Source organism: Hemiscyllium ocellatum, chromosome 3, assembly GCF_020745735.1.
Source record: "Hemiscyllium ocellatum isolate sHemOce1 chromosome 3, sHemOce1.pat.X.cur, whole genome shotgun sequence".
Classification (NCBI taxonomy): Eukaryota; Metazoa; Chordata; class Chondrichthyes; order Orectolobiformes; family Hemiscylliidae; genus Hemiscyllium; species Hemiscyllium ocellatum.
Window position 1 is genome coordinate 143,650,034 of NC_083403.1, and position 1,011,687 is coordinate 144,661,720.

General features: G+C 42.5%; 2 protein-coding genes across 12 annotated transcripts; both read right to left on the reverse strand.

Annotated features, from left to right (window-relative positions):
• Positions 1–2,386: 2,386 nt before the first annotated feature.
• On the reverse strand, positions 2,387–542,805 carry dtnba (dystrobrevin, beta a). Of its 6 annotated transcripts, none has more exons than XM_060822033.1 (20): positions 542,605–542,805; positions 459,508–459,575; positions 406,441–406,521; positions 390,854–391,067; positions 387,187–387,272; positions 382,556–382,710; positions 368,023–368,128; positions 363,858–364,024; positions 329,453–329,577; positions 231,929–232,015; positions 196,532–196,621; positions 175,142–175,229; positions 153,771–153,856; positions 149,354–149,467; positions 134,616–134,712; positions 87,925–88,084; positions 69,239–69,328; positions 21,048–21,104; positions 4,986–5,021; positions 2,387–2,656 (listed from the first exon to the last, which is right to left on the reverse strand). In XM_060822033.1, the coding sequence occupies exons 2-19, from the start codon at positions 459,572–459,574 to the stop codon at positions 5,017–5,019; spliced, it is 1,875 nt and encodes a 624-aa protein (XP_060678016.1). In that variant the 5' UTR covers position 459,575; positions 542,605–542,805; the 3' UTR covers positions 2,387–2,656; positions 4,986–5,016. The 6 variants fall into 6 exon arrangements, with proteins under 6 accessions (XP_060678016.1, XP_060678011.1, XP_060678020.1 ...); XM_060822028.1 differs by having other exon boundaries at positions 21,048–21,107; XM_060822037.1 differs by lacking the exon at positions 196,532–196,621 and having other exon boundaries at positions 21,048–21,107.
• Positions 542,806–700,560: 157,755 nt separating this feature from the next.
• Positions 700,561–1,011,552, reverse strand: LOC132835003 (putative Polycomb group protein ASXL2). 6 transcript variants are annotated; one of them, XM_060854233.1, is made up of 12 exons: positions 1,011,450–1,011,552; positions 862,008–862,090; positions 813,270–813,378; positions 809,129–809,240; positions 775,482–775,600; positions 767,865–767,979; positions 761,009–761,146; positions 753,313–753,476; positions 750,111–750,207; positions 712,055–712,160; positions 709,563–710,289; positions 700,561–705,419 (listed from the first exon to the last, which is right to left on the reverse strand). In XM_060854233.1, the coding sequence occupies exons 1-12, from the start codon at positions 1,011,504–1,011,506 to the stop codon at positions 702,858–702,860; spliced, it is 4,389 nt and encodes a 1,462-aa protein (XP_060710216.1). In that variant the 5' UTR covers positions 1,011,507–1,011,552; the 3' UTR covers positions 700,561–702,857. The 6 variants fall into 6 exon arrangements, with proteins under 6 accessions (XP_060710216.1, XP_060710234.1, XP_060710243.1 ...); XM_060854251.1 differs by lacking the exons at positions 862,008–862,090; positions 1,011,450–1,011,552 and adding exons at positions 839,391–839,480; positions 840,285–840,445; XM_060854260.1 differs by lacking the exons at positions 862,008–862,090; positions 1,011,450–1,011,552 and adding an exon at positions 840,285–840,445.
• Positions 1,011,553–1,011,687: the final 135 nt, after the last annotated feature.

Below are 1,011,687 nucleotides of genomic sequence, written 5' to 3' on the forward strand. Positions count from 1 at the left end.
AAAGCAAAAACACAACACAAAACATCCTCCTGACGTGAAGCAGTTTATAATGTTGCAAAGAATGGTAAAAGCCTCAGGACTGCAAAATATCAACAAATCATGAAAAGAGGAAAAGAATATGGCAGTAAAGCAGGAATATTAAAATAGACCATGTTTTCAAAGTATAGAAAAAGGGAGAGTAAATATTGGTCCCCAGAAGACAGAACAGAAATTATCTTGATAAATAAGGAAATGGCAGAAATAAATATTGTCTGTCTTCACAACAGAAAACAAAAATCATAGAAACACAGGTACTCAGAGATTAATAAGAATAAAGAAATTAATATCAACAGAGAAACATAAAGGACTAAAATTGACAAATCTCCAGATGCTGCTGATCTACATTGGATTCTTAAAGAGAGAGCCAAAGTGATAGTTGACTTATTGGCTGTGATTTTCAAAATTCCCCTCGATTCCTGAATGTTTCCAGTAGATTGTAGTTTAGCAAATGTGACATTACTTTGAGGAAAGGAGGGAATGCAAAAACAGGGAACTCCTTGACATCAATCATCGGGAAAGTGCTGGCATCTATTATTGGGAATTCTTAACAATGTACTCAGAAAGCATAATGTAATTTTTTTTAAAAGGGTCAGTAGGGTTTTAAGAAATTGAAACAAAGAGTGGAATAAGTGTGGTATTTCCAAGTTGACTAGTGGATTGCTAGGGTCTCAGGTTATCTACACTTTGTCTCCTTGTCTATGATATTTGAGACAGAATTGTGTATCGAAGTTAGTTGATAGTGAGAGCTAGGTGAGATTAGATGTTGTGAGAAGGACACAATGGGGTGGCAAATGGAAAAAGATAGGTTAAATAAGTGGGCAGCAAAATGTCACTTGGAATATAATGTGAGGAAATGTGAATTCATGCAGTTGTGTCAGAAGAGTAGAAATGCAACTATTTTTTAAAATGTGTATGAAATTTATAAATGTTAATGTCTAGAGAAATGGGTACACTTGTATAAGGAACCCAAAATGTCACATGGAAGTATAGCAAGCAAACTGCATGTTAAGCTTTAATGCAAGAGTTTTGCAGGACAAGAATACATTGTATAGTATTTTGGGGAGACCACACCTGAAAGACTATTTGCAATTTTGGTCTCCTTATTTACGGAGGAATATACAGTACTCCTAATGGAGACAGTGCAGAAAAGCTTTGTCCCTGGAATGGATGGCTTGTCTTAAACTGAAGGGCTGAATAATTTCTACATAAATTCTCTGGATGTCTGAAGGATGAGAGTCTATCTCATTGCAACATTCAAGATTATTAAAGAGCTTGATTGGTAGATACTGAAATATTGTTTCCCTTGTTGGGGAATAGAGAACAAGGGTGTGTGGTTTCTGAATAAAGGGCTGATATGAGAAGACATTTCTTCACTAAAAACAGTGGTGAATCTTTGAAATGTTTTTTCCTCAGTTGATTGTGGATATTTAAGGCTGTGGTTGACAGGTTTTTGTTCTCTTGGGAATGCGAGGGATATGGGACATGAGCAGGAAAATGGAGCTAACATCTGACATGGTCATACTGAATGTTCCAAATTCTTAGGTTTTTTTCCGGATTATAACCGTTGTTCAGAGTATTTATAAAGAGGATCTAACACTGTCGTGTGGGAGTGGACTTGATGTTCCAAGTTGCATTTCCACATTTGTTTGTATTTTTCGAGAGAATCTCACTGTTTGAAATTTATTTTCAGGGTTTCTTTCACCATGCCTACTGCATAACAAAATCTTTGGATGTTTTACCATATTTTAGCAGCTATTTTGTTCCAGACACAGTTTGAGTATTAACTTTTTGCCTAGTTAAAGTCTAATTCACTCCATTTATTTTTGACATTTACAAAGAATTCCTCCTGAATAATGAGTAATTTTAGCACTTTCCAAGCCTGACACTTGTGTACTCTGCATCCTCCATTCTCAGTCTGAGCACAGAAACCAATGAATTGCAGAATGTTCCTGCTGAGGGCTGACCTTCAGCGAGTGATGGATTAAGTCATAAATGGGAAGATGCTTTCTCATATAAATGAATTTGAACTCAAAACTTAGAAATTATGAGATAGGAAGGGCAACATTACTGAGGAAATAAACATTGCCAATTGGCTTGGGTTATAGTCTAAAGAGTTCCCTTAATATATGTCCTCATCATTTTCAAATTAAAATAAAAATACCCATCTTGCATACCAAGCATTAAAGGGAACATTCAAAGTATAAATTGTCAGAGAACAGATATGAAAAATATAGCAGCCAAAAATGCAATATTAATCCCACCGTTTCAGTAGTTAATTTACTTAAGGTGCCAACAGTTTGTTGGCAAAGCTTTCATCTTTATACATAACAGAAGAAAAATCACAAGTCTCACAACAAATTTGTAATGATGAAAACAGGAAGAATTTGCTCACGGTGAAAATAAAGCATGCATGGATCTAGAAATAAGTATGAGTGTGTTCCTGTGCCAAAGCCCTTCAATGAGCACAGCAAAAATGTTCATTTTTTCAGAAAAAGGCTGTTTCAGTTTTTGTTGTCTTTTACATTCACATAATGATGTCTTCAACAGCTGAGGGAAGGATGGTTCAAATGGATGAACAGAGTCAAGTATGATTGGTTTCTTTGTATAGTCACTGTGCCTGCAATATATAACGGTAGGGAGGAGGAGCCAAGAAAAAGATTATCAGTAATTAACTTGATATATAGCAATATACAGGAGTAACCATGGATTAGTACAGTTATGAGAACTTGACACAACATTGTCAAATAAATTTAAAAACATGAAATGGTGTCAAATCTTCTGAGCTTATTCAGTGAGTAGCTGAGCCCTATAACCAGGAAAGACCCAAGTAAGGTCCTCATGCTGTGCTGAGTTAGCTACACTCTCAGCCGGGAGATTTATTGATGAAGAGAACATTCACTTCAGTCCCCAAACTAGGAATTATTTCATTGCTATCGGTGATGCTTGCTCAGAGTGTGTGTACTTGTACGGTAAGCAAAGATAAAATGACTCCAAAGGAAATGGATGGGACATTTGGACGGCTGCATTTTTGGATGTGCTCTGTGTACCTGAACAGTGAAATTCCACATTACACTTTGGGAATTGTTTGAAAGGAGCCAACAGCTAGCCGTCAATGAGGACACCGGGATCAGGCTGCGGTCATGTATGTTCTGATCATCATGGTCCTTCAGGTAAGTGAAGCCTGAAAGAATGTGAGTGAGCCAACATCACAGGCAATAGGAAGATCACCAAGAAGTGAGAGTGCCCAGGAGGATCAGGGGCTACAGGTTGGGGAAATCACTGGGTGAGAGAAATTGGAAGCCCTGGAGGCTGTATGCAGGGTTAAAACAAAAAGCAGGCCAACAATTTGGAATGGCGGTGAACTGGGGTTGGAAAGAGAATAACAAAAAAGGCAGATGCTGGAGATCTGAAACAAACACAGAAATTGCTGGAGAAACTCAGTGGGTCTGGCAGCATCAGTGGAGGGGAAGCAGAATTAATGTTTCAGGTTGAGTGACCTTTACTGATGGAGAGTTATTGGACTTGAAGCATTAAATATGCCTTCTCTTCATAGATGATGCCAGATCTGCTGAGTTTCTCCAGCAACGTCTGTTTTTACTGGAAGGAGAATTCCTGCCTTTTCCAGTTCCTCCTTCTGCAAAGTAATAGTGAAAAATTTACCTTCCAGAAAGCGAGCTCTGGTTTGTCTGAATGCAGCCAGTGTTGGCACAGGGTGCCTCAAGGAAAACCATTCGCGAAATGGGACCAGCAATAGGGATTTTGACCCTTTTATTTGAATATGTAGTCGTGGCTCCAGTTGCCTTCTGTTTTCCCTTTGGAAGGTGATGGGTAGAGCACCTTCAGCCAGTACCGTACACATACTGCCTTTCCTTCGTACTGAAGGATCAATGGAACAGTCAGGGCTCAATCAAATCATAGGACAGTAATTCCCAAAGTTTGGGTATGCATAATGGTCATTGGGTGGGATATCAGAATGTGTCTAATACTCAATGACTCTCAATTTGATAAAGAGTCAAAGGAAATCAGGGAATTGAATAAAGAATTGGAAATCCAACTTTATAGTTTTAAAAGCAAATTACTGCGGATGCTGGAATCTGAAACCAAAAGAGAAAATGCTGGAAAATCTCAGCAGGTCTGGCAGCATCTGTAAGGAGAGAAAAGAGCTGATGTTTCGAGTCTAACTGACCCTTTGTCAAAGCTCAGCAGGTCTTTGTCAAAGGGTCAGTTAGAATCGAAACGTCAGCACTTTTCTCTCCTTACAGATGCTGCCAGACTTGCTGAGATTTCCAGAATTTTCTCTTTTGGTTTATAGTTTTAAATTTGATTTATAGTCACAAACCAGATAAAATTAATCACTGATGACTAAGTTAATATTTTAATCACAGGTACATTCTCTTAGCCTCAAAACCAAGGCCCAGGTATTTTGTGCTGCAAATGTGTTGCTGGTCAAAGCACAGCAGGCCAGGCAGCATCTCAGGAATAGAGAATTTGACATTTCGAGCATAAGCCCTTCATCAGGAATAACTGGATTACCTGCTGGATCAGATGGGAACTGGCGGATCATAAAAAAAGCATTTTATCTGAGGTTGGAGAAACTTTTGTTTCTGTGTCTGGCAATCTCTCCTTGTTAATCCATGAGATATTCTCAATGAGACAAGTTCCTCTTATTGAAGATTCAGCCTTCCGAGCGTATCAAACTACTCCTTCGGGTTTACAACAATTTCAAGCATGCAATTTATATAAACAACCAAATGACCATGTATTGGTTTTCAAAGAGCTTGCGATTATTCAGTTTGTTCCTCCAAATATTGTGTTATATGGGCTGAGAGGAAGAGGTCCCATTTTCAGACTGCCTGACTTGGCGTACCAAACCTGTACGATAATGTAGCATGCATGCTCTTATTAAAACTAGAGAGATAATTACTGACATTGATCAAAGTACTTACTTGAGTTATTTTACACCTTCCATATTCCACTTTAACCTGTAACAAGACAAAGCAGATTGACAAAACTCTGTACGGTTATGACCTATTCCTTTCAGACAAGTTTTCACATTGTGTTCTGGAAGCTGATTATTCCTGCACATGGAAATGTGCTCTCCACTGTTGCAGGTCATTTAAGCTTCAAGTCAAATAAAGACACAAATTCAAACTCGTTGAAACAGCTTGTCATCACAGACACTTTCCCACTGATCCCAGGTTAAGTGGCACTATGAAGAGAGTTGCTCAGATCTCAAGCAGATGAACCCTTGCTCCTCTCACCGTTCTTGAATAAATACCACTGAGCCTTGGGGAGTTAGTTGGTTTGAACCCGTTTAGCTTGTCTCATTTATGTGGCAATGATTGATGATATTTGTAATATCTTTGTTTGAAGAGAGCAGGTTGCTCATGTCTTTCCTTTTGAATACTGAAAGTAGATGTTCAGAATATTGAAAATATTATGCTCATTCTTAAGTCTGTCAGCTGCTTGCACCTTTAATGGTCTTCAGCTCATCTGTGGCTCTCTCTTATATTACTGTATCACATTCTGAGAGCATAAATTGGGAATTCTAATGAAGTGAGTTAACGTAAGGAACAAACTAATGAATGATTAGGAAATAAGAGCACCATAAAACAATAACAGGGATCTCTACAATAAGACCATTAGCGATGGCAGCAGAATTAGGCATCATGGCTACTCCATCACTGATATGTTTCTCAACCCCATTCTCCTGCCTTCTCTCTATAACCTTTGATCCCCTTATCAATCAAGAACCTATCTACCTCTGTCTTAAAGGCACTCAATAACCAGGCTTCCACAGCCCTCTGTGGCAATGAGTCCCACAGAGTCCCCACCCTCTGGCTGAAGAAATTCCTCCTCATCTCCGTTCTAAAGGGTCATCCCCTTCACTCTGTGGCTGAGCCCTTGGGTCCTGGTCTCTCTGACTACTGGAAATATCTTCTCCACACCCACTTTATCCAGGCCTCTCAGTATGCTTCAAGTTTCAATCTGATCCTCCCTTATCCTTCTCAACTCCATCGAGTACAAACCCAGAGTCCTCGATTGTTCCTGATGTGATCCACAATATCCAGACGTTATTAGTCTAGACATGAGCATGATGGAGCCTATCAACAATGTAACTTCCCAGCATCAACAGCAACATTTAATTTTGTGTTGGACTTATTACCATTTCATTTGAGGAATTTACACCAAACAACATATTTGCATGACTTTGGATTTGTGATTTGGGCTGTAAATTCACATAAAATGGAGATTCTATGAATTGATAGGTCTGACTATTGTATAATTATTGATGTAGTTGATTTGTTTGAAGGAATAAAGTTTGTAGTTAATAAACTGATTTTGGCCACTCAGAATCCACAATCTGAGCTGAAATTAGTGACTATTTCAAAATGCCTGAATCTATGGAAATGCTCTGAAGGGGACGAACCTGCAGGGGGCTGGTGAAGAGCAGACGGTGGTGGGGGGGATCTTAGTTAGACAGTCAATTCAATAGCTGTGATGGATTGGTTGGCTGTTTAAGCTGGAAGATTGTACGGTCCTATTTTGTTTCACAAGTTTAAAAGTACCGTATTTTTAAAAACCAATGGGTCATGGAAAGGAATGCTGCAGACGTATTTGCGAGGGCATCCCACAGGTAGGATTGTTACTAAAATGTAGGCATTTGGTGGAAGAAGGATGCAACCATGTGAATGGAAAGCTGTCTTTCATATGAGAAAGGATCAGGATGAATGGGCTAGCAGTAGGATACCACAGGGACCAGTGTGGCGTCCAATTTTGTTCTGGATATGCATAAACGGGGAGGTTTTGTGGTCAGTGGGTAGTGTCCATGCCTTTGAGTCAGAAGCTATGGGTTCAGGTCCCAATCCAAGACTTGGTGCAGGAGGAAGTGTTGTTCATAGCACAGTCCAATAGGTTTCTCATCAACTCGTATATCCCTCCAACATACAACCAATGGCAAGCAGAATGAGTGAAAGAGAATCAGTCCCAGCTGGTGAAAGGGAAATGGGAGCATCTACCATCACCACCTCTAGCTCCGGACTACAACATGTATATGAAATCATGTTGCCACAGCAACGCCTCCTACTTGTAGAAGCTGAGAGCCAATACAAAAGGGTTCAATCCTGGTTCTAGCTGGAGTAGTATTGGAATCCACCCTGTACCTCCTTGGCTTGGCTAATGCAGAGGCTGGATCACTGCAGGTCAGAGCTGCCTTCATTCAGAGGACTGAAGAGAGGAGGAAAGCACAAATAATAAAGATCAACATGTTTGATGTTGACACAAAGTTTGGCAAACTGTGAGGCAGATAGGAAAGGATAGTAAGATGATGATGAATGGTCAATGGTAATTATAATTTAGTACAAACTGTAACGTGACACATTTTCAGAGGAAAACGAAGAATGGGAGTAAATGCTCAAAAGATGGTGAGAACGGTGGAAAAACAGTGACGGAACAGTGTAATTACAGCTGAGAAATACACCTGTACCTAAAGGGAGCATACAGGGACCAGCGTGGGTTCAGTGGGTGTGCACATGGTGCAGGTAATGCTGGGACAATGCTGCTAAATACTCATTATAAAGAGTCACGGTGCAGTGGCTAATGCTCCGAGCTCTGTGTATCTGCTTGCTGAGAGAAAACAGGCCTTTTGTTGCCTTTAAAATCGGCAAAACATCTTGAGGGAGAACTGTGATGAGCAATTGTTACGAAGAAAGAAATGGTTGTGACTGGATGTTCCTGGACTCAGGTATTGGGTAGAAGAGGTGAGATGCCATGACATCTGAAAGCCCTCCATGTCCATTGGGAGGAGGTTGCTGAAGAGATACACATGAGGTGTTTAGTTTGCAGGACATGCTGTAAGATTCAAAAACATTCAATGTCTTCAACAGAGCTGCCAAAGTAGGATTCTCGTCTCTCACTTCAACCAATCTCTCCTTGTGCCTGCACTATTTGCAGTCCCAGTAACCGTGCCATTTCCCTTACCTGCTCCCCTTTATTTTTGTATATTCACGTTGTCACACTTCAACCTCCACCCCCCCTACACACACACACACACACACACACACACACACACTCTGCACCTCCAATTCTCATTTTGTCACGCCTGAAATCTTGTATGAATTACCAGAAGAACACTCTTGAACACGGTTACAATATTGACAGCTAGAGCAGCAGAATATTACACACGAGGTAGTAACGCACAGACTTCTTCAAAATCTGTGACCTCTCCCACCTCAAAGGCAAAACGCAGTCAGTGCATCAGAACACCACCACCATCAATCAAGTTGCCATCCAAATCTTGTACCATCCTGACCTACCACTCACTGGACAAACAAGGAGCCATCTGTACACCTTCTCCCAACTGGAGGTGGACACACTTTACTGAAGCAATTAATACCCTGCTGCCAAATAGCAATTACAACTTCTTCAACAAACTTCTATCTAACTTTCATTTGTATCTTCAGGTCAGTTGTATAAACTGAGATCATGGGGAGAGGGTCAATGTTCATCAAACAAGTGGCAATGATGGATTGGACATTGCATACAACCTCTTTACATTGTATTCTCCCTTTCTTGCTTCTGCCTAACACCAGACACTTAAGATGACAAACTGCAGTTGCTGTGAGCATTTCACTCATCTCTCTGCTCACTATTCACAATAAAAGCCTCCCCTTGTACTTTTCCTTCCTTCTGGCTGATTGAAATGCAGCATCTCCCTATACCAGTGCAGGGAAAGGATGCTGACCTTTCTGAAGATGAAACATCATTCCATCTGACCATACAAAGCACAAGCTCAGAGAACAGAACTGCATTCACTTTAGAACTGGAACATGTCCAGCGGAGATTCACACGGATGATCCCTGGAATGGTTGGTCTAACATATGAGGAACGGCTGAGGATCCTGGGATTGTATTCATTGGAGTTTAGAAGATTAATGGGAGATCTAATAGAAACTTACAAGATAATACATGGCTTGGAAAGGGTGGACACTAGGAAATTGTTTCCGTTAGGCGAGGAGACTAGGACTCGTGGACACAGCCTGAGAATTAGAGGGGATAAATTCAGAACAGAAATGCGAAGACATTTCTTCAGCCAGAGAGTGGTGGGCCTGTGGAATTCATTGCCGCAGAGTGCAGTGGAGGCTGGGATGCTAAATGTCTTCAAGGCAGAGATTGATAGATTCTTGATGTCACAAGGAATTAAGGGCTACGGGGAGAATACAGGTAAGTGGAGTTGAAATGTCCATCAGCCACGATTGAATGGCGGAGTGGACTCGATGGGCCGAACTGCCTCACTTCCACTCCTATGTCTTATGGTCTTATTGTGAAACAGTGCTCCATCAGAAAACTTCCAGAGTTCCATCAAAGCATGTCACCTTGTCAGAAAGGCAAAGGTTCCTGTCAATTAATACCAACATGAACTGACCAGGTATGTTCTGAGTGGAAACCCTTTCACCTGCAGTAGCCTTGATGGAATCAGGGCAGCTGTTAATTGATCATCTTCTGGCTGTTGAGAATGGTCCAAGCAGGTGGTGTACTGGTTACTCAGCAACGAGGCAGAGTTCTGTCAGTGATTCTGGGAAGTTGGATCACACTGCCCAGCACTTAGTCAGTAGACTCTCACAGAGAAAGAGTAGTGTTTAATCAGAAATCTTGAGAACAAAGAGAGAAAAAACAATGGAGAAAAGCCTTTGAGAAATTCAGGACGACTCAAATTCTATTGAGAAGATTTGAATGCGACAGAAACAGATGAAGCAAGAGAAGCGTAAGGCGTTGACAAGGTTCCCCATGGGAGACTGGTTAGCAAGGTGAGATCTCACGGAATACAGGGAGAACTAGCCATTTGGATACAGAACTGGCTCAAAGGTAGAAGACAGAGGGCGATGGTGGAGGGTTGTTTTTCAGACTGGAGGCCTGTGACCAGTGGAGTGCCACAAGGATCAATGCTGGGTCCTCGACTTTTCATCAGTTATATAAATAATTTGGATGTGAGCAAAAGAGGTACAGTTAGTAAGTTTGCAGATGACACCAAAACGGGAGGTGTAGTGGACAGCGAAGGAGGTTACCGCAGAACACAATGGGATCTTGATCAGATGGGCTGAGAAGTGGCAGATGGAGTTTAATTTAGATAAATGTAAGATGCTGCATTTTGGAAAAACAAATCTTAGTAGGACTTATACGCTTAATGGTAAGGTCCTAGGGAGTGTTGCTGAATGAAGAGACCTTGGAGTGTAGGTTCATAGCTCCTTGACAGTGGAGTCACAGGTAGATAGGATAGTGAAGGTGGCGTTTGGTATGCTTTCCCTTATTGGTCAGAGTATTGAGTATATTGGGAGGTCATGTTACGGCTGTACAGGACATTGGTTAGGCCACTGTTGGAATATTGTGTGCAATTCTGGTCTCCTTCCTATTGGAAAGATGTTGCAAAACTTGAAGGGGTTCAGAAAAGATTTACAAGGATATTGCCAGGGTTGGAGGATTTGAGCTATAGGGAGAGGTTGAATAGGCTAGGGCTGTTTTCCCTGGAGACTTGGAGGCTAAGGGGTGACCTTATAGAGATCTATAAAATCATGAGGGGCATGGATAGGATAAATAGACAAAGTCTTTTCCCTTGGGTGGGGGAGTCCAGGACTAGAGAGCATAGGTTTAGGGTGAGAGGGGAAATATACAAAAGAGACCTAAGGGGTAACGTTTTCACATAGAGGGTGGTACGTGTATGGAATGAGCTGCCAGAGGAAGTGGTGGAGGCTGGTACAATTGCAACATTTAAAAGGCATTTGGATGGGTATATGAATAGGAAGGGTTTGGAGGGATATGGGCCAGGTGCTGGCAGATGGGACTAGATTGGGTTGGAATATCTGGTTGGTATAGACGAGTTGGACTGAAGGGTCTGTTTCTGTGCTGCACATTTCTATTAACTAAGAGTTTGATATTTCCACAAGAAAGGGATTGCACTGCAGGCCAAATCATTGAAACTTTACAAAGTAACCCCATGGTAGCTGCTGTCTAATCTGCACTGGGACTAAACTGATGGCTTTGTTAATTACAGGTTATTTTCGCTATTATCACCAACCGACTTTTCCTTATTCTTTTCTTGTCTGCTGTCTCTGGATGAGTTTCTCTGTAGTTAAAATCTTCAGCCATATCTTTGTTAGTCCGAGACTTGATTATCTCCAACGTGTTCTTCATAGGCATCCACAAACTCCACAAAGCCGTGTTGTAATGTACACCCAGTTCCAGCCACCCATTTCCATTGCGGTCACTGATCTACGGTAGCTCCTGGTGAAGCAAACACCTTTCTTTTCAGATTCTCATCCTTGTCTTGAAATCTCTCCGTGTCCTTAGATCTTCACCAATTCTGTTGTATCCTTCAGCCCCACAAGCTGCCTAGACTCAGCCCTCCACCAACTCTGCCTCCGGAGCATTCTTGGCTTCCTGTTGAAGGGCTTTTGCCCAAAATGTTGATTCTCCTGCTCCCCGGATGCTGCCTTGCCTGCTGTGCTCTTCCAGCAACACACTCTTGGCCATTCTTGGCTTTAATCAATTTTAGCAGCAGTCTGCAGAATCCCAGGAATGCCTCAACAACCACTAACACACTCACTGTGATGGAGCCTCTGGTAGGAATATCTGGTAGAAAAACTGAGAAAGCTGCCCCCTTGGGTGTGGGGGATCAGGTGGGGACAGAGCTGTCACAACATCATTCCGTTCTTACACAGAGTCACGTCAGTTTAATCTCCATCCCAGGATAGCAGACTTGGATCGATGGGTGGGTTATCTGCTGTCAGGATGAACATTTGCCTATTCTCCACCCATGCACAAGGTATCGCCAAATAACCACTGGGTTACACCACCCAGTCTATATAGAGATACAGATGGACTTTCAGATAATCCCAGACAGCTTGGGCTCACCCACCAGCCTATGAATGTCAGCAGACGTTTCACAGCCTTCCACACTCTAAACTTGGCCGGTTACAGTATACTCCATGAAAATACGGGGAGAGTGAGGACAAGGGAAAGACTCAAGGAGTTACACATGCGTTAAAAATTCAAACACAAAGTGAGTTGTTTGAGTAAAAGTTCTGTGTATTGGAATTCAAATCTGTTGACAGGGGTCTGGAAAAATTCTGCCTTTGGTTATGATGTTCTGCTGAACTCCTGCCAAGTAGACCAGAAGGAAGCAAGCATTACTCACGAAAGTAGAACTAAGGCACTGGGGCAGATCAATTTCACAAGACTCCTCCAGTCAGTATACATTTAATATTGTAATAAGCTTCCTGAATCATTCCAGCAAGGAATATTTTGCCGGAGAGCAGAACAGATAAAGACCATTGCATCTTAAAAACAAAATTAGATCAACATTTGTAGCAGAACTATGGGAATAAAGTAAAGACGTAGAATTATTTCTGATATTTTTAACTGTATGATGTGGACATCACCAGCAATGATTTGGAGGCACTGGTGTTGGAGGTGGAAGAGAAGGTGAGGGCGGGGCTGGAGGATGGGGAAGGGTGTGGAGGTGGTGGTGGAGGAGGGGGTCGGGGTGGGGAGGAGATGGAGGTGGGGAGGGGGAGGGGGTCGGGGTGGGGAGGGGGAGGTAACTGGGTGTTGGATGGGGGGAGGGGTGGGAGATGGGTGGGGGGGTAGGTGGCGGTGGGAGTGGGGGGGTGGAGGTGATGAAGTTGGAGGTGGGGTTGGGGGTGGGGGTGTATTTGTTCTACCACTGAGCTGGTAATTTAAAAAGGTCCAAACTAGTACTCTCAGCATTCTCACAAAATGAGAATTTGTGAAATTTCAGTTCAATTAATTAAGACAAATGGAATATAATCTCCGTAATGTTTGTATTTGAAGAAATTTTATCTGGTAAGGAAATAAATCTGCTGTTGTTTCCTCATCTTTCTAACCTATAACCTCCAGTAAAGTGTTTGAATTTTGTCTGTCCTCTGGGATTATTGACCAAGCTACTCAGCTGTAACAGACTGCTACAGCAAAGTCTAAATATATAAAACCACATGGAACACACAGCATTGACCCAGACGTAGGAAACAACAATGGTTAGGCCACACCCAGGCATTCCTGCAAAATCATCGTCATTAACATTGGGCAGCCTGTGTAAGTGGAAGTTACACAGAACATTCTAAACTATGAGCTCTATCATCACCTACAGATCCTCCTGCAAGTCCCTCACTATCCTGACTGGAAGTATCTCATGATTCCTTCACTTTGGGGTTAAAATCCTGCAGATCCTTTCCTAACAGCAGCTTAGGCGTAGCTGCAGGCAAACAGTCTACAGCAGTTCAGGCAATGTCTTGCTGGTAGAAAGTGAGGACTGCAGATGCTGGAGATCAGAGTCGGGAGTGTGTTGCTGGAAAAGCACAGCAGGTTACTCAGCATCTGAGGATCAATGGTTTGGGCATAAGCCCTTCATCAGGAATGAGCTTGTGCTTGAAATGTCGATTCTCCCGCTCCTCGGATGCTGAGTGACCTGCTGTGCTTTTCCAGCGCCACACTCTTGACACCTGGTGTCTTGCTAACACCTTTACAAGGGCAACTAGGGATGAGCAAAAATTGATGGCCTAGTCAGGTTAGCTTCTGAGAGAAAGAAAGGAAGTGCCACATGTTAGTAATGTAGGTAACACTTTCCCTGATGTGATGCTTGTAACGAGGTTAGACAGATAGATCTCATAGAATAGGAGTTCCCTGATTGCAGCTATTAACCAGTCAGGGAGCCTTGGCTGACATAAACAGGATATAAACAAGAGTATCTGGGGTGCTGCTCACTCCAGGAGCTGGCTCTGAACTAGCTGGGTCAGTGTCATGTACTATGCATGATTAAAGAGTGACTTAGTGACAGGATATCAGCCCTTGTGGAGTTATTTCTCTCACTAGGCTGAAGAGTGAGAGTTAACAATAATAGGGTGGCCATTGGTCACATTATATTTGTCTTCCTTTTGTCAATGCAAGAGATTAGGGCAACATTTCACTTTGTTGAGTAAGTGCCAAAATTGCTGCTGTCTGTAATAGCTTAGCTAGAAACAGAGTGAAGCAGGGACAAGGGCTTAATCTTAATAGCATTAAAAATTAAAATAGATGGTATTTTTGCGTAGTTATGCTTGGTTTCAGTGTAATAATTATCCATTGCTACACAGGCCAATGGAATGAGGGGCAATTGAAGGTTGGGTTGCCATGGAAACCAGTCCACTCAAAACTGAGATTGAGATAAGAGGGGGCCCTGTATTAAGTTGAGAGTTAGAAACTGGGCTGAAAGAAGTAATCCTGGATAACCAGATGAAACTTGTACCCTGTACATCCTGAACTAAATCTTTGCTTGCTGAACACAAGACTTGGAAGTGGATGTTTATACTGCAACAATTTGGCAATGTGAGCAGACTCTCATAATATCGACCAGTGACACCAGAGTAAACACCAGCATCAAAGACCAAGCGGATATATTTATTTCAGCACCAATTACATCAGGTCAGTGTTCAAACTCAGCTGACAATGTAAGGATCCGAATCAGAGAATGGGTCTGTGGGTGCAGTAATTAGAGACGGTACAGAACCATGTTTTGTGTTTCAGTTCCCTGGGTAAACAGGAAGGTATAATTATCATTATTCAAAGGGAAATTGAAGTGCATTGATGATTAGCCATGGGGTAAAACAGGGAGACCCCTCCCCCCATTTTCTGGAGAGCAAATCCCTAGATTATAAAGGGAGGAGGATTGGTTGATTTCCATCAGACTAGAAATGGAATATCAGTTGTAGCTGAGAGAAACTTAGACTTGGGACCAATAGGGACACTCATTGGACATTTACCTCATAAAAATATGATGATCCTAAATAAATTGATTAAGGCTGGGATCCATCAAGTCCACCAGACAACTTTTAGGAATTAATGTGATCAACAGCTGCTGGCAAAGAGGAGGAAGGATTAGTGATTTTGTGTAAATGTTCCTTGATATGTGTCAGTCAGGTAAATCCGACAGAGCCAGAAAAATGGTTTCAAGAGGTAAGTTCAGAATTAGAGTTAGGAACTGATTTTGATGCATTAGCACAGCACATCTAGTCTCTCCATGCAGAGCTCACTGTCATTGAGTATGATGCCAAACAGATCCAGTTTAAGGACCTCACAAGGAAATTCAGATGTTGAGAGTTAAAGAGAAACAGGCTGGGCAGGAGGCATTGGTGTCTGCTGAGATAAGAGGAGACAAGTTCCCCTTTCAACATGTCTGTCTGACCACAAAGGAAAAATATTCTGTGTCCCTCACTCCCACCAAACCACAATCAAGGTCAGGACAGCAGAAAAAAATCTGGATTTAAAGAAAATTATTAGGAGAAAGTAAAACAGTATGTTGGAACATAAGCAGTAAAAGGGCAAAATAAATACAAACTTGTGTAGAGGTATACAAAGCTTGGTTTGTACATTTTCACCACATGTGCATGATGTTTTCTGTTTGAATATGATTTCTTAAGGAGTCTGCAGGTCATTGAATTAAATGTTAACCCTGTGATCTGCTCTTGCATATTGTTTTTCTTGGTTGCTGAATATCATTTAGTATATATTTTTATTATGGTGGAGATATTTAACCAGCTTAAAGTGATTTTCCCTCTGGAGTTTGGGATATAGGGATACATTTAGATGTGGATGAGATTATGGAGTGCGCCTGTGTCAATTTAATGGAATATAGATGACACAAAGGTTGGGGGTGCTGTCGATAGTATCGAGGGCTATTGCAGCCTGCAGCACGGCATAGACAGGATGTAGAGCTGAGCTGAGAAATGGCAGATGGAGTTCAACCTGGATAAGTGCAAAGTGATGCATTTTGGAAGGTTGAACGCGAATGCTGAATATAGAATTAAAGACAGGATTCTTCACAGTGAGGAGGAACAGTCGGATCTGGGTGTGCAAGTATATAGATCCCTCAAAGTTGCCACCCAAGTGGATAGGGTTGTTAAGAAGGCATATGGTGTTTTGGCTTTCATTAACAGGGGCATCGAGTTTAAGAGCTGCGAGGTTTTGCTACAGCTCTACAAGTCCCTGGTGAGACCACACTTGGAATATTGTGTCCAGTTCTGGTCACCCTACTATAGGAAAGATACAGAGGCTTTGGAGAGGGTGCAAAGAAGGTTTACCAGGATGCTGCCTGGACTGGAGGGCTTGCCTTATGAAGAAAGGCTGAATAAGCTCGGACTTTTCTCTCTGGAGAGAAGGAGGAAGAGAGGAGACCTGATCGAGGTATACAAGGTAATGAGAGGAATAGATAGAGTCAATAGCCAGAGATTTTTCCCCAGGGCAGGATTGACTGGTACGAGGGGTCATAGCTTTAAGATATTAGGAGGAAGGTATAGAGGAGACGTCAGAGGTAGGTTCTTTATGCAGAGAGTTGTGAATGTATGGAATGTGTTGCTAGCTGTGGTGGTGGAAGCAGAGTCATCGGGGACATTTAAGCCACAGCTGGACATGCACACGGATAGCAGTGAGTTGAGGGATGCGTAGGTTAAGTTACTATATTTTACATTAGGATTAAACCTCGGCACAACATCATGGACCAAAGGGCCTGTTCTGTGCTGTACGTTTCTATATTCTATAAGGTTAAGTGATCTATGTGAAGTAATTAGTTCTGAGGTTTTACTTTGTCCTTTCAATTCTCCAGGATAAAAGAAGAGAGTTATTGTAAAGTACAAATTAATAAAGAATTGTGAGGGATTTGTGTTCTGTCTCTTTAAAGAGCTAATGTCATGTTTTGTTTGGAGTCAGAATGTTACAGGTCTTACTGTGAGAATTCACCACTTGTTCAGCTTGTAATTACAGCTGTCTGAAAGCTAAATGAAGAAAGTATGTTTTGGACAAATGTTATAACGTAGTTGTTCTATAAAAGAGCTGTACTACCCTGTTTTGCGTTCAGTTTGAAAAAGTTTTAGATAGAGGTTTGATTATGAATGAATGAATTATTGAAGTTAAATTGTCAAAACTGCAATTCATTTTATGGCCAGAGTGAACCTGTAAGTATTATTTTAGTATATGGGTGAGCCTTCAACTCCAGACAATCAGGTTTGTATGTATTAACTGTTAATTGGTGACAATTAATGCTGCAGTAAAACTAAGGAAAGCTTGAAATTTAAAAAGAACTGCCTGAAGATATGTCATAGAATAGAATCCCTACAGTGTGGGAACAGGCCCAACAAGTTCACACCGACCCTCCATAAAGTATCCCACCCTAACCCATTCCCCTACATTTACACCTGACTAATGCACCTAACCCACACATCCCTAAATACTATGGGCAATTTAGCAGAACCAATTCACCTAACCTACACAACCTTTGGATTGTGGGAAGAAACCAAAGCACCCGGAGGAGAGTGTGCAAACTCCACACAGACAGTTGCCCAAGGCTGGAATTGAACCTGGGTCCCTGGCGCTGTGATGTAGCAGTGCTAACCACAGCCATTGTGCCACCCCAATGTCTAAACTTTGAGAAAGAATGTACCAAGGAGTTTGAAGCAAAAACATTGAACAGCGGATATAGGTTTTATCTTTGTTTAAAAAGCCCAGGTAAATGGCTTTTGAATTTATCTTAAAAAGTGGGATGGTGAGCTAGATTATGGCCAAGAATATTTACTTTGCCTTTTTTAAATTAACAGAGAATTAACTATTTTGCCTGTCAGCTTCAGGTGGCTACACACCTTTAGCAATTTATTTATAGATTGTACATTATAACAGCTTTAAGTATCTGAATTGTGGGAGAACTTCAGCTGCAACAAGATTTCCAGAAGCTTTAAAAATCTGTGAATCTTGTTGAAGACCTTCAACATTATAGCACAGAGATGGACTGAAAATGCCTTGCCCTTTTAGAATGGGATCAGCCTTAATCCAATCAATCTATTTCTTACATCCTAAAACAAAATACTTGAGAATAGGAGAACTACTGTAAACACATGAAATGTTGAGTATCAGACATTTCAAGGCAATAAGACTAGGCACAAGAAATAATGAATTATTTAAAGATTCATCCAGCTGGTATTCTACATTATTCAAAGAAAACAGTTTTGGAAATCTAGTCAGTATGGGCAGGTTGGGCTGCAGGGTCCCTTTCCATGCTATATAACTCCATGATTCTATGAGTTGCATGAACTTTAAAAGGAAATCTAGGAAAACAACATTTTGTTGCATATAACAAAAAATAAATTCCCTTTGAAGAGAAATAAGTATTAAAGGGAACATGTCCGTCAACACTATGACTTAAATTTGAGATGCTCTTGAGGTACTCCAGATAATCAGTTTGTTCTCATTAATTGTTAGTTGGTGACAATTAATTCTTCAGTAAAAGTAAGAAGAGATTGAAATTTCAAAAGAACTGTTTAAAGATTTGCTCTAAAATCTGAGAAAGTATGCATCAAAAACTTTGAAACAAAAACAATTGAACAGTGGATGTAGGTTCTATAGATACAGAATGTGTAGCATAATTTAGCAAATTATTTTAGAGGAAGAAATGCTACCGCAGATAAAGTACAACTGAAAAAAATGTTAATTCCTGGAATAAAATGTTTTATTATAACTGGAAAGATAAAACAATAATAATCTATTGAACTGTACAATTTGGCCAGAGTTTGTGAAGATGATAGGATGGTAACTCAAAGGATTTGCAAAATTGTCTCCAAGGGGGAAGTAGTGGAATAAAAGGCAATCTGCTGGGAGGAAATAAAACATCTTGCTGAAATGGATTCCCAGAACAAGGGGTTCTCATTAATTGTGCGAGTACAGAGATCAGGAATTGAGAAGCTCAGGTGTCACTACCTAGGAAGCTGCCACATCTAATGTAATGGATGTTAATGTTGTTGTGGTTCTGTTCGCCGAGCTGGGAATTTGTGTTGCAGACGTTTCGTCCCCTGTCTAGGTGACATCCTCAGTGCTTGGGAGCCTCCTGTGAAGCGCTTCTGTGATGTTTCCTCCGGCATTTATAGTGGTTTGTATCTGCCGCTTCCAGTTATCAGTTCCAGCTGTCCGTTGCAGTGGTATATTGGGTCCAGGTTGATGTGCTTATTGATTGAATCTGTGGATGAGTGCCACACAAACGTCTGCAACACAAATTCCCAGCTCGGCGAACAGAACGACAACAACAAGCACCCGAGCTACAAATCTTCTCCCAAACTTTGGATGTTAATGTAAAATGTCCTTTTTGTAGGACATGTTTTGACACATTTGTTGTTTTCATACTTAACCACTCTGTGTTTTAGAATAGAGATTTGGTATTGATTGATAGTAAAAGGAGAAAGTGGTGAGATTTGTACAACTACTTGCTACACGGTCAGACACCACTTGCAATGGTCTCAGCTCAAGCTATGTGACCCACATTTTGGTCAGAAGCAGAGCTTTTCAGTATTGTTCAGTGTTTCAGGTAAACCACCAGAGGAATCAAAGCAAGTGGGCAGCATTAACAATGAACAGAGCAGCAGCATGGGACTCCCTCACCATGATATATCAACAACAGTTCTGTACTAAGATGTACTGCAGAATGCAGTCCAAGGAGGAGGTAGTTGAGTGGAAACTAAACTGGAATGGTCAGCACCCCCTGAAGTGTAGTGGTCCACTCTCTCAGGCTACATTCTGACTCTGGTTGTGGGTTTAACACTAACCAATTGTATCTGACAGTAGTTGACGCTAGCCAGATACTAACCCAGACTGCTTATGTTTGAGAAGGAGTGTACAATGTTTTACTAATCAGTTACACAGATAAAATCTGCTTTACCCCAGAAATCTGGATACTAATTGGGCGAAAGGAACTTTTCAACATCTACTGCCAAAGCTCGAGGTGACAGACAGAACAATGTCAAACTGTTCAACCGTGAGGCAGTACCTCTGTCAGAAAACCTGCCTGAAAACTGCATTGGCAAATCTCTCTGGTTTCCTAAACCTGTGGGAGAAAAATTGAGCCATTCAGGAAGACATTGAGATCACCAATTAGTGACAGGGCTTTTGGAACTACAGATGTAATGTACAACTCCATCCTTGGATACAAATCGTCATGTGAATTGGTAATCATACAATCGGTTATCATGTTGTATCTGCCCCCTAAAAGCTAATGGCTGGAGGTGGTGAAAGTAGTCTCACAGGCAGGCCTCCAAAATGGCTGCCCTTCAACAGGCTTCACTGTAAGCACTAGAGGAACCCGCATCATCAGCATACAGGTCAGCTCATAAACGGTGCAAGGTAAAACCATGGGAATGTTCAGAAAGATTCCCAGTATGGATGGCTAACTGGTGTGACTGAAGAGGGAATGAGGAAATTGATATTAATAGGGTTAAAAATTAAACTGCATGATGGTCTAAGCTGAGGTTGTACTCCGTTACAGTTGTAACAATGTACTAATGAAATAAAGGGGAAACCAAGCAGCAGACCCAGGGATGAGAATGAGATAAAAGGGGGACCCACATTAAGTGGAGAATTATAAACTGAGCTAAAATCTTTTGGTTTTAAGAAGTAATGATTGGTAATCAGTGGAGGTATGTCCCAAATATATACTCAGATAAATCTTTGCTTGCTGAACCTGTGATGGAAATGACTGTTAATACAGCAGCTCTGCTGCCCAAGCCAATAGACCGAAAACTCGATTTATATTAGGTCCAGAGTATTTGCTGCATCCTCTCGATGAAGAGTGAAGCAAATTGGCTGAAGACAGGCCTCTGTGATTGGTGAGACCTCAGGAGGGTGATCCACTCAGTACGTCTGGTTGAATATGGACACAACCACTTCAGCCATTGTCTTTTGGTTTTGTGTTTCACCAGTGATGAGAGACTGGCTGGATGGCAGTTTTGTGCACGTAATTTCTGAGGTCAGTTTTAACTAAGCAATCCAGGCCTAATCCATCTCTCTGTGCTCATGGCTGCTATTAATGCAGACTAACTTCATTTATCGAAAGTTAAAATTTCCACACAGCAAGTTAATTTAAAAAATTTAAAGCAAAAATCTGTGGAAAATCCCCAGGAACAGACCAATTCTTATATTTAATACACTCACTCCTTTCTTTTCCATTCTGCAGTTTCCCTGCTTCTTCCTCATCCTCACACCCTTCATCTGCTGAAAGAAAAGAGGGCAAGTAAGTGACAGTGCTCTGTCATCGACAGCAATTACTGAGACAGTGCAAATAACCCGGCTCCGTTACACTGAACGACTGGGCCAACTGATCGAAGCACAACAACAATCTTTATCTGTCTTCAAGTATATTCTATACTGAGAGACTTCGAAGTTGTTTCCTAAATATCATTATAATTGACAAAGGATTGAGTTTTCACCTCGTGATAAGAACCTTTCAATACAAAATTTCCTGTTCTGTATTCAGTATTACAAAGATGCAACAGTGATTTTAAAAGAACACATTTTAATGATTTTGTTTCAGTGTCTGAGAACATCTCCCACAACGTAATTTAATTCTAAAGGGTTCAGAGTATGTGACAGGACTTGCTCACCAATCAAATTAATTACGTTTCTATAGTAATAGTGAGCATGCACGGTATGGAATGTGGAGATTTTATAGCACTCTGCCATCTCAAATTCTCTCTGTCGCTCAACGTGACTGAGGTCTCCTGACAACCATGACAATCTTCCCGGCTTTCAGCCTGGGCAAAACACCAGGCACGACACGGTAACGTTAGCCTGAAACCCCGGGCTGACACAGCAATATACAAAAAGGACAGGGATGCTGTGAGCTTTCACTTGTACTCAGAGTGAGTGTGAGCTGTGATAGTGAGCAGAGAGCCCAGAGATCCAACCCTGAGCTGGGGCCGTGTCCCTGAGCCGGGGCCGTGTCCCTGAGCCGGGGCCGTGTCCCTGAGCTGGGACAGTGTCCCTGAGCCGGGGCCGTGTCCCTGAGCCGGGGACAGTGTCCCTGAGCCGGGTCAGTGACCCTGAGCCGGGTCAGTGACCCTGAGCCGGGACAGTGTCCCTGAGCCGGGTCAGTGACCCTGAGCCGGGACCGTGTCCCTGAGCCGGGTCAGTGACCCTGAGCCGGGTCAGTGACCCTGAGCCGGGACCAGTGTCCCTGAGCCGGGGCCGTGTCCCTGAGCCGGGTCAGTGACCCTGAGCCAGGACCGTGTCCCTGAGCCGGGGCCGTGTCCCTGAGCCGTGACAGTGTCCCTGAGCCGGGGCCGTGACCCTGAGCCGGGTCAGTGACCCTGAGCCGGGACCGTGTCCCTGAGCCGGGACCGTGTCCCTGAGCCGGGGACAGTGTCCCTGAGCCGGGGCCAGTGTCCCTGAGCCGGGACCGTGTCCCTGAGCCGGGACCGTGTCCCTGAGCCGGGGACAGTGACCCTGAGCCGGGACCGTGTCCCTGAGCCGGGGACAGTGTCCCTGAGCCGGGGCCAGTGTCCCTGAGCCGGGGCCAGTGTCCCTGAGCCGGGTCAGTGACCCTGAGCCGGGACAGTGTCCCTGAGCCGGGTCAGTGACCCTGAGCCGGGACAGTGTCCCTGAGCCGGGTCAGTGACCCTGAGCCGGGACCGTGTCCCTGAGCCGGGTCAGTGACCCTGAGCCGGGACCGTGTCCCTGAGCCGGGGCCGTGTCCCTGAGCCGGGACAGTGTCCCTGAGCACACAGGATCCTTGCTGCAGCGTTACTGTGAGAGTAACTGGGGCAGAATGGAAGTGCAGAAGCATTTTGTAAATGGGTTGGAGTAATGTCTTAAAGGCTCTTGGAGGCTGGCACAGATCAGGTGTCAATATCCATGGATGTGGGGGACATGTGGCTGGTGCCAGGGAGCATGCCCTGAGACATTGGTACCTAGTGATGATGTGGAAGGTCGTTTTGAGGAGGCAGTGAGCTGAAGTCACCAGGTAGTTGCTCTGATCTCTACAATGAGAACTCTCAATGTCCAGCCCATTTACTCAGATAGCAAGTTAACTACTGAGGCTGTTGTGGCACTGATAAGGTGTTTCACAAGCTAAAATAATTCTGTAATTGGAAAAATGCAGCGGCTCCGTCAGAAACCCGCCTGGGAAATACACACAAGGTGCAGTGTGGAGCTCTCAACCAGTGAGAGAGGCTTTGCTGGATTTCAGACACAAATCCTGGCATTCAGACCCCTCCAAGACCCAGCCCTCTGTTTTTTAAGAGGAAGAGCAGGCTGGGGACAGTGTGGGAGAAATGAAATGATCAACACTCAGATATTTGGCAAAAACACCCAGTACCAAAGTCAGGAACAATGAAATGATTACAAGAAACAGAAGTGGCTGTCTTATCTATATAACGAAAAGGGAAAATGATAGCTCATGATTATGTCACCTGATTCATAAACCCAGCAGCTTGACTTATGGTCCAGAAACATTTCAAGTCCCACCAAGGCAACTGAGGGGTTTCCATTCAGTTAATTATAAACAGAATGAAGAATTGAGAAGCAGAAACCGTGGCCAACAAATTACTGGATTGTGGTAAAAACTGATCACGTTCATTCATATCTTTCAGGGGGAGAAAATGTGCCTCCATGTCCAGAGACATGTGGTTGACTCTAAACTGCCCTCTCACCTGGTCCAGCGAGCCACTCAAAGAGAGAGAAGTGACCATCAGATATTGACTTGGCAGACATGACAATGACATCCAGACCAGACAGCTCTCATGATCCAAACAGAGAGAGTTCCAGCATCATAGTCAAGCAGGCACTGGAGGAGGCTCCGATATTGCCTGACAGGTCAGTTCTCTCCCAGCAGCAAGTCAGACCCACCAAAGTTACTGATAACAGTATTATAGAGTCAGGAGGAGCAGCTACATGAGTCATAGAGATGTACAGCATGGAAACAGGCCCTTCGGTCCAACTCGTCCATGCTGACCAGATATCCCAACCCAATCTAGTCCCACCTGCCAGCACCCGGCCCATAAACCTCCAAACCCTTCCTATTCATATACCCATCCAGATGTCTCTTAAATGTTGCAATTGTACCAGCCTCCACCACTTCCTCTGGCAGCTCATTCCATACACGTACCACCCTCTGGGTGAAAAAGTTGCCCCTTAGGTCTCTTTTACATCTTTCCCCTCTCACCCTAAACCTATGCCCTCTATTTCTGGACTTCCCCCACCTCAGGGAAAAGACTTTGTCTATTTATCCTATCCATGCCCCTCATGATTTTATAAGTCTCTCTAAGGTCACCCCTCAGCCTCTGACGCTCCAGGGAAAACAGCCCCAGCCTGTTCAGCCCCGCCCTATAGATCAAATCCTCCAACCCTGGCAACATCCTTGTAAACCTTTTCTGGACTCTTTCAAGTTTCACAACATCTTTCTAGAGGAAGAAGACCAGAATTGCATGCAATATTCCAACAGTGGCCTAACCAATGTCCAGTACAGCCACAACATGACCTCCCAACTTATGGCAAATAACATTTTCACCACACAAATGTCAGGGAATAACTAGCTCCATCGAGATAATTAAAACCATCCTCTGATGCTTGATGGCATTGCCAATGCTGATTCCCCCATAAGCATCCTTAGGATCATCATTGAACAGAAACCAACTGCATAAATTTGGTGGTTTTAAAAAGTCTGAGGCTGGGAATGCTGGTACTCAACATCTCACTCTCAAATGTGTGTCCACCATCTACAAGTCACAAGCAAGGGGTGTGATGGAATGTTCTCCACTCACCTTGACTAGTGCAGTTCAGTCAACACATAAAAAAACTCAACAACGTCCAGGGCAAGGAATTCCTTGATTAGCACCCTGTCCACCATTATAAGAATTCATCCCTTTTGCTCCTGACACACTGTAGCTGCTGAGCTTTACTGGGAAAGGACACACTACAGCAATTCACAAAGGCTTCTTTGACAGTATTTCACAAACCCATCACCACTAATATCCAGGAGGACAAAGGAAGCAGGCACATTCCACTACTATTTGTCAGGACCCTCCAATCACATTACATCTTGAAATGGAAATAAATCACCATTTCATCATTGTCACTGCATAAAAATCCTGGAACTTGTTCCTAACAGCAAAAAGAGTGCGACACTGATTGCAGCAATTTGAGATGGCAGCTCATCATCACCTCCACAAGGGCAGTTGAGAGTGGACAATAAATGGTGGCATTGCCCAATAAGACAACAGCTTGCCTTCATATCTCCTGGAAGGCCTGACCATCTGAGATGAAGAATGTGATGGGGGTTGGTGGGAACGTGGATGTGACGTCACAATCAGACCAGTGATGATCTTATTGAATTGCTGAGATAGACAAGGGGCTGAATGGTCTACTTCATTGCTGATTTGCATGTCTGTAGATCCCTGGAGATTGGATGGGAGTGTGGTTTTGGAGGGGAGGCTACATTCAGCAGGTGGTGATGAGCCAATTAGGGCACAGTGTAAAAACTCTTTTGAGGCTTGCTGCTTGAAACTCACTTCAGAAACCACCCCACCTCCTCACCAGCCTGAGGCCCAGCTGCTGCCTCTACAATGGCCACCTGCATCTTTCAACAATCCTGCATCTTTCATCTCTGCTTCTCCCTTGGAAAGGCAACTTTCTGCTGGCTCAGTGCTGGAGAGCTTCCTAGTTACACTCTGGGCAATGACTGGACAATTTGGAAATAGCTGTTTCCACATAATGCAGACTTTGGACTCCCCATTTAGGGGGAAGTGACTGGACAATTAATCCAGGGATCCAGGTAACGCTCTGGAGACCTGGGTTTGAATCCTGCCACGGCAGATGATGGAACTTGAAATCCAATTTTATTTTAATTGAATTAAGTGTCTAATGATGACATGAATTCATTGCCAATTGCCAGAAAAGCTCATCTGGTTCACCAATGTCCTTTAGGGAAGGAAACTGCCATTCTTACCTGGTCTGGCCTACATGTGACTTCTGACCCACAGCAATGTGGGTGACTCTTAACTACCATCTGGGCAATTAAGAATGGACAATAAATGCTTGGGCTAGCCAGTGTCACCCTCACCCTGACAGTGGGTGCTACTTCACAACTCTGTCCTACCTCAAAAACATGGATTGGTCTCACAACAGTTGGATTTCATAGGCCTTTTTTTAAAAATTGTACGTGAAGCAAATTTTCAACCATTATTTAGTGCAACAACAAATTAAAGTCAAAAACCAAAACGTAACCTGTACAAAACTGTTTCAGCTCTTGACAGCAATCATGTGAGAATTACCTTAAGAACACAGCAGTATGGAAAATATGCTGGAACTGATTTATATGGCGTGCACAATTTTAATCTTCTTCTTTGAATTCCTTGACTAAATCCCTCAGGTTCTACTCAAGCAAATAAATTTATTACTTGGGTGCTGGCCAGGTTGGAAAAGCCATGTAATATTAGACAAATGAATGGTAACCCAAGTCACCAAACCAAACTCTGCTTTTAATTAAAGCTGCCAGTTTCCCTTTTCGAATTCTGCTCAGCTGCAGTTCCAAAACAGGGAAAACATTAATCTACAATGAAGGATAAACGAGTGCACAATCACGTCATACAACATTTTATTATTGACTGCCAACAGTCACACTGTTGCATAATTTATTTTCCATTATATGTGTGTGCGAGAGATTTACAATTTATCAAGAATAGCAAATACTTAATAACACGCTGTAGGCATGCAACACATGTATTCTAATATAATTGTTGCCCTTAATTTTAACACAGTGATTACTACAAGATTTCACACCATACAATTGCATAGTTTCACTTGTCACAAGGCCAATGGCACAGTGCAGAGTGTGTCTGATTACGGATTAGAAGATTATGGGTTTGATTCACTCTTTCCGTGGCTGTGGTCCTAACCCTTCATCAGATTTCTCAAAAAGAAAATATATATATAAAAATATATTCTTTAAAAGGTGCTGATATCGATACTATTTTTGGAGTATTGCAAAACATATGATGTGGATTTAGAATGCTTACCTTGGAATGCTCTCTATTCTCTCTGTACATTTAAATAGAGGATTAGGATCATTAAGATAAATGAACAGAATTAGGCCATTCAACCCATTGAATCTATTCTGCCATTTGACCATGGCTGACATGTTTCTCAACCCCATTCTCCTGTCTTCTCCCTGGAACCCTCGATCATGCTACCAATCAGGAACCTATCGATCTCTGTCTGAAGTACACTCACTGACCTGGCCTCCACAGCCCTCTCTGGCAATATGTTCCACAGATTCACCACCCTCTGGCTGAAGAAATTCCTCCTCATCTCAATTTTAAAGGGTCATCACTTCACTTTCAGGCTGTGTCCTCAAGTCCTAGTCGAGTGGAAAACATCTACTCCACCTCCATTCTCAATATTCTGTACGTTTCAATCAGATCACTCCTCATCCTTCTCAATGCTAGAGTACAGTCCCAGAGTCCTCAACCACTCCTCAGATAAAAAGCCCTTCATTCCCGGGATCATCATTGTAAACCTCCTCAACTCCACCCATCCTTCCTTTGATACGGGGCCCAAAACTGCTCACAATATTCCAAATGCAGTCTGACCAAAAATGCATTCCTGCTAACATCCTGGAAATTTTGTTTAAAGTATAACGACAGAGATATTTTCAAACAGCCGTCTATCACTGGCAGCTTTCAGCCAGGGACATTTCTGAGTTTCATTTTGTATTATTTTATTAATCCTGGAGGGAAAAAGGAAATTGCTACCAAGTTTCAACATAGAGCTGAGGAACTGGTTTTCTGTTAATTATAATGCGCTGTCCTGAAAATCACTTAATCTGCAGCAGTTTTATTCTTGTTGCTAATATACAGTCAAAACATCGACAGATAATTGCAATATATTTAAATGTGAGCATTTGCTCATTAAATAAATTATTTCATTAATCAAGGATGATCAATGATCTCGTTTCAGAGGCTATTAATTCATTTGGTCCTGAGAAAGCTTTCATGTCTGAGTTTAATTGGAGATCCATACCTCATGAAAGAATGCTTGATCCAAAACTCCTGTTGATTTTTAAACTGTGTGAGAATACACTTGTAAAAGGAACTGTAGTCACATTCAGTCTTGACTAAGGGTTCAATCCAAGATGTTAATTCATCAGTTCTCTGATCTGCTGTGTATTTCCAGCATTTTCTGTTCACCCTAAACACTGTGAACAATCCAATTTCAGCTTTATTGTTTTTATGAACTGCAGTATAAATATCATGCTGCCCCGCAATTTCAATACATTACTTTGTCTGCAAAACAAATTGGACTATTATTTTTTGTTTACACATATTACACTGATGGTGTGCATCTTGTAGATGGTACACGCTGCTACTATTAAGCATTGGTGGTGGAGGGAGTGGATGTTTGTGGATGTGGTGTTAATCAGGCGGGGGGCTACTTTGTCCTGGATGGTGTGCAGCTTCTGAAGTGTTGTTGGGGCTGCCCCCTCACCCAGACTTGTGCCATTACAAATAGTGCAAGCTCAGCTTCACAGGAGGCTCTGCCTACTTGCAACCACATTTTTTTAAATCAGAAACATTGAACAAAAGCACAAGAAGACAGTTTAAATGATAACAATTCTCTATTGATCAAGAAGCATTTAGATAAGTCATCTGTCAAAGGTCATATGCCACCAGATTATTTTTTCCACATGGTCTCATTGTAATATAAAATATCTACATTGAAGAGAAAGGGGAGTGTTGCTGAACAAAGAGACCATGGAGTGCAAGTTCACAGGTCCTTGAAAGTGGAGTCACAGGGAGATAGGATAGTGAAGAAGGCGTTTGGTATGCTTTCCTTTATTGGTCAGAGCATAAGGTACAGGAGTTGGGAGATCATCCGTGAGGGGGAGAAAGTGAGGACTGCAGATGCTGGAGATCAGAGCTGAAAAATGTGTTGCTGGAAAATTGGTGAGGCCACTTTTGGAACGCTGTGCGTAATCCTGGTCGCCCTACTATAGGAACGATGTTCTGAAACCTGAAAGGGTTCAGAAAAGATTTACAAGGATGTTGCCAGGTTTGGTGGAGAGAGGCTGAACAGGCTAGGGCTACTTTCCTGGAGTATCAGAGGCTGAGGGGTGACCTTATAGAGATTTATAAAATCATGAGGGGCATGGATAGGATAAAGAGACCCCAAAGTCCTTTCCCTGGAGTGGGGGTGGGGGGAGTCCAGAACTAGACGGCATAGGTTTAGGGTGAGAAGGGACCCAAGGGACAACCTTTTCTTGCAGAGGGTGGTGTGTATATGGAATAAGCTGCCAGAGAAAGTGGTGGAGGCTGGTACAATTGCAACATTTAAAAGGCATCTGGATGGGTACATGAATAGGAAGGGCTTAGAGGAATATGGGTCAAGTGCTGGCACATGGGACTAGATTAGGTGAGAATATGTGGTCGGCACGGATGGGTTGGACTGAAGGATCTGTTTCCGTGCTATACATCTCTATGACTCCAAATAAAACTCCATTTGCTTCCATGGGTTTAATAAAGACATATTCCTTCTCATTCACCTCTTACAATAATAGCAAATACTTACATTGATGTGCCTTACTCTTTGTATGTATTTTGTACATTATTTCATGATGCTTCACAATGGCATTACCAAACAGCATTGGGCACTGAGCTACATTGGAGGTGTTAGGATAGGTGACCAAACCCGTGGTTAAAGAAGTAAACTTTAGGGAGTACATTAAAGGAGGGGAGGTAGTGTAGGTTATGGCAGACACTTCCTGTCATACAGCCAAGACGTCTGAAAGCATGGCTACCAGTGCATCGCAATTGGAGAGAAGCACAAGAGATGGAGCTAGAAAATTCGAGAGCTTATGTATAAGGCTATGGAGAGATTTGAGAAAGAGAATGGGAATTTAAAACTGAAATAATTTCTAGACCAGGACACAATGTCACTTGGCCAATAAAGGGGTGATAACTGAATAGGGCTTGGTCCACTGCGTTAGGATATGGTCAGCAGAGGTTTAGTTGGGCTCGAGTTAATGGAAAGTGCAATACTGGAGATGAGCCAGGAGCACACTCAAAAAGCCAACTGTCAAGGTGGCAGGGACATGAATGAGGGTTTCAGCAGCAGCTGAGCTAAAACACAGGTGAAAGGAGTCACAGAGCTATAAACACATGGGTGTGCTGGGGCTGATCTGATTCAAAAGCTCATCTCTGGGTCAAACAGGCTACAAAGGTTGCAGAATGTATGCTGAATATTAGACAGTGGCAGGAAGACAGCAGCTGTACAGCAGAATTCCTTCTATTCTTCAACAGTGAGGCATCTCCTGAGCATGAACTGCATCAAACGTCAGCAGGCAGAAGCATCTCAAAGTGCAAATTACTTTATATCCTCTGTGTGTTCCAGACCTGTGGAAGTTCACAAGGCTGCATTGACACTCAGGTCAGTACACCATCTACAATACAGACCACAACAACTTGTCAAGCTTCCTTTGTTAGCAATATTATTCTCCAGATAATCTTACCCTCCTAATTGGATTTCCCATTTTATAAGCACACTTTCAGCCATTGCAATCAAGGACTATCTTAAAAGATACTTGCTTAAGAAAAAAAATTGCTGTCAAGATATTTCTTGATGTATTAGCAGTAGCTCAGTAAAGATTGGTTGATACATTTGAAAGCAAGTCCACCAAAAATAAACATATTAAATCTCTAAGTTTTCCCACCTGTGATCAATCCAATTTAGAGAATTGGGTGTTACTTTTATTAAAATATACAGAACATTTTCTCATTAGATTGGAGTAAAAGGAGATAGTTTCTCAAAAACATTAATAAAATAATCATTCAAACTCTTTTGAAAATGTACCAGCCTAATTTCTGCAGTTTCCTCATGGTCTGCAAATTAGGGCAAACTCCCGCCTGCGATGAGCTCATCCTGGGGACGTGGCCAGGGTTTTGAGTGGGCCCTGGTTCTTGTGCAATATTTTTTTAAACTAGCACCGAAACAGAAAACCTGCAAAATCTCACGTTGCTTTGATTAAAATTTGTACTTTAAGCCTGCTGATCTTTTGCGCTGGGTACACTAACAATGTAGGAACCGGATTGTACACATTGAATGCAAGCGAAAAGGAACCCCCACTAAAGCATTTATCTCATTCCGTATGCATGAGAAGCTAAACATTTTCGGTTTCCAAGCTATAGGTTCAGTGAATTTATTAGTTCATTTCCTATAATTAATAACGTTATGCGAGAAACCATCATTGGCTTTTCATCCATCGATATCCACAAGTTAGTAGCCTTGACTCCCTTTCAACAGAATCTGATTTACCTCGAACAGACTGGAGTTGATGCTGAGGCAGCTCACTGATTTGTTTTTGTTTTTTTTTGTTTTTTTTTGTTTTTGCTGCTTTTCCTGATTTCTCGAGTCTTGACCTTTCAGTTTTGGATTTAATTTTTCTCTTCCTATATTTGCTCAGTCCAGGCAGTCCATAATTTATGAATGCTCATACTTACAAATGAGATACTATAGATGGGTGTATCAACATTAATTTTAATTTTAAAGATCTGATGTGTGAAAATTTCCTCGGCTGTGTTATTTTGTCCTGCACTGAGTTCTGACTGTACAAATCAGCTTGCGAGCAGACTCCAGAATGGAACATGTAGACAATTATTCAACTTCCGATTTTTATTTGCTTTTGCATTTCCTTCTTCATTACCTTCTCTGTGTCCTTTATTTCTATTACTTTAATTTTCTCACTCTGTTTAGTTTTGTTCTCTCTTCAAATTTATGTCCCCTCCTCAATAGTCCCTGATTTAATTTGTTTGCATCATGATTTATCAACAGGGTTCTCTACTCCTTTTCATTCTGCACTGAAAATCTTGGTTCTTTCTGCTCCCCCTCCAACTGATGATCGTAGTTCAGAAAGGGCATGGGAAAGTTGATAACACTGAAATGATGCAGTTCCCGGCATGACTGATATTGGATTTTATATCAGAAAGGGAAGTTTGTATATAGAGTAAAGAATTCCCGACCTTCCACTCTCTTTTAACCAGGTTGAATATTGAATTACAAGCAATAATGCGTGTTACAGTTTATTCATTGCCTAAGACAGAACACATGTTCTGCAGATTCTTAGTGATATCTCAGTGAATAACTGACTCCGACAGACTCGGATTGATTACTGCTTAATTCTCTCAATGCTGTCCCGATTATGGAGGAGCTATTCCCTGCCCTACTGGTGATCTTGTAACCCCACCGTGAAGAACACCCAGTAGCAAAGGGTGACTGGACCATGCTAAGAGGGCCGAGAGTGGAACAGTTTCCAATATTTAAGGCTCAAGCTTTCATACTAGCACCAACAATAATGTTCTTCCCTTCTGTGTGATTATATTCCAGCAAGAAGATGATATTGGAAGAAGGTAATTGGCAAGAACAATAAACAAATAAACAACTCATTACCAAATCAACTCGTTCATCTTAGGTTCAATGCATGATGCTGGGAAGTTTGGTTGCAATGCAGATCCAATCGCTCTTTTGCTCCTTCATGGGATCTGGGCATTGCTGCTAAACTGGCCCATCCCTAACTGCCTTTAGTAAGGTATGGTGCACCACCTTCTTGAACCACTGCATCCTTTGGCCAATGGTACACCAACAAATCCTATCAGGAAGGGAGTTTGAGGATTGTAGCCCAGCCACAGTGGAGGAACAGTGATATAAATATACAATGGGCGCCACGGTGGCACAGTGGTTAGCACTGCTGCCTCACAGCGCCAGAGACCCGGGTTCAATTCCCGCCTCAGGCGACTGATTGTGTGGAGTTTGCACATTCTCCCTGTGTCTGCGTGGGTTTCCTCCCACAGTCCAAAAAATGTGCAGGTTAGGTGAATTGGCCATGCTAAATTGCCCGTAATGTTAGGTGAAGGGGTAAATGTAGGGGAATGGGTCTGGGTGGGTTACTCTTCGGAGGGTCGGTGTGGACTTGTTGGGCCGAAGGGCCTATTTCCACACTAAGTAATCTAATCTAAATAATTCCGAGTCAGACTGCATGTAGTTTCGAGGTAAACTGATAGGTGGCAGAGTTTCCATCTACCTGCTTCTCTTGCCCTTCTCAGTGGCAGAAGGAATACACGAACATGACCTCACCATTGTCTTGTACAGCTGCAACAAGATGACCCAACTCCTATACTCAATGCTCTGATCGATGAAAGCAAACATGTCCAAAGCCTTCTTTATCGCCCTGTCTACCAGTGACTCTACATTCTAGGAGCCATGAAGCTGGACCCATGGATCTCTTTATTCTCCACCACTCCCCAGGGCCCTTCTATTGACTGGGTAAGACCTGCCCTGGTTTGACCCATCAAAATACAACACCCTGCATTTATCTAAACTAAATTCCATCTGCCATTCCTCGTCTCACTCCACTGGTACAGTTAATCAAGATCTCACTGCATTTTCAGATAACCTTCTTCACTGTCCACTCCACCACCAATCATGGTGTCATCCGCAAACTTACCAACCATACCTCCTAAAATCTCATTCAAATCACGTAGATAAATCATAGGAAGCCGTGGATCCAGCACCAATCCCTGTGGCATACCACTGCTAGTGGTCTGAAAAACAACTCTCTACCTCCACCATCCTCTGTCTTTTACTATCAAGTCAATTTTGCATCCAATTGACGGGCTCTGCATGGATCCCATGAGATTTAACCTTACTTAACAACCTATCTGGTAGCTTGTCAAAGTCCTTGTTAAAGTCCATGTAACAATGTCTACTGCACTGCCCTCATCTACCTTTCTTGGTCACTCCTTCAAAAAACTCAAGTTCATGAGACTCGACTGCCCATGCACCAAGCCATGCTGACTATCCCAATTGAGTCCTTGCCTCTCCAAATGTCTACAGATCCTGTCTCTCAGAACCCCGTCAAAACAACATACCCCACTACAGATGTTAGGCTCACCAGTCTGTAGTTCCAAGGCGTTTCCCTGCAGACTTTCTTAAATAATGGCCCAACGTTACCCATCTGCCCATCTTTGGGCACCTCACCTGTGGCTGACGATGAAGGGCTTATGCCCGAAATGTCGAATTTCCTGTTCCTTGGATGCTGCCTAACCTGCTGTGCTTTAACCAGCAACACATTTTCAGCGATGGTACAAATATCTCTGCTAGGAGCCCTGCAATTTTCTCCTTAGCCTCCCACAAAGTCGCAGGGTACGCTTCATCAAGTCTCGGGGATTTATCTACTTTAACACATTTTAAGACTTCCAGCACCTCTTTTGGAATGTGGACTCTCTTCAAGATGTTCCCAAGTTCCCTAGCATCCATGCCTTTCTCAACCGTAAATACTGATGAGAATTATTCATTTAGGATCTCTTGTGGCTCTGCACATAGATGACCTTTAAGAGGCCATATTCTCTCCCTAGTTACTCTTTCATCCTTCATGTTCTTGCAGAATCTCTTTGGATTCTCCTTTACCTTGTCTGCCAAAGCCACTGCTTGTCTTCTTTTAGCCCTCCTAATTTCTCTCTTAAATGTACTCTGAGACTCTTTATACTCAAGGAGTTCACTTGATCCCAATATATGTCCCAATGTATGCCTATACTTGTCATTAGCCTCCTCCTTTTTCTTGACCAGGGCCACAATAACTCTAGTCATCCAGGGTTTCCTACTCCTGCCAGCCTTATCCTTCACTCTAACAGGAACATGCTGGCCGTGAACCCTCATTAACACACTTTCGAAAGCCTCCCACTTACCAGGCATCCCCTTGCCTGCAAACATCCTCCCACAATCAACTTTTGAAAGTTCCTGTCTAAGACCACCAACATTGGCCTTGCCCCAATTTAGGACTTTAACTTGTGGACCAGACTTATCCTTTTCCATTGGTGTTTAAAAACTAATGGAATTATTGTTATTGGTTCTGAAGTGCTCCCCTATTAACACTTCTGTCGCTTACCCTGCCTTATCTCTCAAGATAAGGTCAAGTTTTGCTCTTTCTCTCGAAGGGCCATCGACACTCTGCAGGAGAAATTCTTCCTGATCGCACTTAACAAACTTCTCTCTATTCAAGTGCTGAACACTTTGGCAGTCCATAGAGCGATTACATCAATGAGAAACTAACAGCAATTTCTGGTTGTCTGCACACAATTAAATGCACAACTTCTGAAGAAGTTTTCTGACCCTGGAACATTAATGTTATATTTGTATAATGCTTTTTCCATTTTTTTTTATTATTTCAACATGATTCTTAAAGAGGTTTATAAGATTTCAGCTTCCATTGAAGGAAGTATTTTCTGGCTTGCTGTCTATGAGAATACTTCAACAAGGCTAGTCACATCAACATATTGGGGGTTACCATTGACCAGAAACTCAACTGGACTTGTCACGTAAACACAGTGGCTACAAGAGCAGGTCAGAGGTCACCACCTAATTCCCCAGAGTCTATCCACCATTTCCAAGGCACAAGTCAGGAGTGTGATGGAATAATCCCCACATGCCTGGATGGGTGCAGCTCCCAATAACGCTCAAGAAGACTGACACCATCCAGGACAAAGCAGACGACTGGTTTAGCAACACATCCACAAGCATTCATACATTCCATCACCGATGCTCAGTTGCAGCAGTTAATATCATCTACAAAATGCACTGCAGAAATTTACCAAAAATCTCAGATCGCACCTTCCAAACCCAAGACCACTTCCACCTAGAAGGACAAGGGGCAGTAGATACATGGGAGCACCACCCCTTGCAAGATCCTTTCCAAGTCACTCACTACCATGACTTGGAAGTATATCACCGTTCCCTCACTGTTGCTGGGTCAAAATCTTGGAATTCCCTCCCTAAAGGAATTGTGGAGAAATCTAAAGGAGGTGGACTGCAGCTGGTTCAAGAAGGCAGCTCACAACCACCTTCTCAAGGGACAGCTAGGGACGGGCAATAACTGCTGGTAAAAACAATGACTGCAGACGCTGGAAACCAGAGTTTAGATCAGTGTGTTGCTGGAAAAGCACAGCAGTTTAGGGGGCATCCAAAGAACAGGAAAATTGATGTTTCGGGCAAAAGCCCTTCATCAAGAATACAGGCAGAGAGCCTGAAGGGTGGAGAGCTAAATGAGAGGAGGGTGGGGATGGGGAGAAAGTAGCAAAGAGTACAATGGGTGGATGGGGGTGGGATGAAGGTGATAGGTCAGAAGAGGGTGGAGTGGAGAGGTGGGAACGAAGATAGGCAGGTAGGACAGGTCATGGGACAGTGCTGAGCTGGAAGTTTGGAGCTGGGGTGAGGTGGGGGAAGGGGAAATGAGGAAACTGGTGAAGTCCACATTGATGCCCTGGGGTTGAAGTGTTCCGAGACGGAAGATGAGGCGTTCTTCCTCCAGGCGTCTGGTGGTGGTGGAGCGGCGGTGAAGGAGGCCCAGGATCTCCATGTCCTTGGCAGAGTGGGAGGGGAGTTGAAATGTTGGGCCACAGGGCGGTGTGGTTGATTGGTGTGGGTATCCCAGAGATGTTCCCCAAAGCACTCTGCTAGGAGGCGTCCAGTCTCCCCAATATAGAGGAGACAGCATTGGGAGCAACGAATACAATAAATGATACTGGTGGATGTGCAGGTAAAACTTTGATGAATGTGGAAGGCTCCTTTAGGCCCTTGGATAGAGGTGAGTGAGGAGGTATGGGCACAGGTATTGCAATTCCTGCAGTGGCAGGGGAAGATGCCAGGAGGGGAGGATGTGTTGTTGGAGGCCGTGGACCTGGCCAGGTAATCTTTGCGGAAGGTGGAAAGGGGTGGGGAGGGAAATATATCCCTGATGGTGGGGTCTGTTTGGAGGTGGCGGATATGTCGTTGGATGATTTGGTTTATGCGAAGGTTGGTAGGGTGGAAGGTGAGCACCAGGGGTGTTCTGTCCTTGTTACGGTTGGAGGGATGGGGTCTGAGGGCAGAGGTGCGGGATGTGGACGAGATGCGTTGGAGGGCATCCTTAACCACGTGGGAAGGGAAATTGCAGTCTCTAAAGAGGGAGGCCATCTGGTGCGTTCTGTGGTGGAACTGGTCCTCCTGGGAGCAGAAATGGCGGAGGCAGAGGAATTGGGAATACGGGATGGCATTTTTGCAGGAGGTAGGGTGGGAAGAGGTGTAATCCAGGTAGCTGTGGGAGTCGGTGGGTATGCAAAAAATCTCGGTGTCAATTTGGTCGTCATTAATGGAGATGGAAAGGTCCAGGAAGTGGAGGGAGGTGTCAGAGATGGTCCAGGTAAATTTAAGGTCATGGTGGAATGTGTTGGTGAATTGCTCAGCCTCCTCGCAGGAGCATGAGGTGGCACCGATGCAATCATCGATGTAGTGGAGGAAGAGGTGGGGAGTGAATTGTTAAGGGTGAGGGCAAACGAATGAGAGTGTCGGTGGTAGGGTACTGCTGGGGACATCGGGAGAGGGGCCAAACGAATGAGAATAAATACTGGGCCCAGCCAGTGACAATGTCCCACTGTCCATAAAAAAAACTGACTGAAGTTGATAACGTCATTGCCATTGGATGTTTGGAGATCTATTTGATTTGGCAGTAGGTTCAAATTAATGTTAGGACTGGGGAAATTTATGTGACAGAAATTGCTGGATTGTTGAGATCCAAAATGAATTTTGGCATTTCTCTGCTGTCAACAAAATTTGAACTTGAAATTTTAGTAACAACATCTCCAAACTTAACTTTGTCCGCAATGGTCCAAAGAGGAATTTCCGTGGACAGCTTGAAACTGGAATAACTGGGGCTTCAGCTCATTTCTGGCCTTTCTGGAAGATTCCTGCTGAACCTAAAGCAGTTTCAGCGGCAATCCAACTGTCATCTGCCTTCAGATTAGAAAGGGGCCTGGAGAGTGGGGGTGGGGTGAAGGGGGTGAGGGATGAATGCTCAGTCTATCAGAGGAAGACCTTACAATTAAACTGACCACTAGAAACAGTAAGAGAAGTTTAGCTGCATTTGTGTTTTCGAGGCCAAGGGAACTTCACAAATAGAGAAGAGACCTAGGGAGGTCGCTCCCCCGGACAACGGATTCTATAATGTCCAAAATCTGAACGGTTGGAGTAAGAGGAGTTCACCGAATGATTAGAATAAGCAGCAGAGAGGGGAAATCTCTTCAGGCAAGCCGCCATGAGAAAATGAGCAGCGTGAGCATGGTCCCTCCAACATGCACCAAGATGATGGTGCCATCAGGAGGGCAGCAAACAACACACTCTCAGCTACCAAATCCCAGCCCTTCATTTTGACTTGTCCAGGCACTCCTGGGCTCAAAACACCTTGTAGATCCATTCCTTCCTCTCTCTCCAGGCAACTGTTCCCAACTATCCAGCCAATACTCAGCTTCATCCTCACCCAGTTCAGATCAATGCCCCTCACAAACCCGTCCCTTCCCCACTCCTTCACGATAGTCATGATGACCACCCACACTGCTCCGCTGTCTCTACTTCCAGAAGGTCTTTACTCGGAGTGGGAGGAACGTGCTCGCCCAAGGAAGAGTCAAAACTGCTGTATGAGGTATTGGATATGAAAAGGTTAATGAGAGCTCACTTGAAGGTCCACCCACTCTGCTATGCAACAGAGGCCTCCAACAGTTAGAGCAGAGTGCAGGGTAATTCAGGCCAGCTGTAACTGGAGACAGTCATGTCTTCTCATCTTTGTGTTACCAAGCATAATATAACTTGTACGTGGTTATCCTAATGTGACAAACCTCACCTTGCTGCCCAAAATAAGTGCCTACTCTGTTGAGAATTATTCATGGTTCACCTATCACCATCGCTACTTGGAAGCCCAAGACTTTAAACAGAAGGAGGTTGGAAGCAGCATCCTACTCAAGGCCCCAGGCATTATCATCATGACTATAATCAAAGTGAATTGTACTGGTTCATTTAAGGGGAACAAACAGAGGCACCATCCAGGACAAAGCAGCCCCCGCTTGATTGGCACCACATCCACGAGTATCCACTCCCTTCCCCAATGACCCTCAGTAGCAGCAGTGTGTACCATCGACAAGATGCTCTGCAGAAATTCACCAAAGACTCTCAGACAGCGCCTGCCAAACCCACGAGTGCTTCCATCTAGAAGGACAAGGGGCAGCAGATACATGGGAACCACCCCCTGCAAGTTCCCCTCCAAGCCACTCACCATCCTGACTTGGAAATATATTGATGTTCCCTCAGTGTCGTTGGGTCAAAATCCTGGAATTCCCTCCCTAATTGGATTGTTGGTCAACCCACAGCACATGGCCTACAGCAGTTGGGCGGTAAAGACAAGCCGGGGAACTATAGACTGGTGAGCCTGACCTCGGTGGAGGGCAAGTTGTGGGAGGGAACCCAGAGGGACAGGATTTATATGTATTTGGAAAGGCAAGGACTGATTTCGGATAGTCAATATGGTTTTGTGCATGGGAAATCATGTCTCACAAACTTGATTGAGTTTTTTGAAGAAGTAACAAAGAGGGTTGATGAGGGCAGAGCAGTAGATGTGATCTATATGGACTTCAGTAAGGCATTCGACAAGGTTCCCCACGGGAGACTGATTCACAAGGTTAGATCTCATGGAATACAGAGAGAATTAACCATTTAGTAACAGAACTGGCTCAAAGGTAGAAGACAGAGGATGGTGATGGAGGGTTGTTTTTCAGACTGGAGGCCTGTGACCAGTGGAGTGCCACAAGGATTGGTGCTGGGCCCTCTACTTTTCGTCATTTACACAAATGATTTGGATGCAAGCATAAGAGGTACAGTTAGTAAGTTTGCAGATGACACCAAAATTGGAGGTGTAGGGTTACCTCAGATTACAACAGGATCTGGACCAGATGGGCCAATGGGCTGAGAAATACCAGATGGAGTTTAATTCAGATAAATGCGAGGTGCTGTATTTTGGGAAAGCAAATCAAAGCAGGACTTAATGGTAAATCCCAGGGAGTGTTCCTAAACAAAGAGACCTTGGAGTGCAGGTTCATAGCTCCTTGAAAGTGGAGTCGCAGGTAGATAGGATAGTGAAGAAGGCGTTTGATATGCTTTCCTTTATTGATCAGAGTATTGAGTACAGGAGTTGGGAGGTCATGTTGAGACTGTACAGGACATTGGTTAGGCCACTGTTGGAATATTGTGTGCAATTCTGGTCTCCTTTCTATCGGAAAGATGTTGTGAAACTTGAAAGGGTTCAGAAAAGATTTACAAGGATGTTGCCAGGATTGGGAGGATCTGAGCTACAGGGAGAGGCTGAACAGGCTGGGGCTGTTTTCTCTGGAGCATTGGAGGCTTAGTGGTGACTTTATAGAGGTTTACAAAATTATGAGGGGCATAAATAGGATAAATAGGCAAAGTCTTTTTCCCGGGGTCGGGGAGTCCAGAACTAGAGGGCATAGGTTTAGGGTGAGAGGGGAAAGATATAAAAGAGACCTAAGGGGCAACTTTTTCACACAGAGGGTGGTACGTGTATGGAATGAGCTGCCAGATGATGTGGTGGAGGCTGGTACAATTGCAACATTTAAGAGGCATTTGGATGGGTATATGAATAGGAAGGGTTTGGAGGGATATGGGCCAGGTGCTGTCAGGTGGGACTAGATTGGGTTGGGATATCTGGTCGGCATGGACGGGTTGGACCAAAGGGTCTGTTTCCATGCTGTACATCTCTATGGCTCTAAGGCAGTTCACCACCACTGTCTCATGGGCAACTAGGGACGGGCAATAAATGCTGGGCCTAGCCAATGACACCTATGCCCCAAAAATGAGGGAGGAGAGAATTGATAGCCTTAATGGTGGCTTTTGGTGTGGAAAGGTGCGAGGAGGCTTGAGTACAGCATAACAACAGTGGGTCAACTGATTGGGCTGAATGGCCTGTTTCAGCACCATAATGGAAATACACAATTGAACAAGAGATGGAGACTCAGGGTGGGGTAAGGGAAGGAGGGGTGCCTGCCTGATTGGTCAGGAAGGGGATCTTATTCCTGGAGGCCTCAGATGTCAATAATGATCAGCCAGAACAGAACGAGTCCAATGAGGCACTGGGGCTGGGGAATGAGACCAGAGTTGCTCCTCTGCCTGGGGATATGGACGTAGTGTTCTCTCTCACCTCCCGCCAGCTGGATCTTGATCTGTGCCCATTCTGCCCAGAGGAAAGTTGTAGAGAGAGCAACTTGAAGTGTGGCTGATGGCAGTGGCATGGCTTAGAACAAGAAGTGGGAGGTGAAGCTGTACAAGTGGAAGTTGGCAGCAGGGAAACGGAGCTGTGCAGCTGGAGGTGGAACACACACCTGGGCGAGCAGTGATCACACTCAGAGTGAGGCAGGACATCCAATAGCAGTGCTGGAAACTGGGAAGGATGGTGTGGAACTTGAAAGGGTTCAGAAAATACTTACAAGGATGTTGCCACAGTTGGAGATTTGAGCTACAGGGAGAGGCTGAATAGGCTGTTTTCCCTGGAGTGTCAGAGGCTGAGGGGTGACCTTATATAGGTTTATATAATCATGAGGGGCATGGATAGGATAAATAGACAAGGTCCTTTCCCTAGGAGGGGGGAGTCTAGAACTAGAGGGGCATAGATTTAAGGTGAGAGGAGTAAAATTTAAAAGGGATCTAAAGGGCAACTTTTTCACACAGAGGGTGGTACGTGTATGAAATGAGCTGCCAGAGGAAGTGGTGAAGGCTGGTACAATTACAGTAATTAAAAGGTATCTGGATGGGTATATGAATAGGAAGGGTTTAGAGGGATATGGGGCAAGTGCTGGCAAGTGGGACTAGTTTAATTTAGGATATCTGATCAGCATGGACGGTTGGACTGAAGGGTCTGTTTCCATGCTATACATCTCGATGTCTATCAACAAATGGGTGCAAACTCAACAGTCCCCTGTGTGACTCTCCAGCCATGATTGCAGTTCATCCATCTCACTGACTAAAGCCTCCCTAACTTACCAGGAGTAACTCCTTCTGTTGTACAACCAACTCTGGTTAGTTACTGATAGGTTTCACAGCTGGAAATCCCTGTTCAGGGTCAAAACACCTCATACTTAGTTTAATGAGCTCAACAACTGATTAACTTTCCCCCCACTGGCAAATGAGAGGTAATTCCTCACTGCCACTCCAGGGAAAAGTGGCAGGAAGTGGCATCACATTGTGCAGAGGAACCTCGATTATCCGAAGGACACTGGTGGGGAGTTTTTTAATGGAATTCCGGATAATTGAATGCTAGATAACACAGTTTAGCCAAGTATTGAGACCTTGCGATCTTGCCAGATAATCCGATATTTGGATAATCGAGGTTCCTCTGTAAGCACAATCCAATGCCATTTGCCAAGATCTGCCACCCCACCCCCACCGCCTCCCCCCTAAATCAGTCTCCACTGGTTGGAAAACCTATCAGCCATGGTGTGAACAGTGTACAATCTAAAATACATTGTTAAGTACAAAGTGGAATCAAGAACGGAAATCTATAGAAATTATCAATAAATGGAGAACATCATTAAAGAGAAGGAGCAACACAAAAGGAGAGAAGATATAGCTGTGAATGAATGAATGGAAAATAAGTCAACTGTAGCATATGCTTCTTAAAGCTAATTACCCGTGAAGACAGGTTGGTGGAACAGTTTATGACGTGCACAGTACTACACTCTGCCAAAGCTTTCAGATGTCAAAGGCAATGAGAGATGATTCATTGAACGGCTTAATAGCAAAGTTCAGGGATGCACCTGTCAAAAATATACTGGTGATTACGGCCTATTTGTTTGCGCAGTTTGTTATCATACTCCCTGAATTTAAATAACTGTTATTTTGTTATTTACGATATCCCACAATTAAAGTGTCGGTTCAGCACAGCGGTAACACTCTTGCCTCGAAGTCAGAAGGTCACAGGTTGAAGCCCCACTGCAGGGATTCGGCACATTATTTCGGTTATTAAGAAGGAACTTCTCTGTGGTTGTATCTTTCCTAATTAACAACACTGACTCGACTCAAAACTACCACACTGACTGTGAAACACTTCAGACCATCCCAAGGTTGTATTAGGTGCCACATAAAGATGCTGTGATTGTGATGTTAAACTGAGTACATGATAATCTATTTACGTAGAGTGAAACCATTCTGTAACATGAATTTAAAATAGTAAAAGGACTCTCTTCATCAACCAACACAACAAGAAGCATTGTTATTTGCAGCACCATGCTGCAAAGGGATGAGCTCTCAGATCTGCCAACTAGCACAGTGATAACAGTTCCAAAAAACACACTCTTTGGCTGCAAAGTCTTTTGGAATATCCTGAGGATGTAAAAGGATGCTATGTTGATATATGTTTACTTTTGCTTAACCTGTACAAATCCAATGTACTGATGACAATTGTATTAAAACCAAATCTACTGGCTCGCCCTTTTTTTTTGAAAGAAATCATGAAGTACCCAACAGGAACAAAGGGACAATGCTTATGTTACTGGACTATCATTTCCAGGGACTTGGATTAATGATCTAGAAATCCCACAATGGGTATCTGAGAAATTTTAATTCAGCGAGTTAAACAAATCTGGAAAACAAACCTAATTTCTTTGCTGATCATGTAACGACTGAATTGTCAAATAAAGAAAAACCATTTAGTTCACTCCCATTCCTTTTCTGGACCTCACTATGATCTTTAACCCACAGCAATCTGGTGGACTCTGCACTAACATCTGAAAAGCAGCACCTTCTCAAGGACAACCAGAGGTGGTCTTTTTATTTCAGTTCTTCAATGGGACGCTGGTATCACTGGCAAAGATAACATCTGTTGCCCAAAGTCTGGTTGAAGATTTGTAGCTCGGGTGTCCGTTGTTGTGGTTCTGTTCGCCGAGCTGGAAGTTTTTGCTGCAAACGTTTCGTTCCCTGGCTAGGGAACATCATCAGTGCTATTGGAGCCTCCTGTGAAGCGCTGCTTTGATGTTTCTTCCGGTATTTATAGTGGTTTGTTCTTGCCGCTTCTGGGTGTCAGTTTCAGCTGTAGTAGTTTGTATGTGGGGTCCAGGTTGATGTGTCTGTTGATGGATCTTCTTGCCGTTTCCGGGTGTCAGTTTCAGCTGTAGTGGTTTGTATATGGTGTCCAGGTCAATGTGTCTGTTGATGGAGTTTGTGGATGAATGCCATGCCTCTAGGAATTCCCTGGCTGTTCTCTGTCTGGCTTGTCCTATGATGGTAGTGTTTTCCCAGTCAAATTCATGTTCCTGGTTGTCTGAGTGTATGGCTACTAGGGATAGCTGGTCGTGTCGTTTTGTGACTAGCTGATGTTCGTGGATGCGGATTGTTAGCTGTCTTCCTGTTTGTCCTATATAGTGTTTTGTGCAGTCCTTGCATGGTATTTTGTAAACTACGTTAGTTTGGCTCGTGCTGACTATTGGGTCCTTTGTTCTAGTGAGTTGTTGTCTGAGTGTGGAAGTTGGCTTGTGTGCTGTTATGAGTCCTAAGGGTCGCAGTAGTCTGGCTGTCAGTTCTGAGACGCTCCTGACGTATGGTAGTGTGGCTAGTCCTTTTGGTTGTGGCATGTCCTCGTTCCGCGGTCTATCTCTTATGCAATTATGCAAAGGTTAGAACATACAGCCCTACCACAAATCCAACCCAAACTCTGGATCAGATACGTCGATGACACCTTTGTAATCATCAAAAACACAGACATAGAAAAAACACATCGAATCATCAACGCCACACTCACAGGAATACGATTCACGAGAGAAGAGGAAAAGGATAGCCAACTCCCATTCCTAGACGTGTTAGTAGAGAGAACACCCAACGGAGAATTCACCACAAGGGTACACAGGAAACCAACACACACAGACCAAGTCCTAAACTATGAAAGTAACCACCCCAACACACACAAACGAAGCTGCATCAGGACACTATTCAAAAGAGCCACAACACACTGCAGTACACCAGAACTGCGAAAAGAGGAAGAGGAACACCTATACAAGGTATTCACCAAAAACGGATACCCACGCAATTTTATCACCAGATGCCTAAGAGATAGACCACGGAACGAGGACATGCCACAACCAAAAGGACTAGCCACACTACCATACGTCAGGAGCGTCTCAGAACTGACAGCCAGACTACTGCGACCCTTAGGATTCATAACAGCACACAAGCCAACTTCCACACTCAGACAACAACTCACTAGAACAAAGGACCCAATAGCCAGCATGAGCCAAACTAACGTAGTTTACAAAATACCATGCAAGGACTGCACAAAACACTATATAGGACAAACAGGAAGACAGCTAACAATCCGCATCCACGAACATCAGCTAGCCACAAAACGACATGACCAGCTATCTCTAGTAGCCATACACTCAGACAACCAGCAACATGAATTTGACTGGGAAAACACTACCATCATAGGACAAGCCAGACAGAGAACAGCCAGGGAATTCCTAGAGGCATGGCATTCATCCACAAACTCCATCAACAGACACATTGACCTGGACACCATATACAAACCACTACAGCTGAAACTGACACCCGGAAACGGCAAGAAGATCCATCAACAGACACATCAACCTGGACCCCACATACAAACTACTACAGCTGAAACTGACACCCAGAAGCGGCAAGAACAAACCACTATAAATACCGGAAGAAACATCAAAGCAGCGCTTCACAGGAGGCTCCAATAGCACTGATGATGTTCCCTAGCCAGGGAACGAAACGTTTGCAGCAAAAACTTCCAGCTCGGCGAACAGAACCACAACATCTGTTGCCCATTCTGATCATCCTTAAATGGAGAGGCTAGGCTGTTTTATTTCATGTTTCATGTGAAGAAAGAAGTGAAACTATCATGGTATTCTAACAGATGAAAGACTTAACAGACAATCAATTTTTAAATGTATAATTTCAGTTACATCACACTGTAAATTTTTGCTGTAAATTCTGTGTTAGGATTGAGCCCTCCACTACCATCTGATGATGGAGCAGCGCTCCGAAAGCTAGTGCTTCCAATTAAACCTGTTGGACTATAACCTGGTGTTGTGTGATGTTTAACTCCATAAAGGACATTAATGAAAGTTGATAACAGTTTTATGGTGACCATTACTGGGCTAACTTTTAATTCCAGTTCAATTTATTGACTGAATTTAAATTCTACAAGCAATTGTGGTGAGATTTGAACCCACATTCATTAGCCTATATTTACTCACGGGATGTGGGTATCTCTGGCCCAGCCAGCTTTTATTATCCAGTTACAGTGGGTCTGGAGTCACATATTGATGAGATCAGGTAAAGATGGCTGTTTTCTTTCCCTTAAGGACATTAGTAGACATGTATGAGACATTAATGTCTTTAGATTACTAGTCTAGAGACGTTACCAACACAGAGAGGCCAAAGTTACATCTGCTCCTTAGAGATTGAGGCCGGGGAAATAATACTGGTGAAGCAGGGAGTTACTGAGGCATTGACTTTATATCAGGCTTTATGATAGTGTACATTTAAAACATCCCATGCATATTCAATAATCTCAGGGCTAAAGTGGGTACTTAGAAACTAAACATAATAAATATCACAAGATTAAAAAAAAGGGAAATTATTGGGCGCAAAGGCTGGTAAGTCTCCTAGACCTTTTGGGATGCATTCTGGGATGTTAAAGGAAGCTGATACGCTGATAGTGGATGCACTGGGAGTAATCTTCCAATGATCCTTCGTTAATGGAAAAGTAACAGAGGTTTGAAAAACCGCCAAGTTAACATCTCTATTTCAAAAAGAACAAAATACAGGCAACTAAAGACTAGTTAGCTTAGCGTCTGTTTTTAAGAAAAACATGAAAGTTTATTATAAAGGAAGTAATAGCAGAGCATTCAGTGCCACATAATATAAACAAGCATAGTCTGCCTGGCTTCATGAAGGGGTATTCATATTTGACAAACTTAGCACAGTTGTTTGAGGAGGTAACAAGCAGGCTAGATAAAGGGTAACCAGTAGATGTCATACATTAGGATTTCCAAACAGCATTCAATAAGGGACTGAACATAAAGGTACAGAATAAGAACCCACAGTATTGGGGGTAATAGAATGGATAGAGGATTTGCTAACTAACAGAAGACAAGTTGGGATAAAACAGCCATTTTCAGGTTGGCAACCTGTAACTTGAAGAGTGCCACAGGGATTAGTGCTGGGGCCACAGTTATTTATGAAATATTTAACAATTTGGATGTCAAAAGTAAATGTATTGTTGGCAAGTTTGTGGATGATATAAAAATAGATGGGAGGTCAAATGATGAGGATGACACAAAGAGTCAACAGAGGGATTTGGATAGTTGAGGTGAGTGGGCAGAAACTTTGCAGGTACAATATATTGTGGAAAAATTAGTGGTTATGTCCTTTGGCAGGAAGAATAGACAAGTCAAATATTATTTCAATGTGGAAAGACTGTAGAAAGCGACAGACCAAAGGGATGTAGGGATCCTTCCGCATGAATCATAAAAAATACCCGAGTTCATTGGGTAATAGGAAAGGACAACACACCGTTGGCCTTGCTCAAAACAATACAAAACACTGAGTCAGCCACAGCTGGAATATTGTGTACAGTTCTGGGACCCTTATCTGAGGAAAGTCGTGGTGATTTTAGAGGATAGTCCAGAGAAGGCTCACTACGTTGACTTGGGATATGGAGGGATGTTCTTATGAGGAGAGGTTGAGGGGTTTGTACTCACTGGGGTTGAGAAGAATGTGAGGAGACCTTATTGAGTCATAACATTTTCAGGGACTTGTTCGGGTAGATAGAGAGAGGCTATTCCTCCTTTTTGAGAAAGTTTATGACCAGTAGGCATAATCTGAACGTAAGGGGTCACCCATTTAAGACAGAGTTGCAGAGCACAGTGAATCTGTGGAATTCTCTTCCGCAGATGGTTGTAGAGTCTGGGTCATTTGACTTTTAATCAATAAGGGATTTAAGGGGTTTGGGCAAAAGGCAAGAGAGTGGAGTTGAAGATTATCAGATTGGCCATGAACCCATTGAATAATGAAACAGACTCAATGGGCCAAATGGCCTACCCCTGCTCCTATGCCTTATGGCTTTATTTCATCAACTGACCTTGCCAGAGATACCCACACTTCCTGCAGAAAGTAAAAAAATGATCATTAAAAAACAAGGGTGGTGGGGAATCTAAGATGGCGGCGATCCGAGAAGATCACAGTGCAGAACTTCGTATCGCAGCAGGAGCAGGACGCTTCTTTAACCCACCCAACCAACGTCATCAGGATTTCTTGGGGCGTTGGAAAGATTCTGCAGCCCCAAGAAACATTTAAAAACTGACTTCCCTGTATTTTCAGCTGTCCAGAAATGCCTTAAAAGGGAGGAGGAGCATCTGAGGCCGGGCCTGCAGCTCAGCCTGCAGAAGCCTCGGAGCCGATTACTCTCCAGGACCTGGTCAACCAGCTCTCGAAATCTCGCGAGATGTTGGGGAAACAGATTGAAGGGAAGCTGGCTCCAGTCTCTCTCACGCTGCAGAAGCATGAGCAGCAGCTGGGAGACCTGGAGAAGAGGATGGATGAGGTGAAGCACAGGGTCACAGGGGTGGAAGCTGGTGCCAGTTCATTCAAGGATGAGATCCAAGCCCTGAAGACGCAGGTTTGTAATTTGCGTGACCAAGTGGATGATCTTGAAAACAGGGACAGGAGAAAAAACATTCGGATCATCGGTCTGCCCGAGGGTAAGGAAGGTGAGCGGCCTGTGGAATTTGTTGAAGATTGGCTTCTGAAATTCCTTAACTTGGAGACTGGCATGTGAGGATTGAAGATAGAGAGGGCTCACCAGGGTCACAGCACGGAGGTCGTGTCTGGGTCAACGCCCTCGTCCTTTCCTGGTGCTGTTCCATCATTACCGGGATAAGGAGAGAGTCATGGGGGCTACCAGACTCCAGGGAAAGGATCCAAAGGCCCTAATTTTCGAGGGGTCTAAGATCATGTTTTTCCAGGACTTTTCAGCGGCGGTGATCCAGAAACGAAAATCGAATGATGGTGTCAAGAGAAGACTGAGGGAGCTTGGGATTCAGTACTCCCTGAGATATCCGGCAGTGCTTCGGATCACCTTAGATGGATCTGTGCATCTCTTTGACACATCGGAGAAGGCAAGAGACTTTGTGGACAAACTAACCTCATTTAAACAATTGTAGTATGTATAAATATTGTTGCTTGGGTATGCGTTTATCATTCTGTAAAAGAAATGGAGGAAATCCGGTTGGAGCTTTGTTTTTCCCCCTTTTTCCCTCTATTGATAATAATTTGGTTCAACCTACGTCTGGCAGAGGTTAAGATGTACATTTTAAATTTCTAAATTAGGACATACCAAAGGATGGGTGGGGTATTTATTCCCCCTTTTTTTAAATAAAAGAATGTTTTTTTTTATTCATATTGATATTCTATGGGGTGTTTATTCTTTTTAGCTTGTGCTCGCGATGCGGCTCTAGCTGGGAGAAGTGAAGGTGGTTGAGATGGTTAGATGCCTGTTTATGGGCAGTTCAGGACGGGAGGTTGCCACCTTCGGGCAGGGGGTGAGTTCCCCTACTCAGCGCTATTGGTGCTTTATATGTTGGTTTGTTTTCTGGTTTTTGTTGTTTTTTATTTTTAATAATTTTGTATGTTTGTTAAATGTAGTGGTTTTAGTTTATGTCGTTTTTATATTTGGTGGACCATGCAACACTAAGGCTCAGCAATTTGTGGTTTTACTTCCTCCTCTCTGGAATTTAAATGTAATTGCAGAAGATTTTGGCTAATGATTTGTTTAAATGGTGTATCTGGAATATGAAGGGAAGTCACGCACCAATTAAGAGGAAGAAGGTACTCTTGAGTCTTAGAAAGGAGAAGGTGGATGTTGCTTTGTTACAGGAGACACATTTGGATGACAAGGAGCATCTGAAATTACAGCAGAATGGCTTTGACCGAGTTTATTTTTCATCATTTAATACCAGGAGTAGGGGAGTGGCAATATTGGTTAGGAAAAATCTCTTATTTAAATTGTTGGAATGTGTTAAAGACTCATACAGGAGGTTTGTAATTCTTAAAGCCTTGATAAATGAGGAAGAATATGGCATTTTAAATGTTTATTGTCCTCCAGCACATCCTCTTAAATTCTTGGTAGATGCTTTTTCTAAACTGATAAGTCTCAAGTCTCGGCACATCATTATAGGGGGAGATTTTAACTGCCTCATGGACCCCACAGTAGACAGGTTGCCTAAAGGTCCCTCGATACCCTCTGCACAAACTAAACAGTTATTGGGTTTGTGTGGGGAATTAGGATTGGTGGACGTCTGGAGGTGTCTCCACCCTACAGGTAGGGATTTCACGTTTTTCTCCAAGCCGCACAGATGTCACACGAGGATTAATTTTTTTTTTCTGACCCCTGCAGTAACCCTGGATCTGGTGGAATCCTGTATGATTGGTAATATTGCCATCTCTGATCATGCTCCAGTGTACCTCATGGTTAAGATTAAGGATGTTACAGTGGATTCAAGGTACTGGCAAATGGACCCCTTTATTCTCATGGACAGCAAGTTTGTGGAGTATTTCTCTAGAGAATTTCAGGCATTCCTAGACATCAACATAGGCTCGGTTGATAGCTCATCTGTTCTCTGGGAAACTGCCAAAGCTTATGCCAGAGGGTTAATTATTTCATATTCCACAAGTAGGAAGCGGAAGAAGGGTGAGCAGCAACGTCTCCTTGAAGCATGGTTGAAGGCAGCTGAGAAGGCCTATTTTGACAGACCCTCGTTGGTCAAACTACAGAGGATTACGGCACTGTGGTCTGCACTAAATTCCGTGCTCACGCAGACGGCAAAGAAGGAGCTGGCTTTTGCAAAACAAAGGTTATACGAGCATGGTGACAAGCCAGGCAAATACTTAGCATACCTTGCCAGAAAGAGAAGTGCCCCACAAACCATCACAGTGATTAGGGAAGGGTCTGGGAACCTAACATGTGATTCTAAAAAGATTAATGTGGCGTTCCAGAGATTCTACTCTAAATTATATCAGTCTGAGAATTGTGAGGAGGGGCAGACCAAAATGGAATTCTTTTTTAGAGATCTGAAGCTCCCGGGTGTGACTCCCGAACAACAGTCCTTTCTCAATGCCCCATTATCAGAGCAAGAAGTGCAGGAAACTGTGAGGCAGCTTCAGGGTGAAAAGGCGCCTGGTCCTGATGGACTAAGTATACTGTCAGGCCCGATGCTGAATATGTTTAATGATTCATACAGTCATGTTTGTCTCCCACCATCTCTGAGAGAGGCCAATATTTCACTTATCTTTAAAAAAGGGAAGGATCCGGAAGACTGTGCTTCATACAGGCCCATCTCGCTCTTAAATGTGGACTTTAAGATCCTCTCTAAGGCTCTTGTGTTAAGGCTGGAGACTATGTTACCCTCTATTATTAAAGAGGATCAGATGGGCTTCATAAAGGGTCACGGATCCTCCAATAATGTTAGGAGGCTGCTTAACGTAGTTCAAGCATGCCAACAGCAGTCAATACAGGGATTGGTGATTTCTTTAGATGCAGAGAAGGCATATGGCCGAGTTGAGTGGCCGTACCTTTTCTATACTCTAGACCGGTTTGGTCTGGGCGAAGCTTTCATAAGATGGGTAAAGGTTCTCTACAGTGTACCTCTCGCGGCGGTCATTACCAACGGGGTACGATCAAGCAATTTTAATATTTCTAGGGGCAACCGGCAGGGCTGTCCCCTTTCACCATTACTTTTTACGTTGGTGATTGAACCATTGGCAGAGGCCATTCGTGGGGATCTCAATATATCAGCTCCAGAAGTGGGGTCAAAATTACATAAGATCTCGCTGTATGCAGATGATGTTCTAATTTTCCTGACAAATCCACAGTCTCAGTGCCTTGCCTGATACAATGCATTCATGCGTTTGGCACTTTTTCAGGGTATAAGGTTAATTTTGCTAAATCAGAGGCTATGCCTATGGGTGGTCTTATGAAAGATTTGGCTCTTGAGAGTGACTATAGATTCCCATTTGGGTGGTCGCAGAGGGGTTTTGTGTGTATTTGGGCATATCCATTACTCCAGTTCTGGATTGGCTGTTCAAAGCCAATTTTACTCAATTATTTGAAAAAATTAAACAAGATCTCCAAAGATGGGAGGCATTTCCAGTCTCATGGTTGGGTCGGATAGCGCTTATTAAGATGAATATTCTCCCTTGTTTGCTATTCACTATACGGATGCTCCCCCTGATTTTCAATAAACAATCATTTAGGAGACTGAATGGTTGGTTCAGCTCCTTTATCTGGCACCATAAATGGCTCCTCATTAAATTAGCCAAACTGCAGTTGCCTCATAGATTGGGGGGAATAGACCTTCCGGACATTAAAAATTACCAATTAAGCTTGCTTTTGACCTACGTGAGTGATTGGGTTTGTGGGGACCCTCTTTCAATATGGCGAGATATCAAAGTCTCTCAGGCAAGGTGCCCCCTTACCAGTTTGCTGTTTTTGGACAAGATGAGGACAGTTAGGGAATATTGCCATAACCCAATAGTCATCAATACTGTTAAAGCATGGAGGGCAATTCAGCAGAGGAAAGGTAATATTGGCAAAACATCTTTGTTTACATCTTTAGTGGGTATGCCGAGTTTTAAACCAGGTATGATAGATTCAGGAGTTAAACATTGGGCAGCTAGGGGTAAATCTTGCATGGGTGATTTATTTGAGGGAGATGTAATGATGTCCTTCGATCAGTTAGTACGGAAATATGAGTTACCTAATAGAGACCTCTTTCGTTTTTTTCAAGTTAGGGATTTTATTAAAATAAACACACTTTTGACTGATCCCTACAAATCTGACATAGAAAGAGATGTACTAAGGGCTAAGGGGACACTCTCTGTCAGTACTTTATATCACCAATTAGGGGTGCCACCTCAGATGAGTCTGATCGACTCTGCAAGATGTGGGAAAGAGAGCTGGGTGTTGAAGTTTCTTCAGAGGCATAGGAGGATATTTGGGAAAATGCAAGGAATATATCAATTTACAATAGACCCATACTTTACAGTTGAAGATTCTCCACAAGGTCCACTTAGCCCCAGACCATTTGTCAAAATTTAAACCAGAAGTATCTTCAGCATGTCCCAAGTGCAGCATCTTCCCCATTGTCTTTGGTCTTGTGACAGGCTTCAAACATATTGGAACACTGTGGTGGGTGTAATGGAGAGGAATTTAGGTGTAGGGGTGGAGAAGGACCCTATTTCTCTCCTTTTGGGCCGACCCATTGTATTTCCTGCAGACTCGCATAAGGAAAAACTTTTCAATATTCTTACGTTCTGTGCAAGGAAGGATATCTTGCTAGGTTGGATATCAGAAAAACCCCCCAGGCCTGTCTGGTTGGCGGAAGATTGTTATGGAGCATATTCCCCTGGATTTTCTCACAAATGTGGTACACCACAAAACTGAGAATTTTTAACAAGACATGGCAACCCTTTTTGAAATACCTGGACACAGATTTATCTGCCACACTAACAAGGGCTTTTATATAGCTGTAACGATTGTGTTTCATGAGTCTAATATCCAGGGAGGAGGAGCTGTGAATGTATGAGTGTTTTGTTTGGCTGGGCTGAGTTATTACTATTGATTTGTTTGTTGTTAGGTATTTATTTAGATAGTTAAATAGCTAGTTTAGGTTTTTTTTTCATTTTATACTTCTCTATATATGTTTATACATTCGTATGGGAGTGTGGGTTGGGGAATTTGTTTTATTATTTGGGTTTAGTTTTGTACTATTTTTGTACTGCTTTGAATTGCATTGTTTTGTATTTGTTGTAATATTTAAAAATCTATTTTTTCTTAATAAAAATATATTATTTAAAAACAGAACAGTGGGTATTTTTTGATAATTTTTATCTCTGTGTAGAAACAAGAAGTCAGACAGTCCTAAAGGCCAAACATCAGCTGGATACAAAGCAACAAAAAGAACATGCTTCTCTCAAAAGGTTTCCATCTCACTGAAAACAGACTAAATATAACTATCAAACCAATAGGCATGGAGGATGTATATCCTGAAAGGCTTTGCAATTACATAGCAACCTGATGTCACCCTATTCGTACAGAATATATTTTTTGATTTGGAAACTGGATAAAAATGGAATCAGCTGTGAACAATATTCAGAACAGGTCTGCATGAAAAGAACAGAAAGACAGCAGCCTGATCATTTATTACTAACAACATTCAAAATGAGTTTAAATGGGATCACTTTGACTGCAGTCTTAAATGTGCCTAATTAGCATGATTGAAATATCATCCTCAGGACATGACAAACTCACGGAATAACTAATTAATTTTAGCAAATATGGAGGTAAAAAGTATTGGAAACAGCACACTATCAAATGAGCAACTGAATCACGATTCATGTTGGAACACATCAGTAAGTTCCTGTTATAAAACGTCATTATAATTGAGTTTAGGTTCTCCACTATTTCCAAACCAAAAGAATAAGGATTTGACATTGATTTTGACAAGAGACTGCTTCTCTAAATATATATTTATAAACCTGTGTGATGCAATTTATTAAATTACAGTGTGACTCACTCAATTTGCCACTTTCATTATCTGAACAGATATTTTAAAAAGCATACAATGAAAAATGTTTTAAAAATAACTTGAAGACAGCTGCATGAACTTGCTATTTTTAGATTAGTATTACAAGGAGGAGATTTTTTGATATAAATAATCCAGTTACTGGTTTAGCACCAATGCCCAGTGTGAACTAGCAACATCATGTTTTTTGTAGACTTTGTTTCACTTGTTAATTGAGGCAAACAAAGCTCCAGACCAAACACTGACCATGTCACCATGAACTTGGGTCAATGCTGACCAAACGCCAGTTATCTTTTCAACTTAGTTAATTCTTCACTGACGTGAAAGAATTAGTGATCACATGGAGAACTTATTAAGCTGGGCTCACAGGGGTTGTTATTTTACTGCAGTCAGTGTGAAGGTAATATTGTGTGAAACTATCGCAGGTAGCTTTTGCATCTCTTACCACTTACTAGAATTCTTCACCAGATTAGTGGTTCTAATATCTAACCACATTGTCACATCAGTGGCAATAATCTGAAATTCTTAGTTGCTTCAATAGAGTCGGTTCTGATGTAACACGATAGTTCAGTTCTCGTGTTATAAGAAAATCGTGCAGTCGCCACACCATTTAAACTAATGGGGCCAGAATTGCACTATAGCTAATACAGGTGAGGAAAGTTCTCATTCTACAAATAACCGTCTAAATTCTTCAATTGCATTAAAGGGCAATTTGCACTGAAGAATCGTGCCTTACAGCAGAAACAACTGTACAATAATTGGGCTGAAGCTTTGATCTTTAAACATAACATAGAAGGTGCAAACTTCAGCTGCTGAAGGTCTGAGGTAGGAAAGGTACTTCCAGTGCATCCAGACCCCACCAGCTTCTTGCCTCAGTATTAACTGAGATCGTCAAGCAGCCAACTGCAGATGACATAAAGCGTCCAGTCTGCCATTGCTAGGATTGTCTCAGACCAAGCCGTATTTCTGAAAGGTCAATCCTGTGTCAGCAGCAGCCCATCGCCTTGTTGGTGAGAGTTGTCCCTCAATCAGTGACCCATGACAACCACCAACTAAGTCACCTCTCCCCCCGATACACTCCCTCACACACACCTCAATCCCATGTTCTGTAGGACACTGCAATACTTTCCACAATAGCCACTGCCCCTTCTGCATCCACAAGCTGCCCAGCCTCGGATTTCCCGGTAGCTCACATGATGAGGAACTCCCTCCTCAAGGATCTTGAATCTAGGCGAGGTCTTGCTTGGGGCTTTGCCACTGTTTGGTTGCATTATGGTTCGGTGGGCCTTCATTGGAGCTGCCAGGGTAGCTGCCTCATGAAACTCCTGCCCTCAGTGTGAACTCTTGGTCACATGATCAAACTTGGGGAGGTGGCATTTCCAGATCCCTGCCTAGGTTAATGGATGTGGATGTCAACTTCCAACAGAATAAACTTTCAGGAGCACTGCAGTTCCTGCGACCACACTCAAGCTGTATGTGACACTGGGGCAGAATCAAGCTGACCACACACATAGCCCTTCCTGCCAGCCTGTGCCTACCCCACTCTCTGAGCACCAGCTGTCCTGCTCCAGAACTACTAGAACCTCACTCTTGCTCATCACTGTGCCCCCTCTGTCTTTTTTTTTTTGCAGTGTTTTCATCTTCCCTTGCCATTTCCCCCCCCCCCCCGCTCCCCTCGCCATTCGCTGTCTCCTATGTTCCCCTCACCGTCCCCCCACTCCCCTCCCCTCTACCTTCACCGTCCCCCCCCTCTGCTCCCCTCACTGTCCCCCCCCCAGCTCTCCTCCCCATGTGCCACACAAATACTCCATCGAGTCATGTAGCATGGAAACAGGCCCAACCCAACCACACGTTTGAAAGAACAAGGTCAATTCACAAATTCCACGATTACCAGTTAATGGCTGAGACTTTCAGAATGGGAACTTAATCATGGTCTCTGCTATCTCAAGCACATTTCAACACCCAGTGAATGGGCCCCATGCACCCTGCCAATCAATCTCACATTGTTCATAAGTAGCTTTCGACAACAGCAGCTGTAGGGAGAATATTTCTCTCCCTGAAGCAACAATAAAGTTCAGAAAATCACAGTGGCTCAGTGGTTAGCACCGCTGCCTCACAGAGCCAGGGACCTGGGTTCAATTCCCGTCTTAGGCAACTTTCTGTGTGGAGTTTGCACGTTCTCCCCGTGTCTGCTTGTGTTCCCTCCGGGTGCTCCGGTTTCTCCCCACAGTCCAAAGATGCGCAGGTCAGGTGAATTGGCCATGCTAAATTGCCCAGAGTGTTAGGTGCATTAGTCAGAGGGAAAAGGGTCTGGGTGGGTTACTCTTTGGAGGGTCGGTGTGGGCTTGTTGGGCCAAAGGGCCTGTTTCCACACTGTAGGGAATCTAATCTAATCTAAAAATATGGCAAGAGAAAAAGAAATTGCAATCTCAATGTTGAGAAAACATTCCTGATTTGGCACTTAAACTTATAAAGTGACTTTTCACAGAAGCTACCTTTGGTGTCATGCACTTGTATCTAATGTTTAGATTAACCGAGAAACCAGATTGTACGAGGTTCCAATTAGAGATTGAGAAAATCAGAACAGATTCACTGAGGCTGCTGCTTGATTGCTAGCCATGATCTTCATCCAACTCTGTCTTTGTCACAATGTTCTAAACGCTGAATAGATGCCATCTTCCTTGACTCTCTGCCTGTGCTAATGGGTGATGCCAAGCCACCAGCCTCACCATCCCATCCTGTCAACTCTCAGAGAAAATCTCACACCACTCCAGCTCGCCAGGACATTCATCAGAGCTCAGGGACACAGACAACTTGCATGCTTCCATGAGATCACTTAGCACACAGACAATGACACATAGACCCATTTCATTGTGCTCACCGGAAGGTGCCAACCCCTACCCTGTTTTTCCAGAGGGGGGGGAGCGATACAGGCTCTAACAGGCGAAGGGGAGGGCATATTGAGGGACCACATCAGGATCACACACATGCCAGGACATGGCAAACACACTGCATGTGATTCAAGCAAATGGTCAAATCTGTATGTCAAAAAGGAGGAGTCCTTACTCAGGTCAAGGACGTAAAGGCATTGGAGGCTTCTTACCCTGAATTAATACCTGGAATATCTGGGTTATCTGAGGAGGGAACATTGTACAGGCTGGGCCTTTGCTTTTACCAGAGTTTCAAAGTGTGAGAGTGATTTGGTTGAAGTTTAGGGGATCCTGAATGGTCTTGATGAGGCAGACACGTAAAACAATGTTTGCTGGGATGGGCAAGTCCAGAATGAGGGAACACCTGCTTAAAATTACAGGCTGCCTGTTTGGGCCAGGGAAGAGAGAACTGTTTTTTCCTCAAAGAGTTCTACAATTCTGGAACTTTCTGCTCAGAAAGTCATGAAGGCAAAGATAGATGCATTGTTGTTAGGCAGGAGTGTCGAAGATTATCTGGGCAGATGGGAATGTAGAATTCCAAACAGACAGATCTGTGGGAATGTAGAATTCCAAACAGACAGATCTGTGGGAATGTAGAATTCCAAACAGACAGATCTGCCATGATCTTATTGAATGGTGCAACAGAAGGTAAGGGCCGAAGGGCCTACTTTTGCTCCTAATTCTGTTGTTCACATGAATATTCATGAGGCTACACTCAGTCAGTGGCCTGATCAAATTATACTGGTTTGGCCACAGTCTCAGATGTTTCGATCAACCAGAGTTTGAAGATCTATACCTTTACAGTCCATGGAATTGGGCACAGTCAACCTCCAGGTCAAGAGCAGCCAATCCCAGGATTGTCAGGTGGGGGCATTGTGGAGACACTGGGTTGGGTTATTCTCAGTTGGGAATGACCTGCCAGGTCAGTCTGAGAGGGGATCAGGGTCGGGCCTGGAGATGTGCTCAGTAATGATCAGGGGTGAGTGAGCCTAATCCAGGGGAAAGTGGGCAACTCAACTAGGATGTGCTGCACTGGACAGGATGATGACAATGATTGAAGGACAGAACCGAAGAGGGGAGGAGGAACTCTGGAGGATGGGTTGGAGATGTTTCCCAAGGCACCATAATTCTGTTCTCTATATGGGCAGAGGCTATGGTGACCATGGACATGGCAATTCAGAAAGTCACACGTCTGGGACAACATGGAGGACTCAGCTGTTACATAAAGAAGCCGAATAGAAGCTGGGAGGGGGCTAATGGGGGATATAAGGACAGCACCACCTGAGAGAATGTGAAGTATGGGTAAATCATTCTGCATCTCTGGCAGAGCTGGCAAGTCATTCACAAGGGTCAAAACTTTGCCACCTTTTGATGCAATGGCAGTTGTCCAATAACTCTATAAAATGGCTGCCACTATAGATGGAGTGGGTAGAGTTAATTGCAGTTTACATTTCAGGGATGCAACAAAACTGTTTGCATTTGAAGTCCTGTGAAAGGCAATGGCATTAATTATGTAGACATAGGTTCAGCACTGCCACACATCTGGCATCACATTGCATTTCTCAGCAGGTCATTCATTGCATGGAATGAACATGACAAATTATGGTCTCAAGCAATCACGGCTATGATGTTGTTTACACTACTTACATCAACATGTCAAACAAATATAATCAGGCACTAACATAAAACATCACCTGGCGTGGCATTTCCAAACATAATCCACAGCTATCTCTGAAGACAATATTTTGGAGTTTCCACATTTGCACAATGTACTGTAAGTGTGCAAGTACAGGATCTGTGATGTACAAGACGAAAATAATCAAGATGGCAGTGCTGGCATGGTGGGTAGTGTTCCTGATCCAGAAAGCATCTGCTCCAGGCCAGCAGCATCCTTTTCACCCTCTCCTTGTCATCTGCTTTTGTTTTCTTTTTTTCCTTTTCTTCATCTTTGAGGGTGGAGCGGTGTTGCAGTACAGCGGTTGCAGTGTTGGCGCTTGGATCGGGTCTCATGGTGGTGGTGGCTCTGGGTACAGTGGGGACTCCTGGGTGCAGGAGGCCTGGAGCCTGCACTCTTGGTAGTGGCAGTGCCTAGTGTAGGGACTCCTGGAAGTGGTAGGCCCAGAGACTGGACTCTCAGCGGTGAAGGCTGTGGTGGCGGCTGTGCCCAAGCAGGGCCTCCTGGGTGCAGTAGGCCCGGAGCCTGGACTCATGGTGTTGGCAGCAGCAGAGCAAGGGCCTCCAGGGACATCAGTGTTGTTGTTGCTGTTCCTGGAGTGGCAACTCCTTGATAACCAGAATATCTTGCACAGACATTACAGAAACCCTGAAGCAGTGCTTAAGATCCCAACTTGAACAGAAGATAAGCTCTTGTTTCAATGATTTCTTTTTATCCCTATCTTAATACAAAATGGCGCTGGACTGTGGCAACAAAACACTTTTCATTGTATCTTCAAGATATATGTGACAATAAAATTATTCAATCATCATTCAAGAGCGCTATTTCACTTTGTTTGAGTGGGGAAACCATGTTAGATTCTCAAGGGGCATCAAGCGTGTTCACTGTGATTGACATGTGGCATCAGGATAACTCTTGTTTCTTCTGTAACAGCGTTCTCTTCCTGACATTCTCCACAGCTGGTCTCAGGCTAAAGTCTGATGTTGATCTGATATTGGGCAGAGCAATGGCAAATGGAATTTAATTCCAACAAGTGCGAGGTGATGTATTCTGAGAGATGCCATAAAGGAAGGATGCACACAACACATGGCAGGTTGCTAGGGAGGACTGAGGAACAAACAGACCCTGGTATACAAGGCCATAGATCCCTGAAGGTGTCAGCACAGGGAGACAGGGTGACAAAGGCGGCATTCTGTATACTTGCCTTCATTAGCTGGGGCACAGAATACAGCAGCACAGAAGTCCTGTTATAACTTTATAAACTGTGGTTAGGTCACAGCTGGAGAACAGTGTGCAGTTCCACTCCCCAGACTATTGGCAGGATGCGATAGCACTGGTGGGGTGCCGAGGAGATTCACCAGGATGTGGCCAGGGATGGAAAGTCTCGATGATGAGGAGAGACTGGGTTTGCTTTTCCTGGAGCAGAGGAGGCAGAGGGGGATCTGACTGAGAGAGGCACAGATGGAGTAGATCGTAAAAATCTCTTCCGGAAGGCAGACGTGTCTGAGGCCAGAGGGCCTAAGGTTAAAGTGAGGACCAAGTGATTGAGAGGAGATTCGAGAGGAAAAAGAATCATGCAAGGGTAGAAATATGGAACGTGCTGCCTGAGAGGGTGGTGCCTGGAAGAGTACTGAAAATACCAGGACGGAGTAGGCTATGGCCTAAGTGCAGGTCACTGGAATTAGTGTAGTTTGGTCAGCGTAGATGTGGTGGGCTGAATGGCCGGTTTCTGTGCTCAATGACTCGCTGTCTATTATCCATTCTCACAGATGAGGTGGTTATTGCAGTGGGTGGATTCCCTGTCGCCTTGCTTCAAACAGAGTACAATGATAATGTCGTTAACAAACCCCAAGCAAGAACAGCAACCTACAGAGGGAGAGGCAGCAGGTGAAGATCCCTCAAAAACACAGAGGGGAAGGATGTGAGCCCGCATTTACAAACCTTGCTGTCCTGTCCTTCACCTTGCGGAAAGACAGTGCAGGCACAGAATGAGCATGTCCCGAGTCATCGTCACCGAGTGGTGTCATCTGCTGGAACAGGACCCGTACTCACAGCGACTGGCCTGCAAGGTTACAGCTGCTCAGAGTTTTATCCCAGCAGCTCATTTCAAGGAATAACAATCTGTGACCCACAACTGCATTAGGATGTTACTAGGACCATTTTCTCTTCAGCACAGCTGTGGATAACCTTTCCACATTATCAGAGTCAAGCAGCCTGGATGGTGGCATTTTTCACCAACACTGGTAACCCCCAGGGCCAGGGCACTGTATACTGCATCCATGTTGCTTTGAGAGTATCATTAACCAGCCCAGCTCTGCAAACCATTCAAATATTTTTAAAATTCTCCTCCTGTGCCTTATGGTGATATGATGTCTTTTCCTTTTTATACATGTGTAGAAACTTTTACCATTTGAATTCATATTACTAGCTAGCTGTATTTCCAACTCTGTTTTCTGCCTCTTTATGATCTTTTTAGTCATTCTTTGCTGGTTCTTAAGGTCTATTTCTCTGACTTAGCGATAATCTTTGTAGATTTGTATTGGGCCTTCCTGCCAGGACTGATTGGAGTTTGGAAGAATGAAACATAATATATTGAAAACATACAGGATTCTTGGGGGACTCAACAGGGTCGGTCTGGAGACGTTGCTTCCCCTTGTGTGAAAGTCTAGGACCAGAGGGCATCATCTCAAGGGGCGGCACGGTGGCACAGTGGTTAGCACTGCTGCCTCACAGCGCCAGGGACCCGGGTTCGATTCCCTCCTCAGGCGACTGACTGTGTGGAGTTTGCACGTTCTCCCCGTGTCTGCGTGGGTTTCCTCCGGGTGCTCCGGTGATGAAATGGAATTTCTTTTCTCAGGAGGTAGTGACCTCTTTACAATGTCGAGGTTGGGTTGCTAAGCATATTCAAGGCTGTGATAGATAGGTTCTTAATCAATAAGGGAATCGAGAAGAAAAGGCAGAAATGTGGAGTTGGGAATGATCAGATTAGCCATGATCTGACTGAATGAAGGAGAGAATATGATGGACCGAATGACCTACTCCTTCTAGTTTTGTCCTTCACTTCCCTGTTTTGTGCTAGACGATGCATCATTCTCAAAGACCTCTCACTGGGATAAACCTTTACTAAGAGTCATTCAATATCTCCATCGAAGTGTGTCACTGCAACTTTACTTACCTATCTTTTAATCTAATTTCCAAATTTAACTTGGGTCAAGTCTGCTTTCACACTCTCACAGATATCTTTATTTAAATGTAAATATCTAACGATAGACCCACACTTAGACCATAAGACATAGGAGTGGAAGTAAGGCCATTCGGCCCATCGAGTCCACTCCGCCATTCAATCATGGCTGATGGGCATTTCAACTCCACTTACCCGCATTCTCCCCGTAGCCTTTAATTCCTTGTGACATCAAGAATCTATCAATCTCTGCCTTGAAGACATTTAGTGTCCCAGCCTCCACTGCACTCTGCAGCAATGAATTCCACAGGCCCACACTCTCTGGCTGAAGAAATGTCTCCGCATTTCTGTTCTGAATTGACCCCCTCTAATTCTCAGGCTGTGTCCACAGGTCCTAGTCTCCTCGCCTAATGGAAACAATTTCCTAGCGTCCACCCTTTCCAAGCCTTACCCACACAGTCGGGAAAAATCTAGGATATGCTTCCTGTAGTACCTCAGTTGCCTGATTTTCCACTGGCTTTTCAACCATAACAGGCAGCAGTCCTACATGTGTCCCAGCTGGAGCATTAACAAGGACATATTGTATTCCTGGAGCTGAGAGTTCTTCTAGTACCTCTACCACCACTTCTCCACTTTTCACTGGACAATAGACAATAGGTGCAGGAGTAGGCCATTCAGCCCTTCGAGCCTGCACCGCCATTCAATATGATCATGGCTGATCATTCTTAACCAGTATCCACTTCCTGCCTTATCTCCATAACCCTTGATACCACTATCCTTGAGAGCTCTATCCAACTCTTTCTTAAATGAATTCAGAGACTGGGCCTCCACTGCCCTCTGGGGCAGAGCATTCCACACAGCCACCACTCTCTGGGTGAAGAAGTTTCTCCTCATCTCTGTCCTAAATGGTCTACCCCGTATTTTTAAGCTGTGTCCTCTGGTTCGGCACTCACCCATCAGCGGAAACATGTTTCCTGCTGCCAGTGTGTCCAATCCTTTCATAATCTTATACGTCTCAATCATATCCCCTCTCAGTCTTCTAAACGCAAGGGTATACAAGCCCAATCGCTTCAGTCTTTCAGTGTAAGGTAATCCCTCCATTCCAGGAATTGACCTCGTGAACCTACGCTGCACTCCCTCAATAGCTAGAAAGTCTTTCCTTAAATTTGGCGACCAGAACTGCACACAGTACTCCAGGTGTGGTCTCACCAGGGCCCTGTACAGCTGCAGAAGCACCTCTTTGCTTCTATACTCAATCCCTCTTGTTATGAAGGCCAGCATGCTATTAGCCTTCTTCACTACCTGCTGTACCTGCATGCTTGCCTTCATTGACTGATGTACAAGAACATCCAGATCTCTCTGTACTGCCCCTTTACCTAAATTAATTCCATTGAGGTAGTAATCTGCCTTCCTGTTCTTGCCACCAAAGTGGATAACCATACATTTATCCACATTAAATTGCATCTGCCATGCATCTGCCCACTCACCTAACTTGTCCAAGTCACCCTGTAATCCACTAACATCCTCCTCACATTTCACCCTACCACCCAGCTTTGTATCATCAAGGACACTCTAACCTTACTCTACAGAATTGAGCACTTCTCGTCTCGCCACGAGTTCCATGTACTAGCACATTTTTCTAACAATAGTCCTTCTGTGTTATGTATCTCCTCATCTCTTAACATCAAAGATTGACATGACCCTGAATATCTTAATACTGTAATGTCTTAACCTACTGCTCCTGACCTATGTGAGTAAACCTTACCTTGGCAAGTAAATGGTTTAAAAAGATCTGGTCCTTCCTCTTTAACCAACCTCTGACCAGGGTGTACATTCTGGTAGTGTCGTTTAGCCTCCACTGTGCTTCCTTTTATCACTTCAACAACATTCACTCACTTATCCTGTTTTCCTATATTTATCTTCCCAGTGCTTTTTCTAACCCACAACACTGGGATTTCATGTGGCCTTCTTTATTGCAGTTAAAACACTGGAGCTTTTAAACTTCTCTTTCCCTTCACTGATTTCCTTTTTACCCTGTGGTTAGCTACCTTTATGATCTTCACCATGATCTATTTTCCCTTTACCACACGAGGATTTCTCTATTCCCCAATTTCTATCCTTCATGGGTTGAAGTTGAGTTTGGAAGACAAACTTTAATTGACAAACTTCACTGTGTCAAAATGAAATGGAAATTGTATCACCTTCTGATTACTGTCACCTTTGAGTTTCTTTCTCATTAGGTTATTGTCTTACAGTCCTGTCTCACTGCATACTATCAGGTCTGGTTTAAATTACTCCCTGGTTAGCTTTTGAACAAGCTGCTCTAAGAATATGTCCTGAAAATACTCTTGTACCTCATTTTCCAGGCTACCTTCGCAAATCTAATTTTTGAAATCTATGCAGAGATTAAAATCATCCATGATTATTTTGGTACATTTCTTACAAACCCTATTCTGTAAGCTCTGTCCTCCACTATAACTGCAGCTAAGGGGCCTATAAACAACTCACACAAGGAACCTCTTGGTGCTACTGTCTTTTCTCATCTTGACCAAGCTGATTCTACACCCTGTCGCTTCAAATTAAAATCCCCACTGGTGAACTAATGCCACCCTTAATCAACCTTTCCTGGAGTTCAGTCGTTTTAATATGGCAAATACCGTTCCACATTCTGGTTCCAGCCTTGGCCATTACAGAGACATGGTTGAAATGTACCTATCAGTCGATATATACTTCCCTCCAACAAAAACCGAAAATGCTGGCAAAACTCAGCAGGTCTGGCAGCGCCTGGAGGAACCACGTTCACGTTTCAATTCTGCTGACTCCATCAGGGCTGTCAGGAATGTCTACCTTTGTTTCAGTTCTGCAGCATCCGCAATTCATTGTTTTATTTTCATATTTATCTCCATTTGTGTTAACAGCTCATTCCTTTTGTATAAATGTTGCCTGGATTCAGATACAGGACCTTGAAATTTACCTTTTTGTTTTCACCATTTTGACTCTCTCTGGTTTTATCTGCTGACCCACTGATACACTTGTATTTTCTGTTCCTTCCAGTCATCCTTTGATAATCATTGCTTCCCTGCTTTAATGCTTTGTCATTTTACAAACTAACTCCACGAAGGCTGGCATCCTGTCACCAAGTGACCCTTTAGTTACACATGGACAGTACACGACACTGACCCAGCTAGCACAGAGCCAGCTCCTTGGGTAAACAGCACTCCTAACACTCCTGTTTATGTCTGTCAGCCAGGGCTCCCTGACTGGACCAGGTTAACAGCCCCAGTCAGGGAGCTCATCTTCTGTGAGGTCCATGTGGCTGACCTTGTTCCAAATACTCCATCCCTCCCCCTCTAACGCTGGGGATTTAGGCCTGTTCTTAATCCTGGAGCTTCTCCTGCAGTATTTTCACACCAGGTCCTGCTCCTCTGACTCTGCCTCGGATCCTATCGCGGGGAACTGGACTGTCGCTCACCTCTAGCACTTGGAGCATCTTCCAAGAAGAAATGCTTCATCATCTTCAGGCGGTGACGATGTCAAGGCTGTGATATCTGCTGTGTCCTTCACATCCTCAGAGGTTTCTTTGACACTTGGCGGAGGGGGAGAAGCCACGGGGTCTGACAGACTTTCTGGATGTTCTGAGGGGCCCGGGATGGTTTGCTCCTGCCCCGGTTTGTGGGTTTGCAGCTTTCCTGTGGTCCACGTGCTTGTTCAGGACCCCCTCACCTTCCTGAACTTGTACATCATGGGACCTGGCCTCGTGTTGACCATGTCTCTTACCCATGCAGGGCCACTTCTATGGTTTCAACACCAAACTTCATCCCCTGAAGTAAACTGTCTCTGTTGTGGTTCTGTTTGCCGAGCTGGGAGTTTTTCTTGCAAACGTTTCGTCCCCTTTCTAGGTGACATCTTCAGTGCTTGGGAGCCTCCTGTGAAGCGCATCTATGCTAATTCCTCCGGCATTTATACTGGTTTGAATCTGCAGCTTCCGGTTGTCAGTAGCTTGACACATTGTGGAACGTTTGCAAGAAAAACTCCCAGCTCGACAAACAGAACCACAACAATGAGCACCCGAGCTACAAATCTTCTCACAAACTTTGAACACCTACGGGCGAGAGACGCTAAGACAAGCCAGGAAATGGGAATCCTGTGCTAACCGCCTAAGCGCCACATAGGAACTACTCCGATTCCTGCATGAATGCCGGAAGAATCTAATCCTTCTACAATGTGTCAAGCTACTGACAACCGGAAGCGTCAGATTCAAGCCACTATAAATGCCGGAGGAATCAGCATAGAAGTGCTTCACAGGAGGCTCCCAAGCACTGAAGACGTCACCTAGAAAGGGGACGAAACGTTTGCAAGAAAAACTCCCAGCTCGGCGAACAGAACCACAACAATGAGCACCCGAGCTACAAATCGTCTCACAAACACTGTAAACTGTCTCTCTTGCTTAGAGATGGCATCTGGCTGGCTTTGGCATTCTGCTGCCATTTCACCATCCCCCACCTTTCCCCCACCCCAGCCATTTTCTAATCTAAAAATGTTGAGCCAATCAAGTTGAATCTTTCTCAACCAATTCCACCCCATCAAGCTTGGGCCTAAGCCTTTTAGGAGAAAGTGAGGAACTGCAGATGCTGGGGGTCAGAGTCAAGAGTGTGGTGCTGGAAAAGCACAGCAGGTCAGGCAGCATCCGAGGAGTAGGAGAATCAACATTTTAGGCAAAAGCCCTTCATCAGGAATGAGGCTGGGAGTCTTGGGGGTGGTGAGATAAATGGAAGGTAGTTGGGAATGTGATAGGTGGATGGAGGTGAGGGTAATGGTGATAGGTTGGAGAGGAGGGTGGAGTGGATAGGTGGGAAGGAAGATGGACAGGTAGGACAGTTCAAGAGGGCGGTGTCGAGTTAGAGGGTTGGATCTGGGATAAGGTGGGGGAACGGAAATGGGGAAACTGGTGAAATCCACATTGATGCCATGGGGTTGGAGGGTCCTGAGGTGGAAGATGAGGCATTCTTCCTCCAGGCTTTGGGTGGTGAGGGAGTGGCGATGGAGGAGGCCCAGGACCTGCATGTCTTTAGGGGAGTGGGAGGGGGAGTTGAAGTGTTTGGCAATGGGGTGGTGGGGTTGGCTGGTGCAGGTGTCCCAGAGATGATCTCTGAAGCGCTCTGTGGTAGGCATCCAGGGCGGGGAGGGCAATATGTCTCTGGTGGTGGGGTCTGTTTGTAGGTGGCGGAAATGGCGGCGGATGATGTGATGTATATGGAGGTCAGTGGGGTGGAAGGTGAGGACTGGGGAGGTTCTCTCCTTGTTACAGTTGGAGCAGTGAGATCCATCTTATCTCAGAACCAAACTCATCTCCACGCACCTTGATACTGTCCTATCCCCCTAGTCCAGGAACTCCCTGCATACATTTGGGACTCCACCCACGCCCTCCACCCCCTCCAAGACTTCTGTTTCCCCAGCCCCCAATGCCTCATCTTCACCATGGACATCCAGTCCCTCTACACCTCCATCTCCCGCCGTCCCCACCAGTACCCTTCCACTGACACTCTCATTCGTTTGGCTGAACTAGTCTTCATCTTTAATAATTTATCCTTTGAATCCTCCCACTTCCTCCAGATGAAAGGGGTAGCCATGGGTACCCGCATGGGCCCCAGCTATGCCTGACTCTTTGTTGGATATGTGGAACAGTCCATCTTCCATAGTTACACCGGCACCACTCCCCATCTTTTCCTCTGTTACATTGATGACTGTATTGGTGCCACCCCGTGCTCCCACGAGAAGGTTGAACAGTTCATCAATTTCACCAACATATTCCACCCCGACCTTAAATTCACCTGGACCATCTCTGACATCTCCCTCCCCTTCCTGGACCTCTCCAACTCCATCAACAGTGACTGCTTCTACAAATCACCGACTCCCACAGCTACCTGGATTACACCTACACCGACCCTGTTTCCTATAGAAATGCTATCCCGTATTCCCAATTCCTCCACCTCCACTGTATCTGCTCCCAGGAGGACCCAGTTCCACCACAGAATACATCAGATGGCCTCCTTCTTTAAAGACCACAATTTCCCCTCCCATGTCATTAAAGCGCACCTCATCCACTTCCTGCAGCTCTGCTCTTGAACCCCACCCCTCCAACTGCAACAAGCACAGAACCCTCCCGGTCCTCACCTTCCACCCCACCAACCTCCGTAAACATCGCATTTCTCAGAGAGTACCTTCTCGAGAGCTTTATTACCTTCGGGAGACAGCACTTCTTTAGGAAGTGGAAAATTGAAATATGGTGTACTTCATGGTTTTGTCAAACAAATATAATCAGCAAGTATTTTAAATCAAAGTTCTGCTGTCATGCAGAAGATCACACATGAAAAAAACTTGAGTTGGATAGTCTATCAGCATGATATCTGTTCTAGAAGAGACAGTGTAAGTCTAAATTTGGAATACTGTTTTATTTTGTTACTATACTCTTGCAGGTTCATCTCCAGCAGTTTAAATATTTTCATGTGGTGCCTGCAGCCAAATGGAATTCAGTTACTGATGATTTAATTTCACTAAAATGAGACAACCGTCAGATTGCCATGTACCTTAAGAACAGAGGAGTCATAATGGGGTTTGGACAGTAACAATATTCCTTCACAATGTTCCTCCTGCCACAGCCACACACCCTGTCATTGGCTGGAGCGTTCTTTTCAGGTATGAGGAACATGACTCCCAGTAGGTTAGCGCGAGGTGTAGGTATCAATCTGGTATTGATAGGCTGAGAGATTAAAGACGTGTGTGTAATCATAACAAATGGCTAACCATCTATTTGCCCTAATTCTATCAGACTAGAGAACTACATCAATCCTCCTCAGCAATCTGGAGAAGAACCCCATGTGGGGACACAGAATAATACTCATCAAAATACGTGCTTTGTGCTTTGAGGAATATAAGATAATAATTTTTTCAAGATATTAGTTCAAGTGGAAAATAAAGACCACTTTATATTTTGTTAACTCTCAGGTTAGTTTGAGAAAGAGCCTCAATATCACAGCCTCTGCTCCTACCTGAATGGAGCTCCTTGAGCAGCGAGGACATTGTGTTTGTAATGGAGTCAGCTGCCACCAGCAAATCATTTCGGAGGTTTCTGCCAGCTCCTGTACAAATGAAAAAAGATCTGCAGGTTCAGGCTGGTGTACAACCTTACATCACTCAGAGGATTCTCTGTTCACTATGACATTATCTTCAGCATTTGAGTTGGATTTCCCAAGATCAGATGGGAGAAAATTAAAGGAAACGGGGACTAACCGTTGAATTTGCATTTTAAAGAGCACTGCTTTCTTCACTCTCAGGAACCCTGTCCTGGAAACTTCAGTTGGGAGCAGTATTCAAATGAAGAAAAGGCAGCCTGGTCTGGGACATGGAGCTGATCTCCCTGCCTCTTGCCTCAGCATCAGAAGGGAAGTGCAAACCCATCCCAGGCGGACAATACAAAACTGACCTGGGCCACCATTAGGAAGACAGAGGTCAGCAGGGGACATTGTTAGCTCAGGCCAAATCCTCCAGGGTCTGTTTGTGGACACCATGGCTGCAAAACTGCCTTTAGCCAAAGAAACGTGTATGTCATCAAAGCAAATAAAGCAGGATCTCAAAGAAACATGTAAAATTCTAACAGGACTACATGGTGTTAATGGAGGAAGGATGGTCACAATGACTGGGGAGTCCAGAAACAAAGATCACAGTTTAAGGATATAGGGTAGGTCATTCAGGACAGAGATGAGGATAAATTATCTTCGCCCAGAGAGTAGCCTGTGGCATTCTCTGCCACAGAAAGTCACTGAAGCCAAAACATTGAATGTTTCAAAGAAGAAGTTAGATATAATTCTTGGGGCTAAAGGGATCAAAGGATGTGGAACAAAAGCAGGAACAGAGTATCATGTTGGATGATCACCACTGGTTATATCGAATGGCACAGCAGGCTCAAAGGGCCGAATGGCCTTTTGTTTCCATAAAATACAGACAACACCATTTAACAGCCATTGTCTCTGCTTCATCACCTTCAGACATCTTTCTGCCCCCTAATGCTGTGCTTTGCTCTTTAATGTTACTGCAGTGAATGTAACACCAGAAGGCAAATCTAACTCAATGTGTCTGAAAATCAAACCACTCCAAAAGCAGCAGTTGCAAAATTCCAGACCTACAACTAGAACCTACATTCCTGTTTCTTTTACCAACGACACACACTTCCTTGCTGTGCTCTCTGATGTTGATTTGATCTCCTCACACAGCCCTGCTGTTCCTCTCATTAATTTCACTGGCAAGTCAATCAACTACCATTTTCTCATATTATACTCTTCCCACATTTTCTTGCCCTGTTCTCAAGTCTATTTCTCTCTGTGAAATAATCTGGGAAATATTCTCCCCCAAGTCACTTTCCAATGCCTTCTCAAATTTCCAACACTTGAGCCTTTGGTCCTTAATTCAGCATAACATTTCAGGAGCTGCTGCTGAATCTCACCCTCACTGCTCCCTTTATTGGTCTTGCCCTCAGTACAAGTATTACTCCCTAATGCTAATCTCGGCTCTATCATGTCCAAGGAAAACCTGAATTCCTTTGGCAGAAATCTTGCTTAACTTGCCAGACTATGTGAAGCATTTTTGTACAATGCTCTCCATTACCAAAGCAGTCCACTATTCAAACAATGTCTAGTTTACAATAAACTCTAAAATCAAAACATCTAATTCTGAAGCACAGTCACATTTGACTTGAAGCATTACTCTTTTTCTCTATCCACAGATGCTGCAAGAGCAGTGACGTTTCTCTAACCCTTTCAGCTTTCATCTGTACCACAGATAACACCTGTTTTCTCCTCTAAACCATGAAAATTCTTCCGAAGCCATCATAATATTCCTTCTCCACCACTGCCTCCATTAATCAGTGCATCGAGCTCACAGACTTTATGACAAAAATTGAAAGCAGCCATGCTTTCTAACTCCTCATCCTTCTCCCGATTCTCTTCTAACATCCAGTCACCTGCTCCAATACTCATCATGTTGATGAGAATGACGACTTGCTCTCTGGATCCCATTCCTATCAAACCACTGACCATTCCTATCTCCGTTCCGGTTCCGATGTTAGCTGATATCATTAATGGCTCAATCTTCTCAGGCAACAATTCCTCTTCTTCTTATATTCCATTCCCTCACATATCATCAAAGAACATGTGCCTCCTTTCTTGCAAACTAACATCCCATTTTTAATCCTTCCTCTTGCAAACACTTAATCCTGTTGTTGACATTTACATCTGAATCTTCCTCAAACCTCTTGCTTGGATTCCTCCAAGTTTCTAATCCACAACTGGTTCTTATCAAATTTGTAAACGACACTCTGACTATAGCAAAGGCAAACCATCGCTCCTCACCTCCTCAAACTGTCCAAGGCCTTTTGACACAACTGAGTATAAAACTGTGCTTGAACACAGCTCCAACTTTACCTTAATAGATGGGACTACACTTTCCCTGTACCATTCTTATCTTTGCAGTTAAACTGCCCTCAGCAATACCATCCACAATCTTGGCAGAAATTTCCACATGTACACTGGCAACATGCAGCTTTTTAACATACATCATGCACAGGATGAGGGAGCTGCTGGCTAGGCCCAGCATTTATTGCCCATCCCTAATTGCCCAGAGGGTAGTGAACAGTTAACCACATTGCTGTAGGTCTGGAGACACACGTAGGCCAGACCAGGTAAAGATGGCAGTTTCCTTCCCTAAGGGACATTAGTGAACCAATTGGGTTTTTCTGACTATCGACAATGGATTCATAGTCATCATTGGACTCTTAATTGCAGATTTTTACTGAATTCAAATTCAATTAGTTTGCCATGGCAGGATTTGAACCCAGGTCCCCAGAGGATTACCTGGGTCTCTGGATTAACAGTCCAATATAATATCACTAGGCCATCATCTACCCCACATTGTTGTTCCTGTTCTCTACCTGACCTGGATACTGTCACAGAAACTATCAGGCATCCAATACTGAACGAGCTGGAATTTCCCAAATTTAAATATTAGGGAGAACAAAATTACATTCTTTGGTTGCAGTCACCAAATCTCTTTCCTTGGCATGACTCCTGCTTTCTCCCTGCTAACTGTAGATTCAGAGAATCCCTACAATGTGGAAATAGGCCCTTCAGCCCAACAAGGCCACACTGACCCCCCGAAGAATAACCCACGCAGATGCACACCTCTATGCTATTATCCTTTATTTACCCCTGAATAATGCACTTAATCTATACATCCCTGAATACTACAGGCAATTTAGCATGGCCATTCCATTCTAACATAGAACATAGAACAATACAGCACAGAACAGGCCCTTCGGCCCACGATGTTGTGCCGAACATTTGTCCTAGCTTAAGCACCTATCCATGTACCTATCCAATTGCTACTTAAAGGTCACCAATGATTCTGACTCTGCCGCTCCAACAGGCAGCGCATTCCATGCTCCCCCACTTTCTGGGTAAAGAATCTACCCCTGACACCCCCCCATACCTTCCACCCTTCACCTTAAATTTATGTCCCCTTGTAACACTCTGTTGTACCCAGGGAAAAAGTCTCTGACTGTCTACTCTATCTATTCCCCTGATCATCTTATAAACCTCGATCAAGTCACCCCTCATCCTTCGCCATTCCAATGAGAAAAGGCTTAGCACTCTCAACCTATCCTCGTATGACCTATTCTCCATTCCAGGCAACATCCTGGTAAATCTTCTCTGCACCCTCTCCAAAGTTTCCAAATCTTTCCTAAACTGAGGCGACCAGAACTGCACACAATACTCCAAATGTGGCCTTAGCCAAAGTCCTGTACAGCTGCAACATCACCTCATGACTCTTGAATTCAATCCCTCTGCTAATGAACGCTAATACACCATAGGCCTTCTTACAAGATCTATCCACCTGAATGGCAACTTTCAAAGAGCTATGAACATAGACCCCAAGATCCCTCTGCTCCTCCACCTGACTAAGAATCCTACCGTTAACCCTGTATTCTGCATTCTTATTGGCCTTTCAAAATGGACAACCTCACACTTGACAGGGTTGAACTCCATCTGCCACTCCTCAGCCCAGTTCTGCATCATATCTAAGTCCCTTTGCAGCTGACAACAGCCCTCCTCACTATCCACCAATCTTCGTATCATCCGCAAATTTACTGACTCACCCTTCGACTCCCTCTTCCAAGTCATTAATAAAAATTACAAACAGCAGAGGACCCAGAACTGATCCCTGCGGAACTCCACTTGTAACTGGGCTCCAGGCTGAATATTTACCATCTACCACCACTCTCTGACTTCGACTGGTTAGCCAGTTCTCTATCCAACTGGCCAAATTTCCCACTATCCCATGCCTACTGACTTTCCGCATAAGCCTACCATGGGGAACCTTATCAAATGCCTTACTAGAATCCATGTACACTACATCCACTGCTGCAAACTGCACATCTTCAGATTGTGGGAGGAAACCAGAGCACCCGGAGGAAACCCACGCAGACACGGGGAGAATGTGCAAACTCCACACAGACAGTCGCCTGAGGCTGGAATCAATCCCGGGTCTCTGGCGCTGTGAGGCAGCAGTGCTAACCACTGAGCCACCGTGCTGCCCTGGTCTGAGGCTTGCAAATTTGGCATTATATTTGACCTGGAAGATTAGCTTCCTTCCACACATTGCATCATCATGAAGCCTGCCTATTCCCAACTCCAACACTGCCTACTGCCAATGATCAGCTCTAACATTGCCAAAGGCGATCCTTTCCTTAATTCGTTTAGTCATTAGAGACTCCACAGTTAGGGGGACAGATTGGAGCTTCTGTTGGAATGAGACAGACTCGCGGTTGGTGTGTCGCCTCCTGGGTGCCAGGGTCCGGATTGTGTTTTTGGGATCCTTGAGGGTGAGGAGGAGCAACTCCAAGTTGTGGTCCACATAGGCACCAACAACATAGATATGAAAAGGGATGGGGACTTAAGGCAGAGATTCAGGGAGCTAGGATGGAAGCTTAAAGCTAGAGCAAACAGAGTCATTATCTCTGGTTTGTTACCCATGCCACGTGCTGGAGAGGTGAGGAACAGGGAGAGAGGGGAATGGAACACGTGGCTACAGGAATGGTGCAGGAGGGAGAGTTTTGGATGCCTGGATAGTTGGGAGACATTCTGGGGTAGGTGGGACCTCTCCAAACAGGACGGTCTACACCTGAATCAGAGGGGTACCAATATCCTTGGGGGTGGGGGGGGGTTGGGGGGAGGTTTGCCAATGCTCTTCCTGAGGATTTAAACTAACTCATCTGGGGGATGGGAACCTGAATTGTAGCTCTAGTGCACAGGAGGTTGAGAATAGTGAGGTCATGAATAAGGTTTCAAGGGCACGGGAGTGTACCTGCAGGCAGGAAGGTGGTTTGAAGTGTGTCTACTTTAACACCAGGAGCATCCGGAAGAAGGTGGGTGATCTTGCAGCAAGGGTTGGTACCTGGGACTTCAATGTTGTGGCCATTTTGGAGACATGGGTAGAGCAAGGACAGGAATGGTTGTTGCAGATTCCGGGATTCAGATGTTTCAGTCAAAACAGGGAAGGTGGTAAAAGAGGGGGAGGTTTGGCATTGTTAGTCAGGACAGTATTACGGTGTCAGAAAGGACGTCTGATGAGGACTTGTCTACTGAGGTAGTATGGGCTGAGATTAGAAACAGGAAAGGAGAGGTCACCCTGTTGGGAGTTCTTTTATAGGCATCCGAATAGTTCCAGAGATGTAGAGGAAAGGATTCCAAAGATGCTTAGTTGTTATGGGGGCTTTAACTTTTGCTATAGTTCGAGTACCTTAGATGGGTCAGTTTTTGTCCATTGTGTGCAGGAGGGCTTCCTGACACAGTATGTAGACAGGCCAACAAGGGGCGAGGTCACATTGGATTTGGTACTGGGTAATGAGCCCGGCCAGGTGTTAGATTTGGAGGTAGGTGAGCACTTTGGTGATAGTGACCACATTTCGATTATATTTACTTTAGCAATGGAAAGGGATAGGCATATACCACAGGGCAAGAGTTAAAGCTGGGGAAAAAAACAATTATGATGCGATTAGGCAAGATTTAGGATGCATAGGATGGGGAAAGAAACTGCAAGGAATGGGCACAATTGAAATGGGGAGTTTATTCAAGGAACAGATACTGCGTGTCCTTGATAAGAATGTATCTGTCAGGCAGGGAGGAAGTAGTCGAGCTAGGAAACTGTGGTTTACTAAAAACATTGAAGCTCTTGTCAAGAGGAAGAAGAAGGCTTATGTATCGGTGAAATGTGATGGCTCAGTTAGGGCGCTTGAGAGTTACGAGTTAGCCAGGAAAGACCTAAAGAGAGATTGAATAAGAGGCAGCAGGGACATGAGAAGTCTTTGGAAGGTAGGATCAAGGAAAACCCTAAAGCTTCCTATAGGTATAACAGGAATAAAAGAACGACTCAAGTAAGATTTCAAGGACTGTAGTGGGAAGCTGTGCATGGAAACCAAAGAGATAGGAGAGGCTCTAAATGAATATTTTTTGTCAGTATTCACATGGAAAAAGACAATATTGTTGAAGAGAATATTGAGATACAGGCTAATTAGACTAGATTGGATTATGTTCACAAGGAGGAGGTGTTAGCAATTCTGGAAAGTGTGAAAATAGATAAGTCCCCTGAGCCGGATGGGATCTATCCTAGGATCCTCTGGGAAGCCAGGGAGGAGATTGCCGAGCCTTTGGCTTTGATCTTTATGTAGTCATTGTCTACAGGAATAGTGCCAGACAACTGGAGAATAGCAAATGTCCTCTTGTTCAAGAAGGGGAGTAGAGACAACCCTGATAAGTATAGACCAGTGAGCCTTACTTCAGTTGTGGGTAAAGTGTTGGAAAGGATTATAAGAGATAGGATTTAGCATCATTTAGAAAGGGGTGATTTGATTTGGGATAGTCAACATGGTTTTGTGAAGGGTAGGTCATGCCTCACAAACCTTATTGCGTTGAGGAGGTGACCAAACAGGTGGATGTGGTGTATATGGGTTTCAGTAAGGCGTTTGATAAGGTTCCCCCACGGTAGGCTATTGCAGAAAATATAGAGGCATGGGATTGAGGGGGATTTAACGGTTTGGATCAGAAACTGGCTAGCTGAAAGCAGACAGAGGATGGTGGTTGATGGGAAATGTTCATCCTAGTTACTAGTGGTGTACTGCAAGGATCTGTTTTGGGGCTACTGCTGTTTGTCATTTTTATAAATGACCTGGATGAGGGTGTAGAAGGGTGGGTTAGTAAATTTGCGGATGACACTAAGGTCAGTGGAGTTGTGGATAGTGCAGAAGGATGTTGCCGGTTACAGAGAGACATAGATAAGTTGCAGAGCTGGGCTGAGAAGTGGCAAATGGAGTTTAATGCAGAAAAGTGTGAGGTGATTCACTCTGGAAGGAGTAACAGGGATAAAGAGTACAGGGCTAATGGTAAAATTCGTGGTAGTGTGGATGAGCAGAGCAATCTCGGTGTCCATGTGCATAGATCCTTGAATGTTGCAACCCAGATTGATAAGGTTGTTAAGAAGGTGTACAGTATGTGAGCTTTCATTGTTAGAGGGTTTGCATTTCAGGGCCATGAGATCATGTTGCAGCTGTACAAAACTCTAGTGTGGCCATTTCTGGAGTATTGTGTACAGTTCTGGTCACCGCATTGTAGGAAGGATGTGGAAGCCTTGGAAAAGGTTCAGAGGAGATTTACCAGGATGTTGCCTGGTATGGAGCAGGGTCTTATGAGGAAAAGTTAAAGGACTTGAGGCTGGTTTCATTACAGAGAAGAAGGTTAAGAGGTGACTTAATACACACATATAAGATGACCAGAGGATTAGATTGGGTGGACAGTGAGAGCCTTTTCCTTGGATGGCGATGGCTAGCACGAGGGGACATAGCTTTAAATTGAGGGGTGATAGATATAGGACAGATGTCAGAGGTAGTTTCTTTACTCAGAAGAGTAGTAGGGGCATGGAACACACTGCCTGCAACAGTAGTAGACTCTCTAACTTTAAGTGTATTTTAATGGTCATTAGATAAACATATGGATGAAGATGGAATAGCGTAGGTCAGATGGGCTTCAGATTGGTTTCACAGGTCAGCCCAACAGCGAGGGCCAAAGGGCCTGTACTGCGCTGTAATGTTCTACGTTCTATCTGTTGTTGAAACTTTGATCGATAACTGTGTTAAATCTAGACTTTGATATTCTGACACATTCCTGGATGGTCTCCCATCAATGCCCTCTCATAAATTTGAAGGAATTTAAGGTGTGCGCCAAGTCCCAATCACCTGCCTCCCTTGTATTTACTGGCCTACATTGCCACCCATCCAACAATGTGAGAATTTTACATTTTTATTCTTGATTTGAAATCTCTTCATAGCCTCAAAGTTAAAAATCATACAACACCAGGTTATAGTCCAACAGGTTTATTTGGAAGCACTAGCTTTCAGAGCACTGCTCCTTCATCACGTGGTTGTGGAGTATAAGATCGTAAGACATAGAATTTATAGCAAAAGTTTAGTGTGACGTAACTGAAATAACATATTGAAAAGACCTGGATTGTTTGTTAAGTCCCTCACCTTTTAGAATGATCAGGTTGGTTTAAGTTCTTTTATATGCAAATCCTAGCACTTTTTTAAAGTTACATTCTCAAGTGAACATTAACAATAGGTGTTACGTTGGCCCGGATCATGTATTGAAGGTGTGAGGTGCCCTGTGTGAGGCTGTCTGTACCCCAATGTTCAGACTGATTCTAATCTAAAAAAGGGATTTACAGAATCTTATATGAATTCAAGCAGTTTGAGTAAAATAAAATGTAATTCTGCAAGTACAAATTCACCTACAAACGTATATGTGTGCATGTGCACATGGGGGTGGGGGCGCAGTATGAGTGTCTGTAAGGGAGTGTGTATATGTGTATGTGTCTGAGTGTGAGTGTAAAGGGGTAAAATTCTGTGAGAGGGCGTATGTGTGGGCGTATGAGAAAGAGTTTGTGTATGAGAGACTGTCTGCTTAAGTGTATGGGTCTGTGTGCGTGCGTGTGTGACAGAGAGAGAGAGAGAGAGTGAAAGAGTGATGCATTGGGGTCACCTGTAGAGCAGGAGATAGATAATGTTGGCTGAGTCACATGAGCACCTGCATCATACATGGTGGGAGGTGTTCCCATGTGTAATGGTGATATCTGCGTCGATATTCTGACACATCGTGCAGCGTCTACCGTGACAGGGTTGTATGGAGTTGTCCTGAAAGCCGGGCAATTTGCTACGAACAATGATCTGTTTGAGGTTTGGCGGTTGTTTAAAGGTGAGCAGTGCTTGATACGCTGAGACTTCCTGGTGTGTTGATTTTGTGTACCTTTGGAAGGCAGTAAGAGTCGCCTACACGAGAAGTATGGGGATGTGGGCACTTAGGGAATTCTGAAAAACTGGATCCAAAGTCCTGATGAATGTCTTTAGTTCATAGGCATGTCCTTTGGTTGGATTGGCCAGTAGTTGCCTCTAGTGTTCCTGGTTGTTCAATTGTTAGTACACTGCCTTGCAGCTGTCTATTTTATTCTGAATGACGGCAGCTCCTCCATTACCTGCCTCCATTTCCTCCATTACCTGCTGATTTGATGACAATTTTTTGATTTGCTTTGAGAGCCTGGATGGCAATGATCAAACCGGCAGGAAATGGAGGAAATGGAGGCAGGTAATGGAGGAGCCGCCGTCATTCAGAATAAAATAGACAGCTGAAAAAATAAGCAATACCGCAGTTAGGCAGTAGTGTGGGGGTTTAAAAAAAATCAACAGGAGTTTTGGGAATTCTGTTCACTCTGGGAGCTGGCTCTGAGGAAGCTGGACCAGTGTGTGTGCAATGACTCTCCTTCCTTTGTTCTGGAAAACAAAATAAAATAGACAGCTGCAAGGAAGTGTACTAACAATTGAACAACCAGGAACACTAGAGGCAACTACTGGCCAATCCAACCAAAGGACATGCCTATGAACTAAAGACATTGATCAGGACTTTGGATCCAGTTTTTCAGAGTTCCCTACGTGCCAACATCCCACGTACTTCTCATGTAGGCGGCTTCTACTGCCTTCCAAAGGTACACAAAGCCAACACACCAGGACGTCCCAACATACCAGGACGTCCCAACACACCAGGACGTCCCAACACACCAGGACGTCCCAACACACCAGGACGTCCCAACACACCAGGACGTATCAGGCAATGGGAGCCTGTGTGAGAACCTCTCTGGCTATGTCAAAGGCATCTTGAAACCCATTGTACAGGGGACCCCCAGCATCTGCCGCGACACTATGGATTTCTTACAGAAACTCAGCACCCATGGACCAGTCGAACCGGGAACATTGCTAGTCACAATGGATGTGTCAGCACTCTACACCAGCACCCCCCACAATGATGGCACAGCCTCAGAATTCTACACCAACTCCCAATCTCCAAACACCATCCTACAACTCATCTGCTTTGTCCTCGAACAGAATGTCTTCACCTTCGACAACCAGCTCTTCATCCAGACACATGGAACAGCCATGGGGACCAAATTTGCACCTCAATATGCCAACATTTTCATGCACAGATTTGAACAAAACATCATCTCTATGCAGATCTCCAACCAACATTATACATCAGGTACATTGACGACATTTTCTTCCTCTGGACCCACAGCGAGGAGTCACTGATAAAACTACACGGTGATATCAACAAGTTTCATCCCACCATCAAACTCACCATGGACTACTCTCGACTATCTGTCTCATTCTTGGACACATGCATCTCGATCAAGGATGGGCACCTCACTGTACTGCAAACCCAATTATTCCACGATGTTACACTTCTCCAGCTTCCACCCGAAACATATTAATACAACTATCTCCTATGGACAAACTCTATGCGTACACAGGATCGGTTCAGATGAGAAGGAACATGACATATACTTGGAAGTACTCAGGGATACCCTCATAAGAACAGGGTACGATGCTCAACTCATCGACCGCCAGTTCCGACGTGTCACAGCAAGGAACCGTAATGATCTCCTCAGGAGACAGACACGTGCTGCAACTGACAGGGGTGCCCTTCATTGTCCAGTACATCCCAGTAGCTGAAAAACTATGCCATGTTCTCCACAACCTACAACACATTAGCAATGAGGATGAGCACCTCGCCAAGACCTTCCCCACACCTCCTCTGCTTGCCTTTAAATGATCACCAAACCTCAAACAGACCATTGCTCGCAGGAAATTACCCGGCTTTCAGGAAAACACCATACAACCTTGTCACAGTGTCGACATGGATACCACCATTACATGTGGGCCACCTCCCACCATGTACTTGGCAGCTACTCATTATGTGGCCAACATTGTTATCTCATATGCTGCAGGCAAGGATGCCCTGAGGCATGGTACATTGGGGAGACTGAGTAGAAGCTACAGCGACAGAGGAAGGACACCACACAACAATCAGCAGACAGGAGCGTTCCCTCCCAGTTGGAGAACACTTCAGTGGTTGAGGACATTCGAACTTGGACCTTCCAGTGATCATCCTCCAAGGCGGACTTTGGGACAGGCAATAATGGAAAGTGGCCAAGCAGAGGCTGATAGCCAAGTTTGGTACCCATGGGAATGGCCTCAACCGGGACCTTGGGTTCATGTCACACTACAGGTGACCCCACTACACACACACCTACAGACTCATACTCACACAAGCTCTCTCTCATACCCTCACATATATAACCCCCACACTCACACACACACCCTCTCACAGGCTTCTACCCCTTTACAATCACACTTATACACATACACATATACACACTCTCTCATAGACACTCATATCCCCCTGCACACACACACACACCCACACACCCACACACCCACACACACACACACACACCCACACGCATATAAGTTTGCGGGGTGAATTTGTACCTGCAGAATTATATTTTGTTTTGCTCAAAAACTCTATGACTCCTTCCTCTGTCGCTGTAGCCTCTGCTCAGTCTCCCCAATGTACCATGCCTCAGGGCATCCTTGCCTGCAGCATATGAGATAATTCCCTTTTTTTAGATTAGATCAGTCTGAACATTGGGACACAGACAGCCTCACACAGGGCACCTCACACCTTCAATACATGATCCGGGCCAACGTAACACCTATTGTTAACGTTCACTTGAGAATGTAACTTTAAAAAAGTGCTGGGATTTGCATATAAAAGAACTTAAACCAACCTGATCATTCTAAAAGATGAGGGACTTAACAAACAATCCAGGTCTTTTTCAATATATTATTTCAATTACATCACACTGTAAACTTTTGCTATAAATTCTGTGTCTTACGATCTTATACCCACAACCACCTGATAAAGGAGCAGCGCTTTGAAAGCTAGTGCTTCCAAATAAACTTGTTGGACTAGAACCTGGTATTATATGATTTTTAACTTTGTCCACCTCAGCCCAACTCTGGCATGTCCAAGTCATGACTCCATAGCCTCACCTCTCACTATCTCTGAATCTGGTACAAGTTTACAACTCCTCCATTTTTACAACTCCACCGCATCTCCTCCACTTCCCGCTCCTCCGCCTTTGAGCCCCGCTCCTCCAACCGCCACCAAGACAGAACCCCACTGGTTCTCACCTACCACCCCACCAACCTCCGCATACAGCGTATCATCCGCCGTCATTTCCGCCACCTACAAACGGACCCCACCACCAGGGATATATTTCCCTCCCCTCCCCTATTAGCGTTCCGCAAAGACCACTCCCTTCGTGACTCCCTCGTCAGGTCCACTCCCCCCACCAACCCAACCTCTACTCCCGGCACCTTCCCCTGCAACCGCAGGAAATGTAAAACTTGCGCCCACACCTCCTCCCTCACTTCCCTCCAAGGCCCCAAGGGATCCTTCCATATCCGCCACAAGTTCACCTGCACCTCCACACACATCATCTATTGCATCCGCTGCACCCAATGTGGCCTCCTCTATATTGGGGAGACGGGCCGCCTACTTGCGGAACGCTTCAGGGAACACCGCTGGGACGCCCGGACCAACCAACCCAACCACCCCGTGGCTCAACACTTAACTCTCCCTCCCACTCCACCGAGGACATGCAGGTCCTTGGACTCCTCCACCGGCAGAACATAACAACACGACGGCTGGAGGAGGAGCGCCTCATCTTCCGCCTGGGAACCCTCCAACCACAAGGAATGAACTCAGATTTCTCCAGTTTCCTCATTTCCCCTCCCCCCACCTTGTCTCAGTCAGTTCCCTCAACTCAGCACCGCCCTCCTAACCTGCAATCTTCTTCCTGACCTCTCCGCCCCCACCCCACTCCGGCCTATCACCCTCACCTTGACCTCCTTCCACCTATCGCATCTCCATCACCCCTCCCCCAAGTCCCTCCTCCCTACCTTTTATCTGAGCCTGCCTGGCACATTCCCCTCATTCCTGATGAAGGGCTCTGGCCCGAAACGTCGAATTTCCTGTTCCTTGGATGCTGCCTAACCTGCTGTGCTTTAACCAGCAACACCTTTTCAACCCCTCCATTTTAGCCTGTGCCAGTTATGCTGTCCGACACATCCTCGTTTCTAATTGCCCCTTCATTGGCTGAACTTCCGCCTTTATGTTCCTCCATAATCCCACCTGTTTGAAAAAACTTTCAGGCATTAGGCCAAAAGTTTCCTTCTATGTTTTAGTGTTAAATTTAACTTCAAAACATCTTGAAGAAGGCATTTCACGGATTTCTACAAATTATCCTTTGAAGCTGCTGTAGAAGAGTAAGTTGTCGTTGTTATAACAATGTACAAAACCAAAGAGACACAAATAATTCTCTGAGCTTAAAATAATTACCAATGCTGGGAAAAATATCCTCCCTACACTAACACTTCTAAATCAAAATCAATTAACAACTAAAGTGCTCCTTTAAATGTTCTTCTGAGGATTCAGTTATCAGCACTAAGTTGGTACAATCAAATCTCAGTTCGGTTTCTACTCCATGTTCACAAGTGGCATCTGCAGTGGGACACACCGACTCATAGTGGTCAAAGCCAAGGATGTTAGTCGGTTTTTGTTCCCTGTTGCTGAAGCTGAGGGAACAGTAATATTCTTGAGCTGCTCTTTCAAGCATAGACTAGGATTTGAGCTGCTTTGTATTACTTCGGACCATATTCTACAGTGCAAATTTTCTGCAATTAATCTCATACTTTAAACATTGATGCTCATCAAAATCACAAATACCAATTGGCAAACCATGCCCATCATAATGGACAAAGCAGGTGCTGCATTAATATATCCACTTCGGCTTCATCTTTCTTGTGAAAAGTAGGGAGACAGAGTTTTTCAGTAATTATCACGTCTAAAATGTTGCAACTCAGCATTTTAAAAGGTCTGGATAATGTCTGTAATATGCTTTTCTCAAATTAAAATAAAATAATCACAAGAAGAAAGTTACTTAATGTGTATGTGACATTTGACCTTTTAGGCCAGAACATAATCTTCAATGTTATTAAAAATATTAATGAGGAAATGAAAAAGTTTTCATGTATGGCAGATCAAGTTCTGAAAACAAAACAGATTTAACCGGACCAATTACTATTCCCAGTGGTTGCTTTCAAACTTGCATCGTGCCAGAAGGACTCAGCGGCATGAAACCACATCTACGAACCAAAACCGACTCACTAATCAACAATTCAGGATCTGCTAGATTCTGTCCAAATTGGCTTCATTAAGACACCAACAGAAGAGTTTAATGTTAGAGGAAAGCTGATAATTGTTGTCTTCAGCATAAAGGCAACACAGGAACAGGAGTAGGCCATTCAGCCCATTGAGTATGTCCTGTCATTCTATTTCATGGATAATTTTTTTTTGACTTTGGTTGCCCTGGAGCCTTCTCCTACAGGAGGCTGGGCCCTGTGTATCTCCAACCCCGCTCCGTCTCTGCTAGCTGCACTGGAAGACCAGCCTGGACCCCATCGATTGATTTCCAGTGCTGGAGGAGGGGGCGGGAGCAGCCCAGTGTGACTGTCTCCAACTGAGAGGCAACAGATGTGAAAGTGATGGCGTTGGTGACAGTGGGAAGGAAACACATTGCCTGGAACCAGGGACAATGTCGAATGATGGCAACTGGAGGAGCAGGGAGGGTGAAATCGACTGAAAGATGAACTTTTAAAGCTGTTTCAGTTTTAGTAATATCAATTTAAGATTAATTTATTCAACATTGTACCATTTATACAATTTACTCAGTAATTTATTCTGTAATTCAAGATGGTGCTGGAATGTGGTGACATTATCCACTTCTCTCTGTACCGAGGTACAAGTGACAATTTTAAATAAATTTAAACCTATTATCTCCTCAATGCCACCTTTTTGCACTATCTTCATATCCCTTCAGCTCAATAGTCTCCTGAAACATCTTTGTTGAGAACCTGCTCAATGACTGAGCTTCCACAGCCCTCTGGGGTACTAGAACTAGAATCCCTACAGTGTGTACACATGCCCTTTGGCCCAATAAGTTCACACCGACCTTCTGAAGAGTATTCCACCCAAAGCCATTCCCCACCCCATTACCATGACCAACCAACACATTCCTGAAAACTGGGCAATTTAGCATGACCAATTCACACTAACCTGCAAATCTTTGGACTGTGGGAGGAACCCAGAGCACTTGGAGGAAACCCACGCAGACATGGAGAGAATGTGCAAACTCCACACAATCAGTTGCCCGAGGCTGGAATCAAACCCAGGTCCTTGATGCAGTGAGGGTTAGAGAATTCTGAAGATTCACAGCTCTGTTCTCTTGTCATCTTCATTTTAAATGGCCTATTGCATACCCTGAGGTAACGTTACTTGGTTCTAGAGTCAATAGTGAGGGGATTATCTTATCTACATTCCATGTCGTTCCCGATGAGATTTCTCTAAGTTTCAATAAGATCATCGCTGCACTTTTTGAAACCTCAGAAAATACAGAGCCTGTTTCCTCAGTTGAATGTTTAATTGTGTATGACACACAGGGATGTTAGCAGAAGGAAGTTGAACAGTACCAAAGGGTGAAATCCTCCAATGCTGGGGTCAGACAGATGAAGCCGGCTGTGGTCATTTGAAGCAAGTCAAAGAATTCAAAGCCCAGCCATTGACCCTTGACAATGAAAGCACAGGTACTGGGGGCTCCTCCAAATTCAAGATCTCAAAGACTGGCATCAACAAAAAGTAAACTCTATCAGCAATAACAATGATGCAGGCATAACATCATGGCACAGCCTGGGCTTTCTGTTCAAAGTGACGTTTAAATAATGTGTCTATCTTTACAAGGCTGAAGTCAGATGTGTGATAGAATACTGATCGTACCTGCGTAAGTGCTATAAGCTGTCAAAATGTTCAAATTCATGCAGAGTTGAGCATTTTGCTAGATCAATGTCCCTGCCAATGGCCCATCTCCTACTGGAATAGTAATCTACAGAATGCAAAAGAGCAGCTTTCCCAGGTTTAACAGCATCTCCCTCACCTGCAACCTCTGCTACCAAGTATGTTAGGAGCAATGATTTCAGGAGAATATTATTGCATTCACGTTTAGAACATAGAACATAGAACAGTACAGCACAGTACAGGCCCTTTGGCCCACGATGTTGTGCTGAACATTTATATTAATCTAAGATCAACCTAACCTACACACCCCTCAAGTTACTGCCATCCATGTTCTTGCCCAGCAGTCGCTTAATGTCCTTAATGTCTCTGATGCTACAACCACTGCTGGCAGCGCATTTCACACACCCACCACTCTCTGCTTAAAGAACCTACCTCTGACATCTCCCCTGTACCTTCTTCCAATCACCTTAAAATTATGACCCCTCACAACAACCACTTCTACCCTGGGGAAAAGTCTCTAGCTATCTACTCGATCTATGTTTCTCATTACCTTATACACCTCTATCAGATCATCTCTCTTCCTTCTTCTCTCCGTGTGGAAAGCCCTAGCTCACTCAACCTCTCTTCAGAAGACATGTCCTCCAGTCCAGGCAGCATCCTGCTAAATCTCCTTTTCACCCTCTCTAAAGCATCTACATCCTTCCTATAATGAGGTGACCAGAACTGGACACAAAATTCCAAGTGCGGTCTAACCAGCGTTTCATACAGCTGCAACAAAACCTCGCAGCTCTTAAACTCAATCCCCCGCTAATGAAAGCCAAAACAACATACGCCTTTTTAACAACACTATCAACTTGGGTGGCAACTTTGAGGGACTATGCACATGAACACCAAGATCTCTCTGTGCCTCTACACTGTCAAGAATCCTGTCTTTAACCCTGTATTTAGCATTCAAATTCAACCTTCCAAACTTGATTACTTTCCATTTATCCAGGTTGAACTCTTTCTTCCATTTATCAGCACACCTCTGCATCCTGTCAATGTCTTGCAGCCTGCAACAACCCTCGATACTATCTACAACACCACTGACCTTTGTGTCATCGGCAAACTTACTAACACGCCCTTCCACTTCTTCATCCAAGTCATTTATAAAAACTACAAACAGCAGAGGCCCAAGAACAGATCCCTGCAGGACACCACTGGTCACTGACCTCCAGGCAGAATATTTTCCACCCACTAGCACTTGCTGAGTTCTTTCAGGCAGCCAATTCTGTATCCAGACAGCCAAGTTTCCCTGTATTCCATACCTCCTCACTCTCTGAAAGAACCTACTGTAGGGAACCTTATCAAATGTCTTACTGAAATCCATATACACCACATTCACTGCTTGACCCTCATCAACTTGTCTCATCACATCCTCAAATAACTCAATAAGGCTTGTGAGGCATGACCTGCCCCTCACAGAGCCATGCTATCTTTAATCAAGCTATGTTTTTTCCATTTCTATTGCCAAGTCACACATCATCCTGACATTGAGACTGTTCCCTGGGCCAGTACCCTGTAATGCCCCAAGTGATATCATTGGGGATGCACTATCACACCAAGGACTGTCATAGAACAGAGAAAGAGACCACTCAGTAGGCAATCAGGAGTGGATGATTACAAACAGGACAGCACACCTCTTAAAAATATCTTTTTCTTAAAAACTGCAAACTATCAAATAGTTAATATAAATATCTGTCACTTCTGACAGGTGGTGTGGGAAGCATATTGAAATAAGGATGAGGAAATTATGATTTTGTGTGAAGTCAACTATTAACATACTTTAAAATATTGACTGTAGTTTCAATGCAGTCATTTTTTCCTTTACTGGGAGAAAGCTATTCCCAGAAAGGTAATGGTCTTATCTCAATAATGGTTAGTAACAGCCAAGAGTGAAGTAGTAAACCGAGCTATCAAACACATTAATGCTCAAGTAATGATGGAAATACATTGGACAATCTATGATAGCATTATGTTTTTTTGTTCCCTTTAGAATCCTGCTATCTGATGCCCATTTTTTAACTGGAATTAAATTGTTTTTGTTATACATTCTTGCACATTGGTCCTCTTTTTGCAAGATCACAGCTAAGGCCACAAATTCTTATACCTTCACATGTAACTGGTTTTGGGTGGCTTTCCACTACAGATATAAATAATATTAAAAATTACTGCCTTATAACCAGCAAAAAAAAAATGCTTGAAAATACCTTTCTGCATTTTTCATGGCAAAAATGTGGGTGTGGGATAGTGAATTCACTAGGCAACTAGCATTGGTCAAGATGCCTGCTTACCCTGTGCAAACGCTTCCTGCACATCCCCTCCAACTCCAGATAGCGAGTCTTGAGGTCCATGAGTCGGTGTGGAGCAAGCAGACGTGGATCTGACTGGCATTGGCATGGAACGACTGGCACTATGGCTGGGTGATGAATGAGGAGAGCCAGCTGCTTGAGCCTATCCAATGAGAAAACAGAACAATCTCCATTTTAAACTCAGTTTGTACCATTTTATACACAAAAGATGCAAATAGTCATCACCCTTTTCCAAAACAATTCGCCCAGTAACACTACAAAGAAAACAACAATTAGATGATTATCTTCATTCTCCAACCAATCCAAATTCATTAAAGTGAAATTTAAAGAGCTTGTCAGATATTACTTGTTAATATTCTTGATGTGCAAAGATCTGCCTGAACATATGGTGTAACACGCAGAATTATTATTGATGGTTATTTAGCCTAACTTGCAGAATCACAGACACAGCAAAACAAAATCCAGAAACTACCTCTCCTTCCAACATTTGAATGAGCAACCACATCATGAATGGAGCTTGAGATCTCCAAACTCTAAAAAGTCAGCCACCTGTTTTGTATTTTGTTACATTTTGATTATGACAAAAATAGATTCACTAATCATGTTTCATGCCAAATATGTCTAAATGAAATCATCCATGTTCCATTAAAATGTGAGGAAAACCCTGCCTTGTATAATTCTGGCAGCTACAGCCCTCTTTAGGCCTCACATGTTAGTGTTCTGGTGCAGGAGGTTTTGTTACTCTTTAGCATTTGAAGCACAAACATCAGAGCTAAGAAGTCCATTAATTCTGTTTGTGGAACCAGGCTAATAGCCTTTCTTAGGCATTAATAGAACCACAGAAAAAGCGATTGCAAGGCTGTCTCATGGCAACGGCCTGAAAGACCCACTTTGTCAATATATTCTCAGCCTCAGGCATATGGAAATAGGCCAGGTAGCAGATGGCTAGCGGGTACAATTAGTCTCATTTTGCTGTGGCAGACTGAAATGGAATAGCTAATAATTCTGCTCACCTTTCACCGTGAGTACTGATAGACTTAACAGTTACTTGTTGCTACTAAATGCTCTTGCTGATTGAACGGTTTATCATGAAGTGGCCACAATGTGCAGAGAGACTTTAAAAGGAATAAGCAGAGGTGACCTACTGTATTAAATATTGAGGTTTTTAATACAACTCTTCGGGGTCGTGGTATCACTTCTGCACCATAAAAGAGAAATTTATACCTGTCTTTTTCTCTCAGGAAACATGAAAAGCTGTTGAAAACTACCTATAGTGAGAATAGTTATTGCTTATAGAAAGCCCAAATCACTTGATGCTAAGTTAAGTTAGTACTAAAAAATACACAATGTTAACTCACCACTAAAATGGGAGAACGTGTTTGAAAGTGTCAATAAATTGCTTTAATGGAAAGTAAATCATTGATAATAAAATACTGTGAGACCTACTGAGTAAAATCTTTCAGAATCAACAGTGGACTACTTCTGAATAAGTCTTGTTTAAGGACTTTGTAAAGCATTAGTATTCTTCATGGAACATGACTGCATCAAGGACAGAAGATGTAGTAGCCCTTGCCACACACCCTAAAGCCACAACAATTGCAACAAAAACCAAAGAAAACATATATCTGCACACACTAAGCTACACATTCAAACACAAGTCAGACAGTGAATGCTAAAGGCTACAATCTAAATAGGGTGGGGTACAGGTGTACAGTACAAACTCTTTTTGACACTTAATCCACCTGAATCTTTAAACACTCTTAGGTACTCGATACTTAGCTAACTTTCAGCATGTTGGTCTTTCAGGACAGTCGACTGAATATACAATTGATCATAATTCTTCAGAGATTAAGATGGGAAAATAAGAATCAATCAGAATACATGTTCAAGTTAGTCATTTCGCTGAAAATGTCAAAACAGAGAATTAGCTCTGACACCTGTCTCCCTGTAACAAACAATATGTTAACTCTTACAAATGAAGAATTGTCAATGATGAATGAGCTGTTCACAAGAAGCATTAAAGATCAAGTGGTGCCAAAAACCTCAATTTTACCAACATGGCAGTAATTTGTATCCACAGACTCTAAAGGTTCAGTCACAGGAGCTTACATTTGTTTGAAATTTTCAGCTACACTGCAAAGTGCTGGCATTATGTTGACAAAACAATGTAAGATAGACTGCATCATTCTGCATGCCATCGCTCAGATGAGATGTCAAACCAAGGCCCTGTCTTCCATGTTCTGGTGGATTAGATTGAAGTTAATGATCCCGAGATTATAATCAGAAGAATGATGGATTCCTCTAGTGCCTTGGCCAAGATTTTCATTGAATTAACATCATTGAAAGCAATTTTGAATTGGCTCATTTATCTCATCAGAGATTGTAAAAAATATTGTTGTTTATGTACACAACGACAATGATTCCACATCAAAATAATTTGTGACACAGGAAGGACTGACGGCAGAACAGAATTGCCAGATGCTGAGGTACTCATTTGAGCTGGTGTGCCCAGCAGCGACATCATCCTGAGGCAGTCACACATTGGGCTTGAAGTCAGAATGCCCAGTACTTGTTTACTGAGCCTTCTCAGGAGAACCCAGGACTGGGACTGCATTCTCACGGCAGTCACAGGAAGGTCAACAAGGAACTTCTGAAGGCATCGTTTAAGTGTTATGATCTTGAGAGTGAGTGCTGGGAGAAGCTTGTGCCAGGCACAATATAACAAATAAAGGAGAGACTGCTTCAAAAGCAACCGAACATCAGGGATAGAGTGAAACTGCACCGAAAGAAAATCCCAGGCTACTACCAGATCCAAAAATTCAATAATCTGGAATGTCATATTCTACCTGCAGGAGATTCTGCAAGGCTCAGATCTGTCTTAGTGATCACACATTACTCACCAGAACCCCACCATATACATGCGGATGGCAGACAATATCAAGAAAGCTTAACAATGTCTCCACTTCCTCAGGAGAATAAGGAAATTCAGCATGTCCACAACAACTCTGACCAATTTTTATAGATGCACCATAGAAGGGATCCTATCCGGATGCATCAGTGTGTGGTATGGCAACTGCCCTGACCAAGACCTCAAGAAACTACAGGAGGCAAGAACACAGTTCACTCAATTACGTAAACCAACCTTCCATCCATTGACTCCGTCTACACTTCCCGCTGCCTCAGGAAAGCAGCTAACATCATCAAAGACCCCTCCCATCCCAGTAAAACTCTCTTTCTCCTTTTCTGTTGGGCAGAAGTTACAAAAGTTGAAATGTATGTACAAAAAGAATCTAGATCAACTTCTTCCCGCTGTAATCAGACTTTGAATGGACCTCTTTAATGGTAATTCTGATCTCTCTCTCTATACCTTCTCTGTGGCTCTCTCAGGATACAAAACTGACTTGAAGGTAGGAGACAGACGGTGGTGGTGGAGGGTTGCCTTGCGGACTGGAGGCCTATGACCAGTGGAGTGCCACAAGGATCGGTGCTGGGTCCACTACTTTTTGTCATTTATATAAATGATTTGGATGTGAACATTGGAGGTATAGTTATTAAGTTTGCAGATGACACCAAACTTGGTGGTGTAATGGACAGTGAAGAAGGTGAGCTCACAGCACAATGGAATCTTGATCAGATGGCCTAATGGACTGAGGAATAGCAGGTGGAGTTTAATTTAGATAAATGTGTGGTGCTGCAGTTTGGAAAGGCAAATTAGGGCGGACTTATACACTGAATCGTAATGTCCTGGGGAGTGTTGCTGAACAAAGACACCTTGGAGTGCAGGTTCATAGTTTCTTGACAGTGAAGTCATAGATAGATAGGATAGTGAAGGAGGTGTATGGCACACTTGCCTTCATTGGTCAATACACTGAGCATAGGGGTTGGGAGGTCATGTTGTGACTGTATTGGACATTGGTTAGGCCACTTTTGGAATAGTGTGTTCAAATCTGGTCCCCCTGCCATAGGAAATATGCTGTCAAACTTGAAAGGGTTCAGAGAAGATTTACAAGGATGTTGCCAGGGTTAGAGGGTTTGAGCTACAGCGAGAGTCTGAATAGGCTGGGGCTGCTTTCCCTGTAACATCAGGCACCGACGAGTGACCTTATAGAGTTTTATAAAATCATGAGGGGGATGGATACGTAAATAGATAAGGTCTTCTTTCGCAGGATTGGGGAATCCAAAACTAGAGACAGTATAGGTTTAGAGTGAGAGGGGAAACATTTAAAAGGACAAACTTTTCACAAAGAGGGTGGTGTGAGTATGGAATGTACTACTAGAGGAAGTGGTGGACGGTGGTACAATTACAACATTTAAAAACCCTTTAAATAGGAAGGGTTTAGAGAGATATGGCAAGTGCTGGCAAATGGGACTAGATGAATTGAGGGTATCTGGTCGGCATGGCTAAGTTGGACCAAGGGGTCTGCTCCCATGCTATGGCTCTCTGGCTGTGACACTGTACTCTGCACTCTGTTCTGCTACCCTGATGCAATTTGACGGGTACGATCTGTCTGTATAGCTCACAAAACAACACTTTTCACTGTCTCTCAGTACATGTGACAACAATTAAACAAACTCAAATGGTGAACAGGAAATAAACTACTACTAAAAAGGAGACCTTTCTTCAAATTACTGAACATTATATAGAACATTACATCTTGGGCAGTTCACCGAAGGATTATTTGGACATGACTGGGAGTCACAATAACTGGGCATTTAGATTGAAAATGATTCACCATCTGCCTCCTGTGTGATCTGACTCCTCAATCCGAGTTTCGAGCATTAGTTGATTGCGATGCAGAAGCTGAAAGTGATGAGCTTTAAAAGAGTGAGGAACAGATAGACCCAGAATTTCTATTCAAGGGGGTAATTTACAAACAGGGAATGGTTTGTTAACATGGGTGAGCCACTGTAGTTCTTTCCTTTACAATCTTGAACCATATCAAGGGATCCCATTGTAAATTTATCTAATGTTGCTCAAGATAATAAGATTAAAAAGAAATTGCAGCCCATGCATTTTTGATGGAACATGTTGCTGTGGTTTCCTCTCAGCATCACTTTAACTGTCTGCATGGTAAACTCTCAGCTTTTCATGTTGTCATACATGAATAATGGAGCTTAACCTCCTCGAACATCAATAACTTCTCTTCAAAACAATAAGGCCTTTTTGCATTATTTCAAGATACGCTTTTTCCAATACAGTTTAGTTATCATCAGAGTACTTTCTGCTTAGACAAGCAATGATGCCTCACAGAAATTAGATTTTGTTCTACCTGAGAGATCTTGGATTGATCATCCCATCCAGAATATCAAACCTAATTTTCACACTTGCATTATTAAGTTAATTGGATACAGGCCATAATACTCAATCTATCTGTCAAGGCAAGTCAGATGGTGTAGACAAAAACAGTCAAACACTGCAAACTCATAAATTCAACATCCTGCAGCCCTTCACAATTGAAATCAAAGCCAATTCCTTTCTGTGGTTAAAGATTTGCTACCATTGCATACTGAAGGCAGCCCTAGAGCCACCCAAACTTTACTATCTATTGGACAGTGCAATCTGCCATTGTGTCGACATTCCTGCAGCAGCTACCCAGATTACCAGTTTAACTAGCAGTTGTTGGAGGATGGCTCCATGACGTCAACACAAGTTATGGTTCTATTTTTTCCCTTTTGCTTTTATCACTAAGCTGTAGCAATGCATGCATTATTCATAAATCCAAGTACAGCAGGAAAAGCTTAACTAGGGGATTAAATATCTCAAGCAGTCATCCGTCACTTTGCCCAGCTGTTGAGTGCCTGCCTACTCAATGTTACCTTTCATCACCATTCCAAACTGAGTAAACTTTAGACAAGAATGAACCACATCAATGGGAAATTTAACAACATTGTTGTTACTGCCTTTGTGAATTTTAAAAACACAAGACGGATGGCAAGGAGGGGATGGGATGGGGTGAAATTTCCTTGTGAATTCTCCCACATCCACCTTCATTTTGTTTTTGCAGGAATTCATGGCTTCGCTGTCAAAGCTGCACTGGAAATCTGGGCGAGGTCTAGAAATGTCGACCCATCATCTCCAAACTTTAAAGAAAATGCCTTGAAACCAAAGTGGCGTTTAGAAACAATCTACTGTAATTAACTATGCATTGGGAAGAAATGGCAGGACTGAAATTATTCTCAGGTAGTGAGTGTTTTGAACGTTTAAGTTGTGGATGTCAAATTATCTCTGAAGCTTTTAGTGCTAAACATGGAGCTTTTCATGTATAAGGTCATTGGGTTCAGGTAGCAAACAAACACTGGTTAAGAGCAAATCCTGAAATAGCAATGTTTTAACTAATTCAGCCACCGTGGTCACAGACTCTTATTCAGCACAACTTATAGTCGAACATTGTATTTTGGGATTTGACAGTGCTTTTGCTTTTAAAATGAAAGTAATCTTCACCTTTCCAAATTTGTTGTTTGGAACCTTTGGGAAGGTGATGGGAGAAAGCTTTATTTTGGGGGAGGATAGAAAAGGTGAGGAGATTTGCAGCAATCTGGAAACATTTAAGAGAATATGTGAACGTTGGGCCATATGTGCTTGGGGGGGGGGGGGGGGGGGGGGGGGGGGAGTGATGGTGGTGGGGGAGAAATACATTAAAAAATCCAAATTAATCAAGTCAAAGAATTGGAAAAATATCTGGAGGGCAACTGCAGGATTTGAAGTGTTAAAACAACAGCCAGAACTCAAACTTACACAGGACCTTTAACATAGTGAAACATCTCTTAGTGTTCCATAGGGGGATAATTAAGCAACATGGAGCACATAAGGAAACATTAGGGCAAGTGACCAATAAAATAAAAGGTCAGTGGTAGTTTTTTAAGAAGGATTTTTGAGGAGAAAAGAGAGATAGACAAGCAAAAGAGTGTGAGGAGCAAAACTGTGCACTTAGAGTACAGCTGCCGAAAGAGGAAGGTCATGACCCTAAGTGAGCTAGAATTTGGGTATTGAAGGCAGTGAAGACCACTGTGGAACTTCGACAAAATGCTCACAGCATTCCCCTAAACCCATTCCCACTGATCTCATTGAAGGGGTGCAACACCTTTAAAACCTGGAAATTGGGTCACAGTGGGAGAGAGTGAGGGAAGCAGTGATTTCAGAGCTAGGCAGCGAAATGCATGGCTTCAAGTGCTGAAGTATTAACACTGCGAGTGTGAGAGACACCAGAATGAAAAGAGGACAGAGGCCTTGGGGGTTTGAGAGGCTGGAGGAAATGACTGAAATAGAGAAGGACAAGCCATTGAAAGTTATGAAAACAAATTTGAAAGTTGAGCCATTGCCAGATTGTATCCAATATATGCTGTACAACAGCCACCTCATTTTCTGCTTGGAGACTCTACAGCCTTCTGCACTCAATATCAAGTTCAACAATTTGAGGGCTTGAGACCCTTCTCCCCTGTCCTTGTCCCCAACTCTCACACACCAAACTTTGTTATCACATGGTCTGTTGTTACATACAACCCATTGTTAGTTACTAACAGTCCCCATTAATAGCTATTCATTCCCCAGGCTGATTGTTATTCATTCCTCCATCTGTCCTCTGTCCTTCTCTCTCTTTGGGCTCTACCTCCACCTATCACTTACTCTTTACCCCCTCCCTCCACCCTATTTTCTGCATAAAAAAACAACTTATTTCTCACTACCATTAGTTCTGAGGAAGGGCCACTAGACCCAAAACATTAACTCTGATTTCTCTCACAGATGATGCCAGACCTGCTGAGATTTTCCACCAATTTCTGTTTTTATGCCTAATACAGGTCAGCAAGGAAAGGACTGACTGGGAAACAGGACTTGAGATGTGATTGGGCTTTTGGATGAGCTCAAGTTTATATAAAGTGGAAGGTGGGAAACTAGCCAGGAGTGGGTTGGAGTCATCAATAAGCCACTGTTCCTTATGTTCAGTTAATTGGTGGGAACTAGGCATTTTAAACATAATTACACAGCTTCTTCTTATAGAAACAGCTTTATATTTCCAAATAAAAACCAGAAATTCAAACATCAAAGGGATTACTGATGGCCTGTAAGGTAAATGAGTAAATTAGGAGGTGGTAGTTAAAACTAGATTTTGACTTGTAGACAACACTTTAGTTATCTCTACAGGGTGGCACTACTTTTGGTCTTTCACTCCTTCAGCAAATGGATAGCGTTAACAAGTTTAATTAGCAGTAAATTAAAACAATGTGGCATATAGGAAAGATTCAGTGAAGAATTCAACAAGAGAAAACTCTGAAATATTACTGAAGTTTTATTGACTTTATAAATTCTGCCATTAAAATAATTAACATAAAGCAAAGTAAAACTAAAGTGTGAATAGCGCAGTAATTACATTATTTCAACCATGAATGTATTTGGATGTTAGCACAAGAATAACTTTGGAATTATTTCCTGTTTCTCTACTTGTAACTAATATCTGGTTGGACAGAAAAATGCAAGTTATCAGCGATTTAAAAATACTGCAAAATATAGGCAATTAAAAGATCTGATGGATTTTTTTGTGTTTATTTAATTTTTTTTGAAGTGATAGTTAAAAACAATAATTTATTAAACAATAAATTTTTCACGTAGCCTTGAATTTAGGTTTTTGTTTATGAATCAAGAACCTAGCTATCTTTCATTTCTGTTTTAGCTTTTAAATAACTAAAACTTGAGGGGTGGGGGCGGGGAAGGTGTTGTTAAAGCAATCCCTGTGCTTTTCCCCAAACAGTCAGCTGTGATTGAGCAAAGGGTTCAACTGTCAACTCACAGAGTGATTGTGGCACAGAATAAAGCCATTGAAGTCCATGTCAAGCGTCAGTAGAACCTTTAAGTTCCATTATCCACTTAGCACCATATCTCAGCAAGTTCCTTCAAATACCTTTCCAATTTACTTTTGGAATTATTGGCCACCTCCTGTTCTACCACCCTTGTAGGCAGTCAGCTCCAGATCATTACCAATTCCTTCCACATCAAATCATCTCTTGGTCAAAACCTTAAATCTGTGTCTCGTAGCCTTCAGACACTCTTCTGCTGCAACAGCTTATGTCACCAAACTCTGTCACAATCTTTATATCTCCATCAAATCTTCCCTGAAATTCCACTCTCTCTGACCCAACCCTGTACTTAGAATCCCACATCCCTGCAACTATTCTGGCAGATATAGAGTCATAGAGGTATACAGCATGGAAACAGGCCTTCTGGTCCAACTTTGTCCATGCCGACCAGTAATCCCAACCTAATCTAGTCCCATTTCCCAGCATTTGGCCCATATCCCTTTAAATCCTTCCTATTCATATACCCATCCAAATCCTCTGTCTTCTACCTTTGAGCCAGTTCTGTATCCAAATGGCTAGTTCTCCCTGTATTCCATGAGATCTAACCTTGCTAACCCAGTTTCCCATGGGGAACCTTGTCAAATGCTTTACTGAAGGCTGTTGTAATTGTACCAGCCTCCACCACTTCCTCTGGCAGCTCATTCCATACACGTACCACCCTCTGCGTGCAAATGTTGCCCCTTTAGGTCCCTTTTATATCTTTCCCCTTTCACCCTAAACCTATGCTTTCTAGTTCTGGACTCCCCCACCCCAGGGAAAAGACTTTGTTTATTTCTCCCATTCATGACCCTCATGATTTTATAAACCTCAGGTCACCCCTCAGCCTCCGACACTCCAGGGAAAACAGCCCCAGCCTGTTCAGCCTCTCCCTATAGCTCAATTCCTCCAACCATGGCAACAACCTTGTAAATCTTTTCTGAACCCTTTCAAGTTTCACAACATCCTTCTGATAGGAAGGAGACCAGAGTTGGAGGCAATATTCCAAAAGTGGTCTAACCAATATCCTGTATAGCTGCAACATGACCTCCTAACTCAATATTTTGACCAATAAAAGAAAGCATATCAAACACCTTCTTGAACAGTTCAGCAACACTCCCGAGGACCTTACCATTAAGCGTATAAATCCTATTCTAATTTGCTGTTCCAAAATGCAGCAGCCATGTTTATCTAAATTAAACTCCATCTGCCACTTCCCTGTCAACTGGCCCATCTGATCAAGATCCCATTGCACTCCATGGCAACTTTCTTCACTGTCCACTACACCTCCAATTTTGATGTCATCTGCAAACTTACTAATTATACCTCTTCTGTTCACATCCAAATCATTTGTATAAATGATGAAAAGTCGTGGACCCAGCATCGATCCTTTTGGCACTCCACTGGTCACAGGCCTCCAGTCTGAAAAACAACCCTCCACCACCATCCTCTGTCTTCTACCTTTGAGCCAGTTCTGTATCCAAATGGCTAGTTCTCCCTGTATTCCATGAGATCTAACCTTGCTAACCCAGTTTCCCATGGGGAACCTTGTCAAATGCTTTACTGAAGTTCTCCCCAGCACTCTCTATATGGACCCTTACAACCTTCCTAATATACAATGCCCTGAACTGGACACAGTACTCCTGTTGTGATCAAAGAAGTCTTTTTAAATTTCAATAGAAGTTGCTTGCTTTTGCAGTTTACACCTTTATGAAGCCGAGATCTCATATGCTTTGCTAACTATTCACGCTACATTCAGGATTGTTACAAATGTCCCTGGGCGCTCTCATGAATGGCTCTTCCTGAAACTTCTGTTGAAATACATCACCTCTCAGTTCTCAGTATTAAATGGTATCTGCCACATGTGTGTGCACCACGCTGCTTGACTGTTCATGTCATATTGCAGACAACTGGTGTCTTCCTCATGACTGAAACTCCTCCATGTTTGGTATCGCCAAGAAATTTTGAAATCGTATTCTCCAATATAAAAATCACTGATAACAATTAATAAAGTGGAACTAGCACTGTTGGAGAATACCACTGTCTACCATCCTTCAGTCTAAAGCACAACCTTGGACCAAGACTTTTTAAATCCAAACTAACATTGACTCTCCTACCTCATCAGCCTCAGGATTGTTCATGCACCTTTTTAACTCAATGTTTCGTCCAACTATTTCTGAAAGTTCTGACAGGCAGCTTTGGTTTTTGAACCCTTCATCCTTTGTTGAATGCACTGAGCCTTTTGCTAAAACATGTCCTTAAACATTGTCTGAATTCCATTCACTTTCCTTTCTCTATAAATAGTTGGTTCCACCTCACTCTTTGGCTCATTCTCCAGTCAGTCCATTGGGGTGATAATGGATTAGTAATAGTGATAATATCACAAGACGAGGAATTCAGGGGTCTGGGCTAAGGACAAGGGATCAAATACCACCATGGCATCTGGTGGACTGTAAAACTTAATCAATAAGTCTGGAATATAAAGTAAGTGATGCCAAGAAACAATCAGCAATTGTTGTAAAAACTCACCTGGCTCACTAATATCCTGGAAATCTGCCCTTCTTATTTGGTCTGGCCTACATATGATTTCAGATCCACAAGAACTGACCTCTGAAATGGCCAAACAGTTCACTCAGTTCAGGGACAATTAGGAATGGGGTCATTTAGAATGGGGACAACTAATTCTGGCCTGGTTAACAATACCAGTATTCCACGAACGAACAAGAATTGTTAGTTCTATTCCAATTTAGAAGCTCTACATTAGATTGTTCCCTGTTTGTCTCCATTACTCATCTCAATTTTATATACAATGCTCCTTCATACCCAAGTAATCCCCAGAGATACTCAGTTGCCAGCACCAGATCCAACAAAGTCTGCTTTCCTGATTGAACTGAAGGAAGTTCTCCTGATTACATTTCAGAAATTTCTACCCTTCCTAACTCTTTAATCTTAACAATAATCTTAATCCTTATTAATATTTTGATAATCAAAGTGCTCCAATATCATCACATGACAGTTCTTCACATAGATGTGATCCTCTGTCATTCTCTGTCTCACTATCTGTTGGCCTATTGAATGATCCAGTAACTGGGTCACACCACTTCTGCTTTTTAACTTCCATCCTTGCCCCCATGAACATTCCTGCTATCCAATACAATTACGCCTTCCTGAATTGATTCTGTCAGCACTCAATCCTTTTCCCTTTCCAATCTGTTCTCAATACTTTGTAAATCTGAATACATCTTCCAATCGCACCATTTTAAACTATGTTCCTTTTGTTGCCACTGTGTCACCTTTTTTTTAAACCATGTAATTATTTACTCATTTTGTATGCTCACATCCATATAGTTTAAATCTGTTTATGACACTGAAATTCTTCCTCATCCATTTCAATCTAATATTATACTATTTTCTTCACTAATACTGTCTAACACTGACTTTAAGGAGAAAGTGAGGTCTGCAGATGCTGGAGTATCAGAGCTGAAAATGTGTTGCTGGGAAAGCGCAGCAGGTCAGGCAGCATCCAAGGAACAGGAAATTCGACGTTTCGGGCATAAGCCCTTCATCAGGAATGAGGAAAGTCATTCCTGATGAAGGGCTTATGCCCGAAACGTCGAATCTCCTGTCCCTTGGATGCTGCCTGATCTGCTGCGCTTTCCCAGCAACACATTTTTAACACTGACTTTATGCAACTTATCATTTTCTATATGTTGGTGTCCATCTTGAGTACTCCCTTTACGTCTTCCCTAACCTATGGTCGATGCAACAGACATCTTAAATATAAAGCAGACATTTTCACAGAACCATATTAACTTAAAAAAAAAGCCAGTTTGGACAAAAGGTCATGATGACAAATGTTGTTCCATAATTTTATTAGAAACCAAGTTGCATCTTTCCGTGTGATCTGGGATATGAGCTGCTTCTCTCAGACTACTCTTCCTTTTTAAAAGAATGAAAAGATCTCAGGAATATTTCTCCCAATAACCTGCTCAATATTTATAACAGATTAACTTATCATTTAATATTTTCAATTTCATTGGGCTATGTTGACTGCACTTCAAAACAGAACTAACTGAATGCACAGCACTTGGGAACAAGCTGAGATCATGAAAATGTTACCTACATGCATTTTTCCTCCCTAGGCATTGTCGGTTGACCCACAGCAGGTGGAGTGCAGCAGTTCAAGAAGGCAGCTCATCCCCACCTTCTCAAGGGGCAACTAGGGATGGGCAATAAATGCTGGGCCCAGCCAGTGACACCCACATCTCATGAGTGAACTAAGAAAAAAAATGTTTCATTCAAGGGTCGCAGTAATTGTTCTGAGTTGCAAATGCATTGATTTGAGACAATGTAAAATATCTTTCGTACTCTTGATATCTCCGGCTCACAGAAAACTAACATAAATGGTAAGTACCACTCCATCAATGTGAAAATTCATGACAATTATACCCTTTGGAGCAGAATATTACAAAGTAGTTCAAGATGTAGGCATTAGTTGCTTCCCAGCTGTATCCACTCTAAATCAGCTGTAGACTAAACTCAGGATGGGAGTGCTGCCTATCACTCCGTCACTGCCATGTTTCAGTTTAGTCAGCAATTGGTTTCTGAGAAATGAATGTCACTCCATAATCCCACGGAATTACCTGAACCTCAGGGAGAGCTCTGTGTGAACTGGACGGTGTTGATATTTGGAACCTCTGATCACTTTCTTTACATATTAATATATTAATCCCATTCCCCAAGAGAATGGAACTTTAAGAAACTGCTGAGTGCGATTATAGGATCAGCGTTTAGTATATTAGAAAATATGGAATCAAGGCAAATTATTAGTTGTGTAAAAGGACATCTAATCAGGCAGCAGAAAAAACAAATAAGGAATATTTTATAATTAGAAGATTTATTTGAGTAGTTTATAATTGGCTAGGATTTTGTCAGCCCAACGTGGGGCAGATCTATCTGGATCATAAATGAATACAGTCAGGGTTTCACAGTGATTTCGGGTCTTGGTCATGGAGCTCCTGCCCATTGTGGAGTTGCCAGTCTCCTCATCTTGTCAACTCCTAGAGAGGTAGCACTGCACTCACCAGCACCTCAGGATTATCCAGGGATCTCACACCAACGCTGAGGAACGGCAGAAGGTCGAGAGTGGAGTCAGGAGAGTACAGTGCTAACAGGTTGGAGACAAAGGCTTTCACCCCCCGTCTCCCTGAATTAGTCAACAGAGTTTTCTGGGCGGCTACCAGAGGGGTCAGAAACATGCACCCTCTAAATACTCCCTGAATCACCATAAAATCTCAGGGAGCTCAGGGATAACAAGTACCAACTGGCCCCATGACCTTTCCTACCTGCCTATCTTCTTTTCCACCTACCCATACCGCCCTCCTCCCTGACCTATCATCTCCACCCCCACCCCTACTCACCTATTGTACCCTATGCTACTTTCTCCCCAGCCCCACCCACTTTCCATTCATCTCTCCACCCTTCAGGCACTCTGCCTCTATTCCTGATGAAGGGCTTTTGCCCGAAAAGTCGATTTTACTGCTCCTCGGATGCTGCCTGAACTGCTGTGCTTTTCCAGCACTACTAATCCAGAATCTGGCTCACTAATGAGCTTCGTCGATGTCCCACTTTCAGAGTCCAGCCCCTTACACCCTCCAACTCAATCATTGCCATCATGTTCTTCAGTTAGCCCCTCGAGCTAACAATGCAAACGTACACATACAGAATCTCTCAGAGAACACTGGTGACATTGGCATACCTGTACTATTTTCCTCAGGACCACTGTGAACAATTGACGACTTAAATTCTGAGCTACGTGCTCATAAATTCACAGTCTGTTTTTGAGTCAATTCCCACAAAAATGCTGGTGTGTGAGAGGGAGCAGAACTAACAGCCATTTTCACGCCTGTTCAAAGTGTACATCAGGCAAGGACAGGGCAGACATGGCCTTAGTGTTCTCCATGATCAATCAGCCTGCTGAAGCTGACTATCAATGCATACCAGTGAATAAGACAGCCAGAGAGCATCTAATGCTCATTGAACAGCAGCCTTGTTCAATGTCTTTATGAGGGGAGGAGACAGTAGTTGCATCTTGCCAATGTGCAAATCTGATGAGTATTTCACACCACCTAATTAGACCAGAACATGGCTTCTTTAAGAATGATAGTGCTGACAGAAAGTACATGTGGGAACAATCACATTTGAATGCTACGTTATGCTGCATTTTCTTTATGAGAAGGGAACACAGACTAATTCCAGATATTTTCTACCTCCTGGCATTCAGGCAACCACTCTCACATGTGGTGCGACTCATTCCTTTTCTCACAAATTGCAGCTCAGTTAAAGAAACATTTACAGCAAAGTACTTAGCTGCTGATAAAATTTCTTTCAAGTTCTATACATTACCAATATATTTTGTTTGATAAACAGCATGGTCTCTTTAGAGTCTGCTGCCACATTTCTGAATTAACCTTAAATTAGTATAATTCTGAGTTGAAGCTATTGGAGGAATACTCCATGTATGGACTGGCAAATGTTCCTTTTGGGTTACTGTATTCATTTCCAAACCTGGTCAAAAATTATTTTAATGAATGTTAACTGCCACAAAGCCACCAGTAATCTAGAAATTGCAAATAAGCCAGAAATCTGTCCTCCTCTCTGCTGGTGTTGAATTTCTAATACAACACAAAAACATTTAAAAGTTACCGGCAGTTACTGACGAAAAATCCCAGTTTTGGAAAATTGAGCATTTTTCATGTGGATCCAACAGTGAGGCAGCATTCATGCAACTAAACAAGCATCTACTGCCAATTTTAAAATACTTTCCAATCCAACATCTGAGACTGTGCAAATCACCAACAAAATAAAAGCTGAATCAAAGTGCCAATGTTTAAACAGTCTGCTATTCCACCAATATTTCAATCATGAGGATGTAATTTTGAGAAAACTAATCAATTATCTAGCACAGACGTATGTCTTATTACAAGTTTCTGTCAAAGTAGAACTGAAAAAATTGTTTTGCACTTAATTTGAAAGGGCATTTTAAAATCAGTTTTCAAATTTGGACACTGGTGAAATATCACTGTGACTTATGACTGTTATTCGTGCTATGAATGTGAGCCACAGATGCACAGTTGATGTTTTAAGTTGTCTTTTCAAAAAGCTTACACTGGATATCAAGATAGGGTAGTTCAGAATGGATTCAAGTTCACATTATCTGGATATTCCAAAGCGTTCATAATGAATTTATTGCTTTGAACTGCAATCTTTCATGGACAAAATATGGTGACAAAAAACTTGTCCCAAGTTCTATAAATAAGGTGAACTGGACATTCTACATTATGTAGGTAATATATAATCTCAGCACAAGATATGGTTAAGCTGTTTCTTTCTGTTTTCCACATGGTACAGCAGTCACCAAGCTGACTTCTTTAGTAAAATGCTTTGCCTCATGTTAGATCAACAGCTCCATCTAGGGTTTGACACTTAGCAGACCTAGAGGTGAACTGGTCATTATTAAGAACAAACAGGGATTCCAGCAAACAAGTGTGGGCAGAGATTCAAGAACACTCATTTGGTAAGATTATTCTTCCATTGTTAAATTTATTTCATGAGAAATGAGTGTTTAAAGCAAAAGATTTATTAGAACATTTTCATTTTATTTGCTTGTGACTTTAATACATTTATTTTGATATGCATCAGCTGACTGTTCAGCCCATTGTCAAATACAATTAAACAGCAAAATGAAAATAATGGAAAAAATGCAATCAAAATCCCATTTTATTCCAAAAAAACAAACAGGTTTAACACAAATACAAATCTTAACGCCGCTGTTAGACAATAGCAAAACAAAATCAAAACAACATGAAACAAAATAAAGAATTTGCAGAGTTTTATAAGTGAGCACTATCACCTCATCTGGAGTGCTGTGGTGGAGACATGGGCCAAATGCGATGAAAGGCCTGACACTTTAATTGGTTCAAAATGAATCAAAGGCTAAAGTTGTTCACCCTGCCCCATAGATCTGTGAGGATCCAAGGGAAGAGTAAGGGGTGAGGGAGTTGCAAAGCCACACTAGCTGCAATTTCCATCATTGACGCAACTGAAGTTTATGGGGTTAAGGATGATTTTTAAAATATACGCAGCAATGTTGGCTTCCTACTCTAATTAGAATATTTTTGGAGTTACATCTGCCCAAAAGGCGTATTCCTGGGTAGGTGACTAGTCAAGAGAAGTAGGGTGCAGAGTTTCCTACATGGATCACTGGAAATTTATAGAAAACTTAGCAGGCTGAATTAAAAACATTTCAAGGTCACTTTCTTCAAAAAACAACGTCTTCACAGATCCAGGCTGAGGTTGCATTCTTGTGGTTTAAGCAGGCTGGTGACTTACATTAGTCTCACCACACGTACCACCAGGTCATACGTGACATCGTCTGAGGGATTGGATTGGGGGAATTCCAAAAATAGGAAGATCCTGCCCTCCAGACCACTGCCTTGAATACAGATAACCTTGACAAAGAGCACGATAAGATAAGCCTCCACTTTATCTTCCATAGTCACTGGCTCAGGGTATCCAGACCCCTACCTATATCCTGGCTTAACGTGTCATACATAGTCAAGAGAGTGGTATTGGAAAAGCAAAGCTGGCCAGGCAGCATCTGAGGAGCAGGAGAATCGATGTTTCAGGCATAAGCCTCATTCCTGATGAAGGACTTATGCCCAAAACATCAATTCTCCTGCTCCTCAGATGCTGTCTGACCTTCTGTGCTTTTCCAGCATCACACTCTTGACTTTGATCTCCAGCATCTGCATTACTCACTTTCTCCTCCTTAACGTGTCATACAGGAAATCACAAACCAAAGGAATTTTTTTAGGGTTTTTCTGTTGTGATCTCCCCAGTGTAGTGATAGACACACAAAAATACTCTTCTAGAAAGAAGTACAAGTGAAAACAGAATAATTAAACAAAAGTAATAGTTGTTAATCAAAATTTCTAAACAGGTTTCAGATAGAGGAAGGTTAAGGTCTTATTTTGTGTCAGTTCATGTTAGTTCATGATGAGGAGGAGTTGCTGTTGGACTGGGATGGACAAAATCAAAAGTCACATGACACCAGGTTATAGTCCAACAGATTTATTTGAAATCACAAGCTTCCAGAGCTTTGCTCTTTTCAGGAGCAGCACTCCGAAAGCAAGTGATTTAAAATGACCTGGTGTAATGTGACTTTTGACCATGTTAGTTCAGACACACTGCAATACAATAGGGTCAGAGAAGAGATTCATCAAACAGTATGGCACAATTATTTTGCAGAACTTGGGAGAGAAATTGAAGGACTAGAGCAAAATGCAAATTGATATTAGGTGGAAAGGATACCAAGTTTCTGGAGTCAGAGGGGTGTCCAATATGAATGGAACAACAATTGTGCATCACCCTGTTTCAACAGTAAAATATTTGATCCACTTTATACTTTTTGTTCTTGTTGCCTCATGACAATAATGTTCCTGCATAAAGGAGAGCCTCCTTGACAGAGCACTTGCTTCTTCCTGCCTCATTGAGCTAAGCATCAACACACAAACCTATAAATCAATGTGTGTGATGTGTGTTATCAGGTGTTGGTGCAACATCACTTCAAATGAATGGGGGAGGAGGAAAGAGGGAGTGACACTACTGAAAACTCACCATCAGTCACCTCTACACACAAAACACATCGAGTGAGTTAGAGAAGTAATATAGGATTGTGAGATTCATACAGTTATCAGCTGCCCTTTGTTCATTTTAAGGTTTAAAAGTAAGGATGTGAAGGGAGTTTCTGCAATCACAAATGGTGTTTTTGCAGATCAAATAAAGTGCTTCTGCATAATTCAATAAATCATGTGACTGCTTCACCAGTTACAAAGAAACTAATCTGTTTAACAAAATCTCTCAAATTCTAATATTGAAGAATAAACACATTGGACTAAAATAAGCTATTAAACACTACCTCTTGCAATGTTATACAATAGAACTGTTTCCTATAAATACTCAAATGTTAACAAATTTGAAAGTATTCACCTGTGTATTTTAGCTTGTTTTCCTCATCACCACTTTGAGGCATCCAAAATAAAATTAATCCAGCACAGTTCTGACAAAATGTAAATATAGAATCTTCTTCAATTACCATGTCAAAACCCATTGTTATCTTCTAATGCATATTTGCTTCAATGAGTCAAGAGTGTGGTTCAGGTAGATGGAATGATGAAGGCAGCGTTTAGTACACATGCCTTTATTGGTCAGAGCATGAAGTGTAGGAGTTGGGAGGTCATGTTGGGCTGTACAGAACATTGGCTAGGCCACTTTTGGAATAATGCATTCAATTCTGGTCTCCTGGCGATAGGGTATTGTTAAAAGTAAAAGGGTTCAGAGAATATTTACAAGGGATGTTGCCAGGGTTGGTGGATTTGAGTGACAGGGAAAGGCTAGATAGAATGGGACTGTTTTCAGAGACTGAGGGGTGACCTTGTAGAGGTTTATAAAGTCATGGGGGCATGGATAGGGTAAATAGTCAAGGTTTTCCCCCCATGGTAGGGGAGTCTAGAACTAGAGGGCATAGGTTTAAGATGAAAGGGGAAAGATGAAAAAGGGACCTAAGGGGCAGCTTTTTCACACAGAGGGTGGAGTGTGTATGGGATGAGCTGTCAGAGGACATGGAGGAGGATGGTACAATTACAGCATTGAAAAGGCTTTAGATGGGTACATGAATAGAAAGGGTTGACAGGGCTATGGTCAAATCACCATGGATGAGTTGGACCGAAGGGTCTGTTTCCGTGCTATACATCTCTCTACGACTCTATCAGGTCTGGCAGTTTAGGAGATCAGTGCTTTATTCAAATTATTTTATGTCAGTCAGACAGGGTGACAGCAATCAGGCATTGTCTCTGTCAAAAATCATGAGAATATATGGAAGTGAAGATTTGTAAAGGGAGATCAGAGTGAGACTGGTCTAATGAATTTTGTTTAAAACAGTATAGGTTTAGCTCAGTTGGCTGGATATCTGTGTTGCAATACAGAGTAACATCAACAGCCTAGGTTCAGTTCCCATACCCAGCTGAGGATACCAAGAAAGGCTCTCTTGCTCAACCTCTCTCCTCGCCTGAGGCATGGTAACCCTCAGTCTAAGCCCACCACCAGCTCGCTCTCTCTCACTCTCTAATGAGAGAGCAGCAGCCCTATGGTCTATACTATAAACTCAATATTTGCTCTATTGGATTTGAAACTATGCAATTAGTCCAGACCTTTTGATGACAAGTTCAGGAACGTAATCGCCAAGTCACACTACTCCCACTGTGCTTTTATTGCAATTAGAAAATGAACAAAAAGCCAGAGACTGAACTGAAACATATGAAGCGACCTGAGAAACATTAAAAGAGCAGGGAATTGTCATAATGTCAAACTTTATCACAAATAATCCTACTCACTATCATAGCCTTTCATCAGAAAGGTCATCTGATTCTTTACAATATTTGTTCATATCATCTGCCACAAAAACACAGCAGAGTAACTTAATTCTAAGACATTACCACGTAATACTCTCTTCCTAATGTTTATTTGTTACTCCTGGTAACCGAACGCGACATTCGTAAACAAGTGGCAGAAATTAATTTCATCATTGCCATTCATAATCTTGGAAGATGACAATTCGGTCATCTAAGTCCCTCTCTCTGTTGTAAAAAAGAACAGTCAAACCATATTAACATCACTGGCTGGACAGAAGTTATTTTCATTAGAGTGGTGCTGGAAAAGCACAGCTGGTCAGGAGCAGGAAAATCGACGTTTCAGGCAAAAGCCCTTCATCAGAACACCCTGAACAGCTTTTGACTGAAATGTCAAATTTTCCTGCTCCTCGGATGCTGCCTGACCGGCTGTGCTTTTCCAGCACCACTCTAATCTAGACTCTGATTTCCAGCATCTGCAGCCCTCACTTTTGTCTATAAGTTATTTTCATTACCTAATTGAAGGTAGAGAGGAATGTAATGTGCTTACTAAAAGATAACCAGAACTTTATGCACTCCTCAAAGACAAAGTTTTCCATTAGAAAAAGAAAGTGCTAGAATCTGGCAGCACTGATGGAGAAAGAAACACAGTGAACGTCTGGATTTTATCAACACGTTAAAGCAGGTGGGCAATATCAGAAAGGTTGTTAAATGGAAGTGGGAATTTGAGACTGGAAGTGAGATGCCCTTTTTTAGCCACCACCTCCCTGATGGTGATGGCTGCCTCTGTAATAGGGGCATTTCCAGCCCACTTGCACCTCTAGCAACATACACAATCTCCTGAAGCACCACTGCCTTGCCAATGTTGCTGAACCGATGGCCCTCTGAACTCACCATGAGCTCTAAGTGACCTACCACTGTCCTTCATAAATAATGGGCTGGCAGCGAGAAGAAAGGACCCCGATATCTTTGACCATTGATGTGGACGCACTTCCCTCAGACCTGTTGCCAACACAAAACAACTTCCAATTCCCAAGGCTTGCAGTTCTCACTTTTGCCTGAAAAAGAATCTTCCTTTCATTTGCAATCTATCCCTTTACCAATATAATCAATTAGCACTTTGCGAGGTTTTCCACTGATAATAAAATGCCACATTTAGAGTTGTGTGTGCCCACATAAGCCTAAGTATTCTCATTCATTGGAGAATGGTTGAGCAAACTGTGGTTTACATGCTCTCAGCTCCAAAGTACGCCTGCCCACTCAGTTTTCTATCACTAAACGGACAATTTTGCAGAAAGTCATTGGGCTACCAGAAAGTCAAACTCACTGGCACTCTCTTTATCTCAACCTGTGTATAAGTCATCTTCCCAACAGTCATACATATTTTCTTCTCAAAGCATGTGGTGTGCTGAGGCTGAGCATTCATTGCTGGGTGTGATTACTATTATCAACCCATATATGATAGGGAACGTGAAGAGGCGAGTATTAGGAATACACTGGTCAAAAGACATTTACAGTGTGCACAACAGGTACGCCTTTACATTGAAAAAAACTGATTTAAAAAAACTTGCTGTTTATGAGGCACTTCAAATTTTAATAAATAGATTTTAAAAAAATACTATGTCGAGTCAAGCCTCTGAGCGACACATTGCCGGGCTCAGCATCAATCTGTTAGCACCAGGGAGATCACAGGCAGCACTGTAAATAGAAATTAAACATTTTAATAAACCAAAAAAATACTGTAAGAAGATATAATAAACCTAAGATATGCAGATGTGATATTTCCTATAATCACTGCCAACAAGATAGCTACTACATCACTGATCGACTGCCAGGTGAGATACGCTTTCAAAACAATACAAAATAATGCAGATGGTGAAAATCTAAAATCAGAACAGCAAGTACTGAAAGTACTCAGTAAGTTTGGCAGCTTCTGTCGGAGCAGAATTAACATGGGAGGTTAAATACCTTCCATCAGAACGCAGCTTAGAGTCATGCACTTGGGGGATAAATGCAAATACCCAACAGAGGAAATGGCATCACTTCTGACACAAGCTCATTGACCTGAAACACTCTGATAAGTGGCTGTTCCTAAATTCAGTGGCAATGTTTTAATAAAAGCAAAACTAAATTCACTCATTTCATAAAGGCCCATTTTTCTTTGAATGCAACAATTTGCATTTATATGCCAGCTATAATGTTAAAAAAAATTCCAAGATGGTTTATCATGGTAAGTTCGCTGACACATAACTACAAACACTAACTCACAAAGGTTCACAAGTAATCTCTGGTTCATTTCTTGATTAGCAAGTAAATTGGCATTGTGTGTGTGTAAGATCAGAGAGTTGAATGTATGATTCAAATACTAATGTAGTAGGAATGGGTTCAATTCATATGGCACTGACACTAAAACTGTGCCAGAGGGAGCTGTTCTGTTGTGATGTGTTTCCCTTGAGTTGTACTGGGACCAATGAATAGGCAAATTGAAAAACTAGAACTGTCAAGAGGGCTTTAAATGGAATAAATGGAGGGTGGAGTTCATTACGAGTGAACCAATGGTGAAGGGAAATTTGGAAAGTTAAGGAGCAAGACAAGGTATTAGTGCAGAATAGTAATGTGAATAATGAAAGGACATGTGACATACAGGGATAGAGTGTATGAACAGAAAAAGTGCAAAAGGTTTCAGAATAGGGAAAATAATGAAAAGACATATGTAGTGGTTCTTTGTCTGATTGCATGCTAGATACAGTGATCTACTAACAAATATGAAATAATATTTACATGGATAATGGTTGCAAGATGATTAATACTGGGAATTGGATAAAGGTCGTGACACTTCAAAGTGATGGGGAGAAGGAAAAAAAGAGGTTAGACAGCTCTGTTAAAAAAGGATACAATCAGGATTGCACGACGAGATCATCTTGGATTGGAAGGTCGATAAGTAATATCACGTTTGGCTAGAAATAAACAAAATTGCAAGGCAAAAGGGCAGAAAAGGAATTAGTTGGACCTGTTTCTAAGGAAGGATGTGATAGTCTTGGAGGGGATCCAGAGGAGGCTTGCAAGAATAATTCCAGGGATGAAAGATTTGCCATATGAGGAGCAGTTGGGAACTCTATGTCTGCACTCCATGGAGTTTAGAAAGAGGAGAGAGGATCTGATTGAAACTTACACAATACGGAGATAGGGTCAACATGGAGAAGATGTTTCCACTCACAGGAGAGACTATGACCCAAGGGCACCACTTCAGAGTGAAAGGACAACCCTTTAGAACTGAGATGAGGAGGAATTTCCTCAGAGGGTGATGACTCTGCAGAAGTCATTGCTGCAGAGGGCTGTGAAGGCGAAGTCACTGAGTCACTGAGACAGAGATCGATAGGTTCTTGATTAGTGAGGGATCAAAGGTTATGGGGAGAAGGCAAGAGAATGGAGTTGAGAAATGTATCAACCATGATCGAATGGCAGAGCAGACTGATGAAACATTTTCACATTTTGAATTCAGAGTGGAGGCTCCTCATCCTGAGGGCTTAACAAGAGTGTAATGGATATATTGGTGCAATATTCCCAAAGTCTTCTCAAATCCTGGAACGCAGAAAATTAGAAAATCAGAAATACAACACACTATTCAAGCCAGGAGGCAAGTAGAAAGAGGGAAATCATAGGCCACTTAATATCTGTCATTGAGAAAATGCAGGAATTCATTATTAATGGAATAGTAACAGGACACAATGAAAATCATAATCAAGCAATGGTAACATTCTTTTACTAAATTATGTTTCAAATTTGAGTTTCAGGATCTAACAAAAGCAGGTTGGATAGAGGTGAAAAAGTAGACATACTGCATTTGGATTTCCAAAGACATTCAATAAAATGCCACTTGAAATGTTCCTGCACGAAATAAGAGTTTGTGAAAGAGAAAGAAAAAGAGAGAGAGAGAGAGAAAGAGTTGGGATAAATAGTATTTTTCAGGTTGGCAAACCATAATTGTTTGAGTAGTGCAGTGATCATTGATGGATATAGCTATTCACAAGCTTTATTAGTAACTTTGACAAAGGGCTACAGAGCATTGTGGTCAAAATTGCTGATGACACTGAGATCATTGGGAAAACAGGTTGTCAGGATGAAATAAGGCTTGAGTTTCATGACCAAGTTAGACAAATCAGGATAGGAAATGCTACGACTTGGCAGACTGCTGGGCATCTCTCTCTCAAAAATACCCAGAAAGGTATTAAACTCACACTGACAGTCTTACAAGAGATGTGAGCAATTCTGGGACAGTCACTAGGGAAGAGGGTGGCTGATTACAGGACAGTCTGGAAATGGTCCCAATGCTTTCATTGCTCCACACATTGAATTAGACAGAGGACAGTGAACTCACTGAGTAATACAAGCAGCGCTATTACTCCTTACTTTGAAATAGCACCTTTATAGTAGTCAGCTCTTCACAAACAAAACCTGAACATAATCTTTAGGGCAGCTGACCAAATGCTTGATCAAAGAGGGAGCTTTTTACAAAATGACTTAAAAGGAGAATCAAGATACAGAAGGACATCAGGAGGAAATTGAAGATCCCAGAATCCAGGCAGCTGAAGGCACAACTTCCAACGTTGGAACAATTAAAATTTCAAATACTCAACATGGCAGAATTTGAGGAGCAGGTCTACCTCTGTGAGCTGCGGAGCTGGGAGGTTATAAAGATGGGGAGAGGCATGGCCAGGAACATGAAAGCAAAGTAAAATTGAGGTGTTGCTTAACCAGGTGTCAGTGTGGATACTGAGCAAAAGGATGATAGGTGGACAGGACTCAGTGTGATTTAGGATACACGCAGATTTGGACAATATCCAGTTTAGGGGGTAGAATATGTGAGGCTAGCCAGGAATACACTGGAATATTCAAGTCTGGAGGTAATGAAGGAATGGATGAGAGTTCAGCATCAGAAGCTGAAACAAGGCGACAGTTATAAAATGGTGAAAGGTTTTCAACATTTTGGAAATTCACCAACAGGAACACCTGCTTATCCAATCGCATGCAATTTCACAGATTGGAAGACACTGTGCGTCATAGTCACCTGCCAAAGTCACCTAGTGGCAATCAATGGTGCCCACAATTCTGTAAGAGCTTACACTGAGTTACACCATATATATATGTGTGTGTGTGTGTGTGTGTGTATGTGTATATATATATATATATATAAAAAAAATATACACACACACGTACACAACACAGAAATTGGTCACTCAGTGAACTGGACAATGCTGGCATTTATGCCCACACCAGTCTTTCCTTACCCCATTCAAACTCTATCTCTGTTTACTAACCTCACAGTTACCTTTGTGGGATCCCTGAATAAACTCAGCTGTCCGAGCACAGTTAGCACCAATGGCTTCTCTTTCATAGGAATGTGGTTCAAATTCCTGATCTTGGCCTGCAGGCTGTATGCAGAATGTGAAAGCTGTGGTGACCTTTCTGCCATAGCCAAAGCCGTGGAGTTTGTTGGAAATTATAGGAGTAGCACCAGAGCTTTTCCAAAGCTTCATTATTGAATCACTAAGAAATCTTGGAAAATCCACCAAGAGGCTGGATGTGTACAGCTGGATTGTCCTGCTTGATGCATCTACCGTCATCTCTGAACTGAGACAGGTCTGCTGCTCCCCCTTGCTTCAAATCATTCAGACAGAAGTTAGAATGATTTCACTCTTGATCGACTTCACTCCGACATGGACTACATTTTATTCATAACTGCTGATTAGGAAGATGAACCAGCAGCTTCCTACAACTCAGGCTGTTTTTATTCCACCTCAACAAACAAACAAAGTCTCCTAATACACCCCTTCCCTCTTTGGAAGGAACATCAGTTCAAAACCCATGGTGTCAGTGGGGTAGTGTCATTGTCACTAGACTAGTAATTCAGAGTCTCAGGTAATAGTCGAGGGGCCTGGGTGAGAATTTTAATACAAAAATGCCTGCAATTAAAAGGCTAATGATGACCACAAAACTGTTGTCAATTTTTGTAAAGAACCATCTGTTTCATTCATTTCATTTAGTGAAGGAAATCTGTTGCCTGTACCTCATCTGGCTTACATGTGACTCCAGACCCAGAGCACTGTCTTTGACTCATACTTGCCCTCTGAGATGGTATAGAAAGCCATTTAGTTGTGCCAAACTGCTGAAAGATTTCTAAAACAAAAGGCAACAACAAACAGAGTCCTGCCAATCCTGCAAAGTCCTCCTTGTTCAATTTTGGGTGGGGGGGCGGGTGGGGGGCGGAGGTGGGGAAGTGTTGGAGTGTTTAAATTGGGAAAAGGATGTTGTGGAACTTGAAAGGGTTCAAAACAGATTTACAAGGACATTGCCAGGGTTGGAGGATTTGAGCTACAGGGAGAGGATTAATAGGCTGGAGCTGCTTTCCCTGGAGTGTCGGAGGCTGAGGGGTGACCTTATAGATGTTTATAAAATCATGAAGGGCATGGATAGGATAAATAGGCAAAGTCTTTTCTCTGGGTGGAGGCATTCAGAACTAGAGGGCATAGGTTTAGTGTGACAGAGAAAGATTTAAAAGGGACTTAAGGGGCAACTTTTTCATGCAGAGGGTGATACATGTATGGAATGAGCTGCCAGAGGATGTGGTGGAGGATGGTACAATGACAGCATTTTGATTAGATCCCCTACAGTGTGGAAACAGGCCCTTCAGTCCAACCAGTCCATACTGACCCTCCGAAGAGTAACCCACCCTGACCCATTTCCCTCTGACTAACGCACTTAACACTATGGGCAATTTAACTTGGCCAATTCACCTGACCTGCACATCTTTGGACTGTGGGAGGAATTTAAAAGGCATCCGGATGGGTATATGAATAGGAAGGGTTTAGAGGGATATGGGCTGGGTGCTGGCAGGTGGGACTAGATTGGCTTGGGATATCTGGTCGACATGGACAGGTTGGACCGAAGGGTGTGTTTCTGTGCTGTACATCTCTATGACTCTGTGACAGATGTGTAAGAAATGATGGCCAGCCAACAAAGCCCACAGCCCACGAGAGAATAAACAAAATCCCTTTTGATTCCTTCTTGCCCTCCTAAAAATATGTAAAAATATTTATTATCCTTTCTTTCATGATGCTGACTGTATTATTCATAGCATTGATTATGGGCAGGAACTGACTGAATGAACTGGAGGCACACATGAAGGTAGCTGCTACGTTGCTTGATCTCCAGTCTCAATGATTCCCTAAAAATAGAACTGTGACCAGTTTTACCCTCATTTGATTTAAGTAATTTATGATCAAGTCTCTCTAAATCTTGCTTTATTTCAATACCCTGAACCACTGAACACAGTCATAATCTAAAATTTCTATTTACTTTTGTTGTTTTCCCCAAAATTAAATTTCCATGAATAATTTCCTCATAAACAAATTAAATAAGTTATTGTACAATATTTGAAATCTCTTGGTATATCATCTTTCAACAATTACACTATTTGCTTTTCCAGCTGCTGCTGCGTCAACTACATTCAGAGAAAGATTTGATGTTCCTCTACTGCTCCCTCGTATCTTCATCTCATTATCTAACATCTGAGCTAGAAGCAGCGACCTCTTACTTTTGGTCTTATTGCCCACAGTCTTCCTTTGTTCTCCACTGTAATTACCTTCTATCTCCAGCAATATGATTTTATTATGCTCCGTATAGAGTTCCCAAGCATTACCTACTTTCATGTTATACTGCTACCTTTTCCTAAAATCGATCTTCTAAAGTTGAAAGGTTCCATTGTAGACACATTTCCTTTCATTCCAAAACAAATATAAAAATGTTGTGATTATTAGTGCCAAGATGTTCCTTGAATCTGAGATGTTCTAGTATTTTCTGGTTACTCATGAGCAGGTCCCATTGCAAACTTTTCTCATTTGGGTTCATTGGTCAATTGTCTTAAGTAACAATTCAGTATAATGACCAGGATTACGTTTGTACTCCTACTGTATCCTTTGGAAAAGTTCCAAGCTACCTCTGGTATACTGACATCAACAATAAAAACCCTGATAATGTTTCTACCCCCGAATATACAATAAAATATCACGGTCAATTTCCCTCTCCCAATTTTTCGTATTTTTTCATAACATTCCTGCTTCATCTGCAGTGAGATTGGATCAAACTTGATTGTCCTAGGTCTCTGATCCCTTCTAGTTTGAAGGTTTAATCACCATGAAAGAAGTTTTGCTCCTGTACATTTACCCAGTATGCACCATGATTGATCCAGGTCTTTATGATGGTCCATGATGTCTCATTATTTTTCTCCAGAAAGGGATTCTTGTTCACCCATTTTATTCAAACAAATCTAATAATTCACATACACAATTAGAAGTAATCATCTCAGACAGTGTTTATTAATTTGACCATTATTTCCTTGTCTTTTCACATACCTTTTGGTTTTACACATTTAACTCCTGCGGTTGTACATGCTCCTTCACCTTATAGCTCCCTATAACAGTATCACTTCTCCCAACATCACTCTACACTCCATACTTCTTTTTAATCAATAGCTGCTTTGGGTGCCTTCCCTTCCTACCTTATTAGTTTCAATTGATCTTCAATTGAAGATCGTATGAGGAAAGGCTGAGGCACTTGGGGCTGTTTTCATTGGCGAAAAGAAGGTTGAGGGGGTGACTTGATAGAGGTGTACAAGACGATTAGGGGTTTAGATAGGGTTGACCATGAGAACCTTTTTCCACGTATGGAGTCAGATATTACGAGGGGGCATAGCTTTAAATTAAGGGGTGGTAGGTATAGGACAGATGTTAGGGGTAGATTCTTTACTCAGCGAGTCGTGAGTTCATGGAATGCCCTGCCAGTAACAGTGGTGGACTCTCCCTCTTTATGGGCATTTAAATGGGCATTGGATAGGCATATGGAGGAAATTGGGCTAGTGTAGGTTAGGTGGGCTTGGATCGGCGCAACGTCAAGGGCCAAAGGGCCTGTACTGCGCTGTATTTTTCTATGTTCTATGTTCTAATTCTTCCAAACTATTATCTATCTTCTCTGCAAGGAAGTAAGATCGGCATCCACCTGTTATAGTGAAGCAAATCTGAGCTACACAGTATTTTTCTGTCCTGCAAGTTGTGAAGGTGGTCTATGAGTCTGAAACATCCTCCTCCAAACTATCCTGAGATTACTAACTGGGGTTTTGCTCTACAGTCCAGAAATTAACAAACTTTATTTTTCAAGACATCCATTCTACTTCCTCTGATGTGAATGATTATGATAATGTACCAACATTTTTTTGAAGACTTTCTTGCTTTTCAGAGATTTTCCACCAACTTGGTTACATCTCTACCTTATCACCTTATTAAGGCAATGCATCTTTCAGGACCTCTGATTACATTGGCAAATTAGAGACCCTGGATATCTTTGGGGTAATGCAAGAGTTTCAATGTGTCTCCTCAGGATTCTTGCTGCCAATTCAAGATTTGTGGGTTCAGGGTGAAGAACCATGATTGAAATCGCATCACAAAACCAGAGGTAAATAATGGCCTGGGTCAACCTAGAGCAAAGCTGTCAATAACAATAAATTCTCCTTACAAAACGGGCAGGTTTAAAAATGAAGAAGGAAAATCTCATGCCCAAATTATTATATATGAATCCCATTTTAGATGGGACGGCATGGTGGCTCAGTGGTTATCACTGCTGTCTCACAGCACCAGGGACCCGGGTTCGATTCCAGCCTTGGGCAACTGTCTGTGTGGAGTTTGCACATTCTCCCCGTGTCTGCGTGGGTTTCCTCTGGGTGCTCCAGTTTCTTCCCACAGTACAAAGATGTGCAGGTTAGGTGAATTGGCCATGCTAAATTGCCCGGAGTGTTAGGTGCATTAATCAGAGGGAAATGGGACTGGGTGGGTTGCTCTTTGGAGGGTCAGTGTGACCTTGTTGGGCTGAAGGGCCTGTTTCCACACTGTAGGGAATCTAATCGAGATGGTCAGGTGGACTTGACATGCAAACGTTGGCCTGGGGACACACCTGATCAATTCATGCCATTGCTACATTGGGCAAAAAGGAGGGCCTGGTGTATAAGAATATAATTTTATATAAGAATTGTATGCAAAATTGAAAAGGAAACTGTTTCAGGGAAATGACAAGTGGGGACAGATCTGCCTCTTAACGCTCTGTAAAACTCTAAGTCTCTTTAATAGGCAAGGCACTGGAATTAATCGTAAACCTCTTTCAAATAATGGAAAACACATGGCAGCAAAATTCCCTCTTTCTGTAAGAATTGGTGATATGTGGTTCAGTTACACTATTAACTCCAGGAATAAATGACTCCAATCACACTGCTTTTATTTAAACGCCAGGTGCAGAGTTTCACAGTAATTATTCATATAAAATGCTGAGCTAAATACCACCTTCAATTAATGAAATATTGCAAGTTTCTGATACGTTTCTTATATTTATATTCACCTATATCCTTCCCAGGAATCCCCAGAAAAACCTCATCATTTTTCCATGTTCAAACCCTGAACAACATAAGATTGAGTTCAACTTACTGCCTGCTTCTGTTCCTCGTCCTACACAAGTCAGCATTTGGAAAAGGAAAGAGAGAAAGAGAGATAGATTATTAGACACGAGATAGATATCTGCAGTTGTGAAAGGTAAAGAAGAGTATTAGAAAAAAGAAATTGCTGGAGAAACTCAGCAGGTCAGGCAGAATCTGTGGAGCAAAAGTAGACGCTGCCAGACCTGCTGAGTTTTTCCAACAATTTCTGTTTTTGTTTCCTGTATCTGCAGTTCTTTGTTTTATTATATAGAAGGGTATTCAATTGGACTTTGTACTTAGCACAGGCCAACATACAAGACAACTACATCATTCTTATTCAATAAGCCAGTCAGTGGTATCAATTCGACATCCTGCTGGAACTTTTCTTTTGGCTTTAACATGCTCTGTTATGCCCATCCCTGTCCTCACACAACCCCTTACCCTAACCACCTGCCACCAAAGCTCCAAGTAGTAACCACAAATTGTTCAGTTTAATTATAGGACTTGGAACAAGAATCCAGCTTTTCTTCCAATCAACTGCCAAGCTATCTTGATGCAACTGCAAGGAGATAACACAAGAGATGTCTCAACTTATCTGCTCCTTTCTTTCCAAGTGAACAAACGTGCAGCCACAAACAGATCCAGGACCGCAGTCCTCGAACAGGTGTGTTCTTACGTCCTCATGTGACTGTTAGCTCATTAAAAATCATTTTGATGTACGTGTTTATACACAAAAGTCAAAACCAGATTCATATTTCAGAAAAAAAAATCACTGAGATATAAAGATGAAAGAAGAAATACTAACCCCTCAATGAGCAATTATTGAAAAGTCGATTTAAATTCTTAAGAACCACAGATAACAGGACAGCCTCAACGCACACTCCAAATGTTGTCAGTACATGAACCTACAGTCTGTAAACAATATTGGAACACTCTTCACAAATATTTGTGTGTTATTTAAGACAAAATTATTTTTCTCTTGAGGACAACAGAATGTTTTCGCATAACATGGAATTTCCTTTCTGCCACTTCTTCGATGGTATACAAAACAATTATACTGAGGATGTGAAAATACACTAAATGCTGTTAGGCACTATCTATGGAAAGGAAGATTATGTTACACATCGAAAACTACATCGGAACATTAAACTGAAATTTCAACCCTTTTTCTGAGCTGCTGAGTTTGCGGTATTTTCTGTTTTGATTTCAGATTTCTAGCATTCCCAGTGTTTTGCCCGGATTTACTGTGGGGTACGCAGGTAGGCCTGATTCACACCATCTTATTTTCATTACCGTATAGACTCATGTAAAAGTCCATCTCATGTAAAAGTTGACCTCTTAATTATGGTCAAAACATCTTGTATTTTCCATCTATCGCATGTAAAAGTTGACCTTACTATATTACATTATAAACCTCTTACAAAGGAAACTGCACGTTCCCATTAACTCACTTAAACAAAATCGCATTCATTCATTCATATTAGTAATTCTAATCATCCTTTGTTTACTACATTCATAACTACTTATCACACTTGGTTTACTGCAGCACGTTTTGATTGATTGATTCATTCAGACCGTTACTAAGGCTATCGGTACTAATCACACTTTGTTAACTCTACATCCAAATGTTAATATTGTTAAAAAGTTAATCATTTTAATGATATCATTATATCTGAATAAAAGTGAGATATATTAGCTACAAACCGGTAGATCTTTAATTCTTTGACAAATTTGTTAATGTTGTTGAGGTTCATAAATGGGAGGGAAACAGAAGAATTTGGTGGCAAAGTTTAAGGCACTTTCACATTCAGAATTTAATAAATGTTTCATTTTAAGTGTGCCGTTATACCAGGCCATGACCACGTGGAACAGTGTGATTCTGCAGGATATCAATGAATCTTTGACATGTTAAACTTCCTTCCTGGTATGTATGAATAACATTTCCTACCAGTAATTCATTCTTGTTTCTCTTACTTTTATCCGGTAATTACCTTTATCATAACTCATCGTGTTTTTCTTCTTTACTTGGGATTAGTTGTGTGATCAAATTGACTTCTGCTAATAATATGGTATTTCGAACTGCAGCATGAATTTCAGCCCCTCAAAACTCGTGCCCATGTATTAGTCAACTCTATAAATTGAACCTTTAAAAATAGTCTAAAAAATTTTGACTTTTACACAAATATATGGTAGTTCTTTCTTAATGAACTGAAGCATGACTTCAGTCAATGGTGAAATTGATAAATTCACTTCCTGACGACCAAGTGTCATGAAATCTGGAAATATTCCAGGTTTTATTCCTGATAGTTACTGATTTGGCCTATACCAGCTGAGGCTGTAGTTTATCAATGAAAACTGGCCTCAGTCATCCCAGACTAAAGGAGCATACCTCAGGCAGGGATGCTTTATGTTTTTTTGGCAATGATCTCACCTTTGACTCAGAAAACAGTGGGTTCAAGTTGTATTCTAGAAACTTCTTCACCTAACACAGTGATACTTCATGTTGCTCTGTGGAGACACTACACTACCACAAGTGCTGTCAGAAGTGATTGTAAATTGAAGTCCTATCTGCCCCTTGCTGCAAATAAAAATCCTATGGCATTATCCCAGACAAGTACAGTGCAGTTCTTCCCAGTATTTGGTCAATACTCAGCCACCATACTTGCTTTGCTGATCACCTACATATAAATGAGGTGTAGGAATAGGCCAGGCAGTAACTGTGGCTGAACTCTTCTGAAACAACTGGAATAAATACCACTGCAAATGAACAGAATTCAAAACCTGACTGTACTTGACACTCTGTCACATTCCTTATCCTAGTGAATAAATTGACTTCCCTTCCTTATCTCGCAGACAGCAGAATAAAATGTACTTTAAATTATTATGAGACACAGTTCATAACCTTATTTAGTGAACTGGGGCTTGGATGGGAGAAACCAGAGCGAGTGATCAAATTAATCTGACACAGGAAGCTAATTTGCCGGTATTGGAAATGGCATTTTGAACTAGCAAGCTGATCTGCAATGTGCTCAGGTTTAACATGTGAAAGTAATTCTGAAAACAACATATTTAAAAAGGGTTGGCTTGCCAGATGATCAACACCAGAAGAGACAGCAAGAGACTGATAAATTTGTGAACTTGTGAAAATCATCTATCATTTGGTGATGGGTGTTCCTGTAAATGTCACTGTATTTCATATAATCAAATGATGAGTCAAAACAGAAACACTGCTTTGCTTTCTCAGTTTATTTATTTAAAAAAACACTTCCGATGAATTTTTGCACTCTGACACACAACAATACTAAAGGATAATGATAACCATATTGGGCAAGAGGAAATCCATTTTTCAGCAACATGTCCGAGATATCGTCAATGATTTACAAGTAAAAGCTCATAAGTTTACAATGTTATTGACTCAAAGTAGAAAATAAATTGAATAACTTGCTAATTCTCAAATGCTATTTTGTTATAGATCTGTGGTGTAAAAATTAATTATGGATAACTTTATACAAATTCATACTCCAGGCATAAAGCTTTGTGTACTGGGAGTAGTGACTGGGAATATGGGAAGTGAAATTCTGCTAGATCCTTTAACTTCACAAATTTCACTTACCCTCAGGATTCCCAATTGCTGCACAAGACTCCGCAGAAGTATCAGCTTAGCTTCAGATCAAATACTGAAGAAGAAAGACAGTGGAATGGAGTCAAGCAGACCAATACCATCTCCCAGCTTTGATTCCTTTCTGTGCAGAATGTAACCCTAACCATTTACATAAATGATTTGGATGTGAACATAGAAGAATGGTTAGTAAGTTTGCAGATGACACCAAAATTGGAAGTGTAGTAGACAGTGAAGAAGATTATCTGAGACTACAACTGGACCTTGATCAGATGGACCAATGGGCTGAAGAGTGGCAGATGGAATTTAATTTAGATAAATGTGCTGTGCTGTATTTTGGAAAAGCAAATCAAGGCAGGACTTATACACTTAATGGTAAGGTCCTAGGGAGTGTTGCTGAACACAGAGACCTTGGAGTGCAAGTTCATAGCTCCTTGAAAGTGGAGTCACAAGTAGATAGGATAGTGAGGAAGGATTTGGTATGCTTTCTTTTACTGGTCATTGCATTGAGTGTAGGAGTTGGGAGGTCATGTTGTGGCTGTACAGGACATTGGTTAAGCCACTTTTGGACAATTATATGCAAACTTGGTCTCCTTTCTATCGGAAGGATGTTGTGAAACTTGAAAAGTTCAGAAAAGATTTACAAGGATGTTGCCAGGGTTGGAGGATTTGAGCTATAGGGAGAGGCTGAACAGGCTGGGGCTGTTTCCCCTGGAGCATCAGAGGCTGAGGGGTGACCTTATAGAGGTTTATAAAATCATGAGGGGCATGGATAGGGTAAATAGAGAAGGTAAAAACAATGCTGGAAACCAGATTCTGGATCAGTGGTGCTGGAAGAGCACAGCAATTCAGGCAGCATCCGAGGAGCAGCGAAATCGACGTTTTGGGTAAAAGTCCTTCTTTTGCCCGAAACATCGATTTCACTGCTGCTCAGATGCTGCCTGAACTGCTGTGCTCTTCCAGCACCACTAAATAGACAAGGTGTTTTCCCTAGAGTAGGAGGGCCCAAAACTAGAGGGCATAGGTTTGAGGTGAGAGGGGAAAAGATTTAAAAGGGGCCTAAGTGATAATACTTTCATGCAGAAGGTGGTGTGTGTGTATGGAATGAGCTGCCAGAAGAAGTGGTGAGGGCTGGTACAATTACAACAGTTAAAAGGCATCTGGATGGGTACATGAATAGGAAGGGTTTGGAGGGATATGGGCTGGATGCTGGCAAATGGGACTAGATTAGTAACGGATATCTGGTCAGCACGGATTTGTTGGACCAAAGGGTCTGTAAACATGCTGTATGACTCTATATCTCTTGGATTGTTGCTCAGTGCTGGGGTGGGGCCACATTGGTTGTGGAAACAAGTAGGATTCATTCTTCTCTTCACTTTCAGTGACCTATGCTGTAAATTCTGTGTGAACTATGATAATGATGAAGGTAGGTTGAGTGTGATGAGATATTTCCCCCCAGTCTGAGGTTCACACCTGAAAAATGGCTGATAGATTGGTGTTGGGACCACTGCTGAGTAATAACCATTGGCTTCAGGAGAACACTGGAAAAAAAGTAGGGCATTCAGCCTTGAGAGCATTTGACACCATTTCATATTAAGATAGCTCAAACTCTTGAACGCCTTTTACTTTTATGAGCTTTTCTGCCATTGGTGATCCATTTATCACATCACATATTAGATTCAAACATTTTCCCTCCTGCAGATATAGACATAGAACAATACAGCACAGAACAGGCCCTTCGGCCCACGATGTTGTGCTGAACATCTATCCTAGATTAAGCACCCATCCATGTACCTATCCAATTGCCGCTTAAAGGTCGCCAATGATTCTGACTCTACCACTCCCATGGGCAGCGCATTCCATGCCCCCACCACTCTCTGGGTAAAGAACCCACCCCTGACATCTCCCCTATACCTTCCACCCTTCACCTTAAATTTATGTACCCTTGTAACACTCTGTTGTACCCGGGGAAAAAGTTTCTGACTGTCTACTCTATCTATTCCCCTGATCATCTTATAAACCTCTATCAAGTCACCCCTCATCCTTCGCCGTTCCAACGAGAAAAGGCCGAGAACTCTCAACCTATCCTCGTACGACCTATTCTCCATTCCAGGCAACATCCTGGTAAATCTCCTCTGCACCCTCTCCAAAGCTTCCACATCTTTCCTAAAGTGAGGCGACCAGAACTGCACACAATACTCCAAATGTGGCCTAACCAAAGTCCTGTATAGCTGCAACATCACTTCACGACTCTTGAATTCAATCCCTCTGCTAATGAACGCTAATACACCATAGGCCTTCTTACAAGCTCTATCCACCTGAGTGGCAACTTTCAAAGATCTATGTACATAGACCCCAAGATCCCTCTGTTCCTCCACCTGACTAAGAACCCTACCGTTAACCCTGTATTCCGCATTCTTATTTGTTCTTCCAAAATGGACAACCTCACACTTGACAGGGTTGAACTCCATCTGCCACTCCTCAGCCCAGCTCTGCATCATATCTAAGTCCCTTCGCAGCCGACAACAGCCCTCCTCACTGTCCACAACTCCACTAATCTTCGTATCATCTGCAAATTTACTGACCCACCCTTCGACTCCCTCATCCAAGTCATTAATAAAAATTACAAACAGCAGAGGACCCAGAACTGATCCCTGCGGAACTCCACTTGTAACTGGGCTCCAGGCTGAATATTTACCATCTACCACCACTCTCTGACTTCGACCGGTTAGCCAGTTTTCTATCCAATTGGCCAAATTTCCCTCTATCCCATGCCTCCTGACTTTCCGCATAAGCCTACCATGGGGAACCTTATCAAATGCCTTACTAAAATCTATGTACACTATATCCACTGCTCTACCCTCATCCACATGCTTGGTCACCTCCTCAAAGAATTCAGTAAGACTTGTAAGGCAAGACCTACCCTTCACAAATCCGTGCTGGCTGTCCCTAATCAAGCTGTGTCTTTCCAGATACTCATAAATCCTATCCCTCAGTACCCTTTCCATTACTTTGCCTACCACAGAAGTAAGACTAACTGGCCTGTAATTCCCGGGGTTATCCCTATTCCCTTTTTTGAACAGGGGCACAACATTCGCTACTCTCCAGTCCCCTGGTACCACCCCCGTTGACAGTGAAGACGAAAAGATCATTGCCAATGGTACTGCAATTTCCTCTCTTGCTTCCCACAAAATCCTAGGATATATCCCGTCAGGCCCGGGGGACTTGTCTATCCTCAAGTTGTTCAAAATGTCCAACACATCTTCCTTCCTAACAAGTATCTCTTCTAGCTTACCAGTCCGTTTCACACTCTCCTCTTCAACAATACGGTCCCTCTCGTTCGTAAATACTGAAGAAAAGTACTCATTCAAGACCTCTCCTATCTCTTCCGACTCAATACACAATCTCCCACTACTGTCCTTGATCGGACCTACCCTCGTTCTCGTCATTCTCATGTTTCTCACATACGCATAAAATGCCTTGGGGTTATCCTTGATCCTATCCACCAAGGATTTTTCATGCCCTCTCTTAGCTCTCCTAATCCCTGTCTTCAGGTCCCTTCTGGCTATCCTGTATCCCTCCACTGCTCTGTCTGAACCCTATTTCCTCAACCTTATGTAAGCCTCCTTCTTCCTCTTTACTAGACATTCAACCTCCCTCGTCAACCAAGGCTCCCTCACACGACCATTTCTTTCCTGCCTGATAGGTACATACATATCAAGGACACGTCGTATCTGTTCCTTGAAAAAGTTCCACATTTCCACCACATCCTTCCCTGACAGCCTATGCTCCCAACTTATGCTCCTCAAATCCTGTCTTACAGCATCGTAATTTCCCTTCCCCCAATTGTAAAATCTACCCTGCTGTGCGCACCTATCTCTCTCCATAACCAAGGTGAAAGTCACAGAATTGTGGTCACCATCACCAAAATGTTCACCCACTAACAAGCCCATCACTTGTCCCGGTTCATTACCAAGTACCAAATCCAATATGTCCTCCCCTCTGGTTGGACAATCTACATACTGAGTTAGAAAAGCTTCCTGGACACACTGCACAAACACCATCCCATCCAATCTACTTGATCTAAAGAGCTTCCAATCAATATTTGGGAAGTTGAAGTCGCCCATGACTACGACCCTGTGACTTCTGCACCTTTCCAAAATCTGTTTCCCAATCTGTTTCTCCACATCTCTGCTGCTATTGGGGGGCCTATAGTAAACACCCAACAAGGTGACTGCACCTTTCCTATTTCTGACTTCAGCCCATACTACCTCCAAAGGCAGATCCCCCTCAAACTTCCTTTCTGCAGCCGTTATACCATTTCTAATTAGCAATGCCACCCCCCCTCCTTTTTTACCACCCTCCCTAATCTTACTGAAACATCTGTAACCAGGAACCTCCAACAACCATTCCTGTCCCTCATCTATCCACGTTTCCGTGATGGCCACAGCATCATAGTCCCAGGTACTGATCCACGCCTTAAGTTCACCCACCTTATTTCTGATACTCCTTGCGTTGAAGTATATGGCTGATAGGTCTGTACTTCCTTGTCTTTTTACCCCTTGTTCCTTTTTATAAGTGACAGGATGAGATTTCAAGTTTCCAATCTCCAGGAATCATTCCAGAATATACTGAATTTTGAAAGATGATTACTAGAGCAGCAACCAGCTCCCTCAACATTCTGGGATGCAGATCATCTTTCAGCCCCCATTAATTTCAGAACAGAGCTATATAAATATAAGGACATACAAATAACTACAATCTGTAATTGTTACTTTCTCATCAATAGCATACATTTTTGGCTTAGTACATCCTATTTCACAGCAATTCTATATGAATAGGGTGTAGTCAATATAAAGGAAGACTTTGTTTTTGAAACACTAGAAAATATAATGAAGATAATTGGATGGTCTACCATGCTATATTTATATTCTTGGCAAAATACAAAACTAGATTTCAATTGAATAAATTATACATGGGTTCTCAACACTAAGTCAGCAATCTCATTCATACCTGACACAGGATGCACAAAGGGTAAGTTGATCAGAATGCTATAATAAGGGAGGTTCCTCAGAGGTTGTTGAGGAATATTACTCAATAATTAACCGTGACCAGGGAACTGATGCAGCTAGGATGGTGCAAAGGTGCAAAGTCTTGAATTTTCATCATTTACACCATGCACTTCAAGCAACTAAAATGTCACCTCAAAACATAAATGTGAATTGTTGAAGACACATTCAAATGATTTAAACAGCATCAATTTCTTGGTAGCAGTGAAGCTGTCAGACTTTGAAGCAAAAGTCCAGAAGGATTACTGTTGGGGAGCTAACTGCATTCCAACCTCACCATCCAAGTGCCTACAGGCACTTGAACACATCGATTTCCTGAATCACATACTGCTGAAATTTAAAAGTATACGTACCTTAGTGAAGTGGATGTACAAACATACGTTGGCAAGATTACCCACAGAACATATCCAACAATTTAAAATGGAAAGCTACATCCATATTTGTTGATGGTAAGTTGCCTGCGACATCTAAGAAATTACACATTGTTTTGCTAATAGTTTAGCCCGGACCCAGACAATATAAATGAGGAGAAATGTCTCATAACATCACAGGATTTCAAGGTTCGACATTCATCTTAATACATGTGTCATATAAATCAATAATGAACAGAGAGGTAAACTACCAACCAGAATCTGAAACTTTGTTTTTGTTTTCCAGTTGATTTTCCTGAAGCTGGTGTAACTAATCACACCCAACCTTGTAATCTGCTTTACCAGGTGGAGGAGAGTTCAGTGGTCATTAACTTTGCTCAAATCATATTTTTCATTGTTTAATCCATCTTTACACAGGAAGTGATCCTGACATCAGTGCTGAATGTGTCCAAGACAGCAAATAACTTTAACAATGCTATGTTTACCACAATATCGTAACCCTGTCGAATCATTGGTAACAAGATGAATTTCAATTAATTTGAAAAAATAATTCTAATTGGCAACAGCAGAGCAACCTCAGAGTCCGTACTGTTTTCCTGATCCAATTTAAGAACTGCAGCTGAGAAATGTAGCAGGGAAGGATGCAGAAAAAGTGAGTGTTTCATCAATAGAAGGACTAAACTGTGACAGAGACGGTGATGTTTCTGAGGAAGAAGCAGGCAGCTTCCAGTGATGGAGAGAGTATAGTGATGAGAAATTTGCCACTGGTTCAAACAGGATGTCGAATAGTGAACAGTCTTGATTCAGTGACCAAAGAGCAAGACAAAATTAATGGAGGCTGACAAAACTGGTTCTGATCTTTCCAATGTTTAACAAGAGCAAACAGTCCCTCATTTAATTACTTCCCTTTCACTTTCAGCTGCAATGATAGCACCATTGGAAAGTTCCCAATGATTACAATCTTTATCATTAACATCCGATCAGTCCTTTAATGGGATTACTGGTATAAACAGGAACTGTGACAAGTGGCTCATCTTATGATTCCCCAACATCTCTCTGCCACATGAAAGACTCAGGTAAGGAGTGCGATGGAATAGCCACCATCTGCAGAAGCAAGCTCATTCAAGCAAACGCAGGTCATCCACAATAGCTGGTAGTCATTGCTCCACCCAGCTCTGTGCATTTTACAGCTGGGATCTTGGCATGAGAAGGAGGGCAATAATAAGCTCATGTGAATACTATTATGTCTAATTTCCCTGGCAAACAATGTTCCTGATTGTTTTTTTGAGTGCACAGGTGATGCCTTTAAATTGCCAATCCCTTTAAATGTCCATGTGGAGCTGTGCAAGTACAGTCATATAAATAGTCTGACTTCCGTACAACAATATCCAGGGGTTGCCACATGGCCTGGGGGAAACATTGCCTCTTAATCATAGTCCATTGAAACTTGAACAAGTATTGTTATTCTATCCATGCTTACAGATCAAAATCTCTTCCCTTTCTTTTTAATATGTTTTGGGTGGAAGCTGGAGAAGTGTAGCATTTGTGAGGTTGTTTAGATTAGATTAGACTTAGATTAGACTTACAGTGTGGAAACAGGCCCTTCGGCCCAACAAGTCCACACCGACCCGCCGAAGCGCAACCCACCCATACCCCTACATTTACCCCTTACCTAACACTACGGGCAATTTAGCTTGGCCAATTTACCTGACCCGCACATCTTTGTGACTGTGGGAGGAAACCGGAGCACCCGGAGGAAACCCATGCAGACACGGGGAGAACGTGCAAACTCCACACAGTCAGTCGCCTGAGTCGGGAATTGAACCCGGGTCTACAGGCGCTGTGAGGCAGCAGTGCTAACCACTGTGCCACCGTGCTGCCCGTGTTGTCTGTGGGTTTGTGGTAGAGTGAGGTGCTGAGGTCTTCATCCTTGATGGAGATGCATGTGTCCAAGATTGGTGCACCCCAATATGCCAACATCTTCATGCACAGGTTCAAACAAGACTTCTTCTCTATGCAGGATCTCCAACCAACATTATACATCAGGTACATTGATGATATTTTCTTCCTCTGGACCCATGGTGAGGAGTCACTGATAAAACTACACAGTGACATCAACAAGTTTCATCCCACCATCAAACTCACCATGGACTACTCTCGACTGTCTCATTCTTGGACACATGCGTCTCCATCAAGGATGGACACCTCAGCACCACACTCTACCGCAAACCCAAGACAACTTCACAATGCTACACTTCTCCAGCTTCCACCCAAAACATATTAAAACAGCCATTCCCTATGGACAAGCCCTACACATACACCGGATCTGCTCAGATGAGGAGGAACGTGACGGACACCTGGAAGTACTCAAGGATGCCCTCACAAGAACGGTGTATGATGCTCAACTCATCGACCGCCAGTTCTGATGTGCCACAGCAAGGAACCATAATGACCTCCTCAGGAGACAGACACGTGCTGCAACTGACAGGGTACCCTTCATTGTTCAGTACTTCCCAGGAGCTGAAAAATTACGCCATGTTCTTCGTGACCTGCAACACATTATCAATGAGGATGAGCACCTCACCAAGACCTTCCCCACACCTCCACTACTTGCCTTTAAACAACCGCCAAACCTCAAACAGATCATTGTTCGTAGCAAATTGCCCGGCTCTCAGGACAATTCCATACAACCCTGTCACGGTGGACGCTGCAAGATGTGTCAGATTGTGGACATAGATACCACTATTACGCATGGGAACACCTCCCATCTTGTACATGGCGGGCACTCATGTGACTCAGGCAACGTTGTCTATCATATACGTTGCAGGCAAGGATACCCGGAGGCATGGTACATTGGGGAAACCGAGCAAAGGCTACGACAACGGATGAATGGGCACCGCACAACAATCAACAGACAGGAGGGTTCCCTCCCAGTTGGGGAACACTTCAGTGGTCCAGGACATTCAGCCTCGGACCTTCGGGTGACCATCCTCCAAGGTGGACTTCGGGACAGGCAGCAGAGAAAAGTGGCCGAGCAGAGGCTGATAGCTACGTTCGGTACCCATAGGGAGGGCCTCAACCAGGACCTTGTGTTCATGTCACATTATAGGTGATCACCATTGTACTACACATACACACACACACACACACACACACACGCACAGATGCGCACACAGACACCCACACCCACACCCTTATAGACACACACACTCCCACATTCACACATGTACCCCCTCACAGACTTAAGACACTCTGCTCTCACTACACACACATTCTCACACTCACAACCCCTACCCCAGACAGACACACACACAGACAGACAAAGACCCACACGCACACATATATTTTGTGGGGTGAATTTGTACTTGCAGAGTTACATTGTACTTTGCTCAAAAACTGCATGCATTCATGTAGATTGCTAAGCTCAAAAACAGCATGAATTTATGTAAAACTCTGTTATCTCACTTTTTAGATTAGAATCAATCTAAACATCATGGCATAGACAGAGAACACAGGGGGCTAACACCTTCAACATAATGTCTAGCTATCACCATTGTTAACAGCTAACCCAAGAATGCAACTTCTAAAAAAAAATGGTTTTGTGATTTACACATGAAAGAAGTGAAACTATCACTGTATTTTAACAGACAATCAATTTTTCAATGTATAATTTCAGTTACATCCCACTGTAAATTTTTGCTATAAATTCTGTGTTACGATCGAGCCCTCCAAAATCACCTGATGAAGGAACGTCGCTCCGAAAGCCAGTGTGCTTCCAATTAAACCTGTTGGACTATAACCTGGTGTTGTGTGATTTTTAAATTCCAGTGTCCATGTCAACCCTGACTAACAGGAGGCTCACGAGAAATGAGAGTTGATCTACATTGCATAAGGCTCACTGTGTTATACAGTGTAGATGTATATGTAGAGGTGAGGGCTGTGTTGTGTTTGGGAGGTGATGTTTTGCTGTTTGGATGTTTAGCCGAAACCCCATTTTCTCCTCCACCTCTGAGAATGTGTTGGCAATGGTTTACAGCCTTCACCTCCTGAGTGCGTGAGCACAAAAGCATCATCAGCCGACTGAATCAGAATGGCAGAGAGCAGGATGGGCTTGGCTCTGGACTGAAGGCAGCAAGATTGAACGTGTTCCTGCTTATCTGGCTGGAAGCCACATTCCAGTGTGAAGCTTCGTGGAGGTGAACAAGATGATGTGATGTTTGACCCCAGTTTGTACTGACCTTACATCTACAGTGGATCCATTAGTGAGGATGGTGGCATGCCTGTGGTACTGCTGCAGGTGGAGAATCCTATTCCTAGCCTTACACTCCAGGGGTCCTTCTGGGTAGTGAGTCATTATCAAGAGAAATAATTCAAGCCTGGGCCTGTCCTCCAGTGGTATCACCTCCTTCTCGCCATCGTAAGTTCAGAAATGGGGATGTCTACTGAGGACCGCTCAATGTTTCACACCATCCACAATTCTTCAGATACTGAAGCTGTCCCATATCCAAATGCAACAGGAAATTGGAGAGATCTGGACCTCCTGACAAACCACTCAAAAGATTTGTGCCACACAAGTGCCAGACAATTTCTGTTTCCAGCAAGGTGGAGTCTAATCATTAAACCTTGACATTTAATATCATCATAGTCATCATCCTTGGAGTGGGGGGTGGGGTCACTGGATTGGACTGAATTAGTTAAGTAAGGACCGGTCACTGGACCTGAAATGTTAACTCTGATTTGTCTCCACAGACTGCTTCAAGACCTGCTGAGATTTTCCAGCAATTTGTGTTTTTGTTAGTTAAGTAAGTACCATATCTACAAGAGTAGGTCAGAGGCTAGAAATACTGCAGCAAATAACTCACCTCCTGATACCCCAAGGCCTGAACACCATCTACAAGGCACAGGCCAGGAGTGTGACGATACACTCTCTGCCAGCTTTCCCTCTAATTTTCTTACCATCAGCAGCAGCCTCCAAGGTCCAGGTATGAGCACCAACATATGGAACTGACCTCAATGCCACAATCACTGTGTATGGAACATCAGAGCATCCCCACATGGCTCTAGCTCCGACTACACTCAACAAGCTCAATACCATGAGAACAAAGCAGCCCACTTGATTGGCACCACATCTACAAACATTGTCAGAAAGCATCTTCCAAACCCACAACCACCCCCTGAAGCACAAGGATAGCTGTTACATGAAAACACTATCACCAGCAATTAACTGTACAGTATCCTGATGGGGAACTTTATTCCGATTCTTTCACGGTCACTGGGTCAAAATCCTGGAACTGTGGGTCTACCTTCAGCACATGGACTTCAGCGGGTCAAGAAGGCAGCTCACCCCCACCATCTCAAGGGCAACTAGGGACAGGCAATAAATGCTGGGCCAACCAGCGACATCCATATCCCATTAATGAATAAAGAACAACTACCAGGAAAATCACCATCAGCTCTTCCACTTGGTTTCATCCAATTAACAGTTACGTTATGTTGCCACCAGTTCCATTGTTGAGGAACAGTAAATACAATCCCAGAGTCTCACCAAACAAACTAAATGAAAACTGACACTATTTTGAAAGCAGCAATACAACAAGGATTGCACTAGTTCAAGACAATCAACCACCTAATAGGAAATAAATATCTCGCTATCTAAATGACCAAGACCAGAAGAATAAATCCATGCCGATGCTAGGGTTTGCATAACTGATAAAGCAAAGTGAATATATCGCAGCTCCTCGCCCTGTTCTTTATCTTTCACAAGCCTGTGACATCAAAATCCACAACACTTTAAGCAGCCAACAGCTTCATGGAGATTATTGTTGGTAATCCCAATCCAAATTTATTTAAAGGATCATTCTTAACAACAGAGACTTTGACTTAGGCAATCATAACAGCTTCTCTGAAGGAAACGTTCCCTGTGATATTTTGTGGGGGGTTTACTCTAACACAGCCAGGAGCTGAGAGAATCCTTGGGGAAATAGTTTCAGCTGGAATTACACAAAATTGCTGTGAAATTTTAATGGCATTAACACACCAACACTGAAGGCCTGTGCATTTTTAATCTTTTAATTACATCTGATTTGATGTAGACTTCAGGGTTCAAACATCTGACACCAACATTGCACGCTTTTTCTTAATAGAAAACATTGCTGCATGATGAGGACCGAGAGCTAGAACCTGATAACGTTATGCTTGGAAAAGGTATAAAGATGAGATAGCAAGGTTTGGAGATTGAGATGAAATCATGAAAGATTGAATTCTGGCTTTTTTCCCACTGTATCCTGCTAAGTACCAAATCCTTGAAATTGCCCAGGTGATTCAGCACTTTCCTGACCTGGAGGGTGACATACTAAAAGGAACTTGGGTAGCTTCCTCTAGCGGTTACTGTCAGATCCCACCTGCTCCCACCCCACCCCTGTTCCCCTGACATCGCCTGATGACTGCACAACTGTATTTTGCAAGCTAACGGCCTGGGGATGGAGGGTTTGTCTCAGTGTGAATCACGTACTGCCGTTTCATGGTGCAGGGTCTTACGACAATTCATCAGAAAGAAACTAACCCTGAGGGGTTGAGGAGTTCCTCTCAATGCAGAGGACACATAAAAACACCAACCTGAAAAGGCCTGTATTATTATTTTTGCAATTACAATGGAATGAATTAATAATGGGAACTGTAAATAGGTAAACGAATTACATGAGAGCAAAGAACAATGCTAAATAAGAATAACAAATGAAATGAAAGCCACCATCCACCCCGGGAGATGAGGATTCAGTCTACGCCGCAGCAGAAAACCAATCTTACCTTCAGCAGCTTCATTAATCCTTCAAGCTGCACCATCAGCTCACGACGACTCTCCTGTAAGGCTGACATCCGCTGCTCCAGCTCGTCTTTTCTTTGCCTGTTGAATGAACAAACAAAAGAAATTAAGCTTCGTCTCTCTCTCTCTCTCCAAAAACACGAGGGAATTCAAGCACTCAGACTGTCTGCTTCGCTATGTGACAGTGTATCAGTGCCCCACTGCAGCACAAACAAAATAATGCTTTTCACCAAAACAGCCAGAGTGTTTGGTGAACATGCATGCATTAAAGACAAATTGTACCTTAAAATAATGTCGTTTTAAAATGCCCTTCACATTTACACTCCATCAATAAATTGACATTTTAAATGATGCAGCTCACTGCCCTGAGTTAACCAGCAGCAATCTCTCATTGATGTTGTCCTGAGGGAGACCTTTCATAGGTGTGCAGGTAATGATGAGCTTCAAAAAGAAATTCCTTTCGAAAGAAAAATGCAAAGGATGGGGTAGAGGTAATGGAAACACAAGAATTGCTTTCTCTCTCAAATATCAGGATGCAAAGAATGAGCTGGCCGGTTACTTATTCCTGAGGGGAGGATGCTGATAAAAATCTGAGGTCACTGGTCAAACTGTCTGGAGTGTGGATCTAAACACCAATCCTAAATGAGAGTTGATTATCAGTGTTGGGTGATATTTAGCCCATTTCTCTGAAAAATTGCTCTCAAAACCTCTTCATTCAAAATTGAGTTGAAAAACACCTACTCATTTAAGACTCAGAAAAACAACTACAAACAATGTGATCGAATGATTTTGTTTTGCAAAATAAATATTTTTTCAGTGTGTTTCACATAGACATTTCAAATTGTGAATGGCTATAAATAATAGATTTATTAACAGACTGGATTCCTGCCGGGTTGCAGAGAGTTATTTCTACCAGCCCTATTTGTGGTCACACACTCACAAACGCTGGCTGTTTGCTGATCTTTTACCTTTTTCTCATAAAACAATACTGCTGGGAGTCATCACTTTTCTGCTTCATCTCAAAACAGTCATGGTTTCACTCACAAACAAAACAAAATTACATTATAACAACTGCACAGTACCTGCAACTCCAGAAACAAAATGTAACTTCTAAAACAAACTAAGGATTCAACTGTTATTGATTACACTTGTGTTTGAGTCAATTGAGAAACTCTGTGGGCCAAATGTTCATTTAGGACATTGTGAAACCCAAACTATACACTTTGACACCACAATTGGTGTTGAGATTTCAGTGCATTTTCTGAGCTGTGATGGAATGTTTGAGGTCTACCTCAGTTTGCAAACACAAGCTCCCAAAATTGTCCATCTTTCCCTCAATCTCATGTCTCACCTCCCTTATGGCCAACTGCTTCCACATATCAGTGCATGCCCCCTCAGATCACCCATGATACTCCATGCCCCATCCTCCTCACAATGTTGTTTGAATCCCTACAGTGTGGAAACAGGCCCTTCGGCCCAACAAATCCACACCGACCCTGCAAAAATTAACCCACCCAGCCCCATTCTCATCCTATTACTCTACATTTATCCCCGACTCCTGCACCTAACCTACACATCCCTGAACACTATGTGTAACTTAGCAAGGCCAATCCACCTAACCTGCACATCTTTGGATTGTGGGAGGAAACCCACACAGACACGGGGAGAATGTGCAAACACCACATAGACAGTCACTAGAGGGTGGAATCGAATCCGGGTCTCTGGTGCTGTGAGGCAGCAGTGCTAACTGCTGAGCCAGTGTGCCGCCCAAGTGTTCTTGACCTAGTTTGAAGTCCTTGCGAAATAGAACCAGCAACAGACAAACCAAAATATAACAATCGCTGTTTTTTTTTCTAAATAGTCCCTCCATGTTTTGAGCTACTGTTTCTTGCAGCTCCATCTGTTGTTCCATATGGCAGCTATAGTTGTTCGCTATATGTCAACAGCAGTTTCAAAAACAGGACAATAATATAGCTATGTATCCTCCATGGAATCTCAGGTCATCAACACGAATCCTCGGAGTCACTCACCCAGCGAGTACTCCACATATTCCATAAGAGATGCACAATACTGATAGGGATTACTTTAAAATCATCTTCAAATCTTTGAAAAACTTCAAAACTCTAACAATTTAAAAAACGAAACCTAAATGCAGACACATGATCATGGATAAATACATTTAAGGGAAAAACAAAAGTATAATCTTTCAGGCACCTTTTTGGTTTGCAAACAAACAAGAAACAGCAAAGAAACATTGTGCTGTTCAAGGCATTTGAAAGGTTCAAAAATGATAAGACTATAAGCTGAGGTTAGGCATTTGAAATTCAGCCAAGCATTCACGATGGAGCATTTGTCATCACAGAGTTATCGAGCAGATGGTTATTTCTATGTCCTAGCAGATTACCTGTCAATCAGAGAGGAGAGGAGAGTAGCTGCAAAATGCTGTATCTCCAAACAGAAGCAGGTGAAGACAGATCTGGTAGACCAATTAAATCATGGCAAAAAAAACACAACAGTCCCTTTTTATTGTTTTTATTGCATTGTTGCATTGGAGAAGTACTACAATGTATGTGAACAACTACACATTGATGGTCAATGTAAGGACCAACTTATCTTTAATGGGCAGATTGCTATTATAACACCACTGCATCAGAAACACATTTGCAATATAATACAATACCTAATAATGGCATTTGAAGGTGTGAAAGAGTTGACATTTAACAACTGACATTTAACAAACTCCAAATCCTTCAGCAGGCTTTCCATTTTCTTCACAAAGTCTCAGTTGTGGCACGGTTTTAATGGGCTTCTGAATCTCACATGATCACATAACATTTAGGGCAAGTTTTCACACTCTATTTAACATGGAGGGCCTGATATCAGTTTGGGTAGATGGATCTCATGCACAGAAGAACTGAAATCAGGAACAGGCTATTTGATAAAATCATGATGGATCAGGATGTGGCCTCAAATCCATCGTAGACATTTGTCATCTGAACCCAAAACGTTAGCATTGATTTCTCTCCACAGATGTTGCCAGGCCTGCTAGGCTTTTCCAGCAATTTTTCTTTTGCTTTAGAAAGAGAAAGCTATTTGATATGGACAATGATAAACATACCAGCACAGGGAGAAATGGAGAATATGAATCTAAACATCCTCTGTCACATAAAACTGGAATTTACAAAGAGATTTAAAGAGACTAAAAACTCTGTATATGAACGTACGTGGCATTCAAATCAAGATGGCTAAACTGAGAGGGCAAATATAAATGAATAAGTATGATCTGGTAGCTTTAACAAAGACATGTGTGTAGGATGATACAGATGTCTACCTGAATGTTGAAGGGTACACAACATTTAGGAATAACTGGAAAAGGTGAAGGGGTGGCTTTGTCAGTTATTAATGATATTAGCATAATACACCAAGGTGTGGAATTAGAAATGGGAAAAGCAAGATATCGTTTTTTGAGAATAATATATACACCCCAACAGTAACCATTGAGTAGGATCAATCATAAAGGAAGGAATTATGAAAACTTGTCAGAAAGACACAGTAATAATCTTTTTAATTTACACATCAAATGGAAAAGCCAGATGCACCTGGAATGAGGGGTCAGTGTTTTCAGAATAGCTTCCTGGAAAAACATTTTGGCAGCTGAACTGAGAGCAGGGAAGGAGAGCACATGCAGGAAAGTACAGCCCACTCAACAGCTGACAAAGGGAACATATTCAAACCTGTTATTGTAGAGATTATAGAGGGGAATTGGATAAGTTCAAGGTAATCAGGCAGAGTCAACAGCATCTTGACAAAGGAAAATCATGTTTGACCAATTTATTTGAGTTCATGCAGAAATAACATCTGCTGTAGTAAAGGAGAAATGATGCATGTATGGTGCTTAGATTTCCAGAAGACATTTGAAAATATGCCACATCAAAGGTTATGGAAGAAAATGAAAGTGCATGTTGAAGGGGAATAGATAGAAGAGTGACTGGTTCACAGGGAGGAGAGGAGGTGTAAATCAATCTTTTTCAGTTTGGCAAGATGTAAGAAGTGAAAAGCTGAAAATGTGTTGCTGGAAAAGCGCAGCAGGTCAGGCAGCATCCAAGGAACAGGAGATTCGACGTTTCGGGCATAAGCCCTTCTGATCTCCAGCATCTGCAGACCTCACTTTCTCCTCGAAGATTTTAACCTACTGCGAATCCTCTTGCAAGGATGCCTTCCTTGAAGAAGCTCTCTTCCTCCCTCTACAAGGATTTCAGTGAGTCCCTCTCTCACTGCACCCCCCCCCCCAGGTCATCTCCTCTGCACAGAAGCTCTTCAGCCACGTTCTCAAACAGACTCGCTACCACAGCTACATCTCCTTCCTCAGCACCTGCCTACGGAACCGACTGATCCCGCACGGACTCCGGACTACATTCCGACCAGCAAAATTTGGACCCACCCAGGACAATCAGTACCTACAACAAATCCGAAGCCTCCAGCAACAGACCTCCCTCCGGATCCTCCGCTCCACCCTTGCAGCCATGCGTCGCTACCTACATTCCCTGCAGTCAGCTCTACCCCAGCTCAGGACAACATTCTCACCAACAAAAATTCCTGAAGAAGGGCTTATGCCCGAAACATCGAATTTCCTGTTCCTTGGATGCTGCCTGACCTGCTGCATTTTTCCAGCAACACATTTTCAGTTCTGATCTCCAGCATCTGCAGACCTCACTTTCTCCTCGAATATTAAGAAGTGGTGTGCCACAGGGATTGGTGCTAGGAGTAAGTTGTTTACAATTTATCTCAATGACTTAGATGTTGATATAATTGATATGGTTATCCTTGTGCTGTTAGCAAATTTGACAAATAGCAAAGTCAGTTGTAAAGAAGACAAAAAGATTACAAAAAGTTATTGATAAATTAAGTCAGCAAAGTCATGGCAAAATACATATAATGAGGGAAATTGTGAAATTGTCCATTTTGGCAGGAAGAATTAAAAAGTTGCATATCTTCTAATAGATGAGAAATGGTAGAGCTCCGAGATGCAGAGGAATCAGGGTGTTCTCACGCATGAATTACAGAAGGTTAGTACACAGGTAGAGCAAGTAACAAGGAAAGTGAATAGAATGTCTTCATGTATCACAACAGAGACTGAATACAAAAGTAAGGAATTATGCCTCAGTTTGAGTTGCATCTGGAGTACTTTGTAAAATAAAAAATCAGCCCCTTATTGAAGGAAGGATGTTAATGCAGTGGAGGTAGTTCGGAGAACGTTTACCAGAATGGGATGGGTTGTCATATGAGGACAGATTAGACTTCTACCTGCTGGAATTTGGAAGCAGAGACAATTTAGTTGAAAGATGTAAGAACCCACAGGGGCTTGACAAGGTGGGATGTGGGGAGGATGCTTCCTCTTACGCAGCCACTGCTTAAATAAAGCTGGGCTCACCCATTTAAAACAGAGATTAGGTTAAGGGTTTTCCCTCAGAATGTCGTCAGTCTTCAGACTTTTTCCTGAAAACATAAAACATAGAAAAATCCCGCGCAGTACAGGCCCTTCGGCCCTCGATGTTGCGCCGATCCAAGCCCACCTAACCTACACTAGCCCACTATCCTCCATATGCCTATCCAATGCCCATTTAAATGGCCATAAAGAGGGAGAGTCCACCACTGTTACTGGCAGGGCATTCCATGAACTCACGACTCACTGAGTAAAGAATCTACCCCTAACATCAGTCCAATACCTATCACCCCTTAATTAAAAGATGGTATAAACAGATTCCTTGAACATTTTTGAGGCAGAGGCAGATAGATTCTTGTTTAGTAAGGGCTGAAAGATTATTATGGGGAGCTGGGAAAGTTGATTTCATGTTCCATTTAGATCAGCCATAGGCTTATTGAATTGTGGAGCATGGCCAATGGGCTGACTGCCCTCCTCCTGCTTCTGATTCGGACTTTGGATGTTTTTCTGACAAGCCTGTCCCAGATATACCCACTCTCTTTTCCATTAATAAAGAGATACCTGTCATCGGATCTCTACTCCTTTAATGATACCAGGTAGCCACCTTCCTTTGTGAAATCACAACCAAAATGCATGTTTCACTATAAACAGTATTATTTGCACACAGTCCACTTGCATCAGACCAGGGGAGACACAACACAGGCTGGTTGGCAGCTATGCTCTACCCATTCATTAGTATAAAGCAATGTGGGTTCAATGTTTCCCATGACTGAAGTTACCACGAAGGATTCTGCTTCTCAATCTCTCCCCTTATCCGAGGCATGGTGACCCTCAGATTAAACTTACCACCAGTTGTCTCTCTGCAATGAGAGAGCAGATTTGTGGTCCTCTGAGACTATGGCAACTTTACCTTTTTAGTAAGATCATGAGGAGAAAGTGAGGATGGCAGATGCTGGAGAGTCAGAGTCAAAATGTGACTCAGTGGAAAAGCACAGCAGGTCAGGAGAATTGATGTCTTTGGGTTTTACTGTGATCTTGACTTGAGCTCAATGAAATCTGGAAACAGGAATCAGCTCTGTTCCTACTAGGTGTAACCTTTTCTTCTTTATTTTATCCAGCGATATTTAGAAGTTTACCGTCAAAGTTCTGGTTTTGAGGAAAGGTTCTGAAATAACTCCACAGAGGCCGGTGTCCCATCACCAAGTCCACCTTTATTTACACCTGCACAGTCCCTGGCACTGATCCAGCTCCTTCAGAACAAACAGGGTATCTGCCACGCTGGTTTATATCGGTCAGCCAGGGCTCCTGATTGGATCAGGTTAACTCAGATTCGATGACGCCCATCTGGCTGACCTCATTACAATCACTACAGGTTCAAACCAAACTTTAACCTGTCTTTTATTCGCTTGTTTGGATGTTTGTATATGTATGAGCAGAGGGATCTTGGTGTCCATGTACACAGATCTCTGAAAGTTGCCACCCAGGTAAATAGTGCTGTGAGGAAGGCATATGGTGTACTGGGCTTTATTGGTAGAGGAATTGAGTTCCGGAGTCCTGAGGTCATGTTGCAACTGTATAAGACTCTGGTGCGGCCTCATCTGGAGTATTGTGTGTAGTTTTGGTCGCCATACTATAGGAAGGATGTGGAGGCATTGGAACGAGTGCAGAGGAGGTTTACCAGGATGTTGCCTGGAATGGTAGGAAAATCTTATGAGGAAAGGCTGAGGCACTTGGGGCTGTTCTCATTGGAGAAGAGAAGGTTTAGGGGAGATTTGATAGAGGTGTACAAGATGATTAGGGGTTTAGATAGGGTCGACAGTGAGAACCTTTTACCGCTAATGGAGTCAGGTGTTACTAGGGGACACAGCTTTAAATTAAGGGGTGGTAGGTATAGGACAGATGTTAGGGGTAGATTCTTTACACAGCGGGTTGTGAGTTCATGGAATGCCCTGCCAGTAGCAGTGGTGAACTCTCCTTCTTTATGGTCATTTAAGCGGGTATTGGATAGGCATTTGGAAGTTATTGGGCTAGTGTACGTTAGGTAGGATTCGGTCGGCGCAACATCGAGGGCCGAAGGGCCTGTACTGCGCTGTATCTTTCTATGTTCTATGTTCTATGTATCTTTTCACTGTTTCCAGTTTTTTTTTGTAGACTTTGAACATTTCCAGTTTTATCTGTCTTTTAAGTTGGACCGTTCTCCAACTATGGAAGCTGCTGTTCCCTTATCGGGGACGAAAATACCTAACAAGAAATGGCAAAGGGAACTGCTGCGACTTTGACATGCTTTGTTTAATTTGTACGTTTTTGGCAGCATGTAACGAAAGGGATTCTAATTTTGAAATTACTGAGTTGGAATATCTTTGGATAATTATTCTTGAAAGGAAATCAAAATTGGCTGTGTATATTTTTGTGGAGGGGGAGTGGTACCAAACTCAATCTCTGCTTGTCCCTTTTTTTTAACTCCGCACACATGTCTGCTTGCCAGCTGAGTTAAAGAGAAACAGCTCATCGAGGAGCAGGGAGAACTCCAGGCTGACGTGTGACCTTAATCTCCCGAGTGCTGGCTTTGAAGACCGTCTGTCAAACTGAATCCTGTAATCCAAACTTAATCATTCAGCAGGCAGAACAATTATTAAAATCATAATCATCTTTACAAGTGTTAGTGATCTCTGATAAACCACACGTATACCATCTCAGAAATAAAATGCACTGTATTCTCAATGCTTTGCTCAAGATAGATTATTCACTTAGTTTCCTGGTGATTATCTCATTTACAAGGTTTGAAAGAAATTCCAATTTTCTCAGGATATATTTTTGCTGACGGGGTGACAACATGGTCAGCACTGCTGCCTCACAGCACCAGAGACCTGGGTTCGATTCCAGCCTCGGCCAACTGTCTGTGTGGAGTTTGCACATTCTCCCCTTGTCTGTGTAGGTTTCCTCCGGGTGCTCCTGTTTCCTCCCACAGTCCAAAGATGTGCAGGTCAGGTGGACTAGCCATGGGAAATACAGGGGCACAGGGATAAGGTGGAGGTATGGGTCTGTGTGGGAAGCTTTTTGGAGGGTTGATGTGGACTCAATGGGCCAAATGGCCTGCTTCCACACTGTCAGGATTCTATTCTATGATATCATTGAAAACAAGCGATGGAGAAGGAAGCCATTGGCAGCTCAGGTTCATTTGGTGATAACGTGCTTCTCTTCAACAAAATAATCATCAGGATAAAACAGTAGGTAAAAGCAATCCTACATTGATTCATGTGCATTCGAGGTCTCCTCCAATGTAAAAGGCTTTAGCAGCTTTTTTTGGTCCAATAATTTTGTCTGGAAATGACAGAGCCTGGTTGGTGGTGCCCTGTCTAATCTGATGGACTGAATGGTATTCTAGTCATTTTATCAACTTCATTTCAAATAGGTGGACAATTCAGTTAATCACACGACTCCCCAGTTGGTGAAGTTAAGGCCTGCGCTGACACTTCTCAGGGAATTCATCCGTTTTTCATCGAGACTATGTTTCAGTAAAATATTTTGGCTACGTTTGTGGAGCTCTTTGGTACTGTTCTTTTCTTCTCTATTCTTACCTTTCATGACTACATCCCAATCAACCCATTGTATTAATAATATCTTTCCTTACTTCAGGAATCGGGTGGAGTTAGATACATTAACAAGCAGGAACTTTGATTAAGACGAGGTGTAAAGTCTCTTTGTGATACCCTGCACCACCTAATGGTTTCATCATCGACTGATACATTTATACGATTGAGGTTTCAGCATTGATTTGAAGCAAGGAGCCCAGGAATGCGAACAAAGGATTCATTTAGATTAAAATAAGTGTCCGTAATTGAGACATTGGCAGTCAGTCAACCTGGATTCCATCAGTGCTGCATGGTTCTGTGTCTCATGCAATGAAAAATAAATGTATAGAGTGTTCTTGGTCAACAATCTTCTAATCTGTCATTTAATGCAAAATAGATGTCACATGTTCTCATCAACTATGTAATGTGACATTAATAAGATGGTGAATGAAAAATAAATAATCAACTTGATTTTCTACCCAAACTTTCCATTTTTAAGTTCCCCTGTACTGTTTCCTCTCAGCTATAAAGCCATGCAGCAGAGGTTCCCGGTTCAATTACAATGTAGCTGCTCAAAACAAATGACAAAGGCCCTTGTACTACAAAAGTATGTCACCCACCAGTTGGTCAAGATAAGTTTTAGAGTAAGATTCACTTAAGGATTGAGATTTTGACATAAAAGAGGCAGGCACTACAGTTTGTTGTTAACTCCAGATTGGGATTCATTTTGGATTCAGCAAGTTAGAGATCCTTGCATTGACTTCCAAGTTGCCAAGAAAATGCCATTGATGCAGTTTGCAAACCCATTCATGTGAAATAAGGTCCTAAACATTAATTAATGAGCTAGCTTGTAATGAACTTTGAGGTTTTTTTGTTGGTATTGACAGAATCCCAATTATTTGTTTCTCCATCTGCACCTTCTTTCTGCTGCAAGAACATGCAGGCAGGCCGTTCTAACCCCTCCTCATGTCTCCTCCTTGAGGCTGTAGAGCATCCCAAACAGTTAGGAAATCACGGGCGGAATCGTGGCTCAGTGGTCAGCACTGCTGCCTCACAACGCTAGGGTCTAGGATTCGATTCTAGCCTCAGGCGACTGTCTGTGTTGAGTTTGCACATCCTCCCATTGTCTGTGTGGGTTTCCTCCAGGTGCTCCGGTTTCCTCCCACTGTCCAAAGGTTAGGTGAATTGGCCGTGCTAAATTGCCTACAGTGTTCAGGGATGTGTAGGTTAGGTACATTAGTCAGGGTTAAAAATGTAGAGTAATAGGGTAGGGGAATGGGTCTGGGTGGGCGACACTTCGGAGGGTCAGTGTGGACCAAAGGGCCTGTTTCCACATTGATGGGATTCTATGATTCACTGTCTGATTATCTGTTATGGTTAGAAAGACAGGTCAATGCTCTCAAGCCTCCCTTCAGATCAGGAATGAATAGAATAAAGGTTGAGTTTCCAGTTACCCATTCTGGAGCTAAGTGCTGTTGTGAACCTCCAACATTTCAGGAGTATCATCACAACTACTTCATACATTGGTCAGCAAACTTAAACTCAAATGGCAAATTATGTTCCACAATTAATACCACGTGCATTTTGATAAAGAAAAGAGATTTTCAGATAAATAGGCACAACCTCCTTGAGGAGTAACATCTGTACAAGGAGTAACATCTGGAATGTAACAACAACACTCATTAAAGCAGATTTTCTTTTTCAAAACACAAACATCATTTAACGTCACAACGTTTCATGCTGGAAAAGCTAGGGTGATTTCATCCAATTGAATATCTTTCTGCCATTCGCAAAAAAACACTCCTTACGTTGAGATGCTGGGAAAAATTAAAAATTGTGCATTTGTGGAAGACAGGAATATAGTGTAATTCTGTCAATGGATACCTGTCCGTACAGGCAAAAAACAGCAGCAAGAGACACTGGGCTCTCTGATCACACCTGGTAAAGAAGGAGGACTTTGCATTTCAAGGTCTGAAGTTTCTAAATGGAGCAGAAGGCAGGTCTTAATGGAAAAGACTACATGAGGCATTATTGCTGAAACAATTAATAATTAAAGAATGGGATGGTTCCATGGTTTGGATAGATTTTGTGGCTTTTTTTTTGGAAACCCATAAATTTTCAATGTTTTGCTTGTGTTTTAAATTCTTCAGGATCTACTGGTTGCACAAGAAAGCATCCTTATTCAGTATGTGGATGTGTCTACTAGAGAAGGAGCAATACTTGTCTTTCTGTTGGGAAATAAGCCAGGACAAGTTACTGAGGTGTTAGTAGGGTGAGGGGGGGGCACTTTAGGCCCAGTGATCATACTTTTATTAGTTTTTAAATAGGTATAAAAAAAAGGATAGAACTGATCAAAAAGTTTAAGTTCTAAATTGTAGTACGGTCAATTTTGATGGTTTTAGACAAGAACTTTCAAAACTTGATTGTGGGAGGCTATTCACAGGTAAAGGGACATTTGACAAGTGGGAGTCCTTTAAGAATGAGACAATGAGAGTTCAGGGACAGTTTGTATCTGTTAATGTGAAGGGCAAGGCTGGTAGGTGTAGGGAATGCTGGATGATGAGAGAAATTGAGGCTCTGGTCAAGAGAAGGAAAGAGGCAGATGTCAGGTATGGACAGTTAGGATCAAGTGAATCCCTGGAGAAATATACAGGCAGGAATAGTGAGGAGGAAAATCAGGAGGGAAAAGAAAAGCACAAGATACCTTTGGGAAATGCTGAAGGAGAGTGCAAAGAGATTCTGTAAGTACATTAGGGCAAAAGATTAACTAGAGAGAGAAGAGGACCCCTTAAAGATCAACATGGCCATCTATGTGTAGAACCACAGGAGATAGGTAAGTTACTAAATAAATATTTCCCGTCAGTATTCACTGTGGAGAAAGACATGGAAGTTAGGATACTTGAGGAAATAAACAGTGATCTTGAAAATAACTCATTTACAGAAGAGGAGGTACTGGAGGTCTTAAAGCATATAAAGGTCCATAAATCCCTGGGACCTGATCAAGTGTTTCTCAGAACTGTGTGGGAAGCTAGAGAAGTGATTGTTGGGTCTCTTGCTGAGGTGTGTCTATCATCAACAGCTATGGTTACTGTGCCGAAAGATTGGGGAATAGCGATTGTGGCGCCATTATTTAAGAAAGGCTGTAAGGAAAAGCCAGGGAATGATAAACCGGTGAGCTTTACATCATGGTGGATAAGTTGTTGGAGGAGATTCTGAGGCACAGGATGTACATGTATTTGGAAAGGCAAGGACTGTTTAGGGATAGTCAACATGGCTTTGTGCATGGGAAATCCTGTCTCACTAACCTGATTTGAGTTTTTTGAAAGAGTGACAAAGAGGATTAATGAGGGCAGAGTGGTGGACATTGTCTACTTGGTCTTCAGCAAGGCGTTTGTCAAGATTACTAATGGCAGACTAGTTGGTAATGTTAGATCACATGGAATCCAAGGAGAGCTAGCCAATTGGTTACAAAAGTAGCTTGAAGGTATGAGACAGAGGGTGGTGGTGAAGGGTTGCTTTTCAGACTGGAGGCCCGTGACCAGTGGTGTGCGACGAAGATCGGTGCTTGGTCCACTGATTTTCGTCATTTGTATAAATGATTTGGATGTGAACATAGGATATATGATTAGTAACTTTGCTGATGACATTAAAATTGGAGGTGTTGTGGACAGTAAAGAAGGTTACCACAGAGTACAATGGGATCTTGAACAGATAGGCCAATGGGCCGAGCAGTGGCAGATGGAGTTTAGTTTAGATAAATGCGAGGTGCTGCATTTTGGAAAGGCAAATCAGGGCAGGACGTATACACTTAATGGTAGGACCCTGTGGTGTGTTGTTGAATAAAGAGACTTAGGGGTGCAAGTCCAGTGTTCCTTGAAAGTAGGGTCACAAGTAGACAGGGTGGTGAAGATGATGTTTTTGCATGCTTGTCTTTATTTGTCAGAACATTGAGGATAGGAATTGGGATGTCAAGTCATGGCTGTACAAGATATCAGCGTGGCTACTTTTGGAATACTGCGTACAATTCTGGTCGCTCTTCTACACGAAATATGTTGTGAAATTTGAAAGGGTTCAGAAAAGATTGACAAGGATGGTGTTGGGACTGGAGAGTTTGAGTTATAGGGAGAGGCGGAATAGGCTGGGGCTATTTTCCCTGGAGGTCGGACGCTGAGGGGTCACCTTATCGAGGTTTATAAAACCAGGAGGGGCATGGTTAGGATTAATAGCCAAGGTCTTTTCCCTCAGGTGGGAAAATCCAAAACTAGAGGGCATAAATTTCAGATGAGAGGGAAAAGATTTCAAAAGGACTTAATGGGTAACTTTTTCATGAGAGGATGGTACATGTATGGAGTGAGCTGCCAGAGGAAGTGGAGGAGTCTGGTACAATGACTATACTTAAAAGGCATCGGGATGGGTATATGACTAGGAAGGATTCAGAGGGATATGGGCCAGGTGCTGGCAAATGGCACTAGGTCAGATTGGGATGTCCGGCCGATGCAGATGAGTTGGACGGAAGGGCCTGTTTCCGTGCTGGATGATCCTGTGACTCGATTGTGATAGTGGGCAAAAGTAACAAACTAATGTAGCAGCTCAAGTGAATTTTAATCTTCAATGGCACATTTTTGAGAGTGAGAGTGGTTAGCACTGCTGCCTCACAGCACCAGGGTCCCAGGTTCAATTCTAGCCTCAGGCGACTGTCTGTGTGGAGTTTGCACGTTCTCCCCGTGTCTGCGTGGGTTTCCTCCGGGTGGTCCGGTTTTTCCCACAGTCCAAAGATGTGCAGGTTAGGTGAATTGGCCATGCTAAACTGCACGTAGGTTAGGTGTGTTAGTCAGAGGGAGATGGGTCTGGGTGGGTTACTCTTTGGAGGGTCAGTGTGGACTTGTTGGGCCGAAGGGCCTGTTTCCACACTGTAGGGAATCTAATCTAATCTAAGTACTCCCAATGCAGGTAAGATGTATGATCCATCCTCGTGTGCACTGTCGTATCTCTGACTCCCTCCCAGATCCTCTGTCTATGTTAGCTTCTAATGACGAAAATTCAACTCATTCATTCCCTGTCAGTGAGAAAGAAGGGCAGGCAAGCCGTCTACTGACAGGTTCTCATCCGGAAACACAAAGATGGCTCCTTGTCCTTGTGCAAGCAGCAAAAGCATCACTCACAAATAATCACTGTCCATCCTTCTCCCCTTCTGTCCATTTCTCAGTTTATAGCAGAGATGAGGAGGCTCAGTGATTCCATTGCGCAAACAGCAAACTTTTCCATCACCTTTAACACTGAAAGTGTCCGAGATGCATGTGAAAAGAAATGAATGCCGAGCACACGCACACGAGATTTGCTCCATCTCACACTAACTTTGGCTACAAAATGCAACCTCAAGTATTTCTGGCTCAGAACAGTTACTGAAAAGCAACCAGTCAATCAGTATGTCTTTGCCATCTACAGGCACGTCACATACTGAACGTTTAACCATACTGATGGAGAGTTGTGTATAATTGCTAATTAAAAGCATAAACAACGAAACAGAAGAAGACAAAATATATGGCATGACAGCAGTGTTCTAGGAAGCACTGGTGCAGCCTCAAGCCACTTACTTTATCACAAGTGAAATCATTTTAAATTTTACTGAACTTGGCATGAATTTGTTAGTTTAACAATCGTGACAAGACAAAAACAAATGGTAATTTGGCAATGTGCCAGAGCTTACCGAAGTAGCCGGAGTTCAGCCAAGAGGGTGGGGTTCTGTTGGGCTTTCTCTGGGGTTGGTTGCGAGGCCTGCTCGTGCTCTAACCGGAGACGCTGGATTTCTTGAAGGATTTCCCTGAAAGCAACAGCAGAAGGACAGCAAGTTAATCTGAAAGGTATCACAACAATTCTGCGAGTGATCATGGCAGCAACAAAACAAAGTCTTGTCGCGTCCCCAAAAGTCTTCAAAGACAGTTACTAACTAATATAGAAAGCAATTCATTGCTATCCTTAATAGAACAGAATACATCACAACTGCCCCATAAACTTACAGAGAATTACGAAGGACATATGTTAAGAAAGAGGCCATTTGGCCCAACCAGTCCATGCTGGTATTCATGTTCCACTTGAGGCTGTTTTCACTTTTGCTCAGTAAAATCTATCATCCCAACCCTCTGCTGCCTTCAACCCAATGCTTCTCCTCAAATGCTCCAACATCTATTCACTTTAACTACTGCCTCTGACAGCGAGTTCTTCTCACCACTTTTGGGGTAAAGTTGTTTTCTCTGAATTCCCCATTGTACGTCTTGCTAACAATAAGTATTTGATAGCCTCTAGCTATTGACAAGAGGAACCAAGCTTTCTTTCATAATTTTCCAGATGTATGGGAGATCTGCCAACCCCCAATTTTCTTCCCACTCCCCAGTAAACAGCCAGTCAATTAATCTCTTATTAATATGCATACCCATATTTCTGGTGTCATGCTTGTAAATGTTTTCTGTACCATATCCATAAAAATCTGGGTGAACAAAAATCTATTCATCTCAAAGCTATTTCCATTAGTCATTGCAGGTAGGTGTAGATCCTAATGTTTCACCCAGAGTAGCGTCAGTGATTGTAAGGTCTCACCCCTTTGTCCTAGGCTCTCCCACCAAAGCAAAAATATGTCTTTCTACATTCTGAATTGACTCCTTTCAAAACCCGAAAACCCACAATCAATTGGGTCATCGAGTCAGAGAGATGTACAGCACAGAATCAGACCCTTCGGATTAACTTGTCCATGCTGACCAGATATCCTAACCTAATCTAGCCCCATTTTCCAGCACTTGGCCCATATCCCTCCAAACCCTTCCTATTCATAAACCCATCCAGATGCCTTTTAAATGTTGTCATTGTACCAGCCTCCACCACTTCCTCTGGCAACTCATTCTATACATGTACCACCCTCTGTGTGAAAAAGTTGCCCCTTCAGTCCCTTTTAAATCTTTCTCCTCTCATCCTAAACCTATGCCCTCTAGTTTTGCACTCCCCCACCCCAGGGAAAGACCTTTTCTATTTACCCTATCCGTGCCCCTCATGATTTTATAAACCTCTATAAGGTCACCCCTCAGCCTCTGATGCTCCAGGGAAAACAGCCCCAGCTTATTCAGCCTCTCCCTGTAGCTCAAATACCCCAACCCTGGTAACATCTCTCTAAATCTTTTCTGAACCCTTTCAAGTTTCACAACATCCTTCTGATAGGAAGGAGATCAGAATAGCACACAATATTGCAACAGTGGCCTAACCACTGCCCTGTACAGATGCAACATGACCTCCCAACTCCTGTACTCACTGCACTGACCAACCCTTTGGCCACTGATTACTTTTTCTGACACGTGAATCTCTGACACATTTCCTCTCAAAATCTTTCTAAGATAGATGCGTGGAAGTCAACATCTGTTTCCCTAATGCCAACAATGTATGAATATTTCTGGTGATATTTTGGTTACATTTTAGTGACCTATGTACATGAACTCCCTGTGATTGAGTATACCATCATTATCACTGTTTTTCCCATTTCTCTCCTTTTTATTTGTCATGGTCAGATCCTTACGTCAACAATTAACTATTCTAAATGTCTACTATTTTCTTCTTTAATTTGAAAACTTACCAGAATCTGTTTTCAAGGGCCACATTACCATCGACCTTTCTTTTTCTTTGTTGAGTGTGTGGTGCTGGAAAAGCACAGCAGGTCGGACCATAGCCGAGGAGCAGGGGAGTCAGTGTTTCAGGCATAAGCCCTTCATTAGGAATGAAGCTTGTGGGCTGAAAGATAAATGGGAGGTAGGTGGGGCTGGGGGTGGGGGGGGTGGGGTGGGGGAAGGTAGGTGGGGATGTGATAGGTAGATGAAGGTGGGGAGAAGGTGAGAGGTCAGAGAGGGGGGAGGGTGAAGCAGATAGATGGGAAGGAAGATGGACAGTTCCAGGGAGTGGTGCTGAGTGGGAGGCTTGGGACTGGGATAAGGTTGGGGGGTGGGGGGGGTAAATGAGGAAACTGGTGAAATCCACATTGATCCCGTAGAGTTGCAGGGTCCCGAGGCAGAAGATGAGACGTTCTTCCTTCAGGTGTCAATGGTTAGGGTTTGCGATGAAGGAGGCCCAGAATCTGTAGGTCCTTAGCGGAGTGGGAGGGCAAGTTGAAGTGTTTGGCCACGGGCTGGTGGGGGTTGGTTGGTGTGGGGATCCCAGAGATTTTCTCTGAAATGATCTGCAAGTTGGTGTCCTGTCTCCTCGATGTAGAGGAGGCCACACCGGGTGCAATCAGCCCTCCATTTCTTCCTTTCACGCCAACCCAACCAGTACCCTTCCACTGTCACCCTCATTCATTTGGCTAGACTGGTCCTCACCCTCAACAACTTCTCCTTTCAATCCTCCCACTTCCTCCAGATGAAAGGGGTAGCCATGGGCATCTGTATGGGCCCCAGCTATGCTGGTCTCTTTGTCGGTTATGTGGAACAGTCCATCTTCCGTAGTTTCACCAGCACCACTCCCCACCCGGTCCTCCACTACACTGATGACTGTATCGGTGCTACCTCATGCTCCCACAAAGAGTTTGAACAGTTCATCAAATTCCCCAACACCTTCCACCCTGACTGCAAGTTCACTTGAACCAGCTCGTGCACCTCCCTCCCCTTCCTGGACCTCCCCATCCCCATCTCTGGCGATCGATCAACCACAGACATCTACTACAAGTCCACCAACTCCCACAGCTACCTGCACTACACCTCCTCCCACACTACCTCCTGTTAATATGCCATCCCTTATTCCAAATTCTTCTGCCTCCACCGCACCTGCTCACAGGATGACCAATTCCACCTTAGGAAATCACAGATGGCCTCCTTCTTCAAACATCACAATTTCTCCTCCCAGGTGGTTGACGATGCCCTCCAATGCATCTCCTCCACTTCCCACATCTCCACCCTTGAACACCACCACTCCAATCGCAACAAGGACTGCCCCAGGGTCTCACCTTCGACCCCACCAACCTCTGCATTCATCACATCATTCTCTGCCACTTCTGCCACCTATAAACAAACCCCAGAACCAGGGATATATTTCCCTCCCCATCCTTATCTGCGTTTGGGAGAGACCATTCCCTCCATGACTCCCTTGTCAGATGCATGCCCCCCACCAGCCCACACCCCTCTTCTGGCACCTTCCCCTGACAATGCAATGAGTTCAAAATCTGCGCCCACACCTCCTCCCCACCGCATCTCTGTCCAAGGCCCCAAAGGATCCTTCCACGTCCAACAGAAATGTACCTCTACCAATGTCATCTACTGTATCCGTTGCACCCGATGTGGTTTCCTTTACATAGGGAGACTGGACACCAACTTGCGGATCGTTTCATGAACATCTCTGGATCACCCGCACCAACCAACCGCACCGCCCCATGGGTGAACACTTCAACTCCCCCTCCCACCCCGCCAAGGACCTGCAGATTCCAAGCTTCCTCCATGGCCAAACCCTAACCACCGACACCTGGAGGAAGAATGCCTCATATTCTGTCTTGGGACCCTTCAACCCTGTGGGATCAATGTGGATTTCACCAGTTCCCTCATTTCCCCTCCCCCCACATTATCCCAGTTCCAAGCCTCCAACACGGCACTGCCCACTTGAACTGTCCATCTTCCTACCCATCTACATGCCCCACCTCCCTCTCCGACCTATCATCTTCTCCACCATCTTCATCTACCTATCACATTACCAGTTATTTCTCAGCTCCCCTCCCGGCCCACAAGCCTCATTCCTGATGAAGGGGTTATGCCTGAAACATCGATTCTCCTGCTCCTCGGATGCTGTCTGATCTGCTGCGCTTTTCCAGCTCCACACTCTAGACTCTGATCTCCCGCATTGGCTGTCCTCATTTTCTCCTAAACGTTTCCTTTGAATGCAATTGCACAAAACATATTGTGACAATCGTGATGTCTGTTACAAGGTTCCATTCATTTCACCCCTTGTAACTCTGACTGCCATTTTATCTGTCCACTGCTAACTAGATCATTGAAGAGCCAGAATGAAAGATTGTTTTATGAGGTTGTCTCTCAGTGTAAAGCAGAGTGTGAATCAGAGCTCCCATGGTATTAATTTGCTCGGGCACTGACTGGCATTTCACTGACCTGTTTTTATTTTCCAATTCTGCAATTAACTGGCGCTGCTGCTTGTTGGCGTCAAAGTTGAAAGCCACTTCAGATGTTGAACGCTGCTAAAATGGCAAATAAAACATTTTAATGACAACCACATATTAAGCATTTCATTTTATTACATTTCCCTAACAGTCTTGCATCTCAGCAGCTGACTAGATTAGTCTGTGAATCGTCCGAGATACAGCAATGTCACCGTACAGGAATGGATTATTCACATGTCGGTGCTTTTTACTCCCTCTATCTTTAAGCAGCTTCAGGCATCATTAATAGTCTCCCACTAATGAGTCATCACTGTGGAACGACAATGTTAACAAAATCCTCCTAACTTCTTTTCTGATTTAAGATCAACAAAGTTTCTCTGTGTGACACATTCACTCATTTCCTTTATTCTCACCTGCAAACGAGGACTCTGCAAGGAAGGAAAAGGATCAATTGTATATTAATTAGGTTGTTTACTTATGTTCAGGTGATGTATTGTCTGGGAATGCACTGAACTCAGATATATAGGAGCAAGCTGAGACTACTGATGCCAAAAAACAGAAGCGTGCTATGTAATGCGCATCTTCGTAACTATAAGGTTTTCAGCGTATGAAGACTAGGTTCTGCTTCACTGTCCAAGGTGTAACAAGAATTTTAAAGATTGATAAGAAGAGACAAATAATCAAATCTTTTCATCTGCACTCCTCCAGATCATCACGTAAGAAACAGACTTGTAAAAAGAGACATCAATTTATACAGCATGGGAAAAGGGTGCTGTTTGGTGAGGCCATTGTCAGGATTGATAATGTGTCAGAAACAGCTAGCTCTCAATCTTAATTTTTAGACCAGACAGGTAGTTTCTGCTTGGTCAATGTGTTGCCATGGGAATGCAGCAGCGGTTGGCAGAGTTTTCCAGTCGTGCGTTTCTTGCATTATAGTCCTGATGAGTGCAAGACCAAAAAGCTTTTCATTCTTAATGGAGAAAAGCTGCAGAAAGCTGCAACACAAAGGGACTTGGTGGGAAACTTGTACATGAAACCTAGAAAGCTAGCACACTGGGGGAGCAGCAGGTAACTAGGAAAGCTAATGGAACAAAAACAGAAATTGCTGGAGAAGCTCAGCAGATCTGGCAGCATTTGTGGAGAGAAACACAGTCAACATTTCAGGTCCAATGACCTTTCTTCAGACTGTATTATATTTCTAGCACATCTGCAGTTCTTTGTTTTGTGCTTAAGGCTAATGGAATGCCAGCCCTTATTTCAAGTGTACTTGAGTATAAGAGTAGGGAAGTCTTACTGCAACTATACAAGGTGCTGGTGAGATCACATCTGCAGGACTGAGAGTAGTTTTGGTCCCCTTATTTAAGGAAAGACATCATTTCATTGGAAGCAGTTCAGAGAAGGTTCACTGGGATGATCTCTGCTATAGAAGAATTGTCTTATGAGAAAAGGGTAAATAGATTGGGACTGTGCTCACTGGAGTTCAGAAGATTGAAATATATCGGATTGACAGGGTAAATATTGAGAGGATGATTCACCTCATGGGAGAGTCCAGAACCAGTGGGTGTAGTCTCAGAATAACGATGTGCCAATTAGAGAGTGAGAGGAGGGTGAAAATTTATTTTCTCAGAGGGTTGAGTGAGTTTGGAACGCCTTGCTACAGAAAGCTGGGGACAGAGTCCTCGTGTATATTTAAGGCTCGGACAGATAGATTCTTGATGAGGTGGGGAATCAAGGATTATGGGCAAAAGGCAAGGAAGTGGGCATGAGGAATATTGGATCCGCCAGGAGAAGGTTGGAGGGGCTGAATGGCCTACTCCTGCTTGGGTGTTTTATAGTGTTAACTCCTTCTGGTGATGATCTTTATATCTTATACAAACACAAATTCGGCATTTATATTTAAGATTTCCATTATTTACTTTTTTACCTTGAGACCTTTAGTCCCATCAAATTGTCTGGGGTGGTCTAAATTTGACCGCGTTTGGGAACTGGAGCTGGAGTTGGATGAACTGAGGATTATTCGAGAGGCTGAGAGGGTGATAGATAGAAGCTACAGGGACAGAGTTACGCCAGAGAACAGAGGTAGCTGGGTAACAGTTAGAGGTGGGAAGGGGAGGAAGCAGGCAGTGCAGGGATCCCCTGTGGTCGTTCCCCTCAACAATAAGTATACCGCTTTGGATACTGTTGGGGGGGGACGGCCTAGCAGGGGTAAGCGGCAGTGACCAGGTCTCTGGCACGAGGTCCGGCTCTGAGGCTCAGAAGGGAAAGGGGGAGAGGAGGAGAGCGCTAGTTATAGGAGACTCTATAGTGAGAGGGACAGACAGACGGTTCTGTGGACATGGGCGAGACTCTCGGATGGTTTGCCGCCTCCCGGGTGCCAGGGTCCGAGACGTCTCGATCGTGTCTTCAGAATCCTTAACAGGGAGGGTGTGCAGCCAGAAGTCGTGGTGCACATTGGCACCAACGACATAGGTAGGAAGAGGGGTGGGGAGGTCATTCAGGAGCTCAGGGAGTTAGGCTGGAAGCTAAAAGCTAGGACAGACAGAGTCGTCATCTCTGGGTTGTTGCCGGTGCCACGTGACAGTGAGGCAAGGAATAGGGAGAGAGTGCAGTTGAACACGTGGCTGCAAGGATGGTGTAGGAGGGAGGGCTTCAGGTATTTGGACAATTGGACTGCATTCTGGGGAAGGTGGGACCTGTACAAACAGGACGGGTTGCACCTGAACCAGAAGGGCACCAATATCCTGGGGGGTAGGTTTGCTAGCACTCTTCGGGGGGGGTTTAAACTAATTTGGCAGGGGGATGGGATCCGGACTTGTAGTTCAGCAAGTAAGCTAGCTGTGTTTCAGGATGTCCAAGAATGTAGGGAGGCTGTGGAGAAGGTAGCACTGACAGGGAATACTTGCGGACACAGAGATGGGTTCAAGTGCGTATACTTCAACGCAAGGAGTATCAGAAATAAGGTGGGTGAACTTAAGGCGTGGATCGGTACTTGGGACTACGATGTTGTGGCCATCACGGAAACGTGGATAGATGAGGGACAGGAATGGTTGTTGGAGGTTCCTGGTTACAGATGTTTCAGTAAGATTAGGGAGGGTGGTAAAAAAGGAGGGTGGGGTGGCATTGCTAATTAGAAATGGTATACTGGCTGCAGAAAGGCAGTTTGAGGGGGATCTGCCTTTGGAGGTAGTATGGGCTGAAGTCAGAAATAGGAAAGGTGCAGTCACCTTGTTGGGTGTTTACTATAGGCCCCCCAATAGCAGCAGAGATGTGGAGAAACAGATTGGGAAACAGATTTTGGAAAGGTGCAGAAGCCACAGGGTCGTAGTCATGGGCGACTTCAACTTCCCAAATATTGATTGGAAACTTTTTAGATCAAGTAGATTGGACGGGGCTGTGTTTGTGCAGTGTGTCCAGGAAGCTTTTCTAACTCAGTATGTAGATTGTCTGACCAGAGGGGAGGCCATATTGGATTTGGTACTTGGTAACGAACCGGGACAAGTGATGGGCTTGTTGGTGGGTGAGCATTTTGGTGATGGTGACCACAATTCTGTGACTTTCACCTTGGTTATGGAGAGAGATAGGTGCGCACAACAGGGTAGATTTTACAGTTGCTGCAAGACAGGATCTGAAGAGCATACGTTCGGAGCGTAGGCTGTCAGGGGAGGATGTCGTTGAAATGTGGAACTTTTTCAACGAACAGATACGACGTGTCCTTGATATGTATATACCTGTCAGGCAGGAAAGAGATGGTCGTGTGAGGGAACCTTGGTTATCGAGGGAGGTAAAGAGGAAGAAGGAGGCTTACATAAGGTTGAGGAAACAAGGATAGCCAGGAGGGAGCTGAAGAAAGGGATTAGGAGAGCTAAGAGAGGGCATGAAAAATCTTTGGCGGGTAGGATCAAGGATAACCCCAAGGCATTTTATGCTTAGGTGAGAAACATGAGAATGACGAGAACAAGGGTAAGTCCGATCAAGGACAGTAGTGGGAGATTGTGTATTGAGTCAGAAGAGATAAGAGAGGTCTTGAATGAGTACTTTTCTTCAGTATTTACAAATGAGAGGGACCGTATTGTTGAAGAGGAGAGTGTGAAACGGACTGGTAAACTAGAGGAGATACTTGTTAGGAAGGAAGATGTGTTGGGCATTTTGAAAAACCTGAAGATAGACAAGTCCCCCGGGCCTGACGGGATATATCCTAGGATTATGTGGGAAGCAAGAGAGGAAATTGCAGAACCGTTGGCAATGATCTTTTCGTCTTCACTGTCAATGGGGGTGGTGCTAGGGGACTGGAGAGTGGCGAATGTTGTACCCATGTTCAAAAAAGGGAATAGGGATAACCCCGGGAATTACAGGCCAGTTAGTCTTACTTCTGTGGTAGGCAAAGTAATGGAAAGGGTACTGAGGGATAGGATTTATGAGTATCTGGAAAGACACTGCTTGATTAGGGACAGCCAGCACGGATTTGTGAGGGGTAGGTCTTGCCTTACAAGTCTTATTGAATTCTTTGAGGAGGTGACCAAGCATGTGGATGAGGGTAGAGCAGTGGATGTCGTGTACATGGATTTTAGTAAGGCATTTGATAAGGTTCCCCATGGTAGGCTTATGCAGAAAGTCAGGAGGCATGGGATAGTGGGAAGTTTGGCCAGATGGATAGAGATCTGGCTAACCGGTCGAAGTCAGAGAGTGGTGGTAGATGGTAAATATTCAGCCTGGAGCCCAGTTACAAGTGGAGTTCCACAGGGATCAGTTCTGGGTCCTCTGCTGTTTGTAATTTTTATTAATGACTTGGATGAGGGAGTCAAAGGGTGGGTCAGTAAATTTGCAGACGATATGAAGATTGGTGGAGTTGTGGATAGTGAGGAGGGCTGTTGTCGGCTGCAAAGGGACTTAGATATGATGCAGAGCTGGGCTGAGGAGTGGCAGATGGAGTTCAACCCTGTCAAGTGTGAGATTGTCCATTTTGGAAGGACAAATAAGAATGCGGAATACAGGGTTAATGATAGGGTTCTTAGGTGGAGGAGCAGAGGGATCTTGGGGTCTATGTTCATAGATCTTTGAAAGTTGCCACTCAGGTGGATAGAGCTTGTAAGAAGGCCTATGGTGTATTAGCGTTCATTAGCAGAGGGATTGAATCCAAGAGTCGTGAGGTGATATTGCAGCTGTATAGGACCTTGGTAAGGCCACATTTGGAGTACTGTGTGCAGTTCTGGTCGCCTCACTTTAGGAAAGATGTGGAAGCTTTGGAGAGGGTGCAGAGGAGATTTACCAGGATGTTTCCTGGAATGGAGAACAGGTTGTAGATTAGATTAGATTACTTACAGTGTGGAAACAGGCCCTTCGGCCCAACAAGTCCACACCGACCCGCCAAAGCGCAACCCACCCATACCCCTACATTTACCCCTTACCTAACACTACGGGCAATTTAGCATGGCCAATTCACCTGACACGCACATCTTTGAACTGTGGGAGGAAACCGGAGCACCCGGAGGAAACCCACGCAGACACAGGGAGAACGTGCAAACTCCACACAGTCAGTCGCCTGAGGCAGGAATTTAACCCAGGTCCCTGGCGCTGTGAGGCAGCAGTGCTAACCACTGTGCCAGGCACGAGGATAGGTTGAGAGTGCTAGGCCTTTTCTCATTGGAATGGCGAAGGATGAGGGGTGATTTGATAGAGGTTTATAACATGATCAGGGGAATAAATAGAGTAGACAGTCAGAGACTTTTTCCCCGGGTACAACAGAGTGTTACAAGGGGACATAAATTTAAGGTGAAGGGTGAAAGGTATGGGGGGGATGTCAGGGGTAGGTTCTTTACCCAGAGAGTGGTGGGGGCATGGAATGCGCTGCCTGTTGGAGTGGCAGAGTCAGAATCATTGGTGACCTTTAAGCGGCAATTGGATAGGTACATGGATAGGTACTTAAACTAGGACAAATGTTCGGCACAACATCGTGGACCGAAGGGCCTGTTCTGTGCTGTATTGTTCTATGTTCTATGTCTATCAGAAGGGTCGGTCACAAGAATTGTTGCCCACCTTACAGCTGAGGTGATGTTGAAGCAGCATGAACCATAAAAAACGGCATTCCAATTTCCAAACCCAGTGGTCACATGCACATTATTGCCTCCTTTACTTTCATCTAAATTTCCTCCAATAGTTCTGAAAGGATGAGTAACATTTTCATAATTGCCAAGTTACTGCAATGAAACAGCAAGGTAGGGGTGACTAAAATACAAGTTCCTTTCCTGGAACAAAGTCTTTTGTGACCGATAAATATGAACCCAAGCTACAGTCAGTCAGTGGTATTAATAACATTGATACCTGTTTCAATGTCAAAAGTCAAAGTTGGAAGCTGACGAGCAGCAAGTTAGTGAGAAGGGAACAGGAAATGAAGGACTCTCTCACTCTGAAGGCTGCCAACTAACCATTGTCAGAAAGAGAAAAGGATTTCAACTGATTGTGAAGTTAAGCAGCACGTAATCAACTGTCCAAATGTTAACATTTCATTACCTGCTCTTCACAACCCACTCAGAGATCCAGATGACTGTTACCTTTATATTTAGACTCACTTCTTACTCAAAACCTGGATTTATGCATGTTGCATTATTTATTCTTTTTGCTTTTAGTATCAAAGAAACACACTCTTTTGTTAACTCAAGAAAGTTTGGTTAAATTGGCTCCTTTTAAACATAAATTCATTTGTTTTGGGGAAAGGCCAGGAGAAGAAGGAATCTTTTTATTTTAAATTTAACCTTGCTGTGACCAACAGAAGATGTGGGTGAATAAGGAAGGTGAATCAGTTTGTCCATCTCACCTTGCTGCTTCATGATTTGATGAATCCACATTGAACCAAAATGAGCTGGGGAACCTCACCTTGTGTCTGCTCAAACCAACGACTGATTCAAGACTCAACACTCCTCCCTGGAAAGGTTATATTGTATGGAAAAGTCACCCATTTTATATCTTCCAGGCAGCAGCTAGTTCAGTTTCTATTGAAAAACTCAATTTTTGCTGAGTATGTTTGAAATTCAGATGTTGTGTTTGTCTTTAGGAGATATTCTTGTGATATCGTTACTGTGTCACAACATAACCTGAAGGTTTGCAGGTCTCAGACTCCAGCTTAACTGAGGCTGCCTGAAGCATTACCTTGAATCCATAGAATCCTTACAGTGTGGAAACAGGCCATTTGGCCCAACAAGCCCACACCGAACCTCTGAAGAGTAATCCTCCCAGATCCATTCCCCTACTCTATTACTCTACATTTACGCTTGACTAATGCATCTCACCTACACATCTGTGAACACTACGGGCAATTTAGCATGGCCAATTCACCTGACTTGCACATCCTTGGATTGTGGGAGGAAACCAGAGCACCTGGAGGAAACCCACGCAAACACGGGGAGAATGTGCAAACTCCACACAGTCAGTCGCCTGAGGCTGGAATTGAACCCGGGTTCATGGCGCTGTGAGGCAACAGCGCTAACCACTGAGCAAACATGCCATAAATAGTGTTACATTTGTTTAAAAAAAAATCCAAAAATCACATCTGTGGTCATAATATCTGGGAAACAGTGTGGAATGTTACACAGAATTTATGATGAACAAGATTTTTTGCTGCTGCTGGCAATAATCATTCCACACCACTGTCAGTATCTAATACTGCCATGGATCAGTTTAATACTGCCATGGATTAGTCTAATACTGCCATGGATTAGTCTAATACTGCCATGGATTAGTTTAATACTGCCATGGATCAGTTTAATACTGCCATGGATCAGTTTAATACTGCCATGGATTAGTCTAATACTGCCATGGATTGGTCTAATACTGCCATGGATCAGTCTAATACTGCCATGGATCAGTTTAATACTGCCATGGATCAGTTTAATACTGCCATGGATCAGTCTAATACTGCCATGGATCAGTTTAATACTGCCATGGATCAGTTTAATACTGCCATGGATCAGTTTAATACTGCCATGGATTAGTCTAATACTGCCATGGATTAGTTTAATACTGCCATGGATCAGTTTAATACTGCCATGGATCAGTTTAATACTGCCATGGATTAGTCTAATACTGCCATGGATCAGTCTAATACTGCCATGGATCAGTTTAATACTGCCACGGATCAGTTTAATACTGCCATGGATCAGTCTAATACTGCCATGGATCAGTTTAATACTGCCATGGATCAGTTTAATACTGCCATGGATTAGTCTAATACTGCCATGGATCAGTTTAATACTGCCATGGATCAGTTTAATACTGCCATGGATTAGTCTAATACTGCCATGGATTAGTCTAATACTGCCATGGATCAGTTTAATACTGCCATGGATCAGTTTAATACTGCCATGGATCAGTCTAATACTGCCATGGATTAGTCTAATACTGCCATGGATTAGTCTAATACTGCCATGGATTAGTTTAATCCTGCCATGGATTAGTTTAATACTGCCATGGATCAGTTTAATACTGCCATGGATTAGTCAAATACAGCCATGGATTAGTCTAATACTGCCATGGATTAGTCTAATACTGCCACGGATCAGTTTAATACTGCCATGGATCAGTTTAATACTGCCACGGATCAGTTTAATACTGCCATGGATTAGTCTAATCCTGCCATGGATCAGTTTAATACTGCCATGGATCAGTTTAATACTGCCATGGATCAGTCTAATACTGCCATGGATCAGTCTAATACTGCCACGGATCAGTTTAATACTGCCATGGATTAGTCTAATACTGCCATGGATTAGTTTAATACTGCCATGGATCAGTTTAATACTGCCATGGATCAGTTTAATACTGCCATGGATTAGTTTAATACTGCCATGGATTAGTCAAATACAGCCATGGATTAGTCTAATACTGCCATGGATTAGTCTAATACTGCCACGGATCAGTTTAATACTGCCACGGGTCAGTTTAATACTGCCACGGATCAGTTTAATACTGCCATGGTTAGTCTAATCCTGCCATGGATCAGTTTAATACTGCCATGGATCAGTTTAATACTGCCATGGATCAGTCTAATACTGCCATGGATCAGTTTAATACTGCTGCAAATGTGTTGCTGGTCAAAGCACAGCAGGTTAGGCAGCATCTCAGGAATAGAGAATTCGACGTTTCGAGCATAAGCCCTTCATCAGGAATAAGAGAGAGAGAGCCAAGCAGGCTGAGATAAAAGGTAGGGAGGAGGGACTAGGGGGAGGGGCGATGGAGGTGGGATAGGTGGAAGGAGGTCAAGGTGAGGGTGATAGGCCGGAGTGGGGTGGGGGCGGAGAGGTCAGGAAGAGGATTGCAGGTTAGGAGGGCGGTGCTGAGTTGAGGGAACCGACTGAGACAAGGTGGGGGGAGGGGAAATGAGGAAGCTGGAGAAATCTGAATTCATACCTTGTGGTTGGAGGGTTCCCAGGCGGAAGATGAGGCGCTCCTCCTCCAGCCGTCGTGTAGTTGTGTTCTGCCGGTGGAGGAGTCCAAGGACCTGCATGTCCTCGGTGGAGTGGGAGGGGGAGTTAAAGTGTTGAGCCACGGGGTGATTGGGTTGGTTGGTTCGGGCGGCCCAGAGGTGTTCTCTGAAGCGTTCCGCAAGTAAGCGGCCTGTCTCACCAATATAGAGGAGGCCACATCGGGTGCAGCGGATGCAATAGATGATGTGTGTGGAGGTACAGGTGAACTTGTGGCGGATATGGAAGGATCCCTTGGGGCCTTGGAGGGAAGTGAGTGTGGAGGTGTGGGCGCAAGTTTTACATTTCCTGCGGTTGCAGGGGAAGGTGCCGGGGGTGGAGGTTGGGTTGGTGGGGGGTGTGGATCTGACAAGGGAGTCACGAAGGGAGTGGTCCTTGCGGAACGCTGATAGGGGAGGGGAGGGAAATATATCCTTGGTGGTGGGGTCCGTTTGGAGGTGGCGGAAATGGCGGCGGATAATACGTTGTATGCGCAGGTTGGTGGGGTGGTAGGTGAGAACCAGTGGGGTTCTGTCTTGGTGGCGGTTGGAGGAGCGGGGCTCAAGGGCGGAGGAGCGGGAAGTGGAGGAGATGCGGTGGAGGGCATCGTCGATCACGTCTGGGGGGAATCTGCGGTCCTTGAAGAAGGAGGCCATCTGGGCTGTGCGGTGTTGGAATTGGTCCTCCTGGGAGCAGATGCGGCGGAGACGAAGGAATTGGGAATATGGGATGGCGTTTTTACAGGGGGCAGGGTGGGAGGAGGTGTAGTCCAGGTAGCTGTGGGAGTCAGTCGGTTTATAATAGATGTCTGTGTTGAGTCGGTCGCCCGAGATAGAAATGGAAAGGTCTAGGAAGGGGAGGGAGGAGTCTGAGACAGTCCAGGTGAATTTCAGGTCGGGATGGAAGGTGTTAGTAAAGTTGATGAACTGTTCAACCTCCTCGTGGGAGCACGAGGCAGCGCCGATACAGTCATCGATGTAGCGGAGGAAAAGGTGGGGGGTGGTGCCAGTGTAGTTGCGGAAGATGGACTGTTCCACATATCCTACGAAGAGGCAGGCATAGCTGGGGCCCATGCGGGTGCCCATGGCAACTCCTTTAGTTTGGAGGAAGTGGGAGGATTGAAAAGAGAAGTTATTCAGGGTGAGGACCAGTTCAGTCAGTCGAAGGAGGGTGTCAGTGGAAGGGTACTGGTTGGTGCGGCGGGAAAGGAAGAAGCGGAGGGCTTTGAGTCCTTAGTGATGGGGGATGGAGGTGTACAGGGACTGGATGTCCATAGTGAAAATAAGGCGTTGGGGACCGGGGAAGCGAAAATCCTGGAGGAGGTGGAGGGCGTGGGTGGTGTCCCGAACGTAGGTGGGGAGTTCTTGGACTAAAGGGGACAGGACCGTGTCGAGGTATTGGGAGATGAGTTCGGTGGGGCAGGAGCAGGCTGAGACAATGGGTCGGCCGGGGCAGGCAGGTTTGTGGATTTTGGGCAGGAGGTAGAAACGGGCGGTGCGGGGTTGTGGGACTATGAGGTTGGAGGCGGTGGATGGGAGATCCCCTGAGGTGATGAGGTCCTGGATGGTCTGGGAGATGATGGTTTGGTGGTGGGAGGTGGGGTCGTGGTCAAGGGGGCGATAAGAGGAGGCGTCCGCGAGCTGGCGTTTGGCTTCAGCGGTGTACAGGTCAGTGCGCCAAACTACCACCACGCCTCCCTTGTCTGCGGGTTTGATGGTGAGGTTGGGATTGGAGCGGAGGGAGTGGAGGGCTGCACGTTCTGAGGGTGAGAGGTTGGAGTGGGTGAGAGGGGTGGACAGGTTGAGTCGGTTGATGTCACGGCGGCAGTTGGCTATAAAGAGGTCGAGGGCGGGTAGGAGGCCTGCACGGGGTGTCCAGGTGGATGGGGTGTGTTGGAGGCGGGAGAAGGGGTCGTCAGAGGGTGGGCGGGAGTCTTGGTTGTGAAAGTAGGCACGGAGGCGAAGGCGGCGGAAGAATTGTTCAATATCTCGCCGCGTGTTGAACTCATTAATCCGAGGGCGTAGGGGAACGAAGGTGAGGCCCCTGCTGAGGACTGATCTTTCATCCTCAGAGAGGGGGAGGTCTGGAGGGATGGTGAAAATCCGGCAAGGCTGGGAGCTAGGACCTGGTGTGGGACTGGAGCTGGAGCTGGAGCTGGGGGCGGGGTTAGGGGCGGGGGCAGAGATCGAAGTAGGGGCGGAGTTAGACGTGGTGACGTTGATCGACGTGGGGGCGGGGTCATGCGTCGTGACGGAAATAAGCGTGGGGGCGGGGTTACGTGAAGCGACGGGAGAACAGTTTAATACTGCCATGGATCAGTTTAATACTGCCATGGATCAGTCTAATACTCCCATGGATTAGTCTAATACTGCCATGGATTAGTTTAATCCTGCCACGGATTAGTTTAATCCTGCCACGGATTAGTTTAATACTGCCACGGATCAGTTTAATACTGCCACGGATCAGTTTAATACTGCCATGGATTAGTCTAATCCTGCCATGGATCAGTTTAATACTGCCATGGATCAGTCTAATACTGCCATGGATCAGTCTAATACTGCCACGGATCAGTTTAATACTGCCATGGATTAGTCTAATCCTGCCATGGATCAGTTTAATACTGCCATGGATTAGTTTAATACTGCCATGGATTAGTCTAATACTGCCATGGATTAGTTTAATCCTGCCATGGATTAGTTTAATCCTGCCATGGATCAGTTTAATACTGCCATGGATTAGTTTAATACTGCCATGGATTAGTCTAATACAGCCATGGATTAGTCTAATACTGCCACGGATCAGTTTAATACTGCCATGGATCAGTTTAATACTGCCACGGATCAGTTTAATACTGCCATGGATTAGTCTAATCCTGCCATGGATCAGTTTAATACTGCCATGGATCAGTTTAATACTGCCATGGATCAGTCTAATACTGCCATGGATCAGTTTAATACTGCCACGGATCAGTTTAATACTGCCATGGATTAGTCTAATCCTGCCATGGATCAGTTTAATACTGCCATGGATTAGTTTAATACTGCCATGGATCAGTTTAATACTGCCATGGATCAGTTTAATCCTGCCATGGATCAGTTTAATACTGCCATGGATCAGTTTAATACTGCCATGGATTAGTTTAAAGGACTGCGATGGAGAGGAGTTCTACAAGAACATAAATAATATCATTTCAATTCATTAGCCTGTTGAAAGTTCAACAAAGTTCCATGGATATGACTGGAATCGTGAAAAAAAGGGGAAAACTATTCGACATTGATGTCTGAGTTAGTGATGAAATGTTTCAGTGTCACCTCCTAACTGCATTTCAACCAAAACCATCCCTGACTCTTCATTCTCTTGAAGAAGAAGAAAACTGAGAAGCTAGAAAAGCATTTTGTACATTAAAGTAATTCCCTTGACAGCCACTTCACCTGACACAACCTATTCAATTTCTCAAGGGCAGTGCACAACCGCAGAGCATAAACCCAAAGAGAAATCTCAAGAGCAATTCTCTTTGTCCCTGAAAGACAATCAAACACAAGGCAGCAACATAATTCAGACTTATGACCTGCATAACTAAATGCTAGACATTTGTACTGGACAGATGATTTCTCAAAGAATTTCAGTTAATGCTTTATTCATTGATCTCCATACTGTGCCCTGAATAGTCAGGTTTAAGCTACACCATACATTTTCAATAAAATCAGGTACCCAATAAACACAATCCGCCAATTCCTCAGAAACAAACCCAAACAAGCAGACACAACGCAACCAGAAACCCTAGCCACTCTCCCCTACATCAAAGACATCTCAGAAATGACTTCCAGACTACTCAGACCCCTTGGCACCATGGTAGCCCACAAACCTACCAACACACTGAAACAGCGACTAATGAACCTAAAGGATCCATTAGATAGCATCAGCAAAACTAACGTCATTTACAAGATACCATGCAAGAATTGTAAAAAAACACTACATCGGACAAACTAGCAGGAAACCTGTCACTAGGATACATGAACACCACCTGGCCACCAAAAGACACAACTTCCTATCACTAGTTTATATACATACAGACAAAGAAGGACACCACTCTGACTGGGACAACACACACATCCTAGGACAGGCGAAACAAAGACAGGCACGAGAATTCTTAGAGGCATGGCATTCTAACCAGAACTCTGTCAAAAACAGATCGATTTTGACCCTATCTCCCTTCCCTTGGAAAAAGAACTGGAAATGATATCACCCACCTTAAGAAACCAAGACCTGTAAATATAGAGGCAGGACATATCACCAGCACTTCACTGAAGAGTCTCACTGAAGATGTTCGAGTAAAAAATGAGGTCTGCAGATGCTGGAGATCACAGCTGCAAATGTGTTGCTGGTCAAAGCACAGCAGGCCAGGCAGCATCTCAGGAATAGAGAATTCGACGTTTCGAGCATAAGCCCTAGATGAAGGGCTTATGCTCGAAACGTCGAATTCTCTATTCCTGAGATGCTGCCTGGCCTGCTGTGCTTTGACCAGCAACACATTTGCATCACTGAAGATGTTACCTAGTATGGTGATGAAACATCTGAAAACTAACCTTCAAGCTCAGCAAGCTAACTTACAAACGTATACAACTGATGTCAATGGAAAAGAAAAAATCACAAAGTATTTAGTGGCTTGCACTGGGAGGGCAGTCAACGTGTGAAGGACATTTGATTTTAGCTTGTTGGGCCAATGTTTGATTCAAACTTAGCTTTATGAAATGACCTAGGAGAATATAATCTGTGTACCGTAGTAACTGCTACCAGCTAAGTATATCTTTACTCCTGTAATCCAACAAATCAAAGCACTGTCTCTCCAATGGATCATACAGAGAATGTTCGCACAGAGAATGCAACAGCCTATGATTATTATAATCTCTTAGCGACCACTAACTTATAAAAGGAAATTTGAACAACCAGCAACTTGCTGAATTTATTTTGCTGTAATAAATGGCTTAAAAAAGCAAAAACCGAAAGAACAGCAGATGCTGTAAATCAGAAACAAAAACAGAAATCGCTGGAAAACCTCAGCAGGTCTGGCAGCATCTGTGAAGAGAAACCAGCGTTCATGCTTCAGGTCTGGTGCAGCCTCCTCAGGACTGAAGCAGTTCTGAGCAAGGGTCACCGGACCCAAAATGTTAACTGATTTCTCTCCACAAATGCTGTCAGACCTGCTGAGCTTTTTCAACAATTGGTTTTTCTTTAAGAAAACGCATTATTGATGAAACACCATTTTCTTTTTATAGGCATGTTCACCTTTCATACTTATGAAACACTACATTATCCTTGAAATTACAGTTTTCATTGCAAGAATCATCAGATGCTTATAGCTTCTAATGGGTTCTGGTACCCCTGATTTGCCCAGTACTAATTTCAAATGGCTGTCTCCAGGTCCTTTCTTCAATTTTATACCCATTGCCAAGAGTAAAGACTGTTCCATGATTCACCTTTTCACTAGTCATGACAGCACTGATCTCCTCAACTCTTTAAATGGATTCAGGATGGGTCGCCTAACTAAAGACCATCGCTGTCCCACATCCAGGTGTGGTATCTGACACAGTGCTGTCTCTCCACTGACCACACAAAACTGTTTGAGATGTTCAATGATTAGCCAGAAAGCCTGTAACCTGATCTTCAAAATGGCTCTCTCTGTTCTCTTCCCCATGGCAAGGTAAATGTTGCATTTAGGTGAAAATGCTAACTGGCTGTCCATGGTCCTGACTTGTCTTCACTTTTGAAGCAAATGGACAACTTGCAGCAGAACTGTTCATACCATCTTTCTGGGAATTAAAGAAATTCAGAGACTACTGCCATTGTTTTGAAGCCTAAATACCTTACATCTTTTCCTCAGTAAATCAATCTTCTATCTGCACAAAAAGCTACCCAGGCTTGCTTCACAAGTTGGCAGAACTTAATTTTGTAATCCCCAAATATAACAATCTTACAACAGTATACACAAGTATCTGAGAAGCAGATCTCCACATGGTCACTTGGTGAGTGCAATTGAAATGGTATTGGACAGAAAGCTCTGATCTGAGTGCTATTAACAGATAACCACTATAAAATATAAGACAATTGTAGGCATAAGACATCATGCTTTGTATAGAAATGACAGACTGGAGGCTTGACAAAGCTGTGATGCCACCATTGGTTCTGACAGTTTTTATACGGCAGTCAATTTACCTCCAGGATTCAAAACATTGTTTGAAATCCCTTGATCAGACGGATGCCCTATAATCACGGCTAAGGTCGATTATTCAACAACTTATAAAAGAATCTTACCACGCCTATGTTTAGGGGAATATAGTGGTCACTGAGTTGAACCCAAGTGTGATTTAGTCTCATCCTATATCATTGTTATTTGAAAACTTGTTCCAAGGTGGAGGAACAATGGATTTCATATCCGTCCTGTGAAGATCTGATTTTCTTCCCTGAAAAGAGAGACCCGGACACTAGTTCATTCAGACAGAATCTCCAAAACAGTCAGGGAGAATAGAAGTAGCCTTTTCTTAATTATTTAGAAGGAAAGAACAGAGGGATCAGAGACACACAATAACAAATGAGAAATGTAGCAGGAATATGTCACTCAAGCCTGTCCCACCATTCACTAGGAATGTGGCTGGTCTGCCCCTGGCCCCAACTCCTTTTTGCAGCACAGAGCGGCGGGAGCTGGGCGGAAGTGATGTCGGAGTGCAGAGGCTGTTGGGAAGGTGGATGAGTGTTATTTAAGTAGGTGCTTTCTAGGCCACAGGTCCTACACAGTAGGGCCTCCCTCCCATGCTCCTCCTCTAACCTAAATTAAAAGTCCACAGACTTGCAACAAAACACGGGGGTCGAGGGACGTTTCTGTTGAGAAAAGAGCGGGTCTTTAGCTCAGGAGTCTTTGACAAGGAGGTTGAGCGAAGTGATTACGCCACAGTCGAAGAGGGTGAAGACATGACTGCCAAGCTGATTCAGTGTACTGTGTGCATGATGTGAGAGGTCAGGGACTCTGGTGTATCTGGCTCGTATAACAGTGGAAAGTCTGTACACATTCAGCTTCTGACAGAGCATATTGCAACACTGAAGAAAGAACTCGAGGACCTCTGGTTTATCCAAGAGAATGAGATCCTTCTGGACAAGACCTTCAGCGAGGTTATTACACTGAGCATACCAGAAGAGAGTAGAAGGGAGAAGACGATGAGGAAGGCAGAGAGGAGACAGGTGCAAGAGACCCTGGGGGAAGTACCTGTCAGGAACAGGTTGAATTACTTGGAAACCGTAGAGACAGACGTCACTGCCAGTCCGAGAGGCGGTCAGGTCTGCCAATCAGAAATTGGCGTGAAGGCAGAGTCGAGGAGTCAGACCACACAGAGCCGTGGGAATAGGGGAGTCCATAGTGAGAGGGACTGAAAGGGGTTTCTGTGGCAACAGGTGGGATTTGAGGATGGTGTGTTGCCTTCCTGATGCCAGGGTTAAGGACATCGCAGACAGAGTGCAGGAAATCCTCAAGGACGAAGGTGAAGAGCCAGAGGCGGTGGTACATGTCGGCACAAATGATGTCAGTAAGAAGAGGAGGAACATACAACAGCGGCACTTCGGAGAACTAGGAAGGTGGCTGAAAAGCAGGACGTCCAGCTTGCTTCCAGTGCCCCGGGTGGAGAGGATAGGAACAGGGAGATAATGGACTTGAATGTGTGGCTGGGGAACTGCTGCAGGAAGTAAGGATTTAAATTCTTGGATCACTGGGGTATGTTTAGCGGTAAGGATAAATTATACAAGAGGGACGGGTTGCATCTTAATAGGTGGGGGACCAGCATTCTGGCAGGTAGGTTTGCCATTGCAACACAGCTGCGTTTAAACTAAATAGCGGGGGGGGGGGACAAACTGGAAGTTTAAGAAGGAAATTAAAGGAACAGTTAGAACAAGGGAAGTCAAGAAGGACAACGGTATCAATGAAGCAGAAAACTAAAAAATAGGATCATGCCAGAAGGTCAAGTGAAAGAGGGATTGATAGGGCAGTAACAAATTAAAAATATTATATTTGAACGCACGAAGCATTAGAAATATGGTGGATGAGCTTAAGGCTCACTTGGAATTTGGCAGTTATGATGTTGTGGGGATAACTGAGATGTGGCTTCAAGTGGACAGGACCTGGGAAATGAATATTGAAGGCTATACGTGCTATCGTAAGGACTGACTGGCAGAGGGGGTGGGGTGGCCCTGTTAGTAAGGAATGATATTCAGTCCCTTGCGCGGGAGGTCCGAGAATCAGGGGATGTAGAGTCAGTATGGATAGAGCTGAGAAATTCTAAGACCCTAATGGGAGTTATCGACAGGCCCCAAACAGTAGTCTGGATGTCGGATGTAAGTTGAATCAGGAGCTGAAATTGGCCTGTCGCAAAGGTATTACTACAGTTGTTATGGGGGATTTCAACATGCAGGTAGACTGGGAGAATCAGGATGGTACTGGACCCCAAGAAAGGGAGTTTGTGGAGTGCCTCAAAGATGGATTCTTAGAACAGCTGGTGCTGGAGCCGACCAGGGAGAAAGCAATTCTGGATCTGGTGTTGTGCAATGAACTAGATTTGATCAGGGACCTCGAAGGAGCCATTAGGAGGTAGTGACCACAATACGATAAGCTTTAATCTGCAATTTGAAAGGGAGAGGGTAGAATTGGAAGTGACAATATTCCAGTTGAATAAGGGGAACTATGGAGCTATGAGGGAGGAGCTGGCCAAAGTTCAATGGTGCAATACCCTAGCAGGGATGGCAGTGGAACAACAATGGCAGGTATTTCTGGGTATAATGCAGAAGATGCAGGATCAGTTCATTCCAAAAAGGAATAAAGATCTTACGGAGAGGCAGGGATGGCCGTGGCTGACGAGGGAAGTTAAGGACCATGTAAAGACAAAAGGGAAAAAGTATAACATAGCAAAGATGAGTGGGAAATGGGAGGACTGAGAAGCTTTTAAAGAACAACAGAGGATAACTAAAAAGGAAATACGCAAAGAAAAAATAATGTTCGAAGGTAAACTGGGCAAAAATATAAAGGAGGATAGTAAAGGCTTTTTTAGGTATGTCAAAAGAAAAAACAGGTTAAGGCTAAAATTGGGCCCTTGAAGACAGAAACGGGTGAATTTATTACGGGGAACAAAGAAATGGCAGAAGGGTTGAATTTGTACTTTAGATCTGCCTTTACTGGGGAAGACACGAGCAACCTCCCAGATGTAATAGTGGTTGAAGGACCTGAACTGAAGGGAATTTATATTTGCCAGGAAATGGTGTTGGAGAGACTGTTAGGTCTGAAGGCTGATAAGTCCCCGGGGCCTGATGGTCTACATCCCAGGGTACTGAAGGAGGTGGCTCTAGAAATTGTGGATGAATTGGTGATTATTTTCCAATGTTCTATAGGTTCAGGACCAGTTCCTGCGGATTGGAGGGTGGCTAATGTTGTACCACTTTTTAAGAAAGGAGGGAGAGAGAAAACAGAGAATTATAGACCAGTTAGTCTGACCTCAGTGGTGGGAAAAGTGCTAGAGTCAATTATAAAGAACAAAATTACAATACATCTGGATAGCAGTAACAGGATAGGTCAGAGTCAGCATGGAGTTATGAAGGGGAAATCATGCTTGACTAATCTTCTGGAATTTTTTGAGGATTTAACTCTGAAGATGGATAAGGGAGATCTAGTAGATGTTATATAACTAGACTTTCAGAAGGCCTTTGATAAGGTCCCACATAGGAGGTTAGTGAGCTAAATTAGGGCACATGGTATTGGGGGCAAAGTACTGACATGGATTTAAAATTGGTTGGCTGATAGGAAACAAAGAATAGTGACAAATGGCTCCCTTTCGGAATGGCAGGCAGTGACCAGTGGGGTACCGCAGGGATCAGTGCTGGGACCGCAGCTTTTTACAATGTACCTTAATGATATAGATGATGGTATTAAAAGTAATATTAGCAAATTTGCTGATGATACAAAGCTGGGTGGCAGGGTGAAATGTGAGGAGGATGTTAGGAGATTACAGGGTGACCTGGACAAGTTAGGTGAGTGGACAGATGCATGACAGATGCAATTTAATGTGGATAAATGTATGGTAATCCACTTTGGTGGCAAGAACAGGAAGGCAGATTACTACCTAAATGGAATCAATTTAGGTAAAGGGGCAGTACAAAGAGATCTGGGTGTTCTTGTACATCAGTCAATGAAGGTAAGCATGCAGGTACAGCAGGTAGTGAAGAAGGCTAATAGCATGCTGGCCTTCATAACAAGAGGGATTGAGTATAGAAGCAAAGAGGTCCTTCTGCAGCTGTACAGGACCTTGGTGAGACCACACCTGGAATATTGTGTGCAGTTCTGGTCTCCAAATTTGAGGAAAGACATTCTGGCTATTGAGGGAGTGCAGCGTAGGTTCACGAGGTCAATTCCTGGAATGGAGGGATTACCTTACAGTGAAAGACTGGAGCGACTGGGCTTGTATACCCTTGAGTTTAGAAGACTGAGAGGGGATCTGATTAAGGCGCATAAGATTATTAAAGGATTGGACACTCTGGAGGCAGGAAACATGTTTCCGCTGTTGGGTGAATCTAGAACCAGAGGACACAGTTTAAAAATAAGGGGGAGGGTTGAGGAGAAACTTCTTCACCCAGAGAGTGGTGGGTGTATGGAATGCTCTGCCCCAGAAGGCAGTGGAGGCCCAGTCTCTGGATACTTTCAAGAAAGAGTTGGATAGAGCTCTTAAGGATTGTGGAATCAAGGGCTATGGAGATAAGGCAGGAACAGGATACTGATTGAGGATGATCCGCCATGATCATAATGAATGGCAGTGCTGGTTCGAAGGGCAGAATGGCCTACTCCTGCACCTATTGTCTATTGTCCCCTTTCAGGCCAGCTCATTAACTCCCTGGTTTTGCAAACATTACCAACTGCTCTTTAAATTCTTCCAGGGGTCTAATACTCCACAGCACACTGAGTAGAGAATTCCACAATTTTAACTACTCTTTGGGAGCAGAATTCCCTTTGTGACTCAGTTTTAAATGAGTGCCCCATTATTCTGTAACAATGCCTTCAATGTAGGCCTCTCCCCTCCATAAGTAGAAACGTGCTCTCATCCTTACCCTGTTATGCTCACCCTGAATCTTGTCGTATGTTGAGTTTGGATTTGAGGTTTTATAGGTTTATTGCATTTCTGATTTGATGTGAGTAAGATGACCCCTCATTCTTCACTCGAATGAAAACAAAGGCCCAATCTGCTAAGCTGCTCTTGATAAGTCAACCAGTTCACCCCAGGAATCAGCTGAGCAAATCTCTTCTGAACTCCCTCCAGTAGTAGATCATTTCTAATATACTGTACTACTGTACTGTATATACTGTACATAGACTCAGGAATACCCACCCATCACTGGCCTATTTTCCTGTGACATTGCACTTTGCCAATGGCAGACTAAAAAGCTGTTGACATGAGTTTAAGGAACATGTTTTCCAGAGTAATGGTGAGCTGAGTAATGTTTGTTGTGAGTGCACAGAACTTCGCTGAAAAGGAAATAACTTATAGCCAGGCCAGCTGAAGAAAGCACCTCAGCATTGGGATAGGGGTGGTGCTGCACTGAGTTCGAGTGCAAGATTATTGTTGCACTAAAGGTGATGAATGCTTCTTTCCAATGAGTTCATTAGACTATTGGAGAAATATTTGAAAAGTAGTTTGTGTTTTTCTTCCGTGCAACAAACTTTTATGTTCTTTGGTTAGAAATGTCAGCAACATCTTGTCAATGTGTCGGTCACTGACCTCCACGGTAAACAAAAAGAAAACTTTTCAGCTATGAAACCAAGTCTCATTCTGGGATCGGACTTGTCCAGTGTTACCATCAGACTACCAGGCCGGAGGCCTCTCTTACTTACTGTGTTTCCAGCTTCTGCAGCGAGTCGGGCAGCGTACCGAGCGATCAGCCTGTGTTCCTCATCCAGCCTGCTTGGACTGTCCAAAACACTGCACAGAAATTCAAAAACAATTAAAATGAACCTTTTCAGAAGTTCACCTTTTATTTTTTGGCAACTTCCACAAATAACATAAACATGACTGGAATCTTTGTCAGCTGAGAGATTGACAGACATTGCAGCTCTAATATTAGTGACTCACATCAAATCAGAAATCCTATAAATCTTCAAATCCAAACTCAACGTACAACAGTGCAAGACTGGAGTTTGGTACTGTTTGATCTCAATGGAATGGCTAAGATGATAAACAATCTGCTCCTAACAAATCCAATTTCAGGGCTTTATTATCAATGGATAGAGCATTCCTAAAGCAGCTAACTGTGTGGATTACCAACTTGTGAATCCTTCTGATCAACCTCTGGCAGATGGTGAGAATGAGAGTGTCCCTTGGTCAGCCATGTTTGATGTCCTGAACAATAACATGCCAAAGCTTCTGCCAAGAGGCTGTAGAAGCAAGCATAAGGTAACATAGAACATAGAACATAGAACATAGAAGGATACAGCGCAGTACAGGCCCTTCGGCCCTCGATGTTGCGCCGACCGAATCCTACCTAACCTATACTAGCCCAATAACTTCCAAATGCCTATCCAATGCCCGCTTAAATGACCATAAAGAAGGAGAGTTCACCACTGATACGGGCAGGGCATTCCATGAACTCACAACCCGCTGTGTGAAGAATCTACCCCTAACATCTGTCCTATACCTACCACCCCTTAATTTAAAGCTATGTCCCCTAGTAACACCTGACTCCATTAGCGGTAAAAGGTTCTTAGTATCTACCCTATCTAAACCCCTAATCATCTTATACACTTCTATCAGATCTCCCCTAAACCTTCTCTTCTCCAATGAGAACAGCCCCAAGTGCCTCAGCCTTTCCTCATAAGATTTTCCTACCATTCCAGGCAACATCCTGGTAAACCTCCTCTGCACTCGTTCTAAAGCTTCCACATCCTTCCTATAGTATGGCGACCAGAACTGCACACAAGCTGGATTGTTTTGTCTTGTTTCTTATCATCGAGTCATAGAGATGTACAGCATGGAAACAGACCCTTCGGTCCAACTTGTCCATGCCAACCAGATATCCCAAACTAATCTAGTCCCACCTGCTAGCACCCGGCCCATATCCCTCCAAACCCTTCCTATCCATATACATATCCAGGTGCCTTTTAAATGTTGTAATTGTACCAGCCTCCACCACTTCCTCTGGCAGCTCATTCCACACACACACCACCCTCTGAGTGAGAAAGGTTGCTGCGCTGTGTGTCCCTTCATGCTGCATTCAAAGGCAGCATCCGAGGAGCAGGAGAATCGATATTTACAGCATAAGATCTTCATCAGGAATTCCAGATTGGCACCAGCCGTGTGGGTTCAGTTCCTGTTCTGGCTGAGGTTACTATGAAGGACTCTCCTCAACCTCTCCCCAATCTTTCCTCAACCTCTCCCAAACCTCACCCCAACCTTTCCCAAGCCTCTCCCCAACTTCTTCCCAACCTCTCCCCAACCTGTTCCCCCTCTCCCCAACCTCTCCTCAACCTTTACCCAACCTCTTCCCAACCTCACCCTAACCTCTCAACCTCTCCCCAACCTCTTATAGAACATTGATAATAAAGCCCTGAAATTGGATTTGTCTGCCTCATGGTCACCCAGACACATGACTAAAAACAAAGACCAAATGTCTCACTCAGTGTATGAAAACATTCCTAACGTTTGAGCAAGTAAAACAACTCCTGGAACAACTGTCAACATCCATTCTTAAGATTCCCAAAGATGTAAATGTGGTGATGTCGTACCAACACAATCAGACAGAAACAGGCAATTTTTGATTTCCACTGAACAACAATGAAAAACATTAAACAAAACCCTCTGAACCTACTCGAATTTTCCTTGATAAAGCTACATATTGTAAGTCCATTTGAAAAATAAACTTTCACAACTAAATTCAGGTGTGAGATTTTGGGTGGAATAATATGCAAATGTGGTGGTAGTGTTGGAGGGAGGCATTTAATCAGATGGAGGAATGGCAGGTAGGAACCCAAGGTGTGTCTGGGGATGGGAATGTATTAAAGTGTTCACCATGCAGGGAACATGACAAGCTACTCCTGGTGTGTCTTATTGCAAGCTCCTTGGCTGAGGTGTAGCAGTCCCTTGTTCAAAGCATGAGATCCAAGGACCTATCATTGTAAAGATAGGAAAGGCAGAGCACCCATTGACAGGCAGCTTCCTCTGTGCCATCACTCCCCTCTAGTCTAAGATTCAGCAATTCCCTGTATCTCTGGGTGGGTACTGTATTAATGGCAGCATCTTTCTGCCCTGTGTTCAACAGAACTACTGGTCTCCAATTAGTGCTTATCAATGTATCATAAAAACACAATAAATGATATTAACTGATTTGGCACAAAACCATTGAAACCACCTAACCTTCACTATTTTACAATTTATTATTTGTCATAAAACACAAATTGAGATGAGTGCACTGCACTCGATTCCTCACACATTGTAGCAGTCTCAAAGCTTCGCACAAATTACATTTACAAAATCATAATTACATTTAACGACCAAAGCATTATGATGTACCCTGAGTGACTGGACACCCATTATATTGCAGGCACAAGGAGGCTACAACTTTACAGCCTGTAAGCATCGTTGACTTTGAGGATGTTTTTGACATCTATTGAAGTTGACACAGCTCAACTCCACCTTAGAGTACAATTTCAAGTGGAACTCTCATCATTATAGATTTGGTACTTCTCCATCAGCACTACACTAAGATTTCCTGTCACATTTAGCCAAATACAAACATAATTAGGGAATAAAAATCCACAGCTCCAAAACTATTCATTCTCAAATGAGCTGCACAATTAATTAATTAATTACTCAATTAATTGTGGTTCCTCAATAAATGATCTTCTGTTCAAAGAAAAAAAATGATGAGAGGAACAATTATTCATTTTAACTAATCAAATTTACAGAAGAAAAAGCCACTTTTGAAATGCACAATGTTAAATACATTTCAAATGTACATTATTGACTTTGAAGCATTCTGGGGTATCATATAATTCTCCAGTACCTTTCATAACCACAAATCCTTTTCTTTCCTGCTTTGCAACAGATAAAATCTCTGTTCTTTACTCTTGAATAAATCAAATCTGATCACAAGTTCATCTCACTGAAAATAGAATGAGCGTTTGGCTCATTTCAAAATAAAGGAGCAGTTGTGTATTCAGATGAACCGAAGAGTACAGTAACTTTCACTGACTATCAGATGTGAGGGCAGATATGAGTTATGAAAATGCACCATATCCACTTAAATGTACATTTTCTCAGACAATAGCTCATATTTTGTGGACAGTGGTAAATTAATCTCGCTGGATTTGAGTTCCACTTGCCCAGAAGGCTTATGTACTGTAACTTACGGAAATCAGAAACTAAACACTGCATGGCATTCAGGAGATCTGGGACCTGTATGTACAGGACACGCAATGGTGTGTCTCTGCAACAAATCAGATTGAGGAATTCCAAGTTTGTGAGAAGATTTGTAGCTCGGGTGCTCGTTGTTGTGGTTCTGTTCACCGAGCTGGGAATTTGTGTTGCAAACGTTTCGTCCCCTGTCTAGGTGACATCCTCAGTGCTTGGGAGCCTCCTGTGAAGCGCTTCTGTGATGTTTCCTCCGGCATTTATAGTGGCTTGTATCTGCCACTTCTGGTTGTCAGTTCTTGCTGTCCGCTGCAGTGGTTTGTATATTGGGTCCAGGTCGATGTGTTTGTTGATAGAATCTGTGGATGAGCGCCATGCCTCTAGGAATTTCCTGGCTGTTCTCTGTTTGGCTTGCCCTATAATAGTAGTGTTGTCCCAGTCGAATTCATGTTGCTTGTCATCTGTGTATGTGGCTACTCAGGATAGCTGGTGTACGCAACATGAATTCGACTGGGACACCACTACTATTATAGGGCAAGCCAAACAGAGAACAGCCAGGGAATTCCTAGAGGCATGGCACTCATCCACAGATTCTATCAACAAACACATCGACCTGGACCCAATATACCGGCCACTGCAGCGGACAGCTGGAACTGACAACCGGAAGTGGCAGAGACAAACCACTATAAATGCCGGAGGAAACATCACAGAAGTGCTTCACAGGAGGCTCCCAAGCACTGAGGATGTCACCTAGACAGGGGACGAAACGTTTGCAACACAAATTCCCAGCTCAGCGAACAAAACCAAAACAACAGATTGAGGAATCCTTAAATAGCCAAACCCGAAAAGTTAAATTCAGAATATTTAAGTTCAATGCCAGATTTTAAATGGAATACAATAATGGCAAAAGATAAAAGAGGCAGAGACATTTTTAATTTCTTCACAAAACCCCAACAATAATTAAGATTTAAGGAAAGGACAATTCAAACTTTTTAAAAGAATCTTCAGATGGCAGGGACAATGGTTGACAGTAATTAAGACCCACCTCAATCATTAACATTTCACACCAATGTGAATGGAGAAACCACAACTTTTTCTGATGAGGCAAACACAATAATCCGACAGCAATCAGGCAGCAGAACGCTAAATCACTCCGAGAGCTGTCAGAGCAGGGAAGCCTGGTCAGCAGTGCTCAGATTTCTGAATTTAACTGCACTTGAGCAGACTCTGGAGATTGCTGTTAGATTTACTATTTGTAATGGTGATTGCTGGTACAGTTAACCACACAATCCAGGCCACTGTCTCGTCCGATAGTCACAATTTAGGGAATATTCATGAACCAAGTGAAAGGCAAATTAAACAAATAATTGGCATTTCCTTACTCATTGTGAAATATTGAATTATTTGATTTTATTATTTAAAAGCAATTTAACCTCCACAGATCAATGTGAGAATCCTCATAGCTCTGTAATGGGAAATCACTGACATTATGTGCAATTATCTCATAGTATTCTCCTTGTGTGTATGTCTATTGACTTCTGCAGGAGTTATTTTTAAATATTTCTGTGCAGCTATGCTCACAGAGCATCTTAAAGGGTACAGCTTTCATGTGAAATGTGCGGTAGCTTCATACACACACAACTTTGATGGTAAAATGATCAGAATCTTTATTTTCTCCTGTTCTGTCGAGGGGTGAGCAGTTAGTCATATTTTCACAGGTTTAGTAAATGATATCGAGTGAAAGATCCCCTAGGAAAAAGTGACCACGACATGGTAGAATTTAGCTTTCAGTTTGATAGGGAAGAACTTGAAATGGAAATAAATATGTTCAGCTTAAATAGGGATAATTACCAATAAATCAGGGCAGGGTTGCAGGAGTAGACTGGGAAAGATACTGAGCAGCATAGGAACAATGGCAAACATTTAGGAAAATAGTTCACAGCTCAGGAAGGATTCTAGGAAGGGGATAATTATGGTTCGCCAGGGAAATTAACATTGGGAATGGAGCAAAGTTTTAAAAATATGAAACATGACAAAGATTCATGGTAAGGCAGAGGTTTGGGAAAGTTTGAAAACAGATGACCAAGAAAATAATAGATGGTGAAGATAAACTTGCCAGCATGGTAAAAAGCTTTTTTAAATTTATAAAAAGGAGGAAATCTGCAGCACAGACAAATTAGGAAGGCCTCTTCCATGAATCATGAAAAATTAGCATCCAAGCTCACTGGATAATAGGGAAGGCAAACAGAAGGTTTGGCCATAATTTCAAAAGGAATGGAGTATAAAAATAGGAAGGGCTTGCTAAACCTCTGCAAAAAGCACGAGGCAGATCACAGCTGGAATACTGCGAACAGTTATGGGTCCACATCAAAGGCAAGATAGACAAGGATTGCAGGCAATCGAGAGGAGATTCACCAGGCTGATCCCAGGTATGGAGGGAATGTTTTATGTGCCGTTTGAGTAGATTAGGTCTGTACTCATTAGAGTTTGGAAGAACGAGAGACAACTTTCTTGGCACTTTAAAAATTTGTTCAGGGAGTTGACAGGGAAGATGCAGAAAGCTTGTTTTCCCTTGGGGAGGGGGGGGAATGTTTATATTTGGTTACGAGAAAATATTTTAGAACATAATTTTCTTGAAATGAGACATTACTAATAAACCACCATGTAAAATAATTCATCTGTAAACCTCTAACCTGGTAATAATAGTTTTCTGCTTACTTAATCCCAAAGTACACTTCAATTAAAATCCTTAAAGTTTAGGTAATCACTCCCTGTTACAGGTTTAGTGCTATCTTATTTGCTTTCTTGGAACACTGTACAAACATAAGCAGTTTGATGATTTTGCATTTACAATGACTAATTATTAAGTTATTTAATGTTGTATTCCAGAGGTGTAAAAGGACATTGACATGTGATTCAAACCAGAAATTTATATCTTCCATACGTGGCCCTCAGAAGATTTTCCAATCTTGCTGCAGGCAGCTGAGGAAAACTTCAATAAGACCACACCTCAATCACAATATTAAGCAACTGTATCACAGCAAATGCACAGCACTAGTTATGAAAAACTCAATCCTAAAACTTGCTTTGATGCAACATTATAAAATAATGAACATGCTTTGTTTCTTTTTATTGATGGATGCCTGACCTGACACAGTAATCACTAACTGATTTTCTGCGTTCTCCTCAGCTTGGATCAAAACTTGTTTTCAATCCCTGATCAATTGTTCATCAGCTTCGCCCAAATTTTTACCGCCGGTGTTCACAAACAGGGACAATCTGTGCCTCATTACTACTGCCGAGTGAAATACCATTAGTATAAGGTGTTTATTGATCCTCTTGTCCTTTCTAACTTGTGTGACCCTCACAGCTGTGAGTTCCAGTGCTTTTCCAGCCCTAACCCCACTTTGTCCTGCCACATGCTGCTCCTATCCCATCACTCCCTCAACAACTACTCTCATTTGCCTCTGGGAGACAGGGGTCTTGGATCAGTTCCTTTCCCAACCATCAACTTGACACATGACCCAAATCTAGCTCAGACCTGTTAGCCTGCAAAATCTCCAATTCCAATCTTTCGCTTTCCAGCTTCTTCCCATTCCGATCATCATTCTGGACATATCAACATTCTAGAACACAGCATCATGCGAATGGAGTGAAAACTGTTTCCAGGTAAGGTAGTGAAAACAAGAATCACTGTGCTGTTTAAGAGATTGTTAACTGGGGTTGGGGATGACAGTTTTTCTGCATGGGTGAGCTAAGCTAGGCCATACCACTATTGGAAAAAATGAGGTCTGCAGATGCTGGAGATCACAGCTGAAAATGTGTTGCTGGTTAAAGCACAGCAGGTCAGGCAGCATCCAAGGAACAGGAAATTCGACGTTTCGGGCATAAGCCCTTCATCAGGAATGATGAAGGGCTTATGCCCGAAACGTCGAATTTCCTGTTCCTTGGATGCTGCTTAACCTGCTGTGCTTTAACCAGCAACACATTTTCAGCATACCACTATTGTTACTTGTTCATGTGTTTACAAAGATTGCCTTCTCATTTCTCATTCATTGATTGTTAGTATCCCCTCAAATTTACTCAGAATATAAAAACAAGGCTTTATAAAATACACATCATAGATAAAACAACATTCTGACTGAAATGCTTTTTCGCAGCAGAGAGCGGCGGGAGCTGGGCGGAAGTTCAGGCGGAGCGCAAAGCCGGTCAGGAAGGTAAGTGATTGCTATTAGAGTGGGTGTGTTCTAAACCCCACGTCCTACAAAGTAAGGTCTCCCTCCCTCCCTCTTCCTCTAACCTAAATTAAGAGTCCACAGACTTGCTACAAGATGAGGGTCTAAGGAAGTTTTTAATCTAAGAGTGAGGCTTCAGCTCAGGAGTCTTTGAGAAGGAGGTTGAGTGAAGTGATTACGCCACAGTTGAAGAGGGTGAAGACATGACTGCCCAGCTGGTTCAATGCGCTACGTGCTTGATGTGGGAGGTCAACGACTCTGGTGTGTCTGGCTCGTACATGTGCGGAAAGTGTGTGCACATTCAGCTACTGACCGAGCATATTGCAGCGCTGATGAAAGAACTCGAGGACCTTAGGCTCATCTGAGAGAACGAGATCTTTCTGGACAAGACCTTCAGCGAGGTTATTACACCAATCATGCCAGAAGGGAGCAGACGTTGAGGAAGGCAGAGAGGAGACAGGTGCAAGAGACCCCGGGGGAAGTACCTGTCAGGAACAAGTTGAAGCTTTTGGAAACAGTAGAGACTGATGACACTGCCAGTTCACAAGGCGGCCAGGTCTGTCAATCAAAAGTTGGTGCAGAGGCAGAGCGGAAGAGTCGGACATCGCACAGAGCCGTGGTAATAGGGGACTCCATCGTGAGAGGAACTGACCGGGGTTTTTGTGGCAGCAGACGGGATTTAAGGATGGCGTGTTGCCTTCCTGGTGCCAGGGTGAAAGACATCACGGACAGAGTGCAGGAAATCCTCAAGGACGAGGGTGAAGAGCCAGAGGTGGTGGTACATGTCGGCACAAATGATGTCGGGAAGAAGAGGAGGAACATACTACAGCGGGACTTTGGAGAACTAGGAAGAAGGCTGAAAAGCAGGACGTCCAAGGTGGTTATCTCCGGTTTGCTTCCAGTTCCTCGGGCTGGTGTGGCCAGAAACAGGGAGATAATGGACTTGAACGTGTGGTTGGGGAACTGGTACAGGAAGCAAGGGTTTAAATTCTTGGATCACTGGGGTATATTTTGTGATAAACATAAATTCTACAAGAGAGACAGTTTGCACCTTAATAGGTTAGGGACCAGCATTCTGGCAGGCAGGTTTTCTACTGCAACATCACTACATTTAAACTAAGTAGCGGGGGGGGAGGGGACAAACTGGATGTTTAAAAAGGAAATTTAAGGGAAAGTTAGAACAAGAGAAGTCAAGAAAGACAACGGTATCAATGAGGCAGAAAACTCGGAAAGGGATCATGCTGTAAGGTTGAGTGGAATAGGGGTTGATGGGAAGGGTGAGAGCAGTAACAAATTAAAAATACTGTATATGAACGCACGAAACATTAGAAATAAGATGGATGAGCTTGAGGCTCTTTTGGAAATTGGCAGATACGATATTGTGGGGATAACTGAGACGTGGCTTCAAGTGGACAGGGCCTGGGAAATGAATATTCAAGGCTACACGTGCTATTGTAAGGACAGACTGATGGGCAGAGGGGGTGGGGTGGCCTTGTTGGTAAGGGATGATATTCAGTCCCTTGCGCGGGGGAACCTAGAGTCAGGGGATGTAGAGTCAGTCTGGATAGAGCTGCGAAATACTAAGGGTAAAAAGACCCTCTTGGGAGTCATCTACAGGCCCCCAACAGTAGTCTGGATGTCGGATGTAAGTTGAATCAGGAGCTGAAATTGGCCTGTGGTAAAGATGTTACTACAGTTGTTATGGGGGACTTTAACATGCAGGTAGACTGGGAGAATCAGGATGGTATTGGACCTCAAGAAAGAGACTTTGTGGAGTGCTTCAGAGATGGATTCTTAGAGCAGCTGGTGCTGGAGCCGACCAGGGAGAAGGCAATTCTGGATCTGGTATTGTGTAATGAACCAGAATTGGTCAGAGACCTCGAAGTGAAGGAGCCATTGGGAAGTAGTGACCATAATACATTAAGTTTCAATCTGCAATTTGAGAGGGAGAGGGTACAGTCGGAAGTGACAATATTTCTGTTGAATAAAGGGAACTATGGAGGGAGGAGCTGGCCAAAGTTCAATGGTGCAATACCTTAGCAGAGATGACCGTGGTGGAACAATGGTGGATATTTCTGTGTATAATGCAGAAGTTGCAGGATCAGTTCATTCCTAAAAGGAAGAAAAATCCCAGGAGGAGGCATGTGCAGCCGTGGCTGACGAGGGAAGTTAAGAAACATATAAAGTTAAAAGAGAAAAAGTATAACATAGCAAAGATAAGTAAGAAAATAGTGAACTGGGAAGCTTTTAAAGAACAACAGAGGATTACTAAGAAGGAAATACGCAGAGGAAAAATGAGGTATGAAGGTAAACTGGCCAATAATATAAAGGAGGATAGTAAAAGCTTTTTTAAGTATGTGCAAGGCAAAAAAATGGTTAGGACTAAAATTGGGCCCTTGAAGACAGAAACAGGGGAATATATTACGGGGAACAAAGAAATGGCAGAAGAATTAAATGGGTCCTTCAGATCTGTGTTCACTGGGGAAGACACAAGCAATCTCCCTGAGGTAACAGTGGCTGAAGGATCTGAACTTAAGGGAATCTGTATTTGCCAGGAATTGGTGTTGGAGAGACTGTTAGGTCTGAAGGTTGATAAGTCCCCGGGGCCTGATGGTCTATATCCCAGGGTACTGAAGGAGGTGGCTCGGGAAATCATGGATGCGTTGGTGATTATTTTCCAGAATTCGATAGATTCGGGATCGGTTCCTGAGGATTGGAGAGTGGCTAATGTTATACCACTTTTTAAAAAAGGTGGGAGAGAAAAAGCAGGAAATTATAGACCAGTCAGTCTGACCTCAGTGGTGGGAAAAATGCTGGTGTCTATTATAAAGGATGAAATTACGGCACATCTGGATAGTAGTCACAGGATAGGACAGAGTCAGCATGGATTTATGAAGGGGAAATCGTGCTTGACTAATCTTCTGGAATATTTTGAGGATGTAACTCTGAAGATGGACAAGGGAGATCCAGTAGATGTAGTGTACCTGGACTTTCAGAAAGCTTTTGATAAAGTTCCACATAGGAGGTTAGTGAGTAAACTTAGGGCACATGGTATTGGGGGCAAAGTACTAACGTGGATTGAAAGTTGATTGGCTGATAAGAAACAAAGGGTAGTGATAAACGGCTCCATTTTGGAATGGCAGGCAGTGACCAGTGGGGTACCTCAGGGATCCATGCTGGGACCGCAGCTTTTTACAATATATGTTAATGATATTGCAATAACATTAGCAAATTTGCAGATGATACAAAGCTGGGTGGTAGGGTGAAATGTGATGAGGATGTTAGGAGATTACAGGGTGACCTGGACAAGTTAGGTGAGTGGGCAGATGCATGGCAGATGCAGTTTAATGTGGATAAATGTATGGTTATCCACTTTGGTGGCAAGAACAGGAAGGCAGATTACTACCTCAATGGAATTAATTTAGGTAAAGGGGCAGTACAGAGAGATCTGGGTGTTCTTGTACACCAGTCAATGAAGGCAAGCATGCAGGTACAGCAGGTAGTGAAGAAGGCTAATAGCATGCTGGCCTTCATAACAAGAGGGATTGAGTATAGAAGCAAAGAGGTGTTTCTGCAGCTGTTCAGGGCCCTGTTGAGACCACACCTGGAGTACTGTGTGCAGTTCTGGTCTCCAAATTTGAGGAAAGACATTCTGGCCATTGAGGGAGTGCAGCGTAGGTTCACGAGGTCAATTCCTGGAATGGAGGGATTACCTTACACTGAAAGACTGAAGCGACTGGGCTTGTATACCCTTGCGTTTAGAAGACTGAGAGGGGATATGATTGAGACGTATAAGATTATGAAAGGATTGGACACTCTGGCAGCAGGAAACATGTTTCTGCTGATGGGTGAGTGCCGAACCAGAGGACACAGCTTAAAAATACGGGGTAGACCATTTAGGACAGAGATGAGGAGAAACTTCTTCACTCAGAGAGTGGTGGCTGTGTGGAATGCTCTGCCCCAGTCTCTGGATTCATTTAAGAAAGAGTTGGATAAAGCTCTCAAAGATAGTGGAATCAAGGGTTATGGAGATAAGGCAGGAAGCGGATACTAATTAGGAATGATCAGCCAGGATCATAATGAATAGTGGTGCAGGCTCGAAGGGCAGAATGGCCTAGTCCTGCACCTATTGTCTATTGTCTAAATGGTCTCTGTCCACTTCAACCTTCACCCATCTCTCTTTATCTCATCATAATGCTATTTTTAGGGTTCCAATTTCACAGACTATAAACAGCCATTTTAATTTCATCCCATTACATGTCACAATTCAAATAGGATTGTTAAAATAAACATGGGTGATGTTTGTATCAGATAATGTCAAGCTTCAAGGTCGATACTCCATGTTCCTAAAGCCAAATGGTTTTGCATATCTCAGGAAACTAACCTGTTAAATCGATGGATTACAAAGACAAAGGGACCTGTGAAAATACATTTCAATTTTACATAAATCTAACAGTTTTTCGAAAACTTAGTTGAAGTGTTACCAAATTTTTCTTGGATTCTACTTATTCATTCATAAAGAACAAAACTTGGCAAAAAATGAAATTTAAATCAAATATTGTTTTCACTTTAATACTGTTACATACCTAGAAGTCTCAATTAATTGTGTTTGAAATCAATATATACTCCTGCCTGTGGAGTCACTATAATCCTTCCAGACTTCACATGATTTAATATGATCTTTTGAATTACTCTAAGACAGCTAAAGTGGCCGGCAGCCGTTTTAAATTAAAGACTTTGCGATGATTTTAGTAACATTAAGCAGGATTATTTTCAACCTATTAAAAGTTTGCGGTCACTGAAGTACTATGCTTCACAAATGTCAACACACAATAAACAGAACATGCATGCTTTTGCAACGAGAGATATCAGAATTAATCTTTAAGGTATTTCAAGAAATGACACCCCATTTCCCCTCAGAGCCCATAATGAATGTTAGGAGATAGAGTCAAACTGCTTTTCTACTCTTTCATAGATGGATAGGTAGATAGGTAAGTAGATAGACAAATGGATTGATGGATGGACAGATAAGAAGATAGGTAGATAGATAGATAGGTAGATAGGTAGATAGATAGATAGATAGATAGGTAGATAGGTAGATAGGTAGATAGGTAGGTAGATAGATAGATGGGTAGATAGATAGATAGATAGATAGATAGATAGATAGATAGATAGATAGAAGGATAGGTAGATAGATATATGGATATGAAGATAGGTAAACAGATAGATAGATGGATAGGAAGATAGTTAAGTAGGTAGATATAGATAGATAGATAAGATAAAATAGATAGCATACTAATCACTTAACTGTAATTTTCTGCTCAAATAAACAGTGCAGAAAACAACTTGAGAACTGTCTATAATCCTCAGAAAATGTGGCAGAATTCAGCAAGTCTGGTACCATCCATGTAGAGAGAAACAGTTATAGGTTTCAGGTCATTGGCACAACGTATTGAAGCATGTAGTCTGTCTCTCCACTTACGTTGCAAAACCCGCTCAGTATTTCCTGCATTTTACTGTTTCAGATTTCTTACATCTGCAGCATTCTGCATTTATAACAATTAGCTGATGGAGACATGATAAAACAGAATGGCGATGGATGGTTGTGAGGAGGAGTTGAATCAATACACACTACTAGTAACACAAACTGGAAGAGTAATTCCTGATCAAGAAAGGTGACTTGATGCATCAAAACCTATTCATCCATAAAGATTTCCAAGTCCTCTCACTTAATTCCATAAACCAGGGTTACGTAAGCACAGCAAAAAAAAACAGAAATTATGAGAGAAACTCAGCAGGTATGACAGCACCTGTGGAGAAAGAAACATAATTAACATTTTACCTCCTGTGATCCTTCAGATTAACATTGGCAAGATCTCCACCATCTGCATTACTTTGTTTTATCTGCATGTCCACAGGTTGTTTAGGGGAGGGGATAATGGTACTGATTTTAAAACATCATCAGTTGCAGAATTACAGACTCTAACAATGGCTAACGGAGTGTGTGTCCATCCAGTTATAATGTCTTTCTTTGTGAGTAACCCCAATATTCAGTAAAGATTTATTTGTGGTTTCCTCATTTCCCATCCTATTTTAAGATGTTGGCAGAGAGAGGGCTGCCTCAGAAAAAAGGTGGAAGTTGGAATTGAATATTCCTTTTGGCAGACAAGATTACAATCAAAGTGGTTTTCTGGAGAATGGCTGAAAGCGAGTATAAATTGTCAGGTTTTGATTACCACCTGATGTTGAGAGTCTGAACCATATGACCATTGGAAGAATGGATTGTGGATGCAGGTTATGTCATTGCCAAAGAGGAAGCAAGGTATTACCTTGGTATTGTCAGCTCTGAGCAACAGTAAGATTAGAAGTGGAAAATCTTGAAAGCTGGGAGCCTGTCATAGAGATGTACAGCACGGAAACAGATCCTTCGGTCCAACTCGCCCATGCTGATCCACATCCCTCCAAATCCTTCCTATTCCTATACCCATCCAAATGCCTCTTAAATGTTGCAATTGTACCAGCCTCCACCACATCCTCTGGCAGCTCATTCCATACACGTACCACCCTCTGCATTAAGAAGTTGCTCCTGAGGTTTCCTTTATATCTTTCCCCTCTCACCCTAAACCTATGCCCTCTAGTTCTGGACTCCCCGATCCCAGGGAAAAGACTGTTTATTTATCCTATCCACGCTCCTCATGATTTTATAAACCTCGAGAAGGTCACCCCTCAGCCTCCGACGCTCCAGGGAAAACAGCCCCAGCCTGTTCAGCCTCTCCCTGTAGCTCAACTCCTCCAACCCTGGCAACATCCTTATAAATCTTTTCTGAACCCTTTCAAGTTTCACAACATCCTTCCAATAGGAAGGAGACCAGAACTGCATGCAATATTCCAAAAGTGGCCGAACCAATGTCCTGTACAACTGCAACATGACCTCCCAACTCCAGTACTCAATACTCTGACCAATAAAGGAAAGCATACGAAATGCCTTCTTCACTATCCTATCTACCTGTGACTCCACTTTCAAGGAGCTATGAAACTGCACTCCAAGGTCTCTCTGTTCAGCAACACTCCCTAGGATCTTACCATTAAGTGTATAAGTCCTGCTAAGATTTGCTTTTCCAAAACGCAACACCTCTCATTTATCTGAATTAAACTCCATCTGCCACTTCTCAGCCCATTGGCTCATCTGATCAAGATCCTGTTGTACTCTGAGGTAACCTTCTTTTCTGTCCGCTACACCTCCAATTTTGGTGTCATCTGCAAACTTCCTAACTATACCTCTTATGCTCGCATCCAAATCATTTATCTAAATGGTGAAAAGTAGTGACCCAGCACCGATCCTTCTGGCACTCCACTGGTCACAGGCCTCCAGTCTGAAAAACAACCCTCCACCACCCCCTCTGTCTTCTACCTTTAAGCCATTCTGTATCCAAATGGCTAGTTCTCCCTGTATTCCGTGAGATCTAACCTTGCTAACCAGACTCCCATGGGGAACCTTGTCAAACGGCTTACTGAAGTCCATATAGATCACATCTAATGGTCTGCCCTCATCAATCCTCTTTGTTACTTCTTCAAAAAACTCATCAAGTTTGGGAGACATGATTTCCCACGCACAAAGCCATGTTGACTATCCCGAATCAGTCCTTGCCTTTCCAAATACATGTACATCCTGTCCCTCAGGATTCCCTCCAACAACTTGCCCACCACTGACGTTAGACTCACCGGTCTATAGTTCCCTGGCTTGTCTTTACCACCCTTCTTAAACAGTGGCACCACGTATTCCAATCTCTAGTCTCCTGGCACCTCACCTGTGACTATTGATGATTAAAATATCTCAGCAAGGGGCCCAGCAATCACTTCCCTTGCTTCTCAACTGATCAGGTCCTGGGGATTTATCCACCTTTACCTGTTTCAAGACATCCAGCACTTCCTCCTCTGTAATATGGACTGTCAACTAAATATGGTGAAAGACCTACCTGTCCAAATCGGTTTTCTGAGAGTTATAAATTTGTCATAAAAGTGATCTACTGAATTCTCACAGAGGATGGTCAGATTTTGTGAATTTTGAAGGGTGGAACATAAATCAATGGAGAAATATATCATTGACCTCAATAAACTCCACAAAAGATACTGAAATTTAATTCCTTATTCTGCACTTGGACTTAAATTACTGGATTCTGCTAAGATCTTGCATGTGCACAGATTTGATCTCAGATTGGGTGCAACTCTTGGAAAGAGACTCTCTTTTAGAGCAAGCATCTGCTGTCTTGAAAATTCTCTTGGGGAAACAGTCCTTTTCAGCACTTTTGATGCTAAAATGGGTCACTTGGTTGTTTCACAAAGGATATTGAATGTATTGATTGTGGTATTTCAAGATCGTTGGTACATTGGACACAAGCTTCAGTTTGAAAGATGAGTTCCAGTCAGAGGAATAAGGATGAAAGCACTTAAACAAAACCAGAAGAAGATAGAATTGGAGAGCAATAGTAGGGGAATGATCCCCAGGAATACCAAGGAATAGTTGACAAATGCTTCAAGTGTGTCTGCAATTGCTATTATGCAGCTAATTGTCCTTATGTAACAGCAGGGTTCTCATACTGACCCATGACAGATTTCAGAGAATGATGCTGATATGGATCCATCTGAAGGAATTATTTGTGACATAAGGAGTTTGAGTCCTGTGATGAGTATTTTAATTAGGAATTTATGTAACTGTGCAGTGTTTGATAGTGGTTATATTCAGACAGAGTACAGAATAGATGGTTAAAGTGTTATTGGGATTCACTCAGCGACAGGGATCAAATTAACGTCAGGGAGAATGAAAATTATCATTGATGGCAACACATTGACACTGCTCAGAAGTGGTGATTCTTTGTAAAATAGCTGAAATAAGTCAGCTTATTTAGTTGTAATTAATTAGTACAGATGTAATCTCCAGTGAGAAACATTCCTGTTAAGTATGAAGAAGGCACAAGGATAACAGGACTTTGAGAAATGACAAGACAATTTTTTTATGTTGGAAAGTGAGTGGACCTGCAGTTTATCCAGCTAGGATATTATTGCTTCCTTTAATGGCTGCCAATTTTCAAGGACAAAAAAAATTAAATAAATGGAAGGAATTTGGAAATTATTCCGATGTACTGGATAAGGAATGGCCATTCTTGTTGGATTTGTCTGGGAAAGGTCTTTGCTGGTAGAAATGATGAGGACTTTGAACAGTACAAAGATTAGAGTGGATTTAGAGAAATATTCCCAAAAGTGATTGTAGCTGTTTGGGCCACGGGGTTTGGTTAATAAACATAAAAACTGTTTTACAGCAGGAACATTTTTGCAAGTATTTCTTTAGACAAAATTCAGAAATAAAGTGATGCAGGAGAGAAACTTTGGAAACTCAATGACTCTATTTATAATCTATTTAGTGTTTTGGGAAGGTGGTATATTTAAGTATGAACTGTTTCCCTGACAATAGCAATGCTCAACTAAAATCTGATCCCTCACTGTGTTATATTTACCAATATAGGAAAATCTCTGTCATTTCCAACTTGTATGTTGGTTTCTTACAGGGTAGTACTGTGAATTTGAAAAGTATGTTATTACTAAGATTGATGTGGAATTTAAAGTCAGGTTAAAAGCTATTAAATATTTGGTTTGGATATCAGCAGCAATGGTTTTGTTTATTTCTGCAATTCACTTTAAAATAATATTTGAGGTTTATTCTTTCTGTTTCCATAACCATCTTTCGTATCTCTGCAAAACTACCATAGCTTGGACAAAATGTCAACATTTCTCTAACGTAATCTGATACATCAGAGCTCCAATGCATGAACAATCAATCATGCAAGTAGACTATTCCAAGTGTGGTCTTGCCAGAGTGCAGTTATATTGGGTTCTGGTTACTAACCAATGGGATATAGTGTTCGCACCAATTGCCCTCTCTACACTGAATTGAAGACCCTATTTAATTATTAGTAGCATTAATAAGATGAGGTACTTGTCTTAAAGAGCAAAGTCAGTTTATCACATGATAGAGATGGCCACACATTAAGAAGTCAGGCATAATTACTGAGACCACCAGGAGGGAGAAATGGTGCCAATGGTGACAAATGCACGATGTGCTACACTGCCTCATTCTTGACCCAAAAACTATGACACTTTATCAGGTTTGGGGTAGCTTAAAGCAACTTCAGAATATCTCTTTCAAAACCATGACCTTATACATCTCCTGCCAAGCTTTTTTCCCCACAGGTAACATTGTCACATTCACATGTTCACCTATGTATACATTTACCACCACTCTACCTCCCCTCCACCACCCCTCCACCGCCCCACCATCATTCCTCCACTACCACTCCACCATTCCTCCACCGCCCCACCATCATTCCTCCACCACCCCTCCATCATTCCTCCACTACCTCTCCACCATTCCTCCACCACCCCTCCACCACCCCTCCACCACCCCTCCACCATTCCTCCACCACCCCTCCACCATTCCTCCACCACCCCTCCACCACCCCTCCATCATTCCTCCACTACCACTCCATCATTCCTCCACTACCACTCCACCATTCCTCCACCACCCCTCCACTACCACTCCACCTCCCCTCCACTATTCCTCCACCACCCCTCCATCATTCCTCCACTACCACTCCATCATTCCTCCACTACCACTCCACCATTCCTCCACCTCCCCTCCACCACCCCTCCATCATTCCTCCACCACCCCTCCATCATTCCTCCACCACCCCTCCATCATTCCTCCACTACCACTCCATCCTCCCCTCCACCATTCCTCCACCACCCCTCCACCATTCCTCCACCTCCCCTCCACCACCCCTCCATCATTCCTCCACCACCCCTCTATCATTCCTCCACCACCCCTCCATCATTCCTCCACTACCACTCCATCCTCCCCTCCACCATTCCTCCACCACCCCTCCATCATTCCTCCACTACCACTCCACCTCCCCTCCACCTCCCCTCCATCATTCCTCCACCACCCCTCCACCACCCCTCCATCATTCCTCCACCACCCCTCCACCATTCCTCCACCACCCCTCCACCATTCCTCCACCACCCCTCCACCACCCCTCCATCATTCCTCCACCACCCCTCCACCACCCCTCCACCTCCCCTCCACCACCCGGCCATCATTCCTCCACTACTACTCCACCTCCCCTTCACCACCCCTCCACCATTCAATACACTCACTGGCTGATATGACTATTAGTGGCCGGGGAGAAGTGAAACTTTGATGGTTGTGGAAGGCTCCTTTGGGGCCTTGGAACAGCACCACTCTAATCTAGACCCTGATCTGATTATTGCATATTCCTGGCTTCCTCCAATAACCTTTCACCCCTTTTGGTTATCAAAGAGCCAACTGACTCTGCCCTAAAAGACTCTGCTTTCACTATCCTTTTGAGAAATAATTACAAAGACCCTCTTTGAGAAAGAATATCTTATCTGATTTAAATGGTTGACCCCTTTTTATTAAACTGCAACCCTTAGTTATAGATATTCCCACAAGAAGAAATATCCTTTCCACATCCAGCTGGTCAAATCCCCTCAGGACCTTCTATGTCTCAATCAAATTATTTCTTACTCTTCTGAGATGCCGAAGTATAAAGTCTAACCTGTTCAACCTTTTCTCATAGGACAACTAGCTCATTCCAGGTATTAATCTAGTGAACTTTTTCCAAACTGCATGACTTGCATTTCCAACCTTTCTTAAATAAAGAAATGGAATGCACTGCCTGCAACAATAGTAGACTGGCCAACTTCCAGGGCTTTAAATGGTCATTGGATAAACATATGGATGAAATGGGATGGTGTAGGTTAGATGGGCTTCAGATTGGTTCTGCAGGTCGGTGCAACACCGAGGGCTGAAGGGCCTGTACTGCACTGTAATGTTCTATGTTCTAAGTTTCTTACACAGATTGGTGAGAGCGTGGATCACACTGTCAGGGGTGATGGTGGAGGGATATACAATGAAGGCATTTAAGGGAGTTTTAGATAAGCACATGGACATGCAAGAAATGGAGGGATATGGACCAAGGGCAAGCAAAAGGGATTAATTTAATTTGGCGGCATGTTCAGCACAACATTGAGGGCCGAAGGGCCTGCTCTTAGGCTGTACTGTTCTGTGTTCTATTATATATCTTTAAAATTAGTGCTTTCACAACCATTCCCTCAGACAGAAAGTATAATGAAGTACTCTTTTTCCTCATATTTACATTCCACTTTGATGATTACACAATTCAACATTCTATACGATCTGTTGATTGCTGCAATCAAGATCATAAATTGCAGTTGTGTGAAAGTAAATTTTGTGTTCTGTATAGATGTCAGGCTGCACAATGAGATTAGTTCACCATTAAACTTCAGTGTCAAACTGTACATTAAGTATATTTTCTTTAGTTTAACAACTGGAGCCAGGAATAAAGACTTGTCATAAAATTAACTATAGGGCAGGAAATTGTCATTCCTTTTCATTTCCAAGCAGTGTACATTTGAACTGGGATGTAGAATTAAAATATATACAGTTGGATTACACCAAAGCATCATTTTCCATAAAGCCTGTAAATTAGTGTTTAATGAACCTGACTTGAACATTGCTGTTGAGAAATGAGCGTAACAAACATTCAGCATCACATCTGATGTTCCCATTGGGTGGAGGAGATTCCAGTTCTGACACTGGTAAGCACACATTCTGTACAATGCCCCTCAAAGCTTTGACTTCAAAACTGGAAAACTGTAAGCAGATTGAAAAATAAAGCCAAGGCATTTAAACGGTGAAGGAAATTCTTTTGAAGAAAACTGACATTTATTTTTAGTTATTTTGCTCTTGCAATTTGCCTTATATATAAAGGAGTGAACATTATTTGAACTCAATGGACTTTACATTCAAGCTAAAAGAATGGCTTATCAATGATTTGATCAATAAGAGAACTGTGTGAGAATCCTTCTAAATCACACCCATTAATATCCATCATAGGCTGAAGGATAAGATTAAATACCTAATTACAATAAATGCTGATGCTCATTTATTGATCCCAGAACAATTCAGTACCACCAATGAATTGGACTGAAAAGCACATCCATTGCAACAGCTCCCTGACTCAATTATCTTTTTGTTGAGTGACAGTCCTAGAGTATCAAACAAGAATAATTTGTGAATGCCCTGCTCAGTGAAGGACAACTTTCAGGTTCTGTTCACAGAAGCTCGCCAGTCTGATCAGTAAGTATTGCTATTGATAGGCAGGGATTCTAGAGCAATGCAAGCAAACATCAAGGCCTTGTGCACCCAGAGCAACTGCACTCAAAAACGAGACCTCTGGCCTAACTGGAGTTATCAAGCAAGACGCTGCTTAGGTACCAAAACCAAAGAAAACTAGTACTTCGGGGTGAACTAACGTTCTCTGCTTTGTGAAGAGGAGACCTGTGGGACTAGCATGCTGTGAAATCTTAATCAGAAATGCAACAGTCCCCAGAACTTTCAAGACCAACCCTCCCCGCTCCGCTCCACTCCACCCGACCCCACCTTGATTATGGCATTCCAGTCATTCCAAGAGGACAGATAATGTTTTAAAAGCATTCAGAGGTTTATTTCCCAAGCATAGCTCTACGTGGAACTCAACAAACACTGACCGTGTGTCATTCTGCAGTCGGCTCACATAGACTGCTATCAGATCGTGCTCATCAGCAAGCCGATTGGCTGTTTCCATGCCGTACTGTAACCTAGTGACAATGGAGGTAAATAAAGTAAAAGGTAGAACTGAAGAAATAAAATAAAAGCACACATGATTTACATTCTTGAATAATAAAAGAAGCACAATGCAGTAAAATAAAATCATTAAGACAGCTCCAATCAACAAAAGAACCAGAACGTCAGCTTTTGCCTGTCTGAGTACATTATGTCTGTGCTAAAAGATTTCATCTTGACTTCTACTGTACTCGACAAGGTTAAGTGGCTCTATTATACGGTTTTTCCAAATAAGAAATTTTAAAGTTATAATACTGTTTTATCAGTAGATAATCATTAAGTGGCTCTCTTATATGGTTCTTCCAAATCAGAAATTTATAGTTATCATAGATTGTTTTATCAGTAAATAATCATCCATAGGATTACTGAACATTTTGATGTCGACAGACTTCAGACAACATTGGATATTTAATGTAAACAATTTTCCATAAAACCGGAACACATACTTTCATATAATGCCTCATCATATCTTAATTTGAGTTCCATTGCAAAATTCACACACTGTCCTTATTTTATCTGTGCGTTTATTAATTATGTCATCTGTATTTCTAACAGAATCTGCCTGTCTGTTTTTGACTCCTAATTCCTCTCTCCCACCTGTGATTAGACTGCTCTATTTCCCTGAGCACAAGGGTGCAATTAAAGTGTGACAAGCTGAGCTAAATATTTTCCTATATAAAACATCACTGGAATTTATAATGGAAGAAATTGACAAAGGAAGTGCATAAAGCCTTAAGATCATCAATACATTATTGATTAGTAAAAGATGTGACAAGTCACCGAATAGTCTCTCTTTAATAGTTGTTCAATATCAATGACTCATCAGTTCAACATGACGTTTCTTAGTTAATTGCTGTTTCTCATTGGCTTATAGGGTCTGATTTTTTCATTCTGAAGTATATATGATTACTTCTTTTAAACAGGTATGTGTGTGTGTCCGAGATTCCCACAATATGTTTGTATATCAAAAGTTGTGTCATAAAAGCATGATCTTCGGTTGAACCATCAATCTGTGTAAGATTTCAGTCAGATTAACCAAAGATGCTACTATAGGTCTCAGCGTCTCTGGGTCAGGAACAAACAAAAATTGGCCAGGGTTTCCAGTTGTGAACGATGTCCTGTGATCTTTGGTGAATGTGTATGTATGTGTTCTGATGGGATAATATCAGGTGTGATGCCTCATTTAGTCATATAGTTAACGGGGACTATGTATTAGAAGACAGCATGAGGAAGACTGACAAAAGTAAAACAATTCTTTCAGAAAAATCTGTCCCTATTTATTAGAAATCAAGGAGTTCTGAAGAAAATGAAATAAAGCAAATCAATGCTCGAGTTCCCTTGTGCATTCTCATGCATTAGTAATCTATTTTCTTGTACAGCATGTTACAATAACTGTTCAAGTTATCACAGTAGTTTAGAGAGCACCACAAGAAACAACATAACCACAAACACTTGTTCCAAATGGACAACTGGGTTTTTTAAACTCAGTCAAAGGAAAGAATAGGAAGAGTTCAAGATATCTGGCTGGGGTGACTATCGGCTGGGACTAAATTCAGCAGCTATTCCTGCTCTTGATGTCCCAGCTGCTATTCTGAACAGGGCTGGAAATAGGGAGCCATAGCATTGTCTCAATCAAACAAACACACTGGGATTTTGTGTAACATTGGAATGGTACACCACAGGAGGCCGCTTGGCCCATTTCGTGTGCTGCCTCTTTGGTAAAGGTAACCGGTCCCTTGCTCATTTTCTATATCCCTGTATTCGTTGTTTACTTCTAGAGATAATCAAGCAATTCCCTTTGGAAAGGTTCACTGAATCTGCTTCTACTACACTTTCAGGTAATTCATTCCAGCTATTAAGAATTTGTTACATAATTCCTTTCTGTGCATCTTGGCTCTAATTCTTTTGTCGATCAACTTAAATCTGTGTCTTTACCGTTGTCACTGGAAACCATTCTCTGTACTGTAATGGACACTGCATAAGCCTGCAAAAATCACTCCTAATATGGGAGTTAACCTTTCTCCCAAATATAAAACTTGAACCCTCAGTTTGGGTGACCTCCATTTCAAAATGAGACATAAATATAGTAACACACATTAATGCTGCCTAGTTTAGTGAATAAATTAATTTTATAAAGATATTATTAATAAATAAAACATTTTAATAACCCATTAGATGTACTGCTTGGGGCGCCTGATGCAATGAATATACCCAGCTTCATTGACCTATGAGGACCATATCATACTTTCATCCACATAGAATATACAACAGCACAGCACAGTACAGGCTCTTCAGCCCTCTATGTTGTGCCAGCCTTTTATCCTACTCTAAGATCAGACCAACCTACATACCCTTCATTGTACTATCTTCCATGTGCCCATCCAAGGGTCACTTAAATGTCCCTAATGTATCTGACTCTATGACCATTGCTGGCAGTGCATTTCACACCCCCACCACTCTCTGCATAAAGAACCTACCTCTGACATCTCCCCTTAACCATTCTCCAATCACCTTAAAATTATGTCCTCATGATAGACATTTCTGCCATGGGTGGAATTCTTCCAATCTTCAATAGCTCTTTAATGACAGAAGTCTCTAATTTGTCAAGCAAATTCATCTGGAAAACATCTATGGGGATGGATGTAGCCAACATTTCAATTCTGTTTTCCAACTTCCCATCAGAAAAATCACAATAAGCAATATTCTCTGTATCTGCTCATATAATGGTCTATGGAGTTTGTAGGCTTCTGTCTAAGTGACATGCATCTGAGCTGATTAATATGGAATTTTAATCTAAGAGGTCCCTGAGTACAGGAGTTGGGAGGTCATGTTGTGGCTGTACAGGACATTGGTTAGGCCGCTTTTGGAATACTGCATGCAATTCTGATCTCCCTCCTTTAGACAAGACACTGTTAAACTTGAAGGATTCAGAAAAGATTTACAAGATGTGGCCAGGGTTGGAGGTTTTGAGCTATAGGGAGACACTGACTAGGCTGGAGCTGTTTTTCCTGGAACCTCGGAGGCTCAGGGGTGACTTTATAGAGGTTTACAAAATCATAAGGGGCATGAAGAAGATAAATAGACAAGGTCTTTTCTCTGGGGTGGGGGAGTCCAGAACTCAAGGGCATAGGTTTAAGGTGAGGGGGAAAGATTAACAGGGACTTGAGGCACAACTTTTTCATGCAGAGGATGGTGTGTGTATGGAATGAGCTGCCAAAGTGGTAGAAGCTAGTACAATTACAACATTTAAAAGGCATCTGGATTGGTATATGTACAGGAAGGGTTTGGAGGGATATACGCCAAATGCTGGTAAGTGGGATAAGATTAGGTTAGGATATCTGGATGGGTTGGACTGAAGGGTCTGTTTCCATGCTGTACAGCTCTATGACTATGACAGAATAAAGTAAATACATTCTACACACAAATTTAACTTAAAGGGCACAATGTAACCTGAGCATGATTGTGTAAAATGGAATGATACTCATACCCCAGTTGTTTGAATTTCTAGCAAGGATTGAAAAAGGACAGAGGAAGAGGAGGAAAAAAATGCACAGAACTAAGGAGAGAAGGCAAAATGTGAGACGAGATAAATTGCCCCTGCACAGAGACAGCACACACAGGGCCAAGTGGCATCCTCCTATCCTCTAATCTGTAACTCTACAGCTTTTAGGGATGTTTAGTTCATCAGTTAGTAATCTTATTCTGTTAAGCCTGTGTAGATGTTCACTCCCAATTTCTGAGCTTTGCTCTACTGCATTAAACTGACCCGAATCCAGAAACCATAACTTTTATAAATATCATTTAAAGATTTGAAATCCTGTTTGGAAGAATGGTGTATCCCAATGTCAACCAGGGAATTGTGTGAACATTCAGACACGAAACCTTTGATTTTCCCTTGCTTGATATCAGTCTGGGCACATCACAATCACTTGTCTTCCTCAAGTACATTAAATTGGTCTCTTGGTAGTGATTTGTCCTCTTACCATAAGTTTGGAATTCCAACACTCACTCACATTGTAGCAAACACTCACATTAAGGATTATTTCAAGCATTCTAACATGATTTAATTCCCTCAACCATCTGTTTTATTGATTCTGATTCAATTGCTTACTGACTGTTCAAATGCAAAAGACCTCATCAGCACAAAGTTTTCCACCAATGATCACCATGCGACATTAATGATAACGTTCTAATGATCAAATGTTCATTAGAGATTGATTAGCTCGATGGGTTAGTTTACTTAAAACAGTGAACCACATTACAAGGTTTGAAGCAGATGTTACAGCAAATCAGTTGATTTCTACATGTATGCAGCTTGCAGGCTAACTGGTTGGCAGGGTCGCAATACACCCAAAGACTTAAAGCACGTAAAGGTGAACTTTTTAAAGGTAAGGTACATATTTAAAAGTCTGCTGAATTATAATTATCCATTAATCAAAATCATTCAAATTAGATTATTTAGCAATTCTCACAGTGTTATTTGTGGAACCTTGCTGTAGGCAAATTGGCAAAAGCCTTTTCTTTATTCCAATAGTGACCAAATTTCAATAGGATCAAACTGATTTGACAGAATGATGGGATGTTCTGAGTTTTTGATGCACAGTGTATAAATGGAAGCCCTTCTCTGATTTCAATGTGTTTGGTTTTTAGTGACATCTCAACAGCTTCATTTTTTATTTGCACTAAGACCAGTTTTTGTTATTTGCAGATTTAAAAAAAACTACATTCAAATTCTCAAACTATCATATTCCATTTGATTACTAATCTATTAATAGGACCTTTGTGTCTTGAAGTTATGCTGTTACTGTCATTGGTAAGTTTTTGTGATTGAATGAAAAGCATCATCTTCCATTTCTCCATGGACAGCGGCTTCTACAGAGAGATCTACAGCAAAAATCATTAAATAATTTTCAACAGACTATAAAAATAAAATGGATGCCTCTGGTGATTTCAAGTCCATATTCTTTAATCTAAAACTTTTTAGTTTATTAGCTCTGATAATTACAATAAACTGCTCAGGAACCTTCTCATATTTGATAGTACTATCTGATTAGAGAATCTTGCATTTACTCTCAGATATTTATTTCCAAGGGATTTCCCTAACCATTCATTACATTTTTTGCAAAATTAATATTCCGAATATTTTTTGAAACTATGAATAAATGTTTTCTAAAAATACTAAGGAAAACAAATAGTTAAATCATTTAATTCAAAGTTTGGAATTTCTGATAAAGGACTGTTTCTTTCTACACTGATGCTGCCTGACCTGTTAAAATTACCAGCATTTTCTGTTTCATTGCAGACCTTCTTGTTTGGATCACCATTTTCATGCAATTTCCCAAGTTGTCTGGCCCCTCCTTTTAGATTTTCAGCAAAAAGAGTTTGGAGACTAAGCACAAGCACAGAAGTCTCATATCTCCAACCAGGCTCAGAATTATCAGTTAAACAACAGTTTAAATCAAGCAACGTCCTTTCACTTTTAGAAATTCAAATCCTGTGTGGCCTGAGTACCTCACTGCAACCTAATTAATTTCAACGGAGGTCTTAAAAGACATTGGCTTATTGCACATCAAACAAGGGTGTTATGTGAAGTGGAAATGTTATTGAGAGGCTAGAATGATGAAAATACTTTCAATAACATGGATATTCTACACCTACCAAAACAATGCCCAGAGCCTTGATTTTAGAATTCAGAAATCGAGTTTTCAACCAAAAATAATGTGTTGAATCAAGTTTCAAAGTTGAATCGAATTGTGACATGCATGTTGAATTATCAGTTCAGATTAGAGTCAGACTATCTTTTTCTCGCAGTTTTTACATATAAAATTTAAAAACAAAAAAATCTGACATGCAATTTTACACCATGTATGCCTCATACAACAAAGTATTCCAAAATATCATTGCGCATGCTATTGGACTACACAAATTATGCATACATAAGGCAATATATGAACATTAATTAAAGAGGCAGGCTTGTAATAGTACTCACTCAAGCCTGAAAATGACACAACACAATCACATGAACAGATTGATATTATTGCTGGGGCATATGCGAGATATGCATTCCGACACCGACTGATTAGATTAGATTACTTACAGTGTGGAAACAGGCCCTTCGGCCCAACAAGTCCACACCGACCCGCCGAAGCGCAACCCACCCATACCCCTACATTTTACCCCTTACCTAACACTACGGGCAATTTAGCATGGCCAATTCACCTGACCCGCACATCTTTGGACTGTGGGAGGAAACCGGAGCACCCGGAGGAAACCCACGCAGACACGGGGAGAACGTGCAAACTCCACACAGTAGTCACCTGAGTCGGGAATTGAACCCGGGTCTCAAGCACTGTGAGGCAACAGTGCTAACCACTGTGCCACCGTGCCGCCCACTGTTCATTGACTGTGATTACTAATGCAATTACAGTCACTGTTTGGAGAAGACTGCACAGAATCAAAATCAACGTAAGAAAAACGGTGTTTCCTTTAGCACTGTGTCAGTTGCTTCATAAACTTATCCAAATATTTCAGGATTCTGCCTCCTTACAAATATAGCAGGATCTCAATTACTGAGGGTAGAAACAGGCTGAGCAGAATTTGAACATGAATACCAAAAGAAAAAGCAATGAACACAATGATTTATTATAAAAAGAAACATCACAGAACACAGCATCAAAGGAAATTCAACCAATTATTTGGTGAAGTACTTGATGGTATTTGATTTACCTGAACAAACTGATGTTGGTTTTCATCCCACAGCAGCAGGTTAGAGAGCTGACTGATAGACAATGAACCTGATGCATTAAGCTTCATAGTATATTTATAATAAACTGTTAATAATTATTCTGATGATGATTGAAGATAATTAAAATGAGCATGGTAGCTGAAAATCTAGACCAAATAAATAGGGTGCTGACAATTTTGATAGGTTTGGGAAATGGGTATTTGTGCGTGGAATATTTCTTTGAAAACAATTTCTACTTAGTGCAGGAAACTAGAAACATGTTTATATGTTGTGTGTGTGATGTATGTGTGTTGGGGGGGGGACGGATCTATTAAATGTAACACAGCCTGACAGCTGTTGCTGATAAATCATGGAAGGACTGCAGTCACTGAGATGAGGCCATTGGAGACAAATACAGACTCAAGGTTGCATTGAGACTGTGCAAAGTAAAGCTAAGCAGGCTCAGTCAGAGTGGCAGCGAGCAAGAGCTGATTCCAATTAAGGTCCCATGCATGACAGGTTACATCAAGGCTCTTTGAAAGGTAAAGATGAATATGAGTTCTATAAACCCAGAATTAAGAGACTGTGTTAAAGTTCTAGGTTGACAGGTGCTATTTTCATTAAAACAAAAGGTTGACATTTTAAAGGAATGAAAGTTCAGTTGCAGGATATTGGAAATTGATGGAGATGGAGAAACTAAGGGGAACATTTATATTTAAGCAAAAGGTCATGTCAGATCCAAGGCAGCATTTAATTTCTCAGAGTCATGTTCTTCTAGAACTGATCACTGAAGTGTGCAGTTTTCCCTGCTTTACAATAGCTATCAACCACTTCAACCAGCATCTATCCCCACCATCACACTCCAGGCAATGTGCAAACTTTTAAAGGTTTTACAGCGGTGTTGCTTTTGGGCCTGAAAGATCAACAGATTTTTGGCTTGAGGATTGTTAACCTTGATTAATGTGTTCATCATTTCTCTGTCAAAGGCCCTTTCATGGAGGATGCTTCGTAAAGTTGGTCCATTGTTTTAACAAGAAGACATAACAACATCAAAACTAGGAGCAGCAGTAGGCCATTTGAACTGTTGAGCTTTAGTTAAAAATTTCATGAACTGTACGATGATATCCAAAGACTCACCAATAATTCCAACAACAATTTTGTTTCTCTTGAATGTTGACATCAAGGAGCCACAGTCACAGTACACCACTAATCTGTGGAGGTTGTCAACGGAATTATCTGCAGATTCATTGTTCTTTCAAGAAGTTGGTTATTCTTAAATCGAAGGAAGTGTTACGAGCTTGTAGAATTCCTTCAAAAATATCTGTGCCTTCTTTTATGCTCGGTGATTTATAACATCAGTTGTAATAAGCCCAGTTGTATACTATAGTGCACTTACTTGCTCAGTTTGAGATTTAGTTTTTAAGTTTGAAGCAATTCTGTATCTGAAAAATTGTTTCTTCAAGATATCAAAGCTTGTACTGTCTTTGGTGCATCTATGCTATTAAATCAGTTTGGTTATGTTATTTTTCCTGCCACATCGTCTCAGTTTGATTATGTTGTCCTTTTCCTTCCAGTATCTAAATGTAACTGCAGACCTGCCTTCAACACTTCTAAATGGTCATTGCTGTTCTATCTTTTTTGTTTTACAAGATTTTCATATATCCAGTACAGCAATGTTGTAGTATTCTTTTAATAAAATTAAATTCTGTATTAAAGCAATGCTGCACTTTCTTCTAATAAAACATTTAACTCTATGAAATGATAATACAGTAACTGCTTACTGTTGGTTTACTCATTGTATTTAAGGTCAAATTGGTGGTTTCTCAACTTATGCAGCATTATGTCTTACCAGGGTAACCGGAGATAAAGTCCTGTTGTCTAAGGCTGAAGATTTTGCAAAAATATGCAAAATTCCCCAAACTACCCGATTTTCAGGCCAAGTTTGAGAAAACACATGAACCAGGATTATTTATTCCTGCAGACTACATGCAACCAAAATGAACCACTGTTGAACTGACGAACTGCAGATGTCAAAGAACTGAATACAAACAAATTGCTGGAGGAACCCAACCAGTCAGGCTGCACCTGTGCAGTCAAAGTATAGTCGGTTAGGAGGGCTCACTGGGCTGGGAACATTAAGTCTGCTTTCTGTTCAGATGCTGCCAGACCTGCTGAGTTTCTTCAATTTCTGTTTTTGAGTCATTATAAACTAGTTCTTATAGACATGCTCACACACACACGGACACAGACACAGACATGGAAGAAAACATGGGTGTTATGAGCAAAGGGAATGACCGGGAAAGCAGTTCAGTGGGTCCCTGTTCACAGGATTCTCTGAGATGATTGTTTTTCTGATCAGAACATCACTTCTCAATCTTCCTTCACTAGATGCTGTCATTAGTTCTCAGGAGGAACAGGACAGCTGCTTCAAACTTGTAAAAGGATTCTGACCTGTTCATTGGAAATCACAGCTTACAACAGAAATAGGATTAAAAAGGTTTTCTTCCAGATGAAATGCCTCCTCCCGATCTTGTTCACAGTTCTGAGTTGTTCAGCCACCTGACAACTAATCACATTGTTGTTGACAGGCAGAAGACCATCAATAAGAGGTCATTTATTCACAGACCAATTAGCAACGTACTGCTGGCTGAATCTCGATTTGTACACAGCCTTGACTCTGGTACGACTTCACCTGGTGCTACTACTGTTTATACCAGCAGTGTGATACCAACAGCAGGCGGGCCAATTCCTGTATCAGCTGAGGTCATCATAAAGGTCCCACATTCTCACCCTCACTCCCCTGCTAACAGGGATTTTTAATATTATTTGCACGTCCTGTGAATATTAATACACAGTGCAAACCCTCTGTAAACACACTGCGCCTGTTTCAACTTAATAAAATTGGTGACAGCTATTTCTGGCTCATTTTTCAGGACAATATCTTCATCAATCAGAGGCACCTGTCTGGTTTAGTTTTTAAACAAAGCTTGTCAGTTTACTGTCAGCTTTCATTAAATGGTGCATTCTTCATGTCAATGGCTCAACAAAGCAGAGCCCACTTACCAATCAATTAGCAGGCTCCTGTCACACAGCATAAATGTTGGTTTCTTTGTGAATTATCCTGCTGAGTGTGAGATGTGCTTCCAAAAAATGTCTTTTTTCAGCAATAATTAAGCAATGGTACTTCATTTTAATTTATGAAACTCGCTTTGATTCAAGTACATGATCCAACTGAATATATTTATTTAGTTTAACAAGTTGAGCACTTGAATGAATTAAAGATGGGGATGAAATCAATGTTGATTCACTCCACGTAACCTCAAACCATTGTTGATCTTCAATATCTATCATCAAACAACAATAATCTTATATGATAAAAGCACTTCTGATGTCAAGTCAGAGAGTTTAAAGAACTCTAATAATAGAAAAGCACTTGTATCTAAAGTTCTTAAACTAATCTCTACAGTTTTCTTAAACAACGAGTTACTATTGATTGGATTATGGCATTGCATTTGTAGAGATGCTTTTTGCAAAGTATGGAAATGTGCGCTTCCACATTTGTTATCATGACATAAACTTTACGGACATAGGAAAATGGGAATTGGAATTGGGAGCAAACTCAAAGATGACGTGTCTGCAATCTCAAATCCGCTTTCTTATCTGTAACCCATAACCCGCAACGCTTTCATCCATGGAAAATCAACTTAACTCAGCAATGAATAAATTTAAAAACTCAGCCACACTGTCTTTCTGGGGAATACAATGCCAATGGTAATTAACTTCTGAAAACAAAACAATTGGACTGCTGCAAATTCAACTGAACAGTTTTTACTGAATTAATTAAATGGTTTCATGCAGGGAAGGTCATGACTCTTAAACTTGATTGAGAGTTTTCAGGAAATGACAAAGATGATTGATGTAGGCAAGGCAGTAGATACTGTCCATTTGGAGATTAGCAAGGCCTTTGGAAAGATGCCTCATGACAGGCTGATACAGAATATGATGTCATATGGGATCCATGGGAGCTAATAAGATGAATACAGAACAGGGTTAGTCATAGAAGACAGAGAGGAGCAGTGGAATGGTGTTTGTCTGACTGGAGATCTGGGACCAGTGGTGTCCTGCAGGGATCACTGCTGGGACTCCTGTTATTTGTAAAACAGTTATTTGGAGGAAAATGTTGGTGGCTTGAAAAATATGTTTGCGTATGACACAAAGGTTATGGGGGCTGCAGATTGTGAGGAGGATAGCTCGGTGAAAGAGCAGGATACAGACAGACTGGAGATTTGGGTAGAGGAATGGCAGGTGGGATTTAATCTGTGCAAATGCGAAATGATGCATTTTGGAAGATCGAATACAGGACGGACGTATACAGCAAATGGCAGAACCCATAGCATCAACATAAAGGGAAATCTAGATATACAGGTGCACAGTTCCCTGAAAATGACAACACAAGTGCCTAAGTGATATTAGCTATGACAAAATATTCGGCAAACTTAGCTTGTTTTCATTTGAATGCTGGAAGATGAGGGCGACCTGATAGAAGCTTACCGAAGTGTAAGAGGCACGGATAGAGTGGATCCTCAGCATCTTTCCCCAGGGTGGAAATGTCATTACTAAGGGACATAGGTTTAAAGTAAAAGACAGCAAGTTCCAAGGAGAATGGAGAGGCATGGGCTTTGCTTTTTTACATCGAGGGTGGGAAGTGTCTGGAATGCGCTGCCAAAGGAGATGGTGGCAGCAGATACAATAGCAATATTTAAGAGGCATCTAGACACATACATGAATAGACAGGGAATAAAGGGATACAGATGGTGTAAACGCAAAAGGTTTTTAGTTTAGAAAGATGTCACGTGTTAGTGCAGTCTTGGTGGGCTGAAGGGCCTGGTCCTGTGCTGGACTGTTCTCTGTTCTTTAACTCTGCCTCTTTCAAAGGGAGAAAGACATCAGTTTATCGCTTTCTGTCATTACATTTCTAGTTACTAACTGTCACAAGACAAAAACATTTTAAATGTCATCTGATTGCAGGTGGGAAAATTTCCAGAAGAAATAGGAGGAGGAATATAGGGCATCCAATGAATTGAACCTGTTTACTACTTGATAAGATCATGGATGACGGAGTTGCAGCATTAACTCCGTAGTGGGCGGCACGGTGGCACAGTGGTTAGCACTGCTGCCTCACAGCGCCTGAGACCTGGGTTCAATTCCCGACTCAGGCGACTGACTGTGTGGAGTTTGCACGTTCTCCCCGTGTCTGCGTGGGTTTCCTCCGGGTGCTCCGGTTTCCTCCCACAGTCCAAAGATGTGCGGGTCAGGTGAATTGGCCAAGCTAAAATTGCCCGTAGTGTTAGGTAAGGGGTAAATGTAGGGGTATGGGTGGGTTGCGCTTCGGCGGGTCGGTGTGGACTTGTTGGGCCGAAGGGCCTGTTTCCACACTGTAAGTCTAATCTAAACTCCACGTTCTCACCTGTAACACACAGTAACTCATGATTTGGAGATGCCGGTGTTGGATTGGGGTGTACAAAGTTAAAAATCACACAACACCAGGTTATACTCCAACAGGTTTAATTGGAAGCACTAGCTTTCGGAGCATCGCTCCGAGTGTGCTTCCAGTTAAACCTATTGGACTATAACCTGGTGTTGTGTGATTTTTAACTTTGTAAACCCTCGTTACTCAGCCTTGAATATATTTCAATAACTCAGCCTCCACTGCTCTTTGAAAAGAATTTCAAAGCCTAGTGATCCTCTAAAAGTAGAAATTTCTCATCTCTCTCATATTTGGGAGACCCCATAGTTTAAACTGCCTCATCTAGTTCTAAATTCCATGGTTAACAAAGGGGCAGTGCTCCGACAGCTTGTACATCCAGATAAACCTGTTGGACTATAATCTGGTCTTGTGTGATTTTTAAACTTTGTCCACTCCAGTCCAACACTGGCACCTCTACATTCTGGTTCCCTAATTCTAAATATTCCCAAGGCAGGAGACATCATTTCAGCATCTACCACGTCAAACTGCTTCTGAATTTTTAAAGTTGCATTAGATTGCACGGATTCCAAGGAGAGCGAGCCCATTGGATATAAAATTGGTTTGAAGGTGGGATGATAGAGGGAGGTGATGAAGGTAAGTGTTTCAGACTGAGGTCTGTGACCAGCGCTGTGCTACAGGGATCGGTGCTGGGTCCACTGCTTTTTATCATTTATTTCAATGATTTGGATCTGGACATAGGAGGTATGGTTAGTAATTTGCAGATGACACCAAAATAGGTGATATAGTGGAGAAAATTAAAATAGAAATTGCTGGAAAAGCTCAGCAGATCTGGCAGCACCTGTGGAGAGAAAAACCCTTCTGAGGAAGGGTCACTCGACCTGAAATGTTAACTTTAATTTCCCTTCACAGGGGCTGCCAGACCTACTAAGCTTTTCCAGCAATTTCTATTTTTATCCCTGGCTTACAGCATCCATAGTTCTTCCAGTTTTTATTTAGTGACTGGGACCTTGATCAGATGTGCTGCTGGGCTGGAGTTTAATTTAGATAAATGTGAGGTGTCACATTTTGATAAGGCACATCAGGACAGGACTTATACAGTTAATGATAGTGCCCGGGGGAGGGGTGCTTAACAAAGAGACCTTGGATTGCAGGTTCACAGTTTCTTGAAATTGAAGATATAGGTGGACAGGGTAGCGAAGGTGACATTTGGTATGCTGACCTTCACATTGAGTCGTGGACTTGGGAGATTATGTTGCAGCTGTATAGAACATTGGGTGAGGCCATTTTTGGAATACTGTGCTCAATTCTGGTCTCTCTGCTATAGGAAGGATGTTGTTAAACTTGGGAGATGCAGAAAAGATTTACAAGTGTGTTGCTGGTGTTGGAGGGTTTAAACTATAAAGACAGGCTGATTGGACTGGGTTTTTTTTCCCTGGAGTATCAAAGACTGAGGAGTGATCTCATAGAGGTTTATAAAATCACGAGAGGCATGGATAGGGTAAGTAGCCAAAGTCTTTTTCCTAGGATGGGGGAATCCAAAATTAGAGGGCATAGGTTTAAAGTGAGAGGGGAAAGATTTAAAAAGGACCTGAGGGATAACTTTTTCACACAGTGGGTGGTGCATGTCTGGAATGAGCTGTCAGAGGAAGTGGTGGAGGCTGGTACAATTGTAACATTTAAAAAGCATCTGGATGGGTATACGAAAAGGAAGGGTTTAGAGGGAGATGGGTCAAATGTTGGCAAATGGGACTAGGTCAGATTGAGATGTCTGGTTGGAGAGGACGAGTTGAATGGAAAGGTCTGTTTGCGTGCTCTATGCTCTATAATAAGCTTAGCATTAAACTCCATTGGATATAGGCTCAATCTTTTCTCTTAAACCAATCCTTTTGTTCTTTGAAACAGCCAAATGAACCTTCTCTGAACTGCTTCCCTGCAATATATCCCTCCTTAAGAGAGGAGAACAAAACCATAAATAGCATCCATTGTACACTCTCACAATGTCCTACAACATAGGAACAAACATTCCCTACTTTTAGACTCCATCCTCCTTGCTACAGATGGCTAATATTTAATGTGCCGTCCTGATTACCTGTTGTAATTATTGTACATACTTCAGTAATAGTCAAACTTTTTTTGACTACTTTTTAAGGTTAAATTTATAGAGTTGACTATTAAATGGATACTACTTTTGAGGGGCTGAAATTCATGCCTATCAAAATTCATACTGTACTATTAGCAGGGCCCAATTGATCTCTAGATGAATAAAGAAAACATTGGATAAACACATGGATGAAAATGGAATAGTGTAGGATAGATAGGCTTCAAATTGGTTCCACAGGTTGGTGCAACATCGAGGGCTGAAGGGCCTGTACTGCGCTGTAACGTTCTATGTTCTAAAAATAAACAACGAATTATGGTAATTCCGAAAACCCGGAGCAGAACACAACAGCCAGCAACTGGCAGACTGGACAGCTGGAGCAGGATGTGACGGCTGGCACATTGACTCATAAATGTTGATTTGTTATCTGTGAAGAACTAGGATTGACTTTTACACAAGATATGCGGAAAAGTCCAGATTATTTGGCCAAAAATAGGAGATCGACCTTTACGTGAGATCAATGATTACTTGTATATAAAAACTGAAAGAACTGTGGATGCGGTAAGTCAGGGATAAAAATAGAAATTGCTGGAAAAGCTTAGTAGGTCTGGCAGCATCTGTGAAGTGACACCAAAGTTAACGTTTCAGGTCCGAAGGAGTCCAGAACTAGAGGGCATATGTTTAGGGTAAGAGGGGAAAGATATAAAAGAGACTTACAGGGCAACATTTTCACACAGAGGGTGGTACGTGTATGGAATGAGCTGCCAGAGGAAGTGGTGGAGGCTGGTACAATTGCAACATTTAAGTGGCATTTGGATGGGTATATGAATAGGAAGGGTTTGGAGGGATATGGGCCGGGTGCTGGCAGTTGGGACTAGATTGGGTTGGGATATCTGGTCGGCATGGATGGGTTGGACCGAAGGGTCTGTTTCTGTGCTGTACATCTCTATCACTCTCTTTCTCTATGACCCTTGCTCAGAACTGAAGGTAGTTGGAAAAATGTTGGTTTATATGCAGAAGGTAGGTGGGTATGACGGGGTAAGGCGTAAATAACAGGTATGAAATGAGTCCAAAGAGAGAAAAGAACACTTGGACAGAGAAAAGAGTCGATAAAAAGGGTAAATAGATATTAATGGAGATGGTTAGTGGCTAACAAAGGGTGGTATGAAATGGCAGGCTGTGATAACAAGGCATGGTGTGCCATTCTTTTCAAAGAACTATTTGTCAACTACGAACTTCCTTTCATCAATCTGATTCTGATATTTTTTACATGTCCTACTGCCAATCAATTCTTCCATTTATCCCACTGAGAGGTGAAACATTAACTGGTCAACAGCTTCTCGCTTTCTGTCTCCTTCCTTTCTTGAACTGAGGGCTAACATTTGCAGCTTTCCAATCTGTTGAGACTTTCCAGAATTAAGGAAATTTTTAAAGATTATTCACAAACAATTGACCCTACCAACAATTTAACAGAGGCCTAAGGCTTACTTGCGACTGTAAAACAAACCTTTAAAATACATTGAAAGGTTGAACTATTTTTGTTACGTGCACTTGAGTAACAAAGCCATAAAATTGTTCGCAAAACATCTTGTATGATGAAGGAGAAATAAACTCTAATTTAGCAAGTTGCATCGCAGAGTTAGACCTTCCTTTCCATTCTTGAGGGGAATAAGATATTTATTGCCTGTTGCTAGCTGCCCTGAGGTGATCAAAGACCTTTCACTGTTACCCATTTTGTACAGTTTGACACAACTGACTGATTTACAGGGCAATGAAAATGGTGTGTATGTATATGTGTGTGCACACACACACACCAGATCTGCTAAACACAGCAGCTCAAAGGACCCTTTTACTGCTAACAACTTTTTTAAAGCTTAATTAATATTCTCAAGCTGTTGCGACAAGATGTTGACAACTTGCAGTCTCTGGATTATTACCCCAACCCTCTGAATAATTCATCCAATAGCATAACCAATAAACCATGGTATCCATTAACTTAATTAACTAACACAGAACTGTAGCCCAATGTGGGAAGTAGGAAACAATTTAATCTTCTAAATGGGAGGAGGAGGATTATTTAATGCGACCTCCTGGTAACCACATGGGAGGATGAGTGGTCAGGTGGAACTGGCTGGAATGTGTAAAAGCAATGGCAGATTAATGGCTGTAAAACCACGTGAAAACAGGCTGGAGTCAAATAACAAATTTAAAATACATTTATTTTCTTTTTAACATTTTCTTAAAGGGAGACAACTTTAACATTCTTTGACTTGAGTGTAAATGAGGTAAACAAGTCTCCCTCATGCAGTCTCTCAGTCACCAAATCAGTGACCTTCAACTATGAAGAAAGGTTTCAGGCTGATACCCAAATTCTGAGACTGTCCTTGCAAATTCTGAAAAAAAAAGGCTTTGTCAGGCCCATTTAAGCAAGATACGATTACAAAAACACAAACATTCTCTTCTTCCTCTACCCCCTCCCCCACCCCCCCCCCACCTCTCCGCCCCAGTTCTGACCCTCACTTTCACAGCATGCTGATGAATATTCTGAAGAAGGGTCACTTGACACCACAAACATTAACTCTGCTTTCTCTCCACAGATGCCAAGACCGGCTGAGTTTTTCCAATAATTAGTTTTTTGTTTCTGATTTATGCTGTCATGTGTTTCCAAGTTTGTCTGAAAGTACCCTAGATGTTAACCGTTCTTCACTAGAAAACCTGGACACTGCAACGATCATTTGACAATGTGGCATCACAGCTGAACACAGTTCAGTTCTGACTCAGCATCCAGATTTATCTCTTCCCCAGTGACTGGCTATCAGCTAAAGGCAGCTGCCCTGACATACTGTTTCTCTCTTTCTATGGTGTTGAAGTGTGGTGTAGTGCCCCATTTAGTTCAGGTTGGCTAAGTCAGTACAATACATTTCTACAAGCAGGTTCTTTCCCTCCCCCTACTATCACTGACGTCTAAACCTGTTGCAGCACCCTGCAGCAAAAAGAATATAGTCAGTGAGTGAATCACAAAATGATCATCCTGGAAAGGCAAATTTTCCGACAGCAATCTGTACAGGGAGGGTGGCCATTTATTGTGGGATAACTAGTCCTCAGTGATCATTTCACGGCGTTGCACGATTCTCTTTTCTGTTTGAAAAACCCAAGAGAACCTTCTAACTGATTTAATCCACCACGCTGCTGCAGACAATGCAGAATATAATTTATAATAGTTTCCAGATAACATTTGTCCCACTTGAATTTACTGAAGAAGGAGGTGTTGACCCAGAATTGCATAGAGAACATAGAAATGTAGGAATATAGGCACAGCAGTAGGGCATTCACTTCCTTAGCCTGTTACACCATTCAATGAGGTTAGGGCTGAACTGTGGCCGAACTCCATAGACCTCTCTTAGCCCATATCCCTTAATAGAACTGCTTAACAAGAAATTATGTCAAATTTAAAAGTAATAGCTGATCCAGCAAACTGTTGTTTGTGGAAGAGAGTTCAAAACCTTTACCACCCTTTGTGTGTAGAAGTATTTCCTAACATCTCTCCTGAATGGTCTGGCCTTAACGTTTAGACGATGCCCCATTTTTGGAAGTTGTTTATCTACCTTCTTTTCATAGAACATAGAAAACAGAGCACAGTATAGAACATTCAGCCCTTGATGTTTTACCCTACTCTAAGATCAAACTAACCTCCATACCCTTCACTGTACTATCTTCCAAGTGAATATTCAAATTTCCTTACATATTCTTAATGTCTCTGACTCTACTACCAACCCTGGCAATGCATTCCACACACCCACCACTCTCTGCATAAAGAACCTACCTCTGACATCTCCCCTGTACCTTCATCCAATCACCTTAAAATTATGCCCCCTCATGATAGACATTTCCACCCTGGGAAAAGGTCTCTGGCTATCCACTCTATGCCTCTCATCATCTTGTACACCTCTATCAAGTCACCTCTCATCCTTCATCACTCCAATGAGAAAAGCCATAGCTCCCTCAACCTTTCTTCATAAGACATGCCCTCCAGTCCAGGCAGCATCCTGGTAAACCTCCTCTGTACCCTCTCTAAAGCTTTCACATGCTTCCTATAATGAGGTGACCAGAACTGAACACAATATTCCAAGTGTGGTCTGACCAGGACTCCAAAGCTGCAGCATAACCTCACAGCTCTTAAACTCAACCTCCCTGCTAATGAAAGCCAACACACCATACATCTTCTTAACAACCCTATCAACTTGAGTTGCAACTTTGAGGGATCTATCTTCATGGACCCTAAGGTCCCTCTGTTCCTCCATACTACCAAGAATCCTGTCTTTAACCCTGTAATCAGGATTCAAACTTGACCTTCCAAAGTGAATCACTTTACATTTTTCCAGGTTGAACTGCATCTGCCATTTCTCAGCCCAGTTCTACATCCTGTCAATATCCCGTTGCAACCTACAACAGCCCTCCACACTATCCACCACTCCCCCAACCTTTGTGTCATCAGCAAACTTACTAAACACCCTTCCACTTCCTCATCCAAGTCATTTATAAAAATCACAAAGAGCAGAGGTCCCAGACAGGTCCCGCGGAACACCACTGGTCACTGAGCTCAAGGCTGAATACTTTTTATCTACCACCCCCTGTCTTCTATGACAGCCAGATTTCCCTGTATCCCATGCCTTCTTACTTTCTGAATGAGCCTACCATGGCGAACCTTATCAAACACCTTGCTAAAATCCATGTTCACCATATCCACTGCTCTACCTTCATCAATGTGTTTTGTCACACCCTCAAAGAATTCAATCAGGCTTGTGAGGCATGACCTGCCCCTCTCAAAGCCATGCTGACTATCTCTAATCAAACTACGGTTTCCAAGTAATCAAAAATCCTGTCTCTCAGAATTCTCTCCAATAATTTGCCCACCACTGATGGAAGACTGACTGCTCTTTAATTCCCAGGATTATCCCTATTCCATTTCTTGAACAAGGGATTAACATTTACCACCCTCCCATTGTCTGGCACTCCTCCAGTGGACAGTAAGGAAGCAAAGATCATCACCAAAGATGCAGCAATCTCTTCCCTCACTTCCTGTAGTAACCTTGGGTATATCCCGTCTGGCACAGGGGACTTATCCATCCTGTTTTTCAAAACTTCCAGAACATCCTCTTTCTTAACACCAAACTATTTGAGCCTATCAGCCTGTGTCATGCTGTCCTCACAAGCAACAAGGTCCCTCTCACTCGTGAATGTTGAAGCAAAGTATTCCTATTACCTTGAATAATTCAATTAGATTACTCTTAAACTTTTAAATTCTAGAGAAAACAGACCAAATGGTATAATCCCTACTCTTAATTTAATCCCTGTAGTCCAGCTATCATTCTTGCAAACTTGCATTGTACTCCCTCCAAGGCCAAGCTGTCCTTCCTCAGCTGTGGGGCTCAGATCTGCTCTCAGTTCTCCAAGTGGGGTCTAACCATCTTTTGTATAACTACATCCTAACTTCTGCATCCTTATACTCCAGCTCTCTCAACAGAAAGGTCAACATTCCCTCAGCTTCCTTGATTATTTTCATGCCTGTTTATGACATGTTGAAGATTTATGCATCCAACCCCCAGATCTCTTTAAGCATCCACTGTATTAAACTTTATATCATCAAGAAAGTACCCTGATCTATCGCTTTTGACCCAAAATGGGCAGCCACACAGTTTGTAGAAGAGTCACTGGACCCACAATGTTAACTGAGATAAATGTTTATTGACTGCTGCGAGAAGGTAACTAACTTAGACTTTCAGGACGGAGTGACTGATGTAGGTCACCTTAATTGAAGCAAGCACTTAATAAGGTCTCTTGCAAAAAACTAATAGGTAATACTATCCTGCCTAATATTTGATAACCCAGCACAAAATGAGGAGCAAATATGAAATTATCTCGACACACTGTTCAATGTTAAACTATTAGGTGAGTTAAATTAAGCAGCAGTGAGTTGGAGAATGGCTACACTTTCTCGCTACAGTATGAATATGGATACCAAGTGAAGTGACTGTAAGTAGATGTTTCCCTCCCTAGAATGGCATGGGAAATGGCAAAAAAGTTGGGAAAACACAGCAAGAATGAAAACAACTGAAACTTATGTTGAGTCCTCGGACTTGCCTAACTCTTCCAGGTCACCTACACACTGGGACACAAACACATCCTTTGAATCTAAGAAAGACACATTTTAGAGCTTTTAACTTGATTACCTAGTCTTCTCACATTATGCTTATTTGGAGATTGATAGCACCTTTGGCTTGCAGTTCTTTTTAGTGCAGAGGGAGACAGAACCAGCTTGGATTATGGATCCGTCAAGAGAATGATCGTTTGATATGTCTATGTGATATACTGTGCTATACCAGGGCATAAGCTCGCAGTTTATGTGGCAAGTGTTTCAACCAAATGGCCCATCTGAAAGTCAGTGGGGAGCTATCCTTCAAAGGGCTCAAAGGGTCAACGGTCAGTAAAGGGGCACATCCAATTCCAATCCAGGAAACTCCCCACGGTGATTCAGACACTTGTTCCTCCCAGAGTTTGAGGACTGTGCACTGACTCTGTAGGGAGTGGGCCATGGTCAAGCCTCGAAGAACAACTAGTCTGCGGATTACACTTGGATTCTGTAGTGAGACAAGCGGGGGACCTGTGTATGCTGAAAGAGCAGTTTGAGATGATGTAGGATAAGGAGAGAATCAAGAGAGGTGATGAAGTGTCCCCAGTGAGTACTTAGGAATGAGCAGGAAAGGTTAATGGCTTGGGAGGATGAAGCAGATGAGAACCACAGAGAAGACAAGATCCATACAAAATAGAGTTATGATCCATGAGAGTTGCTGAGGTGTGTTTGCAGTGACAGAGGCAGAATGAGTAGTGATGGTCCTGTTAGTGCAGAGAGAAAGTACCGGTACTTACTTACCCTTGGGGAGTGAACTCGATCATAATGCTTCTTCCTGCACTGCAGGTACTCCGTTTAACCTGGGCACTGCACTGACCCAGGTCACTACCTGAGCTCAGGCTGCCTAGGTGATAGAGCCTGTTTTAGCAGGAAGCAGGAAAGAGGGCTGTCCTTCTCTGCACCTAACACCAGCACCTCCAAGTCCCTGTCTGCAAACCCAGGAGTGAGCGACCATTTCCTGAATGATAGTGATATAGCATCACGGAGTGAGCAATGGTCTCCAGATTTTCTCTTTTTAGACTCCCTACGGTGTGGAAACAGACCCTTCGGCCCAACAAGTCCACACCGACCCTCTGAAGATATCCAACCCAAATCCATTCCCCTTCCCTATTATTCGACATGAACTCTTGACTAATGCACTTATCCTGTACATCACTGAACACGATGGGTAATTTAGCATGGCCAATTCACCTAACCTCCACATCTTCAGATTGTGGGAGGAAAATGGAGCACTCGGAGGAAATCTACACAGACACTGGGAGAATATGCAAACTCCACACAGCCAGTCACATGAGGCTGGAATCAAACCTGGGACCCTGGTGCTGTGAGGCAGCAGTGCTAACCACTGAGCCACCGTGCCACCCTATGATCTGCAGTATCTGAAGTAGCAGCATCAATGCTGGAAGCTCCTGACAATACTGAGCTCTTCCACATCCTCCTACTGCATGATTCCCTGGGAAGGGTGAACACAGGGGCATCACAAATAAGGTGAAGAGCAGATGATTGTGTGAGAAAAGCTGCTATGAGCTATATGGTGGGCAGGGCACCACAAATCTCACTTGATAAACAGTTTGGCTGAAAATGGGATCATTCAGCCGTTTAGTTGTTAATGTTTTCATGCAGATAGTGGTGCATATATGGAATGAGTTGCCAGAGGAAGTGTTGGAGGCAGGTGCAGTTACAACATTTAAATGGCATCTGGATGGGTATATGAATAGGAAGGGTTGAGGGCGATATGGACCGGGTGCCGGCAAATGGGACTAGATTAGGTAGGATATCTGGACAGCATGGATATGTTGGACTGAAAGGTCTGTTTCCATGCTGTATAACTCTATGACTTTAATAACAAAGGGGAATGGTTTCTTGTGTGCTAGAGTAGTGAAATCCTCAATATCTTTTCCATTTAAAAAGGAACCTTTCCCCATCCCCAAGACATTCTGAAAGGAGCACAACAGCAAAATATAAAACGGGGCCTGTGATTGAGAATTTGATCATTATGGCTGCAGGGGACTCAAAATATGGCACAATAAGGATATTAATGAGATCATGCAGGAGCAACATATGGGTGTGATTACAGATAACTGATTAACTCACTCAACATGAATAATGGTGAAGTGAAAGTAAAATGGGAAACTTAATTTTATTAATCTTTAACAATACTCTGGAAAAAAACTCTCCAATTTCTTTATGAAACAGCACTGCTGTGTAGAAAGAAGTGGCAGCCAATTGTGTATTGTGAAGTCTCAGTACCAAAACTTAGATAAATGTATCATCAAGCTGTCCTGGTGATGTGTGTTGAGGCATGAATGTTAGCTTCAGGCCTAATTTTCTTCAAATAAAGTACCAGGAAGACATTTACATGCGCGTAAACTGGAAGACAGAGTCACAGTTGAATGGGTCATCTTAACCGCAGCATCTCCAACATCACAGCCTTTCCTCAGTACTGCACAAGTGTCAATCTGGGTAATGTACAATATGTTCCACACTTGTAGCTTAAACTGCCAAATTTCTGACTCAAATACTCAGGAGAGGCAAGAGCAGCAACACTGAACCAAGATTGATGCACAAGAACAGTGTAACTGATTTCAATGACAGTTATAATGGGTAAAAATTCTCCAAAGATCAAAGTACAATTTTGTTTTGCAAAGCAAATAATTCTTACATTAAACATGAAAGAACCTAAAGGATTCTTCCAGTTCCAAAACAATGTCAATTGGATGAACTGAAGTTTAAGTTAAATTTTTCTGTGCAAACATTTTTTCATAAATCGGTGATATTTTTCTCACTGCTCAACATTAATCTGTCCATTAGCTCGTCTACTCATTTTCCTTACAGAGTTGATCTTCTGCATCATAGTGATGCAGTGATACTGCAAAGTGATGTGAAAGCAAATTCTTAGTAACGTCCCAAATCATAATTAAATCAGCTATACTCCCAAAAACAACACGCTCACGGCCTGCTTTATACATCTTGATAGACTTTCAGTCTCTTAATTCTGAAAAATAATGTGCATAGGGCATTTCAGCTCAAGTCCATGGTGGAAATTTCTGCAAATAAATTAATATCTTTACAGACACTTTATTTTAATCTTAATAGAATCAGTCAAGGAATTTGTGTGGCAGAGAAAATTAGTAATAGCCTCTAGCCTATTGGGAGAAACATTCAATGCTATATTCGATTGTAGCATCTATCACTCAGTTACAGCTCTATGACTCATAACTATATAAAAAATACAAGCCAAGCCAGAGGAAAGTATATAGATGGGCAAATCAATTTAGTACTCCTCTTTCTGATTTGAATATCTATAACTCAACCAAGATCTTGGGTCCATTTCTGAGGAAGGGCTTACACCTAAAACGTTGATTGTCCTGCTCCTCAGACGCTGCCTGACCTGCTGTGCTTTTCCAGCACTACACTCTCGACTCTGATCTCCAGCATCTGCAGTTCCTTACTTTCACAATACAGGTGATCCCATCACACTATACACTCTCACATACAGACACATACTTACACAGACCTTCTCTCATACACACGCTTTCTCTCGCACACACACTCTCTCTCAAGTACACACACTCTCCTTCTCTCAACCCTCCATACGCACACACTCGTGCATATAAGTCTATGGGGTGAATTTGCATATGAAGATCTGTATTTGCAAATACATTCTACTTTGTTCAAAAAGCAATCTGTAGTCAGTTAGTCAATGTGACATTTTATAAATTCCTCCTTTGGAAATAAAACCAGCCTGACTCCAGGTGAAGACACAGGCAGACTCTAAACAAGGCCTCACACCTACAATGCATGTCTGACCCAAACGTCACCTCTTTTATACCGACAAAGCCTTCTGTTATCTCGGGGCAGTGACTTAAAATAGATTCTAGGATTTATATATTAATCAATCGAAATCTGCATCTCAATTCTAACTGCTTTAAGACTGAACAACTGTCTAGGTTTGTTCAAGACATTCGCATCAGTTGTATGATCTTTTGATCTTTTGAATTCTGTGCCTGATGTCTTCTTCCTCAGTAGCTGTCTGGAGGAGGAGCAGGGCTCTGAAAGCTTGTGGATTCAAATAACCCTGTTGGACTATAACCTGGTGTCATGTGAGTTTTGACTTTGTCTGCCCCAACCCAACACCGGCACCTCCACATCATTTCTATAACTTCAACCTCTCCCAAATTATCAAAATTATCTTGAATAAATGTTACCCAAGGAAAAAGTGTTCATATCAGGATGTACTTATAACATTTAGAAATTGTTACAACACATCATTAGTTCATTCTAAATTGAACCAATTCACACCAATCGAACTCAAAGTGGTTCTTTGGTTCCTCTCCTACAATAGCAGGGCTGCTTGGCTTTGGTCAAGCCAGGTCAACAAATTCTGCTCTTCCCGTTGCAATAATCTGGCACTGTTAAACAGTAGCTACTATTGGAGAGGACATAGAACAGTCCACACATGAACAGGCCCTTTGGCCCATTATGCCATTCTTAACTTATCTCTGTATTTCCTGCCTGTACATGTGTTTGTCTAAATGCCTCTTAAACTATGATATGGTATCTACTTCTACCATCTCTCCTGCACCTACCACCCTCTGTGTAAAAAAACTTGCCTCACCCTTCCATTTAAACTTTCCCCTCTCATCTTAAAACTAATATTTTACATTTCCACTCTGGATAAAAGGCGACAACAATCCACCCTAACAATGCCTCTCATAACTTTATGTATTTCTATTCTCAAGAGAACTTATTCTAGTTACATTAATCCCTCAAAGTTCAAGATGAACACATGTCCTGTATCTGCAAGACTAAGTCATGAATGATCTACAGATGAACAAGACAAATTAAACTTGATAATTCACATTTCTAAGTAAGAACTTCCCCCACTCCTCAGCAGTAGCCAGTACAGTTTCAGTCAAATATACTGTATATGATGAGACACAAAAAAATGAAAGATGAAGCATGGAAATATACTGGCCAAAACAAAAATGACTATTTGTCTTTCAACCAACATTGATTTGGTGGGTTCAATTATTTTTTCTAATCTCAGTTGTCATTGTTAATTGTAGGTCTCAGTTGTCCATATGCTGGCTAACAGACCAAGCTTCCAGCTTCAAAGCATCTTTCAGAGCTGCTTGACAACTTTTACTTTCATAAATACATGACGAAATGTGTCTATCATATTAATGAGCCAGGCCTTGAAGGTGTTTCCCCAAAGACAGAACATTAATCAGTAAGTTACTTTTCCCTAATATCAAATGTTTTCTCGATCCCAGTTCCAGAGGCTTTAGCAGGAGTTGTCAGGTATTGTGCTCCCCTCAGATTGCTCGTGCAGAGGGATGAACAGCAACACTCGAACTTCAAACAGAATGCTGTGACTTCAATCCAGTTAGTACATTTAAAAGTTAAATTTTAATGAAGGAGAATTACAGCAGTAACTGCTGGAAAATCTCAGCAGGTATGGCACTTTATGGGGAGAGAAATCAAAGTTAATGTTTTGAGTCCAGTGACCCTTTTTCAGAACAGCAGGTTAGGCAGCATCCAAGGAACAGGAAATTCGACGTTTCGGGCATAAGCCCATCATCAGTCATTCCTGATGAAGGGCTTATGCCCGAAACGTCGAATTTCCTGTTCCTTGGATGCTGCCTGACCTGCTGTGCTTTAACCAGCAACACATTTTCAGCTCTGATCTCCAGCATCTGCAGACCTCATTTTTTTTACCTTTTTTCAGAACGCAAGAACTGAAGGGTCATTGGACCCAAAACATTAACTTTGATTTCTCTCCACAGATGCTGTCAGACCTGCTGAGATTTCCCCGCAATTTTTGTTTTGGTTTCTGATTTCCAGCACCTGCAATTTTTAAATTTTTAAATTTTATAATTACACTGCTGTCTTGTTGGGGGATATGACAATGTCAATGCTACGGAGAAACCAACTGCATTGTATTTAATTCAGGATACACCTGCCTTTGGACATGAACCAAGAACAATGTCTCTTTTAAAAAAAATCTGCTTGAACCAGAATATCGAAAAGCAGTTAAAATTCACCATTATGAATGTTTCAATGTCACACCTATATTTTCATTAATTTAGTTGAATCCAAAGCATATTTAAAGCACAAGTACTTAAATGTCGATGATGCTATCACTAAAGCGCAGTAATGTGTTGACTACATTTAAAATGATGAGTTTCAAAAACTCATTCAGCTAGCAACATCTGTGTTTGGGTTAAGGATCCTACACAATTAGAATTTTACAGGAACAACACAGTTACTGCGAAATTGGAAAGTCATGCTCAAACAAAAATACATTTTTTTCTGTGGTTCGTTCTGAAGAAATGTGTCAATGAAGCTACTATACCTGGTCAGACCGTCTTCTTTTCCACTCGTATCTCAATGTCAGAGATCACGGTATTATAAGTAATCATGATGTGCCGGTGTTGGACTTGGGTGGAAAAAGTTAAAAATCACAGAACACCAGGTTATAGTCCAACAGCTTTATTTATAGCAGTGCTCCAAAAGCTAGAACTTCCAAATTAAACCCATTGGACTATAATCTGTTGTTGTGTGATTTTTAATGTTATAAATAATCAAACAGGTGGTCCTCAGAGTTGACACAGGATTAGCAGGTATGTGCTACATTGCTGGCTCTCACAGTTCTTGTGTCCAGGGGAAACTGGAGTACTGCCCATCTTCTGCTTAAACCCATTTGCAGAGTTTGCCACAACTACCAAATATGACTAAAATGTTCATTTTCCAAGTAAAGACAGAGCAGCCATTTAGCCAGTCCAAAGATGGTCACGTTCTGCTTGCTTCTGACACAGCCTTCTGACCCTAATGTCAAGTTATCTGAAAGAATTTGCTGTATTTCACATCACAACAATGAAGGCAATAACACAGGCTCTGAGTTTCTTAAAGAAGCGCAGCTTATAGGGAGTTTCTAGATTAAGTGAAAGTCTTTATTTTTGGTAAATTCATGGCACTTTCATTCATTAGTTCTGTCATGATTAATTGCATATTAATTATTAGACATGGTTAGAAAATGGATGAGGGATCGTTACATAAATACTTACTGTTTTAATTTGTGATATATGGTTTTGAGATTTTAGCTAAAGATAAGCTTTTTACATGAAACTACTTTGTTAATCAAACTGTTCAGTGCTGTCATTGGACACCTTTGGAGCAGACGTAGGGACACTAACACTGTGGACCAAGAACCCTTTTATCACCTTCAGTAGAACAAAAATTGGTACACTTGGTCTTAATTTAGTTGTATTGCATTAATAATTAATTAATTAGGCACATTCAGTCAATTCCACAATCCTACATTCCACATTTATGATGATACAGACTCACAGTATAAGGCTTATACAGATCCTCCTGCCCATGAGTCATGTAGGATCCTTCTGCAGGTAACCCAAGTGCCATCACTGAGCTCACATATAGCTCGATCATTTAAGTATTCATACATGATATACGTAACAGCACAGATATTCTCATGACCAGAGATTTGCCAGAGCAGGTTAGATGGGAGCTGCCCATTGGGTCCAATACAATGGAGCCCATTGAGAATTGCCTGAAATAGTCCAATAAAATCAGATAATTTGGAGGACTCCAGATCACCTGAGTTTAATGATTACCTGTGGAAAGTAACCTACTCTCAGTCCTGGTAAAGATTAAACCAACACCACCTCACCTGCCTCCACCCAAATCTGCTATTAAACTGAGACTGGCCCACAAACATCCCTCCTCCAAACCTGAAACTAATTCCCTCTCCCACCTATTGAACCCCATCATGACCCCTGACTGGAAGCTGGCATTGCATAAACCATCACCAACTTCAAACCTCCATTCCACTATGTCCCTCACACACCTAGCACTCTAACCCCTCAATCGAATGCCAGCCTATTCCAACACTTAGCTGGCATTACCACCCGTGCCTTTCAGCTGAGCTGTCCCAGTGTGCAGCCGAGCTGCTGGTTGTTTTAAACCTCACAGCACAGTGGCTGCTGCAAAATGGAGGAGTAACTTCCAAAAGTTCATCTTTGCTTCTGGATCTGTCAATTCCCAAACAGCTTTATAACAGGACACTCCTGTCCAGGAATTTCTAGCGCAGAAGTCATGGAAAGGTAAGTGGATAAGTCAGCCCCGATTGGAATATTTGGGAGACTGTTCCAACTCCAGTATTCCCTGGTATGAGAACGGTCCTGGGTCATTGGAGCTCATAGCTGCGAACAAAAATGATCAGGAGCACACTGGAAGCTGATAAAAAGGGCAAATGATCCACCATCTGTGAAGGAATTGAGCTTGTTAGGACAACTTGTCTTTTCTCATTTCATGCTTTCTCATCTATCCAACTTTGCGCTCAAGTCTCTGTAACTCAATATTGATTTTTTTTGTTTGCAAAATGATTATAACAGTCATTTAACAGAGCAGAAAAAAAAATCATTTACTTTGCTTTCCTGTTAGGGATTGGCCATTTAAGGAGTCTAATTTTTCTGATCAAAAAAAAATCCAGTCCGATGTCAAGGAAAAGCAATACATGGAAAGATTAGCTTCTTTTGAAGGTTCAGTAACATATATATTATGCAATACAGTTTTAAATCGTGCTTTATCTCAGAACATGCATCACTGCAACAAAATCTTGCACTATGCTTTTTGAACCTTGAGTGTTTGACAGTCCAACTGATAACTGCTTTTAACTGATAGTGAGAAGCAGAAAGGAGAATCATTTTTTCACAGATACAGTGAATCTGAGTAAATGTATATGTGACAGGGCCAATGAATAATGGCATGCCTTCATCTGGATTTTACTGTAGCAGAGGGATTAACCAGTAATACACCGTACACAAGCCATTTGTATTTGTTAACCAAACAGTTAAGTAATGAGTAAAATGGGAAAAAAGTCTGGATGTTATTGAGTTACACCTTTAACTCAAGATTTGCCTTTTGATGTCAGCATCAAGCAACTTTTTATACAATTTGGACAAGTTGAATACAGAGTTAAATATTAACAGCATGCTTTCATCAATAACTGCACATCACTGATGTAAATCTTAGAATTTTCTATCCTTGCCATACTTATGGCCAGAGTTGCAGTTTAGATGTCAAACACTCCACAAAAAGGAGCAGATTTTTGATGGAATTCCACAACTGATTTCATTTAAGCCCCTTATTGCCTGTTATGCAGGAGTTGCCTCGATCTGTTGTTGCTCAACTTAAACGCAGCTGCTAACAAGGTGAGGTTGTAAGAACCTGCAGTGTGACCAGCTCTCCTCTGCCATCCGACATTTGTCGACAGCTTTCATTAACAAACGATGCACTTCATTTCAAGTTAAAGAACTGCAAAAATACTCATGGAATAAAACTCAAGTCAATGTTGTGACATATTTGGAATATTTCAAGAAAGTTTTTTTTCCAATATTTCCTGATTCTGATTTGTAAAGTGGTTCCAGTCAGCTGGAAAGTAGTGTTTAACAAAGCTTGTTCCACACAACTGGAGACATTTGGCAACACATAGATGATTTCAATCAATACAACATTAGCAGGATAGAAGCATTTATACCTCAAAACACTGTTAAAATCACTGTCATTATTTTCTGAAACAGCTTTCATGTTTGGTGAAAGCTAAAAGGGCCCATGGTTTTCAAAGCTTTATTTTGTAATTTTTTATGTAACTCGCTTGGACTCAGAAATGAAACCTTTTCAAATAAATTGTGTCACACACCTTGAAAGATATCTGATAACATTAATTAATTAGGAGTTTGTGTAGAGGAAATATTCTCTTTCTCCAGATTCCTTGCCACAGAAGTACACAGCGAAATTCCAGAAAAAAAAATGCATGTTTTGCTGGCCATGCCCAGATAGTAATCATTCGATGAAGTGCCCTGCTATACTTGACTGGCTCCACATTTTAGGAGAAAGTGAGCAATGTAGATGCTGGAGATCAGAGTTGTGAGAGTGGTGCAGGAAAAGCACAGCAGGTCAGGCAGTATCCGAGGAGCAGGAGAATGGACGTTTTGGGCATAATTCATCAGGAATTCATGCCCGAAATATCGATTCTCCTGCTCCTTTGATGCTGTCTGACCTGCTGTGCTTTTCCAGCACCACACTCACGACTCTGGCTTCACATTTAACATTCACTCCCTTCATCGTTGGCACATAGTAGCAACAGCATGTACCATCTAAAATATGGACTGCAGCAACTCACCAAGGCTCCTTTAACAGCACCTTCCCAACTTGCAACACAAGTGGTGCCCAGGAACACCACAACCTGAAAGTTCCCTCCCAAATCTCACACCATCCTAAGCTGGAACTGTCTAGTCATTCCTGCTACTGGGTCAAAAGTCTGGGACTCCCTCCCTAACAGCACTGAAGGGCACCTATACCACATGGACTACAGCAATTTAACAACACAGCTCACAACCACTTTCTCAAGGGGAAGTGGGATGGATAATAAATGCTGGCAAAGCCAGTGTCACCTATTCCAAGAAAACAGACTGCATAGAACTACACAACTTATACAGAGGTAAAGGTAGAAATGTAAAGGCACCACCTTACACATGTCATTCAGGTAGTGCAGAAACAAAAATGTTGCAAATTTGTTAGACCGTAAAACATCTTCAGAATATGCAGGATTGACAAATTAACTCTGACTGCAATGATTCTCTAAGGTATTAAGTTCAGTGCAAAGGAAAGGAAGGGAAATATTCACATTCTAACTCATAGCTTGGGCTAGAGATCAGTAAATAGTCCAACTAACCTGAACTTTGCAAAGCTGTATGTTCATTGCCTACAAGGTAGCTCACAAATGCACGATCCATATCCAGAAAAACATTTGTTTTAAAGTTGTAAAAGTAGTACAGCACCACTACAGGATACATCGAGCACCACTACAGAATATATCGAGAACAGAATTTGAACAGGACTTCTTTGCGTAAAAGAAATTTAGACACAAACAGTCTGCGAAGGGATTTTTACATCAGCAGTAGAACTGCCTTTAACCGTATAGCAGGTTAAAGTCATAATATCCAATCACCAGGTCAACACGACTCCAAGAACAAAAATCAGAGTTTTGCTGGTGCCTGGATGAAGAGGAGAAGTGTTTCTAGTGACAAATAGTCTTTGATAATGGGCAAAAAATGTTTTCTCCTGACAATACTGTACAGCTTTCACACTGTCACAAATAGAACTGAAATAGATACATTCTAATGAGATTAAAAAAAAGTTAAAGCTAGTATCAGACTTAAGAAAAACACATATAATTAAAAAATACAATTACACAAAAACGGGTGGCAAGTCAGAAGATATGGAGAAAACAAAAGAATGCAAAGAACAACCGAAAAATTAAACAGAAGGGAAAAATAAGTAAACAAGAAAAAATTCACTGAAAGTAACAGATACGCAGAGCTTTTATAAATATCCTAAAAAAGGAGTTAACAAAATAAACATTGTACCTGTAGGAAGTGAGCCAGGGAAATTAACATGGAAAATAAAGACAGGAAGGCAGCACCGAACAAGTATCATCATCTATCTACACTTTAGAGAATTCACTATAAGAAACATCTCAGAAATAGTTGCAAATCAGGAAATGGAAACCAACTTGATTACATTCACTCATTAAGCAAATTGTTGGGTATGTGGGTTTTAAAAGAAGCTAGCAAAGTAATAATTGCATTGGTTTTAATTTCAAACATTTTCCAGATTTGGGGAAGTTTCCATTAGATTTAATATTGCAAATAGAGCCATGCAGCACGGAAACAGACCCTTTGGTCCAACCAAACCATGCCAATCTGTAATTGTCCCCACGTCCACAACTCTGTTACTCAGAATCAGATGGAAACAGAAATTGCGAAACCGTTGGCTGGTTAGTTTAATGTCTGTCAGAGGGAGGATGTTAAAATCTATTAATAAAGATGTTACAGCAGGCTACTGAAAACTCACAATAACCAGGCAGATTGAGCATGGTTCTGTGAAAAGAAAATCATGTTTGACCAATTTATTGAGTTCTTTGAGGAAGTGACGTACTGCATGAAGTAGAACCACTGGATGTACTGCACTTGAATTTCCAGAGGGCATTTGATAAAGTTCCACACCAAAGGTTAATGTGGAAGGTAAAAGCTCATTTTGTATGAGATAACAGATTGGATAAAAACAAATAAAGTCAGCATAAATTGAACCTTTTCTGATTGATCCATGTGCCATGTATTACCATTATGGGAAGCTCATCTTCTTAGAGTTGATAGAAATGACTTAAAGTCATAGAGATGTACAGCACAGAAACAGACCCTTTGGTCCAACCCGTCCATGCCGACCAGATATCCCAACCCAATCTAGTCCCACCTGCCAACATCCGGCCCATATCCCTCCAAACCCTTCCTATTCATATACCCATCCAAATGCCTCTTAAATGTTGCAATTGTACCAGCCTCCACCACATCCTCTGGCAGCTCATTCCATACACGTACCACCCTCTGTGTGAAAAAGTTGCCCCTTAGGTCTCTTTTATATCTTTCCCCTCTCACCCTAAACCTATGCCCTCTAGTTCTGGACTCCCTGACCCCAGGGAAAATACTTTGTCTATTTACCCTATCCATGCCCCTCATAATTTTGTAAACCTCTATAAGATCACCCCTCAGCCTCTGACATTCCAGGGAAAACAGCCCCAGCCTGTTCAGCCTCTCCCTGTAGCTCAGATTCTCCAACCCTGGCAACATCCTTGTAAATCCTTTCTGAACCCTTTCAAATTTCACAACATTTTTCCGAAAGGACAGACGTGTGATAGCTAAGTTTGCTGATGAGGGATGGGAGAAGAGGTTGTGAAGAGGATATAAGGAGACTAACAAAGGGATATAGCCAGACTAAGGGAGTGGGCAAAGATCAGTTAAATGGAATATAATGTGGGGAAAAACACAGAAATTGCTGGATAAACTCAGCAGGTCTGGCAGTATCTGTGAAGAGAAATCAGAGTTAACATTTTCAGTCAAGTGACCCTTGCTCAGGATGGTGATTTGCTCCAGAGATACTGTCAGACCTGTTGAGCCTTTCCAACAATTATGGTTTTTGTTTCTGATTTACAGCATCTGCAGTTATACAGTCATAGAGTCATAGAGATGTATAGCACGGAAACAGACCCTTCGGTTCAACTCATCCAATCCGACCAGATATCCCCACCTAATCTAGTCCCATTTGCCAGCACCCGGCCCATATCCCTCTCAACCCTTCCTGTTCATATACCCATCCAGATGCCTTTTAAATGCTGTAATTGTACCTGCCTCCATCACTTCCTCTGGCAACTCATTCCATATTTGGACCACTCCCTGCATGAAAACGTAGCCCCTTAAGTCTCTCATCCTAAACCTATGCTCTCTAGTTCTGGACTCCATCACCCCAGGAAAAAGACTTTGTCTACTTATCCTATCCATGTCCATCATGATTTTATAAACTTCTACAAAGTCACCCCTCAGCCTCCGACGCTCCAGGGAAAACAGACCCAGTCTATTCAGCCTCTCCCTACAGCTCAAATCCTCCAACCCTGGCAACATCCTTGTAAATCTTTTCTGAACCCTTTCAAGTTTCACAACATCCTTCTGGATAGGAAAGAGACCAGAATTACACAAAATATTCCAAAAGTGACCAAACCAACATCCTATACAGTCGCAACATGACCTCCCAACTCCTGTACTCAATACTCTGACCAATAAAGGAAAGCATACCAAATGCCTTCTTCACTATCTTATCTACCTGCAACTCCACTTTCAAGGAGCTATGAACCTGCACTCCAAGGTCTCTTTGTTTAGCAACACTCCCTAGGACCTTACCATTAAGTGAAGTAGCCCTGCTAAGATTTGCTTTAGGAAAATGTGAACTTATCCACTATGGCAGGAAGAATAAAAAAGGAGTATATTATCTAAATGGTGAGATTGTAGGGTTCTGAGATGCAGAGGGATCTGGCTGTCCTAAGGAATGGATTGCAAATGGTTCGTATGTAGGTATGGCAACTAGTAAGACAATCTAACAGCATGTTACATTTATGGCAAGGCAGTTTATGGTTTGTTGGTGAGATGACACTGGAGTACTGTGAAGGGTGATGTAAATACATTGGAACTACATTAGAATGTTCATTAGACAAATGCTGGGAGTGGGACAGGTTTTCTTCAGAGGAAAGCCTGGACTGGCCAGGTGTGTAAATGCTGGAAGATGGAAGGGTAAGAGGAGAGTTCATTGAAACATGCAAGATACTGAGGAGTTTGACAGGATGGATGTGGAAAGGATGTTCTCAGCGGGTTTTGAGAAGATTTGTCGCTCAGGTTGAGGTATTGGAAGTAGCTTAGCTCGCTGAGCTGGAAGGTTCATTTTCAGACATTTCATCATGAAGGTTCATCGGAGACTCACTGAAGATGTTACCTTGTATGGTGACGAAACCTCTGAAAATGAACCTTCCAGCTCAGTGAGCAAACCTGCATCCAAGGATGTTCTTCTTGTGGGAGAATGTAGAACCAAGGATCACTGCTTACAAGTAAGGAATTATCCATTTAAATAAGACACGAGGGGAAACATTTTCTAGCGGGATTTCAGAAACATTCCACAGAAGGGGAGGGAGAGTCCTTGAATATTTTTAAGGCAAAGGGAGATAAATTCTAAATTAGCAAAGACGTGAAACATTATCAAGAGTAGATAAAATAATCAGATCAACTACGATCAGTGGAAAAGGCTGAATGGGTTTTCCCCTGCTCCTAAACTGTTTGATCATATAACGAATTATTGAAAGGCAATTCTGACATACCTTTTAGTAGGAGTAGGTGCTCCAGAGGACAAGACTGAGTGGGACACCACTGTATCATTCATGTTTGGCATTGAACGTTGTTGGGGGCTACAATGAAGAAAAGAAAAATAAATTTCAGCAAGAATCCCATCACAGTTATATGCTAGAACTGTTCCGGACTGACCAGCTTGTAACTTCAAATATCAATATCCAAGCTGTTCCTGTATAAATGCCCAAGGAAGAATTGTCAGTATCCTGCATGGATGAGGGAACGTTAAAAAGCCAGCTTTAAGACACAATTCAATACAAAACAATTCTGACTTTGAAATTTGACGAGTTTGTTGATGTGAAGTTACAGCTCAGGTTTCTGCACAGAAAATCTTCCATGAACCAGCATAACTGAGGAGTACACTAGAAAGCAATTATCATTATTCTCCCTTTGAATTAAAAAAATCTTTTAAGAGTAGTAATCTGATAGCATTTTATTGATATAAATGAAAATAGGCTAATTATAAAATGTAGGCATTGTTAATGAACTTCAACACCACCACTCAACTAGACCAGGAATTGCTGGAAAATCTCAGCAGAGTTGGCAACATCTGTGGAGAAAAATCAGAGTTAACGTTTCAGGTCTAATGACCCTTCCTCAGAACTGAGCTTTTCCAGCAATTTCTGATTTACCGCATCTGCATTTCTCTTAGTTTTTACTCAACTAAACATATCCAAAATCACTGAAACTTCAGTGATCATTTTGAACAATTTACCAGTTTCATTGGTATGCACAAGTCAGTTTCTTAAAAATGTTTGAAAACATGATCACGAATGCCTGAGCACCTGAAAGAAAGTTTAATATTCAGGCCTTTTCCAATGGAAGTGCACCATGCTCATTATTAAGACTTGAATGTGTATTCATTTTCACTGGGTTCAAAGTATCTTTGATTGTTGCTTTAAACCAGCACTAAAGTTTCTGGAAACTTGACTTAAACTGCACAAAACTTGAGCTTATAGTTTCTTAGTCTTTGAAGCTGGTTTGGTTGATTTTGGCGCAAAGAAAACCAGCAGAAACTAACACCAACTCTCTGCTGTAGTATCGCTTGCGGTGATGTCAGCCAGATTGGAGAGATTGTCTGAAAACCCTTTGAGAAATGTAAAATACACAACCAGAGAAGTGCAAAAGACATTTTCAAAAATCTCCCAGGTGGCAGACTGGACTTCATGGGAATTTCACCACTTTGTTTTTAATGGGCTACTGTGACAAAAAGCATACAGCTGTATTCATGCTGCACAGAGAAAGGGTATTCCACAAGAGAGTGAAACACAGCAGGCTCTCCATCATTCAAAGTAGATAGTGGTCTCAAACTCGGTGCTGTCATTTAAGAGCACCATGAGACTGTAACTTAGTAGGCTTCAAATGAATGTGTGTGTTCAATCATAGTTGGAAATGTTTAAACTGTACTTTTTAACCCCATTAGTTTATAAAGTTTGGTAATTTTGTACATCCAATGTTTAATTAGAGCCAACTGGTAATAAACAGAAGACTTCAATTAACCAGCAAAGAATTTACCACGCCGAAATAAAGAGTCAAAATATCAAATTAAATTTCTTGTTCAATCTTAATTTAAAATTGTTCTTAATTTGTTACAACTCCCTGGGGTAGCACACCATAAATTATGCCCCATTTCTCCCAGAGGCAAATCAAACGTGAAAGGTTTATTTTTAAAGTACACGCAATACCCCAGTTTATCTGATTTTCACATCAAGTCTAACAGAAAGCACTGAAGAGGTTTCTATACTGAGCAATAATATTATTTATCTCAGTAATTAGATGGCAGCTATATGTAAACTGAAATAAGTGACTGCCACATAACATGTCCAACTAAAACAGATTATAAACTCCTTATTCTCCCTCTCACACTGTCACTAAGCTGGTCCCTTTTCTCTAAAAGCTATTCTTTTTCTCCAGGATACTATGTCCTCGGTTTTTATTTTTCAGACCTAGTTAGGAGTTCAGCTGCGTGAAAATAGGCTCTCTCTCTCTCTCTCTCCTTCTGCCCTTCTAACCTCAACCTGTAAGCATATATTCTATTTTTACAGTTTTTTAAAGGGGGTTTGATTATTGGGACTGTTGTGTGTATTCAGGACAGCATAAGTAAGTTTAGTTTAGATAGACTGAGTTCTGTAGGGGTTCTTTATTCTGTTACTTGAGTTTCATTATGTAATTTTGTGAATAAATCATTGTCTGTTTTAAAACCCGGTAGTCAACTTACCTAACTTAATCCGGGTAATTTTTACTGTACACTTACCAAAGCAAATTGTAAAGTTATGGTCTGGGCTGCCTGCTTAAGAATGTTTTGAATGGTTTGACCTAGTCCATAATAAACACAATACCAGAGATATACAAATAGGCAGGGAGAGAGAAACTGGAAAGCAGTGCAATGGCCTGTGTCTCCTCACTTCCAATGTTGAGATCATCCGTCTTCAGTAAACTGGATCCTTAATGTCCAGCTCGCTTTCTCTGGGAGTTTTTATTGTCTTGTACAGACTGACTTGGAAAATACTTCTGATTTATCGATTCTAAAGTCATAGCAACTGCTGTAGGAAAGGTAACTGGTTTCTTCAAGTTTAACCTGTGTTCTTTTACTGCTGAAAGCTACAGGCAGCCTCTACTGAGGGGGACAACAGTATACTGAGGGGGACAACAGTATACTGAGGGGGACAACAGTATACTGAGGGGAACAACAGTATACTCAGGGGAATAACAGTATACTGAGGGGAACAACAGTATACTCAGGGGAACAACAGTATACGGAGGAGAACAACAGTATACTGAGGGGAACAACAGTATACTCAGGGGAACAACAGTATACTCAGGGTAATAACAGTATACTCAGGGGAATAACAGTATACTCAGGGGAATAACAGTATACTCAGGGGAACAACAGTATACTGAGGGGAATAACAGTAAACTCAGGGGAACAACAGTATACTCAGGGGAACAACAGTATACTCAGGGGAACAACAGTATACTGAGGGGATCAACAGTCTACTCAGGGGAACAACAGTATACTGAGGGGAACAACAGTATACTCAGGGGAATAACAGTATACTCAGGGGAATAACAGTATACTCAGAGGAATAACAGTATACTCAGGGGAACAACAGTATACTCAGGGGAACAACAGTATACTCAGGGGAATAACAGTATACTCAGGGGAACAACAGTATACTCAGGGGAACAACAGTATACTCAGGGGAACAACAGTATACTGAGGGGAATAACAGTATACTCAGGGGAACAACAGTATACTCAGGGGATCAACAGTCTACTCAGGGGAACAACAGTATACTGAGGGGAACAACAGTATACGGAGGAGAACAACAGTATACTCAGGGGAACAACAGTATACTCAGGGGAACAACAGTATACTCAGGGTAATAACAGTCTACTCAGGGGAACAACAGTATACTGAGGGGAATAACAGTCTACTCAGGAGAACAACAGTATACTGAGGGGAACAACAGTATACTCAGGGGAACAATAGTATACTCAGGGGAACAACAGTATACTCAGGGGAATAACAGTATACTCAGAGGAATAACAGTATACTCAGAGGAATAACAGTATACTCAGGGGAATAACAGTATACTCAGGGGAACAACAGTATACTCAGGGGAACAACAGTATACTGAGGGGAACAACAGTATACTCAGGGGAACAACAGTATACTGAGGGGAATAACAGTATACTCAGGGGAACAACAGTATACTGAGGGGAACAACAGTATACAGAGGGGAACAACAGTATACTCAGGGGAACAACAGGATACTGAGGGGAATAACAGTATACTGAGGGGAACAACAGTATACTCAGGAGAACAACAGTATACTGAGGGGAATAACAGTATACTCAGGGGAACAACAGTATACTCAGGGGAACAACAGTATACTCAGGGGAACAACAGTATACTCAGGAGATCAACAGTATACTCAGGGGAACAACAGTATACTCAGGGGAACAACAGTATACTCAGGGGAACAACAGTATACTTGTGACAAAAACAGATATTGCTGGAATGGTCACCAGACCTGAAACTTTAACTCTGCTTTCTCTTCACTGATGCTTCCAGACCTAATGAGTTGTTGTTTCTGATTTCCAGCATCCGCTGTTTTCTCCCCCCCCCCCCAAGGAGCGCCCTTGCTGACAGCTCTGATCAGAGACTTGTTGGCTCAAGCCCATCCAGAGACTTGAGAACATTATCCAAGCTGCAAAACAGAGGTCCCACCCAACATCTCAGATGGTGTTAAAATGTCCCAAATTCATCGTTTCTCAGCAGATCAGAGCAGTGCACCCTCACGCCCTGGCTGATAAATATAGCTCAACTAACATAATTAAAATCAGAGTACCTGGTCATTTTACCTCATAGGACCTTGCAGTGTGTGGATATGTTGTGGTGTCTTCTGTATTCCTGAAAATACGTTGAAAGGATTTTATTGTGTGTGAAGTGCTTTGGTAGATCCTGAGGTCAGGAATGGTGCTACGTAAAAACGAGTCTTCGTTTCTCCAGATACACTCATCCCTTACAAAGCTTTCTGGCTTCATCACCTCCTGATTGCTGCTCACCTTTAGCTTATTGACAACTCCCTTTCTTCCAGTTCCTTAGGAGATGTGATTACTAGAGCAGTAAGAGATTATACTTGTTTAAAAAGCTTATTTAAAGGGGAAAAGAGGGATTTCAAATCATGTTGCCTTTTTGGCCTCTAGAAGAAATACAAATACCAAGGCAATATTTTGTTGAAGAATGTTGGGAGAATTTATCAATAACTATTCCATTAATGCTATCAAAATAAATACAGCTAAGTTGAGAACAATTTGCTGTTGGAGTAGAGGGTTGATTTAGATTAAAAACACAATTGCTCCAGGAATTGTAAAGCAGCACTTAACAGAGAGAATGCCACAGCAAGTATTGTAGTTGGAACTGCACCACAATGTCAGTGGTATGGGCACGTAACCAATCACATTCTGGTTTGGACAGTCAAAGCATTTAAGCTCTAGCCACAGTCCAGAAGAGACCAATAAGATTAATTGTTAGCATCAAGGATTTGGAGAAATGTGGAAAACCTTGCTGGAAGAGTGAGGTTACCTGTTACCAGAAGAACTAAAACATGTCTTTCACCTTAAAGGGATCTAGAGAATAGGGTTGCTGTAGATACAGGAAAGATGTCAAATCAATGCAAAAAAAAATGCAATTATTGCCTGTGTTTCTGCCCCCAAATTCCTTCATACATGCAACGATGCAGTATGCCTCGCTGGAGAGTTTGAAACTGATTTTATGTCAAAATAAAACAGCCATCCAAAATTAGCAGCAGGCTAGCCACTCTTCGAGAGCAACCTGGGAGTGGTAATGCATCAGCGGCTGTGACAACAGCACACAGGCCAGGAACACTGACACTGTTTCTGTTTCAACAGATGCTGCTACACACGGTGAAGATTGCATCATTTTTTACATCACTTAGGCTTTGCAATCATTCGAAGTATTCACATATACCCAATGTTCAGCTTCTAATAACACACTGACTACAACATATGACTCTGACACAAACTATTACACTCACTACGCAAGTTGATCAATTGCACCTATTTCTACCCACCTCCTTCCTGTTCTAAACAAGGTGTTTAGTTTCTTTGTTTAGAGAGGTTTTTAATATCTGCTATTGTGTGCTGACAAATTCCAAAGCATCAATGGCCCATTGACAATTGAACACAAAGTGAATGGAATGCTCCAAAGTGATTTCCCAAATTTACAGAATTGAATCTTCTACCTTAAAACTGAATCAATTTTGACCATTTTTAATCAATTCTGTAGCTACATTTTTCACAATTTATTTAATACCAGCTTCTGACAAGAAATGTGCACAGTCACTATTTTGAAACATTACACCTCATTGCTCGTTAGCTTGCATTTGAATTGTGTTGAAAGACCCTTTAATGTCAGTTGGTCTTCAAGACAGCCAAGCCTTTAGCACAGAGTGCAACAAACTTCTCAGAATAGAGTATACCAACCAATGAAAACAATCACTTCGATATAAGGCAACGCAAAAGAAAATAAAGGACTGAAGACGGTATGGAACGTGATTCTTTAGGTCATAGGACAGAATGCAGATGGATTACTCTCGAAGTGAAATAACCCAGCAAAGAGTTGATGGTAATGGGGAAGGATTGATGGTGGGGGGAACCTTATTTTATACTATTTTACAAATATTAGCTAAATTTACAAAGCAACTCAGGTGAGTTGAATGGGATATCAAAGCAGCAATGGAACTATGGCTGTTCTGGAATTAATAGGTCTCAAACTGAAGGAAAAGAAACTGGATGTGTGCTGAAAAGTTTTTTTTAAAACCTTGCAAGGATCTGAGAATAATTCTACCATCTTGTTGTTTGCTGGGACCCACAGCACCTCTGCGGGCTGTGCGACAAGAATTCCAACTGTTTGCTGGGACCCACAGCACCTCTGCGGGCTGTGCTGCAAGAATTCCAACTGTTTGCTTGTTTGGAACTGAAATGATTTTTATTTCCACTGCTTATCAGTTAATCTGTTTGACTAATGATTTAGAGATGCTGGTGTTGGACTGGGGTGCACAAAGTTAAAAATCACACAACACCAGGTTATAATCCAACAGGTTTATTTGGAAGCACTAGCTTTCGGAGCGCCGCTCCTTCATCAGGTGGTTGATGAAGGAGCGTTGCTCCGAAAGCTAGTGTGCTTCCAATTAAACCTGTTGGACTATAACCTGGTGTTGTGATTTTTAACTCTGTCTGACTAAGGTTGTCAGGCCACATTTGGAGTTTTGTGCGCAGTTTTGGGCCCTATATCTCAGGTAGAATGCACTGGCCCAGAAGTGGGTTCAGAGGAAATTGATAATAATGGTCCCAGGAATGAAAAGCTTAACAAATGAGGAACGTTTGAGGACTCTGGGTCTATATTCGATGGAGTTTAGAGGGATGATGGGGGGAATCTAATTGAAACTCACAGAATGCTGAAACGCCTGGACAGAGTGGATGTTGGGAAGTTGTTTCCATTCGTAGGAGAGACTGGGACCCGAGGGCACAGCCTTAGGGTAAAGGGAAGGCCCTTTAGAATGGAGATAAGGAGAAACGTCTTCAGCCAGAGAGTGGGGAATCTATGGAATTCACTGCAACAGGTTGTGGAGGCCGGGTCATTGAGTATATTTAAGACTGAAATAGATAGATTCTTGAGTATCAAGGTGATGAAGGGTTACAGAGAGATAGTGGAAGAATGGGGTTCAGAAACTTATCAGCAAGAGTAAAATGTGAGGTCTGCAGATGCTGGAGATCAGAGCTGAAAAGGTGTTGCTGGTTAAAGCACAGCAGGTCAGGCAGCATCCAAGGAACAGGAAATGCGACGTTTCGGGCTGGAGCCCTTCATCAGGAATGAGGAGAGGGTGCCAGGCAGGCTAAGATAAAAGGTAGGGAGGAGGGACTTGGGGGAGGGGCGATGGAGATGTGATAGGTGGAAGGAGGTCAAGGTGAGGGTGATAGGCCGGAGTGGGGTGGGGACGGAGAGGTCAGGAAGAGGATTGCAGGTTAGGAGGGCGGTGCTGAGTTCAAGGGAATCGACTGAGACAAGGTGGGGGGAGGGGAAATGAGGAAACTGGAGAAATCTGAGTTCATCCCTTGTGGTTGGAGGGTTCCCAGGCGGAAGATGAGGCGCTCTTCCTCCAACCGTCGTGTTGTTATGTTCTGGCGATGGAGGAGTCCAAGGACCTGCATGTCTTCGGTGGAGTGGGAGGGAGGGTTAAAGTGTTGAGCCACGGGGTGGTTGGGTTGGTTGGTCCGGGCGTCCCTGAGGTGTTCCCTGAAGCGTTCCGCAAGTAGGCGGCCCGTCTCCCCAATATAGAGGAGGCTGCATCGGGTGCAGTGGATGCAATAGATGATGTGTGTGGAGGTGCAGGTGAATTTGTGGCAGATATGGAAGGATCCCTTGGGGCCTTGGAGAGAAGTAAGGGAGGAGGTGTGGGCGCAAGTTTTGCATTTCCTGCGGTTGCAGGGGAAGGTGCCGGGAGTGGAGGTTGGGTTGGTGGGGGGTGTGGACCTGATGAGTGAGTCACGGAGGGAGTGGTCTTTGCGGAACGCTGATAGGGGAGGGGAGGGAAATATATCCCTGGTGATGGGGTCCGTTTGGAGTTGGCGGAAATGACGGCAGATGATACGCTGTATATGGAGTTTGGTGGGGTGGTAGGTGAGAACCAGTGGGGTTCTGTCTTGGTGGCGGTTGGAGGGGCGGGGCTCAAGGGCGGAGGAGCAGGAAGTGGAGGAGATGCAGTGGAGGGCATCGTCGATCACGTCTGGGGGAAGCTGCGGTCCTTGAAGAAGGAGGCCATCTGGGCTGTACGGTATTGGAACTGGTCCTCCTGGGAGCAGATGCGGGGGAGACGAAGGAATTGGGAATATGGGATGGAGTTTTTACAGGGGGGAGGGTGGGAGGAGGTGTAGTCCAGGTAGCTGTGGGAGTCCGTCGGTTTATAGTAGATGTCTGTGTTGAGTCGGTCGCCCGAGATAGAAATGGAAAGGTCTAGGAAGGGGAGGGAGGAGTCTGAGACAGTCCAGGTGAATTTGAAGTCGGGATGGAAGGTGTTAGTAAAGTTGATGAACTGTTCAACCTCCTCGTGGGAGCACGAGACAGCGCCGATACAGTCATCGATGTAGCGGAGGAAAAGGTGGGGGGTGGTGCCAGTGTAGTTGCGGAAGATGGACTGTTCCACATATCCGACAAAGAGACAGGCATAGCTGGGGCCCATGCAGGTGCCCATGGCAACTCCTTTAGTTTGGAGGAAGTGGGAGGATTGGAAAGAGAAGTTATTCAGGGTGAGGACCAGTTCAATCAGTCGAAGGAGGGTGTCAGTGGAAGGGTACTAGTTGGTATGGCGGGAAAGGAAGAAGCGGAGGACTTTGAGTCCTTAGTGATGGGGGATGGAGGTGTAGAGGGACTGGATGTCCATCGTGAAGATAAGGCGTTGGGGACCGGGGAAGCGAAAATCATGGAGAAGGTGGAGGATGTGGGTGGTATCCCGAACGTAGGTGGGGAGTTCTTGGACTAAAGGGGACAGAACCGTGTCGAGGTACGCGGGGATGAGTTCGGTGGGGCAGGAGCAGGCTGAGACAATGGGTTGGCCGGGGCAGTCAGGTTTGTGGATTTTGGGCAGGAGGTAGAAACGGGCGGTGCGGGGTTGTGGGACTATGAGGTTGGAGGCGGTGGATGGGAGATCCTCTGAGGTGATGAGGTTATGGATGGTCTGGGAGATGATGGTTTGGTGGTGGGAGATGGGGTCATGGTCAAGCGGGCAATAGGAGGAGGCGTCCGCGAGCTGGCATTTGACCTCAGCGGTATAAAGGTCGGTGCGCCAAACTACTACCGCGCCTCCCTTGTCTGCCGGTTTGATGGTGAGGTTGGGGTTGGAGCGGAGGGAGTGGAGGGCTGCACGTTCTGAGGGTGAGAGGTTGGAGTGGGGGAGAGGGGTGGACAGGTTGAGTCGGTTAATGTCGCGGCGGCAGTTGGCTATAAATAGATCGAGGGCGGGTAAGAGGCCAGCACGGGGTGTCCAGGTGGATGGGGTGTGTTGGAGGCGGGAAAAGGGGTCATCAGAGGGTGGGCGGGAGTCTTGGTTGTGAAAGTAGGCACGGAGGCGAAGGCGGCGGAAGAATTGTTCAATATCTCACCGTGTGTTGAACTCATTGATTCGAGGGCGTAGGGGAACGAAGGTGAGGCCCCTGCTGAGGACTGATCTTTCATCCTCAGAGAGGGGGAGGTCTGGAGGGATGGTGAAGATCCGGCAAGGCTGGGAGCTAGGACCTGGTGTGGGACTGGAGCTGGGAGTGGGGGCAGGGTCGGGGCGGGGACAGAGATCGGCGTAGGGGCGGGGTTAGACGTGGTGACGAAGCTTGGTGTGGGGGCGGGGTTAAGTTGGGGGCAGGGTTACGCGTGGTGACGAAATTCGGCGTGGGGGCGGGGTTACGCGTGGTGACGGAAGTGAGCGTGGGGGCGGTGTTGGTAAAGTTGATGAACTGTTCAACCCTCCATCGCCAGAACATAACAACACGACGGCTGGAGGAAGAGCGCCTCACCTTCCGCCTGGGAACCCTCCAACCACAAGGGACGAACTCAGATTTCTCCAGTTTCCTCATTTCCCCTCCCCCCACCTTGTCTCAGTCGATTCCCTTGAACTCAGCACCGCCCTCCTAACCTGCAATCCTCTTCCTGACCTCTCCGCCCCCACCCCACTCCGGCCTATCACCCTCACCTTGACCTCCTTCCACCTATCACATCTCCATCGCCCCTCCCCCAAGTCCCTCCTCCCTACCTTTTATCTTAGCCTGCTTGGCACACTCTCCTCATTCCTGATGAAGGTCTCCGGCCTGAAACGTCGAATTTCCTGTTCCTTGGATGCTGCCTGACCTGCTGTGCTTTAACCAGCAACACATTTTCAGTTTAGAAACTTATCAGCCATGATTGAATAGCAAAGCACACTGGATGGGCTAAATGGCCTGTTTTCTGCTCCGATGCCTTATGCCTTGTGGATGTACTACTGAAGATACTGAAGTTGCAGTATCCCATAATAGCATATTGGAACCATGACAAAAGTGTAATATCTATGTTCAAGGATAATTCCAAAATACGATATGTACTTGATTTTAGTTTTAAAGATCTGGCTTGTAATTGGTACTTTTGTATCAATTGTCACCGATGTTTGAATAATTTGTTAAGATTATGAATAAATTATGACCTTTTACTGCATTTCGAGACATAAATCTGGAACAGGGAAATCTGCAGATGCAAGGGGTCAAGACAAACTATTCGATAGTGTTGTGGTGTTACTGCTCCTGTACTAACGTTTCAGAGCTAGACCAACTGTGGCAGGACACAAATTTAACTTAGCAATAAAAATCTGGATTAGAAGAGGCGTTTCAGTATTGGTGACCACGAAACTACCAGATTGTTATAAAATCTCAACTGGCTCATCAACATCCTTCATGGCAGGAATTCTGCTGTCTATACCCAGTTTGGCCAAAGTATCACTCTTCCCTGTGCTCGGAAACAGCCAAGCAAATCCCTCAGCTGAATTAAACCATCATGAGAGTGACAGCTCCTCACACGCAATACAATAGCTGAAGGGGTGGATCACCACCACATTATCAACTGCAATTAGAATGGGCAAAAAATTCAAATTAGACTAGACTCCTTACAGTGTGGAAACAGGCCCTTCGGCCCAACCAGTGCACACCGACCTTCCAAAGAGTAACCCACCCAGACCCATTTCCCTCTGACTAATGCACCTAAAACTATGGGCAATTTAGCTTGGCCAATTCACCTAACCCGCACATCTCTGGGATTGTGGGAGGAAACCGGAGCACCCAGAGGAAACCCACGCAGACACTGGGAGAATGTGCAAACTCCACACAGATAGTCGCCTCAGGTTGGAATCAAACCTGGGACCCTGGTGCTGTGAGGCAACAGTGCTAACCACTGAGCCACCACATCACACCCAACCCCCCCCACCAACCCCACCCCCCACCCCCCACCACCCCGGACCTTACCAGCAAAGCTCTCATCCCAATAACACACTTATTACATTGCATTTTAAGTCCTAAGCAACATCAACAATAATTATTCTATTTCTCAGCAATATTAACTTGCATCCATTTCCCATAAATTTACTATAACATTGACAACAAAATATACTGCAAAATATTTCTGACAGTTTGCAATTCTTCATCATGGACTAAATAATACACATTTTTTAAATAGTCCTAACTTGCTAAGTAACATAATAAATTAGATAGTTAAGATTAATTTTCCTTTCAGACTTTTGAAATTATCCAACAGTCACACAGTAAACACTAAACAGTAAGCAGTTAAACAGCTCTGTTCACATCCACACCAATCAGAATCAGTATTGATTTATAACCACAGTATATGGAGACACGTAATCAATAAATCACATAGGGCAGCCAAATCAAATGTCACCTGCACACAGGAAGCAAGTGGCTTTTGGATATTTCTGGAATGCGGTGATGAGCTAAAAGCTGTAAATTAAAAGCTGCACTGGTTACCACAGTAAAGCCAGCCTGGTGCTTGTATCTGAATGTTAATCTTCAAACTGATAAGGTCTATCAACAAGCTCACAATAACGATATAAGAGTTACAGGATCAGCACAGACTTCTCGCATTAGTTACACCATGCACTGAGAATTTGGGTGTGACAGTAGCAGCATCTGAGGGGAGTATGCACAATCCTAAATTTATAGCTCGAACGAGAATAATCCCCTGGTCAATAGAAAAAGTTCAAATTCCCTGTTTGCTTTTAGGTAATTAAAACTCTTCTCTTACGTCACTCCACACCCATCTCTCAAAGAAACAAATTAGCCCAGGTGACCTGTTTAAAGTTTACTTGTGGGATGTGGATGTCTCTGGATGGGATTTGCACTTAGTACCCATCCCTCATTGTCCCTGACGCAGGACAAGATACAAGGGAAATAATCCATTCCAAAGTCCCAGGAGAAGGCTTGAGAATGAGGGATACACCCCATCCCAGGACCAAAATATCCATGGGAAGCCCATCTTGCTGCTATCAATATTACTTGCCAGCGACATTAACTGAATCAAAGTGGACTTTGGCCTCCAACTGGGAGGAACCCTTGCTCTGGAGAGTTGGTCTTAGAGGCACCAAAATCAAGACTCTGCTGGGGATACAAACAGTTCCCAAAGCCAGGAGCATCATCAGCAGTTTTTTGAAAAGCATTGGCAAATATTCTCTCCTTTTTCAGATGAAAAATAAGTTTTAAATGCAACATTTAGTTCAAATAATGCCAGCAAATATACCAAATGAAAATGCAAAAGTGACTCCTATTAGGCTGGGGGAAGTAGTGGCCTTGTGCCTTCAACAACTGCTTTCAGACTGTTATCTATTATGTTTTTTTTTAGATTAGACTTACAGTGTGGAAACAGGCCCTTCGGCCCAACAAGTCCACACCGACCCGCCGAAGCGCAACCCACCCAGACCCCTACATTTACCCCTTACCTAACACTACGGGCAATTTAGCATGGCCAATTCACCTGACCCGCACATCTTTGGACTGTGGGAGGAAACCGGAGCACCCGGAGGAAACCCACACAGACACGGGGAGAACGTGCAAACTCCACACAGTCAGTCGCCTGAGTCGGGAATTGAACCCGGGTCTACAGGCGCTGTGAGGCAGCAGTGCTAACCACTGTGCCACCGTGCCGCCCACAAATGTTGTTTATTACCAAACTGGCATTAAGTTCTGTTCACCTATCACTGCTCTGTGCCTCATGGTCCAGCAACTCCCTCATTGGAAGATTCTCCTACACATTTCAAATCCCATTGTTCCTCACTCCTCCTCAATCGGTGGTGGCTCAGTGGTTAGCACTGCTGCCTCACAGTGGGTTAGCATTGCTGCCTCACAGTGGGTTAGCATTGCTGCCTCACAGTGGGTTAGCATTACTGCCTCACAGTGGGTTAGCACTGCTGCCTCACAGTGGGTTAGCATTGCTGCCTCACAGTGGGTTAGCATTACTGCCTCACATTGGGTTAGCACTGCTGCCTCACAGTGGGTTAGCATTGCTGCCTCACAGTGGGTTAGCATTACTGCCTCACAGTGGGTTAGCACTGCTGCCTCACAGTGTTAGCATTGCTGCCTCACAGTGGGTTAGCACTGCTGCCTCACAGTGGGTTAGCATTGCTGCCTCACAGTGGGTTAGCACTGCTGCCTCACAGTGGGTTAGCACTGCTGCCTCATAGTGGGTTAGCATTACTGCCTCACAGTGGGTTAGCATTACTGCCTCACAGTGGGTTAGCATTGCTGCCTCACAGTGGGTTAGCACTGCTGCCTCACAGTGGGTTAGCACTGCTGCCTCACAGTGGGTTAGCATTACTGCCTCACAGTGGGTTAGCACTGCTACCTCACAGTGGGTTAGCACTGCTGCCTCACAGTGGGTTAGCACTGCTGCCTCACAGTGGGTTAGCACTGCTGCCTCACAGTGGGTTAGCATTACTGCCTCACAGTGGGTTAGCACTGCTGCCTCACAGTGGGTTAGCATTACTGCCTCACAGTGGGTTAGCACTGCTGCCTCACAGTGGGTTAGCATTACTGCCTCACAGTGGGTTAGCACTGCTGCCTCACAGTGGGTTAGCACTGCTGCCTCACAGTGGGTTAGCACTGCTGCCTCACAGTGGGTTAGCACTGCTGCCTCACAGTGGGTTAGCATTACTGCCTCACAGTGGGTTAGCACTGCTGCCTCATAGTGGGTTAGCATTGCTGCCTCACAGTGGGTTAGCATTGCTGCCTCACAGTGGGTTAGCATTACTGCCTCACAGTGGGTTAGCATTATTGCCTCACAGTGGGTTAGCATTACTGCCTCACAGTGGGTTAGCATTGCTGCCTCACAGTGGGTTAGCACTGCTGCCTCACAGTGGGTTAGCATTACTGCCTCACAGTGGGTTAGCATTACTGCCTCACAGTGGGTTAGCATTGCTGCCTCACAGTGGGTTAGCACTGCTGCCTCACAGTGGGTTAGCACTGCTGCCTCACAGTGGGTTAGCATTACTGCCTCACAGTGGGTTAGCACTGCTGCCTCACAGTGGGTTAGCATTGCTGCCTCACAGTGGGTTAGCACTGCTGCCTCATAGTGGGTTAGCATTATTGCCTCACAGTGGGTTAGCACTGCTGCCTCACAGTGGGTTAGCATTACTGCCTCACAGTGGGTTAGCATTGCTGCCTCACAGTGGGTTAGCACTGCTGCCTCACAGTGGGTTAGCATTGCTGCCTCACAGTGGGTTAGCATTATTGCCTCACAGTGGGTTAGCACTGCTGCCTCACAGTGGGTTAGCATTACTGCCTCACAGTGGGTTAGCACTGCTGCCTCATAGTGGGTTAGCATTGCTGCCTCACAGTGGGTTAGCATTGCTGCCTCACAGTGGGTTAGCATTGCTGCCTCACAGTGGGTTAGCATTACTGCCTCACAGTGGGTTAGCATTACTGCCTCACAGTGGGTTAGCATTGCTGCCTCACAGTGGGTTAGCACTGCTGCCTCACAGTGGGTTAGCATTACTGCCTCACAGTGGGTTAGCACTGCTGACTCACAGTCGGTTAGCATTACTGCCTCACAGTGGGTTAGCATTACTGTCTCACAGTGGGTTAGCACTACTGCCTCGCAGTGGGTTAGCATTGCTGCCTCACAGTGGGTTAGCACTGCTGCCTCACAGTGGGTTAGCATTATTGCCTCACAGTGGGTTAGCACTGCTGCCTCACAGTGGGTTAGCATTACTGCCTCACAGTGGGTTAGCATTACTGCCTCACAGTGGGTTAGCACTGCTGCCTCATAGTGGGTTAGCATTGCTGCCTCACAGTGGGTTAGCATTGCTGCCTCACAGTGGGTTAGCACTGCTGCCTCACAGTGGGTTAGCATTACTGCCTCACAGTGGGTTAGCACTGCTGCCTCACAGTCGGTTAGCATTACTGCCTCACAGTGGGTTAGCATTACTGTCTCACAGTGGGTTAGCACTACTGCCTCGCAGTGGGTTAGCATTGCTGCCTCACAGTGGGTTAGCACTGCTGCCTCACAGTGGGTTAGCATTATTGCCTCACAGTGGGTTAGCACTGCTGCCTCACAGTGGGTTAGCATTACTGCCTCACAGTGGGTTAGCATTACTGCCTCACAGTGGGTTAGCACTGCTGCCTCATAGTGGGTTAGCACTGCTGCCTCACAGTGGGTTAGCACTGCTGCCTCACAGTGGGTTAGCATTGCTGCCTCACAGTGGGTTAGCATTGCTGCCTCACAGTGGGTTAGCACTGCTGCCTCACAGTGGGTTAGCACTGCTGCCTCACAGTGGGTTAGCATTACTGCCTCACAGTGGGTTAGCACTGCTGCCTCACAGTGGGTTAGCACTGCTGCCTCACAGTGGGTTAGCATTACTGCCTCACAGTGGGTTAGCACTACTGCCTCGCAGTGGGTTAGCATTGCTGCCTCACAGTGGGTTAGCACTGCTGCCTCACAGTGGGTTAGCATTATTGCCTCACAGTGGGTTAGCACTGCTGCCTCACAGTGGGTTAGCATTACTGCCTCACAGTGGGTTAGCACTGCTACCTCACAGTGGGTTAGCATTGCTGCCTCACAGTGGGTTAGCACTGCTGCCTCACAGTGGGTTAGCATTGCTGCCTCACAGTGGGTAAGCATTACTGCCTCACAGTGGGTTAGCACTGCTGCCTCACAGTGGGTTAGCACTGCTGCCTCACAGAGGGTAAGCATTACTGCCTCACAGTGGGTTAGCACTGCTGCCTCACAGTGGGTAAGCATTACTGCCTCACAGTGGGTTAGCACTGCTGCCTCACAGTGGGTAAGCATTACTGCCTCACAGTGGGTTAGCATTACTGCCTCACAGTGGGTAAGCATTACTGCCTCACAGTGGGTTAGCACTGCTGCCTCACAGTGGGTTAGCACTGCTGCCTCACAGTGGGTAAGCATTACTGCCTCACAGTGGGTTAGCACTGCTGCCTCACAGTGGGTAAGCATTACTGCCTCACAGTGTCAGGGACCCAGATTCGATTCCAGCCTCAGGCAATTGTCTGTGTGGTGTTTGCACATTCTCCCAGTGTCTGAGTGGGTTTCCTCCGGGTGCTCCAGTTCCCTCCCACAATCCAAAGATGTGCAGGTCAGGTGAATTGGCCATGCTAAATTGCCCAGAGTGTTAGGTGCATTAGTCATAGGCAAATGGGTCTGGGTGGGTGGGTTACTCTTCGGCGGGTCAGTGTGAACTTGGTGGGCCGAAGGGCCTGTTTCCACATTGTAGATAATCTAATCTAATCTAATCTATAAAAAAAATTCTCCAAGAACTTGGATCTCCTTCAACTCTAGCTTCTGACTCATCGCCAATTTTAATGACTCTATCATTCCTTCTGTGCGTTCAGCAGATTGAATCCCAAGCACTGAAATGCACTGACTGCACTAATTCACTATTTTCCCTTTGTATAAGAACACTTGTTAAATCTTACCTCTGCCCTAATGTATCGTCATGTGATAATGCTCCTGCAAAAGGAGGTATTTTATTGGAGCATTTTATTAAAGGTGCAAGTTACTGCAACAGCAACATCAAATTGTCATATGCCTTTACCTTTGCTGCATCTCAATTGCTTTTTGCTGGATAATGAATTCGAATTACTCTGTAGCAGTACACCAGGCTTTGAGATAAAGACGCACTGTTCCATTAACTGCAAATTTCCACAAATATAAAAGCTGCAAACCTAAGTGCTAATTGCAGAAAGGAGCTTCTGAAAGATTCTTCTCATGTTGAAAGTAACAGCAGATTGTTAACATTCTAGTTGGATTTTGAGAAAATAAAAAAAACAAGCAAGCAGTCTTTTAAATGGAAACGCACCCAAAAGCAAGCAGCAGACAGCAACTTGCTGCAGTAAATAGTTTTTTGTTGGTGTTGTTCACCGATGTCAATTACTAATTCAGAAACAAGGCTTGTGATTTTCCACATCACAAGTTTCGAAACTTGGCCAAGTCCTGGATGGGACGAGCAGACCAGAAGCTAGAAACGTTTTTCTTACAAATTGTGTTATCCTGGGCAATGTTAACGTTCCAATTGCCTGCCACACGGTAACATCAGCAACAGCCTTGAAACCTTGCATCCAATGGTCGGGCACTTTCTGTTGTGATGGGAGGAACTGTCCATGGGAAGGAAGGTGGGCACAGAATTTGATGGAATTAAAAAGAAAATTAAAGAAAGAAACTGAAGTTGCAGGTGATGACAATGGATCGGTGAATTCATGTCATTTGGACACAATCCCAGTGTGACTCTATAAAACCCAAAGATGGCCTGAATACAAATCAGTTTGTGTTAAGGACACCTAAACAACTATGGACATTTTCACAAAGCAGATTTTATACAGCTCTTCAGTTACGTCAAAGCAATTAAGAAACAATTCACCAATGAATGCAACACGAAGGTACCATACTGAGTTACTGCTGAAATCAATCAGGAACCACAAAGATTAAGACAACTAAGATATGAAGGGCATTATACTGTGGTAGGATCAATTCTCAGTTCAGCTGAGTTGTTATAAGAAGGCAACTCCTCTGTGGGAGGAGAGAGTGCTGAGCATAATTCAGTCCACTCTAATTCACCATTTACATCCCAAGCCAAGGACAAGGAGAGAGGGAGGCGGGCTACTTGCTGTTTTAACGATCAAAAATGGCCTAAGGAAAGCTCACATGAAATTGAAGGCAAGTCTCAAAACTAAAGCCATGCTGCCTTATATAATCCTTTACAGAATTGCTTCTAACGATGTAACCAGCAGCTCTTCACTTCGTCTTTTGTTTCAGAATCTGCTCATAGAACATTGGATTTACATTTGAGAGGGAATGGAACAACCAGAGCAAAGCACAAATCACCCTGGCCCAGCACTGATCCCAGCTGGTGCTCACATCGAGTGGGTTTCTCTGCCTATGTGCTCTTAACATCTATCTGCAATCCCATCACCCAGCAATCACAACAAAAACAATCCCTTCATAGAAACTGCATGCAGTTATGAGCCTCCTAATTCAGAAATAGTTCTGTTAGATCTCAACAAACTCATTTCTAAATGGCACAACAAAATGTAAAGTAGTAATCTAATACAATTGACTAGCATACAATCACGTATTTTTAAATAATACCATGAAATGTATTTCAAAGTACATCTGTTGTTAAGATTCAATTGCCCACTGCTTCAGCGTCAACCTTCAGTCTCACCAATATCCTGGTACAGCAGGTAGGCAACAAATAATCACATTATTTGTAAATCAAGAGTCTGGGCATCTCTAAAAAATATCACTGACCACATTCTGCAGGAAATTTCAAAGATGATCACTCTCAAACATTCTTTTTTTTAAAACCCTTACATTTCAATACAGAATAAAAAAACGTATGCCAAAAATGATTTCTCAGAATGTCATACTTCTATTTCCCCAAAAGTTTTTTTTAAAAAAATGAATAAAGTGATATTAAAATCTAAACTCAAGCAAGCAACGGATCAGTCTGTGGAAAAACCTCATGTGGAGATGAGAGTTAAGCGATCTTTATAAAACGATGAAACCTGGAGCAGTATGTGTTTCTCAATAGTGCTTTCAATATCCAAGTGAGAGGTCTGCCCAATGGAACTTAACAAAGCTATATATTTCCACCTTTTACACCATCTTTAAACACTTTGAATTCAATCCATAGGAAAAGCCTACAGTATTTACTCATTTTCATATATGTCTTTTGAAAATAGTCTCATGATTGACATTTTAAAATGTGTACCCACAGTTATTTTAGAAAAATCATAATTTTAAATGCCAAAACAACCATAATAGTATACACATATTAATTTAGATCTACATCAATATTTGTTAAAGAGGTGGGTATAACTATATACAGAGTAAACCATTGTACTGATCAATCTCAATTTAAGAATATTTATAATTTTACGGTGCATTACTGATTTAACAAATTACAGATAGGTACAATCCCATAGACAAATTGCTACTGCAAAGATTTTTTTCATTGAAAGCAGGAGACTTTCATAGCTCAATATTATTCAGAATGCTAAAGAATTAAAACTGCCTCAATGTTATTCAATAAGTAAAACAGGAAAATGAAACTGAAAACTAAGGAAATGTCCAAGAAATGAAAAAAGGAATCTGTTGAACCTGCACAATTTCTACATTGTATACATACCTGTTTTATACTAAAACTCATATGTTGATAAAATGATAGTTACTGAGATACTGCACAAATGTTTACAAAATAAACTTCAAAAGAAACCTGAGAATCCCTAATGATAGTATGAGACAGTATGAAAGACAAAAGCAAGACCAGCAGGGCTTTGAAATCACCAACCTCACAGAACTGAATGTAGACCAAAAGCTAGTCACATAGATCCAACCTTTCTTCTAAGTCACTGGTAGGTGTCTCTCACTCTCTTTCCCTTCCTCAGCATTGATGAATGTAAATTCTAATGCATCTTGCTGCTGTCTCCACGGAAACAGAATTATAATACAGACAAGGAGATCTCCATGTCACGTGACAGTACAGCCTACGCTAGCCTCATTCTTTGTTTCTGTGCGCATTTCTGAGAAGGTTCGATGCACAGAAAACGTAATAAAATAATCTTGTCAATGACAGGCTGTACCAAGCATTAGCTTGGCAAACAATGAGCATGTTACCTACAAACAGCCTTTAACCTGTCACAGCAGTGAGGCTTTCAGCTGTGTTTATGGATGAGAAAACCATTTGAGAAAACAGTTTGAAAAATTTTTTTAAAAACATGGCCAGTTGTGGGGAACCATGAAGTGTCTTATTAAAGTAAGAAAGCTTCAATAGATGTTCAGAATCAAAATATTACCTGCATTTTTAAATGGATTTGTCTTTTCAAAAAGCAACACAATTTCAGTGACATGGTCACAAGAAACCTAACTACTCGTTACCTTGAATTCTACAGCACCAGGTTTTTTGAACATTCTGAGATCATGGGCCTTTCTAAATGTGGGGATATCGTTTCTGATCTTGTAACTACTTAAAGTTTTAAGATCGAACTGCTATTTTCTGGATAAATTTAATAATGTTAAAAACTCAGTTGTTAGAGCTGCCAAATACTTTATCTAACTCTCTGAAGGAAGGTCTCAATAAATACCTTTATATTTGTATCACCCTGGAAATACAGAAATGAAAGTTCTTTTTTATAGAGACTGAACTGTATTTAGTATGTGGTACAATATAATAAATTTATTTACATGCAGTTCAGAGCTAAACAAAGCTTAAAATGACAGCATTATCTGTCAACATAGACCGTTAAGCCCAACAGTCCTGATGTTATTGAATGTCTGGTCACACCCTTTCTATTTTGCTGCAGTGCATAATGAAAAGATGGAAACAGGCTGTGAGAATAAAAGAAGGCTCATTGATGATGTTACCGAGTATGGTGACGAAATGTCTGAAAACGAATCTTCCAGCTCAGCGAGCAAACCTACATCCAGAATCTCGACTTGAGCTACAAATCTTCTCAAACCTCACTTTGACAATAAAACTATAACTTCAAACAAATACAACAAAAATGCCAGCACTAATCTTCGGGCTTGTCTGCATCTTCCAGCTCTGTTGGTGTGTTTGAAACTATTCAAGTTCCCCATAGTTCAGCTAGTCTCCGATACTGAACATGTTTAAAAATAAACCACAATATTAATTGAAAGTTTGGTAATTGTCAACGTGATTCAGTTCAATATTAAAACTTATCAGGAAATGATAATGATTTAAGATATACAAATAAATGCAAGATATTGGGTATAATAAAAGAAAGCACAGATGTGATGAAAGCCGTAATTTCATGTCTTGAGAACGTTTGTGTTGTTTTAATGTTTATACAGCAGCATGTAATGAAAACAAAATAATAACCAGAAAAAACTAATAAAGGCAGAAAATACCCCAGCTTGCAGAAGAGTGAGTATCTAAAAGTAAGGATGTTCCTTATTAAACATTTTCTCTTCATGTCGGTTATCAGAAATCTTTGAACGTTGGTTAATACTGACAGCACTTTAAGTTGTTTTGCTTTTGATTTCTTTTTCCTGAACCTGTTGAGCTGGAGATTTGGTTTCTTATGAGGTTTTCTTGAGCTGGTCATCACTCACCTGACGCCAATGCTCGTATTTGAGTCTTGCAATAAGGGTCACACCCACACACGTTGAGGGGGAAGGAGGGAGTGTGGTGCATCATTGCTTTCCTGATCTTGTCCTCATGAGGTGACTAACTGCACCAGCCTAACCACTGCCTCAGGCAATCAATGAGCTCAGAACAGGGTGGCAATCCAACCGGATAGCATCACAGGACACAACAACAGGATTAATTATAAGACTATTTATTCCAGGGTTACAGCTGCACAGGAGAAAGTGAGGACTGCAGATGCTGGCGATCAGAGCAGAAAATGTGTTGCTGGAAAAGCGCAGCAGGTCAGGCAGCTTCCAAGGAGCAGGAGAATCGACGTTCCGGGCATGAGCCCTTCTTCAGGCATGAGGAGGTGTGCCAAACAGGCTAAGATAAAAGGTAGGGAGGAGGGATTTGGGGGAGGGGCGTTGGGAATGTGATAGGTGGAAGGAGGTTAAGGTGAGGGTGATAGGCCGGAGAGGGGGTGGGCGTGGAGAGGTCAGGAAGAAGATTGCAGGTCAAGAAGGTGGTGCTGAGTCCGAGGGTTGGGACTGAGAAAAGGTGGGGGGAGGGGAAATGAGGAAACTGGAGAAATCTGCATTCATCCCTTGTAGTTGGAGGGTTCCTAGGCGGAAGATGAGGCGCTCTTCCTCCAGGTGTCGTGTTGCCATGGTCTGGCGATAGAGGAGGTCAAGGACCTGCACGTCCTTGGTGGAGTGGGAGGGAGAGTTAAAGTGTTCAGCCACGTGGTGGTTGGGTTGGTTTGTGCGGGTGTCCCAGAGGTGTTCTCTGAAACGTTCCACAAGTAGGTGGCCTGTCTCCCCAATGTATAGGAGGCCACATCGGGTGCAGCGGATGCAGTAAATGATGTGTGTGGAGGTGCAGGTGAATTTGTGACGAATATGGAAGGATCCCTTGAGGCCTTGGAGGGAAGTGAGGGGGGAGGTGTGGACGCAAGTTTTGCATTTCTTGCGGTTGCACACCCTCCTCATTCCTGAAAAGGGCTTATGCCCGAAACGTCAATTCTCCTGCTTCTTGAATGCTGTGACTTACAATTACACAGACTAGAACTGGGATAGTTGTATCCAAAATAATCCTTATTCTAGGGAATATTCAATTGAGGCAACTTTATGGGAGTATACTGATAAAGTGTAAAATGACATTGACAATGACTTAATGTCAATCACTTGCCAATAAATGTTTGAGCATGAGAAACGTCTACATTCACAGAATCATTGACATTCACAGCCTGACAGGAGGTCAGCTATCCATTTGATAAGGAACTACCCAGCCTGATCTTACCTCTGACACTTCCTTTCTGTCAGAACTTCAAACGTTTCTCCTGGTTGTGAAGATTTCTGCCTCCACTGAGTCAGAATTCCAGGTCATCACCATTATCTGGGTGAAACTGTTTACACTCAAATTATTGCTACATCCTTACCTCTTAGCAAGAATGGTTTTGGACCCTATACGTTAGGAGATTGATGCCTTCTAATGCACTCCACTTAGACCAATCAGATTTTTATATGATTAAACAAGATTGCACCTTAGCTTTCTCTGTTCCGAAGGCAGCAATGTCTTTTTTCATAACTAAACTTCTCCAGGTAACATTATTATAATTCCATCTTGCATCCCTCTCGGTTCAATCATACCTTCCTACAGTTGAGAGTGTGGTGCTGGAAAAGCAAAGCAGGTCAGGCAACATCCGAGGAGCAGGAGAATTGCATTTCAAGCATAAGCCCTTCATCAGGAGAGAGGCTTGTGGGCGAGAGGTGGGGGAATGAGAGAGAAATGGGAGGGGAGTGGACATGGAGGGGTGGGGAAGGTAGCTGAGGGTGCGATAGGTGGACAGAGGTGGGGGTAATAGTGATAGGTCAGAGAGGAGGGTGGAGCAGATAGGTGGGAAGGAAAATGGACATGTAGGACAGTTTAAGAGGGTGGTGCCGAGTTGGAAGGTTGGAGGGGAGCAGAAATGAGGTAACTGATGAAATTCACATTGGACCCGTGTGGTTGCAGGGTCCCAAGGTGGAAGATGAGGCGTTCTTCCTCCAGGTGGTGGGTGATAAGGGAATGGTGATGGAGGAGGCCCAGGCTCTGTATATCTTTGTTGGAGTGGGAGGATGAATTAAAGTGTTCAGCCATGGGGTGGCGGGATTGTTTCATGTGCATGTCCCGGAGATGTTCTATGAAACATTCTGCAAGTAGGAACCCTGTCTCCCCAGTGTAGAGGAGAGACCACTTTGGGAGCAACCGATACAGTAGATGATGTATGTGAAAATCCAGGTAAATCTCTGTGATGGATGTGGAAGGATCCTTCGGGGCCTTGGATGAGGGTGAGGGAGGAGGTGTGGGCACAGGTTTTGCAATTCCTGCGGTGGCAGGGGAAGGTGCCAGGAGGGGAGGGTGGGTTGGTGGGCAGAATGGACCTGACAAGAGACCTATCAATCCTTGCATTTTGCTAATTAACTCTGATCCAATTTTGGGCCCAACTTATCACTTCACTTCAGATAGAGACAAAAACAAAAAAAGCTGCAGATGCTGGAATCCAAGGTCAACAAGCAGGAGGCTGGGAGAACACAACAAGCCTGGCAGCATCAGGAGGTAGAGAAGTCAACATTTTGGGAGTAACCCTTCTTCAGGAATGGGGTTGGGTGTGGGGGAAAATGCAGATAAGGGGTGGGATGGTGGGTAAGTGTTTTGGGTGGGGAGGGGGTGGAGTGATGAGGTAGGGATGGGTGAACACAGGTAGAGGGTACGATCTGGTTAGTCGATGGGAGGAATGAATCTGGTTGGTAGCTGGAAGGAAGAGTGGGTCAGAGGAATGGAAGGGAGGGGGAGGGGGAGGGACTGGGATGGGAGTTAGGGGATGGGGATGGAGGTTATTTGAAATTGGAGAACTCAATGTTGAGTCCTCTGGGCTTTAGGCTGCCCGGGAGGAAGATGAGGTGTTGTTCCTCCAATTTGTGGTGTGGTTTGTTGTGGCAATGGAGGTGGCCAAGGATGGTTATGTCAGAAAGGGAGTGGAAGGGGAAATTAAAATGGGTGATGACTGGGAGGTCTGGTTGGCCTCTGCAAGCCCAGCTGAAATGCTTGGTGAACCATTCCCTAAGTTTGTGTTCAGTGTCCCTAATGTAGAGAAGACCACATCAGGAGCACTTGATGCAGTAAACTAAGTTGGAAGAATTTGAATTAGAATTAGAAGCCCTACTGTGTGGAACAGGCCCTTCGGCACAAGTCCACACCAAATCTCCGAAGAGTAACCCACCCAGACCCATTCCCCATTACTCAGCATTTATCCCTAACTAATGCCCCAAGTCTAAATATCCTTGAATACTATGGGTAATTTAGCATGGCCAATTCACCTGACCCGCACATCTTTGGATGGTGGATGGAAACCGGAGCACCCGGAGGGAACCCACACGGACACGAGGAGAATGTGCAAACTCCACACAGACAGTCACCTGAGGTGGGAATTGAACCTGGGTCCTTGGCGCTGTGAGGCAGCAGTGCCAACCACTGAGCCACCGTGCCACCGACAGAGACAGATAAACCTCTGTCCCACTGGAAGGGCTGTTTGGGGCCCTGGATAGAGGTGGGGGGGGGGGGGGGTAGTGTGCCGGCAGGTTTTGCATCTTTTCCGGTTGCAGGGGAAGGTAACTGGAAGTTCGGGGGGGGTGGGGTCAGCGGGGAGAGTGGCACAAACCAAGGATTGGTGAATGGAATGGTCCATGTGGAAGATGGAGAGGAGTAAGGAGGGAAGATGCTCTTGGTGGTGGAGTCTAGTTGGAATTGATAGAAGTGTTTAAGGATGATGCGTTGAATGTGGAGACTGGTGGGGTGGTAGGTGAGGACAAGGGGAACCCTGTCTTTGTTGTGTTTGGTGAAGGGGTTTAGAGTAGTGGAATGGGGAATGTAAGTGGTGCAGTGGAGGGCTGTCTGGATGACAGAGGCGGTAAAGCACATTGTTCAAAATAGGCACACATCTGGAATGTTTGGGAGTGGAATGTCTCCTCAACCAAACAGATGGAGCAGCGATGGAGGAATTGGCAGAGTGGGATCGGGTCCTTGCAGGATACTGGATGTGAGGAGGTATAGTCCAGAGATTTTACTTTCCAGAGCAGTCTGCTAAGTTATTCCTTCTCAAAACATTTGCTAACATCCATGTTGACTGCATCAAGTGCACAACTTCAACAACCCTCCCTGTTCTACACCACAATGTGCTCCCCTTTTGAGGAACGAGAAAGTTTCACCTCCAGCTCCATTTGGCTCAGTTACTAACTGAGAGTTCGCTGATTGAACAACAACACTCAAAAACCAAATTTCCTACTTACCAAAGCTACTGTAACTGCTGTAAAACTACTGTGGTGATTTGCATGTTTTGTTCATTGTAAAGGAATAGTTTGGAATTAAATACTAGGATTAAATGATCACAAATTAAGCTCAGGTTTTACAAACTACCTTTGAGTGTATGTCAGGCTTGAAATGTTCTGTGCCAGAAGCTGAGCAGTTACAATGGGATGAAGGCTCTGAAATACACCAATAGTGAGGGATGATATGTTCCGAGAATAGTGTCTGTGAGACCAGTAAGTGTCAGTGACCTGTGATAGAGGAACTCAGGACATCAGAAAATATCACCAAGGAAACAACCCTGCCAAGGGATGGTGTTACAGAGAGATCATTTTACTCAAATCAGAAGAAAAACATTCTTTAATGTCAAGTTTCAATGCAACTTGTGGAATTTTCAATTTAATGCAAGAACTCCAGTACAGGATCAAAAAATGTAAAGCAATTCCTGCTGTACCAAGCTTATCAATGATCATGTATTCAAAGACACTACAGGCCACTACAACTTCACACCACATTCCATTCGTGTCACTTCACCATCCTTAATTTATCCATTCAGTTTATCAGAAGATGTTCTGATAGTTATGTTTAAAGCACATGCAGTAAACACGTTTATCGCTCCAATTTTATAAAATCTCTGAGCAAAGAGGTGTACCTGCACAAGTGTTAATTCTGAATGCAACCTGGATGCATCAGAACACACCATACTGCTACAATACTGAGGAGCCTTGCTTTACAAAGCACACCCAACTTGGTGCAGTCAATGTCATATTCCTGAATCATCGTGACTTGATGCCCTGCATTCTCACTAATGTCATGAGTTACCACATGACGGGGAACCCCTCTGTTAACTAAACCAAACACCCAGAAAAGCTCACCTCACCTCGTAATCTGAGTGACAGAGAACTCCCAAACTCCACTATTTAAAGAAAAAAGTAACAAATTATCCTTTAACTCTAAAAATGAACATTAAACAACAATTATTTACAACTTTAAGCCTCCTGGAGGGCTTACGTCTAAAATGTATATTCTCCTGCTCCTCGGATGCTGTCTGACCTGCTGTGCTTTTCCAGCACCACACTTCGACCCTAATCTCCAGCATCTGCAGACCTCACTTTCTCCTTTCTCGTAAATGTTGGTTATCTGCCTCCAACTTGATGATAATATACTGTTCCCATAAAACCCCATATTAAAATTACATCAGCTTAATTCCGAAACCACACAGCTGCTGTCATCGTCGATGTCTGCCTGGGTCTTCACTCTTTTGCTGCAAAGATGTTTCATATGAAAAAGGTCCCTTTAATGTTTTGCTGACAGTTACTCCGTCAATGGCAGTTGATCTCTCTGTCTAACTGTCAAAATACCTGCTATTTTCATACCCCAAACATTGGATTGTCTCATTGGTTCGAGGTTGAAAAAAAAACAATAAAATCAAAATCAATTGGATTTTAGTATCCTGGGGCATAATTTAAACTGATTGGCTAAATTCAAATTGTAGTCAAAACAACTCAGGTATATAGTTTACAGTCAAATGTTACATATTTTCAATTTTCCAGTACACTATGAGACTGCTAGTCAGTCACATGACAGGTGCTTGCAAGCTCAATACAAAACCGCTCCTACTCTCTCAAGGATGCCTTCAACTCAATAACACGTGACAGAATACAATTGCAGGGCAAAGACATTCCATGACCAAACAGGGAATTTGCACTGCATCATGTTCCAAGAGTTGTTAATCCATGGTGGGTATACTAACCCAATTCATTGTCAGATATTAAAATCCCTCATTAAATACTAATGTGTGACTTGCTCAAGCTGTGTATCAAAATATGTTTTCACATCTAAATGGGTTTATCACCAGACAGCATGTTATCATGGTGTATTCAACCTCTCTTGAAACCTGAAATTTTCTTGTCATTGTACATCAGAATGGCATCATGTCAACCACTCCAAATTTCAAAAGACATGAAAACTTGCATTGGCTAGTTGTAAGCAAGGTCACTACCATGAGATCATCCCTTTCCATCAAATCCTTCCTACATGCCTAGAGACTCCTCTCCTCTGTACATTGCCCTGGAGGCCACTGTGACAGGGAAGAGACCTCAACTACCATGTTGTGTACTTTTGTAAAGAAGATCTCTAAAAAGGTGCAATGGTTTTCATCGAGGTTCACTGAGAGCAGTTGTGTGATGCAGGACTCTGGGCTGTCTGCAGAGACAGACACACAGGTTAATATGAAGACTTTTTAATTCAGTCATGGGGATTTGGTCATCGCTGGCTGAGTCTGCCTTTATTGCTCATCCCTAGTTGCCCTTTGAGAAGGTGAGGGTGTGCTGCCTTCTTAAACTGCTGCAGTCCATGTGCTGGAGCCTTTAGGGAGGGAATTCCAAGATTTTGACCCAGTGACAGTGAAACAATAGTGATATACTTCCAAGTCAGGATGGTGAGTAGCTTGGAGGGGAACTTGCAGGTGGTTGTGTTTCCATATATCTGCTGCCCTTGTCCTTCCAGACAGAAGTGGTCATGGGTTTGGAAGGAGCTGTCTGACAATCTTTGCTAAATCTCTGCAGTGCATCTTGTAGACAATACACACTGCTGCTACTGACAGAAAATGAGGACTACAGATCCTGGGGATCAGAGTTGAGAGTGTGGTGCTGGAAAAGCACAGCAGACCTGGCAGCATCGAAGTTGAGGAGCATTGAAGTTTCGGGCATAAGCCCTTCATCAGGAATGAGGCCTGTGGGCCGAGCACTGAAAGACAACCACACGAGATCAATGTGGATTTCAACAGCTTCATTTCCCCTCACCCCACATGATCCCAGTCCCAATCTCCAACTCAGCACCGCCCTCCAAACCTGTCTATCACCCCCCGACCTATCACCTTCTCTCATCTTCATCCACCTGTTGCTTTCACAGCTGTCTCTCCCCATTTATCTTGCAGCCCCCGGCCCACAAGCCTCATTCCTGATGATGGGCTTATACCTAAAAATGTCGATTTTCCTGCTCCTTGGATGCTGCCTGACCTGGTGTGCTTTCCCAGCACCACACACTCGACACTGCTGCTATATTGTCAGTGGAGGAGGGTGTGGGCGTTTGTGGTTGTGGTGCCAATCAAGCGGGTTGCTTTGTCTTGGATAGTGTCAAACTTCTTGCGTGTTGTTAGAGCTGTGCCCATCCAGGGCAAGTGGGGAGTATTCCATCACACTCCTGCCTTGTGCCTTGTAGATGGGGGAAAGGCTTTGGGGAGTCAGGAGGTGGGTTACTCACTGCAGTATTCCCAGCCTCTGACCTGCTCTTGTAGCCGCTGGGTCCTTATGACTAGTTCAGTTCAGTTTTTGCTGAAGGAGGTCTTTCCAGGTTGATGGCTGTTTCTGCCGTTGTCTTTCTGGTGCATAGGTCAATGAGGAGGTCCATCCAGTTTCATTTCTTTGTTGAGATTTTGTAGTAATTGATACAATTGACTGGCTTGCTTGGCCTTTTCAGTGGGCAGTTTACAGTTAACCATGGAGTCACATGGGGCAGCACGGTGGCTTAGTGGTTGTCACTGCTGCCTCACAGCACCAGGGACTCAGGTTCAATACCACCCTCGGGTGTCTGGGTGGAGTTTGCACATTCTCTCAGTGTCTGCATGGGCTTCCTCCGGGTGCTCCGGTTTCCTCCCACAGTGTGCAGGTTAGGGTGAATTGGCCACCTAAATTGTCCATAGTGTTCAGGGATGTGTAGGTTAGGTGCATTAGTTTCCGGTTGTCAGGTCCAGCTGTTCGCTGCAGTGGTTGGTATATTGGGTCCAGGTCGATGTGCTTATTGATTGAATCTGTGGATGAGTGCCATGCCTCTAGGAATTCCCTGGCTGTTCTCTCTTTGGCTTGTCCTATAATAGTAGTGTTGTCCCCTACTACTATTAGTAGTACAGCACTACTATTATAGGACAAGCCAAACAGAGAACTGTCAACCGGAAGTGGCAGATTCAAACCACCACAAATGCCAGAGGAAACATCACAGAAGCGCTTCACAGGAGACCCACGCACTGAGAATGTCACCTAGACAGGGGATGAAACGTCTGCAACACAAATTCCCAGCTCGGCGAACAGAAACACAACAACGTCTCAGATGTGTTGGTCTACAACTGACAGTGGTCATCATTAGACTCTTAATGCCAGCGCTTTATTCAATTCAAATTCCACCATTGTGGGATTCAAACCTGGATCCCCAGAACATTGTGCTGCTCTCCTGCAGACTGACAGGCTGCCATCACCACCCCAAAACTACAGCAGCTAGACCATTGACATGGTGAGGATGTTGCTGGGTCTGCTTGATATTTGCTGGTCAAAAAGCTGCCCTTGACTAAAATTTGCAGACTGGCACATTTCAAATTCCTGTACTACCCAGTGTGGGACACACTCAATCCTGGGGAAGCCACCGCAAAGGCACAGTGTGAAAAGGTTCCTGCCCAAGGTCTTTCAGCCATATTAGAGCAAGAAGCTGGAAATCTCTTCTCGAACCCCTCAGGCTGTCTGTCTGTCAAAGATTTACGCTGTGGAATACATCGGATAGAGAAAAGCAGAATTCCACTGAACATTTTGCAATTATTCAATTTGAAACGATTTGCCTTTGGGCTGTTATAAATATTAAGAATATTACAGCTGTGTTTAGGCACCAGAGTGGAACTGTGCAGAATTTAATGCACTCGCTGTGATTTTAAAGTCTAAATATTTTAGATTGTACTTTTGTAAATGTTATGAATAAAGTATATTTTGAAGAAATATGTCTGTAAATAATAAATTTGACCAATTAAAAAACTTGAGTGAAAAGCAACTTGTTATGAACAATATTGTTGCAATCAAATGTTTTAACGTTAACATTATGAATGCTGGATTTTCAAAGTTGTTTATGAATTAAACTACATCCTTCAACAGAAGGTAAATTTGGAAACTCTGAAAGTTCTCAGATTCAGGCCAGTGTGAGATTGATGCCGAACAAGTACACAGTCAGGAGCAGGTGATTGAGTCGCTTGTCCTGTCGTGCCATTTGACAAGTTTATAGTTGATCTGGTTCTGAACTGAATTCTTTCGATCTCCTGTCTGTTGACTTCCTCGTTAATCAAGAATCTAACTCACTCAGTGTTAAAAATATTCAATGCCCAACTTCCACTCCTCCCCAGGAAAAGAGAATTCTACAGATTAACAATCCTTAACTATTACAACATTTAAGAGGCATCTTGAATGGTATATGAACTGGAAAGGTTAAGAAGGACATGGACCAAATATTGGCAAATGGAACAAGATTAATTTAGGGTGTGAGTTTTGAGAAGATTTGTAGCTCAGGTTGAGGTTCTGGATATAGGTTTGCTCACTGAGCTGGAAGGTTCGTTTCAGACGTTTCATCACCATGCTAGGTAACATCACCAGTGGAGCTCCGGACGAAGCTTGGCATGGGCAGGTTGGATGGAAGGGTCTGTTTCCGTGCTGTATATCTCTATGACACATTGGGTGAAAGAAAGTTATCTTAATTTCAGTCCTAAGTACGAGAGCCCACATTTTTAAACTCTGTCCACGAGCTCTAGTTTCTGCCATACAGGTAAATTTCCTCTAAAATTCACTTTGCAAGTCTGCTAGGATTATGTTTCAAAACAATCACCACTAATTCTTCTAAGTTTCAAGTGAAACAGACTTAACCTGTTCAGTCACTTCTTGATGTGGAGGTGCCAGTGTTGGACTGGGGTGGACAAAGTTAAATATCATACACCACCTGGCTACGGACCAAAAGGTTGATTTAAAAGTACAAGCCCATACTTTCAAATACCTATAACCTGGTGATGTGTAATTTTTAACTCAATCATTTCTTATAAGACAACCTATGAATCAGTCAAGTGAACCTTCTCTATGGGATGACACTCAAACAGACACCTATTGAAACCAAGGTACAGTTTTCATCTTATTTCACAGTGTCTTACAGCAAAGGGACCAGCTGCTTTTGAAAGACAGAGCTGAAAATGTGTTGCTGGTTAAAGCACAGCAGGTCAGGCAGCATCCAAGGAACAGGAAATTCGACGTTTCGGGCCAGAGCCCTTCATCAAGAATCTTCATTCCTGATGAAGGGCTCTGGCCTGAAACGTCGAATTTCCTGTTCCTTGGATGCTGCCTAACCTGCTGTGCTTTAACCAGCAACACATTTTCAGCTCAGATCTCCAGCATCTGCAGACCTCACTTTTTACTTGAAGCTTTTGAAAGACAAAGAGACAGGTTGGGAAGTCATGTTGAGTTTGTACAGGACATTGGTAAGGCCTTTGCGGGAAAACTATCTCCAGTTCTGGTCACCCAGTTATAAGATGGATATTATCAAGCTGGTGAAGGTTCACAAGAGATTTATCAGAATGTTGCCAGGTATAGAAAGTCTGAGTTATAAGGAAAGGCTGAATAGGCTGAGATGGTTTTCACTGAAATGTAGAAGCTTGAGAGGCAACCTGATTGAAGTTTATAAAGTAATAAGGGGTATAGATAGGGTTAATGGTAGTTTTCTCTCCCTAGGATGGAGGATTTCAAGATCAGGGAGCACATTTTTAAGGTGAAAGGAGAGAGATTTAAAAACTACATGAGGCAGTTATGTTTTACACAGAGGGTGGTTTGTATGTGGAATGAACTTCCTGAGGAAGTGGTGGATGTGGGTGCAACATTTAAAAGACATTTGGATGGATACATGAATAGGAAAGGTTTGGAGGGATATGGGCCAAATGCCGGTAGTTGGGACTAGTTTAGTTTGGGAACATGGTTGGTGTGGACTAGTTAGACTGAAGAGTCTGTTTCCATGCTGTATGACTCCATTAGAGAGCCAGAAGGAACCCTGCATTCGTTCTTTTAGAGTTACACATTTTTATTGTGTTGATTTCAATTGGGTTTTCTTTTGCTGTAATGGACTAAAACTCAAAATTTCATTCTTTGGTTATTCCCATTCATTGGTTGGGAAATTAATTGCTGTTTAAAAGTTACTGATTTTTGGGGGGAATCAAGGCAGTAGATACAATTTCTCCCTGCATTAAGGCATGTAACATTTAGATGGTAAATCACAGTAATAAATTTTAAAAGGGTACAATCTTCCATCCGATATTTTTAAATATATATACAAAACAAGCAATTCTGCTGTGGTCCATAGTAAAAATAAAAATAGACAATGTTACAGGTCCTCTGATTATAAAATCATTATCCCTTACCATAACCAATTATTTTAATTTTCAGATGACAAATAACAGAATTGAGATATCTCAAAAAAACTAAAATGTTTTTTATTATTTGAAATCTTTTTAAATCCCTTCACATGATAAATCAGACACTGTTCAATAAATTTAGGATATTGACCCCATTTATGATTCAGGTGGTAAACAAACCCAGTGAATTCACAGAGAGCCAATATCCTCTCCACAGTGCTCAGGACCTCCAACGGTTTGACAATCAATAAATTAACAAACACTCAGTGATTAGCCAAAACGTACAGCTCATTTCATCAACAGGCTGTGGTAATGACTTCAGGTTCATTTTTATATGTAAACAAATGTTGCATTTTTAAAAAATTAGAATGTGACAGTTTTTATAGTGATATTGCCAATTGTAGATTTTAGCAAATCTAATTTATTGATACAGTCACACATATAAAAACAAATCAATATAATCAATATCAACAAATGAACCTTAAAAGGTCTCCTTTGATCCCATCATATTCAGTGACTTCGAGAAACTACAATTGCTAATGTCAGACTTAATAACATTTCTGTCTAATGTAAAATGCATTGACCTATAGAATATATGGTATTTTAAACAGGTTTTGAATAATCACTGATGCCTTTTGCTATTCTTTGACAGCACAGTCCCATTAACATGTTCACAAGAAAGGTCAAGGGTGTGAAAGGCCGTAGTGCCCATTGAAGCTCAAATATTAAATAAACACAACGCTGTTTCAATGAACAAAAATTATTCATGGAATTACACACCACAGCATATAAATCATCAACACAGCTTTCGGTGATAGAATGTTAACATTCATATGTTTCACTGTTATTTTTTTGAGAATTTTTTTTTAACCTTCATTTCTAGTACGTTATAATAACTCTGAATGGAGAAAGTGAGGAACTGCAGATGCTGGGGATCAGAGTTGAGAGTGTGGTGCTGGAAAAGCACAGCAGATCAGGCAGCATAACTTTGAATGGGTGGGTTGAGGAAGTGAGGCAATTTAGCAACGCACCTTGTTCACTCCATGAATGGTATATCATAATTGCTGATAGTAACTTAAACAAAAAGGCATAGATAGGGTAGACGGGAATAAACCTTTCCCCTTTGTGGAGAGTGACAGGGGGAATAGTTTGAAGTTAAGGGGCAGGAGGTTTCAAGGGGTTGTGAGGAAAAGCTTTTTCACCCAGAGGGTGGTGGGAATGGGACTCACTGCAGTAAGGCTGGGAGAGGCAGGAACCCTCATCACATTGAGGAAGTACTTAGATGTGCACTTGCATGCCAAGGCACAGGAGGTTAGAAATGTTGAAAAATGGGTGAGAAAGCTTAGGTACTTGTTTTGACTGGCACAGACTTAATGGGCTGAAGGGCCTTTTTCTATGCTGTAGCCCTCTACAGCTATATGGATCTTCTCAAGTAAGATTAATCAGACTGAGACTATACTTGGAATAATGAGAGGTGATCCTTTAAAACATACAGATTCAGAGAGATGATGTTGATGTTGCCTCTTCTCGGGAGTCGAGAAAAAGGACACCATTTCAGAATGAGGTATCCCCCACTGAAGATGGAGGTGAAGAGGAATTTCTTCTCAGATGGTCACGATACTCTGGAATTATTTCCCACAGAAAGCAATGACAGTTGTGTCATTGAATACAGGCTGCAGTGAGTGAGACAATTTGCTAAAAAAAATTAACAAGGAGTCATGTGTTATAGGGGATAGAAAGGAAAATATAGCTGAAGCCAAGGTTAGGAGTGATCGTATTCAATAACGGAGTAGGCTAGCGGAGCCATGTGAACTATTCTTGCTCTTATTTATTATCACTAGAGTCCTTTTATATTATTATAATGATTAGAAAATGTACTGAAATAGAGGTTGAGAACTACACAAACACATTTTACAAACGGTCACTTTCCAGAAATACTTAAGTGTGTTGACTTCTCCCCCTTACTCAGCTCCTCAGGATCAAGGATGATTCAGATAGCTGCTCCATCTACGTATGAACAATAGACTCAACTGCCAGTGTGGCAGTTGGTACTGGAAGGGTTGGGTATGTCAATAGTTTGGGGAATGTAGTTTTTAATTTAGTTTGAAATCACTGTGGTTTCTTCACTTTATACATCCCAAACATAAAGATAAGCTACCAGTTTACCCCATTAATGGTGTTACTGAGAAGGAAGCGTGGCTGACAGAATGCTGCCCTTTCAGTTCTTTTAGATTAGATTACTTACAGTGTGGAAACAGACCCTTCGGCCCAACAACTCCACACCAACCCTCCGAACAGCAACCCACCCAGACCCATTCCCCTACATTTACCCCTTCACCTAACACTACAGGCAATTTAACATGGCCAATTCACCTGACCTGCACATTTTTTGGACTGTGGGAGGAAACAAGAGCACCCGGAGGAAACCCACGCAGACACTGAGAGAATGCGCAAACTCCACATAGACAGTTGCCTGAGGTGGGAATTGAACCCGGGTCTCTGGCGCTGTGAGGCAGCAGTGCTAACCACTGTGCTACCGTGCCGCCCATTTTGAATGCAAGACAATAGAGGCAGGCAGGTCACATTTAAAACAAAACACCCTGTAACAGACACTGTTCCTGACAGGGCGGTTCCACACAGAAACATCATTCTGGATTGTGTGTTTCTCCATTGGAGGGGGATAATACACAAAACATTTTATCTCAGAAGCTGAAATGCTTACATCAAAGGTGAACTGACACCATCATCCAATGTGTCTCCCTAACCCTTATACCAACTTCAAAGATGTAAAGCAACAGCAGGGATGAGTCAAATAAATGAATACCAGCTCACTATCCAAAGGCAGGGGAGGGCAAACATTTTAACCTACAAAAGCACAGGTCAGTTTCAGTGGGTCCATGTTTTTATCTTTAACCAAGGAATGAGTTGTGCGACTCCCTGAATACCTGCATAGTTCTGCATCAGCTGCTAATACACGAAACAGCTGTATGCTTATGCAGTCACAAAAGTGGAGTGGCAGGTAGATAGGATAGTGAAGACGGCGTTTGGTATGCTTTCCTTTATTGGTCAGAGTATTGAGTACAGAAGTTGGGAGGTCATGTTGCGGCTATACAGGATATTGGTTAGGCCACTGTTGGAATATTGCGTGCAATTTTCGTCTCCTTCCTATCGGAAAGATGTTGTGAAACTTGAAAGGGTTCAGAAAAGATTTACAAGGAGGTTGCCAGAGTTGGAGAACCTGAGCTACAGGGAGAGGCTGAACAGGCTGGTGCTGTTTTCCCTGGAGCGCCGGAGGCTGAGGGGTGACCTTATAGAAGTTTACAAAATTATGAGGGGCATGGATAGGATAAATAGGCAAAGTTTTTTCCTTGGGGTCAGGGAGTCCGAACTAGACGGCATAGGTTTAGGGTGAAAGGGGAATGATATAAAAGAGACCTCAGGGGCAACTTTTTCACATAGAGGGTGGTACGTGTATGGAATGAGCTGCCAGAGGATGTGGTGGAGGCTGGTACAATGGCAACATTTAAGAGGCATTTGGATGGGTATATGAATAGGAAGGGTTTGGAGGGATATGTGCCGGGTGCTGGCAGGTGGGACTAGATTGGGTTGGGATACCTGGTCAGCATGGACGGGGTGGACCGAAGGGTCTGTTTCCATGCTGTACATCTCTATGACTCTATGACAACATGCAGAGCTTCTACAATTCACTTGAAATCTGAAATAAACGCACAGAGGCTAGTATCTCCTCAACAAGTCACTCATTATTTACATGGGCACAGAACCTGGGCCCTAACCAGCCAGCTCAAAGCCAGGCCTTAGAATGAGGAGTATTCCTGGATCTCCTGTTTATGTCTGTCAGCCAGGGCTCCCTGATAGGTCCAGGTTCACAACCCTATTCAGTGATCTTTTAGTCAATGAGGTCCACCTGGCCCTCCTTCTAATTACTGCAAAATCAGTCTAAATTGCTTCAATTGCAACCATTTAAAACAAATAAGTTTTTAGAAATTGAGTTGAATAGGACAAGATCACATAACTTGGACATGAAATTTCTAGAGTCTTATAATGTAAAGTGCGACTGGAAGAGAAGCAGTAGTAGATTAATCAAGGGTTAACATTTTGAAAACAATAGTAAGAAAATATTTTATTTGTTCATTTCAAATTTTGTACAAAATTTTGATACTGAATACTCAGTATGCAGATGGTGTCAATCTAAATCAATATGTGTATAGAATGTCAAAAACGATTTAAAATTCTCAAGCTTGAGCTGGATTCAGATGACAATTAGCTAAATGCACTTAGTTTTAAATATAGATTGCATGATATTAATCTGATACCATTAGAGCAAAAATACTTCATGCGGGGATATTTCAGAAGATGGATGTTGGCGGGGGCTGGGGGATGGGGAGGACCATGTTAGGCTTTGTAGAGGATGGGATGTTGTGGGACGTCCAGCTAAAGAAAGCAGAGGAGGCAGATGCTTTGAAAGGAAAGAACTCCAATGTCAGAGAAGGCACAAGGCCCATTGTATTTACAGCAGCCTAACAACCCGCCTGAAATATTTATATCAATTAGCTTTCAATAATTTTCTGAAGGGCATTTTGTTTTCATTGTCTGATTTTGACACATTCAGATATCAAGCCTTAACTAAAAGCACAGTCTTTTTCTCGTGTCAATTCCACAGTTGTGTGAAGCTCATAAGGTAATTCAGCTGAGAAAGCACATGTTCTAAAGGAGGTTTCTCTGCTCATGTTTCTCTGTCAAGAATCTTTGTCCCTTTAGGAATAAATTGTGATTTACACACACAAGCAGATAACATTGAAAAGGCCATGATAATGACGTGCATGAATCTGTATTAATTCATAAAACTGTCCAGCAGCAATTTTGTCATGAGTACAACATTGTAAAATACTGAAAATGTTGTGTAATGACTGGTGACTACACATAAATAAACACTATTAGGCCTTACATCACTGCTTATTAAAGTGCAGAGAGTCCAGGAAAGTGGAATTATAGCCCAAGATCAGTAACAGCCATGTTGAATTGTGGAGCAAACTCGATGGGCTGAATGGTCTTCACCAGCTCCTATTTCATTATAGAATCCCTACAGTATGGAAGCAGGCCATTCTGCCCAAGGAGTCCACACCAACCCTCTGATGAACATCTCAGCCAGCCTCACCAATCTCTATCCTATCCTTGTCACCCTTTATTTCCCATGTCCAATCCTCCTAACCTGCACCTCTTTGGATCGAGGGAGGAAACCAGAGCACCCAGCAGAAACCTATGCAGATATGGGGAGAATGTGCAAACTCCACACTGTCGCGCAAGGGCGGAATCAAACTTGGGTCCCTGGCGCTGTGAGGCAGCAGTGTTAACCACTAAGCCACTGTGCTGCCCTCCATTTAAATGCAAAGATACAAAGTAAAATCATAGCACTGAAACTGCATTAAGAGAAATTTGGTTAATCCAGAACTTCAGTAGTGGTAAAGTTGTCAGCCATTCTCATCAGTAGAATTGGGAATCAATAGCCCATAATTAGCTGAGGCTTCACACGAGGCAACATTAGATGAGCTGGACTTGTGCCAAGCAATCAGCACAGAGTTAAATCTCACTAAAGAATGAATCATAGACAGGCTATCAGCTGTCTACCCCAAGGTTGAAGGAAGCTCTGCTAATGAGATTAAAGGCAGCTTGAGCAGAGAATGTTCCTATCTCCACTCCAATTCCGCAGGCATAGGGAGTCTAGAGGCCACAACCATGAGGAAGAGATGAAAGGTAGTGATGGATGCCACAAATGACCAACTGCTTCAGTCATGTTGGATAAAACAGGTGAAAATGGTGAAAGAAATCATGAGCGAGAAGGACAAGGCCAACCAGATGGCAAAGCTCTTTCTGTACAGGTACAGGAGACTGACGTAGACATTTCAACAGAAACCACCATGAAACTTATGCTGTAGTGGACAACATTATACGCTGCACAATGGAACTGACAAATGAAGCAATTGCAGGTGCAAAACGTTCTCCAACCAAAGAGGCCATTGACCCTGAACAGACCACTAAACACCAGTCCCCACTAAACACCAGTCCCCACTAAACACCAGTCCACCCAATTGCTCCACATTCTTCCTGAGGCCATAATGGCCACAGAGATAGCCAGCATTCTGCACTGAAGGATGAAAAACAAAAGGTTTGATTTGATTGATGATACAATGGACTTCATTGTAATCATCTGAAGATAAGTAGAAAAAGATGACAGATTTTCTGGAGCTGTCAACATCTTTCAACGTCTTTTACTGTACATGGTCAAATTGCATTACACTCCAAAAGTTCCACTTACACAAATCTATATACGGAATTCAACTTTTCTTGGCTTTACTGAATATAACACCTGGCATTTAGTGAAACATTTCAGGAATTTTGCAGGAGCTTGATCAAACAAAACGCAGCATTAAGCCTCATAAGGAGATCAGGCCAAAAGCCAAAGTTGAGCCAAAGGCGTTGCCTTATGGAGAGTATTAAAGGAGAAATGAAAGAAACCAGGGATTTAGAGGGAATTCCATAACAACTGAAGGTGCAGCCTCTGATTAACATCAGGGTTATAGAAGAGATATATAATCAGACAAGAGGAATAAGAGAGAGGGAGATGTGAGCTATTAGATAATTGAAACAAAAATGAAAAATTTAACACTGAGGCAATGCCAAATGTAGGTCAGCACACAACCGTTACTAATTAGCATTCCAGTCCAGAATATAGCACTGCTTCTGAAAAGTTATCCTTCCTTAGCAGTACAGTTAGCACCACTCTAACAAAACACAGGCTGCACAAGCTGACATAGTGTTAAGAATAGAATTTTTTTTTACAATCCAATTCCAAAGTATTTCAAATGAGCAACCTTTGTTAATGCACAATTTGACTAAAACATCTTTATTCATCAATGGATGAAACAAATATCTAAAAAAGCACAAATGTATATGTTTCTCTCTGTAATTATCATATTAGAATTTCCAGAAGACTAACTCATATCACAAACTGACTCCAACCATAATCATCATTATACTTGAAGTTGAGCAAATCTGGGGCTGAAACCCCTCTTGACTTTACCCATAATCACATTGATGCTTAATCATAAGAAAAATAAGAGTGTGAGTTATTACCCTATTTCACAAACATCAGGATGTCCTTAAGTTATTTGCAGCCAATGAACTGTCTTTTGAAATATAGCAAACACTATAAACAATGCTGGAAACAGAGCATCAATCTAGGTGCAGCCAATACTATACCAACAATTGGCATCTCTATAGCACCTTTAATATACAAAAACACCCTGAGGTGCTCCATCCAACCAATTGCAAACAAAACCAATTCTAAGTAGATTCCTGATGAAGAGCTTATGCCTGAATTGTCAACCCTCTTGCTCCTCGAATGCTGCCTGACCTGCTGTGCCTTTTCAGCACCACACTTTTCACCTGACTCTCCAGCATCTGCAGTCCTCACTTTCTCCTCGGCTACACTAAATACACCAAGTAGTATTCAGGAAGGAAACAAAGTGTTGGTCTTAAGGATGCAGGGAGAGGCAGAGACAAATAAATTTGGGCATTTCAGGCCTTAACAAAGAGAAGATCATTACTAAGAAAATGTTTTAAACATAAAAATGCAACTACCTAAAATGGAAGAAGAATTTGATTACAAAGCTACAGAAGTCATTCAATCGTTATATTTAACAGAAAAGTTATTGCAATTCTTTAAGTTATTTTACAAAACTCAGTTTTTACTTGAGGGAATTGATTGCAATTATGTTGACATCATGGTTAATAACTCCAGGGTTAGTACGGTGAGTTTCTTCTTTCTCAAAGTCTCACACATGATGCACAAAAACACTTGAAATATCGGACAGGAAATCTCTTTCCAATTTTAGGAATGAAACAAACCCCTCTCCCAATCAGTCTTCCTTGGTTTAATGATTGTGAATCTCATCACAGTTTCTTTGGTTTCCTGCTAACCTAAATGTTCAAAGTTGCTCTTCCTCAGGTTAAAACTCAGAATCGTGCTTCCATTTCCTACTCCATTCTATTCTCAGACTTAAAACTGCATGATTCTTTACCTCCTTCAGGTCTTGTTTCTCTCTGACTAAGCTTTTAAAGATCCTGTACCACTGAATCACTATTTCCTGATTTTTTTGTTTCTCTTCTCTCATGTTCTTTCCTTGCACAACAAAGTTTGATTTTATGCCTGGGTTTCAAAACATTAAAACAAAAATTCCCTTGTGCCTTTCTCTGAACTTCAATACTTACTGAGGGGAAAAACCAACTTGTACAGTGTTCAAATACAGTGTCATGATGGAGTGATTTAGGTTCAAGTCGTTTCCCCTTTTGGTACCTTGGGACTTTATGAATATCGCAAAAGAAAAGATTCATGACAATGTGTAACTGGGAAGTATGATAGTAATAGGCTTGCCAGAAAAATGCTTGGTATTGTTGGGATCCATTATTAAGGTTAGGTAGTGTAAGAAACTTTATTGTTAGGTAGTGCTCACGTAAGGCAGTATTAGCAAGTCTGGACCTTGTTAGCTTCACTAGACAACAGTAAGCCATTATGTTACACTAAGAACAGACTGAAAAGCTGATGGCATAGCCTGAAGAGGCCCCAGGGAGGGTGAGAGATAACAGGACATTGGAGCCGTGTCAAAATGCACGTAGCTCAAACTGAGGTAATAGAATGTTATCAGGTGAGAACCAATGATATACCAAAATACTGCATTTTACCAAATAAGGATGTAACTCTGGAATGTGAGAGAACAAAAAGATAGACAAATTAAAATATAATCAGAACGCGCCTTCTCCAGTGAGCTAGACACCTCACTGTACTGTGTACGATTCTCTCTCATTAAACCTGTCTATACTTTTAATCAGACCCGGTGTCTCTCTCCTCCAAACGAACACGGGGACAGAGGATCTGTCCCAACAGGACATATATCTGAAACATTTCTACCTGGAACAGCAGTAACACCAATTAGTTACCTATAGCAAAGATAGCATCCGGAGAGTCCTTGATCATACATTTTAATTGACCTGGAATCTTCACAATTTTGACACTAGGACTGTCTCATGATATTACCGACAACCTCAGTTATTAAATAATGACAAAACACTACGCTTAAGATATTCATGTTTTACTTGAATGCAAAGAGTTTGAATCAACTTGACTGAACTTGAGAATATGCAGCACAGAAAGACTGTCAGTGAATGTGGGAAGTCAGCCAAGTTGTTGTATTTGACCTCAGATATGTGATCTGTTGAGAATGACTTATTTCTGGCATCTGCACAAATTTTTGGGGCTCATCAAACCATCCCAGCGTGCTTAGATTATTTATTCTAAGGGAGTCTACCTGCTGACTGCTGAATGCATTTTAAAAGATAAAACCATAGAGACTTGTAAGCAAAAATACAGACAAGTTTGTGCAACAACTTGCATTTATATCATGCCTCTCACATAATAAAACAGCCCATGGCACTTAACAGGAGATCAGTTAGACTAAAATTGACAAGCTATACTGGTGAGAACCTAAATATATTTTATACAATATATGATAGTGTACCATTACTAATATACTTCAAAACATCACAGCAAGGACCATCAAGAATTCAACTGCATGCAAGTCACAAAATAAATGCCTTTTTAAAATATTAAGTCATGCTCAACAATTCCAGGTAAATAGTTTGATCTCGAAATTTGCATTATCTTGAGTATACCTTTGACAGGTATTCTTTACCATTTTCAAGTGCCTTCGATTTAGATATGAACTTTTTTTTTAGACATTATGCCCAGCTTGAGTTAAATGCTACCTTAAACATTACATTTCTGATAGGAGTTGGTGAAGGAGGAGGTTAAAATCTTCGAGTAAAAAATGAGGTCTGCAGATGCTGGAGATCACAGCTGCAAATGTGTTGCTGGTCAAAGCACAGCAGGTTAGGCAGCATCTCAGGAATAGAGAAGGAGGAGGACAGAGTTCACCCTAATGATATTGAGCTCCTAATCCTACAACAATCCTACACCAGAGTCCAATCTGTGCTGCTTTATACTGCTTTGAGAAAATTAGAAATAACTTAGCTACTAAATAACTGACAGTCCCACAAAGATGTGCTGTAACAAAATGAAAAACAAAGAAAACTCTGCAAATTAGATTAAATATTATTTCAATGACTGATGATGTGCTCTAGCCCCTGCAGTGCGCATAGGTTACAGTTACACAGAGGTTACAGGTTGCACAGAGGTTACAGTTACACAGAGGTTACAGGTTACACAGAGGTTACAGGTTACACAGAGGTTACAGTTTACACAGAGGTTACAGGTTGCATAGAGGTTACAGGGTTACACAGAGGTTACAGGGTACACAGAGGTTACAGGGTTACACAGAGGTTACAGTTTACACACCGGTTACAGGTTACACACGGGTTACAGGTTACACAGAGGTCTCAGCTGTGTAGCAACCACTTGGTGCTGCCTCTTCAAAGACACCCGTGTGTAGATGGCATCATGGGAAGAAGCATACAGCCACATCACATGAACCCTTTAAATGGTCAGCACCTGGACCATTCACAATGGCTACCTTATCCGAGGAGCAGTCCGGATCGGGAACAGCATCTCCAACGCCATCACACAGAGCACGCGGACCACCCCTCTCCCCTTCCCCCCCAGGACTGTGTGCTCAGTTCGCTGCTGTTCACCCTGCTGACACATGACTGTGCTGCGATGCATAGCTCGAATCACATCATCAAGTTCACTGATGACATGAAGGTCGTGGGTCTCACCAGCAGGAACGATGAGTCAGAATACAGAGAGGGGGTGCAGCAGCTAACGGACTGGTGCAGAGGCAACGACCTGTCTCTGAACATGAACAAGACAAAAGAGATGGTTGTTGACTCCAGGAGGGCATGGAGTGACCACCCTCTGCTGGACATCGACGGCTCCCCCAAGGAGATAGTGAAGAGCCCACCATATTTCTTGGCACCCACTTGGCAGAGAATCTCACCTGGACCCTCAACACCAGCTCCGGAGCCAAGAAAGCCCAGCAACGTCTCTATTTCTGCAGAGGCTGAGGAAAGTCCACCCCCCACCCCCCACCCATCCTCACCACATTCTACAGAAGGTTCAATGAGAGTACCTGATGAAGGGCTTTTGCCTGGAACTTTGATTTTCCTGCTCCTCGGATGCTGCCTGACCTGCTGAGCTCTTCCAGTATTACACTCTCAACAGTGTCTTCACCCAAGCCATCAGGTTCCTCAACACTGGATGATCAGACTCTTTCCCATCTGAAAGTCTTGCACAACTTTGAATTGCTGCTAGAAAAATGTCTACTAATTATCATTCTTTTATTGCATGGTATATTGCATGCTTTGAATTTCTTATGCACTTTATGCTGCCCTTTATATGATCGTGCTGTCCGTGTAGCACCTTGGTCCTGGAGGAATACTGTCTTGTTTTATTTACTGTATCAATTATAAATGGTAGAAATGACAAATAAAACCAAGCCACTCTAACACTGAGGCTTCCTAATCTGGCCGACGCTGTTTGCTCTGGGTGGCTGAAGTGCAACTAAAACACCTGAGGCACAGCTCTGTAAGAAACTGAAAGAAGGTTGCAATCTCACACATCAACATACATATGGGAGACAGAATCTTCAAGGCTGCAAGTGGCCAAGGAGTCCAGGAACACATTTAATCTTCTATTGCACGGGATTGCTTACAGTAATATTCTTTATGATTTGGAGATGCTGGTGTTGGACTGGGATGTACAAAGTTAAAAATCACACAAGACCAGGTTATAGTCCAACAGGTTTATTTGGAAGCACTTATTTGAAGGAACAGCGCTCCAAAAGCCAGTGCTTCCAATTAAACCTGTTGGACTATAACCTGGTGTTGGATGACTTTTAACTTTGTAATAGCCTTTACACTAAATCCCTCTTGGATAAACAGTCCCAGTCCATTTGGATGGCAGGTTGGAAAACGATAGCATTTTCATATGGGAGCACACTTTAGGTGCACAAGTGACTATCCACGGAGCACCCCAGTTGTAGACATTTACACTTAAATCATGGAGACCACTCAACCAAAAGGTTTTATCACTGTCCATGGGTGGGTGTGATTTCAATGGAGAGTTTTTTTTTAGATTAGATTAGACTTACAGTGTGGAAACAGGCCCTTCGGCCCAACAAGTCCACACCGACCCGCCGAAGCGAAACCCACCCATACCCCTACATTACCCCTTACCTAACACTATGGGCAATTTAGTATGGCCAATTCACCTGACCCGCACATCTTTGGACTGTGGGAGGAAACCGGAGCACCCGGAGGAAACCCACGCAGACACGGGGAGAACGTGCAAACTCCACACAGTCAGTCGCCTGAGTCGGGAATTGAACCCGGGTCTTCAGGCGCTGTGAGGCAGCAGTGCTAACCACTGTGCCACCGTGCCGCCCACAATTGCTTAAAAGTTAAGCAGACAAAGGAGGTAGTCTGAAAACCCTTATTCTTGCCTTCTTTTATTACCTTTATTTCATCATTTATATAAATGATTTGGATGTGAACATAAGAGGTACAGTTGGTAAGTTTGCAGATGACACCAAAATTGGAGGTGTAGTGGACAGCGAGAAGGTTACCTCAGCGTACAACAGGATCTAGTTCAGATGGGCCAATGGGCTGAGGAGTGGCAGATGCAGTTCAATTTAGATAAATGTGAGGTGCTGCAATTTGGGAAAGCAAATCTTAGCAGAACTTATACACTTAATGGTAAGGTCCTAGGGAGTGTTGCTGAACAAAGAGACCTTGGAGTGCAGGTTCATAGTTCTTTGAAAGTGGAATTGCAGGTAGATAGGATAATGAGGAAGGCATTTGATATGCTTCTTTATTGGTCAGAGCATTGAACATAGGAGTTGGAAGGTCATATTGCAGCTGTACAGGACTTTGGTTAGGCCACTTTTGGAATATTGCATCCTATCAGAAAGATGTTGTGAAACTGGAAAGGATTCAGAAAAAAAATTACAAAAATGTTGCCAGGGTTGGAGGATGACAGCTACAGGGAGAGGCTGACTAGGTTACAGCTGTTTTTCCTGGAGTGTCAGAGGCTGAGAGGTGACCTTATAGAGGTTTATAAAATCATGAGGGGCATGGATAGGATAAATAAACAAGGTTTTTTTTCCTTGGGATGGGGAAGTCCAGAACTAGAGGGCATAGGTTTAGAGCGAGTGGGAAAAGGTTTAAAAGGAACCTAAGGGGCAACCTTTCCATACAGAGGGTGATGCATGTACGGAATGAGCTGCCAGAGGAAGTGCTGGAGGCTGGTACAATCACAGCATTTAAAAGGCATCTGGATGGGTATATGAATAGGAATGGCTTAGAGGGATAAGGGACAAGTGCTGGCAAATGGAACTATATTAAATAAGGATATCTGGTTGGCATGGACAAGTTGGAATCACGGGTCTGTTTCCGTGCTGTACATCTCTATGATTCTAATTTCAAGCTCTCAGTCTATTGACTAAAATGCATTTTTGCTGGCTTTAGCTGCTGGTGAAATTAAAAGCTTAAAAAATAACTGGCAAGAAATGAGGCAAATTTCAGTTTTACTTCATTCAGCGCAAAGTTAACCATTATTGTACAACACTTCCCCAAACAATGGTCAAATACCCCATTTCGACCATCAGCCATCCTTGCCCAGCAGCTGATCTTACTGGTTGTTTCTCCCTTTCAAGTTGGAAACAGTCTACTACAGATGCACTATCGCCTGAGCTTATAGCTATATTTAAGCACAAGCATCAGTCAGTCAGTCAGAGTCAGTCAGTCAGTCAGACAGAGTCAGTCAGTCAGTCAGACAGTCAGTCAGACAGTCAGAGTCAGTCAGACAAGAATAGCTACCAGGTCTCTGGATGAGCTCATAATTGAGCTCATAATAACAGACAGACAGACAGTCAGACAGTCAGACAGTCAGTCAGACAGAGTCAGTCAGTCAGACAGACAAGAATAGCTACCAGGTCTCTGGATGAGCTCATAATTGATTCCCTAGAAACAAGATGTTTTTCCATGAAGCTAAATACGTGTACATTTTATTTGCAGTCATGAGGCCAACGCTTAATAAACTGAACAAAATTGATGATTCACATGAAAGTTATACTGCTCACTTGTATAAGTTTAAAACAAGGAAATGTGATTCAAATTGTTTGGAGAACATACCAAAGCATACATACAAAAGTAGCATTGTGTTTGTTTATGTATAAAGTGGAATAAATGAATCAAAATTTTGATTCAAACAATCTCAACTAAATTACAGAATGCTGCTTTGAAGATGTAACCAGCTGTCACATTACTCTTGGTCAGCCACAAGGCTAAGTTCAACCCTGGTTCTTTTTAATTTAATTAATTGAGCATGGAATCTATAATTAATCCATTCCTGATAAAATGTTGCTTAAAACTGCATATTATGAAACTATAACATTAATCTGTCTGGATGTGTGGGGGAATAAAACAATTAAGGACATTCCAGGCTCGATTGGTATAAGTTGAAAAAGGTTCCCTGTATGTTACACGTTATGATAATGTGTACAGCAATGTTCTATCTCATCTTCCAAAACATCATATCCTATTTTAATGATTTACTTAAAATAATTTCAGTTCTAATGCTAACCAAGGCTTAATTAGGCAAAATTAGCATTGTGGAATTTACTCATATATATCTTCCACTTCATTAGATTAGATTAGATTACTTACAGTGTGGAAACAGGCCCTTCGGCCCAACAAGTCCACACCGACCCGCCAAAGCGCAACCCACCCATACCCCTACATTTACCCCTTACCTAACACGATGGGCAATTTAGCATGGCCAATTCACCTGACCCGCACATCTTTAGACTGTGGGAGGAAACCGGAGCACCCGGCGGAAACCCACGCAGACACGGGGAGAACATGCAAACTCCACACAGTCAGTCGCCTGAGTTGGGAATTGAACCCGGGTCTCAGGCGCTGTGAGGCACCACTGTGCCACCGTGCCGCCCACAATTTTCATCGTTTGTGTACTCAGCATTCTAAATATATATTTGAAAACAGTTATTTTATGGATATGCTAAGGAAACAGCCAGGAAAGGTTCCTATAGCTCTTTAACAAGTCTGCTCCCAAAAATGGAGTTTCAATTTGATAGTCTCATATCAGGTTAGTTTCACTTTGACTTTTTCTTCAAAAAATGTTCATCATTTGGTCGCCACACTGCCAGAAGGATGTGAAAGCGTTAGAGTGTGCAGAGAAGGTTCACCAGGATGTTGCCGGGGCTTGAGGGCATTGGCTTTGAGGAAAGGTTAAAAAGACTAGGATTGTTTTCACTGGAAAGACGGCAGCCATCTGATAGAGGTCGACAAAATTGTGAGAGGCATAGTTAGGGTGGATAGTCAGAGGCTTTTTTCTCCAGGGTTGAAGTTTCAATTACAAGGGGACACAGGTTCAGGGTGAGGGGGGGACAGTTTAAGGGCGATGTGTGAGAGAGGTTTTTCACACAGAGAGTGGTAGGCGCCTGGAACACGCTGCCAGGAGAGGTGGTGGAAGCAGGCACATTGGTGACATTTAAGGGACATCTGGATGGTTACAGGAAGAGGGAGGGAATAAAGGGATACGGACCAAATAAGGGCAGATGGGGGTGTTTATTTTTTCGAAGCGAGAGTGAGGACTGCAGTTTCTGGAGATCAGAGTCAAGGTTAGAGTGGTGCTGGAAAAGCACAGCAGACCAGGCAGCATCCGAGGAGCAGGAAAAATTGACGTTTTGGACAAAAGCCCTTCATCAGGAATGAGGCAGGGAGCCTCTGGGGTGGAGAGATAAGGCATGATGATCGGCACTGGCTTGTAGGGCCGAAGGGCCTGTTCATGTGCTGTACCTCTCTGTTGTTCTTATTACCAAGAAGTATACTTCCAAAAGAAAAGCTAATGCTTAAAAATTCTTTAGTGGAGTTAGATGGCGATGTATCCACATTCCCCATACTTTTTCTATTACAAGTGATGTAATACAATACATAGACACATTCCTTACATTTTCTCTACATTTGATTAGAAATCTAAGCTTTTTTGCACATTTACAGTAAAAGCACATGATTCCTGTTCTATAGATGAACTACTGAACAGCTCAACTCCAGTAGAAGGCCGTTTTAAGCACAAGGTGGTTTAAAACCAGTTGAGAGTACACTGAATATAGGTCAATCTATTACCACCGATATACCTACAAAGTAGTTCCACATCTTAAATCCAACTGAAATTCTTCTTACGGAGAAAAATTTGCTTATAACCAGATAAAATGTTCCCAAAACTGCTGACTTAATCTAGTAAAATAATAAAAACAGGATATTAGAATTTTGCCAGAAAGAGTATGCAGGTGGAACAAGAGTATCAAGGTAGTAATCCTCTCATGAAATTTGTTGGATTTCCACAGACCTTGTAATAAGCTACGTGCAGCCATCAAAGGTTTCCAGAACTGACTGCATCCAGTTCACACGGTTTGACAAATAACTCTTTTATGAATCATCAATACAATCAGGAGAAGTGAATGAAGACTCAGTTACTGAAAAGTAACGGTTCAATGATTTAATGCACATTGTGAGGCAGCCACAAAACTTTTCAATGAGGAATGTTCCAGATTTGGTGCCAGTTCTTTACTGATACAGCCAGCAGGCATGAAGATAGGGCTGCCCCAGCTAGGTTTCAATTGCTTTGTGCTTTAGAGGAATAATAATTTAATTAACAGGCCTGCATGCAACTGTGGGAAAACTGATTAACCAGAATCCCAACTATCAACCACCTCAGGGTTACCACTGGCTAATGGCTGAATTAGACCAGTCATATAAATACTGTGGACACAAGAGGCTGGGAATTCTGTAGTGAGTAATGCAGCCCCTGACTTCTAAAGCCTTTCTACCATGTGAAAGGCCTTCAATCAGGAGTGTGACAAAGGACCTGCCATTTGAGTATACATCTGCAGCTCCACCAGTATTCAAGAAGCCGGATACTATCCGGTACATAGCAGCCCTCTTGATCAGAATATTACTCACTAATTTAAAGATTCAACTGCCACCATTGCTGACGGTGTGTACCATGTGATTCCCTCAGAAGCCTGTAACTCTCCCAAACACCACTGGGGGTTTAACTGCAACGCATGGAGTGTAGCTCAGCACCACCTTCTCAGGGGCAATTAGGGATGGGCAACAAGTACTGGCCTTGGTAAGTGACGCACACAATCCACAGATGAAGAAATGAAAACCCTTTCTGAAGTAGATAACCGATACTTCGACACAGCAGCAGCCTGTCAACACATACAACTTTAAACACCATGATGGCACAACATCTTTGGGGAAAATGGCTGATTTAAAAAAAGCCCTTCCATTTCATTTTCTCCACCTGCACTGGAACTTAAACTTCCAAATGCAAGTCCTTCTTTGAACAAAATCAAGTGTTAGTTGATTAGCATAGGACAGATTCACAACTTGACAGATCAGCAATCATTTTTCAAGGAATACGTTGCAGGTAAGAGAAAGAAATATAAAAATAAAAGTGTTGCCAGGCCTTGTTTCTGTAAGTCTGTAACAACGCTTGTGGCACAGTGATAGATGCCAGTGCATACTTGAACTGTTTGACACAAAAAAACAATTGATGCTTTTATTTCCCAATTGAATGCTGAAGATCTGAAATAAGAACATGAATCGTAGGAAGAGGTACATCGAAGTACCTATAGAGTGCATTAAAAACTTATTACATTCCTTTCACCAGAACCTTTACCGAATTACTGCTCTATCCACAAAACACTTCTTTAAGATTTTGACTTCGTTGCTGTGAACTTCCAGTAATCTTTAATTAATTGATGACAGGCCTACAAGCTTCAGTTTGAAGAAACTTATGTTTTCTTCATGTAGTTTTTTTTGCAAGCTTCTGAACTCCAATTGTATCAGCAAGGAACAAAAATCTGATTAATTACTCAATTTGCAGTCCTACTTATTTTCTAACAAAGGAACTCTAATGAAACCAAAGATGATTTATTTCTTATACACTTATAACTACAGTATAAACAGTTCCACATTTTCCAATCTCTAATTTCTGCTTTTGTCACCTTAACAAGAAATTAATTCCAAACAGGGTTTTATCTGGCAGATCTAACTTCGATAGCAGAGAGCAGGAGACAAGAGAAATAGCTGCTATTAATTAATTCATAATATCTGAATTATTGTTCATGGTACTAAACTATTTAAAGGTCAGTAACACTGAGTAACTAAAATAACCCAAAACAATGCAAAACTCAAGATTTGCCATTTTATTTTGGAAGTATGGCTGTTGACTGACTTGGCACGTTGCATTTCTGCTGCAAGTGGTAATAAAATCCACCAAGTACTGTAGCACAGATGCAAGACCCAAGATCCTACCTCTCCTGAAAAAGTTACTGCAGGTGAACACTAATACTCATTCTATCCTTCCTAATGTTTCACGGAAATTAAATGTATCTTCATCAGTTTATGCACAATATTGGAGACTGTGTTTCTAAAACACTGCCTTTACTGTAGGCACAATCACTGGACTTGTACCAAAACACTGTGCATTTCAAGCAAAGATCCAAATACTGACCTCTAGCTACCTGCATTAGTCACTTATTACATAGAATTCATCAAAAATTAACTGCAAGTTTGAGGAATGTAACACTCACCACCACTTCTCTTCAGGTGACCAAACAAATTTAAATGCTTTCTTTAGGTAAATCCTGACTGGAATCTTTGCAGGTAGGCGATTATGAGCATGCAGTTTGTCGAGATCGGAACAGAAGCAGACAGTTATGGAGGACACTTGGTTCCAGCTCCTTGTAAATGAAAGCCTTTCCTTCCCATTGGCTGCAGACTGAACAAACCTTTGAGATTCATTCTAACGTGGGTCATGTGATAACCTATCATTGCCTGCCTAGCTGTTGATATAGTGCTGGCATAGCAAAGAACATTACAGCCCTCCAGCAGTAATCACTCTCTGCCAGCTCTCTATTTGTTTGTGCGCTTATGAGTGAATGAATGCATTTTACCTTCAAAATGTGCTGACTCTCCAGTAAGCCAATGTGCATTCTCTCTCATGATAGGGCAGAACTTGTGAACTACAGATCAGTACAGTAGCAGCTCTGTTAACAGCTTTGTAAAGAATCTAAATGCTTAAAAGGTAATAACCTGATGGCTACATTTTGACCATTTTATTTGCCACATGACATTTAAGTTGCTTTACGTTACAAAAGGTAGCATTTGTGGCTCAATCTAGTACAATTGTTCACCTAAACAGTTATATTTCCAGAACTGTTTTCCACAAAAGAATGCAATTAATTTACAGATTAAAAATGAAAATCAGAGCAACTGTAGATGGAAATTAGTTAAGACCATACACAATGAGTACACAATTAGGATTCTTTTAAATTTTACCCAACATGAAATTTATGGCTTAAATTTACAATGAGGATGATTGAGAGTAACATATGCAATTCATTTTCAGTATGTTAGAACCATTATCAGATCGAATCGGTTATTCACACAAACACAGTCCGTCAGGATGAACTGAAGTATTTCATGTCATTGATGTATGACATTGTGAGTAAACCATGTGAATGATCCGGCTACATATACAATTGCAAAGTAAATATTGCAAACATCTTGAGAAATATTTTCCAGCCAATAACTAGGAGATTCCACAAGCATAAAAACTATTCTTATCTGTACAGGTATTGTATCTACTGACGGTTACAAGCCCAACTTTGTTATCTCCCATTCAAATCTCCAACAATGGTAAAAAGAGCTATACTGTCAAACATTGGCAGATTCAAGTGGAATTCTGGTGAAGCTTTCACTTACAAAACAAATTCTGAGTATTTATTTAACTCCATAAATGTGTTTATTTCAGTCACACAATTTTACCCAGATTTACTGCCTACTGATTACAGAAGTATAATTCATGTTGGAGTCAAAGTGTTTTCTTTTTAAACACAATTATTTAAGTTTGGTTATCTCAAGAGTTGAGGCTTCTCTGGTGAGCAGACCAGTTGGCTTTCACACACCTTTGCTGTTACACAATCTGAGTAGTAGTAGATCGGAAACTGTAGAAGCATTGAGCAAATTAGAAAAGACAACGAACTAGGACCAAATGTGATGACCTTTGAAAAGAAAAGTTAAGAAATACAAAATATGTTGTTTACTGAAAATGACAACACAATATTTCACAGTTTAAAATAGAAAAATGTAAATGATAAAGGAGGCAGCAAGGAAGACACTTAATACTAATTACCCCCTACTCTAACATCTGCAATTAAAATAAGTTAAATATCATCTAACCTACAAAAATGAGATCCTGCAGGAAAGAATTATGTTCCCAATGGATAGAATTTGATCTTCTCATTGAAGCATGGAATATTTGCACATTGCAGGGTAAATAAACAATCCCATGCCACTCAGTCACAAGTTCGAAAAAATGCAGCTTGCACATCTCTCCTAGATTTGTCCAAACTGATATAAGACATTCCAAGCTAAGATGACTTAGTAAGTACGCGAATGAATGAGGAAACAACTAGAAGGTTAAGATGAGCATAACTTTTAATAGAAATCAATCAGGAATTGGGCAGACATGACCTAAACAATCCAAAATTGATAATAAGCTGGTGCTGCACTCATAAAGCACGGTGAGCAAGCCTGTGATCATGCACAGAGTGTAGTGGCTAGCAAGAGTTAATTAAGCAGTAATCCTTGAGGGTTTGTTTCACAAGAAATTGGTGAATGAAGTTTCTCTGTGGTCTTCCTTCTTAGGAACATAGAAACAGACAGATTAGAAAAGGTCCTTTAGCCCATTGGTCCGTCCCACCAAATTGTGCTCCATCCACTAATCCAGCATCTGGTTTCCAGCATCCGCAGTCATTGTTTTTATCTCGTTGATTTTAACCCTACTGCGAATCCTCTTGCAAGGATGCCTGCCTTGAAGAAGTTTTCCTCCTCCCTCTACAAGAATCTCTGGGAGTCCCTCTCCCACTGCAACTCCCAGGTCATTTCCTCTGCCCTGAGGCTCTGAGTTGACCTTGCTGCAGATGCCTTTATTCTAAATGTGGAATTTAAAAATAAATCTAAAGATATAGTTTACAATTCATGAAATGAAGGGATTGAATATGAAAAATGCGAGCAAAATTAAGAAATTAAAGGAATGAAGACTAAAATGAAGACAGAGAAAAAGATAAACAATAGCAGTTGTCCTGTTATTTCAGATCAGATTGGGCCCATTCTTATGTTTGGAATGTGATGACCCTGATGAACTCAGGTTAACAAAATACACTGATCAAGGTTTTGCACTTTACAAGAAACGTCAGTTCATTTCAAAGAAATCAATTCTAACCACAGGCAAACACAACTGTGATTCACCAACACAAAACTCACCTACTGAAACTCGAACTGCCCTTCCGAAATGCATTCATACATTCTGTAAAGGTCCCATTTTTAACTGTACTTTATTTCTGACTATGGACTGAATTGGTAAAGGATTATATTTGTGAGACCTGCAGTACCTCAGTAATGAGACCAAAAATCTGATTAATTACTCTCTGAATTACTTGATTTGCACTTCTATTGCAGTTTTGTGCTGTATGATTCTAAGCAGGAAGATCAAAGATAGAGAAACTTCATCACCAGAAGAGAAATGAGAGATCCACGTCCAGTCAACCAGTGTCATGATCTGGTAACTTAAAGTGGATTGACGGAAAGCCTGCTGCTTTTATTAAGAACATTTGTGCTTGTTCTAAGAAACTAATACATTCTGTAAAATCTTTTCCTACAATGGGTCTTGTAATTAATCAGGACAATCAAGCTTTTAAGCTGGCTCTCTCAAACTCTTTAAAATTGTAACTGATTTCAGTCTTACAATTAAAATTAAATAAACTCCAAATGCAAACAGGTTACTGATCGGAAACCCACCCCCGTGACAAACATGTCACCAAGGTTCACTATCTGACTCAGACTTTAATGTGCTTGGGTGGTAACCACGGAATTAACTTCGATTAAATTTGAATTCTGCTGGTCAGACAAACAAACACAATAACAGCTCAGAACCTTCTTGAACTCAACACATCAACTCTGCTTTTCTCTCAACAGACTCTGCCAGACTTGCTTAGAAAGAATTCTTATACTACTTTGCCTGGTTACAAAGTCTTAAGGGGTAACATCTATAATGAATTGAAGCTGGACAAATTTTGAAATCTAGTATATCCAATAGCAACTATAAATTGAAGTTAGTTCAGTTTGTAGCTCTTAGAGAAACCCAATGGATTGAACGACTTCACTGTAGATATTCAAATATGCTGTGATATCAAGAGTTTGTCTTGATCAATGTAGCTCCCTATCTCCTGATGAGTGTTTTAGAGTGCCCCAATTTGTATCACCAAATGAGTATTTAGACAACTTAGCATGTATCCAATCTTGAACAGCAGAAACGTGGAGGCTTGGCTGAAAAGGAACATGAGCTATAATTAAGAGTTAGCAGGAAAGGATGGAGGCATACTGCAGACATGACACTGTGTGTTGGTGGACTGGAGTGTAAATATAATGATAGGATGGTAGATTTGGTAGGATCATTTGGGATTTACAGTTTCCTGGACCTAAATATTGGTGAATCTGGACAGACATTCCCTCAAAGTGTGATGACGGTGAAAGCATGCTGGATGTACTGACTGACTGATCTGTCATGTGACAAGATTTGGGAGGGAGTTAGATCTAAACAAACCTAGTGCTGTCATTTATGCAGCTGGTGCAGGATAGCATAACATATGCAGTATCTTTGGATATTGTCACTGAGCACAGCTCAGATCCTTTGTTATCTGTATCAGATTCTTCAAGATGATGCTACATGAATATGATATTCATCTAGTATCCTTAGTTTTAAGGATGAACCACAAAGATCTAAGACTACAGGTTCAGAAACTGGGTTTGCTTACATTGGGGTCATTACTCCAAGAATGGCTCCTTGCACCTTAAACATCTCAACACCATCAAAGTAATCAATGAAGGAATATCATGGACAAGTCGATTGCAGTGTCTGTTCTGCTCAAATTACATTTCCATTTGCATTGCAGGTAAAACCCACTGTTATAACCACTCCCCACCAGAGTAAACAATATCAGCTTGATAGCTCTCTAGTTTGCAAACTCAACCTAGACATTTCCTCGTCTGTAAGTCTGTCATGAGGTCACCATCTAAATCTCTGAAAATTGCCTTTTGTATCCTTGATTTGATCTCTGTGGACATCTTCCATGGGCTCGCTGGTTTCCTCAGGGATTCACTGTTGCTACCTTGGATTTTATGTTCTGCTGTGCCATCTGGGTTTTACTCCCTCCTTGTGCTTTCAGCTCCCAGTTCTCCTTGGTCCCTGCTCATCTGGTGGCCTGCCTCATGCTCTCTTTGTGATTTTTCACTACAAATGTCAATCCACTGCGGCAATGTTCAAATGTTGTAGTTTATACACATACAAGTGGGTGGCACGGTGGCACAGTGGTTAGCACTGCTGCCTCACAGCGCCAGAGACCCGGGTTCAATTCCCGCCTCAGGCGACTGACTGTGTGGAGTTTGCACGTTCTCCCCGTGTCTGCGTGGGTTTCCTCCGGGTGCTCCGGTTTCCTCCCACAGTCCAAAGATGTGCAGGTTAAGTAAATTGGCCATTCTAAATTGCCCGTAGTGTTAGGTAAGGGGTAAATGTAGAGGTATGGGTGGGTTGCGCTTCGATGGGTCGGTGTGGACTTGTTGGGCCGAAGGGCCTGTTTCCACACTGTAAGTAATCTAATCTAATCTAAACTCTATTGATTCATCTCTCAGTCCATTCAAATTGACCCCCACCCCCCAATCAATCTGCTCTGAACACGTATTTAAACCCAGGTCACAATTCTCTGTAAGCGCTGGGTTTTTGCTCTGCAAACAGCCACCTCTACCTGCACAGTTTCACACTCATCCTCATGCAATGATGGAAAATAAAGTGTGTTTTATAAACAGCAGCTCACAGTACCTCAAACACACAACGTGCAACACTGGCTAAGAAAGGTTGCGCTGCACATGGGTTTTATGAGTGACAACTGACAGTGATGTTTCCCATTCATTAACAACTGCTGGAGAAGTAACAGCCTCTCTTTTAGAGGAGGAAATACCAAGCCATTCAAGGCTCCGTGTTCCTTAAGCACTTTCCAGCAGCTAGTCTCAGACAGGTTCTTGCAGTGGCCATGGGAAGGGTACGATTGTCAGCATGACTAATTCAGATAGCAGCAGATTAAAAAAATACAAGAGCAATTACATTTAGGTTTGATCCCAACATTGTCCACAACATGTAATATTTCACTTGGAAACCAAGCACTCCTTAAAAGGATGCAATTTTTCAAAATACAGGAAAAATATTTACATTTCAAAAAATTACTTTGTTACATGCCCTTTTTCTTCTCTTATCATGATGCCCTGGACTGTCATTTAGCCATCCCGGTGGTGTTACTCTCATACTGGAGGCAGGAAAATAGGGGAAGGGAATTCATTACACAGGGAGGTTGGAGGACTGGCCATGTAGGCACAAGGGTAACCCTATCACTTTCCTGGGAGCAAGTGCAAGGGTCATGTGTTGCTTCAGAATGGTGTAATTTTATGCCAATTACTCCTTATGAAATTTTTGAAACAAATGCCACAAGCTCAGGTACAGCATTATTATGATATTAGTGTTGGACTGGGGTGGACAAAGTCAGAAGTCATCCAATACCAGAAAGACTTCACCAGACAAAGGGGCAATGCTCTGAAAGCTTGTGATTTTAAATAAACCCCCTGTTGGACTATAACCTGGTGTCATGTGACTTCGAACAGTGTGCATCGCTGGCCATTTTACAGAAAGCATGTTGATATCATACAAGTTTTCTTACTACTACATGCACACTGGGTGAACTGAACAAAATTTTGTGTTGAATTCAACATTTCAACGGTGTTACGGGGGAAGGGAGTGGAATTTTCCTGCACATTTTCACTTCCATTCCCTTGGAACTGCACAACTGCTTCAGAATGGTGTAGAGTTTGATAATATTGGGTATCATCCAATAGATTTCTTCTCCTCATTGAAGTCGCACTCAAAATAAGACCAGGATATCTCACCTCATGTTTAGTTTCAATTTGTACACCTTGCACACCATCTTGCTGTGTATTTTTAGTTTTAAATCTGATAAGAAGCTAGGTAAAACAAACTATTTCCAATGGCATTGCATACAACGTGCATAATGATAATTAATAATTAATAACTAAGACAAACATTAGTTGCACATGGTACACTTTTTTCAGGCCGGAGGGCTCTTATATAAACTAATTGCTTGCTAATCTTAATGTAGAATTTAATGGTACATCTATGTCTGATGAATTTGTGAGGGAACTCCTTTTCTCAGTTCTGACAACATTTGGCCTTAATTCTGGTACATCGGATTACAAATGTAAGCTTCTTTAAACAAACCATTTGGCCTAACCATACAATTCACCATAATTCACCATTATATTCACCCTCCATATAATTAGGGTTTCTGGGAATTCCTTTGGACCTGTCCTGTTCTCAAGCTCCTTTGTTCACATTTCCATCATCCATCTATCTTACTACTGGAACCTTAGATGATGAAATGTTCTCTGTTTCAATCACCAACTCTAGAAGCATATTCTGGAGCCTCAAGGATCTCTGCAGCTATTCATCAGAGCCACATACGAAAAACTCCTTCAAGACAAGTAATACAATGACCAGGGAACAGCCCTAGTTACATTTAAACAATAAAACACAAAGGGAATCAACAATAGGCTGAGAGAGAAAAAGACAGAAGCTTTCTTGTCTTGGTAAGAAACAATTAGCACCTATCACATGGCATGTAATTTGTTTTATTCTATTGGTGAATGCACTGAGTAATTGTAGCTAGAGAAATTTAGATTAGATTTTAAATAACCACAACTAATCAATTAACAGAGAATATTACTGATTGGTGAATATTTACTGAGTAAATGCACTTATTGCTGAGTAGCTCCAAAGCAAATTATTTCCCCTTGTTGCTTCCACATCCATATTTATTTGTACAATATATTTATTTTGATTTTTCTCTTTAATCCTGTTGTGTGTACCTCAAGAAACTTAATCTTTTCATCTGGCTGAATGCACTGATTGCCACTCGATCAACATCAGTGACAAAAACAACCAGTTAGAGACTAGATTTATGGAATGGAGATTTTGATGATGGTGACCACAATTCTGTGACTTTCACCTTGGTTATGGAGAGAGATAGGTGCATGCAACAGGGCAGGTTTTACAGTTGGGGGAAGGGTAAATACGATGCTGCAAGACAGGATCTGAGGAGCATAAGTTGGGAGCATAGGCTGTCAGGAAAGGATGTCGTTGAAATGTGGACCTTTTTCAAGGAACAGATATGACGTGTCCTTGATATGTATGTACCTGTCAGGCAGGAAAGAGATGGTCGTGTGAGGGAACCTTGGTTGACGAGAGAGGTTGGATGTCTTGTAAGGAGGAAGAAGGAGGCTTACATAAAGTTGAGGAAACAAGGTTCAGACAGAGCGTTGGAGGGATACAGGATAGCCAGGAGGGAGCTGAAGAAAGGGATTAGGAGAGCTAAGAGAGGGCATGAAAAATCCTTGGCGGATAGGATCAAGGATAACCCCAAGGCCTTTTATGCGTATGTGAGAAACATGAGAATGACGAGAACGAGGGTAGGTCCGATCAAGGACAGTAGTGGGAGATTGTGTATTGAGTCGGAAGAGATAGGAGAGGTCTTGAATGAGTACTTTTCTTTAGTATTTACAAATGAAAGGTTGAAGAGGAGAGTGTGAAACGGACTGGTAAACTAGAGGAGATACTTGTTAGGAAGGAAGATGTGTTGGGCATTTTGAAAAACTTGAGGATAGACAAGTCCCCCGGGCCTGACGGGATATATCCTAGGATTATGTGGGAAGTAAGAGAGGAAATTGCAGAATCGTTGGCAATGATCTTTTTGTCTTCACTGTCAATGGGGGTGGTACCAGGGGACTGGAGAGTGGCAAATGTTGTGCCCCTGTTCAAAAAAGGGAATAGGGATAACCCCGGGAATTACAGGCCAGTTAGTCTTACTTTGGTGGTAGGCAAAGTAATGGAAAGGGTACTGAGGGATAGGATTTATGAGTATCTGGAAAGACACTGCTTGATTAGGGACAGCCAGCACGGATTTGTGAGGGGTAGGTCTTGCCTTACAAGTCTTATTGAATTCTTTGAGGAGGTGTCCAAGCATGTGGATGAGGGTAGAGCAGTGGATGTAGTGTACATGAATTTTTGTAAGGCATTTGATAAGGTTCCCCATGGCAGGCTTATGCAGAAAGTCAGGAGGCATGGGGTAGTGGGAAATTTGGCCAGTTGGACAGAGAACTGGCTAACCGGTCGAAGTCAGAGAGTGGTGGTAGATGGTAAATATTCAGCCTGGAGCCCAGTTACAAGCGGAGTTCCGCAGGGATCAGTTCTGGGTTCTGCTGTTTGCAATTTTTATTAATGACTTGGAAGAGGGAGTCGAAGGGTAGGTCAGTAAATTTGCAGATGATACGAAGATTGGTGGAGTTGTGGGTAGTGAGGAGGGCTGTTGTCGGCTGCAAAGGGACTTAGATATGATGCAGAGCTGGGCTGAGGAGTGGCAGATGGAGTTCAACCCTGTCAAGTGTGAGGTTGACCATTTTGGAAGGACAAATAAGAATTCAGAATACAGGGTTAACGATAGGGTTCTTAGTAAGGTGGAGGAGCAGAGGGATCTTGGGGTCTATGTTCATAGCTCTTTGAAAGTTGCCACTCAGGTGGATAGAGCTTGTAAGAAGGCCTATGGTGTATTAGTGTTCATTAGCAGAGGGATTGAATTCAAGAGTCATGAGGTGATGTTGCAGCTGTACAGGACCTTGGTAAGGCCACATTTGGAGTACTGTGTGCAGTTCTGGTCACCTCATTTTAGGAAAGATGTGGAAGCCTTGGAGAGGGTGCAGAGGAGATTTACCAGGATGTTGCCTGGAATGGAGAATAGGTCGTACGAGGATAGGTTGAGAGTGCTAGGCCTTTTCTCATTGGAACGGCGAAGGATGAGGGGTGACTTGATAGAGGATTTTAAGATGATCAGGGGAATAGACAGAGTAGACAGTCAGAGACTTTTTCCCTGGGTACAACAGAGTGTTACTAGGGGACATAAATTTAAGGTGAAGGATGGAAGGTATGGGGGGATGTCAGGGGTAGGTTCTTTACCCAGAGTGTGGTGGGAGCACGGAATGCGCTGCCTGTGGGAGTGGTAGAGTCAGAATCATTGGTGACCTTTAAGCGGCAATTGGATAGGTACATGGATAGGTGCTTAAGCTAGGGCAAATGTTCGGCACAACATCATGGGCCGAAGGGCCTCTTCTGTGCTGTATTGTTCTATGTTCTATTAGTTGTCTTTTCATTTGGACCCAATATTAGCTCAGTGCTACTGCGTACAAGAATGATTTTTAAAGGAAATATTGCTGTTCAGGAAGATGAATAAGATATGTTCTTTGCTTCCAAAATCCATTTCATATGAAATATTATTCTCCAGCAGTAGACTGCACAATAGGATCCATTTCAAATCATATTCAAAAATTAATCCATGAGGAAAGAAATGGAGTTCATATGCTTTATTAATTATATACCCAACTCTCTTGAAAAAAAGAAGGGCACTGGTGTGATATCCAGGAAAAAAATGAATTGCTTTGGGAAAATGGAGTAGCTATCATCTGGCTGACTGACATCTACTTAATTGTTTTATTTTTGTTCTTAGTTGTTTCGAGAAAGTTCTTGTGACTTTTGCTAGATAGTTAATTCTCAACTAAACAACATTTGCAAATGACAATATAGTAAGGAATCAACGCAGAAGTATATGTAACTCCAGCATCTATTAAAGGATTCTTCTGTGAACCCAATAAAGATAAACCTCAATAAGTCTTTATGCAGGAGGTACACCAAAGGGGACAAAAACAGAAGTTACTGGAAAAGCTCAGCAGGTCTAGCAGCATCTGTGCAGAAAAATCAGAGTTATCGTATTGGGGTCTGGTGACCCTCCCTCATAACTGCCCCAGTCCTGACGAAGAGTCACTCAATCCAAAACGTTAACTCTGATTTCTCTTCCCAGATGCTGCCGGATCTGCTGAGCTTTTCCAGCAACTTCTGTTTCTGTTTGATTTACAGCATCCGCAATTTTTTTGGTTTCCAATTGATATGCTGAAGGGATTGCTGTGGTCAAGGTAACCTCTACATACCTGCTTTACATACATTGTGCAAATGTGGATTTAGGAGGACAATAAAAATTACGCTGAAGATCAAACTGAAAAAGAAAATCAATTGATATTGAAGGTAGTTCATTTGCAATGACAATTACTTCCCACAATGTGACCTTCTACTTCAATACCACTGAAGCCAGATATCAAAACTGAACATTCAATCTCCACTTCCAGTGGCATTACTTACAAAACTAGCATTCTGTTAGGACGTACACAGACATATGTACTGCAACTGGTTTAATCTACAAACTGGAAATAATCTGGCACCACAAAAAAATGAGATACAATGCAAAAAGAATTTGTGGTCACGACACTATAAAATCCCTTTGGTAATATATTTCTCCAGCACATTTAATACCTGGCTGGAAAGGCTGCCCAGTTTGACTTGGTGCCCTTGATGTGCTGCCTTTTGCTGAAGGTAATTAAACCTGCTGAATCAAGGGCACTCAGTACTTTATACATTTTTTAAAGCCCAATACTTTTTCATATGAGACCAAATACTCCTTCATGAAACTGCAATGAAACACTTTGAACATACAATTAACGGGGAAGACAAACTCAAGTGAAGTTCATTAAAATGTATTTATCTTTTTTTCAAATTAACAACAGATCTATTGATCTTTGATCTCTGTTCAATTTTGAGCACATCTGCCACATTTCCAAAATTGAATTGTACTGATAAATAAATTTCACTGCATATTCCAGCAATGACTTTTTTCCCAATGTTTACAATAGGCTGTATTGCACTTGGAGCAAAAATGCTTCACCAGGTTATTTGTGACACCAAGAAAAGAGTGAGATCGAGCCAGAGCTCACCCATAAACATCAGCCAGACTCTGTCAGAGCTGACGAAAAGCAAAATATTGTGGATGCTGGAAATCTGAAACAAACACAGAATGCTGAAAAGCTATTCCAGTCTTTGAAAGGAGTCTTCAGCCTTGCCATCCCAATTCTATCAGTTAAAAGCTGGTCAATTGTCCTCGAGTTCTGCAGATTGTGCTCCATGTATTGCCATGTTGTCCCCTGCCTTATTAATGCTGATTGCAAATGATGCAATAGTAATTTCCCTGTTTACAGCACAACTAAATTGCTAGCTCTGAAGAATACAACAGCAATAGCCAAAAAGGCATCAATCTTCAGATTTACTCCCATTTGATTGTATGTTGATATTATACATTCTAAATCAACCCAATGCACGATTGACTACAACCTGATGGGTCGATACATTCGATACAGATGGGGAAGATGTAGTGAATTTTGTAGATGTGGAATTAAATCTCTCCAATTGTAGAAATAATTCAAATTAATTCATCAGTGACTGAGTATCTGAGCCACCAATGACATCAAATTCAAAATCCACATACAATACTTCATAAATTATGAGTAAATTTCATGAATGACTTCTGATCTGTCCAAAGGTGATGCCACACTGGACTGCTTTTTTTTAATTTATTACCAGGTGCCCCTGGCTGGGTAAATATTGCCCATCCCCTATTGGCCAAGAGAAAACAGTGGGGAGATGCCATCTTGAATCGCTGCAGTCCTTGGGGTGTAGGTACGTGTACACACACACACACACACACACACCCCTGCTGCTCTGGTCTTAGCAACAGACTTGGCAAGTGCTATGAAGAGACCTTGGTAATTACTACAGGATGTTGTGTAGATGGTATCATATCACTGCGTATCAGCAGTGAAGGGACAGAATGTGAAAGGGGTGCCAAACCAAGCCGGATTTAATATAAAGAGAGAATCATGAGAAACTCTTCACAAGGAAGATTAAATTTCTCTTATTTTAGCTTTGGAAAATTTGTCAGCAACAGGTTTGGACCTGTCAGAGTCATAGAGATGTACAGCATGGAAACAGACCCTTCAGTCCAACCCGTCCATGCCGACCAGATATCCCAACCCAATCTAGTCCCACCTGCCAGCACCTGGCCCATATCCCTCCAAACCCTTCCTATTCATATACCCATACAGATGTCTTTTAAGTGTTTCAATTGTACCAGCCTCCACCACTTCCTCTGGCAGCTCATTACATACCCATACCACCCTCTGAGTGAAAGCTATGCCCTCCAGTTGTGGATTCCCCATCCCAGGGAAAATACCTTGTTTATTTACCCTATCCATGCTCCTCATGATTTTATAAACCTCTATAAGGTCATCCCTCAGCCTCCGACACGCCAGGAAAAATAGCCCCATCCTATTCAGCCTCTCCTACAGCTCAAACCCTTCTTCCATCCTAGCAACATCCTTGTAAACCTTTTCTGCACCCTTTCATGTTATAGCTGCCCTCCAGACCACAAACACTATTCAGAAAGGAAAAAATTCTGATCCATTACAGTTTGTGGCATTCTTATATACATTCTGAAGGCTTTGGAAGTCAAGCATCAGTAATTGGTAGATAAAACAGATGAAGGTGTGGCTAGAAAATAGTGCAGGAGGGCACTGGGACAAGCTCTGAGGAACATAGTGCCTGTATCAACTGGGCAGGTTACACCTGAACCGAGTTAGGGCCGAGTTCCTTGCCAATGTTGTTGGGAGGGCTGTACACTAGTTTGGCAGGTCATAGAGATGTACAGCACCGAAACAGACCCTTTAGTCCACTCATCCATGCCGACCAGATATCCCAACCCAATCTAATCCCACCTGCCAGCACCTGGCCCATATCCCTCCAAACCCTTCCTACTCATATACCCATCCAGATGTCTATTAAATGTTGTAATTGTACCAGCCTCCACCACTTTCTCTGGCAGCTCATTCCATACACGTACCACCCTCTGTGTGAAAAAGTTGCCTCTTAGGTCTCTTTTATATCTTTCCCCTCTCACCCTAAACCTATGCCCTCTAGTTCTTGACTCCCCCACCCCAGGGAAAAGACTTTGTCTATTTACCCTATCCGTGCCCCTCATGATTTTATAAACCTCTGAAAGGTCACCCCTCAGCCTCCGATGCTCCAGGGAAACAGCCCTAGTGTATTCAAGTGTATGGGAACCAAGAGAGAACATGAGAGAAAAATACCAGGTGCAAACATTACTTGGAGAGACAACGACACAGGTACAGAGAATAAAAAGCCATTTGGTGATGTTAGACTAAAGAGGAAAGTAATCAAAAAGTGTGGCATTGGAAAAGCATAGCCGGTCAGGCAGAATCTGAGTAGCTGGAGAGTCCTTGTTTCTCGCCCCAGCTCTTCATCAGGAATGTGAATACTGTGTTTGTCATCTTCAGGACAGCTATAACATGAAAGGCTCCTCCTGATGAAGGGCTTATGCCTGAAACATCAACTCTCCTGCTCCTCGAATGCTGCCTGATCTGCTGTGCTTTTCCAGCATCACACTTTTTGATTCTGACTCTCTGGCATCTGCAGTCCTCAGTTTCTCCTCAAGGAGAAAGTAATCAAGTTGTGAATTGGTTACTGCACATGTATGTGAACGCTGAGCATTTTAAATAAGATTTTAAGACACGTAAATCCATGTGGAATTATGATGTTATAACAGTAACACAGACGAGGTACAGTGACAAACACCTCCTGGTTACAAGGTGTTTACAAACAACAGAAAAGGAAGGCGAGGAGGAAGCATAGCAGGGCTAGAGAAAGAGGATGCTGCAGAGTGTTCAAGGATAGAATTAGTTTGGCTGAGCTCAGTGAACAAAAAGGGTGCAATTACATTACTCTGTACCCGGTCGTCCAGCAACAGGTAGGATATCCAGGAACAATCTGCAGGGATATTGCAGAGAGTTGCAAACAGTATCAAGCAGTTGGGGTGGAGAGGGGCAAGTGTTTTGACATTGTATTCAGAACAATTCCCTACAGCAATATGTGTCCAGTCCAACAAGCAAGGAGCCACTTCCAGAAATACCAGTTCCTGAGAATGAGTGGCCGAGTATCTCAAATATCTACAGGGGAATATTTAAAAGGCAGTGACTATTGTATCATAAAGATTTAGGATAATGGTGGGAATGATAACAGTAAAGGAGCAGACAGCTGGTTTCAATGGGGCAAGAACAGAGCTGGGCCAGAGAGAGTGGAACAAAGGGCTGGTGAAAAAACTGCAAATAAACAATGGGCTGCTTTCAAAGAGGAGATGGTTGGGTGTAACCAAGATATATTCCCTGAAAAGGGAAGGGTTGGATGAAAAAAATCCAGAGCTCCCTGGATCACAAAGGGGATAGTGAGCAAGCAGACCAAGAAAAAAATGTGCAATTGACCATGTTCTGGAAGTAAATACAATTGAGAACCAAGTTCAATACAAAAGTTCCAGAGGGAAGTTAAAAAAGTAAATCCAATCAGTAAAGACAGAGGACCAGAAAAGACTGGAGATTAACATATAGGGAAATCTCAAATAACTCTATTAGCACATTAACAGTAAAAATGTGGTAAATTAAAGGCAGAGCAGAACTGATTCAGGACAAAACATGGATGTACACCAGGAGGCAAGAGATGCTAAGTGAATATATTTCATCTACTTTTACTTGGAAGCAGATGCTGCCCAGTCCCTGATGAAAGAGGAGGGAGAATAATCATTAGAAGGTTTCAAAGTGATAACAAGAAGGCACTTGAATAAACTGAAGGTATTTCAAGTTTTAAAGGCACCAGGACTGAAAGAGATGTATCCGAAGGAGTTGAAAGGAGAGAGAGGAAACATGCAAAGACACCAAATAATCTCCCACTCTGCCCTGGATTTGAGAGTGGTGCCAGTGCTCTGGAGAACTGCAAACATTACACCTCTGTTCACAAAACATTGTAATTAGATTACTTACAGTGTGGAAACAGGCCCTTCGGCCCAACAAGTCCACACCGACCCGCCGAAGCGCAACCCACCCATACCCCTACATTTACCCCTTTAACTAACACTACGGACAATTTAGCATGGCCAATTCACCTAACCTGCACATCTTTGGACTGTGGGAGGAAACCGGAGCACCCGGAGGAAACCCACGCAGACACGGGGAGAATGTGCAAACTCCACACAATCAGCCGCCTGAATCGGGAATTGAAACCGGGTCTCAGGTGCTGTGAGGCAGCAGTACTAACCACTGTGCTACCGTGCTGCCCATTAATGATAGGCCCAGTCAAAAACAGGACTGTTAATCTATCTTTGCTGGTGGGGAAACTGGTAGAAGCAATTATTCAGGGTGGAATTCATTGTAAAATGGAAAAATATGGGTGAATAGGAGCTAGCATGGATTGAAGGGAAGATCAAGTCTGCCTCACCTGTTGGAATGTTTTGAAGAGTTAATGGGCAGGGATGATGAGAGTAAGGTTATGAATGTGGTGTACACAGAATTAACACAGAAACATAAAAAAAGAGCAAGAGTATACATACTGTCCTTCAAACCTGCACAGCTATTCAATATCAACTTGTTCGATCATCTACCTCTATACCCACTTTATTCACAGATTCTTTGATCCATCTAATCAAGATTTGTCACCTGACTGAACGATGATGGAGGATTGATGGCTGTGTCACAGAAATATTAAGGTGATATACACACCTCCTGCAGCTGAAGGCATAAGAAGCCTTGTGGATTGCAAATTTTCATCTGTTAGGTTCTTAATCTACCCTTCTTGGTACAATGTCAGTGCTGTGTAATACAACAGAGTGTGTTCCACTGTGCGAAGATAGGCCTGGGTCACCAAGAGGTCTGCGCAGTGGTCATTCCCAGCATTGTCATAACAAGAGAGTCTACAGCAAGGAAATGGCTAAGATGAGGTCTACCAGATTATTTACCTGTGCTGCTTCTCTCACCAACTCAAGGCCAGTTGCAAAACACACATCTTTATATTTTCTCATCTTTTTTTGTTTCTGGACTCAAACAGGTAGGTGGAAATATTGTCTGTAACAGATTATTGTTCTTATTCACTGAGAAAAATGCTTCAAATCAAAAAGAAACCAAAATGTAAATACAAGAAGACACTGAGGAATCGGCAGTAAGTTCCACATGCCTAGTACTGTTTATATGTAGATGATAAAAGGACAGGGCAGTTGGAGAAAAACGCTGACATCAAAGCACCGACACTGATGGTATGGATTTCTAATGAAACATTATTTCATCGTGACAAGCTAAAGCTGTCTCCTTGGATAGCGTTGTAGGTTGGGGGATCTAGGGGTGCAGATACATAATTCTTTGAAGTTTGTGGATAGTGTGGTTAAAAAGGCGTTTAGCACACCTGCCTTCATTGCTCAGTCCTTTGAGTATAGGAGTTGAGGTGTCATATTGAGGTGTCACAAAGCTAGTCATTTTTTTTTCCCCTAAAAGCTGTTTCTTGGCTCAAGGAGATTCTGTCCTTGACTTTTTCAGAGGGCCAATAAACCGGGCCGGGCTTCGATCAGTCTGGTTTGGTACAGAGATGGAAAGGATTTTGAGAGGCCTTTTGTTTATATGTAAACAGATGAGGCTGCAGGACAAAGTGGTCATGTTTTAGAAGTGACCTGTATAATGAAAGAGGAGTGGCCAGCTCTCGCGCTGAGCAGTTTTAGTTCAGTCATGAACTGGGAAGTTCAACAGGGAGCTGTGTGGAAACTCTCTCTCTCTTTTCCGCCCTTTGACTTCAATCTATATGCATGTGTTCCATTTATACTGGGTTTCAAAGATAGTTTGCTTATTGGAACTTATTATGTATATTCAGAACAGCATAATTAAGTCTAGTTGGATAGGCTGAGTTCTGTAGGGGTTCATTATTCTGTTCTTTGTGTTTCATTGTGTAATTTTGTGAATAAATTTTTGTCTGTTTTAAAACCTGGTAGTCAACCTCGCTAACTTACTCTGGGTAATGTTCACCGTGCACTTTCCAAAACAAATCGCAAAGTTATGGTCTGGGACTGCCTGCTCAAGAATGTTTTGAGTGGTCTGGCCTAGTCCATAACATGAGGTCATACAGGACGTTGTGAGGTCTCTTCTGTGTTCAATTCTGGTTGCCCAGTTAAAGATATTATTACCTCGGAGAGATCTCAGTCGAGATTTACCAGGATGTTGCTGAGTATGGAAGGTTAGAGTTATAAAGAAAGTCTGGGACTTGTTTCACCAGAGTGTAGGAGGTTGAGGGATAGCCTTACAGAAGTTTATAAAATAATGTTGGGTATAGCTAATGATAGCTGTCTTTCCCTAGGATGTGGGACTTCAAGACCAGACGGCACATTTTTAAGGGGAGAGGAGAGAGATTTAAAAAAGACACAAGGGCAATATTTGTTCACACAGAAGGTGGTTCTCATGTGGAATGAGCTTCCTGAGGAAGTGGTAGATGTGGATATAATTACAATGTTTAAAATACATTTGGATAAGTACGTGAATAGGCATGGCTTGGAGTGATATGAGCCAGGAGCAGGCAGGTGGGACTAGTTTATTTGAGATTATGTTCTGCATGGACTAGTTGGACTGAATGGTCTATTTGCATGCTGTATAATTCTATGACTCGATGAAGAATTCCTACAGGACATACTAAACAACAATTGTTAACTAACAAATGATCACAAGTGATAGGGACCGTCTAAAAAAGTTGTCAAATGATTCCTCTTCAAGAATTTACTAGTCCCTTGATTCCTCAACCAGCTTTTAATCTGGCAAGCTATTTGACTATGGTATACCTCACATCAAACTCCTGTAGTTTTCCATCACATTTACAGTTCAATGAAATGCACTGCAGCATCCCTTGCCCTGCTACCATTTGCTTTCATAGAGGAAAGCTGCTAATTCATCAAGTGTTGGGATTCATAACCAATATGAGCTAGTATAGCTCACACTCTATTATACGGCCCATTACCTACTAATCCACTGAGCAACTGAGAAAAGCAGACCTGATTAATCTTTTATCACCAAAACCATCAGGAGAAGCAGATTAATGTTTACATGTGGTCTCTCATCTTAAAATTCCAATCAATCCAGTGCATGGATGGCAGTATTGTTTGATTTGCATCAAATCATTTGTTCTCTGGTGAGGTTTCCTGTTGAAGCAAGCTATCACTATATTCATGAACACTATTTCAGACATGAAGTTTGGATATTAAGAAGCTAAAGCAGATTTATGTTGCAAATATACCTTCTTACTTTATTGTCTGTGCTGTTGGGTGTACCTTTTCACTTCCTGCTATTAGGTTTTTTCAAATAATGTAATAAGGCATCAAAGTGTTTCAATATTTCCCAAAACATGGAAGCTTTTTTGGGTGAAACACTTTCATAATTTGAGAACAAACAGAACCTACTTTCTGTGAGTAGAGTGTGTAACTTTATAATTCTTTTGCTCATACTACGCATCCTCAAAATCAAAAATCACATGACACCAGGTTATAGTCCAACAGGTTTATTTGAGAACACAAATTTACAGAGCCTCGTCCCTTCCTCAAATGCTTGAGGTTTGACTCCAGCAACCCAGCGCCACACCAGCATTTCCACATCATGACTACAAATCCTATACAGTTATAATTCAGTTCACAGGGTATGACTTGTACGTCAGACCATAAGATGCAGGAACAAAAGTAGGCCATTTAGTGGTTTGCCCCACCATTTAATGATCTGATAATCGTCAATTCCACTGTCCTGTCTTTTCCCCATCCCCTTGGTTGCGGACTGATTAAAAACTGTCTTTCTTTTCTTGAATGCGTAGAGTGACCCAGCTCTCAGTAGCATTCTACAGCAAATAATTTCACAGATTCAATCCCTTCAGAAGAAACTCTTCCTTCATCTCTGTTGCAAATGGGTGACCCTTCACTATGAGATTACATCTTCTGGTCGTAGACCCTCTCACAAGAATGGACACCACAAGAATGTAAGATAAAGGAGCAGAATTGGGCAATTCTGACCATTGAGTCAGCTCAACCATGGCTGATACATGTCTTAATCCCTTTCTCCTGCCTTCTCCTTGGAACCGTTAATCCCTTTATCAATCAGGAATCTATCTCTGTCTTAAATACACTCAATGATTTTGCCTCCATCGCCCTCTGCAGCAATAAGTTCCACAGATTCACTCCCCTCTGGCTGACAAAAATCCTCCCAGTCTCAACTCTAAAGGGTCATCCCTTAACCCTGAGGCTGTGCCCTTACTCTTAATGGATCCTACTAGTGGAAACATCTTTTCCATGTCCACTCTCTGTATTTGGTAAGTTTCAGTCAGATCCCTCACCCCACCCTGCCCCACCTCCATCCTTCTGAATTCCATCATGTACAGATCCAGAGTACTCAATCAGTCCTTATATGACAATCCCTTCATCCTCAGGGTCATTTTGTGAGCCCCCTCTGAATCCCCTCCAATGCCAGCACTTCCTTCCTTCAGATACAGGGATCAAACTGCTCACAATATTCCAATACGGTCTGACCAGAGCCTAATACAGCCCCAGCAGCACATCTCTGCTCTTGTATTCTAACTCTCTCAATATAAATGCTAACATTGCGATTGCCTTCCTAACTGCCAACTGAACCATGTTAACCTTAAGAGCATTCTGAACTAAAACTTCCAAGTTCCGTTATGCTTCATAAAAGCCTTTCCCATTTAGAAAATGGTCTATACCTCCATTCTTCCTCCGAAAGTGCATAAACTCACACTTGCCGACATTGTATTTGATCTGCCACTTTGCCCACTCTCTTAGCCTGTCCAAGTCTTTCTACAGCGACCCCACCTCTTCAACACTATCTGTTCCTCCATCTATCTGTGTCATCTGAAAACTTAGTAACAAGCCCTCAGTTCCTTTGTCAGATAGTTAACAGATAATAACGATGATATGATTTATTGTCACATGTACCTAAGTACAGTGAAAAGCTTTGTTTGCGAGCAGATCACAGTAAGCAAGGACAAACAGATTATAGGGTGAAAAAACTTGAACAGAATAAGGCATACTGGTTAAACCATACAGGATGAACACGAGGCAAGATCAACATTAACAAAATCTGCATTATTTGAAGTTAGAGAGTAGAAGTGTCGAACTGTTAAAAGATCTGATGTAGGGAGCTCACTCGGTGTCAGGGTCAGAAATTAAACAATTAAAGTATAATAATGTGGTCCCACCACTGGCCCCTGTGGGACTCCACTACTCTGGCTTCAGAGCTTTCAGCTTCTCCAGAATTTTCTTTCCAGTGATGGCCACTACACTCACATCTGCCTCCTAACTCTCAAAACAACTTTTCTACATCAAACCTGTCTTGTCATCTAAGAATTTTGCAAGTTTCAATAAGGTCACCTTTCATTCTTCTAGAGTCCAGTTCCAACCTACTTCACGTCTCCTCATCAGACAGTCCATCCATACCCACGATCAGTCTAGTGATCCTTCTCTGCACTGCCTCCAATAGCTGTATCTCTTTCCTTAGATTAGAGGCCAAACATTCTTCACATTATCCCAGCTGTGCTCTCACTTCTACCTTGTATTAGTTTTAGAAAAACATCCCAACTTTTATGTTCCATATCCTTTGAAATAAAGGCCAATATCCCATTTGCCGTCCGTATAACCTGCTGAACTTGGATGTTAGCTTTTTGAGATTCCTGCAGAAGATCTCCCAAATTGATTGCTTTCTGCAGTCTTTCTCCATTTAAATAATATTCAGCTCCTGTATTCCTCCTAGCAAATGCTGCCTTGATTTTTCCAATTTTTTTAACCTGTCCATATCCCTCTGCACACTGTGTGACATCCTCACCACTTGCCTTCCCACCTATTTTTGAGTCAGCCACAAATGTGGCTATAATAAATTCACTCGCTTCATCCAAATCATTAATCTAGGTTGCAGATAACTGTGGGCCAAGCACTAACCCCTGTGACACTCCACTAGTTACAGGCTGCTAACCCAAAAATACCCCCTTATTCCAACCCAGTTTTCTGTCAGTTAACCTATCTCCTAACCATCTTAATATATAACCACCAACACCACAGGCTTTTATCTTATTAAGGAGTCCAATGTATGGTACCTTACCAAACACCTTCTGAAAAACCAGTGTATCCCCAGCCTCCCCTTTATCTATCCTAGTTCTTACCTTTCAATGAGTTCTAGTAATTTGGTAAGGCATAATTTCCCCTTCATGAAGCCACACTGATTCTGCTCCACCATACTGTTTATTTCTAAATGCTCTGCTGCTGCATCCATTATAATAGATTCTAAAAGCTTCCCTATAGCAGTAGTTACACTAGCTCCCCTATAGTTAGCTAGTATTTTATCCATTTCCCTCTTTAACTAAATAGCAGCTTCCAATCCTTCAAGACATTTCCAGAATCCAAGAATTCCTAGAACACTGCTACCATTCATCCGCTATCTCTGCAGCTACTTCCCTGAACATTCCAGAGTGTATCCCATCAGATCCATGGACCAATCCATCTTCTGATGAAAGGCTCCGGCCTGAAATGTTGATTCTCCTGTTCCTCGGATGCTGCCTGACCTGCTGTGCTTTTCCAGCACCACACTCTCGACTCTTATCCTTCTTCAGTTCTACCAATTTCCCTACAACCTTTTTCCCTCGTGATAATTAGATTAATTTCCTCTCTTCCTTTTGGCCCTTGATTTATTTAGCCATTTTGGAATGCTGTAAGTGATTTTCACTGTGAAGACTGATGCAACATATTTATTCAATTCCTGTTCCCCATTATTACTTCCACAGCCTAATTATCTAGGTTCATTTGACTTCTATCTGCCTTTTTATATATTTAAATAAACTCTCGGTGTCTGTTTTGATATTACACATTGTTGTCCCTTTTTTTGGTCAGCTTTTGTTGCTTTTTTAAAACTTTCTTTATTGACTGCTTACCACTAGTCTTTGCCACATTGTATGTTTTTTTCTTGCTATCTGACACTATCCTTAACTTCCCTAGTTAACAATGGTTGGCTTATACTCTTCCTCAATGGAATATGTTTTTACTGCAAGCCATGACCTATTTTGTTAAAGATCTGCTGTTGTTCCTCAATTGTCTCTAGATTTCTCTCCCAGTCTCCTGCAGCCTGCTCTGCTCTCGTTCCTCAGTAATTACCCTTATTTAGACTTAGCACAGCTGTTTCTGAGCCAAGACCGACCCTCTCATTCCGCATGCTAAATTCCACCATGTTATAGACACTGTTTCTAGGGGCTCTTTTACTCTGATATAATTTACTACATCTACCTCACTACACACCACCAGATCCAAAATAGCCTGTTCCCTGGTTGAATCCATTATGTCATATTGCTTCAGGAAACTGTCCTGAATACACTCAATGAACACTTGCTCATGGTTTCTTCTGCCAATCTGACTATTGCAGTCTACATAAAGATTAAAGTCACCCATGATTAATGTACTACCTTTGTTATATACTGTCATTACCTCCTGAAGTATTCTCTAACCCACCATACGGCTATTATTCGGGGGCCTAGAGATTACTTTCACCTGTGTTTTGTTTCCCTTTTTACATCTCACCTCCACCCACATGATTCAACATCTCAGCTTCACTTTAAGTAACGCCTTAATATTTGAACACAAGCAGGAAACCATTCAGCCTTTCCAGCTTGGCCCACCATTCAATGTGATCATGTTTTGTTGGATTATAATCTGAAAACCACAAACCTGTCTACCTCGATAATATTTCATCCCCTGATCAACAAAAATCAATGCCTCAGCCTTAAAAAATGTTCAAGGCCTTTCCTTCCACTGCCTTTACAGCAGAAGGGTTCCAAAGACTCGGTGAAAATATGTTGCCTCATGGTTACAATTGGGTGGCCACTGATTTTCCAAGTGTCCCCTATATCTCCCATAATTGAAACATCTTCTCCACATCCTTGCTTTCATCACGATTCAATGGGACCTTATATCTTTCTGCCAGGTTACCCCTAAGAAAACCCCTCTATTTCAGATATTAATCTGGTAAACCTGCTGTGAACCGCCACCAAAGTTAGACCATTCCTTCAATAAGGTGACCATGACTGTACATAGGACTCCAAGTGCTGTCGTGCCATTGCTATGTATAACTCAAATATAACCTCCTCAATCTTTATATTCAATTCCCCTCATGGTAAATGATAACATTCTATTTGCTCCACTTACATGTGGACATCGTGATCATGACATTGAGATTCGTCTGCATTGTAGAACTCTAATTGCTCACTATTTTAAATAACATGTTTTTAATTTAATTCTTCTGGCCAAAATAGGCAGTTTCACATTTTCCCACATTATATTCCACTTGCCACATTTTGTCCACTTAATTAATCTACCTATATCTTATTGTAACTCTGTGTCCTCTTCACAATTTACTTTCCTACTTACTTTTGTATTGTCAGCAAATTTGGCAACCATTACTTCCAGCCCTTCATATTCATCAGTTGTAAATAACTGAAGTCCCAGGACTGATTCTCTTAGCCTTCCATTCATTATCTCTTTCTAACCTGGTAAAAGACCCATTAATGCCTACTCTTTGCTTCCAATTCACTGGCCAATTCACGAATCCTTGCGCCACATGGTTTTATTTTCTGCAATAACATTTGTTATGGCACCTTATCAAATGCTTCCTGGAAATCTAAGTCCAGTACCTTCACTGGGTCTCCTTAATCATAGCGCGTTCCCACCTTAAGGAACTTCAATAGATTGGTCAAACATAATTTGCCTTTCACAAAACCGTGTTGTCTCTGTCTAATTACCTTGAAGTTATCCAAGTTCTCAGCTATAAATTCTTGGATAACTGCTTTTAACATTTTCCCTCTGACACATTTGAAGCGAACTTGCCTGTAGTTTCCCGTTTTTTTAATAAAGAAGTTATATTCATGATCTTCCAAACTAATGCTTGAAACTAGTGCATTAACTATCTGATGTGCCACTTCTTTCAGGATCCTAGGAGGAGGGCCATCAGAATCTGTCAGCTGGCAGCTTCAACAATCTAACTCAGTCTGACCATTTTGTTTGACACTTAGTCAATTCGCTTCTGTGATATAAACGTGAGGTTGGGATGCGTGAATACATGGGTCCATCAACAATCAGCGATACCTTACCTGCAAGATTTTAATCAATGTCACCTAACTGGGCTTTCAAGATAGAAGCCATGATTAGATTAGATTAGACTTACAGTGTGGAAACAGGCCCTTCGGCCCAACAAGTCCACACCGACCCGCCGAAGCGCAACCCACCCATACCCCTACATTTACCCCTTACCTAACACTACCGGCAATTTAGCTTGGCCAATTCACCTGACCCGCACATCTTTGGACTGTGGGAGGAAACCGGAGCACCCAGAGGAAACCCACGCAGACACGGGGAGAACGTGCAAACTCCACACTGTCAGTCGCCTGAGTCGGGAATTGAACCCGGGTCTACAGGCGCTGTGAGGCAGCAGTGCTAACCACTGTGCCACCGTGCCGCCCACATATGGAGGGGCCGTTGTTAGAGTGGGGTGCACAAAGTCAGAAGTAATACAACAAGCTTTGAAGTTACTTCATCTAACAAAGGAGCAGCACTCTGAAAGTTTATGATTTTTAATAAACTTGTTAGACCATAACCTGGTCTAATCGGTACAGAATATCGCAATAAGTTTTATTTCACAGTTATTGTGAAAGTTATTGTTAAACTTCTTGGCTTCATTGAAATAATGCTAAGTTATAGTTTACACTAGTTGCTCCCAAAAATTGTTTTCAATTGAATTCTGAGAAAAGGAACTTTGAAATTTAAAATGTCCAAGGTTTAAATCACGGACCATGAACATAGAACATAGAACATAGAAAGATACAGCGCAGTACAGGCCCTTCGGCCCTCGATGTTGCACCGACCGAATCCTACCTAACCTACACTAGCCCAATAACTTCCAAATGCCTATCCAATGCCCGCTTAAATGACCATAAAGAAGGAGAGTTCACCACTGCTACTGGCAGGGCATTCCATGAACTCACAACCCGCTGTGTGAAGAATCTACCCCTAACATCTGTCCTATACCTACCACCCCTTAATTTAAAGCTGTGTCCCCTAGTAACACCTGACTCCATTAGCGGTAAAAGGTTCTCAGTGTCGACCCTATCTAAACCCCTAATCATCTTATACACCTCTATCAAATCTCCCCTAAACCTTCTCTTCTCCAATGAGAACAGCCCCAAGTGCCTCAGCCTTTCCTCATAAGATTTTCCTACCATTCCAGGCAACATCCTGGTAAACCTCCTCTGCACTCGTTCCAATGCCTCCACATCCTTCCTATAGTATGGCGACCAAAACTGCACACAATACTCCAGATGAGGCCGCACCAGAGTCTTATACAGTTGCAACATGACCTCAGGACTCCGGAACTCAATTCCTCTACCAATAAAGCCCAGTACACCATATGCCTTCCTCACAGCACTATTTACCTGGGTGGCAACTTTCAGAGATCTGTGTACATGGACACCAAGATCCCTCTGCTCATCCACACTACCAAGTAGCCTACCATTAGCCCAGTAATCCATCTTCTTGTTACTCCTACCAAAGTGAATGACTTCACACTTAGCTACATTGAATTCCATTTGCCACATTTCTGCCCAGCTCTGCAACTTATCTATATCCCGCTGTAACCTACCACTTCCTTCCTCACTATCCACAACTCCACCGACTTTTGTGTCATCCGCAAACTTGCTTACCCAGCTTTCAAGCCCTTCCTCTAGATCATTTATAAAGATAACAAAAAGCAATGGTCCCAAAACAGATCCTTGTGGTACACCGCTAGTAACTGCACTCCAAGATGAACATAGTCCATCAACTACTACCCTCTGTCTCCTTCCAGCCAGCCAATTCCTAATCCAAACCTCTAATGTATCCTCAATGCCATACCTCCGTAGTTTTAGCATTAGCCTACCATGGGGAGCCTTATCGAATGCCTTACTAAATCCATATACACAACATCTACTGCTTTACCCTCGTCCACTTCCTTAGTCACCTTCTCAAAGAACTCAATAAGGTTTGTGAGGCACGACCTGCCCTTCACAAAACCATGCTGGCTATCCTTGATCACGTTATTCCTATCCAGATGTTCATAAATCTTATCCCTTACCATTCTCTCTAAGACTTTGCCCACCACTGAAGTCAGACTCACCGGCCTATAGTTACTAGGGCTATCCCTACTCCCTTTCTTGAACAAGGGGACCACATTCGCTATCCTCCAGTCCTCTGGTACTATTCCCGTTGACAATGACGACATAAAAATCCAGGCCAATGGCTCTGCTATCTCCTCCCTAGCTTCCCATAGGATCCTAGGGTAAATGCCATCAGGCCCAGGAGACTTATCTATTTTCATCCTCTCCAATATTCCCAGAACCTCTTCCCTGCATATTTCCAGGCCATCCATTCTAATCATTTGTGACTCCATATTCACATCAGCAACAGTGTCCTGTTCCTGAGTGAATACTGATGAAAAGTATTGATTTAGTGTCTCTCCAATCTCCTCCGCCTCCACACACAACTTCCCACTACTATCCTTGACTGGACCGATACCTACCCTAGTCATCCTTTTATTCCTGACATATCTATAGAAAGCCTTTGGGTTTTCCCTACTCCTACCAGCTAAGGACTTTTCATGTCCCCTTCTCGCTTCTCTTAGCTCTCTCTTTAGATCCTTCCTGGCTACCTTATAACTCTCTATTGCCCCAACTGAACCTTCACGCGTCATCTTTACATATGCCGCCTTCTTCCCTTTCACAAGGGATTCCAATTCCTTACTAAACCACGGCTGCCTCACAAGGCCCTTTACACCATGCCTGACTGGTACATACTTATCGAGGACACGTAGTAGCTGCTCCTTGAACAATCCCCACATCTCATTAGTGTTCTTCTCTTGAAGCCTGTTTTTCCAATCCACACATCCTAAGTCATGCCTCACTGCATCATAATTTCCCTGCCCCCAGCTATAACTCTTGCCCTGCGGCGCACACTTATCCCTCTCCATCACTAAAGTAAAAGTCACCAAGTTGTGGTCACTGTCCCCGAAGTGCTCACCTACCTCCAAGTCTAACACCTAGAACCATTACCTAGAACCAAATCCAGTATAGCCTCACCTCTTGTTGGCCTGTCTACATATTGTGTCAGGAAACCCTCCTGCACACATTGGACAAACACCGACCCATCTAATGAACTCGAGCTATAGCTCTCCCAGTCAATATCTGGGAAGTTAAAGTCCCCCATAACAACCACCCTGCTACCTTCACTCTTTTCCTGAATCATCCTCGCAATATTATCCTCTACTTCTCTAGGACTATTAGGAGGCCTGTAGAAAACACCTAACAGGGTGACCTCACCTTTCCTATTTCTAACCTCAGCCCAAACTACCTCAGATGGCAAGTCCTCTTCCATCGTCCATTCCACTGCTGTAATACTATCTTTGACAAGTAATGCCACACCTCCCCCTTTTTTACCCCCATGTCTGATCCTACTAAAACATTTGAACCCTGGAACCTGCAACAGCCATTCTTGTCCCTGTTCTACCCACGTCTCTGTAATGGCCACAACATCGAAGTCCCAGGTACCAACCCACGCTGCAAGTTCACCTACCTTGTTTCTTATACTTCTGGCATTGAAGTATACACACTTCAATCCACCCTTCTGTTTACAGGCACCCTCCTTCGAGATCGCTGCATTATTCATAACCTCCCTACACTCAAGGTCCTGTTCCCTAAAGCTACAGTCCAGGTTCCCATGCCCCGGCGGAGTTAGTTTAAACCCTCCCAAAGAGCACTAGCAAACCTCCCCCCAAGGATACTGGTGCCCCTCAGGTTCAGGTGTAGACCATCCTGTTTATAGAGATCCCACCTTCCCCAGAAAGAACCCCAGTTGTCCAGAAACTGGAGTCCCTCCCTCCTGCACCATCCCTGTAGCCACGCATTTAACTGCTCTCTCTCCCTATTCCTCTGAACTTCTGAATACAAATCTCTGCTGGTCTTCAAGCAACAAACTCTGCTCTCACATCTCAAAGTCTAACCCGAAAAAATATTTACCAAATTACAGAGAAAATAAATAGCATTAGAAATGCCAAAGTACCAGTTTTCTCAGGCACAGATGCAAGACAATAAAATGTAAAGAGAATTATTTTCACTTTGACGCAGGACAAACTTTTAAAAAGGTTTTAATTTAACTGATGTAAACTGATACATTAAAAGTAATCGCTTTGAATAAATTTTTTTTTCTAATGCAGAAGCAGATCCAATTAATTTATGATAGATTGCTCATGCCCTGAATTGAATAGTAGTGTGTTTTAATAGCAATTCCTGCTTTTAGTACAAATTGGGTCTTAATTGACTTATTTTCGATGACAAAATAATTATAAAACATTATTCATTGCATTCCAATTATATTATAACATTAATGTCTTAAAATGCAGCAAAGTGACATGAAATAATCTTCAGTACTCACTGTTGATTACTTTAAGGGCCTTTCAAAGGAGCGATAGATTAAAATAAAATTGGCCTTGGGATTATGTCACTGCACAGCAAATGCTGGTTTCTGACTTCCCATAAATATTTCTTTGCTATGCATTGATTATTACGTACTCTTTTAGATTTTTGTCAGGCAAACAAAAAATCAACCTACACAGACTGTAACATGCTTCATCCATTTCAGCATCAAGTATGATCATCAGATCAATTTACGTATTAAAGTGCTAACATCACAGAAACAGGGCTAATAGGGTCAAATGGTCCATGAGAGTGTTGATGGTCCAGGGTTCCTCCCATTCTTCTTTGTAGAGCTTCAGTAACACAGTCTTCTCCATCATCAACATCCACCTATCTTCCCTTTAGCTTCATCAATGCCGTCTGCTTTCACTCAGCCTTGTGGTCATGAATTCCACATTCAAACTAACCACTCTACCTAAAAAAGGTTCCTGAGTCCTTATTTGATTTATTTCTTATTTATAGTTATTACCATAGATCTGGGCCTGTCTGCATGTGGTAACAAATGTTTGCCTCCCATAAAACATCCTCATTATCTCCAAGAAAACTATCAGAACTCCCTTTAGTCTTTTCTTTTTGACTGAAAAGATTCCATCTTTCCTGATAGGTGTTATTGCTTAACTTTGATATCATTCCAGTAATTTCTTATTAACTTTCACCTGTGCCTGTCTTTCTTTTCTATAATATTGAAACCAGAACTGTACACATTTCTCCAAGTATGTTTATCCAAAGTTAAATGGCTTTTCTATCATGTCCATCACTCTTCCTGAAAAACTCCAGCTTGCAATTTGGTATCACATTTACCGGGCGACGAGCTTCAGATACTTGTCCATGCCATCACCAAACATTACCTCTTGTGTATGACCTCACCCATACCAGTTCATCACATCTTTTGTCAAGCTTAACGAGCACAATGTTTAATTGAAATCATATACTGCATGACTAAATTTGCACTGGACCTCCTTGACACTCTATCCATTTAACTTTATTACAAGGTTCTTGATGATAATTTACGCTCAACGGTAACCAACTATCCAGCCAATCTGGATAAATGACAATCTTACAACAGCTTGGTGTTACTTCTTAGAATTCCAAATATCATTTACTCCAAAAGTTACTGGTCACAGGAGTGTACAGCAGCGGCCAGTTGGCAAGATATAGAATTGTGATAATAGATGTTTCAACATTAATGAGACTGTTATATTTATATAGTCAGAAGTAATGGGCTGCGTTCTCACAAATCTTTCCAGGGTCAAACCAGGTGATGCAGGAGGATGTGTAACTGTTAGTGCACAGAAGGCAGAAGATTTACAATTAGGGATGACCTGCTGCATTCAATGCACATTACTACCCCCCCCCCCCCCCCCCCAACCCATTCACTCCCTGTCAACAGCAAACAGTACTTATTGTGGGTGGCACGGTGATTAGCACTGCTGCCTCACATCGCCAGAGACCCGGGTTCAATTCCCACCTCAGGTGACAAACTGTGTGGAGTTTGCACATTCTCCCCGTGTCTGCGTGGGTTTGCTCCGGTTTCCTCCCACAGTCCAAAAATGTGCAGGTTAGGTGAATTGGCCATGCTAAATTGCCCGTAGTGTTAGGTGAAGGGGAATGGGTCTGAATGGGTTGTGCTTTTAAGGGTGAGTGTGGACTTGTTGGGCCAAATGGCCTGTTTCCACACTAAGTAATCTAAAAAAACTTTAGAATAAGCAAACATTGTTTTCTCAATTTTTATTAATCTGTGATTCAATTTGTAATATGAAAAATTGTGCTACTTAACTACAGATAATAATCCAATTTTTAGTTCTCAGTACTTCATTGTTTAAAATGTTTGCGTCCAACAATATTTGGGATAGTGTGCTGGAAATCAAAACCTATTATTCTTGGGGTTGTCATAAACATCAAAAATATTTAGCTAAAGCTTTTGGAAATGATTGCACACATTTGGAAAATCATAATCTAATCAAGCAGCATTAATCAAGGCTTCAGGAAAGGGAAATCATGTCAAACAAATTTATTCCAGCTTTTTAAGGAAGTCTCAATCAGTGTGGATAGAGAGGAAGCAATAGCTGTCATAAAGTCAGAGAGGTGTACAACCCAGAAACAGACCTCTCGATCCAACTCGTCCATGCTGACCAGATATCCTAAACTAATCTAATCCCATTTGTCAGCATTTGGCCCATATCTCTCCAAACCCTTCCTATTCATATACCCATCCAGATGCCTTTTAAATGTTGTAATTGTAGCAGCTTTTATCACTGCCTCTGCCATACACGCATTACCTGCTATGTGAAGCCCCTTAGGTCCCTTTTAAATCTTTCTCCTCTCACCTTAAACCTAGTTTTGGACTCCCCTACCCCCCCAGGGAAAAGACTTTGTCTATTAATCCTATCCATGTCCCTCCTGCACTGACCAATAAAGAAAGGTAATCATAGTAACACCTTCTTCACCACGCTTAGTAACGGCTTCTTCACCACGCTTAGTAACGGCTTCTTCACCACGCTTAGTAACGGCTTCTTCACCGCACTATCCACTGTGATTCCACCTTCAAGGAGCTATGAACCTGCACTCCATGGTCTCATTGGTCAGCAACACTCCCCAGGACCTTACCATTAAGTATATAAGTCCTGCCCTGATTTGCCTTTCCAAAGTGCACTTTGTTTTGTCTTCCAGAAGGTGTTCAACAAGGTAACTCACAAAAGGTTAGGTTACAAAATAAGAGCCCACAGTGTTGGAGGTAGTATATTCACGTGCAGAAAACAGCGAGTGGGGATAACGGGTTCTTTTTCAAATTGGTGACCTGTGAGCAATGAGGTTCCACAGGGTTCAGTGCTGGGACCACGACAGTTTACAAAATAGATTAGTGAATCGGAGGAAGTACATTCACTTCCTGTCACCAAATTTCCAGTTGACACAAAAATAGTTGGAAAGGCAAGTTGTGAGAGGGATACAAGTTCACAGGGAAATACTGATCGGGTAAGTAAGTGGGCAAAAAGTTGGCAAATTGAGTATAATTTGGGAAAATGTGAAGTTGTTCATTTTGGAAGGAAGAACAAAAGAACAATATTATTTAAATTGAGAAGAACTGCAGAAGGCTGAAACACAAAGGGACTCATGCACAAAACACAGAAAGCTAGCCCAGATGTGCAGCAGGTAGTAAGAACGGATCACAAACTTGGCCCTTAGTTCAAGAGGGTTGGAGTATAAGAGTACAGAACTCTCACTGTGACTGTACAAGATGCTGGTGAGACCACTCTGAGCAGTTTGATCCCATGTTTAAGGAAAGATAACATTTCATTGGAGGTTGTTCGAAGATGGTTCACTAGGATGGTCCCTGGGATGAAGGGATTGTCTAATGAGAAAAGGTTAAACAGGTTGGGACTCAACTCTCTGGAGTTTAGAAGAATGAGAGATGATCTCGGAAATGTTTAGGATTCCTAACGGGTTTAACAAGGTATTTGCTACACAGGGCTATGGGGCAGTGCCCTTGTGTACATTAAGGCTGACATAGATAGATAGATTCTAGATCAGTCGGTGAATCAAGAGTTACAGAGAAAAGACAGAAAAGTGGATGTGAAGAATGTTTCATCAGCCATGATCCTATTGAATGGCAGCAGGCTCAAGGGGCTGATTGGCCTACTCCTGTTCCTTTTTCTTATGGTGTCATGGTCTAAACTAGCCACAGTCACCACTTTTACCAGACTAACAAACTCAGGTGAAAAGTAGACCAGATTTCAGTACTTAACAAGGAAATAATTATTTATTACAAGCAAATTGCGAACTTATTGCTCCATGATAAAAATCCTATCCCTTCTTAAATTCCAACCCTTCACAAACAAGCAGATATACAAAGACAGACACAAGATGAATACTAAGGGTATGTGAAGGAAAATTCTCAGGGAAGCACAGCAGCACCAATCTAGCCCACAAGATTCAATCGTTATTTTATTTCTCTTCCTTTTAAATCCTTTTTGCTTCTTCACTCTTGACTGAAGATTACTTGTACATCAACGCTTTCATTTATCCATTGGCTGAGAATTCATTCTTCCATTGTCTTGAAAGATATTTTATTCCTCCTTCAATAGAGGATTTGCAAGAAAACAACAACTAGACTTATTGGAGACTCTCATATCTCCAAATGAGTGAAACTGAGTGCGTTTCTTTGCTGTTTTCTTTTTACAGGTTTGGTGGGTCTCTGCTGCTTCATCCCCACTTGAACTGTGGTCACCTGGTCAGGAGCCAAACTACTGCTGCCTAACAGGCTCAAGCTAAAAATGTGTTGCTGGAAAAGCGCAGCAGGTCAGGCAGCATCCAAGGAACAGGAGAATCGACGTTTCGGGCATGAACCCTTCTTCAGGAATGAACAGGCTCCCCCAGTTCAAACCCATTGGATCCAAGGTGTCTGCTTCTGCTCTCACTGTTCCAGGACAATACAACATTCGAAAATTGTAATAAATGTGCTCTGGTAAACATGATGTTTAAAATGACAGCTGTCTCTCCAGTACAGATTCCTTAGTTTAAAGCAGTATCTTCCTTTTTTTTAAAACGTCCACAATTCAAAACTAATAGAAATACACAGACGTGGTCTTTACATGCCTCCACACTTGGGAGAGATGAAATGTCATTTTAAAATCACAAGGTAAGTGAAACATAGACAACAAAACACATGACTTGCATCTATTCACATTCACAATCCCCTTGTACAAGTCTTGGGACAAGGCAACTGCAATCAGATTATCTTTACCAAAAACATAAATAGATTTTACGCTGAATACTTGAATCAATTGACTCCATCTGAACAGTTTTGCATTTTATATTTTCGAACAAGCAAAAGCATTTCTCAAAAACGCGCAACTCTTAGTTTTGTGCATGCAGCCTTTTACTTAAAAAAAACTAATCAAGAATAACACACAATGTCTGCATGCAAATCTTCACTTGAAACAAGTTTTAACAAGCCTTAATTTGGTTGCACAGTGAATTAATTGAGTTAGTTTCTAAAATGACATGGAGTTAACCATGGTCCCAGCTCAATGCACTTGGATTTGAATTCCTGATGAAGGGCTTATGCTCGAAACGTCGAATTTCCTATTCCTGAGATGCTGCCTGGCCTGCTGTGCTTTGACCAGCAACACCTTTTCAGCTGTGATCTCCAGCATCTGCAGACCTCATTTTTTACTTGGATTAGAACAACTGGATACTTCCTCCAATTCTTAATCAAATAAAATACTCCATCATCGTGCTTCAATAAAGTCATTCACAAGTTACAAACTAGAAACATTTACTACAAATCTGCTTTTAGGTTCACTTCTCTACTTTGAAATGCAGATTGCTCAGTTTGTCATAGCTGCCTCATTATTATCCCTATCCTCAGATTGAAAGAGAGACCTATTTGTTCAGTTACTTGAAGCAATGTTGATGTTAAACAGCAGTGCTTCTCTGGAGCATCTAACACTTTGAACCATCAGATCAGAGTATCAAGAACAGGCAACTGTCAATCTTGGTTTGCAGGTCAGGCATATAGATTCTGATTGGTCAGGGTGTTGCCATGGCACTGTAGAGTTTGGGAATCTCGATAATCTCTTTTTCTCTAATCAATTCATGAATTTCTTTTCCCTATGTCAAATAGGATCCTGTTTGTTAACATATATAGCTACTAGTATGTAAATAAATCCGTCACATAATCTCAAAATGGCTTCTGGTGTAATTCATAGCATAGTCTGAACTATTTACTAAATGCTGTCCAACAGCAGAATCACATCTAACTTAGATGCTGGTGTTTGAAGCATGGGCCGGTTCAACACTTTTGCATGTTGCTCATAATGGTCAATGGAACATGAGTCCCGCTAAGGTCTGATGGTCATTGAAACGTGTAGCTCACATATTTGGCATCACACTGGCACTGAAACACAAACATAATTGTTGTGTGGTAGGCAAAATATCTTTTTGGCCTGACTGTAGTATCCTGTTAGTGAAGAAAGCTACTAGAACATTTACCATAAAGTAACAGCATGAGACAGCTTAGTTTCACCTGTTGTTCAAGATTTTGATCCAAGTTCCTCTTCCAGGGTAACTGGAGACAAAATGGCTATCATTCCGAGCCAAAGGAGATGACAGCTGGCCGTCACGTGCAATATACAGTGAGTGACATACAGTACCTTTCATGGGTCCTGGGCCTGATGAATGCTTCACAAAACGCCTCAATCTCCTGTCTCCATTGAGAGATGTTCAAACATTTCAAAGGTTTTCTCTTTGCGAATGCCATGGACACAACTTGTGTGGCAATCTCTTATAAAAACACAAGAATTTGGAACAGGAGAAGACCATTCAGCCCTCGAGGCTCCTCTGCCATTCTCCAAGCTGAAGGAGGGTCACTGGACCCAAAACATCGACTCTGCTTTCTGCAGTTTCTCCAGCAATTTCTGTGGGTACTTTTGTTTCGGCTTTCCAGCATTCACAATTGTTTATTTTGTTTTTGCTCTATCATTACCTCGGTTGCCCTGTTAATCAAAAATCTAACTCAGCCTTGAGCATACCTAATAAATGGCCTGCACTGCTCTTCAAGCAGAAAATGTTATAGACAAATAAGCCTCTATTGTGAAAAAAAAATCTCTGAATCTCACAGTTAAATAGGAGACCTCTCATTGTTTTAACAGTATTCCCTAATTCTGGACTCTCCCACAAAGGAAACATCCTCTCATCTTGTCAAATCCCCTCAGGAGCTTGTATGTTTCAGTAAGATCACCCCTCATTCGTTTAAACTCCAAACCCAACTTGGTCAAGCATTCCTCACAAATTAACCCCTTCAATCCAGGAATCAGTCAAATAAAAGTTATCTGAACTACTTCTAATGCAATTATATCCTTTATTAAGCAAGCAGACCAAACCTGTACACAGCATTCCAGAACCAGACCCTAAACAACTGCGTCTATATTACTTTTAGATTTACTGCATCATGTAATGAAGCCCAACATTCTATTTGCCTTTCAAACCACTGGCTGAATCAATATACTTTATGATTCAGGTACAAGAGGTACCCAGGTCCTTTTGTAAACTCCAAGTTCTGCAACCTCTCTCTATTTAAATATTATTTTTCCTAATCTGTCTGGCAAGTGGACAAGTTCACATTGCCTCATAGTATGCCCCACTTGCCACAGGTCTCCCCATTCTTTAACCTAAATTCCTTTTGTAGACACATTGTGTACGCTTTGCAACTTACTTTCCTACCTATCTGTACCATCAGCACATTGCTTCATTTTTTTAATAAATGAAATTGCCGAAAATTGCATGTCAAGTTTGCTAAAAATGTCTTTAGATGTTACAAGTTGCCAAGATAAATATTTGTTCAGACACAGATTAATAAAACGAGAACGATCATGATTGATGTGGTTGGCTCTCAACTATTCTCCAAAATGACCTAGCAAGCTGCTTATTTGTATCAACACACGACAAAGTCTAAACAGAGGAATGAAATAGGACAGGCCACCCAGCATCAGCAAAGGCACCGGAAAGAACAAAAACAAAATTTGTCCACTTCACAAAGCCCTCCTTACCAACACCTGGGACCCTGTGTTAAAATTGGGAGACCTGTCCCAGAGGCTAGTCAAGCAACAACCTGAAAGATTTGTCAAATAATTGACTTCTAGTAATTTATTTCCCTGCTATTTGTTAAAGTTGAGTGTGTTTTATAATAAATAGAGTTGCTTTCTGTTAGCAACAGACCTTGTGCTATCCAGAATAGCAGTAAGTCAGGCAAACTGATCATCTTGCTGTTTTATGGCTTGTGGAACAATGGAGCTCCATTATTGGCACACTCTTCCCATTTACGGCATAACACAGTGATGCTATGATTGCATTACAATAGATCGGAGTCTAATTATTTTGCTCTTTCTAGGAACCAGCACAGACACAATGGACCAAATGGCCTCATTTAGTGCTGTATGAATCTGTGACTCACTACTGGAAAGGAATAACGCTATTTATCAGATTGCGACAGGAATCAAAAATCCTTGCCCACAAAGATGTCAGCCCCTGAACTACCTTACAGGATAAGAAAAGATTCAGTGAGGCTGTTATTTACACCCATCAGATTATTATCAACTTCTGAAATTGTAGGGACTATTCTTTTGGTCAGGCTGCTTTCTAGAAGGATAAGCATCAGGTTAATTCTATCCACTTGGGAATTCATAGGAAACTCTGCTTGGGAACACCATAGTCTGCTCTCCACTGAAATATTTTGCCAAAATGAAGTTATTTTAATAAAAGGAATTAATTTTATTTCTTATTCAAAGGAAATATTGAAATCTAATCCAAAAGACCTTCAGAGTTGCATTGACAGTCTCAACCCTTAGCAGATTAACCATTACCTTTTGATGTTACCTATTTTGTTAGAAACAGTAAATTAATGTTTTGTTAATTTGTGTCAAGATAGTTAAGTAGCAGTGTGTAGTTTTCCAAACATTTATTTGAAACAAAGAGAATTAAAAATGGCAAATAAAACTGATTTTTGAAATAATTCTTTTGAAAACCTTATTCATTTTACCGAGATCCAAGAAGGTTGTTCATCATGTCACCTTCCCCATCATTGTTGGGATTACAAAACAGGTACACAATGTGCTCCTTTGTTGGACATCAGGTATAAAACAACTTTCTTCCTCACTCAACTCATATAATGAAAGATTACTTCAACGATGATGAATAGAACTACATTCTCAATGATTTCTGTCTTTTCATGGGTTTATTGACAACGTTTTGATGGCAGATGCTGCTAAGTAACATTGTCCCCCTGGACCCAATGTGCTTGAGTCTTTGTTGACTCTGTGCTTAACAGTCATTGAGGCTCAAGAAAGACTGAGCAGAGGAAACATTGGCTGTATGTGTGGAATCAGAGTCTATGTGTACAGTTGCTGTCAAGGACAACATGTATATGAGGAAGAAGAGGAACACAATGAGAAACCCTTAAGGGATTTTGTACATGGTCATGTGGGAATGAGAAAGTAAGCAATGATTAGATATAGTAATGGAACAAAACAATGCCAAGTGGAGATAGGCAACACAGGTAAGCTATGAAGGAGAATGGTTGGTAATGTTGAAGATCACAAATTGCCGATCCCCTTATTTGAGGAAACTGATCCACCACTGTGAGAAATAATAGACATTGTTTGGGGCATTAGGAAATTGAGAGCAATTATGACCTAGCAAGGACTCCTAATGGAGAAACACATGACTTTCCTACTTCTTGTTAGTAATAGTTAGTATGCCTAACAGTTAAGCTTTCCTGTATATAATCATTGAGCTTTAATAAACTATATCCTGTTCTCTAAGATAGGAGTCTTTTCTGCTTGGAATCATTTGCAGTTCATTGTTCATTGACCAAATTGTTTGAAAGCTCCCTACAAGCATTAGTATTGTTCTATCCAAACCACAAATGGTCTGCACCTTGACTTTCTCATCATTGTTGGTGCATTCTTTGCCTTGAACATGCAAAATGCTCCATGAGCTGCAATTGGTAACCTTCGGCTTTCTGATGAGTATCTATATTAATTAAAGAGACCTAAAGTACCACAATCAGGGAGCACGTTGGCTGTGACTCCAACAGATTGTGTGCACTTGTGTATCCTTACGACAACCTCGATTATCTGAACGAGACTGGCAGGGGGTATTTTGTTCATTCAGATAATTGATCTGATTGTAAACAAGCAGTAAATTATGATTGCTAGTTATCTGACAATGCACGCTATAATGCTGTTTAACTGAGAACTGAATGCTGAGTTGTCTAACGCCGGTTTTACGGGACTTCAAAATCTTTTCAGATAATCCGAAATTTGGATAATTGACATTTGGATAATTGAGGTTGCCCTGTATATGTGCCTATGTATGTGTATGTCTGTGTCTGTGTTAGTGCGTGTGTGTGTCTGTGCCTGTGTCTGTGTCAGTGTGCGTGTGTGTCTGTACCTGCGTCCGTGTTCGTGGGCGTGTGTGTCTGTACCTGTCTGTATTCGTGGGTGTGTGTCTGTACCTGGGTCTGTGTTAGTGTGCGTGTGTCTGTGGCTGTGTGTTCAAAGCAAAGGTGATCAGCAATTTGGAATTAAACAATTTTGCTCTTTAAAAACTAGGAACAACTATCAAACCTTGCCAGGTCAAAGGAACAAAATGAACAATAGAATAAAACTCTCAACCGTGTACCTTCTAAGAACATATGTCCTATTCAATAAATCTCTTAAAGCACAGTAGATTTAATTTAATTAGTATAATTTCCTGATATGTAACCTTCATTTTAATAACTTCAAAAAGCAATTTGCAATACAGTTGTACAAGGTCAGTGTGACAGCTGAACTGAAACTAAACCTTCTGTAAAGGGTTTAAATTAAATTTTTATAATAGAACTAATGTAATACCATCCCCAAAAGGAGTCTATCAGATATTATAATTAATGACTTAGAACTTAAACTGTGCCTTTCATGGTCATCAATATTAGTGAAGTATTAATGGAATTTAAAATAGTTTATGGAATATGTTACATGGAGAGGGCAGATTATTGTAATCTTGCTAAATTACCGAACATTTGTAATTGTTCTACTTCAATCAGAGAATTATAGCCAACAACCAGTCAGAAAATTACAATAAAAATAATGTTTAACACAGCCTGGGTTCTTGTCAAATCTATTTCAATACTTTAATAAAGGCAGAATATAAATAATGATTGTTCAACATCTGCCAATGTCATCAGTTAAGACTAGAAATTTCCTCTTTAAATTAGCTCACTGTGAAACCTCATGTTTTTATTGCATGATTGTTATCCTCCCGACTTACAAAACACAGTGAATTGGCATTATTTAATTCTTCAGAAATTGCTTTTGAGTTAGAAATGGGTTCACCTAAAGATAAAGCATGCTGATATTAAGTGAAAATCTAACATTTTAATAACTGGTTTCGCATATAATAACAATTAAGAATATTTTAGATCATCTCGGCAGTATAATCTACTTTCATATTTCTGACATTTGATAAGGTTGCTTATTTTTAAAAGGAAACCCATGAGATCTAAGGAGAGAGCTAAGAAGAGCCAGGAGGGGACATGAGAAGTTGTTGGCAGATAAGATCAGGGAAAACACCAAGGCTTTCTATAGATATATTAGGAATAAAAGAATGAATAGAGTAAGATGAGGGGTAATCAAGTATAGTAGTGGGATGTTGTGTGTGGAGTCCAAGATGATCGGAGAAGCACTAAATGAATATTTTTCCTCAGTATTCACACTGGAAAAAGACAACATTGTCAAGGAGAGCACTGAGAAACAGGCTACTAGACTCGATGGGATTGAGGTTCACAAGGAGGAGGTGTTAGCAATTCTGGGAAGTGTGAAAATTGAAAAGTCCCCTGGGCCGGATGGGATCTATTCCAGGATTCTCTGGGAAGCCGGGGAGGAGATTGCAAAGACTTTGGCTTTGATTTTTATGCCACCATTGTCTACAGGAACAGAGCCAGAACACTGGAGGATAGCAAATGTTGTCCCCTTGTTCAAGAAGGGGAGTAAAGATAACCCTGGAAATTATAGACCCTTACTTTAGTTTTGGGTAAAGATATGGAAAAGGTTAAAAGAGATAGGATTAATAAACATCTAGAAAGGAATAAGTTGATTAGGGATAGTCAACACAGGTTTGTGAAGGGTAGATCGTGCCTCACAAACCTTATTCAGTTCTATGAGAAGGTGAATGAGGATAAACAGTTGATGTAGTGTATATGGATTTCAGTAAAGCGATTGATAAGATTTCCCACAGTAGGCTACTGCACAAACTACGGAGGCATGGGATTGACTGCTTGGATTGGAAGTTGGCTAGCTGAAAGAAGACAGAGATGGTTGAAGGGAAATGTTCATCCTGGAGTTCAGTTACTAGTGGCATACCACAAGGATCTGTTTTGGGGCCACAGGTAAATGACCTATATGAGGGCATAGAAGGACAGGTGAGGAAATTAGTGTCAAATCGCAGATGACACTAAGGTCAGTGGATAGTGCTGAAGGATGTTGCAGGTTACAGATGGAATACATAAGCTGCAGAGCTGGGCTGAGAGGTGGCAAATGGAGTTTAATGAGGAAACGTATGAGGTGATTCACTTTCGAAGTAGTAACAGGAATAAAAAGTACTGGGCTAATGGTAAAATTGTCTGTAGTGTGGATGTGCAGAGATATTTCTGAGTCCATGTACATAACACCCTGAAAGTTGCTACACAGGTCGATAAGGTTGTTAGAAGGTATACGGTGTGTTAGCTTTTATTGGTACAGGGATTGAGTTTCAGAGATCATGTTGCACCTGTACAAAACTCTGGTGCGGCCGCACTTGGAGTATTGTGTACAGTTCTGGTCGCTGCATTATAGGAAGAATGTACAAACCTTGGAAAAGGTTCAGAGGAGATTTACCAGGATGTTGCCTGGTATGGAGGGAAAGTCTTACGAGGAAAGGCTGAGGGACCTGAGGCTGTTTTCATTAGCGAGAAGAAGGTTGAGGGTGACTTAATTGAGACATATAAGATAATCAGAGGATTAGATTGGGTGGACAGTGAGAGCCTTCTTCCTCAAATGGTGATGGCTAGCATAAGGGATCATAACTTTAAATGGAGGGGTGATTGATTTAGCTGAAAATGTGTTGCTGGTTAAAGCACAGCAGGTTAGGCAGCATCCAAGGAACAGGAAATTCGATGTTTCGGGCCAGAGCCCTTAATCAGGAAATCAGGAAAGTGATTGATTTAGGACAGATGTCAGAGGTAGGTTCTTTACTCAGAGAGTAGTTGGGACGTGGCACGCTCTGTCTGCCACAGTAGTAGATTCTCCAACTTTAAGGGCATTTAAATGCTCATTGAATAAACATATGGATGAGAATGGAATTGTGTAGGATAGATAGGGTTCAGATTGGTTTCACAGGTCGGCACAACATCGAGGGCCGAAAGAACATTACAGCCCAGGATAGGCCGATATTGATCACACAACAAATAGAGGATGTACGAAACAACTGCAAAGTAATATTAACAATTAAATTAGGTTTGTACTTAACCTTCATAACTGTTTGATAGAAATGTCAGTTAATGTTGCAATTATTGGAGAAATGCATCCACATATTTTAAAGCATATTCATTAAAATAGCACACACAGATTGTGACAAAGGCTTTAAATATTTGGAAAATAAAATAAGTAGCATTTTCTGCCCAAATGCCTTTCTCAAGTTAATATGACATCTCTACTTGCGTCCACTGCTTTCTCTCTAGAAGCCCATTCTGTGTGTTAAGGGGAGTGTCCTGACATCAGTTTGCATATTGCTAAATAAACATTTCACCCTGGCTGTACACTTAAAAACATTACAAGTGTATCTCTACCATATCTTTAACTATCTTGTATACTTTAAATCAACTCTCGTGTGTCTGCTCTCACAGATGAAAATCCCAAATTTACCTGGATATTGTATTCAAAATGTAGCGGATGACAATCTTCCCTGAATGGCATACTGCTGTTTTGACTGTGTAGCTTAACACCATTTCAGTTTTGTTGGTTGTTGCTGAACCCTGGTTTAAGCATGGTTAATGCTGAGGCTAACAAGATGTTTTCCTTAGCTATTTAAACAACATTCACAGCATTCACCTGCCACCTGATTTTCTGACACATAATATTTTACATCAATTGAAAGTATTTCATCTGAACAGCATCTTGCCCACCTCAATTTGTTGGTGCAACCTGCAAATTTGACTAATTTACAGTGGGGGTCTGAATCCATGCCAGGTAATGAAAGGGTACTGTATATCACTTCAAACTCCCAACCTGTTAGGCCAATAGTTAATGGCAGTTTATTTGTGTCAATACCCCAAGCACGTTGTTGGAGGATTAAAGTCAAAGGAGAAAATGGCAGAAATCCACAGCAGGAGTTCACTCGAGAGATGATTCTATTTTAAGGCAGCAGCTCACCACCAGATTCTCAAGGGCAATCAGAACTGGAAAGAAATGCTGATCTTGCCAGAAAGGCTCACATCTTAAATGAATGCAAAGACTCTTGAGTGTAGAAATTATATTCTCCATGCGGGCAGTCATCAGCCATCACTGAATACAATGTTAGCAGTACAACTCTGCACAAATCCTGCTCCATTCCAAAAATGACCTGACGTCAATGCTCATACTGTGAGCTTGGTATGCTTAAAGCAGCATAGAGCAGTTGTTAAATGTACTGTTTCACATGATGGTAAGGTGGAGTAGTAATGATGGCAAGTTAAGCCTAACTATTTACATCCCCTTGTTTCAAAATATACTTCTGTTGCTCAAGATAGATGCCCAAATGCTTGAACATGATAGCATGTTGAATATGTTTGAATTAAATTTCTTCTGCTTGGATATATTTTATCTGTGGTGCACAACTATTTCGGCACTGAACTGCAAACTGAAAAAGTGATACCCTGAAGGTGCAGAGCAGACCCCTCACAGGGCACTTCAGATTCCTTGGGGTCCCATTAAAACACTGCATCACAACGTTTGTGAAGTTCATTCCTGCAGCCAGCAAAATGGAGCAAGTCATTACATGTGTTTCTGTATAAATGCGTATTTTGGAGTTTCTCAAGCAATGACAATCTGATGACAACCTGAAGTTGTACAAAATTTCTGAATACTTAATCGAAGAGTCCAATGTCTTGGAGACGAACTTCCTGATCTATAATAAGTCCATATCCATTTTCTCTTTCAGAATAAATGACACTGCGACCTCTTAAATGATCTTATCACACACGGATTATTAGGTTAAGCAAAGGGAACATAATGATCCAGAAGTTTTATTTTCTGGAAGTAACCGGAATTGTGCACCCATCAGGGGTAAATTTTACTCTGCAATGTACTTCTGAGATTTTTTGATTATTCAGCATTACCCGTAAACTTGTACCTAAACAGGCTGTACTGTAACAGCATTGATACTGAAACAGCAATCTGCACTTGCTGGGTAAAATTTGCTAAAGTTCGGTGAAGGTGGTTTTGGAGAAAATTGAAGCAACTGGGGAAAAGATTCAAAGCAACAGATAGACCCATTGAACTAAAATAATTTGTAAACAGAGCAACTAAACGGGGATGGTATGGCGGCTCAGTGGTTAGCACTGCTGGCTCACAGCACCAGGGTCCCCAGTTTGATTCCAGCCTCAGGTGACTGTCTGTGTGGAGTTTGCACATTCTCCCCGTGTCTGCGTGGGTTTCCTCCAGGTGCTCCGTTTTTCTCCCACCGTCCAAACATGTGCAGGTCAGGTGAATTAGCCATGCTAAATTGCCCATAGATTAGGTGCATTAGTCAGAGGGAAATGGGTCTGGGTGGGTTACTCTTCGGAGGGTCAGTATGAACTTGTTGGGCCGAAGGGCCTGTTTCCGCACTGTAGGGAATCTAATCTAACCTAATCTAATCTAAACACTTTGGAGCTGTATCTGCATTAACTGGTTAAATCCTGAACAAAAGCTGCTGGGAAGTGCAGGCTTCATTAAAAGTTAAGTCTTCATCCCATACACCATGCACATCCCACATTGCAAAGTACTGTATTCAGAATACCACAAACTGCTGACCACAGAATCCCAATGTGTTGCTCCACTTAAATTTCATCCTAATTTTGGGAAATCACAATTCTCATGGTTTGAATGTTTAAATGGCACTATCAACAATGCAACCAATCTTACAAAAGTTAAACAACAATTTATTTTAGACGTCAAACTACAATTTGATTGTGCACTTCAGAAACAAGTGCTGAAGTCAGGCAATAGTCATCGTCCTCAATTTCTCACCTTCCCAAACTGCATTAAAATATGCAATCATGACATAACTCATGAAATATTGTTTGAACCTCTTAAAAGATACATGAATACTGCAGATACTTCCTATTTGGACAGATTTCTATCAGAAAGATCAACAAAATTGCAAAAACTGAAACCCTAAGTTAGAAGAATCACCATCAATTGCATACACTACAAATGAAAATTGCAATGTTAATAACACTTTCTAGGACTGTTGCAATAAAAAAAATCTTTTTTGGTTCCTTCAATGACATTGTAATATGTGAAAAACCATAATGCTGGCTGAATTGTAATTTTAAGACTACAATGAATAGATTTATTTCAGGTAAGTGGGGATTAAAAGTGGGGAGGGAGAGATCAGCCTTGTAATTGAACAGCAGACCATGAGAGGATGAATGACCACCCCTTGTGTGTAGATTTGTTCTCTTGTGTTGTCCTATTTTAGAGCATTAACAGGACCATGTCTAAAAACATTTCTAGAATGATAGTAGAGCTCACTTTTTGTTACTCAGGTTTTTATTGCATTAAGGAAGAACATGCAGTTCTAAATGACCAGTAATCATGACCAAATAGTCCCTCACAGAGTGAATAACTGCTGCAAACCAGAATGACCACTTTGGAAAACAACAAATAAAGATGAGTCCTTGGAGTACACAGAATATTCCTGCAAATGTCACTGCCTAGCATCAATTTCAATCTTTAACTCGTTTACAAATAAAAGCTAAAAACGTTTTTACAGCTAAGCCTCATTTAAAAGGTTCATTACTCACACTATGTGGGCCAAATCGAGAGGCTTCTCTGGCATCTCAGGGTATATAGGATGAGGTGGTTCCCGACTTGGAACACATCCAAGGGACTTACTAATTGCATGGCCCAACTTCTTTGCCGGTGATTTCTGTGGAAGGAAAATGACAAAGTTAATGAATAAAAATATGGAACTCAAGGTAGTAGAACCTAGGCTCAGCTAAAAGAGAGAATGGAAGTTAAACAAAAGGAGGCAACAGGAAAGTTGAAGATTCTTGCCTTCCTGGCCAGGAAGGAAAATTTTATTTCACTTCAGAAATTTGCAAGTTACTCGTTCAAAGCTGAATGAGACATTAACCTACTGAATTCCAGAGGCAAGGGGAGAACAACAGCCCTTGACATCAAGGCTGCATTCAACCAAGTGGGGCATCAAGGAGACCTAGCAAAACTGGAATCAATGGGTATCAGGGGGCAAACACTCTACTGGTTAGAGTTATACCTGGCACATAGGAAGATGGTTGTGGTTGTTGGAGGTCAGTCATCTCAGCTCCAAGACATCTCTGCAGGAGTCCCTCAGGATGATGTTCCAGGCCCAAACACCTTCATCATCATAAAGATCAGAAGTGGGGATTTTCACCATACTTGTATACTGTTCAGCACCATTCTAGACTTCTCAGTTAGTGAAGCAGTCCATGCTCCAATACTGCAATATCCAGACTTGGGCTGTGTAGCGATTGGAAACAAGTGCATCTCATTGGCCCAGGCTAACAACCCCATTCAAAGATTTCTTAGTCAATCAGGAAGCCCTGCCTGGCCAATGTAAAGGAGGGATGTCTTTTTTAAGCTATATTGGGTGTATATTCTATGCACTGTATCTGATTGACTGCATTGTCTTGCCTGGGTTTGTTAGTTATCTTTGTGATAAATGGAAGCGGGATTTGAGGTTTGTCCTCATCTCCCTGAGAACTGGTTGAACGGTGGGGTTTGGGATTTGGCTTTGCTGCCCTTTCCTCCAGATATAGTGGGGATTTTGTGAACTGCTGCTTTCTGTTTATTGTTAACTGTATTTTGTACTGTTCAATAAAATTTTAAAAAAGAAAAAATATAATAGGGGGTTTAGAATTTCATCAGTTCAGGGATTGACTCTGAGTTGGCTGGCCACAGCCCAGTGTACACTGCCCAAGTAAATAAAGAGGGACTTGGTGACAGGATACCAGCCTCCGTGCAGTTAGTTCAGGCTGAGAAATAACAGATGCCAGACAATTACTATATCAAACTAGAGACAATCTAACCATTGTCCTTGACATTCAATGGTGTTACCATCACTGAATCTTCTACTACAATCTTGGGGTTACCAATGACCAGAAATGGAATTGGACTGGGCAAGTCATATATATAATCTAGCTACAAGAGCAGGTCAGTGGCAAGGAGCCCAACTGTGAGGGACTCACCTCCTGACTCCTCAAAATCTCCTCTATAATTGACAAGGCACAAGCCAGGAGTGTGATGGAACACCAGGAGAAAGTGAGGACTGCAGATGCTGGAGATCAGAGCTTAAAAATGTGTTGCTGGAAAAGCGCAGCAGGTCAGGCAGCATCAAAGGAACAGGAGAATTGACATTTCGGGCATAAGCCTGTTTTTTCCTGTGATAGAATATTCCCAACTTGCCAGGATGGGTGCAGCTCCACCAATACTCAGGAAACTTGACACCATGCAGGATAAAACCACCCACTTAACTGGCACCATATCCACTCTGTCCCCCACCGATGCTCAGTAGCAGCAGTGTATACCCTTTACTACATGCACTGCACTAATTCATCCTTCCTCAGAGCACCTTTAAAACCTGCAATCAGTCCCTCCTGAAGAACAAGGACAGCAAATACAAGAGAACACTACCACCATCTGCAATAAGGATAGACTAAGCAGGAAACTTGTAACAAAAACACAAAGATTTTGGAGAAACTCAGCAGCTCTGGCAGTATCTGTGGATAGAAAGCAGAGCTAACGTCTTGGGCCCAGTGATGTTTCCTCAGAACACAAGGTGGGTTACTGGACCTGATACATTGCCATCCTTTCTCTCCACAGATGCTGCCAGACCTGTTGTGTTTCCAACAATTTCTAACTTTTTCTGTAACAATTGCTTCTTTTTCAGCATCGCTTCTTCTACTGGCACAGCCTTCCCAACCTGAGACAAGCAACTTAATATCAGCAGAAATACTCTCACAAGAAGCCTACAACAAGTGTGGAAACCAGGTAGATCCCAACCAATAGTCAGCTGTTCAATTGGAAATTTAGCCTCATGGGGTTTCTGGCGAGGAATCCATGGGTTTAGCAGATAGCACCCTTGTCTCTGCTAAATGGCAGAAAATGCCAACACATAATTTGATACTGAGCAAGTACAGACCTGTTAGAGGGAGCATCTTTCAGATAACATGTTACTCTGAGGGCTGCACCCATGGTACTCTTCAAAGGGAGTTCTCCAGGTGGTCAAACCAATATTTATCCTTCAGCCACACGGAAATAAAGAAAAGCTAGTGGTTCACCGCTGACTGCATTTACTGCAATAAAACTAATTAGAGTGTTTGTTTACATAACAGCAAATACTACTTCAAACTAACTTACTGCTTGTAAACTACTTTTGTTCATCTTGAGAACCCTAGGTGTAAATTAAATATATCTTAGTCATCAAGTGTTGGTATTTTGCACTGCTTTTGGTGGTTTACCTTTATGTTACAGAATATTTGGATAATGTTCTCTAAAACTAATGTCATTTCACTTGAACCACTGGCATCATCTTTCACAACTTGGTCAGTTTTCAGGAAACAGTCAATCTCTGCAGAGATTTGTGACAAATTCGCTGTCGCAAAGTGAAGACAATGAATTATACTGAGAGTCAGTCAAACACAAAGTCTTAACGATTTCCTTTGATGTTGGATTTGTAAGTTTGGTAATTGTTTCCTGATTAAGAGTGAGTGATGTTAGTAAATGGGAACAGTACTCTGAAGCTTCCTATTGTTTTTCCATTAAGATCCATTTAGCTCATCAATTTCAAGGATATTCTGGGAAGAATTCCAGTTCACAGAGATAAGTCAATTCATCGATCAATGCCTGTGAATTAATGAGCCAGATCAAATCAACATTGTCATAAAATACCACAGACCAGCTTGACTCATTAAATTTGCCATTTTGGAATAATCAAGTTCCGATATTTTGCTGCCAATTATATCACCAGAAAGATTGCCCTTATTCTGTCCTTACAGATTCCACTATAACTCTCAATCTTCATTGCTTTTTAAAGAGTCAACCTGTATTTGTTTTCCCTCTTCCTAAACATCCTCCAGTGATTCCACGGCATCTTTATGTTTGCTCCTCTGTTCTCCTCTGAAGTTCCTTCTCCCATCCTTCCCTCCTGGATCTTATTTACATGTGCACCCCTTCCATTTTGGCTTCAGTTTACCTTTGTTTCAGGCAGTTGAAATTTTGTGGATTTACTTCAAACTATTTTCCTCCCTCTCTGAGCTGAACTTCTGAATGATAAAGTGTTTTGTTCAACCGAATAAGTGTTTCCAAGATGTAAATTGCTTTTTGGGTGATCTTTATTTGCTGCTTATATTACACTTCAGATTCTTCTTTGCAATGGATCTTATAGTCTCATTTCCCCTTTTGCAAAGTATCTGGATCAGTAGAAACTGTGTCTTGATCAAGGACCTTCAGACAATGGAGCTCTCTCAGTGTCTAAATTAGTTAGCCAAACTCCGATTCCAACAGATCTGTCTTCAGTTGAGTCTAATGTATCACTGGCAAGCAATCTTTGATACCTCTCTGCCTCAAGTCTATGGATTAGTGTTTAATTATTAAATTAGATAAAAGAATCCTGCTGGAACACAACAATTGTATCCAACCGGAAGACTGATTATCCTGGTTAAGAGTCTGGAAGAATGATTATACAATTCCCATCTCTGACTTTGCATAGCATGTTTCATTTAAAATTTCCCCTTATATTTCTTATATACATTTATACTTATATTAATATCCATCTGTGACTGCTTCATCATATCGTACTTAGCTATATAAACTAGAAAATCCCATATTTAACCCCCAAATCACATAGAAAAACAGCTTTTGAGGATAAGAATTTCTGACTCATTTTCACTTTTGGAAGACAACTGTTCATCACACTTCCTCCAGGGATACATCCTGCCCTGTTACCACTCCATCCAGAACTCATCATTTACTCTTTCCTATATTCCACTCTATCACGGATCTTCCTTTTTGGATCTTTTTTCCAATCTCCTTCCTTACACTTATTTGAAAATTTCTAATTACTCATTTCTTGATGGATGGTCATCAGCTTGAGGAATTGCCTTGTTCTTCTCCCCACGGATACAACCTGACTATTACCAGCATTTTCCCCGAATATAAAATTTTACCGACAGTCAAAAGAAAAGCCTGAGAAAAAAATCTCACTATGTGCCCCAAAGCTGCAGTAATGGTCTCTCAGCCTCTCTCAAAACAGGGTGTTGATGCTGTGCAAGTACCCCACCTCTCCAAGATCATCTCAGTAGAGCAGATCAACTCTAGTGAGAGGTCGTCAGACCCCAGGAGATGTTCCACTTGCCAAAGTTACAGCAACGCTGCTGCCTGAAAGGAAAATCTGAGCTTTAATCTGGAACTATCCCAATAATACAGTAAAGCAGGAGACTGAAGGGAGGGAGAACTTGATTAGATTATTGTTAGGGAAGCAGTACTGAACAAACTGAAGGAATTACAGGTTGATAAATGTCCAGGTTCCGATAATCGCCATCCTAGGGTCTGAACAGAGATGGCCAATGAGGTAGTAGATACATTGATGTTAATGGGCTGAAATTTATTAAATTCAGGAAAGGTTCGATCAGACTGAAAAGTAGTAAAAATAGTCCTTCATCCAAGACAGGAGGGAGACAGAAAACAATTGACGACAGGCCGGTTAGCTTAATGCCTGATTCAAATGCCTTCCCCAAGGTAATCAGCAAGGAGGTTAGAACTGGGTACTCGGAAAATCTTGAGGTAATTGAGAAGCGTCAACATGATTTTGTAAAAGGGAAATTGTATTGAACCAGTACATTGGAATTCTTAAGGAGTAAGATGTACCGTGGATAAACAGGAACACTTTGCAGTTTGCACTTGGATTTCCAAATTCCAAAAACATTCCACATAAAAGGTTACTGCACAGAGTAGGGGTTCAAAGTGCAGGGGTAGTGTATTGGCATGGATAGAACATTGGTTTATAGGCAGAAGATAGAGCATGATGGATACATTAAAGTGTCATTTTCCAAATTGGCAGGATGTGGGGAATGGGCTCCTACAGGCGTCTGTGCAGGCCCCTCAGCATTTAACAATTGATATCTATCACTGACTTAGTGTGTCAAAAGCATGGCCACAAAATATTCAAATGAGGTAACGATAGATGGGATAATATGCAGACTTATTTTGATAGGTTGAGTGAGTGGGCAAGGGTCTGGCAGATGGAGTATAATGTGGGGAAATGTGAAGTTGTTCACTTTGGCAGGTGATACTTTTTTAAAAGCAGAGATATCCCTACTATTGTATTCTATACCTGTGCCAATGAAGGAGAGCATTCCATAAGCCTTCTTTACAACCTTATCTACTTGTACCGCTATCTTGAGGGGCCTGTGCACTTGTACACAGAGATCTCTTGCTACACCTACCCGCTCGTATATTCCCACTTATAGTGTATTCCCTCTTATTATTTGACCTCCCTAAATGTATTACCTCACATTTCAAGTTGAAATCTGTCTGCCACTTGTCTGCCCACTTCACCAATCTACCTATATTATTTTGAAGCTTACGCTGCACTATCCTCTACACCGCCAATGTTTGTGTCATCTGCAGATTTCCCAGCAGTGCCCCCCAAGTTGAAATCCAAATCATTAACATGTAATGCAAACAGCATAGGTCTCAACATCAAGCCTTGCAGAAGACCACTTGGAACAGCTTTCTATTTGCAAGGACGGCAACTGACCATTACCCTGTGCTTCCTGTTACTAAGCCAACTTTGGATCAAATTCACCACATTACCCTGCATCCTACAGGGTTTCACTTTTGTTTGACCAGTGTGCCACGTGGGACCTGTCATATGCCTTATTAAAATTCATGTAGACAATATCTGCTGCACTATCTTCTCGATCCTCCCTGTCACTTCCTTCAAGACTTCAATCAAATTTATAAGGCATGATCTTGCCTTAACAAAGCCATGTTGACTATCCCATGCCCTTCTAAGTGACAGATTATCCAATTTCTCAGGATTGACTCTCACAATTTGCCTACCACTGAAGAAAAACTAACGGGCCCATGATTAAAAATCACACAACACCAGGTTATAGTCTAACAGGTTTAATTGGAAGCACTAGCTTTCGGAGTGTTGCTCTTTCATCAGGTGGTGGTGGAGGGCTCAATCCTGACACATAGAATTTATAGCAAAAATTTACAATGTGATGTAACTGAAATTATACATTGAAAAATTGATTGTCTGTTAAGCCTTTCATCCGTTAGAATACCATGATACTCTCCACTACCACCTGATGAAGGAGTGTTGCTCTGAAAGCTAGTGCTTCCAATTAAACCTGTTGGACTATAGCCAGGTGTTGTGTGAATTTTAACTTTGTACACCCCAGTCCAACACCGGCATCTCCAAATCAGGCCAATGATTGTTTGGCATTTCCAGTGTACCTTTCTTAAACAACAGAAGCACATTTGCATTCCTTCAGTCCTCTGACACCTCATCTATGTCTAAGCAAACCTCTCTGAGAAAAAATGTTTGCTCACCCCTGCCTTAAATGGGCGACCCCCATTGTTTAACTATGATCCTAGTTGTAGATCTTCCCACAAGAGGGGACATCTTTTTAGAATCCCTACTATGTGGAAACAGGCCATTCTGCCCAACAAGTCCACCCCAGCCCTCCAAAGAGTAGCCCACCCAAACCCACTCCCCTATCACTCTGCATTCACTCTGACTAATGCACCTAACCTATACATCCTTGAACACAATGGGCAATTTAGAATGGCCAATTCAACCAAACGTGCACATCTTGCAATTGAGGGAGGAAACCGGAACACCTGGAGGAAACCCACGCCGACGTAGGGAGGACATGCAACTCCACACAGACAGACAGTCACCCAAGGCTGGAATTGAACCTGGGTCTCTGGCACTGTGAGGCAGCAGTGCTAACCACTGAGCCATCATGCTGCCCTAATCCTTTCCACATCCACCCACTCAAGTCCTCACAGGATCGTATATGTTTCAATTCAGTCATCTCTGATTCTTCTGAACTCCAGATGATACAGACCTAGCCTTTCTTCATAAGGCGAGGTGCTCACTCCAGGTATTAATCTTATAAACTTTCTCTGAACTGCTTCCAACACGTTAATATCCTCCTGCAAGTATGCTGACTAGTTCTTTACAGTACTGCAGTCTCATCATTGTCCTGTATATTTTTATTCACTCAAGGGACATGGGTGTTGCTGGCTGGCATTTATTGTCTTTGAACTGAGGGGCTTGCTAGGCCATTTCAGAGGGCAGTCTGAGAGACAACCACACTGCTGTGGGTGTGGAGTCATATGTTGGCCTGATCAAGTGAGGATGGCAGATTTCCCTCCCTGAAGAACATTAGTGAACAAGATGGGTTTTCCAACAATTGACAATGCATTCATGGTCATCAGTAAATTCTTAATTCCAGACATTTATTGAATTCAAATTCCACCATCTGCCATAGTGGGATTCAAACCCTGATCCCCAGAACATTACCAAGGTCTCTGGATTAATAGTCTCGCGATAATGCCACTAGGCTATCACCTCCCCAACAGCAGCATAACCTCCCTGCTCTTGCATTCAATTCCCCTCACTCTGAAGCAGAACATTGGTTTAGCTTTCCAGATTATTTGCAGAATAACCTTTTGAATTTCATGCATTGGGATAACCAAACCTCTCAGCATCTCAGAGCTCTGCAAACACGGACCATTTAGAGGATATGTGTCCTTTTATTCTTTCTGCCAAAATAGACAATTTAATGTTTGCCCATATCACATCAATTTACCACATTCACATAACTTATCTATATCTCCTTGTCAACTCATTATGTTCTCTTCACAACTCACTTTCCTACCTACCTTTGTGTCATCAGCAAATTCATCTACCATACCTTTGGTCCTTTCAACCAAATAGTTTATAAACATTTTAAAGGTTAAAATCTCCAGCTCTGGCCCCTGTGTTACAGCACCTATGGCATCTTACCAACCTGAAAAAGACCCATTTATTCCTACTCTCTACTCTCTGTTGGCCAGCCAATCTTCTATCCCACACATGGTGAGCTATCATTTTATGTAATAATCTGTGGTGTGACACCTTTAATGATTGCTATTGTGTGGTCTTAGATGAATTTGATCTTTACCAGTTGTCACAACATGGGTAAGCTCTCCTGCTTATTTTAACCGACAAACACAGATAAGATTTATCCCATGCAGTAATCTGTGAAAATTCAAGAGGTCAAGAACTATTTAAAGTAAAAATTAACAACTTTATTTCGTAAAGTATTAACAAAGAACAATTAACAGATCATTATTTACAACTCCTTCCTCTAACCTATTTTTTTACTTTTCCCTCTACAATACTGGTCCAATAAAAATCCCGATTAAGATTTACAAAACAAAACTTCTTATCTCAAAACCAGGCAGCTTTTGGTTCTTCCCTATATTCCAGTCGTCTTTTCATCTTTTTGGGGATTCTATTTGCCATTATTTTAAATCAAATTAAGTGCTCGGCTTGCAAATATTAAATGTTTAAATCAAAACTGATTCTGACTTGTCCAAAAAGTCAGGATTTATGAATTACTCCTGCTTCACAGGTTACTGATGTATAAAGGTACCTTTAAGAGAGCTATGTTTTGAGCAGTCTCTACATGCTGGCTTGGCAGTTCTCTTCTCAACTGTTCAATTTACCCCAGTCTTATATCTCCATGGAATCAGATTGTATCATTGGCTTTTAAGATTGTCAATATACTAAATTTAAACTTGATTGGAATTTGGTATTTTTGGGGTATAATTTAAACTGATTGGCTGAATTCAAATTTGCTTTTGTCTCAGCCAGTGGTATCTGTCCTGAGCCAAATGTTACATTGTAAATACGCCAACACTCAGTGTGCTTGCCAAGTCCTTCACTCTCTTAAAGCTACAGTACACTTCTAACCCTTCATAACACAGTAAGGCATCACCCACCACTGTCCATCAGTTCCATACCACAGACATTGTTTTACAGGAAGCAAGTTTGCTTAATGAATGAATGGGTTTGCTGATTCTTGACAAACCGTCTAAGCACACAAAAGATCAAGTTAAGGTGAACAGAACTGATCAGGAATCAATTAGTCACCATCTGAAAAGAAAACCAGCTTGTCTGTTGAGGCACTATTCCTTATCACCCTTATTCATGACTTAGTTATGGCAGAATTCTATTTACCATTACTTTTAAAATCAAATTAAGCACTGGGTTTACAAATATTAAATGTTTAACTCAAAACTGATTCTGACTTGTCCATGAATTAAGGTTTTATGAATTACTTCTCGACACCAATTCAGCATCAGGAGGTTTGAAAATAAAATCCGCCTACTGCAGAAATGCAACTGCACAACATTCCAAATTTATGAATCTTAAGACAATGGTAAAACTAGAAAAATAATGAATTTCCCAGATCATCAGAGAATATTTCAATTTGTTGATCATGTGAAAGGAAAGACCACAGAAAGGATGGAGGCAGCCAGTAAAGAATGTCTCGCTGACCTTATGAACCTATGTGAAATACACTGCCCCTGTACAGTCCTGCTGACAATGACAAATAAATCCATCTTATTAGTACTGCAGGAAATACAACTTGATATCTCCACCTCCATTTTACTTTCTAACAGTTATCAGCATTTTAAATATCCATGCACCTATGTTAATATTAATATTTCAATCAAGTGCCCATTTGAAAACAGATTTTGGTGATGGGAATAGGAAATTTATTGTCAATTTACTTCAATCTTTAATAGCAAAAGCAAATTCAAATTGTTAGATATCCTATGACATTATACATATTAAGTCAGAAGATGCATTTTCACAATGAGTGTTTTTGCATTTTGCAGAGAAAGTTATTAGGAATAATACTCAGTTATAATATCTAAATAAGTCCAGTTCCATATGAGTTAAATTATGGTCTTTAAATTTTCACCAGTAGTCTGGATACCAACTTCCTCAGTGAAATAACTCCAGAGGTCAGTATCCCGTCACCAAGCCCCCATTATTTACATGTGCATAGTCCTTGACACTGATTCAGCTCCCTCAGAGCCAGCTTTCAGTAAACAGAACCCCTGACACTCCTGTTTATATCTGTCAGCCAGGACTCCTTATTGGACTGTATTAACAGCCCCAATCAGGGAATATGATGTTCACCTGGCTGACTCATTACGATTATGACACACAGTTTTGCATTATTCTGTGTAACAACAGAAATGAGAGCACTTATTTCCAAACGTTTGAAATAAACTTAGGAATTAGAGAACAAAGTGTTATAATGAGTGTTCCAGTTAGCGAGGAATACATGGCCTGAAATTTTAACAGTTTCAACTGAAGAGGCAGAATTGGATGCATGATAAACTCTCCACTCCTGCAGTCACCTTTAATACTGAGGTTTAATTATTATAAAACAATGCAGGCATTGTTGGCTTTATAAATCTGACCCACATCATCAGAGATATACCAGGAGAGACAGAGCACAAAGTAGGAGTTATCATGAAGAGGGAAGTAGCAGCACCAGAGGACAGAACAAAGCTTAATGACAGCAACAGCAGAATAAAAGAATAACTGAGTAATTGTCATCTTAGCAAACATACGTAACAGTACAGAAAACCCAGCAAAAATAACAATTGTCTACACCTCACCCAATAAGACCATATTTTTACTGAATGCCACCTCATTGACTCCCTGAACTCTTTTGCAATGATTAAGCAATCTCACCATTATTATCCAAGTCGGTTATCTGACCGCTTCCCCCCACCCTCCCTTGCAGTCTAGGCAAAAGTGAGGACTGCAGATGCTGGGAATCAGAGTCTAGATTAGAGTGGTGCTGGAAAAGCGCAGCAGGTCAGGCAGCATCCGAGGAGCAGGAAAATCGACGTTTCGGGCAAAATCCCTTAATGAGGAATGAGGCAGGGAGCCTCCGCTGTGGAGAGATAAATGGGGGTGGGGCTGGGGAGTAGGCAGCTAAGATTACAACAGGTGGATGGAGGTGGGGATGAAGGTGATAGGTCAGAGAGGAGGGTGCAGCGGATAGTTGGGAAGGGAGATTGGCAGGTAGGACAGGTCATGAGGATGGTGCTAAGCTGGAAGGTTGGAACTAAGGTAAGGTGGGGAGAGGGGAAATGAGGAAAATGGCGATGCCCACCCTTACATTCTCTCCAGTTATGTACAGCTTCTTCATTCAGGAATATTAATGTTCTGGGATTGCATCCTAAAGCTCTGATTCTTCATCTCTCAGCTAAAAGAATGAAAGCAAAATACTGAGGATGCCGGAAATCAGAAATAAAAATCGTAAATGCTGGAGAAACTCAACAGCTCAGGCAGCAACTGAAGAGAGAAACAGAGCTAATGTTTCACGGTCATGAACCTGCAGCAGAATATATGGTCTAGAATTTCCGAGAACCATCAGAACAAATCAGAGCCACTCTGATCTTATCCAAAGAGTAACCCACCCAGACACATTCCCCTACCCTATAGTTACCTCTGCAAAATACACCTAACCTATACATCCCTGAATACTATGGGCAACTTAGCATGGCCAATTCACTTAACGTGCACATCTTTGGATTGTGGGAGGAAACCCACATAGACACAGGGAGAATGTGCAAACTCCACACAGACAGTTGCCCGAGGCTGGAATTGAACCCGGATGCCTTACGCTGTGCGACAACAGTGCTAACCACTGAGCCACCGTGCCACCCAATAGGAACATAGAAAATAGGGGCAGGAGTCAGCCATGTGTCTCCTTGAGCCTGCTCAATATGATCAGGGTTGATCACCCAACTCAGCATCCTGTTCCCATTTCCCAATCCCTCCATATCTTTTGATCCCATTAGTCCTAAGAACAGTATATAATTCCTTCTTGAAAATATTGAATGTTTTGGGCTCGGCCACTTTCTATGGCAGAGCGTTCCACAGGTTCCCCCACTCCCTGGGTGAAGACATTACTCCTCATACCAGCACTTCACTGAAATCTTTCTGAAAGTCCAAGTAAACCACATCACTGGCTCCCTCTCATCAACGTGACAAATTACATCCTTGAAAATGTTCCAATGGGTCTGTTAAGCACGAGTTATTTCCCTTTTTATTCATACTGACACTGTCCAATCCAGTCACTGTTTTCCAAGTGCTCTGCTATTACATCTTTTGTAATGCACTCCAGTATTTTCCTCATTACCAATATCAGGGTAACTACCCTATAATTCCCCGTTTACTCTCCAAATCCTTTTTTTAAAATATATTCTCCGTAGTAAACTGTCATGGTGCAGATAAAAGGCTGCAAAACACATTTCTTGGGGAAGGTTTGTGATGTTAAGTGAATGATGTATAAAATAGGAAATTAGGGCAGGAAATGAAAGAGTTTGAGAGGAGAATTATCACTAACTGACATCAAGTAAACGGTATGTATTCCTGCTGTCTCTCCCGGATTATGACTCCAGGCAGTTACTTCCAGGACTGTTGCTGACCTCATCGGCCCTGGAGATTATGGTGGCACAGTGGTTAGCACTGCTGTCTCACAGTGCCAGAGACCTGGGTTCAATTTCTATCTTGAGCAACTGTCTGTGTGGAGTTTGCACATTCTCCCCATGTCTGCGTGGGTTTCCTCCGGGTGCTCCAGTTTCCTCTCTCAGTCCAAAGATGTGTAGGTCAGGTGAATTGGCCATGCTAAATTGCCCATAACGTTAGGTGAAGGGGTGAATGAAGGAGAATGGATTTGGGTGGGTTGCGCTTCGGCGGGTTGGTGTGAACTTGTTGGGCTGAAGGGCCTGTTTCCACACTGTAAGTAATCTAATCTCCCCTCACTTCATACCAGCTTCACAAAATGCACAAATGTAACTGTCCTGGCAGACCCATCATTTCACATTTTGTTTCTGTCCCAATGAACTATTTGTCTCCCATGGTCGGTCTATACTCAATTACATTCACCATTGTTCCATAATTTCCAATTTTCTGGTCCTAGCCACCCGTTTTTCCTCAAGGATGTACAATCCCTTGACACAGCTATTCCCCATTAGAATGGCCTGAAGAAACTGTTTCTACCTTAAGAATGGGCTTGCTCAGCCTCCATCCACCACCATCACACTCTGCTCCAATTTCAACAACCTCTCCTTTCACTCATCACAGTTTCTCCAAGTTAAGGCCATGGGTAACACATTGGATCCCAGTTTTAATGGCTCTTTGTTGGATATACAGAACATTCCTCCTTTCAGTTCTACATCTGAAACCATTCACGATGTTCTCTAATACATTGATGATACCTTTAGTGTTGCTTCCTTCTCTCATCTGGAACTAGAAAAACTAATCAAATTTTCTTCCAATTTCCCTCCTTCTCTGTGCATCAATATCCATTATAATCCCACCAACATCCACAGTTATCTTGACCACACCTCCTTGCAGCCCACTTTCTGCAAGGATTCCATACCATTCCCTGAGTTTCTTCATTTCCTCTGTTCTGATGATACCTTCAATCCTGACCTCCCAGGAGCCTGCCATTTCAATAATCCATTCTGTTCCCATGGTAACATCCTGTTCTGATTTTGCTGCAATGTTCAAACTAAGCACAACACAACCTCAAAGAAACCACACCTCATTTTCTGCTCAGGCACTTAATAAATATGAGATATCAACACTGAATTCAATATTAACTTCAGAAACTGTCACATTGTATGGTTATCACATTCTCTCCTCCAGCACCAGCCCCCTCCGTTTTAATCTTTTTTCTGTTTTTATCTTTGGTCTTCGTATTGATGACTCATTCCCTTCCTTTCACAACATATTCATTTTATATTCATTTTACATCTCCTTTTCTGTATCTTCACCCTTTTAGCTTTTGCATAGAGATTTAGCCACTATGTAAACTATTGTAAACTATTTTCAATACCTTTCAGTTTTGAAGAAGTTGTACCAGACTCAGAACATTGACATGGTTATTCTCTTCTCAGGTTGCCAGACCTGAGTTTTTCCAGCATTATCTATATTTGTTGTATTTCTAACCTGTTATGCCCTTTCTAACCACTTGTTAAATCCAGTTCACTACTGAACCCAATTTAAATAACCAACATTTTGTTTTTGTAATTGCCTGTCAGAAAACATATATGAAGAGATCTGGCAGTTCTTGTAAGTCACATCCATTGCATCTCCGATATCCAGTCTGTTACTTCTTAAACAAAACACCCAGATTTGAAAAACTTGGCCTGGAATTAGTTTCATATTTCCCATGATCCACTCTGTATCTAAATAATTACATCTTTTTCTTTGAATTAAGTGAAGAAGGTGATCAGCTCACTTGCCTTCATTGTTCTGACCTTTGAGTATAGGAGTTGGGGTGTCGTGTTGAGGTTGTACAGGACAGTTTTGGAGTACTATGTGCGGTTCTGGCAACTCTGTTGTCGGAAGGATATTATTAAATTGAAGAGGGTTCATAAAATATTTACCAGAGATGTCAGGAATGGAGGGTTTGCATTACAAAGAGAGGCTGGATAGGCTAGGAGTTTCTTCTCTGGAGTGTAAGAGGTTGCAGAGTGACCTTATAGATGTTTATCAAATAATGATGGGCAGAGATATGGTGAATAGCAAGGGCCTCTCCCTCGGATGGGGGAGTTCAAAACCAGTGACATATTTTTAAGGTGAAGGGAGAAAGACAAAAAGCACACAGGGGGCAACTTTTGTTTTTAACACAGAGTGCTTCATATGTGGAGTGAATTGCCAGAGGAGGTGATGGATGCAAAATACAGGCAGGTGGGACTAGTTTAGTTCGGGAACAAGGTTGGTGCAGACTAGATGGACTGAAGGGTCTGTTTCCATGCTCTATGATTCGATCACTATAATTAACACTTGCAACATTTTTCTAATCACAGATATTAAATTTACTGGCTTGTAATTTCCTGGGTTAGTATTGTCTCCCTTTTTGAAAATGAGTGCTACATTGGCCATTCTCCAGTCCATTGACTTTTATCCACACTCGATAATCACCTGAAATATAACTCATACATCCTCCATCATTTCTTACCTCACTTCCATTAGCACCTTTTGATATGGACCAGGGACTGCGCTTTCTTTCAGTTTAAGTAACTTTAATATGTTGCTATCATTGCGTAAAGAGCGTGTGAGAAAGGCACTCAATCATGGAAGATTTTAATGTGCAAATAGACTTAAAGTCAGATTGACAAAAGTACCTCGACAAGGAGTTCATGGAATGCTTTTCAGACATTCTCTTAACTCAGCATGTTCTGGGGCTGATCAGTGAGCAACCGAGACAAGACCCAACATTTGACAACAAGATAGGATTAATGATCTGATATCAAAATTACCCCCAGGTTACAGTGACCAGAATATGATTGAAGTTTCCATTCTGTTTGAAGGAGAAAGGATTGGGTCCAAGACAATTTTTTAAAAATTTAAATGAGGGGAATTATGAGGGCGCCTCAGGAAAGTTGGCTCAAGTGCAATGTCAAGTTAGTGCTAAGATAAATCAGAGGGGAAGTGGCAGTTATTTAAGGAATAATTCTATGTGTGTGGAATAGGTACGCTCAAAAGAGTAAAAATAATTCCAAGCGATTAACCCACCATCCATAATTAATGCTAAAGACAGTAACAGATAAAAAAAAACACAATTGTGCAAAGACAGGAAGATGAAATGGAAGATAGAGAACAGCAAAGACTGACTGAAAAAAAAATCAGAGAGAGAAAAACGCAAGTATTAGAGAAATCTGATCAGAAATCTGAAAGCAGCTAGTCAGATTCTATAAACATTTAGAAAGAGAGCAAATGAAGTGAGCATTGGTCTGATGCGAAGTGTGACTGAAGAATCAATAATGGAAAGTAAGGAAATGGCAGATGAATTGATATATTTGGCATGGGTGTTAATTATAGAGGACACACATAACATCCCAGAAGCAACAATATATCAGGAAATGGGAAGGCAGGTGGAACTCAGGAAAATCATAATCTGAAGAGAAGCGGTATAGAGTAAATTAGATTAGATTACTTACAGTGTGGAAACAGGCCCTTCGGCCCAACAAATCCACACCGACCCGCCGAAGCACAACCCACCCATTCCCCTACATTTACCCCTTACCTAACACTACAGGCAATTTAGCATGGCCAATTCACCTGACCCGCACATCTTTGGACTGTGGGAGGAAACCGGAGCACCCGGAGAAAACCCACGCAGACACAGGGAGAACGTGCAAACTTCACACAGTCAGTCGCCTGAGTCGGGAATTGAACCCGGGTCTCAGGCACTGTGAGGCAGCAGTGTTAACCACTGTGCCACCGTGCCGCCCAAAATTGTTGGAGCTGTAATCTTACAAGTGCCTGGGTCCAGATGGAAGCCTTCTTAAAGTCTCAAAAATGACTAACATGATAGCTACTCCTTCGGTTTTAATTTTCCAAACATCACTTGATTCAGGGAATGATCCCATCAGACTGAATGTTAGGAAATGTAGCTCCTACATTCAAAAAAGGATGGGGATAAAAAGTAGGTTACTCCAGGTCATTTAGCTTACTATCTGTCCTACTGAAGATGTGTAAAGTGATTATTAACTAAGTTACAGCAGGTCACTTGGATGATCATGCGCAGTAAAATAGCTTCGTGAAAGGGAAATCATATTTGACCAATCTTTTGGAGTTCTTTGAGGCAGTAACGTGCTGTGGATAAAGGGGACCACTGAATGTACTATACTTAGGTTTCTAGAAGGCATTTTATAAGGTGCCCCTTTAAAGATTATTGCAGAAAACTAAAGCTCATGGTGAAGGTGCAGCATATTGGCATGGACAGAAGATTGGCTGACTAACAAAAATAGAGTGGCAATAAATAAACTGTTAACAATTTATATAAATAATTTAGATGAAAGGTCAGAAGGTTTGGTTGCCAAATTTGCTGATGACACAAAGTACCAAGGAAGTCAGTGTGAAAAGGACACTAGGATTCTATGGAAGCATACATGCAGATTAATTGAGTGGGCAACGTTATGGCAAATGAAGTATAAGTGGGAAAACATGAAATTACCCATTTTGGCAAGGGAATTTTTAAAAATCTAAATGATGAGAGATTGCAGAGCTCAGAGATGCAGAATCCTATTGCATGAATCACAAAGGCTTAGTATGCAGATGCAGCAAGTAATGGGGAAAGCGAGTAGAGTGTTATCATTACCACAAAGGGAATTGAATACAATAGGGTTGTGATGTTTCCATTCCAAAGGACACTAATAAGACTGTCTTTGGAGTACTACGCACAGTATTGGACATCTTACTAAAGAAAGAGGCACTGGGGGCAGTTCAGAGAAGGTTTACCAAACTTACACCTGGAATGGGTGAATTGTCCTTTGAAGGAAGTTGGATAGGTGAGGTTTGAATCTGATGGAGTTTAAAAGTAGCGTTTTGACTGAAACATACATGATTCTGAGGAGCCTTGATGAAGGAGATGAGGAGAGAATATTTCCTTTCCTGAGGAAATTCAGGACCAGGGATTGCTCCCAATTAAAATAAGGTTTGGTTCTTCCTTTTCTCTCAGAAAGTAGAGATCCTTGGAATTTATGAAGGTGGCAGAGGCAGAAAGATTCTTTGTTAAGGAAGGGAGTGAAATGTGGATTTATGATTATTTAGCCACGATTTTATTGAATAGTGAAGCAGCATTGAGAAGCTAAATGGCCTACTTTGTCCAATTCATATGCTAGAACTTCCTTTTGCTTGACACCAGCTTGTCAAAAGGATGCTGTTTGCATTGGTGTGTCATTATCTTTCACAGTGCAAGACACCAGCAGCATACTCTCTTCAAGATCGTCAGGGAGTGGAGGTTAGTGTGTGCCCATCTCTATAGAGAAGGTGCTGGGGAAGCTGAAAGGTCTGAAGATGGATAAATCACCCAGAATGACTGGACTACAATCCAGAGTTCTGAAGGAGATTGGCTGAAGAGGTTGTAGAAGCTTTGGTGGTGATCTTTTGGGAATCACTGGAGTTAGGGAAGGTCACAGAGGACTAGAAAATGGTTAATGTAACACATTGGGAGGGAAGCAGAAGACAGGAAACTACAGGCCAGTTAGCCTGACCTTGGTCATTTTTAAGATTTTAGGGTCCATGATTAAGGTTGAAATTGCAGGGCACATGGAAGTGCATGGTAAAATAGGGCTGAGTCAGCACAGCCTTACCAAAGAGAGGTTATGCCTGACCAATCAGTTAGCATTCCATGAGAAGGTAACGAGCCAGTTAAAGGAAATCCAGTGGATGTGATCTGTTTGAATTTCCAAAAGGCCTTTGACAAGGTGTCGCACAGGAGCTTGTTAAATAAGAGCCAATGGTGTTAGAGTGAGGTACTGACATGCAAAGAGGTTTGGCCGTCTGGTCGAAGGCACAGAGTAGGGATGAAGGACAGCAGCTGGTGAGTAGTGAAGTTCCACGGGGCTCTGCATTGGGATCAGAACCAATCACATTATACATTAATGATCAGAAGGAACTGAGAGCATTGTTGTTCAGTTTGCAAATGACACAAAGATAGATGGAGGGACAGGTGGTGGTGAGGAACTGGGGAGGCTGCAGAAGGATTTGGACAGACTTGGAGAGTGAGCAAACAAGTGGAAGATGGAATACAATGTGGGAACATGCACTTTGATAGGAAGAATAGAAGCATAGACTATGTTTGATGTAAGGAAAGGCTTTGGAAATCTGAATTGTAAAAGGAATTAGGAGATATGCTTCAGGATTTTCTTAAGGTTAACATGCAAGTTCAGTTGGTGGTTAAGCAGGCAAATTCAGTGTTAGCATTCATTTCAAGAAGGCTAGAATGTAAGAGCAGAGAGATATTGCTGAGGCTGTATAAAGCACTGGTCAAAATAGTTGGAACATTAGGATGAGCATTTGGGTCCCGTATTGAAGGAAGGATGTGCTGGCCTTGGAGATGTCCAGAGGTGGTCTACATGAATGTCCTGGGGATGAAAGACTTGAGCTGAGTAGCGGTCAAGGACTCTGGGTCTGTATATGATGGAATTTAGAAGCATGAGGGGATCTGATTGACACTTTAAGAAATCTGAGATGCCTGGACAGAGTGGGTGTGGAGAAGATGTTTCCACTATTAGGAAAGACTCGGATCTGAAGGCATGGCCTCAGAGTGAAGGGACAACTCTTTAGAACTGAGATGAGGAGGAATTTCTTCAGCCAGAGGGTGGTTAATCTGTGGAACTCATTGTCACAGAGGGCTGTGGAAGACACGTCATTGAGTGTATTTAAGACTAAGATAGAAACATTAAGTTTCAAGAATATAAGTTTCAAGGATTATGGGGAGAAGGCAAGATAATGGCATTCAGAAATGTTCCAGCTAAGATTAAATGGCAGAGTAGACTCAAGGGCTGAACTGCCAAATTCTGCTTCTGTATTATGGTATATATTATATACCATAATATATATTATGGTATCCCTCTAGCTCCTGCCTGTTTTATGTATATCTAAATGCATCTTAAGTATTGCTATGGTATCTGCTTCTTCCATCTCCCCCACATCATGGTCCAGGTACTTACCAACCTTCTGTGAAAAAATCATGCTTCGTGCATCTCCTTTAAACTTTGCCCCCCTCCCCTTAAACATGTGCCTCCTAATATTCGACATTTCCACTGTGGGAAAGAGACCCTAACTGTCCTCCTGCTCATAATTATACCAGATCATTTAGCAGCTTCCAATGTTTTGGCAAAACAGTCCAAGTTTATCCAATCTCTCCTTATAGCTCAGTGGTTAGCACTGCTGCCTCACAGCACCAGAGACCCAGGTTCAATTCCAGCCTTGGGTGACTGTTTGTGTGGAGTTTGCACATTCCCCCTGTGCCTGCGTGGGTTTCCTCCCACAGTCCAAAGATGTGTAGGTTAGGTGAATTGGCCATGCTAAATTACCCATAGTCTTAGGTGCATTAGTCAGAAGGGAATGGGTCTGGGTGGGTTACTCTTCGGAGGGTCGGTGTGGATTTGTTGGGCCGAAGAACCCGTTTCCACATTGTAGGGAACCGAATCTAATCCAATTCAGGCAACAACCTGGTGAACCTCTTCTATACCCTTTCCAAAGACTCACCATCTTTTCTATAATGTGGTGACCAGAAATCCACCTACCACATTCCCTTTGCCCCACACAGCTGTCGATATTGTTCTGTGTCCAGGCATGGACTGTGCGGATTCCAGGCCTGGACTGTGTGGATTCCGGGCCTGGACCATGTCAATTCCGGGCCTAGATTGGGGTTGCTTCAGGGAGAGCTCCTGTCCTGGATGTTCTCAGAGACAGTCTCCAAAGGTAGTAGTGCATTTTATTTTGTCCAATCAGAAATCAGGTTTATGACATAGATCAGAAGATCTGGGCCAACATTGGCAATTATTCAAATGCTATTCATGAGGACAGAACTCAGACTGCCAAGGCATTCGAAGCATCATCTCAAATGACTAAGATCATTGAACAGCTAATGGACTACTGGGCTTTGTGTCAAGTGGTATAGATTATAGAAGGTCATGACGCAATGGTGAATACCTACGACAAGAGTAAGACTGCAGCTGGAGCATTGGGTGTAATTTCAGCTCCAAACTATAAGAAGCTGAAACAATAGAGACAGTACTGAGCAAATTTATGAAGGGATTGTCTGATTTGAGAAAATATAAATTGTAAGGCCAGACTTGAAAGACTGGGACTGTTTTCAATTGAACAAAGAAGGATGATCAAGATGGCCACACTTAAAAGTTTAACTGAGATGAGGCAAGATAAATAAAAGCAAATTAGTTTTAGTGGTTAAGAGGTCTAGAATAAGGGAACTTGGACATAAAAGTAGTGCAATAAATTTAGGACAGAAAGGAGAACATTTATTTCCCAGAAGAGGGTTGAGTGACTGCAAAACTCATGATGAGAAATAGTGATTAATGCAGGCACCCAGGATGTTCAACAGAGAGCAGAAGTAGAGAAATGGGAACTCAGTGGGAACATGAGATTGGAACTATTAATCATGCAGTGAGTAAATATTAATATAGACTGACCACAATAAACCACTGTTTTCAGGTAGTAATTGGATATAATTGCCAGTAAAGTGTGGAGCAGATTTAACCCGTATGTTAGAAGAAATTTTGCTGTTTTAAGACATTTGTTTGTTTTAAGAGATAAAATAAGTTGGTGATTCAAGTATCAGTAGATTTGAAAATCTTAGCTTCATTTTTCATTCATCATTTTCCATCGTTTCTTATCACATTTTCCCCAAGTATTTATTCAGTACCATCTAGTGGTGAAAACTAGAAAGAATCTTGAGCCACAAAACACTTGTACTTAAAGCTCCTACTGCAATCCGTGAGTAGTTAAAATTTAATATTTAATTGGAATTGTGCATTCAGTCATATTTTGTAGAATATGGCTTGCAGGTGCTGCTGCTAAAGCTTAACATCTCATTTTATATCCAGTGTCCCCAGGGATAAAGCATTAAAATCATGCAGTCAGTGGAATTATTAGCAAGATTACTAAATTAAATATCCTTCAACTGTAGAAAGTCTCCTCAATTTGAGTCTGAGGTTAGGGTTAGAGTTACACTTTCCATTCTTCATTCCCATGAATAGGTTCAATAATGTAACACACCAATGAACAACTGTGCACTCAGTTCAGCTTTTAGAAAATTATACACACTTTGTCACAGTGCATTCATACACATCTGGAACCTATTGCTTGCAATGTGCATAAAACCAACATGTGATCTTAAAAATTGCTCTGAAAAGAAAGTATCACATTGAAATGGATTTGTCCCCTTACCCTTTGCCACTGAAATTGTCTGAACTAAATTAATCAATTTTTTTCGCTTTTTTCAAGGCAATATACAGCATTTGAAAAATAACACAAGTGAAAAATACAACATCCAGGGAAATTAAAATCTGTAATTCATTAAAGAAAGTGAATAGAAAGTTTTTAGAGGAATATAAACCAAACACTGGCAAATGGGACTCAGTCAGATTGAGATATCTGGTCAGCACTGCCGAGTTGGATGACAGGGTCTGTTTCCATGCTCTATGACTCTTTGACTTCATGAATCATCAGTATCTTACTGAGAAACACTGAGCCAACACTTCAAAAGAATCACTGTGTTATTTGCCTAAAAACTCATACCAACTGGACAAAATAAATTAAACTATACTTAATAACAACAACAGAAGAAATGAAAAACATTCACTGTATCCCTCTGACTGAAGATTCAGTGAAGTAAGGAGATAGCTAAATGATGATAGAGAGGGTTACGTTATTAAGTCATCAAAACAAAATTAGTAGCGACCAAGGATCCAATTCACAAGAGAGAGCAAAAGGTTAAAGCCACCATCTAACACTTTAATTAAATTCTAAAATATCACATCAACAGGGGAAATAAAGCCAGCAGTCTATTCATGCAGCTCTCTGCTCACATTGCACACGTATCAGCATACTCCTATCTCACCAGCGTAATGGATTAGTCGTGATATAATACAGTTTTACAGTGGTGTAATTACCCATCACTCACCTTCTGGAGAAGTCATCTCAATAGGATTCAGTGAGAGGTTAGCTAGATATGGAAGCATTGTGAGAAGACGCCACAGTCTCGGACTATTGGTACACATTGTGGTGTGTGGGAATATGCGAAGGCTTGGATGGTGAGGAAAAGTGTCTTTGAATTTGGAGAATTCAAGATGCTGATTTATTAAAATAATGGGGGAACCCAAGAACAAAAAAAAACAGTTAGTAGGGTGAAACATAACCGAGGCAGGAATTTTCCCTGAATTTTCATCCCTGACTATTAACACAGACATTCGATAACAGAGGTCATTTGGTATGACAGAGTGTCGCTGGAAAAAAACTATATTTTGTCAAAGCTTTTCATCTTGAACTTATCAGGACATTCGCAAAAGTGCCAACAAGAAAACAATACTTAGACTGTATGAGCAGAGAGAACAGATTACATGTCAGATGAACGCTGATTGGCAGAAATGTTACCAAGAAGAGGTGACCAGTTAGATGACGTCTGACAGTTAACCACCAAACATTGTTTAAATTTATAACCAAGCAGCTTGACACACATTAGTCTCGACACTTCCCTAAAAAGTGAACCACAGAGTGGCTGCCACCTACTTTGCTGTGTCATAATGGGTGCAGTTTATCTGCAAAAGATAGGTTACTGTGTATTAACATTTGTTGCTTTAGTATGGACAAGTGTACTGATGCTTTAAACTGAAAAACATAGCACAAAGCAAACACCAGCTGGTTTTTGTGAGTTGAGGAGACTGTGCACCACTGTAAACAGTGAGATTGTTGAGAGCAGTGTGCCCATTCAAATTTCATGAACATGATCCAGCATTTGTATACAAAGGCGATATCCAAAGTGTTTTTGACAATACTACATGTTCATCTGAATAGTTTTAAAATAAAGTATCATGTACAATGCGCTCCAAGTGCAAAAAGGGAAATTTTTGGACAAAATAACATGAGAATGTATACTTTGCAAAGAGGAGAAGCTGGTATCTTCATGTGAGGGTTGAGATCATACTTTCAGGGGATGATTTAATTGTGAAGTTCCCAGAAGCTGAGTGAAGAATATGTATTAATAACATAATGGTAAAATTATAATTCACTAGAAAGTCCAACATGCATGCACAACCTTACAACGAATAATTCAGAAACATGATTTATATACTTATGGGACAAAAGCATATTGGTAGCAATTAAAAACTCTGAATTTCCTTGTTTGATTATACCATCCGATTTTAAACCTCAAAATTTCCTACACGCGCTGTACTAAAATATCCAGGGAACTACAGACCGATGAGCCTGACATCGGTGGTGGGCAAGTTGTTGGAGGGAATCCTGAGGGACAGGCTGTACACTTATTTGGAAAGACAAAGACTGGTTAGGGATAGTCAAATGGCTTTGTGCATGGGAAGTCATGTCTCACAAACTTGATTGAGTTTTTTGAAGAAGTAACAAACAGGATTGATGAGGGCAGAGCAGTAGATGTGTTCGATAAGGTTCCCCATGGGAGCTTCATTAGCAAGGTTAGATCTCAAAGATACAGGGAGGACTAGTTAGTTGGATACAGAACTGACTCAAAGATACAAGACAGAGGGTGGTGATGGTGGAGGGTTGTTTTTCAGACTGGAGACCTGTGACCAGTGGAGTGCCACAAGGATCAGTGCTTTACATAAATAATTTGGATGCGAGCATTATAGGTATAGTAAGTTTGCAGATGACACTAAAATTGGAGGTGTTGTGGACAGCAAAGGTGGTTACCTCAGATTACAACAGGATCTTGATCAGATGGGCCAATGGGCTGAGAAGTGGCAGATGGAGTTTTATTTAGATAAATGTGAGGTGCTGCATTTTTGGAAAGCAAATCTTAGCAGGACTTATACACTTAATGGTAAGGTCCTAGGGAGTGTTGCTGAACAAAGAGACCTTGGAGTGCAGGTTCATAGCTCCTTGAAAGTGGAGTCGCAGGTAGATAGGACAGTGAAGACGGCGTTTGGTATGCTTTCCTTTATTGGTCAGAGTATTGAGTACAGGAGTTGGGGAGGTCATGTTGCAGCTGTACAGAACATTGGTTAGGCCATTGTTAGAATATTGCATATAATTCTTGTCTCCTTCCTATCGGAAAGATGTTGTGAAATTTGAAAGGGTTCAAAAAGACTTACAAGGATGTTGTCAGGGTTGGAAGATTTGAACTATGGGGAGAGGTTGAACAGGCTGGGGCCATTTTCTCTGCAGTGTCAGAGGCTGAAGGGTGACCTTATAAAAGTTTATAAAATCATGAGGGGCATGGATAGGATAAATAGGCAAAGTCTTTTCCCCCATGGTGGGGGAGTCCAAGGGATTAGGTTTAGGGTGAGATTGGAAAGGTATAAAAGGGCAATGTTTTCACACAGAGGGTGGTACGTGCATGGAATGAGCTGCCAGAGGAAGTGGTGGAGGCTGGTACAATTACAACATTTAAAAGGCATTTGGATGGCTAAATGAATAGGAAGGGTTTGGAGGGATATGGGCCGGGTGCTGGCAGGTGGGACTAGATTAGGTTGGGATATCTGGTCGGCATGGACAAGTTGGACCGAAGGTTCTGTTTCCATGCAGTACATCTCTATGACTCTATGACTCCATAAAAACGGTCTATAAAGTGAGGTATTGTTTGGCATGTTGATTACCAGTCTTGTCTACAATATAATAGTAATTCGTTGTTTTGTTACATTTCACATGAATGACACAATCCCCTCTGTGATTTCAGAAAGTGGAATTAAAAGCAGTTCAGAGATCAGAGAGTTAGTCTGTAAACCAGAGAACCAACTTCGGATCCTAACATTATGCCTATTTTCTTTCTCCACAACCTTTAACCTTTGGTCTAGAGAAAATAAATGGGCAACTCACAATAACTAATAATAATACTAACTCAAATCTGAATCAAAATGAAAAATACTTGGACATGCCAAAGACTGTGATTCACCACTTTCACACATGCACAATACCATACAAAATCATTTTGTTTTGAAAGCTATTTCTGATGGATCCTTTTTTCTGGATTTTTGGGGGTACTTGGTGTTCAAAGGCTATTTTACATTCTTACTAACTCCTTTTGTAGATGATATAGTAACCCGATAACAATGCCTTCTAAATTTATGTTGACATATCGGGTATGTGTCTCAGGTTAAAGCAGAACAACATCCCCAATAAATATCAAGCTAATTAAACTTATAGCGAAAACACACAAGGAAAGCATGAATTCCCTAGAAACCACAGTGTGTTTAAAGTGGAATCAGACATAAGTTAACAGCAAAAGATTTACTTCCAAGCTAACTGACACCTTCATAAACAAAAAGCCACAGGAATATGCAAATTAAGAAAATGCAGTAGGTTATTCTGCCCCTCATACCTGTAGTAGGATATGATAAAGATCATGGTTAATCTGTAACCGCAACTTCAAGCTTGTATTCCCACCTAATCCCAATAACCTTTCACTACCTTAACACCACCATACCCACCGCAGCCTGAAACATGTTCAAGGATTCTGCATTCATTACCTTTCGGGAACAAGGTTAAAAATCACCAACAGCAGGTTTATTTGGAAGTACTAGCTTTCATAACACTGCTCTTCCATCAGGTAACTCGTGGGGCAGGATCACAGGACACAGAATTTAGAGCAAATGATCACAGTTTCATGCAATTAAAACAATATATTGAACAAGCCTATATTGTTGTTAAGTCTTTCATCTTTTAGATTGGGTTGCAGGTTTCAGTTTATTAATATGTAAGTCCCTGAACCTCATTTAAGTCACATTCTTGAGATAACTTAAGGTTTTATTAAAAAAAAGTGATACCTCAGTTCAGACAATGTATTAACGGTCTGAGGTTAGATTCTGTCCGTATGCCAACCTTAAATCAGACTGGTTCTATTTCCAAAGTAGGAATTGATAAAATGTGATATGGATGCACTGCCTGCAGGATGTGTACTTTTTGAGCAAAAATAGAATGTATCTGCAAATACAACTCTGCAAATGCAAATTCACCCCATAGACGTGTGTTTGTGCGTGTGTGTGTGTGTGTGTGTGTGTGTATATGTGTGTGTGTGTGTGTGTGTGTGTGTGTGTGTGCGCGCGTGTGTGCGCGTGTGTGAGAGAGAGAGAGAGACAGACAGACAGACAGAGACAGAGAGATGGAGTATAAATCCATGTTATTTGCAGTGAGAGCGTTGACAGAGAGGATCAGAGGACTGCCGGAAAGGTAACTAAATTGTATAAAAAGCTTATCTTGTGAATAGGTGGAATGCACGCTGAGCAGGAGCAGACATGGGGCTGCTGGGTAAATGAGGTAATATATTTGGGCGGTTGCTTTACCCGAAACACTAGTTAGGTTGTGTCTCCCATCCATCCTCCTCCTCTAACCAAAACAAAATGATCTGAGCCCTGATTTGGTAAGGTTAGTCATTTTTTTTTAAAACTGTCTTTGGGAATTAGAACAGTGGGGATGGAGGTTAGGGCAGTTGAATGCTCCTCCTGCAGAATGTGGGAGGTAAGGGTCAGCACTAGTGTCCATGCTGACTTTACCTGTGGGAAGTGCACCCAACTCTGGCTCCTCGGAAACTGCTTTAGGGAACTGGAACTGGAGCTGAAGCTGGACCTGGATGAATCTCATTCGGGAGGTGGAGGGGGTTATTGGGAGGAGTTACAGCAAGGTAGTCACACATCAGGTACAGGAAAAAGGTAGATGGGTTACAGACAGGGGACGGAAAGGGAATCGGCAGACAGTGCAGGGATCTCATGTGGCCATTCCCCTCAATAACTAGTATACCATCTTGGATACTGTTGGGGAGGAATGACTTATCAGGAGTAAGCCATGGGGTACAGGTCTCTGCACAGTCTCGGTCCCTGTTACTCAGACGGGAAAGGGGAAGAGGAGTAGAGCATTAGTCACTGGGGACTCCATCGTTAGGGGGACAGATAAGAGGTTCTGTGGGACAGAGAGAGACTCACGGTTGGTGTATTGCCTCCCAGGTGCCAGGGTTCGTGATGTCTAGATGTTTTCGGGATAGAACATAGAACATAGAAAAAATACAGCGCAGTACAGGCCCTTTGGCCCTCGATGTTGCGCCGATCCAAGCCCACCTAACCTACACTAGCCCACTATCCTCCATATGCCTGTCCAATGTCCATTTAAATGCCCATAAAGAGGGAGAGTCCACCACTGTTACTGGCAGGGCATTCCATGAACTAACGACTCGCTGAGTAAAGAATCTACCCCTAACATCTGCCCTATACCTACCACCCCTTAATTTAAAGCAATGCCCCCTCGTAATATCTGACTCCATATGTGGAAAAAGGTTCTCATGGTCAACCATTTCTAAACATCTAATCATCTTGTACATCTCTATCAAGACACCCCTAAACCTTCTTTTCTCCAATGAGAACAGCCCCAAGTGCCTCAGCCTTTCCTCATACGATCTTCCTACCATACCAGGCAACATCCTGGTAAACCTCCTCTGCACTCGTTCCAGTGCCTCCACATCCTTCCTATAGTATGGCAACCGAAACTGCACACAACACTCCAGATGCGGCCGCACCAGAGTCTTATACAACTGCAACATGACCTCAGGACTCCGGAACTCAATTCCTCTACCAATAAAAGCCAGTACGCCATATGCCTTTGAGGTGGAGGGGGAACAGCCCCAAATCATGGCCTACATAGTACCAATGACATAGGTAGGAAAAGGGGTAGGGAGTAAGGCAGAAATTCAGGGAGCTAGGGTGGAAGCTTAGAGCTAGAACAAACAGAGTGTTATCTCTGGTTTGTTACCCACGCCACGTGCTAGCAAGGTGAGGAATAGGGAGAGAGAGCAGTTGAAAACGTGGCTACAGGGATGGTGCAGGAGGGAGGGTCTCAGATACCTGGATAATTCGGGCTTATTCTGCGGTAGGTGGGACCTCTACAAACAGGTTTGCTAATGCTCTTTGGGAGGATTTAAACTAATTCAGGAGCGAGATGGGAACCAGAATTGTAGCTCCAGTGTCCAGGAGGTTGAGAGTAGTGAGGTCATAAATAAGGTTTCAAGGTTGCAAGAGTGTAGGAAGGTGGTTTGAAGTGTGTCTTCTTCAACACCAAGAGCATTCAGAATAAGGTGGGTGAACTTGTAGCATGGGTTGGTACCTGGGACTTCGATGTTGTGGCCATTTCAGAGACATGTATAGAGCAGGGGCAGGAATGGCTGTTGCAGGTTCCGGGATTTAGAGGTTTCAGTAAGAACAGGGAAGGTGGTAAAAGGGGAGGTGTGGCATTGTTAGTCAAGGATAGTATTACGGTGGCAGAAAGGACATTTTATGAGGACTAATCTATGAGGTAGTATGGGCTGAGGTTAGAAACAGGAAAGGAGAGGTGACCTTGTTGGGAGTTTTCTGTCGGCCTTTGAAAAGTTCCAGAGATGTAGAGGAAAGGATTGCAAAGGTGATTCTGGATAGGAGTGAAAGTAACAGGGTGGTTGTTATGGTCTTTAACTTTCCTATTATGGACTGGAAACACTATAGTTTGAGTAGCTTAACTGTGTCTGTTTTTATCCAATGTGTGCAGGAGGGTTTCCTCACACATTACGTAGACAAGCCAACAAGAGGCGAGGCCACATTGGATTTGGTACTGGGGAATGAACTAGGTCCTAGATTTGGAGGTAGGTGAGCAGATGGGTGATAGTGACTACAATTCAGTTACACTTACTTTAGTGATGGAAAGGGACAGATATACCACAGGGCAAGAGTTATAACTGGGGAAAAGGCAATTATGATGTGATTAGGCAAGATTTAGGATGCACAGGATGGGGAAGGAAACTGCAGGGACTGGGCAAAATTGAAATGTGGAGTTTGGTCAAGAAACAACTACTGCATGTCCTTGACTAAGTATGTATCTGTCAGGCAGGGAGGGAGTGGGTGAGGGAGAGAACCATGGTTTACTAAAAATATTGAAGGAGAAGGCTTATGTTAGGATGAGGCGTGAAGGCTCAGTTAGGGCACTTGAGAGTTACAAGTTAGCCAGGAAAGACCTAAAGCGTGAGCTAAGAAGAGCCAGGAGGGGACAGAAGACGACTTTGGCATGTAGGATCAAGGAAAACCCTAAAGTTTTCTATATGTCAAGAATAAAAGAATGACGAGAATAAGGTTAGGGTATGAGCTGAAAATGTGTTGCTGGTTAAAGCACAGCAGGTCAGGCAGCATCCAAGGAACAGGAAATTCGACATTTCGAGCCAGAGCCCTTCATCAGGAATTTCTGTTCCTTGGATGCTGCCTAACCTGCTGTGCTTTAACCAGCAACACACTTTCAGTTCTGATCTCCAGCATCTGCAGACCTCACTTTTTACTCTAAGGTTAGGGTATGCCAAGGACAGTAGTGGGAAATTGTGCATGGAGATAGGAAAGGCACTAAATGAATATTTTTTGTCAGTATTCACACTGGAAAAAGACAATGTTGTTGAAGAGAATACTGAGATACAGGCTACTAGACTAGATGGGATTAAGGTCCATAAGGAGGAGGTGTTAGCAATTCTGGCAAGTGTGAAAATAGGTAAGTCTCCTGGGCCGGATGGGATTTATCCTAGGATTCTCTGGGAAGCCAGGGAGGAGATTGCCGAGCCTTTGGCTTTGATGTTTATGTTGTCGTTATCTATAGGAATAGTGCCAGAAGACTGGAGGATAGCAAATGTGGTTCCCCTGTTCAAGAAGGGGAGTAGGGGCAACCCTGGTAATTATAGACCAGTGAGCATAACTTCGGTTGTGGGTAAAGTGTTGGAAAGGATTATAAGAGATAGGATTTATGATAATCTAGAAAGGAATAAATTTATTAGGGATAGTCAACACGGTTTTGTGAAAGGTAGGCCGTGCCTCACAAATGTTATTGAGTTCTTTGAGAAGGTGACCAAACAGGTGGATGAAGGGAAAGCGGTTGATGTGGTGTATATGGATTTCAGTAAAATGTTGGATAAGGTTCCCCATGGTAGGCTATTGGGGGGCATGGAATTGAGTGAGATTTAGTGGTTTGGATCAGAAATTAGCCAGCTGAAAGAAGACAGAGGATGGTGGTGGAAGGGAAATGTTCATCCAGGAGTTCAGTTACTAGTGGGGTACCACAAGGATCTGTTTTGGGGCTACTGCTGTTTGTCATTTTTATAAATGACCTGGATATGGGCATAGAGGAATGGGTTAATAAATTTGCGGATAACATTAAAGTTGGAGGAGTTGTGGATAGTGTTGAATGATATTGCAGATTTTACAGAGAAACATAGATAAGCTGCACAGCTGGGCTGAGAGGTGGGAAATGGAGTTTAATGCCAAAACGTGTGAGGTCATTCACTTTGGAAGGAGCAACAGGAATACAGAGTACTGGGCTAATGGTAAGATTCTTGGTAGTGTGGACGTGCAGAGAGATCTCTGTGTCCATGTACATAGATCCCTGAAAGTTGCCACCCAGGTTGATAGGGTTGTTAAGCAGGCGTACAGTGTTAGCTTTTATTGGTACAGGGAATGGGTTTCGGAGCCATGAGGTCATACTGCAGCTGCACAAAACTCTGGTGCGGCCACACGGAGTATTTTGTACAGTTCTGGTCACAACATTATAGGAAGGATGTGGAAGCTTTGGAAAGGTTTCAGAGGAGATTTACTAGGATGTTGTCTGGTACAGAGGGCAGGTTTTATGAGGAAAGGCTGAGGGACTTTTGGTAGAGAGAGCAAGGTTAAGAGGTGACTTAATAGCAGCATGCAAGATGATCAGGGGATTAGATAGGGTGGACAGAGACAGCATTTTTCCTCAGATGGTGATAGCTAGCATGAAGGGACATAGCTTTAAACTGAGGGGAGATAAATATAGAACAGATGTCAGAGGTAGGTTCTTCACTCAGAGGGTAGTAGGGGCATAAAATGCACAGCCTGCAACAGTAGTAGACTTGCAAACTTAAGGGCATTTAAATGGTCACTGGATAAGTACATGGATGATAATGGAATTGTGGAAGTTGGTTTCACAGGTTGGCACAACGTTGAGGGCCGAAGGGCCTGTACTGCGCTGTAATGTTCGATGTTTTACATGTTCCATGTGTGAGGGTGAAAGTGTGGGGGCTGTATACGGGTTTGTCTGAGAGAGCGCGCATGTGTATGAGACAGGGTCTGTGTGAGTATTCTTTTCAGGAACAGACTGCTAAAGGCCCTCAACTCTCAGAGAAACAAACAATTGCCTCATCTCTGTTTTAAAAGGGTGGGCCATGATTTTAAGCAGTAACCTGTCACCATTCACATCGACCCTGTCAAAACCCCTCAGGATTTTATATGTCTTGATCAAGTCACCTTTTAGTCTTCTGCATGTCAGAGAATGCACACCTTGGTGAAAGTGAGGACTGCAGATGCTGGAGGTCAGAGTGAAGAGTGTGGTGCTGAAAAAAGCGCAGCAGGTCAGGCAGCATCCGAAGCAGAACACCTTACCAAAGCTCATGTGACAATCCCCCCATCCCTCGTATTAGTCTGGGTAAACTGTCTCTGAACAGCCTCCAGCACATGTATATCCTCCCTTAAATAAGGTGACCCTGATATTGCGCATGTTAACTAAAGCATAACCTCCCTATTCTTGTATTCAATCACCCACATCTGAATCTATCATCCGAAACATGCCACACACAGACATGTGAGACCACAGTCATGTGTTTCAATCATTTACACACAATGCTACATTGTTTTTAACTAATTCGCAGATCACAATCTCAGATTTAAATTTAAAAATCAGAGTTCATTACAGTACCATTCATTCCTTTTTTCTCCATGGAGCTACTGAACACATGCAGCCTTAAACTAGGGATGCAACATTTATTTCCAGATAATTCATTATCTCACGGTTTTGAGATTTCCTCGCTCCTAGTCAGCTGAGATTTCCTTTGTTAACAGATTTCAGATCTGTTCTGAAGTAGTATCACTGAACCTGAAACACTAACACAGATTTCTCTCCACAGATGCTGCCAGACCGGTTCAGATGTTCCAGCAATTTTTGTTGTTGTTTCAGATTTCCAGATTCCACAGTTCGTTCAGTTTTTTATTCATGGTTAAATCCTATTTTGGCCCTGAACTCTCACTTCAGGAAGGAAAGCTGTTTCCCAAAGTTGAACCAACCCTTCCAAATTAACAAGCTTGTGTCTCCAGCTCTGTCCAAATTTGAGATACTACTAAGCACTTCACCTTCGTTTGCACATTTGAGGATAAAACTCTTTTTTTTTAGAAAGTGAAATCTACTTTGTTTATATTTACAATGTATTCTATACGAGAATATTTTCATGAACTTCTACCTGCAAAAGCAGGTAATGATATATTATTATGTGTAGATCAAGCAAATTTGCACTGACCATTACAAAGGCCAATTGGTCCTTTGAGCCTGTCCATTCAACAAAATTGTGACCAATCTGTTGGTGTTTCACATTTCCATCGATTCCCAAGAATCTTTGATTCCATTAGCTAACAAATATCTAACTCCACCTTAAAAATATTCAATGAACCTGCCTCCACCACTTTTTATGAAAACGTTCCAAAGTTCTACACCACTTGAGGGAAAAACGCTCTCATTTTTGTCCTAAAAATGACAAAAAAAATCTTTTTTAAAAAAATAGCTTTAATACAAATAAGGTCTTACTTTTCATGAAAATTTTACCAAGAAAAGTAAAGCATGATAAAATCTTTAAAACTGTTTCATATTATGTTGCCTTTCATCTACCAAAATAAAAGCAGATCATTTTCAAATGCATAATTGACAACATGCTCCAACTGAGTCCCAACAATTTGGAAGTACATTTTGCTATAATATGTGTGCTATTATACTCTCAGCTCAATTTGCCTCTCCTGCTCATCCAAGCTCCAAACATGCCTTATCACTCATCTCTACTTCCAACTACAATCCCCTCTGGAAAAGCACAATCTATTTTTAGTCAGTATAGATTCATTAGTTAGAGATCATCTTTAACTCACCCATCAGGATAATATGTATAAAGTAAAGCAACCTAGCTTGTTTGGTCTTCAAGGAATCATTTGACAAACTGCACATTAATGGCTAATGGTTGGCGTTATGGGCCACAAAAGGCAGAAAACGGTTTTAAAATAGGAAACAAAGGAACACAACATATTTGAGATTTTTGCAGTTTTTCCCTAAGGTTTGGATTTGAGACTGTTGCTATTTTGAAGACAGTTCACATCAGCTGAACGAGACAGAGTGGAAGCAGTGGCAGGAATGTTAGAGTACTAAAAATTCTAACATTTGTAAATGAGAAGAAAACAGATGCAACTAAATTCAGCAGCATCTAAACTTCCGATATAAGCATTGAACAGATGGTACGTGTAATTAATCCGTGACTTCCCAGGAATTCGGAATGGAATGTAAAATGGTGAACATGTTCAAATGATCAATCATACCACATGACGATCAAAGAAATCATCCAGCTCTACAGCAAATTCATCAATAAAACTGTTGCCACAAGACTTAAGTACTGTTAAAGAAAGGAAATAACAGACCGAGTCATTAGGTGGACCCAAAGTACACATCTTTCCTGCAAAGATTAAATTGGAAATTTGGAGATTGATCGAAGTGTTTTAGATCCTTTCACTCACCCAGGAAGAGTGTTCCTTCATTTGGTGCTGGTTGCTATGGGAGCCACTTGCATAACCCCGCCAAAAGCAGGTCTGACAAAGTTGGTAGTTGTGACATTGCTGGCATCGGTAGCGGAAACCCATCATGCTTTCACTGCGACAGTATGAGCACTCGACTGGATGGAACACTACATTAACAAACAAATTACATCAAATGGAAATGTACTTCAGATTCCCTCAATCACTCTACAGTATTGTTCATACAGCAGAGATTCAGATCTATGGTCACTATTTGGACTTCAAACATTTTGATGGTATATTCTGGCACTTTGAGCACATGTTGCTTGGACTACAAATGCACAATCTTTTTGCTTAATTATATTCTGCACTGTATTCTAAACTATATAATTAAAAGCCAATGTGCACAGTCACATTTCTGAAGTTTAAATTGCACTGTAATAGTAGTCATGTTTTGGAACCAGATTAAGGTAGACATCTATTTCTAATTGCTTCAAATTCATCCATTGTACAGGGTACTTTTTTTTTAAATAGAACTTCCAATTCTCTGAATTAATGATAAACAGAAGAGATGAGTGCTGGCTGGGATATGAAAAGCATAACTAAGCATTCAGAAAACTATAAAATCATCCCATCTTTTCCTGCTGAGGATGATGCCAAGTCTCTTGTGTTTATGGAAAGATGGGAAAGGATATCCTAACAGCTTTAACAACTAACACATGTCACTAAACGTGATTGCACAACCCAGCTGCATCCAGTGATCAGTCAACTTGGATAGTGCATTCAATATCCATGACATGGACATGGGGGGCACAGTGGCACAGCGGTTAGCACTGCTGCCTCACAGCACCAGGGACCCAGGTTCAATTCCCGTCTCACGCAACTCTCTGTGTGGAGTTTGCACATTCGCCCCGTTTCCTCCCACAGTCCAAAAATGTGCAGGTTAGGTGAATTGGCCATGCTAAATTGTCCATATTATGAGGTGAAGGGGTAAATATAGGGGAATGGGTCTGGGTGGGTTGCACTCCGGAGGGTCGGTGTGCATTTGTTGGGCCGAAAGGCCTGTTTTCACACTAAGTAATCTAATCTAAAAAAAATAGCAACTACACTAGGTCACTCAGCCTTTGGAAGCAGTCCTCTCCTTCAATAGGTGATATTTCTGCACCTATTTATTAATAATGGTGGGTGGGTTTAATCCGTTTGTCACAAGGACAGCAGGGGTGGCTCAATGGTTAGCACAGCTGCCTCTGAGTGCCAGGGCCCGATTCCACCTTTGGGTGACTATGTGGAGACAGCAGTCCCTGTGTCTGTGTCTGTCTGGGTTCTCTCCAGGTGCTCTGGTTTCCACCCACAGTCTAAAGGTATGCAGCGTAGGTGGTTTGTAGATGGTGTTCAGGGATGTGTAGGCTAGGGTGGTTAGCCATGGGAAATGAGGGGTTACAGCAATAGGATAGTGGGGTGGGTCTGGGTGGAATGCTGTTCAGAGCATTGGTGTGGATTCAATGGGTTGAATGACCTGCTTCCATACTGTAGGGATTCTTTATTCAGAAGACCAGAAATCTTAGAACATAGAACAATACAGCACAGAACAGGCTCTTCGGCCCACAATGTTGTGCCGAACATTTGTCCTAGCTTAAGCACCTATCCATGTACCTATCCAATTGCTGCTTAAAGGTAACCAATGATTCTGACTCTGCCACTCCCACAGGCAGTGCATTCTATGCCCCCATCACTCTCTGGGTAAAGAACCTACCCCTGACATCCCCCCTATACCTTCCACCCTTCACCTTAAATTTATGTCCCCTTGTAACACTCTATTGTACCCGGGGAAAAAGTCTCTGACTGTCTGTTCTACTCCCCTGATCATCTTATAAACCTCTATCAAGTCACCCCTCATCCTTCGCCGTTCCAATGAGAAAAGACCGAGCATTCTCAACCTATCCTCGTACGACCTATTCTCCATTCCAGACAACATCCTGGTAAATCTCCTCTGCACCCTCTCCAAAGCTTCCTCATCTTTCCTAAAGTGAGGCGACCAGAACTGCACACAGTACTCCAAATGTGGACTTACCAAGGTCCTGTACAGCTGCAACATCACCTCACGACTCTTGAATTCAAACCCTCTACTAATGAACGCTAATACTCCATAGACTTTCTGATAAGCTCTATCCACGTGAGTGGCAATTTTCAAAGAGCTGTGAACAAAGACCCCAAGATCCCTCTGCTCCTCCACCTGACTAAGAACCCTATCGTTAACCCTGTATTCCGTATTCTTATTTGTCCTTCCAAAATGGACAACCTCACACTTGACAGGGTTGAACTCCATCTGCCACTCCTCAGCCCAGCTCTGCATCATATCTAAGTCCCTTTGCAGCTGACAACAGCCTTCCTCACTATCCACAACTCCACCAATCTTCGTATCATCTGCAAATTTACTGACCCACCCTTTGACTCCCTCTTCCAAGTCATTAATAAAAATTACAAACAGCAGAGGACCCAGAACTGATCCCTGAGGAACTCCACTTGTAACTGGGCTCCAGGCTGAATATTTACCATCTACCACCACTCTCTGACTTCAACCGGTTAGCCAGTTCTCTATCCAACTGGCCAAACTTCCCACTATCCCATGCCTCCTGACTTTCCGCATAAGCCTTCCATGGGGAACCTGATCAAATGCCTTACTAAAATCCATGTACACGACATCCACTGCTCTACCCTCATCCACATGCTTGGTCACCTCCTCAAAGAATTCAATAAGACTTGTAAGGCAAGACCTACCCTTCACAAATCCGTGCTGGCTGTCCCTAATCAAGCAGTGTATTTCCAGATACTCATAAATCCTATCCCTCAGTATCCTTTCCATTACTTTGCCCACCACAGAAGTAAGACTAACTGGCCTGTAATTCCCGGGGTTATCCCTATTCCGTTTTTTGAACAGGTTATCTTCTTTCATAACCTCTCCGTAAATTGCTTTTGAAAATATTGCATCCTTTGCATGTTTAAGTGGGAGAACTTCAGAATATCTCCATTAACTTGTCTCCCTTGGCCCTTCCAGCAGCAACATCCCTCCAGCCACTGGGCCTTAGCTCCTTTGCTCTCTACACCCAACATTGTCCTCCAGAATCACTTCGCTGAGCAAGCTCTTGGCCATCCCTTCAAAGTTGAAAATGTGTTGCTGAAAAAGCGCAGCAGGTCAGGCAGTATCCAAGGAACAGGAAATTCGACGTTTCGGGCATAAGCCCTTCCAGCAACACATTTTCAGCTCTGATACTCCAGCATCTGCAGACCTCACTTCATCCCTTCAAAGTATCTCCTTCAGTTTTTCAAAGTCAATTTTTAGATTATCAAATGTTTTTGGATATTTTCTGTATTGAAGATGCTATAGGAAAAGAAAATATTATTGCTGATCTACTTGCTAAAAGATTTCAGTGTTCAATAAAGATTTGAAGGGAGATTTTCTGGATACTTGATTTGGATTGACCAATTGATATTCTCTCCAATAATCGTTTTCAGTTAGTTACAAAGCTTATAATAATATAAATATGCTTATAGCTGAGATTCAACATAAGGAATACATTTACAAAAACAGAACAATGACAACAATTAATCTTGAGCAGTGGGACATTGCCTTGAAATGTTTTCCAATGTATTCAGGTAATCAAGATCTCTTTCAGGTGTACAGCGTATCTTTTTCCATATTTGTGTTTGATAATATAATGTTCTTTTGACTTATTAATAGGATGTGGGTGTCTCTGGCTGGTCAGCATTTATTGCACATCCCTAGTTGCCCCTTGAGAAGGTGGGGGTGAGCTGCCTTCTTGAACCGCTGCAGTCTGTGTGTTGTGGGTTGATGCACAATGCCCTGGGGAGGATTCTGACCCAGTGACAGTGAAGGAACAGCAATATATTTCTGAATCAGGATGGGGAGTGGCTTGGAAGGGAAATTGCCAGGACATTGGTGTTTCCATATATCTACTGCCCTTGTCTTTCTAGATGGAAGTGAGCATGGCTTTGGCAATGATGTCCAAGGAGCTATGGTATACTTTATTAGATAATCATTTTCACACATTGATGAGCACTGATTAAAGGTGAGATTAGGCAGAGACTAATTTTCATTGCAACAGTTTCTAAATGTTAATATCGCGAGGTAACAATCTTGCAAACTTACCATTTTCCACATTGGCGAGTCTGTGCATAAGTGGTAACCAGACCAGGCACTGTGGGGGAGGGTCAGCCAGCATTGTGTCCAAAAATATATTTAAGGTAATTTTCTTCTGAAAATTAAGAATATCACTATTTAGTGATCAAATGTTGGCCATGCACTACAGGAAATGTATAATTTTCTAGTAAAGATAATTTCCAAACTATCTGTTCCTACACAAACACCAGAAATGTAATTCCCAACTTAAGGAAAAAGTGGACAATGTTGGCTCAAACAAAGACAGAAATTGCTGGAAAATCTCAGCCGGTCTGACAGCATCTGTGGAGAGAAATCAGAGTTAACTTTCCTTAGGTTTCCCCCACAGTAAAACATTTTCCTGATTCTGTTCTTCCAATGCAGCGGAATTGGGAACTTTCCAACCTCACTCCAATTCTGTTTCCATGTCAGTTCTATGTTTAAAGCAAATAAACCACACTTTTCAAACTATCATTCCACGTGATACTTTTTAAAACACATCTTATTAACAAGGCTTTTTGAAGTTAAATTATTTGCAATTAATGAAGCTCAAAGCTATCAGACTGGGTAATAGGTTGACTGACTTTGTTCAAATCAGCACACTTTATTTGCAACCTTTAGCAGAGAGTTTAAAAGCAATGTTTCCTCCAGACGAGAGGCACCAAGTCTCAAAATGTTAATAAATGTTTAAAAAGTGAACTCATGTGCATTGTAGCCATCGACTTCTGCACATGATACTGGCAAAACCATGGCACCTTGACAGAGAATACATTCGTAATACATTCGTAAAGTAGGTCAGAATCGAAAAAAACAGACTGATAGGCACTGGGATGGAGGATTGCTCTGCAGTTCATAACAGGAGATGTTTGTCAATCACAGCTGCTGTCGCACCACAAAAAGGCTTGCATTTCTCTAGTGCCTGCTCCTGATCTCAGCCTCAAAACCAATTTGAACATACCTTTGAAGAGACGCACAGTTGCAATCTAGGGAGATCATGTCACCAATTTGTCCACATTTAGGTCCTGCATACAGGAGCAAATTAATTGGTCAAATAATCTGATGTATTTAAGGTTTCACTTGAAGAAAAATAGCCTTGGTGAGGACACCAAGTAACTCTAAGCTGTTTCTTGTTTTTTGAAATATGTTGCGGAGTTTCATCCAGTTGAGGGAAGGGACTGAGGCTATGGTTTAATGTCTGAAAGAAGAGATCACAAATCTCTGGGCTGAAATTATCTCCTCAAATCGCAGCCTCAGATATGAAGCTGCTACTACTCAATGAATGGTGATACAATCGCCCAGTTTTGCAGTCAGCTCCAAACAAATGGCACTTGCCATTCATTAGATTTACAACTGCGCAAAGTTTATTGATAAGCTTTTGCAGGATAACTGAAGGTAAATGGAGAGCCATTTTAGTGCTGCTTCCTGGCAGGATCTGTAGGGGATAGACAGCAAGGCGAATAATACAGGTCTCCTCAACCAACTGAAAGGAAGAATCTTCACTTAAATCAGCAAATACCAGATAAACTCATGATCGAGTGACATATAGAATATGAAATACGCAGAAAGAATTTAAAGGAATTTTTAAAAATATAAATCTCTAGCAGATTATTAAAATTTACAGGAACTAGACCCTACATTTGAGTTTTTTGAGGTAAGTTATCAATCCTAGAGAGGTTGTATGACAGGACTGAAGGTTTGTTGCACTGTTAAAATACTGAATGCTCAGATAGCACCCATTGCTTCCATTTGTTTTAAACTCCTACTCCCAGCAAAGTGCTGGCAATGCCAGAAGGCCTATGGAGGATCAGGGCTCACACAAAGGTGACAGGTTCCTGATTCCTACTTTTAACTGCTTGTTGATTTTCTTCCTCAATAACAGTGGGCATATGATAGTCCCAGCTCTATCACCACGATGTAGTCTAGGCCCAGCTCTATCACCATGATGTAGTCTAGGCCCAGCTCTATCACCATGATGTAGACTAGGCCCAGCTCTATCACCATGATGTAGTCTAGGCCCAGCTCTATCACCATGATGTAGACTAGGCCCAGCTCTATCACCATGATGTAGTCTAGGCCCAGCACTATCACCACGATGTAGACTAGGCCCAGCTCTATCACTACGATGTAGACTAGGCCCAGCTCTATCACCATGATGTAGACTAGGCCCAGCACTATCACCACGATGTAGTCTAGGCTCAGCACTATCACCACGATGTAGACTAGGCCCAGCACTATCACCACGATGTAGTCTAGGCCCAGCACTATCACCAAGATGTAGTCTAGGCCCAGCTCTATCACCACGATGTAGTCTAGGCCCAGCTCTATCACCACGATGTAGTCTAGGCCCAGCTCTATCACCACGATGTAGTCTAGGCCCAGCACTATCACCACGATGTAGACTAGGCCCAGCACTATCACCACGATGTAGACTAGGCCCAGCACTATCACCACGATGTAGTCTAGGCCCAGCACTATCACCACGATGTAGACTAGGCCCAGCACTATCACCACGATGTAGACTAGGCCCAGCTCTATCACCAAGATGTAGACTAGGCCCAGCACTATCACCATGATGTAGTCTAGGCCCAGCACTATCACCATGATGTAGTCTAGGCCCAGCTCTATCACCATGATGTAGACTAGGCCCAGCTCTATCACCATGATGTAGACTAGACCCAGCTCTATCACCACGATGTAGACTAGGCCCAGCTCTATCACCACGATGTAGTCTAGGCCCAGCTCTATCACCACGATGTAGACTAGGCCCAGCACTATCACCACAATGTAGACTAGGCCCAGCTCTATCACCAAGATGTAGTCTAGGCCCAGCTCTATCACCACGATGTAGACTAGGCCCAGCACTATCACCATGATGTAGTCTAGGCCCAGCACTATCACCACGATGTAGTCTAGGCCCAGCTCTATCACCATGATGTAGACTAGGCCCAGCACTATCACCATGATGTAGTCTAGGCCCAGCACTATCACCATGATGTAGACTAGGCCCAGCTCTATCACCATGATGTAGACTAGGCCCAGCACTATCACCATGATGTAGACTAGGCCCAGCTCTATCACCATGATGTAGACTAGGCCCAGCTCTATCACCATGATGTATTCTAGGCCCAGCTCTATCACCATGATGTAGACTAGACCCAGCTCTATCACCATGATGTAGACTAGGCCCAGCTCTATCACCACGATGTAGACTAGGCCCATGGGTTGCTTTCCCATCCCTACAGTGAGACCAAAATTAAAGCAAATGTATACCAAACAATATTCTTGTTATTTATGGTCAAACCATGGCAGTGTCTGATGTGTTTTGGCCAAATTAGAAAGTTGTCTGTGCCACCTAATGACATTTGTACACTGTACATGGAGAATGACATCAAAGGATTGTAAATCTATTCTGCTTCCAAATTCTATCAAAGCTAACTCCTTCAAGGTACAAAATTCTGGAGTAGGCCCAGATCATGGACTCAGCAGGTAGTCAGCGGTGATGGTGTCCTGAGTGTTGCTGGAGTTGGAAGGTTTGAGCTACAGGGAGGGGCTGAATAGACTGGGGCTGTTTTCCCTGGAGCATCGGAGGCTGAGGGGTGATGTTATGGAGATTTATAAAACCATGAGGGGCATGGATAGGGTAAATAGACAAGGTTTGTTCCCTGGGGTCGGGAAGTCCAGAACTAAGTTTAACGTGAGAGGAGAAAAATTTAAAAGGGACCTACGGGGCAACTTTTTCACACAGAGGGTGGTACGTGTGTGGAATGAGCTGCCAGAGGATGTGGTGGAGGCTGGTACAATTGCAACATTTAGAAGCATTTAGATGGGTATATGAATAGGAAGGGTTTGGAGGGATATGGGCCGGGTGCTGGCAGGTGGGACAAGATTTATATAGGATAGCTGGCAGGCATGGACTAGTTTTACCGAGTTTACCGACTCCATGAGTGAGGACGCCTGACTGTGGGAGGCCTGAAATACGAACTCTTGGCAGGGTTATCAGTGCTGGACAGGGTGGGGTTTCCTTCAGGCCCTGAACACCTTGCAGAGAGAGCTTGGAGCTGTGTTTGTACAGAGATGAACTCTACTTAGGTAATTCCTTTTTATTCTTTTTGTAACTCAAAATGGCACCAGACTATGGCGATAAACACTTTCCACCATATCTCCCTAGATATATGTGACAATAAATAACGCAGTCAATCAGAGATGCAAATCCTCCTCCAAACCTTGACTCCAGCAGAAATGTACAATAAAGGCTGGACTGCAATAGCACACAATCAGCAGCTGCTCCAACAAACAGCCTTTAACATGGAATTCCCAGAAAATCCACAACACTCGATCACTACTTCGGTTTCTGTTATTCCTACTGTAAGGTAAAGTCTAAATTTACCAGTGAATATTAAAACCAGCTGAAATTTAAACTGTTAATTTCAATTTAATTACAATTGCAATCTCCTTCTTTAAAAGAAAAACACAAAATCAAATCAGTCCTCAAGAAGCTAGTATTTAATAATTCTTAGCAGAATTTCTTTACCAGCAATAAGTTTTCATTTACTATCAGGACAAATGGCTGACAGTAAAAGGCCTGTTTTACTACATGAGCTCAAGGTGCAAGATGGCGGCAGTACAGCAAGCACCAACCAGAGCTCGTTCACTCCGCCCACTCCTCCTCTTCTTTTCCTCTTTCTCTTCTCTTCCTCACAGTATTTTTAATCTTTGTCTCCTTTTTGCCCCTTCGATTTCTGACCATCGGTGAGCAATGATTCCAGCCTCTGGTGATGGCTCCTGACCACCTCAGCCACCTCCTGTCATAGCCAATCAGCGTGGCACAGCATCCACGCTCCCCCTCACCGGCACAGCATCCTTTCCTCCCCTCACTGGCACGGCGTCCGCCCTCCCCCTCACTAGCACGGCGTCCTCCCTCCCCCTCACCAGCATGGCATCCTCCCTCCCCTTATCAGTGCATCGTCCTCCCTCCCCTCACTGGCACAGTGTCCGCACTCCCCCCCACCAGCACAGCGTCTTCCTCCCCCTCACCAGCACGGCATCCTCCCTCCCCCTGAATGGCACCGTCGTCCCTTCCCTCACCGGCACGGCGTCCTCCCTCCCTCTGACCAACACATCATCCTCCCTCCCCCACACCGGCACGGCGTCCTCCTCCCCCTCACCAGCACGGCATCCTCCCTCCCCCTCACCGGCATAGCACCCTCCCCCCCGACATTGGCACAGCATCCTCCCTCCCCTTATCGGCATAGCACCCTGCCCCCCACAACCCCCCACCTCCCACCACCACCAGCACAACCCTCCATCCCCTCACCGACACGGCGTCCTCCTCCCTCTCATCGGCACACCGTTCCCCCCTCCCTTTGACCGGCACCTTCCTCCTCCCTCTGACCAGCACACTGTCCTTCTGTGGTGGCCTCCCTGCCTGGTGTGTTGCCAGCGTGTTGTGGAGCCTGGGCCTGGTGCAGATTTGAAGCTGGGTGCTAGCAAGGCTGCTGTACTGAACTTTCTTTTGTAATTCTGGACAATTTATCTCCGTAACAAATCTTGCAAGAAAGAAGCTGTGCCAAGGTACTTTTGCATCTAAGTTGTCACTGTAATTGGTGACAGAATAAAGGCCACTCTATTCTATCTACTGTATGCCTGGACCTTGTAGCACAAATGATTCAACATCTTAAATATGCAATTTGCTTGTTTAGGGCTATTTCAACATCAGGATTAATTTCACACCTCTATATTGCAATGTCGGAGAGTTCATTATTTTAGTTGTAAAGTGAAGAAATAAGCAATATTCCTAGAACTATCATCTTTCACTTCATCAGCACATGACTATATTCCTGACAGATTGTGAAGATTTGACAAGTTGAGCAATTAGCATAATGCTTTTGATATTTCACTCTGGATTTTGAACAGAATTTATAGCAACAGAAACAAGTGACAAGGGCAGTCTATATGGCACAGACCTCCATCGCACTACATCAATAACACTATTACAGTTACATTGCTCTTCCTTGAGATCATACCCTGCCTGGTTGATGATCTGTAACAACAAAGCTGAAAAGAAACCTTTTTATAATAAAAGCTTGCATCTTACACAGGAGACTGCAGGTCAATTTGCACCCATCAACCTGCTCTGAATATTCGGCTCACACACTAACAGCTGTGACAATTGGACCAAAGCATCTGACTACAATCCACAACATTAGAAAACTAACAACACCGAACATATTAATGCTACAGCACTCTAAAACAAAGTCAAAGTCAACAGTCCTATTTCCAATGTTAACAAATCATTTTTTAAAAAAGTTTCCAGCATCCGGAACTAAAATTTTACCAAAACCCCAGAGTTCTTCCTCAGGCCATACCAAATATGCCATGCTTTGCTGAAATCCAGTTAATAGGCTTCTGTAAGATGTTGCTTACAGTCATAGAGTCATCGAGGTGTACAGCATGGAAACAGACGCTTCGGTCCAAATATCCCACCCCAATCTAGTCCCACCTGCCAGCACCCGGCCCATATCCCTCCAAACCCTTCCTATTCATATACCCATCCAAATGCCTCTTAAATGCTGCAATTGTACCAGCCTCCGCCACTTCCTCTGGCAGCTCATTCCATACACGTACCACCCTCTACGTGAAAAAGTTGCCCCTTAGGTCTCTTTTATATCTTTCCCCTCTCACCCTAAACCTATGCCCTAAAATAACATTGAGTTACAAGCACATTACACTGTCAAGTTAAAAACGTTCATTCGAAAAGATTAACTTAACCTTCCTGCAAAGCAACTGCAAGCACATGCAAATGCTGTTCTTGTAATCCATAACATCAACACGTCTACCCCATCTGGACAACATGAACATATTGCCTAGCCCAATCTGGAAGTCTTCCAATCCCATTTGTCAGTATCAGGTACAGATCAAACTAAAACAGCAGCAATACTGGTCAGTCATTTCAGCATCTTCAACACAGGAAAATACCCACAAGTACTTCATTGTCAAAAAATAAAATGTTTGACAAAAGAGGAGACAGTGTCCAAACACTTGGTCAAAGTAGAGTCTGTGACGAAGAATTTTAAACGGAGGGAAGTGGAGAACCAAAAAAAAACCTTGGGAGGGAATTCCAAAGTTTGAAGCTTCGCTTGCTGAAAATGAGATTGCCATTGGTAGGCAAGTGGGAGAAGTTAATACTGACATTCCAAAATACTTCCTTTGCAAGCCAAGGGCGAGATATTGACAAAAAGATTTGAGAAGAAAATGAAAGCATCTAGAATTTGTGTCATGTAGACTACACTGCCCTCATGTGGAGATACGAAGAACCTCATGCTTACATGCCTCATCCAGTGCTGGTTGGAGGAGGCAGAGGATCAACTCCGGGGCTGTCTGGAATAGGCTGATTGGGCCGTGTTCAAACAGACCGCAGGTACGCCAACACCATCACAGACTTTATCAGGGAGTGTGTGGAGGACGGCATACCGAGGAAGTCAATCCGGGTGTTTCCCAACAGGAAACCCTGGATGGATCAGGACGTACAGAACCTGCTAAAAAGCAGGCGTGAGGCCTTCAGATCAGCAGACCCACTCAAATACAAGGAATCTAAGTATGACCTTCCCAGAGCCATTAAGACAGCCAAGGACCAATACCGATCCAAACTAGAGCCCCAGACAGACACCCTGCGACTATGGTGAGGACTGAATGACATCACAGATTCTAAAAAGAGACAGTGCAAGATAGCAGACGATGACACATCCTTCCCAGATCACCTCGATGTCTTCTACGCTCGCTTTGAGCAGAATTTCAGCGAAGAGGTAACACCTATTCTGACAAGTCCTGACGAACCTATTCCAACAGTCATTGCATCAGAGGTTAGATCAGTTTTCCTTCCTGTGAATCCAAGGAAAGTGATGGGACCAGATGGAGTACCAGGCCGTGCACTCAGAGCATGCGCAGATCAACTGGCAGACGTCTTCTCAGACATCTCCAACCTCTCCCTGCAGCAGGCCCCTGTCCCTGCCTGTTTCAAGAGGCCAACATCATCCCTGTGCCTAAGAAGGCTCATGCAGCGTGTCTCAATGACTACCGCCCAGTGGCCCTAACTTCGATGATCATGAAGTGCTTTGAAAGGCTGGTCATGGCATTAATCAGCTCCAGCCTCCCCACTACTCCTGACCCACTCTAATTTGCCCATCGTACCAACAGATCCATGTCAGATGCCATATCACTTGCCCTTCACTCCTCCCCAGAACATCTTGACACCAAGAACAGCTACATAAGAATCTTACTCATTGACTACAATTCAGCCTTCAACACTATTAACCCCTCGAGACTGATTACGAAACTTAGTGATCTCAGACTAAGCCCCACTCTCTGTAACTGGATCCTCAGTTTCATGGCCCATAGGCCACAATCAGTGAAGATTGGGGACAATATTTCATCCTCACTAATCTCAACACTGGAGCCCCCCACTCCCCCCAGGGGTGCATACTCAGCCCCCTACTGTACTCACTGTATACCCATGACTGCGTTGCCAAATACCAGACTAATGCCATTACAAGTTTGCTGATGACCCCACCAATCTCAGATGGTGATGAAACAGACTCCGGATGGGAGGTGGAAGACCTGGAAAAATGGTGCACTCAATGCCGCAAAACCATGGAACTCATTATTGACTTTCGGCGGGATGTTACTCATGCCCCCCAACACATTAACAGCACAGAGGTGGAACGAGTTGAGTGTGTTAAGCTCCTGGGAGTGGTCATCCACAACAAGCTTTCTTGGACTCTTCATGTGGACGCACTGGTTACAAAGGCCCAACAACATCTCTTCTTCCTCAGGCAGCTGAGGAAATTTGGCATGACAGCAAATCCCCTTGCCAACTTTTATAGATGCATCACTGAGAGCATTTTGTCTGGATGTATCACTACCTGGTGTGGCAGCTGTACCATTCAAGATCGGAGACGGTTACAGAGAGTGGTGAACTCAGCCCAGACAATCACAAAGGCCAACCTCCCATCTACAGAATCCATCTACCAGGCCCCACTGTCAGGGAAAGGCCTCCAGCATTCTCAAAGATCCATCCCACCCTGGCAATGTTTTTCTACAACCTCTACCATGGGGAAGGTACAGAAGCCTGAACACACACACCAGCCGGTTTCACAACAGTTTCTACCCGACTGTTGTTAGATACTGAATGGGCTCACAAACTCGTAACATTCGCCTGTACCTGTGTTTTTGTTTTTGCCGCTGTTTACCTATTATTTACTATCTCTGCTACTTAACTCTGTGATCGCAAGACAAAGCTTTTCACTGTGCCTCAGTACACGTGACAATAAATTTAATTCAACTCAATTCAAATTCAATGCTGTCCCTAGATTTCTTGCTTACATTCTTAGCAATAGCCAAGACTTCATCGCCAATCACGCTGTAAGATAGAAATGTCAACAGCATTGAAGATGAAGACAAAGTCATTAGTGAGAGCACAGTCTTTATATAGCGCCCATGCAGTTGGATGAAGATGGGTTGATGCAAAGAGCAGGTGGATGACTTGGCTTCATAGACTTCCTTTTGGGGTTGGGGACAGACAGAGGTTAGGTCAAGTGGTTTCATACACAAGTACAGGGCATGAACTGGTTATTTCTTCCAGAAGAGTGTGTGTAATTGGGTTTCTACACGTTTGTATGTGAGACACGTGTGCCTGTAAGAGACAGGTATTCTGTGCTGTTTCTCTTGAAGAGGAAGTTGCCATTGCAGTGCTGAAATGATAAGCAGTTTAGAGTTAGCTCTGGCTGTTACTTCAAATGAGACAGAAGAATCATGAGTGGGTAAGGTTAGAACACACGTAGACCCAAGAAGAGTTTCAGTTTTGCTTTCAGTTAGCGAGAGGTTTTCAGTTGCTGCCAAGTTAACAGCTTGAGTTCTCTGCTGAAGTAAAGTGTTCGATAAAGAGGCTTCCTCTTCAAAATCAAAACGGGCAGATTGTTTCTTCCTTCTGGACTCTACCATCGGGGAGAAGATACAGAAGCCTGAACACACGCACCAGCCGGTTTCATAACAGTTTCTACCCCACTGGGCAGCATGTGGAAACCAGAACTGATTTGCTAAATTGCATTTTACCAAAAGGTTGTATTTATGGGATGTTGCTGACATTGGAACAGATAATGATTAGTGTTAAATAACACATTACCTTGTTAACTATTTCCATTGAGTTAAGGTTACGCCGATTATTCTTATCTTTTATATTTTAACAGCATTATAAGAATAAAGTGTGCATGGATTAAAGCCTAATGGTGGACCAATCGAATCACATCTGGAACACAGCACCTTACACTTGCCTTTAAAAACTATAAAAGTTAGGATCTTGGGGGTGGGGAGTCTGGTCCATAACACACAGACATGGTTGGGGTGAGGATGAGGATGGCGTCTGGCAGGAGAAGACAAGAGAATACAGACAATACGCCTTCTGACCCAAACCTGCGATGAGATCTCTAGCGGGGATAACATGAAGGCACCCAATTGAAAAATCTTTTTAAAATGAATTCAACTTTCCAGAAAGTTCCTTAGTCTCATTATACCCTTTCATTCAGCTTTTGTTTTGGATAGAAAAGCACAAGAAATGGTGGCAGGATCAGTCCCGAGTTAAGGAGGCAACAGCTTCACTATGGCCAGACAACAGCTTCACTATGGCCAGACAACAGCTTCACTATGGCTAGACAACATGCACAAGAATTGTATTGGGAGGCAGCTCCATTAGCTTGGATTCGCCAAGGGTCAGATCATCGTTTCTGCAGGGGAGATGGAGTGGCACATGAGAAATCCTGGGAAACACCCATCCTAGCAGACTCCAAAGGAATTGCCTGGAAAGTTGAAGATTCCACTGGGCAGTTCTCCAACATCTGGAAACCTCTGAAAGTTTCCGTTTGAATCAGAGAATTAGAAGGGTTTCACTGCAATTAAGCAAAGAGTTACTCAAGAAAGGCTCCGCTATTAACACTGAGCCGAATTCCCAAAGTAACCATCCCACTGATCCCCAATCTATCTCAAACACCCTCAACTACACCTCCCCCAAACCCTTAAAAATCCCCAGACCCTGACCCAACACCATTCCCTTTCCCCCCCCCCAAGAGCATTCAATCTGGTCAACATTCATATTTCAACCCTCATCACCAAGGAAACCTATTTTAATGTCTAACAGCACAGGAAGGGAGGTCTATCAAGCCCTTTCCTGCTATCTGTAGAACATCTGGTCATTGATTTGTTTGCTGATTATGAAACCTCAGTGCATCCAATTTGACGATATAGTGATTTTCAAAACACTAACTTAACTATTATGGATAGTCGGACAAACAAAGACACAAGAAGATGCTTGCTTGCGAACGGTGTTTTCTTCGCACTGGCATTTTCTTGACTAAAGGCAGTGCATTTATTTATTGTAATTCTTTGGACATTATTAATTCAGTGGAGGAAGCAGACATATTTGCACCACATGAACACATACCAGCGGAAACACGCGCATTCTCTTTCAAGAAGTAATGTGTACGATGGGCAGATAGATTGAATATTTTATTAAAATATCTCCCCATTTCATTGTGCACACTGAGACAGAGAAACCTTTGTCCCATCCTGACAACTACATAAACCATTCTGTGCACATGAACTTAGAAAATGCAAAACATTTAAATTACCAAAATCAAACCTGGGCTTCTAACTTACATCAGTGCTGAAAACTCTAAAATGTTGATGAATTTAGTGCACTCATGGGCGTGCCTGCAAAGCTTTGAGCTTCATCAAAAAACATTCAGTTTGTTTCTTTTCACATATTTTCACATAAAGGGCTGGATTATCATCATAAGTTTATAAGATAGATAAGCTGCAGAGCTGGGCTGAGACGTGGCAAATGGAGTTTAATGTGGACAAATGTGAGGTGATTCACTTTGGTCGGAGTAACCGGAATGCAAAGTACGGGGCTAATGGTAAGATTCTTGGTAGTGTAGATGAGCAGAGAGATCTCAGTGTCCAGGTACACAGATCCTTGAAAGTTGCCACCCAGGTTGACAGGGTTGTTAAGAAGGCATACAGTGTTTTAGCTTTTATTAATAGAGGGATCGAGTTCTGGAACCATGAGGTTATGCTACAGCTGTACAAAACTCTGGTGCGCCCACAATTGGAGTATTGTGTACAGTTCTGGTCACCGCATTACAAGGAGGATGTGGAAGCTTTGGAAAGGGTGCAGAGGAGATTTACTAGGATGTTGCCTGGAATGGAGGGAAGGTCTTACGAGGAAAGGCTGAGGAACGTGAGGCTGTGTCGGTGGGAGAGAAGAAAGTTGAGAGGTGACTTAATAGAGATCTATAAGATAATCAGAGGGTTAGATAGGGTGGACAGGGAGAGCCTTTTTCCAAATATGGTGAAGGTGAGCACAAGGGGGCATAACTTTAAATTGAGGGGTGATAGATATAGGACAGATGTCAGAGGTAGTTTCTTTACTCAGAGAGTAGTAAGGGTATGGAATGCTTTGCCTGCAATGGTAGTAGATTCGCCAACTTTAAGTATATTTAAGTCATCATTGGGCAAGCATATGGACGTACATGGAATAGTGTAGGTTAGATGGGCTTCAGATTGGTATGACAGGTCGGCACAACATCAAGGGCCGAAGGGCCTGTACTGTGCTGTAATGTTTAGATTAGATTAGACTTACAGTGTGGAAACAGGCCCTTCGGCCCAACAAGTCCACACCGACCCGCCGAAGCGCAACCCACCCATATCCCTACATTTTACCCCTACCTAACACTATGGGCAATTTAGCATGGCCAATTCACCTAACCTGCACATTTTTGGACTGTGGGAGGAAACCGGAGCACCCAGAGGAAACCCACGCAGACACAGGGAGAACATGCAAACTCCACACAGTCAGTCGCCTGAGTCGGGAATTGAACCCAGGTCTCAGGTGCTGTGAGGCAGCAGTGCTAACCACTGTGCCACCGTGCCGCCCACTAATGTTCTATGTCCTAATGTTCTCTGTTCTAAAGATGATGTAATGAACTGAAAATATGCATGTTCTGGTCATTTTTGCAGACCTTCGATAGATCTGTTACAAGACCTGATAATAGTTAAAAGCCAGCCATTACTAAATTGAGTTTTCAGGTGATTTCTAAAGTGAAAACCTTGTTTCAGCTTTTGACACATGGCAGGTATTTGTGTTCCGCAGCTGGGCAATATATTTGGATAATTCAAAAGTAAGTAATGTTAAGATAGGCTTAATATATTGAGAAAAAAGGTATTAACAAACTCAGAACCAAGTTGTATTGTTAAAGGAGCAACGACAAACATTTCACAACTGTCCCAAGTGGTGGTATTCGTTCTCCACTGTTAGAAAAAAATACCATTAACAAGGTCGCAGAATCTTCCTTTGGACTTGATTTGGCATTTTCCTAACATCATTAAACCGAAGAAAATACATTCCACGGACATAGAAATATTTCTACCTTCTGACAGTGACTCACTGCCTTAAACTGTTAACTTCTGTTCACTTGTGGAACGTGAGAGTCACTGGCTGGGCCCAGCGTTTATTACCCGTCCCTAGTTGCTCCTTAAGAAGGTGGGGGTAAGCTGCCTTCTTGAACATCCGCAGTCCACCTGCTGTGGACTGACCCACAATTCCCTTAGGGAGGGAATTCCCGGATTTTGACCCAGTGATAGTGAAGGGATGGCAATATATTTCCAAGTCAGGATGGGGAATGACTTGGAGGGGAACTTGCAGATGGTGATGTTCCCATGTATCTGCTGCCCTTGTCCTGCTAGATGGAAATGATCATGGGCTTGGCAGGTGCTATCTAAGGATTTCTGGTGAATTTCTGCAGAGCATCTTGTAGATGGTACACACTGCTGCTCGTGAGTGTTGTTGATGAAGGGAGTGGATGTTTGTGGATGTGGTGCCAAACAAGCAGGCTGCTTTGTCCTGGATGGTGTCAAGCTTCGAGTGTTGTTGGAGCTGCCCCCATCCAGGCAAGTGGGGTGTTTCCAATCTTGTAGATGTGGATAGAATTTAGGGAGTCGGGAGGTGTATAACTAATAACAGTCTTCCTAGCATCTGAGCTGCTCTGGGAAACACTGTCTACCCGGCGAGTTCAGTTCGGTTTCTGAACAATAAGGCAATTATTTGTAATAGAGTTAACAACCACATGGAAAAAAAGTGTGGGTTAATTTGAAGAGTCAGCATGGATTTGTTAAGAGAAAGCTCACATTTAACTAACTTGGAGTTTATCTGAAGAGGCAGTGAAAATTGAACAGGACAGTGTTGTTGATGTGGTGAGAAGGTTTAGCTGAAGAGGAGGGTTCTGCTACACCAACAGCTCACTCACTGTAGTTTCTAAAAGAGCTGGAGTATGTCATCATTTTCAACCATGATAATTTCAAGCCCTCATACACTCCTTATTTGATACATTCTCATTAATAAATGGTACAAGCCAGTTACCTTGAAAACATAGATGAATGCTGTACCAATGACCATGTTGAATTACTCCAAAAATCTCACCTGTTGTGGGAAGCAGGTCCGTACTGAGTGCTCTGTGTAACCAAAGGATGGTCCCTCAAACACAGCTGTGGGCAACTTTAACACTTCTCGGAGAAACTGGTCAAACTTTACATACATCATTATTCCATTAGAATCTGATATCTGTGAGAAAGTATCTGTAAGATATTTTAAGGAACGGGATTGGTTAGAGAAACACTGAAATAATTGCATGTTAGCAAATTTTAATAATGGAAACATTGATAAAATACATGAACCGAGAATATGTTCAGATTTGAATTCAGCTCCCTATCAGAATGTATCCACTGGGCAGTTGCTAATCTGAGGCTGTAGCATTAACCATCACCAAGGAGCCTAACTCAGTGATGATCACCGGGACTTAACCATGTAACTGCCTGTGATTACATTGTGCCCCAGGGTTATCTTCAGTTTGTCAATTTTAACCTGCAGCCTCCTGGGAACTTTATTTAAATGCCTTCTGAAAATTCCTGAACAACTGCTGAGTGATTAGGCAGGAAATACAGGAGAACGGACCATTTAGAGGCAAAAAGTTAGTACTTTCAAAAGGTCAGCACAGGCTTGGTCAAAAGGCCTGATCCTCTGCTGGATTGTTCTTTCTATGTTAAACTAACTCTGTCAAATATTGTACTCAGAAAGCTAAACTCTCTGATTCAGTTTATACATCCCCTGGTTGTTCATTTACTCTACTCCACAGAATATATGTGAGTAATTCACCACCCAAATATTTCACCTGCAGTACAGTTACTGGCTTTGTCCCTTTCTCTCTGTTTAAACAATTTTATAATGTTTCCCACCTTCCAGTCAGCTCTGAAAATCCACTTAGCTTTATAAATGTTTAATTAATCTTGCTTTTTTAATAAAACGTCCTCACTGGGAATTATCTAGAACTGGATTTTTTGTCTGGTTTCAACCCCATTGGTTTACCAACGACGACTTTATGCTTGAAGCGAGTTTTTAAGGTAGTCCCTTTTACTATTTCAGTTCTTGAATGATATCCTGCTGTTCCACTGGTAAAACTGCAGAAGCAGCAACCCATCATTGGCAGAGGGTCAGCTTGTATCCCACCCATTCTAAGATAAACACCAGAAATATGGTCCAAAAGAAACTACAATTTCTGAGAACTTCAGATATCTATTGCCCCAATTAAGTATCATTTTGATTAAATATCAGTATCAATGCTTAAAGTGAACATATTAATTTAATCAAAAACATTCATAAAAACAATTCAGTCAGCACTTTAACACTCCAAACAAATACTTTAAGAGAGGAAACAGTGGCCTGAAAAGGGTAGAAATGTCCAGTCTTTCAGTCAGTGAACAATGCATTTGGCAACAATAATCTGAACCTTATGTTGGGGCAAAAAAACGATAGGAGGTAGGAAGGCTGATCCAACCACATTAAGAAGAGTTCTTGTAACTCTGTGTTATTTCTATATATGTTTTTCCACAATATTTCATGAAGCCCACTGACCGATTTTGTGTTTACACATGAAGCAGTCAGGGAATCAGAAGCTAACAGCACTGATGATTGCAGCCCATCCCAACTTCTGTCAACTGTTACAGAAATCCAAACAAACACCACGACATAATAACTCCTAACTCAGCCGTCTCCAGCATTCTGAAAATTTCCAGTTCTGTTTGGTTTTGATTCTTGTCTGTTAACATTTAAAAAAAAACACTTCTTTTAAAAATGTTTATATCTGAATGTTAATTCTGAAACATTTTTGGGAAACTCTTTACCTGTTATGCCATAAAAGTTAATTTCTGGGAACTGGACACTGCCTACATCCCCTCGATAAATCCATTACCCATCCACCCCTAGCCTCCAAATGCAACAATCCTGTGGGAGAGAAATACTCGAAAAACAAGTATGTCCTCCATTTCAGAAAAGATTGGTTCAGAAGTTTAGACCCAAACACGCAGAGCTCCACCTTAGTGATGGCAAAGGAACAGAGTGGCAATCTGATAGTGATGGCCTCTCTTTGGAAGGTGCAGTCTCATGTTTAACAAATACAATACCATATGATTACCACTAGAGAGCAAGCTAACACAGTCATAGTGCCCTCAATGAGTTTCTGCTGAAACCTCGGATGATGTGGGAATTGGCAAACAGATTAAAATAACAAATTGAAGGACAGTTTCCATTAGTAGTAAATTCTGCAGTGGTGTTCCACATTCACCAAATCTTCATCACCAGGCCACTGAACCATAGAAATACACACACGAGGCTATTCCCAATAAATCCTTACAGGTCCTCACTTCAATCAGTCTACTTACAGCTTTTCATTTTAATCCAACAGAAAAACAGATAATATTTTAAAATGAATAGTAAAATAAATTTAAGAGTTCCAAATGTAAAAGTGTTTAATCCATTTGAAGTACAGAACCTGAGAATTGCCAAATAAAAGACACCTGATGTCAACAGTCATCAGGTCAAAACTGTAAGAATAATGACTTTCACAGGGAACAGCAATTTACACTGCACGAGAAGAGGCTGCTGATCGGCTGGCAGATGGACTTGCCCAACCAATACGCTCCTCTCCAGCAGAACAAATTGTTGTTCCTATTGAAACTTAGTTTTCTGGTGATTCTGTGGTGAGTGCAGACACAAAGATTTCAACAGCATCTCTCTTTTCAGAACAATACTAAATGTGATTGATTGATTTTTAATTTAAGTTGTTGGAATGCAAGATTCATCAAATGGACTTGAAACAATTACAGAAAATCCAATACCTTTTGAGCTTGAGAAACCAAAAACTTCCTAAAGCTGGTCAGGTATTGTTTTTCTAGTGAATGAATTCAACAGTATTTACCACGGTTAAAACGACTCCTTTTCTTTAAGATTGTAATGTGTAAGCTTCATAAGTGTCGACTCACCAACGTTAAGGGCATTTAAATGGTCATTGGATAGGTATATGGACTAGAATGGAATAGTGTAGGTTAGGTGGGCTTCAGATTGGTTCCACAGGTTGGTGTAACATTGAGGGCCGAAGGGCCTGTACTGTGCTGCAATGTTCTATGTTCTAAATGATGAATTTATTACTGCACATCCTGAGAAAGGCCCCACAACTGAGAAGGAGTTCTGACAATTATAATTCCTTTCACTAGTTGGTGGAACCCATCTCGGGTTTATGCTGACTACCTGGTAATGGGGCAGAACAATCTGAGGGAAGTGACAGCTCAGAGTTCCAGCTTCTGAGTCTACTTGGATCCAGGACTCCAAGTTAGTCAGACGTATTGGTAACTAGACCTACAAACCTTGGAAAGAAAACTTTGAGAATACAAGAAAAGTGCAAAATGGCCGAGGGAAACATAACTGAGCAAAAGGAAACAAAAAACACTGCAGATGCTGGAAATCAGAAAGAAACAGAAATCGATGGAAAAACTCAGCAGATCTGGCGGCATCTGTGGAGTGAAATCAGTTAAAGTTTTGGGTTCAGTAAGCCTTTCTCAGAATGGTCAAATACAAAGTTAAGCTTCATCCCATTCTACTCAAGAACGTGCTTCAGCACAAGCCTCAGAATCACATTCCGAGAGAACAGTGAGCTCTCTGTTTCCCTTTCAATGCCAGCCATCCCCAGGCCTTTCACTGGGATATTGGTCAGGAAGCATTTCTGGATGGTGGTGTGTTTTAGATCCACACTATCTAAAGGCTGTTAACAGTCTCCAAACTCAAAGCAAGTATAACCCAAACACATCTCGACAGAGTTCTGACAGTGGAGTAAATTGGACCAACTACATAATAAATCACAACTGAAATTCAAACTCCCCCTCAACCTGCTCCCAACTGCAAATGTCTTCAGGCCTTCTGGGACTAGAAATCTAAAAGATAGTTTCAAAGGTTTTTTTTAAATTAACATACAAAGCATGATAAATACCAAATCTCAAAACTAGTCCCTTAAAAACCGTGATGCCAGTCTGGGGATTTAATATCTAAATGTAAAAATGTCCCTTAACATGGCAATCTTACTTTAGATGAAAACAATAGGTACAGAACCAAACAACGCTGTAAACCTCTAACAGGAACAGGCCATTTTAAACTATAACAATTACCTAATTATTTCAGCAAATTTCTGAACAATCTAATTTTTTTCCCCAAGAGCCAAGCAGAAATGTTCCTTGTTGAGTTCACATTCTGCACTGTCCCAACAATGACGGAAACAGCATGCTTTTCAACGGCAAATATATCTAGTGTTGAAACACTGAGTTTACATTCGATTAATACACATAACTGTAATTTCTGGGCTCCCCCAGCAACCTAAAACATTACTTAGGTGAAACAGAGAGCAAGGAGATGTCCGTACCCATCACCTCTCAATAAGGCAAGAAACACATATCCAGCATTCAGACACCAGATTAAAAGTTAGTGATTTCTGCTTCAAGTCAGCAGGCACTGACAGTGGGCAAGGGCAGGGTAGGACAGGATTCTTTTGTGATCCCCATGATTAAAACCTTGCTGACATTTACTATCTGAGCTCAAACAGAGAGGTTGGTCAAGGAGGGTACCAACCCTCAAACTAAAACAACTCTCATTCAGCGACAGAGAAAGACAGATAATGAGAGAACAGGGCAATCCTAAATAAAAGCTGACATCTACATTTTGTTTTTACTTACACCGGAGTTTGTCCAGGATCTTTCCACCACACATTGTCGCCAGCATAGCCTTGACCGAAAATACTGTCAACTTCCCGTGACCTTCACTGTGAAAAGGTTATTGTGTGACACATTAGTAACTGTAACAACACACACTCAACAATATAGTCTTAACCACAGCCACACATACTCACCAATGCACTCATAACAGCAGCAACACACACTCACCAACACACCAGTGACCACAGAAACACATACTCACCAACACACTCGTAACAGCAGCAACACACATTCATCAACATACCAGTGACCACAGAAACACACACTCACCAACACACTCGTAATGGCAACAACACACACTCACCAACACACCAGTGACCACAGAAACACACACTCACCAACAATCCTCTCCTTCCTCAGGAGAGCTCAGCTCCTGTTATTCCTCTACTGAAGTACAATTTTAGTCCTAAGTTTCATCAACATCAACTAATACAACATGGTTAAATACATTTCAGAGCACTTTGTACTATTCCTTAAAGCACAAACAATTAATAAAAGTGAAATGTTGCAGATACTGAATATTATTTTACTCCGAAATGATATCCCATTGATGTTACACAGTATGTACAGCAGGACCAATATTCATCAAATGCATGAAATGGGAACAATGACATAAGCACAACACCTACATTTAAACCTGGAAAAAGGAAATGGCACAGCCCTATTATATTATGGAAATTATGGTCCCGTATGTGGAATTTCACACTCTCCCCACAGCTGACCCAGAGTGAGCCCTCAGCCTCACTCTGTTCATACCAGAAGTAGGTGCCTATGAGATGGGTTTATATTTTTCATATCGTTAAGCCCCGTCCTAGTGCTTAAAGCCTTTATTTCCATAAAGGTGAAGGCTTGGTAGACTTAACTTCTGCTCCATATTGAAGGATCTCCCTCTCACTGATGGACAGAATACAGGGAAAATGCTCACAATGTGGCAAGCTCACTTCGTTTTCATTGTTCACCTCCAAAGCAATATTTTGCATCTCTCACAATTGTACCATATTCCTGTGAACTTGCCGAATTGACCATTTAAAGCCTCTTCACTGTCTTTGACACAAGATGCTCAATATTCACACTTATCTTCCTTTGATGATTCTGAGATGTTTTAAATTGAAGCCGGTTACCAAAGCCCTCTCTCAACTACCTCCACATGTTCTTCATTCTTACACTTTACAACTTCAATAATCAGCCAAGGCCTGTTAGGAGAAAGATGAAATAGAAGGCAGTCCGCTCAACTCTGGCCACACCCTGTGGAAATCAGGGCCTTCAACAGCGATGCTGAGAAAATATGGGAGAAAGCTTTGTTTTCACAGCCTTTCATCCTTCTTAGATACCAAATCTGCTGTGCAGCTTTCAAAATGCAAGCAGATCTACAAAACATAACAATACATAAAAATACAGCTGATCGTGACCAACACACACACAATTGGGTGGGGAGAATTTCAATGGAATGAGAAATCCGAGTTGGCAACAATGGCTATGTGACTTGTTATTATTTCATTCTAATGGGAAGTGAAACATCTAATTAGGTGGTGGGTGGGAAGGCTTCAGAAATTTATTTTCAATACACTCAAATTTCACAGAAATACTAGTTCTCTCTAGTTGCATCTTGACTAAGTATCAGCTTTATCACTAGATGGAGACTGCTCATCAAGTATGAGGAGGATAACATCAGGAGAACACAAAGCTTTGGTCCTTCATTTTTGGAGAAGAATGAGCCAGAGGGCAGCCAGCACTGCTTCTAGCCCAGCCCTGCACGGACCACAGCCATTCTGGGCAAAATCCAGAGGAGACAGCTGAGCAAAGTTAATAGAGAGGAAAGGCAAAATGATTCATCGTGCAAGGAAAAATGAGGAGAAGCAATATGAAGCGATGGCACAATTTGAAACGGAATACAGAAACAGATGTACAGAGGCAAGTGGTCTGAAGGTATAAGGACAGGATGAGAAGGCAAATGAAACGCATGTAGATCCTTGACTTTATCTTTAGAAAAACAAGAGAAGACCTGGGAATTGGTGCTTTATTTTAATATAAAATGCTGGTGAAGCTAGACTACTGTGACACAGTTTAAGATTCCACTGCTAGCAACATCTCAGGAGTCATTGTTGACAGAAACTGAATTGGAGCCCTCATACAAATACTGTGTATATAACAGCAGGTCAGACGCTGAGCACTCTACAGCAAGCAGCTCACCTCCCACCTCCCCTAGGCCTGCCTCACATCTACAAGCCACAGGTCAGGAGCATGATGAACAGGTGACAGGTGAAGTCCTACTGGGGTCCCAACTTTACATAATTGGCATCAATGATTTGGTGAAGGGAACACAGGCCTGTAACATAAATTCATGGACAGCACTGAGATAGGGAACTATGTTGTGAACACAATGTAGAAAGTTGTAGATGGGCAGATATAAGTGTGGACGGACAAAAATCTGACAGATGAAGCATAATGTAGGAGAAAATGAAGTTGTTTACTTTGACAGGAAGAATAAAAAGTTACTACAGAAATCTAAAGTGTGGAGGGATTTAGATATTCTGATGCATGAGTCACAACAAGTTAGTATACTGAGTATGTAATCAAGGTGGCTCATGGGATGCTATGCTTTGTGATGACTGTAACTGAATATGAAAGGATGGATATTATATATTAGTTGTATGGTTCATGATTGAGACCACACCTCAATTATGTGCAGTTTTGGTTTCCTCATTCATGGAAGAATCTAAATGCATTGGATGCAGTTTAGAGGGATTTTGACAGATTGCAAATGTGGAGTAAGGGGTTGATTTATGAAGTCACCTTGGGCAGTTTTCACTGGAGTGTGATAGAAATGTAGAAGATCATGAGTGGTCTGAACAAACTGAACATAGAACATAGAATATTACAGTGCAGTGCAGGCCCTTCAGCCCTAGACTTCTCATGTCCCCTTCTGGCTCTTCTTATCTCTCTCTTTATGCCTTTCCTGGCTAACTTGTTTCCTCTGTAGGTCAGTCAAGGAATTGGGGACAATGGTGTAAAATTCTCTTGGGATGGTGGAGTTTCCTCTCTCAGGGCTGTGTAACTGGAACTCTGTGCCTCAGAGACCAGTGGAGCTCAGGGCATTGAACTTGTGTAAGATTAAGATGGAAAGATTCTGTTATGGGGGGTGGGGGGGGGGGGGGGGGGGGGGGCGGGTAGATAGGAATGTGGAATTTGAAACACACACGGGTCAGCCATGAGCTTATTAAATGGCAGAGCAGGGTTGAGCAGCTGAATTATTGATTTCTGTTCTTATTCCTCACGTCCTTTCAATATCGCGAAAGAAAAAGCCTGGAACACAGTCAACAGCCCAGGAGTGCAGCAGTTCAGGAAGGCATTTCAATCCCCACATTCTCAAGGGCAGTTAGAAATGAACAATAAAGGCTCACCCAGCCAGTGAAACCCACATCCCATGGATGAAAGTTTAAGTAAAAATAGCAGAACTGCTGTAGGGTACGCCAATAATTGCTACCCATCATAGTAATTCTAAAATCTATTTGTGAAGCTTCATAAGATAAAAGGGACGTTTCAAAAACACAGTAAAGGGTACATCAGTGTAGAGCTCCTAGCCTTGGCTGAGCGCTCCCTCCGTACATATCTCTACATAAGCACCTACCTGTCATATGCTGCTATCACAAAGTTGAGGAGCAGGCTGATAGACTGTTCCACGCTGATTTGATGGGTGGTAGGAAGGCGTTTATTCAGCTGATAGTAGATTGATGAAATGATAGTCTCTAACCGAGATACATTAATTTCTGTGCTATGGTCCAAGGAGTTGAGGCCATTGTCCCGAAAAGCTTCAATTAAGTTCCATATATCAACAAGGTGGACTGTAGGTGGGAAGAAAGAGGAACTGTCAAAGCAAAACCTGGACCTACTTTGCCTCACAATTCCTAAGATTTCAAATCCATCCTAGACAAAGCAACATAACCTCGAGTGCATCACAGTCAATCTTGGAATTGCACTGAAATCCAAACAGAATCTTTTGAGAACTGAAAATGTGTTGCTGGTTAAAGCACAGCAAGTCAGGCAGCATCCAAGGAACAGGAAATTCGACATTTCGGACCAGAGCCCTTCATCAGGCCCGAAACGTCGAATTTCCTGTTCCTTGGATGCTGCCTGACCTGCTGTGCTTTAACCAGCAACACATTTTCAGCTCTGATCTCCAGCATCTGCAGACCTCACTTTTTACTCGAGGATCTTTTGAGAAGTTCACTGTACAAGTGGACACATTGAAATGTACAACCTGAAGACTCTGATCATTTGAAACAACAATCAATTGGAATAGTGTAACCTTGGGAAAATAAGACATTAATTGCAGACCTGAAGAAGCCTCATCACATCAGGTGGCAAAGAAACCTCCTATTGGTCACAAAAACAGAAATAGCTGGGAAAAAACTCAGCAGGGCTGGCAGCATCTGTGGAGAGAAAGCAGAATCGACATTCCAAGTCCAGTGACCATGCTTCAGAACTCATAACTCTGAAGATGGGTCATTGCACTTGAAGTACTGACTCTGCTTTTTCTCCACATATATTGCCAGACCTGCTGAGTTACTCTAGCTATTTCTGCTTTTGTTTCACCTTTCCAGCATCTTCAGGTCTTTGCTTTCGCTCCTATTGATTTCCATTTTTTGGCTTCCCTTCGGTCATGGGCCAACAATCCTCCATGTTGAACATTACTGGGAAGTGGTACTAACATAGCAAGGCTGGGTCTGTTCTGCAATGGGAAGGGGCACAGCCAGTAAGGATCCTGGAGGAACCCAGATATGAGCTGAACAGTATGATTCTATGAGAGTGACTATTTGAGACTGTTGCTCAATTAATCTGTGGGACAGCTCTCCTAATGTTGACAAAATTTTGAGGATAGTACTGAACAAGTGTTTGAAAAGGCACATTGGCTGACTATGTCATTTTGTGTCTAAATCTGATACATGTTAATACCAGATAACCCCTCTGGTTTATTCTTGTCGAACCTTTATACCTGAGAACATTAGAGAGTGCAGGATCTGCTGTCTAGAAATGGCCAGGCAGGATAAACACAGTAGTTCGTCTTTTCTCTTTGAATAGGAGGTTCCTTTGTCAAAAAGATATCAATTACCCTCTTAGGTATTCTTGCCAATCAGGTAACTCCACAGTCACAATTACAGACATTATAATTTTTTTATTATAGATTGTTTAATTAAACGTAAACTGACAAACCATCAGGATAGGATGCGAATTTATAGCTAAATTCAAGTTTCAGGAACACAACCACAACAATAATAAATTTTCAGGAAGATAGGAATATCCTGCAAGTTCTTAGTGAAGGATGAATTCAGACAAGCAGCGTTTTCTGAAGTAATTAACTTCCTCTGAAGGTCTTAATTTTCATTTGGCAGTTGCGCATTTGGCGTCGATAGTTCAACTGCTTGTGTGTTGCAGCATTGTAAAAGTATCATATTTGATTCTCTTGAAACCTACACTAATCAGCAGGACCACAGGTTCTACCCAGGATCACATTTCCACCAAAGTGAACAGTCACCCTGCCCACAGGAAACAAGCCCTGCAGACGTACCGGTGTTGTGTCATTACATTGTACAATAATACAAAGATGTCACTTGTTTAGATTTTGCAATTAAACACTGATTGCACCATTTTCCCAGCTAAGTTATTTATGACTTGTTCAGAAGTGGCCTTGTAACCGATTATGATTATCACTGTAACAACTATAACCACGATGAGTCAATAAATGCCATCTGGCCAGAGATATATTCATCTCAAGACCAATTCTGTTTTACAATTGGAGACTTCTCTATTTGACCAGACTTTTTTAAATTATCTGCAGTTAGAAATAAAGTATCACTCAGGAGAATAAGAAACTGTTTCCAAATAAGTTGTCCTGTTAATGAAGAAATGAGAACTTGTGAAATTTATGTGAAAAGAGATTGTGATACAAAGACAGACGTGTAATACTGATCACACGGCCAGGGCTTAGACAAGACTCGTGTTATGAAAGAAAATGCCATCAATGCGTTTGTCATCTTCTATCATACCCCAAATCAGAGCACAGACAGGCACTCAGACTGAGGAAACACATACATCAAGAAAACATTTCAAGCTGGTCTTTCATGTTTAATTCTTGAAAGTAGAGGATTTAGTTTGAAGAATGGAGGTGTCCTTGATACAAAAAAGGTCTGCACTGTTAGAAAGAAGCTAGTTAAAGATCTACTAAGTGACTGAGTTTTTAATTGGCTCCTGAACAATAAATAAATGGCTTGCGCAAAATTTCACAGGAATGTGCATCATAACTGAAATAACTCCACAGAGGCCGGTATCCTGTCACCAACTCATCCTTTATTTAGTGGAGAGTCCTCTCACTGATCCTGCTCCCTCAGAGGTGGCTCTCAGAGTGAACAAAACCTCTGACACTTCTGTTTATTTCTGTCAGCCAGGGCTCTCTGATTGGGGCTGTTAATCTGGTCTAATCAGGGAGCTTATTGTGAGGTTCACCTGGCTGACCTCATTAAATCACAGCAGTACTTCCTTTTGTAAACAGTTGCTTACCCATCAAATCAAATGGGCAGCTTCTCTCATTCCTTGTGGGACAAGAGCTACTGGCAGGGTGTTTCTCTCATCAGAAATCATGAATGCTAATTTCTTTCCTAAACAATTACCTCAAACAATGATTTATCTGACTAAATGTTGACACTCAAATAAACACATTTGACATACCAACTTTGTTTATAACATCTTTTCTAACTTCTATTTGTCATACAGAATGTTCTACCATGTTTTATATTGTTGAAGAGAATAATGTGTTTTATATCAGAACTTACATTAATTTCCCGTATAAATTATTTCATGGCTGATATGACTCAGTGACTGAAAGTTCAGTTGGATTCGTTGCTGTTTGATGAATACTTCAATCAAGCAGGACACAGAAATGGCACTCAAAGGATTATGCCAGAAGTGGGACAAAGTACATATTAGAGTACAGTTTTTCTAAATAGTAGAACTTCTGCAGTGAGGCAGCCACTTTTTCAGTGTAGCGATGATATACATCTTTGCTACAACAGCAATATATTAGTGACACTCAACGTACTTCACAGTTTATCATCTGAACAGAAAACAAAATGGGCGGTACGGTGACGCAGTGGTTAGCACTGCTGCCTCACATTGCCAGAGACACGGGTTCAGACTGACTGTGTGGAGTTCACACATTCTCCCCGTGTCTGCGTGGGTTTCCTCCAGGTGCTCCAGTTTCCTCCCACAGTCCAAAAATGTGCAGGTTCGGTGAATTGGCCATGCTAAATTGCCCATAGTGTTAGGTGAAGGGGTAAATGTAGAGGAATGGGTCTGGGTGGGTTGCGCTTCGGTGGGTCAGTGTGGACTTGTTGGGCCGAAGGGCCTGTTTCCACGCTGTAAGTAATCTAAGCTAATCAGCTTGTTCCATATACTTCTATTCATTTTAGCATTTATCTATTCTTTTCTATCGTGATATGTAATTTAATCTGTTCAACTCCTGCACGAGGTTAATTACCACCTAAAATTAGGGAATCATGCAAAAGTTGGAGAGTTATGATGGAAAAGGGAGCAAAAACCAACGAGAAAGAGGACACAGAGAGGATCAACTTCTCTTCCCCAGCCATTCAGTTTGTTCCCTTATCTACTCTCCCCTTTATTTTCTCCTCACATTTTCCCGCATCCTCTTTGCCCACCGCCTGTTTCTCTCTCATCACTGACCCGCTTTCTGAGCATCTCTCCTCCCAGTCACCATGGTCACCCCTTTCTTAATTTTATTCTCTCACTTCCTCACTCCCCACCCTAACCCCTCCTCGGACAACTTTGGCTCGGTGGTAGCATCATTGCCTCAAGTAAAGAGATCGCATTTTCAGTCCCACATCAGGACTCAGGCGTGGAACCTCGGCTGATGCTAAGACAGTTTTACACTGCACAAGGTGTCATTATTTGGGTGGTAGATTCAACTGAAACCCCATCTACCATCAAATGGATGGATAAAATGTAAAAAATGTGAATCTTGGGATTTTAAAAATATCTTTTATACTTTCTCTACAATTTATATATTGTATAAACTCCAAGTAGATGAAGAGTTATTTTGAGATGTGTGCTTGATTGAGTATTGACTGTGCAAATTGAAATAAATCCAAGGCTTGCTAAAATGGGAAATGATGGTCTGATTGGCACAAACAGGGAAAGGGAAGGGGGTGCCGATGTCCAAACCACTTTTCTTGTTGTAATCAAAGGACATGATTTGAAATCAACGTTACAACTAAGTGAGAGTAAGGTTCATTATATTTGGCAAATCTTATCAGAAAAATATTACAGATGTGCAGCTGAGGGCAAGGCATTCCAGTTGAGATTACCATCATGATCCCTGACCATGAGCAGAAAAGTAACAAGATCAAAGAACAACGACAATGTTGAAACACAGCAAGCCCTCTGGCTGCAGACGATAATACAAAGTGAGATGAAATACAGTTGCCAGATACGCAGAAAACATAGGCTGGGAAAAGAAGAAGACAAGTTATATACATCAAATATACATAGAATCCCCACAGTGTGGAAAACAGGCCCTTCGGCCCAACAAATCCACACCAACCTTCTGAAGAGCAACCCACCCCGACCCTATTGCTCTGCATTTACCCCTGACTAATGCACCTAACCTGCACATTCCTCAACACCAGGGGAAGGTTAGCATGCCCAATTCACCTAACCTGCATAATTTTGGATTGTGGGGGATAACTGGAGCACCCTGAGGAAACCCTGCAGACAGTCGCCCGAGGCTGGAATCGAACCCAGGTCCCTGGCGCTGTGAGGCAGCAGTGCTAACCACTGAGGGACCGCGCCGCCCCAGAAACATTTATAGCCAGCAGGGTCAGTGGACGGTCAGAACCATCTAAACAACGATATTAACAACTTTCTTTTGTTAACAGTAACACTTCATAAAGTGTCTCAATATCAGTCGGTCAAGCATATCCTTCTCCAAGGTTTATGGCCTGGTCTCTGAGCTTCTTAATGCTTGATGTCTATACCTCCTACAAACACAATTTCTCTCTTCTCACTCAATTGTAGAGGATTAAAGAAAGACACAAATGATTACAAAATGGATGCTGCATTCAAAAGTTTAACCGGAACATAGGTCCCAGTTATTCCAGTATCCAATTTTGTAAATTACAACTAATTCCGAAGGTCATGCTGATACACTCCAAAGTCTGGCAGCCAGTTTACTAACATAGAAACATAGAAGGTGGGAGCAGGAGGAGGCCATTCGAGTCCTCGAGCCCTGCTCTGTCATTCATCACGATCAGGGCTAATCGTCCAATTCAACAATCTCATGCTGCTTTCTCCCCAAGTGCTAGACCTAGCTGCCTCTTCAATACATTCAATGTTTGGTATCAACTTCTTCTTGTGGTAATGAATTCTACATAAAGATATCATTCAGTAAAGTACAACTGCCTGAAGTTGTATACGCATTCTTAGCAACAGATTTACGCCTTCCTTCAGGAAACGTGAACAACAAATTGCCACTTGTAGCATTTGTTTGACACATTATGAAGCTTAAAATGAGCTCAGGACATGTTCCTGCTTTTACAATCTAAATCAGGACAAATTAATGAAACCACACAGAGGCACGTATGCCCACACATACTCGGATTCAAGACATAAAGGACAAGTCACAGAGTTTCTTACGTCTCCCCATCTAAGCATCAGAAGTTGAATCACTTGCACAAGGTTACATTTGAAGTAACCTATTCAATAGCCAGCCAATAAGATGGACCAGGTCATACATATTACTCCATCTACTTCTCAACCAGAGAAGTGGGCGGCACGGTGGCACAGTGGTTAGCACTGCTGCCTCACAGCGCCTGAGACCCGGGTTCAATTCCCGACTCAGGCGACTGACTGTGTGGAGTTTGCACGTTCTCCCCGTGTCAGCGTGGGTTTCCTCCGGGTGCTCCGGTTTCCTCCCACAGTCCAAAGATGTGCGGGTCAGGTGAATTGGCCATGCTAAATTGCCCATAGTGTTAGGTAAGGGGTAAATGTAGGGGTATGGGTGGGTTTCGCTTCGGCGGGTTGGTGTGGACTTGTTGGGCCGAAGGGCCTGTTTCCACACTGTAAATCTAATAAAAAAAAGAATACAATGTGATCAGTCAGGTGAGAAAGATTTAAAATCTTCAGTGTACACTGAAGTGCAAACAATAATAAGGTTCCTGCAACAAAGTCCAAGTGCATTTGAAATATCCAAAGTACAATAAACCACACACACGCAGCTCAATTGGTCCACATTTGCAATAGCTACACCAAAACACATTTACTGAAGAACCTCGTTTAACAAGTGAACTCATTTGCACTAATTTAAATATGATTTAAATTTCAGTCTTCAGGATTACAGCATTTCTCACTCCTTGACAAAATTGATTCTTAAAATGTGATACAACTACACTGTCACAGAATAATTTCTGCATATCTGACAGCTGTACTTCATCTCACTTTGTACAAGCAGAGAATAAAACGTAACATGAATCCCTCAGTCTTCACAACCAGCAAAAAGAAATCCGAACTCTCAGCTGAAAAGACTAATTATTTTACAACTTAATTTAATTTATTCCATCCCTCCAGATAATTATTTTACAATCCTTCATTTGTTGAAAATATATGTTTTTTTATTACCTTCTCAAAATTTTTCTTCCTGGAAAATCTTACTCAAGGTGAACTGTTGGTTCCTTTGGTAGGAAATATGCTTTCAAATAACTATCACTGCTATGAAGAGTGTGTAACATACGATTATATTTTCACACAAAGGGTGGTGAGTGCCTGGAGCGCACTGCCAGAGGTGGGGGTGGAGGCAGACACACTAGCAGCATTCAAGAAGCACCTGAACAGATACATTTGCAAGAAGGAAATAGGGGGATATAGATCGTGTCAGTGAAAACATTTTTATTACAGAATGGCAAAATGTGTCAGCACAGGCTTGGAGGACTGAAGGGCCTGTATCTGTGTCTAATTGTTCTTTGTATATTATGTGGTGTAATTTACTGAGGCATTTTCACAGAAATTTCCCCCAAAATTACTCCCATTCATGCACTGACGGTTATCACTAAAACCCATTGCCACACACTGGAATAGATTTGAAAAATTCATCATGAATTTCTATCCTTGGAGAGAATAAAAATTTAAATCATTGAACCATCGTGTGTGATGTAATGCACACAGATAGTGCTGCGGAAGTTTTTGAACTTTTAACATGACTCAGTGAAACCAGAAAAATATCTTTAAAGAAATGGATTCCAGTGAGAATAAACAAGGGAGGCTAATGTCACTGGACTCGCAATCCAGAACTTGAGATTATTGTTCTGGAGATGGTGCAGATGGTGACAGATTGAATTCAATAAAAATCTGGAATACAAAAGTGAGCCACATGTCGACTATATAAACACATCATTGGTGAAAATAAAATCTGGTTCATTAATGTTGTTTAGTGAAGGAAATCTGTCATCTTTACCTGGTCTGACCTCCATGTGACTCCAGATCAACAGTAACAGAGATGAGGAATAAGTACTGGTTTTGACAGTAACACCCACATCCCGTGAATAAACAGAAAGGAAACGGTTACCAGACATGAAGGACAGAGAGGTGGTCAGAGGAAAGGAAAATGGCATCGACACTGATAGGAGGAGAAAGTGTATTCCAGAGCAGGAGGGTAAAGGACAAACAAATCAACTGGAAAATTTATAACTAACATCGCTATCACTGATTGCCTTATGAAAGGAGGCATCAGTTCAAACAGATGTATTTGCACATGCACAGATAAAATACAATCAAACAAGGGGATCAAAGTGGGCAGTAAAATATTCGGTTATGGGAGCAGGCAGTTAAAGGCTTGTTACTAAAGGGAAGGATAGAAGGTAAATTCGATCCGCTCCAGGCACCAAGATCCCACCAACATTTCATGAATTATTTCACTTGAAGAAGAAGGGCACGCAATACTCAAATGATGATGGTGGGTACAGAGGGTCTATTCCACATACAGTAGGACAGGGGCATTGACTGAGCTGTGCACCAGAAAGTTAAAATCACGGGGTGGCGGAGCCAGCATGCAGGGTGTACATTCCGAGGCTGTAGAACTATATCGCAGGGATAATGAAGGCTACCAAGAGAGAGATTGTGAGAACGGACACATGAATGAGCAACAATTTAAAGATCAAGACTGCAAACCCTGATACATGGTAGAAGGAGGAAGAGGAAACCCATCTCACAGTGACAGGGAACACACCACACCAGGTCACAGTGATGGTGGGCAGGCTATCACACAACACACAGCGACTAATCAGGGCCCGAGGAACAGGTTTGAATACTGCAGTACTCACCACATCATATCTCCAAAGTACTGTAGTACTCACCAGATCATATCTCCAGAATACTGCAGTACTCACCAGATCAAATCTCCAAAATGCTGCAGTACTTACCAGATCATATTTCCAGAACACTGCAGTACTTACCAGATCATATCTCCAGAATACTGCAGTACTCGCCAGATCATATCTCCAGGATACTGCAGTACTCACCAGATCATATTTCCAGAACACTGCAGTACTCGCCAGATCATATCTCCAGAATACTGCAGTACTCGCCAGATCATATCTCCAGAACACTGCAGTACTCGCCAGATCATATCTCCAGGATACTGCAGTACTCACCAGATCATATTTCCAGAACACTGCAGTACTCGCCAGATCATATCTCCAGAATACTGCAGTACTCGCCAGATCATATCTCCAGAACACTGCAGTACTCACCAGATCATATTTCCAGAACACTGCAGTACTCACCAGATCATATCTCCATAATACTGCAGTACTCGCCAGATCATATCTCCAGGATACTGCAGTACTCGCCAGATCATATCTCCAGAACACTGCAGTACTCACCAGATCATATTTCTAGAATAGTGCAGTACTCACCAGATCATATTTCCGAAATACTGCAGTACTCACCAGGTCATATTTCCAGAATAGTGCAGTACTCACCAGATCATATCTCCAGAATACTGCAGTAACCGGCAGATCATATCTCCAGAATACTGCAGTACGCACCAGATCATATTTCTAGAATAGTGCAGTACTCACCAGATCATATCTCTAGAATACTGCAGTAAGCGGCAGATCATATCTCCAGGACACTGCAGTACTCACCAGATCGTATTTCTAGAATAGTGCAGTACTCACCAGATCATATTTCCGAAATACTGCAGTACTCACCAGGTCATATTTCCAGAATACTGCAGTACTCGCCAGATCATATCTCCAGAACACTGCAGTACTCACCAGATCATATTTCTAGAATAGTGCAGTACTCACCAGATCATATTTCCGAAATACTGCAGTACTCACCAGGTCATATTTCCAGAATAGTGCAGTACTCACCAGATCATATCTCCAGAATACTGCAGTAACCGGCAGATCATATCTCCAGAATACTGCAGTACGCACCAGATCATATCTCCATAATACTGCAGTACTCACCAGATCATATTTCCAGAACACTGCAGTACTCACCAGATCATATCTTCAGAATACTGCAGTAACCGGCAGATCATATCTCCAGAACACTGCAATACACACCAGACCATACCTCCAAAATACTGCAGTACTCGCCAGATCATATCTCCAGAATACTGCAGTAACTGGCAGATCATGTCTCCAGAACGCTGCAGTACTCACCAGATCATACACCCAGAACGCTGCAGTACTCATCAGATCATATCTCCAGAACGCTGCAGTACTCGCCAGATCATATCTCCTGAATACTGCAGTACTCACCAGATCATATTGACAGAATATTGCAGTACTCACCAGATCATATCTCCTGAATACTGCAGTACTCAACAGATCATATTTCCAGAACACTGCAGTACACTCCAGGTCATATCTCCTGAATACTGCAATACTCAACAGATCATATCTCCAAAATACTACAGTACTCACCAGATCATATCTCCAAATACTGCAGCACACACCAGATCTTATCTCCAGAATACTGCAGTACTCACCAGATCAAATCTCCAGAACACTGCAGTACTCACTAGATCATATCTCCAGAATACTGCAGTACTCACCAGATCATATCTCCAGAATACTGCAGTACTCACCAGATCTTATCTCCAGAATACTGCAGTACTCACCAGATCAAATCTCCAGAATACTGCAGTACTCACCAGATCAAATCTCCAGAATACTGCAGTACTCACCAGATCAAATCTCCAGAACACTGCAGTACTCACTAGATCATATCTCCAGAATACTGCAGTACTCACCAGATCATATCTCCAGAATACTGCAGTACTCACCAGATAATATCTCCAGAATACTGCAGAACACACCAGATCATATCTCAGGAACACTGCAGTACTCACCAGATCAGATTTCCAGAACACTGCAGTACTCATCAGATCATATTTCCAGAACACTGCAGTACTCACCAGATCATATCTCCAGAATACTGCAGTACTCACCAGATCATATCTCCAGAACACTGCAGTACTCACCAGATCATATCTCCAGAACACTGCAGTACTCGCCAGATCATATTTCCAGGATACTGCAGTACTCACCAGATCATATTTCCAGAACACTGCAGTACTCACCAGATCATATCTCCAGAATACTGCAGTACTCGCCAGATCATATCTCCAGGATACTGCAGTACTCACCAGATCATATTTCCAGAATAGTGCAGTACTCACCAGATCATATCTCCAGGATACTGCAGTACTCACCAGATCATATCTCCAAAGCACTGTAGTACTCACCAGATCATATCTCCAAAATACTGCAGTACTCACCAGATCATATCTCCAGAATACTGCAGTACTCACCAGATCAAATCTCCAAAATGCTGCAGTACTTACAGATCATATTTCCAGAACGCTGCAGTACTCACCAGATCATATCTCCAAAATACTGCAGTACTTACCAGATCATTTCTCCAAAATACTGCAGTACTCACCAGATCATATCTCCAGAATACTGCAGTAACAGGCAGATCATATCTCCAGAATACTGCAGTACTCACCAGATCATATCTCCAGAACAATGCAGTACTCACCAGATCATATCTCCAGGATACTGCAGTACTCACCAGATCATATCTCTAGAACACTGCAGTACTCACCAGATTATACCTCCAGAACAGTGCCGACTTGCTGTGCCTGCACAAGCCAGCTCAACAAAACAGTGAGAACTCAACTGGAGAAAGGAACCAGAGATATGCATCCTCTGATGAGGAAACTGGAGATTCTGACAGAGGTGGTGAGTGAGCAAACACTAATGATGGGGATGTTGGCAAAGCCAGGGCGATACTGGGGGCAGGGGAATACATTGAGCCACAAAAACCTGATAGCGACTAGTATCGAGGGAGAAAGTCTTTGCATTGACCCATGTGGACAATCACAACACTGAGTTAATTATATCACAGAGGAATCCATGCCTTGAAGGTCAGAGGGAGGGAGTGAGAGAGTGACTGTATGTCTGTGTCTGTCTGTACATGTGTGTATGTGTGCTTCTGCATATGTATGTGGCTCTGCCTGTCTCTGTGTGTCTGCACTGGTATGTGCCCATAAAGGAAATCTCAAAGAAAATGTCAGTGGATCGCAATGTCTCTGGGATCTCTGGCCATGGAGACTGCTCTTGAATCAGTGCAGACGCTCTGCCCCTCTCCCAGCGGACCCAAACCGTCCGGGGGGGATGGCAGAGGGGAGACCTTCACCTCACATGTTTTTCACCAAAGGCTTGCGTGGCATTAACCCAAATAAAGTGAGCTACCACCACCTGAGGCAAACCAGCCACAACCAGTTAAACTTCTTTGAACCCAGCTGCGGCAACAAAACATGTCAGACGAGAAAGACAGACAAATGAAAGGAGAAGGTCACTTTGAGTGCAAGAATATCAACATTTTGTGCAACTGACACTTGATACAAGTATCATATGTCAGTCTGATGGTCTTTGTTAATTTATTAAAGTAGATAATCTCTGGTAGGTCTGCCAGACCTTCTCTTGCTTGCCAATACAACCTTGTCAGCTCATGAATGGGTGAATCCGGAAGCTCTTTGTTTATAGTGGGCTTGTCCTGCAGGGGCCTGTCCTCCAGGCACCCTCTCAGTGTCAGAGACCACAGCAATACTTCCTGCTCTAGCCACTAGCCCTGTGATGGTAGTGTGCTCAGCAGACTGTGGCCCAGGCCTATTCTGTCACCGAAATGATAATCTCTGAGCTGGGGGAGGATGGGGAAGAAGTTCTTAACAGCACATTCTCTGAGACTCACAAAACCGTTCCCCTTCTGAGGAGTGTGGTTTGAGAGGGGAGGGATGGGGACTGCTCAAGATGAACCAACTCCAACTAACATATCTCATCCATTCAGATCTTTTAAATTGGTCGCAATTTAAATTTTACTTTAAAACATTTCCTGATTTGTCTTTGTCCAACTCTTATTCCAACCTGTCTTTGACCTTGCTCTTTCTGCACTTGGTTTGGTAACACAGTCCCTGAATCTAATGCACATTTCTTTTTAATCATTGTACTGTTTGCAAGGATCTGTTTTGGGTGCACTGCTGTTTGTTATTTTTATAAACAACCTTGATTAGGGCGTGGAAGGATGCATTAGTAAATTTGCAGATGACACTAAGTTCAGTAGAGTTATGGACAATGCCGAAGAATGTTGCAGGTTACAGAGATAAGCTGCAGAACTGGGCTGAGAGGTGAAAAATGGACTTTAATGTGGAAAAGTGTGAGGTAATTGACTTTGGGAGGATTAACAGTAATGCAGAGTACGGGCTAATGGTAAGATTCTTGGCAGTGTAGCTGAGCAGAGAGATTTCAGTGTCCATGTTAACAGACCCATGAAAGTTGCCACCCAGGTTGATAGGGTTGTTAAGAGGACAGATGGTGTGTTAGCTTTTATTGGTAGAGGGATTGGGTTTCAGAACTGCTGTGCTTTTCCAGCACGACTCTAATCCAGGATTGGGTTTCAGAGCCATGAGGTCATGCTGCACCTTAGACTTAGACTTACAGTGTGGAAACAGGCCCTTCGGCCCAACAAGTCCACACCGACCCGCCGAAGCGAAACCCACCCATACCCCTACATTTACCCCTTACCTAACACTACGGGCAATTTAGCATGGCCAATTCACCTGACCCGCACATCTTTGGACTGTGGGAGGAAACCGGAGCACCCGGAGGAAACCCACGCAGACACGGGGAGAACGTGCAAACTCCACACAGTCAGTCACCTGAGTCGGGAATTGAACCCGGGTCTCAGGTGCTGTGAGGCAGCAGTGCTAACCACTGTACCACCGTGCCGCCCAAACTCTGGTGCAGCCGCATTTGGAGTACTGCATATAGTCTGGTCGCCACATTATAGGAAGGATGTGGAAGCACTGGAAATGGTGCAGAGGACATTTACCAGGATGTCACCTGGTATGGAGGGAAAGTCTTATGAGGAAAGGGACTTGAGGCTGTTTTCCTTAGAGAGAAGAAGGTTGAAAGGTGACTTAATAGAAACATTCAAGATAATCAGAGGGTTAGATAGGGTGGACAGTGAGAGACGCTTTCCTTGGAAGGTGATGGCTAGCGCGAGGGGACATAGCTTTAAATTCAGGGGTGATAGATATAGGACAGATGTCAGAGGTAGTTTCTTTACTCAGAGAGTAGTCGGGATGTGGAACGCACTGTCTGCAACAATAGTAGACTCGCCACCTTTAAGGGCATTTAAATGGTCATTGGATAAACATATGGACAGTGATGGGATAGTGTAGGTTAGATGGGGTTTAGACTGGCTTCACAGGTTGGCACAACATCAAGGGCTGATGGGCCTATAACGTCCTATGTTCTGTTTTCCTTCACTCAGTTTGTGTAGGGGAGATAACACAATGGCTTCCCTCTTGTGACCCAGGTGAAACATTGTGTTGAGAATAACAGTCTCTGCTTATTGTGGAGTACTTCAGACAGTAATGGTCAGGGTCCACACATGCACAATTGAATATATAATTTGGTAAACTGTTTATTCAGTCACCCTGCTTCTCAACAGGTTTTACTATAAGAGTAGTTGCTGAAAAGATTAATTATTAAAACCAAATTAAGGCCAATTATTGCACTCAATGAGAACGCACAGCAGAAACAGTACATGCTTGTCAAAGTGAATTTTAAACATTGCAGTAAGGCAAAATAAAAACCAAAACTAGATTTTGCTGGAAAAACTCAGCAGGTCTGGCAGCATGTGTGGAGAGAAAGCAGAGTTTACGTTTTGGGTCCAGTGACCATTCTTTGGAATTCCTATCAAATAACTGTTTTGATCCTGAAGTCTTATTTTTACCCTTGTGGACTCTCATTCAGAGTTTAGTTAAACAGAAATCTATTAACAGGCAACTTAAAGAGAGCATATAGGAATTTCCTTTGGCTTCCCGGTTTCCAGAGACCACACGGGGCAGGTAAACTATCTGGGCACAGCCTGGCAGCAGCAGCAGCCTCAGGGAGAACAGCCAGCCAGACTGGCGGTGAGACCAGGACGCAGCAAAAGGTCACATCGCTCAGGGGTGCCCACACCCCAATACCATTGGCCCTCCAAGTTTGAGATGCAGCCACAGGCTTTAAATCAGACAAGGCCGCTCTCTGCTTATTCAGTTATTAATTGGTGGTGCTGAGGAGATAACATTGGGTGAACGTTTCCCCACAAATTGTGGTTACTGCCCACATTTCGGTCCGCTCTCCAAAGCCTGCTCAGAAAATGGAGAAAGCGTTGGTAGCTAATAAGGTGCAGTGAACAGCAAACTCAGACCCTTCACCACTGACTGCAAACATCAGGCCTTAATGAACATATAAGCGTGTGTGCATGTGTGAGACAGAGAGAGAAAGAAAGATGGACAGAGAGAGAGAAAGAAAGAGAGAGAGAGAGAAAGAGAGAGAGAGAAAGAAAAAGAGAGAGAAAGAAAGGAAGAGAGAAAGAAAGAGAGAAAGAAAGAGAGAAAGAAAGAAAGAAAGAAAGAAAGAAAGAAAGAAAGAAAAAAGAAAAGAAAAAAAGAAAAGGAGTCTCTCTCTGTCTTGGCACAAACATAACAGAAATTACACACCTACATGTTCAGCAATCTATCTCAACTCAAAATCCCCTTCTTAACACCTCATTGCCACCCACAAAATTTACCATTACACTTACGATTGCATCGTTTCTGCACGAATCGCAGCTTGCATGCTGTCCGATAGGTCGAAAGCCTGATTACATCATAATTTTGGGCCCCTGGAAGGAAAACAAAATAATGGTCATCTTGGATCTGTTCATAAACTGATCCACTGGTCAATACCTACGATAATTCCAACAGCATTAATGGCTGTTATCAGTTAAATGGCAAACATCCATTTGAAAACCCATTTTGCTATTTACTGGATTTAGAAAAACAAATTACATTGAAGTGTGGGCACTGTAGTGGATTACAACATTATCTTTCCCAACACAGGCTTTCAACTTGAATCCATCCCACACACAGCTGGATAAAAATAAAAGTTTTCATTAGACACAAATTCAATACTTCGTACTTTTGTTCGTTCAGTGATGAAACAACATAATATTTCACACAGATCTGCACAACTTTGACTGAAAATATTTAACATTATAAACATTATGCATAAATGAAATTATATTGCATTGATTCTCTTTAATGTTAATCACATTTGCATTTGATTGAAAAATGGTTGACCTATTATTTCAAATAGAAGTGGAAGTTTCAGTATTTATCTGAACCATATCAATTTGTGTTGCAGAATCTATGATCTGCCTTTAGAACCTCTCACACTGAAGGAATCACCACCACAGGTTCCATTACTGTTACGATGGAGTTTTCCTTTACATGAAAGAGCCTTTTCTGACATTTCAATTGTGTCAATGTCCCCCATACTTCACTGAAAGCCAACAGGAGTTATTTTCAAAACAATGAGATGAATGTGACTAATTGCCAAGATTATATAATGCAAGACTGAGTAAAGCATTAGAAGAAAATGTCAGTTTGCTCCATTTTACAGAACAATGGCAAAAATAATTCAAGTACCAAATAAAGCTTTTCTTTGCTTCAAATGATGCAAGAAAGCTGCTCTTTCATCTGAAGTGCTTAAATCTTTACTTCAATGAAGTGACCTCTCTATACATGGGTTGAACCTTCTGAGTTTCCAGGGACCAATGCACTCAAATAGCCAAATGGTCCCACCTGAACATTGGCAAGACCACAAACTCAGATCCTGCAAGTTGCAAAATCATCTGGTAACATCATTCACTCTGCACAAAATTGCACACAATCTACTTTGTAAAAAAAGAAACTCACGAAGCTCAGTATGCAAAAATTGTTTAAAATGGAAATTAATTGTTAATTAAAAAGCATCGCACAACATACAGTACCTTTAAGCCAACAGGAACTAAACATGACTTTTTGCCAACTCATATTGGAGTATCAAGTGAAGCCTAAGATTGAAAGAACTCAAGGATGTTACAACCAAAAATACAGGATAACCAAGAGGTTTATCAGCAAGGCACATAAAAGGAATTAATGCCAGTAAAGACAAGGCATTAGAGAAAGTTAAGCAACTAAACGCTGACAAATTCCCTGGATCTGCTGACTTATAACTTAGTTCTTAAAGATGAAATTGCACAGATGATGGGTGCATTAGTTATGACTTATCAAAAACTTGTTTTAGGTTGTGGAATGGTTCAATCAGAACACACATGAGCAAACATAACTCTACTATTCATGAAATGGAGGGGAGGGAGAACCTGAGACCTATTCATCTGTCACCAATTATCGGGAATCAATGATTAATGAAGTTTCAATAATGTACATCAAAAATCCTGGTATGATCAGACAAAGTTAACATGGTTTAGTAAGATGGAAAATAGCATTGACAATATTTTGAGGATGGAGCTAGTCAGGTAGATAAAAGACAGCAAGTAAATGCACTATACTCGGCTTTCCAAAAGACACTCAGTAAGGTGCCACACAGTGGCTGGACTGTGGGTGGTTAATAGACTGGAAGACAAGTGCAGGAATGAGTGGGCATTTTCATCTTGGCAAGCTGGAGCTAGTGAAATGGTACAAGGAGCAGAGATGACTATCTATTCTAATATTTTGGCCAAATTTCATGGCCTAGGCTTTTAGATGGGTAATTCCTTTAAGGGACTGGCATGCATACTTGATTTGGGCAAAAAAAAATGAACATGAAATAATTCATTCTATTCCTATAACTTTTTTTTCTAATATGGTAAAGTGCGCACATTCCATCTGTACCATTCAACAGAATATAAACATCAACACAAATAAACAGTAATACATCACACAGAGATCCTTCCAAACCACTGTGATCACTATCTGAATCACTGAATAATTTGCCTCTAAAGTCTATTTTTTTAAGCTGTAACATCATCACGGGAATCTTCCTCACTTCCAGTCTCATCAGTTGCACTCTTAACTATGGCATCACAATTTCACAAGTAACCATCCTTATAAACATTAGATTTCCCACATTTAATAAATGATATTTTGACAATTTTCTGATCAAGTTCATTTCATGTGTTTATCTCCTATTAGAATAAAACTGAAAGTGAGGATGCTTACATATTTCCACCACTTAAGCACATTTTCTCATGTTTCAACATCCAATTATTCTGAAACTTTTGGATACTGTCCTGTTTGGCTTCACTTATGTACACATCCAAGGCCTGAAGAACAGCTGTAAGGCCACCATGATTAACTTTTGGTTGACCTGGCTTCCACAGGCTACATCATAACACCATAAGACATAGGGGTGGAAGTAAGGCCATTTGGCCCATCAAGTCCACTCCGCCATTTAATCATGGCTGATGGTCATTTCAACACCATTTACCCTCACTCTCCCTATATCCCTTAATTCCTTGCGAGATTAAGAATTTATCAATCTCTGCTTTGAAGACATTTAACGTCCCGGCCTCCACTGCACTCTGTGGCAATGAATTCCACAGTTTAGAATGCTTTTACATTCCAAACTCTGGTTTCCAGCATCTGCAGTCCTCACTTTTACCTAATGAATTCTACAGGCCTACCACTCTCTGGCTGAAGAAATCTCACTTCATTTCCGTTCTAAATTGACCCCCTCTAATTCTAAAGCTGTGCCCATGTGTCCTAGTCTCCCTGCCTGATGGAAAAAAATTCCCAGCATCCATCCTTTCTAAGTCATGCATTATCTTGTAAGTTTTTATTAGATCTCCCCTCAACCTTCTAAACTCCGATGAATACAATCCCAGGATCGTCAGCTATTCATCGTATGTAAGGCCTACCATTCCAGGGATCATCCGTGTGAATCTCCACTGGACACGCTCCAGTGCCAGTATGTCCTTCCTGAGGTGTGGGGCCCAAAACTGGACACAGTACTCCAAATGGGGCCTAGCCAGAGCTTTATAAATTCTCAGTCGCACATCTCTGCTTTTACATTCCAACACTCTTGAGATAAATGACAACATTATATTTGCTTTCTTTACCACGGACTCAACCTGCAAATCAACCTTTAGAGAATCCTGTACTAGCACTCCCAGATCCCTTTGTTCTTTGGCTTTGTGAATTTTCTCACCGTTTAGAAAATAGTCCATGCCTGTGTTTTTTTTGCCAAAGTGCAAGACCTCACATTTGCTCACATTGAATTTCATCAGCCATTTCTTGGACACTCTCCCAAACTGTCTAAATCTTTCTGTATTCTCCTCACCTCCTCAGAACTACCTGCCTGTCCACCTAACTTTGTATCATCTAAGAACTTCACCAGAATGCCCCCAGTCCCTTCATCCAGATCATTAATATATAAAGCTGCGGCCCCAACACTGAACCCTGTCGGACACCACTTGTCACCAGCTGCCATTCCGAAAAAGAATCTTTCATCCCAACTCTCTGCCTTCTGTCAGACAGCCAATCCTCAATCCATACCAGTAGCTCACCTCAAACACCATGGGCCCTCACCTTACTCAGCAGCCTCCCATGAGGCAACTTATCAAAGGCCTTTTGGAAGTCTAGGTAAACAACATCCACTGGGTTTCCCTGGTCTAACCTACTTGTTACCTCTTCAAAAGATTCAAACAGATTTGTCAGGCATGACCTCCTCTTACTAAATCCATGCTGACTTGTTCTAATCTGACCCTGCATTTCCAAGAATTTAGAAATCTCACTGTTCACAATGGATTCTAGAATTTTACCTACAACCGAGGTTAGACTAATCGGCCTATGATTTTCCATCTTTTGTCTTGATCCTTTCTTGAACAAGCGGGTTACAACAGCAATTTTCCAATCATCTGCGACTTTCCCTGACTCTAGCGATTTTGAAAGATCACAACCAATGCCTCCGCTATTTCCTCAGCCACCTCCCTCAGAACTCTAGGATGCAGCACCTCACGGCCAGAAGATTTATCAATTTTTAGACCTTTTAGCTTTTCAAGCACTTTCTCTTTTGTAATGGCTACCATACTCAACTCTGCCTCTTGACTTTCCTTAATTGTTGGGATATTACTCATGGCTTCCTCTGTGAAGACTGACACAAAGTATTTACTAAGTTCTTCAGCTATTTCCTTATCTCCCAGCACTAGCCTTCCAGCATCAATTTGGAGCAGCCCAATCTCTACTTTTGTTTCTTATATATTGGCAGAAACTTTTACTATCATTTCTAATATTACTGGCTCGTTTATCTTCATTTTTGATCAATAGCAATGTGTAATGAGAACATTTCACAGATGAACTTTCTTTTTCTGTACAATCCTCTTGAGCTCTCACGACTTGGATTTGAGATAGCATGGCTTCATCAGAGGAGGTCATGCCTGACAAATCTGTTCAAAGTCTTTGAGGATGTAACGAGCAAGGTTGAGATGATCAAATGGCCTAATTCTGCTCCTACATCTTATGGTCTTACGGTCATTCATGAACCTGTGGGACAGAGATTTCATAACCCACTGAATGAACAAACCCTCCCTCAGCTCAGTCCTAAATAACTCATCTTTTATCCTGAGATTGTGCCTTGCAGTTTCACAATTCCTACTCGGGGAAAGCATCATCTGTGCATCTGTCAGGGCTTTTTAGAAATGTGTGTATCATGAGTTCACCTCCTGGTTTTCTGAACTCGAGAAGGTCAATCTTACTCAGCCTCTTCAAACTGCCCAATTCTCTCATCCCAGGCATGACACAGAGCCATACAAAAAGGTTAACATACAATTTCGGAATGGGAGCTGGCCCCATGGCCCCTTTCATTAATGCCATGGCTGATCTCATTGTGGTATTCAAACCAAATCCCCAAAACCTTTCAATATCTTTGTTAATCAAGACCCTTTCCAGCTCGGCCTTAATCATACTCAAGGATCTTGCCTCCTTCACCCTGAGGAGGAGAGTTCAATAGACTCTCAATCATCTCAGGGAAAAAAAATCCTGCTCTTTCTGTCTCAAATGAGAGATCCCTTACAGTTCTTAGCTCTCTCACAAATGAAAACATCCTTTGCGTATCCATCCTGTCAAATTCCCTCAGGAACTTGTCTGTTTAAATAAGATGACCTCTCATTCTTCTAAACTCCAGTCTGAATTCCCCAAAACTGTTGGCTGGATCTGTCCGAACTTTCCCCTTGAGATAAAACACTAACATCAGGAAACAGAGTGGACCTTCAGATGTGATTATGTCCTTCCTTAACTGAGGAAATCAAAATTGTGCACAGTCTCACAAATGCCTTCGACAACTTCAGCAAAATACTTTATATTCCAGCACCTTGCCATAGATACACACATTTCATTCATCTCCCTAAACACTTGCTGGATCCAAATACTTCTTTTGGAAATTCATGTGCCCACACATGCAGACCTTTCTGTAGCACAGAGTTCCGTGATCTCTCTCTGTTTAAATAATGTGCTGCTTTAATATTCTTTCTGTCAAAATGCACAAATTCACGTTTTCCCGCATTGTCCATTCACTTAGCCTATCGAGATCCCTTTCCAGGCCTCCTCTGTCCTCATTACAACTTACTTTCCAACTATCTTGGTATTATAATCAAAGTTAGTGATCATCCATTAGATCTTTGCATCCAAATCATTAATGTCGTTTGTAAATAGTCAAGGGCCCAGCACCGATCCTTATGGCACTTCACTCAATGTGTCTGAGCAACCCAAAAGTGACGCATTTATACTGACTCTTGTTTTCTATTGGGGAATCTAGCGGACCTTGGCTGAATACCATCCATGGTAAGTATGTCCTTCCTCAGATACAGGAACCAACCATCTGCATAGTACTCCAGTGTGGTCTCATCCAAACTTGGCATAATTGTAGCAAGTCTTTTTTAATTGTACTCTAATTGCATTAAATTATTTATTTGCATGCTAACTTCTTGCATTCCTTGTACTGTCTGAACATTGATAATTAACAGGCTGAACCCTTTTCAAGAAACTTTTCTCTTTGAATTATCCACATTTGGATTTCCTCTAACTACTCCCCACCTGTCACCTTGTTGCACAGACACCGTGTGCCTATATTTTCTTGCAAACACTTTATGTCCTCCTCAAAACTTCCAGTCCCACCTCGTTTTATAGCATCCGCAACTTAGAAACGTTATTTTTGGTCTCTATGTCTAAGTACATTTAATAAAGATGGTAAATATATGCTTGTTTAAAAATAAATCTTATATAAGAGTCAACACAATAACTTTCTGCTTTAAAACAATTTTTAACACACCTCATGTAAAACTCAGTGCCATATTTGCAGGGATCAAATTGCAAATTGTTTATTAATTATAGACAATTACTGCAGTTTATTACTTTAAAGACACTTACAGGAGCCTTAATATTTCTCCTCTGCCAATTCTAGCAGCAGTTTCTCAGACAGCTAACAAAGATAACACATACCCAATGATCTATTCATGTCTTTGAGAAATTTCAGCGAGAATACAACTCAGCTCAGGCTGAAGAAATGAATGCCATGGTCATATTATCACCTGCAAAGTCATCGCTACATCCCCAAAAAGACCAAAGAACAATGATTGAATATGTGACATTGTCTTCTATACAAACCTTGTAATAAAAGAAACCTAGCATGGACTTCAATAATCCAGCATCTTTAATTACAGCTGACCAATGTACAACATGCTAGATTAGAGCGGTGCTGGAAAAGCTCAGCACTTCAGGCAGCATCTGATGAGCAGGAAAATTGACATTTTGGGCAAAAGCCCTTCATCAGGAATAATCCTGATGAAGGAATAATCCTGATGAAGGGCTTTTGCCCAAAATGTCAATTTTCCTGCTCCTCGGATGCTGCCTGACCTGCTGCGCTTTTCCAGCACCACCCTAATCTGGAATCTGGTTTCCAGCATCTGCAGTCCTTGTTTTTACCTAACCAAAGTATAATACTGCAGTTAATAGACAGGAAGGAAATGACAAATGACATTAAGAAATATTCAGCTTCAGTTTCGCTCTACAAAACGTTCTGGAAATCAGCTGAAAATCTGGAGATGAAAAGGACAAAGGAACTTGCTGCAATTACAGTGGTACTGCAGGATGTCAATGTATGTCCTGGTGAACTTCATACTAGGGTTCGGGTCATGGAAAGGTGACTGATGAGTAAATACATTCATGTTAATTTTGCAAAATTCCCCAAGATTCTGAAAAGTTTCCATCAGACTGGAAAGTACAAATGTAACCTCTCCATTCAGGAAGGAAGCATAAAACTAGGGGTCAGTTGGCTTGATGCTGGTCTTGGGGAAGATGTTAGAATGACAATTGAAGAGTTGAAAGCTGGGTACCGAGAAAAACTCAAGTGTAACCAAGAGAAATCAGCCTGGTTTCATCAAGGAAAATCACGTTTATCCAGTTTATTGGAGTAAAGGAGTAAAACTGTTGAAAGGAGAAAAATGTTCTGTAGGTAAAGCGAAGCCTAGAGGTGTACTGTACTCAGATTTCCACAGGGCATATGTTAAGATGCCACAAGGGACATATCAGAAAATAAAAGCGCATGACATAAGGGGGTAACATATTAGCATGGATAGAAAATTTACTGACTGCAGAAAACAGAGGATGCATAAATAGTTTTGTTGTCTGATTGACCGTAAGACCATAATAATTAGGTTACTGAGCCCATTATTTCTGTTCCACCATCCAATCATGGCTGATATGTTTCTTAACTGAGCTGAAAATGTGTTGCTGGTTAAAGCACAGCAGGTTAGGCAACATCCAAGGAACAGGAAATTCGACGTTTCGGGCCAGAGCCCTTCATCAGGAATTGTTTCTTAACCCCATTCTCCTGCCTTCTCGCTGTAACCCTTGATCGCCTTGCCAATCAAGAACCTCTGCATATCCATCTTAACTACACTCAATGACTTGGCCCCCACAGTCTTAATCAGCAATGAGTTCCACAGATTCATCACTGTCTGGCTGAAGAAGTTCCTCATCTCAGTTCTAAAGTGTCATCTCTTCACTCTGAGGCTGTGTCCCTTCTACTTGTGGAAACACTTTCTCTGCATCCACTCTATCCAGGCCTCCTGGTATTCTGTGACCCTCATCTTTATAACCTCCATCGAGTGCAGACCCACAGTCCTCATATGACAACCCCTTCATCTCTGGATCATTTTTGTGAACCTCGCCTGGACCCCTCCAAGGCTATCACATCCTTCCTCAGATATGGGGCCCAAAAGTGCTCACAATATTCCAAATGAGGTCTGACCACAATCTTATACAGCCCTAGCAGTACATCTCTGCTGTTGTATTCCAGCCCCTTCTCAAAATGAATGCAAACGCTGCATTTGCCTTTCTAACTGCAAATTGAACCTGTATGTTAACCTTAAGAAAACGAGGGGACTCCTAAGTTGCTTTGTGCTTCAGATTTCTGAAGCCTTTCCCCATTTTGAAAATCTCTAAGCCTCATCTTCCGACCAAAGTATATAACCTCATACTTTTCTACATTGTATTCTGTCTGCCACCTCTTACCCATTCTCATAGCTTGCCAAATGGCCCTGTCCAAGTCCTTCTGCAGCCTCCCCGCTTTCTCAACACTGCTTCTCCCTCCATCTTTGTTTGTGTCATCTACAAACTTAGCAACAATGCCCTCAGTTCCTTTATCCAGATTGTTAATGTATAACGTGAATCGTTGTGGTCCCAACACTGACACTTGTGGAACTTTTTGTTTTATTCATTTGGGGGATGGTGGGGGGAGATGGGTCACTGGCTAGGTCAGCATTTATTACCCATCCCGAATTGTCCAGAGGGCAGTTAAGAGTCGACCAGGTTGCTGTGGTCTGAGTCACATGTCGGCCAGACCGGGTAAGGGTGGCTTTTTCTTCCATCAATGACATTCGTGAACCACATGGGGTTTTCCCAAAAATCGACAATGGGATCATGGTCATCCACAGATGCTTAATTCCAGATTTTTATTGAATTCAAGTTCCACCATCTGCCATGGCAGGATTCAAACCCAGGTCTCCAGAACATTACCTGGATCTCTGGATTAAGAGTCCAGTGATAAAACCACTAAGTCATCACCTTCCCTGTCTACTGGTCATCGCCATCCTGAAAAAGTCCCCTTTATCCCCACCCTCTACCTTCTGCCAGTCAGCCAATCCTCTATCCATGCCAGTACCTTGACCTTAACACCATGGGCTCTTATCTTAATTAGCAACTCCTTTGCTGCAACTTATCAAAGGTCTTCTGGAAATTGAAATAAATCACGCCTACCGGCTCTCCTTTGAGGAGGTAATGAGCAATTTAGCCAAAGAATTCTGATAGATTTATAGGGCATGACCTCCCCTTGATGAAGCTATGCTGACTCAGCCCCATTTTAACCATATAATTCTGAGTACTCCACAATCTCATCCTTAATAATGGACTCCAAAATCTTACCAATAACTTAGGTTAAGATAACTACCCTATCAGTTCCTGTCTTCTGCCTCCTTACCTTCTTAAACAGGGGTCAGCCATTTTGCAGTCCTCTGGGACCCTCCCTGACTGCAGTCGTTCTTGAAGGATCATCACAAATGTCTCCACAATCTCTTCAGCTATCTCTTACAAAACTCTGGATGTAGTCTATCTGCTCCAGGTGATTTAAACTATCAGACCCTTCAGCCTCTCCTTAGTGATGACCAATGCACTCACCTCAGCCTCTGACTCTCTCGAAGTACTGGTACACTGGTGGTGTCTTGCGCTGTGAAAACTGATGTAAAATACATTTCAGTCTCACCGCCATTTCTTTGTTCCCCATTATGAATTCTCCAGCCTCACTTGCAGCAATCCTCATTACCCTCATACCTTTCTCTTACCTATGTTTAAACAAAACTACTACAGTTTTTCTTATATTACTAGCTAGCTTACTCTTAAACCTTCTTACTCTATATTGCTTTTTTTGTTATCCTCTGCTAGTTTTTAAAGGCTTCCCAATCATCTTCACCACATTGTACACTTACTCTTTTGTTTTTATGCTGTGCCTGATATCCCCTGTCAGCCACAGTTGCCTCACTCTCCCAGCAATATGTTTCTTTTCCATTGGGATGGATTTCTGCCAATCCTCCTGAATTAGCCCAGAAATTCCTGCTGTTGCTACTCCCCCATCTTCCCTGCAAGACTCCTCTCCCAATCAACTCCGGCCAGCTGCTCCCTCATGTCTTTGTGGTTATCTTCACTCAATTGTAATCTTGTGACATCTGATTCCAGCTTCTCCCTCACAAACTGCAGAGTGAATTCTATCATGAAATGGTCACTGCCCCCTTAATTCTCCTTCATCTTAAGCTCCTTAATCAAACCTGCCTCTTACCCATCACCCAATCCAGAATTGCCTGTTCTCTAGGGGGCTCTATCAAACGATGCTCCAAAAAAACACATCTTGCAGATTTTTCACAATTCCTTTTCTTGGATTCATCCCAACCACCTGCATATTGAAGGCCCCCATGGTTATTGTAATGGTGCCTTATTTACATGCCTTTTCTATTTATTTTATGCCCCACATCCTGACTACAAGGACTTTGTTGGGGTTGGAGGGTTTGAGATATACGGAGAGGCTGAATAGGCTAGGGCTATTTTCCCTGGAACGTCTGAGGCTGAGTGGTGACTTTGTAGAAGTTTATAAAATCATGAGGGGCATGGATAGTGTGAATATCAAGGTCTTTCCTAGGCTAGGGGTGTTGAAAACTCAAGGGCATACATTTAAGATGAGAGGGGAACGATATAAAAGGGACAACATTTTCACACAGAAGGTGATGTGTGTATGGAATGAGTTGCCTGAGGAAGTGGTGGAGGCTGATACAATTACAACATTTCAAAGGCATCTGGATGGGTATATGAATAAAAAGGGTTTAGAGCAATATGGGCCAAGTGCTGGCAAATGGGACTAGATTAGGTTGGATATCTGGTCGGCATGGATGAGTTGAACTGAAGGGTCTGTTTCTGTATTATGGATCTCTATGTCTCTTCAGCTAGGAGACCTGTACATAACTCCCATCAGTGTCTTTCTTCCTTTGTAATTCCTCAACTCTACCCACAGATTCTACACCTTCCAACCCTAAAATCACTTCTTGCCAACAACTTCATTTCATTTCTCGCAAACAAGGCAACCCCAGCCCCTTCTACTTGTCCTGGAAACATTAATAGCCTCTCCTGAGTCACCTCCCCTTTAACCGATTTAAAGTTCTGTGCCCACACAATTTAGAGACCTGGCCCCACATCAGTTCAGGCCCATAAGACCATAAGACACAGGAGTGGGAGCAAGGCCATTCGGCCCATCGAGTCCACTCCACCATTCAATCGTGGCTGATGGGCATTTCAACTCCACTTACCCGCATTCTCCCCGTAGCCCTTAATTCCTCGTGACATCAAGAATCTATCAATCTCTGCCTTGAAGACACTTAGCGTCCCGGCCTCCACTGCACTCTGAGGCAATGAATTCCACAGGCCCACCACCCTCTGGCTGAAGAAATGTCTCCGCATTTCTGTTCTGATTCCCTCCTGTCTCAATACTGAGGTCAGTCCCCACAAGGTGGAATCTCTCATTCCAACACTATTCCTTTAGCCATGTGTTTACTTCCCTAACTTTCTTATCTCTTTGCTGATTTGCATGAGACTCAGGTAATAATCCAGAAATTATAACTTTTCAAGTTCTGTTCTTTAATTTTGCCCCTAACTCCTGATATTTCCCCAGACAAGACCTCTTGTCTACGTGGTTTCATTCCAGCCTTGGGCGACTGTCTGTGTGGAGTTTGCACATTCTCCCCGTGTCTGCGTGGGCTTCCTCCAGGTGCTCCGGTTTCCTCCCACAGTCTAAAGATGTTCAGTGGTTAGGTGAATTGGCCATGATAAATTACCCATAGTGTTCAGGGATGTGTAGGTAAGGTGCATTAGTCAAGTGGAATGCTCTTTGGAGGGTCAGTGTGGACTTGTTGGGCCAAATGGTCTGTTTCCTTACTTTACGGATTCTGTATGACTACCCCCTGAAACACAGCTTCCAGGTAACTGTCCCCCTCCCTGATGTGCTGTAGTATTTGAAGCTCAGATTCCAGGTCATCAAAACTGAGCCAGAGTTCCTCAAGCAACCAGCACCTGTTTCAGATATGGTCACTATGAACCACAATGGGGTCTACCAGCTCCCACATCCTGCAGGAACACCATATCATCTGGCCCTGCATCTCCAAATGCTCCATTATTGAAAATGAATGTCTGAGATTGACAGCTTTTTGATTTGTCAGCAGACTATGGGCTATAGGGAGGAAGGAGGGTCCGAAGCAGAGGATCAGCCATGATCACACTGAACGACAGAGCAGGGTCATGGGGCGACCAGCTTTACTGCTACTCCAATAATGTTCCTCCTGAACATGGACAGTTTCTAGGAGGGGTGGACTGAAATCACCGAAAGGATGTTCCTTCTAATTTAATCATTCCAAATTAGAGTCACAGAGTCATGTCCAACCCGTCCATGCCGACCAGATATCCCAACACAATCTAGTCCCACCTGCCAGCACCCGGCCCATATCCCTCCAAATCCTTCCTGTTCATCTACCCATCCAAATGCCTCTTAAATGTTGCAATTATACCAGCCTCCACCACATCATCTGGCAGCTCATTCCATACACGTACCACCCTCTGTGTACATCTGTACATCTCTATGACTCTTATGACTCTATTATGCTTCCAAAGTAATTTCAGTGGTGATACAGCAATAAATACTAATTTCAAGTTACTAAACAGATTGTTGCTGGACTTTTTTGAACAAAAGTCCACTTTTTTTTGAACAAAAAAGTGCCTATTTTTAATTACAACTAACCCACAAGCAAGCTGAATTATCAGAAATCACATTTCTGCAATTTCATTAATGCATAAATTTCAGGAAAAAAACAGACCTATTCCAATTTTTCTCATTTATGTACAATTGCATCCAACACACTGAACCCCATACACTAAAGCACGGTGTGTTAATTTTCCAGCCTTGATTTTAAACAATAACAAACAAACTATAATCTTCCAAATGATTAAGTACATACATAGTTAGATACTTCATGAAAATGATCAGTTGAAAACAAACTAGAACAACCAGTGATATAAAATAGACCAAACAAAGCAAAGCAAAAATTAAAGTGACAAAATATAGCTCATTACTGACGCAAGGTCAGTTCTTAATGTGTTAATCAAGTGTTCCTCGGTATTTCTTGCATTGAGACACCTACTAGTACAATACACAGTTAAAAGGCCTGTAATTTTCCAGATATTTCAAGGACCAAGTTTAGAAAAAATTCAAAAAGATAAAATTGTTTCAGTGTCGATAGGAAGACAATAGTTGCTTTATGCTGCACTCCCCTGACTTTTGAGCTATTTAGTGGAAGGCTGCATTGTCCTTTGCTGCTTGTAATCTGACTACAACATAACAATGTACCTCATTCAGTTCGCACAATGATAAGCCTCATTACAATAAGTAAATAGATTCATGATGAAATCTTAATTGTTGCTTTAATTTACTTATGCTGATGGGAGAATCTCTATTTATCAAGTTACAAATGATCTTGTCCGACAGGTACATTTTAACCCATATCCTAAAGCAATTACTTACCAATTGCAGAGTGGTCCCGCTGATCTTTTAGCTGTAAACTCCGACAGCTGAATTGCTAATTCCCACCCATTCTATGCAGATATTTTAATACCATTACAAGAGTGAACTTCAAATTGGATATTCAAGAGAACTTGAATAGTGTTACATTGTAATGGTAAGCTAAAGGAGGTGTCAAATTTAATCCCTTGTGCATACTGAATGCATTTGTCTCCGCTGAACCAGTATCAAGTATGAAAATTACCACAGTATCTTTTAAGTTGGAAGAGTGCCAACATTTCTGGCTCTGTCTGGTATTGCCTACTGTAACTTCTCATATTTGCACACTCCCAACAACAAGATCAAGTTTTAGCTAAGATGCTCAGGGGCAATATGTTTCTCTGCAGAGTGCCCTGGAGGATAAGATGTGGACGGTTAAGAGAAGGGGGAGAGAGAAAAGCTTTCTTCAGTTCCTTTGGTGGTCACACCTTGGTGACAATGCATGGTTCTGAAGTGGGGTCCCTTCTGGGAGCCTGGTTTCAGTTTGAAATGTTCAGATTGGATGATAGACATTGAAAAGTTGGGTAACAGAAATTAGAGTAAAAAGTGAGGTCTGCAGATGCTGGAGATCAGAGCTGAAAATGTGTTGCTGGTTAAAGCACAGCAGGTCAGGCAGCATCCAAGGAACAGGAAATTCGACTTTTCGGGCCAGAGCCCTTCATCAGGAAACGGGCTCTGGCCCGAAACGTCGAATTTCCTGTTCCTTGGATGCTGCCTAACCTGCTGTGCTTTAACCCGTAACTGAAATTAGAGAGATCAATCAACACCTAACAATAGAAAGGAGAGATCACATCATTTTGGGTAACTGCCATTCTTCAGAAAAAAACTCCTCAAACCAGACAGCAAATCAGATCGGAATCATTGCAAGGCAGTTTCGCCCTTTGCAGATCCTAATGCATTCTCTCTGTATTCCAAGCATTACTTGTTTCAGGCTTCCAGATGCTGTACCTTCAAAATTTTTAAATTTTAGCACAATATTGTCAATTCCTAAAGCTTCACCGGTTCACTTGGTATAAGAGAACAGGTTAGGGCATAGAGAAGGAAAAGATAACATTAACTTTGTAATGTATGTGAACACATTGACAAAACATTAAAGAGGAAATAATTACAGATTTAATATTCCAATTCAGAATAGCCACAACTTAGAAGAATTAATTGAATCCAAGTCCACACTAGTTCTTCCAGCTATTCCTGGCCTTTGTCCTTTTCCCCCTAATCCTTCAAAGGTTTTTTCTTCAGATTATTTTGCAATTCCTTTTTGAAAGTCACAATTGACTCCACCACCACATCCTCCCAGATTGCACATTCCAGATCCTAGACATTCCCTGGATAATATCCAATCACCTCCAAATGATTCTTCACTCTTTCTCACTATTGTGTCTCGAGTTATGATTTTGAGAATTTCAAACTGATTCTCCTTTGAAGTTACTGTCCTCCAAAAACGATTCCAGCTTCTTCAATCTATCCACAACAAGCAAGTGCCTCATCCCTGGTCAAACACTTCTCACTCTTTCTGAACCCTGTCTAAAGGTTTTCACATTCTCCTGAAGATAATGCCCAGAACCAAGCACAATGTTTCAGACAAGGTTGAAGCAAAGGTTCTTTGTACCCAATGCTTGGGTTCCCATAATATATGAGTCGAGAGCGTGGTGCTGGAAAAGCACAGCAGATCAGGCAGCATCTGAGGAGCAGGAGAATCAACATTTTGGGCAGTTGAAGCTTAAGCCCTTCATCATCTATCCGAAACGTTGATTCTCCTGCTGCTCGGATGCTGCCTGACCTGCTGTGCTTTTCCAGCACAACCTCTCTACTCTGATCTCCAGTACCTGCTGTCCTCACTTTCTCCTTCCCATATTATCTTTAAATTTCCTCAAACTCCCTTGCCACCTCAAACAATTTGTGCATGTGTGGCTACAGTTCCTTTAATACCATTAACCTCAGCTTTTTTGACCTGACTGTTATCTGGCCCACGTACACACTAAACCCCTTCAAGAGTTCTGACGTAAACACTTCTGGTCCAGAGCTTTCAAATTCAATTGCCTACACGGAACAATTGAAACCATCTGTTTTCACCAGGATCGACTGCTTTTACACATCCAGCTTCACACAACTCATCTGCAAAGCTGTCAAACTAAAACCTGAAAGCTTCTTTCCACATTATGGGTGCTTCCCCGAATCAAAACAAAACAAAAATCAATTTCGGGCTTTCTGAAACAAAAGCCCAAGGTAAAACTGTTGACCTTTTTTGTCTAAAGACTGACCCAACAAAAACAGAAGCCCACGACATACCAGAAATACACTGTCTTCCTACTGAAATCACCAAGGCTGAAGGAGTACTCATCTTCCATCCCTTTCAGACACACAAGTAAAAATCCACATACCAATAACTCAAATCCAAGCTCTACAGTAAAGTAAAATATATATAAATCATACACCTCATACTACAACATCCTTATTTATGTCAACCTGAACACTGCTATTCTCTTATTTTAAATCAAGATACTGACTGAAGGCAGAGTTCGGGTCCTCAGGTATTCTCCTGCATTGACCCAAGTGACTACGCTTCATATGCAAGCCCATACAGTGAGATCCTAGTGGTCAATTAGTATTCCTGTTGTATTCCAGTTCCATAATCTTCATTGTTTCGCCGTTCTGTATTTCTTCCACATTATGGTGTGCAGAGGTGACCTGTTTAGAGTTAAGGAGTTGTAAGAACTCCCAGGATAGTTTGCATGATTTTGTGCTACACAGCAGCTGGATATGAAGAAAATAAATTCTCTTTGGAGTTACTTCGTGGGCAGGGGCCCAGATAGCAACAAATGCCACTGATAACTGCCTGGATTTGGAGAGTGGTGGGCCAATCTGTAGAATTGTTTGATAATCCTTTTACAGGTGTTGTTTAATGTCAAAGAAACAAAGTTGCTGGCATTGTTAAAGTCGTTATCTGTGACCTCTCCAGCACGTGTGAACAATGAGTTGAATTACATTCAAAATGTTCCCAGAGTCAGCCTTAAGGACACCAGGCCACACAATGGGTCTGAAGAAGGGTCACTGGACCTGAAACATTAATCTTGTTTTTTTCTTATTCATTCATGGAATGAGGGTGTAGCTGACTAGGCAGCATTTATTGCCCATCCCTAATTGCTCACAAGGCACTTAAGAGTTAAGCACATTGCTGTGGGTCTGGAGTCACGTGTAGGCCAGACCAGGTAAGGATGGCAGCTTCCTTCCCTAAAGAACATTACTGAACATAGAACATAGAACAATACAGCACAGAACAGGCCCTTTGGTCCTCAATGTTGCACCAATCTGTGAACTAATCTAAGCTTGTCCCCCGACACTATCCCATCATCATCCATGTGCTTATCCAAGGACTGTTTAAATCTCCCTAATGTGGCTGTGTTGACATTAGCAGGTAGGGCATTCCAAGCCCTTACCACTCTCTGAGTAAAGAACCTGCGTCTGACATCTGTCTTATATCTATCACCCCTCAATTTGTAGTTATGCCCCCTCATACAAGCTAATGTCATCATCCTAGGAAAAAGACTTTCACTGTCTACCCTCTCTAATCCTCTGATCATCTTGTATGCCTCTATCAAATCCCCTCTTAGACTTCTTCCTTCCAATGAGAACAGATCCAAGTCTCTCAGCCTTTCCTCATAAGACCTTCCCTGCAGACCGGACAACATCCTGGTAAATCTCCTCTGTACCCTTTCCAATGCTTCCACATCCTCCCCGAAATATGGGGACCAGAACTGTATACAATATTCCAAGTGAGGCTGCACTAGCATTTTGCACAGTTGCAGGATGATATTGAGGCTCCAGAACGCAATCTTTCACCAATAAAACCTAACACACTGTATGCCTTCTTCACAGCGAAGCAGCAGATAGGGTTTTCCGACAATTGACAACAGACATCATTACACTCTCAATTCCAGATTTTTTATTGAATTCAAATTCCAGTATCTGCTGTGGCAGCATTCAAACCCCCATCCCCAGAACATTATCACACTCTCTGGATTAACAGTCCAGTGAAAATACCACTAGGCCGTCACCTCCCTGCATTTCTCTGCACAGATGCTACTAGACCTGCAGAGTTTGAACTTTTTCAACTTTTGTTACACAATAATTGAGAACTGCAAAAACTTCAAATGCCATTGGCACAGATTGCAGAGATTGCTCCATGCATGGACATCTTCTCAAAAATGGTAAAAACAGTGACTGCAGATGCTGGAAACCAGATTCTGGATTAGTGGTGCTGGAAGAGGCAACCTGAACTGCTGTGCTCTTCCAGCACCACTAACCCAGAATCTTCTCAAAAATGCCAGCCATTGTTCCACAAAGAATAGTTAACGCTGAATCATAAATTTGTGAATTCAGGCCCCCTCCAGTGTATCACCTAGGCAGTACCATGCATTTGGAGTTGCTATGCTGAGGATCAATCTCAAAACGGAGGCCCCATCAGCCTCCTTAGGTGGACACAAAAGACCACAGAGTACAATGGGTACAGGTCAGAGCTTCACTCCTGGAGAGGATGGAAATTGGAGCCAGGGTGTTGAGGGGTGGGGAGCAATGGGGCATGTTTGGATGCAGCATTTGCCAATTGCCTGTAGTTGTGAGTTTGGGAATGGGCCAGTTGGATTGTAGCATTTACAGCTGGAAGTGCAGCAGGACCAGATTCTCAAAATCCACTGATGACACAAAAGTTGGAAATTTGGCAAACAGCGTAGATAAAAGAGTTTAGAAATACTTATCAAGTTAGCAGAACGAGCGATTTCATTTCTATAAAACTGGGTGATAAACAACAATGAGAATATGTGTTCTAGCCAAGATATTAGGTGGTGTGAGTGAACAGTGATTTAAAGGTTCAAGTCTATAATTAGTTGCAAACGTAGCTCAGTAAAGACATAAACACGGCAAATAACAAAATGTGGTGTAAAACTAAAGAGCAAAGATATTGTAGTTTTAAGCATGTGTGCAAGTGAAGAGCAGATGAAGAGCAATTAATAAGACCTAATCCTCATTTCTAACTGCTTATTTATTTTTTCTCATAGGTATGAGAACTTTATTTTGTATTCAAGATTTTTTTTTCCACAGGAGTCTAAAAGGAGACTGCACAGGAGCCTGGAAAATCCGACTGTGCCTGTGCTGACTTGTCAGTCTATGTGATCCATTTGCCAATATCCTCTCTTTTTCTTCATTTTCAAAGACTCAGCCAACTTTCTTTCAAATATTGAATTACTGCCTCAAGGCCTAACTGTAGTAATGCATACCATCCTAATAACACTGTGACTTTCTTGAAAAATACTTTCCCCTTTGCTCTTCCAGTGATAATGCTCAATGTCTCTTTGCTACCAATTTGCCAACCAACTTTGGAATCCTCAACTAAATTACCAGTTAACCTTCTCTATTAAGTAAAATCTTGATTTTTGGCAGCAAACATCGTAGGAGCTTTCCTCGACTAACTGGGTAACAAAGTGGGATCTGTTCTGATGGTTATTGGTATTTATTTGTTATTTGCTTTGCTGAATCACATTTTGGAACACGGGAGGGGAAGAAGGATAACTTCAGATGATGTGGGTTGAAACTGTGATGCTGGAAAAGCACAGCAAGTCGGTGTGGACTTGTTGGGTAAAATGGCCTATTTCCACACTAAAGGGATTCGCTCTTAAAAGTGTGGTGCTGGAAAAGCACAGGCAGCATCCGAGGAGCAGGTGAGTCGACGTCTCAGGCCTAAGCCCTTCATTAGGGATGAGGCTTGTGGGGCTCAGGGGCTGCGAGATAAATGGGAGGGAGGGGGGGGGGGAAGGTAGTTGGGAATGTAACAGGTAGATGAAAGTGGGGGGTGGGGAAAGGTGATAGGTCGGAGAGGAAGGTGGAGTGTTTAGGTGCCGATCTGTTCCACCCTATCACCTCAACCTCCCACTTGCAGTCCTCACTTTCTCCTAATATCAGATGATGCCCCAAAGAGAAGTTAATTTTCTGCTCCAATATCTCAGATCCTTAAATACTGACCATGCCACATTAGGCTCTGTGCCCCATAAAATTTTCAAACTTAATTCAAACAGAATGTTATATCTAAGTGTGTGGGATAAAAGTCTCACAAACACTTCAATCCTTCTGAAACAGGATCAATTCAGGTAAAAATAAACTCTACGCAGAAATAAATATTCTCAAATAAAGAGATTCAAGAAAACAACAAACAAATTCAATACAACAAATAATTATGTATACTCCTTTATCTCTTTTAAGACAATTATTGATTTCTTGTGAATTGTAGGAATAACAACACTGATTGATAGACTTCTTTGGGTAAAACCCAAGAGATTTGGCTGAAACGAAGCTGGGAAAGAGGCAGCTCTTCAATAATGTCAAAAAAGAAATCAATCTGATGACTGAGACAATGGACTGTTGCTGCTATTGAACACTCCAGAAATTTAACTTAGGAGGTCTTTTAACTTGAGGTATTTTTGTGTGTTAATGGGGCACTACCATGAACAAAACACACATTCTATTTGGTAAAATAATCCACACAAAATATTGTGGAAGTCACAGCAACAAATTCAAGACTGGGATCTCCTTCCCTATCAATGTACTTAGTCCCAATTTTACTAAAATGGTAGCTCTCCCAGTGAATGAGGAAATATGCAAATGTTCACTGTTATAATTTCACAAATAGGTACAGCAGTGGGTAAAATGGTGTGAATTGTTTTTTATGTAGGTAGTAGAAAGTGGGACAATCAGTGAGAGGCATGGGATAGTATGCAACAAGTGCAAGGAATGGCGATAAGCCACACTTAGGAAATGAACTATAAATGTCACATTTTGTTACTTTCAGTTCTATAGAAGGACATCACTGAGATAACCATACGGCTTAAATACTGCACATAACCATCGGGACCGCACAAAATAGCCTCATATTTGAGAGAGAGAGAGAAGCTACGATTTCCATAAACTCAGCCTCATATTTGCTTTTTTGGTCATATAATGGAACTGGGAGTCAAAAATATAAAGGCCTCAGAATAACCTTCTCTATAATTTTTAATTGGTTCCTTTCTCCTTTCCTGATCTCTTAAATGCAGGAGGGCGTGTGTTAGATATATGTAAAGCTCTTAAGTCTTTATAAACACTATTTATATCCCAGGCATGCAGCAGTGACATCAAACAATAGACATTTTTTGTTTTTTCCCTTCCTTCATACTGAGTCCACCTTTCTGGATTTGTATTATCCAGGAGAAACACAAACACCAAGTGAGATCAGATCAGGTAGATCCTCTCGCTGTCATACATCACTGTACATCAACAAAATATTCTTCCACTTGATCAAGATGTTTAGATTGTGAAGAGTCATAACAGATTCCAGTGGTCAATGAGGAATGTAGCACGACCCATCTTGTCATTTCACTGCAGCCAAAGGTGGACAGATGGATATACTGTATTAAGAATCAATCACAAAGGACCATTAAAAGTAGTACAAATAATCTTAGGACCATCCACTGAAATGTCAAAAACTGCTGCAGCACAGGAGATTAGAAAAATACACTCCAGGGAATTCCAGGGTAATTGTCCTTGGTTGTGGAGCAAACATCTACAGTCATTTTGTTTGATTCTGATTAAAAACTGAATCAAGGAGCTTTTTGGGGTACGGAGATTTCAGGAGGCTGTATAGAGACAGCAGCAGCCTCCAGCTGAAGTCCTTATGAGAAGCAGGTGAGCACTGAGCTTTCTGACACTAGGAGCTGCAGAGAAAAGGGGCCCTGAAAACCATCCTGTTCTGCTGGTGAGTATTCCAGGCAGTATTCAAGCTTTGCACCAGCAGAACCAGTAAGATGATGGGACCTTTACTCTCTACTTGAAATTGCTCTCCTTAATCAGCTCACTTACGTGCAACCTCCAACTATTTGACTACAGAAGTCAACACAACTGCTGATTTTCACTAAGTTTCAACCTTTCACTTTAGATGAAATAGCTTCAAGTAAGTATCAAGCCTGCAAAACCTAGACAGATTTTACTTTCATGTTTAATGTTTACCCTAACTTTAAACCCTGTGTTCGTATTTCAGCTTATAACTAACAATCACTTTTTATACTTGAATAACTTCCAACAATATGGTATAATAAATTAACCTTTTATCTTGTTTAAAGCATAGATCTGTTCTGCTGGTTAAATTGGAACATTTGAAAGTAAAAAGGGGTCTATAAATAAACTACTGTATAAATTTGCAGTTTATGGAATACTTTGCTACTTGCGGTTTTGACTTTTAAATTCTGTGCCACAGATGTTCATTTCAATAGAATCTGTAAGATACTTTCAAAGACAACTGAATATTCTCCTGACAACAAAAAGAAGAATCCTGGAAGAGAAACACAATGATGAGTTGTGTGGTGTGTAGGAAAATGCCACAGAACATTTTATAAATATATCAACATGCAATCAGTGGTAGACTGAAATCTGGGAAAGTAATGGGCTAAGGATAACTAAATCCTTAGACAAACTTAATTTTCACTTCGGGTCAGCTTCCCATCTTCCACCCAGCGTAAGGTTGTGCTGATCCAAATTTCTGCTGCTCACAGACAAACTTGTATCAAATTCTGCTTTGTCAACAAGTCAAGTTTTAAAATTACCAATCAGTTTTCAATTATCTCCAAGCCCTCATGCTCTCTTCCTCTAAACCTTTGCAGCGATACATGCCTTCAATACATCTTAATAAAACCTCTGGTCATCTGTTCTAATATCTCTCTGTCTTCAATGTTGTTCAACACAGCTCCGATGTCTAAAGTGAAAGTTAGCCACTCAACTATCGAAGTCACTGTTTCCCAAATTTATATTGCAAATGTAGACTAATTTCAACTTTGGTCTTAACAATGTCATTTAACAGAAAAATCTATATTAATTTGGCAAAATTTAACATACTTGCTGATTTAGTATAGCTGTTAATTCACAAACTAACTATTTACATAGTGCTTCATTGTTGTGAACTACCATTCTATGTTTAGTTATCTGGTGTTTTCATTAATTCGCAATAAAGAGTTTATTCATCCATTTGGTAGCTTTATAGACCCTGCTGGGAGTCTGATAATGCTAATACAAATATAACTCAACACCAGGTTATAGTCCAACAGGTTTAATTGGAAGCACACTAGCTTTCGGAGTGCCGCTCCTTCATCAGGTGGAGGAGTGTCGCTCCGAAAGCTAATGCTTCCAATTAAACCTGTTGGACTATAACCTGGTGTCGTGTGATTTGTAACTTTGTACACCTCAGTCCAACACCGGCATCTCCAAATCACAAATATAACTAACTTGATTGATCTAACTCAGTTTAACAAACAAAATTTAGGCATTGCCCATTTGGTGAATGACAAATATTTTCCTGACAAGGAGATGCAGTGAAGGGATTAAAATTGTTTTCACCTACTTGGTGAATATTGCCGACCCAGTGCCAATCCCAGTGATGTCAAAATGGGGTTAAGACTACTTGGCTCAAGTGCAGAGGAATGATAGCACAGACTCTAGGTGTAGAAATTGAATGCTTCATTACAGAAAAAAACACAATGAACTTTAAATGGTACTTTTTCCAAACTGTCACTCAACGTAACAGCACGAAAACAAACCTAGCAGTCTCTCTCTCTCTCTCTCTCTCTCTCTCTCTCTCTCCAGTTCAGTTGTAGTTCAGTTTCAAGCAGACACTAATGTTAAGGCATATGCATTTTGTTGTGGCATTTCTCATTCTTATTTGGAATCTAATGCTGACATGGAGTGGCTTTAAAAAAACTAAATAAATTTTGCAATGCTCCTGTCCTACATCTTGAGTACAGAGGGCCATGCAAAGTAGAGCAAATAGCCTAGGTTAACAATTGTTGCAAGTTACTCAATGATCGCAGGAATAAAGGGCTTGTCCTATGAGGCCTCTGGGTCTGAACTCAATGTGATTTAGAAGGATGAGGGGCGACCTGTTTGAAACCTACAGAATACTAAGAGTCTGGATAGAGTGGACGTGGAGATGATGTTTCCACTAATAGGAGAGACTAGGACCCGAGGGCACAGCTTCAGAGTAAAGGGACAACCCTTTAGAACTGAGATGAGGAGGAATTTCTTTAACCAGAGCGTGATTAATCTGTGAAACTCATTACAGAGAGCTGTGGAGGCCAAGTTATTGAGCGTCTTTAAAATAGATATAGATAGGTTCTCTTTTTCTTCTCTCCATTTGTGGGTTGGGGACATCGCTGGCTGAGCCAACATTTATTGCCTGTCCTTGAGAAGGTGCTGCTGAGCTGTCACCTTGAACTGCCCCAGTCCATGTGCTACAGATTGACCCACAAGAGAGGGGATGCCAGAATTTTGACCCAGCGACAATGAAAGATGGTGATATATTTCTAAGTCAAGATGGAGAGAGGCCCTCATTAGTAAATGGATCAAGGGTTATGGGGACAGGGTAAGAGAATTCGGTTGAGAAACGTATGAACCATGATCAGTTGGCAGAGCAGACTCGATGTGCCAATTAGCCTGAGTCTGCTTCTGTATCTTATGGACTGTTCTCAAACAGACCTTCAAAATGAAGCATTAAGCCCGCATTCATTCTAACCCCAGGGCCTTTTGTTGCTTTCCACCATCTGGAGCAGATGTGAAATCACCAATATTTTTAAAACACTAACAGAGGAAACTCATTACTTAAGCTCATTTTGCACATACATTTCTGAATTACATGGAGACAAGGTTCCTACTAACAAATAGATCCACTCTTCAAAAAGCAAACGCCTAATCATTAAAATGACCATATTTAATCAGTTCAAACTTTAGAACCAGATTTAGATGACTCATAAATCATAAAACATACACCACACCACCTCAAAGTAATGGGACAAGAAAATCTGGGGGTTTTTTTGTAAAAAGAAAAGATCACTTCCGTCTTTTAATTGTTCCAGAACAATTTCTCTCTGGATCTACTTTAGGGGCGTTACGATTCAGCCTGGTGGGGGCATACACAAAGTGGCATAGACACAGATGTCTTATTGCTGCGCCTGTATACCAATTCTCTGACTACCCAAAGGCAGGATGGAGGGGGTAGTAGGACATCCCTGGGACATTGTAAGGCTGCCTCCTACTGGCAAACTGGGGTGTTGAGGCCACACTGCAGGGAGATTTTCACTCACCCACCTCACTTAGTGAAAGGTCTCTACCACATGCCAGCCACCCTCATCGTCTTATAATGGTGGCTATGATGTCATTTGTAACTTTTCCTCGAAATCTGGAATAAATTGGTGGAGAAGGTGCCTCCTTCTTTACAGCTCTGCACCCTCGCTTCCCTGAAAACCCTGTGTCTGTTTCTGAGATGGAGGCCCTCACACTGACCCACCATATGAAGAGCCTGCTGCTGTCCAGGGGTATATAGTCAGCACACCCTCTGACTCACTGGAGGAATAAAGCTCACTGCCAAGTGACTGTGTCCGACACAGAGCAGGAGCCCGAGGCCCTGATTAAGCTGTAGGGACTGGGGGACTGTGTCTACAAGGTCCTGATGAAAATTCTCCCCTTGACAGCTGCCATTCCACATACTGTATGACCAAGTAACACAAATGAGGCACAACATAAAAAGAGAAACAAACATGCACAGGCAGATTGAGAATTTACAAGAATTGTGTTGATAATTCAGACTTTGAGTACGGCTGAAAAAATGATATTTTGTCAGAACTTTTTATCTTGCATTCATCACAACATCTTGCAAGAATATAAATACAAATTCAAAGTCAAGGGGAAAACAGCCATATATACTGCTTGGGAGGACAGAGCTGATTGAATGGCAGGTAGACTATGATTGGTTGAGGTGTTGCCATGACAAATGCATTCATTAATGCCACAATAATTCCTTGACCAATCAGAGTCAATCAGTAAATGGTTGCCATCTATTTTGTTGAACCAGGGATGTAGTGAGAGTGTGTTCTCCCTGTCAGTAAAGGGCAGGGACCTGTGTATTAACATATACAGCTTCCAGTACACCATTTTAAAAAAAAACACCATGCACGGGATGGGGACATCATTGGCTCGAGCAGCATTTATTGCCCATCCCTAATTCCCCAAAGGGTAATTATGAGTCACCAACATTGCTATGGGTCTGGAGTCACATGTAGGCCAGACCAGGTAAGAACAGCAATTTCCTTCCCTAAAGGACATTAGTATCACACTGTGAACCCAACTGATAACTCTAAACTGGTTGTCAGTATACATCCTCACATATTGCAAACATTGTCCAAGTCCAAAATCATATTTAACGTTAGGCACTGTGTTGCCAGTTCTGCAAGAATGACCTAGTGAGGTGTGATTGGTGTTTTACATATTGTGATTAGCCAAAGGGCCATGCTGGGGATACAATCTATCAGACTTGGAGACTTTTAACCTATACAGCTGGCCTGACAATGGCACTGAAATTCATATACCACATCCTCAATTTGTTCAATAGGCAGAATATCTTTTCGGCTTGACAGCAGTGTTTTGTTAATGGCTAAGCCCAGGTGTGAAACAGTTAGCTTTACTCATTACTCAATCTTTCCAGATACTGTATCCTTCCATGCGAGACAGTCTCTACATTTTTCAGGCCAAGCAGAACTGCCTTAGGACCTTCCATGAGTTTATGCAATATACAGCAAGAAATGATCTGATGGGAGTAGCCATTATCAAACCCGAAGGTTGGTCCTGTAACGTTTCCAGCAACACCACTTCTTACATCAGTGTGGTCTCTAACTGAGCAACATCTGCTGGAAAATGCAGAATGTGAGAGGAATTATGTTCACAACTAATTTAGGATCATCAGTCAAATTCTTTAACTTCTCTCCTACAAGCCAAAGTCCCCACCTGCTTTAAGAAGATCACCATCGCCGCAGTACCTAAGGAAGCACATGTAATGTGTCTTAATGACTACCACCCAGTGGTTCTGACCTCGGTAATTATGAAGTGCTTTGAGAGGCTGGTCATGGCCCACAGCAGCTCCCAGTCAGCCTCCATATCCTGCAAAATGTGCCGACCGACATAACAGGACAACAATGGATGCCACGTACTGAGCCCTGCACACATCCCTGGAACATCTGGACAACAAGGACATCTACATCAGACTCCGGCTCATCAACTAAGCTCCGCCTTCAATACCATTGTCCCGTCCAGACTGACCCCAAAACTCTGTGACCCTCTGCGACTGGATCCTCAGCTTCCTGACCCACAGACCACAATCAATGAAGATGGACAACTGCACCAGGATTCTTGGCAGTGTGGAAGGATAAGGGACCTCGTGGTCCATGACCATTGATCCCTCAAAGTTGCCACCCAAATCGATCAGATTGCTACGAAGACATATGGTGTGTTCGCTTTCAGTAGCGGGGACATTCAGTTTAGGAGTTATGAGGTTATGCTGCAAATCTGTATAGTCCTAATTAGACCATACTTGCAATGTTGTGTTGAGTTCTGATCGCCTCTTATAGAAAGGACATGGAAGCTTTAAAGAGGGTGAAGAGGAGATTGACCAGAATGCTGCCTGGACAGGAGGGTAAATGCAGTTGAATTGAATTGAATTTATTGTCACATGTACCGAGGTACAGTGAAAAGCTTTGTCTAGTGAGCAATACAGGCAGATCACAGAGTTAGGTAGCAGAGATAGTAAATAATAGGTCAACAGCAGCAAAAACAAAAACACAGCTACAGGCGAATGTTAAGTGTTTGTGAGTCCATTCAGTATTCTAACAGCAGTTAGGTAGAAACTGTTGTGAAAAAGGCTGTTGCATGTGTCAGGCTTCTGTACCTTCTCCCCGATGGTAGAGGTTGTAGAAAAACATTGCCAGGGTGGGATGGATCGTTGAGAATGCTGGAAGCCTTTACTTGACAGTGGGCCTGGTAGATAGATTCTATAGATGGGAGGTTGATCTTTGTGATTGTCTGGGCTGAGTTCACCACTCTCTGTAACCGTCTCCGATCTTGAATGGTACAGCTGCCACACCAGGTAGTCATACATCCAGACAGAATGCTCTCAGTGATGCATCTATAAAAGTTGGCAAGGGGATTTGCTGTCATGCCAAATTTCCTCAGCTGCCTGAGGAAGAGGAGACGTTGTTGGGCCTTTGTAACCAGTGCGTCCACATGAAGAGACCAAGAAAGCTTGTTGTGGATGACCACTCCCAGGTTCTTGACACTCTCCACTCGTTCCACCTCTGTGCTGTTAATGTGTAGGGGGCATGAGTAACATCCTGCCAAAAGTTAATAATGAGTTCCTTGGTTTTGTCAGCATTGAGAGCTCGGTTGTTCTCACTGCACCATTTTTCCAGGTCTCCCACCTCCCGTCTGTAGTGTCACCATCTGAGATTCAAAACAACTTTGGTGGGGTCATCAGCGAACTTGTAAATGGCATTAGTCTGGTATTTGGCGACACAGTCATGGGTATACAGTGAGTACAGAAGGGAACTGAGTACGCACCCCTGGGGGGGCTCCAGTGTTGAGTGTTAGTGAGGATGAAATATTGTCCTCAGCCTTCACTGATTGTGGCCTGTGGGTCAGGAAACTGAGGGTCCTGTTTCAGAGAGTGGGGCTTAGTCCAAGATCACTAAGTTTAATAATCAGTCTCGAAGGGCTAATAGTGTTGAAGGCTGAACTGTAGTCAATGAGTAAGATTCTTATGTAGCTGCTCTTGGTGTCAAGGAGTTCTAGGGAGGAATGAAGGGCAAGTGATATGGCATCTGACATGGATCTGTTGGTACGATGGGCAAATTGGAGTGGGTCAGGAGTAGTGGGGAGGCTGGAGCTGATTAATGCCATGACCAGCCTTTCAAAGCACTTCATGGCCATCGAAGTTAGGGCCACTGGGCGGTAGTCATTGAGACACGCTGCATGAGCCTTCTTAGGCACGGGAATGATGTTGGCCTCTTGAAACAGGCAGGGACAGTGACCTGCTGCAGGGAGAGGTTGGAGATGTCTGAGAAGACCTCTGCCAGTTGATCTGCGCATGCTCTGAGTGCACGGCCTGGTACTCCATCTGGTCCCATCGCTTTCCTTGGATTCACATAAAGGAAAACTGATCTGACCTCTGATGCAGTGACTGTTGGAATAGGTTCGTCAGGACTCGTCAGAATAGGGGTTACCTCTTCGCTGAAATTCTGCTCAAAGCAAGCGTAGAAGACATCGAGGTGATCTGGGAGGGATGTGTCATCGTCTGCTACCTTGCACTGTCTCTTTTTAGAACCTGTGATGTCATTCAGTCCTCGCCATAGTCGCAGGGTGTCTGTCTGGGTCTCTAGTTTGGATCGGTATTGGTCCTTGGCTGCCTTAATGGCTCAGCGAAGGTCATACTTGGATTCCTTGTATTTGAGTGGGTCTGCTGATCTGAAGGCCTCACGCCTGGTTTTTAGCAGGTTCTGTACTTCCTGATCCATCCAGGGTTTCCTGTTGGGAAACACCTGGATTGACTTCCTCGGTATGCCGTCCTCCACACACTCCCTGATAAAGTCTGTGATGGTGTTGGCATACCCTCAGCCTGTTTGAACACGGCCCAATCAGCCTATTCCAGACAGCCCTGGAGTTGATCCTCTGCCTCCTCCGACCAGCACTGGACCTCTATCCGTGAGGGGGGGTCTCTTGCTTGAGCTTTTGCCTGTACGCCGGGAGAAGAAACACGGCATTGTGGTCCGAGTTCCCGAAATGAGGATGGGAGATGAAGTGATAGGCATCCTTCACAGTGGTGTAGCAGTGGTCGAAAATATCTGGGCCCCTGGTGGGGCAGGTAATGTTCGGGTGGTACCTGGGCAACACCTTCCTTAGATTGGCTTGATTGAAGTCGCCAGTTACAATAAACAGGGCCTCGGGGTGTTCCGTCTCCAGGGTGTTAGTGATGTTCAGCACATCCAGAGCTTCCTCAACATTTGCTTGTGGCGGTATGTACACAGCAGTTAGTGTAACAGCAGGAAATTCCCGTGGGAGATAGAAGGGGCGGATTTTGATGGTGAGGAATTCAAGGTTTGGGGAGCAATGGCTGCCTAGGGTTGCAATGTCCATGCACCACAAGTTGTTGATTAAAAAGGAAACCCCTCCACCCTTTGTCTTACTCGAGGACGCTGTACGGTCCATACGATGAATAGAAAACCCATCAGCCTGAAGCGCGCAGTCAGGAATGGATGGGTTGAGCCAGGTTTCTGTGAAGCAGAGTGTACAGCAGTCCCACAGTTCACACTGGAGCCTGTGATGTGCGCTCGTCCATCTTGTTCTCCAGAGATTGTACATTTGCTCGGAGTAAGCGAAGAATGGGGGGAGTCTTGAAGCCGCATAATCTCTTCTGAAGAAAGGTTGAGAGAGCTCAGGCATTTCTTATTGCAGCAAAGAAGGATGAGAGGTGACTTGATAGAGGTGTACAAGATGATGAGAGGCAATAAATAGAGTGGATAGCCAAAAACTTTCTTTGAGGCAGAAATAGCTATCAGGAGGGGGCATCATTTTAAGAGATTGGGGGGAGGTTTAGGGGAGATGTCTGAGGGAGGCTCTTTACACAGAGAGTGGGGGGTGTGGGGAATGCACTGCCAGCAGTGGGAGTAGAGTCAGAGACATTAGGGACATTTAAGAAACTCTTGGATACGCACATGGATCATAGTAAAGTGTAGGGTATGTAAGTTAGTTTGATCTTAGGGTAGGACAAAAGGTCAGCACAACATAGAGGGCTGAAGGTCCTGAACTGTGCTGTATTGTTCCACAATAACACTTAACATTGCAGCTCGCAAAGGATGTGTCCTCAGCCCCCTACCGTACACGCACGACTGTGTTACAAAATTCCAAATGAACGCTATCTCCAAGTTCGCTAATGGCACCACCATAGTGGGACAGATATCTAACAATGACGAGTCCAAGTACAAAAAGGAGACAGAGGGCCCGGTGACATATTGCAATGAGAACACCCTCTCGCTCAGCATCGGTAAAACTAAAGAACTGATCATTGACTTCAGAACCGAAAGGAGGAGAACACACCCGGATATACATCAAGGGAGCTGAGTTTGAGAGGGTGGAAGGCACCAAGTTCCTTGGGGTGACAATAACTGACAACCTGTCCTGGACTTCCCATGTAGATGCAATGGTCACGAAGGCACAACAACACCGCTTCTTCCTCAGGCAGTTCAGGAAATTTGGCAAGTCTGTAAGGCCCCTCACCAACTTCTACAGATGCGCCATTGAGTGCATACTGTCCAGGTGTATAATGGCCTGGTATGGCAACTGTTCTGCCTAGGACAATAAGAAACTACGGAAGGTGATGTGCACAGCTCAGGCCAACATGGAAGCTAGTCTTCCAGCCACGGACTCAATTTACATGGTTTGCTGCCATGGAAAGGCTGCCAACATCACACCCCGGTAATGATCTCCAACAATCTCTTCCATCAGGCAAACGATACAGAAGCCTGAACGCTTGTACCAACAGGTTCAGGATTAGCTTCTTCCCAGCTATTACTAGACTGATGAACGGACCATCTAGCCTCAAAAAATACAGATCTTGCTAACACTGATCTCGCCTAGCGACAGCCCTGAGCAATGTAACCTATATGCCTCTAAGACGTTTTGATCTGTATATCTTTGCTCACTATGTACTGCTTGTAAACAAAGCTTTGCACTGTACTTCGATACTACATGATAATAAATCCATCAAATGGAGTAGCACAAGTGCAGCTACTGGAACCACATGTTGTTATACAGGTCCCTGCTCCTTACAGACAGAAAGATGCATACCCACACTCTGCCAACTTCAAATCAACAAAATAGATGACAGCTATTCACTTGTTCATTCCTTATGTCAATGCCCTGACCAATCCAAGTCAACTTGTCTGGTTCAAAACCTAAATAAAGCCTAGCTGATAACTGTCAATCTTCATGAATGGATGCATTCTCTATGGTAATGCCACTATCGAGTCCATTTTTTAACCCATGAGCACTCTCCTCTCCTGCAGAATACGGATGAGTCTCTAACCTTCAAATGTTGTGAAATGTCCTGATGAATACAAGACAAAAGGCTTTGACAAAATGCCTCTTTTCTGCATTATTCAAATTTACAAAGCCACAGTCTATATGAATAGCCAGTTTTGTTACAGACACATGTACAAATGTTGCTCAAAGAGGAGAACAATTTCCCACCACTCTTGATTGGAATAATGGCGATGGACCAGGCTGGTTACAGGACACTCACTGCAAGGGGCAGTCACTGGATTTACTTTTTAAAACAAATCTAACACTTTGAAAAGACAAAGAAATGCTCGCGCTTAACTGGGTTTGAAATCTGTAAGAGATAATGATAACTTTCTTTTTGATATCAACAACTCGGTTAAACACTTACCAAAATAAACTACAGAAGTCAATCATCAATATCATACAACATACACAAAACCATTAAGTCAGAGAGTCATAGAGATGTACAGCACGGAAACAGATCCTTCGATCAAACCAGTCCATGTCGACCAGATATCCCAATCCAATCTAGTCCCACCTGCCAACACCCGACCCATATCTCTCTAAACCTTCCTATTCACATACACATCCAGATGCCTTTCAAGTGCTGTAATTGTATCCATCGCCCCTCCCCCAAGTCCCTCCTCCCTACCTTTTATCTTAGCCTGCTTGGCTACTCTCTCTCATTCCTGATGAAGGGCTTATGCTCGAAACGTCGAATTCTCTATTCCTGAGATGCTGCCTGGCCTGCTGTGCTTTGACCAGCAACACATTTGCAGCTGTAATTGTATCAGCCTCCACCACTTCCACAGGCAGCTCCTTCCATACACGTACCACCCTCCACATGAAAATGTTGCCCCTTAGGTCCCTTTTATATCTTTCCCCTCTCACCCTAAACCTATGCCCTCTAGTTCTGGACTCCCCCCACCCCAGGGAAAAGACCTTGTGTATTTACCCTATCCATGCCCCTCATGATTTCATAAACCTTTATAAGGTCACCCCTCAGCCTCCGACGCTCCAGAGAAAACAGCCCCAGTCTGTTCAGCCTCTCCCTATAGCTCAAATCCTCCAACCCTGGCAACATCCTTGTAAATCTTTTCTGAATCCTTTCAAGTTTCACAACAGTCTTCCAATAGGAAGGAGACCAGAATTGCACATAATATTCCAACAGTGGTCTAACCAAAGTCCTGTACAGCCGCAACATGACCTCCCAACTCCTGTACTCAATAAAGGAAAGCATACCAAATGCCTTCTTCACTATCCTATCTACCTGCGACTCCACTTCCAAGGAGCTATGAACCTGCACTCCAAGGTCTCTTTATTCAGCAACACTCCCTAGGACCTTACCATTAAGTGTATAAGCCCTGCTAAGATTTGCTTTCCCAAAATGCAGCACCTCACATCAATCTAAATTAAACTCCATCTGCCACTTCTCAGCCCATTGGCCCATCTGGTCAAGATCCTGTTGTAATCTGAAGTAACCCACTTCGCTGTCCTCTACACCTCCAATTTTGGTGTCTTCTGCAAACTGACTGACTATACCTCCTGTGTTTAAGTCATTTATATAAATTATGAAAAGTAGTGGACCCAGCACCGGTCCTTGTGGCACTCAACTGGTCACAGGCCTCTAGTCTGAAAAACAACCCTCCACTACCACCCTCTGTCTTCTACCTTTGAGCCAGTTCTGTATCCAAATGGCTAGCTCTCCCTGTATTCCGTGAGATCTAACCTTGCTAACCAGTCTCCCATGGGGAACCTTGTCAAATGTCTTACTGAAGTTCATATCAATCATACCCACCACTCTACCCTCATCAATCCTCTGTTACTTCTTCAAAAACTTCAGCCAAGTTTGTGGAACATGATTTCTCCCGCAAACAGCCATGCTGACTATCCCTAAATCAGTCCTTGCCTTTCCAAATACTGGCCCTCAGGATTCCCTCCAACAACTTGCCCACCACCAATGTCAGTCTATAATCCCCTGGCTTTTCCTTACTATCTTTATTAAACAGTGGCACCATGTTAGCCATCCTCCAGTCTTCCAGCACCTCACCTGTCACTATTGGTAACACAAATATCTCAGCAAGGGGCCCAGAAATCACTTCCCTAGCTTCCCACAAGGTTCTAGGGTATACCTGATCAGGTCCTGGGGATTTATCCATTTTAATGCATTTCAAGACATCCAGCGTTGCCACCTCTGTAATATGGACATTTTTCAAGATGTCACCATCTATTTCCCTACATTCTATATCTCTCATGCCCTTCTCCACAGTAAACACTGATGTAAAATATTCGTTTCATAACTCCCCCATCTCCTGCAGCTCCACACATGGGCTGCTTTGCTGATGTTTGAGGGACCCTATTCTCTTCATAGTTAACCTTTTATCCTGAATACATTTGTAAAACCTCTTTGGATTCTCCTTAACTCTATTTGCCAAAGCTATCTCCTGTCCCCTTTTTGCCCTCCTGACTTCCCTCTAAGTATACTCCTACTGCCTTTACACTCTTCTAAGGATTCATTTGATCTCTCCTGCCTATACCTGACACGTTTCCTTCTTTTTCTTAACCAAAACCTCGATTTCTCTTGTCATTCAGCTTTCCCTCTACCTATCAGCCTTCCCTTTCACCCTGACAGGAATATACTTTCTCTGGATTCACATTATCTAATTTCTGAAGACTTCTCTTCCAGCCGTCCCTTTACCTACGAACATCTGCCCCCAATCAGGTTTTGAAAGTTCTTGTCTAATATCATCAAAATTAGTCTTCCTCCAATTCAGAACTTCAACTTTTAGATCTGGTCTATCCTTTCCCATCACTATTTTAAATCTAATAGGATTATGGTCGCTGGCCTCATAGTGCTCCCCCACTGACACCTCAGTCACCTGCCCTGCCTTTTTTCCCAAGAGTAGGTCAAGTTTTGCACCTTCTCTAGTAGATACATCCACATACTGAATCAGAAAATTGTCTTGTGACACACTTAACAAATTCCTCTCCATCTAAACCCTTAACATTATGACAGTCCCAGTCTATCCTTGGGAAGTTAAAATTCCCTACCATAACTACCCTATTATTCTTACAGATAGCTAAGATCTCCTTACAAGTTTGTTTCTCAATTTCCCTCTGACTATTGGGGGGTCTATAATACAATCCCAATCAGATGATCATCCCTTTCTTACTTCTCAGTTCCACCCGAATAACTTCCCTGGATGTATTTCCAGGAATATCCTCCCTCAGTACAGCTGTAATGCTATCCCTTTTCGAAAATGCCACTCCCCCTCCCCTCTTGCCTCCCTTTCTATCTTTTCTGTAGCATTTGTATCCTGGAACATTAAGCTGCCAGTCCTGCCCATCCCTGAGCGACGCTTCTGTAATTGCTATGATATCCCAGTCCCATGTTCCTAACCATGCCCTGAGTTCATCTGCCTTCCCTGTTACGCCTCCTGTATTGAAGTAAATCCAATTTAATATATCAGTCCTGCCTTGTTCTCTGCTTTGTCCCTGCCTGCCCTGGCTGTTTGACTCACTTCTTTTCCCAACTGTACCAGTCTCAGATTGATCTCTTTCCTCACCGTCTCCCTGGTTCCCACCCCCATACCTTACTAGTTTAAATCCTCCCGAGCAGCTCTAGCAAATCTCCCTGCCAGTATATTAGTCCCCTTCCAATTTAGGTGCAATCCGTCCTTCTTGTACAGGCCACTTCTATCCCAAAAGAGATTCCAATGATCCAAAAATGTGAAACCTTCTCCCATACACCAGCTCCTCAGCCATGCATTCATCTGCTCTATCTTCTTATTCCTGCCCTCACCAGCTCGTAGCACTGGGAGTAATCCAGATATTACTGCCCTCAAGCACGCCCTTTCTAAATTCCTGCCTAACTGTCTTATATTGTCCCTTCAGAATCTCAACCTTTTCCGTTCTGATGTCATGAGTTCCAACTTCTTGCTGGCCCCTCTCCCCCGTGAGAACATTCTGCACCCTCTCGGAGACATCCTTGATCCTGGCACCAGGAAACAACACACCATTCTGATTTTTTGCTGCTGGCCACAGAAATGTCTGTCTGTACCTCGGACTAGAGAGTCCCCTATCACAATCGATCATTTTGAACACGACATACCCCTCACTACATTAAAGCCTGTCTTTAAACCAGTAACCTGGCTGTTTGTGCTACAATCCCCTGAGAATCCATCACCCCCTACATTGTGCTCAATGTATGGCAGTGAAAGGTTTGAGTTAGCCCAGCAATTTAAATCATCACATACAGAGAAATAACCAAGCATAAAGCTCAAAGCTGATGAATGATTATACCTTGAAAAAGTGCAAGAAATTCCTGGAGTGCCTGGGGGAGAAGGTATAGTTCTGGCCTTTTATGTAATAGGAGAAGATCTGCAGAGGGAGCCAAAGGGCACCAGTGGGTTTGAGAGCTGGAACCTGGAAGCAGTGACTGGACGAGCAGCTCGGGCAGTGCATGGTGTGTTTGAAACTTTTGTGTTCCCTTGAAAAAAGGAGAGGGGGAAGTGGTTTAAACCTGTACCAGGGGATATCAGCACTGCATTATATCTATAACTTAGCTTGGAAACCCACTTAATACAACTACAGATAATTTATGAATGATATTCCTAAACCTCAATAGTTAAATAAAACATAACAAACACAGCAGGATAGCTGTATGACATGGGAACTTGTGCATCCAGGGCAGTCCCCAGAAACCACATCGACAGGAAGTCGCTGCGTCTGAAGGGAGTTTGGCTTCACAATGAGCTGGAGTTTGGGATTCACACTCCGGGTGGGAAAACATTATCCGAGAACCTTCCTCCACGAGGCATTTATACCACTCAATCTTCGTTATTCATTTTAGGGGTGAGGGTGTCGCTGGCTGAGACAACATCCTTTCTCATCACCAATTCCTCTGAAACTCCAGTAGCTTGAGCGGGCCTTTCACAGGGCAGCCCGAGTTAACCACATTGCTGTGGGTCTGGAGTCACATGTAGCTCTAACCAGGTAAGGATCACGTATCTCTTTTCTCAGCACTTGGATAATAGCATAGAAAATCACAGTAAATCCAAACATACCGATGACACATCAGACCACCACACCTTCAGAAGAATTTGTTGACCCTGGAAGGAGTACGCTGTAGGTTTGCAACAATGATACCTGGACTTCAGGGGTTAGGTTATGAGGAGAAATTATACAAAGTATCCCTGTTTTCTCAAAATTCTAGGAGGGTAAGGAGTAATCTGATTAAAATCTTCAGGATAGTAACAGGAAAAGGCAGGGTAAAAAATCTATTTCCAGTGGTTGGGGAATCTAGGAGAGCCTTGTCTGATAATTAGGGCTAGACCATTCAGGAGAGATGTTAGGAAGTTCTTTAACACACAAAGGATAGAGGTGGGCGGCACGGTGGCACAGTGGTTAGCACTGCTGCCTCACAGCGCCTGAGACCCGGGTTCAATTCCCGACTCAGGCGACTGTCTGTGTGGAGTTTGCACGTTCTCCCCGTGTCTGCATGGGTTTCCTCCGGGTGCTCCGGTTTCCTCCCACAGTCCAAAGATGTGCGAGTCAGATGAATTGACCATGCTAAATTGCCTGTAGTGTTAGGTAAGGGGTAAATGTAGGGTATGGGTGGGTGGCAGGTCGGTGTGGACTTGTTGGTCCGAAGAGCCTGTTTCCACACTGTAAGTCTAATCTAATCTAAGGTTTGGAAATCTCTTGAAGTTTGGTCATCCATTTAGTATCAATTCCATAACTAGGTCCAGGTTAAGAGTTTTTGCTTCATGATTGCGAGGGCCAAAGTGCCATAATAGAAAAATAAGGGGTGGCAGCATGGTGGCTCAGTGGTTAGCACTACTGCCTCATAGCACCAAGGTCCCAGGTTCGATTCCAGCCTCAGGCGACTGTCTGTGTGGCGTTTGCACATTCTCCCCGTGTCTGCGTGGGTTTCCTCTGGGTGCTCCGGTTTCCTCCCACAGTCCAAAGATGTGCAGGTCAGGTGAATTGGCTATGCTAAATTGCCCATAATACTGGATGCATTAGTCAGAGGGAAATGGGTCTGGGTGGGTTACTCTTCGGACGGTCAGGTGGACTGGTTGGGCCGAAGGGCCTGTTTCGGCACTGTAGGGAATCTAATCTAATCTAAAAATGATACAAGAGCCTTAATTTTCTTGGGAATACTGCCAGAGCCACAAATAAAATGAGTAAATAAGTTGAAAGAGTTGAATGTGTGACTTCAAAGATTTGTGTAACAGAGTGATAGTTGCATTTCACCATCATTCACATCGCTCCAACTGAACCACATACCATCTGCTGAGAGGGCAGTCTTGTTAAGCCCTAATGAGTATCAAGCATTATGGATCCACTGTCATAGTTGGATTTCTGGAAGGTATTGGACAAGCTTCCACATAAAATGTTATCTGACAAACTCAAAGCACATGGTGTTGGGAGTAAATTTAGCACAGAGGGAAGATTAGCTGCTTGGCCAAAAACAAAGCAAAGAAGACATCGAGTGATATGAATATTATTTTAAAAGATTAAATTTTATTGAGAGAAACATTCCACGAGATGAACAGACGTTCTGTGGTAAAGAATCAAAAGTTATATTCAACATCAAATTGAGAAAATGCAAAGTACAAGAGAAGCCTTACCGGAAATATAAAAGCATTTGATAACATCTTCAACAATTAAAATCAAAACAAGGATTTAAAGCAAATATTAGTCACTTCAAGAATGACAGGTTGGAATTAATAATGGGAGAGTGAAATGACAAAACTTGAATAGGTATTTTGTTTCTAACTTCACCATTAAAACGATATTCGATACCATCACATTAAAACATCACCGCCCGGAATCAGAGCTCTCATTGTCGGGGTTATGTATGATCAGAGCTCGCGGTGTCGGAGTTATGTATGATCAGAGCTCGCGGTGTCGGGGTTATGTATGATCAGAGCCCACGGTATCAGGGTTATGTATGATCAGAGCCCGCGGTGCCGGGGTTATGTATGATCAGAGCTCGCGGTGTCGGGGTTATGTATGATCAGAGCTCGCGGTGTCGGGGTTATGTATGATCAGATCTCGCGGTTTTGGGATTATGTATGATCAGAGCTCTGGTGTCGGGGTTATGTATGATCAGAGCCCGCGGTGTCAGGGTTATGTATGATCAGAGCCCGCGGTGTCGGGGTTATGTTTGATCAGAGCCCACGGTGTCGGGGTTATGTTTGATGATGATGTTGTATCGTGGATTGGGTTAGCTTTTACAAATAAAGGGAGCAAAAAAGGGAACAACTAACAAGTTTTACAAATGGAAAATGTAATTGTTGGAGTGACACAGGGACCAGCACTGGGGGCCTCCGTGACTTACAATCGATATCAATATAAGAATGTAAGTTCCAAGAGGTTATAAATAACTCTATAAATTGTCAATTTGATAGGTTGCTGAGAGGGCAAACATTTGGCAGATAGTGGAAGATGTGAAGTTGTCCATTTGGGCAGACAGAAAAGCAGCGTGGTATTTCAACGGAACGGGATCACAGAATTCCCTTGTTCACAATAAGATTAGATTAGATTACTTAAAGTGTGGAAACAGGCTCTTCGGACCAACAAGTCCACACCGACCCGCCGAAGCGCAACCCACCCATACCCCTACATTTACCCGTTACCTAACACTACAGGCAATTTAGCATGGCCAATTCACCTGACCCGCACATCTTTGGACTGTGGGAGGAAACTGGAGCACCCGGAGGAAACCCACACAGACACGGGGAGAACGTGCAAACTCCACACAGTCAGTCACCTGAGTCGGGAATTGAACCCGGGTCTCAGGCGCTGTGAGGCAGCAGTGTTAACCACTGTGCCACTGTGCCGCCCAATAAGTTGGTGCATGGATCACAGAATGTTGGTATGTAGATGCTGCAAGTGATTCAGATGGCAAATAGAATGTTGATGTCTATGGGGGGGGGGGGGGGGGGGAGGGCAGAATGGACTATCAAAATATGAAGTGTTATTGAAGTTATACAGGCTCTGAGCGCAATCATATCTGGAGCATGTCCCGTCATTTACAAAAGTGCATAATTATAAGCAGATCAGATGATTACTGGGATGGAAGTGTCATCTCTCAAGGAAAATTGAGTAGATTGTGCTCATCTCAATTTGAATTTAAAATAATGAATATTATCCAGGTTTTATGCACAGGAATGGTCTGTCTCATTTCCTGAGGAGCCACAGATTGAATTATTAACACACGGAGATTTGAGATGGTACATGTTAGGAGGAGGTTTTTTCACAGTGGGCAGAGTCCAGAACTATAGGCCAGAGATTAAAAATTAGGGTCTCTGACTGAAGACTGAGACAAGAATATTTTCTCTCTGAGGGCAATTTGTCAGTGGAATTCTCTTCCCCAAAATGCTGGAGGCTGTATCACCTGGATATCATCAAGGCTGAGTTGCGTAGATTTTTATTGAAGGGGCATTCAGAAGAGGGGAGTTACGGCCAGAGCCAGATCAGCTGTGACCTTATTGAATGGTTCAACAGGCTATTCCTGCTCCTAATTCTTGTGTAAGCCCAAGGCTACACTTTGTCACAGCTCACACAATACAGTAATTGAAGAACAATGAAAGATTCTTTAAACTGTTTCACGTTTGTTACATTCTGCATTTTCATGATGTGGAGATGCCGGTGTTGGACTGGGGTGTACAAAGTTAAAAATCACACAACACCAGGTTATAGTCCAACAGGTTTAATTGGAAGCACTAGCTTTTGGAACCCTCCACTATCACCTGATGAAGGAGCAGCGCTCCGAAAGCTAGTGCTTCCAATTAAACCTGGACTATAACCTGGTGTTGTGTGATTTTTAACTTTGCATTTTTCATGGATTTCTACTAGTTTCTACTTTTGCTCAGTTTCTCCATGAACAACATGAATTAAAACGTAAACAATTCATGGTATTATCAAGTCTGAGTTATTATAACATTAATTTGATTACACAAAAAAGTCCTCACTTATCCACAATGTTGACCAGCATTTTTATGATCTTTGACAAAAGATTCTCCCCAAACTTCACCATATCAAAATTACATTGTTAATAATGCCATTTTACCCATCTTGCTTGCAAATCATTTTTTTTTATAAACACAGTGCACGGTGTTAAATTCTCTCTCACTCTTGGCATTTCTTTCATTCATTTCTGGGATACAAGACCAGCTGGAAAGCTGAAAACGTATTGCCCTTTGAAAGGAAATGTTGGTCACCTTTTTGACCTGCTGTACTCTATGGTAAAATGTTCTGCTGCAGTACTGTTAAGGAGTGATTTCCAGCATTGTGACCGTGAAGACAATGTCACGCATTTAGCTACATGTTACTGTGCTACAAGGATGGGAGGGACACTTGCAGATGGTAGTTTTCCTCTATACCAGCTGCCCTCTTCCTTCTGGGGATAGTGCAGTCCTAGAGGCTTCAGTGAGCTTCAACAGTGCATCTTATAGATAGCAGCCACTGTGCGTCAGAGGTAGAAGAGGTAATTGTTTAAGGTATGGATTGGATGTCAATCAAGGAAGCAACATCGTCCTGGTGGTCAGCTATCCCATCCAGCCGAGTGAATAGTACTCCATTGCATTCCTGACTTGTACAGGCTTTAGGAAGTCAAACGCACTGCAGAATACCCAGCCTCTGATCTACCCCGTAGGCCTCATTATTTATGCAGCTGATTAATTTAATTTTCTAATCAATGGTGCATGTGAATGTTGATGATGAAGGATTCAACAATGATAATGCTACTGAAGATCAAAGAGGGGTAGTTGGATTACTTCATCTTGGAGATAGTCATTGGCTGCCATTCTGTGTGACATGAATATTAGTTGCCACTGATCAGCCCAAGAGTGAACATTTTCCAGCCGTGTACTGGCATGGGCTGATTCATTACCTGAGGAACCACAAACAATCTGCTCTCTGCAGCAAATATTCCCATTTCTGATCTTGTGATGGAGGGATCGGCACTGATGCAACAGTTGAAGATGGTCAGGCCTTGGACATCATCTGGAATGACCTGGTGCTGAGATGATAGGGCTCCAGCCTTATCTACCTTCCTTTCCTCCCGGAGTATATATCTCTTATTCACCTTGACTTCAAATTCTCCATGAGCTCCTTGACAACACACTCAGTCAAATGTTGTGTTCAGCTCATGAACTGACTCTCCCAATATTTCATCTTAGATTTTTTTTTGTCTCCGTTTGGACAAAGTCTTATCATGCAATTTGGTAATTTCCTTTTTAATGCATTTTCTTTCCTTGCTTTAGTTTTCCTTTCATTTCAAAGTTTCTCTCAAAAATACACAGAACAGCGTGGATACCAATTAACTACGCATCTTAACTTGTCAGATGTTCAATTTCTCCAAACAAGGTGTTATTGAAGATCTAGCCGCATGCAAAAGCAATGTGTGTATACACTCTCCAACAGGGAAACGAGAATTTTGGAAGGTCTCCCCATCTCATAGCCAAGGGATATTAGTATTAACTACGGTACCCTCAGTGTTACCTAGTGACATCGAGTAACTCAATCGGCCAGAACACTCCCTGGTTTACGGAGAAATTAACTACACTTACAAACCCGGACTTACCTTGTTCTACGATCGATACTTGCGCTTTCTCTCAGATGATAGATTTTTGTAAATTCTGCACAAATTCTGAAATCAGAGATTTGTCATCACTTTCTTTCTCACTTCCTTCAACTGTAAAGAAATATTGTAATGTTCACTGCTCTTTCTCTCAATACATTTATAAAAATTTAACTCTCACCTTTGAAATCACTCAGCTTGTTTTTTATGTTCCCTTTTTGTACATGACTTTCTTTCTACTTTTCCTTGCATTTTATAAGACTTGTTGTTTAACCTGCTCCTCCTCCATCTGTCGTGGTGACCATGGTCACTTAACCGTACACCTGCAAACTTTACACAGGGCTCAATGGAGAAATATTCCTGACGAAGGACTTATGCTCGAAATGTCGACTCTCCTGCTTCTGACTGGCTGTGTTTTTCCAGCACCACATGTTTTGACTCTATACTGGGTTTATGTTGAAGCAAATACTTCTTTGAATACTTCCCACTGTTTGTCTGCACATTTCACCATCAACACCTCAGTCTGTTTGACAGTGCCCAAAGGAATTTTCATTTCTTTGAAGTTTGTGTTACTTAACTTTAATAGCTTGGTGCTTAACTCTCTCTTCTCCTTTTCAAACCTGGTATCATTCAATCAGAGTCATAGTCAGAGAGACACAGCAAAAGCACAGGCCCTTTGGCCCATCATGTCAATGCCAACCAACAAACACCAAACTACACGAATCCCAGTTACCTGCACTTGGCCCACAGCCGACTATGCCCTGGCGTATGTGCTCAGCCACACACTTAAATGCTTCCATCATCTTCTCAGGCAGCACATATATCTATACCACCCTTTATGTGAAAACTTTCTCGCAGAACTAAACCACTTGCTCCTCACCTTAAACCAGTGCCCTCTGGTCTCAGACATGTCTGCTATGGGGAAGAGGTTCTCACAATCCAACCTGCCTTTGCCTCTTATTATGTTTACCTCAACCAGATCGCCGTCAGCCTCCTCCGTTTCTGGGAAAGCAAACCCAGCCTTTCGAGTCTCTCCTCATCACTGGCCACATCCAGGTGAATCTCCTCTCTGTCCTCTCCAACACAATCATATCCTTCCAATAGAGTGACAACCAGAACTGCATACTGTACTCCAGCCCACTGTAGCCTGACCCATGTTTTATAAAGTTATATTAGCCTTCATTGCTCCTATATTCTACACCCTGGCTAATAAAGGTAAGTATTTCATATGTCACCATCACACTCCCTGTCATCTTCAGTGACTAATACACCAAGATCGTTTTGTTCATTATCTGCAAATTGCTCCACTATGAGATGTTTCTGAATGGTCATGATTTGGAGATACCGGTGTTGGACTGGGGTGGACAAAGTTAAAAATCACTCAACACTAGGTTATAGTCCAACAGGTTTAATTGGAAGCACTGGCTTTCGGAGCAATGCTGATGAAGGTCTATAACCTGGTGTTGTGTGATTTTCAACTTCCTGCGAGAAGGATCGAGAGTTCAAGCCTCATTCCTGGCAGTGGAGCCCAATCTCTTGATTGGCTAATGGTTTGATCATTCATCTCAGGAAATTCACCTTTGGTCTTCATTTGTGACAATCATTGTAGTTGAAAGAAAATTCACAATTATCAAGTACATAATAATGAAATGTTAAAAATCGCAAATAGATTAAATTTCTATTAGAAACTGGATTATGCCAGAAGAAAGTAGAGTGACCATTGTAATCCCTGCTTTCAAATGGAAACTCCTGACCAAACAGGGTCCAAACAGACAGCTCTGCAGGAAGCCTCCACTCAGTCTGTAAATATGGTCCTGCCCTTGTAGTCACTTGCCATTGCAGGACACCACCTTGTTCTCATGCTCACACTTGTATTAGGTCGATAGAAGCTCTCCAGCAAAGCCCAATACAAATCTGAGATACGGTATCCTGCTGTTTTGGCACTTCATAGCCTTCAGAACTCAACATTGAGTTCAATCACTTCAGATCAAGAACACTCCCCTCAATTTTGATATTTTCTTTCTCTTTATTGCCTGTAACTTGATTTCATGGCTTTGCTTTCAGTTACAGCTGACATATTCTCCTCTGGATCTACGTTCTGTACATTCCATACAACGTGTAATACTCCCCTGGTCTTTTGTTCTTTTGGACTTCCCTTGCCCTCTCATTTTTCCTTAACCCTCTGTTCCATTGGCTCTTCACAACGCATGCCCATTCCTAACCCCAGAACATAAAATCCATTACATTTCTGTTCCTTTTCAGTTCTGAGGAGTCATACTGGATTCAAACATTAATTCTGTTTCTCCCTTCATAAACGCTGGTTTATGACTGGAGGACAGCAAATGTTGTCCCCTTGTTCAAGGGGAGTGGGGACAACCCAGATAATTATAGGCCAGGGAGCCTTACTTAGGTTGTGGGTAAGGTTTTGGCAAAGGTTTTGAGAGATAGGATTAATAATCATCTGGAAAGGAATAACTTGATTCAGGACAGTCAACACTGTTTTGTGAAGGGTAGGTCATGCCTCACAAACCTTACTGAGTTCTTCAAGAAGATGACAAAACAGGTGGATGAAGGGAAAGTGGTTGTTGTGGTGTACATGGATTTCAGTAAGTTGTTCGATATGGTTCCACACGGTGGGCTATTGCACAAAATACAGAGTTTCAGGATTGAAGGTAATTTAGAGGTTTGGATCAGAAATTGGCTAGCTGAAAGAAGACAGAGGGTGGGGGTTGTTGGGAAATGTTCATCGTGGAGCTCAGTAACCAGTGGTGTGTCGCAAGGATCTGTTTTGGGGCCACTGCTGTTCGCCATTTTTATAAATGATCTAGAGGTGGGCGTAGAAGGATGGGTTAGTAAATTTGCAGATGACACTAAGGTAGGCAGGGTTGTGGACAGTGCAAAAGAAATGTTGTGGGCTACAGAAGAACATAGGTAAGATGCAGAGCTGGGCTGAGAAGTGGCAAAAGGAGTGCATTGAATTGAATTGAATTTATTGTCACATGTACCAATGCACAGGGAAAAGCTTTGTCTTGTGAGCAATACAGGCAGATCACAGAGTTAAGTAGCATAGATAAGTAAATAATAGGTAAAGGTACAGGCGAATGTTAAGAGTTTGAGAGTCCATTCGTTTTTATAACAACAGCAGGGTAGAAACTGTTTCAAAACCGGCTGGTGCATGTGTCAGGCTTCTGCACCTTCTTCCCAATGGTAGAGGTTGTAGAAAAACATTGCCAGGGTGGGATGGATCTTTGAGAATGCTGGCGGCCTTTCCTTGACAGCGGGCCTGGTAGGTGGATTCTATAGATGGGAGGGTGGCCTTTGTGATTCGACGTTTCGGGCCAGAGCCCTTCATCAGGAAGGACTCTTTCCTGATGAAGGGCTCTGGCCTGAAACGTCGAATTTCCTGTTCCTTGGATGCTGCCTAACCTGCTGTGCTTTAACCAGCAACACATTTTCAGCTCGGATCTCCAGCATCTGCAGACCTCACTTTTTACTCTGGCCTTTGTGATTGTCTTGGCAGAGTTCACCACTCTCTGTAACCGTCTCCGAACGTGAACGATACAGTTGCCATACCAGGTAGTGATACATCCAGACAGAATGCTCTCGATGGTGCACCTATAAGAGTTGGCAAGGGTATTCACTGTCATGCCAAATTTCCTCAGCTGCCTGATGTTAGTCTGGTATTTGGCAACGCAGTCATGGGCATACAGTGAGTACAGTAGGGGGCTGAGTACACACCCCTGGGGGGCTCCAGTGTTGAGTGTAAGTGAGGATGAAATATTGTCCCCAATCTTCACTGATCGTGGCCTGTGGGTCAGGAAACTGAGGATCCAGTTGCAGAGAGTGGGGCTTAGTCTGAGATCACTAAGTTTAGTAATCAGTCTCAAGGGGATAATAGTGTTGAAGGCTGAACTGTAGTCAATGAGTAAGATTCTTACGTAGCTGTTCTTGGTGTCATGATGTTCTGGGGAGGAGTGAAGGGCAAGTGATATGGCATCTGACGTGGATCTGTTGGTCCGATAGGCAAATTGGAGTGGGTCAAGGGTAGTGGGGAGGCTAGAGCTGATTAATGCCATGACCAGCCTTTCAAAGCACTTCATGATCACCGAAGTTAGGGCCACTGGGCGGTAGTCATTGAGACATGCTGCATGAGCCTTCTTAGGCACAGGTATGATGTTGGCCCTCTTGAAACCCTGTTAGGATAGGTTCGTCAAGAATTGCCGAAATTGGTGTTACCTCTCCTCCGAAATTCTGCTCAAAGCGAGCGTAGAAGACATCGAGATGATCTGGGAGGGATGTGTCATTGTCTGCTATCTTGCACTGTTTCTTTTTAGAACCTGCGATGTCATTCAGTCCTTGCCATAGTCACCAGGTGTCTGTCTGGGTCTCTAGGTTGAATCGGTATTGGTCATTGGCTGTCTTAATGGCTCTGGGAAGGTCATACTTGGATTCCTTATATTTGAGTGGGTTTAATGTGGAAAAGTGTGAAGTAGTTCAATTCAGAATAAATAACAGGAATGCAGAGTACTGGACTAATGGTAAAATTCTTGGCAGTGAAGATGAATAGAGAGATCTAGATGTCCTGGTGCATAAATCCCTCCAAGTTTCCACCCAGGTTGATAGGGTTGTTAAGAAGGCACATGGCACGTTGGTGTTTATTGGTAGAGGGATTGAGTTTCAGAGCTACAAGGTCACGCTTCAGCTGCACAAGACACTGGTGCGGCCGCATCTGGAGTATTGTGTACAGTTCTGGTCACCGCATTCTAGGAAGGATGTGGAAACTACGGAAAAGGTTCAGAGAAGATTTACTAGAATGTTATCTAATATGGAAAGAAGTCTTATGAGGAAAGGCTAAGGGAACTGAGGCTGTTTTCTTTGAAGAGAAGAAGGTTGAGAGATGACCTAATTGAGACGTAGAAGATAATTAGAGAGCTAGATAGGGTGGACAGTGAGAGCTTTTTCCTTCGGATGAAGGTGAACAAGAGGGGACATAGCTTTAAATTGGGGGCAATAAATTTAGGACAGATATTAAGGTAGTTTCTTCACTCAGAGTACTAGGGCCGTAGAATGACCTGCCAGAAATACTAGTAGACGCGCCAACGTTAAGGGCATTTAAATGGGCGTTGGACATACATATAGATAATCATGGAATGGTGTGGGTTAGATGGGCATCAGAGTAATTTCACAGGCTGGCGCAACATCGAGGGCTGAAGGGCCTGTACTGTGCTGTAACATTCTATGTTCTATGTTAAGTACAGGTCAGTACATTCAACACTTTGTGAAATGTTTGCACCTTTTATGAAATATGAAATTATAAAATATCTAGCTAAAGAACAAATACAGATGTTAGCAGGTGGATAGATGCTATATTATTGTTTGAAATGGCATCACTTAGAAAGGAATAATCAGTGCTATATAGCATTGTTTGTTAAGAGTTCATGTCTTACTAACTTAATTGAATTTTTTTGAAGTAGTAACAAGGAGGATTAACGAGAGTAGTTGTTAGAATCCTCACAGTGTGGAAGCAGGCCATTTGGCCCATCGAGTCCCCACCAACCCTCCAAAGAACATCCCATCCAGATCCAGCCTCCTACCTTATCCCTGTAACCCTGCATTGCCTATAACTGACCCACCTAGTCTGGACATCCATGGAAACTATGGGCAACTTAGCATGGCCAATCCACCTCAACCACACATCTATAGGAAGAAACCAGAGCACCTAGTGGAAACCCATGAGGAGGACGTGCAAACTCCACACTGACAGTCGCCCAAGGCTGGAATCAAACCCAGGCCTCTGGCACTGTAAGCAGCAGTGCTAACCACTGAGCCACCGTGCTGCCATTCAGTGGATGATAGCTACTTGGGTTTTCAGAGGGTATTGGAAAAGATCCTGTAAGGCAGATTAGTCAGAAGAGTAAAAGCCAATAGAATAGAGAGCAATGTGATGAATTGGATCCTGAATTGATTCAGCGACAGGAAACAATTGATGTTTTTACAAATGGAAAGCAGTTCCCAGGCACATTGCACAGGGCTTAGTCCCTCTTGCTAGTTGTCGTCTGTGTTAATGATTTGGGCTTAAAAATGGGAGGCATGATTCCAAAACTTACAGATGACACAAAAATTGGTCACAAAATTGACAGTGAAGAGGATAGCTATCAACAGCAGTACAATATTAATGGGTGAGTGGGTGGAAAACTGGCAAATGTAATTCAATGTGGAAAAAGTGAGAGTTAATGCATCTGGGGAGAGAAAATACAATAAACCAGAATCAGGAGGATATTTAAAAGACTAGAGGAAGTGGGAGACCTTAGAGTGCATGCCCGCAGTCCCTTAACAGTGACTGATCAGGTAGATAAAGGCAGTAAAGCAGGCATATGGAATGCTTTCCTTTATTGGATGAGGAACAGAATTCAAAAGCAGGATTTCACACTGGAGCTGAATAAAATGCTGGTTAAGCCACAGCAGGAACATTGGGTACAGATCTAATCGTTATATTATTGGAAGGAAATAATTAGCCTGGCAAGAGTATGCAAGAGATTTACAACAGTGTCAAAGTTTGAAAATTGCAACAACATGATAAGATTGGATCGGCTAATGTTGTTTTCCTCATGGGAGGCCGAGAGGTGACTTAATTGAGGTGTAAAACATTGTGAGGGGCCTCAGCAAGATGGAATTGTACGAACCTGTAAGTTATAGTGGAGAAGCACATTACTGAGGGACACAGATTTAAGGTGATTGCTAAAAGGCTTAAATGGGAATTAAGAAAAAGCATTTTTTACCCAGAGGGTGGTTGGTATCTGAAATTCACTGTCTGGTTTAGGAATTGAAGCAGAACCCCGTTACCGTATATAGGGAGCTAGGATCTTTACCGTATATAGGGTGCCGTATATAGGGAGCTAGGATCTTTACCGTATATAGGGTGCCGTATATAGGGAGCTAGGGTCTTTAACTGGTTTGAGTAGATCGATTCTTTTTTACCTCTCGGTTTGCGCAGATATGATGGACTGAACGGCCTCGTTCTGTGCCATAACGTTACTATGGTACTATCTGATTAATCCACTTCAGTTCTTGAAGGTGATAATGACAGAAATATTTGGGAGAAAAACAGTGTCATGTCATAGAACATAGAACATAGAACAATACAGCACAGAACAGGCCCTTCGGCCCACGATGTTGTGCCGAACATCTATCCTAGATTAAGCACCCATCCATGAACCTATCCAATTGCCGCTTAAAGGTCGACAATGATTCTGACTCTACCACTCCCACGGGCAGCGCATTCCATGCCCCCACCACTCTCTGGGTAAAGAACCCACCCCTGACATCTCCCCTATACCTTCCACCCTTCACCTTAAATTTATGTCCCCTTGTAATACTCTGTTGTACCCGAGGAAAAAGTTTCTGACTGTCTACTCTATCTATTCCTCTGATCATCTTATAAACCTCTATCAAGTCACCCCTCATCCTTCGCCGTTCCAACGAGAAAAGGCCGAGAACTCTCAACCTGTCCTCGTACGACCTATTCTCCATTCCAGGCAACATCCTGGTAAATCTTCTCTGCACCCTCTCCAAAGCTTCCACATCTTTCCTAAAGTGAGGCGACCAGAACTGCACACAGTACTCCAAATTTGGCCTAACCAAAGTCCTGTACAGCTGCAACATCACTTCACGACTCTTGAATTCAATCCCTCTGCTAATGAACACTAATACACCATAGGCCTTCTTACAAGCTCTATCCACCTGAGTGGCAGCTTTCAAAGATCTATGTACATAGACCCCAAGATCCCTCTGTTCCTCCACCTGACTAAGAACCCTACTGTTAACCCTGTATTCTTATTTGTTCTTCCAAAATGGACAACCTCACACTTGGCAGGGTTGAACTCCATCTGCCACTCCTCAGCCCAGCTCTGCATCATATCTAAGTCCTTTTGCAGCCGACAACAGCCCTCCTCACTGTCCACAACTCCACCAATCTTCGTATCATCTGCAAATTTACTGACCCACCCTTCGACTCCCTCATCCAAGTCATTAATAAAAATTACAAACAGCAGAGGACCCAGAACTGATCCCTGCGGAACTCCACTTGTAACTGGGCTCCAGGCTGAATATTTACCATCTACCACCACTCTCTGACTTTAACTGGTTAGCCAGTTTTCTATCCAATTGGCCAAATTTCCCTCTATCCCATGCCTCCTGACTTTCCGCATAAGCCTACCATGGGGAACCTTATCAAATGCCTTACTAAAATCCATGTACACTACATCCACTGCTCTACCCTCATCCACATGCTTGGTCACCTCCTCAAAGAGTTCAATAAGACTTGTAAGGCAAGACCTACCCTTCACAAATCCGTGCTGGCTGTCCCTAATCAAGCAGTGCCTTTCCAGATACTCATAAATCCTATCCCTCAGTACCCTTTCCATTACTTTGCCTACCACAGAAGTAAGACTAACTGGCCTGTAATTCCCGGGGTTATCCCTATTCCCTTTTTTGAACAGGGGCACAACATTCGCTACTCTCCAGTCCCCTGGTACCACCCCCGTTGACAGTGAAGACGAAAAGATCATTGCCAACGGTACTGCAATTTCCTCTCTTGCTTCCCACATAATCCTAGGATATATCCCGTCAGGCCCGGGGGACTTGTCTATCCTCAAGTTGCTCAAAATGTCCAACACATCTTCCTTCCTAATAAGTATCTCTTCTAGCTTACCAGTCCATTTCACACTCTCCTCTTCAACAATACAGTCCCTCTCGTTCGTAAATACTGAAGAAAAGTATTCATTCAAGACCTCTCCTATCTCTTCCGACTCAATACACAATCTCCCACTACTGTCCTTGATCAGACCTACCCTCGTTCTCGTCATTCTCATGTTTCTCACATACGCATAAAATGCCTTGGGGTTATCCTTGATCCTATCCGCCAAGGATTTTTTATGCCCTCTCTTAGCTCTCCTAATCCCTTTCTTCAGCTCCCTTCTGGCTATCCTGTATCCCTCCACTGCTCTGTCTGAACCCTGTTTCCTCAACCTTATGTAAGCCTCCTTCTTCCTCTTTACTAGACATTCAACCTCCCACGTCAACCAAGGCTCCCTCACACGACCATTTCTTTCCTGCCTGATAGGTACATACATATCAAGGAAACGTCGTATCTGCTCCTTGAAAAAGTTCCACATTTCCACCACATCCTTCCCTGACAGCCTATGCTCCCAACTTATGCTCCTCAAAGTTTCAAGGCGGCTTAGACAAGTTACCACAGTGGATATTGGTGCAGAAGATTAAAGTGTTATGGAATTTGGGGAGCAAAACTAAAATAAAAATAGATTCAAGGTGAAAGAGCAGAGTGTTGGAGTTGAGGACAGTTTTCCAGAGTGGTTAAATGTGTATACCATTATCCTGCAGTGTTTTGCTCAGGATCTCTGTTTACTGTGCACTTCAACAGCTGGCATACAGGTCTAGAGGAACTAGTATCTACACTTGTAGGTGATTTAACTAGGAAGCAGTGTAAACAATTCTTATCAAAGGAAATTGAAAGGGCATGGTGATTGAATAAGCAAATACAAGGCAGTTGGAAACAATTTCAACCAACATGAAATGGTCAGTTTTGTTTAAAAAGTCATAATTTCATTCTGATTGGATTAAAGCTCAATGCTACAGGACAAACAAGCTGAGATGGAAGGGTGAATCCAGCTATAATACCGACATGTCGAAAGGTGGTGCACTAAAAGATGGCACAGCATGGTTTCACTCAGATGCTGTAGTCACTTGAGGAACAGAAATGGCAAGTGGAAAAGTTGAGCTATCCACTTATCTCCACAGGTGAATATGACAGTGATATTTCAAACCAGGATAGGATTGGAAATAGGAGGCACAAGAAAATTTGCCAGAGATTGAAAGATCACTTCAAAAGTAAATCAAACAGCATTACAGCAGAGAGCACAATGATTTTTTTTAATTTCCTCAGAGCAGAGAGATTGTGGAGTGTACATTCAGAGTCTGTGGTACAGATCATTTCTACATGTTAGAATAGAATGGATGGGCAGTTAAAGGAAACGTCAGTGAATATGGAACAATAAATATATTTGTGATTGGTTCAAAGGTACATTTGCTCAATAAATTGAAAAACAAGCTGGTTAGGCCAAACAACTCATTTCTGTAATTTCCACATCAGCTCGATTCCATTCAACATACCATTCCACATTCTAGAGTACCAACTGCAACTTCTCTGTTGCTTTTGAGCTGATCGTGGAAAAGTATAAAACAATAATATTAAAGCCATGTTGAGACTAACTCCCTCCCATTTTGTGATGCTACAAAAAACACAGACTCTAGATATCTAATTTTCACAATCATTCTCTGTTCCTGGAAATACTACAGTGTAAACGGAGAACTTGCCTGATTCGAAAACCACAGCAATTGCCCATTCTGTCACTGCACTGCAAAAAAAATTGACTGTTTTCCTGTATAACAGATTAATAGGCTTTTAAATAATCCATTTTCACATCTCACTTTGAATGATTACATCCACTTTTGAAGTGTTAATGAGTATTAAACACAGCTCTATATCTTCAATACTCATGTGACTTTATTTTGAAATTACAAGGTACTCACTCATATCCATAAATAACTGCCTCTTCTCGGCCATGGTCTTCGCTCTTCTCCCACACTCCTCAATCATCCTAATGAAGGAAAAACAAGGAACTGTTTGAAGCAGCACATCAGCAGATTCCGAAAATAAGATTATTTTCATACGTATGATCTAATTGTATCTTATTTATCTTCAGATATACCACTAGACCATTTCCCAGCTAGAGTTATTCAAGAAAAAAATATACCTGTAGTATTGCCCTTAACCTCGATAAAAGTGCACAACCATACACTTCAAATCAAAACATAAACTTTATGATTAGAAAATTAATGCATCAGCCACTAGTTGTAGGGAATAATCACTCAGAGGGTGCAACTCAGTGGAAAGTGTCCTTTGATATATTTCACTAATATATATCACATAACCAACCAACTACAAACAGTTTCACATCTATACTCGCTTAATTTCACCAAGAAGATAGTTGCTCATAATTCAATGGCTTATTTGATATTCATGTGCAGTAATGTTTAAATGGAAATATTACAATTATTGACAAAAATATTAACACTGAATCTCAAACAAGATAACAGAAACAGTAATAAGCCATTTAGTTCCCTGAGCTGGAGTTCAATAAAAATCATTGCTGATCTATGACCTAACTCCAAACTCCCAACATTTGTCCCGATCCCTCAACTGCTTTTGATAACAAACATCTATCAATCTCAGCTTTCAAATTAACAACTGATTTTTTTTCTTTTACTCATTCACAGGCTGAGGGCATTGTTGGCTAGGTTAGCAGTTATTGCCTGTCCCTAATTGCCCAGAGAGTAGTTCAGAGACAACCACATTGCTGTGGTTCTGGAGTCACGTATATGCCAGACCAGGTGAGGACAGCAGCTTCCTACCCGAGAAGCCAGTAGTGAAGCAGATGGGTTTTCCCCTGACAGATGGCAATAGTTTTATGGTTGTCATTGTGTTCTTAAGTCCAGATTTTAGGAATAGCACAACACAAGGCATTAAAACACAAAATAATGCACCATCCTCATCCAATGTTTGAGCCATGACTCAAAATTATAAATCAGCTTCAATGGAGATCTCGTACCATGACATACCACTGCTTCAATATCTATACTAGAGTTGATCTGGTTTTAGCTGCTTGTAGCAGAGCTCGTGGGTCAAAAGCACATATTAACAAAAAAATCTGCAATGCTACACACAATTCAAACCAATCTCTCAAGCTGGACCAGATAACAGAAGTGAAATATTCCTTTCCAAATGTAAAACAACTTTTTTGTGAAAATAATTGTAGTTTTAATGTCAGCTCACTGATGGGACGTACGTTCTGTCCAATCTAATGTTTTAAGCAAGTTTTTCAATTGGAGTAGTATTTTCATTTTCATGTTTGCAGCATCAGAGAAACAGAGTTAAAAATCACATAATTGTAGGTTATAGCCCAACAGGTTTATTTGGAAGCTCTCGGAGCAGTGCTCCTTCATCAGGTGGTTGTGGAGAATAAGATTGTAAGACACAGAGTTGATAGCAAAAGCTTACAGTGTGATGTAACTGAAATTATACATTGAAAAATACCTGGATTGTTTGTTAAATTTCTCACTTTTAGAATGACTATGTTGGTTTCAGTTCTTTCATATGTGAATCCCAGAACTTTTTTGAAAAAGTTACATTCTCAAGTGAACTTTAACAATTGGTTCATGTAGGCCCATATAATGTAATGAAGGTGTTAGCTCCCCAAGAGATAGTGCTTCAATAAGTTAAATTCATTTTCAAATACTACGTACCAATACAAATTTTTAAATTCATCTTTATTAAAATTGCAAACTTATCCATTATAACATTTGACACAGGTACTGCCAACTTAATTACAAATGTATTATTTCAACCAGATACCTGAAAGAGCTCCTATACAAGAAAACAGAACAGGGAGGTATAATAGAGCTGGTATAACTGCACAGTTGAGACTAGGCCGTATAAATGATGGAAGTTCAATGTTAGTGAAGGAAACAGCAGACCTACTTCAATGTTATCACATGCCACTATGCCAATCTTATTTCCACTTGTTGCTGCAAATCAGTGTGTGCACTACCAATCTTTACATGAACAAACCAAAATAAAAAGAAAGCAATTTGCTTATTCAGCAATAGTAACAGAAGTTTGTACCAGAATGTGTTCTAAGTACATGAGAAGTTTGACCTACCGGAGAAAGTCTAACTTTTGTTACAGTATTATAAAGAGGGTTACACATCCGAAAAACATCGCTGCTGTTAACTACATAGGGAAGAAAAAGCTTTACTAGGTAAAGAAAATGGTCAAGAAGTTTTGAACATTTTGGGATGCTCTAAACAAAGAGAAAAATTAATAACGATATCGAGAGTTATCCATGGCACAGATAACACCAATCCGGCCCACGGCAGATATCCTCAGAGCAACACAGTCAATCCCACTCCCCGACTTTATCTCCACAGCACTTCAAAAGAAAATCAGATGGACGGTTAAAGGGATTAAAAGTGCTGTGGAGATTAAGATTGCTTCTGTATCTACCACCCTCATATGCAAAGTTCCACATTATCTCCATTCCCTGCATGAAATTGAGTTCATGTCCACATCACCTTGTTACCAAAATCTGTAGACCTGGACCTTGTCCCATCACATTGGACTGCTGTTTCCATCATCTACCATCTCCAAACATTCTTCAGAGGGATGACACTTACAGGAATTGGGTCAGTGTCTAATTCTGGACTTTGCAGAAGGATTCTACTTTGTGACAGACTGGGGGAATAGTGGGAATACTGAACATAAAGTGAAAGATCAATGAGAGGCAAAATGGAGAATACCAGCATAAGAATTAATCAGGAGGTGCTAAAGATGGTGAGATTGATGGTGTCAGTAATTGATGTCCCACAGCTATAAATATCAAGTGTAATTGAGGCAGTGAAAACATTGCAACAATGGAAACACTTGTATTTTTAAAGCGCATTTGCAAAATTTTACAAGCTTTGATTAATTGTACAGCCTTTGAGGGAATGTCATCCTACTCACAAAACTGAAGGATTATTGCTTGAGAATAAAGGATATGGATCACTAAAATAAATTTGAGATAAGACGGCTATAAATATTGGAAACAGTGGGCTAGGGAGCCCATGAAATGAAGACAGGTTAACAGTCATGTAGGCTTTTTGATATGAAGGAGGGTTCACTGCCAAAAGTATATGTTACATAGAAATTGGAATATAAATAATAATGTACAGTAATTCACAAATATTTTCATGGCATATTTATAATACAGAAAATATTTTTGTTCCATAGGACATAGCTTCGGGAACTAAAAGGTACAGACAGAAGAAATAAGGATGAAATGCTCTCACAACTCAAAAGGGTCAAGAGCAAGAAGGCACAGATTTTAAAGAAATTAGTGAAAAGGAGCAAGAGAGTAATGAGGAAAAACTTCTTCATTGAGTGATCAGAACGGACACTGCGCTACAGAGAGTGCAGGGCAGACAGGTTCAATCAAAGGGAATTTAGATGGTTATTTGAAAACAGAACATTCAGAAGACAGAAGAATGGCATTGAGTGAGATGCTCATTTGGGGAGCGGGTGCATATAGAATAGGACAACTGGCCCCCTTCCACATACAATACCTAATTCAAGGCCATCACAATTTTGCATTCCTATCAAATCTCCTCTCCAGACCAACCCTCCAAACCCCCCCACCCCAAAAACATCATCATTCCTGGGACTTGTTCATAAACCGTTCCTTCCACTCAAGGACCCACGAAGTTTTTCTAAAATGTGGTGACCATATTGAACTCTATCTAGGCCATAACCTTAGCTGTTATAAAGGTTTATTATAACTGCCCTGCTTTTCCATTCATTCCCTTACTTATGAAGCCAAGATCCCACAAGCTTTACTAGCCCCCTCTTAATATAATCAGCTATCTTCAAGCAGCAATGCAGACAGTTCCCAAGGTCGTGCATACTGTCTCTCCCCATCCCTTCTGCCAAAATGCATCTCATTTCATACATCTCTCCAAATAATGTACGTTAAACAAAGAAAGTAGTGGTCACATCGACCCCTGTGGAACTCCAGACCAAAAGAAAAATCAATCGTGGCTGTCCTTAAGCCAAATTTTCCTCACCTATTTGCACACTGGTCTACCTAATCCATAAGGCTTATTTTTGTTAAAAAGCCTTGTAAGTGGTACTTCATCTAAGATTTTGTTAAAAATCATGTAAACACATGTAAATCTCTTCATCAACCTGATCCACTCCTCCAAAAAATAAATTCAGTTAGATTAGTCAAGCATGATCTGCCTTTTACAAATCTGCACTGGATAATAATCACATTCCGTTCAATTCAATTAAACTCATCTTCTGAATGCCTGCTAGATTCCTCCCCCTCACCCCTGAATCAGATTCCAAAACATTACCTTTGCTAGACTAAATGGCCTGTAGTTACAAAGAAATAATGATTTACAACTTAAAAATAAAACAGAGAAATCTTGGAAATAACTTGCCTCTCTAAATACTCATTTCTAGATATGTATATACAGATAAATGAGCAATTTACGTGTGTAGAGAATCTGAAATTCTTTGCAGATGGTTGTGTAGGCTGGGTTGTTAATATATTCAAAATCGAATAGGCCGACTGGGGGAAGCCATATTGGATTCAGTGCGAGGCAACAGGTGTCAGATCTCTCAGTGGGAGAGCATTTCGGTGCCAGTGACCACAACTGCCTCACCTTTACCATAGCCATGGAGAGGGAGGGGAACAGACAGTATGGGAAGGTAATTAATTGGCGGGGAAATTATACTGCTATTAAACAGGAGCTGTAGAATATAAATTGGGAACAATTGTTTTACAGGATATGTACAACAGAAATGTGGAAACTGTTTAAAGAGCATTGGTTGCGAAAGTTGGATAACTTTGGCCCACTGAGACAGGCAAGGAATGGGAAGATGAAGAAGCCCTGGATGACAAGATAAGAGGACCTTCTCGTCAAAAGGAAGAAGGAAGCTTTCTTAAGGTTAAGAAAACAAGGATCTGGCATAGCTTTACAGGATAACAGGGCAGCTAGGAAAAAACTCAAAATTGGACTGAGGAGAGCTAGGAGGGGGCATGCAAAAGCCTTGGCGGGAAAGATGAGGGAAAACCTAATGTCGTTGTACACATATGTGAGAAATAAGACAATGATCAGAGAGAGAGATGGCCCAATCAGGGATAGTGGAGGGAACTTGTGCCTGGAGTCTGCAGAGGTAAGAGAGCCCTCATTGAGTTTTTTGCTTCAGTATTCACTAGAATGACCTTGTTGATAGTGAGAACACCATGGACCAGGTAAATGGGCTTGAACAGATTGATATTAAGGAAGTGGATGTACTGGAAATTCTGGGAAGCATCAAGATAGATAAGTCCCCAAGGCTGGACCAGATATATCCAAGGGTGCTAAGGGAAGTGAGGAATGAGATTGCTGCACCTCTGGTGATGATCTTTGCATCCTCACTCTCCAAGGGAGTACTACTGGTTGATTGGAGGGAGGCGAATGTTGTTCCTTTGTTCAAGAAAGGGAATAGGGAAATCCCTGCGAATTACAGACCAGTCAGTCTTACATCTGTGGTAAGCAAGGTACTGGAAAGGATTCTGAGAGACAGGATTTATGGTTCTTTTGAAAAACAGTTTGATTAGGGATAGTCAGCATGGCTTTGTGAGGGGCACGTCATGCCTCACAAGCCTTATTGAGCTCTTTGAGGACATGACGAGACAAGTTGATGAAGGTCGAGCAGTGGATGTGGTGTATATGATTTCAGTAAGACATTTGATAAAGTTCCCCACAGTAGGCTCATTCAGAGAGTGAGGAGGTATGGGATACAGGGAAATCTGGCTGTCTGGATACAGAATTGGCTGGCCGAAAGAAGACAGTGAGTGGTAGTGGATGGAAAGTATTCCATCTGGAAGTCGGTGACCAGTGATGTCGCACAAGGTCTCTGGGTCTCTGTTATTTGTAGTTTTTGTCAATGACTTGGATGAAGAAGTGCAAGGGTGGGTTAGTAAGTTTGCAGATGACACAAAAGTCGGTGGTGTTTTAAATAGTGTCAAGGGCTGTTGCAATGGCCTGAGAAGTGGCAGATGGAGTTCAACCTGGATAAATGCAAAGTGAATCATTTTGGAAAGTTGAATTTGAATGCTGAATGCAGGGTTAAAGGCAGGATTCTTGGCAGTGTGGAGGAACAGAGGGATCTTGGAGTCCATGTACATAGATCCCTCAAAGTTGCCACCCAAGTTGATAGGATTGTTAAGAAGAAGGTGTATGGTGTTTTGGCTTTCATTAACAGGGGGATTGAATTTAAGAGCCACAAGGTTTTGCTGCAGCTCTATAAAACCCTAGTTAGACCACACTTGGAATATTGTATTCAGATCTGGTCGCCTGATTATAGGAAAGATGGAGATGCTTTAGACAGGGTGCAGAGGAGATTTTTCAGGATGCTGCCTGGATTGGAGGGCTTGTTTATGAAGAGAGGTTGAATAAGCTTGGGCTTTTCACACTGGACAGGGAAGGAAGAGTGGTAGAGGTGCACAAGATAATGAGAAGCCTAGATAGAGTAGATAGCCAGAGAGTTTTCTCCAAGGCAGAAATGGCTGTCATGAGGGGTCATAATTTTAAAGGTGACTGGAGGAAGGTACAGGGGAGATGTCAGAGGTGAGTTCTTTAAGCAGAGAATGGTGGGTGTGTAGAATGCACTGCCAGCAGTGGTAGTAGAGTCAGAAACATTAGGGACATTTAAATGACTGCAGGACAAGCACATGGATGGCAGGAAATTGAAGGGTCTGTAGGTTAGGTTGATCGGAGAATAACGTAAATGCTTGGCACAACATTGCGTGCTGAACAGCCTGTACTGTGCCGTATTGTTCTATGTTCAATAACTAACAAGTCCTCAGCATCTGGAGAGGCAGAAGAAAGTTAGTCTGAGAAAAGACTTGAACTTAAAATATTCACCCACCTTTTCTTTTCAGAAACACTGCCAGACTTTGTTTCACTTCCATACGGCCAGCATGCTTTCAAAGTTCATGTCATAGTTTATTATCAAAGTAATCTTCAAGTCATTCTGCAGGAATACATTGTTTTACCTAGTTATACATTGTAATAATTGGCACTGATGATTTATGTTCCTTGAGTTGTACAGCACATAAAGCTGTACATTGTAAATCAAAGCATAATGTGGTTGAAAGGTTTAAATGCAACTGCATAATAATGAAGGTTCTACACAAATTCAACTCCCATTAAAAGTTAAAACAAATAATTGGAGCTGGAAGTTACTTTGCAGCCGGTTCATCCCTTGTCTCAGTGACATCTCCAATGCTTTGGAGCCTCCTGTGAAGCACTGCTGTCCTGTGTCTTCTGGGATTTGTTTGGTTCTGTCCCTGCTGCTTCCAGTTGCTGGTTCCTGTAGTTTGTTGTAGTGAGGGGTATATTGAGTCGAGGTCTACGCTAGCAATCCACATCCATGAACACCAACTAGCCACTAAATGCCATGACCTGCTGTCCCTCGTAGCCATATACACAGATGACAAGGACTACAAATTCGACCGAGAACACTACGATCACAGGACAAGCTAAACAGATGACAGCAAGCAAATTTCTAGAGGCAATGCATTCATCCACTGACTCCATGAACAAACACACAGACCTGGACCCAATACACCGGCCGCTACAACGAACAACTGGAACTGGCAACCGGTAGCAGCAGAAACAGAACCAAATAAATTCCAGAAGACACAGCACAGCAGAGCTTCACGAGGATCCAAAGCACTGAGGATGTCAACTAAGGGGGTGAAACGGCTACAAATCAGCTCCCCAGCTCAGTGAACATACCCACAACCTTGACAATTGGCACCCGAGCTACAAATCTTTACACAAACCTTGGAGCAATTTGAATTTAAAATAGATTGTGATAACTGCCCAGTTAACCTTTTGTAGAGATGTTGACTGAGGAACAAATGTGGGCTAAGCCATTGGAGAACCTCATGCTCTTTCTCAAATATTATCATGGGATCTCAGTTAACGTTGCAAACAAGTGACAGCTCAAAATGTCAATCAGCAACAGCCTAGTCATCAGAAGATAAAAAGAGTCAAGTCATCCCAGAATAGTCAACCCTTCAAAGTCTTGTTAACCAATATTCTGTGAACATCAACTTAGGCCAATTAACCAAAATCCATGAACCAAAATAATAGTTCTGTCACTCAAGATTACAGTTTGGAAAAGTAAACACTTTAATTTTCAAGTGTTTCAGGTGTTGTAAAGTTGTAATTTGAAGGTAAACTTGTATATCTCAACTCACTGCTCACACAAGAACAAAAATAGGAATATGGGTCAGGAGTAAGTCATCAGTCTTTGATCCTTCTCCTGTCATCCATTTACATCATGGCTGACCAGGTATGATTGACACCACTTTTCGATACAATTCTCAATTCCCTTTGATGTCATCAATGGACCAAATATCACTATCGTCAACCTGCTCAATAACTGAGGTTCCATTGCTCTCTGGGGTTGAAAATGTCAAAAATGCATCATTCTCTGAATAAAGAAATTGCTCCTCATCTCAGTCTTAAATGGCTTCCCCTTAAAATGAGATTATTTGGTTCTGGACCCTCCAGATGGGGATTTATCTATATTCACCAGTCACACCCTGTAAGAATATTCAAAGCTTGATGAGATCACCAGTAATTTCTCAAAACTTAATACAACCCAGTTGTTTCTATCTGTCCTCAAAAAGTAACCCCACAATTCCAAGGATTATGTCAATGAAGCTCGATCACATTCTCTCCATGTCAAGTATATTCCTCCAGAGATAAGGCGACCAAGACTGTACACAACACTCGGGTGTGGCTACACCCAGGATCTATACTATTGCACTGAAACATCTTTATTGCTGCACATAAAGAATCTTTGTTAAGGTCAAAGATTCACCAACCTCTGATTGAAGGTCAATATACCATTTGGCTGCCTTATGGCTCATTAATCTATGATGCGAAAGCAAAAAAAAACCTAGAAACTGAGGTTTGTGTACTAAACTGTTTTTTTTTATTTCTTCTTAAATGTACATCAAACTGCCATGGGATCTTAAGACCCGTGGCCAGGTGTCATAAACGTGAGATTATTCTGTAGCTTTCACCACAATGTGATAACTTTCAAGTTGCCCAGAAACTCAGAGCAGTAGATTACAATCACAGGTTTTCATTTCAAGGTTAGGAGACTCTAGCTGGAATTTATTTAAATTGCTCTCTTCAACCAAGCCATGAAGTGGAATATTTTATCAGCGCAAAAATATTTTATCAAGACAAACATGTTTTAATCTATGAAAAGAATGAGCAGCTTTTTTTTTCCCTGCATAATGTACTGTTCTCACACGATGGGGTTCCTTTAAAAGAGGTAATAGAAAAGATGCTGGTTCCTCATCTTATTAGAATAGGGAAACATTTAAGACATAATCAAACTGGATAAACTCGGTTAGAAAATGGTTTACATGGTGAAAGTGGCTTTGATAGAGCACTGTACGATTATTGTCACAAAGCTAGTCTTTTTTTTAAGACCTGTTCCTTGGCTCAAGGAGACTCTGCCCTTAATTTTTTCAGAGGGGTAATAAACCGAGCCGGGCTCTGATCAGTCTGGTTTGGTACAGAGATGAAAAGGTTTTTGAGAGGCCTTTTGTTTCTATGTAACAGGGATGAGACTTCAGGCCAAAGTGGTCATGTTTTAGCAGTGACCTGTATAATGAAAGGGAGTGGTCAGCTCTCTAGCTGAGCTGAGCATTTAGTTCAGTCCAGATCTGGTCCAGAGTTCAACAGTGAGTTGTATGGAAACTCTCTCTTCTGCCCTTCTAACGTCAACCTGTAAACATCTGACCCTTTTTTGCCCTGAGTATTAAAGGGGAGGTTTATTTATTAGACTGTGTATTCGGAACAGCATAATTAGGTTTAGCTTGGATAGACTGAGTTCTGTAGGGGTTCTCTATTCTGATCTTCATGTTTCATTGTGTAATGTTGTGAATAATTCTTTTTGTTTGTTTTAAACCTGACAGTCAACCTCGTTAATTAATCCAGATAACGTTCACTGTGCACTTACCAAAACAAATTGCAAAGTTATGGTCTGGGCTGCCTGCTTAAGAATGTTTTGAGTGGTCTGGCCTAGTCCATAACACTGTGTATCAATCTATTTGTCAAAGAAAGCATAGTCAGTTTTCTTTGAATACAGAACTAGCTTAACCAATTATGTTTGAAGCAAACTTGGCACTTTAGTCAGATTTACCTTTTAATCACTTGTTAATACTCCAGTAAATCCTACAGTGCCCTTGAACATCCAGCTCACTTGTACAGTTGAATGATAAACATGATCGCTTCAGCTCCCAGTAACTGCCACTACCTTGCTGGTGCAAGAAGTTGTAAAGTTGTGCTTTCCATATGATTGAATGAAGTTCGCAGAACAGATTGGCAAATCATTGGAAAATGTCTGAGGTCATAAGGGTCTTCTATTTTATTTATATCTAACCCTAATCTAGCATGGAATTTAATTGAATTTAATTACCTTTAAATTAATATTGACTGTTCACAAACCTGACAGAACAAACTAATGTAAAGGTAAGATTTTAATTTACAATGTGTCAATTACAGCATTGATCTTCAAACCAGGACTTCTGGAGTTTTCAAACTGATGAATTTATCAGCATGTTCTATTGAGACATACAGTATGTGCAAAACAAATCTTCTGTAATAACTGTACTATTTAACAATAGGCAAAGGGCAGAATTGGTAAAAACAACAGGGGTAGTAGTTACTCAATTTTACAATACTAGTGGGTGGCACGGTTGCTCAGTGGTTAGCATTACTGCCTCACAGAGCCAGGGACCCGGGTTCGATTCCAATCTCAGACGCCTGTCTGCGTGGAGTTTGCACATTCTCCTCGTGTCCATGTGGGTTTCCTCTGGGTGGCCCAGTTTCCTCCCACAATTCAAAGTCTGGTGAACTGGCCATGCTAAATTGCCTATATAGTGTTCAAGGGATGTGTAGGTTAGGTGCGTTAGTCAGGGGAAAAATGTTGAGTAATACAATAGAGGAATGGCTCTGGGTGGGATGCTCTTTTGAGGGTTAATGTGGACTTGTGTGGCCAAATGGTCTGTTTCCACACTGCAGGGATTCTATGAAATAACATTTGTATGGTTCCAGAAATGTTCAGAGATGTTCCCTGACTATCATTTGATTTTACAGTGTCTACAGGTGTCAGCAACAACTATAGGAATTTCCAAAAGAAAATTGAAATTGCTTTTATTACAGGAACAAAAGTATAAGATTTCACAATTCTAATGTGGGGCAAAAATAACTGTTATTCATTGTCTTGACCAATTAAGGAAAGATGGATTGGCTTCTATCTTTACAACTTGCTTAGTCTGTCATAACCTGTTGCACTATAACCCAGTGTCATGTGATTTATGACTCTGTCATAACAAGACCATTTTCAGCATGCAACTCTTCCTCTATTCCATTAAAATGAAGTTAACAAGTTCACCAGAAACAAAAAAATCTACAAGGCTTTTTTGAATATAACATTAAACACACACACACACACACACAAACACACACGTCAATTTCAAAAGGGAGCATCCAGTACAAAAGGAACATTAAAAAAAAAGTGATTTAAAGTGCTTAGGATGTCCTACAGATGTAAGGTTTTAATCCAAAACCACAGGCCTGTGTCTTAGATCAATAGCAGCAACGAAGATTGCAGATACTTTTGATATCTTCATGTTCAGATGTTTTTCCAATTTACTTTGTCACCCAGTTTTGTCCAGCTTGAGAACACAAAATAGATCTCAATTATATATGCCCGTGTCTGGCTTCATTGCCTGTAAGCTAGATAATCACAGATGGTGTCTTTATCTCTGATATGCAAAATTTATAAAGGCTTAAAACAAGTAGGAGACCCAGCTTTCTGCATTCCAGACTGATGTCAGTCTCTTTTGTTAAAATGAGTGTTTCCGGTCAGACTGCCTCTTGTTCACTGTGCGGCCCATGCTATAGCCCCTTTGACAGTCAGGTTTTCTTATCTTTTCAAACCCATTTCATTTCATGAGAGTATCAGATATGACAATCATGATGGAAGTCAAATATTGGTGGCCCACATTTTATCACCATCATGACATCATATATTAAAACCGTTGGCCACTCAAGGGGTGAAACAAAAATAGAATAATTACACCATCTCTTCAAAATATTTCTATAAATGCTATTTACACCTCAGGTTTGAAGACGACACATTATTAGAAGGTTTTAACAGCCTCAAGCACAAGCCTACAATAGCTCGAACAAAATACAACAGAACAATGATCTGGGAGCAAATGACTGCAGATGTTGAAATCTGAACTGAAGATAACAAATGCTGGAGATCACAGTGGGTCAAGCAACGTCCATGGCCCTGGCGAAGAGTCATCTAAATGTTAGCTTGCTCTTCCTCCATGGATGCTGCCTGAGCTGCTCTGATTTCCAACACACTGTTTTCAGTACAATGATTTAGTTTCTTCAGCAAGGCATCCAGAAACTATATCTATTCAGAAGCAATCCTTGCACTGCTGCAATGATGCCCCTTCAATAGGAAACTATAGTGTTGAACCCAAATATATTCACTCAGCATCTTGAGAGTCTGTGACAGATACAGGATGTAGTATCAAATATGATCTGATCTGAAGAAATTCACATTTGTAGCAATATCCATCTTCTGTTCTAAATCAGTGAATTAAAACATTTATATTATCAACAGTCAATGTAAGCCATTTTAAATAAAGAGTAGTAGTCAACATGCGGAAATAACTTCAACTCAGAAATCCTATCAGTAATGTTTGATTTGCAGAGAATAGAAATCTCTCCAGTGAGAGGAGTTTCTACTTACCTGGGGATAAAGTTGCAGTATGAAAGGCAGGGTTCAAAGTTTGGAATAAATTGGAAGAATAGATTAAACTGGATTGATTGTTATAGGAATAACAGCTATTCTTTTAGTGATAAAAGAGTAAGCACCTGAAAGAGCAATCTATATTTTCATAGATGCTGATCAGTCTCTTTTCGTTTGCAATTCCCAACATTTTCTCTGTACTTTCCTTCTACTAAGAGCCATTACACTCCAATAAATTACAACTTCTGGAATTAAAACAGATTGTAGGAAAGAACACTTTCGATTACCCTTACATCAGCATTCTACAGATCGCTGCAAGCAGCAACTATGGCATAAAGAAAGAAAGCAAGTGAAAAAAACCCAGCATATTTCACACAATAAATTCAAAGGTGGGTGGGGGGGGGGGGGGGGGGGTTGGTTTGGCCAGTTCACTGTTTAATCACTATCAATGTCTGTTCACACTCTACATGCCTAATACTGCAAACAAACATGGATTTGTTTTTGATTCAAACAGTTTTATAAAGGTACTATTTAAGTGGTATACTAAAATGACACAAAATTTTACATTTTAAAAGGAAATAAATTTATTCATCCCAAGAAGCATGAATAAACTAGGAAATCAATACTTTTCTAAATTGGGGGCTGTTTAAGATTTAAGGGAAACTCACTAAATCAAGCTTGTCTGTAGTGGAGCATACATTACCTCTTCATGGGCTAAACAGTCCTTTCTCTGAGTGTGCAACAGGGAAAGCAACCAAAGGTCATGTATCCTGGGCAAGTAGTGAGCTTACATCAGACCAACGGAGACACTGAAAATCTATCGGAGATTTTATTCTCTTATTCAACGACAATATTTTATTAATTCCTGTTGGTCATCTCAGATTTGACAACAATCTTTCATTGATGAGCATCTCTGATTTCAAGAATCAAACAGAAAATTACAACATGGAGGGATGATGTGGAGGAGCCGGTGTTGGACTGGGGTCGACAAAGTTAAACATCACACAACACCAAGTTATAATCCAACAGGTTTATTTGGAAGCACTACTTCCAAATAAACCTGCTGGACTATAACCTGGTGTGAGTGAATTTTAACATGAAGGGAGGCTATTCAATTCATCCAACTCCTGCAGGTTCTTTGAAAGAAATTTTCAATTAGTGCCACAGTACTGCCTACTTCCCCTTCTGAAATGATCTTGCAGAACTCATGACATTCAGATGGCTATGTTAATTTTATTCACTTAGAGGATTTGGGGGTCACTGGCTGGGTCAGAATTCATGGCCAATCCCTAGTTCCCTTGGAGAAGGTGGAGATGAACTGACCTCTTGAACTGCTGCAGTCCATTTTGGACAGGCACACCAATGCTGGTGGGAGGGAATTCCAGGACTTTGACCCAGTAACAGTGAAGGAAGGGCAATATATTTCCAAGTCAGAATGGTGAGTGGCTTGGAGGGGAATATGCATGGGGATGGTGTTTCCATGTATCTGTTGTCCTTGTCCTTCTAGATTGAAGTGGTTGCACATTTGGAAGGTGCTGTCCAAGGAATTTTCGCGAATTTTTGCAATGCATCTTGTAGATAGTACACACACTGATGCTATTGAATGTTGGTGATAGAGGGAGGAGATGTTTGTGGATGTGGTGCTAATCAAGCGGGCTGCTTTGTCCTGGATGGTGTCAAGCTGTTGGAGCTGCACCCCTCAAGACAAGTGGTGAGTATTCCATCACCTCTGACCTGCTCTTATAGTCACAGTATTTATTTGACTAACCCAGTTCAGTTCAGTTTCTGGTCAATGTTAACCCCAAGGATGTAGATAGTGGGGGATTCTGTAATCATGATACCACTAAATTTCAAAGGAAATGTTTAGAAATTGGAAATGATCATTGCACCGAAATTGTGTTCCTTATCACTTGTCAGCCCAAGCCTCAATATTATCCAGATCTTCACAGATTGACCATGAACTGCTTCGGTACCTGTGGAGTTGCAAATTGTCCAATCATGAGCGACCATCTCCATTTCTGACCTTATGATGAGAAAAGGTCATTGAAGCAGCAGCTGAAGATATCTGGGCCTAGGAAACTACCCTGAGGAGCTCCTGCAGAGATGGCCATGTTCTCCCTATTCTCTCATCATTTGGGATTAGGGATTGATACGTTATCTTTTGTCCTCATGGAAATACTGAGCAGAGACTTCTCATATGAAAAGAAATTCTCATGTTTCATGACTGCCCGTATACACAAAGTAAAACATTCGGTTAAACTCAGAGAGAAATTGACTCAGAATAGCATAACTGAGACTTCCTCTTACAAAGCGGTTTTGTGGTTACCAATTGAAAACTCACCTTAACCTATCAGTTTCATGGATCTATTCATTCTGCAACACACCTTCAATCACGTAAATAAGAGACGACCAGTTTCCTGCTGATTCAGGAAGCCTGACCCTTCAAATGTCAACATTAAAACTATTTCACACTTGGAACAGTATCATGAAAAATCTCTAAATTACATTTTACTAATCCTCGACATGTGATCTTATAACATTTCAGCTTCACACTTTATTAATTTTGTGCTACGTGGTCACAGTAGTTTGAAAAATAAGTGACCAACACCAATGAAATCATACCTGATTCCACTGCAGACTGCACAACACAGGCATTGCAAAAACAGGATTGTCACAATCTAATTGTCTTACCTGACATAATGTATTTAACCTAAGGCCTCACTTATTACATACATCCAAATTTTACATAGACTGAGTTTGAAATTTATAACCCTGGTAAACATGTCATTAAAGCAACTGGCAAACTTAATTTTGACAAGAATTGGACTGGATTATCAAATTAGGAACATCAGAAAGCAAACACTTTTACGTTCTTTCATAGGTAGCATGCATGGCTGAATAAGCCAACAATAACTGCCCTCGAGAATCTGAGAATGCGCTGCCTGTGTCCTTGAATTGCTGCAGTCCATCTGGTTCAGAGACACTCCCCTGGTGCTATTCAGAAGGAAATTCCAGAATTTTGACACAGTGACAGCAGACAAACAGTTTCAAGTCAAGATCGTGAGTGGCTTGGAGGGAAATTTGCAGATAGTCATGCTCCTGTGAATCTGCTGCCCTTGTCCTTCTGGTGGTATCAATCACAAGTTCAGAAGGTGCTTTTGAAAGATTCTTTGTGAGATCCTACAGCTGATCTTGTAGAAGATACATCAGTGAAAAAAAAGAGTGAATCTTGGTGGATGGGGAAACAAGCTGCTGCTTTGTCCTGGGTGGTGTCAACCTTCCAGAGTGTTGCTGATACTGCATCCATCAGGCAAGTGGGATTTCCCCTTTACTTCCCTGTCTTGATCCTTGTAGATGGTGGACAGGTTTTGTGAGTCAGGAGGCTAGTTACTCACTGCAGAATTCCCAGCACCTAACCATTTACATAGCTAGTCCAAGCTTAGTTCCTTATTAATGGTAAGCTGGAGGGTGGTTTCAGTGATGGTTTCAGCAATAGTCATGCTGCTGAACATCTTTTGTTGGAAATGGTCATTTCCTGGCACTTGTGCGGTGTGAATGTTCGTTGCTGTCATGGTGCAATGGTAATGTCACTGCATGAGCAATCCAGAACCCCAGGCTATTGGTCATGGTCCAAATCACACCATGGCAGGGGTGATATTTGACATTTGTCACTGGCACTGGAGGAAAATGAGACAGAGAAAGCTGTGTTGGTGAGCAGGGCTTCATTTGAATCATGCTGGGACCAGTGTCCTGGTGAATTGTATCACAGGATTGTAAATGGGGCTTTAAATTAGTTGCAGGGTGGGGAGGAAAGAGGGAAAGATTCAACTGAAGGGATGTTTGAAAACAAAAAAAACAGCAAGAGAGTAGAGTAGGGAAGAAGGAAATGATAGTCAAAGTAACAGGAAAGGGTAGAAAATATATACAGAATGAATGCAGCAGAAATTAGAATCAGAGAGATTTGTTATTTTTCTATTCATTCACAGGATGAGGGTGTCACTGGCTCACCCCAATATTTATTGGCCATCCCTAATTACCCAGGGGGCAATTTAAGAGTCAATCACATTGCTGTGGGCCTGGAGTCACATGTAGGCCAGGTTTTTAATAGAGTTCAAATTCCACCAACTGGGATTTGAACCTGAGATCCCAGTTTAACAGTCCAACGATAATACCACTAGGCTATCACCTCCCCCATTAGCAATGGTAAATAATTAATAATGGTAAATAATAAAATGCTTAAAATCACTTTACCTGAATTCACAGAATTTGTAATAAAATAGATGAGGTGATGACACAAATAGAAATTAATGAATGTGATTTTATAGATATTACACTGATGTGGTTCCAGGGTGAGCAAGACTGGGAACTCAATATTCAAAGGCATTCGATGTTCTGGAAGAACAGGCCCAAAGAAAAGAGTGATGAAGGGAGGTTTGTTAATAAAGGGTGGTATCGGTGCAGAGTTGTGAGATAGGTGGAATAGATTGTGACGGAGAAACAGATTGGTCCCTAAACGAGTTACCTCACAGTAGATAAAAAATATAAATTGTATAGGCCTGTAAGGGTGGCACTACAATAGTCATGGCGGACTTTAGTCTGCATATTGACTGGGTCAGAATAACATGGAAGACAAATTTCCAGAGTTCAGGAGGGATTACTTCTTATAGCAGTACATTATAGAACCTACCCAGAACAGGCGATTTCAGATCTACTAAAGTGTAATGAGGTTGGATCACGTTGTCAGGGGAATTGCAATCACAGCATATAAGAACTTCAGTTTGGGAGAGAGCAAGCTGGATATCAAACCAGCATTCTCAACTTCCATCAGTTCAGTTATAAAGGAGGAAGAAACAATTGCTCAAAATGAGCTGAACATTATGCAATCATCAAAATTGTTCCTATTAACTATACTGCTTATAGTAGTGGGCAGCATGGTGGCACAGTGGTTAGCACTGCTGCCTCACAGCGCCTGAGACCCCGGTTCAATTCCCGACTCAGGCGACTGTCTGTGTGGAGTTTGCACGTTCTCCCCGTGTCTGCGTGGTTTCCTCCGGGTGCTCCGGTTTCCTCCCACAGTCCAAAGATGTGCGGGTCAGGTGAATTGGCCATGCTAAATTGCCCGTAGTGTTAGGCAAGGGGTAAATATAGGGGTATGGGTGGGTTGCGGGTCGGTGTGGACTTGTTGGGCCGAAGGGCCTGTTTCCACACTAAGCAAAGTAATCTAAACAAAAACGTAGGTCAAGAATTTGTTGACAACACATTTATACTGGTAGCCCTTATATTAAACAAAATGTGAGCAACCGTCATCAAAATAAAACCAATTTAGCAGCTTACTGAAGAAAGAATATGACCTAACTGTAAATCTACTTGCTCTGCATTCATCATCATTTTGAAGCATCACAGTCAATAGACAGTTATTTTATAACAATTCAAGTCAATCCAAGTAAATACTCACCACTGCATCACTTCCAACACTGGTGCAGCAGATCTCAGGAATGACCATACAATGTTAGCACAGTTGCTTGTTCATAGGCAGGGGTCCATGTAGCTCTGTCGGGTTAAGTAACCAGATGCAGAATGGCACCTTGAACTCAATTCCCCCACTATGAAGGATTATCCTCCTTGACCCGAGTGAGCCTCAGGTTAAACCACCACCAGTTCTCTCTCTCTCTCTCTCTCTCTCTCTCTCCCTCTAAAAAGACAGCAGCCCTAAAGGTCTGGTAAGTTGTTGGCAATTTTTTGTTCACAATGAAAATTTCTTATTCTCAACTCTGAAAGATGACACTCTGCACCACTATTTGAGCAATAAAATATGGTACATGTTTTGTGCTGAAGAACTGTGTGAGGCAGTAGTTCACATTCTGACAATTCACCAACGAAGCAGGAATTCTGCAATCCATCCCATCAGGAGGAAGCTGCAGTCAGAGCTAAGTTAGAACTTTCTTTTCTAACTCCTAACTTTACCACTCTTCTATATCAGCTCAGCTACTCCTGGAAGGTATGCTATTGGCAGCAGACTCAACAATCCCGAAGCCTGCTGGGATAATCTTAAACTGCACAATTTACATTTAACAGGATCAGAGGCTTGGGGAAAAGCGTCAATTCCAAACCTTGGCTTTTACAAGATGCTGAGGCCTCTAAATAAAATTCTTAATAAAAAGGTATTAAAAGTCAAACAAAAGACCATTCAACTGCAGTCAGAATGAGGCAGTGAGGATTTTTCAATTACCTAGCCCCCCTGCTGTATGTCCTGTTCACATTCACCAACCTTATAGAGGTTTACAAAATTATGAGGGGCATGGACAGGGTAAATAGACAAGGTCTTTTCCCTGGGGTCAGGGAATCTAAAACTAGAGGGCATAGGTTTAGGGTGAGAGGGGAAAGATATAAGAGACACCTCGGGGCAACTTTTTCACGCAGAGGGTGGTACGTGTATGGAATGAGCTGCCAGAGGAAGTGGTGGAGACTGGTACAATTGCAACATTTAACAGGCATTTGGATGGGTATATGAATAGGAAGGGTTTGGAAGATTATGGGCCGGGTGCTGGCAGGTGAGACTAGATTGGGTTGGGATATCTGGGCGGCATGGCCGGGTTGGGCCGAAGGATCTGTTTCCATGCTGTACATCTCTATGACTCTATAACATCCACCATTAATTACTAGCCTATTACCCAGTTCCCTGCCACTGAATGTCTTAAACCAGCATTCACTCAAATGTACGTGCTATAATTGTAATTAAACAGAAGGTTATCACACCAGCTATTCCGCCTTTGTGAAATTTTGTCATTTCTAGCTCTTCACTATAGTCACAATGAGCAACATTATACTAAAGAACATGGTTAAATATGGAACTGGGACTGGTATGACAGCATCACTGATGTTAATGAACCTCCCAGCAGATTGGCACAATGGATGGTCACTGCTTCAGCAGGAGCCCTGGCCCTCCGAGGTTTGCAGCATCCAATTGGGAGAGCTCGGAAGGAAGGCCCCAGCATGTTTATCTCATCCCCTATTTAACACATTATACAAAGACCGGCATTTTTGTGTGTAAATTTCTTTTTAAAATTCTTCCTTGGAAAAACTCCCCCACCTTGTTTTCACAGCATCCTCCTTTTGCTCACCTGGCAATAAGTTTCACAGAGAAATGAGAACATTATAGCACAGTACAGGCCTTTCGGCCCTCCATGTTGTACCGAGTGTGTAAAGAACCTCCCTCTGGTATATGCCTCTCATCATCTTTACACCCAAGTCAAGTCATCTCTCATCCTTCTTCGCTCTAATGAGAAAAGACCAAGCTCCCTCAACCTTTCTTCACAAGACATTTACCACAAGGATCTGTTTTGGGTCCACTGCTGTTTGTCATTTTTATAAACGACCTGGATGAGGGCGTAGAAGGATGGATTAGTAAACTTGCAGATGACACTAAGGTCAGTGGAGTTGTGGATAGTGCTGAAGGATGTTGTAGGTGACAGAGGGACATAGATAAGCTGCAGAGGTGGACTGAGAGGTGGCAAATGGAGTTTAATGTGGAAAAGTGTGATGTGATTCACTTTGGAAGGCACAACAGGAAGAAAGAGTACTGGGCTAATGGGAAGATTTTTGGTAGCATAAATGAGCAGACAGATCTCAGTGTCCAGGTACATAGATCCCTGAAAGTTGCCACCCAGGTTGATAGGGTTGTTAAGGTGTGTTAGCTTTTATTGGGAGAGGGATTGCGTTTCGGAGCCACAAGGTCATGCTGCAGCTGTACAAAACTCTGGTGTGGCCACACTTGGAGTTTTGCGTACAGTTCTGGTCACCACATTATAGGATGGATGTGAAAGCATCGGAAAGGGTGCAGAAGAGATTTACTAGGATGTTGCCTGGTATGGAGGGAAGGTCTTATCAAGAAACGCTGAGGGACTTGAGGCTGTTTTCATTAGAGAGAATTTTGAGAGGTGACTTGATTGAGACATAAGATAATCAGAGGGTTAGATAGGATGGACAATGAAAGTCTTTTTCCTTGGATGGTGATGGCTAGTACGAGGGGACATAGCTTTAATTTGAGGGTGATAGATCTTGGACAGATGTCAGGGGTAGTCTCTTTACTCATAGAGTAGTAGGGGTGTGGAATGCACTGCCAACCTTAAGGACATTTAAATGGTCATTGGATAAACATATGGATGAAAATGGAATAGTGAAGGTTAGATGGGCTTCAGATTGGTTCCACAGGTCAATGCAACATTGAGGCCGAAGGGCCTGTACTGCACTGTAATGTTCTAAGTTCTATGACATGCCCTCCAGTCGAGGCTGCATCCTGGTAAATCTCCTCTGCACCCTCTCTAAAGCTTCCACATCCTTCCTATAATGAGGTGACCAGAACTGAACACAATATTCCAAGTGTGGTCTAACCAGGGCTTTATAGAGCTGTAGCATAACCCCACTGCCTTTAAACTCAATCCACCTACTATGAAAGCCAACACACCATATGCCTTCTTAACAACTCTATCAACTTGGGTGGCAATTCTGAGGGATCTATGAACATGGACCCAAAGATTCCTCTGTTCGTCCACACTGCCAAGAATCCTGCCTTTATCTCTGTAACCTGCATTCAAATTTGACCTTCCAAAGTGAATCACTTCATACTTTTCCAGGTTGAACTCCATCTGCCATTTCTCAGTCCAGCTCTACACCCTGTCAATGTCCTGTTGCAACCTACAACAGCCCTTCACACTATCCACAACTCCACCAACTTTTGTGTCATCGGCAAACTTACTAACACACTCTTCCACTTACCTTGTCCAAGTCATTTATAAAAATCACAAACAGCAGAGGTCCCAGAACAGGTCCCTGCAGAACACCACTGGTCACCCAGCTCCAGGCTGAATACTTTCCATCAACCATAACCCTCTGTCTTCGATGGGCCAGCCAATTCTGTATCCAGACAGCCAGATTTCCCCGAATCCCATGCCTCCTTACCTTCTGAATGAGCCTACCATGGGGAACCTTATCAATCACCTTGCTAAAATACATGTACACTACATCCACTCCTCTACCTTCAGCATTGTGTTTTTTCACATCATCAACGAATTCAATAAGGTTTGTGAGGCATGACCTGCCCCTCACAAAGCCATGCTGACTATCTCTAATCAAACTATGCTTTTCCAAATAATCATAAATCCTGTCTCAGAATTCTCTCCAATACCGTGCCCACCACTGACGTAAGACTGACTGGTCTGTAATTCCCAGGATTGTCCCTACTCCCTTTCTTCAACAAGGGAATAACATTTGCCACCCTCCAATCATCTGGCAGTACTCCAGTGGACAGTGAGGAAGCAAAGATCATCACCAAAGTTGCAGCAATCTCTTCCCTCGCCTCCCTGGTAACCTTGGGTATATCCCATCTGGCCCAGGAGACTTACCTATCCTCATGTTTTTCAAAGTTTCCAATACATCCTCTTTCTTAACACCAATCTGTTTGAGCCTATCAGCCTGTGTCACGCTGTCCTCACAAACAACAAGGTCCCTCTCACTGGTGAATACTGAAGCAAAGTATTCATTAACTACATCCTCACCTGTTCTGACTCCAGGTGCAGGTTCCCAGGAGGGGCGATGGAGATGTGATAGATGGGGGGAGGGGAAATGAGGAAACTGGAGAAATCTGAATTCATCCCTTGTGGTTGGAGGGTTCCTAGGCGGAAGATGAGGCGCTCTTCCTGTAACCATCGTGTTGTTATGGTCTGGCGATGGAGGAGTCCAGTTCTCCAGATTTCTCCAATTTCCTCATTTCCCCTCCCCCCACCTTGTCTCAGTCAAATCCCTCGAACTCAGCACCGCCTTTCTAACCTGCAATCTTCTTCCTGACCTCTCCGCCCCCACCCCACTCCGGCCTATCACCCTCACCTTGGCCTCCTTCCACCTATCGCATCTCCAACACCCCTCCCCCCAAGTCCCTCCTCCCTACCTTTTATCTTAGCCTGCTGGACACACATTCCTCATTCCTGAAGAAGAGCTTATGCCCGAAACATCGAACCTCCTGTTCCTTGGATGCTGCCTGACCTGCTGTGCCTTTCCAACAACACATTTCCAGCTCTGATCTCCAGCATCTGCAGACCTCACTTTCTCCTCATCTCTTCCTTACCTCAAATGGGACAAACCTATCCAGTACTATAAGCAAGTACTCCCTAAACAACCTCCACATTTCTGTTGTGCATTTCCCTCAGAATATTGACTCATAATTTATGCTCCCCATTTCTTGCATCACAGTATTGTAATTACCCCTCCCCCAATTAAATACTTTCCCATCTTGTCTGCTACTATCCATCTCCATGACTATAGTAAACGTCAGGGAGTTGTGATCTCAGATCTGACATCTGACCTGGATCGTTGACAAGCACCAAATCCAATATGGCCTCTCCTCTAGTTGGCCTATCTACATACTGAGTCAGGAATCCTTCCTGGACACACCTGAAAAAACACTGCTCCATCCAAACTATATACACTAAGGAGGTTCCAATCAATATCAGGGAAGTTGAAGTCACCCATGACAATGACCATGTTGCTTCCCCACCTTTCCAAATTCTCCCTCCCAATCTGCTCCTCAGTGTCTCTGTTGCTATTGGGGGGGCCTGTAGAAAACTCCCAATAAAGTGACTGCTCCTTTCCTGTGTCTGACTTCCACCCACTGACTCTGTAGACAAACCGACCTCGACGACCTCCCTTTCTGCAGCTGTGATACTATCCCTGATGAGCAACACCACTCCCCCAGCTCTTTTACCTTCCACCTATTCCCTCTGAAGAATCTAAATGCCGGGACATCCAACAACCATTCCTGCCCCTGTGATAGCTAAGTCTCAGTAATGGCCACAATGAAGTAGCTTCAAGTACTGATCCACGATGCAAGTTCATCCCCTTTATTCCTGTGTGTTAAAACTGACACACTTCAACCCATCACACTGACTGCAACTTTGCCCTATCAACTGTCTATCCCTCCTCAGACACTGCATGCTGTTTCTGCCTGTTCACCAGCTACCACAACCTCTAATCCACAGCTCTGTTTCCCATCCTCCTGCCAAACATCTTCACAACATGGTCCTCTCCAGCCTTTTGTCATATTTTCCTTTCTTCTTTCCTTCCCCTTCATTCCACATCTTCCTTACTTTCTAATGTCTGTTTTAGAAATCCTAGAATCCCTACAGTGTGGAAACAGGCCATTCAGCCTTATGGGCGGCACGGTGGCACAGTGGTTAGCACTGCTGCCTCACAGCGCCAGGGACCTGGGTTCAATTCCCACCTCAGGCGACTAACTGTGTGGAGTTTGCACGTTCTCCCTGTGTCTGCGTGGGTTTCCTCCGGGTGCTCCGGTTTCCTCCCACAGTCCAAAGATGTGCGGGTCAGGTGAATTGGCCATGCTAAATTGCCTGTAGTGTTAGGTAAGGGGTATATGTAGGGGTATGGGTGGGTTGCGCTTCGGCGGGTCGGTGTGGACTTGTTGGGCCGAAGGGCCTGTTTCCACACTGTAAGTAATCTAATTTCCTCCAAACAGCATCCCACCCAGACTCAACCCCCTACCTGATCCCTGTAACTCTGCATTTCCCATGGCCAATCCAGCTAACCTGCACAGCTTTAGACCATGGGAGGAATCGGAGCACCCGGAGGAAACTCACGCAGACACAGGGAGAACTTGCAACTCTACAGAGACAGTCGCCTGAGGCTGGAATTGAACCTGGGTCCCTAGTGCCTTGAGGCAGCAGTGCTAACCACTGTTTACATTCCACTAATCAGCCTCAAACACCATCTCAACAACCAGTGCACCTCCATCACCTTTCAGTTTGTTTCCTGAAATTCTGCTCAATCTCGCTATCACACGCTAAAGGACCAACCGCTGGTGATTTGTGGTTGGGATGGTATCCTCCACAAATCATCCCATCCTAAAACAAAATCATCAACATGTTAGGACAGGTTCTGACACACCTTAATGGCCATCACTTAAACATGGAACTTCTGGTCCAGAGGAAAGGCCATTACACTGCGCCTCTAACCCTGAATCCTCATTTCTACGATTCCTAAATAATCAGGTGATCAAATAAACAATTGTTATATAGAGCTGCTAAAAGGCATGGTAACTAAAGTCTTAATCACAAAAGTTGATGAGTTTAAGAGCCTAAGTAATTAGTAATAGTTGAGGTCAAGCCACCATTTATGGCACATCCTTTACATAGCCTGATAGCAAAGGAGACAAGTTACATTGTTTAGATAGACATAATTACAAAGACCATCAACAGCCAGGATGACACATCAGCTGTTCTTGCACGAATTGGTGCACCTTAGTCATGAAAATCCGGTAAGTTTTCAGCTTGTGATGACTGTGTTCCAGAACAAAGATTACCACAATACACAGCTCTGAACCCTATTCCTTTCAGTTGAGTTTATATTGAATCTGAATACATAGTCAATGACATTCAATATAATGAGATCAGGAACCACTAAAACACTGTAATTGATAGCACAGTCCACAATACAGATCAACACTCCGAAAGAAATGAAGCCGAATTTTCAATTTCAATTTGTACTGTGCACAGAGTGACACAGAGACAAATTTGATGCTCTCATATGATTGGAAACATACTTCAACACCTCTGACCTCTCCAGGATTTGTCAGATCTATATTGCAAGTGCAGAGCCACTCCAGTATGCCCATAACATAATGCTCCGTGAGGAGATAATTACCATCTCAGTGGAGGAGGCAGCTCCACAAATATCCCCATCCTCAATCATGGGCGAGCACAGCACTTTAATGCGTAAGACAAGGCTGAAGCATTTGCAACAATCTCCAGCGAGAGGAGCCGTGTGTATAATCAATCACAGTCTCTTCCAGACGTTCCCAGCATCACAGATGTCAGTCTTCAGCCAACTCAATAAATTTTCCACAATATCCAGAAATGGTGGAAGGCACTGGATACAATCAAGGCAACAGTCCCCGGTAACATCCTGCAATTGTACTAAAGCCACGTTCTAGAACTGGCCATGTCTCCAGCCAAGGTACTTCAATACAGCTCCAACACTGACAACTGCCAGGAACTTGGGAAATTGTTCAGGTATGGCCTGTTCACAAAAAGTAGGACAACTCCAACTCGGCCAATTATCGCCCAGTCAGTCAGTCTACTCTTGATCATCAGGACGTGGCATCAACAATGCCACCAAACTGCATCTGTTCAGCACTAGCCTGCTGCCTGGTAGTCGGAGCCACTCAGCATGTGATTCAGGACAGCCTTGATTCAACGTGGACAAAACAAAACACACCAGGGCTGAGGTGAGAGTGACAGCACATGACATCGAGGCTACCTTTGACTGACAGTAGGATCAAGGAGCTCTAGTAAAACCCAATCATAATTATTAGAGTCATCCCTGGGTCAATGGAAAATGGTTGGGGTTGGTGGAGGTCACATACCTCAGTTCCAAGATGCTTGGGATGGAAGGGGTTCCTAATGCAAATATTTTATAATCAATCCGTTCAGAAATGTTAGTACACACCTTGACAGCAGGTGTAACTTAAACATGAATCCAGTCCTCCTGTCTCAGAGGTACAGATACTACCAGTTGCTATGTGTCCTAGCACAGTATACAGGGCAAATAACATTCACACTGTACAAACGTTGGGAAATAACATCTCCAACAAGACAGAATCTAATAATTACCCGTTGACATCAATGGCATGACCATCACTGAATCTCATATGACTAATATCCTGCAGGTTACTGTTGATCAGAAACTCACCAGGACTAATCATAGAAATGTATAGGTAAAGAAGAGGACAGAGGCAAGGAATTCTGTAACAGTAATTCACCCCTGGACTCACCGAAGCCAGACCACTATCAAGTCAGGAGAGTGATGGAATACTACCCTCTTGCCTGAAGGAATTCCGCTCAACATTCTGGAATCCTGACACCCTCCAGAACAAGGCAGCCAAACTGACTGGTATGTAAACATTCACTCCTTTCATCACGAATGCACAGGAGTAACAGTGTGTGCCATCTCCATGGCAGTGCAGACATTCACAAAGGCTACTTCGACAGAACCGTAGACATGAATACTACCAACGAGCAGGCCAACCACAGTAAAGACATGGCAAAACCACCACTCTCAAATCCCTCTCCAGCCCTTCACCAACTTGAGTTAGAAGTATATCACCATCCCATGAGGTATGGGAGCAAAATCCGACTAGTCAGCCCAACATGTCTGCTCAACCATTGCTGAAATGTTTCTCAAGCCCGTTCGCCTGCCTTCTCTCTATAACCCTTGTTCCCCTTAATAATCAAGAACCTATCTATCTTGGTCTTAAATACACTCAATGGCTTGACCTCTACAGCCGTCTGTGGCAATAAGTTGCACATATTAACCATCCTCTGGCTGAAGGAATTATTTCCCATCTCTGTTCTAAAGGGTCATCCCTTCACTCTGAGTCTGTGTCCTTGGGTCCTAAACTCTCCTACTAGCGAAAACATCTTCTCCATGCCCACTCTATCCAGGCCTCTCAGTATTCTATAAGTTTCAATCCTAAATTCTATCGAGTACAATCCTCAACTGCTCCTCATGACAAGGCCTTCATCCCTGGGGTCATTCTGGTAAATCTCCTCTGGACCCCCTCCCTTGCCAGCACACCCTTCCTTAGAAATGGAGACCAAAACAGCTCATAAAATTACTCATGTCCTTGGGTCAATCTCCTGGAACTCCCTCGTAATGACATTTTGGATGTCCCTGCATTAAATAAACTGCAGTGGTTCTGGGAGATAGTTTGAGGAAACCACCTTTTCAAGGGCAATTAGGGATGAGCAATAAATGTTGGCCCAGCCAGCAACAACCACATCCCCGAATGAATTTAAAAAGAAAATACTGAAGGGCCCCAGCCAAACTCAGCTAGCATTCTCCTAACGTGTGAAATAGCAAACATTCTCAATAGCCTCTCACCCCAAAAAGACACCAGGAATCCCGAGTTTGAAAATGTTTTGCTCAGTTCCAGAGAGCTGTCCCATTCTCACTGTGTCTCCACCTGAAGGATGGTGCACGCTTCCATATAGCAGACTGCACCCCAACCCCCCCATATAGCAGACTGCACCCCAACCCCCCCATATAGCAGACTGCACCCCCCCACCCCCCCACCCCCCGAATCCCATACAGAATGAAAACATACAGGAGAGAAAAACACATCTTACAATTTAAACTTTTCTACTCATTCAGAATAACTGGATAATTCAACAATGATCGCAGTTATGCATGACACAGGAGACATTATACTGGGGTAGATTTTCCTCTTTGATGCTCACAATTTTGGTAGTTCCATGCTCAGAGACCAAAATGGAAATTTATGCCATAAATACCAAGTTGAACACTGAGAAGGTGGTAACCATTATCTTCAAACAGACATGCCTTGTCAGGTAACTGGACCCTAAATGTTAACTCTAATTTCTCTGAACAGATGCTGCCAGGCCTGCTGAGTTTTTCCGGCAATTTCTGTTTTTGTTTCTGATTTACAGCATCTGCAGTTCTTTTTGTTTCTGAAGAGGCATGCCAGGGTAAACGTTGAGAGGATTTTTCCCTCATGGGAGGGAGTAGGACCAAAGGGCAGAATAAAGGGGCACCAATTTTAAACTGTGTTGTGATGGAGTTTCTTCTCTCAGAGAGTTGAGTGTCCTTGGAACTCCTTGCCACAGAGAGGTTTGGGGATGAATCCTCGTGGATATTTAAGGTTGAGGTAGAAGGATTCTTGATTAGTCGGGGAATCAAAGGTTATGGGGAAAAGGACAGAAAATGCAAGTAAGGAATATTGTATCAGCCGTGATCCTATTGAATGGCAGTGTGGGCTCAAGGGCCGAACAGCAATCTTCCGTTCCTACTTCTTGCAGTCTTCATTTTCTAGGTTTCAATGAAATCCCACCTCATTATTCTCAACTCTAGCTAATATAATCTTAATTTATGATCCAGACACTCTTCAAACATCAGTCCTGATATCCCAGGAATCAGCCAAGCAAACCTTTGTAGCAGTCCCTCTTGAGCCAGAACATCCTTCCTCAGAAAAAACAAACAATAGACCAAAACCGCACACCACCATCACAGAACTAGAACATACAAACTAGAAGCAGGAGTAGGCCATCTGCCCCCTTCCAGCCTGCTCCACACTCAATAAGATCATGGCCAATCTTTTCATGGCCTCAGCTCCACTTGCCCACGTTTTCACATTTCCCTTAATTCCTTCATTTTTCAAAAAGCTATCTCCCTTCACTTTAAAAGCGATTACTGAAGTAGCATCAACTACTTCCCAGGGCAAGGAATTCCGTAGATTAACAATCCTCTGGGTGAAGAAGTTCCTTCTCAATTCAGTTTGAAACATGCTTCCTCTCGTCTGGAGGCCATGCCCTCTTGTCCTAGTCTCACCCACCAATGGAAACATCCTGTCTGTTTCTATTTTGTCAATTTCCTTCATAACTTTATATATTTCTGTCAGACTCCCTCATTCTTCTGAATTCCATTGAATATAGTCCCAGTCTAGTCAGCCTCTCTGCATAAGCCAAACCCCTCAACCCGGTGAACCTCCTCTGCACCCCTTCCAGTGCCAGGACATCCTTTCTCAACTAAGGAGACCAAATCTGCACACAGTACTCCAGGTGTGGACTCACCAGCACCTTGTACATCTGTAACATTACCTCTCTGCTTTTAAACTCAACCGTTTAATAATGAAGGACAAAATTCCATTTGCCTTCCTATTTACTTGCTGTACCTGCAGACTGACCTTCTGCAATTCATGCACAAGGACACTCAGGTCCCTCTGCACAGCAACACGCTGCAACGTTTTACCATTCAAGTAATAACCTATCCTCTAAAGGATCAACATTTACTTTAACCACTCTTCTTCATTGTTTACATTTACAGAAACTCTTGTTATCTGTCTTTATATTCTGTGCTAGTTTTTTCTCATACTCTATGTTACTTTATAGCTCTTTTTTGTGGCTCTCTGTTGACCCTTAAAGTTTCCCAACTTTCTAGATTCCTGCCATTTTTGGCCCCTTTATTTGCCTTCTCTTTTACTTGGTTAGCCTCCCACACCCATGCCAGATGATCCCTTTTCTTATAGTCCATCCTTTTCACTGGGATATACTTTTGCTGAGCACTTTGAAAAAATGTCTTTGAAGGTCCTCCACTGCTCGTCAACTGTTGCACCATAAAGTCTCTGTTTCCAATCAACTTTAGCCAATCCTCCCTCATTCTATTGTGGTCTCCCTTGTTCAAGCACAGGACCCTGGTATTGGATTCTATCTTCACACGTTCCATCCATATTCTAAATTCAACCACACTGTGATCACTCCTTCCAAGAGAATCCCTGACTATGAGGTCATTAATTATTCCTGTTTCATTACACAGGACCAGATCTAGGATAGTTTTCTCCCTCATCGGTTCCATTATATACTGTTCAAGAAAACTATCGCAATACGCTCAAGGTGCTCCTCCTCAAGGCTCCCTGACCGAGCTGGTTCGACCAATCTACATGCAGATTAAAATCTCCCATGATAATAGCCGTACCATTTTAACGGGCATTAGTTATTTCCTTGTTTATTGCCCACTCCAGTGTGATGTTATTATTTGGTGGCCTATAGACTATGCCTATTAGTGACATTTTCTTCTTGGAATTCTTAACTTCCACCAAATGGCTTCAATCTCATGCTCCATAGAATCTCTCAGCACCACCCTGATGTCGTCCTTGAATATCAGAGCTACCCCACCTGTCTTGCATTCCTTTCAGTCCTTCTCAATAGTCTAGTACCCCTGGATATTTAATTCCCAGTCATGACCATCCTCCATGATGGCTATCAAATCATATTCATTCATGATGATTTGTTCTGTTAACTCATCAACCTTGTTCCGAATGCTATGAGCATTCAGGTAAAATGCCCCTATGCTAGTTTTCTTACTGTCATGATTCACAACATCCCTAATATCTCCTGCACTTTTTTCCTCTTTCATAGTCTGCCTTGAACTGAAACCCACCTGCATACATGCTACCCTGCTGCTTCCCTTTTCATTTATCACCATACTTCCTGTTGCTTTCCCTTTCCTGAGTCAAGTGTAAAGTCCTGGTGAACACCCTATTTATCCTTTTCCGAACTCGCAATCTTTGAAGGTTGCTTGAGAAAGCATGCATCCTTTCACAGCATCAAATCCTTATCAAATACCTGGCTTTGTTATCAGAGGGAGGCAAGCCCATGCCTGTGGAGAAGTTACAAGCTGCTACAACTGATTGTAGCTCTCTTTCCAAAGCCTTGTTAAAGGACAAGATGCAAAAACTCAACATCATTGAGACTTCGGCACTTCTTCCAAGAGTGCCATAGTACTTGCTGAATCCTCATGTCCAAGACACATTAAATACTGGCTTCATAGTGGTATCAACTTTTATTAATTAACTATTACAAAATACAGCAGGGGCTGACATTGATAGGACAAGGGAGTTGTGCATGTTCCTGTTCAGTCGGATTTGGTAGGGATGCACAACATCAAATGGGATTGGGATAAAGGGAATGGATTTATGTTAACGAAGACATGCTTGGGAGAGAACTTAGAAACATGTAATCAGTGTGTTAGCTTTCAGTTGTGCAAGTTGAAATAAAACTGATTATAAAACAGATTTGGAATCTGCCTGACTGACCTTTAACTTTGGGAGTTTAACATTTCAAAGAGAAAAAGGCCTAATCTTAAAAAAAAACTGACATAAAATATGGCATATAATTTGCCGTGGAGTACAGGTTATTAACCAGGAATTCTGAAAATACTGTCATAAAGGTATGCACCCTGACAGGAAGCTACAGTCTATGATTTCAACTTGGCAGAAAGCCAGTAGAAGATAAAACCTACATATTAGGAGGCTACTTTAGCTTACTTCAAAATTAAAATTGATTTTTTTAGAAAATGCCAATTTGCAGAACTCAATTTACATTATTTAACATAACTAAAATATTACAATACTTTAAAATGCTTAACCCACTGAGAGGTACTTTGTAATGTCCTGAATTTGCTATATAGATGCAGTTCTTATTTTTAAAGGATTAAATTACAAGGATTATTATGGGACTGACACTTGTATTGGAATAACTAATTTTTCAGAATTTATTTTGTTCTATGCCAACACAAATAAAACCCAGAATCAGTTTGTTATGAATTATTTATGCAAAATTAAGAGAAAAAAGAACATGTTGTGCACTTCTCCATCTGTTAGACTCACATGGAGACGGGAACAAGTTGTCAGCACGGAAACTTGCACAAAAACATTGCATTTCTCTTCAACATCTTGCTGCACGCCGTCAAACTCTTAATTGGCTTTTACAGGAATAATTTTTATGAGAACTGCTAAATGCTAGAAAATTACAGAAGCTTTAGAAATTTTGTCAGATAAAGGTATGAAAGTTGATTTGCACTTGGATTTATTTTCAGTGGGTCAACAAATCATTTGGTTTAGAAAGAAAGATGTATCTTTTTCTTAATAATGGAACTTAAAAGGCCTTTGCCCGAAACGTCGATTTCGCTGCACTTTGGACGCTGTCTGAACTGCTGTGCTCTTCCAGCACCACTAATCCAGAATTCCACCTCCCATTGGCAAAAATAAAATCAACTTAGATCATCCTGCTCCAAACTATTCCTGATCCAAGATGAACTTAATTTTGCACAATTGACAAACTTATTAGGCTCGTACTCCTTATCCACAGATTGCCCTATAATTTATCATTCTTCATTTTGAAATTTTTCCAATCTTGTTTGTGACCTGTCCATTGACTTTGACCCTTCACCCACGTACCCTTCATTTTCTGCAAACTGAGAGAATCGCAGCTGACATCAACAAAAATCCCATTTTCCATTCTTAGTGCCTCATTCTGAATAAGAGAGCTATTAATTTTCCATCTGAATGATTAAATATCATCTGCATTCACTATTTCATTCATTAATTTCTGCGATCTGAAATGTGCTTGTCATCTAAATTATAACATTGTAACTTATTTCACTGGTTCCACAAGAAAATATTCTGAATTTACAAAGATGAATTCTTAAAGAAAGTCCAGGAATAAGATGACAACTCAAAGTTATTAAAGATTAAAATAATTTAATGTGTGAATGTTTGAAACATTTTATACGTTAAAACATAACTAAATATAAACTTTTTTCACTCTCTGGTCTCACTAATATAATCATTAACACCAAAAGCAGTTTTCAGTCTGATATTCAATAATTTCATATAAATGCAATGAAATGGCCAGCAATAGAGTTAATTAGCCCAATGTCCACATTATATAATCATTGACTATGACAATAGACAACAATTTATTTTGTTTTATTGTTACTCTCAACAATAACAACTAAATCCCACAACCTTGTACTCTCCCTATAATGTTCAATATACTTCTTAATCAAATGAACGTTTAATTTCCTTTAAAAATAATTAACTGTGTTTGTGACAAGAATTGTTGATTGCTTGGAAGACTACAGATTAAGGATAAAACAAATGGACTCTGTCAGAGAGTGACCGAAGCGCTCATGAGGGATTTGTACATTACTCAGTTTTTCACCATAAATACCCACGCTTTGGACAAAAAAAAATCACATCACACTAAAATTAGAAGGCACAGGATATTGTGTAGATTGGAAAAAGCTACAAAGAGACACAGTCAAATGTAGTAATGTGGCAAATGGAGTTCATTGTGAAAAGGTGCAGAGTTACCCAATTTACATGGGAAAGACAAACTGAATTTGGTCCCCATAAAGAGAATTGGAAGTATGGAGGAGGAAAAGGATTCTGTATTGGTGTCCACAAATTACTGAAAGGTTACAAAATATTATAAAGAATGCTGATGGAATTCTGGTCCTTATCTAAAAGAATTGTCTACATCCATCGGGAAGTTGTGCTTCATTTGCCTTAAGCCTAGCATATATTAGATTAGGGTGGAATATAGCACAGACTTTTAAATTAATTTGTAGGATGTGGGTGTCTCTGGCTGGTGAACATTTATTACCTGTTCTTTATTGCCCCTTGAAAAGGTGGTCATGAGCTGTTTGCTTGGACGGCTGCAGTCCATGTGCTGTGGGTAGAGCCACAATGCCTTTAGGGAGGGAATTCCAGGATGTTGACCCAGCTTCACCAGGTTGACACCTCAGCTATGCCTGATGCTGCTCCTGGCATGCCCTCCTGCACTCTCCATTGAGCCATTGTGGATCCCCTGGTTTGACGGTAATGGTTGAGTGAGGGATATGCTGGGCCATGAGTGCAGGAGCTGCAGTACAATTCTGCTGCTGTTGATGGACCACAGCACCTCATGGATGCCCAATTTTAAGTTGCTAGATCTGTTCAAAGACTGTCCCATTTAGCATGGTGATAGTGCCACACACATTTGGTATGTTGCCTCCCAGGTGCAAGGGTACGTGATGTCTCTGATCGTGTTTACCGGGTCCTTAAGGGGGAGGGGGAGCAGCCCCAGGTCATGGTCCACGTTGGCACCAACGACATAGGTAGGAAGAGGGGTGAGGATGTTAGGCAGGCTTTCAGGGAGCTAGATTGGAAGCTCAGAGCTAGAACGAACAGAGTTATTGTCTCTGGTTTGTTACCCGTGCCACGTGATAGAGAGTCGAGGAATAGGGAGAGAGAACAGTTAAATGCGTGGCTACAGGGATGGTGCAGGAGGGAGGGATTCCGGTTTCTGGACAACTGGGGTTCTTTCTGGGGAAGGTGGGACCTCTATAAACAGGATGGTCTACACCTGAACCTGAGGGGCACCAGTATCCTTGGGGGGAAGTTTGCTAGTGCTCTTTGGGAGGGTTTAAACTAACTCTGCAGGGGCATGGGAACCTGGACTGTAGCTTTAGTGTACAGGACCTGGAGTGTAGGGAGGTTAGGAACATGGCATCGATCTCGAAGGAGGGTGCCTGTAAACAGGAAGGTGGCTTGAAGTGCGTATACTTCAATGCCAGAAGTATAAGAAATAAGGTAGGTGAACTTGCAGCGTGGGTTGGTACCTCGAACTTCGATGTTGTGGCCATTACAGAGACATGGGTAGAACAGGGACAGGAATGGCTATTGCAGGTTCCAGGGTTTAAATGTTTTAGTAGGGTCAGAGCTGGGGGTAAGAGAGGGGGAGGTGTGGCATTGCTTGTCAAGGATAGTATTACAGCGGTGGAAAGGACGATGGAGGAAGACTTGCCATCTGAAGTAGTTTGGGCTGAGGTTAGAAATAGGAAAGGTGAGGTCACCCTGTTAGGAGTTTTCTACAGGCCTCCTAATAGTCCTAGAGACGTAGAAGAAAGGATTGCGAGGATGATTCAGGAGAAGAGTGAAAGTAATAGGGTGGTTGTTATGCGGGACTTTAACTTCCCAGATTTTGACTGGGAAAGCTATAACTCGAGTTCGTTAGATGGGTCAGTGTTTGTCCAATGTGTGCAGGAGGGTTTCCTGACACAATGTGTTGACAGGCCAACAAGAGGTGAGGCCACACTGGATTTGGTTCTAGGTAATGAACCAGGCCAGGTGTTAGACTTGGAGGTAGGTGAGCACTTCGGGGACAGTGACCACAACTCGGTGACTTTTATTCTAGTGATGGAGAGGGATAAGACTGCGCTGCAGTGCAGGAATTATAGCTGGGGGCAGGGAAATTATGATGCGATGAGGCAGGACTTAGGATGTGTGGATTGGAAAAATAGGCTTCAAGGGAAGAACACAAATGATATGTGGAGCTTGTTCAAGGAGCAGTTATTGGGTGTCCTTGATAAGTATGTACCAGTCAGGCAGGGAGTAAAGGGTCTTGTGAGGGAGCCGTGGTTTAATAAGGAATTGGAATCCCTTGTGAAAGGGAAGAGGGCAGCCTATGTAAAGATGAGGCGTGAAGGTTCAGTTGGGGCGATTGAGAGTTATAAGGTAGCCAGGAAGGATCTAAAGAGAGAGCTAAGAGCAGCGAGAAGGGGACATGAAAAGTCCTTGGTTGGTAGGATTAGGGAAAACCCTAAGGCTTTCTATAGGTATGTCAGGAATAAAAGGATGACTAGGGTAGGTATCGGTCCAGTCAAGGATAGTAGTGGGAAGTTGTGCATGGAGGCGGAGGAGATTGGAGAGACACTAAATCAATACATTTTGTCAGTATTCACTCAGGAACAGGACATTGTTGCTGATGTGAATATTGAGTCACAAGTGATTAGAACGGATGGCTTTGAGGTATGTAGGGAAGAGGTCCGAAGAATACTGGAAAGGGTGAAAATAGATAAGTCCCCTGCGCCTGATGGCATTTATCCTAGGATCCTCTGGGAAGCTAGGGAGGAGATAGCAGAGCCATTGGCCTTGATTTTTATGTCCTCGTTGTCTACAGGAATAGTGCCAGAAGACTGGAGGATAGCGAATGTGGTCCCCTTGTTCAAGAAGGGGAGTAGGGATAGCCCTAGTAACTATAGGCCAGTGAGTCTCACTTCTGTTGTGGGCAAAGTCTTAGAGAGAATTGTAAGGGATAGGATTTATGAACATCTGAACAAGAATAATGTGATCAAGGATAGTCAGCATGGTTTTGTGAAGGGCAGGTTGTGCCTCACAAACCTTATTGAGTTCTTTGAGAAGGTGACCAAGGAAGTGGTAAAGCAGTAGATGTGGTGTATATGGATTTTAGCAAGGCGTTCGATAATGTTCCCCATGGTTGGCTACTGCAAAAAATATGGAGGTATGGCATTGAGGGTGCATTAGAGGCTTGGATTAGAAATTGGCTGGCTGGAAAGAGACAGAGGGTAGTAGTTGATGGTAAAGGTTCATCTTGAGTGCAGTTACTAGCGATGTTCTGCAAGGATCTGTTTTGGGACCATTGCTGTTTGTCATTTTTATAAATGACCTGGAGGAGGGGCTAGAAGGTTGGGTGAGCAAGTTTGCGGATGATACGAAAGTCGGTGGAGTGGTGGACAGCGAAGAAGGATGTGGCAGGTTACAGCGGGATATAGATAAGTTGCAGAGCTGGGCAGAAAGGTGGCAAATGGAGTTCAATGTAGCTAAGTGTGAAGTCATTCACTTTGGTAGGAGTAACAAGAAGATGAATTACTGGGCTAATTGTAGGCTACTTGGTAGTGTGGAGGAGCACAGGGATCTTGGTGTCCATGTACACAGATCTCTGAAAGTTGCCACCCAGGTAAATAGTGCTGTGAAGAAGGCATATGGCGTACTGGGCTTTATTGGTAGAGGAATTGAGTTCTGGAGTCCTGAGGTCATGTTGTAGTTGTATAAGACTCTGGTGCAGCCTCATCTGGAGAATTGTGTGCAGTTTTGGTTGCCATACTATAGGAAGGATGTGGAGGCATTGGAACAGGTGCAGAGGAGGTTTACCAGGATGTTGCCTGGCATGGTAGGAAGATCGTATGAGGAAAGGCTGAGGCACTTGGGGCTGTTCTCATTGGAGAAAAGAAGGTTTAGGGGAGATTTGATAGAGATGTACAAGATGATTAGGGGTTTAGATAGGGTTGACAGTGAGAACCTTTTTCTGCGTATGGAGTCAGCTGTTACTAGGGAACACAGCTTTAAATTAAGGGGCGGTAGGTATATGACAGATGTTAGGGGTAGATTCTTTACTCAGTGGGTTGTGAGTTCATGGAATGCCCTGCCAGTAGCAGTGGTGAACTCTCCCTCTTTATGGTCATTCAAGTGGGCATTGGATAAGCATATGTAGGTTATTGGGCTAGTGTAGGTTAGATAGGCTTTGGTCAGCGCAACATCGAGGGCCGAAGGGCCTGTATTGCGCTGTATTTTTCTATGTTCTATGATCTAACATAATGGAGGGTATTCTCAATGCGAAGGTGGGACTTTGTCTCCACAAGGACTGTGCAGTGGTTGCTCTTACTGATATGGACAGATGGATCTGCAGTCAGCAGAATAATAAGGATAGGGTCAAGTATGTGTTCCCATCTTGTTACTTCCCTCATCAACCAACTTGAGAACTGGCCATCCTAACTGTGTACTGAGTTACGTCAAAGATAAAAATGATCATCTGGTTGAGCAAGACCCCTTGGGGACGAGTGGCCATAATATGAGAGGATGGAGAGAGAGGCAGTTGATTCTAACACTAGGGCCCTGAATCTAATGAGTTGCCTATGATAGATTGGGGAACATTACTTAAATTCTATATCAGAAAATACTCTGAAATAGTGGACACATCAATGGTCATTTTCCAAGATTCTATAGACTCTGGAGCAGTTTCTACAGATTGGATGGTGGCGAATGTTACCCTTCTATTTAAAAGAGGGAGAGAAAACCAGGAACAATAGAGCAGTCAGCTTGAGGTCGGTAATGGGGAAAATGCTAAAGTCATTTCTAAAATATGTAACAGCCAAGCACTTTCAAAAGAATGACAGAGTTAGCACGGGTTTATGAAATGAAAATTGTACTTGACAAATCACCCAGAATTTTTGGAAGACAGGAAACATGGAGCTGATGTGCTGGAGCCAGTGACTGTGGTTTATTTGGACTTCAGAAAGCCTTGAACATAGATTAGATAAGAGATAAAATTAAAATACAAGAGTTTGAGGGTAGTGCAATAAATGAACAGAAAACTGGTTGGCAGGTGGGAAACACAGGAGCGGGAATAAACAGGTCTTTTCTCTGAATGGCAGGAAGGGACTAGTGCCATCAGTTGGTACCGCAAGGTCAGTGCTTGGATCCCAGCTATTCACAACATGTGCTGTAATGAATTAGATCAGAGAACTAAATGTAACATCTTCAAATTTTAAAGTGACACAAAGCTGGGTGGGAGGGTGAGCTGAGAGGTGGATGCAGAGAAGCGTCAGTGTGAACTGGACAGGCTGAGTGGGTGGGCGGGCAGCTGCATGGCAGATTCAGGATAATGTGTATAAATGGGAGGGCATCCAGTTTTGGAGAAAAAAAACAAAAGGAAGGAGGATTACCTGATTGACAATAAATTGAGAGGAGAATGTGCAAAGAGGCTTGGATATGTTGTACACCAGTCACTGAAGGTAAACATGCAGGTGCAGCAGACACTGAGGAAAGGAAATGGTACATTGGGCTTCATGGCGAATGGATTCGGGTTCAGGGATGTCTTGCTGCAGTTACACAGGGCCTTGGTAGGACTGCACCTAGAATATGGTGTACAGTTTTGGTCTCCTTATCTGAGGAAAGATGTTCTTGCTATAGAGGGAGGGAGGAATCAATTAGGTTCGTATTCACTGGAGTTTTGAGGAATGAGGTGGGGGGGGGGGGGTGTCTCATCAGAACAGTGACATTCTAACAGGACCAGACCGGGTAAAGTCAGAAAGGATGTTGCTGAACACCAGATAATCCAGAACCAGGTTTTTGAAAGGATAAGGGGTAAAACATTTAGGACTGAGTTGAGGAGACATCTCTTTGCCCAGACAATGGTGAGCCTGTGGAATTTGTAACTGATTTCAAGAAGTTGGATATAACACTTGGGGCTAAAGGAATCAAAGCATGAGAGAAAGCAGGAACAGGCAATTGAACTGGGTGGTGCACCATGATCAGAATCAATGGCCCATTTCTGCTCCTGTTTTTTTAGGTCGAGCACATATGGAGCTCTTACTGCACATACGTCCAGGTAACAAGGAATGACACCAACCCTGATCAAAATTCTTCTCTAATTTCTGCATTGTTCTCAGGAATACTGGTTTCCATTCCGAGACTTCTTCATTTGCCTGTATATCTGACCAGAATATTTCACTTCTTCGAAATCAGGCACTGTGTATTGAATCTACAACATCAAACAGCAGAAAGGTTTGAGGTGTGACCACTTTGTCCATTCAGTCCACTCCCAGAACCACATCACAGAAAGGGGCCATGGTCTGATACCAGGAGCAATGTGGACACAGGTGCAATGTCAGAATAGGTGGTATCCTGCTGTATGACAACCAACGTGGAATAGTGCAAGTCAGGCAACAAACTGCTTTCATTTCTCAACAACAGGGCAGTTTGAAGATTAGGAAATGATTACTGACAAAAATATCACAAATTTGTAAACAAAATAAACTATTATTTGTAACTAACATGGATGGAAAAGTATAGTTACGTTCCAGTCCTTGATACTTTAGCCCCTCTTTACATCACTGGTACTTAACTTGGACATGAGCAGAAAGAGGGCAACGCTCCCAGTTACTGGAGGCTGTTAAATGTATCCAGTTTCCAGAAATGACAGAAAACATTGTTAATTAAAGGCCCTTTATTCAAGAAAATATGTCCACAGCTCAAAAGCTGAATTACAATGTGGCTTGCACCAAATTCATATACAAGATAACTAACCAAGTTAAACATGTGACATTATTGCAGCATAGAGTCAGACAAGCAAATCCAGCAGCTAATTGGGAAACCATTCCTCTATTACAGGCACTGCATCAGAAATAGATCTTGTCATTTAAGTACAAAAAAAAACAAGCCAAACCTTCCCATCCAATATTTTGTTGGGATGAATTTGGTCAAATCTTTCAGTTGCATTGGTTGGTCTCAGTATTGTGGTAGTAACCAGTTCTCAAATTGGTTCACTGAATATGGACTTGCTCACAGTATTACCATTTGCCAAGTTGAACTCCATAATAAAATGCATGACCTTGCAGTACAGAACCTGAGCACCAAAAACCTGTCAGCTTTTAAAATTAATCCTTTTAAACAAGAGAGAGATAAGTGGCAAATAAAACAAACTAATGCATCATCCTTCCACACAATTAAACAACATCAGGCTCTATGTCAGCTGGTATTTCGATGAAGCAGAAAATATACAGAATGCTAAACTTAAAATGTTACTTTCAGAATGAAATGTCAGTACCAGAACAACTGATTTTAACAGGACATAATTTTACAAAACATTTTGTTTTGGAGAGTTCATCACATCACGCTTTCAAGAGTAGCATTACAATGAAATTTATAAAGCAGCTGTTTCTTATGGAAAGAACTGAAGGTTATACATGATTTGCTTAATCTTCCTTTGTCAGTAAAATTGACACCCATTACCCATAACATCCCCACCAAGCCCCACACTATCCAGATTCGAATCCCCAATGCCATTCTTTCACTGTCATTAAGTCAAAATCTAGAAATACCCTTTGGTGCAGCACAGGAACATGGCTACACTCGCTGCAGCCATTCAAGGAAATGGCTACCACCATCTTCAAGAGTAATTAGAGATAGGCAGCAAATACTGGCCTGACCGGCAATGTCCACATCCCATTAAAGAATAAAGTCAGATCCTTCCCCCACAATGTAATACCACTTGCCATGTTACTGGACATTATTTTCCCTGTGATCCATATTACCACATCGAACATCATTAATTTTCTCATTCATTTTTGACCATCCCTATCACAATCATAGCTGCCACATTTGACTAATCAAAGTAATTTTGGAGACTGAAAGATTGCTACTATCATTTGAAAACTTTGCCATCATTGCCTTATGAATTGTATTGACATGAAAATAAACAGACCTTTTGGAAATTATTGGAGAGCCACATCTACAGAAATCTTGTTGGTCACTTTGGATTTATTCAAAGGAACATCTTATCTTTTACACTACAATGAAAATAAAATAAATTTCCCTTTGTTCCTCACGCATCAGACCGAATTTACGTCTGTGCCAGCAATGTGCCCTGCCTCAGGAACTGCTGCCGATTCTGCAGTAAGCAATAGCTCAGGATGCAGTGTGTTCTTTTACTAATTACTCCAAGACAATCCATAAACATCGCTGAAGGCTTTTGAGAATTCTCATTTATATTTAAGACCCATGAAGAAAGAGAGATGGAAATGTTTAGACTTCCTGAATTTTAAAACATTATAAAAAGGTTTTGATGGAAAAAGCAATTTCTTGGAACAGCTCAATAGAGATGAGAGCTGTGAATCATCTGTTAATTACTCAGAAGTTATTTGACATGTTAAGCTTTAATTGCTGGACAAACTCAGTTAGGAAGAGGTGGAGTCTATGTGCTAAAGATTGCCTTGCAACAGTTTTCTAGAGTTGGTTCCTGTCAGTTCAGGACACAAGGCTGTCAGGAGAAGAAATGACCTTTGAAGTAGACACCTGAGAAAAGTAATAGGAAAACCAACTGCAAGATAATCTGAAGAATCCATTCCCATTACAGTGTTTTTGGGAACAGAGGAAAAATTCCAAATTTTAATATCTCTAATTTCTAAACCTTAAAAGCTGAACTGCTACTTTTAATCAAATATCCTAATCTGAAAGACTTTCCATCTGAGCTGAAATCTGGGCTGAACTTTTCTGTCATGCTATTGCAGTCAGTATTTCGATGTTGTCAATAGGACACTTTCGGAATCATGGGAAGAAATCCCATTTTGCCCTTTGTGTTCAGATTCATAGCCCTTTTTGCTATTTTCAGAAAAAGACCTCATTATTTTTGCAAATCAATATTGTTTGTCACGTCAAGGTGTTTGTACGTGATTAAGTGGATACAGTGTAAATGTAGAATACAACTTAGTCATTAACTATGTTTGTATTTGCTTAAAGGATAAAATTTATTCGGAATAAACTAGTTATTTTTTAATTTATTAAAGAAACTTGCTAAAGGTCTCTTTTGTTTTGGCTAACAATAAAGAAGGAAATATTTTGGCCATTTTGTGGATTTAATGGAGTAAAGATTAGATTAGACTTACAGTGTGGAAACAGGCCCTTCGGCCCAACAAGTCCACACCGACCCGCCGAAGCGCAACCCACCCATACCCCTACATTTACCCCTTACCTAACACTACGGGCAATTTAGCTTGGCCAATTCACCTGACCCGTACATCTTTGTGACTGTGGGAGGAAACCGGAGCACCCGGAGGAAACCCACGCAGACACGGGGAGAACGTGCAAACTCCACACAGTCGCCTGAGTCGGGAATTGAACCCGGGTCTACAGGCGCTGTGAGGCAGCAGTGCTAGCCACCGTGCCGGGGCTTGATTGTTAGTACCTCCCTCCCAGGGTCAAAGTCAGAACACATACACAGTCAAAAAGTACACACTAACATGATCACAGCAAAAGGAATATTAAACTTGTTCATGACCTAGTGTCAGACATGATAGTGACCTCACTGCCTCCTCGTGTCTGACATGACATGTTAAAAGGTGCATTACAAGAACAATAACTTGAATTAAAAGTCACGTGACACCAGGTTAAATTCCAACAGGTTTATTTGGAAGTACACACTTTCAGAGTGCTGCTCCTTCGTTAGGTAGCTGGTGGGGTAGGATTGTAGGACACAGAATTTATAGCAAAAGATCAATGGATGCAATGTACTGAACAAACCTAGATTGCTGTTAAGTCTTAATCACTTAGAATGGGATGCAGGTTTTGATTCATTAATATCTAAATCCTAGAAGTACTTTCAAATCACATTCCTGAGATAATGTAAGGTTGTATTTAAAAAAAAAGTGACATCTCAGCTCAGACAATTCATTAATCATGTGAGGTTAGAGTCTGTCTGTATTCTATCTTGAGTCAGACTGGTTCTATTTCCTAAGTAGGACTTAATAAAATGACACCTGGACTGACTGCCATATGTGTGTGAGCATGAGGGATACGAGAGAGGGGGATACGAGAGAGAGGGATACGAGAGAGAGGGATAGATAGAGAGAGAGAAGCTCCGAGTCTCATTTATCTGATGAATCTTTAGTGTCTGCTGCAAGACCCATGGGGACCATTTTGGTGATAGGGCAGAAATCGAGCCCTCGGCAGGGAACTTCAATCTCTTCTGGTTGAAGTGTGTGTTCCTGTAACTTGACGATCGATTTCCCTGTGATGGTACCATTTATAACTGTGGTGCTGGGGGAGGCTTGGCTACTGCTGGTGGTGATGCCAAGTTTCTTGTTCTTGGTGTGCATTGAGGTGGTGTAGTTCCATCACCTTCTCTGCTCATCAGTGTCACATACGGTACCGCTGTAGCTTTAGCGGCAAGCTCAAAATCTCTCAATGTCCTCTCTTACAATAAACATTCAGTAGAATAGAAACTACTTTTTTTTTTATTTCCATCAAAGCCTTAAGATCTCAGAATTCAGTTTCACTTAAAATGAACAGCAAAGTTATTCAAAAGCTCTTCAGAAATGCAATTGATTACAATCGTTCTAAATGTTCTCAAAGTAATTCACAATCACTCACTGCAAAAGAAATTTGTGATGTTGATGAGGTAACAGTGTTTATGATGCCCATTTGACAAGCAGTTTTCAATCAACATGTTTTCAAAACAAAATGCCTGACAAGTTTATTATCTCTATAATAATGTCTAAAATAAGTACGCAAATTCAACAGATACCCTTTAAACTGCTGCATTCTGTGAAAGAGAGCATTTGCTCGGAGATATCATGAGATAGTTTCCATTTACTGGGGAATAAACTGGAAGAGGCAAATACTAAGACAAATGCAATAGTCAGTTTTATTTGTACGTGATTAATCAGATACAGGAGAGTGTGAATTAGCTTTTTATAAACAAATCAATCAGAGTAAAAGAAAACAAACAAAAGAACTGCAGATGCTGGAAATCAGAAACAAAAATAGAAATTGCTCGAAAAACTCAGCAGGTCTGGCAGCATTTATGCAAAGAAAGCAGAATTAACGTTTTGGGTCCAATGACCATTCTTCAGGATGTGAAGCGGTTCTTCTGAGAAAGGCACATTGGATCCAAAACGTTAACTCAGCTTTATCTCCACAGATAGAATCAATCACGGAGTCATGCAGTATGTAAACAGACCCTCCTGTCCCACACATCCCTGCCGACCAGCTATCCCAAACAAAGTTCAGCCCATTTGCCTTCATTTGGCCCATACTCTTCTAAGCCTTTCTTTTCCATGTACCTGGTCATACATCTTTTAATTATATAGTTATAACTGTACCTGCATTTACCACATTCTTTGGCAGTTCATTTCACATTCAAACTATCCCGTGTGAAAAGGTTGCTCCTCAGGTCCCTTGTAAACCTTTCTTTCCCCTCCTTTAAAAAAAAAGATCCCTAGTTTTGAAATCTCCTGCCTTAGGGAAAAGATCTTTGTTATTCACCTTATTTTTGACCCTCATGATTTTATTAACCTCTATAAGGTCACCCTTCAACCTCATCTGCTCCCGTGAAAACAGTCCCAGCCTATCCAATCTCTCCCTATGAATCAAACCCTCCCTAATTTAATAATATCCCTCCGATAGAAGGGCGACCAGAACTGGGCACCATAATCCAGAAGTCCCCAATAATCATCAATGTCCTGTGCAACCTCAACATGACGTCTCAACTCCTATACTCAATATTCTGACCGACGAAGGTAAGCATGTTAACCACCTTCTTCACCATCCTGTCTACCTGTGTGCAACTTTCAATGGACTATTGCTGCCTGATCTGCTAAATTTTTAGACCAGAATACAAGGTTCCTTTAGCAAGCATTTTAAATATCATACAATTAACTTGGAATGTACACTTGCTACAGTTCCTTATCCTTCTAACTGCACAGAATAAACTACTTTAACAATGGAACGCCATGCACCAGTGAGACATCACCGAGAATGTCAAACAGGCAGCCAGTGCCACTCTTGGACACTTCCTTCAGCTGTAATTACTGAAAAAAGGGTGATTTTACCTTTTTGGCTTGTTGGAATATCTGGCAGTTTCCAAAGAACTGATACAATTGCCCAATTCAAACAGTGATTTATTCCACTGACGATCAATGAAGTCAGTTTTGTTTCGCTGGTAAACACCAAGTTGTGCTTAGTAGGGTACATGGAAAAGAAACCACTCAAAAAATGACAAGCAATCATCTAATGAGTGGTAATCAATTCATTTAAATGTATGTGTTTGTAAAACCACCACCATGGCATAACGCTGCCTGCTGCAAATACTGCTCGAGGATTTCAGAGTCTGACACTGCATTCAACAATGGCTCATTTCTCTTTCATTTTAAAATCTGATGCAGGAGAATTTTTACTATCCCCCAGAATTTTTGCAGAAGAAAAGCTTGAATAGCATGTCACATAGCTGCACAGTTCACCCATTCAGACACTGTTCTTGGGAATAAAACAGATCTTGAACTTTACTGGCTCTCATTCCAATGACCTGAATATGACTATTTTAAGCCAAAATCTTGGGACACTCAATTTTCTGCCAATTGACTGGAGAAACTATGCCCCTGCTATTATTATTCGAGTTTATAATTTCAGCCCACATCATAGCACAGCTATCAATACTGTCAAGTCCTGAACCTTTTAACAAAGCTGTAAAATGCTGGTCTGTAGAAGAGAGATCATTAAATGTCAGGTGTAATATGTTGCCATCACTGAAGAAAATCACAGCCTGCGTACAGAATGAGCAACATATGGTTTTGTTGCATTTGGATGTCCTTTTAATAGCAGCAAGAAATGGAGTCATGCAGGTGATGTCAAAAGAGAGAACCTGCTTCCACTCTTTCATTCCCCCACACCAGCTGCTCCTTTCCACAAAATACAGACAAACCGGGAAACCATTACAGCGGCAAAACTGGAATAGGGGGCACTATCTCCTGAGTTTGTCACATTGCTGTAATGGAGAACATGTTTCTCATTGCTATATGTGTTGTACCAACCCGTGCTGAAACACTACCAACTGCTCAGGCAGAGTCAAATACACTCAGGGCTTTTGACATTTTAGGATAAATTGGGAGCATGAATTTAAACAAATAAATCCAAAACACAAGAAATTTAGATAACTTTACTTTCCATTCATTAATAATTAACTTTTCCATTATTAAATTTCATTGCAAATTTTCCTCATGTTTTTCCCACTACAACACAAAATAAAAGTAAAATTGTTTCACAGTTTAACAAAATTATGGATTCACCATCAGACTTCCTCTGGCATCTGAAGCAAGAGCAATTAGTGATGGGCAAAAGTGTCACAAAACTAGTCCCTTTATTTTCTAAAAGCTGTTCCTTGGCTCAAGGAGACTCTGCCCTTGATTTTTCCAGAGGGCAATAAACCAGGCCAGGCTCCAATCAGTCTGGTTTGGTACAGCAATGGAAAGGATTTTGAGAGGCCTTTTGTTTATAGGTAAAACCAATGAGACTTCAGGCCAAAGTGGTCATGTTTTGGAAGTGACCTGTAGAATGAAAGGGAGTGGTCAGCTCTCTAGCTTTGCTGAGCTGAGCAGTTTAGTTCAGTCCAGAACTGGGCGGGAGTTCAACAGCGAGTTGTGTGGAAACTCTCTCTTCTGCCCTCTAACTTCAACCTGTAAACATCTGACCCTATTTGTGCAGTGTTTTAAAGGGGCTTTGCTTATTGAGACTGTTGTGTATATTCGGAACAGCATAATTAAGTCTAGTTCGGATAGACTGAGTTCCGTAAGGGTTCTTTATTCGGTTCCGTGTGTTTTACTGTGTAATTTTGTGAATAAATCTTTTGCCTGTTTTAAGCCTGATAGTCAATCTCGCTAACTTAATCCGGACAATTTTCATTGTACACTCACCAAAACAAATTGCAAAGTTATGGTTTGGGATACCTGCTTTAGAATGTTTTGAGTGGTCTGGCCTAGTCCACACTGACATAGCCTGTAGTTGTTAAGTGGGGCAGCATGGTGGCTCAGTGGTTAGCACTGTTGCCTCACAGCGCCAGGGACCCAGGTTCGATTCCAGTCTCGGGCGACTGTCTGTGTGGAATTTGCACGTTCTCCCTGTGTCTCCTCCGGGTGCTCCGGTTTCCTCCCACAGTCCAAAAGGTGTGCAGGTCAGGTGAATTGGCCATGCTAAATTGCCCATAGCATTAGATGCATTAGTCAGAGGGGAATGAGTCTGGGTGGGTTACTCTTTGGAGGATTGGTGTGGACTTGTTGGGTCAAATGGCCTGTCTCCGCACTGGAGGGAACGTAATCTAATCTAATATCAGCCACAGAACAACCATGATCAGATTGGATAGTGAAATAGACGTACTCCTGTTCCTATGATACTCATATCCCATCAACAAATTTGATTAAGACAACCTGAATTAGTGCCTACTTAATGATAATTACAACGAGTTTGAGGAGTGTTGGGAAATGACAGTGGTACATATGTCTTATACCATTGTTCATGTTTCAGGGTCTTTGCTTTTTAGTTTCATAAACTGAAGCTTTAATGCAATCATAGTGATTAAAAAGCCTTGGTAACGATCATAGACTTCAGAGGATGACCATTAAGTAATGGCTTCTCTTCCTGGATAAAGTCAAAGTGAAAGCTGGAGAATCATAACATTTCAGATGGACTTCCTAACATGACATCTGCAGTCATTCCATTAAAATGAGATATTATTCATGTCATTTCCCCAGAATTAAGGGAAATGAGGAATTAAATCTAGTTCTATTGGTTAATTGATTACCTGCATTTCTTAAGTGTAAATAAGTCTACCTGAATTGTGACAATGCATGTACAGAAATGTTGATCATGTTAAGAGAAGGAAAGTAGGCTTCCTGATGTGTTAAAACACAGTGACTGCTACAGCTCTGTCCCCACTCTCATGGACACACAGCTCTGTAAACACACTTCAAACTACATGGCAGGAATGATCCCACTGACACATCTTTGCCCAGCTGGATGTAGTGACAGGTGGTGGGAAACACGGGTGAAACACAGTTACAATTTCTAACAGCTCACAGCTCTGGAAGAAAGAACTCAGAAATAGACAGTTGGCAGTTAATGTTAGAGATGAAGGATGCCAAAGTATGTTAGGGAAATACAGACACCCTTCACACTATTAATGGAAAACAACTACTCTTCCTAAAGTTCCAAATGGTATCGTTTTTTTGTGGGAAGGAAAAAAGCAAGCAAGAAATAATCTCTGGATATTGGAGTTATACAATCCTGTTAATTACTGCAGCTGCCTCATGGTCCACATGCGATCTAGGTGACAGTCTCAAAAATCTCTTCCCTCGTTTGAAACAGATGTGGTGGCCATCTTAACATGAGCTAAGAATCATTCAAAGAGGTGTGTACAGAAAGAAAGAGTGGATTTACCTTCAGCACTTCAGGAGAACAAAAATGCCTCCAGCCAGAGAGCTGGAGAGAGAGAGACAGACCAACAGACAGACACAGAGACACAGAGACGGAGAGAGAGAGAGAGAGAGAGAGAGAGAGGGGAGATCGTGAAACTGCCAGTGGTCTGCTGTACAGTAGTTGACTTTGCAAAACATGAAGCCCGGAAACTTCTCTCTCCCAAAATTGGCTGCACTGTAGAAACCTTCCAGTGGAAGAAAGTATCAGCTAATGTTCAGCAAAAGCCACTGCAGCTGCTGAATCAACCTCAATGTCAGCAGCAAGGGACACAGGCAACAGGCCCAAACAGTACACCCCAGAAACAGTACACCCCAGAAACAGTACACCCCAGAAACAGTACACCCCAGAAACAGTACACCCCAGAAACAGTACACCCCAGAAACATGCTGCAACATCCAGACAATAACATTTTGTCATATCTATTCTTATTTTAATATTGGTATCTAAACTCTTGTTAACAACTTTATCTCCAATTCAAAAGGAACCCCAGCAATAACCTGTAATAAACTAAACCTTTAACCTGTTTAATTAGAAGGTTAATGGCATTCATGACCAGCAGCACAGGGGTGGAGAGTCAGTGCTTGTGGATGTGGTGCCAATCAAGCGAGGGCTGCTTTGTTCTGGATGGTGTTGAGCTTCTTGAGTGATGTTGGAGCTGCGATCATCCAGGGCAAGTGAAGAGTATTCTATCACACCCCTGGCTTGTTCCTTGTATATTATGGACAGGTTTTGTGCAGTCAGGAGGTGAGTTACTCACCGCAGTATCTGATCTGCCTTTGCGACTGCTGTGTTTATGTGATGAGTCCAGTTGAGTTATTACAGGCAGAGCCATCATGACATTTATAAAGTACTTAGATAGTATTTGAAGTGTATTCACCTACAGATGAAGAGCTGGAAATGGCATTAGATTGGATTGTCAGTTGACAATCTGACAGAATGGCCTTGTTCTGCGGTATACATGTTGCTGGTTTTAGGGAGAGCAGGCTATTTGGCCCACTGAGCCAGTCCTGGCACTTCCAAATAGCCATTACCTCTGTGAGACTCCACAGTTCTGAGGTAGTTTACGTTTAACACACTCATATCAAATTGCAGTCTCAATTAAACAATCTCAAGAAATTAGCTCTTAAACTGATTAAAACCTAGAAAAGTAACTGAAGTGAAAATGCCAAAATTTGCCAAGACCTTCAATTCAATCTTTTCATCATGTCCTTTCACTGACACGACAGAACTAAGATCAAATTCTGGTGAACAGATGCAGTGCTCAGAGGTTTGTATTTTTAGCTGAGCTTCGACATTTTATCTATTTGCCGTAGTAATAAAATTGAGGCAGACACACATCCCCCAGAAATTAATATCTACCCTCCAGATACCAAAATGGAATACTGAAAGCTGACTGACCTTACAGTTTTAAAAATATTACATAAACAAGGACAGCAGGATTCAGAAATCAGACTGAAGTTGATGATTTTGTGCAATAAATGACACTTGACAATTTTACCTTTTATAGACTGAAGCAAATTTTAGCAAATGGAGAGTTAGCACCAGTTATCCACATTCCAAATGTATCAAATACCAGTAGCTCTTTGCAAGGTTTGTGAAGGTTTGTAGCGCAGGTTGAGGTTTAGAGTGTAGGTTTGCTCGCTGAGCTGTAGGTTTGATATCCAGACGTTTCATTACCTGGCTCAGTAACATCATCAGTGGCGACCTCCAAGTGAAGTGAAGCTGTTGTCTCCTGCTTTCTATTTATATGTTTGTCCAGGATGAGGTTCCTGGGGTTTGTGGTGATGTCATTTCCTGTTCATTTTCTGAGGGGTTGATAGATGGCATCTAGATCTATGTGTTTGTTTATGGCGTTTTGGTTGGAGTGCCAGGCCTGTAGGAATTCTCTGGCATGTCTTTGCTTAGCCTGTCCCAGCATAGATATGTTGTCCCAGTCGAAATGGTGGGTTTTTTCCCAACACACACAAACGAAGCTGTATCAGAACACTATTCCAACAAGCCACATCACACTGCAGTACAGACGAACTTCGGAAAACAGAGGAGAACCACCTACACAACGTATTCAAGAAGAACGGATACTCAAAAAATACAGTGCGCAGATTCCTCAGGAACAAACCACGACAAGCAGACCAAACACAGCCAGAAACCCTAACCACCTTCCCATACATCAAAGAAGTTTCAGAAATGACAGCCAGACTACTATGACCCCTCAGCATCCTAGTAGCACACAAACCCACCAACACTCTCAAACAAAAACTAACAAACTTAAAAGACCCAGTACAACCCATGGACAAAACCAATGTCATCTACAAAATTCCATGCAAGGACTGCCACAAACACTACATTGGTCAAACAGGAAGAAAGTTAGCCACCAGGATACACGAACACCAGCTAGCCAGAAAAAGACACGACCCTCTCTTCCTCGTAGCCTTACACCCAGAGGAAAAAAAACACCATTTCGACTGGGACAACACATCTATCCTGGGACAGGCTAAGCAAAGACATGCCAGAGAATTCCTACAGGCCTAGCACTCCAACCACAACACCATAAACAAACACATAGATCTAGATGCCATCTATCAAACCCCTCAGAAAACGAACAGGAAATGACATCACCACAAACCCCAGGAACCCCATCCTGGAGAAAGATATAAATAGAAAGCAGGAGACAACAGCTTCGCTTCACTTGGAGGTCGCCACTGATGATGTTACCGAGCCAGGTAAAGAAACGTCTGGATATCAAACCTACAGCTCAGCGAACAAACCTACACCCTAAACTAGTAGCTGTATTTTAGAATCACATTGGACTGTCAAACAATCTGGCTCTTTCGGGCCATTGCACAGATGCAGCTTGTGGGGAAATTACCTTAACATGAACATTCTCTGGTCAGAGCCCTATCACAAGTTTCTCTAGATTGACAGATTCTTAGATTGCATCCTTCAAGAATATCAGCCTGTCTTTAAATAAGAAAACAGAATAGCAGGAAATAACTGCCAGACATTTCCTGCAGTTTTTTTAACCACCAACTATTGATTAGTTTTAATCTGATGGATTTGCTACAGAAGTTTATTGCAATAGTCGAGGCTATACCGACCTTTATTAAAATAATTCAAAACCAAGTCCGCTGTTCTACTCGGGTCCTCAGCACTTTCCATCTTTCTCTGCTTCAAATGTTTGGCCAATTTTCCCTTGAAAGGTTTAACCTCAACTACATCACGTGGGCAAGTAGATGACATTAATGTGAACAAAACACAATTTCAACTGCTGTCTCCTCATTCTCAATGATCATTTTAAATCTTCACAGACTTCAACAAAAAAGATGAGGCAGACTTGTATTATTTTGTTTCCATCAAAATCCTTCATATTGTTGAAACTTCAAGGTTCCTATGAGAACAATTTTCATGGAACAGAAAAAGACTGACACCTCGAATCCCTCATTCACTGCAAACAATTTGAGTAGAACAGTCTGTCAATTTACTGCTGCCCATTTTGTGAAACACTATCTGAAACAACTTTCTACCTTATCACATTCAAGATTTTCCTACAGTGGAGTGCCCAAAACATCAAGAAAGCAATTTAAGCAAAATTTGTTCAAATTTATCACAATCCAAGCATCCCCAAAGGTTCTCTTTCTACACACATTCTAAACCATGGAGCAATGTTTCCTTTCAAATGTTGCTCTGTGCCTCCTAGATTTACCTGCACCAGTGTGAGACCTCGTGCATACTGCCTCTATGGGAACTTTTTGATTGCTGTGTGGTTGTACAGTTTTGCGCTCAAGTCCTTCAAGAATCTATACTTGCCTCTCCTTGATTTGCATACAGTTCTTTAATTGCAACAATTAATCCAAGTCAGATTCCACAAATACAGGAATTACACACTGCTGCCTTTCCCCACCACTCCATCCACTGGAGGAACTGGTTTTACTGGACTGTTTATCCAATCTTCAATGAGCTGCAGTTCCAGAGAGAAACTGGCCATGCAATGTAACAAACACAGCCTAGGCAGAAGTCAAGGAAACATAACCTATAGCCTTCTTGTTACCCATCCATCCCATTCAGACTACATCCACAGGCCCTACGTTCTTCACTTGACCATTAACAAGTCTACCTTCAGCTGTCAGACTCTACAATACTCTCTTCCTAAACATCTGCCATCTCAGCTTTCTCTCCTTACATTCCACCTCTGAACAAACTTTGTCACCTTTCAGATTTTATTTTGACATGGCTGATAATTTCTTGTTTGAGTAATGTAATTTGTAAAATAATACTTCAGCAAAATTACCAACAGGAGAGAATAGCAGGAAAGACTAAAGAACAACGAACAATACAGCACAGGAACAGGCCTCTCGGCACTCCAAGCCTGTGCCAATACATTTTGCCCTTCCACACTAAAATGGCCTTCATTTACAGGATCGATATCCCTCTATTCACTTCCTATTCCTGGATTCATCCAGGTTCTTCTTGAATGCTGCTATTGTGCCTGCTTCCACTGCCTCCTCTAGCTGGTGTTCCAGACACTCACTATCCATTGTGTGAAAGCTTTGCCTCTCACATCTCTCTTAAACTTTCCTCCCTGCAATTTGAACCTGTGTCCCCTAGTAATTAGCCCCTCCCCACTCAGAAAAAGCCTCATTCTTTCTACTCTACCCATGCCATTCACAATCTTATAAGCTTCTATCAGGGTGTATCTTAACTTTCTGCATTAGTGAAGACAAACCCAATCTATCCATCCTTTCTTCATAGAAAAAATTCCCCGTACCAGGCAATAGCCTGGCAAACCTTTTGTACACCTTCTCCAAAGCATCCACATCCTTCTGGTAGTGCGGTGACCAGAAATGTACGCAGTATTCCAAATGTGGCCTAACTAAAGTTCTATAAAGCTGCAGCAATGGCTTGTCTATCCTTATACTGAATGCCCCTTCCAATGAAGGCAAGCATGCCATAGGTATTTTTTACTCCCTTATTTACCAGCACTGCCACCTTCAGTGATCCGTGGACCTGCACACCCAGATCCCTCTGCATATCAATACTCGTAAGGGTTCTGCCATTCACTGTGTAATTTCCACTTGTACTTGACCTTCCAAAATGCACCGCCTCACATTTGTCGGGATAAACTCCATCTGTAATTTTTCTGCCCGTGCCTCCAACTGATTTAATCCTGTTGTACCCTTTGTTAATCCTCCTCACCAAGAGGAAAGTGTCCTTGCACACTTGTTTGAGGACAATGACTACAACAATATATGCAGTTCCACCTCCTCTGAGAACACTCATACATTGCAACACCATGCACCTCAGCAGATGCTGCTAAAGCACAACATTTGGCTCATCCAATGCTGCACCTATGGCAACAAATGGTGCAGAACATAGCTCTGTCAGCTTCACTTAGTGTGGCACGAACATTCTGTAACAAAATCATGCAATGATAGATTAATTAATGCACATCTGACTCTGGCTTGTGTTTCAGTCCCTTGAGATAGCAGCCGTTCGAATGAAGGTGATGTGAACAGAATGAAACATTTTGAGTTTTGCAAAAGGCAATTCATTCCACGTGGGATATAAGTAATGTTCTTAACTGGCGACAACTTCCTCCTCGAAGTACTTGCACTGGCTTTATGTAGAGCAGCACCTGACAAATTTAACATGATAAGGTAATGTTTCTTCAGCTGACTTAAATGATCAGAGCACACACTCCACTATTTGACATTCCTAGCTCTTGTCCACAACAAATCTGGAATTCCTTGACGTTGTATTGTATAAGTTTACCAAAAGGTTCCCTCACTGAAATGTGCATTCAATTTCACGAGATTAATTGGCTAAAACAAGGCCCTCTTGTTAAATGTCTCAACATTTTCAAACAGCCAAAGATTCTTTGCAGGAAGCAGAGGTGTGCTCCTGCTCCTCTTAGCTCAGAGAGGATCCTTCAAAGAATTTAAAATATTCTTTGCCTGGGCCTCTTCCAGCCCTAGGTCTTTTTTGTTTCCTGGTGCGGTTGGCATTTTGCACATTTTACACAACCCAAGTAAAACTGCACTGTAATCTAAAGAACGGCATCAGAACCAACATTTAAGTGCACTTACAGCATCTGATTGTTCATGCAGAGAATGTCAAACTTCCTGAAATCCAGGAACTACAATAATGGCCGGGAAGAGTGCCCATAGTAAAGGGAGGAGGTGGATAACTCTGTCCCAGTTTCAACCATTTCTAACCCCATTTTGTCAGATGTAGGGGTTAAAATTGGGAGGCAAGTCACAAAGCCTGCCTTTGAAAGAATTACATGAATGGTGTCTGCAGTTGTTTTTGTTGCTCATTGCTGTGTATTCTAGCCCAAAAGGGAAACAGAGTGGAGTCGGTAACACTAGGTGCCTCTGGCAAATTCTGCACAAATGCTTCTCCAAATATAGCACAAGTTGGAATACATTACTCACTCACTACTACAGAAAGATCTCGATTGCTTCATACGCTACCCATCTGGTCTTAAACTAAGCAAGGATAGTAAATAAGCTCCAATTGTAAATTGTGCCTCTCATGTATTTTTCCAGGTCAATTTCACACAACAGCAGCTCGACCATGATCAGTAAAATTAGTTCAGAACAGACTGTTCTCCCTGACGACTGGACCATGACAATGGAGCTGCCATATTTTCAAAATGACTAAAGCACCACTTGGGAACTTGCAATATCCATTTTTTTTTAATGGAAACATGTTGCACAATCACAATCAAAAATCTGCTTTTGTCTATCTGCTCAGTGGAAGCAAAATATGAAAATCTTCATCCTTCTCTTCTGCCCTCAGTCCCCTGCTCTTTCAGTTCCCCCACACACAAACACCATGACATTGAACTAGAAATCTTTTTTTTTACCTTTGCAGTAGTCAAAACTTTAGTCAGTCTTTGCTTCCACCTCAATTGTAGTTATTTGCCTCAGACAGGCGACTACGGTTCATGTTCCATCGTGTTTCCCCTGATTGTCTCTCATCTGCTAGTTCAAACATCTGACTGTCCTTTCGATAAGGGCCACACATGCCTGGGATGTTCACAATGACACAGCACCTTGTGGAACTTTGAGTGAATAATTTTGGGTGAGAATTACTGCTTCCTGAAGAGGAACTGAACAAAACTGATCACCTCTACAGAGAGCTTAATTGATCTGATTAGATTACAAAGCAGATGTAACGTACCTACGGTTTACCTTTTATCCAGCATCCAAATGGTTCTCTCTTCAGGGAATCTAACCTGACTTCACTCCAGAGACAAGTCAAACTTACATTTGAGGTGTAAACCATCAATTCAAAAACTGAATTGAACCTTACAGGATTTTTCCGAAACCTCACATCTTGTAAATGGAATCCTACAATTTTTTTAAAAACTGCTGAAATTCAAATGGAAGCCTAACATAAACATTAAGTGTGGAATTTTAGACAGAACAATGCTGCTGTGGAAATACTCCAAAGGATTTTTTTTTGTAGTCAATTCACCCTTCTTTGTTACAAAACTTTAAAAAAAATTCTAATCTTAACCTCTGTGTTAGATGCTGTCACACGATTTATAACCATGGCAACACAGCAGTTAAAAATTCAACACATTATAAATAGCTTTTTTTGATTTTCTCTTTGGCGTTCTAACAAAAACAAAAATCATACGACAAACATGGGTGATTGGCACATAAGTACTGTATATTTGTATGTTAACTAAATTCATAACATAATACTTTCATTTCTTTCACTTTTTACTCACTTATTTTTCAGAGGAAAATGCATTTAGAGTTTCATTTAATCATAATGGTCAGTAGCAGGAGCAGGCTGATCCGATTTTAGGTAAAAACAATGACGGCAGATGCTGGAAACCAGATTCTAGACTAGAGTGGTGCTGGAAACGCAAAGCAGGTCAGGCAGCATCCGAGGAGCAGGAAAATTGATATTTCAAGCAAAAGCCCTTCATCAAAAAGCCTCTTCCTCCACTACATTGATGACTGAATCGGCGCCACCTCGTGCTCCCACAAGGAGGTTGAGCAGTTCATCAACTTCACCAACACATTCCACCCCAACCTTAAATTCACCTGGACCATCTCTGACACCTCTCTCCCCTTCCTGGACCTCTCCATCTCCATTAATGATGACCAACTTGACACTGATATTTTTTACAAACCCACCGACTCCCACAGCTACCTGGATTACACCTCTTCCCACCCTACCTCCTGCAAAAATGCCATCACGTATTCCCAATTCCTCCGCCTCCACTGTATCTGCTTCCAGGAGGACCAGTTCCACCACAGAACACACCAGATGGCCTCCTTCTTTAGAGATCACAATTTCCCTTCCCACCTGGTTAAACATGCCCTCCTACGCACCTCATCAACATCCCGCCCCTCCGCCCTCGAACCTCACCCCTCCAAGGACAGAACCCCCCGGTGCTCACTTTTCACCCTACCAACCTCCACATAAACCACATCATCTGCCGACATTTCCACCATCTCCAAATGGACCCCACCACCAGGGATATATTTCCCTCCCCGCCCCTTTTCGCCTTCCGCAAAGACCATTCCCTCCGTGACTACCTGGTCAGGTCCACGCACCCCGTACGACCGACCCACCCTCCCATCCTGGCACCTTCCCCTGCCACCTCAGGAACTGCAAAACCTGCAGCCACACCTCCTCCCTCACCTCCATCCAAGGCCCAAAGGACCCTTCCACATCCAAAGTTTTACCTGCATATCCGCCAATATCATTTATTGTATCCGTTGCTCCCCGATGTGGTCTCCTCTACATTGGAGAGACTGGGCGCCTCCTAGCAGATCTCTTTAGAGAACATCTCCGGGACACCGCACCAATCAAACACATCACCCTGAGGCCCAACATTTCAACTCCCCCTCCCACTCCCACTCTGCCGAGGATATAGAGGTCCTGGGCCTCCTCCACCACCGTTCCCTCACCACCCGACGCCTGGAGGAAGAACGCCTCATCTTCCACCTCAGAACACTTCAACCCCAGGGCATCAATGTGGATTTCACCAGTTTCCTCATTTCCCCTCCCCCCCCCCCACCCCAACTCCAGCCTTCCAGCTCAGCACCACCTTCATGACCTGTCCTACCTGCCTAACTTCCTTCCCACCTATCCACTCCACCCTCCTCTCTGACCTATCATCTCCATCCCCACCCCCATTCATCTATAGTACTCTATGCTACTTTCTCCCCACTCCCCTCTCTTATCTCTCCACCTACAGGCTCTCTGCCTCTATTCCTGATGAAGGGTTTTTGCCCGAAATGTCGATTTTCCTGCTCTTCGGATGCTGCCTGACCTGCTGTGCTTTTCCAGCACCACTTTAATCTAGACTCAGATCTGATTTTAACCTCAAATTTGCATTCCTGCTTTCCCTTGAAAACCTTTAGCCCTGTTATTAAACAAGAATTCACTGTCTTAGGAATATTCAAGGACGCTGCTTTCAAGACCTTTCCTGAAAGACAGTGTTCCAAAGAATCATGAGGCAAATTTGGGTAATCTGGTTAAATGTATGACCTGTGGATCCACATTCTCTCAATGAAAGGAAGTACCCTCCCCATGTCAAACCAGTCCAGCTGCAGCTTCACCTGTGCCCTGTATAACTAAAGTGTAATCTACCTAATTTTGTATTCAATTCCCCCTATTCAACTCATTTTCGTAATTAATTACTTGCACACTAATCTTTTGGACTCCTGAACATGGAGACCCAGATCCCTCTGCATCTCACCATTTGGATAGGATGCTCCTTTTTTTAAAACTTTCCGACCAAAATGGACATGACCATATTTTTCCATTTTTCTCCATCCAGAAACATCTTTGCCAATGTTCAATCTGCATAATTTTGGACCTCCTTATATTCCCCTTCACAAATTACTTTCCTATCTGTCTTTGTGTCCGTGGTAACTATAGCAACCATACTTTCACTTGTCATTTATAAAAAGTGTAAACAATTGAGCTCCCAGCACCAAAAACTTCAGTACACGGCACTCATTGTATCTTGCCCAGCTGTGAACAACCCATTAACACCAATGCTGCCTCACATTAACCAACAAGTGTTTTATGAGAAAGTGAGGACTGTAGATGCTGGAGATCAAAGCTGAAAATGTGTTGCTGGAAAAGCGCAACAGGTCAGGCAGCATCCAAGGAGCAGGAGAATCGACGTTTCGGGCATGAACCCTTTGCAGAGATGAGTTCGGTGGGGCAGGAGCAGGCTGAGACAATGGGTCGGCCGGGGCAGTCAGGTTTGTGGATTTTAGGCAGGAGGTAGAACCGGGCGATGCAGGGTTGTGGGACTATGAGGTTGGAGCCAGTGGATGGGTGATGAGGTTATGGATGGTCTGGGAGATGATGGTTTGGTGGTGGGAGGTGGGGTCATGGTCAAGGGGGCAGTAGGAGGTGGTGTCTGCGAGCTGGCGTTTAGCCTCAGTGGTGTAAAGGTCGGTGCGCCAAACTACCACCGCGCCTCCCTTGTCTGCCGCTTTGATAGTGAGGTTAGGGTTGGAATGGAGAGAGTGGAGGGCTGCACGTTCCAAGGGTGAGAGGTTGGAGTGGGTGAGAGGGGGTGGAGAGGTTGAGGCGGTTAATGTTGTGGCGGCAGTTGGCTATGAAGAGATCGAGGGCAGGTAAGAGGCCAGCACGGGGTGTCCAGGTGGATGGGGTGTGTTGGAGGCGGGAGAAGGGGTCGTCAGAGGGTGGGCGAGAATCCTGTTGGAGAAGTTGGGGCGGAGGCGAAGGCAGCGGAAGAATTGTTCGATGTCTCGCCGCGTGTTGAACTCGTTAATCCGAGAGCGTAGGGGAATAAAGGTGAGGCCTCTGCTGAGGACTGATCTTTCATCCTCAGAGAGGGGGAGATCTGGAGGGATGGTGAAAACACGGAAGGGCTGGGAGCTCGAACCTGGTGTGGGGCTGGAGCTGGGAGTGGGGTGGGGTTAGGTGTGGGGGTGGGGTTAGGCATGGGGGTGGGAATCGGGGCGGGGACGGAGATTTCCTGAAGAAGGGCTCATGCCCAAAATGTTGATTCCCCTGCTCCTTGGATGCTGCCTGACCTGCTGCGCTTTTCCAGCAACACATTTTCAACAAATCTTTTATGCCAATATGCTACCCTGTACACCTGTTTTGCAATAGCCTTTGATGTGGTCCTTTAATAACTGCCTTCTGGAAATTTAAGTGTAACACACCCATTCATTCCCCTTGTCAAAGAGCTCCAATAGATTGGTCAAACGTGATCTCCCTTTCACAAAATTATGTTGACTCTATTGGTTACCTTGAACTTATCCAAGTGGCCTGATGTAATTTATTTAAAATTACCTGTAGCTTCCAGCATTCTGTTTCCCTCCTTTTTTAAAAAAAAAGTTGCATTCACAAATTGAAGTGAATACTCCCTGTATCAAGAAAATATCAGTATATCAGAAAATTAAAATGAACGCTTAAACTATTTCACGAGCCACTTCCTTTTCAGACCATAGCACGAAGTCCATCAGGACCTGGGCACTTACTACTCTGCAGTTCCAACAAATGACTGTCAATTATCAGACATGTTGCACATTCTCCCCATATTCCTCCCTGTCTTCCATTTCTTGATTCATTGTTGTTTCTGCAATGCTTCTGGTGTCCTCTACAATGAAATACGATGCAAAACACTTTCAAATTAACCTGCTGTTTCCTTAACTTCCATGATCAATTCTCCGGATTCAATGCTCACTTTGTTAACTCTTCTTTAAATATTTATAGAAACTCTTACTTTTCAAAATACTTCAAGCCAGCCTTCTCTTATACCCTAAATGTTCCCTTTTTATTAATTTGCTGTTCCTTCTTTGCTTTTTTTTTAAATACTTAGTCCAAGCTTCTAACCTGCAACTGGTCTTCGCATAACTGGTCTGATGTTGCCTAACATTTCTGGACAATCACAGATGTGGGCTCAATCTTTAGAAGTTTTCTTACTCACTGGAATGAAATCTATTCTGTGTATTCTGAAATATTCCCCTTGAGTGCCTGCTATTGCCTATCATTAACATCAATTGCCAATTGAGTTCAATCTGCTCTATTTGCATACACTCAGAATTTCCCCTATTTAAAATTTTACAAAAATATAGGATCTTCAAACCACTCTTCCTGTCCTTAAACTGAATGTCAAGTTCAACCATATTGTAGTCATTGTTGTCCAAGGATGCATTCACTATGAGAATCTAGAATCGTAGAGTACAGGAGCAACCTTTCGTCCGACCAAAATTACACTAAATCTACACTTGGCCCATAGCCTTGAATGTTTTCACATTTAAAGTGCTCATTCCAAGTACTTTCTGAAGGTTGTGAGGTTTCCTGCCAGGCAGCGCATTCAGATTCCTACCAACATCGAGTCAAAACAGGCTTCCTCAAATCCCTCTAAACTTCCTGCTTTTCATCTTATGAGCCTATCCCTTTGTTAATGATCCACTAACTAAGGTGAACAGCTGCTTCAAAACTACCCTGTCCATGCCCTTCCTAATCTTATGCACCTCCATCAGGAACTCCCCCACCCTTCACCTTGTCTGCTCCAAAGTAAACAACCCAAGCTTATCCAGCCTCTCCTCCTCATTGATATGCTCCAATCCAGGCAACATCCTGGTGAATCTCCTCTGTATCCCCTCCCTCTTGTGGGGACCAGAACTGCACACAGTACTCCAGCTGTGGCTCAGTGCAACTCCAGCATTCTCTCTCTGCTTTTATAATCTATACCTCAGCTGGTAAAGGGAAGTACCACACCACCTTCTGAATGGCCCTATTACCCCGTTCTGCCATTTGTGCACAAGCCTCCCAAGAACCCTTGGTTCCTCCGGCCTTCCTAATGTCCTGACATTCATTGAGTACTCCCTTATCTTGTTGCTTCATCCATAGCGCATCACCTTAGAGCTGATATCCATCTGCTACTGTCTTGACGATCTGACCAATCCATTTATATCCAAGCTCCAGTCACACAAACAACCTCTACCACCACCATTTGTCTCTTGCAGTTAAGCCAATTTTAGATACAATTTGCAAGCTACCCTTGATCCCTTGTGTTTTTACCTTGTCAAAGTCTTTGTTGAAATCCAGAACACCAACAGCTCTACCCTCATCTACAAACCTGGTCAACTCCTCAAAAAATTCAACCAGATGTGTTAAGCATGACCTCCCTCTAGCAAAACCATGAGATCATTAACTCTATCTCTTTTAACAATAACAGGCCCAATATACCCTGCTCTCTGGCCAGTTACAGAATGTACTGTTCCTAGGAACTATGTAGAAATCAATGAACTCATCGAGACTAACAATTATCCATCTGACTTTTCCAGTCTACATGTCTATGATTGTCTAGATTACCATCTCCCAGGATTATCTCAAGTGTTTTATTACCATTGCCTTTGTTAATTACTATGAAAACTGTTCCCACATCTTGGTACCTCAACTTGGATCATCCTTCTCGAATGTGCTCATGCTATCATTAACTCACAGCCACACTGACCCCTACCTTGCATTCCAAATTACCCATCAATACTCAGATCTTAACCCATGTCATCCTATAGCCATGTCTCTGCAATGCTTACCAAATCTTTCTGATTTCAATTTGCACTCATAGAACCTTAAGAATAATTTCTATTATTAAATTGCACATGGGTAGAGAAATTTCTTTGGTTTATCATACATATGATATACCATAATAATTGTTTATTTTAAGTTTTAATCAATTTAATGGCACACCTTAATGCTAAATTCAGGTCTAATAATCATGAAATATGATGCATTTTGATCAGTATTGGATTGAACGTTAATTTGCGAAGTCCAACTGACTTGAAAGATGTGCCTTAGTGGCAGAGACTCATATTCCTATCTATCAGACTTCCACATTACTCCATTATCTGAAGAGACATTTGAAGGACCTCTTTCAAGCTCAGGAGATGGATTAAAGAAACATTGCATTATTTACAGGCACTCAATCATCTCTTTCTCCTCCTTCACTTAAATTGATCACTTCTCTGAATATTCCAGTCACTTGAAAATTTGAAACATACCATGATACATACTCTTCGTACAGCCCCGATGCTCTGGACACAGGATGCTAGCCCATTCTCCTGATCCAATCACTTCCTTTCTTTGGATCTCAATTGTGCTTTTCCTTTCATACCATAATGCATTGTCCCACCATGAAATTTGGCTGTAAATTTGTTCTTTGTTCTTTTTAAAGAAAAAGCGAACTTGCAGGGGCTGGTGTTCTGAAGTATCTGCTGCCTTTGTCTTTCAAGATGGTAGTGTTTGTGGATTTGGAAAGTGCTCTCCAAAAAGCCTTGATGAATTTCTGCAGTGAATCTTGTAGGTAGGACGTACCATCTACTAATACATTGATGTGCAATACCACCAAGATGTTTCATTGGATTTATTAAAATGTATTTGCACACAGTGTTCATTGGAGTCCCTATAAATACACAAAAACTAAAATTGTGTTCATCAGGTTACATGTGTATGCATCCATTTAATTACTGAGACACATTTTACAAAAAATGTGCCAAGACTATTCAAGTTCTAATTTTCATCAATTGATTTTCCAAATTAAACTATAAAATGTACAATGCACTTGAGGTACAACAAAGGAAAAATGTGTAATTTTTTTTTGCAAGTTATTTTTCTCTATTATTGTTGCACCTTGCTGAAATATTTTTGGTGGAAATGTTGCAATATGACTAAATTAATTGACATCAGTAAAGCACCAACCTCACACATAATGTTCAAATGAAGCAGGTTCCGGAGGGCAATGGAGATTCGAAGCAGGGTGCACGGTCAAAATTTACTCCTTGATCTAAATTTGCATATCAATTTATTTGCCCTCATTTCTAATGGAAATAGTCTTTGTAACGAAGTCATGCCTTTAAAACCCACCAAAAGGAAGGGAGGACTGCAGATGCTGGAGATCAGAGTCGAGTGTGTGGTGCTGGAAAAACACGGCAGGTCAGGCAGCATCCAAAGAGCAGGCCAAAGGCCTCTCATCAGAAATGCTGAACCTTCCAGATGCTTCCTGACCTGCTGTGCTCTTCCAGCACCACATGCTTTGACTCTGATCTGCAGGCCTCACTTTCTCCTATTACTAAAAAAAAGTCAGGAGAACAAGAAACAAGTAGGTTAGAGCATAAATGTCCACACTAAATTACAATTTCTAACCCTTTCAAAGCAAATTTGAAGACAAGATGAGAGAATTTGGGACAGGGGTTGAAAAGAATCAGAGTCGTAGAGATGTACAGCATGGAAACAGACCCTTCGGTCCAACCTGTCCACGCCGACCAGATATCATACCCAGTCTAGTCCCACCTGCCAGGACCCGGCCTATAGCCCTCCAAACCCTTCCTATTCAAATACCCATCTAGATGCCTCTTAAATGTTGCAATTGTACCAGCCTCCGCCACTTCCTCTGGCAGCTCATTCCATACACGTACCACCCTCTGCATGAAAAAGTTGCCCCTTAGGTCTCTTTTATATCTTTTTCCTCTCACCCTAAACCTATGCCCTCTAGTACTAGACTCTCTAACCCCTGGGAAAAGACTTTGTCTATTTATCCTATCAATGCCCCTCATTTTGTAAACCTCTAGAAGGTCATCCCTCAGCCTCCGACGCTCCAGGGAAAACAGCCCCAGCCTGTTCAGCTTCTCCCTTTAGCTCAAATCCTCCAACCCTTGCAACATCCTTGTAAATCTTTTCTGAACCCTTTCAAGTTTCACAACATTTTTCCGATAGAAAGGAGACCAGGATTGCACACAATATTCCAACAGTGGCCTAACCAATGTCCTGTACAGCCACAACATGACCTCCCAACTTCTGTACTCAATATTCTGACCAATAAAGGAAAGCATACCAAACGCCTTCTTCACTATCCTATCTACCTGCGACTCCACTTTCAAGGAGCTATGAACCTGCACTCCAAGGTCTCTTTGTTCAGCAACACTCCCTAGGACCTTACCATTAAGTGTATAAGTCCTGCTAAGATTTGCTTTCCCAAAATGTAGCACCTCGCATTTATCTAAATTAAACTCCATCTGCCACTTCTCAGCCCTTTGGCCCATCTGACCAAGATCCTGTTGTAATCTGAGGTAGCCCTCTTCGCTATCCACGACACCTCCAATTTTGGGGTCATCTGCAAATTTACTAACTTTACCTCTTATGCTCGCATCCAAATCATTTATGTAAATGACAAAAAGTAGAGGACCCAGCATTGATCCTTGTGGCACTCCTCTGGTCACAGGCCTCCAATCTGAAAAACAACCCTCCACCACCACCTTCTGTCTTCTACCTTTGAGCCAGTTCTGTATCCAAATGGCTAGTTCTCCCTGTATTCCATGAGATCTAACCTTGCTAACCAGTCTCCCATGGGGAACCTCGTCGAATGCCTTACTGAAGTCCATCTAGATCACATCTACCACTCTGTCCTCATCAATACTCTTTATTACTTCCTCCAAAAACTCAATCAAGTTTGGGAGACATGATTTCCCATGCACAAAGCCATGTTAACTATCCCTAATCAGTCATTGCCTTTCCAAATACATGTACCTCCTGTCCTTCAGGTTTCCCTCCAACAACTTTCCCACCACCGACGTCAAGCTCACTGGTCTATAGTTCCCTGGCTTGTCCTTACCACCCTTCTTAAACCGTGGCACCACATTTGTCAACCTCCAGTCTTCCGGCACCTCACCTGTGACAATCGATAATACAATCACTTCTCTAACTTCCTACAGAGTTCGCGGGTACACCTGATCAGGTTCTGGGGATTTATCCACCTTTATGTATTTCAAGATATCCAGCACTTTCTCCTCTGTAATATGGACATTTTGCAAGATATCACCATCTATTTCCCGACAGTCTATATCTTCCATATCCTTTTCCACAGTAAATACTGATGCAAAATATTCATTTAGTATCTCCCCCATTTTCTACGACTCCACACAAAGGCGGCCTTGCTGATCTTTGAGGGGTCCTATTCTCTCCCTCGTTACCCTTTTGTCCTTAATGTATTTGTCAAAACCCTTTGGATTCTCCTTAATTCTATTTGCCAAAGCTATCTCATGTCCCCTTTTTGACCTCCTGATTTCCCTCTTAAATATACTCCTCCTACCTTTATACTCTACTAAGAATTCACTCGATCTATCCTGTCTATAACTTACATATACTTCCTTCTTTTTCTTAACCAAACCCTCAATTTCTTTAGTCATCCAGTATTCCGTATACCTACCAGCCTTCCCTTTCACCCTGACAGGAATATACTTTCTCTGGATTATCATTCTCTCATTTCTGAAGGCTTCCCATTTTCCAGCCGTCCCTTTACCTGCGAACATTTGCCTCCAATCAGCTTTCAAAAGTTCTTGTCTAATACCGTCAAAAATGGCCTTTCTCCAATTTAGAACTTCAACTTTTATATCTAGTCTATCCTTTCCATCATTATTTTAAATCTAATGGAAATATGGACGCTGGCCTCAAAGTACTCCCCCACTGACACCTCAGTCACCTGCCCTGCCTTATTTCCCAAGAGTAGGTCAAGTTTTGCACCTTCTCTAGTAGGTACATGCACATACTGAATCAGAAAATTTTCTTATATACACTTAACAAATTCCTCTCCATATATCCTTTAACACTATGGCAGTCCCAGTCCATGTTTGGAAAGTTAAAATCCCCTACCATAACTACCCTATTATTCTTGCAGATAGCTGAGATCTCCTTACAAGTTAGTTTCTCAATTTCCCTCTGACTATTAGGGGGTCTATAATACAATCCCAATAAGGTGATCATCCCTTTCTTATTTCTTAGTTCCACCCAAATAACTTCCCTGGATGTATTTCTGGGAATATCCTCCCTCAGCACAGCTGTAATGCTATCCCTTATCAAAAATGCCACTCTCCCTCTTCCCTTGCCTCCCTTTCTATCCTTCTAATAGCATTTGTATCCTAGAACATTAAGCTGCCAGCCTTGCCCAGCCCTGAGCCATGTTTCTGTAATTGCTATGATATCCCAATCCAATGTTCCTAACCATGCCCTGAGTTCATCTGCCTTCCCTGTTACGCCCCTTGCATTGAAATAAATGCAGTTTAATTTATTAGTCCTGCCTTGTCCCTGCCTGTGGGAAAATAAAGGATATAACCAAGCTTTTTTTTTAATTTTTGATGGCTCTAAAATAAGATGAGATTTAGCACAGAAAACAATTTTCTTGCATTTCTGTCTTAAGGGCTGTGGGAGTTAGCACCAAATCAACACTGCAGCCAAATTTACAGCTGGTTGAAGGATAGAGGAATGATGAGAGGCTGATTGTAGTCACGTGTGATTACAATTACTCCTTGCATAGAGAAAAAAAACATTGACGGGTTGGCTGAACTGCTTGCTTTATGTTGTATTTTAATTCAATTTTCTCAAGCCCTTCCTGCTCACCTTCAATCACATCACTGAAACTAATTAGCTGGCCTCTTACGAACATTCAACAGAATTTGCTGTGGGCTAATTAATCACTAAAGTACATCAGTGACAATGGAGCATTTTCGAGAGGCCCAGGTAGGAAACGGTGCTACATAAACATTAATTCCTTATTTCAAACCCCAGCTCAAACTTTCTGCATATTTTCAAGACCAAATATTTTCAATTTTCACACTATAAAGGAAAGAAATATGAGATCACAAAGTTAAAATAATAGGTGTATGCATTACCCTATGTAACTGACATTATTACCTACTCAAGTCTCCATGAACCAGCAGAACTAATTCTAAATGGGGCTGTGCAGACTACTATCCCCAAAACACTCAAAGCTCCCAGGAGCCCAATGGGAGCAAATTTGCCTTATCAACTTACTATAACATCACCGAGCTGTCATCACTTTATCACATGCACAATGTCATTACTGGAGGTTGGAAACCACCAAAGCCATGTCACTGTTGACAGACAAAAATGCAAAGCAGTTTTTTTTCTGCAGCACAAATTTCAGGATGATTTTACTCAACTTTAAAGTGAGTGGGGCAACTAGGGTCCCCAGGATAATTCAGGCCTGTGGTATCAAATATTGCAATTATAGTCATCTGTTGGTTTGTTGGTGAACAGTCCACTAGTGGACAGATTTCCTTGGAGGAAGATAGGCTATTGGATTCATCTGCAGATCAATAGTTTGGAATTAAAACACAACCATTACAACTAAGTATTTAGCAAAAACCTGAAAACTGTCACAATACTCTGCAAGTAGAGAAGAAAGGTTTTGGGTTCTCCACAGTAGCTTTCCCAGAAACAGTTAACAAAATAAATATTTGGACACAACATGTCATTGAGCATAAGAACAAGTAGCCCTGAATTTCATTTGTAGGGACAATCCCCATACAGACTGGAATTCAGCAACGCCAGTGCATCTTTCTGGAATCAGGGAAGCCTATGCTGCTCTCAGTGGGCAAAAGGTGGTTCTTGGTTTTTGGTTAAAAGCAAATGTGTTAAGTTCAGATATTTAGTTGCAGCTTGAAACCAAATTCCAGATGATTACAGTGAAGGGTTGGAATGACACTTCGCTATTACCAACACATCGATTTACAGGCAGAAGAGGCACCAAGAGTAAAGCTCCAGATAAAAATTTCAATCATTACAGGAACTAAATTGCCTTGAGAAAAATAATAAAAAGTGAACAGGCTTCCACAGATTGATGCCCCACTCTCTATATGTGAAGGAAGCTTATCGCCTGTAGGCAACAATTCCAAGATGAGGTCATTCTTATCAATCTACTCATTACAAATGTTAGCATGCTCGCTAACGTGACTCTAAAAGGTTGATCACACTGAATGTCAAATGAAATGTAAATACATGTACATTTTTTCATAACGCACACAATGCTTTCAGTTCAATACCTATTTTCCTTATCCAGTGTTTAGTTACAGTAGTGGACTACACTGTAAACAAAATAACCTACCAGATATTCAGCTAAAAATTGTTGCTCATATTCCATACCCCTGATGGAGGGCAGGAAGTAATTAAGAGGAGCAAATGCGCTGACTCACTGCATAGGAATTCCTATGGGAATGCGCACACAACCAATCTATAATCATCTATACTGTCTTCCATATTTCAACAATCTGACATCCCACTATCCAGGGTCATCATGAAATAGTTCCTTGTATTGAGCATCTATAAACCATTCAACCAAATATATGATAGTAATTTGGAGAAGAAAATTAACTAGAAGGTTATCTAAGATTACAAAGAGATGATGATCAACTTGGATTTGGATTTGGATAAATGCGAGATGTTGCCGTTTGTTAAAACAAACAAAGTCAGGATTTAAACAATTAATGGCAGGGCCCTGGGTAGTGCTGTACAATAGAGAAACCTAGGGGTTCAGGTACATAATTCTTTGAAGTTTGCATCACATATAGACAGGGTGGTTAAAAAGGCATTGAGCCTGCTTGCCCTCATTACTCAGACCTTTGAGTACAGGAGTTGGGATCTAATGTCGAGATTGTATGGGACATTGGTGAGACCTCTCCTGGAGTGCTGTGTACAGTTCTGGCTGCCCTACTATAGGAAGGATATTATTAAATTGAAGAGGGTTCAGAAATTATTTACCAGGATGTTGCAGGGAATGGAACATTTGAGTTATAAACATAGGCTGGGACATTTTTTCTCTGGAGTGAAGGAGGTTAAGGTGTGACCTTGCAGAGGTTTATAAAATCATGAGGGGCATAGATAAGTTGAATAACAAGGGTCTTTTCCCGAGGATGGAGGAGTTCAAAACTAGAGGAGAAAGGCTTTAAATGAAAATGAGGGGCTTTTTTTTTGGAAACAGAGTATAATGAACTGCCAGAAGAAGTGGTGGATGTGGGTACAGTTACAACATTTAAAAGACATTTGGATAAGTGGATGAACAGGAACATTTGGAGGAGTATGAGCCAAATGCAGACAAGTGGGACTAGTGTAGTTGGGAACATGGTTGACATGGACGGTTTCCATGCTGTATGACACGGTAACTCAAATATTTTCTTCATTTGCTACTAAAGTGTTTGATCCATGTGACGATAATGCAGGTAGGCAAAGCATTAAATCACATCAGAATTTATTACAGCATCATTTTAAATTCACTGCATAATAACAACAAATGCTGAAGAGCCTGATTCCAGGAAAACAAGGATGTAGAGAATTGGAGAGAAGTTGGAAATGTGGAAACAGTAATTAAATTGACCTTAAAAATACTTTACCTTTTTAAAATCTGTGCATTGTATAAAGAAAGAGAACACTTAGAGTTTGGAAGGAATGCTGAGCTAATGGGGTCCTGGGAAAGAGCTTTTTTTTTAGTAGTCAAACTCTTTTTTTTTAAGTTTCTTCATGAGATGTGGGTATTTTTTGGCATGACCCACATTTACTGCCCATCCCTGGATGCTAATCAGGTGGAGGTGATCTTAAATTGTGCCATAAAGTGATCAATTGAAGTGTGAGGATTCAGTGCAGAAAGTTATCTGGTGCAGGTCTGAGGTTACGGGTGAGTTCCTACATGACCTGCTTGCAGTAGGTGGATGGTCCATATTCCTGAATTCAGCAGCCAACCCAAATGAGTTTGGCCACTACCCTCACAGACATCAATAAGTGTGTGGTGGACTGTAGGCCAAAGTAGGTCATCCAAGTGCTCCCCAACCGAAACAATGGATGGACTGGAAGCTCCACTCCCTACAGAAATCCAGGCATGTGGTGTTCAAGTCAGGTGATCCTGACCTTTACAGGAAACCCAGATTTCTAAGGCTAATAGAACACCAAGAGGCAATACCAAACTAACCTGGAAACACAAACTAACCACACGGACACCCGCCATTTGTGGCGAGGCCTACACAACATAATGGGTTACAAAGCAAATCAGAATATCAGTCAAAAATATATCCCTCTTCAATACATTCAACGTATTTTACACTGTTCAACCAGAAGGCCAGTAAAACAGTCTCACAGACTCAGATCCACCTATTCCCTCAGTAACCACTGGAGACATCAGATCGGCCTTTTTGAGAATGAGCCCATGGAAAGCAACGAGCCCAGATGGAGTCCCCAGTCATGTACCCAGATCCTGCACATACCAGCTGGCCAGAGTATTTGCTGTCAGCTTTAATCTCTGCTTACTAAGATCTGAAGCCCTCACCTGATAGTGTCAGAGGGAGCTTGATACCATTCTTAGAGAAATATTTCAAACTGTTCTGATGTAAACTACCGACCGAACACAGTTCACAATTATTTCAACATCTCTATCTAGATTCCATGAATAGCTTCTTACTACAGCATTTTAATAGACAATCCTTGTGCACTTTTCCTGAAGTTCATCCAACAACCTCGCTTTCTAAATCATGGTGCAATAACGACTTTTGAAATTGCTTCAATTTACACTCAGCTCATTTCTACTTATTAAATACTTCTGCAACTTCTTATTGTCACGCTCTTTAGACCATTCATGACATTTACTAAACTGAGCTGAAAATGTGTTGCTGGAAAAGTGCAGCAGGTCAGGCAGCATCCAAGGAGCAGGAGAATCGACGTTTCGGGCATGAGCCCTTCTTCAGGAATGAGCCCTTCCTGAAGAAGGGCTCATACCCGAAACGTCGATTCTCCTGCTCCTTGGATGCTGCCTGACCTGCTGCGCTTTTCCAGCAACACATTTTCAGCTCTGATCTCCAGCATCTGCAGTCCTCACTTTCTCCTCGAAGATTTACTAAACTGAGCACCACTACTTCAGATGTTTCTTCACCAGCTTCCCTGGCAGGTAATGAGATATATTCATGGATGCTAAGTAATTTTCAGGCTGGGGAAGAATGAATCAGTCTTCACGGGAAAACTTGAAGGAGCATCTGTATTTGCATAATGTGCTGATGGACCATCTCTGAAATCGACTTCACTACCCCAAGGGATAACATTCTCTGATCTGAACCAAATGCAATAATAAGGGCTCGGCAGTCAATTAACTAAGTGAATTTCCTCCCAAACAAGTATTTGTGGAACTTACTAATGTCATACATCATTCATGACTCTCTGTCAACTCAAATAATTCTGTTTTGCCATCAAAACATACATGAAGCAGGTGTTGAGCTTCACCATACTATTCCTGATGAAGGGCTTATGCCCAAAATGTCAATTCTCCTGCTCCTCGGATGCTGCCTGACCTGCTGTGCATTTCCAGCATCCCATTCTGGACTCTGATCTCCAGTACCTGCAGTCCTCACTTTCTCCCTTCACATACTATCTTCTGTTTTGAAAGATAACACATCTAATCCCATTGGTGAGGCATTGCATGTTAAAAGCTGATTGCATGAGATCATAATGAACCAAAACAGTATCACTGACTCGTACTGTCCTCTCTTCGAAAGCTTTCTGACCAATTACAGACAAATCCCAAGCAATCCCATATTTCAGTGGTTGATATACTGGAACAAATATAATAGCTCTGTCAGGGATGGACTTGTTTCCCTCCCCCAGGAGTGTGCACGTCAGTATCTATATCTATTGCTTGTGACACGCTTGCTGACACTCCCGACCTATGTGGGCGGCACGGTGGCACAGTGGTTAGCACTGCTGCCTCACAGCGCCTGAGACCCGGGTTCAATTCCCGACTCAGGCGACTGACTGTGTGGAGTTTGCACATTCTCCCCGTGTCTGCGTGGGTTTGCTCCTGGTGCTCCGGTTTCCTCCCACAGTCCAAAGATGTGCGGGTCAGGTGAATTGGCCATGCTAAATTGCCCGTAGTGTTAGGTAAAGGGTAAATGTAGGGGTATGGGTGGGTTGCGCTTTGGCGGGTCGGTGTGGACTTGTTGGGCCGAAGGGCCTGTTTCCACGCTGTAAGTAATCTAATCTAATACAAACGAACTGATGACTGACCACAAAATCATTGCTGATTGTTCGGAAAACCTACCTGGTTCCCTACTAAAAAAGAAACTGGATGATCTACCTACCAACAACCTAGGCACTAGAAATGACAACAACCACCTTATGGGTCCAGCTACAGTGGTTCAAGAAGACAGCTCACCCCCACCACCACCTTCTCAAGAGGCAACTAGGGATGAGTAATAAACATCGGCTCAGCCAGCAATGCCCACATCCCACAAGTGAATTAAAAACTCTTACTTATACCATCACAGACAGATGCGTGTGTCCCAGGACAACATCAAATAGGGTTGCAATAGCCTGCAACAGTAGTAGACTCGCCAACTTTAAGAGCATTTAAATGGTCATTGGCTAGGCATATGGACAAGAATGGAAGAGTGTAGGTTAGATGGGCTTCAGATTGGTTCCATAGGTCGGCGCAACATCGAAGGCCGAAAGGCCTGTACTGAGCTGGAATGTTCTATGTTCTGGGGTTTTCCTTCAGTTGGTTGCCTCACTGTAGCCTCAGTTTAGCAGCCGTCTCCTTTAAGTCTTGGTCAGCAGTGGTACAACTGAGCCACTCCTGGCCATTGAATACCTAACCAATGTGTGTATACACACACACACACACACACACACACACACACACACACACACACACACACACACACACACACTGTCAGTGCCTGGATGTCTCTCTGTGCTTGTTGTTCTTGAGAGGTGGAGGTGGGGGGGGGGGTCTGGAGAAAGAGGTTCGGGACGTGCTAACCTGTAAGAGATTTCTCTTGCCATGCTTGACTTGGTGCCATGGAGTTCCAAGTCATTGTTGAGGACATGCTACTAACATCTGACCTATGAGTCCATTGATGGCACAGGACATACCCAGGGATGGTGACAGTTGTGTCTGGGACATTATACACATAGAATAGTAGCTTACACACAATGTCAGGCTGTTCCTTGGCTGATCCATGGGATAATGCTCCCAATTTTGGCACAAACCCTGATTGAGTAGGACCTTGCAGAGTCAAAGTTTGCTGATTTCATTTTTGCTGCCCACATCTGTGCCAGGTCCTCAATCAAGTTTCATTCCTTTCTTAGGCTTTGTAGTGGTAAGATACATGTAGGCCAAGTCAGGGAAAGATGGCAGATTTTCATCCCAAACAACATTCGTGAACTAGACTGGTTTTACGACAATTGGCAGTGGTTTTGCAGTCACTATTAGAATAGATTTTCATGCCAGATGTAGTCACTGAGTTCCACTGGCACCAGTGGATTTGAATCCAAGACCTCAGTGCCTTTGCCTGGATTTTTGGATTACTAACTCAGTAACACCACAGCAAAATCCATCTCTTCAATATCAGAGATGTACTCTTATTGATCAATGATGTAAATAGCCAATTCCTTCCTACTTTACTCCCTCCTGTCACTCCCAATGACAAATGACAGAATGCATCATTTTTGACCTGAACTTTAAGTTAATCTACCACTGAAATACTGTTAGAATAAAGCCAAAGTCTGAGGATGCTGGACAACTGAAACAAAAAACAAAGTGCTGGAAAAACTCTGTGGGTCTGGCAGCATCCAAGGAGAAAGAAACTGGGTTAATGCTTTAAGTCCAATATAACTGTTTCTTTCACCACAGATACTGCCAGACCTGCTGAGTTTCACTAGGACTCTGTTTTTACTGCTAACATGCTGTTACTTGACTAACAGTTTCACACCAATTTGCTTCAAGGAAAATTAATCTGTGAGTTGTTGATCTGTTATCGCTGGGTGTCCAAGCACAGGCGATATCAACAATAAAGGTCAGTTGAGTCCCTGACTTTCAATTCCATTGTGGAATCTGCAGCTCCATTACTCTAAACTTTTGCTGTTTTTCTTTCTTCTCTGACTGAGTACAATTCTTGACATTCCTGTTCTCCCTTGGTTTCAACAACTATCACGTGTATTCGACAGCTTCCAAACTAGCCACAGATCTACCCCGATCTACCTAGACCTTGAACACTCTTGTTTCCTCTTCTCCTAGACATGGCTGAAAATAGGGAATGGTTAGTACCTGCCGTATTAACGATACGCTGTCCATGAACTTGGTTGCCAAGCCTGGATCTTCTTGAAAGCCAATGGGAATTTCCCTTCTAGCTTAGGAAAGTAACTCTTGCAATATGCAACTCTCTCCTTCTGCCATTTTCATGGCTGTGGCTTAATCAAAGGCCTCCTCCCCAATCAGCTTTTGCTCAAAAGCTTGGCCTGGATTATACCTTCTTTAAAAAAAAATCTCCTATAACCATGCCTCTACCTTCTAAATGTGTGCAGTGGCATAAGAATTTTTTAATTCAGGAATGTAATTTGCACAGTCTCACTTGGCAACAGCTTCCTGTCCAATGAATGTAACTCACGTACAGTCCCAGAAAACATCTGAAAATGTTTGCCATGGAGACTGTTAACTAAAGGCAAATTATTGGCCTACTTAGAAAACCAACAATGCAGCAGCATACAAAGCAGGAATAATGGGCAGGTAGAATCTCATCTGCCCATTAACCTTTAACCTGGGTAAATGTAAGGTGCTGTACTTTGGGAGATCAAATGTTAAGGAACAGTATACAGTTAATGGCAGAATCCTGAACAGCATTGATGTACAGAGGAATCTTGGGGTTCAAAGTCCATAGCTCCCTGAAAGTGATCAACCAAGTAGATAGGTGAAGGCAGCGTATGACGTGTTTGCTTTATTGGTCAGGAATCAAGTCAGGGTGTCACGTTGCAGCTTTATAAGACTTTGGTTAGGCCACACAGAGTATTGTGTTCAATTCTGGTCCCACATTACAGGAAGGACGTGGAGGTTCTGGAGAGGTTGCAGAAGAGGCATACCAGGATACTGCCTGGGTTAGAGGGTATGAGTTATAAAGGAGGCGAGAAAAACAGTTTGTTTTCTTTGGAGTGGCTGAGGTTGAGGGGAGACTTGATAGAAGTTTATCTAATTATGAGACACATACATACGGTTGATGATCAGAATAGTTTTCCCAGAATTGAAATGTCTAATACCAGGGGGCTTGTATTCAAGGCGAGAGGAGGAAAGTTCAAAGGAGATGTGAGGGGCATGTTTTTTAACACGGGCTAGGAGTCTGGAACATGCTGCCAGAGCTTGGTGGTGGAGGCAGATCGACAGGGGCATTTAAGGGATTTTTAGATAAGCACATGGATATGCAAGGAATGGAGAGATATGAAGTAAGAGCAGGCAGAAGGGATTGCTTTAATTTGGCTTAATGTTCAGCACAACATTGTGAGCCGAATGGTCCATTCCTGTGCTGTACGCACTATCAAACTCAACTCCCTAATCCTACTCCCCCCACCTTGTCCCTTGACCCTGTTCGTCACAAAATATGTATCTATCTCAATCTTGAAAGTACGTTTTGGTCTTAACCACTTTCCAGAGAGAGAGAGAGAGAGAGAGAGAGAGAGAGAGAGAGAGAGACCGATGAAGAATATAATCTGCCTTTGAAGGAACCGTTGCAGTGATTAACTCAAAGGATCACTGGAATCGGAAGATTACATTACAGGGATTGTATTTTTTAAAATTTAAAAGATCAGAGGTTGCCTTGATCAAAACTTTTATGACAAAACTGTTCAAGTAATTAAACATTATTTCTGCTCTAGATTTGGGAGCTATGCTAGGAAACCAGAGTCAGGTGGGCAATTGTGCAATTGAGGAACACATCTACACACAATGGCTGGTAGCTGTATGGAACTCTTTCAAATATATTGATACTCAGTCAATTCAGTTTAAAATCAGACTTTGATCAATAAAAACCATAAAAAGGATTAGGATCCAAGACACAGAGTTAGGTTGCAGAATGGCTGAATAAGTTTGAAGATCCAAATAGCCTAGTCCTGGTCCAATAGTTGGTCTCCATCACCTCTGAAACATACAACTATGGAGCAAGCAGCATTTTTACTAAATCAAAGATTAGTTTCAGTTCAGCAATTTTGAGTATTTTACTTTTGGTCATCGACCTTACTGACTTGTTGCAATAAAGTTCCCATAAAATCCTTCAACATGAGCCATTATACGGTATCAATGAGGGGGTTCCATCATAAATAAATAATCCACTTCAAATAAAAGGCTGGTTTAAAATACATTTAGATGAGTTGATGAGTATAACGACTAACATTTGTGCTACAAACTCCATCACGAAGCATTTATGTAAATTACTATCCATATAATTATAAATTAGAGCTGATTCAGACAATTAGTAGCTAAGCTGTGCACACCAATGACATCTTGGATCCAGTTTCCCAGACTCAGATAAAATTATCTAATCTCAGCCTTCAACATGAAACACAAAGCTTCTGGTAGCAAATCCTTTACATTTCACTTAAATGCATCCTTCCCACTCCCATTACTGATGCACTACAATGCAGATGTAACCTAGCAATGGTCCCCATCTTGGCCAAATGAAATAGTGCTGCAGCTTATAAAATGTAAGAATATAACAAAGTGCAGGAGTAGGTCATATTAGTTCTTGAACCTGCTCGCCATTAAATTACGTTGTAATTTATCCTAAAAATCAGCTTAATCTGTCTGCCCACTCTCCATATTCCTTTATTTCTTTACTGCATAAACTAACTACCAAAGTCAGCCTTCAAATGCTTAATGACGACTGAACATCCAGAACCCATTGGGTGTAGACAACTTCCAAGATTTATCATGCTCTGCGTGAAGGCATATTTATTCATCTGAGTCCTAAATGATTGATTTCTTAGACAAAACTTTATAGCTCCCAGTGAAGATCCTTCAGTCATGAGGCAAAGCCTTATCATTGACCCTTTTGAGCCCTTGCAAAATATTATATGTTCCAAAAAGACCACCTCTCATTCATCCAACTTCCAGACAGTATAATTCCTTGCAATCCAATATTTTTTGGATTGGCCAGCCTCTCACTCCAGGAATTAATCAAGTGAACCTTTGTTATATATTCTCAACAGGAAATAGATCTGTCTTTAGTACTGAGGCCAAAGGACATGGACAGCAATGATCTTGGCACACAATTGCAGCAAGACTCTTAAATTCCAATTCGCCTTCCCCATTTACTCCCCTCACTCCTTGCTGTGATTGTTTCTTGCACAAAGTTACCACGCAAAGATATTCAATTCCCTCTAAACATTGTCATAAGTGAGTAGTGACAGCATTATATACTTTGTGGGGGAAGTGGATCTGCCTTTAAAATGGATACAAGCTGTCGAACAAAACGGCTTCTAGATTACCATTGTGGATTCAACTGGAGCGGGAATCAGACTCAACTCTCTCAACAAGAAACACAAGGGCCTTTGGAAAGTTAATGAACATTGTCAAGGGTGAACAGAAACCTCATAGATAATGGCTTCTCTGAAGATGTGAGCAACTCTTCCTATCTCACCAAACACTAGCAGGATGCGAATATGAATGGAAATCAGCTAACACAATGGAAAATGTAATTATTTTGCTGAAACAACAGCAGTGGGTCTGTGTTCCAGACCTGACCTCACCCAATCACAAAGAGAGAGTTTGGACTAGCAACTTAAGTTTTTGAAATGTCTCAAAGTCTGCAAACCACTATTTTAAGAAGAATTATCCAGACACATACAGGAAGTGCCTGTAGTAATGGGTTGCACCGTGGCTCAGTGGTTAGCACTGCTGCCTCACAGCACCAGGGACCTGGGTTCAATTCTACCTTCAGGCAACCATCTGTGTGGGGTTTGCACATTCTCCCCATGTGCACATGGGTTTTCTCCAGTTTCATCTCACAGTCCAAAGATGTGCAGGTTAGGTGGATTGGCCACAGGAAATGCAGGATTGCAGGGATAAGGCAGGGCGTTTCTGGGTAGTATGCTGTTCAGAGGGTCAATGTGAACTCAATGAGTTGAATGGCCTGCTTCCACATTGTAGGTATTCTGAGAAACAAAGCTAATTAGCAACAGTTACAACCAGTAGACCTTTCATCCACTCACAGGACATGTTCTACTCAATCCAAACAACTTCCAACTAATCGACTAGAAAAATCAGCACAACTGTGAAATCTGACTTCACCTTGGAAAGAGAATCCTCAAGCAAGTCATAGAATCCTACAATACAGCAGAGGCCCTTTGGCCCATCAAGTCCATATTGTCAAAAAAAAAATCTACTACCTATGTTAGTCCCACTTACCTTTAATAAGCCCATAGGCCTGAATGTAATGACTATTCAAATGCTCAGATGAGTACTATTTTAAAGTTTCATGACAAGAGCAGAAATGGATCTTGCTTCTGTCTTTACATGTCACTTTTATCTTGTTTTAAATCTTTGGTACTTCCATTTTCATAAATAATTTAAATTGTTTTTTGCTTAAATAACTTCCAGCAACAGTTGTGTGATAAACTGACTTTATTTCTTGGGTAAAGCATTATGTCATGCTGCTGATTATTTTTAACGCGAAACACTCAAAGAGACAAAATTTCTACATGGTTTTTATGTTAAGTTAAATTCCATTCAACACATGTCCAGTGTGTGGTTGTGACAACATCCACATTTTATGGTTTCTCACCATTTTAAAAATATTCTGTTTTTCTATTTATCAAAATAACTAACAAATAATTATCAAAGTAATAGGTGCAAATCCACACCTCATACTCTATCTGCCTGTGCTCTCATCTAAATTATCAATATTCCTTTGCTATTTACTTGTGGTCACACAATTCACTTTTCCACCTAGCTTTATTTAGTCCACTATCTTTAGATATATTTCACTCAGTTCCTTCATCCAGGTCTATTCACATATACTCAACAGCAGAGGGCCTTCCATTGGTCATTGTGAAATCCCATGAGTAACAGCCTGTCAACCAACTTCATTTAAATGTACACAGCTTGGTTTTATTGCCATTCCAGCCCTCTAAGTACTGGAGGATGACATCAAGCTAATGATGTCAATATTGGTGAGAACCTTGGTTTAAAATTTAAGATGTGTGTTGTTCAGGTGTGTGCCTTCTGCATTTTTACAGGTGCCTCACAGCTTTGGCTCATATTATCCGAATGGAGGCCAGCTCTGTCTATTTACACAGTGACTGGGAGTCACCTGCTCTCAGTCACATGAAAACAAGCAGATCATTACTCACCAACAAATACTCTCAGTGTCAAATGAAGAGTACACATCACATACAAACTCTGCTTCATGGCAAGAAAATTAGCCAGTCACGTGTCAACCTAAAAACAAAAAGCCTAGCACCTTGCCTTCTGGATACTGTAAATTTGTGTGACAGTGCCTTCACAGTTATAGAACATAGAACAATACAGGCCCTACGGCCCACGATGTTGTGCCAAACATTTGTCCTAGATTAAGCACCTATCCATGTACCTATCCAATTGCCGCTTAAAGGTCACCAATGATTCTGACTTTGTCACTCCCACAGGCAGCGCATTCCATGCCCCCACCACTCTCTGGGTAAAGAACCTACCCCTGACATCCCCCCATACCTTCCACCCTTCACCTTAAATTTATGTCCCCTTGTAACACTCTGTTGTACCCGGGGAAAAAGTCTCTGACTGTCTACTCTGTGTTGGCAAGTTATGTTTTGCAAATGAGTTTCCAGTTTCAATTGACATTGGTATACTTCACAAAGAATTAGTGATCTGAATTCTTGGACTCAACTCTCCCATTATGAAAGATCCAAACTGAAAATACCAAATGCTCAGCCAAACACTGAGGTAGAGATGAAAGATATATTGGATAGACCACAGAAAGAAAGAGAGAGACACCGCTGTCTACATCAACAGAGCTGAGGTAAGAGGGTCGAGAGTGTTAGGTTCCTGGGAGTGATAACCGACAACCTGTCCTTAACCACCCACGTAGATGAAACACTCAAGGCGGCACAACAATGCCTCTTCCTCAGGAGGCTGGGGAAATTCAGCATGTCCATAAAAGGATCCTCACCGACTTTTATAGATGCACCATGGAAAACATTTTGTCTGGGTGCATAACGGTCTGGTTCAACAATTGCTCTGTTCAGGATGTGTAAGAAACTATAGAGAGTTGTGAATGCAGCTCAGTCCATCACACACGCCACGCCGAGCTTCCATCCATGGACTCCATCTATACTCCTTGCTGCTGCATAAAAGTAGCCATCGTTAGAGACCCCTCCCAGTCCAGTTACAATCCGTTCCAACATCTTCTATCAGACAGAAGATACAAAAGCTTAAACAAACAAGCCAACAGGTTCAAGAACAGCCTCTTCCCCACTGAATGGACCTCTCAAATTTCAACTCCAATGTTCACCTTGTTTTTATGCACCTCCAGTGCAGCTGTAACCCTATATGCCTTGCTCTGTTCAATTATCCTATAATCTTGTATGCCCTATGTTACCATCAACCAGTACTGCATGCAAAACAAAACTTTTCACTATAGTTAGGTACATGTGGTTACAATAAAATAAAATCAAATAAGGGATGGAAAGCAGCAAATTCTAACTATGTAGCTTAGGCAAGGCTTACATAAAGCACAAATGTACCATGGAAGCATTTTACACATTAAAGGAACGAATTTTACATTCATTGTTTCAATTTATAAGATGGATTGTACCACCCAAAAATGGTAGGAGCTGCATCTGAAATACCTGATGCAAGAAACGTTTTTTATTAAAAACATTTTAAAAATGCTGCTATACATCACAGATGGAGTAGCAACATAAAAGTAATGTGAAATAAAGGCTGAAATCAATGGTCAGTACATTGGCCTTTTAATTCAGCCACTTTTAATTAGCAAACCACTAAAACCAGCAGGAAGTATTGTACCGTACATGCTGTCATTACCCAGGAACCTGGTCTACACAAGACAGAGCTTCCTTTCAAAAAAAAACAAGGGTCACTCTTGCTGGATTAGCCCAAAAACAAATGCAGCTCCAGCCAATGTTTCCCTTTATCAGTCAGGAATTTTGGAAACCAAGTCTACACAAGATAGTTTCAGAGAACACAGAATGGAATCGCTGGCTTTCCAATATATACAACCATGTTTTTTGGCATCATTTCTGTAATCATTTAACTAGTAGGCGGGCCTAGAACGTGGAAAAAAGGATGTCCAATATTTGGATAAGCATGTTACTGTATCACTGCTGCACTGACAGTCAGTCTCTCACTGACCAGCCAGACCAATTGGATTAATGTTTAAAAAGGGGGCACTTTCAGTGTTAGAGGGGAGGAACACAATGATGGCCAGAAGGAATAAAACCCGTTTCATTTTTCTGCGGTAAATCCAACGGATCACAAAGCACACCAGCCCGCACCCAGAGGGATACCATAGCTGGAGAGAGAATGCTCAACAGCAAAAATCAAACACTATTAATTCCGGCACAGTTACAGGACAATAACAAGGCAGCCTTGATGTTTCTCATCCCGGGAATCTACCCGAACCTCCGCAATTCAATGCAGAGTTTAAGACGTTCACTTGTGTGTCCACACAATACCCTGGTTCTCTCAGTATCCCCCACACTCCCGCTCCCGACCCACTCCGAAAACCATCATCTGTGTTTTCAAACAGTGAGAAGGAGAGCCCCCCCCCCCCACTCGCTCCCGGAGCTCGGGGCTGGTTCCCCCCTGGGAACAGGGGCTCACTCTCCCGGACACTGGCTGGGCAGGAATCACCCAGAGCAGGGACTGGCCAGAAATCTTCAAGGACACGCTCCTCGGCCGCGGAACTGCACACAGTCAGCAATGGGCAGGCTCCATCGGATCAGTGGGTGGGGGGTGAGAGAGTCTGTGTGTGGGGGGGTGGGTATGTGTGTGTGTGGGGGGTGGGTGTGTGTGTGTGGGGGTGTGTGTGGGGGGGGTGGGTATGTGTGTGTGGGGGGGTGGGGTAAGTGTGTGTGGGGGGGGTGTGAGAGAGTCTGTGTGGGGAGGGATGTGTGTGGGTGGGGGGTGTGAGAGAGTCTGTGTGTGTGGGGGGGGTGGGTGTGTGTGTGTGGGTGGGGGGGTGAGAGAGTCTGTGTGTGGGGGGTGGTGGGGGTGGGTGTGTGTGTGGGGGGTGAGAGAGTGTGTGGGGGTGTGTGTGGGGGGGTGGGGGGGTGGGTGTGTGTGGGGTGTGTGTGTGGGGGTGGGGGGTGAGAGAGAGTGTGGGGGTGATGTTTGGGGGTGTGTGTGAGTGTGTGTGTGTGGGGGGGGGAAGTGTGTGTGAGGGGTGTGTGAGAGTGAGTGTGTGTGTGTGTGTGTGTGTGTGTGTATAATGTACAATCCTGAGGGGATACCCGCCAGCCTGTGGATGGTATTGTATGGGAGTGTGCCCCAGGATGTGTTTAAGCTGCTCCCCACACCCATGGGGATGTGAACGGTGCTCTAACTGACCTGCACAGTAACAAGAGTTCCTGCTCCTCATTCCACGCTCAGATCACTGCACCGACCTCCAGGTTACTGCTGCTGCCCACAATCTCCCTCTTCCTCTCTACTTCATTCCTCCAACAGTTAACACCACATCTGTGTGAGGCTGCTTCACCAGTCAGCAGCTCCCAGTGAACTGCCTAGTGTTTCACAGAGACAGCCATGAATGTGTCGAGCTCAGAGCTGGGGAATGCGTCATGCAGCTACTGGGCTGAGCTAACAGCTTCTGTCAAATAACAGCAATGAGGTTCCTGCCACTCACACCAGGCGTACAGCAGGCACGTTCAAAGATGCTGGGGGAGAAAGAAGGAGGAAGCAATTACTTCCTCCCTTTCTCTTTAAAAAAATACACCAGATAGTTTTTGGCGAGCTCGAAACTGACTTATTGTTCAAGCTCCAACAAACACTGCCCCTCATTCTGGTGAAAATGCAGCAAGATTTCTCCTGAAACTGCGTTACCTCACATTCTGTCCACACACATTCATCTAAAAATTACGTTCATAAATGAAATGGCAGCTTTCAGTTACATACAAAGGAACAAAAGCAGAAAATGCTTGATTCTGATTCAGGCCACATAAGATGATACAGTTCCGGGATTAAATGTGAAGATGTAATGAAGTATAGTTTTAATTCCAACATTTATCTAAATTAAACAAATGTTTTCCCTCAGTTCTAGGTGATCTTTAATAAGTTTTAAAACTTGGCTAATTCAGATTCTACCAAAATTCTTAATATAATCAGAAACAAAAAGAAAATAATTGAGAGCTAAGTATCTAATAAGTGAACAACCTACAAGCAATTTGACAAAATGAACACGTTTAAAAATCACTGATGCAGCATTCAGCAATTTTACTAACAACAGAGAAACGTCTTTCTAAAATGTACAGTCTTCAACTGAGCATTGCACAATGCAGCTTCCACAATCTCAGTGTACCCCAAATCAATGAAGTATTTTTGTAATGTAGTCACTATTCACAAAATAGCTCTGATAATGTGCTCAAATCTCAAGAATGAGAACTCCAAGGCTTATGGTCCTGAAGACATCCTCTCAGCATCAACAAAAAGCAAATCTGCAAACTCTCACTCTGAGAAAATACCCACGTAAATAAATGGAATAACACATACGCCCATTTTCAGGAGGGATGAAAATTTGGACAAATTCTAATTGGAAGTTAAGCATGAAGTACCAGAAGAAATTCATTTTGTAATGAGTTTTGACAACACAAACTGATTTCACAGTGCTCCAAAGGCTCTGTGAATTTTTGACAGGAGAGAATCTAAATCCTGACAGAGAAGCTGTCCATCATACCTGCATTATGTAAGGACAAAACTACTTTATTGTAGATGTGGTGCATGAAGGCATCAATTTTGTGGTTTTCCTCTCAACAAACAATAATCCTTAAATCCAGAACAAACTGAAAACACTACACAGTATTGTGTACTGCTAGCTCATAAATCCTTTCAGTAATTTAATGATAGGCACCAACCACATGAACTCTCAAATACATGAAAATATTGCCTTGTTTTTAACATTATCTTTGTTATTTCTGGCTGTGATGACAGTAGGTAATTGTAGGAAACAAAATCAGATCTGGAACTCAAGAATGGAAAGATGATCTCATGAAGCTAACCTTGATTTTTAAAAAGGCATAGAGGCACAGGGATGTACAGCATGGAAACAGACCCTTCTGTCCAACCTGTCCATGCCAACCAGACATCCCAACCCAATCTAGTTCCACCTGCCAGCACCCGGCCCATATCCCTCCAAACCCCTTCCTATTCATATACCCATCCAAATGCCTCTTAAATGTTGCAATTGTACCAGCCTCTACCACTTCCTCTGGCAGCTCATTCCATTCACGTACCACTCTCTGTATGAAAAAGTTGCCCCTTAGGTCTCTTTTATATATTTCCCCTCTCACCCTAAACCTATGCCATCTAGTTCTGGACTCCCCCACCCCAGGGAAAAGACTTTGCCTATTTATCCTATCCATACCCCTCATAATTTTGTAAACCTCTAGAAGGTCACCCCTCAGCCTCCGACACTCCATGGAAAACAGCCCCAGCCTGTTCAGCCTCTCCCTGTAGCGCAAATCCTCCAACCCTGGCAACATCCTTGTAAATCTTTTCTGAACCCTTTCAAGTTTCACAACATCTTTCTGATAGGAAGGAGACCAGAATTGCATGCAATATTCCAACAGTGGCCTAATCAATGTCCTGTACAGCCGCAACATGACCTCCCAACTCCTGTTTTCAATACTCGGACCAATAAAGGAAAGCATACCAAATGCCTTCTTCACTATCCTATCTACCTGCGACTCCACTTTCAAGGAGCTATGAACCTGCATTCCAAGGTCTCTTTGTTCAGCAACATTCCCTAGGACATTACCATTAAGTGTATAAGTCCTGCTAAGATTTGCTTTCCCAAAATGCAGCACCTCGCATTTATCTGAATTAAACTCCATCTGCCACTTCTCAGCCATCTGGTCAAGATCCTGTTGTAATCTGAGGTAATCCTCTTCGCTGTCCACTACACCTCCAATTTTGGTGTCATCTGCAAACTTACTTACTTTACCTCTTATGCTTGCATCCTTGTCTTGCTTAATTTGCGTATGATGTTCCCCCACATACCTTTAAAATGCTAAAACAGGCCCTGGTCTAAATTTCTTGCTTAAATTTAGTGTTATTATTTCCATGTCCTTTCTTTGTTGAATTCTTAGCATCATGTCTTTTGGACCTTCTTATTTGCAAATTTGCAATCCCAGCAAAGATAAAATAGTGAAAGTCAAAGCACTGTGATCTAGTACATTATTTGCTTTGAGACCGAAGCTTCTGAATTTAGCCAAATTTTTGAGGAAGAGATTTTCTTTGACAAAAGGGCAACACTGCTGAATGCAATAATCTACTTTCTAATAGTTAGTTGAAGATTGGCAGAGAGCCAATAGCCATCCTGTATCCTAGTGGTCAGTAGGATAAAGAGGAAATAACATGAGAGGGTTGCACGCAGAAACCCAGAGCCAGTATCACAAAACCAAAATGTTGCCATTTCACTTGTATATTTTCTCCACCCATCACAGAGTCTAATCCAACATCCACTCATTTCCCACAGCCTAGTCTCCTCCTTCAAAAAGTTACTAATTCTATTATTAAAGTAATCACAGACTCTGCTTTGCTCAGGCAATTGTGATATCTCTCAGTTAGGATTGGCATTTAATTACATTTACAATACATAACACATAACTGTTATTAGAATCATGTTTTCTACCCTCACTCAGCTAAATTTGAGACCGAAGTGGTAAGAAGTGAAAAATAGGTTGGAGCTGAAGTTTGCTGAGTCTCTAGCCAGTTCTATAGCCCTCAAATACAAATCAGTGACAGGTGGTAAACTGTGCCTCTGGCCTTATTGTGGTCATATTTAAATGACGAAAATACATCAACCAACAAATATACCATTATTAGCATTTGCAACTGGACACCTGTTTATCCCTGGCATTGCAATGGCATCACCAGGGATATTTAAAAACCAAACATTGAATCAAATGTCCATGTCTGTGCACAAATTTCAAATAAATAACCTTCCATTGAAGACAAAGAAGCTGGCAGCTAGAATCCGACATTACCAATCCCTCCTGGCACTTGCCCCCAGAAAGGTCAAAATTACGTAAATAGCCTTTTGACTGGAAAATTGATTGCAGCTATGGATGCACACTTGTGGTGGGCAGGTGCCAGTTATGAGCTGCAGATACTCAGTAAAATGAATGAGAAATGAAAATAAATAAATAGACCTTGGAAAAGGACCAGGGGAGTGGTAAAAGAATCATACCAAGCTTAAGAAATCTCAGCTCCTTAGATGGGCTTAAGAATTTCAATCTGCCTACTTTAAGTTGGTGTAGACTGAAAGCAACCTGATCAATATTTGTAAATCTTGGATCTTTTGCTATAAATTTTGTGTCTTATGATCTTAAACTCCACAACCACCTGATGGAGGAGCAGCGCTCTGAAAGCTAGTGCTTCCAAATAAACCTGTTGGACTATAACCTGGTGTCACGTGATTTTTAACTTTGTACACCCCAGTCCAACACCACATCTCCCATCAAGATTTGTAAAATAATTCACAAGTTGGACAGGATCCTCAATAATGAATTAATTTAGTTTAAGACACGGGGACGGCTCACAGATACAAGTTTGATTCCTCCACTTGGAAGATTCAAATAAACTGGATGAAAAGTTCTTTCGTCTGAGGGCAGTGAACACTGGTATACATACACAGCTGATGCACTGGCTGCTGACTCTCTCTACATGGTTTCAGACAGAATCAGGACCAGTTCATGCATGAGGCAGAGATTACCTTGTATCGAAAGGAAGTGTTTTCTCTTGGTAACACTTGGTCTGGGAGATCTCCCAGACTGGTCCTAACCGCCTTAGAGAGTCAAAAAAGAAATTTCATCACGCATTATTATTTATCTCTTTAATTGGCACCGATATTTTCTCTTTTTCTAACTTCCCAGGAAATGCCAAGTCTGCAGAGGGGAAGTAGGATGTGTCCAGTGTCAATACTCCTGCACCAAGAGATGTACAACAGCTTGGCAGATCAGAACAGCTTTTCCTGCTTGTCAATTTCAATTTCACAAATGCAGCTTTCTAGGATTGTTATTTTGTATCTCTTCCAAGTTGATGTTTGCTTCCAATCGATTCTTTAATCCACCGAGAACATGAAAACTTGCAGCTTACCATATTTACTGTTGTAGTAAACTGTAAACAATTTGTAGATGAAGACTAGTCATAGAGGCGTTCAGCATGGAAACAGACCCTTCAGTCCAACCTGCCCATGCCAACCAGATATCCCAACCCAATTTAGTGCCACCTGCCAGAATAGATCACCTAGTCATTTCAAATCCAAGACTGGAATTCAACTCCACAATAAGTGCTGAGCTATAACAGTCCTTCACTGGAATCAGTGTGAAAGGGTTAGTGTGTTTGTCAGTCGATTAGGTCAGTTGTCACTTCCTTTGGTCAGCTAAATGTTTGACACCAATTGGAATTAAATCAGCAGGCTCATCAGATACCAAATTTTCTCAGAGGAAGCTAACCAAAAGCATCACAGTGATAAAAGCAGAAGCCTTGAACAGCTGACCTCCACCACTACAGAAGTCGGAGGACTGCATCATATAGAAATGTTGGACAGTCAAAAAAAGCAAAGATTTGTAATTGTGCAAAATTAACTTATAGGTGTGTTACAAATTGTTAAGTTAGCAAACCTCTAGTAAGTAATTTTTTTTTCCACCATTTTTCTCAGTTCTGAGGAAGGGTCCCTGGACCTGAAAGGTTAACTGATTTCTCTTTACAGATGCTGCCAGCTTTTCCAGCAACTTCTGTTTCTGTTTCTGATTTTTCTGTGCTATTTACCAGCAGGTTCCTGGCAAGTCACGTTTTCAGTCATATGGTGATGAATAGGGAGATATGAATTATAGGGTTATACAGAATAGAATCAGGCCCTTCGGCCCTAAGCCAACCAACAAACTCTAAACTATACTAATGCTGACAATGTGTTTCTTAAATTTCCAGGATTGTTTTGTTAAAGTTATGGAGGTGGGCATCATAGGTATTGCAGGTTGCTGCAGATATGTGCATTGGTGGAACCTCAATAAACCTGATAATATTCTTGAGCCTGTTTTGCCATTCAATGAGCTAACAGTTAAACTAATCCCCAAGGCTATGCAGCAGTCCGCACTCATCCATTGATACATTTGCTAATAAAACAATTAACCAACTTCAGTAGTGAACCATTTATCTAGCATCAGTTGTCTTCTGTGAAGAATTGTAAACTTCCATTCTTTATGTGAAAGTGTTTCCAAAATTAATCTCTGGAAAAGTCTGGCTAATTTTGTTTTAACTACATTCCCTAGACCTAGACTCTGGAACTGGTGGAAATAAGATAGATTAGGGAGAAACTACTTATTCCTTTAATTACTTGAAAACTTCAATACAAATTATCCTTAAACTTTCTAAATGCTAGGGATGCAATCTTAGTTTATACAAATCACTCTGTGTGATTTTAACATTGGAGTCCAAGTATCATTCTAGCAAAATAAAACAGATATGCAGATGCTGGAAATCTGAAACAAAAATAGGTAGTGCTGGAGCAGGTCAGCAGCATCCCTGGAAAGACAAACAAAACTAATGTTTTGGGTCGTGACTCTTCAAAACTTGTCAAAGGGGTCAGTGGTCCCCTTATGGATGCTGCCAGACTGCTGACTTTCTCTAAGCCTGTCATCATTCTGGTGAAATTATACAGGATTCCCTATAAGATAAATATATTTCTCCTCCAGTGTGGTGTCCATACAGAGGCAGTTCTCCAGCTGTGGTCTTACTAGGCCTCTCTATAGCTGAAGTATAATTCTACCTCATTGTAACCTGGACCTCTGGACATAAAAGCCAGCACTTTACTAACTTCAGGTTTGAATATCCTGGACAGGATTATAAAACAATGATTCTTGGACCTGGCCAACCCAGACCACCCAAGCCTCTGTGGGTCAAAGTGGATCAACACTTTGTCGCTTTTCACTATTTAGAAATTACCCTGTTCTGTTGTGGTTCTGTTCGCCGAGCTGGGAATTTGTGTTGCAGACATTTCGTCCCAGTCTAGGTGACATCCTCAGTGCTTGGGAGCCTCCTGTGATGCGCTTCTGTGATGTTTCCTCCGGCATTTATAGTGGTTCTGTCCCTGTTCTGTCCCTGTGCAAATGGATTCATGTGCCTACAAGTGAAGCCTATTTTCCACAATTTACTTAATCTATTGATGCCTTTATAAAATATACATCCAGATACAATATTTACAATGTCTTTCCATCTGTGAGTATGACACAGTCACATCATCTAGGTTGTTAATCAATAAAGGAACAGTCGAAGTTCCAATCCAAATACTCATGGGACACTCTCACTCTGGTTATATACGCTGTCAGTCAGACGCCCTGCCCCACATGCTGAGATTCTGCCTCCTTACATTCTGCTCCTTTCACTGCGAGGTCATGATGGTGTATAGCCAGCCTCCTGGGCTTCTCCCTTCCTTGTCTGAATCTTCAAAAGAACTTTTGTGCTGGATGCCTTGTTGGTTTCTATAGACGCTATCAAATACTCACTTATGTTAACTTCCAATTCCACAGCCAATTCCCTTCAACTGCATGTTTGAAAAGTGTTAATCTTCCAGATTGTGTGTAATCCAGTGGGAAGAACCACACAGATTTGTCACTGGCCACAAACTTCAGATATATGGCTTGTCCTGAACCAAAAAGTCTTCATTTCACCAGGAGTGGCTCATCTTTTATAGTAAATTAAACTGACCTCACAGCTAAAATACTATGTTCTCACTTCTTAATCATTACCTTGTACAATGGGTATGTAATTTTCCACTTATATAAACAGGTTTACTACTGTGACTGCTGTATCGGAGTTTTGCTGTATTCCTTTACCTGTCTGCTCTCCCTGCAATAGCATGATATATTTGTGAAGCTGATAATCAGCTGCTGATAATTTACTTCAGAATCCAACTTCTCTCTCATCAAGTTGGCAGCAATTAAGGATCCAGCAGGAACATTACCATCCTCAACATGTTCCAGCAATTTTGACCTCTCAGTTTGGAAAATCCCAATGTTAAAAAAGACTTAGTTAGTCTGACAGCTGTTCATTCACCAAATACAGCCAAAACATTGCGTCTAATTTGACAAGTTCATTCAGAGGAACTACCTGGAACACAACTGAAATATATTTGCCAAGTGTTTGCATTTGAGACTGGGATAGAGTAAAAGACATTCATCTAGATCCAACCCATGATATACCCAATCTAGGGTGCTGGCTATGGGTGTTGGGTTCAAAGTTGGTCCATTTAGTTTTCAAGTTACACACAAACTAAATGCTAAATAGTTCAAACAAAATGTGTGTATGCCTTGCTGTGGTATCTCTTTCTTCACAAAGACAGCTCCCTATTGTCAGATTAATGAACAGTGGCACTTTTGCTGATGTAATGCCCCATTCAAAAAGGGAGGAAGGCAAAATGTGGGAAATTACAGAACAGTTAGCCTAACATCTGCTGTTGGGAAAGTGTTAGAAACAATTATCAAGGAGGCAACATCAGGACATTTGGAAAGTCAAAACACTATCCATCAGAGTCAACATGGTTTTATGAAGAAGGGCAAATCATGTCTGACTAACTTACTAGCGTTTTTTGAAGATGGAACAAGCGAATTGAATAATGAGGATCCTGTAGATGCAATACATATGGACTTCCAAAAGGTATTTGATAAGGTGCTGCACAAAAGATTAATTCACAAGGTTGGATCATATGAGAGGAGGGGTATTTTATTAGCTTGGCTAGGTGACTGGCTAGTGGACAGATGGCAGAATTGGGATAAACGGGTTTTTTTTCTGGATGGCAAGGGAGGTGCTACAGGGCTTGGTCCTTGGACCCCAGCTATTTACAATCTACATCTACAACTTGGATACAGAGACAGAAGGCATTGTAAGTAAATTTACGGATGACACAAAAACATGCAGGGTGGTAAATTGCAGTCAGGAAATAAGGACCTTATAAATAGATATAAATAGGTTAGGAGAGTGGGCTAAGATGTGGCAGATGGGGTTTAACGTGGATAAGTGTGAGGTCTTGTATTTTGGTTGGAATAATGGGAAGGCGACCTATTAACTAAATGGAGAGAGACTTTGGGGTGCTGTGGTGCAGAGGGATCTGGGTGTCCTCGTTCATGAGTCACAGAAAGTTAACATGCAATACAGCAGGTAATAAAGAAAGCAAATGGAATGTTGGCTTTTTATGGCCAAAGGAATAGAAAATAAAAGTGAGGAACTATTGTTGCAACTATACAAGACTTTGGTGAGATTGCACCTGGACTATTCTATGCAGTTTTGGTCCCCTTATTTGAGGAAAGATGAAGTGGCATTGGAAGTTCACTAGATTGATCCCAGAGATGACGAGTTTATATGAAGAGAGTGTGAACAGTTTAGGCCTATACACTCTGGAATTTAGAAGAATGAGAGGAGATCAATTTGAGGTATTCGATAAAAGGTGTGGATGAAATAGATGTGGACCAGATGCTTCCTCCTGTAGGGCATTTTAGGATGAGAGGTCATAGTCATCGGTTAAGGGGCAGAAAATTTATAACAGAAACTACTTCTCCCAAAGGGTTTGTGAATCTGTGGAATTCACTACCCCAAAGTGCGTTGGAAACTGGGACAGTGACTAAATTTAAGGAGGAGTTATATATATTTTTAATTGATACAGAAGATATTTCGGAAGGTGGAGGGTGCAACAAAATAATATTCATCTCGATAAGACCAGTAATGCTCCTTTGTTTTGGCAGTTTGAAAACCCAGCTATTTACTGAAATAAAGGAAGATACAAAGTTCACTGTTTAAACATTCTGTTCTCAAAACAAAGAACACAAAAATAAGAGCCACACCCATGGTCTCCAACATGTAGACCACAATTAACTGCTCAATTGCAGAGTCTCTGACAGTTGATGTTGTCTAGAGAGAGATTTTCTTTTCTGGAGAAAAGTGTATGCTCTTCACGGGTTTTTCCAGCTTGTTTCATTTGGTCCAGATGGACTCTCATTGCAGGTAGAGTTAGTTAGTTAGTTAGTTCAGCAATTGTATTGCAAACAAATGAATAAGCAAAATTCAAAACATTGTCTTGTGCTTAAAAATATTGAGACCACTAAACTACACTGTCAAAATCAGTTACGTTAAAGATATTAAAAGTACAATGAATACAATTACTTAAATTCAAAACTCAACATCTTAGTACAAACTTCTGTCCATTACGAGCAAAAAAAATCAGATATCTATCAGAAACTGGAACATTAACCATTTGGTCTGATTTTTCGGCCTGTCTTACTTCCACTTAGGTTCGCCTTCAAATTTCTTGCAACTGTCCCACAGACTCCTGGGTCAACACAGATGGCACTAACTGGGCATCGTCACCTCAGTTCAGAGGTGATCTGAGACTCTGATGTTCTTTAAAACTGGAATTGTACATGTCGGAACATGCACTCTCCCCCTCAGCTTATATATCCCAGAAATTCAACTCTTTGTTAGGATAGTGCTTCAGTTATGAAAAGGTGTTAAAATCTTTGTCTCAATGTTCACTTATTTCTGTATCCAGTTCAAACTAAACTAAACTGCTTAACATCAGAACCAGGAGCAGGAATTTACTCACCCTATAATTAACCCCTTGCTTATCCTTTTTTGTTTTAGTGTTGTTGATGTCACAGCCAGCTTGGTCAGTTGATTAGTTACTGAAATCAAATTGACTTTATACAAGAAATTATCTTACAGAGCAACCTACTTCAGAATTTGAGAATTGCTGACAAGCTTTCTACGCTGCACTCATTAACACAAGTCACAAGAATAATATAAGGGGAAAAGTGGCATTTATATTGGAACAAATGTAATTATAGTAAAGTGTGTAGCAATAACTAAGAAGGCATCACTGTATTGTAATCACTGCAATGCTTAACTTTTAACTTTGTTCTTTCTTTCTACCTTATGACTAGGTACTTTTACCTAAGAAGGCACCTTGTCTGGTAACACTATACACTTGCCACAACACTCTCATACTTTTGTACATGAGTACATGTGACAATAAAATTAAAATCAAATATTAATATATAGGACCCAATATACATGCATTACAACCACCAATTAGTTCTTCATTTCTTGGAGCGATGTTTTAACCAGTCAGTCAACTTGCTGAGGTTAAAGTTTAAACAAAACTTGACAATCGTTAACTGTTGCATTCTCCAAGGCAATATCTCTATCAAAGTCCTCTTACCAACCAATCATTATTCCCACACATTGAAAATACAGCTTCTACTCTTAAATAGATATTCTTCTGAATTATGATCATAGAATAGAATCAAAGAGCATTCCATCCAATCTCTGGAACCCTACATTTAGCATGACTAATCAACCTTGCCTGCACATCCCTGAACACTACGGGCAACTTAACATGGCCAATTCATCTAACCTGCACGTCTTTGGACTACAGGAGAAAACCAGAGCACCCAGAGGAAACCCATGCAGACACTGGGAGCATAGCTGTGTGGAGTTTGCACAGTCACTCAAAGCTGGAATCGAACCTGGGTCCCTGGGGCAGCAGTGCTAACCACTGAGCCACCATGCCAACCATAAAATATTATTAAATTATCTTCTGATAATAATGAAAAGTTTGGATAAAATGGGTGTTTTCTCAGCAACACTCAAAAACCTGCTTCTTGGAGCATTCACCACCCAAAAGCACATAGGTCATCACACCAGGTTCAAACTAGACTGAAAAATCTCCAATAGTTTTCATTGTAATGAAATGAAATCACTTTATCCAACTGGTCTGTGCATTTTAAAATTACAGCAACTGAAGAATGTAAAGTGGACAGAATAAATTAAAGAAAATCACATTTCTTGCAGCATCATAAGAACACCTCTTGAAATATAGAATCCCAGACAATGATATCTGAAGGCAAATGTTTAATTTGAAATATCTACTAGATGCAACACTCAAGAGGTGGATGTACACAGAGGAAGAAACTGGAAATATTTTACAGCGCTGACAATTTATGGCCACCAAAAACACCTGACCCTTTCTCCCATTATTCACTTCCAATTTTAAATGAAAACAGTTCAATAATTTGTTGTTAAAGGATTTCTTTTGAACTCATTTCTTTTTGTGAAGGATGAACTATAACACTTGTTCACTATCAGAGTGCAACCTTTCAAAGTGCTTTACTCAATGCATGAATCAATCATATCTTTAAATGTCTATTAAGTAAACTGCTGGCACATTTTACAGCCACCTCTTTGGATCAAGTGTAAATTTTCCTCATCTTTTACGCACTTGGATCACATACTCATCAAAACTCCACTCATCCAATTTTCCACTACTGGTCATTTTAGAAGATTAAACAGTATACTACAACTACTTGTATTTATATAGCATTTTTAACATAATAATATGTACTAAGGTAACAAAGGGCTAACAATCTTGCATTCAATTACGTGCTGAAAAACACTGGATCCCAGACTTACATAAACCAGCCTTATGCAAATTTCAATCTAGACTGTCTGATGCTCATTGTTTAAACAATAAGACCATAACACCTTGGAGTGGAATTAAGGCCACTTGACCCATCAACATCACTCCGCCATTTAATCATGGCTGATGGTCATTTCAACTTACCCGCACTGTCCCCATATTCTTTAATTCCTCGTGAGATCAAGAATTTATCAATCTCTGCCTTGAAGATACTCAATGTCCCGGCCTCCACTACGTTCGCTCCATGACAATGAATTCCACAGACTCACCACTCTCTGGCTGAAGAAATCTCTCTTCATTTCCGTTCAAAATTGACCCCCACTAATTCTAAGCTTGTGCCTACGGGTCCTAGTCTCCCCATCAAACAAGAACAACTTCCCAGCATCCACCCTTTATAAACAATGCATTATCTTGTAAGTTTCTATTAGATCTCTCCTCAATCTTCTAAACTCTAATGAATACAATCCCAGGATCCTCAGCTGTTCATCGTATGTTGGGCCTACCATTCCAGGGATCATCCATGTGAATCTCTGCTGGAAATGTTCCAGTGCCAGTATGTCCTTCCTGACATGTGGGACCCAAAATTGGACACAGTGTTCTAAATGAGGCCTAACTAGAGCTTTATTCAGTCTCAGAAGCACATAACTGATTTTATATTCCAACCCACTTGAGATAGATGACAACATTATATTTGCTTCCTTAATCACAGACTCAACCTGCAAATCAACCTTTAGAGAATCCTGGACTAACATTGCCAGATCCCTTTGTACCTTTTAGATTAGATTAGATTACTTACAGTGTGGAAACAGGCCCTTCGGCCCAACAAGTCCACACCGACCCGCCGAAGCGCAACCCACCCATACCCTTACATATACCCCTTACCTAACACTACGGGCAATTTAGCATGGCCAATTCACCTGACCCGCACATCTTTGGACTGTGGGAGGAAACCGGAGCACCCGGAGGAAACCCACGCAGACACGGGGAGAACGTGCAAACTCCACACAGACTGTCGCCTGAGGTGGGAATTGAACCCAGGTCCCTGGCGCTGTGAGGCAGCAGTGCTAACCACTGTGCCACCGTGCAACCTTGGTTTTATGAATTTTCTCACCGTTTAGAATATAGTCCATGCTTGTATTCTTTTTTCCGAAGTGCAAGACCTCGCACTTGCTCATGTTGAATTTCATCAGCCATTTCCCTGCCCACACTTCCACTATGAAGACTGACGCAAAATACATATTAAATTCTTCAGCTATTTCCTGATCTCCCATCACTAGCCTTCCAGCATCAATTTGAATTGGCTTAATTTTGGTCCATGATAGAATGCGGAGTGGACTCGATGGGCTGAATGGCCTTACTTCCACTCCTATGTCTTATGGTCTTAATTTCTACTTTTGCTTCTCGTTTGTTTCTTATGTACTGAAAAAAACTTTTACTATCACTTCTAATATTACTGGCTAGCTTACCTTCATATTTGATCCCTCCTTCCTTATTTCTCTCTTTGTTATCCTCTGTTTGTTTCCGGTCTTAATTTTCCCAAAACAGTCCAAAAACTGCTGGAACCATTTTTACTCCATTAACTCCATTTTTGGAGCAGCACTTACGTTTCACTGATATTGCCCAGATAAGCACAATAATTCATTTGTTTGGTGCTATAGAGATGCTGGCCTAATCTATAATAAATGACAAAGGCGCTATTTCCTCAGTTACACTGTACTTTTAATCTGAAACTTTTAAATTGAATAAATGCTGCACTGATACTCGAAATTGCAAAGACTATCTACAGGTCAAAAAAATACAAACCAAAAAGAATGCTAATTTTTCTCTCATTCCATTGCTGGCTGTTCCAATCCGTACAGAATATACAATAGCTCCTAAAATTGATTCTGTCAATATGAGTGAAAGAAAATGGAAACTCAGAACCTCATTTTTGTTTAGTTTCCCAACAACACGTTAGTATTTTACCTTTGTAGCTCCCACCTCAGGCCTTTATGTTTCAAATAGAAAGCTGTCACAAAGTTTTTTAATCGTTCACAGAATTTTTTGTACTTTCCTTGAATCCTAAGAAACTGGTGTTTAGATAAAAAATTTCACGTGGAACTTTGTCAGATACTTTTTGAAAGTTTAGTTATTCTGCGTCACAGAGTTTAATCACAGTCCACTTGAATTTTTTACTCAGAGCAAGTCAAGGAAGATAAACCATACAGAATATTACCTTTTTGAACCTACAATAACAAACAGTTCCCAACTTATTATGCAGATAATCCTCATGTTGGTGCCCAATAATCAATAATTGGGTTGAAACCAGGTTTCCCACAGTTTCCCTGATCACTGGATTTCATTTTAATCTCCCTCTGTTCTACTATACAGTGTCCAATGATGGCTTACATTAATCATTAATGACTCATGAACCTGTTAAATCTTTTACAGTTTTCTGGGGTAAAGACCTTTGAAGTATGGGAATTTTTAGGAATTGACCACTTTAAACTGGTGAGAACTTTCAGCTCATTGATTTTCATTTTAATTTTGGTTAACTCGATTTGAGAGGGTCTATTGCTTATGTCATCTCTTATCGCTAGTGGAAGTAACTAAGTATCTGGAATACTTACTACTGTGTAAGTATCTCCATTTTCAGGTTTGCTTACCTACAGTCACTCAGCACCACTTTTATTCTTCCTTCATATAAGGCTGTCCTTTTCATGTCATCATCAGCCTCCCCCTGCCCAAGGCTGACCCTTCTGACACTCACAAGCCAGTATCCTCATTCTAAGCAGCAGCACCCTAAGACGGTCTATGTTATGACTTTACTAATTTATGGCACATTTATTGGTGAATATCTACTCCAGAAAATATTCAGTAAATAGCAGCACAAAAGAGTAAATTAGACTGAATTGAAGAACAATGCAAAATATTAAATATTCTGAAAATTTCTTTCAAGTATTCACAAGAGAAGGTGAGAGGTGACAGGGTGTCTTCGAATCCCCCTTTCAATTATGCACAGAACAATACTTAAAATATTTGAATATTATTACGATCTCAGGAGAGAACAGTAACATTTATTATTTCTTTCTACAGTCTAAAATCCCAGCTTTCCTTAAGAATATAGCCACAGGGTTCACTGTTAATTATTTATGATTTAACTAGTGGGATGTGGGTGTCACTGGCTGGTTAGTATTTATTGCCCACCCCCAGATGCCCTGGAGAAGGTGGGGGTGAGCTGCCTTCTTAAACTGCTGTAATTTTAAAACAAAAGCAGTTTACTGTTCAAAACACGAGAACATAAATACAAAACAATATACTCTAACATAAACAGGCAGCAGCCTTAAGTAGATGTAATGGTAAGCCTGGGTTCAAGCCCCACTTTCTCCAGAGATCTGTCATAACAAGCTGGAACAGGTTAATTTGAAAATATCCGTTCTGAGTAGGAAGGCTGTTGTTGTGCAGTGGTGGTTTCCCAATCTGAGTGAGGAGGCACAGGTTCAAGTCCCTGTGCTAGCAACGTCTCACATGACCAAACAGGGGTGATTTAAACTGAGTGTGAAGGACTCTAGTGGTACAATGATAATGTCTTATCTCAGAGTCGGGATTTGAATATGTGTCTCCCACCTGGTCTCAAGGTGTGTAATAACATCTCTGAACAGACCGAGTAACTAACTGTGCAGAGACAATCCGAGATATTTAACTTCCATCAGCCATCTTCCTTTACTCTAAGTCTGAATCCAATCAGTGAAGACATTTCTCCCAAATTCCATCAACTCCAGTTTCACTCGGGCTTCTTGAAGGGTTTTTGCCCGAAACGTTGATTTTCTTGCTCCTCAGATGCTGTCTGACCTGCTGTGTTTTTCCAGCACCACTCTGATCTAGACTCTGATTTCCAGCGTCAGCAGTCCTCATTTTTGCCGCCTTGATCCCATGTCTAGTCAAGTGCTGTTTTGATGTTAAAGGCAGTCACTTTCACTGTGTGCCCAAGTTAGGCTCTTTTACCCACCTTTGGGACAAAGCTCCAATAAGGTCAGGAGCCAACAACCCTGGAGGAACATGAATGAGCAAGACATTGCTGAGTAAGTGCCAATTGATAGTAATTTCAATGACTCTGTCACTTTGCTGATGATTGAGAGGAGGGTAATGGATTGTAAATGGCCAGATTGCATTTTTCCTCCTTTCCAGAACATACCTCAGCAATTGTTCCCATTATCAGGTAGATACCAGTGCTGTCACTGCTCAAGAGGGGCTTGGTGAGGGGTGAAGTGAGTTCAGCAGCATTACTCCACAGCACTATAGCTGGATCGTCATCAGGGCCTGCAGCCTTTCCAAAATTCAGTGCCTTCATTCATTTCTTGTGTCACAGGGAGGGGTTCAAAACTGGTTGAGACTAACATCCATGATATGCTGGTGTTAAAGGCAGAAGCCAGAACATATTATCCACTGACCAATTCTGCCCGAAGATCATTGAAAATGCTTTTTGGGGGACAATGGGGATGGGGGAAGAGTGGGATGGAAAGGAATAGTCACCCCCCTCAGGCTCGCATCCTTCCTGATGGACTCGGCAAATGGCTCTATGCAGCACACAAACAAGGCAGGAGAGAGAAGGCAGCCATGCCTGACTCCAGATCTGACTGGAAAGCTATCTGATTCCTACCCATTGATTGAGACTGCACTGACAATGTTGGTGTAGAGCAGTCTGATCCAATTATAGATTCCCTCCCCAAAGCCCATTTTGGAGAGAACATCTCTCATATACCTGTGTGATATCCTGTCAAAGGCTTTCTCCTGGTCCAGGCTGATCAGGCAGGTGTCCAACCCTCTGTCCTGCACGTAGGCGATCGTATCCCTGAGGAGTGCGAGACTCTCAGCCATCTTCCTGCCCGGCACAGCACAAGTTTGGTCAGGGCGAATCACCAATCCCAGAGCAGATCTGATCTGGTTGGTGATGACCTTTGACAGGATTTGGTAATCCACATTTAACCATGAGATTTGTCGCCAATTTCTGAGTTCCTCCCTCTCCCCTTTCTGCTTGTAGATGAGGGTGATGATGCCTTTCCTCATGGATTCACTCATGGTACCTGCCTGAAGCATACTGACATACACCTCCAGCAGGTCCTGGTCAATCATGTCCCACAGAGCAGAATAGAACCCAACCAGTAAGTTGTCGCTTCCGGGAGTTTTGTTCTTTTCGAAGGACTTAAGGGCCTTGGTCAGCTCATCCAGAGATAGCGGCTGGTCCAGCGTCTCCTGTGTTCTGTCATCTAAGACCTCCGCGATAGAGGACAGGAAGACTGGAAGGCCGCGCTGTCAGTAGGCATGATGTCAGCCTGAGATGTTACTGAGCCATCTTCTTCCTTCAGGCTGCTGAGCACGGAGCTCTATTTGTGCACCTTCTGGAAGAAGAAATGTGAGCACGTCCCATTCTGCTCCACGGAGCGGACCCTGAACTGGAAGATTATCTTGGAGGCCTCTGAGGCAAAGAGCGAGGCTTGGTGGCCCTTCACCTCCTGGACATCCTCCATGACACCGACGCCATTGTCGGGAGCAAGAACAGGTCCTCCATGGTCTTCAGGAGTTTGGACAGTTACCCCCAGCTCTCTCTCACCTTCTGCACTCCTATAGTGTGGATAAGAATAAGGATAAAGAACCTGTTGATGTTCCCTCTAACTATTTCCAGCCAGCTGGCAATTCAAGGAAGGCCTTCCTGGTTCTCCAATCTGTGTTATCTATTTTGAGCTCCTGAATGTGGGGGTCTGAGTGAGACCTCAGCAGCCAGTGACTGATGCTCAGTACATCTTCAGAAATACTCCACATTCTATGGGTTAGGAGGAGCAGGGGCGTACATGCAAGTAGATTTTATTTTATTTTGTGCAAAATGCACAATGAAATTACAACCTCTGAGGCCAGACATTGTTCTGTGTCATATGAATTCCTCAATAGAAATGTAAAAAGTTCATTTGACTCCTTTCACATTAAAATCATTGATGTTAAGATGGCCTTTCGGAAACCTTGGTTTGATGTTGCTGTAGATCAGTCATGCTGAACGCAAGAGTGAACGCCACCAGCATCTGCTGCTTCTGGTTCATGAGCTGGGTCAGCTTGGATGCAGTGGATATGATATATGCATTTTTAGAAGTACTTTAAAATATTGGCATTCATCTGTAAATAGTATGCAAACATTGCCAATTACACACAGAATTATTTGTTTTGCCAATGTGGAAATGTGGGCTTATGCTCATTTCAATGTTAAAATGGATTTGCACTTGATGAATTGTTGGGGTAGTTCCGCATTGCCATTTACAAGAGCACACTCACACCCATACTGGCACGGTGTCCCAGACTGTCTGCGTGGTTTGGAATAAAACATCACTCCATGGGAGTTTGTATAAGGGAGAATGATTTGCTAGCATTCTTCTCAAATAAACTCTGTATTAAAAAAAATGTATCCAGCTTATAGTTACAAATGAATTAATTTTAAAAATGTATATTTTGGATATGATGTGGAGGTGCCGGTGTTGGACTGGGGTGTACAAAGTTAAAAAATCACACAACACCAGGTTATAGTCCAACAGGTTTAATTGGAAGCACTAGCTTTCACCTGATGGAGTGTCACTCCGAAAGCTAGTGCTTCCAATTAAACCTTTTGGACTATAACCTGGTGTTGTGTGATTTTTAACTTTATTTTAGATATGCATGCTAATTATTCACAAAGTTCAATTTTAAAAAAGAGAATGCTAGAAACTCAAACAGAAGGTTTTCAAATGTTACCATTTAACAAACACACGGTCACTTGGCCGTAAGGACCAGGAACAGGAGTAGGCCATTCAGCCCTTTGACCCTGCTCTGCCATTCAATAAGATCATGGCTGATCTTTTTGTGGACTCAGCTTCACTCACCCGCCTGCTCAGCGTATCTCTTAATTTCTTTATTTTTCAAAAAAATCTACCTTAGCTTTAAAAATGCTACTGATGTAATTTATTCTACTTCCCTGGGCAGGGAGTTCCATAGATTCACAACCCTCTGGGTGAAGAAGTTCCGTCTCAATTCAGTCCTAAATCTGTTCCCTCTGATCTTGAGGCTATGGCCTCTAGTCCCACTTTCACCTGCCAATGGAAACATCCTTTTTACTTCTACCTTATCTATTCCCTTCATAATTTTATATGTTTCTATAAGCTCCCCCCTCATTCTTCTCAATTCCAATGAATATAATCCCAGTTTACTCAGTCTCTCCTCATAAGCCAACCCTCACAACTCTGGAATCAACCCAGTGAACACCCTCTGCATCCCCTCCAGTGCCAGGACATCCTTACTCAAGTAAGGAGAGCAAATCTGTACACAGTACTCCAGGTGTGACCTCACCACCACCCTGTACAGCTCTAACATTACCTCCATCCTTTCAGCAATGAAGGACAAAATTCCATTTGCCTTCCTAATTACCTGTTGTACCTGCAGACCAACTCTCTGTGATTCAGGCTCCTCCAACAATTCAAAGGATCATCTAATTCCACCTCAGATTTTCTTTTATCCAGTTGACCTTTCACTCCATAAGCAAAAGAACCACAGATGCTGGAAATCAGAAACAAAAACAGAAGTTGCTGGAAAAGCTTAGCAGGTCTGGCAGCATCTGTGAAGGAATGTCAAAATTAATGTTTTGGGTCTGGTGGCCCTTTCTCAGAACTGATGGCAGCTAGGAAAATATGCAGAAGATAGGGTGGGGGTAAAGAGGGTAAGGAGTAAACGATAGGTGGGGATAGATCCAAAAAGAGAGAGAAGAAAAGTTGGACAGACAAAGGAGTGATTAACAATCTGGCTGTGAGTGTGAATAGGTGTTAAATGGAGACTGATAGTGACTAACAATAGGTAGTGTGTAATGGCAGACTATGTGATAACAAGTCCTGGTGTGTGCAATAGGGGACTAGGACATGGAGGAGTTTGGGCCCTAAAATTATTGAACTTGATATTGAGTCTGGAGGGCTGCATTTCCCCAAGTGGAAAATGAGATGTTGTTCTTCCAACTTGCTCTGAGTTTTGCTGGAGCACTGCAGCAAGCCTGACGCAGAGACATTGGCCTGGGAACAGGGTGGGGTATTCAAGTGCCAGGCAACTGGAAGCTCAGGGTCTTTTTTGCGGACAGAACATAGGTGTTCTGCAAAGCAGTCAGTCTTCGCATTGTTTCCCCAATGTAGAGGAATCCTTTCACTCCCTTCCTTATCAAGGATCTGTCTATCGATGCCTTAAAGGTACTTAAAGATCTTTATTCCATCACCTTTTGAGAAAGAGTTCATCTTTGTTGAAATGAATGACCCCACATTTTGAAACAGTGACTCCTCATTCTGGATTCTCCGACAACTGGAAGCATTCTAACCATTTCTACCTGGTCAGAACGATTCTTCAGGATCTTCTGTTTTAATCAAGTTGTCCACCTCAGAGCAGAGGAGTTTATGATGTAACCTTACTGAGTTGTGCAAAATTCTGATCAATTTTGACGGGGTAAAGAAGGATATTCTGTTTCTTCTAGTTGGTATGTCAGTAACTAAGGGCTACAGTTACAAGATTGTCAGTGAGACAGCTAGGAGTGAGATGAGGTGAAACCTCTTTACTTAGCTGTTAGGATTTGGAATGCACTGTCTGGGAGAGTGGTTTAGGCAGACTCCATTGGCGGTATCAAAGAATGCTGGATATATATTTGAAAGGGATGTATTTAGAGGGCGATGGAAATAGGACTGGAGAGTGGGATTAGTAAGGTAGTTCTTTCAAGGGACAGTTCAGTTATGATGGGCCAAATGGCCTCCTGCTGTATTGTAAAATTCTATTATTTTATAAGTTGCCTCTTATCAAGCTTCAGTAGATGGAAAGCTACCTTGCCCCTAACTTTTCCTCATAAGACAACCTGCCCATTTCAAGAATCAGTCCAATAAACCTTCTCTGAATTGCTTGCAACCCATTTGAATCCTTCCTTCCATAAGGAGATCAGTATCATAAACAATACTTCAGATGTAGTTACATCTACTGTATATCTGAAGTATAACCCTCCTACTCCTGTATTCAGCACCCCCCCCATAGACAGTAAGAATCTGTTAGCTTTCCTGATTACTTGCTGTACCTGCATACTAACCATTTGTGATTCAGTCTAAAATATCCAGACTCCTCTGCATCTCAGAGATCTGCAATTTCTTCTCATTTAACGAATGTGTCTTTATTCTTCCAGCCAACATGAACAATTTCACATTTTCCTACATAACTCTCTACTTGCCAGATCTTTGCCCACTCACTCAATCGGTCTCCATCCTTTTGTAGTTTTCTCATGTCCTTTCCACAACTTACTTTCCACCAATCTTTATGCCCCAATAAATTTAGCAACTGCACCACTGGTGCATTTATCCAAATCATTGGTATCAGTTATAAAACATTCTGATCCCAACATTGATACGTGTAGCACACCAACTTGTTACATCTTGCCAAACATAAAATAACCCATTTATCCCTTCTCTTAGTTTCCTGTCAGCCAGGCAATCTTCTAGCAATGACAAACTATTTTCTGTTACAACAGGAGCTTTTATTTTACAGCATAACCATTAATGTGGCACTTTATCAAATACCTTCTGGAAATCTAAGTTAAGTACCTTCACTGGGTCTCCTTCATCACAGCACGTTACCACCTTACAGAACTTCAATAGACTGATCAAACAACTTCCCTTTCACAAAACCTGCTTGATCACCTGCAATATTTCATACCATTCCATAATGTATTTAACAACACCTTCCCTGTAATAAGCTAACAAACTTGTAATTTCTTACCTTCTTTCACCATCCCTTTTTGAATAAAGGAGTCACGTTCATCAATTTTCAGACAAGTGCAATTTTCCTAGAATCTGGGAAGCATTGGAAAATTAAAAACCGATTCATCAGCTATCTCACTAGTTAGAAAACAAAGCTACTGGAAGTCACAAACAAAAACAGAAATTGCTGGAGAAATTCAGCAGGTCTGACAGCATCTGTGCAGAGAAAACAGAGTCAGTGACCCTTCTCCAGAACAAGTCACTTCTTTCAAGACTTTAAAGATGAAATCTATCACAAGCTGGAGACTTATAAGCCCACGAATCCAACATGTTGCTCAGGGCCGTTTCCACCGTGATTATAACATTTCCCCAAGTTCCTATCTCCTTTTACTTTCCTGATTTACATGTTTATCTGGGATGTTACTTGTATTTTCTGCAGTAAAAGGTATATACAAAATATATGTTCAATTCATCTGCCATCTCCTTATTTTTCATTATTCATTTCTAGATTCACTTTCCACAAGAATATTGCTCACTCCTTTTCATTGGTTATTTGACTTGTATTTTAAAGTTCAGATTTGTAGCAATCACAACCATTTGTTTTTACTTTTTTCTTTTGGCTGATTTGTGTGTTTTATTTTGATGTACTGTTGCTACTTAAGGAGCTCAAACTCATTCCAACTCCAAGCAGAAAATCCAAGGCAGCATTTTGTTTACGAAATAAAGAGGAAAGTGCAGATATTCAATATCACAAATAAAACAGGATCTGCTGGAAAACTTGTGTCAGGCAGCATTAACTGCAGAGAAAAAAAAAAGGTCTCTTGACAGATGTGGCCGGACTTGCTGAGTATTTTAAGCACATTTTGTTTAGTATCCTTTTCTACTAATTTGCATACACTCAGCTATGCAAAGGAAGATGCTCATCACCATCTTTCGAACAGAATTGTGATGAAAGCCAAGATCACATGGTCTTTTCGTCTGCGCTTAAAGGTTGAGAACATATTCAAACTTTACTGTAATCCAGGAGACAAGGAATTGGAATCACTCTCTTCAAACAATCCTTTCTTTTGTTCATTCACAGGGGCAGGTGTCGCTGGCTAGACCAGCATTTATTGCCTAACCCTAATTGCCGAGGGGGCAATTTAAGAGACAACCACATTGCTGTGGATCTGGTGTCACATGTAGGTCACACCAAGTGAAGAACAAAGAACAAATTTATACAGAAACAGACCCTTCGGTCCTCCAAGCCTGAGCTGATCCAAATCCATCTGTCTAAACCTATCACCCAATTCCTGAAGATCTGTATCCCTCTGCTCCCCACCTACTCATGCATCTGTTCAGAGGCACCTTAAGTGAATCTTCCGTGCCTGCCTCTACTACCTCTGCTGGCAACGCCCACCACCCTGTGTGGAAGGTAAGTGCAGCGTGTATCGCCCTTAAACTTTTCACCTCTTACCTTGAACGTGTGACCTCTCATTATTGAATCCCTCACCCTGGGAAAACGCTTATCTCTATCCACCCTGTCTATACCCTTCATGATTTTGTAAACCTCAATCAGGTCCCCCCTCAATCTCCTTTTTTCTAATGAAAACAAACCTAACCTACTTAACCTCTCTTCATAGCTAGCACCTTCCATACCAGGCAACATCCTCGTTAACCTTCTCTGCATCCTCTCCAAAGTGTCCACATCCTTTTGGTAATGTGGCGACCCAGAACTGTACACAGTATTCTAAATGTAGCCGAACCAAAGTCTTATACAATTTTAAGATGACCTGCCAGCTCTTATACTCAATACCCCGTCCGATGAAGGCAAACATACTATATGCCTTCTTGACCACTCTAACCCCCTGTGCAGCAACCTTCAGGGTACAATGGACCTGAACTCCCAGATCTCTCTGCCCATCAACTTTTCCCAAGGCTCTTTGATTTACTGTATAGTTCACTCTAGAATTAGATTGCCCAAAATGCATCACCTCACATTTGCCTGGATTGAACTCCATCTGCCACATTTCTACCCAACTCTCCAGTTTATCTATATTTCCTGTATTCTTTGACAGTCACCTATGTTTTTTGCTAGGAATTCTCTATTCCTGAGATGCTGCCTGGCCTGCTGTGCTTTGACCAGCAACACATTTGCAGCTGTGATCTCCAGCATCTGCAGACCTCATTTTTTACTTGTATGTTTTTTGCTACTCCACCAACCTTCGTGTCATCTGCAAACTTATTGATCATACCAACAGTGCCCTCTTCCAGATCATTTATATATATCACAAACAACAGTGACCCCAACACTGACCCCTGTGGAACACCACTGGTCACCTTTCTCCATTTTGAGAAACTCCCTTCAACTACTACTCTTCGTCTCCTGTTGCTCACCCAGTTCTTTATCCACCTGCTACAACACCCTGCACACCATGTGACTTCACTTTCTCCATTAGTCTACAATGGGGAACCTTATCAAACGCATTACTAAAGTCCATGTATATGACATCAACAGCCTTTCCTTCATCTATTAACTGGTCACTTCCTCAAAGAACTCTATTAAGTTGGTAAGGCACGATCTCCCCCACACAAAACCATATTTCCTATCACTGATAAGCCCATTCTTTTCCAAATATAAATAGATTTTATCCCTCAGTACTTTCTCCAGCAACTTTCACACCATTGACATCAGGGTCACTGGACTGTAGTTACCTGGAATATCCCTACTACCCTTCTTGTACAGGGGGTCAACATGAGCAACCCTCCAGTCCTCTGGCACTTCACCTGTGTTTGAGAATGTTACAAAGGTATGGGTCAGGGCCTCAGCCATTTCCTGTCTCAGCTCCCTCAGCAACCTGGGATAGTTCTCATCTGGTCCTGGGATTTGTCCACCTTATTATCCTCTAGCCTACCCAACACTGCACCTCCTCTTATGTCAATGTGATCCAGAGTAAATAAACTTCTACCTCTAGTCTCAACATTCATCATGTCCCCCTCGTCAGTGAACACTGATGCAAAGTAATCATTGAGAATCTCACCCATTTTCTCAGGTTCGACATACAACCTTCCATCCTTATCTTTTAGTGGACCAACCCTTTCTCTGGTTACCCTCTTGCTTCTTATATTTGAATAAAAGGCCTTGGGATTCACCTTAAGTCTGCTTGCCAAAGCCATTTTCTGACCCCTTTTAGCCCACTTGATTCCTTGCTTAAGACTTGTCCTACTTTCCCAATATTCCTCCAGGGCCTGTTCTGTTCTTAGCTGCCTGGACCTTATGTACGCTTCCCTTTTCCTCTTGGCTAATCACACAATTTCTCCTGTCACCCATGGTTTACGAATCTTGCCCTTCCTATCCCTGGTTTTCAAAGGTACATGCTTATCCTGCACCATCTCCAACCTATCTTTGAAAGCGTCCCACATATCAAAATGTGGGCTTCCCTTTAAATAGCTGCCCCAATCCACATTTCCTGGCTCCTGCTGAATTTTGATATAATTGGCCCAGTTTCGTACTCTTCCCTTAGGACCACTCTCACCCTTGTCTACAAGTGTTCTAAAACGTACAGAATTGTGGTCACTATTCCCAAAGAAATCCCCCACTCCAACTTTGACCACCTGGCCTGGCTCATTTCCACCCCCCCCCACCCCCCCATCCAGGTGGCAGTTCCCTTCCCTATAGGACATTACTGAGCCAGATGGGTTTCTGGTAATCAGCAATGGATCCACAGTCATTATTAAACTCTTAACTGAATTGATCTTTGATTGATTTCAAATTCCAGTATCTGACATGGCAAGATTCAAACCTGGGTCCTCAGAACATTACTGGGTCTCTGGATTAACAGTCCCACAATTGTACCATTTGGTCAGCACCTTCCCTATTCATTAAGGTAACAGAACAATGAGTAGGCTCATCCTCACCATTTACTCAGGCAGTGTATGATGCTTCCAATTCTAATTCACTGATACTAAAACCACATAAACAATTAAGGCATTTTGCAATGACATTGAACGATGAAATACACGTCGAATTTTATTCTAGACTAATATTTAGCATATTCCAGAACTGGGTAATAAGTGACTTCATCTTTCAATGAAAGAGAAATAAGACTCAAATCACATTAACATGTTTACCGTTCCTATATTAGAAAACTTTAAAGTTAAGTATTTTGCCTGTAAGTCATACAATACATTTGCCGACAAGTTAGCCCAACTCAAACGGAGCAACTCCAATACAAATCACTTCAATTAATTAAGTGATCTTGTGTGCCACTCTGTGCTGATTTTGTCCAGTTTAAAATGCAAGGCAGCAACCTACATTGCAACGTAATTTACTGTTGTTTAGAGTTTGATTGGGAGGTGACTCTTCTGGTGCAGTGGTAGTGTACTCAGAGGGCAGGAGTATAAATAACATCCTTAAGTTGATTAACAATATCTAGAGAATGATTAGGGACAAAGTACCTGTATCTATGAGAATGAAATAAAATCATGTCCATTCAGGGGATTCTTCATTCATTCGTGAGATATGGGTAATGATGGCAAAGCCAAGATCTACTGGCCTTCCTCCACGATCTTGAAGTGGATTGTCATGAAGGGTCGCAGGATGTGGTGGAGGAACTCCCACTATGCCTATTTTTCCCCAGTGCCAGGATAGAAATGGATCCAGACGCATAGCAGAAGCAGTCATGCAAAACAAAACACAAGTTAATAGGAGACTTATAATTACCAAGAGCAGTACCTAATATTCAGATAAGATCAGTGAAATGAGCAAAAGTGATGTCTTCTTTGCTGAGAAAGAGCATGTTCACCCTCTGAACATTGATGTCCTTTTGACATTGAGTAAAAAATGAGGTCTGCAGATGCTGGAGATCACAGCTGCAAATGTGTTGCTGGTCAAAGCACAGCAGGTTAGGCAGCATCTCAGGAATAGAGAATTCGACGTTTCGAGCATAAGCCCTCGAAACGTCGAATTCTCTATTCCTGAGATGCTGCCTAACCTGCTGTGCTTTGACCAGCAACACATTTGCAGCAGTCCTTTTGACATTCAATAGCATTACCATCAACAACTTGGGAGCTAGTAAAACCCAACCCAGCCAGGTACGTAACTGTTATAGAAAAACGTCTCAACTCCCCAAAGCCTGCTCCAAGTACGGAGTGTGTGATGGTATACTGTCGACTTGCCCAGCTGAGTACAACTCCAACAATGCAGAAAGATCAATACCATCCAGGGCAAAGCAGCACCTCTCATTGATCACACTGAGCATTCACTTCCTCCACCACCAGCAATGTGCACCATCCGCAAGTGCAACATGGTTTGGATAGGCTGACTGAGTGGACTAATGCATGGCAGATGCAGTACAATGTGAATAAATCAAAGTTACCCAATTTGGGAGGAAAAATAGGAAGGTGGATTATTATTTGAATGGATGTAATTGAGAGGGAAACGTTCCAGTCACTGATAGCATGCAGGTGCAGCAGACAGTAAAGGGTGGTACACTGTATGTTGGCCTTCATAGCAAGAGGATGATTCCAGTACGGGAACAGAGATGCCTAGCTGCAATTACAAGGGGAATTGGTGAGGCCACATCTAGAATACTGTGTGCAGTTTTGATCTCCTTATCTGAGGAAGGGTGTTCTTGCTACAGAGGGTGTTCATCAAATGGATTTCTGGGTAGCAGGATGTTCGTATGAGTTGGTTACGATTGTATTCACTGGAGTTTAGAAAGGTGGGGGTGGGCAATATATCACAGAATCCTACAAAATTTTAACACAACTAGACAGGTTTGATGCAGGAAAGATGATCCCACTGGGTGGGAGAGACAAGAACCAGCCGTCACAGATTTTAGGACTGAGATGAAGAGATATTTCTTCCTTCAGAGAGTGGGGAGCCTGTGGAATTCGCTCCTACAGAAAGTGGTTGATGCCAAAACATTATATTTTCAAGAATGAGGTAGACATAGTTCTTAAGACTAAAGGGATCAAGGGTTATGGGGAAGGGTGGGAGTAGGGTATTGAACTTGGTCAGTCATGATCATATTTAACAGTGGAACAGGCTCAAGGGGCCGAATGGTCTACTCCTGCCCCTGTTTCCCATGACAACCCACCGAGCAGCCTTCAATAACACATTCCAACTCACAACCTATTCCATCTAGATGGACATGGGCAATAGGCTCAAGACAACTTCATCGCACCCAAGTCATACACTGTTCTGATGGAATCAGTAATTCGTTATGCTGGTCAAAATGCTCTTCCAATCAGCACTGTCGGACTAACTAAAACATTTCAAGGGGAGGGGTAATAAATGTGGCAGCCCCAGTGAGACCTATCTCATGACAGTATGGCACAGGACAAAGCCATTTGATCCGTTATCTACTTCCTGGATCTCACTAAAGTAATCCAGTCAGGCCCATTTCCCTGCAAGTGCCAATCCCATTTCCTTTTGAAATGATTAATCTCACATAATTTTTTAAAATTAAGATGAAAACAGAACAATTAAAATTCAATAACTATTGATTATAAATCAAGTTGAAGGAATACAGTTTGCTATAAATAATGTACTGAAGAGAGATGTCTGAAAGAGCATGAATTGAGAGAAATATGTACTGCAAGATATGAAGAGAGGAAGAAATCAACGGATGAGGAGATTCAGTAGGACATTCAGAATAAGGGAAGTCGAAGAATGAAGTTACTTGAAATAATTTGAGTTTAGCAATGAGCCTGATTTTTGAAAGAAAGGCTATCCCTAAACACTACGTGTAAAATCAACATAGAGCTTAGTAAGAAGGCAGAAATAGAGCCAATCCTTCTGCTTAGCATTTAAGTCACTCAAACCTCATTTACTGTTATCGGATCACTGATTCCTATAATTCAGCTTTGGGTAATTAAAATGAATCAAAAAGTGGATTAAGGAAAAGAGGAACTTTTCACCACCGTAGAATGAAGCATCACCTCAGAAAACAAGACTGCATTCAAAGCACAATCAGAGAGAAATTGTTTTGTTGTATACCAGCTTGTGTGAACCCTCCCAGTACACACAACCCACAGTACCCACAGGTTCACACAACCCATCCACCCACTGCACACACTACCCACCCACTATGCGATTACCTGGTGAAAACAATTGCTAAATAAATATAACATCTGCAAGTGAAGCTTGCAATTCCATCATGTCAAACTTCAAATGGCGATTTGTTGATACAACAGCTCCCTTAATTACAGCCCTGTCATCAAATCAAGCATTGATCAGCGTATACCAGTACAGGGATGGGGCTCCGCTGGTGAAGTCATGCCAGAAGACCCAGGTTCAAGTTCCCACCTGCCCTAATGTCAGCGAATTAGAAAATACCTCAAACTGTCCTCTTGGGACAGTTCCCAAATGGACTGTCCACATAATTAGTTTCCTGCAGAGTTCATCTCACAACCTGACTATCCTGAAATGTCCTAAAATTTTTAAAATTATACTGCAGCATTTTTTATACTTACACAAGGAAAGCTGAATACCTCTTTGTGAACCATAGGCAGTAGCCTGCTCTCAATTTTCATGTCAGAAATCACTTCAGCGCCACTCAGACAGAATGCAACATCCTTTGAACTCTCAGCTGGTTATTATTCAGTAAGCTACTGTCTCTGAGCTAGTATCTTGTAGATAAGACGTATTAGAGAGATTTATTTTCTAATCTACCAGAAAGGAACCTGGAAAAAGAGGTAGCATTACACAGTTCAACATACTTTATTCCTGCATTAATAATAATGGTTACATTTTTGTTACATCACATGGTGCTACAAGTTCAAGTAACATAAGAAAAAACAAATTGCAAACAAATCATGCCTCATAAACCTTATTGTGTTCTTCGAGAAGGTGACCAAGCAGGTAGCTGAGGGTAAAGCGGTTATTGTGGGGTGTATGGATTTCAGTAAGGCGTTTGATAAGGTTCCCCATGATAGGCTATTGCACAAAATATGGAGGCATGGAATTGAGGGTAATTTAATGATTTAAATCAGAAATTGGCTAGCTGAAAGAAGAGAGGGTGGTCATTGATGGGAAATGTTCATCCAGGAGTTCAGTCACTAGTGGTGTACCACAAGGATCTGTTATGGTTCCACTGCTGTTTGTCATTTTTATAAATGATTTGGATGAAAGCGTAGAAGGATGGATTAGTAAATTTGCAGTTGACACAAATGTCAGGAAAGTTGTGGATAGTGCAGAAGGATACTATAGGTTATAAGGTATCACATAGAGGGACAAAGATAAGCTGCAGAGCTGGACTAAGAGGTGGCAAATGGAGTTTAATGCAGAAAAGTGGGAGGTGATTCACTTTGGCAGGAGCAATAGGAACGCAGAGAACTGGGCTAATGATAAGATTCTGGGTAGTGTAGATGAGCAGAGAGATCTCTGTGTCCTTGTACATTGATCCCTGAAAGTTGCCACCCAGGTTGATAGGGTTGTTAAGAAGGTATACAGTGTGTTAGCTTTTATTGGTAGAGGGATTGAGCTACAGCTGTACAAAACTCTGCTACGGCCGCATTTGGAGTATTGCATACAATTCTGGGTCACTGCATTATAGGAAGGATGTGGAAGATTTGGAAAGGGTGCAGAAGAGATTTACTAGGATGTTACCCAGTGTGGAGGGAAGGTCTTATGAGGAAAGACTGAGGGACTTGTGGCTGTTTTCATTGGAGAGTAGAACGTTGAGAGGTGACTTAATTGAGACAATTGAGATAATCAGAGGGTTAGATAGGGTGGACAGGGAGAGCCTTTTTCAATGGATGGCAATGGCTAGCATGAGGAGGTTTAGGTATAAATTGAGGGGTGATAGATATAGGACAGATGTCAGAGGTAGTTTCTTTACTCTGAGCAGGAGGTGCATGGAACACATTGGCTGCAACAAAAGTAGACTCACCAACTTTATGGGCATTTAAATGGTCATTGGATAGACATATTGAACTGAATTAAATTGCATTGAATTCATGTCACGTGTACCAAGGCACAGTGAAAAGCTTTGTCTCGTGAGCAATACAGGCAGATCACAGAGTTAAGTAGCAGAGATAGTAAATAATAGGTAAACAGCTGCAAAAACAAAAACACAGGTACAGGCGAATGCTAAGAGTTTGTGAGTCCATTCAGTATTCTAACAGTAATCAGGTAAAAACTGTTATGAAACCGGCTGGTGCGTATGTCAGGCTTCTGTACCTTCTCCTCGATGGTAGAGATTGTAGAAAAACATTACCATGGTAGGATGGATTTTTGAGAATTCTGGCGGCCTTTCCTTGACAGTGGGCCTGGTAGATGGATTCTATAGATGGGAGGTTAGCCTTTGTGATTGTCTGGGCTGAGTTCACCACTCTCTGTAACCGTCTCCGATCTTGAATGGTACAGTTGCCATACCAGGTAGTGATACATCCAGACAGAATGCTCTCGATGGCGCACCTATAAAAGTTGGCAAGGGTATTCACCACCATGCCAAATTTCTTCAGCTGCCTGAGGAAGAAGAGATGTTGTTGGGCCTTTGTAACCAGTGCGTCCACATGAAGAGACCAAGAAAGCTTGTTGTGGATGACCACTCCCAGGAGCTTGACACTCTCCACTCGTTCCACCTCTGCACAGTAAATGTGTAGGGGGGCATGAGTAACATCCCGCCGAAAGTTAATAAGAGTTCCTTGGTTATAGACAAGAATGAATAGTGTCGATTAGATGTGCTTCAGATTGTTGCACCAACTTGTGAAACCATCGAGGGCTGAAGGGCCTGTACAACGCTATAATGTTCTATGTTCTAGAAATCAAACTCAGCATAGTTTCATCCAAAACTAACTGAGTACACAATATGGAAATATCAACATGTCTGTTAGCAGGAGTAGACCATTTAGCCCCTCAAGCCTGCCCTCCCATTTACTGTGATCATGGCTGACTTGATTGTGGCAACAATTCTACATTCTTGCCGAACTCCAATACCCTTCAACTCCCTGTTCGTCAAAAACCTACCTGCCTTTGCTTTCCATATATAAAACACAATCTGTCTCCACCACAGACTGATGGCCCTCAAACAGAAGAGCTCCTCTCATCTCCACCTTAAATGGAAGGCCCTTTATTTATCACATGGTGGTCAAGTTCTAGTTTCTCCCACAAGAGAGAACCATCCTTTCAGCATCCACCCTGCAGAGGCCCCTTGAGATCACATGTCTGGAAGTAAAATACTTCCTTATTTCTTTGAACTCCAATGGATGGAGATCTAGCCTGTTCCGCAAAGATAAGCCCCCCGTCTTAGGAATCTTTCTAGTGCCTGTCGTAAATAATATTTCCTGATGCAATGACATCCACACTTTCCTAGTTCTCGGCTCCATTCCCCTTGCAATGAAGACCAATATTCCATTTGCTTTCCTAATCACTTACCGGACAATACCATTTTGTAATTCAAGGTACCCAGATCCCTTCAGACCCCAGATTTTCTACCTCTCTCTAAAGTCCAGGTCTTCTAATGCTCCAATTTATACATCTAACCTGGCACCATGAGCTGAAGCAGAAAGCACATTCTCCATACCTTCACTCAGCATTGCCACTATTCCTTTAATGACTTGGTGTGTTTTACCTTTTAACAGCCCTGTGAAGCATCTTAGGACATCTTATTGTGTTAAGGGTGGTGTGTAATGAGAACCATAAACTATAGCCAATGGTCATAAAACCAACTTGGTTCACTGCTATCCTTCCCCAGTTAAGCCTACACTTAACCCACACTAAGAATGCAGATTAGAGGCAATGAAGATGGGCAACAGCTGGCTATGTCAGCGATATACAAATGCCAGCAAAAAATGTAAACATTGGTTGTTATTGCTATAGCTGTTGCAGAACAGAAAGCATATACTGATATTTCAGCTGAAAAACTCCAAAACTGCAGTTATAGCTCACTATTTGTTTGAGATGACTGGGGTACAATGCACAGAGTTATGCAAGGCACTCACCATTAGATTTTTTTTCAAGCTAAGATCAGATCAACATCTAAAAGTGAATGACAAAATGTTAGGTTCAGTAATTACATTCAGTATTCAGAGATCCCACAATACGGTCAGTTCTGTTCTCACACCGAAGTCCCACTCTTGTGCAGACTTGTGTTATAAGAAAATCACATAATAGCAGCACCAATTAAACTAATGAGGGACAAAATTACATTATAACTAACACATGCTTTAAAACTTTGTACTGTAGAAACAGTGTCCCCAGTTTGTCACTCGTGTTATAGTGAATTTGCATTAGCGAAATGCACATTATTGCAGAAAGACCTTAACTCACAAACCAATGCTCCCAAACAGGATTGTCACCATATTGTGTTGTCAGGCCCATCGACTCTGACAGACACCAGTAGTACAACAATAAACCAAAATTAATAAGGAAGCCCCAGTTGTGCCAAATCAAGGTCTCCATTTGTACTCCAACTTGGTCATAGAATTCCTTCACCCTGACCAATCCCCTGCACATTGTGCATTTTGCCTCAAGTATCTTCAGTGCAATACAGTGACCTCTCCTCTTGCCATTCAGCACTGTTTAACCCCAATGCTGCCAAAGCCAAGAACCATCTCACGATCCCAATAAAACTCGAGTGCTCACGTCTCCAGTAATGCTGCTAAATATGAAATGATACAAGTTCCACAGGGATTCCCTGACCTCTCACTAACAGCTCTAGCAACAGCCAATTACACTGTTTCTCCACTGTTTCTTATGCCATAGGTCCCCCAGAAATTAAAAAAAATGTGCAGGTATCTGGAAGATCTTGCTGCCTGTCAATGTGGCTTAGTACTAGTTTGGAAAAATGCTATGAGTTGACATTTGACCAAGTCAGGAATGGGATTTTTCATCTACAAAAATAGTGGAGATAAGAATTATGGAAGTCAATCCACAAAACAATAAGAAAGTCAACCTCCCAGTTGACAAAGAATAAACGTGACTATTCAATCACTAAATCAGTGGCACTTGGTGTTATGCCTTTCATAACAAATAAATTTCTAGCTTTTTAGAGATGGCTTCCTATTTCTTCAAGCTCCCTGTTCAGTCACCTTTACTCATCGCTGAATAACTCTAAATTATGGGGGTGTATTAGAGAAGGTAAAGTTCATGTTGGGAATCTAGGTGTTAGTTCTGTATCTTGGTTACATAAAACAGGATGCAATACTGAAGGTAAAGTCTGAGAAAACATGATGGTTTTACTGTAACCCCCATTGGCTTGTGCCGTGCTGATCTGGTAACAAGTTTAATTATTCCATTTGACTAGCTGTTTGTTGCACCCGTGCCTTATTATGTGGAAAATTTAACAACAACTTCTGTCCTCTCTTTAATGATTAGTATATCAATAATTGAATGTTGCCCACATGTTTTTCAATACGTAACACATTACTGTATCTGCAACAAACTTCATCTGCCCAATCCTAACCGTTTGCAGATTTTTTAAAAAAATTTCTTTCAACTCTTTAGGTGCCTTATTTTGATTCATTCTTCACTGTCACCCACTCCAAGTTTCACATCTATAATCTAGAGTCAATGCAGAGTGGTCAAGCTCATTGTTGTAAATTTTAGGCTGATTTGGGTTAATAGCAACCATTTGAAGGATGTGGAAGGTTGGTACGTTGGATAAGGTTGACTCTTTCATCTTCTCAGTCACAAATAATAACTGAAAGTTCACTCACCTTACTGTGTTACTGGAAGCCAGGTTTATACATGTATGTAACATAATTCCTGCATTTCAAATTACTTCATACAAAAGCATTATCAGGTGCTGCAAAATGTTTCTGAGGCACAACAAGATATTTAATGACAGCTTTTTTTAAAGTAAATTGCAAATTTAACATCTTTAACCCAGGAAGATAAAGATGAAAGTAGAAGTGAGAAGTGCAAGATTATGGGAAGATTTGAAAAGCTAGCGACTGCACGAACTGTAAGAGAGCTGGAGAAAGTTTGGATAAAGGACACAAACAGCCGGGTTTTAAAGAAGCCTGAAGTTTTTCAAAGAGTGAACAATAGAAGAAAATCAAGTCTACATCGAGCATGGATCAGTCCAACACAGGAACAGTCCTTGAAACCCACCATGTCCGTGCTGACAAAAATACCTTTCTCATCTGCCTGCACATGGTCAATATCCCTCAATTCTCTGCCTGCTCATGTGTCAGTCTAAATGCTTCTTAAACTTTGCTATCATCTCTGCTTCTACCACCTCCCTTGGCAGCGCATTCCAGGCATGGGCAACCTATATTAGCGGTCTGAGCAATGGAATCAGTATTGTAGAGGTGGAAATAAGCTGGCTTGATTTTGGGAAGATGGTGGGATTTCCAGGTTGTTTCTGAGATAAGCAAGACAACAATTTAACAAGATCTAGTTCAGCCGTATTGCGTGGCTGTCCGGGAGGACTGAATCAGTGGCAACAGAACAGAACTGCTGTCTTACAGACAATGACAGCTTCAGGATTCCCAATGTACAACCGAAAGACAGCTTTATGACTCAACACTGGTTCTTAATCTGACATTGAGAAAATGGTCAAGTGGTCAAGAGGTGTCAAAAGGATAAGCCATCCTACTGATCTACACAATGGAAGACAGAGCAGAAATAAACATTTCATATACTGGAGAATGCAGGAAGAAAAGCCAAAAATATCATGCTGCACAGATATGGCCAGTCATGACTTCGGCCTGGGGCAGCTTTAGCATTCAAGTTGCTGTTAGCCAAATTGCTGGGGTTCCAATTAGAAACTCCAGGAATGATGAGCAAGTAGAAAAGGTTAATATTTACCCTCAAATCAACATTAGAAAAAGACACTGGATCCTGTCACTATTGCATTGTTTTTAGTGGGAGCCTGCTCTATACAAATTGACTGCTGCATTTTCTATATTACAACAGTGACCACAACGTTCCAACTGCCAGGCTTCTGTGACAGTCAAGACAGGAGCTTGCAGTGGCTCAGATGTTACTCAAACTTTCTATGGCCACCAGAGAGGTGCCAGAGAATTGGAACCAGTTTCTCCCTCCACAGATGCTGCCAGACCTACTGAGTTTCTCCAGTATTCTTTCTGGGTGTATCACATCAGAAATTCATTATTTGTAAAGCACTTTGAGACAGTGTGAGATTGTGAAAGGCACTATATCAATGCAAGTTTTTTCCCTTTTCATTCCCACCTTTCAATCATTTGAATCAAATATTCCATTTTGACTCCATGTTTTTGTAATCAACCTGACACTTCCAAAATTTAATAATCATCAGTCTCTTCAGTGGTGTACACAGTCAGTTCATTCCATTCAGCAATCACTCTTTCACTGAAAACATTTTCTCTAAATCATGATACACAATTACATTTCTTGCATTGACTGTGCATACAAAGATGTGTATTTCACATTTCAAATTATAACCCATACTCAATCTATGTCACTTCCAATGTCTGACACACTTATTGGATTCAGTCAAATACAGTTTATTCATTACACCATCCCCTCTGATTCACTCAAGTATACACTGCAGGCAAATCCATGTCAAATGAACAAATTGGGGAAATGATTGCAAAACAAGTTTTTACATTTTTCAAAGTTGTCTAGAATCAAGATTAATGAAATGGTTCAATAAGTTTACAACTGTTCAAAGGATTTGGCTATAACTGGCCAGGTCAGCATTTATGGCCCATCCCTCATTGCCCAGAGGGCAGTTAAGACTCAACCACATTACTGAGAGTCTGCAGTCATAAGTAAGCCAGACCAGGTAAGGAAGGTAGTTTCCTTCTGTGAAGGATATTTAGTGAACCAGGTGGGATTTTCCCAATGATCAACAAGAGATTCATGATCATCATTAAAATCTTAGTTCCAGATTTTTAAAATTGAATCCAAATTCCATCACCTGACATGGTGGGATTCAAGCCAAGGTCCCTAGATCATTACTGGGCTCTCTGGATTAATAGTCTAGTGATAATACCACCAGGAAATCCACAAAACTATAGCAATACGAGCGAAACTTTTGTCCCTCTCCACGACCTGGTCATCTTGACTGGCCATAATTGCTGAGTATTTCAACAAGTAACTCATAAACATTGTTTCAGTGTCATATAAAAAAGAACAGTACCGTGAGATTATGAGGCTTACTGTTTTCACTCAACAATGATATATCCAGTGAACATACTAGAACTTTCCATGTGACTTGGTGGACAGACAAGACATGCAAAACGATTAATAAGTAATTTTATTCAAAACTCAGCTGTAAGGATTGTGAGTTAATACAATTGATTCAGTGATTGGCTCTTTGTACCATCGTGATTCTTGCAGTGCAGCTGCATCAATAGGCAAAACAGTGCAAGTTTTGCGGCCAGAGAAAAGCACACAACTTCATCCATCCATCCCTCCCTGTTAGCAATCGCCTCCAGAAATCTATTTATTTCTTAAACATTCAGTGACGTGGCCTCCATGGCCTTCTGTGGCGCAGAACTCCACAGGGTCATTATCTTCTGAGCAAAGAAATTTCTCCTCATCTTGGTCCAAAATGGCCGACCCCAAACCCTGAGGCAAGAGGCTATTGCAGGCTGGCACATTCATTTGTTAAAGAATCAATTAAAACTTGGGTCAGCACCACAAAGTTTCAAAGGGGGTAAAAGACCACTGTCTAACTCTCTCTCTCTCTCTCTCTCTATGGTATAACCAAGGAGCTTGAACCTGTATACAATCTCAGACTGCATTACTGATATAAAATGCATATTATAAATGTAACCCAAATTACAGTTAGGTACTGAAGAGTAGCATTGAAAGTATTGATCTGTAATGCACCTTATATTCTGTCAAATTTCAACTGTTAGGCAAGTATTTCAAAAATCTTATGATTTCAGTATATTCTTGGAAAAGGTTGTGTTGATGGGAAAGCAAAATCATGTATATAAGAGACTGCTTCTTTTTTCCCCAAGATCTCTCATTGTGATATAAATCCTACACACATTTTGTAAGGTGGTAGACAAACAGCAAGATTCAAATTCAAAGCTAATAATGAAACCCTTAAAAAATCGGCATTTCATTTTCTTTCTTATTAACAGTTGTTTGTAGTTCCACGTCCCAACACTTAAACAAGAACAGCTTTGATATAAATCTTACCACAATATGCAACTTAAAGGTGGCACGTTAACAATCCTCTTCTCATTTTGGAGTGAGAAAAATCAAACTAGATACATGCATTTCTGTTGCAGCAATATTATACAATGGATCACAGAGACAGTCATGGGATAGAAAGAGAGGATTCAGCTTATTGTCTCCCTGTCAGCCAGTCAAACTCACTCCTCTGCTTCTATACCAACTTTTCTATTCTCATCTCACTCTCAGCCAATCTCACTTCCTCCTTTACCCCCCTCTCTCAACTTGTCATATTGGGATTTCATTCTCATTTGCACAATTCCTCAGAAATGCATCATTTTCTCTATTTTTTGGTCATATTTTTGGTATGATCATCTAAGAAGCCACGTTTCTAGTTTCCTGCCCATTCCCTCTTGATTGAAGTGTACCTCGCCTATGAAGTGTACCTCGCCTATGAAGTGTACCTCGCCTATGAAGTGTACCTCGCCTATACTTGAAGTATCACTCACTGTTCCACTATTTATTTCCTGTTTTTGTTTCTATTTTTACCTGACTACATCTTGCCTCATTGGATTGACCTGGTGGACTGCCCTATGCTTATCTCTATTACTACTCTAAATCTAGTGGTACAATGATCACCATTCCCAATACTCCCCCACAGACACATGGTTCACTGTCCAACAATGACAGCCAAAGGGCCTGTACTGTGCTCTACTGTTCTATGTTCATTTCCAAGCACCAGCTTCAGCAGAGGCCTCTTTCCTAGTTGGCTGAGAACAAGCTGACTAAAAAAGTTCTTATGAACGTAGTTCAGAAATTCTAACCCCCTCTGTGCCCTTCACTTTGAACTTAATTACCCAAGTATCAATGGGGACAGAACAGCAGAAGTGGGGACTGGTGGAAATTAGAGTCAAGATACACTCCCCACATACTTTCAAGACACCACTCATGCCCTCCACCTCCTCTAAGACTTCAGTTTCTCTGATCCCCACACCTCATCTTCACCATGGATATCCAGTCCCTATACAACTCCATCCACCATAAACAGGGCCTCCAAGCTTTCCTCTGCCGATGTCCCCACCAGTACCTTTCCATTGACACTTTCATTCGTTTGGCTGAACTGGTCCTCATCTTTAATAATTTCTCCTTCGAATCCTCCCACTTCCTCCAGATGAAAGGGGTAGCCACGGGCACCCGTATGGGCCCCAGCTATGCCTGTCTCTTTGTTAACTACATAGAAGAGTCCATCTTCCGTAGTTACACCGGCATCACTCCCCACCTCTTCCTCTGCTACATTGATGACTGCATTGGTGCCACCTCGTGTTCCCATGAGGAGGTTGAACAGTTCATCAACTTCACCAACACATTCCACCCTGACCTTAAATTCACATGGACCATCTCTGACACCTCCCTCCACTTCCTGGACCTCTCCATCAATGATGACCGACTGACATTTTTAAAAAACCTACTGACTCCCACAGCTACCTGGATTACACCCCTTCCTACCCTACCTCCTGCAAAAATGCTATCCCGTATTCCTAATTCCTCCGCTGTATTTGCTCTTAGGACGACCAGTTCCACCCCAGAACACACCAGATGGCCTCCTTCTTTAAAGACCGCAATTTCTCCTCCCATGTGTTAATGATGCCCTTCAGTGCATCTTATCCACATCCCGCACCTCTGCCCTCAAACCCCAACCCTCCAACTACAACAAGGACAGAACCCCCCCGTCCTCACCTTCTACCCTACCAACCTCCGTATTAACCGCATCATTCTCTGACATTTCCACCACCACCAGGGAGATATTTCCCTCCCCACCCCTTTCCTCTTTCCGCAAAGATCATTCTCTCCATGACTACCTGGTCAGGTCCACACCCCCCAACAACCCACCCTCCTGTCCTGGCACCTTCCCCTGCCACCGCAGGAATTGCAAAACCTGTGCTCACCTCCATCAAGGCACTAAAGGAGTCTTCCACATCCAAAGTTTCACCTGAACATCCACCAATATCATTTATTGTATCCGTTGCTCCCGATGCAGTCTCCTCTACATTGGGGAGACTGGATGCGTCCAAGCAGAGCACTTTAGGGAACATCTCTGGGACACTCGCACCAATCAACCACACCGTCCTGTGGCCCAACATATCAATCCCCCTCCCACTCTGCTGAGGACATGCAAGTCCTGGGCCTCCTTCACCACCGCTCCCTCACCACCCGACGCCTTGAGGAAGGTCTCATCTTCCACCTCGAGACCCTCCAACCCCAGGGCATCAATGTGGACTTCACCAGTTTCCTCATTTCCCCTCCCCCACCTTACCCCAGTTCTAACCTTCCAGCTCAGCACTGTCCTCATGACCTGTCCTACCTGTCAATCTCCCTTCCCACCTATCTGCTCCACCCTCCCCTCACCTTCACCCTCACCCAGCTATTGTATGCTTTGCTACCTTCCCCCTAGCCCCACCCCCTCCCATTTATCTCTCCATTCCTGAGGATCCCAGCCTCATTTTTGATGAAGGGCTTTTGCCTGAAACGGCGATTGTCCTGCTCCTTGGATGCTGCCTGACCTGCTGTGCTTTTCCAGCACCACACTAATCTTGACTCAACTGGGACAGACCTAGCCCCACTTCACCACTCTATAGTTCATTCAAATGTGTAATTCTCCTGCAGATTTGTTATTATTTGGACAGCAATAGAAATCCTAACGCGTTTATGCCTGAACCGTCGATTCTCCTGCTCCTCAGCTGCTGCCTGGCCTGCTGTGTTTTTCCAGCGCCACACTTATTGCCTGCGACTCTCCAACATCTGCAGTCCTCACTTTCTCTTATCAATGGAATAGCCCAAATAGCGTGACTTTTATCTTGCTTCTCAGCTCTTACCAAAACGTCTCTGTCCTTGCCCACTCAAGAAAATCCTCTTTGTCCAAAACTACAATGTCATCCTTAATTATTATTGCCACCTCCATTGCTTTTCTCTATCTTTTTATCATCTGAACACTTCATGTACCTTCATGTATCAAATACCCAAAGTTTCTGTTGCTTCCGCGATAACCTATGCCCACATTGCCACCTGGGAACATAGGAACGGGAAAAAGCCATTCAGTCCATCGAGCATGCTGCAACATTTTATATGATCATGACCAATTGAACACTCAATGACTTCTACCCAAATCCTTTATACCATTGGTGATAAAGTTTTGCTTATCTTCCACTTTACATATTGTCAGAGTCTAAGCACTAACCACCCTCTGGGGTAGAGATTCATCACCCTGCAAGTCAAATGTTTTCTCCTCCTCCTGGTCTGAAATTACATCCCCATTCTTTCTAAATTCTGCTTCCTGATTTGAGACTCCCCATCCCAAGGAACAGATCGGACCTGCAACGACCCTCTCTACCCTTTCCAGGATTCGGTGTATCTTGAGGAGATCATCTCTCATTTTTTGAAATTCCAGAAAATCCACACCAAGTTTTCTCAAGCTCATTTCATTGGGCAGTCCCACCATCCCAGAGACAAGTCAGATGAACTCTCATTGCATACTCTCTGTAACAATAATATTGTTTCTGAGCTAAGGAGACTAAACCCACACATAGCAGTCTGGTGGGTCCAATCAAGCTCCTACACTATTGTAAACATAACACACATATTGTCTAATTGGAGACTCTGTCTTACTAAGGAATTGATCCCATCTCATAATTCCATCTCTTTTTCCTTCCTGCCTGTCCTTCCAAAAACCTCAGGTAGCCTTAGATCTTTGAGGTCACAATCCTGGTCACCGTGCAGCCATGTTTCTGTAATGCCAATTACATCAAGGGCCTTTCTATCATCAATCTCAAATGCTGCATATATTCAGGCTGAATGCCTTTGACCTTCTCTTTTTGACAGCATATTGTATTCGAGGCATACTCAATGCTCAATTTTGTTTCTCCGGCCTTCTGTTCTCCCTCATAGCTTTTTTATTTCTTGGTTGAAGTTTAACTCCTTTCCAATTTGGGCTAGCCCTCAGGTTCCCAGTTTAAATCTACCACAAGTAAATCTTCTTGTAAGGATATTCGTTCCTTTCCCCTTAAGATATAGTTATCTAGTTTATGCAGGCCATACATACCCCAGAAATATGCTTCAAATGCTTCAAACATCTGATGCTTTCCTTCCTACACCAGCTCATGAGCCAGATCTTCAATCCTGTTTGAATGCTGACTATCACGTGACACCAGGAAAAATCCTGAGATTATTGTGGAAATCTTGCTTCTTAATTTCCTTCCCATTTCCCTGAAATGTTCTCAGAACTTCATCCCTCTTTACCTTACTCACATCATTGATATCAACGTGGACCATAAGTTCAGACTGATTCTCGCTCCTCGGGAAGGATGTCTTATAGCCCATTTGGTGACATCTTCGACCCTGGCACCAGGAAACAACACACCAGCATGTGGCATGGACATTCCATGCTGCAGCAACACTGTCTGATCCCTGACTATGGAATTGCCTGATAATATTGCTGGGCCATTCTTCTTCCTGCCTTCCCCATGGATTAGTTTCTGGCTGTAGCCACCCCCACCGAGCACATACAGCTTTGTTCATTTCCAAAGTGGAATATAGATTAACAGGCACCATCGACTCAGGAGTCTCCTGCAATAGCTGCCTGGTTTTTCTGGAACGGCCTGACAGTCACCCATTTCCTCTGTGCCAGTGTGCTTTGAACCTGCAGTGTGATCAGCTCCCTTTCTGCAGGATCCCCTGCCTCTTGGATGCTCAACAGCGATCCCAGTCACTGCTCAAGATCCAAAACCCAGAGATCTGACGTGTGCAGCTTGATATGTTTGTTTGGGGGACACGGTCTCGTTCTCCACTTTTGTTAAAATTGCTGTCTCCTCTCTGAGCAGCATTCAGAACAAAATGACTTGATCTCCTCTCAGCTAATATGATGGAACTAAAACCTCCCTGATCCCTCTTTAACAACCTGGTTAGTGCCTGTTTAAACTATTAATTTTAATAATACCTCTGGACCTGTTTGTGCTTATGCTGTTTTTAATTCACTTACTAATTCCAACATAAATTTGAAATTAAACTCTTGGAGAAAGAGAAAAATATTCACTAATCATAATTTATTTTCATCCATATGATGCCATGGCTTTGTTTTCTTTGAAACAGTCTGCCAATCTGTCTCAACATCTCTCCCCCAGCTCACACTTTTATTGTGAGAAGTTCTTTCTGGTCTTCCCTGACTCTCCCACTGCTTCGGACTGCTCTGCACTCTCACTGTCTTTCCCCGGATCTAGTCTATACACCGCACTGTTCTGTCAACCAACCCCATCCTTTGAGGTGCCCTCTCAATGGTGATGTGCATTTGACATGTTATTTGCGAATGAAACAATCATAAAATTGACTAAAACAAGTAACCAGGTTTGGTAATGACCATTCACCCACCCACCACGCTCTGTACACAAAGTGCAGTCTAACCAGCTTTGATCTTAATTCTCACCCAGAAAAAGCTGCTCTCAGGTGGAATCAATAACAGACAAGGCTCTTTGAAGTTGTGAAGACCAGCCAGAGCATCCAACTTTAAAATGAATAATGTCAAACAGCAAGATATTCTAGTGTATTATTAAAATTACAAATCATTCATATTCCTCCCTTTGACATTAAAATAAGCCACTTATTTTGTGGAGTATTTTTCCCCGACTTAAAAGAAATATTAAAACCTGGCCTCAAATCTTCATTTAAACAGTTCAATTTTGCCAAGTTTCCTGAAGTGTGCAGGATTGTAAAAGTTTATGTCACAAGCATTCTGATTATCCTTGCACCATAAATATTTAGATTGTAATTCATGTTGAATCAAACTGTAAAGCAACAGCCTAACTGGACATGAGGAATAGACAGATGCAGCAGAAACTTTCATTCTCAAGTAAATGGCACCCTGGAATCAGGGGGGTTTCTCTACTTCTGAGGAAGGGTCACTGGACCTGAAACATTAACTGTGATTTATCTTCACAGATGCTGCCAGACCTGCTGAGCTTTTCCAATAACTTGTGTTTTTGTTTGGGATTTCTCTAGATCTGCTTCTCTGATTGAACTCATTTCCAAAATGACAGTGCGTCACCACCCAGTCAGAAGCAGCTTATGTGACAAGTTATAATTTTAGTGTGCCAAAAAGTAACAAAATAAGTACAATAGATAAAATTCAAAGCATCTTATGTGTTCCAGATATCAATTAAACAAGCTTAGCTCTGAATAAACCAAGTACCCAAAAACATACATATTGATCTTCCACAAGCAAAACCATCATAACAAGGACACAGTCCACAATTTTGGTGGAATCATGTGATTAAATAAGATATTCCTGTTCTGAATCCTCTGTACCACAATCATGCATCATGCTGCCCCAGCTTGGCAGAGACAATAAGAGGAGAATTCCAGAGGGAAGTTTTATTACAAAATTTTTTAAAAAGTTCTGTAGGTTCAGTGAACCTGAACCGTTAACTCTGCTCTCTCTCCATACAGGGCTTTTGCCTGAAACGTCAATTTCCCTGCTCCTCGGATGCTGCCGGAACTGCTGCGCTTTTCCAGCACTACTCTAATCTAGACTCTGGTTTCCAGCATCTGCAGTCATTGTTTTACCTACCTTTCTCTCCACACACGCTGGCAGACCAACTAAGTTTTTCCAGCAATTGCAGTTATAGAGTCATACAGTCATAGAGATGTACAGCATGGAAACAGACCCTTCTATCCAACCTGTCCATGCCTACCAGATATCCCAACCCAATCTAGTCCCACCTGCCAGCACCTGGCCCATATCCCTCCAAACCCTTCCTATTCATATACCCATCTAAATGCCTCTTAAATGTGCAATTGTACCAGCCACCACCACATCCTCTGGCAGCTCATTCCATACACGTACCACCCTCTGTGTGAAAAAGTTTCCCCTTAGATTTCTTTTAAATCTTTCTCCTCTCACCCTAAACCTATGCCCTCTAGTTCAGGACTCCCCCACCCCCAGAGAAAAGACTTTGTCTATTTATCCTATCCATTCCCCTCATAATTTTGTAAACGTCTATAAGGTCACCCCTCGGCCTCCGACGCTCCAGGGAAAGCAGCCCCAGCCTGTTCAGCCTCTCCCTGTAGCTCAGATCCTCCAACCCTGGCAACTTTCTTGTTAAATCTTTTCTGAACCCTTTCAAGTTTCACAACATCTTTCCGATAGGAAAGAGACCAGAATTGCATGCAATATTCCAACAGTGGCCTAACCAATGTCCTGTACAGCTGCAACATGAACTCCTGTACTCAATACTCTGACCAATAAAGGAAAACATACTAAACACCTTCTTCACTATCCTATCTACCTGTAACTCCACTCTCAAGGAACTATGAACCTGCACTCCAAGTTCTTTGATCTTTGAGGGGCCCTATTCTCTCCTAGTTACCCTTTTGTCCTTAATGTATTTGTAAAAACCTTTTGGATTCTACTTAACTCTACTTGACAAAGCTATCTCATGTCCCCTTTTTGCCCTCCTGATTTCCCTCTTAAGTATACTCCTACTGCCTTTATACTCTAAGGATTCACTCGATCTATCCTGTCTATACCTGACATATGCGTCCTTCTTTTTCTTAACCAAACCCTCAACTTCTTTAATCATCCAGCATTCCCTATACCTACCAGCCTTTCCTTTCACCCTGACAGGAATATACTGTCTCTGGATTCTCGTTATCTCAATTCTGAAAGCTTCCCATTTTCCAGTCGTCCCTTTATCTGCAAACGTCTGTGCCCAATCAGCTTTTGAAAGTTCTTGCCTAATACTATCAAAATTGATCTTTCTCCAATTCAGAACTTCAACTTTTAGATCTGGTCTATCCTTTTCCATCACTTTTTTAAATCTAATAGAATTATGGTCGCTGGCCTCAAAGTGCTCCCCCATTGACACCTCAGTCACCTGCCCTGCCTTATTTCCCAAAAGTAGGTCAAGTTTTGCACCTTCTCTAGTAGGTACATCCACATACTGAATCAGAAAATTGTCTTGTGACACACTTAACAAATTCCTCTCCATCTAAACTCTTAAATTATGGCAGTCCCAGTCTATCTTTGGGAAGTTAAAATCCCCATGACCACCCTATTATTCTTACAGATAGCGAAGATCTCCTTACAAATTTGTTCCTCAATTTCCCTCTGACTATTAGGGGGCCTATAATACAACCCCAATAAGGTGATCAGCCCTTTCTTATTTCTCAGTTCCACCCAAATAACTCCCCTGGATGCATTTCCGGGAATATCCTCCCTTAACACAGCTGCAATGCTATCCCTTATCAAAAATGCCACTCCCCCTCCTCTCTTGCCTCCCTTTCTATCCTTCCTGTAGCAATTGTATCCTGGAACATTAAGCTGCCAGTACTGCCCATCCCTGAGCCATGTTTGTGTAATTGCTATGACATGTCTGAGTTTTACATTTTCTGTAAACTTCACCTCTAGTGGTACAGTAGGAGATTAAAGTAGACCAGAGTAAGAAAATTGGAGGAGTCAAATTTGGGTTTTAAGATTAAATACAATTCAGGAGTGGTTTCCTACTGCTTGCAACAGTCCATAAGCCAGCCGCTCTTTTGAATATCAGGTTTTGAGATAATTTGCAATGCTAAAGGTGCTATAAAAATCCTCATGTACGTTTGGATTTTTCTAATAAATATCCTTAAAAATGCAGACTGCAAAAGAAATGTTAACATTGGTGAAATTTTGTCAACAACTGAATAAGGAAAGTGGGAGTTGTCTATGGTATGATTCACACGGACACCGCATTAAGCTCCTGTCAGTTTGATGATACTTTGGTGGAGAAGTCATCTAACATAAAGGTCCCAGTAAAGACAGATGCATCATTTCTGGATCCCAAAAGTCTTTGTAATTATATCTGACTAATCAATGTAACTGGGGTCCCCTGCTACCGTATAACAAAAGAGTGTACGTAGTGTAAGACAAATGCCTCTTCTTGTTAAGATTCAAGAGAGGTTCACCCTCCACCAGTGCTGATTAGGTCAACCCTTCAACTTAATCACAGGTAGGATTCCATGGGGCTGTTGTAATACAGTGGTAGCGCCCCTACCTCTGGCCTATTAGGTCAGTGATGAGGTTCCACCTGCCAACTAGATCTGTCATAACATGTTGAAACAGGTTCTTCAAAATTATTTTTGCATCTGGTGGCACAGTCCTAATATCCATACATCTAGGTCAAAAAATCAAGTTCCACCTGCCTCAGAATGCATAATAACATATCCAAACAAGATGATTAAAAATATTTTTAGAAAAGGAGGTTTCCATGGGGTACCTGTGGCACAGTAAAAGCGTCCATGCCTCTTGGTCAGAAGGCCCAAGTTTAAAGCCCTCCCCATAACTTAGCATCGCCAAACAATTTGTTTTTAAAGGAGCAGTAGGAGAGCTGAAGACAATGCTCCACCCTAACCCCCTCGAGACAATGGGAAGAGAGGAATTAGAGAATTTTGGGATTCTGATCAGATGTCAACATGCATAAGTTACACCACAATTTTTGCAACAATATTTGTTAAGACCACAACCACAGACATTCATTTTAAATATTGTGCAAAGAATTAGCATTGCAATTTAGATCAGGAAAAGTTGAAAAACATTCATTTTGCCCACAAAAGGGAAACTTCCACTATCGGTGCAAAAGTTCAGAGCACGTTCAGAAAGCAGGAACCTACTATTCTGATTGGATAGAAATTGGAAAAATCCCCAGTAAACAAAATCAAGATACATTGTTACACAAAAAAAGAATTAAAATATTCGGTGCAAGAATATTGCTGCAATATAGTTCAAAAGATTTTCAGGCAAGGATGTGCAATAGTTTTTTTTAGATTACTTACAGTGTGGAAACAGGCCCTTCGGCCCAACAAGTCCACACCGACCCGCCGAAGCGCAACCCACCCATACCCCTACATTTACCACTTCACCTAACACTACAGGCAATTTAGCATGGCCAATTCATCTAACAATGCAATACAATATTGCATTTAATAGGAACAACAGGTGATGTCATAAATTCCCAAAATATTAAAAAAGGGCAGATACTTCTAATAACTTTTGACTGGATTATTGTGGGCGGCACGGTGGCACAGTGGTTAGCACTGCTGCCTCACAGCGCCTGAAGACCCGGGTTCAATTCCCGACTCAGGCGACTGACTGTGTGGAGTTTGCACGTTCTCCCCGTGTCTGCGTGGGTTTCCTCCGGGTGCTCCGGTTTCCTCCCACAGTCCAAAGATGTGCGGGTCAGGTGAATTGGCTATGCTAAATTGCCCGTAGTGTTAGGTAAGGGGTAATGTAGGGGTATGGGTGGGTTTCGCTTCGGCGGGTCGGTGTGGACTTGTTGGGCCGAAGGGCCTGTTTCCACACTGTAAGTCTAATCTAAAAAAAAAATCTTGGATGGACAATATTTAAACAGAAGAGTTCAGCATTCAGAGGAAATCCATGGATAATTTCATTAATGGTCTTTTCAAATTAGTGAAGAACTATGACTATACGATTGGTGAATCAGTATTCATGAGAGACAGAACACTTGTTGGGATAATTGAGGTGCCTTTGTCAGATTAAATTATAATCTGAGGGACCATTGACATTTGAGAGTCTTCCTACCCAAGGATATCCAACAATGAGAAGGACACCCCACCAGAGCACAGCAATACAATCTATGCACTTTAACACAGAATCGCTCTATAGACACAGGACACGTCAATACACAAATTAGGTAAATTGACAGATACAGAAAGGTTAGAGTCAACATTCTGAAACACCGTAGCCTCACAGACACAAGCAATGCTCAGCTATGACATAACTATAGGTCACTGCCAGATGATGATCAGAGGCAGGGCAAAATACTGGCTCAGCATAAATCCAAATGCATATTCATACAGAAGAGGTTAATGCCTTCCTTTATTAGAAATAGATGCCCACTTTAGACCACTATTGAAAAGATGCCCTCTACTCCCAAGGGAAACGGATGACCTAAGGAGCAGGAGAATCGACGTTTCGGGCATGAGCCCTTCCTGAAGAAGGGCTCATACCCGAAACGTCGATTCTCCTGCTCCTTGGATGCTGCCTGACCTACTGCGCTTTTCTAGCAACATATTTTCAGCTCTGATCTCCAGCATCTGCAGTCCTCACTTTCTCCTTCCAAACTGATGATCTAGTCAATTTGCATTTGATAGAATTTATGTTAACGGACATCACAGTAATTTTAAACTTGGTACAGATTTGAATGTCAGTCTTATCACAGGTCAGAAACGGAAGGTACAGCCTACAGCAATGTAACTACATGGTACAGGTGGAATAATACCCAACAACAAAGGTATGCTCCAAGCAACATTACAACCCCAGAGCACAAAGGAATCAAAAATGTGAATCTAACTTATAATGAATACTTCCCCTTGTTTGCACAAAACATTCTATCAACCATATGCTCCATAGTAAACTCAAATGATTCCAGGGCAAAAAGAAATTGTAATCAGCACACATTTATATCTGCCATTTCAGTGGAGAGTACAATTCCTCCGAATAAATCAGTTCAATGTTTTTTTTATCTCAGTTTTTGCCAGGAGCGGTGAAATATCTCCACTACTCGTGGCACATGAAGATTCTTCTCAGTTGATTCTATTTTCATCCTCGGTGAGACATAGGCAGCTTGAATTCCCACAAAGTTAAAAATCACACAACACCAGGTTATAGTCCAACAGGTATAATGGGAAGCACACTAGCTTTCAGAGCAACACTCCTTCATCAGGTCATTGTGGAGGGCTTGATCATTCTATGTTGTGATCGAGCCCTCCACAATCACCTGATGAAGGAGCGTCGCTCCGAAAGCCAGTGTGCTTCCCATTATACCTGTTGGACTATAACCTGGTGTTGTGTGATTTTTAACTTTGTACATCCCAGTCCATCACCGGCATCTCCAAATCATGAATTCCCACAATACAGGTTCTTACAAACTCTTAAATTGAAGAACTTTTCAAATAACAGTTTCAACAGAAACTCCAAACAACAGCCTGTGTGGCAGTGTTCGATATGGTCCTTGTAACTCACACATGGGGTCATTGTCAAATCACTGGTATTCAACTCTTCACTGCTGCCTCTCTGATATTACGTGAACTCACTTCACAAAAGTACTTGCAATTAAGTACAAAATGCGAGGAGATGTGGTGGCTGGTGCGGAAAAGTGGAATAATGGGAGGCATAAGGTACCCAGTGGGCGACAGTAAAAATGGTCTACACTGCAGTCAGTTTGCTTTTACCTTTGCATGTTCAATGTAGTAATGGGTTCTAAAAGCAGAGAAGCGCATTTATTGCTCTCTCTTTAGACTGAACAAAATGACAAAAATAACAAAGCACACATTGTTCTGAACATCAGCATCATTGAAAAACTCTTGGTTGCAAAGTGTTTTGGTTCTCTCCAGTAGCACTCAGTTATGTAAGGGATATAAATGAACTGGTAACTTTAGAAAATGAATTGTTTAGAGCTGATTAAATAAGTCAAAAGTCTGCAAGGTTGTGGGAATTAGATCAGCTGTGGCACAATGTGAGGATGTTTTAGAAAACTCCTGGTTCCAAATCAGTAAATAGAAATTGCTGGGAAAAACTCAGCAGGTCTGGCAGCATCTATGGAGAGAAATCGACTTAATGTTTCAAGTCCAATGACCCTTCCAGCAATTTCTGTTTTTGTTTCTAATTTACAGCATAGACAGTCCTTTCGGTTTTTACTGGTTCCAAATGTTTTGTTTTAACAATTTCCACCCAATACCTTTCCTTCGCAGATTGGTCAAAATCTTTCGCACAGCTGATCATATTCTATTTTTGAATACAATCAACAGAAAGACGTGCCAATGTTTCTGTGAGGAATGCAAACCAAGTGTATGGACAGACTTCAGTTTCGTAAAGGAAACGTACTCTCGTCAACGACTCTCTGCCTGACAAGGTAACTTTTAATTATATATTTAATACATATGCCCCAGTAAACTTTATCACTAGCCTTATATTTTTAATCTCTCAGTGCTGTGATCAATGACCTTCCATTATTTGCAAAATTCCGAAAAGAATTAGAATCAGAGAGTCAGAGATGTACAACAGGGAAACAGGCCCTTCAGTCCAACCTGACAATGCTGACCAGATAACCTAATCTAATCTAGCCCAATTTGCCAGCACTTGGCCCATATCCCTCTAAATCTTTCTATTCATATATCCATCCAGCACCTTTTAAATGCTATAATTGTACCAGCCTCCATCGCTTTGTCTGGCAGCTCATTCCATACACACACACCACTCGCTGTGTGAAAACATTGCCCCTTTAGGTCCCTTTTATATCTTTCCCCTCTCACACTAAACCTATACCCTCTAGTTCTGGACTTCCCCATCCCCAAGGAAAGATCTTGTTTATCCTATCCATGCCCCTCATAATTTTATAAACCTCTATAAGGTCACCCCTCAACCCCCGATCATCCAGGGAAAACAGCCCCAGCCTGTTCAGCCTCTCCCTATAGTTCAAATCCTCCAACCCTGGCAATTCCTTGTAAATCTTTTCTGAACCCTTTCAAGTTTCACAATGTCTTTCTGATAGGAAGGAGACTAGAACTATGTGCAATATTCCAAAAGTGGCCTAAACAATGACGCCCCAACTCCTATACACAATGCTCTGCTCAATAAAGGAAATAATACTAAATGCCTTCATTGTCCAGAATCCCAGAAACTCATTTGCAGGGTGAAGGTAGGGAATGTTAAGGCAGGAAAATATGGGGTAACAGCAAATATTAAAATAATGTGTAAATATTTATTTGTTCCAGATTGCCACATATTAAATTTTATTGGCAGACTTGTAACTAAACACCATCATGTTTCAAGATCTCTTGTAGTTATGAATATAACCAGGACAACAGAACACGTGATTGGCTCAAGTGTTAAGTGGTTGCTGAAATAACTCTAGAGACATTACCAAATCCCCTTTATTTACACATGGAGAGTCCTTGATACTGATCCAGTTCCCTCCAAGTGAACAGAATGTCCAAGACTCCTGTGCATATTGGGGTAGCACTGTGGCTCAGTGGTTATCACTGCTGCCTTACAGTACCAGGGACCTGGGTTCAATTCCAGCCTTGCGTGACTGTGTGTGGAGTTTGCACATTCTCCCCGTGTCTGTGTGGAGGTTTCCTCCGGGTGCTCTTGTTTCGTCCCACAGCACACAAAGATGTGCAGGTCAGGTGAATTGGCCATGCTAAATTGCCCATAGTGTTAGGTGCATTAGTCAGAGGGCAATGGGTCTGAGTGGGTTAGTCTTTGGAGGGTCATTGTGGACTTGTTGGGCTGAACGGCCTATTTCCACACTGTAGGGAACCTAATCTAATATCTGTCAGCTAGGGCTCATTGTTTAGTTAATCTTGTTCAAATCAGGAAGCTCATATTCTATGGAGTCCATCTGGCGTTATATTCACTACATCCCTCTTCGGAGAGTTGGTGTGGGCTTATTGGGCCGAAGGGCCTGTTTCCATACTGTAGGCAATCTAATATATTCAACACTTGCTAGAGAAGGAGAATGTCCAGCCACTTTGAGTGGTCATCCATAATGAATAAGAACATTGAGCCCATGAAAGGGCTTGCATATGTAACCGATTCCAGGATTTACCAGGCCATTCCCACAATGTGGGGGAGCTGCTGGCAGTAATTTCTGTCCTTGTTGGCATTCTGGGCTTTGCCCCACCAACACATTTACATCTCCATCCAATCCTGGCCACCAGACATAATGTCTCACCAAATTCCAAGTGGTTGACCCTGGTAGAAATTTGAGGAGAAAGTGAGGTCTGCAGATGCTGGAGATCAGAGCTGAAAATGTGTTGCTGGAAAAGCGCAGCAGGTCAGGCAGCATCCAAGGAGCAGGAGAATCGATGTTTTGGGCATGAGCACTTCTTCAGCCCTCCTGAAGAAGGGCTCCTGCCCAAAACGTCGATTCTCCTGCTCCTTGGATGCTGCCTGACCTGCTGCGCTTTTCCAGCAACACATTTTCAGACCTGGTAGAAATTCAGCCAGTATCTGGCAGTGACCTTTGCTCAGGATAATGAGAGTTGCTCTCCATAATAATATGCCATCCTCAATGGGCTCTCTCGATCCAAAATGGTTTTGATTCTGGTTGTGACAGCAATTCCCCCATCACCACCAGCAGCTGTTTCAGTTCTGTCAGGACCAGACTTTTCTTTGTCCACAACATGGCCAGCTGTGTGTGGAAGTATATCTGTAAAATTGAAAACCATTACGGACTCTTCCAGCAGCAGTCCTCCCCCTACTGGGACCCAGGTCAATGCATCTGCATTTGCTATTTGGCCTCCTGCGCAGTGTTCCAATCTCTAATTGTTTGCATTGAGTATTCAAGCCCACTTCTGAATTTGCTCTATACTTACAGGCAGCCTTGCCTTATTCTCTCTGGAGTAGAGAGCTGAGGGCCGACCTTTGAGTTTAAAACAGGATTGATTACTGATAGCCACAAATTGATTTTCACTATTTATGGCTCAAGTCAGGAATTTAGGACATTAGTACTGACATACCAACCAAGAGTCCAAACATTAGGTTGCCCCAAAGTAATGATTATACTATATCATCTGTTTGAGCCTCATTCCTTCCATGCTCCACTATGCAGGAGTACATGAGGGGCGAGGTGAAGATGGCAAATTGGACAAACAAGTCTCCATCAGAACAGGAGGGACTCTCCAACCACATGGCATCATTGACTTCACTAGTTTCCAAATCTCCACCTCATCCCAGATCCAATCCTCAAACGTGGCACTGTCCTCTTGAACTCTCTAACCTGTCAGTCTTCCTCCCCACATACATGCTCTACCCTCCCCCCCGAACTTTCACAATCACTCATCTGCATCTATCGCCTTCCCAGCTACGCTCCCCCCAACCCCCTATTTATCTCTCAGCCCCCTTCCCCCCACACATTCCTAATGAAGGGCTTATGCCTGAAACGTCAACTCTCCTGCTTCTCAGATGCTGCCTGACCTGCTGTGCTTTTCCAGTGCCACACTGTTCGAGTCTGATCTTCATCATCTGCAGTCCTCACATTCTCTCTATCAATAAAAGGAGCATGATAATAGACCTGTAGGCATGTACAGAGAGCAAGAGCTATTCTCCACCACTGAATCAGAGCCCTGACGGAGTGCAGCTTCCTGGGAAGGAGTGTGGTGCAGCCACGTGTTTACAAATGGCCAGACCTTCTCGTGGAGATAGCACCATGTTGTTGGTCAGAAAAGTGTACAATCATACATTGTAAGTGAAGCCCCCACATTCTCATACTTCACGTAAAATTGAGGCCTGCTTTCACCTTTCAGGACTTTTTTTTTGTCATTTTCCTATAAAAGGATTTGGAAATGATTTGCATGCAGATGGTGGACTTTCGATTAAAATTAATTCACATTGGCTTTTTCTTTTTCCTTCCAGCTGCATCCTGTAGTTACAAACAGAAATCACATCAAAAGTTGTGGACTAAAGTTAAGCCAAAGCTTATGGCCATTTTATTGTTGGTATTGTGGTCAGTAAAAGTTGTTTTTTAAAAAAAATTTGGTCTGGAACCCAAAAGGCGAATTATTGATTGGGAAGCATTAAAACCGATCACACAACTTGGGAAAAAAGTGAGGGCTGCAGATTCTGGGAATCAGAGTCAAAGAGTGTGGTGCTGGAAAAGCACAGCAGGTCAGGCAGCATCCGAGCAACAGGGGAATCGATGTTTCAGGTACAAGTTCTTCATGAGCTTCACCTCATTCCTGATGAACGCTTTATACCCGGAACATTCGACTCTCCTGCTCCTCGGCTGCTGCCTGATCACACAATTGCTATGTCAGAAATAGGAATGACCTCTGACAGGTCATTAGAGGAAGCCAACAGAGGAAAAAAATATGTAAAAGGAGGTATCTAGTTACCAATCAAACTAGTATAAACTAGGACCAGTTAACTGTTAGAGAACATAAGCTAGTTCCACACAGAACTGTATCCAGGACAAGCCAGTATATTACTGGGCATACTTGTAAGGAAGCATTTGAAGATCAATAAAGTGAGCAAGCTTTGATTACAATGTTCCAACTAAACTCCTGCAGTCTGTAAAACAGCTTGACAATTCATGTTTGTTCTTGTCTTACAAAACTGTTTTTAGTTCATCCAATTAAAGATTGGAGAGATACATGTGCAGGCACAATTCAAAGACATGGGATCCAGTTCAGAGTATAAGAGGTTCTATTTTCACACCCATGGGCTCACCTTCTGCAGAATCAGACAGACAGGAGTACATGATTAAATACAACATCAGAGTCATCATATGGCAGCCATTCAGCCGATCACTGTAACAATCCCTCTCCACAGAACAATCCAAACAGTGCCATTCTGCAGCACAGGGAAAAGAACTAAATCACAAGACTGACCTGCAGTGTTGAAGCCAAGGGAAATGTGCAACAATCTGCCAAAAGGACATTTTAGTAGGAGCAAGGATAAGAGAACATTTCACACACTGACCTGGCTGTTATTGACCTCAAGACATCAGCACAGCATCAGCAAATCGAAGTTGAACAAGCTGCCCTGATAAACTTGCAGCAGGTATTTAACTTGCACTTTATTGGTTCTCTTTCCAAACGATTCCTTTTTCTGTCATTTTCACATAATAAAAGTTGGGCTGAATGCTCTGCTTTAGTCTAGGATTAGGCTTAGATTAGACATGGAGTGTTTTCTTCAGTATGATTTTTGCTCTGTCTAAAACATGATTGAAACTTTTGTTGCCATTTGATTATCTAAGTGTTGTTATTTATATAGCAAAAGGTCACAAGTCTACAATAGTTTCAAAGGGAGGTGATTTGAAAATTTCAGACTTTTTATGTTAATTGGGAGAAAGCAGATCCTGAGTTAACTGGGAAAATGTAGCACTCATCACAAGGGCCTAACAGGCAGTACTAGACATGTTCAGTGAAGCAGTCTTACAGTTTCTTTCTTAATTCTTGTTCAGTGAGAATAGCCAACTCCATCCCAGAATCAAAACTGTTACTGCACACACAGGAGGTTATTCAGCGCATTATGCCTGTAATGGCTCCCCACTGAGCTACACGGTTTGGTGCTATTCCCCTGATCCCCTTGCATATCATTTCTCAACAATGAGTCATCCAATTGCCTTTTGAATATCTCATCTGACTCCACCTCTGTCACACTTCCAGGCAGTTTCCTTCAGACCTGATTCACTCATTGCACAGTAAAGTATTTTCTCACATTACTAAGTTTGAGTCCTCTTGTCTTTGATCATTGTGTGTGGGAGCAGTTCCTCCTGGTCTGCTCTATCCAGACATCTCTATTGTGAAAACTTCCATCAGTTCTCCTTTTAGCCTTCTCTCCAAGGAAAACCCCTTCAAAATATCCTCGTGACTGTATCTTCTCATCACTAGAGTAGGTTTTGTAAACTCCTTTTGTATTCTTCACAATACATTCACATCTTTCCTTTCATGTGGCAGCCTGAATTATATACAATAGTTAAGCTGAGCTCTGACATGAGTTTGAGCAAGTTGAGTAAAACCTCCTTACTCCTAAGTCTATGCCTCTTAATAAATGCCAGGCTACTGTTAGCTTTATTAATTGCCATGTTCAGTGATCTCTGCACATATGCACCCAGGTCCTTTTGTTCCTATACCCTCAGTATCATACCCCTACTTCAGATTATATATCCACATTCATCCTATTAAAATGCATCACCTCTTATGTCACTGTATTGAACTTTATCAAACGTGTCAACTTTCATCCTCACAGTTTCAGATTCTGCCACATTTCATAATACACATGTGAAACTGCTCCCTGCAGACCAGGGTCTGAATCATTAACTTACAATCAGGAAAAACAGAATTTTCAATACAAATTCCCAAGAAATTATTCAACCCCTCCTCCAGCCCAAAGAATCTGTTGACTAGTTCTATAGCCAAATCTGTCAGTTTTGTAACCACATTGCTACTCACCTTTTTTATTCCAGGAGCTAAACCTTTTCTCACACCTGGGTGGTAGTATAATCAAACTTGTTTTCAAAGGCCCATGTATACACTACATCCATGACAGGACCCTTGTCAGCCCTTCGTTACTACATCAGAAGATTTTCAGAAGGCTCACTTAACACAATTTCCCTTCCAGAAATCTATGCTAGCTCTTCCTAAACAACTCTCCTTTTTCTACATGACTACTAATTCAATGCTGAATAATTCTAAAAGTCTCCTACCACTGAAGCTACATTCAGAACCCTTAACACAAAGATATTGTGCCATTTGATCACCTCACTATAAATTTCTGAAAAAAAACTTAGCACCAACTTAGAATAGGATACCTACATTCTGCTGAGCCTAGATAGCCGTGGTGGTCTAACCAGAATTATAGTTAACACCCAACACCTGAAGTGACTTCACCAGCCCTTAAATCAGTGAAGTGATTGCAAATAGTTGCAAAATGCACAGCAACTTAATTGTTAGAGGTCACTGGAAACCTCCAAAGCACGTGTAATCAATTAACATTTTTGATAATGAACTCAAGGAATCGTGCTGCAGAGGGCTATAGACGGTGGGTTTTAAGTATATATTCAAGGCTGATTAAGATTTTTAATCAGAAAGGAAATCAAAGGTTATACAGAAAATGCAGGAAAATGGAGTTGAAGATTATTAGGTTTGCCATAAGCTCACTGAATGGTACAGCAGACTTGATGGGCTGAATGACCTACTTCTGCTCCTGTGTCTTATGGTCGTGATAAAGTTGCCAATTGTAGACTCTGGCCAAGTTGTCCTGAGTGTATGAATTATGCCTGGCCTTCCCCCTTCCTATATCAGCTTGTCTCCTAAATTGATTCCTGAGCCAATCAATGCTATAGTGCTCAGGTGGGTAAGGGTTCAGCGGTAAGTACAATTCTATTCCTAATGCCTAACAACAGAGTCACTTTGAGAGTCAAATCTCCTAAAGTCTCTTCAATGAATAATTCATACAATTTGCTTTCTCAATCTATTTTGAGAGACCATTTAGTATTGTACAAATTTCATGTCATAGAAACAACTTGATTTCCAAATTTTGGGTAACTGTTATGACAGTTCAGAAAATAGCCCTTTAATGGTGTCAACAGCTTCCAAGAAACTACGATACACTCATGTTGCACATTGACCTTCAAATGAAAGTCAATTTAAGTTGAACCACAAATTGGTTACATGATTGTTTTCTGAAATGTCTTGCTCCATTTGAGTGAAGCATTTTTGAGATGCTCATATACATATTGTTTCCAATATTTTCTGACATCCACCCAAGAGCGATTATCTCTTCACTATGTGAGTGGCAGGAAGCAGAACCACAGCAGGACAGATGCCTCCTGGCAACTGAGTATATAAACAATGTGTATGTTTGAGCATTTCACCATCTTTCACAGAACAAGCCAGGTTCATTGTCAATATTCATTTACCAAATTAATCATCTGGGTAATTCAGCATTTCAACTCAATACCTGCTGTTCTATCGTTGACTGATTTAATTTGACAAAATAGCCATTTTGTAATGCTCCAAAAAGACTCATGGCAGATCACTAAATAAAACTGCCATGTGGGATTAAAAGTTACACTGATGAATAAAAACGGGGCTTTTAAAATAAGTGACAGCTTAGCTGTGTACTGATTAGAAGATTCACTTGAGATAAAAGTGGCTGCATGATTCTGCCCTAAGTGGAATGATTTCACAAGGATACAGGTTGATATCTGGAACAGTCCCCAATGTTAACATCAATAGGACTGTTTTGGGAAGGTGCCCAAAGAAGCTTACAGCATGTAGAAGTTATCATGTGACTGCACTCTGAGCCACAGACTTGATCTCGTGTGAGATAATTTACAATGGCAAATCTGCACTCGTCAGTTTGGCTTACTTGGTATTGGTTGCCAACACATCACATGAGCAAGGTTGCTTCAAGAACTTTTAAAAGTTAAACTTGTTCTTTCATGGAATGTGGTTGCCACTTTCTTAACTGTTTTCTCCACCTTCCCTGCTGCCTCCAATGACCTACTTCTGCACATATACACCGAGCTCCAAGTGTTTCTGCATCTCCTTAAGTACTGTAACCTCTATTTCTGTTGTCTGTCCTTCCAAAATGTCCATATTCTTCCTCCCCTCACACTGAACCTTATTTGTCATTTTTCTGCCCACTCCACCAACTTGCCTATGTCCGTTTGAAGTTTGACACAGTCCTCGTTATAGTTTGCAATGCTTCCAATTTTTGTATCATGCTGCAAATATTGGAATTGTCCAATGCACTCCGAGATCATAATCATTAACGTATATCCGGAAAAGCAACGATCCCAATACCAACCTAAGAGAGTCTCATTGGGCCATTTTGGAGGAGAGTTAAGAGTCAAACACATCACTGTGAGTCTGGAGTCACACGTAGACCAAACCAACAAAGGATGGAAGTTTCCTTTCCTAAAGGGTATTAGTGAACGTGTTTTTAAAAATCTGTTGGATGTGTATAATCAATTAGGACTGAGCCATTCTGTTCAGTTAATACAATCATTTGACTACGACCAAGATGACTACTAATTTAATTGGCAGTTTTAATTTAAAATGTTAAACATTAAAATGAACAATGCACTCTCTCTCTGTCCAGCTCTCTCTCAGTACTCACGTTCCTCCACTATCTTCCTCTCAATCTTTCCCCATTCTCAGTCTCTCCCTCATTATCTCTCTTACTCCTATAAACTTGTTAAAGTTTAACAAGCAGTCTATAATAGGCTTGTAATCAGCCGTTATTTTTCTTTAACATGTAAGATGCCAGTTTTGATTTGCTTTCTTGGGTTGGGGACACAGTTGGGAAAACTCTCCTTCTCGGAAGCAGGTCTTTAAAAATAACAGTGTGTGGATTGAGATATTAAAGGCGTTTATGGCTGAACTGGGAGGTGGACCCAGGTAACCCAGGAAGAGCCTAAGAGGTAGCCCAGTTCTCAAGGAGAGCTGGGTGAAAGGTAGGCTTAGGGACTGCATTCAAACTTTTAAAAATAATCATTATGTCTGAAAACATTTCTCCTGCCTGCTGTATTATGTCTCACATCAGATCTGCAATATACCTTTAAGGGACATGCTCATGATGGCAGCACCATACTATGGCATGTGACCCAATTGTACACAGCTCTCAGACTCCATCTTACTGAGCTCTGTCTTGCAGCATGATACGTGGAGGAATGTGTGCTACAATATATCGTCATTGCTTTGCTAAATTACAGACAGGGTAAAAAGTGAGGTCTGCAGATGCTGGAGATCAGAGCTGAAAATGTGTTGCTGGTTAAAGCACAGCAGGTTAGGCAGCATCCAAGGAACAGGAAATTCGACGTTTCGGGCATAAGCCCTTCATCAGGAATGAGGAGAGTGTGCCAGGCAGGCTAAGATAAAAGGTAGGGAGGAGGGACTTGGGGGAGGGGCGATGGAGATGTGATAGGTGGAAGGAGGTCAAGGTGAGGGTGATAGGTTGGAGTGGGGTGGGGGCGGAGAGGTCAGGAAGAAGATTGCAGGTTAGGAGGGCGGTGCTGAGTTGAGGGAACCGACTGAGAAAAGGTGGGGGGAGGGGAAATGAGGAAACTGGAGAAATCTGAGTTCATTCCTTGTGGTTGGAGGGTTCCCAGGTGGAAGATGAGGCGCTCCTCCTCCAGCCGTCGTGTTGTTATGTTCTGCCGGTGGAGGAGTCCAAGGACCTGCATGTCCTCGGTGGAGTGGGAGGGAGAGTTAAAGTGTTGAGCCACGGGGTGGTTGGGTTGGTTGGTCTGGGCGTCCCAGAGGTGTTCTCTGAAGCGTTCCGCAAGTAAGCGCATCTCCACCGCATCTCTTCCACTTCCCGCTCCTCCACCCTTGAGCCCCGCTCCTCCAACTGCCACCAAGACAGAACCCCACTGGTTCTCACCTACCACCCCACCAACCTCCATATACAACGTATCATCCGCCATCATTTCCGCCAACTCCAAACGGACCCCACCACCAGGGATATATTTCGCTCCCCTTCCCTATCAGTGTTCCGCAAAGACCACTCCCTTCGTGACTCCCTCGTCAGGTCCACACCCCCCACCAACCCAACCTCCACTCCCGGCACCTTCCCCTGCAACCGCAGGAAATGTAAAACTTGCGCCCACACCTCCTCCCTCACTTCCCTCCAAGGCCCCAAGGGATCCTTCCATATCCGCCACAAGTTCACCTGTACCTCCACACACATCATCTATTGCATCCGCTGCACCTGATGTGGCCTCCTCTATATTGGGGAGACGGGCTGCTTACTTGCGGAACACTTCAGAGAACACCTCTGGGACACCCGGACCAACCAACCCAACCACCCCGTGGCTCAACACTTTAACTCTCCCTCCCACTCCACTGAGGACATGCAGGTCCTTGGACTCCTCCACCGGCAGAACATAACAACACGACGGCTGGAGGAGGAGCGCCTCATCTTCCGCCTGGGAACTCTCCAACCACAAGGAATGAACTCAGATTTCTCCAGTTTCCTCATTTCCCCTCCCCCCCACCTTGTCTCAGTCGGTTCCCTCGAACTCAGCACCGCCCTCCTAACCTGCAATCTTCTTCCTGACCTCTCCGCCCCCACCCCACTCCGGCCTATCACCCTCACCGTGACCTCCTTCCACCTATCACATCTCCATCGCCCCTCCCCCAAGTCCCTCCTCCCTACCTTTTATCTTAGCCTGCTTGGCACACTCTCCTCATTCCTGATGAAGGGCTTATGCCCGAAACGTTGAATTTCCTATTCCTTGGATGCTGCCTAACCTGCTGTGCTTTAACCAGCAACACATTTTCAGCTAAATTACAGACACTCAAATGTCTGTTATTGTAGTATTCACATGTAAATACTAAGAATATAATGTGAGTTATATATAATTCTTCAGTACCATGTGATTCACTACTCACATTTATGTTCTGAGAACTAAATAGCTACAAATCATCAGTATATTTCTTCACTTCAGTGCGCTCATCCCATCACTTTTTATCAACCTACACTCCTGTAACCACCCCATGGCCCAAATACACCTGTATCCTCAATCCCTATCTGCCCACTCCGTGGCCCAAGTACAGCATGCTGACTAATATCCATCTGCCCAGCTTCCACCCCGTGCCTCCTCCCACAATCATCCTAATGACCCTTTACAGATCCTATGGAAACTCAGCGTCAACTCAAAATCTCCCAATGCTATTTACCCGTCCCTCTCCATAGCAACTATTATCCAGCATGAGCTTTAATCAGGATGCATAATGCAGAAAATGAAGTTGCTAGCTTGTTGATTATGCCATTATTGACATAAGCCTGTTGTTTCTATTTGAGATGAAACAAACATCTGAGGAAGTGAAATTGATTTTGTAAGGGATTTATTGAAGGAAAGATTTTGTGTATGTGATTAATACTTTGTGTCAACAAACATTTCCATTCAATACAAAGGTGGAGTTATCCAACAGTAGGTTTGTTATGGACCAGATCAGACCCCCTCAAAACATTTCAAGAGGTTAACCCAGACCTTAGCTTCTTACTTTTTTAAAGGCAGGTGTATAGTGGATATTCCAGGAGTGATGCAGCTGGTCAAACCACTCAGCTTTAAACAAGACAAATTTATTTAAACACTATGGATAAAACACAAACAAAATAAAACAGAATTTAAAATAACATAACTTATTTGATAGCCCAACCTCCTCTATCACCACGTAACGAAGCTGTTTCAGTTCCCGCAAAATCCCATAAACACACCCCGTGGCAAAAGGTAAATGCAAATGGAGGAGAGTTTTCAGAGAGAATGTCCAAGCAAGACCTCTGTATGGAACTTCTTTTCACTGTAACTGCTTCTCCAGATTCCAACAGTTTCTAACTGCCTGATAAAACCAAAAAAAAACCTGAACTGGGAGAAGTGGTCACTCTGTTTCATTGTACAACTGATTTAAAAAAACTTAAAGGCCTCCTTTGATTGTTGACTTAGGCAGTGCCTGTTAGCCATTTCAGCACCACTGCCTTTACAACCCCTCTTGTAAAAGATCAAGGAAAACATAACCTTGATAAAGCAACAGCATCATCACAGGCACCCTGGTATAAAAATGAGAATTTGACAAATGAGTCATCTCTTACCAACCCTATGATAGTTTTATACAATCAGGCACACTGAAGTACCTAATTGTGTTTGTTGTAAACTTCACATTTTTGTTTGTACTGATTTTTGACATCTTTGCAAGTCCCAGTGAACTTCTACATTATACACACATGCATGCTTTTTCTCAATTCCAAAGTGATACCTTATTTCTCCAAAGGGGTCAATTATAAATCATCCCTCCAAGCTTCACCTCTCAAACCCATACACTCTGTGCAATGTACTGCCCTCTGGTGGTCCCTCATGGTCCCTCATACTCTAATGTCCACTTTGTACTTACTTCTACCCAATCCCCACCCCCTTCACTAACCAGGTCAACTCTGAGTAACCTGGATGAATGCAGCTCCAACAACATTCAAAGAAACTCAATAACATCCAGGACATTGGAGCTTGCTTGATTGACGTGCCATGTAACACCTACAACATTCACTCCCTCTACCACAGTGGCAACAGATTGTTAGGGTCAACAAAAGGACTAGGCGCAGGAGAAGGCAATTCAGCCCCTTGAGCCTGCTCCCCCATTTAATGTGATCTCATCTTGGCCTCAACTCCACTTTTCTGTCCAATCTCCAAAGCCATTCACCCATTACTAATAAAGAACATGAGAAATACTCAACAATTCATCAGGCCTCCTGAGACAGCACCTTCCAAACCCGTGACCTTGACCACCCAGAAAGACAAGGTCAGCAGTTGTATGGGAAACCACAACCTGCAAGTTCCAATCAAAGATGTGATGGGGCCCCAACTCTCCAAAGGGATGCCCTGTTATCTAACAGCAATGCACTGAGAACAGTCTTGCTCTTATCTGGTCTAATCTCCAGACTTTAGATTCGAGTGGTGCTGGAAAAGCACAGCAGGTCAGGCAGCATCCGAGGAGCAGGAAAATCGACATTTTGGGCAAAAGCCCTTCGTTCTGAAACGTCGATTTTCCTGCTCCTCGGATGCTGCCTGACCTGCTGTGCTTTTCCAGCACCACAGTAATCTAAACTTTGGTTTCCAGCATCTACAGTCCTCACTTTTGCCTAATCTCCACACTCCACCTCTTGACAACAATCTGATCTGAGTGGAGAAGTTAGATCATTTAAATAGTCATCTACGCCCACAGAAATGAAAGATTCTCTTTTCAACATGGCGCTTACAATTGAATTGAATTGGATTTATTGTCACGTGTACTGAGGTACAGTGAAAAGCTTTGTCTTGTGAGCAATACAGGCAGATCACAGAGTTAAGTAGCAGAGATAGTAAATAGTAGATAAACAGTGGCAAAAACAAAAACATAACTACAGGCAAATGTTAAGAGTTTGAGAGTCCATTCAGTATCTAACAACAGTCGGGTAGAAACTGTTTTGAAACCGGCTGGTGTGTGTGCTCAGGCTTCTGTACCTTCTTCCCCATGGTAGAGGTTGTAGAAAAACATTGCCAGGGTAGGATGGATCTTTGAGAATGTTGGTGGCCTTTCCTTGACAGTGGGCCTGGTAGATGGATTCTATAGATGGGAGGTTGGCCTTTGTGATTGTCCGGGCCGAGTTCACCATAGAATCATAGAGATGTACAGCATGGAAACAGACTCTACAGTCCAACCCATCCATGCTGACCAGATATCCTAACCTAATCTAGTCCCACCTGCTAGCACCCGGCCCATATCCCTCCAAACCCCTTCCTATTCATATACCCATCCAAATGCCTTTTGAATGTTGCAATTGTACCAGCCTCCACCACATCCTCTGGCAGCTCATTCCATACACGTACCACCCACTGCGTGAAAAAATTGCCCCTTAGATCTCTTTTATATCTGTCCCCTTTCACTATTAACCTATGCCCTCTAGTTCTGGACTCCCTGACCCCAGGGAAAAGACTTTGCCTATTTACCCTATCCATGCCCCTCATAGTTTTGTAAACCTCTATAAGGTTGCCCCTCAGCCTCCAACGCTCCAGGGAAAACAGCTCCAGCCTGTGTAACTGTCTCCAATCTTGAATGGTACAGTAGCCATACCAGGTAGTGATAAATCCAGACAGAATGTTCTCGATGGCGCACCTATGAAAGTTGGCAAGGGTATTCACCATGATGCCAAATTCCTCAGCTGCCTGAAGAAGAAGAGATGTTGTTGGGCCTTTGTAACCATCCACATGAAGAGTCCAACATTTCCCACATTTCTTCCAGCATTTCTGCCAGGGCACAAGGGTTCTCCATCCTGGTGAAATTTACAGCTGCAATGTATTTCAATGACTTGTTGGACTGGGGTGGGCAAAGTTAAAAATCACACAAAGTCAGGTTATAGTCCAACAGGTTTATCACACAACCACCTGATAAAGGAGCAGCGCTCCAAAAGCTAGTGCTTCCAAATAAACCTGTTGGACTCCAACCTTGTGTTGTGTGATTTTTAAAAATATATTTCAAAGCATTCAACATAACTTTCTCAACAAACCTTTTGAAATTTATACTCTTAGTCTTTCTTCCTACAATTTCGAAACTTGAAACAAAAATTTCGGTGTGTGAAGAAAAATATTCCATCAATACTTTTCTAATGTAAATATAGTAACTAAGGCTGGATTTGTTTTTGTCCTACATTCAGGTCTGAATTGGGCAGCACAGATGGTGGCTACATGATGTGATGGTTATTGACCACATCTATCCTGAGTCCTTCTTCAGATCTCCAGATGCTGCTGCCAGATTGTAACGACAGATGTGAGCTCGTGATGGGGGTGGTGGGCGGGTGGTGGGTGGGGGGGTGGGTGGGTGGTCGGTGGGTGGGGGGGTGGGGCTGGAGACAACTTTGATTAAAAGTGCGTTTTCCAAGTGAACAAACTTCAAGACTTTGTTGATCAATGGATCAGAATATAATATTATGTACCAACTTGATAAATGCCATGCGCTAATTAAGGTTAACCAATTAAGGTTAAATAGAATCTGCTAATTCTTTAATTAAGCACCATTTCCAATCAAACAAGAGCTTTCTGGTTGCAGCCACCTTTATTCAAGTTGTCACCATTGGAAAACCAGTAGGTGGCTTCACATGAATTCTTTACTTCATCACAAGTATCTTACTCACTTTGCAAAGTTTCAAGCAACAAAGTCAACAGCATTTCTGTCGTACACAAGATAAACTGTAAAATCCTATTAATAAATAACATTACAGCAGGAACTACTTTCACTAAACCATATGCAGCTATCTATGCACTATACAATATCTATACTATACAATATCTGTACAATATACAATATCTATACAATATACAAACCACGAGTTTTCCTCAGCCAAAGGGACAACCTTAATTCTCCATGCCCTAAATTTTTTAAATTCATAACTAATACTCTTAGCAGCATATTTGAATTCCTTCTTGAAATGTAAGGGACATAAAATGCCAAATTTGTAATGTTCAATTTACTTGATGCCATATTCAACTCTGTTTATTTGTTAAATCTTAAATGAAATTCACTATAAAAATTGTGCACTTAAGGTGTATGGTGCACAGGCATTACAGACTGGTCCTATTTAACCATCAACATGCTTTCCACATCTATACACCCTATATTGTACATATGGGAGTTGACGTTTGGTAACCACCTCATTATTCTTTAGAATATCTGTTAATCCACCGTAAACATCTCTTCGTGTTCCAAAAGCTTCAATCACTAACTGTCATATCCATTTAGCAGTGGCAGGGAAACTTGTTTCAATTAAATATTGAAGCTTAATACATCACTTCAGTTATAAAGTCCTTAAAATAATCAAATACATATTCCAAATCTTTTCTTCTGGAATTAAACTATTCCATTTTCCAGAGTTATTGAAGGGGAAAGTGAAATTTGAAAATTGATAAACGGAGCCATTTGGCACAATTTTGGTTGCACCTATGGGATCCATAGCTCAGGCTTTCTTGGGAGAAGGTACAAGAAGAAATATAACACAAGGGAATCAGACAGCCGTTACTAAAGCTCAACTTATAGTCTGCAAGTAAGTCGCTTCACCTTTTGTGCCCTGTCCCAATGCTTATTGTTACTATCCCATTCTGATCAGACTTGTTGCAAATCAAAGCAGCTAAAACACACCTCCCATGAAAATCCTTGCTAAATCTTTTCCATTCAGCTGCCATCCCATATAACTTTAAAGAAAGATAGTGGACCCTCCATTAATCCTTCTAAATTGCCTCAAAAATGTAAAGCACTTGGTCCCTAACTTTCTTTATCTTAGGTCTGAGTCATGTTAGTTGTACCGACTCTAATTGTGACACCCACCAGGATTTAACCATCCCAGCCTCTGCATTAATTTTCAGAGAGATGAAGTGTTTATTTGATATCTGTCAGTACTCTCACTCACCACTGCAATCTAGTTTTGTCCTCTATCGCTTTCACAGCAGCCCAGCTCCAAAGTTGACAATCCTATTACTACAAGTATGCCTATAAAAAGCTTTTTTACAGCTCTATATTTTGATCACTTTTTCCCAAAGTCCCTTTTTCAATTTGTTATAACACACTTATCTACCTATGTTATACCAGGGGATCTGCTAGTAGTGGTATGTATGGAAAGGCAGAACTAAATACAACCTTCCAGTCCAGTCAGGTTAGTTGGCAGAGAACAATTCAGCAAGAGCTGATGAAAGGTCACCAGACGAGAGTGTGGAGGGAAGATAACAGAGCAACATGATGTGAAAAGAGAAAGCAGAGCAAGGAAGAAGGAAGAGGGAGAGAGATACAGGGCAAGGTTAACCAAAAACAGTGTGGCATAGTAAAGAAAAATAGAGGAGAGTTGACTCAAGAGTAGTGAGTGTATTTAAAGATTAGGGTGGGGCAGATGCTTTGTTAAACTTAAAGGATGATGAATGAAGAAAAGGTGGATAATGAGAGCAGGCCGAGGGGCTGAGCTGGCAGTTAGAGGAGTGAAGGGAAAATGGCAAAGAGAAGTAGGATTGCAAAACACCGAACACCATCTACTCAGCTGTAAATACAAGAAAGCACCACAATTAAATTACCCATTCATTTGTTCTTTCAAATGATGTTGAAGAATCTTATTAGTATTTAACAGTGATAAATTGCCATACTCGGTCACCAAAAATTGCAAAACTTGAGACTCTAAGAGTCAAAAGGCCAGAAATTTGGTACAACCAATTGTCACCAAATTAACCAAAGAGTTGACAGTGTGGAGAGCAGTGAGGGGGTTAAAATACAAAATACAAAAGGCCTGGAGCTGGGAAGTTTAACTGTTGAAACATTAGATGGCAAAACCACTAGAAAGCTAAAGGCAATGCCTTCTAACAATACTGTGTCAGGCTGGGAAGGATAAATTAAAATATCTCAATACTGGAGGCATTTGCAGATATCCCTAAGACTCAGTCAGGCAGGCTAGCAGAATATCAATGGATCATTCAGGGGTGATGGAAATGAATACATGAGGTAGAAACCTCGGGACAATGGATAAAAAGAGGAAGGCTAAGGCCAAATAGTCAGATTCAGCAAAACAAAACATAAAAAATACAGGAACATTGAAAGTCATTCAGTCACTCCAGCTTGTTTTATTATTCAATGAGATCATGGCTGTTCTACATCCTAACTCCATTCACCACTGGGTCCCATCACCTTTAGTATCCTTATCCAATAAAGATTGGGTAATTTCAATTGACAGAACCTCAACAACGTTTGGGCAAGTCGCTCTTTGTGAAGAATTGTTTCCTCGCATCATTCCTGTATTGCCGAGTTTTAGTTAGCATACAAAATACATTGGAGGAAAATACTGCTTTATCAAAACTGTTCTAGATGGTTTAAGATTATTACTCAACACATCCTTGCTCCTTCACCATACTTCTAGCTTTTTAACTTCCAAACCAGAGATTCTGGGCATCAGGAGATTGCCATTCAATTCATTAAGATCAGAGTGGTGCTGGAAAAGCACAGCAGGTCAGGCAGCATCTGAGGAGCAGGAAAATTGATAGTTTGGGCAAAAGCCCTTCATCAGGAATAGAGGCAGGGAGTCTCTGGTGTGGAGAGATAAAGGGAGGGGGGGGAGTGTGGGGGGGTTGTGGGGAGGTGGGGCTGGGGAGAAGAAAGCAAAGAGTACAATAGGTGAATGGGGGTGGGGATGGAGGTGATAGGCGAAACACCTCATCTTCTGCCTTGGAACACTTCAACCCCAGGGAATCAATGTGGACTTCACCAGTATCCTCATTTCCCCTTCCCCCACCTTACTCCAGTTCCAACCTTCCAGCTCAGCACTGTCCTCATGACCTGTCCTACCTGCCAATCTCCCTTCCCGTCCATCCGCTGCACCCCCTCTCCGCCCTATCACCTCCATCTCCACCCCCATTCACCTACTGTACTCTTTGCTACCTTCTCCCCAGCCCCAGCCCCATTTATCCCTCCACCCTGGAGGCTCCCTGCCTCTATTCCTGATGAAGGGATTTTGCCCAAAACGTTGATTTTCCTGGTCCTTGGATGCGGCCTGACCTGCTGTGCTTTTCCAGCACCACTCTGATCTAGACTCTGGTTTCCAGTGTCTGCAGTCCTCACTTTTGCCCATTCCATTCATTTAGTGGCTCTCTGCAAGAGCAATGATCCCACGACCACAGTTTGTCTCAACGGCTCCGGAAATCTGTTCAGAAATGCTTATCCAAATCACCTTTGAAAGCCATGATTGAAAATGCTTCCATCCAAGATCTTAGGGTATACTTTTGAGATTCAAACAACTCTCAACATATGTTTTACCTTTGTATTATGGATAAATCTTTATCAATCTCCTTGCATTTGTGTCCTCTGTTCTTGACCCCTCTGTCACAGGAAATATTCCCTATTATTTATTTTGTTGTCTTTACTGACGGTTTCGAATGTTGTCTTTACTGATGGTTTTGAATGCCCCTTATCAAACCTCCTCCAAATTACTCTCCTTGAATCTCCACCAATCTATCCATAACCGAAGTTCCATGGAACCACTCTCACTAAAGTCTTCTCTTGAAAGGTTTCACATCCTACCAAAGGATAGGTTCCCAGAAATGGATACAATACTCCATTTGAAGACTAACAAGCATTTTATAAAGATTGATCATAATCTCCTTGCTTTTATGCCCCCTGTGTTTATTTATAAAGCTATTGTAAACATCTCATAAGACGAACTTATCCTATAACTTTAACAATTAATAAATTGTGAAATTGAAAAAAAATCACAATTTTTCTTTCTCAATTCACTTCTGTTAGAGTTGAGTTTGATTCTAATTAATATAATTTCCTTCCTTATTCTTTCTCTTTCTAACTCCGAGATCTCATTGGCTGTGAGGTACATTGTTCGACAGAATTCTTCTCCAACATACCCTACTCTCCTTGCCTGACCATGTCTCCATCAAGTCACACTTCCAGCAACTTGTAGGACAAACATATTGAACCAACAAGATGGAGAAACAAGTTGACGTTAACTGGGAATGGTTTAAAGTGCCTGCTCCAGCTAACACCAGCCCGTGATGTCCAACTAGTCACACAAAGCTTGGAGAAAGTCTTTCCTAGGCTCCACTTAGTGGCAAGAGTCTGCAATTGCACGTGGACACAAATTAGTTTCTCACCCATATTTAAAATGGAAGACCTGTGAGCTGCAAGGAATGTCTGACAAAAAAAAGGTGTAAATGTCTCATCACAATGTTCACACCAGCAGGAAAGCCTACATTTCAGCAACATGAGACAGCCGTGGGCAGGAACATGTGCTCTGAGAAAAAAACTTCTTCCCCACCAATCAACAATTTCATTTTGTCTCCCACTTCAACACATGGAACCAGAATCTTTAATGTGTTCCCTTTTTCTTTGATTGAATTCACTTGATTGATTTTGTATCCTTTCCATTCTCTATTTAAATATTTGTCACTTCTGATTGACAAATTTATTTATATGTCCTTCCACTTTAGCTGGGCATGTTCTAGTTTTAATTTCATTGTGATTGGTCTTTATCTTGGGTTCCTACCTTTATTTCTATTTTAAAATTTTCCCCAACTTGGTTCTGCTTCATTACCCAGCACGATCGGAATATACTAATTCAAAAGAAGTTTGTAACTTATTGCAATAAAAGATCATCCTGTGGATTTCATACAATCTTCAGTCAATACACCTTTGCTTATAATTTACTGATCAGTGGAAACAAGCTTCTGTGACAGCCTTTATTAGATATCCTCTGAATAGTGAAATAAAAAAAATAAATTTTGGGCCGTTTCCTATAACTAAAACCTCTCATTCCTCCTTTAATTTTTAAGATTTTTTTGTTGTAACCTTTTCAGGTAAAATGGAGTGGAAACCAAAAACTTCACACAGTGGTTAGCTGCCAGTTGGATTGGGGTGACTCAGTGATTGACATTGCTGCCTCACAGCGTCAAGAACTCAGATTCGATTCTACCATCAGGCAACTGGGTGTGTGGAGTTTGCTCATTCTCCCTGTGTTTGGGTGGGTTTCCTTTGGGTCCTCTGGTTTCCTCCCACGTCCAAAAAGGTGCAGGTTAGGCGGATTGGCCATGGGAAATTGCCCGTAGTATCCAGGGATGTGCAAGCTAGGTGCGTTAGCCATGGAAAATGAGGGTTATAGGGTAGGGGGATTGAATCTGGGTACAACGCTCTTCAGAGGGTTGGTGTGGACTCGATGGGCCAAATGGCCTTTTTCCGGAAGGTAGGGATTCTAATAAATGTTCAAACAGTAATCATAGAGTCATACAATCATAGAGATGTCCAACCTGTCCATGCTGACCAGATATCCCAACCCAATCTAGTCCCACCTGCCAGCACCCGGCCCATATCCATCCAAACTCTTCCTATTCATAGACCCATCCAAATGCCTCTTAAATGTTGCAATTGTACCAGCCTCCACCATATCCTCTGACAGCTCATTCCAAACACGTATCACCCTCTTCGTGAAACAGTTGCCCAGAGGTCTCTTTTATATTTTTCCCCTCTCACACTAAACCTATGCCCTCTAGTTCTGGACTCCCTAACCTCAGGGAAAAGACTTTGTCTATTTATCCTATCCATGCTCCTCATCATTTTGTAAACATCTATAAGGTCACCCCTCAGCCTCCGGCGCTCCAGGGAAAACAGCCCCAGCCTGTTCAGCCTCTCCCTATAGCTCAAATCCTCTAACCCCGGAAACATCCTTGTCAATTTTTTCTGAACCTTTTCAAGTTTCACAACATCTTTCCGATAGGAAGGAGATCAGAATTGCTCGCAATATTCCAACAGTGGCATAACCAATGTCCAGTACATCCGCAACATGACCTCCCAACTCCTATACTCAATACTCTGACCAATAGTGCCTTCTTCACTATCTTATCTACCTGTGACTCCACTTTTAAGGAGCTATGAACCTGCACTCTAAGGTCTCTTTGTTCAGCAACATTCCCTAGGACCTTACCATCAAGTGTATAAGTCCTGTTAAGATTTGCTTTCCCAAAATGCAGCACATCATATATATCTGAATTAAACTCCATCTGCTACTTCTCAGCCTATTGGTCCATCTGGTTCAGATCCTGTTGTAATTTGAGGTAACCCTCTTTGCTGTCCACTGCACCTCCAATTTTGGGGTCATCTGCAAACTTACTAACTGTACCTCTTATGTTCGCATCCAAATCATTTATGTAAATGACAAAAAGTAGAGGACCCAGCACCGATCCTTGTGGCACTCCACTGGTCACAGGCCTCCAGTCTGAAAAACAACCCTCCACCACCACCCTCTGTCTTTTACCTTTGAGCCAGTTCTGTATCCAAATGGCTAGTTCTCCCTGTATTCCATGAGATTTAACCTTGCTAATCAGTCTCCCATGGGGAACCTTGTCGAACGCCTTACCGAAGTCCATATAAATCACATTTACTGCTCTGCCCTCATCAATCTTCTTTGTTACTTTTTCATTTGAATTTTATTCTGCATAAGACCTCACAATTTCACTTGCTCTTTTAATTGTCCTTCCACCTGCAATCTCACCTTTAAGTAGCTGTATCTTCACATCACTTTGTTTCTTCACTCTGTTTATTGTATTCCTTTGGATTTACATACGTTTTCCAAACTTGGGAGCTGTTTTCATGGAAGCAAAAGGAACTGAGGGTAGAATTGATCGAGGTGAACAAGACTGTGGCAGGTTTAGATGATTAGATAAATTTGTCCCGTTAGTTGTTCCCAGCCAAGTTCTAGGAGGACACAGAGTTCAGGTTTTGGATATAAAGTGAGAGGAAAATGTGAGGGAGAGCATTCTTGTGCACATTGAGAGGTAATGATCTGGAAGTCACTGCTTGCAAGTGTGATGAATGTAATGGGGTGAGTGATTCCATTGGATTGGTATGGAAAAGCCCACAGGACTGCAGGAATAGAATGGGAGAAATAGGAGTAATTGAAATGCTCTACAAACTCAACGGGTCAAATGGCCATCATGACTGTGGCCAACTATGACCATGTGACTGTTTGCAGATTAAGGTTTCCACATCCTGACATTCAATGTGTGAAACATTCTCATTTTAAACGGTGGTTTCACCATCTGCCAGAAATGCTGTTTTCAGGCTTTCACGCCCCACACTCAGGAAGTGGACTGCAGCTTAAATACTGTTAGAACTATTGAAAAGAATGTTTAGACAATTGGGAACATTCTGACATTGATAATGTATACTTACTTGTTTTCATACAACATAGTTCAAAATCTTCTGATTTTGCACATTTCCCCCTTTTCTTTGATTCAATCTTTTGTTTCCGATAGGAATAAATAATGGTTTCTAGCAACAACCTGCTAACTAGAAATTACACCTAATTATATGTAATTTTAGAAAAAAATAATCTATACAGACACAAAATATACTTAATTACAAGCACACGATCCCTACTTTGCATGTGGGCAGGTTCAGCAGATGGAAGCTGCAGACAGACACCCACACACAGACTGACCCATTTCAGGCAGAGTGATCGCACAAACAATGAAGGCAGAATGGTCCACCTTTCACTTCACTCGGTGCACAGATAGGTCAAGAAATGTGACAGTTGAAGGAATTAATTCACTAATACAATGATAAAGGGAATTCCAGGAGGTCAACACATGTATCTTGTTTCTGTAAATCCACAATTTACTTCATGTTGTGATTATCGAGAGGCAGAGGTAGATTTCGCCAGTGGTACACAGCCTGACTATATCCACACAGCCTGACTATAACCACACAGCCTGACTATATCCACACAGCCTGACTATATGCACACAGTCTGACAATAACCACACAGTCTGACTATAACCACACAGCCTGACTATATCCACACAGCCTGACTATATCCACACAGCCTGACTATATGCACACAGTCTGACAATAACCACACAGTCTGACTATAACCACACAGCCTGACTATATCCACACAGCCTGACTATAATCACACAGCCTGACTTTATCCACACAGCCTGACTATAATCACACAGCCTGACTACAACCACACAGCCTGACTATATCTGCACAGTCTGACTATATCCACACAGCGTGATTATATCCACACAGCCTGACAATAATCACACAGCCTGACTATATCCAAACAGCCTGAATATAAAGCCTGAATCCGTCCCCACCCCACTCCAACCTATCACCCTCACCTTGACCTCCGTCCACCTATCACATCTCCATCGCCCCTCCCCCAAGTCCCTCCTCCCTACCTTTTATCTTAGCCTGCCTGGCACATTCTCCTCATTCCTGATGAAGGGTTCTGGCCCGAAACGTCGAATTTCCTGTTCCTTGGATGCTGCCTAACCTGCTGTGCTTTAACCAGCAACACATTTTCAACACACATGCCTGACCCAAATTCAGCACATTCCATTGTCAGCTGCAAATTGCAGGAAATGTAATCCAATTTCTGTCAGCAAAGATAATAAATGGGGTCAAATCACGTGCATCACTTTCATTGCCTGAAGCATATGAACTCATGAAAACCTCTGAAACCTAATACTACAGGCATAGAACAAAGCTGTCAATACACTGCTCACACCATCCGAGTACTGTTACAGCAAAACCAGCCCAGAGGGTGTATTCATAATGGAAAACCAGCACAGTGTTGATAACCCAGGCCAGCCCAATATCTCAGCAGAATCTAAAGCACAGTGATCCTGTTCCAGGTACAGGAGGGTGGTTAGATTGGGATTTTGACCATTTATACAGAGTTGGTGCTTCTCTTTCTTCATTGCTTTGGCAAATTCCTCATTCAGGTGTGGAACTGTCAGCCACTGTCACTGCGAATATACATAAAAAGCTCTGTCCCACAAAGTGTAATGAGGCTTTTGGGAGAAACAGGAGACAATTGATTTTCTTTTAAATATGCAACTCTGAAACATATCACACACAAACATTGATGCCGTGGACTAAGTGATATTCATGAGTTTAAGACTGGCAGAAGAGTAAACCAGTAGGTTATTCTGAACTAATATTCTGAACCACAATGTATTTTTAGTTGATCCCAGAGTTTGGTATTTCTGTTGCATTCTCCCATAAAACAATAAGCTCAGTAAGGACAGGTCAGTTCTGAATTCACATTTTACAAAACTACCCAAACCCAAGGAACATCACATTCCCCAGCTCTGGAGCTACAAGGAAATAGCTCAGGTGGATAAACAACCATTTTCTTACCAACAGCAGAATCAGTTTGGAAGCTGTTATGATGTGGGGTGTACAAAGTTAAAAATCACACAACACCAGATTATAGTCCAACAGGTTTAATTGGAAGCACTAGCTTTCGGAGCGACACTCCTTCTTCAGGTGATTGAAGCAAATTTGATTGGTGTTTGTTTTTTTTTGTGGGGGGTATAATTTAAATGGATTGGCCTATTTAAAATTTGTTTTTGTCACCAGGCAACCAGCTACGCTAGCTGCTGGAACACATGTTACATTGTAGCTCATTCAGAACACTTGGTGCTGTCCGGGAGTTCTGTCAGCTTTTAACTCTCTTAAAGGTACAGTACACCCACATCTTCATAACATTTCCCCTCTTAAGAAAAAAATGAACCATCAGAATGAAAAGATGGTTTCTTTTTTTTTCTATTTTTTAAACACATTACCCTAACATACAGATAACTTTAATCTAAGTTCTCCTTAATTTTTTTTCCCATATACCTGTACATATATGAAACATTAAATAAATACAAATCTCATCTAAACATTATCAGTTAAATCTGTGATAACGCATCTGCAATTAGATTCTTACAACCCACAGCATGTATGATTTTTAAATTAAAAGTCTATAGCATAAGACACCAACAAAGTAGTCTCATATTCTTGGCTGTAAAGTAAGCAGCTTGTGATCCATGTACACCACCGTCTCTGACACATTGTTGGTGACATAGACATTAAAATGTTGTCAGGCCAGGACCAAACTCAATTGGTCCTCTTCGATTGTGGAGTATTTCCTCTGGTGGATGTTGATCTTCTTCAAAAAGTAACCACCTGGCAGTTCAATCCCATCCTCATCTTCCTGTAGGAGCACAGCTCCAACTCCTATGTCATTAGCATCGATGGAGACTTTAAAAGGTTTTGAAAAGTTTGGTTTGCCTAAAACTGGTTAGTGGTTAATATTGCTTTCAAATGTTCGAATGCCTCCTGGCAGGGCTCTGTCCACCGAAACTTTGTTCTTCTTCACCAAATCGGGTAACGGTACCACAACACTGCTGAAGTTTGGAAGAAACTTCCGATAGAATCCGCTGAATCCTAAGAATCAAAGCACCTCTTTCTTCGAGGATGTCGTGGAAGTTCCTCGATGGCCTTCATCTTTGCATAACGTGGGGTCAACCTTCCATGACTGATGTTATGTCCCAAGAGCATCACCTCTGCTTTCGCGAATTCCATTTTATTTAAGTTTATCACCAGTTTTGCTTCTCGTAGTCGTTCAAAGAGCTCTGTCACTGTACCATGTGATCTTTTCAGGACTTACTAAAGATCACTACATCGTCCAAACAGACTGCACAGTTTGTTATCCCAGCCACAACTCTGTTCATGAGTCTTTGGAATGTGGTAGGTGTGTTCTTTATTCTAAAGGGCATCACTTTAAACTGATATAGCCCATTTGGGGATACAGACGCAGAAATTTCTTTCACCGTCTCTGATAAAGGTACCTGCCAATAACCAGGCAGTAAGTCCAACTTGGTGATGTAACTGACTTGTCCAACTTTCTCGCTACAGTGCTCCAGTCTAGGAATTGGATATAAGTCCAATTTTATAACAGCGTTGACCTTCCAATAATCTATGCAGAATCGTTGAGTCCAGTCCGGTTTGGGAACTAAGACAATCGGCGAACTCCACTCACTCTGGCTTGGTTCGATGATGTTCTCGTCGAGCATGGCCTCCACCTCCTTCGGGACCTGTCTGGCTTTGAAAGGATTAAGTTGATAGGGATATTGTTTTATTGGAGCAGTATTCCCTACGTCTACTTCATGTACAATAGCATTAGTCCTCCCCATCTGATTCTTACATATATCCTTATAGGCAGTAACAAATCTTGCACCTGTGTTCTATGCTCCTGAGACAGATAGCTTACTAACCTAGGTGAAAGTGAGGACTGCAGATGCTGGAGATCAGAGTAGTGCTGGAAAAGCACAGCAGATCAGGCAGCATCCAAGGAGCAGGAAAATTTACTTTTCAGGCAAAAGCCCTTCATCCTGAAATGTCAATTTTCCTGCTCCTTGGATGCTGCCTGACCTGCTGTGCTTTTCCAGCACCACTCTAAGCTTACTAATCTCCCAACTCCTCAAGGACTTCTTCATTTTTTGATCTATTTTGAGGCACATCAAAATCCACAACATCTAGATTTGATTCCTCACTCTGCAGGGCAGTAACTAACACCTGTTTCTCCAGTTCTTTCTCTCTAGTGTAATATAGTTTCAACATGTTCACATGACGTACCTGATACCAGTTTTTCCTATCTGGCATCTTTAAGAGATACTTCACCTGACTCAATTTTTTCACAGTTTGATAGGGACCACTAAACCTGGCTTTGAAGGGAGCTCCTATCACTGGCAACCGTACTAACACGTCATCCCCTTGGGAAAATGTCTGAGTCTCAGAGCTTTTATCTGCCACCTGCTTCATTCTTTAGGTGCTGTTTAGCTAACTTACCTACTCGGTTTAGTCTCTCCCTCACCTCCGATACATAATGCAATTGTGAGATCTCCGACTTTAGTCCTGTCAATTTTTCTTTAATTGATTTCAAAGGGCCTCTCACTTCCTGCCTGAATATTAACTCAAAGGGAGTGAACTAAGTAGATTTGTTTGGGGGCATCTCTAATGGCAAACACTACGAATGGGATACCTTTATCCCAATCACTCGGGTAACCCTGACAGTACGCTCTCAACATGGTGTTCAGGGTCTGATGCCACCTTTCTAAAGCTCCCTGGGATTCAGGATGATATACACTGGATTTAAAGTGCTGTATTCTGGATTAGTGGTGCTGGAAGAGCACAGCAGTTCAGGCAGCATCCAAAGTGCAGCGAAATCGACGTTTTGGGCAAAAGCCCTTCATCAGGAATAAAGGCAGTGAACTTGAAGTGTGGAGAGATAAGCTAGAGGAGGGTGGGGGTGGGGGAGAAAGTAATATAGAGTACAATGGGTGAGGGGGGGAGGGGATGAAGGTGATAAGTCAGGGAGGAGAGGATGGATTGGATAGGTGGAAAAGGAGAGAGGCAGGTAGGACAAGTCCGGACAAGCCATGGGGACAGTGCTGAGCTGGAAGTTTGGAGCTAGGGTGAGGTAGAAGAAGGGGAAGTGAGGAAACTGTTGAAGTCCTGAGGATGTAGTACAGAGTGGGTCCTTTGCAATTCTGAGAGAGTGTGGCCCTCAGCTGAGGCAGGGCCGGCTATAGAGAGGTTAGGTACTGTGAATCCTCTTGCAAGGATGCCTGTCTTGAAGATGTTTTCCTCCTCTCTCTACAAGACTCTCAAGGAGTCCCTCTCCCCCTGCAACTCCCAGGTCATTTCCTCTGCCCTGAAGCTCTTCAACCATGTCATGAAACAAACTCGGTACCACAGCCACATTTGCTTCCTCAGTGCCTGCCTCCGTAACCAACTCATCCCACACAGACTCTGGGCCACCTTTAAACCAGCAGAGTTCGGACCCGAACAGGACAAACAGTACAGACTACAGATTCAAAACCACCAGCAACAGTTCTCCTTCAAGATCCTCCACTCTACGCTCGCAGCAATGCGCCGGCATCTAACCTCTCTACAGTCAGCCCTGCCTCAGCTGAGGGCCACACTCTCTCAGAATTGCAAAGGACCCACTCTGTACTACATCCTCAGGACTTCAACAGTTTCCTCATTTCCCCTTCCCCCACCTCACCCTAGTTCCAAACGTCCAGCTCAGCACTGTCCCCATGACTTATCCGGACTTATCCTACCTGCCTATCTCCTTTTCCACCTATCCACTCCACCCTCTCCTCCCTGACCTCTCACCTTGATCCCCTCCCCCATTCACCCATTGTACTCTATGCTATTTTCTCCCCACCCCCACCCTCCTCTAGCTTATCTCTCCACACTTCAGGCTCACTGCCTTTATTCCTGATGAAGGGCTTTTGCCTGAAATGTTGATTTTACTGCTCCTTGGATGCTGCCTGAACTGCTGTGCTCTTCCAGCACCACTGATCCAGAATCTGGTTTCCAGCATCTGCAGTCATTGTTTTTACCTCGTTAAAGTGCTGTATACCTAAGCTATCCATAACCTCCTTAAACAGCCTAACAGTAGAAGTTGACCCTTGGTCTGACTGAATCTCTCTGGGTAGCCCATACAGTGTAAAGAAAGTTACTAATTCCTCTACCACCCTTTTTGCCTTGATACTCCGTAACGGAATTGTCTCCGGCAATCTGGTGCACACATCCATAATGGTTAACAAGTATTGGTTCCCACTTTAGTTCTCGGGAGGGGACCTACACAATCAATTATAACCCACGTGAAAGGTTCTTCAGATGCAGGAATTGGCAACAAAGGGGCGGGTTTTATTACTGCCTGGGGCTTACCCACCATTTGGCATGTGTGACACATGCGGCAAAAGTTAACCACATCCTTGTGCATTCCAGGCCAATCTAAACGCGTTTGTACCTTAGCCTGAGTCTTTCATACCCCTGGGTGACCTTCTACAGGTTGTTCATGTACTACCCATAACACCTGTCTGTCTGCTACCGGCAACACAATCTGGTGCACTTCGGCCCGTTTCTCCTCTGCACTAACCTACTATATTCTCCATTTCTGCCTAAGGATTTTATCTTTCAGATGATAACATTCCGGAATATTCTCTGCCTCCTTTTCGAAGTATGCATCCACATATATATCTTCTATCATCTTGCCTTGCAAGTCCCTTAGCCTTTCAGGAATAAACACTTCTGTCTGCCCCTCTGCCTGTTTAGAGGATATTCCTGCATCTTTACATAAAATAATGTGTCCGCTAACTGGACTTCAATTCCTTCAACTTTCTCTTTACTTTCCGCTTCATGCTGTGACTTCTGATAGTGGGATCTGGGTACCACACAGTCTGGGAAAATACCAGGATATTTCTGTTTTAATTCCTCAGTTCCTTGGTCTTTCTTGGGATTCTCCACAACAAGGGATGTTACTCCCACCTTGGATCCTGTTAAATCATTCCCAAGAACTGAATTCCTGGAACTGACGCTCTGTCAATCACTCCCACTGTAACTTCCCCAGTCTTGAGTTGGCACTCCAATCTGATCTTACATAGGAGAACATCAACTTACACACTCCCCAGTAGCAGATCAGAAATAGTGCATATTTCTGATTAGAAATAGCTTGTTCCTTACTATCAGTGACTGGTTAGTTCCTGCAGCTCTCAAAATTATAACTTCTTGTCCTTCCCCCCTTTCTTTCTGAGTAAACTTTACCCTCAGAGGCAAATTCTTTGTAGAGATCAGGTCCTAACTTCATACCCAGCCCCTGCCCAGGATGTGCGCTCTCCTGCAGCTCCTTGGCTCTTCTTGGGCTCTCCTTTATTGCCTTCTCTAATGCCACGGGCTTAGCTACTTTTACCACATCTTTTCCCACAGTGCCTTTCTTTGATGAACAGCACTGGGACTTTACGTGTCCCATCTTCTGAGAAAACAGCTTTTCTCAGAGCCCCTCTGAAACCACGACACTGTAATTTTCTGTGTCCTACTCCATTACAGTAAAAACAGCTGAGGCCTTTCACCTCTTGTTCACTCTCTTGGAGTTCTTTATCCTGTGGTAAATTCTTACCTGTGTTCTCTATTCTTGGTTTCATGGTGTAGGACCTCCCCTTCTCCCAACTTCTATCCCTCACAAGATGAAACTCTGGCCGGAAGCTTGTCTGATACACCAATCTGTATTCATAGAACATAGAACATAGAAGGATACAGAGCAGTACAGGCCCTTCGGCCCTCGATGTTGCGCCGACCGAGTCCTACCTAACCTATACTAGCCCAATAACTTCCAAATGCCTATCCAATGCCCGCTTAAATGAACATAAAGAAGGAGAGTTCACCACTGATACGGGCAGGGCATTCCATGAACTCACAACCCGCTGTGTGAAGAATCTACCCCTAACATCTGTCCTATACCTACCACCCCTTAATTTAAAGCTATGTCCCCTAGTAACACCTGACTCCATTAGCGGTAAAAGGTTCTTAGTATCTACCCTATCTAAACCCCTAATCATCTTATACACTTCTATCAGATCTCCCCTAAACCTTCTCTTCTCCAATGAGAACAGCCCCAAGTGCCTCAGCCTTTCCTCATAAGATTTTCCTACCATTCCAGGCAACATCCTGGTAAACCTCCTCTGCACTCGTTCTAAAGCTTCCACATCCTTCCTATAGTATGGCGACCAAAACTGCACACAATACTCCAGATGAGGCCTCACCAGAGTCTTATACAACTGCAACATGACCTCAGGACTCCGGAACTCAATTCCTCTGCCAATAAAGCCCAGTACACCATATGCCTTCCTCACAGCACTATTTACCTGGGTGGCAACTTTCAGAGATCTGTGTACATAGACACCAAGATCCCTCTGCTCATCCACACTACCAAGTAGCCTACCATTAGCCCAGTAATCCAACATCTTGTTATTCCTACCAAAGTGAACGACTTCGCACTTAGTGAACGACTTCGCACTTAGTAATTCGTCGGTTCATTCTGCTGCCTTTTTTACCTCCTGAACTTTCTGTTCCTCCATGTGAATTCTTACCATCTCTGGAAGTGAGTTTTTAAACTCCTCCAGCAGAATAATCACTTGTAGAACCTCCAAAGGTCTTATCTATTTTTAAAGTATGGACCCATCTATCAAAATGACTATGTTTAATTCTTTTAAATTCAGCATAGGTTTGACTTGGTTCTTTCTTTATGTTTCTGAACCACTGTCTATATACTTCTGGTACCAATTCATAAGTACTTAAAACAGCCTGTTTGACCTCTTCATAATCTCTTGACCCCTCATCTGATAGCGCTGCAAATACCTCACTAACTCTGCTCACCAGTTTAGTCTGAACTCACATTATCATAAAACCTCGCCAAACTTTCAAATGAAATAAGGAAGGCTACAACATCTGTCTCATCAAAATGTGGCAGAATTTTGACATATTTGTATATATCACTACCTTCCCTTTTAATCACAATCCTGTTAAGTTGACTTTGCTAAGTCACAACTTCCCAAGTTCAAATTCTCTTTCTTTTTGCTCAGCTAACAACCTTCTCTCTGTCTTTCCTCTCTCTCTATTTATCTTCTAACTACATTTTCCTCAGTTGTAATTTGAGTTTTTCTACCTTGACTGCACTTGTCTGTTTCTCTGACACCTAAGTCCTTGTGTATTTCCCTGACAATTTCAGCTTTACTTCTGTCTTTGGTTAAACTCAAATCTAACTTTTTTGTTAATGCCAAGAGTATGGCCTTTTTGTTTCCTTCTAAATTTTCTTGGCAAATTTGAGAATCATTTTCAAATCCGAGAACCTCTTTAGCAATTCTAAGAGCCATTTCTTTCACTTTTAATTTAATCAAGCACAAGTCATCAAAATTAAACAAACTGTCTAACTTATGTTTTATTTAAAGATCTAGGACTGTAACCTGCAAGTGTTTCTGGGATGTTTCATATCTCCAAATCTATTCAAATCTGTATAAACCAGTTCAAATCACAAAGCCAAGACCCAAACTGTTCAAATCGCAGACAAAAGCTGCCTAACCCACTCAAATCCTGACGACAAGCCTCCAAACTGATCAGAAATTGAATAAACCTTCGCTGTTAACTTAAACCAACAACACAGAAAATATTTATCCCGTGCAGTAATCTGTGAAAATTCAAGAAGCCAAGAACTAGTTAAAGTAAAATGGAACAACTTTATACCAGAGAATAAGTAACTAACAATTATTTACAACTCCTTCCTCTAACCTTTCTTTTACTTTCCCTTGTGTAATACTAGTCTGACAAACCTCCCAATTAAGATTGACCAAAATTCTAATTCCAAAACCAGGCAGCTGTCGAATCTTCCCTTTGTATCTTCCTCTGTAGATTTTCTTCTTCTTAGAATTTCTCTTTCACATGTGGTTGATAGATAAATGTACCTTTTTTTATTGTAGATATTTTTATTGAAATTTAACATTTTTGCAAATTTACAAAAATAAACAAAACTCTCAAATACAAACATTGATGTACAATTAAATCATATATACAATAGTCATAATTTAACAAAGAAAAGAGAAAGAAAGAAAACAAAAAAAGAAAAAAAGAAACGAAAAAAGAAAAAAAAACTCAACTTTCTACTAATCTAACCTATAACTAACCAGAGTGTATACCTAAGTCTCTTACATGCTCGGAATGTATAAACATCAAATATAATAAACCTGTATTCGCGCAGGATTCCTCTCCCAAGGGGCCCCGGAGCAGCCTGGTCTGAAATCTTCACTAAATAAAAGCCCTTGTTAGGATAGCCGAAATATCTGCATTTATATAATTCAGAAAGGGCTGCCATATTTTATAAAATAATGCAGTCTTTCGGTGCACCATATTTGTGAGGAAGTCAAGGGGGATATATTCCATAATTAATCTGTGCCAATTTGAAAGTCCAGGGGGGCCCTCAGCCACCCAGTTCACCAAAATATTTTTCCTTGCACAGAAAGAGAGAATAGAAAATAGTCTCTTCCCATGCATATCCAGAGATGAGAGGTTCGAAAAGCCCAAAAGGAGAGATACAGGGTCCACCCTAATTTCCATTCCTAAAATTTCTGTCAGGGTATTTGCCACTTTAGTCCAGTATCTGCGGATTTTCTGACAAGTCCACAGACAATGTGCAAGAGTACCCACCTCTATTTTGCATTTGGGACACATTGGAGATGCTCTTGCCTTAAATTTTGCCAGTCGAGCCGGAGCTATATGGGCCCTATGAAGTATCTTTAGTTGGATAGCCTGAGTTCTGTTACAGATAGCAATTCTTCTAGCATTTTCCCAAATGTCATTCCACATATCCTCAGAGATTTCTAGCCCCAAGTCCTGCTCCCATGTTTTAAGCAGGTCATCCATGTCTCCTGAGACTCCATCATGTAGCAAATGGTATATAGTACTAACGGAGGATGCCCCCGCTGGTCGTAAGACATTACGTTCTCTGTCTGATTTATAAAGACTATCTATTAATGTAGTCTTCCTCTGTATATAATCTCGAACTTGGAAGTATCGAAAGAGATCCCCATTAGGTATTCCGAATTTCAGACGCAGCTGCTCAAAGGACATCAGGATCCCATCTTTAAATAGGTCCCCTAAGCATGAGATGCCCCTGGATCTCCAGAGTTTAAAGGTGGCATCTGTAATCCCCGGTTGGAATCCCCATGCGCCTACTATTGGTGCATGGGGGGATGTTTTATGTGAGTTACCCTCATTTTGCCGCATTATATTCCAGGCCTTAATTGTGTTTAATATTATGGGATTTTTACAGTGGTCTGTAATGATTTTCCTCTTATCTGAAAATAAAAGGTTAATAAGTGGGTATTTTACTTGGGAGGCTTCGATATCCAGCCAAATTGATTGTGGATCAGATGAAACCCAATCAGCTATGTAACTTAGTAGGGAGCTTAACTGATATTTCCTAAAGTCTGGGAAGTCCAGTCCTCCCCTTGCCTGTGGAAGCTGTAGCTTCTTCAGCTTAATAAGGGGCCGTCTATGGTTCCAAATAAAGGAGCCCAACCAGCCATATAATTTACGTAGGGCTAGCCTTGGCAGCATCAGCGGGAGCATTCTCATAGGATATAAGAGACGGGGCAGAACATTCATTTTAATTAATGCTATTCTCCCTAGCCAGGAAGTCGGAAGGTCTCTCCATCGCTGGAGGTCCTGCCTTATCCTTTCCATTAATTGTACAAAATTAGCCCTATACAGCTGATCAAATACTGGCGTGATAAAAATACCTAAATATAAGAAGCCCTCCAGGGACCAACGGAAGGGAAAAGGGGATCCGTCCATTAAGTGGGGTATCATAGCCAGACCACCCATTGGCATGGCTTCCGATTTTGAAAAATTAATTTTATAGCCTGAGAATGCACTAAATGTATTAATAACTTGAATTAGACGAGGCACTGACATTAAAGGATTACTGAGGAATAAGAGAACGTCATCTGCATAGAGGGTAATTTTGTGTTTACCTGTACCAATCCTCGGGGCCGTTATATTAGGATCAGTCCGGATGGCTTCTGCTAATGGTTCGATTATCAGTGTAAACAACAATGGTGAGAGAGGACATCCTTGACGGCAGCCCCTACCCACACTGAAGCCATCCGATCTTAACCCATTAGTAATAACAGCTGCTTTGGGGTCATTATACAATGTTGAAACCCATTTGGTAAACACCTGTCCAACGCCAAACCTTTCCAATGTGTAAAATAAATATGACCATTCAACCCTATCAAGTGCCTTTTCCGCATCCAATGAAATTACTACTCCTGGTATCTTTTCCTGATGACAGGCTTGGATCATATTCAAGACCCTTCTGATATTATTGGATGATCTGCGGCCCTTAATAAATCCCGTCTGGTCCTCCTTTATAATATATGGCAGTACCCTTTCTAGTCTTAGTGCTAACATTTTTGAGAGAATTTTAAAGTCTACATTTAGTAAGGATATTGGTCTGTAAGATGCACAATCTTCTGGGTCTTTTCCTTTTTTGAGGATAAGAGAAATATTTGCTTCTTTCAGCGTGGGCGGGAGACAGACCTGACTATGCGCAAAATTATACATATCCATAAGTGGGTCAACCAATATTCCTGTAAATTCTTTATAGAATTCAGCTTGGAAACCATCCGGGCCGGGTGCTTTTCCGCTCTGAAGTTGCCTAATTGCCTCAAGTATTTCTTGGACTGTTAAAGGGGTATTTAGGGCCGACACCTGTTCCGGAGTCAGGCCCGGGAAGGTCAAATTTTTAAAAAATGACTGCATCCTCCTAATCCTATCTTCACAATCCTGCGATCTATATAGTTCAGAATAAAATTCTTTAAAGGTCGCATTGATCTTTTTATGATCATGAGTCAGGGTACCTGTACTTTCCTTGATGGTCGGAATAGTTTGAGGGGCTTTCTTTTTCTTTGCAAGAAATGCTAAGTATCTACCCGGTTTGTCGCCATATTCATATAATCTTTGTTTCGCAAATAATATTTCCCTTTTAGCCGTTTGAGTAAGCGCGGTGTTTAAAGCTGTCCTAAGAGCTGTAATCCTCTGCAATTTTGTGATAGAAGGTCTATCAGCGTATGCTGTTTCGGCTGCTTTTAGGCGAGCTTCGAGCAGACGCTGTTGCTCTCCCTTCATTTTCCTCTGGGTCGCTGAATAAGAGATGATCAAACCTCGCGCATAAGCTTTGATGGTCTCCCACATCATTGACGGATTGCTAGCCGTACCAGTATTAATTTCTAAAAAAGTTTTAAGTTCTTGGGAGAAGTACTTTAAAAATTTGCTATCTTTTATCAGGAAGGGGTCCATACGCCAATGCCGAGCAGATGTCCCATTGTTCTTTACCTTAGTTTCCATGTATACAGCGGCATGGTCAGAGATTGCTATAGTACCTATTTTACAGGTTGCTATAGAGTTTAGAAAAATCGATGGGGCAAAAAACATATCAATTCTTGTGTGACATTTATGTGGATTAGAGTAGAAAGAAAATTCTCTACCCTGTGGATGGAGACATCTCCATACATCTACCAATCCTAATTCTTTATTCAGGTCCGCCAGTTGTCTAGATCTGGGAGATACTCCAGCGGCACTCTTGGGAATCCTGTCTATTTCCGGATCCATAATACAATTAAAGTCTCCCCCTATAATTGTATGACGGGCACCAAAGGCCATCAGTTTTGAAAAAGCTTCCGTTATGAATTTAAAGGGGTGTGCCGGGGGGCAGTATACATTTAAGATCCCATATTCCTCTCCATTTATGAGGGCTTTAATCAAAATATATCGTCCAGATTCGTCTTTTATCTGATTTAGAATTTTCAAAGGGAAGTTCTTCCGGACAAGGATAACGACTCCCCTGCTTTTTGAATTAAAAGAGGAAAAAAAGGCCTGATCAAATCCGCCCTGTCGTAATTTTAAGTGTTCTTTATCCGACAGGTGTGTCTCCTGTAGGAGAGCTATATCAACTCTCTCCTTCTTAAGATTTGATAATATTTTCTTCCTTTTAACTGGCGAATTACTCCCCCTGACATTCCAGGTGCACCACTTAACCGACTGTTCAGCCATAATCATCTGGACAGATCCGAGACCCCTCGGGAGGGGAAACCCTATCTAGAACATCCCGAGCATGGAGCATACAAGATTTACAAAAGTAAAGACTCTCTGATACACTCAAAACAATATAACAAAAAACTCTTTCTAAGTATAAAAAATATAAAACATTCCGAATTGGAGATTTTCTCCCTTGTTCCCAGGGAGCGTCACTTCCTCTCCCACAGTCCATCTTACCCTCTTCCAACCAGTGCCCCACCCTTGACCCAGGTGTTCCTCAATAAAATGAGGAGAATTCAAATATAATATAAAGCTAGAGTTAACAGTGAACACCCCACCCCCACCCACACCCACATCTAAATATATTTGGGAATATTAATACCATATATAACTATAAGATTACAATCTCAACATGTAATACTTAAATATAATACCACAAAATAACAGGGGAAAGAAAAACAACCCCGCTCCTAAAAACAGAAGTAAAATAGAATAAGGTAACCACCTCTCCCCATCAACATTAACCAAACGCCCCAACATATATATATATACATACACACATAGGGGGAAAGATAAGAAAAGATGAAGGGATGTAAACCAAAATAATGGGAAAGGCAGACCAGCGTCCACAATCTCTTACAGTTTATTTAAGAGAGTCCAAGAATTCCTTAGCCTTCTCCGGTGATCCGAAGTTATATATGGATCCTTCGTGGCTAAGGCGTAGCGTCGCTGGATATCGTAAGGAGTACTGGATATTTAAGTCCCTTAAACGCTTCTTCGCCTCATCGAATGCCTTCCTCTTTCGGACCAAAGCTGGGGAGAAGTCCTGGAACAGCATGATCCTGGATCCTTTGTGGGTCATAGCTTGGGGATCTTTTCCCAGATTTCTTGAGGCTTCCAGGAGCATCTGCCTCTCCCTATAGCTCTGCAGCTGGAACAGGACCGGGCGTGGGCGCTGGGTTGAGCCGGGCCCACGTACTGTGACCCAGTAGGCCCATTCTATCCTTACCTGGCCTGATCCATTATGCAGATTTAAAAGTTGTGGCAGCCAATGCTCTAAGAATGCTGTCAGCTGACCTCCCTCTTCCTGCTCGGGCAGGCCCACCAACCGAATATTTTTTCTACGACATCGATTTTCGAGGTCATCAATGTGGTTTTCTAGGCTCTGGACTCGATTCTCGAGAAAACGGATGTGGTCGGCTGTTGATTTTATCCCAGTCTCTGAGGCTGCGGCCTTCGACTCCACCTCTCTGACTCGGCACTCCAATTCCTGAATGTCTCTGCCCTGCTTCTGCAGCTCGGCTGATAGTGCTTCTCTGCTCTGCCGAGACTCATCGATAAAAGCATCAATCTTCGCCTCCCACCTGGCAAACATCTCCTCAAAGCTCATCTTCATTGGTAAATCTCCTGAAGTAGCTGAAGACACCTTTGTTGCAGCTGAAGAGGGAGAGGGTGGGGGAGGGGTCCCAGCTTTCTTAGAGCCGCCTGTTCCCTTCCCTTTACTCATTTTCCAGCTAGTATTAGACTATTTAAATGTACTAATAGGTAACTATTTAAGGTTAACAACTATTATAAATGGTTTAGTGAGTGTGGTGGGGGTGGATAGCCCACTTTTCCCAAGTTTTGGGTAGAGCACTGTGGACTCAGTCTTGCTGGGTCGCCGCCATCTTGGATCCCCCCATAAATGTACCTTTAAGAGACCTATTCTGTGGGGCAGTCTGCATTTGTTGGTGGCTTGGCAGTTTTCTCTCAACTGTTCACAGTTCCCTGGTCTTATACCTCGAAAGCATTGGTTTTTAAGATTGTCAATATACAAAATTCAAACTTGATTGGAGTTTGTTTTTTTTAGAGGGTAATTTAAACTGATTGGCCTAATTCGAATTTGTTTTTGTCTCCAGGCAACCAGCTACCCTAGCAGCTGGACCACATGTTACATTGAATGGGGGAGGGAGAGGTGAATAGGGGAGGGAGAGATGAATGGGAGAGGGAGAGGTAAATGGGAGTGGGAGAGGTAAATGGGAGAGGGAGAGGTCAAAGATAGAGGGAGAGGTGAATAGGGGAGGGAGAGGTGGATGGGAGTGGGAGAGGTGAATGGGAGTAGGAGACCTGAATGGGAGTAGGAGAGGTGAATGGGGGAGGGAGAGGTAAACGGGATTTGGAGAGGTGAATGGGAGTGGGCAATAGACAATAGACAATACATAGAACATAGAACATAGAAGGATACAGGGCAGTACAGGCCCTTCGGCCCTCGATGTTGCGCCGACCGAATCCTACCTAACCTATACTAGCCCAATAACTTCCAAATGCCTATCCAATGCCCGCTTAAATGACCATAAAGAAGGAGAGTTCACCACTGATACGGGCAGGGCATTCCATGAACTCACAACCCGCTGTGTGAAGAATCTACCCCTAACATCTGTCCTATACCTACCACCCCTTAATTTAAAGCTATGTCCCCTAGTAACACCTGACTCCATTAGCGGTAAAAGGTTCTTAGTATCTACCCTATCTAAACCCCTAATCATCTTATACACTTCTATCAGATCTCCCCTAAACCTTCTCTTCTCCAATGAGAACAGCCCCAAGTGCCTCAGCCTTTCCTCATAAGATTTTCCTACCATTCCAGGCAACATCCTGGTAAACCTCCTCTGCACTTGTTCTAAAGCTTCCACATCCTTCCTATAGTAAAATAGGTGCAGGAGTAGGCCAGTCTGCCCTTTGAGCCTGCACCACCATTTAATATGATCATGGCTGATCATCCTTAATCAGTATCCTGTTCCTGCCTTATCTCCATAACCCTTGATTCCACAATCCTTGAGAGCTCTATCCAACTCTTTCTTAAATGAATCCAGAGACTGGGCCTCCACTGCCCTCTGGGGCAGAACATTCCACACAGCCACCACTCTCTGGGTGAAAAAGTTTCTCCTCATCTCTGTCCTAAATGGTCTACCCTGTATTTTTAAGCTGTGTCCTCTGGTTTGGCACTCACCCATCAGCGGAAACATGTTTCCTGCCTCCAGACTGTCCAATTCTTTAATAATCTTATATGTCTCAATCAGATACTCAAGGGTATACAAGCCTAGTTGCTCCAGTTTTTCAGTGTAAGTTAATCCCTCCATTCCAGGAATTGACCTCATGAACTTACGCTGCGCTCTTACAATAGCCTAGGGTAGGGGAGGACTAGGGTAGGAATAGGTTCAGTCAAGGATAGTAGTGGGAAGTTGTGTGTGGAGGCTGAAGAGATTGGGGAGACACTGAACGAATACTTTTCGTCAGTATTCACTCAGGAACAGGACATTGTTGCCAATGTGAATACTGAGTCACAATTAATTAGAATGGATGGCTTTGAGGTATGTAGGGAAGAGGTGTTGGAAATTCTGGAAAGGGTGAAAATAGATAAGTCCCCTGGGCCTGATGGCATTTATCCTAGGATTCTCTGGGAAGCAAGGGAGGAGATTGCAGAGCCATTAGGCTTGATTTTTATGTCCTCGTTGTCTACAGGAATAGTGCCAGAAGACTGGAGGATAGCAAATGTGGTTCCCTTGTTCAAGAAGGGGAATAGGAATAACCCTAGTAACTATAGGCCGGTGAGTCTCACTTCTGTTGTGGGCAAAGTCTTAGAGAGAATTGTAAGGGATAGGATTTATGAACATCTGGATAGGAATAATGTGATCAAGGATAGTCAGCATGGTTTTGTGAAGGGTAGGTCAACCTTATTGAATTCTTTGAGAAGGTGACTAAGGAGGTGAAACGAGGGTAAAGCAATAGATGTGGTGTTTATGGATTTTAGTAAGGCATTTGATAAGGTTCCCCATGGTAGGCTACTGCAAAAAATACAGAGGTATGGCATTGAGGATGCATTAGAGGTTTGGATTAGGAATTGGCTGGCTGGAAGAAGACAGAGGGTAGTAGTTGATGGTAAAGGTTCATCTTGGAGTGCAGTTAATAGCGGTGTTCCGCAAGGATCTGTTTTGGGACCATTGCTGTTTGTCATTTTTAAAAATGACCTGGAGGAAGGGCTAGAAGGTTGGGTGAGCAAGTTTGCGGATGATACGAAAGTCGGTGGAGTTGTTGATAGTGAAGAAGGATGTGGCAGGTTACAGCAGGATATAGATAAGCTGCAGAGCTGGGCAGAAAGGTGGCAAATGGAGTTCAATGTAGGTAAGTGTGAAGTGATTCACTTTGGTAAGAGTAACAAGAAGATGGGGTACTGGGCTAATGGTCAGATACTTGGTAGTGTGGATGAGCAGAGGGATCTTGGTGTCCATGTACATAGATCTCTGAAAGTTGCCACCCAGGTAAATAGTGCAGTGAAGAAGGCATATGGTGTACTGGACTTTATTGGTAGAGGAATTGAGTTCTGAAGTCCTGAGGTCATGTTGCAGTTGTATAAGACTCTGGTGCGGCCGCATCTGGGGTATTGTGTGCAGTTTTGGTTGCCATACTATAGGAAGGATGTGGAGGCACTGGAACGGGTGCAGAGGAGGTTTACCAGGATGTTGCCTGGTATGGTAGGAAGATCATATGAGGAAAGGCTGAGGCACTTGGGGCTGTTTTCATTGGAGAAAAGAAGGTTTAGGGGTGACTTGATAGAGGTGTACAAGATGATTTGGGGTTTAGATAGGGTTGACCATGAGAACCTTTTTCTGTTAATGGAGTCAGCTGTTACTAGGGGACACAGCTTTAAATTAAGGGGTGGTAGGTATAGGACAGATGTTAGGGGTAGATTCTTTACTCAGCGAGTCATGAGTTCATGGAATTCCCTGCCAGTAACAGTGATGGACTCTCCCTCTTTATGGGCATTTAACGGGCATTGGATAGGCATATGGAGGATAGTGGGCTAATGTAGGTTTGGTGGGCTTGGGTCAGCACAACATCAAGGGCCAAAGGGCCTGTACTGCACTGTATTTTCCTATGTTCTATGTTTTAGCCAGAATGTCTTTCCTCAAATTTGGAGATCAGAACTGCACAGAGTACTCCAGGTGTGGTCTCACCAGGGCCCTGTACAGCTGCAGAGGAACCTCTTTGCTTCTATACTCAATCCCTCTTGTTATGAAGGCCAGCATGCTATTAGCCTTCTTCACTACCTGCTGTACCTGCATGCTTGCCTTCATTGACTGGTGTACAAGAACACCCAGATCTCTCTGTACTGCCCCTTTACCTAAATTGATTCCATTTAGGTAGTAATCTGCCTTCCTGTTCTTGCCTCCAAAGTGGATAACCATACATTTATCCACGTTAAACTGCATCTGCCATGCATCTGACCACTCACCTAACTTGTCCAGGTCACCCTGTAATCTCCTAACATCCTCCTCACATTTCACCCTGCCACCCAGCTTTGTGTCATCAACAAATTTACTAATGGTATTGCAGATACCATCTTCTATATCATTAACATATATTGTAAAAAGCTGCAGTCCCAGTTGCGGGTGGCACAGTGGCACAATGGTTAGCACTGCTGCCTCACAGCGCCAGAGACCCGGGTCCATTTCCCGCCTCAGACACGTTTTTCTGTGTCTGCGGGGGTTTCCTCCGGGTGCTTCGGTTTCCTCCCATTTTCACAAAGATGTGCGGGTCAGGTGAATTGGCCATGCTAAATTACCCGTAGTGTTAGGTAAGGGGCAAATGTAGGGGTATGGGTGGGTAGCGCTTCGGCAGGTCGGTGTGAACTTGTTGGGCCGAAGGGCCTGTTTCCACACTGTAAGTAATCTAATCTAATCTAATCTTCAGTACTGATCCCTGCGGAACCCCACTGGTCACTGCCTGCCATTCTGAAATGGAGCCGTTTATTTGTTTCCTATCAGCCAACCAACTTTCAATCCAAGTTAGTACTTTGCCCCCAATCCCATGCACGTAATTTTGCTCACTAACCTCCTATGTGGACTTTATCGAAAGCTTTCTGAAAGTCCAGGTACACTACATCTACTGGATCTCCCTCGTCCATCTTCAGAGTTACGTCCTCAAAAAATTCCAGAAGATTAGTCAAGCACGATTTCTCCTTCATAAATCCATGCTGACTCTGACCTATCCTGTTACGTATGTGTCGTAATTTCATCCTTTATAGTACACTCCAGCATCTTTCCCACCACTGAGGTCAGACTAACTGGTCTATAATTTCCTGTTTTCTCTCTCCCAACTTTCTTAAAAAGTGTTACAACATTAGCCACCCTCCAATCCATAGGAACCGACCCCGAATCTATTGAACTCTGGAAAATAATCACCAACACATCTACGATTTCCCGAGCCACCTCCTTCAGTACCCTGGGATGTAGACCATCACGCCCCGGGGACTTATCAACCTTCAGACCTAACAGTCTCTCCAACACCAATTCCTGACAAATATAAATTCCCTTAAGTTCAGGTCCTTCAGCCACTGTTACCTCAGGGAGATTGCTTGTGTCTCCCCCAGTGAACACCAATTCAATTCTTCTGCCATTTCTTTGTTCCCCATAATATATTCCCCTGTTTCTGTCTTCAAGGGCCCAATTTTAGTCTTAACCATTTTTTTGCCTTTCACATACCTAAAAAAACTTTTCCTATCCTCCTTTATATTTTTGGCCAGTTTACCTTTGTACCTCATTTTTTTTTTGCTTATTTCCTTCTTAGTTATCCTCTGTTGTTCTTTAAAAGCTTCCCAGTCCTCCGTTTTCCCATTTATCTTTGCTATGTTATACTTTTTCTCTTTTAACTTTATATGTTTCTTAACTTCCCTCGTCAGCCACGGCCACCCATGCCTCCTCCTAGGATCTTTCTTCCTTTTTGGAATGAACTGATCCTGCATCTTCTGCATTATACACAGAAATATCCGCCATTGTTCCTCCACGGTCATCCCTGCTAGGGTATTGCACCACTGAACTTTGGCCAGCTCCTCCCTCATAGCTCCATAGTTCCTTTTATTCAACAGAAATATTGTCACTTCCGATTGTACCCTCTCCCTCTCAAATTGCAGATTGAAGCTTATTGTATTATGGTCACTACTTCCCAATGGCTCCTTCACTTCGAGGTCCCTGACCAATTCTGGTTCGTTACACAATACTAGATCCAGAATTGCCTTATCCCTGGTCAGCACCAGTGCCAGCTGTTCTAAGAATCCATCTCTGAGGCACTCCACAAAGTCTCTGTCTTGAGGTCCAATACCATCCTGATTCTCCCAGTCTATCTGCATGTTGAAATCCCCCATAACAACTGTAGTAACATCTTTGCGACCGGCCAATCTCAGCTCCTGATTTAACTTACATCTGACATCCAGACTACTGTTTGGGGGCCTGTAGATTACTCCCAAGAGGGTCTTTTTACCCTTAGTGTTTCTCAGCTCTATCCACACTGACTCTACATCCCCTGATTCTGGGAGAGGTGAATAGGAGAGGGAGTGGTGACTGGGGGAGGGAGTGGTGACTGGGGGAGGGAGAGGTGATTGGGAGGGGGAGAGGTGAATGGGAGAGGGAGAGGTGAATGGGAGAGGGAGAAGTGAATGGGAGAGGGAGAGGTGATTGGGAGAGGGAGAGGTTAATGGGAGAGGGAGAGGTGATTGGGAGAGGGAGAGGTTAATGGGAGAGGGAGAGGTTAATGGGAGAGGGAGAGGTGATTGGGAGAGGGAGAGGTGATTGGGAGAGGGAGAGGTTAATGGGAGAGGGAGAGGTTAATGGGAGAGGGAGAGGTGATTGGGAGAGGGAGAGGTTAATGGGAGAGGGAGAGGTGATTGGGAGAGGGAGAGGTGATTGGGAGGGGGAGAGGTTAATGGGAGAGGGAGAGGTGAATGGGAGAGGGAGAGGTGATTGGGAGGGGGAGAGGTGAATGGGAGGGGGAGAGGTGATTGGGAGAGGGAGAGGTGATTGGGAGGGGGAGAGGTGATTGGGAGGGGGAGAGGTGATTGGGAGAGGGAGAGGTGATTGGGAGAGGGAGAGGTGATTGGGAGGGGGAGAGGTGATTGGGAGAGGGAGAGGTGATTGGGAGAGGGAGAGGTGGATGGGAGAGGGAGAGGTGATTGGGAGAGGGAGAGGTGATTGGGAGGGGGAGAGGTGATTGGGAGGGGGAGAGGTGAATGGGAGAGGGAGAGGTTAATGGGAGAGGGAGAGGTGATTGGGAGAGGGAGAGGTGATTGGGAGGGGGAGAGGTGAATGGGAGAGGGAGAGGTGATTGGGAGAGGGAGAGGTGAATGGGAGAGGGAGAGGTGATTGGGAGGGGGAGAGGTGAATGGGAGAGGGAGAGGTGATTGGGAGGGGGAGAGGTGATTGGGAGAGGGAGAGGTGATTGGGAGGGGGAGAGGTGGATGGGAGCTGGACCAACCTTGATGAGGCACAGACAAAACAGCAATTCCGTGATCAGTGGTACATTATTAAACCGCCTCATATCCCCTCCCTCACCCCCCCATACCCCCTCCCACATCACCCATTTCCTTCCTTACCCCCATACCTCCTCTCTTGCCCCCTTCCCACACACCCACTCAATCCCTCCCACACCTCCCTCCTTGATCCCTCATACCCCTTCCACCACCCTCATTAACACAATGCTGTTTTGGGGAGTTTGATGAGTACATGAATTGGTCGCTGTGTTTCCTACATCACAATAATAACCACATTTCTTTGACATACTCGATTGCCTCTAAAGTAAAGAGTAGAGGCATTTGAACAATAATTCATGTTTTGGTGAATACCCTTTTTTAGCATTTTCTTGATCAGCTGAAGAATTAAATAGTATTTTATTGTGAAACACAAACAGAAGTTGCTGGAAAATCTCAGCGGGTCTGGCAATCTCTGTAGAAGGAAAGTGGAGTTAATGTTTTGGGTCCAGTGCCCTTTTTCAGTACTTTATGATGGGTCAGCTTACTCTCTTATTTTTGACACCCGGCATTTGACTGAAAATTGAACAATATATGGACCAGGCTCCAGGGGCTGTTCCTATGTTCCTAAATGCAACACGATGCCTGGATCTACCTGAGATATTCCCTCACATAGGTTTCATTTTCTGTTTTGGATATGAACCGATCTTTCTCACATTAAAGAGATTACTTCTGTTAATCAATATGTTGCTTTCCAATCGGAGGACTCCAGAGATCTAACAATGTAAGGCAGAGTTAAGGAAGTGATTACCTTATGTGCCCTCATGTATATTTCATTAATGTTTAAAGTGTGGACACACTCATACTTCATGGAGCCAAGGTCAGATATTGACAATTCCACACTTTCCCAACTTGTACTCCATTTGCCAGATCATTGCCCACTCACTTAACCTATCACTATCCCTTTGTAACCTCCTAGTGTCTTCCCCCCAACTCACTTGCCAACTGATTGAATAATTAAAGAGAAGCTGTTTCCAAGGGTTGAAGAAATGATCAATGAGGACAGATTTAAGGTGAATGGACAAAAAACAAACAGCAAGGAGAGAAACTTATGTGTACAGTGTGCAGTTAGAACTTGAACTACTCGCCCTTATACGATGGTACACACAGATTCAACAGCAGCCTCAAGGCAATACTTGATGGAGGAAATAAATGCAAAGATACTGCAGGAGGGAGACAAATTGCTCTGAATGACTCTTCTGCAGAATTGGCCCATTACTTTCTTGAAGAATTGTATGGAAGTACAAAGACAATTGGAATGGAGAAGAAACACTGAACAGGAATGAGAAAAAGAAAAGTTAAAATACATTTTTAAAAACATAGTATTACAAGTTCAATTGTAATATTACATTTATTTTACAGTATCCAAGACTGATTCAATTTAGCTAACTGAAAATTAAAAAGTGTAATTTAGATGTTTAATAGCACTGTTCATTTTAAATATTATGATATGGTTGGAATCTACAATATTGGATGCAGTGATCCCTCATCCATGTGCACTTACATTTAATAAGTATCTATATAACAAAACTGAAGCAATAAAATGTGCATAAACAGGAAATTATATACATAAAAAAAAGTCAAAACACAGAAGTTTAATAAATCTTCCTGAGTTTAGTACATAGGGATATGACCGCCTTTCCACATCATAAATGCAAACTTAACAATTATAGAATCCCACAATAAACAAAGGCTTTGAAATAATCACTTGTACATAGGAAGAAAGTTAACATCCTTTTTTTTAAAGCATTATGTGAGATAATATGATTGGTGGATGGTGGTATGGTGGTGATGGGGAGAGGGGGATTGAGAAAGGGTGCATCTGTGATAATTTTAAATCTGTGATTACCTTTAAATGGATAGATCTTCACAGACTTTTACTGGCCATTCAGTGGTTTTTGTGCAATAGTTTGCAGCTAAAAAACGAATAATGCAAACTGGTAGGTGAGATAAAAAGATACAGGCAAAATTTGAGCTTGTAAAAATGCCAAATAACAGGTATAGTGAGAACAAAATTCAGAAAAAAGGTGCAGAAATAACCTTCCCCAGTTTACCACAGGGTGCCAATTATTCAGAAAGGTTAAACCAACGTTGCTGATGGCATCAGTGAAACACTCATTTGGCCAAGGTTTAAAAATTGTTTAACCAGGCACAGCAAGATCTAAATTATCATGTACTGTTGAAGATGAACAATCTTGATTATTGTATCTCTGATGTTAATAAATTATAATATTATGAACTACACTGCATCAGAGGTCAGATCAGTTTTCCTTCGTGTGAATCCAAGGAAAGTGATGGGACCAGATGGAGTACCAGGCTGTGCACTCAGAGAATGTGCAGATCAACTGGCAGAGGTCTTCTCAGACATCTCCAACCTCTCCCTGCAGCAGGCCCCTGTCCCGGCCTGTTTCAAGAGGCCAGCATCATCCCTGTGCCTAAGAAGGCTCATGCAGTATGTCTCAATGACTACCGCCCAGTGGCCCTAACTTCGATGGTCATGAAGTGCTTTGAAAGGCTGGTCATGGCATTAATCAGCTCCAGCCTCCCACTACTCCTGACCCACTCCAATTTGCCCTTCACTCATATCACTTGCCCTTCACTCCTCCCTAGAACATCCTGACACCAAGAACAGTTACATAAGAATCTTACTCATTGACTACAGTTCAGCCTTTAACACCATTGTCCCCTCGAGACTGATCATTAAACTTAGTGAGCTCAGACTAAGCACCACTCTCTGAAACTGGATCCTCAGTTTCCTGACCCACAGGCCATAATCAGTGAAGATTGGGGACAATATTTCATCCTCAATAACACTCAACACTGGAGCCCCCCCAGGGGTGTGTACTCAGCCCCCTACTGTACTCACTGTATACCCATGACTGTGTCGCCAAATACCAGACTAATGCCATGTACAATGCCATAGTCGGTCGAATCTCAGATGGTGACAAAACAGACTACAGACGGGAGGTGGGAGACCTGGAAGAATGGTGCACTGAGAACAACCTCGCTCTCAATGCCAGGAAAACCAAAGACTTTCGGCGGGATGTTACTCATGCCCCCCCTACACATTAGCAGCACAGAGGTGGAACGAGTGGAGAATGTCAAGCTCCTGGTAGTGGTCATCCACTACAAGGACTCTTCGTGTGGATGTACTGGTTACAAAGGTCCAACAACATCTCTTCTTCCTCAGGCAGCTGAGGAGATTTGGCATGACAGCAAATACTCTTACAACCTTTTGTAGGTGCATCATTGAGAGCTTTCTGTCTGGATGTATCAGTGTACCATTCAAGATTGGAGACAGTTACAGAGAGTGGTGAACTTGGCCCAGACAATCATAAAGGCCAACCTCCCATCTGTAGAATCCATCTACCAGGCCCACTGTCAGGGAAAGGCCGCCAGCATTCTCAAAGATCCATCCCACCCTGGCAATGTTTTTCTACAACCTCTACCATCGGGGAGAAGGTACAGAAGCCTGAGCACACGCACCAGCCGGTTTTGAAATGGTATCTACCCAACTATTGTTAGAATATTGAATGGACTCACAAACTCTTAACATTCGCCTGTACCTGTATTTTTGTTTTTGCCGCTGTTTACCTATTATTTACTATCTCTATTATTTAACTCTGTGATCTGCCTGTATTGCTCGCAAGACAAAGCTTTTCACTGTGCCTCGGTACATGTGACAATAGATTCAATTCAAGTCAATTCAATTCAATCTTTCAACTTTGTTCCTCAGTGACATCATCAGGACTCTCACTGATAAACTAAAAAACATAACATATGTGGGTGGCACAATGGTTAGCACTGCTGCCTCACAGTACCAGAGACCTGGGTTCAATTCCCGCCTCAGGTGACTGTCTGTGTGGAGTTTGCACATTCTCCCCGTGTCTGCGTGGGTTTCCTGCGGGTGCTGTGGTTTCCTCCCACAGTTCAAAGGTGTGCAGGTTAGATGAATTGGCCATGATAAATTGCCCGTAGTGTTAGGTGCAGGGGTAAACATAGGGGAATGGGTCTGGGTGGGTGTGCTTTAGCGGGTCGGTGTGGACTTGTTGGGCCGAAGGGCCTGTTTCCACACTGTAAGTAATCTAATCTAACATATCTTTAAAACCTGCCTCACAGGATTCATACATATAGTTTCACTCACACTACAAACTTCTGAACTATAAATATGAACTTATGAACTATAAATGCAAGCACAGACATTTCTCAGCAATATAAAATGGACTAAGAGGTCAGCTGATTGTTATTTATTTGCCAACACACAGAGCTGTAACAGTACTCAGCTAACATTCGTGTTGAGACGAGTCTAATTGATTGATGTTATAAGTTATTGCCGTTATAAGTTATTGCCCCCTACCGAGAGGAAACCTCTGGGTTCATTGTGAGGAATGTAAGAGGTTTTAACAGAGACTGTAATTATGGTCTAACTGTATCACCGAGTATCTGAGGAGCTGACCTCTTTCTGCAATGCACTGGTTCATCCATAGATTTTTTTTTAAATTTTGGTTACCCAAGGAGATAATGATGTTTTCTTCTGAACAAATAGTTGCACTGCATAATGACCACATTGCAATATTTGTGAAAATACACAAGACTGAGATTAGATAGAAAACTTCGTCCTGCTTTCATCAAGTTGCTACTCCCGCCTTGCCTTCAGGCCTGTCACTTCTCTCTGTCTCCTCTTCGCCTCAGTCTATTAGATTCCTTTTGTCAAAAACCTAGAGCTCTGAGTGTTGGTATATCTCCTCAATTACGCTATTCATACAATTGCTTCAAGTCAGGTTTCCTTTAAAGGGAAAGGACACAATACCAAAGCCTCATGAACAGCATGGGTAGACAGTCCACATGAGCATCTGTAATGTGGGATAATATTGAGTCTGTAAAGATGGAATCTTTTGGTTTCAGCCATAAGATCACAGCAACTTTTTTAATGTAATACCTTTAATTGAATAACTCTATGAATTATTTGCCCCAGTTTTGATGAACAGAGTAGACTGATCTCAGCATGTTATAAATTTCAATCTGTTGAGTTGTTTTCTATCCTAACTTTTCTAAGTTAACAGTCAGCTTTTACAGATCCACAGTTATACCTGACATTCTAGCCAGGATCACAAATCCATCGGGATTTGTTATAGGCCTGTGTTTCCTTGTACCATTTCCCGCACAAAGATTATCTAACAGACTCTATGCTCCTGAATAAAATTACCACTTCCACCTGAGAACAGTAATGGTTTTAATTATGTAGCATTTCAGGGAAAAGGTATCACAATGTAACAATATAACTGTATAATTACTGGCTTAATAGATTCTCACCAGCTGACAGTAATTTTCTATTATTGCAAAACGTTACCATGGCAAGACTTTAAAGTCAATACTGTATAAGGTTTGTGACATTTACATTCATTTATAGACTTTTTGCCCTGGCTAGCCACAGAATCTAGACTAAAATGATCAAAGGATCAAGCTGGTACTTTGTCCTTTCAAAGAAGATGTGCTTACAAACTAGCAGAAGCTCCATGGCCAGCCCCATGCCAGTCAATGGAGAGACTGATGGTGATTCACAGGGTATTTTCAGCACAATGTCACAATCTCCTTAGCAACTGATAACATTTAGAAAGTGAGATGGATGTCTCAGTGGCTCATTGAAAAGATCATATGCCACAGGCAACTGTCTGTGTGGAGTTAGCACATTCTCCCCGTGTCTGCGTGGGTTTCCTCTGGGTGCTCCGGTTTCCTCCCACAATCCAAAAATGTGCAGGTTAGGTGAATTGGCCATGCTAAATTGCCCACAGTGTTAGGTGAAGGGGTAAATGTAGGGGAATGGGTCTGGGTGGGTTGCGCTTCGGCGGATCAGTGTGGACTTGTTGGGCCGAATGGCCTGTTTCCACACTGTAAGTAATCTAATCTAATCTAAGATTTCACAAACACAAAAAATCCTCAAGATTGACTAAACATTACTTCATTGACATTAAACTATAGAAGATATACTCCAGCAATTTCCTCAACACAACTGAAAACTTCACCCGGGATTTAGACATTACACCACATTCTCCTTCGAGGTTCACTCTTTAGTTTAAAATCCAAAGCTTTCCTCTAGCTCCAACGGAATCTCTTCTCCCTACTTCTAGTGTCCTTTTTTTTAATGGTGAGCATAATAAATTGGACATATGAACTACAAGTTTCCCATTGCGAGATTCTCTTATTGTTTTATGATATTTGATTCTTCACAATCCTTCTTTCATTAAAAAGGGGTTCCATCCTCAATAACACTGCACCTGGTGGTTTACTTGTAAGTAACATTAATCTTTTGCCTGGCAAGAATTCATGACAAGACTCGGCTGAGGTTCTGTACATTCATTAGGTTGTTGAAACAGCTGTGCTCAAGAGAAAATGTTTGCTTCATTGACAACTTCTTGTCTTAGATCTCAATTGCTAAGTGCCAAATTACAACAAAATTACGTCAATTGCTTGCAGTTTCTGCTATTTATAATTGAAAGGTCTGATTGATTGATACTTGCATAAGGCTGTTTTAAACAAAGTCTGTTTACAAAAGAAGGTTCTGTATGTATGACATTTAAGAAAATCTTTTTCACACATAACATTGTTACCACATTGTCATATGGGAGCGATCTACAGGCCTCAAACATAACCACAATATTACAAGGTGTATGCAAGAAATTTTGGCTGCTGTGGTCAACAGCTGAGGGGTGACCTGATAGAGGTTTATAAAATCATGAGGGGCATGAATAGGGTAAAGAGACAAGGTCTTTTTCTGAGGGGTAGGGAAGTCCAACACAAGAGGGCATAGGTTTAAGGTGAGAGGGGGAAGATTTAAAAGAGACCTAAGGGACAACTTTTTCTCACAGAGGGTGGTACGTGTATGGAATGAGCTGCCAGAGGAAGAGACAGATATAGGTACAGTTACAACATTTCAAAGACATTTGGACAGGTTCATGGATAGGAAAGGTTTAAAGGGATAAGGCCAAATGCAGGCAAATAGGACTAGTTCAGTTCCGGAAACCTGATTGCATGGATGAGTTGGGCCAAAGGGTCTGTTTTTGTGCTGTTTGACTCTATGACCTGTTTCAACATGTTATAACACATTTCTGGGATAGGTGGGACTTGAACCCAGACCTCTGGTCCAAAGTTAGGGCACTAGCTCTTGACCCACTAAACCCTTTTCAAGTTCCATCGTTTGCCATGCAGCAGCTGCAATAACTTCATTTCATTTCCTCCTATGAAACCCAGCCCTCCCTCAGCTTCCCTTCAGCTGTCCCAGACACACTTTTGGCTTTGACACACCTGTACATCTTCCTTGCTGATATCTGAGCTCTTTTTCCCCTTTCGCTTTGAATCAGATTCAATATCTTTGGTCAAAGCCTGATTTTCCAAAAATCTGACAATGCAGCGAGAAACCTAAAGTCACAACCCCCTTTCCAGATTTCCCAGAAACCTTGAGATTTTAGTTTCTTTTTCAGTTAAGGACTATTTCTAAGTGAAATATACCGATGTTGAACCACTGAAGTATTTGACAAGCCATCACTCACATATTTCCCTCTGGAGCCAAGTACTGCTGATTTCATCTCACCTGGTCCAGCTTTACACACATTTCTGCTCAGGATTGATAGGGCCTGCGATAGGAAGCAGGTTGCTCATCTCAGTCATCTCAATCAGTAAATACCTGATTTACTTCATAATGTTATTGGAACACATTTTATATGCAACACTTCCATATTACCAGTATTATTATTATTGAGTCACACAGCACAGAAACAGACCCACTGTCGTTTGACATTTATATAAATGATTTGGAAGCAAATATAGGAAGTGCGGTTAGTAAGTTTGTGGGTGACACCAAAATCAGTGGCAGTGAGGAAGATCACTTAAGATTACAAAGAGATCTTGATCAATTGGGCCAATGGGCTAAAGAGTGGCAGATGGAGTTTAATCTGGGTAAATGCAAGGTGTTGCATTTCAGTAAAATGAACAAGGACAGGACTTATACAATTAATGGTAGGGTCCTGAGTCATTTTGTTGAAGAGGGAGACATAGGGGTTCAGGTACATAGTTCTCTGAAAGTGGTGTTGCAGGTAGACAGGGTGATGAAGAAGGGGTTTAGCACACGTGTTCATTGTTCAGACCTTTGAGTACTGGAGTTAAGACGTCATGTTACAGTTGTATGGGATGTTGGTGAGGCACTTTTGGAGTGCTTTGTATAATTCTGGTTGCCCTGCTGGAGGAAGGATATTCTTAAACTGGAGGGGGGTCCAGAAAAGATTTACCAGAATGTTACTGGGACCAGAGGGTTTCAGCTACAAGGAGAGGCTGGGAATTTGTTCACTGGAGCGTAGCAAGTTGAGCAGTTACCTTCTAGAGGTTTATAAAATCATGGGGGACATAGATAAGGTGAATAACAAGAGTGTTTTTCCGAGGGTGGGGAGTTTAAAACAAGGGGGCACATTTTTGAAGTGAGAGAAGAAACATTTAAAATGGACCGGAGAGGCAGCCTTTTCACACAGAGGGTGGTTCGTATGTACAATGAACTGCCACAGGAAGTGGTAAATGCAGCCGCAGTTAAACATTTAAAAGACACTTAGACAGACACATGGATCAGAAAGGTTTCGAGGGAAAAGTGACCAACAGGCAAGCGAGACCAGTTTTTGTTTTGGGAAATTTGATCAATACAGATGAGTTGGACTAAAGGGTCTGTTTCTGTGCTGTATGACTCCATGATTTATCAATGCATTTGAAAAAGGGTCCTTCAACAAAAAAAAACACTGTGATATAGGGCCTGTACTTACAGAGTGAAAATAACATGTCTGGGATAAAGGAGATCACTATTTAAGCACCAGGAAATGGATAAATCTGAGTGGATTAAACTTCAAACATTAAATGCTGGAGATCACAGTGGATCAGATAGCAACTTTGGAGAGAGAGCAAGCTAATGGTTCACATCTAGATGTCTCTTCATCAAAGTTGGAAACTGGCCAAGAGAGGAATGAACTAATGAATTAAACAAATGCAAGGATAATAACAGGAGTGAGCTGAAATAATCTTCTGGGACAGTCCTCAGTATATATACCTTGGCGATGTGACAAAACCTAGCTGTGAGAGTTTGGAAAACAAGATTGGCAAAAGTGGGTGGAAGATCTCTGGAAAAGGTGGGGTTGGTCACAGTTTCTGAAAGCATGGTTTGCTATTCTGTGGTAAAGTTGTGACCTGGTGGAGTCATTATCATAGAACCTCAGCCTGAGAAGAGATCGGTTGTTCTTTGTTAACAGCACCTTTTGTTAGAATGTTTCATGTCATTAGGATTGCAAAGGAGAGAATGGGGAGCTGTGTTTTTCAAAACTTATTACAGTCAGTGGGAACATTTTGGGAAATGATCTTTCAGCAAATCAAGAAAGGATAAGGTGTCAAGAGATCCAGTAGGGGCTAAGTTCAGAAACAGTGGCTCAGGTCCTTAGAAAGAAGATTCACCTGCTGAGAAAGGGAACAAGGAAACAGAGAATGGGATTGCAGCTGTATCTTACCAACTCAGGATTTGTTGAAGTGAGCAAAAGGAAGGTGAGTGATGTTGATACCATTGCTGAGGGCAGATTACTAAAGATTAGGAAGGAGAGGATGAATATAGCAAGGATTGCATTGAGGCAGAGACAGAGACAGGGAGTAAGTGAAGGGTCAGGGCAACCAAGACACGGCTGGCACCTGGAAGGTGATCGAGGTGACCGTTCTCCCAGGCTTTCTTAAAAGAGAAAAGTATTTTTGCTTATGTGCCAGGTGACAGGATAGATGATGATTTCAGATCCAGAACAGCTAATATAAATGCTGAGACAGGTGCATGACAAGGCATTGTGGAGGAAGTGAATTCCAGAAATGTCAAGCACCATCAAAAACCCATTGAATGTCACAAAGAGATGGCCACTCACAAAGAGAGAAGATTGAAAACTCCACCGAAATCCATGTAGAATCATTCAGAATAGAGGTAGATGCTGAGAATTTCACAAAACCTCCCCTATCCACTGGCATTCTTCTGAAAAAACTACATCTTCCATCCAAATGACAGCAGAGGATCCACAAAAGCCTATGGAAATGATCTGATCCAGGGTGGTGTAAGATCATTGCTGAACAGGTTAATTAGAGAATACCTAAAATTGGATCTGGCTAAGTGGATAGTAAGCAATAAAAACAGAAACAGAAATAAAAATGTAATGGACAGGTTGAAGCAGTCAAGTAAAAATCACAATAACTCAAACTGGAGTCCAGAAAGAGGGGAGGTGATCTCATTCAATCATGTAGGATTCGTTAGGGGCTTGCCAGGGTCAATGCTGAGAGGAGGTTTCCCCTTGCGGGAGGATCTAGGACCAGAGTTTATGGATGGACTACAAGCATGGACCACAATCTGGCAAATGTAGTTCAATGTGGATAAGTGTGAGGTTGTCAATTTTGGCCAGAAACATTAAAGGAGAAATTATTACTTAAATGGGAAAGTACAACAGTGCAGGGGGATCTGGGTGTCTTTGTGCATGAATCACAGAAAGTGGGTATGCATGTGCAGAAAGGCAAATGGAGTCCTGGTATTTATTGCAAAAGGACTCCATTATAAAAGTAAAGAAGTATTGTTCCAATTATATAAGGTGTTGGAGTATTGTGCCCAGTTTTGGTTTCCTTATTTGAGAAAGGATGTGGTGGCACCAGAGGCAATTCAGAGCAGGGTCACCAGGTTGATTCCAGAGATGAAAGGCTGTTGGATAAGGAGCGGTTGAATACTTTTGGCTTATGCTCACTGGAGTTCAGAAGAATTTGGGGGGTGGGGGGTGTATCTGATTGAGATGTTTAAAATGTTAAAAAAGGGATTGATAAGGAGGACATTAAACAGATGCTCCCCGTTGTTGGACAGTGTAGAACAAGAGATCATAGATACAGAGTGACAGGAGGTAAGTTTAAAACCAAGATGGGGAGAAACTCCTTCTCCCAGAGAGTTGTGAATCTGTGGAACTCACTACCCCAGAGTGGCTGGGAGCAGAATCAATCAACAGATTTAAGAAAGAAATAGATATATTTCTGATGAAATGCAGGATTAAGGGCTCTGGTGAGCAGGCAGTAGAGTGAAGTTGAGACATATAAGTTGAGCCATGGTCATGTTAAATAGCGGAGTGGGCTCGAAGGCTGAATTGTCTATTCCCCCCGCTAATTCCTGTGTTCCTATGAATTCTGGTCTCCTTCCTATTGGAAAGATGTTGTGAAACTCGAAAAGGTTCAGAAAAGATTTACAAGGATGTTGCCAGGGTTGGAGAATCTGAGCTATAGGGAGAGGCTGAACAGGCTGGGGCTGTTTTCCCTGGAGCATCAGAGGCTGAAAAGTGACTTTATAGAGTTTTATAAAATCATGAAGGGCATGGATAGGATAAATAGACAAAGTCTTTTCCCTGGGGTGGGGGAGTCCAGAACTAGAGGGCATAGGTTTAGGGTGAGAGGGGAAAGATATAAAAGAGATCTAAGGGGAAACTTTTTCACGCAGAGTGTGGTCACACGTGGAATCAGCTGTCAGAGAAGTGGTGGAGACTGGTACAATTACAACATTTAAGAGGCATTTGGATGGGTATATGAATAGGAAGGGTTTGGAGGGATATGGGCCAGGTGCTGGCAGGTAGGACTAGATTAGGATGGGATATCTGGTCAGCACGGATGAGTTGGACCGAAGGGTCTGTTTCTGTGCTTTACATCGCTATGACTCTATGACTCTACGTGAATGTAAGGAGTGTCAGATCAGCCATGATCCTATTGAATGGTGGAGCAAAATCAAGGGGCCAAATGGCCTTCTTCTGTTCAATATACCCAAAATAATACAAAAAAGTTAAGTATCTGAAATAAAGATGCTAAAGCACACAGCAGATTAATCAGCACAAGAAAAGAGGAAATCCATGTTGACATTTCAGCACTAACTATGTATCAGCACCAAAACCCGAGGACAAGTAAACATGTAAAGTACATTGAAGGAAGGGTGTAGATCAACAGATGCTGGAACCACAGAGAGGAAATGAATGGGTAGTGTGAACTGTAACCTGTAATGTTTGTAATGTGTTCACATCATTTACCTCATAATTATACACTTCAGTTATGTTCAACATAATTAGTGATGTCTACGAAAGATCCGTGATCGCATCTTTGTGCATTTCTGACTGACAATGGTGCCACCCCTGTGACAAATAGACATTTACAAGGTGAGGATCTGCTTGTCTTCAGCTGACAGTGGGCCACTACATGGAAGAATAGTAAAATATTTAGTCACATCCTGTTTCTTCTTAGTAAGAACTGCAGATGCTGAAAATCTGAAACAAAGGTCACTGGACCCGAAATGTTAACTCTGTTTTTCCCTCCACTGATGCTGCCAGACCGGCTGACATTTCCAGCTGTTTCTGTTATTGGTTCAGTTTTTTCTCGTTGGATCTGGAACTCTTTAAAAGAAAAATATATAATCACAGTATGGGTTTGAATTGTTGGAAACCCAGTGACCCTTGTTTCAGATTTCTAGCATTTGCAGTTCTTTCATTTTTTAAAAATTTACTTTGTAATGCTTTTACAACCTTAAAATGATTTGTCATACCTTCATTATAATGAAGGCCAGAACATGTCACCATATTTTGCATAATTCATTCTTTAGGATGAATGATTAAACAAGGGTTACAATGTGGTAAAATAACTAATAACATTTATAAATATTTGTGCAATGATGTTTTGTCAACACAAACCAGTGGCGAAAGATCAGGAATACTAAGCTGAAAAGAAAGATCAAGGAAATCTTTCCTTGCTTAGAAATAACATTATTAGCCCTCACTGGGGTAGCTGAGAGGAAACCAAGCCCCACTAATTCCAGAGTCATTTCAATTGTTTAAAACATTATTGAAGACACAGGCCAACAAAAAACATGGACCAAGTTTCTGTCATAGAGTCATAGAAATGTTCAGCATGGAAACAGACCCTTCAGTCCGACCTGTCCATGCCGACCAGATATCCCAACAATTGTTTGTTGTAAACAAATGGTCTCTTCTTTGTGTTCTCTTCATTTCTTCACAGGGGGTGTTGGTGATTAGAATACTAACTGCAAAATCACTTATTTAATGATTTAACAGGTTACAGCAATTGATGATGAAAAATACATTGGTTTTCTTTTAAGTTTGATGTATTTTACTGGAGAGAAAGACAGAGTCATAGAGATGTATAGCATGGAAACAGACCCTTCAGTCCAACTCATCCATGCTGACCAGATATCCCATCCTAATCTAGTCCCACCTGCTAGCACCCGGCCCATATCCCTCCAAACCCTTCCTATTCATATACCCAACCAAATGCCTCTTAACTGTTGCAATTGTCCCAGCCTCCACCACATCCTCTGGCAGCTCATTCCATACACGTACCACCCACTGGGTGAAAATGTTTCCCCTTAGGTCCTAGTCTCCCCACCTAACGGAAACAACTTTCCAGCGCCAACCTTTCTAAGCCATGCATTACCTTGTAAGTTTCTATTAGACCTCACTCTAAGGATTACAATCCTAGAATACTCAGTTGTTCATCATATGTTCGGCCTACCATTCCAGGGATCATCCGTGTGAATCTGTGCTGAACACACTCCAGTGCCAGTATATCTTTCCTGAGGTGTGCTGCCCAAAACTGGACACAGTGTTCTAAATGGGGCCTAACCAGAGCTTTATAAATTCTCAGAAGCACATCACTGCTTTTATATTCCAACCCTCATGAGATAAATGACAGCATTACGTTTGCTTTCTTAACCACGGACTCAACCTGCAAGTTAACCTTTAGAGAATCCTGGACTAACATTCCCAGATCCCTTTGTACTTTGGCTTTATGAATTTTCTCTCTGTTTAAAAAATAGTCCATGCCTGTGTTCCTTTTTCCAAAGGGCAAGACCTCGCACTTGCTCACATTGAATTTCATCAGCCATTTCCTGGACCACTCTCCTAAACTGTCTAAATCTTTCTGCAGCCTCCCCACTCCCTCAGTACTACCTGCCTGTCCACCTAACTTCGTATCATCGGAGAACTTCACCAGAATGCCCCCAGTCCCTGCATCCAGATCATTAATATATAAAGTGAACAGCTGCGGCCCCAACACTGAACCCTGCGGGACACCACTTGTCACCGGCTGCCCTTCCGAAAAAGAACCTTTTATCTCAACTCTGCCTTCTGTTTGACAGCCAATCCTCAATCCAACCTCGAACACCATGGGTCCTCACCTTGCTCAGCAGCCTCCCGAGAGGCACCTTATCAAAGGCCTTTTGGAATCTATAGAGATAACATCCACTGGGTTTCCCTGGTCTAACCTACTTGTTAACTCTTCAAAGAATTCTAACAGGTTTGTCAGGCCTGACCTCCCCTTACTAAATCCATGCTGACTTGTTTTCATTCACCCTGCACTTCCAAGAATTAAGAAATCTCATTCCTAATGATGGATTCTAGAATCTTATCTCCAACCGAGGTTAGGCTAATTGGCCTATAATTTTCCATCTTTTGTCTTGATCCTTTCTTGAACAAGGGGGTTACAACAGCGATTTTCCAATCATCTGGAACTTTCCCTGACTCCAGTGACTTTTCAAAGTTCACAACCAATGCCTCCACTATTTCCTCAGCTACCTCCCTCAGAACTCTAGGATGCATCCCATCAGGGCCAGGAGATTTATCAATTTTTAGACCTTTAGCTTTTCTAGCACTTTCTCTTTTGTAATGGCTACCATACTCAACTCTACCCCTGACTTTCCTTAATTGTTGGGATATTACTCCTGTCTTCCACTGTGAAGACTGACACAAAGTACTTATTAAGTTCTTCAGCTATTTCCTTATCTCTCATCACTAGCCTTCCAGCATCAATTTGGAGCAGCCCAATTTCTACTTTTGCCTCTCATTTGTTTCATATGTATTGAAAGAAACTTTTACTATCATTTATAATATTACTGGCTAGCCTACCTTCATATTTGATCCTCTCCTTCCTTATTTCTCTCTTTGTTATCCTCTGTTTGTTTTTGTAGCCTTCCCAATCTTCTGATTTCCCACTGCTCTTGGCTATTTTATAGGCTCTCTCTTTTTCTTTAATACATTTCCTGACTTCCTTTGTCAGCCATGGCTGTCTAATCCCCCCTTTCCCCGGATAATCTCTATTTTCTTTGGGATGAACCTCTGTACTGTGTCCTCAATTACACCCAGAAACTCCTGCCATTTTTGCTCTACTGTCTTCCCCACTAGGCTCTGCTTCCAGTCGATTTTTGTCAGTTCCTCTCTCATGCCCCTGTAATTACCTTTATTTAACTGTAACACCATTACATCTGATTTTGCCTTCTCTCTTTCAAACTACAGAATGAACTCTACCACATAATGATCGCTGCCTCCTAAGTGTTTCCTCACTCTGAGATCTTTTAGAAAGTCTGGCTCGTTACATAGCACTAAGTCCAGAATAGCCTGCTCCCTTGTGGGCTCAATCACAAGCTGTTCCAAAAAGCCATCCTGTAAGCATTCCATGAATTCCCTTTCTTTGGATCCACCGGCAACATTATTCACCCAGTCCACCTGCATATTGAAGTCCCCCATGATCACCGTGACCTTGCCTTTCTGACATGCCCTATCTATTTCCTGTTACATGTTGCGCCCCTGGTCCTGACCACTGTTAGGAGCTCTGGTCATAACTCCCATTATGGTTTTTTTGCCTTTGTGGTTCCTTAGTTCCACCCACACAGATTCCACATCATCCGACCCTATGTCATTCAGTGCCATAGATTTAATTTCATTCTTAACTAACAGGGCAACCCCACCACCCCTGCCCACCTCCCTGTCGATAAGTTGTAAATCCTTGGATGTTTAACTGCCAGTCCTGAACCCCCCTGTAACCATGTCTCTGTGATGCCTACCACATCATAATCATTCACAATGATTTGTACCATTAATTCATGTACTTTGTTACAAATATTACGAGCATTCAGGAAAAGCGCCTTAATGCTAATTTTCTTATCCTCATGATTTCCAACACCTTTAGTAATATGTCCGAAGTTATCCTTCCTCTTTGCTTCATTCCTCTTAAACCCTGTACATGTGCTAACCTGCTGCTTATCTTTCTACTTGACTCCACACTGCCTGTAGCTTTCCCTTTCCCTTCCCCCGACTCACAAGTTTAAAATCCTAGTGACAACCCTATTTATTCTTTTCACCAGAGCACAGGTTCCAGATCAGTTCAGGTGGAGACTGTCCCATCGGTACAGATCGCCCCAGTTCCAAAACTGATGCCAATGTCCCACGAAATGGAATCCCTCTTTCCTACACCAATCTCTTAGCTGTAATTTTCTTATCCTGATGCCAATTAGCAAGTGGCTTGGGCAGTAATTCAGAGATTATGACCCTCGAGGATCTGTTCTTCAATTTCCTTCCTAGTCCTTAATAATCCCCAAATAGGTCCCCCTGCCTAGCCCTGCCTATGGTGTTAGTGCCAACGTGGACCACAACAGCTGGATCCTCTCCCTCCGGCTCCAATATCATTTCAAGACAGTCAGAGATGTCCTGCGCCCTGGCACCGGGCAGGCAACACATCATGCTGGACCCCCGATCCGACTCACAAAGGATACTATCTGTCTCCCTAATTATAGAATCCCCGATAACAACTACTTGTCTTTTTGCTCTCCCCTGTTGAATGGCCTCCTGCACCATGGTGCCGTGGTCAGCTGGCTCATCCTGTCCACAGCCCTTTCCCTCAGCCATACAGGGAGCAGGAATCTCATACCTGCTGGATACCAGCCCACTCCACAGTCTCCGACGCTCCAGGGAAAACAGCACCAGCCTATTCAACCTCTCCCTATATTAAGATGAATATTTTATGAGCATGCTATTTAGGAACTTTATATAAATTTTAAGAAGCTTCTAAATGTGCATTATCTTTACCGAGTTGTAATTCTGATTGTATTTATCATGAGTGACTACTGCAGACTGAACCAGTAAAATTACATATTTCACCAACTTGGTGGAGACCAGTAATCTTTTCAAAAGGAGTTCTAAGTCCTAGGCATTAACTGAAGGATATTGTCACAAGATTTTAAATTTTAAATAAATGTTTTCATTGGAGAAGACCAGTACAATTAACAGCACTATTATTTGTAAATACACACGTTTAACCTAAATAATCTCAACAGCACACTCTTTGTTCTTCTTTTTCTACTAAGAGTTCCTCTTCACAGGATCTTGAGAGTTCCTTCACTTCTCCTGGATTCAAAACAAAGTCTGCCACAATTCTCAGGAATACAGTTCGATTCTCTTCAGCGCTATTCTCCACGGTCTGAGATTTCTTGTAGTCCTTCCAACAGCATCCAATAAGGTCACCCTCCAACTCTCTAGTGTCTCACAGCCGTAGATGCCCGGATGAAGCCTGGGCCTTGCTGCTGCTTTCTTACTCATTAACTCCAAATCCCAAACTGTCAGCTGCAGCTACTGGCAAATTCTCTCTCTCTCTCTCTCTCTTTCTCTGCTTCTCTCAAAGGTATTTGCCATGCTACAGCTTCCTATTTTTGTGAGAAATCACACAGCCAAACACAAAATAATTTTATTAAAAAATCTGCATTCTGTCCTTGTGATAATATGTTACCCTGGGATGTTCCAATAGAGATTAATTTTTACCTTATTTTGTCACGATACTTGCCATTACCCTTGTCACACCAGCGAGGGGAGAGTTCCACCGGTCAGCTAAGGTGAAAGCTTAAATTGTTTGCCATGAGGTGCCATCCTCCTAAAGAAGCCTGTGTGGTGAGAGCTGCTTGAAAGAGAGCTCACAGCCTGACTGCCGCTTTCAGTGTCTGTTAATCCTCATTAAAGTGGCTTCAAGCATTTTGTTGCTCGTGATTATTCTCAGGACTTTTTCATCAATTAGTTCAAAGCTGTTATTACATAACTCCAGAGCAGATAGGCTATGAACCTGAGCTTTCTGGGTCAGAGGTACAGACATTACCACTGTATCATATAAACCCTTAATAGAGAAAGATAGTTTCTATGGTACACTTCTGAGGCAGGAGTGACTTGAAATCAGGCCTTCTGTCTCAAAGATAGTGACAATACCACTGTGACCCAAGAGCCCACCTAATGCTCGTTCTGCCATTCTCCCTGAACAGTGAATAGCTGACTGGGGCAAAATCAGTGTCGTCAATTTCAAGTGATGCTGAAAGGGATACTCCCCATTTCAGGTTAATTGTTGGTGCTGTGAAGTCTACCTTTGAAGTATATCATTGGACAGTTAGTGAACTTCACCAACACAAGGAATAAATTATCTGAGTGTTTAAGTTAAAATGAAATAAGTGTTCTGGTGCTCTGTTTATCTTACCCCTTATCGGAGTCACAAAGAGACCGTGACTGTTGTCTGGCTGAGGTGTGGGAGGAGGAGGATCATTGTTCGTCAGAGCAACACAAGCTGTTGCAGGAGAGAGGAACAGGTGGGCCAGCAGGACAAGATGACATCTTTCAACATGGGGGAGTACAGCGGCTCAACATTAGCACTGCTGCCTCATAGCACCAAGGACCTGGGTTCAATCCCAGCCTCAGGTGGGAGTGTGGAGTTTGCACATTCTCCCTGTGTCTGTGTGGGTTTTCTCCGGATGCTCCAGTTTCCTCCCACAGTTCAAAGATGTGCAGTTAAGGTTTAGTTATTTTTAATTCATTCACAGGATGAGGATGTCACTGGCTAGGCCCAGCATTTATTGCCCATTTCTAATTGCCCAGAGGGCAGTTAAGAGTCAATCACCTTGCTGTGGGTCTGGAGTCACATGTAGCCAGATCAGGTAAGGTTGGTAGATTTCCTTCACTAAAGGACATTAGTGACCCTGATAGGTTTTCCCAACAACCAACAATGGTTTAATGGTCATCATTAGACTCTTAATTCAGACTTTTTTATTGGACTGAATTGCCACCATTGTGGGATTTGAACCTGGGTCTCCAGAAAATTTCCTGGGTCTCTGGATGAATAGTCCAGTGATAATACCATGTATACACACAAGTCCAGGTGACAACTTGCCCATCCTGTGTATCCCCCATGGCCCATCCCATTGCAAGTGTTCACCACACCCACCACCACCCCATCCAAGACCAACAACTGGGCCATTGCAAGCCAGCCATGTGACTTGAATGCATCCTTCTCAAATGGGTACAGGGAACGACATTACCAGCTGTAGTTGCTCACCCAAACACCACTCTGATTTCTGCAGCCCAAACTCAGTGTCAGGTTAGGTTCACTTCAACCCACTGTGCTGATCTTAGGCTTGGACCTGGGCTAAAAGTAAGTTCACCATAGACACACTTGCACACTCAGACAGATACACACAGGGAGACACACACCAACACACACTCAGACAGATACACACAGGAAGATACACACCAACACACACTCAAACAGATACACACAGGGAGACACATACCAACACACACTCAAACAGATACACACAGGGAGACACACACCAACACACACTCAGACAGATACACACAGGGAGACACATACCAACACACACTCAGACAGATACACACAGAGACACATACCAACACACACTCAGATGGATACACACAGGGAGACACACACCAACACACAGACTCAGACAGATACACACAGGAAGACACACAACAACACACAGACTCAGACAGATACACACAGAGAGACACACACTCAGACAGATACACACACCAACACACACTCAGACAGATACACACAGGAAAACACACACCAACACACACTCAGACAGATACAGACAGGGAGACACACACCAACACACAGACTCAGACCGATAGACACAGGCAGACAGATACTCATAGATAGACCATCATATTTCCAGTTAATATTTGTAAAGTTAAAGACCCCCATCAGAGCTATCCTGTCACCCTCTCTCCTATCAAGGATCATCTTTGCTGTCCTTTCCTCTCCATCTCTGGAACTATGTGGAGGTCTGTAGAAGACTCCCAACAGGGTGACCTCTCCTTTCCTGTTTCTAACCTCAGCCCATACTACCTCAGTACAGGAGTTCTCAAACATCCTTTCTGTAACTGTAATACTGTCCTTGACCAACAATGCCACACCTCCGCATCTTTTGCCATTTTCTCTGTTCTTACTGAAACATATAAATCCTGGAACCTACAACAACATTCCTGTGCCTGTTTGATCCATGTCTCTGGAATGGCCACAATATCGAAATCTCCGGTACCAACCCATGCTGCAGGTTCACCCATCTTATTCCAAATGCTCCTGGCACTGAAGTGGACACACTTCAAACCAGCGTCTTGCCTGCCAGTGCCGTTTGCGATCTTGAAATCTTAGTTCTGACTTCACTACTCTCCTCCTCCCATATACTCAAACTATAATTTCAGTTCCCATCCCCCTATTGAATTAGTTTAAACCCAGCCGAAGAGCATTAACAAATTTCCCCCCAGGATATTGGTAACCCTCTGTTTCAGGTGTAGACCATCCTGTTTGTAGAGCTCCCACCTACCCCAGAAAGAACCTCAATTATCCAGGAATCTGAAACCCTCCCTCCTGAACCATCCCTGTAGCCACGTATTCAACTCTTCCCTTTCCCTATTCCTTGCTTCACTAGGACGTGGCATGGACAACAACCAAGTGACAAGATAAGGTGACAAAGGCCGAGCAGTGGGTGTGGTGTATATGGACTTCAGCAAGGCATTTGATAAGGTTCCCCACTGTAGGTTCATTCATAAAGTCAGGAGGTATGGGATACAGGGAGGTTTGGCTATCTGGATTCAGAATTGGCTCACTGACAGAAGGCAGAGAGTGGTTGTAGATGGAAAGTATTCTGCCTGGAAGTCAGTGGTGAGTGGGGTCCCGCAGGACTCTGTTCTTGGGCCTTTGCTGTTTGTAGTTTTTATAAATGACTTGGATGAGGAGGTTGAGGGGTGGGTTAGTAAATTTGCTGATGACACAAAGGTTGGAGGTGTCATCGATAGTATAGAGGGCTACTGCAGGCTGCAGTGTGACATAGACAGGATGCAGAGCTGGGCTGAGAAATGGCAGATGGAGTTCAACGTGGGTAAATGCGAAGTGATCTATTTTGGAAAGTTGAACTTGAATGCTATATATAGGATTAAAGACAGGATTCTTGGCAGTGTGGAAGAACAGAGGGATCCCTCAAAGTTGCCACCCAAGTGGATAGGGTTGTCAAGAAAGCATATGGTGTTTTGACTTTCATTAACATGGGGAATCAGGTTTAAGAGCTGCGAGGTTTTGTTGCAGCTCTACAAGGCCCTGGTGAGACCACACGTGGGAATATTGTGTCTCGTTCTTTATAGGAAAGATGCAGAGTCTTTGGAGAGGGTGCAAAGAAGGTTTACCAGGATGCTGCCTGGACTGGAGGGCTTGCCTTGTGAAGAGAGGTTGACTAAGCTCGGACTTTTCTCTCTGGAGAGGAGGAGGAAGAGAGATGACCTGATCTAGGTGTACAAGGTAATGAGAGGCATGGGTAGAGTCGATAACCAGAGACTTTTCCCCAGGGCGGGATTAAGTGGCATGAGGGGTCATAGTTTTAAGATATTAGGAGGAAGGTATAGAGGAGGCATCAGAGGTAGGTTTTTTATGCCGAGAGTTGTGAATGCATGGAATGCCTTGCCAGCTGTGGTGGTGGAAGCAGAGTCACTGGGGACATTTAAGCAACTGCTGGATATGTACATGAATAGCAGTGAATTGAGGGATGTGTGGGTGAGGTTATTTTAGTTTGGATTAGGATTAATCCTCAGCGCAACATCGTGGGCTGAAGGGCCTGTTCTGTGCTGTACTGTTCTATGTTCTATCTATGTAACAACTCTGTTTGTTCTAGCTGTAAGGTTCTACCCTACGTCCCTGAATTTCTGCTTTAAATCCCTGTCTCTCTTCCTAATTATGTCGTTAATAGCTATGTGGACCACGACTTGGGGCTGCTCCGCCTCCCCCTCAAGGATCTTGAAAACACAATCCTAGACATCACGGTCCCTGGCACCTGGGAGGCAACACATCAACCGTGAGTCTCTCTCTTTCCCACAAAACCTCCTGTCTGTCCCCCTAACGATGGAGTCCCCAGTGACTAATGCTCTGCTTCTCTTCCCCCTTCCCTTCTGAGCAACAGGGACAGAGTCTGCGCCAGAGACCTGTACCCCATGGCTTACCACTAATAAGTCATTCCCCACAACAGTATCCAAAGCGGTATACTAGTTATTGAGGGGAATGGCCACAGGGGTTCCCTTTCAGTCCCCTGACTGTAACCCATCTACCTTTTTCCTTCACCTGAAGTGTGATTACCTCCCTGTAACTCCTCTCAGTAACCCCCTCTGCCTCCCCCCTCCAACCCTATTTTGGTTTAGTCCCTGCCCTCCCCTTCACTGTTTGATCACCCAGCATTGCCCTTTGTGAGGGGCACTGCTTGTCACTGGCCACTCGGGTATTTCCTTTCTTCCTGGTGGTGGAAACTGAATAAAGATTTGTGCACCTTGCGTCTTTCACCGTGTCTCATTCCTGCACACACACAACTTGGGGGCTGGGGGAAATATAAGCACTACCGCTGCTGGGTGGTTGTGTGAGAGGGAGAGAGAAAAGAAAGAAAGAAGATAACCAGGAGATTTCGAGTCTCTAAAAAAAGAAAAAACCAGGGATTGACTCTGAGCTGGCTGTCCACAGCCAGTTTACTCTGATTTCCGATAGAAAGGGTGACTTGGTGACTGGATACTGGTCTCTGGGCAGTTAATTCACGTGCATATTCTTTTTATTCTTGGATACATTTTCTTCCAATGAAGTGCCAGGGAATAAAATCAGCCATTTCCTGGTTTAAAGAAACTGGGTGTTAGGAAAGAGGAATGTATAACTTTCAGAACAGTTTCTGTGTATTTAACAGCGGAGTTTACACAACAAACTTAGTGAAAGAAATGTAAAGCTTGGAGATGCATAATTATTCCAAAATAGCTCCCTAAAACCCATCCATTAACACATGACCTCTGAAACAACAAACACCACCAAACTCGGAATGTATTTGAGATCAGCACAATTGTAAAGTGTTATGTATTGTGTTTCCCAGAAATCTGAAATAATATTTCTGGACACAAATGCTGAGCTAACACGCAATATATTTCTCAGATTTCAATAAGTGGGGTATGGAATGATCGAATGTTGCTATGGTTGCCTGAGTGTAGTGCTGAACAAATTATATAGCTTTCTAAACATACATGAGCACATCAATATCACGATATTCTGTATGAATAATATAACTCCAAGCAGGTTGCTGTTTGAAAGGGAGAAGGTGATATACTTTGCTTTTATAAGGCTAAGCAGCTCATTGCATGTCTCTATAACGGTTAAAGCAATATACTCCAGTTACTGGGGGGGAGGGCACTGGCTTCTGTATTACAGTTGTTGTTTATTTAGTTATTTATAAGCAGAATCAGCTCTACATATTGTGGAGAAGTCTCCACAGCAACAAAACATGGCAGAACTAGTCCAGAATTCAGTTTACTCTCTAAAATATAAATAGAGTAGGATTCTTCTGGAAAGGGGATCTTATTGAATTCTGAAGTTTGGGATAACATAATTTACTTTGAAAACAGATTTACAAAAATTCAACAGAAGATGCTTGCTTAGTCAGCAGTGATGACCTATTCTTAAGGTGCCATTTACAAAGGGCCTATTCAGATACCTATTAAAGATTCAAAGTAAACTATCCCAGTATCCTGAACAACATTCATCTCTCAGTTACAGAGTCATAGAGTCTCACAGCAAGGAAACAGGCCAGTCAGTCCAACTAGTCCATGCTAACCATGTTTCCAAATTAAACTTGTCCCATTTGCCTGCATTTAGCCCATACCCCTCCAAACCTTTCCTATTCATGTACTTATCTAATTGTCTTTTAAACATCGCAACAGTACCCGTATCTACCACTTCCTCTGGCAGTTCATTCCACATACTAACCACTCTCTGTGTAACAGAGTTGACCCTCATTTCCGCTTTAATCAATAATATAGGTTAACTTGTTATTCTTAGAAAGGATCCTTCATAACACAAGGAGTGAATCAAAATAGCTGAAGACTGGTATCTGTGACACTGGGGATCACTGGAGGAGGCCTGGATGGATCATCCACTCAGCACTTCTGGCTAAAGATTGCTGTGAGAGCTTCAGCCTTATCTTTTGCACTGATGTGCTGGGCTCTTCCATCACTGAGGATGGGGATATTTGTGGAGCCTCTCCTCTAGTGAGCTGTGTGATTGTCCAATACCATTCTCAACTGGTTGTGGAAGGACTACCGAGCTTAGATCTGATCTGTTGGTTTTAGGACCACATAGCTCAGTCACTTGCTGCTTATGCCGTTTGGCATACAGGGTAGTAACATCAGTTTTAGTAGATTAGATTCGATTAGATTCCCCACAGTGTGGAAACAGGCCCTTCAGCCCAACCAGTCCACACTGACCCTCCAAAGAGTAACCCACCCAGACTCATTTCCCTCTGTCTCATGCACCTAGCACTATGGGCAATTTAGCATGGTCAATTCACCTGGCCTGCGCATCTTTGGACTGTGGGAGGAAACTGGAGCGCCCAGAGGAAACCCACGCAGACAAGGGGAGAATGTGCAAACACCACACAGACAGTCGCCCAAGGCTGGAACAGAATCTGGGACCCTGGTGCTGGGAGGCAGCAGTGCTAACCACTGAGCCACCATGCCACCCCAAAGCTTCACCAGATTGTCACCTCATTTTTAGGTATGCCTAGTGTTACTCCTGGCATGCTCTCCTGTGCACTTAATTGTCCATTTGTGCATCTCTGTGTCTGATTTCATTGTTTTACTCTAAGATAGATAATCTGAAGGCAGCTTTCTTCTGAAAATGCAAAACTTCTAGAAAGCTGTAAGTCAAGCAGTAGTTACATATTTGAGTGACTGTTTTCAGTCATTTTGATGGTATCTGATGTTTAGTTCAGACTGCTTCCTTATTGAAGGTTTAATGAACATGACTCACCTGGTCAGGTTACCTGCTCTGACTATCTTAAATCTGTGTTTTTTTTTATTTAAATCAATTTTAGTCCATAAAAATGCACCAGATGAGATTAAAATAAGATGATGGAAGTCAAAAAATTGATGGTCTATTTTCACAATGATCACCACATCCCATGTCCACATTGAAAACTGTTGTGTTAAAAGATGTTTTAAAAATAACAAGGTCAGTCAGCCTTTCTGGAATAATAATCTACTCCATTACATGTCACCGAGGAGGAAATCCCTGAAGAGTTAATGGAAAATGCTTTGTACTGTACTGAGTTTATGACTGTGAGTGTAAACATTGAGTGTCATTTGCTTGTTTTTACTTTAGGGTATTCAAGGATTGTTTTTGGTTCAGGGAGCCTACAGCCTGGACATTTTGGACCGTTATGAGACCTAACTGGGGCAGAACACAATATTGATTCCCCTCAAAAGGAGTTTTGAACAGTTCAGGTAATAATTCACCTCAGTAGGGAGTTAGTTTAAATAACTTCTCGACCAGGGCTAGTTTACTGGAAAACTGCTGAGTATTAAAAGATTGGGAAAGCCTAAGCTGTTAGTTTTTTGAGTGTTCGTGTAAAAAGACTTCACTGTTCACAGGAAAGAGCTGTAAAGAATCAGTTGAATCTAACTTAAATATTTGAGAGAGGAAAGCAATCTCTCTGGACATGATATTGTTGGCGAATTTACAAAAAAATATTACTTTGCTGTTGTTTTAAGATCCTTCAAACTTTGTTCTATACTTAGCTAACTTGATTTGTCTTATTTTATCACTTTCCCTCTGTAGTAAGCTTCTGTTTTATTGTGAAAAAAACAATCTGCAGCCTCAGAAGTAAAATAATTTGTAAAAATGGGTGGTCAGGCAAGGCTTCAATTTGGGGATTTGACTTATCCAGTTGTCATATTAGCTGTCATCACAACCTTATAGAAATGTGTTACTCTGTATCTATAATAGTCAGTGTTGAGGGTGAGACCACCTGCTCAGAGATTGTCATGCTATGGCCAATTTTATTCTTGTTTCACAAAATGCTTTTCCAATTTTCTTCTACCTCGAACCTTGCTTCACCACGGACCACAACTGATCAGGACTCTTCATTTGTAATTCTCCGATTAAACAGAGTTCCAACATGGAATTGTACCTGAGGTTGGGGAAGAAATAATTGAATGCTAATAATTTTGTCCTATCTGTTCATCAGCTGAAGATAATTCCTCTTTACTCAAATACAGTTCCCCTGCATGAGTCACACTTTAGTATCTTGTCCAATAGGCATTATACACGTGCGTATATTGACAATACCTGGGTGTCAGCCATATTATTGTTGAAGCATTACAATCAAGATTCTGATTTGTTGTTCTTGTCCTGAGTGGAGGTGCACTGAATTGAATTCCAGCAGCAGAGTGGCTCAGTGATTAGCACTGCTGCCTCACAGTGCCAGGATCCTGTATTCAATTCCACCCTCGGGCGACAGTCTGTGTGAAGCTTGCATGTTCTCCCTGTTTATGTGTGGATTTCCTCCCACAGTCCAAAGATGTGCAGATTGGGTGGATTGGTCATGCTAAATTATCCCTCGTGTCCAGGGATGTGCAGGCTAGGTGGATTAACTATGGAAAATGCAGGGATACAGGGATAGGGTGAGAGTGTGGATCTGGATTGGATGCTCTTTGCCAGGGTTCTGTGGACTCAATGGGCTGAATGGCCTGCATTCACACTATAGGGATTCTAGGATTCTACGAAATACTGTGTTCCTACAAAAACTCTATATCAACACAGTATTCGATCAGTTCATTTGAATGAGATTAGTTCTTTAAAATTAACTTTGTTTGACAATACTAACTCAGGAGTTGAATATATAGAATGACATTGTGTAAGGCTGCATGATTGGGTATCAGACAGGTTGGAAATGAGTCATCTCATACTCCACTGCCAGAATCACAACAAACCCTGTTCCTTATCCTCCCTGTGCTTACTGACTTGCAGTGACTCCTGGTCAAGGAATGTCTTGGTTTTAAAAGTCTCTTCCGACTTAGAAATACTTCCAAGATGTCTGTAATTTTCTCCAACACCACAACCCACTGAGATATCTGTGCTGCTTTAACTGAGACCTGGGTATCCTATTTTTAATTCTGTCAGTTTTGGTGGCTGAGCCCGCATCTGTTTTGGAATACCATCCCAGCATCCCTATATCCCCATTCCTCACTGTTCTTGAGTTCATTAAAACTTATCACTTTGTTCAAACTTTTTGTTATTTGGAACAAGTAACTCTTATGCATCTTGGTGCCATATTTTATTTGATAATTATCCTGTGCAGCATCTTGCGATGTTTCATTATGTTAAAGATGCTGCATAAGTATCTACATTTTTTTAAAAATCAAGACATAGCTGACGTTTCTGCAGGAGATGAAGCAGAGAAACAATTGGACAACAGTATTGAAGACATTAAAAGTTATAGTTTGCTACAAATACTTAAACTGATGCTGAAACTATCATTGCATGAACAACCAACCAGCTAATTCATAAAAAAAGCTATCGAATGTCCTCAAATGAATTGGATTACCTTCTGTTTAGCAAATAGCAGAGCGATATGCCTTATGCAAGAAAATAATTAAACATAATCAGTTCAAGCCACTTTGTCATCAGTCAAGACTGAGATAACCAAATTGCTCCCCTGCTTTACATTTTTCTGCAATCATTAAAATTGGCTTTGTTTTGGGTGTACGTTTGCTTGCTGAGCTGGAAGGTTCATTTTCAGATGTTTTGTCACCATACTAAGTAACATTTTCAGTGAGCCTCTGAATGAAGCACTGGTGATGTAGCCCGCTTTCTATTTATATGTTTGAGTTTCCTTTGATCAGTGATTTCATTTACTGTGATGACATCATTTCCTATGGTAATGTCACTTCCTGTTCTTTTTCTCAGGGGGTGGTAAATTGGATCCAAGTCAATGTGTTTGTTGGTAGAGTTCTGGTTGGAATGCCATCCTCGTGCGTGACTCTATTTAGCCTGTCCTAGGATGGATGTGCTGCCCCAGCCAAAGTGGTGTCCTTCCTCATCTGTGTGTAAGGATCCTAATGAAAGTGGGTCATGTTATTTTGTGGCTAGTTGATGTTCATATATCAACAACCCAAGGAAACACAAACATATAAATAGAAAGTGGGCTACATAACCAGTGCTTCATTCAGAGGGTCACTGAAGATGTTATCTAATATGGTGACAAAACATCTGAAAACGAACCTTTCAGCTCAGTGAGCAAATCTACATCCAGAACCTCAACCTGAGCTTCACATCTTCTCAAACCAGATTTTGCTAATGACCCTCCAGACTGAGAACTAGGAGTAGGAATGGAGCTACACAGTCACTGGATCCTGCTGCTTCACTCAATACAATCATGGCTGACTTTCTGCCTTAACTCCACTTCTCTGCTCACTCCCCGTGTTCTTCCATTCCCTGAGACATCAACAGTCTCTATATCTAGCTTAAAATATACTCAATGATGGAATATCCACAAGCCACTGAGGTAGACAATTCCAAAGATTCATAATCCTTTGAGCTAAAATACTTTTCTTTATATCAGTGCCAATTTGATAACCCCTTGTACTGAAACTGTGTGCAATGTTCTAAACAATCACTTAGTGTCAGGCCTGGCAAGCCTGTCCAGAATCTTAAACTGTTCAATGAGAACACATCTCATCCATCTAAACTCCAGCAAATAAAAACCCAAATAAGAAACAACTTGGATATGGAAAATTTAATGCGTCAGGAGATTAAAGACATCTTTAAGTAAAAGCAAGATATACCATTGAAAAAGTAAACTTTGTGAGGAAAAACCAAGCTTTAAATGATTATAATTCAATGAGGAGTAAAAGAATCCCTTTGTTCTATAGTTGAAACAAAGCTTATTAAAGTATCAGTAATTGCATTAGGAATATAAGCACTTTCACCTTTATTGGGCACAGGCAATCACTGATGCATGCTGAGCAGAATTGAGATTTTCTTGTCTGCAGAGTAATAATCTGCATTCAACACATTACAATTCAGAAACAGAGGCACTAGTTACAGTGTGAACCTGGGCATAAATGTCTCTTGTTGATGACAGTTGCAGTTGTGATTCTGATGTGATTTAAGGAGAAGTGAAGCAATGAAAGCTAATGAGGTACTGGTATTAATAGATGATGTGCAATGGTTCATTGAACGTAAAATGTTAATTAGCAACTAACTTGTATCTTTCATGACTACTATTCCAATTAGTTCTTTGCTCTGAAAGAACCACTAGCTTTCAACAGCAAAGCTGGTTATTCCTTTAAACTAACAAATAAAGAGAAATACAAACTACTCAGCAAATGAACTTGCAAATCCAGAGTTAAATAACGATAGCTTTCTGTTCCAGACCAGGCCAAGGAGAAACTGAACTGAAATTGCCACAGATTCAAACTGGACCCTTCACACTATTAAATTAGAATGTGGTATGTGTATTAACGTATCCAGACAGGAAGAATTACATCTCTGCAAATTGACATGCAGACCCTTTAAAAGTTCACAAAGTGTTTTCTGACACACGGGTTCAGAGTTTTCCCAGCAGTGTGGTCCTTCTTGGCAGGATGCACCTTCCTCCACCTCACTACTGCTGGAATGAATCTGCTCAAAATTCACAGTTTGACCTGATTTATACGTTTTGGATAAACATCCCAATGAGCAAACATTCATCAAAGTCCTGCAACTGCTGGAAATCTTACAAAACAGAAAAGGCTGGAAATGCTTAAGTGATCTGGCGGAATCTGTAGAGAGAGAAGCAGACTAAACGTTCCAGTTCAATGGTCCTCAAGCCTACCTTGTAAACAAATTGGAAATGGTTTAAAATGACTATACTGGAACACCCAGCATTACGTCTCTGCTGAACTCCCTGGGGGAACCTGCACAGCAATAACAAACGCAGTTTGAGTACTCTTACATTGTTTTAAGGAGCAGCTCACCATGAAGTTGTTATTGATATCCCAGTATTTATTAAAGAGCTGGGAAAACAACAGGTTTGTACCTCTCCAATCTCATACAAAATTATACCTGAACAGGTTCACATGGGATATCTTGAGAATGGACTAACCTCCAAACAGACTTTGTAAACATTTAAACTACATGTGGATAAGGGAAAACAAGAATACATTGTCTGGGCAAGCACATAGCACTGATGGATACTGTTCTGAGATTACGTAATTGCTTTGTTCCATTTCTGTCAACAACTGCATTCTGGTCTCCCTGATGATTCATGATTCAACCACATTTCATGGCAACATGAGTTCAGGCTCACATTTTTAATTCTTCTCAAAGGAGAAAACCACCCACACAACCAGAGAGTTATTGACACACACACACACCTCCCCATCATTGCATTCAGCCCCCATTTTCTCAAACTGACGAAGGTACACTCATTAATGTTACTGGAACCGCAGCCTGCAGAGAGAGTCCGATGAGGACAGCTGTCAGCTATGAGTTTAGTGCATCAGGCTCCTTATTCTATTCTTTTTGATCCAATTGTAATTGTGAACACTGCTCCTTATCACTCCATTCTAACCACTAGCTTCCCTTTAACTGCTTCATTTAAGATGAAACATAGAGGAAGAAAATATACTCAATCTTTCTGCTGTCAGACTTTTCAGCCTATCATCTCTCATCTAATCAATCACTCTCTTCTGGTCAATTGTCAGGTTTTGCGAAATAGAAATGTTCTGCGGAAGGGTAGGGAGCAAATGAGAGGAGAGTAACGCACACTGTGTGAATGTGAAGGTGGGCAGAAAGACAGTGCTGGCTAAAGGCTCGGGAGTTTCACCTCCTCACTCTAGAAGTTTCAAATCCAAGATCTCAGCCGTTCTGTTCCAAAAGGAAAGATGCTGCCTGAAAGACACTCCACCCACTGTTAACTGTAAATGCAGAAGCCATGTTACAGAGGTGGTGCTTCTATATGTTTAATTGCAATTCCAGCATTAGCAGAGATGCTGGGCAGGTTATGACAATTCCTTGCTGGCAGGTTTGCAGGCAGGAGATTTTGAAAAATTCCCCAGTGGTCTGTGTGCTTGCCCCTGACCTGTCTGTCAATTTGTGTGGGGGTGGGTGGAGCTTACATTGAGGTCCGTATTGAGATGTAAATTGGTCAATTCCTGTCAGTGTACGGGATACTTTAACAGGAATCTAAGAGATGACTTATTACTTGCCATGGGCACTATTTTTGCAATTTCCCTTCGGATGCAGAAACAGAGCGAAATGAGGCAGAGGTGGTAAGGAAGGTAGGCTGCTTAGAGATGAAGGAAGGGAAGGGATTTAGAATTCTTTTGGGGTGCTGTGGGCAGAACAATGGCTCAGTGTTTAGCACTACTGCCTCACAGTACCAGGGGCCTGGGATCAATTCCAGACTCAGGTGGCTGTCTGTGTGGAGTTTGCACATCCTCCCCGTGTCTGAGTGGATTTCCTCCAATTGCTCCAGTTTTTTTTTCTCACAGTCCAAAGATATGCAGGTTAGGTGGATTGGCCATGAGAAATGCAGGATTACAGGGATGGGGTAGGAGAGGTGGGCTACTCTTCAGAGGGTCGGTGTGAACTTGATGGGCTGAATAGCCTGCTTCCATACTGCAAGGATTGTACGAATCTTTAGGTATACCTCTCCTACCATCACCTAGTCAGAAGCAGTTGGTTTGGCAGCTGGGTTTCATTAAAAATGTGGTCTGAGAACTCAACCATCAACTGGTCTTTGAGGTTCAGAACAGGACATGGTCAGCACTGTTACCAGATTGTCAAGTTGACCATATCTGTGGATTTCTATACCAGTACATCCTTCTGGATTGGAACTGGTGACGTCATCACGTAGCTCAATTTGCAATCCATTGTTGCTCCTGTTGCTCTGAGAGACTCTGTACTCCATCACAAGGAGTCAGCAATCCCACAAGGAGAGCTAACTTTAAACAAGAGAAGTCATGGGCCAGAGAATCTAGGTTCTGAAAAAATGGTCCCATTGCCTGGACCATCCTGGGTTATGCGATGGCATTGACTGATTCATGGCAATCATCTGAAACCTCAACAACGTGGCCATAACAATGGTAATGTTTTGGTGATGACCTCAGGAAGAGGAATAAAGGAGGTGGCATCCATCACATCTACTGCTTGGACATGTGTCTATCAACAGCTCATCAATCTCTAGCTACCCTGAGTAAGTTTACTGAACAATGTTGCTCAACACATACCCACATGTAAATATTTATCTTTTGCATTACCATAGTGCCGAGGGATGCCTTTGTCACATGGCCCCCTTGCAGTGGCTGCAGCAAGTTCGGTGAAAGAGTTTCTTAGGGGACCCCATTGAGAAGATTGGGCTGCTGCAGACTGCAAGGGATTGGCGTGTCTGAGCTAGCTGTTTCAGAGTCAAAAGTCAAGTGATTGGCAGAGTGGCAAAGGACACTGAGAAAGAGAGCAAGAGGTTTGTGTACCAAGCAACTCCTGCCACCCCTGGGGTATGCTTCTGAAATCCAAATAGTCTGCTGGAGCCCAGACTGTTAGAACATAGAAAAAATACAGCGCAATTCAGCCCTTTGGCCCTCGATGTTGCTCCGACCCAAGCCCACCTAACCTACAGTAGCCCACTATCCTCCATATGCAATGTTGTAAGAACTTGCCTGCTCCTTTGAGCATTGCCATCATCATGGCAACAAGCAGAGACCTCGTGGTCTCAGACCGAGACACTCACAAAGTGGAAGCTGAGAGACCAGTCACCAGGTATTATATGGGGAGGTAATGGTCCATTGACTTTATCACTTGACTGTTAATCCAGAGACCCAGGTTTGGATCCCACCATGGCAGGTAATGGAATTTGAATTTAATAAAAATCTGGAATTAGGAATCTAATGATGACCATGAAACAATTGTCAGGAAAAACACATCTGGTTCATTAATGTTCTTAGGGAAGGAAACTTCCATCTTCATGTAGTCTGGCCTACATGTGACTCCAGACCCACAGCAATGTGACTGCCTCCGAATTAGGGATGGGTAATAAATTCTGGTCTAGCCAGCAATGCCCTCAGCCTGTGAATGAATTAAAAACAAGATATTGTGGTTCCTTTGCAAGTGTTCTCAGAGAGTTAGCACCCTTCTGTGCTGGCAAGGCGAGATAAAGCTTTGTATTCCATTTTATCTCTCCACCCTGGAGGCTCCCTGCCTCTATTCCTGCTGAAGGGCTTTTGCCCAAAATGTCGATTTCCCTGCTCCTCAGATGCTGCCTGACCGGCTGTGCTTTTCCAGCACCGCTCTAATCTAGACTCTGGTTTCCAGCATCTGCAGTCCTCACTTCTGCCGAAGTAAAGCCTTGTATCAGGTGGAGCTGGAGCCCGCCATGCTGATTGGCCTCAGCTGAAGCATGTGAATCTGAAATGATCTGGGCCCTCAGATTTTCGCAGGGTGATATAACCAACATCTTTTCTCCCAGGCCTGGCTGTTACCCAGTCCCTTGGTGCTTATGACCTCATTATATCGGCTGGCATTGAGACATCGTGTTCATCAAGGGATCCATCCCAATACAAAGATTTGTCTTGAGCAGAAAACAATTAGATAAGGAACAAAGTAAAAGAAAACTCCAGCCAGATCATTACTGAGCTGCAGAATTTTATATTTGGTCAGTACATTCATTCCTTGTCAAGATTTTTAAACAGAAAAATCTTGTGATTAGTCGGTAAGTCATGTGTTTTGTTGGCAGGTATAACCAGGATACTGTGGCTCAACACTTTAACTCTCCCTCCCACTCCACCGAGAACATGCAGGTCCTTGGACTCCTCCATCGCCAGAACATAACAACACGACGGTTGGAGGAGGAGCGCCTCATCTTCCGCCTGGGAACTCTCCAACCACAAGGGATGAACTCAGTTTTCTCCAGTTTCCTCATTTCCCCTCCCCCCACCTTGTCTCAGTCGATTCCCTCGAACTCAGCACTGCCCTCCTAACCTGCAATTTTCTTTCTGACCTCTCCGCCCCCACCCCACTCCGGCCTATCACCCTCACCTTGACCTCCTTCCACCTATCACATCTCCATCGCCCCTCCCCCAAGTCCCTCCTCCCTACCTTTTATCTTAGCCTGCCTGGCATCCTCTCCTCATTCCTGAAGAAAAGCTTATGCCCGAAACGTCGAATTTCCTGTTCCTTGGATGCTGCCTGACCTGCTGTGCTTTAACCAGCAACACATTTTCAGCTCTGATCTCCAGCATCTGCAGACCTCACTTTTTACTGTGGTTATCCCTTTCTTTTCAAGTTCATGCATGAGGAATGGTCATTTAAGTGAAAATATTGTAGAATAACCAACCACAGACCCTATATGTGTACACATATAGATGTATTTATTTACATCTTTGAGAAAGAAGGTGGAAAAACGGTGGTGTTAAAGATAATTAAATTGACATGGCAGAATAGTTGGTAGTTCAATGATGTAAACAGCACCCACAATCCACAGGGAATAGTTACATTCCAAAAGATCTTTGTTCTAAAACCACAAATAACTCTGCCTGAGATGGCTTCGTCATGGGAGCAAAGTCTTTTTGTCTTTGTCAATTAGCTTTAAATTTAGTGACAGTGTCTCCAATCCACTCGGCAGAAAACAAAGTCACTTCCAAATGACAACTCAGTCATTAGATTCTGATGAAGTTGAGACAGACTGGCATCATGTGGGCCACATCCAGCATTACAGCCTTTACTGGAATGAAGTTATCACTAAATGCTGGTCATGCCAGTGACACCTACCTCCAGGAAATGTTTTCCTGTTAATTATTATTGAGGATATTTTTATATTTGGTCAATTTCAATCCTTTGCTGCAATAAGCCAATTAGTAATCTGCATCCTCCAGAATCCAGCTGCTTATCAGGAATACCAGGTTGAGTGAATTTGTGTTGGATATTTTTCAAGTACTGAGCTCTGCACAGTGGGTATATATAAATCCACCAGGAATTGCACATTGCTGCATACAATCTCTTCTTAAAAGATGAATGTGGCTTCACAAAGACAGATTGCTAAGACCTCACTTTATTTTCAAATGCAGCCATGGAAAAACCTTTAGGGACAAAACGTATTGTCTTCAAATTCAAAAAATAAATTCAGTACCATTTTATCGTAAAAATAGACTATCTTTCCCCACTCTACCGTTGGATGGTCATGTACAGTTTATTAATCATGTATTAATTTATTTCTGTGGACAAAATAGGTTAGGGATATCGATGCTAAAAATATCAAAGTATACTCATTCTAATTGGTGAAATTTTTACCCCACGACAGGATTTTGGAGGGATCAAAATCAAGCAGTTTAAACTTAGCTAGCCCTTTTTTATTATTAATTTAGGGGATGCTGGCTTCACTCTGGGCCAGCTTTTGCGTTCCTCCCTATTTGCCCTGGAGAAAGTAATGGTGAGCTACATTCTTGAATTGGTCTATTTGGTGTTGGGACCCCCAGAATGCTGTCAAGAAGGGAATTCTAAGGATCTTGACCAAGTGAAGGAACAGCGATATATTTCCAAGTCAGAATGGTGAGTGGCTTGGAGGGGAACTTGCAAGTGTTGGTCTTCCCATGTATTTGATGCCCTTTTCTTTCTACATGAAATTGCTGTGTATTTGGAAGGTGTTATCAAAGGAACTTTGGTGAATTTCTGCTGTGCATCTTGTAGATGGTGCGCACTGCTGCTACTGAGTGTTGATGGTGGAGGGAGTGGATGTGGTGCCTATCCTGGACGGTGTGGAAATTCTTGATATATAACCAAATGTTTGATATATTTCATTAAATGTAAACTCCTCTATATCTCTTTACATTTTGGAATTCTATCATTGAGAACCATTTTTATTTTTGATCCTTGCACCGGCCATTGTTTTCGGAGTTGTGCTGCTCTTGGTATAGATAATGCCATTTGACATTTTGCATGATGAATTAAACCCATTTTTAATGCAATACTAGAAAAGCATTGAGTGCCACATTTATTTCTTTTATTCATTTACAGTGCAAGGGAGTCACTGCCTGAGCCAGCATTTGTTGGCATTGCTGTGGGTCTGGAGTCACCTGTAGGTGAGAATGGTAGTTTCCTTCACTAAAAGACATTAATGAATAAGATTGGTTTTTCCTGACAATTCACGATCATTGTTAGACTCTTAATTCAAGATTTCTTTTTTTGAACCACATTCAAATCCCAGCATCTGCCGTGGTGGGATTCGAACCTGGATCCCCAGGTCATTACCCAGGTCCGTAGTGGGAGTCAAACCTGGATCCCTAGAATATTAACTTGGTCTCTTGATTAACAAAGCTGAAAATGTGTTGCTGGAAAAGCGCAGCGGGTCAGGCAGCATCCAAGGAACAGGAAATTCGACGTTTCGGGCATAAGCCCTTCATCAGGAAGGCCTCATTCCTGATGAAGGGCTTATGCCCGAAACGTCGAATTTCCTGTTCCTTGGATGCTGCCTGACCTGCTGCGCTTTTCCAGCAACACATTTTCAGCTCTGATACTCCAGCATCTGCAGACCTCACTTTCTCTTGATTAACAGTCCATTGGTAATACCACTAGAGCATTGCGACCCCCTATACATCTCAGTTTTCCATTTATGGACCTATAGACACAAATTCTTAACAAGTGCCCATTTGACTGGACTGGGAATTCAAAGAATTGAACTAATAATACAGAGAATAACAGTAAAACTATTCAGGAAGACTGTGTAAAAATCATGAAGATTGGCTAATGTCCTTTTACTTTTTCACTTCTACCTCATTTTGTATCTCAGATCGACATTGAATATCAGTTCTGAGGAAGGGTCACGTGACCTGAACATTAACTCTTCTTTTTCTCCACAGATGCTGTCAGATCTACTGAGTTTTTCCAGCAATTTCTGCTTTTGTTTCTCAACTGTCTCTGAAGTGTCTTCCAACACCACCTTGACAAAGGCAACCAGGGGTGGGAAATAAACGCCTGCGTTGCCAACCATGCCCTGAGAGTGATTTTTATAAGGAGGGGGACAACCTTTCACGTCAGTTTAACACCATGAAAAGATATAACACTAATTAAGAGGTGGATTCAACTAAGCTCAGGTAAATTGTGGAAGCTGTTTTTACTGGTCAGTCATGGTGTTGCTCTCCCCTGGCTTGGCCCCTTTCCCTGGGTGGCCCTAGCCTGCAAGAACATTCTGTAACAGCCATACAACTTCTGCTTTTATCACATAACTCATCAACTGTTGATGTGCAGAAAGTGCAATTCAGCCAAATGTTATCAATGGGCGAATGTATTATCTGGAGTGTGCATTGACTCAAGGTCTGAGAACAGTAGATCATTACATATAGTCTTGGTAAGGCCCTGGACTCTGCCTGATGTATTCATGTAGGCTATCTAGTGACTATCTTCTGGTTCTGTGTCTGATTGAGCAGCGGTCAGCTAACCATCTGCTGTACTGTATTAATCCAAGGCAGACTGAAGTGCTGTGGAGATGCACCTGACTGTAATAAGGAACAGTGTGCTCCCCATAATATCATGCAATAAATTTTGTCAATGCCTAAGGTCTGAGTCTGGGAAATTTCTTTTACAGTAAATAATTACTTCCACAACTCTAATGCAGTAAAAGTGTGCCTTACAAAATATAAGGCACATAAATAGAATTAGAATGAGCTTTTATGATCTTATATACCCAATGGGTGCAGTGACAAGTTTATACAGCGACACTTACAGTGCCATCTTAAGTATAAATTTTCATAGCTACAGTTTCTTTACTTATAGGATTCCGGACAATACAGAAACAAAATGTCCAATATTGCAGGAAAAGAAGTGTCAGAACAACAGCACTCTGACACTTAGTTTCCAGTCTGCGCCATGCCCCAGCTCCAGACCACATTGAGTTTCACCATGAGGACCAAAAGGCTGGGAGATCCCTTAAGACCACTAGGCTGGGCCAAGGACGCCAGGCCGGGCGCAATCACCGGAGGGACAAGAATTGTTGCCTGCCAGAGGCTGGGAATCAAGTCTGGAGGCCGGGAGTTGTCAGAGGCCATGAGATAAGAAAGGAAGAAAAGAAAAGCACTAAGTGGAAGAGTAAAGAAGAATAGGTGGAGCAGATGAACCTTGGCTGGGGGAATCTACTCCGCCGCCATCTTGGCCAAAATTAGGTATTAAATAAAACATCTTTTTTTATGGATAAAGGGCTGTATTATCTATTGTTGAGGTTAGAAGTATGCATTCCAACAATGCTGTTCTGATCTACAGATAAATAAACCAAAGCTTTCCAACCAATACAATACTTGAAAGACCAGCCTTGCTATGGTGAAGTAATTAGGTTGGAGCTTTAATGAGCTTTAAGCTCGAATAAAATGAAATAATTAATTGACAACCCAGGGAATACAATAGAGTTGCAGTCTTATCAGGAGCAATCTAAGTGTTGGCCTTAGATTTGCTGGGAATTTAAAACTGTTTTTGAATAATACAGAGAGATAATTACATGATGAGCAATTTGGAGTCTTACTGAAAGACTCCAATGGTGCTTCCTTTGTTATTTGACTAATAATTCATTTCAAATTGCCATAGAAGTGCATTTCTTTAACATGCTCAGAATGCTTCACAGGTGTCAAGTTTTATGGTGTCTACAAATTACATGAATACTCAAACAGCATCATAAATGAATGCAGTCAATGAGATTCTAAATAAATACCTATTCAAGTGAAAGATGATAACAATGAAAGAAGGTAAATTAATGTTCCCTGTGGTGATTAAGACAAATATATAGGTTGCTTAATTTTAAATTAGACTTTACTCAGAGCTCCAGCAACCAAAATCTGAAAGATGAACTTATATTCACGAATATGTATCATGAGATTTCAACACACATACAGCCCAAAGATCTTGAGTAGGATTTTTTATTTCATTGGTATCAGGTCATTGCAAACAAAATATTAACACAAAAAGACAGCGCAGATAAAGATAAACTATTCCCACTGGTGTAGATCCTAGAACTAGGGGCATAGTCTGATAATAGGGGACAGACCATTCAGGAGAGATGTTAGGAAGCACTTCTACACCCAAAGGTTGGTAGATGTTTGGAACAAGCAGTGGGCGTTAATTTTAAACCTGGGTTAAATAGCTTTTTGTTAAGCAAAGGTATGAAGGAATATGGGTCAAAAGCAAACATGTGGAGTTATGGCACAGATCAGTCATGATCTTGTTGAATGGTGGGACAGACTGGAGGGGCTGAGTGGCCTACTCCTGTTCCTCTGTCCCTATGAAGGGAAATGAAGGTTAACTAAGGAAGGATTTAGAGTATTGAGATGGAATGAAGCCCTTAGTTTGTAGTGGACAGAGGAATTCTTTGTCTGTCTACACCTTCTTCCCATGAGTCTGGGAGTGGGAGCTGTTCTACACATGATGTTGATCAGTGAGAGACGGCTGGCATGAACCTTCAGGAACAGTGATGGGTGGAGGCAGGTGGAGGAACAGCCCAATTCACTGCTCCTCCTGGTCCTGGGGCCCTATACAGGTTGACACACGTGGGAGTGTCCACAGTAAAGTCAAAAACTCCTGTACCCTAACTGCTAACCTCATAATATGCTGCTCAAGGCAGTCACTGTACAGTTTTCCCAAGGATCCCCAATATCTAGTCATGCATTCAACTCCAGCACCATAGGGATTTGTAACTTCCTTATTTCCATTGAATGTTACTCGGGTCACAAACTACCTGAAACCTCAAGCTATGAAACCTGTGATTGAGGACAGAGCCTGATGTCACTGTGATAAGGAGTGCCTGCCCTTGCAAAGCAGAAACATTTAGTGAGAAGGAAAGGCCATTTAATTGGATGTGATCACTACACCAGATGGCAATGGTGTCCATAGCTGTAGAGGGCAGTCTAGTTTGAATTGTCCAGCCTGTTCACAATTCCAGCACCTCATTGGAGCATCCCTTGGATGGGATTGACCTTGTGGCTGATAGTGGACATAGAACAGCATGAGGTGGGTCTGTGCAGCAGTCTGTTCTACCTGCTTCTTCAGCTTGAGCTCCATATTCCTGTCTGCACCATTCTTGATGAAGGGCTAATGCCCGAAATGTCGATTCTCCTGCTCCTCGGATGCTGCCTGACCTGCTGTGCTTTTCCAGCAACACACTCTCAACTCTGATCTCCAGCATCTGTAGTACTCACTTTCTTTCTGTCTGCACCATCAGTCACCTTCTTGACGGTAACCTCCTTCCAGTCCTTACCCATGGTCCAAATAATGTGATCCCATGAATTAAAGAAAGATAATTGAGTTTTATCATTATTAAACCTCCTCCTCTGCATCTGGACCTTCCCAATCCCTCACTGCTATTCTTAGATTGTCTTCAGCAGCCTGTCAATAGTCATCTGAAGCTGAAATTCAGGAGAACGATGTGATAATCAACTTCACCAGTTCCACAGGGAATCAGAAACCAGCTCCTTGTTTGTTTTCTGCTCTAGTGTGACAGGCTACCTCTTCCTAATATTTTCCAACACACATTCCTGCATAGAAGTTCCATCACAATGCTGCCTGCTCATTTGCCTTAAGGTTCTTGGTGCCAGAACTGAGCTGAGTTAATTTCATAATGGAGTGTCCTCATTCCAGTCTTCAACTTCCAGATCATTGGGTGTTTCCACCTGCTTCCTGAATCTGTCCAACTTCCCACTCATTGACAAGTAGGATATCTGACTAGGAATTCTGCCTCCTTTCTCCATGGGGACCCTCTAACTGGGTTTAGCCTAAAACGTCCAATTTCTGCCGCCAGTACCTGAGCCTCCAACATTCCCAGAGCAGCTTCATGGACATTACCAGTTTCAAATCCTCCACCAGACACTTCATCTTGGCTAGAGGCCTTTCAACCTCACCTGTCGTGACTTGGTGCCTGTGCTATGGAATCCTATTTTGGATTCTGTTCAGGAAGAAATGCATATAATTCGCCTGAAATGTAACATGAAATTTGAACACACAACAACTCAAAGATCATGAAGTAGGAATTCTTTACTCCCTGCTGACATCACATCATTAGGAAGGGAAATAAAGGTTCAATAGGGAAGTATATATATAGAAATGAAGCCTGAGGTTTACACTGTTAAAAAACCCTTTATCTGTCTGCTCTTTCTTCCCATAAGTCTTCCTTCCGTCAAAGTTAGGTTGAGAGGTGACCTAATAGAGACATATAAGATAATCAGAGGGTTAGATAGGGTGGGCAGGGAGAGCCTGTTTCCAAGTATGGGGACGGCAAACATGAGGGGGCATAACTTTAAATTGAGGGGTGATAGATATAGGACAGATGTCAGAGGTAGTTTCTTTACTCAGAGAGTAGTAAGGGTATGGAATGCTTTGCCTGCAACGGTAGTAGATTCACCAACTTAGTACATTTAAGTCATCATTGGACAGGCATATGAACGTACATGGAATAGTGTAGGTTAGATGGGCTTCAGATTGGTATGACAGGTCGGCACAACATCGAGGGCTGAAGGGCCTGTACTGAGCTGTAATGTTCTATGTTAGCCCCTTTTTTTTAAAAACAGAGTGGGTCTGTTTGACTGCACCATCTCCCACCCTGACCAGCTCTACCTCACTATTTCTACTTGCTGTTGGAGATCCTGCAAAGCTATTCGGGTCCTTCTCCCCAGTGCCCTCCCTCACTGTTGCCACCTGCTGCAGGAGATCCTGTTTGATATATTACATACATTATATCTAGCTACCTGTATATATATGAATGGTTAGAGCAGAGAGGAGGTGATTGGGTCCATTGTGTCTGAGCCAATCCTGCTAGTCCCACTGCCTAATGTTTCCCTGAGCCCTAATTCTTTATCATTTAAGTTGGAATGAAATGCTCTTTTAAGGCTGCAATTGAATCTTTGTCTATCACTCTCTTGGGTACTGCATTCCAAATCCTAAATGTTTGCTCCATAATAATATTTGTTTTCATGTCATTACTGTTTTTTTAACATTCACCTTAAAATGGTGTCCTCTGGTTTTTGACCTGTCCACCAATTGTGACTGAGTTTCTCTAAATCTACATACTGCTCATTTTGAAAGGCACTAATAAATCTCTTCAAGCTTCTTTGATCCAAAATCAAAAGGTGTGGTGCTGGAAAAGCACACCTGGTCAGGCAGCATCCAAGGAGCAGGAGAGCTGGCATTTTGAGTGTAAGCTCTTCAGCAAGAGCTTTTGCTCGAAACATCGATTCTCCTCCTCCTCACATGCTGCCTGATCAGCTGTGCTTTTCCAACAACACATGTTTTGACTCTGATCTCCAGCATCTGAAGTCCTCACTTTCCCCTTCTTTTATCTAAAGAGAATCCCAGCTTCTCCATCTCACTAGAGTTTCCCATATTGGACCAATTCTTGTAAATCTTTCCCGTATCCTCACTAAAGTCTTTATCCCTTTCCTAAAGTATGGTTTCCAGAAGCGGACACAATACTGCAGTTGAGGCTAAACCAACCAAAGCTTCTTCCTGTTGAGCCTTTCCAGACCACGTTTGGAATATTGTGAGCAGTTTGGGCCCCATATCTCAGGAAGGATGTGCTGGCACTGGAGGAGCTCCAGAGGGGGCTAACAAGAATGATCCAAGGGTTGAATTGCTTGTCATCTGAGGAGTGATTGAGGACTCTGGATCTGTACTTGGAGTTTAGAAGGATGGGGGCTGGGGGTGGGTATCTGATTGAAATTTACAGAATATTAAGATACCTGGATAGAATGTACATGGAGGAGATGTTCCCACCAGCAGGAGACACGAGGACCCAAGGGCACAACCTTGGAGTGAAGGGCAACCCTTCAGAACTGAGATTCTTTCAGCCAGAGGATGGTTAATCTTTGGGACTCACTGATGCAGAGGGCTGTGAATGCCAAGTCAGAGCGTAGATATGACAGAGAGATCGAGTCTTCATTAGTAAGGGGATCAAGGGTTATGGGGAGAGGCAGGAGAATGGGATTGAGAAACATACCAGCCACGATCAAGTGGTACAGCAGACTCAATGGGCTGAACGGCCTAACTAGAACAGAGTGAGGAACACAAAGTTACAGCTGCAGAGCTGGTTCACAAAAGCAAGATCAATACTAGATTTGAAATTTGAAAAGTCCATTCAGAAGTCTAATGACAGCAGGAAGACACTGTTCTTGAACCTGTTATATGTGTTTAAGCTTTTATATCTTCTGCCTGATGGAAGAGTCTGGGAGAGATTATAACCGGGGTTGGAGGAACCTTTGATGTTGCTTCAACAATTTGTTCACATAAACCTCCCCATCTGACTCAGTCCTGCACCCCCTTCAGAATTCTACTCTTACTTTTTGATTGCTCTTCTTGTTTATTCTACCAAAATTGATCATTTCTGTCCATCCATTCTACTAGCTTATCTATGTCCTCCTGTCTGAGAAATGACAATTACTCTGTTTCCTTAAACTGAGCCAATTACTCTGTGTCCTTACTTCAAGTATCTGTTCGATTCCATAGGTTTCAAACCTATTAGGTGGCAGTTTATCAGATATCTTTTGGAAGTTGTTTTTACCATCATGTACCCTCCCTGTTACCTCAAACATACAATCAAGTTACCTAAACAATTTACTACTAACAAGTCTATGCTGGCTTTCATCAATCAATCCACTCTCCAAACGATAGCTAATTTTGCCCTGATTTATAATTCTAACTGCTTTCCGAACTGAGATTAAACTCATCTGCTTGTAGTTGGTGGATTTAACCTTACATCCTTTTTGGAACAATGGTGTAACATTTCCAACTCTGCTATCCTCTGCACTGCACTCATATCTAAGGTGAGCAGAATTTCAGATGTATTTCATCTTCCTTGGGTGACTTTTAAAATTTAAATACCACCAGCTTTTAATATCCTTGCAATATCAATTTTAATCCATTTAGTATTTCAACTCCTCCCTTTTTCACCAGAGATCGAGAGAGCTCAGATTACAAATTATGTACAGGATTATGGGAATGGGGTGGCTGGTAAAAGGCATTGAAATAGTTGATTAGACATGATCCCATTGAATGGTGGTGCCATTGATGAACTGCATGGCCTACTCCCATTCTTTGGTTTTTGTAATGTCTCCCTTGTTAAAGACAATTGCAGAATATGCAGGATCTCAACCCTGCCTCTCTCTCCATGTGCACAACTCATTTTTTTGGTCCCACTCAGAAAACATTTGGATTCCCTTTATCTTTTTTCTATCAGTCTCTACCCATTCTCTCTTCAGTCCTTTTTTTCCACTTCCCCTCTGAACTTTCTAAATATTCAGTCACTGTTTCAGAGACTAAATCATCATCTTAGATCTTCATCGTTCCATAAAAATGATATTGAATTCCCAACACTTGAGGGCATTTTGAAAGAAATTCACATCCTCCTCAATTAATTAATCAATCCATCACCATTCCCATTTTGATTGAATGATATACAATGATGCCAGCTCATTGGAGTAATATTAGGCACAAATTAAGTGACCTGTCTGAACAGTATATGATCCTGCTGTTGTCACTGCCAAACGATAAAAGCAACATCGAGATTATTTTACATACTATTGATCCAGTTAGGTAACTACTCGACCTAACAGGATTCTATTGTGTTTTCTGCCAGGATCTTAAATTTTAGAAAAAAAGTGAATGCTCCTCCCTAGGGATCAAAATCAATGCTTCAGCCGCAGCAGATATTCATTATTCTGTGCAAGCACAAGCACTTTTATCATGGTAAGGAGCAATCTTATTCCTCTGTTCTGGGATATTTGTGTTCAAATTAAAAAATGCTGGTCTAATTTTGAAGTGATGATTAATTTGTTCAAAATCTTCTGGAAAATATTGTATTCAGCAATATTCTAAAGCCTGATATTTGCTACAAATAAACACAACATACTTTAGATTTAAAAATTGAATTATTTGTTGGTAAATCAGTCCTGAATAATTACATTCACCTGCAACAGATACCACTCCTCTCTATTCTCATGTTTCTGCTTGATGCAAATCCTACCAGAGCAAAAAAGGTCATCGTAAATTCCAATGTAGTTTTCATTGTGCGGAACAGTTTCTGACTATTGTGAAACAATACAAATGATAAGTGAAAGTAGATTGACCGATTGTGCATTATAATGGGAGATCCATGACAAGATCATTCACGTGTGTGGAAGATGTGTGCCTTTACAAAGGAGGTCTAGAGAATGGGCTGATGGTTCATGTTGAGTTTCAAATTGAGCAGCTCTGACACAGGACTCCATGCTCTACTGCCCCAGGACACACTGAGGCAAAAGTCGACTGAGCCTGGAGGACCAGCAACTTGGTGAAAGAAACTCTTTTGCTTGCCCGAACCTGCTGGTCTTCCAGTGCAAGGAGTTGACCCTGATCCCAAATGTTGCAGACTGGCACATTCCAAGGTCCAGGGCTATGTGCTGAGGGACACACTGAAGCCAGATGCTGCCAAGGCACAGTGGGGAGAGACCACTGTCAGAAGTTTTCCTATTGAAGGTAAATGGGGTCCGTTCAGTTATTGGACCCTCCCAGTGCCTCAAGTATGTGTAAATATTAGTATTGTATAGGAATCTTTGGATTGTTTGATGGATAGAGTCAAACTCCAATGTTTGTTTCTTCATATACTACTGGATAGAACTGAACTGCTTCAGTCACTATGTATGTATATAAAGATATATTTACAAATAAATGTGCATTTTTGAAATAGAATTTTGGGTAGGATGAATCATAGAGCACCTACGTTCTGCCTGTCATTGCCTGCCACTTTAACACTCCACCCTAACCAGCTTCTGTCTCAGGTTTACTGCAGTGCTCCAGGGAAGCTCAGCGCAAGCTGGAAGAACAGCATCCCATTTTCTGCCTCGGTACTCTTCAGCTTCTAGACTCAATAATAGGGTTTCAGGCAGCTTCTTCCCATCCATATCCCAACACCCATCCCTCACACCAGGCCCTTATTATCACATGGCAAAAGTGGGTACGGCAGATCAGGTTCGATGAAGATTAAGATGCTGGAGGTTAAAGTCAAGATCAGAGTGGTGCTGGAAATGAATTTACTTTAATTTCACTTAATTAATAAATGAGAGTCATCAGGAATGATAATCAAACACCTGATGGCCATAAAAATACATTTGGTTCACTCATGATTTGAGGGAAGGAAATTTGTTCTCCTTCCTCAGTCTGGCCTCGGTGACTTCTGCAGAAGCGAGACAGAGCCATGAAGTTTGTCTGTCGTTCGGATGTTTCAGGTGACCCATAGCTGCCTGGCAATCCTGATCAATGTCTGACCATTGGCCTTGAATTCACTCCGGCTGCTGTAGGGTGGGGGCAGCCTTGCTGCATCCAAACCCGCCCCCCCCCCCCAGAATGACTCAGGCACCACATTATTTCCAATTGTAACAATAAATATAAACCAGGGGAGATACTTGTTTGATTCATAAGGAGAATGAGTACGGTCACAGATTCAGCCCTGGGAAATACAGTCAGCTTATCTGGGAAAGAATGGGAAGGTTGAATTTTGATTTGAGATTTCTTTCTCATCAACAATTATTTTACTCATCTATAACTGTCCTTTTGTAGACAATTAAAAATCACAACCCCGAGTTACAGTCCAACAGGTTTATTTGGAAGTACAAGCTTTCGGAGAACCCCTCCATCAGGTAGCTCATGGAGCAGGATCACAGGGGACACAATTTATAGTAAATGCTTTTGTAGGCAATCAAACAATACACGACATTTATCAAAGGGTATTGAGACAGAAAGAGAAGCATGTTTCTTCAAATTAGAAACTTTAATTTATGCTGCAGGCTGAGGTTTTCAATTGAGGTGTTACATTTGGAGGGGATAGTCCTCATTTCTCTGCAGCCAGCCCTGAATAGCCTGATGATGTTGGAAAGAGGCACAAACCTGTGACTTCTTGATTATATAACACGGGTGCAGTCAACGGTGCCCAATATCACCATGTCCCCACCCCACCCTTGCCCAGGGTAGTCAGTGATGTAGGAGAATCCCATTGCCGGACTTTCCTCACTCTCCTGGTGACAGGGGCAGAACATAAACTATTGTAAATTACACCAAATGATGTGTATGATGTCCCTGATGCACTTGTGGGCAGGCATTTCAGATAGATCCCACAAGTCATTAATGGCTCTTTGCAATAATCCACTGACATAAAAAAACAGGCTGATGTAACCTGTGACATCCACTGGGATGTGATGGTCACCCATTCTGTCCAAGTGTAACTCCTGCTGCAGCTGATGGTGGGGATGGCCTGGGGCATGGCGGTCACAGTGTGTTTCTGACAGCTGTGGGCAATGGTAGTGAGGCCAATAGATTCAGAGTGTGGTCCCTCTGCTCTGTCTCCCAAGAGGATCTTCACCTGCTGTTTCTCCCTGTGGAGGCTGGACAGCAGGTGCTGCAGGTTACTATTGTTATTGGGCTCCAAGAGGTGATGGTCAATGTCCTGTTTGACACTGTTGTTACATGTTCAGCAATGCCACAAGGAATATTTATAGCATTGGGTCCATCTCATTCAGCTAATCTGTGGGAACTGGAACAGTGTACCAGATCACTCACATCAACCACTAAGGAAGCAACAGACCACACCTTTACACAGTGTGGAATGGAGACCTCACCTTCACTGTGAGGCTAATGTCATGGAACTTGATACTACCAATGCACATTACAGGCCCTAAATGCTAAAGCTGCATTGGGACAATGCAATTCAGTTACTGTATGCTCACAAAAGAAAAAGTTACCCTTGACCCTGTCATTGCATACTTACAGTTTGGTATCAGAATGAGGCAGCTCCTAACCATTCTGTTCCAGTGTCAGGTATGAAAGCGACACAGAAATGGCAAACCCAAGTGTAACGTTTAAGTCTGCATTTGAAATAACATGGAAGCCATTTGATGCAGACTACATAACAGACATATATAACAGACACTATATAACAGACATGATTGCTTGAGGCTATCATTTATTATGATCGTTTTTGCAAAATGAATGAGTTGCAAATGATTTGCTTTCAGATGGGTGGCATTACAGAATTAGAGGATGCATGATTAATACAATTGCCCCTAGCAAGTCCTCTCATGCAAAGAAATAAACAGTGACTTACTCCACCCCACTCTGCATGAGGTAGCAGCCATTTTATTGTACAGCTGAGTTTTGTTCAAACATGGCAAGCTTTCAGCTTAGTGAATGATGGTCCCATCCTTCATATGCTTTCTTATGCTATTGTCCCTGATGACCTTTCAGCGTCTTTTCAATTTCCATTCAGCTCCTTTATTTAAATTTAATGTTCACCTTTTACCCCTGACTCCTTATCCCTGAGAAATGACTTACTGTTGTTGGCCATTGTTATGAAGTTGAAGGTGTGTACCTTTTAGAGAGTGAGAACCTACAACAGCAGTCTCAGAGTGTACTGGAAAATTGAAAAAAAATGTAACATTTGGCTGTGAAATAGATACCTGAGTTGGTTCCTGTTTTGACAACAATTTGAATTTAACCAATCAGTTTAAATTATACCCGAGGATAGTAAAACCCAATCGAGTTTGAATTTCTTGTTTTACCAACAGTGAGCCAATGAGCCGATCTGATGTTGGGGATATAAAAAAAGGCAGGCATTTCAAAAATCAGAGAGAGTAACTGCCATCGAGACAGACCCAAGAAATTAGAAACACTCTCTATCAAAGGTACCTTTTCATATGAAATGTTTCACAGTAAAAAGAAAGAAGACAACCCAGGAAGAAAGACACGAAAGACTATAGCTGGTGTATGGTTTTGAAATTGAGTTGATGAAATTTTAATAAGAGTTTTATTGGAAAAGTGTATTGTTATAGAGTTAGAAGCAGGTAATAAGCAATTATGAGAAAGGGGGATTTAGGGTTGTGAATAGTTGTTGTTTAATATTCACTTTTAGAGTTAAAGAATAAGTTGATATTATTTTCTTTAAAAAGTGGAATTTGGGAGTTCTCTGTCACTCACGTTTTAACAGATTACAGGGTGAGGTAAGGTTTTCTGGATGTTTGGTGTAATTAACAGAGGGGTTCACTAGCATGTCATAACAGCCATATACTTCCCTCATATTGAGATTAAGGTCTGTGTGACTTGTGGGGTTCTCCTGTCACCACACCCACACCCTCTTCACAGCTTCCTTTCTTCCATCTTGAATTGCCCATTTTCCCTGTTGCTGTTCAATGATTCCTAACCCCAGACTGAGTTGCCTCTTTATACTTGATTGCATGGCAGGTTCCTAATAATCCACCTTCCTATTAATACCCAAACTTCCAGTAGTGACCAGGACCTACTCCCAGGATTGCTTTCAAGGACAGTCCCTGATTGCACACAGCCTAGGGCCTAACGGATGCCCTTTCAGCTCCCCAGCTGATATACCTGTCACCCCTGGACAGACTGCACCCAACTTACTGGGCTGACCATACCCCAGTTCCTGCACGATGAGGATTATTAAGGTGTATGGTATGTTGGCTTTCATTAGCATTGGGATTGAGTTTAAAAGCCTCTAGGTTAAGCTGCAGCTCTATAAAGCTCTGGTTAGACTATACTTGGAATATTGTATTCAGTTCTGGTTGCCTCATTATAAGAAGGATGTAAATGCTGTGGACAGGGTGCAGAGGAAATTTACCAGGGTGCTGCCTGGACTGGAGAGTATGTCTTATGAAGGAGAAAGTGAGGACTGTAGATGCTGGAGATCAGAGCTGAAAATGTGTTGCTGGAAAAGCGCAGCAGGTCAGGCAGCATCCAAGGAGCAGGAGAATCGACGTTTCGGGCATGAGCCCTTCTTCAGGAATTCTTCTTCAGTATGTCTTATGAAGAAAGGTTGAGGGAGCTAGGACTTTTCTCATTAGAGTGAAGAAGGATGAGAGATGGTTTTAGATAGAGGTGTACAAAATAATGAGAGGCATAGAGAGAGTGGATAGCCAGAGCCTTTTTCCATGGCAGAAATGTCTATCATGAGGGGGTATAATTTTAAGGTGATTGGAGGAAGGTTTAATGTCAGAGAGATGTCAGAGAGTGGTGGGCATGGGGAATGCATTACTAGCAGTGGCAGTAGAGTTGGCGACATTCAGGAAATTTAAACAACTCATATTGAGATCGGGACATGGAAGATAGTAAAATGTAGGGTATGTAGGTTAGCCTGATCGTTAGAATAAGATAAATAGGATAAAAAGTCAGCACAACATTGAGGGCTGAAGGGCCTGCACTGTGCTGTCCTGTTCTACGTTCTATAAGATATAACCATTGGAATAAGCATATCACTGACCATGACCAATGTCTTGGGCTAAGATGAGAAAATCCCTTTGACCTTGTGGGCATTCCCTGACTGAACACCTCACTCCCTTTCATTTTGACTGCAACACATGCTGGAGAGGGAATATTCGCACAGTCTGATGCCATAGAGCAACATAGCCATCCCTTCAGCTCTGAAGAAACGGCACTGGACTCAAAACATTCATTCTGTATCTTCTCTCCACAGATGCTGCCTGACTTACTGGATTTCTCCAGCAATTTGTTTCAGAGTTCCAAGTCCTGGAGACCTTGCTTTTATTATTACTATGCCCAAGACTGTTCAGTGCACTGATGTTGTCAAGTTGCCTGCCTCTTCTGAAAATGCAATGTGCACTAGTGAGGCTGGTAGCCTGTGTGAGTGAGTGCTATAAACATAGGCTGAGAGCGATAAGATGCATCCTGTGTAGAAGCATGAGATTTGTGTATGTTCCTGAGTGCAAAGCAGTCTGGGTAGAAGCATTCATGGCGTCAGTCCAAAAGCAGCCATGATGGTGTGATGCAGCTGGTGGTTTGGCAGAATCAACTTTGTGCATGAAAGGCTGGAAAAGGAAGTTGTCTGTGCAGGTAGGTAGAAATCATGGTGACATAGAGTTGGATGAAGGTCTGGAGAAGCAAACAGCCAAGCTGCAGCACAAGGTAACTGCTTGAACTTTCATACTGGCCATCTGGTTTACTGGAGAATAGGCAGCTGTATAGAAGTCAGGTGAGGTTACAACAACCTCGAGGTTGCGCCGACCTGTGAACTATTCTCAGCTCGTCCTCCTACACTATCCCATCATCATCCATGTGCTTATCTAAGGATTGTTTAAATCTCCCTGGCTGACTTGACTACATTATCAGGCAGGGCATTCCACGCCCTTACCACTCTCTGAGTAAAGAATCTGCCTCTGACATCTGTCTTAAATCTATCACCCCTCAATTTGTAGTTATGCCCCCCTCGTACAAGCTGACATCATCATCCTAGGAAAAAGACTTTCACTGCCTACCCTCTCTAATCTTCTGATCATCTTGTATGTCTCTATCAAATCCCCCCTTAGCCTTCTTCCTTCCAATGAGAACAGAACCAAGTCTCTCGGCCTTTCCTCGTAAGACCTTCCCTCCAGACCAGGCAACATCCTCATGAATCTCCTAAGCACCTTTTCCAATGTTTCCACATCCTTCCCGAAATATGGCGACCAGAACTGTACACAATATTCCAAGTGTGGCCGCACCTGTGTTTTGTATAGTTGCTGCATGATATTGCGGCTCCAGAACTCAATCCGTCTACCAATGAAACCTAACACACTGTATGCCTTCTTAACAACACTGTCCACCTGGGTGGCAACTTTCAGGGTGTATGTACATGGACTCCAAGATCCTTCTGCACATCCACACTGCCAAGAATCTTTCCATTCACCCAGTACTCTGCCTTCCTGTTATTCTTCCCAAAATGCATCACCTCACATTTCGTTGCATTGAACTCCATTCGCCACCTCTCAGCCCAATTCTGCAGTTTATCCAAGTCCCCCTGCAACCTGTAACATTCTTCCACACTGACCACTACTCTCAGACTTTAGAGTCATCTGCAAATTTACTAATCCATCCACCAATGTATGTGTAAGCCATTTATAAAAGTAACATACAGTAGTGATCCCAAAATAGATCCTTGTGGCTCACCACTAGTAACCGGACTCCAGGCTGAATATTTTCCATCAACCACCACTCGCTGCCTTCTTTCTGAAAGCCAGTTTCTAATCCAATCTGCTAAATCACCCTCAATTCCATGCCTCTGCATTTTCTCCAACAGCCTACCATGTGGAACCTTATCAAAGGCTTTACTGCAGTCCATGTATACCACATCAACTGCCTTACCCTCATCTACATGCTTAGTCACCTTCTCAAAAAATTTAATGAGGTTTGTGAGACACGACTTGCCCTTGTTGAAACCATATTGACTATCTGAAATCAAACTGTTGCTTGCTAGATGATTATAAATTTTATCTCTTATAATCCTTTCCAAAACCTTTCCTACAGCAGAAGTAAGGCTCACTGGTCTATAATTACCTGGATCATCTACACTGCCCTTTTTGAACAAGATTTGGAGATGCTGGTGGTGAAATGGGGTGTACAAAGCTAAAAATCACACAATACCACATTATAGTCCAACAGGTTTAATTGGAAGCACACTGGCTTTCGGAGCAATGCTCCTTCATCAGGTGATTGTGGAAGGCTTGGTCGTAACACAGAATTTCGAGCAAAAATTTACAGTGTGATGTAACTGAAATTATACATTGAAAAATTGAGTCTGTTAAGCCTTCCATCTGTTAGGATACAGTGATAGTTTCATTTCTTTCATGTGTAAATCACAAAACCTTTTTTAAAAAAACATTGCATTCTCGGATTAGCTGTTAACAATGGTGATAGCTAGACAATATATTGAAAGTGTTGGCCCCCTGTGTTCTCTGTCTATGCCATGATGTTTAGATTGATTCTAATCTAAAAAGTGAGATAACAGAGTTTTACATAAATTCATGCAGTTTTTGAGCTCAGAGTTCTATATGAATGCATGCAGTTTTTGAGCAAAGTACAATGTAACTCTGCAAGTACAAATCACCCCACAAAATATATGTGCGTATGGGGGTCTTTGTGTGTGTGTGTCGTCTGGGTTAGGGGTTGTGAGTGTCAGAAAGTGTATGTGTGTGTGTAGTGAGTGCAGAGTGTCTTAAGTCTGTGAGAGGGTGCATGTGTGAGTGTGGGAGTGTGTGTGTGTCTGTAAAGGTGTGTGTGTGTGTGTCTGTGTGCGTGTCTGTGTGTATGTGTGTATAGGAGTGCCTGTGTGTGTGTGTGAGAGTGTGTAGGAGTATCTGTGTGTGCGTATAGTGCAATGGTGATCACCTGTAATGTGACATGAACCCAAGGTCCCGGTTGAGGCCCTCCCTATGGGTACCGAACTTAGCTATCAGCCTCTGCTCAGCCACTTTTCTCTGCTGCCTGTCCCAAAGTCCACCTTGGAGGATGGTCACCCGAAGGTCCGAGGCTGAATGTCCTGGACCACTGAAGTGTTCCCCAACTGGAAGGGAACCCTCCTGTCTGTTGATTGTTGTGCGGTGCCCATTCATCTGTTGCCGTAGCCTTTGCTTGGTCTCCCCAATGTACCATGCCTCCGGGTATCCTTGCCTGCAACGTATAAGATAGACAATGTTGGCTGAGTCACATGAGTACCTGCCATGTACAAGGTGGGAGGTGTCGCCACGCGTAATGGTGGTATCCGTGTCCACACTCTGACACATCTTGCAGTGCCTACCATGACAAGGTTGTATGGAGTTGTCTTGAGAGCCGGGCAGTTTGCTACGAACAACGATCTGTTTGAGGTTTGACGGTTGTTTAAAGGCAAGTAGTGGAGATGTGGGGAAGGTCTTAGTGAGGTGCTCATCCTCATTGATAATGTGTAGTAGGTCGCAAAGAACATGGCGTAACCTGGGACCTTGGGTTCATGTCACATTACAGGTGACCACCATTGCACTATACACACACAGATACTCTTACACACACACACACACTTTCTCTCACACACACAAAGGCACTCCTATACACACATACACACGGACACACAGATGCACACACAGACACCCCACACACCCTTACAGACACACACACTCCCACACGCACCCCCTCACAGACTTAAGACACTCTGCACTCACTACACACACACACACACACATATATTTGTGGAGTGAATTTCTACTTACAGAGTTACATTGTACTTTGCTCAAAAACTGCATGAATTTATGTAAAACTCCGTTACCTCACTTTTTAGATTAGAATCAATCTAAACATCATGGCATAGACAGAGAACACAGGGGGCTAACACCTTCAACATATTGTCTAGCTATCACCATTGTTAACAGCTAACCCAAGAATACAACTTTTTAAAAAAAAGGTTCTGTGATTTACACATGAAAGAAGTGAAACTATCACTGTATTCTAACAGATGAAAGGCTTAACAATCAATTTTTCAATGTATAATTTCAGTTACATCACACTGTAAATTTTTGCTATAAATTCTGTGTGTTAGAATTGAGCCCTCCACCCCACCTGATGAAGAAGCGTCACTCCGAAAGCTAGTGTGCTTCCAATTAAACCTGTTGGACTATAACCTGGTGTTGTGCGATTTTTAGCTTCTTGAACAAGTGCACAACATTTGCATTCCTCCAGTCCTCTGGTACTAAAACTGTAGACAATGATGACTCAAATATCAAAGCCAAAGGCTCTGCTATCTCCTCCCTAGCTTCCCAGAGAATCCTCGGATAAATCCCATCGGGGACTTGTCTACTTTCACTCCTTCTAGAATTGATAACACCTGTTCATAACTAACCTCAATCCTTTCTAGTCTAATATCTCGTACCTCATTCTTCTCTGCAACATTCTCCTTTTCCAGAGTGAAATCCGATGAGAAATGTTCATTTAGCACCTCTCTGATCTCCACAGGGTTCATACTCAACTTCCAACTTCTGTCTTTGACTGATCCTATTCCTACTCTAATCATCCTTTTATTCCTCACATATCTATAGAAAGTTTTAGGGGTCTCTTTTATTCTATTTGTTAAAGACTGCTCGTGTCCTCTCTTTGCTCTTCTTAACTCTCTCTTTAAATCCTTCCTAGCTGATCTGTGACTCTCCATCACCTCATCTGTACCATCTTGCCTCATCAACACATAAGCCTCTTTCTTCTTCTTAACAAGAGATGCAATTTCTGTAGTAAACCACGGTTCCCTTACCTTATCACTTCCTCCCTGCCTGACAGGGACATACCTATCAAGGACGCACAATATCTGTTCCTTAAACCAGCTCCACATTTCCATTGTCTGCATCCCCTGCATTTTGCTACCCCATTCTATGCACCCTAATTCTTGCCTAATCGAATTAGGTTAGCTAATCATATGATGTCAATACATGGAAATTAGATATTTGCTACTCAGTTACCAAGATTCTGAACTTGTTGTTTAAACCTTAAAGGGAATATCAGAATTTTTTCCCTCAATACTAGGAATCAGATTTTTCATTTTTGCCATTTTTATCTAACTTTCTCAACATTGCCCATGTCACTCAACGGATTGAAATATGCTGCTTGCATTTTCTGTTTCCAATTAACAAAAGTCACTTCACTGCATTCTGGAATAACTCTCTTCCACACACGTTCTATTTCTTGGGAAATGCTGATGAAGGAACATTTATCTTATGAAAGAATGGATTGCCTGTATAATACCTCCTACCCCCTTTACATTCATTATTATGATTGGAAATAGTGTTGCTGAACAATTTCCTCCATTTCTTTCCTCAATGATTCTTAGTGTGTTTGGGTAATGCCCAATACTTATTATCCTGGTTAGTTGTTTCTTAAGTAAAGCATTAATGGATAACATGTTCAAATGAAATACTTCTCTGAAATCTCGCAGTTCATTTTCAAATGTAGTAATCAGACACAGAGATTGAACACAACAGAATGGCACAAAGAGATAAAATTAAAATCTGGAAGTAGCTTGAGGTAATTCTAAAAAGTCACAAGATTCCAGATCAATTGAAAGCAATCATTTTTTAAAATTTGATAAATTATTTCAATTGGGCAGAGCCACAGGCATCACACTGAGGCATGCTCTCAAGCATGATCACTTCCTGTGGAATACTGTATTCAAGGTATTTAAGGTAACTTTTTCAAGATTAAACAGAAATAGTAAAATTGTAGCTCTCATAAATGAAATTAGTTGCACATTTTTTGAGAAAAAAAGATTAAAATCTGAAATAAACCAAAAACGGTGGAGCCATGGTCCATACCGAAAATATGAATGATAAAGTAATTGTACCTACAAAGGTGAATGATAAATTAATTGTACCTACAAAGGTGTGTGATAAAGGAATTGTACCTACAAAGGTGAATGATGAAGTACCTACAAAGTCGTGGATTCCTTCTCCAAGCCGGTGTGTTTTTCTGCAAACGTTTTGTCGCCTCGCTAGATGACATCAACCGCATCTTTGATAAGGTGTTGGTGCTCAGTCCTGTCTAGTATTTATATGTTTCTGTTTGTTGGTACTGTGTCTGAGTGGTTTGTATACACTGTCCTATCCAATGTGTTAATTGTTTGAGTTCCGGTTGGAGTGCCAGGCTTCAAGGAATTCTCTGGCGTGTCTATGTTGCCTTTGCTAGGATGGTTCCAGTGTTCCAGTTGAATTTGTGTGCTTTATCGTCTGTGTGGTTGGAAATGCTGGTTGTGGCTGGCTGTGGTGAGCTCATGTTTGTGCATTTGTACGGTCAAATCTTCTCAAGAGCTCTAATTTGTACCTTCTTTATAGTTTTGGTCTAAAAGCTAGTGGGAATGCTGTGAGAAGCTTGAGAAATGAACACATTGTACAGAGCAGGCAGCACAGGAACTGGAAAACCTTCAGGTTTAAAAAAGTAGAGGATAATATTGCGAGGATGATTCAGGAAAAGAGTGAAGGTAGCAGGGTGGTTGTTATGGGGGACTTTAACTTCCCAGATATTGACTGGGAGAGCTATAGCTCGAGTTCATTAGATGGGTCGGTGTTTGTACAATGTGTGCAGGATGGTTTCCTGACACAATATGTCGACAGGCCAACAAGAGGGGAGGCTATATTGGATTTGGTTCTAGGTAATGAACCAGGCCAGGTGTTGGACTTGGAGGTAGGTGAGCACTTCGGGGACAGTGACCACAACTCGGTGACTTTTACTTTAGTGATGGAGAGGGATAATCGTGTGCCGCAGGGCAAGAGCTATAGCTGGGGGCAGGGAAATTATGATGCAGTGAGGCATGACTTAGGATGTGTGGATTGGAAAAACAGGCTTCAAGAGAAGAACACTAATGAGATGTGGGGAGTGTTCAAGGAGCAGCTACTGCGTGTCCTCGATAGGTATGTACCAGTCAGGCATGGTGTAAAGGGCCTTGTGAGGCAGCCGTGGTTTAGTAAGGAATTGGAGTCCCTTGTGAAAGGGAAGAAGGCGGCATATGTAAAGATGAGGCGTGAAGGTTCAGTAGGGGCGATTGAGAGTTATAAGGTAGCCAGGAAGGAGCTAAAGAGGGAGTTAAGAAAAGCGAGAAGGGGACATGAAAAGTCTTTAGCTGGTAGGATTAGGGAAAACCCAAAGGCTTTCTATAGGTATGTCAAGAATAAAAGGATGACTAGGGTAGGTATCGGTCCAGTCAAGGATAGTAGTGGGAAGTTGTGTGTGGAGGCGGAGGAGATTGGAGAGACATTAAATCAGTACTTTTCATCAGTATTCACTCAGGAACAGGACACTGTTGCTGATGTGAATATGGAATCACAAATAATTAGAATGGATGCCCTGGAAATATGCAGGGAAGAGGTTTTGGGAATATTGGAAAGGATGAATATAGATAAGTCTCCTGGGCCTGATGGCATTTACCCCAGGATCCTATGGGAAGCTAGGGAGGAGATAGCAGAGCCATTGGCCTGGATTTTTATGTCATCGTTGTCAACAGGAATAGTACCAGAGGACTGGAGGATAGCCAATGTGGTCCCATTGTTCAAGAAAGGGAGTAGGGATAGCCCTAGCAACTATAGGCCAGTGAGTCTGACTTCAGTGGTGGGCAAAGTCTTGGAGAGAATGGTAAGGGATAAGATTTATGAACATCTGGGTAGGAATAACGTGATCAGGGATAGCCAGCATGGTTTTGTGAAGGGCAGGTCGTGCCTCACAAACCTTATTGAGTTCTTTGAGAAGGTGACCAAGGAAGTGGATGAGGGTAAAGCAGTAGATGTTGTGTATATGGATTTTAGTAAGGCGTTCGATAAGGTTCCCCATGGTAGGCTAATGCTAAAACTTCGGAGGTATGGCATTGAGGATACATTAGAGGTTTGGATTAGGAATTGGCTGGCTGGAAGGAGACAGAGGGTAGTAGTTGATGGATTATGTTCATCTTGGAGCGCAGTTACTAGCGGTGTACCACAAGGATCTGTTTTGGGACCATTGCTTTTTGTTATCTTTATAAATGATCTAGAGGAAGGACTTGAAAGCTGGGTAAGCAAGTTTGCGGATGACACAAAAGTCGGTGGAGTTGTGGATAGTGAGGAAGGAAGTGGTAGGTTACAGCGGGATATAGATAAGTTGCAGAGCTGGGCGGAAATGTGGCAAATGGAATTCAATGTAGCTAAGTGCGAAGTCGTTCACTTTGGTAGGAATAACAAGATGATGGATTACTGGGCTAATGGTAGGCTACTTGGTAGTGTGGATGAGCAGAGGGATCTTGGTGTCCATGTACACAGATCTCTGAAAGTTGCCACCCAGGTAAATAGTGCTGTGAGGAAGGCATATGGTGTACTGGGCTTTATTGGCAGAGGAATTGAGTTCCGGAGTCCTGAGGTCATGTTGCAGTTGTATAAGACTCTGGTGCGGCCTCATCTGGAGTATTGTGTGCAGTTCTGGTCGCCATACTATAGGAAGGATGTGGAAGCTTTAGAACGAGTGCAGAGGAGGTTTACCAGGATGTTGCCTGGAATGGTAGGAAAATCTTATGAGGAAAGGCTGAGGCACTTGGGGCTGTTCTCATTGGAGAAGAGAAGGTTTAGGGGAGATCTGATAGAAGTGTATAAGATGATTAGGGGTTTAGATAGGGTAGATACTAAGAACCTTTTACCGCTAATGGAGTCAGGTGTTACTAGGGGACATAGCTTTAAATTAAGGGGTGGTAGGTATAGGACAGATGTTAGGGGTAGATTCTTCACACAGCGGGTTGTGAGTTCATGGAATGCCCTGCCCGTATCAGTGGTGAACTCTCCTTCTTTATGGTCATTTAAGCGGGCATTGGATAGGCATTTGGAAGTTATTGGGCTAGTATAGGTTAGGTAGGATTCGGTCGGCGCAACATCGAGGGCCGAAGGGCCTGTACTGCGCTGTATCCTTCTATGTTCTATGTTCTATGTTCACTCTAATAACTCAAACCCTTTATGACCATACGTGATCAAAACTGTTCCAGATTGTGTGTTTTTTAAAATTTAATTGGAATATGCTCATTGCAGTCATTGGCCGAATGGTAGGGATTGTATCTGACAATGCAACAACCTTCAAGTGCTGTGACTCACCTACTTTAAAGGCGGCATTCGGTTTTGGCTGTAAGCACTAGAAAATCAGAGGGGAGACAGAAGTGTTAGAATTTTTTTTTCCTCCTTCATGGAATGTGGGGCTCATTGGCGAGGTCAGCGTTTTTTACCTGTTCCATCAATCCCACTGATACTGAGGCTTTACATATTTTTTGAGGTATATTGAGGATAGCACAGGAACCCACTGGTCTGCACATCTTCATATAGCTCAGACATAGAGATCATGTGATATTCCCCCACTAGAACTATCTCCAGAAACATGATTTGGAGATGTCGGTGTTGGACTGGGGTGTACCAAGTTAAAAATCACACAACACCAGGTTATAGTCCTGATTTACGCATTTATGAAAGGGAAAATGAACACTGCATTTCAAAATACTTGGCATGTGCTTCTAGAATGTGTACAGTGTCACTGAGGAAGAACTAGGAAAACAGGGAAATCCACCAGCCCTTCATCACACAAAAAGTTGTATTGTTCCAAAACTTGAAAGGTAGACAGGCCAATGAGGGAAATGTGCAACAAATGTTCTGCTGTTCTAGGAAACTACATAATTGTCTAAAGGGAGATGTAAAGGGAGATTTTACCTTTGGTACTTGCAATTCACTATGAACAATTGTGGATGAGTATACAATCCTGATGAACAGTGGACTGTCTCCGTGGCATTTTTCCTGTGTTTTAGTTGTGAATCTAATGTTGATATATATCCCCTGTTTCTTCCTATAGGGACATCCTAAAATAGGGGGAACCAGGTCCCAGTGTTACAAGCAACCCAATGGAAATATAGCAGCAGAAACCATGAAACCATTTTGTGCTGAGATTTATATAAAAGGTAGGCAGCTAGGGCTCTTCAGCAAATGAGAATCAGGATTATGCATTGGAAACTGAGGAAGAGGATGGTGGAAGAGGAAGTTTATGTTACTACCCAATTTCATGTTGTCTTTTGCTGTAGATCTTGTCGGTGTTTAGCCTATGACGACTTGCTATGGAATGGAGAACACTGATTGGCAGCCCTTTTTCAAGTCATGCAAGGATATGTAAACATCTCAATGTTGAGAAGTCCAAATCTGAAATCACCATGTGATGTAGCTGGATACACAGATCGACAAGCTGCCACGAAGGTCACCATGGACTATCTGTGTGTGGGTCCCTTGGCAAAGCTTCAAAGTTGTAGCATCTCTCCTGAATATCTGGGTGTAGTTACTGGAAACTTGTGATCCAATCTTGTGAATCTCTCAGAAATGAGTTGATATATGACTTTGCAAATAACTTGCAGCTTGAGTCAAACTATACCTGCTGCTGTCCTTGTCCTGGATGAGTATGTAGCATCTGTGTCATCCATGGCTCCTCTAGCAAATCCCAGCTGGTCTCCTTTTCACCTGTATGGTTTGGTTCGTTTGGTCAGAGGCTATCCACTCACAAATGGAAGGAAACGTTTCCTATTTGTCCAGATCGTATTCTTCATGTCAGGAAGCCTACACGAGTACCTGTGACCAAGTGATTGTTTGTGTGAATATGTTACTGTGAGTGTTTCTATTCATATATAGTTAATGTATTTTACAATAGCAGCATGCTGCAGTATAACTGGTGTGAATCTCACTGACCCAAGTTACGTAAGGAGTACTGGGGCTGAAGGCCATTCAAAAACTATTGGAAATCATTTAGTGACTTTCTGAAAAACATTTAAAGTGCTCTGTGGTCAGTGACAAACAAACACAGTCTACGCAACAGATTATTTTGTTTACTTTGGAAAGGCTAGTTTGTAAAATATTTATCAGAAGATTTCAGAATTAATATTTGTTAGACTTTATGTGTGACAAAAGAGACTAATTAGATTTGGAAATAGGACTTTAAAGATATGTAATTACAGTCTAAGAAATATTTGTACTTTAAAAAATATAATTTAATTTTAACAAGTCCCACTTATATTTTGTTGTTCTCAGCTAAATGAATTTTATGTGATACCAAATGAAATTATGATGTAAGCGGGAAAATTAATATGTAGAACCCACTATTTACAACTACAAGATTTGTCATTGAAAGCATTGTGTATGTGTAACTGATAAATATTTTCCAAACTAGCCTTTTCAAAGTAAACAAATTAATCTGTTGCATAGACTGTGCTTGTTTGTCACTGACCACAGAGCACTTTAAATGTTTTTCAGAAAGTCACTAAATGATTTCCAATCAGTTATACTGTCCATCAAACATGACCTCCTTATACGAAAGACTTTTTGGAATTATCGTCTTATCTATGCTCCACCCAAGATGAATTTAACCTGTTAATATTTATAATAGACCAGTCTGTGGAGAAGAATAAATATTAGTGATCCAGAATTCACCTCCACTCCTGAAGGAAGATCTCATTGATAGCCCAGTGGCTGACCAATACAATTCATCAATATGGTGTTTCAGACCACATTCTCATGATTACAAACACAAAGGATATAACAGCTATCTTTATTTGCTGTTGTTCTGGTGATAAAATACATTTCATACAGGAGTTATATTTCAAATGTACACTCTCCATTATAAGAACAGCCTTTTAAAATTTTTTGAGATAAAAATATAATCTGTAACAAGAAAGACGATACCAGAAATAAAGATTCTATGTTCTTTACAAGTGGCAGAATGTGGCAATAATTCCAATTGCCTCTAATAACATGGACCATTTACTGATACAGTTTTAAGTATTGAGTATTTTCAATTTTACTGACCATGCAACTTTATTATAACTGTCATTGGGTTATTTTATTTAGATTATTACTATTGGGAGGAAAATATTAAATATTTTGCCACATTTGATTTGAACACGAAACATGACGTGCAACCAATATAAAGTAAAAGAAATGTTCTTTATCTTTTAAATTCTTTAAAAATCCTTTATTTATTTTTAAAAATAGTGATTTCTATATTGGTATTTGTGAAAAACAATTTTATTTTAAAAACTATACATAGGCCTAATTTATTTTGACATTTTTCTACTATTTACTCAATAAATTCTCCAAAATTTGCATCAAAAGGCAGAATATTAATGTCTTCAAAGACAACTAGAAGCAGTGGGAAGATTTACAACCCTGTTAAAATCCAAACTGACATAAATTAAACAAAACTTGGTAAAGCTATTGTCATGTGTCAAACGACAATTATGGTATGCTGGACTTTGATGCTTTTAACAATATTAAAAGGGAGATTAGGAAAAAAATCCAGCCATTATCAACTAATCAGGTTATTTTGTTGGCCCCTTCAAGAAAATTGTCGACTGCAAGAGCTGTCTGTAACCTTTCAATCTTACTGTCGAAAATTATAGACACTGCCTAAAATCTACTGAAAGTCATAGGCAATTGTAACAATCAGTTACTAGGCTGCACTGTGCTCACCTCTTACAGTAAGAGGAACATTACTCACTTCTGGTGTAAGCAACAGATTAGTGACCATCATTACATTAGAACTTTGAATTTAAGCAACGCTGTTTCCTCCTGATTTATGTGTCAGCATTATGCCCTCATCAAAAAACTGAGGTATCTTTAAGTACTAAATGTTGATCTAAGAGCTTTTCTTTATCATTTCACAGACACCAAGCTGGTCTAGAATGCTATTCTACAGTTTTGATCAACAAATTTTCATTGAGGAAAGATTTTTCTCTGACAAAAGGAGACAGCTGAGACAATTATTTTATTACATTTTTAAAATAAATTCATGAAATATGAAACCGATAATATGGAAATTCCTCAGCCATTTATCCTATGATTATTCCTGGAAGTGGAACAGATTAAAATCCTATTATTGTCTCCTCATTGTTCCTTCTAGTGAGATATCAAAACAGTTCAGAAATACTGACAGAAAACATACAATGCAATCACAGTGGGTTTTTCATATGTTCATACTGTGACAATTTTAATGATATATACCTTTTGCAAAGTTGCCCCTTCTTAGTTATACTCTATTAGTTTGTTTTCTGATCTTCAAATACAATCTGATTACTAATATTTTGTATTTGATTACTGCTTGATCCAGCAGATTGGTGGAATTTTATTAAAATTCAGTGCAGTTCTTTCTGCAGTAACTTGATGTCAGCACATGCAGTATAGGTCATCACAAAGTCTACAGACTCTTTATCCTGACTGTATTTAGTTTGTTGATGTTACAGCTGCATTACTTGTACTCTTAACATTTGCCAATCTCTCCAATTCAAACACCAGTGTAGTAATGTATAAGAAGTGTCAGCTTTGGGATTTAAGAGTTTTGATTCTAACTAAATAGGTACTCACTGTGAAAAACTGCAAGTTCACTGCCCAGCCTGGATAACTTATACTCATCAATATTGTTTTGAGGTGAAGAAATTAGCTCAGTAAATGCATTGTTCACTAGCTGTGCAAATTTCACATTTGCTTTTTCACATCAATGTATTAAAGGCCCAGGGATGGTAAGGGAGAAAAGGCTAAAATACAACGGGGTCCTGTTCATATCATCAGATATTTAAATAATATATCAAACAAGTTTTCATTTGTTACCCTGGTTGCTTCTGTTCAAAATTTTGTTTGAATAAAAATAGAATACAATCTAAGCATGATCTTTAGTGCAAACTCTGTCTCATTTATCACATACCAGCCAAAGAAGCCGAGAGAAAGGTGCCATTGTTAATAAATTTGAGATACCATTTTTCCTGATTGAATATTTCTCTTGTGCATGGCATATGCCAATCCAGATAAATTTCTTTCTAATGAAGGAAACCAGGTTTATTTATCGTACCACCAGGCAAGAAACACATAACTTAGATGGTCCAATGCAGTCATCGTGACAAAATGCCCCGCATCCTTTACACATGATCATGGCTTTAAGCCTACAATAACATTGAGAAGGTGAGTCCTCCATGCTGCCACCCTCAGGAAACGTTTGGGCAGATTGACTGCTTGTACTTATTGACTGACCAGCAGGAAGTGTTGTCACAGTAACGGAGAATGACACCATATTTCCAGAGTTATTTGAGACTTGGCTGTACACAGACATTCCTGTCACCGTGGAGCAGTGGTTTACAGAGGAAACAGGAGGAACATTGACACTGCTACTCTGAACGGGTTTAAATGCAAACTGGGAACTTGCCCGGTTTCCTGAAGGGGGAAGCTTCTGGTGGTGCTGGGGTGGCTGTTGAAATCCTACAGATACGCTGGATATCCTGTAAGGATCTTGATGGCTCTGCATTAACTTGCTAGCTCCAACATGGGCTAAATTTGACTGGAGTCCCTGATAGAATTCTTTAGTCACAGATATACCAGCCATTTGTGCAGGAGTCAGTAAAGGAGTGTTCTCCTTTCCAGTGTGTTTATATTCATGTGTGGGTGCTTCCACTTTCAAATATCCACTGGACAAATGATCTACTCGTGGGCAGGCAACACTTTCACTCATTTGGGTGGAGTCTTGATCTACTTTAATTAATGCAGGCGGGGGGTGACAGGACACTGAACTGTTTATTGCTTCTGACGCTACCTGAATACTACCATCCATTTGTTTTGCTCTTTCCTCCTTAATATCGTCAGATGTCTCCACCAGGCCATTTGTACCAACATGAGTGTCAGTACTCTGAATATGGGCTCTCTTCCAGCTCTCTGAACCTCTTCCATATGTCGCTGTGTTCAGAAGGTAGTGACCAGATACAGCTGGCTTAAGGGCAGACTTTGTCCCCATCAAACCAAACCTCGATCTTTGACCAACTGAAGCCTCTGTGGAAGGGAACGCTGAATGGTTGCCATCATGTTGTAAAGGCACTGGAACTAAGGTTTGACTCTGCACATTACTCAGTCTAGCTGGTAGTGTCCTCTCTGAGGTTCTGCTGCTGAGTGTTTCGGACTGAGTGCAGCCTGAATCAGTGGCTCTGCTCTGCTGTTTGTCACTGGTAGAACTCTGTTTTGCAGCCTGTTCAAACAGCTCCTGCTGTCTCTGCTGATCAATCGATCCAACAACTTGCTCTGGTACTGCCTGAGATTGTCTTCCTTTGATTAGGTCAGTAGGTACCTCACCAGAGTCCTGAATCACAGTGGTGGCACTTGCCATAGTCACTGATACTACCAGGGTACCATCAGGCGATGGCTTTATTTTCTCATCAAGTGAAGTTTTTGGAAACTGATACACATGCTTCATCTCTGCTTTGGTTAGAGGCTTCGGCAGGAATTGCTCTAGTGGCACTTCCTTCCCCTGCAGTAACTGAGTAACCAATGGATTATTTGCAGGGATGGAGGAACTCATTTTCGGCATGGTTCCACAAACAGGTCCTGGTGCTTTAAGGCGAGGTACATCAGGTGAAGTGCAAGGTAAAGGTGGAGATATAGCAGGTGTAGTTACAGAACTTTCTACATATGTCATTGCCTTAGACACTGGCGAGGCTGCTTCTGTACTGCCAGCTTTATCTCCAGCTGCCACCGAAGTAGAACTAGCTGCTGTGACCAAGACAGTGGCAGAAGCTGGATCCTGCTGGCCCCTCTGTGAAGAGGAGAGCAGCTGAGTCTCAGCAGGCAGCTTTCTGTCTACATCCAGCGCTCTAATGTTACAGTCTGTCAAAGGCTGAGTACTCACTTCACCAGCGAGATTGTGCACGGGAAAATTTCCTGAGCTTTGAATTGTTGCCTTTGCATATGCAGAATCTCTGAAAACAAGTCCTGGTTTCAAAACCTCTGTCAATGCTGTACTGCGAGTCTGGGTTGTAGTTTCTGTCTGTAATGGAGAGGGAGTGGCTTTTGTTGCTGTATTGTTTGTGGTCACTGGGCAGGTCTGTGAGGATGACAGTGAAGTCACAGACGGTAGTATATGTGCATTCGATGATAATGTTAATGCTGGTGTTGTCATTGTGGTTGAAGATTTGCTGGGGTCTGCACTGCTAATTGCAGGTAAGGACTGCGCCATGGGGGCTTGCTGTAATTGTGTTCTCGTATCCATACGGGTTGGGACCGTGCTTGAAGCCTCTGGACATGTTCTAGATTGTTGTCCTGAATTATCAAACAAGGACCCTCCAACACCTCTCCTGCCTCCAATTCTGTCCATATCCAATGTGTTCCCCTGTCCTGAGGTTCTAGTGACTGCAGTCCCTCCACCCCCTCCACTCCCTCCCCCTGGACCTGGACCTGGAACTGTTCCACCTGCAGCTGCTGCCCGCTGTGCCCGCTGTGCCTTGGCAAGTTGAGCTTTAGCTTTGATGTCCGCAAGAGTCCTGGCTCCAGTTCTCCCGGGACTAATGACGAGCTGTGGGAAAGTGGCCCTTGGAGAGACCTGACTAGATTGGGTGGGCACAGGTCTGATTCTTGAGACTGGAATCTAGAAGGAATTTAAAAGAAAGAGAATTAAAACAACGATCATATGTATATTGAGCTTTATGCTAATTACAGACAAAAGAACTGTAGATGCTGGAATCTAAGATAGACAGGCAGGAAGCTGGGGGAACACAGCAAGCCAGGCAGCTTCAGGAGGTGAAGAAGTTGACATTTTGGGTGTAACCCTTTTTCAGGACTAGGGGGGATGTAACGGGAGCTGCAGATAAAGGGGTGGGTGGGGGTCAAGTCTGAAAAAGGATTACACCCGAAATGCCCACTTCTCTACCTTCTGATGCTGCCTGGCTTACTGTGTTCTTCCAGCCTCCTGCCTGTCTACCCTGATGCTAATTACAGGCAGGAACAATGAGCAGAATTTCACAGTCTCCAGTGGGTATTTCAAGGACTTTGTAAATCACATTGGGTGCCCTTCCTGATGCCTGTTTTCCTTGATTTACCAGGCCAACAGGCAAGCTCCAAGACAGCCCACCTGCCCTTATGGCAATCGATGCTCTTAAGTGGCCACTTCCTGCCGTGCCATTATGTTTGAGGTCTGTGTGGCAGAGTGGCACCAGGCCTTGACTGGAAAAGTGACGGAGGCTGCCTTCTTCATAGGGGGGCTCATTCCAATGGGAGAACCCCAGACAGCCTGGCCTCCTGTGACCACACACCGGCCAGTCAAACACAGAATCCTGCTGCCTGGATTTTAACTGGTGTTAAACTGGTACGTGGTCTTTTCAACCAAAGTCCTTCACTGAAACTCCGAACCAAAGTGAAAGTACATAGTTCCTGATTGACCTCTCATAACATGCAAAGTAGGAAATTAGAGAGGGTCTGAGTTTATTTGTCTCTGTGAAACTAATTATAATGTGACATTGCAGTACCTTTCCATTCAAGGATTTATAAATAGAGATGCAGAGTAGAAAAACAAAGTCGCGAAGCCAAATCTGAGGGAGTTTCACCCAGTGAGTTGTTTAAACCGATAGCATGCTGTGGTAGCATGTTTAACAATAACTTCCAAAAGAAAACTGGATACATATTGGAAACGAAGGCTCACTCGGCATTGGTGTAACAACAGGTATGTGGGGCAAATTGGGTGAGATTTTCAGAAAACCCAGGAGAGATAACACAGGCAGAATGATCTATTTCTAAGTTGCACCAAAGCCATCAGGGATATCAAAAGGCAATACCAGACCAAGTTAGAGGTCCAAACCCATCAAACAGACATCCACTGCTTGGTACAAGGTCTAAACAACATTACCGGATATAAAATGAAGCAGAGCAAGATAGCAGACAAACCCACATCCCCCCTTGATGAGCTCAATGCTCAGTTCGAGCAGAATGCCAGTGGCACAGTGATGCCTACCCAGAGAGCCCCAGGGCACCTCTTCCCTCGGTCACCGCTGCAGACATCAGATCGATCTTCCTGAGAGACAACCCAAGGAAAGCAACTGGCCCAGACAGCGTCCCTGGCCAAGCACTCAGATCCTGTGCTGACGAACTGCCAATAACTTCAATCTCTCCCTCCTACAAATCACCTGCTTCAAGAGGACCATGAGTGTTCCCGTATCTGAGAAAGCACATGTAATGTGCTGTAGTGACTCATGCCCAGTGGCTCTGACCTCCATAATCATGAAGTGCTTTGAGAGGCTGGTCATGACCCACATCAGCTCCAGTCTCCCAGCCTGCCTCGATACCCTACAATTTGCCGACTGACATAACAACTCCACAGTGACTCCATGTTCTTGGCCTGCACTCATCCCTGGAACATCTGCGCAACATGGACACCTCCATCAGATTCCTGCTCATCAATTACAGCTCCGCCTTCAATACCATTCTCCCCTCCAGACTAATCTCAAAACTCCATGACCTAGGTCTCTGCTCTTGCCTCTGTAACTGGAACCACAGGTTCCTGACCCACACTCCGCAGTCAGTGAAGATAGACAACTGCACCTCCTCCACGATAAACCTCAACACCAGAGCTCCCCCAAGGATGCATCCTCAGCCCCCTACTGTACTCCCTGTACACTCACCACTGTGTTGCCAAAATCCAAATGAACACCATCTACAAGTTTGCTGATGGTACCATCATGGCAGGAGGGATATCTAACAACGATAAGTCAGAATACAGAAAGGAGATAGAGAGCTTGGTGACGTGGTAGACTGAGAACAACCTCTCTCTCAATGTCAGCAAAACTAAAGAACTGATCATTGACTTCAGGAAGACAGAAGGAGAACACTCCCTGATCTACATCAATGCAGCTGAGGTTGAGATGGTGGACAGCAACAAGTTCTTTGGAGTGACGATAACCAACGATCTGTCCTGGATTTCCCACATAGATACAATGGTCAAGAAGGCACAACATCACCTCTCCTTCCTCACGATATGCGGCATGTTGGTAAGGTCTCTCACCATACTGTCCGGGTGCATAACAGCCTGGTACGGCAACTGCTCTGCCAAGGACCAGAGGAGACTACAGAGGGTTGTGTGCCCAGTCCAAAACATCCCAGATGCTACCCTCCCATCCATGGACTCCATTTACACAGCTCACTGCCACAGAAAAGCTGCCAACATCATCAAAGACCCCTCCCACCCCGGTAATGATCTCCTACAACCTCCTCCATCAGGCATAACACACAGAAACCTGAACACATGTACCAGCAGGTTCAGGAATAACTTTCTCCCTGCCGTTATTAGACTGATGAATGGACTCTCTAGCCTCAAATAGTACCAATCTAACACTGATTGTGCCGAGTGTACGCCCCGTGCAATGTAACCTGCATGCCTCTCTCTAACCCATTGTAATCCATCTATCCCTGCTTACTGTGATCAGCCTGTACTGGTTGTAAACATAGCTTTGCACTGTACTTCAGTCACATGACAATAAATCAATCATTCTATTTTTCCATACAAATTTTCTTTCCCGGTATTAATATTTCCATATATTACAGTTTCACCATCTCCTTTTAATCATTATGTCCTAACATCAATGTCAGACTCATCAAGAAATATATATTTTCCAAATGAAACCACAGTTTAAGTGATAATACGCAGACCAAGAGTCTCTCTCTCTCTCTAACAGTGGCCTGGTCTGAATGCAGTCCCGATGTAGTGGGAAACAAGGAAACATGCTGCTATCACCACCTAATCATGGGAAGGCCACTGCACCAGGTCTGCAATGGCCAATCCTTTTCCATTAAGTGGAGGACCAGTGTGGGCATTCCAGCTGCTGATGTAGGGTGGGGAGGTGGTATCAGGTTAGGTTAGATTACCTACAGAGTGGAAAGAGGCCCTTCAGCCCAACAAGTCCACACCAACCCTCCAAAGAGTAACCCACCTAGCCCCATTCCCCTACCCAATATTTACCCCTGATTAATGCACCTAACACTATGGGCAATTTAATCGGCCAATTCACCTAACCTGCACACGGAGGAAACCCATGCAGACACGGGGAGAATGTGCAAACTCCACACAGACAGTCACCTGACGAGGGAATTGAACTGGGGTTCCTGGCACTGTGAGGCAGCAGTGCTAACCACTGAGCCACGGTGCCGCCCACAATTGCATTATTAATAAATTATCCCTGAGGAGAAAGTGAGGACTGCAGATGCTGGAGACCAGAGTTGAAAAATGTGGTGCTGGAAAAACACAGCAGGCCAGGCAGCATCCGAGGAGCAGGATAATCGACATTTCGGATTGGCGTGATTCCTGAAACGCCCGAAACGTCGATTTTCCTGCTCCTCGGATGCTGCCTGGCCTGCTGTGTTTTTCCAGCACCACATTTTTCAGCTATTATCCCTGAGCCCACTCCAATTTACTGGCAGCTCAGGGGTTAAATGAACAACTCCCCTGTGGATGAGGAAGGTAGGAATGTCAGTCTATTCCTGTCAGGAAGTCTGTGTCTGAAGCAGGGACCTGATACCTGAAGGAGCTGGCAGCTCTGAATGGATCTGAGCAGAGGTCAGTCATCAAGGACCCCAATTGTGCTGAAGGACTGATGGTGGCCACATCAAGCCTGTGCACAGAATAACTCCTCATTGGTTCTTTGACTGATGGCTGATCGTACCCATTGACCCAACAGAATCCTAGCCATTGTCGGTCGCACCTGGAATGAAACCTGGATTAGGTAAGCAGCAAGATATCAAGTACCTTAAGAGGTGGCACTTTGAGTTCACGTGGCTCATCTTTGTCTTTGGGAAAGTCCTTAGGTGGGGTCCGAAATAACTGGTGGTCCACAATGCGGGGCCTTTTCTCAGGACTGCGCAGAGAGTCTTCTTCACTGGTAGACTTCCTTTTAAGACCCTCTGCAATAGCTTCCATTTCTTCAGAAGATTTGAGAACTTGCTCTTTCTTGAAAGATTCAGGGATCTTGCTTTCCAGTGAATCAACAGCCTCAGGCTTTTTATTTTCAGATGTTTCTGAACTTTGCAACTTGGACTGGTTTTGGTCTAATTTCACCAAGGCTTTACCCTCTTGGGAAACAACAGAGCTGACTTCTGGAGTTTGATTATCTTGCTGCAGCATTGAAGGAGTCAGGTCAGGATCTACCTTCTTCTCAGACAGAGTACTAATCTCCAAAGGTTTATCATCTTCATGGGTTTTAACAGCTGGAGATGATTTGCTGCCAGACTGTTTGGAAGAGATTGGAGATGTCTCTATTGCTTCACCCTTGTCTTCCACTATCAGCATGTCTTCTTCTTTGGTTAGTGCTTTGATGTCAACTTCTCCTTTTAGTTCAGCTGGTTTCTCTGCCTTGACTGAGTTTTCGTCTGTGACTGATTGGAGAGGGGCTTGTTTGGTTGGAAGATGTTGATGATTCTCAACATTATTCGACAATGAAGTCAGCTTTTCGGAGTCTTCCAGACTTATGCCAGAACTGCAAAATGTTCAAGTTATTTACAAAATAGTGTCAGAAACATTTAAAAATTTTAAAGGACCTTTTAAACTTGTGTTCAATAATTTCATGCCTGTGCATAAAACAACTAAACTTCAATTATTCAAAAATTAAAAATTGATCATAAACACCTCTAGATTAGACTTGTCTCAATTTAATGCCAGTTGAAGGTAGTAATCTTGTCAAAGTGGACAACTGTGGAACAATAATTAGTATTAAATAACTAATTTGATATTTTTGCATACATTGTCAATCAAATGTATTTTTCAAAGAATGTAGTCCCTACATGCCCACAGCTGCAGAAGTGTTAGCATACGGATCAATTATCTTTCCTCGTTCATTCAAAAAATCTATTTTTTCTTTCATACTCTCCATGGAGATTAGATCCCTATAAATTGTACTGGCTGTAGGACATATTTATAGCTGGCAAGAGAGAAAACGGTAGCTACAACTGTTCTACATAATGCAAAAGAAAAGTTTAGTTAATTACTCATGACTATATTAAATACAGCTTTTATTTTGCCTTTCTACTTACAAAATGTCTCTTCTTTATTAAACAAGATTCTTTAGCTAAAACTCTGGCTTATACTGCTACCTCAAACAGGTATCTGCTGTACAACAGCACTTTCAATCAAGTCATACAACATGGAAACAGACTCTTCAGTGCAACTAATCCACGCTGATCAAGTTTCCTAAAATAAACTAGTCTGACCTGCCTGTGTTTGGTCCATATCCCTCTAAACCTTTTTTATTCATGTACCTTATCCAAATGTCTTTTAAATGTCATAACTGTACCTCCATTTACCCCTTCCTCTGAAAGTTCATTCCACATATGAATGACCCTGTCTGGAAAAGTTGTCCCTCAGGTCCCTTTTAAATCTTTCCCCTCTCACCTTAAAAATAGGTCCCTTAGTTTTCAACTCATCCACCTAGAGAAAAGACCCATGCTGTTCACCTTACCTATGTTCCTCTTGATTTTAGAAACTTTATTGAAGGTAACCCCTCAACTTTCTACACTCCAGTGAAAAAAATCCCAGCCCATTCAGCCTCTCCTACCTTATAATTCAAATCCCTGTAAAATCCTGGAGAATCCTTTCTGAACCCTCTACAAATTAATAATATCCTTCCTATTAGCAGGGCAACCAGAACTGTACACAGTATTGCAAATGTGGCCTCACCAATGTGCTGTACAACTTCAACATGACATCCCAATTCCTATACTCAATCGACAGATTATTGCTATACACCTTCTTACCAACCTATCTACCTGTGATGCTACTTTCAAAGAATTATGTAGCTCATCCCCAAGGTCTCTCTCTGTTAACAACAATACCCAGGCTTTACAATTAACTCTATTATGTCTTGCCCTTGTTTGTTTTACCAATATGCAAAACCTGACATTTATCCAAATTAAACATCATCAGCCTCTCCTCAGCCCACTGACCCAATTAATCAAGACCCCTTTGTAATCTTAGATAACATTTTCATCGTTGACTATCCCACCAACGAATGACTGAACAGGAATCTTTTGCTCTAAATTAAATACTATAAGAACCAGGACCAGGAGTAGGCCATCTGGCCCCTTAACCCTATTCTGCCATTCAATAGAATCATGACTGATCCTTTTGTGACCTCAGCTCCACTTACCTGCCCTGTCACCATAATCCTTCATTCAAATATCATCCCAAAAAATGAGATAGTAGAATAAGAGGCAAAACAGTGACTGAAATATGATGAGATTGCTTACTTTTGGCCATAGTAATTCTCGAAAAAGCTTTCCTTCCATTGTTCCACCTTCTTTTCTTTTTCTATTTCCTGTCGTATTCTCAGCTGCATTTCTGGAGTGAACTCTCCTGTTGATAAACATGTAGAAAGTTACAGCTGATGAAGTAGGCTATAAGTGAGATGGTATGAATATTAATAAAACACAGCCTCAGATGGCCTAATTCCCTTGGCTGTACTAATTTCTAATCTATCCTATCAAATAGATGCTTTCAAAATAGATGTACATTTTGGACAAAATTTTCTTCAAATATCAAGCTTTGAACTTAGAACAGCCAAAACTGATTCAATCGACGATAATGATTGCTGGCTGGCTAGAATCTAAATTTGGATTTCCAAAGAATACAGGTGTTTACATTCTGATTTGTGAGTTCAAGCTGAGGGCAAATATTAATATCAGAGAAATCAGTGCAGTTCCAGCACATGTCGAGTGAAGCAAACCGTTCTATGTCACTGAAAGGTGATTTCAGCAAGTGTTTGGCTGCTGAACAAGGACCATAATTTATGGTTAGAAAATAAAACACCATAAAATCAAGATATTTCTTCAGCTGATATGATCCCAGCTGATAATACTGCCTCAGACCCCAGACTGAAACCTGGGTTGATAGATCATACTTCTTTTGTGTTAAAAGTGATGGTCACTCACAAACAATGATACACGTAGATTTTCGTAAACAATAAAACAGAAGTTTATTACACAAGCAAGGTAATTAAAAAAACAAAGCTATTTAAGTGTAGAATAAAATTTGAAAGATCTTAAAACACACCATAAGTCAAATTCTCATCTGTTCCCCAACACCATCCCCTGACTATGATTCAAATCCAAATGCACTCGGGATTTCATAAATTCAATTATTTATGTGCTGCCAATAGCAAAGTAACCATTTGGGTTACATGCTTATTATAAAAAGTAAACTGCTTCTTTAATGTCACAGAATCCTTACAATGTAGAAAGAGGTCATTTAGCCCATTGTGCCTGTATTGGTCTAGCACTGATTAGATTAGATTACTTACAATGTGGAAACAGGCCCTTCGGCCCAACAAGTCCACACCAACCCGCCGAAGCGCAACCCACCCATACCCCTACATCTACCCCTTACCTAACACTACGGGCAATTTAGCATGGCCAATTCACCTGGCCCGCACCGTGGGAGGAAACCGGAGCACCCGGAGGAAACCCACGCAGACACGGGGAGAACGTGCAAACTCCACACAGTCAGTCGCCTGAATCGGGAATTGAACCCAGGTCTCAGGCGCTGTGAGGCAGCAGTGCTAACCACCATGCCGCCCACAAATGACTCCTGCCTATTCCCATATCCTTGCACACCATTTCCAAACCAATAATTATCCAATACCATCTGAATAGCTCACTGAGCCTGCTTCCACCACATTCACAGGCCAGAGCATTCCGTACTCAATAACCCACTGTGGGATCAAAATTTCTCTCATATCACTCTCCCCTCATTTGCATACCACTTTAAATCTACGCCATCTCATTCTTTCTTCCTTTTACAAGTGGGAACAGCTTCCATCGAGTGAACTATCTAGTCTGCCCAGCTACTCATGACTTTGAGACTTTCTATTAAATCTGTTATGAAGTTGAAGGCTTGTACTATACCTTTAAGAGAGAGACAATGCTGCTCTGCACAGAGAGATTAGAAGCATCTCTGTGATATGACTAGATGGCAGCCCCAGACTTTACTGGAAAATTGAACAAATGTAACACTTGGATCTGAAATGGATACCTGAGGTTTGGTTGCTGCTTTGATAACAATTCAAATTTAACCAATCAATTTAAATTATGCCCAGCGTACTAAAATCCAATCGAGTTTGAATTTATTGTTTTGACATCTGGAAATCAATTAAATTATAAGAATTTAATGTGTCATGGAGGTGTAAAAACATGCCAGCATTTAGAAATTGGTCAAGAAGTAACTGCCGAGGAAAAAGTGAGGAACTGCAGATGCTGGGGATTAGAGTCAAGAGTGTGGTGCTGGAAAAGCACAGCCGGTCAGACACCCTCCGAGGAGCAGGAGGATAAACGTTTCGGGCAAAAGTCCTTCATCAGGAATGAGAGGGTGGCCCAAGGGGGCTGAGAGGTAAATGGGAGGGGAGTGGGGCTGGGGGGAAAGGTAGCTGAGAGTGTGATAGGCGGATTGACGTGGGGATGATGGTGATTAGTCAGAGAGGAGGGTGGAGCGGATAGGTGGCAAGGAAGATAGACAGGTAGGACAGTTCAAGAGACCGGTGCCGAGTTGGAAGGTTGGATCTGGGATAAGGTGGGGGGGAGGGCAAATGAGGAAATTGGTGAAATTCACATTGATCGCATATGGTTGGAGGGTCCTGATGTGGAAATTGAGGCATTCCTCCTCTGGGTGTTGAGTTGTAAGGGTTTGACAATGGAGGAAGGTGTCCTAGATGGTCCAGGTGAACTTGAGATTGGGGTAGAAGGTGTTCATGAAATTGATGAACTGTTCAACCTCTTGTGGGAGCACAGGGTGGCACTGATACAGTCATTGATATAGCGGAGGAAAAGGTGGGGTATGGTAGCTGTGGAAGATGGACTGTTCCACGTCCCCAACAAAGAGACAGGCATTGCTGGGGCACATGCGGGTACCCATGGTTATCCCTTTTGGCTGGAGGAAGAGGGAGGATTCAAAGGAGAAATTGTGCAGGGTGAAGACCAGTTCAACCAATCAAATGAGAGTGTCACTGGAAGTGTACTGGTTGGGTCAGTGTGAGAGGAAGAAATGGAGGGCTTAGAGGCCTTTATTGTGGTGGATGGATGTGTACAGGGACTGGATGTCCATGGTGAAGATGAGCTATTGGGGGCCAGGGAAATGATAGTCATGGAGGAGGTGGAGGGCATGGGTGGTGTCCCGAATGTATGTGGTCCATGATGCCCTCCAGCACATCTCCTCCACCCCTCTACCATTTATCTCTCAGCCCCCTTGAGCCACCCCTTCATTCGTGATGAAGAACTTATGCTCAAAATGTTCACTCTCCTGCTCCTCAGATGCTGCTTTTCAAGCACCACACTCTTCAACAGAGAGTTGCTGCCATAGAGAGAGAAACTGTTGGAGATCTAACTGCGAATCTAGCATCTTGCTCTCAAAGAAATTAGAAAACACTCACTATCAAAGGTACCTTGTCATTTTTTGTTAGATTAGATTACTTACAGTGTGGAAACATGCCCTCCAGCCCAACAAGTCCACACTGAACCTCCAAAGATAAACCCACCCAAATCCATTCCCATACCCTGTATTTACTCCTGACTAATGCATCTAACACTGTGGGCAATTTAGCATGGCCAATTCACCTAACCTGTACATCTTTGGACTGTGGGAGGCAACCGGAGCACCTGAAGGAAACCCACGCAGACACGGGGAGAACGTACAAACTCCACACAGACAGTCGCCTGAGGCTGGAATCGAACCCAGGTCTCTGGTGCTGTGCAGCAGCAGTGCTAACCACTGTGCCGCCCAAACATACTTGCAGCAAAAAGAAAGCCAATCACCCAGGGAGATCAGCAGCCAGAAGAGTGAAGACACAGAAGAAGACAGAGACTATGTGTTTTGAGATTAACTTAATGTAATTTTAATAAATGTCTTATTGGAACAGTGTATTGTTATAGAGTTGGAGTCAGATAGTAAGCAGTTAAGAGAAAAGTGGGCTTAGATTTGTGAATAGGTTTTTTTTGTTTAATGTTCACTTTTAGAGTTAAAAAATAAACTGATGTTATTTTCTTAAAATAGTGGCATTTTGGAGTTCTCTGTCACTCACATTTTCAAAGATTATGAGGTGAGGTGAACTTTTCAGGGTGTTTGGTTTGGTTCACAGAGGGGTTCCCTGCTGCGTCGTAACAAATCTTCTCTCAGTCTTCCTCTCTCCGAAGAGAACAGTCTCAATTTCTTCAATCTATCCTCATCACTGTAGTTTCTCATTTCTGGAAACATTCTGGAAAGTTGCTTCTGCGCCCTTTACAATGCATTCACACCTTACAAATGATGTGGTGTCAACAATGGTACACAATTGTCCAGCTGAGGTGAAACAAGTGTCTTGTACAAGCTCAACATCATCCCACAACCCCTAGCCCTTTTAGTCTATACCCTATTAATAAAGCTGAGAGCACTGCATGCATTATTAACTCTCTCTCCATCTGTCCTGCCACCTTCATTGTCTGTGCAATGATCTGTTTCTCTGCCCCTCTATTTTACCCTCTATTTTATATTGTCTTTCAATGTTCTTCAAAGTTCATCACCTTACACATTTGACACTATTTTCCTCACAGTTTACAATTCTTTCAAGTTTGTTGTCATTTACAAACTTTGAAATTGTCGCTGGACACCAAGATCTAGAGCATGAATCTATGTAGAGAAAAGCAAGGGTCCCACTACTGACCCTGGAAAACTCCACCATAAACCTTCCTCCAGCCAGAAAAAAAATCATTGACCACTACTCTTTTTTTATTACTCAGCTAATTCTGTATCCAGGTTTTTGCAATGTCTTGGATGGTTGTATGCAGTCTTTGTTCTGTGAGGGGTAATTTGCATGCACAATCATGAAAAATACCTTAAAGGAAAACAATTTGAAATAAACTGTGTTTGCTGAGTGGTTACATTTTAAAGGGGACATTGATCCTGGTTCACCTCAGTATAAGGCCATTAGAGGAAAGCAAACTGAGATGGAATGATCTGGTGTCTGTGAGATTAGTTCAGGATGTGGTTAATTCTTAGGATTCAGGTCAAACAAAGCCAAAGTGATAATCAATTACCCTCAACGGGTGATGAACCATGTGGAACATTATTGGCAGAAGCTGTAATGGACAAAGAACAGAGGAATTTCACCTGCACAGCAAAACCCAGTAGTGCCAAGTTGAGTTAACACACAGAAAGAAGCTTCTTGACGTCATTTGCCACAACCAATCTGTTGCAGACGTGTGCCCATGATAATATTCACAAAAGTAACGTGATGCTAAAACTTTACACTTCACCATGAAGATATCGATTACTTTGCAGTGGTGCACTATCTCAATATTAAGTGGAGTATGTTTACCTCTATATAAAGACATACTGAGCAGCCCAAAACATTGTGGTGCATCAACAGCAACAGAATAGCATACCAGCATTATTTGTGGCCCTAGCAGACTCTGTGAACACCATCAAACCATGGCCAACCTGGTTCAATAGAGATGCACACATTTAGGGTGTGAGGGGAAAGATTTAAAAAGGACCTGAAGGGTATCTTTTTCACACAGAGGGTGGTACATGTCTGGAATGAGCTGCCAGAGGAAGTGGTGGAGGCTGGTACAATTACAGCATTTAAAAGGCATCTGGATGGGTATATGAATAGGAAGGGTTTGGAGGGATATGGGCCAAGTGCTGGCAAATGGAACAAGGTCAGATTGGGATATATGGTCTGTGTGGACAATCTGGAATGAAGGCTTTGTTTCCGTGCTGTATAACTGTATGACTCTATAACTTACCACTCTATTTCAAATTTTTAGGTTTGGCTTTACAGTTCAAAGAGCAGAATTGGGTAAAGGCAGTTAAATCTTCTTACATGAATACTCGCGAAACAGAAAGCTTAGCTCTTCAAAGTTGATTAATATTCTGGCGATTTCTAACGAAGCATTCCTGGTCTAGAACTTTCACAAGCTAAACATTTACACAAAAGTAACAGAGCTTTCCCTGAATTGTCTTATACATCTTTCTTGGAGAAATATCATATTTGGTTCTGACCATGGTTAGATTTCCTCCAAAACTGGCTTGAAGCTTTCAAACTCAGGACTTTTTACAAGTTAAAATCAACCCCAATTAGTCTAAAAGCAAACTGATGCCTTTCAATGTTTACTTTTCCTGTTGTGAATACCTTAGCAATCATTCATCGACATGCTGGGAACTCACAGATACCTGCCCTCCTGATACATATTGGATTGGGTCACTGTTTCTGGAAGGACTCACTGACTGGGTGTTTTTTTCCAACAGTTCAAAGAAGTAACCATCAACATGCCACTAGTTAGAAATCCAAATTCTACATGTGATATTAATACAAATATAAATCACACTTTTCATAACACATCGATTATGAAAAATAGATTCTCTTTACTCTTCCCAATTGTCTCTATGCATTTTGAGTTGATTATAGTAAGCATGGAGATGAATAATTCACCATTCAAACAACTTTGCAGAATTGTTTTATTCGTAAAGTACAGCTTATATTCACTTACTTCAGACAAAGCAGTGCCTGTATCATTTTAAACTACAACCACTCATTTAAATTCACAGCAGTCCAGAGCTGAAACATGAGGCCTGGAAAATAGGCTGTGACATATCAACAAACAAAGGCTTTACAGATTTGTTTGAAATTCATCTCCACTACTTTACTTTAAATGCAAACGCATTAATTTTGTATGAATACACGGTGCTCCTAAAACTGCTGAGGCAGGAATTTAAGAAGAGGGTGTCAAATGTTGGAATACAAAAACCTCACATTGTAATTCCAGGACTAAATTCTGGAGACTTTGACTGATGTGCATCACTGACCTAGCAACAGGTGACTCAGTGCAACATTATCTTCTAAATGTCTAACGTTATCACAATATGCCAGGAAAAATCCTACTCCAAATCCCTACTACAATAATTCCTCATCCTAATGGGAGATTAGATTAACTTGAGTCTCTAGATGCTCTATTTGAATTGTGTAACACAATTACTGGATTCATTAGGAGTGGTATAGAAACTATTCGGTCTTTTGAAGGAATCCAGTGAAAATGGGAAAACATTTCCTCACTCAAACAATTGGAGAAAGCTCAAACCCACTTCCTGGAAAGCTTGACGATGGTGGGTTAATTACAATTTTCAAAATTGTGATCAGTAAAACCTTTATAAAATGAAGTTATCAAAGGGTATTGAACAAAGGAGGATGAATGGTCTGAGTGACAGAGCTAGGGTGTCACGGTGGCTCAGTGGTTAGCACTACAGTCTCACAGCGCCTGGGACCCGGATTCGATTCCCACCTTAGGTGACTGTCTGTGTGGAGTTTACACATTCTCCCCATGTCTGCATAGCTTTCTCCCACAATCAAAAAGTATTAGGTGCATTAGTCAGAGGTAAATGTAGGGGAGTGGGTCTGGGTGGGTTCCTCTTCAGAGGAATGGCTGAGAAATTGAATAGTCAACTCCTGTTCCTGTAATGAACATGATTACACTGAAACCTATGGTTCCTCTGTATGTGGAACTTTAGGAGTATTTCCTTTAATATTATGCAGATAGATACACAAATATAAGAAGTCAATTCCATCACGTCTGGCTGATATTGCCTTAACTTTAATTTCCTGTCCTCTGCGTGATAAATCTTGACTCACATGTTAGCCAGAACCTATCCATCTCAGCCTTTAGTATATTTCAATGACCATATCCTTGCTGCTCACTGCGAAGAGAGTTTAGACTAGATTAGATTTCCCACAGTATGGAAACAGGCCTTCCAGCCCAACCAGTTCACACTGACCCTCCAAAGAGTAAGCCACCCAGACCCATTTCTCTCTGACTAATGCACCTAGTACCACGGGCAACTTAGCATGGCCAATTCACCTAACCTGCACATCTTTGGACTGTGGGAGGAAACCAGAGCACCCGGAGGAAACCCAAGCAGAATGTGCAAACTCCACACAGACAGTCGCCCAAGGCTGGAATTGAACCTGGGACCTTGGTGCTGTGAGACTGCAGTGCTAACCACTGAGACACTGTGCCATCCCAATTCCAAAAACTAATGATGCTCCCAATTATTTTCCCAATGTAGTCATCACGAATCAATGCTGTCTTCACCAGTGAAATTATAACACTTTCAGGGAATGTCTGAATTGCAAAGCATGCAAAATTAATTAACATTTTGCAAAATAATAACTGGAATACCTCAATTGCTAATGGCCTAACATTTAAAAATGTTGAGCTAGTAATGGAGATAATTACTGTGGTTGTAAAGAGAAAGTAAATGAAACTGGTGTAAGGCTGAATTTTCCCTTTACTAAAGAGTGCAATCACAATACTTTGGTGGGAACATCACCGCAATACCTGAATGCTTTGGGTGATGAAACCTTGTGTTTTGGGAAAAAAAAATCTGCATTTCCTCTTTGTTAAATATCTATTTCATTCCAAAGTGAAATTGTGTAGATTTCTGAAAAAGGTATATTTGGACGTTACCATTTGAGTTCTGAGATAAAAGTAAAATACTGCTGATGCTGGAAATCAGAAACAAACACAGTGTTGGAGAAACTCAGTAGGTCTAGCAGCATCTATGGGAGAAACAGCGTTAATATTTTGAATCTAATGTGACTCTTCTTCAGACCAGATGTTGCCAGAAATGCAAATGTTACCTGAAGTTGTGAGAGATACAAGTTAAAAATCAAAGATAATAAATCAAGTCCTGTTCTGATGGTATCCCAGTGCAGCATGATGTTGTCAGTTACATCACAGTACTTCTGCATGTGCTGGTGGTGTTAGTGAACACTGCTTGTCTGTGTCCCACGACCACTGCACTATCTTGGCAACCAGCCAATGTGATTCTTCACATTCCAATGACAAATTTGACAGAAGTTTTACCAGATAGCTGGTGAATGCACCCAAACATTGCACGGTTTTTATATCTGTTGGTCACTGCAGCTCTTACCTTTTCAGGATTTGGGTGAAGATCTTTTGCTGTCAGTACCTGACCTGTACTTGATTTCTGACATCTTTAATATTTGTTTTCAGTTTCATATTCACATGAGGAGCCGTGCGGAACTGTTGCCCTTGATTGTGATCATGGCTTCTTCCACGGTATCTCTAAATAAACTAACTAATTATCAACTATAGCTTCTACACTGGAAAGATTACTAACTACCAAATATTGTCAGCATTTTATACTCCTTCAAAGTGAGGGAAATGCCAAGTGTCACAAGCAACCATCTCTATCTCCCAAAGGGCAATCAGAACACAGTTAAAAGTCACCCATCTGGTTATAGTCCAACAGGTTTATCTGGAAGAAGTATCTTTCAGATAACTGCTCTTTCATCAGTTAGCTAGTACAGCAGGCTCACAGGACACAGAATTTATAGCTGAAGATCAAAGTGTCATACAACTGATGTGATATCTTGAACAAACCTAGATTGTTGTTAAGTCTTTCATCTTTTAAATTGGGATGCAGATTTCAATACATTAATATGTAAGTCCCAGAACTTCTTTCAAGTCACATTCCCAAGATAACTTAAGGTATCTTTAATCTAGCAATCTAGGTTTGTTCAATACATTGCTTGATTGTATGACACTATGGTCTTTTGCTATGAATTCTGTGTCTTATGGTCCTAACTACCTGCCAAAGGAGCAGTGCTGAAAGCTCGTACTTCCAAATAAACCTGTTGCACTATAACCTGGGGTTATGTAATTTGCACAGAACCCTAAAAGTTACAAATCACTCAATTTAGAGTAAGAGCAGTCCAGCTTCTACAGTCTGTGATGACCTTTATTGCTGATCTCAAAGAACCTCAGATTACAACAGGATCTTGACCAAATGGGCCAATGGGCTGAGAAGTGACAAATGGAGTTTAATTCAGATAAATGCAAGGTGCTGCATTTTGGGAAAGCAAATTTTAGCAGGACTTATACGTTTAATGGTAACGTCCTAGGGAGTGTTGCTGAACAAAGAAACCTTGGAGTTTCATAGCTCCTCGAAAGTGAAGTTGCAGGTAGATAGGATAGTGAAGAAGGCATTTGATATGCTCTCCTTTTATTAGTCAGAGTATTGAGTACAGGGGTTGGGAGGTCATGTTGCGACTGTACAGGACATTGGTTAGGCCACTTTTGGAATATTGTGTGCAATTTTGGTCTCCTTCCTATTGTAAAGATGTTGTGAAACTTGAAAGGGTTCAGAGAAGATTTACAAGGATGTTGCCAGGGTTGGAGGATCTGAACTACAGGGAGAGGCTGAACAGGCTGGGGCTGTTTTCCCTGGAGCGTCGGAGGCTGAGGGGTGACCTTATGGAGGTTTACAAAATAACGAAGGGCATGGATAGGGTAAATAGACAAAGTCTTTTCCCCGGGGTGGGGGAGTCCAGAACTAGAGGGCATAGGTTTAGGGTGACAGGGGAAAGATATAAAAGAGACCTAAGGGGCAACATTTTTCACACAGACGGTGGTACGTGTATGGAATGAGCTGCCAGAGGATGTGGTGGAGGCTGGTACAATTGCAACATTTAAAAGGCATCTGGATGGGAATATGAATTGGAAGGGTTTGGAGGGATATGTGCTGGGTGCTGGCAGGTGGGACTAGATTGGGTTTGGATATCTGGTTGTCATGGACAGGTTGGACCGAAAGGTCTGTTTCCATCCTGTACATCTCTATGACTCTATAAATCTGCCCACAAAGATAGAGTGATCTCCATGATGGATTTCCCTTTCCTAGTAGCTTAAATCTGGTGCCATTTCAAGGGAATCTTCAGATGTCCAGCATTAATGAAGCTATTTAGCAGGTTCAGCAGTTAATCATATTAAATAATTCTCACGGGCATTAATGCAGGAAGTAAAACATACTTTTAAAATTCAAGTTTTATAGATTTTAAAGAGAGCACAATAAAGACTAAGACATATACACAGGAAGAAAGCACTCTTTAAAAATATGTTCATGTTAAAAATCTATGAAATCCTCCTCTTGATATAGAAATGAAACATTCCAAAAACATACAGCATCAGACAGTTCTTCAGCGGTAGACTTGGATACAACGTGGTACATTGTCAAAGTCCAATTGCCTTTAATTCAACAACATAATTTGACTGTGGTAATGCATCCTGAAAAGGAAAGTTCGGTTGAAACATCAGTTCACATCGGTTACGTCATCTGCTCGGACCTCCATAACACATCCAACAGAACAGCATGGAAAATACAGACAGTGACCTTTGAATTTCTGTGAGCACATACCTATAGTTGCTGTTAGTTTCACAGTTGTAATGTTGGCAATCATTGACAGTTTGGCCATTATTACAATTGTAAAATCTGGTGCTGTAGTTGCTAGCATTAACTCATTTATTACATTGCTGACAATTCTTTGGCAACCTGGTCCCTAATGTCATCACTTTGAAATAAACGTGTCTAAATCCTTCCCTGGCGTCACCTACCCAATGCACCTCCAATCCTGCCAACTGTCATAAACACTTTTAATTCATGACACCAACCACAAACACAACCCACAGTTATTACCAAACTGTCTTCCTTCACCTCTGCTCTCATATCCTGAATGAAGGCAGAATCTTCACTCCCATCTCTTTTTCTCCGGCGTGCATGGGGTCAGATTAATGATGACCACTACCCTGCAGACAAACATAACTGCAATTGGAGAAAATCCCATGCCAGCCCACTTAACTGGTGCCTTGAATCAACAGGCAGTTTTATTCATTCCATTACTAAAAGCCTGCGTGCCTCAAGTTCAAGCCAGCTCATTCCAAGTGATGATTCGCTGGAAACTGTCGATGTTGTATTGGATGTTAAGTGTTCCTTGAAGCTCCAGATAGTTCCGGATGCTTTGAGATGTGTTGTCTGCTCTTGCCACAAGTGAAAACACTGCATCAGCTTAGACATTTGTTAAACCTTGTCTAATTCCTATCATCTGTTACAATGCCTTCATATGAGTTTGATTGCTCTACCATTATCCCTCTTTTCAGATGAACCCTGAGAGATCTATAGGAAGGATATTATTGAAAAGAATTCAGAATAGGGAATGGAGGGTTTGAGTTATAATGATAGGTTAGAGAGGCTGGAACCTTTTCCATTGGAATGCAGGAAGTTGAGGGGTGACTTTATAGAAATTTATAAAAGGGGCATAGATAAGATGAATGGTCTTTTCCCTCGAGTGAGTGAGTTCAAAATGAAGGGGAATATTTTAAAGTAAAGGGAAAAAGATTTAAAAAGGACGTGAGGGGCAACGTGTTTACACAGAGAGTGGTTTATGTGTGGAATGAATTTCCACAGGAAGCGGTGGATGTAGGCAACGTTAAGACATATAAAAGGCATTAAGATAAACACATGAATAGGAAAGGTTTGGAGGAATATGAGTCTAACACAGGCAGCTGGGACTAACTTAGTTAGGGAATATGGTCGGCATGGACTGGTTGGACCAAAGAGTCTGTTTCCATGCTGTATGACTCTATGACTCTATCAAAAGCGAAAGCTTCCAGCCTTTAATAAGTCACATTCTCCTCCATATCCACTCTGCTTCTCTTGCTTTCTTTAGAACATGCAGCACCCAATGTTTCTGCCTTATCTGCATCATTCCCTAGCCTTCAAGGTAGCAACATCTAGCCAGTCAGTGAGAGAGCATGTAATTAATGGTGGCTGAATGTCTGCTGTCTGTCTGGATTACTGAGCATCTTGGATTGGTTCCCTCCTTTGTTTCTGGTTCATGTGGAGGGAAACCAATGGAGAAACATCAATCTTCTTTACTCCTTTGAGATGGTATCCTTGGAATATGAATACCAAAAAAAACCTGATATCATTTTAGCATCTTTGCATATTTAGAAGACAGTGCTGACAAAAGTGATTAGATTAGATTACTTACAGTGTGGAAACAGGCCCTTCGGCCCAACAAGTCCACACCGACCCTCCAAAGAGCAACCCACCCAGGCCCATTCCCCTACATTTACCCCTTCACCTAACACTACAGGCAATTTAGCGTGGCCAATTCACCTAACCTACACATCTTTGGACTGTGGGAGGAAACTGGAGCACCCGGTGGAAACCCACACAGACACAGAGAAAATGTGCAAACTCCACAGACAGTTGCCTGAGTCGGGAATTGAACCCGGGTCTCTGGCGCTGTGAGGCAGCAGTGCTAACCACTGTGCCACCGTGCCGCCCTTTGGAAATAAAAATTAAGAATTGAAGTAATATGAAAATTATTCATGAAAAAAGTATGTAGTCACACTAAAGTAGTGAAACAGTCAAAATGAAAACTATTTGGTTAATTAAGAAAATCCAAAAAGTAACTCATCTGTTGAGCAGCTGATTAGCAGAAGGTCCTAGCTGGTCACTCATTTTAAGAGCATAATTTCATAATTTTTAGGGTCCAGCCTCAGTAATCCAAACTGGTGAGTGGTGGAAACTAAACAGTAAAAGAATATAGGTGGCTAAATTTGGCTCAGATGAGAGCAGGTCAGCAGGGACACAGCCTTTTTTTGAACAGGTCCTGATGGAACATTGTCCCATTTTGGGTCAGAAGGTTTACAGATAACCTCAACCTATAGTATAATCTAATGCCTCACTGTTAATAATAATTATGAAATGTATTTGAAACATTTTTAAGAGAGGATATGGATACTTTTGAGGCTTTTAAAGCAAATATCTGAGCACATTAACCGGATCAGGATTTGTACATGATTCAAAAGCTTATTGTGGAAGACACCCTTCAGTGCTCATCCAGTTGATTTGTCAGCTATAAAATCATCCCATCTACTAAGCAATATTTTGTGCTAAGAATTAGAGAAAGTTAGAAAAGTAACTTTGACCTGAGGAAGTAAAAGGCAGACACAGTGAAATACAATGGTATGAAAAACTGCTGGTTCTGCTTGGAGCGATGGCTATCATGTGATCACTAGCTGCAGATCACATGACTGTTCTGCACTTTGCTGACTGAAGCTTGCTGGTAACTGCTCTGACATATATGATATCCACTCATACATGGGCTGACCCTCTTTCTGCTGCCCACTGCCTTGTCACCTAGCAAGGATCTCTGCAGCTTCTCAGCTCTGATCAAGTGCCCAAAATACTGACATGTTTGTTTCTGAATTTCTCGTCTGAAATCGCTCTTGCAACTTGTCTTGTAATCTGTAAATGCAATTTTGAGCCAAAGCTCAGCATCCACATTTCAAAGGCCTCTGTTTTTTCTATTGATCTTTGTTTAATGGCCAGGTATCTGTGTTTGGGGTTTAAAAGACAGAGCCATTGTTAATTAAATATACTGACTGACATTTTAAAAATCTACTGCAGTCTTCTGGTAACCATCAATTTGCCACCTACACTTGCTAGGAAAGTACAGTGTCAGCTGGCGGTGCTAACTTTTATTGTCACAGGAAGCATTGTTTCATATGAACAGAATTCTGCTTGTTTTTGTGCAAAGGCTTGTTAAGAAAGATTAGATTAGATTCCCTACAGTGTAGAAATAGGCCCTTCGGCCCAACAAGCCCGCACTGATCCTCCAAAGAGTAACCCACCCAGACTCATTTCCCTAGTGCACCTGACACTATGGGCAATTTAGCATGGCCTATTCACCAGACCTGCACATCTTTGGACTGTGGGAGGAAACCCACACAGACACGGGGAGAGAATATGCAAACTCCATACAGACAATCGTCCAAGGCTGGAATTGAACCTGGGTCCCTGGTGCTGTGAGGCAGCAGTACTAACCACTGAGCCACCATGATGCCCATAAATAAATAAAGAGCCCAGTAATATGAGAAATTCAAGGCTAAGGTTCAGTAAGTTTGTCACTATGTATCATTCAGGGGCATTCTGATGTAGAAGCATTCAGTAATAATCAAAACATTGACTAGCTAGCCAAGCACGTTCACCAAGGTCTGAACCAATGGATTCTCTCTCACTGAGTAGGATTGCTCCTCAACAATAGCATCTTTCTGAACCTGGTAAAACTAACCTGGCTCACAATGACCTCATCCCAGCTCACTTCACGTTGCTTGCAGTTAACTGGAGCCAGTTGCTCGAATACATGGGCTGGCAATTTGCTGACCTCAGCCTCCAGTTGCACTACAATCACTTATGCTGAAGGAAAGCCAATACTGGAGACCTACTGAGCCATGAGAACCTCAGATAACAAAGTGTGATCCTCCTGCATCACTCAATATAACACTGCTCTGGGAATTACTGGTTATAAATCAGATATTTCACTGCACGATGAGGCTAAGTGAAAGAAAGTCAATCCCAAACTGACATAAAATGCTTCAAGTTGGTGAATCCAAATGATAATGGAGGAGACTGGGAGTGAGTCACCTACCATAATGACCTAGGGAAGTATAAAATTATTCATCAGCATGAAGATATTTAAATGAAATAAATTGGGCAACAGTCTAATGAGCTGTTTCTCTGGCAGCGACATTTCTGCCATTCCCTTTTGTCCTGCAGGAATGCCAAATGCTTCAGTAATGCAATACATTCCCCAAAACACTGCACCATTTCAGAACCTTCTCTCTGGTTAAGACCCTTCCCAAAATCTAAGCTTTTACTCACCCTGTCATTATGATTATCACTGAAGGGCTTTCATAATCAGAATGTGTTATTGTACTATAAGCATTTGCTTTTATATTATATTTGAATCCCAACAAACAAGGAGTCAAAATTACAACAAAACAAAGAACTATTGATAAAAGGCCACTAGGATGTCAATAGATTACCTACAGAAGTGACAGTATAAAAAGCCTTAATAAATTTAAGAAATCACTAAGTGAGCTCATGTCAATAATCTGATTTCAGGGTTATCAAAAGTGCACAGATGGAATAAAGATAGCTTAAATGAACATTATTTGAAGACTGAATAATCATAGTTCCCCGAGTACGTAATGCAGGAATGCTGTAGTACATTCTCTGCACAAGCATCCCAAAAAGGTTTTACTGACTTTACAATGATGAAAAATTACTTCAGTAATTTCACACTGACCATTTAAAAGCAAAGTTAAAATTCACACAACCCCAGGTTATAGTCCAACAGGTTTATTTGGAAGCACTAGCTTCCACGGTGCTCCCTTTTCATCATGTGGTTGTGTAGCAGGTCCTGTTCTGCAACCACCTGATGAAGGAGCAGCGCTCTGAAAGCTAGTGCTTCCAAATAAAACTGTTGGACTATAACCTGGGGTTGTGTGATTTTTAATTTTGTCCACTCAGTCCAACATCGGCCCCTCCAAATCATTTAAATACAGGCAGACGACCCAAGTACAGGATACTCCATGTAATCAATTTCTACTTGTCTGAGTACAGGCAGTATAGATTGTTTTCAATAAAATTACTCTCATATGCAACTAGCGTAACATAACCAACTGCTAAGAAGCTATCCAGCCAGAAAGGGAAGTAAACAACTGTAACCTCCTCACTACCCTGTCAAGCCAAAGAATTGTGACAGAATTCAAAACATAGTTAATTCTGATTACATTTGGCAGCCTGAAGTCTAAACAATAATTCCTTTCTGTGCTATTGCTATAAAGAAAATCAACAATTTGATTCCAGTTATTACTGTGAAACAAAGAGGAGCTGTAGCTTATCAAAAGTCAAAAACAACCAGTCTTGAAATTAAATAATCACTTAAATAAATTGCTTTGGTAGTGTGTAAGTAAACTATTTTGCAGACAGCTCTTAAGTTAGATTCCAAACACTGGAACCTGACAGTTGGTATTTCACTGTCAAGTTGCACAATAGTCATGAGACATGGAGGAAATGGATAGTTTCTTCCTGCAAAAGCTTATGATTTGAAGAACCTATTTTCAACAGAGGTTTAGTAAATAAAAAAATCAAGGGGTATACAAAATCCACAAATTCTGTAGCTTGAAAGAATTTAATTACTTTTCTGCCAGAGGGGATCTGGAACAGAGGCTCAGTTTACTTTGCTGGAATTTTACCCATCATGATTGGATCTTGAAATTCTGGCTGCATGGACAGATGTTCCTGTTCCCACTTCAAGGAATTGCTCAGGAGAATTTGTGAACTTATTGAAAAATCCCTTCTTTTAAGTCTTTGAAAGATGTCAGTGAAATCCATACATGGCCTGTGTCACTTAGGGATCAGCTGAAGACCCAAACATTTCCTGGAGGTTGACCCAGAATGGCCTTAGGGAGGGAATTCCAGGATTGTGACTCAGCGACAGTGAAGGAACAGCGATATATTTCCAAGTCAGAATGGTGAGCGGCTTGGGAGGTAACTTGAAGGTGGTGGTGTTTTTATGTCTGCTACCCGTATCTTACAGGCAGAAGTGCTTGTCGGTTTGGTAGGTTCTGAGGATCATTGGTGAATTTCTGTAGTGCATCTTGTAAATGGCACACACTGCTGCTACTGAGCATTGGTGATGGAAGGAGTGGGTGTTTGAGGATTTGATACAAATCCAATGGATTGCGTGTCCTAAACGGTGTTAAACTTCTCGAGTGTTGGTAAATCTGCACTCATCCAGGTAAGTGAGCAGTATTCCATCACACCCGTGACTCACGCCTCGTAGATGGCAGGCAGGCTTTGAGGTGTCAGGAGGTAAGTAACTCTCTACAGGATTCCTAGCCTCTGACCTGCTCTGACAGCTGTATTACTGGCTGGTCCAGTCAGTGTTTAATAATTAGTAAACCCCAGGAAGTTGACAGTGAAGGAATTCAGTGTTGGCATCTAATGTAAAGGAGGGGTGGTTATATTCTTTCTTGTCAGAGATATTTATTGTCTGGTAATTGAGTGGTGTTACTTGCCACTTGTCAATCCAGTGCAGGATATCGGTCAGTTGGAAATGGGTTGCTTCAGTATCTGAGGAGTTGCAAACAGTGCTGAACTTTGTGTATTTGATGGAGGGAAGGTCATTGATGAAGCAGCTGAAGATGGTTGGGCCTAGGACACTACCCTGAGGAACTCCTGCAGGGATGTCCTGGAACTGAGATGACTGACCTCCAACAACCACAACCATCTTCCTATGCATGGTATGATTCCAGGAGAGTTTTCCCCAATTCCCATTCTGTTCAGTTTTGATAGAGGTCCTCATTTAGGGGATTTTTTTCCAACCACTGTGGCTCCAACAGGAGTTGACAACCTCTTTAAAGAAAGAGATCTTTTCTTCTACTCATATGCGCTTTAATTTTGAACAGCAGGATTTGGAATGGAACTGCAGGTATTACTGAGTTTACCGACTGATTGTGCTCAACCTGCAAGTGACCATCAGCAATCGACCAAGTCTACCTTGTAAAAATTTCACACGAAAGATGGTCTTTAGTCCATGGTTTAAGTGTCTGTGGTGTTATGATCCCTGCTGGCAGTGATACTGGACAAAAGAGAACTCAGAGTAGAACACTGTTTCAACATTCCTAATTATTCCTAATATGGTTACAGTTGTGGTCAGTCCCTGAACATACTCACTCCCGGCTGCCAATGCACTTTTTAAGAAAGAACATGCAACTTTATTAAACGAAAGAATTTTAAAAAAGCTATTTCTGTGACAATCTTGAAAGCTCTTTTCATATGACAGCAAAAATAAAGCAATCTAACCCATTTTCCCAGCAAAATCCATCTCTAAACCCCAGTGAAGTTGTGGAAAATAAGGTGTTCTTTCCATGTGTTGAGCTTCATTGGAACACTGAGGTAGGCCCAGGATGGGAATGTTAGTATCAGAGCAAGGTGGTTTATTGAGATGGCAGTTAACTGGGAAGTTTGGGTCATTCCTATGGAATATGGTCTACTGTATTTGCTGCACACAGCGTGGTCTCCTTTACCCTGATGAGACCATAGGCAAACTGTCTGAACATCTCTGCTCTGTCTGTGAGAATAACTTGATTTTTCATATTTCTCCACAGAAGCACCTTCCAGCTTCTAGGATTCAACGTTGAGTTTTACAATTTCAGAACATGACCTCTGCCCTCTCATTTGATTACAATCCTGTCTAAGCTATGCCCTGTTTGTGCCTTTGTGGTTTTACACTTAGTACAGCATACCTATTTTCTCCTTTACATAGATAGAGTTTACTCCTATTTTGCCTCCCAACTTCCTTTACCACCGCGAGCACTCCCACTGTCTTTCGCAATGGGCACCCTCACCATCTGTTCCAGTCCCTCCTCCCATGGCAGCAGTGTAAAAAAACACTATTTTCCAGTTCCTGTCAGTCCAGACCGGATTCAAAGCGTTAACTCTGTTTCTCTCTCCACTGATGCTACCAGACCTGCTGGGTTGCTCCAGCACTTTCTGCTTTTATTATTAAAGACTTATGTCAACTCCACAAAGAACTCCACAAACACCCCACCCTTTTGCCGATACATCTTTTTCTTCTGAACATAACCGGCTGGTGGTCCCTGATGATTTGTTCCTCTGTTGATCGTAGAACTCATCATTATAAATATTCGGCAATTAGCTGTCCAGGCAGCTTGCTAGTCATTGAACTGAAGTTACATGCTTTCTTAGAAATTATATTTGAACTCATTGTTGCTAAATCACTTTTGGACCTCTTTAAAAAGTCCCCTTCACAGAACTAAACCCAAAGACACATTTGTCCTCATATTCAAATCCAAATGTGTAAATGGTAATAACGTTATAAATCTTTATCACAGTAGCTCATCAATTGAACTGTAACATTTTCAAGTAATGTCTTAAATATAGTACCTAAGTTGTGACCACATATTTTTCTTTTGAAGACTATAAACTGAATGGAAGTGAGACACTGGTTAAAAGCTGAGAAACAGGAGAGTTTTGCAACTTGAAAAAAAAATTGAGTGATGAACATTTTTAACTGCGCACCCAAAATTGCTTTTTGAAGCAATGGGGATGCTTTGAGACAGAATAGCAACAACAGCCTGAAAATTAAGGAAATGTTGCCTAGCAACAGCCCTTGAATTGGTTGAGCTGCAGTTTGGTATAAATCTGTTAAGTACAGGGCAGCTTGGCCCTCCAGAGCCAGTAAACTGAAAGCATCTCTCTATCCCCTTCTCCTGGTGGGAGGGAAAAGACAAAACAAAAACACAGGAAAGCTTAGAAGAAAGAATTCTAACAAGAAAACACCTAGGTCCACCAGTCCATCTGCAAAACCTGGGCAATGATTAAGAAAGGTTTTGTGTGGTCAGACTCCTCATGTCATGGGCCACTTTAGTTGCTGTGAAGGCCTGTAAGGGACCCTAGCAATACTCAGCAAACTGTGTCAGAATTGGATCTTCTCACAAAAGCCATCATCTTTACTGAAATGTAGGGGAGAAAATGGGGCTTAGCCTGAAGATTCAAAAGACAACACCCTTCATCAGCAACCTCCAAATGCATCTGCCTCAGCTCTATTTGAATTCATAACAAGTGGCTGGAAATGTATAACACGCCCAGTACCATGGACATTATCTTTCATGGAAGGGCCAATATAGAGGAAGAAATCCAGGATCACCCGAGATCTGCCAGTGTAGCCTTTAGCCAGCTAAGGAAGTGAGTGTTAACACATTGTGAAGATCAATACTGAAACCAAGCTCATTCGTCTACCCTGACTTCTGGAACAAGGCTGAAAAAGAGACAACTATGGCCAGGAGAATCACTGAGGTGATACCAACAATTCCGCCTGCCTAAGATCAGACATGTTAAGTGGGAGGGCAGGCACTCGAACACTGCCCTCTCTCACAAACAGCCATGATGATCATCTGCCTTCAGCTCAGCTGGGTTGATCATATCAGTCATGTGCCAGCTGTCAGGTTCACAAAATAGGTACCTTCTACCAGCTCAGCCTGGGCATGTACACCAGAGAAGGCCGAGGGCAGTGTTACAAGGACATGGCACTGAAGGTCAATGTGAAGAAAATTTAAAACAAAAACAGGAATTGCTGGAGAAACTCAGCAGGTCTGGCATCCTCTGTGGAGAGAAAGCAGAGTTAACATTTCGGATCCAGTGTCTCCTCTTCAGAACAGTAGAAAATGCGATATTGACACTAAATCCTGGGATACCATCATCCTGGACTGAACCAGGTGGAGTCAGACTCTCTGGGTATGATTCTAGCATTTTGAGACCCAACAAAATGACAATATGAAGAAAAGCAAGAGCAGTGAGAAAGCTGCAGCCCAAACTAAGACACAACCAGATATTCCTCATGACAACAACGCCATATGTGATATAAAGTTTTCCGATCCCAAATCAGCATCACAAGCCATCTTCAGAACACAGAATATAATCATCCCAGTACATGAGAGATATGGACAATAACAACAATAAGATATGGGAAATGATAATCAACTTCCAAAATCGGTCTTAATATTCCCCAACTGGAGCGGGTGCACTCTGCTAACCCTATCAGTGTTGGCAGAGGGTTTCTGTTAGAAATATCTCCCCGCTCTTCACTTCATTAAGGTATTTAAACAGTTAATACTATTCTTGTTTCTCAGATTGATGTCAGTGGCAGTATTTTACGGGCAGATTTGGAAAGCACCAACAGGTCAAGGAGAATGTTGAGATACAGGCTACTAGACTAGATGGGACTGAGGTTCACAAGGAGGAGATATTAGCAATTCTGGAAAGTGTAAATGTAGATAAATCTCTGGACTGGATGGGATTTATCCTAGGATTCTCTGGGAAGCCAGAAAAGAGATTGCCGAGTCTTTGGCTTTGATCTTTATGTCATCATTGTCTACAGGAATAGTGCCAGAAGACTGCAGGATAGCAAATGTGGCTCCCTTGTTCAAGAAGGGGAGTAGGGGCAACCCTGGAAATTATAGACCAGTGAACCTTACTTTGATTGTGGGTAAAGTTTGGAAAGGATTATAAAAGATAGGATTTATAATCATCTCGATAGGAATACATCGATTAGATATAGTCAACACGGTTTTGTGAAGGGTAGGTCAAGTCTCACAAACCTTATTGAATTCTTTCAGATGGTGACCAAACAGGTGGACGAGGATAAAGTGGTTGATGTGGTGTATATGGATTTCAGTAAGGCTTTTAACAAGGTTCCCCATGGTAGGTTATTGCACAAAATATGAAGGCATGGGATTGAGGGTGATTTAGAAATTGGCGAGCTGACAGAAGACAGAGGGTGACTCCACCTGGTTCAGTCCAGGATGATGGTGTCCCAGGATTCAACGTCATAGAACATAGAACATAGAAAAATACAGCGCAGTACAGGCCCTTTGGCCCTCGATGTTGCGCTGATCCAAGCCCAGCTAACCTACACTAGCCCACTATCCTCCATATGCCTATCCAATGCCCATTTAAATGCCCATAAAGAGGGAGAGTCCACCACTGTTACTGGCAGGGCATTCCATGAACTCACGACTCGCTGAGTAAAGAATCTACCCCTAACATCAGTCCAATACCTACCACCCCTTAATTTAAAGTTATGCCCCCTCGTAATAGCTTACTCCATACGTGGAAAAAGGTTCTCATAGTCAACCCTATCTCAACCCCTAATCATCTTGTACACCTCTATCAAGTCACCCCTAAACCTTCTTTTCTCCAATGAAAACAGCCCCAAGTGCCTCAATCTTTCCTCATACGATCTTCCTACCATACCAGGCAACATCCTGGTAAACCTCCTTTGCACCCGTTCCAGTGCCTCCACATCCTTCCTATAGTATGGCGACCAAAACTGCACACAATACTCCAGATGCGGCTGCACCAGAGTCTTACACAACTGCAACATGACCTCAGGACTCCGGAACTCAATTCCTCTACCAATAAAAGCCAGTACGCCATATGCCTTCTTCACAGCACTATTTACGTGGGTGGCAACTTTCAGAGATTTGTGTACATGGACACCAAGATCCCTCTGCTCCTCCACACTACCAAGTATCCGACCATTAGTCCAGTACTCCATCTTCTTGTTACTCTTACCAAAGTGAATCACTTCACACTTAACGACATTGAACTCCATTTGCCACCTTTCTGCCCAGCTCTGCGGCTTATCTATATCCCGCTGTAACCTGCCACATCCTTCCTCACTGTCAACAACTCCACCGACTTTTGTACCATCCGCAAACTTGCTCACCCAACCTTCTAGCCCCTCCTCCAGGTCATTTATAAAAATGACAAACAGCAATGGTCCCAAAACAGATCCTTGCGGAACACCGCTGGTAACTGCACTCCAAGATGAACCTTTACCATCAACTACTACCCTCTGTCTTCTTCCAGCCAGCCAATTCCTAATCCAAACCTCCAACTCCCCCTCAATGCCATACCTCCATAGTTTTTGCATTAGCCTACCATGGGGAACCTTATCAAACAACTTACTAAAATCCATATACACCACATCTACCGCTTTACCCTCGTCCACCTCCTTAGTCACCTTCTCAAAGAACTCAATAAGGTTTGTGAGGCACGACCTGCCCTTCACAAAACCATGCTGACTATCCTTGATCACATTATTCCTATCCAGATGTTCATAAATCCTATCCCTTACAATTCCCTCTAAGACTTTGCCCACAACAGAAGTGAGACTCACTGGCCTATAGTTACTAGGGTTATCCCTACTCCCCTTCTTGAACAAGGGAACCACATTTGCTATCCTCCAGTCTTCTGGCACTATTCCTGTAGACAACGAGGACATAAAAATCAAGGCCAATGGCTCTGCAATCTCCTCCCTTGCTTCCCAGAGAATCCTAGGATAAATGCCATCAGGCCTAGGGGACTTATCTATATTCATCCTTTCCAGAATTTCCAACACCTCTTCCCTACATATCTCAAAACCATCCAATCTAATTAATTGTGACTCAATATTCACATCGGCAACAATGTCCTGTTCCTGAGTGAATACTGACGAAAAGTATTCATTCAGTGTCTCCCCAATTTCTTCAGCCTCCACATGCAACTTCCCACGACTATCCTTAACGGGACCTATTCCTACCCTAGTCATCCTTTTATTCCTGACATACCTATAGAAAGCCTTTGGGTTTTCCCTAATCCTACCAACTAAGGACTTTTCATGTCCCCTTCTCGCTGCTCTTAGCTCTCTCTTTGGATCCTTCCTGACTACCTTATAACTCTCAATCGCCCCAACTGAACCATCACGCCTCATCTTTACATAGGCCGCCCTCTTCCCTTTAACAAGGGATTCCAATTCCTTATTAAACCATGGCTCCCTCACACGACCCTTTCCTCCCTGCCTGACAGGTACATACTTATCAAGGACACTCAATAGTTGCTCCATGAACAAGCTCCACATATCGATTGCACCCTTCCCTTGAAGCCTACTTTTCCAAGCCACGCATCACCGCATCATAATTTCCCTGCCCCCAGCTATAACTCTTGCCCTGTAGTGCACACTTATCCCTCTCCATCACTAGAGTAAAAGTCACCGAATTGTGGTCACTGTCCCCAAAGTGCTCACTTACCTCCAATTCTAACACCTGGCTTGGTTCATTACCCAGAACCAAATCCAGTATGGCCTCACCTCTTGTTGGCCTGTCTACATATTGTGTCAGGAAACCCTCCTGCATACATTGGACAAACACCGACCCATCTAACGTACTCGAGCTATAGCTTTCCCAGTCAATATCTGGAAAGTTTAAGACCCCCATAACAACCACACTATTACTTTCACTCTTCTCCTGAATCATCCTCGCAATCCTTTCTTCTACATCTCTAGCACTATTAGGAGGCCTGTAGAAAACTCCTAACAGGGTGACCTCACCTTTCCTATTTCTAAGCTCTGCCCAAACTACCTCAGATGGCGAGTCTTCATCCATCGTCCTTTCCACTGCTGTAATACTATCTTTGACAAGCAATGCCACACCTTCCCCTCTTTTACCCCTACCTCTGACCCTACTAAAACATTTAAATCCTGGAACCTGCAACAACCATCTTGTCCCTGTTCTACCCATGTCTCCGTAATAGCCACAACATCGAACTCCCAAGTACCAACTCACGCTGCAAGTTCACCTACCTTATTTCGTATACTTCTCGCATTGAAGTATACACACTTCAAGCCACCTTCCTGTTTACAGGCACCCTCCTTTGAGACTGATGCCATGTTCCTAACCTCCCTACACTCAAGGTCCTGTACCCTAAAGCTACAGTCCAGGTTCCCATGCCCCTGCAGAGTTAGTTAGAAAGAGCACTAGCAAACTTCCCCCCAATGATACTGGCGCCCCTCAGGTTCAGGTGTAGACTATCCTGTTTATAGAGATCCCACCTTCCCCAGAAAGAACCCCAGTTATCCAGAAACTGGAATCCCTCCCTCCTGCACCATCCCTGTAGCCACGCATTTAACTGCTCTCTCTCCCTATTCCTCGACTCTCTATCACGTGGCACGGGTAACAAACCAGAGACAACAACTCTGTTTGTTCTAACTCTGAGTCAGTGTCGCATTTTCTTCTGTTCTGAAGAAGAGTCACTGGATCTGAAATATTCACGCTATTTTCTCTCCACAGATGATGCCAGACCTGCTGAGTTTCTCCAGCAATTCCTGTTTTTGTTTTACATTTTCTTCACATTAATCTTCAGCAGCAAGGCCATTTTACTGAGCCGTAATGTTCTATGTTCAAGGACAGGATGGGTTAGGTAAGCAGTACTCGGGAAGGAGGGTGAGGGAAGTGAGACTTGGACACAGTATTGAGATGAAGTGGTGTGTCAGAGGGAGGTGACTCAAGATTAGACTTCTCAAACACTGGGATAAAGGGTGGTCTAGCAGACTGGTTTGAGCATGGGATGAATGGGAAGTAGAAAATGCTGGAAATACCCAGCAATGTACTTTCATAATATTCTAGATTAGATTAGATTAGATTCCCTACAGCGTGGAAACAGGCCATTCGGCCCAACAAGTCCACACCGACCCTCCGAACAGCAACTCACCCATTCCCCTATATTTACCCATGACTAATCCACTTAACACTATGGACAATTTAGCATGGCCAATGCACCTGACCCGCACATCTTTGGACTGTGGGAGGAAACCGGAGCACCCGGAGGAAACACACGCAGACACGGGGAGAACGTGCAAACTCCACACAGACAGTTGCCCTAGCCGGGAATTGAACCTGGGTCCCTGGCGCTGTGGGGCAGCAGAGTTAACCACTGAGCCACTGTGCCGCCCCAGATTTGTTCTGGGGTACTAAATTTTCTTGTGGGGTCAGCCATATGCAGTAATTTAAAGTCCAGTCTCAGCAGTAAGGTGTAGGATGCAGCACAGCTGAGGGGGAATATTGCTGGCAGCATCTGTGTAGAAACAGAATGAATGATGGGCTTTAACGCAAACACGATTAGACTGGTTCCTTGGCCATTCCTGATGAAGGGCTTTTGCCTGAAACGTTGGTCTTCCTGCTCCACGGATGCTGCCTGACCTCCTGTGTTTTTCCAGCACCACATTCTCGATTCTAAACTCCAGCACCCGCAGTCCTCACTTTCGCCTGGTCACTTGGCCATTCCAGGCCCTTACGACTGGATTTAAAGCCAGTTCAGCATTGGTTTGCTGGGTGTCCACTGTGCTCGGAGCAAATACCTCACTCTCTTCAGCTGCTAGTCTTTCGCCAATGCTGGTTGCGCCACTGAGAGTGGTGGTCATTGCTGGTACTTCAGGAGGATCCAGGCTGTGGGGTTATCGTTAGATCCTGGAGCCTGCAGCAGATTTACCCTGATCAGTGAGGTGAGGGTGGGGAAGTCTTCATCCACTTGCAGTCCTCATTTCCCTGAGGGCCTTGTTTTGTTCTGTCTAGCTGTAGATGTCTTTGACTTGCCCCATTCTGAATTAAACTGGGGGGAGTGGGAAGATGATGGGAATCTTATTTGCACATTCCAATGCAATGACCTTACATCATAACTAATGGAAAGTCATCGACATGAAATATTAAATTTGTTTGCCTCTGAGATGCTGTCAAACTTGCTGACTGTTTCCTGAGTAATTTGCTTTTCGATTTCCAGCATCAGTAATGTTTTGTTTTGTTTTTAGTGGAAAGTAGAGGCTATAGGTTTAACACCACAGTTGAGGACAAATCTTGGAATGAGGAAGTCAACAGCTTAAGGTTTCAAAGTTGAAATCAACAGCTGGCAGTGAGGAGTGGGCAATTCAAGAAAAATTGCAAGAGGAACCAGGTGTGACAACTATTAGCATCATGTTGCCTAATCTTGCCACTTGACCTGATTAAGTTCATCTCAGTTGATAACAGAGTAGCAGTGTAGTACCATTGGGTAGAGATATCCAGCTAGGAGGGATAGCTTTTAGCTATCATCAGTGATGTATCAAAAGAATTAAAACTCAAACAAACAAATGTCACAGAAGTTATTGATGATAAGAGTATGATGGACTAAAGTGCTGCTGGAAATATCATACCAAACGTAGGTGAACAATACTTGCAAGACTCTGAATATATTCCTCATGATTCAATCGTGTTCCAGTTTGAGATTCAGACGAGGCAAGTCCTTTAGTTCTGCTTTTGCCAATAGAACAGTGCACTACCAAGTCTGAGGCAAATAAACAAAACCATCCTTACAGTGTTGTTTGTGACTGATGGAAGAGCCACATATGGAGCCAGTAAGAATAAGCGACATTCCTGTTTCAGTATTAACTCTGGATTTCAATTGATTGGAGACACTGCAGTGTTACCGATTTGACCATTAGATATAGCAGCAGAATTAGGCCATTCACCCATCCAGGAATTGATACGTTTGTTCATGTTTTTTACAAGTGAGCATGTGCACTGCTCATTACCTTTGAAGCAGTAAACAGTATGGAGACTGTCAGCATTAGCAATCACCCCAGAGAAAACAATTTTTAAAATCATTACTGATAAAAACCAGTAGCTTTTCATTACTGTACAAATTCTACTCAGCAATATTCACTCAACATTACTGGGAATAATCTCTATTTGAATTGGGCATTACACATGCTGGATACCACTACATGAATCTGTAAAATGTATAGCACCATTATCAGTAAACCACAGGAAAAGACTAGGCAATTCATTGCTGAATAATCACACCATTAACAACAGAGAAACAACACATAAATGGCAGCCTACATTTGTAGCACTATGTCCACACAAGCAGACGGTGGTCAGATTGAAACTTGAGCCTCATTAATATAAACATTCTCGATTCTCACTGGGGTAGGTTACTCAGCAATTTAAATCATTGCATTTCAGAGGAAATAAAACACAAGCAGCTTGACTTGGTGGTAATAATATTAAAATGGTTTGGCTTCCTGGTTGTGCACAGACCAACCATTGTCTACTGGAAACAGTGAACATCAAAAACAAATTGAAAGGAGTGGTCAAGATAAAGAGAACTTTATGATCTGACTGTCAGTTAAAGTTGTTACAGGCTGTTACCAGCTGGGTTCCCGAGGCAGTCCTATTTGACGGTGTATTAATGAGCTGCAGCAAGAAATGGCAGTTCACAATTTTCTGGCCAATCTTGTCCACATTCTTATTTCTCAATTTAACCTGAATCACCGATGGTCAGAGAAACAAACTATTTCTCACAGTGAGACAGAGAAACTTAAAATGTGGAAATAACCCATGCTTCCCTTAAACACTTGATGGTTGGCTACAGAGAGGTTAGTAAGCTTTGGTCGCCTCCTGCTCTCTCAGCGCCATCCAAATCATGTAAAACTAGAAAGTATATTGTAAACGAAAAGAAAAATGTGACATTAATGTTGATCAATTAAGATTTATAACTAATAGGAATAGAAGTATTTTCACTGCAGGTCCTTTACACTGACTGCAGCTTACACCTTGGTCTCAATTTCAATTAAAACATGACGGAAAATACATTTTTAAAAAGTGCTGTCCTTAACAGGTTACATGTGTTGCTGAAGAATTACCACAAATAAAATGTTGCACACAAAGAAGGAACATGAAAAGCAGACTGCTGAACAAACTCTGCAGGGAATGTGACCCCAGACCTCTTTACAACCCACACCTCCCCCTCGCCCACCCACTCTTCCCTCATTTGCCCCAACCTTGCCCACTCCTCCACCCACGCTCCTCTCACCCACCCTTTGTAACTGACCCTTCCCTCAGCCACCAGCTTCCCTCCCTCACTCCTCCCCCTCCCCCACCTGCCCATCACTGTTAAGGACCAAAGAGGAGTCTTGCCTCCACTTTTGTTCCTGTATTTCTCTTTCCATGGGCTTTAGCTATGGCTGGCTAAGCAATTAGCTATTGTCCAACCTGAAGTGCCATTGAGAAACTGGTGTGAAGCTGCTAATTTGACACTGGAATCCAATCTTACTTTTCCTTTCTTTGGTTTCTGGTTTTTGTTGAATTTTGTGATATTTCTATTAACGTTTACTCTTGCCGCACTTCCAACCATCATTTCAAAGCACAGACTTGTCAACACTACGAATGCTGAAGTTTCCTCCACAATAGAAAGTAATTAATCAAATGTATTAATTTTGTGATTGCAGATTTTATTTTTGGAAGCTTGTGTTAATCGTAGTGCTCATTAGATTCCTTATCCAATCAAAAAGGAACTCCAGATGGATCGGATAATACGCAAACTATTGGATTTGTACTTTCACCTTTTGCATACAGATAACATACTGTTAGCTTCTTGTGGGATAATGAAATTGATGACGATCATGTTATGACGCTTTGGTGCTGCAGGGATATTTCTCACTTCAATCTATTTTTGTTCCAAATTGTGACCCAAACCTTTTTTTTGTGTTGGCACAGCTGTTTTGCATACATGAACAGAAAAATCTTTTCCTCATTTAAATCTGTGCAGTATAGTGACTATCCATCATGGGCATATTCCTGCAGCAATGTTCTTAGGCTGATCCTGACCAAGTCTTTTTTGGCATATTTTTGTTACCTGTTGTTTGGGTCAATACATATTTGGATTCTAACTCGTAAAAAAAAATACCATTTTAAAATTTTGGTCACTTGCAACATATCAATAGTTTATCTATTTCCACTAGGATCCTTACTGATAGCATCAGAACCATTTTGTATGAAGATGCTGACTCCTGTGCGGGGACTCAGAATGGTACTGGGATAAATGCAAGGTAGTGATGTGGCTAATGGTAATGAGAATGTGATAGGAAGGGATGGAGCTTACAAACATCAGAGTGAGCAAGCAAAGAAGGTCAGATTGGTAAACATACCATCGAGGTAGAATTACAGGTTCTTAATGTGAATATATACAACATGTGTAAAAGATTGATGAATTGGCAGCAGTAACTTAATTAAATAAGCGTGCTATGATGGGGTGATGTTTAGATTCTTTTACTGGAGATGGTCATTGCCTTGTGTGACATATTGCTTGCAGCTTATCAGCTCAAACCCGCATTTGGATGTGGACTGCTTTGATATCAGAGGGGTCATGAATAGTGCCTTTTTGAACATTTGCAGTCCATATGTCATAACTATATCCATAATGCTGTTTGGGAGTTCCAGGATTCTGATGCAGGAATAGTGAAGTCATGGTAATGTAGTTCACAGGGTGTTGCATGGCTTGGAAGGAAACTTGCAGGTGGGGTGGTATTCTCAGGTTTGTGCTGCCCTGTTTGTCTGGGTGTTTCAGGTCGCATTTTTGAAAGGTGCTGAAGGTTTTAAAGAGCCTGATGAATTGTTAATGCATATCTTGTAGGTAGACACATTGTAGGTGCTGCCCATCTGTAAAGGAAATAGTGAATATTCAAGCTATTCGATGGAGTGCCTGACAAAGGACGTACTTTGTCCCTGAAATTGCTGAGCACTTTGAATTTTGTTGGGAGTATTACTCATCAGGCAATTGAAGAATATTCCCTCACACTCCAGACGTGTAAATGGTGATCAAGTTTTAAGGAGTCAGGAGTTGTGTTGCTCACCGGTTTATTCCTCGCTTCTGACCTGCTCTTATCGCCACAGTATTTGCATAGCTGGTCCAGCTCAGTTTCTGGTTAACAGTAACCCCCAGAATGTTGATAGTAAAAGATTCAGAGGTGGTAACACCTTTAAACATTAAGATGATGATTGGATTATCTCTTGTATAAGATGACCTTTGCATGGCACTTGTTTGTCACAGTTGTTACTTGCTAGTTATCAGCCTAAGCTAGAATGTTGTCCAGGTCATCATCGCACAGAAACTCCTTCAGAATCTGAGGAATTGCAAATGATACTGGACCTTGCAATTATCAGCGAACATCCCCCTTCTCACTTTACGATGGAGGAAGGTCTTTGATGAATTAGATTAGATTAGATTTTTAGATTAGATTAGATTTACAGTGTGGAAACAGGCCCTTCGGCCCAACAAGTCCACACCGACCCGCCGAAGCGAAACCCACCCATACCCCTACATTTACCCCTTACCTAACACTATGGGCAATTTAGCTTGGCCAATTCACCTGACCCGCACATCTTTGGACTGTGGGAGGAAACCGGAGCACCCGGAGGAAACCCACGCTGACACGGGGAGAACGTGCAAACTCCACACAGCCAGTCGCCTGAGTCGGGAATTGAACCCGGGTCTCAGGCGCTGTGAGGCAGCAGTGCTAACCACTGTGCCACCGTGCCGCCCACAAAGCTGAAGATAGTTGGGCCTGAGACATTACCCTGAGGAACTCTAATTGAAATGTCTTGGAGCTGGTAAGGTTGACCTCCAAAAACCACAATTATCTTTCTTTGTGCTTGGTATTATTTCAACAAGCAGAGATTTCCCCCGATTTCCAGTTTTACTCAGGCTCCATGCTCCATTCTGGTCATATATGGCCTTCATGTTAAGGATAGATACCCTTGCCTCATCACTGGAATTCAACTTCTTTGTCCATGCTTTGACTGGAATTGGATGTAATGGTATTCCACTTGAGTAAAGGTAACTGTAAAGACATGAGGGAGGAGCTGGCAGGGAAGATGGTGGAGTAGCAATGGCAGGGGTTTTTGGGGGTAGCTTGGGAGGTAGCAGAAATTCACTCTAAGGAAGAAGCAGCATACTAAACGCAGGACAAGACAACCATGTCTGACGTGGAAAGTCAGAGACAACATAAAAGCTAAATAAAAAGCATACCATGTGGTGAAGATTAGAGGGAAACCAGAGGACTGGGAGGCCTTCAAAAACAAGCAGAAGTCGACTGAGAAAAGCAATATGGGGGAGAAGATGAAACATGATGATAAGGCAGCTAGTATTGAAAAGGAGTTTGCATGTTTTTTCTGGACATATAAAATATAAGAAACAGGCAAGAGTGGACTTCGGACTGCTGGAAAATTAAGACAGAGAAGTAGGGATGGGGAAAAAGAAATAGAGAAACTGAATAGGTGTTTACAGTGGAATTAGCAGCATATCAGAATTTCAAGAGAGCCAAGGGGGCAGAGATGAGTGGAGGTGTTGAAGCTGAAAGGTCTGAAGGCAGTTAAATCACTGGGAGCAGATGGACTGCAGCATCCCATAGTTCTGAAGGAGACAGTGGAGGAGATTGTGGAGACATTAGTGATGATCTTTCAGGAATTACTGGAGATAGGGACGGAGCCAGAGGACTGGAAAATGGATAATGTAACACCCTTGTTTAAAAAAGGGAGGGAGGCAGAAGGCAGGAAATTATTAGCCAGTTAGCCTGACCTCAGTGGTTGGTTTGGTTTTTTGTGGAGTCCTTGGAAGTGCAAGGTAAAGTAGAGCAGTATCAGTACAGCTTTATCAAGGGGAAGTCTGACCTGACAAACCTGTTAGAATTCTTTGAGGAGGTGAAAAGCAAGATAAACAAAGGAGAGCCAGTGAACATGATATATCTGGATTTCCAGAAGGCTTTTGACAAGCTGCCGCAAATGCTGCTATTATATAAATTAGGCGCTCATGGTGTTAGAGGCAAGCTACTGGGGTGAAGAGGATTAGCTGACTGGCAGAAGGCATGAGATTTGGGATAAAGGGGTCAGTTTCAGAATGGCAGCAGTGATGAGTGGAGTTCAGTAGGGGACCACAACTACTCACAATATACATTACCAGTCTGGATGAAGGAGCTGAGGGCATTATTGCTAAGTTTGCATATGACACAAAGATAGGTAAAGGGACAGATAGTGTTGAGGGAGTGGGTTGGCTGCAGAAGGACCTGCACAGGGGAGGAGAGTGTCTGTGTGGAGTTTGCACATACTTTCCATGCCTGCATGGGTTTCCTTAGGGTGCTCCGGTTTCCTCCCACAGTCCAAAGATGTGCAGGTTGGATTCATTGGCCATGCTAAACTACCCCATAGTGTTCAGGGATGTGTAGGTTAGGTGGATTGTTCATGGAAAATACAAGGTTACAGGCATAGGGTATGGCAGGGTGGCACACTCTTCAGAGGGTTGATATGGACCTGATGGGTCGAATGGTCTACTTTCACACTGTATGGATTTGAATTTTAAACAAAGTGGGCAAAGAAGAGGCAGATGGAATACAAAGTAGAAAAGTATGAGGTTATATACCTGGGAAGAATAGGGGTGTGGACCATTGTCTAAATGGGGAAAGGTTTTGGAGATCTGAAGCACAAAGGGACTTGGGAGTCCTAGTTCATGATTCTCTTAAGGCTGACATGATAATCAGAAAGGCAAATGTAATATTAAGAGGGCTAGACTACAAGAGGAGGGATGTAGCATTGAGGCTGTATTAGGTTCTGGTCAGACCCCATTTGGAATACTGTGGGAGGTTTGGGCTCCATATTTAAGGAATGATGTGCTGGTCTTGGAGGGGGTCCAAAGGATGATCCAGGAAAAGAAGGACTTGTCATTTGAAGAGTTTTTGAGGACTCGGATATATAATTGATGGAGTTTCGAGGGATGAGGGAGAATTTGATTGAAACTCACAGAATACTTAAAGGCCTGAATAGAGTGGATGTTGAGATTAGTAGGAGAGACTAGGACCTGAGGGAACAGCCACAGAGTGAAGGGATTGTCCTTTAGAACTAAAATGAGGAGAAATTTCTTCAGCCAAAGGATGGTGACTCTGTTGAACTCACTGCTGCAGAGGGCTGTGGAGGTCACGTCATTGAGTGGACTTAAGATAACACAGTTCTTTGAAAGGTTCATGATTAGTAAGAGGGTCAAGTGTTACAGGCAGAAGACAGGAGAACGGAGTTGAGAATTACATCCGCCATGATTGAATCATGGAACAGACTTGATGGGCCGAATAGGCTAATTCTGCTCCTATATTTTACAGTCTTACATCAAAGGCAATAAGTGCTGGCCCAGCCAGTGATGCAGAAGACACATGATTGAATGAAAAACATTTGGGCTAATGTCATGAATCTTCATGCAGTCTGCAATCAATATTGAGGACTCCCAAGGCTACTTGCTCTGAAGTATACAGTATACTTGGTAGGTTTTTACAATTAATGGGAAAGGACATACCTGGGGTTGGACCTAGGGTATCCAGATGATCACAAAGTTAAATTCCTTTTGTCAGGTTTTGTGGTTATTAGGCACTGCTGAATGATTTGCTCAAACTTTAGAGGGTTGTCAAAATTCCAAAAAAATGCTGTGGCTCTGGAGCCATGTGTAGATTAGACCAGGTGAGGACTTTAAAAATTAATTTTTGTGGGAGATGGGTGTCACTGACTAGCCAATATTTATTGCCCTTCCTTGTTGCCCTTGAGAATGTGGTGGTGAGCTGCCTTCTTGAATCACTGCAGTCCACCTGCTGTGGGTTGTCCCACAATGCCATGAGGCAGGGAATTCCAGGATTTTGACCCAATGACAATGAAGGAATGGCGATATATTTAAAAGTCAAGGTAGTGAGTGGCGTTGAGGTGAACTTGAAAGTGGTGGTGTATCTGCTGCCCTTGTTTTTCTAGATGGAAGTGGTTGTGTGTTTGGAAGGTACTGTCTGACGATCTTCAGTGAGTTTCTGCAGTGCATCTTGTAGATAGTGCACACTGCTGCTACTGAGTGTCGGTGGTGGTGGAAGTGGATGCTTGTGGATATAGTGCCAATCGAGTGCTACTTTGTCTTGGATGGTGTCACGTTTCTTGACTGTTGTTGGAGCTGCACGCTTTTCCTCAGGGACGTTAGGGAACCAGATGGGTTTTTACACCAATTGAGAATGGTTTCATGGTCATTATTAGACTGACTTTTAAATCCGGATTTATTGAATGCACATTTCTCTGTCATCCATGTGGGTGTGTGGATTACTCATTCAGCGACATCACCACTTTGCTGGTTCTACTGCATTATCCCAATATCCTTTTTTTAAAAATACAGAATGGTGATAGCAAGGCATTTAGAAAATCTTAGGCACATATAAGTTCAGTTATTTTTTTAATTGGTAATGAGTTGAGAGTTATGGGGAGAAGACAGGAAAATGGGGGTGAGGAACATATCAGCCGCAATCGAATGGTGGAGCAGCCTCGATGGGCCAAATGGCTAATTTTGTTCCCATATCTTATGAACAATCAGGCCTGGTTCTATGAAAGGGAAATCATAGTTGGCAAATTCATTTCAGTTCTTTGAGGAAGTAAGAGACAGGGCGGATCAAGGGGAACCTGACAGCATAGTGTTTTACATTGTCCCACACACTTCTGAGAGAACAAAAGAATTTTCTTTATCTCTGTCCCTGCAGAGCTGGGCTGAGAGGCGGCAAATGGAGTTTAATGTGGTAAAGTGTGAGGTAATTCACTTCGGAAGAAGTAACAGGAATGCAGAGTACTGGGCTAATGGTAAGATTCTTGATTGTGTAGATGAACAGAGAGATCTTGGTGTCCACATAAGTAGATCCCTGAAAGTTGCCACCCAGGTTGATAGGGTTGTTGACAAGGCACATGGTGTCTTAGCTTTTATTGGTAGAGGGATTGAGTTTCGGAACCATGAGGTCATGCTGCAGCTGTACAAAACTCTGGTGTGGCCGCACTTGGAGTATTGTGTGCAATTCTAGTCACTCATTATAGGAGCGAATTGAAAGTTTTGGAAAGGGTTCAGAGCAGATTTACCAGGATGTTGCCTGGTATGGATGAAGGTCTTACAAAGAAAAGCTGAGGGACTTGAGGCTGTTTTCATTAGAGAGAAGAAGGTTGAGAGGTGACTTAATTGAGATATATAAGATAATCAGAGGGTTAGATAGGGTGGACAATGACAGCCTTCTTCCTCAGATGGTGATGGCTAGCACTATGGGATATAGTTTAAATTGAGGGGTGATAGATATAGGACAGATGTCAGAGGTGGTTTCTTTACTCAGAGAGTAGTAAGGGTATGGAATACTCTGCCTGTAATAGGAGTAGATTTGCCAACTCTCAGGGCATTTAAATAGTCATTGGATAAACATATAGATGAAAATGGAATGGTGAAGGTTGGATAGGCTTCAGGTTGGCTCAAAAGGTTGGTGCAACATCATGAGCCAAAGGGACTGTACTGCGCTGTAATGTTCTATGTTCTAATTCAGGTGTCTCTAGAAACACTGCAGTGCTGTTAGAATGGGGATTCCAGGATTCTGATCCAGCAACAGTAAAATAGCAGCAATATCGTTCCAAGCCCAGATTGCTGACAGTCAGCTGGGGAAGAGGTTAATACTAAAGGAGGTGATAACAGGAACTGACTAATGAAAATGGCAGCAATTCATTCAAAACAGGAGCTGGAGCAGCGAGGAAACATAACAAACACGGAGCAAGGTGTTCATGCTCTGAAACTCAAACTCCATGTTGACTCCTAACTGTAAGGTACCTAGGTACAATACAAGGTGTCATTATCCCCACTTGTACTGAGTTTTGCTGGAACACTGAAGCAGGACTGAGACAAGGATGCTGACATGTTGGTGTGTTGAAGTGGCAGGCAACTGGAAGCCCAGGGTCAATTTCACTCTATCCTCCCTCCCCCACCATTGTCTGCATAAATACCTTTATTTCCCAGTTGCTGTCAGACTTTGAGTTTCCACAGCAATTTCTGATTTTTGTTTCAGATGCTCAGCATTCACAATTCTTTGTTTTCCTGTAGATGGCACACACTGCTGCCAATGTGTGTTAGTGGTGAAGGAATGAATGTTAAAGATACTGGATGTGGTGCAAATCAAGCAGGCTGTTCTTTCCTGGATGGTGTTGAGCTTCTCGAGTGTTGTTGGAGCTGCAACAAGTGGGGAGCATTCCATTAGACTCCTGACTTGTGCCTTGTAGATGGTGGACAGGCTTTGAGGAGTTGGGAGGTGAGCCACTCAATCTCTGACCTACTTTTGCAGCCAGAGTACTTGTATGGCTGGATTCAGTTCAGTTTCTGGTCAATGGTGACATCCAGCATGTTGTTAGTGGGGATTATGGGATGGCAGTGTCACTGAATGTTAATAAGCAACCACACACGCAAATAATTAAACAGATGTCAGATATGGACTGGGTGCTGAGGTGAAATAAAATGGAATCTTATTTTTGACACTTTATAGCTTCAAAATATATCATTAATCTTCTTGGCTGAGCTGAACTGTAATGAACACTGGGAAGGTGAAGAATGTATCTTCCAGCAGTATCTTAGCATTGAATGGTTTCACAAAAGTATTATATCACAATGAAGTAAATACAAAATATACAAAAAGGTTAAAATACAGAAGAAACAAGATGTGGTCCATTATCATAAAACCTCAGGAACAGCTCATGGACATTTACGGGTTTATTGCAAACTGAATTGCTGCTTTTATCTTCCATTAGTGTTTGAAAATGTTACTTCTTCCAATTTCCACACTCCCTAGGCATATAGCAGCCTCCCAGAACAGTTATCAGTCCCATTCTGTCTGAGCTGGGCAGGGGCCTGAGTCACCCACTGAATCCACACGGGAATTGTTTCATTTCCTTTTGGAACCTTGTCAAACTAATTCTCTTAAAACAAAAAGCAGGCATATTCCAAATCTCACATAGAAGGCCTCTGTCTCGTGATATCATGTCTTATTTCCAATATTCCCACTTTTTGCACATTTTATGCAGAATAAAATGCTTTCATATAGCTCTCTCAAATTCAAAAAAATAAAACTGAGTTTTCATTCTGCTTGACACATTATACATGGATGTGAGATTGAGAAGATTTTACAGAAGGTGGTTATTACAATGGATTGTGTATTCATCACCATAACCATGTGATGGAGCAGGTAACAGGTTTCTCTGTAAAGCAGGAGTTCACATGCCAGGCAACACCCTCAAAACCTTTGATATTGCACAAATATTTCAAAGTTTTATCCTAAAAATAATACAAGTACATTACATAATGATTAGAAACAAAAACAGAGATTGCTAGCTTCAGATCTCCAACATCCACAGTTCTTTGTTTGATGTTAACATACTGATTAGATCGACGGTGATCCTTAAAGCTCACTCCTAGCTATAATGCAAACTACTTTATGTATTAAACAGTTGCTAACAAATTTGAAGTTTTAACCTATAACCACTGCATGTTTTTTTAGACAGAGGAATTCTACTTGTACACTTAAATTAAATAGCATTTCCTTGGGAACTGGCATTGTTTCCTTACCTTCGGATAAGCGTTCCTTCCAGCCCTGGGCTGCCGAAGTAAAGAATTCATTATTGAGTGCTGAGGAGCTCAAACGCATCAAACCATCTGTACCCACCTGTGAGAAAAATTCAAACACACCATTGGGACAACAGCATTGCAGAAGGCAGCCACATGAACATTTGAGAAGCAACCTTGCTGTACCCAATGCTACATTTATCCGGGACGGTGTAACATTAAGAACCAAACAGGTGAAAGTTGACTTTGATGGCAACACAAAACAGCCAATAGCAAATTGTCCATCTATGCCTTACCCTGCAAATTTTAGTTTGTTTAGTTCAAAGGCAGACAATCAGGCAGGATCTGAAACATTGAGTCAATTGAACATTCCTTTTATTACACTGATATGAAAGTCAAGTTTCACCCCCACAATGTCTCCTTTTCATTTATATTTTCAACCGCAAATGGGGTTTTCAATCATGAGGCACCTCCAGTGTCACCAGACCTGACATGATGCCACATTTAACCTACTGATTTGAACTGACACTTCGACATCTACCTGCCATGTTTCTTGGCAAATGACTCATTTCAGAATCGAACCCACAAAGTCTTTTGTAAAACAGTGGTCCAATTTCACAGTCTCTTCCAAACAGACCAACAGCTGGTCCAAAGCAACAATCGAGCCTTTCTGGTGACCATTTTAAACTGATGCTGGAATTTCTCTGCATGTTAAACACAAACTGGGTGGTGACAATGTTCTACTTACCTTTTCTTATTCGTTCTATGGCCATAATAGAACATAGAACATAGAAAGATACAGCGCAGTACAGGCCCTTCGGCCCTCGATGTTGCGCCGACCGAATCCTACCTAACCTACACTAGCCCAATAACTTCCAAATGCCTATCCAATGCCCGCTTAAATGACCATAAAGAAGGAGAGTTCACCACTGCTACTGGCAGGGCATTCCATGAACTCACATAATGGTGTCGATCGAGACAGCTGGAGGGCACCAACTTAAAATGCAATCATTTTCTTTTAAATATTGAGCTAGATGGAGCAGGATTGTTCATTGTTCCCACAGTCCCGACTGCAGGCTCCTGCTAACCTGTACTCAGCACTGACCATGCATTCCCCTGGAACTCACAGGCATCATGGCCTGCCCAGCGTGGTGGAGGAGAACCCAGCAAACTGGATACCAAGCTGCGGCTCACCAGAACAATGGGGATAACGGCAGTGTCTAAATTTCAAAGCCCTACTCAGCATTACTGTTTCAGGCTGGGAAGAACTTTAGAACATAACTGCCCCATACAGTTTCCTCACAGCTATTGGTGCTTCTGCTGTGAGACTGGTCCATACGTCTCTGGAAAGGGGGAAATAGAATTAACAAAATAAAATAACAAAATAACAAAATAAAATTAACAAAAGGATGAAGGGTCCTTGGACAAACCACTGAATGGGGTGCGGACTGCGACTTTGGTTTGAATTGTTCCTTTCTCCCTCCTCAGATCTAACAGATCCAGTATGCATTTTATGTTTTATTTTCAGTATTTATTTTATCTTAGCTTCATCCATAACAATGTTTAATTTCTTTTCTATTTCTTTGTTTCTTTTGCTTTGGATGAACACGGACCTTTCGTGCCCCCAATGTTTATATATAGTCTTGTACTTTTTATATATCTGTAGGGGTAGCACTTTGGTTCAGTTGTTAGTACTGCTGCCTCATTATGCCAGGTCCTGGGTTCGATTCCACCCACGAGCGACTGTGTGGAGTCTGCAGTTTCTCCTCACGTATGTCTGGGTTTCCTCCTGAAAGTCCAGTTTCCTCCCAGAGTCCAAAGATGTGCAGGTTAGGTGGTTTGGCCATGCTAAATTACCCACAGTGCTCAGGGATTAGCCCTGTGAAATGCAGAGTTACAGGGATTGGGTGGGTCTTTGGTGGGATGCTCTTCAGAGTCAGTGTGGACTCGAAGGCCCGAATGGCCTGCTTCCACACCATAGTGTTTCAAAGATACCTCCAATGTTTCATCAATTTTCATTTGGATCACTAAATTGTTGTTCCATTTTACAACATTTAACTTATTTGACACAAATGCATGGGGGGGGGGGGAACCGATCTGTTGGATTCTTGTGCTCCATGTCACATTTGCTCTTTCAGCAGCTTCCTTCGTTGTCAGTCTGAGGATAGGTTCACACCCAAAGCATCAGCTTTCTCTTTGTAGATATTGACTTGCTTTGTATTTAGAGCTGAAAATGTGTTGCTGGAAAAGCGCAGCAAGTCAGGCAGCATCCAAGGAGCAGGAGAATCAACGTTTCGGACATGAGCCCTTCTTCAGGAATTCGCTTTGTATTTAAAATATTTTCCGGGTTTCTTTCTCTCTTTGGCCTGACTGCTGTAACATCTCGCCTCATGCCCAAATTAAGATGGCAGAAACATGGCACGGTGCCAACAGTTTCCATTTGCCTTGTTTGTTCCCAGATCTGGAAGGCCAATAGCAACACCCGGTGGTCACATTTGCATATTTCCTTTTGCTGCTCAAATTATGAAGACAGGAAATGTGATGATCTCAGGTTACTGGGTTGCCTCTGGGTTAGCACTGTTGCCCAAGCGCAGAACAACAAGCTCAGCGGAATTGGATATTTACATTTTGATGTCAATTCATCTTTGCATAGCCATTACTTGCTGCCTGAAACATATTGAAGTGGACAATGTATACCTGTTTCCTCAACCTGTATTACTCAACTTGCTTTGAAGAGGCACAGTACATAGTGAGTAGAACTAATAAAGCCTACTTGACTCTCACTGTCCTCCCTTTCACAAAGAACCAACAACGAAGAGACTCAACTAAAGGGGAAACTTCTAACATATTGCCCTGTCTCTTACACACTTACATACCCCTTGGATGGCACATGAAATCACTCCCACCAGCCGAACACTGTCTCAGTCATCTCAGGTCTGCAGTCAGGTTCTGAATATCCCTTGTACAGAACTAGTTTTACAGGGAAACAAATCCTGTTGTCTAAGAGTCAGAAAGGAATCCCAAATGGTGTAGTGCCTCCAAGAATGCTCTCTACCACCAAAGCTATGCAGCGAAGAAGCTCAGAGAGCCTGGGGAGAACAGTGGCGAAGGAAGGTGCAATGACAAGAGAGAAGAGAACAAACTAGTTATTCATGTGGGTGCTAGTATTTAGCAGAAACAAAAACAAGATGGACTGCATACAGACCTGTCTGTCCACCTCAGGGAGCAGGAGGAGCAATCGTTGCTGGAAGTCTCCAGGGAAAACCGAAAAGGTGTGCTTATTTATCAGAGCCCGTAGATTTGTGTTTACCAGGATGGAGTCTGGTGTCTCCACATCGATGTCAGTGCCTTTTGTCCTTTTCAGCTGTCCTAAAAGGTAAACAAAAACAGATAATTTATTTATTACAAAAACATCCTCAGACTATCCTCAGTTCATTTCCATCAATGAAATGTACTACTTTAGAATTTCAGAATACTAGTCTAAAGCATTCAAAGGTTAATAATCTGAATGCAAGTTTAAGTCCTGGCCCTACTTTATGAATTCCTGCTACCTATGGGTAGCCTCATGTACCACAATTTCACAGCTATTAAAGCCCCATGCATTAGGCTTTTCAAACAGGCAAGGAAGTATGCATTTATCACATCTCTATTCTAATAATCAAGAAGGCTAACAAAATGCTGGCCTTTGTATCTAGAGGATTGAAGTACAGGGATGCAGAAGTTACACAAAACTCTGGTGAGACCCCACATGAAGCTCTGTGAGCAGATCTGTGCACCACACCTCAGGTAGGTTATATTGGTGTTGGAGGGAGTACAACATAGGTTTACAAGAATGATACTTGGACTTGAGGTGTTAAATAACGAGGAGCTATTGTACAAATTAGGTCTATTTATTCTTCCAAAGCACATCACCTTGCACTTATCAGAATTAAATACCATCTGCCACTGGTCTGCCCAGCTGACCAACCTCTCTCCATCTCCCTGTAACCTACAACCATTTTCTTTGCTATTAATCACAATACCAATCTTGGGACATCTGCAAATTTGCTTAACACTCCCCTACATTTTCATCTATATCACTTATATATATATATAAAACAAACAATAAGAGTCCCAGAGCTAATCCCTGTGGCACACCATTGGACACCAGCCTCCAGTCACTTGAACAGCTTTTTCCCACTACCCTTTGTGTCCAATTGCTAAGCCAGTTTCTGATCCACCTTGCCAAGTTTCCTTCAATTTCATCTGCTTTAACCTTCTCAAGCAGTCTCCCATGTGGGACCTTGTTAAAAGCTTTGCTAAAATTTGTATAATCCACATCAACTGAACATCCCTCATCCACACACTTGATCACATTTTCAAAAATTTAACAAATGTGTGAGGCATGACCTCCCTCTGACAAAGCCATGCTGACTGTCCCTAATTAACTCATGTCCAAGTGGGAATTAATTCACTCGTTCAGAATTTTCTCCAATAGTTTCCCTCCTAATGATGTGAGACTCATTGGTCTGTAGTTTCCTGGTTCATCTCTACCAACCTTCTTGAAAAGTAGAATGACATTAACCTTGCCCAGAACAAATTTGAATGTACCGTGTTGTGGTCGCTATCAACAAAATGTTCCCTCACTGCACATTGAACACTTGCTCGGTTTCTACCCCAGAACCAGATCCCGCACTGCATTGTCCTTTATTGGGCCTTCAATGTATTGATACAAAAACTCCCCTGGATGCATTTCAAGAAATCCACCCCCTCTAAGCCCTTAACACTAAGACAGTCCCAACTTATGTTGGGAAAGTCAAAATCCCCCAGTATAACCACACGATTATTACTCTTACACACTTCTGTGAACTGTCTACATATTTGCTCCTCTATTTCCCACTGACTCTTTGGGGTTTTTATAATGCAATCGCAGTGAAGTAGCGGCCCCCAAACATTCCTAAGTCCTATCCACAAAGGCCTGTTTGAGGATCCTTCCCTGTGAGTTTATTTGCCTTTGAGGCACACACATAAAGATTTAATTTGGCAAATAGGATTTAGAATCCAAAACTTTCCGGTGTTTTCAAAACACGAAAGTTGGCATTTCATGCTCATGTTTCACACAACCTACAATTACCCTTTAACTATATCAAAAAAATGGTGGAAATAATTAAGCTTAAAAATAATTCTAAGCATGAAATAGATTTTACTGATAGCTCCACGTATTCTTTTGCAAAGTCCAACAATTAATCATTGCATTCTTGTTCTTGGACTTCAGGAACCTCCTAAAACAAATATCTTTGATAGTGTTTATGATCTCTCACTTCCTTTACATTTCTTTATCTCCCGCTCAGAATCTGCCCCTTGACCTTGTCAGCTTTGCGGCCTCCCTTTCAACTTTATAAATGTAACCGAAACTTCTTCAATGCAATACTGTAAGGCCACTTTACATATTATCTAAAATTCTTACTCAGAGGCCAAAATAGTTGTTATCAATCCAAGGGAAGTGCCCAATTGGAAATGTGGCTATTGTTAAACTTTTTATGGCAGTCAGTGAATGAGGAAACCAGAAGTAAATATTTACTGAGTATCAGTGTTACTTACAAAGTGCGGCATTACAAATAAACAGCTGCCAATTCTGGAAACCAGCCATTAGTGTCAATAAGTATGTGGTTTTTCAAACTCAACTTGGACATAGCTGTCAAATTCTGAGATGGGACTTGAACCTAGACGTCCTGGCACTGATGAAGGACACTCTCACTCCACACAAGCTCCTTATAGAGAAACAGTTGGTAGGATCCAAACCTATGAGGAGACCCCAATAGATTTCTACCACAAAATATGAGCAGATGTAGGCAATTCAACTCCTCGAGTAAGCACCATTCAATGAATCCATGGCTGATCCATTTGTTTCAAATTCCACACTCCCATTTATGCTCAATAACCTCTGATTCCCCTTGCTTAACAAGTATCATCCACCTTAAATGTATTCAGTGTCCCCATTTCTGCTGTCTTCTAAGGTAGAGTCCCAAAGTCACAGAACTCTGTGTGAGGGTGAATTTCTCCTTGCTTTGGTCCTAATCCATCACCTTAACACTCAGCCATGGCTACAGACCAGACTTCGTGTCTGATGAACAACTTGAACCCTGGACTCTCGGGTTAATAACAGCATTCCAAAAATATGAAATAATCAAGGGGATAGGAAATAATCACAACAACTACCGCCAGAGAAAAAATACATGAGACACTAATGGGGCAAAAAGCCTGAACCTGACGGGATGCATCCTCAGATTTTGAATGAAATAGATAGTGATGCACTGGTAGCAATCTTCTAAAAGCCCAGAGATTCTAGAAAAGTCCCTGTAGATTGGAAAATCACCAGTGTAACACTCTGATTCAAAGAGAGAGAGAGAGAAACAGTAACTATAGGCAGTTAGCTTAACATCTGTGTTGGGAAAGTATTAGAATTTATTATAAAAGGTTGTAATAGCAGAACATTTAGAAACTGAAGCAAGGTGAGTATAGTTTCACGAAGGAGAAATCATGCCTGACAAATATGTTAGAATTCCTCGAGGAGGTAACAAACAGGGTAGATCGAGGTAAACCTGTAAATCCAATACATCTGGATTTTCAAAAGGTGTTCATTAAGGTATTAAACATAAGGATACTTCATAAGAGCCTGTGGTATTTGGGTATTAGTATGGATAGCAAATTGGTAACCAATAGAAAATGTGGAGTTGGGATAAAGGGGTTTCAGAATGGCAAACTGTAATTAATGAAGTGTCACAAGAACCAATGCTGGGCCATAACTGATGACATACATTAATGACTTAAATGACAGAAGTGAATCTATTATAGCCAAGATTAGAGATGATACAAAAATAGATCTGCAGGCAAGTTGTGAGAATGAGACTACAGAGGAATATAGGCAGGTCAGTGAATGAACAAAAAACTTGGTAGATGGACTATAACGTGGAAAAATGTGAAGTTTGCAGAAAAATGTGATTGCAGAAAGCTGCAGCACAGAGGGATTTGGGGGTCCTAGTGCATGAGTCACAAAAAAGCTAGCATCCACATTCAGCAACAATAGGGAATGCAGATGGGAAGTTGGCCTTTATTTCCATGGGGATAACATTCAAAATTAGGGAGGTCTTGATAAAACTATACAAGGCACTAGTTTAATCACAGCTGGAATCCTGCATCCAGTTTCAGATGCCTTATTTAAGGTAATAAATACTGGCATCAAAGGCAGTCCAGAAAAGGTTCACTAGGCTGATAGATGGAATTGAGGAACTTTCTTACGAGGAGAGATTGAGTAGTTTGCACTCATTGGGGTTCAGAAAAATCAAAGGAGACCTCATTCAAACATACAAGCTTCTTGTGGGATTTGAATGGGTAAATGCTGATTGTTTCCCCTCTGAGAATCTAGGACCAAAGGGTATAATCTCAGAGTAAGTCAGTCACCCATTTAAAATAAAGTTAAGGAAGATTTTTTCCTTTTGAGGGTAGTGCGTTTGTGGAATTCTTACTGTAAAGGGCTGTACGGGCTGGGTCATTAAGTATATTCAAAGTTGAGTCAGAATTTTAATCAGTAAGGGAGTCAAGAGTTACAGGGAAAAATGTAAAGTCAAGCTGAGAATGATCAGATCAGCCATATCTCACTGAATGGTCAAGCAGACTGGATGGGCTGAATGGCCTACTTCAGCTCTGACAACTCATGGGCTTATGATTAAATATCTGATGTTCTACTGACTGAACTCTCCAGGTCTGACTGGGTGTATCAGTCTGTGCTCAAGTCATTGTCCATTTCGTGACCAAAACTTTCGTGACTCAACTATATTGGAACAGTTCATTAGTAGTAGCTAATAATACATCATTTTGGTAAGCATTTTAATATTGTGACAGTTAATCCAATTCTTTTCTTTTAGTTTTATTCTGTCTGCATTTTAACTGTGGTGTAAGAATATAATGTGTTTTGCTTAAAATCAAGTGGTTCGAACAGAAACCTAAAATGCAATATCTTATATTTACCTTTAAAATAAGAAAAGGTTTAGGGTCTAGGCTACCTTCTTAATATGTGTTGAGGCAGTTTGGTCTAGTCCATTACAAGTGAATAAGTCAAACTCAAGCTGAATAAAACAAGAGATTTGTCCACAAACTGCCATTATAGAAATATAACATTTCACATAATTGGAGCTGAACGAGAAAGGCCCTTTAGTCAATTTAAGCTGCTAACAATTCTAATTGGAATGTGTCCTACACCAATGCATGATACTTCAGGCCAAATACTGAGCAAATAGAAAGTTGATTTCTCTATACAATAACAACTTGAATTTATATGGCACTTCTAACGTATGACAAATTCTAAAGTACTTCATAGAAACATAAGGAAAAAATAAATGCCAAGTCAGGATTATGAGGAAGGGTGGCCAAAAGATTGATCAAATAATTGGGTTTCATGGAGGGTCTTAAATGTGGCTCACCAAATCAGCTCTCTCCCACAACTAAGGAATTTTCCATTTCTCAGAGTAGACACCATGGAAGCAGATTGTCTCTACTTGTGGTTTTTTGAAAACTCTTGTATAATTTTGCTAGAAATAGCAAACACAGAACATATGCTTGTTATGTTTCTGATGTACTCTGCCCTGAAGCTTGGGCTCAAACAACTTTTATTGTGGTAGTTTATCCTGCATCAAGTCCTTGGTGTAGCTATCCTTTGACTTCCAAAACCAAAACATCTATCAACAAGGTGGACGAGAGTAATAGGTGGATGAGAACTCCACAAGCTGAAAAGTTTCCTCCAAGTTATTCACCATTGTGATTGGAACTACATCAGCATTCTATTTCTATAACAGGGTTAAAATCCCAAAGCTCCCTTCCTAACATCACTGTGAATCAACCAACACCACAGACTGCGATGGTTCAGAAAGGTAACTCACCAGAGCCTTCTCACAAGCTGTTATGCAAAGACGATAAATGCTGGCCTGACTAATAAAATAACACTCACATCCCAAGCTTAAATAAATAATAAAAAACAATCAGCACTCAATCAGAATTACAAAAAACAACTTAATGGTTTGTTAGATCATCTAAATTCCATTTCAGTATTTCTGCAGGAGCACTTTCTTTTGCTTATTCATTGATGGGACATGGGCATTATTGGCTGGCATTTATTACCCATCCCCAATTGACTATGAGAAGGTGGTGGTGTTGTTGTCTTCGTAAAATGTTGCAGTCCATTTGGTGAAGGGACAACCACAACACTACTAGGGAGGGAGAGTCAGGATTTTGACTCAGTGACGACTGAAGGAACAGCGATATATTTCCAAGTCAGGATGGTGAGAAGTCTAGAGGGGAAGTGCAGGTGAGTGTTACCATTATCTGCTGCCCTTGCCCTTATCGATGGTAATGGCTATGGGTTGGAAAGTGCTACGTAAGGATCCAAGGTGCATTTTTGCACTGTTTCTTTCAGATGGTACACTCTGCTGCTACTGGGTGTCAGTGGTGAAGGGAGTGGATGTTTCTGACTGTGCTGTCAATTAACTTGGGATGCTTTGTCCTGAATAGTGTTAGGATTGTGTGTGTGTTGGAGCTGTCCTCATCATACTCCTGATGTATGCCTTTTAGATGATTAACTAACTTTAGGTTGTCAGGATGTGAGTTACTCACTACCGAATTCCTAGCCTGCACTTGCTCTTGTCGCCATCGTATTTACATGGCTAGTCCAATTAAATTTCAATGGTAACCCCAAGAATGCTTGGGGTGGGGGGCAGATGTTCAGTGATAGTGATAGGCCGATATGTCAAAGGTTGATAGTTTATCTCTTCTTGAAACTGGGCATTACCTGGCACTCATACACAATGAATGTTACTTGCCACTTGTCAGCACAAAGCTGAATATTGTCTAGGTCTTGCTGCATTTGGACATGGTCTGTTTCAGTATCTGCAGAGTTGTAAATCGTGATGAATTATCAACGAACATCCCCACCTCTGGCCTTATGATGGAGGGAAGGTCATTGATGAAGCACCTGAAGATGGCCAGGCTACGTCACTTCCCTGAGGAACACTAGCAGAGATGTCCTGGAGCTGAAATGACTAACCTCCACCACCAGAACTCCTCCTCTGTGCCACATGTGACTTTGATCAGTTGGGAGTTTTATCTCAATTCCCACAGACTCCAATTTTGCTAGAGCCCCTTGCTGCAATATTTGATCAAATGGGTCTTGATATTGAGGACTGTCACTCCCCCATCACCCTCTGAAATGCAATATCTTTCCACATGTTTGAACAAAAGCTATAATGAGGTCAGGAGCTGAGTGACCCTGACAGAACCCACACTGGGCGTCAAGAGGCTGCAGATAATAAATCAAATGCTGTTGGACAGCACTGTCAGTGACCCCTCTAGAACTTTACTAACTGCACACTTATTATTTTTGCATACTTAATGCATATTTGAAAGTTAGGACACAAGCTCTCCAATGCAAGAATTTAATTATTTTAATAAGAATTATTGAATTTATGACTTCTGTTACTGTCATAACTCAATATCATTTTTCCTGAGAGGTGACTAGAAACTGTACTCTAGCAGTAACTCTGCAATGATCAATTTCTTTCCCCAAGTTTACATTCACTTCTGTCACATTCACAAGCAGCATCTCAAATAGCCAAATTACCTTTACCAGTAGTATCACTAAATGCTCAAACATTAAAAATTCTGTTCCATTGGTCTGTACTGGAGTTGTGAGTGAATCAGATGGAGAAATCTAACATCCTTCTCCAGCCATCACATCAAGAGGTGAATGACAGTAACACAGACAGCAATCTTTGTTGTAACTTTAATTCCGGCGATTTCACTAAAAATATGTTGAGCTGTGTGGTGTTCTTGTGTGTTTCCTGTTTTGACAGAATTGAAATATTTAAACTCACTTGCATTGAGTCTGTCAGACCTCTGAGATGGCTTCCTGCCCAGTCCTTGCAGGGCTTGGTCCATCTTCCCAGATGATGAGCTGGAGGTTGAATTCTGAGGACTTGTTGAACAGCCGTCCGACTGTTTAATTTCCCAACCTGCAGAGAGGCATGATGTTTTTAAACTATAATGCCTTATTCAGACAAAAACTGGAGAGAACAAGTACATGATATATTATTTAAATAAAAAAGCTTATGTCAAGCTCCAAAACAGAAACTTCTATTCAAGATTGTGGGGTTGGGTACCTACGAGAATGTCCAAGGTTCAACTTTATTCTCAATGCACCGGAATGCTACAGGATATAACTATTTCAAGACCAAACTGATCCACAATGCTTTGAGATGTGGCTGGGTAATACTATGTTCTAATATTTGCTTTACTTGCAACTTTATGTTTGGCCCGAGGATTTTGTTGGCAGACTGTGATACATAAGGAAAGTTAGGTGATATGAAGGAAATGTTAAACCCAGTAGTTATCAATGAGAATTCTCAATTTGTACGGCTTTGTGCAAGTTCAATTCAATTTTTAAAAATCAGAAATACTGAAAATAGTCATTTCCCCAGATTTGAAATGGGGAAAATGCCAGCGTTCACTATAAAAGATCTAATCACACAGCACTTGGAAAACAGTTACAGAATTGGGCAGAGTCAGCATGAGTTGACAAAATTGTGAATTCACATTTTCAAGGATGTTGACAAGTAAGTAGTTGACAAAGGGGTGCCAGTGGATGTGGTTTACATAGACATTCCGAAATCTTTCAATATGATTCCATATAAAGATTAGTGTGTAAAATTAAAGCACATGGAATCGGGGTAGAGTACCAACATGAATAGAGAACTGGTTGGCAGACAGGAAACAAAGAAGGAATCCCTATAAACGGGTCTTTTTCTGAGTGACGGCAATGTCTACTGGGGTACTGCAGGGATCAGTGCCTACACCCCAGCTGTTCACAATATCTATTAATGATTTAGATGATGGAATTAGATTAAATATCTCCAAGTTTGCAGAGGAAACAAAGCTGGGAGGGCGGGTAAATCTGAAGAGGATGTAAGATGTGTCAGTGTGATTTGGACAAGTTGAGTGAGTGGGCAAATACATGGTGTTAAAACACAATGCGGAAAAACATGAGGAGGTTATCCCCTTTGCTAGCAAAAACAGGAAAAGAGATCATTACTGAATGGTGATAGACTGGGAAAGGGGAAGGTGCAACAAGATCTCTGCATTCCTCATACACCAGTCACTGAAAGTAAGCATGTAGGTGCAGCTAGTGAAGAAATCAAATGCTATGTTGGCATTCATAGTGAAAGGATTCAAGTACAGGAGCAGTGATGTCTTGGCTACAATTATACAAGGCCTTGGTAAGACCACACCTGAAGTACTGTGTGCAGTTTTGGTCTCCTTATCTGAGGAAGGATGTTCTGGCAATGGAGGGAGTTCAGTGGGGTTACCAGACTGATTCTGGGATGGCAGAATTGATGTATGAAAAGAAACTGTATCAGTTAGGACTATATTCACTGGAGTTTAGAAGAATGAGGGATGAGTTTCATAGAAACCTATAAAATTCTAACAAGATTAGACAGGGTAAACGAAAGAAGAATGTTCCCAATGCCCAGAGTGCTTAGCACCTGGGGTCACAGTCTAAGGATATGGGGTAGGTCATTTAGGACTGAGATATGGAGAAAGTGTCAGAGAGTGGGGAACCTGTGGAACTCACTATCACAGAAAAGCAGGTCAGGCCAAAATGGTGAGTATTTTCAAGAAAGAGTTAGGTGTAGTTCTTAGGACTAAAGGGGTCAAAGGGTATGGGGAGAAAGTGGGAACAGGGTATGGAGTTGGATGAACAGCCATGATCACATTGAATGGTGGAGCAGGCTCAGAGTGTCGTGTTTTTATTTCCTGTGTTTCTCAGGAGTTATAAACAATCCACATTCAAAATGGGACAGCAATTTATTTCATATATTTCATAACAAGTCGTTAATGTAAATAACAGTGCAAAACATCTATACTTTCCTTGTAGTTATACAATCACTGAACTCTAATTATTAAATATGGCTGAAGCAGTTTTCCAATTGCAGATACATTTCTGGTTCTTTTATGGTTCCTTTGGTACAATATTATTCAACATTTAACAGAAGTTATAGCATCACTTCTAAATCAAAGAACAAAAAACTGGACAGAACAGGAAGTGGCCCTTCCCCACCAAACCTGCGCCAACACTTCATACATTTTCTAAACTAAACACATTTTACCTCTAAGCAGTCCATATCCCTCTATTCCCAGCTTATTCATGTATCTGTCGTGATGCCTAGGGGTGGCATGGTGGCTCAGTGGTTAGCACTGCTGCCAGTGTGCCAGGTTCAATTCCAGCCTCGGTCGACTGTCTGTGTGGAGTTTGCATGTTCTCCCTGTGTCTGCGTGGGTTTCCTCTGCATGGTCTGGTTTCCTTCCACAGTCCAAAGATGTGCGGGTCAGGTGAATTGGCCATGCTAAATTGCCCAGAGTGTTAGGTGTATTGGTCAGAGGGAAATGTAGAGGAATGGTTCTGGGTGGGTTGTTCAATGGAGGGTCAGTGCGAACTTGTTGGGCTGAAGGGCCTGTTTCCACACTTTAGGGAATCTAATCTAATCTAAACATTGCTACTGGATCTGCCCACACCATCTCCTCTGGCAGCATATTCCTGGCACTTACCACCCTCTGTACAAGAAACTTCATATTTTCTCCATAAATAACAAGGATCCCAGCACTGAGCCCTACAGAAACACCACTGATCACAGATCTCCAGTCAGAAAAATATGCTTCCGTCTCTACTCTCCATCTTCTATGACTAAGCCTGTTCTGTATCCACCTTACCAGATCACCACGGATTCCATGTGATTTCAACTTCTGCATCAGACCATGTCAAAGGCATTGCTAAAGTTCATATAAACAGTCCACATCTACCACCCTGCCCACAATCATTTTTGTTACTTCCTCAAAAATTTCAATCAAGTTTGTGAGGCATGACCTTCCCCATACAAAGCCATGCTGCCAATCACTAATAAGTCTATACTTATCGAAATGTGAATAAACCCTTTCTTAAGTATCATCTCCAACAGTTTCCCTACCACTGATGTAACGCTCTCCAACCTGTAATTTCCCGGATTATCCCCATTGCCCTTCTTAAACAAAGGAACAATGCTGGCTATTTTCCAGCCCTCTCGGACCTTACCTGTGACTAAAGAGGATACAAAGATTTCATACAAGGCTAATGTGATAATTTGAGACAAACACTCTGAGGTAACATCGCCAAAGCTATGATATTTCTATTATTTTCATTTTTATTTCATTTTTATCTATCGAGTGAATCACCTGCAATGGTTTCTCTTTCAGCTCCTGCATGGTTGAGTCTCATAAGAATCTATCCTTGGATCTGTCCTATTTCTCATCTCAATCTGTCCCTCTGGCAACCATCCAAAAACCCGTCTCTGTCTTCAGACCGCTTGGCAGATATCCGCTACTGGGTTAGCACCACGGTGCTCCAATGTTGGCAAGGTCAAAGCCAGTATCTTTGGTTCCAACCACAAACATCATTCTCTTGCATTGACTCCATTCTTCTTTCTGCAAACTATTGGACGGCAAACTGAGCTGTTTGCCACTTGTGTTCCATATTTGAATAAGTGGGGAAATATATTGAATACACCTTTTAAGACTGTCTATTTACATCTCTGTTAGCACCTGTCTCCTCCTTACTTCAACCTAAATGCTGATGAAACCCTTACTCATTCTGTGTCTTAAAATGCACCTGGACCTTATTCACTCAGTATTCCAGTTCCCTCTGGTTAAGCCTAGAATCATACAGCAAGGAAACAGACCCTTTGGTCCAACCAGTCCATGCCAAACATGTTCCCTAACTAAACTAGTCCCATTTGCCTGCTCGTGGCCCATATCCCTTCACAACTTTCCTATCCGTGTACTTATCTAAGTGTCTTTTAAATGTTGTAACTGTACCTGCATCCACCATTTCCTTTAAGTGGGCAGCACGGTGGCACAGTGGTTAGCACTGCTGCCTCTCAATGCCTGAGACCCGGGTTTAATTCCCGACTCAGGCGACTGACTGTGTGGAGTTTGCACGTTCTCCCCGTGTCTGCGTGGGTTTGCACCGGTTTCCTCCCACAGTCCAAAGATGTGCGGGTCAGGTGAATTGGCCATGCTAAATTGCCCGTAGTGTTAGGTGAGGGGTAGATGTAGGGGTATGGGTGGGTTGCGCTTCGGCGGGTCGGTGTGGACTTGTTGGGCCGGAGGGCCTGTTTCCACACTGTAAGTAATCTAATCTAATCTTAACAGTTCATTCCACACACAAACCACGATGTAAAAAGATCGCCCCTCACATCCTTTTTAAAATCTTTCTCCTTTCACCTGAAGATTATGCCCCTAGTTTTGAACTCCCTTACCCAAAGGAAAAGACCCTTGTTCACCTTACCTATGTCCCTCATGATGTTATAAACCTCCATACAGCACACCCCTTAACCTTCTATGCTCCAGTGAAAGAAGTACCAGTCCTTCTCTTCTAATTTTATAACTCAAACCTTCCAGTTCTGGCAACATCCTGGTAAATCTTTTCTGAACCTTCACCAGTTTAATATCCTTCCGATAGCAGGGCAATCAGAACTGGACACAGTACTCCAGAACAAGCAATGAGCAGTTTTTAAAATTCTTACCTCTCCCTATTTCTGTAATCTTCCGTTTAGTCTTAGAACTATTTAAGGATTCCATGCCCTTCCAATTCTGGCTTCTGGAATACCTGTGGTTTAATTACTTCACCACTGACAGCAAAATCCTCAGCTGTTGAGGTTATCAAATGAATCCGCTGAATCTCCCCATTTCTGTTTCATTTTTTGGGACATTTCTTAAAACCTACCGTTTTGGCTCTCCACCCTAAAATCTCATCCGTGTCTCATTATCAAATCATGTTTATTAACACTCTCATAAAGAACCTTGGGATATTTTGTTAACATTCATGGTATTATCTCAATACAAGTTCTTGTGGAGCTATTAACATCTGGCATTTAACATCTAGAAGGACGGTAGAGGGAGATTCAATAACAATTTTTTGAAAGAGAGTTGATTAAATCCCTAAAACTGAAACATTTGTAAATTAAAGTGTAAAAAACACTAGTGTGAGATGAAGGCCAGAGCTTTCTTGAAGCAGCAGCCCAGGTATAAATGGGCCAAGTGGCTTCCTTCCTTCCTTCCACATCACATAATGATATGATTAAGCTGAGAAACATTTACAGGATCATTGTACAGGAACACTTTCTGTCTCAGAACTGTTGCCATGCTCTGGGATCTCAGGCTGAATTCACAACTTACAGCACATTAAAACTGATGAGCAGAAAGTCACTAGCTGGGGACTTCACAATTCACTAACAACATGTGCCCTAATAGCAGAAGCAGAATATGTACTCCTATTAGTCTGTGCATTAAAAACATGTTCTGGAAGCAATTCCACTTGCACCTTTTCCAAATCACAAACTTCACACGTTAAACTACTCAAATTATGTGAAGTTTTGGAAACTTCAATTTATTTATTCAAGGACTTTTAAAAACTGATCGAGAGTCATGGAGATGTACAGCATGGAATCAGACCCATCGATCCAACCCTTCCATGCCAACCAGATTTTCCAACTTAATCTAGTACCACCTGCCAGCACCCAGCCCACATCCCTCTAAACCCTTTCTATTTGTATACCGTCCAGATGCCTTTCAAATGTTGCAATTGTACCAGCCTCCACCACTTTCTCTGACATCCTATTCCACACATGCACCACCCTCTCCATGAAAATGTTGCCTTTTATATCTTTCCCCTCACCCTAAACCTATGCCCTCTAGTTCTGGACTCCCCCATTCCAGGGAAAAGACCTTGTCTATTTACCCTACCCATGCCCCTCATGATTTTATAAACTTCTATAAGGTCACCCCTCAGCCTCCGACGCTCCAGGGAAAACAGCCCTAGCCTATTTAGCCTCTCCCTATAGCTCAAATCCTCCAACCCTGGCAACATCCTTGTAAATCTTCTCTGAACCCTTTCAAGTTTCACAACATCCTTCTGATAGGAAGGAGACTAGAATTGCACACACTATTCCAACAGTGGCCTAACCAATGTCCTGTACAGCCGCAACATGACCTCCCAATTCGTATACTCAATACTCAGTACTCTGACCAATAAAGAAAAGCATACCAAACGCCTTCTTCACTATCCTATCTACCTGCGTCTCTACTTTTAAGCAGCTATAAATTTGGTAATTAATTATTCCAAGATTAATTATTCCTCTTTGGAATGTTTATATTTTTCCACCATTATGAACTTTAAAGAGATATTGTTCAAACATCCTGTGTGAATAGCTTCCTTTTATTGGATGCGATGTTTGTACAAATCAGAGTTTGTCTTGGCTTGCTACTAATGGTTAGCAATATTATTTTAGCCTGTGCACTGATATTCTGCTGTTTAAAACACTGCTTACATCCTGTACACTGTACACCATTGCTTGTAGACTGTAATTGCATCAGTGCATACACAATTTAGAGTGTAACCACATCTATTCACATAAAACATCACTATTCTTCTGTATTCACATCACCTCACACATCACTGTTCAGAGACTACTGCATTTAAACCAACTATCATTGTAATACATGTCACTGCAGCGTCTTTTCACAGATACACCTAAAACAACTGGGAGAAAACTGACATATTCAAAAGCAAAATGCCTACAATATTATTTTTCACATTGCCAAGAACAAATAATCAGCTTTGGTAAATAACTGCTTAAAGCATACCAGTCTTGGAAATGGTCTGGTCAGTAGCTTTGACAGACTTCAGTAACAGCCTTGGGTTGGAGGTTACGGGTAGGCCAGGGCGACACTGTTTTCTCTGTTGCTGCTGTTTCAGGGCCTGTGGGTTGGAAAAGATTTTCTCTGTAGTCAATTGAGAAAAGCCTATTAATAGGAGCAAGTACACAGAAAAAAACATTTAAAGCTACCAGCTGATTTTCCCCCATCTGAGACTCCAATATGTCAGATTGTAACAGATTGGCCCAAGAGATTCATAAAACCTTCAGAGACTTTAAAAGATCTCTTTGAAGTAATAAACAGAACAAAGAGATAAAGAAGACACAGAGATAGCAAATAGTCGTAAGGTACCTTTTGTATCCTTACTCATGACATACGTTTGGCACAGCCCATGTCCCACGAGTGAATAAATAAAACAGAGAGCATGTTTATTTGTGTGGTTCATCAATGCGCTCTTCAGAATAAAGATCTCAAAAACGCTAATAGAACACAGAGTTGAGATTTAGTAATTGCCAAAATGCAGGTGCATAATTTACAAGGGTGTTGGTCAGAATTCTGTAACTGAAATGGTCAATGTGATTTTATGCTATTGTTATTATTTATAAACACTCCAACAACATATTCTGGTAGCAGTTATTTTGATGTACTCTGAAATCACTCAGTATTGAACTAATCCACTTTTCTGCTCCCCAGACTTTATGTATTTTTGTTGATTTGCGAGATGAAGATGAGTTCCCTAAGTGCTTTTTGGTTTCTAACCATAACATCGACATTGTTGTCAGACCATGTGACACAAGACAAATAGTAGACAGAAGATCTCTTCTGCATTTGAACAAAGTGCTTCCACAATGTGATTTGACTCATTACAAAGTGAATGGATTTTATGGTGTGAGGTTCATAAACTTAAAGGACACAAGGTTTCATTGAGTCATACACCATGGAAACAGACTATTCAGTCCAATTAGTTCATACAAACCATATTCCCAAACTAACGTAGTCCCACTGACCTGCATTTGGCCCATATCCTTCTACATCTTTCCTAATGAAGGGCTCTTGCCCGAAACATCAATTCACCTGCCCCTCGGATGCTGCCTGACCTCCTGTGCTTTTCCAGCACCCCACCTTTGACTCTGATCCCCAGCATTTGCAGTCCTCACTTTCTCCATATCCTTCAAAACCTTTCCTAATCATGTACCTGTCCAAATGTCTTTTAAATTTTGTAACTGTACCTGGATCCGTCACTTCCTCTGGAAGTTCATTCCACACACGAACCATTCTAGGTAAAAATGTTGCCCCATATATATCTTTTTCCTCTCACCTTAAAGTTTTGCCTCCTTGTCATGAACTCCCTGACCCTAGGTTTCAGTTTCCCAATGGTGCGTTGTGATGGAGTGGTCTGTTCTAGTGTGTCAGGCAGTCTGAGATACGTTTGAACTTGGAATATATTTAGATACGCCAACACTCAATGGTGAGTTGTATTCACAACAGAGCCCAAATCTTTTCCCAGCTGACATACAAACACCACACTTGCCAGAACACCCCCCTGCCAGATGGAAGTGGAAACTCTTGCTGTGTAATCCTCTGCTGAAAGATAAAGGCAATGGTGAATGAGAATTTGGTGCCACCTGGTCTACACTGGGTTCAAGGAGGCGTGCACTAGTCAGTGGCTTTGTGCAGTCGTGCCAGGGATCAGGGTTTAAATTGTTGAACCCTGTAGCACAAGGAGGGACAGCAGAAGACAGGGCAGTTTGCACGATGGCTCTGTACTGGAAACCCAACACAGTACTGGGGTAGGTGGGAATGGGTCAGGACTGCAAACCCAATGCAGAATTGGGGGGGGTGGGGGGGGGGGGGGGGCGGTGTTGTAATGGAGGGGATTAAGTACCACCAGGAGTAGAAGAGGAATCCGGAAAATAGAAGGTGAGAAGTGTGTGTGCTAAAGGGGAAATTGGAACATGCAGACAGTAAGAACATGATGGGATAAAAGGAAGGGGTCAGCACTGTCAAAATGTGGGTCCACCTCAGGATGATGGCTGGTAGAATTCTTGAAGGGCTTTGTGTTCACATTTCATATATACCCATGGACAGTGATCTCAGGCAAAGTGCTTCCCAATATACAGAAGAGAGAGCTAACTGAACCTGTGTTTCACTGTGTCTCTCAAAATAAGGAGTATGATACTAGACACTGATGTGGTCATGCAATGAAGAGTTAGCATGAAGTACGCAGCAGTATCTCTTGGGCAATAAAGAAAATGTTCCTAATTTTCCTTTAACCAGCAATGCTTGCCAACCATGAATGAAGTGAAATCAATGTAATGTGAAACATGTACAAGTCCAATTTTCATTTGAAAATAACCTCGTCTCCCTTTGTACTTGCAATATGTTAATGGCAATAATTTGGTCAGAAGGTTTTGGTCATGAGGAGAACCTCCCTGTCTGACCAAGAATTTCTTTTCTAGTCCGCCCTCATTGTCAGCTGACAGAGTTTAACCAATGAAATGCTTCCCCTGCATATCACTTTAAATATTAATTGTAATTGTGTGGGAAACGGGAGACTGCAAAAGGTCTGATAACATCACCATCAAAACAGCAATGTATTTAAGATGGGAATTGTTCTTAACTGCCAGTGGAAATATTGGGGCAAGATTGAGAAATTAAAGTTAATTTGCACTTGAAAGGTTTTCAGAATGGTGGACAGATGGCATTCAAAAGCACGGCCTTGCATTAACATATAGACTACTTTGAGACAGTCACTTCATCTCTAAATCAAAAACAAAACATTTTATTCTGAATACACCTTCATGTAATAAATAAGCAGCAGTATAGGGGGGAGAATGTCCAGCTGAAATGCAGAATTTGTAAAATAGTGTAAAAACTGGCAGGTATCAAAAGAACAGCTTCTAAAAGTGCATACGTAGTTACACTTTTGAATTTATTAATTTTGATTATAGTGTCCTTCAATTTTAATCTCCGGTCCTTTCCTGAAGAAACTAATTCACTCTAGACTATGGTTCCATATTAATGATTGTGATATTCTATCCAAATAGATATTTTCATATTGAACCACAATTTGATGAATATTGACATAATGTTCAACTGTGAATTGTATTCACAGAGTATAAGCCCTTCTCCTCAGACATACAAACGTTACACTTGCCAGACAGTGCAAGGCCAGGTGGAAGTGAAAACTTGCTGTGTATATCCATCTCTTGTTGAAAATGCTCATGCTAAATCTAAAGAAAAATAAGACTGATGTTTACGTTTCAAAACTTCAGGACCTCAAATCGTTTCACACCAAATTATTTTAAAAGTGCACTAACAACTCCCATGAATTAGCCATGAGATCATCCCAAATTGTTTTAATAAAAAGTGATCTTGGTTGAGGAGTAAATATTCGATGGCTCATTTGGACAAACTCTCCTGCATTTCTTTAAAATAGTGACACTGGATTTTTTAGCATCAGTCAGCAAGATTACACGTGGTTCCGATTTAATGGTTCAAGCAAGACACAGGGCTTCCAAAGATACAGCACTTCCTCAGTTCTGTAAACACAGAATCGAACAGGACCCTCCCTCCTTATTTGATTACAGGTGGGACTGTGAAGCCAAGACATTAGATGTTTTAGCTCAGGGACCTGTTGAATCTGTTCATTCCACTGATGATGATCTTTTTTAACTGTTGTAGCTGGTCATCTCCAGACATGGCCCATGACTCTGCTCTGCTCTGACCAAAATGAATGAGATCAATATAGGACCAACTTCTAACTTAACTCAATAATATCCATTTGTCGCCCTACAGCAATAGCTTTGTTCATAGTCAGATCTGGAAGTCAGTTAAGAGCTCTGGAAATAGTCATGTAGTAATCTGATCTAAATTGTTCTTCTCTATCATATCCTTTGATTTTCAGGAAGATTTGTTGGGAGTTATCAAAGTGCAGTTGTGAGAGGCTTCTGACAGATCATTTCCATCAGTTTGTGTTTGGTATGAACATTGCACAGAAGTATTCTGAAAACTAGAGCAAAAGCTTCTCTTCCAGTATTGGAGTAGTTTGCCTGAACTGTGGTTAGGATTTGGTAAAAACAAGGGCTGCAGATGCTGGAAACCAGAGTCTATATTAGAGTGGTGCTGGAAAAGCACAGCAGTTCAGGCAGCATCCGAGGAGCAGGAAAATCAACGTTTCGGGCAAAAGCCCTTCATCAAGAATAGAGGCAGGGAGCCTGCAGGGTGGAGAGATAAATGAGAGGAGGGTGGGGGTGGGAAGAAAGTAGCATGGAGTACAATAGGTGTAGGACATGGTTGAAGAGCTTCAGGGCAGAGGAGATGACGTGGGGGCTGCAGTGAGAGACAGAGACTCACTGAGATTCTTGTAGAGAGAGGAGGAAATCTTTTTCAAGGCAAGCATCTTCGCAAGAGGATTTGCAGTAGGGTTAAAATCAACTTGGTAAAAACAAGAGCTGCAGATGCTTTCGCCCCAGCCCCACCCTCTTCTCATTTATCTCTCCACTCTGCAGGCACCCTGCCGCTATTCCTGATGAAGGACTTTTGCCCGAAACGTTGATTTTCTTGCTCCTTGGACGCTGCCTGAACTGCTGTGCTTTTCCAGCACCACTCTGATCTAGAATGTGGTTAGGACTTGAGAATTGAACAGTATTGCTTGTCATTCTGTAATCAGCATCGAATCCCAATGCAGTAAACTTGAAGGAATCTTAATGCTTAAAAACCCACTTTATGAATGAAAAAACACTTTTGAAAGTTTGTAAACTATGTCAATGATTGCCTTGTCATATTAGTGTTGTCATTTTGTGGATGAGATCTCCAAGATGGCTGATTTGGTTCTAGAATTCAGATCCTAATTGGGATAAAAAGTTGAAGGAGCTGAGCTACCTTTGCAAATTAGCTTTGGCTTGTGGTGAAAGCATCTGCTGTATTTTATCAGGTCAGGTCTACTGCTGTTTGACAAGTCAATTGATCTGAAGAAATTGGTTTGGTTCATTTTCATTTAACATCTTCTACAGTTGAAAGCAGGGCCATGTTTCCCTTCTATTATCATGAGCTGATGGAGGTTGAACTTGTGCTTCTGTTTAGTCTTCCCGAGGACCACAATGTAATCATGGTTCAGAGAAAACCTGGCAGATTCTTACTGATAGGAGACATATGGTTTTGGAATATGTTCTGGCTGATGGATAATCCAACCCTGGCTGATGGTAATTTAAAGAGATCATTCCACTGAAAGATAGTCTAAATGTTGTTAGCTCCTATGATGCTGACGAAACATGTATAAACCAATATCCTTTATAGGAACAAGTAAAGGAATTAAGGGATACGGTGAGAGGGCACCTAAGAACTTTGCATTAGAACATGAGATCATGGAGCAGGAGTAGGCCACCTGGCCCTTCGAGCTGCTCCCCCATTCAAAAAGATCATGCTGACCTTTTCATGGCCTCAGCTCCACTTACCCACCCGCCCTCTCACTGTATCCCTTCATTCCTTTACTGTTCAAAAAATTATCTTAACTTTAAAAACATTGAGTGAGGAAGCCTCAACTACTTCCTAGGGTGAGGAATTTCACAGATTCACAACCCTCTGGATGAAGAAGTTCCTTCTCAATTCAGCCCTAAATCTGCTCCCTTTAATTTTGAGGCTATGCCCTGTTGTCCTAATTTCACTCACCAGTGGAAACATCCTCTCTACTTCTATCTTATCTATTTCCTTCATAATTTTGTGTTTCAATAAGATCCCCCCACCATCGATTCTTCTAAATTCAATCAAGATAATCCCAGTCTACTCAGTTACTCCTCATCAACCAACCCCCTCAACTCCGGAATCAATCCTCTGCACCCCCTCCAGAGCCAGGACAGCGTTTCTCAATTCTTCCAGGGTATGAATGTCTATGGGCATCAATTTCAGTGCAAAATTCAGCTAATCTTTGAAAAACTGGAAAGTTTTGTCAAGATCCTTGTGGTCATCATGAAAAATTACAAAAGGATTTTATTTTCCTGCACTCTTTGCTTCCCAATGCAATAAAAAATTTCCCTTTCATTTTTTATCAGCTATTTATTGACCTATAAAGTAAGGATTTATCATTTATTTAAATAATTTAAATTCTGGCAAAACCATGTTCAATTATGTGTTCCATCTTTACTGTGCAGCGTTATAGTCTTTACAAATGAGGGTCTACAAAGGATCTGGATTGGAGTAGAATGCTGATCTTATTTTTTGTAGTTGGCTTGTAGAACTTTTATTCAAGTTTTTTTTTCAAGTATCTTCCTAATGTCACAAATTCTGGTGAGTCTAGCAATGAGAAAACATGATGAGATTACACACAAGGAACACAGGTGCAGGAGGAGGCCATTCAGCCCATCAACCCTGCAACACCATTCAATACCATCATGTCTGATCATCCAGCCCAGTGCCTATCTCCCATCCGAAAGTGGAAATTTCTGTGCCTGATTACATGTCACCGAACTTGTTTCTAACAAAATTCACAACAACCCTAAATGATAAATTACCTACTTTCACTTCAAATCCTTGGGATAAAAAGTTGAAGGAGCTTTTTTATCCAAAACAAAAAAAGGATAGCATCAATACACAAGATTGGACTTTAAATGTATCATCACTATTTCAGGCTCACAATTAATGATACAGTTTTTAAAATCTTATTTCAGAATCCACAATGACTTTAATGACAACAAGTTTTGTAACTATGGAGAACTTGAAATCTTCAATCTCTTTCACAGTTCAAGAACATTTCTTCAGTGGCTGGCTGATCTAAATTAGGGAGCACAAATTCCAAACTGAGCCAATAAGCATCAATATCAGGTCCTGACTGTTCAGTTCACTATGTTATTGACTGGGAAAATTACAAACAATGAAATTCTGTTTTCCTGTGTCTCCATTGTAAGACATCAATTGTTATTTTAAACAATCTATTGTTTACTTTATGAAATAAAAAAATGTGATGTAACTATCCTGGACTTAAACTTAAAGAGAAGATGCTGGAAAATCTCAGCAGGCCTGACAGCATCTGTAAGGAGAGAAAAGAGCTGATGTTTCGAGTCTCACTGTCAAAGCTGACAAAGGGTCAGTTAGACTCGAAACGTCAGCTATTTTCTCTCCTTACAGATGCTGCCAGACTTGTTGAGATTTTCCAGCATTTCCTCTTTTGGTTTCAGATTCCAGCGTCCGCAGTAATTTACTCTTATCCTGGACTTAAACTTTGCATTAATGTAAGCCATACTTTTCCAGCAATTTGTTTTTTTGAAAATAAAATTTCTAGACAACAATAAAGAATTTTATTTTTTCATAAAAGGTAATGATATTTTGGTACCTACTTGATTCTTGTAAAAACACAAACTGGAGACAAACTCTTCAGTAGCAGCAGAATTTGCTGAATTAAAGATGGCTAACTGTGTCTCATTAGCTGAGGTTAGCAGCTGCCAATTGTAATCCTGTATAAGCAACTGTTAAAGAAGTAAACCCACAAACATCCTCATCATAAGCTACAAGGGAATAACGAGGTTTTCACCATTCTGGTAAATCTTGAGTATGCTATGTCTATGGAAACAAAAGATACAGAAAGCAATTTGGAGTATTTAAGACACTGACCTGTTTGAGGGCTTTCTTGCTGTGCTTCTGAGATGGAGACATAATCTTATTCTGTGAGATGGAAGGAGAGGGGCAACTTGACTGAGGTGAAGCAGGTTGAGGCGATAACCTGGATGAAACTTGGATAAAGGAAGGGAAAATTAGTATTGTATTTACTGTATTTGAAAAATAAAGTTATTGCGTCAACATTAAATTTGTTCCAAGAGTTAATGATAGAATTTAAGTTTTATGTTTCAATCATAAATTAAACTAAAATGAAGAATTGTGGATGCTGGAGATCTAAAACAGACAAAAGCAGGAATTGCTTAAGAAACTCAGCAAGTTCTGAAGGCTTGAAATGTTAACTCTGTTTTCTCTCCACAGATGCTGCCAGACCTACTGAGTTTTGTGTGTTATAAAACAAATTATCTTGGAGTTATCATGTCATGATTGTTAACCATTTAGGGCACATATCATGATATCATGAATGCGTTGCATAGCAATCAACAAAATCAGCAAAACACAAACCACAAAAGAGGCCCAGTTTTCATCAGTACATGGTTGTTAGATTCTGACAACATGGACAGGCTAACAATTCACTTCACAATAAATGTCAAAAAGCTGAGGAAAAACAGAATACTACAACCTGATTTTCCATATTTTCTAAAAATTAGATACTTGAAAAGGTTTTCAAGTGATTTGACCTGATAATTAACTTTTTTTTTTGTTTATGCTGCAACTTAAGGGTTCCAGCACGGTGGCTCAGTAGTTAGCACTGCTGCCTCACAGCACCAGGGACCCGGGTTCGATTCCTGACTCAGACAACTGTCTGTGTGGGGTTTGCACATTCTCCCAGTGGCTGTGTGGGTTTCCTCCAGGTACTCCGGTTTCCTCCCACAGTCCAAAGGTGTGAAGGTTAGGTGAATTGGCCATGCTAAATTGTCCACAGTGTTAGATGGATTAGTCATGGGTAAATGTAGGGAAATGGGTGGGTTGCTCTTTGGAGGGTCGGTGTGGACTTGTTGGGCCGAATGGCCTGTTTCCACGCTGTAGGGAATCTAATCTAATCAAACTTAAATAATGGCATTAGATATATATTTCAAACCACATTTTGTATTCATAATTCTCTTTACAAGATGTGGAAGCTACTTCATCACCATACAGTTCTTTCAAGAATTATGACTCTGTATATTCACATTCCACACCATTACTATGTGCAACCTTTGATGTCCCTATTGATTGTTTTTATTGCCAGCTCCATCCTCTGCAGTCTATCCAACATCACACCCACTACACTCCACCATTAAAAATATATAGTTAAAATAAAAAATATAAAGATTTTGCTGTCACCACTTGATGCATAGCTGTATTGTCTTAATCCAATGCCTTGTAAAATTTGAGCACAGGCCATAAGTAAAACCATTATAAATGTCAAGTGTGAGGCTGGATTAAATGGTACTTCATTACTAACAAGAAGAAAAGCATAGATCACAAAATGGCATTGCCGGGTTTAATTGTAAACTATATAACTTTTCAATCCAGGTTCCTGACCTGCACAAACTCTGATACACGTGACAAGAAAAGTAGGTCACAGTTAACTGAATGTCAGATGATAAAACAAAGTGAAAGGTCACAGCTGTTTGGTTGTTCAGTGACATTCTTTCAGATGCTCACACATTAGTGTTCACAAACACAAGTGAGCAGCCCTCATTACTCACACACCAAATCCCTGACATAGGTCTTACCCTCAAAGCCTAGCCAAAGTTACACATTAAAAACTGTAGAAAACTTATGGCCAAAGTCACCCCCAACTGTTTTCACACAGATTTTCCTGGCTGGTCACCAAGATCACAGACAACTTTGAAGACTGACAATGGTTGGAGAAGAACACAAAGCTGCGGGAAGTTCAAAAGAATAAATCTGTACAGAGGGCAAAACTGATCCAGATATAAGATTATTAATTGTGACATAACCGCTAGATAACTGTTAAACACTAGGAGAAAGTGAGGACTGCAGATGCTGGAGATCAGAGCTGAAAATGTGTTGCTGGAAAAGCGCAGCAGGTCAGGCAGCATCCAACGAGCAGGAGAATCGACGTTTCGGGTATGAGCCCAGGTCATCTCCTCTGCCCCCTCTCACTGCACACCCAAGGTCATCTCCTCTGCCCCTCTCTCACTGTACATCCCAGGTCATCTCCTCTGTCCCTCTCTCACTGTACATCCCAGGTCATCTCCTCTGCCCCTCTCTCACTGCACACCCCAGGTCATCTCCTCTGCCCCTCTCTCACTGCACACCCCAGGTCATCTCCTCTGCCCCTCTCTCACTGCACACCCCAGGTCATCTCCTCTGCCCCTCTCTCACTGCACACCCCAGGTCATCTCCTCTGCCCCTCTCTCACTGCACACCCCAGGTCATCTCCTCTGCCCCTCTCTCACTGCACGCCCCAGGTCATCTGCTCTGCCCCTCTCTCACTGCACACCTCAGGTCATCTCCTCTGCCTAGATTCCTGAAGAAGGGTTCATGCCCGAAATGTTGATTCTCCTGCTCCTTGGATGTTGCCTAACCTGCTGTGCTTTTCCAGCAACACATTTTCAGCAACTGTTAAACAATAACCTGCTGCTAATAAGAAATTGTGAAAAATTCAATTTAACAACAAAAGTGAGCATCAGTTATTGGAATATCTATAATACACACTCTTGTTGTATTTGAATGACAAAGGTCGGACCTGAATGAAATTCCAGGGGGTTGAATCAGATCTCTGGTCACAACTCCAATAGGAGACTATCTGAATCTGCTGTTTAGTCTCACAGCCATAGAACCAGCAACCTCCCGAAATGTTCTGACAGGATGCTGCTGAAAGTCTGCTGGAATATCAGCAATGTGTATTATTTTCTTAACCTTTTCAACTGCATCTTCCCCGGAGGTTTAGGTAGAGGTAGCATGACTCACAAAATGACCACAACAGACTGCCTCTTCAGTCACCCACACAGCACAACGAGCACCTGTATATGTCAGAGTGTTTCTGCTGGGCTCTACACAAACCCAGCCAGCCAGCAGGTTTCAATGCACGCAACACAAACCACAGACAAACATGATACCTAAATTCTGACCAGTATGTTCAAGAACAGCTTACATACACTAGTTAACCATTCATGTGCTGAGCTCAATAACATATAATAACATATCTATTACATACTAAATTCAATAGCTTTACACAGGATTTGGAGTTATCGTCAAGGCCAGCATTTATTGGTCATCCTCATTGTCGTTAAGAATTTGGTGGCTGTAGTAATCATAAAGAGGTCAGCACAGAATAACAGTTCCCTGACTGGACCAGGTTAACAGCCCCAATCAGGGAGCCCTGGCTGACAGATATAAACAGGAGTGTCAGGGGTTCTAGGAGCTGATTCTATGCTAGCTGGGTCAGTGTCATATACTGTCCACGTGTACATAAAGGGGGACTTGATGACGGGATACTGGCCTTTGTGGAGTTATTCCAGTGGTGACTAGAGTAGGATTAATGATGTAGGAGGAGAAAGTGAGGTCTGCAGATGCTGGAGATCAGAGCTGAAAATGTGTTGCTGGAAAAGCGCAGCAGGTCAAGCAGCATCTAAGGAACAGGAAATTCGACGTTTCGGGCATAAGCCCTTCATCAGGAACACTTCCTGATGAAGGGCTTATGCCCGAAACGTCGAATTTCCTGTTCCTTGGATGCTGCCTGACCTGCTGCGCTTTTCCAGCAACACATTTTCAGCAGGGATTAATGATGTAACCATGCAAAAGTGGCTACTAGCTAAAGCCAAACTGGACTTTAAACAGGCACTATAACTGGCTTCGTCATTAGAAAATGCAGCAAGTGGAGCATATGAACTACAGGGCATTCCTGTGGAAGTGGACACCCTCACCAGTCAGACTGAGCATGGGGAACACCACTTGAGTGAAGACAATTGTACAGCCTCACTCAGGACATATTCCGAACAGAGAGACTCACGGTCAGCTCCCAGCAAAACCTCCAAACAAAGCCAAGCCTCAACCAAGCGGTTAGAAGCAGATTGAGGAACCAAGCTGGCAAGTTATTGTAGGTGCTGTCAGTATCCGGACTTGAGACAATAAGAGAGTCCCACTGGTCCGGAAATGAGTAAGTGACTGGTATCCAGGGGAGGGCACACCCTGGAAAGTCCGCCTACATCTGCTTTGGAACAGTTACAAAGTGTCTGATTTGGATGTTGGATCAAAATAAACATTTGTTTCAATGGTCTCCCTGTTGTAATGGGGGTCAATACCAGCAGGGCCATTTCACTGATCGCAGAACCACTCTCTAAAGAAATTCCTCTGGACTCTAATCCTTAAGTTTATGCAAGACCTTAGCTTATCTGAGAACATATACTGGAGAATCCCTACAGATTAACAGTACAGTGGCACAACTGCCTCACAGCGCCAAATACTCAGGTTCGATTCCAACCTCAGGTGGCTGTCTATGTGGAGTTTGCACATTCTCCCTGTGTCTCCCTCAGGGTGTTCCGGTTTCCTCCCACAATCCAAAGATGTGCAGGTTAGGTAAACTGGCCATGTTAAATTGTCCACAGCATTCAAGGATGTGTAGGTGAGGTGCATTAGTCAGGGGTAAATATAGGATAATAGGGTAGGGGAATGGGTCTGGGTGGGTCACTCTTCGGAGGGTCAGTGTGGACTTGTTGGGTCAAATGGCCTGTTTCTACTCTGCAGGAATTCTATGATTCAATGAACTTCAGTTGCAGTCTCTTATGAGAAGCAACTGGTGTAAGTTCCCACTGACTGTTGTAAAAAGGCTTGGTCCCAAGCTTGATGGGTCAGAATTGGTTGAGAAAGATTCAGCTTGATTGGCTGAACACTTCTTTGTTTAGGAAATGGCTGCCAGAGTGAAGTTCTAATTAAATTGCCAGACGTGTTTCAGGAAGGTCTAGGGACAACCAAAGGAGCCAGGGCCACCTGGCATGTTGACCAGGAAGCAATTCCATGATTCCGCAAGGCCCAGCCAGTGCCATCTGCCTTAAGGGGAAAAGTTGGGGCAGGAATCAGGAGGCTGGGAAGTGAAGGAATCATCAAACCAGTCCAGGTTGTGGAATGGACAGCACCAGTTGTACTGAATGGGAAGCACTATAGGTTGGTTCACCTTTTGTGGGAATTTTAAACAAATAGTAAACCACTTTTCACAGCTGGATAGATACCCAATAACTCACATTGAGGGTTTATATGTAAAACTGGCAGGATGCTGTCCCTCACAAAGCTGGATCTGAGCCATGCATACCAACAATTGAGATTAGATGAGGATTCCCAGATGTATGCTACAGTCAATACCCATAAGGGATTTTACCAATATACATGAGACTGTCTTTTGGGGTCTCGTCTGCCTGTGACATTTTCCAGTGGACAATGAAGAACATTTTACAAGGCCTATCCAGGTTGCCATTTATCTGGATGATGTGCTAATAACAGGGAAGACCAATAAAGAGCACTTAGAGAACTTGGACATAGTGCTTAAATGTTTCTCCAAGGCAGCGAAATGCCTCAGCAGGGAAAGATTTGTGTTCCAGGCATCCCAAGTGATCTCCTTGGGCTACAGAGTCGACAAGACTGGGTTACACCCGTTGGAAGATCAAGTGAGGGCGATCAAACATCTGTACCAGAGCTCAGGCCTTTCCTTGGGTTGGTGAATTATTGTGGAAAATTCATACATAACCTAACTTCTATCACATCTGCTATTGAATAAGGGTCAGCCCAGGAAATGATCTTGTAGCCAAGATGTAGCCTATAGGGAAGTGAAGAGACAGCTATTACCATCTAAGTTGTTATGACCCAAAGTGAGATGTGGTGCTGACATGCAATACTGCCCCGTACAGTATCAGCCTTGTGTTGGCTCACTATTGGCCCAGTGGAGAGGATTGTCCAATAGCGTATGCTTCCTGGACTCTGGCTGACACTGACCCAAAACACACCCAGATAGAGAGGGAAGGATTACCAAGACTGTGGAACTGTCTGACAGCACAGATGTAAATTTGTAACATTAACAGGCCACAGACCCCTGAGAGGGTGACTTCAAGAGATAGGACCCTGCTGCCTATAGCTTCAGGTCAAATTCAGTGGTGGGCCCTTATTCTCAATATGAACAATTACTGGTTGGAGCACCATCCCAGAGGCCAAGTGGTAAATGCAGATGTCTTGAGCTGCCTCCCACTGGCAGATACACCAACCGACAGTGTCGCCACTGGAGGAGACCATTCTGGTTTTACACTTTGTGGACAGCCTTCCCATCACCGCTGACAATATCAGACTGTTGACACAAAATGATCCGGTTGGGGCAAAACTAAAACAGCTGGTGGTGGTAGGAGAAACAAAAAGGGTCGTTACGTCCAGAACCGAAATCTTTCTGGACACAGTGAGCCCAGAATCACAGTCAAGGACGGCACATTATTATGGGGAGTAAGAACAATTGTCCTAAACAAAGGTCACCACCATTTTCTGGCTGAACCCCACCAGGGTCATCCAGGGGTTTCCAAAATGAAGATGTTGGCGAGAAGTGACAGGACTGGATGCTGACACAGCCGTGTTGGTGACCCAGCCGTGTTGGTGACGCAGCTGTATTGGTGACACAGCCGTGTTGGTGACGCAGCCGTATTGGTGACGCAGCCGTGTCGGTGACACAGCCGTGTCGGTGACACAGCCGTATTGGTGACACAGCCGTGTTGGTGACACAGCCGTATTGGTGACACAGCCGTGTTGGTGACACAGCCGTATTGGTGACGCAGCGCCCAGGGTCCCACAGGGACAAAGATTACCACCAACAGCTCCCCCACACTGTGAGAATGACCGAGTAAACTCTGCACTCAGTTACACGTCACTTATGCAGAGCCTTTCATTGGCTCAATATTCTCAGTCATTGTGGACACCCACTGGAAGTGGCTGGATGTGCAGAGAGTTCCTTCGGCAAACACAGAGACAATGATTGAAACATTTCCAGCATCATTTACAACACCCAAGTTGCTGAAGACTGTATCGGCAAAACTGGTCCTCACCCTGAATAACTTCTCTTTTCAATCCTCCCACTTCCTCCAAACTAAAGGAGTTGCCATGGGCACCCGCATGGGCCCCAGCTATGCCTGCCTCTTCGTAGGATATGTGGAACAGTCCATCTTCCGCAACTACACTGGCACCACCCCCCACCTTTTCCTCCGCTACATCGATGACTGTATCGGCAGCTGCCTCGTGCTCCCACGAGGAGGTTGAACAGTTCATCAACTTTACTAACACCTTCCATCCCGACCTGAAATTCACCTGGACTGTCTCAGACTCCTCCCTCCCCTTCCTAGACCTTTCCATTTCTATCTCGGGCGACCGACTCAACACAGACATCTATTATAAACCGACTGACTCCCACAGCTACCTGGACTACACCTCCTCCCACCCTGCCCCCTGTAAAAACGCCATCCCATATTCCCAATTCCTTCGTCTCCGCCGCATCTGCTCCCAGGAGGACCAATTCCAACACCGCACAGCCCAGATGGCCTCCTTCTTCAAGGACCGCAGATTCCCCCCAGACGTGATCGACGATGCCCTCCACCGCATCTCCTCCACTTCCCGCTCCTCCGCCCTTGAGCCCCGCTCCTCCAACCGCCACCAAGACAGAACCCCACTGGTTCTCACCTACCACCCCACCAACCTGCGCATACAACGTATTATCCGCCGCCATTTCCGCCACCTCCAAAAGGACCCCACCACCAAGGATATATTTCCCTCCCCTCCCCTATCAGCGTTCCGCAAGGACCACTCCCTTCGTGACTCCCTTGTCAGATCCACACCCCCCACCAACCCAACCTCCACCCCCGGCACCTTCCCCTGCAACCGCAGGAAATGTAAAACTTGCGCCCACACCTCCACACTCACTTCCCTCCAAGGCCCCAAGGGATCCTTCCATATCCGCCACAAGTTCACCTGTACCTCCACACACATCATCTATTGCATCCGCTGCACCCGATGTGGCCTCCTCTATATTGGTGAGACAGGCCGCTTACTTGCGGAACGCTTCAGAGAACACCTCTGGGCCGCCCAAACCAACCAACCCAATCACCCCGTGGCTCAACACTTTAACTCCCCCTCCCACTCCACCGAGGACATGCAGGTCCTTGGACTCCTCCACCGGCAGAACACAACTACACGACGGCTGGAGGAGGAGCGCCTCATCTTCCGCCTGGGAACCCTCCAACCACAAGGTATGAATTCAGATTTCTCCAGCTTCCTCATTTCCCCTCCCCCCACCTTGTCTCAGTCGGTTCCCTCAACTCAGCACCGCCCTCCTAACCTGCAATCCTCTTCCTGACCTCTCCGCCCCCACCCCACTCCGGCCTATCACCCTCACCTTGACCTCCTTCCACCTATCCCACCTCCATCGCCCCTCCCCCTAGTCCCTCCTCCCTACCTTTTATCTCAGCCTGCTTGGCTCTCTCTCTTATTCCTGATGAAGGGCTTATGCTCGAAACGTCGAATTCTCTATTCCTGAGATGCTGCCTAACCTGCTGTGCTTTGACCAGCAACACATTTGCAGAAGTGTTGCTCACAGACATCATTTATCTGCAGGGATTTCAAGTATTTCCTGAAGTCGAATGGCATGTAAGGACAGCTCCATACCATCCAGCACCCAGCTGTCTGGTGGAAACAGCAGTCAGAATGTTAATGACAGGCTTAAAGAAACAGCCTGCAGCTACACTAGATACAAAACTGTCCCGATTTCTGTTCGATTATAGAACCACCCTGACACAACAACAGGGACAGCTCCAGCAGAGTTGCTGATGAGGAGAGGGCTCTGCACCAGGTTAAACCTGATATTCCCGAGGGTGGGGGATGGTGAAATGGCAGCAGAATGCCAAAGCCAGCCAGATGCCATCTCTAAGCAAGAGAGACAGTTTACTTCAGGGGATGAAGTTTGGTGTTGAAACCATAGAAGTGGCCCTGCATGGGTAAGAGACATGGTCAACACGAGGTCAGGTCCCATGATGTACAAGTTCAGGAAGGTGAGGGGGGCCTGAACAAGCACGTGGACCACAGGAAAGCTGCAAATCCACAAACCGGGGCAGGAGCAAACCATCCCGGGCCCCTCAGAACATCCAGAAAGTCTGTCAGACCCCGTGGCTTCTCCCCCTCCGCCAAGTGTCAAAGAAACCTCTGAGGATGTGAAGGACACAGCAGATATCACAGCCTTGACACCGTCACCGCCTGAAGATAATGAGGAATTTCTTCTTGGAAGATGCTCCAAGTGCTAGAGGTGAGCGACAGTCCAGTTCCCCGCGCTAGGATCCGAGGCAGAGTCAGAGGAGCAGGACCTGGTGTGAAAATACTGCAGGAAAAGCTCCAGGACTCAGAGGGGAAGGAATGTAATGATTGTAACAAGGTCAGGCATGTGGACCTCACAGAATGAGTTCCCTGACTGAGGCTGTTATCCCTGACCAATCAGGAAGCCCTGGCTAACAGACATAGAAGTGTGGTGGGTTTATTGAGTATTTTGAGGGCTGGCTGTACTTAGCATGTTGATGCATTGTATATTGATACAACATCTGTACAACCAAACTTTTAAATATTAATCGATTTGAACCCCACAGCAGATGGAGGAGTAACAACCTGTAGAATCATATTGGAATCTACACTCTCTAATGTAATTCTTTTATTTCACAGGAAAAGAAAATTGCTCCATTTTAAACGTTAGAGTGTACAAATTGCTTTGTTATAATAAAACTAAATGTGTACATGAATAAAAAATAAAACAGGAGTGTCAGGAGTGCTGTTTACCCGGCTCTGTGCTACCCGGGTCAGTGTCGTGTACTGTCCACATGTAACTAAAGGGTCACTTGGTGACAGGACACCAGCCTTCGTAGAGTTAGTTCCTTCTTGAATTCCAACAGTTGATCATGGACTCATAAAGTCTACTTCACAGAAAAAGGCCATTTGACCCATCCAATCTGTGCTGGTCAGAAACAAGCACCTAACCATTTTAATCCCATTATCCAGTCGTCTATTTGGTGAAGGTAATCCCATAGAGCTAGCAGTGAAAACACAACAGTGAAGAAACTATGTTTACTTCAAGTGTCACTTCCCAAGATGGATATTTCTGATGACGGATCATTAATTTTCAGTTCACATGGATTTGTACCATCTTAGGAGGTTAAAATAGAAGATTATAAAGTTCAAACAGGCCTGGGTAATTCCAGTTTAAACATGCTACTCCTACTAACATAAATGTTCTTATGCAACTGCTTTTATCACTGTAGGCCATTTTAATAAATATATTAATTCTTTCTCCAATTTGTATCTTCAGTTCCCTTTCAATGCATCTATTTCAACAGGATTATCATGTTGCTAGCCCTCTCATCTCTTTCCCAGGTTCTTAGTTATGACATGGCCATAGATCTATCAGTGTTAGTGAGGGGAGTGCAATCCCAACACTACACACCCAAGTAGAGGTCATTAGGAAGATTTGAAGAGGAAAACTCCTGAGCAACTGTCTCTTCTTCAATTCAGGGATACTGAGTCCAAAATCATTATCCCCATGATTAGCACAACCCCATCAGCAAACTGACCATACACAATCTGGATGCTTCCTGTTCTGTAGTTCAGTATTAACCACAGTGTATATTTGTACATTGCATTGTCAAGATTATCACATTTTGCTGGCTTTGTGCAAGAAAGCATTGGAAATTGGCACACAGCAGTGTGGACGACAGCTACACTTGAAGGAATGTGTCTTTAAATAACCGATAATGACCAAATTATGTGATTTATTTCCCTGATTGATAGGAGACTGTAGGCACGCATTATTTCCATCACACCAGTCCAATTATTTATGCACTTTTATAGTGAGATGGCTAACAGCAGCTGCCCATTCAATGCATGACTGCCCTTTCCTGAAGGTGTTGACTCACGATGAAGTTATATTAGCACAAGACTGACGGGAGGGACCTGCTGTATCTCAGGCAGTTCTTTAAGTATTGACAAGATAGTCATATCATCAAAGCCACAGAGCAAGCAGTCTTGCCACTATTGACAATTGCATGTACACATTTCCCAGCAGAAGCCACTATGAAACATTCTGAAGCAGATTCTCTGCATTTCCTTGACTTATCAATGTCAGTAGCGGCTTTCTGCATGTTACCCTGGCTGGGGTCTGCTTGTTCGGTGCAAACTGGAAATAAAATTTGTGACAGAGTTCCACCCGATTATGTAATTAGCCAACAGACTGTTGAGAGAACTCAACGTCTGCTTAAAAAATAAACTGCAGGTATTATAAAGAGACACCTGGTTTCATCAAAATTCAACTTCACACCCTAATCATATAAAACAAACCCCTTCAATTCATTACTTAGTCAAAAAAAAATTTGAAATTACCAGAACATTTACTCTGGGAATGTGATCAGTACAGATAAGAAAATACTGACATTGTGTATGGATCCTGCACAATTTCAGTGCTAATATTGACATTTTGTGGGTGGAATCAAATGAAATTGTGCTAAAATTAGTGGAATGTTAAACATAATTGAACTCCTAACAGCTTTGCCATTTACCAACTGCTTGCCCATTGCTCCCGAGCCTCCTTTTTAAACCATTTCAGTGATCAATATTCACAATGTTTACATCGTTACTGTATTTCTCTTTCTGGCCAATAAAAGGGAAGTGCAATTCTGAAGATGTCAAGTTCCACTCGTTGTGCAGTTGCCACTAGTATCAAAGTATTATCCTGATGGTAGCTGCAGTGAACAACAATACAAACTACTGTAGCTGTGTCCATGATCTCTCAAGGTCTGCCAGTCTGCAAGATCACTCTGCAATATCAGACACAAGAGAGGTGTGGAGCTATTTGCTACAAATTTAAAAATTCAACAATTTCTCCACGTGATGTTCATTCTGTTCCATTCAGAGGCATTTTTAAGCTGCTGTATTATTTCTGCAATGATTGGTCACATTCAGGTCTGCTGTAAATTCAGTGTTACAACATATGGTCAGTGAATTTCAAAATCCGGCCTCAGGAGCGATAGAAAACAATTTCAGCTTTAGTGAAGAAAGAATGCAGCACTGCACACAAATGCCAGATTTATTTGCATTTCAGAAAAAAGGTTAGAGTTAAAGTGACTGAAGAAAACATGAGTTTGGGTTCCTCCCACATAGCAACCACGACAAGTGGGATTCTGCATGTTTAAAATATTAGTCACTTTAACAGACTAGATTTTCTAAAACACACAAGTTTCCAACTGAGTAACAGTGCTCCTTACCTTTGTACTGATCAGAATAAAAGTTTTTATGTAACATTTTCTTTTTCAGACTAAACCTCTGAACGGTTGAAGCTGCTGCTGTTCTTTCTTTTGTCGTTTCCACCTCCTAAGCTGATTGGTTGAATAGCACAGTAATGCAGTTTATGTCAGCGAAATAAAAGTGTTTCTTTGAAAAAAAAGTGACATTTCCGCTTTCTGTAACTTTATTTCTGTACATATAAGGAAGTGGTTGTTGATTTTTATCAGCAAACTTCCTGTACCAAGAAGAATAAGAAATACATGATGTCATGTTGAAAATGCTGCAGGCAGAATAAAACGATAACTTTGTCATTTTGGAAACAAGTTGAATGTGCAATGGAGCCAATTGCTCTCAGAGTTAATTGAACCTTTTACATTGTGCCTTTCTCTTTATAACTGATTCACAAATCTCTATCGTGACATTGCTTTAAAATGACTTCGACTTCAACTCCAAGCTCCACCCCTTACCCCTTTACATAGATCAGTCATCTGAATTTAGAGTCTCTTAATTGTCTTTGGTGACTTTGTCCAATTCCATGGCTGTTGTCAGAGCCACTGTCTCGAGGTGCTAAGTCAGAGCAGATGACCAGACTCTTCACTTTGCTTCTTCTCAACATCACTGAAGCTAACGGCTGAACACCGTACAAAATTCAGGCACCAATATGCGTCATTTGGATTAATGTTTGCATCTTGAAAGCTGAAAACCACAGAGCTGTTGTTGTACCCAAATCACTTGTTCTGAAACACAAACTGTCAACACGAATGGGAAATGACCAATTTAACATTATTTCCCTTTTACTGATGCTTTATGAATTTGTGCTCAACAATCAATTGCCAATATTAATTAGCCAAGTCTTGACAAACAATCAGAACAGTGAATGAGGAACTAGATTCGATGGACAGGGGAAGAAGTAACAGTCACTGCATTGTATTTACTTCCTGTATCTTGCATTTGAAAAACATTTTGTACTCACAGGTGCCAGTTTCTAGTAAAAAGCCTGCTGTGCACTCACCTAGAAAGTGTATCACTGAGCACTGACACTGTCAACAACAACTGACAGACTCTTACATTGTGGACACATCCTGTTGACAAAATCTAATTTTAGTCATACATTCTTGCCATCAAACCCTTCCACTATAAATGTCCAAAAGGAGGTGTCTGATACCCCAGGTTCAAGTACCACTTCACTAAAGACAGTGCATTCCTAATGAGGCCAAACAGGTTGAATATCAGTAGATGCTAAGAATCAATGATTCTTGCTCAGCCTTGAGATGGAAAACAAACCAACACAATTTTCAACACCCGATCACAAAATGCAGGGAAATGTGGTTGTTGCTACAGCAACTCAATCTCTCTCCCAGAAGGTTTGGAAGGAGAAGGAAAGGACTTTTTTTTAATGTCTACACATATATTTGAACAGTCCATGTAAACTTCTCCGGTTTTTAATTACACCTTTTGACCAGCTGTGGTATTAAAATGTCTCAAAAGTGGCAGAGTGCTACTACAGTATGGTTAAAAACAATGACTGCAGATGCTGGAAACCAGATTCTGGATCAGTGGTGCTGGAAGAGCACAGCAGTTCAGGCAGCATCCAACGAGCAGTAAAATCAACGTTTCAGGCAAATGCCCTTCATCAGGAATAAAGGCAGTGAGCCTGAAGCGTGGAGAGACAAGCTAGAGGAGGGTGGGGGCGGGGAGAGAGGAGCATAGAAGAGCTTCAGGGCAGAGGAAATGACCTGGGAGTTGCAGTGGGAGAGGGACTCGCTGAGATTCTTGTAGAGAGAGGAGGAAAACTTCTTCAAGGCAGGCATCACAGTGTGATAATTCTACATAAGAACCCAATGGTTCCATTTCTGTGCCAGAATAATGGTAGGAATATAGGTTCACAAGTGAACTGCACTGAATGAATTATGCTGCACTGAATGAAATATGCTTGTACACCATATACAAATTAAATTCCAGAAAATTATTTTTTGACTTTGAGCAAAAACCATTACCACCAATATAAAATAGATTTTGCATTCAAAATAGTAGGAAATGCTCACTTTTAATAGTCAAACTCCAATAACAAATGAAAAATTAAAATTCCGGTCATATACTTGCAAAAATTATACAATGCTACCTTTGATAATCATAAAAGGTATACAATGGGGACACGGCATACTATAGTCAATGTCAGCCTAAAAACCCTTTCAACAATGTCATAAGTGTTAGATGACTGTTACTCAGCACCTACTGGATCAAAAATTAGTTATTAATAGTTGTCAGATTTTAAAAATGCAAAATATATTTAGTTTTATACATTTTTATTTCTCTTATCCCATTCTTTCCTATCCAACAATTGACTTCTTACACTGACATTGAATTCATCCATTCCAGCCTATCCATCCCCTTTGGTCTTTGCATTGACATCTTCTCCAACCTTCACTTTGATTGGTTAATATGTACTTGCTGACTCTGTGTCCTCTGGCCATAGGTACACTGTCTCCTTTTCTGTAATGTTACCAAATTGTACTTATAACACTCTGGTGCACAAAGTTTTGAAAAATATCTGCAATCTGATGGCGTCACAGTACTATGCCACAGCAATATGAAAATATAAAAATGGACAAGATGTATGAATTTAAAATAGGGACCTAGTTAAATATGTAATTCTGACGTAAAGGGAGACTTGTCTCAGCCTAAAGCACCAAAAAAAAGTCTTTCAGAAATCAAAGTTCTTCTGAAAGGGTTCAGGCAATCTGCAGGTGTCATAACCACAGAGCTTATAAGGAGTAAGAGACATTGTCTCCCTGTGGAAGCCTGCTCACTTACTGAGGGGACCTGTGCAAATAACTCCCAACTATTCATAAAAAATATCACATCTGTTGAATTCTAGTTTACAATTTTAATTCCTTTACTTGGATAGAAAATCTGAAAGCAAATAGAAAGCCTGCAACTTATAATTTTTTTAAATCTGTATCTAATATTAACGTTTGCATCTATATTTTATCTAACAACTGTATCTCAGTTTAAATGTTAGCTTTCAGCAATAGTTGTGCAATAAACTAACTTTTATCTTGTTTGAGGCTACTGGTTACGTTTAAATTAAAACAGAACATATGAACTGTTTGAACAAGCTATGTAACTTCATGCTTCAGGGACCATTTGCAGGACATACCTGTGTGGTTCTGACACAGGTGAGGCAGGTTTTGAGATCCATTCATTGTTACACTAACGCGTTAAGTGTAATTGAAGTGAGCATTATAAACGTGGGTTTGAGTTTATAAAGAAAATTGTCTGTTTAGCCTTCTTGTATTGTCATTATACCCATGAATAACGATAATGCTATACCACTTCACATTTGTAAATCTCAGCTCTCGAACCTGTGCTGCTGATAAACACCACAATTCGAAGCAAATACAGGTATCAAAGTGTCAGCAGGGGACTCAGCCCAGTCAGTTCTGACTGCTCCATTATGCTCTATGGAGCTTTCAATGGCTGAACACAGGACTCATGTCCCACATTCAGGGGACAGTCCCACGTCAGACAGCGTTGGCCAATCAGAGTGGTCAGTAGGTCTGCGAACAGCACTATGTTACAACAGTCACCACAGCCAGTCCCTGAGGTTAAGGAGATAATGGAAGCCAAACTGAAGGTAAGAGGGGGATCTCAGCAATGAGGAGAGTGAAAAGATGAGGGAGCTGGGATTGAGAGATAGTGAGGAGAGTTAAAGGCAATTAAGATCTTGTAGGGCCTTGCCTCAGGAGTGTGGACATTTTTCTGCAGTGGATATAATAGCAATGAAGATCTGATAAAGCACATAGTGGTCACTTACAGTCAGTTTAGCACCTCAACAGGCTGCTGAATGCCTGCTCCCCCCCCCCCCCCACTGTAAAATGGAAAACAGGGCAGAGGCAGGAATGCATTGAGAAGGTCACATGCTGCATTTAATGAGCCCATCCTCAACCTCACCAAAAACAGACCATAATACACAACCCTATGGGTCAAATCTTATGGTATTCTGGCTAAGTGCAAGTTACATTTTTGGAGAAATTCTTGCCTGAAGTCCAGCAGGATTATCTTACCAAATCCCTTCATTAATTACCTTCTGACTCCTATAGCATCTCTCAAGTCCCAATTTCACCTCAGCTTACCATGTGCTATTTCCGGAACAACTCCCCATTGACCAGATCTCGGCAGAAAGACCAACATCCCTTGTACCCACCCCATCTGGAAAAGCACTGTCCACCCAGAAAACTGTTGGCAATCTGTAATACTCTGGCACAGAGCTGACATCTCATTGCACACACAATTCCATTGTCCCTGCTACTTGTTATTCAGCTACATTCCACCTGAACACTCCCTCTGTCAAGCTGGTCTGACGAAAATGCCCAATGGACGCCCACATCTTGTCATGTCCAGTAGGGAACATTACATTCCTGATGAAGGGCTTTTGCCCGAAACGTCGATTTCGCTGCTCGTTGGATGCTGCCTGAACTGTTGTGCTCTTCCAGCACCACTGATCCAGAATCTGGTTTCCAGCATCTGCAGTCATTGTTTTTACCACATTACACACAGACATACCATTGGACAAATCCAGATATGGGCTTTTCTTTCTGGTTTTTAAACAGGAACAAAAACAAAATCAATAAAAGCTGCTGTTTACCCCATAATGTCAACTAAATGGTGGCATGATGATCGAAGACTATCCATCAGTCCAATAAACATTATTGGAAATGTTTGAAAATTTGAAAATTTGCAATAAAGGTGAAATGTCTGACTTCAAAATGAAGACTAATTTATACCTGAATTCTAATCTCTATTATATATCATCCTGACTCAGAATGTATGGTCCCACTGAAACTCAGGATGCTGAAGTTTAATAGAAATTGCTGGAAAAACTCTGCAGGTCTGGCAGCATTTGTAGAGATAAATGAGAATTAATGTTTCAGGTGGAATGACCCTTCCTCAGATCAATTAAATCTGACTTCTCTTCACAGATGCAAGCTCAACCTGCCGAGCATTTACAGCAATTTTTATTTTTGTTTCTGATTTACAGCATCTGCAATCCTTTTGGTTTTTATACTGAAGATCAGGTTTGCTGAATATACTAAAGGTCATCTATCTGCCTCTGTTTCCAGTCTGTACAACTTGATTTACTGTTGTTACACTTTTGACATTGTATGTAGGTCAAGTGTTTCTCGTTATAATCCGATTTTCAGATGTGCGTGAATGTTCAATCACTCACACTGCACTAACATAACTAACTCAACTGGCTGTCTGTGGAAAACTACAGGAAAGGAAAATTACAGGTTTGTTAAACCATCCCAGCTGTTGCAAATAGTATCACAACTTCCCTTGATATATATGTTCTGGCTTACTCAAGTTTCCAGTTAATGGCAAAGACATTATCCATCAGATGGATTCAAAATCTGAACAACAGAAACAGCACAATTTAATGTGATTTGTCACATGTTGGTAGGAAATACACCAATATCTGATCCAGAAAGGGCAAGTTCAGTTTACTTGGCTGGTTCCTCATTCTTAACACAATTCCCACTTTCATTGTTGAATTAAAAAGATGCAGTTTCCAATTTAAAAAAAAAATGGATGTAATGGTCCACAGATCTTGCTGAAATCTCCAGGATTAATGATGGCTATGGTCATCAAAAAATTGTTGATGTGAGCAAAATATATTACAGCCAATATGAAACAGATTTTACATTCAAAATTGTGGACATATTTCGATATTAATACAATCAAACTCCAATAATCAACTTTTTCTACTGAAAACGGAATTACCAGGGATACACTTACAAAAACTATACAATGGTGTCTTTGGTAATCATAAATGCAAAACAATAGGGATAGCATTAATTGGGGCGTAGTGATGGTGTTTAGATTTCCAGCTCCAACATTCTGCACACAGTTATCGGGGTCAGTGCATCAATCAGCAGATTGACCTCCAGTTCCAAAGGTCGCAACCACACAGGGGCCTTTGGGTCCTGCACAGAGGGAAGGCTGGGTTAAAGGGGGCATTTTTCTTCAAAAGGTACTTGAGAGAGATTTGTATATCAACAGTAAAGGGTCTGACATGAACCACTGTAACTGGATCCAATTCTGGGCAATGAAGCTGGACAGATAACAAACAGTGGGGTAGTATTTTAACGACAGCAACCACAACACAGTACGTTTTAGGTTTGTTCTAGAAAAGGAAAACGTTGGTCTGCAATAAGAGGGTTTGGACTGGGGATGGCAGATTTTATTAAAATAAGGCAGGATCTGGCCAAAGTAAACAGCTAGTTAGATTAGATTAGATTACTTACAGTGTGGAAACAGGCCCTTCGGCCCAAAAGTCCACACCGATCCTCCGAAGAGCAACCCACCCAGACTCATTCCCCTACATTTACCCCTTCACCTAACACTATGGGCAGTTTAGCAAGGCCAATTTACCTAACCTGCACATTTTTGGGCTAAGTCTACAACAGAACAGTGGGAGCCATTCAAAACAGAATTTGTGAGCAAGTCCAGCACGTTTCCTCAAGGATGAAATGTAACAGCAACAAACCCAGAGAGACCTGGATATTTCAGAATGTTCATGACTGGATAAAAAGGAAAAGACAGGCCTTGAGCAGGTACAAAGGGAACAACAGAAGCCCATTGGAGGAGACTTCAGGGGGAAACTGAAGAAAGGTGAACAAAGAGGTAAATAAGAAAACACTAGTGGATAAAATTTAGGAGAGTCCCTAGGTATTCTGTCATATTTGTCATATATATTAAGGGGAAGAGATGCACCCATTAGGGACCAAGAGGTTGAGCGAGAGAATATTGATACGATGTTAAATGAGAACTTCACATCTGTCTTCACTCAGGAAACGGAGAATGTAGGTACAGAGCTTGAGAAGAGAGATGGTGAGGTTCTTGAACAGTTTGACATTGGGAGTGAGGAGGTATCAGAGATTTTGAAAATAGACAATTCCTCAGGTCTGGATGGCTTATATCCCAGGCTGCTGTAGGAGGTGAGGGAGGAAATTACAGGACTCAGACCCAAATTTTTAATTCCTCTGTGACCTCAGGGAAAGACGAGACAACTAATATGGCTTCATTTTTCAAGGAAGGTGGTAGAGATAAACCAGGGAATTACAGACCAGTGAGTTTCTCATCAGTGGGAGAGAATCTATTGGAGAAAATTCTGAAGGACAGAATTAATATCCACTTGCAGTGGCGAAGTTTGATCAGAGATAGCATAGTTTGTCAGAGGGATGTCACACCTAACATATTTGATGTACTTTTTTGAGGAGGTGACTAGATGTATAGATGAGAGTAGAGCAGTTGATGTAGTGTATATACCTTTGACAAGGTCCCACATAGAAGACTAATTAAAAGAAAAAAGTCAAACACATGGGATCCATGGCAATTTGACAAACTGGATCTAAAATTGTTGAATGGTAGGAGGAAGAGGGTGGAGGTAGGAGGCTGTTTGTGTGACAGGGACCTGGTGTCCAGTGGTGTACCACAGAGATGAGTGCTGGGTCACTTATTATTTTTCATACATATATAAATGATTTAGAAAAATGTAGTGAGGATGGTAAGATGATTGGCTGACTACTTGACAGTGAGGAAAAAGTGGACTACAGGGAGCTACAGGAAGGTTGGTTAGATGGGCAGGTCAGTAGCAGATGGAATTTAGATCAGATTAGATTAGACTTACAGTGTGGAAACAGGCCCTTCGGCCCAACAAGTCCACACCGACCCACCGAAGCGCAACCCACCCATACCCCTACATATACCCCTTACCTAACACTACGGGCAATTTAGCATGGCCAATTCACCTGACCCGCACATCTTTGGACTGTGGGAGGAAACCGGAGCACCCGGAGGAAACCCACGCAGATACGGGGAGAACGTGCAAACTCCACACAGTCAGTCGCCTGAGGCGGGAATTGAACCCAGGTCCCTGGCGCTGTGAGGCAGCAGTGCTAACCACTGTGCCACCGTGCCACCAATTTAACCAAGATAAATGTGAGGTGGTGCACTTTAGAAGAAGTAACAAGACAATGGATTACTCGATGAATTGTAAGACATGAGGAAGCTCAGAGGATCACAGGAATCTTGTGGCATTTGTCCTGGACAGGTTAATACAGTAGTTAAAAAACCACATGGGACACTAACGTTTATCAGTCATGGTGTAAACTATATGAGCAGATGGAACTATACAGCACTATGGTGAGGCCACAGCTGGAGTACTGTGTGCAGTTCTGGTCCCTACACTGTAGGGAGGATGTGATTGAACTAGAGCAGGTGCAGAGGAGATTCATCAGGATGGTGCCTGGGATGGAGCTTTTCAGTGATGGAGAGAGGCTGGATAAGCTCGGGCTGTTTCCATTGGAGCAGAGAAGGCTGAGTGGAGAGAGGTGTAGAAGATTAGGAGATCCATGGGCAGGGTGGATCGAAGCAGCTGTTTCCCTCCATTGTAGGGTCAATAACAAGGGGGAATCATATTAAGATGAAAGGCAGGAGGTTTCAGAAGGGATTTGAGGAAACCATTTTTTACCCAGAGCATGGTGGGAATCTTTAATGCACTGCGTGGATGGTAGCAGAGGCAGAGTCAAGAGGGTGGTGCTGTAAGAGCACAGCACGTCAAGCAGCATCCGAGGAGCAGAAGAATTGCTCTTCATCAGGAAGGGCTTTTGCCCAAAACATCGACTCTCCTGCTCCTTGGATGCTGCCTGACCTGCTGTGCTTTTCCAGCAACACACTCTTGACTCTCTTCTGCTACCATCCACAAAGTGCATTCCAGATTCCCACCATGCTCTGGGTGAAAAATGTTTTCCTCAAATCTCTTCTGAAACCTCATCTCCAGCATCTGCAGTCCTCACTTTCTCCATAGTAATTGAGGCAGGAAATCTCATAACCTTTAGGAAGTATGTGACTGAGTACTTGAAACGTCATAACACACAAGTTATGAGTCAACTGCTGGAGATTTGAACTGCTGGAAATGGGTTGATGCAGACTCAATAGACCAAAGGGTCGCTTCTATTGTGGTATGACCCTATGACTGGTACACTGCCTGCTTACTCTTGGCATCCCTGCTTGACATGTTGTAGCAATAGAGCTAACTGTTCTGTTAAATGGACTCAGCTCTACTGTATTTTACCATTTTTCATTATTGAACATATTTCACTCCTGAGTTTCCCAGTCGTTATTTCCTGCCAAAGTCAAGATTTCCTAACTAGTACAAAGAGTGAAAACAAACAGTAAAAATGCTCTGATCTAATGACGGTTCTATTCATTCCTGTCGATCTTTAATATGTATCCACGTGTATAAAACGGTAAAATGCAAATGCAGACCATGGCTGAGCTGTTAAAGCAGGAACATCTTGAGGACACAGTGTAAACCACACACCGACTGGTGTCTACTATGTTGCTACTGATGACATCTTGGTGCCCCAGTAGCCACACTGAACAGTTACAACCATCCTCAGCCAACCACAGGCTGTGACTCACAGCGAATGAACCAGACGCCAACAGGAAGTCACTTTCTTAAAGCCACAGGACACCAATTCCCCCTGGTCATTATAGACAGAATACAAACTTGTCAAAAAAATTTTAAAAGCCTTTATCAAGAATGCAAAACTGATTTCCTGAAGTGCAGAGATGGTTTCACAATTATCAGTATTTTAGCCAACAGAACAAGCTTGAGGAACTCTGGCAGCCATATGGTCCCAGCAGTTCCAGATCCTTCATGGATTGTGCATACGGGAAATCTAAACCCAAAACAGAAAATACTGGGAGGTACTCAGCAGTTCGGGCAGCAAAGTCTCCTCCAATTCTTTTGGAGTATGTACTTGATATCTATCTTAATTCTAAGGTCACGCTTTCAAGGCGAGAGGTGGAAAGTTTAAGGGGGATATACGCGGCAAGTACTTCACACAGAGGGTGGTGGGTGCCTGGAACCCGTTGCCAGCAGAGGTAGTAGAGGCAGGCACAGTAGTTTCATCTAAGATGTGTTGGACAGATGCATGAGTAAGCGGGGAGCAGAGAGATACAGATGCTTAGGAATTGGGTGACTGGTTTAGACGGTAGATTTGGAATGGCTCAGACTTGGAGGGGCTAGGGGCCTGTTCCTGGGCTGTAAATTTTCTTTGTTCTACAGTTGCTTCGTACATTCCTCCTGATGTGAAACACATTAGGACATAAGAACTAGGAGCAGGAGTAGGCCGTCTGCCCCCATCCAGCCTGCTCTGCCACTCAATAACATCATGGCCAAGGTTTTCATGGCCTCAGCTCCACTTGCCCACGTTTTCACATTTCCCATAATTCCTTCATTTTTCAAAAAGTTATCTCCCTTCGCTTTAAAAGCGATTACTGAAGTAGCATCAACTACTTCCCTGGGCAAGGAATTCCATAGATTAACAGCCCTCTGGGTGAAGAAATTCCTTCTCAATTCAGTTTGAAACCTGCTTCCTCTCGTCAGGAGGCCATGCCCTCTTGTCCTAGTCTCACCCACCAATGGAAACATTCTGTCTATTTCTATTTTGTCAATTTCCTTCATAATTTTATATATTTCTGTCAGACTCCCTCATTCTTCTGAATTCCATTGAATATAGTCCCAGTCTAGTCAGCCTCTCTGCATAAGCCAAACCCCTCAACTCTAGAATCAACCTAGTGAACCTCCTCTGCATCCCCTCCAGTGCCAGGACATCCTTTCTCAACTAAGGAGACCAAATCTGCACACAGTACTCCAGGTGTGGACTCACCAGCACCTTGTACATCTGTAACATTACCTCTCTGCTTTTAAACTCAACCCTTTAGTAGTGAAGAGCATAATTCCATTTGCCTTCCTATTTACTTGCTGTACCTGCAGACCAACCTTCTGCAAGTCATGCACAAGGACACTCAGGTCCCTCTGCACAGCAACACGCTGCAACGTTTTACCATTCAAGTAATAACCTATTTTGCTGTTACTCCTACCAAAGTGTATGACCTCACATTTACGAACATTGTATTCCATCTGCCAGACCTTTGCCCACTCACTCAATGTATCCATGTTCCTCTGCAAAGTTTCATAGTCCTCTGCACACTTTGCTCTGCCACTCATCTTAGTGTCATCAGCAAATTTTGACACCGCATACGTGGTCCCCAACTCCAAATCATTGATATAAATTGAAAATAGTTGTGGTCCCAACACTGATCCCTGAGGCACATCACTAATCACTGACATTTTATTGCATTAGAGGTGCTGCTTAAACGTAAGTTACTGCACAAATGTCAGAGTATTTGTGCAAAGGTGATGGAGTGAAGGCTGAGAAGTTACTGGCAAGAGAAATATTGTCCCATAATTGTTAGGATAGCAGCTTCCATTACATGGCAACCATATGCAGTAGCACTAAGTTATTACACAACTCCTTCATGTTTGAAACTAAGTTCAAACAAAACCAAAGACATTTTCCCATCATTATTACTACAATGCTAGCAACAATTCCCAAGAAAATGCTCCCTACATTTTAAGTCAGATAACATACTGCCGTGAATTATACCACACATCATACACACGTTAATGGGCATGGTGGCTGATCACAGATAAAACCAGATAACTGGACTGGTACCAAAGCACTGAACGTTCAAGATCTTAAACAGTAGTTTTTCTTTCCTGATAACTTTTTTTGAGCAATTGAGAGCTCTATACTTAAAACTTACACCTTCAAATGTGTCAGTGTTGGATTGGGGAGTACAAAGTTAAAAATCACACAACATCAGGCTATAGTCCAACAGGTTTATTTGGAAGCATTAGCTTTCGGAGCGTTGCTCCTTCATCAGGTGGTTGTGGAGGATAAGATCGTAAGACACAGAATTTATAACAGAAGTTTACAGCGTAATGCAACTGATAAATATTGAAAAACACCTGGATTGTTTGTTTAATCCTATCATGGTCATTCTAAAAGATGACACTTAACGAACACTCCAGGTGTTTTTCAATATATAATATCAGTTGCATCACACTGTAAACTTTTGCTATAAATTCTGCGTCGTACGATTTTATACTCCACAACCAACTAATGAAGGGGCAGTGCTCTGAAAACTAGTGCTTCCAAATAAACCTGTTGGACTATAGCCTGGTGTTGTGTGATTTTTAACTTAAATCTTACAAATATAAATTAACAATGCTCTCTATTCTGAGGTTTAGTTTTATAAGAATGCTTTTCTTTAAATCGAGAAAACAATCTAATTATGTTATTGGTTCCATAAGGCACACTCTTTAACAAAATATAGATGATAACTACTTAAATCCACCTCTAAACCATCCGTAAAATAATTTCATACTACCCATTGTTTCTTCTCTCAAGATGTCAAACATTGAGTTACAGAGTCGTAGAGATCTACAGCACAGAAAAACAAACCCTTATGTCCCAGTCCTATTTAAAAAGTGAGCAATCTCTGACAGGTTTATTGCATCTCTGGGCTATAGGATAGAGTGTTCACTCCAGAGACTGCTGTGCAGAGTTGACCTACATTCCATGAATGAAATTGAAAAAAAACTCTTATAAAGATAAACATTTATTTCAAGGATTTCATCCTTATAAAACAAACATTTGTAATCAAAGCCTCATATCAAAGACAATTAACCAATTTATAACCAATCAGAACTGTCAATCAAACTGAATTTACTGCACCCACACCTCCCACGATGCCCACCCCCATGTGATATTGAAAGGTGGTGGGAACAGTCTAGTAATACTTTATAATCACAGCCCTCAGGCTAAGTCAACATACATTGATTGAAATTGCAATCGTTCAACCGAGTCACAGTAAAACTTTCTTTTTTCAAATTAATTGACAACTTAACAGACCCTCAAGGTTTATCCACCTTTTACACATAATAGTTACATAATAATCCCAAAGGGGTGCCTCATCCTCTCCAAAGAAAAACTTGGTCCACTCCAAATAACTTGAGAAGATTTAGACCTTTTGCTCAAAATGTCTAAAGTCCGTGAATACTTTTTCAGAAACACAGATGACACTGTGGGAAAATTGGGTGGGTGCTTGATTTGGGCGTGAATCTTCCAAAATTGGTGCTCCAGCACCATCCTTTTGACTTAATTTAATATTGTCACACACACCAAGACACATTGAAAAGTATTGCTTTGCATGCTATCCAGATAAATCATACCTTACGTAAGTACATCAGAGGAATAAAACAAAGTGCAGAATATAATGTTACAGTTACCGAGGAGCCTTGATGTGGAGGTGCTGATGTTGCGGGGTGGACAAAGTCAGAAGTCACACATCACCCGACGAAGGAGAAGGGCTCTGAAACTTTGCAATTTCAAATAAACTGGTTGGACTATAACCTGGTGTTGTGTGACTTCTGACTTTAGCTACAAAGAAAGTGCAAATAAAGATCCACTCTAATATGAAAGGTCTGTTCATTAGTCTGATAATAGCAGGAAGAAGCTGTAAATCGTGGGTGTAGCACAGAACATTTCCAACTTAGCAAAACATCTGGCCAAACAGTAACACTGATCCATTCCAGTGATGTAAACTTACATACAAAGCTACTTTCCATTTATCCACACTAAGGGCATACATTCATTTTTAAATTTGTATTTAGACTTTTTCAAAAATCTGCTATGACATTCTCACATTTCATATTATTTTGTAAAAAAATGTAACCAATTTTTGAGAACTAAACTTTTACAGCTCCACTGGAGAGTATGAAAATTGCTAGAAATTGGTCTAGATCAAGCTATTGCGAATGGTTCTCCCTCTACATGCCGTTTCCCACCATTGCGATTGGTTATCCATCTACATGCCATTTCCCACCATTGCGATTGGTTATCCATCTACATGCCGTTTCCCACCATTGCGATTGGTTCTCCCTCTGCATGCCGTTTCCCACCATTGCTTTGTGGCAGAGGTCCCCAGGTATTTCCAATAAAAGTGGCTGGAACAAATTAATCAGGTCACTTTTTTGGAGAGGAGTTTGAGGAGTGAGGATTGTCTGTTCTATCAATCTTGACCTCCAACTCCTTACAAAGATGTTTATCAAAAACATAATTTCAAGAATATATCTTTGGTTGGAACTGTGGAACTCTTTGTAGAATCCTCCAACATTTTCCAAAAGATTTATGTGAACAAGGATAATGCTTCACATTTCCATATTATTGGAGACCAAGACATGTAACAAATGAGCCCCATGAATTTGCTCATGCTACCAGAGCTGCACATTGATACAATTTGCCCACATTTTACCCTTTAGTCCTTGTGTTTCAAACAAAAAAAAACCAGGTACCCTGAAAATTGGTCATGTTTTAGACATGAGAGCAATGGATAAAATGAGGAATTGCTTTTGTACTCAAAACTTTCATCGTGAATGTACTAATACTGTTTGCGAGTTGAAATTGTTCTCCACTTAGACTGCTCTCTGGCCCCACCTTGGTTTAATTGTGCCCATGGAAGTCTCTACCAGGAGCCACACACAAATTTCCTTATGGCTATCCCATTGGTGACCACTTAGCCAGCAATCAGAGCTGTGATTATCATAATAACAAAAATCACAAGCTCAATGGAGAATTGGAGAAGCTGGACAATTCTCCAGGAAGGAGAACTGAAATCAATCAGAAGAGATAAACGACCATAGTTTAAAGCAAATACTGAAGCAGTCAGTACAGGGGCACCGTTTAGAAAATACCAAATAATCAGGCACCATGGTTACAACAACACAATATCCATCCCCAAAGATTATAGCCTGTAAATAAAATCAATTGAAAATGTCGCCCCAGATATGTTCAGCACAACCTACCGCTGTCACACATGATGGGCAGTTCAACTCAGTGAAGATGCAACTTTTACAGCGACAGTTGGAACACCTGCTCAATCAAGAGATTAAGAGCCACAGGACAATAGAAACAAGGGCAGAAACACTTAGAAAATGTATTAATGAGAAGGGACTTCTTTTCTCATTTACATTAGCAGTATATTGTAAATGCTAATTTTTCATGTTTCACTCTCAATTTGTGTCTAATAGTCACTCATCTGAGTTAACAATTACTTGCTGCCTATGCAATAACTTCTCACATTCACTACCTTACCTTCAGGCTTCAATTGCTTAGCTACCAGACTGAAGATGATAATGGACCAGATTCTGATGCAGCAGGCACCTTAATGGTGGCTGTCAATTGTTAGATTATTTAAGCAAGTTCAGACTTTAAGATTCTTTTTCCTATTAATAATGGCACAGCAAGGGAAATGGGGCATCAAGAGAAGGGCAGGAAACAAATGAAATTTGATGGATAGAGAACTGGCTGGACAATAGGGGACAGAGAGTAGGAATGGAAGGGAGTAACCAGTGGTGTTCCATGGGGATTAGTGCTGAGACCACTGTTGTTTGTGATATACATAAATGATCTGGAGGAAGGTATAGGTGGTCTGATTAGCAAGTTTGCAGATGACACAAAGATTGGTCGTGTAGCAGATAGTGAAGGGGACTGTCAGAGAATACAATACAATATAGATAGATTAGAGAGTTGGGCACAGAAATGGCAGATGGAGTTCAATCCAGGCAAATGTAAGGTAACGCATTTCAGAAGATGCAATTCAAGAGCTAACTATACAGTAAATGGAAAAATCCTGAGGAAAATTGATGCACAGAGAGATCTGGGAGTTCAGGTCCATTGTTCCCTGAAGGTGGCAACGTAGGTCAGTAAAGTGGTCAAGAAGGCATACAGCATGCTTTCCTTCATCGGATGGGGTATTCTGTACAAGAGTTGGCAGGTCAAGTTACAGGTGTATAAGACTTTGGTTCGGCCACATTTGGAATACTGTGTACAGTTCTGGTCACCACATCACCAAAAGGATGTGGATGGTTTGGAGAGGGTTCACCAGGATATTGCTTGGTATGGACAGCACTAGCAATGAAGACAGGCTGTGTAGATTAGGTTTCTTTTTATTGGAAAGACAGACGTTGAAGGGGGACTCTGATTGAGGTGTACAAAATCATGAGGGGTATAGAAAGGGTGGATAGCAAGAAGTTTTCTTCAGCTCCCACCCCAGAGTGACAGACTCAATTACTAGGGGTCACCAGTTCAAGGTGAGAGGGGAAAAGTTTAGGGGAAATATGCGTGGAAAGTTCTTTACACAAAGGGTGGTGGGTGCCTGGAATGCGTTGCAAGTGGAGGTAGTAGAGGCAGTCATGACAGCATCATTTAGGATGTATCTAGACAGATACATGAATGGCAGGGAGCAAAGGGATACAGGTCCTTAGAAAATAGGCAACAGGTTTAGATAGAGGATCTGGATCGGCACAGGCTTGGAGGGCCGAAGGGCCTCCTCCTTGCTGTAATTTTCTTTGACACTGAAGAAGGGTCACTGGACCTGAAATGTTAACTCTGCTTTCTCTCCACAGATGCTGTCAGACCTACTGAGTTTCTCCAGCTATTTCTGTTCTTCCTTCAGATTTCCAGCATCTGCAAATCAATGCATTATCATGAAGTAATTGTGCAGGGACAGAGAGAAGCATAAATTAGTGTAGGTGGTTTCACTGTTAATCCCATAGAAATAAGGGCAGGATAGAGAGAAGAAAAGGTTTGATTAAGAAAAAGGAGATACAAAGAATTTATTAAAAACATTAAAGCATTTAAATTTTAGACATTTAAGATTTCCATCAACAAAGAATGAATGAGGCTCCATGCTTGTAACAGATAATTGCTCGTGTTAGTGAGGGTGATTTACAATAACTAATAGTTACCACATTGCTCATAAGGTCCATATGCTTATAATGACAAGACTTCAATCTCTGAAGTTAGTTCCATCACATCTACCTCACAAATCCAGCAACTTCATCCCATATATGCATTTCAATGGCGACAAAAAATAAAATCTGCCTTTGTAAAGTTATTGGCAAATCAGCAAAATGTGGAGAGCAAGACGTGAATATTTCAGCGTAACCATGAACTTGCCCCTCACCCGAAGTTGCTATGTACATGTGAATAATGGTGAATATTGAAATAAATCTACAGAGGCTAGTATCCTGGCTTGGAGAGTCATTGACACTGATCCAGTTCCCTCAGAGGCAACTCTCAGAGTGAGCAGAACCTCTGGCACTCCTGCTTATATCTGTCAGCCAGGGCTCCTGATTGGACTAGATTAACAGCCCCAATCAGGGAACTCACTCTGTGAGGTCCACCTGGCTGACCTCATTACAATCATTACAAGTAACATTAACCTCATTGATACTTTGACGCTAAGTTCAGACATTGTTTAGTATGAGTTTCTACGAAGACATTTGCTCGCATGAGCCGACTACTACTTTAGGCACTTTCAGATACAAATGTGTATCTGAGTTTGAAGTGTGTTTGTAATTCAAACAAATAACTTCCTAAAAATATTTCATTTTGAAGTCACTCCCTTTAGGCTTACTTTATTCTGTGATATATTTTGCATACACTGCCAGTTTAGCTGTGCAGCCCAGGATTCATTTTCACAAGTAGCAGATTGCTCTTTTTATTAATCAGTTCAAAAAAAATCTCAAGTCAAAGCACAAAATATTCCCAGTTCCCAATTAATATTACATAATATAACATGCTAGAGATTGAAGATTGGGATGTATGCAAAACATAGTGGTGCTTTAATACATGATGAACTATGTACTACAAACAAGCTCAACCTGTTCTTATGTTGTCACTCCATATCATACCGATTACAATTATGCACAATCACCTTTTACATTGACTATGAGCATCTTAGGAAGTCAATTCACCAACTTTCTGCTGATTGGTTGCTCAACTCAAATGAGTGCTTGAGCACTCGATTGGTGCACACGAGGGGAGCAGGAACCCAGCTGGAACACTTTAAACAGCATCTGTGCCACCAGTGCCAAGTAATTTTCAACATCAGCAATTAAAATGTGTTTTTAGCAAAATTCTGTCCATACAATAAATATTCATTTTCTGGATGGCGGGGTGGAAAGAAGCCTTTTAGTCATTCTTAAACTGCCAGACAGTGTAGAATAAATCACAAATATTAAAAATATTGAAAGGTTGCCAATGAAGACAAGAGGATCCTTTCCTTGATTTTTTTTCCCTGGGACACAGCAGGGATTCTAAACTGACACTGTCTGAGTAAACATTGATGGGTTTGATTTTGGAGGAGTATCAGGATCGGAGTCTCGGTGTGCGCACAAATTAAAAATTGCTTTTAATCCAGTGACTTGGGGACGGTTTTGGTTTTCAATGAGGGCTACAGTGAGGAATGCAGATCCTGCCAATGAATGACCCAGCATGCTCCTGAAGGCATTTATTAAGAGGTCTATCCTTTCTTGGATTCAAATTTTCAATTATTTTTCCCCACTGAGCCAACTTCTTTCCAGTTTGTCACAAAATCCAAAAGATTTATTTGGCATTGTTCTTACATTTAATATGTAGGGCCAACTAGCCAATGATTACAACCATTGAGGCTTATGATCAGGACCTATCATTCATCAGAGCATCGATGTGCTGACCCTGCTTTTAAAGTCCAGCCCAATGTCTCTCAATGATTACGTAGTAACCTGATGGTTAACATTTACTGAGTAATATTAGGTGTCAGCAGTGATTCATTGTTTGATTCCAAATTTGAGTGAAAACCTAGTGGATTCTTATTCCACTTCCCAAAGACCTGGCCACAAAATTCAAGCTGGTGCCTCCCTGAAGAACTAACAAAAATCAACAAATTAAACAATGCCTCGCTACCATCTTCAATGGACAGCAAATATCCCATGGCATCTTTGGAGAAGAACAAGGGAGTTCTTCCAATGTCTTAGGCAACCTCTGTCCTTCAATCAGCATCACTTACACAGAGAATACGCTCATTCCTTACTGGGATCTTACAGGGTGAAAATTAACAACCACATTTCCAAGATTAGCCTCTGAGTGAGCAACATTTACATTTAAAATGCTTGTCCTGGTTTCCAGCTCTCTCCAATGTCTTGTTCCTCCTCATCTCCACAATCACCTTTAATCCGATAACCCTCAGAAATATCAAATCCTTCAAATTTGACCTCTTACACTGCTGGATTTTAAACATTCTACCATGGCATTTGTACCTTTAGCTGCTGAGCACTGAGCCCTGAGTTACATTTCCATACTGACCTGCTTCTTTCCTATTTGAAGGAACAATATAAAAGCTATCTTATCTGCAGTGAATTGTGTTGATAGTGCCGTGTGAAATGGCTCAGGACATTTGAAGCACCATGATAAATAAGAGTTATTGTTCTTAAATTACAATAGTGACCACATTTCAAACATTTTTCACTGGTTATAAAGTGGTTTAAAGGCTCTGAGGCCACACAAGTCTCACTTTCCCATTTGATGACAGTCCTATTGTCATTTTACATACTTGAAAAACGTACTCCAAAGAAACAGACATGTGCAGAATACATTGAACCTGTACAGAGAACAATATTTTTGGGTTTCACAGTTCAAATTACTTTTGTTACAGAGTGTTCTGCCATGTTAGAAAAGGAAATACCATAAACATATGTGTACTTAGTGCAAACAAGATGGGGCTTGTATGACAGGAAGATGAAGTTATTAAAAGCATATTTCCATTACTATCAATTATTGAAATATTGCCACCACACCTTTATGGAACAAGATCTGAGTGAAATGTATACATTTTCCTTGTATCATACTGTCACTACAAGACAATCATTCATCACTGTTCAATTAATTTCTCTTAACTGCAATTTTTTTTAAGGTTACTCAGTAACTTGGCATAGCCTGGAGATTATAACAATGCTGGCAGATGGAGGACAGTAGTCCTACTCCAACTAACATTGTGGATTTAGTCTATACACAGGGACTTCACACAGTGAATGAACTGATTCCATCAAAGTGACGAATCACAAATCACTAGAAGTAAAATGTTGTTTTTAAATAAATCCTTTGCATCACCATTTCTACTAGAGTATGCACAAAACTTTGAAATGATACTTTTCACAAAAGGAAGGATGAAATCCCAATTACTTCCTCTGGGAAACAGCTTAAGGTATGGTGTCACCGTTCAGTATTTTTAATCTAATATTTGACATTAATGGTTTTGCCTTGATAGGGAAGAATAATTTATTCATTGATAATATATAACTATTTTCTCATTTTGAATTTGGTTTTCAAAATTTGTGCAGTTCGCTGGAATAAAAACAGTAATTACTTATAGTTTTACCAAATGCATCGCACTGACATTTTATTAAATTCCAATCTGGTTACCAATAAAAATTGATGACAAGCAATTACTGCACACTCTGGATCCAACTACTGCTCCTTCCTCTGAACTGTGTTTGTGTCAAAGTACACACATAATACTAAAAATAGAATTGATCATGAGGTTTGAACAGTCTGTGAGTGGGGACAATGCCAAGTAGCACAGAGTTCCTCTTAAACCCAACCCAACTTTCCTGTTGCCAAAGGAGAAATCAAACAGGAATGAATAGGATTGGAAAGGAGTACATTACCAAAGGATGGAATGTATTGAGCATCATTGTGATTTCCAAAGCTCCTCAATGTTAATCTTCTCTTAGTTTTAGGAAATGTACAGAACTTTCTGAAATTATTTGCTGTTTGAACTTCAGACAGAGAACAAGTTCAAGTCTTCTGTTTGACGGAATTTGGCTTTGTCTGGAAATGATAGGCCATTATGTTCCTGCATCCTATACAGAAATGAAAGTTACAAATGGGAAACTTGAGAGTATCTCTTGCTTTAGGTAATGGAAACTGAATCAGTCTGAACCTCACTTTCATTTGAACAGACCTGATAGATGGAAACCAGGCGGGGTTTTTAATGGGGTGACTGGGGTGTTGTCCACTCGCTGGAGAGGAAGGTCTGCCATAAAAAGTATCACTCCACTTAGATGAATAACTGTGGGTCTTCCCCGTATCAAGGGCTCTGGGGACAGAGATACCAACTGCTGAGAGCTATGGACAAGCTCTATGGAACAGATACAACATCAGGAAGGTGCTGGCTGCTCCCCTGTATGACATCCACTGTGATCAGATCCTAGGCTGCAGGTAAGTGATCACAGGAGTGTGCTCATTGGGAAGGTGGGTCAGCAACAAGGGAAGATGTGACCCTCAGTGCCCTGACCCCCAACCTTATCCCTGCAGGGATGATTTAAAACTCTTATCTTGGCCTTTCCTACCACAGACAGAATTAGAATGGAGACAGGACAGTAGTGGGATCCCTTTGTGCCCCCCCCTCCCATTTCAGTAAATGGACCTTTGTCACAAGGGAGGGTATTAAGACCCACTCCAGACAACTCCCTTAAATCCCAGTGAAAATGGTCATAATTTTAGAAGTAATGGTTATATTTTCAAACCCCGAATTAGCTTTCAAATTCCACCTACTTTTCTTCCTTTCCCTCTTCTCGTGGCTGTCTGTGCTCTGTGAGTCTGATTGACCGTCACTGCTATCATCCCATATCTCAGACAGCTCCTTCATTTCATCTGGGACATCCTTCTGAGGAGACAAAAGACAGAAGTGATATTATCACAGTCCATGGCTTGGAGTTTCCAATTTATCACAGACTGAGAATAATGGGCACTGAGTCAAGAAGATTCTGAGAGACAGTGTGCTACAGACAGAATATTACGAACAGTTAACTCAGTTGCCCCTCCCTCTGCCACAATAAACCTGGCAGAATTCTGGTTGAAGTGTTCATTTGGATTTACATCATAAACAGTTTGTGACAGACAGTCCTGGTAAGAGACTGCACCAAGCCGCCAAGAAATTCATCCCTCTATTGCAAAAGGAATTTGCTAAATTGAACCATCTCCACCACCCCAAACTTCAGGATCTGCTAAAAAGGAAAACTTGTTCAACTTTATTTTTCTGATACATAAACCCTGTTCAAATATTAATTGACAGATTACAAAGAACATAAAGTCTTACATACTAAAACATTTGTTTAGCTCCAAACAACAGAGTTTATATAGATGAATATGGCCTCTCTAGTTTCTGATCTCCTGTATCAATATAGTTTGAAAATACTGCACATGGCGTTAAATGCTATTGGCTGAGGGATAAATTGATAAGCTTGTCACATAAACTGGACAATAACTGTCTAAGAAACTACATAAACAGAAATGTAAGTATGGGTAAGCCACATCCTCATCGAGCCTGATAAGATATGGTTTGGACGGGACTGATACCTGCTGTAGGGACCCTGTACCCACTGGAAGCAGGTTCTCTACCAGTTCATCCCCACCTCTCCTTAATTCCTTTTCAAATGCAATCTACTCATCATCCTTGTTCATGCCTGCAAGACAGGCCCCATCGCTACTGTGGACTTCACCTAGTCCAGTCTCCATGATTACCTCCTCTTTGGTGCAGTCTAATGTCCCAGAAGTGGCCATCAATCAAATCTGGGACCACCGAGCTGTTGGTCAGTGTATTGACTAAAGTGGAGCTTCTCTTCATATGGACTGCTCTCAGTCAATAGACACCCTGTGGATTGTTGTGTGGCTGTGGGGCAGCCAGGATGGGAAGTGTTATGTTCCCTGTCAAGTCTTCAGGAGATCTTGTGGGAAATCCATCGTCTGAAAAATCTTGCTTCTGTTGTCACAGTGGCATTGTTCAAACATGTAAATTAATTTATATTTGTCTACATACAATTGAATTAGGAACCACAGGGGTAGATGTTAGCCATATGGCCCCTTCATTATGCTCTGCTATTGAATTAAGTCATAGATAATCGGGTTATTTCACATCCCCACCAATCCCAATAATCTATGACTCTATAACCTTGCATCTCCTTGCTTATCAAAGGAGAATCACTTTTGTCTTAAAAATATTCAACTACTCTATTCTCACCACATTTTCAGCAAGGCCCCCCTGAAAATAAAAGTTCTATCTCCATCGGAAAAGGGTGACCCTTGTTTTTTAAGCAGTGACATTTAATTCAACACTCTCCAATAACAGGGAACAGCTTCCCCACCCTGTCAAGACCCCCTTGCTTCACTCCTAAACTCCAGCTAATATAAGCCTAGCCTATCCAAACCTTCCTCATTTGACAACCTCCCCATTCCAAGCATTAATCTTGTAAACCTTCTGTGAACAGTTTCTCATGCATTTACATCCTTCTTAAATAAGGAGACCAATATTACACACTTTCCAAATGTGGTCTCTCTAATGTGGGACTGAAGGAAAACCTCCCTATTTTTGTATTCAATGTTCCTCAAAACAACCAATAATTCTATAAGCCCTCTTAATTACTTACAAACAAATCTTTATGATTACTGCACCAGGACACCTGGATCGCTCTGCATCTCAGAGTTCTACAATTTATTTTATGCTTCCAGATAAAATAGAAAATTTTACATGTTCCTGAAGTACACTCCATTTGCCAGACCTTTGCCTACTCACATAACCTATCTACAGCCTTATACAACCTTCTCATACCCTCTTCATAACCTACATTCCTATCTATCTTTGTGTCATCCACAAACATGGTAACTAAATCTTAGGTCCCTTCATCTTAGTCATTTATGTAAAGCATAAAGGGTTGACACCCTAGCACTGGTCCACATATTATGTGTGGATAACCAGAAAACTATCACCTATTTACTGTTAGCCAGCAAAGCTTCTATCCCTGCTATCCTTTTGTCTTAGATGAGCTTTTACTTTTCTCAATAACCTTTAAGAGATACCATTGAGTATAGCATGTCCACTCTGTAATAACTCAGGAAATCTGACTGAAAGGAACATGGTTTATTGCTTAAGACCAAAATACAGCCACTACTTGTACATGGGTGAGTTCCATACTGGGACAGATAGTTCTGCAGACCCATTCCTGGGTCTCTCAGATGATGAGTTCCAGCAGACGGGCTATTGCCTGTTACCGAGGGAATCGATGAGCTCTATGAAGAAATTAATTAGTGATTCCCCACGGACTTTATTGGGGTTATCACACACCAAATTCATTTCTTGCACAGTGCATGCTACTTTTTCAAAGAACTCCGATGAACTGAGAAAACCTGACTTCTCTTTCACAAAGCAAAGCTCATTCTGCCTGGTTTCCTTGAGTTTACCTAATTGCATGTTATAACTTATTTAATCCTATAAAAAAATGATAAGCTAACTGGCCTGTAGCTTGCTGCTTTGGAATAAAGGGGCCACATTAACTATATCCCTTGTCAGGTTTGGTTCATCAATAATGTAACAGATTTAATTAACTGTGTTAGGACTGAGTTAATGTGAAGGCAAATATCCTGTGCTATTATCACTCATGGAGTGGTCTGTTGTAAACTCTCAGTCAGGTTTCAGGAAGGGCTCTAGAATGATGTTTTGAGAACGATTCATCCCTTTGGTTTTATACTCAGTGCCTTCTAGCAGCTCCAGAGGGGTTATTAGCTACTTAGTGACTAGTTTAAGAATTTACTTGTAAGCAGTCATGTTGGGGCATGCTGCTGCCTTGTACAATAAGCAGGTAGTGCCTAAAACATCCAAGAGTGAAACATGGGGAAAGTGACTGCACACACAGTCAAGGTGCAGTTCAAGTTGGTCCATCAAATGTCTGGTTTCCACAAAAAGAAATACATTCTGCGATACCACCACATTGAACCCACCTGCTGGACAGGGCAGTGCACCAGATAATAGAAAAGATTCATTTTTAACCATCCTTCCTTCAAAAGAAAAAAAATAACTTTACCATCTTAACAGGGTAATTTAAGGATATTATCTACATTTGGTAAACCATTGTCAAACATATGAACCATAGGAAGTGATCTCTCTGTAAAGGGTTTTCTCTCTCTCTCTCCTCATGAAATGATATTGCTGATACAGTGCTGGGCTCCAGCCTGCCAAACAGGGAGCAAGACTGCAATTCCAACTACATGTGGAATACTCTTCCAGTAACATTATCGGGCAGATTAATAAACAAAATAAGAGATAGTGCTGTGGATTTGTCTATCAGCCATGAATCATGAGAAAGAGGTTAGAGGGAAATGAGTCAGATGCTGGCAGGTGGGGCTGGACTAATTTAGGATATCTGCTCGGCATGAACAAGTTGGACTGAAAGGCCTATTTTCATCACAGCTCTATCACTCTATCTAGCTTCATGTTTAGTATTACTGACACAATGTCAGTCCTTGTTTCAGAAGTCCATTTTGAAATGAGGGGAATTGATCTCAATCCATGTCCTACTGGCGATAAACTCAGAATACACACCACCTATAAATCAGTGCTAAATCTCATAAGGATGCAGAGATTGGAAAACATAGTGCTGGTGAAATAGAGGTCTGTTGTTCCAATGCTGGAACATAGCTACTGTAGGGGGCAGATACGTGAGCTTACTTTGTGCTTGCGTTCATACAGCAGGCATGAAACTTCTCAACACTGAGGTGCCGCACTATCAGTATTGTTCTTATTACTTTGTTAACTGCTGGTAAATGTAATTTAGAAACAAAACCAGAATTACAACAGAACAGAAACTCTCCTTTTTCCATCCAAGTACGCAGGCATTATTGTCTTTCTTCGAGAAAAACTTACCTTCAAAGTATAGACTCCCATTCGACCAGGCACCTTATAGAAAATACCCTCTTCTCCCCTAGAATTTGTGTGAAGCATAGCATTCAAGCAAGCCAATGGAGAAGTGCCACTAGGAGAAACAGAAATAACATCAATCGACAGTGGTCTGATGAACATTAGTAAGCCAAGATCCTACGAGTGCAAAATTCTTTGAAGTGTTTCAAAAAAGTACAGTACTAATGATTGCCAACACTGCAAATTAATTCCTTGTTCTGTAGCCAGAACCTGAGTATAATTCACATCTACTCTGTTCGAAATAATCACAATGCAGTGAGATACAGACTTTTGCCCTTAGGGTGCAACGTACAAAAAACGGTCTTTGGAATTTTCAGAAACAGTTTGAACAGCTTACCCAGTCACTTCTAACTCCAACAGAATGAATATCAGCATCCAGTGTCAAAATAACTAATAACATGTCAAAAACTAAATACGCTCTAGAATTCTTAGGAAAAGAAATCTGCTGCAAATGTTCTTTAAAAGGCTTAAATGTCATTACTGTGAAAATTGAAGCTGTTACAACTTGAAGTGTCAAGGATACTTTGGATTTATATCCTGGACAGATTGCTGGTATAAACATTCCAAGTTATTTAAGAATTTAATGAAGAAAAGTATTAAAAGCTAACTTAGCTTTGTGTATATGCTTCTATATTTTGGGAATTTATTGATAGTATCAGCAACCTAGGTTCATTTTCCAAATCTATCTGACAAAGCTAAGGCTCTTGCCATAAGAAATGCCATCAGATACATAGCAAGGTCTCTCATGTTGAGCCGACATGCTGCTGAAACCATTGTCCTTGGCAGTGTCTCTCTCAGACTCTATACACTCTCTGTACACTTTAGCTCATTTAAAGCTCTGATGTCTGTATCATGTCTTATATCTGACCCTACACCCCACATCTCCTGTCCTTTACTAGTGATATTGGTGCCTGGTCTCAGAGATCTCACTTTAAAATCTTCAATTTAAACCTTTCCTTCAGCCTTTTCCTCAGTTTTGATAGGAAACCCACATTCTCCATAATACTCTCCTCCTCCAAGATCAACCCCACCTCTTTCGCAAGCTTTTCTCTTGCCTTCGAATGTCTTCTGTGGCTCACCGTTTTCTAATGATCCCTCTTAATATATCCTCTTAATATCAAATGCACACATTCTTATAATGCCATTAAAACTTCTCCATTTGAGCATTCAGGAAAATATTGGATTAAAACTTCTGGACAGATGCCAGATCTGAGACTGACTATATTTTACTGAAAAGGTAACAATGTTCTCTGATAGCAGTCAGCATTCCCTATTTGTTTGTTCTTTCTTTTATAGGTTTAGTACTGTGCATGAATTCATTTATTTTCCAATCTCCAGTTTTGACATCAGTTTAGAGATGGAGCAGCAACATCTTTTCTCATTTCATAAACTGAAAGGATTTCTATTTTCTGTCCATATATGCAGCTGTCTGCAGTTTATTTCTTTTCAAGTTATGTTATTTCTTCAACAATCTTAAAAATTCTCTCAAACGTACAGTTCAGAAATAGTCACTGGATGTTAATTTACATGGGGTTTATGGATTTCCTATTTCTGATGGGTTTTACTTTCAAACAGCTTTCTATCAGGTTTCAGTGAATAGTGTGTGTTTCAGGTACAGCTGGTCTCCTCATCAGTACACTGTGGAGTTCTTTTCAGCTTGGGAACACACACAAATATGGAAACAGGGTATATTTCATAATCTAACTCGCTGGATTACAAAGGCTATTACTTTTGGAATCACAGTGGAGTCAAATTTCTGTGCCAGTAAGTGCTCCATCCTGCTGGGATTGTTCTGTTTTTGTTTTTAGCTTTTTTTTTGGCATTGTTAAAGTCTGTAGGTGGGCCTTAAAAACAGAATATAATTAGTCCTGTTGGCACAGGCCACAGGAATTCTTTTCATTTTGTTTTGAACAGAGAAAGTAGAAGCAGCAGGCAAATACTCTTGTGCTTTCAGGTTTTCCTGAAAGATTAGGCCCGAAACATTATCCTCCCCTTTCACTAGCTGGCCACCTATGTTATCTTATCAGCATTTTCTAATTTTATCTAACTTTGTTCTGTCAATTTTCCCCTTCCTTATTTTTCTCTTTTTAAGGTTTCATTCACATCTAGTTTGACTATTTCAATATCTTATCCTTGGTGCCAGCGCTCCGTGGAACTACAAACAACACATCCAGTTATTAACAACGCGACTCCACACTAGCTTTCTCAACCCGATTATGCAGCTTTTCATTAAAAATGGACTAAGCCCGACTTTTACTGCGAGTCAATCATGCAATGAGGAAATATAAAACCTTTGAATCCGTTGTTGAACTGCAGAATTGTTAATAACACAGAAAATTGTGAAAATGCTCAGCAGATCAGTCAGCATCTGAGGGGTGACATACCACATTAGGGCAGGGAGGAGCTGCAATGGGAATGACAGACAGACCGATGGTCTAGCATGGTGGCTTCCTGCTTCAATCTCACCTTGGCCCAATTTTGCAGCAAAAGGATGATTTGGGAGCGAGGGGGGGAGGGGGCAGATATACCTACCCTGTGGGCTGAATGGCCAACAAAACGTGTAAAGAGGCTGCAGAGACCAATTAAAGGAGTCAACCTCTCCATCCCCAAAGGTGGCTGGGCCAGTTTAGCTGTCTGGAGGTGGTTTCCCAGTAGTGGAACAATGATCCAGGGCACACCTAGAGACCATCTTTGTGGGCGGCACGGTGGCACAGTGGTTAGCACTGCTGCCTCATAGTGCCTGAGACCCGGGTTCAATTCCCGACTCAGGCGACTGACTGTGTGGAGTTTGCACGTTCTCCCCGTGTCTGCGTGGGTTTCCTCCGGGTGCTCCGGTTTCCTCCCACAGTCCAAAGATGTGCGGGTCAGGTGAATTGGCCATGCTAAATTGCCCGTAGTGTTAGGTAGGGGTATGGGTGGGTTGCGCTTCGGCTGGTCGGTGTGGACTTGTTGGGCCGAAGGGCCTGTTTCCACACTGTAAATCTAATCTAGTCTAATCTAATCATCCACGGCCAGCTAAGCCATGTTGGAGACAGGTCACTTGGCCATCAGCACGATGGGGAAACAAAATCTATATTTCAATTTAATTCTCAAAGAGATAGAGGCATGGAACCTCCACCTGGGGATGCCTTTTTACTTACCTCGATTGCTGATCCTTACAAGCTGAAAAATCTCTAATTCATCAGACCACAGATTAGTAGTAAAAGTAGGCCATTCAGCCCATCAAGTCTACTCTGTCATTCAATCAGATCATGGCTGATCTGATAATCCTCAAATCCAAACTCACAGTTCACCCCATAGCTCATGATTCTTTCAATCAGATTTAAGGTCTTTGACAGTGTGTTAGTCTTCCGTGATTGGATGGGAAGCTCCAGACCAATAACAGAGACAGGCATTGAGTTGGACCAAGTGACTGCTTTCCTCAACATTGGTTCAGGTTCAGGACATTGAATTGGTCCTGATCCCTGTACCCTACTTGGGAGAGACATTTCTGCCCATTCTTTCAGGTTGATAACCCTTCATCAGGACTGGAGATATACCTGATTTTAATCAAATCCTGGGAAAATGAGGTGTGGGTAGTGGGAGTGAGAGGAGGCAAGAACATAAAGGGAATATCTGCATTGAATTAGAATGTTGGACAGATTAATTGAAAAAGCATGATGTTTTGAGGCAAGAACAATGGTAATTAGGCACCCAAAAAAAATTGGGTTTACAGGATGTGAAAATGACAAAGACAGAAACTTTATCAGCTGCCTCAAAAAAATGGGAACAGTGGTGAGTGATCTGAAATTGTCAAAGTCAACAATGGTTTTAGAAAATGTAAAGTACCTGAATGAAAGATACTGTGCTGTTCCAATAGCTTCATAGGAGGGAAAGGACAGAGAGGCTGAAGTGGGAGTGAATTAAAATATGAAATACCCCTGAAGTAGAAATGGGAATAGACAATGATAGCTCTTACTCAACAATCAGTGAGTCATGCAGTGAATGAATGTGGACACTAACCAAGGATTCGAACAGAGAGCTCTCGAAGGTTGGATGTTACATTGATATGTATCATTAAGAATTATTACTAAACAGTTCTCTGAAACATGTAGTGTAAAAAAGGAGGAAGAAAATCAGAAAAAAAAACTGACCTTGATTTACAGCGGAATTCCCCTGAAATGTGTCCAATTGCTTAGGTAGCTTCAAACTGATGAATATCCAATCCTCACTTGTGTGTGTGTGTGTCTGTGTGTGTGTGTGTGTGTGTGTGTGTACCTCAGGGTAATGACGACTGAAGGCCCTACGTTGTGGTCAGGAACTCCCCTGGATTTCACTACCCACCACTGCTGGAAGTTTGATATTCAGTCTGATTGGTGTCTCCTTGACCACTGGAGTCCAAGGTGAGATACTCAAACCTGAAACCTTTGGGTCAGGAGCACAGTTGTCTCTCACTGGGCCACAAGGTCTCCATCTAAACAGAGCAGCCAATTCAAATGGTCCCATGTGGATTCACCAAGCTCCACCATTTAGAAATCCAATTCACTATATTTAAATTCATTCATCACAGCTTAGCACATTCACTTGATTTGTGTGTATCACTCAGAATGCCACAATCTTTGTTTATCAGGCTTGGTGAAGGCTCTGATGTTACAGTGGTTATGTCCCTATCTCTTATCTTGAAGGCCAAGGTTCAGGTCCCACCAATTCAAGAAGTATGCCAGAATACTTCATTGGGCGGCACGGTGGCACAGTGGTTAGCACTGCTGCCTCACAGCGCCTGTAGACCCGGGTTCAATTCCCGACTCAGGCGACTGACTGTGTGGAGTTTGCACGTTCTCCCCGTGTCTGCGTGGGTTTCCTCCGGGTGCTCCGGTTTCCTCCCACAGTCCAAAGATGTGCGGGTCAGGTGAATTGGCCAAGCTAAATTGCCCGTAGTGTTAGGTAAGGGGTAAATGTAGGGGTAAGGGTGGGTTGCGCTTCGGCGGGTCGGTGTGGACTTGTTGGGCCGAAGGGCCTGTTTCCACACTGTAAGTCTAATCTAATCTAATATATCTGAACAAGCTCAGTGTTATCAGTTTTCTTTTCAGAAACTGTTACAAGTCAGAATGCACTGAAATCAGACACAATATCTGACTGGGCAGCTACAGTGAAGAATTGCAGATCTTGAAATGTATCAAAGCAATCACTGGATAAAGGTCACCATGAATAAAAAGTGAGGTCTGCAGATGCTGGAGATCAGAGCTGAAAATGTGTTGCTGGTTAAAGCACAGCAGGAGGCAGCATCCAAGGAACAGGAAATTCGACGTTTCAGGCCAGAGCCCTTCATCAGGAATGGGCTGATAAGGTCACCATGAAACCAGGAAGCAGGGGTAGACTCGGAAACACAACTCCTTGAGGCTACATGTACTGGGTGCTGACACAGGTCCATCGTCCACTAGAATTTCCTTCAAGACTATGCCTGGCATGGACTCCTTTGTTACCAATATTTTGAGTGCAATGCCTCCTGATTTGGCACTGCCAGCCCATCTTGGTCAGGGAGATGCAGAGTGCCACCCCCCTTATGCTGCCGGGGAAACTGGTCAAACATTCCGTCTCCGGGAGCACTAACATGGTCACCAATACCCTGGCACCACTTCGACCAACTGTCCACACTACCGGAAAACAATCCCTCGACATTTCTGGTGGTCCAGGATGAACCCTTAAGAAGCACTACCAAATCCATCTAACACGGGAAGCTCTTTTGGACAAAGTTTCTTCATCCCTTTTGCTATTGCACTGCCAAAGCAATTCGATGTGGACAGTCACAAAGGTGCTTCACATTCATTCACATCCTTGAAGGAAGTACTGAAAGGCAAAGAGTTTGACTCTCTTTGCAATCTGTGCACATCACTGTGTTGTTCCCAACTCTTTTGAGAACATCAAGCTGCTCAGTGAACTAGGTAAGAGGTCATTCTGTATTAAAAACCCAAACCTGCATAAACCATGAAATGGGAGGCAAACCGACTGGATGTGAACTTGTCATTGTCTTGGTGGATATCCTTCCCAATATACAGTACACACACTGACCATCATCTCACAGAAACCAAACATTAATACAGTTTCATGACCTACTCAGCAGAGTGCAAATTCTCTTTCAATATTTGCAAACTGTGAACATTCGTTTTGGAAACAAAACAACTTGATTTTTCCATGAAGAACAATAACCTGCTGACAGTGAATGGCTTCCTACATAGTGAGCCTTGGTTTTCAAGACTGAATTAAATTGAATTTGAATTTATTGTCACGTGTACTCAGGCACAGTGAAAAGCTTTGTTCACAAGATGTGCCAATCCTGGTCAGTCAACTGTATTAATGGAATACTTTTCTTTTATTTATAACACTTATTGCTAATTAGCTTTTCATCAAATAATTTAGAGAAATTTCCTAAGGTTTATTGGTGTGACATTTTCCCAAGAACACATGAGATAAGAGCAGGAAGTTGGGCCTGGAGCATCACCTATTACAATCACCCCAGACCTCAGACATTCTAGGTCATTCACCATATCCCTTGGTATTCTGAGAGAACAAAGATTTGCCTATCACAACCTTAATTATATTCAACAATGTAACATCCACAACCTTCCAAGGTAGAGAATTCCAAAGACTCACAACACATTGAATGAAGATGTTTTTTTCTTATCTTAGTCCTATATAACTGTTGTCTTATTCTGAGACTATGCCCCTGATGTTTTCAATTCTTCAGCCAACAGAAACCTCACAGTTTCTAAGTGTCAAGTGCCTTCAGAATTTTGCGTATCATAATGAGATCACCTCTCATTCTTCTAAAGTCCAGATATTATAGGACAGACTTACTCAGCCCCTCATCAGAGATTAAGCAGTTTAAAGTACTTCACACCCAACAATTCTATGCAAAGAAACATTGTGACACTAACAGAAGAGATTACACAGAAAATCCACGAAGCACAGACTTTTTTTAAAAGAATTCTGTGAGTTTGTTTACACAAGTACTGAGATGTGCGAACTTTGTATGATTAATATCTTTATAAAGTTGTGCAGTAAGCTTTATTTTCTCACACCTCTTTTGATGATGTCTCAAGGTTTAAGAACTGACAAGTGTTCAATGCTTCAGATTTTGATAACTTAATGATCTGTTTGACACTTTTATATAGTTGTCAGAGCACTGACATTTTTAAAAAAATTATGAGTGGGTTTCTTAGAGGTGTCACATATTCCATGATTCCCACAGGGGTGATGGTTCTGTCCGTACCGAATGAATGTGCACACAAGGACTATGAACAATGAGGGCCACTGGAGATAACTGGATGAGATGAGTTAGCATTAACTTGGTATCAAGGCTGTTTGATGCCATGTTAGTGAGTGGTGGAGTATGAATTGGCATTTTGAAGTTATCTTTCAAAAGCTTTCACAAGCAAAGTACGGTCTACTAAATATCTGACAGGCCGTGAACCATGAGTCATGGAAACGTTGGCCTGACTCCTTGAAAATTGTTGGGGGAGTGACCCAGGAGAAGATTAGCCCTAAAAGGGAGATGGCCAGTCTGGGAATCCAGAATGTGGTGTCACTACCTGCACCCTCATCCCATACCATTGTAAATAGAGATTGCCAGGTATAATGGTGAGAATCCCAGAATCAGTTCTGCCCAACATTATCAACAACATCATTTCTTCTGACTCCCCAAAAATTTATCCCGCAGTGTACAGAACTGTCCACTGAGTAGGAGCTGGTCAGAAGTGGATGACGCCTTCTACAAACACGATAGAGTAACATTCAGTCGCCTTATTTTGTAGGCAACGTGACATACTCCCAGAATGGGAGGTGTGACATTGTTAATCAAGGCTAGTATTACAGCAGCTGAGAGAACATTTGAGGTCTCATTCACTGAGGGAGCTTGGGCTGAGGTTAGAGACTGGAAAGGATAGGTCACCCTGTTGGGAATTTTCTGCAGACCTCCAAATTGTTCGGGGGATGTAGAGGAAAGGATAGCAAAGATGCTTCTTGACAGGAGTGAGTGTAACAGAGTGGTTGTTAAGGGGGACTTTAACTTCTCTAATATTGACTGGGAATACTATAGTTCGAGTAGTTTAGATGGGTCAGTTTTTGTTCAATATGTGCAGGAGGGTTTTCTGACACAGTATGTAGACAGGCCAACAAGAGGCGAAGCCATATTAGATTTGGTACTGGGTAATGAACACCGGCCAGATGTTAGATTTGGAGGTAGGTGAGCACTTTGGCGACAGTAACCACAATTTTGTTACGTTCACTTTAGTGATGGAAAGGGATAGGTAAATACCACAGGGAAAGAGGTATAACTGGGGGAAAGACAATTATGATGCAATTAGCCAAGATTTAGGATGCATAAGATTCGGAAGGAAACTGCAGGAGATGAACACTCTTGTAACGTGGAGCTTATTCAAGGAACAGCAGGTCCTAGATACCCATCAGGCAGGGAGGTAGTAAACCATGGCTCCCTCTCTTGAAAACTAAAGAAGTTGAAGCTCTTGTCAAGAGGAAGAAGAAGGCTTATGTGAAGATCAGGCATGAAGGCTCAGTTAAGGGGCTTGGGAGTTCTAAGTTAGCCAGAAAAGGTCTAAAGAGAGAGCTGAGAAGAGACAGGAGGGGAAATGAGAAGTTGTTGGCGGATAGGATCAAGGAAAATCCTAAGGCCTACTATAGGTATATCAGGAATAAAAGAATGACGAGAGTAAGATCAGAGCCAATCAAAGATAGTAGTGGAAAGTTGCATGTGGAATCGGAGGATAAAGGGGAAGCATTTAATGAATACTTTTTGTCAGTATTCACATTGGAAAGGGGCAATGTTAGAGAATATAGAGACATGGGCTACAAGGTTAGACAGGATTGAGGTTGACAAAGAGGAGGTTTTAGCAATTTTGGAATATCTGAAAATAGATAAGTACCCTGGGCCAGATGGGATTTATCCTCAGATTCTCTGGGAAGCCAGGGAGGAGATTGCAGAGCCTTTGGCTTTGATTTTTATGTCACCAGGAGTCGTGCCAGAAGACTGGGGGATAGTAAATGTTGTTCCCTTGTTTAAGAAGGGGAGTCAGGACAACCCTGGTAATTATAGGCCAGTGAGCCTTACTTTGGTTGTGGGTAAAGTGTTGGAAAAGGTTATAAGAGTTAGGATTTATAATCATCTGGAAAGGAACAATCTGATTAAGGATAGTCAAGATGGTTTTGTGAAGGGTAGGCCATGTCTCACTAACCAAGGTGACCAAACAGGTGGATGAAGGTAAAGTGGTTGATGTGGTGTATATGGACTTCAGTAAGGCATTTGATATGGTTCCACATGGTGGGCTATTGCACAAAATACAGAGTTTCAGGATTGAAGGTGATTTAGCGAATTGGATCAGAAATTGGCTAGCTGAAAGAAGACAGAGGGTGGGGGTTGATGGGAAATGTTCATCCTGGAGCTCAATTACTAGTGGTGTGCCACAAGGATCTGTTTTGGGGCCACTGCTGTTTGTCATTTTTATAAATGATCTGGATGTGGGCATAGAAGGATGGGTTAGTAAATTTGCAGATGACACTAAAAGGCAGAGTTGTGGATAGTGTCGAAGGATGTTGTGGGTTACAGAGGGACATAGATAAGATGCAGAACTGGGCTCAGAAGTGGCAAATGGACTTTAATGCAGAAAAGAGTGAGGTAGTTCACTTCAGAAGAAATAACAGGAATGCAGAGTACTGGGCTGGCAGTGAAGATGAACAAAGAGATCCCAGTGTCCTGGTGCATAAATCCCAACCAGGTTGGTAGGGTTGTTAAGAAGGCATATGGTGTGTTGACGTTTATTGGTAGGGGGGATTGAGTTTCAGAGCCATGAGGTCATGCTTCAGCTGTACAAGACACTAGTAAGGCCGTACCTGGAGTATTGCGTACAGTTCTGCTCACCGCATTATGGGAAGATGTGGAAGCTTTGGAAAGGGTTCAGAGGAGATTTACTAGGATGTTGCCTGGTATGGAGGGAAGGTCTTACAAGGAAAGGCTGAGGGACTTGAGGCTGTTTTTGTTAGAGAGAAAAAGGTTGAGAGGTGACTTAATAGAGACATATAAGATAATCAGAGGGTTAGATAGGGTGGACAGTGAGAGCCTTTTATCTCGGATGGTGATGGCTAACGCAAGGGGACATAGCTTTAAACTGAGGGGTGATAGATTTAGAACAGATTTTAGGGTTATTTTCTTCACCCAGAGTAGTAAGGGTGTGGAACAGCCTGCCTGCAACAGTAACAGACTCACCGATGTTAAGGGCATTTAAATGGTCTTTGGACATACATATGAATAATAATGGAACAGTGTAGGTTAGATGGGCATCAGATTATTTTCACAGGTCAGTGCAACATTGAGGGCCGAAGAGCCTGTACTGTGCTGTAATGTTCTATGTTCTATGATCTAATGAAGGCATCTGCTCATAACTGGTGTCGACGCGAAGATATTCAGCACAGAGACAACAGCAATAAATTGTGCAATTTGTGCACCTTCAAAATTAAAAATAAAAGTTCAATTAAATCAGTGCTTTTGGCTACCATTCCAAGCAAAGGTAAATTTGGCAACAAAAAGTCATGGAGTAAAAAATGAGGTGTGCAGATGCTGGAGATCACAGCTGAAAATGTGTTGCTGGTCAAAGCACAGCAGGCCAGGCAGCATCTCAGGAATAGAGAATTCGACGTTTCGAGCATAAGCCCTTCATCAGGAATGAGAGAGAGTAGCCAAGCAGGCTAAGATAAAAGGTAGGGAGGAGGGACTTGGGGGAGGGGCGATGGAGGTGGGATAGGTGGAAGGAGGTCAAGGTGAGGGTGATAGGCCGGAGTGGGGTGGGGGCGGAGAGGTCAGGAAGAAGATTGCAGGTTAGGAGGGCGGTGATGAGTTGAGGGAACCGACTGAGACAAGGTGGGGGGAGGGGAAATGAGGAAACTGGAGAAATCTGAATTCATTCCTTGTGGTTGGAGGGTTCCCAGGCGGAAGATGAGGTGCTCCTCCTCCAGCTGTCGTGTACCTGCATGTCCTCGGTGGAGTGGGAGGGAGAGTTAAAGTGTTGAGCCACGGGGTGGTTGGGTTGGTTGGTCCGGGCGTCCCTGAGGTGTTCTCTGAAGCGTTCCGCAAGTAAGCGGCCTGTCTCACCAATATAGAGGAGGCCACATCGGGTGCAGCGGATGCAATAGATGATGTGTGTGGAGGTACAGGTGAACTTGTGGCGGATATGGAAGGATCCCTTGGGGCCTTGGAGGGAAGTGAGTGTGGAGGTGTGGGCGCAAGTTTTACATTTCCTGCGGTTGCAGGGGAAGGTGCCGGGGGTGGAGGTTGGGTTGGTGGGGGGTGTGGATCTGACAAGGGAGTCACGAAGGGAGTGGTCCTTGCGGAACGCTGATAGGGGAGGGGAGGGAAATATATCCTTGGTGGTGGGGTCCGTTTGGAGGTGGCGGAAATGGCGGCGGATGATACGTTGTATGCGCAGGTTGGTGGGGTGGTAGGTGAGAACCAGTGGGGTTCTGTCTTGGTGGCGGTTGGAGGAGCGGGGCTCAAGGGCGGAGGAGCGGGAAGTGGAGGCGATGCGGTGGAGAGCATCGTCGATCACGTCTGGGGGGAATCTGCGGTCCTTGAAGAAGGAGGCCATCTGGGCTGTGCGGTGTTGGAACTGGTCCTCCTGGGAGCAGATGCGGCGGAGACGAAGGAACCCACTCCAACCTCTCACCCTCAGAACGTGCAGCCCTCCACTCCCTCCGCTCCAATCCCAACCTCACCATCAAACCGGCAGACAAGGGAGGCGCGGTGGTAGTTTGGCGCACTGACCTTTATACCGCTGAAGCCAAACGCCAGCTCGCGGACGCCTCCTCTTATCGCCCCCTTGACCACGATCCCACCTCCCACCACCAAACCATCATCTCCCAGACCATCCATGACCTCATCACCTCAGGGGATCTCCCATCCACCGCCTCCAACCTCACAGTCCCACAACCCCGCACCGCCCGTTTCTACCTCCTGCCCAAAATCCACAAACCTGCCTGCCCCGGCCGACCCATTGTCTCAGCCTGCTCCTGCCCCACCGAACTCATCTCCCAATACCTCAACACGGTCCTGTCCCCTCTAGTCCAAGAACTCCCCACCTACGTTCGGGACACCACCCACGCCCTCCACCTCCCCCAGGATTTTCGCTTCCCCGGTCCCCAACGCCTTATTTTCACTATGGATATCCAGTCCCTGTACACCTCCATCCCCCATCACGAAGGACTCAAAGCCCTCCGCTTCTTCCTTTCCCGCCGCACCAACCAGTACCCTTCCACTGACACCCTCCTTCGACTGACTGAACTGGTCCTCACCCTGAATAACTTCTCTTTTCAATCCTCCCACTTCCTCCAAACTAAAGGAGTTGCCATGGGCACCCGCATGGGCCCCAGCTATGCCTGCCTCTTTGTAGGATATGTGGAACAGTCCATCTTCCGCAACTACACTGGCACCACCCCCCACCTTTTCCTCCGCTACATCGATGACTGTATCGGCGCTGCCTCGTGCTCCCACAAGGAGGTTGAACAGTTCATCAACTTTACTAACACCTTCCATCCCGACCTGAAATTCACCTGGACTGTCTCAGACTCCTCCCTCCCCTTCCTAGACCTTTCCATCTCTATCTCGGGCGACCGACTCAACACAGACATCTATTATAAACCGACTGACTCCCACAGCTACCTGGACTACACCTCCTCCCATCCTGCCCCCTGCAAAAACGCCATCCCATATTCCCAATTCCTTCGTCTCCGCCGCATCTGCTCCCAGGAGGACCAGTTCCAACACCGCACAGCCCAGATGGCCTCCTTCTTCAAGGACCGCAGATTCCCCCCAGACGTGATCGACGATGCCCTCCACCGCATCTCCTCCACTTCCCGCTCCTCCGCCCTTGAGCCCCGCTCCTCCAACCGCCACCAAGACAGAACCCCACTGGTTCTCACCTACCACCCCACCAACCTCCGCATACAACGTATCATCCGCCGTCATTTCCGCCACCTCCAAACGGACCCCACCACCAAGGATATATTTCCCTCCCCTCCCCTATCAGTGTTCCGCAAGGACCACTCCCTTCGTGACTCCCTCGTCAGATCCACACCCCCCCACCAACCCAACCTCCACCCCCGGCACCTTCCCCTGCAACCGCAGGAAATGTAAAACTTGCGCCCACACCTCCACACTCACTTCTCTCCAAGGCCCCAAGGGATCCTTCCATATCCACCACAAGTTCACCTGTACCTCCACACACATCATCTATTGCATCCGCTGCACCCGATGTGGCCTCCTCTATATTGGTGAGACAGGCCGCTTACTTGCGGAACGCTTCAGAGAACACCTCAGGGACGCCCGGACCAACCAACCCAACCACCCCGTGGCTCAACACTTTAACTCTCCCTCCCACTCCACCGAGGACATGCAGCTCCTTGGACTCCTCCACCGGCAGAACATAACAACACGACGGCTGGAGGAGGAGCGCCTCATCTTCCGCCTGGGAACCCTCCAACCACAAGGTATGAATTCAGATTTCTCCAGTTTCCTCATTTCCCCTCCCCCCACCTTGTCTCAGTCGGTTCCCTCAACTCAGCACCGCCCTCCTAACCTGCAATCCTCTTCCTGACCTCTCCGCCCCCACCCCACTCCGGCCTATCACCCTCACCTTGACCTCCTTCCACCTATCCCACCTCCATCGCCCCTCCCCCAGTCCCTCCTCCCTACCTTTTATCTCAGCCGGCTTGGCTACTCTCTCTCATTCCTGATGAAGGGCTTATGCTTGAAACGTCGAATTCTCTATTCCTGAGATGCTGCCTGGCCTGCTGTGCTTTGACCAGCAACACATTTTCAACAAAAAGTCATGGACAGTTCAAAGGAAATCACTGTTGCAAATCACAAATCTGGCATTAAACTGATGTATTTACCAATTCTCTGTGATGATGCCCTCTCTCTCCACCCCCACCCCCACTCCAGTGGGACTGCCTGTTCCTCCCAGTCTAGACAGGCAGGAGTCTGGGGGAACACACGAAGCCAGGCAGCATCAGGAGGTGGGGAAATCGACATTTTGGGTGTAACTCTTCTTCTTCCCAGTCTGGCAGTTAGACACACCATTGTTCTGCATTCTCACATTCCGATCACTTAATCTGAACTATCAGCATTTTTTCTCTCTCAGCACTCGACAGCCCAGACCACCAACTCCACATCCCCCTCATCCCCCACCAACAATAGTAAAAATGCTGTGACCTCGCCACTTTACCAGCTCTGATGAGGAGTCATCTAGACTGAAAAATCAGCTTGCTCTCTCTCCATGGATACTGCCTGACCCGCTTTTGTTGTTTTCAGGACAGATTCTAGCACCTGCAGTGATTTGCTCCAATGCTATTAAAGATTTTGATCCATTTTACAATCTTAACCAGTTTGAAACATTCCACCCGTAAGACAAGGATTGTTTTTCTGTTGTGGAAATTGCCACACAAATTTGGGATGCCAACAAACATTTCATCAATATTGGTTTAATAAAACATTAATATTTTGATTAATTTTACTAATACAGCAAGGAGTTTACAAATTGAAGTTTACTAGCTGGTTGGAGTTTGTAGATGGAGTTTAAACTGAGAGGAACAATCTTCTATCAATTGTACTATTCCTTCCTCAACTACGTGAAATTATCTAAACTCACAGGGACTGGAAGAGATTAAACATTGACAATCTAGAATTGGCTGCCATCTGAAGCTTTCAATATCAAAACAAGATTAAAGCAAGCTTACTGGTGAAAAGGTGAATCGGTACACAACTCTACAAACTGAAAGAAATCCAGGTAAATCTCTGTCCCACTTGGAGGGAATGCTTGGAGCCTTGGATAGAATGAAGTGAAGAGGTGAAAGGTCAGGGGTTCCATCTCCTGTATTTGCACAGAGAAGTGCTTCAGTGAAGGGAGTGGCCAGGTAGGTGACAGAGGAGCAGATCAGGTGATCAGGGGAGAAATCACCCTTCAGAATACTGTAGGGAGAGGGCAGGGAAAGATACATTTGGTGTGACATCATGACATTAGAAAATTTAAATTTGAAATAGATAAACTTTCAAGAGGACGAGAATACAAGAGCAAAGATGTACTGCTGAGGCTGCATAAGGCTCTGGTCAGACAACATTTGGGCTATGTACCCATGGAAGGCCTAGCAAGGAGTGCAGAGGAGATTTACAAGAATGGTCCCAGGGATGAAGGCCTTGTCATGTGAGGAGCGGTTGAGGACTATGGATCTGTACTCGATAAAGTTTGGCAGGATGAGGGGAGGATCTGATCGACCCTAATAGAATATTGAGATGTCTGGGTAGAGTGGATGTGAAGAAGATGCTTCCACGAGTAGGAGAGACTCGGACCAGAGGGCACAGCCTCAGAGTGAAGGGATGACCCTTTCAAACTGAGATGAGGAGGAAATTCTTCAGCCGAAGGATGGGGAGTCTGTGGAAGGCTGTAGAAGCAAAGTATTTAAGACAGAGATTGAAAGGTTCTTAATTAGCAAGGGGTTCAAAAGTTAGGGAAAGAAGGTGGGAAATATGGATTGAGAGACATATTAGCCATGATTGAATAGCAGAGCAGACTCAGTGGGCTGAATAATTCTGCTGCTTTGTTTTATGGTCTTATGGTTAAGTAAGGATATTAAGGGATATGGGCCAAAGGCAGATATATGGAGTTAGACCACAGATGAGTGGCAGAATCGATTCAAAGGGCTGAATGGCCTACTCCTATTCTCATGTTCCTATACTGAACAGGTGAAGATGAGATAGAATGATCTGTTAAATATGGATGCTGGTGGGGGTAACATGGGGATGAGGATAAGTCCTGTCATGGTTCTGGGAGGGAATGTAAGGGAAGGATGACAGCAGGAGTGTGTGAAATAGGTCAGACACAGCTGAGCTGAAAATGTGTTGCTGGAAAAGCGCAGCAGGTCAGGCAGCATCCAAGGAGCAGGAGATTCGACGTTTTGGGCATAAGCCCTTCTTCAGGACTTATGCCCGAAACGTCGAATCTCCTGTTCCTTGGATGCTGCCTGACCTGCTGCGCTTTTCCAGCAACACATTTTCAGCTCTGATCTCCAGCATCTGCAGACCTCACTTTCTCCTCAGACACAGTTGAGATTTGTCATGCTGACAGGGACTCCTTATTAGAGGACAAACAATGTTAGAAGTGCGTGCTTGCAAGTTGGCAACACCAGAACAAATCCAATGGAAGTAGAGGAACTGGAAGAATGCCGTAGAGTTCTCACAGGAAGGATAATATCAGTAAACGTAGTGAAGGTCGCTGTAAGAGTCAGTGGGTTTGTAATAGATGCTTAACCTATCCCCAGAAATGTCAAGATTTCTCAACATCTTATGTTTTAAACAAGTCACTTCTTACTCGCCCACACACCAGCAAAAGCTAACCAAGCCTACTCCAATATTTCCTCAGAAAACAATTGTCATTCCAGGTATTATGAACTTTCCACATTAAGAAATCTCTTTGGGACCAAATGATATCGGAGCAGAATTAGAATTGTCTGTGTAGTTTACTGCATTTTCACAGGACTAACTTTGCACACCACTCAGTTGTATTTAGTAAAGATAGCCAGGACTGCATCCCACTGAATTATGAAATGCAAAGCCAAACCCTGTTCATAAATATTGTTTTAGTATTCCCACTCCATGTAGCTTCCTAATGTTCACAACAGCCTCCAAATCCCATATCTTATTTCATTTACTTCTAGCATTTGTGTATAAACACCTTGCTGCATACATACCTCCATTCATACAACATTTACGCATGCACAAATAACGACAATACCTAAACAATTAAAAATAGGGACTGGGCAGTGTTGTAGAACAGAGAGACCTAGGCATTCAGGTATATTATTCTTTGAAGTTTGCATCACATATAGATAAGGTAGTTAAGAAGATGTTTAGCACATTTGCCTTCATTGCTCAGAACTCTGAGTATAAGAGTTGGGACAGTATGTTCAGATTGTACAGGATATTGGTGAGACCCCTTGTGTCCCCAGTTCTGGTCTCCCTTGTCATAGGAAGGATATTATTAAACTGGAAAGGTTTACCAGGATGTTGCTGGGAATGGAGGGGTTCAGCTAAAAGGAAAGGCTGGACAGGCTGGGATTTTCTTTCAATGGAGCACAGGAGCTTGAGGTGACCTTGTAGAGGTTTATAAAATCATGAGGCTTATAGATAAGGTGAATGGCAGATGTCTTTTCCCTAGGGTAGGGGATTTCAGGATGAGAGGGCATATTTTAAGTTGAGGGGAGAATGATTTTGAAAAGATATGAGGGGCAACCTTTTTTACACAGAAAATGGTTCGTATGTGAATTGAACTGCCAGAGGAAGTGGTGGATGCAGGTGCAGTTACAAGATTTGAAAGACATTCTGGTAAGCACATGAATAGGAAAGGTTTGAAGGGATAGGGACCAAACTCAGGCAAATGGGAGGACTTAGGTTTGGGAACATGGTTGGCATGGACTAGTTGGACCGAAGGATCTTTTTCCGTGCTGTATGATGCTATAACTCCATTGTCTAAACCTGTCATAATCATTTACCTCTCTATTAAACCTCTCCTCAACCTCCTTTGCCTCACAACGCCAGAGACCCGGGTTCAATTCCCGCCTCAGGCAACTGACTGTGTGGAGTTTGCACATTCTCCCCGTGTCTGCGTGGGTTTCCTCCGGGTGCTCCGGTTTCCAGTCCAAAGATGTGCAGGTTGGGTGAATTGGCCATGCTAAATTGCCCGTAGTGTTAGGTAAGGGGTAAATGTAAGGGTATGGGTGGGTTATGCTTCAGCGGGTTGGTGTGGACTTGTTGGGCCGAAGGGCCTGTTTCCACACTGTAAGTAAACTAATCTAAGTAATCTAATCTAATGTAAAACTGAACAAATCCAATTTCTCTAGCCAGTACCTTGTGGCTAAGATCCCTCATCCCTGAAACTACACTGTTAAATTTGCCCTTCATCATCTCAAGGATACTCACATCTTCTTGAAGTATGGGTGCAATCGTCTGGTTGTGGCAGAACCAGCGTCTTCAGTATGATTTCCTTGCTTTGGTACTCAATGCTTGTATTAATGAAGCCAAATAACTCATGCATTTTGCTAATTTCTCTCTCTACATCCTATCACCCTCACAGACTATGCATATGAAGCCAAATGTCTCTCTGACTCCGTGCACTCTATAATTGCCATTACATCTATACTGCATCTCCTTACCTGTGTTAGCAAAATGCATCACCTCACATTTCTCTGTACTAAATTGCATTTGCCACTTACCTGCCCAATCTGGTCACCTATCAATGTTCTGTTAAATCCAATTGCTAGAGGCACACCATTTGCCACACCTCCAAGTCTGGTATAATTAAAATTTCAAAATTTTTCACTTTGTCTTTCAATATCTCAGTCATTTGTAGATCAAAACCAGCAGCAATTCTAGCACAGAAACTTGGGGAAAACCGCTGTCTGACATGTTTCTGTCTGAAAAGCAATTATTTATCATGACTCGCTGTTTTCTGTGCCGAAGCCAATATTTTATTCAAACCCTCCTATTTCACAAGTCTCGATTTTGTTCACCTGGGCTTGCTTCACACATGATCATGCTGCTTATCTGACAAACATTCAAACATTATTAAAATACATGCCCCAGACTCAAAATCGATAAATAAGTTATGTACAAAAAGGAGCCGCATGGTCATTTTCAAAACAAACACTAACCATTTTTGTTTGAATACAATATTCTGGCTATAATTTCATAAAACAATATAAACTTCCGTCACTGCAAGAAATTTCCTTAGGATATTTTGCTTCTAATCACATGGAAGGACTTTAAACTTAGTATTTTACACCAAGACTAGCAGAATTGTCAGTACTAAATGCATATTTATAGAAGGTTTTGCTTCTGGGCATTTCTTATAGACACTGAGTACATATCACAAGAATATGTGAACTAATCTTATAAATGCATACACAGAGTCAAACTCACAGTTTCTTTAAAAGGCCTGTAGTGTACTGCGAGATAAAAAAAAACTGAGAGCAACTCCAGCAAAAATCACAAATGGAAGACTCTTGCTGAGTTAGACTTGCAGTGGCTTAACATCAACATGTAGCCCCTCAGGCTAATCAACTTCACAATGTATAAAAGTCAAAACAGAGCAGCCACAGATTTCAGCATACATCAAAATAATGAAACTAATGACCACGTTCTTCAAAGCCAATAACTCCATGAGTGCTTTCAAGTTCTTTTCCTTTCATTTATATGACTAATGAGGCTCACTAAAAGCAGGCTACAATAATGTTTTGCATGAAACTTTTTTTTACATAGCTAATTTCTTACCTTCTGTAATTTAATATGGATGTGCTTTTTTTTAAATGGGCAAAAGGTGCACAGCAATGGAAATAAAAATGATTAGTTGATTTATATAAAAAGAGTTCAGGATAAGCCTGGAATTACATATACTAATAAAAATAATAATGCACCTTATATCACAATTCATTTCTTTCCATATGATTTGAACTCATTTATAATTAGCTTCTTTAGACCAAGTACTTAAATCAGCACCATTAAAATGCAAGTACATATTTCTTGTAAGTACATTAAAAATTATACCACAGTCAAGTTATGCACAGACATTTTAATTCATACACACTAATAAGTATTTACATAATACAAATAAAGAGTGAGAAACTAAATCATGAAAAGTACATTTTCCAATCTGTTTCTTTGAACGATAATTGCTATAAATTTAACTGAGAAAAATCAAGCAAAGTTATGCTTATGAACTTTATATTGATCCAGAGTTTGTTAAAGCAATATTAGAGGTGATCAGAATGTGCTGTGATTATGGATGTAGTATGGTAACAACTTGCATTTGCAAGTTGAGAAATCTGGAGGTTTTTCTCAGAGGATGGCACCCTCTCAAACAAGATGAGCTTCAACAGCCTCTGCATTAACATTCTCACAACACAAATTTTCAGGTGATGGGAGGAAGGTTTAGGGGAGATGTCAGAGGTCGGTTCTTTACATAGAGAGTGGTGGGTGTGTGGAATGCACTGCCAGCGGTGGGAATATAGTAAGATATATTAGGGACATTTAAACAACTCTTGCATAAGCATATAGATGATTGTAAAATGTAGGGTATGTAGATTAACTTGATCTTAGCATAGGATAAAAGGTCAGCACAACATGAAGGGCCAAAGGGCCTGCACTGTGCTGTACTGTTCTATGTTCTAAATGAAAGACAATGACATATCCAAGATGAGACATTAACCATTGCCTCGATATTTAATGGTGTCACCACTGAATCTCCCACTGCCAACATCCTGGGGTTACCATTGACTCTATAAATAAACTAGACTCACAATATAAATAAAGGGGCTATCAGAGCAGCTTAAAGGCTAGGAATACTGCAGCAAGTAACTCACATCCTGACTCCTCAGAGCCTGACCACCATCTATTGGATGTGCTGTCACTAGCGCCTTGTACAGTTGCAGTTAATTCCTTCCCTCCAGTCCCCTTGAAATAAGGGCCAACATTCCATGAGCCTTCCTGATTACTTGCTGTCCCTGTGTGCTGGCTTTCTGTGTTTCATGCACATGTTCCCCCAAGTCCCTTTGTGTTCCAATGGTCTCTGTCCCTTGTCAACTTTAGAATCAACAGTCTATCTAACATTTCTGCTCTATAAATGTTTAGCCCTTCTAACCACAGAATTCACTTCTGTCACCATGGCCTGGAAAGTATCCTTCACTGGTAAAGGCACATCCTGTGAAAGAATTAAAATCAAATAGAGGGAAAAGGAAGAATCGCTGTGTTGCCACTGACCACAAAATCCAAACCTTTTTCTCATTTTACTGATTCTACTCCATTACTGGTCGTTGTTGATTAGAAAATGTCTAATGATCACCAGTGAATTAACCTGATGGCAAGATGAGATCAGTCAGTGATGGGGAGTGCTGGCTGGAGGGAGATGTGAAGGAGGAAGGCTAACAGTGTCACTATAAACACAGAATAAAACACAGAACATTCCAGCACAGTGGAGGCCTTCGGCCCTCGATGTTGCACCGACCTGCAGAACCAATCTGAAGCCCATCTATCCTACACTATTCCACTCTCATCCATATGTTTATCCAATGACCATTTAAATACCCTGGAAGTTGGCCAGTCTACTACTGTTACAGGCAGGGCATTCCACACCCCTACTACTCTGAGTAAAGAAACTACCTCTGACATCTGTTCCATATTTATCACCCCTCAATTTAAAGCTATGTCCCCTCATGCTAGCCATCACCATCCGAGGAAAAAGGTTCTCACTGTCCACTCTATCTAACCCTCTGATTATCTTATATGTCTCTATTAAGTCCCCTCTCAACCTTCCTCTCTATAACGAAAACAGATTCAAGTCCCACAGACTTTCCTCATAAGATCTTCCCTACTTCCCTACAGCCTAGTAAATCTCCTCTGCACCCTTTCCAAAGCTTCGACATCCTTCCTATAATGCGGTGACCAGAACTGTATGCAATACTTCAAGTGCGGCTGCACCAGAGTTTTGTACAGCTGCAGTATGATGTCTACTAATGAAAGTTAACACACCATATACCTTCTTAACAACCCTATCAACCTGGGTGGCAACTTTCAGGGATCTATGTACAAGGACACCGAGATCTCTCTGCTCATCCACACTATCAAGAATCTTGCCATTAGCCCAGTACTCTGCATTCCTGTTGCTCCTTCCAAAATGAATCACCTCACACTTTGCCACATTAAACTCCATTTGCCACCTCTCAGCCCAACTCTGCAGCTTATCTATGTCCCTCTGTAACCTACGACATCCTTCGTCACTATCCACAACTCCACTGACTTTAGTGTCATCCGCAAATTTATTAACCCACCCTTCTACAGCCTCAAAATGACAAACAGCAGTGGCCTCAAAACAGATCCTTGTGGTAAACCACTAGTAACTGAACTCCAGGATGAACATTTCCCATCAATCACCACCCTATGTCTTCTTTCAGCTAGCCAATTTCTGACCCAAACCACTAAATCATACTTAATCCCATGCCTCTGTATTTTGTGAAATAGCTTATCATGGGGAACCTTATCAAACCCCTTACTGAAATCCATACACACCACATCAACCACTTTACCCTCCACCTGTTTGGTCACTTTCTCAAAGAACTCAACGAACGTAATACTGTTCATTCCATTATCACGTCTTGGACCAAGTAAATAAAAAAACAAAATTGCAGATTGCCCCAGTACATGTGAAATGAGGGAACCCCAAAACCAACTGGAAGGTTCCGCTTTCTCCCTGCTCCATTGGTTCTGTATTTCCATTCCAGCATAAAATAAACTGGAGTATTAATTACTGACAAAGAATCTGCTTCATCCTTAGTTATTTTATTGTACAATGTTGGCAGCTTTGATATCAACAGCAATTTGCAATCAACATTTACCAAGTAGCCCACACATCCTGGTGAGTAATGTCTATGAGTCACATTCATTTTTAAACAGTTACTTCTCAAAGTGCTGATTGCCGAGAGACAGCAACAAAACCATGTTGGCAGCAGATACAGCTTACCGAGAGGTTTTAGGGTGAAAACATATCAGAATATCTCAAAACTATTTCACATAAATGTGCAAACTGAAGCAAAAAAACACAATGAATAGTATTAAGGAATTCTCGATCAAATACACATTAGCTGATTTTTGTGAGCTTGGAGATAGGAACAGGAAAATCGAGGAGCAGTAGCTGTTCCCTCCATATAGAGACAGGAAGCTGATTGGGATTATTAACTTCCCAATTAGAGATGATTTTGTGACCTTGCCTGACATATGTCATTGGCAGGACAACTCTTGCAATGTTACCACCAGCTTCCTGGTCACCTGCAAGGCCTGGAGTCTGACTGAACCAGTAACTCGTTTCTCAATGAGACAGGAAAGGCCACACATAGGGAAGCTTCCCTTCCACTCCCAGGGCCCTAACAGCTTGACTAGTTATTTGGGGCTTTAGAGAGGGTGCAGAGAAGGTTTACCAGGATGCTGCCTGGACTAGAGGGCTTGCCTTATGAAGAGAGGCTGAATAAGCTCGGACTTTTCTCCCTGGTGAGATGGAGGAAGAGAGGAGACCTGATCGAGGTATACAAGATAATGAGAGGAATAGATGGAGTCAATAGCCAGAGGCTTTTCCCCAGGGCAGGATTGACTGGTACGAGGAGTCATAGTTAGAAGATATTAGGAGGCAGGCATAAAGGAGACATTAGAGGTAGGTTCTTTACGCAGAGAGTTGTGAATGCATGGAATGCATTGCTAGCTGTGGCGGTGGAAGCAGAGTCAATGGGGACATATAAGCAACTGCTGGACATGCACATGGTTAGCAGTGAGTTGAGGGGTGTGTAGATTAAGTTACTATATTTTACACTAGGATTAAACCTTGGCACAACATCGTGGGCCTAAGGGCCTGTTCTGTGCTGTGCGTTTCTATGTTCTATTTTCACTTTGTTGAATTGTCCTTCAGTCTCCAACCTGCCTCAGCATCATCTCCCTCCCCCCAGTGGGATTGACTACCAGGTGATCTGATTGGGCTGGCTACATTGAGAGTCCAGCTACCACCCTGACAGAGGTAGTTCTGAGGAAGGGTCACTGCACGCGAAACATTAACTCTGATTTCTCTCCACAGATGTTGCCAGACCTGCTGAGCTTTTCCAGCAACTTCTGTTTTTGTAGCCAGTTATGAAGTTGCTTCTGGGAAGGCTGTGATCTAGGGTCTGCACCCTGCCTGTTCAGGCTCTGAGGAATCTTGCTTCACCTAACACTGAAATCACAAAGCCCCCTTAGCTGTCGCTACTGTTTCTTGAAGCTTAATGACTTTTATTAGCACTTCACCGCTGCACAATGTTTCCTTTCTTGGTACGTTTATTCTACAACACGCCAGTGGTCTTAATATATACACATTCAATCATGGCATATTCAAAATTGTATAAAACTGATGATTATTTCTTTGTAGACAGAGGAAATTTTGGAATAAAATATTTTTGAACAGTTCTTTTAATTTTGTTTCAGCTATCCAACTCTACAAACTTCTAGAGAGCTCACAAATCCATTTCCTGTGATGCTACAGATAGGCAGTGTCTAACATGTTAGTTATATCTCAACTGGATGTCATATATCTATGAGTACTATTTGGGAATTCAACTGTGTTTATTTATACAGAGACACTTAAACACAGTTCTGGTAAAGGTACACAATGAGAAATGTGTACCTCTGTAAATAAAACGCTGAGAGAATTTTGAAGAAGTTCCAGTGTTCCACTTATCACCATGAGGATGAGACCTGACACTCTCCTCGGATCAAGAAGGCTAAAAGAGGGTGGGATTACGAGAGTAAAGTCAGAAAGGACACAAAGAAGGAGCCACACAGGATCACAAAAAACTTCAGTACTGAACCTGTTTTCACTTCTTTTGAAATGGGGAAAGGGCCAAGATGGGATGGACTGCAGTGGGAAATGAAGGTGAACTGTGTTATGGAAGAGTTGTGAGGAAGAGAGGAAATGGAATGAGAGGCATGAATTCTGGGTAATCCAAGATGGAGGACTGGAAAAATTGTGGCTGTAAGAAGTGCTCTTTTTTTGAGGTATTTTAGGTGTCCCTCCTGATGCTGCCTGCCTTGCTGTGTTCCCCCAGCCTCCTGCCTGTCCCTCCTGATGCCGCCTGCCTTGCTGTGTTCTTCCAGCATCCTGCCTGTCCCTCCTGATGCTGCCTGCCTTGCTGTGTTCTCCCAGCCTCCTGCCTGTCCCCCCAGCCTCCTGCCTGTCCCCCGATGCTGCCTGCCTTGCTGTGTTCTCCCAGTCTCCTGCCTGTCCCTTCTGATGCTGCCTGGTTTGCTGTGTTCTCCCAGCCTCCTGCCTGTCCCTCCTGGATTCCAGCATCTGTATGTTTTTTGTCTTGTTATTTACTTCAGCTCACAACACTCCTGCATCCTTCCAACTTCTTACCCTGTTACTTCATTTTCCTCTCCTTTTTTTCCCAGTCCCATGATCTCCATGTTTTGACTCCTTCCAGTCTGGCCGATTTAAAGGCTTCTGGTCAGGTTTTTAGCTGACACCTTTCCACTAAAGTTCTGTTTCATGTTGATGCTGAAACAAGAAGACATGGCCAGGAACTAGGACCAAATTACTGCAGATCCTGGAATATGTACTGAATGCAACAAATGCTGGAGATCACAGCGGGTCAGGCAGCACCTATAGGGATAGAGTAAGAATCCAGATGACTCCTTGTTAGAGCAGGAATTATTCAAGTCAATCATTGTAAACGGTGTTTTATGTCACGTGGTACAAAAAGCTTTCTAGCCAGTTATTATTCTGCATCATGTACAAGTAATACAATAAAAAGATACACCATCCTCTGTATTAGTAATAACAGATCTTAACAGGACAATCTCAAAACAAAACACCTTACAAAACATGCAGTTTTAGAATTGATACTGCCAAGAATAGAACCCATCAGAAAACTACATGGCAGAATCAAAAATAAGGATCATACAATAATCTTAGCGTGTTCATAAAATTATATTTCCAATCTCCTTCCCCATAATTAGGTCAGAGAATAAAATCTAAAAATCTGATATCCATTTCAAAGCAGCTTTGGAGTTGGTAGCTTGGAGAGAACAGTCAAGATCCATAAGAGTGAGGTGGTGGGTTCACTTAAATAGATCAGATGTTACAGAAGTTAAGTCACTTGCAAATCAACTTTTAATATTTGTTATATAAAATGACTGCTGTCTAATCTCACATATGCATAGTGGCTATTTCCAGTACCTTTGTCTGTCTGTGCACATTCAGACAGGCAGCAGTTGTGCAACTCCTAACCGCTAATTGTAATAAACCACAGTGAAACAGAACTCCTCAACTTTGAAAATAGTAAGCTTAATCATTGCAAACTGAAATCAATAAACTAATGATAAAATCAGTAGGAAATGAATTGAATCAGAAAACATAAGCATGACAATGAAAAGAGCTGGAATATTGATTTTATCACAATTGCACTTACCATTCACAGACTTCTACTGACACTGGTAATGGCTCAAAAATACCCAGTGGTACCGCATTCAGTGAGATACCCACTTCTCTTCAGATTTAACTGAGACAGGAGCAGTCAATAGGAAAAGTATCACATATATGTGCAAAAAATTGGAAGTTACACAGTAGAGATTAAAATAAAAACTTACCTCTCCAGGTGTGAAACATGAGAGATTTTATTTACCTATCTTTAGAAGCTGGTATTTTACACATTACAAATTTTAATACTTCACACGCAACAAATCCAGACATGATGTTAGCTGGTATTTTTGTTGTTGCAGTTACAATTAAAGAAGGTCAGATGTGTGTCTAGACTTGCTTACAGAACCAGTAAGCACACAGCTGAGCAGTTACTTTGTTGGCAACAAGTACAATGAAACTCTCATTCTTACACGTCCAAACCCAAATAAAAATCTCATAAAACTCTTTAATGCAGTCAGAATCTCTTTAAGAGGAATAAAATCTTTGGATTCTCGACACTACATTGACACTGAGCAGCAACGATAATATTTAAATATTGCGTCATGACTCTCTGCCCTGCTTGTACAGATGTCTTTGTCTTGTTTAACTTGAATACTACTTGTGCGTAGGAGTCAAACCATGTACAGCGTCCACACCTGTGAGAAGGAAGCTGGTCAAATATAAAGAATTCATGTCCCTGACGGAACTGATTGAGAAATGCAGACGTTACCATTAAACGAGTTGCAAATTTATTCTACAATTGCCAGAAATACAGATGAGTCTAGTCTATAATTGTGATTACTTTCAAATCCAATTAAGTTCGAGCCTTGGATTGGATTTTTGCCAAATGACAACGCAGGATCAAACATACTCTCGAATTTGTTTCCAAAATAAAGACACTTACAGATGATCTTTTCTACATTTCTATGTTCCTTCTACAGACTGTGAGAGTTAAGAGCTGGAATCTTCATAAATCAACACTTTTACGCTTTACCCGGAGACATTCAAATAGCAAGACAGTCAAGCAGCAATCAAAAAAGTTAAAGTATGGCCAACTCGCCGCACTGTAACCACACCTCTCCTCTGCTCAGATGGTATTACATAAGTGTTACACTCACAGATCACTGCTATATCCCAACTCCCAGAAGAACCAGGAAGAACAACTCAACACAGACATGGGAAGAAAAACATCGATTGGGCAACACTCGTAATTTCAAGTCAGATCCAAGTCTTAATTTAGATTAAGATGATAATTGGAAGTGGGAACTGTGTTTGCCAAAACTGTTCAGTTTGTTTGATGGTGAAAGTGCAACAGGGAGAGGCAGCTTCACCTACTGTGCTCTAGCGCTCCTCCAAGTGGTCAGAAATGGTACAGTCCTACAGCACATTCATGCCGAGCTGATAGACCAGCCTGACCCAGTGCCGTTTGCCAGCTTTTGGGCCATATCCATCTAAACCCTTCCTATTCAGATACCCATCCAAATACCTTTTAAATGTTGTAATTGTTCCAGCCTCCACCACTTCCTCATAGAATCCCTACAGTGTGGAAACAGGCCCTTCAGCCCAACAAGTCCACACCAACCCTCCGAAGAGTAACCACCCAGATTCATTCCCCTACACTACATTTACCCCTGACAAATGCACCTTACCTACACGTCCCTGACCACTATGGGCAATTTAGCATGGCCAATTCACCTAACCTGCATATCTTTTGGACTGTGGGAGGAAACCGGAGCACCCGGAGGAAACTCACGCAGACACGGAGAGAATGTGCAAACTCCACACAGACAGACAGACACCCGAGGCTGGAATCGAACCCAGGTCCCTGGCAGCAGTGCTAACTACTGAGCCACCATGCCACCCTCTGGCAACTTGTTTCAAGCACGTACCACCCTCTGTGTGAAAAGATTACCTCTTAGGTCCCTTTCAAATCTTTCCCTTCTCACCCATCTAGTTTTGGACTCCCCCACCCCAGGAAAAATACCTTGTCTATTTACCTGATCCCTGCCCCTCATGATTTTATAAACCTCTATAACATCACCCCTCAGCCTCAGAGGCTCCAATGAAAACAGCCCCAGCCTATTCCACTTCTCCCGATAACACAAATCCTTCAGTCCTGACAACATCCTCATAAACCTTTTCTGAGACCTTTCAAATTTCACAACATCTTTCCTATAGCAGAGAGACCAGATTTGTACACAATGTTCCAAAAGTGTCCTATCTAATATCCTGTACAGCTGCAACATGACCTCCCAAATCCTGTACTCAATGCACTAACCAATGAATGCAAGTGTGCCAAACACCTTCTTCACCACCCTGTCCACCCTCGACTCTCACCACCCTGTCTACCTGCGACTCTCACCACCCTGTCTACCTGCGACTCTCACCACCCTGTCTACCTGCGAATCTCACCACCCTGTCTAACTGAGACTCTCACCACCCTGTCTACCCTCGATTCTCACCACCCTGTCTACCTGCGACTCTCACCACCCTGTCTACCTGAGACTCTCACCACCCTGTCTAACTGAGACTCTCACCACCCTGTCTACCCTCGATTCTCACCACCCTGTCTACCTGCGACTCTCACCATCCTGTGTACCTGCGACTCTCACCACCCTGTCTACCTGAGACTCTCACCACCCTGTCTACCTGCGACTCTCACCACCCTGTGTACCTGTGACTCTCACCACCCTGTCTACTCTCGACTCTCACCACCCTGTCTACCTGCGACTCTCACCACCCTGTCTACCTGCGACTCTCACCACCCTGTCTACCTGTGACTCTCACCACCCTGTCTACTCTCGACTCTCACCACCCTGTCTACCTGCGACTCTCACCACCCTGTGTACCTGTGACTCTCACCACCCTGTCTACTCTCGACTCTCACCACCCTGTCTACCTGCGAGTCTCACCACCCTGTCTACCCGCGACTCTCACCACCCTGTCTACTCTCGACTCTCACCAACCTGTCTACTCTCGACTCTCACCACCCTGTCTACCTGCGACTCTCACCACCCTGTCTACCTGAGACTCTCACCACCCTGTCTACCTGCGAGTCTCACCACCCTGTCTACCCGCGACTCTCACCACCCTGTCTGCTCTCGACTCTCACCACCCTGTCTACTCTCGACTCTCACCACCCTGTCTACCTGCGACTCTCACCACCCTGTCTACTCTCGACTCTCACCACCCTGTCTACCTGCGACTCTCACCACCCTGTCTACCTACAAGTCTACTTTCAGGGAACAATGCATCAGTGCACCTAGGCCTCTATGTTTGGAAGAACTCCCCAGGACCTTACCATTAATTGTACAAGTCCTATTCTGCTTTGCCTTACCAAAATGCAGCACTGTCAATTTCCATGGTTATTTTCATGCATTATCTATGTTCATTTCAAACATTCCTAACTTGGTACAGTTTTACCAAACCAACAATTACAGCTCTGTTATGGTTCGATCATTAACAATTTCTATTTTGTATTTTCCATTTTCAAGGATCTTTTAGTTCCATTTTTCTTCACTCCTACAATTTCCGTGTAACTCCTACATATTAACTTTGAGCATGGGATACAGCCCAGACCTTTGCTAACAGAAAGAAATGCATGAATGGCTCATCTTAAGCCCTCCTTCCTGCTATTAAATGCCTTCCCAATACAGAGCCAGCTAATACATGAATTCAAGTTTTGCTGAGAGTTCTATATTGCTTCACTGAATAAAATGGCACATTATAAGAAATAGGAAGTTGAGTGGTCCATGAAGCCTGCCCACAATTCAATATGACCATGGCTCCCCCCAGACCCCAACTCCCCTTTCAAGCCAACTAATACATCTCTCAACCTCTTGATAGTGAACGTCCTACAGCATGGAAACAGACTCTTCAGTCCAACTAGTCACACTAACCATGTTCCTAAACTAAACTAATCCCACTTGCCTACATTTGGCCCATATCCCTCTAAACCTTTCCTATCCGTGAACTTATCCAAATGTCTTTTAAATGTTGTAACTGGACCCGCATCCACCATTTCCTCTGGCAGTTCATTTCACACACAAACCTAAAGTTACGCCTTGGGTCCTTTTTAAAACTTTCTCCTCTCACCTTAAAAATATGGCCCTAATTTTGAACTCCCTGAACGCAATGGAAAGACCCTTGCTATTTACCATACCTTTGCCCCTTATGATTTTATAAACCTTGATAAATCAACCTCATACACTCCAGTGAAAAAAGGTCCCAGCCTATATTTATAACTGAAATCTTCCATACCCAGCAACATCCTGATAAATCTTTTCTGAATCCTCTCCAGCTTAATAATATCCTTCCCATAACAGGGTAACCGGAACTATACACAGTACTCCAGGAGAGGCCTCATGAATGTTCTATACAGCCTCAGTATGACGTCCCAACTCAGATAGTCAGTGGTCTGAGCAATGAAAGCATGCCTGCGAAACACCTTCTAACCACCCCACCTACCTGTGACGCAAATTACAAAGAATTATGCCCCTGAAGCAATGGGATAATTAGTAGATCTGGCAATTAGTACACAATAAGTAAAGTTGGGAACCCCTGTATCCCATTGTAAAGGAACAAAAGGAAAAAGCAACTTATAAAATGGTTCTCATGAGACCTATTTCTCATGAAAGTTACTAAGAACATGAAAAACGTTGAGATAATCTATTACAGATTTTATTTTTTGACTGTTACCATGGAGTAAGCACTGCAATTGCCATATGCTTAAACGTATCCAAATCTCATTTATCCATTTCACAGTTGAGGGTGTGGGGCTGGAAAAGCACAGCAGGTCAGGCAGCATCCGGGCAGCAGGAGAATCAATATTTCAGCATTAGCCCTTCATCAGGAATGAGGCTTATGGGCCGGGGGACTGAGAGACAAATGGGAGGAGGTAGGGCTGGGGGGAATTTAGCTCAGATTGCGATAGGTAGCTGGAGGTAGGGGTAATGGTGATAGGTCGGAGAGGAGGGTAGAGCAGATGGGGCAGGTGGTGGATAGGTCAGCAGGGTGGTGCTGAGTTGGAGGCGTGGGACTGGGATAATGTGGGGGAAGGGGAAATGAGGAAATTGATGAAGTCCACATTGATACTGTGTAGTTGCAGGGTCCCGCGGTGGAAGATGAGGCGTTCTTCCTCCAGACGTTGGGTGGGAAGGGTTTGGTGATGGAGGATGCCCAGGACCTGCATGTGTTCGGTGGAGTGACAGGGGGAATTGAAGTGTTCAGCCACGGGGCGGTGGGGTTGGCGGATATGGGTGTCCCAGAGATGTTTTATGAAATGATCTGCAAGAAGGCATCCTGTTTACCCGATGTAGAGGAGACCACACCGGGTGCAATGGATAAAATAGATGACATTGGTGGAGGTACATGTAAATTTCTGTCAGATGTGGAAGAATCCTTTGGAGTCTTGGACGAGGCTGAGGATAGGGAGGGGGGAGTGGGCACAGGTTTTGCACTTCCTGCTGTGGCAGGGGAAAGTGCCGGGAGGGGTGGGTGGATCTGATGAAGGAGTTGCGGAGGGAATGGTCTCTCCGGAACGCTCACAGGGGTGGGGAGGGAAATATATCTCTGGTGGTGGGGTCCATTTGTAGGTGGCGGAAGTGGTGGCGGATGATGCGATGTATACGGAGGTTGGTGGGGTGGAAGGTGAGAACCGTGGGGTTCAGTCCTTCTTGCATTGGGAGGGGTGCCATGGTCCCCATAAGTTCCATTCACAGTCGTGCCTGTGCTCACCAATCTGTATTGGTTACAGCAATGCCTTGATTTAAAAATCCTCATCTTCTTTCACATTCAAATTCCCCCCATAGGTTCTGTCATCCTTTGCTCTATAACTTCTTAAAGCCCTATAATCCTTTTCATTCTGCCTCCATCTACCTCAGGCCTCTTATCCATTTCCAAATTCTATTGTTCCTCTGTCAGCAGCCAGGGCATCAGCTGTTTAGTTACTCCTTAAGAGAGTCCTCTTTGACAAATGGATTGCCATCAAACCTAAAGGCTCTTCCTTTGAGCTCAGTATCAATATTTCTACTCTAATAATCACATAATACCCTAAAAAATATTTAACTACATTAGAGGTGCTATATAAATGCAGGTTGTTGTTGTTGTTGTTGTTGTTGGGAGCCGTTTTATATGTTGCTTTCTCCTTAAACTCCACTATAATATGATTAACATAATCTACGTTCATACTTGGCATAGGAAATTAACATTTCAACCTAAGGAATTTTAACTTTTGTGTGATGTATCAAACATCTACGTAACACCTCTTTCAGTGACCACACCTCCACACATCTCTGGGGTAGAGAATTTCAGAATTTCAGAAATGAGAGAAAGTCAGAAGTCACACAATTCCAGGGTCATAGTCCAACAGCTTTATTTAAAATCAACAGGTTTATCCAAAATCATAATCAGAAGTGAAGTCAGGTGGACTGTGGGGCAGTGTTCTGAAAGCTTGTGATTTCAAAGAAACCTATTGGAGTAGAACCTGGTGTCATGTGACTTCTGACATTGTCCACCCCAGTTCAACACCAGCTCCTCTACATGTGTCTATCTCTGAGAGAAAACATTTCTTTTTAAATGAGTGACCCTTATTCTATAAGGTAGATATTGAGAAGATGTTTCCACCTATGTTCCCTATTTTGAGATATCCCCATAGGTGGAAACATCTTCTCAATATCTACCTTGTAAGCTGTGAATCTTGTATGTTTTATTAAGATCTCCCCTCACTCTTCATGAATAAAGGTCTGATCTGCTTAGTTCTTCTTGATAAGTTGACTGTTTCATGCCAAGAATCAGGAGGAGAAAGTGAGGTCTGCAGATGCTGGGAGTCAGAGTTGAGAGCATGGTGCTGGAAAAGCGCAGCAGGTCAGGCAGCATCCGAGGAGCAGGAAAATTTATGTCTGAAACATAAGCCCTTCTTCAGGCCCACAAGCCTCATTCCTGATGAAGGGGTCATGCCCGAAACGTCGACTCTCCTGCTCCTCGGATGCTGCCTGACCTGCTGTGCTTTTGCAGCACCATGCTCTTAACTCATTCCAGGATTCGGCCAACTAAAACTCTTCTGAACTGTCTCCATTGTTAGTAGGTACATTTTATTATACGGGACCTAAAGCTACACACAGTATTCAACCTTCACTAACACCCATACAGATGTAACAAGATTTATTTTTATACTCGATTCTCAGAACAAATAAAGGCGAAAATACTATTTACCTTCTGAATTACTAGCATGCTAACAGTTTGTGATTCGTGCACAAGGACACTCAGATCCCTTTGCGCTGCACTTTTTTGGATTCTCTCTTAATTTAAATAATATTTTGCCTTTTAATTCTTGCTCCAAAGTGCGTGTGCTCACACTTCCCTGCATTAAACTCCATTTGCCAAGTTTCTATCGAATCACTCAACCCCCAAATCACTCAACCCCCTAATCACTCAACCTCCCTATTCACTCAACCCCCAATCACTCAATCCCCATTCACTCAACCCCCTAATCACTCAACTCCCTCATCACTCAACCTCTCTAATCACTCAATCCCCTAATCACTCAACTCCCCATTCACTTAATCCCCTAATCACTCAATCCCCTAATCACACAACCCCCATTCACTCAACCCCCATTCACTCAACCTCCCTATTCACTCAACCCCCACTCACTCAATCCCCTAATCACTCAACCCCCTATTCACTCAACCCCCAATCACTCAACCCCCTAATCACTCAACCCCCTTGTCACTCAACCCCGTTGTCACTCAACCCCCTAATCACTCAACCCTCTAACCACTAACCCCTATTCACTAGACTCCCTAAACACTCAACCCCTTAATCACACAACCCCCAATCACTCAATGCCCTATTCACTCAATGCCCCATTCTCACAACCCCCAACACTCAACTCCCTAATCACACAACCCCCCTATTCACTCAACCCCCCATTCACTCAACTCCCTAATCACTCAACCCGGTATTCACTCAACCCCCATTTCCTCAACTCCCTAATCACTCAATCCCCAATCACTCAACCCCCTATTCACTCAACCCCCCTATTCACTCAACCCCCATTCACTCAACCCCCTAATCACACAATCCCCCTATTCACTCAACCCTCCATTCACTCAACCTCCCAATCACTCAACCCCCTAATCACATAACCCCCCTATTCACTCAACCCCCGAATCACTGAACCCCCTAAACACACAACCCGCCTATTCACTCAACCCTCCATTCACTCAACCCGCTAATCACTCAACCCCCCCACTCAATCAACCCCCTATTCACTCAACCCCCTAATCGCTCAACCCCCTGATTCACTCAACCCCTTGATCACTCAACCCCCTATTCACTCAACGCTCTAACCACTCAACCCTCTAACCACTTAACCCCCTATTCACTAGACCCCCTAATCACTCAACCCCCTACTCACTCAACCCCCTATTCACTCACAGCTGCAAATGTGATGAAGGGCTTATGCTCGAAACGTCGAATTCTCTATTCCTGAGATGCTGCCTGGCCTGCTGTGCTTTGACCAGCAACACATTTGCAGCTGTGATCTCCAGCATCTGCAGACCTCATTTTTTACCCCTATTCACTCAACCCACATTCACTCAGCCCCCTAATTACTCAACCCCCTAATCACTCGACCCCCTAATCACTCGACCCCCTAATCACTCGACCCCCTATTCACTCAAGTAAAAAGTGAGGTCTGCAGATGCTGGAGATCAGAGCTGAAAATGTGTTGCTCGTTAAAGCGCAGCAGGTCAGACAGCATCCAAGGAACAGGAAATTTGACGTTTTGGGCATAAGCCCTTCATCAGGAATCCTGATGAAGGGCTCTGGCCCGAAACGTCGAATTTCCTGTTCCTTGGATGCTGCCTGACCTGCTGCGCTTTAACCAGCAACACATTTTCACCCCTATTCACTCAACCCCTACTCAACCCCCCATTCACTCAACTCCCCATTAACTCAACCCCCCTGTTCACTCAACCCTCTAATCACTCAACTCCCTATTCACTCAACTCCCTAATCTCTCAACCCCATATTCACTCAACCCCTAATCACTTAACCCCTTGTTCACTCAACCTCCCTATTAACTCAACCCCCCTGTTCACTCAACCCTCTAATCACTCAACCCCCTAATCACTCAACCCCCTATGCACTCAACCCCTTAATTACTTAACCCCCAATCACTCAACTCCCTATTCACTCAACCCCCTAATCACTCAACCCCCTTCACTCAACCACCTATTCACTCAACCCCCATTCACTCAACCCCCATTCACTCAACGACCTAATCACTCAAACCCCATTCACACAACCCCCGAATCATTCAACCCCCATTCACTCAACCCCCGAATCACTCAACCCCCAATCACTCAACCCTCTTTCACTCAACCCCCATTCACTCAACCCACCTATTCACTCAACCCCCTATTCATTCAACCCGCTAATCACTCAACCCTCTAATCACTCAACCCCCTAATCATTCAATCCCCTAGTCACTCTACCCCCTAATCACTCAACCCCCTAATCACTCAATCCCCCAATCACTCAACCCCCTAATCTCTCAACCCTTTATTCACTCAACCCCCTAATCACTTAACCCCTTATTCACTCCAACCTATCCATATCCCCTCTCAGATTCCTTATGTCCTCACCACAATTTGTCCTCCAACCTAATTTTGTATCCTCAACAAATTATGCTTCAACAATATTGCTGAATAGAAGTTAGCAACTAGTACGGTTCTTTACTGTCACTACAATTTGCAGGAACGATAGACTTGCACTTACACAGCACTGTTCCCAATCACAGGACATCCTAAAACTCTCTGCAGTCAATGAAATGACTCTGACATGCAGTCACTCTTATCATGGAGCCAGCACAGCAGCCAATTGGTGTGCAGCAAGCTCCCATAAACACCACCGAAAAAAAACATGTAGACAGTCTGCTTTTGTGATATTGACTGAAAGATAAATATTGGTTAGGTCTCTGGGGATACTGTCTCTGGTTGTTTTCAGAATTGTGCCATGGGATCGTTTAAGTTCACCTGTGAGAACAGACAACAGCTTGGAGAAGTTATCTCTGACAGAGCAACTCTCTATCTGTACTGCACTGGCATTCTGATTTTGCACACAAGTCCCCGAAATCCACAACATTCTGATTCAGAGGCAAGAGTGCAATAGTCTTTCTCACCATTCTGGTCAAGAGATGTAGCAGAGAACACTTGTATTCATTTTCAAAGAATGTGGTGCTGGGAAAAAACAGCCACTCAGGCAGCATCCAAGGAGCAGGAGAATCGACGTTTTGGGTATAAGCCCTTCATCAGGAGAATTTGTATTCAGCCAGGGTGTCCGTGGTACAACAATGTACAGTGATTCACAGACTGACTCATCAACTGACAAAAAGCACTTGACTGTTTCCAGATGTACCATCAAAGTTGCCACAGATTAAGAGACAATATAAGTTTATTTATTACCATTATCACAAGTATTAGGTTTGAATGTTCTTAAAAGTAGACATTAAGCTTGCATAACTGTAGAGGTGTATTTGCTTTAATAAAACCATATGAAGCCAAATGTAATCTGAAGGAGACCAGCTAAGCAAGCATATTTAAACAGCATTTTGCTTCCCACACTGGATGATACACAGTAAATGAATATAGCTCAAAGCATTTCAACCACAAAGTGCACTTTTTGCAACATCTTACAAGGGATTTTTTAATATATGAATATATACAAACCCCAGATTCAGTCAGGCATGTAATTGCTTTCTCCAGAACTGATTAAACCACAGACTATAATAAAAACACAAACCACTTGACCTTTGAGTCTCACAGCCTGATCCAATCCAAACCAAATTCTAGTGTGATGTCAAACATGATGCTTTTTCTCAAACTGGAGGCAACATTTCATGTTCCAAACCCTCCAATCCCTGTAATGTTCACTCTCCCACCCTGACACTCTGCACAGCCCATCCTTTCAGCAGAATTTGTCCAATGAAAAGTAATTTTTTAATAATACATTTTTTGGAATTTACGGTTACACAGAACTCAAAGAAATGGTCACGACTACAATCATTAGGCCACTTAATTCATAGACATGTATAATCCATGTCAGATGTCTGTAATCCAAGGCATGCTCAGTGAACCCTGCCTTTCTTAGTAATTCCCACATATCCATTCCTGCAAGGGGTATTTTTCCCATCATTCAGTGAAGGAGCAGTAAAAGATAACTATGATTGGAATGTGACGACTTTTAAAATTAAGGGCTCAGCAATGGAGCATGAAATGAGCTCAAGGTCTGTGTGTCGCATTGTATACTTTCCTGAAATAATGTCTTGGAGCTCAGAGTTAAATGCTGTGAATGTTCCAGCTAATCACGAGTGAGAAGAAACAGAGAACAGCATTGAACACTGTAGCTGTGTGACAGGCAGGTTGGTCAATGGTGCATATTAATGGGTCATTAATTTGTAACTGAAGCAGATAGTAGCCATAACCATAGAAGATTGCTTTACTATTTTTAATCTTGCTGCACTAGAGAAGGGCAACAAAGAGGAATACCTTTGTTTGATAAAAAAGCAATCATGATAGTGTCTTGGATACAGAGATGGAATATTCGACAGGAGAAAGTGAGGACTACAGACACTGGAGAGTCAGAGTTGAAAGTGTGGTGCTGGAAAAGCACAGCCGGTCAGGCAGCATCCAAGGAGCAGGAGAGTCAACATTTCGGGCATAAACCCTTCATTAGGAATGTGGAGGGGGTAGGGGGCTGAGAGATAAATGGGGAGATGGGGGTGGGAACTGAGGAGACAGCAGCTGGGGAGGTGATAGGTGGGAGGTAATTGTGATAGATCAGTGGGATGGGTGGAGCAGAGAGGTGGGAAGGATTTATAGGTGGAATATTCTACAGTCTAATTTGCAGATGGCTTGAAAATAAGTGGGAAAATAAGCTGCAAGGAAGAAATAAGACATTTATAAATGGATATTGACAAGTTAGGTGAACGAGCTAGATGGAACTGAATGTGGTTAAGTGTGAGCACTTTTGAGCTCAGGGGAGCATTTTATGCCCCAGGCTTGCTGCAGTGCTCCAGTGAGACCGAGTGTAAGCTGGAAGAATAACATCTCACATCCACTAGGGAACATTAGCCTTCAGGACTCAACATCAAGTTCAATCATTTTAGAAGGTTTACCCCTCTTTCCATGTCCTTTTCCCACTCACACTGCCCCGGTCCCGACAATGCAGCACAGCCCACTCTGCTCTTCTTCCCCAGCTTACCATCAACAACATCATGCCTAACCTTCTTATCTCTCTCTCTCTCTCTGGGCCCCACCACCAATTAACCACTCACCCCTTCCCTGCTCACCTACTGCCTTCATCATAAATACCACTTTTTCCGAGATACAATCAGTTCTGAAAGACCACTAAACTCAAAACGTTAATTCTGTTTCTCTCTCCACAGATGCTGGCAGAGCTGCTGAGTTTTCTTTTATTTACTTGTGGGACGTAGGTGTCACTGGCTGGGGCCAGTATTTATTGCCCGTCCCTAGTTGCCCCTCGAGCAGGTGGGGGTGAGCTGCCTTCTTGACCCACTGCAGTCCATGTGCTGTACGTAGACTCACAGTGGCCCTTAGGGAGGGAATTCCAGGATTTTGACCCAGTGACACTGAAGGAACGGCGAATTGTTTCCAAGTCAGGACAGTGAGTGGCTCTGAGGGGGATCTTGCAATGGGCAAGTGGTGTGGGTTCGGGAGGTAGCGTATAAAGATATTTGGTGAACTTCTCTAGCAATTTCTCTTTTGTTTTACATTTTCAGCGTTTGCAGCTGACTGTTTTATTCCGGTAGTTAATCAGTCAAGCATTGATTTTGACGAAGCTCAAGTCAAAGAGGAGCAGACTTGGACGTACCCTGGAATATTCTTTACCAGATCACAGGAAGAATCGTCAGGCTCTCCTCTTCCTGAGTAAAACTGTAACTTCACATGGAATGCAAATAAATTAAGTTTATTTTCTCCACTACTAACAATCAGCTCTGGTCAATCTCATGCTACTTACTTCTCTAGACAGTTCAGAATTAATCACATTGCTGTGGGTCTGGAGTCACATGTAGACCAGACCAGATAAGGATGGCAGTTTCCTCCCTAAAGGACATTAGTGACCCAGACGGATTTTTTCCAACAATCAACAATGGTTTCATTCACTCTTAATCCCAGATTTTTACTGAATTCAAATTCTACCATCTGCCATGGCAAGATTTGAACCCAGGGTCCCAGAATGTTAGCTCTGCCCCTGGACTCCCTCTTCGTACCTCGGTAATTGTCACCTAATCATCTGGGGGTGGAATTTTCACATTTTTCCATGAAGCTTTTTATTGAATGAGATTGATGAATTTCTGTCACAATCGTCTACTCTCCACCTCATTAATTATGCAGTGAGGCTACCAAGCATCACTCTTGGGGAATTGGAAAGGTACAACTGTTTGCCACTTCCAGTACCTTCTGGCATTTATGATGTAGGCACCATATTTAAAATCTATTTGCACCAGTTCCGATGATGCAAGACAGGAACTATTCCTCTCTCTCTCTCTCTTTCTCTCATTACCTCTCTCTCTCTTTCTCTCTAGTGCTGAAGTCTTAACATTCAATACCAAGGCCAAGAGGAACATAGAACAGGCCCATCAGCCCACCATGCCTGTGCTGACCATGATGCCATTCTAAGTCTACTCCCATCTGCCAGCACATGGTCCATATTCCGCTATTCCCTGCCTCTTCATGTGTCAGTCTAAATACCTCTTAAATGCTGCTATTGTATCTGCTTCTACAGCCTTCCCTGCCAGTGTGTTGCAGGCATCGACCACCCTCTGTGTAAAAAACGTGCTCCTCATGTCTTCTTTAAACATTCCCGTCTTACCTTAAAACCTATGTTCCCTAGTATTTGACATTTCCACTGGGAAAGAGACTCCTAAAAGGAAAGGACATCCTATTGTATGGATGAGGATCTGGCAGTGTTGGTGAACAGAGCGAGTCATTTTCCAGTTGACTGCCACATGAGACACACCAACCTGGACACAGCCAGCAGGCCCGCTCAGGGCTGTGTTCTGGGGGGAAGGAACACCAAGCTGCAGGAAGGCAGGCAGTGATCTCCAGCACTGTGTAAGGCTAATGGCCATCATCATCTCTCACTGCTGGCTCACACTGACAGGGCCCGCACTCTGTCTAACTCTGACACTGCCCATTCATCTCACCAAGTGTCATGGACCACATCTCTCAATGCTGCACATATCATCACTGACTCAGTGGCTCTCACCCATATCATCATTCCATCCTACTGACAGCTCCTGCTCTCTGAGCTTCCTCCTCACTCACTGGGAACACATCACCTTCTCTCTGATCTCTTCACCACCATTATCTGGTCTTCCTTCAATCATACTCAATCTCTCTGTTTGTCTCATTGTAGGAAACACTAGCCAACCCCTGGGACTGACGTCATCACAACACCTGGCTGAACTACCTGTCCTTCCTAAATTTGGTCACACTTGACATCAGCCCAATCTTCGACTGCAAAGACATGGTGAAGCAGACTTGATGGGCTGAATGGCCTAATTCTGCTCCTATCTCTCATGGATCCACAATCTCCAGAAGGACTGAGTGCCTGACTGACTGTCGGGGGAACCCCTGACCAACTGTTCCTCTCCCAACCCCCTTTAAGAATTGCTCGCCTTTGTCTTTCACACACAACCATTTGTTTGAACACACACACACACACACACCTACACACACCTACACACACACACACACACACACACACAGTGTTTGCTGCATAAACTGCTGGAACAGATCAGTACAAAACCATCCTGTGTGCATCCTTGCATACAGTGTAACTCGGCAGAAACACGCAAGTCGTAAGTATGCCTAAACTCCAAAGTAAAGCGCTGAGGTGATGTCTGAGCTGGTGTGTGAGCAGAAATAATGATGTGGTGAGGCTGATGACTTGACAATGCTGACTTGTGTAGGATGAAGGGTTGAGGATGATGGTGGCCATGGAGAACACAGTGATGTTGGTGCATTGAAGCTGAGTGCTGGCTGGGATTAGGCAAGATGAAGCCAATCAATTCCACTGATTTATGCAGCAGGAACTTATATCACCTACTTTCTCAGGAAAGGAGAACAGAATTTAGAAGTACTTTGTAAGTAAGGTGTATCCGGCTTTTAACGGATGCACAGAAATACAGTTGTGTCTGCTTCATAGTGAGACTCTGAAGTCACTAGTTAAAGTTTGAGGGGATAACAAACACAAAATCTTTTCTTCAAGTCAAAGTTCTCACTCTCAGGATCATTCCAACTTTGTTCACATTGTTACACCGAGGAAGGGAAAGTTCCAGCCCAAGTGTTTTCTCTTTTCCTACAACCATGATGGGTCACTGCAAAAAGATTTTCTGTTGGTTGTAAGATGATGCCATTAAAAGTTTGCCCAAAAAATTAAGAACTAGAATTATTTATGGAATAGAATCTGAGATACATCACATTTTCACTCCAAAATTAAGATGCTTTATTCTAATTCAAAGTAATTCTATTTGAAGCAAGTCACTTATTCTTATCATGTAAGTCAGCAGACTTGGAAGAGGCCAAGGGGCTGCTCTCTCATTGGAGAGAGATGATTGATGGTGGTTTAACATGCCTCAGGCGAGGGGAGAGGTTGAATAGGAGACCCTCCCATGGTCACCTCAGCTGGTGTGGGAATTGAACCCATGCTGTTCACATCATTCTGCATTGTAAACCAGCCATCCACACTAACTACATTTCATATTTATTAGGACACATGCTATTACTATGTTTCCTAAATTTTAATTTCACAGAATTTAAGGAGCAATTTATTACACTGCAATGAACAAAATACTATAGTGGTCACACAATAACAATCTTTGGGAGTGTAATCCAGAAAAGCAGCATTCAAATTCCAATTGGCAATCTTCATGGTTTGAATTCAATGAGTAAATGCAGAAATCAAAAATGAAGCTGTTTTAATATTTAATTGTGATTAAAATACTAGATTATGGCCAACGTGAAAGGGAACACCAAGTTTTTTTCATGAACACATGAATATTAAAACACTAGCAAAACTGGAGTCCATGAAAATCAGACATACCACTTACAAAGAAAATTGTTGAAATTCAATAATCTCTGCAGAAGTACCTGAACATAGAGTCCTAGGCCCAACCATCTTCAGCTGCTTCACTAATGATCTTTCCTCCATCATCAAGTCAGATATGGATAAGTTCATGAATGGTGTACAATGTTCTACATCATTCGCGACTCCACAGTCTGTGTCCACATGCAGCAAGACCGAACAACATTCAGGCTTGGATTGGTAGGTGTCAAACAAATGACAATCTCAAACAAAACAGAATCAAACCATCACCCCTTGCTAGTCAATAGCATTGCCATCACTGACTCCCTCACTATGAACACCCTAGTGGTTACCATTGACCAGAAATTAAAGTTAATCAGCCATGTAAAAACTCTGGCTGTAAGTAGGTCACACACTCAGAATCCTGCAGCATGAAGCTCACCTCCTGACTCCCCAAAGCCTAGCCACCATCTACAGACCCTCAACACTCACACCCTTCACCAGCAAAGCACAAGGGCAGCAATGTGTACTATCTACAAGGGGCACGACAGTAACTACCAATCCTCCTTCAATTGCACCTTCCAAACCAGTGGCCTCCACCAACCAGAAGATCCCTGCAGGAGATACATGGGAACCCCTGCATGTTCCCCTCCAAACTGAAGTGTCCAGACTTAGAACTATGTTGCCATTCCTTCAGAGTCACTGGGTCAAAACGCAGGAAATTCCTCCCACCGATCAATGTTTCTAAATCTTAAGGGCTACAGTAATTCAAAAAGACAGCTCTCCATCACTTTCTGATGGGCAATTAAAGAGGAGGAAGAAATGCTGGCCTAGCCAACTTTGCCCACATTTCACAAAGGAATAAGAACATGTTCGAGGAAGAGTGGGGCCACTTCACACAGGAAAGGAAATCACCTTGTTGGAAGTATGACTAAGGTACGACACCAGTGCTTTGTAAGAGGGAGAGGAGATAGCAGCAATACCGGATAAAAACGAGATATTTAAAAGGTCAGAAATTCTCAAATAAGAAATGTGACTCAGTCAGACGGGAGTTTATTAAATTGATTCAGGGGAGAGGAGTGTTGTTGGCTTGGTCAGCATTTGTTGACCATCTCTATCTGCCCTTGGGAAGGTGGTGCTACCTCTTGAAGCACTGTAGTCCATGTGATGTAGGTACACCCACAGTGCTGTTTGGAAGGGAATTCCAGGATTCTAACAAGTAATGGTGGAGGAACTGTGTCCTAGTTCCAATCAGGAGGGGTGCTCCAATGTGTTAAGTTCCCATATGATTGCTGACCTTGCTCTTTGGAGCAGTGGAGGCTGCAGATGTGAATGGTTTTGGTGAAGCAGCCTTGCTGAGTTGTTGGAATGCACCTTTGTACACTCTCGTGTGCTGGTGCTGGAGCCAGTGAATGTTGAGGGTGGCAGACACAATGCCAATCAAATGGACTTCTTTGACCTGAACAGTGTTGAGCTTCTTGAGTTTTTCTGGAGCTGCATTCATCTAGACAAGAGGAGAATATTCCATCAGACTTCCGCCTTGTGTGGTTTAGATATGGACCAGGCTTTGGAGAGTCTGAAGTTCATCCCAAAATGTTAACTCTGATTTCCCTCCACAGATGTTGCCAGACCTGCTGAGCTTTTCCAGCAATTTCTGTTTTTGTTTCTGATTTCCAGCATCTGCAGTCCTTTCAGTTTTTAATTTAGTCAGAAGCTTAGTTACTTGCTGCAGAATTCCAAGACACTGATCTGTTTTTGTGGGAAATATATGTTTGGTCCAGTTTCTTTTATTTTCTCATGGGGCCGCATTTATTGCCATCTCCTGTTGCCTGTGGTGGTGATCCACAATGCCCTTAGGGAGGGAATTCCGGATTTTAACCCAGTGACAGTGAAGAAACGTCCATGTCAGGATGGTGAGTGGCTTAGAGAGGAATCTGTAGGTGGTGATGCTCCCATACATCTGTTTCTTTAGTCTTCTAGGTGGAAGCGGTCGTGGGTTTGGAAAGTAAGTTATTACAGGCCACACAGGGAAGTAAGGGTGGAAATCCTGAAAGTACTCGCCACAATCTTCAGTTCCACTTTGGTAATGCCACTGGTATCAAAGGAATGGATATACTCAGGTTTGTTAAAGGCAGATTGTGCTTGATTAAAATGATTGAGAACTTTGATCAAGTTCTTCAGTGAAGAGATTGATGAGTGTAGTCCAGATGGTGTTGTATATATGGACTTTCAAAAGGCAGTTCACCACGTATCACATAATGGAATTGTTTGGAAAATTAAATACCATGTAATTAAAAGGGCAATGACAGCATAGATACACAATTAGCTGAGAAGCAGAATGGCTATTTCTCAAACAAAAGTGAGTTTTCAGTATTATATGGGATCAATATCAGGATTATTGTTCTTTCTGATATAATTTAATGATCTGAACTTGCAGAAACAGAGCATTATTTCAATGTTTGAAGATGCAAAAAACATTCAAACTATAACACACAATCAGATGGACAATAACAGATTTCAAGAGGATATGGATTACTAAAATGAAAAGACAACATGGCAGATGAACTGTATGACAAAAATTATGAAAGTATAGATTTTGAATTGAGGAAAGAAAATACAAATAAAAATGCAATTTTTAAGGGATGCAGTAGCAGAGAGACCGCGGTGTGTACTTTATTGGAATCTTTACAGACCTTTCAAAATTGCAGATGGGACCTGGATCAAAGCCCGGCTCCTTTCCAAAACCAATAATTATCCAAGCAGGGAAGCTGTCATTTCACTTTTTGATTGACAGCTCAAAGAGGTTATTAAAGAATTAGCTGTATTTTTGTGGGGTTATGAGTACAGCTATTTCATAAGAAAGTAAATACTTGAAGGGATTTCAAAGCTTTGACTGGGTTTTCATGAATAGGAGTGTTTTATTTTAATCTAGGGAAAGCCAGAATAGATATTTAGAAATCTATTTTTTTCCATTTCAACATGGCTCTTGCAGTCCGTCTACTGTAGGTACTGGGTTAGTTTACATGGCAGTTATAAAAGCTCCTGGGTGATGGTGGGATCTTGGAGGGTACGGGCTATTGTATGAAAGTGTGGTATGGGTTGCCATGAGTTGGATTGGGTGGAGCATGGGGGTGGAGGTGAGTGCTAGATGACCTACTATTTAACAAAACAACTGGGATGAAATACCAGAGAACTAAGGTAGGTCTATTAAACAGATATTTGGCACCCCCTGTGGTCATGTACAATCTACACTGAGGGGTGTCAGCACTCTGACTCTATTTGCATCCACTTCCCATCCCGAGAATGAAAACCCAACCATTCAGGTAGGTCTCTCCCAAGGTGGGAGATTTTCTGATTCCCCCAACTGAACCTGGAATACAATTCTGAGCATGCTCTTATGATAATGGTAAAAACGGACTTTCAATATTCAACTTCCATCATCTGATTCTTAATACCAACTCTGATAGTTTTTAAACAAATACAAATATCAATATAAAATGGTTGATGTGATCACCTGAGCATTGACTGAGGCACGCTTTGTGAAACTCGTCAGCATTGCGGTTATTATTTCATTCAAAGGCAGTGAATCAGGAAGTTGATTCAGGGTCAAGAAATTTGCATCTTATTTAATGCACACTTGCAAGTTCACGTGCTGGGAGATGAAATATTATCTGTGGAGTATTCAGCTTGGAAGAAACAATGAGCGGACTCAGGAATACACAAAATGGACCTAAAGCTGCTTAGGGCAGCACAGCAGAGCATGAAAATGAAATATGAATTTATAGCAACAAAGTTGGAAGCCTCTTTCTCCCTGTCTCCCCCAACCTCAATGTCTATGTCCAATGAACAACAACCATTTCCAAAAGCTCAAGCGTATGTACAAACTTTTACCGTTACTGTAGAAACAAGACAACAGCTCAACAGCGAGGGCTGAGGTCATCCTCAACAACTCCAGTACTTAAAGAACTTTAAACAGCAATGTTAAAAATCACACAACTCCAGGTTATAGTCCAACAGGTTTAATTGGAAGCACTAGTTTTTGGAGCAACGCTCCTACTACCACCTGATGAAGGAGCATCGTTCTGAAAGCTAGTGCTTCCAATTAAACCTGTTGAACTATAACCTGGTGTTGTGTGATTTTTAACTTTGGACACCCCAATCCAACACCGGCATCTCCAAATCATAAACAGCAATTACCCTTTTACTTCCTGTCTGTAGTAGGGTACGTTTTCCCACCAACCACTCCCAGCCCCCACCTCTACAATTTAAACTTACGATCTGTGTTTGGGTTTGTTTGTCAGTTGGGGGTTAAGTATATAATAAAATTCCACTTTATTTCACTCAAGAAAACTATTTTGTTTTGATATAGTTAGTCAGGTTTTAGTTGAAGTATAATTACTGTGTGCTAAAACAGAATTAATATTTGTTGCGTCTGGCCAACAGGAAGTTGAAAAGGAAGGAGTCTATTCCCCTTCCTTGCCTGGTGGAAACAAGGTGCAAAATTAGTGAAAGTGAGAGGACAAGGCGATATGACTGTAACAAAAGCATAATGGGCCCTTCACTTCATTAATAGAAATTACAACAAACACAGGAAGTTATACAGAAACTTTATAGAATATTGATTAGACCTCAGCAGGAGTAGATTGTCTAATTTTGGGCACCACACTTTAGGAAACATAGAAAGTTCTTGGAGTTAGTGCAGAAACGATTTACTAAAATGATACCAATGATGATAAAACTGGAAATGTGTGGATTCTGCTCGATGCGTTGAGTTTGGTTTAGTCCATAGACAATGAAGAGAAAGACCTAAGAATGAATCCATTAGTTACACTAAATAAGTTCTTGCAGAACAACATCCATTTTGGCAAAGGTTTTAGTGAAATCAGATAAAAGCAGCTGAAACTATCCTCTTTAAAGCTGAGAAGGTAAAGAGGAGATTTAATAGAGATGTTCAAAATCACAGAGTAATAAAGATCAACTCTTCCAGTGGCTGGACTTAAAGATGTAAGACTCTCCATAACGCTCCATAAAGATAACTTTATCTCCCATACAATGAGCTGCTTTAGTCCAGAATATCTACCTGAAAGAGTATGGGAGTAGAGTCAATAGTAACATTCAAAAGAGAATGCTTCAATGCAAAAAAGGAAAAATATGGCAGTTGTAGTGAAAGGAGAGGTTTTAGAAGGTCTAGCAGAGAACTGCACAGATATTATGGCTCAAGTGTGTCGCATATTTTACAGACTGTGTTTCACGGCAGCAACTGTACTTTCAGGTTTTACATTGAACTAAAATTTTAATTTTTCAGTAAAGTTATTTTTTTCAAGCAAACATCCAGGTAAGTACAATGAATAATTAGAATTACTTCAAAACTCTTCTCTTAACCCACCTGCCTGAGCATTACATTCAAATATTACTGTGAATATGAGAACGAGGTTTCAGAGCACATTACTATGAGGAGAAAATAGGCAGCAAGAGGAGAGGGAGAACTTGTAGACTGAAGTAGGGCAGAGTCAGATGAGGAATTAAAGAGGCAAATCTTTAGCTTGAGAAAGCCAAACAACAGAAGACATGAGGCAAAAGGATGAAGGAAAGCAGCTCCATTACTCAGGGAGACAGTGGCTACAGCAGTCACATACAGTGAAGCAAAGACAACAAAGGATAAACCTGTCACTGAGAAATACAAGTATCAAGCAGTAAAGGACCAGGAAGGAGTCACTGAACTGCAATGGGTGAAGCCATGGAGGCAACTGAAGACAAGGATAAAGTTCTCGATGTCGATTTTTAAAGATGATGGGTGGGATCTACTGCTGCAAGGCAGCCAATGGCAGTCAATGGGTTTTGCTTGGTTAAGGGTTGAAGGATGAAAATAATCAAGCGTTACGGTGATAAAAGTATTGGTTAAGGTTCTGAAGCAACAGGGATAGAGTATGGGAGTTGTCAATAGACCGTCGTGGCACTAAAACATAGAGAAGTGGTGGTTCTCTTCACAGGCTGATGTGCAAAACGAAATTAAAAAATAAATTGAGGTCAACGCTGAGACTGCTCAATCAGTTGAGTTCGGTTCAGTATGCAGACAATAAAGAGAAAAGTTTAAGGGTGAATTCATTGGTTAATATTAAATAAATCTTTGCAGAACATTTTTGGCAAAGGTTTTGGTGAAATCATATAAAAGAAGTGGCATAATGGATTGTCAAAGAGAGATCACTGTGGAGGGCAGAACAATGCTCAATGTTCAAAGCAATACAACAGCTGCAGAGGAATGAAAAGGGACAGTGAGGGCGTCTGTTGTCACAGTGTGACCTGGACTGAGCAGAAAGCTGTTGCTGTGTGTGTATGGTTGTATGACTCAACCTGATTTTGAATATGCAAATTTAGTCTACACTTGAGAAATTGACTGTTTTTTTCTCATGAGTGTGAAATTCATGTGATTACATTGTTCTTCCACTCAGGGAAGTAGTGGTCACTATTTCACAGAAACAATTATTTACAAACAAATTGTAAAAGCACTCACCTGATCTCCTTGAGTCCTTCACGCTGGATGACCTGTAGGATCTCCTTGTGGCTCATTGGTGTGTTTGGGTACTTCTCCAGTACCTGATAAAGATGTACAGCAATGTCAGCTTCAACTGTGTATCCCTGGCTGGTAATCACACTTAAAGGGTGTATCCAGCACATATCAAAATAACCCAAAAGCTAATTTAGAAATATTCCACTTCAATTACTATGGTAAGACTTTTTAAAAATATGACATTGTTTACCGATGAAACATGATTAATATTATAGGTAATGTGTTTCTTGGAAGTTTAATTTAAATTTGTGTAGTTAATGAAAACTGTCTATCAATCAAACTTAGTAAGAAAAACATGTTTAATGCATATCAGAGGCATCTACTTATCTATAAAACTGTATCCTTTATACACCATATTCAAAAATCCAACAGTTCGGGCAGAGTCACAGGGATCATTTTTGCAGAATTGAGAAAAAAACATTGCAAACACACTAAGACAAAAGACTCACTCGCAATTGTATCTTGATTGAAAATGCTAAATACCTAACATGGATATAATCTTCCTTATTCTTTTAAAGAATCTCAAAGATCACACGAAATAAGCGATTTTGTCTTCGTGCAGAATGTAAATCAGGTTGTGTACCTATGAACCTGACTACCTATCGCAAGAATGTGAATTTTCACATTTTGAGTCCAGAGTCCACTGATAAGTGCTTTGAAGTTCACTCCTGATACAACACACACCCTTTGTCTTCACAATGGCACTGAAAATGTCGAATAAGCAAGCAGTTTTGGAACTAATGCCAGGGAGAGATCTGAGTGCGGCACAGAGAAACTTTACGACTTGTCCCTGGGAGTTAGAAAGAACGTCATTCAGCCAAAACGTTTCTCCTCAGGCTGTTTCCTATTTAAAATCGAATTATTTATTTGATGAATTTGAACTCAAAGCCTTTTTTTAAATTTGAAGGATTCAAGCTTGAACCTATCAACAGTAGGTTGGCAACCATGAATAAAGTAATAACTCTCAAATAGCTGTTAAAAACTATTCAGTGGATGTGCATTGTCTGTCAGTCACTGGCATGTTACTGAACATAGATCCTGAAAAAAGGAACAGCTATGAGTTCGGAGACAAATTCATGTCGATTTGTTTCTCTCTCTCAGCTATGGAACTCTCCCTCAGAAGAAGGTGATTAATGTTGCAGCAAATGTACTTAGACAATGAAATTTATGTTTATGGGTAATTAGGGATGTGGAATTTGAAGTCAATAACACATCAGCCATGGTCTGATTAAATAGTGCAGCAGGATCCAAGCAGCTGAATGGCCTATTCCTGCTCTTACTTCACAGCTTCATGTACCTGTGGGAAGCCTTAAAAAGTCAATCCTGAAAACTAAAAGAAAAATCTACCTTGCCCATGATTTTTCGAACTAAAAAACAGTTTCAGTTTTTTTGAAGTGATATGAAAGAAAATAAACTTATTCAGAAATAAGAAGCAAACTTCGAAGCTCACTTTCAAGGTTAAACTTTGCTGCTGATGAGAGAAGAGAATGATAGAAGCACCTAATTCACAGAGACAGAATGTGCAAGGTGTAACTACTCAAAAATAAATCAATTCTCCAAACACCCCTTCTCGAACACCAACAAATCATAATGTGGAGGAGCCGGTGTTGGACTGGGGTAGACAAGGTCAGAAGTCACATGATGAGTAAAAAGTGAGGTCTGCAGATGCTGGAGATCAGAGCTGAAAATGTGTTGCTGGTTAAAGCGCAGCAGGTCAGGCAGCATCCAAGGAACAGGAAATTCAACGTTTCGGGCCAGAGCCCTTCATCAGGAATGAGGCAAATGAAGGGCTCTGGCCCGAAACGTCGAATTTCCTGTTCCTTGGATGCTGCCTAACCTGCTGTGCTTTAACCAGCAACACATTTTCCGCTCAGAAGTCACATGACACCAAGTTATAGTCCACCAGGATTATTTGAAATCACAAGCTTCCGAAGCTCAACTCCTTCCCTCTACTTCACCTGATGTAGGAGCAGCACTCCAACAGCTTGTGATGTCATGTGACATCTGACCAACAGGTCATAAACATTATTGCAAACTCAAATAACAACAATCAACATTTCTTTATCAGTTATCAACTTGTCATGTGACGGAAGACAGAATAACTTCAGTGAATTATAAACCAGTCTGCTCAACATCAATGATAGGAAATTTCATGAAATCCCTCCTAAAGCAGTAAATAAAAGAATATCTAGAAATTTTGAAAGTGAATAATTACCAACCATTTTAAAAGGGAACATCTTGTTTTACCAACCTAGAGTCCTAAGGTCATACAGCACAGAAGAGGCCTTTCAGCCCATCAAGTCTGTGCCAACCTATTTACACTCGTTCCACTTTTCAGCAACTAGTCCATAGGCTTGAATGTAATTCCATTTTTAATGCTCATTCAAGACCTTTTTAAAGGTTGTGAGGTTTTCCACCTCTACTACCCTCCTAATGGGTTCTTTTGTCGGGAAAAGTGCAATTTGAGACTTTCAATACATGACCATCACCAAGAAACCCAACTCAGAAGAGATTTTATACCCTAAATATAGTGCGAATGCATCACTGTTGACGATAGGGAGTGGTTGAAGCAAATAGTATTGATACATTTCAGGGAAATTGAGATGTGTGTTTGAAGGTGGAGGATATAGAGGCTTAGGTTGAGATAAGGAAGATGGGTGGATGATGATGTGCAGCATAAATATCAGCTTGGACTTGTTGGACAGGCTGTCCAGTTCCTGTGCCATACATCTTGTGTACTCGTACATATATAAATCTTATGTAATTGTACATATATAAATATGTCCAATTTATGTATTTGACTTACTGTCACCTCTTTTCTTAAGAAAATCGCAGCTGCAGACTATTCTTAGAATGTTTTCAGAATATTAAAATACAAATATCACACATATAACTATCAGTCATGAAGAAAAGGACCTCATCAAGTTAAATCAATAGAACAACATTAATGAGCCAGAAGTAGCAATTCTCCAGCCACCATGTCTCAGTGGTAAACCTGCTTTACTATACAGTGTATGATCTGTAAACGGCCTTGTTTTTAATGTAAAATGCATGAATCAAAAACTGCTCAGATATTAACTACATCCAGGACAAAGCAACATGCTTAATTGGCATCACATCCACTCCCTCCACCACCGACACTCAGTAACAGCAGTGTGTACTATCTACAAGATGCATTGAAGAAATTCACCAAAGATCCTCAGACACCACCTTCCAAACCCACAACCATGTCCATCCAGAAGGACAAGAGCAGCAAATACATGTGAATATTATCCTCTGCAAGTCACTCACTGTCCTGACTTGGAAATATATCGCTGTTCCTTCAGTGTTGCTGGCTTATATTCCTGGAATTCCCTCCCTAAGGTCTGCTCGTTGGATGCTGCCTGAACTGCTGTGCTCTTCCAGCACCACTGATCCAGAATTGTGGGTCCACCCACAGCAGATGGACTGCAGCAGTTCAAGAAGGCAGCTCACCACCACCTTCTCAAGGGGCAATTAGGTACAGCAATAATTACTGGTCCAGCCATTAATGCTCACATCCCATGAGTGAACTTTTAAAAAATGCTTTGCCAACCACCTCTCCTCTGATATTCAGTTTTGAGAAGACTGCCTTAATTCCAATTTTAACTCATGGAGTTGGAACCAGTGCACTCCTTCCAATGGCTTCTCTTCCCATTCCTCCCCTGACACTTTGTTACGAGTCAAAACAAACCAACCTCTGTTTGTGAGCGAGGGCTAGAATTCTCACAGTATACCTGTAGGACTATTAATACCTTACTGGCAAACATTTATTTTGCAAAATTTGAATACATAATATCACGTTTAACTGAAAATAAAAAATGCTGGAGATCACAACAGGTCAGGCAGTATCCATGGAGAGAGAGCAGGCTCAAGTCGAGTCTGCATGACTCTTCATGAACATTCTCAGCTATGAACTTGGGAGATGATAGAAACTTATTGAACTTTTAACCTTTTGGATTTGTTTTGCTGTTACTTTCTCCAATTATATGCATTTCTAAATAAATTCATGAGCTAGAAAGGGTAACTTAAAACCATTTTATTTACAGTCTCACGAGATTAGGTTAAATAGAACCTAAGTTTTCCCAAGTTCAATCAATAATTTACATTTTCACATTTGCTTTTTATGGGCTAGCAATATCTTCAAATGGACAATGATATTAACATTGAGTGCAAATTCAAACTGCATTAACTATACGATTAGTTACAATACATTTGTCTTATGTTCTTTTTATGCAATACTCCATCATGATCAGTTTAATAAAGCTCTAAATCAGCAGAGAATGTTTTTATAAATACCAGGTAAATGACTATCCAAGAGTCAGTCCGTTAATCTTGCTGTTACGTTCAATATTAAATTCAAATACCTTTGAAATTTAAATTATTTGGAAGTAACACTGGCCTTACACAATGATAAAACAGCACACAATAGAACTCACTGTACAAGAGAAGGCCATTAAATATTTCTTCTAAACTTACTCCAAGAAGTTCATAAAGTCATTGAATAGATTATAATATCAACTAGAAAATCAATTCTTACAGTCTTCACCCCCTGCTCAGAATGAATAATTGATAAGGATGTTTGCAAGAGGATTGGCTTTGGAAAGCTGAATTCAAATAGTATTATGACATATTTAGGAAAAACAACACCGAAATGTTGAGATTTCTCAACCTATTTCTTCTTGCATTAGCAATAAATGGATGAGTGTATCATAATAAGGGGCACCTCCATGACTGGCAGAATGGAACAGCCACTTAATGGATAATGACAGTTGACAAATAAATAAAACCTCCATATTTTGGTCTGCCAAAGATAGTAAGCAATTTTCAACAATTTTCAAATGAGAACAAGTATTATAAATAAATTAATATTGTTCAGTTTGATTTTGAACTGTTAAGTTATTTCAAACAAGAGGAAATTGTTCTTAGCAGACAGTGCAATAAAGCAATGTTTCATGCAAGGTTTTGATCTCAAAAATCTGAGAAGTAATTGATTGCAGATCACCGTTCCCTTGAAGTTCTGTTTTCAGTCTGGCTGCCTGTTGTGATTGACAAATGGTCATGTACACCGAGATCTTTAAGGGAAAGTTGCTTGTGAATGGTCTGTTTGTTCCCCACACACCATATTCCTGTCTGCTGCATAGCCACATACCCAGCTGAGAAAAAACCCTGGTGTAAATTCTGCAAACCCCATAATCCAAAGAATAAATAAACACAACCACAAAAGAATCAAATTATGTTTGATTTACATATAGTAAAGGTTCACAGTAAGTCATAATGACATTTCTAGAAATGACCAGCTGAGAAATATCATGGTGACCTGGCTGGTGACTGTGGAAAAAAATCAATTGCAGAAATTGCAAAAATAAATTGATGGAATGTTTCACAAAATTATTCAAAAAACACGCACATATTGAATTAACCATCATTCCGAGTTCATGTTAATTGCACTCATTTGCTGACCTGCGAGGGATTGTTAAAATTACTGTATTTTTATAGGCAACAGGACATTAAAAAACTTTCCAAATTATAGTTCTGTACTGTTTTGAAATGGCTATTCATATACTGTATTCACTTTAAACTGTCACTCAAGCCAGAAGATAAAGAGCTTGTAAAACATGATGGACAGTTTGGAAAGGAAACAGCTCCATATGATATTCAACCATTTGTTGTAACTAACAGAAAAAGATTGATTATCACTGGCAAGCACATTTCACAAATCATCTCATGAAATACATCATTCTTCACCAGTCATTAGCAATGCATCCAATTCCATTCTACCAGATTACCCTCCCTGATATCCTGCGGCTCCCCTGACCCCAGGCCCTGCCTCTTCCAACCTCACCTTCAGCATAAATACCCCATTTTCCTCTTTGCTATCTGAAATGTTAACTCTCTCTCCACAGATGCTGCCTGACCTGCTGAGCTCAGCCAGTAATTTCTGGTTTTGTTTCCCATTCCAATCTCTGAGATGGAACAGGAAGCCAATAAGATCACATTTGGTATTTGATTATATCCTCATTATGACAAAAGGCATTTACTATAATTAAGTGTCTACGTGACAAAGTGAATTAATTTCAGTTAATTAACAAATTCTTCACCTCATTGGACATAATGCAGTACATGGATAAATTAGCACAAAGGAGAAAGTGAGGTCTGCAGATGCTAAATTAACACAAAGGTTACAATGCAGTATATAGTAAGGTGAATAGTTGGCAGTTGCTCAAGTTTACTGTTTAGATTTGAGGAGATAAATTACTGAAATATAACATGCCTCATTTATAAGTGGACGGGTGTCGTCTTATTTTGAAACTACAGTTTGGATATAGTGTTCACTTCAAGGAACAGCCAATAGATGAAACTTTAGGAAGGATTAGGACAGACATGCAGCGCATGTCTTATTAAAAGCAGTCTTTACAATATTGTGAGTTTAGTTATTGCAGCTTTCACACAAACTTCATATTTGGTGAAGAACTTCACAAGGCATTTTTTTCAATTATTAAAAAGCTGATTAGTGAATCAGAGAATTGCTACAGAACAGGAGGGGGCTGATTGTTCCATCGAACCTGTACTAGCTCACCGTACAAGCAATTTATCTTGGGTCCTTGCGTTCTCCCTGTACTTCTGAACATTCTTCAGTTTCAGATAACCATCTCATTAATTTCTGAATATCACAATCATTCCAGATCCTAAACTAAGTGAAAAGCCATCTAAACATGTCACCATGGCTTCTTTTGCATCTCATATTCTTGATCCTACACCCAATGGGGTGTAAACACCGTCTGGATCTCTCAAGATTCTGAAAATCTCATTCCATTCTCCTTTCAATCTTCTCCTACAAAAATAACTTGGATAGAGCAAGCCTGGGACCATTCACAGGGACTATTCTCTGCAAAATCTATATTGATCAATTAATTAATTCAACTTAAAGGCTACATTCTGCCTCAGCTAATGTTTAATTAATGGCAGAGGCTTTGCCAAGTCGTAAAACCTGGCAATGTTAGTGATGAGGACGGGTGTTGGGAAAGCTGGGTGTGCGTGGAGCTCCTTGAAGGGTTTCCTAGCTTATTGGAGACTCTTCCACACATGTTCATCCCCACCTATTTAATCCCATCTGCCCGCATGCATCTGGCCTCCCCTCCCAGCTCCCAGGACTACCTGAGCTCCTCTCTGTGTTGGAACTGCCGATAACAACAGCAGCCGTGAGTACACCTGCCTCTGAGGGAGGGGTGAAAATCCCAGCATTAAAATGCCTTACTTCCATGGTCAGAGCAAGACAATCAATGATGCTGTCACCATGGAGAAATAAAGTCTGCAGAAAGTTATAACTCCAGAGTAAATGAGGCAGTGATCACGAGCAATAATCAAACAATCACAAATCTACATTCCTCAGGTGAGAAATAATGTAATACAATTGAGGCAACCAGTGCAGCTGTTATTATTACCACAGACTATACACTTTTATTACCAGCTGAAGGTTCAAGCTTGATTCCAGTCCTTGAGCACATAACATTAGCAGAATGCACAATAAGTGTAACATTGTCTTACACAGAATGTACAGCACAGGAACAGCCCTTCGGCCCACCACGTCTGTGCTGGCTGTGTTGCCATTCTAAACTAACCCCCATCTGTCTGCACATGGTCCATATTCCTGTATTCTCTGCCTGTTCATATGTCTGTCATATCTGCTTCTACCATCTCCCCTGGCGCCGTGTTCCTTTGTGTAAAAATGTGTCTCTCACATTTCCTTTAAACTTTCCCCTCTCACCTTAAACCTATGCCCCCTAGTATTTCACATTTCCATCCTGGGGAAAAGACTCTGACTATCCACCCTATTCAAGTCTCACAGAATTTTACAAACTTCTGTCAGGCCACTCCTCAGCCTCAGATGGTCTCACAAAAACAATCCAAGTTTGTCTAACCTCTCATTAGAGCTAATCCACTCCAGTCCAGGCAACATCCCAGTAAACCTCTTTTGCATCCTTTACAAAGCCTCCCCATTCTTCTGGTAGCATGGCAACCAAACTGCACACAATACTCTAAATGTGGCCTAACTAAAGTTTTACACAACTGCAACATGACTTGCCAACTTCTATAATCAATGCCACAACCAACAGAGGCATGTATGTGATATGCCTTGTTCACTTGTGCTACCTCTTTCAGGGAGCTATGGAGTTGCATCCCAAGATCCCTCTGTATATCAATGCTCTAAGGGTCCTGTCATTTACTGTATACTTTCCTTTTGCATTTGACCTCCCAAAGGAAGATCACATTTGTTGTATTCAAGATGAAATGTTCATACTTGTCTCTGACTATCTGTTCAGAATAACTTGCAACGTGAGGACTATCACAATTCACCAATCTAACTTTAAAATTTTTATTAAAAATAGATTTTATTTGCTGTTTATAAGACTTCAGCATTAAATCAAGCAACATGACATCAGGAAAGATACTTCAAAGCTCACTCCTTGAATGTGAAGTCCATTGTAGCAGCTGCGAGCACCAAGCAAGTTCTTTCTTGCTTTTACATTCCAAGCATACTCTCAGTTAGTCGCATGCTGTTAAATATTACCCTACAAAGCCTCAAAAGGGAGACCAGCTTTAAAGGAATAAATTAGGCCTGAAACAATATGCATGCAAGCAAGAACGTAGAGTTTACAATCAGGAGAGTTGGCTGTGGAGATGGTGTGATGGGAGCCTAGTTTCTGCTGAAGAACCAGGGGATAGACTTACAGAGGAAAGCAGTAATGACGCATCCTGTTGTGGGAGTCTGAGAAACTACGTCAATACAAACTCAACTCCTTCAGTTTGAATGCGTCCCATGGATATTCAGACTCGATGCTTTTTGAAGCACAATGATCCAAGTACTATTATTGAAAGATTTACTGAACTACAAGAATTATAAATACAAAATGAATGAGCCCATTCTTACATGACAACTCAAAAATCCACATCTCTCTAAATTTGAAATGGTGATTTTAAAATATCAGGAATTGTTAGCTTGAAAGAATTTACCATTGATTGGGGAACACAAGGTTTCCTGCATTTGAAACTCATTACGATTGGTCATCTCATTATCCAAAAGTTAACAGAGGGGCTGAGAAGGGAAAGGGAATTCTGAAATTGTAGAATGGGAGTTACAGAACAACACTCATTGGAACTGCAGATAAGAGCCCAACATCGTTAATGGCAGGGAATCAAAACCAAGGTTTCAATTTTGGTAAATGTCTGAGGCCAGCAAATATCCCAGTAGCAATAATGATAAAATAAATCAATAATGAAGCTAAGTACATTTTTAATAGCCTTGTAATTATTTAAAGTACAGTCAAATGTAAAACACAATAATCTATGAAGAATCAATCTTCATAAGACAATTGGAGTGCAGTGAGAGGATGGTCCAGCTCCGCTAGATCCTACGGGATAGCTCCTGGCACGGTCTAAATCAGAAACCCTTTCTAAGTTGAGGAAAGATCGTGTTAGGTCACCATTTGGAAAATGAATTGGGAAGCAGCACCAGACCAGAAATAAGTTTGAAGATATTAGTGTGCCAATGTTAGTCCCTCATATTCATTCCAGATAGTAGTTGTTCTATAAAATCCTCTCAATGTGGAAAGGGGCCATTCAGCCCATCAAGTTCTGTATCAACTTCCAGCATCCTACCGAGACCTAGTCCACCCACCCCATCCCCAAAACCCTCCATTTCCCTTGTCTAATCCACTGAGCCCCTTTCTATTCATTAACAAATTGAGGGCATCATTGGCTCTGCCATCATTATTGCTCATCCCTAACTGCCCAGAACATTGCTGTGGGTCTGGAGTCACCTCTAGACCAGACCAGGTAAGGATGATAGTTTCCTTCCATAACAGCCATTAGTGAACCAGATGGGTTTTTTCCAACAATCGACAATGGATTCATGCTCATCATTAGGCTCTTCATTCCAAATTTTGTTTCTTTACATTAAATTCAAATTCCACCAACTGCTGTGGTGGGATACATAGAACATAGAACATAGAACAATACAGCACAGAACAGGCCCTTCGGCCCACGATGTTGTGCCGAACATCTATCCTAGATTAAGCACCCATCCATGTACCTATCCAACTGCCGCTTAAAGATCGCCAATGATTCTGACTCTACCACTCCCACGGGCAGCGCATTCCATGCCCCCACCACTCTCTGGGTAAAGAACCCACCCCTGATCTCCCCTATACTTCCACCCTTCACCTTAAATTTATGTCCCCTTGTAACACTCTGTTGTACCCGGGGAAAAAGTTTCTGACTGTCTACTCTATCTATTCCTCTGATCATCTTATAAACCTCTATCAAGTCACCCCTCATCCTTCGCCGTTTCAACGAGAAAAGGCCGAGAACTCTCAACCTATCCTCGTACGACCTATTCTCCATTCCAGGCAACATCCTGGTAAATCTCCTCTGCACCCTCTCCAAAGCTTCCACATCTTTCCTAAAGTGAGGCGACCAGAACTGCACACAGTACTCCAAATGTGGCCTTACCAAGGTCCTGTACAGCTGCAACATCACCTCACGACTCTTGAATTCAATCCCTCTGCTAATGAACGCTAATACACCATAGGCCTTCTTACAAGCTCTATCCACCTGAGTGGCAACTTTCAAAGATCTATGTACATAGACCCAAGATCCCTCTGTTCCTCCACCTGACTAGGAACCCTACCGTTAACCCTGTATTCCGCATTCTTATTTGTTCTTCCAAAATGGACAACCTCACACTTGGCAGGGTTGAACTCCATCTGCCACTCCTCAGCCCAGCTCTGCATCATATCTAAGTCCTTTTGCAGCTGACAACAGCCCTCCTCACTGTCCACAACTCCACCAATCTTCGTATCATCTGCAAATTTACTGACCCACCCTTCGACTCCCTCATCCAAGTCATTAATAAAAATTACAAACAGCAAAGGACCCAGAACTGATCCCTGCGGAACTCCACTTGTAACTGGGCTCCAGGCTGAATATTTACCATCTACCACCACTCTCTGACTTCGACCGGTTAGCCAGTTTTCTATCCAATTGGCCAAATTTCCCTCTATCCCATGCCTCCTGACTTTCCGCATAAGCCTACCATGGGGAACCTTATCAAATGCCTTACTAAAATCCATGTACACTACATCCACTGCTCTACCCTCATCCACATGCTTGGTCACCTCCTCAAAGAAATCAATAAGACTTGTAAGGCAAGACCTACCCTTCACAAATCCATGCTGGCTGTCCCTAATCAAGCAGTGTCTTTCCAGATACTCATAAATCCTATCCCTCAGTACCCTTTCCATTACTTTGCCTACCACAGAAGTAAGACTAACTGGCCTGTAATTCCCGGGGTTATCCCTATTCCCTTTTTTGAACAGGGGCACAACATTCGCTATTCTCCAGTCCCCTGGTACCACCCCCGTTGACAGTGAAGACGAAAAGATCATTGCCAACGGTACTGCAATTTCCTCTCTTGCTTCCCACATAATCCTAGGATATATCCCGTCAGGCCCGGGGGACTTGTCTATCCTCAAGTTGTTCAAAATGTCCAACACATCTTCCTTCCTAACAAGTATCTCTTCTAGCTTACCAGTCCGTTTCACACTCTCCTCTTCAACAATACGGTCCCTCTCGTTCTTAAATACTGAAGAAAAGTACTCATTCAAGACCTCTCCTATCTCTTCCGACTCAATACACAATCTCCCACTACTGTCCTTGATCGGACCTACCCTCGTTCTCGTCATTCTCATGTTTCTCACATACGCACAAAATGCCTTGGGGTTATCCTTGATCCTATCCGCCAAGGATTTTTCATGCCCTCTCTTAGCTCTCCTAATCTCTTTCTTCAGGTCCCTTCTGGCTATCCTGTATCCCTCCACTGCTCTGTCTGAACCCTGTTTCCTCAACCTTATGTAAGCCTCCTTCTTCCTCTTTACTAGACATTCAACCTCCCTCGTCAACCAAGGCTCCCTCACACGACCATTTCTTTCCTGCCTGATAGGTACATACATATCAAGGACACGTCGTATCTGCTCCTTGAAAAAGTTCCACATTTCCACCACATCCTTCCCTGACAGCCTATGCTCCCAACTTATGCTCCTCAAATCCTGTCTTACAGCATCGTAATTTCCCTTCCCCCAATTGTAAAATCTACCCTGTTGTGCGCACCTATCTCTCTCCATAACCAAGGTGAAAGTCACAGAATTGTGGTCACCATCACCAAAATGTTCACCCACTAACAAGCCCATCACTTGTCCCGGTTCATTACCGAGTACCAAATCCAATATGGCCTCCCATCTGGTTGGACAATCTACATACTGAGTTAGAAAAGCTTCCTGGACACACTGCACAAACACTGCCCCATCCAATCTACTTGATCTAAAGAGCTTCCAATCAATATTTGGAAAGTTGAAGTCGCCCATGACTACGACCCTGTGGCTTCTGCACCTTTCCAAAATCTGTTTCCCAATCTGTTCCTCCACATCTCTGCTGCTATTGGGGGGCCTATAGTAAACACCCAACAAGGTGACTGCACCTTTCCTATTTCTGACTTCAGCCCATACTACCTCCAAAGGCAGGTCCCCCTCAAACTTCCTTTCTGCAGCCGTTATACCATTTCTAATTAGCAATGCCACCCCCTCCTTTTTTACCACCCTCCCTAATCTTACTGAAACATCTGTAACCAGGAACCTCCAACAACCATTCCTGTCCCTCATCTATCCACGTTTCCGTGATGGCCACAACATCATAGTCCATCATACAAATCCAGATCCCCAGAACATTTCAGGGTCTCTGGATTAATACCACTAGGGCATCACCTCCCACTTAGCCTGCACATCCCTAGTCACTATGGGTAATTTCCCAAGGCCATCCACCTTAACCTGCACATCTTTAGAATATAGAAGGAAACAGGAGCACCCAGAGGAAACCCACACAGATATGCAGAGAATGTGCAAACTCCAGACAGACAGTCGCCCGAGGGTGGAATCGAACCCGAGTCTCTGGCGCTGTGAGGCAGCAATGCACATTCGATTCAGTGAACCTCCATGAAGGATACCACCCATGAATCCATCAGTGAAAACAGGAAGGACGAAGCCTGAAGTATTTGTCATTGACAAAACCGTGAATAATTACAATCATTGCAGTTATTTGTTTCAATAATTTACAACAAGGAACTAAATTTAAAGCTTACAAAATAACTGAGTGAATGTTGTGCTTCTTTATTTGAAAAAAGTGTTAAATCCTGGAAACTGTTTACAGAAGGAAAGTCAAATGTTATTTCCTCCTGTTTAAAAGCAAGACAATTTGGCTCTGATCATGTGTTATCTTATCAGAGTTCTTAATGCAAGTAGAAACTTGATTCATTGAATAGACAATCTCTCAGAAGAAGGGTTCTGTGTTCCACTTTTCAATTAAAAGACATGGAGGAATTACTTACACTGTAAGTACCCCACCCAGTATTGACCATTGTTCCCTCTTTAGTTAGAAAGCTGTTCATTGAGGTAGTCAGTTTGGCTGAATTTTAAACACTTTTAATCAAATATCTTCAGTTTTTTTATATGTAAATATCCACTTTGAGGTGCACAAAAGTGATTTATTTGTTATCTCAGATATATGTGATAGATAACAGTATTCTTTGATCTCTGAGAAAGAACACAGACTGTATTGAAGATGGTGAAAGGTGAAATGGTGAGTGCAGTCCTAGTTTCGGACAGTAGCCCCTTCAACAACAGGAACATGCAGCTCCTTCACCAAGAGCATTAAAGATATGAGGAGTAACTGGGTTATGAGATTAAATTAGATACTTGTGTCGGGAAAAACACTCTCTTAACTTCCTGGGGCAATATTTCAATATTGCAACATTGATAATTCTATCAGTAACACAAAAGATGATTTGAACGATAGGTCATTTCTGTTCTGATGAAATACTAATAAGGGGTGGAATCTTTTGGAGATCTGAACAACTTATGCCATGGTGAGACTAGTGTCAGAATCACATGAGAAGTCCACCCAGGCCTATCTCAACGCCAAGAGCAACACGCGACATCTTTCATGTACTTGCCAAGCCACAGCCTTACCAAATGCACCAAACAAACAAAATGTCAAGAAATGGTGACACGGACATCAGAGCGGATTCTTCAACTCACTACTAACTGTAGAGAGCCTCACAATGACCAGCAGCACACACATTGTTGGATTGCAGGAGTTAGAATGTTATGTTGAGGTTGCACAGGACACTGGTGAGGCATTGGAATGCTGTGACAAAAACAGAAATTGATGTAAAGTTCAGCAGCTGAAAAATGTGTTGCTGGAAAAGCGCAGCAGGTCAGGCAGCATCCAAGGGGCAGGAGAATCGATGTTTCCGGCATGAGCCCTTCTTCAGGAATGAGGAGGGTGTGCCAAACAGGTAAGATAAAAGGTAGGGAGGAGGGACTTGGGGGAGGGGTGTTGGGAATGTGTTAGGTAGAAGGAGGCTAAGGCAAGGGTGATAGGCTGGAGAGGGGGTGGGAGTGGAGTGGTCGGGAAGAAGACTGCAGATCAAGAAGGCGGTGCTGAGTCCGAGGGTTGGGACTGAGAAAAGATGGGGGGAGGGGAAATGAAGAAGGTGGAGAAATCTGCATTCATCCCTTGTGGTTGGAGGGTTCCTAGGCGGAAGATGAGGCGCTCTTCCTCCAGGTGTCGTGTTGCTATGGCCTGGCGATGGAGGAGTCCAAGGACCTGCATGTCCTTGGCGGAGTGGGAGGGGGAGTTAAAGTGTTCAGCCACGGGGTGGTTGGGTTGGTTGGTCCGGGTGTCCCAGAGGTGTTCCCTGAAGCGTTCCGCAAGTAGGCGGCCTGTCTCCCCAATATAGAGGAGGTCACATCGGGTGCAGCGGATGCAATAGATGATGTGTGTGGAGGTGCAGGTGAATTTGTGGTGGATATGGAAGGATCCCTTGGGGCCTTGGAGGGAAGTGAGGGGGGAGGTGTGGGCGCAAGTTTTGCATTTCTTGCGGTTGCAGGGGAAGGTGCCGGGAGTGGAAGTTGGGTTGGTGGGGGGCGTGGACCTGACGAGGGAGTCGCGGAGGGAGTGGTCTTTCTGGAACGCTGATAGGGGTGGGGAGGGAAATATATCCTTGGTGGTGGGGCCCGTTTGGAGGTGGCTGAAATGATGAAGGATGATACGATGTATCTGAAAGTTGGTGGGGTGGTAGGTGAGGACCAGTGGGGTTCTGTCTTGGTGGCGATTGGAGGGGGGGTTTCAAGGGCAGGGGAGGGGAAGTGGAGGAGATGCGGTGGAGAGCATCGTCAACCAGGACTGAGGGGAAAATGTGGTCTTTGAAGAAGGAGACCATCTGGGTTGTTTGGTATCGGAAGTGGTCCTCCTGGGCGCAGAATCCTTCGCCTCCGCCACATCTGCTTCCAGGAGGACCAATGTGGCCTCCTATACATTGGGGAGACAGGCCGCCTACTTGCGGAACATTTCAGAGAACACCTCTGGGACACCCGCACCAACCAACCCAACCACCCCGTGGCTGAACACTTTAACTCCCCCTCCCACTCCGCCAAGGACATGCAGGCCTTTGGCCTCCTCCATCTCCAGACCATGGCAACACGACGCCTGGAGGAAGAGGCACCTCATCTTCCACTTAGGAACCCTCCAACCACAAGGGATGAATTCAGATTTCTCCACCTTCCTCATTTCCCCTCCCCCCACCTTGTCTCAGTCCCAATCCTCGAACTCAGCACCGCCCTCCTAACCTGCAATCTTCTTTCTGACATCTCCACCCCCACCCCACTCCGGCCTATCACCCTCACCTTGACCTCCTTCCACCTATCGCATTCCCAACGTCCCTCCCCCAAGTCCCTCCTCCCTACCTTTTATCTTAGCCTGCTTGGCACACCCTCCTCATTCCTGAAGAAGGGCTTATGCCCGAAACGTCTATTCTCCTGCTCCTTGGATGCTGCCTGACCTGCTGCACTTTTCAAGCAACACATTTTCAGCTCTGATCTCCAGCATTTGCAGTCCTCACTTTCTCCTAGTAAAGTTCAGCAGGTCTGGCAGCAACTATGGAGAGAAATCAGAGTTAATGTTTCAGGTCCAGTGACCCTTCTGCAGGACTGATTCTCATTTTAAAATCATAAATAAGGTGAACAGCAAAGGTCTTTTCCCTCAGACACTGGACCCGAAACGTTATCTTATTTGTCTCCACAGTTGCTGGCAGACCAGCTGAGCTTTTCCAGCAACTTCTGTTCTTGTTTCTGAATTACATCTGCATTTTTTTCAGTATTTATTTTGGAGTACTGTGTGCAGTTCTGGTCTCCCTGCTATAGGAAGGATATTATTAGACTGGAGAGGGTTCAGAAAAGATTAACCAGAATATGGCTACGAATGGCAGGTTTGAGCTATGGGGAGAGGCTGGATAGGCTGAGAGCTTTCTTCATGGAGCATGGGAGGTTGAAGAGTGACCTTATTAAGATTTATAAAATTATGAGGGGCATAGGTAAGGTCAAAGCTCTTTCCCTTCAGGTGGGCAAGTTCTAAAGCAGAGAGCACATTTTTAAGGTGAGGGGGAAAGATTGAAAAGGGAACCGAGGGACAATGTTTTCACACAGAGGGTGGTTCGTACATGGAATGAACTGCCAGAGAAAGAGGTAGACGCAGGTACAATTACAACATTTAAAAGATATATGGACAGGTACATGGATAGGAAAGGTTTAGAGGGATATGGGTAAAGTACAGGCAAATGGGTCTAGTTTAATTAGGGAAAGCTGGTCGGCATGGACAAATTGGATTGAAGAGTCTGTTTCTGTGCTGTATGACTGTATCCATCTATAACTCAATGGCACACGGACACCAGCCACACGCACTCCTTGAACATAGACTTTGACATCTGACATTTTCTAACCTCCCAGAGCTATCATGGCACCTGTTCAATCCACTTCCAGGCTGCTTCGGGAGCACAGAGCCACACTGCTGGGTGCATCAGTGACTAATATTGAAGGTACTGCTACAAGGACAGGGGCGGGGACCTGATTATACCAGCCTGCATCTCAGGGCTGCTTGCATATTATCTCACTCTCTCTAATGCCGACCTGAATACTACCGCATCCGGGCCTTGCCTTACCATGTTGTGTCAAGCCCGTTAGTACATTGATGCTTCAATAGCTCTCAGTACCTGCACATTGACATTCTCCTTCGCACAGACACACCAACAGGCTGCTTGTCATTCTTTCTAAAGTGGGCTGTGGGGAAAGTGCTGACATCTTGCTGTCCAGCACATCAAGAGAAGCAGAAAGCAGGCAATTTGTTATAAATGGGTTTTTTTTTTCTGGTTGGCAGGTTGTAACCAAAGGGATGCCACAGCAACTGGACCTCAGGCTAAAAGTATTTACAATCGATATGAATGACTTAGATGCAGGAACGGACACTACAATCGCCACATTTGCAGATAACACTAAAACAGATGGGAAAGAAAGATGGGAGTGAAGAAATAAGAAATTTACAAATGGCTATGGATTGGTCCAGTGAATAGACAAAAATGTGGCAGATGGAGGTTATAAAATGAAAACTGTGAGGTTATCTGTTTTGATCAGAAGAATAAAAAGGCATTCTTTTTAAGTAGATTGTTATGGACCAGGCCCTCCCCCTCAAACCATTTCCCGAAGGTAGCCCAGAGTCTAACTTTTCGAGTTGTTTTAAGCCAGGTGTAAGGTGGATACTCCAAGAGTAATGCACTCAGTTTTAAACAAAACATGATTTGTTGTTGTGGTTCTGTTCGCCGAGCTGGGAGTTTTTCTTGCAAACGTTTAGTCCCCTTTCTAGGTGACATCTTCAGTGCTTGGGAGCCTTCTGTGAAGCACTTCTGTGCTGATTCCTCCGGCATTTATAGTGGTTTGAATCTGCCGCTTCCGGTTGTCAGTTGCTGGCCGCTGCAGTGGCCGGTATATAGGGTCTAGGTCGATGTGTCTGTTGATCGAATTCGTGGATGAGTGCCATGCTTCTAGGAATTCCCTGAGGGTGATAGGCCGGAGTGGGGAGGGGGTGGAGAGGTCAGGAAGAAGATTGCAGGTTAGGAAGGCGGTGCTGAGTTCGAGGGATTTGACTGAGACAAGGTGGGGGGAGGGGAAATGAGGAAACTGGAGAAATCTGAGTTCATTAGAGATCGAGGGCGGGTAAGAGGCCAGCACGGAGCGTCCAGGTGGATGGGCTGTATTGGAGGCAGGAGAAGGGGTCATCAGAGGGTGGGTTTTTTCCCCTCATTTCCCCGGTAGGAGGAGGTGTCCGTGAGTTGGCACTTGGCTTCAGCGGTATAGAGGTCGGTGCGCCAAACTACCACCACACCTCTTTTGTCTGCTGGTTTGATGGTGAAGTTGGGGTTGAAGGAGAGGGAGTGGCAGGCTGCGCTTTGTGAGGGTGAGAGGTCGGAGTGGGTGAGAGGAGTCGATAGGACATAGAAGAATCATAGACATGCTAACAGTGTGGAAGCAGGTCATTTGACGCATTGAGTCTGCATTGACCCTCCGAAGACCCTCCCCACTCTGTCACTGTAACCCTGCATTTCCCATGGCTGATTCACCTAACCTGCACATTCCTGGGCACTAAGGGGCAATTTATCATGGCTAATCCATCAAATTTGTACATCATTGGACTATGGGAAGAAACCCACGCAGACCTGGAGAGAATGTGCAAACTCCACACAGACAGTTGCCCGAGGTGGGAATTGAACCTGGGTTCATGGTGCTGTGGGATGCCTGTGATTAGCAGCTGAGCTACCGTGCCACTTACTGGAGAATGGAGATGCTGAACAGATCAGGCATCACCTGTGCAGACAAAACAGGGCAGAATTTAACCCAGGCCATGGGAGTCTCTGGATTACCTCACAGCCTCCTTTCGGGAAAGATTTTAAAGAAAGATTATTAATTGCCAGCCAATCATGTGGCCAGTGACTGGCTTTATCCTGGAACATGGATGGATCTTCAAGGGTACCAGTCCCACAACTGCAACCAATCAGAAGCAACAGCTTCTGGCCATTACATGTAGTAAATGTGGGAATGAAGAAATAGCTGGGGCCCTGACAGAAATCTTTGTGGCATCTTAAACACAAGTGAGGTGCCAGAGGACTGGAAGGTTGTTCATGTTGTCCCCCTGTACAAGAGTGTAGTAGGGATATTCCGGGTAACTACAGACCAGTGAGCCTGACATCAGTGGTGGGAAAGTTGCTGAAGAAGGTAATGAGGGATAGGATCTATAGTGAAGAAGGCATTTGGAATGCTTTCCTTTATTGGTCAGAGTATTGAGTACAGGAGTTGGGAGGTCATGTTGCGGCTGTACAGGAAATTGGTTAGGCCACTGTTGGAATATTGCGTGCAATTCTGGTCTCCTTCCTATCGGAAAGATGTTGTGGAACTTGAAAGGGTTTAGAAAAGATTTACAAGGTTGTTGCCAGGATTGGAGGATGTGAGCTACAGGGAGAGGCTGAACAGGCTGGGACTGTTTTTCCTGGAGCGTCGGAGGCCGAGGGGTGATCTTATAGAGGTTTACAAAATGATGAGGGGCAGGGATGGAATAAATAGACAAAGTCTTTTCTCTGGGGTCGGGGAGTCCAGTACTAGAGGGCATAGGTTTAGGGTGAGAGGGGAAAGATGTAAAAGAGATCTAAGGGGCAACTTTTTCATGCAGAGGGTGGTACATGTATGGAATGAGCTGCCAGAGGATGTGGTGGAGGGTGATACAATTGCAACATTTAAGAGATATTTGGTTGGGTATATGAATAGGAAGAGTTTGGAGGGATATGGGCCAGGTGCTAGCAGGTGGGACTAGATTGGGTTGGGATATCTGGTAGGCATGGACAGGATGGACCGAAGGGTCTGTTTCCGTGCTGTACATCTCAATGACTCTATGACTTTAATGGGCTTATCAGTGATAGGCAACATGGATTTGTGCGGGGGAGATCTGGCCTTGCCAACTTAATAGAGTTTTTTGAGGAAGTGACCAAGTTGATAGATGAAGGGAGGGCTGTTGATGTCATATACATGGGCTTTAGTAAGGCGTTTAATAAGGTTCCCCATGGTAAACTAATGGAGAAGCTGAAGTCACATGGTGTGCAGGGTGTTCTAGCTCAGTGGATAAAGAACTGGTTAACAGGAGACAGAGAGTAGTAGTTGAAGGGAGTTTCACAGGGGTCAGTGTTGGGGTCACTGTTGTTTGTGATATACGTAAATGATCTGGAAGAGGGCACTGTTGGTATGATCAGCAAGTTTGCAGATGACACGAAGATTGGTGGAGTAGCAGAAAGCATAAGGGACTGTCAGAGAATACAGGAGGATACAGATAGACTGGAGAGTTGAGCAGAAAAGTGGCAGATGGAGTTCAATCCAGACAAATGTGAGGTGATGCATTTAGGCAAGACTAATTCTAGAGCGAATTATACAATGAACGGAAGAGCCTTGGGAAAAGTTGTTGAGCAGAGAGATCTGGGAGTGCAGGTCCATTGTACCCTGAAGATTGCTGCACAGGTGGATAGAGTGGTCAAGAAGGCATGTAGTAGAGAAGGTTTATGAGGATGTTGCCTGGTACGGAAGGTGCTAGCTATGAAGAGAGGTTGAGTAGGTTAGGTTTATTTTCATTAGAAAAAAAGAGATTGGGGGGGGGGGTCTAATTGAAGTTTACAAACTCATGAAGGGTATAAACAGGGTTGAAAGAGATAAGCTTTTTTCCCAGGGTGAAGGATTCAATAACAAGAGGTCATGCTTTCGAGGTGAGAGGTGGAAAGTTTGAGGGGGATATACACAGCAAGTAATTCACACAGAGGGTGGTAGGTGCCTGGAGCGCGTTGCCAGCAGAGGTGATAGAAGCAGGCACGGTAGATTCATTTAGACAGGTGCATGAGTAGGTGGGGAGCAGAGGGATACAGATGCTTAGGAATTGGGCGACAGGTTTAGACAGTACATTTGGATCGGCTCAGGCTTGGAGGGCCGAAGGGCCTGTTCCTGGGCTGTAAATTTTCTTTGCTCTTTGAGGGTTGGATCCAAGCAATAGATTCATCAGATCCCAGGATCTGTGATGAATTTCAGGCCATTGGTGAGGGAGAAAGAGAGCTAGGCGGAGGATACAGGGTGGAGGGGTCACTGGGATTGGAGTTTGGCAGTGGAGTGTGTTTGTAGTCAGGGACAGGGATGTGGATCTCAGTAACTCCATCCTCAGTCCTGATGCTGAATCCTTTAATCAGGGCCTGAGTAATAATGAAACCACCTCCCCCACCCTTACCCTTACAGCACAGTGCTTGGCTTCTCTGGTTTCCCATATGGTTACTGCCCCTTCCTGACCTTGGGTCAATGCCAATGGCAGTGGGATGAGCCCTTGAAATGGACAGTAATGGACTGAATAACCTCAACCAGAATTTCCATTCAGAACCTCCCATCCCTTCACACGCCCCCTTGGGAGTGTGCATTTAAATTCCACTCAATTGGCAAGCAACACTTTGACTTGGCAACAATAGAATTACTATACATGTTAATGTCAGATTATTCTTACAATAACTGGAACATGAGTTTGGGACAGATATGAGTAATAGGAAAGAAATGCTAGGCACATTTATGATGCTTTTGAGGGATTAGAAAGTAGAAGGGGATCAAACAACACCAGGAAATCTGAAAGCAATTCCAAGAGAAAATGATATTCTTTTTAAAAAAGCTATGGAATATTTACAATACTCAAAAGAGAACATATCCACGTTTTTAGTCTGAATTCAGTGTCATTGAATGCAAGTAGTGATTAGAAAGTTTCCAGACAGATTTAACCATGTTATATTTTCTTGCTATAAGATGTTAAATGCCAGTCACGATGGACCTAGCATTTCTACAGGATTACGATAGACTGAGGAAAGACATATTGAGGACCACCCAGATGTTAAAAATGACATGACAAGTTTCAATTTTCTACAGCCAAGAGTGTCTAACTTCTCTGATGTCAGCTTACAGTATTTTGTCTCTTAGTGTACACTAATGAAACAAGGAAGAGAATTTTAATTTCTGTTTTAAGTCTATAAACAATAAAAGGTATTTCAACTTTTACAGTATCCATAGCTTCCAAGAGTGAACCACGTCCAAAATCTGTGTTTAACCTTACCATAACACAACTGAAGAAATAATTCCTCATAAAAATAAATAACAATAATCTCAATTTGTTCGATTAAGGCAGAAAAGTTGCTTAGTGCCAAAAAGAGGTTTAACCAAAACACCAAAAATACAGTAATAGTCTAAGAACTTCTGACAAATGGTTTTAAGAATGTATATGTTATACCACGCTGCCCTCTGCTGTTACAATGAAGACAGAAATGGGAAAGAAAGAACCTGAATTATTTTCACTCTATTCTTCAAAAACATAATAGTTCCCGTATATTTATAAGAATTAAAATATCACCTGTGGAAAGGCACTTATTGCTGTTGTTAGGAATTCAGTAAAAATATCATGGTGTAACTTTTTTTTCCTACAGTACCTAATTACATGACAACAAGCAACAAAGTTTGATGGTAACTGGTGGAAGTATTTTAAATTGTAAAATAATCTTACAGTTATATCCTGGTGGTAAACTGATCACAAAGTGGAATATCATCACAACACTGAAACATGTTGACTCAGAAGTGAGTTCCTCCACCCCTAACAGCAGAGCCAGACAACACAGACAGTACGTTAGGAGACTGGTGGAGTTGTAGTTGTTTATCTTGGACAGATAGACAGTTTGGATGGATAGTCCACAATGCATTTTGATGACCATCTTGCTGATCCACATTTGCTATATTTGAAAGACTCAACAGCTTGATTTAAATTACGAGTCCAGGTTGCACAGATTAGGTCCATATTCCCTTGAGCATAGAAGATTTGAAGATGATCTAATTTAAAGTTGATTAAAGTTGACATGGTGAATAGAAACTTGACTAGTGGTGGAGTCCAGAACCAGCGGATGTAACATCAAAGCTTATGGTGCAGTGGTAATGTCACTAGCTCTGGGCCAGAAGGTCAAGATCCAAGACCCACTGCGCCGGAGGTGTGTCATAGCATGTGCAAACAGGTTAATGATGTCCTTCCGGTGACAGCAGGAAACACATCTTCACACTGGGGAGGGCTGAAAGTTCTCAGAGATGTCTGCAACCCTCACCTCCATAACGCTGCTGAGGCCAGGTCACTGAAAACTTTCATTTGGCAAAAGTATTAAGTATCAAGGGCATGAAGTTTGGATGCAGATAGCCTTGACCTAATTAGACAGCAGTGGAACAGGTTCAAGGGGCTGAATGGCCTACCATGTTTACTGGGTGCTCAGGCTCTTCCAATGTCTGATAGTTTCACAAGTTCCTTACCGCACCTAACACCTCATGGGAATCTGCTGTGCACCTACCATCTCTAAAAGACTGAGTTGCCCAAATGATAGAATAGTTACATCATAAAAGAAGACACATTGCCCAAAAATGTCCGCTTTTCACTGCAAGTTTTGTGAAAAGAAAAAAAATGAACTGGAATGATAAATAAATTGGTCCTTTTCTGCAGGATCTAATGAACTATTTATGATCTAAATCCTTATCAAAACCCTTGCCCCCTTGCCTCCCACCCTTACCCGTTTGGTACATTGATGATGAAACGTAGCTTTGGTATGGAACACAGAGAGCATGCTCCCTGATGGACATGACTGGACCGATCTCGAGATTACGCATCTGCATGCATATCAATACACTGACCACTTACAAAATCACCAAGTTATCAACTTTGGCAGAAGAGACCGAGAATAGTCACAATAAGTCAGCCTAGGGCTTACAAAGGTTATAACTAAATAGCTCAAACACAACTCCACAGGAAACTTCAAACGGTTACACCTCTGGGAAGGTGCAATCCTGTATTCAAGTACAGGGTTCACAAATAGGAGAGATTTAAGAGTGAGCTGGACGATACGGAGAGTCTATCATGTACATCAACACAGAGACTAGAGCATTTCAATGATGTACTTACTAAAGCGTAATGGCATAGTGGCTACGTTTAGGCTCAAAACACCTCCACCCTTCTCAGAGGAGATGCACCGATAAAATTTAATGTTTGTGGCACTGAATCCCAAATTCACAAAAACTAAATTCTTCTTCAAGATGGATGCCAGACAGGGATACCTATCTGTTCCCTTGACAACAGGATCTTAATAATCACTGCTTTCAGAACGCCATTTGGAAGATCTTGCTTCCAGAGAGTGCCTGCAGATCCACCTGCCAACAGCAGCTGGGCAGGAAAAAAGAAAATAGATGTGGATGTCCTGTCAGTGGGCAACATCAATAAAGAGCTCACCCTAGAAATCTATACTCGCTGGCAGGTGCAGTCCATCATGAAGCAAGAGGGGCCCGGTGCCAGCCTTTTTGAGCCCTTGTTATAAATTTTAGAATCTGCCCTGACCAAGGGAAAGGTGAAGATGTAAGATACACTCTGTCTCCAAAATAAAGAAATCCTGCAGAGACGTTTTGGATACTTTAACTTCCTAACAGCATCCATGACATACATTTCTGACCAAATACTGTAGTGTTTACCATCAATATGCATTCAAATCACTCACACAAACATTGTTAGGAGATTCATCTCAGAAAGGTCTAGAAGCACGCATCAGGCAAGATGACACTAATTGAATTTGGATCCAAAAATCTATCACAAATGTAATCAAATTATTCCAACACACAGCCTGAAATACCTGCTCCAGTGTTTGCTTTCACAAGATTTCCTACCCGTGTATTTGGTAAACAGTTCACTGTGGAAACCATTCATAGACCACTGGAAATAATTTTGCACAATCCATTGAGAAGTGCACCACCAAGATTGTAATAACCTCTAGACTGTAATAATCTCTAGACTAATAATCTCTAGACTGTAATAACCTCTAGACAGTAATAATCTCTAGATTGTAATAACCTCTAGACTGTAATAACCTCTAGACTGTAATAATCTCTAGATTGTAATAACTTCTGACAAAATTACAAAATATGACTTTGAAGTCTGCAACAAATCTGTGTCAAAATAGCTCCACCTTGTACACAGGCTGACTAATCAACAGGGAGCATGTTTTTAAGGCAAGTTAGGACAACACTGCTGAGCCATCACCAGTCCAAGTTCACAGAGATTCTATTAGTTTACGTTTATTTTTATCTCTTAGTCAATTTTCTATTTTATTTTCCTTTAAGAACTTTTCTTTTTCCCAAATACATTTGAAATTTTTTTGTAACCAGAATATTTTTCATGCTTTCTGCCGCTCCTATCAATAGTGAAAGTTTACTTCTTGCAAAACCATTAAATTTGATTATAAATATTCAACTAATAGTACGTGGAGTCAAGATCAGAGTGGTGCTGGAAAAGCACAGCAGGTCAGGCAGCATCCGAGGAGCAGGAAAATCGACATTTCAGGTAAAAGCCCTTCATCAGGAAGGGCTGACCTGCTGTGCTTTTCCAGCGCCACTCTAATCTTGACTCTGATCTCTAGCATCTGCAGTCCTCACTTTCACCTAATAATATGTGGACTCTACACAATACATAACAAAATATGTTTTCTGTATCAAAATCAATTAATGTGAAAGAAAAACGGCCAACGATGTATTTCATCAAAAAATTCTCATTTATCAAACCATTTCCTTTTAACCTTCCGTACAAAAGAAAGAAAATCCCATTGTGTATCGCTTGGGAGTCTCTTCCAACTGCACTATCAAACAGTGTCAGGATTCTTCACCCTATTCGGCTGAACTAAATTCAAATTATTAAGTTATAATCTAAAGAAAAAAACATTCATAATTGAAATTGTAAATCTGTTTATAAAATGTAGGCTTACAATTTCATTACACTGCACATACAAAATAAATCATCATTCCGCTGCTATGTTCTTCTGTAAATATTTAACTGTAATTTATATTATCTAGAACCATGAAAGGTAGGGCCCTACTAAAATAGCAGCCAAACCTGAGACTCATTTCTCACATAGGATCCAATTATTCTGTAGTGGTGCACAACACAGTCATGGGAAACAGAACATTATATTTTGTGGATCTTCAGTGACAGACAAGCAGCAGAAACTTGGGTGGTGGAGCAGAGAGAGAAAGAGAGAGAGAGAAATAAAGTGGCAAAGAGAAAAAGAGAAAGAAAGAGATGGAAAGAGAGAGAAAAGAAGGAAGAGGTGTAACACAGAAGCTGGTGTCTAACACTGAATACAGGACAGAAGATGGGTTAACCCACATTTTAGCTGAAAATATGTTGCTGGAAAAGCGCAGCAGGTCAGGCAGCATCCAAGGAGCAGGAGAATCGACGTTTCAGGCATGAGCCCTTCTTCAGGAATGAGGAGAGTGTGCCAAGCAGGCTAAGATAAAAGGTAGGGAGGAGGGACTTGGGGGAGGGGCATTGGAAATGCAATAGGTGGAAGGAGGTTAAGGTGAGGGTGATAGGCCGGAGTGGGAGTGTGGGCGGAGAGGTCGGGAAGAAGATTGCAGGTTAGGAAGGCGGTGCTGAGTTCAAGGGTTAGGACTGAGACAAGGTGGGGGGAGGGGAAATGAGGAAACTGGAGAAATCTGAGTTCATCCCTTGTGGTTGGAGGGTTCCTAGGCGGAAGATGAGGCGCTCTTCCTCCAGCCGTCGTGTTGCTATGGTCTGGCGATGGAGGAGTCCAAGGACCTGCATGTCCTTGGCGGAATGGGAGGGGGATTGAAGTGTTGAGCGACGGGGCAGTTGGGTTGGTTGGTCCGGGTGTCCCAGAGGTGTTCTCTGAAACGTTCCGCAAGTAGGCGGCCTGTCTCCCCAATATAGAGGAGGCCACATCGGGTGCAGCGGATGCAATAGATGATGTGTGTGGAGATGCAGGTGAATTTGTGGTGGATATGGAAGGATCCCTTGGGGCCTTGGAGGGAAGTGAGGGGGGAGGTGTGGGCGCACGTTTTGCATTTCTTGCGGTTGCAGGGGAAGGTGCCGGGAGTGGAGGTTGGGTTGGTGGGGGGTATGGACCTGACGAGGGAGTCACGGAGGGAGTGGTCTCTCCAGAACACTGATAGGGGAAGGGAGGGAAATATATCCCTGGTGGTGGGGTCGGTGTGGAGGTGGCGGAAATGATACGATGTATATGGGGTTGGTGGGGTGGTAGGTGACCCCACTGGTCCAATAAATGCCTTCTTCAAAGACCACAATTTCCCCCCAGATATGATCAACGATGCTCTCCACCGCATCTCCTCCACTTCCAGCTTCTCCGCCCTTGAGCCCCGCCCCTCCAATCACCTGGACAGAACCCCACTGGTCCAATAACAACTCCTGGCACCTTCCCCTGCAACCGCAAGAAATGCAAAACTTGTGTCCACACCTCCCCCCTTACTTCCCTCCAAGGCCCCAAGGGCATATTCACCACAAATTCACCTGCACCTCCACACACATCATTTACTGCATCCGCTGCACCCGATGTGGCCTCCTCTATATTGGGGAGACAGGCTGCCTACTTGCAGAACATTTCAGAGAACACCTCTGGGATACCCGGCCCAACCAACCCAACCACCCCGTGGCTCAACACTTCAACTCCCCCTCTCACTCCACCAAGGACATGCAGGTCCTTGGACTCCTCCATTGCCAGACCATAGCAACATGATGGCTGGAGGAAGAGCGCCTCATCTTCCGCCTAGGAACCCTCCAACCACAAGGGATGAACTCAGATTTCTCCAGTTTCCTCATTTCCCCTCCCCCCACCTTGTCTCAGTCCCAACCCTCGGACTCAGCACCACCTTCCTAACCTGCAATCTTCTTCCTGACCTCTCCGCCCACACCCCACTCCGGCCTATCACCCTCACCTTGACCTCCTTCCACCTATCACATCTCTATCACCCCTCCCCCAAGTCCCTCCTCCCTACCTTTTATCTTAGCCTGCTTGGCACACTCTCCTCATTCCTGAAGAAGGGCTTATGCCTGAAACGTCGATTCGCCTGCTCCTTGGATGCTGCCTGACCTGCTGTGCTTTTCCGGCAACACATTTTCAGCTCTGATCTCCAGCATCTGCAGATCTCACTTTTTCCGAACCCACATCTTATCATTGTTTTCCTTGATAATTCCCTGAAAATCCCTCCTCAAGACCTGCTGAGCAGAACTTAAATTTTAAAAGTCTGAAAAGACTGGAAAATTTGTGTAAGTCATGGGATGGAATATTTTTTCAATTCGAGAGTATAGTTGCAATAAAATGCTTCTAAACACAAAAATATTCAAGATAGGAGCAGGAGTAGGCCATTCGACCCCTCCATCCTGTTCCACCATTCAGTAAGATCAGGGCTGAACACTGAGCTCAATATCACTGACATTTTCAACCTCTCCCTTCTAAAGCAGTCCCCACCTGCTTCAGGAAGACCATGATTGTCCCCGTATCTGAGAAAGCACATGTAATGTGCCGTAGTGACTCACACCCAGTGAGTCCATTATCATGTCCATAATCACGAAGTGCTTCGAGAGGCTGGTCATGACCCACATCAGCTCCAGTCTCCCAGCCTGCCTTGATCCCCTACAATTTGCCGACTGACGGAACAACTCCACAGTGGACTCCATGTTCTTGGCCTGCACTCATCCCTGGAACATCTGCGCAACATGGACACCTCCATCAGATTCCTGCTCATCAATTACAGCTCCGCCTTCAATACCATTCTCCCCTCCAGACTAATGTCAAAACTCCATGACCTAGGTCTCTGCTCTGTCCTCTGTAACTGGAACCACAGGTTCCTGACCCACACTCTGCAATCAGTGAAGGTAGACAACTGCACCTCCTCCACGATAAACCTCAACACCAGAGCTCCCCCAAGGATGCATCCTCAGCCCCCTACTGTACTCCCTGTACACTCACCACTGTGTTGCCAAAATCCAAATGAACACCATCTACAAGTTTGCTGATGGTACCATCATGGCAGGAGAGATATCTAACAACGATAAGTCAGAATACAAAAAGGAGATAGAGAGCTTGGTGACGTGGTAGACTGAGAACAACCTCTCTCTCAATGTCAGCAAAACTAAAGAACTGATCATTGACTTCAGGAAGAAAGAAGGAGAACACTCCCTGATCTACATCAATGCAACTGAGGTTGAGATGGTGGACAGCAACAAGTTCTTTGGAGTGACGATAACCAACAATCTGTCCTGGATTTCCCACATAGATACAATGGTCAAGAAGGCACAACATCACCTCTCCTTCCTCAGACTGCTCAGGAAATCTGGCATGTCTGTAAGGTCTCTCACCAACTTTTACAGATGCACCATTGACAGCGTACTGTCTAGGTGCATAACAATCTGGTACGGCAACTGCTCTGCCCAGGACCATAAGAAACTACAGAAGGTGGTGTGCACAGTCCAGACCATCACAGAAGCCAACCTCCCATCCATGGACTCCATTTACATAGCTCACTGCCACAAAAAGGCTGCCAACATCATCAAAGACCCCACCCACCCCGGCAATGAACTCCTACAACGTCCTCCATCAGGCAGAAGTCACAGAAACCTGAACATATGCACCAGCTTCATCCCGGCCATTATTAAACTGATGAATGAACTTGCTAACTTCAAAGGTTGATCTTGCTAATGTTGATCTTGCCTCGTATACATCCTGTTTTAACCTGTGTGCCTCTGTTAAATTTATTTTTCACCCTGAGATCTGTATGTCCTTGCTTCCTATGATCTGTCTGTACTGTTCGTAAACAAAGCTTTTCACTGTACTTAGGTACATGAGTACAATAATCAATCAAATCAAATCTCATAATCCCATCCTCAACAATATCTCATGATTCCTTTAGCCACAAGGGGTCATTCTTGAAAACACAATGTTTTGGCCTTAACAACTTTCTCTGGGAGTGAATTCCACAGTTTCCCCACTCTCTGGGTGAAAATATTTCTCTTCATCTCAGCCCTAAAAGGTTTTCCCCTCTTTCAATGTAAAGTCATTCAAATGATAATCCACCTTCCTGATTTTTCTCGCATATGATGCCTTCACATTTATCCACATTATATTGCATCTGCCATCCATTTGCGCACTCACTCAACCCATCCAAATCACACAGAAATATCTCTCTGTCCTCCTCACAATTCACCCTCTCAACCAGCTTTACATCAGCTGCAAATTTGTAGATATTACATTTAAGTTCCTCACCTAAATTACTAACATACATAGTGAGGACCTGGAGGGTCCAAGCACTGATCACTGCAGTACCCAATAATCACTGGCTGCCATTCAGAAAAAAATCCATTTACTCCTCATCTGTGTTTCCTGTCTGTGAGCTAATTTCAATTCATCTCAGTAGACTACCTCCAGGATCAGTAATCTGTTCTCTACTGTGACAGATCATTTGCATTTCTTATCTATTTAGCTTGTGCATTATATCTAAATTGATGTTTCTTAATAAACTATCTTAAAATTCATCAGGAGCTCTCGTGACCCACAAATCCAAACACTTTTATTTAATGAGCAAGCCAGGCTCAGACTGGGAATGCCACTGCCAAGTGAGTATCAGTCTCTGGGCTCGTGTGAAATGTGAAAGAGTTATTCTGTGACCAGCTCTTAAACAGCACAGTGAAGAATCAATGGTAAAAAGTGACCAGCATTCAGAGTATCTGCTGTGGCCAAGAAATCAGGATTCTCAGAAGATTATGGGATTGAGATAAGGCAGGGAGGGTAAGATACTTGGAACTAAGGCAGGAAACTCTATAAAAATGTGTAGCAGCATTCATTGCCTCATCAAACACTCTAGAAATGGCTAAACAATCCTGAAATGCAATAACTTATCTCACTAAATGAATGTCACACTACCTGCACAGTAATGTTGGAAATTAAGTCATTTCCATACCGTCCATATCCACTCAGTATAACTGAAGAAAGATATTTAATGTGCAGCCTAGCCTCTCCTAATGAAAGCAGATGTATATGTCTGAGAGTAAAACAAAGCAGTTATTACATGGTTACGCCTGAAAGCTGGATGTTTGCAGGCACCTTTGTGATGTTCAACTTTGTACTAAACCCAAGATTTTCTCTATCTCTTTATTTTTTAGAAAGGAAAAAGTCACTTACAGTCAGTGGGAATGAAATGCTGTGGGTGGAAATGGGAATATCGTTAGTTCATTCAGAAGCATGAGAAGGAAGGGTTACCTTCTCCAACAAACAACCAGCAGAGACAGGACAAAGTGTAGAGTTTGGAGAATAGCTTGCTGGGTTCAGGTTGATAAGGGAATGACTCATCTACAATACTGCAAATACTTCCATCTTCAGACAATCTGATTCACTGAAAAATCCAAACTCATCCGAAGGTAAGGGTATACTTTCCAGAAAAGAACAGTCTGTGGGTTCCTCATCGGCTCTGGGCCTTTAAAGAAGTCAGGGCCTGTACATGTTGGGAAAGCCCCACAGCACCATACACCAATTCCATCATGGAACCTTCCCAATTCAAGCACTCAGGTACACTTTCTCAGTGAATGAGAGTCGGGATCAGAAGGGACATCGCAAAATATGAGCAGAAGGAACTGGAACTGAGTATTCCTGCATTTTTTTGAAATTCTGAAAGTAACATTGCAGCAGCATTTGCAGGATTGTGTCGTGCGAAAGATGATATCTGATTGAAGATGCTAACAGTACAATGATAATTCTGGTAACTCTTGGCCAGGTTCCTGTAAAAATTACACACGGTCCACTGTCTTACAGCTCATTTAAAACAGGAATCACACGGTTTGTCTTCATGGAGGCTGCGAGTTAAAGGGCCTTTTAGGCCAATTTGAGCCACTTTCATAGATTCAACCATGTGCTTTTAGAACACATGCTTCGGTTGTCCCAGACTAAGTAGTTATTTGGCATTAATGAGTGGTCTTCACAAATGCTCCCGGCTTCACCAATCCAAGTTCCTGTACATTTAACTGAGTGCCTCTGATGAACTAAGGGATTCACATTAGAACTGATGAGGTCAGGAAATAAGTGAGATTATTTACATTGAAAACAGAATCAGAACAAAAACAAGGTGCTCAGAGGGAGCAGCAATTGTTGGGCACATCTCTAGCATCTCAGAAGATGGCCAAAGCTGTTCAGAAATTGCTCTTTTTATTTGCTTTGGCTGCTATATATCTGATTTAATTGCCTTGTTAACATACTGTACCGTATCAGCTGAAGAACTTCAGACTGAGGGGTGGTGGAGACTTAGAATGTAACAATGCTAACAGGAATAAAATAATATCCTTATTGGGCTCCTCATGTTGAGGCTTCTCTCACACAACATCAAATGTACACCGCAACTTGCAGAATCATTAACAATTTTACTTCACCAACTCCAACAGCGCTCTCAATGAACACAGACCTCCTCCCAGAAATATGCCAAATGAGCATTACACATACTGCAGTAATTATTGAAAACTCTCCAGCTCAGACACTCTAATTGGCTTTTCAGAACAGAAATATTATTTGACTTGGCTTTGAAATTCTGTTTACCCTAAAATGATTACTTCATGAACTGAAACCAAATGCTCCAAAGTATCAAATAAAATCAGTTTCTCATTGTGTTTCCATTACAGCTCCAACATTTTTAATTTCCATATTTACTGCCACACAAGGAGCATAGCAACAGACATTTGTTAATCATAGTGGGTTTTACAGAATGAGAAAATTCATTTAACTATATTTTCTTCATAACTAATATTGCAGAAATATCTGACTAAAGGACTGTCATGCTGACAAGGAATAACTTATAACATGTTAATGTAGTTTGGTTATGATTTCAGTTTAAGATCTTTGACTTGACTGAAATGACAAGAATTATATCAAACTTGGATCACCAGGAAAATCCTTGCATACATGAACACATTATTATCCCACCCTTCAGAATGTGAACAATATAAATTTGCAAATAGGATTGCTCAATTTTCTAGCTCTGCTACTAATTAAATGAACCTTGAAAACAAAGAAATATTAAATAACATGTTTTCATGGAGACTTCATGTTGCAGGCCTTTCCCACAAATTTTCGCTATGTTTATAAGAAGTTGTATACTAAACACAGCCACGTAATTGCAAAGTCCAGACAACAAAACAACATTTAATAATGCCAAATAAGGACTATACATTCTGCAGTAATTTTTGAAAACTCTGCAGTTTTCATACTATAATAATAACAAAATGTTAATATGATAGACTCCATAGTTACCATCTCCCCAGCACCAAACGCAGTATCATTTTATCTGAATGTAAAGCAATTGAACACTACGGTTTTGCACTTAGATAGTAACAGCCGGCTTTGGCAAATTTATGATCTGCCCAATAATATCTCAATACTTGTACAGAGAGCTAAATTACATAGAATACCAAAAATGTCAACACAATCTTGCACTTTAAAAAAAAATTGCAAGCTTGTTTTATAGGGACAGTCAAACCAAACTTCCAGGAGACAGTGAGGTCTGCAGATGCTGGAGATCAGAGTTGAGAGTGTGTTGCTGGAAAAGCACAGCAGGTCAGACAGCAGCATCTGAGGAGCAGGAGAATTGATTTTCAGGCATAAGCCCTTCCTCATTCCTGATGAAGGGCTTATGCCCAAAACACTGAGTTTCCTGCTGCTCTGATGCTGCCTGACCTGCAGTGTTTTTCCAGCAACACATTCTCCAAACAAAGCTTCCATCCTGTTGTCAATGCTGAATTAACACACAGCAGTCAGCTAGGTATTGTGGAAAGAAAACATTTTAATGAGTAGTGTATAGATTCCTCAACATTGCTGAGAAACTGCAGCCGGAGAGCAATTTTAATAGATTCAGATATAGGGTTTGGGGAATATGTACTTATAAAGCCAAAATTGCAAAGAGAAATTAAGGCAGTATTAACAGAACAACTCTCACAGTCAAGTAATAGCTGGAAGCACACAATTTTCACAAGACAGTCCTGTTTGTGACCAGAGCAGATGTGGGCTGAGATTTAATTCTCCAGTCCTTTACAGTCAGGGCAGGTATCAGTGAGTTGAGAGCTGTCAAGCAAGTTTTATCAGAGGACTTAACACTGAAGTCCCACCTCTCCAGAAGCTGCCTCCTGAAGGTCACTGCTGAAGACCTAGTCATTAGAGGATGCAACTGCAAAAAGGGATAGGTCTTTTTCTTTTGTGTCTCGGTGGGTGGAGGTCGCAGGAACAGAAGATTCAGAGGGGTCAGAGGCAAAGGCAGGGGTTGACGTTCAGAAGTCACCAGCCCCATGCCTCCCATCCTTAACCTAGTCAACCCCAGACTGAGGTAAATGGTGGACCGATCCCCAATCAAGGAGAGAGTCACCCCAGTTTCCTGCAATTGAACTGAAGGGTCCGGTAAATCAAGGAGTTCCAACCGGATCTGTCTGGACCTTGTCAGCTGGAACAGAATAGTGAGAAGGGGAAAGGAGCTCCCCCAGGGCGAGGTGCTCAATTATCTACAGCCACCTTCCTCATCGCCTCCAAAACTGTGCCCCTGAGGTCCGTGGAAAATATTTCTTGATGTTGTCTGGAGGTAAATTCCGCTCTGGGCCACAATTAATGTTTCTCGATGCAATTTGCTGATTAAGAATGGTGAGGTATTGGAATGGTTTGGTTTCACTTGAACATCAGAGTTTGGTGGAGCTATGGACAGTGAAGGGGATTGATGTAGGATACAGCAGGATAGATAGGTTAGAGACATGGGTGGAGGCATAGCAAATATAATTTAATCTAAGCAAGTGCAAGGTGATGCATTTTGGAAGGCCTAATGCAAGTATTCAGTCAATGGCAGAACTCTTAGAAGCATCAATATACAGAAGGATCCAGTTGGACAGGTCCACAGTTCCCTTAAATTGGCAAAACAAGTGGATAATAAAAAGTGAGGTCTGCAGATGCTGGAGATCAGAGCTGAAAATGTGTTGCTGGTTAAAGCGCAGCAGGTCAGGCAGCATCCAAGGAACAGCAAATTCGACGTTTTGGGCAAAAGCCTTTCATCAGGAATGAGGAGAGTGTGCCAAGCAGGCTAAGATAAAAGGTAGGGAGGAGGGACTTGAGGGAGGGGTGAAGGAGATGTGATAGGTGGAAGGAGGTCAAGGTGAGGGTGATAGGCCGGAGTGGGGTGGGGCGGAGAGGTCAGGAAGAAAATTGCAGGTTAGGAGGGCGGTGCTGAGTTCAAGGGAATTGACTGAGACAAGGCGGGGGGAGGGGAAATGAGGAAACTGGAGAAAACAAGTGGATAAGGGATAAAGAAGGCACAGTGCATGCTTGTCTTCATTGGTCAGGGATAAACTATAAAAAATTGGCAAGTTATACAACGGCTGTATATAAGTTTAGTTTGGTCATGTTTGTGTGTATTGTGTATAAAGTGAGGTCTGCAGATGCTGGAGATCAGAGTTGAAAATGTGTTGCTGGTTAAAGCGCAGGCAGCATCCAAGGAACAGGAAATTCGGCATTTCGGGCCAGAGCCCTTCATCAGGAATGTATTGTGTATATTTCTGATCACCACACTATCAGAAGAATGTGGAGGCTTTGGAGAAGTTTACCAGGATATTACCTGGTTTGGAGAGTTTTAGTTAATGAGGAGAGATTGGATAACTTGGATTGTTTTGATTTGAACACCAGAGTTTGTGTGGAAACCTGATAGAAGTTTTCAAGATTATGAGAGGCAAGGATAGAATGGATACTCAGAGCTGTTTCCCAGGGTAGAATATCAATTACTAGGCAACATAGGGTTAAGATAAAATAGGGAAATTTAAAGGAGAAGGTGGTAAGTGCCTGAAATGTGCTGCCAGAGAAGCTGGTGGAAACAGATACAGTAGCGACTTTTAAGAAGCAACTTGACAGACCCATGAATAGACAGGGAACAGAGAGATACAGACCACGTAGAGATGAAAGAGTTTTAGTTTAGAAAGGCCTCCTATATCGGTGCAATCTTGGTGAGCTGAAGGGTGCCTGTTTCTGTGCTATACTGTTGATTGTTCTTGTCCTGTGACAGTTCCAAATAGTGCTGATCTCAACACAGTGAAGGACCTCATTGTTTGGGATTTTTCTCCTGCCAGTAGAATCTCATGTTGGACCTCAGCTGTCTTTGCTGGGAGCTTTGGATTTTGGACCCAGGATTCTGCAACATATAGTAGGGTGGCAAGAGTTTAATTTTAGTCTTTAACTTAATGCCATGCCATTTCCAGACAAAGTCAAGGAGCCAGCCATGGGCAGACTTTGCTTTCTAGATGTGTGCCAGGATAATGACACCATCAAGATGCACCATCCCATGTACATTAAACTTCATTCACAGGCTCTTGGTAAAAACAACATTTAAATCAAAAAGTCTGTTTACAACTCAATCATTGAGTAAGTCAACAACAGTAAAATAATTTGTTTCAAAGCTGTGTGTGTGAAATTTGCAAAACAATATTGCCTGAATCTTATTTCAAATAATCAAGCTGAGAAAGTAGGCTTCATCCAAAACGAGTTCAACAACTTAATTACCTCATCGTCACTTTTGCTCAGTGTTATTTACAATTAGTGAATTAGCATCATAATACAAGGTTAATTACTTATGTTCAAAGTTGTTCTGACCCCAGGCTTCATGTGTCTATTTGAGTGCCACATCCTATTGTGGGGCTGGGAAGTCACACTGAGATACAGAGAGCTGGAATGACTTGCTGACGTCCTGTGCTCTGAAGAATTGTTCAGAAGATCATTAGGAACAATGGAGTAGAACAAAACAGATCAGATAGAGATCTGGGACACTGCACTGTCACACAAGCCATACCCCATACATTCCCAGGAAGGTAGGAGGAGGTGGGGAGTGCAAAAGCAATTAAATTCTCCAACTGCACATTATGTTCCATCCCCACTTTGGCAATAAAACTAAAGTAGTAATGATTAACAGTATGACAAATCAGAGGCTATAAAAGGGAATGTAAAGTGAAACATTCCAACTTCCAAATTCCTTTCTCTCCCCACCACCACCCCCTGCCTGGTGAGCAAGTTTGAAATGACAAAACAGCTTTAAAAGGTAATGGCAATACTCTGTCATCCAAAATGTAGTTGTTTTAATTCAATTCTGCTGTGAAATCAAATCAGCTGAATGTTATTTTCTGGTGAAGTACAAATCGCATTGATTTAGATGGAGCGATTCTTGCCATGCGGTACAGCACATTTTTGTAACATAGAAATAAAGAAACCAGGAGCAGGAGAAGGCCATTTGGCCCTTGGAGCTTACTTCACCATTCAATATTATCATGGCTCATTCTCCATCTCTTATATATATATTTCATAGCCTTCCACAGGTTCATTACCTTTTGAGTGAAGAAATGTTTCCTCATCCCAGTCCTAAATGGTCTACTCTGCATTGTGAGAATGTATCTCCTGGCTCTAGAAACAACAACAGAAATTGCTGGGGTATCTCAGCAGGTCTGGCAGCAGCTGTTGCATTGTAAATTGTATAACCAGCTCCGAGGAAGGGTCACTGGACTGAAACATTAACTCTGATGTCTCTTCACAGATGCTGCCCAGACTTGCTGAGTTTTTACAGCACTTCCTGGTGCTGTTTCTGATTTTCAGCACCTGCAGTTCTTTGCTTTCTCTCCCTCAGGTTCTAGACTCCCCCCACCAACCAGGAAAAGCATCATCCTTGATCTAGTCTGCCCTGCCCTTTTAGAATTTTATCCATTTCAATCAGATCCCCTGTCATTCTTCAGAACTGCACTGTCCTCAAGGACCCTCTCCAGTATCAGCCCTGTGAATCTCTGCTGCACTCCCTCTCTGGCAAGTCTATCCTTCCTTAGGTAAGGAGACCAAAACTGTGTGCCGTACACCAGGTGTGGTCTCACAAAGGCCGTGTATAGCCACATAAGACATCCCGGCTTCTAAACTCAAATTCCACTGCAAGGAGAGCCAGTAAACCACTTATGTTACTAGTTGTTTGCTGCACCTAACTGTCTACTTTCATTGACTGGTGTATAAGGATACCCGGATCCCTTTGTAGATCCACATTTCACAATATATCACCATTTAAATAATACTTTTCCTGGTTTTCACATTGCACTGTACAGCTTTATATTTAGACCCATTGTACTTATTGGCCCTGTGTGTACCCACTCACTCAATTTGTCTAAATAACATTGAAATCTCCTGCAACCTCCTCACAACTCACAATCCCACCTAGATTTATGTCATCGACAAAGTTGGATTTGTTTTTTCGGTGCCCTCATCCAGGTCATTTATAGATATCGTGAATAGCTGGGAGCTAATCACTGACTGTTGTAAGACAACATAGTCACTGCCATTCAAAAATTGGCCCAATTATTCCCCACTCTCCGTTTCCTGTCTGTCAACCAAATCTCAATCCATGCCAATATATTACTCCCAATCCCATGCATCCTAACTTCCCCCACTAACTTCTTAGCAGACACCTTATCAAAAACTTTCTGAAAGCCCAAATATACCACATTGACCAGTTCCCACTTATCTCTTCTACTAGCTACATCCTCAAAAAAACTCCAATGGATTTGTTAAGCATGATTTGCCTTTCATAAGCCAATGCAGCCTTTGCCCAATCTTATTAAAGTTTTCCAAATGGTTTGATACCATGTCCTTCATAATAGACTCTAGCCATTTCCTCCATCAATGATATTAGCCTAACTGGTCTGTAATTCTGTTTTATTTTCTCCCTCCCTTTTTAAATAGTGGGGTCACATTTTCCACACTCCAGTCTGTTGGAAGTGTTCCAGAGTTCATAAAAGTTTGGAAGATGACCACCAAGGTATCCAATATTTCCATGGACTCTTCCTTTTGGTTCTCTTGGATGGAGATGATCATGCTCTGACACTGGAGCAATATCTTATCACAGTCCACCTGCCTCTGTGGACAGGTGCCATAGAGATACAGGCACACCACCTAGAAGGGCTGCTGGAGACTCACAATCACCTGTGCCCTATTGCCCCAGCACCAAAGACAGGGAGACAGTCTGGAGTCTTGACATCAGTTCAAATGCCCCATTCTCAAAGGGAGATAGGACAATGCCAGGAGGCATACACAGGTTCCTAGGCAGTGTACATTCAGGAGGTGGAGTTCATGCTGAGTTTTCAGGATGGATAGATTGGATCCCTCTCCTGCTGTCACGGGGCAGTCTATACTGAGCACGCAATGTGCTAACCACATTGCTGAAAGCAGGTTTCACATGCACTTCCTTTGAACCACTTTATACCACTAAGCAAACCCTCTGAACTTCCATAGTTTTCTTAACGTGATTGCTGAATTTGTACAACATGATCAGATTGTGACATAAACAGTAAATTAACTGTCATAAACATTCATACTTAAACAGGCTGGTTTGGATGATCTCACCAATGCTGAGCACTGCAACAGATATTCAGATGTTCTTAAAAAATAAAGGAATTTTAGATTTAATAAAACATCTGCAGCATTAATGGTTTTACATTTTGTTAACCCAGGGAGTTGTTGTGCCTGCTTCTATCATAACAAAAATTATTGTGAAGCTTACACACTTAGTCAACAAAACATATTCTACTTTTGCTCTTGATCTGAAATTACATTCCTCAGAGATATCCACAATATTTCCATTTACTCCCTTATGCAAGGTGGGAAAGCAAATCTTAGCAGGACTTATACACTTAATGGAGAAAGTGAGGACTGCAGATGCTGGAGATCAGAGCTGAAAATGTGTTGCTGGAAAAGCGCAGCAGGTCAGGCAGCATCCAAGGAGCAGGAGAATCGACATTTCGGGCATGAGCCCTTCTTCCTGACCTGCTGCGCTTTTCCAGCAACACATTTTCAGCTTATACACTTAATAGTAAGATCCTAGGGAGTGTTGCTGAACAAAGAGACCTTGGAGTGCAGGTTCATAGCTCCTTGAAAGTGGAGTCACAGGTAGATAGGATAGTGAAGAAGATGTTTGGCATGCTTTCCTTTATTGGTCAGATTATTGAGTACAGGGGTTGGGAGGTCATGTTGCAGCTCTACATGACATTGGTTAGGCCACTGTTGGAATATTGCGTGCAATTCTGGTCTCCTTCCTATTGGAAAGATGTTGTGAAACTTGAAAGGGGTCAGAAAAGATTTGCAAGTATGTTGCCAGGGTTGGAGGATCTGAGCTACAAGGAGAGGCTGAACAGGCTGGGGCTGTTTTCCCTGGAGTGTCGGAGGCTGAGGGGTGACCTTATAGAAGTTTATAAAATCATGAGGGGCATGGATAGAATAAATAGACAAAGTCTTTTTCCTGGGGTCGGGGAGTCCAGAACTACAGGGTATAGGTTTAGGGTGAGAGGGGAAAGATGTAAAAAAGACCTAAGGGGCAACTTTTTTGTGCAGAGGGTGGTACGTGTATGGAATGAGCTGCCAGAGGGTGTGGTGGAGGCTGGTACAATTGCAACATTTAAGAGGCATTTGGATGGGTATATGAATAGGAAGGGTTTGGAGGGCTATGGTCTGTTTGCTGGCAGGTGGGACTAGATTGGATTGGGATATCTGGTCGGCATGGACAGGATGGACCGAATGGTCTGTTTCCATGCTGCACATCTCTATGACTCTATGACTCTATGTGAAGACTCATTAGGAACCAGAACAAATGCAGCCACAAAGACCAGCGGAAACCAGCTCATTACCAGCGGCGGAATTTACTGTGTGATGTTGGGCTCATCACTGACTGCATTCATTACAGAACACAGCACCCCAGTTAGTGAGAATCACGCACTTTGTGAAATAATTCCAGAGAGACTGATAACCCATGACCAAGTCCCCCTTTATTTACACTTATACAGTACATGACACTGACCCAGCTAGCACAGAGTGATCTGAACCCCTAACACTCCTGTTTAGGTCTGTCAGCTGGGGCTTTCTGATTGGACCAGGTTAACAGCCCCAACCAGGGAACTCCTCTTCTGTGAGGTCCACCTGGCTGACCTTGTTCCAAATACTACAGTTAGCTGCTTGAGAATGGGAACCTCACCTTGATGCAGTGACTATGGCCGGTACCTCAGGAGGGTCAGGCTGCAGGGTTCCTTGCTGGAGCACAGAGAGAAAGCTGTCAGGGCATGATGGGGGGGTTAGGGAGTCATTCTGTCAGACTCAGGCAGGAGGAACAACCCTTCATGTTGCTGGAACACTCACCTGGATTCCCCTGGCATAACTTCTCAAGGCATGGCCTCCAACAGTTCTGCTGTGTTGTGATTAGGTTCTTAATTAGACATTTGATAATCTCAATTGGTTTTCTGAGCAGGAAGATTGTCCTTGACCCCCTACTAGAGCTGATTTAAAGTTAAGTTGGAAAGGGAACAGGGTCCCCATCCTGCACTGTCCAGCCCAGGTCCATGGGGAGGGAATTTAATTCTGTCCCAAATATAGAACTAGAAGACATGGAATTCTGTGTAAGGTAAATATGGAATCAATGTCAATAAAAGCTTATTTACTCAGTGATTAATATCTGAAATTACCTTACAAGTAAAATAGCAGAGGCAAAGAAGATTCTGATAATTCAGAACAAATTCAAATGTCACAAAAAAGGATATCCAATGTTCGAAATGCAGCAGTGAGCTGTGGTGAGTTAAAAGGTTACTGTATATTCGTATGTCCATATATTTGTTGTGCTTTGGGTAAATAAATCACTCAAGTCTCTGCTAGGATCATGAAGAAAGCAATAAGAAACAATCCTGGATATAGGATTAGCTAATGTGTAGCACACTTTCACTGAGGCTGTGCTATAAATAACATCAACTGTGACAGTGCACAATGTGAGGGTGATCAACACTCCCCTGAGAGAAAGGAAGATGTTTAAAAAGATCAATTCAGTTTTCTCTAACTCAGATCATCAGTTTTGTTAAAACATATTTACACTAAAATATTAGTCTTCCACTTTAAAGCAAATTGATTCATATTCTCTGATAACTTAAAACCAGAAATAGAACTTGGTGTCAAACATATCACAAAGCACACTTTTACCTGATAATGCAGAGTTTTGCTGGGAATTTGTATTTTAATGGTTACATTAAAGTGACATCAGGAAGTACTCCCCACTGACAGCTGCCTGTAGCATTCTGCCTTTATATTTAAAAAACCTTAAGAAAACAATATTCCATGACTCTATAAGTAGTAAAAAAAAAGTCTTAGCACATGCTGAACCTTCACACTTAATTGCAAATGTGTTGCTGGTCAAAGCACAGCAGGCCAGGCAGCATCTCAGGAATAGAGAATTCGACGTTTCGAGCATAAGCCCTTCATCAGGTCAATTATAATTATTTTTGTCCTCTGATTATCAACCCTCCTCATCGCATCATACCAGCCCAGAAACTGGTCCTTCAATCCAACTAGTCCGTACTGAACATAATGCCAAACTAAGCTCATCCTACCTGCCTGGGCCTAGCCCATATCCCTCCAAAACTTTCCTATTCATGTATCCATCCGAGTGTCTTTTAAACTGTAGTCATAAACACATCCACCACTTCCTCAGGAAGTTCATTCCACACATGAACCACCCTCTGTGTAAAATTTGCCTCCATGACTTTTTAAAAGTTCTGTCATCTCACTTTAAAAACATGCTGCCAATCTTGAAATCCCCAATCCTAGACAAAAGACAACTATCATTAACTCTATCAATACCCCTCATGATTTTTAAAATTTCTATAAGTTCACCCCTCAACCTCCTATGCTCTAGTATAAAATGTCCCAGCCTCTTTTCATAACTCAAACCTTCCAGATGCGGCAAAATCCTGGTAAATCTCTTCTGAACACCCTTTCCAGCTTAATTATATCTGTACATAAAAAGCAGGACAAATCTAACCCAGCCAATTACTTTCCCATCAATCTATTCTCGATCATCATTAAAATGATGAAAAGTGTCATCAACAGAGCTATCAAGCAGCAAGAGGTCAGCAATAACCTGCTCAGTGACGTCCAGTTTGGGTTCCCCCAGGGTCACCCAGCTCCTGACCTCATCACAGAAGGGAAGGAGGGAAAGGAAGAGAGTGTTAGTCATTGGGGACTCAATAATTAGAGGCTCAGATAGAAGGTTTGTTGGGAACGAACGAGACTCACGATTGGTGTGTTGCCTCCCAGGTGCCAGGGTCCATGATGTCTCGGATCGTATCTTTGGGGCCCTGAAGGGAGAGGGTGACCAGCCTCAAGTCGTGGTCGATGTAGATACCAACGACATAGGTAGAAAGAGGGATAGGGATGTAAGGCAGGATTTCAGGGAGCTAGGGTGGAAGCTGAGAGCTAGAACAAACAGAGTTGTTATCACTGGTTTGTTACCCATGCCATGTGATAGTGAGGCAAGGAATAGGGAGAGATATCAGCTGAACACATGGCTGCAGGGATGGTGCAGGAGGGAGGGTTTCAGGTATTTGGATAATTTGGGCTCATTCTGGGGAAGGTGGGAACTCTACAAACAGGACGGTCTTCACTTGAACCAGAGGGGTACTAATATCCTGGGTGGAAAATTTGCTGGTGCTATTCGGGTAGGTTTAAACTAGCTCAGCAGGGGGATGGGAACCTGAGGTGTAGCTGCAGTGCACAGGAGGATGAGAGTAGGGAGGATAGGGACAGGATTTCAGAGTCACAGGAATGTGCTCGCAGACAGCGAGCTGGTTTGAAGTGTGTCTACTTCAACGCCAGAAGGATCCAAAATAAGGTAGGTGATCTTGCAGCATGGATACGTACCTGGGACTTCGATGTTGCAGCCATTTCGGAGACATGGATAGAGCAGGGTGAGGAATGGATGTTCCAGGTTCCATGGTTTAGATGCTTCATTAAAAACAGCCAAGGCAGTAAAAGAGGGGGAGGTGTGGCCTTGTTAGTCAAGGATAGCATCACGGTGGCTGAAAGAACTTTTGACGAGCACCCGTCTCCTGAGGTAGTGTGGGCTGAGGTTAGAAACAGGAGAGGAGAGGGCACAGTGCTTGGAGTTTTTTATCGGCCTCCGCAGAGTTCCAGGGAGGTGGAAGAGAGGATTAGCAAAATTATTCTGGGTAGGAGTGAAAGGAACAGTGTGGTCATTATGGGGGACTTCAATTTCCCCAACATTGACTGGAAATGCTATAACTCTAGTGCATCGGATGGATCAGTTTTTATCCAATGTGTACAGGAGGGTTTCCTGACACTGTATGTCGAAGAGGGGAGGCCACACTGGATCTGGTGCTTGGTAATGAACCAGACCAGGTGTTTGATTTAGTTGTAGGTGAGCATTTTGGAGAAAGTGACCATAATTCAATTACATTTAGTTTAGCGATGGAAAGGGATAGGTACATGCCACAGGGCAAGAGTTATCGATGGGGCAAGGGCAATTATAATGCGATTAAGCAAGAATTAGGATGCATAGAATGGGGGAGCAAAATGCAGGGGATGCAGACAATGGAAATGTGGAGCTGGTTTAAGGAACAGATATTACGTGTCCTTGATAGGTATGTCCCTGTCAGGCAGGGAGGAAGTGATAAGGTAAGGGAACTGTGGTTTACTACAGAAATTGCATCTCTTGTTATGAAGAAAAAAGAGGCTTATGTGTTGATGAGGCAAGATGTTACAGATGAGGTGATGGAGAGTTACAGATCAGCTAGGAAGAATTTAAAGAGAGAGTTAAGAAGAGCAAGGAGAGGACATGAGCAGTCTTTAGTAAACAGAATAAAGGAGAACCCTAAAGCTTTCTATAGGTATGTGAGGAATAAAAGGATGATTAGGGTAGGAATAGGGCCAGTCAAAGACAGAATGGGAAGTTGAGTGTGGACCCTGTAGAGATCGGAGAGGTGCTAAATGAACATTTCTTATCAGTGTTCACTCATGAAAAGGAGGGTATGTAGAGGAGAAGAATGAGGTACGAGATATTAGACTAGAAAGGATCGAAGTTAGTTATGAACAGGTGTTATCAATTCTAGAAGGAGTGAAAGTAGACAAGTCCCCGGGACTTGATGGGATTTATCTGAGGATTCTCTGGGAAGCTAGGGAGGAGATAGCAGAGCCTTTGGCATTGATATTTTAAGCGTCATCATCTATAGGTTTAGTACCAGAGGACTGGAGGATTGCAAATGTGCCCTTGTTCAAGAAGGGCAGGTAATTATAGACCAGTGAGCCTTACTTCTGTTGTAGGAAAAGTTTTGGAAAGGATTATAAGAGAAAAGATTTATAATCATCTAGCAAGCAACAATTTGATTTCAGATAGTCAACATGGTTTTATCAAGGGCAGGTCATGTCTCACAAGCCTCAGTGAAGTTTTTGAGAAGGTGACCAAGCATGTGGATGAGGGTAGGGCAGTTGACGTGGTGTACATGGACTTCAGTAAAGCCTTTGATAAGGTTCCACATGGTAGGCTGAAGGAGAAACTGCAGAGGCATGGGATTGAGGGTGATTTAGCAGTTTGGATTAGAAACTGGCTTTCTGAAAGAAGGCAGCGAGTGGTGGCTGATGGAAAATATTCAGCCTGGAGTCTGGTTACTAGTGGTGAGCCACAAGGATCTGTTTTGGGACCACTGCTGTTTGTCATTTTTGTAAATGACTTAGACGCAGGCATAGGTGGATAGATTAGTAAATTTGCAGATGACACTAAGGTCGGTGGAGTAGTGAACAGTTTGGAAGAATGTTACAGGTTGCAGGGGGACTTGGATAAACTGCAGAATTAGGCTGAGAGGTGGCAAATGGAGTTCAATGCAGCTAAATGTGAGGTGATGCACTTTGGAAGAATAACAAGAAGGCAGAGTACTGGGTCGATGGAAAGATTCTTGTAGTGTGGATGTGCAGAGGGATCTTGGAGTCCCATGTACATAGATCCTTGAAAGTTGCCACCCAGGTGGATAGCGCTGTTAAGAAGTCATACGGTGTGTTAGGTTTCGTTGGTCGAGGGATTGAGTTCCGGAACCGCAATATCATGCGGCAATTATACAAAACACTGGTGTGGCCACACTTGGAATATTGTGTACAGTTCTGGTCGCCCCATTCCAGGAAGAATGTGGAAGCATTGGAAAAGGTGCAGAGGAGATTTATCAGGATGTTGCCTGGTCTGGAGGGAAGGTCTTATGAGGAAAGGCTGACAGACTTGGGTCTGTCCTCATTGGAAAGAAGGCGGCGAAGAGGGGATTTCATAGAGACATACAAGATGGTCAGAGGATTAAATAGGGTAGACAGTGAATGACCTTTTCCTCGGATGATGACGTCAGCTTGTACAAGAGAGCACAACTATAAATTGATGTGTTATAGAAGAAAGATAGATGTCAGAGGCAAGTTCTTTACGCAGACAGTGGTAAGGGTGTGGAATGCCTTACCTGCTAATGTAGTCAACTCAGCCACATGAGGGAGATTTGAACAATCCTTAGATAAGCACATGGATGATTCTGGGATAGTGTAGGGGGACGAGCTGAGAATAGTTCACAGGTCGGTGCAACATCGAGGGCCGAAGGGCCTGTTCTGCGCTGTATTGTTCTATGTTCTATGCTCTATGTTCTCAAGGACAACTAGGGACTGACAATAAATGCTGGCCAACCAGAACAGGGTACAGTATTCCAGAAGAGGTCTCACCTGTACAACCTCAATGTGACTTCCCAACTCCTGTACTGAAAGGACTGAACAATGAAGGCAAGCATGCTAATTTCTCCATATTTAGTGTGTAAAAATCCTTCACAATTTTAACAGCTTAATAATTCTGTCATTTGCCTTCTCTACTCTTTGGAAAAGAAAACAGTTTATCCAGTCTTCACATAACTAAGTCCCTCATTCCTGATTTCATTTTAGTCATACTCATCTGCATCTTCTCAAAGACCATAAGACCATAAAACTTAGGAGTGGAAGTAAGACCATTCGGCCCATTGAGTCCACTCCGCCATTCAATCATGGCTGATGGGCATTTCAACTCCACTTACCTGCATTCTCCCCGTAGCCCTTAATTCCTTGTGACATCAAGAATTTATCAATCTCTGCCTTGAAGACATTTAGCGTCCCAGCCTTCACTGCACTCCGCGGCAATGAATTCCACAGGCCCACCATTCTCTGTCTCCGCATTTCTGTTCTGAATTTACCCCCTCTAATTCTAAGGCTGTGTCCACGGGTCCTAGTCTCCTCGCCTAACAGAAACAATTTCCTAGCGTCCACCTTTTCCAAGCCATGTATTATCTTGTAAGTTTCTATTAGATCTCCCCTTAATCTTCTAAACTCCAATGAATACAATCCCAGGATCCTCAGCTGTTCCTTGTATGTTAGACCAACCATTCCAGGGATCATCTGTGTGAATCTCCACTGGACACGCTCCAGTGCCAGTATGTCCTTCCTGAGGTGTGGGAACCAAAACTGGACACAGTACTCCAAATGGGGCCTAACCAGAGTTTTATAAAGTCTCAGTAGCACAACGGTGCTTTTATATTCCAACCCTCTTGAGATAGATGACAACATTGCATTCGCTTTCTTAATCACAGACTCAACCTGCATGTTTACCTTTAGAGAATCCTCGACTAGCACTCCCAGATCCCTTTGTACTTTGGCTTTATGAATTTTCTCAATGTTTAGAAAGTAGTCTATGCTTTTATTCTTTTTTCCAAAGTGCAAGACCTCGCATTTGCTCACGTTGAATTCCATCAGCCATTTCCTGGACCACTCTCCCAAACTGTCGAGATCCTTCTGCAGCCTCCCCACTTCCTCAGTACTACCTGCCTGTCCACCTAACTTCATATCATCGGCAAACTTCGTTAGAATGCCCCCAGTCCCTGCATCCAGATCATTAATATATAATGCGAACAGCTGGGGCCCCAACACTGAACCCTGCGGGACACCGTTTGTCACCGGCTGCCATACCAAAAAAGAACCTTTTATCCCAACTCTCTGCCTTCTGTCAGACAGCCAATCCTCAATCCAAACCAGTAGCTCACCTCGAACACCATGGGCCCTCACCTTACTCAGCAACCTCCTGTGTGGCACCTTATCAAAGGTCTTTTGGAAGTCTAGATAGACCACATCCACTGGGTTTCCCTGGTCTAACCTACCTGTCACCTCTTCAAAGAATTCCAACAGGTTTGTCAGGCACGACCTCCCCTTACTAAATCCATGTGGACTCGATGGGCCAAATGGCCTTTACCAATACGAGAAATGGTGGGTAAACTGTTTCCCATTACATCTGAGATGATTCGATGGCAATTAGTGATCTACAATTACTCTACTCACAAAAGCTGCAAATACTCACGTTTCTAAAGGGCCTTAATCATGTAAAATGTCTCAGAAAACTCCACAAAATACACAGTACTACTTTCACAAGGAGGGATGCTGGCGAATATGGCAGCCATTCCGAACCCACAATGAGATGAATGACCAATTCATCTGTTTTATGATTCACACATAGACACAGCTCTCCGCAGGAACAAGAAGAATGAATGCATTTTCTAGAAAACTAAACAAAAACACTGCAACCATAATGAGGAGTCATATACTGAATCACAAATCAAACATAGCAAAGTGACTACAGTCTTTTTCTGTTTGGATCCTTGATCAAGATTGAGGTTAAGGTTCAGTTTGTGTGTGACTGAATATAACGACTTCTGCCAAAAACTGATGGAAACTCAATGTGTTTCACAGAACACTGCAATTCTTCCCAAGAATATTGCTCATCACTTCCTGTCTGCTTCAGGAATTAACTCTTTAGTGTTCTTAGTTAAACATAAGAGCATTCTTTTTTTAAAAGTTCTTTCAATTTTGGCTGCTCACTTTAGGAAGTACAGCAAATTCTGAGAACCTATTAATAGATGTTTGACACGTCAGAATAATTTGAATGATAAAATGGAAATTGTAAGCTCATGCAGTGAAATTGAGGCAACACCATTGTAACTTGATGCTTTTTACTGCTTAAACAATCTGATTACGTTTTTAACTAAAAACCATTTCAATTAATGTAAGCAATAGGGACTGACTCAGATTTTGCATTAATGCACATCAGGGAGTACGTTGTCATCTACTTTAACATAACTCCATTACTATATTGGAATATGACACTTCACAGTTAAATGAGATTTTCAAATATCATCCAATAATGTGCATTAAATGCACTGCTATTTTCCAAATCTGATATTGTTAAACGTAAAGCAAAATTTTAATACCACCTTTCCTGGCAGCTTTCAAAACACATGTCACAAAATTAACAATCTTTACATTAATAAATAATATGGAAACTCCTTGATACACAGCAGTTGCATATTCAAATCGTGACAATTTGCTGTGACCACTTGCAGTGACACTGTGGGAAAAATGGTACCTAGGTGTTGATGTCGTTCTCCTGCAATCACCATGAAAGAACCTCCTGTTCACCATTATAATCACAAGAGTGTCTTACATCATGATGACTGGTTGCTAAATTACATTCAGCTTTTTTTGGGTCTGACTCACTTTTGAATGGTTTTGAAATGTTCACAAATTGAATACCCTAATGTAGTCATATATATTAACTGTAAAAATGACACTGAAATGAAAAAATGGGTAATTTTAATTGGCTAAATTTTGAGAAAAAGCAACCAGCAATGGTTAGTAATGACACAAGGCATAATGCAATAGTGTACACTGTTAATTGGGCTATAAACAGGACAAAATGTACAATCTGAGGAACAGAATGCCTTGATTTAGTAACGAAAATGATTATTTACAGGAATGAATACAATTGGTCCCAATATATTTGAGTGAAAGGATAAGCAAACATATAAATCACACGGGAGGTGCAAAGTGACTTCTGAGTCTGAACTGCTCTGAATTACATTGAAATTTAAATTCTAGTATTTTCTCAGTTTGGGTCTATTTGGCTTATCGATACAATTTACCCATTTGTGGAGCGTAAATAAACTGAAATACGTGGGCACTGGATTATTACAGAAGCAAATATTTTCCTACAAGGCAAAATAAGAATTTGAATTGGTTCAGTTTCCAGCGATTTAACCTCAACAAGAACATTATCTGGCAACAGAATTGGCGCAATCTATTGCCTGGTGTCCGTCCCATTTTTACATGGAATTTTATGGTTCTTGAAAAAAGCACATTTTTAAAAGCACATAAATGTTAAAGACTACAAATAAAAACTCCCTTGTAGGCAAATGACAAAAACTCTAATTCATAGTCAAGCCATGTAAAACATAAAATTCTAAATATCAGCTTATCACCATTAAATGTATTTTGCTAGATGGATAGACTGTAGCAGTCCACAAAAGGTTAAGTTGAACTACTTATCAAATTAGAAAGAGTGACATCTCAATCCTTTAAAACCATATTTACCAACCTGTAGGGAAGTGCTGCTGACAATACCAAGCTCTCCAAGTCTGTAGCATTACACCAACAGCACACTGCGTCCTCAAAGTCCTTTTTGCATTTCTAAATGATATAGTGTTATAGCTGGCTGCTCTCCAGGTGCCTGTTATTTTTCTGCTTTTTAATTTCCCAAAAAAAACCACTGAAAGCAAAAGCTGATGTCCTTCAAACATCTCATCTTCCTTGGAGCCAGGCAAATGGTTGAGGATCTAAGATGTTTTTGGCACATTGTTTGAAGAAAAGAATGTACACTGCGTCCTCCAACGCCAGCTTCACCTGTGAAGTAGTTGGTAAAACAAACTTCTCTCTCAAATTACAGAGGCAAGTTACTGAAGCAGTTTCAGTAATATAGGACTGAAAGCTATCCACCACAGACTTAAGAAATACCCAACTTTAGAAGGCTGCATTTGAAAGGAATTCTGCAGCTGCTATTAAGGGAAATTACAATTCAACTTGCGTGTGGTTCATGCATCTTTTTCCAGATGTTTAACCCACTGTTGTTCAGCAGAGCAGAACAAGCCACTGAACCGAGTAAACAACCCTATATTTGTAAACAGTGACTTGTTTTGTCAATATGTTACTATTATGGAGATGATTTGTTAATGGATTATGCAAAGATTCACTTGAACTGTAATTGAATTTCCGGTTGACTTTCAAAACAAAGCATAAAAGTGCTCATGAGTTGATAACCCAATATGCTAGCTGTATGTACATCACACTGTTGGAGGGGAGGACATGGGTATATTCATCAATTCTGCATACACAGTCTCTCTCCAGTTACCACACCCTAAGAGGCCTTTGGCAACTATGGACTTCCATTTGACTTGTTATTGATCCCCCTCAAACCACACCACTTCAACCGTAATGAGGACAGAACGCCCCTGGTGCTCACCTTCCACCCTACCAACCTTCGCATAAACCAAATCATCCGCCGACATTTCTGTCACCTCCAAAAAGACCCCACCATCAGGGATATATTTCCCTCCCCACCCCTTTCCGCTTTCCGCAAAGACCGTTCCCTCCGTGACTACCTGGTCAGGTCCACGCCCCCCAACGACCCACCCTCCCATGCTGGCACCTTCCCCTGCCATCGCAGGAACTGTAATACCTGTGCCCACACCTCCTCCCTCACCTCTATCCAAGGCCCTAAAGGAGCCTTCCACATCCATCAAAGTTTTACCTGCACACCCACTAATATCATTTATTGTATCCGTTGCTCCCAATGCGGTCTCCTCTACATTGGGGAGACTGGATGCCTCCTAGCAGAGCGCTTTAGGGAACATCTCCGGGACACCCGCACCAATCAACCACACCGCCCCGTGGCCCAACATTTCAACTCCCCCTCCCAGTCTGCCGAGGATATGGAGGTCCTGGGCCTCCTTTACCGCCGGTCCCTCACCACCAGACGTCTGGAGGAAGAACGCCTCATCTTCTGCCTCGGAACACTTCAACCCCAGGGCATCAATGTGGACTTCAACAGTTTCCTTATTTCCCCTTTCTCCACCTCATCCTAGTTTTAAACTTCCAGCTCAGCACTGTCCCCATGACTTGTCCTACCTGCCTAGCTCCTTTTCCACCTATCCACTCCACTCTCTCCTCCCTGACCTATCACCTTCATCCCCTCCCCCACTCACCCATTGTACTCTATGCTACTCTCTCCGCACCCCCAGCCTGCTCTAGCTTATCTCTCCACGCTTCAGGCTCTCTGCCTTTATTCCTGATGAAGGGCTTTTGCCCGAAACGTCGATTTTGCTGCTCCTTGGATGCTGCCTGAACTGCTGTGTTCTTCCAGCATTACTAATCCAGAGGTAGGGCAGTAGTCTACAGCTGACTTCTGCACATGGCTGAACATGGAATTACTGCTCTCATTGCCTACCATTAGAGTTCTGGAAGGATTGATACATTGGCAAACAACCTGTAGCCACAATTTTATTGCACCTTCTATGGCCAACACAAGACCAGAGCTTCTGGCTCAGAGGCAGGGACACGGCCCACTGAGGAACAGCTGCACTAGGTTGATTACATTAAGTTGTGAATTGCCGAGAAAGAATGGAAGAAAATATCTTTATTTTAAATCAAACATAAACTGCAGCAAACCCAATTTGCCTCTTGCTGCTTTCAGAATGGTGTACAACATTTGGCTGGGGTGGGGGTGTCAGGGGGGTGGGGGGAGGAGGTGGATGGTTGTGTGCAATCTATCTTAAACCTTTGGGTAAAGGTGCTTCAGCCCAGGTCCTTTAGCTGCTAAAGAATCTCCAAGGTCACCAAGTTATGGTCTCCACCTGCCACACGAGTTTATCCTCATTTAGCACAAGGTGCCAGCCCGGGAAAGGACTTAAAGCACATGCCAGAAACAGTCACTGGGATTATTAGGAAGGCCCAGTCTACAGCCTTAATTAGCTGTCAGCTTTCATTAGTCAAGTTGCACAGCATCATGTTGGATAGCACTGACATAATGCTCTCTCACAACAGCTTTTACTGAGAATTCTCATAAACATATTACTTTCCATTGATCACTGGCAATGGTATGAAAAGGATATTTGAAACACATAGCAGACCTCCTGGGACAGTTTATCAAAACTTCAGCAACATTCTTTGAAAAATAATTCTGAACATTTTCTGAAAAGGATTGTGCTACTCGACACTAAGAATATATAGGTGTGACAAGGAAGGCAACAACATATCACCTCACACAAACTCTGATGAGAGGTTCCATGTCTCTGTAAAATTCAGAATCCTATTATATTGCTCTGTGAAAAATGGCTTTGAACACAGCTTGAGAACTAAATACACTGGTTTAGTGTTCAAATGATGACAATCAACAATGAAAGGTAAAAATGCACACTAAACTTCAAACAAATCGTTCTTATTGGCACAGCACTCTTTAACTGTTGATTTTCAGAGGACAGGGAAAAAGTGAGAAGATGTCTGATTATGATTTTCAGAGTGAAGAGCAATCCCTTTAGAATATATAATTGTAAGGTAAATATATCATTGCACCTAATTTCCAAAATCTACCATTCAACTGAGCTGACTTTGCCAGAAAGGTCACTTAGCTTGTGCTAATTTTTGGATGTAGAGGTGCCTGATAAAGGAGCAGTGCTCCAAAAGCTAATGTTTTCAAACAAACCCGTTGGACTATAACCTGGCATTATGTGATTTTTGACTTAATTTTTGGAACACAGAATGGTACCACATATCATTTCAGTTGGTCAGTCAAGAATTTATTCATTCATCAGTGGCACCTCATAGGAGGGGATGACTTGTCCACACTCAGGGTGTGTCCATAGGTGGTTGTCAGACTGTTATGGATGCTGCATTTACACTTGGGGCAGGAAGTGGTGGTGGGAAGGGGGTGGATGGGGCATTGGTGTAGCAGCACACTCCTTGCACTATTTCCACCTGGCTTTCACTTTTTTCCTGATGGCAAGTCTTAAGGTGCTTCACACTTCCCAGATGGTCCTCCTCCACTTGGATAGTCTGGGGCCAGTCATTCCCAGGTGTGTGTGGGAATGCTGCACTTCTCCAGTGAGGCCTTGAGGGTATCCCTGAAGTGTATCCTCTGTCCACCTGGGACCCGCCTGTTGGAGCTGGGAGTAAAGGACCTGCTTGGGGAGCCTTGTGTTGGTCATGGGGACGACGTGCCCAGCCCATCGCAGCAGATAAGGCTGGAGCAGGTCCCACCAACACTGCCTGCACAAGATCCTGTGAAGCTACTGGGGAGAAAGATGCACCAACACCAATGTCCTCAACCAAGCCAACATCGCCAGCATTGAGGAACTGATTCAAGAATACAACGCTCGGAATACCAAGCACCCCCCCTGTTTACCACAGAGAGATAATGCCATTCTGAACTGAATAGATGTTTTCATAGACATGTAACAGGAGAGGGAAGGTAATAAAATCTTACAAATTAAACCAGCAAACCTTAAGTTAATCATTGTCAGATGAATTTAGAATTCCATACACAATAACAAATGATAAAACTGGCAGATTTTCTATTTCATTACACTGTGCTGCAGCCAAAGTCAAAGTTTACTGTAGATTCAGACAAACAGAACACATGGGCCCAGAGACATTCCATTTAACAAAATGTCAATACCATACCAGAAACATCAATGGAGTACAGTAGTTTAAAATAGAGAGGGGCAAGATACAGTGACAGTGCTATATGTATATATTATTTTTATAGAGCAGATGCTCTGGAGGTTACTTTAACCACTCAAGTAATGTTTGTGAGCTCAGCCAGGCTGTTATGAAATAAGTATGAGTGCAGAGCCCATAACATTACATTGAGTATCAAATTTTGGGAAAAAGATACTTCAGTACACGACCCTTGGATGGATACTTGCAGCTTTTTCAAGAAAAATGAAAATAAGGAAGCCAGGGAGACCTACAATTGACACATCCAACTGTCGTGGTTCTTGCTAGTTAGCTTCCTCAAAGCTGACTGCAAATAGAAATGGTGACTGTAGCTGATTACAAGAAGGAAAATGAAATATTCTTGGGATATTAGCAGCAAGGTGCGAAAACTTCCATCCGCTTAACACCCGTGCTGCAGTGGGTAGGGGAAGGAGCTCTATGAACCTGGTTCTGCCAAAACAGGGTTGAAGCTGATGATATTGGCACCAATCACATCTATACCAGCCAGCTAACCAATTGAGCTAACCAGCCCTGCAAGGATTCTGGGTTGTTCTGGTGGCATACATTTCTATTTTGTTTATACATGGAACAAAGAATGTTAGAGGGTATGACAGTCATCAGTTGAGATATTGATTAGATTACTTACAGTGTGGAAACAGGCCCTTCGGGCCAACAAGTCCACACCAACCCACCGAAGAGCAACCCACCCAGACCCTTCACCTAACACTACGGGCAATTCAGCAAGGCCAATTCATCTAACCTGCGCATTTTTGGATTGTGGGAGGAAACCCACACAGACACGGGGAGAATGTGCAAACTCCACACAGACAGTTGCCTGAGGTGGGAATTGAACCCGGGTCCCTGTCACTGTGAGGCAGCAGTGCTAACCACTGAGCCACCGTGCCACCCTCTGAGAGAGGAGAAAGGAACAGGCACATACACTGAGCCAAGGGATACAGAGTGACAGAAGGATATTTGGATTTCCAAAAGTCATCAGATCAGGTCAGTCTTAGATTTAACAAGTAAGCAATACATTTTGCAATGATAGGTTCGAAAGTAAATAGTGAAGATGATGTAAGGGGTCTGCAAATCATGGGAAGTGAGGGGGAAGGAGTCAATGATGAAAATGTGACTTCTTTTAGACTAGCATTTTATTGAAATGAAGGGGGCTGTTAGAACCTTCATAAAATGAGCCTGCATGTGCAGCAATTAAGAAGACAAGGAGAATGTTCAATTCACAAAGGCATCATGTGTCAGTGTAGGTTGGTGAGTCAAAGGGCCTGTTCCTGTACTGTACTGTTCTTTGTTCTTTTGGTCAATTTCTTTATAACATAAGTCTACCCAGGAATCATTCCCACTCATAACACTTGCCACTGTTGTGTGATGGAAGGATCTACAAATTGACATGTATCTGGCCACGTTATTAGCGTCCCTCTTTTGGTCATCCGGTCCTCAGAGCTTCTGGCCTAGAAACAGAAATGACTCTGGCTCCTTATTTCCTGTTCTCTCATTTCAAAGAACAACTGGTGACAACTCTAATAAGTAAACCTGCAGAATACAACTCCAAAATTGCCTCTAAAGTCACTGAGCTGCGTGTAAAATAAATTAAAATCAGTTACTCCTAAAATAGGTAACAGGACAGAAGAAATCACAGGAAAAAAAAGAGCAGATTTTAAAAAATAATCAGCAACTGGAGAAGTAAAACACTGAGGATGTTGGAAATCTGAAATCTGAAAACAGGAAATACTGCAGAAATTCAGCAGGTCTGGCAGCTTATGTGGCATGAGAAACAGAGTTCGCACTTTGATTCTGATATGACTCTTCTGGAGAAATGAGTCTCTAGCATTTTCATTTAGTATTTTGTATTCTAAGAAAAAGTTACCAACTGCACACAGCGTACCAGAGGCCCAGTTACGAACACAAATACTCATCTTCCGTAGTTAAGATGTGAAATCAGACAGAGCAGCAGCACCTCATTCTCAACTCGGTTGCACCGCAAACAGTAAATTATTGAAGGAGCTGAACTTGATGTTGTGCCAGAACCCAGACTGCCCAGGCATTAGAAACTTCCTTTCTCCTGCTGCCTTCTCGCTCCAGATTTGTCCAGATCCAGATCAAAGTCCTACATGATATGTAAACCTCACCGAGAGTACAGCCAGAAAAGGTAGCAATGCATTTAGCCATGTCCTCCTACCTTCAAAGACCCTTGCCTATCGAGCATTATTTTTTTCCACGATTGCCCATATTTCCATGACAAATAAATGAAAGTATTGAAAGGAAATTAACAAAACTATTTTTGTTTTCAGTTCCAAGGTGATTTATTTTTTCTTGGTTTGTTCACAACAATGTCTAAGAGATTAATTCCAATGAAGATAACCTGTCAGGATCCAGGGGTGTTAGAGTTCAGCTCATATAGCACTGCAAAGGTCTAAAACAGAGTCCCTCACTATATTTCATTCCCACATCTGACTGGACAGCATCAACTGACACACCTCTTCAAAGAGACTTTCTACTGGAGACGCACAATAAATTATTACAACACATCACAATCCACATCTTTGGCTTGGCAGCAGGCTTAGCTTTATTTTGTTTCTTCATTCATGGAATTATGAGTGTGGCTAGCTATCATTTGTTACCCATTCCTAGGTACCAGTGAGGTGGGAGTAAGCTGCTTTCTCAAATTGCTGCCTTTGCTTTATGTAAAGCCACAATATCATAGAGAAGAGAGACTTTTGACTCAGTAACAATAAGATAACAGCAGTATTTTCCAAACCAGGATGGTGAGTGGCTTGACATGGGTGACACGATGGCACAGTGGTTAGCACTGCTGCCTCACAGTACCAGGTCCCAGGTTCGATTCCAGCCTTGGGCGACTGTCCATGTGGAGTTTGCACATTCTCCCTGTGTCTGCGTAGGTTTCCTCTGGGTGTTCCAGTTTCCTCCTGCAGGTCAGGTGAATTGGCCATGCTAAATTGCCCATAGTGTTAGGTGCATTAGTCAGAGGAAAATGGGTCTGGGTGGGTTACTCTTCAGAGGGTCAGTGTGGACTTGTTAGGCCGAAAGGCCTGTTTCCACATTGTAGGGAATCTAATCTTTAAAAAAAGAAAGGGAACTTTCAGATGGTGGTGTTCCCATTTAACTTCTAGATGGAAGTGGCTGTGGGTTTGGAAAGTGCTGTCTGAGGAACCTGGTGAATTTAAGATTTTATAAAATACAAGGAAAATTACTTGCCATAAGGTAGTTTACAGTCACAAGTATCCCTGCTATTCGACTGCAAGATTATAAATGATAAATTATTAAAGCACATTTAAACTAATACAGCAGGGGGATGGGAACCAAAATTGTCGAAGAGAAAGTGAGGACTGCAGATGCTGGAGATCAGAGCTGAAAATGTGTTGCTGGAAAAGCGCAGCAGGTCAGGCAGCATCCAAGGAGCCAGGAAATTTGACGTTTCGGGCATAAGCCGTTCATCAAGAATTCCTGATGAAGGGCTTATGCCCAAAAGGTCGAATCTCCTGTTCCTTGGATGCTGCCTGACCTGCTGCGCTTTTCCAGCAACACATTTTCAGCACCAAAATTGTAGGACAGGTACAGAAGAGGATGAGAGTAGGGAGTTCCCAAAATCAAGTATCTGACACTGGCGAGCGAGAACCTGGTTTGAAGTGTGTGTACTTCAACGTGAGGAGCATCCGAAATAAAGTGGGTGAACTGGCAGCGTGGGTTGGTACCTGGGACTTCGATGCTGTGACCATTACGGAGACATGGATAGAGCAGGGACAGGAATGGCTGGTGCAGGTTCCGGGATTCAGATGTTTCAGTAAGAACAGAGAAGATGGTAAAAGAGGGGGAGGTGTGGCATTATTGGTCAAGGACAGTATTACAGTTGCAGAAAGGATGTTTGGGGACTCGTCAACTGAGGTAGTATGGGCTGAGGTTAGAAACAGGAAAGGAAAGGTCACCATGCTGGGAATCTTCTATAGGCCTCTGAATAGTCCCAGAGATGTAGAGGAAAGGATAGCAAAGATGATTCTCGATAGGAGTGAGAGAGGCAGGGTAGTTGTCATGGGGGACTTCAACTATCCAAATATTGACTGGGATCACTACAGTATGAGTACTATAGAGGGGTCAGTTTTTGTCCAGTGTGTGCAGGAGGGCTTCCTGACACAGTATGTAGACAGGCCTACAAGGGGCGAAGCCACATTAGATTTGGTACTGGGTAACGAGCCTGGCCAGGTGTTAGATTTGGAGGTAGGTGAGCACTTTGGAGACAGCGATCATAATTCTGTCAGGTTTATTTTAGTGATGGAAAGGGATAGGTGTACTCCACCGAGCAAGAGTTACAGCTGGGGGAAGGGAAATTACAATGCAATTAGGAAAGATTTAGGAAGTGTAGAATGGGGAAGGAAACTGCAGGGGATGAGCACATTAAAAATGTCAAGCTTATTCAAGAAAAAGCTCCTGTGTGTCCTAGATAAGTATGTACCTGTCAGGTAGGGAGGAAGCTGTAGAGCGCGAGAGCCATGGATTATGAAGGAAGTGGAATCTCTGGTCAAGAAGAAGAAGGCGGCTTATGTTAGGACAAAATGTGAAAACTCAGTTAGGGTGCTTGAGTGTTACAAGGAAGTCAGGAAAGGCCTAAAAAGAGAGATCAGAAGAGCCAGGAGGGACGTGAGAAGGTGTTGGTGGATAGGATCAGGGTTAACCCTAAGGCTTTCCATAGGTATTTTTTTTTAGATTAGATTAGACTTACAGTGTGGAAACAGGCCCTTCGGCCCAACAAGTCCACACCGACCCGCCGAAGCGCAACCCACCCATACTGCTACATTTACCCCTTACCTAACACTATGGGCAATTTAGCATGGCCAATTCACCTGACCCGCACATCTTTGTGACTGTGGGAGGAAACCGGAGCACCCGGAGGAAACCCACGCAGACACGGGGAGAACATGCAAACTCCACACAGTCAGTCGCCTGAGTCGGGAATTGAACCCGGGTCTACAGGCGCTGTGAGGCAGCAGTGCTAACCACTGTGCCACCGTGCCGTATGTCAGGAATAAAAGAATGACGAGAGTTAAATTAGGGCCAATCAAGGATAATAGTGGGAAGCTGTGTGTGGAGTCAGAGGAGATAGGGGAAGCACGAAATAAATATTTTTCAACAATGTTCACTATAGAAAATGAAAATGTTGGCGAGGAAGATACAGAGATACCTGCATCTAGACTAGAAGAGATTGAGGTTCACAAGGAAGAGGTATTAGAAATACTGCAGAGTGTGAAAATAGACAAGTCCCCTGGGCTGGATGGGATCTATCCTAGGATCTTCTGGGAAGCAAGGGAAGAGATTGCCGAGCCTTTGGCATTGATCTTCAAATCATCATTGTCTACAGGAATAGTGCCTGAGGACTGGAGGATAGCAAATGTGGTTCCCTTGTTCAAAAAGGGTAGTAGAGACAACCCTGGTAATTACAGACCAGTGAGTCTCACTTCAGTTGTTGGTAAAGTGTTGGAAAAGGTTATAAGAGATAGGATTTATAACCATCTAGAAAAGAATAATCTGATCAGGGACAGTCAGCACGGTTTTGTGAAGGGTAGGTCGTGCCTAACGAATCTTATTGAGTTTTTTGACAAAGTGACCAAACAGCTAGATGAGAGTAAACCGGTCGATGTGATGTATATGGATTTCAGCAAGATGTTCGATAAGGTTCCCCACGGTCGGCTATTGTACAAAATGCGGCGGAATGGGATTGTGGGAGACATAGCAGTTTGGATCAGTAATTGGCTTGCTGAAAGAAGACAGAGGGTGGTGGTTGATGGAACATGTTCATCTTGATGTCCAGTTACTAGCGGTGTACCGCAAGAGTCGGTGTTGGGTCCACTGCTGTTCGTCACTTTTATAAATGAGCTGGATGAGGGCTTAGAAGGGTGGGTTAGTAAATTTGCAGATGACACTAAGGTTGATGGAGTTCTGGATAGTGACGAAGGATGTAGTAGGCTGCAGAGAGACATAGATAGGATGCAGAGCTGGGCTGAGAGGTGGCAAATGGAGTTTAATGCGGACAAGTGTGAGGTGATACACTTTGGCCAGAGTAATCAGAATGCAAAGTGCTGGGCTAATGGTTCTTGGGAGTGCAGATGAGCAGAGAGATCTTGGTGTCCATGTACACAGATCCCTGAACGTTGCCACCCAGGTTGACAGGGTTGTTAAGAAGGCATACAGTGTTTTAGCTTTTATTAATAAAGGGATTGAGTTCCGGAACCATAAGGTTATGCTGCAGCTGTACAAAACTCTGGTGCGGCCACACTTGGAGTATTGTGTACAGTTCTGGTCACCGGAAGCTTTGGAAAGGGTGCAGAGGAGATTTACTAGGATGTTGCCTGGTATGGAGGGAAGGTCTTACGAGGAAAGGCTGAGGAATGTGAGGCTGTGTCTGTGGGAGAGAAGAAAGTTGAGAGGTGACTTAATAGAGATCTATAAGATAATCAGAGGGTTAGATAGGGTGGACAGGGAGAGCCTCTTTCCAAATATGGTGACGGTGAGCACAAGGGGGCATAACTTTAAATTGAGGGGTGATAGATATAAGACAGATGTCAGAGGTAGTTTCTTTACTCAGAGAGTAGTCAGGGTATGGAATGTTTTGCCTGCAATGGTAGTAGATTCGCCAACTTTAAGTGCATTTAAGTCGTCATTGGACAAACATATGGACGTACATGGAATAGTGTAGGTTAGATGGGCTTCAGATTGGTATGACAGGTCGGCACAACATCGAGGGTCGAAGGGCCTGTACTGCGCTGTAATGTTCTATGTTCTATGTTCTATTCTAAACTGATCAGTCAAGAAGAGTTGAGAAAGTGATATAGAGAGATGTTGATGAAAAATACAAGGAGGTGGTTATAATGTATAACGAAATAACTCTTCAGAGGCTGGCATCCTATCACCAGTCACCCTTGGCCTCTGACAACAGCACTGCCTCTCGCTGAATCAGGCATTTAGGGGCTCAACATCCCTGACATAGATCCTTCTTTGTCAGCCAGGGCTCCCTGATTGGACCAGGTTAACAGCCCCAATCAGGGAATTCAGATTCTATGAGGTCCAGCTGAATGACTTTGTTACAATTATTGCAGGTGACCCTCATTATCCAGAGGAAGGAAGGGTAAAAGTTTCACATAATTTAATTTTCTTCCTGCTAACTTTGAGAAAACAGCATTGTTCAAGATCAGAGGTCACTGCTATATTCTAAAAATAATACAAACATATACAAATCATCAACAGAACTCAAACCAGTCAATCATTTATTCAAACTCTTAACCCTGTATCTTCTATGGTCTTTCTTGATGTTAGACTCGCTGCAGACCAGATCAATTAATGATGGCAAATTTCTTTTCCGAAGACATTTTTATGACTCTGATAAGTTTTCACAACAATTAATTATCATGGTCACTCATCTAGATTTACATTTCAGGTTTATTCACTGAACTGGAATCCCTCCACGTAGTGTGGTGGCACTTAAAGCCATGACCTCAGAGCACAGAAGGTTGAGGGTAGTGAGGTCACAAATGAGGTTTCAATGTCACAAGAGTTCCCTGACATGGCAGGATGGTGGTTAAAAGCATGTCTACTTCAACACCAGGAGCATCCAGAATAAGGTGGGTGAACTTGCAGCATGGGCTGGAACTTTGATGTTGTGACCATTTCAGAGACATGGATAGGGCAGGGACATGAATGGTTGTTGCAGGTTCTGGGATTAAGATGTTTTAGTGAAAAAAAAGGAAGATGGTAAAAGAGGGGGAGGTGTGGCATTGTTAGTCAAGGGCAGTATTACAGTGGCAGAAAGGACATTTGGCGAGGACTAATCTATAAGGTAGTATGGGCTGAGGTTAGAAAGAGGAAAGGAGAGGTCATCCTATTGGGAGTTTTCTATAGGCCTCTGAAAACTTCCAGAGATGTAGAGGAAAGGATTACAAAGATGATTCTGGAAAGGAGCAAAAGTAATAGGGTAGCTGTTATCGGGACTTTAACTTTACAAATATTGACTGGAAATGCTGTAGTTTGAGTACCTTAGATGAGTCAATTTTTGTCCAATGTGTGCAGGAGGGATTCCTGACACAGTATGTAGACAGGCCAATAAGGGGCGAGGCCACATTAGATTTGGTACTGGGTAATGAACCTGGCCAGGTGCCAAATTTGGAGGTAGGTGAGCAGTTTGGTGATAGTGACCACAATTCGGTTGTGTTTACTTCAGCGCTACAAAGGGATAGGCATACACTTCACGGCAAGAGTAAAAACTGGGGGAAAGGCAATTATGATGCGATTAGGCAAGATTTAGGATGCATAGGATGGGGAAGGAAACTGCAGGGGATGGGCACAATTGAAATGTGGAGCTTGTTCAAGGAATAACTACTGCGGGTCCTGTCAGGCAGGGAGGACATGGTCAAGTGAGGGAGCCGCAGCTTACTAAAGAAGTTGAATCTCTTGTCAAGAGGAAGGAGGCTTATGTAAAGCTGAGATGTGAAGGCTCAGTGAGGGCGCTTGATTTTGCCAGGACTGACCTAAAGAGAGAGCTAAGAAGAGCCAGGAGGGGACATGAGAAGTCATTGGCAGATAGGATCTAAGGCTTTCTATAGGTATATCAGGAATAAGAGAATGACTAAAGTCAGATTAGGGTTAATCAAGCACTGTAGTGGGAAGTTGTGTTTGGAGTGAGAGGAGATAGGAGAAATGCTAAATGAATATTTTTCGTCAATATTCACACAGGAAAAAGACAATGTTGTCAAGGAGAATACTGATACAGGCTATTAGACCAGATGGGATTGAGGTTCACAAGGAGGAGGCATTAGCAATTCTGGAAAGTGTAAAGATAGATAAGTTCCCTGGTCCGGATGGGATTTATCCTAGGATTCTCTGGGAAGCCAGAGAGGAAATTGCTGAACCTTTGGCTTTGATCTTTATGTTGTCATTGTTTACAGGATTAATGCCAGAAGATTGAGGGATAAGCAAATGTTGTCCCCTTGTTCAAGAAGGGGAGTAGAGGCAACTCTCATAATTACAGACCAGTGAGCCTTACCTCGGTTGTGGGTAAAGTGTTGGAAAGGATTAAAAGAGATAAGATTTATAGTCATCTAGAAAGAAATGAATTGATTGCGATAGTCAACATGGTTTTGTGAAGGGTAGATCGTGCCTCACAAACCTTATTGAGTTCTTTGAGAAGGTGACCAAACAGGTGGATGAGGGTAAAGTGGTTGATGTGGTGTATATGGATTTCACTAAGGCAGTTGATAAGGTTCTCCATAGTAGGTTATTGCAGAATATATGAAACCATGGAATTGAGGGTGATTTAGCAGTTTGGATCAGAAATTGAAAGAAGACAGAGGGTGGTGGTTGATGGGAAATATTCATCCTGAGGTTCAGTTACTAGTGGTGTGCCACAAGGATCAGTTTTGGTGCCACTGCTGTTTGTTATTTTTATAAATGACCTGGATGAGGGTGTAGAAGGATGGGTTAGTAAATTTGCTGATTACACTAAGGTCATGGAGTTGTGATTAGTGATGAAGAATGATGCAGGTTACAGAGAGACATAGATAAGCTACAGAGCTAGGCAGAGAGGTGGCAAATGGAGTTTAATGCGGAAATGTGTGATGTCATTCACTTTGGAAGGAACAACAGGAATACAGAGTACCGAGTTAATGGTAAGATCTTTGGTAGTGTGGATGAGCAGAGAGATCTTGGCATCCTTGTGCATAGATTCCTGAAGGTTGCTACAAAGGTTGATAGGGTTGTTAAGAAGGCGTACGGTGTATTGGCCGTTATTGGTAGAGGGATTGAGTTTTGAAGCCATGAGGTCATGCTGCAGCTGCACAAAACTCTGGTGCAGCTGCACTTGGAGTACTGCATACAGTTCTAGTCACCAGATTACAGGAAGGATGTGGAAGCTTTGGGTTGGGTGCAGAGGAGATTTACTAGGATGTTGCCTGGTATGGAGGGAAGGTCTTATGAGGAAAGCTGAGGGACTTGAGGCTGTTTTATTTCAAGAGAAGAAGGTTAAGAGCTTAAGATATACAAGGTTAATAGAGATATACAAGATAATCAGAGGATTAGATAGGGTGGGCAGTGAGAGATGTTATCCTTGGATGGTGATGGCTAGCATGAGGGGACATAGCTTTAAACTGAGGGGTGATAGATATAGGACAGATGTCAGAGGTAGTTTCTTTAGTCAGACAGTAGTAAGGGCGTGGAAGGTCCTGCGTGCAACAGTAGTAGGCTCGGCAACTTTCAGTGCATTTAAAAGGTTATTGGATAAACATAAGGCTGATAATGGAATAATGCAGGTTGGATGGGCTTCAGATTGGTTCTACAGGTTGGTACAACATCAAGGGCCAAAGGGCCTGGACTGTGCTGTAATGGATTATGTTCTATTAGTTTGGGCGTCTGATTACAAACTCAGTGACATTACCACTCCATACCCATAAGATATTTCACCAGTTTTGCACTTATTTGTTCATGGGATATGGTCATCACTGGCTCAGCCTGCATCATTGCCCAGAGGAGAGATTAAGAGTCAACCCCATAGTTGTGGGTCTGAAGTCACATGTAGGCCAGACGAGGTAAGGACAGCAGTAATCCAGTTGGGTTTTTTACTTCCATTGACAATGGTTATGAGCTTGTCATGATGCTAGCCTTTTATTCACGATTTTATAACCAGTTTTTGTTGCATTGATGGTCTCTATTAGGCTAGTCTTTGATTCCATGGTTACTAATCATGTGTCACAGTCGGATTTATACCAATGCCCCTAACAGCATTCATCAAAGGTTATGGATTACTAATCTCGTGACATTCCCATTCTGCCACTTCTCCACCACTTTCATAGCTTCCTGCTATCCCTCTGATCTGGTGTTCTTATACGTGGACAACTATTACTCTCCCGGCCATTTTGTCTAGTACCTACCCTTTACTGCATGGTTCCATTGGGACTCACTCTGAGTACATCTATTCCTTTCTCCAACCTTAATTTTCTTTTCCTAGTTCCTTTACTATTTCATTCTGCGCCTCTTAGAAAGTGACCTGCTGTGGTGGAAGTTCTGTTTCCTTTCCTTGAATAACAGCTCAAACAGTCCGCATCCATTATTCACCTCTGCTTGGCTTTACCTTGAGAAATGCTTTTACCACTATTCACTTACTCCAGATAAAAGACGTTGCTATGGGACACCAAGCTGTACTTATCGTTTTTTTGGCTTTGCAGAACATTCTTTGTTTCAATACTACTCAGGTTTCCTTTCTTCCTTTTACGCTGATGACTAATGCAGATTTCTGCTTCCGGTTTAAACTGATCTTGAAAACATCAGTAACTATGTTCTAATTTCCACCCGTTCTCAATCCATATCTACTCCATATCAGATACTCATTTCCCTGCTCGACTTTTCTCTTTCTGTTTCTCTGTATCCTGCAAGCGCGGTGAGCTAACATGTAAAATGTCAACTCATTTCTGAGTGAGCAGATATCTATTAGAAACTCATTATCTCCCACACTATCTTTAGGAATTCAAGTTAAAAATCACACAACACCAGGTTATAGTCCAACAGGTTTAATTGGAAGCACACTAGCTTTCAGAGCGATGCTCCTTCATCAGGTGGTTGTGGAAGGCTCCGAAAGCTAGTGCTTCCAATTAAACCTGTCGGCCTACAACCTGGTGTTGTGTGATTTTTAACTTTGTACGCCCCAGTCCAACACCGGCATCTCCAAATTTAGGAATTCATACCATTTTTCCAGTTTCTCAAGCTTTGTTACATTTACTGTTATGGCTCCACCTTACATACGAGTGATTCTTAAATCCTGAATAACTGCGGTGTCCCTCCACAGAGGTCAGCACCACCCCTGGCTGCATCCACCACTTTTGTGGGCCTCTGTTCTCACATTCTGCATTGTCTCACACCAAAGCCTGTTTCTCTTCTATTTTCCACCTTCCACCTCCCTCCTTTCAGCTCATGCACTCAACTTCTAACAGCAATGGCCTAGTAGCATTATCACTAAGCTAGTAACCCCTTGTCCCAGGCTAACGTCCTGGGGTCAGGGGTTTGAATTCCGCCATGGTGAAAATTGAATCCAATTTAAACGTCTGGGATTAATAAAACTGGATTAATGGTGATCAGTTTACTATTGGAAATTGTCATAAAAGCCTATCTTGTTTAATAATGTCCTTCAAGGAAGGAAATCTTACCCGGTCTGGCCAACGTGTGACTCCAGATACACATCAATATGGTTGAATCTTAACTGCCCTCTATGCTTTTAGGGATGGGTAATAAATGCTAGCCTAGCCAGTGATCTTCTTAACGCATGAATGAATTTAGAAGACATTTCATCACATTTACTTGATTAAATTCTCAAGAACTGCTGTCCTTCCACAATACTTTCCGCAGTTTTTCTCCATTTGATTATAGTCATAGAGATGTACAGCATGGAAACAGACCCTTCAGTCCAACCCGTCCACACCGACCAGATATCCCAACCCAATCTAATCCCACCTGCCAGCACCTGGCCCGTATCCCTCCAAACCCTTCCTATTCATATACCCATCCAAATGCCTCTTAAATGTTGCAATTGTACCAGTCTCCACCACTTCCTCTGGCTGCTCATTCCATACACGTACCACCCTCTGTGTACCCCATAGGTCTCTTTTATATCTTTCCCCTCTCACCCTAAACCTATGCCCTCTAGTTCTGGATTCCCCAACCCCAGGGAAAAGACTTTGCCTATTTACCCTATCCATGCCCCTTGTAATTTTGTAAACCTCTATAAGGTCACCCCTCAGCCTCTGACGCTCCAGAGAAAACAGCCCCAGCCTGTTCAGCCTCTCCCTGTCACTATAATCCTCCAACCCTGGCAACATCATTGAACCCTTTCAGATTTCACAACATCTTTCCAATAGGGAGGAGACCAGAATTGCATGCAATATTCCAACAGTGGCCTAACCAATGTCCTGTACAGCCACTACATGACCTCCCAACTCCTGTACTCAATATTCTGACCAATAAAGGAAAGCAAACCAAACGCCTTCTTCACTATCCTATCTACCTGCGACTCTACTTTCAAGGAGCTATGAACCCACATTCCAAGGTCTCTTTGTTCAGCAACACTCCCTAGGATCTCCTCTATTCTTCTTGCAATAGGTGCAAACCCTCACATTTTCTCCCATAATATTTCATCAGTATAGACAGGCCACTTGTTGAGCCTGTCTATATCCCTTTGCAGATTCACTGTGTCACTCTCACCTTTTCTTTTGTTATCTGTAAACTTGGCTAGAGCGCATGCACTTTCCTCACCTGAGGAACGAATATACATTGTAAATTATTGTGGCACCAGCACTGATTCATGTGGTACTCCATTGATTGCAGGTTGCCACCAGAAAATGCCATCCCTTATCCCAACTCTCTCTCCTTTATTAACTAACAATGCCTTTACATCTGCCATCTTCCACTGCCCCAGCTACCAGCCCCTTTGTCCTGACATGCTACCACATAAACACAGTAGAGGCAACATTTCTACACTTCCTTCCTTCTTATTGAGGGGGTCACATGTTTCATCAATATGAGAAGACAATTTATCAGTAGGGTCTCCCCTACAATACGGTGATCAAATATAGAAAAGGTGAATGCTTTGTTGAAAAACTCAACCTACACAAAAGTAATGGAGCAGAATCTCCATTCCCGTGCACGAGAGGACAAAGATCCTGTGCTAAATCTTGGAGATGGACTGTTTTCCAAGAAAGTATCTCCAAGACCACTCAAGGATGGCTCAAAGAACAATTCCTGAACAAAAGAAATCTAAGAGAGCAGTTTATCCTTTAGGTACAAGGGAACAATATTGGATCAGCTTTCTCAGAAACCTTCTTCTCACCCAAACCATCAGGTAGCTCAATCTCTGTGAAAGGTTGAGGTTGGATGCACCATTAAATTGTGCAGGGGGTGAGGGGAAGGGCAAAGGTCCTGCTGTCTGCCCTCAACCAGAACTGGAACTGTCATACAGAAGAACAAGGCTCTTCACATCTCAAGAAAGAAATTTCACTTTTCCTCAGACCAAGCATGTTAATCCTGGCAATTCATCCATCTGCTGGTCTTCTGTACTCCTCGGTGGGGGAGGGGATGGGGGGCTGGTGGGGTTAATCTCTCCACACATTGCAGTAGAACTGGCAGGTTAACATTTCAAGTGTGGGCTCACAGAGCTGTCTGGAAGGACCCAGTTTACTGACATTCCCTGATGAAATAATGGTCTAGGCTCAAAACCAGAAACCTTGTCCTTATACACAATTGGATAAGATCCCAACCAATAAAAATATTAGTTCAGCAGGAAATTGGTAAGTGAAGTAAATGGCGGACTTTGCTTGAAAGACGTCTTTAAGTTTTTTATAATATGCTGATGTTCCTGGGGTTGATTTAGTCAATGACACAATACTTATAAACTCACAGACTTTATGATACAGAAGGAGGCCATTTGGCCCTTCTTACCTGCGCTGGTCAATAAAGAGCTGACTGCAAGAATCCCATGTTCCAGCTATTGGCCTAAAGTCCTGGACGTTAGAGCAACTCAAGTGAAAATCTCAAAACCGCTTAAATGTTACAGGAGTTTCTAACAAACCAGCCTTTCACGCAGCAGATTCCACACCCTTCCGGATGAAATTATTTCTGCTGAACTTTCCCCTCACCCTTCTACCTCGGAGCTTAAATCTGTGCCCCTGGTTATTGACCTCTCTACTAATGCTCCTCATAATTTTAGACACCTCTATCAGATCCCCACTTGCCCACTGCTACTCCATGAAAAACAACCTCAGTCTATCCAATCTTTCCTCAGAGTCTAGATGCCTTACCCCAAGTAATACCAAGGCAAATCTCTTCCATACCTTCTCCAGTGCGAAGACATCTTTTCTATCATGTGGTGACCAGAACAACATGCAGTACTCCAGCTGTAGCCTAGCTAAAGTTTCAATCAGTTCCAACATAATCTCTTTGCTCTTGTACTCTATATCTCAACTATTAAAGGCCATTATCCAATATGGCTTCTTAACCACCTTTCATTTGGGTGTGAGAAGAGGAGTGAAATATTTGAAAATTGTTATTGATACCCTGATGGTCTGTCTATTGACACTTTTTTTGCCTTGTCAGAACAGCAGTTCCTTTTCAGATTACATTTCTGAGTAAGTAATTTTCTTTGCAATTCCACATTTACCATCATTATTACCTGTATATGGCTACAGGTTACATGCTTAATGTATATTCAGTGAATATATGTGGAATGGGCAAGAAGTGATATCGAGGGAAATTGAGGCCACAGGGAATGGCATGTATTTGTATGAAATTGGCATGGGCGGTGTGAGGGGCCATGAGGATTAGCAGGGGGAGGGCCATAGGGGGAAGACCTGCGGGGGGGAAGGCGAGTGGGGGGAAGGCCAAAGGGGAGAAGAACAACGGGGGAAGGGCCGGTAGGGGGAAGGTGAATGGGGTGAAGGGGAGTGGGGGGGAAGGCCTGTGGGGAGGGCCGGTGGGGGGAAGAAGGGTAGAGGGAAGGTGGTCAGGCAGCATCCAAGGAGCAGGAGATTCGATGTTTCGGGCACGAGCCCTTCTTCAGGAATGAGGAGAGTGTGCCAAGCAGGCTAAGATAAAAGGTAGGGAGGAGGGACTTGGGGGAGCGGAGTTGGAAATGCGATAGGTGGAAGGAGGTTAAAGTGAGTGTGATGGGCCGGAGTGGGGGTGGGGGCGGAGAGGTCAGGAAGAAGATTGCAGGTTAGGAGGGCGGTGCTGAGTCTGAGGGTTGGGACTGAGACAAGGTGGGGGGAGGGGAAATGAGGAAACTGGAGAAATCTGAGTTTATCCCTTGTGGTTGGAGGGTTCCTAGGTGGAAGATGAAGCGCTCTTCCTCCAGTCGTCGTGTTGCTATGGTCTGGCGATGGAGGAGTCCAAGGACCTGCATGTCCTTGGTGGAGTGGGAGGGGGAGTTGAAGTGTTGAGCCACGGGGTGGTTGGGTTGGTTGGTCTGGGTGTCCCAGAGGTGTTCTCTGAAATGTTCCACAAGTAGGCGGCCTGTGTCCCCAATATAGAGGAGGCCACATCGGGGGCAGCGGATGCAGTAAATGATGTGTGTGGAGGTACAGGTGAATTTGTGGCGGATATGGAAGGATCCCTTGGGGCCTTGGAGGGAAGTGAGGGGGGGGAGGTGTGGGCGCAAGTTTTGCATTTCTTGCGGTTGCAGGAGAAGGTGCCGGGAGTGGAGGTTGGGTTGGTGGGGGGTGTGGACCTGACGAGGGAGTCATGGAGGGAGTGGTCTTTCCGGAACGTTGATAGGGGAGGGGAGGGAAATATATCCTTGGTAGTGGGGTCTGTTTGGAGGTGGCGGAAATGGCGACGGATGAAACGATGTATGTGGAGGTTGGTGGGGTGGTAGGTGAGGACCAGTGGGGTTCTGTCCTGGTGGCGATTGGAGGTGCGGGGCTCAAGGGCGAAGGAGCGAGAAGTGGAGGAGATGCAGTGGAGAGCATCGTCAATCACCTCTGGGGGAAATTGCGGTCTTTTAAGAAGGAGGCCATCTGGGCTGTACGGTGTTGGAATTGGTCCTCCTGGGAGCAGATGCGGCGGAGACGAAGGAATTGGGAATATGGGATGCCGTTTTTACAGGGGACAGGGTGGGAGGAGGTGTAGTCCAGGTAGCTGTGGGAGTCGGTAGGTTTATAGTAAATGTCCGTGTAGAGTCAGTCGCCCAAAATGGAAATGGAGAGGTCCAGGAAGGGGAGGGAGGAGTCTGAGACGGTCCAGGTAAATTTGAGTTGAGGAAGGTGTTGGTAAAGTTGATGAACTGTTCAACCTCCTCGTGGGAGCACGAGGCAGCGCCGATACAGTCATCGATGTAGCGATGTACACTCTCCTCATTCCTGAAGAAGGGCTCATGCCCAAAACGTCGAATCTCCTGTTCCTTGGATGCTGCCTGATCTGCTGCACTTTTCCAGCAACACATTTTCAGCTCTGATCGCCAGCATCTGCAGACCTCACTTTCTCCTAGAGGGAAGGTGGGTAAGGGGGAGGGCTAGTAGGGGAAAGCTGGTGGGGGGAAGGACGATGGGGAAGAAGGCCGGTGGGAGGAAGGCCTGTGGGGGGGGAGGCCGGTGGGAGCGCCTGTAGGGGGGAGGGTCTGTGGGGGAAAGTCTGTGAGGGGAGGGCCTGTGGGGGGGAAGGCCAATAGGGGCAAGGTGAGTAGGGGGAATTCCGGTGGAGGGGAAGGCAGATAAGGGGGAAGGTGGGTAGGGCGAAAGCCGGTGGGGTAATGAGGCAGAGTGAGGGTAAAGGGCTCCATGCCACAGTAAGGAAAATCTAGCCCAGAATATTAGTCTGTATCCTTCCATTTAGGACCCGGTGTGTTTTGCCAATTTCTTCTATTCTCGTTTCAAACTCCTTGCAATTCCACTGTGTTCTTCCATCCAATTTTCCCATTATCTCATCTTTTGTAAGTATGTCTTCTCCCAAGTCTTTCCACTGCAAATATTTAAACATGCTTTTCCTGCATTGATATATTTTCATTGTTTTGCTGGCAGTGTTCAAAATATTTAACTGTTTTCTATCATGTAGACTCTCGCTATTCAACATAGTACCTTGTTCTGGTTAGTGAACCAAGCACCTTGTTCTAATTAGTGAAACTAGTTCCGGAAAGACCACTCCCTCCGTGACTCCCTCGTCAGGTCCACACCCCCCACCAACCCAACCTCCACTCCCGGTACCTTCCCCTGCAACCGCAGGAAATGCAAAACTTGCACCCACACCTCCCCCCTTACTTCCCTCCAAGGTCCCAAGGGATCCTTCCATATCTGCCACAAATTCACCTACACCTCCACACACATCATTTACTGCATCCACTGCCCCCGATGTGGCCTCCTCTACAGTGGGGAGACAGGCCGCCTACTTGCGGAATGTTTTCGAGAACACCTCTGGGACACCCGGACCAACCAACCCAACCACCCCGTGGCTGAACACTTTAACTCCCCCGCCCACTCCACCAAGGACATGCAGGTCCTTGGCCTCCTCCATCGCCAGACCATAGCAACACAACACCTGGAGGAAGAGCGCCTCATCTTCTGCCTAGGAACCCTCCAACCACAAGGGATGAATGCAGATTTCTCCACTTTCCTCAATTTCCCTCCCCCAACTTTTCTCAGTCCCAACCCTCGGACTCAGCACCACCTTCTTGACCTGCAATCTTCTTCCCGACCTCTCCGCGCCCACCCCCTCTCCGGTCTATCACCCTCACCTTAACCGCCTTCCACCTATCGCATTCCCAATGCCTCTCCCCCAAGTCCCTACCTTTTATCTTAGCCTGCTTGGCACAACCTCCTGGCACAACCTCCTCATTCCTGAAGAAGGGCTCATGCCCGAAACGTCGATTCTCCTGCTCCTTGAATGCTGCCTGACCTGCTGCGCTTTTCCAGCAACACATTTTTCAACCTAGTAACTTATTCTGGTTATTGATCCGAGTATCTTGTTCTGGTTAGTGAACCTAGTACCTTTTTCTGGTTAATGAACCTAGCACCTTGTTCTCTGCGTCAAGTCGTGCTCTTTGTTGCCTGAATAGTTTTTCACTTGTTTGTTTTCTGTCAAAAAGCAAAAAAAATCCTTGTTCCACTTTAGGTTTGACGAAGGAGTGAACACCTGAGACACAAACTGAATGTTTCTCTTTCCTGATAACCACTGACCTGGCATGTTTCCATTCTGTTAATTACAATTATAAATACAAGATCTTTGCTGTCAGGAATGTATTAAAAGTAACAAAAGCGCCACAATAATCAGCCAATGTGTAACCCTTCCCCATTGTTGGGGTGGCCCAACATTATACTCCCACAAGTTTAAGTTCATATTTCAAGAAATTAACTAAAAATAGGTAAGTTAATATAAACTTTCATGGATGTGACTTAGCGGGGAAGACACAATGAAGAGGGAGAAGATAAATTTTAAGGATAAACTTACAAGCAACATCAAGACAGACAACAAAATCTTCTTGAAACATGTGAAAGAGTTAACATGGACCCTTTACAGAAAGAAACTAGGAAATAATAATGGGAATCAGAAATAATCAGGAGTTGAATGAATACTTTTCATAGCAGAAGCCACTAACAGATTCCAAAATTACTAAATAATCAAGAGGAAGAGAGGGAATAAATACAATAACTCTCATCAGTCAAAAAGTGCGAGGGAAACTAATCGAACTAAAAACTTAAAAGTCCCCTGGACCTGATGGGATGCATCCTGGGATAGTAAAGGAGTTAGCTACAGAGCTAGTGGATACACTGGTAGAAATCTTCCAAAAATCCTTAGTTTCTGGAAAAATCCCAGTGAATTGGAAAATCACCAACGTAATACCTTTATTTCAAAAGGGAGACAAAAAAACACATAACTATAGGATAGTTTGCCTCTCTTGTTTTATTGAGAAAATGTTAAAGTCTATTATACGGGATGTAATAGCACAGCATTTGTAAATGCCTAACATGATCATACAGAGTCGGTATGCCTTCATGAAGGGGAAACTAGAATTATTTGAGGAGCTAACATGCAGGATGGAGAAAAGGGAAGCATTGGATGCAATACATTTGGATTTTCAGAATTCATTTGATAAGGTACCACACATTAGGTTACTTAGTAAGATGAGAATCTATAATGTTGAATGTTGTATATTAGCAGCAATAAAGGAATGGCGAGTTAACAGGTGGCAGGGAGTTGGGAGAAGGGATGGAATTTTCAGGTGGCAACTTGTAACCAGTGGAGTGCTCCATGAATGAGACGGGGTCACAATAATCTGCAATATATATTCATGACTGGGATGAGGTAAGTGTGTGCTAAACCGAGTTTGTAGGTCACACAAAAATAAGTGAGATTGTAAGTGCGGAGAATGACACAAAGAAGCTGCAAAATTTCAGCAAGTGCGAAAATACAATTGACAGATGAAATATGTGAGAAAATGTGAGATTTTACACGTTTGTAAGAATAGAGGAGCTGAATGTTATTGAAATGGAGAAAGACTTCAGAAGGCTGTAGCACGTAGTGATGTGAGAAACCTTGTACATAAATCTCAAAAAGCTAGCAGGTACATTCGAAGAATAAAGAACAGTACAGCTCAGGAACAGGCCTTCAGTCTATCAAAGACTGCACTGACACAAGATGCCTTTCTAACCTAAAAACCCCTTGTTTACACATGATCCATTTCTCTTTTCCCTGTGTATTCATGCATTTGCAAAGATATCTCTTGCACGTTGTTATTGTATCTGCTTCCACCTCCTGGGTTGCTGTGTTCCTCCAGCCTCCTGCTTGTCGACCTTGGATTCCAGCATCTGCAGGATTTTTTTGTCTCAACTACTTCCTCAGACAAAGCATTCCAAGCACTTGCCACCCTCTGTAAAAAAACTTGCTTCTCATATCTCCTTTAAATTTACCTCTTTTTATCTTAAAGCTACATCCCCTGGTAATTGATACCAGGGGCAATACAGAATAATCTCGGGACAAGGCTTGGTCTTTTATGGCAGAGATGAGGCAGAATCTCTTCTCTCGAAGCCATGTAAACTGTGGAATTGGTTATCACGGAGGGCTGAAAAGACTGTGACAGTCAGTATTAATTCGCTATCATAGAGGGCTGAAGAGGCTGGGTCATTAAGTGTATTCAAGGATGACAGAGATTTTTAATCAGGAAGGGGGTTGACAGCTATATGTAGAGGGGGGAAGTAGAGTTGAGGATTATCAGATCAGTTACGTTCTCAGTGAATAGTGGGGTGGACTTGAGGGGCTGAATGGCCTAGTTCTGCCCTTTTGTGGTATGGTCCATTTCTCACACCACTGCTTTCCAAGTTGACACCTCTCTCATAACTTAACTTTCAACTTGTCAAACTCTTGTTTGCTATTCTGGTCTGAACTATAGCTGAAATGTGTTGCTGGAAAAGCGCAGCAGGTCAGGCAGCATCCAAGGAACAGGAGAATCGACGTTTCGGGCATAAGCCCTTCTTCAGGATTCCTGAAGAAGGGCTTATGCCCGAAACGTCGATTCTCCTGTTCCTTGGATGCTGCCTGACCTGCTGCGCTTTTCCAGCAACACATTTTCAGCTCTGATCGCCAGCATCTGCAGTCCTCACTTTCTCCTGGTCTGAACTATAATCAACATTTAAGTTATATGAAGACTATTTTTATCATTCTGTACTTTGTATTCTGTTTGTAAATATATGGCTCTGAGGGTGGAAATGAAATAGGAGGAAAATAGAGATGTTGAAAATGATAAATGAACACGGTCTTTACAAAAAAATGGCTGTTGCTCAAATGTTCATGCACTTGTGCCTTAATTGTCCCGACAATATACGCTATTTCATTATTCACTCTCATATATTTTCTAGCTTCGTGTTACAATTATTATTTGCTCTTTCAAACATTTAACAAACTCTGCAGACCAAGGTTATAATTGTTGCAGGTTTTCAATCCAGCTGAATAATTCCATTAATTTCATGTTTAAAATCTTCAGATAAAGAATTTTCTCAGTAGTCGTTGACAATCCTATTTAATTATTCCCATTGCTCAGCCTTCCCCCATAACCTTAGCTGCTTCATCAAAGAATTCCAGCAGCTTATTGAACCAGAACTGCATGTTTCTAAATTCAAGCGAACCCTTGCGGTCACTGGGATCTTTGCATGAACCTTAATAGCACCCTGTAAAGTGCGTTTCCCCAGCATTGATGTTTGTCTAAACTATGTAAAATTCTCCAATTCTTTATTCCTTCTTTTTTGACAACCATTCCATCTTGTGCCCTTGAGCAGAATATCTTGGAAATTACTTTTTTGATGTTATTGACAAAACAAGATGTTTTGTATGACAGTATTCTGTTATTTTAACACAGACAGGACCAGGTTTATTTCAAACTGAGTCACTCCCTCTTAAAATATCCTGCAGAGGAAAATGTACACGAATGTGTTAACTTTTTTGTCACCTTGTGTTAATTTCTGAGTAAACTTATTTATGGAATTCCTAAACAGAGTGTGTGTTCTCAATGTAGGAGATAAGGTGCTGCCTTTAATTGTGACCCCCTGCTCCATCTCCCCTGCGATATCACACCAATCATGTAAAGGCTCCTGATGGTATTGGAAACTATCCAAAGTAGGAATCTAATTGGGTAGGAGCAGTAATGCCCCTAGATTATTAATCCAGAGGCCTAAACTAATGTCCTGGGGATGTGGATTTGAATCCCACCAAGTTAGATTCTGAATTAAGAATTAGTCAGAAGATAATCATGTGTTGATTACTGGGGAAAAAAGCCAATCAGGTTCACTCATGTTCTTAAGTGAAAGAAATCTGCCATCCTGTCTCATCAAGATGGATCACTCAGAAGCTAATGGCGAGGCCATTCAACATTAATCTGGGAAACTTGTATCCGTGATGTAGAGGTACCGGTGTTGGACTGGGGTGGACAAGGCCAGAAGTCACATGACACCAGGTTATCGTCCAACAGGTTTATTTGAAATCACAATCTTTCGGAGTGCTGCTCTTTTGTCAGGTGAAGTCTTTTAGAATATAAAACAAATTTAGAGAGGGGTCATGTGATAGAATATTTTGTGCTAAGTTTAAAATTGCATTTTGACACAGAATGTATGTCATTCCAGAATAAGCAGCTCCTTCTATCTCTCAAAAATATCTAAGCAACATCAAAGCAGAGCATGCTTCACTACAGCGATAGTTTTCAGACACAACTCCAACTGCTTCAGCTGAAGAAAAGCATCTGTAGATACAAACACTGAATCTGTACCTCATCAGACACCTGTCACCACCCCCCACCCCAAAAATAGCCTCACCAGTGATCTCCTTGAGCCAAACACCCAACCTTGAAAGCCTACAACCCCACCTTAATCCCTTGCCCATCAGCCACCCTCACTCATCTGGCCCCTGTCCCTGTCAGTGACCTGACATCATAACACCTACCTATTTGGCACCCTAACGCTCCACCTATTCACCACCTCATCCTCTCATCTGGCTAGCACCCCAACTCATAGCTGCCATCCTACCCTCAAAGACCTGGCACACCGCACTCATAGACAGCCACTATTCTACCCCCTTATTGACCATCTCTCACTTGCAGCTCCAATGACCTTTGACGCTTTCAATCATAAAATATGGCCAGTACTGCTACCAAAGAGAGCTGTGGTTTCACCACCAAGGACTCTGCAGGAACGGAGTGGGTTGCTTCAACAGGATCTGCATCAGAAAGCGGGATTCTGACACAGATCAGAAGCTTCAGGTCAAGAACTCAAAACAGTATGGTAACCTCCGACTTTGCCATAATGATCAGAACTCTAGAAGCTCGCTAAGGGAAATATATTTTACTAATCAACAACATTAGACCAGTTCCCCGGCAAACTGAGTATAGATCACAATTAAAGGACAAGCAAAATAAGGAATTATAGAATATAGAACAATACAGCACAGAACAGGCCCTATGGCCCTCAATGTTGTGCTGACCTGTGAACTATTCTCAGCTTGTCCCCCTACACTGTCCCATCATCATCCATGTGCTCATCCAAGGATTTCTTAAATTTCCCTAATGTGGCAGAGTTAACTACATTGGCAGGCAGGGCATTCCACACCCTTACCACTCTCTGAGTAAAGAACTTGCCTCTGACATCTGTCTTAAATCTATCACCCCTCAATTTGTAGTTATTTCCCCTCGTACAAGCTGACATCATCATCCGCGGAAAAAGACTTTCACTGTCTACCCTATCTAATCCACTGATTATCTTGCGTGTCTCTATCAAATCCCCTCTTAGCCTTCTTCTTTCCAATGAGAACAGAACCAAGTCTCTCAGCCTTTCCTCATAAGACCTTCCCTCCAGACCAGGCAACATCCTGATAAATCTCCTCTGAACCTTTTCCAATGCTTCCACATCCTTCCTGTAATGGGGCGACCAGAACTGTACACAATATTCCAAGTGTGGCCGCACTGGCGTTTTGTATAGTTGCCGCATGATATTGCAGCTCCAGAACTCAATCCCTCGACCAATGAAACCTAACACACCGTATGACTTCTTAACAGCACTATCAACCTGGGCGGCAACTTTCAGGGATCTATGTACATGGACACCAAGATCCCTCTGCACATCCACACTATCACAAATCTTTCCATCGACCCAGTACTCTGCCTTCCTGTTATTCTTCCCAAAGTGCATCACCTCACATTTAGCTGCATTGAACTCCATTTGCCACCTCTCAGCCCAATTCTGCAGTTTATCCAAGTCCCCCTGCAACCTGTAACATTCTTCCAAACTGTTCACTACTCCACCGACTTTAGTGTCATCTGCAAATTTACTAATCCATCCACCTATGCCTGCGTCTAAGTCATTTATAAAAATGACACACAGCAGTGGTCCCAAAACAGAACCTTGTGGCACACCACTAGTAACCGGACTCCAGGCTGAATATTTTCCATCAACCACCACTCGCTGCCTTCTTTCAGAAAGCCAGTTTCTAATCCAAACTGCTAAATCACCCTCAATCCCATGCCTCTGCATTTTCTCCAACAGCCTACCATGTGGAACCTTATCAAAGGCTTTCCTGAAGTCCATGTAGACCACATCAACTGCCCTACCCTCATCTACATGCTTCGCCACCTTCTCAAAAAACTCAACTATGTTGACTATCTGAAATCAACTTGTTGCTTGCCAGATGATTATAAATCTTATCTCTTATAATCCTTTCCAAAACCCTTCCTACAACAGAAGTAAGGCTCACTGGTCGATAATTACCTGGGTCATCCCTACTGCCTTTCTTGAACAAGGGCAGAACATTTGCAATCCTCCAGTTCTCTGACACCAAACCTGTAGACAATGACAACTCAAATGTCAAAGCCAAAGGCTCTGCTATCTCCTCCCTAGTTTCCCAGAGAATCCTCGGATAAGTCCCATCCGGCCCAGGGGACTTGTCTGCTTTCACTTCTTCTAGAATTTATAACACCTGTTCATAACTAACCTCAATCCTTTCTAGTCTAATATCTTGTACCTCATTCTTCTCCTCTACAATATTCTCCTTTCCCTGAGCGAAATCCGATGAGAAATGTTCATTTAGCACCACTCCGATCTCTACAGGGTCCACACTCAACTTCCCATTCTGTCTTTGACTGGCCCTATTCCTACCCTAATCATCCTTTTATTCCTCACATACCTATAGAAAGCTTTAGGGTTCTCCTTTATTCTATTTACTAAAGACTGCTCATGTCCTCTCCTTGCTCTTCTTAACTCTCTCTTTAAATTCTTCCTAGCTGATCTGTAACTCTATCGTCTCATCTGAACCATCTTGCCTCATCAACACATAAGCCTCCTTCTTCCACTTAACAAGAGATGCAATTTCTGTAGTAAATCACGGTTCCCTTACCTTATCACTTCCTCCCTGCCTGACAGGGACATACCTATCAAGGACACGCAATATCTGTTCCTTAAACCAGCTCCTCATTTCGATTGCCCCCATCGCCTGCATTTTCCTGCCCCATTCTATCCATCCTAATTCCTGCCTAATCACATTATAATTGCCCTTGCCCCATCGATAACTCTTGACCTGTGGCATGTACCTATCCCGTTCCATCGCTAAATTAAATGTAACTGAATTATGGTCACTCTCTCCAAAGTGCTCACCTACAACTAAATCAAACACCTGGCCTGGTTCATTACCAAGCACCAGGTCCAGTGTGGCCTCCCCTCTTGTCGGCCCTTTGACATACAGTGTCAGGAATCCCTCCTGTACATATTGGACAAAAACTGATCCATCCAATGTACTAGAGTTATAGCATTTCCAGTCAATGTCAGGGAAGTTAAAGTCCCCCATAATGACCACCCTGTTCCTTTCACTCCTACCCAGAATAATTTTGCTAATCCTCTCTTCCACCTCCCTGGAATTCTGCCGAGACCAATAAAAAAACTCCAAGCAATGTGACCTCTCCTCTCCTGTTTCTAATGTCAGTCCACACTACCTCAGTAGATGAGTCCTCATCAAAAATTCTCTCAGCATCCGTTATATTATCCTTGACTAACAAGGCCACACCTCCCCCTCTTTACCGCCTTGGCTGTTTTTAATGAAAGATCTAAATCCTGGAACCTGGAACATCCATTCCTCACCCTGCTCTATCCATGTTTCCGAAATGGCTGCAACATTGAAGTCCTAGGTACGTATCCATGCTGCAAGCTCACCTTCCTTATTCTGGATTCTTCTGGTGTTGAAGTAGACACACTTCAAACCAGTTTGCTGTCTGCGAGCACATTCCTGTGACCCTGAAATCCTGTCCCTGTCCTTCCTACTCTTATCCTCCTGTGCACTGCAGCTACACCTCAGGTTCCCATCCCCCTGCTGAGCTAGTTTAAACCCATCCGAATAGCACCAGCAAATGTCCCACCCAGGATATTAGTACCCCTCTAGCTCAAGTGAAGACCGTCCTGTTTGTACAGGTCCCACCTTCCCCAGAATGAGCCCCAATTATCCAAATACCTGAAACCCTCCCTCCTGCACCATCCCTGCAGCCACATGTTCAGCTGATATCTTTCCCTATTCCTTGACTCGCTATCAGGTGGCATGGGTAACAAACCAGAGATAACAACTCTGTGTGTTCTAGCTCTCAGCTTTCACCCTAGCTCCCTGAGATCCTGCCTTACATCCCTATCCCTCTTTCTACCTATGTCGTTGGTACCTACAACAACCACGACTTGAGGTTGGTCACCCTCTCCCTTCAGGACCTCAAAGATATGATCCGAGACATCATGGACCCTGGCACCTGGGAGGCAACACACCAATCGTGAGTCTCGTTCGTTCCCAACAAACTTTCTGAGCCTCTAATTATTGAGTTCCCAATGACTAACACTCTCTTCCTTTCCCTCCTTCCCTTCTGTGCAATAGGCACAGGCTCTGTGCCACAGTCCTGGGCCACACTGCATACCCCCGGTAAGTCGTCTCCCCCCCAACTGTATCCAAAACAGTATACATGTATCTCAGGGGAATAACCACACGGGATCCCTCCACTGCCTGTTTTTTCCCCCCTTCGAACGGTCACCTAGCTTTCTTCGTGCCTAGGAGTAACTACTTCCCTGTAACTCCTATCTATCACAGCCTCTGCCTCCCGAACAATCCAAAGTTCATCCAGCTCCCTCTCCAGTTCCCTAACACGGTCTTGGAGGAGCGAGAGTTGGGTGCACTTCCTGCAGATGTACTTGGATGGGACACTAAGGCGGGACATTGCTCTCCCTGCACTGCCATCTCTGCTAGTCCCCTCGTCACAAAGTAAAAAATCGACACTTACCTGATGTGTCTCTGGTCTTTAAGGTTAGAGGAGATGGTTGGGTGGGAGGCCCGACAAAGGTTGGGTCTCAGGTTGAGAAAACACTGACTTATAAAGCAGGACCGGAATAAAAATAAGAAGCCCCGCCTTTCCCAGAAACCTTTGCTCTCTGACTTCAAATATAAAAGCTCAAATCAGTGACTCACTGCTCCCGGCAGGCCCCTTTCGAGTTGCTGCTGTCAGTGGAAAATTATAGTTGGATAGCAACTTGTTGTATATTGCAGTGCTTTACATAGTGCAGAGTTTCTACTTATCTAAGTGCAGCATTTAGATATTCCAATTAACACAGTTAAATTTCCTATCACATCTGACTGATAGTCAACTGCAGTTGCAAAAACAGATACAAATTGTCTGAATATCACAGTTCAACTTTTGGAAATTACATACAAATACCTGATAGAAACGCTAACCTCTTGATCATAACAGAAAGTTATAACACACTGGATGCTCAAAATACTTTCAACACAGTGGGAAGAGAATCTAAGTCACAGCATAAAATATGAATCCAATATTGCAGCAGCTAGTAATACAGGTGCAAATGATTTAGCACGCATGTGGTCAGTTATCTTTGCTCAGGTATTCTTGCTTCTTCTGTATTTCATGAACAGATAGTGGCTGAATGGTTGGTGACAAAAGCTCTAGATCTCTGGGGAACATTCAAACTGCTTGCAGCAAGAATTGATATTGGGCTTCCTGTGCCTTGAGATGATACTGTGGCATTTTGTCATGGTTCTTTAATGAAGAGAGGTTGTAAGCAGTCTGGTCCAAGCCAACAAAATAAACAGTTTGTGAGGCTTGTGTTGTTTTTTTTTAAGTTGGAACAATGGGAGCAGCATGAACAGGCTGGAGTCAGGTTCCCAGAGAGCCAGGTTTTTAGTTTAGCTTTCAGTAGTCATTAGGCTTTTGAAGCAGGCATACATCTCACCCCACTACAGCAACATGCTAGAATTCCCTCTCTCTCTCCGCCAGCATATTCTCTTGAGGTTCTTCCCTCCTGGACTGAAGAAACGTTGCATCTACTTTACTGAATTTGCCTTAGCCAAGGGTTTGTTTATGGGATGTTACTATTTTTGAACAGCTGCTGTTTGGTAGTTAAAAAATCTATTATTATGTTAAGTTTTCCAATAGAGTTAAAGTTAGACCGATTCCTCTTTCTTTTGTTTGTATTTTAACTGTAGAGCAAGTGTGTTTTGCTTAAAGCTGAACAGTGTAATCAATCAAATTACATCTGGAACACAGCACCTTCCACTTGCCTTTAAATAAAAAAAGGTTAGAGACTGGGCTACCTTCTTGATGTATTTGAACGGGTTTGATCTTGTCTATAATAATCTTTTATAGTTTTTAATACCAACCTCAACAGTGTAACTTTACTCGAGATATCTAAACTGGGATATGGGATGTGGTTTATGATATTGTCCAGTTATAATGTAAGACGATCTAAACAGAGGAAGACAGGCCATGCTGTGGTCAGAAGGTAGGAACATGAAGTTCAAGATAACTGAATGTGAATTCATAGGAATTGTGTTTATTCATTCATGGGGTGTGGGTGTCACTGGTCAGGGCAACATTCATTACCCATCCCCAATTGCCTGGAGGGAAGATTTGACAGATAATGTATGAAATGATGACTATAGCAAAGAAGAAGAGGCTAAACAATTTAATAATTAGGTCATTAAAACTGTACAATGAATAAAATGCTGATATGTAGAATGAAGAGTGTAAGGGGTAATGTTAGCTTTGTAACTAGATTTGGTGCGTTATGGAAACATAAAAACATAGAAAATTGGCCTGGGTAGGCCTTTCGGCCCGTTGACCCAGCCCCACCATTCAATATGATCATGGCTGACCATGCAATCGCAGTGTCCCACTCACGCCTCTCTCCACACTGCTTCATCTTTTTAGCCACAAGGGCCATGTCCAGCCCTCTCTTGAATCTAAATAATGAACTGACCCAACAGTTTCCTTTGGGAGAGAGTTCCACAGGGTCGACCACCCTCTGAGTGAAGACGTTCTCCCCCATCTCAGTCCTGAATGGCTTACCTCTTATTTTTCGATTGTGACCCCTTGTTGTGGACTTCCTCAACTTCAGGAACATCCTTCCTGCTTTTAGCCTGTCATTTCCCATTAGGATTTTACATGTTTCTGAATTCCAGTAAGTACAAAGCGCACTCGATCCAGCCTTTCCTCATATGTCAGTCCTGCCATCCCGGGAATCAGTCTGCTGTACTCCCTCAATAGTGAAAATGTCCTTCCTCAGACTAGGAGACCAAAACTGCCCACAATTTAATACATTTAATAATATTTAGTTTTAATTCAGTATTGCAGGAAAGATATAGACTTGCTTGTGGTATGTTACAGTGATATGCTCAGGTCAAATATCAATTTGTAATTCTCAAGTAAAAGCGACATACTGCAGTGTAGGAAATTTGAAACAAAAACAGAGAATTCTGGAGAATCTCAGCAGGTCTGGCAGTATCTGTGGAGAGAGAAAGAGAGTCATATTGGTCTTGAACTGTTAACTCTGTTTCTCCCTGCACAAATACTTCCACATCTGATGAGTTTTACAATAATTTTTAATTCCTCAGCTGACTTCATACCTTGAATTTTTCAATAAAAAAGTTTTTAACCAAAACAATCACGTTAAATTACAAAAGGCTATCAATCCACATTACTCTGTAATCCATATTCAACTCAACTGGGCTGGAGACACACCGTCTATGAAGACCCCATTAAAGCCAATAATCGTTTGAAGATTTTGAAACAATATTCCTCCTGCCTTCGCAAAAGTGAAGCTTCACAGAATTCGAGCAGGGAAGAGTGAGCCATACAGTCGATAAAAGGCTGGGACTTTGTTTAAGATGACTGTACGGATGTGAGCTCATGAAAGCCACCTCTTAGAAAGTACAGTACAATGGAGTTTTGAACTCCTGATGACAGTTAGAAAGAAGCCATGTGACCAAAGAACTTTATCATTGTTGACTGAGGAAATATTTTAGGAAAGGTGAAGCTGCTACTCTCTATCTCCATCAAAGATGGATCCCTGTTTGATGAGCTTGATTGTGTCTATGTTCCTGCAACACTTTTAAAGTGAAGACACCAGTTTTCACTGAAGGAGGTGGAGATACCAGACTACAACCTTACACAGTCAACTGAGAATGAAATAACCACAGCCAGCTCCAAGCCAGCTTCAACCAGGAAATTCTGACTTAGTTGATTCTGATTACTGAACTTTAATTTGACCAAAGTTAACCTGCCGTTCTCAGTGATGTGTGTTTGATCATGTTTAGTTCAAATGTGTGTTTGTGCATGTTTAGTTCACATGTGCTTGTGGCTGTGCTCGAGACGAAGTCAAGATCTATTTTTACCTATTCAATACATTTGCATATTTACTATTTCTATAGCACAATAAAATTAATCCCTGACTAGATTAGTTCAAAGAAACCTGCCTGGTTAAATCTTTACACATTTCCGTATCTAGTCAAGTACAGACTGAACTGGAATACATCACTTTGAATTCTAAACCTCCGTTGGAACCAAACCATGAGTGAGAAAAACCGGGAACAGCCATTTGCCTCCACATATCTTAACAGTTCGTACAGAACAGGGCAACAAGGCAGATAACTGGAGTTTGAGGGTGGTGTCAGTGGAACTTAACCCAGTAAAAAGGAGGTGCATTGAAATCATTACAATTTACAGAGAATGTGACTTTAATAAAGTTCTTCTATGAGCCACACAGCACAAAGACTAGGGCACTTGAACATTGAGAATATTGAAAAGAAATAAGAAACCTAGATTACAGTTTAATTACTAAGCAGCTGACAGAATTTTGGGCCAGATTAATGAGAGAGCAGGAGCCGAGGTAAACAGTTCCTGTTAAAAAGGCAGTAAGAATTCCAATCCTGGGATGGAATATGAGGCTATTCATTTGGTAATCACAGCTAAGCATCAAACGTGGCAGATTTGGAAGGAGAATGTAGATAGACAAATATTTTCCTCTGCACAAAATGTTGCTATTACCGAGGGTTATTCAACAATTTTTCCATTCTCCACTTGCTTGAATATAGATTTTGCATTTTTATAGCACCCCGTCAAATAAATAAACCATATAAAACATTTCAGCAGTTGATTGTCCAGTACTTCTAGCTTGGAAGAAGAGTTCATTGAAAATACCACACAGATGATGTTCATTGCACAATGACTGTTCACTTACATGAATAAATCCAGCTCTGTTCATATCGTGCAGCACTCATTATGATATAAGAAGATGCAGCTTAATGGCGTATCATTCTGAAACAAGTGTGTTATACATCAGGAAAGAAAGCAAAATACTGCAGATGCTGTAAATCTGAAATAAAAACAGAAAAGGCAGGAAAGACTCAGCAGGCCAAGTAGCATCTGTGGATTTTGTGTTAACAATTCTGATCATTGACCTTTCATCAGAACTGGGAGATATTTGCAAGTGAGCAGTTTATATGGAGGAACAGAAGCAGGAAAATGGTACCAAAGAAAATAAATGATCTGTTTTTGGATGGAGGGCAGGAGATGATTAAATAACAGAAATACTAATGATTGACAAAAGGAGGCAATAATTACATAACTAAAAATATGCATCGAAGGTGCAGAGGATGTGTAAATCATTATAGCAGAATAGCACGCTAGAGGGTACATGGGAAATCAGGCAAAATGGAGAAAACTACACTGCCCAAGGAGAATGATGGAGAAGAAAGGTCACATCAGGGCAACTGACCATCCCACCCATTCATTATGAAGGGATCCCACATCAACAATTCTACTGCAAAGTTTGCACAACATTTTTTCCTCTTGTGATTATGATGCACGACATTCATATTGAGCTAGTTTGAGTGCTCTAATAAGCTTGTTTAATTTTGTCATTAACAGCAAAAATTGTTTGGCTTAGTCTCACACATCTCATTCTTTTGCCATTCAGGTCTCAAGACTTATAAACTGCTGCAACGTTTTGTCGGGAGCAGTAAGAGTGAAGAGCTGTTGGAGCAGGAAGATGGCTGCTGTAACTTCATCAGGGGTTTGGCAGCAGCCATTGCTGCCTTAGATCTGATTATTCCAGCATTAAAGCTTGCTACCCTACAGCAGGTCTCAACTCACACTTTGGTAACACCATAAGATATAGGAGCAAGATTAGGCCCTTCGGCCCAACAAGACTCCTTCACCATTCCATCATGGCTGATACATTTCTCAACCCCAATTTCCTGCCTTCTCCCTGTAACCCTTGATCCAAAGTCTGGTTGAAGATTTGTAGCTCGGGTGTCCGTTGTTGTGGTTCTGTTCGCCGAGCTGAAACGTTTTTGCTGCAAACGTTTCGTTCCCTGGCTAGGGAACATCATCAGTGCTATTGGAGCCTCCTGTGAAGCGCTGCTTTGATGTTTCTTCCGGTATTTATAGTGGCTTGTTCTTGCCGCTTCCGGGTGTCAGTTTCAGCTGTAGTAGTTTGTATGTGGGGTCCAGGTCGATGTGTCTGTTGATGGATGTTCTTGCCGTTTCCGGGTGTCAGTTTCAGCTGTAGTGGTTTGTATATGGGGTCCAGGTCTATGTGTCTGTTAATGGAGTTTGTGGATGAATGCCATGCCTCTAGGAATTCCCTGGCTGTTCTCTGTCTGGCTTGTCCTATGATGGTAGTGTTTTCCCAGTCAAATTCATGCTCCTGGTTGTCTGAGTGTATGGCTACTAGGGATAGCTGGTCGTGTTGTTTTGTGGCTAGCTGATGTTCATGGATGCGGATTGTTAGCTGTCTACCACAAATCCAACCCAAACTCTGGGTCAGATACGTCGATGACACCTTTGTAATCATCAAAAACACAGAAATAGAAAAAACACACCGAATCATCAATGCCACACTCACAGGAATACGATTCACGAGAGAAGAGGAAAAGGATAGCCAACTCCCATTCCTAGACGTGTTAGTAGAGAGAACACCCAACGGAGAATTCACCACAAGAGTACACAGGAAGCCAACACACACAGACCAAGTCCTAAACTATAAAAGTAACCACCTCAACACACACAAACGAAGCTGCATCAGGACACTATTCAAAAGAGCCACAACATACTGCAGTACACCAGAACTGCGAAAAGAGGAAGAGGAACACCTATACAAGGTATTCGCCAAAAACGGATACCCACGCAACTTTATCACCAGATGCCTAAGAGATAGACCACGGAACGAGGACATGCCACAACCAAAAGGACTAGCCACACTACCATACGTCAGGAGCGTCTCAGAACTGACAGCCAGACTACTGCGACCCTTAGGACTCATAACAGCACACAAGCCAACTTCCACACTCAGACAACAACTCACTAGAACAAAGGACCCAATAGCCAGCACGAGCCAAACTAACGTAGTTTACAAAATACCATGCAAGGACTGCACAAAACACTATATAGGACAAACAGGAAGACAGCTAACAATCCGCATCCATGAACATCAGCTAGCCACAAAACGACACGACCAGCTATCCCTAGTAGCCATACACTCAGACAACCAGGAACATGAATTTGACTGGGAAAACACTACTATCATAGGACAAGCCAGACAGAGAACAGCCAGGGAATTCCTAGAGGCATGGCATTCATCCACAAACTCCATTAACAGACACATAGACCTGGACCCCATATACAAACCATTACAGCTGAAACTGACACCCGGAAACGGCAAGAACATCCATCAACAGACACATCGACCTGGACCCCACATACAAACTACTACAGCTGAAACTGACACCCGGAAGCGGCAAGAACAAACCACTATAAATACCGGAAGAAACATCAAAGCAGCGCTTCACAGGAGGCTCCAATAGCACTGATGATGTTCCCTAGCCAGGGAACGAAATGTTTGCAGCAAAAACTTCCAGCTCGGCGAACAGAACCACAACAACCCTTGATCCCCTTATTAATCAAGAACCTATCTCTATCTCTATCTTAAATAAACTCAATGACCTGGCCTCCGCAGCCCTCTGTAGCAATGAGTTCCACAGATTCACCACCGTCTGGCTGAAGGAATTCCTCCTCATCTCAGTTCTAAAGGGTCATCCCTTCACTCTGGGGTTGTCTTGAACAGGGTGCATTTTATTGCTTTTTTCATTTCAGGCTGTGGGCTGAAGTTTTGCAATGACAGAGATGAGGTTAATAGGGATAGATTCAAATTGCAGACACATGGTTCACTTGGGCAGCTGCCTGCATAAAACAGCAGTGTCCTGCAGTCATGTCTGTTTTTTTTAACCAGCTGGGAGTCAACAACACTACATGTGCACATGAGACCTGGCTGGTGCGGGTGTGGACTCTGAGGAGCTGCCTGGGCAAATAAAGAACCCTTTTGGACTGAGCACGAGAAATCTTTGGAAAAGGGAGGGGGTTCAGTTGCCCTTTGGGAGAGGCAATGTATGATTTGAGATTGTCAAAAGTAGCCACAATTATATGAAGAAAGTGTTTAATCTCTTTGGAACCGTGAAGAGAGCTCTAAAAACAGTCTGGTCTTAGGGAACTGTAAATAGAGACCATGCAAAATACTCTTTCAAAGAGAACTGTCTAGAATATTGGAAACAAATCGGTGCCTGCCACTTTGACATTTTATTACTTGATTGCTGCTGCATGACCGATTTCAAAACCATTCTTTATCACAGTGGGATGCCTGCCATTTCAAAGTTTGATTGATAGCCCCAAGTGGTTATTAACTGTTTGAAGTGAAACCATGAATTCCACTGCATGTTTTTATAAGGGATTAAAGGAGGTTAATTGGATTGGATGAGTTAAGAACTTTATCTTACTTCATCGCAGCATGGATCCTGATGTTAGCCCAGGATGGATAGTAGATGAGTTGGTACTATAGGTGTAAGAGAAAAGGATGATGGGTGGGGGTAATGAAATGGCAATGGGCTATAAAGGACTGTGCCGTTGGATGGAGGAGCCTGAAGTTGCATGGATGAGCATTGGGTGTAGCAGGTGAAGGGCATCTGACAGGTGAGGGATAAACAGCTGTTTTATTATGGGATTTATGCATGGCCGGAGAGGCATTTTGCCTCCAATCTGTTCTCAGGGTTGCTGACCATGACTCCCTGAAAACCCAGGCTCATGAAAAGAAAATCCAAAATTCCAGAACACTTTCTCCAAGGTCAGGTGTTTGGAGCTGGGAATTCTGCATTCCTGATGTGGTCCTGATGTCTGAGTGAAAATCCAGCCCTGTGATGCTCTACCCAACCACCTTGTCCAATGTCGATAAGTTTAAGTGCTGGTCCTTTCAGCAGAAACAAAATGTGGCTGTCACTATAAGGCTTTCCACCAAACAGACCAGGAAAATCAAAGCAATGGAATAGATTGAAAATGGCAACTTGTTCAAAAAAGTATTAAAATCTAACCAAATGGATACCACTGTTGAGAAAATGCAGTACTTAATTTTACAGCTATGAGATTATTACCAGGAATAGCCAAAACAAATGAAGTCAGCAATGTAACATCATTTTTCAAGAAGGGAGGGAGGGAGAGAGGAATTAAGAAACTACAGACTCTTTGGCTCAGCATCAGTCATTGGAAAAATGTTGGAATTATTAAGGAAGTCCTAACAACAAAGTTGATAAAATATACGAACAGAACAAAGCACCATGTTTTCAGAAAAAGAAAATTAAGTTTGACAAATTTATTAAAGCTGTTTTTAAGGATGTAACCGTTCTGATATTGGTTTATTTACTTGAAAACTGATTAACATAACAGTGAATATGTAAATAGCATAGTAAAAATCATGACAGGAAATGATGCATGTCGTTGGAGCAATATCAATCAGCAGGTGCTATGTGTTTGGAAGCACTCTCCCAAGTCTTGTTGTTCTTCAAGAAAGAACTCTCAGTTTAATTTATTAATCATTGTTACCATTTTTGCTATGTTTTTGTCACAGCCAATAACATAGAAATCAGTGGTAGGTATTGGGAAATCGGTGGTGTAATACATTTCAAAAACACCTGTGATAAGGTGCCACATGGAAGGCGAGTGCACAAGATAGGGGCCAGTGAACTGTGGCTGGTGTATTCACGTACTTATACAGGATTAGTTAATAAACAGGAATAGGACATTTTCAAGCTGGCATGCTCTGAATCATGGAGATCGTCAAGAGCCAATGCTGGGGCCTAAACTCTCTGCAATCTGCATCAATGCTAGAGATAAAGTGACAGAAGTAATGGATCTGATTTTGTTGACGATAGAAAGCTAAGTGAAAAGCTAAGCCGTGGGAAGAACATAAAGAGACTACAGAATTAAAGGCAAGTTAGATGACTGGTCAACATGGCAGTAAATGCAGCATAATGCAAGGAAGTGTGAGGCTATTCACTTCAGCTGTAATGGTATTATTCACAAAGAAGGAGGCCATTACAATCTGATTAAGCAAATTATTCCAATGCATGGGGGCACTGGCACAATGGGTGGGATATCATAATTCAATATCTACACCTACATCAGGAGAGATACAGCAAGACGGAGGGACATGGTAGATAGAATCATAGACTTTTACAGGAGAGGAGGCCATTCGACCCAGCATGTCTGCACCAGCTCCTAAAAGAGCTACCCAGCTAGTCCTAGCGCTATCTCGATCACCCTCTACAATCATCACTTTCAAATATATATCCAGCTCTCTTTTGAAACCTCCAATGGAAACTGCCTCCCCCACTCTCTCAGACACCGCATTCCAAATCCTAACAACTCTCTGAGTAAACAAGTTTCTCCTCATCTCACTCTTAGCCCTCTCACTGACAATCTTGAAGTTGTGACCCCTAGTTACTGACATACCAGCTAATGGAAGCAGAGAATCCTCCTTCACCCTGCTAAAGTTGTTCATAAATTTGAACATCTCAATAAGGTCACCTCTTCATCTTCTCTGCTTCACGAGGAATTAGCCCAATCTCTCTAATCTCTCCTGGAGTCTAAAATTCCTCATTCCTGGGTATGATTCTAGTAAATCTCCTTTGCAGTGTCTCCTGCCTTAAATAAAGTGCTTGGAACTGAACACAATGCTCCAAGTGTGGTCTGACCACTAATTTGTAAGGGTGGAGCATCACTTTCTTACTTTTATACTCTATACCCCTATTTATAAACCAAACAATTCTATAAGCCTCTTAACAACCATTTCAACTTGCCTGGTCACCTTCAGACAATTGTGCACTTGAACTCGTGGTCTCTCTGCTCTTGCCCTCCCCACTAAGTTGCTCCATTGACCCTCCACTGTCTCTTCATGCTTTTTAGACCAAAATAAATTACCTCACATTTACCTGCATTGAAATTCATCTTCCAGGTGTCTGCCCATTTGACCAATTTGTCAATGTCCCTCTGAAGTCACTCAGCATCTGGGGGAATTTGATTTTAGTGAACAACTAAATCTGGTTTTGAGGTATAATGATGACCATGAAACCATTGTCGCTTGTCAGGGAAAACCCATCCACTTCACTAACGTCCTTTTGTGATGGAAACTGCAGTCCTTACCCGGTCTGATAAAAGACTCCTGGCCCACAGCAATGTGCTTGATTCTTAGCTACCCTCTGGGAATAAATGCTGGCCCATCCAGTGACACTCACATCCTATGAAGAACACAAGGATCATGGGGGTGAGGTGGCAGTGGGGAAGATCTGAATATATAGTTCTGGTGGTAAACATTAATTTCCATGGCCACAAACCATGCAGTCATTGATGTGTGTTCTTATTAGTCTTGAACTGCTTCAGTATTCGGTGTTCGAGGTGAGCTACTGGGATGGATTGAGGATTGGCTGTCTGACAGAAGGCAGAGATTGGGATAAAAGGTTCTTTTTCGGAATGGCAGCTGGTGACAAGCGGTGTCCCGCAAGGTTCAGTGTTGGGGCCGCAGCTGTTCACATTATATATTAATGATCTGGATTGAAGGGACTGGGGGCATTCTAGTGAAGTTTGCCGATGATATGAAGTTAGGTGGACAGGCAGGTAGTACTGAGGAAGTGGGGAGGCTGCAGAAGGATCTAGACAGTTTGGGAGAGTGGTCCAGGAAATGGCTGATGGAATTCAACGTGAGCAAATGTGAGGTCTTGCACTTTGGAAAAAAGAATAAAAGCATAGACTACTTTTTAAACGGTGAGAAAATTCATAAAGCCAAAGTACAAAGGGATCTGGGAGTGCTAGTCAAGGATTCTCTAAAGGTAAACATGCAGGTTGAGGCCGTGATCAAGAAAGCAAATGCAACGTTGTCATTTATCTCAAGACGGTTGGAATATAAAAGCACCGTTGTGCTACTGAGACTATATAAAGCTCTGGTTAGGCCCCATTTGGAGTACTGTGTCCAGTTTTGGTCCCCACACCTCAGGAAGGACATACTGGCACTGGAGCGTGTCCAGCGGAGATTCACACGGATGATTCCTGGAATGGAAGGTCTAACATACGAGGAACGGCTGAGGATCCTGGGATTGTATTCATTGGAGTTTAGAAGATTCTTTCAAGAGTCACTGGAGTCAGGAAAGGTCCCAGATGATTGGAAGATCGCTGTTGTAACCCCCTTGTTCAAAAAAGGATCAAGACAAAAGATGGAAAATTATAGGCCAGTTAGCTTAACCTCGGTTGTTGGTAAAATTCTAGAATCCATCATTAAGGATGAGGTTTCTAAATCCTTAGAAGAGCAGAGTCTGTTTAGAACAAGTCAACATGGATTTAGTAAGGGGAGGTCATGCCTGACAAACCTGTTGGAATTCTTTGAAGGGGTGACAAGTAGGTTAGACCAGGGAAACCCAGTGGATGTGGTCTATCTAGACTTTCAAAAGGCCTTTGATAAGGTGCCACACGGGAGGCTGCTGAGCAAGGTGAGGGCCCATGGTGTTCGAGGTGAGCTACTGGGATGGATTGAGGATTGGCTGTCTGACAGAAGGCAGAGAGTTGGGATAAAAGGTTCTTTTTCAGAATGGCAGCCGGTGACGAGCGGTGTCCCGCAGGGTTCAGTGTTGGGGCCACAGCTGTTCGCATTATATATTAATGATTTGGATGAAGGGACTGGGGGCATTCTAGCGAAGTTTGCAGATGATACAAAGTTAGGTGGACAGGCAGGTAGTACTGAGGAAGTGGGGAGGCTGCAGAAGGATCTAGACAGTTTGGGAGAGTGGTCCAGGAGAGGTCTTGCACTTTGGTAAAAAGAATAAAAGCATAGACTACTTTCTAAATGGTGAGAAAATTAGTAAAGCCAAAGTACAAAGGGATCTGGGCGTGCTAGTCAAGGATTCTCTAAAGGTAAACATGCAGGTTGAGTCCGTGATTAAGAAAGCGAATGCAACGTTGTCATTTATCTCAAGAGGGTTGGAATATAAAAGCACCGTTGTGCTACTGAGACTTTATAAAGCTCTGGCTAGGCCCCATTTGAAGTACTGTGTCCAGTTTTGGTCCCCACACCTCAGGAAGGACATACTGGCACTGGAGCGCGTCCAGTGGAAATCCACACGGATGATTCCTGGAATGGTAGGTCTAACATATGAGGAACGGCTGAGGATCCTGGGATTGTATTCATTGGAGTTTAGAAGATTAAGGGGAGACTTAATAGAGACGTACAAGATAATACATGGCTTGGAAAGAGTGGACGCTAGGAAATTGTTTCCGTTAGGCGAGGAGACTAGGAACGTGGGCACAGCCTGAGAATTAGAGGGGGTCAATTCAGAACAGAAACGCGGAGACATTTCTTCAGCCAGAGAGTGGTGGGCCTGTGGAATTCATTGCCGCAGAGTGCAGTGGAGGCCGGGACGCTAAGTGTCTTCAAGGCAGAGATTGATAAATTCTTGATGTCACAAGGAATTAAGGGCTACGGGGAGAATACGGATAAATGGAGTTGAAATGCCCATTGAATGGCGGAATGGACTCGATGGGCCGAATGGCCTTACTTCCACTCCTATGTCTTATGGTCTTATAGTATTATACAATGTACTATAATCAGTTTTCCAAATTTAATTCAAACTCTGTATTCAGATATTAATCCTGTCAAAATGAGTTAGACTTTACCTAAAGCCCTACCATTTAATAATTATGTCAATTCAACCCCAGCTAAAAAACATCTGCAAGGACCAACACACCTGAACAAACCAAGATGCTGCTCAATGTGGTGGCATTCTTTGCTCTTGTAAGACAATATTGATTAGATTATTTACAGTGTGGAAACAGGCCCTTCGGCCCAACAAGTCCACAGCGCAACCCACCCATACCCCTACATTTACCCCTTACCTAACACTACGGGCAATTTAGCATGGCCAATTCACCTGACCCGCACATCTTTGGGCTGTGGGAGGAAACCGGAGCACCCGGAGGAAACCCACGCAGACACGGGGAGAATGTGCAAACTCCACACAGACAGTCGCCTGAGGCGGGAATTGAACCCGGGTCTCTGGCACTGTGTGGAAGCAGTGCTAACCACTGTGCCACCGTGCCACCCACGTAGTGGTCAACTCGCTTGGTGTGGCACAAGAGGCTCACTCCGACAGAGAAAAGAAGAGGTTGAGAAGTTCAGGATGCAAAGGCCTTTTTTTTCTCTGGTCAGCTGAACTTTACATTTTTGCTCATCTCTGCCAATGCCTTTCCAAACAATGAGCTTTCAGAGATCCAGCCTTCAACCCCCACCTCCTCATTGCCCAGGTCAATATCTGCCTCTTCATGCCTCACTTGATGTGGAGGTACAGACACTTCTCAGTTTATGACCCACTGATACAGAAGGGTGTCTGCTTTAAGAGCTGATGGATCTGATAAATGGGACTGAACCAGCTTAGACTTCATTGGCTCAGCAACCTGTACCTACTGGGAGGATTGGGGCACTCCAGGAATGTTCTGCCAATAAATGCTTCAGATACATTTGAGGAAGTGAAGGGAGAAGAGTTCAACCTTTTCTCCTGTGAGGCATGTACTGTACACATACACCATCTCAGCAGTGTCGAGCAGTTAACTGAGGACACTGACTCAGCACTCTCAGTAATGTTTTCTCAGTCAGGGTGTTGTGGTTCTTACTCAAATTGGGCATGACAGCTGCAGCTTTTGTGAAGCATGAGTTAACTTGAGCAACTAGTGACACACTGCTGGCAATTGTGCATCTTCAAACTATGAAGCAGCCAACAACCTCCAGCATTGGATTGTCAATGATAAAGATGGTGGTATTGCAACATTCTAGACCATGACACTTGTCTTCCTGATGCTGATGGTTGAACAAAGCACTTTACAGGTGTGAGAGCGTTTATCCTTTTCCTGCTGAGAGTGATCTTCAGTATGGAATGTTAATACAGCATCATCAGTTGGCTGAGTTTGATATTAAAGAGTTAACTTGCTCTGATGACCTGCAGGAAATTGGATGTCCCGAGGCTAGGGTGGGAACCCTCTGAATTACAGATAGATTGTAAGAAATCTCCCATTATTCAGACCCATTTACATGGCCATTCCTTTACCACTCAGAGCCATTTGCATCATCATCCCCTATTCAGAAATCAATAAGAACATTGCCGTTGGAATTCTGACTACACCCTGTAGTTTAAAAAAAAATTATTTGCAACAGATTCGACCATTAAGGGATGGTTTACATTACGTTGTTTATGAAGATGGTGTGGTCACTGCACTGTGTCTCGAATGACATGTGACTGTGATGGAATGGCTGGGGTTTGTCTTGTGGGTATTACTAACTATGATGTAAAGATTTTGTATAAAGGGAAGACTGTTTCCTTTGTTCAGAGAGAGCATTTGACATGACTGTGCAGGCCAGCAAGGTGCATGTTAAAGCTTCCTCGAGAAAGCTTGTACTGTACTGTGCTTAATAAAATTTTGGTTGTTCACAGAAGTTGGCATGTTGCAGTTGCATCAGGTGTGTAAGAATCTCAGGAAAAAGAATTTAACATAAGGGCTTGACTCACCTTTATCTGGGTCTCACTGAAAAGCTTTTCATCAGTTCTGTAGCTTACCTGAAACTATATGAATGACATTCACCAAAACTGAGGGAGAGCTGTTCAGTCAAATCTGACTAAACGTCTACAACTGAGAGAGGAATTTAAAAAAGAACAGAAGAAGCAAAAAGAATACTTTTTTTCTTATTCCTAAAGCAATGTTTTAAGATTAAAGTGATAAACAGCACTATCCAAACATTCTCACAGCTAACATCTGATTTTTTGTTACTTTTGACTATTACAGAATTCTTCAAAACAAAAATTCCGAACATTTTAAATAAGTTCAGTTTAACTCAATGTTCTTCCTTTTACATCTATCACTGTCAGTCCTGTCTGCTCTCCTCTGGATACACACCGCGCTAAGCTATTACAGCATTGTCCCTATCCAAATAAAAATGGCTAATTTTAAATTTGACAGCAGCTGGAGTGCTTTAATCTCCAGAGGCTCCATAAACAACTGACCTGTTGCTTTCTAAATAAAACCAGAAAGAACTACAGATGCTGAAAGTCAGAAGTGAAAACAGAAGTTGCTAGAAAAGCTCAGTAGGTCTAGCAGCAACAGTGGAGAGAAATCAGAGTTAATGTTTCAGGTCCAGTAACCCTTCCTCAGTAGTTCTTAGGATTTCTCTCACAGATGCTGCTAGACCTGCTGAACTTTCCCAGCAATTTCTGTTTTTGTTTGTGACCTTTTGTCTCTAGGTCCTTGAGGTACCAAGTATAGTCTCATTTCCTTTTAATTTTTTAATACTTTAGGATGAAGTAAAATTAGTAAAGCCACATTTAATACTCATCCCTTGTTGCCCAGAGAAGATAATGGTGGGTCTTGTCCTAGAATGGCTGAAATCGTTGTGGCAATAATCTTTCTCTAGTGGTTTGAGAAATGGAATTCAGAATAATGAATTCAGAGTGATGTATGTACAAGCCAGGGTGGTATGTGACCTGAAGACGAATTTGGAGGTTCTGGTATGTCCATGATTTTGCTGCTTGTATCCTTTTCGATAATATCAGTTACAAGACGGGGGTTTGAGGCGGGGGGGAGAGAAATCGCTGTTTAAGGAGCCTGAAAATGCCTGTACAGTTTTGAATGAATCTCCTTGTGTTCATTGGGATTGATTACATACTTGATGTTAATTAGATCTAAGCTATGCTGTATTTTTGTTTCTATTCTCACCTGGCTCAAAGAAAAATAAGGATTAGCTGTTTGACATTCCTGAGTGTAATGGATTCAGGAAACATTCATTTGGAATAAAAGGACAAGGGCGATTAGTTTGGTTAAGGACGACACTACTGTACTAGAAAGAGAAAAATGTTTTGAAGGTTCACAGACAGAATCTCCTGAGTTGAAGAAAAGCTGTGTTTAATGCTGGATGGAGCAGTGAAACCTCGTCAACGGTGACAGACTTTGGGGATCCCCAAGGTCAGTTACTCATCTCAGAATTCTTCGCCTCATAACTGCATTTATGTGACTGGTCAATTAAGTGTCTGATCAATGCTAACCCGAGCATGTTGGTGGTGAGAGATTCAGCCATGCTAATTTCATGGAAGGTCAAGATGAAATGGTTAGATTCTCTTTGATGGAGATGGTCGTTACCTTCCAGTGCTTTACCATGAAAGTTGTTTGCTATTTATCACCCTCAGCCTAGAGATTATCCAGATCTTCTTGTATATGGACACACTTACTCCAGTAGCTCAGGGGTTACAGGACAAACAACAAATCAGTTAGTGCATGTAAAAGTGATGTTTTGAAATCATACTTACATACGTGATTTTATGTAATGCTTAAATTCGATATTCTTTGTGGGAGAACAGCAAAATTTGAGCTAATTTGAGAAGAGGTTTTTTTTTATACAGGAGTTCCTCTGTAGTATAAACTGAGGAGCAAAGAGATGAAGGAAAATGAGCTGGCAACTGGCGGGATGGTAAAATTAAAGCTCTGATGGAGAGTCACCGAGATACGAGATACCAGCTTGCTCTCTCTCCGTGGATGCTGCCTGACCTGCTGTGATCTGCAGCATTTGTTGTTTTCAGTACAGATTCCAGCATCTGCAGGAATTTGTTTCTCTATCATCACAACGTAATCAGATTCCAAATACTGGAAACTGTAGAATGTTGGAGTCTCCCAGCCCAAAGTACCGTACCTTTGCTAACTCTCTATCCTATTACTCTGTCGTTAGTGTTCATTTTCCTTTTATAAAGTTATATCAACGCGCATCTAAAACATTCTAAAGCAATAAAGCTGACAACCAACAAATTTGTGTGGGGATGGTAGGTATGATGGTAACCACCAAAGATGATCTTCTACTTATCTCCTGCAGTTTTGGCAGCACGTTTGAAGCACAGGCAATGCACCAGTAACACTGAGACTCCTCTAATGGTGCATGAGAGGTATCTAACACAAACACTTCAAGCATATGGTGATAATTTATTCATAGCATAGACAAAAGTTTGCAAGGTAGATGAACTGTGAACTGAACAATGCCAGTGTCACGATGAAATGCATATGAATGGCAGCACGGTGGCTCAGTGGCTAGTACTGCTGTATCACAGCACCATGGACCCAGGTTCAATTCCAGCCTCTGACAACTGTCTGTGCAGGTTTCCTCTGGATGCTCTGGTTTCCTCCCAGAGTCCAAAGATGTGCAGGTTAGTGGATTGGTCATGCTAACTTACCCATAGTGTTCATGCTATTTGGTTAGGTGGATTATCAGGTTTACAGGGACAGCGTAAGGACGTAGCTCTAGATGGGATTCTCTTCAGAGGGTTAGTGTGAACTCAATGGGCTGAATGGCCTGCTCCCACACTGTAGTGATTCTAAAGATATCATATTATTCACCAGAGTTTTTGGGAAGCTATATCTATATTTATGTGGATGACTGGGACAAAAGCAGGAACATAGATGGACAGGGGAAGCTGAAGATTTGTTTATCATGGCGGGATAGTGATTAGCAGGCAGGTGGAGGGAAAAGATGAGCTGTCCATTCTTCCTGACCCCTTACGACAGAATTTCAATGCACAGGACATTGGAAAGGGTTAGATATTTGCTCAACTCTGGTCACAGTCCATGTCCTACAATGTTCACCTAGCAACATCCCACAGGAAATTATGTTAATTTAGGCAGGAAATAACCAAGGTTAAGGAGATGGAGCTGCTGGTCACAAGTCAGAAGCATCATGTTGGTCTTTCCTTTTACCAAGAACTTCCAGCTAAGTACAAACAGTTTTTTTTAACATAATATTAAATATATTACCCACGTGCAGACCAGTGGCAACCAGCTAGTATCGCTAATGTTTGTGGTTCTAAATTCTTTACTTCAAACTTCAAAATAAAGAACTTCCAGATGTAGCATAATTTATAATGATTTTGATAATATACACAATGTTCCTGACTTTACATGGAAGAAGATTCCAGGTGGAAGATTCCACTGAAGATATCAATCCAATTTCTTTCTTTATTCCTTGCATTCCTTTGTGGAAAAGTGCTGCTTTAAATTGCAGAAGTACTGAACTGTCAGAGGTATTAAAGACTCTAGTCAGGATAAGGAAACATAATCAAGCCTGATAAATGATATTTATGCAAAATAAAAGCCATAACAAATAGAAATGCAAATCAGTCATCATACATCAATTCACCCATTTTCTGTTTCTTTGAAAGAACAGACAGATATGGGACTTTCAAAACTGGAAAATGAAAAGATTAAGAAACATTTAGTTAGAACCATACAGAAAGAGGAAAGAGAAACAAAGATGGTGGAATAATTGGTAAACGATGCAGCAGATCCACTGAGCCAGATAATGGAAAGCAGCGATGAGACACTCAAACAAAGAAAAGACAAGAAAACAATAGAGCCAGATAATTTTGGAAAATGAAAAAATGAAAATATCGGAAAAACACAAACAGATTTGCAAGTTTCAAAATGAAGGAAAACAGGACAACACACACAAGTGCAGTGTTCCCGAGAGAGTCGGGTACTATGAAGGTCTCTATCCCAAGTATCAATTAGCCTCCCCCTTCCTCAAACATGGACAGAATCCAAACCATATTCTCAGCTCTGATGAATAACCACCAGACTCAAAATGTTTTCTCCCCACTGATGCTGCCAGATCTGCTGAGTTTCTCAAGAAATTGTGGTTTTTGTTTCAGATTTCCAGCATCCATAGTTCTTTGTTTTATTCACATCTTCCCTGCTGCAGGGAAAATACAGAATGCTGATTCAAGTCTCTCATTTCTAAAGCCAATGCACAGACCAGATTCAGTTCTTGTCCACCTTAAGCTGGATCTCCAGTTCACACCATTACAGTTGTTTACAGATTTTGCTGATTATTTTTGTTTTCTGTCTGTGGGGAATACAGGCAAAGGATGAGATACTGATGCCAACTTTAATTTTCTCCATTTGTACCAGTTATCTAGAAGCCTAACCAATGATCTTTAAAGGGATCAGTGAAGACTTCTCAAAAAACAGCCTGAGGAAATGTTTCATTTCCTTTTGAAGGCCCCTGTTGGCCTTCCTATTCCAACATGAAAGCTGCAGTCAGCTGCTTGTCCATTTGGAACCATCTTCACAACAGCATCAATCCTCTGCCAGCACCTGTACAGAGGCGATCTCTCTGCCAAGGTGAGTCAGCACACAAACCAGCTTATGTTCCACTTCCTGCAACCAGCAGCAGGTCCTTCCACTGACAGCAGGTAAAGAAAGACCGGAATCTTAAAACATCATCCAGTCAGTGGGTACAGAGATTACCCACCTGAAGCTAAAATTGACCCTGAAGCTTCCGTTAACTCAGATAGGGATCACAGAGTGGGAATGGGGAGGGAATGGGGAGGGAATGGGAAGGGAATGGGGAGGTGATCATAGTTATAGACAAGCTGCAAGTTGTCAGCACACTAATCCAGTTTTGGCCCTCACATTGTGAAGGAGATCACTCCATGAACAGCGATTCTTCCAATCTGGTCTAATCTATGTTATTTGGGGTTTTACACAGATGAATGTGTCCAGGTCCCACACAATGGTGTGGACAAAGCTGAATGGACAAATTGTACGTTTTGAGTGAGGCAATGAAAAAGAGACATGGAGAAAGTGAGGACAGCAGATGCTGGAGATCAGAGCTGAAAATGTGTTGCTGGAAAAGTGCAGCAGGTCAGGCAGCATCCAAGGAGCAGGAGATTCGACGTTTTGGGCATAAACCCTTTTTCCTGAAGAAGGGCTTATGCCCGAAATGTCGATTCTCCTGCTCCTTGGATGCTGCCTGACCTGCTGCGCTTTTCCAGCAACACATTTTTCAGCAATGTAAAAGAGGCCACAATTCCTTTCACATCGCTTCCCATTGCCTAGCCGAGCATGATGGGAGAGGGTGCTCAGATCCCAGGGTGTAACAGTCCTCCTGGCTGTGGGAACGGAGAGGAAATGTTTGCTTTGAGGAATGACCAGTTATCAGAAGTGAGGGAAGATTATCTGATGAAGGTGGAGGTGAAGGACAAGGATCTCCTAAGAGGAGCACAAAGTTACTTTAATAGAAGCATTGCACTCATATCAGAGTGGCCAAAGGCAAGAGGATTTAAAACTGTTTCTGACAGGAAATCATGTACACATTCTAGAGCAAAAACACAAAGACACTGCAACACAAGGGACTGGAAAATCACAACACACGCTTTGATCTGTGGTGACCTGAAAGTACTCCCAGGTCACTTTAACTGCATCCGGACAGTGAGACACAGGCGGTTAGACTCAGTTTTGAAGCTTAAACCTGACAGCCACTTTATCTGCTCAGCATGCTGACCCTACCCTCCAGACTTTATGATGAACAAAATGAACATGAACCTTAGCAAAGTATCAGTTCAGTGATAACAGAGATAGCAGAAAAAGACTGAGGGGTCTCAGGCAGAGAGGAAGTGGGGGAGACAGGAAGTGGAGAAATGTAGGAGGAGAGATGGGAGGAAAGAGGCAGAGAGAGTGCGGGTGAGGCATAGGTAAGAGGGCAGACAGAGTGCACAAGGCAGGGGAAAGAGGGCAGAGAAAGAGCGCATAGGAGGCGGGGCAAAAGGGGAGAGAGAGCGCGTAGGAGGCAGAGATAAAAGGGCAGAGTGCGCGCAGGAGGCAGGGGAAAGAGGGCAGAGAGCGCACGCAAGGCAGGGTAAAGAGGGCAGAGAGAGCGCGCAGGAGGCAGGGGTAAAATGGGAAGAGAGAGCGCGTGCAGGAAGCAGGGACAAAAGGGCAGAGATAGTGCGCAGGAGGCAGGGGTAAAAGGGCACAGAGAGCATGCAGGAGGCAGGGGTAAAAGGGCAGAGAGAGCACGCAGGAGGCAGGGGTAAAAGGGCAGATAGAGTGCACAGGAGCCAGGGGTAAAAGGAAGAGAGAGCGCGCGCCAGAGGTAGTGGTAAAAGGGCAGAGAGAGCGCACAAGAGGCAGGGGTAAAGAGGGCAGAGAGAGAGCGCACTAGAGGCAGGGCTAAAAGGATAGAGAGAGCACACAGGAGGCAGGGGTTAAAGGGCAGAGAGAGAGCAGGCAGGGGTAAAAGGGCAGAGAGAGCGCACAGGAGGCAGGGGTAAAGAGGACAGAGAGAGAGCAGGTAAGGTTGGGTAAAGAGGGCAGAGAGAGAGCGCACGAGGCAGGGGTAGAAGGGCAGAGAGTGTGCGCAGGAGGCAGGGGTAAAATGACACAGAAAGCGCTCAGGAGGCAGGGGTAAAAAGGCAGAGAGAGTGTGCAGGAGGCAGGGAAAGAGGGCAGAGAAAGAGCGCAGGAGGCAGAGGTAAGAGGGCAGAGAGAGAGAACACAGGCTGCAGGGGAAAGAGTGCATAGAGAGAGCGCACGCAAGGCAGGGTAAAGAGGGCAGAGAGAGCGTGCAGGAGGCAGGGGTAAAGAGGGCAAAGAGAGAGCATGCAGGAGGCAGGGGAAAGAAAGCAGAGAGAGAGAGCGCATTCAAGGCACGGTAAAGAGGGCCGAGAAAGAGAGCGCACGCAAGGCAGGGTAAAGAGGGCAGAGAGAGAGAGCATGAGGCAGGGGTAAAGAGGGCAGAGAGTGCGCGCATGAGGCAGAGGTAAAGAGGGCAGAGAGAGAGCACGCTGGAGGCATGGGTAAAGAGGGCAGAGAGAGCGCATGAGGCAGGGATAAAAGGGCAGAGAGAGCGCGCAGGAGGCAGGTGTAAAGAGAGAGCGCACAGGAGACAGGGGTAAAAGGGCAGAGAGAGCGCACAGGAGGTGGGGAAAGAGGGCAGAGAGAGAGCGTGCAGGAAGCAGGGGTAAAGAGGGCAGAGAGAGCGCACGAGGCAGGGGTAAAGAGGGCAGAGAGAGAGCGCACACAAGGCAGGGGTAAAAGGGCAAAGAGAGCACACAGGAGGCAGGGGTAAAGAGAGAGCGCACAGGAGACAGAGGTAAAAGGGCAGAGAGAGCGCACAGGAGGCGGGGAAAGAGGGCAGAGAGAGAACGTGCAGGAAGCAGGAGTAAAGAGGGCACAGAGAGCGCATGAGGCAGGGATAAAGAGTGCAGAGGGAGAGCGTGCAGGAGGCAGGGGTAGAAGGACACAGAGAGTACGCAGGAGGCAGGGGTAAAAGGGCAGAGAGAGCTTGCAGGAGGCACGGGAAAGAGGGCAGAGAGAGAGCGCACGAGATAGGGGTAAGAGGGCAGAGAGAGAAAGTGTAGGAGGCAGGGGAAAGAGGGCAGAGAGGGCGCGCAGGAAGAAGGGGCAAAAGGACACAGAGAGCACACAAGGCAGGGTAAAGAGTGCAGAGGGAGAGCGCGCAGGAGGCAGGAGTAAAAGGGCAGAAAAAGCGCGCAGGAGGCAGGGGTAAAGAGAGAGCGCACAGGAGACAGGGGTAAAAGGGCAGAGAAAGCACGCAGGAGGCAGGAGAAAGGGAGAGGGGAAGGGGAGAGAAAGGTGGAAGGGAGAGGGACAGGGAGATATCAGGACACTGTCCAGCAGAATTAAAAATGTATATACCAAGAAGTGAACAGTTTTGTAAAATGATCTTATTGAGGTGTAAGTATATGTGAGGACTCAGCTGGAAGCTCACCCTCAGCTTTAGGTTTTGAAGCTGCACATAAGCAGAAAAGATGGAGGACCCTCGGAAGAGACGCGTCAAAGAAGGTCTTCGACCCATAGACTCAGAGACATATACAGCACGGAAACAGGGTCATAGAGATGTACAGCATGGAAACAGACCCTTCGGTCCAACCCGTCCATGCCAACCAGATATCCCAACGCAATCTAGTCCCACCTGCCAGCACCCGGCCCATATCCATCCAAACCCTTCCTATTCATATACCCATACAGATGTCTCTTAAATGTTGCAATTGTACCAGCCTCCACCACTTCCTCTGACAGCTCATTCCATACACATACCACCCTCTGCGTGAAAATGTTGCCCCTTAGGTCTCTTTTATATCTTTCCCCTCTCACTCTAAACCTATACCCTCTAGTTCTGGACTCCCTGACTCCAGGGAAAAGACTTTGTCTATTTATCCTACCCATGCCCCTCTTAATTTTGTAAACCTCTATAAGGTCACCCCTCAGCCTCCAACGCTCCAGGGAAAACAGCCCCAGCCTGTTCAGCCTCTCCCTATAGCTCAAATCCTCCAACCCTGGCAACATCCCTGTAAATCTTTTCTGAACCCTTTCAAGTTTCACAACATCTTTCCGATAGGAAGGAGACCAGAATTGCACACAATATTCCAAAAGTGGCCTAACCAATGTCCTGTACAGTCACAACATGACCTCCCAACCCCTGTACTCAATACTCTGACTAATAAAAGGAGAGCATATCAAATGCCTTCTTCACTATCCTATCTACCTGCAACTCCACTTTCAAGGAGCTATGAACCTGCACTCCAAGGTCTCTTTGTTCAGCAACACTCCCTAGGAGCTAACCATTAAGTGTATAAGTCCTGCTAAGATTTGCTTTCCCATAATGCAGCAGCTCGCATTTATCCGAATTAAACTCCATCTGCCACTTCTCAGCTCATTGGCCCATCCGATCAAGATCCTGTTGTAATCTGAGGTAACCCTACACCTCCAATTTTGGTGTCATCTGCAAACTTACTAACTGTACCTCTTATGCTCGCATCCAAAACATTTATGTAAATGACAAAAAGTAGATGACCCAGCACCGATCCTTGTGGCACTCCACTGGTCACAGGCCTCCAGTCTGAAAAATAACTCACCACCACCACCCTCTGTCTTCTACCTTTGAGCCAGTTCTGTATCCAAGTGGCTAATTCTCCCTGTATTCCATGAGATCTAACCTTGTTTATCAGTCTCCAATGGGGAACCTTGTCGGTCACCTTACTGAAGTCCATATGGCTGCACGGTGGCACAGTAGTTAGCACTGCTGCCTCACAGCGCCAGAGACCCGGGTTCAATTCCCGCCTCAGGCGACTGACTGTGTGGAGTTTGCACACTCTCCCAGAGTCTGCGTGGGTTTCCTCCGGGTGCTCCGGTTTCCTCCCACAGTCCAAAGATGTACAGGTCAGGTGAATTGGCCATGCTAAATTGCCCTCAGTGTTAGGTAAGGGGTAAATGTAGGGGTATGGGTGGGTTGCGGGTCGGTGTGGACTTGTTGGGCCGAAGGGCCTGTTTCCACACTGTAATCTAATCTATATAGATCACATCTACTGATCTGCCCTCATCAATCTTCTTTGTTACTTCTTCAAAACACTCAATCAAGTTTGTGAGACATGATTTCCCATGCACAAAGCCATGTTGACTATCCCTAATAAGTCCTTGCCTTTCCAAATACATGAACATCCTGTCCCCCAGGATTCCCTCCAACAACTTGCCCACCACTGAGGTCAGGTTCACCGGTCTATAGTTCCCTGGCTTGTCCTTACCACCCTTCAGAGACTTCAGTCCAACCCATCCATGACAACCCATGCTCCCAAACCAAACTAGACCCATTTGCCTGTGTTTGGCCTATATCCCTCTAAACCTTCCTTATTCATGTACTTATCCAAATATCAGTTTAACGTTGTATTGTACGCACATCCACCACTTCCTCTGGCAGATCATTCCACACACCAAACACTCCCTGTGCAAAAAAGCTGGTCCTTTTGTCCTTTTTAAAGCTTTCTCCTCTCACCTTAAAAATATGCCCCAAGTTTTGAACTTCCCCAAACTAGGGAGAAGATCCTTATCATTCACCTTTTCTATGCCCCTCATGATATTATAAACCACTGTAAGGTCACCCTGCCACCTATTATGCTCGAGTTAAAAAAAGGTCCAAGCCTACCCAACCTCACTCAAAGCTTCCATTCCAAGCAACATCCTGGTAAACCACCTGTGAACCCTCTCCAATGTAATAAGATCCTTCCTATAACAGGGTGACCAGAACCGTACACAGTATTCCAGAAGAGGCCTCACCAACATCTTGTAGAACCTCAACATGATGTCCCAGCTCCTAAGCTCAAACTTCTGAGCAATGAAGGTAAACATGCTCAACAAGTTCATCACCATCCTGTCTACATGTGACGCAAATTTCAGAGAATTATGTACCAGAACCCCTACAACACTACCCAACGTCCTACCCAGGTGACCATGGATAATACCAGGAAGTCCTTCCCACACTGTCCTGTGCTGTCCGTTGCTGCAGTGATTCAGTGTTCGATGGGGTTCATCTGTATGGGCGGGTGAAAGAGGAAGCAATTCCCTTAGCCATGGTCTAGCAGCATGTGTTTGTGTGTGTGAGAGAGAGAGAGATACAGAAAGACAGCAATGACTGCAATGGTCCTCAACCAGGCCAGAAGCTGCCATCGTAACCAGCAGAGAGAAAGAGACAAGCTGTTTTTCATGCACACTCTCCTTGTATTCTCCACAATATCTATGCACGGAGACATTACACAGTAATTGCTGGATCTTCTCTCTCTCAAACACAGTATTTAGGCCCCTCTCACATCTTCTTTGCTCTTTTATAAAGATTCATTAATGCTGTGACTCAGTCTCCCTCATTTCTATAGTCAATCACTCCAACGACAGATTCCTCCACTCAGTTCCAGGGCAATTAGTCAGGCAACAAATGCTGGCCTTCCCACAAAAGCTCACATCCCATGAAAGAATAAAGAAAAAATAATTAATAAATCTAGAGTTAAAGTCTCATTTTAGTAATAGTAAATACCCATCAGTTCACTCAGGTCCTTGAAAGTAGGAAGTCTGTTATCCTTATCTGTTCTGGCCTATATGTCAGTCATTCTGTAGTCACAGCAGTGTCGCTGACTCTTAACTGTCTTCGGAAATGAGCTAGCAAACTTCTTAGTTATACCTAACACTTCAGAAAGGTCTGTAAGGAATCAAACCACGTGACCAGTCAGCACCAATTTAGATACCGAAACTGACATTTGCAAGTTGTGCCAAATGGACCCTGCAAAATCCTTACTATCATCTGGGGACTTGCTCCACCCTCATCAAGCAACAGCCTAATATACAATCACATTCAACAAATCTTACCTTATAATTGTAGTCCAAGGCCTCACTATCCCTATGGGAATGAGCTGACTCACTGGCAGTAACTGCTGTTTGACACATCCCTCATTCCACCATTACCATAAAGTAAGGGATTCAGTTCTGATTCAGTTCAAAGAGCAGAGGATTATGCCAGGAGCTGTACCAGGCATACCTTACAATGTGATACCAACCTCTTGAACCAACAACACAAGACCATGAAGAAATGGTTAAAGGTGATGAGCACAGCAATAGTACAGAGGACTTGTGTTCTGCAACTAGCCAGGCAGTTCCAGTAGAACTACAACACTGACAATTTGGAAAATTGCTCAGATATGTCACCTGCACCTCCCTTTATTTCAGCTCCCTTGTCCACGTTTGGACAAAGGCTGCAATAAGATCAGGTGCATCTCTGGCAGAGCGCAAACTGAGTGAGTATCAGTCAGTCGGTAATTGTAGCATATTCACTGCTTGATAGCCCCGTCAACAATACTTCCCAACATTTGACTGATAATCAAAAGGGGGTTTATGGGGTAGTAATGGGGTGGGTTATGTTCACCCTACCTTTTCTGGACAGGTGTACCTGGCCTGATTTCCACACTGTCAGGCAGATGCCAGTACAGTAGCTCGATGAGGAACCCAGCAAGTTCTGGAAGATAAGTCGTCATTCCAGTTATTGGGATGTTGTTCGTACCCATCGTCTCTGCTTTTGGCAAAGGGCTGAGATCACAGGAGGTTGTACCAGCTGAAGCAATAATCAGTCACAAAGACCATGGAAGTCTCACCATTAACCAAAGATCATTGGTGAATTAGATAACCCGGCATACCACAAGGACCTTTATCGTTGTTGAGACGATGTGACAAGAAATTAGATAGGCTTCCTGCTTCTCACCACCCATGAAGTGACACATGATGGAATGTTTTTGTGTGTGAATGTTGACTGGGGACAGGGTGGTGTTTGACTATGAAATGACTCTACACTCCACCTCTCTCATCATCAAATCATTTACTCAGCCTTGGTATTTTGATTTGCACATCAGGAACATTCACCTTGGCTTGATAAAAGACAATTATAATGAAAGCCAGTAAATTACAAAGGATTCACAGCACAGAAACAGGCATGTGGTGGTCTAACAGGTCCAGGCAAGTGTATACACTCCACATGAGACTCCTCCTATCTTATTGCCTTCTGTCCTCCCACACGGATCTAAGTTCCTCATGGATTTTTATCGGAACTGCTCCACACTTTAGCCACCCATGAGGTATGGAAGTTTCTCTTTGATTCATTCTTGGATTTTAGAGCCTGTTATTTCAGACTCTTTATATTGGTCTTGCTTACACGTGAGAACACCATTTTTGGCAGTTTTCAATTTTGTGGAGAACAGTCTCAGATTAAGGTCAATGTTTATTTTCTGGTATAATTCCAGCAATTGTTTTGTATTCATTCGTAGTGTGAGCGACACTGGCTTACCAGCACATTTTGTTTATAAATGGAGACAAGAACCGTTCATATTACCAAGAATAATCTAGCCCAAGGCTCAATATAAGTTAAATCAAACCTCTGTCAATTCATATAGCTGTATATACTTGGTTAGCTTGTACAGTCTATTAACCTATGTAGCTACTGTCGTGATCTATGTGACTGTAGCCCAGGTCCCTCTATTCTTCTACCTCTTTTGGATATTCACTTTCCAAAGAGCTTATTTATAAATGGTGAAAAGTGTTCCCAAAGTACACTTGGCTTTTAATTTCACAGCCAACCTTATATTCATTCTGCCACTTGTCCCCTAACTCCACACCTTGTGAATTTCACTACCTGAACACTGTACAGTACCTTACAGGGCAGGTTGTGAACACTATGATGAATTCTGATATCAATATGACAATGCCTCCACTATCTCTTCTCTAATTTTTTACATGGATTGATGTAATCAAAAATGATTTAATCAATCATCTCTGTTATTATGTCTACCATGCCGACCCTAATAAATACAGTACATACTGTTTCTACCATTCTACTGTCATTACCTGTGACTTCCTCATGTATATCGCTTAGCAACAAATCCCTATCCTGATTTTCCCTTTGTTATTTCTGTAAATGTACAAAACTCTGCTCTTTTTTTTTATTTCTTGACAATTTCATTTTGTAGTTTAATGTTTATTTTTTTAAACTTATTTCCTAATCTTTCCATATTATCTTTTCTCATTCACATCTCAGTCTGGGTTTGTGTCATTTTCATTAGTTCCTGTTTTGTCTTTATTTCTTTATTCATTATGGACACATTTATTCCTTTTTTCTATTTCTGTGTTTGCAGCTCTTCAACTCTTCCTGAATTGTTCACATTCTTTACAAGAGAGGAGTCCTGCACCCAAGGTAAAAACCACATTCCATGTAGCTTTTCTTATTAGTTTATCAGAGGGAGTTAAAACTTCCAATTATTATTATTCCAAGTCCTTTATTCGGTTACATATATTTCTTCCTCCATCCATTTTCAACTATCAGGCAATCTGTGTTACATTCCTATTGGCATCTTCAACTCCTTCTGATATTTTTTTTAATTTCAGCCTATATGTCTTATGTTTCTAACTGTCTTTTAAGTTTAATTCGGGCAAATGTGAGGTGATGCACTTTGGAAAGGAAGGGAAGTAAATGGCAGAACCCTTAGAAATATTAACATACACAGAGATCCATGTGTACAGGTCTACAGTTCCCTGAAAGTGGCAATCCAAGTGGATAAGGTGGTCAAGAAGACATGTGATGTGGAGGTGTTGCTGTTGGATTGAGGTGGACAAACTTAAAAATCACACAGCACCAGGTAATAGTCCAACAGGTTTATATAGAACCATGGAACATTGCAGCTCAGTACTGGCCCGAACCATGGAACATTGCAGCTCAGTACTGGCCCGAACCATGGAACATTGCAGCTCAGTACTGGCCCTTCGGTCCTTGATGTTGCGCCGACCTGTGGCACCAATCTGAAGCCTACTTATCCTACACTATTCTGTTTTCATCCATATGTTTATCCAATGACCATTTAAATGCCATTAAAGTTAGGGAGTCTACTACAGTTACAGGCAGGGCATTCTACGTCCCTACTACTCTCTGAGTAAAGAAACTACCTCTGACATCTATCCTACATCAATTACATCTCAATTTGTAGAAATGTCCCCTTGTGTTAGCCATCACCATCCGAGGAAAAAGTCTCTTACTGTCCACCCTATCTAACCCTCTGATTATCTTATTATCCAAATAAACCTGATATACCTAATTCTATAGGAATATCAGATTTATTTGGAAGTACAAGTGTTTGGAGGCGCTGCTCCTTCATCAGGTAGCTCGTGGAGTAGGATTATAAGACAGAATTTATAGCAAAAGATCATAGTGTCGTACAACTGATGCAGTATATTGAACAAATCTAAATTGCTGTTAAAGTCTTTAATCACTTAAAATGGGTTGCAGGTTTCAATTCATTAATATGTTAATCCCAGAACTTCTTTCAAGTCACATTCCTGAGATAACTTAAGGTTTTATAAAAAAAGGTGACATCTCAGCTCAGACAATGCTTTAAAGGTGTGAGGTTAGAGTCTGTCTGTATCCCAACTTGAGTTAAACTGGTTCTATTTCCAAAGTAGGAATTTATAAAATGTCACATGGATTATAAAAAATATTGACTGCCTAAAGGTTGTGTGCTTTTTAAACAAAATAGAACGTATCTGCAAATGCAAAATCACCCATAGACTTACATGTGTGTGTGTGCATGCATGTGAGGGAGAGAGAGTGAGAGTGAGAGTGTGAGTATGTGTGGGAGAGAGGGAGAGAGTGGGAGTGTGTGTGGGAGAGAGGGAGAGAGTGTGAGTGAGTGTGGGAGAGAGGGAGAGAGTGTGAGTGAGTGTGGGAGAGAGGGAGAGAGTGTGAGTGTGTGTGTGGGAGAGAGTGTGAGTGTGTGTGTGGGAGAGAGTGTGAGTGTGTGTGTGGGAGAGAGGGAGAGAGTGTGAGTGTGTGTGTGGGAGAGAGTGTGAGTGTGTGTGTGGGAGAGAGTGTGAGTGTGTGTGGGAGAGAGGGAGAGAGTGTGAGTGTGTGTGTGTGGGAGAGAGAGAGAGAGAGAGACAGTGTGAGTGCGTGTGGGAGAGAGGGAGAGAGTGTGAGTGCGTGTGAGAGAGTGAGAGTGTGTGTGGGAAAGAGAGTGAGTGTGTGGGAGAGAGGGAGAGTGAGTGTGTGGGAGAGAGTGTGTGTGTGTGTGTGTGTGTGTGTGTGTGTGTGTGTGTGTGTGTGTGTGTGTGTGTGTGTGTGTGTGTGTGTGTGTGTGTGTGTGTACTTGATAGAGTGTTCGCATGAGTCTGATGGAGTATATTTAGTTGTGGTTCTGTTCGCCGAGCTGTGAGTTTGTGTTGCAAGACGTTTCGTCCCCTGTCTAGCTGACATCCTCAGTGCTTGGGAGCCTCCTGTGAAGCGCTTCTGTGATTTTCCTCCGGCATTTATAGTGGTTTGTCTCTGCCGCTTCCGGTTGTCAGTTCTAGCTGTCCGCTGCAGTGGCCGGTATATTGGGTCCAGGTCGATATGTTTGTTGATAGAATCTGTGGATGAGTGCCATGCCTCTAGGAATTCCCTGGCTGTTCTCTGTTTGGCTTGTCCTATAATAGTAGTGCTGTCCCAGTCGAATTCATGTTGCTTGTCATCTGAGTGTGTGGCTACACAAACCAACAGCCACTCTCAGACAACAACTCACCAGAACAAAGGACCTGATACCCAGCATGAGCAAAACCAACGTAGTGTACAAAATCCCATGCAAGGACTGCACAAAACACTACATAGGACAAACAGGAAGACAGCTAACGATCCGCATCCATGAACACCAACTAGCCACGAAACGACATGACCAGCTATCCTTAGTAGCCACACACGCAGATGACAAGCAACATGAATTCGACTGGGACAACACTACTATTATAGGGCAAGCCAAACAGAGAACAGCCAGGGAATTCCTAGAGGCATGGCACTCATCCACAGATTCAATCAATAAGCACATCGACCTGGACCCAATATACCGGCCACTGCAGTGGACAGCTGGAACTGACAACCGGAAACGGCAGAGACAAGCCACTGTAAATGCCGGAGGAAACATCACAGAAGCGCTTCACAGGAGGCTCCCAAGCACTGAGGATGTCACCTAGACAGGGGACGAAACGTTTGCAACACAAACTCCCAACTCGGCGAATAGAACCACAACAAGGAGCACCCGAGCTACAAATCTTCTCCCAAACTTTGGAGTATATTTAGGTAGCTACCTGATGAAGAAGCAGCGCTCAGAAGCTAGTGCTTCCAAATCAACCTGTTGGACTGTAACCTGGTGCATGTGACTTTTAACTTTGTCCACTCCAGTCCAACACCAGCACCTCCACATTAGAACTTTAGTTAGGTCACGTTTGGAATATTGTGTCATCATCGTCAGTGATCCCTCACAGTCGAGGGTAACTCTCTTCCACTCTCAGAGTGTACAGGCCAATGTGGCTACTGTAGGCCGTGTTCCACTTGGAGCAGGAGGTGGTCATAGGAAGGGAGTGGCTGGGGAGTTGGTGTGACAGCTTGCTCCTTTCGCTGTTTCCACCTGGCTTCCACTTTTCCCGACGGCAAGTCTTGAGGTGCTCGATACCTTCCCAGATGCTCCTCCTCCATTTTGGACAGTCTTGGGCCAGTGATTCCCAGGTGTCAGTGGGAAGCTGCACCTGACCAGTGAGCCATTGAGGGTCTCCCTGAAGCACTTCCTCTGTCCAAACTGAGGCTCACCTGCCATTTCGGAGCTGGGAGGAGAGTACCTGCTTGGGGAGTCTGTTGTTGGTCATGGGGATGACATGCCCCAAGGAGCAGTCAGTGCCTCGATGCTGGGGATGTTGGCTTGGTCAAGGATGCTGGTGTTGATGCAGCTGTCTTACCAACAAGTTTGCAGGATCTTGCACAGACCGCGTTGGTGGGACCATGCAGTACCTTGAGATGTCTGCTACAGACTCTCAATGTCTCAGAGGCATATAGGAGGGTGGGAACAACCACAGCTCTGGAAACTGTGAGTTTGGAGTTGGATCTGATGCTGCTGTCCTAAGACACCCTGTTCCTCAGGCAACTAAAGATTGTGCTAGCACACTGGAGGCGATGCTGGATCTCTTCATCAATAGCTGCTTTGGTCAACAGGATAGTCCCGACATACCGAAAGTGGACAACATTGTCTAAAGCCTCCCCATGGACTTTGGTGATTAAGGGTTTACCCATTATGCTTGGCCAAGTTTGAGAAGGCCCTTCATCTTGCAGATGTTCAAGGCGAGACCAAATTCTCATGTGCCTCCATAAATGTGCTGACAGTGGTCTGAGATTGCACAAACACAAGCATCATATTCTGTACAGTTCTGGTCATCACACTACCAAAGAATATGGAGGTTTTGGAGAGGGTACAGAAATGGCATACCAGGACGTTGTCTGGTTTGGAGGGTATTAGCTATGTGCGGAGATTGGACAAACTTGGTTTGTTTTTATTTGAATGTCAGAGGTGAGGGGTGATCTGAAAGGAGTTTACAAAATAATGACAGGCATGGATAGAATGAATATTCAAAGGCTTTATCCCCCCAGGATAGAAATGTCAAAGACGAAGGGATATAGGTTCAAGGTAAAAGTGGTAAGTTTAAAGGAGATGTGAGAGGCAAGGTATTTTCACACAAAGGGAATACAATGCCAGGGGTGGTGGAGAAGGCAGATACAATAGAAATGTTTAAAAGGCAGATGCATGAATAATCAGGGAATAGAGGTATATGGTCCAGATGGAGGCAAGTTGCTTAGTTTATAAAGGTGTTGGTACAGGCTTGGTCGGTCTAAGGGCCTGTTCCTGTGCTGTTCTTTGTTGTTTGATCTAAATAAGGAGACTGACACTGCACACAGTCCTCCAGATTTAGTCTGAACAATACCCTGCATGAAGCACAACCATCTTCCTTTCCATCCGATTCCCCTCATAATAAATCAGAGCATTCTAATAACTTTCCTAATTACCTGCTACACCTGCATACCACTGCTTGTGGTTCATACACAAGGACATCTGGATGCCTTTACATCTCAGAGTACTAACATTTCTAACTATTTTGATGAAATGCTCTTTTATTCTCTCTGCTAAAACAGATAAACACATATCTTCACATATTCTACCCCATTTGTCAGATCTTTGTTCACTCATGTAACCCATCATAGTCCATGTGTTCCACGTAGACCCACAATGCTGTTAGGGAGGGAATTGACCGGGTTAGATTTGTCCTGCTTTTATGTAGAGTACATGCCTGGATGTTTTTCACATTGTTGGGCAGATGTCAGTCTTGTAACTGTACTGGAACAGCTTGGCTAGGGGAGAGGCACAGACTCCGTTCTGGAGCACAGTACTATTGCTGGGAAGTTGTCAGAACCCGTAGCCTTTGCAGTATCCAGGCGCTGCCTCCTTGATTTCTGTCATGTGGAGTGAGCTGAATTGGCAGAAGCTCCGGTATCCGGAATGCTGGGATGACCATTCCCTCTAGCCAGGCGTGCAGACAGCTGCTCCGATGCTCCACGCACTGTGATTGGTGTCTGCATTCTGATCTCAGTATTAACATCCGCTTCTGGAATGTTCTACTGCACATGAACCTCAAAGGCCTGCACAGCCATTAGGAGAATCAGAAGGGAAGCTGCTGGGGACATCTGGACTAAACGTCTTTTTCCAAGTTATTCAGAATACTTGTAAAACAGTGAAGCCTCAGTAACGCTCCCTGTGACACCATCGGACCATAACATCAGAGGATACAGGAGCAGAATTAGGCCATTCAACCCATCAAATCAGCTCCACCACCCTATCTTGGCTGATACGTTTTCAAACCCCATTCACCAGCCTTCTCCCCATAACCCCTAATCTCTTTACTAATCAAGAACCTATCTCTAACAGTCTTAAATACACTCAATAATTTGGTCTCCACAGCTCTCTGGGACAATGAGTTCCACAGATTAACCACACTCTGGTTCAAGAAATTCCCCTTCACTCCATTCACTCTGAGGCTGTACCTTCAGGTCCTTGTCTCTCTCACTAGTGGAAACATCTTCCCCACATGCACTCTATCCAGGCCTCTCAGTATTCTGAGCTGAAAATGTGTTGCTGAAAAAGCGCAGCAGGTCAGCCAGCATCCAAGGAACAGGAGATTCGACGTTTCGGGCATAAGCCCTTCCTCCCTCCTCTCAGTATTCTGTAAGCTTCAATCAGATCCTCCCCTTATCATTGTAAATACCTTGGAGAACAGATCAAGCGTCCTCAACCGCTCCTTATATCACAAGCACTTCATCCCTGAGATCATTCTTGTAAACTTCCCCTGGACCCCCATGGTCAGCACATCCTTCCTCCAGTACAGGGCCTGAAACTGCTCACAATATTCCAAATGTGTTCTGACCAGAGCCTCACACAGCCTTAGCAGTACGTCCCTTGTCTTGTATTCAAACCCTCTTGAAATTAATGCTAACATTACATTTGCCCTTTTAATTGTGAACTGAATCTGCATCATAACCTCAAGAGAATCCTGAACTAGGACCCCAAGTCCCTTTGTGCTTCAGATTTCTGAAACCTTTCCCCATTTAGAAACTAGTCCAAAACAAGTGCAGAACCGCACCCTCTCCCACGCTGTATTCCAGCTGCCACTTCCTTGTTCACTGTCCTAGCCTGTCCAGGTTCTCCTGCAGCCTCCCCACTCCGTGTCCTTCTGTCTTTGTATCATCTGCAAACTTAGCAACAATGCCCTCAGTTTCTTCGTCCAGATCATCAATGTACAATGTGCATTGTCTTGGTCCTAACACTGACCCATGCAGAACCCCACTAGCTGTCATTCTGAAAAAGACCCCTTTATCTCCACCCTCTGCCTTCTGTCAGTCAGCCACTCCTTCATCCATGCCATTACCTTGTCCCTAACACCAAAGGCTCTTATCTTAATTAGCAGTCTTTTGTGTGGCCCCTTGTCAAAGGCCTTCGGGAAATAGGTCACATCCACTGCCTCTCCTTTGTCTAAATTGCTCATTACCTCTTCAAAGAATTCAACCAGTTTTATCAGGTATAACCTCCCTTTGATAAAGCCATACTGATCAGTTCAATTTTACTATACTCTTCCAAGTACTCTGCAATCATCCAAACATCACTCGTTATACCCTGACAACTAGATAATGATTGTTTATGTGTTTTCACTGTTTCCTGTTGGCTGGTCAAACTCTATCCATGTCAATATATTCCCCCCATACTATACCTTTTATTTTCTGCAGGAACCTTTGTGGTGGCACCTGATCAGAAAATCTAAGTCGTGCCTCGATCACCTTCCCTTTGTCCACAGTGCATTACTTCATCAAAGAACTCCAATAAATTGTTGAATCGTGACTTCTCTTTTACAAAACCATATTAAATTGCCTGAATAGTGTGCATGTTTCTAACAGCCCTGCTAATATTTAATAATACTCACTAACATGTTCTTCTCTGTGACAGCTGTTGAGGGAACTGTCCTAGAGTTTGTTTCTTTCCCTCTCCTTTTTGAATAAGAGGGATACATTCTCCAACAGATAGAACTTTCTCCAAATCAAGGAAGTTTTGGAAAATTAAAACTAATCCAGTAATTATCAATTGGGCACATCTTGTGAAAGCCTCATACAAAGTCTACAGGAGTCCGGGACTTGTTAGCCTGCAGCTCCAATAATATCCTCAATAACACTTTCCTGGTGTTTGCAATTTACCTGAGCTCGTCCATCCCATTCCCTGAGTTACAGCTATTTCTGGGATATTATTTCTGGGATGTTATTTTCGTTCTCTGTGGTGAAGACCAATACAAAATACCTGGGCTTTTCCCCCAAAATGCTGATTCTCCTGTTCCTTGGTTGCTGCCTGACCTGCTGTGCTTTTCCAGCACCACACTCTTGACTCTGATCTCCAGCATTTGCAGTCCTCACTTTCTCCTAATACAAAATACCTGTCAAATTCATCAACCACCTTCATATTTTCCGATCAATTCCCCAAAATGATTTTGAATTGAATTAATGCTTCCTTTGTTAAGTCTTTAAATTTGAAAATATTTTTGACTATTATTTTTCTCCTATGCTTTTTTCACTTAATTTTTATTAATTCTTTATCATTCTTTGCTGTTTTTCATATTCTGTCCAATCTTCTGACTATTGATTTTTGCATATTTACATGCAGGCTTTAAAAATATCTTTAACCTTTTGCAATAACCGTAGATAATGCTCCCTAGGAATTTTTAGTTCTCGTTAGAATATATGTGCATTGTGTATTCTGAAATATCCCCTTTAGTTAGCTCTGTTCATATGGCCTCAAAATTGTCCTTATTTAAGTTTGAAATATTAGTCTTGGACCCACACCTCGTTCCCTCAAACTGAATACAAAATTCAATGATTTTATGACCACCACAACCGAGAGGCACCTCGACCATGAGGTTACTAATTAATCCAATGTCAGTGCACAATACCAGATCTAGTAAAGCCTCCTGTTTAATTAGCTCAAAAATATGCTGTTCTCAGAAACGATCTGGTAAACCTGTAACCTGGGGTACTTTTGCCGAGCTGATTTTTCCTGTCTATGTGTAGGTTAAAATCCCTCCTGCCTGCCACTGCTCCTTTCTGAAGATTTCCCATCACTTCTTTGTCTCCACTTCATTCTGCCGTGGGGTTACGGTGAGGGAGGCTGGACACCATTGTCTCAAATCACTTCTTGCCTTTATCATTTCTCATCTCTACCCAAACTAACTTGAAGTTAAATCATCTCTTGATACTGAGCTAATACCATCACTAATTAGCAGTCATTCCTCCCCCTTTCCGAGTATCCTGTACTTCCAAAATGTCATGTACCCTTCAATATTCAGGTCCCAATTGATGCGATCTGACAGCCATCACCCTGGAACAGTTATCAGATTGAACTTATTTATTTCTATTTGTGCCATCAGTTCATCTGTTTTATTTCAAATGCTGCATGCATCAGATACAGATACCATTAAATATGCCTCTTTTTTCTTATTTTTGTAGCCTCTAACCTCTAAATCTGCTGATTTTTCTTAGAACATAGAAAAGTACAGCACAGAACAGGCCCTTCAGCCCACGATGTTGTGCCAAGGATTAATCCTAACGTAAAATATAATAACTTAACCTATGCACCCCTCAACTCACTGCTATCCATGTGCCTGTCCAGCAGTCACTTAAATGTCCCTAATGACTCTGCTTCCACCACCACAGCTGGCAACTCATTCCATGCATTCACAACTCTCTGCGTAAAGAAACTACCTCTATACCTTGATGTCTTCTTTATACCTTCCTCCTAATATCTTAAAACTATGACTCCTCATCCCTGTCAATCCTGCCCTGGGGAAAAGTCTCTGGCTATTAGAATCATAGTCATAGAGATGTACAGCATGGAAACAGACCCTTCGGTCCAACCCGTCCATGCTGATCAGATATCCCAACCCTCTCTAGTCCCACCTGCCAGCACCCGGCCCATATCCCTCCAAACCCTCCCTATTCATATCCCCATCCAAATGCCTCTTAAATGTTGCAATTGTACCAGCCTCCATCACTTCCTCTGGCAGCTCATACCATACACGCGCCATCCTGTGCGTGAAAAAGTTGCCCCTTAGGTCTCTTTTATATCTTTCCCCTCTCACCCTAAACCTATGCCCTCTAGTTCTGGACTCCCCGACCCCAGGGAAAAGAATTTGCCTATTTACCATATCCATGTCCCTCATAATTTTGTAAACCTCTATAAGGTCACCCCTCAGCCTCCAACGCCCCTATTGACTCTATCCATGCCTCTCATTACCTTGTATACCTCAATCAGGTCACCTCTCTTCCTCCTTCTCTCCAGAGAGAAAAGTCCAAGCTCAGTCAACCTCTCTTCATAAGACAAGCCCTCTAGTCCAGGCTGCATCCTGGTAAACCTTCTTTGCACCCTCTCCAAAACCTTTGTATCTTTCCTACAGTAGGGCGACCAGAACTGGATGCAATATTCCAAGTGTGGTCTCACCAGGGACTTGTACAGCTGTAGCAAAACCTCGTAGCTCTTAAACTCGATGCCCCTGTTAATGAAAGCCAAAACACCATATGCTTTCTTAACAACCATCCACTTGGGTGGCAACTTTGAGGGATTTATGTATTTGAACACCAAGATCCCTCCACACTGCCAAGAATCCTGTCTTTAATCCTATAGTCAGCATTCAAGTTCGACCTTCCAAAATGCATCACTTCACATTTATCCAGGTTGAACTCCATGATGAAGGGCTTTTGCCCGAAACGTCGATTTCGCTGCTCGTTGGATGCTGCCTGAACTGCTGTGCTCTTCCAGCACCACTGATCCAGAATCCATCCATCTGTTATTTCTCAGCCCAGCTCTGCATCCTGTCTATGTCGCGCTGCACATAGAGATTTGTACTCTCTATCCCTTCCTGTCAAGGTCAGTATATTATTTTCACTACTAGCATCTTTCCCTTTTGCCTTATCATTCCTCTTCGATTCACCAAATCTTCCCAAATCTAAGCTTAGTTCCACTATTTAGTTTAAAAGGCTCAAAACTTCCCTTATGCAGTTTGTTAGAACACTGGACCCAGCACAGTTCTGGTCTAGATTGTCGCAATGGTACATATAGTGAGAGAATCAACGTTTCGGGCATGAGCCCTTCTTCAGGAATGAGGAGAGTGTGCCAAGCAGGCTAAGATAAAAGGTAGGGAGGAGGGACTTGGGGGAGGGGTGTTGGGAATGCGATAGGTGGAAGGAGGTTAAGGTGAGGGTGATAGGCCGGAGTGGGGTGGGGGCGGAGAGGTCAGGAAGAGGATTGCAGGTTAGGAGGGCGGTGCTGAGTTTGAGGGTTGGGACTGAGACAAGGTGGGGGGAGGGGAAATGAGGAAACTGGAGAAATCTGAGTTCATCCCTTGTGGTTGGAGGGTTCCTAGGCGGAAGATGAGGCGCTCTTCCTCCAGCCGTCGTGTTGCTATGGTCTGGCGATGGAGGAGTTCAAGGACCTGCATGTCCTTGATGGAGTGGGAGGGGAAGTTGAAGTGCTGAGCCACGTGGTGGTTGGGTTGGTTGGTCCGGGTGTCCCAGAGGTGTTCCCTGAAATGTTCCACAAGTAGGCGGCCTGTCTCCCCAATATAGAGGAGGCCACATCGGGTGCAGCGGATGCAGTAAATGATGTGTGTGGAGGTACAGGTGAATTTGTGGTGGATATGGAAGGATCCCTTAGGGCCTTGGAGGGAAGTGAGGGGGGGGAGGTGTGGGCGCAAGTTTTGCATTTCTTGCGGTTGCAGGGGAAGGTGCCGGGAGTGGAGGTTGGGTTGGTGGGGGGTGTGGACCTGACGAGGGAGTCACGGAGGGAGTGGTCTTTTCGGAAGACTGATAGGGGAGGGGAGGGAAATATATCCTTGGTGGTGGGGTCCGTTTGGAGGTGGCGGAAATGACGGCGGATGATATGATGTATACAGAGGTTGGAGGGGTGGTAGGTGAGAACCAGTGGGGTTCTGTCTTGGTGGCGGTTGGAGGGGCGGGGCTCAAGGGCGGAGGAGCGGGAAGTGGAGGAGATGCGGTGGAGAGCATCGTCGATCACGTCTGGGGGGAAACTGCGGTCTTTGAAGAAGGAGGCCATCTGGGCTGTGCGGTGTTGGAATTGGTCCTCCTGGGAGCAGATGCGGCGGAGACGAAGGAATTGGGAATATGGGATGGCGTTTTTACAGGGGGCAGGGTGGGAGGAGGTGTAGTCTAGGTAGCTGTGGGAGTCAGTCGGTTTATAGTAAATGTGCGTGTTGATTCGGTCGCCCGAGATAGAAATGGAGAGGTCTAGGAAGGGGAGGGAGGAGTCTGAGATGGTCCAGGTAAATTTGAGGTCAGGGTGGAAGGTGTTGGTAAAGTTGATGAACTGTTCAACCTCCTCGTGGGAGCACGAGGCAGCGCCGATACAGTCATCGATGTAGCGGAGGAAAAGGTGGGGGGTGGTGTCAGTGTAGCTGCGGAAGATGGACTGTTCCACATATCCTACGAAGAGGCAGGCATAGCTGGGGCCCGTGCGGGTGCCCATGGCTACTCCTTTGGTTTGGAGGAAGTGGGAGGATTGGAAAGAGAAGTTGTTCAGAGTGACGACCGGTTCAGTCAGTCGAAGGAGGGTGTCAGTGGAAGGGTACTGGTTAGTTTAGCGGGAAAGGAAGAAGCGGAGGGCTTTGAGTCCCTCATGATGGGGGATGGAGGTGTACAGGGACTGGATGTCCATTGTGAAGATAAGGCATTGGGGACCGGGGATGAAAAAATCATGGAGGAGGTGGAGGGCGTGGGTGGTGTCTCGAACGTAGGTGGGGAGTTCTTGGACTAAGGGGGACAGGGCCATGTTGAGGTATGCAGAGATGAGTTCTGTGGGGCAGGAGCAGGCTGAGACAATGGGTCGGCCGGGGCAGTCAGGTTTGTGGATTTTGGGCAGGAGGTAGAAACGGGCGGTGCGGGGTTGTGGGACTATGAGGTTGGAGGCGGTGGATGGGAGATCCTCTGAGGTGATGAGGTTATGGATGGTCTGGGAGATGATGGTTTGGTGGGGGGAGGTGGGGTCATGGTCAAGGGGGCAGTAGGAGGAGGTGTCCACGAGCTGGCGTTTAGCCTCAGCGGTGTAAAGGTCGGTGCGCCAAACTACTACCACGCCTCCCTTGTCTGCCGGTTTGATGGTGAGGTTGGGGTTGGAACGGAGGGAGTGGAGGGCTGCACATTCCGAGGGTGAGAGGTTGGAGTGGGTGAGAGGGGTGGACAGGTCAATGTTGCGGTGGCAGTTGGCTATGAAGAGATCGAGGGCAGGTCAGAGGCCAGCACGGGGTGTCCAGGTGGATGGGGTGTGTTGGAGGCGGGAGAAGGGGTCGTCAGAGGGTGGGCGAGAATCCTGGTTGAGTAGGCGCAGAGGCGAAGGCGGCAGAAGAATTGTTTGATGTCTCGCCGCGTGTTGAACTCGTTAATCCGAGAGTTTAGGGGAATGAAGGTGAGGCCTCTGCTGAGGACTGATCTTTCATCCTCAGAGAGGGGGCGGTCTGGAGGGATGGTGAAAACACGGCAGGGCTGGGAGCTAGGACCCGGTGTGGGGCTTGAGCTGGGAGTGGGGCGGGGTTAGGTGTGGGGGTGGGGTTCGGCGTGGGGGCGGGGTTCGGCGTGGGGGCAGGGTAAGGTGTGTTCCAATACCGAACAGCCCAGATGGCCTCCTTCTTCAAAGACCGCAATTTCCCCCCCAGATGTGGTCGACGGTGCTCTCCACCGCATCTCCTCCACTTCCCGCTCCTCCGCTCTTGAGCCCCGCCCCTCCAGTCGCCACCAGGACAGAACCCCACTGGTTCTCACCTACCACCCCACCAACCTCCGTATACAGCGTATCATCCGCCGTCATTTCTGCCACCTCCAAACAGACCCCACCACCAGGGATATATTTCCCTCCCCACTCCTATCAGCGTTCCGCAAAGACCACTCCCTCCATGACTCCCTCGTCAGGTCCACACCCCCCACCAACCCAACCTCCACTCCCGGCACCTTCCCCTGCAACCGCAGGAAATGCAAAACTTGCGCCCACACCTCCCCCCTCACTTCCCTCCAAGGCCCCAAGGGATCCTTCCATATCCGCCACAAATTCACCTGCACCTCCACACACATCATTTACTACATCCGCTGCACCCGATGTGGCCTCCGCTATATTGGGGAGACAGGCCGCCTACTTGCAGAACATTTCAGAGAACACCTCTGGGACACCCGGACCAACCAACCCAACCACCCCGTGGCTCAGCACTTCAACTCCCCCTCCCACTCCACCAAGGACATGCAGGTCCTTGGACTCCTCCATTGCCAGACCATAGCAACACGACAGCTGGAGGAAGAGCGCCTCATCTTCCGCCTAGGAACCCTCCAACCACAAGGGATGAACTCAGATTTCTCCAGTTTCCTCATTTCCCCTCCCCCCACCTTGTCTCAGTCCCAACCCTCAAACTCAGCACCGCCCTCCTAACCTGCAATCTTCTTCCTGACCTCTCCGCCCACACCCCACTCCGGCCTATCACCCTCACCTTAACCTCCTTCCATCTATTGCATTTCTAACGCCCCTCCCCCAAGTCTCTCCTCCCTACCTTTTATCTTAGCCTGCTGGACACACCTTCCTCATTCCCGAAGAAGGGCTCATGCCCAAAACATCGATTCTCCTGCTCCTTGGATGCTGCCTGACCTGCTGAGCTTTTCCAGCAACACTTTTTCAGCTCTGATCTCTAGCATCTGCAGACCTCACTTTCTCCTCAATGATATAGTTCCAACCCTTCCCTAGTACTGGAGCCAGCGACCCATGGACACCAGTATTTGAACCATGCCTTCATTTTGCCAATATTATTTGCCGTAAATCCAGTTTGCATGATAATAACTCAGAGATTCTTATCTTTGAGGTTCTGCTTCTTAATGTAATGCCTAGCTCCTCATAGTCATTGTGCAGAATCTCTTTCCTCATTTTATTTGTAATACTTTGTTTCTGTCTTCACTATAGGAGGATACAAATATATTCTAGAATTGATGTAAATCAGGAGGTAGAATTGACAGAGGCACCTAATAACATTACATCACAAGAGAAGCTGGACTAAGCTGACTGATGGATGTATGGACTAGCAAGCCTTCAGTTTCAGGTGGAATTCATTCCAGGATCTTTACAGGGGTTACTAATAAACTAGCAGATGCAATGGTGGTAATGTTCCAAAATTTCCTAGATTCAGAAAAAAATCCACTGGACTGCAAAGTAGCAAATATTGATGAGGGAGAGACGGAGACATAGGAAATTTTAGGCCCAGTTAGTTTGACATGTGCGATAGGGAAGATGTTAGAATTGATCATTACAGAGTTTATAGCTGTGCTTGTAGAAAATCTCAAGGTAACAAGGATGGATCAGTATACTTTCATCAAAGCAAACTCACATTTAACCGGTTTGTTGGAGTTCTTGAAGAAATAACACGTGTTGTAGCCAAAGGGGAAGTTGTCGACACTATGCCTTGGATTTGCAGGAGACATTTCTGAAGATGCCAGATCTAAATTATTGTGAAAATGAAAGATTATGAAGTAGGGGTAAAATTATCAGAGATAGAAGATTGACGGGCTGCCAGAAATCAGGGAATATAGGGCCCCTTAGAGAGCAAAAGGGCCATCTTTCTGTCAACCTCAGGAAATGAAACAGATATTAAGTCAATATTTTGTGTCAGTTTTTATTGTGGAGAAAGAGAATACAGGGAAATAAATACCTGCACTGATGTTTTGAAAGCAATTCATATTACAGAAGAAGTCTTAGAAAATACAAAGTGGATAATCTTCAGGACCTGATCTGGTGTATCCCAGAATGTTGGAAGAAGTTAGGGACGAATTTGCGATACCCCTTGCAGAAATATTTGTGTCATCTATATCTATGAGTGAGGCACCTGATGACTGGAGAGTAGCTAATGTTGTGCCATTGTTGAAAAAGGGATTTAAGGAGAAGCCTGGGAACTATAGACCTGTGAGAGACTTGTGAGCTTGATTTCAGTGATGGGTAAGTTGATGTAGGTGATTCTGAAAGATAGGATTTACATGCATTTGTTTAGGCAAGGACTGATTTGGGATAGTCAGCATGGTTTTGTGCATGGGAAAGCATGTCTCACAAAATTGATGGAGTTTTTTGACAAAGTAACCAAGAAGATTGCTGAGGGCAGAGAGGGAGATATTGTTTACATGGACTTCAGTAACAAGGTTCCACACGGTAGACTGGTTCGTCAGGGTGAGCTGGCCAATTGGCTTAACAGTAAGAGAGAGGGGCAGCTGGTGCAGGGTTGTTTTCTGGACTGGAGGTCATCTGCTGGGGGCAGGGGGGGAGGGGTCGGTACTTGATCCACTTTTGTTTGTCATTTTTATAAATGATTTAGTAAGTTTGTGGATGATACCAAAATTGTGGTGTAGTAGAAAGTGAAGAAGTTTATCTCTGAATTCAAGGAGATCTTGATCAATTGGGCCAATGAGCTGAGGAATGGCAGATGGGGTTTAATCTGGATAAATACGAGGTATTGTATTTTGTTAAAACAAACGAGGGCAGGATTTATACAATTAACCACAGGGCCCTGGATAGTCATAGTCATAGAGATGTACAGCACAGACACAGACCCTTCGGTCCAACCCATCCATGCTGACCAGATATCCGAAATTAAACCAGTCCCATTTGCCAGCATTCCTCGAAACCCTTCCCATTCATATACCAATCTAGATGACTTTTAAATCTCGCAATTGCACCAGCCTCCACCACTTCCTCTGGCTGCTTATTCCATACACGTACCACCCTCTGCATGAAAAGGTTGCTCCTTAGGTCCCTGTTAAATCTTGCCGCCTCACTTTAAACCTTTGCTCTGAGTTTGGATTCATTTACACTGGGGAAAAGATCCTGACTGATCACCCTGTCCATGCCCCTCATGATTTTATAAACCTCTATAAGGTCACCCCTCAGCCTCCGACACTCCAGGGAAAACAGCCCCAGCCTGTTCAGCCTCTCCCTGTAGCTCAGATCCTCCAATCCTGACAACATCCTTGTAAATCTTTTCTGAACCCTTTCAAGTTTCACATCTTTCCTGTAGGAGGGAGACCGGAATTGCACGCAATATTCCAAAGATGGCCTGTACATTCACAACGTGATCTCCCAACTCCTGTACTCAATGCACTGACAAATAAAGAACGTAAGACATAGGAGTGGAAGCAAGGCCATTTGGCCCATCATGTCCACTCCGCCATTTAATCATGGCTGATGGGCGTTTCAACCCCACTTACCCACACTCTCCCCGTATCCCTTAATTCCTTGCCAAGATCAAGAATTTATCAATCTCTGCACTGAAAACATTTAAGGTCCCCGCCTCCACTGCATTCCGTGGCAATGAATTCCCCGCTGGCCCACCACTCTCTGGCTGAAGAAATGTCTTCCATTCTAAATTGACCCCTTCTAATTTTAAGGCTATGCCCACAAGACCTAATCTCCCAGTCTAACGGAAACAACTTCCCAGCACCCACCCTTTATACGTCATGTATTATATTTCAAGTTTCTATTAGATCTCCCCTCATCCTTCTAAACTCTAATGACTACAATCCCAGGATCCTCAGCTGTTCATCGTATGTAAGGCCTACCATTCCAGGGATCATCCGTGTGAATCTCCGTTGGACACGCTCCAGTGCCAGTATGTCCTTCCTGAGGTGTGGGGACCAAAACTGGACACAGTACTCCAAATGGGGCCTAACCAGAGCTTTATAAAGTCTCAGAAGCACATCGCTTTTATATTCCAACCCTCTTGAGATAAATGACAACATTACATTTGCTTTCTTAATCATGGACTCAAGCTGCAAATCAACCTTTAGAGAATCCTGGCCAAACACTGCCAGATCCCTTTATAAGACCATAAGACTATAAGACAAAGGAGTGGAAGTAAGGTCATTTGGCCCATCGAGTCCACTCCGCCATTCAATCATGGCTGATGGGCATTTCAACTCCACTTACCAGCGTTCTCCCCGTAGCCCTTAATTCCTCGAGACAACAAGAATCTATCAATCTCTGCCTTGAAGACATTTAGCGTCCCGGCCTCCACTGCACTCTGTGGCAATGAATTCCACAGGCCCACCACCCTCTGGCTGAAGAAATGTCTCCGCATTTCTGATCTGAATTGATCCCCTCTAATTCTAAGGCTGTGTCCACGTTCCTAGTCTCCTCGCCTAACGGAAACAATTTCCTAGTGTCCACCCTTTCCAAGCCATGTATTATCTTGTACGTCTCTATTAAGTCTCCCCTTAATCTTCTAAACTCCAATGAATACAATCCCAGGATCCTCAGCCGTTCCTCATATGTTAGACCAACCATTCCAGGGATCATCCATGTGGATCTCCGCTGGACACGTTCCAGTGCCAGTATGTCCTTCCTGAGGTGTGGGGACCAAAACTGGACACAGTACTCCAAATGGGGCCTAATCAGAGCTTTATAAAGTCTCAGTAGCACATCTCTGCTTTTATATTCCAACCCTCTTGAGATAAGTGACAACATTGCATTCGCTTTCTTAATCACTGACTCAACCTGCATGTTTACCTTTAGAGCATCCTCGACTAGCACTCCCAGATCCCTTTGCACTTTGGCTTTACTAATTTTCTCTCCATTTAGAAAGTAGTCTATGGTTTTATTCTTTTTGCCAAAGTGCAAGACCTCGCACTTGCTCACGTTGAATTCCATCAGCCATTTCCTGGACCACTCTCCCAAACTGTCTTGATCCTTCTGTAGCCTCCCCACTTCCTCAGTACTACCTGCCTGTCCACCTAACTTCGTATCATCTGCAAACTTCGCTAGAATGCCCCCAGTCCCCTCATCCAAATCATTAATATATAATGCGAACAGCTGATGGCCCCAACACCGAACCCTGCGGGACACCACTCGTCACCGGCTGCCATTCTGAAAAAGAACCTTTTATCCCAACTCTCTGCCTTCTGTTAGACAGCCAATCCTCAATCCATCCCAGCAGCTCACCTCGAACACCATGGGCCCTCACCTTGCTCAGCAACCTCCCGTGTGACACCTTATCAAAGGTCTTTTGAAAGTCTAGATAGATCACATCCACTGGGTTTCCCTGGTCTAACCTACTTGTCACCTCTTCAAAGAATTCCAACAGGTTTGTCAGGCATGACTTCCCCTTACTAAATCCATGTTGACTTGTTCTAATCAGACTCTGCTCTTCTAAGAATTTAGAAACCTCATCCTTAATGATGGATTCTAGAATTTTACCAACAACCGAGGTTAGGCTAATTGGCCTATAATTTTCCATCTTTTGTCTTGATCCTTTCTTGAACAAGGGGGTTACAACAGCCATCTTCCAATCATCTGGGACCTTTCCTGACTCCAGTGACTCTTGAAAGATTTCAACCAATGCCTCCACTATTTCCTCAGCCACCTCTCTCAGAACTCTAGGGTGTATCCCATGGGGGCCAGGAGATTTATCAATTTTAAGACCTTTTAGCTTTTCTAACACTTTCTCTTTTGTAATGGCAACCATACTCAACTCAGCCCCTGACTCCCTTTAATTGTTGGGATATTACTCATGTCTTCCACTGTGAAAACTGACGCAAAGTACTTGTTAAGTTCTCCTGCTATTTCCTTATCTCCCATCACTAGGCTTCCTTATACTTTGGCTTTATGAATTTTCTCACCGTTTGGAATATACTCCATGCCTGTATTCTTTTTTCCAAAGAGCAAGACCTCGCACTTGCTCACGTTGAATTTCATCAGCCATCTATTGGACCACTCTCCTAAACTGTCTAGATCCTTCTGCAGCCTCCCCACCTCCTCAGAATTACCTGCCTGTCCAACTAACTTTGTATCATTGGAGAACTTTACCAGAATGCCCCCAGTTCCTGCATCCAGATCATTAATATATAAAGTGAACAGCTGCAGCCCCAACACTGAACCCTATGGGACCCCACTTGTCACCAGCTGCCATTCCAAAAAAAAGCCCTTATCCCAACTCTCTGCCTTCTGTCAGACAGCCAATCCCCAATCCATGCCAGTAGCTCATCTTGAACACTGTGGGCTCTCACATACTCAGCAGCCTCCCGTGAGGCACCTTATCAAAGGCCTTTTGGAAGTCTAGGTAGATAACATCCACTGGGTTTCCCTGGTCTAACCTACTTGTTACCACTTCAAAGAATTCTAACAGGTTTGTCAGGCATGACCGCCCCTTACTAAATCCATGTTGACTTGTTCTAATCCAATCTTGCACTTCCAAGAATTTAGAAATTCCACCCTTAATGATGAATTCTAGAATTTTATCTCCAACCGAGGTTAGGCTAATTGGCCTATAATTTTCTATCTTTTGTCTTGATCCTTTCTCGAACAACGGGTTACATTTTCCAATCATCTGGGACTTGTCCTGACTCCAGTGATTTTTAAAAGATCACAGTCAACATCTCCGCTATTTCCTTAGCCTCCTCCATCAGAACTCTAGGATGTAGCCTATTGGAGCCAGGAGATTTATCAATTTTTAGACCTTTTAGCTTTTCTAGCATTTCCTGTTTTGTAATGGCTACCATACTCAACACTGACCCTCACGCTCCTTAATTGTTGGGATATTACTCATGTCTTCCTCTGTGAAGACTGACACAAAGTACTTAATGAGTTCTTCAGCTATTTCCTTATCTCCCAGCACTAGCCTTCCTGCATCAATTTGGAGCAGCCCAATTTCAACCTTTGTCTCTCGTTTGTTTGTTATGTATTGAAAGAAACTTTTATTATCATTTCTAATATTACTGGCTAGCCTACCTTCACATTTGATCCTCTCCTTCCTTATTTCTCTCTTTGTTATCCTCTGTTTGTTTTTGTAGCCTTCCCAAACTTCTGATTTCCCACTGCTCTTGCCCACTTTATAGGATCTCTCTTTTTCTTTAATACATTTCCTGACTTCCTTTGTCAGCCATGGCTGTCTAATCCCTCCCCGGATAATCTTCCTTTTCTTGGGGATGAACCTCTGTACTGTGTCCTCAATTATACCCACAAACTCCTGCCATTTTTGCTCTACTGTCTTCCCTGCTAGGCTCTGCTTCCAGTCGATTTTTGTCAGTTCCTCTCTCATGCCCCTGTGATTACCTTTATTTAACTGTAACACCATTACATCCGATTTTGCCTCCTCTCTTTCAAACTACAGAATGAACTCTACCATATTATGATCGCTACCTCCTAAGTGTTCCCTCACTCTAAGGCCTTTTAGAAAGTCTGGTTCATTACATAGCACTAGGTCCAGAATAGCCTGCTCCCTTACGGGCTCAATCACAAACTGTTCCAAAAAGCCATCTTGTAAGCATTCCGTGATTTCCCTTTCTTTGGATCCACCGGCAACATTATTTACCCAGTCCACCTGCATATTGAGGTCCCCCATGATCTCCGTGACTTTGCCTTTCTGACATGTCCTATCTATTCCCTGGTACATCTTGCGTCCCTGGTCCTGACCACTGCTGGAAGGTCTGTACATAACTCCCATTATGGTTTTTTTTGCCTTTGTGGTTCCTCAACTCCACCCACACAGACTCCACATTATAAAACTCCACATAAAGGCAAGCATACTAAATGCCTTCTTCACTATCCTGACTACCTGCCACTCCATATTCAAGGAACTATGAACCTACAAGGGTCTCTGTTCAGCAACCCTTCCAGGGCCTTACTATTAAGTGTATAAGTCCTGCCCTGATTAGCTTTTCCAAAATGCAACACCTCACATTCATCTAAATTAAACTCCATCTGCCACTCATTGCCCATCTGATCGTAGTTCCGTTATATTCTGAAATAACCTTCCTTGCTGTACACCAGTTTTGTTGTCATCTGCAAACTCAGTAATCCTACCTCCTATATTCATTTCCAAACCATTTATATAAATGACAAAATGTTGTGGACTCTGCTCAAATCCTTGCGACACATCACTGGACAGACTGAAAAGCAACCCTGCACCATCATGCTGTCTCCTACCTTCATGTCAATCCTGCATCCAAATGGCTAGCTCTCCCTGCATTCCACATGATCCAACCCCACCAACCAGTCCACCAGGCGGAACCCCACCAACCAGCTTGAAGTCTACATAGACAACATACAATGTCCGCCCTCAATCCTCTCTGTCAGTGTTGCATAACAGAGATATTGAGAGCTTCAGCTGCATAAGTCTCTGAAGTTTATACAACATAAAGACAGAGTGGGTAAGAAGGCATTTATATGTTTACCTCCATTGCTCAAACCTTTGAGTATAGATGTTGGGATGGCGTATTGAGGTTGGATTGGATGTTGGTTAGGCCTCTTCTGGAGTACTGTGTCCAGTTCTTGTTGTCTTGCTATAGCAAGGATGTTATTAAGCTGAAGAGGGTTCAGAAAAGATTTACCAGGATTTTGTCTGGAATGGAGGGTTTGAGTTATAATTAGAGGCCGGATAGACTGGGAATATAGGAAGTCAATGGGTGACTTTATAGAGATTTATAAAGTTGTGAGGGGGATAGAGAAGGTGAATGGGAGGTATATTTTCCCCAGGGTGGAGGATTTCAAAACAAGGGGTATATTTTGAAGGGAAGAGGAGAAACATTTTACAAAAAACGTGACAGGCAACATTTTAACACACAGATTGGTTCGTGTGTGGAATGATCTGCTCGAGGGAGTGGTGGAGTTGAGCACAGTTACAATGTTTAAAAGACATTTGGATAATACATGAATAGGAAAGGTTTGGAGGGTTATGGTCAAGAGTGTGGTGTTGGAAAAGCACAGCAGGTCAGGCAGCATCCAAGGAGCAGGAGAGTCAAGGTTTCGGGCAAAAGCCCTTCATCAGGAACAAGGCTGTGAGCCGAGGGGATCGTGAGATAAATAGGAGGGGGTGGTGGGGCTGGGGGTAGGTAGCTGAGAGTCCGATAGGTCGATGGAGGTAGGGGTAAAGGTAATAGGTCAGCGGGGAGAGTGAAGCAGATAGGTGGGTAGGAAGATGAACAGGGAGGAGACAGGTCATGAGGGCATTGCCAAATTGGAAGTTTGGAGCTGGGATAAGGTGGGGGGAAGGGGAAATGAGGAAACTGGTGAAGTCCACATTGATGCCATGGGGTTGGAGGGTCCTGATGTGGAAGATGAGACATTCTTCCTCCAAGCATTGGCTGACCCATCGCCACTCCCAAACCACCCGATGCCTGGAGGAAGAGCATCTCATCTTCCGCCTCGGGACCCTCCAACCCCATGTTATCAATGTGGATATCACCAGTTTCCTCATTTCTCCTCCCCCACCCCCCCACCCCCTCACCTTATCCAGATCCAGCCTTCCAGCTCATGACCCTGTCCTACCTGTCCATCTTCCTTCCCACCTATCCACTCCACCCTCCCCTCCGACCTATCACCTTTACCCCCACTTCCATTCATTTATCGCACTCTCAGCTACCTTTCCTCCCAGCCCCACCCCCTCCCATTTACCTCTCCACCCCCTGGGCTCACAGCCTCAAACCTGATGAAGGACTTTTGCCTGAAACATCAATTCTCCTGCTTCTCGGTTACTGCCAGACCTGCTGCGCTTTTCCAGCACCGCACTCTCAACTCTAATCTCCAGCATCTGCAGTCCTCACTATCGCCATGGAGGGATATGGGCCAACTGCAGGTTATGTGTGACCAGTTTAGTTTGGGTTTATGGTCCAAATGGCCTGGTGGACTGAAGGGTCCTGTTTTCATGTTGTATGACTCGATGACTCTAATATACAGAAATGGGTTTTAGTCTGATGGAATCCTGCTAACGAGTGGAGACCCTCATGGGTCTGTGCTAGGACATCAACTGTTTATCATTGACAACAATGACTCAGAAGTGAAGACATGGTAAATTTACAGATGACACAAAGATAGGCAGGAAGGTGTCTCGTGAAGGAAGAAGTCAGCGTATATTTTTACAGCAAAGTTAGATAGATTTTTCCTAAGATGGGAATCAGGATTATAGGGGGTAGGTGGGAATATAGAATTCGAAACATAAACTGATCAGCCACAATCTCATTAAATGACAGAGTACCCCCTCAATGGGCTGAATGGTCTAGTTCTGATCCTGTTTCATATGTTTGAGTGTTTTTCTAGCTATGGCATTGGTACCTAGCCACTTGAATGGATTCTCATGGTCAGTTAGTTCATTCACCATTCAGCCCACACTCTCATCTAACCACACTATAGGAACCCCAAACCTAGTGGACAATTTCAAACACTGTGCCTCCTGCACCCCTGCCCTCATGCCCCCTTTCCTGCCTGATTTGCTGTCATAACCCCCTTTTCATAACTAAATGTAAAGATCTTATTCTCACCATCTGCAATAATGTGCTCAGATCATGCACTCTGAGATAATGCTGCTTGAACTGCAAACACTCACAACAGACTGTGGTTGCCCGAGAGTAGACTGGCATCCACTCACTCCCACAAACTGCTGCCCTGACACATCACCTGCCCTGGCATCTTTAATGTGCTTCAATTATGTTATTCAATTCTTTTTTTTACATAATTTCTTCAGCAAGCCACCAGTTCCGATACCATATTAAACGTTAGGATTAGAAAGACCTTAACTACTTTGCACATATTCACCTTCCTCTGTACTAAAATTAGAACTGATCCCTAGAGGGGAAAAAAAAATGGAAAAAGCAAACGAGCATTTCCTTCCCCTTTCATCTGAGTCCCTTACATATCCAGCACTCAGCTCAAAGTCATACTCTGTGCTCTGTCACACTGAGATGAGTTTATATGCTTGAAACCTGAAGAGTTAGCTCAGCCCCTGGGATGGGAAAAAAATAGTTTAAGCAGGTTTTCTTAATTAATAAACTTCAGTTGCTCTCCAGTAGAGAGCTTTCTATAGCTCTGCTTAAGCCTGGATGAACTTTAGAATTTAAACAATAAATAAGTTAAATACTATACGTGAAATACAAACAAAATTAATTTTCTCAGAAAGAGATTAGAAACTCTCTTACTCATTCAACTTTCAGTTCTCTGGTCAAACACCTCCTCAGTGCCAAGTCACACTGAGATGTCTCGGATATCAGAGATCAGTTGCAATGATTCAGCAACAACTTCATTCTCATTCTGTCATCTCACCACCACGATGATAGAAGGCAAACTCGCTGCATCATTCTCCAGATAGTCCTGTCAAATTTGGGGTGCACATTGTGATTAATTCTAGTTTTTCTGGAAAATTGTAAGGATGCAGACAAACAAAGTTACGTCAGGCTGACTGAACCAATGATAAACAATATTAAATGAACAGTACAATGCTAAACGGGGTGCAGGAACAAGGGGACCTGGATGGATATATGCATGGACCCAAGGGTCTGTTTCCATGCTGTATGACTCTATGAGTCATTAAAGGTATTCCTCTAGGAGTTCTACTCCTAACTGCCTACTTCATTAAATGTGTAAGGGGTGTATCAGAGGGTTATCACAGGCAGGATTGTCATAATCTTTGCAATGGCTAATCCTCAATTGCTCCTTAGCTTCTCTTAGCTCTCACCTATAGCTTCAGGTTGACAGTGAAATTGATGATTTTCAACAATCCTCTCTATAATCCAATTATAAATCACACAACACTTGCTTACAGTCCAACAGATTTATTTGGAAGTACAAGTTTTCGGAGAGCTGATAAAGTAGTTACCTTGCTGATGAAGGAAGAGTGCTCTGAAACCTTGTAACTTCCAATTAAACCTGTTGGGACTATAAGATGGTGTTGTGTGAATTTTTAACTTTGTCAACCCCAGTCCAACACCGGCACCTCCACACCATAATCCAATTATGTTCATGTTATGTCATCATCCTTATATCAATGTGATGGATGACAGATGACGAATATACACCTTGAGTTTCACAATTTTTCAATGTAAGTCTTAAGATGTCTTTGTTTACCACACCTTTCCAATTTCCTTTAAATAACAGCACAGAGGATTCTAAGCGGGAGATAGAGGGCTTGGTGGCATGGTGTAATGAGAATAACCTCTCTCTTAACATTGGCAAAATTAAAGAAATGATCACTGACTTCAGAAAGGAAGGAGGAGAACGCTCCCTGATCTACATTAATGAGGTTGAGGGGTTGGAGATCGTCAAGTTTCTCAGAGGGACGATACCCGACAACCTGTCCTGGACTTCCCATGTTGATGCAATGGTCAAGAAGGCACAACAACACCGCTTCTTCCTCAGGCAGTTCAGGAAATTTGGCATGTCTGTAAGGACCCTCACCAACTTCTACAGATGCACCACTGAAAGCATTCTGTCTGGGTGCGTAAAGCCTCATATGGCAACCGCTCTGCCCAGGACCGTAAGAAACTACAGAAGGTTGTGTGCACAGCCCAGACCATTACAGAAGCCAGTCTTCCATGCACGGACTCCATTTGCACAGCTTGCTGTCATGGAAAAGGCTGCTAACATCACACCCCGGTAATGATCTCCAACAATCTCTTCCATCAGGCAAAAGATACAGAAGCCTGAACGCACGCCCCAGCAGGTTCAGGAATGACTTTCTCCCTGCTGTTATGAGACTGATGAACAGACTCTCTAATTTGAATAATACCGATCTTGCTAGCACTGATTTCACCCAGCACATACCCTGTGCAGTGTAACCTGTATATCTCTGTCTAAGTCTTTTCGATCTGTACATCCTTGTTTACTATGATCTAGTTGTACTGATCCTAAGCAATGCTTTGCACTGTCCTTCAGTACACGTGACAATAAATCAATCAAGTATAGCCTAGCTAATACACTGTAGAATCGATTGCAATTTCTCATGTTTTTTTTATAGTCTATTGTTACCTTGTCAAGGAATTGAAAGTAATAAGTTGGGTATCATTTCAATTTGACTCCAATTCAATGTAAAATTGTAATACATATTTTTCTTCCTGAATAATCAACAGTATTTCACACTTATTAGTTTTTTTTCTCTTCCAACTGCTAATCAATCTTAATCTTGCAATAATCTAAAATGTTGATTAATTTTGCAACAGCTTTATTACCAATTTTCAGGCATCAGAATTTTAGAATTCTATGTAAGAATTTATGCAAAACATAATATTTTGGAATCCTTATAATACACAAACTTTAATGTGGTTGATATTTATTATGCTGTGGGTCTGGTCATGAACATCATACAAAACCATTTCCAAATAAATATTAAATAAGCAATCATTAGATTTAGATTAATTTAAGTTAACTTTACAAACAGAAAGAGAAATAATATTCTTTCCTGGTTAAATCAACAATACGATTGAAGTACTGAGTCATGGTTATGTTGATCCTAATAGTTGTTATTCTGCAGTCAAATGCAAAGTCACAATAAAAGCACCAGATTAAATTCACAAGAAACATTGGCTAATTTATTTTTGATTATCAAGAAAATGTTAACTTTACTTTCAGTGCAGTAACCAGCAATATTCTTATCACAAAGAAACCCATCCAATTCTAACTCATGATCAAATTCTGCTGAATTAATTCATAGACTGAATAAAGCCACCTTATATTTGATTTGACTTTAATCCAAAATCGCAGTGAAACTTGGGAAATTTTAAACAAACTGTGCGTACACATGGGCCAAAATGTGAAGTACCAAATACAAGTTAATCATAATCTTACTGAAACCACAACTGAACCAGATACACAGTTAAATGCTTTCAAATAAGAGTCTGGCTCAAGATGCCGAGCCCCGTTTATTATGCGCACACTGAAGAAATCTCCTCCTCCTCACACACTGTTTTGGAGCCGAGGATGACATTTCTCTGCTCTGGAATTATGGGTCCTGAAGTGATGGAACAGTTCAGTGCTGCAACGACACACTGCCACAGGAGGCAAACTGCTATTCAAACAGGAAGTTATAGAGATGTACAGCACAGAAACAGACCCTTCGGTCCAACTCATCCGTGCAGACCAGATATCTTAAACTAATCCAATCCCATTTACCAGCACTTGGCTCATATCCCTCTAAACCCTTCCTATTCATATATCCATCCAGATGCCTATTAAACGTTACAATTGTACTAGCCTCCACCATTTCCTTCGGCAGCTCATTCCATACACACACGCACACCACTCTCTGCCTGAAAAAGTTGTCCCTTAGATCTCTTATAAATCTTTACCCTCTCACCTCACAGCTATGCCCTCTAGTTCTGGACTCCCCACACCCGGGGAAAAGACCTTGTCTATCTACCTATCCATGCCCCTCATGATTTCATAAACCTCCATAAGGTCACCCCTCAGCCCTCAACGCTCCACAGAAATTAACCCCAACCTACTCAGCTTCTCCCTCTAGCTCAAACTCTCCAACCCAGCAATATCCTGATAAATCTTTTCTGAATCCTTTCAAGTTTAACAACATAGTTTCTATAGCAGGGAAACCAGAAAAGTGTGCAGTATTCCAATTGTGGCCTAACCAATGTCCTGAACAGTCCCAACATGACCTCCCAACTCCTACACTCAATGCAGTGACCAATAAAAGCAAGGGGACTAAACACCTTATTTCCCAGTCTGCCTGCCTGTGAGTGGATGTTCCAGTTTGCATATACTCCAGAGGCATGAGTTGATCATCAGACACTCTTTGTCACAAACAGCCGAATGTTGTGCTGTAGTTAGCGTTAAAGTTCATTAGATTAGATTACCTACAGTGTGGAAACAGGCCCTTCGGCCCAACAAGTCCACACCAACCCGCCGAAGCGCAACCCACCCAGACCCCTTCACCTAACACTACGGGCAATTTAGCGTGGCCAATTCACCTGACCTGCACATCTTTGAACTGTGGGAGGAAACCAGAGCACCCGGAGGAAACCCACGCAGACACGGGGAGAACGTGCAAACTCCTCACACAGTCGCCTGAGTCGGGAATTGAACCCAGGTCTCTGGCGCTGTGAGGCAGCAGTGCTAACCACTGTGCCACCATGCCGCCCATAATGCCACCGTGCCAGACATCACTAATGTCTGTCCTGACTGAAAGGAGGTTCCCAAAGGAAAGAGAATTCTGCCCACAGGAGTATTGTGGGGCTTCAAGAAGACAGTTCACCACCCCCACCTTCTCAAGGGGCAATTAGGAACGGGTAAGAAATACTTGCCCAGCCAGTGATGTCCATGTCCGAGAGTGAATAAAAATGGTGTACCTACATGATCCAGTAGCTAACTGGGGCTATATCACTATTTTCATAGTTGATGGGGGGGAGGGGGTCAGTGTTGCACAGTGGGAACAAACGAGGATCAAACCTTTGACTTCTGGAAATTTAGATCTGAGTGGGGCTGGAAAAGCACAGCAGTTCAGGCAGCATGTGAGGAGCAGGAAAAGCGATGTTTCAGACAAAAGCCCTTCATCAGGAATAGAGGCAGGGAGCCTCAGGGTGGGGAGATAAATGGGAGGTGGGTGGGGCTGGGAAGAAGGTAGCAAAGAGTACAATAGGTGAATGTGGGTGGGGATGGAGGTGATAGGTCAGTGGGGAGGGTGGAGCACATTGATGGGAAGGGAGATTGGCAAGTAGGACAGGTCATGAGGACAGTGCTGAGCTGGAAGGTTGGAACTGGAGTAAGGTGGGGGAAGGGGAAATGAGGAAATTGGTGAAGTCCACATTGATATCCTGGGGTTCAAGTGTTCCAAAGCCGAAGATGAGACTTTCCTCCAAGTGTCGGGTGGTGAGGGAGTGGTGGTGGAGAAAACCCAGGACCTGCATTGTCCTCAGCTGAGTGAGAGGGGGAGGTGAAACGTTGGGTCACTGGGCAGTAGGCTTGTTTGGTGCGGGTATCCCGGAGATGTTTCCTGAAGCGCTCTGCTAGGAGGTGTCCAGTCTCCCCAGTGTAGGGGAGACCACATTGGGAGCAACGGATACAATAAAACTTTGATGGAGGTAAAACTTTGATGGATGTGGAAGGCTCCTCTGGGGCGTTTGATGGAGGTCAGGGAGGAGGTATGGGCACAGGTTTTGCAATTCCTGCGGAGACAGGGGAAGGTGCCAGGAGGGGAGGGTGGGTTGTAGGGGGACGTGGACCTGACCAGGTAGTCACGGAGGGAACGGTCTTTGTGGAAGGCGGAAAGGGGTGGGGAGGGAAATATATCCCTGGTTTTGGGATCCGTTTGGAGGTGGCGGAAATGTCATCAGATGATGCAGTTAATGCAAAGGTTGGTAGGATGGAAGGTGAGCACCAGGGGCGTTCTGTCCTTGTTACGGTTGGAGGGGTGGGTTTGAGGGCGGAAGTGCGGGATGTGGATGAGATGTGTTGGAGGGCATCTTCAACCACGTGGGAAGGGAAATTTCGATCACTAAAGAAGGAGGCCATCTGGTGTGTTCTATGGTAGAACTGGTCCTCCTGGGAGCAGATACAGCGGAGGCGGAGGAATTGGGAATACGGGATGGCATTTTTGCAAGAGATAGGGTGGGAAGGGGTGTAATCCAGGTAGCTGTGGGAGTCGGTGGGTTTGTAAAAAATGTCAGTGTCAAGTTGGTTGTCATTAATGGAGATGGAGAGGTCCAGGAAGGGGAGGGAGGTGTCAAAGATGGTCCAGGTGAATTTAAGGTCAATGTGGAATGTGTTGGTGAAGTTGATGAACTGCTCAACCTCCTCACGGGAGCACGAGGTGGCACCAATGCAGTCATCAATGTAGCGGAGGAAGAGGTGGGGAGTGGTGCCAGTGTAACTATGGAAGATGGACTGTTGTACATAGCTAACAAAGAGACAGGCATAGCTGGGGCCCATACGGGTGCCCATGGCTACCCCTTTGATCTGGAGGAAGTGGGAGGATTCAAAGGAGAAATTGTTGAGGGTGAGGACCGGTTAAGCCAACTTGGAAGTTTAGCCAAGGCCAGTAGAATGTGTCTCTGTGAATGTGTCAATGATGAAAATGTGTTGCTGGTTAAAGCACAGCAGGTTAGGCAGCATCCAAGGAACAGGAATTCCTGTTCCTTGGATGCTGCCTAACCTGCTGTGCTTTAACCAGCAACACATTTTCAGCTCTGATCTCCAGCATCTGCAGACCTCACTTTTTACTCAAATGTGTCAATGATGGCTTGGAACTCAGTGTCTGGGCATGCACACGCACAAGTGTTGTCTCCATACTGCAGTTTGATGACAGATGTCAGTCAGTTGGGTGGATTTGGTACTGACTGAATGTTGAACAGTTCCCCTTGCAGCCAGTAGAGAGCTCCATGTAAATGAGATGGAGTGTTCCGATGAGGAAGATGAAGAAGAGCATGAGTACAACGACACATGCTTTCCCCCAGTTTACACACTTTCTGGATCTATCTGTCGTAGACCTGAGGGTGAGGATCACAGCTTGTGTAAACCTGAAATCTGGAAGCAACACATAGGGCCAAAGAATAACTCTAATCCAATGCTGACCAGTCACTGTCCCATGTCCCAAATGGAGACAAGATGATCCACCTCAGTGATTTCCCTGCCAGACTTGGGAGGGTTACAAAGCCTCATGTGGAAACAGATAATTGACAGGGAAGGTATTGTAAAAGTAAGAACCAATGGAACTCTCCTCCGACAAAATGCCTCATACATGGTCTGGTCAACAGCCAACATAAACAAGTATGCCATTCCCATCACAGACTTCATCAGTAAGTGGATAGAGCCTGCGTCCTGAAAAAGTTAATCCGGGTGTTCCTCAACTGGAAACCATGGATGAACTGGCAAATCCACTCCCTATCGAAGTTCAGGGCTGAGAGGTACAATTCGTGCAGCCCTGAGTGACACAGGAAACCCAGGTTCGACCATCAGGGATGCCAATAGACAATGAGCTTGAGACCCAGAGCAACCACATGGACACCCGTCATTTATGGCAAGGCTTACACGACATAACGAGCTACAAAGCCAAGTCAAACAGAATCACAGGCAACAAGGTCAATGCATTCTATCCTCACATTGAGCAGCAGGTCAGGGAAACAATGTCACTTATCCCAACAGCCTCAGACACACCTGTACCCACAATCACTGCTGCTATCTGACTTTAGATCAAGTTAAAAAATCACACACCACCAGGTTATAGTCCAACAGGTTCATTTGGAAGTAGTAGTTTGTGGAGCGCTGCTCCTTCATCGGGTAGCTTTAGAAGAGGGTCATTAGACACAGAATTTATAGCAAAAGATGACAGTGTCATGCATCTGAAATTGGATCCTCGACTTGCTGCTCAATCAGTAAGGTTAGGCAACAATACCTCCTCCAGCATAAGCCTCAACATAAGGCTGCGTACTTAGGTGCCTACTACACTCCTTATACACTGATGACTGTGCGGCCAGATTCCACTCCAACTCCATTTACAAGTTTGCTGATGACATCACCATTATAGGTCAGATCTTGAATAATAGTGAGACAGAATCCAGGAACGAGATTGAGTACTTAGTGACAACAACCCCTCCATTAACATCAGCAAAACAAAGGAGGTGCTCACTGACAACAGGAAGTGGAGTGGAGTGGACGGCACACCCCTGAATGTATCAATAGGGATGAGGAGGAGATGGTCGAAAGCATCAAGTTCCTGGGAGTGGCAATCACTAGTCTGTCCTAGTCCATCCATATCAACTTGGCAGTCAAGAAAGCACAACAATGTCTCTACTTCCTCAGGAGGCTACGGAAGGTCAGCATATCCACAAGGACTCTTACAAATGTTTATAGATGCACCACAGAAAGTATCTCATCCGGATGCATTACAGTGTGGTAAGACAATTGCTGTTCTCAAGACTGCAAGAAACTACAGAGAGTCATGAACACAGCCCAGTCCATCACACACAGCAGTCTTTTATCCATTGACTTCATCTACACTTCCCGCTGCCTTGGGAAAGCAACCAACATCATCAACGACCCCTCCCACCTCGGTTATACTCTTTTCTACCCTCTTCTGTTGGACAGAAGACATAACGCTTTGAATACACATACCAACAGATTCTAGAACAGCTTCTTCGCCACTGTTAACAGACTTTTAAACGGGACCTCTCTAATGTTCATGTTGATCTCTCTCTTTGCATGTTCTCTGCACTGAATTCTGTGCTCTGTTCTGCCAACATGATGCACTTTGTATGGTATGATCTACCAATATAGCATGTAAAACAACACATTGCTGTATCTCGGTACATGCGACAATGATAAATCAATCACTATAGACATGTGGAGACTGTTTAAAGAACAGCTGTTGCAAGTGATGAATAAATATGTCCCTCTGAGACAGGCAAGAAGTGGTAAGATAAAGGAACCTTAGATGATGAGAGCAGTGGAGCTTCTCGTCAAAAGGAAGAAGGTAGCTTACTTAAGGTAGAGGAAGCTAGGGTCAAGCTCAGCTCTAGAGGATTACAGGCAGGTGAGGAAGGAGCTCAAAAATGGTCTGAGGAGAGCCAGGAGGGGACACGAGAAAGGCTTGGCAGAACAGATTAGGGAGAACACAAAGGCATTTTACACTTATGTGAGGAATAAGAGAATGGTCAAAGAAAGAGTAGGGCCGATCAGGGATAGCATAGGGAACTTGTGTGTGGAGTCTGAGGAGGTAGGGGAAGCCCTAAATGAGTTTTTTGCTTCTGTCTTTATGAAAGAAATGAACTTTGTAGTGAATGAAACCTTTGAAGAGCAGGTGTGCATGCTGGAATGGATAGAGATAGAGGAAGCTGATGTGCTGAAAATTTTGTCAAACATTAAGATTGACAAGTCGCCAGGCCTGGACCAGATTTGTCCTCGGCTGCTTTGGGAAATGAGAAATGCAATTGCTTTGCCACTTGCGAAGATCTTTGCATTCTCATTCTCCACTGGAGTCGTACCTGAGGACTGGAGTGAGGCAAATGTAATTCCTCTCTTCAAGAAAGGAAATAGGGAAATCCCCGGCAATTACAGACCAGTCAGTCTCATGTCTGTTATCTGCAAGCTGTTAGAAAGGATTCTGAGGGGTGGGATTTACGACCATCTGGAAGAGCATGGCTTGATTAAATGCAGTCAACACGGCTTTGTGAGGGGCAGGTCATGCCTCACAAACATTATCGAGTTCTTTGAGGATGTGACTAGAAATGTTGATGAGGGTCGAGCTGTGGATGTAGTGTATATGGACTTCAGCAAGGCATTTGATAAGGTTGCCCATGGTAGGCTCATTCAGAAGGTCAGGAGGAATGGGATACAGGGGAACATAGCTGTCTGGATACAGAATCGGCTGGCCAACAGAAGACAGTAAGTGGTAGTAGAAGGAAAATATTTTGCCTGGAAGTCAGTGGTGAGTGGTGTTCCACAGGGTTCTGTCCTTGGGCCTCTACTGTTTGTAATTTTTATTAATGACTTGGATGAGGGGATTGAAGGATGGGTCAGCAAGTTTGCAGACGACACAAAGGTTGGAGGTGTCGTTGACAGTATAGAGGACTGTTGTAGGCTGCAGCGGGACATTGACAGGATGCAGAGATGGGCTGAGAGGTGGCAGATGGAGTTCAACCTGGATAAATGCGAGGTAACGCATTTTGGAAAGTCGAATTTGAAAGCTGAGTACAGGATTAAGGATAGGATTCTTGGCAGTGTGGGCGAACAGAGGGATCTTGGTGTGCAGGTACATAGATCCCTTAAAATGGCCACCCAAGTGGATAGGGTTGTTAAGAAAGCATATAGTGTTTTGGCTTTCATTAACAGGGGGATTGAGTTTAAGAGTTGTGAGATCTTGTTGCAGCTCTATAAAACTTTGGTTAGACCGCACTTGGAATACTGCGTCCAGTTCTGGTCACCCTGTCATAGGAAAGATGTGGATGCTTTGGAGAGGGTTCAGAGGAGGTTTACCAGGATGCTGCCTGGACTGGAGGGCTTATCTTATGAAGAGACGTTGACTCAGCTCGGAATTTTTTCATTGGAGAAAAGGAGGAGGAGAGGGAACCTAACTGAAGTATACAAGATAATGAGAGGCATAGATAGAGTCGATAGCCAGTGACTATTTCCCAGGGCAGAAATGACTAACATGATGGGTCATAATTTTAAGCTGATTGGAGGAAAGTATAGAGGGGATATCAGAGGCGGGTTCTTTACACAGAGAGTTGTGAGAGCATGGAATGCGTTGCCAGCAGCAGTTGTGGAAGTGAGGTCATTGGGGACATTTAAGAGACTCCTGGACATGCATATGGTCACAGAAATTTGAGGGTACATACATGAGGATCAGTGGTCGGCACAACATCGTGGGCTGAAGGGCCTGTTCTGTGCTGTACTGTTCTATGTTCTATGTTCTAAAAACAATCATCTGATTTCATCAGAGAGATAAATAGAAGACCTCATGACTATTAGAGTCTGTTCAAGTCCATCAACATCTGAGTACGGCATTGTGAGGATGTTTGGACTGCCTGGGCTAGTATAGGGTCGGAAAACCAAGTATAACATAAAACCATCTACCATTTTCATCAACATGGCTCCAAAGTAACAGGGCCAGCAGAAGCATTGCAACAAGAAATGCAACGTCGAAGTATTTAAGAACCCTGCAAAGAAAGATCTAATCCATCAGTGCCTCACAGCCAGCCTGGTATGCTCCAAAGACCAGGATCCACAACGTATCCACAGCACCTGACCTGTCCTTCAGCCCAGCATCAACAGCATCTTCAAGAAGACTACAGGTTTCCCTCTGGGAAAGCATCAACACTGGTTAGATTGGAATGGTCAAGAAACCCAGAAGCTATTAAATTGTTAGTACAGGGAGTTCTTGAATTGAAGAACCACTTTAACTCGAGGGGGAAAAAAAAGCAGGTTGACCACTAAGGACCAACAAAAAAATCCAAAGGACCTAAAGAACAGATATTGGGTGGGAAGAAAGCAGGAAATCTACCAACGTGTCAGCAGCCATGACATATGTAGATGCTTCAGTGAAATCAGGACCATCTTCAGCCAATGTACCAGGACTTACCCCAATGTACCCAAGGGCATAGCCCAATAAGAGCTAAGAACAGAGTGACACTCATCAAGGATTGAAGATATAGTTACTCGATGAGTTATCCCAACACTTTGACTTCATTGCAGCATTGGACTTGTATATCCACTACTCCAATTCCAATTCTGTTTTTCCAGGTCTTGGACCTGAAGGAGTAAATGGCTGGGCATTTATCTAGAGTTGTGGGATGCGATGATTCATTAAGTCTTACTGATGAAACTTAGCACTAAAATATTGCAACACCCACCGTAGGATCCTTGTTGGAAATTCTGATTAAGGAAATTCGATATGTCGATAAGGACTGTCAGCAACTTTTATACTTGCACCACATAATGCATTCTCAGTGGATGCATCACAGCCTGGTATGGTAATTGCTCTGCCCAGGATCACAAGGAACTACAGAGTGTTGTGAACACAGCCCAGTCCATCATGTAAGCCAACCTTCCATCCATTGACTCCATCTGTACTTCTCAATGCCTCAGAAAGGCAGCCAACATCATCAAAGACTCCACCCGCCCCCACCCCAGTTATATTCTATTTCACCTCTTCCATCAGGCAGAAGCTATAAAAGCTTAAACATCCATATCAACAGGTTCAAGAGATTCTCCTTTGTTATTAGACTTCGGAATGGACCTCTCAAACATCAAATCTAATGTTGATCTTGCTTTTGTAAACCTTCTTTGCAGCTGTAACTTTGTGTTCCTCACTGTTCTATCACCCTATGATCTTTGTATGGTATGATCTACCTGTACTGCATGCAAAACAGAATTTTTCACTGTATCTAGGGACATGTGACAATAATAACTCAAATCAAACCAAACCATGTAGGGTAGATAACAGCACTACGTACCTGACAATTGTTCCTCTATATTTTCAACTGGGAGGACCTTGGACCAATGCTACCACTCCTTTACGATGTGACTACAACCATATATTGAAAATCTTACATCCTGTTTGCAAATATAACAAAAACTGCCTATGTAAACTTGTTATGCCATATGTATACTAACCTGCTACTGGGGATGGTTCACCATTGATAGATGCAATTATATCATAACACAGTAGTACAGTTATCTATTAAATTGGGTGGTAGCTAATGTAATTCCACTATTTTAAAAAAGGAGGTAAAATGAAAACAGAGAATTAAAGACCAGTTATCCTGACAACAATAGCAGAGAAATCCTAAAATCCATTAAAAAGCATGTAATTGCAGAGCTTTTGGAAAACAGTGACAGGATTGGACAGAGTCAGCAGGTATTTACAAAAGGGAAATGGTGCTTGACAAATCTGCTGGAAATTTCAACTGGTAGAGTGGATAAGGGGGAATTCAAGGAATATGGTTCACTTGGACTTTCAGAAGGCTTTTGATAAGTTCCCACCAAAGAGAATAGCATGCAAATTTAAAGCACATGAAATTGAGAGCAACATAATGAAATGGAGTGGGAACTGGTTGACAGACGGGAAACAGAATTGGAATAAAAAGATCATTTTTCTAGTTCAAGACATTCCTGAAGAAGGGTTACACCCGAAGCATTGCCTTCCCCACCTCCCAATGCTGCAGTGGCTTGCTGTGTTCCTCCAGCCTCCTGACTGCCATTTTTCAAGTGGCAAGCAGTAGTGGTTGGGTACCACAGGGAGCCCGGCTGGTTACAATAAATATTAAGGTGAGGGAACTAAATGTAATATCTCCAACTCTGCAGATGGTACAAAGCTGGGGGAGAGGGTGAACTGTGAGGAGGATCCAGAAATTTCAGTGTGAATTAGATAAGTTAGTGAGTGTGCAAATGCTTGGCAGATGCAATATGAGACTGATAAATGTGAGGGCATACACTTTGGTTGCAAAAGGAAGAAGACAAGTTATGATCTGAAAGGTGCTACATTACAAAATGGAAAGGTGGAAAGATACCTGGCTGTCCCAGGTATCTTTATACAAGGCCCTGGTAAGATCACACCTGAAGTACTGTGTGCAGCTTTGGTCTCCTTATCGAGGAAGGATGTTCTGGCAATGGAGGGAGTTCAGTGGGGTTACCAGACTGAGTCCTTGAATGGCAGATGTACAAAGACTGATTGGATTGGTTAAGATTGGATGCTCTGGTTCTGAGAGAGTGATCAGACTCAAAACATTAACTTTGTTTTCCCTCCATTAATGCTGCCAGACCTGCTAAGTTTCTCTAGCCATTTTTGTATTTGTTTCACTTAGACTATATTCACTACAGTTTAGTAAAATGAGGAAGCTTCCCTTAGAAGCCAGAAAAAAATCTCCAGGACTAGGCAGGGTAAACATGTGAAGTTCAGAACCTGGGTCACGATCTAAGGACATGGTGGAGGTCATAGGGACTGAGATGAAGAGAAATGTCTTCACTCAGAGAGTGGGGATCCTGTGGAATTCTCTCAAAGAAAATGGTTGAGGCCAAAACATTGAATATTTTCAAGGAGTTAGATATAGTTCTTGGGGCTAAGGGAATCAAAGGATATTGGGGGAGAAAGCAGGAAGAGGGTACAGAGTTGGATGATCAGCCATTGTCATATTGAATGGTAGAGCAGACTTGAAGGGCTGATTGGCCTCCTCTTGCTCCTATTTTCTGTTCCACTGTAAGTCCCGAGCTGGTCTTAACTCCCCAAGTGTACCAACTTGTGGATATGGGTGAAACGTTGTTGATACAGGAAAATGCTACATCTTTGATCTTCACAGTTAATTACATTTGAGCATGGGGTCTGGCAGCAAGCAACAGAAACTGAAAGTTTGCACAGTCTAATTCTTCAGCAACCACACAGGAGTGGCCTACCCCGGTCTGTTCCCACGTTATCTGTCAAGTCTATCTGTTGCTCTGTAGCATCATGAGGTGCCAATCTGTGATCTGGTACACACTGACGTCAATGACAAAACTCAGTGACATGATGTTCCTGTCAGGGACTAGTCTCCAGCAGTTCAGCTTTCCTGCTTTACACCACCATATACAAGCGCACATTCATCAAAACTACATCAGCTACAAAAATAAACTGTTCATTTTTGGAGAAATTGTCTAATTAATAACTTTTAACCCAGGTGTTTGTTTGTATTAGTCTCCGCTGGAAGCGGAATGAGCTGCAGTGACAGAAGGCCGTGAGGATCCATTAATCCCTTCAGCTGGTCAGAGTTACATGTTATTTTTGCTCCGGCGGACAATGCGAACGGTGTTGTGTAACAACAAGGAAAGGAAGCGGGGAAGTTCGGGCTCGGGCTCAGGGAGGGCCGGACCAGGCGGCTGTCCCACACACTCTCACACCCACACACTCTCACACCCACACACACTCACACTCACTCACTTACCCACACACACTCACACTCACTGGCCTCACGGAGGCCCTGACAGCAGCTTCTCTCCCAGACTGGGTCATGAACTCACACTCACACACCCACAATCACACTCACTCACACCCATATACACACTCACCCCCACAACTCACACCCATATACACACTCACCCCCACAACTCACACCCATATACACACACCCACACACCCACAATTCACACACACTCACCCCCACAATTCACACACACTCACCCTCACACCCACAACTCACACCCACTCACACCCACAATTCACACACACTCACCCACACACTCTCACACTCACTCACGCACACAATCACACACACTCACAACTCACACACACTCACCCTCACACCCACAATTCACACACACACACTCACACCCATATACACTCACACACATTCTCACACTCACACCCACACATTCACAATCACACACACTCACCCACACACTCAGTGGCCGTCACCTACAAACTTTACCGAGCTCTGGGGGGGGGGGGGGGAGGGTGCTCGCGAACACCGCGGTGTGGGGGGTGGGGGTGGGGGGTCTGTTACCGTCCGTGCAGCCTCCGCCCAGGTCCGTCCTTTCTTTTTCCTCTGTCTCTCCTTCATGTCGCTTCAGGAGGGGGCAAGGCTGACAGTTACTGAGGGTTATGGAGACTCTGTGCAGGGTGTGGGGGGGGGGGGGGGCTGTCTCTGTGTCAGTCTGTCTGAGTGACAGCACGGCAACACACCCACCCCACTCCCTCTCTACCCCACCCCCTCGGCCCGTCTCTGTCACTGTCTCTGTCCC

Excerpts from the sequence above, each read along its gene's own strand:
- dtnba (XM_060822028.1), bottom strand. The coding sequence starts at position 459,574 with ATGATTGAGGAGTGTGGGAGAAGAGCGAAGACCATGGCCGAGAAGAGG. Across the intron at positions 406,522-459,507 it reads GCAGTTATTTATGGATATGA|GGGCCCAAAATTATGATGTA; the intron begins GTGAGTACCTTG and ends TTTTCCTTCCAG. Across the intron at positions 88,085-134,615 it reads GATTAATGAAGCTGCTGAAG|GCTCAAGCAGCTGGCTCTCC; the intron begins GTAAGATTGGTT and ends CTCATTGGATAG.
- LOC132835003 (XM_060854233.1), bottom strand. The coding sequence starts at position 1,011,506 with ATGAAGGAGAGACAGAGGAAAAAGAAAGGACGGACCTGGGCGGAGGCT. Across the intron at positions 809,241-813,269 it reads TGGGAGTCTATACTTTGAAG|AAGGATGTCCCAGATGAAAT; the intron begins GTAAGTTTTTCT and ends TTGTCTCCTCAG. Across the intron at positions 775,601-809,128 it reads GAAGAGGGAAAGGAAGAAAA|TTTCATCCAGGTTATCGCCT; the intron begins GTAGGTGGAATT and ends CCTTTATCCAAG.